General features: G+C 41.3%; 16 protein-coding genes and 3 long non-coding RNA genes across 35 annotated transcripts; 14 read left to right on the plus strand and 5 right to left on the minus strand.

Moving 5' to 3' along the window:
- The first annotated feature begins 247 nt into the window (after window positions 1–247).
- akap1b (A kinase (PRKA) anchor protein 1b) lies at window positions 248–44,301 on the plus strand. The gene is made up of 11 exons (XM_049576636.1): window positions 248–390; window positions 14,626–16,253; window positions 20,793–20,917; window positions 24,628–24,754; window positions 24,883–25,010; window positions 26,564–26,741; window positions 27,178–27,328; window positions 32,889–32,956; window positions 35,500–35,573; window positions 35,660–35,725; window positions 38,647–44,301. Exons 2-11 carry the CDS (start codon window positions 14,651–14,653, stop codon window positions 38,707–38,709), a joined length of 2,583 nt encoding a protein of 860 aa, XP_049432593.1. The 5' UTR covers window positions 248–390; window positions 14,626–14,650; the 3' UTR covers window positions 38,710–44,301.
- An 8,125-nt stretch (window positions 44,302–52,426) lies between these two features.
- On the plus strand, window positions 52,427–97,843 carry cuedc1b (CUE domain containing 1b). 2 transcript variants are annotated; one of them, XM_049576639.1, is made up of 12 exons: window positions 52,427–52,573; window positions 60,308–60,443; window positions 71,317–72,000; window positions 75,505–75,632; window positions 82,720–82,846; window positions 85,025–85,286; window positions 88,767–88,832; window positions 89,068–89,145; window positions 89,252–89,345; window positions 90,687–90,745; window positions 92,093–92,162; window positions 93,471–97,843. In XM_049576639.1, coding segments are annotated over exons 3-12 (1,197 nt in total). In that variant the 5' UTR covers window positions 52,427–52,573; window positions 60,308–60,443; window positions 71,317–71,688; the 3' UTR covers window positions 93,472–97,843. The 2 variants fall into 2 exon arrangements, with proteins under 2 accessions (XP_049432596.1, XP_049432595.1); XM_049576638.1 differs by lacking the exon at window positions 60,308–60,443.
- A 7,684-nt stretch (window positions 97,844–105,527) lies between these two features.
- On the plus strand, window positions 105,528–126,033 carry wsb1 (WD repeat and SOCS box containing 1). Its single transcript, XM_049576637.1, has 9 exons — window positions 105,528–105,905; window positions 107,369–107,537; window positions 111,241–111,524; window positions 111,962–112,093; window positions 112,653–112,753; window positions 115,270–115,442; window positions 117,255–117,368; window positions 123,121–123,228; window positions 123,509–126,033. The coding sequence occupies exons 1-9, from the start codon at window positions 105,866–105,868 to the stop codon at window positions 123,669–123,671; spliced, it is 1,284 nt and encodes a 427-aa protein (XP_049432594.1). The 5' UTR covers window positions 105,528–105,865; the 3' UTR covers window positions 123,672–126,033.
- A 5,634-nt stretch (window positions 126,034–131,667) lies between these two features.
- LOC125888980 (uncharacterized) lies at window positions 131,668–139,969 on the plus strand. The gene is made up of 3 exons (XR_007449389.1): window positions 131,668–131,884; window positions 136,690–136,896; window positions 137,459–139,969. It is a non-coding gene; the product is annotated as an uncharacterized LOC125888980 (long non-coding RNA).
- Window positions 139,970–149,561: 9,592 nt separating this feature from the next.
- LOC125888977 (melatonin receptor type 1B-B-like) lies at window positions 149,562–294,916 on the plus strand. Of its 2 annotated transcripts, none has more exons than XM_049576641.1 (3): window positions 149,562–150,088; window positions 280,911–281,029; window positions 284,693–294,916. In XM_049576641.1, the coding sequence occupies exons 1-3, from the start codon at window positions 149,893–149,895 to the stop codon at window positions 285,440–285,442; spliced, it is 1,065 nt and encodes a 354-aa protein (XP_049432598.1). In that variant the 5' UTR covers window positions 149,562–149,892; the 3' UTR covers window positions 285,443–294,916. The 2 variants fall into 2 exon arrangements, with proteins under 2 accessions (XP_049432598.1, XP_049432599.1); XM_049576642.1 differs by lacking the exon at window positions 149,562–150,088 and adding an exon at window positions 193,919–194,334.
- On the minus strand, window positions 243,341–245,139 carry LOC125888979 (uncharacterized). Of its 2 annotated transcripts, none has more exons than XR_007449388.1 (3): window positions 244,733–245,139; window positions 244,557–244,633; window positions 243,341–243,773 (listed from the first exon to the last, which is right to left on the minus strand). It is a non-coding gene; the product is annotated as an uncharacterized LOC125888979 (long non-coding RNA). The 2 variants fall into 2 exon arrangements; XR_007449387.1 differs by having other exon boundaries at window positions 243,341–243,768; window positions 244,553–244,633.
- Window positions 252,181–253,858, minus strand: LOC125888978 (uncharacterized). 2 transcript variants are annotated; one of them, XR_007449386.1, is made up of 3 exons: window positions 253,462–253,858; window positions 253,286–253,362; window positions 252,181–252,501 (listed from the first exon to the last, which is right to left on the minus strand). It is a non-coding gene; the product is annotated as an uncharacterized LOC125888978 (long non-coding RNA). The 2 variants fall into 2 exon arrangements; XR_007449385.1 differs by having other exon boundaries at window positions 252,181–252,496; window positions 253,282–253,362.
- Window positions 294,917–318,639: 23,723 nt separating the features above from the next.
- On the minus strand, window positions 318,640–341,230 carry LOC125888777 (vascular endothelial zinc finger 1-like). Of its 3 annotated transcripts, XM_049576365.1 has the most exons (7): window positions 341,136–341,230; window positions 335,129–335,883; window positions 329,476–329,545; window positions 328,787–328,955; window positions 326,066–326,107; window positions 325,324–325,389; window positions 318,640–325,144 (listed from the first exon to the last, which is right to left on the minus strand). In XM_049576365.1, the coding sequence occupies exons 1-7, from the start codon at window positions 341,166–341,168 to the stop codon at window positions 324,777–324,779; spliced, it is 1,503 nt and encodes a 500-aa protein (XP_049432322.1). In that variant the 5' UTR covers window positions 341,169–341,230; the 3' UTR covers window positions 318,640–324,776. The 3 variants fall into 3 exon arrangements, with proteins under 3 accessions (XP_049432322.1, XP_049432323.1, XP_049432324.1); XM_049576366.1 differs by lacking the exon at window positions 325,324–325,389; XM_049576367.1 differs by lacking the exons at window positions 325,324–325,389; window positions 326,066–326,107.
- Window positions 341,231–347,500: 6,270 nt separating this feature from the next.
- Window positions 347,501–348,607, plus strand: LOC125888869 (gap junction alpha-6 protein). The gene has a single exon (XM_049576503.1). The coding sequence runs from the start codon at window positions 347,501–347,503 to the stop codon at window positions 348,605–348,607; it is 1,107 nt and encodes a 368-aa protein (XP_049432460.1).
- Window positions 348,608–407,325: 58,718 nt separating this feature from the next.
- LOC125889095 (RNA-binding protein Musashi homolog 2-like) lies at window positions 407,326–889,613 on the plus strand. 9 transcript variants are annotated; one of them, XM_049576805.1, is made up of 15 exons: window positions 407,326–407,508; window positions 408,361–408,401; window positions 408,593–408,674; window positions 409,893–409,977; window positions 434,498–434,539; window positions 543,512–543,604; window positions 655,205–655,253; window positions 753,375–753,457; window positions 787,354–787,468; window positions 790,343–790,417; window positions 826,377–826,499; window positions 853,807–854,004; window positions 865,899–866,053; window positions 875,741–875,817; window positions 882,106–889,613. In XM_049576805.1, exons 1-14 carry the CDS (start codon window positions 407,447–407,449, stop codon window positions 875,780–875,782), a joined length of 1,245 nt encoding a protein of 414 aa, XP_049432762.1. In that variant the 5' UTR covers window positions 407,326–407,446; the 3' UTR covers window positions 875,783–875,817; window positions 882,106–889,613. The 9 variants fall into 9 exon arrangements, with proteins under 9 accessions (XP_049432762.1, XP_049432764.1, XP_049432761.1 ...); XM_049576807.1 differs by having other exon boundaries at window positions 826,377–826,439; XM_049576804.1 differs by lacking the exon at window positions 875,741–875,817.
- LOC125889120 (zinc finger protein 862-like) lies at window positions 810,201–811,136 on the plus strand. The gene is made up of 2 exons (XM_049576849.1): window positions 810,201–810,329; window positions 810,489–811,136. The coding sequence occupies exons 1-2, from the start codon at window positions 810,207–810,209 to the stop codon at window positions 810,786–810,788; spliced, it is 423 nt and encodes a 140-aa protein (XP_049432806.1). The 5' UTR covers window positions 810,201–810,206; the 3' UTR covers window positions 810,789–811,136.
- A 38,888-nt stretch (window positions 889,614–928,501) lies between the features above and the next one.
- mrps23 (mitochondrial ribosomal protein S23) lies at window positions 928,502–938,274 on the minus strand. 2 transcript variants are annotated; one of them, XM_049576845.1, is made up of 6 exons: window positions 938,186–938,274; window positions 938,043–938,113; window positions 933,082–933,261; window positions 931,067–931,144; window positions 930,680–930,803; window positions 928,502–929,018 (listed from the first exon to the last, which is right to left on the minus strand). In XM_049576845.1, exons 2-6 carry the CDS (start codon window positions 938,084–938,086, stop codon window positions 928,902–928,904), a joined length of 543 nt encoding a protein of 180 aa, XP_049432802.1. In that variant the 5' UTR covers window positions 938,087–938,113; window positions 938,186–938,274; the 3' UTR covers window positions 928,502–928,901. The 2 variants fall into 2 exon arrangements, with proteins under 2 accessions (XP_049432802.1, XP_049432801.1); XM_049576844.1 differs by having other exon boundaries at window positions 938,043–938,218.
- A 9,441-nt stretch (window positions 938,275–947,715) lies between these two features.
- ngef (neuronal guanine nucleotide exchange factor) lies at window positions 947,716–987,931 on the plus strand. Its single transcript, XM_049576762.1, has 15 exons — window positions 947,716–948,242; window positions 956,228–956,333; window positions 961,511–961,852; window positions 962,362–962,426; window positions 967,497–967,747; window positions 969,122–969,282; window positions 969,394–969,546; window positions 973,041–973,170; window positions 973,340–973,414; window positions 977,063–977,152; window positions 981,943–982,106; window positions 982,411–982,569; window positions 985,103–985,182; window positions 985,272–985,376; window positions 985,527–987,931. The coding sequence occupies exons 1-15, from the start codon at window positions 948,026–948,028 to the stop codon at window positions 985,745–985,747; spliced, it is 2,319 nt and encodes a 772-aa protein (XP_049432719.1). The 5' UTR covers window positions 947,716–948,025; the 3' UTR covers window positions 985,748–987,931.
- Window positions 987,932–1,012,075: 24,144 nt separating this feature from the next.
- LOC125889054 (trace amine-associated receptor 1-like) lies at window positions 1,012,076–1,019,684 on the plus strand. The gene is made up of 4 exons (XM_049576703.1): window positions 1,012,076–1,012,138; window positions 1,017,706–1,017,774; window positions 1,018,689–1,018,977; window positions 1,019,050–1,019,684. Exons 1-4 carry the CDS (start codon window positions 1,012,076–1,012,078, stop codon window positions 1,019,682–1,019,684), a joined length of 1,056 nt encoding a protein of 351 aa, XP_049432660.1.
- A 3,124-nt stretch (window positions 1,019,685–1,022,808) lies between these two features.
- Window positions 1,022,809–1,023,837, plus strand: LOC125889055 (trace amine-associated receptor 13c-like). The gene has a single exon (XM_049576704.1). It carries the CDS (start codon window positions 1,022,809–1,022,811, stop codon window positions 1,023,835–1,023,837), a length of 1,029 nt encoding a protein of 342 aa, XP_049432661.1.
- A 45,760-nt stretch (window positions 1,023,838–1,069,597) lies between these two features.
- On the plus strand, window positions 1,069,598–1,070,635 carry LOC125889056 (trace amine-associated receptor 13c-like). Its single transcript, XM_049576705.1, has one exon. It carries the CDS (start codon window positions 1,069,598–1,069,600, stop codon window positions 1,070,633–1,070,635), a length of 1,038 nt encoding a protein of 345 aa, XP_049432662.1.
- A 6,438-nt stretch (window positions 1,070,636–1,077,073) lies between these two features.
- On the plus strand, window positions 1,077,074–1,078,093 carry LOC125889058 (trace amine-associated receptor 13c-like). Its single transcript, XM_049576706.1, has one exon. The coding sequence runs from the start codon at window positions 1,077,074–1,077,076 to the stop codon at window positions 1,078,091–1,078,093; it is 1,020 nt and encodes a 339-aa protein (XP_049432663.1).
- A 12,227-nt stretch (window positions 1,078,094–1,090,320) lies between these two features.
- LOC125889059 (trace amine-associated receptor 13c-like) lies at window positions 1,090,321–1,091,340 on the plus strand. Its single transcript, XM_049576707.1, has one exon. The coding sequence runs from the start codon at window positions 1,090,321–1,090,323 to the stop codon at window positions 1,091,338–1,091,340; it is 1,020 nt and encodes a 339-aa protein (XP_049432664.1).
- A 20,923-nt stretch (window positions 1,091,341–1,112,263) lies between these two features.
- Window positions 1,112,264–1,131,505, minus strand: phf12b (PHD finger protein 12b). 2 transcript variants are annotated; one of them, XM_049576744.1, is made up of 15 exons: window positions 1,130,762–1,131,505; window positions 1,130,263–1,130,444; window positions 1,128,185–1,128,257; window positions 1,127,614–1,128,070; window positions 1,126,620–1,126,740; window positions 1,126,396–1,126,528; window positions 1,126,113–1,126,277; window positions 1,124,411–1,124,554; window positions 1,123,424–1,124,168; window positions 1,121,301–1,121,405; window positions 1,121,035–1,121,181; window positions 1,120,807–1,120,902; window positions 1,117,761–1,117,843; window positions 1,117,502–1,117,640; window positions 1,112,264–1,113,448 (listed from the first exon to the last, which is right to left on the minus strand). In XM_049576744.1, exons 1-15 carry the CDS (start codon window positions 1,130,825–1,130,827, stop codon window positions 1,112,994–1,112,996), a joined length of 3,111 nt encoding a protein of 1,036 aa, XP_049432701.1. In that variant the 5' UTR covers window positions 1,130,828–1,131,505; the 3' UTR covers window positions 1,112,264–1,112,993. The 2 variants fall into 2 exon arrangements, with proteins under 2 accessions (XP_049432701.1, XP_049432702.1); XM_049576745.1 differs by lacking the exons at window positions 1,130,263–1,130,444; window positions 1,130,762–1,131,505 and adding an exon at window positions 1,129,057–1,129,646.
- Window positions 1,131,506–1,141,424: the final 9,919 nt, after the last annotated feature.

The following is a 1,141,424-nucleotide window of genomic DNA, read 5'->3' on the forward strand; positions in this document are numbered from 1 at the left end:
GGCTTTCAGTTCAGATGCTGCCGTGTCCAAAGTCATATAAAAATGTTTCAAGGTACAACCTAAGACTGCCGTCAACTCTTGCGTAAATGTGAACAGGGCGCGTATTCAGACGAGATCAGCAAGTTATATTGCCATCAGATTAACGTTAAGGGGGGTCCATGTCTGAAATAGGTGACTTTACTGCATTCTCAGTTAACGCGAGACTACAAACTGCCCACACAACGGAGTGTCGCGAGACTTGACCAGCTGTTTAGTCTGTTTTTTTTAGACTGGTGCTGCTCGTCGGTCTACACGTGGGGAGGAGAGGCTGACTTTCCACAGGGACACGTTTGAAAACTCACATAATCAGTATTGCCCTCATCGTGGCGGCACCGAGGATCCTGAAATACCGTAAGTAAACCAAAAACTGGAGAAGGAAGAGCGAATTTAGCAACGAAGGGGAAAGACCATGCAAGCCTGTAGCCATCTGCATCATGTTCACACAGCGTGACTTAGTTCAAATCAACTCACAGGGGTGCAACGCACGCACGCACAGTGTGCAAAACCCCATTCATTGACATTTTCACGCGTCTCTGCAAGCTGTCTAGGGTTTACTGTGTCACCGACTGAGTGCAGTAATCCCATGTCATTGAACAACTAGCCTACACATCTTTCTCTAACTTAACAGTAAGCACACTCCTGCTAGCCTCTTTCCCTGTTGTGTAACTTAGATTACCCTAAATCCTTTTCTCGTATGGTCTCTATGCACTTACCAACAACAGTGACATGTATCTTACATAGTCACAAATGCGCACAGGTTGTCAGCAGTGAGAACGCAAGGTAGTTGGGAATCATTTTCGCCAGGCCGGCTAGCAAGCTAACACGAAGGTCTGAGGCCCATGCAGGACAGAAGCACTCCTGAAGCGTCCTTAAACCCTGCGTCAGTCTGGGACAAGCCCTCGCTGGTGTATTTGGTTGCGTTTAAAGCTGTGTGATGCATTGCCTTGATGTTGTTGCCTAACGCGATGGTCAAGTCGGTGAAGTGAAACTCTAAAGTGGCCTTAAACACGAGGCTTTAGTGATGTAACCAACCTCATCATCTTTGGGACAAAAATGATGTGGAAATTCCGATTAGCTGCCCTGACATTTTAATTCATGTTTTGGTTCATAGACCGTAAGGCACTGGAACCAATGTGTGAGGCTAGCTTGCTAACTTCATAGTTTGTATCCGGCACTGCGGCCTCCTAACTGGCCATGCTTTATTCCCTGTAGTGTAACGTTAGCGTTAGGTCACAACCACCTCTAGTACTGGATTTCATTCCCGATAATGTTACGCCAAACTCCCTGTTTATATCTCTCAGTTAACACGTTCAGCCTTACTGCCAGCACGTTGTGTATCTTAGTACTAAACGTAAGTTCTTTTGTGGTTAAGAAGTGTTTTGTGATAAATTCGGCATTCAAATAAGTCACGTAGGGCCACACATAAAGTTACAGGGTTTATAAATTGTTCTCCTTCCTTGCTAACTTACCGCCCACTAGTTTAGTTTTTCTGTCTTTCAGAGATGGGTTGTATACCATGTTAGCAATGGCACATGAAAGCTGAATTGGTGTATGGAGGTGTGCAAAGGGAAAGAGACTCGTGTGCATTGGGAAAAAAAGCACTGAGTTGTATTTTGATATGCATAACGTACCTTCCCCTGTCTCACTGCGAGGCAACAGTAAAACATCAGGATTCTGAGTGCAGTTTAACGTTGTGGTCTGTGTACTTGCTAGCCAACTAGCTAATTCCATTAGCCGGCACATCTTGAGATGAAATGGTCGTAACGTTTTACGACATTTTTTAGAGGAGATTTAGCTTAACGTTATTAACACCCGACTCGAAAGAGGCAACAAAATTGGGACTGTTTATTGTGAGGCACACAGTTATATAGTTGACATTATTAGCATGTAGCTAGCTGTAATGGTTTAACGCTAGCATTAAGTCGTTAAAAGTTGGCATTATGACCCTCGTGCACAGCTGACACTCCGGTAAGTCACGGTGTAACTTGTCATTGTGTTATGGGATTGTAGACGGCAGATAAGAGATTTCCGTTGGGTTTTGGTTCTCGGTCAGTTGAACTGAAGGATTAGCCTGTTGTTGTAGCTAACATTAACGCTAATTAGTTGAGTTAAAACTTGATTCCAGGAGTGTATGTTCGAGCCCATCTTTTGGCTAGGCTGTATACAAAATTAGACAGCGTATTGGTGCGGTCTCGGCACAGACACACATTGACTCTTAAAACCTCTAAATATTACGGTAGTGTGCTGGTACAATGGCAGTTCGACTTGCACACAATTCCCACGTTGGTGTTAATGGTTTTAAGATGACACCTTTAAAAATTGGGTTTCCGGCTAAACCTTCACGTCTGCCAACGGTGTGAACGAATTCTTTTAAAAGTCGAGTTTCACAGGTACACAGTAGTCTGCTTTACTGTGTACATGTCGTAATTAACTAACCTGTGATTCTCCTAACTCGTGATAACGTTTAGTCTCATAAGACGTGCTATTAGGCTTGTACCTATGAGGAAATTATATTCTTTAGCACGACAGGTTTGTATAAAGTGAAAGTGTGTTGTTAGAGTGACAGGTATACCAAGGCTGCTCTGTATCCATCGTGCAAGCTGCTTAGGTTGCCTGTGCTCAGCACGTTGTAGGGTGTAACATTTAGATAGAGCCTGACCACTCCCCTATCTGAATGCCAAGGTCACCCTCTAAATCCTGACTTTAAGGTCAAGAAAAGCCATAGTGAACACCAGTCTGACCTGTAAGGAGAGCTCTAGATTAGTTTGACTGCTGAACTGCTGTAGTAACCTTGTTCAAGGTGAGTGTAGTGTGGGCCACCATTTCACAGGCACGTATACAGTGTAACAGCTCATCAGTACCTTTCTGTTTTAGTTTAGGTGCCCAGATGGAAAGATTTCAGTTGATGTTGGCTGTGTGATAGTCAGTTGATTTAATATTAAATTGTATTGTACTGTGAACACTTGAGGTTAAAGTTTGAATTAAATGTGTGATTTTTAACATTGTCAGATGTGATTCATGCTAAATCTGAGGGCTGAGGACCCCAGAACACTCAGTTAAGACTCCACTCTTAGGCAGCTCTTGTCCTATCATCCGTTGCAGAACTGAACTGCTGACCTATCTTCAGCAGGTCATTAGTGTGAACATACCGCACATACATTTAACCCTTGATCCGCACATACATTTAACCCTTGATCACACAGATATGATATTCTTGGATCTCAGTGACAGTCCGTTTGACTTTTCTATTTGCTATACACATTTACAGGCTACAGTTTTAATAATTGGTTGGTTAGGCTTTGTTTTTAAGTGCTTTGCATGTCTCGTAATTTATATCCTCGATATAACCGGTTTATTTCATACAATTATGTTTTGCACTTCAGTTTGGGAAATAGTTGAAAAATAAAAGGCAGAGTAGCATTGTTGAGTGAGGACTATTTAAGTTTGATGAGTTTAAGTCTTTGGTTTGTGATTAATGACCTGATTCAGTTAGGTCATACTGTAGGTTGTGCCCAGGTCAATCACTTTAATGAAGCTTTTTTTTTTTCTTTAGAAAAAGCACATATTTTTAAAGTACTTCAAACACGTTTTCAAGTAGTGGTCATGTATGAACTCCATTAAAAGATAAAGCAGTTAGACCATTGCTATAATAGTAAATTGCATGTTGTCTCAGAGATTGTTCTCTACATCAATACTGCTAATGCAACATGTGGCAATGCTGTATTAGGCAGTGAGTTTTTAAAATTCTTCCTGTTGGTGCTTTCAAGAACACTCCAACATCTAACAGCAGCCTTTTGTTGAAAAAACAAATTCCACATTATCCTTGATTTTTCAAATCAAGTTACTTATCTTCTGTATTATTCACTATACACAAACAATTAATCATTTTATAGTATTACCAGCCCAGCATTGGACACAGTCAACATATACACTGTTTTTTTTTTCATTTTGGCCAGGCCTATGTGGTTACATCAAATTACATTTATTAATATTATATATATTGATAACTTTTTTAGCTATTATAATCATCATGACGTAACTTAAATAAAGACCATTTAAGCACTGTGGAACAACAGGTGGGATGTGAACGTTAACATGTAAAAATTAGTCTGGAATCTTACAGATCACCAGTCAGATACAGTAACGAGTCACACAAACTAAAGTGCACTAAGTTGCACCACTCGCCTCCCTTGTAAATATGATGTTAACCTTTCTTGCTTCCAGACTGTGGTCAGGAAGCACACAGACTCTGCTCCGATCACCAACACCTGTCTGCTCTCAGTGCATCCACTGTAACTCTCACTGAACCACACTCACTGCAGTAAACAATGTAAGATGTAAACATGTGGATTGCACTCAAACCAAGCCATAGCCATTTTCACGCAGTAGTACTGTGAGCATCAAAGCTTGACGTGGCATTGTCCAAGTGTTTTTTTTTTTCATCTACCCTTAGTCACATGGAGCAGTATGTGTGCATGTGAAGCCAGCAGGGCCGGCTGTTTCCATCACTTTTTTGCATTTTTTAGTCACAGCTTTTGTGATTTGAAAATTGTGATCTTAAACTTCCAAGTGTCGGTTTGAATGCATTAATCGTTCAGCCCTGAATTAATCTTGAAGGAGAACTTACCTGAATGCAGTAGCTTTGACCAAAAATAACAGAGAATAAATTTTAGACTGGCATACACACCACAATATTAGTCTTTTTTTTATCAATATCTAGTAACTGATGATTTCAATATTTTTTACAGGCAATGAGATACAGTACAGGCCAAAAGTTTGGACACACCTTCTCATTCAATGCGTTTTCTTTATTTTTATTTCTATTTACATTGTAGATTCTCACTGAAGGCATCAAAACTATGAATGAACACATGTGGAGTTATGTACTTAACAAAAAAGGTGAAATAACTGAAAACATGTTTTATATTCTAGTTTCTTCAAAATAGCCACCCTTTGCTCTGATTACTGCTTTGCACACTCTTGGCATTCTCTCCATGAGCTCCAAGAGGTAGTCACCTGAAATGGTTTCCACTTCACAGGTGTGCCTTATCAGGGTTAATTAGTGGAATTTCTTGCTTTATCAATGGGGTTGGGACCATCAGTTGTGTTGTGCAGAAGTCAGGTTAATACACAGCTGACAGCCCTATTGGACAACTGTTAAAATTCATATTATGGCAAGAACCAATCAGCTAACTAAAGAAAAATGAGTGGCCATCATTACTTTAAGAAATGAAGGTCAGTCAGTCCGGAAAATTGCAAAAACTTTAAATGTGTCCCCAAGTGGAGTCGCAATAACCATCAAGCGCTACAACGAAACTGGCAAACATGATGACCGACCCAGGAGAGGAAGACCAAGAGTCACCTCTGCTTCTGAGGATAAGTTCATCCGAGTCACCAGCCTCAGAAATGGCAAGTTAACAGCAGCTCAGATCAGAGACCAGATGAATGCCACACAGAGTTCTAGCAGCAGACCCATCTCTAGAGCAACTGTTAAGAGGAGACTGCGCGAATCAGGCCTTCATGGTCAAATAGCTGCTAGGAAACCACTGCTAAGGAGAGGCAACAAGCAGAAGAGATTTGTTTGGGCCAAGAAACACAAGGAATGGACATTAGACCAGTGGAAATCTGTGCTTTGGTCTGATGAGTCCAAATTTGAGATCTTTGGTTCCAACCGCCGTGTCTTTGTGAGACGCAGAAAAGGTGAACGGATGGATTCCACATGCCTGGTTCCCACTGTGAAGCATGGAGGAGGTGTGATGGTGTGGGGGTGTTTTGCTGGTGACACTGTTGGGGATTTATTCAAAATTGAAGGCACACTGAACCAGCATGGCTACCACAGCATCCTGCAGCGACATGCCATCCCATCCGGTTTGCTTTAGTTGACGATCATTTATTTTTCAACAGGACAATGACCCCAAACACACCTCCAGGCTGTGTAAGGGCTATTTGACCAAGAAGGAGAGTGATGGAGTGCTGCGGCAGATGACCTGGCCTCCACAGTCACCAGACCTGAACCCAATGGAGATGGTTTGGGGTGAGCTGGACCGCAGAGTGAAGGCAAAGGGGCCAACAAGTGCTAAACACCTCTGGGAACTCCTTCAAGACTGTTGGAAAACCATTTCAGGTGACTACCTCTTGAAGCTCATGGAGAGAATGCCAAGAGTGTGCAAAGCAGTAATCAGAGCAAAGGGTGGCTATTTTGAAGAAACTAGAATATAAAACATGTTTTCAGTTATTTCACCTTTTTTTGTTAAGTACATAACTCCACATGTGTTCATTCATAGTTTTGATGCCTTCAGTGAGAATCTACAATGTAAATAGTCATGAAAATAAAGAAAATGCATTGAATGAGAAGGTGTGTCCAAACTTTTGGCCTGTACTGTATATATGTATATATTTTTATATAAACATATTAATATTAGGTCATTGGAGTGCTTCTGCTGTTTGCTGTTTTAATACTTGTCATAATGCAATAGCAACAGTTTTCAAGTTCCAACAATTGGTGAAGGAGACGAGCACAAACAACTGCATCTTCAATATAGAGAGTATATGATAGCAATTTTCCACACACCATCTTGATGTATCATTGATGATTTTATACTTACCTCAAGGATTGAAAGCTTCCCTGTTAGTTGCACTATGATACTGTCACCTTGGGTAAAACATTTTTTTTCTCTTCAGTTGAAAAAAAGCAACTTACTGTATTGGGCATGGTCACACATGAGCAAATGCAGGTGATCGGCCAACCATTGCCTGCTGAGGCAATATTTGTGCTAAATGTGTGCTACCTAATGTGAAGTAGGTTGACAATAAATTCTGCAAAATATGATGTTATTCCATTTTCTTACATTCCCTGCCCAGTCCCTGACTTGTTGCCAGCCAGGCAGAATCTCTCATGAGGGGCATTTTGTATTTTTCATGGCCATTATCACAGAGTATCAGCTGGTAAGACACAGCAACAGTCGATGTCTCCTCCACGCGTACTTTGCTTTTGGTTGAAGCGGCGATTTTGCTGGTCACAGTTCACCAAAGGTGAACTCCACGTTACGCAAAGACGCAAATTTGTTTTGCCATCAGAAGCAAATGTTTTATCCACCCCTTTGCTTGCACTGAATGGAAGTGAACGGGAGGTGAATATTAGACGGTGTTAATTTCACTCGTGTAACTGTGCTGTAAATTTATTTTTGATAAACTACTTGATTAGTTTCCTTACACTGATAATTCTTGTACATGACATGAATTGATATAAGTGGAGTCAAATACAGTGTTTTTTTAAGTAGTCAAACCCAGGATATATTCATATGTCTCGGTTAAAGATCAACATGAATCTGCATTAAACTTCAGAAGCTCCGCTGTACTCAACTTGTACTTTTGTACACTGAGGAGCGCTGCAACATAGCATCAAAGCTGTCTACAAGAGTTTCAAGGCGGTGAGGAAAAGGAACGAATATGAGGGGATTCATCCAGCAATTTGTAGATATTGCATCACTAAAATATAAATATTATCCAGTTGTTAAAGCTCTTGGTGTTTCTTCTTAACTGACCTGACTTGCGTCAACAGCCTGTAACATTAGTTCCTACAGTGACTCATGACAGTGCCTCTACACTGTTGGCCTAATCATTTTGAGGGAACTGATTGTGGGAATTGTGTGTACTGTGCAGAAATTGTTGAATCAAATGTACATATGCCAAATATGAAATGTTTACAGGATTATGTTTGCAGTAACATTTTTCAGAAATGCAAACAAAGTTGGTGTGTAATTTATACATTTGAAATTGTCTAGAAATTCTCTATTTTATGCACTTGTAAATAACAATCGAATCATCCACATATCACCCTGATGTGTGGATGGTGTAATATTTCTCATCTCTTTGGGAGTGAGTCTCACGGCCATGCATTATTCAAGACAAGGGCCACAGCCTCGGTACATTCAAGTGTTTGCACCCTCTGGCCTAAATATTGACATTCTTAGAGGAGAATACCTACTGCTCATTGAATTTATGGAATACTGTGGAGCTTTCAGAAATGTATTTCAGACAGATAAACCATTAAGCTAACAGGATCCCAGGCAGTTTTCCAAATGGTGTTACTTTATATGAATATGGCACAGTGTTGGGCCTACTTTATAAACACCCATTAATCGCTATCTTATTTTTTCTGTTGTTAGGCCACTTTATGTAGAAAGTATATTTCCTAGTACTGTGCTGCTTGCCTGCAGAGGGCCAGCAGCTGATTACGTAGAGCAGGTGGGAGTGCCAGCAGCCATAGAGGTCAAAAGTCCATATATATATGTGTGCGTGTGTGTGTGTGTAGCTGCCAATGACAGTTGTGTCTAGAAGCATGGCAGGATATGATTGAGTCACGTCCCGACCATGTGATGCCTTCCCCCTGGTGGAGGCAGGCTTGGCCAGGTTTGTTAAGGAAAGGCATGTGTACATGGCCTTTTTTTAACATGCACAGAGAGTCACCTCCTGTTAGGCGACACACACCAGGAATTGGGTATGCAGAGGGCTGTTCCATAGTCTTCAGTTAGGGTTGATTTCCTCAGTACAGGCTGATTATTTTGTAACCTCTTCAACCCAGTCTGTGTTCTTGATGTGTTTCATTCTTTGAGTATTTTACACAGAACATGATTCGGTAGTCAAAAGTAGTGTGAAAGCTTTAAATAAAATGAACCACCCAGCTGGGATTGCCATGTGTTTCTCAGGCAGTAGAGTGCGCTGCAAGGCATCTACTATATACACACTATAAACTATATATCTATGTACACTTAATGGCATAAAATTTATTAAAAGAAATAACGACTGTAACATGGCAATGACTTGTCAGAGTCCATATGGATCTATAAATCAATATTTTTGACAAGTCTACAGTAAAGATATCTAATGGCAATTATTTTATCTTTCGTGGCAAGTGATCGCAGTAGAAACAGTAGAAATGTGGTATTCAAGCAGTCCACCAGGAATGTGTGCATGTATCTGCCTGGCCAATGCAGCGTCTTGCTGGATGACAATGTGTTGTGTTGCTTGTGCCCTGTAGTAGCACCCCTGCTGCTCATGCAGAGCTAAAGGTGGTTTGAACTCTGCCTGAGACTGATGTAAGAAGGTTAGGGTTGGGGCGAGGTGTCGACGTCATCGTCTACGTAAATACATCGATGCGAATGATTAGCGTCGACACGTCGGTTCAAACAAAAAAATGGCGGCGGCAGCAGCAGTGCTGTGCTATTGTGCTATTGCCTACTCAAGTGCTGAAATTTGTGATAACACCTGAACGCAACACAGGCTCCACTCCATTGACTGTGTGCACAGTGCCGGGCTGTGTTAGAATTGTCTCACTCGGGCTATTTAGCTAATATAATGGAAGGGGAAACACTTATGTTTCAATAAATGTTAATAAGAAATGTTGTGGTATTCATATTGTTTAAATTGCCTCATTAATCAAATAATGGAAGAATAGTCGATAATCGAAAAAATAATTGCTGGATTAATCGTTAGAAAAATAATAGTTTGGGACAGCCCTAAAGAAAGTACCAGCTGGCCTGGATTGACATGTCCCCGATTCTCCTGTTACTTTCTTTGCTTTCCTGTTTGCTGCATGCACAGTGGAGCGTGTTGAATAAACTAACTTTTGAAGGGGGTATTTGAATGGCCCTTATTAGAGATGACAGTAGAGAGAGATGACAAGAATTGAGGGGAGAGAATGGGGGGGAATGACCCACAGCATCCCCAATTTTGACCCTAATTGGGGATGCTGTGTTTCACAGTTGGCGACTTAATCTCTAAGCCACAGGAGATTCCGGGGCTGCTGTTGTAGTTCAAAACAGCATTTGACTTTGAGTATTTTCTTCATGTTGGAAGAAAAAGGCTGTTAAAATCCTGTCAAAAGCTCCATGCCACAGATCCACAGTGACACTCCTCCCTCAAAGGACAATGTACATAACACAGTGGGACTTAAAGAAAAACATTGGCCTTGGCCTCTCTGTACACGGGAACATGAAGCCTATTTATTATAGGAAACAACATTTTCCTAATGTAAAGCTTGTGACAGTCAAAACATCTATCAGATCAGATTAGAGTTCTCAGTTTCAGCCCGAGCCTGACCCAAGTAAGCCCGACGGGTCGGGTCGGTTTGGGCCGACTAATTAAGTTAATTTGGCGGGCTGAGTTGGGCTCGCACAGTGGAGAGAGAGAGAGATGAAAAAAAGTGTGTCTATATGTCAGAGAAGCGCACTGGTTGAGGGTGTGACAGCACTAACACACAATGCTGCTGTCCACGGTTCTTATTTTGGAGTCTGTCTCTGTCAATGAATCAATTATCAACATTTTCTCTACTTGTAAATATGTAGCTTTTTTTTTTTTTTTTTTTTTTTTTTTTTAATTTTTTTTGGTGCTAAATGTAGTCTTTTTGTTGTTGGCAAATGTAGGTTATCAATAAAAATCAAAACTTTTAAATTGCATTGTCAAAAATGTGAAAATATTGTATAGCCTACCAACTGAGCTTGTGCGCAGTGCACACTTGAGTGTATCCGTCTGAGGCTGTGGATCAATGCCACGTTTTACCACTGTATCACTATTCCCTCTAACTTGTAGCTATTTTTTCGTTATCTTTTGAATTTAATATGAATTATGGAACCATTTTGACAACGTTTGTTTTACCCGTTTTGTACAATAAATTATTGTTTAAAGTTTCAACAAGTTTCTTTTGGAGTGCGTGACACAAGTGTGTTTTGAAAACGACCGTGGACTGTCACCTGCTCAACGCATCAGTACCCTCGGATGCCATGACAGTAATAGATTATAGATTAATAGATTATAATAATAATGTCAAAATATCATTTACAGACCTAACTGACGATCACTACTGCCCGACCCGCAGGTCCATTTACGGGTCCCGCGGGTTACAGGTCGACCCGCGCATCACTACTCAGCTCAGTCTATAAAGGCTGTACACAACAGTAAGGCTATAGACATTATATTCTATTCAGGCCGGCAGAACCAGCAGCGCATCGGCTCTACAGTGCACGGCACTGCTGATTAACCATTTTATTGCAGCACAGAGTGTCTGCCAGCAACCAATTACTTGCAGAGGCTTCCTACAACTTGTTTCAACGGTTCCAATTTAATCAGAAGACAAATTAAACAGGATGACTAGCCAATGTGAAAATCAAAAGGAAGCATAGAATAATGTAGTGAAGGAGACTGTTGTGCCATCACACTTTTTGTGGTTTGAGAGCAAAGATCCGGTCGCCACTGTGCAAATCTCCGCAATGCAATTAGGTCCGAAAAAAATCCGGAGTCCGCCATATCTAAAACAAGATATGCTGCTGTGAAGTGTGAGCGAAGTTCAGTTAGTCAGCGTTCAGGTGCAGGAAAAGTGTTGAGAGTGGCTCAGTAAGTGCAGCGCTACATGATGCGCAATGGTTGCTCTCCCCCAGGCTGACGTTGAAGCCTGTCTGGTAATATTATTTTGGTACATGAATAATTGGTTGACTTTAAGTGATTAAAGATACTGTATTTGAGCCAGGGAAGCATCATTTTTTCCCCCTTCCATTTAAAAAAAAACAGTCGGGTTCAGTCGGGCTCGGACCCAGTGTAGTATGTGATGATGTTGGGTGAGCCGGTTTCGGGCTTCAAGTCCCTCGGGTCATTTCGGTTTTGGGTTGAATTTTTGGGTTTGTTCAGAACTCTATATCAGATATCCATACTGTCAGTCTTTATGTTTAGGAACCTATTGATGGCCTTCTAAATGTTGTGTGTGCTACAACTCCACTTTTAGGTTCTAAGGTGACATTCAGTACGTTCACATGCACACAATAGTTGAGTTAAGTTCATAGTACGCCTGACTCTGCCTCGATAGGCGGCGCTGTGTCCTTTTTTAATATGGTTCATATCAGTGTTGGGGTAACGCGTTACCGCCAAAAATTGCTTTTTTTCAGTAACGAGTAGTGTAAGGCACTACTGTCCCTAAATGCAGTAATCACATTACAGTTACTAATCAAACACTTACGTCGTTACTTGCGTTACCTAAAGTCATCATTAGATCTTCCCCTTACTTAGGAGTTAGAGACGATGGGCTTCAGGCTGTTGCCAACAGGTCGTCCAACGGGTTGTCCTCCGTGTCCAGCCGGTCAGCGGCTAACACAGATGCGGGGATGAGCCAGAGGATGGGAGAGTTTCTGCCGCAAACAAGCACCGAGACCCGGGGAGACATGGGAGCAACTTCATGTGTTTACAGCAGATAGCAGGAGTGAGGACAGACGTCTCACTCCGCTACTCTGTGCTGCAACAGAGCACACACTTTAAGTTTATAGTTGTAACGTCCGTTGTCCAAGTAAGTGTTGATAACACGCTTAGCTTAGTTTTTTTTTTAATTTGATGAATGTGGCGCTGATATGCAAAAATGAACTTAATGACTGTGGGTCAGCGGGCAAGTAATATAATCATAACTCTTTTACACACGGTAACCACCCCCCGCCTGGCATAACAACTTCTCTGGCGGAAACCCTGCAAATACTTAAGGAGAGAAAGAGGGAAGTCTGCTTAGGGGCCTACCTCGTGAACCAGCTGTGCAATGAACAAGAAGCTCTGGCCTGACACCTCATGCAACAGCCTAATAGCATTTTGGATTTCAGTCATCGCTGCAATTACACTGATGGGAGAAAACATATGCTTTTATACAAGTGAGGGGGCACAGTGAATGAAGTTGGGGGGCACTGCCCCCTGGTGCCCCCTTGTGAAGCCGACTCTGGGTATATCCATCTAGTTAACTATACCTACCTTAGGATTGTTACACATATGTAAGGTTTAATGCTATATTGTTAACTGGCCAATTACGTGACAATGCATTTCAGGCAACAAGTAACTAGTAGTGTAATGAGTATTGTAACTAATTACTTTCTCCAGGGAGTAATCAAGTAAAGTAAGGAATTACTTTTTTTCCTAAGTAATGTGTAAAGAGATGGATGTTGCTGTGGCTCTGTATGTTTCGTATGCTTTATGTGTTAATCGTCTTCTGCTTCTCGGTCATCATGGTGTTTGTTTGTTTTTCCGGGAGTTACTGCACTGCTATATACTGAACTGCTGCTACATTATCTCCTTCTTCTTCCGGGTGAAAGCCAGAGATAGAAAAAGTGGTGCACACGCAGAACGCTGAGTCCGACTCCAGCTGGACTAAGCATATACATGCAGCAATAGTTCGATTTATTATCCAGGTGTGTTAGTCGAGCTACGGATAGTCCAATTTCAGTTGGACCAAGCTGTTTATATGCGTTTAAAAGTCCAGTTTCAGTCGGACTTAGCCACTAATTGGATTTTCTCAAGCTGCATGTAAACGTACAGAGTGTGTGAGCAGGTGTCTTTTTGTACCTGTAGGGCTTAGGCTTGTGCCGGTTTGAAAATTTTCCAACCCGTTTGATTTAAAGCCAAATATCTAACTGAACGGATATATCGAATTATATACCTAATTTTACCACTGGGGGTCGCATTTGAGCTATTTTTCCCAATAAAAGCCCATTATAGGTGTAATGCGCTTCCAATCCACTAGGTGGCGGTAATGCCGTATTAACTGCCAATAAACACAAGGTTACACAAAAAGAAGCAGAAGGATGTCAAGACGTTAGGGCAAAGACGGTGGATAAACCAGCACCACACCAATAAGTTTTTGTTTTAAAAACCACATAACTATTGCTACTTTTACACGTAGTATCCACACTACTCCAGCATTTTAGAAATGCTAAAATGGAGACTTTTGCAAACGCAGCTCACCCCGTTTTAGTTTGAGAACTCTGGGGTCGCATTTTAGTGTGGACAGACAGAAATGACGACTTCTGGAAACGATGATGCAGATTCCTGTGCTCGGTTCCCATTGGGTCTTATCAGTCGTAGCTTGTCAAGTCCAAAGATTATACTTAGGCCTATATACACTCTGTGATCTCATCCTTTCCCTTAACCATGGCTTCCTATGGTGATGGATAATGCTCAGAGTTGGTGCTGCTTTAATATGTTGCTGCATTTGCTATGAAAATACCTTCAGTAACAGGTCCACCTCTTTGTCCGTCCAAGCAAAGAAATCTCTGGTCTTACTTTTCACCTGAGCAACCACCTGTAGAATAGACAATCTTCTTCCCTGTTAATATCAGCACGCACATGCCAAGTGTACGTGAATCTTCATGTGATATGTGTTTTCAGGTTTGTTAGTATGGACAGAGATTAATACTGAAACAGTGCTAAAACGTTCTTGGGTATTGAGATTGTTTCAGTTTTAAAATGCCGTTTTAAAATTAAAGGGGTGGATGTGGCAAGAGTAGGCAAGTTTTCAAATGAGCATATAAATGAAATGTGTTTTCGTATTTTCAAGATGATTTCAGAAGATTTGATTGGCGATATGGAACTGTTTTGATACTGCTGAGTCTTTCTTGGGGTCACATGGGATCTAGCATATCTCCATATTCTGTGAAAGACAATAGCTTAAACCCTTAAATCTACATGCAAGCAACGGGTAGATCCAGACCAGGTTTTCCAGATTTGCTATACATTTTATTTAATGTGAAATGTCCTTTAATTAATACAAATCTGTGTGTCTTCCAGGTGTAGCTGTTAGTGTCCTGAGGAAATGCCGCTGAGGTTTCGCTCTATTGTGCCCTACACACTACCCGGAGTCCTTGCACTGATTGGCTGGTGGTGGTACATCTCGCGGAAGAAAGAGCGGCTAATCAGCCATGACAGCCCAGAGGGGGCTGCAACCGCTATGGGCCTTAGAACATCTCCAACAGAGGGTAGCAATGGTTTGGTTGAGAAAAGCACGGTATCCCCCACAAATGACACAGAAAGCCCCTGCCACAGACCTCCACAGGCCAGTAACCTGAGAACAGAACATGAAAATATTTCCCAGATCCATGTCCAGGGCACTGAAGCAGAACCTTCACTGAAACAAAGTTCCGAAGAAGCAGCCCCACACCTTGGCAGAATAAGACAAGAGGAAGTCCATAAACCCTCAGTCTCAACTCTACCTTCACCTGGCAAAGAAGACCACCTGCAGGTGTCACTGAAAGACCATAAAGACCCAGAGAAAACCTCAACACCTACCTTGGTAAAAGAGCTGGACAAACACCTAGTCAAAGCTCCAGCCTCTGCTCCAGAAGCCACAGTCGAAGAGGTCATCCTGCCCTGCCAGTCTACCAAAGTCACCAGCTCCTGCCCCACAACAACACATCGTTCTGATGCAGAGAGGCCGGAGCCAGAAGGGGAAGTGGCAAAGCACCACAGCGCTGTTAATATACAAGATGAGATGATCGTTTGTGCAGTGACGCCAGCCAAAGTAAAGACAGTGATTCCATCAGAGGCTGACTCTTTAGAGACACCACCTTCAGCGCAGGATTTCCACCAACACATTGTAACCAGCACACCTACCTCCCCGACCCCGACCTTCACAGCCCTGACAGCAGCCCAAGACTCCACCACCACATCACAGGACATCCAAGTACACAGTGGCAGTGGAGAGGAGCAGGATCTGGAGCTTCTTGCAGCTGGACTCATAACTGAGGTCATCTCGGCAGCCACCCAGGAGGTCCTCGGTGTCACCAGCTGCCAGGTTACAGACAACAGCCAGCCCAGCTGTAGTAGCGGTTCACCGCTGGCTAGCAGCAGACTATGCTTCCAGCAGGAGACCAGCACAGCAGAACAGCAGCACCACCATCTACTGACAAGCCCCTCTCAGAAATGCTATGAATCCAGAGAGGCCGCAGAGGAACAAGAGCAAGGAATGCCTAATGGATGCTCCTTGGTTCCAGTATGGGAGCCTGTTGAGGTCAGTCACAGGGTTCATCAGACAAACCATGCACAGAGAAGCCACTGGCTAACACCATCGCACCAAGCAGCACAAAGTAGTCCTTTGCAAAACACGAAACTGAAAGGTGATGAAGGAGCTGCGCTGGCCGACGACTCAGCCTGCAGTACGTGCCACTCTGAGGACGGCATCAGCAACGAGGAACTTCAGAACAGCATGTTTGACAACCAAATGGATGTGATCCAGGTTACAGACTTGTCAACAAGAGAAGCCACACAGCCTCAATCACTGGTTGAGACCGCCACTGAGGCGTCCGTGTTGGCTGAGGAAAACTCAGTGGATGCTGTGTGTGAGATAAAGAGGCTTAATGGAATGGGACTGAGGAATGGAGCCCATGGGACATGTGAGGTGGAGACGGACCAGTCTGGAGGTGAGTCATCAATCTGTTGATTGTCTGTACTAGTGTGAGAGGTGTTGCTGAAGTGAGTACAGCCACACCGATACTCAGGTTTTTAAGCACATACTCATATTAATAGTCAGATTTCAAATCTGACGATGATATATTGGCCAATCGGAATCCCTGAGATTTTTTTAGGAAATTGAATATATCACTAATATTTCTGTTTACATGCAGCGGTGCATACTCCGATTAATGTGTCCTAACATGCCGTTTATTTTATATCAAAATATAGAGATGTGGAAGAGCCGTCACTTGTGTCATTTTGCAAAATAGTTTTTTTTTTTTTTTTTTAAATCAAAGTTTTCCACCGGTGGTGGACTTGTTGGACCTGGTGAACACAGCCTCCCTCTTTCATTCTTTCAACCACCTTCTTGAAAAGGTCAGCATTGTGATATTTGTGCCTATCCAAAACCTGCTGATATCTAAATCTTTCAGAATGTATAAAAGTAGGTGTGGGCTTTTCTTTTGGGTGCCCCTGCAAACTGTTGGTGAGTTTATTTGCATACAACACAGAGCTGACTGTAAACAGATAAGAGGCAGTGTGTCGCAAACAGCAGTGGAAACCCCAACTAATGAGCATATTCTAAATGTGCTGTATACATATCCAAAGAATGCTCCTGAAACCTGAATAATACCAGCATATCTCGCATCTTCATCAGAAAATGATACATTAATTTTGATTTCTTGATTTCTTTATTTTGGTGTTGTGCACACATGTGCCCAACCCACATCGGTTTATAAGTCCCCAACGAAAACAAAACACTCCGCCTTCTATCCCAGGCCTGGCAAACATAGTCAGTTACAAAAATGCTACATTTGGATAATAAACAATAACAATGGCATAGTGCTGCATGATTAATCTAATCGCAATCGCGTTGTCAGGCTGTGCAATTACGTAACCGCATAAATGGCTGTGATTTGTGATTTGTGATTTAATGTAGGCTAAATAAATGTTAATGTGTGTGCCTGTGAACGTGACTGCCTCTCCTGTAGTGTGTGGAGTTTGTTGACATCACGCCCACAAGCTATCCTGGTGTGTGCAGCCGGTGTGCAGCAGTGACCAGCAGAGACACTGGAGAAGAGCATGAGCTCGACCATGAACAGGCTGAGTTGGTGGTGAAAAAAAAGTCTGTTACATGGCGATACTTTGGATTCAGGTACGGCGACGTTGAACAGAAAAACGCGCTGTTTAAGTGTAAAAGTTAAAGTTGCCACGTCCCGCGGCAACACGACCAATCTATATCAACACTTGAGACAGCACAGCACAGAGAAAAGTAGGAAGAGTGCATGCGAGAGAAAGCCGAGCCGTGTAACATTAAAGACAAAGAGACAACTGAAAGCCGCCAGAGCCTCATAAAACAACATCCAAGCACAGTTACGCAAACATTTGTAAGTGTCACAGGGAAATCATGGACTCCATAACAAATGACAAATTGAGCAATTTTGCTCGGGTTCGGCCCACTTGACATGCTGCTGTGTTGTGCTATGGCACTGGAATTTGTCATTTATGTGACAACGCCTGAACGCAACACAGGCTCACTCCGCTGTAGGTACAGTTCCGTGCTGCGCTGCTGTGTGAGCAGCGTGTTTGACTGTGCTCAGTCTGTTGATGGTCATTAACACACTGTCCATTACAATAACTATGTCAGGTCAAGTCAGTGCCCCCTAATATAATGTAGGGGAAACACTGAATCAAGCAAAAAGACTCATGATACCATTTATTTATTACATTTTATTGTAATTACATTGTAATCGCAATCGCAAATTGCGATATTGTCCACCATGATCGCAATTGCACATTTTTATCAAATCTTGCAGCACTACAATGGCATAACACACGGATGCATAATTTGAATTTTTTTTGCAGATATCCGATATGCTGATATATAACAATTTGTTTGGCCAGTTACCGATATCAATATATCCACTTTTTTCCCCACCTAATTTTAATCAAGTCTCTTCTGTAGATGAATTAACATGATATTACACATGCATACTCTGATCATGATGGCCCACCAGCAGATGGAGACATGAAATAGAATGCTTTTCAGTGTATGTAATATTCATTCATTGTGCAAAATAAGAAAAAAGCATGTTGGCTTATTCCAATAGTTGATTTTAAAGCCAATATCAGCTGATACCGATGACATGCCAATATCGTGCATCCCTAGCATAACATGGCAATAACAATCTTTTGTCATTTCTGTTATATGGCAGCTGATCTAATCCTCTGCTCAGAGGGTAAGGAGCTCCAGAACCTCATTGTTTGGCCACTGTACCTCTTCTTTGGGTTAGCAGCTAATGGCCGTCAGCTGCTTTTTAAATCTCCCATGGTGGGTCGGACACATGAGGCATCATCAAAATGTCACACCCGTCCCATCCTGCCAGCTCTCTCTCTTACATAGACTCACTTTTGGCACTGTTAATGCCTTCACTGCCAGCATCTTCACTGCCAGCACCTTCACTGCCAGCTTAAAGGCAGACAACTCTGTCCAATTTTTTCGCGATCGTACCTATTATACAGAATGGTGAGGTGGCATAACGGCGCGGTAATCCTGTTTTGAACCGGCAGTGTAAAAGGGGCTATAAACTCTGAAATCTGTCAAACAAGTCTCACAGTAATAGTCAGGGTTGAGTATTAATATGTTTTAAACAGGGGAAAAAGAGTGAGTGGGGAGCAGTACAAAATTACTTGTACTGTAACTGTTTAATTAAGGTCTCTACAGGAAGTGTTGTGTTTTAAAAACACAACATCAACAGAAAACAAAAGTTTTGCAATTTAAGTGTTGATGAATGATGATTTTACCCTCTGAACCTGTGGAAGGATTTCAATGTGGAACATCTGCAGGAAGTGTTTTTTCATGAACAGCAGCTTAACATTTAGAGAAAGAATGATGAGAGGGCTGACAGGAGGGACGACTGGAATTGATTAGTGGATGAGTACAGTTTTAACATGTTAAAGTATGTTTAAGTTCTGAATTTGCATTAACGGAATCTGAGAAACTTTGAGCTTGAAAGTACACTCCTGGCCATAGGTACAGTGGTGTCACTGAAAGCACACACTCTAGCTCTTTGCTGGAGCTAGACTCTTTCCTGTCACTTTTTTACAACTTATTTAAGTGAATAAAATGTTTCTCCCTTTTGTCAAACATCCCACTTCACTTTCTGTGGATGGACTTTACAGGTACCTTAGGCCTGTATAAATCCATAGTGTGAAAATTCAATTTTCTGTAAGTAAAAAAAAAACAAAAAAAAACAAAAAAACGTGTTTTGCTGCCACATGTGACCCAGTGGCATTAGCTGTGTAAATCACCAGTTTCATCACGATGTGATATTAAATTGATTCTTTGGACAACGATATGATATTTGCTGATATCACAAAGACTACTGCAATCCGATTTTTATTTGATGCAATTTAGGGGCCTGCGAGGGTTATGAGACAATGTGTGCCCATGAAACAAAATCAGTTACAAAAGAAGCTGCTGCCCCTTTCTTTTTTGCTTTTGGCCATAAAAGATAAAAACAACACATAAATAATGTGAATAATCGTAACCACCGAAGAGCAGGACAAATAAGTCAATCCTCAGGACTTTCTGTCAGAGAGCCCTTTCTGGAAGCAAAGTTTTCATTTTAACCTAAACCTTCATCTTTCTTTCCTGAAAACTTCAGGACTATCGGCATTTAAGCTCTGAAGGCAAACTTCTCCCAACAGCCATAAACCCATTAACAACATCATTCAACAAGAGCAAGATATTCAGCTCAGTGATAACTGTCAAGGTTCCTACACAAAAACAATTGTTTTTCCTGAATCACTTATTAGTTTAAGCATTTTTACATTGTATAAATTAGCCTAGCTGCCAGTGGACTTTTTCCCCTCTACTCATACCGTTTATGCTTTTTCACACTCACTGACAGAAGAGCACGGTTGAATTTCAGCCTGCATGCATTTCAATAAAACACAGAAGCTAATGTTGCTGCAAACCGTTAGCAGCGTGAGATGCTTGGCCAGTCAGGTGACACGATTTCATAACTACATTGTTTACATACAGCACGTGTTTTGTCTGTTGACCACTATTTTCTCCGAAATCAAAAATATTTCCACATTGTGGATTTTTTTTTCCCCCAGAGTAATTAATGTTATCCTCATCATTTTTCTCTCAGCTACTTGCCATCTGCTTGCTTTTGTTTGACGGTGACACACAGTTCAAAATAAAATCATAACTATGAGATGATAATATAGGGTTGTTGATCATGAAATGGAGATATCGATCCAGATCGTTGGATCGTTGCAACCCTAGGCGATATGTTAGGTTGAAGACAGTGTAGATGCTGTTCTTTCCAGTATCACATTGATGTCTCACAATTAAAGTGATATGATGCCTGAGACACCCTCTTATGGGTGGGCCGCATGCCATTAGATTGCCCAGGCTGAGCACTGGACCCTGAGACATCTGTTTCTTTGAATATTGCTGGTAGAGATGATGATTTTGTGTGTGTGTGTTTATTCAGGCTCTGATGTGAACAGTATGGACTCAGTGGATAGCGGCTGCACTATGAGTGCTGTGGAAAGCCAGAGCAACCATGGTGCCTCCTCCAGCTCTGACCTCATCATCTGGGAGATTGAGGTGCCAAAGGTAAGTTGGGACAACAATTACAAAACTATGACTTCTCAGTGTGACATGATATCAACCCCTCTTACATTATACACCACATCTTTTAAGTGTAAAATGGAGCCAAGCAGCTTCCTATTTACCAGTGTCAGTGCCATGTTTTGAAGTCTTGTGTTAAAAAATAACATGAAAGATTTTCTCAGCCTAACAAAAGATTAATGTTTGGTATCAACAAGTGTATATGTGATGCTATAGAGTATTGATCATGTTAAATGGAATAGAGCAGTGAACTTATGGCCTGTGGGCCAAATCCGGAGCTGGATGGCCGCCTCCAACTATTTTCTGATTCACAATGAAAATAAATTGTTTCTTGTACTTGTAACATAAATCAGGTTCCAGGTTGCATAATAAGCATCATAATAGAGCTTGAATGTGAGTACAAAATTGTGGCCGATTGCAGTTTAAATGAAGGCTGCTCAGATCAGGATTTTTGGGGCTGATCACTGATTGCTGGAAGCAGTATGGACCAATACTGAATACAGAGTCTATTTGAAGCCTTTTATTGATTGTGTTTAGGTACTCCTCCTTGCCTAACAATAGGCAACAATGAAGAGGTGAAAAAGTATCATGAACTGACAACAGTTTATTTATTGGCAGGTAACATGTGCAACACTTTTCACACTCTCTGAGACACAACTTGAACCATAGCTGCCTATGTGAGGTTACTGGGAGCAGTAACAAATAATAGATTCCCTGTGGAATAAAAAATGTAAAATTTTATAAAATAAAATAAGAATAAAAGCTAAATGTGCACAACACACCTAGTAAGAAGAATAAATTATACTGAAGCAACTAGTGTGGATTTTGTCACCTATTTTGTTTCAGTCATGTCACACGTTGTCCTTATTTTTAATTATAGTTAGTCAAACTCATCCTGTTTCTTTAGTGCAGTCTTAGTTGACTAACTCTTACCTTTATCATAGAAAAGCAGTAACTGTTAGTAGTTTTAGTGAATGAAACAATTGACATTTATTCTATTTTAGTCATTAGATTATTGAACATTAGACATTATTAAGTCAGTCTAGTTGAGTCAAACCCAATAATATGGTCATTTTAATCAAACACAAGATTTTTATCTTTTGATTATCTGATGGAGAACACAGGTTGAATTATAACTTAACATGCTACAGTTACATACTTGTGACACTAGCTCCTTTTACACTGCCAGATTTTTGGCGAATGTTGGGCCATTTTGCCGGCAAGCTGCGAGCCTTTAGACACACAGAGCCAGATTGCCGAGTTGATCCGAGGTGCCCAATTTTCCGCCTCGTGGGGTAGACTTATTGGTGGAATCTTTTTGGTTTAAAAAGAACGAGGTGGCCATCCACAATGGGAGGGGCTGTTGATGACTTGTGGGAGGAGCTGTTGATGATGCCGCACATGCAAGCCACTGAGGGTGGATAAACAGGAAACAGCTGATAGCAGGAATGAGCAGCTAGTAGCAAGAGGGAAACACAAATCTGAAAGACACTGTAAAGATGAGCAACTGGGGAGATGAGAAATTGCGCGCCCTCCTTGTCCTCGCAAACGAACAGGCCATTAATCATCAAGTAAAAGGAGCGGTAAAGGACCGGCCAAATTATGAGAGAATGACCGACCAGCCGCGGCATGTACTGTACGTCACTGTTTATGTCACATGCCGAGCTACATGTTTTGTTACTTGGTCACCCCCCCCCCCATTGCCCCGATAAAGGCGCATTCTGTATAAACAAAAGTAGGTATGCGGCATTTTGCCGCACTCCCCGATTTTGTTTTTATACTGCCAATGCTGAAAGAAGACTGATTGGGCTTTCCTGCAAATTTGCACAATTCCTGTTTAAAAAAGGGCTACTGACAGACACATATCTGCATTTTAGCGGTGCATAGAGAAATTCTCTACGTGTCTCATTTTTTTAAGTTACCCGATTGGCTCTTCTTATTGACCACCAATCAAACTAATTGAAATGAATATCAACGTGTAACCATCGACGGTAGTTTAAAGGGAGCCTATTTTGCTTTACTGTTCTAAATACTTTGTTAAAAATGTTTTTTTCTTCTTTGGCTACAGCATGACAGATTATTTTATGTTCATCTGCTGCAGGCAGATATAAATGTTTACATGTCATACATCAGGAAACCAAGTAAACTAGGTTGCCAATGTTGAGTCCTGTTACAACATGTCCGGTTGTATTAAGCCGCTTTTATTGGTGATTTTTCACAGAGTGGCGCTATTCTCCATTACAGTCTGCCAGAGCAGACTGGGCTTTTACTGTCAAAACCCTCTGGGTACATCTCAGACCTGAGCGTTTCTGAGAGTTTGTGCAAGTAAAAACATAAATAACTATTTTGGCAGTAAGTGTTGCAGTCAAAGGGCATCCCAAACTGAGACAGTCAAATACTGAACCCCATGCCCTGTACCAAATGGTTTGAGACAAATGTGTGAAGCTTTCTGACTCTGGCAACTACTGATGGAAGTTTCCAAACACAGATTGGAAGAAAACAATACATACTGCTAAGGGTGCTTTATTCCGGTCAATGGAGTTTGTTTCCTCTTGATAGTAGTCACACAGTTAATGATTTCCAGTGTAGGGTGGCCAACAAGTCCAAGGGCCAAGGGCAAACCTTGACAGAGTCTAGACTCCATCACCTGTTGAAGTTGAAATGGCTGCTTCAGAAGCTGACTCTATCCTCTTTTTTTTTTTGTTTTTGTTTTTTTTAAGGTAATTTTTAAGTTTTAAATAACATTTAATTCGCTGCTGAAAAAGTCGCTGACAAATGCACTGTTCCCTCCTATTTGAGTAACGCTTCATTGAATCACTGAGCCTGTTTTTAAAAATGATATTTTTGATAAACAATATATTTGTGTAAACAATATATTAAGACTTGTATCTTCAGTAGGAACCAGTGGCACAGTGTAGGGAAGTTGGCCAGTGTTGGACAAACACCTTGGTTTTGGACTGAACATGGGATTTGTAAAAAGATTGAAAATATAGAGTAACGCTGTCTTTAACATTTTAACTATACAGTGGGTTAGAATCTGTCTCTGAAAATATTTAGAATGCAAGGTCATCCATGCATTTGCTTTATGAATTTGTATATCTGGAAGAAGTAGATCTCCAGAGTTGTCAGCAAGTGTTTGAGTGTTGGCAGGTGTGGTCTCACTGAAACGCCTTCTGAACTCCTGTGTCTATAAGTGATTTTTAAAACTAAGCTTCATGTATTTCTCTTGTTAAACAGAGATAAACTTGATAGAATGTCTTTAAACACAGTGAGTCTCATTCATAAAACGTGAGCTGAAAGAATGTATGTAAACTGTTTGCAGAAGGAAATGTATGCGTATTTTGGCATTCATCGTGTTGGTAGCTCTGATCTTTTCGTAGGTACTAACAAAATCTACACTTGCTTCTGACTGCTTGTAGTGCTTGTGTAAATAAAATATTGCACATAAATCCTGCTTGTCATTATTAGAAATTAGTTTTATTTCATATTGTCCTCTGTTATGTTCACAATACACAGATGCCTTTGAAACAAGTTAAACATGACAAGAGATTAGAAATGTATTTAAAATTTAGTTAAATTAGTTGACAATTAGCTGATTTAAGATCAGATTAGGGTTCTGTTTTCTGCTGTTTTGTGCAAAACGAACTGTCCTTTTTGACATGTTCTTGTCTCCTCTGCCTGTCCTCCCATACCAGCATCTTGTCGGGCGGTTAATAGGGAAGCAGGGAAGATATGTGAGTTTCCTGAAGCAGAACTCTGGCGCAAAGATCTACATCTCCACCCTGCCTTATACACAGGAGTTCCAGATCTGTCACATAGAGGGTGAGTCAGGGGGACATCCCCTAATGGCTTTACAGAGACTGTTGAGCTCCATGTTTTACATTTGTGTGGGGTTTTTTTGTTTGTTTTTGTTTTGTTTTTTTGATTGAATGACTTGTGTTTGTCTGCAGGTACGCAGCAGCAGGTTGACAAAGCCCTGTCCTTGATTGGGAAGAAGTTTAAAGACCTGGACTTGACCAACCTATATGCACCTCCGCCACCCCCACTCACATTACCATCACTTCCCATGACCTCCTGGGTAAGGATGAGCTCTCTGTCTGCTCTGTGCCAACATTACTGAACTCAGATTTTAAACTGCTACATTATATAGTATAGCCAGACTAACAAGGCTGAAAATGAACCATGAAAATGAAGGTGTACGTCAACCCAGACTGGACAAGAGATTTTAGTTGCAGGTTTGCAGCTGGTTGTCATGGTTGTCCTTCTTTGCAATTTGGTGTTTTGTTTTTTTTTGTTTTGTTTTTTTTGGTTTTTTTTGCATCTTTCTGTACAGTGGTGATGTCCTCTGAAAGTTAGAGATTCAAATCATCAATCTGAGACCCCTCAGTTGACTGAGATTGCTTCAAGTTGAGCAGTCTTTGGTTAACAACTGGACATCTTTATAAAATGCTACCAAACCCCATCCCTCGTCACAGTCGAAATATGGCAAAACACACATGAGCCTGCTGCAGGGTCCTGGTGAGAAGAAGCAATACAATCCAAAAAGTCCAGTTAAAAGTTTCATTAGCCACAAAGACTGCACAAACGTTTATTCTTATTTAAGCAGGAGTGTACAATGCTTGAAAGTGAATACAACAGCTGTCACTTTCCTCTACATCTGTGCTTGCAAGGTAGATGGTAAAATTCCTATCATATAAGCTACAGCCAAATGGTGTTCCTCCGAGTGTCTTTTTTTTAATTACCTTAACCAAGGAAGTCATGTTTTGGACTGGGTTTGTTTGTCAGCACATTTACAGAAAAACTACTAGCCCCATTTCCTTGCAACTTGGTGGACTGTGTGTAGCATGGGCCAATAAAGAACCCATTGATTTTTGGAGCAGGTCTGAATTACTGGGCACATACACAAATAATATTTCCCTTTCATTAACATTACAAGATAGGCTATTTGGCAGAATAAATGCTATATATCTTAAAATCCAGTAGGTGGTAGTAAAGTTCAATACTGACAAAATACAGATGGTTGTAGAAATATGATGATGCCATATCATATCATATATCCACATTGACACAAATCAGGAGTTGCCTACACATGTAGCCCCCTTCATCTTATGGATGAATTCAGCAATATCCCATAAGAGGGAGTGATGTTTTACTGAATATTAGCACAGCTGTGATTTGGTTTGTAGGCTCAAGGCCGCAGGCCAAGTGCTGAAGACAGTCACATCATTGTGCTACCATCTGATGTCACATGATCGTACCTGGAGAGTTACAGTGAATCCAGGCTTCTTTCCTGCCCTTTGTTCTTTTCTGATAACCATTCATTATTTAACTCAAATGCTATTTGTGGAATTATGGTCCTCCTTGTGGTGTGGTTTGTTACGACGACCCTTATGTTGGCTAATTAATGGTTAATATAATAAACAGCTCAGAACACCTGCAAAGCGGAGTGATACATGCATAGTTAAAAGTCCTGTTGCTGTTAGACTGTATATCAGCACTGATGGAATGCCTCCTGTCCAATCAAAATGCTTGGTCGGAACTAACTGTTGTATGAGTGTGATTTTAGCCATAAGGAATGCAGTCTGGATCATAGAAGAGTAACGGTTCCGCTCATGTCATCTGTCCCCTCAGCTTCTGCTCCCCAGCGGAGTGACCGTTGAAGTGATAGTGGTGAACATCGTGTCAGCTGGTCATGTCTTTGTCCAGCAGCACACTCATCCCACCTACCACGCCCTACGAAGCCTCGACCAGCAGATGTTCCTCTGCTACTCCCAGCCAGGCACTCCCACCCTGCCCTCGCCCGCTGAAGGTAACCTTGGTTACACAGTGGGATTAAAGTCATTGCAAACTGATAAATGTCTGTGCAGTGTTAGTGCGAAAAGGCTCCTGACAATATCCTCTGATGGCAGCACCAACTGGAGACAGAATGGAAGATGGCAATAAGGCCAGTTTCCACAGCTATATCATACATGTAACCATAACAGATGCCCAGAGCGCAGAAAAAGCCTAGAAACTGAAGTACAAATCGAGCAACACAGGATCGTTTGTCTTCAGTGTAAATATTATAACTATTTACCAAAACAATAGAACCAAAAAACTCAGAAAGAAACCACACTTTGAATTTCATCATGGTTTCATCATTTTAAAGTGTTACACATGAATTTTAGTCAGCAAGGGTTAGGGGTTAGTGATTATTGTACTGCTACATGCAGTTTTAATTATCTTTTTGTCTGTGTGTGGTGCAGTTGGTGTGATATGTGCAGCTCCAGCAGTGGAAGGAGCCTGGTGGAGAGCTCAGGTCATCACCTTCTACAAGGAAACCAATGAAGTGGAGATCAGATATGTGGATTATGGAGGCTATGACAGAGTTAAGATCGACTCACTACGGCAAATAAGGTGAGTGTCAGAGGTCTCACTGTATTGAAACTGTATCATCTACAAGAACAGTGCAACTCAGGGCTCATTTACTCCCTTTATGTACGAAAATAGATGTCTGTTTGAAACTGCCCTCATACTTCCATGCATCCTTAATGATGGCAGAGATACAGCCAATAGATGGCAGTAGAGGGCAGAGTCAAAAGTTTCACACAACAACATACAAGGCAATGGTCAAGTCAACTTTGTTTATACAACGCTTTAAACACAAACAGAGTTGATCCAAATGCTCTTACAGCTCACAGAGAAAAACAAAAGGGAGGAGAGAAACACGAAAATTAGAGTGACAATAGCAATAGAATAATAACAGTAATGATAACTTATCACAATCAGTTCATCTCTGCTCATTCATGCTCTCCAGACAGCAGTTTCTCCATCAACACTCAGAGAGACACAGAGCTGCTCCTCTGTTAAATCTGTCTGTTAATTACTCTTCAATGCGACATCGGTCTATATGTTGTCCAAGCTATACTAAATCAGTCTATGAGATGAGTAAAATTACTGCAGTAGCACATGTACAATACTGTGGTCCTTTTCCTCTGAAACTTTTGGCCACACCGATTTTTGTGTTTCCGTTATCAGTATAGACGTGCGGTGCCATGCCGAGCTGCGCCCCTACTCCTTCTCTGGAGTAGGTCTAAAAGCCAGACCACCCACACTCAAGCGGGTAGCAGTGGTGTCTCACCGACCGCACTCAACACGCAACCACCGTGTGTCTTGTGAGACTCTCCTCTCCTCTGTCCGCAGGAGACCAGAGAAAGGCGTTTTTAAAAGTTTCTGTGTGTTCAGCTCTCAGTAGTTTGTAGCTTTTAACTGAATTTTGGGGGTTTTGAGTTTAGTGTCTCTCCTGCGTCCTGTTTTAACTTTAGATATCTACTTTGTTTTACTGTTTCACGTTCGCTATTAGCTGTATTAGAAGTTGTGTGAAGTTGCCGCTTGAAAACTCAACTCATTTTGCTGCTTCACAATAAAAGTTTTTAAATAACAAAATAACTAAACTTTTATTTTTAAGACTCTATAGGAATTGAAATATGTTTATCAACTAATTAGCAGAACTTTGTTAGCAGCTCTTTTTTTTTCCAATTAAGACAAGTCTGATAATACGGCAGGGCTGTAGAGTACTTCAGCCATGGATCAGCTTGCAACTGAACACATGTAGCCCACTTAGTAGAAAATACCGCGATATATATTGTGCAACGCCATTCAGCCTGAAAATACTGGGATATGAATTTTTGTCTATATCTCTAGGCCCTAGTAAGGAGGCAAGAATTGAGGTAAGGGGCTCCCTCTTTTTGACATTGTTAAAATTCTTGCGGCATTTTGGACTAGTTGAAGACAGGATAAACAAGACCTGAGTAATACCAAAATATAACGAGTTGCATTAATTGAGGCGGGACGATATGAAGGCATAGATGACTTTCTCCAAGTCAGAAGTACAGAGAATTGATCTGAGTTTGGAGACGGTGTGCAGCTTCATGAGACTTCATTTTCCAACTTGACTGATTTGTTTGACAAACTTCAATTCAGAATCAAATATGGTTCCAAGAATTTCAACATGTGATTTAACAGAGGGGGCCAATGGGCCAAGATGAGGAGGAATAATGCTAGTCAAATTCCATTCCATTTTCATCCACTTATTCGGGCCGGGTCACGAGTAGGGGTGAGTTTGTGTACAAAAATCTCTTAACATTTAGAGTGGGTAATTTTTTTCGTGTCCGCTGGGTGGTGCTATTGCATTATACCAGTAAAGCCCCAGTTATCCGAATACCAACTGAACGGGCCATTTAACCAACGGTTACAGGCTGCCACTCTGAAATATCGCCATTCCGACGGTCTGCCATCCCGAATTCTGGTCCCTGAGTCCTGACAGTAAGCTATGGCGAGCCTGTAGAAACCGTATTTCCCATATATGTCAGCAATTTTCACCGGGGACGCACACGGCAAGTAATTCAGGCTGACATTACCTGTTTTTCAGCGAACTCTTCTGGTAATTTCATTAAAGAGCATGGCATATAGGTCCACAGTAACTTATTATTATTATTATTATTATTGTTGGGTCTTATAAGAGTGGGCTACAATGAGTACCGGGCCATCAAATCACAGCGTCTGCGGTGAGAGGACACGGAATTGTGTCTGCTTTTACGCACGCGGGTCAAGGGGATCACGGATATTTACGTGGGAAAGATGTAGCCAGATGTATTACCTGTTTTTAAGCGGCACCGAAATATGTGGCTCGTCCATCCGTCTATCCGTAGCACGAGTCATGTGCGCCACTTCACCACCGACCCATGCGTAAAAGCGCAAACAATTCCATGTCCTCTCACCACGGATGCTGTGATTTGATGGCTCGGTACTCATTGTAGCCCACTGGCGAACGACCCCCTTAACAAACGTGCCATTTTAATAGAACGGAGCACGTAGGCTACTGACTTGTTGCCAAACCTGGTCTCACACCATTTCTTGTCCTATTCACAGTCTATCACATTTAGTCAACAATTAGTATCACCCCCCTCCCGCCTAAAAAAAAAAAAAAAAAAAAAACCTCACCCCTAGTCACGGGGGCAGCGGACCAAGAAAAACGCCACAAACATAGCTACCCCAGCAACGCTTTCCAGCTCCTCCTGGGGGACTTTAAGACATTCCCAGGCCAGATGAGATATGTAATCCCTCCTGCATGTTCTGGGTCTGCCCTGGGGCCTCCTTCCAGTGGGAAGCGCCCAGAAGTTATCTTGATCAGATGCCCGAACCACCTCAACTGACCCCTTTCAATGCGAAGGAGCAGCAGCTCTACTCAGAGTGCCCTCTGGATGTCTGAGACCCTCACCCTATCTCTAAGGCTGAGCCCAGCCACCCCACAGAGGAAACTTATTTCAGTTGCTTGTATCTGTGATCTCATTCACTATGGTCACTACCAAGAGCTCATGACCATAGTTGAGGGTTGGGATATAGATGGACCATTTAATCGAAAGCTTCGCCTTCCAGCTCAGCTCCCTCTTCACCACGACCAACCAGCAGAGCCTGCATCACTGCAGAAGCCGCACCAAACCACCAATCCATTACACACTCCATTCTACCCTCACTCTTGAACAAGACCCCAAGAAACTTAAACTCCCTCGCTTGAGGCAGTAACCCTCTCCCAACCTGGAGAGGGCAATCCACTGGTTTCCGGCAGGGAACCATGGCCTCAGATTTCAGAGCTGCTGACTCTCATCTTGACCGCTCATCTTGACTGCCACAGTGCATGCTGGAGGTCACAGTGTGTAGCAAACAGAACCACATCATCTGCGAAAAGCAGAGATGCAAATCTGAGGTTGCCAACCCGGACCCCTTCCTCTCTCCGGCTGATCCTTGAGATCCTGTCTATGAAAGTAACAAACAGGATCGGTGAAAAGGGTCAACCCTGGCGGAGGCCAACACCCACCGAGAATGTGTTCGACTTTACTTTGAGTATGTGGACACAGTTCTCACTTTGGTCATACAGGGACTGGATGGCTCGTAGCAGGGAGCCCGGTGCCCCGCACTCCCGCAGTACCCCCCCCCCCCCCCCCAGGGACGTGGCCATAAACCCTCCCCAAGTCAACAAAGCACAAATTCCCACGACCCCTCCAGCAGTCAAGTGCTGTGGTCCAAATAAAATAACTTCAGTTTTCTCTCATTGAGCTGAAGAACAGTGGAGGAGGTCATAATAATGTACCTTTTAAGATGGCAGTGGTCTGTGAGGGCATTTAATACATTGCAACATATGTATGGAAAATTCTTTTCACTATATTAGGCTCATTTGAGATGAACTGCCCCTTGCCTGGAAAGTGGAAGAGATCAGGCGGCTGCAGCAGGAGGTGGTGACAAAAAGTCGCAGTGAAGTTGGACAGTTTCCCAACAGTTCCCAGCAGCCTTCATTGTGTACAGGAAGTCGCAGAAACACCCACATTCTGTCAGATCTGATGCCGATTTATTGAAAATGTTACCAGACTTGTATATCGTTTTGTTCAGAGTCTCCAATTGTTTTAATTATGACGGAGTAGTTTATTAAAAACTTTCCATTTTACATGAAATGTCATGTAAATCAGCATCATCAGTTTGCTGCTGCAGAGCAGACCTGTCCCCTCAACTACATAAATACATTGAAAACATCAACAAACACGGAGGAAAGAAATACAGCTTTCATTACAGATCAGTCAGATATAGTCAGGGCTTCACATCTGCACACATTTTAAGAATCCTCACATCCCACTGACCACAAGTCTTTGTGTTCCCAAATCCTTCAATAATTAAAACAGTCCAATGTTAATATACATTTGACTATGTATAGTTTATGTTGAATGTATTTAGTCTCTGACTACTAAACTTCACCGTCAGTCACACAACATGTACTCTGTTAAAACCTTCAAATCAGACAAATAACATTTGAATCTCTGAAATTCAACAAAAATGAAAAGTTTATTTAAAAAAATAACATCTTGTTGAGTCAACTCCTAAACCAATCAGCTGTTAGATCAGGTAAGAGCCAGCCATTTCCATGCCCTTGGTCTTACAGTTGGTGGAGAGCAGCTGCAGCTCTTGGCTCTAAAAACTGCAGCTGCCTCAATCTTGTGAGAATATCCCTGCCCACTTTTGCAAGATGTCGGAGCGAGCCGGGATGAAGTCAGAAACAAATCTCACCGGCATGCATTGTCGGTGATCGAATCTGCGCAGGCTTGCCTCATCTTGAATGAGCCTGTTATTGTTTTGTTCTGTTTGGCCTTTTTTAAAATCTCTTTTGAACTAAGTTAGACTGCCTCTGTGATCTTTAGTGGTACTGCTCCATTGTGTCTGTATCCATAAGCTTTAAAGAAGCATGCACAATTATGGCCATAATGAACACAGAGTATGGACAGAAGGCTTCGTCCGTCTCCATATCTAATATTGAGCATTAATGAGACATAACAATACATCAGCACTTACTAACAAGCATAATGGAAGTGCTTCTCTAAATAGAGTTTCCTTCCAATACCTTTCTGGGTAAACAGCTCTTCTGTATGTATAATCATAGAAGTGCATTTCTCATTTTAATTTTCCATGAATGAAAATATTGTAGTATGTGTTAAGGCACTTATATTACAATAATTTTTAACAGTACAAACAGAATTCTGAACAGATGCAAAAACTCAGTTAATAAAAAGAGAATATCACTTTAAAGAGATAAGATTGCCACCCTGGGTTTTTTGGTTTCTACTAAGTCTATACCACAACCTCCTGGTTTCCTCCTGATTTTTTATATTCAACTCATTATTGCACTGGGAGTCCTACAGAAACTGGAAGCTACACCCTTTGAAATCTGAAAAACACCAACTTTTTCCAGGTGCTTTTTAACTCCCATGCCTCTATCCTCTCCTAGTACAGCTCCAGTACACATGGATGCTAATTTTTATCACAGACTTACAAATATCTAACCATGTTGTTCCTCCTCTCCCCTGATTTCCATATGGCATGAGTCATATTTCTATAAATGGTCTTTAACAAATTGCTTCATTGTATTTTTCAGGTCTGATTTTGTAACGCTACCATTTCAAGGTGCTGAAGTACTGCTCGACAACATTGCCCCACTTCCAGGTCAGCATTGTTTTTGTTTACACATGATTTAAACACTTGCAGCTGCAACACCAGTTTGACAACAACAGTGCTTGTATTTCAGTCCGTTGAACACTTTGCATTTTAACGTGAATTCAGCTAAATGGGTGTGAACACAAAAGCTATGTTGTTCTATATCTTTAATATTATTCCACCACATTTTTGTCATCTAACTCCTTCCCACATTTTTCAACATAGAAACTTCAGTCAAACATCAAAATATTGAGCTCAATTAGGCATGTGTGCTTCTGTTCAGATTTTTCATACATACTTTCCAAAATATTCAATTTTTTCAAGCATTTTTTTCCCCATTCAAATGATTGCAACCAGTCTTCAAACTTCACATAAATTCCTGCTTTTTCATGCATTGACAAAGCCTTTTCATTCATACATTCACGTAGAAATTCCATTCACACTTTAAAATGTTCTCCATCTTTTGTACATTCTCACTTTTATTCATGTTTAAAATATCATTCAAACTTTTTGAAATATTCAGACTTGTATGTGGCATGTTAAAAATGCCCTCAGATTTTATGATTTTCTATGGGACGGAATGTTCACAGCACAGGGAATCAACTGTCAGTGCAGAGAGATTCTTAAGCATTTCTCTTAACTCGCTGTCACACCTACAGTTTTTACTCTGTATACATCATTTTTGGTAAAAAATTGAGAAAAAATTGTGCTCTTTGAATTAATGTTACTTTGCAATAGTGCTGCATGATTTTATAAAATGTGCGATTGAGATTACGGTGGACAATATCGCGATTGCAATTACAATATAATACATAAATGGTATCATTAGTCTTCTTGCTTGATTCAGTCTTTCCCCTACATTATATTAGGGGGCAGTGACCTGACATAGTTATTGTTATGGACAGTGTGTTAATAACCATCAACAGACTGAGCACAGTCAAATACGCTGCTCACACAGCAGCGCAGCACGGCACTGTACCTACAGCGGAGTGAGCCTGTGTTGCATTCAGGCGTTGTCCCCAAATGACAAATTCCAGCACGCCATGGCACAATACAGCAGCATGTCAAGTGGGCCGAACCCGAGCAAAATTGCTCAATTTGTCATTTGTTATTATATAGTTTGTTATGGAGTCCATGATTTCCCTGTGACACTTACAAATGTTTGCGTAACTGTGGATGTTGTTTTATGAGGCTCTGGCGGCTTTCAGTTGTCTCTTTGTCTTTAACGTTACACGGCTTTCTCTCGCATGCACTCTTCCTACTTTTCTCTGTGCTGTCTCAAGTGCTGATATAGATTGGTCGTGTTACCGTGGGACGTGGTGACTTTAACTTTTACACTTACACAACACGTCTTTCTGTTCAGCGTCGCCGTGCCTGAATCCAAAGTATCACCATGTAACAGACGTTTTTTTTCACCACCAACTCAGCCTGTTCATGGTCGAGCTCATGCTCTTCTTCAGCATCTGTGTTGCTCACTGCTGCACGCTGGCTGTACGCACCAGGATAGCTTGTGGGCGTGATGTCAACAAACTCCACACACTACAGGAGAGGCAGTCACGTTCACAGGCACACACGTTAACATTTATTTACATTAAATCGCAAATCGCAGCCTTTTATGTGGTTACGTAATCGCACAGCCTGACATCGCGATTGTGATTAGATTAATCGTGTAGCACTACTTTGGAAGCAATCAGACTTACACATTTGGCACAGTGACCCTGAAAGTGAGAAACTCCACTAACTCATGCATTGAACTCCATGTTAAATGAGACCTGAAATCCCTGGAGGACAGTAGATTGTGCCAGTTTTCTTCCCTGTGATCATGCTCGCATTTTTGACACTATAGACATTACATACAGAATTTCACACTGCTATATTATATACTATATCATATACTGCTTAAATGCCAGCAGTTTGAGAAGAGTACTTCATCTAAATCTCCATAAGATTAACTGTCTGACCCAGCAGTCACTGGGCAGACACACACACACACACACACACACACACACAGAGTGCTGAATACATTTTACAGACAGAACCAGACAACCTGCTGCCTTGATCATATTGTTGACACAACACACACAAATTTTACACACTGTGTTTATCAGGGTGTCCTCTTTCTCACAATAGCAAGATAGCAAGACAAGTTATGTTTTTTTATTGGAAATTGTAAACATAGAATGTGAGCCTCAGCTTAATCTCTATGAAGTTAATCTTATATTCCATGGGTATTATTCAATTTATGAATGACATTCATACAAATTTGATAGCGTAAGCTTTTCAAGAACCCTGAAATATTCCACAGTATTGCTTTTATTCAACTGTTTCATGACATTCATACACATTAAAGCCAGCACTGCAGTGTAGCATTAGATTTTCAGAAAACCTTCAAATATTCCATAGATGCATGGTATTATTCATATGAAATGCCTTAGTTTAGTTTTTGCTTCAAATTTGGGCTTAAAAGCTGTGTGAAAGCTACAGATATTGCGTGACTGGAACTGTTGTTCCTCTTATGTTGTTGTGACGTGATGTTTAAAATGTCTTATCAGGAGAGGATCGCTTTTCACCAGAAGCCACATCAGCGTTGGAGGAGATGACCAGGGGAGTGGCACTGCTCGCACAGGTCAGATCACCTCTCATGCTAAGATAAACTCCAGAGTGTCACTCAACTGTAATTAACTGTCCATTTGCCTGTCCCTCTGTGTAAAGGTCTCAAACTATGATAACAACACAGGCCTGCCGCTAGTCCACCTGTGGAATATGGTTGGAGAAGAGGTACGTGTGTACACACACACACACACACACACACACACACACACACATTTTCATTGACTGATTATTTTGCACTGGTTAGTTACATTATTGTGTTGTATTTATTATGAATACAGTCCATCTGATGCTCGTTTTCGTTTTCATTACTGCTACAAATGCAGCTGTAGCCAGTACCTCACTATCACTATCCTGATTCATACTTTAAGAAGCTACAAATTATATTCAGTCACAAAATAAGCTTGAAAAGATGGAAATCAGAACAAAAGTACAGAGAGTTGTTGCATAGAGATGACCGTCTCATCTAGTTGCATTGGTGTGAACCGGCAATTTTTTTAGAATGCTGCTGAACAGCGCATTGCAAGTAGTTGCCCGTTTCAACTTGTCTCGTCGTGAATCTTTAGTCTGAACTGCGCTTTAGATAGAACCGGTCTGCAAATGACCTTCATAGTACAATGCTCTGTAATGTATGTGATGTACACCTGTTAGTTTTGTAGGGTTGAGGTTGTCAGTAGCCATGTCGAATAGCTTTAAAATGACCACTCTCTGACACATTTCAACTTTCTGGCAAACATTTAATACAATCTTGTTTAGCTGATATTACAGCTTTGCCTGAGAAGCTGGAATGGCTTGACTAGGCTATTTAATTGGACTATTGTCCTTGTCCCAGTGTACAAAGAGGTAAGGGGAATCAGTTTATTGACCAAAGATGTTTGACTCCGCTACCATAGGTGTCGATATGCACCCTTTCAGCTTTTTAGTATTGGACCTTTTTCCGATTGAGCTGTCATGTCACAGACAAAACAATTGACAAACAAGTTAGCTATGGTCAACTAGCGGGAAACTGGTACCATGGTGGACAACTTTACAGCTCTGTCCATTTCATCCATGGGGTAGGCTTTACTGTTTTATACAGATGAGACGCACATTATCCCATTTAATGCTATTTGACTTCCAGGTCAACGCCTGCGGCGGAAACGTGGCGCATGCTGCACAGGCCAGTTTGATTGACTGTGTACATATAGGAGTTATTTGACTCCCAATCGTATTACTTGGGTGTCTTAGTCTGACTTTAAAAGTTTGATTTAGTACAATGTCAGTCGGACTAACATGTTTACATGTATTTTAAAAGTCCAGTTTTAGTTGGACTAACACAGTAAATTGAATTTCTCTAATGTCATGTAAACGTACTGAATGACACTCAACTCTGCCTGCGTAGATGATTGACATCTCACAGATGTCTCTGTGATGTCTCACAGATAGATGTTTGACATTTCACATTGAAAGCCTTCAAATGCATCAGTGAACATAATGTCTTCCTTTCCTGGTATGTGTTTAATGTGAAAACAAACACAAGTAGAGGCAACTGACATAAATCAATAAGAACGTAAGAACAGTGTTTCTGTTTTTTTTTTTTTTCTTTTTTTTTTTTTTTAAGTGTAAGAGATTGGTGAGTATCACATGACTGTGCTGTTGTCCTGATGGAATTAGTCATAAAAGTTGTTGTAGTGCAGGTAATATCTCATCTCCTCCCTCACTATTGCTTTTTTTTTTTTTGGCTGGACTTACAGGCTAACTGTCTGGTCAGACACACTAGTGATAATAAATACATAAAAAATCAGAGTCTATCAAGAAAACAATCAGTGGTGAAATTCGTTTCAAGACACTTCAGGTAAACTAATAATCCTTCAAAAAAGTTTGATTTGAGAGCACATACCTCCTCCAAAGTGTTTGTTTATGCACTCCGCCACTGTAAATCACTGTAGGCCTCGATGCTGCTCTGATGGTCCTGCAGCGCACTCACTCACCTCAGCTTATTTGGATCGAGCAACTGGGTGATTTATTCATGCTTAGTAATGATTATGCCTACTGATTAAACACACACGTCATTTTCAGTTTTTTATTAACAGAAATTAGGCTGATGTTTGTATCAAAATAGGCTATATATCATGAATTACTAGAAAACAAATACATTCAATGTCAAATCAAGATGTTCAGCAGCAGTGAGCACCCCCATATAGTCAGAATGGTATGGTCTTGTTTCATAACCACATTTTGCGACGATTTTGACGGCAAGACTGGCAGCCGAATCAGACTTCTCCGAATCGAATCAAAGAATCATTGACTATTCGGGGTCACCCCTACCATGTTCAAATGCAATTGACACAGGGCGACTTGAGGCGACGTGAGGCGATGTAGATGACGCAACAGTTGGCTTTTTTGCTGCTAGTTCTTTGATGTTGGTTTGGTGTGTCTGCATCTTTATGAAACATTTTTCTGTACCAGTCACTCATTCCAGTCTGTTGTGTGTCCCAGTCCTGCTAAAGGAGAAGTCTTCGTCTTTCGTTCTGAAATCTCTTGAGAAATGACTTATTGCAGGATGAAAATGGTGAAAAAGTTAGTGGGAGCTGGAGAGAGCAGTGGAGGATAGAGCTTGCTTTGTTGAAGAAGAAAGTGTAGCTCAGTGTTATTTAAAATATTATCACAGTCTCAAAATCAGCTAAATATTCAGCAGTGACATTGAAGAAGTCTGCAGGATTATAATGGGACTTCCCCTTTAGCAAGGCCGGGACACAAAACAGAATGTGACAAGTGAAAGGTACAGAAAAAAAGTTTGATTTCTCTGCAGTGTTCATTCCGTAATGTCTGACACAGAATAACAATCTGAGCCTGTCAGTGACAAAAACAAACACTTTGAATGGTAAATTAACAGTGTGTACCTGCCCTGACTGGCTACATTGTAGCTTTTTTCATGGCTACCAACTGCAGCCCTCTCTCTCAATACTGGACCAATTAGAAAAATGATTTTCCCACCATGAATCACTTTGGCACAAAAACACGAGAAAATGGTTGAAAAATACCAGAGTTCCCCTTTTATTGATTTATCCATCATGTAAATGACCCGAATGTTTCTCTTCTTGTTTCAGGTGATTTCTGTTAACCGTACGCTGGCGGAGAGGGCCCTCAGTGTTTGGGTGGATGGATTTTGAACTCCTAACATGCTCTGATCTCGCACACACGCGCACACACACACACACACACACACACACACACACACACACACACACACACATCCTAATCTCTTGCGATCAGCAGTTTGGGACCCAGGTCATGCTGGGCTCCTGGCCCCACCAGACACACCACTGGATCTAAGAAGATTGTTTTTCCTTTTATTTCTTTCTTTTTTTTTGTCCTCTGTCCCCCCATTCCTTTGAAAAGAAATTAAAAATTGTTTGCAGGCATAATCTACAAGAACAGCACTGCTTCGAAATAAGACAACCTCTCCCTTCTTGGTCTTGTACACAAAAATAACTTGCAGAAGGAAAGAAAGAGGTACTTGTAAAAAAAATAATTTTTTAAAGTCTATATTGTAATTAAATAAAGGTCGAACCAATATTTTTTCCTTCCCCATCCTACCTTAATTTTTGCTCTGGGCCTTTGCTCACTGACTGGATCATCATGCTGTGTGGAAGGACAAACACCTCCATCAGACTGGAGACATTTCAACAGTCAGAGTTTCATTGACACCTCAGCGATAGTCGTCTGTAAGTCACTACTTTCAGAGTTAATTCAGCAGATTTTTGCATGGATAGAATGTAGGTGGCAGAGGGTTATGGAGACTGACGGGTGCTAACGTGGCAGAGAGCAGAGGCTGGTCCCTGGTGGAGTACCGAGCACCCAGCTGGTCTGCCCGGTACTGCGGTCTCAAGAGACACGGACTTCTCTGGGGTCTCCGTCCAGAGCTGCTGCTGCACCTCCAACAAGAACAGAGGAGCAAGCGGGTTGCTTTTGCTCTACCTTTCTCCACCAACTTGCACTGAGTACAGAGGAATTTCAACCTACCAGACAGAATGCAGTTGAACAACTTTTCAAATTGGAACTCTAAGTTGGGCAAGATTCCTTTCATATTTCCAAGATGCATTTTTCTGTCAGTGAGGCAACGTAAGACTGACAGTGCAGATCATCACATAGGGACCGTTTGTAATCCTCAAATTACATCTGATCTGTTTTTAAAGACTGACATAATTGTAAAGATCCACTCCAATTTTGTGATAGCATCCCAAAATGCCTATATTTAGTGCCCCCAAAGTCCCAAAAGCTGATTATTTTTTTCTTTTTGTTTTTTCAATAATTTGAGCACAATTTATTTTTTTTATTTTTTTTTTTTTTTCCCTCTCAAGAACATTTTTTTTTTTTTTTAAAAAAAGCTGGTATATGGAAACTGGTTAAACATGTAAATCTGAAGGGAAATGAAGCTGCTAGTGATTTACCATTACCAATATTTAATGTTGGTCAAATAACTGAATGTCTCATGGGTGTCCTCTGTTTAAGTAATTCCAAAGAAATGAGGATTTTCACTGTAATTAGTGAGTTTCACTATGAAGGCAGAGTGCCGCTGTTGTCCCACAATGAGGGAACCACCAAACTCTCACTGACATGGGAAAGAAACACTACACAATATTTAATTTGTAGAGCTGCTCTTCAGTGTCAACCTGATATTAACTGTTGATTTGAATCCAGTGTGTCATTAGTATGTATGGTGAAGCAGCCAAGAAGCGCAGATGTTCTGTGCTCTTCACTGTGCTGAAAGCCTCAGTGGTCTCTGTTAACCTGTCAGCAGGGCCTTGTTCTTTAAATGTGGATAAGGTGATTCGACACACCGCGGGATCTGCCACTTCGTCAAAGCTATCTTAAAGTTGATGTGGATGAGTTGTCATAGCAACAGGTTCTCAAACCTGAGAAATGTCAATATAACTCGGGGTTTCAGGGACCTGTATCAGCAAGCAAGTTCAACTTAAGCCTGGATTCACTGTGCCTGACAGTGGTGATCCTGAAAGCTGATATCACGAAGCTGGTGATCAGTTAACTCTGACTTTATTACAAACATCATCATCAGAGCCATGAGTATGGAATACTTGATATGAAACGATGATATCAGTGGGGAGACTTGGTTATTGAGGCAGCAAAAGAAATGTGTAATTATGACGACAACTTGAATTCAAATATGACATTAAGTCGAGGCTACAAATACGTATAGGTACGTCTTTTTGTGTGTGTGGCTTTTAATGTAGTACAGAATAAATGCTTGTGCTTTCTCCTAAAGATGAACAAAATTCATAAGTGTGATTTACATGAAACCTCAAAAATAATAACTGTTCTGCTGCCTGGGCAGAGAGGGAAAAAGAAGCCTACACCCGATAAGCTTTCAAAAACTCTGTTTTAAACCTAGAATGGATGCAACAAAGTGATTCTACTCATGAGTTGTCACTTCACTGTAACCTTGTTATGCCTTCGCAGCAGCGATAGCCATGGCTGAAGGCATTATGTTTTCAGGTCGTCTATATGTCCTATTTTAGTGAACGTGATATCTCAAGAACACTATTAGGAAGAATTATTATTTATTTATTTTTTTTGTAATTTTGGCAAAAATGTCCACTTGGACTTGATGATGAACTGAATAGATTTTGGTGGTCAAAGGTCATTGTGACGTTGCATCTGTCATTTTCGTGAATGCAGTTATCTAAAGAACACCTTGGGGGAATATCCTCAAATTTGACACAAGCGTTCACGTGGACTCAATGAACTGATTTGAAGTAAGTGGTCAAAGGTCAAGATCAGTGTGTCCTCAAAAAACATGTTTATGGCCTAAACTCAAGAATACATTCACTTACTATGATTTGGTCAGATACTAAATTGGTGACACAAAATCTTGAAACTGGCCTGATCGTATAGCTTTTCTGTCGGGGGGGAGAGAAGATGTGTGTGAAGATCCATTTTTCACAGACATGGATGTAAACTAAGAGAAACTCGATGGGTTCGTGGAGGCATACAAACATAAGGCAGTTATTCTAGTTTTGATGTCAGGATGATGACTTATACTTTCCAAAGATCTTCAGTCAGCAAAGGAGGTTGACAGCAGTGCAGCATATGTTACCATAGTAATATTCCTAGGTTAAAAGTGAGCCAGCTTTGTGATCCCGGAAAACCTGAAGCAAGCCACTAATCTCACTGTGTGATACAGGCCCCTGATGGGAACTTTTTTCTTACTGAGAATTATCAACATGTTAGTGTAATTACACATTCTCACAAAGGCTGGATGTCTTTGTTCCAAAAAAAAGAAAAAAAGAACACAGTGTCACTCAAGGTAATGTAATCCAGCCTTTAATAAGATCAGTTCTTTAAGTGTGTTTGACACACAGAGTCTGCTGGATGAGACAAGATCATTTTAGCAGGCTAACATCACGGTAGCCTGAGGGGGATTTCATAGAGAATGATCATAAGAGAAGGGTTTGTTGTAAAAGGCCTAGCTTCAGTAATCTTAACAAACCAGGAGTGAATGTTCCTAAACCCAAATCATGACTAACGTGGTCAGATTAATTGAAGCGTGGTTTAAGAACACAAACGTGAAGCACAGATCACCTCCATCCACAGTGAAGAAAACAGACATGAAGAGAGAACTGGTATAGAAACTTTGGAGTTTCTGTGATAACTTAGAAATTATTAAACCTATTTTGTTAAACTAAAAAATAGGCTGATTTACTCTAGTAATCCTGCTGATATTTTCTGAAACCACCCTCTGGATTAGTAAAACTACATTTGGAGAATAAGGTCCCGCTGACTATGTGTTTCTCTTCAGTTTAATCTTCATCTGAATGTGTCTTGTCACTGTGGTATAGACTTATTTTTTCAGACACTGAATCACAATGTTTATCCAATGATATGGAATCGGACCTTCCTGTGTTTGCACTTCAGTGTTTGATTCAGCCTGAGGGGGCTGAATGAACCCTGTAAGGCATTCATTTCCACTATGACTGTAATCTAAATAACATGTGTTTCATATTTTTAAATTCAGTGTCTTTTCAATGGAAATGAAATCACTGTTATTCTAGCAATAAGGCAGCTTTATTTTTAAACTGACAGAATGGGGAAATGGTTGGGCTTTAAAGGGATAGTTGATTTTTGAAGTGGGATTGTATGAGGTACTTATCCGTAGACAGTGTATTACATGCAGTAGATGTCAGTTGGCAAGTTTTTCCAGTTTGGATAAACAGGCTGGAGTCTTACATGGAGGCTAAGCAATGTACTGCTGTGGAGGGGTCGGCAACAAAAAATATTTTAACAATCTAAAAGAAAAGTCCCACCTTTTAAATAATCAGTATCAGTTTAAGTGTACTCTATGATGGGAGTATTTTCACTGCTTTGCTTTAACATCAGCCAGTGTTTTCCAATGGGGAAACAAAGCCATTTTAACGCTCCTTTGAAAGCCAGACTCCATTGAGAAAAACTGATTGAGTATTGCTGAACACAGGAGCTGCTGGTCTACCACTGCCTCAAACAGTTTTTTGTGTGTTTTAATGTGTGACTTTGGCGTCGAAAAGGGTGAGTGGGGATTCATCAGAGTCACACAATAACACTAATTAACTAATTAATAGGTCATGGCAGTGGTATACCAGCACCTCCTGTGTTCAGCTTGCTAAAATTACTGCTTTTGTCAATATAGTCTGGTGGCTTTGACAAGAGCATAGATGGGGAACTGAAGCTGTTAACGGTAAAGTGCTGAAAATACTCAAAATATAGCGTACACTTAAACTTGTATTGAATTTTTTAGATTGCATCTAAAAAGATTGCATCAGAATCTGTTTTGTTGCCATCCAGGGCCATGCATTACTTAGCTTCCGTGTCAGACTCCAGTCTGCTTCTCCCAACTGGGGCCGTGCCAACCGCCATCAACTGTATTTGATACACTGACTATGGATAAGTACGTCATACAACCCAACTTTAAAACATCCCAACTATCCCTCAAAGTGTTACATTTGACACAACTAAGAAGTAGGAAAGCTAACTGCATAACTGTTGTCAACATGTAAAGAACACTACAACTCCTCAATAATACTTCATTTTAATAATGTATCTCAGGAATGGTTTGCCTGAGGGCAGCTGATGGAAGAAATGGGCATGATTGTGCTTGACAGAGAAAAATGAGATGTATAGGAAATTAGGCATTTTGACAAATAATTACATATGAGATGTAGAAATTCTTGAAGAAGGTGTCCTCAAGTTGGTGCTGGAATTGGAGCAGTAGCCATATTGTCTGTTGCTGGCTTGTGTGCATTATTCCTCTGTGTTTCACACGAACTATCTGTCCTTCCTTTTTTAAATCCAGATAATTATATTCCCCCCTGCTCTAAGACAACAAACCAGAAGCCCCTGACCACACCTTCAAGCATCTGTTTGATCAAACTAGTTTTGTTCATTTCTCTGTAAATAAGATATTTGACTGTACTTTTCTATAACACTGGAGAGAAAGAGATATAAAGGGAACATTTTTTTTTTGTTTGTTTGGTTTGTTCTGGTTCATCCTGCCTCTGTTTCAGTCACTCATTGTTCTCAAGCTGTGGGACTGATTTTTCAGTGTTTGCATAGCTAGACAAGTCATCATTTGATTATTTAAATGGGTGTGAAGCTCTTGTGCCCAAAAGCATTTGACATGTACAGATCAGTTTTGCTAGGCTCATGTTAAGTTTGATTTGTTGATTGTACAGGTCTATTAGGGGAAAAAAATAAAAGTTATTGGAAGTGTTTATGGTCCTTTAATTTCCCACATTCATTGGTGAAGGGATTTATGGGAAGTCTTGGTCACATTGCTTTGTTGGTCAGTGGACATCTGATAAGAGCAGTTAATGATGATCACTGGTGCAAAATAAGTGCTCCTGCTGCAGATGAAGTTGTACAACAGGGGCTACCAGGGCTCCTTCGTGTCCTGGAAAAGCAGATAACTAATTTTCTAGTCATGGAAAACACATGGAAAATTAGAGAATAAGTAAAATGTGCTGGAAATTTTCTCCTGTATCTAAGAACAGTGTTAACACGGATGTTCGAAAAAGTCTTAAATGCATTGAATTTATTTTTTCAAAAACAAGGCCTTAACGGGGTGCTGGTGGCTTAGTGGTAGAGCAGGCGCCCCATGTACAAGGCTGTTGCCGCAGCGGCCCGGGTTCGACTCCAGCCTGTGGCCCTTTGCTGCATGTCACTCCCCTGTTTTTTGAACAGCACCAGACCTTTCAGACTCACTCAGAATGTGAGTTACCACAAGTTACCCTGCCTGCAGAGTGAACTCATTCAGCAGCTCCTCCAGCAGCAGCACAGTGTCTCTCCTCCTCCTCTCTCTCCTCTCGGTGTCGTCAAGTTATTAAACCTTTGGTAATGTAAACCCACGTATTGCTTGCAGCTCCACAAAAAAAAAACGTGACAGTGCGATAGTTATTTTAGCATAACAGCCTGTCACAGGTTACAGCGTGATGATTAGAGGAGAAATGGCAGAGCATAAAGGTCCAGGTGGAAAAAAAACCAACTCAATCGTTTAGGATTTTGCTGTTGATTGATATGTAGAGATCCCAGGGTTGTATTTGGGAAATGTGTAATTTGTGGTAGATTTTATTTTGTTGAACTATTATTATTGTATACAGAATCTGAATCTCACTCTGAGTTAATGTTGTTCACAAACTAAAGAAATGAGAGATCATTTTTCTTTAGTTTTTACTGAATATTTGAAAGCAAACTGTAAAACTAGATCACTTATTTTGTTGCAATACTTTTTTAAATCAATAATAGAACATATATATATTTTTAAATATATTTGTCATATCATCAAGAATATTATCGCAAAAATATCCTGAAATATTGTGATATTATTTTAGGGCTATATCACCCACCCCTGCCGAGTGGCATCAAAAAAAGTCTTAAATGTGGGACAGCTGTGGCTCAGAAGGTAGAGCAGGTCATCCACAAATCAGAAGATCAGCGGTTCAATCCTTGAAAAGTAAGGTATTCCCTGGAAGCATAAAAATGTACAGGGATTGTGTAACCCATAGAGAAACTGAAATTGACAGATTTAAAAGAGGAGCTGTCTTTTAGGAGCAGTTCAGACTGACAACAGGGAATAGTTCTCTGCAGAAACCTGGATAAAACTCTAATAACTTCCTGGATAAAAAGAATACTGCTGGGCATTGCCAAAACATATAGATATACTGTAAGGCACCATTTTTATCAACTTAATACGGTGATGATTTGGCCCTCATTGATTGTATTGGGATTATTCTTCCAAATTGTCTACTATTTAAGAGGCTAAGAGAATAAACATCAAATCCCATGCAGCAGAGTGAATTGTCATAGTTTCATAAGATGCATACATGAGACAATGCCTTGCGATATACACTAAAGGTCCAGTGCGAAGGATTCAGGGTGATATATTGCAGGAATGGAATATAGTAAGTATCTTTGGTGTATGATTCGGTCGATAATCTAAACTAAGCACAAAAAATAAGGATATCTGTGTTTTGTAAATTATTTCTTTGTTGCAACAATGCAATAAATCTTATTGCATTGGAAAGCCTGTTTATTTGCCTTTTAAATGGTGCCACATTTGTAAGAAACATGTATTTGTGGGATGAGCAGAAGAGCTGAGTATGTGGGTTGCACCCATGAAAAATTTGCCAAATCCTCTCTGCCAATGCCAAACAGCTTTTTTTGCTGTTGACTCTTAGTGTTGTTTGGTGGATTGAATGATTGAAGTCTGAAGAAACAAGACATATTTGCAATTTAACAATGTATTCATTTAACAAACAGGAGCCTCAGTAGCATGTGAAAGAACCATAAATAGCCACAACAGCCTGGCACCTCCTCCTCATGCTGGTCACCAGCCTGGTCACACACTGAGGTGGAAGGGCATCCTATTCTTCAACTAGCATTTGTCGCAAGTCAGCCAACATGGTTGTGTTGGTCACTCTGGCACGAACAGCACACCCAAGCTGATCCCACAAGTGTTCAATGGGGTTGAGGTCAGGACTGTTGGCAGGCCATTCCATCCTCTCCACTCCCAAATTCTGGAGGTAGTCTCTGATAAACCCTGCTCTGTGGGGGCAAGCGTTGCCATCTTGGAGGACAGAGTTTGGTCCCAGACTGTGGAGATATGGGATTGCCACTGGTTGCAGAATTTCATCTTGATATCTCTCTGTACAGAGATTGCCCTCCAATTATGACAAGCCTCGTTTTTTCCAGTGAGGGAGATGCCGCCCCATACCATCACACTGCCTACACTAAACGATGTTACTCTATCAGTGCAGCAATCAGCAAAGCGTTCTCCACGTCTTTTCCACACTTTGACCCTACAATCCAACTGCCATAGGCAGAATCTGGACTCATAGCTTAACATAACGTTCCTCCACATGTTCAGGTTCCAGTGCATGTGTTGCCGACACCAGCTCAAATGTGCCTGACGGTGAAGGGCAGTCATGGCAGGCCTCCTGGCAGCCCTATGAGACCGGAGATTGGCTGTGTGCAGTCTGTTCCTGATTGTCTGGGCAGAGAGCTGTCAACCATATCATCCTGCAAACCTTGACTGCAAATCTGTAGAAGACTGCCTACGGTTCCTAAATGCTGACAGGATGAGGAAATAGTCTTCTTGGGTGTCTTCTTCTTGGGATGCCCATTTTGCAGCCTGTCTCTGACATCCCCCCTTGGTTTTCAGTTTGCAGCCGGTACTAAGGCTCACTCCAAATAATGCCACAACTTGGATTTGTGGAACACCAGCCTTAAGTTGCCCTATCGCACTGGCCCTATCCAGATCAGTCAAATGTGGTATGCCAATTCTTGGAGCAGACACCAACTGACCAACAGGTGCCAATCAGGCATTTTTCATGGGTGCAACCCATATACTCAGCTCTGCTGCTCATCCCACAAATGCATGTACCTTACAAATGTGGCACCATTTAAAAAGGAAATAAACAGACTTTCCAACAGTATAAGATTTATTGCCAAAAAGCACTGTTACAACAAAGAAATAATCTACCAAACAAAAATTTCCTTACTTTTTGTGCTTAGTTTAATTTTTTTTGTTTTTGTTTTTTTTAGTTTTCGTGCCATGTTGCACCACCATTTTTCTACAGTAGCCCGGAGCGGACAAACCAAACACACTGGATCTAGACAGGGAAATTTGTGTTTTCGTGTTGGCCACCATAGTTAGAGGCCCCTCTGTGACAGAAAAACACTGATTTTTAACATGAAACTGCTTTATTCAGTGTTTTTACTGGTTTAAATGTGCCTGACGGTGAAGGGCAGTCATGGCAGGCCTCCTGGCAGCCCTATGAGACCAGAGATTGGCTGTGTGCAGTCTGTTCCTGATTGTCTGGGCAGAGAGCTGTCAACCATATCATCCTGCAAACCTTGACTGCAAATCTGTAGAAGACTGCCTACGGTTCCTAAATGCTGACAGGATGAGGAAATAGTCTTCTTGGGTGTCTTCTTCTTGGGATGCCCATTTTGCAGCCTGTCTCTGACATCCCCGTTGGTTTTCAGTTTGCAGCCGGTACTAAGGCTCACTCCAAATAATGCCACAACTTGGATTTGTGGAACACCAGCCTTAAGTTGCCCTATCGCACTGGCCCTATCCAGATCAGTCAAATGTGGCATGCCAATTCTTGGAGCAGACACCAACTGACCAACAAGTGCCAATCAGGCATTTTTCATGGGTGCAACCCATATACTCAGCTCTGCTGCTCATCCCACAAATGCATGTACCTTACAAATGTGGTACCATTTAAAAAGGAAATAAACAGACTTTCCAACAGTATAAGATTTATTGCCAAAAAGCACTGTTACAACAAAGAAATAATCTACCAAACAAAAATTTCCTTACTTTTTGTGCTTAGTTTAGTTTTTTTTGTTTTTTTGTTTTTTTAGTTTTCGTGCCATGTTGCACCACCATTTTTCTACAGTAGCCCAGAGCGGACAAACCAAACACACTGGATCTAGACAGGGAAATTTGTGTTTTCGTGTTGGCCACAGAAAAACACTGATTTTTAACATGAAACTGCTTTATTCAGTGTTTTTACTGGTTTAAATCACTGGGTCTCTTTTGGAGAGGAAAAGACCTCTGTGGATAACTTAGCTCCCTGTAAAACCTTCTGAATGTCTGGATCTTAAGTTATCAGAGAAAAAACGGTGAGCATACATGAGCAGGCGCTGGACTAGTTTCCTGTCTTGGACATGCCGAACAGTGATGGAGAAAGACTGATTTGTAATGTCAAACTGCTTTATTCAGTGTTTTTAATGGTTTGAATCGCCTGGTCTGTTTGTTTGGCGAGGAGGAGACCTCTACAGATAATTCGGCTCCTAGTGAAAACCTCCTGAACAATGAACACTGAATGAATTCTAATCTGGAGAGGTTTTAGCTGGTTGCAATCTGCAGTCCTCACCACACTACAGACAGGTTTGAATTATGCTGTTCATCATAACAACAACTGTTGTACCATCTAGATCAGGTTCGCCACTGCTGTGTTTCAGTCCAGTTTAACGGCCCTGTGATAAATGCTGCCTTAATGAAGCTTAGAATGTTGTTGTTGGCTGTGTCAGAGAGGATCTGATTCAACTCTATGGTCATTTCTAATTTCACAGGTTGGAGTGGTTCTGAGATAGTGTCCCTGATTTTTTATCTATATTAAAAGGAGCCCTATATAATGCGTATAATAATGGTAATAATGATAATAATAATAACAATAACAATAAATACAATAATAATTATAGCTGCTGCGCAGCGATGGGTCGGGTCCGGGCATTTTTAGACAATTCTGAGCAACAAGCAGAAGAATTGGAAGACATTTAGGAATTTAGCAACACAATCTGCCTTTTGCATCAGCTGAGGCTTGAACTCACAACCTCTGCCACACATCATCTACTGTGACTCTAGAATTTTGTCATTTTTTTTTCATGAACATTGAAGATTTATTTAGCAAGAATTTGCAAGTATATGTTTACAGTACCATTTACAGTCAAACATTTTGATGCACTGTAGGCTCAATTTTTGATAAATCAAAAATCTGAGAAACATAGTTTTTGTAGGACAGTCTGAAGATGCTCTGTAGCAAGTTTGGTGTCAATTGAACAACAATTGTGGGAGGAGATAGGTTTAAGAAGTTCTACAGTTTTTGAAAAAAAAACAGAGTCATGAACTTCATAATTTTTAATAGGTTGCTGCCTGGACGGGGTGGCACGGTGGTGTGGTGGTTAGCACTCTGGCCTCACAGCAAGAGGGTTGCCAGTTCGATCCCGGGCGTGGGAGCCCTTCTGTGCGGAGTTTGCATGTTCTCCCCGTGTCAGCATGGGTTCTCTCCGGGCACTCCGGCTTCCTCCCACAGTCCAAAGACATGCAGATTGGGGACTAGGTTAATTGATAACTCTAAATTGTCCATAGGTGTGAATGTGAGCGTGAATGGTTGTCTGTCTCTATGTGTCAGCCCTGCGATAGTCTGGCGACCTGTCCAGGGTGTACCCTGCCTCTTGCCCGATGTAGCTGGGATAGGCTCCAGCCCCCCCGCGACCCTCAAGAGGATGAAGCGGTTAGAAGATGAATGAATGAATGCTGCCTGGACCCTAATGATGATGATGATGATGATGACAATGATAATAATTACAAACAACTACTACTACTACTACTACTAATACTACTAATAATAATAATGATAATTCTAGGATGGCACGGTGGTGTGGTGGTTAGCACTGTTACCTCACAGCAAGAGGGTTCCTGGTTCAATCCCAGGAAGGAGCCCTTCTGTGTGGAGTTTTCTCTTACAGTCCAAAGACATGCAGGTTGGGGATTAGATTAATTGATGACTGTAAATTGTCCGTAGGTGTGAATGTGAGTGTGAATGGTTGTCTGTCTCAATGTGTCAGCCCTGCGATAGTCTGGCGACCTGTCCAGGGTGTACCCTGTCTCTCACCCAATGTCAGCTGGGATAGGCTCCAGCCCTCCCGCGACCCTCAAGAGAATAAGCGGTTATGAAAATGAATGGATGAATAATAATAATAATAATAATAATAATAATAATAATAATAATAATAACACCTTCCTCAAAGTCAAAAAATGACCATAACTGACAGTGAATCATTGGTAATAGTTAACTGAATTACCTAAGATGACCTGTTTTCACCCATCTGACATAGTTTTAATGATGGAGAATTACAAGCCAGGGTTGTTGTGCTGAACTGCATTATGGGAGAAGTCTAACCTTGCAGTAGGAGCAGCTTCACACTGAAATCCATCTCAGTTTTTCCAGGTAGCCATCTATTGGAAACCTGTGTTGTTGTCTGTCTAGTGTTCATTCATCTGCTGTGGTGTTTAAAGGGCCCCAGGCCCCAGAAGCTGTATGAAAAAAGACAGGATACAAAAAAAACTGGCCTTCAAAATAAACTTTAAAATGTGCTTAAAGGAGTAGTGATGTAGTGAATATAATGCATATTTATTTACCTCTTTAACTCTTGATTTATGTACAGTTTATTTAAATAGATAACTTTCCTACACCTGTGACAGTAAATAACCACATACAGTGTCTTCTTGTTCTAAAATAATGCTTTGTAATTAATATCCAACCATAGGGTGCCATGTTTTATGGATATAGTATTCCATCAAATGAAAATATCCTTAACATATTTTGCATCATTTTATACCAAAACAAAAAAAAAATTATATTTGGTATGTTGTATAAAAACACAATATTTTTATGCAGTCAGTGACTGTCAGTAGGCTTTTTAAATGTTGTTTTACTCTTCATTTGACAAGCTGGTGAGTTAGTTTGTTTTTCCTACATACTATACACACTATCATATTGCATATATTACCATAAACACTTACTATTACTGGACTACCCTCAATAAAATGACAAAAGAATAACTTTTCCATTGATATTCTTCTTTAGAGCTTGTGAACTGCATCTTTATGGTGTTGTAGATCATATTCTTATCAGTGACTTAAAGGGATTGTTCAGTTTTCTTAAGTGGGGTTGTATGGGGTTCTTTCCATAGACAGTATATTACACACAGTAGATGTCTGACATGGAAGCTAAGCAATCTTTTGCTGTGGATAGGTCAGCAACAAAATGTCACTATCAGTTTAAGTGTATGCTATATTGAGAATATAGCCAGACTCCATTGAGAAAAGCAATGATTTAACATGCTGAACACAGGAGCTGCTGGTCTACCACTGCCCCGAACAGTTCTTTTCATTTGTGTTATTGTGAGACTTTGGTGTTTAGGATTAGTTCAGATTCACCAAAGTCACAATAATGCAAAGTAACTAACTGATCAAGGCAGTGGTATACCAGCAGTTCATGTGTTCAGCGTGCTAAAATAATTTCAATAGAGTCTGGTGGCTTTGACAAGAGTGTAGATGCGGAACTGAAACCGTTAAAAGCTTTCCCTCCAGAATAAGCTGTCTGTTGGAAAGATTGATAAAGCAGCGAAAATACACTCAGCATTGTGTACTCTTAAACTGATTTTTTTTTTCTTTTTTAAGGTGGCTAAAATAAGTTTTGTTGATGGCCTACATCCACAGCAGCAGTATATTGCTTTGCTTCTGTGGCAGTACTCCAGCCTGCTTCTCCGAGTTGGGGGTGTGCAGAAAACACTGACTATCGATAATACCGCATACAACCCCCAAAAATCTGAACTGTCCCTTTAAGTGGTCTACATATTATGAACATATTGTATTTATTCATTTATAATTGTTATAATCATGCACGTGTGGGTAACAAAGATCTATGATATGTGTTCTTTTTTAAATCTTGATTTTAATATTGCACATCATCCACAGTATACGCACATGTGTATTATTTTGAAGCTCTCAGTGTGTTGTGGCTGATATGACATCCGGTTGCCAGCTGAATTTAATGGCATATCTGCTGCTGAGCTGAGGGACAGTATCCTTCTGCTTCCCATTACAATGCTGAAAGCCACCGTCCCGCTGCTCAGCTGTGTTTCTGTGGATATAATCTGTTCAGCTGGACACTGTCTGCACCTCAGTCTGTAAGTTACGCCAAAAATGTTTGACTATAACGATGCACAGCTTTAACTAGTGTTACTGGCTTTGGTGGGAAGATTTCTCCCAGTTTACCACTCGTCTTTGTAAACACCAACACGGCGATGGAAAAGTGTCGTTTCCAGTAGTAACGTTATGCATGTGTTACAATGAAAATGAATGTAACGTTGGTGTATTGAACTGGGTAACATATTTAGACAGAGCTAATGTGGGTCGGATGCTGACCGAGGCCTTGTAACGTTATACGACAATCCCCTGTCCGGAGGACCTTATGTGTCTGCTTGTGATTAGTTAGCTCCAACAGCTAACACATCGCTGCTAAACCTTGTTTGACAAAGGTCGCTGCTAACAGTGGCTATTGTAGCAGAGACTCGGCGCTATAGCGTTAGTCTTTTATTTAATATTTCCGTCGGACTACTAACGTTAATTCCGATATTGAGAGCAACATTTGACAGTTGTGAGTTGGCTAATAGCTGAGGAGTAACGTTACCGTTAGCCAGTTAGCAGCGACCTGTTCTCAATAACAAGCACATGCACAGACCACGAAAACTAGTGTCACAGTTAAGTTATGCCACACGTCAAAAATAATATTTTAATTTAGCACTGCATATGGACACATACAGGTACATTATGAAACACAGGTTAGGAGATTTTACGACCCCGTATGGTCTACTTTTTTTTTTTTTTTTTTTTTTTTAACTCGGCTTACATCCGATAACGAGACAAAAAATACAGTAAAATCAACTTCTTATTTTGTCAGCTGTCCCTTTGAATAAACTCTCCCCTAATTAAAGTTACACTACAGCCATTTTCCAAATTCATACATTTGATTTCTATGATATAAGACAGTCCAGAAATATTAGTAAATATAAATCAATCAATCCTAAATCCAAAAGAGTGCTAAAACGCAAGTTTGTAATGTCATCGGGTCTAAACTCTGGAGCTGCCCCACTGATGATGAATTAGGAAAGATGTTATAGATCAGTGGTTCCCAACTGGTGGGTGGTGGTCCAAAAGTGGGTTGCAGGGTTCATTCTGAATGGACTCACAGATGACTCACACATTTTATTTTTAGGTGCAGTGAATTTCCGACAGAGCTATTATTTTGTAGTGCAGTTTCCTGTTGTAGAGTGAGTGACTATGGCTGTGTTCGGAACCGCATACTACATACTGCCATACTACATACTGCCATACTACATACTACATACTCAATCAACAGACAGTATGCAGACCGTTTACACTGTAGCATACTACATGATAACCCACAATGCATTCCGCTCCTGCCCGGACTGAAATCAGCCGGCCTTCAGCTGATTTCACTTAAGCTCTAAACTCTGTAAATATATAACTTTAGCAACATTTGAAACATTTTTAGGCGAGAAAGTAGCCGTTTAGATCCACAACGTGTTGAAAACATGACCAAATAACAGCTAATTACAATTCTGTTCGGACGATTTCGGAGATTTTGGCGCTACTCAAGCTAGCCGCAGTGAGCAACGCACTTCTGGTTATTTTCACAAAATAAAACACCCGTTGCCCTTTCTTATACAGAAAACCATAACGATAAAATTTGTGCTTTTACTTTGAAAACAGGAGGTGAACCTATCCTTGATGTAGCTAGCTTGAAACCGCCGTTTTGACCGATCTCGTCCCGTTAACGGAATTTGACTGTACAAAATGCCTCACCAGAGAGTCCTCTCAGCTCTGAGACAAAGATCGGCCCGCCGTCTTCGGTACAGAATGATGCTCGCAATCGACCTGGGATTGTTCGCAGATGTAAGTTTCTTTTTTAATCAATTATAAATCTAATCATAATATACAACGCAATATAACATACCTCACAGCCTGAAAATTGGAGGGAAAAATGTACATCAGTGAACAACAAAGTCGTTGTGAATTGAATGATTTCATTAAGTTTAATAAGTTATAATATATACAGTAGTAATACATATGAATAAATAAAACCAACTTCTTGTTTGTCCTGTTCGCGGCAAGGAAGTGACGATCGATGACGTCACGTTACATTGCATCTTGGGTAATTTGAGTGTGAGTAGTATTGTCATGATGTATACTCAACATTTCTGGCGAATCTAGTATGCATCCGGGAACTTCTCGCATACTCAAAATCGCATGCTGCGCAGTGTAAACACACTGCATACTCAAAGAGTTAGTATGAGTAGTAGGTAAGTATGCGGTTCCGAACACAGCCTATCAGACAGCTGCTTAACAGGGGCAGCAAACTAGCTGAAAGACAAATGCAAGTATGACACTGAATCAGGGGCGATTGCTCTGAGACAATAAGGGAGGCTGAACGTCCCCTAAAATTTCGTACAAGAAATGGTCAAATATGCACTATTGAATTTACATTAAAATAAGAATTTACATTGCATTAAACGTGCACTAGGATGCATTTAACATCATGATTATCATGTTCAAGCGTCAGCTGTTTATCACCAGTTTGCAAATGCGACCTCCCTGTCATACTTTCTCGTGTCAGCACGGTGGACGCGGAGCTTCCATGCATTCCTATGAGACAGCGCTGAGCAGGTTTTTTTTCATGCTGTAAAGCGAGACGGTCATTTGATAAATGCGACAAAATCGTCACTTCCAGGGAGGCTTAGCTTCCCTGAGACCTAATGAAGCAGTAGGCGGGAGAGGACGCTCGGTGTATAAGTTACTGCCTTGTTACAATATGACAAATTTTATGATGTAAACTTAAAGTGAGCTTCCCCTGTTTGAAAGACCAGCAGCCGCCACTGCGCTGAATGTATTCAACTGTGAGGAACTTGAACTAATGACTAAGAAGAAATCTGGACCCCAGGGCCAGACCAGTCAGGACTAAAACTAGACTTTTAAAATACGTGTAAGCGTGTTAGTCTGACTGTAATCGTACTATACCAAATTTCTCAGAGTTGGACTAACACTTCCAGATAATCCGATGGGTAGTCAAATAACTCCTGCATGTATACCGTCTATTGGACCCAAACTGGCCTAGGCACTTGGAGCATGCTCCACCGTTTCCGCCCCAGACTTGGACCCGGAGGTTGAATAGCATTAAATGTGTAACAGAAGAAGAAGCCAGTAACAAGATGGCGAAATCCACATCCAGAGCTGTGCATTTTTGGACAGGAAATGTGCAAAGCTGTTAAGTTTTCTGCCATGTTACAAGTTTGCCGCTAGCTAACAGCAGCTAACTTGTTTGTCGATTGTTTGGTCTGTGACATGATAGGTTGACAGCAAAAGGTCCAATTCTAACAACCTTAGCTCAACTTAACTTTGTATGTAAACACTGACTGAGAGCACCCACAGCAATGTTCCCAGGATAGACTGAATAATAGTGTTTATTTCAATAACATTTGGGTAGAAAATCCTAGTGTCACGTAGGTAAAATCAAATGGTGCTGAGCAAACGCTGCCTCAAACAGTCAGTTTTTGGCCAAAAACTCAATATTATTAAGTATGCTATATTTACAATAGGGATGCACAATAAAATCAACGCATCAACGGTATTGGCAGATACTGGCTTTAAAGCCACAGTGTGTAGGAATTTCTTCCATCTAATGTTGAAATCATATATTGCATTCAAAGGGATAGCGCACTCTAGCTCCTCACTGTTTCAAACGTGTATTGCAACAACGGTAGCCTCTGTGTACCAAAAAGCTATGATAACATTGATGAAACCATGTCATCCGATACTTCATGGAGTATTCATTCAGGCTCCTACACAGACACACACGACACGAGTTGACAAACCCCCTCCTCACCATGCTGGCTGTGTTTACATCGTAGGACTGTTGGGGCGGGTGTAAATCCAAACAAACCAATCACGTCTCAACCTCACACACCTCATCCTCTCCTCGCATCATCGCTGGCCTATGATTGCATTACCTTTCTCCTTCAGCAGATTTCCACCTGGGAAAGGCTACCACGCTGTTGACCCTCGTTTTTTGAATTCACCGGTCACAATGCCTTTTTGATTCCCTTTTGCGCTTTCTTGGCAAAGAGGATTCTGTCTCCCGTGATGCTGCATATGCATGATCCTGCATTATGCTCAAAGAGTGGGACTTTGTTATGCTGTAGTAATGCTGGGGTAGTAGCGAAACACCTCTTGCTCCTCTCCTTCGGCTTCTCATTCATGCAGCGCTGGCCTGGCCTTATGTCAAATATCAGTAGTTTATGATGCTAATTAAAGATGTATTATAAAAAAATAAATATATGTAATCCACTTTTGCAGTGCAACACTGTTTTTTTTTTTTAAACAAATTTTACATAATTTGTCAAGCATTATTTAGGAAAAAAGGGATGTTTTTAGGAAATGTCCTGCTCAGTATTGCCAAAATGCATTAAAATTTAAATATAGAAATACTCCAAAAAGATCTTATTTCTACTTAATGCTTTTAAAGTAAAGACTTTTTTGTAAGTACACTTAAATCTACTATAGGTGGGTAAAATATTTAATATTTATCATTCTTTCGTGGTTACACCATTTGACATTTTCAGGAGCATTCAGTCTTACTTTTGATAAAAATTGGTGCAAAAATAAAAACCAAAAAAAAAACCCCAACAAAAATACAGAATGTACATTATAACAAATGTGATGCATGCTTTTAAAACTATTTTTGAAGATATTTCTGAATTGCTCATCTTGCCAACCCTTATTTGTCACTGACCCAGAGACAGAAATGACATGCTGTTGTGTAAATAAGATAAATAACATAAGGCTATTTAGTTTGTTTATTAAAAGGACAAGGTATGGGGTGGGGCACCCCCCTAATATAACATTAGACATGTTTCAAGCAACGCTTTCGGACATTAGCCATGTTTCCATCAGCCTGTTTAGATGCGCATCTAGAAGTATCGCATTGGAAAATTATGATGGAAATGCCAAAATTCGAATGAAAATCCCCTGATTCGCACAATCTAAAATACGCTTGCTTTAGCCGGGTTTTGGATGATTCGAAAAAATGTTGATTCGCAAAATAGTGGATGGAAACAGTTATGTTCGAATTAAGTCTGACGTAGCGCACCTCCCTCCATGGTGATATCCACACTCTGGGTCGGGAAGGCGGTAATGCATTTACAAGCTGGTTGCCAACCACCAGAAAACGTAGAAGAAGAAGAAGAAGAATGCAAGACTTATTTTGTTTTCGGTTCTGCGGAAAACTCGTGTGAATCCGTAGTTTTCACCAAATTCTGTACATTTAACGGAAACACACAGGATTCGTATTTCTTTTAATGCACATTTCCCAATGATTCAAATCACTTTTGGATGGAAACATAGCAAGTGAAATTTCTGTTAACTGTTTTCACTCCCTCGTCGTTTTATTTAACAGCGAAACCGAAATTATCCCACACCGGAGATTTGTATGAAGCCAGTGCTTCTTCAAACTTATGTCTCTCGACTCCTCCGCTTGCGCTTGCCATGGCTCTCTATGTTTGTTTTTTTCCGCTTCTTTTCTGTGTGGGGCAAGCGTCACTTTCCCTGGCTCCAGTTACAACAGTATGAGGAGGTGAGTGGGTGGAGCCACAACAGTGATGGGACATTAAGTCGCAGGGAGGGCTTTTGTGCAGCAGGCTGATTCGGCCGTTCTCTTTAAACATCCGTGGACTCGGCCTGTGGATAGGTACACACACACACACACACACACACACACACACACACACACACACACACACACAGTGGCCTGTACAGTATCAGTGCAAAATTAATTGCAAATCGGAAACACGCGGTCCATAAGGGCGTCGTATTGATCCGTGCAGGGTGGACCAAACGGTTCAATATTTTACCAAGGACCGTTGCATCCCTAGTGCCCATGCATGTGCATGAAATGACAGAGCAACATATGTTCTGACTGTGTTTCAGAAATAACTGAAATAGTGAGAAACTAACCTTGTGTCACTAGGCTCTTCACGTATGGCGAAGAGCCTGGTTTCCATTCACTCTGAATTTTGTCTGGATTCTGGTTCCGGTCTAGAGAGCGGATCCGGAATTCACCAAATTTACCAAAGTAAAAGTGTTCACCAAAGTAAAACTTTAAATTCTGGGGCAACATCGTCTCGTCGCATCCTCTTTCACCATTTTGACAGGTGTAACATTATCAGGCAGTGATGTTGGTGATGCCATATTGTTGTTGTTGTGGTTGATAGAGCATGCTACATGGCGAGCATCACGCAGTTTTCCTCTCTCTTCCGCCCCCACCGCCCCAAACTTGATCAAAAAAATGCATTTACAATAGGTCTGCCACTAATGATTATTTTCATTGTCGACTAATCTGTCGATTATTTCTTCGATTAGTCGACTAATCATTTTATCGAAAAATGTGTTAAAATGTTGAAAAATGTCGGTCTGTCTCGCCCAAACCCCAAAATTACGTCATCTAATGTCTTGTTTCATACTCACGCCAAAGGTTTTTAGTTCACTGTCATGGGAGAGTGTGTAAAGCTGTCAATATCTGATCGTAAGAAGCTGCAGTTAGAGTATTTTGGGTACTTTTATAGTACTTTTCTGTGAAAAATGACTCAAGCTGATTAGTCGACTACTAAAATAGTCACCGATTATTTTAATAGTCGATTAGTCATCGATTAGTCGACTAATCGTGGCAGCCCTAATTTATAAACTACAGGTATAATGTACAAAACTAGGATCAAGTGCCTATTAAATAAAACAGACAACTGAAACAGACAATAACTTGTAATACAATTAAATACAATAAAAGAAAAAGGTTAACATAATGGCTTGGGGCTTTTCTTGTAAATTATATTCTTTAAATTAAAAAGTTTCACCGCATTTTTATTAGCTTGGTGCATTTATTTTGATGGAAAGGCGCATCCATCAAATTCTGGATCTTGTCTCTCTCGCCCTGGTTCCGGTTGCTTACCAAAACGGCCACTAAATGGCCCCAGACTAGGGAGAAACCGAACTATCCCTATAATCATGTTTTGCCTGTTAGACATGTTTTATAACTAGCAAAGCACAATTATATTAAGTTTACCGTAGCTTTATGCAATGTTCACCTGTCAGTTTTTTTTCATGTTGCTTTAACGCCCTGACCACTGCAGCATACACTCTACTAGGCATGTGCCAGTATGAGATTTTGACGGTATGATAACCGTGGGCAAAAAATACCACGGTAATAATAATAATAGTAATCATAATAAAACAGGCGTCCTCCTATTTTCGCGCTCTAGACTTTAAAACGGTAGGCTAATATTCGTTTGACCATTCATGAGCGACAGCACGTACCAGGCATCTCCTATCAGTGCAATGCATCATTACACCAGTTTAAATGTGTAAGCTAATATAGACCTGTTAACAGTTTAATAGAGATGTTTCTTAAAGGGAAATTTCGGTTTATTTCAACCTGTCTCCTATCGTCCTAAATTTGTTTCAAGTGACTAGTGACATAAAAATAATAGTTAGCATGTTAGCCATTAGCCTAGATACAGCCGGGGCGCACAGTAGCGTCACGGGTCCATGTCATTGGTTCGACAGCCCATTGGTCCGACATCCCATTAGTCTGATGGTCCGCGGTGCTGAACGGCTCCCGGCTGACGTATTTCTACCTTGATGGTGCACCGCAACCGGCTCTGGGTCAGCTGGGACAGGCTTGAGGCGAAGCAGGCTCACAGCTTATGTGTTTGTCACTTTCTTTTTCATTTTAACCCACACCATGATCTTTTCCTAACCCTAACCAAATGGTTTTTGTGCCTGAACCTAACCAGACCTTAACCACAGGGCATCATGATGATTTCGGAATGGACATCGGAACAATGGGTTTAATATGGTCGGAACAATGGGATGTCGGACCAATGGGCTGTCGGACCAATGGGCAGTTCCCAGCGTCAGACCTGTTAAAACGTAAGTCAACGGACAATCTTCAAGTGCAAAGTTAGTCCACTAAACAAGCTTTTTTTCCACAAAGACCGCCTCATATCGTTAGGATAAATAAATCATTAGCGTTAGATATTACTCACCCGACTGAAAGCTGTCCATCAGCTCCTGCAGGCCTCGGCATTTTTTCCAGTTTAACTTTGCTGCAAAGTTTTCACTCCTTGTGATGCACTCTCTGCGGCGGTTTTCCTCCTGATGATATATCTCCCCAACGACGCACCGAATCTCATTCTGTGCAGCAAAATGATTCCACCTCTGTAGGATTATGTTAGCTAGCCCTGCAGCTACACCACCAGTCCTCCCCTGACCTCCGTCTCCCCTCGCCCGTTGCTGCTCCGACGCTCCGGAGGATTCAGCCTTCTCGCCCGCTCAGCATGCAACACCTGGAGTTCCTCATCTGTATACTCCGGCTCAAACAGGTATGGCTCTGGGTCTGTGTCCGCTACAAGAAACTCCTCAAAATCACGTTCAAAGTCGTCCATTGCAGCTACTATAGTCTGGAGATATCGCTAAGCTAAAGAAACAGCTGAGTTTTGTTTACAAGCTACGTCTGTGCCTGCTCACCGGTGTATCCCTCCGCGGATCACAGCGCCGGACGTACTGACCCCAATGCTAACCGCTGAGACCCAGCCACTGACAAAAAAACGATATCCATTATGTTGTCTCAATATGAAAATGATAGCGAAAGGGCATAACTTCCAAATCGTTGGAGTATTCTTTTAACATTTGGCTTGGGAACCAGATCCGCCGCCATGATGAATCAGCTTTTTTTTTTTTTTTTTTTTTGTGCGGTGATGACCTCTTCGCCGCGGTAGGCATCACGTGGCCGCGGTATTGCGGTGATGCGGTTATTGTCACAGCCCTAGTTCCTGGACCAACATTGCAATCAACCAATCACAGCCCTCTGACATCATCAGTGTGCTGCTGTCCTGTGCTATATTCAAAATTCCTTTGTGCTTCTTCAGAGCTAAGCTACTTTTCCAAATTCAAGTTCGTACAATTAAACAAAAACCACAGTAACATTAAACAAAAACCTTTTGAATTTCTGCAGAGTTAGGGAGATAGCTTGCTAACTAGGTTGGCTATGCTAATGAGTAAACTCGCCAATAGGCTAAAATATTGTTCACTAACAAAGAGTGAGGATAAATAGCCTTTTTTTTCCGGTTGTGAATTTCTGCAGTTAATACATTCCCCCTCCTTTGTTCCATGTTGATCCTGGACAGATTTAGTTAGGTTTATTCAGGATCATCATCATCATCATCATCATCACCATCACGCTGAATCTGGATAATTTGTTCACGTCTACACTGCAGTGATGGTCCTGGATCAACATGAGCAATTCTACCCAGGATCAACATGGCAATGAAGGTCAATATCTACACAAACAAATTACCCAGGGTCAACGTGGCCATCAGACCCCTGGATTAAACAATATGCAGGATAAAGATGATGACGATGGTTCTGGATCAACAAACAAATAATATGTGGTCAACGTGGCAGTGGTGGTCCTGGATCAACACGAGCACTGCAATCTTGCAAAATAAATAAATTTGAATAGGCTATTAAAAAGGAGGGAAAATGTGTCCAACGCAGGGTTTTGCAACTGCAAAGAAGCATTACCTTTACTCTTAATGTTAATGTACAATATTCTAGCCTATTGGCAAGTTTACTCATTAGCATAGCCAAGCTAACTAGCAAGGTAGTTTGCCAGCCCTGCAGGAGCTTAGATGGTTTTTGTTCAGTGTTACTGAGGATTTTGTTTAATTGTACTAACCTCAATTTGGAAAACTTAGCTCTGAAGAAGCACAAAGGAATTTGAAAGACATACAGGAGCAGCACAACGATGATGCCAGAGGGCTGTGATTGGTTGATTGCAGTGCTGACCCAGAAACATGTCCATGGATCTAGCGAATCTAGTCATTCGCTCATTTCTAGAATTGGTTGACACTGTATAATAATGTTAAATATTATGTAGTTATTTGCAAAGCAGCCTTCTTAGTGCCTTTCAATGGTCATACCAGCGCAAAATCCGGACACAATCCACATTGAAAATGTCTGTTTTTATCGTGGCTCAAAAATTCACTATTTCAGCCTCCATATCAGTAATCAGTGACTTTTTCCCTTCTAAAACTGATATCAGTATCGGTTTAAAATTCCCATATCAGCTGGACACTATTCTCAACTGACTCTGCTGTGTTATGATGTAAAACATTGTCTAAACCAAAAGACCAAATTCCTCAATCTTTCATTGTGCCACTCAGATGTTCACTAAAGGAATCCTTAATTATTTATGGACAAGCAATATAAAGTAAAGATTTATGCCATTAAATTTAAAATTTTAGTGTACACATATTATTTTACCCCCGTAAATTGTTGGACACCATGGGCCACTCGATCCACAACGTTGACATCAACAAACCGTTCACCCACACGACTGCCATCTGCCCTGAACAGTGAAAACCGGGATTCATCCCTGAAGAGAACACCTCTCCAACATGCCAGACGCCATCGAATGTGAGCGTTTGCCCACTCAAGTCAGTTACGACGACGAACTGCAGTCAGGTCTAGACCCCGATGAGGACGACGAGCATGCAGATGAGCTTCCCTGAGACGGTTTCTGACAGTTTGTGCAGAAATTCTTTGGTTACGCAAATCGATTGTTGCAGCAGCTGTCCGGGTGGCTGGTCTCAGACGATCTTGGAGGTGAACATGCTGGATGTGGAGGTCCTGGGCTGGTGTGGTTACACATGGTCTGCGGTTGTGAGGCCGGTTGGATGTACTGCCAAATTGTCTGAAACGCCTTTGGAGATGGCTTATGGTAGAGAAATGAACACTCACTTCTCGGGCAACAGCTCTGGTGGACATTCCTGCAGTCAGCATGCCAGTTGCATGCTCCCACAAAACTTGTGACATCTGTGGCATTGTGCTGTGTGATAAAACTGAACATTTCAGAGTGGCCTTTTATTGTGGCCGCCTAAGGCACACCTGTGCAATAATCATGCTGTCTAATCAGCATCTTGATATGCCACACCTGTGAGGTGGGATGGATTATCTCGGCAAAGGAGAAGTGCTCACTAACACAGATTTAGACAGATTTGTGACCAATATTTGAGGGAATTGGTCTTTCGTGTGTATAGAAAAATAGACCTTTGAGTTCAGCTCATGAAAAATGGGAGCAAAAACAAAAGTGTTGCGTTGATATTTTTGTTCAGCTTATGTAAAGCAGTGAGACAGTGAGTCAGTTAGCAATGGTGTCACTGAGGTAGTCCCACATTGATCTACTCATGAGATTAACAGATTTACACAGTAGCATACATCAGGCAACAGGTAAAGTAAGATTAAACACCCAAAGTGACTTAACATGCATGCAACAAACAAGTCGCTGTGTTATACGCTGAGCTCAGTCTTTCAGGTAAGAAACACAGGAAGAAAGCATCAGCATGAAGGGAACATGAATGTGAAAATTGATATCAACACTAAATATAAATTTTGAAGCTCAGAGGTCATGTGACAGATTGACGTGATCCTTTACTTGGACAGAGTGGCAAGTGACATCTGAGGCTTAGTGTTGAGCTGTGAGATGTGATAGGAGTGTGACACTATACCACCATCTTGTAACTGGAGACATTGGTGCACATGTTCACTGCTCATGTACCAGTGTAGCTGGTCAGAAGAAAGACCACTCAGATATTTCTATTTTTTATGCTTCAGCTGGTAAGCAACTGTCAGACACACAAACACCCCCCCCCCGCGCGCGCTCTGTGGGGACAGTGAGTCCTGGATTGTGTCCTAAATATAGCATGGTTCTTAGGTGCAGATTAATGTGATGATGTTGGGAAGATATCTTTGTGAGAGCATGGCCACAGCATGGTATCACATACACACTAATACTTGTGTGCTCACATCCTCTGGCAGAACCGTTACATGGTTAATTTAGAATATTTCTGTGTCATTAACCTGTACTGTTATTATGTTTCTTACTGACTATATACATGTTTGATATTTTGAGCGAGACCAGGGGTGTAAAAAGCTAGATTTATAATGATACAATATTTTATTGATTTGTTAGACAAAGTTAGAAAATTTGCTTATATCACAAAGTCTGCCACGATACGATTTCGACTCAATTCAATTCAGGGGCCTCAGATTGATATGATATGATATCATTAGCTCTTTAAGCACAATCGATTACAGTAGAAGCTGCTGTCCATTGTCAAGTGTTTCAAAATGAATAGGTCCGACAGTGGTTCCGCTCCCTTTAAGTCGGTCAGTGTATCGCTTAGTACTGTAGCAATATCTGAAAATGTCCATATTGATATCTTAATAATAATTTCAACCATATAGAGCAGCCATATTTGCTGGTGACATTTTATCATTTTATGCAGTCCTGGCCAAAATTGCGAAGCCCTCTTCAGTAAAACATTAAGCAAAAAAAAAAGAAAAAGTTATTCTTTGCGGTGTCATAATTCACACTGCAATCTGTCGCACTGATCACACGAAGCAGTAACACTTTTAAATAGTAAGAAAACAAACTGGTTGAGCCAACTGTATGTCAAAACTGTATGTATGTAATATGTCACGTATTGTTTATTATGAAATATTTTTCAGTCCTGTGTAAAGCAGATTGGGGGTCATAAAGCCTGTGGAGCAATCATGGTTCAGCTGGAACATAATGCAGCAACGTTTGGTTCTCTATCAGGAGTTTTGCAGTGGAAAAGGGATTGATGAGCTGCAAATACTGTAACAAGATCTGTGGTTAGGGCCTGCAACCAGTGCCTGTAGAATTAGGTCTAATTCCATTTCAGGTCATTTTATAAATGACCTACATGTAATTCCATCCTCACTGTATCCCTGGGCCTTAATCGCAGTACATAGCTGTCTGCAAATACATGCATGAGAGTATTTTCAATTCCTGTAACACTCTCATTCAGTGTCTCTTGTTCTTCGTGCACACACACACACCGCTTCAGTGTGGCATGAAGGAAAGGCTATTAGGGGAGGCATCTTGTTTACATCAGAGCCAGACTCTTAGTAAATGGGAGGCTAAGAGAGGGGCTCTGTTTATAGGCTGTGGATGGGGCCTGGCACTGCCATGTGGCACTGGGTAGCCGCCAGCTACAATGAACCCCCAGTGAAGCAGGAAGGAAGGGAGAGGCAGGAATCACAAATAGATTAAGAGAAAGCTACGGCTAGCTTCTCCCTCCATATCCCTACAATTCATGAATACCAGATTTCTCGGTTGTCAGAGGCAACCATATATACAGTATTCACAGTATGCACTGGAATGTTACTTCCGTTTTCCAATGCAAAACCTGACCTTTGAGAAGCTTTGGTACAATGGCAACAGTGGGACCAGCTGTGTTGTTTAAATGTGTTGTTTGGTAGGTAAATTAAAGGAATACCTCACTCACCAACTGACCATTTGTATATCAGTTACTTAACACGTTATGCTGAATTTGTAAAGAAATCTTTGTTTTTCTGGCATGCCCCAGAGTGAATGGAGAATCCAAAAAGGTGAACAGTCTTTATTAATTGTAGTAAACGGGGACCACGTTTAACAACAGCAAAACTATATCAAAACATCTGTTTACAAATTCTCACACAACTCATGCAGTACAATCCAAGACTCATTAATCCAAATGTAACTTTCCTGAATGTGCACATACTCTGCTCAAATGGAGCTCATATACACACGCATGCTAAGGGCATGCTTCTTGCAGGCGGAAGTGTTTTGAATAGTAACATTTTAGTGAAAATGGATGTGTTTGGAAAGTGCTGAGCATACAACTTGATTGAGATTGAAATTACACTCGACAAGTGTTTGTAAAAGGATCTATTTAATATTTCAATTCATAAACAATGTTCGTTCGCCTTTTTTTGGATTCTTTGCTCACCGTGAAGACATGCAGGAAAAACCATGTTTCCTTCATGATTTTAAAGTAAGGCCAGTAAAGTGTTTCAGATATAGATATTCCTTCATGTTTATTCTGAATCCAGGGTAGTGCTGAGGCCAGGGTAATGTTGAAGCCTATTTCCTTGTTGTTTGCATTTCCCCCAACCTGAATTCAACCCAAGTCCTTTTAGACCGTCTCCCCTTAAAGACCTTTAGGACTGTACCATACTCAGAATAAGCTGATCAGATACAGTCATCCAATATGAAGTTTATTAGTGGCACTGCATTTATAGTACTTAATTGGGCTACTGTAGACTGAAAATCAGCTGAGCTCTGGGTCCCAGTCTAGAAGCAAAAATGTAGTTGATCTTACTATATAAAAAAACTTTGTGTGTGTGGGTGTGGGTGGGTGGGTGTGTCTGTTCCATGTTTTTCTCCTTACTGATTTGGTCAATCCATGTGAAAGTTGGCACAGTAGTAGAGGGTTATGGGAGGATTTGAATGAAGCAATATTACATCAATTGGCCAAAGGGGGGTGCTATAGCAACCGATTGAAATTGCAAACTTTGAATGGGCATATCTCATGCCCTGTATGTCGTAGAGACATGAAATTTTGCACAGAGATGCCTCTCCTCATGAGAAACAAATTTGCCTCAAGAACCCATAACTTCCAGTTATATATATTTTCCACCATTCTGAATTTTTTTGAAAAACACTTAAAATTGATCTCTTCCTAGGAAGTTTGACCGATCTACATGAAACTCGATGAACATAATCTAGGGACCAATATCTGAAGTTCCCTCTTGGCAAAAGTTGGAAAACTTACTAAAACTGAGCTTCTGTAAGACAATGAATACTTTTAAATTTTTTAAGGAGGGTCGAGACATCGCTTTCATGCATAAGGTCACTGTGAGTGTTCATAGTGGCCAAATATGTTAGTCTCTCCTGCGTCATGGTGTTGCGCAGCCAGGTTTTCAGCCTGCGCAAGGCTGAGAAAGAGCGCTCGGATGCCACGACAGATATGGGCAGGGCCAGACAGAGCTTAATGAGCTTCTCCACCTCCGACACAATGGAGCGGGTTTGGGGCTGCAGGGTTTGCAGGATGGACACAACATCCTGGATGGTGCTAACTTCTCGTCCCCTACACACATCCCTCAGTATGTCCAGCTCAAGGCTTACTGTGCGTTCACACCAAACGCGATGGATGCAATGTCATCGCCCGTAACGCGAGTATCGCGTTGCTTGATCACAAACGTCACCTTTTTGATCATCGCTTCATCGCTTCAATTGCAATGACGCACCCCTCCTCCTGCAATTTTCTTCACCTCCTGCTATTTTCTCGTCAACCATGGCTGAGTTAACTACCGTAGCTGCTCTTTATCTGCTGTGGACCCAAATGCCGCCGTGTCTGGGTTCACAATATCCTCCAGAAACACACACAGCTGGGTGAATATCATCACCTCCTGCAAGAGCTGCGTCTGGATGACGGTCGTTTCCAGCGGTACTTCAGGCTGACGCTGGCCCAGTTTGAGGACCTGTTGGCCCGTATTGGTGTGAGGATCTCCCGCCTGGACACCAACTACAGGAGCTCCATCCCAGCTGCGGAGCGCCTGTCCATCTGTCTCCGGTTAGTTGCTTATAAGTTCTTTATAATAAGGAACGCTGATTGGATGTCGCGGCACAGCGTCACGCGATGTCGCTTGAAAAGTTCAAATTTTTCAACTTCAAGCGACACGCGATGAGGCAATGGACGCGTCATCGCTTCATCGCGTCGCGCTTATCGCCTGAAACGCGTCGCCCGAAGCGACATCGCGTGTCACCGTGTCATTTACATTGATTTTGAATGGAAACTTGTGGCGTTCATCGCATCCATCGCGTTTGGTGTGAACGCACAGTTAGCCGTTCTTGTGGAAAGGGGGTCAGTTCCGGGGAACCCACATCTTCTCGTTTCCCCTGAGTCGCCTCAAGAACTGCCTGCTCTCGCCCTGCAGCTCCGGAAGTCCCTCCTGATCAAAACGTCGCTCCACCTCTGAGCGCAGCAGGTCCAGGGCCTCAAACAGTTTTCTTTTCCACAGGCTTGGATATTTTGCAGTATTAAATATAACATGAATTAAACAACTTCTCTATATAGTTAGTAATAGTTACTAATAGTTTTCATATGAGCTGCCTATTTAAGCTGGGTCAAACTTATATTTTCCCATTTAAGTTCAAAATCCTATTATAAATATGGTTTGTTATTTCTTTCATTATTTCTGTCCATATCCTTTTTTTTCTCCTTTAGCTGTCTCATGAAAGTTGCATGAGTGTACGTTCTTGGTCAGTTGATAGTGTATACCGTTGTTTGTGTATTATGAATTATTCATTACTGGCTTATTGCTTAATAAATAGTCGTAGCTACATGGCGGTATTATTAGTACTATATCGGGTTTTTAATGTCGTAATCTATTGATAGATAGCCTACATCAAAACTGTCTGTCCGCAATATGTTTTATGGAGAGTGTCACTTTTCAAGGCCCCGGAGGATATTCAGGCAATTCTGCTTCACATTCTTTCACAAATTATATTGTATCTTTTCAATTTTTTTTTTTTAAATATACGTTAATAAAGAAAATAACAAAACAAGCAAAAACTAAATATTTGCGCTATGTGTGCGCATTTGTTGCATTCTTTCAACATACACAATTACAGGCTATTGATGAGTTTTATGGTAGGCTATGTGTTATTTCAAAATACTGTTGATATAGCCCAAAACAAAGTTTATCGCGAGGCCTCATTATCATTATTATTATTATTATTATTATCATTTTTATTATTATCATCATTGTTATTATTATTGTTATTTACCCTCTATGTTCTTCAACTCCCGTTCCTCCTCCTCCGCTGTATGGCGAAAACGCGCTGGGGTCTTGCTGGTGCATGCTGGATGTGGTGGCTTTAGGTTGTAGTGCCCTGCAAATTGCTTGGTCTTGGCCACAAGGTTGGCAGTGGGTGTCATCCTGACGCAGTGTGTTCAGTCGCTGGCAAAGGAGTTTGGCAGTTTCCATTGATCCAAGGGCTATGACCTTGATGCCTTGCAGTGACTGAGCCACTGCTTCACATGGAGTAAACACAGTAACGCAGGAAAACAAACCAAACACTGTGCACGTAGTGGTGCCCTTTTTGAGCAATTGAGCAAACCAACACCGAGTTGGGCACAGGGCAAGCAGGTTTATCACTTCTCCACATCCAAAAAGAGACTGGTATAAGGTTTTTCTCTTTGCTGAATCATTACTAACAACTGTGACTTCTTGTACGAAGTTCAGTGCATCAGCAACAAGGCGCACTTCTTTTGCCACTTCTTGTAACACTAAATCCAGAGAGTGATTTGCGCATTGGACAAAAAGGAGTCAGGACATGTTTCCTTTAATCTTGCCTGCACTCCCGTGAACCTCCCAGACATGTTACTGGCTCCGTCAAAACAGTAGCCTTTCAGCTTCTCCATTGGCAAATTGAGCCTAACAAGGACATCTTTCATGCACAAAAACAGCATCTCTGCTGTTGTGTCTGGGGCGTTGTAAAAGCCAAGTAAGAAATTCTGAACTTCCAGATTGTGATCAGCAAACTGTATACTCCATGAACACTGTTCTTTGCCAATGACGTTGGTGGTCCCATCAGCAGTTAAGCCAAAAAAAAGGACTTTGGGATGCTTTGGGTCCAATTTTTCTCTGAATGTCATGCGCAAACAGCTCCAGAATTTCATTTTGGGAGCTGCCAGACATCCAGTTGTCTCTCCTTTTCATCCAGTTCTCCAGGTCAGGATCAGTGTGTACCCTCTCCACCATTAGCTGCCATAACACCCCATCCCAATTTGCAGCCCCTCTCAGAGGTAGTCTCTGGCACCCCAGGAATCTTACGCAGCTGAAAATGAGCTCCAGCATTTTCCGCGCTGTTCTTTAGCAGCGGCCTCAGAGAGTAGCGCATTAATTGGCGTTGTTTTCAATGCAGCCAGTCTTTGGGTCGCATCTAAATGAATGCGAGTCTTCTCACGGTCCCTGATCTTCTCCATTGCTTTTCTCCAGTTTGAAAAGCCTTTATCTTTCAAAAATAGACTGTCGGTTTCTGACACGACCAGCTTGCTCTTGACAGCCGACCTGCACATGCCACACACAATGACATCATTGTCCGCAATGTATTCCAGCCACTCTCTGAACTAGGTGGCCTTACAGGAGCGAGTGAAGTTCTCCCCGCTAAATTTCCTGACAGGAAAATTATAATCATGCGATGGTCTGAAGGATAATGCCTCTTGGCCAGCACCGGGTGGCACTGGGGAGGGAGGACCACAGCCGGGTCCTTGGGCTAGCTGCTGCCGCTGTTGCTCCTGCTGCTGTCTGCTTGCTGGCAGTGGCACACAGGGTTCAGGTGTCACACTGTGAGCTGTCTCTCTCGGATGTTTAGCTGGCCCAGAGTTGGGAGGTTTTGAAAAAAACACCGCTGCAACAAGGGCTAGCCGCACCTTTCCCATATGAACTACCAGTGCACCCCACTTTTAAGTCAATAAAACATATAAACACTTTAACTATCTGCCTTTTAAAAATTCCATTTTATGTAAAGTTTGATGGACATTAAATAAGTCTAAGTTTCACCGTGCTACCTCAACTACTAATGTACAGTTTTAGCCCACTAACTATCCCACTATTGGCAATGGTACTACTGTACTTTCAACAAAGCAGTTGTACTATCAAATTCACAAAAACTCTGTCTGAATACATTGCTCTTCTTAATGGGTTCACTTGACTATTTAATCTGCAATTTCCTATGACCTGTATCCCCAACACACACCATGCGAAACTGTACGTGGGCAACTGTGCACTCAATGGGTATGGACTAGTTTATACATTAATAATAAAACTATCTAAAGTTTGTGTTGCTAGCTTTTACTAACACACTGCCTTTCATTTCTCTCTGTAGATGCTGACGACTTTGATGTAGCTATGTGCATTTCCTGGCGGATTTTGACTATAACCTCTACCTGGTGACAGGACCTTGGACGTTCATTTCTGTCACCACCTGACTATTACAGTCCCTGCACACTCTGTAATACAGTCAGCCATGCCAGATGCAGCTGAATAACGAGTAGCATTGGGGGTGGGGTTGGGGGACTCCATTTTTTTCTAAACTCCCATCAAAAGACTGCCATGTTTGTGATAGAATGAGAAACTGAGTGGGGGAAAAGTGGAAAGCAAGTGAGACTGACGGGGCCAAAGCGCTTGTGTTGGTGACAGAAAAGAAGAGCCATCCTATCAGTAGGTTGGCAGCTCCTGAGGCAGCCAGGCCCTGAGGATGACTAGCCTGTTCAAGCGCAGCAGCAGCAATGGAGGCTCTGGAAGCAGTGGAAGTGGGGGTGGGGGTGGCAGCGGACCGGGCCAGCTCAACAACAGCAGGCCCAACCGGCAGGTCCGACGCCTGGAGTTCAACCAGGCCATGGAGGACTTCAAGACCATGTTCCCTTCTATGGACTATGAGGTGATTGAGTGTGTGCTGCGCTCCAACAATGGAGCTGTGGACGCCACTATTGACCAGCTGCTCCAGATGAGCATTGATGGACAGGGCTCAGATGACAGCTCGGACTCAGATGACAGCATCCCAGCAGAGGTCAGTGGAAAGGGTCCAAGGGCACCAACACCACTGGGGAATCTCAAGTAGGCCCAGTCTGACAACAAAAAATAAAAACCAAAGCCTCTATTTTTGTTTAAGTGATTGACATGAAACTCTGATACATTAAAATAAAAATGGTAAATGGACCTGCATTTGTATAGCGCCTTTCTCAAAGCGCTTTTTACATTACGAGATGCAATCACCCATTCACACACATTTATACACTGGTAGCCTCGGCCACCATACAAGGTGTCACCGACTACTTAGTTTTCAACACACCGATGAAAGCATCTTGCACAAGGATACTTCAGCGTGCAGACTGGAGGAGCCGATGATTGAACCGCTGATCTTCCGATTGGTGGACAACCCGCTTTACCTCTGAGCTATAGCCCCATAGCCACAGCCTCCAAAAAATCCTCCAAAATAATTTTTTTTGTTAATTCTCTGATGCCTCATAACATATGATCAGACCCCATCAATCATGGGTATTACAACCCTTTTGACTGTGGAGTATTTGTTCTGGTCTCATATTGACCCAGGGCTTCATGACCTACCAGAGATGATACTGACCCAAGCACTAATTGATTTTGAATTTGAAGATTGAAGTTGATCCCAACTTGAGCATTAAACTATAATGTGTTGCCTAATGGCCTTCCTGTATTTCCCATCACAAACACACTCAGACATGTACATGCTTCCTGATCTTTGTGTTTGTGTGTGACAGTGGGCTGACAGTGCAGTGAAGGACAGGCTCAGTAGTATGAGCGCTTTGTTTTTCAGCATGAATGTGTTTAATCAAAGAGCCAAATGTTCCGCAGTGGCAACTCACTTATTATGATACAAATAACAAAAATTTAAACACCAACTTTTGTTTTTGCTCACAGTTTTCACAGGTTTAAGTTAAAGATCTAAGACTTTATTCATACAAACCGTAGATATATTTCTCTCAAATTATGGTCGCAAATTTGTTATGTTAGTGAGCATTTCTGCTTTTCCAAGATATTCCATCCATCTGACAGGTGTAACATATCAAGATGCTGATTAAACAGCGTCATTACTACATAGGTGTGCCTTGGGATAGTTACAACAAAAGGCTGCTTTTAAAATGTGCAGTTTGATCACACAGTGAGTAAGTTTTGAGAGAGCTTGCCATTGGCATGCACACTGCAAGAATGTCAACCAGGTGTTGTCCATGAACTTAATATACACATCGCTGCCATAAGAAGTCTCCAGAGTTGTTTTGGTGAATTTGGCAGTACATCCAACCACCTTCATTACTGCACAAGTCATTTAAAAATCGTACGTTTACATGCCCAGTTAAGTTGAACTACGGTTGTATCTCTCAGCCAATTAATTGGGCTACTGTCCTTGTCCCACTCTACAAGCACAGGATGGGGAATTGATTTATTGACCAAAGTGTGTCAGACTCCACTACAATAGGTGGTGATATGCCCCCTTTCAGCTTGTGAGGATTGAATCTTTTTCCGGCTGGCCTATTACATCACAGACCAAACAAGATAGCTATGGTTTGCTCGTGATTAACTGGTATCATGATGGACAACTTTACAGCTCTGTATGTTTCGTCCGTCCAAAAAAGCATGGCTCTGGATGTGGATTCTGCCATGTTGTTACCGGCTTCTCATCTGTTATGCATTTAATGCTACTTGACTTTTGGGTCAAAGCCAAGGGCAGAAAGGGCAGCTCTACTGTTAAGTCAAGACCCTTGTGAGGATGACGAGCATGCAGATGAGCTTCCCTGAGACTTTCTCTAAAGGTTTGTGCAGGAATTCCGTGGTGCTGCAAATCAGCTGTTGCATCAGCTGTCTGGGTGGCTGGTCTCAGATGGTCTTGCAAATGAAGATGCTTGATGTGGAGGTACTGAGCTTGTCTAGTTACATGTGGACTGTGGTTGTGAGATCATAGGCATCATTTAGGTGTGGCGAGGTATGGCAGCTGCCATACCTTGGAATTGGGAGGGAAAAAAAGAGAGGTAGTCATCTTACTTGTGAGTGTCCTTCATATTTGTTGCAAGTGATCAGATGTGATATGTTAGATAGTCCGAGGCGCACTGGCTGGTTGTTTTCATTGTATTGCACTTAAATAGGTCAATAACATGCTCATCAGTGAATACGAGTGTTATTGAATCAAATTGTTCGCCACTTCACTCCTCCGCGAGTTATGAGTTATGTGAGTTATATGTGTATTGTAAAAGCATTTTGCTCTACCGCTGTAGACTGCTGTAGATGTCGGCATGTTAATCTTGTATTTTTGGTCTTTGGAGACACTCTGACACTCTCACTGTGTTTCATACACCGGACCCCTTGGTTATCTTCTAGAAATGAGCTTGTAATTAATTTAATTTCTTTATTTTCTGTGAAGTTAAACACATGACTAATGATAATTAAACGTCCACTCGCTGTCCGTGGTGCTGAAATATGCGCCGAAATAGGTCCGATGTTTTCACTGCTCTCACCAAGTCGTGCATTACATGCAGACATGAGGTATTATGAATGTGAGAAACAGCTTCATGTCCTTTGAAACACTTTTCAATAGCATAGTGTGTACTTCTGACAGGTCAAAGACCAAAGTGAAGGTTTATATAAGTTCATATTTTTGAAACTCCATCATCAGTAGCTCTGTGACGTCATGTCATATTGCCATACCTTAGCTTTTGCTGAAACGACGCCCCTGTGTGAGATGAGTTGGATGTACTGCCAACTTCATGGAAATGAGTTGGGGACGTCTCATGGTAGTGAAATAAACATTCAGTTCACAGGCAACAGCTATGATGGACATTCCTACAGTCAGCATGCCAATGAAACGCTCCCTCAAAACTGGTGACATCTATGGTATTGTGTTGTGTGATCAAACTGCACATTTTAGAGTGGTCTTTTATTGTGATCTTCGCAGGGTAGTGATGATGTGTTGTAATGATGCTGTTTAATCAGCATCTTGATATACCACACCTAACAGGTGGATGGATTATCTTGGAAAAGGAGAAGTGCTCACCAACACAGATTGTAACAGATTTGTGACAAATTTTGAGTAAATGTATCTATTCAGTGCATAAAGAAGTCTTTAATCTTTAACTTAAACCTGTAAAAATGTGAGCAAAAATAAAAGAGCTGGGTTAAAATTTTTGTTCAGTTTATATAGAGACGGCTCAGTAGCAGTTTCCATTGTAGTCAGGCATGTTATTATTTTGTTAATCAACGGTCCAAACATCTAAATTCAATGACAGGAAGGGTGCTCCCTCTGAATTGAGCACTGCAGAACTGTAACATTCCGGCTTTGCACCAAAGCAATAAAAGATAACGAGGAGGTCAAATTTAGTATGTTCTGTTTTACGATGGCCTAAGCCTTAGATAATTGACTCTCATTGAAATCAAATTGTAATTCTTGCAAAATTACAAGTGCATGAAGGTAAGACAGGTTTAAAGAAACAAAGCTTGTGTTGTGCTTTTTGTGTTTTTGTGTTTTTTGGGGGTTTTTTTTCCCTAGATTCTGGAGCGAACATTGGAACCTGACAGTTCAGACGAGGAACCCCCTCCAGTCTACTCTCCACCAACCTATGATATGCACATTTATGACAGAAAATACCCAGAAGCCCCACCAACACCCCCGCCAAGGTAAGGAAGAGGGACCGGATTCTTACATAGCAGAAGCTGAGGCCTTTAAGAGCCACTGTAAAAGCTTAGTTTTCTCATTAGGTTTTTACTTAACAAATAAATTTTGGGGGAAAAGGTGAAAAAAAAGATAATCTGACCCTCCTACTGGGGCCTCATGGCGTAACATTTGAAAAAATTGGTCCTCTTTACCAATCATGGATGTTAACAGTTAACTGTTAATTAGTTAATTGCAGAGAATATTTGTAACTGGTTGTTGGTCTATAGTAGTGGTTCCCAACTCGTTCAGCCATGGGGTCCAGATTTCTCCTCGGTCATTTGTTCGAGGTCCCCACAGTTTATTACATTCATCGTCATTCTTGGGCTTGGACATGTCAACAAGCTAGTTTGCTGTCTCTGTCGTGTTGCTGTCGATTAGTCGCTCACTCTACAGCAGGAAAAGGCACTTCTGTTGGACCACAACCCACCAGTTGGGAAACACTGGTCCATAGGATCATTTTGTTACTCTTCAGCTTACTGCACGGCACACCACCTGGGTCTGGTGGGAGCTCGCTATCATTGCTAGCGTTGCCATGGAAACATTGTGCCCAACCTCCAAGGTCACCTTGGTGAGTAAGAGGCTCAGTTTTGAGCCATAAAACCCCTTGAGCATTGTTGACTATGTTAACACAGTAAGCAGTGTCAACACAGCTAACGTTAGTGGTGCTAACATAGTAAACAATGCTAAAAGGTTTTTGCCGTTCAAAATGAAGTCACTTACTCACTGGGGTGACCGAGCGGGGAAAGCAGAGGTTCGGCAAATTTTTTCTGCAGCAACCTGTTCTGCTCCCGGGACAGCATTACCATCGCCAAATGACAAGAACCACTAGCTAGCTAACTAACATTAGCTATCCTCCTGACCCTAGGGTTGCAGCGGTATGAGATATTCACAGTATGATAACCGTCTCAGAAAATGTTATGGTTTCACTGTATCACAGTATTACAGAATTTATATTATTATCAGTCAGAATGACCCTTCAAGGACTGAAAATGGGGGTTACTTTTGGTCAGGGTATGAAATCAACAAAATATTTTGGGGGCAATTTTGGCCCCCACGGTCTAAAAAGTGGGGGCATTTTCAAAATGTTTGGGGGCCATCAAAAAATTGTAATTATGTTCTAACAATAAGCACATGAAAAGCAAAACCAACTAAGATAGTGTCTTCACTCTTCAGTAGAAACCACTATAAATAAAATAAATAATGGGTTACGTAAAGTTATGGTTGCAAAATATCACACAGATTACCTATAATTCAACCAGTTTAAATGTGATGATTTAATCATTAATCTACTGATAGCAGTACCAATGTTTCACCACATTACAGTTACTTTTACTGTTAAAAAGGCCAAATTATTATAAATTCCTTAGATGCAATCCTGGAAGTAAGTTAATTTAAAATTTAACATTAATTCTACCTTAATTTTTCATTAATTTGTCATTGTGTAGACACAGATCACCCAAGAAATGGTTAATTTAAACTTATGGTACAGCAAAGCCCCCTCCCCTTCTGTCAGATTACGTAATCAGTGCAATCTCGTTGATTATGTCTGGAAAATGAGTTGTAGACGTGACGGTAAATTAATTTAATGAAAATTGAAATTGAAAATAAGTGTAATTGATCAACCATCATTACCACTATAACCACTATGATTAACATTATTGTCGTTGTCATGTTCTATTATTTATACTTATTTATTTTTTTATATATTCGGGTCCCTGCTGTGTCACACCTGTTGGGCCATGGCCTGTGATCTCCTTGCCCCTCCCAGCCTTCCCCTTCCCCCTCCCCCAGTTCTCCGCCCTGGACTGTTTTCAGGTGGCACATCACCTTTTTTTTTTTTTTAATGCACATCACACTAGTTTAGGAAGAGGAAAGGGGACACAATCAAATCAGATTACAGTTCATGACAACCCCTCTCCTCATTTTTAATGCACCACATTAGAAAGCACACACACTTCTTAAAATACTATCTCATATATAAAAAAAAAATAATAATAATAAATAAATTAAAGAAAAAAGAAGGAAAAAGAAAGAGGGGAAAAAAAAGGGAAGGAAAAAAATAATAATAATAATAATAAGGACTATATATACAGCTAGACATAGGGTAAGGTGTTGTGCCACATACAGTCCAGGGCACGCAGGAGTGGGGAGGAGGGTCCGGGGGTGTTGGGGGCTGCAGGCTGGTCCCGTGCAGGTGGGCAGGGACCTGAGGCACCCCATAAATTGAAAGACCTCCCCTCCTTCTCCACCCTCCCTCCATATTATTATTATTATTATCATTATTATTATTATTATTATTATTATTATTATTATTATTATTATTATTATTATTATTGTTACTCATCATCTTTATTAATATTGAATATTATTATTATTGATATTATTCTTACTATTATTATTGCAAAAATTATAAGTTTGCATTGTGGTATTTCTGTTTTGCTTTTTTGCTTCTATTTTTATTTTCTTATTTATTTATTTTATTTATTTATATATATATATTTTTTTGTTTGTTTGTTTGCTCCCTTCTGTTTACTCATTTCTATTATTATTATTATTATTCCGTTTGCCTGTCTGACAATTATAATATTTATCATTATTATTATTACTATTAATATTAATATTATTTTATATATATATATATATATATATATATATATATAAATACCGTTTTTCTCACTCTCAAATCACACACACACACACACACACACACACACACACACACACAAAACCACAAATGTTGTTGTTGTTGTTTGTTGTTCACACCTGGTTTGTCTGTCCTGTAATGTCACTGTAATGTCATATTGCACAATAAAAAAAAAAAAAAAAGAAAGAAAAGAAAATACAATTATACTTTAATGTCAGATTGTAATACTGTTAAAAATATAAATACATGTAGTTGTTTTGAAAACTTGGGGGCAATTTTGGGACATGGCTTTTGGGGACATTCTTGGATAAACTGCGGGCCAAATGGCCCGTGGCCCTTGCTAATTTCTGACACTGCTTTTGGTTGAACAAGCGTTTTATTACCATTATTGAAAGTTTAACCATTTTTGTAATGGAAGTGTGTAAAAACTCTCCCCCCTGAAAACAACTAAAATAAAGGTGAGATTCTCCATCCGGTTGCATTTTTTTTATTTCAGAATCGTAGATTTGCAAATTTACACTGTATGATAACTGTCAACATTTATATCACGGTATACTTTAAAACCAGTATGTCATTGCAACCCTACCTGACCCAGATGATGCACAGTAAAGAGCGGCCAAGAAATAAGTGGAGACCAAAGGTTGTGCAGTAGGCATGTTCCACATTAACTCAGCTGTCTGTCAGCAAACCTCACAGAAAATAAAATAAAATGCAAAGCATTTGCAAGACCAAACATTAAAATTTCAACACTTCTAAAAGGGGGTTTAGGGTTGTGCCTAGACCCTATGCACGTAGCCTATGCACATCACCTTCGCCATTGTGAGCAATTTAACTTGTGCTGTGGTGTGTTTGTGTCACTCTGCAGTTACACCTCCAACACTAGTAGGCGGTGGAGGACTCTGTAAAGTGCTGTAAAGTTTAGTTGATTCAAAACACACATTAAATATGGCTTAATAGAGACAATTTCAAACACAAGTACGCAAATCAGCTTCACTGTAACTGGCAGCATTGACAGACAAACACTTGTCTTTATCTGGACACATTTTCCCCAAAAATACAACATGCTAACGTTATTAGCACAAGCCTATGGCATTTTACATTGTATAAATTAGCCTAGCGGCTAGCGATCTTTCCCTCTTCTCATATAAAGTCAGAAACAACAGCAACATTTAACAAAGGTAACGGCACACAATTTGGCTCCATTACAACTCACAAGATTCACCAACAAAACAACTGTCTTAGACTAAACACGTTTTCCAAGCAAATACAACATGCTAACGTTATAAGCACCAGCCTATGGCATTTTACATTGTATAGGGTGACCATATTTTGATTTCCAAAAAAGAGGACACTCGGCTGGCCACGACATAGCATACTTAAATGATACTCGCGGTTTACTCAAAGATGCCTTATCATTTTAATATATTTAAAATGTATATGTATGGATAGAAAATTCAGTTATATTACAAAATAATATCTCTCAAAGACAGAAATTCAGATAGGCCTCTAGAGGGGACACATACACACTAGAGTGTGGCGATCCAAGCCCAACGGTACCTGACGGGTCGGGTCAGAAATGTAGCTAGAGCTACATTTTTGACCAAACCCGGCCCGACCCGTTATAGCTATATAAATTGTATTCGGGCTCAGGTCGGATTCGGTCAGCTTTCAGTAAAAATGTAGTGTAAAAATAGATAAAATCCTATTGTCTGTCCTGTTTTTTGCTTGGGCACTGTTATTTACGTGACAACACCTGAACATAACACACACAGAAACACATTGGCTGTTTGTTTCTACCTCTCTCCTCGCTCGAAGTCTTGGACCTCCAGCTGTCCGCCTCCGCCTTGATTAAACGCTGAAAATAAAATAAAAGAGGGAGACATGTTTTTCCTATTTTATCTTATTTTGTTTTATGTCTCCATCTCCTCTCGCTAGAAGCGTCGGACCTCCCACCTCCTGCTCCCGTCTCAAACACGGAGGTCTCCCTCTCCGCTGAGCACGCCCGGCGCACACCCGGCCTGTTAAATACCCTGTAACTATAACAACTGTGTGACACAAACTCAGTGCTTTGGTCATTAAATAATGTCGGGCTCGGGCTTCGCTCTAACACACACACACAAACACAAGGAAAACCGGACATTATCATCAGTTTATAAAACCCCCCCAGACACCCTGGATGGGACGTGAAAAGTGGACATGTCCCGGCAAAAAAGGACGTTTGGTCAGCCTAACATTGTATAAATTAGCCTAGCAATGAGCGGAGATTTCCTCTGTTCATACGAAGCCAGTATAAATCCCGAAGTATAAATCCCTAAAGGATATATCATACACAAGACTTAAAATGCTATTTTAGTGGAGGCTTTACTGTCTCCACAATTTATTGTTTCTTATCTGTGAAATACAAGTAAATACAAGCTTCGTTTCCACTGAGGGAAAAGGTGTCAGTATACAGAAACAGACAGGAGGTCTGCGTCACCGCGATGTGTAGTTACAATTCTGGAGAGGTGCACATCAGGCTACGGCGTAGGTTCTACGTCAACGTGGAGCCTACGCCGTAGCTACGGTGTCGATTCAAAGCAGAAGTATGAATGATCTTTAAGTGGTTAGCACTTTGAAATGCAGTGCTAAAACTTACTGATTTGAAGGAGCGCTGGACCAAAAGGAAAGGCCTCTTGTCTTTTTTTTTTTTTTCTTTCTTTTTAAATTAACTAGTTAGTTAGCGATTAATAGGTGTTGGCATTTTGTAGGTAAAGTTAACCAAAACTGACAATACTACTGCCAGTCCACCAAACCATTACTTGATTTATCAAAAAATAATTTTTAGATCAATTCAAAATGAACACAATTCTTGTTTGCACCTTCCCAGTGGACAGGATTGAGGGTGTGACTACATAGCCAGACTGATTTATGTTGCTTTGATTAGATTGCATTGTGTTGCATTGGTGTTCATGGAAATGTAGGCAAACTGTTTCTCCCCCATAACACTTGTGCTGTTAACATAGCACAAGTACAAGGCACTGTAGTGCTTTGAGCTAATAACCGTCTTCTCAGCCATGTCTTTCACCGTCTCAACCACAGACCCCCTCAGCTGCATCACCAGCCTTGCCTTCTCTTGCCTGTACCAGAGAGTGATGGATTTCAGGGGTTGATGGAGTATCTTCCACCCGCCATCCACGAATGAGCGAGTTGGCTTTGGCATCCATCGGGCTTATGGCTGATGAGGTGACTTAACACTGGTTCAGAGGCTACATTACCTACAAGTACAAGATCAAGTGATAACACCACACCTTGTACTTTCAAGTAGGTTGCTTGAGTCTTGAACAAGCCTGCTGCTAAAGGATGGTCTTCCCCACCTCCTTGTCTAAGAGTCTGGATGTATACTGCCTTCTCAGATTGTGGATGAGCTGGTCCATGATGCAGGGGATGACATGCAGATCTCCCTCTCCTGCTTAGCCATTTGTTCCCAAATCATGATGGCTTGTTTCGTGCAGCCAAGGAAACCTGGGACTCATGCCCTCTGGCAGCCGGTGTTGATTTAGTCATTCTCTCTATTAAGTAGGTTGTAATCCATCTCACCAGGACTGAAAAGAAAATCCTCTCCTCAGTGTTCAGCTAAGCTATGTTCCTGAATTGGCCAGTGCTCATGGAGTTTTGGTCTTTGGACAAAGTGACGTTTTGAAAAGTCAGGGTAACAATTCACTGGTTGCATGAAATAGGAGCCATGACTGTCTGTTTATAATTCTGTGCCAATCCTTTAAGTAGATACTGCAATTAGGATTCATCTTTCAGGGACCTTCAACATCTGTGCAAAATGTCATCCCAGCACATCCAATAGTTGCAGAGATATTTCCCTCAAAGCATGAAATCACCAAAAGCCATTTTGATTCATCCTTTGGAGTTGACACAAAACTTCATTGCAATCAATCTAATGGCTGCTCACATATTTAAGTCTAGTTCAAAGTGGTGGCCTGACTGACTGACCTTGCCATTCATGTAGCCAAAGTAGACAACACAGGACAGTGCATTATGCTCACGCGTTCACAATTCTACTGAAACAGAAACAAAATAAACTAATAGTCAGATTGTAATCAATCAGCCAATCAATTCTATTTGTATGACAAAGCTACAAATTGTCTCCCAATTGTTCCTGTAAATGTCTTATTTATCATAAGTGCTCACCAGGCATTTCCTCATTCATAAGATCCTTTTTTTCCCTCTTACTGAAATATGGAAATCCGATAGATATTTCTTTTGTCTGGCCGTCCCATGTGATTTTTTTGAGTGGGCAATTTAAAGCATATAAATAATTAATTGTAGTTTTAATATAGCTAGAGGTAAGTTGATAATGTACCTAATGCAGCTGGTAAAATCACTAATGTCTCCTGTTACTCCATGGGCTCTCACAGATTTGAAGCCCAGCCACCTCCAGGTCACCAGCAGGTCAGAAGCTACCGGAACTGGAACCCTCCTTTGCTCGGAAATCTCCCAGATGATTTTTTGCGGATCCTGCCACAGCAGTTGGACAGTATAAAGGTAAGAAATGTCAGCATAGAGACATTAAGTGGCATTTGGTTTCTTAGTTTTATGTCAATAATGATAGTTTTTGCATACATCAGCCGTTGTTTAAAGCAAAAACATAGCCGAAAATCGTGTGATTGGTGGGTCTTGCACATAATTGGGTGGCACATGAGAAATGACAGCCGGCCAATGGTTATTGACTTACTCCACAGGATGGGATTTCATTACATGTTAGAAACTTGGATATCTTGCCTTATAAATGACTGATGACATTTAGTTTGTATTGACTGTGATGTCTTTTAAAAATTGCTTGAGTTGTGTAGTTCATTATTGTGAACATCAAGGCCAAATTAATATTAATCAATCTGCAGTTAGAGTGCAGATTGATTTGAGAAGTCTGTAGTGCACTGCCTGCATTGCACCTGACAATAATGTACCCTTGACAAAAAATGGAGTGCAGTCAAGATTTTCATTATCAGTAATTAGACAACTCAAGCACATTTTGTAAGTTTTTTAATGACAGACATACGTATGATGTGATGGATGCCAAGGGTTGTTGAAGAAATCTAAATTTCTAAAACACAGCAACATGGCCTGCAGAAGTATAGAGCTGAAGCCAGCAACTTATTAGCTTAATCTAGCACAAAAACTACAGACAGACGGAAATAACTAGCCTGTCTCCGTCCCCAGTTCAAATAAGCTTACCAACACCCCTAAAACTCACTAAATAAATTAAATTTGTTTTAAGTTGTTTGTCATATCAATGCACTGTCAGACCTGGCTCAGTATTAAGTCCCTTTAACGTGCTGTTGTGCTGCATCGCTGTTTTGTATATAAGGTGGAACACATACTGTGGAACAGAGTATTCTTGACTTTAAGGTGGCAGTGAAGATAGTGACAGCTCCCAGTCAGCATCTGTGTAAAAGGGACAACTGACAAAATGGGACCACAGGCCGAACGAGGTTTTGAGGATATGGTATGTGTGCGACCCACTGCACAGCACCCACAGCAGCTAAAAGCAGTTAGCAGCTAACTCAAAGAAGCAGAACAGAGGCAGAAAATGTCAGCAAACTGTGAAAATGATGAGGTCCGGGAACTCCTTACCCTCCAAGCATTGGACTAGATCAACCACCATATTTAGACGTTAAATGATTTTTGTTGCCATGTTTCCCACACATTCCTTTATTTATGGCAGCCTGCCACAGTTAACAAAAATTTGCTGTCACGTTTTGATTTTCTGTTTTTGGAGCTGGACCTTTCATTAGGTGTGCTGTTGAAATATATATACCATTTAGTAAGAGTGTACTCTGTCACAGATGGAGCAGCAGAACGGCAGGCGCAGTGAAAGGGAAACTGAACCATTCAGGTCCTGGGTCTACAAGTTTGCTGTCACTCTCAAACCGCTGCTCCTCTTATCCATCTCTCTGATCAGCTCTGATTGGACTGACTGATCAATAATACACTCTGCAACTGAAAAGTCCACAAACTGCTGCTGAGGAAAGAAAGAAGAGCTCCACCTGCACTGCGTTCACAGAGCCACAAAAGCCTTCAAATTTAAAGAGGGGACACAGACTGATACACAAGGACACACAGGCACACAGGCTGCTTACACGTTTGTTATATATCACACTAGAGGCCGATGCTGTTGTGTTACATGTCATGCCCGTCACACCTGTTTTGCTTCTGGGATGCTGGCACACTATTTAACATCACACTGAAGCAGCACGACGCTGCCGTTTTTTGGTTCTGTGTAAAATGCAAAGGCAGAATGAGAAAGGGACTTTGAAGCGGCTCTGTAGCACGATCGCAGTGTGAAAAGGGCTTATGTCTAGTATATGTGGTAATTAGTGAGCTGTGGAGGTGCTGGTGGGTGTATTTTTTTTTAACTTCAGACAGAGCCAGGCGAGCTGTTTTCCCCTGCCTCCAGTCTGAATGCAAATCGAGGCCAACTACATGATGACTTCAGCTCTGTATTAAACACACAGACATGAGATACTGTAACATTACAATTCTATTATAGCAGATAGTCAGTAAATCAGAAGTAGTGGTAGTACAAGCAGTTGTTTCTCACTACTGGTTGTGAAAACCATCAGTCTGGCTGTAAGAGGATACAGTATATTGAGTGACCTCTTCAAGTGATCTCCAGTCAAACCACATGAATTGATGTTATAATTTGTCCTTTCTTGACCTCAGAGCTCTCAGAGCAGTCTGTCCCAGCCTTCATCGTCATCCTCTTCCTCAGTTTCTTCAATAAACCAATGGACAGCCCAGTGTGGCTCTCAGTCTGGAGCTGCAGGTACCTCTGGAGGGTCAGGTTTGACGACAGGAGCCACAGAGCAAGACAAGAAACTGAAGCAGTATCTGGAAGACGAGCGTATCGCCCTGTTTCTGCAGAATGAGGAGTTTATGAGAGAGCTGCAGCGCAACCGCGAGTTCCTCATCGCCTTAGAGAGAGGTATGACTGTGTACATTCATCCTAATATACACAGAGAAATGCTGCTCATAATGTCAACATGAGGTCAGAGTCAATAGATGTTCTGTTTCTGGTGCTATAATATTGTACACATGTCACTGGAAATAATGCATAGAATGTAAAGACATTGACATTTGAGCTTGTGAGACACTGTACAGATATTACTGAGATACTGATAAGTTCCTTCAAGGTTGCTGTCAGTAAAGGTTCCCTGTGGAGTTTTTGACCTGTAGTTTTGACCTGCTGTGGAGCTGTTTATCTAAGGACACAAGTACGTGTGCATGCACGTTGTTGACAAAGTCCACACTCCTACCAGTGTTTTTCTTTTTACTATTCCACTGATCTATAGGTGGCAGTAACACGCCAAGATATGCTGCAGTATTGAGCAAAGGCAGGGAAGAAGAAGACTGCAAGCTTGTTAACATGAATTTACCAATGCTGGATTTAAAATTAAAAATCAGCTTTGCAAGTGTTTTTTGTGGAAGGAAATATATTCAACACAATTGTTAGATTTCATGAATACACACAATGTGTTTAGGTTATTTACACTGAATATAAATATGTTTGTTTGGTTTTGTTTACCAGAAAACTCCACAGGGCACCTTTTTGAAAGCCTTTGTTTTTTGTGCCATTATTGCCATAATTTGCCTTGATGCTCAAGTCCTATGCTTGTCTCTTTGGAATTATTTTGTCTAAGTAATGTAGCTTAAATGTATAATGACACACCACATGGCAGAAACAGCAACCCCAGGCTACAAACACTGGAGAACAGGGCTGTAGCGGTTTGAGTATTCATGCTGAACCATCATGGTCGAAATTCATGCTGAATATGCGGTGTGTAGATTGATGCAAAAAACAATGATCACAAGCGTGAGTTCTGCAGGGAGACTTTTTGCTGTATGCCATTAGCAACAAGCTGATTGGCAAGTCAGTCACACAATGGTGTGCACAAACTAAACGCCACTGCTGGAAGATCCACCTGCAGGTTGCCAGTCAGAGAGTTTTGTTTAAGGCGACGATGATGTGTCATCATTGATCCACTGTTGTGGGGTCTGTGAATATTTTAAGTTTTTCATGTTTTTGTAATGACACTGGTTTAAGTAAGTAAGTAAAATTTATTTATATAACACTTTTAGCAGACATAGGTCACAGAGTGTTTCACAGGAGCATTATACAACAAGAAAGCAAACACAGAAGACAAAGTGACTACATGAGCCATGTAGTTAAAAGTGTATGACTAGCTATACTATTTGCACAGTAAATAAAAAAAAAATCACAATACACAGCAACAATACAACAGACAAAGTATGAATAAAATACACATCTGGTGCAAGTTACCCAAACAGGTGTGTCTAAACAGGTGTGTCTTTAGCTGGCTTTTAAAAGAAACCACAGAGTCAGCAAACTGTAGCAGGCAGAGCATTCCAATACTTGGTGCTACAGAAGCTCAGTCAATACGGATCATGAGGCGAGTGTGAAGGACAGACAACAAAGCGTATTTGATTAAAGAGTGCAAGCTGAATAGATGTGGATATTATACTCAACAGGGAGCCAGTTTAGGGATTTTAGTGTAGTTTACCAAAGTTTCTAGTGCACAAAATCCTACCTTTGTCCCAAGCAGGAGGATTGTGTCCGTCTGTGACACTTACCCTATTGTCAGTTCAAAATATTTGATAACAAACAAATCCTGATGACCTCCTGGTTTTTGTACTGACCTCTATTGAACTGACTTCTAAACCCCAACCAGAGAACGTTACATCTAGAATGTGAAAAACAAAGAAACTGTTTCTCCAAAACCACAGTCTAAGTTTGATTGAATTGCTTTTGGTTTAGGTTTCTAACTTTTGTGTTGTGAATGTAGTCTTTGAGTTATGAGCATATGTTTTAGGGGTGGAGATTCCAGAAGGAAGGACTTTGCCACTTTTCTGTTGTCAGATAAAATGCCATTCAGAAGGCCTCAGCAAGCCAGCATTTGTGTGCAGGGTTTAGGGGGAGATATGGGCAGCAAGGGAGTGCAATATTCATGACAATGTTTTCTAGAGATTTATGATATTGGATTTTTTAACCAGTATCTGATATGCTGATATATAACAACACATTTGGCCCATAACTTAAACGGATATCAATATATCCACTTTTTTCCATACCTAATTTTAGTGATTATCAAGTCTCTTCTGTAGTGGAATTAACATCATATTATGCATGCATACTCTTATGATGATGGCCCACCAGCAGATGGAGACATGAAATAGAATGCTTTTCAGTGTATGTAATATTCATTCATTGTGCAAAATAAGAAAAAGCATGCTGGCCATGTCTGATAGTTCATTTTAAAGCCAATTTCAGCCAATACAGATGACGTGACGATATTATCCTGCATCCCTAATTTTTTCATTAGTATATATTCACCTGAAACGAAGAATTATTGTGTTTTCGTTACCTTAGAATGAGCTGTTTATATCTACATTTGGAGTGGATTTTCTTCCACGGAGTCTGCCATGCTACTCTACAGAAGTCCAGAACAGACAAACCAAACAATGTCTCTAGATAGTCATTCGCATTTTTGCATCGGCTACTGTAGTTTTTCTACACGTTTGGCACCCTTCAGAAGTTTCAGTAAGTCGCAATCTGCAACCTCACCACTAGATGACACTAAATCCTAGACACTGGACCTTTAACCTGTGATACTGGATAAAAACATCTTGCCTTTCTCATGTTACCTCTGTGATGTTCAGCAGTGTTAATAATTTTGGATTGCTGTTTATTTTGTATTGTGCATTTCTTTGCTTTTCTTTACTTGGACAAAATTAATTCCATATGTCTCCATTTGTCATAGTCTTACATCCCTCAGCTTATGGTCAAGGCCCTCGCTCCCATTGTTCTAGACTTATGTGGAGGTCCAGCTGTGCCTGAACCACACTCAATTGTTGTACAAATATGAAGGATTTCATATTTCTGAGATTAAAAACTCAATTTTGAGACCAAAGTAAGACTTTGACTTTTTTTGTCAGAAAGTCGATGTCTAACTTTCAGCTCAGAGCTCAGATGTTTGCAATTCCGAGTTTGAGCTCAGTACATTTTCTGTTCCCATCTTTAGAGTCTTTGACAAGTTGAACAACATGAACATGACGACCAACAAAATATTTGGCCAGTACATGGTTACTTTCCACCAGAAAGACCATTTAACACAGTGAAATGTTTGTCTCAGCGGTGGGAATATCTTTTTATTGCTCCTGAAATTCAGGCTTTGTCGACATATGCTTGATAAACAAAACAAAATGCTGGCCATGGCTGTTCTGGTACAACAATGCACAGCTTTAAAGAATCTTCCCCTCTCATCAGACACTGGTCAAGATTAATTGAAGTGGAATGTTGAAGTCTGGTCATGATACCATTATACCAGAGCTCATCACATCTTGATTCCTCACATCAGTGGTCATAACATCTGCTTTCTGTTTTTAGATCGCTTGAAGTATGAATCAAAGAAATCAAAGTCCAATCATTCATCTAGCATGGAGAGTTCCACAGGTAGATATCACTCATCAAGCTTCCTCTGCCAAGCTATCTGCAACTGTGTCTTTGCACACTGAATTCTACTGAATACTGGTCTGTGTGTGTCTATGCATTCACTGTGATATTTGTTGGTTGTGTCAAGGATTTGTGCTATGGACATCATACTATAAATACTTGCTTCTACACTTGATGTGTTTGTGTGCCAGTACATGTGTGTACAGTGGGGTAGTGTTGCTGTGTCTGTGTGCAGGAGAACAGTGTGCAGCTTCAATGGAGGCAGTCTCTGATGATGCCCTGTTCAGAGACAAACTCAAACACATGGGCAAATGTAAGTCTGATTTACAATACTTTTGACCTTTCACAAATAACTGCGTTACCCTCTTAAGTTCATTGTCCAGAATATTTAATGACCTCAAATGTTTTCTGTCCTTCAGCAACAAGAAAGAAGCTGTTTGAAATTGCCAGAACTTTCTCAGAAAAGACAAAGAGGAGAAAGTCAAAAAGGCGGATGCTTCTGAAGCACCATTCGTATCCTTTGTTTAGCCTTCATCATATTATCTCGCTAACATCCTTTTTCTGCCTCCGCGCCAGCAGTAGTTGTGGCCGGAATCATTATGTTTTCAGATTGTCTGTCTGTTCCATTCTCATTAACACAATATCTCACAACATCTAAAGGGATTTTTTTTATATTTGGCATACACATCCACAATGTACAAATTAGATTTATTATGAACTGATTCAATTTTGGTGATCAAAAGTCAAGGTCACTGTGACTTTGTCTGTGTCATGATATGAACATGATATCTCAAGAACACCTCGCGAGAAATTTTTCAAATTTGGCACAAATGTTCTCTTGGACTCAACGATGAATTGCTTAGAATTTTGTGCTCAAAGATCAAGGTTAGTGTGACCATATATCTGTTTCATTTTCATGAACACAAAATCTCAACAACACCTTGAGGGAATTGCTTCAGATTTGACACAATTATAATTTGGTGGTCAAAGTCACTGTGACCTTGCATTTGTCTTATCTCGTGACGGACCTTAAGGGAGGTTCCTCAAATTGGGCACAAATGTCTACTTGGACTTAAGAATGAACTGATTTGAATTTGGTTGCTTAGTGTCAAGGTCACTGCCACCTCACAAAACATATTTTTGGCCATAAACCAAGAATTCATATGTAATTATAACAAAATGTTACACAAATGTCTAATAGGATAAAACAATGACATTTTATATCCGAAAGGTCAAAGGTCATCTTTACTGTGACATCATAATGTTATGCAAAAACATTTTCCTGGCCATTACTCTGTCATTTCAAAGGAACAGAAGGGGAGACATTTGGTCAGATACTAAATTGGTGACCCTAATCTTTGGTGTCCACCTTGAAACTGTGCTGATTGTATAGATCTTCCGTGCTGCCAGGGGGAAGATGTGTGTGTGTGTGTGTGTGTGTGTGTGTGTGTGTGTGTGTGTGTGTGTGTGTGTGTGTGTGTGTGTGTGTGTGTGTGTGTGTGTGTGTGTGTGTGTGTGAAGCATTCATGTTTTCACAGACATGGATGTAAACTGTAAGAGAAACTTGACTGGTACACAGAGACATACAACAGTGAGGTGATAATTCCAGTTTTTGTTGTCTGGTAGTAACGTAACTAAATCTTGTTTATTTACAACTATCACATGCCATTTGAAATACTTAAATTCAGCAAATAAAATGATTTTGCTTCATTTACTCTAAGTGAGACAGCAACACATAGATCATCAGCTGTGGGTCAGCCTCCATGCCTGTGGTTTCTTTAAGTCCATGTATTGTGAAAGTGATCTGGTTTCCAAGGCTGGGCTTTTCGTGTTCTTAACCACACTCCTTTCCAGACTGGGCACAGCCAACTCTACAGCCAATCTCCTCGACGATGTAGAGGGAAATCCCTGCGGTAAGAATTGCACATCATCTACACAATGTAAAACATTTAGCTTTTGTCACTATAGCCCCTTTTACACTGCCATATTTTTGGCTGTTTTACTGGCAAGCTGTGAGTGTTTAGACACACAGAGCCGGACTGGCGAGTTGATCCGAGGTGTCCAGTTTTCCACTTCGCAGGGTAGTCATATTGGAGGAACATTTTTGGTTTAAAAAGAACGAGGCGGCCTTCCGCCACGGGACAGGCTGTTGATGACTTGTGGGAGGAGCTGTTGATGGAGCCGAACGTGCGAGCCACTGGCGGTGGATAAACAGGATAGCTGATAGCAGGAATTAGCGAGCAGCTAGTAGCAAGAGGGAAACACAAACCTGACAGACACTGTAAAGATGAGCAACTGGGGAGACAAGGAATTGCGCGCCCTCGAAGACGCCATTAACCGTCAGATGACGGGGACGGTGAAGAACGGACCAACTTACGAGAGAATCGCTGAAGGACTGACTAACCGCAGCTTCCCTCCACGTCACTGTTTACGTCACACGCTAAGCTACGCATTTTGTTACTTGCTCACGCCCCCCATTGCCCCGAAAAAGGCGCATTCTGTATAAACAAAAGTAGGTAGGTGGCATTTTGCCGCACTCCTCTATTTTGTTTTTATACTGCCAATGCTCAAAGAAAACATAAAATCAACATTTGGGAAATACTTTACCTCACAATTGACTTTGTGTATCAGGTACTCTCTCTGTGTTACCTTGAATTTTGGAAAAAAAATGTTTTTATCTCGCATGTCTCCACGATGAAGGAAAAATCCAAAAAACAGAAAATTCAACTGCCACTTAAACAACAGCAAAACTATAGCAAAACATTTGTTTATGAACACAATTCATGCAGTATAATTCGTCTCATTCATCTAGTCATTTGCCCAGTGCTTACCAAACACATGCAGTTTTACTATAACGTTACCATATAAACCACTTGTGTATAAATAGCTCAGCCACACTACTCATCCATGCCTGAGAATTCTTTTAAATAGTAACGTTTTAGCGAAAATGCATGTGTTTGGGGAAGTGCGGAAGTAGTGTCCCTAAAGACCGACTATCCAAAAGTATCAAATGACACAAACATTATAAAATAAAATAAAATAAAATTCAAATAATACAATTGGACTTTATGGTCTGCAGTTCTAGTTGGTGTTATGGGAATCCCCTCTGCCTGTTCCTCTCAGGGGTTTGGTATATTATTTGTAATAATATTCATCATTACCTGCTTTTGTCAATCTCTTTAATGAGTCGAAATAAACATGGCATATTTATTGGAGATGCACATATAACTGTGTTGATGTGTTTTTGTATCTATGTCCAGAGGAAGATGGTCAGCCCAGACGAGCAAACACTCAGGAAGAGAATGAACAACGCAATGAGCCAATATTATGGTAAGGTACTCCTCAGTAATTCTAAGGTGGGCTTCCAATGACGTCTGTTACAAAGACAATAGGCATTTTTGGAATGGAGGAACTCTTTCATAGCTCTAAGAAAAAGCCTTTATTGTTGTGAATGCAGCAAAAGAACCGTGAATAATTGTCGTTCTTAAAACACCGGTTTGAGGGACTTTTTTTAGCTTTTAGCTAGAACAGGTACTCTCTCAGCACAAGAGGAACCATGAGGAATGCAACTGTACATTCATAGGTCGAACACAGCCAACCAGCAACCGCCATTTCTAAAAACCCATTAGCTGAGTGAGTAACAGACAACACAGAGCAGAAACGACAGTTCAAAATGAAAAATGTAAGAACACGGTCAGATGGACTGACGGTGAAGTCCAGGCCTTACTGAGTTTTATACACTGATCAGCCACAACATTAAAATCACTGACAGGTAAAGTGAGTAACATTGATCATCTGGTTACAGTGCATTGTTCTCCTGGGAAACCTTTAGTCCTGGCATTTATGTGGATGCCACTTGAGACGCCCCACCCAAACACTGTTGCAGACCAAGTACACTTTGTCATATCAATGGCATCAATGTTATTCAGTTCACTTGTCAGTGATGACAGTGTTGTGGCTGCTCAGTATATGAGCAACAAAGAGATTTTTGACTCCTCAAAGCAAAAGTGGAGTTGCTGTACCAACTGCTGGCTAGCTTACAATACATCATATCAGTGTTCCAAATACAAACAGAAGAGAAGACTTTGAAGGTATGTAGTCCTCAGATGAACTCCCCAGTTTATGGTTCCCCTCAAAGAGTCTCCAGAACTGTTTGGTCCAAAAACACCTTATTGTGCAATAAGTGTACATAAATTAGCCTGCAGCATGATGGCAAAGTTTAAGGCTCTATACAAACCCAATGTCCCAACACTCATAAATGTGTGGTAAAGTACATCCAACTATCCTCAAATATATGAAGGCAATAAGGACAATATATATTCAGATCAATACGAGAATGATGTCTGATATTCTGGGCAGTGTTATCTGCTCTGTCTGACTTTGGCTGTCTCTGAATTAAATGTATATACTGACTATCTTTGTCTACTTCTCTGCTTTCTTCCTCTCAACAAAGCCCAAAATAGAAATGCATTTCTTTTCCAGTGTATGAAATGCTTGATCACTGTGCTTTCTGTACTTCTGTCCACCAGCCCTTTCACTTTCAAAGGCTTCTAAAATAAGACACAGACAATATCTTTATTCAATGTTTTATTTTGGGATAAAACCCAAATCATACAGACACACTCTTGTACATTTCAGATCCTCCTATGCTGCACCATATCAGGGTTACCATGGCGACGGCAGCATGACCCATGGGTGGTGGCCTTGCAGCTCTTCCTGTCCCCACCTGCTCACCCCACCCTAATCCAAACCAGCCAATGTAAGGCTCAGCAATGAGTTGAGACTCCCCCCTCCTTCCTAGGGAGAGGACTGGACTGTTCCCAGCACTGGCCTAACTGTCTATAAATGCATTATCTCTGTATTATAACACTTTGTTAATATATCATTTTAAATGTAAAGGAAAATGCATTAGTCCTTACTAGTATTTGTTAACTGCTTCCTTTAATCCACTGAGAGGAACACTAGCTTAGTGATGATCTTGCCATATGAACCTTTATTACTTTTCCAGACTGTGTTTCTCATCGGTGTCCCTCAGGCTTGACATTTCAAATCCAAAGTGTTCACATGCTCCTTTATATACACTAAACCATGTAGAGCTTTTTTACCATGTTTTCTTAATCCGATTGTAATATTCTGCTGTTTTTGAACGTCAGGGGTTATGTAACTGAAATTCTTATGTGTCATACGTGTTAGCATATTGTGGCCATTAAAGTAGTGGCTGCCCAAAATGTCACCACTTGACCATTGTAACCAATTTATCACATGTAATCGACTGTGTTCTTCGAAAGCATGTTTGGAGCAGTTTATTAGTTTGCTTTGTATGGCAAGGTGAGAACGGTGTCATTCAATCTCATGTAGCACCACTATCAGCACAGTTGTCAAAAATAAAGCAGGATGAGGGACCATGAGCAGACTGGTATCACATGAAGGATAATGGGAACTTGTTGCGAAGTTTCAACAGAATGACTTAATAAAAACTATTTTCAAACAACCATGATACCAAAAAAGTTGGGATGCTGTATACAATGTAAATAGAAACAAAATGCAATGATTTTCAAATCCTTTACATAAATTTAATTGAACAAAGTACAAAGACATGATATATAATGATCCAACTGATAAACTTTGATTTTTGTAAATATACAATTACTCTGAATTTGATGCCTGCAACTTTTATTTTCCATTCTTGCTTGATATACGACTTCAGTTGCCCAACAGTCCAGGGTCTCCATTGCTGTATTTGGCGCTTCATAATGCACCACACACTTTCAATGGGAGACAGGTCTGGACTGCAAGTAGGTCAGTCTAGTACCTGTACTCTTTTACTACGAAGCCAGACAGTTGTAACAGAATGTTTCTCATTGTCTTGCTGGAATAAATGGGGACATCCCTGAAAAAGATTTTGTCTGGGTGGCGGCATTTTGCTCCAAAACCTGTATGTACCTGTATGCATTCACAGTGACTTCACAGATGTGAAGTTAGCCATGATGCCGTGGGCACTAATACACCCCCATACCATCACAGACGCTGCCTTTGGAACTTTGAGCTAGTAAAAATCTTGGTGGGCCTGTTTCTCTTTAGCCTGGAGAACACAACGTCCATGATCTCCAAAACAATTTGAAATATGGACTTGTCAGACCACAGCACACTTTTCCACTTTCATCTAAGATGATTTGGGCCCAGAGAAGTCTAAAGTCTTAACTCTAGAGATTTCTCCAGATTCTCTGAAAATGGTGAAATCCCTAAATTCCTTGCAATTGTTCTTTGAGAAAAGTTCTTAAACTGCAGGATGGTTTACCCATGCAGTTTTTCGCAAGATGGTGAATCTTGCGCAATCCTTACTTGCCTTTATGACCTGTTACCACTGAACTTGTTTACCTGTGTAATGTTATGGATGGTATTAGGCATTCCACAACTTTCTCAGTCATTTGTTGCCTCTGTCCAACTTTTCAGTAATGTGTTGCAGGCATAGACTGCATATAAAACAACACATCTCCACATCCTTTCACTATACAACAATGAAGCCAAAATATTCAATGTATCCGCTGCCATCTTGCGCTGGGGACATCATTTGGAGCCAGAGTCTGTGTGCAGTATTGAGTTCCCACCCATACACCCATCCCACCAGTCACGAGCAGCACAATTTACCACGAGCACAGCAGTGGCCCATATAGCTATCAATCAGCCTCCTTTTGATAGCCACAAATAACTAGTTATAACCAAACTTAAGGCAAAAAAAACACAATATTTGAACAAACATCAGTGAGAACAGAAATACCTAAAATAACAGGAACCATCATTGGGAAAAAATGTATTTGACGTGTACTTGGTCTTGTTAGTTTGTTAGGTTAGTTTGGCCCATCCACTAACATGCAGGGGGTGGGGTTTTATGACCCATACTGCAGCCAGCCAACAGGGGGCAATCCAGATGTTTTGGCTTCACTTTGATGGTTAATCTATGGTTGCAGGCATCAAATTTAGAATAAGTGTATATTTATGAAAAACACAGTTTCTCAGTCTGAACATTAAATACCTTGTCTTTGTACTGTCTTTAATTGAATATAGGTTGGAAAGGATTTGGAAAGCATTGCATTCTGTTTTTATTTATGTTTTATACAGCGGCCCAGCTTTATTCAAATTGGGGTTATACATAGGTGTGTTCTTATATACACGAGGGACACTCAAAGACAGGGTGACAAGGCTACTGTCATTCAAAGGGATGTGACGCAATCACTGCTCAAACATTACATAACATGTTCAAACAGTCTCTCCCAGAAGTCACTGATGGTATTGGACTCAAGGACACATGAAAAGTGACATGTAGTTATGTGAAGAATGACTAGAGAAACAAGTTAAAACACTTTGTGTAATTGCAGGATTCAGTGTTGGAGAGTAACTAAAATACCTACCCAGTGTCGTCGCTGGAAAGGTGTGGTTTGAGGGGGTGTTACATGCCGGTTGACCATTCAGCAAGCACTTTGTGTGAAGCATACTGAGGCCTTAAGAGGAGGAAAGTCAGGTTTCTGTGCTACATTACAGGATATGGTTGTCATAATAGCAGACTTATTAAATCAATCCATTCCTTCAGTTGCTTTCCTACATAGCAATAACATACCTGATGAAAATGAAACTGAGCATGATGCCAAATTTGATTACCTGCCTCCAATTTTAACATAGTGGGGGCTACAGTGCGTAATGGCAGTAAACCTGCGGTGGCCTGCAAGATAGGAAAAAGGCATTTAAATATCTCTAAATATCTTAATACCTCTGGGCTTTGGCTGTGTGTTCCAATGAACACAATTTACCATGTTCTCAGGGTGGGAAGCCAGTGAGGGCTTGCAGCTTTGTCACTGCACTAGTGACTCCTGCTGGTTGGTTAGGATGCTTGCACCATGGGGAGTGAATTTGGGGAGGGATGCTTGAACCCCACACGTTCTACCCCCGTGGTGAATCCTATCGCTGTTAGCAGTGGCATGGCTCAGCTGGATTTGGCATTCCAATTCCAGATGTCAACATCTACCTCCTCCTACCCATAAGCCCTTGCATTTTTAAGGTCATGTCCTGTTGGCTGGGATTGTGTTTGCAGTCCTGCCATATCCAGGGATGGCTTAGACCTGCATTTTTGGGAATCACTGTAATATTTCTTTTTGGGGAATGGCAATGTTCTCACCTCGCCTATTGAACCAAACTAGGAGTCTGAATTCACTGCCCTCGACATGCTTGGAGTGAGCGTGCCCATGGAGCTCCATATACTGCTTCACCAAAACTTTGCTAATATTCTGCCAAGTTTCCAGAACTCTTGCATTAAAAAGATGTTTGCAAGATGTTATGGAAATAAGAAATATCACCCAGACTACTTTGCCATATCTCAGAATGTCCCTGTAGTCTTAGCAAGCCATGTCTTTGTTGATCTCATCTCCTTGACTGAAGGGGAGCACATTTCTAAATTCCAGTGTTAGTACTGTAAAGAATGGCATCATGTTTGTGTGTGAGAGAATTTATTGTTTTTGATTTCTACATGAATGATGGATATGTCTGTTTGAGAGGGTAAAGCATCTGAAATGTGAAGACTCATTCAGATTGGGTGAAAATGAAGACTGAAGTTGGACAAAATGAAAACACAAATAGTACCCTTTTCTACTGCTCTTTCCATTTGTATGTGTAGATGTGAAAATAGCATGGATTAAAAAAGTAGTAAAAGTCTGTAGCCTGTGTGAACAGAAGGTGTTAGGAGAGGAACAAAAAAGTGTGTTGTGGACAGAAGTAAGTTTACAATGCAAAGGTTTTCAGAAAAGCTAACAAATGAAATCAGTGAAATCAACTTTCTTTCTTTCTTTGTGCATAAAATGTATGTCACTTCAGAAAATCTCCACAAATGAACCTTTCTGGATTTTCTTAAATGTTATCTCTCCCCTTTGATTAAACTACTTAAATGTGCTATTTGCTTATTTAATGATGAGCAAAGTTTGGATGTCTGACAGTGATTTTAAACAAGGACTTTGTTGAAGGACCATTCCAGTGTTTGTGCATGTTTTAACACTATTTACTATAAGTCATGTATACATGACATTACTGTTAGGGCTCCATTATTTTATCATAACAAAGGATCAAATGGACTTCTGAAAAGACAAATCCACATAATGTTGTCATATTAGTCTTTCTCAGCTTAGTGTTTTGGAGCAGATGTTTTCAGTCAAACAGCTCTGATAATGTCACTACTCTACCTGCTCAGCAGCAAACACAGAGATGAGCTGGGGAACCAATTGGACCCTAGCAACTAAAGCAAAGTAAAAAAAAAAAACAAAACCTTAAGGTACCAATCAAACTGCATCATGACCAAGTTTATGGTGATAAATGGGAAAAAAAATACTGACACACCCTTATTATTATTATTACATTTGGTTACATTGTAATCTTGGTTCTCTGAGTAAGGAGATTATCTCCCCACCCAGTATCATAACTATGGGAATTATCCCCATCTGGGGTAACCAACATGGAAAATTAATCATCTTTAAGACACACCACTTTACATAGCCGGCATGCGCCAGGCTGTAAAAGCCCCACCTTGCACATGCACTCACTGATTAACATTGATTGGAAGGGGTACCGAGCGGCCTTGAGCCTGAGGAGATAATTTCTTCCTGCTCTCACATCAGCTCCAACAGGTGGAAATCAATGAATCAGTGGGTGCATGTGCAAGGTGGGTCTTTTATAGCCTAGTCTATGCCGGCCATGTAAAGTGGTGTGTCTTAAAGATTATTAATTTTCCATGTCAATTACCCCAGATGAGGATAATTCCCATAGTTATGATATAACTACTGGGTGGGAAGATAATCTCGATGCAGTAGAGAACCCAGTGGATATGACACTATAGATTTGACTGAGTTAATTTTCATTGCAATTTCTTTCTACATTCATTTTCTGATATTTGGGGATCAAATGTACTGTGTAGGATGTGCTTTCTATGATTGTATTCCTCACTAAGTATTATCTCCTCCTCCTCCTCTGACCATTATGGTTATCTTGTCTTCTTTTCTTCTGCCATTTTTTCACTAACTGTAAGCCAACTTTGAAAGTCCAAGCAAACAAACAATCTCCATGGAAAGTTTTACCACTGTAAAATCTCTTTCAACACAGTAAATGAGCTCATGTTTTCTGTAATCAAGGAAACCTTTTAAAGGATTCTCTGCAACTGTGTAAGTCCCTCAGCTAAAGAGAAATTAAGCCTCAAGGCCCAATCCCAATACCCCCCCTTGTCCACTACCCCTTAGCCCTCGGCCATACCCCTAGCCCTTGCCCATTACCCCTTGGCCCTCAAAATGAAGCAACGAGGAGTAGGGGTAGAAATCTTTCCCTAGGAATTGGGACACCACTCCCTACGTCACCGCGACGGTTACGTTCACGCATACGTAACTATTTTAAACAGGAAGCTGCGAGCCATCTACATTTCCAACCGGCATCTACAATGGAGTCTTATTCATCCTACCTATCGTATTTGCCGCATTCATTATGCTTCGTTTGATGAACGACAGACGATAGGGGACTTCTGCTAGCTAGCTAACCCAGCTAACATTACGAGGCAGCATAGTTATACTAGTTGGTGTGTTATCATAATGTGAGAAGTCAGACAATTTTGCAGAATAGGACAAGCAACCTGACGACGGTAACGTTAGTTACATATGAACTTTTTTCCCCGTCTCTTTCTCGGTGGTAGGCATGGCGACGTCTACCCCTCGCTGGCAAGTCAGCATCTGAAATCCCTCGCTCCGAAGGGCTAGTTTCATACCCACTACCCCTCGTTATGCCCCCTACCCCTACACGCAAAAAGGAACTGGGACACCCCTACCCCTTGCGGGAACGCGCAAATGTAGGGGTAGGGCCAAGCGTCATACTTTAGGAGAAAACGTGGTGTTTTGTGCAACCAGTCCAAGATAATTTCCTCAGAAATAGGTGGAGACCAAAAACAGAGCTAAAAGAAAGAGAAAATTGGACTTCATCTGGACACAAACAAAAGTCCAAATGAATGCTAATGTTGCTCTGTGTCTGCTAGACGTGTCACTTGTTTGCTAACATGTTCATCATAACTTTATGAGGTGATAAAACATCACTTTTGTGTTCAAAGTTCTGTTGCCAATGTGGCCAAAAAAAGAAATCAGTGTAGCCAGGGGTGTAATTTATAGGGTGACACAGGAGACATGTCCCCTGCACTTTTTCAGAAGTCAGTGTTGGACCCCTCAACATTTTATAGTCCGAAAACTAACATTGTATTAAAAAGGAAAAAAAAAATTGTAGGAACTACATCCACCATGTGATCACAGCACTTGCTCAGGCTCTCAGTCCCCCTTCCATTTCCTCTCCTCTCCTCTCCTCTCAGCTTTCATTCCAAACAATTCAGCCAGCAGCTCAGCAGAAACATTAGCAATGTCCAAACTACGGTGGCCGACAAGGACAAATGCGATGCAGATAGAGAAACGCACTGCATATGAGAAAACAAATGCAGCGGGAAAACGCTGCGTACACAGAAACGTGCTGCATACTGAAATGCACTGCAAATAAGAAAACAAATGCAAAAAGAGAACGCTGCATATACACTCATACAACGGAAGTGCTCCAGGCCGGGCAGTGCTGAGCTTCCACCCGAGAGACAGACGATTGAGCGAGAAGAAGAAAGTTATGTTTGGAGGAAAGTTGGAGCCAGTACAGGCAAAAACAGAAAGGTACGTATTCTTTTTTATTTTTCTTTCTTTCTTGTTTTTCACATGTGGCCCTCATCTTTTACTGTATAATGAAAGTAAAGCTGATTTACACAGCTGACGTTAGCGTACTAGACACTTTGAGTTCTACACGAGTAGTGTATCCGTAGTAGTAATGTTAGCTAACGTTACTGTAACTAACGTTACTTTGCTGCACGAAATGCGTGCACCTTTTGTGCGTATTTTGCGGTCGTTTGGCACGTAGACTGCACACTTTGTTGTGCTCATGCTAAGTATACCTAGAGACTGTGAACGTGAGGTCGGAGGTCATCACAATGGCATCGAAAGCATCGACAGACATGCGGAAATAACTCCCCATGTGATTGGTTAAGGGGCCGCACATACCATCTCCGATGGCAGTGGAGACGGCTAACCCTAACCCTAACCCGCCTTTTCCTCTAACCCTTACCCAATAAAATTACAGTCTCCTCTTCATCAAACCACCAAAAGGTGAAGGACATAAAAACTATTCTAAACAAAGAATGTGTGTGGTGTCTTCTGACACAGTAGCTAGCATTACGTTAGGAATATTCATAATGAGATCATGTTGAAATAGCAATATTTCTAAATGTCTTCAAGTTAGGCAGCCATAGAAAATGGCATTTTCGAATTGCTGTTATTTTTTAAGTGTTATTTCAAACAAGTGCACCACTGTGCTTCTGCGCTCAACAAATATTTTTATTTTTTTAAATAATTTATTTATGTCTGAGACTCAGCAGTTTCCCCAACAGGTGATAGGCAGGGAGCGGGAACTGTATGTAGATGATGTAGAATTAAACCATCTCCAGAGTGGTTTTATCTTGCACCCTTTCACCTGTGGAGTACAAAAAGGAAAAAAAAGACACATAATTAAAGTATTTAAAGATTCAACAGTCAACAAATACTTAATATTATTTAAACACCACTGAATTCATTGCATTGGAATATTTTACTTTGAAAACCATGTATCTAAATTACTTTGTTCTGAATTCACCTCTTTGACATGAAGGTAGGACATGTCTTTATTTACAGTTTAAAAAGCTGAATATTAACTTCTTTTTTAATGTTCACAAATTCAGATCAAAAAGTTCAAGTTTAAGAATAAAGAAAAGATTCAGGTTGCTCAAATTTGAAAATTCAAGTTGATAAAATTTAAATTGCAACATCTGGGCTACCCGAGACAGGACAGGTATTGCACAATATTTTGACCCATCAAATTTGAAAAATTTTAACTTGAATTTTTAGATCTGAATTTGACCAATCAAATATGAGCAACCTGAATCTATTTTATTTATTTATTGACTGATTCCAAAACTTGAATTTTTGGATCTGAATTTGTGAACACTGGAAAACATTTATTAAATTATATGCATGGAAAAGCAGATTTAAAACCACTGTAAAAAATTCAGTTATCGAAACAAAAATCTGAAAATACACATGTTGCATCTAGACAGCATGGAGATGTTGGTAATTTTTTTTTTTAACAATGATCGATTTGCTTCATAAGTGAAAAACTGATGTTTAATTAGTTGAGCTATGTGCAAAGTGAGAAGCCTCAGATGGTTTCACACTGAAGTGTTGACACTGGATCTTTGTGCAAAGTTTGGTTTATTTTCAAGCATGAGCAGGCAGATTTTCTAGCAGAAAAAAGACTTGAAGATGCTGCACAGTGATCAGTCACGCTCAGACAATCTTAAGCAATAAGCTGGAGCATAAGAAGATGATTACATTACAATGTGGATTCTGCACCAGCTGAGGCTCAAACTCGCAACCTCTGGAACCTAAGATGGTCATCTACAGCTCTGAGCTAATTGGCAAGTAGCAACTCAACAGTGGCTTCACAAATTGAGTAAGCCATTCACTGTTGTGTAGGAAAGCAGCCATCCGTGCATGGAAAGGCAGATTTGAAACCACTGTGAAAAATTCGGTCATTAAGATCTGAAAATACACATATTGCATACACATATTGCATCTAGACAGCATGGAGATGATGGTAATTTGTTTGTAACAATGATTGATTTGCTCCATAAGTGAAAAACTGATGTTTAAAAATGCCATTTTTACACTGACTCCAATTGTTCTCATTCACAGCAAAATTCAAAATGCTGTCAAAAATTCAGTTTTTGAGATAAAATTCTGAAATTTGCCACACATCATCTACTGTGACTCTAGAATTTTGTCATTTTTTTCATGAACATTCAAGATTTATTTAGCAAGAATTTGCATGTATATGTTTACAGTACCATTTACAGTCAAGCATTTTGATGCACTGTAGGCTCAATTTTTGATAAATCAAAAATCTGAGAAACATAGTTTTTGTAGGACAGTCTGAAGATGCTCTGTAGCAAGTTTGGTGTCAATTGAGCAAACATTGTGGGAGGAGATAGGTTTAATAAGTTTTACAGTTTTTGAAAAAAACAGAGTGATGAACTTCATAATTTTTAATAGGTTTAAGTGTACAAAAGTTTCTTTGGTATTGGGGCTACAGTTTGATGAAAGTTGTGAAGTTGTAGCACGTATGGTTGATTTGTTATGAATTTTCAAAGTTTTGAACTTTAGACGCTTGCTGTAGCGCCACCATCAGGACTATTGGCTTGAGTTTACAGCTGAGGATATCTGGCATGAGACTGGACCTTTGTGCAAAGTTTGGTGAGTTTTCACCCATGGGAAGTATGATTTCCTCGGAAGAAGAAGAAGAAGAAGAAGAAGACCTCGGATTACAATAGTGTAATAGGACCCTAAATACAGCTTTTAAAACTGGAAATCAAGCAGTTTCATAATTGAATTTCAGAGAGTTGAATTTATTACAGGTAAATTCAGATACATGGCTTTCATAGTCAAATGCTATAAATTTAGTGGTGCTTAAATTTCAATAGTAAGCTTTCAGTGGCTGTAAAAATTCAAATACTAATGTCTTATTTGCCTCCATAGTACATCAATACATTAATCATTTTCATGACATTTTGTATACAATATTTGTTACAATCATCCATTTCATTAAGGGGACACATCATAATTATGATAAAACATGCTGTGCTGTTGTCTACCTTAGGTAGGTGTATCTGAAAACCTAAAGGCCTTCTGAGGATATGTGCCTAACTGTAAAGTCCAGTTTGCACCAGCTCGTGTGAACATTGAACTTTAAAGGTGAACTCTGCAAGTTGACCCCCGAGAGAATGAATTAATATTAACCTCATCTATAAATGATTGACTTGTATTGGCTTTTTGGGACTCTGATTTGCATGATAGACCTACAACTGCCACTGACTTTTAATGGTTACACAGGTGTCATGCACATGTGGTGTAGGTGATGTGTGTTTAATTCAGGTGTCATACCTGAGCCACGCCTGTGCTTCACTTAATAATGCGTTAATGCCTGTGTAACAACTGTAAGTCTGTGGTAGATGTAAGCATAATAGATTTTAGTCAAATCACAGAGGACTTGTCAGGCGCTAGTAAGGCGACTGAGGTACTGGTGTGCATGAATACTAATTTGTTCCACTCCTAATAGAGCTTCACGCAACCCTGCGCTGCTACGCCAAACCTGCCTATACATGTAACTACAAATATTCTGTTTTCTAAGTCTTAGGTGTAGTGTCAGATGTTGCTTGATTGTGCAGCACACCAGACCACTGGAACTCAACACCACACCTGCTTCTACATGTGAGTAGGACTTTTGTTAGGAGTTCCCACCAAACACTTTCGGTATGGTACCTTTGGAACCAAAAGTAATCCTTCAGACATGTGACCTAGACCCTATCTGTTTAGTGTTTCCACTGCAGATAGTATTCTTAAATGCGGACGGGGTTGTTGTCACTCACTGCTCATTAACATCTTGCTCCCAGATCTAGACATAAACTAGACATAAATATGTGGCCTGAATGGTGTGCACCATCCACTGCATAGTTTTGCCAGCAAGTAGTTGGAATAGTTTTTGCCTTTTTTAAAATACGGTGCACAGCGGGGTGTCGGTGGCTTAGTGGTAGAGCAGGCGCCCCATGTACAAGGCTGTTGCCGCAGCTGCCCGGGTTCGAGTCCAGCCTGTGGCCCTTTGCTGCATGTCACTCCCTCCCTCTCTCTCTCTCTCTCCCCCTTTCACGCTTGTCTGTCCTATCAATTAAAGGCTCACCCCCCCACCCCACCCAAAAAAAAAAAAAAAAAAAATGGTGCACAGTGAGTTCTATGGGGAAAAAAAATCATCTGGATTTTCCAGGTATTTCCTGCAGTTTGAAACATTAATATAAACCCTTTACTGGTACAGTTTAAATACAGCATTGAAAGCATTATGCACACAGATTCCTGTTAAGGTTTTGTAATGGAGTTATGCTACTGTTGAACCTCCCTAGATGTGCAAAAATAGACATATCTTATATCACATAGACTGTGTCTGTGGAATAGGTTGAGGTTTTGATCCTGATTGACCGCAGCCTCCTGCCAGAGGGGTGTGTCCATGGTGGGAGGGGATGGCCACAATCTTTCCTGCCCACCATGGGGTCCTGGAGGTGTAAAGGTCCTGGAGGGACAGCAGATTGCAGCTAATGACCTTCTAAGCAGAGTGAATGATACACTACAGTCTGCACTTGTCTTCAGTTATTCTTTCAATTATTCACCTCAGAACACATAAAACTTATACTGATAAATATCAGCATTTATGTGTAAAACAGTTCATTATTTCTCGCTACATTCCAAAACACTATCAATGTATTTGTTTTCATTTGCTGCTGTATATTGATCTTCCTCAGCCACCGTAATAGCGTCGTTCAAGTGGGCGTATTTTTGTATGGGGCGTGGTTATATGGTCTGCGAGGCTAATCCGGTATTTTTGGCTGAAGCTCGACCCCTCTCAGAAAAAATCTTTAGACGCAAGAGGGGGAGGAGTTAATAGTATTACCATGGCAACTTTGCTGACGTATAATGAAACCCCTCCCATGGTTTCATGGTCACTCCTCCTGTAGATGAAAATAGCTCGGTGCTATCCAGTTAGAAACCATTGTACTACTAGACCGTACTGAAGTACACAGAGACGAATACTATAATAACTTGTTAAAACCTGAGCGGCACAATCAGATTTAGCCAGTAAAGCATATTTTCGAGGAACTAAAGGAAAAAAAAGACGCTTACTAAAGCCGAACGACGACTATATTCTTCACCCGAAACGCTAGGCGGAGGGATTCAACTGACTTGAGCAGACATCAGAAGAGGAAAAGCCACCGTCTGAATCCGCATCTACTGCTCATTCGCTATAAATTTTCATTTTCCAGTTGAGCTTGGCTTTTCTCTCAGGTCTGCGCCCTTATTTAGATGGCCAGCTTCCCAGACTCTGTAAACGAAAATGATATAGGTAAGTGTAAATGTCATTACATTTTTTAACGGTCTGTTAAAACATGAAAAATAAAACCACATCAAACAAAAAAATGTCGGTACAACGTACCAGTTGTCTTGCACGGTCTATCACTACAACACGCCGTCGCGGGCCGTAGTGAGCAGTCTTTACACACACTAACAGCTCAGTAGCAAAGATGCTGTTGAAATTTCTGTTGTGTACAATTGACTTGTAGGGTTACATGGTCCGTGTGGCTATACCGAGTCTCGGGGCTTAGCATTATAGCTAACGTTAGCGTCTGAGTTTAACGGTAGCTCCAGTCTGAGGCGCCAGCGGAATGTCTGTCAAATTATAGGCACCGTTGCAGTAAACCGGGAGTGTATGTCATGGTTTAATGAACCTATAATATATGTACTGCAGTTTATTGTGTTTTCGCCGCACACTTGGGCATTAACGCTTTGTACGTTAATGGTCAAAAAAGGATTTTATTTTCGCTGGGTCGGGTCAGACCCTTCCCCCCCACACAACACTCAGTGATTCATAATCTTGCGTCAGGCAGACGTCGGCTACGTGCGTGCTCACACGGTCAACGCTACATGGCTTTATAACACAACTGTGTAGAATAGCTGTATAGAGTTTGTATGTATGTGAATTATACTAATACTATACCGGGTGATTGTCTTAAAATAACTTTAAGCTCCCAAATAAATAGATAAATAAAACGCCCTAAATGTTAACATAAGAAGCCTACAGTTACACTTTTAGAGCAAATTCTGTTTTTCACTTGTTGTTGGAATGTCCACGTTTCTAACAAGTTTTTGTCTGCTAATACTTCACCGTGTTTAAAAAAAAGTTTTTTGATTTGTTTACATTTGGTAATAAAAATGTCACCCTATTCTTTTGTATAAAGGCAAAAAAATCTTTGATGCTATTTTGTGCTGCTTGTGCGTTCAAGACAGGTGTTGTGACATTGTCTGTATCAGACTGTAGTTGTGCTTCTGGAATGTATAAAATTTACATGGGAAATGTTAACCAAAGGTTGCTTTTCATACCTGACTGCCTTATACATATTGACTTAGGGCAAGTATAGGTCAGTATATTAAGAGGTCAAGTATGGACCAAGAATGCAGATTTGTCGACTATTTTCCTATTTGTTTATTTTGTAGACAGTTTATTCATAAAGCTCACACTCCTTTAAGTAATTGCTTGACTTAATTTCAGTAACAGAGAATTTAACCTAGTTTATCTTGTAAAGTTTTCCACACACTTTGTTGTACAACTGGTTTGGTTAGCACAGGTAGCCAATCAGATGCCTGCATCAGTGACAAGCCCACTCATATGCCTGTGAGCGAAGAGGTTACTTTGGGATGGATTGGAATTCCTGGGGGTTTGCCTGAACAAGCCAAGCGGTCGTAAAGTGTTAATAAGTGATCCGATCGATGGGTGAAGCTGGAGTAACAGTGTTGTTGTTGTTTTCCCAGGTAAGGCAAAGTTCATTGGTGAACTCCTGGTGCCTGTTGCTCCCTTCGACCAGAAGTCTGGGCGCGAGGCTTGGACAGTAGCCTTTGCACCCAATGGTTCCTACTTTGCTTGGTCTCAGGGGCATCGCATTGTCAGGCTCGTTCCCTGGACAAAATGCCTGAAGAACTTGTAAGTATCATTTGAAAATGCAATCTGCTCTAACTACCAGTACTCTAATGTAGCAAATGTGATTATTAGTACATGATTATACAGATTTCGACTTTTTAATAATCTTAAACCCTTCAATAGTACACTGAGTGTGTGGGAATCCTCTGTAGGTTATTATCTTTGTAGGGCTTTGGTATTCTTTTGCAGAGTACTTATTTTATGTGTGATCTAGGTAATATTTAGGACTTAACTTGACTCACTTGGAACTGCTCTTTTTTGGTTTTCCATTGGCAAAAGTTGTGGATACAACTTTTTTTTGGGTGCTGCCTAGGTAGAGGTTCCAAGTGAGCCAAAGCAAAACAAGAAGGTGGAATTAAAATACTGCAGAGGGAATCCTAACTAGCGCGACTCAGTATCATAATATTGTGTTACCAAATACCTCAATATTGATATAGTGATGATATTATAGGGTGGACTGTTGGTGCTTTCACAAAATATTTACAGAGTGAGAATTCTGTCCAAAAACTATTATAAACACATCAATGAGCCACATTGTTGCACTGGCTGACATGTTCCTTCATTACTCTAAACACACACTGTAGTTTATTTTGACTTAATCTGGCATACACTGTCCTCCTGCCACAGATAATCACCAAAGCACTAAATGTGGCTTAATCCGCCACCAAAAATACTCCCAAAAAATACAGTTTTCTCCTGTTTAAGTGACATGTTTGTAGTTTGCTAAAACTACAATGTCCAGTTTTTTTAAGGAATGACCAAGCCCTTCTATAAAATGAAATTATGTATTTGTGAGCCATTTTTGAGGATTTGCATCTTTACTAGGAACAAGTGGGCTTGGACCTGTGAGCAGTAGACAGAGTATGAAGGTCAGGAAGCATTTACAACAACATTTGAAAATTTGTGAATGACACGGTGAATGGATTGATAAGTGACAATGATGATGATGAATGATCACCCTGTGGTGGCCTTACTAAACAACCTGTCTGTTAATGTTGTGAAGAGTAAAGATATCATTATTAACTGCAGGAACACCAAAAGACATCATACTCCTATTTCCATCAACGGGTCAGCAGTCAAAGTGGTTGGCAGTCTTAAATTCCTGTGCACATACATCACAGACACACTCAGAAGGCCCCCTTAACACTAAAGGCCAAAACACACCGGCGGCGTACGACGCGCATCAAAACAGCCGCCCCCATTATTTTCTATTTACAAACCCACACCGGCGGCGGCTCGACGCGCATCAACGGCGCCACGGCACTTTACACTATTGTCCTATTTTTCCAGCGTCGCCACCCTTGAAAAAGCGTTATTTTGTACTTCCCAGCCTAGCGGACTGGAGTGTGCAATAGAAATCCGGTTGACGCCCTGCAGCGCAACGCTTTTTGTGTGTGTTGGGGGCGTCATTGACGCGAGTCAAGTGCCGCCCCCAACACACACAAAAAGCGTAACGCTGCGGGGCGTCAACCGGATTTATATTGTCTTAAATACTGTCTTAAAAAAACTTTAAATTCCAAAATAAATAGATAAATAAAACTGGTGTATTTATGATATCTTTGCTCTTCACAACATTGACAGACAGGTTGTTTAGTAAGGTCACCACAGGTGATCATTCATCATCATCATTGTCACTTATCAATCCATTCACCATGCCAAAACACACCGGTGGCGTACGACGTGCATCAAAACAGCCGCCCCCATTATTTTCTATTTACAAACCCACACCGGCGGCGGCTCGACGCACGTCAACGGCACCGCGGCACTTTACGCTATTGTCCTATTTTTCCAGTGTCACCGCCCTTGAAAAAGCGTTATTTTGTACTTCCCAGCCTAGCGGACTGGAGTGTGCATTAGAAATTCTGTTGACACCCCGCAACGCGACGCTTTTTGTGTGTGTTGGGGGCGGCACTTGACTCGCGTCAATGACGCCGCCGTCATATGATGCCGCCGGTGTGTTTTGGCCTTAAGGGCATTCTTAAGAAGCCACAGTAGAGTCTGTACTTCGGTACGGGAACTCAAGCTGGATGTATCATCAAGAGTGTGCTGGCAGACTGCATCACAGTGTGGCTCAGCAGCCTGACTTCACAGGACTAAAAAAAAAAACTTAAAAAAAGACTATAAAAAGCTAAAATCTTTAGCATGAAACACCACAACTCCACGACATTTACAACGTTTGCTTCAAAAAGAAAGCCCATAACATCTCAAGGACACTAGCCGTCCTGCTCGTGGGCTGTTCTCAAACTCAAGTATGCTTATCTGCAGTTAGGGAAATCACTGGAATTTGGTAGAGCAGCAAATTCCCCTGAGATTAACAGGAACCTGAACTTGGTGTTTTTAGTATTGTGCCACTTGTCCAGGCAGTGGGCAGAATTATTTCTTAAACATGAATTACCTACACTTTAATTAAATCATACTTTTAGGTGTGTATATTTTACATTTTATCCAGATAGGATAAGGTGTGGAAACAATTTGGAGCAGAAAGCATGAGCTGCCGGAGAATGTTACCTCTGCTTGTTTTAGCTGCACTGTTAAAGGAGTAGTGGTAAAGCTGTTGTACGAAACCAAGTTATGATTTAATGTGCTTGCTCAGTGAATAAGTCACATAGCTCTAAACAGCATTGGTGCAAATCTGTGTAATACTAGAAACTTATAGCTGTTTTCTGGCCCTCAGAAGGTTAACCCACCCCGCCTAACAGAGAGAGCAGAATGTACACAAAGAGGTGCTCCTCAGTTCCAAGGACATGTGGCTTTTATTATCAGCTCCCTTTCTGCTTTACAGGCTCTTTTTCCACTCAATAAGGCCTTGTGACTCTCTGAGCCACACTTTGAAATTGTCTGTAGAACAAGTGCTTGTTGTTCCCAAACAACAGGCTGTGGCTGGTTAGCTGCTTTTTTTCCTGCAGTGGCAAAAAAAAAAAAACACGAAACTTTGCAGCTGACTAGTACCTCTGTTAAAATGCCACGTCAAGCCAAATGGTTACGACATTTGTTTCGACAGCAGCCTGGCAGCAGAGGATAGCTGCCCTGAGCCATGCTGCTGTGCTGCTGTCTGGTCACAGTTTCTGTGCTGGAGACAAGACAGAAAGCTGTTTTTCAAAAGTCTTCCTGTGTTTAGTTCTCAGTACTTTTGTAGCTTCTATGTGAATCTCTTGGGTTTAGAGTTTAGTTTCACTCCTGTGTTCCTCTTTGTGTTTTCACATTGCAGCCTTATTTTACTGCTTGCTTTCAGTCATATTGCAGCTGTGTTAAGTTCAGTTTACTAAAGCAAACTTAACCTTTCCTGTCGGTGCTGCTTACCATTGAAAGCTTTCTGTTTCAAAACCAGCAGGACTACTATTATTGTGATGAAGTTATAGGAATGCAACTTGTTTATCACAAAGTTAGCTGAGCTTCATTATTAATTATTTTCTTCAATTAAAACGCATCTAATGAACCAGGTATGGACACATTTTGCACTGTTTGGCCAGTAGGTCTGTTTCAAACAAGCAGGAAGGAACAGTACAAAAAGCCACAGTGAGCTGAAAAGCACTGAAGGCAGCTATGGTTTATGAGTAACACACCTCCAGCACATCATCAAGGTAAACAACTTTACCATGCTGTGTGGTGCTGCAGGGAAAAACACTGGAAGTGTGGCAGCGTGACTAAACTGGGCTGTCTCTTGTTGACCACCTCCTGTATATTTCTCCATTCTCTGTTGCTGTAGTTCAGCGGGCCAAGATGGAGAGGCCACCAATGCCTCAAGCCCCCGCCGTTTGTCGCGTCAGAACAGTGGCGGAGGCCAGGTCATCCCGGCAAGCAGTGAGCCCCGCGAGCACACCATCGACTGCGGTGACATAGTGTGGGGCTTGGCCTTCGGCTCCTCGGTGCCAGAGAAGCAGAGCCGCTGTGTTAACATCGAGTGGCACCGCTTCAAGTTCGGTCAGGACCAGCTGCTACTGGCAACGGGCCTCAACAACGGTCGCATCAAGATCTGGGATGTTTACACTGGTGAGGACACATTTTTGTATATTAAAAGTGGTTTTCTTCAACTTCACTAGTTGGTAATTAGACTAAATTAGATTAAGAAAAAGAAATGTAGCACGCAGAACGACACATGTATCTACTGCTAGCTCACTTAGCCCTCCTTAGCTAGCTAACATTACAGCTCAGCCAAGGAAGACCCCGTTAAGATTTACATCTTTTGCTGTCATAAGCACGCATGCCTTTAGCACCACAAGCAGAGTGCCATCTAGCTCCAATATAATGAAAGAAGGTTATAAAGCTTTCTTTGGAATGTGGGCCAAAATGAAGTATTGGAACAGGAATGGAGTTCTTGCTGTGCATCACAAACATTTTCATTTTGAAGTTGTACAAGCTCTTAAACTTAACTGCACTATGGATAAGGTCTTCTTTAATCCTGTGTTTGATTTGATGGCTTCCTACAGGAAAACTGTTGCTGAATCTGATGGACCATACTGATATAGTGCGAGACTTGACCTTTGCTCCTGATGGCAGTCTCATGCTGGTGTCTGCATCCAGAGATAAGACCCTCCGTGTGTGGGACCTCAAAGATGATGGTATGTAGATGAGCTGTTCCTGATGGAAAGTTTTTACTTGAACTCAACCCTTTTCTTTGGTTTTCACCTCAGAGATGAAGCAGAACTCTGTGACCTTTTTGTTTCTTGAACCCAGAGCATGCTGTTGACAGGGGAAATACTAGCTCTCTTAATTGTAAAACCAGTTTTGAAAAGTGGGCGAAAGATCCAGGGGCTGTTCATGTGAAGAACAGTCCAGCTAAATCTTTGTGTATTAGTAGTCTTTATTTATAGTTGCATGCAGACATGATAAGAGTCTGCAACTGCTGTATTGTATAGTCTGCATGAACCACAAAAGGCAGCCATTTAGTGCGGCTTTAAACCACAAACTAACCAGCAAGCATCCACAGATCATGTGAACCCTGGTCTGTGCTTACTGCATATGGCCTCAGCCATGCATGGAGGATGACCCTTTGCACAGCATTAGTGGTGTGACCTACATTCCTTCCAGAGATTGTTCATGGGTCAGTTAGAATCAGCTGCACATGCTGCTAACACATGGTCTACTGCTTCATCTGAGACAATGTTGTTTGTCTTGTAGGTAACATGGTGAAGGTATTGCGGGGGCATCAGAACTGGGTGTACTGCAGCGCCTTCTCCCCTGACTCCTCCATCCTGTGCTCAGTCGGCGCCGGCAAAGCAGTACGTACACAAGTTCCTTTTTACCTCTTTTGATGGGATTGCTAGCTAATCTTTGCTCAATTGCTTGTGACCAGTTACGCTCAATCAGCTTACAAATGAAAACACTACCTATCTGCCCTGCCCTCCCATTTCCACCTTAGAGCAAACTGCGCTCAGTGTCATGATAAGTTGTGCTATCTGCATGTAGACTCTGTTTGGTTTTGTTTGCAGTGGAAAAAAATCAGGCTTTTGGTGTTCTGAAGTTTGCATGCAAAGCAGACAACTGTTTTCACTATTGTTACATAGCTGAAGTAAACCTATTATCATATTGAGATACCTCCTAAAAGTATTAATGTTGAAGTGGGGGAAACCAAACAAAACATTTAAGTTATTGTAGCAGGAGAATCTTATGTTTTTCATTACCGTCTGAAAATTACTCTTTTGCAGTTTTGAAAACAATTCTGATCTCATCTGTATTATCAAAGGTCAGATGAGGAAAAAAACACTTCCTCCATTTATGACATGTTAAATTGACTTCCTTTATTTTTGCAGCCCTTATGGCAAGCATGTTTCTGGATATTGAATCCATAGACTGGCCACCAATAGTTCACCTTATCTACAATGTTGCAGCTCTAGATCAATCTGAACATGGTTGTAATGGTAGACATGGTGGTAGCTTTATTAGGCTGTGTGTGTCCCTACAGTGTGTGTCTTGCTCTCCCTGTCACAGGTGGTGGCAGAGCTCAGTGTGTGATTGGTTTTGAAGGGAGCGCCGCGCTGACATTTTGAGCAGCCGGTGTAAACCGGGGACGCACAGTGCGCAATGCCCAAAGGCCTGGCCAGGGGCAGCCTGGCACCAGTCTGTACGTAGGTGCTGCTCCGTGTCTGTCTACCTCTGCTGTTGCAGTTCCTCTATTTATTTTAATTTCAGTTTAAGACTGTCATTAAACTGGTTATTTAATACTCCCTCTACCCCCCTCACCTCCCACCTCTCTCCCAAACCCACTCCCTCTTCTCCCACCCCTATCTTTAAGTAGCTCCGTCCACTGTCTGCACACTCTAGCCTCTCTTTTGTTACTAGGATTTCTGTTACTGTCAGTATAAATGTTTCCCTTGTACCATAGAGTGTAGCATTGTAATGCTGCTAATGGCAAGTTACAGCAAGCCACAGCAGTTTAAAAGACACCCTGCCCCCTCCCTTCACTGTCAGTGATGGCTAGCAGCTTCCAGTGCTTTGCAAATGTTACACCAACCCCCTTTTTCAGATTATTGTTGATATAAGAGAAATAAGTATGTGTTGTTGTGCCTTTGCAGAGCACTTGTATCTTACAAATGTCAGCTGTTGCCTTAAAAGTTAAACAAGAACCAATCTGTTATTGAGCAAAACGGTCGACAAATTGGCCAGTTATGTTGTAACTTTTCCATCTTCAGTTCCTCTGTGGCTTCTGTGTTTTCATAACAACCATATGAGTATTTCTGCTGTTGGCAGCAACAGTGGAACAGCAATAAATTATACTGTATTTCATCCACAATTCTACATCAGCACATTTGTGATGGAAAAATAGATTAGAAATTCAACGGAGAAAATGTTTTTATTCTCAATTAGAAAACTAGCTGGTACAAAGAGGAAGAAACTAGCTCAAGAAACTGAACCATTAGTCTGCATGTGACTGGATTGGTCTTAATGTTGATCATTGACTGCATTTGGTCACAAACAGCATTATCAATGTTGAACAATCAAAGATTGACAAGGTGCAGAAGTTCTATATTTATATAGTTTTTCGATGATGAATTAACCTGGAGCGAAAATTTTAAATTCTGACCATGGCTGACTGTTACAAGCAAAATGCTTCCTCACATTATTACTTTTCTATCAGTGTGTATGTGTCTGTACAGAGTGTGTGTGTGTGTGTGTGTGTGTGTGTGTGCGTGTGTGCATATGTGTATTTTGCCAGAGGTATCAACCCTTTGGCCATAAAATATTCTTTTCTCTTGCAGTATCTGTCTCTCTTCGTAGGCTTCTGCCGGAGGTGTGAGCCTATTGTAAACACAGTGAACTAAAACTCTGAAAGGGGAAACCAGTGGAGTAACTTTATGTTACCTTAAGTTACTACTTGTTTTATTTTCTCTTTTTTGTGTAGATCTTTTTTTATTAAAATAATAGAAGTATTTATTTAGTACATTTAATAACATATTAAAAGATGTATACATTTAAATGATGATGTTGTAGTTAAATACTATCATAAAGATGTTAATAATAATTGCCATTGTAGGTGTAGTGTTGCATTTTGACATAGCCTTGCTGCCTGTGTAGCATGTGCTCTTTTGTTTGTTCGGCCTGGTAAAAGGTTACAAAGCATAACAATGACACTGAGCATAACTTGAGTATAACTGTTTTAATTCTGTTTTAATTCCTGTTGCTTAATTTTAGTTCTAAATGCTTTATATGCATATAGTAATGATAAGTGTACAGTAGCACATTTATGCTCTGTCCAAATCATTCCATGGGCTATAACAGTCCTCTGTTCACGTTGCAGGTGTTCCTATGGAACATGGATAAGTACACCTTGATCCGGAAGCTGGAGGGGCACCACAATGATGTGGTGTCCTGTGAGTTTTCACCAGATGGGGCGCTGTTGGCCACCGCCTCTTATGACACCCGGGTCATCGTGTGGGACCACCATAAGGCCACCATCTTGCTGGAATTAGGGTATGAAAAAAACAAACTTTGCTCGCCTTGAATCCTTTATTATTCATAGCCACACAGGTTAGGGTGGAGTACCCTCAATATTTCTATCTGCCAATGATCACAATACAAGTACTGTATTTTGGAACAAAAGAAATCTTGACTAAAGGTCCACTTACTGGCTTTTCCTGGAGCTTTCATACCTCATGGTCTTCCTCAGAGGATTGACTATGCTTTGTTGTCAGGTGGTGTTTCCATCTGCCCAGGGTTTCCACGAGTCCTGAAAACCCTTAAAAGTTTGTGAATTTGAGAAGAAAATTCAGGGCCTTAAAAGTTTTTGAAAATAGGTATGGATCATTAAAAGTGTTTGAATTTATGTGGGACTAGAGATTGTCCGTCTGAGTTGCTCAGCTTACACAATTTATTGTTTTTCTGTGCTGTGTCAGAGAAGGCAAGAGACCACATGGTTTGCCATCACTGTGACACGGCACAATTAGTAAACCTACATACTAGGGATGAGTACTCGAGCCCTCGAATACGTTGTCAGTATTCGTTTAACATATAGTCACATTAGTTTTTTCTTTTTCTTTTGACTATGTAATGTTACGTGCGCAGCTAAACATTCAGCCTTTTCAGTCAGACATCACTTAAGCTAACATCACAGGCAGAACGATGACCAGGCAGAGGACTGATGTTTGGAAGTATTTCATATATAATAAGTTATTGTGAGTTCTCACATATGAAAACTAAAAATGCCCATCTCTAGTTCACACATTCAAGCCTTTTTTGGGAGCTTCTGTAAAGTCCACTAATTCTCAGTTATCACTTATGATCCGTGTTTCAAACTGTGCAGTGTTGGATTCTTGAATTTTAGGGAATTGGGCCTGGAAAGCCCCTGACAAGTCCTTGAATTTTATGTTTAAAAAGGCGCGGAAACCTTGATCTGCTTAAGACCCTTAGATGTAGACTTGTGTTAACTTTAATACTTGAGTACTGTTTGATTTAGTATTTGTTTTGGGCCAGTGGGGGTACTCTGTCTGTGCTGGGCAGCGTAGCAGATACGCTCCCATTCTAGTGAATAGCTTCATTTCCACAGTGCCATGGCGCTCCGCTTCGTCAGAGTTATGCGCCAGGTCTATTTTTCTGCAAGCCACGTAGCTCAGATCGCACCAAACCGGAAACGGAACGCACACCCTGCCCTGCCATGTTGTTTGCCCCCCCTCATTGATGCTTGCAGCTGTGTTGTTGATGTTGCTTTTTTTAAAGTATACAATAAAATGTGTCACTGTGAATTGAAAGCAAATAGCCATATCTGCATTTATTATCAAATTCTTTATCAGTAATACAATGAAAATGATAGGGAATGTGAATGTTTGCGTTGCAAGGCCATTTACAGTGTGCGCCCCTAAATTTTCTGCTTGCGCTCCTAAAATTTTCAGTTAGGGGTCACTGTGCTCCTAGTGAAAAAGGTGAGCATAGAGCCCTGGTGAATGTTGAAACAAAGCACAACAGTAATGATGTCAGTAAAGTGACTCAATAAAGTCAATTGCACAGCAATGTTTATCTATATCTTTGCTAACATCAGCTGCAGGTCATACCAGATCACATTAGGTTGTAATTGCAAAACCTTGAATTGCACAGAATTGAGCAATTGTGTGTCATTGCAACTATTTATTTTCAAGAGAATAAATGTGCTGTTTCATCAGTTGCAAAGTATAAACTTTATATCTGTGAAAGGCAGAACAGCTTCACCATTTTTAAACAGTAAATGTTCTTTTTTAACCCAGAAATTGATGCTGTTATTAATTGAGCTCTTGCTTTTATCTTTTTGTCTAGCCATCTCTTCCCTCCTCCATCACCTATTTTTGCTGGAGGGGCAAATGACCGCTGGGTTCGCTCTGTGAGCTTCTGCCCTGACGGCCGCCACATTGCCAGCATTACGGATGACAGGTACGACACTAAATGACATCAGAGTTAAAGTAATGTTCCATAACTGGTTATGTGTAATTTCTTTACTTACCTTTTTTTCATTAACATCTATCTCAGTGTCTGCTTTTGTGTTTGCACTGTTAGTGTTCGGTCTCTGGGTTGGGTTGTCATTGCTTTCCCCAATTGCTTTGAGAGTAACAACTGATCTTTGTTCTTTAAATGGGGGATCTTGTTCAAGGAAAATGGTTAAGATGTTGACTTAAATATAAACCCTGGGAAAAAAATGATCATAATATATATAAAATATATATTTTTTATACTGTTCTTGGACATTGCGTGTCTCAAGCCGTCAGTTCTAGTAGGTTAGATATATATCAACATAAATGTTTCAGCTGGAGATAAACGTGCATTGTTTGCAACCCTAATGTTTCAAAGTGTACAAATCCTGAACAAGAAGTAATTTCAGTATGAACCTTGACAAACCCACATGTTCAGCTTTGTGCCTGTTGAGTGGATGTTAGCACTGTGAAGCATTTTTCTGATGCTTATTAGTGCACATGGGCTGATAAACAGCAAAGACTGCACAGCGCAGCAGAAAAGCTTCTCTGTTTGCTGCCGTTTGTTTTTCAATCTTGCAGGGAGTCATGAGTCTTAATGGGGCTTGAGAGCACAGAGCTACTGTATGCTGGTCTGTTTGGAATGGTCACATGACTGTCACAAGGTAGCTATTAATCATTCTGACCGCTGGCTGGCCGAGTGCTCATTTGTTGGCAGAAAATATGTTTAGGAGAGAGGCAGGAGGAAGCTCTGCAAAATGGCGGTTATGGAGAAAAAAGAAAACCAATTCGGCCCTCCCACTGAAGGGAAAACACTGCCAGCCAGAATCTTTTAAACAGCAGTGGAATGTGTGTATTGTAGGTACTGTAAAATGAGAAAATACAAGTAACGAACAGATACAACAGATTTTTTTTCTCCACCCATAGAAAGATACATTGTCAGCTGCTTCCCACATTGCAATGAGATTTGTTGTTTGAATCTTTTAATGTTCTAATCTATAATCTGACAATGTCAGTTTTAATCACTAGAAATCTAATGGGTAGATTAGTAATAAAGTTACTGATCACAATCATGCTATCCAAGACATAATCACAGACTGTATAAAATACGGACATAGCCACCATGACATCACCCACTTGAAGCATGTAGTTTGTGTTTTTGGCCGTTACCATCTTACATTTTAGAGCCAGATGTGACCATATTTGGACAAAGGAGTGGAGATTACCCGAATGCTATCTTGCTAACTGTTGGTTAGCACAGTACATTTGCAGCTATTGCTGACTGTGCTAATGCTAATTCAAATGGTGTTATTTAGGGGCACACTACTCTGCTGCTCCTCTTCCTCTGCATCTGGTTCCGCTTTGATTTATTTAATTCTAACAATGTTTATATTTATTATAACAGTATTTTATTTCACATTATTATGACAGTAGCTGCTTTATTCAACTTTTATTATATGGCATGTAGTTCATTAATTGTTTTTGTATCTTAGTCTACAGTGGTTCAGAGGAGATTTCAAAGTATCAGGATATATATTTTGTAGGGCTGTAGTCTCCTGGTTGACTGGTCGATTATTTGGTTGCTATGCTCTTGTCCAACCAATTTCTCATTGTCGAATAATCGCCGTGTTAGTTTCATAAGGAGAAAAGTGCTACATCAATAGCTTTCCAGGATTAATCCATTATTTCCTGCGGCAGGAGGGACATGCTCCCCCTTTGTTTACACAACATTGTACTTGTCCACCCTAACGCTCAGCATCGCGGTGACGCAGACTAGAGGCTGGCATTTTTTCGGGAGTCCCACGGGTCACAGGAATCAGTTTCACTATTCTTCACGTGATTGGGACGGGATGGGAAAAAAAGTCAACGGGAGCGGGCGGGACTGGGAATCATAATTAGGCCTGTCGCGATATGCGAGTCGGTTAATTGCACAGTAGATTAAAAGGGATTAATTGCCATATTCATGCGTGTTTGTTTTCTTCGTCTCTCTCCACCAAAGAGACTGGACGACAAGAGCGTTCACTGCCGTGCATCATCTGGCAGCCAGGTAAGTTGGTTCTTTAGCGTAATGAACGGAAGGAAAGCTCTTGTCATCGAGTGTCTTTGTCTCTGTTGGGGAGGCGGGGCGATGGGCTACACACACAGACACAGTGCGATCTTCATGAGGGGGAGACGAGGCGGAGAAGAAAATAGAGAGTTGAGCGTAAGAGAAAGACATGGACCTTGTTCCTAATCTAAATGCCACGGCCCCTGTGTGGGAGTGTTTTGGATTGGATCCCGGTGTGCCGGGTTTGTTCTAAAACCATCTCAACAAAAAGAGCGAATACGACCAATTTAACTGCACACCTGCTACAGCAGTAACATGCTGCTTTGACACTGATGCTTCACTATTAATAATCTAATGATGCCATATATAATAATATCAGTCAGAGGAACCAAACACTACTTTTACTGCAATACTTTAACTACATTTTTCTCTCTCAGAACTGTTTCTTATGACGTGTTGTCTGAACACATCAGAAATCAGATGTGTTTGTCACAACAGGTGGAGTGAATGTTAAAATAATTAGGCAATAAACATCAAAACACAACATTAGATGTCATATTTGGGTTTATATTCAACTAAGGTAGGTATTGTGTGATCCATGTACTCTATCTGTGTATATATATGTGTATATATATATATATATAAATTTTTTTTTATTTTTTTTTTACTGTAACTGAAACACAACACAGGAGCAGGATGGGACGGGAGTCATTCTTGTGGGATTGGGACGGGATGGGATTTTTTTTTCCTTTTTCATGGGATTGGGACGGGATGGGATTATTTTTTTCCTTTTTCATGGGATTGGGAGGGGAAGGGATTGTTTTTGTGGGAGTGGGATGGGACAGGAATGAAAATCCACTCCCGTGTCACCCTCTAACACGGACCTCCTGTCTGTTTCTGTACCGTTACCTTTGTTAAATGCTGCTGTTGTCCCTGGTTTTATACGAGAAGAGGAAAAGGTTGCTTGTTGCTAGGCTAATTTATACAATGTAAAATGCCAAAGGCTGGCGCTATTAACATTAGCATGTTGTATTGGTGGGGAAAATGTGTCCAGATAAAGACAAGTGTTTGTCTGTCAATGCTGCGAGTTATAGTGAAGCCAATTTGCATACTTGTGTTTGAAATTGTCTCTATTAAGCCATATTTAATGTGTGTTTTGAATTAACTAAACTTTACAGCACTTAACAGAGTTCTCCACCGCCAACTAGCATTTTGGAGGTGTAACTGCAGAGTGACACAGGCTAGGGATGTCACAATACCAAAAATTCAGTAGTCAGTGCCGATACCAGTAAAATTACACGATTCTCGATACCAAAGTCGATACCACAGTAAAGGAAAAAAAATCATAAGATTCCATGTACTTAAAACAAGAAATATTTTATTAAAATATTTGCTTATAAAATAACATTTTTGTCAACAGATTGATATTACTTATATTTTTTCTTTTTCTCTTTATCTATTTTTCATTGTAAAAAACATTGATCAACATCCACAGTAAACTCAATAAACTATTTAAGTATTTGCTAATTAAATCACACTGACAGTGTTTGAGCCAACCACAAGAATGTGTGGAATTTCGTTGGTTTCATGTATTGTTTGTCCTGTCCTGGTGCAAACGGCCGTGTTCCAGTTGTGGAAATCAAACGTCCCAGTACAATAAATCAAACACACCCCAACCGCTGTGTTTCGGAATTAGACGCGCATGCGCAGTCACGTACTGCTGAGAGTGAAATACCTGATCGTTAGCTCACACGCAGCTTGTTCAAGCTGTTCTCTGTGTTGTTGAAATTAAACAAAATAACATGGAACACATCTGCTTATTATACTACTGATTTTAATTGGGATATTTTTTGATGAACTGAATGACATTTAACGGAGTGTTGCACGTCTTGAAGGCTGGGCTCATAGGAGACCACCGGACTCTTTCCCAGGGGAGGGGCTGGGGGAGAGAGGGAGATGTCCGGAGTCCAGACAAAGCTCCGCACGGAGCACGGACTGTTCAGAAGCAATTCGGAATGAGTTAAAAGCAATTAATAAACAGACAAAGTGGTGTTTAAAGCTGCATATATTGCTAGCAGATTTATTTTCTGGCCTACAGTGTGGCCGTGACTGGTTCTGAATGTGGGCTTTAGCAGACAGCCGCTCTCATCTCTTCCTCATCACCCCCTCACTCTGAATGTAGGCATGGACTGTAACGCTATATGGCCAAACTGCCTCCATCAGTTCCGGAAGAGTTATAGCACCAATTCTTACGCTGGTATTGGTTCTTCCGGTTTTTCAAAAAAAGTGAGTATTGCTGGGTATTTTTCATCATGGAATCGAAAGGTATCGTGAGTATCGGTTCTCATGACATCACTAACACAGACACACCACCGCAGAAGTAAATATAACGTGCAGATTTATTTTTCGCCACAACTAATTGATTGGTTGAAGATTATGTATGACTTCAGTCGACCAAGATTTTCTTTGGTTGACTACAGCCCTAATATTGTGTATGGCGATATAGCCTAAAAATATCGCGATATTGGTTTTAAGTCATCTTGCCCAGCCCTACTCCCATATTGTCAATAGCAGCACATTAGTTTCATTCCGCTTTATTTAGCCACATACTACAGTGTGAGACATACACACTGCTTCACTGCTTACCAGAGGGAAACTTTAATGTTTCTGTGGTTGTGGAGAAAAGTTGTTGCATATAAAATAATTTTGCTCTGGCCTCATCTGTAAGTGTCTATTCAACATAATACCTGGTTTCCATGAAATTCACCAAAACAAATGTATCTGTGACACAAAAAGGCAATTTATTATTTTGGCTAGTAAAAAATGTGTTGGCTGATGGATTTTTTTCATCTATTAGTCCCCTGGGCTGGTGAGTCAAAAAGTAAATTTCAGTAATTTCTGACACTGCCAGAACTGTGAAGTTGTGGGAAGGCAAAAAGTGAAGCAGATTTTCACATCATGTCATATGTGTTAATTTGACTTCTGGCCTGTTCCAGTGTGTATTAACCCACCCCTGACAACTTGCCAACTGTACAAACATTAGCTGTAACCTAGCTAGCAGCATATGCACCAGCATTGTCTGTTGGAGTTCACTGTGTGTTTGTCTTCAGCTCAGTCTCTGACCATTAACCCACTCATAACTCAAAAGTCCAGTTGTGTTACTTCCCTCCAGTCTTTCCTTTTATCTTCCTCTCTTATCTGTTTGTTTAAGATTAAGGTCCAGGATCTGATTCTTCGCTGTAACTGAAATGTTGTTTTTTTACCTACCCATGCAGTCGCGTCAAATCAGGCCACCCTGCTCTCTCCTGTGTATTTCCATTGACTTTTTATGTTATTGCACTGCCTCTAAAATGCCTCTGCCTGAACATGCCGTAAGAGTGGCTAAATCAATGGCATGTTGCGTTTTTCCTGTCCAAGATTTTTGCATTTTTGTGTTAGATTTTCAGTCTTGTTTAATGGAAGTCTCACAAGAGACTGAAAAAAGAATGGTCCACTTTAAAGCAGACATATCATCATACACTGACTTTTAATGCCTAGTTTGTGTCAAACTCAAGACACACTGGATCCTACATTTCCCAAAATGCAATCATTCACCTCTTCTTCCACTTATACTGCATACAGTCTGGACAGTTATAGCAGTAACCTTGTGTTTCTTTCTTCCTCTGCGCAGGCTGGTTCGTTTTTGGAGCATAGAGGAAAGGGCTCCTCAGGCCATTGCCTCGCTCTCTAATGGCCTCTGCTGTGCCTTCTCTGCTGAAGGAAGTGTCCTTGCTGCTGGGTAAGGCACTTGCACATGAACAGACACACACCATGTTTAACACACAGGTCATGTTATGTTATCTCAGTCACACCTTATTGACATCTGTCTTATGATAGAGCAGCCTAGGAAACCTGTTCTCCATGTTTTATCCCTGCTTGCAGTCACCATGGGCAGGATGTGTGCATAGCTGTTTTTTCTTTTGGTTTGTAAATTTATGCAGAACTGGCTGTGTGGTTCTAATGCATAAGCGCAGTGTTTGATTTGCCATCGTTCTTTTTTGTTTGTTTGTCTGTTGAAGGACTCGTGATGGCAGTGTGCACTTCTGGGAATGTCCTCGTAGCATTGCCAGCCTGCAGCACTTGTGTAGGATGTCTCTTCGCCGGGTAATGACCACCCAGCAGGTGGAGAACCTGGCCATTCCCACGCCACTCCGCGACTACCTGACCTACAAAGTCATCTGATTCCCCCACCCATCATCCCAGCACAATCTGACCCAATTGCACCTGCTGCAGCAGCATGCTGGAAACCAAGAATTATTTTCTGAAATATAAACAGTTTTTCATAGAACTTTGTTGAACAATCAAAAGCAATGAGGACAGGAGAAAAAAGGTTTCTGTTTAACTAGCGGCCTCGACTGAAACCCCCACCACATCCACCCTCAGCAGGAAATTATGTTGTTTTGTAAATATTTATTTTTGTAAGTAAAGGAGTGCCCTGGGTCTAGCGCACCATTCATACCTGTAAGGTCAAGTTCTTTCTGAGGCCTCCATCACCTTGGTGTGGCACCTGTAAGTGTTCAGCTCCTCTTCCAGCTGGCTGCAGCTCTCCACCAGGTTCAGTAAACCCTTCATCTTTTCTTCCAACTTGAAACGGCTATTGCACTTATTGTCAGAAGCTTTGCAGCTGTGCTTGCCCTTAATGTCAGGTTTTCTGTTTGCACGTGGGTGAGCTAAAGGGAAGAGACATATGGGACACAAGACACATGTTTAAGGATGCAGAGTTTTCAAGGCCATTACTCAGATCTGTGAACCACTGATGTAGTGGATGTATAGTATCTTTACATTACATTAATGTCATGGCATAGAAGAAAAACAGTCAAGCGGTTATTGGTCTCTTTTTTTTCACGTTTTTTGAATATCTCTGAAATAGTACTAACACCGCAATGACACACTCGCCTGACTCTAAAAACACAGATTTCTTCAACAAATCAGCCCTTGACTGATCCAATACAATATGTAACATTGTTTCAATTCATTTCTGCAGTTTGGTGACACAAGAAACAGGCAGAGCAAGAATTCTCAATTATTAGCAGCAGCAGAAGCTAGCTATCAGGCTAGCTGTTTCAATAGCCAATGTGAGACTGATAAATGGTGCAGGCAGATTTATTGGTAGATGGTAGATGTTAGATGTTAGCTCATTGTAAATAGATTGGTATTGGCATATTCATCAGCTGGTAAATAACAAAAATTGAAATAGAGAAAAACCAAAGATCCTTTTTTGAAATGGTGTCACTGTTTGTCCAACAAAGTAGTGAAGTTTATTTTTTTTTTTCAACTGTAAAATGTCCTGCCCATGACACTTGTTGGTAACAATTGTTAGGTAAAACTAATTTAAAGTAACTAATATAATATTATTGGATTTAAAAAACAAAAAAACAATTTAATTATCAATATCGGTATAAACCACAACCACAAGGAGATCTGTTGGTTTAGCAGAGAATTCGGGGTTATGTTTATTAATACTTGTGTAACACGACCTTTAGGACCCATTGTCTTTGTTTTTGCTTTAAAGCTACCCTGTGGAGTTGGGGTTAGATTTAGGGTTGTGACCACTAGTATGGAGCAAAGTTTTATTTAGGGGCGCCCCTTTAAAAAATTGTCAGTCGGAGGCCCATCAGTCAAATGAGATTGCTTCAAGTCGAGTTTTTTTTTTTTTGGTGGCTATTAACTGTGCCTTGCAGGATTTGCTGTGGAGCGAGCACTCTTGACTTTGACACTACTCTTTGGTACAGACAGCTGCAGTCCTGATGGAGCAGCACAGAGAAGGAGAAACTCTGCACTGTAAGGCTCTGAGATAACACTGTCTTCACTCTTCTGCTTGGCAGTGGTGAATTTACAACTCACACAGTCTCTGGCTTTTGTTTGATATCTAGTGCCAGCAAAAATGTTGTAGCACAGTTAAATCTGTTGTTAGTGCCGCTAGCTAGTTTACTATATTACATGAATGTCAGTGTCACACTGAACATCCCTCTGAGCCCTGTTAAAACTTACAAACTTTTTATGGAAAATCGTTGAATATTCTTAAGTCTGACAGACATAAGCCTGAGTTGGGTACAGCCCTAAATGAGTAGGTCACTATTTATTTTGTATTGAATGCTTGAGTGGTCAACAAGGCGACATGTTCCTCCTAATGGTTTCACATTTTAAAACACAGTAATGTATCAACAAAGGCAGGGAGTATAGTTAATAGTAGATGTAAACAATGCAGGCTCTAGAAAGTCTAAAATTGCCTTTGCAGAGCAGGAATGCGTTCAACACAGCCATCAGTCCTACAAACAGTGTTTTTGTGAGAAACGCTGAATGTAAACATAACTTCGTTTACGAGAAAACTCCACAGGGTATCTTTTACATCCTTCCTAAAATGGCCCCTAATATGTGCTACCTAACTGCACTGTCGGGGTTTCAGCAAACTGCAAACCAACATTTGGTCCAACCCTGACACACTGCAGGTGCAGTCCACCCACTGCCCACCTGAATTTACGTGTGTGTGTGTGTGTGTGTGTGTGTGTGTGTGTGTGTGTGTGTGTGTGTGTGTGTGTGTGTGGCACCTGCCCTACCATGGCAGTACAAAGCCTTGAGACCAGTGTTGTCTGATTGTTTCACTCTGAAGCAAAGCACCTCTGCCACTTAACTGCTACCTGTATTTGAACTTGTACAAAACCTTGTATACAGATTTCCATGTGATATGTATGTGTGTGTATATATAAAATTATATCATGTCTATAAACACGTCTATCTTTTTTCGTTCTCCCCTCTTTGTCATTTTTATTCCAGCTCCTCTGTTGAACATATATATTTTTGTATTTTTGTTTTCCTTTTAAATGTGAAAAAGTCTCCAGATAACTGTCTTACTGCTAAAGCCCAGGAAGGAAAGGTTTGTCACATTTCTCTACAGGTCAGATTTAGACTGTGGCCGTAGAAGTGTTACTGCACCCTGTCGCTACTTTTTGCCGTATGAAGAAAGTACAATGAGCAATTCAGGTTACCATGAAGGTCATCAAAAGCTACCAACCAATCAGCCGCCAGCTGTGGCCATCTGGTGACCTTCATGTTCACTCTTGATAAAAAGAATATATGCACTTGATAATCCACAATTGCCCTTTGAGATGCAGCATTCTTAGATTGTGTCTTGATTTCAATTTACCAGTGATAGGACGTGTGAAGAAGGGAAAGTGAGCTTTTAGTATTGTCCTGTTTGGGCTTCTGTAAGAAGGTGGGCGCTGAACAGCTGTCATTGTAATGTCATCCTTCTTGGCAATAAGTTCTCTGACAGTCAGTGCTGATGCCAAAGGTTTTCCTTTTCAGATAGTTTATGACTTCTCGTAAGTTTGTGCTGAGTTACCGAGGCTCTCTCATGAATGGGCTGCAGTGTTCAACACAGAACCTTAACAGGAGCTTTCATTACATGATGTTTGTAAACCTGTAACCAATGTGATTGGAAAAACACAGTCCTGCCTCAGTGACATGCAGTATGAAGCAGTAAATATATCAAATATATATGAATGTAAAAAGTTCATTTTCATGTAATTTTTTTTTGGTTTGTGTGTTTGTAGTTTTAATAAAGGCTTTTTGACAAAACGAAGGTGGTTATTCATTTGAGACAAAGTCTCTAATAGTCTTAAAACAACATGCAGATTTTGGAGGGGGGGTATGGATTTTCCAGTCCAGTCACCAGGGCCCAGTTGTTAAGAAGTAATCTTACTGTATTACTGTTCAGATTTTGGCACCACCTATGGTAATAAGTGGTAATTGCAGTGTGTTTTTTGGCAGACTGCTTATATTGTGATATGTAGTCTTATTTAGAGCACTGGTTCCCCAGATTTGGTAATCTTGAAAAGTCTGTATTTGGATCAAGGAAAAAACTGGCTCAAAAGTAAGATGGATTAGTTGATCCTGGATAACAAAACATGGGATTTCCAAATCTGAATCACTCTGACCCAAATTAACTATTTAGAACAAATGGGCACAGTTGCTCAGAAGTAATGTAATCTGATTTCAGCTCTTGGGTTTGATCAAATTCTTGAAAATTGTTGAAATTAGCTATAGAGACCAAAACTGTTTTTGGTACCACATGTTTTTCTGCAGTAGAGTCGGACATTTTAACATGTGGGTCTGTGGAGATTGACTGTTTTGGAGCTAGCCACAAGTGGTCATTCGATGAACTGCAGTTTTTGGCACTTTGGCATTGGTTTCATTTCTCACCCTTGGAGCTGCTTGGTATTTTAAGGCAAACCATGATCCTTTCCTAACCATAACCAGTGTTACGGGGAACAGGTTACAGAAATAACAAAGTAATATAATGTGTTACCAACAGGATTTTGGGCATTACCATTACATTTCAAGTGTCACATAACACATTTTTATATATTACATTTTGAAAGTACCTTGCCCAATACTGACCATAACCAAATGGTCTTTGAACATAGACCTCACCACATGTTGACCACAGCATTGTTTAAACAAAAGGAAATGAACATCTTACTGTATCTGCTACCTAATAATGTACAAATATAACAAGTCAATGGTTTGCAGAAATGAACAACGCCAGCATTTTTGTGGTGATTGGGTTGAGACAGTGTCACCTTATGGATGTGTGCACTGGAAGTCATGGAAAAGACCAAAAAAAGTTGATCTTTGTGAGTGTATTCATTTAGAGTTGACATTTGGACAGTGAGGGAGATTGGGAGCTTGGTCCATGTTTTCAGGTCATCTCTGATAGTCCGAAGTGGGGGATGGGGTAAATTGAGTTTATAAAGTTGTTGAGAGTTGGAGAGATATGGATTCCAAAGTACATAACGGCTGCACCTGCTTTCCTGAAGCAGAGTCTTGGACTTCGATCATAAAGGGAGCAACCAGACTTTTGGCTGTATGAATTGATCAGATTATGGATTAATTGAAGATAGATGGATGTTTATGTACAGTAATAATGTATGTAATGTAAAAGTAAATTATTTTAGTAAATTCAGTGTAGTCTGGGGGTATCAGCTAGAGGCTGATGGAGTTTTTGGTCTCTTTCCAGTCTTATGGACATTATATCTTGTTTTTATTACAAGTGAAAAATACATACAGCCTGTATCAGATTTACAGAGCAGTACCTACGAATTGTTTTACCACATATGACTCAAATGACTCCTGTGTTTTGCCCTAAATGACAGGAAAATGTTTGAACACACACGTTTAAACTGGTTTGAACACAGATTTGCACTGCAACTAACAACACAGAGGCAGTATTTATTAGAGAGAAGATTCCATATGTGAAAACTTGTTACATGTTGCCATAATGCCCCAGTGTGTACAGGTGGGTGGCAAATAAAGCAATAGGTTTTAGTAATGTGTTCTTCCACAACCATTCTTGAGAACTGGGACAACTCACTTCCTATCAAAAAATCCTTAAAATAATATAACTTATCAACACATGAATTCTGTGCCTGGGGTGAAACATTATTTCATAAACACTTTCTATATGAAATAAAAATTATTTATAGAATATTTTGATTTGCTTTCATTTTTAACTTCTAAACTTGCCAGATAAAAGCCTTGTCCCAGACAAGAATTCACAACTTCAAACTATAAAAAAAATGTGTTAAAAACGTACAGTATGTACAGATAACATCAGTGCAAACATGTCATCTTTGTTTTTAAATGAATATTTTTATGAAAATGATGGTCCCAGATTTCTGTCAACTTTGTCAGATTTCTACAAAAACATCATTTAATCAGGCATAAAAGGGTGTTAGCTATATCTCACTGGCTCCTGTACAAAAAGGTGGTAATGCTGCTCATGTACTGTTAAGCTTTCTACTTTATGATACATTTATTAAAGGGCCAGTGTGTAAAATGGGTTGAAAACAGTGACATCAGTGGTCGGAAAAAGGCCCGTTTATTTGAGCACTCCAGAAACTCCGGTAACACTCCACTCCGTCCCAAACTCTGACTCTTCTAGCGTAACAGACACACTCCATAACTTTACACACATACTCGTTTACCATACCGAGTGGGGACCCCCCTCCCCTCTCCACTCCACCAATCTCCAGCCCGCACACTGACTGACAGCGTAGCCTGTAAACAGAGCTCAGCTGTTTATTTAGCCTAGCCATATCTCCGGACTATAGTAGCTGCAATGGACGACTTTGAACGCGATTTTGAAGAGTTTCTTGTAGCGGACACAGACCCAGAGCCATACCTGTTTGAGCCGGAGCATACAGATGAGGAACTCCATGTGTTTGATGCTGAGTGGGCGAGAAGAGAGGCTGAATGCACAGAATGGGATTCGGTGCTACTGCTACCATTGTTGGGGAGATATATCATCAGGAGGGAAAGCGCCGCAGAGAGTGCATCACAAGGAGTGAAGTTGCGTCTTCTTTTCCTCGCAGATGACGGTTCGGGTTCATTCTCTCCTGCTGCGTGGTAAGTGTGGTCCATTTGCAAACTTTATAACTAAAATAACTTTTCACTACTCTCTATCCACGAACTACTACGAACACTCTGCTGTTTCCTCCTCCTTCTTCCTTCCTCCCGCTGTCTTCGTTGGTTCATTTATACACGCGAAACGCGTTCTCTGGCTGGCTGGATTGTCCGCTCGGGCTGCCGTACATACATGGCGGCGCAAGATGGCGACCTCTCTAAAGCAAGGCCCTTGCTCTATATATATATATATATATATATATATATATATATATATATATATAACTTGAATAATATTACATACATTGAAAAGCATCGCATTTTATGTCTCCATCTAATGGTGGACCATAATGATAAGAGTATACATGCGTAATATGATGTTAATTCCACTACAGAAGAGACATGATGATCACAAAAATTAGGTGGAGAAAAAAGTGGATATATCGATATAAGTATTGGTTATCGGCTAAATAAGTTATTATATGTCAGCATATCAGATATCGGTACAAAAATCCAATATCATGTATTCCTACTATTTAAGAGAAAATTCAGTCGCTGGGAGGATGGTCCATTACAAGGTTTAGTGCTGACCTATACAGTCTATGGTGCTGACAAGTAAAAAAGAAAACCCCCAAAATAAGGTTTTGTCCCAATTCCCAAGAATGAATGTGCACTATGAGCCTCCATAACAGCAATACAGTAACAACAGATTATTTAATGTAGAACTCACACGGGAGATATTTTTCATATCTGTGTAATATGAAATGATAGTTACTGTTAGTCACTGTGAGATATTTGTTTGTCAGTCACAGGTGCTGCTGTTAATTTGATTATTACAGAGATAAAATCGCAAACAAAAAAAGAAGGGAAATGGACTGCACTTGTATAGCACCTTTCTAGCTTTTACACTACACACTGGTGGCTGAGATGACTCAATAAACATTCACAAGCTCCACCACTGATGGACCAGCCATCAGGAGAGATTTGGGGTTCAGTATTTGGGCCAAGGACACTTTGACGTGCAGACTGGAGGAGCTGGGGATCGAGCGGCCAAACTACCGACTAAATGAAACAGACAATTCATGTATTAATAAATGAAGTTTATGTTACAGGATAAAAATAGGAATTCCTAAAAATAGGAATGTTTCAATTTACACTTTGAATCTGTCTGAAATCAACATTGCTTTGTCACCAAAGGGTACAATGTGACAATGACAGATGAAGGTATCCAGACACACAGTGTAAAACTCTGACAGCAGGAATGGGAAAAGTACTTAATGGCCTTCAGAGATCCTCCTATCAGCTGAATGGAAATCTACCAGCATCTAAAACACACACACACACACACACACACACACACACACACACACACACACACACACACTGTGCTCAGTGTGCACATGAGCTGTGATCGGGTTTATTATTGACCTGGACATCACAGATGACTCACACTGAAGACTACAGATCATAGAGCTCTGCTTCTGTCTGGGTGCAGGGAACTTTTCATTAACTGAGTACTAAACATTTAACATACCAGCTGCTAAAACTAGCCTCTAGTGCATAATGACTAGTACTGATAAATGTGTTTGATGGGTGTGTAGCTCTGCTTCAAGAAAACAGAACCTGCGTCACGTGTGACATGTAGAATTTTTCCGCTTTGTTCAGAGGCGGTGTCACATGGGAAATATTCCAATTTAATTTGTAATATGTCTTTATTACCTCTGTATCGTCACATGGCTGCATGAGAATTTGAGACTCAGTGAAAATAGAGGAAGTGAGTCATCGCTGTGTTATGGGCTCTCAAGGACAGGAGGGTGGAGCAGGCAGAGAGGAAAAAAACAACAACTGGCAGGCTTCAGTTCTTCATTTACCGTTAATTTCACTTATTTTGTTCAGTCTGGTTTTCATGACACGTCATAATCCCAGGAGTAGAATGGTCCATGTGCGACACATGGTAAACTGTTAGTGTTCCCCTGTGGACTGGAGCTGAGGTAAGAGAGGCGCAGTGAGCTGCTGTGGAGGAGGAATGTCTTACGTGTTAGACTGCACACACAATCTGGTTCAAGATCAGAAAAGAATCCTCCTCACAGTCATACACACACACACACACACAAACTGCTTGCTGGAGCTGTAATTCAAAGGAAAAGTGTGTCAAATGTGCAGATAAAAGTGAACGCAATCTCATGAGAGTTTGAACATGTCACTATACAGTCCTTTTTTTATTAGCTCTATCTCTGATGGACAAAACCAGTCGTTTCACAGCGAACATAACATCTCTGCAAATAGGGGAAATAAAGCGTGTGTATATGCGTGTCTAGGTGGAGCCATGCAGACTGAGCTGCAGGGAGCACGTCTTATCACACATGCGCTGCTAGAATTATCTAGAAAAAAGCAGGGCAAATATGTCAGTAGGTATTTATCAGGAATAAACTGATAGCCTTAACTTATATAAATATGTGGGAAAACACAGTTATCATCCAGACATGTATAAACTGGTTTAGTTCTATCTATCTACTATCCAACCCAATCACCAGAATAAATGTTGGCATTGTATTTTTCAACAGACCACAGATATGATGCATTTGCACATCGTTTATATATTATTAGGTATGTTAAAACTTTGCATTTCACCAACTATGGTTAAGGTGTAGTTATGATTAGGTACAAAAACCACTTTGTTATTAGGATAAGATCATGTTTCAGCTTAGAATTTCCAGTTTGGGGGCACAGGTCTGGTTAGAAATAGTGTCGCTCACCAGACCTTTCTCAAGGAAAGAAAGGTCTGGCTGGGCCGACTCTCACTTTGAGATTGGAGAAAAAAACACCCCGGCTGCTTCTTTCAACCAATCACAGTCGTTCTGGGCGGTGCCACAGCAACAGTGCACTTGCAAAAATATTGCCGGGGGGAAACAGGTTTTGGTGTATCACGCCCACAAAAATATCACCTACAGGGCGCGAACCATGGCAGAAAAATGGCTACATCCCCGCAAGATCAGACACCGCAAAAGTTAGTAAAGGACGTGTTGAAAACAGTTGAACTGCTACACAACCAGAGGTGGTAGGGCGGGATTTCAGCGGGTGGCTCATTCCGCCCAATGAGAGGCTGATCTCTGCAGTGAACTTCCGCCCGCTCAGACTATGCCGGAAATGGCAGTGATACCTTGGTAAAAAAAAACGACAACTTTTCATGTCATTTTCCTGTAGGGATGTTCCTAATGACTAAGTTATGTGACATTTGTACAGAAGTTTAAACTACGACTAGTCAGCTAATCTATTAATAAGAAGACACTCAGAGAACAGTCCAAATTGAGCACATTTTAAATTAAGTTTAAAGGTTATGCGTTTCAACATTGTCCGGAAAAAAAAAATATTGCATCTATCCATAGACTATAAACAATGGACATAGCAACTGTGATGTTGCCCAGTGGTTTGTGGACTGCCGTTTTGAGGCCTTGAGTTTGGCATTTGGGCTGTTGCCAACTTGGTTTTTTGGAGCCAGTAGTGACCATATTTGGACGAGAGGCTGGCACTGTGCAGGAGCAAGGGGTGGATCTGACTCAGAGTGAAGCTGCCGGTTGTGACACCAAGCAGCCCTGCCATTAAATGTGCATAGCTTTAGGCCTCACTAAACAGGTGAGTTATCCAAAATGAAACCCCTGTACAGTTGTCATGAATGCTGAAATTAGCTATAGAGACCAAAATCTTTTCTGTACTGGCTGTAAACATGTTTATTTCTGCTGTAAAGTTGGGCACTTAAATATGGAGTCTATGAGGATTAACTCTGTTTTGGAACCAGCCTCAAGTGGAGTTTTAGTATTAGAGGAACTGCAGTATTTGTTACTTCCACACTGGCTTCGTTTCTCAGCCTCAGAGTGTTTATTTCAAGGGCCACTTAAAATCATTAATCACATTTTTCAGTCACCAAATCACTGAAATGTGTGGCCCTTTGCACCATGCATTGTGAACACTGCACACTATCTGACAAAACATGACAACTCACAAAATAAAAGTTAACAAATAACATTTATTGAAAACAATATGCTTTAGGAAGATAAATCTTAAAGAATCATGTCTGATTATTACAGTGGCACTTGATGTGCATAGTAAACAGCCTGTCCTATGGTAAAAAACATTTTTAAAAAAATCAGCCATCAGAATCTGTATTATGTAATTTAAATGTGTACATAATATAAATAATAATATTTTAATATTAAGTTCAAGCAACAAATAATTCTGGTGCGAGAGTACCAATGATTAATTGACTTTTTGACTAAATGTGCATATCCCTATCATCCTTGCAGGAAAAGCACACCATCCATGCTTTTATGTAGGTGACTTCTAGCCAGTGGCATTAATTGGTAACAGTGGGCCCCAGTGCATGCTATTGTAACAGGCCCTAGTGCATGTTAGTTACTATTTATGCACCCAAACTAGTGACTGTGTAATCCTAGCATCTTTTCATGTGATCAAATGGAGTCTTTACATTGTATAATAGCAACATACATATTACCTATAAATCATCGTAGCATATATGGAAATAACAATAAAAAGAAAATAAGGAATTATTTCTTTAATTGAATAGTTTTTTAAAGCTTATTTATAGTTTATGTAGAATAAGCATATATTTTATAACAAATTTTGTTGTAGATTGCTACTGACTATTAATGATAGGTTTACCTTTCCAAAGGCATATTTAGCCTGGCAAATTGTACTTTTTTTTTTTTTTTTTTTTTTTTAAATGTATTTAATGAGAGTCCTTCTTTAAACATAGGACTATATCTAAGGTGTCATCTGAATTACTCACAAGGCCCTGTTCTCCACCCTGCATATTGTTCGAGAGCCCACTCTCTATGGAGCCCCCACCTCATGGGCCCCAGTGCAACCACCCTGCCTGCACTGTCTCAATTTACGCCCCTGCCTCTGGCTCTCCTGATGGAATGTGTGTGTCATGTAGGCTTAGTGCTTTGCAGCTGCCCCGATTCAATTCTGCCTTTCACTAAAGGCAAAAATGCCCCACAAAATATAATAAATAAAAAACAAACAAACAAAACAAAAAACACACACATTTGGAGCCAATGTATGAATGAGCCCTGAGTGACCGCTGCTTTCCAACTTGGAAATATGCCAGTGTTTAAAGAATAACTCTCACTAAAATATAAAGAGTGCTGTTTGCTATATACGCCCTTGAAATAGACAAACCCATCTCCATCACAATTTTGCAAAATAGTCAGTAGCATCTGGAACAAAATGATATGCTTATTCCGAATAAACTAGCATAAACTAGTAAACATGTTAATTTAATTAATAATTTCTTAAGCTCTGGTATTTTTTGTCATATTCAGATATGCAATTATGATTGTTGGACAATATGTATGTTGATGTTATCTAATATAATGTCTCTGATCATGTGACAAGATGATATGTGCACAATAGCATGCACTGGGGCCCATCGTAATAGCGTGCACCGGGGCCCGTTGCAACTACCTTATGCCACTGGTACAAATGAAATATATCTGTGGTTTGCAAAAATTAACAATGGCAACATTTTCTTGTGGGGACTGGGCTGATCTATATACCTGTCTGTGTAAGTATACTGTTTGTGCATGTGTATCTATCAGAGAGTGGTCTGTCTGGAGATAATATACTGTACCTCAGGATATTCAACTGTAATAATAATAATAATAATAATAATGATGTATTTTATTTATAGGTGCCTTTTAAAGCGCTAAAGGACACCTTACAAGACACAGTTAAAAAAACAAGCAGCAATGTATCCATAGATCATAAAGTCCAACAATTATACAATTATACAGTAATATACAATGATAAGTTAATAAAATAACTAGACAAATCTAGACTAATAATAAAAATTAAGTATAAAATCATCATAAAGTCATCATCAGTGCAAGTCTTGGTATGTGTGTCACCATTAAATCAGACAGAATATGCCAGCTTGAAAAAGTTTGTTTTCAGATTCAATATTGTGAATATTATGGGGGAGAGAGTTCCAGAAGCGAGGGGCAGAATGGCTGAAGGCTCTCCAATCCATGGTAGTCCAGCAGGCAGATGGTGATGTGAGTTGTATTGCAGAAGAGGATCTAAGAGTATGGGAGGGTGTGTAGATATGAAGGAGTTCAAACTAATATGCTGCAGAAATCACAGATAGTGAGTTTTGAATAATCAATAATATGATTACTGGCTTCACTTTATTCAGATTGACATATGTGATTCCCTGCACTATTAAGTAATTATAAAGTGTCACTAAAAGCTCTGCTTTAACTAAAACATAACACTAGGGCATTATAGTTTATGTGTGAGTTAGCTACATGAGTTATAGGTCAGAGCAGATGTTATATTAAAGACATGAGAAATAATCTTTGCTTAAGATTAAGGTTAATGTTGGAGTGTGATGAAATGTAAAAAGACCCAACCAAACAAACATGTAATAAGTCTTTGTCGAGCTTGTGTTTTCTGCCTGCTTATTGTTCAGTACCAATGCAACCATGCTGCATCCCCCCCCCCTCCCCCCCCCAAAAAAATCAAACATATTATGTAACTGTTTGTTTGCCCTTAAAAATATACTGAGCGACAGTCAATGATATTCAGTATAATGGAAGGAAAAGACAAAAAGTAAAAATGCTGAAACATAAACATCTTTTTATTTCAGTTTATTTCATGCAAAGTTACAAATATAGAAACCGTGTATGTCACATCAAATATTACATAATGTGCTTGTTTTAGGGGTGTGTGGTTACTGCACGGCCTAGAACTGCTGTTCATTTTGCTTCTGCCACAGATGTCTGCACCCCTGGCACTCCTTCATTTTGACAACCTGTGAGTGAAAGCCCTTCACACAGTGTGTAAACAGGCAGCTGCAGAGTTACATGAAGAATCAACAGAGGGAGGGCGTTGGCCACAGGCTGCAGGAATCCTGGCCTCTCATGCTACTAGAAGACCCTGAGCTCTGCTGGAGAGATAACAAGACTACTCCATAATAAATAAGGTGGGACACTCCAGAGTAGCAGTAGGTTTACACTGCTTTTCTGCTTGTAGAAAAGCTATGCAGACCTTACTTCAGCAAAGGATGATTTTTCTCCCACTTGGCACAGAACTGGTAGACCATTATACTGCAGAATGTGTTTGCACTGGCATTTATCTCACTCTCCACAAGGCTCAGTGGCTCAGTGATCTCCAAATCAGGTCAGGAATATCTGCCAGCACAGCAGCAGAGCCCCAGACCTGTTTAGTTTGAGTCTCATTTGGTCTAAAGCTCTTCTAGTGCCCCCAACAGGCTGCTGTGGTCATCAGTGCTCAGAAACAAACAGCACACTGAGGAGCAGACTTCAGTGGGAGAGGGGGCTGGGGAACATTTTCTGATCTGCTGCAGGCACAGTAGAGGGCGCTGTTTTCTGCCCTCACAGTGACTTACAGAGACACATTAAGCAACCCACATGTTTTTTGTGGTCTGTTGGCAGTGTGGCATGCAGGGGATCTGGATTCAGCCTCCCATCTTCTCTCTCTCTCTCTCTCTCTGTGTTTGTGTCTGTGTGAATGATGTGCTTCAGTTTAGCTTTGTGCGTTTGTGTAACCTGTCCTCTTTCCAGGTTACATGGTGAAGAGGAGGAGGTGTGGCTCAGGCGCTGGGTGTTTACCGACACCAGGAAGTAGCTTAACATCCCCCTGGATCCATTCTCTTTGTAAATATTTATATTCTATGTATCATTTTATCACATGGATTGATTACGTTGTAATTTTATTATGTTGTCTGTCCATCCTGGGAAATGAATCCCTCCTCAGTTGCTCTGTCTGAGGCTTCTGCTTGAGTTTTTCTTATCTGAAGCGAGGATCTGAGGACAGAGGGTGTCATATGCTGTTCATATTGTAAAGCTGTTCTACCATATTCTAATTTAATAAATACTTCATGAACATAGCTGAGTTTTAACTTTGACATTTTCCTGACAGAATGAACCCCAACCTCCCCTGAGCTCACAGTATTTAATGTAGTGTCTTTTGTTTTTCTCTCTTACTCATCATGTCTGCCTCTGACTTGTCGTCATACACAGGTCTTCCTGTGGTGAGGAAGATAAAGAGGATAAAAATAATGCTGTGCTGCAAACCAGTAAAGGATTAGTCCTTTAGTTGCTTTGTATTAGATCAGTCCCCCTGCCACTCAAAGATGTGTTACACTCACTATCTCTTCACTTGAATGTTTGAGCTTCACTGTGTAGAGTTTGACACTAGAAGGCTGTTTTAACGTTTATCTGCTGAAAGTTTCTCTGAGCTCACCTTAAATTTGAGTTTAAGGTGTTTACCCATGTGATATTACAATGAGGTTAAAAGTCAATCATGGTTCAACATTCTTACTATAATGATGGAAACTCTGTCTGTGGGTGTGTGTTTGTTCCACATTTTTCTCCTCACTGACTTGGTCAATCCATGTGAAATTTGGCACAGTGGTTGAGGGTCATGGGAGGATGCGAATGAAGCAATATTACATCAATTGGCCAAATTAGCCACCGACTGAAATTGCAAACTTTGAATGGGCAAATCTCATGCCCTGTAGAGACATGAAACTTTGCCCAGAGATGCCTCTCCTCATGAGGAACAAATTTGCCTCAAGAACCCATAACTTCTGGTTATATAGATTTTCCGCCATTTTGAATTTTTTGAAAAACACTTAAAATCGATCTCTTCCTAGGAAGTTTGACCGAGCTGCATGAAACTCGGTGAACATAATCTAGGGACCAATATCTAAAGTTCCCTCTTGGCAAAACTTACTAAAACTGAGCTTCTATAAGGCAATGAATATTGCGGAGGGCGTGGCTCATCACATAAAGGTGTATAACATCTCAAGGGTTTCACCCATCACCACGCAACTTTGTAGGCATATGACCACACATAATCTGAGGGAACCCCTCCATTATTGACCCCATCAAACAAAATGGGGGCGCTAGAGAGCTAATTTCTTATCTAGGCCTAACCGCCATATCAATTTTTACTAAACTAGGTAGATATGTAGAACAGGACACCTCAAGGTGACTGGAGAAATTTAACTCTAACTGGCAACTGGGTGGCGCTATAACAACAGAAAAATGCTTAAAAATGGCTAAAATGCGACCGATCGCTGTGGCTCCCCCTGTGGCCCAATGCTGTTGCTTTTTCTTCTTATTTCTGGTATGACTAAATCATGGTATGGTATGCTGTACATAATCATGGAAACTGTCAGTGTGTCATTCTGTCAGTCACTCATTCTGTCTGTCCCATGTTTTTCAACTCACTGACGTGGTCAATCTATGTAAACTGCACATAGGCATTTAGGATTGGCATAGGTAGAAGGTGACAAAGCTACCAATGGGTATGGACACTTAAATGTGTGATGTAGACACTTGAAGCCTCCATTGCATGACTGCAGAGTTTTATCTTTTCATCTTGTGTCTGTAGTTTAAATACTGAAACAATTAATGTTTGCATTTCGAAAGATTCTGGATTTTTTTTTATTTATCTGAGACTGGATTTTTTTTTTTTTTTTGCCAACAACCACTTCTCTTTAGAACAAATGTAGTTTGTAAACTGTCCACAAGAGGGTGTCAGCAGCCAGAGGATAAACTTGACCTGATAACCTATGGATATACTGTATAAAGACAAAAGCGGATAAAGTCATAACCCAGCAGTTACACGCAAGAAGAAGACATGTTGTGTCCTGCAGTTTCATTTAATGAAAAGTTAAATTAATTAAAATGTATATCCATAGCCCTTTAATGCCCTCATTAAGAAACTTGCAGTAGAAATATTTTTGTATTTTTTATTTCCTTGGGGCAATAATAAACTAAATCAGTGTTCATTTTTTAACAGACCCCATAGTTTTTTTTGTTTTGTTTAAACAGAAAATTAAAAATTACTAATCATGTACTGTAATAATGCTTATAATATGCTATAATACCAATATATATATCAATTTGTGATCATGGAATTAGTAGTATTACCAGTACTAGTATTATTTTTACATATGTAGGCCTATTCAACATATATTTACCATTACAGTACTTTGAAAGCATCTCAGAAATTGTGAAAAAAATCACATTGATATGTATATTTTTTTTTCATTAAATATACAATGGAATAACATTAAATATATGGTATTAAAAGCAGTGAATATTCATCCTTTTTATTTCATGAAAACAGTGAATTTATTATCTTAGCATCATTACCTTCACTATAAAAGGATACTTCAATTCATTTGTTTGAGTATGGCTTTAGACAGTTAAAAACATACATAGAAAAGTATTTCAGCATATATACATAATCATATAACATTAAACATATCATTTAACAGCAAGGTATGATCAGGAGTATCTTTATTTTGTAAGAAATAGTCAATTTTAGTTACATTAGCTTATCTTCACTATAAAAGGCCAAATCAGCTGTTTGGTAGAGCATGTTCGTGTCACCAAAGAACAGCAAACCTTAACACTTTTATAGTGGTTTAAAAAAGCTGATATTTGGACAATTATGGCTGCATTTTATTAGTCATTCAATGCTGCTTAAAACAGCTGTCAGTCAGTGTTAATTTAGCCAGTCATCTTCCTCATAGGTGACGGGGGAGGGGTCTCAGTCAATGACCATGTTAGATTTCCAGAAGTGTAGCTGCTATTTTAAATTTATTTTGCAATATGTTGACAACAATATTAACATTAACAGGTAATACAGCAACCAGACAACACTAGACTATAACGCTATCTACAAAATTGTAATTTTAATTTTGAAGCTCAAGCTAATGTTAGCAAACGTTAACCTCAGATGCCTTAATACCACCAAAGTTAATAAGTTGGTTAAGTAACTGTTACTACAACAAATTACATGTTTATGTTAATGTAACATTTGCTAATATTAACTTCTGTCCATTATAAGATAGTTTATCTATATAGATAGATACTAGCTAACAGTTAAACAATCCAAGTCAGGTCAAGCAAATCACCAGGATGACTGCAGAAGAGCAATGAAGAGGTCCCACATATTCCACCCAGCTGAGTTGGTCAGTGTGTGTGAAATGTAATTTGTCATCAAGCATACTACCGTTACTATTGATACTACCTTGTTACTATCAACTGTCTGATTTTACATAATGTATTGTACGTATGTATGTATGTATGGCTTGAATGTTCCCATTCAGGATAATGAATCTAAGAATTATGTGAAGAAGCTGGAGGTCAGTTCAAAACCATAACAGCATGAGGAATTATTGATTAATAGCACTTATTATCACAAGTATTTTACTACTGTACTATGGAAATACAGGAAAGGGTAGGACTACTCAAGGCAATACAGAGGTGCAAAGTAGAGCATTCTGCACTGATAGACTTTATCATCCGAAGCACTTCACTGACACACCTTGAACTGAGTATATTAATGCACTAAAAGCAGTAACAGTATGTCTGCAATGTTTTTACATTTGCAGTCTTGAATAATCTAGTAACTGGACAATACAAACCCACAACTTAAAATCATGACATAACTGTTTTCACAAAGAACTATACAAAGAGTCAAAAAAAAAAACCTAGCACTAACCAAAGCAAAAAACCCCCAATTTATTAGTAAACATCCAAACACCACAAAGAAATAACAGATGCCACTGCACATTATTTGGTGGACATGATGCCTATGAATACAGGGAGCAGAAAGGGCTTTGTGAGTCTGATAAACAAATTGGACCGAAGATACTAAATTCCATCACAGTATTATTTTTTCCCAAGTCGCCATTTCACAAATGTACGACACATGTTGAATGACGGTGAAGTTGAGTACTATGCAAGTACTATGGACAGTGTCCGAAATTAACTTTTTGACTGACAAGCCAAGAGAATTGGTAGATGAAAAAATCTTCTGGCCAAGCAAATTTTTACTGACCAAAATAATAAATTGCCTTTTTGTGACACGTGTATATTTGTTTCAGTACATTTCATTGAGATAGAAGGTTGGATCCAAACTTAAAGTAGAGGCCAAAATTACAAAATTGCAAAATTACTTTATTATACTAGTGGTTCCTAATCTTTTCTATAATTGAGAAACTGGCGACCCCTGACTAACGTATCTTATGGATATTTGATATTATATTCAATTCATAACATTTACAGCACAGAACAACTGACGGCAATAACAGCCAGAAGTCTGTGCAAAATGAGCGATTAGGATGAATGTTGAGCAGATTATTTCCTGTGAATATTTATATTATTTTATTATAAAGTTATTTTCAGTAACTTTTGATACAATTCTGTATGTCTAGGTTTTCTTAAGGCACAGATATTTCTTAGGTGTTGGATCAGGCTGTATGTCAGTCTGTCCTCCACCCTTATTCATGACAGGCTGGCATGCATCCCCTCCATACTGTTTCTCATAGAGCACTAAAGGACAAGACGGGCAGCTCTTTTTTGAACAAGCTGGATTTTATTATGCCTGGACAGGTCGCCTATTGCAGGGCTGCAGAAGGACATAAAATATTTTTATTTTACAGATAGAGATAGTCTGTAGTGTTTTTCACACTTCAGTCACACAGTGCAGACCAATTAGTAGGCTATAACCTCTGTTTTGTTTTTTGTTAAGCTGCAGGTGGTTTTGATGCATCCACTCTCTGATATCATTTAGGCAATTATGGAGGGGAGTGAGTCTATTGCAATCATTAGGAATGATGGATATGTACAGCTGGGTGTCATCGGCATAACAGTGATAAGACACGTTATGTTTTTGCAGTATGTGACCCAATTGAAGTATGTAGAGTGAAAAGAGAACTGGAACCAAAATAGAAACTTGTGGCACTCCACAAGTAATGTGAGCCAAAGAGGACAAGGAGCTGCCAAGCATTTACTCAGTAATAGGGATGTAACGATATGGAAAATTTGATATCTCGATCATAGTAACCAAATTATCACGGTAAACGATAATATCGCAATATTTTTTTAAGCGCTGTAAAATGTCCAAAAAATAGATATATTGAAATAACTTAACTAAATCTTGTAACTTCCTTATCGTACTAAAATGTTAACAGCCAAAATCTTATATTAAAATGAAACTTTCACATTAAAGGGGCAAGGGATTGGCACAGCAACAGAAAATTGTATATTAAATGAACAAAATATGTTAACAAATTACAGGAACAAAGCCTATTTGTCTGGTGCACTTTAACAGTAAGCAAAATATGTAAACAATTTATATATTAATTATTTATTAGCACAAGAGGAAAAATATATATAAAACAAAACAATGCAAGAGTAGAACAAAAAACATACAATATATAGAACAGATATCACAAATGTGCAGGAGAAACCAAAAAAACCCAAAGGGCAATGGTCATCATTACACAGAATAATTCACACATTAGAAGTGTGCATGTGAGCGAAAGCCTGTATGAGAAAAGGAGTGCATGTTCTCGTGTGTGTGTGTGTTAGGTCAAGACTGTAAGAAGTGAATTTAATTAACCTTATAAAACCAAGAGCCCCCATTAAGGCTCTCGGTCAAAGGTTAACACGGCAGCGTTTTATGTTGTTTCCTTGAGCTTATGTCGAGAAAGCATAACTGGCCGTCTATATCGATTCTAGCTCGCCATACAATAACCATAATCGTAGTGATTCAATCATAGTTGATCTCAATTAGCGTTACGTTACGTCGGATTATATTCTGTCGGCTCCGCTCAGTGTTTTTAGCTCCGTTTCATTTTGAAACACTTAGCAACATAGCTGCTAATACGGCTATATAGGCTGATTAAAAAATTGAAAGTTATGGGGTGTGGATTCAATCAGGGGAATTAAGTCACCTTCACTTGGACAGGTTTCAGTTAACAGAAAGAAATCAATATTGTTTGAACTGATGATATCATGACAGATTAAGATTTTTGTTCAAGAGGGACCTTATAGAAGACCAAAGCTGGTCTTGCAATCATAGCCCCTGCTATTGCATAAAAAAGGTATATCAAATACATACAGTATGTATTTAATAGAGATGTGCAGAGACTTCATTATCTGTATCTGTATTTGTATCTGTTCAACCAGCAAAATTATCTGTATCTGTATTTGTATTGGGATAAATGCAGGAAGTGGGCATGGTCTACACCGGAAGTTGTGTTACATTGTATTTTCTAACTTTATATTCACTGGCAATGCAATTTCTGAGCATTCAAATCATCACATTTATTTTATATTGGCATATAATAAGTTCTGAAATATATTTCCATATTCTCATACTTCACTTTTCAATAATAATAATAATAAAAATTATCTGTTTTGAATTTGGAATAGTTTACATAAGACATAGTTTATATAAGAATACACATTGGGCCTAGTGGTCTACAATTAGACACAAAGGATGTCTTTAGTCCACTGGCTTTTGTAGTTGGGTCGCCTGGCACGCTTAGCTGAGTTCATCCGATGAACTCAGCTAAATTTTAAAAATCTAATTCATGGTGAAGGGTCATGCATCTTCCACCAGTCACTTCGAAAAGCTCAAGGAAAAATATTTGTGGCTACAGGGGGGATCAAAATAAAATAAATAAATAAAATAAAAATCAACCAGCCAACATCCTCCTCTGATAAGTTAAGAACAGTCCCTTCAGTGCGGTGAGGTTTGTGGACCGTTACCTGCCACATAGAGAGAAATGTGAGCGACTAGTATCTCCTCTGACATGTCACATACCTGTGTGCCGCCATGGCTCAGCTGTTCATGTACTTCTGGGCAGTCATGACACCGACGAAGAGGAAATTATTGGACCTGGAGCCGGGCGTAGTGGCCATAGTGCTCCGCCGTATTCCTGTCTGTGACCCCCGTTCAACCCACAACCAGCAGGATTCGCCTTTCGTTCTGCTGCTGGTTGAAATCTGTACTCGCACAGCGTGCTCCTGAATGATTTATTTTGCTTGCACAAAACTATTTTTAGTCGCAAATGCAAGTTTTTCATTGGTTGTCTTGTAGTAGGCAGGTTGATAGGCCAAGGCATTGGAATTTCCATGTGCGCCTTAATGTTGTTTTCATTACAGGGATAATGGAAAGTACCAATGGGGCATGATCAGAGATGATAATATTCTGTATTTGACAATCAATAACATTCTTAAGCATATGATTTGAAATGACAAAATGATCAATTCTAGAGTAGGAATTATGTGCTTTTGAATAGAAAGTATATTCTCTAGTGTCTGTATTCAATGTACGCCACACATCAACTAAACCCAACAAACTGAGAAATTCATTAAAAGCAGTAAAGAGGGGCCTATCAGAGGGATGAGGACAACTAGATCAACCTCATTCAAATGTGTTTCTTGAATCATAGCAATATCACAACCAATGGATTTCAAATGCATCAGAATTTTATACCTTTTCACCTTATTTTGTATACCATTCACATTCCATGAAATTAAATGAACATTACTCAAAACCATTTACTTAACTCTAAAGGACTAGAGGACATAATTATGGATGAAAGAGAAACATAGCCTATCTAGTCTGCTATTATCAATGCCAATGGGAGTAGGGGGTAAACAAAAAAAGAAACAAAAAAATGAGTGCATAGTGCATACGAAACTACAAAAAAGACAATGTAAAAAGGCAATACGACGAAAAGTACATTGAGAAAGAGAAGGTAAGGTAAGGTAACTTTATTTGTACCCAAAGGTAGATTTGGTTCACAGTTTAAGTGATGATTTGGCTTCATCCACACAAAACAGACAAACAGGTCAGACACAGTAACATAGTAACAATAAAAAGGTAAAGTGTCATCAGTGCGTCAATTCAAAGTGCAGGATTAAAAAGGGCATGTAAAAACATTATAATACCCAAAATATGAATGAATGAATGAATATGAATATGAAAGGTCCATCTCTGTCCGTAAAGAAAATAAAAAAGAAGAGCTGGTGATCAGATGCATGGAGGTAATCCAGTCATTCAGGATGACATATTCAGCTGTCTGGCCATTAACCAAATTTTATATAGCCTACTCATTGGGAGTTAAATTAAAGTACAGCTTACATATAAAACCCAATTTCAACAACAGCCATACCCGTTTTCAGTTAACTTAGAAAAAACGTCATGGAAAAGCTAAAATTGTCTATAAGTGAAAAACAAAACAAAAAAGTAGGCTATAGATAGTGACTGTGAATAGCGGCTATATTCATTATCCACCAAGAAAGTTATGAGTATGCGTGTGTGTGACTGTGCGTCAGTATGTGTGTAGTGTGGGTGGAGAGTGAGAGGCACAAAGGCCCACTTACATTTCATGTCTTGTGGTGAAGTCATTTTCCAAAGAGGTCAGGTCTTTTTTCCTTGAGAGCTTTCTCAGCTTCCTTATGTTCTTTGAATACATGTATGTAGCCTACTACAGTGCTTGCACAGCAGTTTGTCACTCACAGATTGGGCAAGATCACAATATAGAATGGAATACAGTAGCTCTTGAACTTTGCCATATTCATACAATATTTTTTCTCTAGGTTCCATCTTTAGTACCCAATCATGTTTAACTGTACTGTAAGTACTGAGCATAATTGCATAACTCTGTGGATATTGTGACATTGATCTCATCCTAAAGCCCTTTTCACACAGAGCACGCAAAGTGCAGACCTCTGCCAATTAACCCATTCATTGTGTATGTGCTACCGCGTAAAATCGCACTCTGTGTGAAAGAGGCTCACATCGCCACTTTGTCAGTGGACCTTCACATCTACATATTATGCACTAGGTATCCTCCTGCATCTGCTGTTGACATTCCATGGGATGTCAACTAAAGCACACTGTTAGGTTTAGAAACAAACATCATGGTTCAGTGACAGGTGACTCCTGGCCACGTTATGAACTGACGCTGCCTGTCCGTGTATCATACTGTCACGACAGGTGCCATGCACTATAACATCACATCGCAAAAAGTTCCATCCAGCTGCGTTACAAAGTGACGCTGCTCGGCGGCATATCATACCACTGCGAAAGGTGGCTTTTGGCATCAGGTGTCTGACACTGAAATCACTGACAGTACTTGATTACTTCAGAATGAGAACGGGCTGGACATTGGCAATAAATCAAACCTTGATTTGCCTATGATGAGTGAGTGTTTTTCATTGGTTGTCTTGTAGTAGGCAGGTAGATAGGCCAAGGCATTGTAATTTCTGAAACTATGTATCATTATCAAAGGTATTTCTAAAAGACTGGAAGTCACTGACCAAGCACGAGTATACGTCAACTTCGGTATAAGACTGGGTTGTTATTAACTGACACTGCCTGTCCAGGTATCGTACTACCTTGACAGGTACCATCTGGCTGACCGACAGCATATCATAACACTGTGAAGATTTGAGTTCGGCCAAGTTACAAACTGATGCCGAAATCAAAAAATACAAACTAATGAAAAAGATCTACTTCAATCCTGATTATCTGTATTAAAGGCCAGTACTCTACTGCACAGCTATCTGTGCTGGAGTAGTATCAGGGGAAATATCAGTAGAGGGAGGGAAACCTGTGACGTAAATAGTCATTGTACACACTTTTCCAATAGAACAGAAGACAGTGTAAATGCACCGCAGGGACCTTAAAAAGGCTAGTATTGTACACACTCCATGTCTGTCCATACACCTCCATGTTTGTCCCTGCACTTAAGGCACTGGGGAGAGGTGTTCTTCCACTCCTCAGCCCAGATCCTTCCCACAAGGCTCCAGCAGCAGGAGGAAAACATGGGCAGAGTCATTGTATCTTATAAAAACAAACATGTAAATGGGAAATATGTTGAAAAATACTGATTGATATTACGGACTGTATTTTTGAAGTATACATTCAAACTGGGATAAACACTGTTTGTCCACACCAAAAACAATATGATGTAGGCACGGACTTTTCCAGTCACCTCTCCAGCAGCTCCACTAAATATGCAAAATAATGTCTATTTTGAGAGTCTTGGTAGTGCTTTTTGTGGTTGGTGCTGGATGGTGGTGGCGTGTAGCTGTGAGATGCTCATCAGGAAATCAACTTACTAGTCTGTAAACTCTCCTCCTTCAACTCTGCTAGCTGGCCAGGTCAAGGTTTTCAAAAGTAAACATCAGTAAACATCGAGTAAAAGATTAAGGAGAGGGTCACCAGCTACAATCCTGACCACATGAACAACCAAAACCATCTCCACGTCCATCTCTGAATCTAAATCTACAAGCCCTGAATCCAGAAACGTAAATGTAAATAAAACAGAATGCACTGACTTGAAAATCCTATTCAACCTACTGTATATTCAATTGAATACAGTACAAAGACAAGATACTGAATGTTTAAACTGATAAACCTTTTTTTTTTTTTTTGTAAATATAGACTCATTCTGAGGCCCTGTCTATACGTATCCAGATATTTTTCTAAAGGGATATTTTCCTCGTACGTCCACATGCAAACTGAATTTTAGGTCACTATAATGGATATTATTTTGAACACCCTCTAACATGAAGATTTATCAAAACTCTGGTTACTTTTTATCTGTGTGAACGTGTAAAACTGAGAGATTGAAAAACGATGATGTATCTTCTCAAATCACGCATGCCCACTGTTGATTTGTGCAATGAGCAAAAGCTAGAAACAGCAATAACAGTGGCGTACTACTGCTCTGCTAATATTTTGTAAGCAATGCTTGGTCTAATTACTACCTTACACTTAAACTCACCACTTCACGAATGAATGGAGACATCTGCTGCACCAAGAGTTTTTGCTCCACCTAAGTGTCTGGACTTCAAAGTCCACTAGAACTGACGGTTTTGGATCAATACTGGTCGAACCAGCAGATGGTGGGTCACTTTCCAGAGTGGGATTGTTTTTGATGATAACTGTTGTATAACGGACGCTGACATTTTGAATGGTTCACGGCCAATTCTGCGCGCCTAGAAAGAGGAGCAGGAGACGTTTTTTCTCGAGGTAAGCACAACACAGTTCATTCGCTCTGTCCACTGAACAAAGCCAGCCAGAGCCACGTTAGCTTGCAGAGCTACATTAGCTTGCGGAACCACGTTAGCTCTTCACTAGTGAATTTTTCTCAGCTGAGAAATACTGATGGGTTTCTTCGAGCAGAGGAGTTAAAGTCTGTCGCTAACTTGGATATTGTATGTCGCTATGGCTTTTTTGAAGAAAAGAAAAGTCAGTAAATTAGTCTGAAAAAGCTAAGTTGTAACTGAAGCTAGCTAACTACAGGCTAAAGAAATGTTTAGCTGTAATTTCTGTGGCAAGTTGCTTAAGACACTGAAGACACTAAAAAAAAAAAGAAGTCACACCAGCATCCTCTGATAGGTAGAGAACAGTCCTTATGGATTTTTTTTAAATCAAAAAGAGAAGTAGGCTACAATTGGATAACTAAATGTATGGGGTTTAGGGGAAGGGATCTCTGCTGTGGATATATCCTCCATTGGCGTATTAAAAACAGTGTTCTATGACAGATTCTTATAAAATAGCAATGGAACAAACTAGTGTAATCACTAAAACACATCACTGGATAAAATGTCATATCAGCGCAGTGAACTAAAGCCATCTAGTGTAGTACAGTACAGTAGTGATGAGACCGCAGCGGAATGCCAGAGGAGGCTCACAGAGTTGCCTCCAGTCCCATAGGTAACAGAGAACAGAGGAGGGGGAGGAAGGAGGGTGTGTGGGGGGAGAGGAGTCTGGAGAGGCAGAGAAGAGGAGTGATGAGGAGCATGAGGTCTGGAAAGACAGAGCAGAGGAAAGAATAGGTGGAGGAGCAGGAGTGGGGATTCAAGTGGCGCATCTTTGCTCTCAGCATCCAGGGTCCCTGGACTGTCTTATGGGTCTCGGTGGGCCGCCGTCCGCGCCAGGTGGACTGGCAGCGGGGCGGCTCCGGACTCTGGCGCAGGTTACGCCGCTGGACGCAGTGACAGAGAAAACCCGCGGCGGCCACTGAGGGACACAACTGACATTTTTGGCTGTCACAGTGAAGCAGCATGCCAGCGATCACTCACACCGACCGCGGGGTGTGAGGAAGAGGGGGAGAGAGGCTATGGACATGCAGGGGGATGACTCGCTGTTGAAGAACCGGACGGTACACGGGCCGGAGCCGAGCCAGGGGGCAGCGCGCCCTGCATGGGCAATCACGGCGCTGGCGAGCGTGCTGATCTTCACCACTGTGGTGGATATCCTGGGAAACCTGCTGGTTATCGTGTCTGTGCTTAGGAACCGCAAACTAAGAAATGCGGGTAAGAAAGCTATTTTTTACACGGTTTAGTAGGTACTGACGCGGGCGTGTGTGTGTGTGTGTGTGTGTGTGTGTGTGTGTGTGTGTGTGTGTGGGTGTGTGTGTGTAAACGAGAGAGAAACAGCGGAGCATGGAGCACAGATGTGCGGTGAAATGACATTTAGAGGTGAGCCGAGCTGGGCTTTTAACACATCCACAACAGTCGAATAACCGTCAGTGTGTTGGCAGTGAAGGTATGTCCTGTCTGGAGCCACAATAATACCAGGACAGCTGACATCACATGGTGTTTGATAAAGAGAAAAACGTTTGTAGTGCCTTCATGTTAATGGGCAGAGAATGAATGAAGAACATCACACGTGAATGAATCCTGCAGAAATGAATGAGTTTTGATTCACTGTCACTGGTTCACTGAATGAGTTGTTTTCATCTGTCTGCCTCCTCCATCTCTGTCTCACCAAACTTGTCAGTCAAATGGATCCATTACCATTCCATACAATACTTGTAGGCTCAGTGGAGCAGTGGATCTGCCCCAGCAGATTGATAGCTTCACTAAAATAAGTGTGGTTTATTATGTCATAGTTAAGAAGAAAGATTTTAGCCAGGTTAATGCAGCTTGCAGCTTTGAGAAACAGCTTGCATCCTGTCTTGTTTTGAGATAGACTGAGGTTAGGGTGAGGTTTAAATAACTGTAGACCAGGGAATGAATGTCCAAAGGGAAAGTAGGCTATTGTTAACCAATGTGTGTAAGTATCGTGTTCAATTCATCATGATATTTTATATGTTACTGCTGCTGTGTTGCTCTACACTGACAACATTAAAATGTAAACATTAGATTAAAAAACCCTTTTGTTGATATGAAAGAGTTAAAACATTAGCCTCATGTAGGACCTATTGTTCTCTTATACTTCCCATTTACTTATCACAGATAACTTTGTCTGGACGGACAATGAGGTGGAGTTGCTACAGTAACAGATCTACACTTTGCTGGAAAAGCGTTGATAAATTCAACAGGGTGAGCAGCACAAACAGAGCTCGGCATTGTTGTTATGATGGTCGACTTTCTTGCACGTGCCTAGTGACTGAAACCATAATGCGCATGTGCGTAAAATCTCTGTTTTCAGAGGAGCTGTATATTGCAAGTTTACATGACAACGGAGACGGTGCCGTTTCCAAAAAATTGCACTCTGGAACCCGTTTTCAAAATGTTGCGTTTTCAGGTTCCCATAATGCCGCTGTCGTGTAAACGATCAGCCAAAAGGCAACTAAAGTTTACCGTTTTCAGTTGAAATTGTAGTATAAACGGGACCTTAGTAAAGCAGTTTCACATTACAAATTACTGTAACTGCCATGCTGCTCATTTCATTTAGGATTTAACTAATGCAAAAATGTGAATGGCCCTATTTGGAGCCAGTATTTAGTTTGTCCCTTCTGGGTTACTGTACAAAAATCGTGGCAGCACAACATGGCAATCTCTCCATACACAGAGACCTGTTCCCTATGTAGATATAAATGGCTCATTCTAAGGTAACAAAACACAACAACTCTTATTTTCAGGTGATTATACACCAAGGAAAACATACACATTTTATTATATGCCATCTCTGCCAATATATCCCCCTAAATCCTACACACTGGACCTTTAACAGATTTTTTTTTTCAGCAAAAAAGCATGAGCTTTTCTATTTTCCATGAATGATTAACTCATATGAATATATAAAGTGATGCTTTAAAACACATTGGATATATATTTTGTATTGTATTTGTCATCATGCATCAAAATATCCTCAGTTTCTGAAGTATCTTCTGAAAATACTGTTCTCATTTGTGTTTCCATGTTTTTTTGCATCAGCCACTGTACTTCGCAGCCCCACTGCTAGGAGAGCATTAAAAAACATGGATTTTTTAATGTGAAAATGCTCTATGCAGTGTTTTTACTAGATCACCCGGTCCATTTGTTTTGGAGAGGAATAGACCTCTACTGATGATTGGCTCCTGAACGTCTGGATCTTAAGCTTTAAGAGAAAAAAGGTGAACACACATTAGCGACTGCTTGGATAGTGGCTTGTCTCAGACTAGTCTCTTATACAGACGCCAATGACGTCAGCACGCTGGCTGACTCTGTCGCCTGTGGACATTCCCATAGGAAAGTTGTAATAGAACTAGCGCTGGCTCCCAGCGGCAGTGATGTGATTGGATCCAAATCCGCGTACTTCCGTACTTCCTCAACCAACAGCTGATTAGCTTTGCCTTACACCCGTCTACACCGGAACTGTTCCCCGAATTGTTGTCCGTAGTACAACAGAAAAGGAAGTGTTCAGTGCATTGCAAGAAGAGATTAAAATGGATATGATTTCATTTGATTCAGCTGTATTGCAGAGCTGCAACATCCACAAGATTGGAGAAATTAAGGATTTACAGCGTGCCATACCTATGGTCTGGATATCCCCACCCATACCTATTACAAAACGAAAGATGAATGTCCCCAGACTCCCATTCCGAGGTAATGGAGGCTGGTCATGCGAGACTAGTCTCAGACATGCCAAACAGTGTTGGAAAAAGACTGATTTGTAACATTAAACTGCTTTATTAAATGTTTTTACCTGTTTAAATCATCTGATCTGTGTGTTTTGAAGAGGAGGAGACCTCTGCAGATAATTCGGCACCCAATAAAAACCTCCTGAACAATGAACACTGAAAGAATTCTAACCAGGAGAAGTTTCAGCTTGTTGCATTTGGCGATCCTCCCTGCTTGATGCCAGTAAATCCTCCTAAATCTTAAAAACCAAACCTTTAATGGAGGGCATTAAAGTAAACTCCAGAGGGACACCAAAAATGTTAGGATAACATCTTGGTGTCCCTAAATATCCAAACAATAATCCATAGTAATTTGGCGAGTAGCTGTTGAGAAAACGGTGTTTGGCGGGCAGACCTATGTGCCCCTGCATGGGCCAAGCCTACAACATAGCAAAATGGACTTTTCATTCCAGTGCTTTAGATGTTCTAATTAGAAATACAAGATTAGATATGATACACAAAGGGTTACTTTCCTCTGTCTCGTCCAAATAATCTGCTTGTGAGAGCTTTGTGGCAGATTGACAGAAATGCCAGCAGAACCACTATGGCTGCCTCTCCCTCCAAGTCTGACAGCAGCAGATAAATTGTCTGATTTATCTGCTCGCTCACCTACTCTGGCACTCCCTGTGAGGCATTCACCACACGCATACAGCTATTATGCAGGACATAACAGAAACATCATGTTTAGTTTAATGGGGCTACAATATCTGATGGCTGACAGGTTACCTGTATGTATGGCAGCCTTTACCATTACAATAACGTTGGCGTGCCCTTTATATTTTGGTATGTAGGTGATAAGAACTAATTGCAGCAGCACTGAATTTGTAAAAGTCATTCTTGACCTTAGAAACATCAATTGCAAAAACAGTTTCATTACAAGATCTTTTTAGTAGCTGTACAGGGGCTTTGTATCACAATATAATATCTTAATGATGACAATATAATTATGAAACCCCTTTATGCTGAGCATCATGATGTTACTGAAAACTCCCAAACAGCTACTAAAGGATTCTTGTGGTAGGATTGTTTAGAGAGGTTTACAAAGGTCAGAAACATCTCTTACTTTTAATTATCTGCTCACTCAGTGTGAGTTTCTTGCCCACACTGGAGGGAAAAACAATTCCTCACTCTTTATTGGCTTTGTATTGTGTAAAGGTGCCTCCTTGTCACTTAGATCTGTGAGCAAACAACAGAAAAATGCCTAAAAGATGCTGTGTACACTAACAGCAGGGTAAGGAACCCAAAACTTTTTACAAGCTGCCAAATAAAAAAACTCAGCCTTTATGAAGACAAAACTGGATGGAGGCCTGAGGCATCAGCAGGAAGAATGGGAAAACTCAGGACCCTAACTCACATAAAAAGGTTACGGCTGCTAATTTGGCTGGACAGACTGTAGAGGTTGAAGCTAACTGAGCTATGCAAGGCCTGGTTTTGATCTTTGCAAGCCTGTTGTCAGGGGGGGGTCAAAGGTATACAGATGACCCCAGCCCAAGGCCGGTGAGGGGGGGGGGGGGGGGGGCATGAAAAGTGGTTGACCCTTTTATGGGATCATGTACAACAATTTACTTGCCGACTTATATCACTGACAATACAAGTTATATGTACTTACATGTTAAATAAATATATTTTTTATCATTAAAACACATTTCAACATGCCATCTAATACTCCCACCTCCTGGTGGTGTGGTCCATCCTACATGGGTCAGGTGCATGATGTGCAAAACTCGCAAGTGTTGCTAATGTAAACCTGTGAGGCAGACTGCAGTCTGACAAGTTAAGTCAGAATGTCTCACCAGAAATCAGGGGCTCCAAAAAGAAAAGTCAGCAGCAAAACTAAAGGTGAAAAGTGAGTAATTTTCAGTAAAAAAACACAACAACTGCTGTATCGCGCTCAGTTTTAAAGCTACAGTGAAGACACAGGTAGCATGTTAAATTACAGGAGCTAAAGCATCCATTGGTACTAACCTATCTTGTCGGAAATGGAGTCAAATAACGCTCTAAATTTATGCTAAGTTTTGAAATATTTTATTTCTGCACACTGGGGTCCCTAAATAGTCTTGGAATTGTTTAAAGTGGGTATGACAAAAAACTTGGAATTAATAGCCATATACTCTTTAACACAGTTATGCATACAATTTGATCAATATTTGATTAAAGTAGCCTCAAGATTGAATGAATAAAATAAGAAAAAAAATATTTGTTCATGTTTTGGATGGGGGCCCACTTTTAAAAATGTTAACCCCCTGCCCATATTTCCTGATGGCTGGTCTGAATATTTGTTTGCTTAAATGATAATCTTATCTCGTGATTTCATCAGATACTTATAATTGTCAATTTCTTTAACACTCAAAGAAATTATTTGGTTTATTGTTTGGGTTTATGCATTTCAATTACATATAAAACTTCCATCCAACTGAGTTACGTAATACTAACATAAACCAACAAAAATACAATTTATTTCATTAAATTGTGTAAAACTGAGATGAATACACTGAGAAATTTATATAACGATAGCTCAGAAAATTTACCTAATTTTCTTTAATAAAGTTTATTAAATAATTGCTAATAAATTCTTTTTTTAATATGTTGAATTTACATGAATAAGGTCTATGTAATTATGGTTAATACATTCTATGTATTTCAAATATCAATCAACATATTTTACATATATAATTTATTAACAGTAATTACATGAACTTTATTTGTGTAAATTAGGTAAATACTATGAGTTATAGTGACATAAATGCTCACAATCTATTTATATAATTTGATTTAATTACATAAATGCCATGTTTTGGTTCATGTTAGGAGAATTACTCTACTCAATTGGATGGAAATTTTATATGTAATCGAAATATGTAAAACTAGCAAAATAGACCAAATTATTTATTTTGTTAAAAAAATGAGTAAGATCCTGAGTACAATCTACAGTGCATGTCTAGTCTAACTTTACTGATTGTTCTCAGGAACTTGTAAGACTTGTGTGTCATAAACTTTTGGTTTACATACAGCACTTCTTGTTGCTTGTGTTGAGCAGCTCTGACTGAGATGGGAAGTAGAGTGGAAATATGCTTCCCTCTGGCGAAACCAGAGTACCACTGTACTTGTGTATGGGGCCTACTCTATTGACTTTGGGGATCTTTTACCTTTTCATTTGGCATACTTTTTCATTACTCGCCCACCCTTAGCAGTAGTGATGACGTTATTATCCACAAAATGAGGCCTGCATACTTAGTGTGCTGGGTCATTGTAGACAGCAGGTTCTCCTGATTATCGTCATCCACAGCACACAAAGGCTGGTGTTTTTGGAAAGTGGTGGAAGCTTAAATCACTGTTGTACTAATTTTTTGGTTTACAGAACAAGAAAATGCATTAAAATCACAATACAAAATAAAAGCATAAATAATCATTCTAAAATGAACTTTAAAAGAGAAGAGGGCAGATAAGATCCTTTCAGTCATATGCACAGTGAAATAGAGCTGTTTTGAGCCTGGATTTGAACATTGTCAGAGTAGAGGCCTGTCTCACATCTTCAGAAAGACTGTTCCAGATTTTAGCTGCATAAAACTGGAATCCTGATTCCCCATGTTTAGTCCTGACTCTGGGCACCAGCAGGAGGCCGGTCCCTGAGGTCCTCAGAGTCCGAGATGGTTCGTATGGCACTAACATGTCAGAGATGTACTTTGGTGCTAGGCCGTGGAGAGACTTGTGTGTGCTCGTACTTCCTGGTTCTGGTCAGGACCCGAGCAGCAGCATTCTGGATGTACTCCAGGCTGTCTTACGGCCTGTTTGGAGAGGCCAGTGAGGAGGCCGTTACATTGGTCTAACCTACTAGAGACAAATGCATGGATAAGTCTCTCCAAGTCAGGCTCAGACACTATACCTTTGATTTTGGCAATGTTTTTTAGATGGTAAAAAGCTGCTGATGTTATTGATTTGATGTGGCTGTTAAAGTTCAAGTCTGAGTCCATTATTACCCCGAGATTTCTAACCTGATTTGTAGGTTTTAGAGAGAGAGACCGGAGGTGACTGCTGACACTTTCTCTTTGTTTCTGTGGACCAAATACGATGACTTCAGTCTTGTCTGAATTTAGCTGGAGAAAGTTGTTTTGCATCCACACACTGACCTGTTGGATGCAGTGACAGAGTGAATCCACTGGTCCATATTCACCTGCTGTCAGTGAGACATAGATCTGAGTGTCGTCTGCATAATTGTGGTAGGATACATTATTACTTTGTATTAACTGGCCTAAAAAAACACAGTTCTAAGAACACAATAAACACAACACAAGTTGACCCAACAAAATCTGATTTATTTACATAAATTTATATAAAATCTTTCCTTGTTTGTTTTCATCCGTCATTTTCCAGGACTCCCTGGAAGAAGAGATCCTGTATCTGTATAACTCTTCTCATCTGTATAACTCTTCTTGTCTGTATAACTATGTCTTGTCTGTAACTTGTCTGTATCACGGCTGATCCCCCCAGGACTCCACTCAGTCCAGACTGTCTCAGGGACGTTTATGGGTTGTTGCTGTTTGACAGGCAGGTAGAAGGCTCAGTTATCTGTGAGTGTAGCTGTGCTGTAGGTTAACCTCCAGCAACCACTAGCTGGAAAATAGTACGAGCTAGCTAGCTAGTGCTGCTAAACTAGCTTCTAGCGAAGTTACTTCACTACAGGTGGCAAACAGAGTCTGATTACGTTTTTTAAATCATTTATGGGCACACTACTGTTCTAGTATTCTACTTTCAATCAAAATTACTCACAGAAAGGCATCTGCTTCTGCAGCAAATTACCAGAGCCCCAGGCTGCAGCCACTTTCAAGAGCTGAGAGAAAGATTGAGGGGGTCGTTTTTTTTAAAGCCTGCTGATGTCACCAGCGTCTGTGTAAGAAACTAACCATTAATTTGGATTGTAGTGGAGGAGACCAGAGATGGAATGTGGAGTCAGAGATATATTTGTCAAACATTATTTGTTCCACCATTTCAATCATTTCTTTTTAGATGTGAATCTAAAATGTGAAGAATGGGAAGTCTGAAAATACATTTGTTCAATATTGAATAATTTAGGGTATTTTTATTGGGGGGGACAATTCATGTTTTTCAGAAATTGGGGGGGACATGTCCCCCCCCCCGACCTGAATGTGTGTTTTTTTGCAATATTCGGCCGAATATATTCGGTGCATCCCTAAATAGGAGACTTCCCCCACTCACCCCTCCCCTCACCGCTGCTCTCCTCACTACACTGGCTGCTGCGCTGTGCAAGTGCACAGATGTCTCAGAGCGGTGGTGGTGCATTTGCAAAATAAATGTTTTGAATGTAGCGGAAACACTGGTATAGATTGTTTATGTTTGCTAGATTAAGTTTTATTTTAGAGTGTTCTTTAATAAAATAAAAAATCCTATATTTCTTTAATTTATCTTTATCATGCAAAGGAGACCGTCTACGGGTCTCTGCAGGACTTGCTATATTTTTCACTCTGCCACTTCTTATAAAGTGTTCTACAATATGTACCTCTGGTTTCTTTTAAACAAGTAGCAAACTTTTAGCCTCTCTGTACACAAACATCCAAACTTTCCACTCCTGACATTTAGCAAGTTGTTGTGCACCTTACATTCATTTGTTTGTGGTTCAGTTCACCCTCTGGCAGATCGCTATCATTGGTATAGCTGCATGTAAATGCTGATATGCTAACACTATAATGTTATTTTTAAAGGGTTTTCAACAATTATGGAACAATAACATTTACAGCAATATAATATAGAATAGGCATAATGTATAGTATGGTATGATTATAGCATGTAATATTGTGAAATATTATTGTATAAAGTAGAATATATATTAAAAAAATAATTAATAAGTCCGACAGAGACACAATGGAGAGACAGAGTAGTGTGTGTCTTGGGTGTGCTAGATGCTCTGTGGAAAGTAGGTGTGATTGTGTTTGTGGTTTGGTGAGGAGCGGCACAGCTGGCAGGTCAGACTGATGTCACAGACTGTGGTCTCGCTTTCTCAGTGCTGTTGTACAATCTGACAGCAGTGGGTAAAAATGAGCGCCTGAGGTGCTCTGTTCCGATCTGGTTGGGGGGATCTGGAGGCTGAATGAGCTGCCCATCTGCCATCACAGAGAGGGTGAGAGGGGTTATCTATGATGAACTGGTCCCTCATCTTCCTCTCTGCCACTGACACCAGACAGTAAAGTTCCAGACTGAGCACAGAGCTGGCCTTTCTTACGAGCTTGTTGAGTCTGCTGGCCTCACCAGCCTTGATGTCACCCCAAACACAGCACAGCAAAGAACAGAGCACTGGCTACAACGGACTGATGGAAAGTCTGCGGGAGCCTGTTGAACACACCCATGCCCTTTTTACACGGAGATCACACAATAGGACTGAGACCAAGTCCTGTGTTTATGCAGCCTTTGCATTTCTATACAGAACCAAATGACAGTTGCATCATGCCACCCCAGTGTGTGATTTTAGACATCATGCCAGCTTTGCAGAATCAAAAGAGGTGTGATGGGCGTGCCATGGGACACAACAGCGTTGACCTCTAGTGTGACATATATGCATCAGCAGCACTTACGGTAATAAATGATAACAATAGCATAACATGACAATAATAATTATTTACCACCCCTGTTACATGGCTGCTGATCTCGTCCTCTGTTCAGAGTGTAAGGAGCTCCCGGACCTCAATGTTTTTCCAATTTATGTACATTTTTGACCATTGTTCCTCTTCATTTTAACTGCTAACTGCTACTCTTTAAAACTCCCACTGTGGGTTGCATGCAAAACACTTCATCATCAAATGTCACACCTGTGCCACCCATGATCCCATTCTGCCTGATGTCCTGTTTATACAGACCATGTTTTGGCACTATTACCACCTCCGAAGCCACCTTAAAGGTGAGACAACTGTGTTCCTCCATTCTGCAATTGTACCTTACAGAACAGCAAGGTGGCATAATGGCTTGAAATTCCCTCAGGAAGAACCGTGTGATCTTTTCCTTCCTGAAAAAGGCGTTTTTATTTATTTGAACCCCAAGGCACATGTATGAGTCCAACCTCTTAACTTTCTCTGGTTTCTCTGGTAGACCACCACCAGTTTTTGGTCATTCAGGTAATTCAGGTAATTGTTGCACCATGTGACTCAGCTCTATCAGTCCTCTGTGCTCCTCCTTGTTTTTGTCAGTGCTTCCAACAATGGAGGAGTCATCTGAGAATTCTTAAAGGTGGCAGGAACCAGAGTTAAAGCAGAAGTCTGAGGTATAAAGAGTGAAGAGGAATGGTGCCAGTACAGTTCTTTGAGATTCATCAATGTTGCTTAACACAACCTTAGAGGTACTACTGTTCACTCCAACATACTGTGGCCAGCCAGTGAGTCAGAAATTTATGTTGCAGTCTCAAGGTACAGTTGCTTTGCCAGAAGATTATTCCTTAGAATGCATGGTTGGATGGGGCTGAAAGCACTGGAGAAGTCAAAGAACATGGCTGTCACACTGCTTCCCTGCTTCACTAGGTGCGATAAAGCCTGGTGCAGCAGGAAAATGATGGCATCCTCCACTCCACTGTGTAGTTATTATGCAAACTGTCTGGCTGTTGTCATGCAGTGTTCTTACTTATACCTATGAAAAGTAATAACATGTAATCATCCACCAGTAATTTGTGTGTAACCCATGTTTTGCCAACACACACTTGTAGTTAGGTTTAGGCAACAAAAGCACGTGGTTGGGTTTAGGTTTTGGCTTTACAGTCACACGGGAGGCAAACTCCAGCCTCCTGGGTGAAAGTCGGTGGTTGTTGGACCCATCCACCAAAGTTGGACTGTTGACCCCTTAACTTACAATGTCTGGCGCGTATCAGGCCGACATGAAAGGACGGCTTTTTTTCGTCAGTGTCTGACACCGGAAGTACGTGCCCAAGTACCAGTATTTGATGACTTCGGAGTGAGACCCAGTTGGATGCCAGCATGCTGACTAAAAATACACAGGAGCATCATGATGCTGTCATTGTTTAGTTCTGTGTAAAAGTGTAAAGGCAGCATGAAGAAGAGACTTCATAGCAGCTCTATAGCACGTTCTCTGTGTAAGGGCTACCAAGGTCCTCTCTGACCTTCACACTGGTTTTCCTGCTGCAGCAACAGTATCTCCAAATCTCCTCTGGTATGTGTGCTGAAAGTCCAGCTCCAAATTGGTAATCGAGTAGCTTGTCATGGATGTAAACCATAGTGTCCAGGCAGCTTGTACTCCACCTGCGACACCACAAATAGAAAGGCTGCAGTAGTGCAAGCCAACCTACATAACGTGCTTGTGATTCACATGAGTATGAAGTTGAAAAAGTCCAAAAACAAGAAATAATAGCAAGAAACCCACTCTTCCTCACTCACATAATCATTTTTAACTTTTTAAAATGGGGGACAGGGGTATATGGGTAGACTTGTTGCAGTTATTCATTTAAATGCACAAGCACATATTCATTTCTGGCAGATAATCAAATGCTACTTCAAAATCCCATATGCTTAGAAATGTCCATTCTTTAAGGCACTCCACTCTGTATAGTTCTGCCAAAGAAATAGTCAAAGTTTGGCCAGTTTGTTGGCTATGTTTCCATTTCTGCATGGGATTAGTTTTACAGTTGAAATTGGAGTAATGTAATTCTTACTAGGACATGTCTCTCCTGACCAAATCTGTCATGTAAGTAATTATTACTGTGGCAAAAATCCCCACTTCTTTTGACTAACTGCAAATGGTCAGTAAAAATAACCCCAGGTAGAATTAGTTCCATCTGAATTGACGTACTGGAGATTTTTAAGCATAATTCTGCAGGGGCCTGTACGTCTTCACAAACCATGTCATTGTGGATCCTCTGCTTAAATTGCACTTGAAAGAGGCTGAACTTAATCAGCCACAGACTCTAAAGTGTGACCCAGTTGTGAGTTTGATATATGAATGCTGCATTCATATATTAAAAGTCAGCTGCAGGAGGAATGTATGATGCATGGACCATTCTTGATGTGATGACAACATGTAAATGAAGTAGATTCATAGTCTCATCTTTGTAGTTTTGGAGACAGGTTATATTAGCATTGCCTCAACAGTCAAAGAGAACTTTAGATTACCCAAACCCTTTGACTTTCCATTGCTCCACAATAGAGTAAGGTTAAACACAGTCAATGATGGGAATGTCATACAGGTTATCTCATCTTGTGCTGGACAATTATACATCTCTGACAGAATGTCTGCCTAAAAAACACAGTAGGAAGTGTGAAGAACATTTACCAAGTAGGCACGGTCTCATGAAGAGGTACTATCAAGATGGGGAGGGTAGGTTTGATTGTTTATGGAGCTTTTTGCCATACCAGGCACAATAAGGAAGAATGTCTTCGACTCTGCTGATTTAAACCATTCTTTTTATGCCTCCACACTGTAGCCAGAGACATTATGTTTTCAGGTTGTCCTTCCATCTGTCTGTCTGCCTGTCTGGGGCGCCGAAAAGGGGGGGTGAAGGAGAAGGATTCTAGGGGCCCAAGATTAAGAGGGGCCCAGAGAGGCCCCTAATAAAATTATAATACTGACAAAAAATAATATGACACTAAGTTATTAACTAACTTATAATCACAAATATATTTTATTTACAATGTACTGGTAACAATAACTTCATTTGTTTTGGAAACATTAACACTAACAGTTTTACATTTCACTGTTTTAGTTAAATAATCAATACAGTCAAACTCAAATGTTTAGCAAGCTGCTCATATTCAATCAGTTGACCTCCCCTCTGTCAAAATGATGCCTCGTTCCGAACAGATGCATCAAGTGCAGCAGCAGCAGCAGCTGTCTGTCAGCCCCCAACTCCACCTGCCCCTGAACCCCCACATGAGGAAGGAAGTGAGCAGCTATATGTTGAATTAATATTAATGATATGCTTTATTACAGACTGAAATGTCAGATAAGAACAAAAAAACAGTACACACAAAAGATATAAAAGATGAATCTATTATTATGGAAAAGATTAATTAATAAAAAAAATAAAAATCCTTCTGAACAATTTTAATGGTTTAAAAAGTATATATATATATATATATATATATATATATATATATATATACATGTATCTTTTTTGTTTTGTTAAAATTCAGCTATCACTGAAATAGAAGAATTGCAGTAGGAACAGAGGAGAAAATTTGTGGTGTGTGCAGCAGACTGGGTGACTGCTCTCAATCTAATCAGAGAAATTTTTACATATTCTGGAAATCAGAAGATTAAATAGATTAACGACCATATACCCTCATATATGTATTTTTTCACCCCCAAAGCCAATGCCACCACATGTGAGTCTACAGTTTTGGAGATAAATTAGACCTACGAGAGGGAGACAGTGAGCAGTGGGGGATTGTTAGTGGAAATCGCATTTTCTTTTGTTACTTTTGGTCAAATCACTGAAAGCACCTTTTAGTGAAACAAAATGGTGGGAGGCCACCTGAAACGGTAACTATGATGCTATTACAATAGTTAGGCTACATTATAGGAAATACTGTATAATTTATGTATGTCACGTACACTCTATAGAGCCAGGTCCAGGATCCTCTTCAAGTTTGTCAGGGAGGAATGTGGAAGTGGAGGAAGAGATTGTTCTTTTTTCACAAATGATAGTCAAAAATACCATAAAAATTCATAGTTTTATGTAAAATAGCATCAAAAATTTTCGCCGGCCTCCTTGCCAGCTCTGTAAGGGGCCCAGTAAAAATTCTTTTCATGGGGCCCAAAATCCCTGGCTGCCTGCCCTGCTGCCTGTCCACCTGTCCACTTGTCCTTACCATTCAAAAATGCCTTAAGGGAATTTCTTAAAATTTTGTACAAATGTCCACTTGGACTCAGTGATGAACTACTTAGATTTTGGTGGTCAAAAGGTCAAGGTCACTATGACCTTGTCTGTCTCATTGTCATGAACCTGATATCTCATGAATGCCTTTGGGGAATTTCTTCAAATTTGGCACAAAAGTCCATGTTGACTCTGCGATGAACCGATTAGAATTTGGTGGTCACTGTGACCTTGTAGGTCTAATTTTCGTGGACACGATACATCAGGATCACCTCAAGGGAATAATTGCACAAATTACTTGGACTTAGCAATGAACTGATTGAGTTTGGTTGCCAAAGGTCAAGGTCACTGTGACAGTGAATTCGTCTCATTCTTGTATATGTGATAGCTCATGAACACCTTGAGGGAGTTCCTTCATATTTGGCACAAACATTCACTTGGACTCAACAATGAACTGATTAGATGTTGGTGGTCAAAGGTCAGGATCACTGTGATCATGTCTGTCTCATTCTCGTGAATACAATATCTCAGGAATACCTTGAGGGAATTTCTTCGAATTTGGCACTTGGTCACTTGGACTCAGTGATGAATTAATTAGATTTTGGTGATCAAAGGTCGAGGTCACTGTGACTTTGCATCTGTCTCATTCTCGTGAATGCAATAATTCCAGAACACCATCTTCAAATATGACACAAATTTCCACTTGGACTGAAGAATAAACTGATAAGAATTTGATGCTTGAAGGACACAGACACTGAATTGGTGACATTAATCTTGGGTGTCCACCGTGAAACTGTGCTGATTGTTTAGATCTTCTGTGCTGTCAAGGGGAAGATGTGTGTGAAGCATCCATGGTTTCACAGACATGGATGTAATCTGTAAGAGAAACTTGCTTGGTGGAGTACGTGTCGAAACCCTGAAAGGACAAGGCAAATACAAATAAATTGGAAATATACATATCATGCATTCTAAACCGATGAGAATAACATATACATTTTTACCACAAACACCACTTTACTCAGAGTCATGACTCAGTCAAGTGAAAACATACCCACACACCTTGCTATAATCAGCACAATGATCTCTTTAAAACTCTTTACAGTGACGGGATCTCCCGTGTTCACCAAGGATAGATGCCCATATATATATTAGTACACAAAATGCTTGTACTTGAGTGTTTCCATTTTATGTTGGCTATCTTTATACCTCTACTCCACTACATTTCAGAGGCAAATATTGTACTTTTTACTCCACCACATTTGCCTGCCAACTTTACATTTGAGATATATAGAATATGATGCATTGGTTTAGAAACTAGTTAAATTAGCACAACCTTTAACATCTTAAACAGTGAAATGCAACATACGCAGTAGTAGTAGTAATCCAAAAACATCATCTATAATAGTAAATCACTGACGGACCAATTTGTATTGGATTCACGACCTTTCTTTTTCTCGTGTGGTATAAGTGCTTTTACTTAAGTAAAGGACCTGAATACTTACTAACCTAGAAGAACCCTCCCGCTGTGAAATGACAGTGCTTGTATACAGACATTATTGGCAGGAGTGAGCGCATTTGGATATAAACAAGAGGCTGATTGACCGGTAAGGTCATTGGGTGATTGCTAACTTCCAGAATGCATCGTGCTGTCTACATAGGGAGCCAAACAGACCTGCTGATGCAAATGTGACACCTCAGATTCTGTGAGTACAGACACAACCTCAATAGTATATAAGTTCATATACTGTATACACGCGCGCACACACACACACACACACACACACACACACACAAGCCTGGTCACACTCTGAAGTTGTCAAATGCAGATGGCGGCATGAGTTTGTAACACGGCTGGACAGAACCTGTTGTGGTGGTATGATATGCTGCTAGATGGTGGTGTAATATAAGGAGGTGGTAAGTCCCTATGGGGCAGGCGGAAGGGGTGGTGGATAGGCCAAAAAAGCCTGGATTTCAGTTTTCAGTTTCAATGTACAGAGTTCAAGTTCAATCTACAGAGTGCTCCTGTGTGATTCATAGCTGAATTATCCAACAACAATCAGCAGCAGGCTGAACATTTCACTGTACTATTTGTCAGTAACTCAGTGCCAACAACATTTGCTGAGTGTTTGCACTGTAGCTCCAACATATTATCAGGTTCAGGACCAGGATAAAGACATCCCTTGATGCCTCTAAATCAGGACCCATTTGTAATAGTCCTAGATCTGTGTCCTCATCCAAGAATGGCAGCTTATAATGAATGCAATGAATGAAAAATCTCAACACACAACAAGTCACAAAACACACCAGCAAGTCACAAAACACAACAGCAAGCCACAAAACATAGCAGCAAAACACAATAAGTCACAAAACACAACAGCAACTCAAAAGCACAACACCAAGTCACAAAACACAACAGCAAATCACAAAACATAGCAGCAAGTCACCAAATGCAGCAGCAACAAGCCATCAAACATAACAGCAAATCACAAAACACAACAGAAAGTCACAGAACACAACAGCATGTCAAAAACACACAACAGCAAGTCATAAAACATAACAGCAAGTCGCAAAACACTCAGAATTTGTATTTTGTATTGAACAATGATTCCTTGTTGCTGACTGCATGCACTGTCTGTCAGTCTGCAACAAACAGAAGTAGGGATTTGCACGGTTAGTCGACTAATCAAATACATGTAGTCCACTGAAACACCTGCATTTTCCATACATAACACAGGATGGGCTTAATAAATGAACAAATGGATCAGTTGTCTTTGTTTACCGTCAGAGTTCTTTTTGGCATAAGTTTATTTTATAAATAGTTTAATTGACTCTGATGTTTTCATTTGAAATCTTCAACTGGCCAGGTTGTGGAAAGCTCTTCATACTATATTACCAGAGAGCAGGCTTTCTCCTTCATCTTCGATTTCACTTATCTTCATTCTTTCTCTTCGGGCACATTTGGGACACAGAAATTTTCCTTGCTTTAGGCCATGTGATATTAACAGAAAATTGTTCATAACTTAAAATTTAGTGCTCTGCTAGTGCTTCATTTTCATCTGAGTGTCCCTGATTAATACATCTATACCAAAATAGACTATATATCATGATGTACTGGGAGAAACCAAGAAATTCTATGTAAAATCAGACATTCAACACCCCCATATAGCCCAAATAGAATGATCCTTTGTTTCATAACCACATTTTTCTTCCACTGTGACAATTCAGCTGTGAGATAGGCAGTTGATTCTGGCTCTTATCAAATCATGAATAACTTGACCATTACAGTGGTGTCAGCAAAAGCCGATACTGATATTGTCTGCAATCCAGTAGCAGTTGCTGCAGCACCCAATTTCCAAAAGCTATGCTGCCCAATGTAGATGACACTGAGCTGCCTTCGGGTCCCCAGCAGCCTCCCAACACCTCCAATCTTCAAACTGGAGTATAAATAGTTATCAGCATAGTAGAAAAACCAGTGGGTTGGGTCTTAAAGGCTTGGTAGAGGTTTACTGTCTGTCTTTACTGAAATAAAATTTGCAACTGCTGCTATTGCTCACATCACTACAACTGCAAATAATAGTACAGTTTCTATAACACTGAGTGAGTCTATTGACATAAACATTGCTAGTGCTAGCAATACAGTTGTGGAAACAAAATCAATTTAACTGTTTCTTCCCACAGGACAATGTGTTACTAGATGTCATGTGCAACATATCCATGGTTAGTAGAACAATAGAGGATATCTGTGGTTTGGATATGGCAGCTCTGTGCAGAGGGACAGACAATAGGCAGGCAAGAAAAGAGATTACCAGAAACAGATAAATCCCTTATTGGCTTTAGCTCATTCTTTTTGCTGTCTTTCTGCAAGTTTTTTTTGTATACAAATGTATACAAATGTTGTCTTATGGTCAAATCACCATCGTGCTATCACAGTGTATCCAAACTGTGGGCACTGGGGCATCCAAACTTGGGTTGTTATTTTCTTCATTCAACACACACACACTATGATATGAGGGGTGAAACATATCAGCGAACACACACACAGTGCATTCACTGTGTACTTGATACGTGTACATTGTGTGTGCAACCATCACCGTGTAGGGGAGACTGGGGTAAGTTGAGCCAAAGTTGAGCCACCCCTTGTTGCTCGGAAACTGTAAATAAAATTGAGCATGTGACCAAATATTTAGGAGGAAGGCATCATTTCATGGAGTCTGTGAAGGTAAGAACCACATGGGTTAAGTGGTTAGAGATTTATGTCCAAAAAAGCATTTTTCACTCATGAAAGTGAATTTAGTCTGTCATAAGTTTCATGGGATTGTGTTTAGACCAAAATAGATCATTTTTAATTTGTTTTATACATCAATTGTGGTATCTATTAACTACAAAATGAGGTAGTACAGCTAGCATGAAAGTGCACCATTTTAGCTGTGGGGGCTAATAAAGTCAATATGGTAGCTATGGGGTAAGTTGAGCAATTTGAACAGGGGTAAGGTGAGCCGTAAGTTTCTGAGAAGAGGCAAAGCTGGATATGGTAAAAGATGAGGGATTCTTCCCAAGAAGCGATGTAATCGCAAAACTCCCCAAACCTCAGAGTCCCAGCAGTTTGTTTTCCCCTGCAACCTGGACAGGTGGGATATTGAGTAAAGGGGCAGGTGAGATATGGATGGAAGGAGGGAGGGGGTGGATGGAATGAGAGTAAGATGGAGGGAGGAGTTTAGAGAGGATGAAGGAGGCCCTCCTGTCAGCAAGGACACCAAACTAGGATTCACGTTTACGGATTTAGTTCAGTGTTTTCTTTCCAAAAACACAGCTGTTAAGGTTCTCTTCCTAAGCGCCCTTTAAGGCATTCTCAGGCCTATGTTAAAATGTTTTGAAGTTGTTATATGCAATAATAATTTAAAAAAAAAGATTTTTACCTGTTGAATTCATTCATTCATTCATCTTCTAACCGCTTCATCCTCTTGAGGGTCGCGGGGGGGCTGGAGCCTATCCCAGCTGACATCGGGCGAGAGGCAGGGTACACCCTGGACAGGTCGCCAGACTATCGCAGGGCTGACACATAGAGACAGACAACCATTCACGCTCACATTCACACCTACGGACAATTTAGAGTTACCAATTAACCTAGCCCCCAATTTGCATGTCTCGGGACTGTGGGAGGAAGCCGGAGTGCCCGGAGAGAACCCACACTGACACGGGGAGAACATGCAAACTCCGCACAGAAGGGCTCCCACGTCCGGGATCGAACCGGCAACCCTCTTGTTGTGAGGCAAGAGTGCTAACCACCACACCACCATGCCAAAAGTGTCAGCTCTTGAAGCAACAACGCGTCGTGTGTGATTTTATTCCTGTTTGCTGTAAAAAGCCTATATGCCTGAGAGAGATTCAGTTTTGGGATGACATAAAGTAGGCTAGAGATATTCCAGATATCCACGGATTTGGATCATCCAGTTTTAATTATTAGGCTAATTAATAGCGGATAGGGTACAGGCGGATTAAAACCAGCAGACTTCTGTGTTATACTTTCCCAAACTATAGGCTTTATTGTGTGTAGAACCACTTTCTACAGGTGGCGGCTGGCTTAACTTGCCAATAATGTTTGAAGTCCAAAAAAAAGTAATTTATTACAAAAAAAGTCAACAAAACAGGTTTCAAAACTCAAATTATATTTTGTTCAAACAAAATCTTCAACATGACACCTTATCTTTGGTTACTTTTCTTTCAAACATTTTTTTAAAGATGTGCACTCCACAGACAGAAAGCACCGCATGGAGCGAGGTTTTTGAGCGCACTCGGCTTTCAGTTATAACTGACAGGACTGCAAATAAAACACAAATACTTAAGATGTCATACTTTCAAACAAACTCTTAACTGGCCAGATCAACAAGACCCTCCCCGGGGTCTAGGCTTGTGGCGCTGGTCAGACCCGGCCCATATGCAGTGGAGGTTCCAGCGCTGGAACACTGAGTGGCTGACAGCGTGACAGATGCCCGCACACACAAAGCTGGAATGCCGGAGGACACTCCTAATTCCCCGATCCTTAACTAACCTCCACCCTACCCCCGGAACTTCTCCATCTATGCTGGCTGTCTTCGCCCCCCCCCTCCCGGCCGTGAATGCAATAAAGGTGGCTTTGTCGGGCACTTTACAGCAGCTCCGCTTCCCAGAGCCAAACTGTCGCTCCTCGCTCGGATCTCCTTTCTCAGTTCATGCCCTGCAATCAAGTCCAGCTGTGTATGATCAGTCCATTATTATAACAAATGCTTCAAGAGCTGACGCTTTTGACCCTAGTGATCACATGACATGTTACGCACGCACGTCTGATTAGCAGAGTTAGCATAGCAAGCTAGTTAGCATAGCGATGCTACGTGTCACACGTCTGTAACACGAAGCGTTGTTGCTTCAAGAGCTGACACTTTTGACCCCTGTGATCACATGACGTGTCAACGCACACACGTCTAATAACCACATGTCTAGGCGTGTGCAGGCATTGCACATGCTCATTGCATGTGTAACAAGTACACGGTGAATGCACGCACAGTGCACACAAAGCAAGTACATGGTGATGGTTGCACACGCAATGTACACGTATCAAGTACGCAGTGAATGCACTGTGTGTGTGTTCGCTAATACGTTTCACCCCTCATACACACACACACACACATACACACACACCACAGACACAGAACCTTTCATTCACACACACATTCGTGCACTGCTGGCTAAGGCTATGGTACAAGGTGCCACCTGCCACCATTTTCCGATTGATGGAAACCACACCAACCTCTGAGCCACAGCTGCTCTTATCATGCATAACATGCATCCATTGTGGAGAGATGTCACCATGAAGGGGCTCCCACATAACACAGTGCCCAAGCAGTGCTCAGCAGGTGAACTGGCACCTCTCCAGATATCAGTACCCTTAATTTGCATGCACACAACAAATTCCTTCACAGGGCAATAACCCGAAAATGCTTTGTCAGCGAAAACAACGACAGTATGTTACAGTTACCCCCTCAAATCCTGCAAAAACCCTCCCAGCATAAAAAAATAAAAAAAATAGGATTACCACCCTGCGGCTGTATGCCACCATGTACCACTCAAGTTGCACTTACAGTTTACATCCATGTCTGTATGTCTGTGAATCCATGTCACCCCCCAGCAGCACAGAAGATCTATACAATCAGCACAGTTTCAAGGTCGACACCTAAGATTAGTTTCACCACCTTATTATCTTATTATCTGTTCGTGAGTGATGACGTTGAATAATGGCCAGAAAAGTGTTTAATGCAGAATATTATGTTGTCCTGATGATGATGTTTTGGATCACCTCCGTTATTATAGCCTATTAAACATCTGTGTGAATTATTTTCAAAACTTAGCATAAGAATTTTTGAGTTTTGTGAGGTCACCAAACCAGATCAGTTCAAAGGGACATTTGTGCCAAATTTGAAGAAATCCCCCCAAAGTGTTCTTGAGTGAATGAGGCTGATACAAGGTCTCAGTGACCTTGATCTTTGACCCCCAAAATCTAATCAGTTTGTCGCTGAGTCCAAGTAAACGCTTGTGCCAGATTTGAAAAAAATCCCTCAAGGTGTTTTTGAGACATCGGGTTGACAAGATTGAGAGAGAGACAAGGTCAAAGTGACCTTGACCTATGACCTCCAAAATCTAACCAGGTCATTGCTGAGTCAAATTTTTGCTAAATTTGACAAAATTCCTTCAAGGAATGTTCTGCATAACACTTTTCTGACAATTATTCAAGAGGGGGAAATATTTGGTCAGATGCTAATTTGGTGACTCTACTCTTGGGTGCCCACTTTGTCCTTTCATGTCATCATGATATGTGGCCAGTATCACACTGTATTTTTCCTGTAAAAATGGAAAGGTATTTTGAAAACAGACAATGCATTTATCAGGCAGAAGTTGACATGTCCCTAGGGTACCATGCACGTCATATCTCGACATGGAAAGTCCATGACCAAATGTCAAGATGTGACAAAGTCAGAGTGAGAATGTGTTACAGCATCATGGAATCAAAAGAGGCATGACGGCGTGACTTGTAACACAACAGCGTCAGCCTCTAGTGTGACATATAACATATGCATCGGCCATGTTTTATAAACAATAACAAGGACATAACACGGCAACAACAATCATGAACCACTCCTGTTATAGCTGCTAACTGCTACCGGCTGACCCATTTATACAGAGGTCACTTTAACCCTGTTAATTCCTCTGTCCATGACAAAATTTTGATATGTGACGATGTGAGAGTGGGAATATATTGGAGGCATCAGGTAAACTGTATCAGTGACTTCAGTGGTTCTCTGAGGCATGCAACTGTGAGACAGTAATTCTATTTTTTAATGTTTTATTTTCATGGTTAACATTACCGCTTATCAGCCGTAAATTTGTGAAGGTATACAGCACAGTCACCTGATCACCTATGTTAACTGCCACTGAAGGGGAGTAAATCATGTCCGTTTTTCTGCCAGCGTTTATCAGGCTTGCTACTACTAAGGCAACCAGCAGCTGTGTGTGAGAGGCACAAAATGCTACAGTCAGCCAGTGTTCTGCTCTTTATGCTTCCATTTCATCACAGTTAAGGAGAGGCCACCAAAGTCAGCTAAGCTGAACTTTTATACAAGCCAACAAGCTTGTATAAAGCAGTTGTCACACAATATATGTATTGTTTTTTGCAAATATCAGATGTTTCAACGTCATATGCCAACAACAATCTGTGTGAGTGTACAGTGCAACACAGTGAAAGAGTTCTTGCAGGGCTTGATCTAATGAAACACTTTTCAGATAGTGGAACTTGTTTAAGTGACTTTGAGCTACAGAACCTTGTCCAAAGTGAACTTAAGTACTTAAGCTTTGTTTGGCAGCAGCAACACAAAGCGGTGAAAGAGGTACGTTGCAATGTGCAATTCAGTTCCATTCTCATTAATCTCACCTTTTTCATCCTACTGATAATTTTAAGGCCTGGAAATGATAATCTGGGAAAGCTTTTCAGTGTAGTATTCCTAACATTTATAGTAGGTACATTTGTGTACATACTACAGCCAATCTCAGTTTTTAAATGAAGTCAATGAATAAAAAAGGTTATACAGTAAGGCATGCAATGACCCATCAAAGGCCCCCTGCAGACCAGGTGGCCAATCAGCAGCGAGGGCAGCGCTCATTGATATGCCAGTACAGTTCCAACGAGTCTCAGAAATCCCACAGCTAATGAAAAGAAGCCAATTAGAGAGCAGTATAGAGCGAGAGAGAGGGGACTCCAGAGGCACAATGGGTGAGAGACCTTTGATACAAGTCATCCACAGAAGAAGAGAGAGAGAGAATCCCTTCAGCACTGCTCACTCTCCTCTATCTCTGCCTCATCCTTTCTTTATGGATTCTCTCTGCTTCTGTCTTCATCTATCTCTGTCACTGTCTTTGTCTCCTTCACCTTTTTTCACCTTTTTGGGTGTGAATCAGTACTTTGGGAAACTGCTGTACACTACATAGCCATAAGTATGTGGACAATCAAACATTGCATCCACATTTTGAGAATGTCACTCTGACAGTGGGTACTGATGTGCTTTGATTCCTCTAGTTTCAGGTTTCCATCAGATTTTGGAACCCTGTGCTCCCATTTAACCACAAGAGCATTACTGAGGTCCAACACTGATGTAAGCTGATAAGGTCTTGCTTGCAGTGAGAGTTACAGTCCATCCCCATCCCAAAGGTGCAGGATATGGTTGAGGTCAGGTCTTTTTGACGGTCAGTCAGGATCTTCAATATCAAACTCCCAAAAAACATTTCTTTATGGAGCTGTCTTTGTGCACAGGGGCACTGATATGTTGAAACAGGAAAGAGCCAAACAAACATCCAAGGTTGGAAACACATAGTTTAATATATTGTCAGTACCACATCAGGAAAATAGGAGGGTTCATGCTGAGGGTCGGTTAGGGCCGATTAGATATAAAGAGCAGTCAGTCGCGGTTGCAACCCTGACCTACACACAAAAAAAGCAAATGTTTATCCAGGGGAGTTAATATGGACAGTGCAGGCAGTGCGATTGCAATGTGGCTTGCGGGGGTCAGAGTATTTACGGGCCCTCTGACCCCACCTCAGAATGTATTCCAGATAAAAGGCCATTTGTTGTGCAGTAAAATCATAATTTGATGGGGCTTATGCAGACTGTGTGTAGCTAGCCAGTTTCGGGACATGGTTTTGATTTTTGTTAAATATTGCAGCTCTCTTCTGTCGAGTTGTGTGCTTCATTTTACTATTATACTCTCTTGCCTTTATAGGAAACAGGAGTGCACTCATGAGGCATTGCACAGAAAAAATTACTTTTGTTAAAGTCAGCGGCCATTTTAGCACCACAGTGACCTAGACAGCTCCTCTGCACTTTCACCATCAGAGCATTAGGCCCGTTTCCACAGAAGAAGTTCCTGGTACTATTTGGGGGGCGGGAACTACTACAGCAACGTCCTTTCACTCGGCCCTCTCAACCGCCGTGTCTCCACTGAGAGAGTGGAGTAGGAGGAATGTTCCTGTAAAGTTGCCGGGCTCTGGATGTGACGTAATCGTTGCGCGACCATTTTGACCGGGGCAACGTAGGGACGTAGTTAGCTGTTAGTGGTGTCTGTATTAACTCAATAACTCTATAAACGGTTTGTGAAAAAAATATTTTTTCCAGCGGATGTCTTAGTTACAACATGATTGAGCTAACTGGAGTAGTTTCATGTCGTATCCGACAACGAGAGGATGATGTCCTGATGTTAGCTTTGCTGCTGCTGTTAGCTGTCCCTGTCAGCTGCATCCACTACTGATGCTTTCTAGACATCGTGATTTCCCAAAACTGAATAAATACCACACATAGCAACACAAAACTGCTTTGCTGGCTCAATCATGTTGTAACTAAGATATCCACTGGAAAAACTATTTTTTTCACGGATTGTATATTGAGTTAATGAGTTAATACAGACACTGCTAATGGCTAACAGCTGACGGTTAGCCCAGCTAATCTATGATAATCATAGTAATTACAAAATGTCACATCCCACCTTGAGTATATCCAATCAGCACCAAGTAATCCCCAAGTCCCAGCCAGGAGTTTTTGGGGGCCGTTCTGAGTACCTACTCTGAGGCAGGGACTTGTTTAGCCTCTGTAACAGTTCCAGAACTCTGTCCTTCGGGGGTGGTTCCTGCGGTGGAGACACGCACCAACGGCCCCGGCCCCATAAAATTACCCCGAAGGTCCTGCGGTGGAAACGGGCCTATTGTCCATAGTACTGAGTGCTTTTTCTTTGACCTCTGTGTTCCCAATACAATCACCTAAGTAACTTATTCAACTGTAAAATCAAACACATTATTTGTATAATATATATACACCTTATGGTGTGTGTGCGTGTGTGTGTGTCATAACTAATAACAAGCGTGCACTGGGGCCTTTCATATCTACCTTACACCACATGCCATGTTTTAAGGTAAAATACTGTCCAGAAATGGTTCTGGGCATTCGCACAACTTCCATCGGTTTAGCGTCATTCTAACTTTTTTCATCTTCCATAACAGCTTATCCTGTTAGGGGTCATGGGGAAGCTGGAGCCTATCCCTGCTGACATTGGGTGAGAGGTGGGGTACACCCTGGACAAGTCACCGGACTATCACAGGGCTGACACATCAAGACAGACAACCATTCACGTTTTTTTTTACATTCATTCATTCATCTTCTAGCTGCTTCATCCTCTTGAGGGTCGTGGGGGGGCTGGAGCCTATCCCAGTTGACACTGGGCGAGAGGCAGGGTACACCCTGGACAGGTCGCCAGACTATCGCAGGGCTTACACATAGAGACAAACAACCATTCACGCTCACATTCACACCTACGGACAATTTAGAGTTATCAATTAACCTAGTCCCCAGTCTGCATGTCTTTGGACTGTGGGAGGAAGCCGGAGTGCCCGGAGAGAACCCACGCTGACACGGGGAGAACATGCAAACTCCGCACAGAAGGGCTCCCGCACCCGGGATCGAACCGGCAACCCTCTTGCTGTGAGGCGACAGTGCTAACCACCACACCACCGTGCCGCTCCCCCCTTTTTTTTTTAACATCTATAGGTTATTTGGTGACTTATGCTAACTTGAAGGAAATAAAATAATTCACTTGTGCAGCTCTTGTAGATGCTCCAAATGCTACTAGACCAAATCGATTGCATTCTGATACTGAAACAAGTCATTTTGCTGGGGTTGTAACACTCAGAACAATTTATCCATTGTTTTACAGCTGCAACAGTCGTGATGGAGAAGGCTACGGTGGAGTTTATGACATAAGCACAAGTTTATCTTAGTCTGCATCCTCTTATGTCATCGGCGATCACTCAAAGTTGAGTATGATGATCCTCCCTGGGTGTCCTTGTTGTGGATCTTCAGATGGCTGAAGAGGCCAATTCTGGAGCCACAAACTTTCTTGCAGTGTGGGCATGGATGTTGGGTGCTGGTGGTGGGATGTGTGGGGGCCTGCTTGGTGGAGAGCCTCTCCTTCCTTTGCTGCTGCTTGATTCTTGCAGCCTGTTGGAGATGATCTTCATGGAAAGTGGCACCTTTATGCAGGCAGTCTCTCCATGCAGTACTTTGACTAGCAGTAGCTTCCCAGTTTGAGCTGTTGATGTTGAATTTTTTGAGAGTGGTTCTGATGTTGTCCTTGTAGTGCTTTTTCTGGCCTCCAGGTGCACATTGACCAGTGGAGAGTTCAGAGTCGAGGACTTGTTTTGGAAGGCAGGTATCAGGCATCCGTATTTCGTGGCCTGTCCATCTGAGTTGGTGCTTTGTGATGGTGGTAGTGATGCTGTCTGTATTTGCCTCCTGTAAGATGCTGGTGTTTGTCCTCTTTTCTTTCCAGCTCACACGCAGGATTTTTCATAGGCATCTCTGATGGTAGGACTCAAGGGTTCTTAAATGCCTACTATAAGTGGTCCATGCCTTTGCACCATAGAGGAGTGTTGGTAGTATGACTGCTTTGTACACAAGCAGCTTGGTCTTGGCAAGTAGGTCAGGATTTTCAAAGACCCTTTTGCAATGCTTTGAAAAAGCGCCACTGGCACAGCAGATTCGGTGGTTTATTTCACAGTCAATGTCCGCCTTAGAGGAGAGGTGGCTTCCCAGATAAGGGAAGTGGTCAACATTCTCAAGGCGTTCATTGTCAATAGTTATTTTTGGCGGGGATACAGAGGTGTCCGGCGGGGGTTGGTGAAGGACCTTGGTCTTCTTGATGTTCATGGTGAGAGCAAGACGTCAATAGGCCCTTGCAAAAGCATTAAGGTTGGCCTGAAGATCTTCTTCTGTATGGGCTACAACAGCATTGTCATCTGCATATTGTAACTCCAGGATGGAAGTATGGAGGACCTTAGTTTTGGCTTTGTACCTGTTTAGGTTGAATAGTTTACCATCTGTTCTGTAGATTATCTGGATACCACTGGGTGCACTGTTTCCAACAAAATGGAGGATGGCGGCTATGAAAAGCGTGAACAGGGTGGGGGCAATGATACAGCCTTGCTTGACACCAGTTTCCCCCCCGAAAAGGTTCAGTCTCGCTGCCATGGCAGAGGACAGCAGCTGACTTGTTGTCTCAGGACCCTGATGTACTTTTGCGGACATCCAGATTTGGATAAGATTGTCCAGAGGGCCTGACGGTTGACTGAGTCAAAGGCTTTAGTAAGATCTGTGAAGGTCATGTATAGTGGCTGCTTCTGCTCCTTGCATTTTTCTTGTAGCTGTCTGGCTGTGAAGATCATGTCAGTTGTACCACGGACTGGACAGAAACCACACTGGGATTCAGGAGGATCTCTTCTGATAGAGGGAGGAGTCTCTTAAAAAGGATGCAAGTAATGATCTTCCCTGGAGTGGACAGATGTGATATTCCCCTGTAGTTCCCGCAGTCTGTTTTGTCACCTTTTTTTTAAAAAGAATGACAATGAGGGCATCTCTGAAGTCTGATGGTATCACCTCCTGGTCCCAGATCTTCTTGATGAGGGCATGTATATGCTGATGGAGGTTAGCTCTTCCAGCCTTCAGAATCTCAGCAGTCTGCACCCTCTTATGTGCACCCTGAATGACAGGCACACAGAGAGGACAGGTACAGTAGACAGACTGGGATTGTGGTCCTAATTCTATTGTATTATAACAAAAAACGGGTCCCACAGTATTTGGGTTTTTTTTGGCCACCTTCTCCCATCTGCTGTAATTAAAACTGCCCCCAGCTTAACATTTTTGTTTGCTTACGTGGGACAAGTGGGATCCCAATCCCAGTGCAGCCCTCCAGTCTGTAGTTCGAGGACATAAAATTGGTGCAATCAGCTGATACCCAGCTTGTTTTCTCTGAGTTTCTCTTGAAGTCTCCTGCTAGACCCAGGACCCAATACCATCTCTGAGGGGCTTTCACACTGCTGCACGGTTTTACCTCTCCGCGACATCTTACAGGCTTCAAACCGTGGTTAGGAACCCGCTGGCTTATTAGCATTCATTTAGCTTTACTCATTATAAGCTGGTAACTAGCTGTTAGCGGTCTGGATCATTCTACTGAAGGAAGGATAGCGTGATGTTTAGGTGCCGTTCAAAGTGACTTTATTGCAGTCTTCACCACAAAACAATAAACAGGGCCTTCTCATGAGGTTAAGCACTAGCCCTGAGCTTATCTTACTTTAAAATTCTTTTATTTGTTTTTAAATCTCTAAATGGCCCCGCCTTACCTCTCTGAGCTGCTTCACACTTACAGTCCTTCCAGGTCTCTCAGACCAGCTGTCCAGCTGCTCCTGGTGGTACCAAAGTCTAAGAGGAAGCTCAGAGGGGACAGAGCCTTTTCTGTTGTAGCTCCTAACTTGTGGAACAGTCTGCCGCTTCACGTTAGACAGGCTCCCTCACTATCCATTTTTAAAACTTGCCTTAAAACCCACTTCCTTGGCCTTCAACGCAGTATGAGACATTGATTCTCTTTCTTTTTATTATTTTAATTGTATGAAATTGTTTTTATTTGTTTTATTACTTTTATGGTATGACTGTTGTTTTTACTTGTGTCATACTGTACTTTGTAGTTGTAGTTATTGTTTTGATTCAATGTGTTATTGCTTGTTTTTTGTGCTATGTTTTATTATTTTATTTATTCTTGATGTACAGCACTTTGTTTCTTGCACTTGGATTGGATTGGATTGGATTATCTAGACACTGTTTTCTGCTGGCTAACGTCACTCTTTGATGCATGCAGTCTTCACCTTGACACACTCCAAGAGAAAGCTGCATCCCCACACAACACACAGTGAAGCACACCTCACACACTCACAGGTTACCCATGAGGCCACTGCCCTTGAAGGGGAAAAGGGTGAGCCGATAAATGCAGTAACTCCACCTATCATTTTAATTAGGGGAGGGCTGCAGGGGGGAAGTGGTTGCCAACATGGCAGTAGGGGGATGAAGCAGTTGCAGCCCACGTTCCTGCGCACAGATTTTGCTCTGTTGTGCTGAGTACATCACGTAGAACTTCTGGCGATTGCCACCTGCCTCACAGGCCTGCCCTAACAATTGATGGAAAACTCAGAAGCACAAAGAAGACAAGATGGAGGAGGCGATAATGTTGGTGTGCAAATACCCAAAGTCACAGTGCTTTTATGGACAACCAGAAAAAACACTGGGCCCGGGATAACATTCCAAAACTTCAAATGACTGATACATTTTCCAAATACGTACAAATCTTCAGTTATTTAAGTGATTGTGTTGTGTTGCTACAGTATGCAGCCACAAGTTAGCTTGCAATTCTTCCAGTGTTCACTGAAGCACCTGCCTGGCATCACAGCTGTGCACCGCAACGGCGGCAGCTGCTTTTAAAAACGCTTTGCTTCTGGGGGAACGCTCTTTTTTTTTTTTTTTTTTTTTTTTTTATTAGTGAAATTAGACTTCAGACAAGGTGACATAAGTGACAGATACAAGGTAACAAAAGGAACAAATACATTACACACTGTGGATAAACGTACAAACTGATAACAACAAAAAAACATACAAACTGACAGCAACATAGTACTTTCACATGATTATAGAAGTATAAGTGTGTGTGTGTGTGTGTGTGTGTGTGTATACTAAAAAGTTCCATAATGCTCTAATAATATCACATATCATATAATTAGTTAAATATATCATAAATAATGTAACATGATATTGTAGAGAGAGAGAGGGAAAAAAGGAGCATTGACAATTAGAAATAAAATAAATAATATAATATAGTATAATATAATGTAACATAATGTATCATAGTATAATACAATACAAGATAATCCAATACAATACAATACAATATATAATATAATATAATATAATATAATATAATATAATATAATATAATATAATGTAATATAAGGAAAAGGTATAACATAATATAAGGTAATATATTACAAAACCCCATATATATCATACAATGCGTGACAACACAGTACAACTATATCATAGTAATTATGATAATGACCCCTTTAATGATAATTAATAGTTTATAACTTTATATCAATTTATATAGGGATAGCCATGGCAATGGCCATGGTACTGGGGGATGAGGTTGGACCCGGGCATCGGGGAGGCGAGTGAGCGGCCCCCCACCGGGCCCAGAGCAGCGCGACCGGGGGCCCCAGCAGGAGACAGGCGGAGCGGGCAGTGAAGGGAACCCCCCTCATCTCCCTCCTTTTTTTATTTATTTATTTGTTTGTTTCTTTTAATTAATTTAAATTTAATTTTACATCGTTTTTATTTTATTTCAGTTTTAAGGCGATCTTGCCTCGGGCCGCCCCCAGACCCAAAGGTGGTTGCTGGCCCGTGGCCGATCTAGCCTCTTGTGCTCTATCCTGTCTTGGACAACTCCCAGACCCTCAGGAGGGAGTCTGCCCGCTGGGGAGTGGCATTGTTGACTTTTTTTTTTTTTTTTTTTTCCTTTTAAATAGAATTTATTCTTATGACAGATGGAATGAGGAGGGTCCCTCCACCTGGGGGAACGCTCTTGAAGGTAGGCGGTTGTCAGGGCAGTTACCACATGGTGGTGTGAAAGCAGCTTTATGGGTGGTGTTGTCGACTGAACTAGCTGTACATGGTAGAAGTATTGAAATCCTTTACTTAAGTACAGTATAAAAAGAAAAAAAATCTACATAACTTTCTAAAAAAAGTATTATGATTGACATCTAATTTGGGACTTTGGGACAGGCAGGCAGGTTTTGGTACAGGTTCTAGATTTCAGGGTAAAGTGTGCAGAATGTAGGTGCAGATGGCTGGAAAGCAAGGCTCAAAGCAACATTGACAATCTGGTAGGGAACACGTGAGCAGGTGAATGAGAGAGTCAGGTGACTGGAACAGCTGGCAGAGTCTGAGGGCATTGGGTGGATGGATGGAGAATGGCAATGAAGAGGACTGGGGGAATGAGAGTATCAGAAAGGTAGAGTGGGAAAGGCAAGACTGAGACAGACTTTGTGAGACATCCCAGATTTTAATTCATTCTACTCTTATAAGATTTATTATAAAACCCATCTCTGCCTTATCCTTCCTTAATGGATTTTCTCTCTGCCTCTGTGTGTTTGGCAGTTTCTTTCCTCATCCTCTTTATGGACTGTATCTCCGCCCATGCTTCTTCTCCTCTCTTACAGTCATACTGGCAAGGTCATTCTCCACTTTACTCTTTTCTTAAAGACCAAGGCTCTGTGCTGAAGCTCTTTGTATTTCCACCAGTGGTTAAGAAAAGTTGTGAGGTCTTGATGTCACTGGCCCATCCTCCTCAAACAACATATACTGCTAAATATGAAGATTATGAGTATGTACAGTATGATGTCAATTGACTATGAAAATAAAAAAATATCTGGGGTTGTGTAAAAGAAGAAAGCTTACCAGAGTGGGAGCATATCTATGTTACCAAGGTCCTCTGTTCCCAGGGTCCTCTGCTCCCCAGTTCAGTATTCTGTTGTTAAACATCAATCCTAGTGTTCATGCCACTTCCTTGTGACTCTGTCTCTGAAATAACTTTGGTTTAGTCTGCATATCAATACTTTTTCTTTATTTTTAAATTGAGGGGTAAGATTGAGTGTGATGGTTTGAACCTACCTTACAAGGTCTTTGTTAGGATTTGTACACCTTAGGACCCAAAAAGCGGAACACGGACAAGAGGTAATGAAAAAATTCCAGAGGGTGTTTTACTGTCAATAATGAATAGTGATCTTGGTAGGCGACCACGACGAAGCTGGCAGGCAGAGTGAGCTGGGCAGGCGGTAGAGAGACAAATGGGCAGGCTGGCTGAGATCCGTAGTTGGATGAAACTTGAGACACGGGCAAAAACAGGAGTCAGCAGAAGTGAAAAAAGCAAGAAAAGCTAATCAAACGTTAACATAATAATAATAATAATGTTGTTGTAAATGTTGAAATGATGAAAGGCAAGTTGATCCGGGGTGCCCAATTTTCCACCTCGTAGGCTAGTCGTATTGGCGGAAAACTTTAAGTTTAAACAGACCGAGGCGGCCTTCCGCAACGGGAGGGGCTGTTGATGACTTGTAGGAGGAGCTGTTGATGACGCCGCAAATGCGAGCCACTGGCGGTGGATAAACAGGAAACAGCTGATAGCAGGAATCAGCCAGCAGCTAGTGGCAAGAGGGAAAAGCAAACCTGACAGATGCTGTAAAGATGAGGAACTGGGGAGACAAGGAATTGCGTGCCCTCCTTGCCCTCGCAAACGAAGAGGCCATTAATCGTCAAATGACGGGGACGGTGAAGATGGGGCTGATTTACGAGAGAATTGCAAAGGACTGACTAGCCGCGCATTCCCTCCCACGTCACTGTTTATGTCACACGCTGAGCTACATGTTTTGTTACTTGCTCACGCCCCCCATTGCACCGAAAAAGGCACATTCTGTATAAACAAAAGTAGGTAGGTGGCAATTTTCCGCCCTCCCCGAATTTGTTTTTATACTGCCAACGCTGAAAAAAGACTGATGGGGCTTTCCTGCAAATTTGCACAATTCCTATCTAAAAAGGCCTTGAGACACAGAGAGAGAGATAGATGCAGGGCAGGCAGTAATGACAATAGCTTAAAATAACATTAATTTTAGTAATAATATAATAAGAATAACAGTAATTGCGGTAGGTGAAATATGTGTTAGTACAGATGCATCGACTTCAAATTTCCTAGGCCTTCCGTAAGCCTTTCGGAGGCCTGCAATGTCTCCCAATTTACGGCCAAATACCATTCCCCCCCACCTTTCTGGGGGTGTGCCTAGATACAGGTTACAATAAGCCACCCAGTAGTATTTAAGTTATTAAAATGACCACCTTTATCTTCTACAGAATCACTGTTATAAACACATTAGTTATTAAGGAAAACCTAAAATTTTCTTACAATTGGCCCAGGTCTCCCCTATCTGAAAATACTGAGTTAGTCTCTCAGAATAATGAGAAACATTTTGAAAATAACTTAGTGCCTGAAAATAATTACTTAAATCATTTTGAAAAAGTTGTTCATTAAGAGACTTACATTTTAAAATAACATTACATTAATTAAGAGAGGGGCGTCGGTGGCTTAGTGGTAGAGCAGGAGCCCCATGTACAAGGCTGTTGCCGCAGTGGTCCGGGCTTGACTCCAGCCTGTGGCCCTTTGCTGCATGTCATTACCCATCTCTCTCTCCCCCCTTCACGCTCAACTGTCCTATCTATAAAGGCCAAAATGCCCCCAAAAATATCTTTAAAAAAAACATTAATTAAGAGACAAGATAATTTTTTTGGTTTATAATGTGAAGAATTGTAAAATGTCACTTTTTTTTTTTTTTAGGGTGTTTTTGCCTTTAATGGACAGGACAGGTAAATTTGAAGGGGGGAGAGAGAGAGGGAGTGACATGCAGCAAAGGGCGACAGGCTGGACTCGAACCCAGGCTGCTGTGGCAATAGCCTTGTACATGGGGTGCCTGCTCTACCACTAAGCCACCGACACCCCAAAATGTCACCTTTATGAGGTTGCTCAGACATTGACATTGACAATGTGTTGTTGAATGTTTGCATCTAAAGTTCGTACAGAGAGAGAAGGAGAGAAGGTGCCCGGTGTATTATAGGGGGGTCCTGCGGCAGACTAGGCCTATGTCAGCCTAACTAGGGGCTGGTCCAAGGAAAGCCTGAGCCAGCCCTAACTATAAGCTTTATCAAAAAGGAATGTCTTAAGTCTTGTCTTAAATGAGGAGACAGTGTCTGCCTCCGGAACCAAGACAAGAAGATGGCTCCACAGGAGAGGAGCCTGATAGCTGAAGGCTCTGGCTCCTGATCTACTTTTGGAGACTTTAGGGACCACGAGTAACCCTGCATTCTCAGAGTGCAGTGTTCTGGTGGGATAATAAGGCACTATGAGCTCTCTAAGATATGACAGAGCTTGACCATTTAGAGCTTTATAAGTTAGGAGTAGGATTTTAAATTAAATTCTGGATTTTATAGGGAGCCAGTGCAGAGAAGCTAAAACAGGAGAAATATGATCTTGTTTCTTAGTTCCTATGACTACTACTGAGTCATTTGACCTAGGTGTGAATGCTGATTCTAACCTTTCCCATTACATTAAATGCCAGATGTTAGTAGGTGTGAGTGGTTTTTTTGTGCAGTAGAAATGGGGCTTAAGAGATTCTTACCATGGTCATGTACTGTAGGCTCAGGTGCTTTGCATGTGCCAAGCAGAGAAGCCAGGAGCTTTTTTGGGGGGGAACAGCAGCGGCAATGGCTCAGGAATCAGAACAAGAAAACACAGTAATTTATATACTGAAAACACTTCTTACCCCACCCACCATATATTGAGTTTAATACCAAGTAGGATTTGTCTAGGTTCTATTGCAGCCTCCATCTGAAAGTGTGACACCAACGAAAACACTCCGTGAAATGTCACCACAGCCCCAAGCTCTCCTTTCAGACCCAAGTCTCATTTCATGCCTCCAGTATCAAATGCCACTCTGATTGCCTTCACAAAAAGGTTGACTTTGACACTGAGAATTTGTTTTCCACACCTGGTAAGACTGTTAAGGAGAATTTGACCAAATCCCCAAAACAGGCGTTGGACTGTCTCGCTAAGAAAGAGTCAATTATCAGCTAACCATCTGATAAAGGAGGAGCAGTGGTTGTAAAGGATAGGACAAATATAGTGAATAAGCCTTACTGCTACTGGATAAACCCAAAAATTACTACAAACTGTCCTTAAATCCAGTGGTGTGGTGGTAGTTGATGAAGTTGGTGTACTACTAGGAAGATAGGTAGTGGGTATACTCTCCTAGAAATTCCAGTGGATGTTTGACTGACAGGTGGATATTCTGTAAACAGACAGAAAAGGAGGTGAGTATACCTAGTATTCTTGTGTATACACTGCTTTAATCCATTGGGTAACACACAGGAGACAATTAGAGGGTGTAAATGCCTTTATTTTTGCAGCCTCAAATTCATTCACTGTAGATGCACAGCATGCATGCGTTCCAGGTGCTATTTTTCAGGGCGCAATGGCTGTGTCTTGAGATTAACTGAGTTCAGTTTTTGGAACACAGCGTGCACCACATATCTGACAGATATCTTTCCCTTCTATCAGTCTATGATAAATATGGGGAAGAAGCATTTTAGTGGAGAGCTGCCACAGCTTTACATCTGTAGGCCTGTACATACAAACAGCGCCTGGAAGAAAATCTCATTTAGGATTTCAGGTAAATAAGCTATGATATGGTGCTTGCAGTGTTTCCAATACATTAATTTATTTGTGGCAGCTGCCATAGTATCAACACTGACTGTCACATACTGAGTCTCTATTTTTTTTGTGTGTATAATATGGGTAAAATCTTATGCCATTATAGAGCTGCATTCAGTTCATTTATTTATCAGATCCACTCTCTGCTCCCTCTTTTTGTTTATCAGTCACAAATGCACCCCCAGTCCCTTCACCTCTCTCTACTGCTAACAGACTATTCAGCCAGAGGAGAGCAGGCAGACGCTCTGGATATGGACACAGTAGTGGCTTTGGCAACTTGAATTACGCCAGTGCAAATCCCAGCATCAAGGTTCACAGAGGCTAATCTATATAACAGCAGCAACAGAACGTTTGCTGATGTGGTGGGGAGTTAGCGCTGGGCCAGCTGAATTTGAGTTGATATTTGAGCAGCTAAAGGTCTGTCTTTGGACTGTCAGCAGTTTTCTGCTTTGTTGCTTCAGCTTTGTTTTCCTTGAAACGGATATGACTATAAAATTGGCAACTTTTGTCCACTTGAATTTTCACTGACATTTGAATAGTACCGATTCCAGCATTCAAGCATTAAAAATTCCCACACCTACTATTTTCCCACATGCTTATGTACAAAAGTGACATCGGAAAGGAGCCTCGTGGCCCTGAGTCAATAAATAGGGCCTTGCATATATGCAGGACCTGTTTACACTGCAGGCAGACCAAGCCTATGGAACCTGTAAAGGCGGTAATGAGGATTCTGCACCAGCAGCAAAGTATCCATCCCTGTTAGTCCTGCTCTCCTTCCCTCTGCCCTCACTGTGAGAGAACCAGCACAATCTATATTAAGCATCAGATGGAATTGACAGAGTATCTTTCTATTAATACCTGAGAGGCTGTCAGCAAGCATCTATAATTGATACAACTGCTGCTTGTGTTGCTTTTGAGAGTCCGCTTAGCTCAGATCAGTGTTTTCTTCAGGTCATACACTGTAGCACTAAAACAAGGAGGAGACATGTTGTTCTGGGAGCATTCAATCTTCTCTCCCTTAGATTATATAACCTTAATCTGCCCGAGTATTGGCCCCTGTGGATGCATGAGAGAGAGAGAGAGAGAGAGAGAGAGAGAGAGAGAGAGAGAGAGAGAGAGTGAGTGTATCCCCCAAAGAAAGATCTGCCTCAGATGACCCATGACTCTCTCTTATTCTCTCTCTTGTGTCACATATATCCTCCATACCCTTCCTCTTCACCTCTTAGCTGTTCCTCCTTCTCTCCTCCTTGTTGTGAATCTCTTTCTCTCCTTTTTCCTCCTAAAACATTCCTGTGCTTGCAGAATATTCCTCTTTTTCCACTCCTCTCCACTTTGCTTTTTAATCTCCTTGCTCATCTCTCTCACCTTCAGTACTTATCCTTTTTTCTCTTTCCATTTAGTAATGTTCAGCTGTAATATGATTGCATCACGTAGTTTCTTTTATTGCTGTTGCTGCATTCAGCATTTAAATGATAGGTCCCTGGTCAATCAAAGGGCTGACATGTAGAAAGAGGCAACCATTCAGGCTCACATTCAAAGCTACAGGCAATTTAGAGTCACTAATTAACCTAACCTGCATGTCTTTAGACTGTGGGAGGGAACCAGACCACCTGGAGGAATCCCATTTAGGGTGCAAACTTCACAAAGAGAGGCCCCTGCCAACCAGCAAGTTTGAGGCACTCAGTGCTTCTCAAAGTCAAGGATGCTTCCTTGGTAGAATGGGTTCCACAGAGGCTAGGCAAGACTCCTTCCTAGCATTTGGTGAACACACATTGGAACAGACTAGCGGTGCGCATCATAGAAGTGGTCCCACCTTCAATTCCGGCAAATCGTGCACAAAGAATTGTACTTCATGCCGGCTGAGGATACACATATGCATCCTTGAAAAATTTCTGAAGGAAGGACTCAGTCCTCGGTAGAAAAAAGAACAGGGTTTGGCTTTACAATCTTACAGAGAGAACACCGGCCTCCTGGGTGTTGTTGTTGGACCCGTCCACCACCCCTCCTACCAGCCGTACTCTGACACCCACCCCCTTAACTTATGCGGTTGTTCCGCCACCTTTCCCCCTGATGCTGCGGGCACTGTTAAACAATAATGGTGAGTAGCTGCGTATCATGCTGAAGTGACAGGACATCTTTTTTTTGTCTCTGTCTGACACTGGAAGGCACTGATCAAGCACCTGTTTTTGACAACTTTGGAGTGAGACCGGGGGTATGTCCCAAGTCTCTTAATTTTACACTGCTAACTCCTAACTCCTTACTTGAACAGGAAGTTGTTCGAGCTCGACCATCTTTAAGGCCGTCTCATATCTCTTATTCCTGCCAGTAAGGAGTTAGCGTTAGGAGTTAGGAGGGATCTGTTAGGTGCGATGAGTAAGGTAACACGAGACGTTCCTAACAGGAAGTATTTTCCAGCTTGAGGCCTTGACATATAAATACCCGCCCCCTACATCTGGCTCATTTGAACGAGATGGCGGAGAAACAGCGCAAGTGTACCCATTACATGCATTCTTTGCAATGAAACGTTGTAATTCACATGCCTACGTGACTACAAAGAGTAACGTTAATGATATTTCGTGCAAGAATGTCATGTTGTAATTAAGTTTATTTCATTCACAACCCGTTGCGTTGTTCAGCGGACTGTCAGTGATGCGTGGCTGTTAAATGTGCAGCTGCTCATGTCCAGAATCACACGAACACACACACACACACACGCACGCACACACACACATTTGCCCATCATTAATTGTCCTGCATGTCATGTGAGTGGAATAATGTTTAATAGCTTGTAGGTCATATTAATTATTAATATTAATATTAATTAATATTAATACTTTCATTAATGTTGTTGTAAGCTACTGTCATTACCGTCTGTCCTGCATCTCTCTCTGTCTCTGTCTCTCGCTCTCTGTCTCATTGTGTCATACAGATTACTGTTAATTTATTATGCTGATCTGTTCTGTACGACATCTATTGCACGTCTGTCCGTCCTGGAAGAGGGATCCCTCCTCAGTTGCTCTTCCTGAGGTTTCTACCGTTTTTTCCCCGTTAAAGGGTTTTTTGGGGGAGTTTTTCCTTATCCGCTGTGAGGGTCCTAAGGACAGAGGGATGTTGTATGCTGTAAAGCCCTGTGAGGCAAATTGTGATTTGTGATATTGGGCTTTATAAATAAAATTGAATTGATTGAGGTAGACTGACAGGTCTGATATGTCTTATTCACTCAGCAGCTGACTTGTTGAATGATGGCGAGTGGATTTAATAATAGTGATAATAATAATGATGATAATAATAATGATAATGATGCTCATCACAGTGACAGTGGCAGGGCTACAGACCGTTCTTTAATTGCGACAAACTTCAGCAAATGACTCAACAACAATGGTAATACATGCAAAAGTGTGTGACCAGAGTGATGACGGCGGGGGGTTGAGGTTATCGCTTTGATCAGCAAATATAATGTGACTTGGGATGTACACCAAACGCTGGTTCCGTTATGCAGCAGATCCAGCTGTGCCGCCGTCATCAGAAAAAGACGTTGCTTTACATGACGCTTCAGAGTAAGACCGTCTCATGTCTCTTAATCAGCAATCCTCACTCCTCACTCCTAACTCCTGACTCCTTGCATGTTTTCCTAAGTGGGAGGGACTAAACAGTTAGGTAAGGTGGCTAGGTTAGGTGGTTAGCAGTAATTTTAAGGGACTTGGGACATACCCCAAGTTGGAAATTCAGCTGTTTCAGGATGCTTCCTTTACTTTAAGAAGCATCAGGTTACTACAAAAAGATGGGCGGCACGACATCCCCCCACAAGAGAATTAAGGATGGATGGATATTTTCAAGAACAGAAGTGGGTTCTAATTCTGGCAAATATCCAGCAACTTCACACAGCCATTGGAGAGGAGTGGGCCAACATTCCACAGGCCATAATTGACAACCTGATCATTTTTATGTGAAGGAGATGTGTCACACTGCAGGAGGCAAATGGTGTCACACCAGATACTGAGTGATTCTTTGGGGTATCTGTGAACAGAAAATGCATTACTGTGGCACTAGTCACATGAAATTCTCATAATTTTTTTTTTAAAGATAAAACTGTGCGTTTTGGAGTGGTCTTTTATTGTAACCATCCCAAGACACACCTGTGTAGTCATGAGACTGCTGGGGCGTCGGTGGCTTAGTGGTAGAGCAGGCGCCCCATGTACAAGGCTGTTGCTGCAGCAGCCCAGGTTCGACTCCAGCCTGTGGCCCTTTGCTGCATGTCCCTCTCTCTCCCCCCCTTCACACTTGTCTGTCCTATCAATTAAAGGCTAAAATGCCCCCCCAAAAATATCTTAAAAAAAAAAAAAATCTTTATATGCCACACCTGTCAGGCGGATAGATTATCTTGGAAAAGGAAACCAAAATTTAAAGTTTTGTTCAATGTTATTCCATTGCATTCCAGAAACAATAGACATCTCTACAGCTGAAATCTCCAACACTCTGTAACTCACACCAGAGTAGCCTTGATCGATAAATAGCACTACACGTAACAGGGAAAAATTTTATGGGGGGAAGTAGTTGGGGGTGGAAGTAGCTAAATAAGTCATTTATGAAATATTATAAATGAGGTAGTTTGTAGGTATTTTGTACAGTGGCAAAACTGGTAAATGTGATTTGTTTGTCTGGCAAATGGATCTCAGTGGTGAATACAAACTTTACTGAGAGAACATTATGTCTAGCATAACAGCAGATGATATGTCTAGTACACAGTTAACTCAAGCTGTACATTATTTATAATAAGCACAATCTTTTCTGTCTCTTACCTGGCACAACAGCTGCGTGGACTACCAATAGCATTTAAGAGCACGACCTTGAACTGCTTGTTTTAGTACACTTTTATGACATTATAAGCAGTTATTACATTAGGGCTTGCTACAGCTCCTCTCTGCAGTGAATTATGCAACACAAGTGTTTATTAACTGTGTGTGTGTGTGTGTGTGTGTGTGTGTGTGTGTGTGTGTGTGAGTGCTGCTGCCTGTCCAACGCCCCAACAGTGTTCTTGAGTGCATACCGTGTGTGTGTGTTTCCATTCACTGAATGTGTGCATACATATCAGTTGGAGCGGTGCCAGCAGCCCTGGTGTCTCTTCTCTCCTCCCTCTGCCTCTCGCTCTGCTTTCCGCTCTGCTCTTCACTAATGTAACGTGATTTGGTGGATTCCCCTGACACTTACTTATCTGAAAGAGCACAGGCTGCCATCATTTCACAGCAGCAGTGCGTCCACATCATTACCAGCAAACACAGTCCCTGACAACAAAGGCTGACCCAGCAGCTGACAACAAACACAAACCCAGTGCCTGTCAGCAATCCCAGCGCCTGACAACACACCTAGACTCTGCGCTTGACAATAAAATTCAGCCAACAACTCGCACCTGTGCCTTTAGCATTCACACCCTGCTCCATGAAGCGCACCCCCCGCCCCCCACAGACATCCCAAAATGACACAGCCAACAAACTAATGTAACATTGCATATCACAACGTGCTGGCACATTTTCCGACCTCAGAGACAAAGGGGCGGGGGCGGGCCCTCCCACTTTGAGAACCACAGCACTAGCAGGGGTGTTGTAGCAAGCGAATGTTATGAGTCTAGCAAGTGTATGTTGTGTGTCTGGCTAGTACATGGTGTTTGTTTAGCTAGCACATGTTAGTCTGATGTGGCTAGGAGAGACCAAGGCTATTCAAGAGAAGGCTGATACACGGGGTCAAACATGGGGGGATTGCACATGCGCAGTAAAATCTGGTCTGCACTTCCTCAAAGGCTCAGTAGATGGCGTGAGACCACGGAATAAGGGGGATGTTTGTTTCATGGTCAATTTGTATTTTTGGTTACATTTGGGAGTTTATGAATGATTTGAAAATAATAATAATAATAATAAATTTTATTTGTAACGCACTTTATATTTAACGAAAAATCTCAAAGTGCTACAACAGCAAGAAAAGAAAAAATAAGTTAAAACAAGAGTTAAAAGCAGTTATCAAAGTAACACGAGCAAAAATTACAGATTAAAAGATTTTTTAAAAAGGTACGTTTTAAGGCCCTTTTTAAAACAATCAATTGACTGTGGAACCCTCAGGTGTTCTGGGAGGGTGTTCCACAGTCGAGGAGCAGAGGAGCAGAAGGCTCGATCTCCCAGTGTGCGGCTCTTAGTCCTTGGGGGGAGAAGTCTGTGGCTGTTGGTGGAGCGTGCTGAGGTCTGGGGGGTGAGGAGTTCTTTGAGGTACTGGGGGGCGTTGCCATGGATGCACTGGAATGTGAGGAGGGAGACTTTGTAGTCGATCCAAGCAGAGATGGGTAGCCAGTGTAGTGAGTGAAGAATGGGTGTGATGTGCTCATATTTACGTACTCTCAGCAGGATTCTAGCGGCGCTGTCTTGAATGTGTTGTAATTTCCGTATGCTCTTGCTGGGAATCCCGCTGAGAAGTGCGTTACAGTAGTCGAGTCTGGAGGAGACAAAGGCGTGGACGATCTTCTCTGCATCTCTTAAGGTGAGTGTGGGACGAAGTCTGGCTATATTCCTCAGGTGGAGAAATGATATTTTGCAGAGGTGATTTATGTGGGCCTCAAAGGTTAGCTGGGGGTCGAACCTGACACCAAGGTTAGTGACTGTTGATGATAGAGGGATGTCCTTGCCAGAGAAAGTAATGCAGGTTATGGTGGAGTTTCAAATCTGATGAGGGGAACCAATGAGGAAAATGTTTGTTTTTGCATAATTTAACTGTTATGGCAAAACTGATAATCTGTGCTCTGGCTTAACAGCAAAATATATTGTGATAATATCTAATGTTACACTGAAGGATGATTCTCAGAATCAAAACCAATGACAACAGCCCTAGTTCTTTACCAGAGGCATTAGTTAAAGTTAGCTACTTTATTAAGGAAGAAAAACAAAATAATAAGAAGAAGAGCTTATTGACACATTTTGACATATTCCAGTATTCAAATATTCTCAGTTTCATTATTGTCTTCATGTCACACACCACAAAACACAGGAACAATTTCAGGACAAAAATGATTTATTTTGCATTTTCACACACAAACAGTCACCACACAAATAACAAATGAACTAAAAGTCTGAGGAAGAGCTTTGTGCTGGAAACATCACACAGCAAAACAAGAGGTATTTGATCTGGCTCCATTTTGTTGGTTCTGGGATACATGCATGCATGTCATTTTCACAGCTTATTACTGGACTGTCACTGGTGGCCTGCGTTGTGGGGGAGAATGACAGAGATGCAATTCCGACAACTTCAGGCAGCCGCCGTCCAGAAGTCCAAGCAGACCACACCAAGCGCGCTCCTTGATCGCCTGAGCAGATCCTGCGCTTTTTATCTAGCGCCCCTGCTGTCACCCTCCAGCATCGCAGCTCAAGTTACACTGTGCATGTGCAATCCCCCCATGTTTGACCCTGTGTCTCAGCCTTCTCTTGAATAGCCTTGGGAGAGACTGGGGACAGTTGCAACACAGTCCCCAAGCTGTCAGCCATGCCAGAACACCATGTGCTAGCTAAACACACTGATTTTAACAAATGCTAACCATGTGACTTAGAAGTCAACTGAACAACGATTCAAAGTAACTATGTTGTGATTAATTCATGCAAACGGTCAGGACAGTATGACAAAAATACACCATATGAAAAAAATTTACTTTCATACCTCAAAAACACGTTTTTTCCAATAAATCCAGAAGATGATGCTGAATGTAGGCTATCTTTTGTCCTGTTGGTGGGAGGGAGGATCTAACTGAGCATGTGCAGCACTGTTGCCAACTCCTCAGTAAGAAAAGTAGCTATTGGCTGTCCTAAAAGTCGCTAAATGTCATCGCCTAATTTGCATAATTGTCCATATGAGAGACACAAAAACTGAGTAAAAAACACCCTGAATATGTTTAGAACTACAAATAAACCTTCTTTCAGTGATTTATATCAGACAAAGAAAATTTTACATTTACATCCTGCCCTGACTGTAAACCAGGTCGGGATCAGAGCAATAGATCAGCCAGCGGCGGTTCCGCGCATGCGCGATTCACTTGCAGTCTGGACGTGGAGGGGTAACGTCTCCTGCTCTGACTGCTGCTGGGAGGGAGGACTGGGTCATCTGTGAGTGATTTGGGGCGAGGGAAGGGCCCACGGTAGCATCCGCTGCCCGTTGAGAAGAATAAGAATGATACGTGCTCTCACAACAGAGTCTCCAGAAGTCTTCAATAACATCAGAAAAAGTCGCTAGATTTGTCTAGTCGCTTTTTTGAAAAAGAGTCGCTAGAGGGGTCTGAAAAGTCGCTAAATATAGCGACAAAGTCGCTAAGTTGGCAACACTGATGTGCACTATCAGTGTCATCAATCTAACATGTTTCTGATTGGAGGACTTGTTGCAACCATCCCCAGTCTCCCCTACTGGAGGCCGATGAGGGCACAACGATTTTGCCTGAAATGACAGCTGACAGGAGCAGAGCGGAAAGCAGATTTAAAGTCTGGCAGTTGCTACATAAATGGCTGAAGGAGATATGATCCGCCATTAACACTTTGCATTATATTTTGAAAATTAACCGGATGTTTTATTTTGTTTCTGTGCACGACTTCCTGCCCCGCACGATCTGCTCCGTGCTGAATTGCTGCGTTGTCCGGTAAAAATAGAAGTCCTGCGTATCTGTTGCGGAGGGCTCCGGAGCGCCGCAGCTGTGACGGAGCCGGAACGCAGCACAGCCGCAGCCGGTGGAAGCACACACATTGACTAGACTTGAAACGTATCGGCTCCGCTGCCGTTCCAGAGCGCAGACGCAACCAACACGCATCTGGTGGAATTTGGGGGTGAGGATCGTTGGGAACAGGTGGAGAACGTGCATGCACGGTAGTGCAAATGGAGGAGAGGATCGATCCGGAGTTGGAGAGAGTTTGTGGGGCAGGTGGAATGGAGGTGCTGGCAAAGCCGAGGTATGGGAGTTGTGAAGCTCTGCCTGGAAGTTTGTCTGAAGGACTGCTGCCGGAATGATATGACTCGAGGATAATCGCCTTTGGGTGGATTTTGTCGGGATCAGAAGGATTGTTCTGCAGCTCTGGATGTGTGGTGAGTTGATTAATTGATACGATGAAAACTGTCTTAGTTTTAGACTGAGGTAAGCTTGTAGTTACACGTGAAGCGCACGTCGGTCGATGTGGAAACAGAGGAGTAGGAAACGGATGAGGTATGCTTAAATACTTATTTGAACGGAACTGGAGTGTGTTCAAGGCGTGGTCTTGTTCCTGAATTTAGTTATAAAACTTCATACAAAGAGTTTGTGTAGCAGGTAAAAACCCTGTAGTATGTCTGCCATGACCTTGTTCAGGATGACTATGGCCATGTGAATTCTGATGTAATTTACTATCTCAACTAATTTGATAAGTTGGCAGTCCTGTGTGTTGAGAGAAGGCAAACTGACAAATTCACCACCCCTCATGTGACAAGGATAATGCTAACAACTATTGTGCTGATTGCACACTTTGACACATCTGGTGGACAAGGGTTGCCCTGGAATCAAATAAATTTTAGCTCAGCAAGAAGAAATATAATGATTGATGCCGTTTGGTCTAGACAAAAAACATTGTTTCCTTTTAGTTCTGGTCCAGTTCTAGTTTGCTCTGACTTTTTCTGAAACAATCATGATGGGTTTTTCAGGACAGGGATTCAATCCAATACTAGTCTGAGTGGGTGGAAGTTCGCTGCATAGATCAGCCTCTTATTGGGCGGGACGAGCCACCCTCTGAAGTCCTGCCCTACCACCTCCGGTTGTGTAGCAGTTTTCAACCTTCAACACGTCCTTTACTAACTTTTGTGGTGTTTGATCTTGCGGGGATGTAGCAATTTTTCTGCCATGGTTCGCGTCCTGTAGGCAATATTTTTGTGGGTGTGTTACACCAAAACCTGTTTCCCCCGGCAATATTTTTGCAAGCGCACCATTGCTGTGGCATCGCCCAGAACGATTGTGATTGGTTGAAAGAAATACAATCAGTCGGGGTGTTTTTTTCTCCAATCTTAAAGTTAGAGTCGGCCCAGCCAGACCTTTCTTTCCTTGAGAAAGGTCTGGTGAGCGAGACTAATCCAATACAGACAGATGAGGAGGCTGCAGGATGGATTCAGTGGTGTACTGTGAAAAGTTTAATTGTACAGACATAAAGAATCCAAGTTGGATGGTAGGTTCAGCAGGGAGACAGGCAAGAAACAGAAAACTGAACTGCAGTGATTACAAACTGGCAAACAACTGAGCTGGTATTTATATAGTTGGATTTGATTAGAGGGGATAGGAAGCAGGTGTGTGATTAGTTGATGCAGTTAAGCAGTTAGCAAGGAAGGTCAGAGCTGAGTTCAGCCCGACATAACGTAACAGAAACACTGATGCATTGAACATCCTGTTGTGTCACACTACCTTTTAATATGTCAGGGTTTCATTCCGTTTGATTTAAACTGGCTTTATTGGCATGGGAAACATACGTTTACATTTCCAAAGCAAGTGTGAAATAAAAATAAAAATTGTATGTATAATAAGTAAAGATCAACCATAATTTGGTTTATATACATGTTGCTGCTGATTATTGGGTTACACCTCTGACACACCAACCAAATGAGAGAAAATACATTTCAAAGCCTGTTTCATAACATTTTGAGGAAACACGTTTAATCTGGAAACCGGAGCAAAATGATACACATACATTCAATCTCTGTCTCATTTCAAAAACAACCAAGATGGCTGCTGCTATGTCTCACTATAAAACAAACTGGACAGTATAGTTTCATTAAAAGAATAATAATTAACATGACTTAAAGCTTTTCTTGAGAAGAAAGGTTTTGTTTAATCAATTTACATTTTTCAGTTGCTCAGCGGTTGTTGTTTTTTTTCCCTTGCTTTGTGTCAAGTCCCACCCTAATGTGCTGTGGTTTTGACTGGCACTGAAGTGCTGTGATTGGCCATCTACACCTGGCGCACCTGTTAATAAGGCCCCTGGGAAATTGAAAATGAACTGAACAGTTTCAGACTAATGCGCCTTTTGATTTAGACCATAGACTGTATATAAAAAATGGACAGCATAACAGCAAACTGAAGCCAAAACATCTTGATCGCTCCTTGTTGGCTGGCTGTAGTATACAGTATAACTCTGTCCCCTCCATGTTAGCGGATGGGACATGGGCCAAACAAAAAACTTGAAGTAGCCTACATGTCAAATAAATTTTTCCCAAAGATAGTTTCTGACATTTTAGCTAGTTCTTATCATGCAAATGTATGTTCAAGTTTTCATTTTTCTAATAAGTTTGACTATAACTAGTTATTTCATATTAAAAAATGGGGATTGAAATCATGAATGACAGCTGTGTGTGCCAATAGGTGTGCTTGCTGCTCACAATTATATTCAATTAATTTAATATACTTTTATATACTTTATTAATCTCAGAGGGAAAATTCAATTTTTTCACTCTTGTTGTCAATTACACACAGGTCCAAACACACAGGTGCACAAACACATGCACACACATGCACACACATGCACAAACAGGACCTATATACATACCTATACATAGACTATACCTATACATACCTGTTAGGGTTGGGATCTGGATCCGGTTCTTTTTCGGAACCGGGTCCAAAGTTCCCCATTCCGGAACCGGTTCCTGCAAACGGTTCCAAGATTGTAAAAAAAAACCCGTCACGTGCATTTCCATTAGAGTGCGGCACGGCCGCATATTTCTGTCCGAACCCGACAGAGCCTGACATTATTTAATTACAAAAGCACTGAGTTTGTGTCACACACTTATTATGGTTACAGGCTATTTAATAGGCCGGGCATGCGCCGTGGGTGCTCAGCGGAGAGGGAGACCTCCGTGTTTGAGACGGGAGCGGGCGGCGGGGGGTTCGAGGCTTCAAGCGAGGGGAGCGGTAGAAACAAACAGCCAATGTGTGTGTGTGTTCTGTTCAGGTGTTGTCATGTAAATGACCAAAACTGAGAGAGAGAGACACAGTGGCAAAAAAGGTTGCAATGTAATACCAATGGGCAACTGTGCATGGTCAGTTCATATTCATTAAAAGTGCTTGTTTCGCCACGGACAGGCTCAGATTGTTATTATGAGTGTATGGCCATTATGTAAAAGACCCTACAAAGAAATACAAATGTTCTTCTTACCTTTCGCTGCCCTGCTTGTCATTGTTACCAAGTCTCACTCAAAGAGATGCCTCAAAGGGTGCAGATGACCCCAGCCCAAGGCCGAGGGGGATCCCATGAAAAGGACTATGGTTGACCATTAACTTGGATCAACTACAACAATTTACTTTACATCAAAACACATTTCATTTTCTGGAATGGTGTGTGAAGAACTCACTTGTGTGAGTGAAGAACTTGATTCACAGAACTCACAACTGTTGTTAATGTAAACATGTTAGGCGGACAACAGCCTTATGAGTTAAGTCAGAATGCCTCACCAAAAATCAGGGGCTCCTAAAGGAAAAGTCAGGGTATAGAGAGAACAAGAACATTAAAGGAGCAGAGGGGCAATGACCAAATGTAAAAATGGCAAAAAATATGAATAAGAGCTGGTGAGAAGTGAGGTAAAATACTTTTTTATCAAATAAAACCTGCTGTGTTGGGCTCAGTTTTAAACCTACAGTGAAGGCAAAGGTATCATATCAAACTAGAGGACACGAGGCATCCATTAGTAACAGCCACGTTAAGGGGTCTAAATAACACTCTAAAGGTACACTAAATTTTGGCAAGGGAAAAAGGAACATTATCATTTATCAAAATGGCATATTTAAATATTTTTTGCAGTTGTCCCTAAACAGTCTTGAAATTGCCTAAATTGAGTTAGAACTAGAAAACCACGAGTAGAACATACTCTTTACATTATTTCAGTTCTGCACACAGTTTGACCAATATTTGATTAAAGTAGCCTCAAAATTGAATTAATAATATACACCTGGAGGAGGTTTATGGGTTGATGCTGGTTGACAGGCAGGTAGGAGGGTTTTAGTGTTACGGACTCTGTGAGAGGACATGAGTTCCAACCTCCAGACTAACATGTTGCAGATTAATAAAGAATTCAGACGTTAATGAAGATATTTTTCTGCTTCTTAACAGTGAGCTAGATATGTCAGAGTTTACAATAAACCGGGGTACAAATCCTAGTTGTTTCAGATTAGTTATTTGTGGTGTCAAAGTTTTTGAGGGCATAAATAGAGAGATGTTGAGCTTTTCAAATGATGATCAGTAAGTGTGTGCTCATAAATCACCCCTTAAACCTGTCAAACACTGCTGGAGAAATTATAGATTGTAAGTGTGTAGAAATTATTTGTAGCTGTAGAAAAAAGATGTCTAAATGACATTTTTATACAACCTGTCACCTTGATTCTAATTTCTGATACAGGAATTAGCCTCATTGGACTAAAATACTGTCAACTAAAACTATGAAGGATAAAAATGACTAAAATGTGACTAAAACTAATAAACAATTTTGTCTCAGGACTAAGACTTAATCTAAAATAGGTGTCAAAATTAACACTGCTGTGGTGCGTTTTGTTTGTGGTGTGAAGGAAAACGAACCAACCACAGGATTTTATAATAATAGATGATTTTAGCAGGACTTCAAAAGCTATGCCAAATATAAATCCATCTGCTAATCCTGAAATCTGTCCATGATCTCATAATTGATCCTGATAAAGGCCACATATATCCCATGACCTGTTTATGCTAATGCATACATGTAACCATGGTAACATATATGCATTGTCAGTGAGGGTATTTTCCCTGATTGAAAAGCTGTTAAAACTGCCATCATTGCATCCAACTCTGTGTACTTTGTTCATCAAGTCTATTAAAAAATGTGTGACAGTGATCCCACTGTATTAATCCCCAAGTCATTAAAGCATGCCTTTTTTCTATCCTGTCTCTATGTTAGTCATTATTCATACCATGCAATTGATTTGCAGGCTAATAATAGCCTATTAATAATGCTTACTATCAGTTATTTATCTATGAGCTTTTTGTGAAACCAAAGAACAGAAATATAAACACTTCAGAAGCATTTAAGTGCTGCTGCAGAATTTTCTGTCATTCACCAGAATTTGGTTTCCCCACATGGGTCCTGATGATGCAGGATGACAAACACCAAAACTGTCCAATCAACGTCAGGAAGTTCTACCACTTCCTGTTTACTCCTCTTAATACATTTGCAAAAAGTCAGTGTGAAGAAGAACCAATCTAAAACTAAAATGGAACAGTGTTATCATTTTTTTTCCTCTGGTGCAAACCAAATGAACTTAACTACAAGTGTTATTTGTATGGTCCCCCTGCAGGCTGTGACCAGGTGCAACCCTGCTTTGTTTTTTGCCCAAGTGTGGTCACGACATCTGGATGATTTGGTCTATTGCATTTTACATCAACAATAAAATGTAGATCTAACAGGGTTGAAGGAGAATAATTACACCAAAAAATAAAATTAACTAACTACACCATAGCAACCTAGAATTACTTAATCATTGAAAAGCTGTGCACAAAAGCAAACAGCAGATGGAAATCATTTACTGGAATGGCTATATTTTGTTTGGTTAAACATATGGAGCTTGAGTTTCCCGGCACGGCGCAGGGTGGCGAACCCTGCGCAGAGCTAGTTTCGAGCAGCGCAGCCCGAGGCGCGCTCAGTTTGGTAGTTTGGCAGACTGAGAAGCGCTGAGATGGGTGTGGCGGCGCAGCAGGGGGAGGTGTCGACAGATCCAGCTTGGCGCAGTGACAGTTTCGTGCCAAAAGGCTTCGCCAAAGGTGCGCTAAAAGCTCGCCAGCTGAAACCAGGTCTACTGTCAGTGCAGGTGGAGCGCAGCCGGTGTAAGCCGAAGTTTGGCTGACCGGCGGACAGTGTGCAGACGTCACCAAAACCTCACAGGCAAGTTTCCAGAATATCAGGCACATTAACAATGCAATAAATACCCCAAAAACCACTATTCAATGCAACTATCTGCAATCAGCACATAAATGTATCTCTATATCGACTGTCCCGTCACATCTGATGTCAGATCAAAGGGGATTGGCACCGTTTGGCACGTTTGGCACGCGTAATGGAAACCCAACCTGATTTGATTAACACAGCTGCAAACTAGTGAGTTCACATCCCTCTCAGCCAACCACAAACAGCCACAGCATCAGATAGGGAGTATATATTCAGCATCTGTCATCTTAGAAAAGTCAAAAGAAAAGAAACAGAGTGAGACTGCGAGAGAGAAAGAGAGCGCGCGCGCAACATTGATTTACAGTTGTGGTGACCTCCTCCCAGGCTACCTTTGCATCATCAGCCTGTGGAGGTCTGCTCGCAGTTCCGTATATTCGGACACTGCGAGCTTGGACCTGCCGGACCAAAACATCAGTTTCCTCCTGGGAGAAGTTTGGCCATCTGACACCAGGGCCACATCTGTTTGCATGTGTGTGCCCCAACCCCCACCTCCTATAGCCGGTCCACTCTCTCTCTCTCTCTCTCTCTCTCTCTCTCTCTCGCTCTCTCTCTTTCTTGTGTGTGTGTGTGTGTGTGTGTGTGTTCATCTCTCTCGCGCTCTGTTTAGGTATAGCCTATATTCCTGCCTGGCTTGACACATTCGCTCGCGGCTCGTGCAGAAAATAGACCAGATGCCGAAACAATCGCTGCAGCGCCGGCCGTGGATGACACAATCGGTTAACATGGGCGCTGAAAGAAAACTGGCTTCGCTTCGAGGCTATTCGCAGCACTTCCGTGTCCGGTGTGGCCCTGGTGTGACGCTGCTGTTCTCTTCTGCCATGGCCAATTGAGTAAACTCTCATTTTGCCTTTGCGCAGCACATTTAAGGGCGAGGAGAGGAGCTCATTTGATTGGTGTGATGTGTGTAAAACCCACTCCACGCCTTCTCTCCTCCCTCTTTCCGACTTGCGCAGGTAGGAGGGACGGAGGTGGGAAAGAGGAGTAGCTGCGCCAGCGTGCACGGTGTGCCAAACTTGCAAAATCTGCCTGGCCACACCCAGTTGGCGAAGCGCAGGTGCGCTGCGCCTCCTTCTCACCCGGTCTGCCAAACTAGAGGCCATGATCTCAACAAAAACAGTTAAAAAGGAAATGTGGGATTTTTTTTTATGTAAGAGGAAGTGAGTTATACTACCAACATGTTTTATTGAATGTTTGGGCCTTTAAATATTAGAAACAATAAAGCTTTGGTAGAAGCTGGAGTTCTCTCAGTGTAGGCCTGCAGTGTCCTGAGTGTCAGACTTTCTGTCAGCCACTATAACATCTGCAGGAGGAAGAGTGTGGAATCCCACAGTTCTGGGTCAGTTGTCTGTCAATCACCACCTCCTGCAAATACAGAGTCGACAGTTTCCTCTGATGCCAATGAACTTATTGTTTGAAGAACTGTTGGGCTACACAAAGTTTGTTGGTCCTCAAATGTAAATACTTACTGTAACGGGTAAAAGTTTATACTGAACTTTAATGCATGCAAACTGCAGAATGCAGACTGGTGAAGCAACAAAGACAGTCAATGAGTATGTTTACATGCACACCATATTCCTGTATTATTCGGAATATCCTCAATATTACCGTTGCGCGTGAGTCATGTAAACACGTGTATAACCCGATTAAGGTCACATGCTGGTTGGAGAAAATTCCGAATAAGACCCCTGGCATATGCCTGTTTTAACCAGAATATTGTGACATCTATGCACCTTAATCAGAAAATGCCCCGTACCGGAATATTCAGTAACGTCTGCGCATGCTTGATTCGCAAGAAATCCTGGGTTGTCGGTGTTGTTATGGTTATGGCAAGCAGGGAGAACAGCAGAACTGGCTTTGTACCTTCATCCACAGACTGTGGGGGCCTCTAGCTGGCGTGAGCGGCATAAGCTGGAGTGAAAGGTCCATACACTCGTTCGCCTTTTCTTCTCGCTCTCGTCTTCCATTGTTGAGGACAAAATGGATCAGCAGGAGTGTTGTAGTTAAGTTGTGGTGCAAAAGCGCAAGTAGGACAACACAGGGGTATCAGAAACAAACATTACAGCTTCTGTTCATTGTAAACGCTTCTTCTTCTTCTTCTGTATTTCCAGCAGACCAGACGCCTATAGATGTATCGTTGCCCCCCGCAGGTTGAGTGTTGCATTAAATCAGAGCGTTTCTGGTAGGCCAGTAGCCTGGGGTCTTTTCTGGAATACGCCGAAACACGGGAATATGTCAATTAACATGTAAACAGAATATTCCAGTTGCTGCAGCGCATATAAACACCTTAATCGGAATATGGTGTGCATGTAAACATAGTCAATGTTCACTTCAGTTCAGCTCTCCATGTGAGACACTGTAGCAGCACTGTAGCAGGCGTAGAGCCACACAACGAAGCAAACCACAGCACAGAAGATCACAGGTGAGTGGGCCAGTGAACTCAGTTTGGAAAGTTGGGTGACATTCTTTCCAGAAAGCTGCAGGAAACAGGCGAACAGAAACCAGGCAGGTGAAAGCAGAGCTTGTGGTTGAAGGCAGAAGGCATAGTGGTTTACTGGGGATCAGACAAAGCAGGTGAGTCAGAGATGGGCAGGGTTGATACCAAGGAAGCAGTCTGAAAACAAACGCTGGAAAGTCTTGCATGAGGTGAGGAACAATCTGGCAAGGAGTGTCTGTGAAGCGGGCGACTTAATAAGTGACAGGCGGTGATAATCCACAGGTGAGCGTTGTTAGCCTGATGAGGTGGACATGGGGACCTGCAGGAGCGGGAAATGAGTGGACAGGCAATAGGCTGGCAGGTAGGTGTGGTGATGAGGCAGGGTGAATGGAAAATTACTGAATGGGCCTAGGAGGTGGCACGTATAGATGACAAAAAGTGCCCAATGTGACAGTTTACAATACTTTAAGCTTTAGTAACTACAATCTTATTTTAAACATACATTATGTATGAAATCCACTGTATTATCCCTAATGCCTCATCCTGATGTTGTCTGCTAATATACATGAAAACTGCTGCACTGGTGGCTTAGGATAAACGAGATCCCAAATGCACAACCATGGGTGCAGATCTGATGACAAGTTTGGGGGGGACACAAGAATCATATGCTTACCTTTACTGTTTATTTCTCTGAGGAGTTGAAGTGGATATGCTGTTTCTGAGATGAAAGGCTGTTTTGGTGATGTTTTTTATATGTTGATCAAAGGAGAGGTTTTGAGCAAAGATGACACCAAGGTTACGGACATGGGGGGTGATGAGCACAGAGGAGCCATCAGTGGAAAGGGAGAAGTTGAGGGTGGATTTGATGAGAGATTTGGGATATATGATGATGACTTCTGTTTTGTCACAATTTAGTTTGAGAAAGTTTATTTTACACCAGGATTTTATTTCAGTGAAGCAGTTAGTGACGGCAGATTATTTGACCAAGGGGGAGAATATACGTGATGAAGAGGAGGGGGCAGGAAACTGAACCTTGGGGAACTCCTTGGCAGGGGGGAGCAGTGGGGGTTTTGCAGTTGTTTATGCTGATGAACTGGTGTCTGTCAGAGAGGTAGGATTTGAGCCAGGAGAGTGCAGTGCTGGTGATGTAAAGAGTGGTTTCAAGGCGGAAGTGACTGATGGAATGGTTGATGGTGTCAAATGCTTTGCTCAGGTCAAGTAGGATGAGATGTGGTGGGAGTCCTTAGCAGTGCTAAGTTTGCAAATCAGTTTCATGGGGTAGATTGTGTTAAATGCTGAAATCAACAAACAAACATTCTGATGTATGTGCTTGATTAAAAAGTAACATTTAGAATTCAGATATGCAAACCATTCAGTGTAGCATTGTTACTGGCAGTGCTCTGTCAACATCTCAAAAGTCGGTACAGACACTGTCTGAGCAGTAGTGGATTGCTGAGTGAGGGGTGCAGTGGTAGTGTGTGATGGTTACAGGAATTCAATGAAGCTGTTCCAGAATCTAATGGTGTGGGTCAGGATGGTCAGAGCAAAGGGAACATTTTGTGGCTGGGGTGGCTGCAGTCCCTGATGATTGCACTGCTTCTCCAACCAGAAGTATGTGACAGCAGAGGGCGGTAACATAGTGTGGATGCCATATCACCTCATAGTATTATCCTGAGAGCAGCATTTTATTTTATGAAGTGGCAATAACAATTATTGTAATAATGATAATGAATCTTATAATGTATATTTATATTATATTTAAATTGTATATTTATTTCTTCTTCATGCTTCAGCAAAAGAGTGCAAAGAGCCAGTGGCTCAAGCCACTTTAGCCACTCAGTGTGAACATTCCTGATATTCACACATTTAAAGCTGAAGCTGCGCAGTACGACCACTCCTGGTCACTGAGCAGCTGCACTGGAGCTGGTGGGCTATCGGTCCCTTGGTAATGCACTTTAGGGGTGGTAAAGAGGAAAAACAAACCTTTGGGCCACTACTCCTCTGTTAATCCATGGACACTGTTTTCCAGCCAGATAATGAACTGTTTGTTAAAACACAAAGACAGCATGTCAAAGGGCCCTGACACACCAAGCTGATGGTCAGCCATCAGTCAATGTCAGGCCATCATTGAGCATCTGTCGCCCTAGTTTTTGTGGTGTGTCCCTTACTGTTGGCACTAGTTGGCCCTTGTTGGCCTTTTTTTTGCGGATTCAGCATGGGGAATCAGCAGCAGAGTCCGTCGCTGAATGACATCACTCTGACTGGTACTTCAGCTCAATGTACAAGAAGAGAAATGTAAGTGAGGAAAATAAACAAACAAATAAAGTCAAGCGGGTGTGAGATAGGCAAAACAAATGTGTAATATTATTCAACATTCTGACTCTGACCTCGTCATATATTAACTTTTTCTCATGGACTTTACATGTTGACATATAACGTGCAAGGTTCCCTGTGGGTGCATTGGTTGCTGACATCCTTGGACACTGTGTTGACTTTAGCCTGTTAGATGCATTGTCTGTTTTCAAAATACGTTTCAGTTTACACAGGAAATGTACAGTTTGGAGGCAGTCTCTTTTAAAGTTAACACACTACGTCGGTACAACACTGTAAATTTTAGTTTAGCCAACAAAAGCACATATGGTTTAAGGAAAAAAGAACAGAGTTTGGCTTTACAGTCTTACGTGAAGTGAACACTGGCCTCCCGGGTAAAAGTCAGTGGTTGCTGGGCCCATTCACTGCCCCTCCCACCCACTCTGACATCAGAAATCACTGTTCATGCACTGGTGTTTGACAACTTTGAAGTGAGACCAGATTGGTTTTGTATATTATGTTTTTAGCCATTGAGCTCTTTCACAGAAACAGTTTCAGGGCTTAAAGCAAGAAAAAAAATTGTGCCTGAAATGTGGAGCACGGAAGATTTGTGTGCCTGAAATCTGAAATCTTTTCCAGAGCGGGGGGCTTGGTGTTGCGGTCACAAAATGAAGAAATAGATAGATAGATAGATAGTTTATTTCAAACATGTAAAAAACAAAATGATCATACACTAATGGACAGACATAAAGAAAAATAATAATAAAAAAATAAAAAATAACAAGGTAAACATAAACTGAAAACTATAAATCCTGTTTACATATCCGAAAAGGAGTGGGAGGAAGTATAAACTTATTTTATCCCACCTCTTTTTAATAAATTAATAACACTTAAATATTTATAATAATAATATATTCCTCCTATTAGTATAATAATAATAATAGCAATAATAATAAATTCTATTTGTCATATTTTCAATTACCTTAGTTCTATATCTAACAAGACATAAATCTATTACGAAAATATTTATCCTAATAAAATATTATATTATATCGTGGGTTCTCTCCAGGCACTCCAGCTTCCTCCCACAGTCCAAAGACATGCAGATTGGGGACTAGGTTAATTGATAACTCTAAATTGTCCGTAGGTGTGAATGTGAGCGTGAATGGTTGTCTGTCTCTATGTGTCAGCCCTGCGATAGTGGCGACCTGTCCAGGGTGTACTGCTCGCCTGATGTCAGCTGGGATAGGCTCCAGCCCCCCCGCGACCCTCAAGAGGATGAAGCGGTTAGAAGATGGATGAATGAATGAATGGTTACCAGATGTTTTGACTTATAGCTCCTACATCTCTTTTTTGCCTTGGTGCTATTTATTTTTAGAAGCTAAATCATTTAGGCTGTTTGCAAAATTGTATCGCGCTTGATGTGAATTAAACAGGCAGTTATGTCAAAATTTCGCCTCTGGGCAAGCATGTCATCATTGAAATGGATCATATAATGTTGTGGTGGTGACTTTAAAACTTCAGCATAGAGGATTTTTATTGCAACTTTTGTTTCTGTCTGGTTTCTGTTACCTTCAAAATTACCGCTGGCTTACCAGAGCCTCTCCTGCTCTGTCTGTGCTCTGTGTCTCAATGTGACATGATGTGAAAGCATGCACAGGCATCAGTATTGATTGGCTATCACTTGTGCTGTGTAACCAATCAGAGGGGGCTGTAGGCAGGACATTGTTGCAAAGGCCAGTGGGGACTGCAGGCAGGGAGCGAGATGGCTGTATCAGAGCCAAAGGAGCGAGTTTTAAAATACATTTATTTGATCCGTTATCAATGAAAAACATCCGATGCCGATTATGGTAAACAGTAGGTTGTGTTTACTCGCACACTGTGCGCCTAAATCATTTTCCCAGTTCGCACATATATATATTTTTAGTAGGGGTGCAACGATACACGTATTCGTATTGAACCGTTCGGTACAATGGCCTAGGTTCGGTACACACGATGAAACGAACAAAACGCAATTTTATTTATTTATTTTATCAACTTCTGACAATGCGCTCTGTGCTGAAAGCTCAGTGGATCTGCGCTCGACTATGCCGCCTTAGGCTGCATTATCGAGTGCAAGTATATATTTGATTTAAAATTTCTTTAAAAAGAGTTTCAATGAAATGTTCCACTTTAAGGAGTGGTGGAGTGCTAGTAGAACCTTTACACAGCAGAAATTTGACTTGCCACAGAAAGAAATGCACAAGTGTACAGTTGCTATTAATTTTGTTACTCACATCTGCACTTTTACTGCAATTACTTATCAAAATGTCTGCTGTGGAAAACATCTATGGGGAGGATAATGATAAATGATGTTAATGTTTCAGTCTTATTATTGAGGACTAAATTATAATATTGAGCTTTGCTGTAGCCTGATCTGATAGAGCTTCATGCCCACAGGCTCTCTATCTGCACATACCTTCATACAGGGTTTACAAGTTCAGGGAAAATGTACAGCATAAACACCAAAAATCAAGATAATTTGTAATTTAGTTCAAGAACACCTGAGACGCTTATGAACTTTTCAAAACAGGGGAAATGATGTGTCAGATGACCAATCAATAAACAGATGTTGCCATCCCTTACAAAAACGAAAGCATGGAATATATACCGGTATGTGGGACCACGCACTAGGAGCCTCCTCTCTCCTCATTCCTCGTCTCCTCTGAGACACATTTAAAGGATTGGAACCTCCTGGGTAATGGCAGACCATGATTGATTTTTGGTTCATGGGCTATAGGATGGAGGGGCTAGGAAATATAATTAGTAGAATGGAAAGCACACACAGGATTTGAGGTAGTGATTGCTTAGCAGTAAAGTAAAAGTACAATTACTGCTATAAAAACGACTCAGTTAAAAGTGAAAATTACCATTAGAGAGACCGCTTCAAGTAAAAGTTAGGGTTGCCACCCGTCCCGTATAATACAGGAGTTATATAGGAGTTTATAGATTAATAAATCCTCATGTGCACCTGATTCTGTTTTACATAGTCATTGTGGAGCTGGGAGCACATGCATGCGCTTTGTTCCCACTCCCACAGTGAGACATGAATTGATGCAGAAACATCCTTAAACCTGTTTGTTTATTGATGTGTGTGCAATCTAAACCACTCATTAGACCTGCCACTTAAGAGACAGTCTGTCATTACGCGTGACCATTACACACAGCTGTGGCTATTAATAGCGCCCGTACCACTAATTCATCACATGCACCTGTAAACCATCATTGCGGACATATTGCAATCATCAGTATTACACTTCAGACAAATTACTGACGATTAATTTATAGCGCTATTGCTGCACAATTCAGAATAAAATCAAAAGGAGGAAAGCAGGAGGCTGCTGCAGTGGCTTGACTAAGGGTGCCTCAAAGGGACAAAATAGCAGCACGCAATTAATGCAGTTAAAAAAATCGCATTGTGATTAATCCATTAATGCTGACAGCCCTAGTTACTACCCACACCTGTTGCTTGAAGCAGTTAACTTAAAGAAACGTTCAGTTGAGCATATACGTTGAATATAGACAACAAACAAAGTCTCTTCAAGCTGTTCAAAGATATCTTGACTTAGACTAGACCCCACTTGAATCTGGTCCTGGATTTGCTCAGATTTGGATTGGACTCAATTTAAGTGGTCTTGACTTCTTAAGCTGACAGTTAGCACCATGAACAACAGACGTACTGTATGATTCTGAGGTCTTGAACACAAGTGTTTAAAAGCTTCTTTGGTGGAGAACACTGATCTGCAGTGTGCTGGTGCAGCAGCAGCCACATCTTTATGGCTTGTATTGTGTGTGTATGTCAAGTACTGTCATTTAAGCTTTAATGTGGACCCAACATCACATGATCATGCAAATGTTTTGAAACCACTGTAGAGCACTGCTGAATGTCTCTCATCCTTTATCCTCCTGTTGCTTGCTGTAGAAAGCATTCTGGTCCAGTCCAGAAGTTTGCTGTGGTGCTGTGAATTTACTGAAGTATGTCAGCACACTGGTGAACTTACAGACAAAGAGCGGATTTGAGCTGCTGAGCTGACACAGAAATACAAGCACTTATATACAGCAAAAGGAGGCAGGAAGGACACCCAGTCAGCATATGAAAACATCAAGGAGGCAAACCAGTAGGGGGGATAGAAGCTTCTCCCAGACACCACTCCATTAGCAAATCTGCACTGTCCAAATGTGCATTTTCTTTATCACCCTTCCCCCACGTTCCCTCTACTTCCACTTCCTCCTTCCTCTCGTATTCCTCCTCATTCTCCTGTCTTTCCTTGTACTTGACTGTCACCATCAATCAGTAGCAAGCTTTGTCATCCCTGCCAGCTGAGGTGTTGCAAAATTGAAGGAGAGCCTCACCTCCTCAACTACTGGCTTCCATTTCAAGGGCCTTGTCCCTCGATGGCTGGGGGGTGGAAGGAGGTCTAATAAAGAATGTGACCATGGAGAAAATGAGGGAAACAAAGGGATAGGAGGGACCAGATGAGATAATAGAGAGGGGAATGGAATGTCAGGTAATCAGGGGGAAAAGGGGGGAGGGGGGTCTCTAACAGTATGTGAGGGAGTGTGTGGGACAAGGACATGGTAGGTCACACAGACATTTACAGGCTGAAGGGGGCAGAATGTCAACAGTAAACCCATGTATACCCAGGGTGCACTCCTGTCCTGTGTGTTGTATTGGAGAGCTCCGCTGCCTTGAAGCATATACTGGAATATTCTAAAATCATATTTGCTTCTGCTGATGTATGACTCACTTTTAATGACTGTGGCACATGGGCTTTGCTTACTGATGAATGGCTTCAATTAAACCTTCTGGGCTGTGATAACGCTACCTCCCAGCTACTGATGCTTGCCGTAAGTGGAGAAGGTAAAACAAACTAAACACCCCCTTTGGAATAAGTAGACTGTCCAAAAAGCCAAACCAAAGGAATATAGTGGTGCATGTTCTACAATATGGGTGCACCGATTCATCTGTCAAATATTGGTATCGGCCAGTAGTTACCTTTATGACTATCATCGGCCTATCGACAAATAAGATGACATTCACCAGTGGCAGTGGCTGTTGTGTCAAATTAACTTTGTGTAGAATAAAAAAGCAGAGCTTGAGACTTGAGACTCTATTGTCCCAAGGACAATAGAAAACATGTTTAGGACAAACAAAGATGTTCCCTGGGATGGAAGGATGCAGGGACGCACTAAAAACACACGTGAACAACAAATCCGCATTGAAATCGGCAGGAGCGGTAGTTAACATTAGCTGTTATCAGCCGATGGCTGGAACAGCTAACAAGGTTCATTGAGGTATATATACATATATATATATATATATATATATATATATATATATATATATATATATATATGTGGGTGTGGTGCGTGACGTCAGACGGATGCGCCCCAGGAACAAAGTGAGGCATGTGCTCTGTTGTTTACATCGAGCAGCCACAGTGAAGAAGCCTACGCAGTTCTGTGTTGTTTTTGAGTTATTTCCATCTGTGTAAAAGTCAGACACTGATGAGAGAGGCTGTGCATCATCCCTGCAGTGCTGAAAATTAAGTGCCGTTCTTTAACACAGACAAAGTCCCATTGTTTATGTGTTGTTGCCACAACGAGCTAACACAAGCTAAAGGAGCTAATAGTCTTCGGAGGTCCCTTTACTACGGTTCGGGGGTCTGCCAGCTTGGCGTTGGTAACACTTATTTATCTTATTTACACAACGGCATGTCATTTATGTCCCTACACGGTGCGCGTCTAAAATCCTTCTCTGCGCTCTGTGTGGCGCACGGTGGAGTTCGGCCCTGATGCACACACACACACACACACACACACACACACACACACACACACACACACACTCAAAGACACAGGTGAGCACACAAAAGCGCTGAAGAACTCGTTCCCTTTCTTGAGAATGAGTTCTTTCCCGCTTGCTGCCATGTTGTTTGTGTATCAAGCGCACGGGGGGATGAGTGAAAAGGCTTTTGAAGCAGCTATTTCTTTAAAGATGTTTTTTATGTAAAAGATAGTTATTTTGTTCTTTTATAAATTTGTATGGTTGAATTTTTGCTCATTAAAGGACAGTGAAATGAAGGGCTGAATGACTTTAAAAATAATCAACAACAACAACCCAAACCACAGTAACCTTCACTGCCTAAACCTAACCTCTGTAACTTTACATTAATTACGTAACTGTATGTTAAGGACGTAACATCATTTGTGGGATGCAAATTTGTGGGATGCAAATTTGTGGGATATCATATGAACCATTGTATGAAAATACATTGGAGCTCAGTGTTTCTTGGTCTGTTGAGCTGTGATGGTAAAACAGATTGCAAATCATCTCCAAGGTTTCTTCCATGTTTGTGCAAATAACCCCAGAGGACAAAACTGTTTCTCTGAAACCCCATTTCTTACCTCAATAAACAGTTTATATGACCTCCAGCAGCCTTTATGACCACCCACAGCAATATTGTCAAGCTGTTTAATTATGCAGATGATATGGCTCTGGTTGGTCTTCTCCTGGAAGACAATGCCATATATGAAGAGGCTTACCTTAGCCAAGTCACTGTTCTTCAGGACTGGTGTCCAAGTAAACTGGAAATGAATGTGGCCAAAATGAAAGAACTTATGATTCAAACAAAACCAAATGGAACCAGTCATATCCTCACCATCATACTCAATAACCAGCCAGTATAGGCCTGTAGTCTTTAAGCTCCAGTTGTAGCTCTGTTTCTCTCCATGGAACAGTAGATGAGGGGTTAATCCGCACTTTGATATAGTGTAATTGATAAGCCATATGATAGGTTGTAAGGTTAGGCAGAGCCAGACCTCCATTATGTTTGATGCGTTGGAGGGTAGAGTATTTTAACAGAGGTTGTTTATTGTTCCATATGTACCCACATTCAAGTCTTTTCCAGGATGTTGTTGGTGGCGGTAGGGGAATCACTGCAATGAGGAAATTAACACAAAAAGGAAATTCATTTTGATTACAGCAATCCTAGACTGCAGTGAGGCTGGGAGAGTAGTCCGCCTGGCAAGGTCACTATAAATGTCACTTAATATTGTCTCATAGTTATCTTTTACAGATTTGTTTAGTGAGGGGTATATAGTAATGCCCAAGTAAGTAATTTAGATTGGGATGGTATCATACCACACATGGATGATGTTACTGGCTTGTTATTTAGTGAAAGCAGATGAGATTTCTTTCAATGGATTTTATACCATGAGAATGAGCCACATTCATTAAAGGTTTTGAGAATTTGAGGAATAGATACTTCAAGGTCAGATGTAGGAGCCATATTCATTATTTTGTTTTGTGAGAAGTGTATCTTTTTTGCCCCATTAAAGGTTTATTTGTTGTGTTAATTATAATTAATATTAGAATAATTGGTTATGGTGGCTTCACGCCTTCTTTTCCCATGTTCCTCTCGTTTCCTTTCCACACCTTTATCTTGTCAGGTAATTTGGGACTCAGGTTGGCTCAGGTGGAGCGGCACTACACAGTTTTTTGATCACATTTGATTTGTCCTTAAATAGGTTGTCTTGGAGGCTTGAAGCCGTTTTTCGTTTATTTTTTATATAGTCAATTGGGGCTGTTGTATGAGAATATTTTGGGTTTTCTTATAGAATAAATAAGTTCATTTTTATACAATTCCCGTGGGATCCCTCCTTTTTTCTTTTTCCTTTTTTTTGGTCAATTCAAGCGTGTCTGACTGCAAGCGGCATACTTGAAGCCAGAAGGCAGCAAGACTGGTTCGTATAACTGCCTTAACATTGTCAAAAAACTCCACTGGATGAATGCTGACAGACACAGAGCAGACAATGAAGCCGCGGATCGGAGGTATGTGAAGGAGTGAATGTTTCTGGCGGATCTTTCTTTGTTTCTGTCGGATCGCCCTGGATGGGCTGGTGGGCTTGGCTGTGAAGTGGATTCGTGGATTTGATGGACGGGAAAAGCCCAGGAGGCTTTATTGTTGGAGTTTGTCCCGATCTGGGTGAAGTGGAAGGAGTGACAGCCATAGCGCTGTGCTGCTGTGTATGAACGGGGATGACGTCACGAGCTTCATTCACAAAACGCGCTGTTCTACAGGGATGTTGATGCGCTGTTTCGCTATGTGTGGACTGCCTGCAGTGCTTTTGATGTGTTCAAACTGTGCTGCATTCACAAACTACGCTGTTCTGCTGTGTGCACTGTCTGCAATCCTGCTGATTTACACCAGTTGAAACGCTCTGTTTATCTGCCTGCATAATGGAGGAAAGTGGTTTCTGTGATGATCCTTTGCAGAAATTAAAGGGATCAAGAAGTGCTAAATTGGGTGCACTTACTAAGAAAAGAAATGAAATCGCACAACTTATGGGAAATTATGGAAACTTGGAATTGGTTCAAGCAAAAATGGCCAAGGATTTCTTAAAGTTGCGTGCTGAGTTAAACGAACTCAATGAAAATGTGAAAGGAATGCTAAATAAAATATCTGAAGCTGAAGTGAAGCAGGACCAAACAGAGTGGTATAAACCTAAAGCAGCCTCACTGGATGAATTTGAAGCCCAGATAGAAAAGTGGACCAAAACAGCACAGCAACAGCAGATGAAGAGGAGATTCACTCAAAGGAAACAGCACAGCAACAGCCTCACCCTCAAGTGGATGAGGATGAGATTCACCCATAGGACAGTGTCTCAAATGTCTCTGCAAAGCATTCACACAGGTCATCAAATGCCTCCAGGCATTCAAGCAGATCATCAACCTCCACTGGATGTTCCTCTGCATCTTCGACCAGGCTTAAACTGCAAGCTGAAAAGGCAGCTTTATTGGTCAAAGCAGAAGCACTATCAAAGAGGCAGGCACTGGAACAGGAGGAGGCCAAACTTAAAGCCAAAAAGGAGCAATTGGAAATGCTAACTGAAATACAAGCCACTAGTGCTAAACTGGATGTTTTCACAGAGTTTGAGAACACTCATGGGATGGATAAGGGACCAACAGATGGAATGAATGAGTATTTCAATGAAATGGGAGGTTTTCAGGAAGCCTCAGAGGGGGCTATGGAAATGGTGCCCACCTCCACTGATGTTATCACAATATTACCTGTCACAAAACCAAGCATGCACATTATGGAAGAACAGCTGCGTACTCCTCCTGCTGATATCACAAAGTCGGAAAGACACAGCAGCCTGTTAATGGAAAGTGGTCAAACTGTATACCACCCCATCACTCCAAAGCCAAGCAACACATTGGAGGGGCCTGTTTTAAGACATAAGGGGATGTCCCAACAGCCTCAAATTGAAATATCTGCAACAAGGGACAGACCTGGTGGAGCTGCCAGCCAAGATGAACGTGGAGCCATCCGACACAATGGTGCTGTCATGATGGAAAGTTACGGTGAAACAGCTGATATGAGGGGTGTTGTTGATATCATGCGACATCAAAATATTATAACTGAAGTACGGGTAAAGCAACAACGATTATCGTCATTACCACCTCTCAGCATACCAATGTTCAAAGGTGATCCATTGGAGTACAAGTTCTTTATATGTGCATTTGAACATGGTATTGAGGATAAAACGGAAAACTGCAACGACAGGTTGTATTTTTTGGAGCAGTTTACCATGGAGCAACCCCGAGAATTGGTACGGAGCTGCCAACACATGGAACTGTCCAGAGGGTACAAGGAGGCCAAAAGGCTCCTAAAGAAACACTACGGTGATGATTGCCACAGCTCACATTGATAAAGCCCTCAGCTGGCCATCAATCAAAGCTGATGATGCTGAAGCTCTGCAAGCTTACTCTGTCTTTCTAACTGGATGCTCTAAAATGATGGACAGCACTGAGTACATGGAGGAGATGGATAATCCAACCACCATGAGGGCCGACCTCTCTAAGCTGCCATATAAACTTAAGGAGAAATGGAGAGGCTTGGCATATGATCTACAGGAGAAAAACGGACGGAGAGCTACATTTACAGATCTAGTTGACTTTACTGATCACCAAGCTAGGATTATTTCACATCCTTTGTTTGGGAATTTAAAGGAGACCGACTTCAGGTATGTGAACACCAGGACCGGGACCAGTTCCCTGTCCTCCAAATATCCTGAGGGAGAGGAAGAGTGGTTTCACTACCAGTGTCTGACCTGTGCAAAAGGTGGATGAAAAATCCTCAAGTTCTGCCCTCAAGTGTCTGTTCTGTTAAGGAGAGCACAAATTAGACTCTTGTAATGAGCTGAGCAAAAAAACGCACTCCGAAAAAATGGATTTTTTGAAGAGTGAAGGAGTTTGCTTTGGCTGTCTGTCATCTGGACACATGAGTAAAGGGTGCACACGGAAAATTGATTGCCGAGTGTGTTCACTCAAGCATCCTACTATTCTCCAAGCAATCGCATGATAGAGACGTATGCCTTTCTAGATGCAGGAAGCACTGGCACATTCTGTACCGAAGCGTTGCTCAGAGATCTCAAGGTTTCAGGAAAAAGAACAGATATTCTTCTTAAAACCATGAACAAAGAAGAAGTTGTTAGTACCTGCATGGTCTCTGGCATGGAGGTTTGTGATGTGGATGACGGCATAGTGGTGGAGCTCCCTACTGTCTTCACACAGAAAGGGATCCCTGTGACAAAGGAGAATATCCCTACCCAGGAATATGTGGACCAATGGCCATATTTACAACAGGTACGTCTCTGTCACATTGATGCCGACATTGGTTTGTTAATTGGATCGAATGTACCTAAGTCCATGGAACCATGGATGGTCATTAACAGCCAGGGAGACGATCCATATGCGGTTAAAACAACTTTGGGTTGGACCATTAATGGACCTCTAAAAAAGGGTTTTGTCTCCCCCTGTGGACAGTCAACCGTAATGGCCCACAGAATCTCTGTTGTACAGTTGGATGAGCTTCTGCAGCAGCAAATCAGGCATGACTTCCCTGAACAGCAACATGAGGAGCACCTTGAAATGTCCAGGGAGGACCACGTCTTCATAGAGCGCATCACACAATCAGCCAGACTGGTAGATGGTCACTACTCCATAGGACTACCACTTAGAAAGGAGGACGCAGAGTTTCCCAATAATCGCTGTGTAGCAGAGCAGCGGGCCCTGAGCCTGAAAAAGAAACTCAGCAGGTCTCCCCAGTTCCGTGAAGACTATGTTAAGTTCATGGCTGACATTTTGGAAAAGGGATATGCCATGAAGGTGGAAAGGGGCTCACAGAACAGCAGCAAAAGGACTTGGTAAATTCCGCACCATGGAGTCTACCACCCTAAAAAACACAAACTTAGGGTGGTATTTGACTGTGGTGCTTCGTACCAAGGGACCTCATTGAATGCCCAACTCTTACAAGGCCCAGATTTGGCTAACAGCCTCATTGATGTTTTATTCAGATTTCGCCAGGAACCGGTAGCGTTCACAGCTGATATTGAAGACATGTTCTACCAGGTTAAAGTCCCTGACAAAGATACTGATCTAATGAGGTTCCTTTGGTGGCCAAATGGAAATCTGGACGGAGAGCTCGAAGAGTACAAAATGGTGGTGCACATCTTCGGGGCCACATCCTCCCCAAGCTGTGCCAATTATGCTCTTAAGCAATGTGCAAAGGATCATACAGTGGGATTCACACCAGAAGTTGTACACACAGTGCTGAGAAATTTTTACGTGGATGACTGTTCAAAGTCTGTAGTTATGGAAGATCAAGCCCTAGCACTTGTTCAAGACCTCACAGCCTTGTGTGCCAAAGGAGGCTTCAGACTGAACAAGTGGGTCAGCAACAGTCGTGTTGTTATTGCCTCAATTCCTGAAGAAAGGAGAGATAAGGAGATAAAGGATCTCAACTTGGACCAGGACGTACTACCAGTTGAAAGGGCCCTGGGAGTCCAATGGTGCATCGAGTCAGATTCACTGCAATTCAAAATAGTCCTCCAAGACAGACCACTCACTAGAAGAGGTATCCTTTCGATGGTGAGTTCTGTTTATGACCCTCTTGGTTTTTTTGTCACCTGTCATTCTTCCTGCAAAGCAGATACTGCAGGAGCTAAGCAGGATGAAGCTGGGATGGGATGAGGGCATTCCAGAGGTCCATGCTCAAAAATGGCGCAACTGGTTAATGGATCTCAACCAGCTGTCAGGCTATGAAGTCCAGAGATGCATCAAACCTCATGGTTTTGGAAAACTGGCTTCAGCACAGCTCCATCACTTTGCTGATGCATGTGAGACTGGCTACGGCACTGTTGGCTACCTGTTGCTGGAAAACACTAAACACCAAATCCACTGTTCCTTCATCATGGGTAAGGCCCGAGTTGCTCCTCTAAAGTCGGTCACCATACCACGAATGGAGCTAACGGCTGCTACAGTAGCTGTGCGTGTGGACAAAATGATGCAGGCAGAACTGGAACTGGAGGTCCCGCTAGAGCCCTCCATATTCTGGACAGACAGCACCTCAGTGTTGAAATACATAAACAATGAAACAGCCAGATTCCACACCTTTGTGGCCAATAGAATCACAGCCATCAGAGCAGCTTCTGTGGTTTCAGCAGACATGTTCCTAAAAAACAAAACATGGATCTCAGGGCCAGACTTCCTAGTACAGCCAGAGATTAGCTTGCCGGTAATGCTGGATCAAACTCTTGCTGCAGATGATCCGGAGGTCAAGAGGACTGCAGTTGTGAACACTTTGTCTGCAGGGCAGGATGCAGTCGGCAAACTCATCTCTCACTATTCTGAGTGGCACAGACTTAAAAAAGCAATCGCTTGGATTCTCAAGGTCAAGGATGCACTAAAACAAGTGTGTAATGCACCAAAACAAGTGTGTGCTTGACAAGTCAAAAAGGACGAGGAAAGTGAAAAAGACCAACTGAAGACCCAAAAGAGGGAGTTGGCTAAAGGATCACTTTCTGTAAAGGATCTTCAGCAAGGAGAGGTAGAAATCATAAAATTTTGCCAACAAAGATCCTTTCCAGAAGAGCTCACAGCATTGAAGATGGGTTCCATGGTCAAAAGGAGCAGCCATCTGCATAAACTGTCTCCATAAACTGGCAGATTAAGCAGGTCGGCTATGCCAGCACAAGCTAAGCACCCTGCTATACTCCCTAAGAATCATCATGTTACCCAGCTCATCATCAGGCAGATTCACGAGGATACCGGGCACAGTGGACGAAATTACGCTCTTTCTCACCTCAGACAGCGGTACTGGGTTCCAAGTGCCAATGCAGCTATACGCAAAGTAGTGGTTAAATGTGTTGTCTGCAGAAGATTGAGTGGAAGCAGAGGCGAGCAGCATATGGCAGATCTCCTATGGACCGAGTCACTCCGGATCACCCACCTTTCACCAATGCTGGTGTTGATTTCTTCGGACCATCTGAGGTCAAGTGTGGCAGGAAAACTTTTAAGCGCTATGGGGTCATCTTTACATGTCTGAATATAAGAGCTGTTCATCTGGAAGTGGCACATTCATTAGATACACACTCCTGCATAAATGCAATCCGAAGGTTCACTGCTAGGAGAGGTCAAGTCAAGTTAATGCGCTCAGATAACGGAACCAATCTTGTCAGAGCAGAACGGGAGCTCAGGGAGGCCCTCTAAGAACTGGATGATGTCCACATTCAAGATACTCTGCTTAAGAAAGGCATCACATGGGCTTTTAACCCCCCTTCAGGTTCCCACCATGGTGGCGTTTGGGAGAGACAAATCAGGACAGTCAGAAGGGTCCTCTGCGCTATTCTACGCCAACAAACACTGGATGAAGGTCTACAGACCTTGTTATGTGAGGTGGAATCAATCATTAATGATAGGCCCATCACAAAAGCCTCCAACGACCCTAACGATCTGGAACCCCTCACGCCCAACCACCTATTACTTCTGAACACAAAGCCTTTCATACCACTGGGGGTATTTCATCCGGAAGACTGTTACCCCAGACGCAGATGGCGGCAGGTACAATATATGGCTGACCTTTTTTGGAAAAGGTGGACAAAAGAATATCTGCCAGAGCTACAAGAATGTCAAAAATGGGTACAGAAGAGGAGAAACTTTGTCACAGTAGACATCGTTCTCATCAGTGATGACACTGCCCCATGCAACTCCTGGGTCCTGGGGCAGGTCATACAAACCATACCAGACTCCAGAGGATTAGTCAGACAAGTCCAAGTGAAAACCCAGACCACCACTCTTCGGCGGCCTATATCAAAGTTGTGTCTGCTGCTGGAGGCCCCTACATAAGACTACAAGAGAACTGCTGAAGGACCCTACTTGAGCCTTCTTTCTCCTACACCCCCCTCCCCGCCCCCCTACACACACCGTTTCCCACTGCAAATACACACTTTTACTGATAACATTGATGGAAGACGATTTTTTGGACTCTGGATTTTGAACTTCTTTTTTTTTTTTTTTTTTTTGGATGGACATTTTGATGGACGTTTTGAGAATATTGGCTCCTTATATGAAGTTGTAATTGTTTGTTTTCCTACAAGAACAATTAAGGGCCGGCATGTAGGAGCCATATTCATTATTTTGTTTTGTGAGAAGTGTATCTTTTTTGCCCCATTAAAGGTTTATTTGTTGTGTTAATTATAATTAATATTAGAATAATTGGTTATGGTGGCTTCACGCCTTCTTTTCCCATGTTCCTCTCGTTTCCTTTCCACACCTTTATCTTGTCAGGTAATTTGGGACTCAGGTTGGCTCAAGTAGAGCGGCACTACACAGTTTTTTGATCACATTTGATTTGTCCTTAAATAGGTTGTCTTGGAGGCTTGAAGCCGTTTTTTCGTTTATTTTTTATATAGTCAATTGGGGCTGTTGTATGAGAATATTTTGGGTTTTCTTATAGAATAAATAAGTTCATTTTTATGCAATTCCCGTGGGATCCCTACTTTTTTCTTTTTCCTTTTTTTTGGTCAATTCAAGCGTGTCTGACTGCAAGCAGCATACCTGAAGCCAGAAGGCAGCAAGACTGGTTCGTATAACTGCCTTAACATCAGAAATATATGATAAAATATCGTCTGCAAATAATGATATTGAATTGTTATTTGACTTGATTGTTACTTGACTTAATGTTAAAAACATTGTTTCATTTGGGCCAACGGTTCAAGTGAGATCATGAAGAGCATGGATGAAAATAGGCATCCCTGCTGAGAGCCCCATTCAATCGGGAAGGGTTCCCATGGCAGTTGTATTTGCATATCTGGCCCCAAGACCACATATCTCTATTACTTGCCCAAGGTAGTTCCACTCTACAGGGCCGGCTCCAGAAAATAATGACTAGAGGTGCATCTTAGATCAGAGGGGGTGCACGTGCCCGGCACATTATTCAACACTAAATTATGTATTTTCCAGTCATTTCAAGTGGGATGATACCAGCCAAGCAAGAATATTTAAAGCGTCTTTCAAGTGCTTTATTGCAGCAATATTGTAGCAGAACAAAGAAAAGGCTACATTTAGTCTGGGCTACCTCACCCATCAGACCATCTAGCAACAGATGTTTCTTACCCTGAAAATAAAACATAGAAATTCAAACTAGGAATTCTATCTATAACAATCAGTGTTGTCAGCTCAAAACCATCACTGATTGTCCCTAGTTTGAATTTCTAGTTTTTTTTATTTTATTTTTTATTTCAAATTTGCACAAACAGTATAATGTGGTAGGACACCGAAACATTCTTAACTTCTTCCTACCCCTCTGAACATGACACATAATATCTAACGTAGGCCTACTCACCAACTAATTTATTGTATTATTTATATGCCCTATTTTTGTTATTTGTTTTTCTGTGTCTTTTTTTTAAACATGTTCTTCTGTAAACACACTTGAAGTGGCTCCTCTTTACCTAGGTTGTTGGGTGGCGGTGCTTTGGATGAGCCAGGCGCCTGCTCTGGGGCCGGGGGTGAAGGCAGCGGCTCGGGTGGGAGTGAGCAGGACGAGGCTGCTGCCTGCTCCCCAGCAGCTAGGCTAACTTCACGTCGAGGTCGAGTCTCTGTCTCACCATCGTTATTGTTGTCTGACTTGTTGCTGGTCGTGTTTTGCTTGAACCATTTTTGAATATCCATGGCGATCTCGTTAACGTTATTTGTGTTACAGGCTGTTAACGGTACAGCAGAAAGCTCCGTCCGGCTGGTGCAGCAGCTGCTGGGCCGGTAACTGCGCTGGACGCAAATGAGTGACGTGCAGTCACGCGCACTTGTCATGACAGACAGCGCTGACAGTGACTTTACTGAAGAAAGGAAGGAATTTTATTTAATTACCACTGAATTAAAACTAAACTGGCAAATAGAATACGCACTTCACTATCAATGTGTTCTATATTGTTATGTTAACATTAATTAAAAAAAAACCAACGGAATTTTTTTTTTTTTTTTCACTCTTTCCAACTGAGCATGCAGACACATAAAATAAGGGTGCAATGCATGCTTATGCACCCTCGTAGAACTGGGCCTGCCACTCTAGATGATCTAAAGCTTTTTCAGCATCAATAGATAGGATTGCTGTAGGTGTTTGGAACATGTAATAGTCTGCATATACAGTATTGTCTGCCACAAGGCGCTTTGGTATGAAGCCTGATTGGTCAGGGTGGACCAGTTTCCTTACAAAGCGTTCCAAGCGAAGTGCCAGGATCTTGGCATACATTTTTAGGTCAGTCCCAAGGAGACTGAATGGCCTATAGTTGGAGCAGTCCAAGTGATCTTTTCCCTTTTTTGGTGTTAGAGAAATTGATGCAGTATTGACTTGTTGATGAAAGGCCCCTTTCACTACAAATGCATTTATGGCTTGTAGGAGTGATGGCCCTAATCTATATCAAAGTACTTAAGTAGGAGCTCTGACAGAATTCCATCTAGCCCTGATGTTTTGCCTTCTTTAGCCCCCTTGAGAGCTCATTTAAGATCATGTAGCAGTATTGGTTGGCCAATTTCTTCTGCCTCTACAGGAGTGAGGCTAGGTAAATTCAATTTTTTTTCGGATTTCTTTGCATGATGTCGTGTCTGAATTGGAGTTAGACTGGTACTATTTTGAAGAAAAGGATTGAAAAGCAGCATTGATATCTTTAGGGTTGGTTGAAACACCATTGGTAGTATGAATAGTATTGACTGCAGCCTGGGATTCACTTTGTTTAAGTATAGGATAGGCTTGTACCGATTTCTGGTTTAACCGGTTCGGTCTGGTTTAAGAGCTCCACCTGGTTTAATTCACATCAACCAGATAAACCGGAGGAGAAAAAAAAAAAGGACTATATTCAACTTATCTTGCATTGTAACATGCATTATGACTTAATAAGGTTTATGTTTGTTTATAAATGAAGTGGAGGAGCCTACAAGTGTTTTGTTTAGTTTGTCTCAGAGGCTTCAGAGGGACTCAGCTGTCTGCTGCTGCTTCGAGAGATCAAATTTCATTGGGGGCGGGGAAAAGTGCTGAGGGAGTCAGCAGTCATTCAGTTTGTTGCCCTAGTAACCTGTTTCCACTGAAGAAGTTCCTGGTACTATTTGGGGGGCTGGAACTACTACAGGAATGTCCTCTCGCTCGGCCCTCTCAACCGCTGTGTCTCCACTGAGAGAGCGGAGTTGGAGGAAGGTTCTTCTTCTTGTGTAACCTTGTGTGTATTGGCGGTTAATACAGCATTTTCGCCACCTAGTGGATTGGAAGGGCATTACACCTATAATGGGCTTTTATTGGGAAAAATAGCACAAATGCGACCCCCAGTGGTAAAATTAGGTATATAATTCGATATATTGGTTCGGTTAGATATTTGGCTTTAAATCAAACCGGTTGGAAAATTTTCAAAATGGCACAAGCCTAGTATAGGAGCCAGTAGTTTACTTGGCTTGCAGCCATTAAAATGGTAGTTCTGCCTTACTCTGTGCATTATGAATTCGGCACTTCTTCTTAGTGGGTCATTTCATTTTTTTTGGCTGGTCATTAAAAGATTCTGTGTGGATTTAGAAAAACTTGTCTTAAGGGACTGCTCATAAGATTGGCATTGTTTTTCCACTTCAGCAATTCTCATTTCTCTGTTTTTATTTTTTATTTATTTTTATTTTTAATTTTGAAATTGGACAGCAAATGAAGATGTGAAATCCTTGATGAACACTTTGGTTGCTTGCCAGACAAAAGAGGGGTCAGAGACTGAACCAGTGTAATATAAAGTCTTGGAGTTTAGCTCTAAATCAAGTCAAATTCTGTATTCTGGAGGAGGGGGGTGTTAAATTGCCATTGTTTAGATCCTTTGGCCAGTGAGCTGTATTCAAAGGTAGATATGAGCAGTATCTTTACAGGTTTTATCTATTGTAAAGGAGCTTTTTAGAAAGTAAAACAATGGAGCCTTTAGTTGTAGTGTTTTCACAAGAGGAAGCAGTGACCCTAGTATTTGTTTTGTAAATGGTTAACGTCTATTTTGCGTGATTGTGATCCTTGTATGAGTGCCACATCACTATTTTTCCTTTTCAATTAGTCAAGAAATTTAGCCCGCTTGATTGGACCATTAAGCACCCTGATATTACTGAAAAAACAGATCAACCAAGATCACGCTGTGGTTGTGTGCTTAAATAAAGTTCCCAGCCAGACATGACTAATAAAAGTATTGTACTACCAAAGTTCAGACTGTTGTGTAAAGTGTAAATAAGATATAAAGAAAATAAATCCCCCTCATCTGAAACCGCGAAACCCATCCCGTCTTAAAGAACTAGCTTGCTGCTTTTTGAAGTGCCTGCGCATTGCACCGAATACGAAAATGAATCCGCTGATGACATTGTTTGTTTCAAGTCAGTACTGACCAGTGTTGGGTAAGGGTTACTTTAAAAGTAATCAAAGTACGTTACTGCGTTACTTTCTAAAAAAGTAACCAGTTACTTTAAAGGTACTTCCAATGTTACTCCCTGAGAAAAGTAACTCAAGCACTTTTAAAGTACTTTTGAGTATTCTACATTTCCTACTGGGCAATGGACCACAGGGCGCTAAGCCTCCATTTTTTTGTCTCCAAAATTAAAGTTATGGACCACTTGCCCTTCACTGAGATCCAATTCTCCCATCACAGCCGTCACTTTGACCAGTAGAAACACACAACGATCTGCTGCCGTAGACAACTGTACGACAACAACACCCCAGCATTTTTAATATTTCCTCTAGGGATGTTACCACACAGAGTAAAAGGGGGAAATGATGGTGTGAAACAGCAGAGGCACTTTGTCAACCCGCTGAGTTAACGTTACTGTCAGTAGCATCAAGCTAGCAAACAATGGTACATCCTCACGGTCGGACATAAAGTAATAACATTAACAAATAGCAGCGGGGCTTTTACTCACCACAACTGCAGAGGCTCCCAGCTTCATTTGAAACAGACTACATTATAGACAGTCCGTTATTTATTAATCCCTCTGTGTGTTTATATATTTACTTTTTATCCGCTCCGTTGTCTTTGTAAAGTTATATATCGCACCATCATTTCAAACTCAACACCTCCATTTTCTAAATAGACTTTTATTCTGAAACATTTGTCAGAACTTCCTGTGGAAGATAGAGTAGCTTGACAGTTTATGTGTGGCGCTTCAAATGTAGCTCCTGCCATCTGCTGACGCTTTTAGGTGACTACAACAACATGTTGGCTGGCACATGAACAGACACAGTGACTCAGATAATAGTAAAAGTGATTAAAAATAGGACAAGAATAACCCGATGACATCACACACGCTGTGAAAAACGACCGGGGATAATTGGTGAGTACCAACGTGTAGAGTGTACCAGGCATAATGCAAGTCCTGAGTCTGAAATATGTCTGTCAGCGAGTCCTACTCCACCTATTGAGACTCCACTGTAGACAACGGCAGCATTTCTCCGACCACGTAGCGAGCCACAAGCTCCGTGGCTTCTTTCAGACTGATAGGTTTAACAGCCGTTGCTGTTTTGGAGCTGAAGGACCAGCGTTCTAAAAGTAACCGAAGTAACTGATGTCTTGTTTGAAAATGTACTAAGTATTTGATTACTCAAACAGCAACCTAACGCGTTAGGTTACTCATTACTGCAAAAAGTAATCAAAGTACTCTAACGCGTCACTTTGTAACGCGTTATACCCAACTCTGGTAGTGATGTGATAACAAAAGTAACATTGTAGTGAGTTGTTTGTTTTTGGGGTAAATGAAATATTATTACTGAAATTTTACTAGTAATTAGTTACATTACTTGTTACTGGAAAAAGTTATATTATTACTATGACATGTAACTGCCCAACACTGTTCGGCACATGGTGTCATACTCCACTTGGAGTGCTTCAGAAGCAGACTATTTTGCCTGCCCAGTTTTGTTGACTGTGTTGATTATTTCTTTTTTTTGTCTGTTTTAATTGTGTTTTCTGTTATTTCCTACTAAGATGTGCTGTAGCCTACAGACAAAGTTATTACCGTTAAAAGATAAGTAATGAACAACATGGATCAAAGATTTGTGGTTGTGTTCCAGTCATCAAAAATACATTCATGCCCATATATATTGTATCTGTATTTTACATACAGTGCCTGTTAGCAGGAGAAATTGTACTGCTCTGTGCTGCATGTCATGGCCCCGTCTGAACAGACAAGGCACTTATTTCTGGGACACCTCTGAAATGCACCACACTGCATCTGCTGGAATTACAAGAACTGTCGAAGCATTCTCATCACAGCTCATCAAATATCCCCACTTTGTCATGTCTACATATGACACGTGTCCTGTGTCTGTTATTGATGTTCCAGAATGCTGTGTCAGTTTACACTTTTTTCCTTTATGACAGAAAATGTACAGTTTCTGCTTGTGAGATGCAAATAGTATTTTTCAAAATAAACTCACAACACTGTTGAAACATTTTGTATTTACGTTTATGTCCTTGTGCAACAGAAGCATGTGGTTAGGTTTAGAAAAAATTCCACTCAAACTCCCACTCAGACTTTCCACTCCTTATATAACATTGTTACCGGCAACATTACAAACTGCCGCAGGCTGGTGCATTTCATAACACTGTGAAAGGTGCCTTAGCGGTCAGTATCTTACATTAACGGCCGCTGACATAGAGATGGTAATTGATGACTTCGGTTGGTGGCCACTGCATCAATAACTGTCGCCCTCCAGTGTGTATTATACCGCTGCGAAAGGTGCCTTTGTGCATTGGTATGTAACGCCCCGATCACTGACAAAGCAGCAGTATCTGACGAGTTCAGAATGAGATTGGGCTTGAATTGTCTACAGTGGCAGCTTGGGTGGCAGCTCAGTCATGAGTGCTTCTTTTGTTTGTTTGTTTTTGTTTGCAGTTTCGGAAAACCAGCCCTTGAGATTAGGCTTTACACTGTTTTGTGTTTTTTTTTTTAAAAAAATGCTTTATATTAGTATAATATTACACATAGAATAAGTGCTCTGCCCAGGGACAGGGATGACATAGTGCGTAGTATCTGTTTCTCTCTGAAGTTCAGCATGTAAGGTTTTGTCTCGTCTCATCTCCCCTCAGCAGATGTCACCGTGCTGCTGTGGAACTGATCCAAATTGTTGTTTTCACACTGCTGCTGGCTCTCAGACTCTAGTGTAGGTCATGTGACTCTTGCTGCTGCGCTCTGGTCCACACAATGCTGGCATTTTAGAGAATGGCCCTTCAGATGATGACACACTGTGAAGGATCTCCTTAAGCTGTGGAGAGAGCTAATCATCCAGGGCTTTAGTGAATGCTTTTACAAAGAGCAACCCATTCAACTCAGCAGCCCCGTCCAATGAATGCCAGTGATGCCAGTGCTGACGTCAATGCATGAATATTACATAAAACGTTACACAATATAACATAAAAACTTAATAAGCATTGTGGCCATGTGTTCTCAGATAATCACATTTGCTGTACAAACATATTAAACATATTTTTCAAAACGCTGTAATTATATGAATAGGAGTCCTATAAATCCCCTGTTTGACAATTTATGATTCACACATACTGTTAATGTCAAAATCAGAATCTGGTTTGTTGCCGTACAGGGAATTTGCTTTGGAGTATAGGTGTATAACTTAAACATATTAAAGGTAAAAAGAAATCAATAATCAAAGCAATTGCAGTATTGCAAAAGTCAAGACATAATTATAGAACAGAAGAAAAAACAATAAAAATAGAAAAAAAAAACTATAAAAATTGTACAATATATGTGAATAAAAATCAAAGAGCTGTTCAGTTTTCTAGAAGTGGTAGTTTTGTGCAGAAATGTGCAAAATGTTGCCCAATTAAGGTGCAAAAATAGAGGGGGTGGGGGTTGTCTCTATCTGTATCTTTGTCTTTGGTCAGAAAACTGGAACTGGGTGCAGTTTATACCAAACACATCTGGAAAATGTTGCATTTTTTAACCTAAAATTCATTGCCAATGAAACTGGTGTTCCTTGAAAGTATCACATTGATTTAAATATGGCATATCATTAAATATAAAACACATTTCCACATCCTTCCACTGTGCTTTTGATCTATTTCTCTCTCTCTTACACCTATTTTTTAACCTACCATCATGAATGCCATTGATGTCGGTATTAAATAAATGAATATGTTAATAAATAAATATGCCTATGAAATAAACCCTGAAATAGGGTAATAAATATCTAAATATTTAAATAAATGTAGTATACATGAGTCAGTATAGTTTAATAAATAAATAGGTACTGAAATTTTAAGGGAATGCCACATTAATTTCCCATTTCTTTTTATTTTCATCTGTTTAAACAAACATGAAATACTTGGAGGGGTGTTAGTGGAAGTCAAAATTTCAGTCAAAATTTCATATAATCTCTGACTGATAGATACAGCATGTTGCATCCTTAAAAGATGAATACTGACATGGTAAAAGTTTTTTTTCAAGATTTTGACTATTTCTTTAGGACATTAACACAACTTAAATCTACAAGCTCAAAGCTTCTTTTGATGTATAATTTGTGGGTGTTTGAAAGAAATCCAGCTGCCACACCAGGCTTTGGTCTCACTGCTCCTGCACAACGCCTCCTCCTCCTCAATGTGAGTGTGAGCGGTCAGCTCTCACCCTGCTGCTGCTATGCGCTGACGCGGTGGGGACAACTACAGAAGATAGTGATCTTCTACATCTGTAGTAAATAATGACCAGTTAGTGAAATCAAAGTCCTGTGTTGCATCCTGTGTCCTTCCACAATGATATAAATTGATTTGATAAAACAGACAACCTTATGGCAACCTCGAACAATAACTCTTTCCATTGCATTATCTGCAATTTCACAAATAATGGATTTGAGCACATCTCTATCAACTATGTAACCGCTTCCACCTCGACACATCGATGTGACAAGTTCTGGCCAGTCACAGCACATAATACTAGCCAATCACAGCAAAGTAGGGTGGGACTAGGCAAAACACCCTTGGGAAAAAAACTGCACGACACACAGGGTGGTTGTAAGTTGTTATGTCTGCACCAGGGGCCTCATGTGCAAAGGTGCGTACGCACAAAAACGTGGCGTACATCCTTTTCCACGGCAAAGTTCAGATGTATCAAGAGTGAAATGATCGTGGAAATGTGTGGTGCCTCACGCCAACTTCATGGCTGGCGTACGACACTTAGAGGTGATGCTGGGAAACTGTTATAATAAATAAATGTTTACAATGAGTCCTCAGAGTGATGTGCACATCAGAGACACATGAACAATTAACACTGATGAACAATTAACACACCCATGTGTCTGCAATTAGATGAGTGGATATAAAAGCATGCGCAAAGTGGTGCCGAAAATACCGTTAACAACAATGGCTGCTTTAGCAGTATGAAGACATTGTAAATGGCGCAATACGAAGAGAGCGTGTGTTCACAGACAGAGAGGATTTACTGGCACATGATGACAACTGGCTCATCAGCTGCTTTAGGTTCCTGAGGGCAATCCTCCTGTGCGCAGAGCTGCGGCCGGCCTTGGAGCGCAACATGGCGAGGAGCCATGCGCTGCCTGTATCCATACAGGTGCTGACCACACTGGGGTTCCTAGCAACACGGGCATTCCAGAGGGAGCTGACCGACTGAACGGGACTGTGCCAGTTGACCCTGAGCCAAGCCATGCCAGCTGTGTGGGACGGAATCATCCGCATGTCAGCCAGGTATATCAAATTCCCATATGCAGCTGAACAGGCCAACATTAAAGCGCAATTTGCAGCGAGAGCTGGTTTTCCTAATGTAATCGGAGCTATCGACTGCACACACATTGCTATAAAAGCGACATGGATGAATTTGTTTATGTCAACAGGAAGCATTTTCATTCGATCAATGTACAGGTGATGTGATGCGCAAATGCAATTAACCAACATTGTGGCGAGGGGGCCTGGTTCAACACACGATTCATAGCCTACATTCTGAGTAACAGCATGGTTGGGAACAGACTACTAGCTGGCATTGTGTGCGTGATGGGTGGCTTCTTGGTGAGTAAATAATTGATTTGTTTAATTGTCCTAAAATGAATCCCGTGATGCGCATTGAGCATGTGGGCCCCCAAATATTATCCTGTCTTCACATCATCAGTACTAGTCAGTGTTTAAAGTTAGTGACTTGCTGTTTTGTGCTGGTTAAACTAGCCTACAGCTTCAGAGCTTTCTAACAAGCCCCTGATTGTCTCTGTGTGTAAGGGATAATGTATAGTGAGCCAGTGACTGCTAAAAATAACTCCCTTCAGTTATGAAGGGAGTTATTTTTCAACTGTCACCGGCTCACTATACACTATCCCGCTTAGAACATGGCTTACTACTAAAACATTCAAATGTTACAACTGACATCAGTATTATTAAATTGCTGGCAGAGTGTATTGACAGAGGAGAGGCATTCACCAGACAAACTGCGGCTGTTTTCTGGAGTGGAGGAGAGGATTTTACTCCACTTCTCCCGGTTGGAGATGCTGGGTGCCCAATAGCTGTGAAGGCTGCCCTCACATTTATGGCCAGTGACTGACATGATCTCCCTGCTCTCCAGGCCAGCTTGGGAGAGCTGTGTGGACTAACGTTAACTGATTTTGATGCTCCTCAGTCTAAGGCTGTTGCTATGGTGTCCCTAGCAACGGAGCAGCAGAGTAGCGGTGATAGCTCAAGAAATAAACACCGCAGAATTTTGTTGATTGACCAATCAGAATAAAGTATTTAAGAGTGCCATGTTTTAAATGTCAATAAACCCGTGCGTAAAGTGTGAAATCTTTGGGGGTAATCCGAGTCACCCACATGTGCTCCTACCACCCCTGAGAGAGCAGTGTCACCCACAGTTGCGGCGACTCTCTGTTCAAACGGGGTGAGCTCCTCCTCTCCTGTCCCCCCGCCTGTTTTGGCCACACTTCTCCTCCGCTTCACGTCCACCTTAATGTCAGACCACTTCTTTTTTAATTCTGCGTGTGTGTACGCTTTTCTGACCCAACAGCATTGACAACCTCACACACACTCTCCCACTCACTCCTCCTGCGTTTAGTATTGATGCCAGAGGACAGAGTGCCGAAAAGTACATTTTTGCGCACCTCCACTTCAGTGAGTAACGTCTCCATTTCCCATTCTGTGAGGTTTTTCTTCTTCCTGTCTTGCTCATTTTTTTGTTTTAGTTTTCTGCTCGTGCAGAGAGGGGAATCTCAGGTGCAGGGTCAATTTAAATACGATTTGCATATTTAAATGGGCGAGTGGACAGGGAGGGGTCGGGTACTCCAACATGTGCGCTCAATTCCACATTGATTGGGATGTACAAAGGAAATGTGCTTGGATTCATGCGTACGCACAGATTCATACATCTGGATGTTTTTGTGCGTATGACGTATTCTGGATTTAAGCGTATGCCATGTTTCAGTAGGAAATCCACGCAAGTCTTTGTACATGAGGCCCCAGGTCACCAGATGGTCAATCTCCCACCTGTATGCAGATTCATCCCCACCACAGATGAGCCCAATGAGGGCAGTGTCGTCCACAAACTTCAGGAGCTTGACAGACTGATGATTGTAAGTGTAGACGCTGGTGCAGAGGGGAAAGGATACAACATTGAGGGGAACCTTTGCTGATCATGGATGTATTAAGAGACCTGGATACATTTCTATCAAAGTTATTTAATGGCACATGAAGGCAAAAACCTCTTTTTTCATGGTATAAAATTACCTGGATGATCAGTGCTGTTTCTGCATCATTTGGCTCAGTGAGCAAGCGCACTACTTCTGCCAAGTGAACTGGCTTCTTCTGATTTAGCTCTATATTAACTATTGTTATCAGATATTCTTAATTAAGCAATTAGCCCCAAGAGCCCGTGGTTTGCTGGTGATTTTACCATGGCTAAGGGGCATTGTTAGGCATGGCGCGAAGCAGAGCGCCTAACAATGCCCCTTAGCCATGGTAAAATCAAGGCAAACCACAGCTTCACGGGGCTAATTGCTTTTATAAAACGGTGACTACATGTACCTGGCTGGGTTTCATAAAATAAACACACAATAAGAGCTGCAATAATTTATTAATGAGAAAAAATCATTCTTTCACTCTTCCGCCAAAGAAATAGTTCCTCAACAAGCAACAGACGAATACAAAAACACACAGGAGCTACAGAAACACAGTGGAAAGCATGCTTAGAGCTTATTAACATTTATCTGTGTTGACTATTTAGCTACATTTATCTGGATATCTCCATTAATTGTGCAATTGCTGAAGTAGTGTTCAATTATGTTAGCACTCCTCCTTGCTAAAGATAAAAGGCCGGTGGATTGGGTGGCAGCAGTGACAGATATTTCTCCAGTGAAGCGACAGGACACAGTGGGTTCCCTGGCTGCTCGAACATAAATCCCTGCAGACTCTCTTTATTTTGTTCACTGGCATCCTGGTGGTTTTTGGTGCATTCATTAAATGACAGCGTTGCATATTTCTGACCGTTTTCGTCCTGTCGGAAGGTAAATGAGTCAGGCTTCATTTGGCGGTTGCCCTCCTTAGCTCTGCGTCCCATATGCAGCTGCACATCAAACCAAACTTTCCTGACAAGACCCTCAGGTGTGTTTGGATTCAGTGCCCGAGAGAGCTTGATTTTCTGAAAGTCAGCCTGTGTTAACACTTGGTGGTGGGATGTTTTGTCGCGACCTTCTCGGCGAAGTTTCTTCACTACTCCAGTGAAGACATTGTTGCTGGTGGTGAACTCGGTATCATTCATCAGACACCAGGATCGACTGATGGCGGATCATTAATGTGACGGTTAAGCCCCACACGAAGGCCAACATAACTGCTGAAACCGTAAGCTTCACCTTTCCCATTTTTCACAGTGGCATAAAACTGGCAGAGAACCTGGATTAGCTCAATCTTGGTAACCGTTTTAAAATCAATAGTTACCTCTTTCTCGGCACACCAGGTCTGAAAACAGCGAAGTGACAACAGAGTCTGTTTAACGGTCCCAGCTCCACTTTTTGCCTTTTCCAGCTCTTCAATCTCTCTTTCATTAATTTCAGCGTGTCTCCTTTCTTTTTCTCTTCCGTCTCGATCCCGTCCATCTCCAGCCACTCATCCATGCTTACTCCACCCAGTAAATCAAAATTCACAACAAAGTCCGACATTGTGATAGATAACAAAACAGGTAACAGCTGCAAACAGTTTAACAATTAAATAGGCGGAGTAATACGGTGATGAGTTCACAGTTGTATGGTCATAGTGGTTTTACAATGGCTTCCAGCCAATCACAATCAAGGCTTGGATCAACCTGTTTTATAATAGAGCAACAAGTCATTTTCAGGGGTTGTGACATGAGAAAATTGATTCACTAATTTACAGACATCTCTCTCCCAGTGTAAGTCTATAGGAAAAGTCTTTCTGGGTCCAATGGCACCATGTGACAGACTCAGGAGCTGTAATTCCACTGTTTGACCACTACAAAAATTGACTTCAATGCCAGGGCACTTCCTGGGGGCCTGTTTCCCCAGTCTCCTGTCAGACAGTTAAATCAGTGATCGACCTGCTATGGAGTCAGCCATGTGCGCCTGGGACAGGTTGTTCTGCAGCAGAGCCGGGATGGTGGCACTGAGGGAAGAGATGAAGTCTGCAAACACAATTGTGGCATAAGTTCCTGAGGGGTCCAGGTGCCAGAGGATGAAATTTATGGGCCATGTAGTGTCACCTGTGGGGTAACTGCAGGGCGTTTCAGGGGTAGATCAGTGACAATATTAAGATGGTGCAGGACAAGATGATCAAAGGACTTACTAGCCAAGGAGATCATAGCAATGGGTCTGTAGTCTTTAAATCCTGGGTTCCTTTCTTAGGGGGTATGATGGTGGAGATCTTGAAGCAGGCTGGTATGTCTCCAGTAAGGTGTTAAGGCCCTGACACATCAAGCCGACGGTCGGCTGTTGACCAAAGTCGGGCCGTTGGTGAGCATCTGTCGCCCTAGTTTTTGCGGTGTGTCCTGCATAGATCCGCTGCTTCTTCCCACTTTAACCTGAATAACAAACCGGGGCTAGCTGGGAGCGGCTAGCGGAGCTTTAGCCGCAGCATGACTGGAGGAAAGCACAGCCAGTTAGCCTCCGCTAGTCTCTGAGCTAGCCCCAGCTCTCCGTTTGGATCCAACCGGAGCACTGAGCCCTGGTTTGTTAAGCAGGTTAAACTGGGAAGAAGCAGCGGGTTTATCGGGCAGTGAGTGAAGAGGAGCCTGCACAGGAAACACCGGGACCTCTGGATGTAATAGTCCGTGGAGGTGCTGCGGTGTTCGGCTGCGCAGATAGGAAACCCCCTCAGCTGACAGGATGTACCACTCTCTCACTCGGCTCTCTCACACAGGTGCAGAACGTACGTGCTACTTGGCCGTCGGATGTAGTCCGTGCAGTGTGTTCAAATGCAACTGACACAGGGCGACGTGAGGCGACAGACGATGCAGCAGTTGGCTTGCGTCACCGCTAGTTCTCTGATGTCAGTTTGGTGTGTCCGCACCTTTAAAGATATATGTGGACACCAGAGACAGCTTATCAGCACAAGGGCAGATGAAGAGAGAGTGCGACTTGGCTGCCTTGCTGGGGTTTTTGTCAGTGTTCAAGCCATAAAGACATAATTAGCCAAGAAGCAGTGAAGGCAGATGAGGCTAATAGGAATGTGATCTTTGATAGGGAGAATTATCACTGCTCCACTATGAATGCATGGCTTGTGAGAGTGTTTGCTAGTTAGAGGGAGTAGATGATTGCACATGTCCACTTGGTGTGTCTGAAATTGGCATCTCCAAGATAAAAGCTGCAACCATGAATACTGGCAAAACTGGCACACATGAGGACCGACCCAGGAGAGGAAGACCAAGAGTCACCTCTGCTTCTGAGGATAAGTTCATCCGAGTCACCAGCCTCAGAAATCGCAAGTTAACAGCAGCTCAGATCAGAGACCAGATGAATGCCACACAGAGTTCTAGCAGCAGACCCATCTCTAGAACAACTGTTAAGAGGAGACTGCGCGAATCAGGCCTTCATGGTCAAATAGCTGCTAGGAAACCACTGCTAAGGAGAGGCAACAAGCAGAAGAGATTTGTTTGGGCCAAGAAACACAAGGAATGGACATTAGACCAGTGGAAATCTGTGCTTTGGTCTGATGAGTCCAAATTTGAGATCTTTGGTTCCAACCGCCGTGTCTTTGTGAGACACAGAAAAGGTGAACGGATGGATTCCACATGCCTGGTTCCCACTGTGAAGCATGGAGGAGGAGGTGTGATGGTATGGGGGTGTTTTGCTGGTGACACTGTTGGGGATTTATTCAAAATTGAAGGCACACTGAACCAGCATGGCTACCACAGCATCCTGCAGCGACATGCCATCCCATGCGGTTTGCGTTTAGTTGGACAATCATTTATTTTTCAACAGGACAATGACCCCAAACACACCTCCAGGCTGCGTAAGGGCTATTTGACCAAGAAGGAGAGTGATGGAGTGCTGCGGCAGATGACCTGGCCTCCACAGTCACTGGACCTGAACCCAATGGAGATGGTTTGGGGTGAGCTGGACCACAGAGTGAAGGCAAAGGGGCCAACAAGTGCTAAACACCTCTGGGAACTCCTTCAAGACTGTTGGAAAACCATTTCAGGTGACTACCTCTTGAAGCTCATGGAGAGAATGCCAAGAGTGTGCAAAGCAGTAATCAGAGCAAAGGGTGGCTATTTTGAAGAAACTAGAATATAAAACATGTTTTCAGTTATTTCACCTTTTTTTGTTAAGTACATAACTCCACATGTGTTCATTCATAGTTTTGATGCCTTCAGTGAGAATCTACAATGTAAATAGTCATGAAAATAAAGAAAACGCATTGAATGAGAAGGTGTGTCCAAACTTTTGGCCTGTACTGTATATACCCAGAAAATGATTTGCACCTCCACCCCTCCATCTTCACCTAACCTTGTCATGCCTCAGCTGATTTTTACTTAATACCAGGAGCAATATTCCCAACTCTACAGTATATTCCTGCTAACAACATATTACAAATTGATCTCAGGGTGAAAGCCTGTCCAATTGTTGAACGTATATATTTCGACAGATGCAAATGTGTGTGATCAAAGGCTATTGGTTGCTTTGAGCGGAGTGCAAAACCTTTGATTTGCATTGCCCTTGTGTGTCTGTAAAGTTACAAGTCTGTAGCCAAGGTGTCGAGGCTTTGTTAAGCTTTTCCTTTTACAGTTTGAGGTGTCTGCAGGGAAAATACATTTAAATTCACAGGTGAGCTAAAAAAGTTAACTTCACGGATACTTACAGGAGAGCTGAAACAAGCTCCACAGAGTTCAGTTGGAAGCTATGGATACATTGCCAGGCTGTGCTAGAAAAGAACTTGTTTGTACAATGTGTTTTCTGTTGGAAGGCAAAAGTGTTCCTAGCAGTCCAAAATGGTCACACTGAAGGGTAGGGTGAAAAGACGTCCATTATGGATAGAGGAGGAGATGGATAATGGTTTGAATAGAGGATAGCAACACAAATTTTCAGACAGCCTCTCTTTGGTAACAGTTTGTAAACATCAATTGTGACAGAAAAAGTTGTTTAAGGTGTGACATTAAGGGTGCTTTCACACCTAGATAGGTTCATTTGGTCTGCACCAGAGAGAAAAAATGACACATTTGTAGCCTGAGCACTGGTAATAATGGACACAGCTACATCTAGTTCTGAATAAACACAGCAGTCGAAATAACCAGTTCAAGCACTGTTACAAGCAGTTTTATTAGCTCTTCCTTTTTTCTTTCTGCCTTAAAATCCTGGTCCTAGTAAAAGAGGCTGAAGGGAGAGAAGGCAGTCAGAGGGGCAGCACAATGTGGCACCAAAGGCAAATAATTACAGGTTCACTACAAAACACCCTTCACTCAATCTAAAGGTGGACACACTACATTACACACCACTACTGCAAACCCCGGTGTCACACCGCGTGCAAGTGTCCTTGGTGTCCCCACTGCCTGCCACCAGGAAACCCTACAGAGGGATCAGAGCTAATTTTCCTAAAATTGTTTAAAAACAGCAGTACAAATAATAAAATCCAGTGGATAATAATCGGCACTTGACTGGAATTAAAAGACAAAGACAGATAAATTAGCTGGAGCCCATGATAAATGTATTAAGATTTCGATTTTCATCATTTTTGATTATTTATTTGATTATTTATTTTCAATAAATACCAGAAATTGCAGTTCACACAACCCAGGCAACCATAAGGGTGTGTGTCCTCTAGAAATGGTTTGGGCTTACCAGCCGCTATACAGCAAAAGAAAACAATCAACCTGTCTTTAATACATATATAACCTAACATTGCATAGTATCGATCAGCAGAAAACAAGTTTACAGCCCTGGTTTGCCAGGTGTTCTGTCAATTGGACCATTTTGCTGACTGACATTAACATAAAACCATGACTTACCTAAAGTATTTTTAATTACCACAGTTGTGTATTTTTGTTAAATCTTTCTTTTCTTTTCTATATTCACATAGTACACTCAATAAAAATCAAATCACTACATGCTTCTCACCCTTGATCTCAGTGCATGTGCCTCCGAGAGGAGGTAAAAGACAAAGAGGCCTACACACTTCTGGCTTGGCCTTTTCTAACCTAAGCTCCTCCCACAGACACACCCTACTTCCTCATCTATATTCCACTAATCCACCCAATGTCCTGGGTCCTGAAGTCCTACTCACTACACATTGTTGCATTTTAGTTTTGGTTTGGTTCCTTTTCACAGTGACTTTTTGGAAACAGTTCTACTAACTGACAAGTAATTCATTGATAGGACAGTTGGGTCCATGTCATTGGTTCGACATCCCATTAGTCCGGCTCGTGGCAGGCGTATGGTGCGCTGCGACCGGCTTGAAGCGGAGCAGGCTCACTGCTTATGTGTTTGCCACTTTCTTTTTCATTTTAACCCACACCATGATCTTTTCCTGACCCTAACCAAGTGGTTTTTGTGCCTAAACCTAACCAGACCTTAACCACAGGGTATCATGATGATTTTGGAATGGACTTCGGAACAATGAGTTTAATATGGTCGGAACAATGGGCTGTCGTACCAATGGGCTGTTCCCGGACAGTTTTGGTGTTTGTCATCCTGCATCATCAGGACCCATGTGGGGAAATCAAATTCTTGTGACTGACAGAAGTTTCTGCAGCAGCACTTAAATGCTTCTGAAGTGTTTATATTTATGTTCTTTGGTTTCACAAAGAGCTCATAGATAAATAACTGATAGTAAACATTATAAATAGTCTATTATTGGCCTGCAAATCAATGGAATGCTATGAACACACACATATGCGCACATATGCGCCAAAGCACTCTACCCCAAACCATCAGAGAGGTACAGGCCAAAGAACAGCAACAACAAAAATCTTTTCGGCAAAATATATTTGTAATATCTCTCTTACCTTGTTGTTTTTGCCGTGAAAAGTGCATTCTGCCATTAAATCACACTTCATTCCCATTTACCGGATGTGGTCCATCATTTAAATGAATCCGGGCGGAAAAAAAGGTTCCGGGGGAAGCATAACAATGACCACTCACAGCAGCCGACATCGCCCCACAACACGTTCTGCTGACTCTGAATGGCTTACAGTGCTGTCAATCCCATTTTGGTGGGTATAGTGTAATTCTATTGGCTCTAACGAATCAAACAAGGTGTCAATCACTCAGTCACAGAGATACGGGCCTCTAGGGCTGCACAGTATATGTGGTAGACGGTAGAAATTATATAAATTTGGCCCATGGTAGAGATTTGCGCTCTACCGTCCTATCGTCAATGACGTCATCGCACCTGCCTCGGTGTGAAAATGGCTGCGAGCACAGAGACAGCGGAGCAAGGGGAGCTGGTTCACGTCTGTGATTTAGCGTAGCACGTGCAACATGTGTTGCTGGAGAACTTGTGAGTGAGTGAGTTAATGTCTTATGAACAGCCCCGGACTTCTCAGACTCTTTTAGCGACTTACCGCTCAGAGGGAACTCATTCAGTGTCTCCTCTGGCAGCAGCACAGCGTCTCTACCTCTCTTCTCTCGCCGTGCACACATGGGAGTTGGTTTTCAGCAAGAGAGTTTGTCATAAACCTTTGGTAATGTAAACCTATGTGACGCTAGGGGCTCCACAAAAAACTCCATATGTGAATGTGTGATAGTTGTGGTATCATAGCAGCCTGTCACAGGTTACAGCGTGATGATTAGAGGAGAAATGGCAGAGCATAAAGGTCCAGGTGGAAAAAACACAACTCAGTCATTTAGGATTTTGCTAAAAGAAGGAAATTACCTTTTGATATAGATCCCAGGGGACATTTTGCACCATAGAGTACTGGGTTTTAATTTTGAGTTTTGAGATCTGCATTCTGCACAATAAATGCTCTAAAAAATACATTATATCTTTGCTTTTGCTTTTGCTTTTTTTTATCAATTTAGCTTTGCTAAGGGACTACAAAACCCATTCAGAAACACTTCTATTATAACTTCTACACTTAAATTTATACCGTGATATATACCGTTACCGTGAAGGGATTCGATTTATACTGTGATATACATTTTAGGTCATGCCGCCCAGCCCTACGGGCCTCCAAACCTCAGCATAGAAACTCAGTTTCAAATGTAGTAGGTGTATATTGGTCAGTTTGGAGTGGGGAAAAAAAGGAAAAAAACCGAAACGGATAGTTGTATGTGTATATCCTAAACATCAGTGGGGATTTATAGAAACAAAAAATGAAACATAGGATTGTACATGACAAAAATCACATGCAAACATGGTGCAATTTTGGAGAGCTCGCCTGGATTTTCTGTACTAAAACCTCTCTAATATTGTTCTGCTTCACTTTATCAGAATCAACCTTTGCAGAGTTAATGTTCACATATTGTACTATGATGTGATAGAGGTTTAGAGCTGCAGCTGCATCATTCCAAAGGGATACTCATCCTGTTTTGTTTTTTTTTAGGCGAATCTCAAAATGTTTCATTTGTGCTGTGTGCCATCTTCATTTACTCTTCACATATAACACATATACTGATATTTACACATCTTAACAAATCTCACAAGTGTTCCCTTTACCATGACAGCAAAAGTATTCAAATAGACCTTGTGGTTGCAGAGATATATTCAATTCATTATGGATATGCAATTTTCGAGCAGAGGCCTATAAAATAGGCTTAGGGTTTGAAAGGTTTTAATGAACAGGTAAAGTACACAGAGTCGGATACAATGATGGCAGGATTACAGTTTCCTATCAGTGAAAATATGCACATTGACTTGCATATGTGTTACCATGGTTACATGTGTGCATTAGCATAAGCAGGTTATGGGATACATGTGGCCTTGATCAATATCAATTATGTGATGGTGGACAAATTTCAGCAGATGGATTTATTATTGGCTGAGCGGTTAAAATCCTGCTAAAACCACATATCTGCTGGTTGGTTCATTTTCTTTCACACCGTTTGGAAGCCGACCAAGACCCACCTTTTCGAGTAGTCTCAGTTTGGTTGTTTGGCACCAGGGTTTGATTGACAACTTTCACACCAGCCCAAACAAACCGTACTAATTGCACAAACAGACCTGAGTTTGTTTTAACTGAACCAAACAGGTTAGGGGTGAAAGCACCCTAACAGAGCTTGAGGGAGAGATTCAAACATTGGCTCCTTTCTCACCTCAGCACACCTGAACAATCACTGTGTGAAGTGGGTGTGAATGTCAGATTGTCTGCTTTGGAAAATTACAGAAACTGTCAGACATGCCCCTTCCCCCCCAAATCAGGTGTCGTTGTTGAAGCTGTTTGACTATCTGACAAGCATTTCTTGGAACATACCGGCAGATTAATCCTCTGGACAGAGCTAATAGTGCTGCTCTTACAACAAGTTTTCCAGAATTAAATGACATAAGACATTGTTTGACCATGCCTTTCAGAATGACACATAAAAGTACAGTATTTTCTGATGTCATGCAATGATCAACTGGAAGACATTGCTGTTTCAAAAATAACACCACTACTGGTAAGGTTTGTTTAAGTTTGGGTGCAGATTATGATTTTGGCTACAATTACTACCTGGACATGTTTAATTAAAGGACCATCATTGTAATGTTACAATAATGTACCACTGGTTACGGTTAGAAACAGCCATAGTCACGGATAAAAGACACCAACATTGACTGTCAGCAAGAAACAAAAAACAAGTAGTTGTCTCCAATGTCAAAGTCACAATTTTTTAACCTTTACCCTCTGTGGACTTTTATGGCTCTATAATAACACCACATTCCCTCCTTTGTCCCTGACAGGAAAAGTCATAGTTACTATGGTCACTAGAGGAATTTAAACAAGTGCAAACAACTTAAATATTTCTTAAATATATGCTGTTGTCTTAATTGGAAGCCTGCTACTGATGATGGTTTTAGACACATTTGTCATTGTCTTTTGTTTGGCATATCAAGGGATGGTGATGTCTACAGTGTCAGAAATTAAAGCTGGTGCTGACAGTCTGTTTTCAGAATCACTGGGCAAAAATCCCATGATAACCTTTGAGCACATTGCAGTTCAAATGCTCTGAAAGAAAACTAGATTTCTATACCTCCTCTTGGCTGTCTTCATGCTTTAGAAAATATATGCCGTGATTGGCGACTCTGGCCAATCACAGGTCATTTCAAAGAGAGGGTGTCCCTATTGGTTGTTCTATAAATGCAGAAGCACTTCCACATTCCTTCAGATGGTAAAAGCCTGATTCAGTGGTGGAAAATTAGGCCAAAAAAGTTGCTATTCCAGCACTGGCAACAACTGAATACATTGCAAAGCAACCCCAAGACACATTTATCAAAAAGAGAGGCTCAAAGAGAGTCTGACAATACATTCAATAAAACACGTGTCAGTATCATTAAAGTGTTTCAGAGATGGAGACAAAATGTTGATAATAGTTTAGACTTCTGCAAACCACAGCCAAAGGCTCTGGAAAGTATTTATTTTCTCCCTGCCTTCTATCAGCTCCACATCTTTTAAAAGAGGTCCGATGAGACACACTGTTCAGCCTTCTTCATTGATTTCCCTCCAGATGTCTTTATGGCTGTCAAAAAATTGAGTGTTTGTTGGATGTGGAGACTTGAATCCACAAGTGTTATTTCTATTCTCTTCAGGTTGAGAGACAGACTCTGAAGTTAATGCAGGATGTCTTTCATGACAGCCAAACATTTCACAAAACCTGAGTTGCTTAGGTGCTTGTGGAGCCTCTCTCTGTCTCTCTTTCTGTCTCATTGTGTCATACGGGTTACTGTTAATGTATTATGCTGATCTGTTCTGTACGACATCTATTGCACGTCTGTCCGTCCTGGAAGAGGGATCCCTCCTCAGTTGCTCTTCCTGAGGTTTCTACCATTTTTTTTCCCGTTAAAGGGGTTTTTTGGGGGAGTTTTTCCTGATCAGCTGTGAGGATCCAAAGGACAGAGGGATGTTGTATGCTGTAAAGCCCTGTGAGGCAAATTGTGATTTGTGATATTGGGCTTTATAAATAAAACTGATTGATTGATTGATTGATTGATTGATGACTGGTTGTTTATAAGGTAAAGCGGAGCATATATTCAAATATAGACCTAGTGTACACTTGCAGGGGATTTATGGTTGTGCGTAGACCCTACGCTGTTGTGAGCATTTTTACTTCTGCGGTGGTGTGTCTGTGTCACTCTGCATTTACACCTCCAGAATGCTAGATGGCGGTGGAGGTTTCTGTTAAGTACTGTAAAGTTTAGTTGATTAAGTTTAGTTGATTCAAAACACACATTGAACACATTAAATATGGCTTAATACAGACAATTTCAAACACAAGTACGCAAAGGAGGGGGAGGTTTTGCTCTCTTGTCTGTGTGTGTGGAAAATGGAAATCAATGTAAGGTAAGTGTGGTTTGACTGGTGTGCTTAAGTCAATTAACGATAAACACGTGTTCCCCTGCTAGGTTCAGTGGCGTTACCCCTTTGGGTTTCGTCTTGTTTGTTGTTTTTAATAGTGTTGCGGAGACCGTGGTTACAGCATTGTGCTCAGGAACACGTCCGTGGTTCCAGGAGGGTCGCCAGTTTCTGGTTGCTTTCCCTCGCCATTGGGATCTATTTCGACCTCACTCAGACCATCACCACGGTCTTTACCTTGAATGATGCCCTCATCTCCCTATCCTTGAGACCTATATATCAACAATGTCCTGTGACTGTCCTTAGGAGGCTTGGCTCGCCGCCCATAAAAGCACCCAGGTGAGCACGCCTCCTCCTCTTTGCTTCACTCGCCTCATCCGAGACCTGCAGGTAAGTATGTTTTGGACTCCACTTTTAACAATCCGTCACTTTTGTGCAGGTGCCTTGTGTCCCTGAGGATTTCAGGTAACCTAATTTGTTGCACCTGGCGGTAACTAATTACTCTAGCTGCATTTTCCAGTAAGTGCGGTTGTCTTGCTGTGTTTTCAAGAATTAAGTTTAAAAGTATACGTTTTTGCTGCAGTTACAGAGCTGTTCATTCATCTGTTCTTTTTTGAGCTGCATTTGTGTTTCCCCATTAACTCACTGTCCGCAGTGAGGGGGTTTATGAGGTCCCCCTCCCGTGGGGACTAGTTTTGTTTTGATTTTTCTGCTAGATTTGTTTGATAATTGTTATCGGACACAAATTGATATTTTTCCTTACTGAGCTGTGTGCAGGAGAAACAGGTAAGTTTGTTTTGTAGCTCTCTGTGTTTTGTTTTCTCTGTATAAGGAATACAGTTGGCTTTAAGTTAATTATTATTGCCTTTTGGCTGGTTATATTAACCTTAAGCTCTATTCACAGTTGCTGGTGTAACCCTTATTACGATGTTATAACATGAGTACAGGTAAGTAATAGTAAACGCTAAGAGATGGACCAGTAACAGAAGACTATCAGCTAGTGAGAACCCTGGTGGTTGAGCAATCAAAAGACACAGGCAATGGTTTAAGTTTTTTGTGGCCACTTGTTATTATTAACCAATAACACAATGAAAATACAACAGTTGTTGCAAGACATTCAATGAAAAATAACAAACTAAAATAATAAAGCCGGCAAAAAGAAAAACCCTTTGTGTCCCAAAGTTACCGTTGGGGCCCTTGTTTCTTCGGATCCGTGTCAAGTGTATTAGTGGATCAGTGTATGTTTGTTCTGTCCTACCACACGGTCTGTGAGAAAGGGGGAATGAAGGAATTCTTCTCCACTCTCAGAGTTCAGTATCAGTAGTTTCGATGCGGCTCGCCACCCAGCTCACGCTGGGAATCTATGGATCTGGGATCTGGAAACAATCTCTGGATCTCTGGAAACTTCACACGAAACCAGCTGAAGCTCTCCACTGGACGGTGGGATGTGGCTGGGACGTCATCTAATGATGTCACAGGAAAAAAAAACCTGACCTACAAGGAGGTCAAAGGAAATCCAAATAGCATGTTGATTATCACCGATCAATAATAATGCTTCACATTAATTGGGTTAAATCAAGCTCTCAAAAGGTTCAGTTGTACAACAAAATCTTCAGTTCAAATATTAACTTACAGTTGTGTAACCATAAATACATTTAAAGTGCATTTAATAATTAAATTCAAGTACTGTAACTACATTAATAACTGTTTAAAGACCTTAACCAGTCTTTGTTACATTAACAACAAGGAAAATATCATTTTTCAAAACAAACAAAGAAAATATTGCATAGTACCCTTTAATTTTTGTAGAAAACTGCATTAAATTCAGAGAAACTCATGGTAACTTAGAGGCATTAAGGCCTACTGTGCTTATATCTCTCCTTGCACCGTAACAATGAGAAACTGCACCAAACATTCACCTCTGCATTTACCATAAGCACACACACACATCAATAGTCTCACCATCATCTTATTTTTTCAACACATGTAGTGAACGACAGTTTAGAAAAATATTCTGAAGCAAACAGCTATAAAACACCATAAAACGATAATTTGCATATGACACCAAATGAGCTAAATGGCTATACACAAGTCAATGGGCCATTAGCGTCACACACACAGTCTATGGTGGTTATAGCACCATTAGCACCTTTTTTCATGGCTATCTGCGCAGATTAACGTGACTTTTAACTGCTTTACACACAACCACACAGGTTACACATGAATATAAAATGCATTCCAAGTTAACCGAACAGGTTAAAGGGTATTTTCACTCACCGAGTGATCAAGCTAGGAGCACAGTTTCAGCATTTACCCTCGCCAGGTCGGCGGAAATCATCCGGTCTCACGGAGCTCTACAAAGTTTAAATGTTAACAATATACCGGTCAACCAGTGCTTAACTTCATCAGGAATTACTACAACTCAGTTTGGAAACATTATTTTCATGTCTTACCCCGTGGATGGCAACAGGTTTACTCGCGGTTTGGATCAGGTAGCACATGAGGCAGCAGAGGTAAACATGACCGCAGAATCGGAAGAGAAGACCGGACGTGACCCTACAGGGTTGATCACCTGAACCCAGAGGGGTTCACTGATTGGGTCGTTCTACGTAGCCCTCTGCAGCAACTCTCTTTTTTTCCTTTTTTCTCTCTATTTCTCCTTTTCTCCATTTTAACCACTTTTAACTCAGGTTTTAACAGTTGTTGGTGCATATAAATTAATTTCAATGATATTTCAAAAATAAAATGAACTATTTATGAATCATCTATCATGAATCATTTATTCCAGAATAAAATGAACTGCTTTTAGAATTTTTAATGACTTTTTTTCATTAAATTGTTTCTTTCACAAATAAAAGGAATTATTTTAAAGGAATAGTTTCAACAAAATAATGTCACTTTATAGCCTGGGCTACACCCTCCCCTCCTGATCTTATGTACGTCTCTGTACATGGTAGCAGTCAAATGTAGTTTATCTGAGTGGGCAGGTCAGGGGGGTACAGGTGGTTTTCTCCTTCACTTAGAGCATCGGCCAGTGCTGTGGTTAGTCCATGAAAGAACGATTTAACCACCGTGACAAAGGGATTCCCAAGTTCAGCATAGTCAAGTCGTTTTGGCGGCTGTCGTGTCCTCTCTGATCTCCTGACAGAGGTATCCATTCCTCTCTCTCTCTCAGTCTCCTCTTCACTCTCTGTTTCCATCTGATCCAACTCATCCTTACTTTTCTCCTCAGATTCTCCACTTCCAGCCCCATATATCTCCTCTTCACTCCTTGACACATCAGGGAGCACCGGAAGCTGCTCACCGTGGACATCACATGGCTGGATGACATTATCATCAGGTAAGTTCTTTTTTTCTACAGGGCATACATTTTCAGGTAAGTCACTTTCAGTTTGGTCTGTTTCATGTATTCGTTCAGGTGAGTTGACTTGTTCAGGTAGGTTGACTTGTTCGGGTTCGTTGACTTGTTCAGGTAGGTTCTGCATGGATAGCTCATCTCTGTCCTCGGCAGGGGGCTCGGATGCCGGAGAATCAGAGAGAACTGGAGCAGATGACACATCCAGTTCATTTGACTGTCTGATCACACATGGAGGATTCCTCAACATGTAAGTCTCATTGACATTGGGCTCTGGTGTTTGGAAAGGGAAAAACATCCGAGTGTCTCCAATTTCCGAGTCAGAGCTTTCCTCCTCTCCCTCGCTTTCAGCGGTGGGAAACTGTCTTGTCCTAGGTCTTCTGACTGGGGGCTGTTTGACAGGTTCATTCGTCACAGTTGCAGACAGAAAGCCACAAGGGAGGAGCAGGTCACGATGTAGGGTGCGCACTGGCTCATCTTTGCCCTCCGGCTTGACTGTGTAAACAGGCATGTCACCAGCTTTCCTGAGAACAATGTAGACATCATCCTCCCACTTGTTTGCTAGTTTATGCTTTCCGCGCAGCTTGACATTACGAACAAGGATCCTATCACCCACTTCCAAGGATGAGTCTACAACTTGTCTGTCAAACCGGGCCTTATTTCGATCAGCATTCTTTTGTGCATTGGAGGTTGCAATCCTGTAACTCTGTTCCAGGCGAGATTTTAGGTCTTTGACGTACTGGGAATGAGAGACCTTATTGGTGTTGGTGGGCAGCCCAAAGGCTAGGTCGATGGGAAGCCTGGGTTGTCTCCCAAACATCAATTCATAGGGGGAAAATCCGGTCGTATCATGTTTGGTGCAATTATAGGCATGCACGAGAGGTTTCACGAAGTCTTTCCAATGCAATTTGTCAGGTTGACTTAACGTCCCGAGCATTTGGAGGAGCGTACGATTGAACCTCTCAACCGGATTTCCTCTGGGATGGTATGGTGTAGTATGCACTTTCTTTATCCCAGCGAGCTCACATAGCTCCCTTATTGTGTGCGACTCAAAGTCCGGGCCTTGATCGCTGAGTAGTCGCTCCGGGAAGCCGTAATGCACTATGAAATTATCCCAAAGGCATTTTGCTACTGTACGGGCTCGCTGGTTTGGAGTTGGTATGGCTAGCGCATACTTTGTGAAGTGATCGGTAATGACTAATACATCCTTTGTGTTGGACCGATCTGGCTCCAAGGATAAGAAGTCAATACACAAGAGTTCCAGAGGCCGACAAGTCTTTATGTTGACCAGCGGAGCAGCTCTCTCCGAAGAAGTTTTTACGGCGGACACATCGCTGCAGGTCTTGATCAGTTTTTCGACGGCCTTATACATTTTTGGCCAGTAGAATCTGGCTCTTACTAGATCGACTGTCCGCTCGACTCCAAGATGACCCATTCCATCGTGGAGGCTCTGCAGGGCTGTTGCTCTTAACTCCTCAGGGAGAACTAACTGGAACATGATATCAGGTCCGTCTTGCCGCTGTCGATAGAGCACTCCATTCCGTAGCTCCAGCCTATTGAGCTCACGCAGTAGCAGAGGGAGCTCAGGCAGCTCTGCTTTGAGGGTGGGGGGTGGGGTTTTACCAGTCTCCATTTGAACAATCACTTCATTGATTGCAGGATCTAATCTCTGTTTTTTCCTTAGTTCCTCTTCAGAAAATGAGGGTACAAAAGGAAACCCCTCCACTTGCTCTTCCTGAAAACAGTCTGGAATAGCTGTGGGCTGAAGAGAAAGGGATTCAACTAGAGTCAACGCAGGGCTGAAGCTTTCAGCCTTGGCACCTCCGACACTGGTGACCATGTGCCGATCACATATAGCTTGAATCACTTCTTGAGGAACAGTCTGAGGTGTGTCAACATCACTCAGATGGTACAAAGCAAATTGCCGGATTCTCTCACTTTCTTTTTGTGATACAGGGTCATCCTCTGGTGGGCCATGAGAACGGCGGGACAAGGCGTCGGCGTCCAAGTTTCGCTTGCCAGCTCTGTACTGAAGTCGGAAGGAGAAAGTCGACAGGCTGGACAGCCACCGGTAGCCTGTTGCGTCAAGCTTGGCCGAGGTTAAAAGGTAGGTCAACGGGTTACTATCGGTAACCACTGTGAAGTCCGTGCCATAAAGATAATCCGAAAACTTTTCTGTAACCGCCCACTTTAGGGCCAGAAATTCGAGTTTATGGGCAGGGTACTTCCGTTCACTTTTCGAGAGCCCTCGGCTAGCAAACGCTATAACTCTCGGCTGGCCATCTTGAACCTGGTACAGTGCAGCCCCCACGCCGAGGGTGCTGGCGCCTGTATGTAGGACATATACGGAAGCTGGGGGTCTGCGAAACCCAACACTGGAGCTGACGTCAACTTCTGGATTATCAGGTCGAAGGCTTCCTGACACTGGAGTGTCCATCTTTGATGAAAAGGCTCTTTTGGATTGTAATATTCTCGGTCTGTGGCTTTCTTAGGTTTTTGTTTTCCTTCCTAAGGGTGGATAACCGGAGGTTAGCTCAGTTAGGGGCTTGATGACATGGGAATAGCCCTGAATGAACCGTCTGTAATACCTCACAAACCTAAAAAGGACTGAAGTTCCTTTAGGTTGGTGGGGACAGGCCACTCGTCAGGGCTTTCACTTTCTCCGGGTCTGTCTCTACACCCTTCTCAGAAACCACATGACCGAGATATCTGACAGAGGTCTGAAAAAATTTACACTTCCCTGGCGCTAACTTCAGTCCGTATTCCTTCAGCCGTTGTAAGACACGCTTCAGGCGCTGTTCGTGCTCCTCCAGGGAAGATGCAAAAATAATCAGGTCGTCAATGAACACTAAAACCTCTTTGAGGTTCATCTCTCCAACACACCTTTCCATCAATCGTTGGAATGTTGATGGCGCATTTGTGATGCCTTGAGGCATCCTTTGGAACTCCCAAAACCCTAGTGGGCAAACAAACGCTGTCTTCTGTTTGTCTGATTCCTCCATTTCAATCTGATAGTACCCCGATTTAAGGTCCAGAACGGAGAACCACTTCACCCAGCAAGAGCAGAGAATGCCTCTTCAAGTTTTGGGAGAGCATAAGCATCCTTGATTGTCTGAAGGTTTAGCTTTCTGAAGTCTATGCAAAGACGAACAGAACCATCTTTCTTCCTAACGACAACGATAGGGGATGCAAACGGGGACTCAGACTCCCGTATAATCCCTGAATCAAGGAGCTCCTGTAGGTGTTGTCTCACTGCGTCTACATCATGGGGGTGTATCGGACGTGGTCTGAACTTGAAAGGTGTTTCATCACTGAGTTTAATACGGTGTTTGACTTTGTCTGTATGTCCAAAATCCAGGTCGTGATGGGAGAAGACGTCTGGCATGGAGTTCAACATGTTCGTTACCCGCTCCCTCCACTCGGGGGGTAAAGGTGAGTCTCCAAAATCAAAACTCAGTTTTGTCGGTTGGGGGGACTCCCCCTGCATGTCAGGTGGGTTTGATTCCTTTACTGTTTGTTCTTTGTGTATCACTCGTGCCACAGCATTGATATCTGCCAATATTGTCTTTGATGGAATGACAATATCGTGTTCTGTTTCATTTTTCAAAACAACGGGTAGGTGGCAAGGTTGTTTCGTTGGCAAGCTGACCAAGCTAGCTGTGACCAGGAGGCCGCTGGGTAAAGAAGAGGCTGATGGCTGTTCAACGAGGACGTACTTATCAGAATGAGCACTAGATACATTAGCCATGCCTTTGAGAATGACTGTCTGTCCTGCTGGAACAACCTCAGGTGTCTTTCCAACCATTTTCGCCCAGCCAAGGCTACTACTGGTGGAGCTTTTCTGACGCAGTTGGAGGATTTTGAGGACGGCCCTATAGCCATAAGACAATGGCTGAAAGGTGGAATAATTCGGGTCCTCTTGAAGGTCAGCATACAGGGCGCCAAGAGTATTTGTGCCAATAAGTACCTGCTCCTGGACTGCAGATCGGAGGTGGGGATAACCAACGCCAAAGTGTGGACTTCCATGTCTGCCCCTAAGTCTTTAGGAAATGTAACAGAGAGCTCAATGTATCCTAAGTAGGGGACTAATTGGCCGTTGGCACCCTCAACGTCAAGGAGATCGCCTAAAGGATGGATGGTCAGATCTGGCAAGTGCTGCTCATAAAAAGACTGGGGTACTGTGGTCACCTGCGAACCTGTGTCTAAAAGACAACTAGTGTCTTTTCCCGCAATAGTTACCTGAGCAGTGGTTTTAGTTCCCACAAGGCCACGAGGAAGTGTACTGGGCTTCCTCTTATTTTGAGCTCTCTTCCAGGCAGTTTTCTCAATCGTGGGACTGGATTTGCCAGGGTCGCTCCCATATGTCCTCTATGGGAGCAGATATTAGTTTAAATGTGCCTGATCGCCAAGGGAATTAGAGGACTCCCATGCAGCCTGCCTTTCTCTGAGCTGTTTTCTCTTTGCTGCTACGAGGGAAGGGTTTGGCTCATTGCCACAAGCCGAGACTATATGACCATCCTCCCCACATTGGAAGCAGTACCAAGGGCGTGGCTTGCTGCTCAGTTTGTCAGAGGGGCTCTGCTGACTTGTTCCTTTCTTTTTCATGAGGTGAGTATCGGCTTTGGCACTGGAGGCAAAGGACTTTGCTTTCTGTTTAGGCAGTTTCTGTTTTTTACTCTCAACTGTCATGCTGTCAAGTTGAGCACTAATGTCTGCTATTTGTTTCCTCAGCATCTCGACTTCAGTGCAGTGATCAGACTCAGTTGTGGCATGTGCCGTTTGTAGATGAGACATGACACGCTGTTTGCTGGCACTATAAGCAGGCTTGGTGCTGCCCAGATGTTGCTTCATACGACTCATTTTCGCTGCCTGTTTATCCTCTTCTGTCCTTAACAGCAGCAACAGTTCTGCAAAGGATGGTGGATTCCTCTTCCTTTGTTCAAGCTGAAGGTCGACTATTAAGGAATTTTCCCAGCAACCGCGGCAGAACTGCTTTAAAAGTTGCTGGTCAAAGTCGTGAGATGACACACCACCACGTCTCATAGTTGTGCTCAGTGCCACATGCAACCTCTGCAAAAAAGCAGATGGCTTCTCCCTATCATTTTGAAGTGTACTCATGAATCTGGCATACAGTTCATCGCCATCTTCAACTGCTCCATAGGCAGAGTCCAGTAGTTCAAGATAGGCCGAAGGTCTAGCCTGTGGGCCAAGATGCTTAGTCATCTCAGAAGCAGGAGGAGGAGACTGTCAAGGATGCGATGAGTGCAGTGTGAGTCGGAAACTGAGGGATCCTTCATGAGGACTTCAACACTGGTACGCCACGTGTCATAATCCGCTTCGTTACTAGGACGTGGACATTTCCTGAGAAAGCTCGAAGCCTACCCGGCGTAGAAAGGTGTGATGGGCCTTCACTGCTGCGGACAACATGTTCAACCACCACTCGTTGAATACTTGGGGGATTCACGTCGATGGTGGACTGGGTCGTGTCACCAGTGACAACTGGGGGAGTCGACGACAAGGTTAACTCGGTCAGGTTTTTTGTGAGGATCGAGGTATGAGGCTGAACCTCATTGTGAGAAGGTTTCCTACCTGCAGGATCAGTAGGATCAACGAAAGAAGGGCGCGAGAGGATGAGACATTTTCCTGGTCGGATGGTTCCGTTTGGGAGAGTGGGCTCTGCTCAGGTGAGAGTTTTGGGCAAGGCTGAGGAGAAGAGGACAGTGTGCTAGCTGTAGACAAAGCAAGATGTGTCAGCTCCTCTTTCAGCATTTGCTCTAAAGGGGTTCCACTTAGCTTGGCAATGTCATACAGTTGTTCCATGTATGTTCTGGTAGCCTTGCTTCGAGCATCTAGTGTGTAAACACTTGCCAAACTCTTCACTTCATACACAGTGCTGGTCTGGGTGGGGCTTTGAAGCTTAAGGGGCAACAAGGGCTCTAAGGCTTCCATAGCAGTGCTTTGTGTGAATTCCACAATGATGTGTCTGTGGAAATCTGATTTAGGATCATCTATACGGAAAAAGCGTTTGATGGAACCATATTTCTGAAGGTAAGTAGATACTTCATCATCACTATCTGTGTCAGTTAACCCACTAACCACTACAGCGCAGGGGATTTCAACTGCTTCCTGCATCACTATTTCCATTTTGCCGTGTCTAATTTTTCCTATATTTTTTTTTTTTTTTTTTTTTTTTTTTAAATGTACCTTTAATTGTAACAACTTGTACACACAAAATAAAATTGACAATTACACACTCAACAGGGCTCTCCTGGCTGGCTCGCCAAATCTGTAACCCTTATTACGATGTTATAACATGAGTACAGGTAAGTAATAGTAAACGCTAAGAGATGGACCAGTAACAGAAGACTATCAGCTAGTGAGAACCCTGGTGGTTGAGCAATCAAAAGACACAGGCAATGGTTTAAGTTTTTTGTGGCCACTTGTTATTATTAACCAATAACACAATGAAAATACAACAGTTGTTGCAAGACATTCAATGAAAAATAACAAACTAAAATAATAAAGACGCAAAAGAAAACCCTTTGTGTCCCAAAGTTACCGTTGGGGCCCTTGTTTCTTCGGATCCGTGTCAAGTGTATTAGTGGATCAGTGTATGTTTGTTCTGTCCTACCACACGGTCTGTGAGAAAGGGGGAATGAAGGAATTCTTCTCCACTCTCAGAGTTCAGTATCAGTAGTTTCGATGCGGCTCGCCACCCAGCTCACGCTGGGAATCTATGGATCTGGGATCTGGAAACAATCTCTGGATCTCTGGAAACTTCACACGAAACCAGCTGAAGCTCTCCACTGGACGGTGGGATGTGGCTGGGACGTCATCTAATGATGTCACAGGAAAAAAAAACCTGACCTACAAGGAGGTCAAAGGAAATCCAAATAGCATGTTGATTATCACCGATCAATAATAATGCTTCACATTAATTGGGTTAAATCAAGCTCTCAAAAGGTTCAGTTGTACAACAAAATCTTCAGTTCAAATATTAACTTACAGTTGTGTAACCATAAATACATTTAAAGTGCATTTAATAATTAAATTCAAGTACTGTAACTACATTAATAACTGTTTAAAGACCTTAACCAGTCTTTGTTACATTAACAACAAGGAAAATATCATTTTTTCAAAAACAAACAAAGAAAATATTGCATAGTACCCTTTAATTTTTGTAGAAAACTGCATTAAATTCAGAGAAACTCATGGTAACTTAGAGGCATTAAGGCCTACTGTGCTTATATGTCTCTCCTTGCACCGGTAACAATGAGAAACTGCACCAAACATTCACCTCTGCATTTACCATAAGCACACACACACATCAATAGTCTCACCATCATCTTATTTTTTCAACACATGTAGTGAACGACAGTTTAGAAAAATATTCTGAAGCAAACAGCTATAAAACACCATAAAACGATAATTTGCATATGACACCAAATGAGCTAAATGGCTATACACAAGTCAATGGGCCATTAGCGTCACACAGTCTATGGTGGTTATAGCACCATTAGCACCTTTTTTCATGGCTATCTGCGCAGATTAACGTGACTTTTAACTGCTTTACACACAACCACACAGGTTACACATGAATATAAAATGCATTCCAAGTTAACCGAACAGGTTAAAGGGTATTTTCACTCACCGAGTGATCAAGCTAGGAGCACAGTTTCAGCATTTACCCTCGCCAGGTCGGCGGAAATCATCCGGTCTCACGGAGCTCTACAAAGTTTAAATGTTAACAATATACCGGTCAACCAGTGCTTAACTTCATCAGGAATTACTACAACTCAGTTTGGAAACATTATTTTCATGTCTTACCCCGTGGATGGCAACAGGTTTACTCGCGGTTTGGATCAGGTAGCACATGAGGCAGCAGAGGTAAACATGACCGCAGAATCGGAAGAGAAGACCGGACGTGACCCTACAGGGTTGATCACCTGAACCCAGAGGGGTTCACTGATTGGGTCGTTCTACGTAGCCCTCTGCAGCAACTCTCTTTTTTTCCTTTTTTCTCTCTATTTCTCCTTTTCTCCATTTTAACCACTTTTAACTCAGGTTTTAACAGTTGTTGGTGCATATAAATTAATTTCAATGATATTTCAAAAATAAAATGAACTATTTATGAATCATCTATCATGAATCATTTATTCCAGAATAAAATGAACTGCTTTTAGAATTTTTAATGACTTTTTTTCATTAAATTGTTTCTTTCACAAATAAAAGGAATTATTTTAAAGGAATAGTTTCAACAAAATAATGTCACTTTATAGCCTGGGCTACACCGGGCTTCCATTTTCCAGTTCCCCCACCCCTTCCTTTTTTCTTGTTGCAAAAAACTGGTGGGTGTCTTGGAGCAAATTTGATTTAATTCAACTTTTTTCAGTTATTTGTGATTGGGGCTAGCTGTGAGCAGCCTATTTATTGTTCTTCCCCTTTGTCAGCTATCCGTAGCTGTTGGGTACTGTTTTTATAATAATAATAACTTTATTTATATAGCACAATTCAGGCATAAAATGCAACACAAAGTGCTGAACAGAAAAGACAATCAAGACATTTGTTAGAAATAAAAACAAAATAAAAGCATGAATAAAAAGTGCCTAGTAAAAGCATAAATACATAAAAACACATTTCAAGAGAAAGCAATGGTGAAAAAGTGTGACTTAAGATTTTGTTTGAAAGTTTCAACAGATTTAGAGCTCCTAAGACCCTCAGGTAGACTGTTCCAGAGTTTAGGGCCATAATAAGCAAAGGCTGCCTCTTCATGCCTTTTTATTGTAACCTTTGGAACAATCAAGAGATTTGAATCTGAGGATCTTAGGGACCTTGAAAGCACATATATTTCGAGCATGTCAGACAGATAAGTTGGGGCAAGGCCATTTAGAGCTTTAAAAACCAATAAAATAATTTTAAAATGTATTCTTTGACTGACAGGTAACCAATATAGTGATTTTAAAACTGGAGTGATGTGTGCTCTCTGCCTGGTTTTTGTCAGAACACGTGCTGCTGCATTTTGCATGAGCTGTAACTTAGAAATAGCTTTCTTGGATACACCAGACAGAAGAGCATTGCAATAGTCCAGTCGGCTGGAGATAAAAGCATGAATCAGCTTTTCTGTATCTGCCTGGGAGAGAAACGGTCTGACTTTGGCAATGTTCCTTAGGTGATAAAATGACACTTTAATTACATTTTAATGTAATGGTCAAAGTTAAGATCAAGATCAATTATAACACCAAGGTTTTTTACATGTTCTTTGGGTTTTAGGTGGTCAGACAGCTTTTCTCTTTCAGCTTTTGCTCCAATAACAAGAACCTTGGTTTAACTGTAAAAAGTTCTGATTGATCCACAATTCTGTCTCTTTTGGTGGCCACCCTGGTGGCCAAGAAAGTGGGCCACCCTGTATCTAAACAGTGCTTGTCCCACTGGATTGTGAGGCCTATTCTGGTCAAGATATCCCCGTCCTGGGCCCTGTTGTAGCTCATTCCACTGGAAGTGTGGCCACTTCCTGGGCTGCTTTGAAGGGGGTTCCTCTTTTAGAAATCTGTGCAGCTGCAACATGGAGTACTTCCTGTACCTTTTCCAGGTTCTACAGAGTCAACATGGCATCCCCTGCTCCACTGGGTTCGGCCGTGTTACTCTCAGCTGCTGGGCGAGGTTGTGAGGCGGTGGAGTCCTCTGTTCTTCGTGACATTGCTGGTACTAATCATCCAAGGTAAAGACCGTGGTGACGGTCTGAGTGAGGTCAAAATAGATCCTAAGTTATGACTATAACTATGGATCTATGAGACCAAACGATGACCGTCACCATCTCTTGTCACTCTGAACCGGCTGAGGCGTTCCAGCAAGAGGAGGGGGCGTGCTCACCGGGGTGCTTTTATGGGCGGCAAGCCAAGCCTCCTAAGATCAGTCACATGACATTGTTGATATATAGGTCTCGAGGATAGGGAGATGAGGGCATCATTCAAGGTAAAGACCGTGGTGACTGTCATCGTTAGGTCTCATACAGATGCAGCCACTTCAAATTTCCGTTTGGTCCGTGGTGGAGCCCTAACGGATCCATGACAGGTCCCTGTTGTCACCTGGCCGGGCTTGTAGCTCTAATGAGATCCCCCGCGATGACGTAGAGAATATGGGGCTGACTGGAAATACCCCTAAGTTTAATTTGTCGAAACCAGTTGCAATGGTCTTTCTATCCACCAGGAGGAGCAGTGAGTGTGGAAGCTGAAGCGGTTTATTGTGACTCTTAATAGTGTAATCGGGGGAGAGAACTTTCCACACAGAGCATATTTAATGATTATCACTATACATACAAATATATATATATATATATATATATATATATATATATACATGTATATATATGTGTGTGTGTGTGTGTGTATATATATGTGTGTGTATATGTGTGTATATATATACATATATATATATATATATATATATATAATACCATTATTATGGCTATATAAATGTAATTTATGGTGCTGTTAGATTGCAGTTAGACCCCACTCCGTTTACAGAATGTGTGAAAGACGAGGATTTTTTTAACCTCAGCAAAATTTATTTATTTTTTTTAAAGTCTACATGCCAACAAATATGGACTGAAGCAGAATCTTTCGTTAGATAAAAACAGCTTTTGAATATATTTTATTATTAGGCCTATTTTGAGGTTCGGACTGTACAGTGCTCTGCACACGCTCTGCCTGCTGCACGCAGCACAGCTTCACCTCATTGATCTGTTGCTGTCTGTCTAAACAAATTCATGGAAGTGATATTTCACAAGATCTGATGCAAGAGGAATTTGTGATAAAATGTCTATTACTATTTATTAACACTAGACACACCAAGGGGTCATTTTTACCCCCCTGCCATTTTCAAATGCTTGTAACTTTGTCACAATGAAACTCTAACATCTCTTTGCGAAATGCAAGCCAGTTTTGACAGAGAGACAGACAGACCGATAAGAGGACAAGAGGAAAAGAGAGGGATTTGGATTCATATATATATATATATATATATATATATATATATATGTGTGTGTGTGTGTGTGTATATATTTGTGTGTATATATGTAGCTATACACACACACACACACACACACATGTATATATATACATATATATAATGCCGTTCAGTAGTTTCTAGCAAGATTACTGCACTTGCGAAACAAATTTTATTTATTTTGTATAGTGTCAGATCAACCAGATCTGTGTGAGGGCCATGCAACTGGAAAAGATGGGACTGTGTGGAAGCGTACACAGCCGGGACTACACAGTCACAGTACAATATCCACAACACCCGCCCCCCTCCAAAGTCCCATCCTCCTCCTCCTGCAACTCCACCTCTCTCCAAAGGCCTACTCCTCCCTCCTCCATTACGTCCTCATTACATCTATGATAGGCGTTGGCAAGGTAACGTTAGATACACAGAAGAGGAGAGTGAGTGTAAAGACAGTCAAATGCAACCCTGGAGTTTTAAAACTGAACCGGAGTCAGTGATGACTGATGAGTTTTAGAATACAGTTACAGTGCTAACGTTAGATAGTAGTGTTAACGTTACTAGTAAGTGGAAACGCACAAGGAAGATAACATTAATGTTTCAGAGGCTACGCTACAGTAGGCTAACGTTAGCCATTAGCAACTGGGTGCTGTGTTGTCATATATAATGTTATGAACTGAACTGAACTGCTCTTCCAGGAGGATGGGTTTTTGATAAGTACTAGGGTTGTCAAAGGTATCGATACTCTGAAAAATATCGATACTCAAACACTGTATCCGGATACAATACTAATTAACAAAAGTATCGATACTAACAGTGCACGCCACCTCAGCGCCTGTCGGGTGCGCGCGATGGGTCCGACCTCGCTGCAACCCAGCTTGTTGTCGTCGCTGTGCATGCACGCACATATCTGTTGCTGTAATATGGCCAGCGTGGCTGCAGGAGGATCAGAGCAGCCAGTTTTGGTCAAAAATGATAAAGGAAAAAGCGCTCTTTGGAAATATTTAGTGAAGTGAACACAACACGCTGCAGACGGCAGGTACAGCCCCTCCCCTCACTAGCAGCTGAGCAGCTGCTGTCACCAGCATCAAACTAAAATATAACTTCTAACGTTAATGTGGGAGCTAAGCAGAAAACTTTATCAGTCATGCCCGTCTGTAACATAAGTAGACAATGTTAGTTTAACAGGACAATGCAATTATGTGTGTCTGAAAAGTTATGTTAACTGTAAAGTCACAGATTGAAGCTGAAAAAACGTTTGGTTTCTCCCGTGACCCCTGGTTCTCTGATCACATGGTGAGGTAGAAACAGGAGCATCCTGAGCCTAAACTACCAACTCTATTTGATCAGCAACGAAAATATAGTGCCAATTCACCAGAAGCACAGAAAACAAACAGGGCTGTAGATAAATACGTTTGTATGGACAGATCTTGTTTCTGGTTATTTATTTTGGGGGGATTTTTTTTGTTGTTATCGTTGATGTTACTGTTCTGATCTTTATTTAAAAAATGACATGCCTCTTGAGTTTTTGCTGCTGTATCAAAAATGGTATCGAGTATTGAATATTTTTCCTGGGTATCAATATCGAGTTTGAAATTTTAGCATCGTGACAACCCTAATAAGTAAATGTCTAAGTCTGTAATGCTTTAAGAGATCAGTTTTTCTTGGTGTTTCAAATTTTACAGATCCACTTCATTTTAATTACTAACAAAGGACCTGTTTAAATTACTTGAACTTGGGTGATTCAGAAGGATGTAGTGTCTTCAACTCATGCCACATCAGCATTACAGTAAGTTTTATTTTAATGTTTTTGAATATTCAGGAGGAAAACCAAGAAAAAAATGCTTGTAAACTACTACAAAGACATAGGCAAACTACACTGCAATCAATGTTCAAACCTTTTTAACTATACAGTCTTATCATTATCTGATAGGAAATCCTTATGAAATTAAAAGTTAAAACTATGTATAGATTTTTATTAATATAGTTGTCTTAATGTGCAGCAAATTGTGTGACCAAAAATGTGAAATTAAGGAGAAAAACATAAAAATTTTAAACAGAAGTTTTGGTGACTAAAGACTTATTTTACTGAATGCCACTGATTGCGTGTTGCTTGATGTTGCCGAATGTATTAATTATTTTCTCTAAAATGATACAACTGTGCTAATGTATCTGCAATTACCAACACCCTAAACAGCAAAATTATATTTTATGTGCTAATGCACCCTCTATGCAATGCCAACAACTAGCTTGTTAATGTTTCTTAAGAACATTCCTGTGGCGTTTCTACAACATGGCGTTCCTCGCTCGTGTTTTTAGACTGCACTTTGACAGACTGTTCTCAACCCTATGGGCCCTAGGCGTTTTTGGGGTATTTTTACTGCCTTTACTTTTAAGCATTTAAGTCATTATAAAGGCTACATACACATGCTGTATCTTGTTTTTTCAGGACAATGTGGGCTATCCAGATTTGCCATCATTCCATGTCCTTCTATGTGCCTGTATTTTATATTAAATTTTGTATCAATGAAAAAAAAACAAATCTGTGTGACTAAATTCTTACATTTTTACATGTATCTCACCATATCAAGTTGGAAGTTGACATATTCTGCCATATATGAAGAGGGGAGACTCTCTGGAATCTGGCAGTATAAGAACCATGATGGTGGGACATTCTGTCACTTCACAGCTGTCCAAAACATGTGGTTTGTGCCAGGCGAACATGATGCCAGTATTTTTTAATTATTGCAAGAAATTCCATTGACTCATTCACAAGTCAAAAATGTGTTTTATCTGAAAGAAACATGCACTATTACATCTAAGATAATAGAAAAATAGTCAACCACGTGTAATGATGTTCTCCAAGATAATATTTGCCACTTTGTTTGCAGTAAACAAAGTTTGTTGTTGTTTTTCAGTTTCAGTTATATACTGGGGGGGCATTTTGGGCATTGGGGGGGGACACATGTCCCCCTCAATGTATATGGTGACTACTGCCCTGTCAGCATGCATAATTAGGCTACAGTTGTCTGGGTGCGCAAAGGTGAAGTGGCTGGTCTTGTCATACAAAGTTTGATGGAGTGTCAACTGGATAATATGGAGATATTTGCATCTTGAAGGCCGGACTACAAATGTGGATAGACAGGGAGAAACACACGCAAGCCTAAGATGTGGTAAGATAGGATATTCCTCACTATATGAAGTGACTGATAACAAGATCTGGATAATGGATTGTAAAGAAATTCGTCAGGTTTTTATTTTGTAGGCAATTAATCTGTATTTATAGCCTGATGGGATGACAGCACAATGATGTGTGTGGTATCACTGGAAAGCTCTGCTCCTGTGCTTTCATGTGATATGTGTGGCATTTCTGTGCGAGCCTGCATTCGCGAGTAATCCATCCAAGAGTAATGTGTGTGCAAAGCTGTATGAAAGCTTTGTTATACATAATTTTAGTGTTTTGGACGCATGCATCGTTTGGGCCCATAGGGTTAAGCTATGGCTCAATTAACAAACTTTAACCTCACATAGAAATAACTCTAGAATGTAAACATCAAAATGCATCAATGTCAAACTGAATGTATGTTCAGTAACCTATATTTGTTACGTGTTTAGTCATGGATATAAAACGCCCCAGCCATGCAGCTTTTGCTGGTCAAACCTACATCAACAAAGCAACAATTTTAAATTAGGAAGAAGCCAAACGTGTATTATCTTACCTTTGCAGAGTTAAAACTAATGATACAGAAATCCAGTGCCAATTAATACCATTTGGCTTCCACCATAAAACAAAACTTAACAAAGACTAATGTTAAAGCCGAATTACTACACCAATTAGCTAAAAGTCTCCTAGCTTAAACATTACCACTGCTGAGGAAAAGCTTTTAGTGTTGTGTGAAAATGATTTCTTGCACTGTGTGCTAATGGAGTTATTAACTGTTGTGAATAAAACAAGACAAAAACTGTACTTGCCACGCCTTAAAATTTAGGAAAGTTGGGGCAAAATCGCATGTTTCCATCTCCCTCTCCCTCTCCTTTCTGTTTCCCTCCATTTCTTGTTGCTGCCGGCAGTCTGGCGGCAAAATATGTCTGGGCAAGTCAGCCTTGTAGTACTCAGCTTTTAAAGGATGCTTCGGTGATTTTTTTGAAGTTGTACTTACTGAAAACACTTCTATGTTAAGATAAGGCAGAAATGTCTGTTCAAAATCGATATATTACTGAGTTAAGATTGTTATCTTTATTTTCATTTAGACCAACTTATGAAAATAAGTTATAAACTGATTATAATGTGTATAAGTAACAAACTTAATTTTTGACGCAGCCTCTCAGTTGGGGAGAGACATGCGGGGGGCGGGGAGGGGAGGGAGAGACTGGCTTGGGGGTTCTGTTTTATGTGTTTTTGTTTTTATGTCATGGCAATTTGTATCATGTTTAGCTCGATATATGCAAATATTACATCGCTGCTTTCAGATGCAGGCATTTCACAGTTACATTTCATTCATATGTCAGACCTAAATAACTATCCTGAAACGGTCTTTATAAGCTGGAACATACGAGGCGCTAACCACCCGGTAAAGCGCAATAAGATTTTCCTGCACCTTAAGAAACTGAAATCTGAAGTGCTATATTTACAGGAAACACACTTAAAAAATTGTGACCACACCAGACTTAAAAGGGGGGGGGTTTCAGCATATCTTTCACTCTAACTTTAACGCGAAAAGCTGAGGCACGGCCATACTTATACACAGAAATGTTCAATTCACAAAATCTAAAGTGATATCGGACAAGAATGGCCGTTTTGTAGTTGTGCAGGGCAAGTTCTTTAATGTACCAGTTATTCTAGTGAATATTTATGCACCAAACTGGAACAATGTGGGGCTCTTTAGAGAGTTTTTTGGTATGCTTCCAGAGTTGAATGACCACCAGTTGATTCTGGGTAGTGATTTTAATTGCGTGCTACATCCCTCTCTAGACCGCTCTGGCCCAGCCAACAGATCTTTGTCTAATTTGGCAAAATTTGGTTTCTCAGATAGGGTATCTCCTAGATGTATGTGGAGGATGAATCCCCTTTTATTATCAAATGAGGAATTTGTCTCATTTTTGTCTGATCAAATAGAGCATTTCTTGGAAATTAACTATACACCGGATACCAGTAAGGGTAACCTGTGGGAGGCCATGAAGGCATATCTCAGTTTGCAAACAATTTCATACACAGCAAGCTTGAACAAAAAGAGGTCACAACGCTTGATGAATAATCCACGATGATAAGAGAAATAGATGAGAAACATGCAGCAACACCCTCAACAAATTTATATAAAGAAGGGGTTAAATGGCAAACTGAATTTGGCATTCTATCCACAGGCAAGGCAGAGGGGCTTCACCTAAAATCGCGATTTAAACACTATGAATTTGGAGGGCGCGCACATAGGTTACTGTCTCACCAGCTAAGACAGGCAGAGGCAGAGGCATATATTTCATGGATTCAAACTATAAATGGCACTACAACTATTGACCAAAGGGAAATAAATACTCAGTTTAAAAGATTTTATGAGCAGTTATACACATCAGAGGCTGCAGAAAAAGAAAAAATTGAACAGTTTCTGTGTAAAGTTGCAATGCCAACTCTAGCAACCGAGGATAAAAGGACCTTAGACAAGGACATCTCAGTAGCGGAAATACAAGGAGCAATCAGTAAAATAAAAGGCGGTAAAGCTCCAGGACCCAATGGGTTCCCCATCGAGTTTTATAAAAAATTTGCAGTTAAACTCGCTCCGCTGTTGTACGAAGTATTTATGGAGGCATTACAGCAAGGCTCCCTACCTCCCACGATGACAGAAGCGGTAATCTCATCCCAAAAAGAGACAGGGACCCTTTGAAGTGTGAGAATTATAGGCCAATCAGCCTGCTTGGGGTAGATTATAAAATTTTAACAAAACTATTAGCAACGAGACTGGACTCTGTCATCCACAAGATTGTGCACTCGGACCAATCCGGATTTATCACTGGTCGACAACTATATGGTAACCTCTGACGCCTGTATAACATAATTTACTCCCCAAAAGCAAGCGGCATAGCCAAGGTTGTGATTTCTTTAGATGCCCAAAAAGCCTTTGATAGGATAGAATACGAATACCTATTTAAAGTGCTAGAAAAATTGGGATTTGGTGCCACCTTCTGCTCATGGATAAAAGTTCTATATGCAGCCCCCCAAGCAATCGTCCGCACAAATAATGTATTGTCCCAGCGCTTCTATCTACAGAGAGGGACTAGACAGGGGTGTCCACTCTCCCCTTTTCTGTTCGATCTTGCTATCGAGCCTCTTGCTGCCACAATAAGAAGTGCTGAACATATATATGGCATCATAAGGGGTGAGCGGGTGCACAAATTGGCACTCTACGTGGACGACCTTCTGTTGTATTTATCTGATCCAGCTGTCTCTATCCCAGTAGTGATGAGTGTTATTTCAGATTCTGGGACAATGTCTGGTTACAAAACTAACGCCTCTAAAAGCCTTCTTTTCCCTGTCAGTGAACAAGCAAAACTATTAACATTTGAGTCTTATCCATTTAAAGTGTGCCATGAAAAATTTTCATATCTTGGGATAATGGTTACAAGAAAGTATGGGGACCTCTTTAAATTTAACTTCAAACCTGCCTTAGAGAGGACCAAATTAGACCTCCAGTGATGGTGTGCCCTTCCCATATCCTTGGCAGGGAGGATAAATTCAATAAAGATGTCAGTTATGCCTCGATTTCTTTTTTTATTCCAGATGATACCCATTTGCATATCTAAAGCATTTTTTAAAGAATTAGATAAAATCATAAACACCTTTCTGTGGAATAAAACCACTCCAGGGTAAAAAAGATCTACCTACAGTGGCACACGGAAGTGGGAGGTTTGGGTCTTCCAAACGCCATATTTTACTATTGGGCCACTAATATAAATAAAATAACTTATTGGATGTCTACACCAGCGGATCAGGGCAGTCTGGATTGGGTGAACATGGAGTCTGGTTTTAGTAGTCCAGCAGATTTAAGATCTTTGATTAGTGCTCCGCTACCTATTAACCTTAAGTGTGCAGAAAACCCTGTTATTAAAGGCTCACTGAAGATCTGGGCACAATGCAGGTCCCACTTCCTGATGAGACAGGCCTTCTCCTGCATGCCACTCACTAATAATCCAATGTTTGTACCATCACTGTTAGACTCAACATTCCAGCAGTGGTCCAGGAAGGGTCTTGACAGAGTGTCTGACTTGTTTGAGGATAACGTGTTTATGTCTTTTACCCAGATAGTCAGAGATCTTGGCATCCCACAGTCTCATTTCTTTAGGTACCTCCAAGTTAGGGATTTTATTAAAAAGAGCTTTACATCGTTCCCATCTGAGCCACCCATTAGCTGGCTGGAGGACTGTAATCGAGATGGACCCTCTGAACACAATTCTATATCTGGGATCTATGATCTATTTCTGCCTCGCCTTCCTTAGATCATTTTAGGGAGAAGTGGGAGGAGGAGTTAGGTGGAAAGATTTCAGGGAAGTCGTCTGTGGCTAGGATACACACATCCTCCATATGTGTCAGACACAGTGTGATTCAATTTAAAATAGTTCACCGACTCACCTGTCCAGGTGTAGACTGGCTCAACTTTATCCTGATTACGACCCAACTTGTCAGAGATGTGGCCGAGACCCAGCGACCCTGCTCCACACATTTTGATGTCCTAATCTGGGACAGTTTTGGGGCAAGATCTTTGAAACATTCTCATTCATATGTAATAAAACCATAGACCCAGAACCATGTTTGGCCATCTTCAGGGTGGGTCAGAGGGACCTTAATCTCTCTATAGCCCAGACCCAGGCACTGGCTTTCTCATCGTTGTTAGCAAGACGTCTTGTCCTCTTTAATTGGAAATCCACTGCCCCTCCTTTACATGGCCGCTGGGTTAATGAGGTAATGGCTCACCTGAAACTGGAAAAGCTTAGATATACCATGCAGGGGTCAGTTAAAAAATTCCACAACATTTGGAAACCGCTCCTGGATTATTATGACAATGTTTACACTGCAAGAAAAGTAATTTAGCATTTGCATCTGTTCACTACTTTGAGCCTATCACATTGGTAGAAATACTGCCACTGTCTCTTTTTTTATCTTCTGATCTTCTTCTGTGTTTGTGTTTTGTTTGTGGTTATCAGCCAGTCTCTTGGGATGGGGGTGGGGTTGTCCATGTGGTTGAAATGTTTGTACTCTGTATTCTGTCTTCTAAGCAAAGCTCAATAAAAATAATTGGAATAATAACTTTATTTTGCAGAAAAAGCTCTTGATTTTAAGCTATACTTACTAACCCCATGAATCCTTTTTTAGAGTGTACAGTGGCAGAGGCGCGTCGGTACAAGCACCTCTAAATCTTTGTTAGTTTTTGTGTTTCTGTGAGGGAAGCGCCATCTTATTGTGACACCTTGTAATTGAATAAATGGGCGTGTTACAGTGGAATCTAGGCACACCCCCAGTAAGATGGGGGGGGATGGTATTTTGCTGGAAGTTGGCCGGAAGGCTTTCGGATGGCGTGGGAAATTTGAAGTGGCTGCATCTGTAGATCCATAGTTATAGTCGTAAATAGAGTGTGCCAGGGCTGACGTCAAAACCCGGAAGTTTAGTTTCGCGCTGGTTCCCGGAAGAGAAAGTGAATGTGATTTTTGCATTGCGTTTTGGATTATGTCAAAAAATGAGTTCTGTGGCTAACACAAGTTTATGATACTTACAGGTTTTGTTCAGTGAGATAATCTTCACATATGAACACCTTTCATACCGCATTTGAAGCTTAAATGCGATCGCCAGAAGTAAAAAGCTAACGTTAGGCTTTAACGGACTATTCCACGGTCGCATGACTCTTGACGTCACCGCCACTAAGCTTTCAACTGATTTCGGCCGCTTTATTTTAAAAACATTGTATAATGGGGAAATCGGACTGTTTAAGCTAAATAAGAAGCTTTAAGGACTGCTAGCACTCTCGTCTGTTTGGGGGTGATGACGTTTAATGTCCCAGACAGGGTTTGTAGTCGTATTGACCAACTTGTTAGCAACCGCCTTTTTTACGACATGTAAAAGCTTCCGAATTCACAAGTAGGGTATTTACTAACGTGTTTTATGTTGTAGAACAAAACCTGAAACTCGCTTAAGCTTTTGTTAACCACAGACCTTATTTGAGGCATTTTACCAAAATCCCATTCAAAAACCGTATTGTCTTTTAGACGAGAGAACCGGAAGTAGGGCTGCACGATTAATCGTAATTAAATCGTGATCTCGATTCATATACATATGCGATCTAATTTTTCAGTGACAGCGATTCTGCCGGCCCAGCCCGTGCCGGGAGTCGCGACATCATCTGCATGAAAACAAGTGCTCCCAGCGACGCAGCGTTATACCATGTGATGCAGAGTGACAGGCAGCCGGCAGTTTGGAAAGCAGCAAGACGGGGGGGAAACACACTGCTCACTGTAGCCTCAGTTTGTGCCTCATACAGATCTGCTGGTAAAGTTAACTTAGCAAGCGTGATAAAAAGACGGCAGAGAGGCGACGTTGTGCAAATAAACCAAAGATTTATTAATTTTCTGTAGCAGTAAACACATGGGCCGATAACAAATGTGTTAACTAACTATGCTAAAGCTTTACCGGCTATTCAGGGCTGCTGACGATAACATTAACATGACAAACAGCAAGGCTACGGCAAGTTAACGTACTGACACTGCTCAGACAGACAGACAGACACACACACACACACACACACACACACACACACACACACACACACACCTTTACACACATACTGGACAGCCTCTCAGTCCTTAGCCGCTAACGTTAGCTCATGTACAACACAGGTACCACACAGAAACTTTAACAAAGGGTCATAATGTGCTTCTAGTGACTGTCAAATCACCAGCGAAAGTTGTTTTAAATGTGGACACAGAGAGCAGCTGTTAGTGCCTGCTCTCATGGGACAAAGATCCTCTGAGAAGAAAGACGGATCACTCTGCTCTGTCACCAGGAACAAACTGGGAGGCAAAGATCCTCTCTGAGGAAGAGGGTTCACTTTGCTGCAGGGTTCACCAAAATGTTTTTTTGTTTTTTTGTTTTAATAAATTGAACACACCTTAAAGATTTGGGGGATTTATGTAAAAATATACATAGAGACATATAAATAATTATATAATTAAAGATATGTAGGCTATGTTAGGTGAATACTCCTGTCAAATGCATGGTGTTGAAACGTTTAATTTTGACTTAATTCCAGGCCTGGAATATCTACCTCAGAAAAATGTTGTTCAACATTGATATTATTGTTAAAATTGTTCAAAAGCTGTAAGAGAAGACAAGAGACTAAAGCTCAAACAGGAGTGTTCCCTCTCTGCTGACCTGAGTTTATGTGCATTATGTCTCTTGTATCAGGTACAATCATAGGCTTTGTTATTTAATGATATTTTTTTATTATTTATTTATAATTTTTGTTAATTTTCCTTTTGTATCAGGAAATAAGCACAATATATCTTTATGTTGAAAAAAATGACAGAGTCGTGATCTCAAGTATAAGCCAAAAAATCGTGATTCTCATTTTTTCCAGAATTGTGCAGTCCTAACTGGAAGTGCTAAAAGCGCTAATGGAGTTCTGGGTTTACTGGCACACTCTATACCCGCCGCCAGTAACTGCATGAAGACTAGCGGAGAGTTTAGGTAGGTGGATTATGGTGAGGCAGTTAGCTAGAAGGGCGCACTCGTATGCTGTTTGAAGCTGTGGCCTGTGCTCTGGGGTAGCCTGCACTGTTCATTGCATTGCTTTCATATAGGCCTACTGGTTAAAAAAAAATAAGTAAATATGGCAAATGTGGAGGATTTTTTTTTTTTTTGCTTCTCCGTCAGAGGTGTTTTTAGATCACTAGTACAAAAGATCAACTGTTAAAAATAGCAGAGTACTACGACACTGATATTGGTGACAAACGTCTAAAAGAAAGAGTAAGGTCATTTTGAAATTAAATTTATTTGAAAAAAAGATCTTGACTGAGGATCTGTCAGCTATTTCTCCTGGCTCTATGTTGTTTCCACCCTCAATAGCAACAGGTTTGACATTTGAGCAGCAAAAAGAGTTGCTCATGTTACAACTTGACCATGATAAATTTAAAATAAAAGCACAGCTGGAGATGGAATTGGCTGTGGAGAGGATGCGTCAAATTGAACAGAACAGGCCAAACTGGAAATGGAGCAGTCCAAACTGGCACTAATTAAGGAAGGCAAGCTTTCAGCTGTGGGTGAGTTGAGCAGGAAGTCTCCCCTCTCTGAGCAGTCTCTTGATAGTTTTGAGGTCTTGGGAAATTTACATCTTCTGCGGAAGTTTTGTGAAAAAGATTCAGTTTTTTTTTTTTCTTTGAGCGCGTCGCTGATGCGTGTAATCGGCCGGATCCAGCGCGCATGCTGATGCTTCAGTGTGTGCTGACGGGCAGAGCGCAGGAGGCCTGTTTAGTGCTAACTGACGCAGATGGTCAAAAATATTCTATGGTGCATTCAGCTGTCATTAGGGCTTATGAGTTGGTTCCAGAAGTCTATAGGCAATGATTTAGCACCTAGAAAAAATGAGAGAAGCAGAGTCATCTGGAGTTTGCACGTGATCTGACCACTCATTTTACGCGTTTGTGTGCTGCCTCAGACATTGATGATTTTGAGGATCTGTGTGAACTTGATGTTTTAGAACAATATAAAAATTCACTTCCAGTGCGTGTGGCGACCTACATCAGTGAGCAGAAAGCACAAAACGCAGCTGAAGCGGTGGCTCTTGCTGATGATTATGTGTTAACTCAGAGGCAGTTATGGGGAGCCCTGGGTTAGCAATAGTAACAGGGACAATGGTGGTGCGGAGTCATTTAGCTGGCATGCTAAAAACTTTCAAGTTGAGAGTAAAGGTAGCAGTAATCTGCCTTACTCAGAAAAGGTGTGTAACTACTGTCACAAACGGGGACACTGGAAAGCAGACTGTCATTGGCTAAAATCTAAGTCTAAAAGTACCTTCGATGCCCAGGTGAAAGGGGTGGCTTTGGCCGCGCACGCTCCTCAGGTTGTCACCTCTGATAGGCATGTTTTGGATTTGCATGATAAAGACTCTTGTCCAGCAGAGTTGGATTCGTACCGGCCGTTTATCACCGAAGGTTTTGTGTCTATGATGGGAGGTGGGATGAATATGCCGGTGACTATTTTGAGGGACACGGGAGCTTTTAATTCTTTTGTTCTTTCAACAGAAACAGGCTGCTCCGTTCCTGTTCGTGGGATGGGTTTAAATGTTCTGTGGGCCCCATTGCACAAAGTGATGCTTCAATGTGATTTGTTTCAGGGTGAAGCTGAGGTGGCGTGTGCCCGGCGTTGCCAATCCCAGGAGTTTCAGTTATCCTGGGTAACGATTTGGTTGGTGCTCGGGTGTGGGCAGGTGTACCCCCACTGGTGGTGGCGCTGGTGCCACTGGCGAGATTGGAGCCCGATGAAAATGAACGTTATTTCCCCGAGGCTTTTACAGCCTGCGCAGTAACGTGCGCTATGGTGGCTGCAAAGTCTTAGTCTAAAACAGATAAGGGAAGTATTTGTGAAAAATTTCTCTTACCTCTGTCTGACTTTCCTTTGTCGATATCCCGCAGTGATCTGGTTGCAGAGCAGCACTGACCCCTCTCTGAAGGAACTGTTTCAGCAGGTTCGGCCTGAGAGTGAGATGCGGGACAGTGCTTGTGGTTACTTTCATCAGGGCTCATTGCTGGTGAGAAAGTGGGTGCGCAGTGGAAGTGTTGTGGGGAATCCAGTGTTTCAGATAGTTTTGCAGTTAAACTGCGTCAGTCTGTGTTGAAAGTAGCTCATGATGAGTCTGGACACTCCGGGGTGAGAAAAACGGATGATCGGATTTTGAGACACTTTTTTTGGCTCCATATGAAGAGAGATGTTGCGGCGTTCATTAAGACCTGCCATACATGCCAGCTGACTGACAAACCTGACCAGACACTAAAACCTGTGCCACTGTGTCCCATACCTGCAGTCAGCCAGCCGTTTGAATATTTGATAGTGGATTGCGTGGGTCTGCTGCCTCGCTCTAAGTCCGGTGCAAATTTTCTTTTGACTGTTAAGTGCCAGAGTACCTGCTATCCTGCCGCGTATGCTCTGCACACAATAACTACGAGGTCTATAGTGCGAGCGCTCTCCCAGTTAATATCCATATTTGGCATTCCAAAAGTCATTCAGTCGAACCAGGGTTCAAACTTTTCTTCTCACATGTTTTTCACAGTTGTTGAAGCAACTCCGTGTTCAGCACAATCAAAGCTTGGCTTATCATGCTCAGAGTCAGGGGTCGTTGGAGCACTTCCACCAAACCCAAAAGTTCATCCTGCGCACGTACTGCACAGAGTCAGGTAAAGACTGGGAAGAGGGTTTGATGCTTGCGACGAGGGAGGTGACACAGGAGAGTACAGGGTTCAGCCTAAATGAATTAGTCTTTGCAAACACAGTAAGGGGTCCTTTGTCTGCACTGTCTGGTAACTGGGTGAAACCGCAACCTCCTAAAAACTTGATCGATTACATTAATGGGTTTCGACACGGACTATACACAGCTGAGGAGTTGGCTAAGGAGAAGCTGGCATCAGCTCAGGGTAAAATGAAGCACTTGTATGATTGTGATGCTGAGCGCCATATTTTTAGTCATGGAGACCAAGTGCTTGCTTTGCTCCCTATTGTTAGTTCACCTTTTCAGGCAAAATTCACTGGTCTGCATACTGTGTTGAAACAAATCTCGGAGCAGAATTATGTGATTTCAACGCCTGGTCATCAGAAGCCAACCCAGTTGTGTCATGTAAATTTGCTTAAGCCGTATTACGCGCACCCTTTGGAGCCATCGTTTGTTGGCACGCAGCCAGATATTGGTCGGGCTCATGCAGTGTGTGCAGCTGGTCCAGTGTCAGGGGAGTCTCCTCCTAGTCTGTTGGAGCATGATGGAAACGAATTGAGTATGTCCGACCAAGCCCTGTTGCATGGCCGTCTAAAAAATTCTGAAGCTCTCTGTAACTTAGATAACCTGTAAGCGCACTTGCCAGAGTCTTGCCGGGCAGAGCTGCTTCAGCTGATCTGGGGTTTTCCATGTTTGTTCGGTGTTACACCCGGTCGCACCCACTTAATAGAGCATGATATTGATGGCGGGGATGCTAGACCTATCAAACAGAGATTCTATCGGGTAAATGCAGATAAATGTAAGCACTTGGATACTGAGGTGGATTATATGGTGGAAAACGGGATTGCAGAGCCCTGTTCCTCCAGTTGGTCTTCTCCGTGTTTGCTTGTTCCAAAGTCTGATAATACGCAACGTTTCTGCTCTGACCTCTGTAAAGTGAATAATGTTACTAAACTTGACTCCTTTCCACTTCCCAGGATGGATGACTGTAAAGATCAGGTTGGCTCGGCGAAGTTTGTCAGTAAATTTGATCTTTTAAAAGGATATTGGCAGGTTCCCTTGTCCCAGTGAGCACGTGAGATAGCCGCTTTTGTGACACCAACTGGTCTTTATTCATACACTGTGATGCCTCTTGGGCTTTGGAATGCAGCAGCTACTTTCCAGCGTCTCATGAACTGCGCTATTGGTGACATGCAAGGGTGTGCGGTTTATTTGGATGACGTAGTTGTTTACTCGGTCCCCTGGGAAACTCACCTGGAACGTATCCGGGAACTGTTCATCCGTTTGGCGGAGGCGACGCTCACGGTTACACTCGCAAAGTGTGAGTTTTCGAGTGTAACCGTGACCTACTTGGGCTGAGTGGTAAGGCAGGCAGGGCCAGGTGCGGCCCGTCGATGCTAAAGTTCAGGCTGTAGAGCAGTATCCAGTCCCAACAACAAAAAAAGAGCTGATGCGTTTCCTTGGTCTTGTTGGTTATTATAGAGGCTTTTGCAGAAACTTTTCAACAGTTGTGGCACCCCTCACAGATTTGCTTAAGGGAAAGGCAAAATTTGTCTGGTTCCCGGTCTGTAACAAAGCATTTGAACAGGTAAAAATGCTTCTTTACTCTGCTCCTTTCCTGGCTGCCCCGCGTTTTGACAGGCCGTTTAAACTCTATGTGGATGCCAGTCACACTGGTGCAGGGTCTGTCCTCATGCAAACTGATGACCTGGGGATCGATAAGCCTGTCAGTTTCTTTTCAAAGAAATTTAACTCGTGTCAGTTAAATTATTCAGTCATTGAAAAAGAAGCGTTGGCGTTAATCTTGGCCTTGAAACATTTCGATGTGTATGTTGGTGGCAGTAGTACACCTGTAGTTATCTACACTGACCATAATCCGCTGACCTTCCTTAATTCGTTGCAGTGTCCCAACCAAAGGCTGGTCAGACGGTCGCTGTTCCTGCAGTCATACTGTCTGGATATTCGCTATGTGAAGGGAACTGACAACATGGTGGTGGACGCGTTGTCCAGAGTTTCCTAAGTGTGATAATTGTGAACTGTGTTCCTCTCTCTGGTTCTCCTCTTGCCTTCTCCTAGCCTCTTAAATTGCTTCTTAGGTGTACCGGTTGCTGGGGTGGAGAGCTTGGGACAAGAGATGCTGGACCACTGGAGCAGGCCACTGGTTCACCTCCTGATAGTTGTACCTTATCTGTAAAGCACAACTGGTAATGTGTATGAGTTTTTGGGGTTCAGTTAATTATTGTTTTGGCATTTAAAAAAAAAAAAGTTTATGGTATTTTAGTGCCGGGATTCCCTTTAGGACCCCGTTCTTGTGGAGGGGGGGTGTGACGTTGTCCTGGCTTGTGTCCTTTTTTTTCATTCTGTTTCTGTGATGCAGCAGGTACCTTGAGGGTGGGGAGCTGATCATTCATTTTAATTGGAAGCTCCTGGGCCCGGTGCTCTCTGCCTATAAGACCCCGCCTTCGGGGCGTCGGTGGCTTAGTGGTAGAGCAGACGCCCCATGTACAAGTCTGTTGCTGCAGCAGCCCAGGTTCGACTCCAGCCTGTGGCCCTTTGCTGCATGTCACTCCCTCTCTCTCTCTCCCCTTCACACTTGACTGTCCTATCAATTAAAGGCTAAAATGCCCCAAAAAAATCTAAGACCCCGCCTTGATGGCCAAGAGGCTCTCTTCCTCCCGCATTATTTTGATTTTCAGCCATCCAACATCTCTTCCCTACACCTTACCTTACACTCATGTATACATGCACCCACACCACTGATTTTACTGACAATCACATCCCATTGTATTCTTAGTTTGTTTTGGGTTTACATGTTGCTGACGTGTCATTTATCAGCTGGCCAGCCCAACAGACCTATCAGAATCTGTTGGGCTGGCCACACCCCCCGCCGTTGGATGGTCTCTGGAGGAGGGAATCCCAGGTGTGCGAGAGGGTGTATGACCAGCTGGGACGAGGGGGCATACACCCTCTCGCACACCTGGGATTACTGTGACATTTACTCAAAATTGGTCTATGGAGCAGGAGCACAGCTGTGTTGTTGTTGGACTGTTGTCGGAGCTGGCTTATGCTACGCTATGATTGGCCAGTGTGTGTTCAAGGGGCGGGACTTAGTGAATGACACAATATGAGCCAGCAGCCTGTTAGCTTAGCTTCGTTTTTTGTGCAGATTAAACAAACAAGATTTAACATGCTTTAGAGGTGCTGGAAGGTGCATTTTGTTACCTTTGAACAGAGCCAAGTCAGCGATTTGCCCTTGTTTTCAGCCTCAATGCTAAGCTATGCTAACTGGCTGCTGGTTGTAGTGTCATCTTCAGCTTACTTTCCAAAACATCAAACTTCTAGACATTGGTTATACATTACTGTTGAGATGTGTATTAGATAATATATTTATATCATAGAAGTATTTGTTGACTATATTTAGTGGATTTATGATGCATGACTGAGGTTGTAATACCTATTCTGTCTACACAGATGTGATTTACAAATGTAAAGGTTTCAGAGGCATTTTTAAAATCCTTTCATACTCTGAAAGTTTCCAAAAATGTTGCACAGTGAGCCAGTATTCTTGTCCTCTGCACATAACATGAGTGTGTGATTAAATCTAGACTTAAAGTTGCTAACAGCTAGCAAAAATCCTGGAGTCGACTATTTACTGGTGTTTACCAACCCGCTGGTGCTCCAATCTCAGACTGATAATACAGCATTAAAGAATAATGACAAGCACAGCCATTCTCACCTTCCTAGTTTATAATATATGTCTTATACTTACACTGTACCATAAACATTCAACATTCTGTTGTCTTATTTCCAACAGCCCACCATCAACATTTTAGTCCTATCTCGACAACTAAAACAAAATTTTCATCATAGTTTTTATGATCAAAAATCTATTTTCAGCTGGTCAGCGTCTCATCTTCATCGTGGAATAAAACAAGTTGTTGAGGGACATTTTTTGTCACAGCTTTCATCAAGGAAGTTAGCAATAACAGAGAGTTTTGAATGATAATAAACAACTAACTTAATTAAAGTGACAGCCACCCAGATCTTAGACCCTCCATGAGAACAAGGAAAAACTCCCATTATAAGGCCAATAAAGGAAGAAACCTCGGGAGGGCTCACTCAAAAAGAGATCCCCCTCCAGGACAATCAGCTGATGGGAGCCACTGTTTCATTGTCTGTGTCAGTCTTCATCACTGGTGTCTCATCTTAACATCTGTGTCGTTTGCTGCTCTCTCCTTTTTCACCGTCCTGCCGTGACCTCTGTCGAGATCGTCCTGGTCATGGGTCCTCCTCCTCCACCTGCTTCTCCTCCTGGTTGTCAGTCTCTTCTGCAGCACCTGCCTCTTTAGCCACATCAATAATGCCACAACTGTGAGCAAGATCGTAGTCAGTTGTGATGGTAACACTGTCCGACTTGCTGTCGACAAATTCATCACACTGTCTTGGTGTCTTGGCACATCTCTCATCTTCTGCTCTATTGCTTTTTCTTAATCCTTTCCTGAGTGGACCAGGCACAGGGTCCTCTTCAGCAACCTCATTGTGTGTGACTTGACTATTTCCTGTTTCCATGTTGAATTCCTCACTTTGGATGCTGTAAGTGTCACTGTCAGAGCTGCTGTCAGCAAACTCATCCCACCATTTGAATATCTTGCCAATGGTCTCTTCAATGTCCTCTTTATCCTCCTCTCTTGCCCTCTTCCTGGATCCTCCAGGCAGAAGGTAGTCTTTGTCTGCACCATGGCTAACTCCAGCCTCAACCAGGGCACTAGTGCTCGCTTCTTCATTTTCATTATTGTCGTCGACACTCTGTCGGTGTTGTCAACGTTGGCATCTGCATTGTCGTTGTGGATGCTGTCATTGTTGTCCAGGTTGCCAACGAAGATGTCGTTGTTGACAACGTTATCATCGTTGTCCAGGTTTTCCTCATCCTGGTTTTCAGACACCTGGTTTTCACCATTGTCCAGGTTTTCATTGTTGTTATCGTAGTCAGCAACATCTGGGTGCTCAGGTTCCTGAAACCGGTCCAAAATGACAACAAAGCCATTGTGCTCTTCTGCGTGATTCATGTGAAAATGCATCCATGCATGTAGTACTGTTGTATCCTTGTTTCATTGATACAGTAATGCATGTGATATTTATAGTTCATTAATGCAGTAATTCATATAGTTAAAAACATATGGTTAAAAAGGGGTTAAAATATTACAAATAAGTCATTACTTTAATTTGGTGTTTTGAGTTAAAGATCATGAACAGTGACTCATACAGAACACAATGTGGCAGTAGTGTTCTACACTAGAGTTACAAGTAGGAAAAAAGGGAAGTAAACAGAGGAGAAGAAGTTGCTAGCAGACGAAACAGACACGTTATATGAAGCAATTAATGTCGAGCATGTTTCCCTGTTATGCTGCAGTTTGTTCAGTAAAATGTTGAACGAAGAACATGAGCGTCCGGTCATCTTTTTGTAGAAGTTACAGCTAAGTCTCCACAAGTACCACATGAGGTTCATCAGCTGGTGGGTGCTCTCTTCTTGGAAAAAAATGCTAAGTGTCAATTCGGGCCTTCAAGATGAGGTAGAGAATTGTTGCAGTTACTATTCATTGAATTAAACTGTATATCAGCTAAGTGTGCACCAGCTGGAACGACACCAAAGATGGTGCTTGTTTGCACCTGTCACACGTTGAGTCTAGTTTAGGATTAATTTTCGCCAGTTTCTCTTTCATGTAGTGAAGGTGACGGACCACTTTAAACTGAATAACACAATGTCTCATGCATATCGAAGATGAATGTATCCTTTTAATGATATGATCCCAAATTTCCTCTGAGATAGACATCTTCATATCACTCTCCCACCGATTTTTAAGAGGTTCAAATGGTACTTGGTCAAGAGCCTGATTTTTTTTGCAATAGGGGTACTAATGGGAAGATCTTTCAATTTGAAAGCCTGTCTAAATTGTTTCCAAATTTTAATAGACCCACATATAATTGGGTTAGTAGTGAATCTGGATATAGGGTGAGCCCAAGGAAGTGTTGAGCAGAGGAGAGAGTGTAAAGATGTATGAGAGACAGATGATGCCTATTGGGCTAACATGGAATTTTGGTGCCTGCGGACTTGGACTGCCAGTAGGACACTGCCCTTACATTACAGGACCAACAATAATGTTGGAAGTTTGGTAAGGCCATTCCGCCAGCTGCACAGGGTTTCTGAAGGACAGTTTTGCGTATCCGAGGTGTTTTGCCCAGTGAATGGTACTTTAATCTATTGTGATGCTTACGTGTGATTGCATTTCTTTCACATTGGAGACGAACTTGCAGCACATTTCCTTCGCAATGTGGCTGAGTATTTCTGAGCAGGCATGGTCAGATTTGTTTTGGTTTTTTTGCCACCTTTAGTGCCATTAAGCTCCTGCAATGTTATGAGGGTGTTGAGCTTTTGTACAACAGCCCCTCTTTTGCCACGGTGCACTCCATTCTAAATGAGATTGTTGTTTTCTGAAGTAAGTCAGCCTGTAAATCAATGAAGCTGTCTGGGAGGGTTTCTTTCCCTTTCACTAGGCTATTTCCATTGATCTTGTGTAGGCTTGGCTGTCTCTGTTTGTAGGCCTATATCTTTTTTGTAGCCTCCTTGTATCAGAAGCAGTAACTTCACCAATAATCTATTCTTCCACGAGGTGTATACCATGTCTTTTTCTGAGAGCAGCAAACTCTTTGCTTTTCCTGCATTCTGACTTTCCAGCCATAGCATCAAGCCAAAGCCCCAGAGCTGTTCTAACCTGTTGGATGTACAGTAAGTATCAGCACAGATAGGAGTCATTTTACAGGCTAAGGAAGTTGATGAAACTCTTTAATGCCTTGCAAAAAGGTATGGTCAAAAAATATGTTACTCTGAGATCTTTGTCTTCAAATTCTCTTTCTCTCTGTGTCACATTGATGTCTTTCAATATGAGGAGGTAGAGTTCCACTTCCTGTGCTGATTCGGCACGGTTAGATTGGTAGCTTTGTCAGCAAGGTCTGGCAGGTTTGTCTGCCGTGTTGCATTTTAGGGGGCATCTGGAGGATGAGGAAAATGTCACCAGTGAGACAGCAGTGCTGTAGCTGATACATCATTTCAGGTATTCAGTGTGTTTTCAACCATTTCAGCAACACTGAATGAAGTAGAAGAGAGTCTGCAAGGGAGCCCTCCCTTCCACTTCTCAAAGCACAGCTAAGATCGTCTGCACTCTCTCATGGATTGGTTGTTGGATGGCAGAGTTTGCCTGTAGTAGCTGAAATAGCAAAGGGTAAGAAATGTGGCACAGTATTGGTGCGTGTGTAATATATCTGCCACTGAATGAAAATCTCTTTTTCTGTCCATGTGAAGTGAACTGTGGGTCCCTCCAAGACTGCTTGATTGTGTATGTTTTTGTTTTATAAGCCTCATTTCTGATGTTTTATACTCTAATTCCTGCTAATATTTTCCCTGCATCCATCTCATCCCTGTATCTTGGCTGTGTTTGTGACATATGTTGTCGATCAGACTCCTGAGCCAGTAACTTCCCTGACACATGAAAACAGATTAGAGATGAGTATTTACCCCTGCTCTCCCTTTACACTTTGCAATATTAAGTTGCATTTTGTGTTCAGTGACAACATATCATTTTTATCTGCTGTGGAATGGTGAACAGGGGTCACCTCTGGGAGGAGGGTGGCAGGCTGAAAAGGTCACAAGTTGGGAGATAATCATAGCAGTGCCAGGAAATATATGCTGAAAGGGCAGCAGCTGGCCACTGCAACTGGAGACACGACTGTATGTGTCAATGTCAGGGAGAAAGAATAGTGTTGTATGTTGTTTCTGCGGTACTGTCAGCTCTCTTTTCACTGACTACAAGGATACGAGGTGGCTCACGTCCTCTTCTCAAAGTGTTAGAGTGACCGTAGGAGCTCAGTTGATTTAAGATGTTTCCCTTCACACAAAATATAAACTCCATTTAGACATGATTGATTTTCTAGGGGGTGTTGGGTAATAAATACTTGCCTTGTTCCTTGGTACAGTTGAACTTGAAAAAGATTACTGTTTACCCTAAAAAAATAATAAAATAATGGTCTGACACTAAATGTCTTCTGATCCTGTTATCCAGTTTTCTGTGTTAAAAATTGTTGTTAGCCATCCACTAGCAGTCCATCATGCTTTAAGTTGGTCCTTGACCATTCAGAGCCTGAATTCCTGACTTGTAAACCAATTAGAGACTGTGTTACTGACTGTATGTCAGCTCTGATCTCAAATGCACATGTGATTAGTCCAGACTTTACACAGGATAGTGACATAATAAATTTTGTCTTTTTATGCCTCTGTGCCAGCGAAAGCTGTAGCTGGAGGTGTTCAGGTTTTTCAGTCCTTCCATGCCATTTTTGTGAACGTGATATCTCAAATTAGATTTTGGTGGTCAAAGGTCAAGGTCACTGGCCAGAACTTGAGAATTCATGGCTAATTATGAAAAAAAAAAATCAACAAATGTCTAACAGGATATGGAAGTATAGACATTTCATATCCAAAAGGTCAAAGGTCATTTTCGTTGTAACATTATAATGTGCTGCCAAAATGCCTCTCTGGCAAATACTCAGGAACATCATAACAACATCATAAATACAATAAATACATCATAACTCAGGAACAGAAATGGAGACATTTGGGTGTCCACCTTGAAACTGTGCTGATTGTGATAATAATAATAATAATAATAATAATAATAATTATAATAATAATAATTAGGGATGCACCGAATATTTGGTAACCGAATATATTCTGCCGAATATTGCAAAAAAACCCACACATTCGGTATTCGGTGGAATAAGTTAAAAGCAAGGCCAAATAATAGTGGCGTGTTTTGATAACGCAATCAAACAGCGTGCGGTGACGGACGGAGTAAAATGTCGGCAGTGTGGCGATATTTTACTCCGTCCATCACTGCACTCACATTTGCGACTAAAAATAGTTTTGTGCGAGCAAAATAAATCATTCAGCACGCTGTGCAAGTACAGATTTCAACCAGCAGCAGAAACAAAAGGCGAATCCCACCGGTTGTGGGTTGAACGGGGGTCACAGACACAGACAGGAATACGTATTCCTGTCAAATACAGCGGCCAGTGTACTCTGCGGCACAAGATAAGGCTTACCGGCGACGGAGAAGTCCGGCTCTAATAATATCCTCTTCTTGGCGTCATGACTGCCCAAAAGTACCTGGTCAGCCGAGCTGTGGCAGCACAGAGGTATGTAATGTGTCAGAGGAGAAATGAGCCGTTCACATTTCTCTCTTTGTGGCAGGTAACGGCCCACAAACCTCACCGCACTTTAGGGACTGTTCTTTACTTATGGAGGGACTGTTCTTTACTTGTCAGGGGAGGAGGGTGGCTGGTTGATTTTTATTTCATTTATTTATTTTATTTTGATCCCCCCTATGTTCATCACTCATTGATGCTGTTTTTGAAGTATGAAGAAGTCAATAAGTAATTTATTCCATTGAAATATCATTGATGTATTATAGAAAAGTGATTTATGTTTTTATAAATGACAAAAGGCACATCTGCCTCATTTTCACTGTGGTATCGTGATACTACTCAGAACCATGATACTTTCACTGGTATCGTACCGGGGGTTCATCTGCAAAAACTAATGAAAAACTAAACAACGGTATTCGGTATTCGGCCAAGCATTTAATTTTATTTGGCTTCGGCTTCGGCTTCGGCCACAAATTTTCATTTCGGTGCATCCCTAATAATAATAATAATGATCTTTATTTATGAAGCACTTTTCAAAAAAAGAGTTACAAATTGCTTTAGTCAACAACTAATACAGACACGACATGAAATCAACAGCTTTTAAAAGAACTGATGAAACCCTGGTATATAAAAAGTGAAGAAATGAAACACAGTTTAATTGAACTTAAAACTCAAGTATAATCAGGAAAGGCTTTCCGATAAAAGTATGTTTTAAGTAGAGACTTGAAAGAGATCACTGACTCAGCCGACCTGATTTCCTTGGGTAGATTGTTCTAGAGCCCTGACAGCAAATGCTCTGTCCCCTTTAGTTTTCAGCCAGGCGTCTGGAACAGCCAAAAGTCCTATGCTGCCAGAAGACCTCAAAGAATGCCCTAGCGTGTATGGCTCCACGTTCGTGGAGGCATACAACCATGAAGCAGTAATTCTTGTTACATCACAAAATCTTCTCATTGTTCAACAAAACAAATGTATCACATTAAGGCAAACTTTTCTTGTTATCTCGTAAGTTGTTATGTTGTTATTGAAGAATCTTCTTTATGGTGTTAAAACAAGAAATAGATCAATCATTGCCTGAAGAGACGTGGAAATCATACATATTGATAAACATATAACATGATGATCTAGGCATGCGGCCAGGGTGGTTTGTATATTATGGCTGTGGGTTTCTTTTGTTCTGTTACCTTTATGTGTAGTCATGTTGTATCAGTTATTGTCAGTGACTGTGCTATAACTTGGTACCGGTCCACTCACTGTGGCATCCAAGACTGAAAAACAGTGAGGATATAGGTAGAATTTCCTTAGTTTGGGTGACAGAAGTAGGAAGCTGTAATGAAGTGTGATGCTGTGAAAGGACATGAGTGTGTGAATACACTTGCACTGTCCTGAGCTCAGTGTTTTCTTTCTAGCTGCCTGTGTTAGTGTGATTGATCGACATTGTTAGGAAGCCTGCCAGGTGTGAGGCGTGGCCATGCATATCCATGGACTTGCTGCTGCTATACTTAAGGTTGTTACAGTTTCAATCACAGCCTCACATGACTCTGTCTCCTGTCCTTCTGTCCTTTACAGGAAATGTCTTTGTGGTGAGCCTAGCCTTCGCTGACTTGGTGGTTGCATTCTACCCCTACCCTATGGTGTTGTACGCCATCTTCCATGATGGCTGGTCACTCGGTGAAACCCAGTGCAAGGTGAGCTGTTACTGTATATCCAATGCTGTCTTGGTTTTAAAGAATATTTTTTATTCTTTAAGTTAAAGGATGTTGAACAACCTTAATCTTATTTCTGCAGTTCAGCTCAAGTCAGGTGAACTCTATTTATGTACTCTAAAGTCACAAATCACTAATTTGCCACAAAGTACAATCTGCGTATTTTACCACAACCTCTGCCCTTGATTGAGATTAGGGAAAACAGGAAAAAACAGGAAGAGACCTCGGGAAGAGCAACCGAGGAGGGGTACGTCTTTCAGGACAGACCAACAGGCGATACGTGTCATGTGTACAGAATAGACACAGATAACAGTCTGAGGAAATATCAATATTAGGTAGATAAATTGCAAACATATACAGTAAGCTATATATGATGAATATGCACCCGGGAAGACGTCACATAACTTCAGGCCATAACAGAAAGGACCTGAGCTACATAGCCTCCAGGATACCTTTCATACAGAGGGAGAGGAGACGAGACATGAGGCTGAGCTACACAGCTCCCTTCAGCTGACTTCCTCTCCTGTCTCCTCCAGTGTTTTCAGTCATGCCAACAATGTGTGTCGTCCCTTCCCTGTCTTGTCATTTGTCAGTTATGTTTTTAAATCAGGTTTGTTTAATTCAAGGTTTTAATCTTCATTTCTTTTTAAACATCCCTCTTGCAAAAGGAACTTTGACTTTACTGTGTTTTTTGCTCTGATGTCATGCTTAACTTTTATGTACCAAAGCCTGACATATATCTCTGTAAGACTGAAACATTGCTTCATAAAATTAAAATTAAAGTGGAAACATACCAGTTTTTTGCTTTAACTTATCAGTATGAAGTAAATGTTGATTGCACATCATGATAGCTATAGAACAATGACACCTTCTGCTTTTAGATTGGTCCCCTAAAAGCCTTACTTTCACTGTGGAATTCTGTCTGCCAGTGGGTGCAAAATGAAGGTTTGACTTACTACACAAAGGAAGTGTGTTAACCATTGCGCAACCAAACCAGTAAGGGGACTGCGCTTTTGTTTTCCCTGGTAGCTATTTCCAATTACCAAAGACTATGAATAACCCCTTTTAAACCCTGATCACACAGAAAGTGTTTTAGCAGCTGCAGGCAGCTTTTTGTCAACCTTTTTTAATGAGAATGAAGCTTTATGCTCGCTGTTTCTGCGTTGCTATGCTCTGCGCTCTAGGTGCCTGGAATTTTGGCTGGAGCGCTCTGAATTCATCAAGTTAAAAAAAACTTCATCTCAGAGCGAAAAAGTGTGCCACATCTGCAATTCTTTTTTTTCTTCATTGTCCAATTGGATGATTTGAGAGGCAGGCCTTCTGTGGTGATCATCAACAAGTTTACAACAAACTATTTACTGACAGCCTCTCACCCTCAACCTGAGCTAGAGCAAGTACCCACTGTCTCTCCATTTTAAGAACTAGCTACTATTTACTGTGAACATAAGTAGGTAGTGCTAGACTAATTAAACAATATATTGACTATACAGGAGGGTTAGATAAGGGTAAGAAGGTGATGAGTTGGTTGCCTGGCAACAGTTTAAGGCCCAGCAAGCATTTTTTTTACAGCAGCATTCAATTTAGAAAAAAAAAGGCAGTGCGTTGTACCTCGCATTTTGCAATCTGCAAAACGCTTTCTGTGTGATCAGGGCCTTATACTTAATCTTCAAGGTGGGAATTTCACACTGTTACTCCACCTTGCAGCGCTGTATAAAGATAGAATCGCAGAATGGGGGGACAGAGTTGTCTCACCTTTAAGCCAGCATTGGAGGTAGTAACAGCACCAAAACGATATCTGTATAAATGCGACAGCCAGCAGGTTGGAGATTTAAAAAAAACAGCTGATAGCAGTTAGCACTTAACTCAAATAACTCAAAAATGTCCTCAAATTTGGAAAACAATGAGGTCCAGGAGCTCCTTATCCTCACACTACACTGACGCTGTTTTGTTATATGTCACGCCTGTCGCGGCTCTTTTGTTTCTGCAGTGCCAGCATGCTGTCTAAAATCAGACAGTGAAGCAGACTGATGCCACCATTGTTTGGCTCTGTGTAAAAATGCAAAGGAGGCATAAAAAAGGGACTTTGTAGCAACCCTATAGCATGGTCTCTGTGTAAAAAGGGCTAGTGTAAGTTCTTTGCAGTTAGTGGAAATGGTGGATGGTGGAACAACCGAAGTAAGTGTGAAAACTGGTGGTTGGTAGCCTCTGCTGAAAACAGGAGGTGATTTGGTTGTCTTTGCGGCAGCAGCGGCAACAATATAATCACCTGGAAATGCTGGGGATGATTTGATGACAAAAGCACTGTGTCCGTTAAGGTAGAAAAGCACTATATAAGTGCAGTCCATTACCATTTTTGTGTTCAGCAGTCTTCACTGCCATCTTCTTATTGATCTTCTCCTCCAACATGACATTGGCACTGCCTGAGTGCCTGAGTAATGGAGTTCGTAATAATACTATATATATTTATTAGGTGTCCAAGCAGCAGGACTCACTGCTGAAGCCTTGTTGTTTTTTTCCCAGTATTCTTTTCTCTTATTATTTTTCTCCATTAAAAGTGTCCGTGCAGCAACAACTGTAAGCTCTTGGAATCCGCCCTTCTGCTGAGATCAGGACAATCCCGATTGTGGGGTCAAAATTGGGATTATTATTATTATTTGAATAACATATACTAAGATTTGATCCAGATCGAAACTAAAACTGGATTAACTGATCTAATCTGAATTCAGATTCATGTAATCATGAACCAGTAATCTGTGCATAACCCATGTACTTTTGGAAGGCTGCGATCACATGACAGATGTGCTGACGGGAGTAAACAAGGAAGTGGTCTTGAGCGGTCTTGTAAAGAGGCAGGTTGGAGTGGTGGATGGGTCACAGAACCACAGACTTTCCCCGGGAGATGCCAAGCTGTTTTTCTGTGTTGTCCCGGGAAAAGCAATGCACCCAAATTTGTGCATATCCCACATAGTATATTGAATGGCTGTGATCATGTGACCAATGTACTGACAGCAGTAAACAAGGAAGCAGTCCTGAGCGCTTGTAAGGAGGCAGGTTGGGGAGGTGGATGGGTCACACAAAAAAAAAGACTCGCTCAGGACTTGCCCCTGTAGTTGCATGTTCAGATCCATGTGAACTTTGAGTGGGTTAGGGTTTAGGGGTTAGGATTACCATTTCCTAAACCTAATCCCAGTAACTTTTATTGCCTCGACCTAAACTCTGTAACTTTACATTAAATATGTAACTGTTTGTTAAGGATGTAACGTAATTTGTGGGGCGCACAGTCGTAGGATATCATACGAACTGTTGTACATGCATTTTTCGTAGTAGTTTCATATGAACTGTTCAATGAGAATATATTAGAGACGCACATTCAGAACTTTGAGTCATTTTAAGGTATATCCTCACCATCATTCCTGGGGTGAATAAAAAAAAGATTAATAGTGAAATAGGAAGAAATTAAAAATGAAATAATAAATATTTGGATAACAAATGTGAATGCTCACACTAATTGTACAATAAATTATCTCTCTCTCTCTCTCTTTCTCTCTCTCTCTCTCTCTCTCTCTCTCTCTCTCTCTCTCTCTCTCTCTCTCTCTCTCTCTCTCTCTCTCTCTCTCTCTCTCTCTCTCTCTCTCTCTCTCTCAGGTGAGTGGCTTCCTGATGGGGTTGAGTGTCATTGGCTCTATCTTCAACATAACAGGCATCGCCATCAACCGTTACTGTTACATCTGCCACAGCTTCAGCTACGACAAGCTGTACAGCTACCGCAACACGCTGCTGCTGGTGGCACTCATCTGGCTGCTGACCGTTGTGGCCATCGTGCCCAACTTTTTTGTTGGTTCACTCCAGTACGACGCACGCATCTACTCATGCACATTTGCACAGACAGTCAGCACGTCCTACACCATCACTGTAGTGGTCATCCATTTCTTTGTACCCATTGCTGTGGTCACCTTCTGCTACCTGCGTATCTGGATCCTGGTCATCCAGGTAAGGCGGAAGGTAAAGTCAGAGGTCCGCCCTCGCATCAAGCCCAGCGACCTTAGGAACTTTATCACCATGTTTGTGGTGTTCGTGCTGTTTGCTATTTGTTGGGCACCACTCAACTTCATTGGGCTCGCTGTTGCTGTCAACCCTGAAGCAGTGGCGCCTCACATCCCGGAGTGGCTCTTTGTGGTCAGCTACTTCATGGCTTACTTCAACAGTTGCCTTAATGCCATCATCTATGGCCTGCTTAACCAGAACTTCCGGAGGGAGTACAAGCGGATCATCATGTCAGTGTGGATGCCTCACCTCTTCTTCCAGGAGACGTCCCGAGGGGGCACTGAGGGCATGAAGAGCAAACCCTCGCCAGGGCTCAATAACAATGAGCAAGTAAAAGGAGAAACCCTGTGACACTGATTTCCTCCTCTTTCATCTCCTCGTCCCTCCTCTTCTGTGTTCACTTGTGCAGTGCCATTGATCAGACTTAAATCTTTACTGTGCCAAAGCAATGAACTCTGGAAATACAGATAGAATGACCAACAGTGAGCGGGAGATTAAAATGAAAAAAGAGATCAAACAGAGGCATACTGACTACAATAGTAATGTTAGTCATTCTTTTAAGAGTGCCATTCATAAAACCTGAGGCTCATCAATTTCAGTTTGCACTGATTTTATCTAAAGAATTTTTTTTTAATTCATTTGAAAAACTTACTGTGAAATTGATTGATTTGATTATATGTTCCCTTCCCTAAAACATTGCTCAACTTAGTTTACAGTAAATAACGACAGATGATGGAAAGTACACCCAGAATAAGTTTCTGCAACAGAGTGAAGAGAAAAATGGAGATATGTTAGTTAGACGTGGTATGCTCCTGGGGGTAAAAAAAAAAAAAAAAAAATCATTGAATCCATTGAATTGTCCCCCTGCAAAATTTTGCCCCTTAAGGACTAAAAGCCAGAGGTGTGAACTAAAGATCACATGACTTGGACTTGAGTTGGTCTCGAGTCATAAATCTGATGACTTTAGACTCAACTTGACAAAATCAAAAAAGACTTGCACCTGGACTTGGACTAAAACACCAGTGACTGGTGACTTCACTTGGACTGAAGCCTTTTGACTTGAAAGTAATTAATACTTTTCTAAAGGGCCCAAAGATTAAAAAGTTTGTTAAAGTCAAAGTCAGTGAACACATGATAACTGTTAGAAAATACATGCTAAAAGCGTGAAGACTGGGCACTGCCAGTGCTACACTGTGGAGTTTGACAGTTGAACTGTTTTTTACCACTTCTGTGTCCAGAGCTTTTTGGGCGGGTCTAAAAGCCTGTTCAGTGATGCACTAAAGCCATCCATAACATAACCCTTCCCCTATTATATAAATACTACATTACTACAAACGTTGTCTTAGGGCGCATTGCACTAGTGTCGTTCTGTTCGCCCACTGTGTGTGAGGGGCAAGTTTGCTATGTCCCGTGAGCTCTCTGAGCTCATTTAGTCTAATAAATACATGAATAAACATCTCTGTTAAATGCCTCAGCCATATAAACACAAGCTTAACAGCCATCACTAATGTACCTTTCATTCTCTCTGGCCGAATCAGCTACCCAGCCTACCAGCAATTGCTGCTCACTGCTGTGGGCTTTTTCTAACATTAGCTGTTGTTAGCTGCTTTACAAGAGGCTATAGCTGCACAGCAGCTCTTGTTCCTCCTAGTTCATAGGGCATGTGCTGTGCAATCATAGATTGTCTGTGCTAGTGGCTTAGCTACTAACAAGAGTCTGTTGCTGCGCAGGGACTCATACTTCGGCTTGGGGGTTGTGTATATGACTGTGCCTCTGGCTTAGCTTCCGACAAGTGTCGGTCGTTTCGTTAACTGCTAACAAGAGTCTTTCACTGCACTGCAGCTTTTTTTTTCAGCTCGGGGTTTGTGTATGCTTTGTGCTACTGGGTTAGCTTCTAATTAGTGTCCATTGTTTCATCATGGCTTTTCAGTGGACACATCCCCAGCATCTCAGAGCAGAGAATACTGCCCATTTTTTTTCACAATTTTGAAATCTAATTTTATATACCATGCAATTTTTTTCAATCATTCAAATTGGGCTGGGTGGTTTACACATTTTTCTGTGGTGTTACAAACTCATTACAGGTTGGTGATGGTTGGCAATATCACATACGACATAAAGTACTTTGTGAAGTATTTTACAACATTTATATTATATATATATAGTTTAGGACTTGACTCAGGACTTGTCAGTCTTTATTTAGGACATGATTTGGGATTTGCCTGTCTTGATTTGGGATTTGACTCAGAAGTTCAGACTTACTTGTGACTTGAAAAATAATGACTTGGTCCCACCTCTGCCAAAAGCTAGTCAATTTGTCTAATATTAATTAATTATTAATTATTATTAATATTTCAGTCCAGAGTGTAACATCCTGACACTTACTGGCACACAAAGTGTAAGAGGCAGTGTGACCTTTATGTAGCAGGGGTAAGACTGCATTCACACCAAATCAGGCATTGTGGTGATCAGAAGTAGGATGGTGCAGTGGTGTGGGAGTGTCACTTGAATAGCCCAGTTGTGGGGAGGTGGAGGGTGAAGACCAACTATAGAAAGGAAATCTCCCCATCTCAGGGACTGAGTACTTGTCTTCAGTAAGTTTGTTTATGTTGGCTTTAAAGATTTGTAGAATTTCTTTTGGTTATTGTAACTGTAGTATCTTTACTACCATAAAAGGCGTGTTCTCATAAACAAAGCAAGTGCTCTCCTTGGATACGAGCTGTTAATACGTACTTTATTTCACTCACTATAATTTTTCAACGTTGCTGAAAACTGACTTGTTCCTGTGGACTGCTGGCATTGTCCAGTCTGATTGCTGGATATGTGATTGGTCACCACAGCATGATGTATAAAAAAATAAAAGAGAGGAAAAGCCCTGGTCCTGATGGTCTTGAAAGAAAATTATTGAAGAGGTGTGTCAGTCAACTCAGTATGGGTGATTGGGTTGTATTTTTCCAAAAGTTAATTCTGTTCAGGCCACTATGTTTTTTGCCTGATTTAGTGTGAACGCAGCCTAATGTTGTGAGGGCATGTGGATATCCAAGTGGATAGGCATGTAGCATGTCTGCAGCTCAGACATTGATGTCAGTATTGTTAAAATACATAACATAAAAAACATTTCTTCCTAGTTCTCTAAAATGCTATCACTGAATGTAACCTGTGGTGCACCAGAATTCAATATAACATTCTTCCGGCCGCAGTGTTGGGACAGTCTTTCACTTCTCTGTAGCACAGTTTTCAGGACAAACATTTTTAGTTGCACTATTGTTAAGACTCAAATGGCAAAATTGTCTGTATAACCCCATATACCTAACCTAAACCTAACCTAACCTAACCTAAACTATCTCCTGAATAGTTCCAGGAACTAAGGAACCCTAGAAACTAAACTCAGGAACTAAATCAGAAACAAAAGCCTCTTTTGCTCGCTGTTAAATGGGTGGAAACTATGCAAACTAGTCAACATGGCAGAAGACTTGGGTCTAAAACCTGTTTCCACCAAGCAGCCTGGTACAGTTCAGTTCAGCTCGGCACACATCTTTTCCGTTTCCACTGTGAAAAGTTGTGGATGGTACCAATGGAACTGTTCCGTACCATCCCCATTTTTGGTAACCCCTCTGTTGGGGTACCCAGCACACAGATCTGGTAGTGAAAGGTGGAGCTCTGAACACTGCAGTCCGTTGACTGGTCAACAGAGGACAGTCACTCTTGATCAGGGCTGAGTTGCGGCTGGTTTTAAGGCTTATGTAACCACTGCTCATACCATGGCAAGTCTTACATATATTAGTAAACTATAACTATAAAATTAAAGGATGTTTTGTTGCCTCTTGCGGCAGCTGTAGACTGAGAAAAAAATTATTTAATTAACTGGGCAGACTGCCGGCAACTTTTAAGGCGAAATGTTTACTTGTAATTTTATTCAATGCATGAGTTGATGACGTGAATCACACCATCAACACACCTTAAATTTCAATATGACAACTTTGACCATTCCATTAGTTTTTATTGTCCCTCTTGGACAACATCATACACTGTTAGTAATGAGTGCATCTTCAAGCATTTAAAAATTTATATTCATTTCAACTGCATATATTCTGATCCTCACTTGGAGGGAAAAAAAAGTGTCACGGAGCATTGTTCTTATGGACTACGGCATCACAAAACCCCCCCGCTTGCTTGAGAAGGACAAAATGCACAAACCTACTATTTTTAAATATCCCACTGACAGAGACTCTCACTGCAGCCTGTTCTAATTTCTTCTGAAAACGTCGGCGTGCAACCCCATTCTGTAGATGATAAACGAGTCGCAGACTTTTATCTGAGATAAAAGTCTGCGACTCGTTTATCAGATATAACTTTTAAATTCAGAGAGTGCTGGATGGAGCAGTGAGTAACAACGACCCCACCCACATATTAGAGTACTGTTTGCAGTGGGAACGCCAAACGGACCTGGGGTCTAGGTACCATCGGTATCGGTTACTGGCCAGATAGCATATCGACGAAAATATATGATATATGTATATATATATATATATATATATATATAATGTATAAAGACACACAAACATATTTTATTTTGTTGGGATCTGGTCACTCTACCTGAAGAGGCATTATGAGACTGAAAACGCCAAAGAAGTGTCACTTTGCTGAGTGTCTAGGTGGATATTATTATTATTATTATTATTATATTAGTTTCAGTTGTGGAATATCACATTAAATCAAACTGCAGTTATTTTTAGTCTCATCAAACTGCATATAACTTTGATTTTAACATCGAGAAATGATAAGAAATCTTAACGCTTCATTCTGATATTGATGCCTGTGCAACTTGACACAGTGCTGCAAACCCCACCCTGATAACTCCTGGGTCATTAGAAGATTCTCCTTCAAGAGCAGGGCCCTTACTGGGGACCAGGAGCGAGACGTCCCTGAGTTCCTGCGTTCTTGTGAAGGGTTTCTGCAAGTTCCTGCAGTGGAAACAGGCTACATGTTCTTTTCTCCAACACTTTAACCAAGTGGGGTGAAATGATCAGAAACTTCTATTATCTCTGATATGATTTCACTTTGATTTTTGCAAGGTTGATTTAGTTCAGTGGATGTTCACCTGCTTCTTAGTATTCAAAATAATGATGACTTCCATGCTTTTTTAATGCAAGAAAACCAAAATTGATGAGCCCTAAACATGTATTGCAACATGGTATGTATCATGTTTTGTACACCTCAGGGTGCCTGCCTCCTCTCCTGTGTGGGCCATATGTATCTGAAAGTGGAGGCACCAAGAGATTAGTAATTTTTGGTGTTTTACATCATGAAGTCCATGATGGATGTTTTAAAGTCTACACAGTGGCTTCATTATCCCTCTGGATTTCTGTACTGTATTAGTATTGTACTACTGTGTGTTTTGGTGCACCAGATGTTTTTAAAGGTATAATGTTTAACAGTAATTATTGTACCTTTAATTTCTACAAGAAAAAAAAAAGATTCAATTATTTTGTCTTTTTTTTTTATAACCATGGGTAAATGCACTACAGCATGATGAATCCCTTTGTCTTTCATTTTGTTACTGGAGGATGCCTCAAATTTCTTATAGGAATTTCCATGGTTTGTCAAAGGTGCCTAATTTGTTGTTCATCAGAGTGATGGTTTTGCCAAAAAAAAGAAAAAAAAACAAAAAACAAAACAAAAAATGTTGACAGAAGGCTATGGTGAGGTTACAGGTATGTAATTAATAAGCTGTTTTACCAATATCACTCATCACCTGATAGAGTAGTGTCAAGGTGTGTTCACACCAAATGGGAAGGGAAGGACATGAACATTTTCGATATCTAAATTAGAAAACATGCACGAGTTGAAAATATTTCAAGGCTTTATGACTCCAATTTTTGAAAGTATAAAAACACAAGAGAAAATAGTGGAGTATTATATCAGAAAGGACTGCAAAACCTTTGAAATCAGTCAGAATCTGATTGTGTGTCAAACAGACAGACAGACACAAACACACACACACACACAGAGGTTTACTTAATATCGGTGACTTTTGGGGAAATTACATAGCCTTGCATTTATTTCAGCATCAGTGTATCACAAGCCAGATGGCCAAAATCATGTAATTTTGTGTTTAAACATTCATTTTCAACATCTTACTGTAATGCCTTCTAAACTGCAGAGCTGGCACTGGATGTCAAAATGACGTCAGAAAGACGTTGGACAAACGTTAAGTTTTGGTTGGGATGAAAATCGGGATAATGATATTTCAAATGTTAGAATTTCAACATTATGATGTTTTGCAGATGTTGGGCTTTGTTCTCCATACCTTACAACGAAAAGTCGTTATTCTACGTTGACATGTCGTTGGCATGAGAAACGTTTTGGTGACGTAGCAACACAACTTAAAACCTAAATTGCTGACCAGCTGAGTGGAAGCAACCATTTAATTCAAGATTTAAGAGGAGAGCAGTGTGATAAGACCTCTTCTTTTTCCTTTCGTTGTATTTCACTCCTTGTAGTGCTTTTTTTTCACTATTGAAACTACTACTTCCATTATGAATTTGACAAGATAATGTGAATGAACATGCAAAACTTAAAATTATATTATTCCTGCATTAATCACTATTCAGTGTTCATAATATTAAACACTTTAACCAAAGGTTATCAGCTCTCAGTGGTGATCCAGGAATGGACCGTCCACAACAGAACATCACAGCAAGTAGTAATCATGTAACAGACAGGTTCCTGAGCTATAAACCAGAACAGATGCAGGAGCCATGTAAAGCTCCTCTCCAACTGTAACATCTGGCTTTTTAATGTAATGGAAAAGGTTACAATCAGCATTCACACCCAGATGACTTTGCAGCAGTCACAGGAATTTATTGGCTCTGTCTCCAATTGGCAGTGATGGAAACACACTTTTACCGTCGAGATGCAATTACTTGCCACCACGAAATACTGTCAGACTCCAACCAAGCAGAAAATCATCAGTCTGCGCCAAGTTTGAAAAGGAGACTGAATAAGTAAGAGATATATTAAACACAATTAACTACTGTAACATTTTCACTGGCCTTCATGCTGCTTTCTACTGTTTATTAACCTGTTTTCAGGCCTGTCTGTGATGTCAAACGTGACACACCAGCAAAAAAATCTGAAAGGCATACTCGTCTGCTGCAGAGCCCTGTACATGGCTTTAGTCTACTGGCAATGGGAAAGGACTCAATAACCTATTTTTAATGGGTTTTCCCATGTTAAAAAAACTGTGTACACATGCTCATTTTGGGTCACATGACCAGATATAACAAACATGCATGTCAGTGTTTACATTCAAAGCGGGTGGAGCTAGCGTTGCCCGTCAAAGGAATAGAAAGAATGTTGTGATAACACACCAAAATTAATATAGACATGCGTTTAATGAATTAAGATGTCACATTTAAACATGTGAAGCAATAACTTTTTATGTAAAGACAAAAAAAATCCTGTGTGATAACACACAAGAAACAACATGGTTTTGGCCACCTGGCTTACAGCTAGCAGCTGCACAGTCGATACAGTCACTGTTTGTGGCAAATAAACACAAAGTGCAAAACCTCTCCAGCAGTCATATTTGTGCAAAAAGACAAAAAATTGCTTCTGTGTGAACACACCATCAGTCATCAGACGAATGCAGTGCTATAAAATCTGGTTTGTCCGGTAAACCATTAGAACATTTAGATATGTAAGCCTACAATAAAGTCATGAAACAAAAACCCTGAAGGTATATAAAAGCACAATTATCTCTGAAGCCCGGGTGACAGTGTACTTATGCAGTTTACAAGTTTAATCTTAGTAAAGTTTCAATCTTAGTAATGATGAGAATCACCAGTTTCTCTATGCATTTCATATGCCATATCACTACCAGAGAACATGACAGCTAAAGAAGCTTCCTCAGTACTTGTGAATAATGCTACTACTGTTTTTATCCAGTCTATCTTAGTAAAAAACCAAGGGAAACAGATGGTGCAGGCTGATCTCCAGGCCCGTCACTCTGTATTCCATGTTGGTGGAGAATGTGCATGAGTTTCTTGATTGACCTTTTCTGTTTGGAATGTCTTTTATTACTTCTGCTTTTATGATTCTGGCTTGGGGTCTAATGATAACTGTGAAAAACTGCTGCTGAAAAGATTAACGTAATGATGTGATGATGATAAATGGTTGGACCTGATAGTGCATATTAAATGTGTGCTATGTGCTGCAAATGCAATGATGACAAAAGAAAACAAACAAACAAAAAAGACATTGTATTGTTTTTAAAGGAGCACTAAGCGACTCTCCCATGGGCTTTCTTCAAAGATTCTTCTTCACTCCAACAATTATCCCACAAGGTTTAAAATGCTACAGTGTAATATAGCTCATGAGTGACACCTGCAGGCCAAGGACATACTATAATTTCAAATAGCTGAAACCTTTATTTACCTCACTTGCAGAGAGAACCCGGTCTATTTGGAACAGGCTTGTATTAGAGACAGGCCTTTAGTTTTAATTTTCCTTGTTTTTGTAAGTATTTTCCATATTTTATTGATAAACGTCCTACTTTCTGAATTACTCCCTTTTAAGTTATTGTTGCTGCAGACTCAGCACGTCAGTAATCTTTTCCTTTAGTTTTGATAAATTCAGTATAGTGTACATTTCTACAGATGTAATTCCACTGGTACAACAGAGTTGTGAACACAAACACTATTCCCTCTATTTTAATATTTTTCACAGAAAAGCCCATGTGTATATAAATAAATGAGTAAATAAATAAATGGCCTGACTGATCGCTTCGTGGTCATTTAAAAGCAAAGACAAGTTGTATTTGCAACTGTGACTTGAGCATATTTAACACGTCTTCATCCCAACTCGTCACATATCGCCGCTTAGTCAGTTGACTTTCACATCTACATGTGACACACTAGGTAACCTCCTGCATCTGTTGTTGATGTTCCGGGATAGCGTGTCAATTTATGCTTGTTACATGAATTTTTAAATAGACTGTAAAAATAATGGACGTAGCTACTGTGATGTCACCCATTAGTTTGTGGATCCCCCTTTTGAAGCCTCGAGTACAGCATTTTGGCCGTCGTTTTTTTGGAGCCAGACGTGACCATATTTGATCGAGGGACTTGAGCTGTGAAGGATTGAGGGGATGGATCTGACTGAGAAACCTTAAATATGCATAAAATTCACCCCCTCTACAGTCATTAATGGTGAAATGACCTATAGAGACCAAAACTGTTTTTTGCACCAGGCTGTAAACATGTTTATTTCTGCTGTAAAGTTGGGCATTTTAACATAGGTTTCTTTGGATATTGACTGGCTTCTGGAGCCAGCCTCTGGTGGCCATTTGGTGAACTGCAATTTTGGCAGTTCCACATTGGTTTCATTTTTCAGCCTTGGAGCTTGCCGCTTGTTATTTCCATGTGCAACAAAAGCACGTGGTTATATTAGGAAAAAGGCATCATGGATTGGCATTAAAACTCACACATGAAATGAACAGTGTGCTCCCAGGTGAAAGGTCAGGGTTTGTTGGACCCATCCACCTCCCCTCCTGCCAGCCCTATATGGGCTTTCCAGCTCTTTATATTAAGTTGTTATTGGCAGCGTTACAAGCTGGTGGTATATCATATTACTGCAAAAGGCACCTTTCTGCATCAGTATCTGACACTGACATCACTGACAAAGCGGCGGTATTTGACACGTTCGGAATGAGAATGGAGTGGGATATAATGGAAACATGATTTATAAGTTTGCCTCTGTAAAAATGGTTGCCACTGTAAAGAATTAAAACAAATCAATAAAACCATTTTTAGTTTTCTGAAATTGTTTTTCTTACTGTTGGCAGTCATGCAAACTGGTGTTGGTGATAATACATTAACATCTGTCAAAATGCGCTGTGCATTATGCAAAAGCATAAAAAAAAAGAAATATATAAATCATAGTGACAAACATGACACCAAAAACTGGATTAAGATAAAATTCATAGTGACTGTACAATATGTAATATACTGTGACAATTTTATTTGCAGGAACTAGACAAGGCATCCCCCCATCACCATTATTATTTGGAATTGCAACGGAGCTACAAACCATAGCAGTTCATAATGATAGAGACATAACAGGAATAACAAGAGATGGTATGGCGCACAAGATTTGTGTCTTAGAATAATGCTTTTAGCTGCCTAGAACACCAATTACAAAACTGATTAGTCTATTGGTATTTATTACGGATAATATTTAATTAATAACATTCATTAAGGCTGGGTAGCTCTGCTACTGGTCCCTCTTGTTTTTTCCCAGTGTTTCCCCTTCTTCTGCTGCTTCGTTACATGAAATCTGCCTTCCCATGCATGAAAATAAACAAAACTTTGCACATAGGTCCAGTTCTATGCCAAGGCTCCTCAGCAAAAATATGGGGCTATTGGTCCTGATAGTGGCACTGTGGCAACGGTCTTAATTTTAAAACTATGAAAGATTAGTCAGACGTGCTACATCTTTGCGGCTTTTACAAAAATGTAGCCCAAATTGAGCAGAAATTTACATACCCTTGGACCTGGCTGGAATTATGAAGTCCATCACTATGTTTTTTCTCAAAAACTATAAAACCCACATTTTCTGCTTTATTAACATAAAACTGATTGGGCTTTCCTGCAAATTTGCACAATTCCTGTTTAAAAAGGGCTATAGATAGGGACTTGGGTTGGGAACCGGAGGGTCGCCTGTTCAAGTCCCCGTCCGGACCAAATATGGAGCGTGGACTGGTAGCTGGAGAGGTGCCAGTTCACCTCCTAGGCACTGCCGAGGTGCCTTTGAGCAAGGCACCAAACCCCGCAACCGCTCAGGGTGCCTGTCCATGGGCAGCCCCCTCACTCTGACATCTCTCCACTTAGTGCATGTATAGGTCCTGTTTGTACGTGTGTGTATTTCGTATTTTGCACTAAAGAAAACATACTTATTGTATTATATTCCATTTTTACCAATATATCCACCTAAAGCTGAAAACACACCAGCGCTGCTGCAGTGCAGCACATCATGTGATGTGTCAAGTGCTGCCCTTAGCACACACTGGACGTGTCTCTCTGCAGCTCGTCAAGAAATGACCACACAAAGTTATTACTACTTCTATGGAAAGATCTGTACCTCTTCCACTTATTCATTAGCTTAAAATCATGTGTGGACAGCCACCAATTAAACTTGATTTCTCACCTGAAGAGCCGATCTCCCGAGCTATGACTTGCCAGGCAATATCTTTTTGGCAATTGTCTTTATACTGTATTGACAGGATTTTGGGTTGTTTAGGCTCAGGATATTTCTGGACCTCAACAATGAATCTCTCCTCATCCAGTTTTTGTCACACACAAGACACAGCAATAGAGTTTGCTTTATACATCTATGGTGAGGGGAAGTGTTGAGCTGCCATAGGAGCGGAGAAAAAGAGCTGCTACAGGAGCTGGTATGCACGTACCCTCTGCTGTGAGGGTCCAAAGGACAGAGGGATGTCGTATGCCGTAAAGCCGTCTAACTGTACGTTGACACCAAAAGCTGCTAGAGCTGCAAAATAGCTGAATTCGCTCTAGCAGCGCCGCTGGTAAAATATTTGTGGCAGAGAAAGCAGCTCAAGTCGCTCATGACGTCAAATTCTGAACGTTCAATTATGCTTCTCAGTTTAAAGGAGCCGCAAAGCAGGTTACTGGCTGGAGCACAGAAATGTGACTTTGTGCATTTGCCTGAGTACAGAAACTTTCACGTTTGGACAATGAAAACATTTGGACATTAAACATTAAACACACACAGCCTGTGTTGCATTCAGGTGTTGTCACTTGAATAGGCCGTAGCGCAACACAGCAGCATCTCAAGTGGGCCGAACCCGAACTGAATATGAGCAAATTTTTTTTATTTGTTATCCCCCCCCAAAGCTGTAAACCTAGGGGAAACACTGTCAGTGGTTTGGGTTTGAGTGCCTACAGTGCGATTAGTTAAACTGGTGGTAAGGAGAGCAAATGAATTGCATTCCCGCTAATAACAAGCGTTTGAGAACACAAAGAAATGGTATAAGTAGGTGCGCTTGTCCACACTTGAGTATTGATTCAACAGCCGTCTGGTCTGGGTTCACGATATCCTCCAGGGCTATGAACAGCACGTGAATATCATCGGCTGGTGTGGGAGCTGCGGCTTTTTGAGCTTTTGCAGCTCAAAATGCCTCTGGTCGCCACTCTCCATTGAAAATGAATTAGACCTGCCTTTGCAGCTCTGGCAGCTTTTGGTGTGAACATACAGTAAGGCAAATTATGATATGTGATTTTGGGCTTTACAAATAAAATTGAAATTGAACTGAATTGAAAATACATTTGCTTCTAGGGGCTGTGAGGCTGGAAATAGGACATGCTGTGAAGTGCCGCGGGGTGGCACATCCAAGAGCACTGATGCGCCTCTAGCCATGGGCGGTGTGGGGTTGTACACTGAAAATAATATGGGCGTATTTTCTGACACATAGCGTTTCCCGCCATTGTGTTTTGGCCTTAAATCCTACACACTGGACCTTGAAATGAGCACTATAAGTAAAAATGACTTGACATATGTATGTTACTTTTTTCCTCGTCCTTCGCCTTCTCGCATTATTTCCACACCTGCTTTCAGCCATCCCTCTGTGCTCGCTTATGATTTTGCACATGCTCAGTAGCTGTCTCCCTTTGTGAGCACTGCCTGGGGCATGATGGGAGATTAATGCATACAAATTGCCTCTGTCGGCCCAAATATTACTTTTGTTACAGGGTGGCCGTCATCCTGTTAGAGGAGGCAAATAACTGCCGACAGGAGCAGCGGCACCAACGTGCATGAAGAGGTGGCTGAATATTGATTTCCCCTGAAATATGTGCATCCCGCCATGACAGCAGCACCTCCGCACCTCAACCTGGAACTCACAGTCTACCTCTTATTATACACACCTTGCATTTCACCTTATATCAAAGTCACAGGACAAGTCAAGCTGTTTGGACAATCAGGTTATATGTGCTATTAATTTTAGCATGAATATATTCGCCACATCATCAATAAATCAACTCTGCAACCAGGAACACACGGGAAATCAACTCAAGAGTTTCCTGCCTCAACTACTCAGGGCTCCCATTGCCCACTCCATGGCACAACGACATGCAAAAAGAAACATGCTTATATTAGTGTAGCAACGTGTAACCAGTTTAACTTTTTCCTGCAGGTGAAAGTCTGTGAGGAGGGATGCTCTCCAAGTGAATGCTTCAAGCAAAGGCCTTATCTCTGTAAAATTCTGTTACAGGTTTTTCTGGATCACTAACACACTCTAACTGGGTCTATTAACTATACATCCCAAACCATGACACCACCTACCAAAAGACAGACCCATTTCCCCTATGAACACTATTCACCTATTTCCACGATTCAGTAATCAAAACATCAAGTTTTCTGCAACACTTTACACAAAAGTGACCTCATAAATCATTCATTGCTCTGTGCGTTCATTCAGCAAACACATTTCAATTACAATTAACTCAAGTCATCACAACACAACCAATCAGAACTGCACAGGTCAATAACTAGGGCCTGAGGCATGTTTTTGTCCCTCAGGCACTGGAACAACAATGGATCCTAACAATGCCAAATTTACAAGACCACTAAAAGGAAGAGGGAGATAACAACAATAACAACAACAATGACAACAACAACAACAACAACAACAAAGACAAGTACTCTCAGACTTTGTGCCACCTTAGTTCATCATGTGCTCATACATGGGAGGACTATGAAAGACACTAGAGAGCCAGTGCCACCCAACCTCAGCAGTTACACAGTTGTAGCCATTGCTCTTACTTTTAGAGGGGAAATACAGTCATTTGTCTTATTGTTACTGTGATACATGTGTTGTAGTGCATATAGACTGAATCTCCACTCTCAGTGTAGTTTTTACCACAGTGATGGATGACCAGAGGTCAGTAACTGAGAGGATCCATCTATTAGAGGTAGGCAGAGACATCCCACAGCTGAATAGCAGACTATCCTGGTTATGCCATCTGTTTGTGGGAAATTTACAGTTTTTCCCAATTGTTTTGACACATATCCTGAAATTATGAAGTAGCTCAGTTTCTCAAACTCTTAACACCAAACTGAACATCCATCCATCCATTTTCGTAACCGCTTATCCTCTTGAGGGTCACGGGAGGGCTGGAGCCTATCCCAGCTGACATTGGGTGAGAGGCAGGGTACACCCTGGACAGGTCGCCAGACTATCACAGGGCTGACACATATAGACAGACAACTATTCACACTCACATTCACACCTAATTACCAATTAACCTAGCCACCTGGGATCGAACCAGGAACCCTCTTGCTGTGAGGCGACAGTGCTAACCACCAAACCACTGTGCCGCCCCCAAACTGAACAGTTAACCATTTTGTCAAACTCCATAAATCACTCGCAAAATGAAATGCTATACTCAAAACCATGTTCTCATTCTCATTCTATTCTCACTGTGCTGAGGCTTAAAGCTTATAGTAAGGGCTGGCTCAAGCTTGTTTTGCACCAGCCCCTAGTTAAGCTGATATAGGCCTAGTCAGCCAAGGGGCCTCCTATGACACACTGAGCCCCTTCTCTCCTTCTCTCTCTCTCAGATTCTGAAAAGTTTGTTCCTCTTCATTTGCTAACATTCTTGTCCTGTTACTGCATATCGCTAATTCGCCTTTACAGCATGTCCCTAACTTGGCTTGTTCTCCGGAGTCATTGTCTCACAGGTTCCTTTGAATCGCAGCTACGCCTGGATCGTGTGTCGTGGTTACACTGCTGCCATGGTCCTGCCTGATGCCTCCTGCCTGCCTACTATTAGTCATACTGTTACTATTGTTATGATTATTATTGTCACTCATATATATACTGTCATATGCTATTTACTTTTATTACACGGCTCTATTAAATGCTGTATTCTGATTGGTCAGTCGCGCCATTCAGCGGTCTGATATTACTGTGTAATGACCGCTGCTAGTAGCAACGGTCATTACACAGTTGCTATGTAGCCCAGCGTTGCTAGGGACGCTGCCCTGTAACACTGCAGCTGTCAAACAACTTCCGAGGGAAAAAACAAACAGAAGTGGCTGATTTTAACATTTAGTAGTTATAAGGATTTTGAGGAATGGGATGCCACTGAAGAAAAAGAAATGGAGAAGGAAAGAAAGAAATCAAGCGAAAAACGGCACAAGGAACTGACACCTGAAGAGCTTCAAGTGATAGAGGAGGAGAAAGATGACATAAATACAAAAAAGACAACAAAATGGGCTACTGTACTATACTGTACTACTACTACTATACTGACGGACTTTTTCTGCCAAAAACAAAAGAACACGGATTTGAATACACACTCGGCAGTCATGCTTAATTACATTTTACGCGAGTTTTAGCCTATGGCTCGGTTCAGTCCACTAAGCCTGGGTGAGTACAACTTTCATCAAAAGTTGTCGAATCCGGTTGGTTTTAATGCACTTCACGGAGGCAGACAACATTATTTATTTAACTGATAATTAGCCATGTAATAAGTGAGATAATGTATAATGAGCCGGTGAATACTGGGAAAACAGTATTCCCAGCTGCGCGTCGGGGTTCTATTCCCCTGTCGGGAGTTATTTTCCCAGTATTCAACGGCTCATTATACATTACACCTTACATAACATATATGCTACCAAAATACTACTATCATTATCATTATTATAGAAATTCTATTATATAATAATAATAGTATTAATGATATCATTATTATCACTACTATTTTCCCTACATCTCTTTCTGTGTCTGTCTCTCTTGGTCTCTCTCTCTGTCTCTCCCTCCCTTTATTTATCATTTTGTCATACGGATTACTGGAAATGTATTATGTTGATCTGTTCTGTATGACATCTATTGCACATCTGTCTGTCCTGGAAGAGGGATCCCTCCTCAGTTGCTCTTCCTGAGGTTTCTACCATTTTTTCTCCTCTTAAAGGAATTTCTCCTTATCCGCTGTGAGGGTCCAAAGGACAGAGGGATGTCGTATGCTGTAAAGTCCTGTGAGGCAAATTGTGATTTTTGGTTTGTTTTTGTGGAATTAAATTGATTTGTCATGAAGCATGTCTTAGCAATGGAGAAAAAATGAAAGAGACTGTTTCTATATTGTAATACAATACTGTGAATATATCATATACAGTATCTCACATAAGTGAGTACACCCCTCCCATTTTTGCAAATATTTCATTAAATCTTTTCATGGGACAACAGTATAGAAATGACACTTTGATATAACTTAAAGTAGTCAGTGTACAGCTTGTATAGTAGTATAGATTTACCTTCCTCTGAAAATTACTCAAAACACAGCCATCAACATCTAAACTGCTGGCAACATAAGTGAATACACCCCACACTGAACATGTCCAAATTGTGCCTAAAGTGTGCCAACCATTATTATCTAGCACTGCCTTAACCCTTTTGGGCATGGAATTCACCAGAGCTCACAGGTTGCTTCAGGAATCCTCTCCCACTCCTCCATGATGACATCATGGAGCAGATGGATGTGAAGACACCTTGCACTCCTCCACTTTCAGCTTGAAGATGGCCCACAGGTGCACAGGTGAGTTTAGGGCTGCATACATACTTGGCCAGTCCATCACCTTCACCTTCAGCTTCCTCAGCAAGGCAGTTGTCATCTACTAGGTGTGTTTTGGGTCATTATCATGTTGGAATACTGCATTGCAGCTCAGTTTAACTCTCTGAGTGGCTGCGGGAAGTCTGTTTTTATCTCTGGGCCCCTCCCCTCCTTCGCCCGTGGTGTTTCTGTAGGCTTCTCAGCTCCTGGCTCCAAGCCGCCTTTACTCTGAGCAGGTTCAGTTTCATTGATAACTTCAATTTGTTCTGGAGCCGCTCCGAGTTTTACAGAGCTGACGGTGTCCACCTCTTTGGTCTGGGCAGCAGGGTACTCGCTCACAACATCCAGCACGCTGTTCAGACCGTCAACAACCGGCTGCACGTGACTGATGGTTGTTGAGGTTGTTTACACCACACACACCCTCTCAGAATTCTTCCTCCTCCCCCTCTGTGGTAGCTCAAAGTCCTGGTTCACTCACCATTGCACCCCATGGGCTCCATCTGCCATTGTGCCTCCGTGGACACTGCACAACGCAGCCTAGCTGTAGATTACCTGTCCGTACCAGGTGTCAGTTCCACTAAAATCAGCTGTCGATGACGGTGGCCAGTCATCACCGATCCGGTCTGCCTTGTTCAATGCTCGTTCCATCTCTAATAATTCCCTCATTCTTAATGAGTTTTTCTCTAGAGAGAAGTTGGATTTTATGTTCCTCACTGAAACATGGCAAAGGGACAATGAGTTTATCCACCTTAATGAGCTCTGTGCCTCTGGCTGCTCTGTTATTGGGGCTCCCCAATTGGAACGCTGTGGAGGTGGTCTTGCGGTTGTGCATCAGTACAGTCATCTGCGCAGAGTGATACAATCTGAAAGTTTCTCCTCCTTTGAGTCACAGATGATTAAGACTGGTTCTACTAACATATTTTATTGTGTGCTAATTTATCGCCCACCTGGTCCTGCTGGCCCCTTTCTTACTGATTTTACTGACTTTTTATCGTGTATTATCAAATTGGAGAAGGTTCTAATTATTGGAGATTTCAACCTTCAGATTGATGATGTCACCTGTAACATGGCTGCTGATTTTCTATCCATCACTGACTCTTTTAACTTTACTCAACATGTTAGTGGTCCAACACATATCAAGGGTCATATTTTAGACCTTGTTTTCTCGCTTGGAATAAATATTGAAAATGTGTGCGTGGAGGATTTACATGTGAGTGACCACAGCTGTGTACGCTTTGACTTCAACTTTCCTTGGGACATCCAGCCCCCAAAAATTAAGGCCAAAAGGCGGATTATTACTCAGGATGCTGTTGAAAGGTTTTCTGCCTTATCTGATCCTTGCTTACTGCCGGGATGCAATGATGCTGATGTTCTTATTCAGTCTTTTAATAGTCATTGTTTAGTTATTTTAGATGAAGTGGCACCTGTGAAATCTAACATTGTTTCCCATAAGAAGCATTGTCCTTGGATAAACGATTCTATACGGAGTTTCAGAAGAAACTGTCGAAAGGTAGAGCGTTTATGGAAATCAACTCATCTTGAGGTGCACAGGCTTTACCTAAGGGAACTTAGGGCCTCTGTAAACAAAATGTTGAGAACTGCCAGAACTCAATATTTCTCCCAGTTAATATCTTCAAATAAGAAAAATCCCAAAATCCTGTTTGATACTATTAACTCTATGGTTTCTCCCACTACCCCCAAGTCCCTGTGTTTTCTAAAGCGGACAGCAATGATTTCCTTCATTTCTTTGTTAATAAGATCAGGGATATTAGGTCAAGCATTTCTCCATCAACTGTTCTCAACACTGTCTCTGATTTGTCTCCTACTCATACTTGGTCCTCCTTTAAACCTGTGTCATTAAATGATGTTACTGCTCTGCTGGACAAAATGAAACCCACCTCATGCCCTACTGATGTTCTCCCTACTGCGCTATTTAAAAAAGTCTTTGACTCAACTGGTCCCCGTATCATGGAGATAATTAATTCTTTGCTTTTAACTGGTGTGGTTCCTAGGTTTTTTAAACATGCTGTTGTGGAACCTACACTCAAAAAGCCCAGTCTGGATCCATTACAGCCCAAAAATTATAGGCCAATTTCCAAATTGCCTTACATATCAAAAATTTTAGAAAAAGTTGTAGCAGAGCAACTCGCAGTGTTTTTAGAGAATCATGAGGTCCTGGACATATTTCAGTCTGGTTTTCGCAACAAGCACTCCACTGAAACAGCACTATTTAAAGTCTCCAGTGACCTCTTGATGTCAGCTGATTCTGGTAAACACACAGTTTTGGTTCTGTTGGACCTTTCATCAGCTTTCGACACGGTTGACCATAATATTTTGATTAATAGACTCCAGGATCTGGTTGGGTTCTCTGGTTCAGTTTTAAAGTGGTTTTCCTCTTACCTTTCTGACAGATGTTTTAGTGTTTCTGCAAACCATATCATGTCTGAAACAACAGGGCTGTCATGTGGGGTACCTCAGGGCTCTGTCCTAGGACCCATTCTGTTCCTTTTATACTTACTTCCCCTTGGACAGTTAATTAGACAATTTAGCAACGTTTCATATCATCTCTACGCTGATGACATCCAGCTGTACTGCTCATTCAAGGCCACTGAGCTCCATAAACTGTCTTCCTTAATTAACTGCCTGACTAGCATCCAACAGTGGTTAAGTGACAACTACCTACAGCTGAACTCAGATAAGACGGAAACATTAATTATTGCCCCTGATAGCATTATCCCCCAGATTAAGCAGGATATTGGTGCTCTAGGATCGTCTGTCCTGCCAAAGATGAGGAACTTAGATGTTATTTTTGATTCAACAATGTCCCTAGAGCATCACTCAAAACTGGTAACAAAAAATTGCTTCTTCCATCTGAGGAACATTTCCAAAATAAGAACACTGGTGTCAAAGGCTGAACTGGAAATGATTATTCATGCTTTTATTTCATCTCGTTTAGATTATTGTAACAGTCTTTTTACTTGTTTTAATAAGAAAGAGTTTGACCATCTCCAGGCTGTTCAGAACTCTGCTTCAAGGCTTTTAACCCACACAAACAAAAGGGCACACATCACTCCTGTTTTAGCATCTCTGCACTGGTTAACAGCACATTTTAGAATTCATTTTAAAATTTTAGTTCTCACTTTTAGAGCCCTGCAGGGACAAGCTCCCTCTTACTTGTCTAATTTTATACAGCTGTACACTCCCACCCGCAGTCTGAAGTCATGTGACCGACGGCTGCTAGTTGTTCCTCACACACACTTTAGGACCAGAGGTGACAGATCATTTCAAGCAGTAGCTCCCAGACTGTGGAATGCTTTGTCTTTCTCACTATGCTGTTTAAAATCTGTTGATACTTTTAAAAAGCATTTAAAGACTCTTCTATTTAAACTGGCATTCGGTTAAGTGTTGTTGTTTTTGTTTTTGTTTTTTTTTCCTCATATATCTATGCATCATTGCATTTATGCTTATACTTTGTGTTTTGTTTTCTTTGTTATTGTTCTAACTTTTGTGAAGCACTTTGTGGTTTTTACCTGTGAAAGGTGCTATATAAATAAAGTTTACTTACTTACTTACTTACTTAGTTTCCAAAGAGGGGCGATCATGCTCTGCTTGGAATTCATGTTTCCCTAAATGAACTGAGCTCCCCAGAGCCGGCAGCACTCATGAAGATAAGATAAGATAAGATAAGATAAGATAAGATAAGATAAGATAAGATAAGATACACCTTTATTGATCCCATAATTGAGAAATTCCAGAAGCAAGGTACAGTTGTCTTGGTGCTCTTCACCAAGGTGCCACACATGCTGAAAGAGCACCAAGACAGCTGTCCCTTGCTTACAGTCAAGTATAGTGGTGGCCAGGGGTGGAAATCCCGGGGGGGGGGGGGGGCAGGGGGGACATGACTCCCCCTTCAGTAAAGCTGTACCCCCCTAGAATCATTTGAGACACAATTAATAATTTTTGAACAATGCAGTAGTATTTATTCAAAGCACAATGTAAGCGGTGCTCATTATAATCGCGCAATAATTGCGGTAAAAGATGCTGTATAAAAGACAGGCTACAATTTTTTTCCTTGTCCCCCCACTGGAATTATTATCTAAAATTTTACTGTTTATTGTCCCCCCCAACTATGAAATGGGATTTTCGCCCCTGGTGGTGGCAGCATCATGGTTTGGGGCTGCATGAGTGCTGCTGCCACCACTATACTTGACTGTAGGCAAGAGACAGCTGTCTTGGTGCTCTTTCAGCATGTGTGGCACCTTGGTGAAGAGCACCAAGACAACTGTCCCTTGCTTACAGTCAAGTATAGTGGTGGCAGCATCATGGTTTGGGGCTGCATGAGTGCTGCTGGCTCTGGGGAGCTCGGTTCATTTCGGGAAACATGAATTCCAAGCAGAGCATGATCGCCCCTCTTCAGAAACTGAGCTGCAATGCAGTTTTCCAACATGATAATGACCCAAAACACACCTAGAAGATGACAACTGCCTTGCTGAGGAAGCTGAAGGTGAAGGTGATGGACTGGCCAAGTTTGTATCCAGCCCTAAACTCACCTGTGCACCTGTGGGCCATCCTCAAGCTGAAGGTGGGGTAGCGTAGTGTCTTCACATCCATCTGCTCCATGATGTCATCATGGAGCAGATGGATGTGAAGACACTACCATCCATCCATCCATCTGCTCCATGATGACATCATGGGAGAGGGAGAGTGGGAGAGGATTCCTGAAGCAACCTGTGAGCTCTGGTGAAGTCCATGCCCAAAAGGGTTAAGGCAGTGCCAGATAAAAATGGTTGGCACACAAAATATTGACACTTTAGGCACAATTTGGACATGTTCACTGTGGGGTGTACTCACTTATGTTGCCAGCTGTTTAGATGTTGATGGCTGTGTTTTGAGTAATTTTCAGAGGAAGGTAAATCTATACTACTATACAAGCTGTACACTGACTACTTTAAGTTATATCAAAGTGTCATTTCTATACTGTTGTCCCATGAAAAGATATAATGAAATATTTGCAAAAATGGGAGGGGTGTACTCACTTATGTGAGATACTGTAGATATTGCATTGGCACAATCATTATATCAGCAGAGTGTACAATGTACATTTGTCTATCCAATGAGCTCCCATTGTACTAAACTCACAACCCAGCTTCATATAATTATACTGTAAAAATTGATACTGCAACAAATACTGCTACATTATTTTGGCAAAACTCCCAGTAATTGAACTGATACTGTAATTAAGATAAGAAACAATAAAGTACTGTAAGGCAATGTTTAGACTGTCTTTCTTGTGATGTAATTATGAAATCAGTGCACAAATATTTGTTACTGTAACACAGTAAAATATTCAGCTAAGTGGACTGACTGCAAAAGATTTTTTTTTTGCAGGTCTTCCTCTCAGTTCTCCATGCTGCTCCATTTTCCCCCAGCATGGTAGAAGTTACTTGAGGCCTCTTTCATACTTTAACACATGATTGGACTGTTTTGCCAGTTGAGTTTTAACAGGTGAGATATCTGTGTCTCGGGAGTTGATCCAGGGTTGGATAAGGCACGAAAGAACTTTTTTTTTCCCCGCTGCCTGGCAAGAACAAAGATATTGTGTGATGCAGATGAGACATTACCGCCTGACCCAGACCTGAGATGAGATGATGAGAACGCTGATGCTGAGTAACCTGTACATTTGCTGCATTTGTTGATAAAGCCTCTGGAAATTGGGCATTTTACTGTGCATGGTCTCTTCCTTACATGTTTTGCCAGCGTGACATTGGAAAGGTCATATTTTTGACCGAAACAGCACTATTTCCTTGTCTGCTGTAAGAGGTATATAGTATATTACGGTACTGTTTTTAATTTCTTATTATTACAATTTCTTTTATTGATTTTTCAGTCATTTGACAGATGGTACAGTACAATCAGTACAAAACTGGAAAAAAAAAAAGAAAAGAAAAGAAAAGAAAACCCACACCAAAGTCTTCATTCCCTCACACCCTATCCCACCCAGCTATTGTTCAGTCCTCTATATTCCATAAAAGGGTTCCAGATTTCCTGGAACATTTTTATCGAGTCCATGAGCGAGAATCTGAGTTTCTCAAGTTTGATGTAATATAGAATTAATATAAGGATCATATATAGGGGGAGAAATGTGCTTCAGTTTTAGTAGAATTAGCAGTGTTCAGCAAGCTACTTGTGAAATGTAGTGAGTTAAGCCACCAGTTACCACAAGAAAAGGCAAACGTAACTTGTTATCTGCAAAGCTAGTTTTGTTTTTTGACTTTATGTCAAATCAGCATTATCTCAGTGAGAAGAAAAACTGTCAGCCAAACAAAAAGGCAGGCAAAAATGTTCAATAGAATAGTTTATTATAAAATAAAAGACTTAATTCAAAACTTTCTCCTTTTTTTCTTTTTAAGACTTTGTGACATTTGAACATGTCCTCCAGTAGCATGACATCATCAGTTGACCTATTGCTCTCTCTCTCTTTCTCGCTTCTCTTCTGATTTAATGCAGTTCTCTGTCTTGGCTTCTTTCAACAGGCTATGTCACTAATTCAAAAACAGAATTCGAAAATATATTTTTCAGTCAATAAAACCATAATAAATAAGACAGTAATATAAACAATATAAATAACAGACTTAAATGAAAACTTTTTTGGGGGGGACATTGGAACATGAAGATATCCTGCAGTCTATGGGCAAGACATCCAAGAGACACCAGTAGTAACGTGACCGCCACGCTACTGAGAAATTTAGTCAAGTTAGTCATGTTGATACTTAAAGTGATGCCACTGCCCTACACTGGAATTAGATGTCTGGCCAGTAAGGTTATGAAGGCCAGATCTCACTGCATCCCAACAGAGAGGCCAGCATCAGGTGGAGCGCCAAAGATGATAGATAAAGAGTTAGAGGCAATGACCACATTATAAGTCTGAACTTACAGTGTCAAATATGTTCGACTGAAACATTTTTCTGCTTTGAATTTCACTGACTGGGCTGTTCATGAAAGGATTATCCTGTTTTATTATGAAAGTCACTCTTCTTGTGTCATGTCTTATTTTACTTCCTTTCTTTGTGTTTTTCCTGCCTGTGTGATTGCCTGCTCCGCCCCGGATTACTTTCACCTGTCCCTCATTAGCCTTCCCTCCCTTGTGTATTTAGTCTGTGTTCCATCTTCTCTGTGCCACTTCTTCTTCGTTACCCTCAGTGTCAAGTGTTCCAGCCTTTTCCCAGTGTGAGTTTTACTCGTGTTTTGTGTTCTTGTTTTTTGGATTTTGCCTGTGTATCTGACCTTGTCATTACAAATTCCCTGCCAGATTTTTTGCCTGTTTTGGACTGACTTCCTGCTATTGAACCATGCCTTCTTCACCACTGTGTAAGATTTGTCCCATTAAATCACTGACCTTTCACTGTCTGCACAGTCATGTAGTCTGTGTCATGTGCTTGTGTGTGTTGACCAAGGGCAATGTTTGAATTGGACCCAGAAGTTAGATGTTTGTACCACTGAGTGTGAGTTTTAAGATTGTGTGTGAGGATGTTGTTGTTCCAGGAACTGTGTCTAAGCAGTTGAGAAAAACTGCAACAGCGTACTACTCTCAGGCCCGACTGAAATAACTTCCTCCTTGGAGTACTGCTTAGGTTCTGAAAGGTAACCTACTTGTTGCACTAACAGCTGACATCCAACAATTTCTCTATGACTTGTGAGAGAAGATAATTACTTAAAATTCCTCTGGCACAAAGATAATGACCTGACTAAGGAGGTAACAAAGTATTGCATAGGAGTAAATGTCTTTGGGAATAACTTGACCTGACCTGACCTTGACCTGCAGTGGCTATATATGGTCTTTGAAGAGCCGTCCATGAAGGTGAATGACTCACACCACTTTGTAAAGACACTCATGTGGATGACGGACTCATCTCCCTCTTGACTGAAGCCGAGGCCACTGATCTGCTTGAGTGCACTCAAGCATCACTGGCCGAATTGAGTGTCAGTACTGTATAAAATTGCCATCAATAACATCACAGTGACGCAAGCTGTCTCACCTGGAGACCTGGCTGCAGGCCTAAAAGACTTAGGCCCTGATGTAGAAGCTCTGCCTGTGCAAAGAAGCCTGGGTTTGTTCAAAGAACTGAAGATACCATGTGCACAGCCATGCCTCTCTCCTGGGTGCCAGCCATTCAAACAACATGAACAGCACTTGAGTGCTGGCTTCATTTTTTTGACCCTGAATACCGTCACTTGGTTTGGAAAAGTGCCATAAAAATAATATAAGTTATTGTGCTTATTATTTGTGCTGCCCATTACACTTTACAGGGAAAGAGTGTAATTCAGATGGAATTAATAAGATGTACCAGAGTTTGGATGTCTATTTTGGTGCACTCTGACGCCCATACATTTACTGTCAGAGCCTCATGCAAATATTCAGAAGAAGCTGACTGTTTCAATCACAATTAAAATTAAGACAGGCAAGAAGGTAGTGTGGTCCGCTGTTAGAAACAGGTGGAGTTTTCTGCGTTTGCTACAAATGGTACAGTGGTTTATGTATCTGGTAAAGCAGCAAACCAAAGGAAGTCCATCAGATATAGAGAAAAAGACTGAGGACACCAGTCCTTGTAGCTCCAAAAGACATCGAGCTACAAGCTTCACAAACCAGCACTAAAGAGACAAACACACAAGGCATTTTAGTGGGTAAAACTGTTGTATGGTTCTGATAACATTTTTAGTAAATCAGCATCAGCTCTCACAGGATGTGAGTGTTTCTGTGACTTCCTGTACAGACTGAAGGCTGCTGGAAACTGTCTGACTTGACCGCAGATTTTGTCACCACCTCCTGCTGCAGGCGCCTGATCTCGTCCACTTTCCAGGTGAGGCGCAGTTCATGTCGAATGAGCCTAATATCTACACTTGTATTTTAGCGTGCATTCCAAATGAGTCTGAGAGACTGTGCATACAAGCACAGGGGCGTAGCACCAAATTCTGGGCCTATGCATAAACTGTTACTGTGGGCACCCCACCCTTCCTCTCTTAATCTGTGTCTCTCACCTTTTGGTTTTTCAAGCCAGTTTGCTTTTGTATTCTTTTCGGAACCCTGATTTTTCTTTCTCTGGGAAAGATATGACAGCACAGGTGGTGCCCCAGCAGCGTGAGCAGTCACTAACTCGGCTTTTTGCTGTGATAAAAGATGAATCCTAGAGCAGGGGTGGACATTCATGCATTCACATACAGTGGTTACCACTTTGTATTAAAATCCCCTGCTTACATTAATAATAGCCCGATGATATAGAACAATTAAATAGCCCAGACCTTTTTAAATAAATGAATAGCCTTGGACACAGGGAGGGTCAGGCAGAGGATCAAAGTCTGATAATTTTGAGATATGGATAAATATTTGTGGACTATGACATGAAACACAATAAACAAATTTTGAGGTTAGAACAACAAATGGAATGGTGTGTGAGCCAGTTACTATGACAAGGGTGAGTTCTGAGAGCCAAGTTATGATGGTAGAATATGCAGAGATTTCAACATCTTTGTGCTTTTTATGTGTGAAAAATGTTCTATTTTTTACTGATAAACACACTAGTGGTAAGTTATGGTGAAGGGTTACACTTAAAATACGGCTAAGATTAGTGGTTAAACATTTCAGAGTCTTGGCTCTTTAGAAACTACTGTTATATTATTTGGCGCTACGGATGCTTCATATCCAGACCTATAGAACAGGTCTATACCTTGTCCTTTTAAACTAAATAGCCTTATGTTATTTATCTTATTAACATGACGGCATGTCATGGTCGCACCTTTACAATTCTCCTCTGCTCTCTGAATCGCTCACAGTGGAGTTTGGCTCCAATACACGCACACGTGCACACACACACACACACACACACACACACAGGTAAGAGCATGGCTTGGGCCACAGCACTAATGGAGTGGAGCCTGTGTTGCCATTGTCACATAAATAACAAAGCCAAAGAATTCTCAGTTGGCGCTCCATCCGGTGCGCTACAAAGTGATGTTCATTTACTGGAGGCATTTTATAGCCTATCTGGTCGATTTTTGGAGACTATGACGGGGAAAATTAGATTGTGGCGGGCTGCCATAGTCTCATCAATGTATGGGAAACACTGTTCACTCACCTCGTCTGTCAGCTAGCAGTACCATCGTCTTCCTGTCAACTGAATTCAAGTTTTCCGCGTTCTGCCGATACATCAGATAACTTCCTGCATGTTGTTTCTAAATAAAAGCTGTCCAGTGTGTTAAGATGTTTACCATGCTGTCCTTCTTCTATTTTTTTCTCTTTTAAATTTTTTACCAAGGTCCGGACCTCGGTGACCTCATAGCTGGCTACGGCCATGGGCAAAAGCAGAACGAAATGCATTGTAGATGTTGCAGGTGTATTCATGGAAATACACTGAACATGATAATGCACTGTCCCAGATGCGCCAATCAACAGCACCCTTCTGGGTCTACAGTGTAATCTATAATGACATAACAACGTTTGGATGATATTTTTTTGGTGGCGTGCTGGTGGAAGTGGAGTGGTGTGGATCAGTGAAGATGAATGAAAAATGAAAACCGTAAACGTACATGTAATATATTAATGATATGTAAACTGAATCCTGTTGGTAAGGCGTTATTTTAGTTTGTTACTGCTAAAACGTAATATATTAATCAAATGCATTTCCCTCAACACTGGGGGCGGACTAACCCATGTTGCACTTTCTAGGGGTTAGAAGGGGCTTCAAAGAGCTCAACTAATTTACTCAGCCAATTTCAATTTACTTATTGCAGTAATTACTTAGAAATGTAATTAAAAAAAAAAGAAAAAAAAAAAGGTTTTCATCCCAGGCTTTTTGCGGCCACCCCTTCCATTGGGGCCCTGGGTAATAAGTCCCACTTTTCCCCAGACTATGACGACCCTCTAAGAACAGTATATATTACACAGAAATACAAACACTAAATTATTCATATACACTACATTAATTTACTGTCAAAGTCTAAGCATTCTACAAATATTACATATACTCAATATCCATCATAAACACAAACAACCTTTGTATACAATCTAATTTATGACATACACTATTGTTCTTTGCACGTTTAGCCTTGCATTACTTCAGCTGCACAGTAGCATCTGTGTATGTAGATAGCGTGTTTGTTGTTTTGTTTTAATTAGTTGTTAGTCTGTTCTACACATTCAAATAGACATTTCTTCACATGTCACCTGTACATAACTGCAACATGTTTTTTTTGTTGTTTAGCTTTGTTGTCACTGTTTAGTTGTATGTCTATAATTGTAAGTTACTTTACATTTGTTCTCTGCATGTTCTGTTCTCTGTTAATATACTCAGCCAGTGAAGCTGACTCTGATAAGTGAGGGCCATTTTGGTGTTTTTGCACCCTTTCTATACATTTTTCATATTTTATAATTCACTGTTTTCATGATAAAAACAATGGCAGAGAAAATAAGACACCATAAGACACACACACACATATGCACACACACAAAAACACCTAAAATGAACACAGCAGTAATGTCTTGCTCTGAGCTACAAAGGTATGATCATGCTGATCATTTCATTGGATCAGAGGCGTCTCACTTACTGGCTGCAGGAATGTCTCCTAACAGGTAATGTAATTTCACAGTGTGGTCCCATTTTTCTTACAGCTTTTGGGGGTGTTTAACGACATTGGAGCTGGTTCAAGGACTGAGGCAGAGGGGAGGGAGGAAGGAGACAAAGCAGGTTGATGTATGGCTGGGAATTGATTTCTGTATTATTTTTCTTAATGTCATGAAGTGATGAACTGAATTCACACATTATTTACTGACTAGCTTTTACAGTACAGTTCATGGTCTCAAATGCAAATGTAAACAATGGGCACAAATTTTATTCAGTTTTTCTGATAAGCTGTAACATCCTCAGTGGAAAAGACAAATGTCTTGTCTTATTTTGAATACATCTAAAGACACTGTTTCATCTTATTAACACTTGTGTAAGAGCAGCCTTTAATAGTGAACATGAGAAAATATTAAAATGAAGTGAGCAGCAGATCTTAAGACCATGAGTGCAGAGGTTTGAATAGTGTAAAGTTTGAATATAGCGACCTCTAGTGATAGAAGACTTTTACAGTACAAGAGCTCAGAGGTAGCTGTGCATCAAAAGCACAGAGCTGCTTCCATAGCTCACAAGTTTAAACATGTCTTAAATTCTTATCTACAACGAAGACAAAAACACAGTAACAGGATCAGGATTGATTTATCTACTGTTTTGTTTGGCAAATTGGCCTTCTGTGTGGCCTAACAGACCGCACTGTAAGCCCTAATCCATCCATGACACACAATTTTATTGTTGTCAACACAAATGCTCTGGCTTGTAAAAATGACATAAAAACTCTTTGTTTAGTTGACACAAAAAATCATCCCTTGTGAGCTTGACATCATTTGTCAATGTTAGTACACTATTTTGAGCTTTCAGTTTATGTGACTAAAATTTATAAAACCATCATTTACTCCTTATTCTTGCAATTGAGAAACCTAAGTTTGCAACAATATATTTTTATAATTCAATGAAAATAAAATGGTGTAAATGTGTAATCAATGTTTTGATGTTCATATGACAGATAATTAAATGCTCAACAACAACAAAAAATGTTGAACTTAATTTAAAATTTCTGTCAGACAAGGGTCATGTGACACATTTATTTTGTGTCTGGTGTACTCAAAACTTTTATGTCGTACTAAATGTACTAAACTAAAATTTTTGAGTGCAAGCTGTTTCCAAGAAAAAAATTAAGTTGAGTAAGTAAATTGGGGTTTACAGTGTGTGCTTGCTTTTATTCATTGATCTTAATGTTACACTACATGGTCAAATCTACATTGACACCTTAACATTCTCTCCATGTGTGATAGGGTAATATGTCACTGCTTTCAGGTTTTCCACGAGATGTTGAACCTGCCGCTGGGATTTGATCCCATTTAACCACAGGAGCCTTAGTGAGGTCCAACACTGATGTTGGCTGATAAACTCTGACTTGCAGTTGGTATTGCAGATCATGGGACTGAGATCAGGGCTCTGTGCAGGCCAGTCAAGTTCTTCCACACCAAACTAGGAAAAGCATTTCTTTATGGACCTGTTTTTGCACAGGGGCATTGTCATGTTGGAAACAGGAAAGGTCTTTGTAGGTTGAAAACACACTATTGTCTAAAAAATATAAACAAAAACAAAACAAACAAAAAAACCCAAAGCAGAAAAAAACACAGGCCCAGGCCAAAAGGACAATTAAGTATTGGAAAAAGAGGTCCACAAACTTTTGGCCATGCATCCCGCCTTTCCACCAAATTAGCTTTGGCTCCTGAACCAGGTCCATACAGGATTATTGGAACCTTGGTACGATCTAACAAACCAGCCCGCATTTCAGCAGTTGTGAGCGGAACCATTTCTGCTTTGCAGAGGTAAACCATATAAAGTGGCGGATTGCTTTGATAACTGTTGTTACAGATATATAGCTTTATCCCAAAAAAAGCATAGACCAACTAATAATGAGACCCCTGCACATTTTTCCAACCTGTAGAATATGATAGGCCCACTGATGTCGTCACGGTTCGCACGTTAGTTAAAAAAAAAAAAACCCTGCAAACCAATTTATTTTTGGTTGACAAGCTCCAAATGGGGGCGGCACGGTGGTGTGGTGGTTAGCACTCTCGCCTCACAGCAAGAGGGTTGCCGGTTCGATCCCGGGCGTGGGAGCCCTTCTGTGCGGAGTTTGCATGTTCTCCCCGTGTCAGCGTGGGTTCTCTCCGGGCACTCCGGCTTCCTCCCACAGTCCAAAGACATGCAGATTGGGGACTAGGTTAATTGGTAACTCTAAATTGTCCGTAGGTGTGAATGTGAGCGTGAATGGTTGTTTGTCTCTATGTGTCAGCCCTGCGATAGTGTGGCGACCTGTCCAGGGTGTACCCTGCCTCTCGCCCAATGTCAGCTGACCCTCAAGAGGATGAATGTTAGATGAATGAAGCTCCAAATGGTTCAAAGTTAAGTGTGGGAACTGGAACAGCACCAGTTCCATGTTGGTTGAAGAGGGATAATTCAATTAATTAATTATTAAATTCAATTTCCATGACTATTTACAACATATAACACAAACTTAACTGCTAAGTATTCTTTACTCTAAATGGTAATTCTATTACAGGCAGTCTGTAGACATGATGCAGTGGAGCTCCCAGAGTGGGGGAGTGACATTCCACACTTCAGCTGGCTTGTTGGTTAATTTGTTTGAAAATAAGAATGCCTCATACCTTCAGACTACCACCAGGGGCGTAGCCATCATTTCAGAAGTGAGGGGGACAAATTGTTCAGAGGTCTATTGAATGATTTATCATCCTCTCGCATTCCATTGCACCTCTCCTTCGTGGCTAAAGAACCACATAACCACAAGCAGCCACAGTACAGCACAAGGGTTTAGTTCTTTAAAATTATATACTATCAAAATCTAAAGTTTTAGCTGCCAAACTCTGGTTGACACAGAATGACCCTTGAGCATCTACAGGGTAAGTAGCCAGATAATTAAGTGCCAAATACCTGCCTGGTTTCTCCCTGTCCCTCTTCTATCTGTTGCAATAATACAGATAATAACTGTGCAAAGCAAAATGTATAAATAGAATCAAGAATAGCAGTGGCGACATAGCTGTGGAAATTAATTGCGAAGTCACTTTTATGCTATAGATATTTTCTCTCAGCCAGTTATATTCTCTCCTCACCTGTGTAGACCCTGCACGATCATCCTTGCTGGCCTCTGGTCCACTGTCTCCTCCCTGACCCTGCTCTTTCTATTGTGGCAATAAAGATTAAAAAAACATATGTGCAAAGCAATAGTGAGCACAAGTTCTGTGCAGAAATTAAGGAGGAGTGGGTTTATTCCAAGCATGAAACTAGCTAGCAAGTGATTTAACATAGGTAACAATAACATTAGTATTAGTAGCATTAGTATTAGTATTAGTATTGATATATTGGCATCTATTAATTAGTCATCATTTAGCTAACATTAACTACATGCAACAGCATTACTCAACTTACACGGTTTGTTTGAATCTCTGAAGAAACTGTTCAAGGTTTTTTGCTTCTTGCTGGCTGGTTTGCTGAACATAGTTAAGACACAGCAGCACTGCCCAGCAACACGTCTCGTCTTTGCAATTGAGTCAGATCGCAACACGACAGCAATACTGTGTCTCGAATTGTGTACTTCTGTACTTACACTTAATATTTTGAGTGCATAAGTGCGTTCACACTGAAAAGTATGGAAAATGCAGTGCACTATGAGTACCCGGATGATGCACTCAAAACGGTCAAAAAGTTGAGTGTGGAACTATGGACACTTCTCGCACTCAATGGTCTCCATCTTGGCTACGTAGCGGAATGGGAGGAATCACTTTTCAAACTGGAAATAGCGGCCGAAGACTGTACATAGTGCATATAGTATACTACATAGAAGTGTACTAATGCAAGTATGTGATTTGAGACACACCTCATGTGTATGCCGCCTGGCGCCGCCTACTCATGGTGCGTTTAAAGACGGCTCGGAAAAACACATTAACACGTTAAAAAAGAATCGAACAATTGTAAAAAGTGCCGGGGACGGGGCGTCGGTAGCGTAGTGGATAGTGCCGGTGCCCCATGTACAGAGGCATTGCCTTGCTGCAGCAGCCACGGGCTCGAATCCGGCTCGCGGCCCTTTGCTGCATGTTAGTCCCCACTCTCCCTCTGTCTCCCCATTTCACACTCTGTTCTGTCATTAAAGGCAAAAAGCCCACAAAAATAAAAATTAAAAAAAAAAAGTGCGGGGGACAGAGGGCACAGACACAGGAAGTGCGGGGGACATGTCCCACGCGTACCCCGCGTCCACCACACCCATGACTGCCACACTCTACTTTGAGAGCAGTTGAAACCAAACAAAAGTGTGCACTGGTGCTCTAAATTACAATCTTAAAAATGTGGTAAAATTTAAAAGTAGTAATGGGGTACCTGTGTGGAAACTTTACCTACATGTTAAATTACACTGTCAATTTTTTTTCAACCCCATTTTCCCAGCATTCTTCAAGCATATCAGATTCAAACTCTACATAATTCTAGCTTACTCATAGAAGAGACAGAATGCAGGGAGGAAATAAAAAACATTCATAAACAAAATATTGTCAATCATCCACGCATATTAAAGCTACATTATGTTAACAGCTACAAAAAAAGTGATACACAGAGAAGTACTGTAAGAATTAAATCAAACAAAACTAAAACAACTGAATTCCATGACTTTTCCCAAAATGTTCAAGGGTTCTAGGACTTTTCCAGGCCTGGAAAACAAGATTATGGCTTCTCCCTGCATATATTGAATGAAATACACTTGTGATCCATCGGTAAACTGGATTGTTTTACATTATACTGTAGCACGTTTGCTCATTCAGATGTCAGTTAACTACTGGATATCAAACAAAGACACACTTCACACAGCCCCATCACATTTTCCATGTTTAATAGTTAAAGAATGAAAAAACACCGAAATGTTTTTGTCGTCAAATACAGACCATGATTTGGCACAAAATCCCCCACAAATCCACTCCAATTAGCGAAGTCACAGAGGCACTTTCATCGTGAGCAGGCCAACTGTGAGCCAGTGAGCCGGTGAAGACACGGAGGAGTTTGGAGATCACAAACATCCCTACAGACCGGGCGGGGACTTCGGCAACCATCTCAGCCTCCCACAAACCTTGACTAAAGCTAGGAACAGCAACTAAAACCAGAAAGGAGTACACCTCTCCTGATCTAGTGGAGTGTCTCAAGTGCAGGGGGCAGGGGGGGTCAGTCCAGAGATTCAGCTGAGATGAACAAGTATTGACTTTCCTCTGAGTATGGACAGTCCACAATCATGTTTTATTGTTTTCTTTTATTTAGACAAACCCAAATAAAAGGCACATAAAACATTGCGCATATGTTTACATAATTATTCTCAATGGACATACATTTAAAAAAAATGTAGGAATGTTTTTACCTTTCTGCTAATCAGAAAGCCTAGCCTTCGTATATACAAAAATTACCATTGTTAATGTTCTAATACAAAAAGATTTATAAAAGGTTATTTTTTTTCTTGCATGTGTCGGTCATAACTAACATGTCCTCTTAACTAAATTGTTTGTACAAAGATATACATTCATTTGCCTTCACATCTGCCAAATTCATCATACAAACTTCACAGAAAATAAAAAATAAAAAATGATCTTCCAGATCAATATTTGGCCAAATAATGTTTTTCACATTAGGTTGGAGTCAAATTAAAAAACCAAACTACCACCTGGTTTAATGTCATTGATACATTTACACAACCTTGATCCAAATAAAGATTTCAATTCATGTTTCAAGGTTGTTCCTGAAGTAGAATAACTTCACAATCATTAGGTTTCAAAAATAAAAAAACGGCTAATCACAACATAGTTTGGTTGCCAGACCTGTGGGGCGCTCAGCCGTCTGAACTGATGAAGGCTTCCCTCACAAAACTATTCCATCACACAGCACATCTAGAGAAGGAAGCATCAAGGTGTGGAAAAGTCTTGCAAAGTATTTCAGGCACACTTGTTTACGGCCACTGGAGAAGGACAAATGACACCACACACTTCCTTTCATCCTAGTTTTTTTTTTTTAGTGTTTTGTTTTCATAAAAAGTCACTAGCCTTCTAATAACGGTTGTTGAACTCAAACCTACACAGGACAAGCTCAGTCATCCACATGCAACATTGAAAGAAATAAACAAAAATAAAGATGGGAAATAAATCAAATTCCATAATGCCATTCCACATCAGAGCATTTCCCTTGGTGGACAGTGCTGGCATGCAAACAACAAAATTAAGGGGCCAAAAGCCTGGACTGCCAAAATGCAGATGTGGCCAGGTGAACTGTAAAAACAAACACCAGTCTCTGTCTCATTCCACCAAACTGAAATGCCCCTCTAAGTACCACTTGTCTGTAGTGTACACATCCTACAGTTTGCTGCAAGTGCTTCAGAGTTCCTGCACTGATTAAATGGCCCATAACTACAAACAGGCTTCATATCCATAAAGTAATTCTCTTGTGTTCCTCTGGACACACTGCCAGGAACTGTGGACTATTATGCGAGCCTGGTGCAGAAACAGTTGAGGCTGAGATTACAAGAGAGACTTCACAGGATTTTTCAATTGTTCAGTCATTGTCTGTGGCTCAAGCCGTGACAAGTGCATCTGTTGTAGACCCAGTGTGTTCTGTAAACCTGTCCTGAAAGTGCAAAGTCTCAACTTCACTCACATAACAGAGAGACTCTAGGTGGAGCTGTTGAAATACACTTTTCACGGCAATTCTTAACAGTGACCTCCATTAATGGAAGTTACGGTTACATGCAGTTTCCAACACTGGGCCTCAATCACCAGTTTCTTCCTTTGTTTTTCTCAAAGTTGTTATCGAAAAAGGTCCTAAGAGAATCTGTCACATTCATGGTGTGTTCTTAAACCCCAGAAATGTTTGCACTTGTGTTCTTGTAATGATGAATCTCATTGTTCTCATAAGATGAAAGAGTGTGCCAGCTGAACCTAAACAGCACTGCTAGTCCCAAATAAAAGTTGAGAGAATTAAGACTAGAATGCCCAAATGAATGTCTAAACAGGGTGGAGCACCGGACTCTGAGGAGGAGGGGGTACTTCTGCAGGAAGTGAATGCCAAACAAGTTGTCATATTTAGTTGGGATGCATGATAATATCTGCATGCCATTGGTACTGGCTGACTGTGACTTTAAAATGAACTATCAGAATTGGCCAACATGCTTTTTCTTATTTTGCACAATAAATGATTACATACACTGAAAAGCATTCTATTACCTGTCTCCGCCTGCTGATGGGCCATCACGATAAAGTGTGCATGTATAATACGACGTTAATTCCACAGCAGCTACAACCCATACAGCCTGTGGTGTGAAGTTGAGTGCATGGATTTGATGGAGTTTCCAGGTTAGTGTGCTAAGATGCCGCCAAAATGTTTTAAGGTATGGCTATACTACTGCCTGTCGCATTAAATGAAGTGAAGTGGAGAAAAAGGTATCAAATGAAGTACTCTACTGGTGTCGGTATGAAGTGAAGAGTTATTGACGCCACAGGGAAATCATATAAGAAAGTGGAGTTATTGAATGATACTCTGATTCTCTGCCATCTTGCCCTTTCAGGTGCACCTATGCTTTGAGCAGGAAATAAAGCCTCCATTGTGATCAAAGCCTCAACTTTCCAGTCAAGTTGAACTGCCAGGATAAAAAAAAAAAACAAAAAAATAAAACACTAAAATAAACAATACTCTGAGCTCTGCAAGTGAGATCTACAGAGAAAATTCAGCTTAAAAAGTTTAAGGCTGGTTTTGTTTCTTTATAAGAACAATGAGTTGATCCTGCTGACAAATATGTGTGTAGCTACAACACTGTGTCACAGAACTCACCAATTTTCCAAAACCTACAAAATTACAAACAAGAACCATGCTGCTGGGCGACATGTTCCTTCAATGAATGTAACATGAGCAGTGTTTATTCTTTAAGAATTGTGTGGCTTTTAGTCTCTGAAGAGTAGCACCATGTGGGGCAGATGACATGCATTGGCAAGCAGCTCGTTTGACGATCAGAGGGGAATACACTATACTCCGCGTTCAATGAAGAATCATGGAAACCGATGCAGCAGTATGGCTCCTTAATATTATGCAATGGTTTTTGGACAACAAGCAAGTTCTATGGCAGCAGCCACAGTTACACAGGTGATACTTGCTCGTAGGATAAACTGGTGGAATTATGGCCTTTTCATGCATTTGTTACAAAAAGAAAGTGACACCAGCCGTATCCTTTTGTCTCTGCTCATTTCTCTCTCCTCTGCGGGATGGACGGCCACATCAGTGGTGATAGAGTTCTTGCATTGCTAGCCTATGGTAAGTAGAGAGATGTTCCCTCTCCCAAAAGGTAAAAGGCAATAAAATAGTGTTTCATATTTACAAAGAAATGGTCAGTGTGTAAATTGTTGAACATGGTTTTAAAAGACTTTTCTCAGTAACCTTCCTGAGTTTGACTGACAGTGATGGGATCCTATACCTGCTTAAGTAAACAATCTAACCAACTTAAGACACCACAAGTTAACTTTGGAGCTGCTTTTGTAGTACAGAGTCCAACGAGCCACTCGGTAGCTCTTTTGACCTCTACAGTTAAAGAGTCCTAAGTAATCAAAATTTAAAATTATTTGACCTTTGATAATACTGCCATTTTAAGGGCAAATCGTAGGGGACATGCTTTCAGTACGAGATATCTCCTCTTTGTTGTACCTTCAACTGTCATGTCCTGACATAAATACATACAAAATTTCCCAAACAGAGGTCACAGATAAACTTGTTTGAATATCCAGCAGTGACGACTGACTGGTTTCCAGCAATTTTAAAACACAGACATGGGGGGAGTTGATGGTTGATGGGTCTAAGCAGCCTCTGAACCATCAGTGAAATCCACAACATCCCTCACCCTCCCCCAAAATGGAAGCTTTGTGTTTTTTTTTTTTTTGTAATTAATCTTTACATAAACATAAACTATCAAATACTGATAAGTCCACTAAAATAACAACAGAAAAAACATGAAACAAAATGTGCCTTAAAAGGAAGCATTTAAGAACAACTCCGGCAATACACTTCCATTTAAGGAGCTGTTAAATGAAGCCTAAGGTATAGTAAGGTCACCCATGTTTGAAGTCAGATGCCCAGTTGAAGAAATCACTTAAGTGGTCACTTTTACAAGACCGACACTGTCCTTCAGCGGCTTAATAGAAATGAAAGAAATGTGGAAAAGGACTCTACAAGGATTAACCTTTTCACAGCACATAATGTGTTTAATGCCGACATAGCTGCAATGAGCTGGCTCACCCTCAAATATCTGTCATCGTAAAACAAACTACCCAAGTTAAAAAAGGGCTAGACATGGGATAAATAAAAACAACATATGTGTGACAATGTAGCAGCTGATACTGTTGTAACTGCCCAATAATTTTAAACCAAAGTGGAACAAAATACTCTTTTGGTTTGAAAGTATAATAAAACATGTTCTTGCGATGAACTGCCAGTAATGCAAAACTTGACATTAGTTTACGCATTGCATTTTAAAACTAAAAATATGTAATGGATATTGTTAGCTTCTAATAAAAAATTAATTAAGACAGGTCAGACAGGCCCACTGAAAGTGTCAATTTCATTACTCTGGATTTCAGAAACAAGAATTTGGTGTCTAAATGCCGTTTAAAAGGTTTTCCCCTTTTCTTTTAAAATATAGAATTTAGGGGGGGAAAACACTATACTTAGAAAATCTTTGGCATAAAATAGTCATTATTTACACAGAATATCTGCACGAAATATCACCTGTCAACAATCCACCCCCACCCACATCACGGGATCATGTAATGATAGCACGGGACAGAAGTTATCTGAAGTGTTTGGTGGCTTGTGACATCACTGGGGTAACTAGGGCAGCAGAGGTAACAACTATTGATTATCTGAGCGGAGGTCCATATTTAGATCTCGCAATGACAGCTCTACAACTGATGAAGACTGACATGCTGTTGATAGCTACGAGGAAACTTAGAGCCTGTGTATAGCTGGTAACACGCATCTTGAGTGATTTGATCACAAGTGGACACTAAATACAGGCGTAAACGATCTTCAAAATGCATTGTGATCCTATCACTCAAACCACTTGCCAAGGTGGTCTGGCATGCATTTGACCACATATCTTTTGTAGTGTAAATGCTTCATCATCATCAATGCTGGCCATGGTAGTTAGTGACGAGGGGCTAATTCTCCATCACTTGCCCATTTTATGATGAGTTAGACAAAGTGTTACGTGACTATCTTTTGTTTTGCCCTATGGAAGGAGAAAAGTTGATTTCTGTTGACATCATAGTGGTGCGCTGGGCCCTTTGACCTTCTAAAGTAAAGTGAAATGGGCAGTAATGAAATCTGAAAAAAAGCGAGACAGCTGGAGATGCATGAGAGACACAGGTGTGAATAATGATGTGTCTTGGCTGTCCAGTTGTGTTGGCATCACCGAAATGCATGTTACCACCAGGTCTAAACAGGTTCTGAGTAAATGACATTTAGTTTTTGTCAAACCAGTTTGGTTTATATCTGAGACTGACATGGCCCTCAGAAACCAAAGACTCACTAAAAGCTGTGACCAACACTACAGATTAACTAGACAGCAGTGTGTAACACCATAGACTAGGTTTGAGTGATTCGATGGTATACACTTGGAGATGATAATAATTTGATATCTGTCAGAAATTTTGCCTTGCTGTTAAGGTTTCTCTCCATTTTAAAGTATTAAGCCAGTGTGAGCAATGCTGCTTCATGGTAATATCTGATTTACAGAGCTGTTACATCAATGTGATGAAGTACCTTGTTTTGTCGGGTAATTATTTCACTGGGTTAGCCAAACACAGAAACTCCCATCTGGTATCAGTAAAACTTCTCTCTATTAAATTTCTAGAAATGTCCTATATTACAACATTTAACATACCAATACTAAAAAAATGTACTAAGATAGATGAGTGTGTGGATTTACCCATCCCTAAAACAGAGCGTTAAACTGATGGATTTTCCTTTGCAGGGCAGCAAACTTTATCTCGCATGCTCTGTAGACTAATGCTCTCCAGTAAGTGACTGTTGGCAAAACAATTCTTTGTCATAATTAAGGGCATTTAAAATGTTTATGTTCTATAAATACAAATAAAATCCAAAAATGACAAATTATGCAGTAATAATCACTCCTGTAAGTAACAATCATTGGTTACTATCTATATAGCTGAATTACATTAGTTATCACCTTTTGAAGTTTAATTCACCCATCAAAAGGGCCATTTTACTAAGATTTAACAGGCTCACCCATTATTAGGCAGTTAAAACATTATCGGCTCTTACACAGGCTAAAATAAAAAAAAAAAAAAAAAAGAAAGAAAGAAAGAAAGATAGAAACAAAGAAAAGCTCTACCAAGGAGGGGAGGAAGGCAGAACTTGGGATAGAAAAGGCATGCTCTCCATGGGCCTCATGGCAATGTTGAGTGGCCCGGTGATATTCATGGGCATAGGAGTGGTGATAGCCACTGGGTGGGCGATATTCATGTGTGCTGTTGTAGGGATGTTGACAGAGGCCAGGTTTACAGGGCCGGTGATGGTGACTGGGTGCTGCAGGTTGACTGGTGACGTGATGTTGACCGTGCTGGTGGCGATGTTCATCTGAGCAGCGATGGTGACGGGGTTGCTGGCGATGCCACCGCGGTTCACAGCCGAGGTAATGGCTGCCGTGTTGGTGACTGGTGTTGTGGTGGCCGAGTTGTTGTGCACATTGTTGGCATCTGTTTTGAAAAAGACAGATACGAGTATGTTTAGGGCTGGTCAACCATATGCCACCCCTCCAAAACAGGTAAAGTCAACAGCCCTCTCAGCTCCTTGGCTGTTTAGCTGGATCACTGAAAATGTCAATACATCATTAATGCATTATGTCAACTGTGGTAATATTGTTGAAGAAACCTACCTTTGTGAGAGTTGTCAATTAGGACTTGGAAGGAGTTATTTAAAATCTCTCCTACAGTCAACTCACCTGAGGGGTAAATTCAAAAAGCAGGATCAATAGACTAACCAGCTAACTGTCCATTTATTTTAATTCAAAACTTTCAGTTGAAACAGGAACACATTATGAAGGACATCTTTATCTCTGTGTATTCCTCAGGCTGAACGCACACTACACTTAAGGACTGTGGTGGAGTTCTAGGGTCAGCACATCACAGAGTCATTTTAAACCTGTCTCACCCATGCTGTGAGATGCCTGACTCGCTGCTGGCTCATTTTTGACCCAATCTCACCTGGGTTGTCTTAATTTTTGTCAAACTTATTTGTTATTGTAATTGATAGATTTGAAGAGCTGAGTGAATGAACAAGCCAATTTATTAATCTGGTCAAAATCAGGACAGAAATGACAGCCAAATAATTCAAGATGACCTCTGATGAAAGGCCAAGTAGTGTGCATCTAGCTTAAGTGTTATGGTCCAGTTTGTGGTTATCTTAAATTATCTATTGATCCTGCTTCGTGATATTTAGCCTTATATTAGCAAAACTGTATATCTTCAAAACAGAAGAACCTTAATTACACCAGTTCTCAGAGAAAGAAATGTTTCTGTACTTGAGTGACATGGTACTTGAAGAAAAACTGGCCACTTATGATTTGCAGAGGTTATAATTCAGTGTCTAGGGGTTTCTGCTACTAGCTACTGGATTACCTTTTCGTGGCCCTGAGTGGTTCCACTGCCAGTCACTTATGCCTATTCAGAAATACAGACACATATGGGGTTACAAGAGCACAGGGAAGCAGTGCCATCATCTGGGAGTCAGCGTCAACAGTTGGCATGGTTAATTTGTGTGTACGTGGCGTGGGAATGGGGTGTAAAATATTCAACATTTTTAAGATGGGCTTTATAGTTTCTAGTGGTGTCAGGAAAACAAAACATATGCTTCTTTTCTTTACCAAAGTCAGAATAACAAAGGCATTTTGAACAAATGAATGTTTCAATTTAGTAAAGAAAGTTAAACTTAACTTTATAATGCAGCAGTCATGAAGAAATTCTAACTGACATACTTTTTGTTTCTCAAGGATGCTGTTCATCATTTGAAGTGGGGAGGTTGTTTTAGTCACCTCAGTCACTACTTTTGCATTATTCATGACATCTAATTCATGTCCTTTTAAGGGAAACAGTAAATAACAAAGATAAACAGTGATTTAGTATTGCACTACAAAAATTGGGGAATACAGAAAAGACAGATTTAGAAGAAAAAGAGAGCGGGAGAAAGAAAAGAATGGTCATGATGGTCAAAGTTGCTGTATTACGCAATTCCTATAATGTAACTTAATAGTGTCTTGTTTTTTTGGCCTCTCTGGTTAACACCCACACCTTTCAAAATCCATACCCCTAGTTTGTGATGCCGGTTTTCTATCATAAACCCTTTTTACACTGCCTCTTCAAGGTGGCAATTTCCCACCATTATTCCACCTCGCCATTCTGTTTAAAGAGTACTATTGTGGAATGGGGGACAGAGTTGTCTCGCCTTTAATCTGCCATGGGAGGTAGTAACAGCATCGAAACAATGTCTGTGTTAACGGGACAGCTGGCAGGACGGGATCATGAGCGGCACAAGTGTGATGTTTTGACGACTTACATGTGTGATCCACTGTCGGGAGATTTAAACAGTAGCTGAAAGCAGTTAGCAGCTAACACAAAGAAGAACGCACCAATGCACGCACGCACGCATAGTCGTAGTTAGTAGTTCACCTACTTGACCGGCTCGTGGAGTAAAGAGAGGAGAGGAGAGGAAGGGAGGGGAGGGGGCAGTATTGCACATGCGCGGCTTCCGTAGAAGACAAAATAACATCTCAAGGAGTCCATCACCAAAAATCGTTTACCCTCGATTTCATTAATTTTGAAATTGTTTGACCTCAAAATCGTAATCGCGATCACCAGACGATTAATTGCACAGCCTTACCTCTCGGTTATGAGAAAGTTGCCAATGCAGCCAACAGCAATGAGAATATGAACACCCCAGCATAGAGTTCTACACAGCTTTAAATTTCTATTAGCTCATTATTTTAGACCAACAAAACCAGAGGAATACAGTTTCAAAAGAAAGCATGAACAGTCAATTCCACCTGAGGAGCAAACACAGGAAGAAATTCAACAAATATCTAAGGAAGAAATTCAAATATTTAAACAGTTACATACTGGCCAAGTACAAGGCTGAAGGTTCGTAACTGTGGGGTTTTTCTATGTATCTTGTGGGATCTAGTGGGCAAGACTATTTCTGTCAGATGAGCTACAAGCTTATTGGGATTTCTCCATCAACAGGAGCGATGGACTAAGCTATGGTACACGCGCTGATACGACTGACATACAGGAACACAGGAACTATTCTCCATTTGACTAGTGACATATTAAGTAAGTGACAAGTCAGCCAGTCACTTACTTAATATCTGCTACACTTCTGACTCGTAGTTAGTCTTTATACTTCCAAAGGACTATACACAATAGCAACACATTGAAACTGACAGGTTTACATGACCACCATCCTACAATGAACAAAAAATATATTATGAGAACAAAGTGACAGAACATCACCAGTTTAGATTAATTTAAAAGCTCACTAGCTGGTAGATTGCACTATGCATCTGTTCAATGAGACTTAAATAAGGCAGTTCATACAGACCTCTACCTGAAAAACTGGAGTTGGAAAATTTTGTGTTGACGGCTCAGATTTGTGGGGTTTTTTTTATACCTACTACCATCTTTGATAGTGTTTCTTCAACTGCGAGATATCTTTCCTCATTAAGTCTGCCACTAACTTTTTAATAAAACATGTAAGTGATTATTGCCAGAACTGCTAATGTTATTGAACAAAAGTGCAAAATAAGCATTAGATTGAACAACCATCAGAAATCTAATGAAGTCATAACTTGTGTGCAATTGGAAAAGTTATCATGCGCTCAACAGTTTTTGAGATGCTGTCCGACTAAATATCGCTTTAAAAAATAATAATAAAATGACAAAGGGGAGCAATGGGCAAGTAATATAACCTAACCTAACCTAATATAATCAGTGTATGCCCAAACACTGCGTAACAATGTTAACTAGGACTACTGCAGCAGGCCTAATCAGAACCACATTACAACTTGAAAGCTGATAATGGCAGATCAATTATGGCACTAATTGGACAAACAACAGACTTCTAGAGAAGCCGTTGAGGCAGTGATAGTCTGTTGCTTAGTTCCACTGTAAATTAAATCACTGGTTAATCAAATTATGTATCCAATATGTTATTAGCCTATGCAAAGTTTACAGATGTGTTGTTAGGGAGTTGTCACAGTCTCAACTTGCCTACCGATTAAGTTTTAAACTGAAAAGTGGGCAAAGTAGTGAGGAGCTTGAAGAGAAGTACAAGGAGACGTGGCCTACCTTTATTGTTACACGGGTTGCTGAAGCTGGCCTGGCCATGCGTCTTGAGGTGACTTGTGATGTAGGCAGCGCTTAGCATTTTGCCACAGATATTGCAGGTCACTTTGCCTTCATGCCTAATCATGTGGGAGCGCAGACGGTCTTTGGTAGCGAAGGCGGAGGTACATGCCTGGAACAGAAAACCAGTGAATACAGTTTCTTTTCTCTCTTTTTTTCCTTCAACACATAAGAAACCCAACCATGTTACTTACATCCACAAAACCACTGAATTTTGTTGCACAAAAGGCATTTGTATTCATAAGACAAACAAAAGCTCCTTGCTTGCACAAAATGTAAAGATATGTATATATATGATAAGTAATTTGTTCTGCCACAAATTCTGGACTGACTTTGTCCCTATAGGACATTCACATTGTGGATTGAAAGCATGGAGAACTCGTTTGCACTTAGCGGAGATCTGTAATGTGAAACTGGCAAGATGTGTAATGTAAACTACATTGCAAATGAAAGACCTGTTGCAATGGTGACTCAGCTGTCCAAGTAGTAGCTTCTAGATGGCAGCTGTTGTCTAATCTGATCTGGCCTTTTGAGCATGAATTATGTTGATCATTATTTCAATGAATACACAAGTCTACACTCAGAGCGAGTATGACAGCAATATGCAGAGGAGACTGAGTCATGACTCTTACCGTTACTTGGCACTTAAACGGCCTCTCTGAGGAATGGACATGCTTGACATGACAGCTTAGGTGATCAGGTCTGTGGGGTGAGATGAAGACAAGGGGAAAAAAATGAAAATCCCTCAGCTTTGGCTTCACTAGTAGATAAGGGCTGTATATGGCAGAAGAAAGTATCATGATACACATTTCAGTCATGTTGTCGACAACATCAGATTTGGTGGACAGATATGACAAATTCAGTGCTCTGTGCCAACTTTTCCAGTGATTCAATTATGCAACGCCTGCTATGAATTTTGCACTATATTGAGTCTCTTTCTCTTGCTTTCTCTACGCTTCAACACACTGGAATTTCTCAATTGTGGGATCAATAAAGGTGTATTTTATCTTATCTTACTGTTGTAGTGTATAAAAAAGAAAGTAACGACATGCTAGCATTCATCTGACCTGTATGCAATTACCCATATGGCCCTAAATGCAGCATTAAAGATGTCCGCTTTCATTAGCAAAGTGAATGCTGATGCATCTCTCTAGTGATTCTTTGGATTTAAATTAAACGAACAAGCGAAGTCAGAGAACATGAACAAAGTGATTTGTAATTTGTGCCATAAACAAGTCAGAAACACCCAAAATCTCCACTACAACTTGCCACCCAACAGAATACGCAAGTCTACCACCAATTCCATCTACAAAGAGCTGCCGGACCAAAACTCCTGCCCAGTGAGTAATCAGTGCTCAATCACTGTGGCTTTTGTGAAGGTAACAAAATGTAAACTTGACAGTCAGCAGTGGTGAGGCTTGTGTGAAGGCAGTTAAATGTACAATAACAATTAATTGATCTGATTTATTGATCTCAGCCTTTGTGTAAAATAAGCTTACGGTCTCTACATTGTGGTCATTTTGTGGCCACTTAGGAATATTGCAACATGTGTGTCTCCAGTCCATATACATTTATATCGATTTGTATCTCTCTTCAGCGTGTTTTACACAATAATATCTATGGGTGACAATCACCAGAGGCCCCCAAATATGATATTATCATGACACTTTAGACATGATATTCATGATTCATTGTGCCGACAGTGGCTTGGAAAACCGCCCATAACCGTGTCATATGGGGAAGAGGGAAGAGGGAAGGCGGCTGGAGTTCCTCCAACATTTGCGGTTAGATTATCATATTTTTTTATTGACAAAAATATAGGCTGCTTCAGCTGATTTTTTTCATGCGCACATGTGCCCCTAAATATTTTTTACAGTTCGCACACACCTATTTTTAGTCGCAAATGCAAGTGAAACACTCACACTGTCGAGCCCTGGATTTGCAAGCAGCATCATATAAGAATAAAATACTCTGGGAATACGACAAACACGAGGGCTCACCTCAGACGTTACCAACTAGAGATGGAGTTAGCCACTGATGACCAAGCTAATGCTAAACCTGCTCCACCAAAACATCAACCAACTTTGGACACACTTAAATTGACAAAACTACCATCCAACTCTGAGAGAGCTTAAAAAAAAAAAAAAAAAAAAAAAACACCACACAGTTCATCACCTACGTCACGTGCAACATCTGCGTCCATAAAGCATTGTTGAAAACAAAGGCTTTTATTACATGTTAAAAACACTGGAACCCAGGTATGTGATTCCATCCTGAATTTTTTTCACAAATACACCCATACCCAAGCTCTACAGAGAAGTGAAGCATAAAGTTGAGGAATCTTTTAGTACAGCAGGAAGGGTGGCATTAACTTGGGACACCTGGACTTTCATATGATGATTCGTGATTCATATGTGACTGTATCGGCACATTATTTCACAGAGACTGCTGTCTCACGTTCTCCACACTAGAGAAGTATATGAAAGTCATAGCGGAGCAAACATTGCCGATATCCTGCAAAATGCAGCACAAGAATGGGGTATTGCTGACAAAAATCTTGTTGCTGTGACTAGGGCTGGACGATATGGCTGAAAAATGTATCACGATATAAGTGTTTCATATCAGTGAACAAACGGACACAGAGGAAAAAGAGGTCAACATAACCATGAAAAACAGTCAAATCAATAAATATACTGGTTAATTATAAATTCCGTAGTACTGCCAAACTGGCGAACTGACCTTTCCTAGACAGAGTCTACTGTATATTAACACTTAAAATAACGTGTACAGATGTGAAGCCCTGACTGTATCTGACTGAGCCTTGATGAAAGCTGTTGTCTTGTATTTTTTTTCTTCTGAAAAAATGAACCTTATAGTCAAACACAGTTTATTCAGCCTGTGTAGTTGAGGGGACAGGTCAAACTGATATGATGCTGATTTACAGGAGAATTCATGTCAAATGGAGGATAAATCATGAACATAAACTACAGATCACATGTAAAGCATTTTAATAAATTAATCTATCATAATTAAAACAACTGGAGACTGAAAACAAACTGATATATGGGTCTGATCACTTTCTTAATGAATTGACATCATTCCAGACAGGATGTTAGTGTGTCTGTGACTTCCTGTACGGACTGAAGGCTGCTGGAAACTGTCGGGAAACTGTCCGACTTCACCGCGGCTTTTTGTCACTGCCCCCCGCTGCGGCTGCCTGCTCTCGTCTACTTTCCAGGCGAGGCGCAGTTCATCTCCAATGAGCCTATTTTCTCCTTTCACTGTTTTGTTATGAGTTGCAGACACGAGGCACGAAGGCGCAACCAAACATGAAACTGCTAGTGTGCGTCTCACTCAACAGGTTATTGGAATGCTACGTACGTTACAAGCACAGACCTGCCAACCTTGAAGAAAGGTTATGAGTACCACCTTACCAGACACTTGTGCGTGGTCATAAATATATGCGGACACGGCGGCACTTTTTTGTTTTTGTTTTTTTTTTAACCATAAAAGTCAATATGCACATGTGGCAAACATAAGAAACGAGCGTACGTTTACATATTCATATCTACAGGCCTAAGCCCCACATACGTCCATAGACGCCCAATATTTGTTTTATAGCGCAGATCAAGGTCAATTTCATCAATCTGATGGTAGCATTGATCATCTGCTTAAAAAATACAGTAATATGTCCTATTGTGACAAAAAGAAAGATTTCAAGTGGGATTTGGGGGGTTCTCCCCCGAGAAAATTTTGAAAGATCACGGCGAAATCCTATTTTCATGCAATTTCATACAGAAATAGATAACAGATCATAGACAAGTGCATTACATTAGCATTCCTCATCATGTTCTTGTGTAGTACGACACCTATTAGAACTGCTCTCTTCTTATTGCCTTGTTTTTTTCTTATAGAAATTCAGCAGACTCATCAAACAAAAAGTCTTTTTATCATAAGTGTGTTATAGTTATTCAGGCAGGGCACATGGTTTCATTACACAGTTGAATGCAAATTTGTCTGCAATTTGCTTACCTTGGTACAATTCTCACCAGCAATGTATCGACAACAGGTGACTTTGACACTATTTACTTCAGTGTTTGCCCTACCATTTTATTAGGGGGGCACCCCACCCGCCCCCCCTTGAAGGTCAAGTTAATTTTATTTAGTTTTATTTTCTATATAGTGCCAGATCACAAAGAAGTCACTTAAGGTAACCTTTCCTATAGAACAGGTCTATACCTTGTCCTTTTATTAAACAAACTAAATAGCCTTATGTTATTTATCTTATTTACAGACTGCGTGTCATTTCTGTCTCTACATGGTCGTGCGTTTACAATCCTCCCCTGCTCTCTGTATCACGCACGGCAGAGTTGGGCGTGCACACACACGTGCCTGCACACACACGCGCGCGCGCGCACGCACACACACACACACACACACACACACACACACACACACACACACACAAGTGAACACACTAGAGAGCGTAAAAAAATAAATAAAAAAGGACTCGGTGGTGGAGTGAGATTTCTTAAACGGGTATGAGAAGGTGATACCGTCTACCGGACTGAACACACGGTAACTCCGGTCTGAGCTGATGGTGAGGAGCTAATAAGAGCTAACTGCTAACAGACAGAAGCTAACTGCTATGAGACTGTAGTTAACTGTTTACAGACAGAAGCTAGCTCTAATAGACACAAGCTAAAGTTAACTGTTTACAGACAGAAGCTCTCAAAGCAATATGCAGCAATCCGATTGGCCGAAATCTTTTCATTCCTCCTACGCGCCTATATTCACCGGGTATCAACTTGAGTGACATCTTGCATAGACAAATACACTGAAACCGGCGAAATGCGCGATCGAGTGATATGCGTACTTTTAGAGCATCAAATCGTACCAGCGTACTTTGATGTCAAAATGCGTGCCTGGTACGCAAAATGCGTACAGGTTGGCAGGTCTGCAAGCAGTGAGTGAGTGAGTTTGTTCATGCAACCAAACTTGCTTAGCTGGGCCGGGAGCACTGGGAGAAGCTGAAGCCCTCACTGGAACTGCATCCCCCAGAATGCCTTGTGGTTCAGGACGGTGATTTTCTTCCTGTTTTATTAGACGTTTTATCGAACGTATTTTCTATTGATATCAATCACGTGTCTATCGCGATAGATATTGCTATCTTTTTATCGCCCAGCCCTAGCTGTGACAGACAACTCTTCTAACATTGGTGTTGCCATTCACACCTGCATGTGAAGTGATTTGTCTCACAGAGGGCATTAAATCAGTTCAGTTTGTTAACTGTATGCAGCAGTTATGACAGGTTTTGTGACGGCGTTGGTTAGTCTGTCTGCTTTGCATCACATTTTGCTACAATAAGAATGACTTAAGTCAGATGAACAGACTGAAAACTCTATCTTATAAGGAACAACGGATGTTGACAAAGTTTTCCTTTAGGGAAATAATTTGCAGTTAGAAAAAAGGAATAAGTATCAATATATCGTAATATATTTTAACACAATACTCAGCATATCGCAATAATAATTTATTGTGACCTAAGTATCGTAATAATAATAACTAGAGGCACTTATACTTTATCTGAGTATTTCCATTTTGTGCTACTTTATACTTCTCAACCACTATTTCATAAGGACAATATTTTAATCCACTACAGTCCTGTTACAGCTATAGTTACTGAATAGTTTACAGATCAATTTGACACATAAAATATATAAGTTAAATTGAAATGTTATTTGTACATTTTAAAAATGTCCATCTTAAATGAAATGTTTTTCCTCTATCACCTACAAATGGCTAAAAAGTGACAGTGAACAAGCAGTAAGGCGTGGGACTACTTCTCTGAGGATGGGGATGTAGTTGTCTGCCACTTCCTGCATAGCAAAGGGATCTAGCAAATCCAGTCATTTGTTCATTTCTAGAATTGATTGATAGTAATATTCTTAAATAAAGTTATATGTTTAAGAGAGCAACACTGAGTATCTTTGAATGGTCATATCGGTGCACAATCAGTGCACAATCCTAGCAGAAATGATCTATTTTCATTTCAGTTAATAAACATTCCCTATATCAGCCACCATATCAGTTATCGGTGAATTAAATCGGTATCAGTTTCAAAAAGCCCATATTGGTTGGGCTCGTCTAGACCCATGCAAGCAGTCTTTGCTCTCGTGTCTATCTTTTGACATGGTAGGCATTTTAAAAAAATCAACAAATACACTGCCTTAAAATAGTGTTTTCATGCACCTTATAAAAAGTTCAGAAATGATGTCCACATACCTGGAAAAGCCCTTCCCACAGACAGAGCAGATATAAGGCTTGTGAACTCCACCATCATGGGAGCGAACATGGTATGTCATGCGATCCTTCCTCTTGAATCTCTGCTGGCAGATGGGACACTCAAACGGCTTCTCATCAGAGTGCGACAGCTTGTGGCGGTTGAGGTGGTACACATCTCTGAAGGCCTTACCACACATGTCGCACCCATGATTCTTTTTCACTGGTTTGGGGGGCTTCTTAGGGATACTCTGCTGCTGTTGGTGTTGCATTGGGGTCATGATGCTGGTGCCTGTGGATGTTGACGTGGTGGCTGTTGTCAGGATACCAGCTACAGTAGTAATATATGAAGGGTTTCCGCTATTCTCACGTGGTACAGTGGATATGAGCGGCACCATGGTTGGAGCTGTTTGTGTCTTCTTAGGCCGCGAAACCATCTTAATGCCAGTGTGGCAAGACTCATGCCGCCGGAGATGGTAGCTGTCCCGGAAAGCCTTGTTGCAGTAGCCACAGATGAAGGGTGTCTTTGATTTGGGTTCCTTTTTGACCACAGCAACTGGAGGCCCTCCACCACCTCCTCCCCCAGTCCCACTAGCCACATTGTCTTTAAGAAGTTCTGCAGCACTGACGGGGGGTTTCTGGTCCAAGGGAATGGGCAGCACCGGTTTCTGATCAGGTGGCTCCGTTCCAGAACTGAGCAAAGGCAAGAGGCTGTTCCCGGCTACTTGGTGCTGGTGATGCAGAGCCTCATTGGCTTGCTGTAATGAGAAAGATAGAGCCATGTGAAATAATGTTAATACGCATTCTCAAATCACATCTGAAGCAAACGATCAACAGAGTGGGAAAGGTTGACATATAAAATATTGGCCATGATGACAGCAGAAATACTACTTTTAGTATACTGATTTCAATATACTCCTCTTTCCTCAAAACAAAATAAAAGAAACCATCAAATGAAACAAGTGATGCAAGCCATTAAGCTGTTAAACTGACTCTCAAATTTAAATGAAGGCTGTGGTCTTTATCATGTGAGAATATGTAAATTAAGACTGCACTTCTGCTATTGCATTTCTCTCTTTTTTTAGCTTATTTTTTCAGCATTTCAGCTTTATTTTAAAGTGACAGACAGGAAAGGCAGAGTAAATACAGGGGATGACATGAAGCAAAGGGCCCAGGCCACACTCGAAACCAGGGCCTCTGCTGTAAGGACTCAGCCTTAATGGTACATGATCTACTTGGTGAGCTACATTGCTTTTCTATGTGCAAAGCATATGGAGCATGGGGATTGCCAAATAGTATTTCAGGGAATAAAGTCCATACTATGATATGCTATAAATTCATATTGGCAAAGGACACAGTATCAGTGGTGTTTTTTGCAGTGAAAGTTAATACAGTCAAATGTTCCTGAGGTTAAGTCCTAACTTTTCTGAAGAGCTGCATGTTAGACTGCACTGCACTTAAAGAGCCAACAGATAGGATTCAGGTTTTTTTTTTTTTTTTTTTTTTTTTAGCTTGACGCCACCTAGTGTAAGTGGTGTTGCGTTGCACTGTCGCAACGACCAAATTGACCGTGGGGATCACAGATAATCAATAATATGACTCTAAATGAAATAAAATGTAGGCTGTAAAGCCACCAGTATACCTCTATGTATATAAGAATGAGAAGGTGTGTGGACACTCTACTAAATAAATGAGTAAAGAGACCGAGCAACCAATGAGCTACCAAGGTAGGGTTTGTTGGGGGACAGTCCCTGCACTTAATTGCATTAGACTGTTCTAAACATTTAACACAGCTAATGAAAATATTTAGCATGATAACATTTTTGGCCATATCACACTGCCCTACATTTACCTTTTGTGCATGAACTGCAAATCACAATTAAATTGGTTTGGTGAAGGATGGTGGGGCAGGTGCTTTGCAGATGGATGCATAAAATGAGAAAACTGAGCTTTTGAAAAGCCAGAGTAACAAAATGATGTAGACAATAAAGAATTACACAATACACCAAATAGGTAAATAAAGCAATGACAGGCAAAGAAAATGTAGCCTAACAGCAGTTAAAAAAAAAAAAAAAGTGTATGGAGGACATCTTAAGTCTGCAGCTGCTGGCGAGCATTGTCCAATTGGTCATGGCAGATCCCCAGTGGGGTAGGACGAACAGAAGGTGGGGGGGCTTGTATGAATATTTTGGGCAGGGAGAAAGCAGAGATTCACATTGTAACCACCAACTTTACAACAGGTCAACCCAGAGATGTGGCAATTGAGATAGCCTTGTTCCTTTCTGTAGTCAACACTGGGCAGGGTTAAAGACCTGACCCATAGCTTTTCGGGTTCAGCCAAGCATCCAACCCGGTCAGCCAGGAGGGGGGTTGTGGTCTGAGGGGGCCAGGATCCCAAGTGCTGCTTTTTTCCCACTGTGTTCTTTTATGAACGACAGAAATCCAAGCACTGATGCACTTATGGCCCTCAGGGGGGTGGGAGGGGGTTTACAGCTGCCGGCCACTTGCCTATGTAGTGAGGCCGGCCACGCTATGTGTTTTAGCATGGTGCAGAGAGCTAGGGGCCGTCACAGGTTGTCGACTCGCTTTTATATCTGCCACACTGTTGCAGTACTCACACTACGATCATTACTGCAATTAGCATGTCTCCTAGCATATGTGTATGCAAGTCTAACAAATGGCCAAATGCTCCCTCTCTTTCTCAGCAAGAACAGTGAGAGCAGCCTGCTGTTCTATCACGCTGCTCTGATGATTTTGATAGAAATCTGTTGTGAAGGGTGAGGTCCCTTCCAAGATAAATAGTACTGAAAAAGAGTTAGGAGCATGGAAATTAACAAGAAGAAGTACAAAAAACCCCAAAACAAAGTCATTGTTTTTTTTCTCTTTTTTCTCTGAAAGGATGAGTATTGCTTCACCATGACTGGGACCAATTCAATAGAATGCAATAATGATTTCCTTGAGATTTCTTATTTTAATGATTTTTTTTTTCAGTTTACTGCTTAGCACTGCAAAAGATGTTTGTTAAGAATATAAAAAATGCACAAAAAAAGAAGTAATCCCATCTCTACAAAAATATCTTACAGTATGGCAGGAGTTAAGATATATAAACAGCAACATTTGTGAGGCAGTCTCCAGGGTACCATAGGCTGACAACAACTCCAACCCCTTCAAATCCCATCATAACAACGCCTAACGAACAATATCAAGTGAAGTTTATCACAATGCTGCCTCATTAGATGCTTCATCACATGAGGTGAACCAAGTAGACTCTAAATAATAAGCCTCCTAATAGACTCCTTGTCTTCTTCACACCAACTCCAGGTATTCTGTTCATATCTGCCACTAAGCTAAACTGACACGGACACTAACCACTAACAGCAGCACCTCTTTAGCAGTGGCGCAAAGTAGCAGCCTACACATATGATGAGCGTTGCTATATGAGTATGACAGATGCCATAGCAACCGAAGCTTCATGAAATCAATTGCTGTGACTGTGAGTCTGTATGCCAGGGATACTCAACTTGCTTTGCCTGGGGACCATTTTTTGCAAAACGACAAAAAGCTAGGGGCAGCAGCAGTTGGCGCAGTCATGCACTGGTTAGGTGTAGGCAGGACGTGTCTAGGTTTTAAGGACATTCGAGGCTCAGCCCAGCCTGGGGGGGATCCTCCCCTGGGACTTTTATTTTGATAAGCAAGCTTTATTTTGATGCTTTCTATGCACTCTGACACCTTATAGTACAAAACAATTCCAATGTGAATCAATCTGTTTTTATTGTAAATTAAAAATTGGTTGGGGGGCCACCCAGCAACCAGTTGTGGCTGGACCATGAGTTGAGTATCACTGGTCTATGCACTGTAAACCTGTGTCTTGCAGTCAGAACAAAAGTGATCAAATGCATGGAATAAAGTTAAAAATAAATAAATAAAAAACATTACCATTTAAGAATAACCAACAAGAACATTGTAACAATAGTGATACAACCAAACCCTGAAGATTAACAGGACATACTTTCTCAAAATTGGTCCACAGCACAAAGGGCATTACATGTTCACAACTGTACAAAATCTGTCACTGTTTCCTCAAAAACTGAAGAGCCCTCTTCAGCCTCATCTCACGTACAGCATTTCTAACAAACTACAGCTGTGGTTAAACTTTTTATAAATGTGTTTTTTCCCCATTTGTAATTCACCCCACTAAATGCAGTTCTGATTCTGATCATCAAGCAAAAGCAGAAGATAAATGCAACATCATGACAGAGGTGTCAGGACCTGTCAAAGCTGCAAGACTGTGTACAAAACTTTCAGAAAGAGGTAACCAACAAGTTCCAGACAACAAACATCCAATCACACAGCTTCATGTTCTGCTGCCATGCCAGTAACATTCCCAGTGAAGTAGGCTGGATGTTTAGTTTTACAGGGGTCCCTGGATGAATTGAGATTTTTTTTTTTTTTTTTTTCCTTACTGCAGGCATGAGACATTAAAAAGTAAGATCTCACAGCTCTGGCTGCTACCTTTTCCATAGCCAATGGTAATGAGGCTCATGGGGACTGTAGAATTTTAAGGCCCAGATAAACAGCTGTTTCATGTGTGGTATGACACACATGAACACAATTGAAATGTATAAACAGAAGGGACATAACTGAAGACGACGCACAGTTTTCTGTGTTAATAATAATGTAATCAATAAAAGTAAAGCTTACGATGAGAACTTACTTACAGTACTTGCCAAAAACTTCAGAACAGTAGATACATTTCACCTCTGATGTGAAAAACATGTAAGTATACTCTGTTGTCAATCAGCAGAAACAGTTTGTACTGACTGTCGTCATACAAGAAGCTACTGTATGTCTGCAGCACACTTAACAGAAACTCCAATGATACAATTGATAATTAAATACTGATTTAGTGACCAAATTCATAAATATCTGACGAACCCTAGTAATTTCCAAGTATGGTTTTGTAGATTAACTACTTAGCATCTCTTTATTTTCATAAAGCCTTCGAACGTTACACAGCGTTAACGTTACTTGCACGCCCATTAATATACAAGGCCATAAAAATATAATTTAACTTAACGTACTTGGCGTGCAGGATGTGTTTGAGTGAATGCTTTTCCACGATGCAGAAAAGTGAAAACAAGTTGAACATGCCATTAAAGTTTGTTTGTTTTTTTTTTTTTAAAAAAAAACTGAAGGGACACAAACTTTGTAGTGTACCTAGTGGCTGGCGTAAATAAACTGTTGGGTCAGCGGTGATTGGAGATTAACTTGATGCACGTTGCTATTCGCAATCCGGCTCCAGATTTATGGTAAAATAAAAAAGTTTGGCGTCTTTGCTGCAGTTTAGTGTCTGCTGTCCGCGTGCTAGGTACCCTCCAATTTACAGTGTTAGCGTTAGCCAACTTCTTGTTAATAGACGAGTGTCTGATGTAACGCTCAGGCTATAAGAACCCCTTCAATTGCCTTTCATCATCAGATTTAAATTTACGACTCACAATAAATCACTGCTTGCCACTCATTGTGATCTGTATTGTGGTGAGGATTGCTCTGGTGAAGGCGAGTAAAGTATCCTAGTTAGCTGACACATTAGCCAATTAGCTTAGCAAATGCATTAGCAATAGCTCGACCTACTGGCTAATTTGCTAACGCGCGCGCATCAACAGCAATGGCACCAGAAATGAGCTTCACGGTGATTTTGTGCGTCTTGAGACAAACCTCGTATTGTGATATGATGCAGAGTTTAGCCAAAAGCAAAGAAGCGGCCTCGGATCCTCTCCGTAGTTCAGACAGCCGGGGGTCTCGGGTTCGATAAAGCTGGTTAGCAATTTGCTACAGCAACCCACACAGTGAAGCTAGCTAGCTGGCTAACGCTAACACCTTTGTTTTGCTTGGCTAACGTTAACCCTAACTCGTTTTATAAAGTGCTATACAAATATTTGGCAACAACATTTACGACATTTCAAAAACGTGTATGCAGTTTCTCAGACTACCGTTGTACTGTGCCACTTACTTGGAATAAAAACGTACTCCAGCTCGGTTCCATTGCAACACTTAGGCTAAAATCTGCAGGAAACCTACAAGGAATCTACAACAAAGCAGCTAAACATGGCAGCTACAACTTCCTGTAACCCCCAGGGCTGAACCAAGTGCACTGGACTTTTTTAGGATGACTAGATTTTACAAAAAATTAACCAAAGATATCCCCAGTTATATAACAAACCGATTCCAAAAGATACTGCTGTCTGATTAATAATACTATGTTTTACGATAATTACGCGGTGCTCTTTCGATACAGATAAATATAATGAATGACGTAAGCATCTTATTATATCCCCAAAACATCAATCAATCAGAAATCAGAAAATGATTTATTGCCAAGTAGGTTTTCACTTGAAATTTGCTTTGTTTTTGGTGCATACATTAAACATACAATAAACATATTAAGAGGGATCCAAGTAAGGCAAAATGCTGCAACACTCAACATGTTAAATATGGAATAGAAAAATTACAACGAGAAATGCAAAGATACTTTTAAAAACTACTATAAAATGACAAATATGTACAATATACCTGTTTCAGAATAAGCTATAGCCTATAAAAACATTAAGTATCAAATCTAGCATCAAGACTGTCATAATATACTAAAATATAGTAGGGGTAATATTTACTAATTTCTGTCTTAAGAAATACTTAAATAGATTGAACATACTGCCCATTTAGTGGATAATGATCAAAACTTATAACTTTTGTGTTTGTTTATGAAAAAAAATTAAACTTAAATAGTCTTTTAAAACAAACAAAACACATTCTCTCTAAGTACCTAGTGCCTGGATAAAATGCCAAACTGAAATTTTTCATGTAACTATGTTTATCCTCACAAGCTTTTAAAAAAAATTCAGCTGCAACTAACAGTTATTTGCATTATCGATCAAATAATTCATCATTTGTCATTTAATAGCATATTGCAGATTGTTTTCTTGAGTAATCGTTTTGTCTGTAAGATATCAGAAAATGAAAGATTTCCTTGAGTCCCAAGATGAAATCTTTAGATGTCCTGTTTAGTACAACCAACTGCTTTAAACCCAATGACATTTTATCTATCATGCATGACAAATAAAAACTCAAAAGTTCAACAGCCCCATCAACAACAATTAATTATTAATAAATAATAATTTATCCAGTTGTTTGTTGAAATTAATAATATAATTATTTATTATAGTAATGAATTTATTATGATGAATGAATTAGGCTACTTCTTGATAGAAAATGTTTTGGCATTTTTGTTTAAAAAAAAAAAAAAGATGAATCTATTATCCAAATAGCTGGCAATTCATTTCCTGGTAATTGACTGATGCACAAATTGTTGCAGCTCTGTAATTTTCAATTTTTAAAGGAACTTGCACCTTCCATGTCTGCGACTGTTCCTTACAGTTGTTAACTGTGAGACACCAAAGACCAGGGAGCGAAAGACGTTTTACATGATTGTATTTTCATTTCATTTTATTCTTGACCTTGAGGACAGACATTTTTATCTAATGCAGTATAAATTAAAGCTGTGCTACAAGTCTATTATTGGGAAACTGTCACTTGTCAGTGCTGATGCACTTTCTTTCTAAATGATGAGGAGATGGATAGCATGTGATTTAGTACACAGCACTTTTCAAAAGACAGTAACATAATTCCTTACTTAGTTAAACCACACTGCAATGAGGCAAATAAAATCAGCCAAAAACAACACAAAAATTAAATCAAATAAAAAAGATAATATATGAAACACACACACAGACACATATGAAATAAAATAATGAAATACATATGAGACAAAATGGGGCACTAACATTAACAGAAAGTTTTGTTTTCTTTAAGAAATTTTTTGAGAAGTGATTTAGAAGATATCACTGATTCTGCAAGTCTCAAGAGCTCCAATAAACAACACTGAAGATGGAGTACGATATATGTTCGAAACAAGTAGATTTAATCAAAGTCTCAGAGTTGTACAAAATCATTGAATGTTCAGGATGAGTGATGCAGAAAGGTGTGTGACAAGGGGGGAAAGAACCCAAGTGTAATCAGGGCAGTCATGCATCATGGCCAGTGAACTGTCCTGAGAGAAAGAAAGAGATGGAGGTCATGAGGACCAGGTCAAGAAAAGGATGAGACATGAAAAAGTAGCAAAGTCACAAAAGAGTTTTTAAAAAATAAGGGAGAAAAATCAGATAGAAAGCATGATGAGTGGCCTATTGTCCGTTTAAGGACCAGTTTAAGCATTTTTAGCCACCATGATTAATTGTGCTGTTGAGGCAGAAAGGAAATTTGATTACATGGAAGTAGCTAGCTGTTGATTCTGTGAGAAAGCCCTCTTGAAGCCCTTTTCACTTTTTATTTTTAGAATTACATTAGATAGAAGAGTTGAGTCTTATTTTCAATCCAGTACAAGGCAGAAATGCAACATTTTAAATACAAACCCATAGTAAACACCAACAAAGACAAAGAAGTTTGCTACCATCCTGTTTAGTCTGTTCAGAGACCAAAAGCAAAACCTGTCCTCACTGTCAGTCCCACAGACAATACACTGAAGTGCTGGGCTCATGCATAATCTGTTGTTTGTCTCACAGAAACAAAGCAAATAAGCACCAACATTTTCCCTTTTTTTAAAGTAAAGAACATAAATGTGAAATATATTCATTTCAATCTACTTGACTGTGATTCAGGTGAGGTTTACATCTAACTCTCACAACTGAGTTCCAGCCCAGAGTAAACTGCACAATTTGTCACTGATGCTCTGCTTCCAGACCCAAGTCATCTGTGTTAGTTTGTAAAATTTAGAGGCTGCAGAAGATTCAATGGAGCAGCTGCTGGTGAAGACCCAAAACATTTCCTGTGATAATCAGTAAAATGATCGCCAAGGAAGTCCTGGGGATTATTAACTCTGATTATTGTTAAAGGACGTGGACCAGATTCCTGGACTTTCTACACACACACACACACACACACACACACACACACATATATATATATATATATATATATATATATATACACACATATATATGTACTGAGAGCGGGGTTTTTTTTTTTTTGTTTGTTTTTTTTTTCAACTATGCCACTGTGTGTTGATTGGATGGAGAGCTTTGCTGGCTCCAGCTGAAATCTGCTGGTATTGTTGTGTGCTCTGATTTGAAAATGTTTGAGGCATCATCTGGAAAACAAAGGCGATGTAGAATGATTTATTTCTCTCTAACTTGTACTTTTCGAGCTGGGTAAATACAGAACCTTTGCATAAGCCTGCATTGTGTCCCCTTTCTAGCTTGTTCCATATGCTTTTTGTTTGACTGTTCCCGGCTGTTCAGAAAAGGAACAACCCCCTCTCCCCCTAACACACACACACACACACACACACACATTTTGTTTTGAAATCTTTGTTGCACTGTACATTGACAGGCTTTGTAGCCACGCACCACAATGCCAGTTTCAGATAGACTAGCTCAATATGTGTGGTCAGCCTATGCTCCCTTACTACACTCAACAGGATTCATTTAATCAACGCTTTAAGATTAAAAAAAGCCATGCAAACTGCATGGCGAAGGCTACTTTGTAAGGATTCATTCTGGAGAGCTCAAGTTTACATCAAGGTGAGTTCAAATTGCATTCTGTTGCCCTTCATTTGTATGTACTTTCTCCACAAGGTCTGTACTGTAAAACGCAAGTGTGTGTCTGAGAAGAAATATGATTGGAAATGTGTTACTACATGCACATTACTATCAGTGCTTTAGCTATCATTATGGACACAGAGGATGTTCTCGCCATCCTGGGATTTTTGAGAACATGAAGTTTTTACATAACAAGATTTTTATAGATACATAATAATATATTGTCAATCAGTGAGCCTACAGTTGAATTCAAAACTTTATGGACTGTAAAATTAAAAGACATACATCAATACAGTAATACAATTCCCCAACAGGATTTCATTACTGGAAAACTGAAGAAAAGTATAGAATCTTATCTATAACAATTAATTCCAGCAGAATTCATAATAAACAGATAAAAGTTACAATACAATTTATTAGAGCCTGACTTTCATCTCACTGTGCAGAGCCTCATTACATCAGTTATCACCATATTTTTGCTTTTACTGACTGATAACTTGGGTTGCAGATTGTTATCCAAGTTTCTGATCATTGTCTACGTGATGCCATGCGTTTGTGTACAATCCACAGTATCTCAGTTTCTGTCACAGTACACCAGCTAGCTTTATGGAAGTTGTTTGACAAAATGATCTTAACCATGGCACATCTGTATCACCATTTTTGTCCAAGCACACCTCTTTCCTAAACATTTAAACAGTGTTAGTGGCATAGGGCCAGGCAAATAATGGTAAGCAGTCAAGAAAAAGACAATAAGGATATTTACTGATCTCAGGCCCCTGAACTGGATTGAATTAAAATCATATCGTGGCAGACTCTGTGATATCAGCAAAAATTCTATCATTGTCCAAAGAATTGATAGAATATTGTGTGGTATATAAACCTGGGATTTACACCCCTAATACTTACGTCATCATTTAATGAACCCTGAGCCAACTGATAACTCCATTTACTGATGGATACTGCGACATGGTTATAGATGACAACGTGTATGTTTTCACTTTGCAATTGATGATTTTAAATCGTTGATCATTGAATTATTGAGCTAGATCCATGTATTGTTTCACCCCGACAAAGTATACTTTAGTCAGGTGATAACAGGTGTATCTGTTCAAAGATGGTCTCTGGTGTCAGATGTGAATGTCCCCCTTGATTTTTCTCTGGTGGTCTACTGACTCCTGGTTGATCATATGACAGAAGTTTCATTCTTAGGTGACAGCAGAGCCTTCTCTGACAACTAAGCATACTCCATTCACCAATGACAGCAGAAGAAAGCTAAAGTTGAAAGCTCTAGAAAAACTTAGAACTTAGAGAAAAACTTGTTCAAAACTACTGTTCTCAAGTTTTAGAATGGACTTTCACACACTTGGAAGTGGGTTGCTGCCACAGCTCACCGATTTTCCATGGAAATATAGCCAGCATTTTTTCAAAATGATATTTGCCCTAACAGTACTAAACAAAAATCACTTTGGCATGGTTCAATCCTCACCACGTGCCTCTGCTGTGAGCTGTTTACAGGCAATATGTCGACTCTCCCTCTGATCAAAACAACACACACTGACACATCTTTCCTCTCTGATGTCTCTGTCAGTCACTCTGATACTAAGTTTCACCTTCAGTGGTGTAAATGTGCTCGAGAAATGATCGATTCCCCTGTAAACTATATTTTGACGAGAAGTGAGGTTCAACCAACAACAGAGTATGAACATGGTACTAACTAAATTTGAAGATTCACCTGTTTTTAGCTCATGTGGTTTTATGGCAATGCTAGATTATCAAACATTGATGTTTAAAAGGCTTGATGGTTTTTTTTGGCATGAAAGGATTTACACTATGAGTATGGTGAAGAATGTTCTTGAGATTAAACAACTCATTAGAAAAGCAGCGTAATCCATTTGGCCACGAAGGCAAAGTGAACGCATTACTGGGTCAAGCAACAGGAAAGGCATATGTGAGAAGATGACCTGTGGATTGGAGAACTGCACTGAATGTGTTGAAAAATTAGGAATTTCATTGGACGATTATGCCAAAAAGTAAACATGTAAATAGTTACCTAAACTTAAATGGTAAAAGTAATAGTCATGTCATATTGCTAACCATTCCCTTAGTTTAGACTTCAACCCACTAATGGGATTAGAGTAGTTCAATGGTAGCGACTTGCAGCATACATCAGTCAGCCACAACAGTAAAACCACTGACAGGTGAAGTGAATAACATTGATCATCTCAATACAATGCAATGTTCTGCTAGGAAACCTTAGGTCCTGGCAATTATGTGGATGTGGAATTATGTGGACCTTGCAACCCACAGGACTAAAGCCCTGGTGCCAGACACCCCAGGAAACCCACAGAGGTCCTGTATCCATGACAGTTCAGAGGCCCCACCATGGATCAGACTTGGCTACTACCCATTCAAAATAATGCAAGCTGGTGTGGCTTGGTAGTATGTACATCTGAAACTGCTCACTGAAGCATATTAATTCATGTAAAGGAGAAAGGAAACATGCAGTTCATGTCTCAGATTATGCTGTTTTGTTTTAAACATTTCAATGTTGTTGATGGTTGATAACAATTGGACTAGTTTACAGTGGATAGGATGTTATGAAATTCTTTCTGCTTTCAAAGAGGGGCAAGACAGAAAAAGTTTTAGAACCACTGATGTATACTAACATATCTTATTATTAATAACATTGTTAACATATCTTTTACTCTCTCTCTAAGGTTAAGCCATGGGTGACTGGTCTATACTGGGTCGCTTCCTGTCTGAGGTTCAAAACCACTCTACAGTGATCGGCAAGATCTGGCTCACCATGCTGCTCATTTTCCGCATCCTGCTGGTGGCCTTGGTGGGTGATGCTGTCTACAGTGACGAACAGTCCAAGTTTACCTGTAACACCCAGCAGCCTGGATGCAATAATGTCTGTTACGACACCTTTGCTCCTGTTTCACATCTACGGTTCTGGGTCTTCCAAATTGTGCTGGTCTCCACCCCATCCATCTTCTACATAGTTTTTGTCCTGCATAAGATTGCCAAGGATGAGAAGTTGGATGGCCAAAGAGCACAGGTGGTAGCCCAGCGGCCTCCAAGACAAAGATGTGGGCACATGGGAAAGGATGGTGTGGAGGCCCTGAGGGTCGACATGCCCACCTACTGCCCTCATTACAGGGAGGAATGGGATGCAAGGGAGAGGGAACGAGTGGAACACAACTCTCTGGGTGAGGATTATGGTGAGGTAGGAGAGGACCCCACTCAGCAGTCCAACCAGGTTCTGCTCATTTACATTCTTCATGTGTTACTAAGATCTGTCATGGAGATCACCTTCCTGGTGGGCCAGTACTTCTTGTTCGGGTTTGAGGTGCCTCACCTGTACCGCTGTGAGACCTACCCATGCCCTACACGTACAGACTGCTTTGTGTCACGTGCCACTGAGAAAACCATCTTCTTGAACTTCATGTTCAGCATCAGTTTGGGCTGCTTTGTGCTCAACATAGCAGAGCTCCACTACCTGGGCTGGGTCTACATTTTCCGCATCCTCTGCTCAGCCTGCTCCACCTGCTGTGGTCAGAAGAGGGACACCGTCAGACTGTACTCAAACCACAACCCCCTCCTGCTGCAGCTCAGGCATTCCCTGAGGGGTCAGCTGGTTTTGCAGACCCCAGCAGCCATGGCCCCAGAGAAGACTGGGGGTCTGCTCACACATACCCCAGCTATCTCTTTTGAGACAGACTCAACTGTGGAATGTACCTCCAAGAGAAGTCCAGACAGCAGAGACAAGGTGAAGGTCAAGCTGGCTAACATGGCGAGGCTGGGACGGACTAAGAAGTCTTGGCTATAAGAATGATATTTTTCTGTAATGTCATTACAGAAATTTTTGAAAACAGGCCGAGAAAAGAACTTCTATGGCCTGAACCATACCCTACATAAACATGTCAATGTTGACACTTTGAGCTATAGAAAGGTAATGTAATGTATTTTTTTGGTAAGAATGAGTCACCTGAAATTCTTAATGCAATGCAAGTGTTTAAAGCTTGGCAATGATGGATGCTGAAGCAGGAGACAAAATTCAGCTGTTTCCCTTAGGCTTTTCACGCTGCATTCTCTTAGCCCAGGCCATCCTCAGCCATCCATGCACATTGTTATCCCAGGGTTAACCTGAGCCCAGGGCTATATGATTCACACTGCATTTCTTCCAGCCCTGGGTTAAATGTCAGTTGGAACACGTAACTCATGTGAATATTCTAAAAGTCTGTTGTTTACTTACTCCCAATTCACAGTGGCATCTTTTAACGCCTGTTAAAAGATGCCACTGTGATGCCACTGTGTAACTCAGGGCTCCAGAGCAGGGCCAGCAAGCCTTAGGCCAAGAACAGTGTGAGAAGCTTGCTTTATCCCAGGTCCATGATACATAGAAACTGTATTCTTTATGTACAGTATACTTATTTTTATTGTATACAATTAGTATAGAAGAAAAAATATAGCATTTCATATTAACAGGAAACAATGCAATAACTGCCAATTACACTTAACAAAGAGAAAGCCAAAAAAACCCCCAAAAAACATAAGGGTGAGAAAGAAGAGTGGATGCAATTTACTCTGTTGTAATGCAGAATGTATTCATTTCCCTTTTGTCAGTCCATTTCTGTCTGACAGTTTCTGTAGTTTTATGAAACTGACAAGTCAGCATTCGTACATACCTACCTACCTTTCCAGATATGTGGAATTACATGAGTACACTGGGTTTGAGCTTCTCTTTCAACTCTTTTCAACTCTTCAACTTTCACGTTTTTCATTCTTTACACAACAATTTCTGTCTCTTTTCATGTGTATAACTGAGTGCATCACTAAAATGTCCTTCCACGAGTGACTGTGTGAAAATGTGTGCCATTATATTGAAATAATTATTGGGCATCCCCCCTTGCTACAATGGCTAGCTTTAAAGAACAGCTCTAAACATTTTTGCCTTCCAACATGGTTCTTTTCAGTCTTACATACCCCTTACTATTTAACCATACCGTATTTGCCATATGCAGATATTGTAGAAAGCAGGAATTTAAAAAACTATTGCACTGAACGTAATCACAAATTCTACAATAGTGACAATCTAGCCCAGTGATAAGTTTAGTCATTCACCATTAACTTAGGTTACACCCTTCCTTTTGCTAATGAGGGTATGAGATGCAGCTGAGCTGGAAGCTCTGAAAAATGTGGTAAAATGTATGATCAAATCAATATTGCCACCATATTATTCAGAAAGTAAAATGTTTTTGCAAAGCTTTACTCATTGTTTTGTTTGACAAGAAACACTCTCCACAGTTCTTAAGTTTTGCAGTTGTGAGCAGATTGTGCATTTCATAGTTTTTATGATATCAAACAAATCGTGCTGTCGTGTTATGTACTCAGTGTAAAGTTATGTACTTAGCATCAAGTTACATAGCATAGGTTTATGGAAGTTAAGTTAAGTAAGACATTGTAACATGATGATGACATACCTTTAAAACTCAAAGTTCACTTGGTTTTGTATGCAGCACACACCTGTAAAGCTAACAAACATGTGGAAAGTCCTCTGTTTATATGAACCATCCACCACCCCAACCTGCCACCTGACACAGACTTTTCCTCTTTATACTACATCCTTTGTTCCTGCCAGTGAATGGGCCATGTGATCGCTGCCTTCCTGATTACGTGGGTTGTATGCGAATATTAGTACTTTTCAGAGGTATGCATATGAAGAGTGCATGTATGTGCATGACACCAGCCTGCTTGTAAGTACTGCAGCATCGGACAATATTGAAGACCCACCAACAACCAATTAAAAAAATGAAGTATTTGTGGAGTGTATTAACCTTCATCACTTTCCCCTCATGAACACACCAAACACCCAATGTTGCCCCCATAATGTTGCTGTCTGAGTGTTCAGGTATTTTACATCCACAGAAATGTAAAAATGCATGTTGAGTTTGTAATGTGGTGCCAGGCAGTGGTTTTTTGCATACTTTGGTAGAGTGCACACTTTAAGACAGACATAGCATATTTTCTCATATGTGGCACATGAAACATGTATTTATTTTTAATTCATTTTCTTTACTGGCATTTAAAGATAGAAGCACTTTTATTAAATGTTTTTAGAAATGATGGAATTCCATTAATGGTGCCTTTCAAAATTTTAAAGTAATTTATTTGTTTATTTATTTTAGAAGGTTTTAGTGTGGCATAAAACAAGTATAATTTTTTACTGTGACATTTATTTTAACACTGTAATTATTTTCTTGGCCCCATATAAGATAAGCAGGATGTCTTCTCTGTTTGTGATGTCCACCTTCCATTTAGTCATAGAAGAGTTTTATATATTTCCACCTAATAACTAAAAAACTGGAAACAGTTACAACACAATCCAAAGGCATACTAAGATTTCCTTTCTTAAAATTATCAGTCAAAGATATACTAAACCGCTGGCACAAACCTGGTGGAAAACAATGTTTTCTATATATTTTGCAAACAGTTACGCTGTGGTTTAATACGTATGGGGAGTTCTAGTTGTTATTCTGCAGTGCATTCCTGACAACTGTTTTTTTTTATTTACAGTGATTATTCAACAGCAATTAGCCTATGTACACATCTAAAACACTAAAACATCACTTTGTACCTACATCCTTGTACTGTATGTGCCAGATGTCTCTGCTGCTTCTGCTGTGTTCTGCTGCTGTATCTAGATTTTTAGATGGTGGAAATGTATTTTTGTACTGAAATGAAACAGAAGAGAGACACATATTGAAAGCCTATGAGTTCACTATTTGTTTCAGTTCCCCTGGCTTTACAAAAGCCACCAGGTGTTTAAACACACATGATGCCACCAGGCATTTCAAAACAGTTGGTCCTCTTGATTGCCAATAGGCATTTAATAAATGCCACCAGGTGTTTCGAGATGTTTGGTCCTTTTAATAACCACCAACTTTTTTAAAAACGCCACAAGACATATAACCATGTGCAACGCCACCAGCCTTTCATAGAGGCTTGGTGGTGTTTATGAAGCCCCTGGTGGCGTTTGGCAATGTTTTCTTTCACAGCCAATAAATCCAAACTTCATTCACTACTCTGAAAGAAGAATGGCAGACCACATTAACCAAGCACTGATCTCCTTTGCTGTTTGTTTGGGTAACCTAAAGAAATTCCCAAGCATGTACTTGGGATTTTATTTATTTGTCTGTTCATTTATAGATATGATTGTATGTCCCAATATGTCAAGTAGAGCGTAATTATGGCAGCCATTTAATAATAAATAAATGGTTGTCTGCTGCCACCCTCAGGACTGTAACAATAACAGCAGGCAAGTATCTTATCCCGGTCAACAAGCACAAATGAAAAGCCTTTGCCTAAGATTAAGGACAGATAAGGTAAAAAGCAATTTCCATTAGAAAAGTAAGATAATTGCAGTGACCTCAAGGTACTGCATAAAAAGCTTTTGTCTGTTTGCTTGCATAGTTTTGCAAAAGAAAAGTGACAACGTGGCATCTAGACAATAGCCATTGACAAAAGAAGCAGAGAAATTTGATAAAACTGCAACTAAAATTTACTGCCACTAGTAATTATAAAATTAGCACAATTACAGTTTGTTTTGTTTTTGAAGTAACAATAGAGTAATTTAGATGTTTTCACTTAATTTATCATCACAGAGGACTGTAATAGACAGCCTTGCAGACAATTTGGATGAGTTGTGAGAGATTGGTACATGAACCAAATGTAATGGACTTCGACTTGAAACACATTGAAACAGAGGAGGAGGACCTGCAACAGAGATATAAAAAAATCTAATGGCGAGAAAAAAACCCCACGACTTATAGAATGTTAATATGAAATGGTAAGTGATGAAATAACAAAGTAATACTGCTGTCAGCTGTAAGGATAGAGAGGCAGTATTTCAGAACAACGAAAAATTAATCAGGTACATCTGAACATTTAACCCTTCTGGGTGCACTATTATTTCCACTTGGCATAAATACATGAAGAAAAACTTGAATACAGTGTACATGAGGAGTTCATTACTTCCTCCTATGGTATTAATACAACACATTCTTACCCCAACTCATCAAATCCTACCATTTTGTCAGTGGCCCTACAGGATCATAATATGACGTGGTGAGTAGCCTACTGTGTTTGTTTTGGATGTTCAGGGACGGTGTGTCACATTACACTTGTTATCTGCATTGTGTCTTTTCAAAATACACATAATTACATTTTTACAGGAAATGTACAGTTTTGGCTCAAAAGATCCATACAGTCCTTTTCACATTGGTTAAACTCTTTATTTTTAGGTTTATTTCCTTAAGTGTAGGCAGCAAAAGTCCATCATTAGATTTAGAAAAAAACATCCTGGTTTGGCTTAAAATAAGTACAGTTGTTTCTAATGTAACATCACAGCCTTAACGTAGCATGCTACACATACTAACACAATATGTTATTATTAAAATAACCCCATTGATTTTTGTTTTAACACGGGAAATGAACAGGCCATCCACCCGCCCTATACTGTCTTGCTCTGTACACTATAGTAATTGCCCACTGGGTCAAAAACAGCTGCTGCCCACACCGCCACAAAACGTACAGTACCTTTTTCGATATGTGACGCCAAGGTCAACTGACACCAAGGTTGACTGACAAAACACTGACACAGCTGTGTGAAACAGTTATTTCCTGGTGTGTATTTTACTGCCGCAAAGTGGTGGTATTTGATGAGTTGGAAGTGAGAACTGGCTGATTGATAAGCGATGCTCATAACCATTTATATCTTATTTCTTCACTTAATTTGTCAAGCTTTTTTTCCCCCTATTTCAGTGCATGAATAAATTATGTAATGTACAATATCAATATATCTGCATACAACCGTTTATATGATATCAAACACATAAGCACCCTATAAATGGCATTACATACTAGGAAAAGAAACATGGTGACAGTGTACCCTATAATAACTCAAAGTTCACTTGGTTTCACATGTTGCTGATCACCGGTGTCCTGAGGGAAAGTCCTGTGTTTGTTTGACCCATCTACCATCCCAACCTGCCTCCTAATGCAACTTTTGCTCTTTGTGGTATGTTCACACTGAACGTGAAGCGAATTTTCGCAGCATGTTATTCACCCAAATACAGCCACTGGAGTGTAATTTGGAATATTTTGCAATTGCCGAATATTCATCCTTAACAGCTGTGCTAATAGTTGTGTAAGACACGTCTCTATTGGCCAGTCTCAATCAGAATGACAGCTTGCAAAGCATTTTTTTTTCTTCTTCTCTCGGTTGGTGGATTGCAAACAATTTAAAGGTGCATACCGCCACCTACTGTACAAGAGTGTGCAACATCATGTCATTTAGCCTGTCTCTTAAATTCTACTCATCAGCTTAGTACGCTTGCAAAGCAACATGGGAGTTCTGTAGTTTACGGGGGAGCTGTAGGCGAAAATCAATTCTGAAACCAAAGTTTTTCGGCCTCGGGTTTCCAAAAAAAGTTCGTCCACACGAGTGGTGTGATAAAAAAAATATGATATCCGCACAGAACCGCAAAACCTGCTAACAAGTGATGTAATACACATGCCAAAGCAGTAGGTGGCGATGCCCACTCAATTGTGACATTATTGTATGCATATGATATCAATTTTGTATCTTTACAGATACCATACAGATACCCCCCATTCAATTTAAAGCAGAACTGATCTGAGTAAAGGCACGAGAGCAAATCTGGGCATATAAATGGTTGGTTCTTCAGTTGGTAGTTACACCTAGAGTAAAGCTACTGAAGACCAGCAAAATCACTGTTTGTTTTCATTTATTCTTTCAGGTGGGTAAATGTCACCTAAGCACCTTCAGATTTTAGTAGTGTAGCCTTTGTAGATAACTTGTTTATATAGTTTGTATTGTGCTTCGTGATATTGTTTGAGGGAACTGTAACATAAGGTAACTGCATACGAGTGGATGCAACTGTCACTAATGCTGGCGTAGTTCCTCAGGGATTTAAGCTGTTATTACTTTCATTTTGACAACCTAACCTGTGACAACACATTAGCTAAGGTTGTAAGGACTGTAACTGTTGGTAGCCGTTGTTAATTTTGTTTAAATATGTTGAATTATAATTTTATGGGTTATTGTTTGTCGGACGATTGAGCTAAGCTAACTAACGCTAACGTCAGCTTGCCATAGCAACAGTAAACATTCACATACAGGCTAAGTGCAGAGTGCACAATCAAGCTTCATTGTAAATATAGTTAAGATATATTGTATTTAACACAGGATGTGGGATTTTAGTAGTTAGTAAACTTTTAGAAAAGAGCTATTTACTGTCGCTCTGATGTAAAACAGTGGAGACAGATAATAAAATACTGTGGTTATCCCATCTACAACAACAAACAGCCAAATCGCACAGAATAATACATGGTATCAGAAGTACACGGGTCCGTGTGCCTAATAATAGCAAGAATGTTTTATTTAAACTGGTACATGTAGATTACTTTTGTTTAGCCAGGGCAGAACTATTTGACTGTGTAACAGTCACTACCATCGTTGCCCCGGGGTGTAGCAGTAATGCCGACTGTCAAGCGTTTCCAGTGGGAGAGAGGGAATCGTGAGTGTAGCCCGCTCTGTATGTATGGAGCCATGTCAAACCCACCAATAGAAACTCTTCTCTCATCCATCCGCGTAGGCCCCGCCCATTAAGTGCAGTTGAACTTGCAAGCAAAACTTAAACTTGCAAGCAAAGAGGACTGAACTGCAAGCAAAACTTTTTAACTTGCAAGCAAAGAGTACTGATTTATAAGCAAAATGATCACACGTTTTTACTTACAAACTTGATTTTTGATTTGCAGTTCAAGAAATATGCTCTCAAAACAGTTCTATATGATTGCAACAAAAATGTGAAACGCATTGAGAAGTATTTTAATTTAATCAATGCAGGCTGAAGGATGACTTGTTCAGATGGTGGGCTCAGGACTTGTCCAGCAGATGGCAGTAGAAGACAGCAGGAGACAGGCTGCAGTTTCAACATCAATCTTTGTGAACATACAGCACATACACATGCAACTCCAGACTGACAGTAGCATATGTTTTCTAACAGTAACGTTTCTATTACTATTACAACTGCTACTTTTTAAATTATAATGCAAAATAAAAGTAAACAAACTAAGGACTTATTGTCATCTCAGGTGACATGGGACTGCTATTTTTTCATTGTTGTTTTTATTTTGTTTTAGTTTTTTTTTTTTTTTTTTGAAATTGTAGAAATGGCCTAGAATAAGCAATAAAAATGTTGTAACTTTTTTTACACAGACTCACATGTGCATGAATCACACACACACACACACACACACACACACACACACACACACACACACACACACAAAATAAAGAGAAACTTGCATAAACCAGTGGGGCACTGAGAAACATTTACAAATGCATTACATTCTTCATGTACTAATACTTAATGCCTACCTTTATAACATGACAACTGTACATTCTACTTTAACCTTGTTGCAGTAGATTTAAATGTTAAACTGAAGACCTCTATTTGGGTCTTACACTGTCCGATAATGAAGGATACGTGGAAATCACAAGTGAAATGAATGATGGAATATTATCTGCAATAATTACCCATAAACTAACCAATTTTCTAATCTGTGTTCAATTAGCTGTAATGCGCCAGTGGTGTAAAATACACGTCATAAAATCAGGACTATGAATAAAAACAAAAATTCAAAGTGGTAATGTTATGGTATAATTTGAATGAATTATGTCACATTTCATATGCAAGTAAAAATCATTTTGATTAATAAAAGAGACATAACAACTCTGAAAATGAAATGTTCTTGCTCAGATTTTCTGTACCACCAACTGAATACAAGTTCACTTGTAAGAAGAGAACTAACCATAGATCTTCTGTGGATCTAGGGTGTCTCAAATCCCTCTGTCTCATCATGTTATCACAGTCAGCCTCACTGATGTTGAGATCGGGGCTCTGTGATGGCCATACCATAACTTCCAGGACTCCATGTTCTTCTTTACACTGAAGATGGTTCTTAATGACATTGGTTGTATGTTTGGGCTCGTTGTCCTGCTGCAGAATAAATTTGGGGCCGAGCAGACACCTCCCTGATAGTATTGCATGATGGTTAGTACCTGCCTGTATTTCTCAGCATTGAGGACACCATTATCATCATGACCAAATTTCCAACTCCATTTGAAGAAATGCAGCCCCAAACCTACATGGAACCTCCACCATGCTTCACTTTTGCTACAGCCAGATATTTCAAATTTTGATTCATCAGTCCAGAGCACCTGCTGCCATTTTTCTGCACCCTAGTTCCTATGTTTTCGTGCATGAGTCGCTTGGGCTTGTGAGAGGAAGGGCTTTTTGGCCCCAATTCCTCCATGAAAACCACTTCTGGCAAGACTTCTTCGGACAGTAGATGGGTCCCACTGGTTTCTGCTAATTCTGAGCTGATGGCACTGCTGGACATCTTCCGATTTCAAAGGGAAGTTAGCATAATGTGTCTTTCATCTGCTGCACTAAGTTTCCATGGGCGACCACTGCGTTTATTCTCCTCAACATTGCCCATTTCTTTGTGTTTCTTTAAAAGAGCTTGAACAGCACATCTTGAAACCCCAGTCTGCTTTGAAATCTTTGCTTGGACGACCTTGCTGATGCAGTATAACTACCTTGTCATGAAACTATCGTCAACAACCTCACCTTGGTAGCAGAGTTTGGCTGTTCCTCACCCAATTTTAAGCCTCCTACACAGCTGCTTCTGTTTCAATTAATTGAATTAATTAATTAATTAACTGTGTTTCAACCAACATATCAAATTGATGATCATTAGCACCTGTCTGGTGTAATTGGTTAATCGTACACCTGACTATGATCCTACAAAATCCCTGACTTTGTGCAAGTGTACCTAGAAGTATTGATGCTGTTTTAAAGGCAAAGGGTGGTCAAATGACCAAATACTGATTTGATGTAGATTTTCTTCTGTTTACTCACTTTGCATTTCGTAAATCAATAGAAATAGACAATTAAACTTTAAATTTCTGAAAGCATTCTTACTTGAGAGCTTTTTTTCCACACCTGCCAAAATCTTATTCACAGCACTGTATAATGTATCCCCTCAGTTGAGAATCTGTATCTCTCATAGTGAATATCATCAGGAAAATCTAATGGATCTATTCGGTCTCTAAACACTCTCAACACCCCTCAGTGAGATACCAATAAGTTTAAGTGTTGGTGATTAAATTCTGAAAAAATAAAAAAAAATGCAATGAGATGCCTGTCTTTACCACTTTGGTTAAATTAAAAAAGATAAGATATATTCACTGACTGTGTTGTGTTCCCTGATTATATTATTCCTACTTTATAACACTAGGTGGCAGTGTCGTAAAGCAGATACTGATGTGACCTATACAGAGTAAGAGAGATTCAAGATGGCGACTACTGAAATGTACATGTCCGCTATGATCTGCTGCTGGAATGCTTCTTTGGCTTTGTAACACAGGCCTTAGGGAGTGGTAGGTCTATCAGTATGGAGTAAGCCAATTAACTATACAGACCTTGAGAATAATCTACTACACAATGGTGCTTTTAAATTATTCTCCAAATAATGTATTATTATTATTATTATTATTATTATTATTATTATTATTATATAATAGATTACTTGTTGTATTATTTAAAAATATACATTAGACGGATAGGTGCATATTGTAAGTGTGTGACGGAGCAAAAAGCCATGTCTGAAGCTGGGTCAGAAGGGTCCAGACCTTGCCTCCAACACCTTTGGTTGAACTCGCCCTTACTCAAAAATGTATCTTAGCATCAGAAGGATAGTACTCAGAAAATCACTGGAGACACTTAGAATTAAGTGCAACTGAGTTTAATGTGTTCACAAGCAACAACACATACAACTCATGAGTCAAGCTCCGCAACCAGACTGAAAACTCATTCTCTGCGCTCTTCCTTTTATGCAGGTGGAGATTCTGCTGAATCCATTCTGCTGAATCTCCACCGTTTTTCCTTAATCCTTCACACATGAGCTAGAATATAATGGTGTAATGTGTTGGCATGTAAAGAAGCCTGGGCTTAATAGGACTGACACTTGATTAGTGCGAATGTAAGCTAAATGATCTTGAGCTTAACAGGGAGAACTAAAGTGATAAGCCAAGTGATAAGCAGACATTCTACTAGTTATTATACTTCTCCTGTACATTCTTCGATTGATCACTAGGCTACATTTCTACTTGTATTCAACTTTGTTCATGTTTTATGCTTTTTAATGAACAAAGCATTTCTTCTTCCAGCCTTTTAATTAATTTCAACTTCCACCTTTGACAGCCTTATAGTTTGGCGTCCAGCTTTTTAGCAATGTATTTCAGCTCTTAGCTTATTTAGGTAATGCAAATCAGCTTCCATTTCTGCCATATTTTCAGATCATCCAGATAGATTGCTTTGAGATTTCTACATTTTCAGCAATGCTTTTGAATTAATTTCAGTTATCAGCATTCATATGCATTTTTTGCAAGAAGTTGATTTTCTGTGTGTTTTCTTATGCTTTTTTTAATGCATCTTTTGCTAATGCTGTCCATTGCTGTTTGTTTTGCATGGGGTCAAATATTCCATTTATAACATATGCAGTTTAACTTCAAATCATTTTGTGTTTTGCGGAAGCAGTTCACTGCTATTTTTAATATTTATACAACCCCTTTAGGCATGCTTTGTGAAACTGGGCTTCAATAAACTTTGTCTTGACTTGACTATTTTTGTTATTTATTTAATTATTTGTTAATGTATTTATTTGTTGCCAATGAATCAAATATTTCTAGACTGTGGGAGAAAACTGGAGCACCCGGAGTAAACCCCCAATGGAGAGAATATTAACTTCTTACAGAAAGGTTTGACTTGAACAAAACCTGGCTGAGAGGCATCACTGCTAACCACCACCACTGTCCTGAAAAAAGAAGTAAAACAATAAGAAGAAATTTAAATGAGGTGAATGTGAGGTTAGGAACAGGAATGTTAATTGTAGATTGGCCATTCAAGCTTCCTGAGCAGCAGCTTGTAGCATCCCTGGCATTGTTTCATGTTACTGGGGCCCCATCGTACCCCTCTTTCTTTTTCTTTTTTCTTTTTTTATTGCCAATAGATATAATATTTTTAGACTGTGGGAAGAAACAGTGCTCAGAAGTGCACCCGAACTGAACCCATACATAGGGAACATAAGAACTTCTCACAGAAAGGTTATGCCTGAACAAAACCTGGCTGTGAGGCATCACTGCTAACCACAAATGGTGTCCTGAAAAAGGGATGAGGGGTGGGGTGTGGAACAGGAAGCCTCCTAAGCAGCACTCCTGGCATTCTTTAATGTTACTGGGGCCCCTTCACACCCCCAGGGGGACGGCATCATCCTGCAGGTGCTTCTTTTGTTGAAATGGGTGGGACCTTGTTTGGCAGCAGATTGACCTCCTTGAAAGTTTGCCACAGCTTGATGCGCTTCAAGTACCATTTTTTGGACCACTGTTTGACCACTGCCCAGCTTTGGCAATGATTCACTCATACATTTTGAGTGGTAGTGGGACCCCTCAGTGCCAGCAGTGGAACTAGGCAGCACTGTAATTACCTCTTTTGCTGCTAGAACTTAATTGGACTTGGTTTTGGAAATAGGTGGCAGAGGGGCACAACTGCATTTTAGAAAGCTGGCTTTGTCTTTAGTTTGGATATGCTATCTTTGTTAGAGATTGTAGGTTGCAAAGTTTCTGTATTTCTGATGGCAGGTGGGTTTAGGCAACCTTTTTAAATATGCCCATCCAGTTCAATGATATCAACCGTCTGAGGTCCTGACTGAGTCGCGGCATCCAAAGTCTGATTGTGGTGGTTCATGTGACTCCCCCTGCAGCTGGCTCTAAATCAGGTTGTTGGTTGCAGCATTGTAGCTGCCAGCCTTGTCAGAGTGTTTCACTCGCCTCTGCATGCTCTCCACCTGCCTGTTCATCACAGCATGGCACTTCTGAAGCTGCTCCCTTCACCTAACAGATGTCGAAAAGTTGTGGCATTTGGTCTCTGGTTTTAGGCTCCTGTATGCGGCTGAACCTGCTCCAGAGAATAAACGGTAAGTAGCCTGGTGGACTTGGCTGGGGTGGATCCTGGAGTGTGGATTGCAGCACAGAATGTTCTTTGCTGTGCATGACAACAAGTTGGTCACACGAGAGGCAATAAAATCTGTCTATGAGCTGCTTTTTTATCTCAGCAACATCCTAATGGTCTGCAGCTTCCTGAGCTTGCATCTTCGCAGGAGTGGTCTTCCAAAGACCCCCCAGCTGCTTTTTCACAGAGTCTAACGTAACCCATATTTAACTTACTTTCCATCTCAGTGGCGAGTTCGTCAGTAACTTTGTGCCAGTCCTGCTCCTGGCTGGTCACCTTGTTCAGCAGTTTGTTAAGCATGGTAATGAGTTGCTCAGTCACAGTCTCGACTGCAGATTGCTCTCCAAAGCAGATTTCCGTGTTTTGAGTTCCCTCTCAACTATCTGCTTGTTGGCCTTCGTCTTGTTCAGCTCCTCTCTGTGGCTCTGTTTCTGTCTGTTTTTGTTATGCAGATCTCTGGTGGTTTCATGCAGCTTTTCACACTCTGCCTGAAGCTGCAAGACAGCCTGTGGTCCGCTGGCCCACCATCCCTTCTTCCAGTGCTGTAACACAAGTTTCCAGCTTACTGAACTTCTCTGTTAGTTTGCCGTTGGATGATGTTGATCTCACGGTTTCCTCAAGAGCATCCATATGGTTGTGGCACTTCTTCACACTAGAGGCCATCTCTTGCTCAACTTCTTTATCTCTGCCTTTAGACAGTCTATTTGGCTGTGAAGCTGAGGAGTGTCCCCCAGGGATCTCACAGTTTCCTCCAGGGTGTACATACAATGGTGGCACTTCTCCACATCGGAGATCGTCTCTCTACCAACCATCTTCTGCTGGTGGTAGAGATCCTTTATCTCTGCCTTTAGATAGTGTATTTGGCTGTGAAGCTCCTGAATGAACTTCTACTTCAGTTTGCTGTTGTCGTGCTTTTAGACACTAGCCTTTTGAGTCAAGGGCGGAACAGCCACTGGGCCTGTTTTAGGATGCTGTGATTCTTCTGAGCTGTATCCCTCAGGGATCTCACGGTTTCTTTGAGCATGTCCATACAGTGGTGGCATTTGACAAATCTCAGTATGTAACAACCTGGACGTGACCACAAAGTAGCCACAAAACTGTATGCATGGAGAGATTTGTATGCCTTTAGATATTATTTTGTATTGACGCTGGGTTTTTCTACAAGGTATAAAGATGTCTGTCCACTGTGAGGTTGGCATTGCTCAGCGTTAGTTTGTTAGTGCAACACACACACAAATAAAATTTTGACTCCACTTCACATCATTTAGGCTATAATCACTGCTGGATGCTCAGTGGAGGAGTGTGTGTTTGGCTTACATGTACTAAATTACTGACGTAGTGAAAAATAATTCCTCGACATACGGAATTGTAAAAACACATTTGTCAAGCGTGTCCTTTGTTAATACTTGTGAAGACATTCCCATATAACATAATTTAATGTGGACATAACATTAGACAACTTTTAAGCCAGGTAGCAAGACCGTCTGCTTATTAACTCCTTGATCGTAACAGAATATAATAGCTTTCATCACTGCACATTTTAGAAAGGATGCCACAAGAAAAGTGTTCTTTGTTTAAGTTATCAAACAGACAATGGATCACAGATGTTTGTTTCTACCTGTCAGCGATCAGCCATAGCTAGCATGCTAGCTACGTTAGTTACATCGCTAATGTTTGCAAGCTACACATGGGAACAGATTTAACACACATTATAGGCTAGAATTAACATAAACAAAGTGTGTTCTTGTGGTGGCCCTTCTAGAGTGAGCAGTGATGATATTTATTATACTTTTTTTATGATCAAGTGTTAAAGCAGACAGTGTTAGCAGACATGCTAGCAAGCTAGCACACAAGCAGGTTGATAATTTATTTAATAAACATGACAAACATGAGTCTCATGGTGACTGATCTTTCACTACTTCTGCTTCTACCACCACAACTTCTACTACAGCTACTACTGCTACAGCTACAACTACTTCTACTACTACTTTTTCTTCTCCTACAATTACTGCTTCTACTACATCTACTACTACTACTGCTGCTGCTGCATGTCACTACCAATGTCAGGTCGAGGAACTTTAAAGCTCAGGATCTCATTAAGGACAGTACAAGCCCATGGGCCAGCCCAGTGGTCATGGTTAAAAAGAAAGATTACACATAGTGATTCTGTGTCGATTTCAGAATACTGAGCTCAGTTACCATCACTGATGCACATCCTCTCCCGAGAATCAATGATAGTTTGGATGCACTGTCTGGCTCTCAGTTCTTCTCCACCATGGATATGCCAAGTGGATACTGGCAAGTTGAGATGCATCCTGCAGACAGACCTAATACAGCATTTACAACGGGGGTAATGGTCTCTACAATTCAAAGTGATGCCCATGGGTCTGAAAAACTCACCATCAACTTTTCAGAGACTAATGGAGCTTGTTTTGAGAGGTCTCTGCTGGACAACATGTTTCATTTACCTTGATGACATCATATGTATATGACAAGACTTCACTGATCTCCTTAAAGACATTCTCACAGATTCAGACAAGCAGGTTTTAAACTGAATCCAAAGAAATGCAAGTTTTGCAGATCTGCAGTGAAATACACGGGGCACATTGTTTCACATGATGGACAGGCACTGGACCCAGTCAACAGCCAACATATACAGTATGTGTTACGGGGCGGCAGCAAGGACCCAAGTGCGGACAGATGGTGAAGCAGCAGTTTGAGTCCAAAAGGTTTATTTCAGCTTTCTGGTTGAGGGGCAAAACCTCACTATGTTGTCCCAGGAGAGTGCCCTGTCAGTGCTTGGTGGAGGGCATCAGAGCCTTGGTCTGCTGGGTCCATCGGGGCCAGATTGTACTGTTACAGGGCGGCAGTACCTGCGGCACCAAGTGCGGACAGACGGTGAAGAAGCAGTTTGAGTCCAAAAGGTTTATTTCAGCTTTCTGGGTGAGGGGCTGAGTCCGGAGGGGAGGATGGGAAGGGTGAAGGGGTATGGGCACAGAGCGTCTGAGGAGGGGGCGGATTGAGTGGGGAGCAGGTTGGAGCATCTGAGGTGGGGGCAGGTTGAGTGGGGAGTAGTCTGGAGCGTCCGAGGTGAGGGCAGGTGGAGCAGAGCAGGGCCGGAGAGCAGAGTAGGCAGGTTGGATACTGGAAACACAGGAAAACAGGATTACTGACAATGTTTAACTCAAAGATTCAAACTAGAGGCTAGAGTCGAGCTGTATACTGACTGAACAGTGGCTACGATCTGGCAGCATGGATGTGGCAGGGCTGAGTACAAGTAGGCTGAGTTGATTGCAGGATGAGATGCAGCTGGTGGTGCTCTGCTCTGTCTCCGGCACACCTGTAACCACTCTACTCACCACACCCACCCACCCACACACACACACACACACACACACACACACACACACACACACACTCAAGCAGCAGGTGTAACAGTATGTGATTAGCCTGTCCCAAAATCACCTAGCCTACTGAGGTAAGAGCATTTCTGGGAAGTACACATTTATTGCTCATCCTCTTCAAAGACTCACACAAAACATGTGCCATTTGCATGGACTGAAGAGTGTATTTCTGCATTTCAGACATTAAAAGGTGCATTTACTTCCCCTCCAATAATGGCATTTCCCAACTTTCATGAGCCATTCATTCTTAGTACAGATGCATTTAACTATGCTGTTAGCTCAGGGCTCTCTCATGCACAATATACAGGAGTACAGGTTATAGCATACGCAAGTCATATTGTGACCCGCACAGAGTAGAAATGGTCCACATATGACAAAGAACTCTGGGCCATTGTCTGGTCTGTAATCCATTTACAATCATCACTGATCATCATCCACTTTTGAGTTTATGCAAACTAGATGCCACACATAACCCCACAGGACGATGATGTTGTCGGGCTTTGGAGCTGGGCCCTTATCAATGGACAATAATACACAAAGAAGGCTTCCCCTCTCATAACAGTTCAGTCTTCAGTCTCCAGTACAACAGCTCAGGTTAGCTCTTCAGAAAAAAACACTACTGTTGGTCAGACGACAAATGCAGGTGTGGAAATGTTACAACACACACTTTCTACTTAAGGAAATGACATTTTCTCTGAAGTGTACACATGGGTACAGAAAATAAAACAACCATACCTCAGACATTTTAAAGGGAAATTTCTGAGAAAACTGGTGGCAATTCCCCAAAGTTGTACTGTGTAATGACTTCATTGAAAAGCACACATTGCACCAGGAAAACCAGTTCAGATCAAGTGCTGATTCCCTTCTCACTAATCACAGAGACTGTGAACATTCTCCATGGCAATCCCGGCTCAGGTCATTATAGTGCTGATCACACATTCAAGAAAGCCCTATGTGCTATTGGCCAAACATGAGGTCTGATATTGATAACTTTTGTGATATGTGAAGCTTACAGAAAACCTGAACCACAGAGCTCCCCTGAAATCCATACAAGCAGAAACACCATTCCAGTTTGTATGTATAGATATTACTGAGCTCCCAGTCACCTCACTGGGACATAAGTATATGCTTGTAGTGCAAGATCATTTTACAAAATATGTTAATGCTTTTCCTATGTCAGATCAGTCAGCTGTTACAGTAGCACAAATACTTTGTGTGAGATACATTTCTTAACATGGAGTTCCAGAAGAACTACTTTCAGATTGCAATAAACCATTCGAAATCTTCATCTTACTGGTGTGGTCTTTGCTAGTGAACCGAATTTTAAAACAACAGTTGGCGAAACTCATTCATCAACATGGCGGTGAATGGGACCACTATTTGCTAGCAGTGGTTCTCTCCTTTGACTCTACTCCATATTTTAGCACTGGATACTCACCTTATTTCCTTGTCCATGGGAGAGATCCTCGTGCTCCAACTAATGTGAATCTCTCTTTGCCAGTGATATCACAGACTTCACAGAGCTACGGCACAGAACTGGTGAAAGGACTTGAAACAGTTTTTCAAACTGTTCGAGGATAAGAGACTCAAGTGTGAGTACTATTTCAACAAACATGTGAAGTTCAAACCTTACCAGGTTGGAGATTTGGTATGGATGGATGATCCCACTACACAGAGAAAGAAACTTGAACTTAACTGGACTGGACCTTACAAAGTTATCTAGTCAGATAATGAGGGACCTATATACATACTCTTGGTTTTGAAACATCCTCAAGCTGCATCAAACTTATTCACTATGATAGACTGAAGCCTTATCGTTCCACTTGGGATACATCTTCAGCCACAGTGAACAAACTTGTACCTCAACTGCCTATGAACACTCTCCCGAAGTACACATCATTGTCTGGTTCACTTCCCATGCACCCTGGACTGTCTGATACTAGAGAGGCTTCTGCCCCTGCCTGCCTCTCTTTTTCCTTGATGCAAATACCCTCAGGACAGATGTCATTAGTCCACCCACAACAGAACAGTAGGAATGGCACTGCTCCTGCAGCACCTGCTGGGACACAGTCTGGTTGGACGGGTTGTTCGAAGACCACAGTGACTCCTCCTGTGAGCAACCCCTCTCCCTCTCCAAGGACAGATATGGGCTGTTTATGAAAATTCATTTGGACTGTGTGGCTGAGGGTTTACAATCAACATATTGCAGATTGACAGTGTTTGAAAGGCAATATGTAAAAAAAAAAAAAAAAACCTAAAAAACCCCCCCAAAAAACGACCAAAAACAGAAAAAGGAAAGCCTAAAACGATGTGTGAACTGACTGTCACTGACTTCTGTTGAATGTTTAAAAAAATGTGTTTTATGACTGTTTATGAACATTTATGTGAATGTTTATAAAATCTGTGGTGTCTGTAATATGTATGTGTGTTACCATATGGTACAGTTTTCAGGCATTTATGGTAGTGTTATTGTTATAGTATGATGGGATTCTTTTTCCTTATTTACCTCATTGTTACAGTTACAGAGTACTTATTTTCTGTTATATATTTCAGTATTGAGATGAGATTTATTTTTCATAAACTTTGAAATGAGGACATTTCGAAGTAATAAGAAAGAATCCCCTCAAACAGGGAATTTCTTATGAAGGAAACAACAAGCACACGATGGCACTCTTTGCAGATGATATACTTTTATTTTTAGAAAATCCCGTTACCTCTGTCCCCGCTCTTCTACATAATCTTAAGGAGTATGGTATAGTGTCAGGGTACAAGGTAAATACAAATAAATCCAAAGCCATGATGATAGCCGGGGAATGGCCTCCCAAGTAAATGATCTGGTCTCTTTCATAAGATCCAAGCAGGGTTTTAGATATCTCTCTTCCTAAAACCACACAACTATTCTCCTCAAATTAGGATAAATTAATTAGAGAAATTAAAAAAGATCTAGAGAGATGAAATGTACTTCCCTTGTTAATTGTTGGCAGGATAGAGTAAATGAGAATGAATATTTTACCAAGATTACTTTTCTATTTCAATCTCTCCTGTTTCAATACCACAGTCTATAATTAGACTGTTAGAAAAACAAATATCTAAACCAAGAATCTGGTTGAAAATATTGATGTCAACAAAGGAGAAAGGAGATGTGGCGTAACCCAACCTGTAACTCTACTTCTGGGTAACTGAGCTTCGAGAAGTCGTGTCCTGGGTTGTGAAGGATTTAACCTCTCTAACTCCACCAGGACGCCAACGTCCTCGCTTCCCTCCTCCTCTGTTAAATGGTATCTCCCAGGCGCACTACGTCATCAAACCATGTGATGTTTGGTATTGCCAGATTTAGGAAGCTCTCGACTTTTGAAAAGTAACATTGTTTTTCTTTTATTTACTATGTATTTCATACCAGAGCAGCCTAAACACACATAGTACAAAATCGCAACGAGTGGTGACAAGTCATGTCATGCCGTTTTTCAACGGGAAAAGTTACAGGATTACCCGCGATCTTATGTGGAGCTGTTAGCGGGGACTTAGCTGTTTTATAAAAGGTAAGAGTCTCACTCCTACCACCATTTTTGGCGGAGATATACCGTCTAGAAAGTGGGATCATAACTTTCACGTTTCATGTGGCTTTATTCTGGTGATATATGGTGTTTCATTTTCATCATTACAATGTTAGAAGCTGTCTGAGTGTTGTTTGATCACTGACAATGCTGTTTTGAAGCCGAGTGACCGACTTGTCTTTTAGAGCTGCGCCTGTATCTTTTCATGGAAAAAACACTGTAGAATGGTCATACTTTGTACTTTCTTCTTCAAATTTGAATTAAGTGTTCACTGATAGTGTGCCTATAGCCCCATAGTGTCATTTACCTGCTCAGATGAAGCCACAGACAGTTATTCATCCTGAAAAACATTTTTTATTTTATTTTAGGCAAAATCTTCTTTTTTTACTAACTTCAAAGGCCCATTACTCTATCTCTTTATCACCTAAAGTGTTTTTGACACTTTCAGAAGAAACCTCTGGGAGTTTTCTTTCTGGCAAGACCTCATGCATGCATGTAGTCAAAGCAGTTAGGAAGCTACAGTCATTTTAATTTGGGTATGTCATTTTAGGCATTTATGCTACAAAATGGGGGTGGAGTACAAGAGACGGGGTGGGCTTCTATTGCACGAAACTCCTTTCCTGGAATATCACTATCTACACTTACATTACTTGGCCAAAAATCACAGAAAAAAAGTTGAAATAAATAATATATGGATCAAAAACATGCTGAAGGTCTGGAATTCAGCCCGAAAGCAACTAAAGGGAGCTGTAGCGCTGTCTCTGCCCATAGTAGGAAATGTAGAGTTTCTTTCTTCTGTGTGTGACAACATTTTTCAAAAGATTAGCTGAGAAGGGGCTGATTGATGGAAATACAGTATATTTAACTCCAGGATACTTTAACCTGTATAGATATTTACAAATTAGACACTATGTTACAAATCATACAGACTGGGAATATATCAAAGGACAACCAACCAATATAGAAACTCACTTAATACATTTATCAGGGCACTTTGTGTCAACAAAAAACAAATATCCTATATTTACAAAAAGGTGTCACTAGATATGTAAAAGAATACTTTGCATATTAAAGAACAATGGGAACTGGAACTGAATACATTAGTGGATGATGATGTTTGGGAGAACATGTGCACTAGGTGTCACTGTGGGGTTGGAAGCCAGCAAGGGAAAGAATTTGACCTGAAGGTTAAACTGAGGTGTTTTAGGACCCCACTGATGGCCTGTGTGTTTAAAACAATTCTACCGACAGATGTTGGAGAAAGTGAGGTATGGTCGGTGACCGTACTCATACATTTTGGGACTACCCCAAAATACAGACATTCTGGAAAAACATTAAAGGAGAAATGGAGAGAATCCTGAAACTGGACATTCCTTTGGACCCATTGTTATTCTTATTGGATGTACTGCCCCATTACCAGTTTACCACAAACGTCTTCCCACACTGTATGATGAATCTTCATTTACTTGTGCAAGTATGTTTGGCAATTTTGCTCTGCAATGTTAATTGACGTATCCATTAGATTGTCTTGTTTTTCTCTATCCGTTATTGTTGTCGATGTTCAGTTGTCCTGCGTTCTTTTTTGGACATTAAAGTGGATCAAGTTACCCAGATAAGCTGTCCCCATACTCTTACTTCACTCACAGCCCTTTGATAGTTAATTTAATAACTAGTAAGTTCATAGGTAAAGCATGAGATAGGGCGTTCCATCGTCCTGGTGATGATAGAAAATGTGTTTGGGCCACCTCCATGAAAAAAGAATTTGCATGTATATCACTAGCTTTGTAAATGACAAACTGAACTGAGTTTCTGAATCTTTGTGGTCTTATCTCTGGGAGAAGAGCTAGTTAGCTGTTAGCTGTTAGGAGCCAGGGGGCGGTAGAGCTCTGAACTGTGTTGGCTAATAGAGCTATCAGCTAACGAAGCTTAACACAGCAGGACTGAGAGTTTTTGTTCAGAGGAATATGAAGCATCAAAAAGTGAATTTAAGATTAATGTGAATCTGATCCATAGACAAAAGTTCAGAGTCTCAGGTAAAAAAGAGTAGTCTATATATTGTTATAGGTCAAAAGAATGGTTTCATTATTCCAAGGCTCTATTTTCACTGGTCTTCAAATGCAGACAGAGATTGTTTACAACACTGAACACACACTGCAAATTTGAAATCGCTAATTTGACTCCCTCAGAGTTAAAATTAACACGGACCCAGTGTTTATATGGGAACCACTGGTTCAGAGTTAAATTAACACTTTTAATAGTGTTGAGATTATTAACACTATCACAGTGTTACTTAACAAACTCTGATGGTGTAAAATATTAACACCGAAATGGATACATTTAAATTAATTAGCACAATAACAGTGTTACTTTAAACACTCTAATAGTGTAAAATATTGACACCAATATGGATACATTTACATTAATTGACACAACAATAGTGTTACTTCAAACTCTTATAGTGTAACATTTTGACACCAATATGGATAAATTTACATTAATTAACACTACAATAGTGTTACTTCAAACTCCAATAGTGTAAAATTGTGACACCAATGTAGATACATTTTAATTAATTGGCACTACAGCAGTGTTCCTTCACAAACCAAGTGTAAAATATTAACACCGGTTTATTTTAATCAACACTATGAGGTTATTGACCAGTTATGTTATGACCACTAACACTGATGTAAAATGTATACTTAACTAGTATTTACTGTGCTACTGATACAGCATATATGGACCACTGGTATTAACAGTTAAAATGTACATGAAATAATCACTCCAAAAATGACTGTATCAAAATATTTATTTTCCATTGACAAGGAAAATTACTGATGAAATATATTTAGATAACTTAAATAATGCAACTGTCTGGCAGAACATAAAAGTTAGAATCTGCACCGTAAGACATTTGGATATCAAAGGGTTTGAAGTATCTCAAGTCATCAGGTCTGACAACTGAAACATTATGCGCCATGTCAACAACATGAAAGGCATGGAAATGTTCTACAAATTCAGTCTCCATTTCAGATAATAAAAAATAAATGTCACCTTTAAGACAAATGCAAAGAATCTTATTTAGCACTGGCATCTCATTAACAAAATCTGTGCAAACAACAAGACCAGAGTGAAACTCAATGCCATTTTGTTTAACCCAAGTTGTAACACTTATTTCACTTGAAATATCAATCTGAAAATAATCTGCAATCACCTCACCATATTCAACATCAGTCAGTATTTTAGATGACACAGGTCCAGACTCAATACCTTTAGCAGAAAGTGATTCCCAGTGATAGGCAACAGCTATTTGGTGTTTCTTGGCAAGTGTCTTAGTTATGTTTTTGAAATTTTTTATGCTGGACTTAAAGAACTTGTGTTTTGCTTCATACCTCATAGTCCAAACATGTACTAATGGACCAATTTGGCATATACATTCAGGATAATGGATCATGAAGTGATGTTTTGGGATCAAATTATTCTGTGGATACAAAACTGTAAATAATCTGTGGTGCTCTTCAATTAGATGTTTCAAAAACACAGTCATTCCCTCTGTAATACAAGGTGAAAACACTATGTTCACAATATGCAACAACAGTAACAACAAATGCCAGTGTCTGTCACCTTCTGGTACAATATCTCCAAAGATAAGTGGGAGGTTCCGAATAAGGCACAATGTTTGACTGGCATTAAGCCCAATACCACTGCCAGTACAAAAGATGTTAATGCCAGTTGGTCGATTTTTTTTATCCATGAATCCATAGTTGAATGCATATACACGCTGGAGTATGTTTTCATAAGAAATGAAGTTCTGCTTCAAATATTCAAACAATAACTTAATCTCATATTGTCCTACACCTTCTAAGATATCATGCATAATATCAAACACAAAGTTATCTGATACATTGAAGAATGACAAGGAATTGAGAATACTGTTGCGTTTGACTCCAAAACAAGAATTTTCTCTTGGATTCTCAACAAGATGACTATAATGTTTCTCATTGGTTGATCTGGTCCGTAACATCACACGTGGATCACTTTCACTAAAGACTGTTTGAACTGAGGCTTTATCAATAAGACACATTCTGCAGTAATGGTTGGCACTGAATGACTCAACATAACCCAGAATTGAGTTCAAACCCAAATTGTCACCTGTTACTTGTGCTATGGTGCCATAGATAGGTTGATCAGCAAATGACACTTTCATTCCACCATGTTCTAGTATCTTTACATCTTCTATAAATGGAGTAAGAATTTTGTCAATTCCATACTTTTTTGCATCTTGGGAATGAAACAAAGAAGTAAGATGGATATTCATCAGGGATGAGTTTAGACGTGGTGATAAATTGCGGAGTGTGAAATATAAACATCCAAGCTTATGAATGCCTTGTTTTGATCATAGTGGGTTTGATGTTTCAAAGTCATCATAATACACTTGGATTTGTAATGAATCTTTTGATTTTGAATATAATGGGTGATTTTGATAGTACTTTCCATCACAGAAATCCTGATATAAGCTAACGACAGTGGCAGATTTATTAATTTGACCGCAAACTACTTTATTCTTGAAAATGAACTCCAATGTTTTTAACAGTGGTATGTAAATGAAAGTGTCATTTACTGGAACCTGTTCATATACTCCAGATATTTTGTTTCTCTTTGAGTCATATCTCACTCCTAAATGAATTTCAAGTGGTTCAACAACACCCCATTTTCACTAAAATACTTTGTCCATTTAGAATTTGTGTTTAAGTCAGCAAACGGATTGAAAGTATTGTTAAAAACCTCTTCCACTGCACTTCTACTGGGATTATCAGCAGGCACTGCACTTAACACTTGTTCATTGAGATTTGCATGAGCATCATTGACATACTCCTCCATGCTTTCAATAACTGATAAGACAACATTGTTAGCGACACCACTGCCTTGTAACTTTGCTATGACTGAAGCACACATATCTTTTGTCTTATCTTTTGACATTTGGGATGTTGAAGGCTGATTTGACATTTGGGATGTTGAAGGCTGATTTGACATTTGGGATGTTGATGGTTGATTAGTCATATCTGGAACCATGCCAAATGCATCTTCTTGTAAGCTCTGTTCATCTAAATCTGACTGATGTGGTGTTTTTAAATCATCATTACTTGTGTCAACAGAACTATGAGAGCCATTTAAGTGCTTTCTAAAACCTGCATAACTGTTAAACTGCAATGAACATCCTTCTTGGGCACAAATAACAACAAATTTCTTTCCTGGATATAACCCATGAAACAACTTGAGGTGCTGAATTAATGCACTGGGTGCATTGTGCATAGACCTACAAATATGACACCTATACATATTTTTAGGAGCTTGTCTCTTGACAACACAAATCTTATAGTCTAAGAAATTAGACTTTCAACCAAAACATAACCAAAGGAGAAAAAAAAGTGCTGAAGTGCACCAAGTGCACTGTGCAAATAAAAATGTGCATACACCATTTATGAACATGGCTCTTAGCTCCTGTTCATAAATTTGGCTCTTTAGTGGTGTCAACATCAATATTGTAGACAGTTGTTTGGAGAAAACTGTACATGTTGCTGAGAGCATCATCGTAACTTACACTGAAAACGAAGTGCACTTTGAAGAGTTCATCAAACGCTGCCAATGACGTGGTTCCCTGGCAGGGGATGAGCTTCTTGACGATCACAATGTAGAAAGTGTTGATGGACTGCTTGCTGGTTCCAGCGGCCAGAAGGTATGGCTGGCAAGTTGACTCCTGGCTCTCCAAGTGTTGTTCAAGGCTCCGGCATGACTGTGGAGAAACTACATGTCAGGTTGCATTGTAGTATTGTCTTATTCTGTGCCATGTTTCCACGCTTCTAATCACAATCAGATCTGTACTAACCAGGGTTTTCACACATTTTCACAGACAAAATTTAAAAACAAACTCAAGTTTTTCACCCATAATACAATATCCATAACCTGGAGAAAGTTTTTGATGTCCCGAAGAAGATTTAGATGTCCTGGAGAAGATTTTAGGAGAAACAGAGCTCTTGTGCCCATGATTAATGCAAGATATGCTAATTACATTGTAGACAACAAAATTCTATCAATTTTCCAAAACTGTTTGATTTTACTTTACTTCATGACTCTTCCAGGCCTAGAAAATGACTTAAAAAATTCCACAGTTTTTCTAGGTTTTTCATGACAATGGGAAGCATGACTTACCTTGTGAAACACAACTAGATGGTCCATGGCCTGAGCTGCACTGATCTTTTGTCTTCTCTTTTAGAGGACTGAGGTGGCAGGATATGCAGGAGTAACAAGAGAGATGCCATGTCACTGTCCCACTCTGTAGAAAGAGAAAAAAACTTGTATAGTATAATTTGAATATCATGTTTCTTTAATTTACATCATGCAATCCCACTTTAGATAACAAAAACTCCTCATTAAGCACATATACAGTATATAGGTTTGTGAATGACAATGCATTCAAATTCCATGTGTTACCTGGGCAGTCAGAGGCTTCATCATTGTTCTGATTCCTGGCAGACCTCAGCAAACTCTGGATGACTGGGGTGGTTGTAAGGCTCTCAGCTTCTTTGATCACCTTCCTTTTAAAGGATGGATGCCACTTTTCAAGCAGTTTGTTGGCTGTTTCTGGTCCAAAAATGAGGCAGAAATCTTGATTTATCTGCAGTGGCAGAGAAATGAAAAAACATGTTTTCTTAAATTCACATTTTTCTAATCACATGTTGCGCTTAAATGTCTAATACTTACCAGCCCTTTAGTGTCCAGCAGCCTTGGAAACACTGAGAGTATGTTATCCGACTCATCAGGATTGTGGATGAGGTGCTGTCTATACTCAAAGGTCTCCTTCATCTTCTGCAGGATTATTTCTCTGTCAGTGATGTGGCTCATCAAGGATATGATCTCTTTACAACGCTCCTCATCCAACTGACCACCAATCTGAGGCAGCTCCCTCTTTTGTCCTGGACCGCCACCTCCTGCTGTATGCATTTTTGGTTCCTTGAATGGAAGTTTTGTGTTCCTCTGAACGGTCTTGAGCCGCCATGCCAGAAATCCAGTGCCACTTTGGCTGTCATAGAAATGTTCCTGACCAAAGACAGACAAAAATTAGTGAAAAACAAAAACCATAAATCTGACAGGATTTTACCACCAAGATATGAGAAAAACAAGGGAGAAAAAAAAAACTAAAGGCAATGAGCAAATTTGCCAAAATATTGAACTATCCCTTTAAACTATTAAGTGAAATACACTTTGTGATGTGCCTCAGTCACATGAGGAGAATGTTCATTTTATTTCATACGGTTAACATGATTATTCTGTACTTTTTTGATTATCTGCAATTGAAATATGCCTGGGTCAGACCAAAATATATCATTTCAAAACTGAAAAAAATAGTATTACTACTACTTGAGGTTCTAGTAAATTAGCGCTCTTTAACATTCTATACACTTTGCTTTGTCTGTGTCAGATGTAACCAATTATACTTTTTATAATTTCAAAAGTGAAAAAAAACATTTCCACAAAGCCTCAGTTCTGTTCAATTACAGCTCTTTTGTGTTTTTATACACATTTTGATGTACCTGTGGCATTCAGGATTTAAAGGAGAAACAATTAATAGACACTGCATGTCTTTTCATTAGGCTGAAATAATTCACATTGGTTTGAAATTTGTCATTACAATGTCTGGCCAAGCTTAAGGTCATGCTTTTGAAATCTGGCACAACTGAATTTTTAAATTGAATAGCCCTGGTGTACACAGTATATTAAAGACTAAAAAAAATCATGACTTATGCATCAACATAGCCAAAGTTATCAAAAAAAAGTATATGTTTCTGTATAAATACATTTAATTTTTTATAAAGGAATTTCTTGATACAATTCAAAGTACAATTCAAAGTTAGGTATGTAATCAAAATAAGACTTACATATCCCTTCCTGGAGAGGGGATCTTTCAATGCAGGGAACAAGGTAACAATTCCCAGTGCGTATTTCTCTTTAGTGGTTCGCTGAGGGATTCTCCTGAAAAGAAAAATAAAGTTGATTCTTGTTTGTTTACCAAGCTATACCAATTAAGCATTGGTGCTTTATAAAGGTGGAATAATACTATTACTTAAGTAATGTTTCTTACTACTATAACTGCTGCCTTTTCTCCAATTTCACTCAAGCAAAAAGAAAAAGAAAAGAAGAAAAAAAAAATAATGTCCTTTCCAGAGTTCACATTAGCCAACACATGCCGGTTTCATGTCTAATTGAACGGCAGATGAAAATATCACCGACCAAAATGAGCGTGGGAAATAAGCCAAATACATAAATAAATGAATAGCATATTAAATAGCCTAATTTGTGTAACCAATAAGATGTGCTGCAAAGACAGCGATGTTGAGAGAAAATGAAAATTCAGTCATTATCTACTGACCCTCATGCCTACGGAACAACAGGGAAAGTTTTTTGATCATCTGTGCACTCCTGGAGTTTCCTGGAGATTTTTTTGACCAACAACTGCAGCAAACAGTAACAGATTCAAAACTTCCAAAAATACATAATTAATCCATAAATTTCCTCCATAACAATAACCAAAAGAAATTCAAGTGTCCTGAAGCAGAAACATGCAGCACATCAAACAAAACTTAACACAAGTTTGAGATGTTTTTTTCCAAACGTCTTGGCATTTCTAAGCTACAGGACACTTGGATTACTTTGAACGAGCAGTATGGGGGCATTTTATGGATTTATTATTTATTTTTTGGACGTATGAATCTCAGTTACTGTTCACTGCATTTGCTTGAAAAATGAAGCTCCCATTAACTCCAGGAGTGCACAGATGATCATAAAACTTCACCCGTCAATCCGTCAGAATGAAGGCGAGTAGCTAATGACTATTTGCATTTTTGGGTTAACTATCCCTGTTAAGTTTTTTTTTAATTATTATTATTATTGCTGTTTAACGCTACTATAAGGTTATTTAAAATATGGCGGTTGTTCTACAGTATATGGCCAGAATTCTGGAATATTGAGGGCGGTCCCAAAAACGAGCATAAAGTCTAACCCTTTCACAATTTAACATTACTAGGGAAAAAAACATCAGTTATCAGGCCCTACCGTACCTAAATTGTAGTTATTCACAATTGTTTAAAAACAAAATAAGTTTCATAGCTGTTAACTACCTAACCCTTGTATTCTAAACTTACCCTTCTGTCTCAACCATATGTCCTGCAAGAATGTTAATCATCTGCCTTCTTCTACTGTCACTGAGAGTCCCAGTCTCTTCATATTCCTCAAGCACTGTTGTCCCTCCTGGTTTTGTCTGTAGAATCTGCTTTATCAACTAAACGGATCATAACAGCAGTGTTAATGCAAGACCAGAGCAGCAAAGTAATTTCAAACGTCAGGATGATGGTAGGAGTGAAATGATTAAGACAAACCAGATTTTAAAGAAAAAACATTTTTGGGGGGAGCACAGCATCAAGCTTTTGAAACTTTAGTTTGCACAATGGCAATTTAAAAATAAAGGCATGAAATTAATCAAAGTGACGACTATGATCTAAATTAGCAATCAGATTCTACAATTTCATTTAGCAGACGCTTTTATCCAAAGCGACATACAATGAGCACTAATACATCACAAGCAAGGAACTAGTTAGATAATGAACTTACATCTCTGGATAAAGAACTTTGGGATGCCTCTTCATCACTTTTCTTTCGCTTGAGTGGTCTTGCTTCACAGTCACTGCTACTGCTGGACACAGACAGGAAACTTCCACCAAATGTGGATGGTGGTGTGGATATAGGTGACACAGATGCACCTGAATCTAAAACAAAAAGGTGTATAAATACTTAACATTGCCGCATTATTGTAGATAAGATTTTGCAATCAACCATGCTAGACGAATCTACAAACAGCAGCCAAAAAACTATGCCCAACTTTGTGCTCAACAGCCCTGTCCATCCATGGAATATAAAGCTTTATTTTTTGTTAATTTACCATTGTTGTCGCCGTCCTGGATGATGAAGCAAATCCCATTCTGTGGGGCCAAGTCTGCAAACACAGATTTATCCACCTCGGTTCCTGAATCATCTTCCACACAAATCTTGTCCACGAGGATGGAGAACTTCTCTCTCACTAAATGATGAGTTAAAATACCACATGGTTATTTGTTTAAATCAGAAAAAGTCAAGTCAGTTAAAATTACCGGTTAGTCATATACAAATTGGGACAGTTACCTTCAGAAATGAATTCTTCATAATCAGCAGCTTGTAATTTAATGTATTTCTTGCGGTCTTTGTACTGCACCTTAATTAGCATCTTGCAATCTTCAGCGTGATCCTGCAGAAAAATTACATTTTTTTTTTTTTAAAAAAATCACCTATACAAAAATGTGAAACTTTCACTACACTCAAATGGTCTCTGATGTACAAAAATATACTTTTTGTAACTGAAGCTGTTGGATATGAAGATGTCTTTCTGCCTGACAGGTCTGGAACTTAACATACTGCTCTTCACACTTCTTAGGATGACTGCGGTATCTTTGTATCCTGTCAAACAAACGCACTGAAAAATACAATATTCCGGTTATCTAACAAATTATCAGCCAATTAAATGGCAATCAAGTACAACAACTGGCTCACTATGGAATGAAAGTCATTTTGTGACTATTTTTTTATTATTGCAATATGCAAGACTGATCATTTACAGATGACCGTTTTACTGTGGCCACAAAAGAAAAAATAAATGACAGCGTGCTCCTAAATGATTTCTTCTGCTGCACAAAACTATTTTTAGTCGCAAATGCGAGTAAAATGCTTGCACCATAGAGCTCTGTGGAAAACAAATGAGAAATAAATAGCCTAATAACTTTCACTGCTTAAAGATACTCAATAGCTCAGCTAATACTTGAAATGTCACTGGAAAACAAACCATTGCAGCAGCATATTGACTGCCAGGTGGCCAGCGCCGGCGTGCGCCGGACTTTGAACTTATCCCACAGTAGTGGTACCTGAGGTACCTTAGTACTACGTTACTCCAACATGATGGTATCATTATGTACCTTGGTGTTTAAGTACGGCGGTCTATCGTTGGTACCAGTATACCGTGCATCACTAAATCCAACCACAGACTGCGGACAAATTTGACCGGTTGGCGGTTTGCCCGTCGGAGGCTCCTCCGGACGAATCACGGGGAGAGGCGGATCTGAACTAAGGATGTTCCTGCTTAACCGACTAGTCGTTTAAACGTTTCTAACATTGATAGTAGTCACCAGGAATACTAGTCGGTTAAACTGTTTTTTCTCTCGACGCCCATTGTTCTTTAAACGATGGAAACCGTTTTAACTCGACCCAAACAGCTTCAACAGAGTTACACTAGTTTACGTTACCATTTATTTACCGCGTGTGGAAAGACTAACCAAGCTCTAACGTTAGCATGAAACATAAGTGACACGTGCATGCCCTGGCATGTCTGCTTAACGGTAGCCTGCATGTATGGCGGCGGTAATTAGTTAGTAAGACAACAATAATATCGCCATTTTCCTGTATTTGAAATATCGAGCCAACACAAACACATTTTTGTGCAAAATATCAATCAAACAGTGAGCTATATCGACGTGATACTCACCTGTCGCTTGCGTGGTGTCTTTTCATTGCGAGTATGCGGGGGAAAGACAATGGCTGCCGTTCAAATTTCTACCGGAAGTGTGCCTCGCCAAATGCCCAGATGTGAAAACCACACCCGCAGGTGTTGGATACCGTTAACCCTGTACTGTTACGTCCACATTAATATGTTTTCACACTAGCACGGAGTTCATTGTATCAGAATCAAAACCACAACCTCAACACTTCACTTTAAAAAGGCCTAACACTAGGATTTTGACTCCAGTGATTTTGCTGTGCATGATTTTAGCAGTATTTGAACCTATGCAAGTTTATTTTAGCATGCATAGATAGTGTTGCTATTTTACACTCTGATTCCATCACTGCAGCTCAGAATAACATGAGACACCTTTGTGATGAGAACTAGGAAAAACAAAAAAGTAATATTTATTAGGAAAAACCTTATTGTGGTGGAGGAGTTTGAGTGACCTAATGACCCTAGGAGCTACGCTGTCGGGGGCATTTTGCCCCTGGTAGGGTTTCCCATGGCAGATTGGTTCTGGGCGAAGGGTCAGACGAAGAACAGTTCAAAAGACCCTTCAAAATGGACAAAAGCAAGGACACGTGTACCCAGCCCGGAGGGTTACAGGAGCCCCGCCCTGGAGCCAGGTCTGGGGTTGGCCGGGCCTTCACCCATGGGGCTACAAGGGCTCGTCCCCCTGCAGGCCCACCACCCGCAGAGGGATCCAGAAGGGATTGGTGCTGTGTGGATCGGGCAGCAGACCAAGGCGGGAGCCTTGGCGGTCTGATCCTCAGCTACAGAAGCTGGCTCTTGGGACATGGAATGTCACCTCTCTGGCGGGGAAGGAGCCGGAGCTTGTGGAAGAGGTTGAGTGCTACCGGCTAGATATAGTCGGCCTCACCTTGACACATAGTTCCAGCTCTGGAACCCAAGTCCTTGAGAGGGGTTGGACTCTCTCCTTTGCTGGAGTTGTTCCGAGTGAGAGGCGGAGGGCCAGGGTGGGCTTTCTGATAGCCCCCAGACTCTCTGCCTGTACGTTGGGGTTCACCCCGGTAAAAGGGTTGCTTCCCTGCGCCTTCGGGTCAGGGAACGGGTCCTGACTGTTGTCTGCGCTTAGGTGCTGAACAACAGTTCAGAGTACCCGCCCTTTTTGGAGTCCCTGGGATGGGTGCTGGACAGTGCCCCAACCGGGGACTCCATTGTTCTGCTGGGGGACTTCAATGTGGGCAATGACAGCAGGACCTGGAGAGGCGTGATTGGGAGGAATGGCCTGCCCGATCTGAACCCGAGTGGTGTTCGGTTATTGGACTTCTGTGCGGGTCGCAGTTTGGCCATAACTAACACCATGCTCAAACAGAATGTCCATCGGTGCATGTGGCACCAGGACAGCCTAGGTTGCAGGTCAATGATTGACTTTGTAGTCGTATCATTTGACCTGTGGCCATATGTTCTGGACACTCAGGTGAAGAGAGGAGCAGAGCTGTCAACGGATCACCATCTGGTGGTTAGTTGGATCAGATGGCAGGGGAGGATGCCACGCAGACCTGGCAGGCCCAAAAGAACAGTGAGGATCTTCAACTCCCACCTCCGGGAGAGCTTCGACCAGGTCCCAAGGGCAGAGGTGGACATTGAGTCCGAATGGGCCTTGTTCCACTCTGCAATTGTTGAGGCGGTGGTTGCGAGCTGTGGCTGCAAGGCCACTGGGGCCAGTCGCGGGCTGAAGAAGGAGGCCTACAGGGCACGGTTGGTCTGTGGGTCTCTGGAAGCAGCTGACAGGTACCAGCGGGCCAAACGAAGCGCAGCAGCGGCAGTCGCGGAGGCAAAAACTCGGGCGTGGGAGGAGTTCGGCGAGGCCATGGAGAAAGACTATCGATCGGCTCCAAAGAGGTTCTGGCAAACTGTCCGGTGCCTCGGGGAGGAAGGCGGCAACTTGCTTACACTGTTTACAGTGGGGGCGGGGAGCTGCTGACGTCAACTGGGGACATTGTCGGGCAGTGGAAGGAATACTTTGAGGAGCTCCTCAATCCCACCAACACGTATTCCAGTAAGGAAACAGAGCCGGGGGTCTCGGGGGCGGGTCGTCCAATTTCTGGGGCAGAAGTCGCTGAGATAGTGAAGCAACTCCGAGGCGGCGGAGCCCTGGGGGTGGACGAGATTCGCCCTGGATATCTCAAGGCTCTGGATGTTGTAGAGCTGTCCTGGCTGACACGCCTCTGCAACATTGCGTGGACATCGGGGGCAGTGCCTCTGGAATGGCAGACCGGGGTGGTCGTCCCCATTTTTAAGAAAGGGGACCAGAGGTTGTGTTTCAACTACAGAGGGATCACACTCCTCAGCCTACCTGGTCAGGTCTACTCCAGGGTGCTGGAGAAGAGGGTCCGGTTGATAGTTGAACCTCAGATTGAGGAGAAGCAATGTGGTTTTTATCCTGGACGCGGAACTGTGGACCAGCTCTTTACCCTTGCCACGGTGCTGGAGGGGGCATGGGAGTTCACCCAACCAGTTCACATGTGTTTTGTGGATTTGGAGAAGGCTTAAGGCAGAAACAGTCTGGCGTTACTTTAAAGTGTTTTATGTGACATATTCTTCATCATCCAACTAAATAGCAAAAAATACTTGAAACTAATGTGTGATATAGCCTAGTGATATCTACATGTAATTTAGTACAGTACAGTACTCAGCGGGGCAGCCCTCCCCCTCTCTGCTTCAACACTGACTGACAGCTGACTCCACTCATAGCACTCATAGCACTGGCGATCTGAACCGGTCAGTGGCGAAAAAAAGCACTTTTAATGCGCAAACTTATACGGGACGCATTTGCCTCCGTTACCGTTTTAGCTCGTTTCGCGGCTCCTGGTTGCATCCGCCTCCCTCAATACTGAACCAGTTTTAGAACGAGTTGTACCTTTGAATCATACACACACATACACATGAGAAATAGGGCCCAGGTTGAAAAATACCAAAGTTGTCCTTTAAGTCTCCGCCAATGGTGGCTTTTGGATAGTATCTTCAATCTTTCTACATTTTCCGTTCAAGATTACAGAGTATCATTTACATCCTGACACTTTCTGTGCTGTTTCATCTCATATGATATGAAGAAGCCTACATTATTCATGGTTCTGATGATGTCACTTGTAATTAACCCCCTGCCTCTTTAACATGAACGCACTCGTAGCTGGAAAACCCAAAGCTAACTGATCTAGTTGAGAACCAGCTTTGTAGTAGTGGTTATCCAGGCAGCCAATGTGATGGGTTAGTCAAGCCAGATAATGAAAAGATTATCCTGGGTAAATTGAACTGGCTTTGCAGTACAGGCCTCAGATGTATCATTTAAAAAATTCTTGTAACATGAAAAGCAGCTGTTGACCTTTACTCTATGCGCTGTTAATACAAACACTCCGTTAACCAACTAAAATGCCTTGATGACTGGGGTCCCCTTTGGACAACCAGTAACAGTGAAATAGAGAATATGTGTGTTTCGGTTGCTGTTTTGTGTCTCAGTAAGAGCCTGTTTCCCAGCCCTGCCACTTCAGTGTTTGTTATGTGCTCCAGCAGACTAGTCCACGTGCAGGGCTGTCTGTGCCAGCTGTTAGATGAAGCTCTGCTTTGATGTGCAGAGCCACTAGTCTTTGATGGAAGTTCATTACAATGAGAACTAACGGCTTTTGTTTAAGGGCCTCCTTGATGTGCCTGCTCTATGATGGAAAAACAGGATACAGTCTGATTTGAACTAAAAGTCCCTGTGTGTGTCTGTCATTGCACTGAAGTAGAGTCAACAGGCAGGCCACAACACTGTTCAATGCACATATAATAGAATAGCTGTTTTTTTAATAACATGTAAATAAATCATTTTTATCAAACAGACACAGCAAGCTAGAGTCAGTCTAGTGTAGGAGTATTTTCAGGCCCTGGCTCTCTGATTGCATTTCAATTTAAAGGTCCAGTGTGTAAGATTTAAGGGGGGTGATTTGGCAGATGTATATTTAATACAGTAAGTATGTTTTCTTTAGTGTATAATCACCTGAAAATAACAACTTTTGTTGGATGTTACCTTATGCCCAGTTCAGACCAAAGTTTCGCAACGAGACAAGTCAGGCTGGTTTACACTTCTGCAGCTTTTCTTTCCATGAGCCATTTATATCTTTATAGGGAGCAGGTCCTCATCTATGGAGATCGCCATATTGCACCCCAGAATGGACAAACCAAACAATTGTTCTAGACAGGGTCATTCATGTTTTGTTGGCGACTGTGCCCCACAGAGACAAGAGTGTTGGAAAAACGCTGATTTTTACATGTGACACTGCTTTATTTGGTGTTTTTGCCGTTATTTTTATTTATTTATTTATTTTTCAGTAAAAACCTCTTGAACACCTGGATCAGAAAAAAGTTGAGCACAAATAAGCAGGTGCGTAGCTGGTAGCCTATCTGTAACATGCCAAACAGGGTAGAAGAAACATTGATTTGTAACATGAAATTGCATTTTTCAGTGTTAATGGTTTATATCATCTGGTCCATGTATTTTAGAGGGGAAGAGACCTCTGTGGCTAATTCTTCTCCTTCTAAAAATCTTCTAAACAATGAGCACTGAAGGAATTCTAAACAAGGCCAAGTTTAGGTAACATTTAACAATACAGTACACAAAACAAGAGTAGTTACGAAGGGAACTAATAAGGAACAAATGACTAACTATTAGTTAATAATGGTCAGTTCTTGGTAACTACCCATCAAATGTCACAGAGTAGCTTATTGGTTGTTTATGACATGGGGGGGGGGGGGGGGGGGGATCAAGGAGGTTGATTAGACCATTGCATTATAATGCCTGAAGATAATTTGGAATGAAGGGTTTGAATTATTGCATGTGATTATTATCAAATTCTAGGGTAGCAAGAGTAATGCAACAACAACAAATAAATAGTAGATGACACAAACATGTGAGGTCGTGTACTCGTCAAATAAGTGAATAAAGCTAAAAGGAAAAGAATCCAGGCACTCCAAACAAAAATGAGAATGAGGAAGGAAAGATTAGATTAAAAAATCTTTAATATAATGGCCAACTCAAAGTGAAGTGAATAAAGTGCTGCATAATGTAACAACATTATTTGATGTGGTTCAAGGCTTCAAGCCACTGAATAGTGTTCAGATAGATAGAGGGATGCTCTTATTGTCCAGTGCATTATATATTGAATACCCACCTCAATCAAATCTAGTGTACCACATACAGGTGCATCACCATAATTTAGAATATCATTATAAGTTCAATATTTTTTGTCACGTCATCATCATGCATGATTAGCCAGTAGCTTTCAACCCATTGTGCCACAGCTGACGCTTCTAACATTAATGTTACTGAGAAAGAGCTTAACTTTTTCTTAAAGTTAAACTTAAAGTGGGCTGCTTGGTCATCGCTAAAATAATAAAAATAATAAAAAACTGTCATTCACTCACCTCGTCTGTCAGCTAGCAGTACCGTTGTCTTCCTGTCAACTGAATTCAAGTTTTCTGCGTTCCACCGATACATCAGATAACTTCCGTGTGTCATTTCAAAATAAAAGCTGTCCTGTGTATTAATATGTTTACCATGCTGTTTGGGGCTTCTTCTATTCTTCTATTAGCACTATTGAAACGGGATTATTTTACATGGGCATGTGGGGTAATGTCACTTTACCACAGGACGTCAGTAATATTATTGGGCAATTCGCATGGGATAAGAAATGTCAGAGTGAGAAGAGTAAATCTATTCATGCACCGCCGTCCCCTCCTGTCGTCATGTGCATATGATAGGACTGTCAAAAGCACCATGAAATTGAGTTTGAATATTTTCGAATTAATTTAGTAGAGTTCGAATAATATTCAAATTTATTATTATTATTTTTATTTTTTACAAAAAAAACACACAAAAAATAAGATGCTTATTGCTGACGGAATATGAACGCGACAATCGGGTGAAAACACCCGTTCTGACCTCACTGAAGTGCCAGGTATGAAAAACTTCTGCCTCGCTACCTGAACAATGTTTGGATACTTCAGTGCATAGTTTTTCACCACAAGAGTGGATCCTGGTCGGCTCGTAGTAGTGTCTCATTCTGGTAACATTTCATCTCTTCTTCAAAAAGGGTAGGCAGGGAGGCAGCAGGTGCAGCACTCTCCCTGCCTGATTTATGGTCCCGCGTTAAATCAATGACGTCGCTACATCGTAGGATACGTGGCTACGCAGAAGGCTCGCCGTAGCCCCCGGTGTAGCCTGATGTGCACCTCCCCAAAAATGTAACTACACGTCGAGGCGACGCAGACCCAGCGCAGACCGAGAGGGCTGTGATTGGTTTGCTTGGTAGCAACGCATTTCCAGCTCCGTATTTCCAGATTGCGCCATTCCCGCCATCTTTAAACATCTTCTGATGCGATGGAGATGTTGCAGTATTAAAGCCCATTTATGCTCAACGTTCAATACGGATACGGATACGGACGGAGCCGTCTGCCTGTGCTCCGCGTTCATTTCTCTGTGACCAGAAAAGCCGGAAGCTAGACAAAGAATCAACTAGAGGCAACGATAACCATTAAGCAAAGGAACGCAGCCTCCTACCGCTCTGGTGGTGAATTGCATCGCGACAAAATGGAGTGGCGGAGAAGTTCGAAGGGTTCACGACGGTGTCACGGCAACGACGTAGGTACATTGTAGGTACGGACCATAAATCAGGCTTATGTCTCCCCGAACAGGTCACACATCGCGGACAGCGCAGTGGGTGGTGTTGGCGCAGCGGGGTCCTCCGTCGGCGCCTCTTCCTCCGTCTCTGCCTCCGCCTCCCTCTCTGGCCCGGCTTGTGTGTGAGCCATCTCCGCCCGAACGGGATTCGCCGTGATATACAACATTATTGATAGTATTAATTAATTATTAATGATATTCAAATTATCAAATTTAGGTTCAAACTTATTCGAAAATATTAGGTTCGAAAATATATTTCTAACTTCAATTTTTTTTTTTTGACAGCCCTAACACACATATTTACTGCTGGTCTATTCACGCGGGATTAGTATTACCTGAGGTAATTTTCCGGGACCCTTTTACAGAAGATAAAAGTCGCGGTAATCTTTACTGACATCGTGCGGTAATGATTACTGATATGGCACATTCAGACGGGACTAAAATCTCTAGTAATTATTACTTTACCCCCCGTACCTATGTAAAACTAATCCCGTCCAAATTGAAATGTTTACCGAGGTCCGGACCTCGGTGACCTCATAGCTGGCTACGGCTATGCAGTGGTACAGCTTATATTACATTAGCTTTATTCCAAATTACAGTAGTTACAATTTAAAAAAGAATGTTTAATGACTTGGTAATTTGTGAAGATAGTTTTCTATCTCATTGGGCCCACCATTAAACAGTACTGAGTGTATTTTTCAGGAAAAACACTCTTGTCTGGTTTATTTCAGATGTACTGTATGCCTCGTAATTAATCTAATAAGACACTTTGAGGGATCAGTGTTTTTTACTGTCATAATAAATGTAAGAAACATACACCAGAAAGCACAAACTGTAATATCTGTTGTTTTATCTTTCATGTGTTCAAATGTTCAAAGAACATGTGTTCTATCATTTATGTTTTTATTAAAGCTATCATAGCCCTGTAATTAATTACAAAGTCTAGCACAGCCATCAGTGTGTTTCTGCATTATTACAATACTATACAGCGAAATTCATCATTTCTAGATTGAAGGAATTAAAAAAATTGCTATGTGAAGAACTAGAGGTGTAATTTCATCTGGAGTATAGCATGACCTCACACACCCTCTCTCTGTGTTGATCTCCAGCCCCTTGTTTACAAGCCGGTCCGGCTGTGCGTTCATGTACGTTCATGTGAATCCCCCCCCCCCCCCCTCCTCTCTGAGCTCTTGGCCCTCCCTCCCTATAAAAGGCTACAGCCAGTGAGCAATGGCAGTGCATATTTTCGAAATGAAATGGCAGAGAGCAGAACGTACACCTGAAGACGACCAGGATCTGACATTACCTCTAATTGCTATGTTGGCGAAGAAGTTGTCGGATAAAGAAAGGGACAGAACCTGGATTGACATTGGCCTTGCATTTCCAAGGTGGAGAGCACTGCGAGAGCTAAAGGGTCTACAATCTGACTCAGAGCAAGCTCTTCTTCTCCTGGACAGGTACAACGTAAAGTCAAATGTTTGTTTTAATTAGTGTTACAGTAACGTTAAGCACATGTCGCTAAGTCGAGTCAATTAAATTTATTGTTACAATCGTAGCATGGGTTAATGTCCGGACCTTGAGTTATTAGCGGCTCTGTCCCAGCAATGGGTCAGGTGTTTCGGTTGTGTTAGGTGAGTAGCCTGGCAGCCCAGCTAACATTTGCAATTAGCATTGTAAAATGTAGCCCGGTGGGCAGCCTGGCGGCTGTGTTTAGCTATTCCCCTGCCTACTTCAATGATGATGGTACCTGTAATAAATGTAATATGTTTGCTAAAATGGAGGGGAGGCTCAGTGACTAGAGGAGTTGGTAGAAGCACTCCATAGCTGCAAGCTACTCCAATAGCCATAGTAGCTCTAGTGCTAACTCTGGGAGCTAACATTCCTCTCTTCTCCGTAAGCTGGATTCGGGAGCCCATGAGAAGAGTTGCAACGTTAGCATGGCAGCCGACTAGTGCTAACACTAACGTCCCCACGCTTAAGCAGGTTCCCGGAATGTTAGCATGGCAGCCGACTCGTGCTAACGTTAACGTCCCCACGCTTCTCGGCTCCGACTCACTGAGCCTGGCGGAGAAGTGTAGGGACGTTAGCACTAGTCGGCTGCCATGCTAATGTTACAACTCTTCTCCGTGAGACCGCGAGCCCGGCTCAGCTGGAGCTGGAGCGTTAGCGTGGCAGCCGAGTAGTGCTAACGCTAACAGGAAAGCAGGGAAATAGCTAAAGCAGAAACCGAGAGTGAGTGAAAGACATCGCTAACTTCTGAACTAAGTTGGCTGTTTAGGTTTTTATTCCTCGCCCCTGTGGCGAGTGAATCTGCCTGCAGTGAAAGCGGGGGCTAACCGGTGCTTCTTCCTCAGGCTCCACTTCACTCAGCTGCCAGCACAACCAGTTAGCCTCTGCTAGCTTCCCAGCTAGCGTCTCTTCGTTTGGATCCAACCAGAGCACCGAGCCCTGGTTTGTTATTCAGGTTAATGTGCGAAGAAACAGCGGATTTATTGGGCAGCTGAGTGAAGCTGAGTGAAGCGGAACCTGCGGAAGAAACATAGAGACTGTCTGGATGTGATAGTCCATGGAAATGCTGCGGTACTCGCCGGCACAGATGAGGCAAGTGCAGGGTGGGGTGGTTCTGAAAATATGTGTTTAATTAGTTTGCAGGTTGTTTGCAGGTTGTACTATGAACGTTAGCACTAGCTTAGCTCCGGTTAGCACAGCCGGCTTCCCCGCTACTTGCGCGAATGACGCGGTGACGCGAATGAACAAAATGGTCAGGCGTCCAAACTCGGGCGTTACGGGCGGCGCGTTACTCGCGTCACGCGCGTGTAATTCGCTTCATTCGTGCCTGGTGTGAACGCAACATAACAATGGTCACAAACCTGCGGGCCTTGTCAGTCTTCCCTCGAATTGACAGCAGCCTTCAGCTGCGTTCACACCGGGCCCAAGTGAAGCGAATTACTCGCGCGTAACGTAAGTAACACGCCGTGCGTAACGCGCTGGACCATTTTGTTAATTCGCGTTATTGCGTCATTCGCGCGAGTAGCGGGGAAGCTGGCTGTGCTAACTGGAGCTAAGCTAGTGCTAACGTTCATAGTACAACCATTCTGCAAACTAATTAAAGACACATATTTACAGAACTTACCAAGTAGACCAGTCTCCTCGGCGACTTTCATCCAAGCCTGCTCCTTTTTGTTGTAGTATCATATAGCTCCAGGTAGCCGCACACCGCAATGATAAGTTTCTCCTCCATCTTGGCATCAACAACTGGACGTCAGGGCGTCAAGATGTCACTGACGACCATGGCTGAGATAACCACCATAGCTGCTTTGTCCCAGATGCGTCGGAGGGCCAAACACCGTCGTTTTCGGGTTTACCCTATCCTGCAGAAGTGCATCCAACTCGGCGAGTTTCACCACCTCCTCCAGGAACTCCGTCTGGATGATAGCCGCTTTCAGCGGTACTTCAGGCTGACTGGGGCCCAGTTTGAGGACCTGTTGGCTTTTGAATGAACAGCACTCAACGTGTTAACCATTGCATTATTGCAGGCATTTGTGCCACTCAGAAGCAAGTGTTTTGCAGCAGACCATTGCCTTTCCAACACATTCTCACTCCAGCCTCCTCACCTATCAACTTTGGTCATGGACTTTCCATGTTGAGATATGATGTGCGAGTTACCCTGGGTGCAGTGGTTGTTGACATTTTAGGAAGCAGTGTCAACTTCTGCCTGTGCATTCTGCCTGCATGCATTGTGTTTTTTCAAAATACACTTCCGTTTTCAGAGGAAAAGTAAAGTTCGCATGCATTGTCTTTCAATATAAATGTATTCCGTTGGTACAACACTGCAAATTGACATTTTTTCCCTTAAACAACTAAGGCACATGGTTATGTTTAGCCAATACATATACATGATTGGGTTTAAGTAACAAAAGTACGTGGTTGGGTTTAGGGCTGCTACTAACGATTATTTTCATTGTCGACTAATCTGTCGATTATTTCTTCGATTATTCGACTAATCATTTAATCAAAAAATGTGTTAAAATGTTGAAAAATGTCGGTCTGTCTTGCCCAAACCTCAGAATTACGTCATCTAATGTCTTGTTTCATACTCACGCCAAAGGGTTTTAGTTCACTGTCACGGGAGAGTGTGTAAAGCTGTCAATATCTGAATGTAAAAAGCTGCAGTAAGAGTATTTTGGGGTACTTTTATAGTACTTTTCTATGAAAAATGACTCAAACCGATTAGTTGACTACTAAAATAGTCACCGATTATTTTAATAGTCGATTAGTCATCGATTAGTCGACTAATCGTGGCAGCCCTAGTTGGGTTGAAGAGAAAAAGAACAGGGTTTGACTTTACAATCTCATGGGAAGCAAACACTTGCTGCTCAGGTGAAAGTGGGTGTATATTCTCAGTCAGATCCACCTCTCGCTCCTCCACATCGTCAGTCTCTTGCCCAAATATGGTCACTTCTGGCTCCAAAAATACAACATGGCCATGGCTGAAGTGCCAAACTTGAGGCTTCAAAATAGGATTCCACAAACCAGTGGGCGATGTCACAGTAGCTACATCCATTTTTCTACACAGACATGTTAATTGCTTAACTCTACCATGCATTATGAGATAATGTAAATTTATGATGCGTTCCAGGTAACCCGTAATTCGTGCTTTTACAACCTTCTACCCATGAAAGTGCACTGTAACAGCAGCTATGAAGTCATGAGTCATGACTTGAAGTGGTGACTTAGGGGCTCAGAAACTTGGCTGGAATGCAGCATTAGTTTTCGTTTAGTTTGACGATTAATTTTTTTTACCTCATTCTGTATTTTATTTTTACTACTGAATGAAGCTCACCCTAAGTTCAATCAGGAAGACTTTCTCTAGGCTTCTCTAGGTTAAGAACAACAAACAAACAATCTACTTTCCAAAACTAACTTACCTACTTACCACTCACCTGACTCCCTATAAATTAACAAGAGAAAAAGGATTAAACAAAAACGCCCACCTGGACTGCTGGACTAATATCACGACTGACTCAGATTTAACACATTACAACAAAGCATGGTGCATTTGGGAGTAGGGCCAAGAGAAGAGGAAGAACAGCTCAAGCAGCGGCCATTTTATACCAGCTCCACCAGTCTCCAACCACCAATCAGCAGCCAGCACCTGGAGAGAGAGAAACACACTAAGGGCGGCAGCACCACCCTCAGGCAGGGAGGAACAACAGAACAACAGAATTACACATATATGACCCAGGGTCATAACAAGAGCTATGGAGATTACATCTTCTGTGGACCTGTTTGCTCTGTATGAAAACTGATGCGGGTTGAAGGTGGAAGGGAAGCTGGCTTTGATGTGCTTTTGACCAGTCTTTCAAAATACTTCATAACTACTGAAGTGAGCGCACTTGTTGTGTCATCAAAATTGTTGATGACTGGCTTTTTGGGGATATCGATGATGATAACTGACTTTAAGTAGCTTATGATGATGGCTTATGTTACGGAAATTTTAATTATCTCATTGAAGACCCCAGAGAGCTGGTCTTTCCTGGGTACTCTGTGAGAACCCAGAGTTCATTAACCTGAGACCTACATGTCTCACTTTGTACCTCCTATAGAGTAAGTATGTGGGTAATAAAGGCTGGTGGAGGCAGTGTAGCTAAGTTGGACCCTTTACCTTAAAGCAGGTAAAGAAACAGTTCAGTTCCTCTGCCAGCAGGGCGCTAGCGCTGATAGTCAAGGGATTGCTGCCCTTCCCAGTGAGTCAACATTTCTAAGTGAGGGTAGTAAATGAGCTGAAAAACGGGCCTTATAAGGGACTGTCCACAGATTCCATATTGGCCCCATGACCTTTGCCCATATGGGTGAGTTTAACCAAGTGTGCCCCAGAGAAGATTCCCATTTCAGACCCCTACTGTAGGGATTTGCTAAAGGCAAGTTGGTTGCTGATTATTAATTACCAATGGTAATTAGTTAAGAAATTAAATTATTTATGTGTATTAATAATTAATAATTCCACCCTGGATACAGGGATCAATGACCAACCGGTTTTAGACAAAAAAGGGAAAAATCCTCGTCTCAGTTTGCTAATATAGGTGAATATTAACAATCAAATAATTAGAAGGCGTGAACCCGAGCACTGACCATCACAACCAACTACTGATACAAAAACAATGCACAAATCACCACAAAGGACTGCCAAGTCACAAAGTTTATTATTTATTATATAATAATTATCTATTATTATTAATTATGATTCAACAATCACAAGCTGTTCACTTAATAAACATACTACATTAAATTGACTAACTAGAAGCAACAAATCAAAGCATGCAAGTGGGTCTCTGCGTGCGTGCGTGTGTGTGTGTGTGTGTGTGTGTGTGTGTGTGTGTGTGTGTGTGTGTATGTGTGTGTGTGGGTGTGTGTATGTGAAGTGAGAGAGAAATAGAGAAAGAAAATGGCGGGTGTGGCCTCCTGGGGGACATGTCACATCACGCCAGGTACTGATAAGAGTAAGGCGGGAAATTTGAGGGAAGAAGTAATGAGGCAGGATACTAGAGCGAGACAGTGGGTCATATAACAGCTGGCCACATGTGCACGTACGCACAAGATGGCGTCCAGTGGGATCAAACACACTGTGTGCTCTAACAGAATAGCTGTGCCAACACGTGTAGGTGTGTAGAGTGTGGTAATGGCGAACTGCCCTTAAAGGGAAATTTTGGTTTATTTCAACCCGTCTCCTGTCGTCCTAAATTTGTTTCAAGTCACTAGTGACATAGAAATAATAGTTAGCATGTTAGCCGTTAGCCAAGAAACAGCCGTAGCGTCAGACCTGTTAAAACATAAGTGAACGGGCATCCTTTCAAGTGCAAAGTTAGTCCACTAAACAAGCTTTTTTTCCACAAAGACCGCCTCATATCGTTAGGATAAATGTCAGAGAACATATAGAAAACGACATGTAAACGTGTTGTCTTACCTTACCGGTGTGCTGCCATGTTTGTTGTTTACCATTTAGCTAAGGCTGCAACCGGTCCCATTCCTTGCAACAGAGGCATTCCTCTTCTGTGGGCATTGGGGTACAGCATTCTCAGGTACACCACCAATTTTCAATTTCACGAAGCTCTTCGTCAGTGTATTCTGGCTCAAATAGATAAGGGCGGCCATCGACTATTGATGTGGAAAGCCCCCATACTAACATTCCACATTTAGGTGGTCTTCAGAGCTGTTGTCTTACCTTACAGTGTGTTTACCATTTACCTCTGCTTCCCAAAGCGCGGCCGAAATATCGCAAGAACAAGCAGCGATCTCATACCGTGCCTGAAATCTCGCGAGAACAAGCAGCAGCAGCTGCAAGGCAGAACCGGACAGTAGCCTGAAAAGTTCATTCATTTATTTTATTTAAGATTTATAGAATAATATTGCCAGACTTCGACTTTGTAGAGGAGGAATTTGATTTTGCAGAGTTTTATGGCCGCCCTTATTTATTTGAGCCAGAATACACTGACCAAGAGCTTCGTGAAATTGAAATTGAAGCGCGCAGCGGCAATTAAAGTCTCAGTGACGTCATAGGGGGTTCCTTCTGACTCCACTTGAACCTGGCTGCTGTCGCCCAATCGGTCTTTGTCAGTCACGTGTCCTAACTGGCAGACACGCGCCCAGGCGCCATTCTGGTTGTACCGCGGATGTAAACACAGAACAGGAGTAGCTGTCCAGGGAAGTCGTAGTTAGTAACGTTAGCAGTTAGTTAGTAGTGAGTTTTTAAACTGTTACCCAGTCACCGAGCTGGAGAAGAATAAGAAGGATGAGAGGATATCGTACAGGGACAAACTTATCAAGGTGGCCAGGGACCGGTATTTGGCTAAATTGTCAACAATCAATAACATAGATCCGTACGACCTCACAGCTAAAGACTGGAGCTCCGATGCCACATTACTGCCTCCTACTTCATCGCTGGATATAACAAACTACCTCATTTACGGTATCAGCGCTTACACATATGAACAGTTCAGAAACTATAAATCTCTCGAAGCTCATGGACATTTCACGAATGGCTGGGTGCAGCAACTGTTCACATTTCGACCGCAGGACTGCGACAACACACTCGTCACCGCAAAGATAAGCTAACTTGGCTGTAATCAAGTGAAGTTATGGTTGGTGGTTATGGTTAGTTTGCTTGTTTTGTCTGATTTGCTTTACTTATTTTAATTGTGGACATGAGAGATTCTTGTGTATTATATTATTGTGAAAAAATGACCTCATTCACATCACAAGAGCTAGAAAAAAGTGAAAATGATCTAATAATCCTACCCCTTTTTGATACAACATAATTACTCAAGCATCAAGCAGTTATTAATCATATGGTTTAACAGACATCAGCTTGTCTAACCACAGAAATAAACCTGTCAGCCTGTCATTATTTAACACGAACAGATGAACCCAGACTGCCCTCTCTCTTTACCTGTAGTTTACAAGTGATGCTAGCTAGCTAGCTAAGGTTAGCCAATGTGAAAATAGTGACTTTAGAAAGCAAAAACCAGCATATTCAGTAACATTACTTAAACAAAAAAAACTCTCTTACTTGCCTTTATGAAAATGCCGAGAGCAAACACGCATGAAGGGAGATATGGTGTCAAAAGTGATGCCCTTCCGTCTCACCGCTGCAGCCCAGGCCATCTGATGCCTGACAAAGACCGATAGGGAGCAAGAGTTTGAATTTCAAAAGTGATTTACACTTTTATAGCTACTGGACCAATGGAAGCTTGGCACGTTTCCTTTGTTCTTAGACTGGGTGGTTTTGTCAAGGCCTCTCTATTGTTTAAAACATGTGGCTGAGGACCCAGCACTACCTACTTTGTACTCAGGTAGCTCCGACATGACCCATGTGGGATCCACTTAGGCAAACCCACTCATGTGGGCAATTGGTGTGGGACCAATATGGAACATGTGGACAATCCAATATAGGGCCCATTTTTCAGCCCATTTTCTTCCCACATGGGCCCCACACACAAATGTTGGCTGGGTTGTAGTTAATGATGTGCTATATTTCCTGCTATGCCCCCCATGGGTCATTGTCTTGGAGATGGTTGTTGATTTTTCTCTTATCAGCCTCCTTGGCATCTTTGCCTCCCCTCAGATTGACTCTAGTATTGCTATACTGAGCTCTATCACCAGACATGAATGCGGTGAAATTGTCAGCGCAGTTCTCTATCGAAAAGAGATTATCTCCCCACCCAGTAGTTATATCATAACTTATATGCGAATTATCACCATCTTGGGTAATTGAAAAAATGAATAATCTTTACACACACCACTTTACTTGGCCGGCATGCGCCAGGCTATAAAAGCCCCACCTTGCACGTGCACCCACCGATTGACTGATTTCCATCTGTCAGAATCGACGTGAGAGCAGAGAGAAAAGAGAGAGGAGTTTAGTGTTTTGTCCACTTACCTTTGTTAGGTTGGAGAGCTGGCCTTCGCTGGTCCCTCTTGAGGATAGCTAAAAGCCGTTTCTGGTTTTGAGAGTAAGGAGTGAAACAGTTGAGAAGGGTGCCATATCCATTTATTGCAGCTGTCTGTATACGCACGGTGGAGGCATAGCAGCTCGCTCGAGCCTTACTTAGACAGGGGGCAGTGTGCTGCATCCCATTAGGAGGTCATTGCAGGGTAACTCGCGACATTCGTCCAATGGGCTGTCGAACCAATGGGCAGTTCCCGTTCGGCTTGACCAACCAATGGACGAAATGGGCAAAACACAACAAGCTGAAATTTGCAAGTAATTATTTTATTAACAATTCAATAGATTAAAAAAGAGCTAAAAATGGGGGCCCAAGTTAGGAGAAAATAGATAAAATGGAGCTGGAAGCCAGTTCAGTTGTGGGGGGGTGAATGAATGACAGAATCAACATGGCTGCCACCGTCTAACAAGCGCCGCTTCCAAAACAGTAAATAATTATTTAGGTGTTTGAGAAATAAGTGGATAAAACGTACAACTATCACTTTATAATGTTTCTAAAGTGTTTCCCTGATGGATTACTTCTCTCCTCGTTGGATTCTAAAAACACGTGACGGCTGAACTGCTGAACGTCGCTCTGGACAGAAAGTAAGTCTATTATTACACATGTAAAGTTCCTTTACATAGATTAAAAGTTTAAAAGCATTAAACATAACAAACGAGTGCTTTTACACTTGTATGGGAGAAGAACACAGATGGTTGATGATGGAGCTGAAGTCAGGTTTTTATTGTGAGAACTGCTTCATTCAGGTCGTTGTTTACTTACTGGCACCTTAACTGTGGCGATATGCTGTTCAATATTCAGCCAATATGACCCAAAATGATTACTATAAATCCGGGTTACGGGTCGGGCTGCGGGTCGTGTTTCAACGGGTCGGACCGGGTTGCGGTACTAATTGGCCTGATGCGCGGGTTTGCGGTTCGGGTGCGGGATCTTGAAAACTGGGCCTGTGCAGGACTCTGCTATGTGGCTGGTCAGGTCCTTCTATACGCTTCTTGTAGTTCTGCTTGACTAGGCAGCTCTCCACCTTGACCCAGCTGTGTGGTAGGCGCAGCAGCCCTCTCAGCACACCCAAAACTGCAGAGGAGATTCACAGCCAAAATGAACAAAACTAAAAAATAGCAAACATGGCTCAACATACAACACAACATTCAACACATCCCACACCAACAGACAAACAGTACTCAATAAAAGTAGTTTCCAGAGAAAAGGAAAAACCTATACTTGCAGAGCAGACTCACAACCAAAATAAACAAACTGTCTCTGTGTGTGTGTGTCTGATAAGTACTCAGCAAATTAGGAGGTAACACCCATCACACCTGCATGCCATCAGCCCATCACCACAGCAATTCACTAGACATGGAAACCACACCCACTAACCACTGCACTCTCACACACACACTGGGTGCTTAAATCATAAATAAATAAATCACTGCAACCAAATGATACAAGTCTACCCTGTTACATGTTGGTTCAGGGAAACTAATTAAAGACAGTTAGCAGCACTATTGCTATAGCTAAAGCATGCACTTACTCTCCAAGAGAGAGATGATGGCAACCTGGCTTCTTGTGTGGGCTGTAATGTTTATATGCCAGACTACTGTGTGTTATGTTTGGGAATTGAGCATGCATGTTCATGATAATCCAGCTTTATGCATGAACTGCTTCTGCATGTCTGCTGGGCAAAGAGAAGCCTGTTGCTATTCATTTGGCAGATGTCCACCAGCCCCTTCTGAGGGCCCGTAGCCAGCTAAGCTCCCCAAGTTGGGGGGACGGGGGCCTATCAAGGTCCTCCACCACCTCCATTATTACAGTTTCAGTAGGGGGTGAGCGGACTGTGTCACATAGGAACCTCCTGCTCCTGGGCCCTCTGCTAGGTCAGATAAGAGCCCCTCCTCCCCTAGGTCGAAGGAGGAGATAGACATTCTTGGCATATGGCCCTCAGAGAATGATAAGTTGGCCTCAGAGGGGCAGCAGGTGCCTGCAAAAGAGCATGTCCAGCAGTCACCTCTCCTTCAAGAAATTATTGGCTGGGCTGCTTTGGCTCTGGGGCTTGACTGCCAACTGGTCAGGGTCCTGCCCCTTCCCGTTTCGATGATGAAACAGGGGGGCGACCCACAAGGTTCCTTGTGCCTCTCCTTTCTGATTTTGAGGAGGTGCTCAGCAGTTGGTTTACAACACCGATGGCAGGGGTACGCTGGTCGGGACTCTGTCGTTGTAGGTTGTTGGCCATAGCCCCCCCATGGATCACGTTTTGGCTGCCTTGGTGGCTTGGTCAGAGTCCCACCTGGACAAGGCCAACTGCCCGAGTAGAAATGGCAAGGCTTGCTGGCAAATACAGTTGCCATACTGTCCCTGTACCAGAGCCGGTTGGCCAGCTAGAGGAGGGGTGCAGTACAGATCTAATAGCCGAACTACAACATGTCTCCTCACTTCTTCCAAAGCTCATGAGAGAGCAGGGTGAAGCAGCTGGCAGTGTTACGGCAAGTTTTTTGGGTGGTAAGGCGCCATCTCTGGCTGTCACAGTCCATTCTGCAGCCAGAGGATAGGGCGTGTCTGCTCAAACTGCCTGTTGAGCCATCTGCCTTGTTTAGGCCTGATGCATACATGATGATTCAGCAGGGCCCGGAGGCATATCAAGAGGTGTCAGACACCTTGAAGTGAGGTCAGGGCTGGCAGCAGCTGCATTTTCCATTATTACAGACCACCAGCACAGGGAACTCCTATGCTCAGAAATCTTCACTCTTATGGCAAAGTCAGCTATCAGGGAAAAGAAGAAAGAAGATCAGCAGGCAGGGTTTTATTACCACTCTTTTCTTGTTCTGGAGTGATACGGGACACTCAGGCCTCTCTTGGACCTCAGGGGGCTGAACAAGTTCCTCAGGCCCCTGAAATGCAAAATGTTGACCGTGTCCATGGTCAAGCAGGCTGTCCACGCAGGCGACTGATTTGCAACCGTCTACCTCAAGGACACCTATTTTTAGATCGCAATCTGGGAGGGGCACAGCAGGTTTCTCAGGTCTTTGAGGGAAAAACCTTTGAATTCTGTGTCCTCCCCTTCGGCATGTCACTGGCACCCTGCACCTTCACCATGGATGCGGCAGCAGAGTCTCAGGATACTGAACTGTTTAGATGACTGGCTAATTTGTGCACAGACAGTGGAGCTGTGCCGCCATCATATGTCTGTGCTGTTGGATCACATTCAGAGTCTGGGGCTGCACATCAACAAGAAAAAGGCTGTGTCTCCACTTCTTGGGTCTAATGGAAGCGTCAGTGCAAGTGGTGCCATTGGCTCTTCTAAACATGCGTCCAGTCCAGAGGCATCTCTTCAGCCTGGGGCTCTGTCCACAGACACAGCTGCAGGCAGCGGTGCTCGTTACTGTGCAGCTTTGTGTGGACCTCAGGTGGTGGCAGGACCAAGCCAAAATCTTTATGGGGAGTATGCTTGGTCCCGTACTGTATCGCCAGGTGCTCTCTACGCATCCATCCCTGAAGGGGTGGGGCGCACTCCATGAGATCAGGGCCACCAGTGGGATCTGGAGCACCCGCTGGAAGGGCCAGCATATCAGTGCTCTAGAACTGAGAGCCATTCACCTGGCCATTCAAAGTTTTCTCCCGAGTCTGAAAGGACGTCATGTGCTAGTAAGAACCAACAGCACATTGGCAGCAACATATGTCAACAGGCAAGGGGGCCTGGGCTCCCCAAGCCTCTGGAGAATAGCACACAGGCTGTGGACCTGGACACAGTTCCTGTCCCTCAGGGCCATGCACGTGCCCGGATTGGTGGACCAGGGGGCAGACCTACTCTCCAGGGGAGGCCCAAGTCCAAGGGACTGGAGGTTGCACCTGGAGGTGGGCGGGGAGATCTGGCACCGCTTCAGCAGAGCAGTGGCCAACCTGTTCACAACCAGGGACAATGCCAATTGTCCACTGTTCTTCTCCCTGTTCTTGGGACTTGCGCAGTCAGTGGTTCAGACCATGCAGAGTGCTTGGCGCCGTATCGATGCACTGACATGGGCAGCCCCAGAAGTGCTCCGGTACCTGCAGGGCCTGTTTTAGGGAAAATCACCATCAACCCTAAGAGGCATGGGGGCAGCTACCAACAGTGACTGCAGCCTCATCTCTCATATCCTGAAGGGTGCACAGGGTGCCCCCCCCCCCCCCCCCCCCGAAACCCCCTGACCAGCCTAGGTGTGGACGGGGTGTAGGTCTATATGCTTGCTTTATGTTGGAAGTATCCTGGTCTGACAAAAATACTTGGAAAAAAAACAACCATGACCTCTTATCAAGGCATTTCATAGTGGTGGCACGCATTGTGTTGAAATTAAGAGGGGTGGAGGTGGGGCTGTGGCACAGAGGTAGAGCAGGAAGATCAGCGGTTTGATGCCCAGCTCTTCCAGTCTGCACGTCAAAGTATCCTTGGGCAAGATACTGAACCCCAACTTGTGCCCATTGGCTGTTCCATTGGTGTGTGAGTGCGTGTGAATATGTGCATGGATGGGTGAATGTGACATGTAGTGTAAAAAGCGCTTTGAGTGGCTGAAAGACTAGAAAGGTGCTATACAAATTCAAGTCCATTTCCATTAATGTGCTGGCACTATGAAAACATTGGGAATGGAAAGTCAATTACAATGCTTTGTCACAGTGGACACACAAATTCCGTGGTTAAACACTGTTGGGATTCACTGGACCACAGATGATTTCTCATTTGTTAAAATTTAAACTGGACATTTGAATGCTTTTCTTCTCTGCATGCTCTTCGTTCTTCAAACAAAGACAGCCATCTCCACAGGATGCCTCATGGTCACACCCAAGTGAGAGGCCAGTCGTGAAACTTGATTGTACAGTACTTTCACAGTGATGTGTGACTCTGTGATGTCACCAGGCAAACTATAGGCAAAGTTCTGTTCTCTTCCTCTTGAGCTGTCAACCGGCTCAGACCCTTGCCCTTGCCACTGAACCATCGAAGGCGGGCACTTGCTCACAGACTCTTGCCTCACAGCAGGAGCAAAACCTGAAGACCAGAGAAGTTAGTGTGCCAAACATAAGGTTTGCAACTAACTTTCCAGCAACAAGGAGAACCAAGTTGAGTTAGCACCCCAGTGTCTAACTCTGCAAGAACCCCGAGTGACAGGCTTCCTCGGATCTGCACCTTCGGACAAGGACACAACAAACACTGCATCTGGAACCACAGCTCTTTCCAGCCTTCCTCTGACGACTAAAAAAGCAACATGCCACAAAGCAACTCTTCCCTCCATCCATTCAAGGATTGGTAATGTAACAACTGGGCATATTATCAGCACAGCTGTACAGGCTAAGCAAGACTGTTTAACTTTGTCAATTGTGATTTAATGCTGTTTATTGAGTTACTGTTGTGATTGTTTGCAGTTAGGTTATTAGTTAGTTGGCTTCGTCAAAGATAAGTGATGTTAGTTTGCTAATGTTTTTCACAGACAGAGTCTTGCATGCATCCAAACATCCTCTGCCCTAACCCTGGCCCTTTGCAACACATAGCACATTCACACTAATTCACAAACTGGCTTTCAACAGAGCTACACCCAAAGAGGCAACACAAAGTTCCCTCTTCTTTTCCTTTGTCCTGACTGACCACACAGTCAGGCAGACCTCCCCGATCTGAAGCCACCTTTGAATCGATCTCTGCTGTCAGCCATTTTATCTGTAGGCCAAACAGCCTTTTGTTTCACCACCACCGCCCTGCCCCCGTCTCTCTCTCTCTCTCTCTCTCTCTCTCTCTCTCTCTCTCACACACACACACACACACACACACACTCCCACATACACTTATACACATCCATGCTTGTATATACTTACTTAGTATTTGTGTGTTTCATTTGCTTTGCTTTCTTTATGAATAAATATATTTGAAATCATACCTTCTGTCTATTTAATATTGCACAAGAGTGAATGAACAGTCAGCCTCTGCCATGTCAAGAACTCTGAAATCCTTCAGGCTTTACTATTAATTTGGTTATGGGTATTAATTTAATTATTACCGTAGTCAAAATTCCAAATTGATAGTTTAGGGAACTTTATGAGACTCATATCATTAACTGGCTATCATTTTCCCTTCTTGGGAATAGTGCCCCACGAGGTGATTTAATATAAATGAAGTCACATTATTTAACACACTTAATCATTATTAACAATAATTATTAATCATTTACAATAGCCAATTTGATACTTTTGGAGATCTGTTATGACGTCTGGCCCGTGTTGAGGCTTAGATCCCAAAAATGTTGCTGTTGTGTGAGACATAGTTCTATTTGTCATTCACAACAAATGGTGCCGCCATGTGAAACATAGTACTGTTGTCATTCACAACAAATAGTGCCCCTTGGTGAAGCACAGATCACAACAACACAGTGGGTGGGTAATTATTATTATTTTTTTTAATTTAACCTTTATTTAACCAGGAAGTCCCATTGAGACTGAAAATCTCTTTTGCAACAGAGATCTGGCCAAGGTAGCTGCCAATCAGGACACATTTAAAATGCAACAAATACAATATGTAATACAAAAATCCACAATAAAACAACAATTATTCAAACAAAGTGGCCTCTCAAGAAGAACAAGCACGTTTCTGTCACCACATTCTTTATGATGCCCTTCAATTCATTGATGGATATGTTATGAGTCCTCAGGTAGTATAAAAAGTGAGAAAGTCTATGTGAGAAGGAGTTCAGGGTGGACAGGTAAAGAAACACCAGACTTTTACCTGGGAGACTGTGGTTCACGTCCCAGGTGAAAATGGGACAATAGCCTGTTTGACTTTAAGTTTCATTCATTAAGTCTTTCCTTGCATATCTTGCTCCATCTTCAGTGGGAGGGACGAATACCAAAGAAGAAGACAAAAGTGAGAGAAAGAGGGAGACAATTAACGTCATGGAAATGTCCTCACTTTGTATGCCCAACCCTCCGCCTTGACTTCTTTTAATCAGCATTTTGCAGTGCTACAACAATGTAACACTAGTTCTGCCTTTGCTACCAAGAGCTGTCACTCATTCTTTGCTCAACTGCTAGTGGTCACTAGTCTAGGTCAACAAGGTTTCTTTCTTTAGTTATGTTATTATGTTTCTGGCAAGGACAGTCTCTGTCAACACGTTGCTGCCATATGGATCAAAATATAATGTATGTTTTCCTCATATCACAAGCTAAACCTGTCTTTATCTAAGTGAGACCTATGACAAGTAAACCTGGACATGACCTGGGACTTGGGCACCCTGTGGATTCTAGATTGAGTGTTTTTTGAGAAATTTTAAGATTTTGTTGTAGTAATGTTCAATCCACTTTGGAAGGTGAACTACAAACACAAACCAGCACAAAGTGGTGATATATGAACGGATGAATTGTTCCTTTAAAGCCACAATGTGTAGGAATTTCTCTCATCTAACGTTGAAATCATATATTGTATTCAAACAGATGGCGCACTCTAGCGCCTCACTGTTTCAAACACGTATTGCAACAACGGTAGCCGCTGTGTACCAAAAAGCTATGATAACACTGATGAAACCATGTCATCCGATACTACATGGAGTATTCATTCAGGCTCCTACACAGACACACGCGACGTTGAGTTGACAAACCCCCTCCTCATCATGCTGGCTGTGTTTACGACGTAGGACTGTTGGGGCGGATGTAAATTGAAACAAACCAATCACGTCTTGTCCTCTGAGAACTGACAAGTGGCTCAACCTCACACACCTCATCCCTCTCCTCGCATTACTGCGCTGCTAACAGCTGTTAGTGGCCAGCAGCACTATTGCCGCATAACAAAGTCCCACTCTTTGAGCATAATGCAGGATCATGTATTATGCAGCATCATGGGAGACGGAATCCCCATCGCCAAGAAAGTGCAAAAGGGAATCAAAAAGGCAGCGTGACCGGCGAATTAAAAAAGACAAGGGTCAGCATTGGGGTTGCCTTTCGCAGGTGGAGAGAGCTGCTGAAGGAGAAAGGTAATGCAATCACAGGCCAGCGCTAACAGCGGCTAACAGCGGCTAACAGCTAACAGCGGCGCAGTGATGCGAGGAGAGGGATGAGGCTGTTAGCGACTGGTCGCCAACAGCGGCTCACAGCGGCTAACAGCCAACAGCGGCGCTGGCCTGTGATTGCATTACCATTCTCCCTCAGCAGCTCTCTCTACCTGGGAAAGGCTACCCCGATGTGGGCCTTCGTTTTTTTAATTCGTCGGTCACGCTGCCTTTTCTATTCCCTTTTGCGCTTTCTTGGCGACAAGGATTCCATCTCCCATGACGCTGCATATGCATGATCCTGCATTATGCTCAAAGAGTGGGACTTTGTTTCAGATTTGCCAGGGTAGTAGCGAAGCGCCTTTTGCTCCTCTCCTTCGGCTCCTCAGTCACGCAGTGCTGGCCTGGCTCTCAACGAAAACGCCGAAGGCGGTGCTGTATGTCCCTTGCTGGCGGGTGTATTCTCAAGATGGCGAAACGTAATGGAACCCCACAGACGACTTACCCGCACAATGTACAAAGAAATCCGAAATTCTCCTTTTACGAGAATAAGTCAGATTATTGGTGGAGGTAATAATACACCAGTGATGACATATTTATGAATGCAGACATCAATTTTTGCCAATAAACAACTGAAAATGTTACACAATGTCCCTTTAATGTAAAGAGAGAGAGAGCATGATGAGAGAGAATGATGTATCAGGTGGGTAAAGGTCACTCTCTCTCTTTCTCCCTCTCTGTAAGGACTCAGGGAAGAAATACACAGCAATCACTGTAGCATGAGTGAGGCAGATTAACAGCCAGCTTTAACTGAGCTCTCACTTTCACATTCCTGTCTGCCCCCAGCTGTTTCCACTGCTGGAGACAAATATATGGAGAGCACTGCAGCACCATTACAACACACTCTACAGAAAGATTGCAGATGACTGTATTACTTATTAGGGCTTCACTCTTACAAATCATTATGACATCACAGTACACAGTACACATAACCATGGGAGTAAATCTAAGAAAATCTTTTATAGTAAAATCTCAGGTAGTGGCCTTTATTTACTTCAACTGCAGAGAGAGCCAGGCCATTATTTGAAACAGAATTATTTTGGAGACAGGCTTGTACCTCTGATTTCCTATTTTGTGACTAGATTTGATCTAGATCCATTTTCTAAATTGCTTCTCTTTAAGGTTTTTGTTTTGATTGCTGCCACCAAAAACCTTTTCATTAGATTAATCTACTACATTTTTTAACTTATAGAATTCTGTGCACATTTCTCAAATTACAAAGTTTTGCAGAAATCTGTTAAATAATTTAATAAAATGGACATTAATACGTTTAACATTGTCACAGTGTGCACTTCTGGCCTGCCATACATGCTACTCTTTTAGTTCACTCAGTATATTTCCACTCACCCCTCCTCTTCATACCTACTGTACCTGCCAGCCTATCATGTTTTTTGCCATATCCACACTAGACTTTTCAATGTTTGTCCCCGAACTATTTTCTCATTGCCGACCTCTCCTGACTCTGACTCTCCTGCTTCATTTGCTCCCTGGTAAACCACTCAGCCTTCTGTCCTCGACCAACAAACCCTGCTTCTGTGTTACTGGTTTCTGTTCCCGAGGCTGTGTGGAGAGACCATCACTCAGCTGTCCGTTGTTTACCTATTCTGTCACCTGTGATGTGGATTTCCTCGCCACGTGGCTACACATTTTGGCTTTGTGTGTGTGCCACGGGATCCACTCATTGTCGCAGCTGGTTGTTTGACTGTTTGCCAGAGCCACCCTACTTACACTACTGAACTGTTTTTCTGGTGTGTGTGTCTAGCTACTCACCTGCTTTCTGCTTTGGCGAGCCACACCGAAGGCCCTGGACTGAACCTGTTTCTCAGAGGGGTCCAAAGCAATGTACTGTCTCTCCCAACTGTTTCACCTGTCTGCTCATTCTGTGTTTATCTAATCAGTGCATTAAAGTTCATTATAAACTGTCGAGCCTGTTATCACTGCTGGTTCTGAGTCCTAAACCCACCCATCACAACCATTTTAAAAGAATGTGTAATCAGTTTTATTGTGTTAGTAATATTTACATTTCTTCTGACTAGTGCTGAATATGTGATACAGAAGAATCAGAAAATGCACACCTGTAATCTTACAGTGCAGAAATCTTCACAGTATGTACAGGAAGTATCTTTTATGTATATTTGGCATAAGTACCAGCTAGATGTGGTTAACACAATATTTACATGCTACAAATGCATACGGGGAAAATCTAGCTCACTGGAGACACTGGATGCCCCATACCAGCCTGCTTTGAAACCTTTGCCATCAACTCTGTCCCCCCAAAAAAACAAGGACCACAGGACTTAACAACTACAGACCAGTCACCCTGACCTATGTGGTTATGAAGTCCTGTGAGTGCTTTGATCTCTCCCACCTCAAAACTATCACCGGCCCACTCCTGAACCCCCTACAGTTCCCCTACAGAGCCAACAGGTCCGTGGATGACACAGTCAGCGTAGCACCTCACTAAATTCTCCAGCACATGGAGACCTCCATAACCTGCACACCTCCAGAACCCTGAGGCGGGCAGGAAAGATTATGGCTGACCCCTCCCACCCTGGACAAAAGCTCTCTGTTACACTCCCCAGGCAGGTAGAAAAACCCCACAGAACAAAAACAGTTTCTTCCCGACTGCAGTGGGCCTCATCAACAACGCCCAGCACCCCCACTGACATTGGCAAACTGACATTGGTGTTTTCAGACCTAGAGTTTGCTTGCTTTAGTTCGAAACAGGGACTATTTTTTGCTACAAAGTTGCATAATTGCCTGAGTTTATTTGTGTTCACACGACAGCATTTACAAGTGGACCAGATCAAATACCTTGCACAAGAAAGCTGCTCTTGATTGGTCAGGATTTTATTGCGGGAAAAATTCATGAAGTGAAGAAGAGTTGAAGAAAGGGCAACTACGTGGGTTGATTTTAGTGCTGGTCATTGTGTACTATATATTGCTTGGAAACAAGGCGTGGCTTCAACTAGAAAACAATGTTTTGATGCACTGGGTGTGCTGAATGCGCATATTAAGGCAGTACAGGAGGACTATTGTCTTTGCACATTGTACGTATTTGCTCCACTGTGAACTTCACACATCCCTTGATTAATATTTTGGCATTCTCTGCATGAAACTGTATCAGCTCTCATTCTATAACTGCTATAGCCTACTGTAAATATTTGTTATGTTATAGTACTTTTTGAAAGCATCTTTGCATTTGTATTGTCATTTTTCTATTCTATATTTAAGTTCTTGAGTGTTGAAGTACTTTGCCTTATTTTTATTTGCCTTAGTATTTTTATAGTATGTTTTATGTATGCATCAAAAACCAAAGCAAATTCGTTGTAAGTGAAAACCTACTTGGCAATAAATCCTTTCCTGATTCTGATTTCTGATTCTGCGCTCAGCTTCCTTGAGTAGGCTATTTTGTGAGGCAAGTGGCCCATCCCTTAATGTTACATGTCATTTAATTGTTAATCTGACAGAATGCACAGTACAATCAGTTAATGTGGGCGGGTTGTGGAAAACTGACGTCAGCGTGGTTGGTCGGTGACGGCGGAGGAGGGACCACAGACCGAACTGATCCCACGTGTGACGGAGCGCTGCATTCCCGGTTTGCTGACACTGTAGCTCCGCTCTATCTGCCGACCTACCGTCTGTGTGTATCCGTTAGTCACTGCCTGTAGCTGGGTCAGATATGGAAGGAGACGGAAGCCAAGCCACGTCTGGAAACCCGACTGATCCGCAACACGACCCGGGGTAAGGTTACAGCCTGTCAATATAAACACTGAATTTATCATTAGTTATTTTTAAAATTGCAAATTTGCAGCTTGATTTCGCACTGCCGGCTCCACTGCCTTCCGGGTCCCGTCAACTACACCTTTGTTTGGTTATATTATCAAACAGGCCTGCCCCCTTTTGCAGAATATACGCTTGGCTGGCCCCGATATGTGCTGTTAGTGCGCGTGTGGAAAGAACACACGCCAAACTTCGTTTGGAAATGTGGGAGTTAAGTGCTCTGGCACTTAATGGCTAAACTACCTGGGTTAAAGAAGAATGATCAATAATTTATACAGATATAAAGCTAGCTCCGGTAAAATCGGCATAATGTCTCCCCGCTTAGTCGCACTTTATATAAAAAAAACACAAAAATGCGTTTAGTTCACGCTGCTCCTTACCACCCAGATGTGTTTTGATAAAGCAAGCAGAGGATTCTCTATCAGCCGAACCGAATTTAAAAGTTTATCTAACGACATTATTAGTTGGTTTATTACATCTGTGCCGAATTGAAGACTACGTTCATAGCAACACCCAACAACCCAAAGTTTTCGTCTACCAAGTATGTACCTCCGCCAAGATGCCAGGAGGTTATAACTGCCAGATGTTTTGAATGGAAGTTGGCATGACCCTTGGTCCATAGCGGAGAGAGGGGAACGTATTGGGGCTGCTGTTAGCCCGGCTTCGGGAACGTCTGTCGGGCAGCCTCTCCGCTGCATTGCCTCTATTTTTGTCCCCGGCTTTTACCTTTCTACAACCACTCAAGTATTTAACTTAACATCAAAATGGCCGTTTTGAAATCTAAATGTACTTCTGTTGCTTTTTCCTTGACAGGAAAATGTTTATCGGTGGCCTCAGCTGGCAAACTTCACCAGGTAAGAACCGCGTCTCGAGCTGTGTGTATGTGTGCGCGTGCACACGGCGCAAGGTTATTTTGATTTCAAGTCCTCCATTCGACCCCTGTGTAACACGGGGACATCCACTGCTGACGACAGTGATTCATCTTATTTAACCGGGAAATTAAGACCTAACTAACCCTCTCTGTCGTTGTGTTTTCTTTCCACAGACAGCCTTAGAGATTATTTTAGTAAATTCGGGGAAATCCGAGAATGTATGGTGATGAGAGACCCAACGACGAAACGTTCCAGGTAAATGAACAGTTTGATTCCCAGCGTCAGAAAATAATGGGGAAACTGAGTTCGTTTTGCTTTCTAGAGTGATATTAATGCCATGCAGCCATTTAACTGGATTTTCTATTGAATGAAAAGGCAATGCAGTTTGACATTGACCATGGCACTGTGGAGAATATTCCCACTACTGCCATTCCCCGCATTTAAAATGTTTTTATGTGTTCAGTAAGGTCATTACAATTAAAATCAAAGTAAAAAGTAATTCCAAATTATTGCATTGCACTGGAATATAAGTAGGGACTGTTCTTTACTTATCAGGGGAGGGGGGATGGCTGAGGTGTGACTTTTTATTTTATTCATTTAGTTTTTTAACCCCTCTGATGCTACAGAAATTTTTCCTTGAGCCTTGCTGAGTGACTGGGGGAAAATGCATGACTCTCCCTCCATCATAAATAAGTTATTAGACTTGTAAAACTTACCCTTCGATGTTAGAAGTTAAAGACAAAATCCTGGAGTTAAAAAAATCCTTGTTTTTCACATTTGTCGTGCATGCTGATTAGTTTGTGCAAACAGTCTATATATTTATTTGGCCAAATTTTAAATGAGATGTAGAATATAGTGTTTTTGATAAAAAATCACTATGTAAACTCAGATTTGATTTTTTTTTTCTTGACAGAAATGTTAGTTACACATGATGTGTCCAAGGACTGTTGGAAATTTTAAAATCCAATGATAATTTCTGTTTTTACAGTTTTTTGCTATGATAAATGGTGTATTTTGGCTTTTTTTTAAAAAAAAAAAAAAAAAAAAAAGAAACCATGTCTTCTAAACCCACCTGCATCTTAAAAAAAATACATAAAAAAATCTGTAAGAAAATAAAAACAGTCCCTCCTCAGGGCTTAAAAATGTACATGCCTCCCCCTTTTTGCACCACTCCATCCCACCTCATAAATGATGGTCCCTTAGTATAGAGATAATAATCATTACCTTGTAAATAATATGAATAATATGAATTCAAGAAATTGTTGCTTAAGGTGTGGACACAAAAAGGGAAATAGAATGGGGAAATAAAAATGTATGAGACGTGCATGGGGCAGGTATAAACCATAGTGTGGTTTTCAGCATTTAAATCAGATGTGCAGTAAAGCAGCTCTTTGTGGTTGGAAAATGAAAAGTGTGAAGTATGACTTATCATATGTTAGAAATGTCATATGCTGTCATGTTGTTTCTCAACAGGGGCTTTGGCTTCATCACTTTTGCAGATGCTGCCAGCGTAGATAAAGTCTTAGCACAGCCGCACCACGAGTTAGACTCTAAAATGGTATGTTCACCCTTTTATTCTGATTGCATGAAAGACACTGACATGTTTTATTCTATCTGTGAAAGTATTTTTCCATCAGGGCTGTGTATTATGTTCATAAACACCTGATGGTAGCGGAGCTTGTTTACAGGGAGTCCTGAGAGAGTGGAGGGAAACACAAGTGCTCACTTTATCCAGCTGTTCCAGTTGCTGAATATTGTTTCCAATCTTTCATGGCTCACAGAAACCAAAGTCTAACTGGGTTTTGATTTGGTTTGTGTTTCTGCGATTAATTTAATTTTCCTTTGGTATTTATTTACAATATATCAAGCCAGAGCTGTGGTGCCTCAATATGGTCTCAGTCATAAGGTGGTGTTTCTTTTTTTCCTACTACCTTTGGCTTAGTCTTCTCTATTACAATCTTTGGTCTCAACTGAGTCCACTTGTTGTTGTTGTTGTTGTTGTTATTTATTTATTTATTTATTGGCTGCTCTTACAGTTGAGTGGTGAGGCTACTGTGCTCTCACTCATCCGTCAGCTCACCACAGAGACACAAAGTTCTTTAATGTCACATCGCTGTTCTGTACCCCCATGTAATGCAGATACTGCTTATTTTACCATAGTGTGTCTTTTTGTCATGTAACAATCAAGTATCCTCATTTTAGATGGGTTTAGTTTGAAGGACAAATATTGGGATTATCAGACTTCAATATCTTGTAACGTTGTGCAAGAATATTTTATTTTCTAATGCAGTTCCTCTGGTTTATTTTTCTTAACACAATTTTAGTTTGTAATAGGGTGTAAATCATCAGTTTCCTCATGATATGATATCATACGATGTCTTTGGACAACTATACGATATTTGCCGATATTGCAAAGTGTGCCAAAATATGATTTTGATTTGATTCACTTCAATTCAGAGGTCTGCGATTGATATGAGGTGGTGTGGGCCTGTTTCACACGATCTGTTACAGAAGAAGCTGCCACGTCTTTCTTTTTTTTAAAAAAAAACAACTACACATAAATAATGTACATAATTGTAACCCCTCAAGTGCAGTAAAGTTCACTTTAAATTGACCCCACTGACACACATAAAACAGCACATGGGATAAGTTAGCCTTCAGAGCATTCTGACAGAAAGGCCTTTCTGGATGAAATCTTTTCATTTTAACCCAAACCATCATCTTTTTCCTAAAACTTCAGGGCTATCTTTTTTAAAGACCCGAAAGCAAACCCCTCCCACCAGCCATAAAACATGGACTGACAAAAAGATCATTTAACAAAAGTACAAAATTCGACTTAATGATAACCCCATGTAAATTCCTCAAAGTGACTGATTTGAACAAGAATTTTTGGAACTGGTCCAGTATTGAGCAAGCAGACAGCATCCAGCAGCAGTAGGGTGGCAGCAATGGAAGCACACAAGGCAATTGAATACTGTCACTGTATGTCCATTTAAAGTGGTAATTTTTGACACAGGCAGGTTTCGATTGTTATCGTAAGTGTCTGAAGTGTCTCTTTACCTTTCATTTGATCCGGTCTGTTTGCTATTGCCTCGTCAAGCTAAAGTCTCTTTCTGAAACATCACGAGATGTCACCTGTTGCAGTCAGACAGCAGTGGTAGCATGAGTGGGATTTGGAGAGAGTATAACAACTGGAGTAGTTTATAGAAAATGTAATTTAGTTTTGTCCAAAAGATTTTCAATATCATGGATGATCTTTTAGCTGATTTCAACAGTGTGGCTCAGGCCTTTAAATTTGATCACCATCCGTGTTTATGTGTGATGGAGTATACGCATGAAGAGAGGATGAGGAGAGAGAGACAAAAAAAAAAAAAATTACTTTTTACATACTCATTACTTCTTGCTGATGCCACTTGTTATCACAATATCTCCTTTGGTGCTGTAACATTGCAAGTTTCCCAGCTGTGGGAATAACAAATGATTATCTTATTAGAAAAGACAATGTATAGGGGCTCCTGCAATAACTAACAGTACCATTGCCATTTATTGCACGTAGGTATCTCCTTGATGTATAGGAAGGGCAAATGTAGGCAGAAAATATCATAAAAATATATTATAAGTCATATAATACCGAAGCATTAATATAGTTTCCACCATCTCACGATATTGCAGAGGAAGACTTTTGCTTTAGGAGACAATAACAATCAGATCAGATCAAGTGAAAGGTAAACTGAAAGGTAAAGAGTCACTTCAGACACTTACAATAAGAGTCTGAGCCTGTCAGTGGTCAAAATAACCACTTTTAATGGACATACAGTGGCGATGTTCAGTTGCCCTGTGTACTTCCGTTGCAGCTCGTTCTGGAGCCACTGGCCGCTGACCGCTGCCTGCTCACTCCATACTTGACCAATTTCGAAAATTGTTGTTCACATTAATCTCTTTGATGAATTTACATGGGGAAATAGGGTCCAGGTTGAAAAATGCTGAAGTTATCTTGTAAGTGCTTTTTAGGGATGTACCGAATATTCGGTAACCGAATATATTCGGCCGAATATTGCAAAAAAACACACATTCGGTATTCAGTGGAATAAGTTAAAAGCAAGGCTGAATAATGGCGGCATTTTGATAACGCAATCAAATGGCATGCCGTGACGGGCGGAATAAAATGTCGGTAGTGTGGCGATCCGTCCGTCACGGCACTCGCATTTGCGATTAAAAATAGTTTTGGGCAAGCAAAATAGGTTTAAATCATTCAGCACGCTGTGCGAGCAGTCTACAGATTTCAACCACCAGCAGAGACAAAAGGCGAATCCCACCGATTGTGGGTTGAACGGGGGTCACAGACACAGACAGTAACGTTAATGTATTCCTGTCAAATATGGCGGCCATCGGCTTACCCGGCGACGGAGAAGTCGGTTCCAATAATATCCTCTTCTTGGCGTCATGACTGCCCAGAAGTACCTGAACAGCCGAGCCAGCTGAACACAGGTATGTGATGTGTCAGAGGAGAAACGAGCCGTTCACATTTCTCTCTTTGTGGCAGGTAACAGTCCACAAACCTCACCGCACTTTAGGGACTGTTCTTTACTTATGAAGGGACTGTTCTTTACTTGTCAGGGGAGGAGGGTGGCTGGTTGATTTTTATTTTATTTATTTATTTTATTTTGATCCCCCCTATGTTAATCACTTATTGATGCTGTTTTTGAAGTATGAATAAGTCAATAAGTAATTTATTCCATTGAAATATCATTGATGTATTATAGAAAAGTGATTTATGTTTTTATAAATGACAAAAGGCACATCTGCCTCATTTTCACTGTGGTATCGTGATACTACTCAGAACCGTGATACTTTCACTGGTATTGTACCGTGGGTCCCAATTTTGGTACCATGACAACACTAATCTGGAGGGGGTTCATCTGCAAAAACTAATGAAAAACTAAACAATGATATTCGGTATTCGGTACTCGGTATTCGGCCAAGCGTTTAATAATATTCGGCTTCGGCTTCGGCCACAAATTTTCATTTCGGTGCATCCCTAGCGCTTTTACACCACATAACGTAGCCCAGCAGCTAGTAAAGTCACTGCATCTCCTGACAGGACAGCACGGTTCATAATGTTGCTGCCAGAAGTTAGCGAAGTGAGATTCTCGGCCAGGCAGGTATGTCATGTGTCCTTAGTATTTTATCTCATAACAGCATTGTTTACATACGGCATGTATTTTGTCTGTGGACCTGTATTTTCTCCGAAACCCAATTTCCTCACTGCTCATTTATTGCGGAGTAAATTACGTTATCCCCGTTGTCTTTCTCTTACCTGCTTGCCAGTATCTACCTGATCTGTTTGACGGTAACCCAGAATTTCAAAATAAAGGCGTATCATAAAGATGACGGTATGGATCAATGTTTTAACTTTGCATTAGTGATATTGGATCATTGATCATTAAATCAATGTATCGATCAAGATCAATGGACAACCCCAGTATATAATGCGATTGCCATTGCAGCATATTTTGAAAAAAACAAACAAACAAAAAAAAAACATTTAGCATCTAAGTTATTTTACCACAAGTCTCATTTCCACTTCATGGCACAGCCTGATTTGAATCAACTTGCTGGAACCGTTTAGTTTTGGTTTTCCATCAGCAAAAATGGCATGTGTATATATAAAACTAGTGTCACCTCAGGGCCAGGCTCCAAGTGAGCTGATAGAAGGTAGAGTTAAAACATTGCAGACCACTGATTGGTCAGAGAACCTGTGCTGGGGAGTTTACTTTTGACATGTAATAGGTTACAGATTTTGATTTGAGAAGAAAAATATTGTTGAATTTCCAGCACTGAAAGGCATTATTGTCCGATGACATGGCCAGCTGCCTTGGTGCAGTTGGCTGGTCACAGTCATCATGGGCGACTCCGGTTGCAGAGGTTGCCATCTTACCCTTGATGATGTTGCCCTCATATCTGTCCCTATGGCTTTGCTGACCTGTGTTTACTGGAAATATGCCAGAAGCAGCAACCTGCACAAAACTTTTTAATAGCTGAGCTACCCTCAATGACGACTGCTGTTGTTATTCAGTCAACCCGTATTAAAAAAAGAAAAATGCCAGCCTGCAAAACCTCTGTGGTGTATGGACAGAGTGCATCACTCTTTTTGACTGCCTATGAAAGGGTCCAGCGAAACACAGAGCAACGGGCACTCTGATTTGCAAAACCTGTGTTGGTGCGTCACAATAAAGTAGGCTGAACCCGGTGAAAGCATGGATTCCAGAGAACGAGCTGCAGCTGAAAACCTCGCCTACAAAATGAAAATGACTTCTAACAGGACTACAACTGCAGAACACAGACACAAGCGAAAGCATCCTGGGGTTCTTTGTCAAGACAGTAGCAGAAAGCACCATCCTGTTTACTTTTTGTCCCCACCCAGGCATGATATATCAGGATTATCAACACGTGTAACATGTTTATGTTAGTAGTAGTCACTTTGACTTTCTGCAGCAAGGCTAATGATACCGCATGCATCATCAACGTTGTTATTCAGATATTTTATATATTTTGTTTACTGTAATGGGCATGCACGACTGAGGAAACGGCTTAAACTAACATTACAGTCTGTTGTTACAGTCTGTGACTTCTACAGTCTGTAAATCATTTCAGTTATTTCCCGCGCCCCACACTGATGCAAAAATACATTTGCCAGTAATGATCTTAGCTGCATATTGCTCCAGTGATGAAGTAAATCCATGTCACAGCCACTTTAAGTTTTAAATCAAGTAAAGTTCAGATTCTCCAATTAAGGGAAAGGATTGCTATGATATACAATGATTGAATTAATGTATATGTTACAGCAGTGCCCTTGAATTTGAGGTCCCGTAATTTCTCATCAGGTATGTGGCAAACAGGGCCTGTTGTTATTATTATTAATATTATTATAGAGGATGATTGAATAAAATATTAATGAGACCAGTTTTATTACTCATTTTTGGGTTATTTAAGTGTTCTATTAATCAAGTAATTAAAAAATAATATTTAGAATATTCAGTAAATTAGTCATTAGAGTAATCGACTAATTGAAAAAAGACTTGTTAGGTGCAGCCCTAGAGAAAAGCAACTGGTACCAAAAGTAAGTCAAGTAGAGTAAAGTTGAGCTGAATCATGCAGTGGAAATGAGGCGTTAATAATGTGTGTATCTTTCCCAGAGTTCAAGTCATGTCCATTTGATCTCGACAGTCTAAAATCACAAACTTGCCTCAGAAGGCTTAACAACATACATTTTTGACAAGATAGAACACAGTTAATAATAAGACTTTGGATTCAGAAAAGGCACAACAATACAGAAAAGGTCAGGTCAAGGACTGGAAAAAACACAGGAGAGATCCTCCTCTGTCGGGACAGAGGGACCCACAACTGCAGTATATGGCCAGTGAGGGTGATCCTCGAACTTGTCTGACAAGCGCATATTTTTAAGTAAAGCAAGTGCTTCTCATTTGATAACATGTGCTTATTATGTGTTTTTAACATTGTTTTAATTATATTTAATTCAGAAAAAAATAAGTGGAGATTAAAAAATAAGTTGTTTTCTAACATTTTGATTTTCAGATATCATTGTTTTAGGCCTAAAGTGATTCTTACTTTCTCCAGTCGCAAAAAATGTGTAGACTGGACACCAAAAGAGAAATGTTTCAACATTTTGTCAAGACCTCAATAGAAGTAACTAGTCTTGAGTGTCCCCAGCTAGGCTAGCAGGTTTCCAAATCCAAAAAGGAAAAGTCTAGGAGGAAAGTAGAGATTGTATAACATATTAGTAAATGCTGATTTAGATCAATTACTTATGTTTTCTTTTTTTGTGTGTGCCAAAAAAGGCTCCATTGATAGTACAGGTTGCTGACCCCTGGTTTAGCCGCATCATTGTTTTCCATCTTTGTCAGATTTTATGACCTTGTGTGGTAGGGATGCACAATAATATTGGCGTGTCATTGATATTGGCCAATATCATTTTAAAATGAATTGGCCTGCGTCCTTTTTGTTCATTTGCACAATGAATGAATGTTACAAACATTGAAAAGTATTGTATTACATGTCTCCATCTGCTGGTGGACCATCACAATCAGAGTATGCATGCATAATATGATGTTAGTTCCACGACCGAAGAGACTTGATGATCACTAAAGTTAGGTAGGTACAAAAGTGGATATATCAATGTCAGTATCGGTTATCAGCCAAACAAGTTGATATATATCGACATATCAGATATTGGCAAAAAATCTAACTTTGTGCATCCCTATTGTGTGATATAGGAATATAGAACAGTGTGGTGGTGTGATAGCTGTTCTCCCCCTCATGGATCATTTCTAGTGAAACACAGGGGATTGAGGTAATTTGTGTGTGTGCAGGGCTAGTTGAACAAAGTAGGTCAGCCTGGGTGACTGCTGAGAAAGCCTTTGACAGCTGATTTACTGAGGCTTTAACACAGGTATTGAAATAAGCACTGTGATATGGGCTGCACAGCTATACTGGGCTGTAATGGGGTTGTGCCATGTTTAAGGTGAAGAAATAAAGGGGAGTGTGTATGAGGGCATGACTCTACGCTCACTGGGTCAGAAAGGCAAACACAGACTAACCTAAAAAACACAGTCTGATATTCACTGACCTTCAGTTTGATGTGTTACTTTTTATACAGCAGTTTATCCTGACATTTATTTAGTGCACACTTTAGAGCTTATACAATGTAGTCAGCTGAAATTAAAACCTTTTTAAATGTCCCAGTACTTTTCCTTATGAAGTCTGCCTTCAAATGCGCTATAATATCCCCCACTCAGTGCATATTAGATTCCTTAAATTTGTGTATTAAAGAATAGTGACGCAGATATGTAGTGATATTTCAGACATTTTACAGTGTACAAAAACTGTCAGTGCTCTCTGGTGGACAAACTCTGTAATGGAGAGACTGTTTTTAAATGACCTCAAACATTTCTTTGATATTTCTGTAATGACACTCCTTGTTATTTACTAAATGACTTATTTGTGTTGATAAAGATATATCTGTGACAAACCAATAAATACATTTTATGACACTTTTTGCTTTGCTGGTTTTGCATGTTACCACCATACCACTACCTTTTGCACTACCCTCATTCCCAGTATAACCAAAGTTTTCTATTTGCACTATAATTTAAAACACTCATAACTGGTATCACTCACAATCTATGTCATATTTATTATATATAATATATATATATAGAAGTCTTGGTTTGTGCTTGAGGTGACTGCTTGGTCTTGTTTGTTACCGCGAACAGTACTAAAGCCTTTACACATCTCTTGATTCTCCCATCAATTCACTCTTAAGTTTATTTAAATGAATTAAAAACATTTTGTTGTACTGTACTATGATGTCACAATTCCTCCTTGATCCAACTCCTAACTGAGCCACAGCTCTTTCCTGAGAGCAAATTTAATTCATGTGAGCCAGACTCAAGCCAGAGAGACTAGTGAGCAGCAAAGCTTGCCTGCTCACAGCTCTGAACATCACAGATACTGCTGTGGTCACTAAACTGTTTGTACATGATGCTCAGTAATGTAGCAGACAGTGTCTGAGGCTGTGCTGTGGAACAGGAAGTCAGCTGTCTTAAGTGCTGGAGGTTGTTTGTTTAAAGCCCTTTGGTGTAGGATTAAAATGTTTAACTTTGGTTACTTGTGGGTGTATTGAAAGGACACTGGTGGACAGATATGCATGTTGTCATTTTTGAAATGATTTATACAAAACATGAGAGCACAGACTGGGATGAAATATGACAAAGGCTAAAAATTACCAGGGGACATCATGGTCACATGGTATTTATCCCAGTCCACTGAATCACTGCAAATGAACTAATAAGTGATTACTGTTTGGACGGGGAACTGCAGGAGAGGAGTAGATGAAACCTGAAAGATACTCAGCAATATGCTGACACAAGAACTGAATTTTTACTTTGTTTAAAAAAGTCTTTTTGGTAAGACACACTGAAACACTGATGTCAGGACACATTAGAGAAAATTGAACTTTCTTCAGTGGTTGAATTAGATATTCATCACCTCACACTACCCAAATAAACCAGTTTAATAAACAGTTTCTGAAGTGAGCTCTACTCATTAAGGTGTGACTGTTAGTACATCTGTGTTTCACCCTTTGGATGTTTGCCTGAGGAAGATCTGCACTAAATGTCACTGGCCGCTTTTCTCAGTTAAGAGCGATCTTAAGACTTAAGAGCACAGTTAACAACGTCTTTGGTAAGAAGGGTTGCTAAGATACAAGTGTTTCCCAGATGCGTTCTTAATGCCCTTCTTAGGATCGCTCTTAAGATCGCTCTTTAAGAAGCTCTTAACAGGAGCTGGCCACTACCGCGGTGCTGAAACTAAATCTATCGATGTCAGGCAAATCGATCACCCACCACTTAATCAGCGCATAAGTCACACAGCGCTGCTACCTAACGCACTAATTCCCTGCTGCTCGTGTGTATGTGTGTTCTAATAATTCTAATGAAAAACTAAGACGATAAATATTTGTTAATGACCTATTTTCATGATGAAAACAAGACTACGACTAAATAAGAAGTAGTCTTGGTAAGAGAATCATAAGGAAATGAATTATATTTAAACAAAAAAACACAGACGCCTTGCTTAGGCCAGTGCCGTGTCCCACCACGTCCAGGAAGCTCCCCACTGCATAAAAACGCAGCACAGCCAGGCACTGCACCTCCGGGCAGAGGGCGAAATTGCACTGGGTTGCCCTTCTTATGTGTGGAGACACTGATGATGAGGTGTTGTATCTCAGCCGGTACTTCATTTGGACAGCTCGGTCTGACAGCACGTTGAGTGAGCTGAAGTGCTGACGCACAAATGCATTTACATATATGGTTTGGCTTTGCACACGGCGATGCTGTTGGTTAGCAGCGAGAATATGCTGTAAAGCAGCCATGGTATCTCACACATGTGTGATGTGGCAACGCCTTTATATAGAGTAGCAGGTGAAGTGTCCCTTGATGAGGTTCCAGCTGAGCTCAATTACACCTGTCAGTTGCCTGATATCTGTGAAATGTCGCAGGTTTGGAGGGTGGATGTGTTTCTGTTGTGCCCTGATGCATTTTTTGGATGCGGTAAACTATCTCATATGTGCATGTAGATGTGGGATATGTGTGGACAAATTATGATAAATGATAGTCATGATGATTCATTTTATTTGTGTACCTGATATGCATACAGGAACACACTCATTATTCCTCATACTTATTTTTCGTCTTATTATTATTTTCTTATTATTATTTTTCTTCCGCCAGATTTCGGTAACTTGTGCCACAGCTTTGAGCGGACACAGGGTCTTCATAAAACATATAGATTCAATATTCAAAGTATTTATTGTCATATGCACAGTAAGGACACGCGTTTCCCTGCAGAATGAAATTCGTTCTTTTCTGTCACCAATTAATGCCAAACAATATAAATCTGAAGTATAAAATACATCAAAATATATACGGTGCGCACTGTTTTAACATCTCCTTGCTTAGTGTAATATTAATTAGCCTGAAGCAGCTGGATCTGTGAGCGTTTGGTGGCTAAGAAGAGTGTTAAGAGTGGGTAAGCTCGATCTTACAACTCCTTCTTGTAAGATCCTCCTTCAACTCGTTCTTAAGAAGCTAAGAGTGATCTGGGAAATGCGGCCACTGCGGCTCACAGCTGTACATATGAGCACTTTAAAATCCCTACAATGTTACTCATAAGAAAAAGCCTCTGAAGAAGCAATTAGACCCTCATAGGTCGCTCCACTGAGACTAACAGTATTCTTTTTGTTGAATAAAACTACACTGCTCAAAAAAATTAAACGAACACTTAAATCACACACCAGATCTTGATGAAGGAATTATTATTTAAGTTAAAAATATTTACCGATGGACATTGTATAATTTGTTGAGAACAAAATGACGTCACAATGGTCAATGGAAACCAAAATCATCAACCCACCGAGGGCTGGATTCAAAATTGAAATCACAGGTTGATCCAACCTGCGTGAATGTCATCACAGCAACTCATAATGTGACTCAGTAGTGTGTATGGCCCCTGCATGCCTGTATACATATGTGCATGCACACCTGAACATGCTCCTGATGAGTCAGCGGAAGATGTCCTGGGGATCTCCTCTCAGGCCTGGATCTGGGCATCAGTGAGCTCCTGGACAGTCTATGGCAGTACTTGACAGCGTTGGATGTACCAATAAATAATGTCCCATAGGTGATCAATAGGTTTATGTCAGGGAAATGAGAGGGCCAGTTAATGGCATCAATGCCTTTGTCATCCAGGAACTGCCTACACACTCTGGCCTCATGAGGCCAGGCATTGTCCTGTACCAGGAGGAACCCAGGGCCCACTGCACCAGGGTAAGGTCTGGCGATCCCTCTGAGGATTTCATCCTGGTACCTAACAGCAGTCAGGGTACAGTTGGATATGACATGGAGGTCTTTGCCATCCTCCAAGGATATGCCTCCCCAGACCATCACTGATCCAACGCCAAACGGGGCACCAGTGGCGGACCTGCCAATTCTAGTGTTCTCTGGCAAATGCCACTTGAGCTGCATGGTGCTGGGCTGTAAGCACAGGTCCCACTAGAGGATGTTGGGCCTTCATGCCACTCTCATGTAGTCTGTTTTTGACGGTTTGGTCAGAAACATGCACACCAGTAGCCTGCTGGAGGGCATTTTGTAGGGCTCTGGCAGTGCTCTTCCTGTACCTCCTCATACAAAGGAGCTGGTCCTGGTCCTGCCGCTGGTTTGATGCCTCTCTACGGCCCTGCCCAGCTCTCCTCGTGTAATGGCTGGTCTCCTGTTAACTCCTCCATGCTCTTTAGACTGTGCTTGGAGACACAGCAAACCTTCTTGTGACCGGACGTATGGATGTGCCAACCTGTGCAACCTGATTGGGCTGCAGGTACCGCCTCATGCTACCAGTAGTGACAAGGACACTAGCAGGACACAAAACTAGTGAAGAATCAGTCAGGATGGATAAGGAGAGAGCAACTGTCTGTGGCCACCACATGCAAAACCATTCCCTTTTTGGGTGTTGTCTTGCTTTTGCCTCTCCTTTGCACCTGTTGTCACTTTCATTTGCATTGAAGCAGGTGAAACTGATTCAGAATCACTTGTGCTTCCTAAACAGAAGCAGATTGATATCACAGAAGTTTAACTGACTTGGTGTTATACTAAGGCTGTGCAATTAATCGTCTGGTCATTGTGATTACGATTTTGAGGGTCATGCATGCATGCACTTGTCTGTGTGTGTGTGTGTGCGCATTGGGGCCGAACTCCGCCGTGCGAGCCAGAGAGCAGAGGAGAATTGTAAACGCGCAACCATGTAGAGACAAAAATGACATGCCATCATGTACGGTTGTCAAAAGTATCGATACTCTGAAAAGTATTGATACTCAAACGCTGTATCCGGATACAATACTAATTAACAAAAGTATCGATACTAACAGTGCACGCCACCTCAGCGCCTGTCGGGTGCGCGCGATGGGTCCGACCTCGCTGCAACCCAGCTTGTTGTCATCGCTGTGCATGCATGCATGCACACATTTCTGTTGCTGTAATATGGCCAGCGTGGGTGCAGGAGGATCAGAGCAGCCAGCTTTGGTCAAAAATGATAAAGGAAAAAGTGCTCTTTGGAAATATTTAGTGAAGTGAACACAGCACGCTGCCTACGGCAGGTACAGCCCCTCCCCTCACTAGCAGCTGAGCAGCTGGTGTCACCAGCATCAAACTAAAATATAACTTCTAACGTTAATGTGGGAGCTAAGCAGAAAACTTTATCAGTCCTGCCCGTCTGTAACATTAATAGACAATGTTAGTTTAACAGGACAACACAATTATGTGTGTCTGAAAAGTTATGTTAACTGTAAAGTCACAGACTGAAGCTGAAAAACAACCAAAAACGTTTGATTTCTCCTGTGACCCCTGGTTCTCTGATGACATAGTGAGGTAGACACAGGAGCATCCTGAGCCTAAACTACCAACTCTATTTGATCAGCAACGAAAATATGGTGCCAATTCACCAGAAGCACAGAAAATAAACAGGGCTGTAGATAAATACATACATGGTCTTGGGCTGTTTCAAGGTGCCATTTAGTTGTCTTTAGCATGCTATCTTTTACATGATATGTGTTAAAATTTTTGATTATGATTTTAAAATTGCCTTTTTGTTTAACTCTTATTTTTTGGCATATTTTGTGTTTTTATGCCTCTGCGCCAGTGATAGTTGTGGTTGAAAGCGGTGTTTTTTTGGATTGTCCGTCCGTCCGTCTCGTCCTTGTGAGGGAATTTTGAGGGAATTTCTTCAAATTTGGCACAAATGTCCAGTTGGACTTATGGATGAACTGATTGGATCATAACTTGACCTTGTGTCCATGTCATTTTGTGCAGGTGATACCTCAATATGGCCTTGAGAGAATTTCCTCAATTTTGGCGCAAACATCCACTTGAACTCAAGAATGACCTGATTAGAATTTGTTGGTCAAAGGTCAAGGTCAGTGTGACCTCACAAAGCATGTTTTTGGCCATAATTCATGAATTCACATGATAATTATGAAAAAAATTCACCCAAATGTCTAATAGGATAAAATGATTAAGTGATGACATTTTATATCCACAAGGTCAAAGGTCAAACTTTACTGTGCCATCAATATTCTGCAAAAACACTTTTCTGGCCATTTTTCAGCATCATATCTCGGGAACAGAAGGGGAGACATTTGGTCAGATACTGAATTGGTGACACTGTTCCTGAGTGTCCACCTTGAAACTGTGCTGATTTTATAGATCTTCTTTGCTGTTGGGGGGAAGATGTGTATGAAGCATCCGTGTTTTCACAGACATGGATGTAAACTGCAGCTTGACAGATTTGTAGAACTATGCAACTGCAGGGCGTTAATTCTAGTGTTTCTTTGGTTGTTTCTGACTGTTACTGCTGCCTATGTTGGCCAGGACTCTGTATGGCACTTTTTATATCAGTGAGGTTTGCTGCTTCAAATAATAGGTTGAACAAAAAAGGTTTATTTTTAAAGTGTGATACTGGAGGGTCAGGAAATTGGGGAAAACTTTTTTAAGTACTCCTAAGTAAGAATAATTAGGGTTCAGTATGTCTGTATGTACCACAATTTCTTCATTTTAAGAACACTTACTACTGAGTTCTTTCTTTTGAGGTGTGAAATGGTAACTGGTAACAGTAACACTGCGTCGTCGTCGTCGTCGTCGTCGTCGTCCTCTGCTTATCCAGGTCCGGGTCGCGGGGGCAGCAGCCTCAGCAAAGAAGCCCAGACAGTCCTCTCCTCCGCCACTTCTGTCAGCTCCTCTGCGGGAACCCCGAGGCGTTCCCAGGCCAGCCGGGTGATGTAATCCCTCCAGCGTGTTCTGGGGCGGCCCCGAGGTCTCCTCCCGGTTGGACATGCCCGAAACACCTCCCAAGGGAGGCGTCCGGAAGGCATCCTTACCAGATGCCCGAACCACCTCAACTGGCTCCTCTCGATGTGGAGGAGCAGCAGCTCTACTCCGAGTCCCTCCCGGATGTCTGAGCTCCTCACCCTATCCCTAAGGCTGAGCCCAGCCACCCTGCGGAGGAAACTCATTTCGGCCGCTTGTATTCGCAATCTCATTCTTTCGGTCACTACCCAGAGCTCGTGACCATAGGTGAGGGTTGGAACGTAGATCAACCGGTAAATCGAGAGCTTCGCTTTCTGGCTAAGCTCCCTCTTCACCACAACGGACCGGTTAAGCGCCTGCATCACTGCTGACGCCGCCCCAATCCGCCTGTCAATCTCCCGCTCCATCCTACCCTCACTCGTGAACAAGACCCCGAGATACTTAAACTCCTCCACCTGAAGCATGACCTTCCCCCCGACCTAGAGTGGGCAATCCACCCTTTTCCGGCTGAGGACCATGGCCCCCGCACTGTCCAGCACCCGTCCCAGGGACTCCAAAAAGGGTGGGTACTCTGAACTGTTGTTCGGTGCATAAGCACAGACAACAGTCAGGACCCGTTCCCTGACCCGAAGGCGCAGGGAAGCAACCCTTTCGTCCACCGGGGTAAACCCCAGCGTACAGGCAGAGAGTCTGGGGGCTATCAGAAAGCCCACCCCGGCCCTCCGCCTCTCACCCGGAGCAACTCCAGCGAAGGAGAGAGTCCAACCCCTCTCAAGGACTAGGGTTCCAGACCCGGAGCTATGTGTCGAGGTGAGGCCGACTATATCTAGCCGGTAACGCTCAACCTCTTCCACAAGCTCCGGCTCCTTCCCCGCCAGAGAGGTGACATTCCATGTCCCAAGAGCCAACTTCTGTAACCGAGGATTGGACCGCCAAGGCCCCCGCCTTGGTCTGCTGCCCAATCCACATTGCACCGTCTTCTGCAGTAACACTGCATGATAAAGTATTAATGTTGAGGTTTAACATACCCTGGTTAGTGATTCAGAACAACTGTAGAAGAAGCCTGTCAGCCAATGAGCACTGAGTATTTCCCATGGACATGGTTTAATCTGTTCTTTCTAACCCTGGAGTATGATGAGATCAGTGAAGTGCTCTCAGCTGGTGAACAGTGAATAATAGTGAGTGAAGAGACTGCTGCTGCTCTGTTGTAACTCATCCAGCTGCTCATATGATATTGTAAATGGTTATAGACACACAGCCATTTTTGCAGGTTAACAGTTCTTTTATGTTGAGTCTTGACAGAGTGGAGGTGAAGCTGTTAGCAGCAGCAGTAGAGTAAACACCTTTAGAACAAAGTATATTCCTCTCTGTTAATGCTCTCAGCCTCAGCCACTCTGAGCCACTGTGCAAATGTTTAATTCAGTCAGCCCAACTCAGTCATATTCATCAGCTACGTTGTGTCTTCTTCAAAGGAGGAGTGGATGAAGGTGACGCAGGCAGCCTCAGTAGCAATGCTACATGTGTTCTGATGATCAGCTGTTACAACAAGACCTGCTCTTGATTTGTGGCATATGCAATGGCTTGTATATAGACCAGTGTTGGGCAAGTTATTCTCAAAATGTAATAAAGTATATATTATTAGTTACCTTCATTCCAAAGTAATTAGTCACTTTACAATATTACTCTCTGTGTAGAGTAATAAGTCACTTATTACACTACTCTTACATTATTTTCACCAAAACGAGCTCAGAAGAACTAATGTTCATTTAAAATGGATGAGGGTCATGTTGTTTCACAGCAGGTAATCAAAGCACAGAAGCTCCAGTTTATTACAGTTCATTTCAAATCCAGTGCTGCACAGGTCTGACCCATTCATGCATTCACATACAGTGGTTACCACTTTGTATTAAAATCCCCTGCTTACATTAATAATAGCCTGATGATATAGAACAATGAAACAGCCTAGACCTTTTTAAATAAATGAATAGCCTTGGACACAGGGAGGGTCAGGCAGAGGATCAAAGTCTGATCATTTTGAGATATGGATAAATATTTGTGGACTATGACATGAAACACAATAAACAAATATTGAGGTTAACACAACAAACAGAATGGTGTGTGAGTCAGTCATGATGACGAGCACAAATTAATACAGCGGAGCTGGAAGTCCAACCTGCTGGTTCCTGGTGCGTCAGTCAGCTACAGAAGCACTGGAGAGAGAGTTATGCGTAAGAACGGAACTGTGTGCTGGTATTGCTCTGCAGTTGTAGGGGATGTGAATGGAAACATATCCAACACATACTAACATCACCCAGATGTGCCAATCACCGGGACAACAAAAAAAACAAACCGGAAGCCAGCTCCTTATCCCTGCTGCTTTCTAGCAGCCTTAGGACGCAAAAGCATAACAGGATACGTTGTAGACGTTGCAGGTGTATTAATGGAAACACACTGAACATGATAACTCACAGTACGACATGACCCAGATGTGCTGATCATTGGCACCATTCTCTATTGTAGTCTACAATGACATGAAGAGACACAGTAACCTTCAGATGATATTTTTTCTGGTGGAGCACTGATAGGAGTGGAGCGATGTGGATCAGTGTGCATTACTAATGCATGAAAACAATAAACCATTTATTTCGGGTGGTAACACATTACGTGACATTGTAAATGTTATATTATTACCTGAAATCCTGTTGTGAAGGCGATATTTTTCTTCCTTGCTGCTAAAATATAATATATTAATGTAACACATTACCCCCAACACTGGTTTAGACCATATGTTTCCATAGTTTTGTTGAATACTTGATTGTCCACTTCACTTCAGTCATTTCAAATACAAATATTTGACTAGTGTTTTACATCCAGTGATATCACTCTGCTACAGAGTTCTGCACAGGTCTGATTTTCAAGGCCTGCTCCTGAACCTTACCCACATATGACCAATCAGTTTGATCCGACAAATGGCCAATGGCAAATTGTATAAGAACCATGTGCTGTTCAAATAATTCAGTTAGGCAGCACATTTTAAGTGTTCATTTTTTCATTATTTCCCACGTCATTTCATACATGTCAAACTAATATATTTTAAAACAAGGGTATTTCAGAAAGTACAATTTAAATTAATATTTTTTGTTTATTGTCATAATATTGTGCAGAACATCTCCACAGTTAACGTGTCCTTTAGTAACGCATCTAATTGAAGCGGCACTCATATTCCAGCTGGCACAGAAGACAGCTCAAACACAAACTGCACACACTGTAGTATTTTCCCAGACGGTAATCGTACCATGAAAATTTCAGTTGCAACCCTAGTTCAAACACTAAATTACGTTTAGAGAATGTTTGCACTTGTAATAAAGTTTGGGGCACCACCCTCCTAATGAGGGAAGCGACCAATCAAATTACTAACTCCGAAAACCAATTAATTCGTCATTACGCTTATTAATAATGAATCCGTCTTAGTATCTGGGTTATGAATTCCCCATTCAGTGATCTTAGTTCCTGCTCAAAAGAAATATCCATAGACAACGACTTGGTGATAAATGAAGATTTATTTAGGCTAAATGTTTTAACAACTGAGTAAATGAATGAGGATGATATGAAAAATCAACAGTATGTACAAATGGATTAAGACAAGAGGTACTACTTTTGTGAGTTATTTAGTTTGGCGATAGTGAGAGAGAGTATGTGACTATAGATAAATTAGGGATACAGGGATGCGCAAAACCATTTACCTAAGGAAACCTAAATTAAGATCAGAATATCTAAGTCTCCTATTCAACATCAGCGCAGCGGTGAGGGGAGGTGGTGCCTGAAGGCGGTGTCCTTTAGGTGGTCCTCACACGTTGGTAATATTAGGCGGCAGAAAGTCTCTTGGTTCAGCCAAAAGAGATCCTACTCTGTGGACACTTGAACTAGTGGCTGGCAGCCGCTGGATCCGATGAATCTTTGATGGAGTTGCAGGCCGAATAGAAGCTATTAACTAACTACTGTCTATTTAGCTATGGCTACTTGCTTATAATGAAGTTGAAAATAATCTCGTCAGCCGTTCAATATTACCAAAGTTATTATTAACATGTAAAAACAAAATGTTACAATAGGCTGGCTTCGTCGCTTCAGGTATAATGTTACTGAAGGCACAGACAAAAAGAAAGAAAACTCAGGACCAACAAGACAATCCTGGCCGTGGCGAGCAAAACTTAAAAGTTTAAAATAATTTAGATCGTAAGAAAAGAAAGGGTTACGCAGGAACCAAGTTTAAGAGAGATCAAGAAGTTCTATTGATTGAGGATGTAGACGAGTGTGTCCCTACCACAGACCACTCCTGGACCCTTCAGAGGGTGCTGGCCTTAAAATCTGGGCTGTAGTTGAATATAGACGGTAGGTGTGAGTGTGTGTGTGTGTTAGGGTTGGGTACCATTCAAAATTGAACCGATATGGTACCAGTACGGGTATCTGGAATTTGGTACCGGAACCAAATGGTACCTTAGTTCGGTACTTTTTAAAGTCTAAACTTCTCAGTTTCAACATTTTATTTAGAACATTTATGAACAGTACTGCACGTTAACGTTTGTCTGCACATGCATTTATTTAGAAAATGCAATAAAAAGATTTAAATAGAAATAAATACAATTCCTTAAATTAGAAGTGTTTCCCACGCCTGCCTTGCACGTTGCGTCGCAAATATTGCAGCGAGCACTGTCTCCGTCGACTGCCAAATAAAAATGAGAAATAATATAATAAGTAAGGAGAGAGATGGCGAGAAAAAAAGTTAATGAGACAGCATTAATGGGAAGTCAGATTAAATTAGACTAATGTTAACTAGACGACCATAACAACAACATCAACAACAACAGTTATAATACTGCTAGTACTTCTACTATTATTACCACTACTGCTGTTACTGCCACTACTACTAATAATCAGCATTTTAATTACAACAAAAACAAGCATCACAATCTTCAAATGTATAATAATAATAATTATAATGTTAAAGGTAGAACACCAATAACAAAAAAAAAAAAAAAACAAAGTCTGAAATTCTAAAATATAAAATTGGAGAAAAGAAAAACCTACCATTCAACAATTTGGAATCAGCAATTATTTTGATGTTTTTCTTCTTCTCTTCAGTAATAACTATTTTAAGAGAGATAAAGACAAACAGTATAATTCAGATATCTAATGTGTTATTTACATTTGAAATAGTTTTGGATCCAGAAGAAGGAGAATGAAATGATTAAAACTTCCATGTAGTCAATTTTCCTAGTGTTGCATGACAGGGGGAGAATACTGCTGGAACCAGTTTTCCCCGCAAAAAAAGCCAAACATGTTGCCTGTTAATTCCAGTTTGTTATAGGCTTGTTTTAGTGCATTCGACAGTGGCTATTTTTACATGTTCACATATATTCCACTGTTTTTCTAGATATGACAATATTCTGAATTTGATGAGGGTCATATAAAAAGCAGATTTTGTTTAGATATTCTGAATTAGGCCTTTTTCCAAATTTAGCATTTTCAGATCAAGACGTGGGATATACTGATATTATTCTGTTTTTAACAGCATTATTTGGACATGTATGCAGCACATTTGGACCATTCTCAATTTTTTATTTTTGTTTTCACGGCAGTTTGCGACACACAGTTTCTTGTCTGTTTATGGTCAGCTCTGTTTGTTGTCATGGATATGAATGTAAACAAACCAACAAGCCAACAGGAAGTGTGCTGGGATTTGAAGCCAACCTTCACAATCAAATTACACCACCTGGGTCCGTCACGTAATGCCATTTGGCCTAAAAAGACTTTTTCTCATTGACACATTGGAAAAAAGACATCTATAAATCAGTGGATAAATTCTTTTGAGCATCACAGCCCTCGCGAAATGACATGTTTGACTATCAGGATTTAATCCATTTGTCACAATGATTTGAAAAGTCTAGAGGAGCCGCAAGGTCAAATCATTTTATCCCCATTTAAGTTAGAAGAGCGCTAAACCGGAAGTAGCTGGCTTGACTGGCAGAAATCTCTTGTGTGCTTGCTCTATGGTTCCCCAATGATCCAGAAGAAGCGCTTACCATCCGGGTAAATTTATACTGCGGTTATAGAGCTTTTTTGGCCTCATGCACCACTGAGCAACTTTCATAGGAATGATTGGGATACAGCTGCAAATGCTGTATCCAGGTCTGTTTATACACCCATGCTAGCCAACAGTTTGTGAGGCTCGAGATCCAATGCCCAAAAGAAAAGTTCACATTTCTGGTCAGAAGGAGAAACACACCTACTTTTAAACATTATCAAAGATTTGATATCAAGAGGTTTTTGTGTATGTGCAACATATTTTGTCTATTGCAACAGTGACCTTTTCAAGAAGGTGGTTCAAGGAATCAAAAAGGGAGGCTGTGTTCAACAGGTCCACCACCTGTACGAAACTGAAACAATCCTATTTTGATGCATACAGGCAAAATAAGTGACTTCAGCTGTTTCACTTTTCTATATTTTTACTTGAGGAACGACGTGTAAGGGCATGTTAATCAGAATATGCAAGGGTGCATTTAAATGGTAACATTTGTAGAATATTCATTTTTATTAGCCATGTAAACACTTTAGTGGGAATATTGTCTTTTGGAATAAGTGCAAAAACTGGAAAGTTTTGTGCATGTAAACATACTGAAACAGAAACCTGTTTCTATTTAAATCTGCACACATGATGATGCAAAGCTTACAGTTTCTTTTACCAATGACTGCTGTTTTTTTCTATTTTTATTCAACTGTTGCTCAGAGGGATCTTTGTCTCTTTCTGCCCTTTCAGTTGCCTTTCTGATTGAACCATTGTATAGCGTTTTGTTTTCCATGTACAAAACAAACCCTTCATACAAATACCATTTGTTCTACTTGTGAAGAGGACTTTCTACAATAGCATGACAAACCATTCAAACACATACAGGAATCCGCCCAGCCATCTGACTGGACTCAATAAACTTCTGTGGCAGGAGATTTCAAACAGCAGTGTACGTGTTGGAGCATGGCATGGCAGTGGGTGTCAGGAACTCGTCGTGGTATTTCTGTGCATTCAAACCACCATCAATAAAATGTGCCTGTGTCAGTAGCTTATGCTAGTCCATACCATAACCCCGCTGCCACCAAGGGGCATTCTGTTCATAACACTGGCACAAGCAAATTGCTTGCTCGCACAATACCATACATGCTGTCTGTCATTTGCCTGGTACAGTGAAGTCACCTGTGAAGAGAACACTTCTCCAAAGTGCCAGACGCCATCGATGGTGAGCAATTGCCCACTCAAGTCCGTTTTTATGACGAACTGCAGTCAGGTCAAGACCCAATTGAGGATGACAAGCACGCAGATAAGTTTCCCTGGAAAAGTTTCTGACAGTTTGTGCAGAAATTCTTTGGTTGTGCAAACCAATTATTGCATCAGCTGTTCAGTTGGCTGGTCTCAGACGATCTTGCAGATGAAGAAGTTGGATGTTGACTTCCTGGGCTGGCAACACATTCTCACTCCGACCTTGTCACATATTGCTGCTTGGTCGTGGACTTTCTACTGCCACATATGATGTGTAAGGTACCCAGGATGTTGACATTCAGGGATGCTGTGTCAGCTTCAGCCTGTTTCATGCATTGTGTGTTTTGAAAACACACTTATGTTTTAAAAAGAAATGTATACTTTGCATACAGTCTCTTTCAAAATAAACGCACTGCATTGGTACACTGAATTGACGTTTTTTCCCTTCAACAGCAAGCACACATGGTTACATTTTGCCAACACATGCACGTGGTTGGGTTTAGGCAACAAAAGTTACTGCTTAGTTAGGTTAAAAAAATAAAGGGTTTGGCTTTACAATCACATGGGAAGTGAACACCGGCCTCCTGGGGGAAAGTTGGTGATTGTTAAACCCATCCATCACTCCTCCTTTGGTTCCACGTGGTCTGCTGTTGTGAGGCCGGTTGGATGTACTGCCAAATTCATGGAAACAGCATTGGAGATGGCCTATGGTAGTGAAATGAACATTCAACATTCAGTTCAAATGCAACTGCTCCATTGGACACTTTTCAGTCACTCTTCTTTACATGGTGATCTCTGACTCTTGTACATTATTATCATCAGCATTATTATTATTATTGTGACACCTTTGCTGGTGATTAAAGTTGGCACATCAAATGCATTCAGTTTTCACTGGAAGGTTCAAAATGGAGACTGTACATAATTGTGCAGCAGGATCTTTCATTCTTCGGCTATCAGTTTTTCTTTTCATCCTGCTGTGAACAACTTGTGTTTCCATAAGTTCAACAAGCAGGCTGAACACAACGTTAATTAGCCCTTTGTCTGTGTAATTTGTAAATCATTGCAGCTTTATTGACCCCCCCTCCACTTAAGAGGAGATTAGATTTGATGTGGAATGGTCCTGTGATTGGGCAGAGCTAAATTGCTACTAGCTCTAAATGTTATTAGCCATCTTTAATGGGAACAGTGATTAACTAAACAGAGAAGTGGGGAAATCACACACACACACACACACACACACACACACACACACACACACACACACACACACACACACATACATACACACATACTGCCAGCAGCACAGAGATGGTAAAAAATCACATTTTTGTCTCGCTGTTTGAAGCAAAGAACATAAATAATAATGACATATTTAGAACCAATAAAATAATAATAATAATAATAATACTGTGTCTTATTGAACTGATAGGCTCTGATTCCTCTTGTCTCTGGGTGAAATCTATGATTTAAAAGTAAGTACTAAGTTACAGTTGGATTTCTCCCTTAAACTAATTTCTTAATTATCTGTAATAGTGGTACGGGATCAGGGAAACCTTTTTCAACCAGGTATATTTCTTTTGGAGAACCTTAGTTTCTTTGTCATGTATGTATGTTTAACCAGGGTTCTAACCGGTTTCTTGTAGCTGATGTGTGTCTTATCAGTGTCTTCCTTTGTGATCCTAGTGGCCTGAGGGTAGAACCCTCAGGCCCCTTTTCCACCAGCATGGAACTGGTTCTGTTCCGGTTCCTGCACCTAATTTTGAACTGTTCAGGGCAGTTTGACCAAAAATAAACTGGTTCACAACCAGAAAAGTTTATCTTAGCTGGAACCAAACAAGAGCATGTTTTTCTTAACCTGAAGTGCGAACTGTGACGACATCAGTGAGCATGTCATATTCTACAGGTTGGAAAGAGGAGAAGGAGAAGGTAAAAATGTAAAAGTCAAGTGAGAAATTGGCAGAAAAAAGGGCATACAGTTGTCTCATTAATAGTTGGTCTGTGCTTACTTTTGGGTAAAAAAAAAAACTGTAATAAGAGAACAAAAGTTTGCAGGTGATGAATACACGATTTTGCTACTGTTTGCTTCAATTGTGCATTGAATGTCCTTCATTTATGACACATCCTTGATTACAATGGTAGCACCAAGGTTCCAAGAATCCTGATTGGAGCCAGTTAATGAACCAGAGCTAATTTGGTGAAGAAAGGGGTATCAGTGCTGACCTGATGTAATCGGTACCCTCTTTCCCACCTCAACAGGGAGAAAAAGCAGTTTGCAGGTGGTTGGGATCTTTTATGATTCTCCTGGCCTTATTCTTGCAGCGCCTGGGGTTCTTTAGGCAGGGCGGAGCAGCACCTATGGTGTGATCAGCTGAACAAACCTCTTTTCAGGCAGTGATGTTTCCCATCCGGATGCTCCCAATGGTGCAAGAGTAGAAATTCCTCACCATTTGAGGGGATACCTGGAATGTCCTCCGATGTCTGGGGGGATACAGTCTCTGCCTTGCCTTTCTCACCACTGACTTATTATGACAGATTTAGTGCCCAGGTCAGGCCCTCAGTGATGTGGACACCAAGGTATTTAAAGTTTGGCCACCCTCTCCACTGAGGACCGGTTGATATTAATGGGGGTGTAGTTCCTTTGCTGCTTCTTCCAGAAGCCGACTATTATCTCCTTAGTTTTGCTAATGTTCAGGAGGAGGTAGTACTTAAGGTTTCTACTTCAACATGTTAAAGTAAATGTATTTCCTGATGCAAGTTAGAGAGTGTGTGTGGGAGTTTGTGTGCCAATTGTGTCCTATTTGTCCCTCTCCTATCCACCTGATTTGAAGTAGACGTGAAGTATTCTTTTAAAATGGCCATTTATTGCCTCGCCTCTTTATTGAACCAATGGGAGGCAATGAATTCTCTCAGCCCACAGTTTGTTTGGGATTACTGTAAATGGATACAGCAGTTGCTCTTTACCAATTATACCAAATTATTATAGGTTATACCAATTATAGGTGTGTTTTGGGTGTAACATGAATCCAACCAATCAGAGTGTCATCTCCCATTCCCTTTTGAAAGCTAGATGCACCTGTACCTGGTGGTCCCCAATCAATCAGTAAATCTATGCCACTTTCCATGGCATGTGAAATACAGTTTTCTTCATGAATTGAAGGTAACACGGCATGACTAATTGACATACAAATGGTCATTTTGTGTGAGGTATTCCTTTAAGGGTTACATATTGTACATACAGGATGGCTATGGCTTTCCTCCCCACTTCAATTATTTGTCAGTATTTTTCATTCTCTTTGTGTCTTTGTTCACTGACTTATTGTTATGTGCTTTCCCTCTTGCAGATTGACCCCAAAGTTGCCTTTCCTAGACGTGCTCAGCCCAAGGTAAGAGGACTTTTCTCCTTTATGCTATGCAGAGGTGTATTTTCACCTCTTTGAACAAAAAGTTTCTCCCATTTCCTGGAGCTGAAACCCAGGGGACTATAAAGATGTGACACAGTTTGATGAGACGTGTGTGTAATGCATGATCACATCCAGTAATTTACTTGTTTTGTTTTTTCTCCCAAGGATGCTGAGTGATTGATTGTTGAATTGCTGAATCACACAGAGAAAGCTGTTTGGTAGTTAGGGTTTTAGAGTGAAATGGCAGAGCCAGGGCGCTCAAAGCCAGAAGACATGCTCTCTTGAAGATGGGAAGTTATTGTAGAAGTGACAACAGGCAAGGGGCGTGTTTCTTGCTACACTGTTGTTTTTTACATGCTTGAAATACGCATGTTTAAGTCAGAGCTGGCAGTTTGAGCAGTATTGTTAGTGACTTTTGTGACAGTGTGGAAGCCTGGAAACACCAAAGGCTTTATATTCAGTATGTTGTGCATATACAGGGCTGTTTTGCAGATCTTAACAAAGCTTTCATATTTCTCTCCTGTGTGAGCTGTTTTGGGTGGTGAGGGAGGGAAAGCCTTTGCATTCATTATTTGAATAAACATGAATATGACTCAAGGATATTCACAACAGTAGAGCAGAGCTGCAGACAGCCAGTTTGTGCAGCCCAAAACTGTGAAGGAAATGAGAGCTGCGGAGTGCACGGTGGAGGGTGGCTGAAGGTTAAACGGGACTTGCAAATGTCTCCTGGACTTGCTGCTTAAGAGCAATCTCATTAGTGCAGAAAACAAGTATGACTGTGTCCTGCCTTGAGTAAGAGTGTGTCTTGTTGCAGCAGCAGGGCTGAAGACAGTGAGGGGATATGTATCATTTCTGATCACTTTGCATGAGAGCTGATGATTCCACTCCCTCAGGTGGGCTCTGACTGCTGTGCTCTCTGCTGCATCTTCACTTTATGGCTCATGTTGAATTTCCAAGTTAAGATACACCTTCGAGCTCTATGTGAGTGTGTGTATGCAGTTTTCTGGTTGTGCACACATACATGCAACAAGCTTTCATTCAGGCCTACAGTATCATGCTATAATGTTTACAATTATTTGGATCAAACTTGACATCACTATTATTTATCATGATATCAAATTAATTATTGGGAAACAAATGGTTTTATTGCATGTCAACACTTGAAACTAACATTACTGTATGTGTTTAACCATCTTGATAGTACAATCAGGACCACTTTAGTCAAAGGGAACTTTAATTCCATTTGCGGTATTATATTTGGTGGTATGGCTCTGTTCTAGGGCCTCTCTGCCTTTTCTCCAGCCTATACAGAAAGCCTTAGGTGGAGAGAGCACACCTCGCCACGCTTTCACGTGCCTACGTGAAATGCCCTAAAGCAGAGAGAGCAAACCTCCCTGCCCTTCCATGCGCATATGAGGAAAGCCTGAGGCAGAGGGAGCAAATAGAAATGACACTGATATGTCAGACACAACATTAAAAGGAGGAGCTGGGGTGGAGGTGGGTTGCAAAGCAGCTTGCAGCAACAGTAGGCAGGCCAAAGCAGTTTAAATAGCCCTGAAGTAAAAGTGCCCTGAATGAGATTTGCCAATTGGTTGCATAGAAAGGAATTATGTGATCTATCAGCTGACTCCCTTCCATCAATCAGCTGCTCCATCAGTTGATTGGGCTGCTTGAGATCAGCTGATGTAGCTAGGATGTGAGCTGAGCTTGACAGCATGTCCTATTGCTATGCTCAGTGTATCTTTGCCAGGTAAGCCTTGAAGGCATCGTGTGTTTGGTCGTGGGCGCATGTGAGTGTGTATATCTGTCTGTCTCCAGCTAATTTCACACACTACTAGATTGATCAGGCCAATTCTTGTGTGCACATGTATGACTTAATACTGAAGGACCTGGTTGAAGTAATTCATAAATGTTGAAAAAATCTGTTTTATTGACTGCTGATGCCTCACTCCCCTTCACCAGCTGGTAGAGGCCGGTTAAGAGTGACAAACCAAACAGTGAGGCTGCTTTGCTTTAAACTGCATATCATGATTGTAAGTGAAGATTTAAGTTGTGCTTTCGGTTACTCAACTCTGGTCACCGCCAATCATGTTTGCAGGTAATGAAGGGATTTTGATTGAAGCAATAGGAATGTGACCTTGGCTTCACATCTGTCTGTAACTTAACTTTAGAGTAATAAACCCACTAATACAGTAACATATTTGCACGCTCCAACTTGATTAGGTACTGCTACTTTACTACTCACTGGACTGGTTCCTGTTTTTTCCTTGCACCATGTTGAGAAAGTTTTCAAAGAGGCCTGGTGCAAGTAGTCATCCTCAGTCCTGTAAAGCCTTCCACAGACATGTCCTGCTTCATTGTTTCACTGATCCCAGCACTGCTGCAGGGCAACACTGGTTTCCAGTGTTGGAGCCGCAGCCAGCAGTATAGCCCAAGAGCCATTGGAGGAGTGGGTGCTACAGTCAGCCAACCAGTACCCTCTCATTGAGTGACATTAATGAGGAGAGCAGTTGAACAAATGGGCTCAAATAAAGACAGATCCCCCATTTTTCCTCATGTGGAAACTGCTGCTTCTGGTGTCTTTGTCTTTCTGCATGGAAGAAGATGTGGCCTATGGCCCGGTGCTTGTTTCGCCCACACACATCCCCATCTGCTGCTCCAAACAGAGCAAGCAGGCAGACCAGTATAAACCCCTCTTTGATGAATGGGATTTAGAGGCCAGGAGACTGCAGGTATAGATCATTTGACGGGAAGCTGGTGGACTCTTATTAGGGGAAAAAGCTGTAGATGAAGTGTGCACATCACAGATAGCTAGTATGGAAGAAAAGCATTAAACTCATGTTTAAACATGATTTTGATCTTTGTACACATCAGTCATGTAATATTTTATTACACAGTGTGAATGTGAATTCATATGAGAATACACAATATGTAAATACATGAATTGCTCACCTTAAAGAGGAACTCTCAACTAGAGCTGGGTGATATAACGACAATGTATATTCAAGCAAGATATAAATTTAGACAACACAGTTTATATCGATAATGCATACCAGTGACACCAGCCCCACTCACTCGCTTACTCACTCACTCACTCACTCACTCACTCACTCACTCACTAGTTCTCCGACAACACTAATTGAGACATATAATTGCTACTCTGTTTAATCTGTTTAATTAGTCTACAGTGTGACATTGGTCTATATGTTGCACGTGCTATGCTAAATCAGTCTGTGCGATGAATGAAATGACCGCAGTAGTACGTGCAATCCAGCAACATGTGCAGTCCAGCACTTTGCTGGTAGTTCGTGTGTGAAGTTGATCATAATGCGTCACCATTCTTGGTAGTTGTAGTCTGTTGTGTGACAAGACGTATATAATGCCGACAAATGTCTCTCGTTCCTTCCCTCCCTTGGCCTCTCTGTTGATGCTCTGAGCATAAATAAGATCAATAGAACAAATGAATAAAAAAAAAAGTTTAAATCATTTTCCAGCACTAGAGTCATTTTAAAGGCCATGGAAAACTACTACTACTACTTTAATACTCACATTATACTTTTGTGTTCTGTGCTGCAAACCATTAAACCTCTGTAGTACCACTGCTCTGTGCAAAACTTTAACGTACAGCCCTGCTATTTAATTTATATCATTTTTCATGTGCATGTTGTGCAGCTGTCTATTTTCAAACAGGGGGATAAAATCCCTGTCTTTGCATTTTATTTTGATCGCAGTCTGTTTATAAAAGTGCTTGTGACATCTCAAATGTGGCTTTGACTTGCAACTGAAAACATGTAGCCCATTTTGTAGAAAATGTCGTGAAATACATTGTGCATCACTAGTCAGCCTGTAAATACCGAAATATAATTTTTTGTCCATAACGCCCAGCCCTACTCTCAACTGATTTGTTTTTTGACTGTACACATAATGACATATATTCTTGTAGGAATGTAAAAACAAATATTCTCCAGCAATACACATATTGGGCCTCATTCACAAAATGTCAGTGAGTAGCTTTGCACATAAAAAATCTTGGTACTGAAAACCTAAACCATATACATTAACCCCACGGGCACCGTGGCACGTGAATGACAATCAATCGTAAATTAATAGCACACTCCTGCAATTATCATACATCCCAGCCCCTGAATAATGAACAAAGAGTAAACAAACAAACAGAGCGAGAGAAAGAATAATATTTTAGTTGTGTGACAGGGACAATCAAATCAAAGGCCTGAAAGGCAGTAACGGTTGCTGTAAACTCTGTCCTTTGTTGAAAGAACCCCTCCCAAGAAGTTAAATGAAAATGGTTTGATTTGAAACGTGATGCAAAAAAATGCATAAAATAACCCACAACAGCTACAGGAAGCTCTTCTCAGTTACATGTATCTGCTGCAGACCAGCACATTACTTGCATCAACCTCTCTCCTGTCTCAGGGGAGACAGCAACATGCCTCTACTGGAGCATTTAACATCAAACTTAGAAGGTGAGGTGATGTACATGTTAAATAGTGTTAAATCACTGTATATTCTGACAGCCATCACTGATAGCGTAGTGTTTGGTCAGTAACGTTGGTCTCACAGTCTCAGTCAAGTGGGGACGGGATGCCAAAAATGTAGAAAACACATATATTAAGTCGATTTAAATAACCTGTTAACAGTTTTAAGAATCCTAATCTGAAGCTTAAATCTGCTAATGTCCAAATGACTTATCTTAAAGTGTTATATTTCTAATCTTCTGTCATGTTTACCTTATGTGTTTCAAAGTCATCTGCGTATTGTGAACGTAACAGAGCACAACACGAATTGCAATTGTAATTTTTAATAATGACAAGCAATTTTTATGTGCATTCCTTATTTACACAAGCACTACGAGCAGTATGAAGCAGGTGAGAATTTTGTTCAAGATTGGAGCTGCTAACATACTGATGAATGCAGAAATACACGTAAATTTCTGTCTGTAAACAGTAAACACACAAATTTGTTCTGCTCATGTTTCATAAATAAGACCCATTGTATGTAAAAAACAGATTTCCTGGTCAAAATTAGCTCCTCAGATGCAACATGGGAATGAATATGAAGAACCAGTACTAAATTAGTACCAGTTCCTGACTAGTCATTAGCAGGATATCAATAAGCCCTCTATTCATGCAGTATTCATGCAACTTTAATTCATTTTAACATATGTAGCTGGCAAATTTCCTCACTGTCCCATAATGATGATGAAGCTGCTGGCATCAGGTGAATAAGGTTAACGTCGTGTGTTTACATTTTGTGCATTCCAGTCAAGTGGTCTCACTTTACTAAATGTATTTAATGACAGTTGCATTTTGTCCAGTAGACGCACCAGCTAGCAGGGCTCTATCTAGCTTTTTGGGAGCCCTATGTAAAACGTAGTTTTGCCCCCCTATAGTGTGTCACTCATGAATACACACTAAATATGCATCATAATCCATATACACATGCAGGGCTTGGTGATAAAACAATAACAAACATTATCTTGATGTAATTTTGATTTTGATTGAAATGAAACAAATGTTCAGAAGACAAGACCAGCCACCAAGGCTTATGCATATGGTAACATGATAATGTTACAACAACATTCAACATGCTCATGGAGTATTTTTAGTTTGGTTGTTTTGCCACAGATAACAGGGATGGGCTAACCCCTACAGTAGCTGTATGGGTAGTCGACTTATCTGATGCTAATAGTAAGTTAGTGAGCTAACATGACTGACTTGTGGCGACTTCATGAGAATGATATGACATAACAGGAATAAACATGACTGAACGTAACGTGGATAAATCTTCAATACATTTCCTCGTCTGTGAACATGATTTCTGTCTGAGTCATGTCAGGTAGATTTTCATCAGACATCAGTGATCCAGGCGACTTCACGACGTCATCAAAGTCCATCTTTTGTTATTGTTTGATTGAGAAAATGCAGAAATTACTGTGGGTGTAAAAATTGTAAAGAACATACTGACAACAGTTAAGGTTTTTCTTATGTCAGTTTCTTGTGTTTACATGGTCAGCTAACACACAAACAAAATTGTTGCTGTCCGATAAAAACACACGCATCTCCAAACCTGTGTTTTTCAGGAGCATAAAAATACTGTTTTACTCATTAAATGAAAATAAACCCAAAACACCTCAATTAGGCACATTTAGGACCAAAATTTAAACCTATGTTTACACGTGATTAGTGACTCATTTAATATTTTAATCGGACTTGCGTGCGTTGTTGTGAGCGATAGTGGACGTACATGTTTTTTTACTAATGCACTCCAATGATGTCCAGTTATTTACGAGCCTCGAGTCTCCTGTTTGTGACTCACTAAGTTGTTACACTATTGATAGCAGGCTATCCTACATTTCCACATAGTATTTTACCCTAATCAAAGCTTTTTTGTGCATTTTATTGAAATCTGATTAATTTCTACAAGCGAACAGTCATCTGATATTAATGTACATGCGTTAGTCTAACTCCGTTAAAGGAAATCACAGAGCTAATCATCTATTCCTGCCTTAAAACATGACTAGTCCATTGAGTGCACAGTTGCCCACATACAGTTTCGCATGGTGTGTGTTTGGGATACAGGTCATAAGAAATTGCAGATTAAATAGTCAACTGAACCCATTAAGAAGAGCAATGTATTCAGACACAGTGTTTATGAATTTGATAGTACGATTGCTTTATTGAAAGTACAGTAGTACCATTGCCAATAGTGGGAGAGTTAGTGAGCTAAAACTGTACATTAGTAGTTGAGGAAGCACATTGAAAGGCAGATAGTTAAAGTGTTTATATGTTGTACTGACTTAAAAGTGGGGCGCACTGGTAGAATGACTGAGTGACTGACAGAATGACACAGTGACAGTTTCTGTGATTATGTACAGCATTCCATACCATGACTTAGTCATACCAAATATTAGGGAAAAAAAAAAAAATTAGAGTTAAATTTCTCCAGTCACCTTGAGGCGTCCTGTTCTACATATCTACCTAGTTTAGTAAAAATCGATATGGCGGTTAGGCCTAGATAAGAAATTAGCTCTCTAGCGCCCCCATTTTGTTTGATGGGGTCAATAATGGAGGGGTCCCCTCAGATTATGTGTGGTCATATGCCTACAAAGTTGCGTGGTGATCGGTGAAACCCTTGAGATGTTATACACCTTTATGTGATGAGCCACGCCCTCCGCAATATTCATTGCCTTATAGAAGCTCAGTTTTAGTAAGTTTTCCAACTTTTGCCAAGAGGGAACTTTAGATATTGGTCCCTAGATTATGTTCACCGAGTTTCATGCAGATTGGTCAAACTTCCTAGGAAGAGATCAATTTTAAGTGTTTTTCAAAAAATTCAAAATGGCGGAAAATCTATATAACCAGAAGTTATGGGTTCTTGAGGCAAATTTGTTCCTCATGAGGAGAGGCATCTCTGGGCAAAGTTTCATGTCTCTACGACATACGGGGCATGAGATATGCCCATTCAAAGTTTGCAATTTCAGTCGGTTGCTATAGCGCCCCCCTTTGGCCAATTGTTATAATATTGCTTCATCATTCACATTCTCCCTTTATTGTACCAAATTTCACATGGATTGACCAAATCAGTGAGGAGAAAAACATGGAACAGACACATCCACAGACAGACAGTTTTCGTCATTATATAAGATGTTATTTACCCAAAGCTATCTTCTAAAGCCCTATCATAATTTCTGTTTCTGCATAACACTGCATCATACAAATTACTGCATAAACTTACTTTTTGACCTATGTGTGTCCATGGGCTATTAACTTTGTTACAAGAAATGGCGCAGTGTTCCCTCCAGAACAGATACATTTGGCTACATTTTACAAACCCTGCAGTTGTGCTGAAATAAACATCCTTGACATAAAGTGCACTTCCTGCTAGTGTGAGAGAGGAGGGGATGCTTTCCCCTAACCCCACAACTAACAGGGGGAGCATTTTTCGGCAGGGATGATCTTTTTTTTTTTTTTCCCAGCACAACACCTTTAGTCTCTATTTAATAAACTTGCACCGATTAATCGGCAGTGCTCGGAATAGGGCCGATTTTCACGTGATCGGCCATGACCTGTGACCGGCCATCAGTCTAAAATATGCCGATTTAAAATGCTGGTCAAATTCCCACCACGCTGCATGATTGACATCGTGTAACATCAGCAGTGAACACACAATCACATGTGCAACTCGTGGCTTTGGCAATGTGAGGAAGGGGACCTCAGGGACACACTGGTTTGGGTAGGACAACTATGGAGTAAATGATTCCGGCCAGAGAATCAGGTTCGAGAGGATACTTTAATTTTCAATGCAGGAGGTTCACAACAAGTGTGTATGTGTGTGGTTCTGAAATAAACAAAAGGAAAAATAGCTTTACACTCAATTCTTACAAATATGCATATACAATCTTTAAACACTCATTCCTTTAAACATGTCTAATGAACAACTCTCCAATAACATAGAGATTATGTGTGATACACAGAGAAGTTATCAAGAGAGCTAATTAACAGGCTAATCTAGCAAACAAGCTAGCGCATGTCGCAATGTAGCATTCAGTTAACAAAGACAAACTGAAAAGTACACAAAGCTGACATGCTAACCAAATTAAACTCACTCTACTGTAAGTGAAACATGGGCAGCTTCTCACCTTAAAGCAACACTTACCTTTCTGTAATTTTTTTGTTAAAATTGTTAAAATTTTTTGTTAAGGTTAAAATGCTATTAATAAGCTGATGGCACACTAAAATGTAAGTGAATTCCAATAAACACTCATAATTATACCATTCTCATATGGTTCTAAGAAAATTCCGACCAATCATTCCATTCAGGCCGAATGCAATGATTGGTCGGAGTTTTCTCCTGTCTGTCTTCCCTACGCGGAGGCCTCCAACTGACGTAACCACTCACACAACATCTCCCCCCACCACCACCCCCCCACCCCGCCCCCGAATCTGTGAGACACAAATAGGCTAGTAACAGGGACGCTTGTGGATATGAACGTTTCTCCGTAACAATGGCAGACAAATGCGGACCACCGCTTCCATCTCCAGCTGCTCCAACAGGGAAATCAGTTGGCAAAAGAAAGAATATTGCACAAAAAGCTAACACTAAGAGAGAACTCGATGCTGCAAGAACCTCGGGTCAACATTGGCTCTGTTTTCAAGCGATGGCAAAGACTGATGGAGCTTCATCCTGAGCTAAAAAGGGACAAGATGGTCGCAGAGTTTCTGCTGGACAGGTATTTTTAGTTTGCCTCTAAGTTTGAATCAACAGGGTGGCACCACCAATGCTTGCGGTAGCCTCTGCGTACACTGGTGAAATAACAAGAAGTAAATTCTTAAGTGCAATACAGTTGCGAGTTTCTAACAGACATTAGAAACCGCTGCAGAGATCTAACGCTACAACCAAGAGAGCTCAGGATGTGTAGCAAGCTTGGCCTGCTACGTCAAGCTATAGCCCTGAGATGACTGTGGTTTCTCCTGGAGCTGTCCCGATGGGGCAGGGCAGCGCTGTGACAGGACGCAGAAGTGGGGGAAGCGCGGAGGGGTTAGCTGTAGGCTAAGAACTAAACCCATCAAACCAGCTGTTCCCAGCATCCTTCTGATTACATCCGACTGTGGAGATCCACTCACCAAGGAGTGAGGGACTGCTGTGTCCTTGTGTTCACTGAGGTGTATACACAAACAATTCATGGTGCTGTGATGTGAAGAGGATCTCCCAGTTCTGCTCTCAGGATGTGGAGTTTTTGACTGTGAAATGTCGACCCTTTTCATCTTACTATTGCACTATATGTTGCACAAATTGTTTTTAAATGTTTTGTTTCTTTTTGCAAAATGTCATTTAGTTTTTGTGCTGTGCTTAAGAATGACAAATAAAGAAGTTCACTTCAGTTCAGAACATTATATATATGACAACACAGCATCCAGTTGCTAATGGCTAACGTTAGCCTACTGTGGCGTAGCCTCTGAAACATTAACTTTATCTTCCTTGTGCGTTTCCACTTACTAGTAATGTTAACGCTACTATCTAACGTTAGCACTGTAACCTTATTCTAAAACTCATCAGTCATCACTGACTCTGGTTGAGTTTTAAAACTCTGGGGTTGCATTTGACTGTCTTGGTTGTAACGTTACACTTGCTCTCCTCTTCCGTGTATCTAACGTTACCTTGCCAACGCCTACGTCTATCGTAGACGTAATAGGATGTAATGGAGGAGGGGGGAGTAGACCTTTGGAGGGAGGTGGAGTTGCAGCAGGAGGGGGATGGGACTTTGGAGGGAGGCGGGAGTAATGGATGTTCACATTTTGCACAAGTGCTGTGTGAAATCGAAGAAAGGTAAGAGTTGCTTTAATAATTCACGCACACATATCAAAAGAGAGAAGGAGAATTTGGTCATTGTCTGTGTTAAACTTAGGCCTTGTTTACACGGATACTGATAGAAATAAAAACGGGTTTTTATTTATCCCGTATAAAAAAAATTCTGGATTTACACGATCAGTTGTGAAAACGATATCCCTGTTTACACGAAAATCGGGTTATACAAAATATGCAGACATCCTGGTCATTGATGTGGACGAGACTGGATCTTCTATCAGTCAGGATCCCGATACCAGTGTGGATCCTGAAACCGGGCCAGATTCTGACATTGTGGCTGCTGACAGTGAGGCATCTGCTGGAGTGTCTGTCTCGGTCGTGAAGGAATAACGTAATTTACTACAAGTACATGACCTTGTTTATGTGTAACAGAATTTGCGTGGTATTGTGCATATGCTGTACCACATTAAGCCATGCATTTTTGTTTTAAAGCTGTTATTGGCTGTTGAACAGGAAGATTTTTATAGCCAGTGTCAGAACTTGAGGGCATAAATACTCAAATACCCTGTGATTTAGGATCAGAAATTCCCCCCAAAATGTGGGAAGAATATTATGTATGAAATTAAAGCGGTAGTCTTTTTTTTTTTTTTTTTTTTTGGCAGAAGTTGGTGATAGCATACATTTTTATCTGTACAAATTTGCATTTTTTTTTATTTTACACGCCTATTTTTTTTTTCTCCTTAGCCTATCACTTCACCCCAAGTGTGACCAAGTTTAAATTCAAAGGACCACCCTGCAAAATAGAAATAAAAATAGCAGTTCTACAATTTCATACTTGTGAGCTTGTAGATCTGCTATTTTTGAGAAAGTTGACCCCAAAAAGATTGAGTGATTGATTCTTTTACACTGGCTTAAGCGCATTGCTCTGTATTTGCTCTGTTAACAGTTAATGTTATATTCCATCTTAAGTCATGTATTGTCTTGTTCTATCCTAGGCCAAACTTAAAGGGTACAGACATGACAGACTCGAAAGAAGGTCTCCGGTGGACTCCACAGCCCAAGAAGACCTACAACTGAAGAGAAGCTTGCTGAATCTCATAGAAAAGGCTGAAACACAAAACATGGAGAATCTCAACAAAATAGCCTCTAACATTGCACAGCTCACATCCTCAGTCACTCAAGGGTTCAGTCTTCTGAGCCAAATTATTCAGCAACCTATATAGCCAACAAATTACTCACACGCTTATACACCAACATATAACCCCACCTCACGTCCACATACCACACCACTACATGTTACCCAGTGTACACCAATACACAACCCCTCACCCCTACATACCACACCCCAGCATCCTGGCCAGTTTACACCAACACAAAACCCCTCACCCCCACCCCAAATACCACACCACAACATCCCACTCAGTTCTCCTACTGGCAGGCTTTGTTTGGAGACGACATTGAGTAAAAATTGTTTCAGTTAGACATGCATATTTTTAATGTAATAGCCTAATGTTTATTATGTAATGCCTTAATTTGTGTGTAGTAATATTACACTGAAGGCTCACTTTGTTTACAGTTACTTGGCATTAGTTGTAACTTGTGTTGCACAGAAGACCACATTGAATGTATAGCATACACACTGGATTAATACTTGACAGTTACCTTAAGTTGTTAAGATGTTGCATTAATGCACTTTATTTTGTTTAATTGTTGATGATTGTTGACTTCATGGAGAGGAAAAAGTGGTATGACACTGTAAAAGTTTATTAAATGACAAATATTTTCTGAATGCCTTGTCATTTCTCTTTTTAAATAACTGACAATTACAAAAAAAGTATATGTAACACTGATATTACTTATGAGTCACATCTACCATCAGTCATATAAGATATTGGTTCCCATAGCGGTGTCCATAACCCCCAGGGGTCCTTGAGGAGTTACAGCATTATAACCCTGAGGTTTATAAACCTGAGTATAGAAATGGAACCAAATGACCCATGTGAGTAATTTTATTCCATTTGTACACACTCAGAATTAAATTTATATTGTGGTGCCACAGGGATCAAACCCTGGGCCCTTGAAAATCAAAAGTTTGGGAACCACTGGCATAAAAACTAAAAAGGTCAGGTCAGTATGCCATACTAACATAAAAGTAAAGCTGTTTTGGCAATTTGAATGTAGAAAAAAACATGCACATGTCTATCAGTATGACATAAGAACAAAATGCAATGTCATAAGTTACGGGCCAAGGAATTTTGTTAGCACCCTTCTGATTCTCTTTCCTTCAGCTTCATTACAGTCTGTTTGATAATGGTTATTCTGCATGTGGGGCTGGCTTTCCCTGTCAGAATCTATGGCTATCATTACTCTGCTGTCCTTAATTGTCTCTTTACAAGCCTCACAATAATTATGTAAGACAAAACAGGCATAAATCACGTAAGGGAGTTCCCTAGCCCTTCTAAGCGTCCCAAACCTAGATTTCAGTCACCCAAAAGCACATTCAATTGTCATTCTGCCTCGACACAGACACAAACCAAAATACTGTTCTTGAGGGTTACAGCCACCATTTGCATACTCCTTCACAAGGAAAGGCATTAATGGGTAAGCCGGATCTCCAAGCAGAAATACTGGGATGGGTTCTTCATCTTCCACAATTTTTTTTTTTACGGCAGGAATACCACCAGTCTTGAAATGAGTGTTCAACTGAGAATTAGCGAACACTCGAGCGTTGTGTATGCTCCCGGGCCATTTGATCACAACGTCGATGAATGAGTACTTATGGTCACATGCGGCTTGGACGTTAAGCGTATATCTCCCCTTTCTATTGTTGTAGTCCGTATAGTTCATAGATGGCTGTTTAATTTCAATATGTGTCCCGTCGCTTGCTCCCAAGCACTGTGGCATACCGTAGCCATGGTAAAACGGTGTGACGAGTTCTTCTACTTCAGGTTCTGAAAGGCAGTCTGATGTACTTTGGGCCATGATGGACTGTTATGGCTGTACAAACCTGCCAAACAATCTTCGAGACACACGGTCGAGACAAACCAAAGGTGTTCGCTGTCTTACGTAGTCTCCCCTCATCACTGAGGTAGTAAGTGTAGTAAAGCTCACTCAACGTTATGAGTGATGCTCTGGACATGCATTTCTTTCCACTCCGCATCAACGTCAAGTGTTTTGTCAAAACTGTCCCACCATTTGCTGGTTTGACCAAGTCTGATCCAAAACCATCGCTTCTGGCGGACATTAAACCGTGGACAAGTGTGGACAAAGTAGTATTGGGCACAGCAGATGTCTTTGTGCGCAGATGTAGCGGTGATGTTGATGCAGCAGTGCTAAGTTCTATTGTAAGCTCGTAAGTAGTCCCAAAAGTGCTAACAAAACGTAAACATCCAAGCATATATCCACCATTGTTGTGGTTCCTGTGTGCCGAATGGGCATGCGCAAACTGGGCTGCAGCGCATCATTTTTTTCAAAATCTTTGTGTATCCTGTTTACATGTCTCCATAGTAACAGATTTTTTTTAAAAACTTTAACTTTGGAAGCCGTTTTTTCAAATCTCTATTTTCGTCGAGAAAAACGCCGGTTATGTGTAAATGATAGGAGCAAACGCAAAGATAAATATCTGTTTTCAGAATTATAGGGAACCGTATAAACATACCCTTAACTGCAGAGCTCTCAGGCTGCACTGTGCTGCTTGAAACTGACGAGGCGCGTGTCCATATGCCGAAGATGCACGTGTCCACGTGCCAAAGAATGTGCACCTTTTTTGTAGTTGTTAAAATAAGAATGTTCATAACACCGCAGTTTGTAGATGTGAAGACCTGTGTGAATTTTCCACAGGAGATATTTTTACTTTTTTGTCCATTTTGTCTTTTTTACTTTGAGTTTTTTTTCAGTTTAGCTAGCTAGCACTTAGTTATGTCTTGGCATGGAGATGAAGACCGCTTTCTTCATGGCGGTCTTTCTCCTTTTTTTCTATGGATATGATCATGTGCGGGGACCCGGCGCCCAGCCGTGGCTCCATTGTTTACAAGCGGGACCAGCTGTTAGTGCTACACCGCGGTGCAGCCCGAGGAGAGGCATGATATTCCCCGCAAGCTGTGTAGAAGGAGACAGGGATGTTGCGCCGGAGTGCAAGGAGGAGACAGTACAAAACCGTCCTACCTTCCGTCGTTATGGGGAACATAAGATCGCTCACCAACAAGATGGACGAGCTGTCGGCGCTGACTCGCCATCAGAGGGAGTAGTGTGCTGGTGTTTACAGAGACATGGCTGAACGCGGAAGTACCGGACACAATTGCCACGCTGAACGGATTCCAGCTCATCAGACATGACAGGACAGCGGACAGCGGTAAGAGGAAAGGAGGAGGGCTGGCTGTGTTTATGAATCATAGATGGTGTAACTCTGGGCACATCACTATCAAGGAACAGCATTGCTGCAGGGACACTGAGCTGCTGGCTGTTGGTATGAGACTATATTATCTACCCAGGGAGTTTTCTCATGTCATAATCGTAGCAGTGTATGTCCCCCCGTCTGCTAAAGCTGAGTCTGCTTGTGACATTTTCCACTCTGTTATAAGTAGACTGCAAACACAGCACCCTTAGGCCCTCCTTCTGAGATCTAGGGACTTCAACCACGCCTGTCCATCCACCACCCTGCCCACCTTCACCCAGTATGTTTCCTGCCACACCAGAGACAATAAAACACTGGATTTATTTTATGCCAACACCAAGAAGGCATACCACTCATCCCCCCTGCCCCCCCTGGGAAAAGCTGATCCCAACCTGGTTCATCTTCTGCCTGTCTACAGACCTCTGGTGCAGAGGGAACCAGCAACCACCCGCACTGTGAAAAGATGGTCTGAGGAGGCCGAGGAAGCCCTGAAGGACTGCTTCGAGGCCACTGTGTGGGAGGTACTCAGCGATTCCCATGGGGAGGACATTGACAGACTGACATCATGCATTACGGATTATATTAACTTCTGTGTGGAAAGCACTGTACCCACCAGGACTGTACGCTGCTTCTCCAACACCAAACCCTGGATTACTCCAGATATAAAAGCTCTCCTGAAGGAGAAGCTGAGAGCTTTTAACTCTGGAACTAGGGAGCAGCTGAAGGCCATGCAGAAGGAGCTACAGAGAAACATTAGGCGGGAAAAGGAAGGATATAAAAAGAAGATGGAGGAACAACTGCAGCAGAGCGATGTCAGCGGAGTCTGGAGAGGTCTGAAAACCATCTCAGGACACAAACAACCGGACTCCCAGGCCAGAGGTGACCAGAAGTGGGTGAATGATGAATCTGTTCTTCAATAGATTTGATCAGTCTGCACCTTCCCTGGCCCAGACATCATGGCTTCAACCCCCCTCATCCTCACCTTCACCCCCCCTCCCTCCCTCCCTCCCTGGAGTGCAGGGGGTGCTCCTGAAGACCTTCTTTGACACTGTGGTGGCATCAGCCATCTTCTACGGAGTGGTCTGCTGGGGCAGCAGCGTCTCGGCTGCAGATAGGAAGAGACTGGACAAGCTGATCAAGAAGGCCAGCTCTGTCCTGGGATGGTCTCTGGACTCTGTGCAGGTGGTGGGAGAAAGGAGGATGACAGCCAAGCTGTCATCTCTGTGGACTAACAACTCCCACCCCCTGCAGGAGGAGATAAAAGCTCTGGAGAGCTCCTTCAGCGATAGACTGCTTCACCCAGAGTGTGTGAAGGAATGCTATCGCAGGTCCTTCCTGAATGCTGCTGTCAGGCTACAGAACCAGCACTGCTCACAATAAACTGCACCATGGACACTAGTGCTGCATGATTAATCTAATCAGGTATGGCGATGTTGAACAGTAGGACGTGCTGTGTAAAACTTTAAAAGTTAAAGTCGCCATGTCCCACAACAACATGACCAATCTATATCAGCACTTGAGAGAGCACAGAGAAAAGTAGGAAGAATGCATGCGAGAGAAAGCCAAGCCGTGTAACATTAAAGACAAAGAGACAACTGAAAGCCGCCAGAGCCTCATAAAACAACATCCAAGCACAGTTACACAAACATTTGTCAGTGTCACAGGGAAATCATGGACTCCATAACAAACTATATAATAACAAATGACAAACTGAGCAATTCTCCTCGGTTTCGGCCCACTTGACGTGCTGCTGTGTTGTGCTATGGCGTGCTGGAATTTGTCATTTACGTCGCAACACAGGCTCACTCCGTAGGTAAAGTGCCGTGCTGCGCTGCTGTGTGAGCAGCGTGTTTGACTGTGCTCAGTCTGTTGATGGTTATTAACACACTGTCCATAACAATAACTATGTCAGGTCACTGCCCCCCTAATATAATGTAGGGGAAACACTGAATCAAGCAAAAAGACTAATGATACCATTTTTTAAAATTATATTGTAATCGCAATCGCAAATCCCGATATTATCCACTCAAATTGCAATCGCACATTTTTATCAAATCGTGCAGCACTAATGGACACTTTAGGGGCACTATGGACACTTAAACACCACTAGCATTGCTGTTCCCCTTGTTATTGTTTGGGTTAGGGTTCACTTTGCATTAAATTGCCCACTTTTTATCCACTGCTCATTATTATTATTATTATTATTATTATTATTATTGTTGTTGTTGTTGTTGTTGTTGTTATTATTATTATTATTATTATTTATTGCTGTTTCTTGTATTTTTTGTACTTTTTTTGCATGCCTAGTTTTTTAAGTTTTTAAATACTGAAATCTTTAATCTGACTCTTTCCCCTTGACTGCTGTAACACTGGAATTTCTCAGTTGTGGGATCAATAAAGGTGCATCTTATCTTATCTTATCTTATCTTATCTTATGATTATTGAAAAGCTGGTTGTATCTTGGTTAAATTGTTCTAAAAAGGAAAGATAGAAAATATTGCAATATCTTGTGTACTGTAAAGTGGTTTGAAAAAAATGAAATCGGAATTGGCCAAAATCATTATTGGCTATCCAAACACTGCAAATCGGAAATTGTGATTGGCCCAAAAAATTGTAATCGGTGCAAGTCTACTATTTAATAGCACGCCTTCTGATGATATCTGAGTTAAATAATGGGCTATTCCATGTTTTAATAACCATGTTATTCATTTAACATATTATATTTTTATTTATAATGGGGAGCATGGTGGTGCAGTGGTTAGCATTGTTGCCTCACAACAAGAGGGTATCTGGTTCGTGTCAGTGAGGGTTTTCGGCGGTTACTCTGGCTTCCTCCCACAGTCCAAAGACACGCAGTTTAGGTTAACTGGTGACTCTAAATCGGCGACCTCTGGCCCCATGTCAGCTGGGATAGGCTCCAGCCCCCCACGACACGTAACGGGATAAGCAGTTATGGTAAATGAATGAATGAATGATGAGCTGTGGATTATGTGAGCAGACAGTGATGACCAAATAAAGTGAAACTGGTTTAATCAGCACTTAATAATGGCTGTCATTCATTGTATTCAATAATTAAATAATAGTTTAGACATTACAAAATACATGAAAACGTTACAATTACAAACACTTATAAACAGACAGGAAAGGGACATCAGGCTATTTATGAAATACGAATTTAACACGTTTGCAAAATTAAAATTGATGAAGATAAATTAAGATTAACTAAAAGCTTTTACATGACAAAATGTCAGGGGACGTAGTAGTTATAGTAAGTAAAATGTTATACATTATTCAGCTGCCTGTCTAAATACAATCGCTTCATCGGCTCATCACTAAACACACATCTTCAAGTAGCTGCAACACCAAGTCAAACCGAGTCAAGCAGCACGTGCACAGGGGCGAAAATCCCATTTCATAGTTGGGGGGGGGGGGGGGGACAAAAAACAGTAAAATTTTAGAGAATAATTCCGGGGGGGGGGGGGACAAGGAAAAAAAGTTGTAGCCTGTCTTTTATACAGCATCTTTTACCGCAATTTGACGCTTTAATCTTCTCTCTATCTCTCCAACAGGCAGAGTGAATGTCTATACTTAAGAGAAATGGCTTAACAACTAAACATTTTCTGCAATTAAACTGGTAAACTGGTTTATAAACAGTGTGCTGTGAGATCTGCCGCTGCGCACCTCACAACCGTGCGTAATAGTCGCGCATAATGACCGCTCCTCGTCTGCATGTCTTTGATGTTTGTCTCACTGACAGGTGGAGAGCCTACAAACAGGTACCCATTGCTCCGCCACTGACTGCTCTTGTCCTGTCCTCTCCCTCTTCTTTCTCTCCTGTCCTCTCTGACTATCACTAAACTCTGAGCTTAATCATTAGCTTTTAGCTTAGCAGCACTCGTAATTGAGTAGGCTTTTGAACAATGCAGGAGAAATGTTGCAGACAGTTTATATTATCAGCCTGGGCCTGGGGCTTGTTGTAACAGTAAATGGGATGTGTTGTAACTTGTGTAAGTTAAACTGTGTCTGTGTGAGTGAACATCTTACCCTGCGATGCGCAATGTGGGCAGCGGTTCCAGCCACACGCTGCTCCTGCTGCCAAGCAGCCCCGCCCGTTGGAAAGAGTGTGGGATATACCACTACTAGAAATGGGAGGGGGGGGGGGACTAAATCTTTTAAGATTTAAATAGCATATTATTGCGCGATTATAATGAGCACCGCTTACATTGTGCTTTCAATAAATACTACTGCATTGTTCAAAAATTATTAATTGTGTCTCAAATTATTCTGGGGGGGGGCAGCTTTACTAAAGGGGGAGTCATGTCTCCCCTGTCCCCCCCGGGATTTCACCCCTGCATGTGCATGAAAAAGCAGCAAAATGGGCGACAAGCCTTAAAGGGATAGTGCACCCAAAAATGAAAATTCAGCAATTATCTACTCACCCATATGCCAACGGTGGCCCTGGTGAAGTTTTAGAGTCCTCACATCCCTTGCGGAGATAGGCGGGAGGAGCGCCAGCACACCTAATGGCAGACGGCGCCCCAGACTAATGTCCAAGAACACAAAACTGAATCCACAAAGTATCTCCATGCTGCTCATCTGTAGTGATCCAAGTGTGCTGCAGCCGCGACATTAAAAGTTGTTTCTAAAAAGTCATATGAACTCTGTTTTTAGCCTCACTGTAGCCTGTAGCTCTGACTGCTTCTCTGGCCTCTGCGCTCACGTGTGTGCGCCTGCGCAAGACCAGTGAAAGCATGAGCTTTGCTCACCCGTGTTTACATCACGTGACACGTGCAAGGTCGGGAGAGACAACGTAACCACAGTAGCTAAAAGATAATTTGCACTACGGTCTTTTAGCAAAGGACAGCCCAACATGTCTGAAGACTTTGAAATTGAGGAGGAACAGCATTTCTTTGTCGAGCCGTATTTGTTTGAGCCCGAGTATACGGACGGAACTCAGGCTCCTGGATGAAGCAGCTGCTGCAGCTCATGAGCCTAACCCTCAGCCAGCCGCAGAATACCGGAGTCGAGCACTGGAAACCTGGTGGTGTAGTTGTTTCAAATGCAAAGCAATGCCAACGGATGAGGAAAGTCTTTGCTGCTCAGACTGGGAATTGGCGATGCCTGCACTTGAGAATCTGGACATCAGTACTGACGAGACTGCTGCTCTTCAGAGATCACTGATCACCCTGAGCATGCACACGAGAACGCGGAGCACAGAGAAGCAGTCAGAGCTAGAGGCTACAGTGAGGCTAAAAACAGAGTTCACATGACGTTTTTCGAAACAACTTTTTATGTCGGGGCTGCAGCACACTTGGATCACTACAGATGAGCAGTATGAAGATACTTTGTGGATTCAGTTTTGTGTTGGGGGTCTGGGGTGCCATCTGCCATGAGGTGTGCTGGCCCCCCCCCCCCGCCGATCTCTGCAAGGGATGTGAGAACTCTAAAACTTCACCAGGGCCACCGTCGGCATATGGGTGAGTAGATAATGGCTGAATTTTCATTTTTGGGTGCACTATCCCTTTAATTTCCACTGCCTATAAAGGGTGAAAATATTGTGCCCACCTGGGTATTGTGTTTACATTACTGTTGATCTGAGATGCCAGATGTTAGTGGGTGTTGGTGGGTTTTTAGTCCAGTGTAAAAGGGGATTTAGCCGCATTTAAAATTATGACTAAGCACTGAGCAGGCCTACAATTTAAATTAATATCCAGACCTCACACCAGAAGTTCTGTAGCCAATAAGACTGTCTTATCACAGACAGCCCAATAAAAAAATGTGACATAATGGGAAAAAAATGCTTTAGCTGCTGATTTAGAGGTAACTGTGACCGCTGACCAAAACAGCACAATAGTTAGAAGTCATTTACACTTAAGATTTGGAGAAACTGTAGAAGGCATGGAAGTCTTGTGGCAAAACTGTCTTCAATTCTTGGAGGTGCCTGAACTTGAGTTCTTTTATTTTTTTTTTTAGGCTGGATGCATACAGTGGCGTCACTGTGGTGTCACTCTTTCTCCTGTGAGACGAAGACTGGTGCAGTGTCATTTCATCTGAGTGACAAACCTTGCAGACCATAGTGCCATCTACGTCGTACCTAATAGACAAATAGAGAGACGGATGGAAGAATTTGATGAGAAAAGACAGACAGTACAATGTATTAACATAGAAGGTGTGCTGAATTCCCTTTTCAAGTATTTTTTCAAGTTGTGATGTCATTATTCTTTTATTGGAGATTATGTTGTGTCTATGATGTGTGTTCAGCAAGTTATTGTGTCTGCCCTTAGTGGCGCGTTAAGGTAGCATACTGGCTAGAAATGTAGTTCAATGGATGTTGTGAAATAGAGCGACATAATGTGATTGATGTTTCACACATAATGAAATGCTGTGTTTAGAGGAAAGACATTGTGATCATCTGCATACCTGATGTTCTACATATGTGATATTTTCAGATCTATTAATGTGCTGGATGAGTACATTAAGGAATTATACAGTTAATCCAATACATATACCTATTTCTGTTTATATTTTCAATTACCACATACCTTATATGTGGTATCTAAAACTAATAAGGCAACAATCATGTGAGAATATATGTTTATGATAAAATACCTGATTGCTTTGGGGGTCATGCACTGTAAAATCACCTTCAATGTACCCTGGTCAGATGGACTTTTAGGGGTTCACTTGGCTGAAGTCCCTTCAGAAAGTGTGGTTGACGTACCTCACTTGGTATGGCCTGGGACTGGGGTGAGCACCCTGGATCACTGCAGCATACTCAGCTGGTACACAGAATTCTCTGTGCCTTAGTCTTCTCTCTATTACACTATGCACAAAATCTCCACTTGTGTGACCTTTTTCAAGGTACTTCTGTGGCTTCTGCTTTCCAGTCACAAACTTGAGGAGGGCATTGCTTTACAGTAGGTTTTGGTTCTGGTAGCTGCATCCACTGTGTTCCACAGGATGTTCTCCTCATATGATGGGTGTGCTTCAAGATAATGCATGATACATGAAGCACATTCATTGGCAGAAAGACCAGCTTCACCCTCATGCCATAAGCAATTTGTTGTATCATCTGATATCATGTCAAAGATGGTGAAGTCATAAACACAGAGCTTGGTCTTGTAATAGAAGGCAGAGGCTTGCAGCTTGGTGCAGAGCAGGAGCCCCTGGAGATCCATGCAAAGCAACATGGTCTTCTCATCTTCCTCTTCTTTGTCCTTTTGCTTCATGACTCGTCTTTTTTAATGCAGTGCTCCTCCCATGTGGCAGCGTGGAGGTTCCCAGCCTTGAATGGGCAACAGGTATCGCACTGATCTTTTCATGGATGAAAAATAGAAAGATTTAAGTTGTTGAAAATGGTGGAAAACACTTGCCTTGACAGAGGCTGGATATCATGATCTGCACAAGAGGGCTTGTACTGTGTGTGGAGGTGAGTGATGGACTTGAATACAGGCTCAAGGTAAATCTTTGAAGAGGATGACCTACAGTAGTGTGATGGAACTTTTGGTAGCTTCGGAAAGAATGTCCTCAGGAAGTCTTGCTCTTCTGTCCCTGTCCTCACTCTCTTGCTCACTCTTTTAGTCTGCTCAGGACTCCTCCCTCTCTTCCCCCACTTAAAAAAACACCACTTTTGTATCCCAAATGTTGAGAGGAACATGAAGTGACACACTTGAAGTCTTCTACCATCCATGACAAGGTGGACTCATCTGCTTCTGTCCGCCGCTGCTTCACACTGCTCCCCTCCACTAAAGACTGGGCATAAATTATCCTCTCTTTCCAGTCTAATTTCTCCCCAAAGTACTTAAAGATTTCCTGCCTCTTTGACTCATCAACTTGTCTGCAGTGCAGTTTAGAGGACTTTTGGCAAGCTGTAGACTGGCAGCGCATTCCTATTTGTCTTTATTTGTCTTTGTCCTTATTTTTCCTACCGAGATAAGACTGACCCCGCATTCTCCTCCTTTTCTGGACATAAATCTTCTAGGTCTCAAGATTAGCCTTCTTCCTCCGCCTTCCCAGACGACCCTCACCACCTGAGGAGTCCACCGCAACTTCTTGTCCTTCTGAGAAAGAAGGAACGAAGAAAGAAAAATGAAGAAAATAACCATTAACTGTGAGATAATGTTCTCACATTGTGAGATCTGTGAAGCCCACTGAGGTAGTTTTTTTGTGTGAAGGTTTCTAAACAAAAATATGAATTTTACTAATAATAATAATAATAATAATACCTACCTTAATCTTCTGATTCATCAGGAACATACAGTAGTCCTATAGTATATAATCTTTGTTACTTTCAACTGAATCTTGAAAAAATAAAGAGCCACAGATTTAGTAATAAATGCAATATTGACATAACTCAATGTTGCAAAAAGTGTGCATTCTTTGCTATGGCTGACTTAGCCCTTTTTATTCCACAAACCTTTGTCTTCACTGCTACAGACTCTCTTCTCTGCCTCAACTGCTCCACTGTATTTTACATTTGCTATTGCACATAGCTCCTTTAATGTGAAAGATATGTCTAACCTGAAAAGGAAGAAACAGTGGACACAACAGACACATCAGATGTTGATAAATACATCTCAGTCAGTAAGGTAGGAGGTAAGGTAAACAACACTGTCATCCTATAAAAAAGCTTTAGGTCGGTATCACTCAATGTGAGGACAACAAAAGTAGCCTAGCGTTAGATGCTCTAATAAGTCTGCCAAGTATTGACGGTATAAAGTCTGTGTTCATGGACATACCAAATCATCTGACATACATGAAACGTTAGTAGAGATTGGCGGCATCAAAAATTATTTTGGATTGAAACATAATTATCAGTGTCAACAGGATGCTAGCTAACTGTAGCCATCTCATCACCATTAGCTGGCTAAGGTCAGTTAGCAGTTAGCCATCAGGATTAAGTTGTAAGGTACGACAATATGTAAACTAGTACATTCAAATTACAATCGTGAATGATTGGTAACTCGTGGAAAAGTTGAGTACAGTTGTCAAACAATAGATTTATGGTTATACTTTACCTTGCCAGTGAATGAAGCTGAAGACCTGGTTTTCACAGTTTCCAAAGACGCTATTCCCCAACAAAGGGAAGGTGGGACAAAAGAGACACTTCTTTTTTAAGATATTTTTTGGGGCATTTTTAGCCTTTATTTGATAGGACAGACAAGCATGAAAGGGGGAGAGAGAGAGGGAGTGACATGCAGCAAAGGGCCACAGGCTGGAGTTGAACCCAGGCTGCTGCGGCAACAGCCTTGTACATGGGGCGCCTGCTCTATTCACGCACCAAAAAGAAACACTTCTAACACCCAATTAAGACAGAAGACGTGATAAAATGTTTTTTCATTGGTCATTTGGATGCCCAATGCTGTCTGTTGCAGGGGAAGAATGTGGACCTTACTTTTGCAGTAGAAAGTCAAAATTGTGAAAAGTGGAGCTTCGTGATTTTTGTCAGTGATGAAATGTTTTAAACCGTTTCTACAAAGGGTTTGACATGCTGCTGACCAGAATTAATTGCAGTTTTTTAAAATCTATCTGAGATTCAGAAAATGTTGCACTTTTTGGCAAGTGTTTGTCATGTTTTGACAAATAAAGAATAGTTTAAACCAAAATGAACTGTCTGATTTTCTTCAACTTCTGCTCAGGGGTAAAAATCACCTTTAAATAGGGTAGCAGTATAACTCTATGGAGAACCTCCTTTTTTTAGTCATGGTCTAAGGGTAGTAGGGCTGCTCGATTATGGAAAGAAATTATAATCACGATTATTTTGGTCAAAATTTAAATCACGATTATGCAAACGATTATGTGGCGCATGTGATGACATATTATTTTTTATTGACTTTATATTGTTTGACCTCAAAATCATAATCGCGATCACCAGACGATAGTAATAAAATGTTTGTTCAACCAAAAAGTAATCCTTCTATTTTTATTCCTTAAGGGTCATTCTGACTCATAATAATATGAATTCTGTAATACTGTGATACAGTGAAACCGCAAGATTTTCTTTGACAGCTATCGTACTGTGAAAATCTCATACAGAATCAGAATCAGAATCAGAAATACTTTATTGATCCCCGAGGGGAAATTGTTTATGTTACAGTTGCTCCTTGCAAGAGAGGAAAGATACGTGAAAATATAAGAAATTTAAACATTAGTATTAACAAATAGAGTTAAATAAACAGGAATTATTAACAAACATAAACTTAAATAAATATATATATATACATATATATATATTGTAAACTGAACAAGATTATTTACACAAACAAAATATATACAGTCAGGGTGAATGGGGTTATTGCACAAGTTAGATTAAATTATTGCAGTGTGTGAAATAGTCACAGGGCCACTCAGAGGGAGGAGTTGTACAGTTTGATGGCCACAGGCAGGAATGATTTCCTGTGGCGAAAAAGGAAAGCCACACCAACCCTACCTTTACAGTGGCATGCAAAAGTTTGGGCACCCCTTGTCAAAATTTTGTTTACTGTGAGTAGAAGATGAACTGATTTCCAAAAGGCATGAAGTTAAAGATGGTACATTTCCTTAATGTGTTAAGCAAGATTTCTTTTTAATTTCAGTCTTTTACAGTTTCAAAAAAACAAAACAAGAAACTGGCCTGAAACAAAAGTTTGGCCAACCTGTATAGGCAGTACATAGTAGTACCCCCTTTGATAAGTATCACAGCTGCTAAACGCTTTTTGTATCCAGCTTATAGTCTTTCGGTTTCTGAGGACTTTCACCCATTCTTCCTACAAAAGGTGTCTAGCTCTGTGAGATTCTTGAGCCGTCTTGCATGGACTGCTCTTTTGAGGTCTATCCACAGATTTTTAATGATGTTTAGGTCGGGGGACTGTGAGGGCCATGGCAAAATCTTCAGCTTGTGCCTTTTGAGGTAGTCCATTGTCGATTTTTAGGTGTGTTTAGGATCATTGTCCAGTTGAAGAATCCATCCTGTCCATCTTCAGCTTTTTTTTTTTTTTTTTTTTTTTTTTTTTTACAGATGGTGTGATGTTTGCTTCCAGAATTTGCTGTAATGTATTTGAATCCATTCTCCCCTCTACCTGTGAAATTTTCCCAGTGCTACTGGCTGCAACACAATTCCAAAAGATGATCAATCCACCCCCGTGTTTAACAGTTAAACAGGTCTTCTTTTCATGACATTCTATACCCTTTTTTTCTCCAAACATACCTTTGCTCATTGCACCCAAAATTCTATTTCATCAGTCCACAGGACTTGTTTCCAAAAAACATCAGGCTTGTTTAGATGTTCTGACGCTGGATTTTGTGGCGAGGACACAGGATGACTATTCTGATGACTATTCCATGACGGTCATATTTGTACAGTTGCTGTTGCACAGTAGAACAGTGAACCACCACTCCAGAGTTAATGGAGTATTTCTTCCTGTGGGTCTTTTGCAGTCAAACAGGGTTTTGATTTGCCTTTCTAACAATCCAAAGAGCATCTCCTGTTCAGTGCCATTTCTTGTTTACATAATGAACTGAGAAACATGAACAGCTACCGTCTTACAGCCTCCTTCTGCCCTTTGTGGGCATCAGTTATTTTAGTTTTTAGAGTGCTAGGCAGCTGTTTAGAGGAGCCCATGGCCCAAGGTTTCAGAAGTCTGAATAAAGCTTTGAATGTAGCATCACCTGGCCTTTCCTAATGATGACTGTAAACAAGCCACAGGCCTAACAAGCTATTTATAGTGTGTGACCCTGGTATAAGTTGTCTTTGAGCTTGCATGGTACTCCTTTCCTTTTTCACTCTAAAATTGTACAAAACAACAACAACAAAACTAATACACTGATTTTGCTAAAGATAGGCATGTTTAATTATCAACTTCATACCTTTTGGAAATCAGTTCATTTTCTTCTTTCTTAACTGCTCACAATTAATGAAATTTTGACCAGGCTGCCTGAACTTTTGCATGCCACTGTAAACTTGAAATAAATAATAATTTGACATTCGTTGTGATAATTATTGCTATCATTTGATATTAAAAACTTTATTGTGATAATATTTTTGGCCATATCGCCCAGCCCTGTCCATATCAGACCAACTTTTTGCACATAAAAAAACCTATTTTAATGTAACTCATCGGTACTGCTAACATAAAAATTAAAACAGTCGTTGCTTGCCCCCATCAATAAAGACACTTCTCTGCTACCAGGCTGCTGGCCCCTATCAAAAGAAACTTGCTACCTGGCTGGTATAACAACTTTTCATGGATAAACCTCGTAAGCAGTCATTGGCAATGCAATCTTGGATTTCAGGTTCCCTCCAACGATGCTCATTCAGTATGTATTACAACAAAATCATGCAAGTAAAAAATGGAAATACAAGACATTAAATATATAAATAGGTAAAGAAATGACATACAGGAGCTCACAAGACAAAGTGTGACTTGCTGAGCCAGTTGAGTCTTTCCACTTAGCAATAAGAAAGGAATGTTGAGTGAGAGCCCTGCAAAATGACAGTGAGTGGGGAACTGATAATTGTCAGACATTTATCATCTTGTTACGAATGTGGTGATTGAGTTGTGATCATTTGAAAATGGTCTGATGTAGTGACAGATGACGTTATGACGGTTAAGGTAAGAAGTGGTCTGAAGCAGCACCAGTTCGAGCAGTTCCTTTGCAAGCATACTCTAACCAATCAATGATCGCAGAGGAGATTTTCTGCCTACTGTAGACTTCTAAAAGGCTCATCAGCTTCTACCTCTGTGTTTTAGCTGTTGTCCACAGGCTGCAGGTCAGCACTGAGGTGTTTTTAGAAACACAATCACCTGTTAAAAAAGATGAAGGGACTCAGCCACAGCAGCTTGTTCACAAGAAATAAAGGTGGAAATCAAGCACTTGGAAACACTGTGGGTTTGCTCTGAAAGCTCTTTACTACAGCTATCTCTCTTTAACCCCTCCACCTCTCACTCACTACTTATCAACTCCTCTCTCTGCACTGTCTCTTTGTCTCTTCACTGCTGCTCTCTGGCTCTGCACTGGATTGCACTCTTGGCTGCTGCTCAGAGCCGAGCTGTCTGATTGGTCCTCAGCCTCTGACACCCTCTGTCTGTAAACACCCCTCACCACTCTCTCTCTCTCTGTCTATGTCTCCCTCTCTCATATATGCAGACTCACTTTCTCTCTGGCTGGCTGTCTAGTTTGCTGCAGCTTTTCCTGCTGCATGATAAATCTGATGCTAAATTTAGAGGCCGTTTTTCTCGAGCAGTGAGGGATTACTGGCAGAGCAAGAGGGAGAATGACAAGGGGAGAGAGAGGAGCAGGCTGGCTTGCTCACTCTCCCATGCCCACTAAGAGCTCCCAGGCCATTTTTTGCTCTGACTCGGTGTCTGTGTCTCATTTAGATCAGCAATCTGCTGGCAAACAGCAGCCCTTACACTGACTAAAGGCTATGTCAGTGAGGCGTCAGTGGCTATGTTAACATGCACTATAATATTCTTTTTTTATTCAGAATATAACAGTATTCTGACTTTGATACGGGTCATGTTAACAGCACATTTTGTAAAGATATTCCAAATTATGCATTTTTCTGAATCTAGCATTTTCCTATTAAAATGGTATTATTCAGGTTTTAATAGTATTCTCTGGGCATATAAACAGTGCATTTGGAATATGCGTCCTACCTGGGTTTTAACCTGCAGTTTGCGACACATGGCCTCTTGTCTGTTAACGGTTGGCTCTGTGCATTGTCATGGATAGGTTGTACACAAACCAACTTGCTAACAGTTTGCAGGGCTGAGTAGAATGGATGCCCAAAAGAAAAGGCCTCATTTCTGCTTGGAAGGAGAAACACACGTACTTTTAAACATTATGAAAGACTTGGATATCAACAGGTTTTTGGATACTGTAAAACTTCAATTAAAAGCCTAGTCCCAATTAAATGCCCAGTCCCTTTTACGAGCCTGCTGTGGCTGCATGTTTTTACAAATAAATGCCTGTCTCAATTAGATGCCTGATATGGTTGCCAAGCAGGTCATGTTTTTTTATAGAGGGTCCTTGGATGTATAAAAGTGGGTTGTTGGAGACCTCAAATTATGTGTCCATTCCTCAGTTACCCTGTAAATTATTCATATTCCTTTAGTCCAAAAGGGTCCTCAGATCAAAAGAATAAAAAGGGTTTTTCATGAAAATTAGTCCAAGTTGTGCGAATTGTTTTAACAGGATAATGTGAGGTTGTGCCGGGTAATATTCTTACTGGTTTAAATAAACACTTTGATCATATTTCAGACCATATCATCTTTGGTGTGTGAAAAGAATTAAAGGCTTGTCCCATTTAGATGTCTGTCCCAAATATAGGCCCATTGATCTCAACGATTTAAGCAAATAATAGCCTGTGCTATTGATTGAAATTTTACAGGTATGCACAAATATCACAACACCAACCTTCCTTTCTATGAGGGTGGTTGAAGGAATGAACGAGGGAGATTGTATTCTCACTGTCTAACAAATCTGCCACATGGAAACTATATTATAGTGTCCGAAAACTATAGAAATACATTAAATAAGACTATATATACTATACTGTCCTTGGTCTGCCACTAGAAGGAAACTTTAGACTACAAACAACTATTTTGATGCAAAGAAGAAAAATGACATGCACCTCATATTTTGTTGTGACAAATGGCATGTTATGGCCTGTTAATGGGAGTATGCATGGCTGCATGTAAAGGGGAGTATTAGTGTAATATGCATTTTCATTAGCCACGTAAACAGGCTATTAGGAATATTGCCATTATTTTTTGGTAGCACTTTATAATACAGCCCGTGTTTTACGACGTAACTCCGCGTGTCTTACGGCGTAACTTCCCGTGTCTTACGGCGTAACTTCCCGTGTCTTACGGCGTAACTCCTCTAAGACCTGCCGGGGTCTTACAGTGGAACTGCTACTGTCTTATGCTGTCACTCCCAGTGTCTTATAATGGAACTTCATGCGTCTTACCTTGCACTTACTGGGACTTCCCGGGTGACTCTCTGACATCTACCATGACATTTTGGGGGAGCCTATATGGTTTAGTTTCACTTATGACTTACAGTGTAACTCGCTATGTCTTACAGTAAAACGTCTTACAGTCCAACTCCTGATGTCTTACCATGTAGGCCTACTTATTAAAACTTATAACTATAAAATCAGATATGATTTACAGTTTTAAAATACACGAAAATCATACTGCAATATGTAACCTGTTTAATCACACAATGACAACTTCAGAGTTATAAAATATCTTTATTCTTTACCACGCAGACACCTGGTACTTACATGCTAAGTGCCCAAGACTTCCCCTGTAAGTACCAGGGACCGGGTTGTATTGTAAAGTGCACACTGTTCACCCTTCCTTACCATGCAGGTACCTGGTACTTACACTCTAAGCACCCGAGACTTCTGCTGTACCTACCAGGGACTTTCCCTGTAATTACCAGAGACCTACACTGTACTTATCAGGGAGCGGGCTGTATTATAAATTGCACACTGTTCACCCTTCCCACTGTTCTCTGTGATATGTTCAAGTGCAAATGTTTGGCTGAGACACAAGGGACCCAACAGTCGACCTTCAAGGCCACTAGTTCTTTGATGTCCACATACCCTTTGAGACTGCTATACTGATGTTTCTGCTTTCACTGTGCTAAACATTAACATTTCATCTGTCAATTTAAACACATCTACTAGTTGGAGAGTGTTTCATTAAAATAGTTTGCTTATATTTCAGAAATAAATCAACTGTTGCTGCACATTTGGTCAAAGTATTCAGTTTTTCACCAGACTGCCAGAGGAGTAATGTGGTCTAAATAACAACAACTTACTTTACTTCATTTACTTCAGCTTCATTTGAATGAACCTCCAGCTTTTCTGCACCTCTCCTCCCAACTGTGCTGTACACCAAAATACCACACAGAGAGGCAAAGAAAATTCCAAGGTCAAAAAAATTCCAAACTGTCTCAGTATTGCTTGCACAGAAATCCTGAAAGTACTTTGGATTATATCATAACAGCTTCTGAGCTTTAAATGCCAACAGACTCACAGCAGTCAGAGGCCTGTATGTAGCCTGAGATAAACAAAAAAGATCCATAAAGCTCAGGTGTCATATTTGATCAGTATCCTTATCTACACTGCAGTGTGCAAACTCTATACACTGAAGAAGATGTACTTAAAACAGGGTTTATCTAGATCAAAATGACGCAGAGGGGGTATCACCCTGATCATGTGCACATATGTATATGTATCGTGCCTTCAACCGGGTAAAGGAATCACTTTTTACACGCACCATATTGTGGGAGTTCTAATAATTATGTGTTTGAAAAAATGACAGTTATTAATAAATTGTGGCCTATTGTTACATGAATGATCAGTAGTCAGATGACATGATCTAGTTAATGTCTGAGCCTGAGAGCATGAGCACAAATACTGATATAGTGAATATCTGGTTAAACAATTTGATTCTGCTAGAAAAATATTATTAACACAAATGTAATGTAACAGGTTGTATTAGGACCCAAATGCAACACACTGGATACTAGAAACAGCTTGTAGTATTTATTGGCACAACTCAGCAGGTACAGGGTAGGGCAGGTTATGAGCACAGAGTACAGTTCAACACTCCAGCAAAATCTCTCTACAAAGCCTCTGGCAGTCCAGTGGATTCGGTAGGCCGAACCGGGCCAGGAAGCATGTGTGTGGGCAGTAATGTTCTCCCAAAGGCAGAAGGTCAAGAAGCCAGCAAGTAAGTACTCGCAGGACACGCACACAATGGCGAGTGTGGCAACATGGTGAAAGTCTCCAAATCATAAAGACCCACAGTTAAGGAGACTGGAACACACACACTGTAGTGTCATTGTCAGATGGTAACACCAAGCAGCCACAAGCAAACAGGAACCAAGGATGCAGAAACAGATTTCAAGGTAGAGGGCAGAAGGCTGGTGCAGTTAGCGAGAATCAGATGAAGGCAGGTAGGTAAGAGACAGGCAGGGTCAGAAAAGGGAAATCAGTCTGAAAAAAAAAATGCCATAGAGTCTTGCATGTGTGCCGAAGAAGAATCTGGCAACGAATATGGGAACTGCCCATTGGTCCGACAGCCCATTGGTTTGACATCCCATTGTTCCGACCATATTAAACCCATTGTTCCGAAGTCCCGTTGTTCCGAAATCATCATGATGCCCTGTGGTTAAGGTCTGGTTAGGTTTAGGCACAAAAACCACTTGGTGAGGGTCAGGAAAAGATCATGGTGTGGGTTAAAATGAAAAAGAAAGTGACAAACATAAGCCGTGAGCCTGCTCCGCCTCAAGCCTTCCCCAGCTGACCCAGAGCCAGTTGCGGCGCACCATACGCCCGCCACGAGCCGTTCAGCACCGCGGACAGTCAGACTAATGGGATGTCGAACCAATGGGCTGTCGGACCAATGGCATGGACCCACGAATATCTGAGGCTGTGAGTAATGAGGAACAGGTGAACTGAGTTGCCTTGATGTTTAAGGTGTCACTGATGCTGAGGCACAAGAAACCAGGGTGAATGGAAAATTACTAACTGGGAGCTGGGTGACTGGGCAGGCAGAAATGAGCAGGTGACCAGAAATACAGAACTGTAACATGTAGATCTCCAGTTTTTTAAGCATTTAAAAAATAACTGAAAAAATAATTGAACTTTAAGTAATCCTCTCTTACGTGCTTTTATAAGACAGCCTTACTTTTTTATAAATAATTTTGATTATTGTACTTCCTATTTAAAATGATTTGCTTTCATCAGTATCAGTATATGTGGCAGTCATGTTTTTGGATATATTGTATCATGTTCTACAGATGTCTGTTTGATCCTTTGGATTCAATAAAGTGAGAAAAACATCCCAATTTTCTTATATGTCACCAGTGTAAACATTGCGATTGCTGTACAAGACACACACGTAAAGGTGCATGATGATTCTGTATTAAGATTGGTGAGTAGCTGAATCTCCCTTTCAAACTTTAAGAACCTTGGATAGAGCTTCAGTCCACACTAAGCATGTTTACATGCAAAAAATATTACAGTTTTTTGCCCTTTTTCCTAAAAAAAATAGGTAGCACTTTATAATACAGCCCGTGTTTTACGACGTAACTCCCCGTGTCTTACGGCGTAACTTCCCGTGTCTGACGGCGTAACTCCCCGTGTCTTACGGCGTAACTCCCCGTGTCTTATGGCATAACTTCCCGTGTCTTACGGCATAACTTCCCGTGTCTTACCATATACTTATTGGGACTTTCATGGTAACTCTCTGACATCTACATGGCATTTTAGAGGAACCTGTTGTGTAGTTTCGCTTGTCTTACAGTAGACCTGCCGGGGTCTTACAGTGGAACTGCTACTGTCTTATGCTGTCACTCCCAGTGACAATAGGCCACAATTTATTAATAACTGTCATTTTTTCAAACACATAATTATTAGAACTCCCACAATATGGTGCGTGTAAAAAGTGATTCCTTTACCCGGTTGAAGGCACGATACATATACATATGTGCACATGATCAGGGTGATACCCCCTCTGCGTCATTTTGATCTAGATAAACCCTGTTTTAAGTACATCTTCTTCAGTGTATAGAGTTTGCACACTGCAGTGTAGATAAGGATACTGATCAAATATGACACCTGAGCTTTATGGATCTTTTTTGTTTATCTCAGGCTACATACAGGCCTCTGACTGCTGTGAGTCTGTTGGCATTTAAAGCTCAGAAGCTGTTATGATATAATCCAAAGTACTTTCAGGATTTCTGTGCAAGCAATACTGAGACAGTTTGGAATTTTTTTGACCTTGGAATTTTCTTTGCCTCTCTGTGTGGTATTTTGGTGTACAGCACAGTTGGGAGGAGAGGTGCAGAAAAGCTGGAGGTTCATTCAAATGAAGCTGAAGTAAATGAAGTAAAGTAAGTTGTTGTTATTTAGACCACATTACTCCTCTGGCAGTCTGGTGAAAAACTGAATACTTTGACCAAATGTGCAGCAACAGTTGATTTATTTCTGAAATATAAGCAAACTATTTTAATGAAACACTCTCCAACTAGTAGATGTGTTTAAATTGACAGATGAAATGTTAATGTTTAGCACAGTGAAAGCAGAAACATCAGTATAGCAGTCTCAAAGGGTATGTGGATCATCAAAGAACTAGTGGCCTTGAAGGTCGACTGTTGGGTCCCTTGTGTCTCAGCCAAACATTTGCACTTGAACATATCACAGAGACAACAGCCAGTGGCTTACTAGCACGTATGTTCTGCTTGAGAGGAAATAACTCTCTATAGCAGCAGATGGCAGTAGTTTGTATTTGTCATTCAAGATAACTGAGAAGAAGGATTCACTAGTTATCCAGTTAGCACATAACAACACAACCTGATGAAGATCAAATTATATTTACTGTGTGCCAGAGAACAGTAACACAAACAATTACAAACCGTTGCTGCTGAAGAGCTCAATGGCTATAAACATATTCTTACCTAACATGACAAGTTTTTTCACTCTCACACCCTCTTGACTTGACTTGTTTCTTTGCTTTTACCACTTCCATTTCTCTTCTTGTCCGCTGAGCTAAACTGGCAGAGTGATTTCTCTCACTGATGGGCTCAGAGATTCAGAGATTCAACATGCTGAATCAGCCAAAAAACAGCCAACTAGTGCCAACAGTATGGGACACACCGCAAAAATTACAGTGACAGACATTCACTGAAATCCTGACGGCCTGAGCTGGTGTGTCAAGGCGCTAACAGATCTATAAATTAACATATAATGATAAATCTGCAGCCTCTGATCTGAGAAGTGCCACATCAGAGCTCAGTGCCATTACACATGGTCATTTACTCAGTTTACCTTTGTTAAATCATGTGCAAATAAATCCAGGCTGCTACAGAATAACACACACCTCATCAGACAGGTTGGTTGTAACTCGGTACAGTGCCTGTTTATGTCAGAGAGATCACTGGGGCTCATTAATCTGTTTCACAGGACACAAAATTGGTGTTTCATGTTTTATTCTTGAAATGCATTACAGTGCCAAGAGTGTTGTCACATTGATGGTTTTATGTGACCTTTAATGACTTGAGATACTGTATAATTGATACTGAAATAGTATCAGATTTATGCAGTTATATGAACCACCAACATTTTTTAATTTTTTATTTCTACCATCATTGTGCTAATGAACTGTAAAAAAACTCACATCATCCTCATTTTGCTGCAGATTTGTGGTGCTGTGTGTACATGCTGCAGCTAGAGGTTGGTCGATATTAGCTTATTGCAGATATATCGGTCCTAGTGTATTTTGCTGCTGATTAGGAACAAGTGACTGCAGTACAGAAATGCCTGAGGTAATTTAGAAACAGTGTCACCATTACATAGTTTGTCCACCAGACAGCACTGACAAGTTGATTTTGCCACTGCAAAATGTTCTGCTGAGTAAATAGCTCACTCATAAATGAGGCGGTATAATGGAGCCACAGCTTTGACACTTAAACTAACAATCAGTAGGATGTAAAAATAAGAGAAGCAAGAAAAAGTATGATGTTGATGTGAGATCATGGTCTATTTATAGATCAGGTTGATGCTTGAGGTTTGTCCTCTAAGAGACAGAAGCAAACTATAACATTGCATTCCTCAGACACAGCAAAAAAAAAAATCCTGAACGGACCAATCAGATAGTGTAAATCCCCAGCTGAGTCTGTCCTAAGAGCCCCTCAGCTGCTTTTACTTAAAGCCATCTTAAGTGCTTGTTGCATGCAGGTGCTAATTGCACTATTCATCTTCTCAGCTAAGTAATTACACTCAACAGTATTTGTTATTGGAAGGAAAAGGACGGTGATTGAGTGGCGGGAGGCAGTTTGACGATTGGGGGGGGGGGTGTTGACTCTGCATCCTAGTGCACTAACAGTGTGATGGAAGGAGAGAGAGAGGACTGAACACAGTCAGCTGATGGGGATAGTACTGTCATTTATTCATTCATTTTCCATAACCGCTCATCCTTTTAGGGGTTGCAGAGGGGCTGGAGCCTATCCAAGCTGACATTGGGCGAGAGGCAGGGTACACCCTGGATAGGTCGCCAGACTAGAGCACGGCTCGGGCCTAATTTTCTTGACCGAACCAGACCCGAGTCCCAGCACAGCAGTGCAGCGCAGCAGCGCAGCAGCGCAGCACAGCAGTGCAGCGCAGCAGTGCAGCACAGCACACACTCAGCTGTGGAGTGGAGCCTGTGTTGCGTTCAGGTGTTGTCACGTAAATAACAAATTCCAGCACTTGAATAGGCCATAGCACAACACAGCAGCATGTCAAGTGGGCCGAATCCGAATAAAATTTTTGATTTGTTATCCGAGCCCGGCCCAACTGGTCCTGTTGACCCGGCCTGACTGGTCCCGTCGGGCTCAGGTCTGGTATCCACCCTCTGCGCCAGATTATCACAGGGCTGACACATAGAGATAAACAACCATATACTCTCACATTGACACCTAAGGGCAATTAAGAGTCACCAATTAACCCAGCCTGCATGTCTTTGGACTGTGGGAAGAAGCTGGGGTACCTGCAGAAAACCCATGCTGACAAGGGGAGAACATGCAAAGTCTGCACATCGAAACTCCCACCCAGGGTTCAAACCAGGAACCTTCTTGCTTTGAGGCAACAATGCTAACCACTGCACCACCATGCTGCCAAGACAGTAAACACAGATGACATAATCATAACAATGAACAGGCTTTATTATCTGCTTGTGTCCTGCTCAGTCAAATCATAACTAAAGTGGGACAAAACAACTGTATAATGAATGTGTCAGATGCTGGCTTACATTCAAACTTTATCACTGACTCAGTGTTGCCTGCTTCTGTTTTTGAAGAATATAAAAAAGTATCCAGCAAAAAGTGATGATCTTGCTTTTATTAAGGTGAGAGAGAAATTCTGGCAGAAGACTATTAACTTTGTAAATTCTAGGGCTGACCCAAATGTTTCAAAACTTTATTTTTTGCCATGGTAATCAATGTCTAAATCAGCATTCGAAACCTTCTTTGTTTGTTGTCACCAGTAGACTCATGAAGGAAATTGAAAGGAGGTGGTCAGTGTCAGACATAAATGAGGCCAGTGCCCTCAGTGCAGTTTTTGTATTCCACTTTGATTAAAATGATTAAATTGGCAGTATGACGAGGAAAAGGAACAGGTGGGATGAATTGTGGACAGTCACCTGTGGCTGGAAACTGTAGTAAAGGAATTGCTTTGCATCAAGTAATGCGGCCTGCCCTGCAGCATTTGAGTTATTAATAACTTACAGAAAACTTTCATGCAATAGTCCACCCTCTCTTCTGCCTTTTTATCACTCTTTCTTTCACTCACACGCAGAGGCACAGAGTCACAGCAAAGTCGGGTCAGGTTTGGGTGGTTGCTTACTGTATAGGAATATGATTGATTAGTATTACCCCTACCCAATTCACTTTGATTTTGTAGTGATAGACTAATCAGTTTTTGACTTAGTTAGCTGTAATATATCAGCAGTGTAAAATGGACTTCAGCAAATCAAGACCAAGCATGAAAATATAATTCAAAGTGGTAACGTTATGGTATAGTCTAAAGGAATTATACACTGCATTATATATGCAAGTATGAACACATCCTGATTAATCATATAGTGAACTGATTGCATGGTTTCGTGTGATGGCAATTCTTATGTAATGCCATGGCTCAACAAGTTGAGAGAGTGCATTTATAATGTATTATACCAGCTGAGAGTCTGTATCAGTCGCAGATTGTCTATAGACTATAGAGTGACAATACATGCAGGAGATACAAAGGAGATGATTAGTGAAAGGCACTTTTTAAGCCGTTTCAAGCGGAAACTTAAGCCACGAAGCATAAGTTGCTAAAGCATTCTAGCAAGATTAAAAGGGAGTTACCCACATAGGACAGAAAACTCTTTTCACTAACCTACTAATCTCCCTTTGTGGCTAACCCCTCAGCTGTTTGGGGAAATTTCTGAGCCTTTTAAAAACAACTACAACAACAACATTATATTTGTGAGGTTATTTTAAAGATTCACATCTACTGTAGAAACCCATAGATTTGTGGCTGAGAGCCACAGACAGGAAGTCAGAGAGACAGACTAATATGCTGTTGGTTTGGGTCTCAATATGGCATTTGTTGAGTATGGGAAAAATACAGAATAACACCAAAATGATCCTTTAACTCCAGGTGCGTCAGACAGCTTTCAACCACATCTCTTGGTCTTCAGTTGTCTCTATGTGCAACAGAAACAGGCAACAAATGACAACTAAGACAAATCTATTAGTCAGGGCCGCCCCTCCCTAAACGCAGAACACGCGCTGTGCGTAGGGCCTCATCTTCCATGGAGGGCCACATTTTGCGCGAGGGGACGCATTTGCGTATATGCGCAATGGATGCGCACATGCGCTACTGTGAGGCGCGCGTTGAATCAGCTCAAGGAAGGAGAGAAGAGACCCGACCGTCCATGCGTCGCTGCAATGATTGACAGCACTCGACATCTGAACAATTAGAGGGGTGCGCTGGCAGGCACTTGCAGAGCTGCAGCAGGTGAAGAGTTGTCGACATGTCGTCCAAAAGAGCCTCAGGAGTATGTGCGGGGACGGGAGGGTGGATGGGCTCCACGGAGGGGGAGACCCGAGCCTCGGGGGTATGTGCGGGGCCGGGAGGTCGGATGCTGCCAGAGAGGGGAGAGGGAGGTATATAGCTAAATAAGATGAAAATAGAAAAGAATGTCTCTGTATTTTCTGTTTTCATTGTTTAATTAAGGGTGGGGGATTGAGGTGGTGGAAGTTACTTTCTTTTGATAATTGATGGCTATTTGTGACTCAGATTTGTTTATTTATTTATTTCAGTTTGAAGTTATTTTTATTTAATATTTATTTATTTATTTATTTCAGGTTGAATTTTTTATTTTATTTGACTCATACAGCCAAACTAGTGTATCTACAGTACATTTGTTATTGCTAATAAAGGTTGTCAAGTTAAATGGCAAGTTGTTGTACGGTCATTTTGTACCTATGATACATTTGGGATGGGGGCCTCCAAATAAAATTTTGCTTAGGGCCCCAATTTGGTCAGGGGCAGCCCTGCTATTAGCTAAGGAAGACCATGAGGTCCAGTTTAACAACCTGAAAAAATGCTAGTATTTGAACCTTGAGGCTACAGTGAAACATTTGCCCATACAACAGTGCAGTTAATCTAGTAGATACATCAGAATTGTAACTTTTTAAAAGAGCAGTGATCGAGGTGTACTCACTTATATTTACAGTTTTGGGCCAGACTTTCCCTTAAACAGAATGAGGGTCAAGAGAATTGCTTAAGACTGCTGAGTACCAGTGGTGTGAGTGATCCAGGCCCAGCAGTGCAGTGGGACCTCTGGGAGGACAGAGTGAACCCTGCAGAGGTTCTGTTGTCTCAGCTGCCCACCAGTCTGGATGACCTCTGACATCTGCAAAGGTCATTACTTCGAACAGACCCATCAGACTGTCTCATTTTGATCAGTGGTGTACAACATATATTAATATCCATACACTTAATACACCCTTCAGCCACTTGTTTTACATTTGAGCTTACTTATTTCTCAAGCTGACTCATTATCCTACCAGTATTTTTACCAACTGTTATCAATACAAAAAATATGTATCACTAAGGCCCTTAGCCCTTTGGATTTATGTGCTTTCAAGTTGGTAGAATCCAGAGAATCAACAGCAAGAACCAATCAGCTTTCTTTCCTGTGCTATCCCCCATCCATCTAAACCAACACTGGAGGTGGTATGCGGGGGCACTAACGATGTTAACTGTGTGCTTAATGGTAGCCTTACACCAAAAAACTTTTCAGGTGATTTCACTGTCACAGACAAATTCCCAGTATTGAAGTAAAATCACGACAGTTTTGCCGCAGTCGATGCAAGCTCCTGTGGTCTCCATTGTTTGGTGTAAGGTGGTCATAAAACTCAGTCCAAGTTGACTTAAGTCAGTCTTCTTCTTGTCTTGATGTTTTGACAAAATCAAACATAATTAATATTTGAATTTAATATTATCATTAATTTTTTGTCCTGGCTCATGGAAATACTGAAGTTCAGTGACCGCAACACTGTCAACAACCAATAGGTGCACTCTCTTTAGCAGCAAAGAGGAAGCAGCAAACTAGGTAGACGGTAAATGTGGAGGGGACTCTGGGGAGGTGCAAAACAAAACCACAACAAAACAACATCATCTTTGCAGACTGGGATGGTTTGCCATCAAGTGTGAAGCAGTACCTCCAATATGAGGCCATGGTTCTCTAAACATTACGACTATATTACTTAATGTTTGTGCCTTTATTGATAATGGGCTAATGTAGATATTATAGTGGAAAATTATGCATTCCTCATTTGCAGGCACATGCAGAAGGGGAAGCTGTGGGTGCCCTTTTGCCAAGGATTTTTTTGTTGTTTTGTTGTGAAAGCTTGCACATGGCACTCATCAAGTAGAACATTTAATAATTAATATTAATGTAACTATGAATAAAATGACCTGGCTGCCATCAGTCACTTTACATGCCATCAGTCACTCACGATTGACCTTTCACCTGTCGCAGGTGATAGGTCATCCTTGACGTGCCCTATATTGAAATAATGATAATAATAATGATAATGATAATGATAACAGTAATATTACATTTTATTTGTATAGCTAAACAAGGTTAAAAAGTGCTTCACAGAGTACATGAAAATAAGAATAACAATACAATATTTAAAGGAATGTTATAAGCTAAGAAAAATAGAATGTACAGGGGCAAAACAAGAAAAAAAGGGAATAAACACAAAAATTGTATATCACAAAAGTACAAATCAGGCATTAAAGGGGAAAGCTTTCCTATGAAAATATATTTTGGGGCATCGGTGGCTTAGTGGATAGAGCAGGCGCCCCATGTACAAGGCTGTTGCCGCAGTGGCCCAGGTTAGACTCCAGCCTGTGGCCCTTTGCTGCATGTTACTCCCTCTCTCTCTCCCCCTTTCACACCTGTCTGTCCTATCAATTAAAGGTTAAAATGCCCCAAAAAATATCTTTTAAAAAAAGAGAATATATTTCGAGCATTGATTTAAAAACAGATAATTTGCTAGCAAGCCTAATCTCCTCAGGCGGAGACTTCCAGAGCCTCGGGACCTTGATGGCAAAAGCCTGGTCACCTTTTGTTACCAGCCTTGATCTAGGGGCAACTAGAATCAGAATCAGAATCGGTTTTATTGCCAAGTAGGTTTTATAATGTCCTTGCTAGGTGATCAGGGCCAAAGATTATTACTTCTGTCTTGACTGAGTTTAGGTGAAGAAAATTATAAGTCATCCACTCTTAATAGTAGTGAAGCACTTTAAAGTGCTCATACAGCTTACATTAAAGGACAGGCAGATTTGGATGTCATCAGCATAACAGTGACAGGATACCCCATGAAAATGACTAATAATGTATCCTAATGGAAGCATGTAAAGTAAAAACAAATAGGACCAAGAATAGATCCCTGTGGCACCCCACACATCAGTGGAGCTGAAGATGAAAATTACCACAAAATTACAGAAGGGAAATGAATTTTCCCTTCTGTAATGTGAAATTTTAACAGAATTTCTACTCAGGATGGGTCAGACTCTGTCCCTGTCAAAATTTTATGTGGTTTTATTGCAGAATTTTTGATAATTAAAGGGAAAGTCAGCTCAGTACTCACTGGCTGGTACCACAGATAACGAGGACCGGGGAGAGGACAGAGCTGGACTGAGGCAGGGTGGGGGGAGATCCAGGATTGGGTGTCAAAGGAGTGAGCAGGCAGTGGAGCAGAGCAGGCTGAGGAGGATGCAGCTTGAGGCTGGACTGCAGCGGGCACAGACAGCAGCAGCTGAAGTTCTGGAGATGCAAACTGGAAACCGAGGAGATCAGAGTTAGGAGCGAGGTAAACGGCTGTTATTTGCCTGCACAAAACCTGGTGCAAAACAGGTGCCAAGAGCTTTACCATACAAAGGTTGACAACGAACTGGTGACGTCTGCAGAGAAGAGCCGGTCTCAAATACTCCAGGTGGATTGTTGAATGATTGCAGGTGTGGAGATGATTGCTGCAGCCTGCCTCACCTGCTCACACTCACACAGAAAGGAGGGGGGAAGGGAAGAGGGAAAGGAAAAACCAGCTGCAATCCTAACAGACTAATATTTAATCGTTCATGTACTGTCCAAAAAATCGAATGTCTCTAATTGTCCTTTAATGACTTCATTTGACACTTGTATGGCTTTATTTGGCCTGCTAGTTCTGTGTCCTCTAAAAGCCCAGCGAGGACAAGCAAGGTTTTTTTTCTTTCTTTCTTTCTTTCTTTCTTTCTTTTTTTTTATCCATCTCAAGGGCTCTATAATCAGCCTCAGTTAGAAAGGCTGGAAGGCAGAGTGAGGATCTGCAGCATTTTACCTCTGCTAGCTCTGCTCTCTCTCTGTCTCCATCAAAGACAACAAAAGCAATTAAAGTCATAAGCCCCGAGAGGAGGCCATGGAAATGACTGGTGGCAACAATAGGTTTTACCCACAGCCCCGGGGCTCGTAGGAGTAAATGTCAAGTCCCTGCGGTAGGTTGGGGTTATGGCTCTGGGTTGCTATGGCGCTCCCTGCCAGCCTCTGGCTGTGTCCTCAGTGTTTCATTGACTCCTTCTTTCTCTGTCTTTGTGTTACTCAAAATACATTTACCTGCAGGTTATTAGGAGTTTTCCCTTCTTTTGCACGCATGAGTGTAATGGAAAACAAGTCCAGAAGCTGCCCAAACTACTCAGCTATTAGAACACAACAAGAATCTGCAAATTTTTATGCCTTCGCACTGGTGATAGCTAAAGCAGGAGAAAAACTGTTTTCAGGTTGTCTGTCCATCTGTCCCTCTGTCTGTACGTCCATTTTATTCTCGTGAATGCGATATCTCATTCCTTGAAGGAATTTCTTTAAATTTGGCAAAAATGGGACTCAGCAATGAACTGATTTGATTTTGGTGGTCATAGGTCAAAGGTCAAGGTCAGTTTGATCTTGCTTGTCTCATTCTTGTAAATGGGATATTTGAAAACAGCTTGAGGTAATTTTTTCAACTTTGGCACAAATGTTCACTTGGTCTCAACAATAAACTGATAATGAACTGACATGAAGCATTCAGTGTGCATTATGTACCTCCCAGTATGCCCACTTATCACACATTGCTAACTGAAATAAAGATTCTGATTGTGGCTTATGAATGGTAGCTTTGCACAGTTAGTTACAGTATTACAGCTATGTGGTCAATTGATGATGACGAAGAATCTGACAGACAGGTAGCGTGGTCACCCTATGCTACCTGTGGGGATAGGTATTAGGATTTAGAGTTTATTGAATCAGATCCAAATGTAGTAAGTGTCAGTTTATGTGGCAGATTGTAACTTAATATTTTTTTTTCTTTTCACAAAAAGTTACAAGATATCCGTGTCAAACACACATACACCAGGGACCACCTCTCCATACGAGCCTTGCACAGCTGTCTGAACCCATCAGGGCATAAACACACCCACTCACACATGCACACCCAGTGTCTTCCTGTAGTTGTCTCTCAGAGCTGATTAGAGAAGGATGCTGCTGTGCTTGACAGCAGGTGTGTTTGTTTTACTGCACAGCACAGCACTGTCCAGACTGTTTCCACAGCTGACACGGATGGGTGGCTACCTTGGTGGGGAGCAAAAGCTACGCCCTCCTTTTTACTCCAATACATCTCAGGGGCTTTGGTGTTGACTCTGAGTAGCATGGGTTCAAGTCTTTATGTGTCATATGCACAACAGTAAAAGTGAAGCAGTTGTTGACAATTATTTCCGTTATTCTCAGGTTCCCTCCAACAATGCCACTGCAATATGTATAAAAGAAAAACACAAGTAAAATTATTAAGTGCAGTTAAAATACAGGAATAATATAAAATATAATACCATGGCAGACTGTTGCACAGTATTAATAAAATGAACTGTAGACCATCTTACGATGGGATCACACCAGCTGTGATGCCAATGCCTGACTTCAAACAAATGTAGGCCAGGGGCGTAAAGTCGGAGGGCCAGTTGCCCAATCCCTACTTCCTTTCAAGCCCCCAGGAACAGTGCCAGACTTTGAAGACTTCAGAGTTGAAGTGCCAGACTTCAACTCTGAAGTTCTAGGCCAAACCACTACTTAGTGGCTAAATCTGACTTTGTGTCAAAACCATGTAACCACAACTTCCAGGTCTGTCATGTGAAGCCATTAGGCATTGGTGAAAGACTCCCTCAGAGACTAAAATCAGTTGATATATATTTTTGAGCATCATAGAAGCTGCAAAATCACTCATTTCACTATTGAGATTTGATCCCTTTGATCCAATAACAGTCTAGAAGAGCTGCACGATAAAATAATTTTATCCCCATTTACAACCCCTATTCCAAAAAAGTTGGGACATTGTGTAAAATGTAAATAAAAACAGAATGCAACTATTTGTAAAACCTTTTGAACTTCAAAATACAGTCCAAAGACAAGATATTTAATGTTCAAACTGATAAACTTTGTTGTTTTTTGTAAAATATACACTTCTGAATTTGATGCCTGCAACACGTTCCAAAAAGTTGGGACAGGGGCAATAAAACACTGAGGAAGTTGTTGAATGCTCAAAAAAAAAAACCCTGTTGGAACATTCCACAGGTTAACTGGTAACACATGATAATATCATTAATAGGTATGAAAGGGGCATCTTAAAAAGGCTCAGTTCAAGCAAAGATGATCACATTTTGAAAAACTGTGTGGGCAAACAGTCCAACAGTTTGAGAACAACTATTCTCAACGCACGTTTGCAAAGAATTTAGGGATTTCACCATCAACAGTCTATAATATCATCAACTGATTCAGAGAATCCGGAGAACTCTCTCTGTGCATCATCCCCATGATGCACAGATAGTTGAGCGGTGTAGGGGTAAATAAGGTAAATTGTACCACTGTGGTGCTAGTAAAGTGACAAATAGTCAAATAGTGATAAGCCAATGACCTGCAGGAAGCTGCCCCTGAGCCTGGTGGTGGAAGCATGAAAGACGATGCAAAGTTCATAGTGATGAACCTACCTACAGAAAATTATCACCTGAATCTGCAGCTCCCTCCTGTTTTATAGAGTGATTTTCAGTCCATGTTTAAAGGAGCAATAAGCGAAATTCATCATTTCTAGATTGAAGGAATTAAAAAATTTCTATGTGAAGAACTAGAGGTGTAATTTCATCTGGAGTGTAGCATGACCTCACACACCCTCTCTCTGTGTTGATCTCCAGCCCCTTGAGTGAAATGGCAGAGTCAAATGTCTGTTTTAATTAGTGTTACAGTAACGTTAGGCACATGTCGCTATGTCAATTCAATTAAATTTAATGTTACAATCATAGCATGGGTTAATGTCTGGAGCTTGAGTTATTAGCGGCTTGGTCCCAGCAATGGGTCAGGCGTTACGGTTGTGTTAGGTGAGTAGCCCGGCAGCCCAGCTAACATTTGCAATTAGCATTGTAAAATGTAGCCCGGAGGGCAGCCTGGCAGGCTGTGTTTAGCTATTTCCCTGCCTACTTCAATGATGATGGTACTTGTAATAAATGTAATATATTTGCTGAGATGGAGGCGAGGCTCAGTGACTAGAAGAGCTGGTAGAAGTGCTGCATAGCTGTAAGTTACTCCAGTAGCTGTAGTAGCTCTAGTGCTCACTCCAGAAGCTAACGCTAACGTCCCTACTCTGCGTGAGCGGGAGCCATGAGCCGTGGGCTCACGGAGAAGAGTAGGGACGTTAGCGTGGCAGCTGACTAATGCTAACACTAACAGGAAAGCAGGGAAATAGCTAAACACAGCAGAGACTGAGAGAGAGTGAAAGACATCACTAACTGCTAAACTAAGCCAAACTAAGTTGGCTGTTTAGGTTTTATTTCCTCGCCCCTGTGGCGAGTGAATCTGCCTGTAGTGAAACCGGGGCTAACCGGTGCTTCAGGCTCCACTTCACTCAGCTGCCAGCACAGCCAGTTAGCCTCCGCTAGCTTTCCAGCTAACGTTAGCCCCGGCTCTCCATTTGGATCCAACTGGGACACCGAGCCCTGGTTTGTTATTCAGGTTAATGTGAGAAGAAGCAGCGGGCAGCTGAGTGAAGTGGAGCCTGCGGAAGAAACACCGGCACCGTCTGGATGTAATAGTCCGTGGAGATGCTGCGGTGCTTGGCTGCACAGACGAGGCGAGTGGGGTGGGGGGTGGAGAGCAGAGGTAGAGGGAGGAGTGGCTCATGACACACTTTTTTGGTCTACAGGCAGTGCACAACAGCAAACTTAGCGGTGAAACCATTTTGCTTTTTGCCCCTCTAACTGTCTGTACCTTTGCAAATTTGGTTTACTCTAAATACTCTCAAAGTGTCGTTTTTGACTTCAGCAAAGCTCTGGAAACCCACTCACGCACTTACGACTAGCTTGTGAGCATAGGCGAGTATCTGACCAGGCATTTCCTCCAGGAGTTGGAAGAGACCAAAACCAGAGCTGTAATTATCCTTCTAAATGAATGATAATGTTGCTCTGTAACTGCCTGATGCGTAGTAAGCCACTGTTTGCTAACATCTTTGCCCTATCAGCTTAAGAGATGATGATCAGTGTTTGTTAACATGTTTTTCACTGCCCCAAGTGCCCAAAAATATCAGTTATTGCAGGTTTAATTGAAACATCAAAACATTTTACCAGAGCTTCCAGTAAAACACAGTCTTTAAGAAGGTTCAAATGATGCTGCATAAATGAATGACTAATGCTGTGGTTTTATAAGTTTGACTTAAACATCACATTGTCTCCATCTGGCCTGAAGACATTAATCTGATATCTGATAAAACCACAGTTGTGGGTATTCTGCAACATTTATTGATAAAAAATAATGTGATTTTCTGGTATAGATCTGTGTCAACTTTTTGTAATATAGCAATGTCTATCAGGAATCTGAATTCCAGCCAGAGATTAAGTGTGACAGAACACAGCTTTGTAAACAGGCCTATCCCTCTGTGAGCCTGAAGTCACTTCAGAAAAGACTGGATGTGAGTAGGAGGAGGAAAGTAGAGGGAGTAGAGGGAGAGAGGAAGGACAATATATTTAATGTGTATTAAAGGAAGGAACTATGGTGTTCTACTTTTCTATCCTGCTCCTCCTCCTCTCTATGAACTGTGTAGTTTGAGCCAGGAGCTGCAGCCTGTCTTTCAGCTAGGCTCATCGATCATCCCAGGATTCAACACTGCAGCTCTGAATCTGGCCAAGTCTGTGCAGTCTTTGGGACAATCATTTATGTAATGCAGGATCCATCATATTTATTAGGGCCTAAAATCTGGGAAGCAAACAAATAAAACAACAAACACACTGGGAAGGCTTACCGTTGAAGTCAGTAAAAAATTTGCGCAATACCCTTCTTCCAGTGAACAAGCTACAATGAGGTTTGAATCAAGCATCAGTTATTACAGGGTTGCTACTCTTGAATTTAGGTTTAAATGATTGTTACTGTGTTATCCAGTTTGCTTGCATTGATAGATATATTAAAGGTCTGTTTAAGTATTTGTAAATTTGACATCATTAGACAACCATATACAGCATATTTTAGCTGGCTGTTACTCTCACCTGCCAAACTACTCAAAAATAATGTATGTGTAAAGCGGGGTTTGTACTCCATTTAATCGACATTATATATATGGCGTAGGCTCTGTGTAGACGTGCTCTATGCTGTCGTCTGTTGTGCACCTCCCCAGAAATGAAACCACAAGTCGCAGCAATGCAGAGCTGTTGATTTTTGTAAGCTGAAAACCATTTCTGTCAGTGGAAAGAAAGCTTGTATTTACTTTTATTTCACAGAATAGAAACAGTAAATTGTGAGGACAATAATGCCCCCACAGAATAGCATTTTAAGTCATGTTTGGTTTACCAAGGCTTCATATGAGTAAAGGAAAGTCCGCTCGTGGCTAGGCTAATTTAGAGTAAATGGTAAATGGACTTACACTCTTACACTACATTCACACATGGGTGCCCATAAAAGGTGCCATCAACTCACCCGAACGCTTCTTCTTCTTTCGTGTATCATCACGATGTTGTGATCATGTTGTGCAACCACGCCCTCGTCTCCGGTCCTAAGTCGAAGAGGCTGGATTCTGAGGGTGGGCTGTATAGGGGGCAGCCGGTGATTATGTGCTCGGCAGTCTGTTCAGACTCGCCACACTCGCATGCCACACTGTCCAATAGGCCCCACTTTATCAGAGATGACTTGAAGCGGCCGACCCCAGTGCGTAGACGGTTCAGCGAGGTCCATAGATGGCGTGGTAGGTCTTCTCCTTTTACACCGCCACCTGGGTCCTGGATGTATCGTGGATGCGGGAGGGCCCAGCCGTCTCCCAAGTCTGTTTCCAGGATGCTGCCAGCCAGGCGTCTCTGGACAAGTCCTCAGGAATGGACTGTAGCAGCTCTTGTGCCACCTTGTTGTAGGGATGGCGAGACTTGAGCCTGCATGGTGGCGCCGGTGTTGTTGTGGCTTTGTGCAGGATGTGCCAGTCGTGCTTCTGGGCTTTTCTTGCCAGGGCATGGGTAGCTGCATTCCGTCGGAGTCTGGCCAGAGCAATTCCAGCGAGGACTGGCAGGTGAGACACAGGGGTGGGTTTCAGACAACCAGTCACTATCCGGAGGGCGCTGTTGATGGCAGTGTCTATCTTATTCACGTGAGGGCTTCTGCTCCAGGCAGGGGCACAGTATTCGGCTACGGGTAGGACCAGGGCTTGTGTGGATATGCGTAGGGTCTGGGGGGAAGCTCCCCAAGTCGAACCCGCCAGGCGGCGGATGAGTGAGACCTTAGCTGTAACCTTGGCCTTCACTTAATCCAGGTGTTGCTTGTAGGACAATGTCCAATCCAAGCGTATGCCGAGGTACTTGGGGGCTTGTTGGAACTCCAGGCGGTTGTTGCCAACATACACGGCCAGTTGCCTTCTTGCCTCCCGATTATTGAGGTGGTAAGCTGCCGACACTGTCTTGCCATTGCTGAGCTGGAGGTGCCACTTCTGGAGGTAGTCTGCCAGGATGACCATGTCTCGGTTGAGACCATCTTCCGTTGCCTTCCATGTTGGCCGTCTAAGCATGATGGCCAAGTCGTCCGTATAGCCGTACTTGCTAGATATTGCCTCCGGCAGGTCGTGAATGTAGATGTTGAACAACATTGGTGAGAGGACGGAGCCTTGTGGGACCCCATTCTTCAACCTTCGGAGCCTGCTGGTCTGGCCATTGCTGGTCTGTAGGATGAAGCTATGGTTCGATAGCATCTCCATGATGAACCTCACCATGTGCCGGTCCGGGATTGTCCTTAACAGTTTCAGATGTAGACCACGGTGCCAGACGGTGTCGTAGGCGGCTGCCAGGTCCAGGAATACTGCTCCAGCTTTCTCGTTATCCTGAAAGCTGTCTTCGATGTCCTGAGTGAGTAGTGTTACCTGATCCACTGTTGACCTGCCTTGGCGGAAGCCCGCTTGTTGCAGTGGGAGTTGTGGGTCCACCACTGGCTCGATGCGGCTGTGGATCAGCCTTTCCAGGATCTTATATGGGACACATAGCAGTGAAATGGGCCTGTAGGACTTCGGGTCTTCGGCGGGTTTATTCGGCTTTGGCAAGGCTATGACGGAGGCACAGCGCCAGGTCTTTGGGATCTTGGACCTCCTGAAGCATGATGAGAAGAACGAGCATAGCCAGCGAGATGTTCTTACGCTTTGGTGTATGACAAACTCTGGATGGATATTGTCTCGACCTGGTGCCTTGCCCAGCTTCAGTTTGTTGATTGCTGTACTTAGTTCAGCTGCTGTGAAGTCTCCTGAAAGGTTAGCATCGGTGCTGGCTGCCCTGGAGAGAGAGGATACTTCACATGAGGTTAGTCTTGTGGAGTTTTTGTCTGCATCCGGGAAGCGGCCGTTTTTTAGGAGCTGGGAAGCAATGGCATCTGCTGTCACTGGGCACCTGCGGGGCATTGTTTTTCTCCCTGAGAGCAGGTTGATGGTCTGCCACGCCTTTCGGCTTGAGTGGGTGAAGTCCATAGATTCTACCACTTCAGTCCACCTGTTCCTTTGGGTGTCGAACACTAAAGAGCACTCACACACTGATGGCACAGTCATTGGTAGCAATGAGGGGGTCAAGTTTTTTCAGACTGCAGATTAGAGGAGGTGCAGATTGAACCACAGATCTGCTGATTAGTGGACAACCTGCTCCACCTTTACATGTGTTAGTTGAATCAGTTGAACCTTACAGTACTGCACTTAACAGAAACTCAGCACAGTGGCATAGAAAGACACAACAACGCACAAGTAGCAATGCTTACAACGGCATGGGCCATTTGCGTAGGCTATGGTGGAGGCTCTGCATTGAGCCTACGGACAACTACAATTCTGTCTTTAAAACTCTTTAAGTAGTCAAAAGATGAGAAAGGGGCTATTTACCACATTAACAACTGCAATCAATAATGTATTGAGAGATACTGCACAAACAGAGTTAACCCACAGTATGAATTATACTCCGATGGCATTCCATACATTATCTCAAGTTTTACTCTTTTAATCCCAGAGAGTAAAACGTTATAGACATTTAAACCTGTGCATGTGAGCCATTCAAACTGCAGGAGCAGTGGGCAGTCATAGCATCCAGGAACCGACCGCATGTCTGAGACTAGTGTCTTTGCCAACAACAATGGCAGGAGTACTACTGCAGGAGTTTTTTTTTTTACTTGTATTTTGCAAGTAGAGCTGAAGCAATGAGTCAAATAATTTGATAGACAGAAAACTAAAATGCAGTTTTGATCATCTGCAATTTTAATATTTTAGCAATTGACAACTAGTTTATATCACTTTTCAAGCAGAAGTGCCAAATATTATCTTCTTCAATATTGGTTTGGATTTTTGGAATTTTTCACAGTGTTCTGACAATCAACAGATAAAAAGGAAAATTACGTAAAAAGATTTAATATTGTTCATTGTTCTTGGGTTGTACATACATGTGTACGTTCGTCCCATCCCTGTGGACATGATATCTCAAAAACGCCTCAAGGGAATTTCTTCATATGCGGCACAAATGTCCACTTGATCTCAATGATGAACTGATGAGTTTTTGATAGTCATAGGTCAAAGGTAAAGGTCACTGTGACCTTGTCTGCCTCACTTTCGTGAATGCAATATCTCCAGAACACATTAAGGGAATTTCTTCACAAATGTCCACTTGGACTAAAGAATAAACTGATTTGAATTTTGAGGTTGAAGGTCAAACGTCAAGGTCAGTGTTACCTTGCAAAATATATTTTTGGGCATAATTTAAGAATTAAAATGTTAATTATGAAAAAAAAATGCACAAATGTCTAATAGGATAAAATAACGAAATGATGACAGTTTATATCCAAAAGATCAAAGGTCAACTTCACTGTGACATCATAATGTTCTGCATAAAACACTTTTCCTGGCCATTATTTGATGTCATACCTCAGGAACAGAAGGGGAAATATTTGATCAGGTACTTAATTAGTGACTCTGAGCTGATAATATACATCTTCTGTGCTGTCGGGGGGGACAATGGTTGTGAAGCATCAATGTTTTCACAGACATTTCACAGACTTGTGCAAGGAGGCATACAACCGCGGGGCGGTAATTCTAGTTTTTTGATTAGTTTGTATGAATTACAGCCCTGAATACCATCTGCCATGCTCTTGCATTTGTTTGTTCGTAGAAAGCACCTTTTGCCCTCTGCTTTTCTAGCTTGCTCTTCAGCTCTGTTTCAGTCTTGGCAACTACTTTCTTTACACTCAGTACATCTTTACACAACCAAAGAACTACTGCATGTGGTTTCACAAGTGCAGCAGAGTATCCTTGATGCATTTCTGTGTGTGTGAGTGAGAGAAGGAGAGAGAGTTCTGGCAATGTGTAAGGCAGTGTTTGAGCAGGCAGGCCCACAGTGCACTCTGTGATCAGGCTGACTTTATCTCCCATCATGTGCAGCTTAAACAAACAGCTCAGCCTCCCACAGCTCTTAAACCAACACACTGCAGCCTTGTAGGAGCAGTCAGGAAAAGCCCCTGCTTCCCCAGCTCAAGCTAGCTGCCAGTAACACTGAGCTGCTGCTCAACACATCCACAAATCACTTGGCTTCTGTGTTTGGCATGCCTTGTGTTTGTTTGAGCTCTGGCCCTCAGAACGAGTTATAAAGTATCCAATGTTCAGGCTGCTGTCATGAATAGGGTTGTCTTTAATATGGAAATACTGCTGGCAGGTAACAGAAATGTAACATGTCCGACAGCCCATTATTCCGACATCCCATTGTTCCGACCATATCTAACCCATTGTTCTGACCATATAAAACCCATTGTTCCGAAGTCCCGTTGTTCCGAAATCATCATGATGCCCTGTGGTTAAAGGGCCAGTGTATAAAATGGGTTGAAAACAGTGACATCAGTGGTCAAATTCTAGATTGCAGGGCTCACTCGCTCACCCCTCCCGTCGGGTAAATGACGGCGGCCTCGTAGGGACAAAAAGCCTTGTGCACGAGTTTTTCAGGAGTAGGTCTATCTAGCCACGAGGTGAATGTTTATTTAGAAATCTAAACCATGTTACGATATTGTAATGAATCCCTCACGAGCAGGAGACCAGAGGAGCATTCAGGAAAAAGGCCAGTTTATTTGAGCTCTCCAGAAACTCCGGTAACACTCCACTCCATCCCAAACTCTGACCCTTCTAGCGTAACAGACACACTGCAAAACTTTACACACATACTCGTTTACCATACTGAGTGGGGACTAAAAAAACTTTTCACTACTCTCCATCGACGAACTACTAACACTCTCTGCTGTTTCCTCCTCCTTCTTCCTTCCTTCCGCTGTCTTCGTTGGTTCATTTATACACGCGAAACGCGTTCTCTGGCTGGCTGGATTGTCCGCTCGGTCTGACGTACATACATGGCGGCACAAAATGGCGACCTCTCTAAAGCAAGGCCCTTGCTATATATATATATATATATATATATATATATATATATATATAAAAGCATAACTATAAGGCTACGAAAACCAAACGAATTTTATTTTATAGCGATTATACACTTGTATAAACATATTAATGGGTAGAAGATTCAGATTCAGATTCAGACTGACAATAAACCATGCCAAATATTACACACTGGCCCTTTAAGGTCTGGTTAGGTTTAGGCACAAAAACCACTTGGTTAGGGTCAGGAAAAGGTCATGGTGTAGCTTAAAATGAAAAAGAAAGTGGCAAACACACAAGCTGTGAGCCTGCTTTGCCTCAAGCCTTTCCCAGCTGACCCAGAGCCAGTCGCGGCGCACCATCAAGGTAGAAATACGCCCACCGGGAGCCATTCAGCACCGCGGAGAGCTCCCCACACAACCCGGACCCCAGAGTTAATAACAGGAGGTTATGGTGTTTCACTCTCTCCTCTCTATGACACTTGTATCTCAACCAGTAGCCTACTTTTGTTGCGTTTGCTGATCCTCTATGGTACACAAATACAGTATAACCTAGTATAATCACATATCAGAACAACGGGACGTCGAACTAATGGGATGTCGGACCAATGGGCTGTCGGACCAATGACATGGAGCCGAGCATAGTGCACAAACACTCTCAGGACTTTTAAGAAGTTGCATTTGAGGTTTGAGCAGTTTGTCTGTTACCTGCAGCTAATTGAGTGTTCAGTTCACTGTGGATTCATCATTTTTTTATTTTTATTTTTTTTACTTTAGCTTCATCTTTCATCCATCCAGTCTGGGTTGTAGTGCTAGCAGGCTAAGCAAATTAACCTAAATATCTTTCTCCCCAGCCATGTCCTCAAGCTCTTTCTGGATAAATAATCCCTCTAGTGTGTTCTGGGTCTGCATGTACCCTGAAAGCGGCACCAAAATCAGATGCTTGAACCACCTTAACAGCAGCACTTCCATTCCGCTCCAGATGACTGGGCTTCTCACCCTCTCTGCATGACACTGGCCACCGAGTGAAGGAAACTCATTTCAGCTGATTTTTGCTTCAGAGCTCATGGCTGTAGATGAGGACTGGAGCACAGATTGATAGCCACACCTGCAGACTTAGCTCCCACGTGACAATCCAGTACGACAAGGATAGTTGGATTTTTGCAGCATTACTGCTGATGCACCAGTACACCTGCCAATTATGTGTTCCATCTCACCATCTCACTCGTGAACAAAACCCCATAATGCTAAAAATTGAGTTCAAGAATCCCAAACTTTTCCTTCAGCCAACATGTCTTTTTATGATCATATCCCTTGAGGTGTCTCAAGAAAGATGCTGTTGGAATATGGGATGCCAGGGCAACCCCGTCCCTGTGTTCAGGCCTTATCCCAGTACACCCCTTGTCCCTAACACACTTCAGAGGCACACATCAAACCAAGGGTCATGAGAAATCATCGGTAAGATAGCTGCACAAGCAACAAAATAAACCCACAAATGTATTGTCTTGGTAAACAAAGACTTATAAATTATGATAAGCATCGTATTATCTAACACAGCATGTTTGCAATGTTAGAAAAACTCAAAGTATCAAAGACTGTCAATGACGACAGGAGAAAAAATCGGTCTATAGTCTCAGCAAGAAGTTAAGCACATTGTCAGTGGGTGTTGGGCTCTGTCAGAGTTGTGCCTTGCTACTTATTGCTGGTAATTGTCATGGAGTTTCCAGGCATAGTTGGGGTTGGAGTTTTTTTGGTATGTTGGCCTCATGATTGTAATTATGCTTTTTGCATGATTCAGTCCTTATGGCTTCATCAACCTATGGCCACCAATGTGCACAGGGATGGTTTGAGAGGCGGTTGGGATACTCAGCACCTCCAAGTCTGAGACCATGGTACTCTCAAACAGTCCAGCATAGGTCCATTTTTGAAAACCCACACCTGCCCACACCCATAAAGCTTAGCACCAGAAGCGACTCTTTACCTGTCATTACGTCGAAGTTAACGCTGCACCCAGTCGCATCTGGGTCCCATGACCCGACCTGCACCCGTGAGTAAACACACACAGGCTACAGTCACTCACATTACGCTGGGTTCTCCATTCTTGAATTGCAAAGCCATCTGATGAAAAGTGGCTACGCTGGATGCCAGGATGGCAAAAACATTCTGCACAATCACTGCCAGGTTAGGAAACATGCTCCTTCCACCATAAGACCTCAAAAATATTCTCCTTGGGTGTCTTGAGCTCAATGCAGGCTGCCACCTCATCCTCGGGCTGCAAAGTTTAATCTCCAGAGTCCCCTACATTAGTGACAAATGTGACAACAGGGTTAAAGGTTTGACTTGTGTAATTGACTTCAAAATACAATGCAGTTGGAGTTTGATAATAGTGATTTAGATGTCAAAAATTACACGTATACTTTCATTTGTAGTTTTATTTAAAGACATTTATTTATAATTGTACAGACATAACACACACAAATCAAACAAGGGACATACAAATTGGACAATTAAAAAAGTAAATAAAATAAAAAAATCCCATAATCTCTTACCCCTTCAAATCCATCCTCCACATCCAAACCAAAGTAGTCCTCAAGCAGTATTTGTCTCAGTCACCATCATGTTCCTTCTCTTCTCTTTGTACGTCATCCTATAGTACAAACCACAAGCAACTCTCAGCTTTATAGAACAGCACCAACAAAGGAAAGGCAGCAGTTTTTAGTTCATGTCAGAACAACCGATTTAGTGGTTGAAGCAGGCACGGCGGCAGGATTTTTTCTCTCCCCGGGCTAAGGCGGAGCTTGTCCGATATGTGGGGGTGCTAAGAAAATAATTGATTTTCATGACTTCAGTTACTTTATAAGGAGGTTCTTGTTTTTTCAGTAAAAGCAGCTATGACACACAGCACAAGCATGTTCGATATAAAAGTGGTTTTAACTGAATTTGACCAAAGAATGTCCAACAAAATAGTTAAGCTGCCGTGTACCAAAAAGCTATGATAACATTGATGAAACCATGTCATCCGATACTTCATGGAGTATTCATTCAGGCTCCTACACAGACACACGCGACGCGAGTTGACAAACCCCCTCCTCACCATGCTGGCTGTGTTTACAATGTATGACTGTTGGGTCGGGTGTAAATCCAAACAAACCAATCGCAACAAGCCAGTGCTGCTAACAGCGGCTAACAGCTGATAGTGGCCAGCGCCGCTGTAAGGTGATAGCGCTGTTAGCTGTGATTGTATTACCTTTCTCTTTCAGCAGATTTCCACCTGAGAAAGGCTACCCCGATGTTGACCCTCGTTTTTTGAATTCACCGGTCACAATGCCTTTTTGATTCCCTTTTGCGCTTTCTTGGCAAAGAGGATTCTGTCTCCCATGATGCTGCATATGCATGATCCTGCATTATGCTCAAAGAGTGGGACTTTGTTATGCTGTAGTAATGCTGGGGTAGTAGCGAAACACCTCTTGCTCCTCTCCTTTGGCTTCTCAGTCACGTAGAGCTGGCCTGGCTCTCAACGAAAATGCCGAAGGTGGGGCTATTCCCTGGTAGTGCTGTATGTTCCTTGCTGGCCAATGTATTCTCAAGATGGCGAAATGTTATGGAACACCCCAGTCGACTTACTGCACAATGTACAAACAAATCCGAAATGCTCCTTTTACGAGAATAAGTCAGATTATTGGGGGAGGTAACAATACACCAATGATGACATATTTATGACTGCAGACATCGATTTTTGCCAATAAACAACTGAAAATGTTACACAATGTCCCTATAATTTTATAGCAATCCCATAACAAATGAACACACCAGACAACAGCAACATTTACTGTACGCTCTTAAGCCCATTTTGAATAGTTTTGATGGTGTGTAATACAATATTTTTGCTCACTGTTATATTAGAGTTCTGCAATACCGGTTGGTTTATTGAGGCATCTGTGTTAATTCAAACTTTTTTTTTCAAATCTTTTTTGCATGACTTTAAAATGCTAAATGACACTTCAGTGGGGGGTTCTATCATTTCCTTTTTTCATTTGTTTAATTCTGAACAATAAAGATATGTTTTTGTGTCACCAGCTGCCCATCGGCATGTACTTTATTTTTGTCCCATGCCCGTACCCATACATTTATATGTAAATAAAAAATGTTCTAGTGTTTTGTTTATTCATGTATCACCGTCACAAAGTTGTGTGTCTTGCTGTGTCTTGACAGTAGGAGCCCTCCAATAATTTTCCAGTGAAGTGCTCTTTAAATATGACGCAGCAGGAAGAAGCGTTAAATTTTGAATGAACAGGATATCAAGACAACAGCATAACAGTTTATAAAACAAGTAGAAAAATCACAAAAATAGATTTTGCACGGTCATATAACAAAATTCAATCCAGGCAGTCTTTTAAAAATAAGTGCTGATAAAATTAAACATTGTCGTGTTTGTCAAATTCCTCACCACAATCTGTCTGAACGACATATCCTGCTTCAAAAAGGTTACATTCTATCGCTATTACTGTGTGCTGTGTGGATTATATTTTACTTTTGTCTGTGTCATTCAGAAAACACTTACACTGGGTGCTGTATATATTTGTGCATGCAGAGAGACAGCAACCTCCTCCTACCTACCTTCCTGGTGTTTCCTTCCTACTCCTCCTTTCCTCCTCCATTAGATAACAGGTCTGTCAGAGCGTCGCTGAGACAAGCTTTTCCACGACCTCTCTCATCTGACTGAGGTGGAGATGAAAGCAACCTTTTTGCATTGTTGTTTTCTTCCGGCAAATGGAGACCTGTTTAACCTCAGCATGATACTGAGCAGACCTCCCCACAGCTCATACTTGATTTCACATGGCCTGGGTTCACCTGTGTTCACCCTGTTCCTTCAAGCTTCTTGCAGCCCTGTTGTGTTGTCAACAGAAACAGGAGGGTGGAAGCTATTTGGCTTTCAGAGAAGCTGCTCTCCATATGCTGCAAATACCCATAGATAAAATGTTTCACTATGGGTATTTGCAGTATATAGAGAGCAGCTTCTCCAAATGGCTATACTTGAAGCCAAGTAAAAAAAGGCTGCCATCATAGAGAGGACACGTTGTTAACAGGAAGTTGTCATGCCTAGCTGGCTGTAATGCACCCCTTAGTAGTAGTAGTGTATTTATATATATACATATATATATATATATATATATATATATATATATATCTATATATATATATATATATATATATATATATATATATGTGTGTGTGTTTGTGTATATATACTGTATATATATATACACATACACACACACACACACACACACACACACACACACACATATATATATATATATATATATATATATATATACATATATTTGTATGTATGTATGTATGTATATGCATTTTTGTCCACACTGCCCAGCCCTATTTCAGATACTGTTAGATTAACTGACAAGTACTTCATCTGAAGCACACTGAGGCCTTTAGTCACCTTTTAGCTAAGGCAGGGGAGAAATGACAGGGCTGATCCCTTTCTTCAGTTTGTATTACTCAGTGTGAGTCATTAGTCCATACCCAACACTAAGAAAACATGAGGAATTGTGCACTGTCATCTGTCGCAGCTCTATTATCATTAAACACAAATGCACTGAGATTGCCTCTCTCAGCTCCTATTGCTTTGGCTCGTAATAAATAGACAGGCATCCCCATGTTTTCCTCCAGCCTCTTTTAGTCATGATCATCTCAGCAGTGTATTAAGACTTTCCCTCTGTGTTTACCAGAGATTTTCTGCTTTCGCTCTCTGCCTGTTTCACTGTCAGGATTTATGGGTGAAACAAGGAGCAGATTTCACGAATGTGCAGGCGGTCTGCTGACAGGAAGCAAGGAGCAGTGTGGGTGACAGCCTCATGACTTATTCAGTAAGTCTTCCTTTATATATTTTGTCAGAGCATTACCTTTGCTTTGGAAGCATGTCAGCAGTTGAAAATATACACACTGGAGTGAATCTATCAACAGACTGTGTTTTACACCCACCAATATGCAGTACGGTTGTGTTAATCTCTGTCCAATTACAAAACCCATGACTTTGTTCTTCCTTCAGTTTGATGATCTCATGCTCTCCTCTGTCTAAGTCAAATACATTTCCATGTTTGATTGACAGTCCTCATCAGTGACCATCTGTACTGAGAGAAAGAGTAAGCCATTGGTGAGCCATTATTCAGGAAATAATGAAGCGTGGACCCTTTTCTATTGGCATATTTGGTCTGTGTATTTGAAAATAAATGTCTTTTCTGTTCCCAAACCCTGACAAAGATTTGTGCAGGCAGTCCCTCTGTAGATCCATCACTTTTATCACTGTGAAAAGACAAGCTTCATGCAGAATTAATGTGATTCAAAGTCTTTGTTGTAATCCAGTGAATGAGGAAACACTTATTACTTGCCGTGTAGTGCTGAAAAACGTTTGTACACCCCTAATCAGACTGAATTGTCATTTTGTTTCACTTCATTCATTCAGGCTGACATCATGTTCATGAGTTCTGATTTCTGTAAGGGAGGGTTTGTTGTTTTGCCCTAACCAATCAGTAGCAGTGTGTGTGTCTGTCCTACTGAATCATTTTCAGCAGACACAGAAGTTGTGGTGGTTGCAGGAAGAAATTAATGTCTTTCACCTATTAAGAAATATGTAACTGTTCTGCTTTAATATTTCTAAAAATGACTAGACCAGCATTACATATTTTGTTGAATTGTGTACATTATTCCAAATGTTTTTAACAATGTTCAAACCCAGAGAAATCTGTTATTTTATTTACAACCCACCACTGTGAGCTACAGTGGCATGCAAAAGTTTGGGCACCCATGGTCGTTTACTGTGAGTAGCTAAGTAGGAAGAAGATGAACTGGTCTTCAAAAGGTATGAAGTTAAAGATGACACATTTCTTCAATATTTTAAGAATGATTATTTTTCAATTTCAATTTTTTTCAAAATAAAAAAGAAGGAAAAGGGCCTGAAACAAAAGTTTGGGAACCCTGCATGGTCAGTATTTACCCCCTGGTTGGTAAGTATTACAGCTGCTAAACACTTTTTCAGTTCTTGTTTGGAGGTTTTTCACCCATTCTTCCTGCAAAAGGTGTCTAGCTCTGTGATATTCTTGAGCCGTCTTGCATGCACTGCTCTTTTGAGGTCTATCCACAGATTTTTAATGACGTTTAGGTCGGGGGACTGTGAGGGCCATGGCACAATCATCAACTTGTGCCTTTTGAGGTAGTCCATTGTCGATTTTGAGGTGTGTTTAGGATCATTGTCCAACTGAAGAATCCATCCTGTCCATCTTCAGCTTTTTTACAGATGGTGTGATGTTTGCTTCCATAGTTGCATAGCTCCATCAAATCCATGCCACTGGTTTCAACGCAATCCCAAAGCATGATCGATCCACCCCGGTGTTTAACAGTTGGACAGGTGTTCCTTTATGAAATTCTGCACTCTTTTGCTCACTGTGTCCAAAAAGTTCTCTTTAACTTCATCACTTCAGATGACTTGTTTCCGAAAAGCATCAGGCTTGTTTTGATGTTGCTTTGCAAAACTCTCATGCTGAATTTTGTGGTAAGGACACAGGAAAGGTTTTCCTTCTGTGAAGGTCATATTTGTATAGGTGTCACTGCACAGTAGAACAGTGCACCAGCACTCTAGAGTCCATAAAATCTTTCTGCAGGTCAAACGGCAGCTGTTTAAAGGAGCCCATGGCTGCTACATAAGGGTGACATGACACTGTCATAACTATGACATGACACTGTCATGAACTTGTCATAATCACTATGTACATATCGTAAACGTTTATGACTGCTGTCATTAAGTGTCATTTGGTTTTTGTAATGACAAGTTGACATTGTTTGGGTTGTCTTGATTATGACAACTTGACATTAATTGAAGTGACATTACCAGAAGGTGTCTTTGTCATGACAAGTTGACATTAAATTTGTTTGGGATGTCCTTATTATGACAACTTGACATTAACCAGGATGACATTACTAGAAGATATCTTTGTCATCACAACCTGACATTAACAAAAAAAATGCACCTCTTTTTGTGACAAAATGATTATTATAATTAGATGTCCAAGGTTATAGACTGATTCTAACACTTGGTCAGATAGATGTCTGGCAGGATACGACACAAAACTGGCTGTCATGACCAGTGTTGGGGTTAACACGTTACTGTAATCACTGTTGAATACATCTTTGTTGATGCTACATACTTCAGTCATGTCTGCATGACTGTTGCTTTTGGCCAGGAGAAGATGTCTTCAGGTGGTGTCCGACTTTGACTGGGCGTTTCGACCCTAAACCACAACGCCCTCCAGTTGGCGGGTCCGGCAGTGATTGCCAGTCACTGCCCATCTTCTCCTGGCCCCCAGCTCAACTCCTCCCTCCTATTCCAGAGCCAACAAGATGCTCTTTCCGCTGCCTCCCCCAACCTGCGAACAGCTGTCTTCCTCTCCCTTCCTGCTACTCCCAGAGCTGTGAGTGTCTTCCACACAGACTGTGCCGGGAAACCCCTGCACCTGACTTCAACTGGGAATAGCCAGGCCTGCCATCCCTTGTCCCTGCACTGCTCGACAAGGTCCTGGTACTTGGAAGCCTTTCTCTCATACGCCTCCTCACATCCGTCTTCCCACAGGACCGTCAGTTCGATCAGGATGATCTTTTTTGCCTCCTCTAACCACAAGACCAAGTCGGGCCTCAGCGATGTTTGCACAAACTGGGGGAAGACTAGCCTCCTTCCCAGGTCCACTCTCATCTCCCATGATTGTGCTGCTTGGAGAAGGCCCTTCTTGGTCTTCAAGAGGACTGGTGGTTTCTGCCCTTCCCTGATGAACTGTATGGGTGGTGTAGGTCTCTCGTTGGTATGCCCCTTTTTCAGTCTCTCACCCACACAAGGTATCGGCCAGTGCACAGAGGACCTTGTCGTGACACCATCTGTATCTTCCCTGGCTAAGAGCAATCCTTATATTTATATTTACTCTAAAACTGTACAGATCAGTTCATCTTCTACTTAGGTAGCTATTCACAGTAAACAAAATTTTGACCAGGGGTACCCAAACTTTTGGTATGGTACTTTTAGAACCAAAACCAAAAGTAACCCTTTGAAGACCCTAGGTTTAGTGTTTCCACCGGAAACAGTACCCTTAAATGTGCGTCAGGTTGTTGTCACTCATTGCTCTGTCCAGCATAGGCTTTCCAATGGTACAAGATGTATTGCCAAGAAGCACTGTTACAACAAAGAAATAATCTACCAAACACAAATTACCTTACTTTTGTGCTTAGTTTATATTTTACATGTCATATATCTAGAAACCAAAGATCTTAAATTGCACAGCTGAGAGCTGGTGTTCTTCCTCTGGCCATTGAGGTTGGGTTATTAAACAATATTCAAGAGGAAAACAGAATGTGTTGTGTGATTTAGGGAAAAAGAGAATCCCATTTTCCTCTATACTGTAGAAAGTATTATGACTCAAGACAGTTCATGTTCCATGGAATGGCTTATTTAAACCTTGACATTATCTGGCACTGAGATGACCAAAAGCTAGAATGGTTGTTTTATTCTTGCCAATTTTGTCACAAATAAGGCAAGGAAGTTTGTTTAATGAGTACTTAATTTTATTTCTTAGTCCAACACAGTACATTTCTCTGTGAGTGATCCAGGAGCTGGTTCTGACACAATGATGATCCGATTATGTTGGATGCTTTTGTCACTTTGCTTCATTTTCCTTTCTCTTTTTATGCCCCTGGGTTAGCGATAACTGGAGTGATAACCGGACACATCCTGTTTTCGGGTTGTCTGTCTGTCCATCTGCCCATCCCATCTTTGTGAACACAATATCTCATGAACACCCCAAGGAAAATTCTTCAAATTTGGCCCAAAGGTCAAGGTTACTGTGACCCTGTTTGTCTCATTCTCATTAACCCGATAACTCAAAAATGCCTTGAGGGAATTTCTTCAAATTTGGTACAAACATTCATTTGAGAAGGACTAAATGCACAAACCAGCTATTTTTAAATATCCCATGGAGAAAGACTCTCACTGCAGCCTGTTTTGTTTGAGTTATTTTCTTCTGAATATGTCGGTGTGCAGCCTTGTTCTGTGGACGATAAACGGGGTGCAGACTTCCATCTGTGTCACCGGTAATGAGGAAATACAGTGAGTGCTGGACGGAGCAGTGAGTGACAACAACCTGCCCACATTTAAAGGTACGGTTTGCAGGGGAAACGCTAGGATCTAGGTACACACACTCAGCTGTCTGAGCGGTGTTATAACCAGCAGTGGAGGAAAGCAGTGCTGCAATTTAAATCCATGGTCCATACAGATCAGAGGATGATCCATGCAGGTACTTGGGGGACTCTTGTTGGCAGGTCTCTTGGTCTCTAGATTTAAGATACGTACATGAGGCTCCATTGCTGTAAGAGTGGCACTTGGTACCTAAAGACAGTTTCTGCAGTGCTGAAATTTTAATCTATAGTTGATACAGATTACAGTGCAATCTATGCAGATCAAGTTGTGTCTTTTTACTGCCAAAAGCAGAAATACTTTAGTGTAAGGACTGAATTCAACAGTATGTTTGTCTTTGAACCGAAGAGAACAGTGTACTCTCTATGTAGTTGGGACAACCCAATTAATTTTCCCATTGACCTTTGTGTCTCAGTCTCGGCAGATAAGTATGCATTGAGGTGTTTTCTACATTCCAATCAAATATTCTTGAGCACTGCCATTACCATTCATGTGTGTTCTGTTTGATATTTTCTGCTGAACAAGGAGTGTTTGAACATCTCAGTGGAGAATTGAGTTTATCTCTACGCTTCTGAGTGAACTAAAGAAGCTCAGACAAACGAGGGTGCACAGAGAGTGAGAGCTCGTCTGGCAGCAGCAGAACAGCTCTGAAACACAAGACTGTAATTTGGCTCAAAGTGTGGAGAGAACCTCAAATGAGGAGACTGATAGATACAGTAGGAGAAGCCTCCCTGGGGATACTGCACATTTGTGCAGTATCCTCAGTATCTTTCTGGCTTGTCAGAATCCATAACTCTTAGTTGGTAAGAATACATGATACTCCTTCCTTTAACCCTACTTTTATTGTCTTTTCTACAGTTGTAATTTGAACATTGACAGGTCTTAGCCATAGAAATGGAAGTGGCATGAATAAAAATGTCTCCAATGTTGATCAGTAAATCCAACAAACTGCACAGTTAAGTGTCAGTATATCATCTTGCAGGATTCCCACAGTCATGAAAAACCTAAAAGGAGTGAGGGACTGTGTTGTGCAGTGGCCTGGACAAGTTGTGGAATTGGTAAAATTATTGAAAGTTTTGGAAAGGTCATGGAATTTTGCTGTTTGAAATGATATTCATTGTTGTAGAAATTTTCAATTTATAACCCTCTATGGCAGGTAGTGTAACATAATGGCATTTTCCCCTGTAGCTGTGTATGTAATGTAGCTGTTATACATGTTGATGTGTGACCTTTTATTTACCATCAAGTATGTTCATTTATTTATTTTCTCCCTGCTTTCTGTCTCTCCAATCACATATGCTAGCCATCTGGAGTTATGTCTAAGCAGAGAATCTGAGATGTGCAAATAACAACGGGCGATGGGACAAGAAAAATAGTGTTGTGACAGAGCGATTTAACATATAGCATCACGAATCTCAAAGTTTCTATATGCCTCACTAATAATTCTGAATTGTACTGCATGTAAGTTGCTTAATCTCAATTGTGCAATTTACGTGGGCAGCCTCAGACATTTTATTATCACTTGGAGAGCCAGTGGCCTTTTGGTTATGTTTTAACTGCTCTGAAAGTAGAGTGTGGTAGTTCAAAGGCACGGAGTATTTTTTCTTTTTCAAATAAATTAACCCTTTGGGCCAACCAAACTGTCGGCTGTCACCCCCCAATCCTGAGAGCTCTACTGCTCCTTGTCCAGAGATAAAGAGCAGTAGAGCAGCCCATTATGATATCATTAACATTTGAAGTAAAATACCACACAGTTCTGTTAAATGGTCATGGAAATTTTATTATGGTTCCTTGACAAGTCATGGAAACATGTAGGAACCCTTATCTTGGTTTGAGAACCTTTAAGACTTCAATGTGTTAACATGCACATAAGAAACCAGGTTCCTTACTGACTAATCAGCAGACATGGGGGAAAGTCACACATGTGCAAGTCACAAGCAAGTCTCAAGTCTTTACCTTCAAGTCTCAAGCAAGTCCCAAGTTAGTTGTGGTGAGAATCAAGCAAGTCAAGTCAAGTCCCTGCTATAAGTCAAGCGAGTCAAGTCGAGTCATTGCTTAGGTCAAGCAAGTCACAAGTCAAGTCATATGTCACATGCAGCAAACATCTCATCACGATCTGCTAGCTACATATCCTCTGAATATGCTGTGAAAAAGTCCGGTCTCTGTAGGCAGCCCAGGCTCTGCAAATGGCAACAAACACATTTGGGTCCAGGCTGCACCAACCAGCCACAACGAGACCAGCAAAAGCAAGCACACACACATGAACGCAGTGCCCATGTCTCACGGTCTCACACAAGTGTGCACATGTGAACGCAGTGCCCAGAGAGGCAGTTAGAGCTACAGGTTACAATGAGGCTAAAACAGAGTTCAAATAGGGCTCTACGCTAACTTTTTCACTAGGAGCACATGTGCTCCCAACTGAAAAAAATTAGGAGCACAGAAAGAAATTTAGGAGCGCAGTGAAAATTTTAAATAACACATTTAATAGGAAAACAAAATACTTTACAAAGGCTCCTCTGGAGCCACCCTCTCCTCCATCATGTGTGTGGTAAGGGCCCAGCACACACACACACAGGGCTACACTGGGCCTACTGGTCTACAATTAGACATAAAGGATGTCTTTAGTCCACTGGCTTTTGTAGTTGGGTCGCCTGGCACACTTAGCTGAGTTCATCGGATGAACTCAGCTAAATTTTCAAAAATCTAATTCATGGTGAAGGGTCATGCATTTTCCACCAGTCACTTCGAAAAGCTCAAGGAAAAATATTTGTGGCAACAGGTGGGATCAAAATAAAATAAATAAATAAAATAAAAATCAACCAGCCACCCTCCTCCTCTGATAAGTTAAGAACAGTCCTTTCAGTGCGGTGAGGTTTGTGGACCGTTACCTGCCACAAAGACAGAAATGTGAACAGCTTGTTTCTCCTCTGACACGTCACATACCTGTGTGCTGCCACGGCTCGGCTGTTCAGGTACTTCTGGGCAGTCATGACACCAACAAAGAGGAAATTATTGGACCTGGAGCTGGGCTTCTCGTCACCGGTAAACCATTATCTTGAGGTGGCCATAGTGCTCCGCCGTATTTCTGACTGTGACTGTGACTGTGTTTGATAACATTGTTGAACGTAAACAGAAGTGACGCCCAATGGTGCTTAGCGTGCCTTTAATATTGAATTAAAGCCAAGTCCTTTCGAGTTATCTGTCTCAAGTCAAACTCAAGTCCCAAGTCATGAATACAAAGTCAAAGTTAAGTCGAGTCTTTTATCAACGTTAGTCAAGCAAGTCTCAAGTCATCATATTTGCGACTTGAGTCTGACTCGAGTCAAGTCATGTGGCTCAAGTCCCCCATCTCTGCTAATCAGATTATGTGGGAAATGGGACATCTTTAGGGGTGTAGTCAACCAAAGAAAATCTTGGATGACTGAAGTCGTACATAATCTTCAACTAATCGATTAGTTATTAAATATGGCTTAAAATTTCAAACACAAGTACACAATTGGCTTAACTATAAATCGCAGCATTGACAGACAAATACTCGTCTTTATCTGGACACATTTCCCTCACCAATACAACATGCCAACATTATTAGCACAAGTCTATGACATTTGGGAACTGCCCATTAGTTCGACAGCCCATTGTTCCGACCATATTAAACCCACTGTTCCGAAGTCCGTTCAGAAATCATCATGATGCCCTGTGGTTAAGGTCTGGTTAGGTTCAGACACAAAAACCACTTGGTTAGGGTCAGGAAAAGATCATGGTGTGGGTTAAAATGAAAAAGAAAGTGACAAACACATAAGCTGTGAGCCTGCTTCGCCTCAAGCCTTTCCCAGCTGACCCAGAGCCGGTTGCGGTGCACCATCAAGGTAGAAATACGCCCGCCGGGAACCGTTCAGCACCCCTGACCGTCGGACTAATGGGATGTCGGACCAATGGGCTGTCGGACCCATGACATTTTACATTGTATCAGCTAGCGATCTTTCGCACTTCTCATATAAAACCAGGCACAAAAGCAACATTTAAAAAAGGTAACGGCACATAATGTGGCTCCATTACAACTCACAAGATTCACAGACAAAACAACTGTCTTATACTAAACATGTTTTCCAAGCAAGTACAACATGCTAACGTTATTAGCGCCAACCTATGGCATTTTACATTGTATAAATTAGCCTAGCGACAAACGGAGATTTCTTCAGAATTTATTGTTTCTTATCTGTGAAATACAAGTAAATACAAGCTTCGTTTCCACTGAGGGAAATGGTGTCAGCATACAGAAACAGACAGGAGGTCTGAAAACACCCCCATTTTCACAGATAACTTAGCCTGTTCCCCCCACCGCAGAAAATAATGGATTAATCCTGGAAAGCTATTGATGTAGCACTTTTCTCCTTCTGAAAGTAACACGGCGATTATTCGACCAATGAGAATTTGGTCGGACGAGAGCATATCGACCAAATAATTGACCAGCTGACCACGAGACTACAGCCCTAGACATCTTTATATGCACTGTAGTGTCCCAGTGCAGATTTCTCTTTGACTTATCATGGAGCCATGACTTGTTTGAGCATGAAAAATCATTCTGCATCTCATAGACCTTAGTAGATGGTGTCTGTGCAGTTGTTATAGAATTGTTAGAATGAAAAAGCAAAGCAACAAACTTTGTCATATTCATACAGGACATGACCTAACGCCATGTTCACACTGGACGTGAAAGTGCCTTGATATGTCAGTTGTCAAGTAAGCAGCTGCCTGGCCATTTACACCAAAAATACATCTCTCTGCACTGGTAAACAAGTGTGTCTGCTCCTCTGTTCTTTTCGAATTAACAGCTCCGTCACTGGCACTTTTTACACAGAGATCTTGCTATAGGACAGCTAGGAAGTCCCTTCTTTACAGTACCTTTCAATTTTACCCAGACCCACAAAACAAGGCATCACGCCGCTTTAATGTGTGATTTTAGACAGCAAACCGGCATTGTGGGAGCATGCCTGGCCTCTAGTGTGACATAAAACGTACGTGTTGGCAGCACTTTATAAACAATAACAGTGGCATAACATGGCAATAACAATCATTTACTGTTTCTGTTATATGGTGGCTGATCTCGTCCTCTGCTCTGAGGGTAAGGAGTTCCCATACCTTATTGTTGTCCTAATTTGCAAAAATGTTCTTTCTCTTTAAGTTAGCTGCTAACTGCTATCAGCTAATTTTTACATCTACTGCGATGGGTTGCATGCATAACAAGTTGTCAGAACATCACACTCTTGCCACCCATGATCCTATCTTGCTGGCTATCCCTTTTACATAGACTTCTTTTCGGCGCAATTACGTAGAATTGCAGCTTTGAAGAGGCAGTGTAGAATGGGCCTCTGTGTGTGTGTGTGTGTGCGTGTGTGTGTGTGTGTGTGTGTGTGTGTGTCTCCGCTCGTCTCTCTTGCTCTCTTTTTAGACACAACTGACAAAACTATGGAAAAATAAGCATGGGATGCATATTTTTTAATGATCAGATTATTTATATCATATATCATGTATCCTTTTTATCATTCATAATAGTTGTCAGTATGTTTTCTTGACAGATTTGCTTGCAGCACACCAAAAAAACAGACCAGACAAATAAACTATCGCCGGTCTAGCGTGGATGGTCGAATTGGTTAACATGGGTGCCAAAGGAAATGGGCAGCACTCCATATAAAATCAGCAGGCTTTGCAGCACTTTCGTGTCCAGTGTGACCTCAGTGTGAAAAATCAGCTCTCACCAGGGAAAATGTGGCTGTTTCTCAATAGGATATCTGTATGAAAAACTTCTGTTTTTGGTCTATATGCCATTTAAAAAATAAGGTTTCATCAGAAAGCAAGCTAGTACATGGTTATTTGAGTGCATGTAAGTTTGCTGACTGACCCATTAATTGGAAATATCTTAAAACATTGTGGTTATATGTATTTTCCTTAAAAACAGAGCAAGGGCCAGAAACCTGTCCCTGAATGTCGCCTGTTCTAAGTCATTTCACAGTTTTCCAAGTGTGTATGTCAAAAACATCAATATATGCACTCTTAAAATAATCAATATCTATCAATATAGCACATGCTGCAGTCAGGTCTGAGTTGCGCACACAGTTGTTGGTCAGAGGGAAGTCTTTCTGATCCAGTTTTGCCACAATGCATTCTTCTTCAACAACAAGCCCTGTTCAAATGGTTGAAATAAACGGTGAGGCAGGAAAATCAGTGTGCCCTACAAGGCAGTGGAGCTTGAAAAGTGCACACTCCCTGACATGCTCAGTGCCTGGAGAAGTCTGTCAGACATACTGTGGACTGGAAGATCCACCGCAGGAATCAGTACTCTGCACACAACAGAGCAAGAGAACAGGGGCAGACTAATCTCGTCTCTGACACTACACCATATGGGCTTTAAACTATACCTGACTTGCTTTTCTTCTTCTTCTTCTTCTTCTTCTTCTTTTCAAATGAGCTGTTAGCTTTACAGTACTTGCCTCACATTTTAATGCATTTTGCATCGACATTTTCCCTCTTCCCTTCAGTAATCTGTATGCAAAAACTAGAAGAGCTGTAATAGTATTTGATCCCAGTATTAACCATATTGTCTTACTGCATTCTTTTCACTATGGAAATAAACATTTTCCCCTGCTGGGTTTAGGTAGGTAGGTAGGTAGGTAGGTAGGTAGGTAGGTACTTTATTAATCCCGAAAGAAATTGCATTTTCAGCTGCTCAGACATAAACATAAAAACACAAATCATACACACAGTACATAAAAACAGAATAAAGTGCAAGAATAAATAGTAATAAAAATAGGATAAAAATAAATATACTTTTATCATGCATTCTCTGAATGGGTACATTTCCAGCTAAACAAATTAAAGTGGACTTTAACTCTTCTCAAGCTACAGCTCTGTTTTATGAGCAGAAATACACTTGGCAAATTATGTTTTCTATTAAAAAACACACAAAGGAACACAAAGAAAAGATTAATAGCTGCAGCGTGCAGTCTTAGACATAAAGGTGCTAACGAGAACTACATGAGGTTCTTTGGCTTGTCCCCATAGGAGAACCCTTTTAGGTTACCGGTAGAACCTTTTCCAGATGTCTCACCTGGAACCCTTTTAGAGGTTTATTTAGAAACCAACATATAGGGTTATAACTAGAGCTGTCTATGAAAGGTTCAGCCTAGAACCCTCTATGAGAGGTTTTACAGAGAACTTTTAAATGGTATAATGGTTCAACCCAGTACAAATTTTCTTCTTCTTAAGCCCAGTTCAGACCAAAGATTTGCAATGAGACAAAACCGTTTTAGAATGTTGTAAAGAAAAATTGCAGCGGTGTGAACTGGCCACTCTGAGCTCGACTTAAGCTGGCTGATGGTGTCACCTGCAACTCAGCCACTCAAAGCATGGGTGGATGTTTTTAGAACGTAAAGTTGGTCACCTGTTTCTACTGCCGGTCGGCTTGTAGTGAAGTCAAGTCAAAATGACTGCAGACTGTGTAGTTGCCTGTTTCAACTCGTCTCGTCATGAATCTTTGGTCTGAACTGGGCTTAAGGATGCTATTATATGTTATTTTAAACTCTAATGCTTTTAAATGATTTATTTTTAAATCTTTATGCACTTAAATCTTCATTTTTAAATCTTTAATTTTTCCACATCCTTAAACATTTATGCATTTTATCATTATTTTATCTCATACCTGTATTATCGTATCCAATTGCCTTTTAGTCTTTTAGTTTTTAGCTCCAGTATTTCCTCATGGTGGGCCTCCACACTGGGAGGTGTGTCTGGTCTGCCCATGGGGACGTCATCCTGGAGATCCCTCAGGCCCAGAGGACTGGGGGGGCTCTGCACCATGTGTGTAGTGTACCCCAGTCTATCTGGGTTGGGGTGGTCTCAGTGGCAGCGCTCCCTGTGGCTGTAGGCTGTGACACCTCTCAGTGTGGATGAGCTCCCTAAAGGTGTTTTTTTCCTCACCTGGTGCCTCAGTGCCCTGCCATGTTACTATATGTGTGTGTGTGTGTGGGTGGGTGGGTGGGTGGGTGTTTATATGTGGGGGTGGGAGGGGCGGATTTTCAATGCATTTTTAATATATGTATAAAAGTGGTATATAAATACACAGGAGGGCCCTAATATAGTATAACGTCATCTTTGGATGAAAAAGGTCCCTAATGGAACCATTAGTCCTACAAAAAACAGTTGAAGAACACTTTGTTCAAAAAAACCCCTAGTCTTACAAGGACCCTTGAGGAACCCCTCTTTTTAAAAATGGCAAGCAAATTGTTCTGGGTAAAGCCTAAGCCGGTATGGCACCCTTTCTAAAAGTGTATACTGTAGAATCAAGCTAAGCCTAGGTGGATGTAGGTAGTAGTCATGTAAGGATTTCCGACATTTGATGTGAGCCACCCAAGCCCCTAAACTTTTGAAATATGTATAGATGCAGTAGGCCAGGTCTCTGCAAGCACTGGGAAACCCCAGTGGAGTTAGTCCATATTTTCTCTTTGTGTCAGATCAGAGCTTTGTAAAAGCTTGCCACCATGTCACTTTGTAGGGCTTGCCCAGGCTTCACCTGTCTGCATGTTTTTTAGTTCAGACACCAAAGCTAAAAATGACTGGAGTTGTAAATAATAGCTTTATTAAGGGTTAGTTAGGATGGGTAAAGTAGGTCTCCACACTCCCTGTGCCTCTTCATCCTGGAATCATATGATCCCTACACTACTGCTTTCTGATTTAAATAATATGTTTGAGTTAATCCAAACTGCAAAGCCTTTACTTTCAGTATTTCCTCAATGCTGTGACTTACTGCTCTGATTAATTACCTTGAAGCAAAGTGTGATGTGTAAGCCTGATCAATCAGTTGCTGTCCTCAGCTGAGCTGAGTGTGACAGACTCTCATCACATCTCATCCTTTGTAATCAATTTTGTTGCAAGGTGAAGGTTTAAAATAGCCTTCCTTCCTCCAGCCTCTATTTCCTGCTGATATAAACTGTGTCATCTTGTCATTCTGTCAGTAGAAGAAAAAAAAATCTGTTATTGACATTGATTAGGGTATATGAAGTGAAACATGAAGTCTACATTTTTAGTTAAAGCAGAAATATCAGTTTCAACCACAACTGGATTACTTTTAAAGAGTGGGTGTACCCAGACAGGCTGTTACATTGAGAGGCATACAGTCATACCAGAGTGCTACAACGGTGGCAGCGTAGAGGCCATTTAAAGCATGTTTCTAGACTGCAGCGGAGAGGAGATATTTGACAGATTTTGAGGTTACTGGCTTACTGTTACAGTCATCAGTGTTTTAATGAGTCTTAATGAATTTCTGTTATTTTGTTCAATTCATATATTTCTGGGTTTTGCAGCACTCCCGGCACCCCCACTTCTCACATTGATATGTAGTTAGCATCTTTTATTTGTCTATGTTGTTCTTTTAGCGTGATAGCTTATAGGCTAACTGGAAGTGGCTGACAGAGTATTAATAACTGTAAAACATACAGTATCTGCTATGATGCGGTTTTGGTAGATGGTAAAGGAACAAGAGGATCCAGTTTACATCCAAAAACTGCATACTCTATCATGTTTGCTGTCAAAACGTTTACTGTGCTAATGGTAACTTAGCTCTGGAGCTGAACATACTCAAGACCCCAGGATTTGTGCCAGGCTTCTAAGCCAATTTTCATTGTGGCCAAGCAGGGGTACTGCAATTTCAGGCCAGAGCTCAAAAATACTTTTTTTTCCTACTGATTTAAAGTGGGAAAGAGATGTCTGTAAATCAGTGGATTAAATGTTTTAATGCCACAACCCCTGTGAAATGACTCATTTCATCATCAGGATTTGATCCATTCAGTCAGATAACTTGGACAGTCTTGAAGAGCCCCAAGATAAAATGACCTTATCCTCATTCAAGTTAGCAGAGCACTAAACCAGAAGTTGGCCACTTTGCTGCGTTCGGTCATGCACGGCGGCTGTAAGTTTCTAGTGCACTGGCTCTGTGAGCCGTTGATTTGGAAGCAGTGCTGATCATCTGGGTAATTTCACACTGTGGAAATACAGCTTTTTTTGGCTTCATGCCCAACAGAGCAACTTTCACAGGAATGAACAGGATCCTGCCTTATCCAGGTCTCTTAATACATCTATGCTTTGAATATCAGAATTTTGGGAAAGTGCAGAAACATCACTCCCATTGTCTTGTGCAAAACTTTGCACAGATACAAGTCAGTATTGTCAAAGTCAGACATAAGGAAATAGACAGAAGAAAATGTGGAGTGCAACTTTAAATGACCCATCATTTCCTACACAATATTTTGCTCAACAAAAGCCCAATCACGTGCTTTGTTCGCAAAATATACCACGTGCATTTGTTGTTGAAGGAAAAAAATGTCAATTTGCGGTGTTGTATCGATGTACTGCATTTATTTTGAAAGTGACTCTATGCAAACTGTACATTTCCTGTTAAAATGGAAGTGTATTTTGAAAACAGACAGTGCATGAAACAGGCAGAATTTGAAACATTGTCCCAGAGCATCATCAACCGATGCACCCAGGGTACCTTGCACGTCATATGTCAACGTGGAAAGTCCATGACCAAATACTGATATGTGATGAGGTAGGATTGAGAATGTGTTATTTGCTAGGGATGCACCAAAATGAAAATTTGTGGCCGAAGCCGAATAATATTAAATGCTTGACCGAATACCGAGTACTGAATACTGAATGCCATTTTTTAGTTTTTCATTAGTTTTTCCAGATGAACCCCCTCCAGATTAGTGTTGTCACGGTACCAAAATTGGGACCCACGGTACGATACCAGTGAAAATATCACGGTTCTGAGTAGTATCACGATACCACAGCGAAAATGAGGCAGATGTGCCTTTTGTCATTTATAAAAACATAAATCACTTTTCTATAATACATCAATGATATTTCAATGGAATAAATTACTTATTGACTTATTCATACTTCAAAAACAGCATCAATAAGTGATGAACATAGGGGGGATCAAAATAAAATAAATAAATAAAATAAAAATCAACCAGCCACCCTCCTCCCCTGACAAGTAAAGAACAGTCCCTTCATAAGTAAAGAACAGTCCCTAAAGTGCGGTGAGGTTTGTGGGCCGTTACCTGACACAGAGAAATGTGAATGGCTCGTTTCTCCTCTGATACGCCACATACTGTGTGCCGCCACGGCTCGGGTGTTCAGGTAATTTTGGGCAGTCATGACAACAAGTTATTCACCTGGAGCCGGACTTCTCCGTCACCGGTAAGCCGTTATCATGTGCCGCTGTATTTGACAGGAATACATATTCCTGTCCGTGTCTGTGACCCCCGTTCAACCCACACCTGGCGGGATTCGCCGTTTTGTTTCTGCTGCTGGTTGAAATCTGTACTTGCACAGCGTGCTGAATGATTTATTTTGCCCGCACAAAACTATTTTTAGTTGCAAATGCCAGTGCAGTGATGGATCGCCACAAAATATCGCCACACTGCCGACATTTTACTCCGTCCGTCACCACACGCTGTTTGATTGCGTTATCAAAACACACTGCTATTATTCAGCCTTGCTTTTCACTTATTCCACCGAATACTGAATGTGTTTTGGGTTTTTTTGCAATATTCGGCCGAATATATTCGGTTACCGAATATTCGGTGGATCCCTATTATTTGCATGAAAAATATCGCTAATGTAAAAGAGGTTCATGAAGGATGTTTCAGGAAAAAATTGGGGCGATGAAGGTAAGTGGAGGTGAATGAGCCTCTGAATGCTGAAGAGCAGACTGACGTAGCTCTTGAAGAGAACTTATCAGATGCAGACAGAGCCACTGCTGCTCTGTCTGTGTGTTTCTTCTGGGTTGTGTGAAGCTTTGCTGGTGTAGAGAGAGCACAGATATGCTAGGGTGTGTAAGGCTTTTATTTACTTTGGTAATATTACTTCAGAATTGATCTAGCAGGCCCTGCCTTCTTAAAGATCTTAAAATCACAATATTATTTTTACAAAAGCCACTTTTATTTGAGTCCTAGTAGAAACACTCACTATTTGTTTATGTGTGTGTCAGAGCTGTTCAGATAGGATTTAACTAAAGCCTATAGGGCGAGTAGCTGGTGCTCTTAACAGTCCATGGATACCTTCAACTGTTGGCTGCCTGCTGTCAGCCAGTATGCAGTATCCACATGAACACAGTCTAGAAGAGGAGCAGCCCAACACACACTGATGTGTTCACAGTCTTGTTTGGCCCACACACACACATTTGCTGCCATCAGCTAGAAAGGACAGAGAAGAAAAATGTAAAATCACTGCATGTCACAAGATATGATTCGTGGCCCCAAGTTTTCTCTGGGTTAGTTGTGCTAGTTTGATTTAACAGTGTAGTATCTGACATTTGACAACGAAAAGGTTAAGGTCTACAGTGGCCTAGCTGTTGGCACTGGTTGTTGTTTTTTTGTAGCATTGCCCTGTGGCACAAAAAAGCATTTTCCACAAATGCTGCTACAGTATTGTAAAAGAGATGTCTGTAAAACTGTTAACAGGATACCTCAAACTGTGTGCTCTCACTGTGCAACCGCAGATGTTTGTCACTGGGTCACCATTTGACGCTCGGAAATCAAAACAAGGTTGAAGTATTGTCATCAAAGCAGTCTGGCGTGCCTCATAATGTTTTTGGTGCATGTTCAGCCATTTTAAACAACAGGTGTACCACAAAAACACGCACATTAGACGCTTTCAGTGTGTTGGGGTGTTGAAAGTGAAATCTTTGAACACAAGGTGTTCAAATATGAAAAAAAGGAAATATGACTAATGAAAACTCGCAATGAAATGTGTTCTCTTGGTTAAAATGTCCAATGGTCCAAAGCAATTCTAATAGGGCCCTACTGAAATCGTGAAAATAAGTAACACCAGAACAGACGCACAGCCTGAGATTTTGACTAAAATCCTGACAATTCCAGCTAAGCTCTACAAATCTGTGAAAGTAGCACTGAGCCCTTAGAGGGATGACACACTACAGAGAGAGGAGCAGCAATCAACCATGTTGCTCTTTTTGGTTCTGTGTGTGTGATTGTGTTTGAGTGTGTGTGTGTTCTCTGCCCTTTTCTCCCATCCCAGCCTGTTGACCTGTAAGTGCCAAAGGGAGTGTGGCAGCTGGTTGGCCTCCGGGCTCTGCAGCTGTGTGAGTGCTCTCCTCTTTTTTCCTATCTTTGCCATCTCTGACAGACCTGGTTGGTCTTCTCTCTTTCAAAAACTTTTCTTTATCAAGTGTCACTGTCTGTCCTTCTGCTTGCCTTTCTTTGTCATTAATCACAATATTTTTTTATATATCAGTTCATGCTGAGCCACTTTAGAAGCAGAAAATATTCATCCTAGCCCTGAATAGTTAGTCAGAATTAGTCTATATTTATTGAACACACCTTTCTTGTGCATTTTCTTTTTGACTAATGAGTTATTTAATCTACTATTTTCATATTAGCTGTCATAGTTTTTGGTTGTTTTGTGTGCTTGTAACATGTGGCAGGACCCAGCTCAGAAGAACTTTAACAGCCAAATGGACTCTGAAATGAAAGTGTGAAAACAGGGAAGGAAAATGTTGTCAAAATTTGAAGATGACATCATATTGACCTCTGAATCTCTTGCCACATCTCCAATTGGGCCAACAATTCAAATGCGTGCCGTGTTTTGCTCACGGACTTTGCTCTCCTTGGAAAAACGATTAACCCATCAGAGCTTTGTAAGCAGTACTGATGGGGGACATCATGGGGAAGGATAGTACAGATGGGAAAGATTTTGGGAAGATGGGAAGGAAGCTGAACCTTTGCTAAGTCCTGTCCCCCCTCCTCTGATCAAAGTTCGGGGGGCTGGTGGTGGCACAGGGGAAAGTCAAACACTATTCATCTGCCCACACTGTGCAGTTTATTTACCGTTTACAAATTGAACAATAGAACCTTCATGAAAAAGGATTTGTTGCAGAACTTTTGTATTAGACTGCATTAGTTTTAGCTAGATGGACCTGCTAAACCACATACTGAGTTTTTTTGTGCCACCTGGCTACATCTATTACAAATAGCAAGAGAAAAATATTGGGCGATAAATGTGATGTAAATAAATGTTTGCAGCTGATCAGATTGTTGAAACTTGACCTACAGAAATACTCTTCAGTCGACTTATCTCTTCCATAGCATGGCAGACGGAAACTTGATATCTACTAGCAATCGCTTCCTGTGTCAACTGAAAATGTTGTAAGCAGGATGGTTTGGTGTGGCTTCTGCAGTGGTGCAGGCGCTGCGCCAGTCTGTCATGGTGAAGAGGGAGCTGAGCTGGAAGGCAAAGCTTTCGATTTACTGGTCCATCTACATCCCAACTCTCACCTATGGTCATGAGCTCTGGGTAGTGACCGAAAGAATGAGATCGTGGATACAAGCGGTGGAAATGAGTTTCCTCCGTGGGGTGGCTGGGCTCAGCCTTAGAGATAGGGTGAGGGGCTCGGACATCCGGATGGAGCCGCTGCGCCTTTGCGTCGAAAGGGGTCAGTTGAGGCAGTTCGGGCATCTGATCAGGATGCCTCCTGGGCGCCTTTCGCTGGAGGTGTTCTGGGCACGTCCCACTGGAAAGAGGCCCCAGGGCAGACCTAGAATACGCTGGAGGGATTACTGGATACTCACTACTGATTAGTTAGAACTAGAAGTGTCAAAAATATCAATTTGTTGATATATATTGATCCTAAATATTTAAAGCTGCTTCAGTACTAATTTTCCCTAGTGTCACCAGGGCTGTTTCAAGACACTCTGTGGGCCCCAGGCAAGAGGCACCCTGGAGGTTTGTGGACCGTCACCTGCCACAAAGAGAGAAATATAAGAGGCTCGTTTCTCCTCTGACACATCACATACCTGTGTGCCGCCACGGCTCGGCTATTCAGGTATTTCTGGGCAGTCATGAAAGCAGCATATTAAGTACCAGGTGGCCTGCGCACACAGTTATTGACCAGCGTGCGCCGTTATTGGACGGTGCATGGACATTCACCCTCTTGTGATTGGACTTTGAACTTATCCCACAGTAGTGGTACCGTGAGGTACCGTAGTACTACGGTACTCCAACAATGCTAGCGCGGGTGGCAACCAATCATGCAGGACATGGTCTCAATTTGCGTGACGCGTGAAAAGAGACAGAAATGCTGTGCAGTCCCGCACAATGCTGTGCAGTCTGGTCACCCTACTTAGCCACTCGCAAGCAGCAGCTAGTAGGGGGCCCCATTAGGGGGGATTCCAACGTGTTGTCGTTGTTGCAGTGTCTATAGGGGTTCCATCATATCGTCATTGATGGACCAATGTCAGCCATCTCTGGGGGCCCCCTTTCAGCTCGGGGCCCTTGGCAATTGCCTAGTTTGCCTGTCCGGTTGCTACGGCCCTGTGTCAATCCTCCTGATATTACCTTCTTGCTCTCTCCTCTCTCCATGGCCTGCTGACTCACACAATGTGACAGTTCCCTCATAGCCCAACCCCCCCACCCCCACTCACTAACATGGCTGTCATCTCCGCTGTACATCCATACATAAGTATGTCCGTCTGTCATATCCTTGTGAACATGATATCTCAAGAATTACTCAAGGTAATTTCTTCAAATGTGGCACAAATGTCCACTCAGACTCAACAATGAACTGATAAGTTTTTGGTCGTCAAAGGTGACTGTGACCTTGTCTGTCTCATTTTTGTGAATGCGATATCTCAAGCACACCGTGAGGGAATCTCTTCAAATTTGGCACAAACACATGTAGGCCTACACTGGACTCTGGTCCTGGCTTGTTTTGACTTTATGATGTCTTGTCATTTATATATTCATTCGTATTATGTTTAGTTGATATGCATTTTGAAAGTGTGACAATCTCAAATGCTTTTGTACATGGCACTTCTGCAAGAACAATCTTGTTTTCATTTGTGTAAAAAAGTTTTAATTTTTGTTATTGTGTACTACAGTCATTCTGCTGTTTTCTGCTACTAATCACCGTTGTCATTATAGAGACTTGTTATATTTACATTAAAAAAAAGTCATTTCTCTAGTGGTATTGAAAAATGATATAGAGTGTCAATATTTTTCAATGTATTGTATTTTAGTTAGAAATTCCACCACAATTCCACCACAATCCAACACTAGTTAGAACATAAAACAAAAACAAAAAAACAAAACAAACAGAAGTCAGTCTAGTCATCACACTTAATGAGTGATTCATGATGGCATCGAGCATGAGTTTTCGTCACTCAGTAGTCAACAGACTGGCCTGTTGACATTGGGGATTTATTAGCTCCTGCCTGGTGCTCCTGACACTATTGGCCCACAGAACATGTGTGTGTGTGTGTGTGTGTGTGTGTGTGTGTGTGTGCTTGTCTGTGTCTGTGTCTGTGTCTGTGTATCTGCGTGTGTGTCTATGTGTCTGTGCATGTATGTGTGTTTTTTAAGACCAGTGTATTGTTTTCAGGTTTATCAGAGCTGTGTGTGGCTACTTTTTGCTATAACAGAAGTTCCTTCTGAATACAGTTACAGTCGCTAGAGGAAAATGTTGACATACATATCTGCAGAGATGCCCTGTGTCCATGCCTCTACAGGTCAGAGCCAAGTCCAATCCAAGGAGGTCCCACCATGGTCTGGGGGTACCTCTGGGGTACCAGCATGTCTGCAGTGTTGTTGCCATGAAGGGTTTAACTTCGCAGCAGTGTTTTGGTGGGTGGTGCATGTCAAGTGGCATTCACATGAATGCCAGGATCCAAGGTTTGTCAGCTGAAAACTGAATTGTAATGAGGTGATTAGTGTGGTTTACGTCACCTGTCAGTGGTTTTGATGTTTTGGCTGATGGGTGTATATGAGCTGACTTTGTGAACGTGATGAAGATGGTGGTTGGCATGTCACCTGGGTGAGACCACTGCATTGGCTTTTTAGGCACCAGATGGGGTGTTTTCTAGGGACCTGTTTTTCTTTGCCAAGACGTGGCTACATTTCCTGCTGTGATCGTGCCCCCCAAACTGTGTTTTAAGACAAAATGTGATCTTCTCCCAACCATAACCAAGTGTTTTTTGTGCCTAAACCCCGCTTCCACAGTGTTGTGGAAATGTGAAGTTTCAGTATTTCTGCTACAAAATAACATGCAAATTTAAAGTATCCAGAGTTTGCAGAAACATACGATGACAACATTTTTCTGTCAATTGAGAAAAACAGCACCATAATGATGCCAGAGGTGTACAACTCTACAGTGAACCTTTTTTCTGACAAGTGACCTTTTGTGGTCATGTTGCTAGCGACTGGAAGTAGGTGGAAGTAGAGAATGATTTCAATCAATCATCAATAATTTATTTATTTGTTACATAAAATCATACAAGGTACAACTCCAATGAAATGTGATCCTGTCAGCTCCTTCAACTTGTTCATCGCCATTTAGTCCCTTTTTTGTCTCTTCTTACATTGTTGACTGCAGCTTTAAATTGTTCACCTTTATGGCATCCCACATGGTTTTAGTAATCTGTGGTTTCTGATTGTGGAATTATTTAACTGTAGTTTTGGGTACAATTGCATCTGTTGTTTTACAAATTAAATCCACCACATTAGAGATAAGAAGATTTCCAGTGCCGCCGGTCCGGTCCAGTGTACATGCTTAAATTGCTTTGATTTTATGTTAACCTGCAAATTAAAAAGTAACCTCCATCAGCAACCTGTGCTGATGGTATCACTGCACTAAATCCAAATCATATGGTAATAAGCTATATGAAAACATGATTAATATTATTATGTTTATAAATTGACTGACATAGCCAGTGGTGTCTGACAGGCCGTGTAAAATTTACTGTCAAGCTCAGTTCGGTGCCAGCAACATGAAGAAGATCAAATTTCAGTAGAGACACTGTGTTTGTTTACTAGAACGTTCATGTATTTTGGGGGGTAATGAGATTGACAGACTTGACAGAGTTAGTAAAAAAAAACCAAAAACCTCAAACCCAAAAAAACTAAAACTGCACCTGTATGGCAACATTCTGATTTGAATCTGATGAAAGAGGTAACCTACCAGGTTGTAAGCACTGTTTTGAGCTTAACTTTTGTCAGATGCTGTGATTTTATTTATTGTTGTCACTTGTTTAGAAGGACAAATGGCTGTTTCATGAAGTCAAAATGAGGAATTATCTATATGTTACCCTCTTATTTCACTATAAAGCTGGCTGGAGAGAGACCACTCACTGGGAGCTAAAAGTTATTGCTAAGCAAAATGACCATTGCTAATAACAAACTAGCATACTTCTTGCTGGCTATATTGTATGTCATCTCCAGTAAACATACATATAAATGTGTTTTCTGATCTAAAAAGTTATGTTATAAACATTGGAAGACAGTGAATAGGCTACTCACCCATCTTTTAAGTGGTTACGTCTCCAGTCTAAACTCAAGTGCACAGCTGATACCTACGCAGTTTGTTTACATGATGTAACGGAAGTGCATTTTAATGGATTAAGTATGGACAGAGAGCTTCGATGTCACAGGACGCTGGGCAATAGTCAGATGTTAGGTTTCTGTTGGGACACAGTGTCATTGTGTTCTACTCAGGAGCGGCTGCTGACTCCAGTGGGTCACATGGTAAAATTCGGTGTGCTAGTCTGGTCAGGTGTTTGACTCAATATCAAACCTGCTTGAAAATTTTCATGCAGGCCCAACCCTTCTCCATGGACACAGTGACCGACTTTGACTTTTTTCCTGGAGCATTCTTCAGACTGTGATTGGCATTATAGGGACATGAAACCCCTTCAGGAGGAGGTTGAACATTCAAAGCGTCAGACTTTGACACCACAACCCACTGCTCACATTTCCACTCTTATAATTGTAATGGTCATGTGCTTTTAGACTGACAAGAGAGGTACCGAATCAGCCATTTTAGGAAGGCACTGGCAAATAACACTGAGTCATTGCACTGACATTACAAGCATGAAACTTAAGTCAGGAGATAACAAGTGGTTTGGTATGGAGGGAAATGGTAACTCCTGTCTCCCTTCAAGAATGCTCTCTAGGAAGGAATTAAAAGTCATTGTCCATGTCTGATGGTCAAATTGGTGTTTTTGTAGTTAAATAAATGGGCAGTGGATGTCCTTCACTCAAATGGAAGTGTTACTAAAAGTAACTTTATCATTCCTCAGGAATAATTAAGCTTCCTGGTAAAATTTTATTTTAGATGAATTATTAATGACTCTGCTTTGAGTGTGGGAAGAGTACTTTTTTAGGTCTACAGACAAAACTTTATCAAGCAGCTTCTGAGCTGCTGAGGAGTATTATCAGACCCACCTGATGAGGAACGCTGATAAATCCCTTACTGCTCCCAGAATTCAATATCTCAAGAAAGGACGCTTCAAGCCCAGATCATGCTTTCTCATTTCCCTAAATGGCAACTCGGGGAAAGAGACTTGCCGAAGTCTGTAATGCAGCAGGAAACGCAGCAGGAATGAGAAAATAGTTGCTTTAAAAATGTATATGGCCTCAAGCATAATAGTGTAAGTAATTTGTTAAGTGCTTATAACTTCCTTGCAAAAGTTTCTGAGATTTCCCTTGAAGCAGACGCTTAATTAGCATATTAATTTTTTAGAGTGGCTTTGAGGATCAGTTTCTCAATTTTTCTTTAATAATTTTTTTTTCTCAAACTCTTTCTATTAATATTGAATTATTTTCTTTTCTTATTGCTAGAAGCAGGACCTGCTTGAGCTTAGTTTCTCTTGGCTGGAAGCTGCAGATGAGGTGTATACCTCTATAATCTGAAAGCTGCTATAATGCATGCCTCTTATCAATCCTCCTCACTGTACAATCAGCTGTTGAGCAGAGTTGGTGGTGCATTAAGCCCAAACAGTGAGTATTAGCATAGTTTATCACACCCTTGAGTTTAGAGATCAAGAAGAAGCCATGTTGTAGTTGTGTGACAAGGACAAAGCAGTGCAGCAGTCATTTGATATATCACTGGGGTTTCATGTATTGGGAGAACAATGAAAATAGCCTTGGCCCTTTGAGTTTTGTGCTCAAAGCGGACTGTATGTATAGAACACTATACTCTTTCAATAAGAAATTAAACATTACAATGGTGGTGCACTGATGACCAGGGTATGCTTTAAGCAAACACAACAAACACATCTAAAGTGTTTTGTCTGTTACAAATAGCCACCTGCAATTAAAGGCGGGGTGAGAAGCCTGCCATCATTAAGAGGATGGAGATGCAATAATTGAACAAAATAGCTGACACAGCCTGTCAGGTTCCATTGTCATAAATATGGGAGGGGTATTCAGGCGCTTTTCATCAATCTAAGAATAACTTTGGTTTAAGCATACTTTAAGTCAATGATCAAAGTCGAAAGGTCAAAGTCTAGTGGTCAAATTAATGAATAAGGAAAAACCAACCTGGTCTCACTCCAAAGTTGTTGAAAACTGGGGCTTTGTCAGTGACTTCCAATAACGGACACTGACAAAAAAAAACGCTGTCCTTTCACATCGGCATGATAAGCCATCAACACGGCGGGGCAGCAACTAATGTTAAGGTGGTGGAAGTCCGAGTAGGGTGGGCGGAAGGGGTGGATGGGTCCAACAACCCTGAGTTTCCCCTGGGAGGCCTGTGTTTGCTTCCCATAAGATTGTAAAGCTAGACCCTGTTCTTTTTTTCTAAACCCAACCACATGTGTGGGTAGGCTAAACATAACCATTGTTGAAGGATTTGTGGTGTTGTATCGACATAGTGTGTTCGGCGTTAGACATCGACTAAAATAGCTGTCCTTTCACATCACCATGATATGCAGCGGGTCGCTGTTATTATTTCACAGCATCCGGCGGTGTCAGAGGGAAACACGGCGGGACAACAACAAAAGTTAAGGTGGCAAAAGTCCAAGTGGGGGGGTGGGAGCTGTGGTGGTTGGGTCCAACAACCACCGTCTTTTTCCTGGGAGGCCGGTGTATGCTTCCTGTGTGATTATAAATCCAAATCCTCCTCTATTTCCTAAATCCAACAACGTGTGTGTGTGTGTGTGTGTGTGTGTGTGTGTGTGTGTGTGTGTTGGCGAAACGTAACCACGTACATTTGTTGTTGAAGGACTAAAAACTTCAAGTTGTGGTGTTAAATGTGCTTAGTGTTTCTTAACTGTGTCGAAAGACACTGTGTCTATACCTTGTATTCACAACTACAGTTCCATTGCTGTTTAGCCATATGAGTTAAACTGAGTGACACAGGTGTTGTGTACTCAGGCTAATCCAACCCTGTCTCACCCCCATCAGGGGAAAATGCGGCAGGACAACAACATAACTTACAAGGATGGACGTTCAGGTAGTACAGGCGGGAGGGGTGGTTGATGGGTCCAACACTCAGCGACTTTCACCTGTGAGGCTGGTGTTTGCCTCACATAAGAATATAAAACCAAACCCTATTCTTTTTTTCTAGACGCAGTGTCCCAGAGTGTCAACAGCTAATGCACCCAGGGTACCTTGCACATCATATCTCAGAGTAGAAAGTCCGTGACCAAACTTTGATATGTGACAAGATCAGAGTGAGAATGTGTAAGAAAAACTGAAATATCACATCGACATAAGAATTTAGACCCTAACTCAGAACTTAGTTGAAGCACCTTTGGCAGGGATCACAGTCTCAAGTCTTTTTGGGTACGACACAACAAGCTCTTTGTACCTGGATTTGGAGAATTTCTGCCATTCTTCTCTGCAGATCCTGTCATGCTCTGTCAGGTTAGATGGGGACTGTTCAAGTCCAAGTTCAAGGGCTCTGGTTGGGTCTCTGAAGGACATTCACAGAGTTTTCCTTTAGCCACTTCTGCATTGTCTTGGATGTGTGCTTACTGTCTCAGGTGAACTTTTGGATCAGGCCGAGGTCCTAAGTGGTTTCTATTAAGAATTTATCTGTACTTTGTTCCAGTCAACTTTCGCCAACCGTGAGCAGACCCCCAGTTCCTGCTGCTGAAAAAAGAAAAGAAAACACAGCATTATGCTGCCACCTCCATGCTTCATAGTTGGGAAAGTATTGGGCAGGTGAAGAGTGGTGCCTAGTTTTCTTAAAACAGTTTAATCTTGGTTTCATTACACCAGAGAATCTTGTCAATCAATCAGTCTCTGAGTCATTTAGATGCTTTCTTGTGTCTCTCAGAGTTACTATTGGGTTCTCTGTAACCTTCCACGCCAACATATGACTTGCAAAGTACCCTGGGTGAGTTGGTTGTTGACATTCTGGAACTGTGTCAACCTTTGCCAGTAACATGCATTGTTTGATTTCACAGGAAATGTACAGTTTGCATACAGTCTCTTTCAAAATAAACACACTATATCGGTACATCACTGTGAATTGATGTTATTTTCCTTTAACAACAAACAAACATGGTTATGTTTTGCCAACACACATACGTGGTTGGGTTTAGGCAACAAAAGCATGTCTTTGGGTTTAGAAAAAAAGAACAGGGTTTGGTTTTATATTCATACGTGAGGCAAACACCAGCCTCACAGGTGAAAGTCGCTGAGTGTTGGACCCATCCACCACCCCTCCCACCTGTACTACCTGAACATCCATTCCTGTAAGTTATGTTGTTGTCCTGCCGCATTTCCCCCTGATGGGTGGTGAGACGGAGTTGGATTAGCCTGAGTACACAACACCTGTGTCAGAACGACACTCAACCAGGAAGTACCAGATAGAATGACGAATCTTATTTCATAAATACAATCAAGAAAAGCTTTACGTTAAAAGTGTAGGGGCTTGAAGCTAAAACAGAGGGCACGGAACATTATACTGGCGGGGGAAACTAGAACTAGACTACATCCCAAGAAAAAGGGTGCACATCACTATTAAAGAACAGTAAGTGCACACCATCCCAAAAGATGCAAAACACACACTCTGATGCAGGTGCAACCAACTACAGTGCCCTTGCCTGGCAAATGTCTGGATCCCTCCCGTTCTCTCCCCTGTACCCTCACACAAAATCTCACACTGGACACAAAACAAAATAGGCCTATCACAACATAACAAATACAATAAAAAGAAATTAACAATTAATACTAAAAAGAACAGATGTAACTTGCGTGGCCATTGATAAAATTTACAATATAGCCTACACAACAATGTAGAATTCACAATAATAGAGACAAATGCTTTATAAACATCAAGCTACAGCCATGATGAAGCATAAAACATACACAATCTATTATAGTTTATTCACAGCAAAACACTCATCAAAATCCTCATTTAGACCCAGTGCTCACAGTGTTCCTCAGGAGTGGACCTGAAACAGCTCTCAGGCATAACTCCCTGTCACCATCATTTGTCTATGAAGAGTAATCTGCTCTATGCCCCTGAACCTAAGTGAGAGAGATGGGGTGTGAGTGGTTTGTAAATATGTCCATCAGTCTATTACCCCATTTCACTCCACTGTTAACTCACACTGAAGATTTATTTACATCAATGTCCTGCCCCTTTTTCAACTTTTCCAGCTGAGGAAGGAATAAGCTGTTTTTGTTTTCATTCAACTTTAATTCATCTTTGGCTAATACAATCATTGCAGATTTGGTTTCACATAAAAATGTGACCTGAATTGAGGTTCAGACTATATTTAAATTAATCATGCAGCTCAATAACTAATATTTGTGGAGAAGAGTTGTTCTAATGCCTTTTTATGTCTTATGTAAAGCACTTTGAATTGCCTTGTTGTTGTTTAAAGTTGCTATAAAAGCAACTTATAAAGCAAATAAACTGGCTTGCCTTCCGATGATTGTGGACATTTGTAAGCATTTGAAGTATTTGTAATTCCAAGAGTTTCCCCCTGTGTTGTGTATTCCTCTGGCTGACAGGAAAATGTGGAGTTCTAATAGATGAGCTTAGAAACACTGTGTTGGAGAGAGTCAGCCATGCCCTCTGGGAGAGTTTAGGTTGTTTTGCTGCTGGATGAAGCACACATCGATAAGTATCCACGTAATGGGGAGACTCATCTAATGAACAATCTTAATTAGATCTTCCTCACTGCCTGCATGAAGAAGGATATGAAAAAGAGTTGCCACTCCCTTTACTTATTACAAACCCTGACCTTCCTCAGGCTGCTGCTCAAGCCAGTCATATGTCCCTTTTGTGCCAGCTGACAACCAAACTTTCAAACTACTGAAAAAAGGAAGACACCAGAGTAAGTGAAGAGTGAGTTATTCAGTAACATAAAATTATTTGTTTGGTAGAACTCATGGACTTATATATATATACATATATATATATATATATATACACACATATATAGGGTGGTATCTGTGTCATCCTCAAGCGCGGGTCATCTAACAGAGTCCTGGCAGTCTGAGGGTTCTGCACAGTATCTTAGCTGTTCCTAGGACATCCCTATGCCCTTGCTGTAGATCCTGGTGATGTGGATCAGTGAGTCGATTTCTCGCTCATTCTTGATTGGCTGATTGTTACTCCACTTCGGAACTGATATCCATAGCCAGTCTTCTTGATGATCTGGCTCCTCTAGTGTTATTGCCAATTCCTTTCTGTGCCTCGCACATGTATTGGACCATATGCTCAGTTATCTTAGCTGCTATGATGCCTGACAAGAGCTTCCATGTTGTGGAGAGACAGGTTATCGGTCTGTAGTTGGATGGGATGGTTCCCTTCTGGGGGTCTTTCATGATCAGGACTGTCCTGCCCTGTGTCAACCATGCTGGGTGCATCCCTTAGCAGCTGGTTCATCTGTGCTGCTAGGCATTCATTGCTAGGCATTGGAGTGCAGTTAGCTTCTTCAGCCAGTATGTATGGATCATATCAGGGCCGGTGCTGTCCAGCTCTTCCTAAACATCCTGTTTATTATCATGGCTTCTACTTCTTTGGTGTATATTTTCAGTTTCAAGTGCCTCAGGAATGGAGAGCTTATTGTATTTCCTTGGCTTACTTCTTACTTACTTAACTTTCTACTTAACAGTTCATTTTCATTATTCCAGTGTAACCCATGGAATCACAACATTTTCTACTTCATTTCCCTGTTTGTTCTGCAAGTGGATTTTGAATCCTGAGCCTGCAGATAAACAATGATCTGCAGAAAAGAAGTGTCAAAGTGAGGGATTCACAACTAGCCATCAGCAGTTTTAGTCCAAGTGGCTGCAGCTATTCCATGCTGCCGCCTGTGAGACGTGGGAAAAAAATAAAACCAGTCTTTTCTCTCCAGAGATTTTCCCTTCTTGTGTTAATGGAAATGTCTTTCATGGACAGCCATGACAGCTGACATTCTCAGAGAAGCATGGGAAGGCGTTGGGATGGAGTCGCAGAGGGAAGAGTGATGGAGTTTGGCCATAATAGATGTTGACGGAGGCCAAAACGGCAGCATCAGCAGTAGGAAGAGTAACCCCTCCCCCACCTCAGCTCTTCTCCTTGCTCACCTGATCTCCTACAGAGCTCCCCATCTCAGCAGAAATCAAAATACCTTCTGTGACTTCTGTGTGTGTAAATATCTGTTAGATATTTAAAATCCACAATGTACTCTCAATTCAGTATTTACAACTTCCAAATCTAGGAAAAATGCTTATATTTTTTAAAAACTACAGTTCCCTAGGATCACGCCATTCAGCTTGATACATATCAGCAACATAGTTGTAGTTCTTCTGATTTGTTATTTGGTTGTAAAAAGATATATTTACTGAATAGATCAAATACCTAGTAAAGCTGAACTAGTAATTACACTGCACCTTGATGAAATATGTTAAGAAAAAGTAAGGAAGTTGGTTAATTTCAGATAATTTAGCTAGTACTCTAGAAACGGCATTTTTGGGAAGGTAGATCTTCCGGTTGTAGAGTTGTCAAATAGTCGTAAAAAAGTAAATCTACTGAATATATCAAATATCTAGTACAGCCGAACTATCATGTTATTATTATTATCATTGATGGGAAATTATGACAGAGAATATTTGCTGTTTTAATATCGTTGTGTATACACAACGTTGTTGAACCAGGGAATTCGTGTGTAAACTACAACAAAGGATCCTAATTGACTTTACAATGACATTATTTCTGTGGTACCGGCACATAATTTCAACCCATTACTTGCTGCCACCATGGAATGTGGTGAGGTTGTGGTAAGTTTCACATATTTCTGTGAGATCAGGTTGTTGTGGTGACATAGACCTCCTGTTTATTTTTGTGATTTTTGTGTTTATATTTGTGTGAGCTGAAAACCATTTACCTCAGTGGAATAAAACTTTCAGTTGTTTTATTTAAAAGCTGAGGACAAGAAACCCCCCAACAAGATAGCATCTTAGGTCATGTTTATGTATCCTGGTTTCGTATGAGTAAAGGAAAGTCTGCTAGCTGCTTAGCTTTTTTAAGCAATGTAACATGTCATAGCCAAACACTAATAAGCAAGAGTGAAAACATTGAATTTCTCCTCAGGGGGATTAATAAAGTAAATAAACTTAAACTTAAACTTAACTTAACTTAAACTTAATGTTAGCATGATGTCTATGCCTCCACATAGACAACATGCTAACATTATTAGCTGCACAGTGGTGCAGCGGTTAGCATTGTTGCCTCATAGCAAGAGGGCTCCTGGTTTGAACATGTGTCACTGTGGGTTTTCTCCAGGTACTCCAGCTTCCTCCCACAGTCCAAAGGCATGCTAGGTTAACTGGTGACTCTAAATTGTCTGTAGGTGTGAATGTGAGCATGAATGGTTGTCTATCTCTATGTACCAGCCCTGTGATAGTCTGGTGACCTGTCCAGGGTGTACCCCGCCTCTCGCCCAATGTCAGCTGGGATAGGCTCCGGTCCCCAGTGACCCCCAGCAGGATAAGCAGCAATGGAAGAATTGAACGAATGTTGTGTAAGAATAAGAATAAGAATAACTTTATTCAACCCCAAGGGGAAATTCAATTATCTGTCAGCTCATCTATTATATGTCAAAGAATTATAAAGCCTGATGGCTGTTGGTATAAAGGATCTTCTGTATCTCTCTGTCCTGCATTGAAGAGAGAGGAGCCGTCCACCACAGTTTTTTTGGTCCATCAAGGTGTTGTGGAGTGGATGATCTGGGTTGTTCATGATGGCCTCAAACATCTTCAGTGTGCATCTCTCCACCACCTCCTCCAGTGTGTCCAACCTGACTCCAATCACAGAGCCAGCTCTTTTCACTAGTTTGTCCAGCCGCCTTGCATCTTTGTGTCTGATGCTTCCTCCCCAGCAGACTGCAGCATAAAACAACACACTTGCCACCACAGACTGATAAAACATCTGCAGCATCTTACTATAGATGTCGAGAGATCTGAGCTTGAGCTTCCTCAAGAAAAAGAGGTGTCTCTGCCCCTTTTTGTAGAGAGCGTCTGTGTTTATTATCCAGGTGTACACCTAGATACTTATAGCTTGGCACCATCTCGATGTCCATCCCACAGGTATTCACTGGCTGAAGAGGAGGCTTGGACCTGCGGAAATCTATGATCATTTCCTTGGTCTTTGAGGTGTTCAGGAGAGACAGTTCTTGTGACTCCAGTCACTGAAGGCTTTTATCAGGTCCCTATATTCAGACTCCTGCTCATTCCTAATAATGCCACAATAGCAGTGTTGTCCGAGTATTTCTGGATGTGGCAGGACTCGGGGCTGAATTCACAAAAGGATTGCGTGACTTTTGCGGCCACTAAAACGGTAAAATGGAGCAAACAGATACCATCTAATTCACAGAGCACGCGCAGAGGGTGAAATGCTCCACTAACTGCGCTGCCAAGCCGATTGTGTCTCGGTGCTCCGGTGTTATTTGCACGTATTTAAATGAGGTAATATGCATATATTTGGCGCAAAAATTGCCCCTTTCTGTGCAAATGAGCCTCATTGATAAACAACGTCTAATTCATTAACACCAGCGCTAATAGCCACACGCAGTTTGAGTGAAGTAAATAACGTCTTTAGAAAGCTGGTGCAAACTGGGCGCTCCTCTGTGGAAGCCTCTCGCCCAGACTTTCCAGTAATCGTGGCAGCAGTGATTGTATGTTAAATCAGTCTGTAAATAATATTTTGACATTATTATTATAATCATTATTATAATCATTATTACTTTAATGGCATCCGAAGATACTGATGCATTGAACAGGTGACAGTCTGTGGTCGTTCTCAAAACGCACTTCTGTCACGCACTTCAAAAGCAACTTTCAATAATTTATTTTACGAAATGGGGGAAACAAACGTGAACAAAAGCGGTTCCATGATTCATATTAAATTCAAAAGATAACGAAAAAAACAGCTACAAGTGAGAGGGAATAGTGATAAAGTGGTCAAACTTGGTCAAATCCACAGCCTCAACCCATCCGACACTGTTAGACTGACTCACCAGCAGGCATCACTACATGAGGGTATACAGTATTCAGTACTTTGCCAAACACTTACCATGCCATGCCATGTGGCTAATTGCAATCAGGGGCAAATCAGGGGCGTGTTTGTGCTGGTATATCATTAGTGCAATATCCTTTGTGAATAGGATGTTAAGACGGAGCAAACTGCGGGTGCAAGTGAAGTGCAATTCAAGGTGCTATCAGCGGCCGCGGTTCATTCTTTGTGAATTCAGCCCAGAGTTGTATTTGAAGTTTGCCGTGTACAGTGTGAACAGGAATAGAGCCAGGACAGTCCCTTGTGGAGCCCTCGTGCTGTTCATTAATGTCCCAGAAACACAGTTCCCCAAGCTGACATACTGTGGCCTTCCTATCAGGTAATCTGTGATCCAGGAGATAAAGGAAGGATCCACTGCCATCTCTGTGAGCTTGTCTTTGAGTATGTTGGGTTGGATGGTGTTGAATGCGCTTGAAAAATCAAAGAACATTATTCTCACATAAGCACCAGGTTCCCCAGATGACATAGGGCACGGTGAAGCATGTAGAGGACAGCATCGTTCATCCCAATGTGTTGTTTGTATGCAGGGGGTCGAGTTTGTCTTCGACCTCAAGTCTCAGTAGGTGTAGAATCAGCCGCTCCAAGGTCTTCATGATGTGCGAAGTGAGGGCTACTGGTCTGAAGTCATTAAGTTCAGCTGGACATTTAATTTTTGGTACCGGCACAACACAGGAAGTCTTCCACAGTGCTGGCACCCGCCCCAACTATAGACTGAGGTTGAAGATCTTGTGGACAGTATGAGTATGTATCTCATTTAAGACAACTGTATTGTCTGTGAGTTAAAATGGAGCGGTAATTGTTTGTTTAATATTGTTGCTATTAAGCCATGTTTTAGCATTTTAGGTGTTAGTTGAATCAATCAAACTTTACAGCACTTCACGGAAACTCAACACAGTGGCATAGAAACTGATGTGTAATTGCAAAACAACACAGATGCCACTGCACAGCGGCGTATGACATAGGCTCAGCGCAGAGCTGACACACAACTTTAAGCCTTTAGTCTGTGAGCAGATCAAAATCCATATATTTACAATTGTGAGAAGTTTGGCTTGATTCATGAAATAAAATAAAATGTGTCAATAAGAAAAATATATTTATGTTTTGCTGATGTCAGAAACTATTGTTTGTTCTGGTCGTCAAGTCACATACCATATAAGTGCTTGTGTAAAAAAAAGTAAGTCATAACCAGCCCTATTAAGCAGTCAAGAACATTTTAACAAGTTGCCCAAATTCTGTTTCAAAATACATAGTTAGTCATTGCCTTTCATAACAACACAAGCCTTTTCTGTAGAAGGAACATCATCTGTGAGTGCCTTTCAATCCATTCCAAAATACAATTGCAGAGATTTGTCAAATGTTTTCTGATCTAATGCTGCTATGGTGAAGGTTTGGTTACGTTTAGGCACAAAAACTACTTGGTTAGGGTTAGGAAATTATCATGATCATGGTTAAAATAGGCCAACATTGGTGAATGATGGGAAAGAAACAGCAGTCTCATGTTCAGACACTACCCGACCTTTCACCTTTGCTCCAGACAGAGTCAGGTAAGTGGAATCGTGTGTTGTTGTAGATATTTGTTGAAAATACTGCTGTTTCTCTTTTGAGGACAGTTGGTAACACTGGCATTATATAGGTATCAGCAGTGGTCAAATTGTTAATTTTTAACAAGGGGGATGCAATGTAGCTTTGATTTTTTTGCATGACACATTATCAAATATAACAGCACAGATGTGCAAAATTAATCAAGATGAAGAAAAATGGCATGACCTACACCTGCTGCCTTTAAAAACACAAATAATGCAGTAGTATTGCTATTGCAATACAGACAAAAAACATTTTAGAGTATAAATAAGAGTAGTTCTAAAATAGCTGTGAAAATTAATCTTAGAGTCACTCTTATCCTACAGACATTTCCTTAGCCAGTTATAATTTCTCCTTACCTGTGAAGTCTTGGGCTGATAATTGGTGCTGCTGTCAGGTCCCCGTCCTGATACCTGCCTGGTTTCTCTCTGTTCCTCTTCTATCTGTTGCAGTAATATAGATAATAAATGTGCAAAGCAAAATTTAGAAATAGAATTAAGAATAGTAGTGGTGACATAGCTGTGGAAATTAACCTCAAAGTCACTTTTATGCTATAGATATTTTCTCTCAGCCAGTTATAATCTCTCCTCACCTGTGAGAACCCTGCATGATCATCCTTGCTGGCCTCTGGTCCACTGTCTCCTCCCTGACCCTGCTCTTTATATTGTGGCAATAAAGATGAAAAAAATGTGTGCAAAGTAATAGTGAGCACAAATTCTTATTAAGGAGGAGTGGGGTTATTCCTAGCATGAAACTAGCTAGCAAGCGATTTAACAATAACATTAGTATTCTTGTTAACTAACTTACACGGTTTGTTTGGAAAAAAACTTTGCAAGGTTTTTTGCTTCTTGCTGGCTGGTTTGCTGAATATAGTTAACACACACAGCACTGTCCAGCAGCATGTCTCGTCTGTGGCTGTGCACTGATCACAACACTACAGCATGTATATGCCGCCTGGTGCCGTCTACTCATGGTGCGTTTAAAGATGGTTTGGAAAAACATGTTACCACATGCTAAAAACAAATTGAACGGTTATAACAACTGTAAAAAGTGCGGGAGACAGAGTGCACAGATACGGGAAGTGTGGGGACATGTCCCCTGTGTGTCGTTGTCGTCACAGGCATTTTCAGCAGTGGGAGCCCAGCAACCTTCTCTCTCTGTTGCACTGCCACACAACCCCTCCTGGCGTCTGGCATTTCCTACATGAACTTTTACAGCAGCCTCAGCAATATCATTCCAGTCAGTCCTTGTTTTCCAACCTGCTCTGAGAGGACAGAGCAGATATTGCAGCTCTGGTAAAACTCCTTCTCAGTTGATGCAAACAAGAGGTACGTGTATGAAAAGTTCAGTTATCCAAATAAATTTCTGCTGTCTGCTGTGATGCACATGCATATTGTTGGTCACTGAGGAGACAGGAGGAGCAGCAGAGAAGGAGGATTGTAATGGGACAGGTGAAACTGTTATTCATTGTGTTGCATTATCGTTCCGTGGAGACTAGAACATCAATGCATGACTGTGTTGTAACTGAGTGCACTTTAGATTTTCCTATGCCAGCAGTGAGGTCTAATGCATTTGAGCATGTATCTTTGTACATTCAACACATTAACTTGACACATATTGACTAACTGACTTTCCATGTGATATGTTGATGTCTAATTTTGGTGACCCTCAACCTTTTGTCTAGCACCACATATTTATACTGGCATGGATAAACCCTCTTAGTTTTAATAATCACATACTCCTTCATTTAGAGACACCCTTAGAACAAACTAAACATACTTAGCCCCAATCTAAGATGAGCTAAATAATGTTAGAATCTAATCAGAAAGAAAGCTGGGAATAGAAATGCACAATAGAGGCAGGTTCAGGAAAGTGATAATTGTGTCAAAACTGACAGAGTAAAGGTCTGATAATACAACAAAGGAAGTGCTTATTTAACCCAGTCTCACTCCCTACTTGTCAGATACCGACACTTGGGTGGTGGTCTTCAGTGTCAGAATGAAGCACCCTTTAGTGCCATTCTTTCTCTAAGTTTTTTTTTTTTAATTTTTTTATTGAAGTTTCAAGCCAAATACATAAAACAAATGAAAACAAACACAAAACAAACAACCCTCCCCCCTCTCCCCTTAAGCAGCTAAAGATGTAACACATATAGACAGGTTTAAGACATTGTGAGGTTGCAGTCATCTCATGATGGTTACCAAATATAATTATCAGTCAGTCAACGGGTGCAGCTGCACACATACCAAAAAATAAATAATTAAAATCAATAGATAAATAAAAATAGATTAGAATCCATTTTGCACACACAAGATGATCTTGATTTTCTCTATAGAAGAAGACCAGGAGGAGATTGTGGCTTGCTTGGCATTGTGCATCCTTGCTACTGACAGTTCCATGTAAGCAATGTCTAATAAAGGATTCATCCAATGAGTCCGAGAGAGAATGTGAGGGGGTTGCCAGCAAAGTGCTAGCATCTTTTTGGCAGCTGTCAGACCAGCAAATAAAACAGACTTGTGACAGTTAGATAGAGTTAAGGCAGAGGTGTCATTCAGTAAAAACAATTTAGAACAATAAGGAATTTCAACATCAAGAAGTTCTGACAATGTAGACGATATCATTTTCCAGAAAATTACAAGTCCTGGACAATGCCAATACATATGCATAAAAGATCCGATATCATGATTTGGGCAGAGCTCGCAGTTCAGGGAGGATACTAGTTTCATTAAATGAAGCTTTCTCGGTGTAAGATATATCCTATGTAAAAATTTGAAATGTATCAATTTATGATTAGGGTTTTTAGAAGTATTATCTAAATTTTTCCAAATAGTTGTCCAACACATATCCTCCACAGAAATGCCAAAATCTCTGCTCCACGTCTGATTAATAATTAGAGGTTTGCAGACAGAGTATAGAAAAACATAAATTTTCGATGATAACTCTCTAGTCTAACCTTTGGCATCTAATAAAGAAAAGAGTGGATGGGTTGCCAGATTTACACCCCATGGAACACCCTAAGCGCGCATAGCTAGCCTGAGTCTAAGATAAAAGAAAAAACATTATACAAAAAACACAAATTCTCAAAAGATCTCATCCCACTTTCTTCCCAAACATCAGCTAGAATGTTGACATCCTTAACAGCCCATTGAGGGAACCGAAAAGGAGCTCCCCCCATGGTAAGGTTAAAGCTATTAAAAAGGGAGCTGTGAGCGTGCCATTTTAGGAGAATCTGACAATGTTTCTCTATCGCACGCCATATTGACAGTAAAAAAAGAAATAACTGGCCCAAGTTGGCTTTTAGCACTCTTGGCTGGAAGAGCAGAAAAATAAGGTCTTGTAACTTATGTGGGAGGGCTAAATTTTCTTTAGCTGGTCTCCAAGAGACCTGCACAGATGGTTCTAGCCATACAGATACAGGGCGTAATACATAAGACCAGAAATACAGTTTGAAATTTGGAACATTTAAACCACCATCCTTTTAGCTCCTTTGTAATGTAGACAACTTAAGACGTGGTCTTTTACCACCCCACACAAAATTTGTAATGATCTTGCTCAAGTTATCCCAATAATTTTTAGGAGGTGGGAGAGGATTCATGTTAGAAAAAACATTTATTCTTGGAAGAACATCCATTTTGATTATGGATATTCTAGCTGACATTGAAACAGGTAATTTGGTCCACCTTTCCATATCTTCCTCAACACGTTTAAATACATGTTGAAAGTTTTTGGTGGAGATGGATAATAAAGGGGGATGGATATCAGCACCTAAATATTTAAAAGAATTAACCACCGGAATAAAAGCTGGAAGTGTAGATGAATTAAGGATTTAAAAGCATTAGCTGGGACTTAGTCCAGTTGATCTTATAGCCAGATAGGACACTAAACTGAGAAAAAGTTTCCAGAATGTGAGGAATAGAAAATAAAGCGTTTTTGACATATAACAAAATATCATCAGCAAATAAAGATATGTGATGGTGTGTATTGCAGAAAGTAATAGGTTCAATATATGGAATTATACAAGAACAAAAAGAAGTGGAGAAAGAGGGCAACCTTGGCGTGAACCTCTACAAATAGGGAATGGAGTGGACAAAATATTGTTAACTGTAACTACAGTTGTAGGGTTGGAGTAGAGAACCTCAACCATTTCAATGAGACCCCGCCCAAAACCAAACCTACCAAGGACCTCCCACAAGTACTGCCACTCGAGCCGATCAAAAGCTTTCTCAGCATCAAAGGACAGCACTGCGCAGGGGTCCCCGCTATTGTTGGAAAAATGTATAACATGTAGTAACCTACGTATATTATCTCCTGCTAGGCGGGATTTCACAAAACCAGTCTGGTCCTGATGTACTAGCTTGTTTAAATGGGGCTCAGTTCTTGACGCTAAGACTTTGGCATGTGCTTTCACTTCGGCACACAAAATACTTAAGGGCCTATAATTATTGCAGAGTAACGGGTCTTTCTTAGATTTAGGAAGGACAGCAAGCAGAGCCATATTAACATCACTAAGAAAAGAACCGTTTGCAACCGAAGCCAATATCATATCTAATATATACTGTATTGTCCAAGATCTTCCCAAAATGTCGCCTAAAATTCTGGAGGAATACCATCTCATCCAGGTGATTTCCCTCTTTTCATGCTGAGAATAGCATTTTTAAGCTCATTTAGAGTAATAGGGGCTTCCAATTGGGTTGCCTTTTCCTGAGTTAAAGAGGGGAGGTTAAGATTTTCCATGAAATCATTACAACATCTGGTGTTAGCTCTGAGTTGTAAAGATTAGAATTCTGCCATTCTTTCTCTGAGTAAAAGTCTGCCCAGGACAGGGTAGTGGTCGATGGGTCAAAAAAAAAATCTGTACTTTTAAGCAGGAAAACACTTTTTGTTTTCAGTGTGAAACCAAAAGTCAGCCAAATTATTTTAATGACACCATATCATAGTATATCTAGAATACTACGCAAGTGATGTATGTGGTGTGATGTATGTGACTTATGTCGTGTGGGGCTGTTATTAACCAAAGAAAATTTTGGTCAAGTTAAATTTGCCTGCTCTTCATCCAATCAACTGGTTGGTGGGGGGAAAAAAAAATCTGCACATTATCTCTAGGTTCACTAAATCGCCACAGTGCATTGCGTGCACTCTAACTGGTAGCGTTGTGTGTCCACTAAAGCGTTTATTTTCTTTTTTTGTCACAGAGCTCGACATTAACACTTGCCTAGGTCAAATAAACTCTTTGTTCAAGCAAATGGAATGCTTTGAGTGAAAAATAATTGTGATGCCCACCGTAATTTAATCTGAAAATAAACTGTGTACTGTAATGCTTTTCTACAGTCTGTCTCACCACCATGCATCTAACAGAACTGATGAGAGAACTCGGACATACTGGATACTATAGAGTTTAATTCTGGGCTTGATGAAGTCATATTCAACATTACAAATATTAAATATCTCTGTCGTGCTGCATGTGAGAGAGAGACAACCTACTGTTTTCAGCCCAGAAGATAACATTATCCATCCTGCTGCTCCAGCAAGGGCACCAGTGTGATTGTACTCTTTTCAGGAACTTTATAATCCAGCCTTGAACTTGAACTAGACTTAATAAAATAAATCGTAGTGATAAAACTCAACACTGAATGTCATCTGTGATTATTTATCCATTTTTCAATTAAAAGTGAGAGTTGAAAAATGTTTTAACTTTTAGTAAAACGTTACACTCGTCAATGTCCGTCCAATCACAGTGGAGATGGGGCAATTCCACAGTCACCAACCATCTCAACATTTGGTCACGGACTTTCCATGTTGACATATGATGTGCAAGGTACCCTGGGTACATTGGTTGTCTATTATCTGGGATGCTGAATCAACTTCTGCCTGTTACATGCATAGTCTGTTTTCAAAATACACTTCTGCTTTCACAGGAAATGTACAGTTTGCATTCAGTGTCTTTCAAAATAAATGCATTTCAGTACAACACCAAAAATTGATGTTTTTTTCCTTCAACAACAAATGCACGTGATTATGTTTTGCCAGCACACACACATGGTTGGGTTTAGGCAACAAAAATACCTAGTTGGGTTCTGGAAAAAAGAACAGGGTTTCACTTTGGCTTTACAGTTTTATGGGAAGCAAATGCCAGCTTCCCGAGTGAAAGTCTGTGGTTGTTGGACCCATCCACCACCCATCCTGCCTGCCCTACTGCCCTATTTCCACCGCCTTAACTTTTGCTGTTGTCCTGTCAAGTTTCCCCTTGATACCACTGGGTGCCATTAAACAATAATGGCAACTGGTGGTGTATGATCCTGATATGAAAGGGCAACTTTTTTTTGTCAGTGTTTGACACTGGAAGTCACTGACCAAGCACTGGTTTTTGACAACTTCGGAGAGAGACAAGGTTGGTCACAGGGGACAAATACACGTGCTGAACAACAGTGACTGCTGTTTTTTAGTTGGACAAAGAAACACTTTGATGATGATCGTCTGACCAATGAGAACAGCTTAGCTGGACAAGTGCATATCAACAGACCAACTAGAAGTTTACAGCTGAAATAATGTTAGTAACAAATATACTTATGTTAAGCCAAATCATAACTTTTTAAAAAACTGAACCACAATTGTGTAGAGGAACAGTCTTTCTGGACTTCCTTGAACCAGTATTATCAGTGAACAAGACCCATGAGACCTCGGGGGTCAAATGTTTAGGATTTAAACCCTGTATTACCCCGACTGGACAAATGCTTCTTCCAGCCATTCTTAGGCCAAAAGGAGGTAAAAGGTCACTTGGGATCCCTCAAGTTTCATGTGCCATCTTAAAGTATCCAGCCTTGGGGCAAAACGCGGTGATGAGCGACCCACTAGTTGTTGTAAGACAGTGCTTCTTTTCTCAACCACATCCTGTCCATTCGCATTGCCCCGGGGAAATCACGCCCTCCACTCTCTTACCAAATGTTTCTGTGTGACAAAACTGAAATGTCTGTTGGAAGTGAAATTATATATTTTATCCATGTTATAACGTTGTAAATGTGCATAATCCTTGTCTGTTAGTTGAATGATGTTTTTCTTGTTTCTGTAAGGCAAAAATTAAGGGAATTAAAAAAAATAAGATTTTAATCCCTCATTTGACATGGAGCCATACTGCCATCTTGTGACGGTAGTTAAAGTGGGTTCCCATAAGGAGCCCCATATTAAATTTAGAGTTGAAATATAGTTGGGTTTTTTAATCAACTTGTTTTCATGAATATGTGCGTCCTCATTTTGTTTTTCATTATATGTTGCAACTATAGGTTAGTCTAGAGTAGGGGAGATGAGAATGTCCTATTATTCGTTTACCTGAAGTGTCTTGAAATGAATTTCACCACTGATTGTTTTCTTGATACTCTGATTTTTTATTTGCCTACTTTTTGTCCGACGTGGCCAATCAATTGAGAGCAGTGACGCACGGTCCGTGTGGATGAACTTGTATGAACCTGAGTTGATTAATGAAGTAACTTGAAGTCAGAAAGAAGGAAAACTGTTTCTAAACCTTTTGATGATGTTTTTGGATGTTTATTTGTGAATGAAATGGCAAGTTCTGACGAGTCAGAAACAACATGGATGAGGCTGCAGTGTGTCTGCGCTCATCTAGAGCATCATACTTTGATGAAGTGAATGGAGAGCATCATACTTTGATGAAGTGAATGGAATAAAGATAAAGATAAAATGATAACCCTTTTACTTTTATTATTATTATCTTATTATGCCAACTGAAGAATTAAATTTGTTCATTTGGGTCTTTTAGCTCTTTTCTCTGGAGTGGAAACTGACGCAAATGAGCTCATTAATCAGTAAGGGGGAAAACAACATGATTCGACGATTAGTCGGCTAAAGGAAAAATCTATCAAATCAGATTCTACTATGAAATTCTTAGTCGGGGACACCCCTAGTGTGTGTATTTGAAGCAGTTTATACATGTACTTTGCTGATACATGTGGTATAATAATTGTTTTCATTTTGATTGGATGTTAAGAACTGATTTTGACCATAATGAGAAGAGCATGTGCCTATCGCATGTAACATGTCAAAGTATATGATCTCATATAATAAAACGTTGGTTATTTTTAAGAGTAAGAGTTATTAATTTGATTAGTCACTTCCCTCATTAGGAGGGTGGTGCCCCAAACTTTATTACGAGTGCAAACATTCTCAAAAAGGTATTTCCCCTACAATTGCAAGTGAGAATGTGTTGGCTTATTTTCATTGTTGTTAAAATCATCTAAGCGCATCTGAAAACCCTTTCCCAGACTCAGGGGGAAGTTGCATCTGATAACCAATAACTTTCTGACACCAACAATCACACCCACTTATTACTGGGATTGGCCAGGTGTGTGGAGGTGTGACAGTAGTTCATTCTTCACACAACTACTCTATCAACTTCAGTGTGCACATCTGAACGCATCATGACTGCCTGTGAGGAAAGTAAATGTTTCCTCTTAACCTAATTTTGCAGGGAGGTATCAGATAGTGTTGTACAGAGCAGTTCTTAGGCATGTGTGGCAAAGGGGCACCGGGACTTGAGACGCAAGCGCTGTGGTGTCTCTGTAGTGATCTTGTGAAGGAGGTGGGATTCACTCGCATGTGCCTTTTGAGCGAGGGCCAATGTGGCTACTTCTCGTCTGACCTCTGCTGGAGTGATACCAGCAAGGTCACGGGTTGCTTCTTTGTTGTTGTTGTTGTTGTTGTAGCTTTCTCATCCTGCTGCTTTGGCTGTTGCTGGTGAATAGCCAAAAGCTGTGGTTCCTCAGCATCTGCATTAAACGATCAATTAAGCTCACTGTGTGCTTGTCTGGGATGGTCTCCAGAAGCTTCATGTGTAGGCCACACAGCCAGAGAGAGTGTCGTAGGCAGCTGTGAGGTCCTGGAAGACGTCATCAGCCCTCTCTCCTACCTTGTACTTGTCTTCTATTTCTTGGCTCAGGAGGGTCACCTGGTCTGTTGCTGACCTACTGCTTCGAAAGCCAGCTTGTTCTTTGGATGCTATCTACGCCTGGTGCCTTACCGGTCTTCAGGCACTGGATGGCCTGCTTGATTTCCTGAGTTGTGAAATTGATAGATAAGTTGGAATCGCATCCTGGGGCCCTGAGTAGCTCCTGGACTATTGCTGATGTTATTCTGGTGAAGTCCAAGTCAGCTTTAGGGAAGCGGCCATTACTCAGCAGGAGTGACGCAATGGAGTTTGCGGTGATGGGACACTGTGCTGGAGTTGCTGACCTTCCAGTCAGCTTGTTCATGGTCTGCCACGCCTGGCGGCTGGAGTGTGAGACGTTGACTGATTCCACAGTCTCTGTCCGTTATTGCCTATGTTTCTCATTTAACCTGCAGAATAGATCCTCTGCTGCTTTGTCCCTGTTTTCGCTGCTGGGTGGGTGTGGTAGACCAGAGGCTGCCTTGTTCACTCGTTTCATGAAGCCTGCCCAGTTTGCTTTCTGGAAGTATTACCTCATGACATCCCTCCCTTGCACAGGCTGATGCAATGACGCTATGCACCCTGGCTGTATCTAGGCTAACGGCTAACATGCTATTATTTTTATGTCACTACTCACTTGAAATAAATTTAGGACGATAGGAGACAGGTTGAAATAAATGGAAATTTCCCTTTAACAGTAGCTCAACAATCAGTCCTTCATCTCGGAAAAACAGTGGTTTCAAAACTGCGCTATTACCTGTAGCCACTGGGTCAGTTTGCTTTGCAGAGGAGGAGACCATGGGTGGCAGCTCCGGGCACTTCCACTTTAACCCAAAACGAGTGCTCACAATAACCAGATGAGCACATAACGTCAATTAGGGAAAATAAAATGAAAACACCACAATTGTAGCCTGTTAGCTAACATGAGCTAAACTAGCTATCAGCTAATTGAAGATAACATTAGCTGGTGGGGACATGTGCTATATACACCCAGTCGTGCCTCACCACTCACCAGGAACCTCTTTTAACGGTCACAGAAGAAACAACATAGCTATTTTCTGCCAATTTATTCCAGTTAGCTTACCTGAAACCAATGGCAATGAGATGTTGTGTCCTGCGAGCTCAGTTCCAAACAAACACCGCAGAGATGAAATTCCGCCTCTGTGGCGACTTCTGTATGTGGGCAGACATTCTAGGGCACTGGGCGGACTCAAAGCCAACGTAACAGAGACGTTTGATGATAACCAACGTTTGATGATAACCAACAACAGAACAAAAGAGTATTAAATTTAAAGATATCCGCCCATGCGGCCGACGTTAATAAATTCAGGGCCGATGTGTCATCCTCAGGCCGACGTTGGCCAGATGTATGTGTGCTATCTGGTTGGATTCCTGACTCTCAGGAGGAGCTCCCTTACTCTTTCTCTCTCTCCATTTCCCCTCACTTTACCTACCTTGCTCGAGGAATTATACAAAGGGGAAGGAATAGGAATGTTTTAAAATGCTGCTGTTGATAGTAGCCAAAGGTGAGGAAAGAATCTCCTGTCTTTGTGTGTCCCATATGAAAGATGGTGATGGATGGAGGGTGGAAGCTAGGGCGCAACCTTAGTGTCCTTGGGGGAACAGACTGATGGCATACATCTAAATCTGCACAGTTGCAATACAAGTAGTTCATACTATCTTTTTTGTTATAGATTATTAGTGGGGCTGGAAATGCATTTGTCACAATTGTGGTAATAGAGCTAACTGAGTGTCCAAAACAGAAAGAGTTCAATCTCTGGTGAGCATCACTTGTCAAGACACAGTATTTAGTCGTGTTGGTAGAGGGTAGCCCCAGTTTATGCCTCATATTATTATAACATTCATGTATCAGAGCCAAGCATCTTTTGTTCCTGAAAGATAAATCAAGGCAAATAAATAATAATAATAATAATAATAATAATAATAATAACAATAATAACAATAATAACAATAATAATAATGATGATGATAATAATAAGGGAAAAAAAAGAGTTTTTCTTTTTCCAGAAATGATATTCTAGCCTTTAAACCAGGCCATCATCTCATCCTGTTCTTCAGTATTGCCTGCTCAGTGACATTCCTTGTGCTGGTAATTAGAATGTTGTATAAAGCTTCCCGTATATTTGTCCCATGGTGGCTGTGAGATCACCAGCCAGCCAGCTGTAATATAGGGAACTTTAATTCATTTCCTCACCTCACTTACACACTGTTAACTCTCCAGTTGGCTATTTATTGTAGCTGCAGTCATAATAGTGGCAGTGGCTATCCTCATCATTAAGATGAATGGTGTCTGGCTCCAGCACTGGTATTAGCCACCAAATGATGGTGGTGTTTCTAAGCAGTGACATATGACACCTCTAATACCCTGCAGAGGCCAAGACACTGTGAAATAGAACAGGTGTGATATCCACTTCCATATTGTCCTGACCAAAGGACTCTTAGCAATGCCTGGATTTACCAGCCCAGTTGTCAGAAGAAAAATGTTGGCACTGTGTGTGTCTGCAAACCACAAATATGTTACACTTGCACATTTAATATGTATCATAGCGTATAGGCTAACTTTGTCATCAGAAAGTGGAGGGGATGGTAAAGTGCGTGACAGCTAGGCAAGACGCCTGCCAAGCTGCAGACCAATGTCCAAGACCAAAAAAACAACAAAAACAATCGTGTTTAACACCAAATGTGGTGGGGTTTTTTTGTTTGTTTTTTTAGCCACATGTCGCTGTTTATCCAGTGGTGACAGGGCCACGGAAAGCAATTGTTTTTTACAGAGACGTTGTTGTGTTTCCACTTGGGGTAGTGCTACCAAAAGTGGGTATATTAAGCCAAAACGTTATCTTTTCTTAAAAAATAAAACGGTTTTTATGCCTAAACCTAACCACACATTAACCATGGTGTTGTTGAAATGTAAAGTTTCAACATATCTGCTACATAATTGGCAAATGAAACATATTTGTACAGTGATGTTTCCTGAGGGAGAACTTAACTTAAATAAATGCTTCGCAAAAATAAAGTAATTTACAAAGTACAGGAGAAATATCTTGCTGAGTACACACTCCTTTTCAACTAGAATATTCACAGTATTTATCCCAGACATAAATTCCTGTTCTCTCAAATATTACTCAACAAAACATCATCAGTAAACTCTTACAAAATGTACTTAAGCACATGAAAACATGTTACTAATACCACAATATGTGTACATGTGAGTTCACAGTTTACACAAAATGGTGGTGACCCTCAACCAGACTACAGGTCAGTCTGTGCTACAAAGCGGGGACCTCACTCACACACACTTGACAAAATCTAGCTTGAATTTCCTCAAAATGTCACACAAACTCTATTGAAAACTCTTGACATGTTAACAAGTGATGACAGTCATGTTTAATTCTCTTTAACAATGACAACATACCTGAAAAAGGGGGAATGAAAATCACAAGAGTGATGTGACTTTTCCTCAGTGAGAAAATACAGCGAGTTGGCAATCAATCTCAGGATCATAGATTAAGAACATCTTGTAGAGCACAGAAAAAACACTTTTACATCTTAAATTAATGGATAAGAATAAAGCAAACAATATAATATAAAAAATCTCTTAGCATGTAAACTATTTTATTCAGTTTAATGATTTTAGTCAGCTCTTATGAACTGTTCCTCATTAATGGATGTTTTTAACCTTTTTCCTGATTTTAACATTACAAATCATGAACCTCCTAGGCTTTTTATTTAACAGGCCCTGAGTATTATTCTTTGACTGGTCACACTCACAGAAATGTGCAATGCCAACACTTTCCTGGTGATTAGATTGGATTTACTTTTCTGCCCAATATTTTACTCAACTGTTTAGTGTAATTACTTGTGTGTTATTTTTTTCTTTACATTATCCCATATAGGGAGGCTAATATAGTCTTCACAGATTCCCCTGGTTCTAAGTAACTCAGTCCTGATTTGTAACACAAGTTGGTCCAGGTCCAAATTATATGTAGTTCAGTGGGGTCAGATATGGTCCCTTTTATTTGCCTCTAGTGTTTGTGTGTGTCATGTGACTAATATTCTCGTGAACACCAGTGAATCCTGTCAGCCCTGATCAAGTGGTGTCTCATTACCTTCACTTGTTTTTTTAGGGCATAAAATGAGTGATATGTACAGTTACTCTTTTGCACTGTAGCTGCCAGTTAAATGGTGAAGCATCATGCCACTGCCAGTGTTGCTGTTCTCTCTCTGACTTTTCTTATATTTCCAATTTCACCTTGAATTGATATTACCCTGTAATTTTCCTAAATGCAGCATGTTGTCCTTTAAATTCGTGAAAAAGTTGTCTCAGACCTACTCACACTGACAGGAAAATCTAAAATGCATGCTTGGCATGGTTTGCTGAGCATCAACAAGTATTTCTAGATCTCTCTTCTAAATCCACTTCTCAAATACATTTGAATTTGATTTTGGGTGAAAGGGGGGTGTCTTATGCCAGGGACCACAAGCTTTTTCATTTTAGATCTTCATATGCGAGTCTGAGCACTTGTGCTGTACACTAGGTTCTGTAGCATGATTTTAATCAGTCACTTAGCAGTAAATATCACTCCTAATGGGGACAGTGATGCTGGGTCTAAGACCGAAGAGTTGCTCTCTTGTCAGGTTTGCTCACATAGGCTATATGTGGCGTGCAAAAGAAAAAAAAAAAAGAAATCAGTCAGAAATCGCAATGGTTCATTTCTAGATAAGTGTGGATTTATGCCACCTTGATTTTAGTCATTTTGGGGTTTTATTGAATTTTTATTGAAAGTCTTTGCTTTCAGAATATAAAACTCTTATTGTCAAGTTCAGACGACAAATATAATTATGAAGCTTGTGAATGCATGATGAAAATCTAGCAGTGAAGACTTAACAGCAGTCTGGTCTTACTCACCGCCACTCTCCCTGTCTCCCTCTGTGTCTCCCTGAAATTATGAATAAAAAGCTTATAGTAACAAAACAGGGTTTGGAAAAGTGTCTTTTTCCTCTGATCTCAAATAAACAAAGTCTTGGCTTACACAATATTAAAACCTCTTAAAACTCACCGGGTCGTCATTGAGTTCTGAGCGGCTTGGCATTGTGCATCAAAATATAGTGTTAAATGTTTACACTTCTGTCATTATAGACAGGCTACACATCATTAGCTTGATTATCCACAAATTCAATAGTAAACTTTATTTTTTAATATTTAAGAAACCATGAGTGCCAAAGAATAATTATTTTAGATTTGTCAGCATGGTTAACTCGAGAGGTGACAAAAATGGTAATAATAATACTGCCTTTCAAGACACTCAAGGTCATCTTACTGTACATTCAAACCAGAAGCTTCCGAAGAGGCAAAGTCTCTTGCGGACCATTGTTGGAACAAGTGTGCTGTAGGAACCAAAGTTACATGGCTTGTTCTCTGGGACCTGCTTAATCGAAGCACATCAGCATTCCGATTGGTTGCTGCCTAACCGTGTCAGAGCTCATTACCATAAAGTTAAACGAGTTATAACTCCCCTCCAGACGCACTCCGGTCGCTTTGGTCGCCCAAGACGCACCGCTGATGACCAGGTCGCCCAAGTCACCCAAGTCGCCAGGCTTTCATTGAAAATGAATGACTTCCGGCGCTTTGGAAGCTCTGGTTGCTGTTGGTGTGAATGTACAGTTACAGGCAAAGATAGAGTAAATAACAACATATTAATTAAGTCAACTAAATAAGAAATAAAAGTAACGTGAAGACCATTGTTAACTACTTTCTTCATCAAATGTACTGCAGTTCTTCCAACACAAACATTATTTTCTTGTCTTTCTGCATTTTCCTCTTTTCGTGTGTTTTCATTACCTTGCTGGCAAAATTCAAATGTCCTTAAGTTTTTCTGTGTATTTTTCACCCAGGGACAGCCCTGAGGGTATCACATGCACTCCATTTTGGAAGGCCAATGTACTCTGTCACATGTCTTTGCAGCTACCGCACTGTAAACTTTGAAGGCCTTTTTTTCAAAATCATGGCCTGAAGGAAGTCATTATGTAATGTGAAAGTATTTTGCTTAATATTTGGAGTACAAAAACAATACTGATATCATAAGCAGGCTAATAGTCACATAATCACAAAGTCACATTATGCAGAGGCAAATGAACTGAGTGTACAGTTAGGGTGGGGGTTGGGTAATGGATACAGCATTGTATCACAATATTCAATGTGGCAATTTTGTACCAATACACAGATGCTTAGTGTTGATTCTTTATTATATAAAATATACTTTTGGGATCCAACTAGAATAATAAAATCAGTTGCTTTTTCAGTCTACATACATTTGCTGCAATAGAAATAACTGAAGTGAGATAAACAGACTAAAACTGCCCTATTATATAATACAGATGTTGACAAATTTTTCCTTTAGGGATATAATTTGGGGTTGAAAAAAGGTAAGAAATTGCAATATATTGCGATGTTACTGCGATGTTACTGCAATGTTCAGCGTGCTTGTTGTGAATGATGTATCGTGATAATATCGTGTTGGTGGTGACTCCAGTGAGTCCCACCCCTAGAGTCCAGATCATTTCTTCATCTGGTGAAATCTGGACTGTTTCAAACCCCTGCTGAACTGTGACAGTGGGACTTGCTGCTAGTAAAGACTTTAGAGAGTATCATTACATTGCATTTCATAATCTTTGCACCCCCTCCACTATACTTTCCACATTACAGAGGAAGGGCTGGAGAACAGGTTCATGTCCTTCTCAGTGGCAGGGAAATCTTGAAAGTGCCTGTTAAATTCTGTGATCAGTGATGTGAGCACAGTCACATATTTATATCCATTGTCCACTTTTAACTTCCTTGTTACAGCTGCCATGCCTAGTGGTTGGCTGGTAAGGCCTATGTGATATAGATTTGACTCGAGCTTCCCTTGCTGGCGGAACCCTGCTTTATAAACTTACAAACGCACATGCACACACACGCGTGCGCACACACACGCGCGCGCGCACACACACACACACACACACACACACACGCTGCTTCATAATCCTTATTTTGTTGTGTAAAATGTTGCTAACCTCCTTCATTCTCCTTCTCTCTGTGTCTTTTCCTCCCTCCAGATGGTCACAAGAACAAAGAAAATATTTGTAGGAGGATTATCAGCCAACACAGTAATTGAAGATGTGAAGCAATATTTTGAACAGTTTGGCAAGGTAAGACCATTTGGAGTGTTTAGTCCTCTGGGCTGCTCTGTGTTTGTGTGTGAGGGCTTGTGAGGTGTGCCTTTTGAAGGTTCAAAGCAGTTTAATAAGTTCAGTGTTGCTGTGTGAGCTCTGAGGCAGACTGCCGCTGGTTCTCTAGCGAGTTTGATTTCCTCGTGCTGTTGTGGCAACACTGTGTACACTCAGCCAAGAGAATGGACCCTGGACACCAGTCTGATGGGATGTGTATGTACCCTGTCCTTAGATGAGTTAATTTCATCCAGCTGCCCAGAGTCAGATGAGAAGAAGCATATCAATTTCATCTCTGTGAGTCCAGTGCAGAGAGAGGTATAAGACATGTTTAGTTGAGCCCAACACAAAGGCTGGAAGCCTACACAGCTCCATCAAACATTTTTGGGTTTGTTTGTTTTTTCATCCTAAGTATCCAGTACAGTTTAACATTGTGGTTTGGCAAGGATAACACTTTGTTTTTCTGGGATGATATTTTGTTTAGGATTGTTGAGGATGTTTATTGTGTGTGTGTGTGTGTGTGTGTGTGTGTGTGTGTGTGTGTGTGTGTGTGAGAGAGAGAGAGAGAGAGAGGAGATATACTGACATCGGTGCTGAAGGCTATTATGTGTGTAACCATTTTCATGGTTTTCATTTTCAATGAAGCATTTTGCCTCAATCCTGCTCCTTCTTCAACTGGTTAGTATAAGCTACAAATATCAGTATAAACCTGTGTGTGAGAGTGTGTCCTTTTGTGCTTGTAGTTGTGAGGCTTGTATAGTGAGGACCATGTTTTAAACCAACAGTGCAAGGACATTTTTAGAAAGTGAGCATTTGGTCAGTCCTTACTCCTTCAGAGTTTTAGGGTTCAGGTTACAATAAGGTTAGGGCCTGTGTCTTCAACAGGGGGTCTGTGACCTCTAGGGGGTTGTCTGATTTACTGCAGGGGAGATGCCAAATTATTGTTTGGTAATCAAATTTAATTTTTGGTAACACTTTATATTAAGGTACTGTAATAAGTGCTAATTAGTGCTTAATAAGAGTTAATTAACAGTTAATGAGCACTTATAAGACGATATAAGATGCTTATTAACATTAATAAGTCTAGACTAAGTGATTATTACAGCATAACTGACTGAGTTATTATTGCTTATAGGAGCATTATGAGCACTTAATACAAACTTTATTAACAGTTTATAAACCTATACTAAATATTAATAAGATGTCTGTTTACACTGATTATAATTTATAAGAGTTATTTATGTAAGGGATAATGTATAATGAGCCAGTGAATACTGGGAAAATATAGAATAGAACCCCAATGCGCAGCTATCAGTTAAATAAATAATCTGAGACAGAATATTGATTAATTATACAATTTTTATTGATTTATAAATTAAATGGGGAGGTGAGGAAAAAAAAAAACGGCCGCAACGGCTGAATCTCCTTGTCAGGGCAGCGTCCCTAGCAACGCTGGGCTACATAGCAACGGTCATTACACAGTAATATCAGACCTCTGAATGCCGCGACTGACCAATCAGAATACAGCATTTAATAGAGCCGTGTAATAAAGAATAATAAACACATTTATTACTGGTTTATAAAACACTATAAGACCCTATAAGATGAAATTAATAAGGTGTTTATTAACATTAATGAGACTATAAGAATTGAATATAAATGCCATATTACGGTTAATAAATGCTTAATTATGCACTTATTAATAGTTAATAATGATCCTTTGCAGCTACCGGATCTAAAGTGGGAACAGTGTCGTATAAAGGTTAATAAACTATTAATATACAGTTATTAACAGCTCATAATGCATCTTTGCAGCTACTGGATCTAAAGTGGGAACAGTGTCTTGTTGACATTCATAAACTCTTTATTATGCACTCACTGAAGTTAATAATTATATTAATTATGCACCTATTGCAACATCCAGATATCAATCATTATTTCAACATTAAAGAATTCTGATGCGTTCTTTTCACTCTAGTATGTTATTATTTTCTTTAGCAAAGGATCATGGGAATCTCATTTCCTCAAAATGGCATACTAAGACAAACATGAGTTATTTGAACTTAAACATTAGAGTAGATTGATTCAGAGTTAGCTGCTTTATTTACTCGTGATGAGACTTCAGCCTACCAATGGTGGTGAAAACACAACATAAGGACATATTTCCTTTTCATATTGATTTTTAATGCAACCACTATTGTCAAAAACAGGAAAAAAAGATTGGAAACCCAAATAGTTGAGTTGAAAATGACAGATCTGAGTTCATTTTGGCTTTTTCAAAAGTTTTGTTACTTAGATTGACTGTTTGGGAATTCAGTGTTCCACAAAGCTCCCTGTAACCCATCAGTTTTCTGAAAGTGAGTGACAAAAGTCTCAACATCAGCCAGGCCAAAGGTGGCCAGGTCAGTGATGTCTTCAGGCCAGTTGCTTAAGTCAAACATGGTGGCAGCGGCCTTCAAGACACCATCATCAAGGTTGCCAAGCCGCGTGGTGAGGTTGTCACAGAAGCCACTGATTAGTTTATCTTTCACTTTGTGGAAGTCATCATCATCCACTTGTTTCCTGCAGAGAAAGTGTTTCTGGGAAAAGGTCCCACTTCATGCAGGAACTGCTTCAGATGCTGACCTGGGACTGTCTGAAATACAGAAGAAAAAACCTTTCACTGTCACGATTGCTAAACATACATCGTAGCATATAAATTCCTCTCTAGGGAGTTTATTTTGTTTACCTGCATGGCTACAAGAGCCAGGGTTGTCTTCTGCAGTCCATCTGACACCATTTGCAATGTCAGCCCATCCTTCTGAAAGATAAGGCTCAGAATTAAACTCATAAACACATTTAATCTAACTTCCCTTGTTTTTGATCCACAGCCTAGTACTGAATTACTCTCACAATGGTTTCACAAGAGTGATAATAAAACACTTACACACTGGGCCTGATACAAACTTCAATTACCAAAATGTATGAAATGCTCCTTTTACCTTACTGACGGAGAGGAATGAAGTCAGGCTATAGCGTTAGCAAATCTGCAGGTGTTAGTACAGTGGTGGAGAAAAGTTTTTGGACACCCCATGCATTTGTGAAATATTGCATTAAGAATCACTCTTAGGTCTTCAAGTGCAATTTCTTTTAGTAGAGTCACAGCCAAAATACTAAATAAATCCTAAAAAAGCCATTAAAAACTTCAAATTGATTGGTTCCATAAAAATACATAAGAAATTTTGAGTATTGGGTCATTTTGGTACCAGTGATGAAGGTCGTTCTTTTTATTAAAAGACACAAATTTTGTTGCCAGGCTTCGTGTCTACATAAAGCCAGCACATTTGAAAGTTCTTCAGACACAAAAATGGCTAAAACAAGGAACCTAACGCAGGAAACACACCTGAAGATAAAGATTCTCAGCCAGGAAGGGTACAGCTGCCGCCAGATAGCCAGGAAGTGCAGATGCAGTCCTTCAGCAGTTGGATACACTCTGCAGAAATACAGACGAACCAACAGCTTGGGAGACAAACCAAGATCTGGGCGTCCAAGGGTTTCTTCAGCAAGAAATGACCGCATCCTGACCCGCATGTGCAGGCAAAACCGCCGAATGACATCACAGGAGCTTCAGCAGCAGTGGTCAAACCAAACTGGTGTCCAGTGTTCCACCCGCACTGTGCGTGGCCGACTTTTAGATCATGGCTTAAGGTCCTACAAGGCTATCAAGAAGCCCCTGATCAATGAGAGACAGAGGTTAGCCCGGCGTCGTTGGGCCCGGGCACACAAGAACTGGACAGCCAGGAATTGGAAGAAGATTTCGTGGTCAGATGAGTCCAGTTTCCAGCTTTATCTTCCTCCTACTAATGTGAGGGTACGCAGAAGGCCAGGCGAAGCATTATCTCCAGCATGTACAGTACCTACTGTCAAGCATGGTGGAGGCAGTATCATGGTTTGGGGATGCATGAGTGCTGCTGGTGTTGGTCATCTCACTGTCTGTGATGGCACATTGAACTCTACCAAGTATTGTACCATTCTCAAACCCACATGCTCCCTTCTGCGCGTGCACTGTTCCGTCGAGGTAAAAACTGGATGTTTCAACAAGATAATGCCCCTTGCCACACATCCAAGGCCAGTAGAACTTGGCTGCAGGAGCACAGTATCCAGGTCTTAGAGTGGCCAGCTCAATCCCCGGACATCAGCTTGAAAATCTGTGGTGGATTATCAAAAGGTCTGTTTCAAAGCATAACCCAAAGAATTTAGAAGAATTAAAAGCAGTAATTCAAGAAGAATGGGACAAGATTACCCCTCAACAGTGTGAAAGGCTCGTGGGGAACATGCCAGCCAGGATTAGAGCTCTACTACGTGCCAGTGGCAGGACTACTAAATATTAATTTGATGATGTGATGGTTTATTTATTTTTTGTTCAGTTTTGAACACATTCTCTGTTATTTATTGACTTTGATACCGACAATGTTGAGAACTGACATATTGAAACTGTCAAGAATTTAGTTTTGTTAGTTTTTCTTGTAAACAATAAACAAAAAAATATAATTTGTATTTGTTTGTATCTGTCTAATGCAGCCACACCTTTTGAAACACAAAAGATTTTTCCACAAATATTTCATGATAATATTTGAGATTGTGTAAAATTTTAAGGGTGTCCGAAAACTTTTTTCCACCACTGTATGAACATGACGCAGCCTATATCCATTAGCCTGCTCAACATAACACACAGCTCATCGATGCTCCTAACACATTCACTCTGCTCATCCTGCTTCACACAATTTACTGTCACTATAAACTGACACTTTAACTCACACAGAACGTCATTAGCAACGCACTTAGCTAATAAAGCTATTTCTACCCTCCACGAGCTGCGACACACACACACACACACACACACACACACACACACACACACACACTCTCTCTTAATCACAGTCAAAGTCAATGTCTCTGAGTGTCACAGTTATACAATAAGATTCTGCTAAAACATACTACTGTTAATCTGGGTGTTCATTATACTCAGCTTACCTGTAGGAAATTTAGAAACATGACTGGCTGCTAGTTCAAGCATGAGTTGCTAGCCTAATTATTACTGACTGACTGAACCGAGTTCACCTCTTCTGATTAACTGTAATCATAAAAATCAAAATTTAGAACACAAAGTCACATTTTATAACTTTGTAAGGCCATCATATACATGATTAGCTGAGTTGCTAGCCTACTTTAACAAACTAACTTACCACAAGGGCAGAAACAGATGAAACATCGTCTTCAGAGTCCCGACGCCAAGTGTCGCATCTTACTCCAACTGGAGTGGCACTGGAGGAGCTTGCATCAGTTGTTTCAACCATCTCAGCATTGCTAGGTTCTGTGCTCTGATGTGGAGTGGCGAGCATAGCTGGCGAGTGGCACCCAGCGTGACCTTCATGCAGTGAGTTGAGTTCCGTGCGTGTGCATGTGCGCGCGTGTGGAGCCAGATCAGGTGCAGCAAAAGCCACTGTATTTTTGCTGTTCATAAGTTTTTATTGAAATTATTCAAGCGACAAAAGCAACGTTCAGATACTCATACGTAATGACGTTGTAAATAACCATTTCGATATTGCTTTGACTTTTTTTTTTCTTTTTGCTGTCCCAGAATTGTCCCAGACACATCATCTTTGTGTCCCAGTAGCAATTTTTATAGTCCCCGGGACATCGGGACACCGTTCGAGCCCTGAGAGTATATTAATAATTTATCAACCTTTATGTGACACTGTTTGATAGGGTCTTATAGTGTCTTATAAACCAGTAATAAATGTGGTTATTGTTCTATAATTAACCCTTATAAATCATAATTAATGTAAATAGACATCTTATTAATTAATATTTAGGATAGCTTTATAAACTGTTATCAAGTTTCTATTAAGTGCTTATAATGCTCCTATATGCAATAATAACTGTGTTAATTGTGCTATAATTAACACTTATATAGTTTTATTAATGGTAATAAACATCTTATAAGTGCTAATTAATAGTTAATTGGTGCTTATTAAGCATTAATTAACGCTTATTACAATACCTTAATATAAAGTGTGTTTTTCAGTGTTTTTCTGAAAAACAGAATACTTCTGAAAATACATATTAACTGTAATCAAACACATAATTAGCAAAGATAAATTGGCCAATATGTGATAAGAAAACAACAAAACAAAAACATAATTTCAAATCGTGTGAGCTAGCTAATGCTAAATCACTGTGCAGCACCTGTCCATAACAGCAAGACCAACTAGATAGGCTGGATATTCTTGTGCACCACTGTAGATTGTTTTGTAACTTTCCGAGCAAGAGACTCTGAAATACTATCCACCTCAGAAACACACATGATTTATAAGGTCATTTATGAAGTCACCATGAAAACCTCTCAGTCCATCTGTATACCTCTACTCTCTCTTCTTCTCTCAGACCTACCCAGGTCGTCCATCAACATGACACAGCTATCTAACACACTGATATTCACATTTAGCCAGTGTGCATGGCTGTGTGTTGGATAAGCCTAGTAAATAAGCTTAAGGTGTAAATGGAGAATTCAGTGTGTTGAGTGTTGAGAGGAAGGTGTGGAGGAGAGGAAAGGAAAGAAACAGAGCAGTGTGTTTGTGTTACCCTTTCTTTGGGGCCACTGTTGAGAGCAAGTAGGTGCTAACACTATAAATATGACCTCTGTGAAGAGGTTCATTCCTGTGATCAAAAATGATGGTTTGTTGGTTGGTCTTTGAATGGACAGAGGAAAAAAGATGCCATTACACGGTTAGCATTATTTCTTTTTTAAGCACTGAACATGGTTCCAGTGAGCAGTCCAGTCAGCTACAAATCTGAAAATGACATCTGAGGGCACTTTTACTGTAGTGCTTTCAGTACTGTTTTTTGATACAGAAGTAATGTCACTGTGAAGTTCCACAAAGGTTTCTGAAGGTTCTTAAGGTGAGGAGGGAGCCTAGGGCACTGAGGTCACACAGTCTCTCTCCACAAAGGCTGCTCTCTCTGAGACACTGTGTGTGTGTGTGTGTGTGTGTGTGTGTGTGTGTGTGTGTGTGTGTGTGTGTGTGTGTGTGAGTGTGAGGAAACATGGTTTTCTGGGTACCTTGAGTCAGATTTATGTTAGTGTGTAAGCAAATGTGAATAAATTCACCTTGGAGATCAGACGCAACACCATTTCCTCTGCCTGAGCCAAATGCTGAGTCACCTTAATTGAGATGGCAGCTGCTACAGGCTTTTATTTATTTATTTATTTATTTATTTATTTATTTTGCTAATTTATTCTGAGATGCTGAGCTAATCAGTTCTGGGTTAAACCAGAGCCAGGCACCGTGGCTGAACAGTCAAAGTAGCTAGGTCACTTTTATCATGCTGCTCTCCAACTGAATGATTCAGCATGACAGTGACGCAACCTTGGAGACATCTTTAAACTCTCTATTATAAAAATATGTGTTATTCTAACTTTTCAGGTGCTAGTGATTTTTATTTTGATTCTATCTGATTCTAAAGCTCGACCTTTATAATTCATGTGTTCTCATCTTTACCCAGGTATTTGGTCCACCATTAATGAAGGTCCTTTCCAAATAGACACTTTGTATTGTAAGATCGAGCTATGTTAAGAGTTGCCATTCATTGCCAGTGTTGCTTTTCATCAACTCGTGGATTTCCTACTGAAACATGGTGTACGCTTAAATCCAGAAAACGTTGTACGCACAAAAACATCCAGATGTATGAATCTGTGCGTACGCATGAATCCAAGCACATATCCTTTGTACATCCCAATCATTGTGGAATTGAGCGCACATGTTGGAGTACCTGACCCCTCCCTGTCCAAGCCCCTATTTAAATATGCAGATCATATTTAAATGAACCATGCACCTGAGATTCCCCTCTCTGCACGAGCAGAAAACTAAAACACAAGAATGACTTGAAAAAGAAAAACTTCACAGAATCACATTCAAATTTAATAGCAGTGTGTGTGCAGTCGATAGCTCCGATTACTTTAGGAAAACCAGCTCTCGCTGCAAATTGCGCTTTAATGTTGGCCTGTTCAGCTGCATATGGGAATTTGATATACCTGGCTGACATGCGGATGATTCCGTCCCACTCAGCTGGCATGGCTTGGCTCAGGGTCGACTGGCACAGTCCCGTTCAGTCGGTCAGCTCCCTCTGGAATGCTCGTGTTGCTAGGAACCCCAGTGTGGTCAGCACCTGTATGGATACAGGCAGCGCATGGCTCCTCGCCGTGTCGCGCTCCAAGGCCGGCCGCAGCTCTGCGCACAGGAGGATTGCCCTCGGGAACCTAAAGCAGCTGATGAGCCAGTTGTCATCATGTGCCAGTAAATCCTCTCTGTCTGTGAACACACGCTCTCTTCGTATTGCACCATTTACAATGTCTTCAACGGTATTTTCGGCACCACTTTGCGCATGCTTTTATATCCACTCATCTAATTGCAGACACATGGGTGTGTTAATTGTTCCTCAGTGTTAATTGTTCATGTGTCTCTGATGTGCACATCACTCTGAGGACTCATTGTAAACATTTATTTATTATAACAGTTTCCCAGCATCACCTCTAAGTGTCGTACGCCAGCCATGAAGTTGGCGTGAGGCACCACACATTTCCACGGTCATTTCACTCTTGATACATCTGAGCTTTGCCGTGGAAATGGACGTACGCCACGTTTTTGTGCGTACACACCCTTTGCACATGAGGCCCCAGATGACCAGTGATGAATGTCACATAATGTATGGGACAATGTCACATAAGATACGTCCCGCTCTGTTCTGTTAGTTACAAAGGTACTTATTTTCAGCCAAACTGTGATATTTTTGCTAAGTCTGACCAAGGAATTTTGTTTTCAACTGTGACCATTTCACAATTTTAAGAATGTATTTAAAACTGTGACTGTTAACTGTCATATACAAGGTATTCTATCATCCACCAGTAGGGGGCGCTAATTTAGGAAACGCTCTCATAGGTTGTATTACAGGGCTGTAAGTACTGTACTGTAAGTGGGCCATTACTCACTGGTATGTAGAACTGGCCCACTTCTACATTTTACTATTCAGTGTACCGTGACTTTTTATTGCACACCAGCACTTCTCACGGGCTGCCGGTACTCTTTTCATGCCCCCTTCATATCAGGTTCTCTGGGTGATTCAAAATGGCCATAAATAAACTGCTTTATCCAGGGGGCACTGGGGGCATGAGATAGGCTATCCAGTGGACACTATGTGACACTCACCTGTTAATCTAAAACATACCTGCCTGCTTTTCTTTGTCTGCGATTAGTCTAAGTAAGGTTACACTATAGTAATTTAGGGCTGGCTTCAAAAGGGCACATAAAGAGAACAAGAAAAGAGTCAGAAGATGACACACCAGAGTCAAATTATTTGGTGCTTTAAACTGTGGCTGTGCACTTCATATTGTGGGATGTGGAAACACTCATTTCATTAGATGTCCATGAAATCCTCATTCAAACCTAACACTATTCCTCACAGTTAAAAAGATTATTTCACTTCAGATTCACATGATAGTGAATGATGTAATTAATCTGAATAGAATGCAATAGATAAATAAAAAAAAACAAGCTTTTTTTTTTCAAATTTCATATCAGTTGATATTGTTTGAAGGAAACAGATGGTTAATTGTGGTTTCATCTAAGGTAAAATCTATGGTAGATTTTGAACAAACAAGATTAAAATAATGTCAATAAATAAAACACTAAATAAACAAAGAAATCTTAATTCTGGTCAGGAGCATGTCAAACCCTTTGTGCAGACAACATTTTGTAAGTGTTTTAGCTGACAATGTAATTGAAAAAAAGATACAGATAAAACACAAGTCTCAACTATGGTCAATATTTTCAGTTCACATTACACAGTATTTAATTTCTTTCATTTCTCAACCAAAACAATAACGAAAGACAGACTTGCCTGATGTCGTCAAGTAACGTGGGATTTTTCCTTGCCAGTGCAAATCTATCTGTCCTGACTCAGGTAGAAATCATGTTCATGGACAAGGAAATATATCAAAGTTTTAGTGATGTTGCATTAATCACATTTGTCTGCATTATATCATATCAATTAAATGAAATAGTCACATTACTTTATGAGTCAACTACCCACTCAGTACTGTAGCTAAAGTTATATGGCAGATTCAAATTGTGGGGTAGCTCAGTGCTGTTATCCTTGGTCAAAACAATCACATTTAAAATAACTTTATGAGTGTGCTTAACACTGGTATAATGTTTTAGTGCCGTTCACATTAACTCGGTGACCACATAGCATTAGTGTACGGTAAGATGGCTTTTCTAGTTTTCTACCTCTGTTTGATTATGAATGGAAACTAGCGTTTAAAGTACGTTAGTGCTGTCAGCACCCCCTCCTCTGGTGTATGCCTGGTTTAAAGACAACCCATATTCCAAAAAAAAAGTTTGGACGTTGTGTAAAACCTAAATAAAAATGGAATGCAATAATATGAATGATGAATGATAAATCCCTTTTGACTTTATTCGATTGAAGTCCAAAGACAAGATATAACTCATTACCTTTATTGTTTTTTGTAAATAAACACTCATTCTGAAACTGATGTTTGCAACACATTCCAAAAAAGTTGGGACAGGGGCATGTTTACCACTGTAACACAATCACCTTTAAACAGTGATGTAACACATCGTCTCAACTTTTTTGGAATCAAGGTTGTATATCAAACATCTATTGAACATTTTCTATACTTCTATCAAGACAAATTATATTGAGGTAATTATCGTCATTTTATTGCCCAGCCCTATGTTCATACAGGCTACCTTTATTTGTTACATAGGGTGCATACAGACTACGATCCTGTCCATTCATCCACGATATAATTGTCAGTGAAACTTTCTCATAGTAGGAATGGCGGTATCACTAAAGAACCCAACACATAAATCAGCCAATACAACACATAAATCAGCCTTCATTAGTTGAAGGTCAGAGACTTTCAGCATACAGTTTATCAGCTATTTCTGCTTTTCATATTTGAAATTCCTTTTGGACAGAAAAGCTTGAAGTCTAAAGCACAGCAGTGAGCAAGAATCGGAAATAGTTTAAATGAGGTTGAAATACTCGAGTGCCTCAGCTTTCAGTTTTCTCCGCCCAACTCTCTGTGGAAATGAGAGGGAACAAATCAGAGAAGGTCAGTGAGGGATGAAAAAGGAGAGACAACTGCTCTCCACTCCACAGGATTATTGCTGTCATGAGACTACCTTTAACACTTCTATGTGTATCTTCAGTGTTCATGCAAGCACAACCCACTCAACCCACTGAAATAACTTGACTGCTTAATATTTACCATCACTGCCCAGCAGGTGGCGTACCATGTAATGGTTTCCAGTGTTATCTCTGTCTTGAGATCATTTGTCTCATATTTGCAAGCTATCCTATGCAGCATGTATGAAGTAGAATGGTGTAAATACATACAGTAGGTTATTATCTGAAATGTACCAAAGTACACAACTAAGACCCAAAGGCAGCTAAACATTATATATTTCAGATTATAAAATAAATAATGAGGTATTAACCACTGAAGGTGGTTTGATTGAATTTATCTTTCTTGTTTTGTTGGCATTTGTCTCCTACAACTGAGAGAGAAGTTTGCTTCTTTGCTATTTTTACAGGCCTAAAGGAAATTCAAAAAGTTATACCTCTATATAGGTTTGAAAGTCTGCAAAACTCAGGGTGTTGTATGTTTTGTTGGCTGCTCATGTCTGTTAGCATCCAAGAAAATGCATGATTGTGTTAACAGAATAACTCCATTGTTAATGTTGTCATGGTTATGAGAATAACGACTTGGTTAAGGTTAGGGAGTAATTGTGGTCATGATTAAAATAAACTAACGTTGACTGTTGAAAGGAAATGGGAAATGAACAATGATCTCATGTGAAGTCACCCTTTTAGTTGGCCCATCCATCCATTCTTCCTGACCACTATAGCAACGCCACATCTCTTGACAGACAAGAGTCATCATTTAGGCAGCCGCTTAATGCTCTAGTCAGCTGATCATCAGAGGTGTGGACTCAAATCACGTGACTTGGACTTGATGACTTTAGGCTCCACTTGGCAAAATAAAGACAGGCTTGCAACTCAAGTTGGACTTTAAACCAGTGACTCGTGACTTCGCTTGGACTTGAGCCTTTTGACTTGAAAATACTTGATACCTTCCCCCAAACATTAAACAGTATTTTATTTATAAATTGTCCCACAAATGAATTAATTTCCCTTCATTTCCTAAATGTCAATTGTCAAATAATTCTCCAGATCTATTTTGTTTGAACCAATCCCACAGCATCCAGTCAAGTTGCAGGAGAGAAGCATAAAAAAAACTGACACAACATTACTGAGTTCAAGTTGGAAATTATAATACCAAAGGTCATTTTGTTCATGTACAAAAACTACGGGTGGGGACTTCCAACAAACTTGTTTTTACAAATCAATGCAGATTTAAAAAAAAAAAAAAAAAAAAAGAAGCAACATTTATGATTTTTGTAAATTTTAGTAAAGTTTAGGACTTGGGACTTGACTCAGGACTTGCCTGTCTTGACTTGGGACTTGAGTGCAAAGACTTGGTCCCACCTCTGGTGACCATAAACATAGGTTCTGTGTAGTCATTTGAACAAACAGCACATGTTTACATCTTTCCTGGAGGACCAGAGTTGAGTGACTGTGGGTCATATGGGCCTCTTTTCTTCCAAATGTAATCATTCCACCTTGTTTCCCACTGAACTTTTTACAGGAGTGTTAAATACTCAGATCAGATGATCCGTTTATGCTGCACAGTAAGAAATCACATTTAATAACTCTGGTTTTGTCTCCAGAGGGACAGATACAGACATTTGAATGCACGATGAGCCATGTGGAACAACGTAGAGCTCCTTAAGAACAAGTTACTTGGACAGGGATTTGTAATGTGGAAGCTAACTGCTTCAGTGCCTCGTCTCCCCTGATATCACCTGTGGCAAGTCCCCCACAGGATCCTCCAGGCCAAACCATAACAGCTTGCTCTCAGTTTCTGCTACTGCATAGCCAGGATCTCTCATACCAGGGATCTGAATACCTTTGTGGCTCTCTAATGTAAAGTAATGCAAGGTTTAAATGTCTTATTTGACTGGCTCGGAGCAATGGGAGATGCTGCTGGCTAAATGATGTGTTAGGTTGGTTTGTGCTGCAGCCTACAGTCAGCCCCCAGGCTACTGGAGCTACTTATCAGCTGTGATCCCAGTCACATCATTGCAGCTGAGGAGGCTCTTACAGCACGTGCACATGAAAGCTAACAGGTGTTTGCCAGTGTGAATACAAGGAGTCAGACTGGAAGAAAACAAACTATGTCATATTCAGTCTGACCTCTGTTTGCTTTTTGTTGGTGGACTCTGAGGGAAGGGGCAGAGTCACATTTCACCTTCAGAAAAAGGTCAGCTGTTTTTTGGCTTAGTCATCCATTGTAACTGAGTGAACCTTTCCTCCCTTGCCTTCTTATCTGAGACCAGTTCATTGTATTGAAAGGCCTTCTGGGAATGTGGTGGGCTTTGCTCCATTCAGTCTGGTGTTCACCTGACCTTCCTCACACCACATTTCTTTAGCACATGAGCCGCTCTAATTCTCTGCACATTAGCAAGACTCATGGGTGGAACAAAAATGTTTTGCCCTCTACCTACTCTGTGATTTTTTTTTTAATCAGGTCATTTGCTGCTTGATTAAATGGTGGCTTCTCACTCCATATTTTGGAAAGTTAATCTATCCCACTAATAGCAGTTCTTGCTGATTGTCTGGAGTCCCAGAGTGAGCACTGAGATGACTCAGTCTGAAGAAGGTGGATCTTCCGAATGACATCACAGTTTAAATCTGTTGTCACTGATGTGACAATTCTTCACATTTATACATGTTTGTAAGAGAGGCTACTTCCCTGCCTTTATTTATTTCACAAATGAAAGCTGAACTACAGCTTTCTAGATTTTGTAGTGCTTGCATTGTTTCTAGTGTGTATTATAATACTGATATCCAGCATCCAGAAAGCATTCTTGACTGTGATTAGGGGTATGATGATAATGGGTATGCAGCAGAGCCGAGTATCATCAGCTGCACCAAAATGCCCATAATCAAAGCAAATAATGTCTTCTCAGGTGCCCTGCCTGTGATAGTTACTAATGCATTATCGTTGGCTGCCACGTGGTGGATAAAAGGATAAGGACAAATGAAACAAAATGCTAGTTGTGCATCACTCTCTGGAAATCTCTGGGGTTGAAGTTAAGGCAATTAAGATAATCTGTGAAATTACAAAACTTTTCAATATTGTTTTTATCACATTTGACTATCAAGCCTCCCTCACTGTGGTACTGCTGTTTAGTTTCTGGCTAAATTCTTTCTTTTTTATTCCTCCACACCAGCAATAGCTGTGGCCAAAGGCATTATATTTTCGGGTTGTCCATTTGCCCGTACAGTATGTACTGTCTGTATGTACTTTGAACTCAGTATCTCAAGGACGCCTTGAGGGAATTTTTTCAAGTTTGGTACAAATGTCCCCTTGGACTCAAGGATGATATAAATAGATTTTGGTAATCATAGGTCAAAGGTCAAGGTGGTTATGACCCCATGTGTCCCATTCTCGTGAACACAACATCTCAGTTGAGGGAATTTTTTCAAGTTTGTCACGGACATCCACTTGGACTTAGGGATGAACTGATAAAAATTTGGTGGACAAAGGTCAGAGGTCACTTTGACCTTGTGCAAATACAAGGTTTGCAACTAGCTTTCCAGCAACAAGGAGAACCAAATTGAGTTAGCACCCCAACGTCTAACTCTGCAACGACCCAGAACGACGGGCCTCCTCGGATTTGCACCTTTGGAACAACGGTACGACAAAGACTGAACCTGGAACCACAGCTCTTTCCAGCTTTCCTCGGCCGGCTAACAAAAGCAGTGTCCCTCAAACAAACCCTTGCCTCCATCCATTCAAGGATTGGTGACGAAACAACTGGGCATAGCATTATCACAGCTGTACAGGCTAAGCAAGACTGTTTAACTTGTTGATTGTGATTTAATGCTGTTTACTGTCATTGTTGTGATTGTTTGCAGTTAGGTCATTGGTTAGTTGGCTTCGCCAAAGCTAAGTGTTTAGTTTGCTAATGCTTCTCACAGACAGAGTCTTGCACGCAACTAAACATCACCTGCACTAAACCAGACCCTTTGCAACATAAATCGATTCACATAGACTCATTTACAAATTTGCTTTCAACAGAGCTACACCCAAAGAGGCGGCTCAAAGTTCCCGCTTTTTCCTTTGTCTTTGTCCTGACCACACAGTTAAGCGAAACCTCCCCCGATCTGAAGCCCGCTTTGATTCGGCCATCTTGTAGTTCTCTCTCTCTCTCTCTCTCTCTCTCTCTCTCTCTCTATCTCTCACTTCTACGTAGTTAGTTAGAATTTGAATAGAATAGAATAGAAATAACTTTATTAATCCCAGAAGGGAAATTCAGCTGTCCAGCAGCTCATAATAAAATAGACATGAAATAAAATAGATTAAAATGAAGAAGAAAAAATACAAAAACAAAAAATAAACAAACAGACATTAAATTAAGATAAAATTATCCATTCCACAGTCCAGCCAGTTATGGCTAATGTGATGTTTGTAAGTGTGTGTGTGACTGGATTCAGGAGGTGTAAATTGTCTTATTGCCATGGGGACGAAGGATCTCCTGAAATGCTCTGTTCTGCAATGCAGTGAGATGAGCTGACTCCTTTGTCACTCCACAAGGCTGTGGAGACTGTCTGCTGTTGTCCATTATAGCTTTCAGTTTGTTCTATGTGCTCCTCTCCACCACAGTTCTTAGTGGGTCCAGTCTCCTGCCGAGCACTGAGCCAGCCTGACATAATGAGGCTCCTCTGTCAGGTAGTCTGTTATCCAGGAGGTCAGGAAGTGATCTATTCCCATCCCCTCCAACTGGTCTCTCAGTATGGGGGGCTGGGTTGTTTTAAACATACTTGAAAAATCAAGTAAAAGGATCCTCACACAACATCCCAGCTCCTCCAAGTAGGTGTAGGCCCAGTGCACCATGGAAAGAACCACATCTTCCACTCCAATGTGCTTCTGATAGGCAAACTGGAGGGGGTCCACCGCATCAGTGACCTCTGACTTCAGGAAACGGAGGACCAGGCACTCCAGGGGTTTCATAATGTGTGATGTTAAGGCCACCGGTCGGTAGTCATTTAACTCGGCTGCGTCCCACTTTGGGCACCAGTACAAGACAAGATGTTTTCCACTGCACTGGGCCTCTGCCTGTTTGAAGACTCCTGTTAAAGAACCACTGAAGGGGCTCCTAGCTTTCAGGAGCCTTGGACACCCTCCATCTGGGCCCGCAGCTTTCCCTGTACACAGTCTCCTGAGCTCTACCCTCATCTCGTCTGCTGTAAAGGACAGTGGTAGTTGGCCATCGGTGGTAGATGTTGTAGCTGTAGCTGCAGTAGTGGGTGAGGGGCTACTTCCAGGAGACAGTGGAGCAGGAGCAGCAGCAGCAGATGACACTGTGGAACGGTGAACACTGCCCCCTCCATCTAACCTGTTAAAGAACAGGTTGAAGTTGTTGGCTTTGTCCACGTCACCATCCATAACCTGGCTATTCTTCTTTTAAAAGTCTGGGATGTTCCTCATTCCCTTCCATACCTCTCTAATGTTGTTCTGCTGCAGCTTACTCTCCACCTTTCTTTTGTATTCCACCTTTGCCTGTCTCAGTCTCCCCTTCAGCTCATGCTGAACCTCCCTGAGCCTGTCCTTGTCCCCCTTCTTGAATGCCGGCTTTTTCTGGTTGAGGAGCTGCTTGATATTATTGCTGACCCAGGGTTTATTGTTGGGGAAGCAGTGTGCAGTCTTTACTGGAATCACAGTGTCCCTACAGAAGTTTATATAATCTGTTAGAATATCCATGCTACTGTCCATGTCCATGTTGCTGTCCTGTCACTCCAGTAGTACAGCCCAGTCTGTACATTCTAAACACTTCCACTTCCCGATTAAGCGGGTGGTAACGGGCAACGCTAATACACAGGGTTTTTATGTAGGCTGGAGAGAGACCAGGGGCCTCATTTATAAAAGAGTGCTTAGGATTCATACTAAGAGTTGACGTGCGCCCAAAAGCTGAAAATGGCGTGCGCCAAAAAATAATCTGATTTATAAAACCGTGCGCACGCACACTTGCACGCAATGTTCTCTTTATAAATCACAGACCTCCTGGAGTTGTGCGCACCCAGATCCGCCTCATATTCCGCCCTCTACACGCCCTAGTTCAACCATAAATGGTCATGCAAATCACCTCAAGAATGCGATCTGCATATAAATAAGCCGGCATGCGAGTGTTCTCTCGTTGTGAGTCACGGCGACAGCTCTGCCGGTATCAGGTGATATAATAACTTTAGTTTTATAATAATTATTACTGATTATTAATAATTTCAGATAGCCAATTTGACACTTTAATTAGAGATCTATTATTATATAACAAATAGTATCCCCGCTTTTTATAATACCCAGAAGATGTGGAAGATGTGGCCAATATGGTTTGTCAGGTTTTTTTTAATATGACAGCATAGTCTCTGTCAAAACTACAGTAGCTGCAAAATGCTATGTCAGTAATAACAAAACAGCTCACTGCGGTTTAACGCTGATCATCTGACAGCCACCATGTGAGAAAACTGAGCTGCTCAAACTGCAAGACACTCAGTACGTTTACATGACATTAGAGAAAATCAATCTATTGTGTTAGTCCAACTACAGCCGGACTTTTCAAATACTTGTAAACACGTTAGTCCTACTGAAATTGTACTACCTCGAATTTCTCAAAGTCAGACTAACACACCCGGATAATACGGTTGTGAGTGGAATTATATGCATGTATACAGTTAATCGGCGCTCAGCGCATGCTCCACAGTGTCTGCCCTGGGCTTTGACCCAGAAGTCAAGTGGCATTAAATGAAGAAGAAGAAGAAGAAGAGGCTGGTATAACAACATGGGGAAATCTACATCCACAGTCATGCATTGTTGGACGGACGAAATGTACAATGCTGTAAAGTTGTCCACCATGGTACCAGTTTGCAGCTAGGAAAATGGTTCAGTACTAACAAGCTGAAAAGGGGTGTGTTTCCACCTACTGTAGCGAAGTCGGACATACTTCGATCAATAAATCGATTCCCCTCTTGTGCTTGTAGACTGGGACAAGGACAGTAGTCCAGTTTAATGGCCAAGTCAAGCTATAACCATAGCTTGACTTAACTGTGCATGTAAATGTACTGACTGTTATTAGTAAAAATCCACTGACTCATCCAAATCCAGATAGTTGACTGTCTAGCGCCCCTGCACTTCCAATCAGCATGTGGATGCTCAGTTTAAGGAGGGAATAAATTACCATAGGGAAAATGCCAAACTGCCTCTGAGGGTTCCTTTGGAATCGTTGCTTAATGCAATTCTGTTTTATTTATTTATTTACTTTTTTTTTTTTAGATCTAAATGAGTAATATACACACACTGACAGACAATAATGATGCATGTGTCATATTCTTTATAAAATGAGTGCAGTGGTAAGCACAGCATGAAAAATAAATCTGGATCCAGATCTAAAACCTCATCACAGGGCTTTAAATTCACATCCTCACTTACTGTTTAGAAATCTTTTAGATACCTTCACAGGTGTCTTAGAGAAATCCAACAGTATGGATGTTGCTGAGGTCAGTCCTGAATGCTGAGCCATGTATCTGATTTAGAAACAAGATCAGCCACTGTCGACTGGAGTAGGAGCCTCCCATCAGAACTGTCAGTAAACAGTTGCCTCATCATGTGTCTCTGCTGCTCTATAAGAGCTTAATGAGGCCTCCGAGGTACTGAGCACCATATACAATTAATGTGCTTACACAGTGGAGGGTGAGTGTGAAACAGCAGCAGTTTGGACTTCCCCTGTCTCTGGAGCCCTGAGTGCTACGGGGACTCCCAACAGTTTAAACAAATGTAATGACAATAATAGTAAGAATTGTAGTTTCCAAAATTTTGGCAGGTATTGTAAGACTGCACAAAGTGTCATCTAAAATTCTTTGTTAAACATTAACCATGAGTGGTAAGTCTATGTGTTTCTACAGAGCAGTGGCTCCACTCAGTTATTTTTAGTTGAGGATTGGAATCATCAGTTGGAGACCCCTGAGTCAACTGAGATTCTCAAAGTCTTGTGATTCAGTATGCAGTGTACTTCTGGAAACATTTTGGTCACAGATTTAGCTGCAGAGTAAGCACTCCTTACATTCACGCTGCCTTCTGGTACCAACAAATTCTCACTCTGACTTTGTCACATGTCGACATTTGGTCATGCGCTTTCTATGTCAAGATATGACGTGCAAAGTATCCTGGGTGTGTTGGTTTTTAATGCTCTGGGACACCTTGTCAATTTCAGCCTGTTACATGCATTGTCTGCTTTCAAAATAATCTTCTGTTTTCACAGGAAATGTACAGTTTGCATACAGTCTCTTCCAAAATAAACGCACTACATAGGTTTCTTTTAATAACAAACGCACGTTGTAACATATTGCCAACACACGCACGTGGTTGGGTTTAGGCAACAAAAGCATGCGGATGGATTTAGGAAAAAAGAACAGGGTTTCGCTTTACAATCACACGGGAGGCGAACACCGGCCTCCCGGGTGAAAGATGGTGGTTGTTGGACCCATCCACCACACCTCCTGCCCACCAACTGACTTTTACCACCTTAACTTTCGTTGTTGTCCTGCTGCCACATTTCTCCTTGATGCCACCGGATGCTGTGAAACAATAAAGGCAATGAGTGTCATGCTGATGTGAAAGGACGGCTTTTTTTGTCAGAGTCTAATGCCAGAAGTCACCGACCAAGTGCTGGTTTTCGACAACTTTGGTGTGAGACCAGATTGCTGGTACAGGCAGCTGTGTACCTAGTCCCAGGGTGAGTGTACATGAGATGGAGGCAGCTACGTGGAGAAAGAGACACTTTGCCCGGTCAGACTCTGAGATAATGTTATCTTCTGCTGCCCACTTAGAAATGTTAAACTCACAGCAACTTAGCTTGATATCTACTGTTGGCAAAAATGTTGTTGCACATTTTCAATCTGCTGTTAGTGTAGTTAGCATGCATTAGCTCAGGGCTAACTTGTCTTGTTTACAGTATTACATGAATGTTACCATCTCGTCAAGAGTTTGACATGGTTATCAAATCTATACCTGATTGTATTGCATCTTTAGCACAAAAAATACACGTTGATATTTCTTTTTTAAGAGATCTTCCTCTTACTATTAGAGGGATCCACATCTCTGATAAAATGCACAAATGCTTTTTTCAGAAGCCAACATGAACATGTCACTACTCCTATATGTAAATGGGAACTGCCCATTGGTCCGACATCCCATTGTTCCGACCATATTAAACCCACTGTTCCGAAGTCCGTTCCGAAATCATCATGATGCCCTGTGGTTAAGGTCTGGTTAGGTTCAGGCACAAAAACCACTTGGTTAGGGTTAGGAAAAGATCATGGTGTGGGTTAAAATGAAAAAGAAAGTGACAAACACATAAGCTGTGAGCCTGCTCCGCCTCAAGCCTTTCCCAGCTGACCCAGAGCCGGTCGCGGCGCACCATCAAGGTAGAAATACGCCCACCGGGAGCCATTCAGCACCGCGGACCGTCGGACTAATGGGATGTCGGACCAATGACATGGACCCATGTAAATACCGTTGGATGTATCTGAACAAGAAATTATGGAATGCTGTCTTTCTATTACCTCATAAGTAAATAATTTCAAATAAAATTAAAGACCTATTATTTAAGATTGTTCACAGATACTACCCCATTAAAGCGAACATACGTAATTTCTTCCCTAATGTAATTAACATATGTACTCTCTGTGGTTGTGAGGGGGAAACGATTGAACATGTATTTCTAGATTCTTTTCATGTTACTTCCTTTTACTTTTATTTACAAAAATGTTTATCAAGAGATTTTGAAAAAAGACATTATATAAGTAAAACTGATATACTACTCATGCTTAATAATTCTAAATTGTCATCTGATGAAACATTCGTCATAAATTTAATTAACATCTTAGCTAAATATTACATACATGAAATGATCGGATACTATTGAAAACTTAAAACACTTAAAAACAATAAATTAACTAAAACAGAGATGTTTGGGAAGGGAGATTTTTAAAGTCAAGATAACAATTTTGCTGAACTGAAAGTTTCTTTTTCGGGGCCACTGCTCCTGTGATGTATGTAAATTACATAGGTGTGAGACATCACTGAGTATTCTCCCAGCTGGAGTCAAATGCACAATGCAAAGAGGCGAAGGACTCTCTAGCTAGTTTACATGAAATTCACTCATGCGACCTGGATTTTAAAGAAGTTTGAAGAAATCATGTTGGGGGCTTGGTGCAGGAGGGAGTTTCGGGGTTGCTGACACAATGCAGGTCATGAAAGTGTGGGTGTCCAAGTCAACTTCGTCAATTCTGCCATATGTACAGGATATATAGACTCAGACAGAGGCAAAAACATGTACTTTAAGTGGATGATGATGGTACAGAAATGCCAAGAGTGGTGACACTGCAGCCTGTTTAACCACAACCCTCTTGCTCTATAGGATATGGGAATCGTAGTGGATTGTGGGAGCGGCATCACCATCTTGGAAGGATAAGCGTCCAGTCTAATCATTTGTCATCTGCCAGTCGAGAGGGAGGCAAACAAGCGAATATTACAAATTTGAAGTTATTCACACTAAAGTGGTTGAAGGAATGAAAGAGGGAACAAATCTAACAAATCTTTTACATTAAAATCCTGTTTTGCTGCAAAAGGGCAAAATGACAATCAGCTCCAGCCATTCCACTGTCCTGTATTATGGCATGATAAACCACATGTTAGAGCATGTTAACTGGAGTATGCACAGCTGCATATAAATGGGAATATCATTGGAATATTCATTTTCATTAGACTTGTAAACAACTTTTGTAATGGATGTGGTTAGAACCCAGAAGCACACCAGGGACAAGCGGAACAGTTCATACTAAGCTTTAATGGACTACTTTAACAAATACAGGGAGTGTAGTAAAGCAACAGAGAGAGTCGATGTTTAGGTTTAGAGTCCATAGGGGAATAGAATCAGTCCGCAGCTCTCTACCTGTAACGCTGAAGCAGCACACAGGTGAAGAGCTTATGTCCGCCAGATGCACACACACAGCAGACTGTTCAGTTGTGTGCAATGGTAAGGAGCGGGGACAGGCAGAGAGCGAGGGTTCCAAAACCAAGAGTACTCAGTGAGGAAACAGTCTCTCTGTTGCAAAGCTGGTTGTGGAAAGGGGAGAGCTTGACAGCAGCGATTAAACATGGAATCTGTGGCGCTCACACAAAGGTGGAGTGTACAGCCACACAGTGAAGCAATCCAGAGCGCAGACAATCACTGGTGACTGAACCGGTAAACTCACTTTGGATAGCTGGGTGATGGTCTTTCCAGACAGCCACAGGAAACAGGCAAACAGGAACCAGGAATGCAGAGGCAGACCTCGTGGCTGAAAACCGAGGGCAGAGTTGTTTACCAGGGAGCAGACAAAGCAGGAGAGTCAGGGACGGGCAGGGTCAATAACAAGGAAGCAGTCTGAAAACAAATGCTAGAAAGTCTTGCATACATAACAAAGAACAATCTAGCAAGAGTCTGTGAAGCAGGAGTCTTCATACTGGCAGGAGGTAATGATCCACAGGTGAAAGCAGTTGGCTTGATGAGCTAGGTGTGGTGGACTGGCAGGATTGGGAGATGTGTGGACAGTTGATAGTCTGACAGGTAGGTGTGTTGGAGAGGCGGGGTTAGTGGAAATTTACTGGGTTGACAGAGAGTGGCATGTGTGGCAGGTCAACAGTGCCCACTGTGACAGCTTTGCAGGATTATTGTCTTTTTCAGAATAAGGGCAAAAAATGAAATATTTTGTGCATGCAAATGTAGTGACTGATTTAAAGATAAGCTAGCCAATGTCATGCTAACTGAATACAAACAAAATATTGGCAGATCATGCATAATTAATTGACTGTCATAATAAAACACATAACATTAGCATACCTTTCTGTCTAACTGCATAGTTTTATGTATTACATTTGGTGTTTAAAAATGTATTTCACAAGTTGTGTTTTCTGTTAATCCAGCAGTTCTTTTTGAATCTTGTGATAAACAGGCCATTGATGGTGCTCATACCCTTATCCTTCCAAAATGGCCGACTTGCTGTTGATGGCGACACATTCCCATTCCCTGTATGGGACTGATTTCAAAAACTGTTGTCTGAAATTACCCTTTAGGACAATAATATCTTGTATGCAAAGATGTCATAATAATGACACAAGAACTTTGTGATTTTGGTCATTTGGCCTGTGAAAGAACAGTGGTCTCTGAAAACATAGCTGAAGAGAAACTTTGGAAGAGGGGTTTGGAAGCCATGCTGATGAATCTCGGTTAAGTTTAGGCAGTGTATTGTATTTTGCTCTTTTATTCTCCTTTAACAATGTAGATAATTCCTGTGCTGTGACAACTATCAGATTGCCATATACTGCTTTGCTGACATCATGTGTCACCAGTAAGACAGCCCAGATGCCAGAAGAAAATGTTGACATTTTATGTTTCTGCAAACCACAAATGTTATGTTGTGCATTTCATATATATCGTATCAACATTTCTAAAATGACATGGTGTATGAGCTAGGATTGCAATGGTATGAGATTTTCATGGTACGATAACCATCTCAGAAAATATCACAATTTCACAGTATCACAGTATTAGAGAATTTAAATTATTATCAGTCACAATTAAATATTAAATGAATGAACATGGAAAGGTTATTGTTGGTTGAACAAATGATTGAAATCTGAAACCACTTGGTTGATGGAAGTATGTGTGAAAAGTCTCCCATTAGAAAATAACTAAAAAAAAAGGGTTTTTTTGATTATCATAGAGAAGCAAATGTACATAATATGATAACCTTTAACTTTAATATCACAGTTTATCTAGGAACCACTATATTGCTGTAACCCTAATATGAGGTGACTTTGTCATCTGGAGGTGGAGGGGATAGTTGATGGCTTGTCAAGACAACTGCCAAGCAGCAGACCACTGTTCAAAACCAATGTTTTAGCAAGTCATTGCTGTGTTTCCATCGGCTTTTCAGGCTCCAAATGTGGGTGTTTTGTGTGACTCGTTGGTAAGGATAGAACACCCAAAAGCAGATGTTTTTCACAGAGACACTGTTGCTTTTCGTGTCAGGATTGTGCCACGAGAAAGGGGTGTTTTAAACTGTAATGTGACCATTTTCTAACTATGACCAAGTGGTTTTGGTGCCTAAACCTAACCCTACATTAACCACAGCCAGGTTGAAACATAAATTTTGAATGTATCTATCACACAATAATGTGCAAATATCATGTATCTGTGATTTGCAGAAACCTACCTACCTACTGTTGGGTTGAGTAAGAACAGGTTGGTGGTATGATGTAATGTGCTCTATCTTTAAGTAGTTTGAGAGACTAAGAAAACGATGAAAGTGGTGGATAAGTCCATCTGTGGCAATGTGTGCAGTGAACATTAAAGAAGTTTTGCACAATATTAGAGCATACTGTCAGAATTTTTCTTCTTGAATGCAGCTTCTGTCGTAGATGTGTGCTTTGACCCAAACTATAGATGCCACCACATGTTGTCAGTTCACAGATCCAATCAGGACTTAAATATTACTAACCTGAACAAGTTGTAAAACATGTTGTTGTGGTAGTTTTGCAGGCTGTTGCTGAAATTGCTTCAACTGTTGGAATTAAAACAGTGTTTCACTTTAAATGGAAATCCATCCTCAGACATGCTAAAAGCAGTAAATTGGTATTGTGGATCAACCCCCCTCCTGCCACAAGCAATAATGAAAGGAGCATGATAGGATGTAGAATTCTACTTCCCCAGGCAATCAGTGTGCGTGGTGAAGCAAAGAGTTGGAAGAGAATCTACGGTGAAGGCTTGGCTGTGCTCCCAGATTCACATGGTATACCCTCATTTAAATCTGACCATTAATCCACACATTCCTGCAGGCTTTCTTTTTCTCAGGCTTTCTCTCATTCATATGTTGTGTTTTCATTCATAGATTTTCCTCAAGAGATACTGTCTTCTTTTTCAACAGTCATTGTTGTGAGCCAGCCTTTTGCATTCCTACCACCCCTAACGTCACCTAATACTTCCTCTTTGCTCTTGTTGCTATTCATCTTGCTCCGTCTGTAAAGCTACAGAACACATTTCAAATTCCCTTTGTGGTATTTAACATAAACTGCCATGTCAGAGAAACAAATCCAGAAGAAAAGGATGAAAAAACAGGGGATCTAAAGGAGGAACCATATTTTTGTAATAACACAGAGCTGCTGTTCATTTTGATCCATGTGACAGGAGTTAAAAATGTCCTACTGCATTTTGTATACATATGTACAGTATACTGTTTGTTACAGTATGATGCAGTCTGCTCTTTTATTTCAGTTATGTTGGAACTGCCCCTGGTGACTAGAAGAAAGTTTACAGGCTGTGTGATAGCAGGAAAAGGTAACTGCAGACATAAATGGAAGTGTTTCAACTTCAGCAAAAACTTCAAAAAGGTTTTGAGCGTAATGATGCAGGAGAAAAAGAGTACACAGCAGGAAAATCTCACAAACCTCTGTCCATACTTTACCACATTATTGTATTAATGCTGCAAGACACACATTAGTCTGCAACACCAAGGTGGTTAAATGAAATTGTTTATAATTCTTATTTCACTGAACAGTTTGACCTAGTGGTCGAAACCATTTATAGTTGGTATACTAGTGTAACTCCTTGGTGCAGTGTCAGAGTAAATGTAGACAAAAGGTAGCTAACTTGTTAGCGTTTAAAAAAGTGCCCCACACTTCTGAGCTATGTTATTTTGTTTGAGAACTGAGTGATTATCAACAGTCCTTTTCACCATGTCTGGTATGTTGAGCTGGGTATTGGTACTCGATACTTTTAAGATACTGATACTGAGGTGTGATCAGGAGGTGGAGGTGTGTGTTTTAGGTGTCCTAAATACCCCTATATATATATATATATATATATATATATATATGTATATGTAGGGGTATTTAGGACACCTAAAACACACACCTCCACAATATTTGGAATGCAGGTAATGCCGGAAAAGATCAAATAATATTCAGTGTATTTAACTTTCTTATTCCTGCAAGTAAAGTAACAAAGATGCTTACACTATACTAATGTAGCACAATATACAGACTAGAGGGTGACACGGGAGTGGATTTTCATTCCTGTCCCATCCCACTCCCACAAAAACAATCCCGTCCCGTCCCAATCCCACAAGAATGACTCCTGTCCCATCCCGCTCCCGTGTTGTGTTTCAGTTACAGTAACAAAAAAAAAAAAAAAACAGTACATGGATCACACAATACCTACCTTAGTTGAATATAAACCCAAATATGACATCTAATGTTGTGTTTTGATGTTTATTGCCTAATTATTTTAACATTCACTCCACCTGTTGTGACAAACACATCTGATTTCTGATGTGTTCAGACAACACGTCATAAGAAACAGTTCTGAGAGAGAAAAATGTAGTTAAAGTATTGCAGTAAAAGTAGTGTTTGGTTCCTCTGACTGATATTATTATATATGGCATCATTAGATTATTAATACTGAAGCGTCAGTGTCAGAGCAGCATGTTACTGTTGTAGCTGCTGAAGGTGGAGCTAGTTTCAACTACTTTATTAAACACTTGACTAGTGTTATTATGCTAGGCCTGTCTTGATAACAAATTTTGCTGGGCGATTAATTGCGTCAGAAATTATTGCGATAAGCGATGATATTGTACACCCTTTTAAAGAGAAATAAACATTTATTTAACAAGAATATTTAGGAATGCAAAAAAGAAAATTTAAATATCCGAAATAACACGTAAAAATATTGAAATAAATAAATAAATACAAAAAATAGACTCTGTCAGTCTCTCGCTCTCAGGTGTGCAGTTAAGTTGGTCGTATTCGCTCTTTTTGTTGAGATGGTTTTAGAACAAACCCGGCACACTGGCTCGTCCAAATTACTGGGCTCCCCTCTGTCATTTGGTTTAAATCCAAAACACTCCCACACAGGGGTCGTGGCATTTAGATTAGGAACAAGGTCCATGTCTTTCTCTTACGCTCAACTCTCTATTTTCTTCTCCGCCTCGTCTCCCCCTCATGAAGATCGCACTGTGTCTCTGTGTAGCCCATCGCCCCGCCTCCCCAACAGAGACAAAGACACTCGATGACAAGAACCTTCCCTCCGTTCATTACGCTAAAGAACCAACTTACCTGGCTGCCAGATGATGCACGGCAGTGAACGCTTTTGTTGTCCAGTCTCTTTGGTGGAGAGAGACGAGGAAAACAAACACAAATGAATATGGCAATTAATCGCATGTTATCCACCGTCTTTGTCTTCTCTTCCTTCTATTTAACGGCGGTACCGACTTTGTCTGGTCGCGCCTTCGTGTCAGATATCCATAACACAGGATGTACGTGCACCTAAAGTGTCCGGTAGTGCCGTCGCAGTGCAGGAAAGGTTCCACACGCTGGAAACTAGCGACGGCTGTGAGCCCATTCTAATTACGAACTCATCAAATACTGCTGCTAAGATAAGGAAATGCACAAGGAAATAAATGTAAATACCAGGTGTTTCACCAATGTTGTAAATTTATTTTGAAAAAGACCATATGCATTAAATGAGAAGACACTGCACATTTCCTGTTAAAATGGAAGTGTATGTAGACAAAATGCATTTAACAGGCATATATTGTTGCTGCTGTCTCCAGAGCTGCTCTCCCCCTGGTGATTGGTCAGTTCAACTTCTTTCTGGTTAGCAAGAGCTAATACAGCAGCAGCTGCTAACAATCAGCACCAAGTCATTAAATGGTACCAATAAACTCAAACTGACACCTAAATGGCTCAACTCTTTTGTTAAACTTTTTAATAATTATTATAATTAGGTAATATTAGCCGTATGATGCTAACAGTTAGCCCTGTCACTGTGTGTGTGCAGGCAGGCTTTCACCAACTGTCCCCTGGTATGGAGCTCACACTCCATACCATACCACCATACAGTCTTTGACATGGTGAAGTTGAGCGTGCTGTATTTGACAGAGTTGGTGGATCAGCATGTCAAGATGCCAACAAAACTATTGAACTTAAAGGGTACTGGTATCAGTGCTGATATCAATTTTTTTTTAAACAATACCCAGCCCTACTGGTATGGCCTGAAAAATACTTGTATTCTTAGTATGACAAGTCAGTGCCATTTGCATGTAACTTTTGAAAAATCTGACTTTTTGTCTTTAAATTATCCTAATTTATGTTATTATTTATTTTTATTCAGCACTGTTCAATAACACATGTTTAACTAGCCTATGGATAATGTGAAATGGTCCCTAGCTATTCATTTATTTATTTGTTTTTTCAGTGTTACTGTTTATCAAGGCTTTACTTTATGTACAGTACAGGCCAAAAGTTTGGACACACCTTCTCATTCAGTGCGTTTTCTTTATTTTCATGACTATTTACATTGTAGATTCTCACTGAAGGCATCAAAACTATGAATGAACACATGTGGAGTTATGTACTTAACAAAAAAAGGTGAAATAACTGAAAACATGTTTTATATTCTAGTTTCTTCAAAATAGCCACCCTTTGCTCTGATTACTGCTTTGCACACTCTTGGCATTCTCTCCATGAGCTTCAAGAGGTAGTCACCTGAAATGGTTTTCCAACAGTCTTGAAGGAGTTTCCAGAGGTGTTTAGCACTTGTTGGCCCCTTTGCCTTCACTCTGCGGTCCAGCTCACCCCAAACCATCTCGATTGGGTTCAGGTCCGGTGACTGTGGAGGCCAGGTCATCTGCCGCAGCACTCCATCACTCTCCTTCTTGGTCAAATAGCCCTTACACAACCTGGAGGTGTGTTTGGGGTCATTGTCCTGTTGAAAAATAAATGATCGTCCAACTAAACGCAAACCGGATGGGATGGCATGTCGCTGCAGGATGCTGTGGTAGCCATGCTGGTTCAGTGTGCCTTCAATTTTGAATAAATCCCCAACAGTGTCACCAGCAAAACACCCCACACCATCACACCTCCTCCTCCATGCTTCACAGTGGGAACCAGGCATGTGGAATCCGCTCACCTTTCTGCGCCTCACAAAGACACGGCAGTTGGAACCAAAGATCTCAAATTTGGACTCATCAGACCAAAGCACAGATTTCCACTGGTCTAATGTCCATTCCTTGTGTTTCTTGGCCCAAACAAATCTCTTCTGCTTGTTGCCTCCTTAGCAGTGGTTTCTAGCAGCCATTTGACCATGAAGGCCTGATTCGCGCAGTCTCCTCTTAACAGTTGTTCCAGAGATGGGTCTGCTGCCAGAACTCTGTGTGTGGCATTCATCTGGTCTCTGATCTGAGCTGCTGTTAACTTGCGATTTCTGAGGCTGGTGACTCGGATGAACTTATCCTCAGAAGCAGAGGTGACTCTTGGTCTTCCTCTCCTGGGTCGGTCCTCATGTGTGCCAGTTTCGTTGTAGCGCTTGATGGTTTTTGCGACTCCACTTGGGGACACATTTAAAGTTTTTGCAATTTTCCGGACTGACTGACCTTCATTTCTTAAAGTAATGATGGCCACTCGTTTTTCTTTAGTTAGCTGATTGGTTCTTGCCATAATATGAATTTTAACAGTTGTCCAATAGGGCTGTCGGCTGTGTATTAACCTGACTTCTGCACAACACAACTGATGGTCCCAACCCCATTGATAAAGCAAGAAATTCCACTAATTAACCCTGATAAGGCACACCTGTGAAGTGGAAACCATTTCAGGTGACTACCTCTTGAAGCTCATGGAGAGAATGCCAAGAGTGTGCAAAGCAGTAATCAGAGCAAAGGGTGGCTATTTTGAAGAAACTAGAATATAAAACATGTTTTCAGTTATTTCACCTTTTTTTGTTAAGTACATAACTCCACATGTGTTCATTCATAGTTTTGATGCCTTCAGTGAGAATCTACAATGTAAATAGTCATGAAAATAAAGAAAACGCATTGAATGAGAAGGTGTGTCCAAACTTTTGGCCTGTACTGTATCTTCAAAATGCAGTTAAATGCTGGACACTTTGCTTGATAATATAATGTATTATTTATGCATCTTTATGCAGTAATTTCCTGGAGGCAAAATAACAACACAGATTTTGCAAATAATCTGTAAATGATGTGTATATAATCTTAACTAGAATTTAACGGGGATGGTTGGAGTGGGAAACATTACCTTTGCAAAGGAGTGCTAAACCAAAGTAGACCTTGACACAGTATTTTGAATGGAAGAACAAAGTGAGCTTCAGGGTGGTGTTCATGCGTTCTCTGCCTCTCTTGTGGCCAGTCTTTTGATTTGTTGAATAAGGCCTTGATTTGTAACCATGGCAAAGATCTTTGGTTGGAGCAGTCTCTAGGTCAATTATCTTTCAGTGAGTGCATAGCAAATCTCATTTTCAGTAATGATAGCTTGCACTCTGCCAGTGAGCAGAAAAGATAAGTCCATTATACCCTGTTCTCCCTGATCTGCAGTAGCCTACTTTGAGGATGGAGAAGAGTTTAGCTTGGTGTCTGTCTTTACTGTCTATAGAATTACGTACAGGCTGCTGCTTCAGGGCTGCTGTGCACCAAATTGTTGCTTCCTAATTGCCAGGCACTTGGAACTGCTCATCCTCTTACTAATCTTTAATAGGCCTTTACCTCAAGAAGGGGCAATTATGGTCAAGCATCTTCATTGCTTCCCTTTACGTCACCAAGGCTTCAGTGTGAATAACCTCTAGTTGCCAGTCTTTTGACATTTTCTTCGACCGGGATAATAAGCAGAGATAAGATAGATTTATTATTTGAAGTGGCATCTTCAATTTAATAGTATGTGCTGTCACTATTAATTAGTCCCACAAAATGTGCAGGGTCAAGTTGGAGTTGAAAATAGTCAAAGTTAGATACACATAACAATTATAATGAAAAGAACCATCTTCCTACAGGCAGTATGGTGGATTTGTGACCAGAAAGCAGTGGGGTTTAATTTTCACAGTGTGCCATGATTCAACATTAAAGTTATGTTCACTCCACCAATTAAATCTGTCAAAATCAATTTATGACTCTCAAAAAGCACTACTCAGCAGTTGTATAATGGCCTCTGCGGCTCTGGAGGAGTTTTGACTGGATTTCCGGATTTCCAGTGTGCAGCGATCGACAAGGAAAAAAAAAAAAGTTGAAGCGGGATACATGCGTGTGTCGCAGACAGTAGATGGGCTCTGGTAGAAGCACTGTAAACTGACACTTCTTGCTGTCAACCTATGGCTTTCACTCCAAACCAGACCAAAGTTAGGCCACTAGCCAATCAGAAGTAGAGCGGGGGGTGGGTCTTGGAGGGAGGAACAAACTTGGTTCAGAGCCAACTTCAGATGCTAGCGGAGCCTGTGCCGTAAACACTCTCATCAAGAGTAAGTAAGTTAATGAAACCCGGTGGAAAACGTGCAGATAGTCAATAAGGACTCAAAAATAGATGGCGTTGGGTGTGGGTAGAAGAGATAGGCATAGACAGAAAGCCTTCTGGGAGCTGGTGCAAAAAATGAAGGGAACTGGGTGCGTGTTTCTGCACATTGTGCTCACATAAATTGATGTATGCAACCAGCAACAACGAAGTCCTATCACAGCATGAATTAGACCCCAGTCATAAAGCCACTGTGCATGCAATAAAGTACATAACGTGTTTACTAGCAGCTGCAGTCACCGCTGACATACTGGAGTCAGATTGTGTTGTCTTGTTGGTAGGCTTGTTCCAGATGAACTGCGCCTCGCCTGGAAAGTAGACGAGAGCAGGCAGCTGCAGTAGGAGGCGGTGACAAAAAGCTGTTGTCAGGTCAGACAGTTTTCAGACAGTTTTCTGCAGCATTCACTCTGTACAGGAAGTCACAGAAATACTAACATCATTTCCGATACGATGTCAGTTTATTAAAATATCGTCAGACTGATATACAAGTTTGTTCTCAGTCTCCAGTTGTTTTAATTATGAAAGATTAATTTATTATCATGCTTTACAGGTGATCTGTAATTTATGTTTATGGTTCAGCCTCCATTTTACATTAATTCTCAGATGTTTTGATATAGTCAAAACAGATGTTTTGACTATATCAAAACATCTGTTTACAAACTCTTACACAATTTGTGCAGTATAATTCAAATCTTATTTATCAAGTCATATGCTTAGTGCTTCCCAAATGCAAATTTGCGTTTCCTAGGATTGTTATGGCATGACCTGCTCTACTTTGTCATACTTTGGTAAGAATTGACTTACCCTGACATTCTTATCCTAATCCTAACAAACCCTGCTCTTGCATAAACCTAACCAAGCCAACCATCGATTCCAATTAGTACTATCCAGTTAGAGGGAGAGTTGGGTGGGTCATGTCTTTACTATTCTAAGAAATGCAAATTTGCTTCCCAAACAAATGCATTTTCAACCTGGTCTCACTCTGCAGTCATTTGAATACTGGTGCTTGGTCAGTGACTTCCAGTATTAAACACTGGTTAAAAAAGCCATCCTTTCACATTGGCATAATACCTGGCTGGCACCGTTATTGTTATATGGTGTCCAGCAGCATTAGGGGGAGGTGCAGTGCGACAACAATGTAAGTTAAGGGGGCAAAAGTCCGAGTAGGCCAGGCAGGAGGGATTGTGGATGGGTCCAACAACCACTGTCTTTCATCCAGGAAGCCGGTGTTGACTTACAGTAAGATTGTAAAACCAAACCCTCTTCTTTTTTCAAAAATCCAACCACATGCATGTATTGGCTAAACATAACCACATGCATTTGTTGTTGAAGGAAAGAAGACCACTCTTTGTGGTGTTATACCAATGTAGTGCGTTTATTTCGGAAGAGACAGTATGCAAACTTTATGTTTCCTTTGAAAATAGAAGTGTAATTTGAAATCAGGCAATGCATGTAACAGGTAGAAGTTGACACAGCGTCCCATGATGTTAACAACCAATGCACCCAGAATACCTTACTTGTCATATCTCAACGTGGAAAGTCCATGACCAAACATAAACACGTGACAAGGGAGAAATGAGATTCTGTTAGAATTTTACGAAAACATTATAATATGAAACACTTTTGCCTACAAGTACGTGCCCTGAGCTTGTCTGAGTGCATAAGTGCATATACTGAGCTCCGCTTGAGCAGAGTTCAACAGTATGTGCGCTCTCACTTACGCTACTTGACTTGCGTTAGACTGTGTGTACTTACAGTCATAACATTTGTAGCAAAATGCATGTGTTAGGAAAGTACTGAGCATACGAGTGGATTAATGAGACTTGGATAATACCTAACGAGTTGCATGAGAGTTTGTAAACAGAGTCAGAGAGTTTGTTATGACATAATTTTGCTGGTGATTAAAGTCCCTGTTGTCCTGAATACATGAAGAATTTTCACCCTATCTGGATTTTCCTGTCACTGCGGAGGCATGTGAGAAAAAACAAAGTTTTTGTAACAAATTACAGGTAATGCTGTGAATAACTGATATGCAGTCATTTTGCAGCATAGTCCCTTAAAAAAATAACATAAACACAATGTTAGTGTATGTATCTGGCATTATGCTAAACTGTCAGTGAATAAAACAGAAATAAAGCATGTGTGCTCCATACTGTCAACATAGCCAGATCACAAGTTCAGCTCTGCAGTCAGCTGTGGACCTCTAGTATGTCTGTGGTGCTCACAGTCCCACTGCTGATTGTGCGTGGTTATCTGGGCCCAGATTCTTGGTCGCTTTATGGGCTCAGGGGCCCAGCCATGGGCCCAGCCAGAATGGGAGAAAACAACTGTATAACCTTTTTCCCCCTAAATCCCTCCTCGTCAAATTTCAAATAAATGACACCATGTATAACCAATAAAAATCACCTGATATTATTTTTTTTACCTAAATAGAATGATTTAAAGCTATAGTGCGTAACTTCTGTCGCCTCCCAGCGGATAATGTGTTATTAAAACTAATAAGCCAGCGGCACTTCCATGTACACAGAGTAACACTCGCCAGTCGCCACACACCGTATACACAGAGTAACACTCGCCAGTCGTCACACACCGTATACACAGAGTAACACTCGCCACACACCGTATACACAGAGTAACACTCGCCAGTCGCCACACACCGTACACTGAGTAACACTCGCCAGTCACCACACACTGCGTACACAGAGTAACACTCGCCAGTTGCCACACACTATGTACACAGAGTAACACTCGCCAGTCACCACACACCGTGTACACAGAGTTGCACTCGCCACACACCGTACACAGAGTAACACTCGCCAGTCGCCACACACCGTGTACACAGAGTAACACTTGCTTCACACCGTGTACACAATGCTACACAAAGTGGCAAACACCAGGCTGCTAACATTACATTACGTTCATAGCACCATTTCCAAGAAAATAATAAAGTACTAGGTCCAGTACATGTAACAGCAACTCATACTACTCATAATGTAATTATAAACCAAGTCACTTACTTATCCAACAGCAGCAAGGCAACATCCGTGTCTGCCCTCAGCTCAGTTTCTTCCTTCAGGGCTCTCCACCAAGGAAAAGCAACGCCAATACAAATCCTTGTTTACCTTCTCCGTCGCTCACTTTCCTTCTTTGCTAATAGACCTTCAGCCAAATGTCCGGGTCCATGTCATTGGTTCGACAGCCCATTGGTTCGACATCCCATTAGTCCGACTGTCCGCGGTGCTGAATGGCTCACGGCGGGCGTATGGTGCACCGCGACCAGCTTGAGGCAGAGCAGACTCACGACTTATGTGTTTGCCACTTTCTTTTTCATTTTAACCCACACCATGATCTTTTCCTGACCCTAACCAAGTGGTTTTTGTGCCTAAACCTAACCAGACCTTAACCACAGGACATCATGATGATTTCAGAACGGACTTCGGAACAGTGAGTTTAATATGGTCGGAACAATGGGATGTCGAACCAATGGGCTGTCGGACCAATGGGCAGTTTCCAAACGTCCAGGCTTTATCTTTGTGGTAGGATCCACTTCTGAACCGTGTCTCGGCCGCTTCTCCGCCATGTTGCTTTCTCTTTCTACCTGCACTCTACCTCTTGCTATGACACTCTCCGCTCTTCCTCCCCCTCCTTTCTTGGTGTGAGGAAGCATTTCCTGTGCACCAGCGCGGGAATGTCGCTGGTCGACACACAAACTAAAAATGATATATATTGAAAAATACCGCGAGATGTTAGAGGAGCCGATCGGCTTAATCAGCATTGTGTCATCTCCTCTAGTAGTGGCTTGGGTGAAACAGACATTTACGGACCTGTAGAAGTTAGGCACTATAGCTTTAATTGGTCAAGTGCAAGTGTGGAAACCATGGTAACAGGCCACTCCGCCTCCTCCCCTACGCGACTGTCCTCATGGCCTCTACACATAATCAGCTGCAAAACCGCTTTGCGCTGGCTGTCCCATTGTTTGTCTATGGAGAGGGCAGCAATGCCTGACAAAGCGGCACCACTACCCTTGGCGTCGCGCACCGCTCGGAATTTCCGCCCGAGCGCTCAGAGTTGAAATTATTTGAACTTTGACTGCGCCGCTGCGCCGCACCTGGCGGTGAGTGAAGCGCATTGTTCTTATCATGTGAAGGCTGCTTCAGCTATAGCAGTGATAGAGAGTGAAAGATGAGCGAAACAAGTGGTTGTACCAAACGTAAGCGGAGAAAAGAAAAGGATGGATTTAAAAGAGTGCCTTCCATCCAAACATCCTTCCTCAAATGGAGCCAGGAGAATCAGGATGAAGATGCTTTGGAATTGGAGAACACTGTGCAAGCTAAGCTAGCTAACTAACCGGGAGCTGGAGCCGGAGGAAGATGCCACAGGAAGGCCAACACAACCTGTAGCTAGCTGGAGTCACAGCAGGGCAGCTCTCAGTGGATGTACGGAGTGTCGGACCCGGCATTGTGGGGTGAAGTGAGTGAAAACGCGCAAGCTATTCTTACTGATTGTGATCCTGCAGCCTTCCATAACCGCACAAGCAGATACCCAGCATCAACTCTTGATGGCGGCTTGGGCGGTAAAGTGCGCTACTTCACTAACGATCTGCTGTACAGCCGTCTACAAACTGGAGAAAAAGTTTCCCGTGACTGGATCACCTATTCACCATTAGTCTGAGTGGGTGGAAGTTTGCTGCATAGATCAGCCTCTCATTGGGCGGAACGAGCCACCCGCTAAAAGTCCTGCACTACCACCTCCGGTTGTGTAGCAGTTTTCAACCTTTAACACGTCCTTTACTAACTTTTGCGGTGTCTGATCTTGCGGGGATGTAGCCATTTTTCTGCCATGGTTCGCGTCCTGTAGGCAATATTTTTGTGGGCGTGTTACACCAAAACCTGTTTCCCCCCGGCAATATTTTTGTAAGCGCACCATTGCTGTGGCACTGCCCAGAACGACTGTGATTGGTTGAAAGAAATACAAGCAGCCGGGCCGTTTTTTTCTCCAATCTTAAAGCGAGAGTCGGCCCAGCCAGACCTTTCTTTTCTTGAGAAAGGTCTGGTGAGCGAGACTAATTCACCATCCACAGGTAATATTTTTTGCTTTGCTTGCATGCTCTTTTCAAGGAAACCCAGTTTGTTAGTGGCTACTCTGGCTGGAAACACCCCGAACGTCTGTGGGATCACGAGAAAAGCACAGAGCACTGTAGCTGCATGCTGGCGTTGTTTCATCGCTCATCTGTCACGGGGCCCGGGACTGTGAACTCGCAACTAGTGCAACAGTTGGAGGGAGAGAAGCGGTATGGGCGGGAAGTGTTGAAGCGTGTCGTGGCCGTCATTCAGTTCCTAAGTGAAAGAGGGTTGCCTTTCCGTGGCAATGATGAAGTTCTTGGATCACCACACATCACCTGTAGCCTACAGGTGTTCGTGTGTGTGAGTGTTGGCGTGCGTGCGTGCCTGTGTGTGTATGTATGTGTGTGTGAAGACAACCTATATTACCTTCATTTTCTATTTCTATACAATATCAGAGTAAGGCTTTTAGTCATGTCGACCAGTGCTGTTTTGCATCCTTTTTTTATGACTAGTAAATGAGAGTAGAGATAATAAAGAAGGAGGAGACAGAAAAAGAGAGACAGCCCTCAGAGAGACACAAAGAGCATCTGGAGACAGAGCAGAAAAGCCATATTTACAGGTATGTGTATGTGGGTTTGTGTGTGACTTATGGAAGATTCTGAATCCACAATCTGGACTTGTGGAGGTGAAGCAGTTTGTGTTTGCAGATGCTAATGAGTAACAATATAAGCTGATTTCTTGATATTGTTGCTTGGCGAGGAAAGCATTGTTGCAATTATGTGGAAATCCTGTATGATGGAGGATATCTGCAGGTGTCGATTTTGTCCTTCTTTGTGATCATATACAGTAGGCTGTACCCTGTCAGTGTAAATCCTGTATATGTTACAGGTATTTCCAACAAATAGCAGTTCATAGTACAAAACCCTGTTAGTGTGTGTGTGTGTGTGTGTGTGTGTGTGTGTGTGTGTGTTTGTGTGTGTGTGTGTGTACGTGCGTGTGTGTGTAAGTGTTGTCATGGTACCAAAATTGGGACCCATGGTACGATACCAGTGAAAGTATCATGGTTCTGAGTAGTATCATGATACCACAGCAAAAATGAGGCAGATGTGCCTTTTGTCACTTATTAAAAGAAAAAAATCACTTTTCTATAATACATCAATGATATTTCAATGGAATAAATTACTTACTGACTTATTCATACTTCAAAAACAGTATCAGTAAGTGATTAACATAGGGGGACCCCCGTTCAACCCACAACCAGCAGGATTGGCCTTCCGTTTCTGCTGCTGGTTGAAATCTGTACTCACACAGCGTGCTACTGAATGATTTCTTATGCTCGCACAAAACTATTTTTAGTCGCAAATGCGAGTAAAATGCTTGCACCATAGAGCTCTGTGGAAAACAAATCACTGTAGCATATATAAACAAATCTAGCCTACAAGTAAAAAGAAATAAATAATAACTTTCACTACTTAAAGATACTCAACAGCTCAGCTAATACCCGAAATGTCACTGGAAAACAGACCACTGTAGCAGCATATTGAGTGCCAGGTGGCCCGCGAGGGCCGTTATTGGCCTGCCTGCCGTTATTGGATGGCGCATGGACACTCACCCTCTTGCGATTGGACTTTGAAATTATCCCACAGTAGTAGTACTGTGAGGTACTCCAACTTTATGATATCATATGTACCGTGATGTTTAAGTACCGCGGTGTACCTTTGGTAGCAGTATACCGTGCAGCACTAGTGTGTGTGTGTGTGTGTGTGTGTGTGTGTGTGTGTGTGTGTGTGTGTGTGTGTGTATTTGGTGGGGCCCTCCAAGAATTTGTGCCCAGGGGGTCCCTGCCCTCTTAATCCGGGCCTGCTGCTGCCTGGCACACTGAGCCATGCTGAACAGTGTGAGCTGTGTTAAATTAGGCTTAAACTGGGGCAAGGTTTAGCGCTCATCTGGCTAATAACGCTGCCCACCCAGCGCCTTGCTTCCACAGTGCCAACAAATCCCTGGGGTGTCACACTCCATTAACACTGGCAGCACCCACTGTGGAAAGAAGTCCCTGGTATGATGTGGTCGGGCTGTTTGAAGTGACACACAAACACTTAAACATTCATATAAATTGATATTTCATTGTTTTAACTGCTATAGAGAATTTTCTGTGCCCAGCATGTTTTGTCATTGTCAGCTGACTTAGCTTAAAGTTGTTTTGTATGGAATGTAGCTAGACCATGGGAGGTCGTTGTTTGCATGATGATCCTGTTTAAACAGATGTCAAATAAGAACCATAATTGATAGAGCATTCATTCTTTTTGCAGCAGAAAGGTACGGTTTCTCTCTTACTCATTTTCACATCATGACTTTATGTTACCTTACCTTACATACCATGCAAACAGGATATTTCACACTATATTACACTGGTATTTTCCCATGACGGCTGCTAGAGGTTTTTCTTTGCATAATCCTGGATATGCTGTATATTGATCTGAAGTAAATACCATAATAGCTAGAGCATTCCTTCTTTGTGCAGCAGAAAGCTAAGGCTTCTTTCTTCACATACCTTACCTTACCTTACCTTACCTTGCCACAAGCAGTTGTTGCTTGCATAATCCTGTATATAATGATTTAAAATAAAAACCATAAAAGCTAGAAAATTCATTCTTTTGCAGCAGAAAGCTAAGGCTTCTGTCTTTTGTGTCAAGGTGTTGTGCGCTTGCATTGACATTATTGTGCTATGTAGCGTGTTGTGCAAAACCATACAAAAACACGCCATGGTGCCAGAAGAATGAATGAATGAACACCTTTTTACACTGCTCATAAAAATAAGCATATCTCAAAAACCAAATACTGTACACAGTTCAAATGACTTATGGAGTGCTAAGATATATTGTCTTTGTTTTTCTGCATTTCAAAATATTTTGGATCACCGTTTTTGTGTTATTATTTTTGTAAAATCTGATAAAAAAAAAAATCCAACTTTTGTATTATTTTATTATGACACATTTTCAATATGTTCATTGATTAATGAACATATTGAAAATGTGTCAATATGTTCATTGATTAATGTGGTTTATTGACTTATATAACCTTTTAGCTTAGGTTGTACAGGTTTTAGGAATATGAAGCTACTCCAAGAAATGACATCCCAGTAAGCAATGATACCAATGTAGGCAGTGGCAGACCATTTCTATTGCAGAGTTTAAAGGGTTAAATGAATGCAAACTATTACCATGTCAACACTTAACCAGCAACTGCTTTAAAATATTTCCATTTACAGCTCAGAAAGCACCTTTGTGCACCTTGGCGCACAGCAGAGCCCGAATGTGACCTTTTTGAATATGAATGCCATGCATATACATGCAGCCCCTTCATATAGATGTATTTCATACATTTTCAAAGCCTTTGCTATATTTGAATGTATGAACAATTTATGGGCATAGGAGCGACTGGAAGAAGAATCTGTTTGGCACTCTTCCCATGAACCATTTGAATCACTCTAACAGTTTTTTGATGGGTGCGTTGTGTGTGTTTCTGCCTCCTTCTCCACAGCTGCCTAGGTGCACCAGGGAAGCTTTGGCAGGAGTTTGTGTCTGTGTATCAGAGCACACTCTGCCTCCCCATCACACCTTATTCTCTCTGACAAAAGGCCCTAATGGCTCAATATCTTAATGTCTGTTCAGAGCAAGTGAAGACAATATCCCGCTCGCCATCTGCTGCAGCTGCAGATGCTCCTCTCTTAGTGAACTGAATGATTCACTGGCGAATGTTTTAATTTCATGTTGGCGTCGGGAGACTTTGTCCAGAACAAATTATTCCAAATCATGACAGAAAGCCTCTCAGGAGCCTACCCTGTAACCTCTGGGGGACACAACACCAGCATTAACCTTTGTGTAGAGTCAGCCTTGGATATCTATGTGTGTGTTTGTACATGTGACACATGTGAACAGAGGAAGGTGATTAGAGGAGAGTATGACATCTGTTTATTCCCAGCCCTAATCCAGCTCGGATGTACAGAGTCTGCTATGACCACACTGGAGGGAAAATCTATTTCTGGTAACAGAGTATTAACTCTTTTAATGTGCACAACATATAGAAAATATTACACAAAATGCTTTGCAGACCAGTCCTCCAGAGCGTGCTGCCAAAGTGCCTTGAGAAATCGCTTAGTTTACCGTTTCCTCGTCCCTTGGATACTTTTCGTGCCTATGAGAACATATGTTAAGATGTGGACATACACATGCACACTGGAGGTCATTGTGTAGGGCTCTGGCAGTGCACTACCTGTGCCTCTTCACACAAAGGAGCAGATACTGGTCCTGCTGCTGGGTTGATGTCCTTCTACGGCCCTGTTCAGCTCTCCTCATGTAACAGCCAGTCTCTTGGTCTCCCGCAACTTCATTGCAAAACAAAGCAACATGCATTGCAAGTTTTTAGAAAGCTGCCAAGAAATCAAGCATTGTAGGCCTCAACAATCCTAAAAAGCCTGTGAAATCCTGGAAGGGCTGATTTTTGGCAGCAGGACGGTGTATGTAGCAGAGCTGTGAGTAAGTTAAACATGTGCAAGTCATGAGCATGTCTTAAGTCATTAAAGTAGAATAGAGCACGCACATCCAAAGTATCACAGGTGTGGGACCAACAAGCAAACAGACTTTTTTTTTTTTTTTTTTAAAAAAGGTGAAGTCCGCACACTGTTATAGCTCCTCAAATGTTTATTGTAAGGATCAACGTTTCGATCAACATAGATCTTCGTCAGGATAACGGACAAAGAACACACCTTGCTCATATAGGTTATTGGTCCCACCCCCCAATAAAGCCAGGGATGCCGCTCAGGTGAGGCAACCCAAAAAAACACACACACATCAATATAATCTAAGACTGTTGTTGGGAAAAGAAAAAATAGGGAACTGAGCAGGTTGATAGGAAAAACAATGAACATATAAATACAAATAAACAGCAAATGTTCAACAAATGTTCCCAAGAAAAACATTTATATATATATATATATATATATATATATATATATATGTATATACATAGGGGACATTTTTATAGTACTTTAACTTGCAATACTTGAAGTACATTTCCCTGATTACACTTGCATACTTCTACTTAAGTAATGTTTTAAATGCAGGAGTTTGACTTGTGACAGAGTATTTTTACAGAGTGGAATTAGTTATTTTTAATAGAGTAAAGGATTTGAATACTTCTTCTTCTTCTGATCCAAGCCCTCTGGTCAAGGAGAAAGACTCCACTCACATAACATACCTGCTGCTGTCAGAGAGCAGGTGAGATAAGAACACACTATTAAATTCCCCAAACATGAGCCGAACAGGAGGCCAAAAAGAAAAAAAAAAGTCACTCGAGAAACTATTTCGTGGTGTGCGGATGCCCACGGCAAGTGCACATACAAACACTCGCAGATAGTGAAGTTACATTAAGACAGCAGGCATGAACAGTCATCACACATTGTGGCAGTATCAAAACATTGTACAAATAAGAGGAGAGCCTGGGCATAGAAAGCTGGCGGCGCATGTATCCGCTCTCACAGTGCTGACTGTGTGTGTAACGGCCCGGAGGTGACAGTGTGTTGCTGGTTACAAAGCACGTTCAATACTGAATGAGTTCTTAAAAAACGTATTCACATGTATAATGCAGATAAAACTGAATGAAACCACATGGTGAAGCTCATGATGCTGAAAAAAAGAGAATCTAACTTCTCAATATCTAGAAATATATAAAATTAATTAAAACAAAGTCAAGTCTCAAGTCATGTGACTCGGGTCCCCACCTCTGGTATGTAGGATTGAGTAAAAAAAAAAAAAAAAAAAAAAAAATGACACTGTGTCTGGTCATGTCACCATGTGCAACAGTGTAGCTCACTGATGTATTTTTAATAGATTTTGAACAATAGAGCTCTATAACACAGAAGATGAAAATAAACCAGGCTCTTATACACACGCGATACTTGTTAGCAGACACATTTCCTGTTGGTTTTGGTGTTTTTATGGGATTTGTTGACAATAATACCCATACAAGACATTCACAGCTAAATCTTTACTCAGCTCCTACATGTGGAACTAGCAGCTCCTTCTTATCTTTTTGCCATTTTCAAACTAAGAGTACTCTCTGTTGCCCCCTGCCTTCTGTTACTGCTCTACAAAGGCATGATTAATTCCATACTGCTCCCCATTTTCTCATCATGCTGACTGTCACAAACAAGAACAGGAGCACTTAGATGGTAAAAAGCCCATTTTCTGTTCTTTCTGTACCTTTTGCTATAGCAGTGCCAAATCCCATAACTGGCTTACTACAATATCACAGTGTTTTCTGTACAAATGTATGTGTCGTTTTGTAAATGTGTTTTTGTTCTCTCCATCCATCCGTCCGTCCATCCATCCATCCATCCATCCATCCATCCATCCATCCATCCATCCATCCATCCATCCATCCATCCATTCATTGATTCCAGTTCCTCTTTCGTTGACAAGGCTTGTGGGTACAACTAAGTGTTATTTCCCAGGACCTCTGACTATCCACACTATCATAATGCTTCATTACACACCTTGACCTTAATGGTGTTTAACCATCAGCTAGATATTACGCTTGTGCTGCCAAAGTGCCTCTGAGAAACCTGTTGGGAGACCTGGCAAAGGAGGCAAACATGGAGATGAGAAAGAGGAAGTGTGGAAGAGACAGAGAGATGTGGTAGGCCTGCAGAGTTTACTCGTATCAGCTCTGCTATATGGGTCAAGTGTGAATATTGATGAGGATTCTTACTCACTGTTTCAACTGCAAGAAACATTTTGGATGATGTATAATACCAAATCAGTCGTAACCACATTTCTACAATTAAATGACAAACTTTTTACAGAAGATATTATGTCAAGGTTCTGCTGCTAAATATTTCTATTACTTTTTAGTTTTCTATCTATGCACAAATATAAAAGGACTATACACCTTAAAACAAGCAGTTTGAATTAAAATTTAACCATAACACGTTATGGTGTATCATGTGGGAATTTGACCTGATTAAAGGAAAAGTCAGGGAATCACCAAAATCATTAGCAGTTATCTGTGAATAAATGAAAATCTCTACCACATCTTATAGCTATTCTGGTCCATAGTTGATGAGAGGTCATGTTCTTGACTGAAGTGTTGAGCCCAGAGACAAACTGAAAACATGCACACAACATCATGTTATCTACACTAATATAATATGTCAGTATCGCTGATAGCAACATAGTCTTTACCTAACTTATTTATTGTACACAAACACTGGAAACTGTACATTTTTGTCTTAGATAATAACTTTTATTATTTGCCCTCCACTGCCAAATTCATTTGATCCAAATAAGAAATTATTAGATCATCAGGTCAAACTTTACAATCAATCACCATAGACTTCAAGATTTTAAAAAAAATGACAAACTGTACACTAAACTGTACACTAAATGAACAGCAGTTCATATTTTCGGTGTAATTCAGCATTTTTGTCATCCTGTCATGTGTATGAGGACAATTAGAAAATACTTACGTTAACAGACAGGTTGGGGACTGCCGGTCACACTTAAATTGTGATTAGTGTCATAAGCTGTTGCAGCGTCTGGTTAAGATGGCTGCTTGGGGATTGAGTGATCAGATGTCAGATCCCTCTTTCACTTATGGGAATAAGGAAAGTTTTACCTGAAGCTCAAAAAAATCACTCAGAAACTTTCAGTTCTCCTCCCAAAGTTGTTGCAATGTAGTGCTCTCTGACAAATATCCCTCATTGCAATGTACTATTCAGGGTAGAGCTCAACACGGGCAGAGATAGATGTTTAACCCCACCCACACTGAGTAATGCTCTTCCCGTTTTTTACCGGGGCTGGAGAGCAGTCATAGTGCATGAAAGGAGAACCAAGGTCCACAAAGCTTGTTGGAGGCTCCACATCCAGGGGTGTGGACTTCTGAACTCCCTCCTCCAATATGTTCTGCAGCCCTGGCTGTCTTGCCTTCAGCAACCCCCTCTGACCCAGGCTCTGCTCCTCTGCCAGAGAACCAGAGAGATGGCAGGAGGCTGGCAGGGGTTCATGCCCATGGCCCTCTCTCAGCTTTCCGTCAGTGTCCACATACCCCTGGATGTAGAGTTGTTGTTTTTTTTCTCGTTTTTTTTTCTGGGATTTCGTAGGGTGGGACTTAGCAAGAAACGTAGTGGGATTCATAATATTGTGTATATCCCTCAAAGTCAGTGCTCCATATTGCTATTTTCCAAGCTGCTGTAGTAATATTCAGGGAGATGGACCATTCTGCACCCAGTGGTCCCTCTACCTCACTCTCGCCTATGAAAATACTTAGCTGGGAATAGAACAGAGAGCAGCTTTGGAGACAGACCTCCAGTTAGCAGTTGTAGGAACTCCTCTGTTGCTGTCATTACACAGGTAAGACCCAGTGCTGCCACTCACAACCAGCCTGCTGTGACCCCCGGTGTTGGTTTAGCAGGTTAGCGCTGGCTGAACTTCAGTTCCGACAGCAAGTCTGTCTCTGCTCAGCGTTTGACTCCACCCACGTTAAACACAGACCCATATTGCACATTGCAGTGAGGGGCCTCTCATCTCTGACAATGTGTCCTGACCTCCAGTGGTTAATTGGCTCCATGCAATGCATTACCCCATCTGCAGCTGTCAGGCACCCTCAGGCCCTATCCTGATAACTCAAACAAGCTTCAGCAGGCTCCTCTCCCAAAGCTACTACAGGTTGCGCCTCCAATAATGCATTTGGTAAAGTGACAGAATAATGACAATTAACATGGGCTGTTTATATTTCTGTTGATTTGATAGGATGTTTTTGTTTTCTTTCCTCCTGTTGCCTGACCTGAGCTGCTCACACACGCAAAAATACACATTTAAATGTGTGGAGAAGGTCGGCTGTGATGGGCTGGACTGTCTGGGGTAGTCATGGTTGGAACAGCAGCAGTGCCCCTGTAAGTGACAGATCAGGCACAATGCTGCTGACTGTTTGTGCCTATGAATTGATACACAACTGACTTCATAACTGTTGGGCTTCATTTAGTGCAAAGTTCAACTTTCAGATTCAGCTTGCTCGCAGTTGTCCAAATCAAAAAGTAAAAAGAAAAAGTCCTCTCTCACAGGTACAGAGCTAATTTAGACATTGAACTCAAGGGATTAAGTGCTTTTTTGTATACAGTGGGTAATTAAGCGCTCCATCAATCCACTTTATAGCACTGAACCCTCATTGGCACTTGCAGGTAGCATGCTGTGATGGTCTGATTTGTGACTCTTGATTCACCAACTGTCCCAAAGTCACATTGAGAGTGAATGCTCTTACAATGTGCTTCATGTTTCTGCCATTATTTGTGTAAGCCACACATTTTCAAAGTCACACTGCACTACCAAAGAGTGCTAATAGCCTAACCTTCACAGACACTATTTGTAACGCTCTTTGGCTGTCTAGTCATTTTATGGTATGAAGTCCAGATAATGTCTGGAGAATCAGGTCCGGACAGTGTCTGGAGTTTCCCTTTCACATATGCAGCACGTAACAGGAAACTGTCTGTGTCAGAAGCATCCTTACCTACTGGAAGTGGTCTGTTTTGGTGGCGCCTGGGTAGAGTGTGCAGGAGGCAGGACATGAGGCAGATTACACCACAGTCAATCAATCAATCAATCAATTTTATTTATAAAGCCCAATATCACAAATCACAATTTGCCTCACAGGGCTTTACAGCATACGACATCCCTCTGTCCTTAAGACCCTCACAGCGGATAAGGAAAAACTCCCCCAAAAAACCCCTTTAACGGGGAAAAAAAAACGGTAGAAACCTCAGGAAGAGCAACTGAGGAGGGATCCCTCTTCCAGGACGGACAGACGTGCAATAGATGTCGTACAGAACAGATCAACATGATAAATTAACAGTAATCCATATGACACAGAGAGAGAGAGAGAGAGAGAGAGAGAGAGAGAGAGAGAGATGCAGATAATGACAGTATCTTACAACAACATTAATGAAAGTAAGTATGTATTAATATCTGGCAGTATACATGTGTGACAATAATCATATGTGTATAATAACAGAAGAAGTATGACTAATGACTAATGATGGCAGCAGCAGCAGGAGGCATCTGGCAGGACCACGACAGCAGCACAACCACACACGTCACGCTGTCCAGGCACCGCTGCGATATGAGTTAACCTGAGAGACAGTGGAGCACAAAGGCTCCGGAGAAGAAGCCGAGTTAGTGACATCCAGAATGGCCGGGTTAGCTAGATGCAGTAATAGGATACGAGAGAGAGAGAGAGAGAGAGAGAAGGAGAGACGGGGCCCGGTGTATTATAGAGGGGTCCTCCGGCAGACTAGGCCTAAGTCAGCCTAACTAAGGGCTGGTACAGGGCAAGCCTGAGCCAGCCCTAACTATAAGCTTTATCAAAGAGGAAAGTCTTAAGTCTAGTCTTAAATGTGGAGACGGTGTCTGCCTCCCGGACCGTAACAGGAAGATGATTCCACAGGAGAGGAGCCTGATAGCTAAAGGCTCTGGCTCCTGATCTACTTTTGGAGACTTTAGGGACCACGAGTAACCCTGCGTTCTCAGAGCGCAGTGTTCTGGTGGGATAATATGGCACTATGAGCTCTCTAAGATATGACGGAGCTTGACCATTTTGAGCTTTATAAGTTAACAGTAGGATTTTAAATTCAATTCTGGATTTTACAGGGAGCCAGTGCAGAGAAGCTAAAACAGGAGAGATATGATCGCGTTTCTTAGTTCCTGTTAGTACACGTGCTGCTGCATTCTGAATTAGCTGGAGAGTTTTTAAGGACTTACTAGAGCTACCTGATAATAGAGAGTTACAGTAATCCAGCCTTGAGGTAACAAAAGCGTGGACCAATTTTTCTGCATCTTTTCGGGTCAGGATAGGCCTAATTTTCGCAATATTACGCAGATGAAAAAATGCAGTCCGTGAGGTTTGTTTTAAATGAGAATTAAAAGACAAATCTTGATCAAATATTACTCCGAGGTTTCTTACGGTAGTGGCAGGGGCCAGAGCAATGCCATCTAGAGAAACTATGTCATCAGATAAAGAGTCTCTGAGTTGTTTGGGGCCAAGAACAATAACTTCAGTTTTGTCTGAATTTAACATCAGGAAATTGGTGCTCATCCAAGTTTTTATGTCTTTAAGGCAATTATGGAGTTTAGTTAATTGATTGCTTTCTTCTGGCTTCATTGATAAATACAACTGAGTATCATCCGCATAACAATGGAAATTTATAGAGTGATTTCTAATGATGTTACCTAAAGGAAGCTTATATAGAGTAAACAGGATTGGTCCGAGCACAGAACCTTGCGGAACTCCAAAACAAACTTTAGTACGTAAGGATGGTTCATTGCGAACGTCAACAAATTGAAAACGATCAGATAAATAAGATTTAAACCAGCTTAGTGCAGAACCTTTTAAGCCAATTAAGTGATCCAGTCTCTGCAGCAGAATTTGATGGTCAATTGTGTCAAACGCCGCACTAAGATCTAATAAAACAAGTACAGAGACGAGTCCTTTGTCTGAAGCAATCAGAAGGTCATTTGTAATTTTAACTAGTGCTGTCTCAGTGCTATGATGCACTCTGAAATTCCTCAAATAAATTATTATCCTGGAGAAAATCACACAGCTGGTCTGCGACTACTTTCTCAAGGATCTTTGACATAAAGGGAAGATTAGATATTGGTCTATAGTTGGCTAACACCTCTGGATCCAGGGTGGGCTTTTTTAGTAGAGGTTTAATTACAGCTATCTTAAAAGACTGGTACATAGCCTGTTAATAAGGATATATTGATCATATCTAATATATGAGTGTTAACTAAAGGAAAGACCTCCTTAAGTAGCCTAGTTGGGATGGGGTCTAAGAGACACGTTGATGATTTGGATGAAGAAATCACTGCAGTCAATTCTTGAAGAGAAATTGGGGAGAAGCAATCTAAATATATATTAGATTTTACAGCTGTGTTTGAGGTTAGATAGGTACTATCTGAGGGCAGGAGGTCATGAATTTTGCCTCTAATAGTTAGAATTTTGTCATTAAAAAAGCTCATAAAATCATTACTGCTAAGGGCTAAGGGAATACAAGGCTCAATAGAGCTTTGACTCTCAGTCAGCCTGGCTACAGTGCTGAAAAGAAACCTGGGGTTGTTCTTATTGTCTTCTATTAATGCTGAGTAATAGTTTGCTCTGGCATTGCGGAGGCCCCTCTTATAAGTTTTGAGACTGTCTGTCCAGATTAAACGAGATTCTTCCAGTTTGGTTAATCGCCAATTCCTTTCAAATTTTCGCGATATTTGTTTTAACTTATGGGTTTGAGAGTTATACCAAGGAGCGAACTTTCTTTGCTTTTTTAACTTCTTTTTAAGAGGAGCTACAGAGTCGAGCGTTGTTCGTAGCGAGCCAACGGTGCTATCAACAAAATGATCAATTCGGGAGAGGTTAAAGTCGGTTAAAGGTGGTCACTTAGCTGGTTCATAATTTGTCATAAACAACAGAGTCTCTTACCATTCCTTGACTTTGTCTCATGATTTTAGGGTCATCCCTTACCAACAGAACTTCGGAAATCTCATTGTCTCTCTAGAAAGACATTTTAATGCAGTCTGTATGAATTACCCTTCTTCTTCACCCTCAGCAGTTTGTTTATTTCCGGTTTTGCATGCGCCACATGATAGAAACATCATCAACATGCCCACTGGCTCACAGTGAATTCTCCACATAGTAATTTGCTGTATTCCCACATAGGCTCAATTGGACATTCCACGGACTTAATACCAGGAAGCTGGCAGGGTAAAGTCCATGTCCGATCCAACTGATTCGGGCATTTGTGTTCTCACATACACTCCTCTAGGTGATGTCTGGATCATTTCAGGTTTGCATGCATGTGTGAAAGGGGCTTATGAGACTTCCTTCATACAGAGAAACAAACCCTGAACTATCTTTGGCAACATGTACTTTGATAAGACTTTTTTGTCTGCTAAAAAGCCTACAGCAGTCTCCGTCCATCAGTCATGCACCTGCAATGATTTCAGCGCTAACTGAAATCATTGCAATCATTTTGTGTTTTGGTTGCCTAAGAGCTGTTGCTGCAGACAAACACTTAATGTCTCTGAAACGCCTTGCCCCCTTCTTTATTATGTCTTGGCAATTATTAGCACCAGCCCCTAAATGGTTTTGGATCAGTTATGTAATAAGATCAGTTTAAAAACAGACACTTAGCTGCTGCTAAAGGGCAACTTAACCCCAGAGATCACAGACGCAGGAAGTGCTTGGTTTAATGGGTTCCTGCCACTGGGATTGTCCTTTGACCTTTGCTTGCTCCAGTACATCAGCATGTTGCAACTGTGACAGTAGTCCATCTCCCTATAAATAAACACATCCATCCAAATTCCCATCACATGCCGCAATTAGCACACTGGAAGTGGTCTTGATGTGACAAGGAAAATCCCGAAGCCCGAGGACACAACAAACCTCCGAGGCCCAGCCTATGCCTCCACACAGCAGAGAGCAAAAATGATAAAAGAGACCTAGCTTGAATCAGTTTGCCAAATCTCTGTGAAGAACATTTATTTATTGGCTTCTTTGTAATAATTGTTAATTGGTCAACTGCTCAGAACAGATACTCATACTCTGAGAGAGGTGGGACAAAGTCATTGTTTTGCAAGGTCTTGGCTAAAGTCCCAAGACAAGTTCCAAGTCAAGACAAACTAGTCCTGAGTGCATTTTGAATCCTTTACAAGTCATTATGTACCCCATACCAAATGTCATTTTGCTTAATAAAACAGTAACAGTCAATGTAGGGAATTGAAAGAATACCAAATGCATTTTAAATGTTTATGCATCATCTGCCAGCTTTTTGCTGGCCCTTGGGCTGTTGCTTGAACTACAGATTGCTCTTGCCCACCACCACCATAAACACAAAAGTGGTGTGGAAGTTGATTGAAATAGAGGGAGACACCTCTGACCACCTGACCACACAGTTAAGCGAAACCTCCCCCAATCTGAAGCCCGCTTTGATTCAGCCATTCAGCCATCTTGTAGTTCTCTCTCTCTCTCTCTTTCTCTCTCTCTCTCTCTCTCTCTCTCTCCCAAACTCAGATGAAATGGTCAAACAAGGCAGTGCTGATCAGATATAAACTAGTGTTACAGTGTTGCCTATTTTTCATCAAAACTGTCTTCAGAAAAAGCTCTTTGTGCACTGATTGGCTGTAATATGAGGGTGTGTTAACAGGAGGTGGCACCATACTGTTCAACATGATCCATGACAATCATGTTGGGAGGACTCCCTGTTCTTACTAAATTCATTGCAAAACCAAACCAACTGACCAAAAAAAAAAAATGTCCATATTGTACTTTTTTTTTTGCAAACCACCAATGTATTACCTTTGTACATTATTTTGGAGCAGATTCGTTGAAACTTTACATCTCTCAACAAAGCTGTGGTGAAGGTGTGGTTAGGTTTAAGCCATAGACTATATCTAAAGATGGACCACATGACAGCTCCCTAGAAGTGAAGCCAAAACATCTTGATTGCTTGATTGCTAGAAAAATGCCCATGCACAGCTGAAGTCAAGGTGCTGGTACCGTTGCAAAAGTATAAACGTGTAAAGCCTCTCCATGTTAGTGGATGGGACACGGGCAAACTAAGACTACATCAAATAAATGTTACCTAAAGAGGGTTACTGTCATTTAAGGTAGTTTTTATCACTCTGCTCTATGTTCAAATGTTTTTTTTTCCTGATCATTTTGGTTTTAATATGTTATTTAATGCCATAAAACACTGATTCAGTGGTGCTGCTCACAATCGGACAGGTGTATGGATGGGAAACTTGATATCACGGAGATCGCTACTGCACATTCTGGCTCTGACTGACATCACCAGAGCAAGATGGTAGTGGCCATATCTGGGATATTGTAGCTTCACTTCTGTTCAGTGGGGGTAAATGGAGACACGCCATCCATCTTTACATACAGTCTATGGTTTAGGCACAAAAATCAATTGGTTATGGTTAGGAAAAGATCATTTTTTGGGGGGCTTAAAACACCCATGTTCAGTGGCTCAGATGCCACTTGGGAAATGCAGTGATGTGTTGGTGAAAAAACCCAGGTCCAACGCCATAAACCTCGGTGGAAATGCTTTGAATTGTCGCCAAAGAATGTCTAGTGTTGTTGGTCTCAAACAGTAGTCTGCAGGTTTGCAGGTGGCTTGCCTAGGTGACATAGCATCCACCATCCCCTCCACCTAACAATTACAAAACTGAGCTTTTATATCTTGTAACTTTAGAAACATTGATATGATTCATATGAAATGGGTAAATGTAACGTATTTGTGGTTTGCAGATATTTTCTTCCAGCCACTGACTATTAGACATTCTCATCACCTGTTTCCAGATTTTCATCTTCACTGGGACTTCTTTTTGTCAAGCTGCATTTCGACATTTTTGCTTGTGATCAGTGACATGGAGCAATTTTCTTTTGCCACAGAGGACCTCACTTGTCTTCCTGGGTTCGCATCATTTTGGAGATCGCTTCAATGCTGTTTCCTTACATTCTATATACAAGTATTTCTCCCATAGTTTAACCTTCAGGTATCAGGCCATTTCAATACCGCTGCCGTATCCATAGCCCATTTCAACAAATTCTTCCATCACAAGTTAAAAAGGAACCAGGGGGCAGACAGAGATATCAGAAATACAGATTGAAGCTGAGTGATGCAGTTTAATTTCTGCTGCCTGGCTTGTAGTCATTTACAGAGTGATAATTCAGTTAAATCACACTAAAAAAGACATATGAAAGAATATTGAGAGGCTCCAAGGACCGGGTGTTGATGAGGTCGGAGGCTTATAAGGATCACTTAATGTGTGTGTGTGTGTGTGTGTGTGTGTGTGTAAGAGAGAGGGAGAGAGAGAGAGGGAAAGAGAGAAAGAAAGAGAGAGAGAGAGAGAGAGAGAGAGGGAGTATGATACAGTACATAATGCACAAGTAAGAATATTTCTTGCTTTACTAAAGGAGGGTCCTAAGGATGGTAAGGTCAGTCCATCGATGCAACATTTAAAATAGAGCACATTTTTTCTTGGTTGGAGATTTACTGAAAAAAAAAAATCAATGGATATTCATGCTTCTCATAGGATGAGTGCATTACAAGTGAACATAAGAAATATCAAAATCTCATTTGTAAACTGCTAAGAAATTTACATTAATGCTTCCTGGAGGATGAGTACATTTCATTCTGGATATTGCAGCGTTCCTTGAGTGCCACACTCAGGCCGAAATATCAACTATTCATGCATTTTTGAACAACTTTTGGCACTCTAGTGCTACTGTGGGTTCCACTTTGTGTTTCCACTGTACACAGAGCCGAGTCGTTTCCAGAAAACAATCCTTGAGCTAAGACAGTCTTAGGGCATTTTCATATTAGATATAACTAATTTGTTCTGTGCCTGAGTACAACCACGTGCATGTGTTGTCTAAACGTAACCACATGCATTTGTTGTTGAAGGAAAAAAAAGTTTAAAAAAAAGTTAAAATTTGAGTTTTTTTAAGAGGGCGGAAGTGTATTGTGAAAACACACAATGCATGTAACAGGCAGAAGTTGACACGACTTCCCAGAACGTAAATAAACAACACACCAGGGTATTGCATGTCATATCTCGACGTGGAAAGTCTGTGACCAAACACTGATATGTGACAAGGTTGCAGGCAGCGGCAAAGCTGGATCTGGTTCTGTCCGTGGCAGGTTGTGCTGCTGTCTGATATAGAGGCGTCAATATTAAACTGAGAATGATTTATACAGTCTCAGTTTAATAATGATGCCTCTATAACTCCTTGTTAAAAACTCCTTGATTTAAAAAGCAGGCCACTTAGGTGTTGAGGTACAGTTGGTTTTCACACCTGATGTGTACCATATTTGAATACACATGAAGTGTCCTCCAGACAACCTTTTCAAGTCGACTTGGCCGCTGATCAGCATATCGTGCCTGGGTACACAGAGTTCACACAAATCAAATTAACTGGACTTTCGGGTCAAGTGTACTCGGATCCCAGGCCAGGTCCCTGATGTGAAATCCCTGACTTATAACAGGACTAAATTTATCTCAGCCTTCAGATGTTTTTCGGAAATGGGGTCCAGGATGTTTCAGAAATACATGTGATATTAAAAAGGCAACTCTGGGACTGACTACATCTGTGCTGTTTTGTATATGAACATATGCACAAGATAACAGGGTAAATTGTGGCAAATGATGCAACATTAAAACATATCTGCTTGACTAATGATTGACAGAGCTGCCAGCAACCCCCTAGAGTACCTGGAACTTGCATGTAGTATCATCCACAGAGTGGTGTCTAAACTTAGTGGCAGGTTGTCAAGTTCCTAAAGTTGAAACAGGGCTATATAGACCAGAAGTTTAGGCACACTGATCCTACATGACCACTGGGCATTGTTTTGATGCTGCTGCCGATGACAAAATCATACTCTTTTCAAGGCCTTACCTTGAACAAAATCAACATGTTTCTCTACAACTCTCCTTTTTTCTTTTCAATAAAAAAACAAGATTCTCATTCATTCATTCATTCATTCATCTTCTAACCGCTTCATCCTCTTGAGGGTCGCGGGGGGGCTGGAGCCTATCCCAGCTACATCGGGCAAGAGGCAGGGTACACCCTGGACAGGTCACCAGACTATCGCAGGGCTGACACATAGAGACAGACAACCATTCATGCTCACATTCACACCTACGGACAATTTAGAGTTACCAATTAACCTAGTCCCCAATCTGCATGTCTTTGGACTGTGGGAGGAAGCCGGAGTGCCCGGAGAGAACCCACGCTGACACAGGGAGAACATGCAAACTCCACACAGAAGGGCTCCCACGCCCGGGATCGAACCGGCAACCCTCTTGCTGTGAGGCGAGAGTGCTAACCACCACACCACCGTGCCGCCACAAGATTCTCAGATTAATTCAAATTTGGTAGCATTACCCTGTCCTGGATTTTAATGACCCCATGACTTCTTCTATATATATATATAGCAAAAACCCAAGTCTGAATTTCTAAAGCTAAGTCATTGGCATGCTCTTCATTTGATCTAACATTACCGTGGAGTTGAATGGATATTTCAGACTGTAGGGGCAATTGGGAGAGCTTAAGGTTTCAGTCTTGTTTGCAAATGTTCTGTACCACAGTGACCTCCAATCCTCTTCCCTCTCAAATGAGCAACATTCAGGTTGGCAGGGAAAGTGACTGCATTTAACTACCTCAGTAAGCAGCAGGAATTAGCATTGATTGACTGCTTAATGTAGTTAAATCAGAGTGTGCTTGCGGAGAGTGAGGCCAAGCAGCAATAGACATCCAGCCACCAAATCACTTTTTCTTTATCTGACACTATAACCATCAGATCAGTTTTTGCTCAAGGACATCCATTTTCACTAATAATGAGCAATGGCTGGTCTGTGGGAAAGAAAAAAAAAAATTACTCTCTATTTATTTGCAAAATATCAGTCACCTGGAAATTTCCACAATCTGTGTTTGCAGAGAGCTGTTCCTATGAGTGCCATTTGTAAAGCAGGCTGGACCTCAGTCTTAAGGATGATGTGTGTGTTTGCTGCAGGCACATCCTTTTATGAGCCCAGTAATGACATTAGCACTCTGCTCTGTATGAATCATTTTATAGAGTATTTTACCTGCAGGCCAGCACAATGCTTATTCACAATCAAAGGCTTCTGAGCCTGTTTTTATGTGCATGTGTAGGATCATGTGGATTTCTATCCTCGGGTAAACCAGGCAAGGCCCTAGACCACTGGAGTGAGGACCATTTGGCTGGTTTAAAATTCACTCAGTGATTCAATAAAAAGGTCCTCTGAGCCATACTATGACTATACTACCCTGTACATGATCAAAAGTTATTCAGCCCCACTGGCATCAGTGCTTTCTTTGTGCTTTTGTGGAGATTACATGCATACGTTTCCAGTTCGTGCATATTTGGGTAAATATTGCATTGTGGATGTTGAAGAATTACAAGAGCAGTGTTAATTCTGAGTGTGTGTCTCTTTTTTATGCTTAACTGCAATTTACTTTAGGGTTTGTATATGTAGGCCAGCAAGATTGTGTGTATACTCTTCATCTCAGCTTTCAAAGACAGCTGCTGTCTCATTTGAGTAGGCTGAACATAGACATAAAAACACACTGCTTGTGGTTGCAATGTTTTGTCCATGTGGAAATATTAAAATAAAATGTGATGGATTAACATGATGAATTGATAATGTAGGGCACACATTCAGATTTTGTATAAAACATAACATGCTACAGTAATGCAGGGTGTCCCCAAAGGAATTTGTTAGTGTAGGTAAGTGCTGCCCCATCCTGTATCTTTCTGTATCCCATCATTCCATGTGAGGCTGATTTGATGCTAAATGTCATCAGTGTGTAAGGTCATAGAGTTCGTTATCACATACTCCACTGCATGCGCCACTTCCCTATAACCTTTCAACCAGCTTGCAAAGGTGTTTTAAAAAAGTGATGTAAGCGTGGAGGTTTCCAGTTGTCTCTCTGTCAGCACTGTTATATTTGTGTTAAATTTAAGCTCTTGTGTCTATTTTGGATATTTTTGTACTATTTTTTTGTGGATGGCTTTGGAAGGTGGTGCCGTGGGGCTGTGAGTCACTCATCGGAATGAGGAAATCAACCCACCAGTCTGTAAACTCTCCTTCTGCTGACTTTTAGCTAGTTAGCTGCTACTTGCCAGATTGAGGTTTCAAATGTAAACATCAGTTAAAATAAAAAATGAAATGATAACAGTGATGGCACCAGCTGAACTAGCATCTTGCTAGCCATTGTACAAGGTACCATCGTACCATTGTACATTGACAACCTCTGTACTGCATCAGTAACCAACAAGATATCAGGAACTGTAATGTCCACTGATTCACTCAAACTTGGCTACATTCTGGACAGCACAATTCAAGCTCTTCTTTTATATCTATATGCTGATCTGACAGAGCAGAGGACTCTGGCAAGAGAGGAACAAGAGGTTTGTTTTTTCAGTGAATAAGGACTAGTGAGTCAGTGGTAATGTGAGATGTTGTCCTGTTCCTGCTGTGGATCACTGCTATATGCCACTCAGAGGTGGCTGCAGTGCAGCACTGCCTGTGCTGGAGGAGCAACCACATGGCTATCTTGTTACCAGAGCCATCTAAAAATATGGACAACTTGAAAGCAGCAACAACCAATGTAAGAAGATGTAAAAAGGACTAAATTTCAGTGCGCAAGTTGATGGGGGTCACATTTTACTGGAGTTGTACCTGGTATAGTTGTATGTGACAAATGAATAATTAATTGATTGACTGATTGAAAAATAAAACACTGAGTCACAGAAATTTTGAGAACAAGTTAACAGTTTCTTTGCAGGAGGTAGGGGACATACAAGATTTAACATGTGTCTTATGTATTTGAATATACCTCCCACTTGAGGCTCTGTTGAACTGGTTTGCATTTCTAGATCTACCATATTAAAAAAAGGCTCACCATTAACACCTATACAATATCACATTTTAGTTTTAGTGTGATGAGTTGTGTAAGACATGTTGTAGTTTGATAGACAAAGCCATTGTGTCATGCATTTACAACAGAATTTGCAACTGGAGTCAGCATGTAGGGCTGTCTGAGCTGTTTTTATCACCACATTTTGATTCAGAGTCAGGTTTTCAGGAAATGGAGTCACTCTTTCACATCCTCACACCAAGGCTCAAAGAGATGATGACACATCTCATCGCTGCCCTGTATGTTAATGTTGTGTCGAATACAGAGCCTCCATCAGAAGCACTGAACAGAACTTTGTGTGCTTTTGTGATGGTGTGGCAGGTAAGGCCCTATCTAAGAAATACCTGGCAGGATAGCTTAATGAATACATCTACCAAGCCTACAGGCAGGTGGCAGGATCCCTCCCACTGTGGTCTGCACATACTCCACATGTGGTGTGGCAGTGTCAGTGGCCTTGTTCATCGGGGTGAGTGTAGAGGACATATGTACGGCCACATCTGGGTCTACGCTGTACACGTTGATATGGTTGTATCTCTTGGACACTTTGTAGCAGACAGCCTGAAAACAGCAGGCTGCTGCTATTTTTTCTGAGCAGAGGAGGATTTGTTGAGTGGGTGTGACAGCAGAGGAGTGGGTGTGACGGTAAATGCGGAATGTGGTCAAAACAGAAGAGTAGATAATGATTACTGGCTGCTTACACCTGTGAGGTGTGAGAGGAGGACAGAGCCAGTGTAGAGGAGAGTGGCATGAGAAGAGGAGATCTGAGCCACACAAAGCATTGTCTGAGTACAATTCATTCTCTTTTTGATGGATCATTGTAAGCTCCTTGAGGTGAGTTCTCCCTTCTTTGGAGGATCTTGGAGAATGAAAGATCATGATCATGAAGGTAATCCGCTGTGATTGTTGTTGTAGTGGAACAGAGGATTCGGGAGCTAGGAAACCGCTGAGTTGTACTACAGTGCTGGAGATCATCAAGAGTGAGTTTGATGAATTTATTTACCTTTTTGTTCCTCTGATGTCTGACCCTGGATCAAATGCTGAATAATGTGGTGACTCTTTAGAACATCCATGATGGTCAAAGGCTCTCCTCAAACCTGTCTGCACTCATTCAACTCACACCCTCAACCTCTCTGAGACTGACTGAAACCCCCACCCCTGCACATGGACATGGAGAAAAAGGACTCCTATTGAGACTTTTTTGGGACTTCCATATATGTGGTCTTCATCATGAAATGACTTTAGTTTGTTTTTTTTTAACGTTGAATGGGTTCCTGGTGTCCTGACACTAATGAAAATAAAGTATGAAATAATAACTTGTTTAAAACTGCTGTTTGACCTGATTATTTGGTATTTTGTAGTGTGGGGCAGGTAAAGCCTAGGCTGCTCCCCTGAACCTTAATTGGCAGGCTTAATCGCTTGTCTGGTGTCCAATTAGTTTAATTAATCCCAATTAGTAATTGCAATAATACATTTTGTTCTTATAAGCCTTAAGTTACGCTACAACATCTGGCTCCTTTTTGGGGCCTGTGCTCACTGGAACGACACAGAACAGGTGGAAAGGGCTGTGTGTAGCTGTGTTGCACCTGACTCCCCCGTGGGCATAATACACAAACATATTCCATGCTTGATGACCCAGGAAATGTGGTGTGCAGGGTGTCTATTGCTTGTCTTTAGACTCCTGCAAAGTTAGGCCAAAGCTCACCCAGTTTGGTTGCTCACCACCTGGGTTGGCTGGGGTCCCATATACTTCCCGGCTGAGGCGGCCTCCGTTATAAAGAAGCAGGCAGACAACTGCAACTAACCTTCAGCCGGTCAGGATCAGTGTGGCTGGGTCTATATTATGTCGGACAGGGTGTTCATTCACTGGACTCCACCCACTGTATCCAAAGAATTCAGTAGAGGGCGGAGTCTGTGTGAGATAGAACAAAGGTTACAATATTATAACCCTAATTACAATATTAGCAAAGGTGGAGCCCTCTACCTAGGGGCTCTGCTGCTCACTGAGGAGGAAGTAGGATGTCTGACAGCGGGAACCTAACAGATTTAAACAACAGGGCCATAACACGTATTGCAGCCTCAATAGAACAGGACATCACACATCCACTAAACACCCACGTCACCCCTCTCCCCTCAGGACGCAGATACAGAGTACTGAGGTGCAGAAGGGTTCGCCTTGGGAAAAGCCTGATCCCTGCTCTCAGAGCAGCCCTGAACAAAAGGCCTCGCTGAAAAGGCCAGAGTGTGGACACTGATTTGTTTGTCTGTTTTCTAATGTGTTTCCAAATGTGTGTCTTGTTCTGTTCTGCGGTCGACATTGGGGAATGGAGATGGTGCTGTGGAAAAGAATTTCCTCAAGGGGAAAATAAAGTCTAAATCTAAGTCAAAGTCTAAGAATCCACCTCTGTATATACTGTGGGGCTCCACACATATTCCCTATTGGGCGGCTACGCATATGCATAGTATGCGAATGTGTGCCTGTGATTAGAGTATTACCCAAAAAGTCCATTAGAGGGCCCCACCTGTACTGATAGAACTAGGGTTATAATATTATCACCTTCGTTTTCTCACTCTGCCCTGGTAGTGTCTGGTCATGGAGATTATCTTATATGTCCAGGGTGTGAGATATTTCACACTTAGATTTATGCCTCTACTACAAAAGAGGTCAAATAGATTCATTTTGTGGAGATCACAGCATTAAAACGGGACATTTGAAATTTCAACAGCTACTGTTCTTTCTACAATCAGTGTCCCCTTTGTAATCGTCACAACACACTGAAGACTTTTTTTAACTACTAGAGAGAGAAAACAAAGATGTTGTCCTTCTGTAGGCAAATGCTTTGATCACTGACATATATCTAGTGAGGTGATGTTAAAAAGCCTACAATGGCATGAGAAGGTCTCCTCCCTACAAATATCACCACTGCTTGTAATTGCTGGCTTGCCACCTCTTTCTCCTCTCTTGGGCAAAGCTGTCAGCTATAGGTCTCTCACCACTAACCTGTAAACATTGCCTCATCTACCAAACATAAATACCAACAGCTGACATTTAAAGCTCTGAAGTAGCTGCTATTGGAGCCAAAGAAAGGACTTGTAGACAAATGTAGCTTTAGAGCATGTCCTGGTGAACGTGCAGATAGTAGAGCCTGTAAGCATGATTCCAACAAAGGCTCATCATGGTGGATGTTACTGTAATGTTTGCAAACTTTTATACATTTTGCTATGTAATATTTATTGAATCACATTACTTATGTTATTACTTAAGTGTATGTAATCACACTGATTTACCATGGGGTTAAGTGCTGACTCTAAACCCCCTTTCCCACTGGACAACAAACCACCAACACCCACAAACATCTCACTTTTGTATTTCATGGGAGAGGTTAGTAATCAGCACTCAGTCCTGGGACAAATGACTCGGCAGTAGTCACAGGTATTTAACAGCTTCAGCTCCTATCAGCTCTGATCGGCAGTGATGGAAATATGATACCCAGGTGGACATGCTAATTTGTGACAAAGCCAGAGTGATAGCTTCCTCCATTTTGTTTCTTGAAGGTCAGCACTGTCAAAGTTTGTAATAAGTCGGCAGCACGTTACCTGTCATACAGAGTTCACTGAAGTTGAACTCTGTATGAAAGTACTGCACAACTTTGCCTCTGCAAGTAAATCCGCTAATCAAAAAGGGTGAACTAAATTCATTTCAGTCTAAAGTTCAGCGGTCATTTATGCATTTATTTTATTTAACCTTTATTTTACCAGGAATATTCCCATTAAGATTTAAAATCACTTTAACAAGACAGCAGCAAAAAAAAGTTTCACATCAAGAAACAAACAACTGCTAGATTTTCCAAAGGCTGAAACCAGAGCAGGAGTCTAGTTTTCTCTCAGATCACTTGAATTACAATATGCTCAAAGCAGCTTTGATATTGTGGAAAGCAAAGAAAGAGGATGCTTCTTTGAGTCCCTACATATGATCAGGACGATACAGAGGAAGTTAGGGATGGATAGTTAAATCGACAAAGTAAGTGAAATTGAAATTTCACATTGCATCGTTGTGTTAACTATATTACTACAGTTATTTGAGAAAAAAGAATGATCTCAAAGAGAGTGAATTTGAGAACCCCTGACTGATACCACACAATACAAAATTGCTAGATTGAACATGTTGATGATTTTTCTATGGAATGTGGATGTGCTGTAAAGCGGTACAAGTATAGTGGCACTTCAGGAAAGTTAATCCTTTTGGGATCATGAAAGGGCTCAGTGAATTTCATAGCAATCAAGCCACTTACATTAGGAGATTGTGTGTGGGAAAACTGAAATTTTGGTCAGAGGGCGTTGCCAAAATGTAGCTCATAAATTGTCCAAATGTGAATGGTTTCTGTCATAGGATTAAGATACTTAAAGGGGAACTAACATTCTTTTCAACCTGAGCCCGATTTTCCGATCTACTTTTGTCTAAATGAGTGATAAGATGTTCAATATTTGACATTTCTCCAGTACGAAGCTAGGGCTGACCTTCCTGCAGCCAGTGAGTGCGTGCTATATTAAATAATAGGGCACTCAGACAGCGTCAAACAACGTCAAAATACGTCCACTAAAAGTGCATTTGTTTCACACAGATGGGCTCGGATTGTTAGTATAATTATCCGACAACATAGCGGAAAGGAGAAATGAACGTCTGTCTTTACCCTCAGCGCGAAATATGTCCGATTCCAGCTAAAGGTAAACACAGACGTTCATCAACAGGTGGAGGACATTGAGGTAGTACACACCTACAAATATCTGGGGGTTCTCTTGGATGAGAAGCTGGAGTGGTCCTCTAACACTGACCCCCTCAACAGGAAGGGGCAGAGCCGCCTGTTCTTCTGGCAGGTAACGGTCCACAAACCTCACCGCACTGAAGGGACTGTTCTTAACTTATCAGAGGAGGATGTTGGCTGGTTGATTTTTATTTTACTTATTTATTTATTTATTTTTCTCCCCTGTAGCCACAAATATTTTTCCTTGAGCTTTTCGAAGTGACTGGTGGAAGATGCATGACCCTTCACCATGAATTAGATTTTTAAAATTTAGCTGAGTTCATCGGATGAACTCAGCTAAGCGTGCCAGGCGACCCAACTACAAAAGCCAGTGGACTAAAGACATCCTTTGTGTCTAATTGTAGACCACTAGGCCCAATGTAGCCCTGTGTGTGTGCTGGGCTGGCTTATGTGTGTATTCTTATATAAACTATGTCTTATGTAAACTATTAGCAATGCAAAACAGATTATTATTATTATTATTATTATTATTATTATTATTATTATTATTATTATAGGATATGGAAATATGCAGTATTTCAGAACTTATTATATGCCAATATAAAATAAATGTGATGATTTGAATGCTCAGAAATTGCATTGCCAATGAATATAAAGTTAGAAAATACAATGTAACACAACTTCCGGTATAGGCCACGCCCACTTCTGTTTTGTTTTTTTTATCCGAATACAAATACAGATAATTTTGCTGGTTGAGCAGATACAAATACAGATACAGATAATGACGTCTCTGCGCATCCCTATTAGATGCAGAAAAACATGACTATTTATATGGCTTTACTCACAACCAATCACCACATGTGTTCATATGTTCAACTTGTTATTTGCCCACTACTGCAGCAGCTACAGTCACCACCTTCTCTGGTGTGGTAAAGTGGAGCACACTGTACTTAGAGAGTTGGCAGTGCAGCATGCCATGATGCCATCAGATGTTCTAAAGCATGGCTTTACTACATGCCTGTGGCATCTGGTGGTATTTTACATAACCAAATGCTTCTATTCATGTAATGGGTATCGAATGAAGTAGAAAAAAAAAAGTATCAGAAATGTTTAAAGACTACCTAACTCCAACCATCTGACAAAAATGCAGCATAATTACAAGAAAAGACATGTTGTAATGTGTTGCGAGTCTGTCTTTGTTTGAGGAAGGGACTCCTTATTGAGCTGTTTTGTTCTGACTTGGAAGACATGCTCTGCTCTAAGCTGTACTGTGCTAAGTCAACACATGTCACCGGGGTATGTATCTGTGTCTCTATTTCTAGAGGCTGTGAGGAACATCCAGCACACACAACACATACAAACACACTCACAGGGGGCCTGGTGAGATAAACGATCCACTGTAAATGACTGTGGGGTTTCTCACATTGCGTGACAGGAAGGCCATTTGTCTGAGCTGGGTGAGCTGTGACTCCGCTTTGTGTTAAAAAGACTGACAGCAGAGCAACACAGCTCAACCACACTTTAATTTTTATTTCTGTCCTCATCTCTCTCCCTCAACCCATCTTCTTAAAGGTATCCCAGTGGCAGTCTTGTCCTGAAAGTAAGAAGCAGGTATGGATTGGAGTATGAATATTTTAGGAGGAACCAGTTGAAATTTTTGGACAGCAAATGATCAATAAAATGTGAGAAGGAAGGAAGGAAGTTGGAAAAACGCAGTATGGAAACCAAACACTGCTGCAGTCAACAGTGTTGCAGTGGCCAGTCAGCGTCAAGGTTGGAATCTTTAATTCGTACATCCATGATATGTAGCCTACTGACCTATGGCCGACATATGTTAATAATATAGCCCATATATTATATAATTTGATATCATTATAATATTCATATAAAAGCTTTTAATTGGCCCAGACCGAGCAGAGTGAGGCTGTGCATATCGGCTCTGCTTCCCTTTTGGACATAACTGGTGGCGGAGTGGACACAGATGTGTTTCTGACTCGGACAGCGGTACAAATTTGATCAGCTAGGCTACCAGTATTTAAATAATTACACTGTTGCAGGGTTTATTCATTTCTTTTTAGTGATGTTTTAATTATAAGTGATATACTAGGAGCAAATTACCGCACTCATGACCAGAATATGTCAAGGTGCCAGAGAACCATGTGTCAAATTTGTGTATCTGCACACTTGGATCAATGCAAGTATCTTTAATGAACCTTTCGGTCAGAGGACCTTCATCAGAGAAGCTTGGTTCATTAAAGATACTTGCATTGATCCAAGTGTGCAGATACTCTTTTGCTACACAAATAATAAGTGATATAAAAATGCTTTGGTTTGTCAGTGTGTAAAAAAGAAAAGTTCCAGATAGAGCCGGGCATAATCGGTGTTCATACTTAGGTCAGCCAGGAGCCAGTCCCACAGAGCCATGCAACTAAACTGCCAGCTATGATAGAGAGCGCTGTCCATGTGGCGACATTTTTAAGTGATAAATATGTGGCTATAAATACTTAGATGTCAGTCAGAATAGGGTCTAATAATAATCCACCTCAGCCAGATTTACTGCTGCATAGCCAGTCCACACTGACTCAAACCTGTGTACACGAGCTGAGACCTGACGTGAGATTTGATCTTAACCTGCACTCACATCCACATTGATGAATGCCGAGCTTTGTGAGGAAATGACTGTGCGCCAGGTTTTCTGTCGTATGTTCATTTTATAAATGAGGGGCATTGTCTGCTTGGTTGAGCAGCCTACATTATAGAGAAGAAAAACTAACTTTTTAAAAGTTTATTTTAATTACAGAAGTTAGATATAACTGCCATGTACTATTTCACCAATGTGTTTTTGTAAATAGCAGCCCTCTGTTGTATTTGGTCAACAGGAAACATACTGTAACAATTATTGTATAATAATAATAATTAATAATAATTGCTTTCTCAGCATAATACAAATTACATGGACATTTTAACCCCAAACTTAGTGTTAGGTGTGATTCTGCCTCATCATGCATGTACCTTGTTTGTGACATTGCCAGAATACACACTAATGAAGGGCGTCTTGCCTGAAATGTTCATGTGGCAATATTAAAAATTCAAATTGTAGTGCTGATCTTTACTTACATACCATTATTTATATTACGGATTCAGCACCCAGTCTTCAAAGTTTAATCTTGAGTTGAGTGCACTGTGTCTTATTTTTATGTGTGAGTCTTGGTGTAAACTGCAACTACAACTACTACTTTGCAGAGATATACAACTGCTAGGTGGTAATTGCAGTTTATTATTTCCATTTTTATTAACATTTAACTGAAATCATAATCTTTCCTTTACCTTTAGTAAAGTGCTTTTGTTGCCTAAACCTAACCACAGACAGGCGTCTTGATACGCCCCTGGATTCTGGTGTCACAGTCCTGCACTTTGCATGTAGGTCCACCTCCTTGTGATTCCAGCGTGCTGCATGCGTGTAATCTTTCATTAAGTACAGAAACATTGTCTCTAAAAATAACCAAGGCAGTGATGACATTATCACCACAATGGAATTATAAAAACAATTTACAAATATATAAACATTATTTCTACAAGACATAGTTGAATCAGGACATGTCAATAGGAACTATAGGGGAACAGTTCATGGTTCATGTCAACAGATCAAAGGGCTGTTCTGTCATGTTCCCACACATCATTTCTTCAAAATACTGCTGTGGCCCAACACAGCCAACACTGTTCTTTATTAATACATGAGTTCATCAAAGCTCATGTGTTCAGCCCAAATGGAAACTGTCATGCTTTTGATACTGTATAAACAGCACTAAGACTCGCGCTCCCTCTATCTCTCTGTTGTTACCAATTCTCTGATTTCAACCCTCACCTGCCAGCATCAATTTATCACCAGTCCTGACAGCAGGGCCAGTATTGTTTTCACCTTAGGAGTCTGTGTATGTGTGTCACCAAGGCAAAATGTGGACCTGAAGACACCGGTTGTAGCAGGACTCACCGCAGAAGGGGTTCTGAGTATTTCACCAGGTGTTTATATGTCTCTGTCTGTCTGTCTGTCTGTCTGTCTGTCTGTGGACAGTAGTGATGCGTGGGTCAAGGTTTTTTAAAAATCCCACCAAGTCAATCTGCCCAGCTTGTCTGATGTAGAAAAAGAATGTGGTCAAGCTAACGTTAGCTGAAGTTGGAGACAGACGAGCAGAGTAGAGCAAAGTGTCGCAGGGTAGAAAAGATGAGCCTGATCTGCTGGCTGATTGTATTTACTGCCCAGATGTAACTTTTTACACCCGGTGTGTGTGTGTGTGTGGAGGAGCTGTGCCCCGTCCTTGGTGAAATGCCAATACAAAGCAGAGGACAGATGCAGCATGCCTGCAGATGACACCAAAACATAGTAGCATAATGTTTTTTCTGTTCATTCAGCCTAGGTGCTGTGAAAAATACCTCCAATGGTAGGGAAAACCCTGAATTTGATTAAGTGCGTCCACATTTTGGCAAATTCCACAAATCCTCAGAAATAATTACAGACCAAAACATATAGCATTAGCACTGAGTGTTAATATCTTCAATTGTAAGAAAATATTGTAAATGTCACTCATCGAGCTGTTGTAGAAGCTCTTGTGGAAGTTAGAAGCACCATCCCTAAAAATGACTTCAAGCCCCCGTGTTCCTTTCTCAGTGTTTTCCTCTCAGATGCAACCAATAAATTCATTATGTGATGACCAGAGACCATTGGCCACCTAGAGATCACAACAGTCCAATAAAAATGTGCTAAGTGTTGCATGTAGTGCAACTAATCATATCACAGTTTACAGAACTGTCATGATTCAAGGCTGCTGATTTGGCTGTCACCTGTGCTACTTTTCAACGTATCTTCATACAACGGTTCATTTGAAATCTAACAAGCTAGCAACTAACTAATGGTGTTGCCACGTTATGTACTTTACATAAAGTTATGTACTTAATGTAAGTTATGTAGGTTTAACACATTATCACTCTGACCTTGTCAGATATGAGGTCATGACATTCTGTCATGGACTTTCTACGTCGACGTATAATGTGCAAGGTAATCTGGGTGCATTGGTTGTTGTGCCGTGATGTGCCGTGTGAACTTCAGCCTCTTACATGCATTGTCTGTTTTAAAAATACGCAATCGTTTTCACAGGAAATGTACAGTCTGCATACAGTTTCCTCAAAATAAACGAATTATGTTGGTAAAACACATCAAATTGACGTTTTTTCCCTTCAACAATAATCACACATGTTTATTTTAAGGCAACAAAGCACAGGGTTGGATTTAGAAAAAAAGAGCAAGGTTTGGCTTTACAACCTCATGGGTAGGCTGTGGCTTAGAGGTTGAGCGGGTCGTCCACCAATCAAAAAATCAGCTGTGCGATCCCCTGCTCCTCCTTCAGTCTGCACGTATCAAGTATCTATCTGCAAGTATCCTTGAGCAAGATACTGAACCCCAAATTGCTCCCGATGGCTGTTCCATCAGAGTGTGAGTGTGTTAAAATTGAGTAGCAGGTGGCACGGCCTAGGCCACCAGTGTGTGAATGGGTGGTCGTAGTGTAAAAAGCACTTTGAGTGGTCGGATGACAAGAAAGGCGATATACAAATGCAGGTCCATTTACGATTACCTGCCATTTGGTTATTGGACCTCGGAGTTCCATCACTTTAAGTTTTGTTGTTGTTGCTGCAGCATTTCCCTCTGACAATGCCGGGCGCCATTAAACAATAACAGTGAGGGGCTGCATATCATGCTGTTATGAAAGGACTACTTTTTTTGCTGGTGTATGATGCCGGAAGTCACTGACCACGTACCAGTTTTTAACAACTCTGAAGTAAGACTGGGTTAGTGGTTTAGGTTTAGGAAAACAAGAATATTTTGGTGTCGTCACGTTACATACTTAGTGTAAAATCCCTTCGCTGGCTCCCTGTTGAGTAAAGGATCCAGTTCAAAATTCTCATTCTTACTTAGAAAGCCTTACATTGTCAGGCTCCCTCACATGTGGCTGAACTACTTCACCCGTATTTTTCAGCTTGCTCTCTTTGATCAAATATGCTAAACGTGTTATCTGCCCCTCACATTCACCTGAAGACCCATTGTGATCAAGCTTTTGCTGCCGTAGCTCCAAGTATTGGAATGCTCTGCCTGCTCCCTTGCGGTCTGGTGACTGAGGTTTCAGCCAGCAAAAGATGCACCTGTCTGGACAGGCGTTTACTTGTATGCACCAGATCTGTATTTTATTCATATTCTTGTTGTTTAGTATATATTTTTTTTGTTTGTAGTGTGGAAATACTTTTGCTAGTTTTGCAGTTTTAAGAGATGTCATTATCTGTATCTGTATTTGTATTCGGATAAAAATGGAAGTGGGCGTGGCTTATGCCGGAAGTTGTGTTACATTGTATTTTCTAACTTTATATTCATTGGCAATGCAATTTCTGAGAATTCAAAGCATCACATTGGCATATAATAAGTTCTGAAATATATTTCCATATCCTCATACTTCACTTTTCAATAATAATGATAATGATAATAATAATAATAATAATAATAACAATGATCTGTTTTGCATTGGGAATAGTTTAAGACATAGTTTATATAAGAATAACACTGACCAGACAATTTGAACTAGGAAAATGAAGATTTAATGAACACACTCTTTTAAACATTTTGTCACTGAGCTTTTTGTTAGGCAATAGGCTTAGGCTAGTCTCTAACATGGGTCAATGAATGATCAGTTTGGACTGGGGGGAAAAACAGCTTTACAAATCAAATCCACCAGTGACTTTGAAAAGCTCAAAATATCTGTGGCTATAGGGGGGGATCAAAATAAAATAAATACATTAAATAAAAATCAACCAGCCACCCTTCTCCTCTTGTAAGTTAAGAACAGTCCCTTATCAGTGCATAAACCAGACACATCATGCAGCCCGGTTGGTATATTTTAGTACATTCCCTAATAGACCCACAGTGGGCTGGGTGCTATCAGTCACTGTGGAGCACTGACACCAACTAAGAGGAAATTATTGGACCTGGAGCCAGGCTTCTTGGTCGCCGGTAAACCGTTATCTTGCGGTGGCCATAGTGCTTCGCCGTATTCCTGTCTGTGACCCCCGTTCAACCCACAACCAGCAGGATTCGCCTTTCGTTCTGCTGCTGGTTGAAATCTGTACTCGCACAGCGTGCTCCTGAATGATTTCTTTTTCTCGCAAAAAACTATTTTTAGTCGCAAATGCAAGTAAAATGCTCGCACTGTAGAGCTGTGTATGGTCACTGTGGATAACAGCAATGGATAATTGGATATAACGTCTGCCGGTGGAACGCGCTTTCAACTCCATACCAAAGAAAGACCAGCTAATATTAGGCCTACACAGGATTGAGGAACTTGCTGCTTTGATGACCGTTGAACTTTAGGCTATCTGGCAGACAACTGGTGAGTGAAAATGTGTCTTACCGTCTCACTGTAAGCAGGCATAGCCAGTGTTTGATTTGTTTGATTAGCGCAGCATTTCTCAACCACATGACCAAAAAAAAAAAAAAGTGAATAATCCCAATAATAACTGGTATATTTGTATAGAAGAAATATCTGTTTCAAAAGCATTATGTGCCTATATGAATAACGTATTAGCATTCGGGCACACCCCTCAGGTAGTCACTTTGTCTTCGATGTTTTCTTTCTTTCTTCTTGTATAATGCCCTTGTGAAACATTTTGTGACCTATGTCTGCGAAAAGCGCTATATAAATACATTCTTCTAGTTATGTAGGTCAGGTTGATGCACCTGTCACCAAGAAACCAAGAAACATGTTGACGATCCATCTGCCACCTCAACCTGCCTCCTTACGTGGACTTTTGCACTTTATACTGCTGTCAGTGCTTTGGTCACGTGATCACAGCTTTCAGGATAGTATGGGTTATATCCAAATTCTGGTTTCAGTACTTTTCATAGATATACACACAAACAGTGCATGAAACAGCCTGCACTTTTAGATGGAATATTGGCTTTTTGTGCACACTCAGTACACTCAGTTTTCACAATGTAGACATTGTGCAATAATAAAAATTCACAGTAATCAAAATAATGTGATACATCCCCGAGCCATATTGCACTGTATGCTACAACATGAATAAAGAATCAGGCTAATAGTGATTATTTGATGAGTTTAAACTTGATTAAACTCTTTCAATACACTATCTCTAGTGTAGTTTGGTAACTTTGGTAACACTTTTACTTTGGTTGGTGCTTTTAGTCCTTAAAACTGAGTTTGCACAGCAACCTGAAGCTGCTAGTCAATTAGCCTTGAGCCACAGCAGCAGACAGCAGGGCTGAAGTGTGACATGTGTCAGCTAATTAATCACCTCTCCATGTTTCAACAGTCTACACGCCACACCTGTTATCGTCAAACTAATAATCAGCCGTGATGGGAGGGAAATTATAATAAGACTCACGACCCAAAGGTTTTGTTTATTGCTTTGACACTGACGCCCTTGTCAGTTTAAAGATTGAGCCAGATTCCCAAAATGTGAGTCAGTCAGACAGAGTCCAAACTCATTCAGAGTGGAAGTGCATATTTAGATTGGAGGACGAGCACCTGAGAGCACAATGAAATATGGCTTTTTGAAGCATGTTACTGTCCGTTTAGTCCAGGAGCTGCTTTCAGGGAGAGTGGGGAAGCAACACACCTGTAACATAAACCAACCTGGTAAATACATTTTGGCTCCAGTTGTAATTGTGCCTCAGCAAATTGGTCTGACATACTCCATTCTGGATCCCATCCAGCTGAATGTGAAAAGTTCCCCAGAAAAGCTTTGTTTTTCAGCTTGACTGGGCTTTTCTAGTACAGTGGTGATTAAGGCCAGCTATTCTAGCCCTGTGAAAGGGACTCCTTTGTAAACTAATCCACGCATGCACACACACACACACACACACACACACAGTCAATAGTCAATAATATGGCTGGGCACTGATGAACCAGGTGAGGAAAGAACCACCTATGGGGAGCCATCCGCACTGAGAGGCGTCACAGCCTACGGCCACAGGGAATGCCACCACAGAGACCACCCCAACCCAGACAGACCGGGGTAGACTCCACATATGGTGCAGAGCCTCCCAGTCCTCTGGGCCTGAGGGATCTCCAGGACGACGTCCCCATGGGCAGACCAGACACACCTCTCAGTGTGGAGGCCCACCATGAGGAAACTTAGTAACTTAGTTTAAGCTTTGAGTTAATTCCACTTAAAACATTTTCTTCTGTTAACTTAGTCCACGTTTGAGTGACATTATTTTGAATTATTACAAATCAGAATTTCTGTTAATGTACTTGAAGGGAAAATAACTCAGGTCGGTATTTTGTGCCCATGAAAAATTCTTGTTTTACAAATGAGATTGTATTCTGTCTTCTTTTGTGTGTGTGTGTGTGTGTGTGTGTGTGTGTGTGTGTGTGTGTGTGTGTGTGTGTGTCACTTTTGTCCCTTGTGACACTTTTTTTCTGCACTACTAGCAGTCCCAATAAATTTAAGAACAATGGGCCTCATTTACAAACAGTGCGCACACACAAATCTGTGCTGAAACTGTGCATACAAATATTTTAGTACAAATTTGGGATTCATCAATTCCCTGAATTTGTTCATACTCTGAGAAAATTTAGAACTGTCTCAGTCAGACCATGCAAATGCACAAATGATGAAGGCCCAGCTGTCTTAGAAAATGTAAACACACACCTTTTAACTAACACAACATATTAAAACCGTAGTAATTTTAAAAGGCTTTAAGGGTACATAACAGATTATGATTTAATGCCAAGCAGCTATTAAGATGGTATATTTAACCTTTCTGAAAGATATTGCAGTCTGTGCCTTCAGGAGAGAGCATATCAGAGACCAACATGTTTGAAGAGAGTGATAGATGGTTCATCAGCTGTTTCTGACTGCAGAACATTCACTGTTGCTCACTTAGGGTCTGACTCTATTGTGTCAGACTCTTGTCTAGTACTAGTAATAGTTGCACCCAAGCAGGACACTGACACAGGGGTGTAAGTTATGAGGGTTTATTGTGGGATAACAGAGAATGGAGTTGACTGCACTAGGGCTGTAGTCTCCTGGTCGACTAGTCAATTATTTGGTTGCTATGCTCTCGTCCGACCAAATTCTCATTGGTTGAATAATAACCGTGTTACTTTCATAAGGAAAAAAGTGCTACATCAACAGCTTTCCAGGATTAATCCATTATTTCCTGCGGCAGGGGGACAGGCTAAGTTACCTGTGAAAATGGGGGTGTTTGTTGACAGAAAGTTGGACTCACCTATGGGGTGCCATTTGTAAAGTGGCTCACGCTGAAAATAACATCAACATTTTGCCACATTTAGCTTCAAACAATGTTTAAAAAAGTGTTGTGATTTTTTTAACGTCACCTTTTACCACATTTACAGCAATATTTGTTAACTTAGAAATATATTAAATAGTTAAATCTAAATATTAAATGTGGCACCTAAATGTTAAATGTTAAATCTAAATATTAAATCTAAATCTAAATCTAAATGTTAAATCTAAATGCTAAATATAAATATAAATGTTAAATCTAAATGCTAAATCTAAATCTAAATGTTAAATGTTAAATCAAAATGTTCTGGGTGAAACTAAATATTTAGCTAATATGCAAATTCACACTGCCGGTCACTGGAAGTACCAAAATAAAAGCTCGAGATGGTCAGACTGTGTTTGTAGAATCAAATAACGAATTAAAACCAACTTATCGGGGGAAATGAACACTTGAACATACATTAGCGTGATAATAACTACCTAAAATAACAAGAAACGTGTTTGGAGAAATTTTATTTGACATGTACTTTGAGTTGTTAGTGTCCCTTCGGAGGGAATCACCTTGTTGCTAAATACTTCCGGCTATGAATATCTCACATTTTTCGCGTCACTATATCACCGTTTAGACTAATATGATGTTTATAAAGTCTATAAACACAATGATTGAACAAACATTACTATTTTTGTGTGCACGTTTTGTAAATAATAATATGGTTATCGTAGATTAGCGGGGCTAACTGTTAGCTTTTAGCCCCGTTAGCGGTGTCTGTAATGACTCATTAACTCTTATACGGTCCGTGAAAAAAATATTTTTTCCAGCGGATGTCTTAGTTACAAAATGATTGAACTAGCAAAGCAGTTTTGTGTTGCGATGTGTGGTATTTATTCAGTTTTGGGAAATCACAATGTCTAGAAAGCATCAGTGGCCGCAGCAGCAGCAAAGCTAACATCAGGACGTCATCTGTTAAATGTCTCCCATTGTCGGATACGACATGAAACTACTCCAGTTAGCTCAAATGCCATAGGCTGGCGCTAATAACGTTAGCATGTTGTATTTACTTGGAAGACATGTTTAGTATAAGACAGTTTTTTTGTCAGTGAATGTTATGAGTTGTAATGGAGCCACACTGAGTGCCTTGCCTTTGTTAAATGCTGCTGTTGTCCCTGGTTTTATACGAGAAGAGGAAAAGATCGCTAGACGCTAGGCTAATTTATACAATGTAAAATGCCATAGAGTTCTGCTAATAACATTAGCATGTTGTATTGGTGGGGGAAATGTGTCCAGATAAAGACAAGTCTTTGTCTGTCAGTTCTGCAATTTAAAGTGAAGCCAATTTGTGTACTTGTGTTTGAAATTGTCTCTATTAAGCCATATTTAATATGTGTTTTGAATCAACTAAATAAAGCTTGATTTGAACTGAACTTTACAGCACTTAACACAGTCCTCCACTGCTGACTAGTGTTTTGGAGGTGTAACTGCAGAGTGACAGAGACACACCACAGCAGAAGTAAAAATAATTAATGTGCCGATTTTTTTTTTTTTTTTTTTTTTCCCACAACTAATCGATTAGTTGAAGATTATGTGCGACTTTAGTCAACCAAGATTTTTCGTTGACTACAGCCCTAGACTGCAGAAGGTTTGGCAGGCAGGCAGATATGAGACAATCCCGAGGCACACTGGAAAAGGCTAGAAATCAACACGAGGGATAGTTATCCAACACCAGTAAACTAGAAGGGCCGGAAGTGTGTGACTACCACAGTTGAGACAATGATCTGAGAGAAAGTGGGAAACGAGCTGAGGTTGATATGCAGGAGAGGTGATGAGCTGATTGATGGTAGGTGCGTTGGTTGAGCAGGGATCCAGGAGCCAGGAGAGTGAGAGAGGGAGTGCCACACAAACACAACAGACACAGAGACAGACATGGGGCTCTTCCTATTTCTCTATTTTGTGCCGTCTTCTCTCCTCTGTCGTGTTGCCTGTGACCTGGAACTAGATCTCAGCCTGCTGTCATAAAGGATGTTTCAATTCCTTAAATATCTCAAGAGAAGAGAGGGCAGAGGAGGCTTGCTGGAGAAGCTATGAGTGGGTATGCTCAGTTGTATCCTTTGGTGAAGTGTTTTTACAGCTGGGGTGTTGACACACGGCTGTAATATACAAACCATGGTGACTTGAATTACAAATAAACAGTTTAATTGCCATTAATGCTGTTATGCTCATCTGACAGAGATAAAAAAAAATATAAAATATGAAAATAAAAATACAGTAGTAGGCTTTATATATGGGGTGGCTGTGGCTCAGGGGATGGAGTGGGTCGTCCATTTGTCAAAAGATCAACAGTTCGGTCCCCAGCTCCTCGATCCACTGTGTCCCTGTGTGAATTGTGGAATGGGACTTTGTAGCGTAAGAGTGCTTTGAGAGGTTGGAAGATTAGAAAGGCGCTATACAAGTGCATGTCAGTTTACCATTTACCATATACCGTATTTTTCCAAATAGTAGCCCTGGCGTTTATTTCACAAAATGAATTTTGACCCCAGGTGTTTAAAAGAACGAGGCGGCTATTTGCTCAAGGCTTTTATTTATTTTTTTTTTTTTTGCACCGACCTGCACCAGGCCGTTATTTGGTTAGAGTTCCTGTCCAGTATGTTTTTTTAGTGCAAAAATACTGTATAATGTAGGGGTGAGTTCGTGTACAAAAATCTCTAAATCTCTAAACATTTAGAGTGGGTCATTTTTTTCGTGTACACGGGTTTCACCGCTGGGTGGTGCTATTGCATTATGCCAGTAAAGCCCCAGTTATCTGAATACCAACCGAACGCGCCATTTAACCAGCAGTTACAGACAGCCACACTGAAATATCGCCATCCCGACAGTCCGCCATCCCAAATTCTGGTCCCTGAGTCCTGACAGTAAGCTATGGCGAGCCTATAGAAGCCGTATTTCCCATGCATGTCAGCAATTTTCACCAGGGACGCACGCGACTAATTCAGACATTACCTGTTTTTCAGCGAACTCTTCTGGTAATTTTATTAAAAGGCATGGCATATAGGTCCACAGTAGCTTATTATTATAATTATTATTATTATTATTGGGACTTATAAGAGTGGGCTACAATGAGTACTGGGCCATCAAATCACAGCGTCTGCGGTGAGAGGACACGGAATTGTGTGCGCTTTTACACACGCGGGTCTAGGTGATCACGGATATTTGATGTGGGAAAGATGTAACCAGATGTATTACCTATTTTAGATACGTGGCTGTCTGTCCGTCCGTCCGTCCGTAGCACGAGTCATGCACCACTTCACCACCGACCCGTGCGTAAAAGTGAAAACAGTCCCTCAAGGAGGGACAACCATGAGGCAGTGAATGAGGAAATAATTGCCCAGGCGTTTAATCGGACTGGTGTTTAATATGCAAAATGGGGTCAAAGCCCTGGCAGCTATTAGGTGCCCGGCGGCTATTTGCCACCGGGCGACTACTTGGAAATATACGATAATAAAACAATGGACAGATGCAGCTGTGCCACTCGTCATACTTGACTGATGTCAGGAAAACTGCTCTTACCATTACAAAGACTGTCAAGACTTGGCTGAATGGTGCCTCTCAGCAGCTGGAGGACTGATTTGACAGGACCAACTGGGACGTTTTTGAACACCCAGACCAGGAGGTGTTCACAGACAGTGTTTTATGTTACATTAAGAACTGCATAGACACTGTCACAGTGGATAAACATATCCAGGTCTACCCCAACCAGAGGCCACCTTCAGGTCTGGCAACAGTGCTCTCTACAGCACAGCCCAAGCTAACCTGAAGAGAGGCATCAGAGAGGCCAAGTCAGACTACAGGAGGAGAATTGAGGACCACCTTGACAGCAACAACTGCAGGCAGGTGTGGCAAGGTGTCCAGCGTCTCACCAAGTACAGGACCATGAAGGTGACACTGGCAGAGGAGCTGAACCTCTTCTTTGCCCGCTTTGAGGTGGAGCCACCAGAGGCAGTCACACTACCCTCCACAGTCCACAGCAGCCACTGTCCACTGTTCCACCCTGTCTGACGTCCCCCACCATAATCCCCCTGCCTACGAAACCCCACATCTCCAGCCTCAACGACCACAGGCCAGTTGCACTCACTCCAGTGGTGATGAAGTGCTTTGAAAAACTGGTCTGGGGTCACATCATATCAGTCCTGCCCCATAGTTTTGACCCCCACCAGTTTGCTTACAGAGCAAACAGGTCTACAGAGGATGCTGTAGCCACAGCCTTTCATGCTGCACTGTCCCACCTGGAACGGCCAGGGAGCTATGCGCAGCTGCTCTTTGTGGACTTCAGCTCCGCATTTAACACCATCCTCCCCCACAAACTGGGGTACCTGGGACTTCCACATTCCACCTGAATGTGGATAGGCAGCTTCCTGCCCAGTCGCAGCCAGAGAGTAACGCCAGATTTCCACTGGATGCGTGTCCGTTGCGGAACGGCAGCACTGGTTATCTGCTGCGTGCTCTGCCATCCGTCAATACCTACCGGCTGCGTTTGCTGTGCAGAGCGGTGCAGCTCCGCCAGAAGACATCTCGATGCACTGTCATGATTAATATCTCCTCGTCCATGGTGTTCATGGGGTGAAATGACGTCTGAAAACCTCTGAACTGTTGACTTCAGGCCTGCCTCTGCCCATCGTTTTCAAGGTGTAGTGCAGGGAAATATGATCCGCCGTGAACACTGTGTATTTTGTTTTGAAAATTACCTGGATGTTTTATTGTGTTTCTGTGCACGACTTCCTGCCCTGCACGATCTGCTCTGTGCTGAATTGCTGCGTTGTGCTCCGGCGTCCAGCAAAAATAGAAGTCCTGCATATCTGTTACGGAGGGCTCCGGAGTGCCGGAGCTGAGACGGAGCTGGAATGCAGCACAGCCGCAGCCGGTGGAAACACACACATTGACTAGAATAGAATCCTATCGGCTCTGCTGCCGTGCCGGAGCGCAGACGCAACCAACACGCATCTGGTGGAAATGGCCTTAAGAATGGGTCACCATACATCTACGGCCCTCAGCCTCAGCACCAGCTCCCCACAGTAAATACCTACTCCACTGTGAGCGTTTGTCAGTGCAATGAGTGACAGATGACAGTGAACTGTCAGTCAGTGATGATTAAGAAAACATGTCCACCAGATGCTGCCCAGCCAATACCTGCAACGGTTGTTTAGCTTGACAGCCAATCAATGGCATTATGTTGGGTATTCACTGCTGTCGTATTGTTGTTAGACGTTAGCCATAGCATTGTAGCTATGGCTAAATATGTGGGCTGTGGTGCTTCATCCTCTGGAAATCTTAAGAAAAAACACGTGTCATTTAAGGCTGTCGGAGTACATACAAACAGACAAGCGAACGCCACCAGTGAAACTCGGCGATATTTTTCTTTTTCAAGCGAGAATGGAGTTGTTTGCGAGACGTGCAAGATGTAAAGCAAAAGTACAACGCGAGTTTACACACACAAATACACACACACACACAGAATATATATGCACAAACACTTACAACATAAACATATTCTGATATTTTTCTGCACTACCTGGCCAGGCCAGCAATATACAGTACAGGCCAAAAGTTTGGACACACCTTCTCATTCAATGCGTTTTCTTTATTTTCATGACTATTTACATTGTAGATTCTCACTGAAGGCATCAAAACTATGAATGAACACATGTGGAGTTATGTACTTAACAAAAAAGGTGAAATAACTGAAAACATGTTTTATATTCTAGTTTCTTCAAAATAGCCACCCTTTGCTCTGATTACTGCTTTGCACACTCTTGGCATTCTCTCCATGAGCTTCAAGAGGTAGTCACCTGAAATGGTTTTCCAACAGTCTTGAAGGAGTTCCCAGAGGTGTTTAGCACTTGTTGGCCCCTTTGCCTTCACTCTGTGGTCCAGCTCACCCCAAACCATCTCGATTGGGTTCAGGTCCGGTGACTCTGGAGGCCAGGTCATCTGCCGCAGCACTCCATCACTCTCCTTCTTGGTCAAATAGCCCTTACGCAGCCTGGAGGTGTGTTTGGGGTCATTGTCCTGTTGAAAAATAAATGATCGTCCAACTAAACGCAAACCGGATGGGATGGCATGTCGCTGCAGGATGCTGTGGTAGCCATGCTGGTTCAGTGTGCCTTCAATTTTGAATAAATCCCCAACAGTGTCACCAGCAAAACACCCCCACACCATCACACCTCCTCCTCCATGCTTCACAGTGGGAACCAGGCATGTGGAATCCATCCGTTCACCTTTTCTGCGCCTCACAAAGACACGGCGGTTGGAACCAAAGATCTCAAATTTGGACTCATCAGACCAAAGCACAGATTTCCACTGGTCTAATGTCCATTCCTTGTGTTTCTTGGCCCAAACAAATCTCTTCTGCTTGTTGCCTCTCCTTAGCAGTGGTTTCCTAGCAGCTATTTGACCATGAAGGCCTGATTCGCGCAGTCTCCTCTTAACAGTTGATCTAGAGATAGGTCTGCTGCTAGAACTCTGTGTGGCATTCATCTGGTCTCTGATCTGAGCTGCTGTTAACTTGCAATTTCTGAGGCTGGTGACTCGGATGAACTTATCCTCAGAAGCAGAGGTGACTCTTGGTCTTCCTTTCCTGGTCGGTCCTCATGTGTGCCAGTTTCACATGTAGCGCTTTGATGGTTTTTATGACTCCACTTGGGGACACATTTAAAGTTTTTGCAATTTTCCGGACTGACTGACCTTCATTTCTTAAAGTAATGATGGCCACTCGTTTTTCTTTAGTTAGCTGATTGGTTCTTGACATAATATGAATTTTAACAGTTGTCCAATAGGGCTGTCGGCTGTGTATTAACCTGACTTCTGCACAACACAACTGATGGTCCCAACCCCATTGATAAAGCAAGAAATTCCACTAATTAACCCTGATAAGGCACACCTGTGAAGTGGAAACCATTTCAGGTGACTACCTCTTGAAGCTCATGGAGAGAATGCCAAGAGTGTGCAAAGCAGTAATCAGAGCAAAGGGTGGCTATTTTGAAGAAACTAGAATATAAAACATGTTTTCAGTTATTTCACCTTTTTTTGTTAAGTACACAACTCCACATGTGTTCATTCATAGTTTTGATGCCTTCAGTGAGAATCTACAATGTAAATAGTCATGAAAATAAAGAAAACGTATTGAATGAGAAGGTGTGTCCAAACTTTTGGCCTGTACTGTATTTTGCCAGTAAAAACTTCATCCAGTACAGCACTGTCTGTAGTAGTAGCTCTGCTACAATTTTGTTTACGATGTATGTTTACATGCATTCATTGCACTGCCTAGACACAAATATTTTTTGCCAGGAAAATGTTTTCATCCAGTACAGTGGCACTGTCTGCAGTAGTACAACTACAATTTAAGTTTACATTTAGTTTTTGATCTAGCATATTATATTTGTTGCAGTTTAGAGGCCTAAAGTAGTTGTCAGTTACTATTAAAGAGTGTTATTTTGTATTCCAAAGAGTTGTTTGCTCTTTGTGTTGCCATCACTCTTAAATGTATTTGTATTGTCTCCAAGTGACTCTTATGGAGCACATTTTTCTCTTAATTGTTCACATTATGGCAATAAATGCAAAATCTATTTTGCCAAAACAATGTTTTCTTATTGTTAATTGTAACTGGCCTAGATATTCAGTAGTTCATGTTGTTACAATAATCTTATTAATCTTTACAGTAATATTCACTTGCAATGATATTTGGGATTGGAGAGGTGATGCCATGGCCATGGCTATGTGGATGTAGTGTGTATGCATCAGATGTCGCCCACAGTTGCTCAAGTAGATGATCAGAGGAGTTGAATGTCTGCTTAGGAGTATTCAAAATTAGAGGAAACATTGCTCTACACCGTCTACACCAACAACTGCTCCCCCACCAACCTCAGCAACACCATTGTCAAGTTTGTGGAGGACACCACTGTGGTGGGGCTCATCTCTGGGGGGGATGAATCCACCTACAGGCATGAAGTTGAGCAGCTGACAGTGGGGTGCAGGGAGAATAACCTGCACCTCAAAAACCAAGGAGCTGGTAATAGACTTCAGGAAAAAGAAAACAGACATTCCACCACTACTCATCAGTGGGGAATTTGTGGAGAGGGTGGCTGACTTTCACTTCCTGGGAGTCCACATTGAGGAGGACTTGACCTGGAGTGTGAACACCTCTGAGCTGGAAAAAGGCACACTACTTCCTCAGGGTTCTCAGAAGGAACAACATCACCCCCCCGTCCTTTTATTGATGCTCTATTGAGAGCATCCTGAGTCTGACACAGTGTATGTATGTGTGGTACACCAGCTGTACAGTGGCTCATATATATATATATATATATTTATATATATATATATATATATATGCATATATATGCCTGAATGTATTTACAATTATATAAAAAAAATAATTATATGTGCTTTTGCTTTCAAGCTGATGCCAAATGAAGTGGAGATTGTTAATTTCTCTTTAGCACATAGAATAGATGTACATTTAGGTATGATGCAAAATAGCGACAACAGGTATAAATGGAAAAAAAATTATAAAAAAATAAATAAAAAATAATATTAAAACAAATTTTCCCATCTCAAGTATGTAGATTTTATTGGTGCCACACAATTATTTTCAATGTCCTGACTATAACACCAACTATTATAATCCAATGTGAAACAGAGCTCAAGCTTTTCACTTAGAACACTGGTATAATGTAGCGAAGAGCATTGTGTTTTCCATCGGAGTCTTGATCACTGCTGCTCCTGTTGTCAGTACTCTCACTACTGCTGCTTTCATTACCTGGTGTAAAGAAAAGAAATCACTAGCAGACATTTTAATCTACTTTTTTTTTTGTATAAGATTATCTGTTTGGCCTGTTGCTTTAAGACAGCATGAAGTGGGGAAATAGAGAATGGGGGAATGATGGGCCGCAGGCTGGGATCGAGCCTGCAACCACTGCGGCGAGGCAGCGCCTCTGTGCATGGTGCCTGTGCATGCTGCGTACAGACTACACTCCTAACCAGGTGATGAAACCGGCAGTAATAGGGGCGTCGGTAGCCTAGTGGATAGTGCCGATGTTCCTGTTACTGCTGTTTTCATCACCTGGTTAGGAGTGTATTCTTCATCACTATCCCCACTGTCACTGGTGGAACCCTGGTTTGAAGTCCACCTGGTCGCTTCCCATAGAACATTGATGCATTCATTTTGTTCTGTGTTGTGAAAATTGCAAAAATTGCATTTATATCCCAGCATGCTACTTTTATAATGTTTATAGAAATCAACTAGAGTGGCAATTTGCAAAGAAAACGCATGAGTGCTGAAATCCACCTAAATACAGCATCATTCCTATGCTGCCGTTATGGCCACATGTAGCGATATTTGTGAGTCACAACAATCTTCAAATAACGTAAAAAATACTCGCCACATGAAGTCTATTCCACTATGTCAGCTGTAGACGCACAACTTACCTCATATTGAACAATTTCTCCAAATTTGCTGCCTCCACACGCAGCGGTTGTTAGCCAAAGCATTAGCTTTGATGGACCGGATGTAGTTCTCACTTCGACCGGTCCTACAAGAAACCAGTGCTTGCAAAAGGTTCCTAGCTGCGTATTGAATATGCACAAACTGGCATTGGGGGAATACGTACGCTATCTCGGCTGCAGTCTGAATGGAAGCAGTATGATGTGAATTCGCAACAATCAGCGTCATTCCAAAAGTCATAAGAAAGCAAGGGAAGAACATTTAATAAAGCCCTGGAGGGTGGGAGTGGATGAACCCGGTTAAAGAGTACCCGTCCGGATGGGACGCTCTAAAACTAAAGCGAGTGCGCCCGTAAGGCGGCAGGGATCATTTCATTGGTCAACAGTAAACCTGGCGTTCTATTGGTAGGGGATTTTGACAGGGTTGTTACACAAAAAAAGAGCAGGTCAGAAATCTGAGAGCAGAAATTCTGCGAGCGCACAGAAGCAGTTTGAGTGCGAGGAGAAAAGCCTAAGCTCGAGCAGGAAATCTGTGGAAGCAGCATTGTATCTGAGTGCGAGCAACATGGTATCTGAGTGTGAGCACACAGTTTGAGCAGAAACAGAGTAGATCTATGTGCAAGCAGAGGCTATTTGAGTGCGAGGGCAGGGTTTGAGAAACAATATTACAAAATCTGAACGTGAAATCAATAAATAATGCTCTCAAACTGATACGCCACTCTCTTGAATAAAGATAGGGAAAAAGCCATAACTAGGCCACAAGCAGTTGAGAATGGAGCGCTCCTATGCGAAGTTCCAAAGTTCCTCTGCAGAGTACCTCGAGCCTCCTTTATTTATTTATTTATTTATTTATTTATTGATTGCCTTTATTCACTGGTGTTATGTTTTTGTCCTGATATTTTGTGTGATATCTTTGTATATTTCTTCAATAACAACAATAATAATAATAATAATAATAATAATAATAATAATAATTATGATAATGATAATAATAATAATAAAAACTTGGCTTCCGGGTCACGCAATGTGTTATCTATTTTTTCATTTTGGTTCTGGAAACAAATATTGAAAATATTGTTTTTTCATATTTGGTTTTATTTTGAAAAAAGGAATGAACGAATGATACATGGATTCATATTAGCTTTGCAGCACCATGCAGTTACATATAAATATGCTTTGGTTCACAAGAAGCAAAATCACAGAAACAGCATAACAAATCAGCTTGAAATGGTGTTTGAAATGTTTGTTTAACATCTGCTAAAACAAACCTCTGTTGTGTGAGGGTGCATACATGCATTCCTATTAGCCTTTATCTGGTACATAGTCTAGCACTGTCCTTTGTTCCAGTGTGAACATAATACATACACAGAAAACAGTTACAATTACTATACAGCAGAGGCACAGTCATTACTTTGCAAGTCACAAGTCTCAAGTCTTCACAGTCAAATCACAAGTCAAGACTGAAAAGTTTAAAATGTCTTCTTTATGGTTCTCTCCTGTGACTTGACTGGATGCTGTTAGATTGGTTCAAATAAAGTAGATCTGGGGAACGAAGTGTCAGCTTGCTGGGAATGAAAAGCCTTAATGTTAATTATTGGCACACTTTTAAAATGACATCTTTTTTTAATCTTTGGGTTTGGGGGAAGGTTTGAAGTATTTTCAAGTCAAAAGGCTCAAGTCCAAGTGAAGTCAAGAGTCACTGGTGCTAGTGTCCCACTTGAATTGCAAATCTTGGATTTTATTCAAGTCAAGCCTTAAGTCATTCAATTTGTAATTAGTCTGACTTCAGTCCAAGTCATGGGACTCAAGTCCACACCTCTGAACACATTATACATTTGACAGATAACAATATAGAGTGAACCTAAGTTACATGTAATGGTTTGTATAATGTAAAATGTTTGTCTATTGTCCTAGATTCTTTTTTAAACCATAGAAAGGGTTCATATCCTCAGCCTGCATAAGACATCAGGTAATCAATGTTTTGAACCCAGCACACTTAAGAGGGTACTTTGTCTGTGTTGTTTGCTCTACTTTGGAACAAGAAGTTTAACAAAGGGAAACAGAACATTTGCACAGTCCAGTAAAGAAAGCCCCTGGCACTTGTTTTCTGTGTATCGATCCAGCTGAACACCAATGCTCAGTAACCTCCACAGAAAAGTTTCAATGACAAAGTCTGAGAAAATGAGCAATCTGTTACTTTTTAATGCATTACTTATGGAATATTGACTACAGTGTGTCAGACTAGAACCTGGTGCTGCTTTTTAATAGAGGATTCTTGGGCACTTGAGCAATATGTGTTTTTATACCCACGTCTACCCACAGACAATTGGCAGAGATTGTCTCTGTGTCTTAATGACATGCGGGATACTTGATCAGAGACCCAACCAACTGTGTCATATTTATGAGCCTCCATTACCTGCTGTGTGACTCAACCCATCAACTGATTCATTTTTCCCAAATGATGAGCAAACTTTGTCATATCAGTATTTTTCATACAGACTAGGGCTGCACAATTCTGGAAAAAATGAGAATCACGATTTTTTGGCTTATAAATGAGATCACGATTCTGTCACAATTTTTTTCAACATAAAGATATATTGTGCTTATTTCCTGATACAAAAGGAAAAGTAACAAAAATTATAAATAAATAATAAAAAAAACCATCATTAAATAACAAAACCTATGATTGTGCCTGATACAAGAGACACAAGGCACATAAACTCTGGTCAGCAGAGAGGGAACACTCCTGTTTTAGCTTTAGTCTCTTGTCTTCTCTTACAGCTTTTGAACAATTTTAACAATAATATCAATGTGCATTTGACAGGAGTATTCACCTAACATAGCCTACATATCTTTAACTATATAATTATTTATATTCATTCATTCATCTTCTAACCGCTTCATCCTCTTGAGGGTCGCGGGGGGGCTGGAGCCTATCCCAGCTACATCGGGCGAGAGGCAGGGTACACCCTGGACAGGTCGCCAGACTATCGCAGGGCTGACACATAGAGACAAACAACCATTCACACTCACATTCACACATACGGACAATTTAGAGTTATCAGTTAACCTAGTCCCCAATCTGCATGTATTTGGACTGTGGGAGGAAGCCAGAGTGCCCGGAGAGAACCCACACTGACACGGGGAGAACATGCAAACTCCGCACAGAAGGGCTCCCACACCCGGGATCGAACCGGCAACCCTCTTGCTGTGAGGCGAGAGTGCTAACCACCACACCACCGTGCCGCCCTAATTATTTATACGTCTCTGTATATTTTTACATAAATCCCTAATATTTTATTTGCCTTTAAAAAAATCGTCTTCCTTCATTTAATTTGACAGTGTTTATTGTATTGTATTATATGTATTAATTCTCTACAGGATCTTGTACGTTCTTTAATGTGTGTTCAGTTTATTAAAAGAAAAAAAACAAAAAAACATTTTGGTGAACCCTGCAGCAAAGTGAACCCTCTTCCTCAGAGAGGATCTTTGCCTCCCAGTTTGTTCCTGGTGACAGAGCAGAGTGATCCGTCTTTCTTCTCAGAGGATCTTTGTCCTATGAGAGCAGGCATTGCTGCTCTCCGTGTCCGCATTTAAAACAACTTTCGCTGGTGATTTGACAGTCACTAGAAGCACATTATGACCCTTTGTTAAAGTTTCTGTGTGGTACCTGTGTTGTACATGAGCTAACGTTAGCGGCTAAGGACTGAGAGGCTGTCCGGTATGTGTGTGTGTGTGTGTGTGTGTGTGTGTCTGTCTGTCTGTCTGTCTGAGCAGTGTCAGTACGTTAACTTGCCGTAGCCTTGCTGTTTGTCATGTTAATGTTATCATCAGCAGCCCTGAATAGCCGGTAAAGCTTTAGCATAGTTAGTTAACACATTTGTTATCGGCCCATGTGTTTACTGCTACAGAAAATTAATAAATCTTTGGTTTATTTGCACAATGTCGCCTCTCTGCTGTCTTTTATCACGCTTGCTAAGTTAACTTTACCAGCAGGTCTGTATGGGGCACAAACTGAGGCTACAGTGAGCAGTGTGTTTCCCCCCCGTCTCGCTTAGGGTGACCATATTTTGATTTCCAAAAAAGAGGACACTCGGCCGGCCACGACATAGCATACTTAAATGATACTCGCAGTTTACTCAAAGATGCCTTATCACTTTAATATATTTAAAATGTATATGTATGGATAGAAAATTCAGTTATATTACAAAATAATATCTCTCAAAGACAGAAATTCAGATAGGCCTCTAGAGGGGACACATACACACACTAGAATGTGGCGATCCGAGCCCGACGGTACCCGACGGGTCGGGCCGGGTTTGGTCAAAAATGTAGCTATAAATTGTATTCGGGCTCGGCTTGGATTCGGTCAGCTTTCAGTAAAAATATAGTGTAAAAATAGATAAAATCCTATTGTCTGTCCTGTTTATTGCTTGGGCGCTGTTATTTACGTGACAACACCTGAACATAACACACACAGACACACATTGGCTGTTTGTTTCTACCTCTCTCCTCGCTCGAAGTCTCGGACCTCCAGCCGCCCGCCTCCGCCTTGATTAAACGCTGAAAATAAAATAAAAGAGGGAGACAGGTTTTTCCTATTTTATCTTAGTTTGTTTTATTTCTCCCTCTCCTTTCGCTGGAAGCGTCGGACCTCCCGCCTCCCGCTCCCGTCTCAAACATGAGGTCTCCCTCTCCGCAGCTGAGCATGCCCGGCCTGTTAAATAGCCTGTAACTTTAACAACTGTGTGACACAAACTCAGTGCTTTGGTCATTAAATAACGTCAGGCTCGGTTCGGGTTCGGCAGAAATATGCTGCCCGTGCCGCACTCTAACACACAAACACGGAAAACCGGACTTTATCATCAGTTTATAAAAACCCCCGGTCGCCCCAGACGGGACGTGAAAAGTGGACATGTCTGGGCACAAGAGGACGTTTGGTCAGCCTAGTCTCGCTGCTTTCCAAACTGCCGGCTGGCTGTCGCTCTGCATCACGTGGTATAACGCTTGCCCTCTACCCAACACATTCTCACTCGAACCTGATCACATATTGATGTTTGGTCAACTTTCCACGTTGAGATGTGACGTGCAAGGTTCCTTGGGTGCGTTGGTTGTTGAGGTCATTTGACGCTGTGTCAACTTCAGCCTGTTACAGTTGCCGCCACTTCAAATTTCCTTTTGGGCTGTGGTAGAGCCCTGACTAATCCGTGACAGGCCCCTGTCATCACCTGGCCAGGCTCGTAGCTGTAATGAGATCCCCCGCGATGACGTAGAGAATACAGGGGCGACTGGTAACGCCCCTAAGTTTAATTTGCAGAAACCAGTTGCAATGGTCTGTCTATCCACCAGGAGGAGCAGTGAGTGTGGAAGCTGAAGTGATTTACTGCACCTCTTATTACTGTGATTGTGGGAAAGAGTTTTTAACACAGGCTACCATATCATAGGTCATAAATATTATGTTTCAGTGTTTTGTTATTCAAAAGAATTGCATGAAAATTAAAGTGATACGGCTGGGAACTGAGCGATAGTACAACAAGAACAAAACTGTGTTTGAATCATTAGTTTAAGCAGCTGAGTTTATCTGCAGTGGTAATGATAATAATGTTATATAGTAATATATATAGTAATATAGTATATATAAATATATAATACCATTATTATGGCTAAATGTAATTTATGGTGCTATTAGATTGCTGTTAGACCCCACTTCGCTTACAGAATGTGCGAAAGACAAGAAGTAATTATTTTAGTCTCTAAGTCATGCGCGACTCCAGCTCGCAACCATTTGCTGCATGTCATCCCCCCACTCTCTCTCACTCCCCCATTTCACTCTCTCCTGTCCATTCAAGGCATTAGAGGCAGCCCCCACACATCATTAACATTACCATGAACCTTTTTGTTCTTACTGAATGTGTGAATGTGCGATCTGAACAGCTTTCCAGCACCCACACTTTCACACACGTCGTCACACTGAGTCAGCTGTAGGACTTTTGATGCAAACATTCAACAACACATCGTCACTGTCGATGTCTGAACTACCACATAAAAGTGACATTTTACAATTCTTCATATTATAAACTAAAAAAAAAATGATTTTGTCTCGTAATTAATGTTAATGTTATTTTAAAATGTAAGTCTCTTAATGAGCAACTTTTTCAAAATGATTTGAGTAATTATTTTCAGACACAAAGTTATTTTCAGAACGTTTCTCATTACTCTGAGAGACTAACTCAATATTTTCAGATAGGGGAGACCTGGGCCAATTGTAAGAAAATTTTAGGTTTTCCTTAATAGCTAATGTGTTTATAACAGTGATTCTGTAGAAGATAAAGGTGGTCATTTTAATAACTTAAATACTACTGGGTGGCTTATTGTAACCTGTCATAATATAACCTAGCAACAAATTTATATTATTGTACAAAAGTACTGTAACTAATGGGCCCAACTAAATCTTTAAAAGAAAAGTAGTGCAATAAAAGTGTATTATTCGCATCTGGGGTCCACCTCACTGCAGCAGCAGCTCTCCACTTTGAAAGAGATTGTGATTAATTAATGGACAGATGATTGGCTGAAACATTCCACTTCCAGCCAAAGCTTGTCAAATGCTACTGCGAAACCCCCCCAGCTATTACAGCTGATGATGATCAGGAGGCGTCTGCGAGCCACAGGCTGCTTCACAGGCAGCACAGATGTTCAGCAAACTGTACATGCTAAGTGTTCAAACTCACCATCCTCTCAACACCTCAAAAGGGTGCGGTACACTCAAAATTAGTTTTGATTTGTAAGGTAGCATTAAAGCAAAATACTTGGTGGTGCTCTATGTGAACGCTATACACACACACACACACACACACATATATATATATATATATATAGATAGATAGATAGATATAGATATAGATATAGATAGATATTTATATATATACATATATCTATTCCAACAGCACTCCTATTGAATGGTCCAGCTATCAAAATAGAAAATCATAATGTGGCGGTAGATATTTATGTGGGAAAAGCCTGGTTTTAAATTTGGACAGAGAATGATGGATCTCCCTCGGATTTTGCCTCTCTGCCTCTTGAATAGTGTAATATCTCTGACATCCCTCACATGTTGATTTGTGTGCAGTGTTTAAGAAATTTGAGAACATGAGTTGTTCATTTAGAGAGACAATGTATACGTTTTTCCACACAAATGATTTTCTTCTTACTATGACACCCACCAGGCTCTGTACAATGTTAATGTCAGCATGTAAGGTGTACATTTCCCCTGACTTTCCTGAATGTGTGTGGGTGTGTGTGTGTGTGTGTGCTGTGTTGTGCTGTGCAGTTATGTGTGACTGACAGAGAGCCTGCAGTGTATCAGCCCCCTGCAGATCAGCCTTTGTTGTTCCCTGCTGTGCAACTAAAGTTTTCAACCCAAGTTACCCACTCATCCTCCGTTCACCACCAAAATAGAACCATGCTCAAATACGCTCAGGTTTTGGTAAATTATGTTTATTTCTTGATGTCATTTTAATTTGTCTTCACAGTGTCATGCGTCTGTATTTTTTATAGTGTGTGATAAATTCCATTTAAGTATCCTCCCATGAATCAAAGATATGTGACTACTCTGCGCTACTCTAAGTCCTTCATTCCTTCTGCTGTCAGGCTACAAAATGCCAACAGGAGTGAATTATGTGTGTGTGTTTGTGTGTGTGTGTGTGTGTGTGTGTGGGGGGGGGGGGGGGGGGGTCATGGACTGGTGACAACTTATGTATAAATAATTTGACCTCTGGTCACTTATTTGTGCGCCTTTGCTCTTTCGGCAATTCGAAACATGTGTCTGTGATTAGATTTTTTTCCTTAAAATTCAGATACATTAATTTAACATTATATTATGTAAACATTATAAGCCAAGAGCTATCCAAATTAGATGGAAAATATTTAATTTAAATTATAACAATAAAACTCCTTAAAAGCAAGAAAATTTGTATTTAAAAGGCAAAACATTGAAACCAGGCGGCAAAGTATTAAAGTGGGTGTGTTGGGTGGAATCTTAACAGAGACAGTGAAAGTTAACATTAAACAAAAAACATATAACTGCAGAAGACCATATGGCACATTATTTGCCTTCTGGTGACTTATTTCTGCACCTCTGCACCAAAACATGCAAAATAACAGACTTTTACTCCAGGAAGTGGATGTTAAAAACTGTAGTGCTACACTGGTCACCAAACACAAGGCGACTTGCCGTAATACAAATAGTGCCAAATAGTTAAATGAAAATCATCTACAAAACCAGTGTCAGGCAAGCTACTTGGAAAATATAGTGAGCTAAGCCACATCACACACAAATCAGTTACTCCACATCAAAATAAAGTTTCACTACATTGAAGCTATAGAAAATGGCAAAAGTAGCTTGCTAATAGCAAAGTTACTTTTTATTTTTTGACTTTTTGTCAAATCAGCATTATCTCAGTGATAAGAAAAACTGTCAGCCAAACAGAAAGGCACCGAAAATGTTCAGCTGAACTGTTTATTTTAAAATAACAGACTTAAATTAAAACTTCCTTCTTCTTTTTTTTTTTTTTTTTTGAAGACTCTTTGACATTTGAAGATGTCCTTCAATCAACCCTTTTATGTCCGATGTCACAATGATGTCACTTTTTTAGCTGGAGGCAAAACACGGTCCTACACCACAGGGTTGTAGGCTACATAGGAGTTTTAAAATGTGGTCTTGTGTTATTGGGTGCCAGAGTAGAAGGAGTTAGGGTTGCCACCTTGGATTTGTGAAAAAAAAGGGACACTCGACCAAATGTTTGAGGCGGAGGGCTCGGCCATTATTACCAGTTCAGACTGACCAATGAACATGAAATTCAGACATAGGAGACCAGATTTGCCATCATTCCATGTCCTTCTGTGTGCCTGTATTTTATATTAATTTTTATATCAATGAAAAAAACAAATCTGTGTTACTAAATTCTTACATTTTGGGGGGCACATGTCCCCCTCAATGTATATGGTGACTACGGCCCTGTCAGCATGCATAATTAGGCCTCAGTTGTCTGGGTGCGCAAAGGTGAAGTGGCTGGTCTTGTCATACAAAGTGTCAACTGGACAATATGGAGATATTTGCATCTTGAAGGCCGGACTACAAATGTGGATAGACAGGGAGAAACACATACAAGCCTAAGACGTGGTAAGATACGATATTCCTCACTATATGAAGTGACTGATAACAAGATCTGGATAATGGATTGTAAAGAAATGCGTCAGGTTTTTATTTTGTAGACGTTTGATCTGGATTTATAGCGTGATGGGATGACAGCACAATGATGTGTGTGGTATCACTGGAAAGCTCTGCCCCTCACTTTCATGTGATATGCGTGGCATTTCTGTGCAAGCCTGCATTCACAAGTAATCCATCCAAGAGTAATGTGTGTGCAGAGCTGTATGAAAGCTCTGTTATACATTATTTTAGTGTAACTTTATCATTTTCTTTCACTGTGAAAACATTCGGAAAGCTACGATTCTGCTGTTTCACGTGATATGCGTGGCTTCTCACTATGATGAACAGTCGTGGAGAAAAACCATAGAGAAGAACAGGTGTGAATTTGGACACACTAGGCGTCTATTTTTTTTCCCGGAACAGCTGATGAAAAAAGAGAACAATTTTGGGAAAAACGCGACGGGTGGCAACTCTAGAAGGAGTCATGGCTCAAAACTTATATTTTAACACATACCAGTCGCAAGAAAAGCCAATAGTGAAGCAGCAAGCAGAGTAAACTGAAGGATTAGTATGTGATTTCATGCGGAAGTGTTTCCCCTTGTCTACATGCCTCAATGTGGTGCTGGTGGCAGTCAAATTACTTATCCTCAGTTTTACTATCCTTTTATCCAGACCTCAGCAGAAAAACTGTGCACTGCACTTTAGACATTTTGTTTGGAAAAAGAACTTGTAACTTTTGTGGACGCTACTGCATTACTTGGTCAATTAATCAACACCGCTACTCAAAAGCTTTTGGACTCAGAAAGTAGTGACGTTACTACCACGCTACTGAGAAATGTTAAGTTAGTAAAGTTGCTACTTGTAAAGACACTACTGCTCAACATTGTATAAAACATACATTAGTGAGCACCTGCAGAAACACCTCAAAGTAGCTGGCAGTATGTGACAGTAAAACAGTAAATTATATGCAGCAAAGATTACCACATAAACTGCTCAGTTTTCAAAGAAAAATAATAAAATAGCACAGGAGCATTTTTTTGTGTGAGGGATGCTGCTTTTCTGTAGGCCAGCTTGGAAGTTAGCATCACCCTGGTTCCCTCCTCAAAAAGCCTATTGGATTTTTCCATTTTGAATTATTACAGAAAATAAGATCTGTGGCAAACAAACATTTATGATACTTACATGGTTTGTACAGCAAGATAATCCTCACAAATGAACACCACTATTATGATTTTTGAAGCCTACATGCAATCGCCAAGAGTAAAAAGCTCAAGTTAGAGTATAAATGAACTACACCATGGTTGCATGTCTCAATGTTGCGCCGTCATCAAGGCTACGATGAAGTTCTGTAGTTTCATCTAGCCACTTGTTAGCAATCACCTTTTTTAAGATATATAAAAGCTTCAAAATACACCTCTGTGGTACTTACAGGCATATTTTATGTTGTAGAAAATATTAAAGTCTCTAAAGCTTGTTTTAACCACAGACCTTATTTCAGGCATCTAACCAAAAACCCATTCAAAAAAAACTCTTTGACTTAGAGGCGAGGGAATTGTGAGTGGTAAAATACTAACTCTTTTCTGGGTTTTAGGACTCATTCCTGGAGCAAACTATGCAAAACCCAGGAGACCAGAAGAGGCGATGTGCATCAATATAATTTCCACAGGAAACATTAAAAATAATGTTGAATAAAAATAAGTCAGAGAGATAATATTCACAAATACTCAACAGAAATTTTAAATGAGAAATAAAACTCACAAATATAGTTTAGCAACGAGAATTAATAAAGCACACTTTTAGCTCTGCTTTATATGAACTATAACAGATGGGTTATTTTATTTATTCATTGTTCCCTGTTATCGATCTATGTAGCCTATGTTGACCTGTGTCTCAGACATATAGCTGCCTCACCTGTGAGTCTTTTGAGTGTTTGAATATTATTAATATTTGAATATTAGTATATTTTGTATGGACTGGGCAAAGCTGCAAATGATTTGCTCTTTTGAAATCAATAAAGTTGTCTTCACTGAACTGAACTGAACTCTGTGTGATGGGAGAATTACCCAATGCCATTGAAATGTTTTTCTGCTTCATGACACCTCTTTCTCAAAGGCTCGCATATGCAGAATTGATATCTTTCTTGACTGTAAAACAGTTTTAAATTGTAATTCAAAATTGTTGAACATCTTGTGTCTGCTGAGGCTTTATATTATTCTGAAAGGTAAGTGGAGGAATAACAGCTTCTTCTCTTTCTCCTACACAATCACTCCTCTTGACAGTGCTACCCAGCCATAATCATCATCACCATCTTCATCATCATTTCCTCTTCATTCTTGACTCAATTATGCCAGCGACACTTTTATGAATCTGTCAGCTGAAATATGCCACATTCCGGCATGATTGTGTTTTATTGTGCCGCATGAATTGAATTTGCTGTTCCCAGGCTTTTTTGTGCATTGTAAATAAAAAAAAAGAGGCGGCAGAAAGAGAGAAATGAAGTGGAAGTGGTATCACTTTTAACAGGCCAACCTGCTATTTTTCAGCATTGTTCTCAGCAGAGAAAAGCAGCCAGGGTAATTTGCATTTATAAAGGCCTTCCTTACACACCCTGGGTTTGGTTAAACCATTCTTTCTCCCCTCCAAATAATAGAAGCACAAATTGAGGGCTGTGGGCATGGACGGATGATGGGAAATATATTAATTTGTCTCTTGTCATTCGCTGAGGATAATTTGAATGTTGTCATGGTAATTTGGTGCTCAGAGGCTGCGGGTCACTTTCAGACAGAGACCCGGCATGAGCTCGGCACAATCCTTGTGAAGCACTGATAAGAGCCTCCCGGTGTGTGTGGGTGTGAATACATGTGTGTACCCTTCACTGCAATGATGAATTACCTGCTTATCTGGCTCAGTCCAGAGAGGGGAGTGTATGACGGCATGGGACTGTCAGGGAAAGAAAGACGCATCAAGATAGGCTGCTGGAGAAAGAGATGAAATGATGTCGGGGGCTGGGGGGAGGAGAGGGGGTGTCACGGAGGTGGAATGGCTAGATGGGGCAATGGAAGAGGAGAGATATGGAAGTGATAGTGCTGGTGGATGGAAGGGGATGGTGACACTGAGCTGTAATGATGCATTGTGGTCATTCTGCTACAAATGGGTGGTGAAAGCTCAAGCCAGTACACTGACAGCACAAACAAGATGCTGTTTTGGAAAAAGATACAGGTTCAGCTGACATTAAGATTGAAGTGAGTTGAAGGGATAACCAATGACACTCTACCTTTTCAGAATCCCCATGTATTGGACCATTTTTCTAACAGCATGCTGTGTTTTTGAATAAGAACAAGCCAATGTGGAAACCACATAAGTCAATTTCTAATCGATTGTGGCATCACCATGTAAAGCCTGAAGCTGATTCATATGGCTTTTACTCTCAGGTGAGCCTCTTATGCAGTGATCAACCTAAGCAAGAAATGTGAAATGCATATTCCTGGAAAATCATCCTGCCTGCTCTTACTCTCATCATGTGTGCCATTTACAGTTTACTCTCAGTGGATCTGTGCTTACTTGTGACAAATTTCCAAGCTCTCCAGTATCCACACCTTTCTGTGGCTCTGAGAGTTTACTAACCTCTTTCCGTACTGCCTTGATCTTGGCCTCCAGCCTCCTTCTCCATGGAGGGTAGCGCTCTTTGTGGCTCATTGTATTCATCTTCTAGCCAAGAATCTCTAGGAACTGGTATCCATGGTGTACATCTCAGTAATGGTCCTAGTGGTGATAGTTTTTAGTGCTGCATTCACATCATCTAGCAGACTTTCAGAGGGTACTTTCTCACTTAGCCTTGGTAATCGGCTTTTGGGGTGCCAGGATTCCAGCTTATTCATTCTATTCAATCTCAGGTCATTCGCCCTTACAGTAAGGGAATCTATGTCGTAAGGGCTTGGGACTTGGTACCGAATCTTGGAGTGTGGGGATGATGATGACATTGACTTTGGCCTGTCGTCCTGGCTCCCCCTTGCCATAGCATGTTTGTTGTACATCATCAGTCTCTGGTTGTGATAGCAGTTGGATCACTGGGCTAGGAGTTGTTTTTTTGTCACCACAGATGTTGGGTTTCGAAGCATCCATATGTCCCACGTTTTCTGCATGTAGCCCCTCTTGCTGGGGTTACTTGTAAAGTAGCATTCCAACAGTCCCATATTATATGCTCTCATCATTCTATGTATATATTAGGGGTGTAAGTCACCAGTTTCATCACGATACAATATTATATCAACTCTTTGGACAACGATATGATATTTTCTAATATTACAAAATCTACCACGATTCAGGGGCCTGCGATCGATATTAGGTGATATTAAATGCCAATTTAATACAGCCTGTTACAGAAGATGCTGCCACCCCTTTCTTTTTTACTTCAGGCAATAAAACACATGAACAACACAATTAATAAGTACAGTAAATTTCACTTTAAACTGACTCCACTAACACAAATAAAACAGCAAAGGGGATAGGTTAACCTTCAGGGCTTTCTGTCAGAGAGACCCCTCTGGACGAAATCTTTTCATTTTAACCCAAACCATCATCTTTTTCATAAAACTTCCCATAAAACACAGATTAACAACAAGATTATTCAACAAAAATGAAACATTCAGCTCAGTAAAAATTGTCAAGGCTCATGGACAAAACAATTGTTTTTTGTTAATTGCTGCATCTCCTGACAGAACAGCACAGTTGAATTTCAGTGACACAAACTCAATAATATCTAACTGGAAACAGATCTAGCATGTCAATAAAAGAAATATAATCCTGAGTGAAAAAGTAATGTTATCTGAGCATGAAGAACAATGTGAACAATCATTCAGCCTGCTCTCTGTCCCCCCTATACTGAGGAGACTCACTGTCTGCAGGTCGGCTACCTTCTACATTCTCAGAGAAAGTGTTAGACTGCATACAGGCAGCTTTCATTTTAGTTAGCCTCGCTAGCATGATGCGCTTGTATAAACTGAACTTGTAAACCATAATATCAGTGAATGAGTGTCTGCGGACAGAGCAGATTGAAATATTGCTTTCTCCGTGTTGAACACTTGCATTAATAAAGCACTACCTTTTTACTGGCAGAGGTTTTATTGCACTTACTTACAGTAACAAGCGTAGTTGTTGTCAACAAGAGTAATCTTGGAGTGAAATTCCCTTCATCTGCACCATGGCCTATCTGCTGTTGTCTGACTTCACTCTTTTGTGTTTTCGTGTCTCTAAATGTGTGTGTGTGTGTGTGTGTGTGTGTGTGTGTGTGTGAGTGTGAGTGTGTGTCTGAGTTTGTGTGCTGTGAGGAGGAGCTCAGCCCCAACATGCAGAGAGCAGGAGAGAGGTTGCAGTAAAGTAAAAGTAAAAAGTAAAAAAAAAGTAAAACTAAAACTAAAACTTAAAAATAACAATAACAATAAAAGAGCCAATAAAATCGGCACTTGTTATTAATACTGTTTTCATTATTTTTGCCCCAGGCTGTTCAATACCAGGTCTCGATTGCAATTCCTGCCCAGGCCACTCAGAGGTTGCTTTTGGGCCGCATGTGGCCCACAGGCTGCCAATTGAATCGGCCTGCTGTAGTCTGTACTGCGGACCTAAAATTATCTAGACATAACTGGAGGAGCTGTATCTGGAAATGCAAATCTCCAAATCAGTAGGATCAGACATTAAATCGACTTTACCCTGCCAGCTGTCAAGAGCAAAGTCCATGGAATGTCCGTTTGAGCCCATATGTGTACAGGTAGTCATCTGGAGAATTCAGCAAGTGGGCGTGATCACGGGGGTAGCCATCATTTCAGAAGGGAGGGGGGAAAATTGTTCAGAGGTCTATTGAATGATTTATCATCCTCTCGCATTCCATTGCACCTCTCCTTCGTGGCTAAAGAACCACATAACCACAAGCAGCCACAGTACAGCACCAGGGTTTAGTTCTTTAAAATTATATACTATCAAAATCTAAAGTTTTAGCTGCCAAACTCTGGTTGAGTTGACACAGAATGACCCTCGAGCATCTACAGGGTAAGTAGCCAGATAATTAAGTGCCAAATACCTGCCTGGTTTCTCCCTGTCCCTCTTCTATCTGTTGCAATAATACAGATAATAACTGTGCAAAGCAAAATGTATAAATAGAATCAAGAATAGCAGTGGCGACATAGCTGTGGAAATTAATTGCGAAGTCACTTTTATGCTATAGATATTTTCTCTCAGCCAGTTATATTCTCTCCTCACCTGTGTAGACCCTGCACGATCATCCTTGCTGGCCTCCACTGTCTCCTCCCTGACCCTGCTCTTTCTATTGTGGCAATAAAGATTAAAAAAAAAATATGTGGAAAGCAAAATTTTGAAATAGAATTAGGAATAGCAGTAGTGAAATTGCTGTGGAAATTAAGCTCAAAGTCACACAAAACTGTTCCTACAAGAGAATAACTTGTTTCTACAACGTAATTAACTTGTTCCCACAAGGTAATTAACTTGTGTGCACAATAAAATAACTTGGTCCAAGAAGATAATTAATAATTAATTAATTCCTGCAACATAATTAACTTGTTCCTACAAGAGAATAATTTGATCCCACATGAAAATATACTTTTTCTCATGAGATAATTAGCCTGTTCCCACAAGGTAATGAACTTGTGTGCACAAGAAAATAACTTGGTCCCACAAGATAATTAACTTTTTCACTCAGGGTAATAATTTGTGTGCATATGATTTAAAAAAATAAATAAATAAATAAAAATATACCTTCCGGGACTTTAGCCTTCACTTGTCAACCCAACGCAAATTTCTAATTTCTGAGGGAAACACCTTAGAGGTTCTTGGGGAAAAAAAAAAAAAGAAAAAAAAACCCCTCACTAAGCGCTATAAAGATCACAGCCAACCCTAAAAGGATGGATTTGACAAAATATAATGAACTTGAGATATTCTGAATTTTGCTGAAGCCACAGTCTTGGTCTACTCCGGTGGCAACTCCCCAAACAAAATGCGTGTCCATTCCTCTCGTTTATAATCTGTACAGAGTGAATCATGGCATTCAGTATTCCTGGTTTTATGCTAGAGTGTAATACAGAAAGCATGGAGAAAGTAATCAGAATTTCCAGTACTGGTGAGCTTTTCCTGGGGTTTAGCTTGCAGGTGTCAATCTGCCACATGCTCCACAATTATCTTTCTCATGCATATCAGAGCAAAAGTTCATACAAGCTGAAAATGTAATTGCTGTTAAAAACATCTTATGCACCTTCTCATGTGTTTGACTTTTTTATTATTCATAAAGTCACACACACACACACACACACACACACACACACACACACACACACACACACACACACACACACACACAGAGGTTAATTTGGAAATCAGCTGTCCTTGGCTGTTGTGTCATCTCTGCTGTATAATGGATGTCCACAAGGAGCACCTGAGCTCCTTCTCTCTCTCCTCCTCTTAAAGACTTTCTGTCTCTGTTTCTGTCCTTCTGTTTCTTTCTCTCTCTGTCTCTCTCTCTCTCTCTCTCTCTCTCTCTCTCTCTCTCTCTAATTCTATCTGAATAATATTAATAGGCTTAATGTCAAATATTACTCTGCTGATATTGGGTTACTGATATTTTCTGAGAAGCGGCTTTTGGCCCCTTATTGTCCTGCTCCTGTGGAGCTGATCCATATTGATGATTAATTGACCAAATTGATAAGAGCTACAGCACATGTCACTCATGTCACTTGAATCATTGGCTCACCATAGAATTTCAGTTCCGCATGATCTGCAGTAACTGCTGCTGAAAGTCTCTGTGAAATACACCCAGGATGAGAAGTGAATAATGGTTTGCCTCTTAATGTATTATTTTTCATTAATGCACAAGTGTATTATTGAGATAATTCCGGTAAACAGGTGACCAGAAGAGACTGTCCCTACTGGTAAAATGACAGCATGGGTTTTTGTTCAGATGCTTATTTTTATGTTTTCTGACAGGTGGCCTCTTGTGGTCATAGAAATAATGACTGTTGTGCCTACAGATAGTGTAATGTGATGCTGTACAAAACATTTGACTTAGTTGGCTGGGGGGTCATGTTGGTCTGTTTGTTTGGTATTCTGCTGATAAATGCAAAACTAAGAGGCACCATCATCAAACCAAAAATATATAAAATACAAATTTCTCCCTTTTAGTTTGTTATGGCTGGACTATAGCATGCAAGGTCAGCCCTATAAACAACAAAGTCTGTTCGTGAGTGACAGTGAGTGAGTTACACCAACACATTCTCACTCTGACCTCATCACATAACGGCATTTGGTCATGAACTTTCCAGGTTGAGATAATGACGTGCATGTACCCTGGGTGTGTTGGTTGTTGATGTTCTGGAACGTCGTGTCAAGTTCTGCCTGATACATGCATCCAGAAAGGTTGAGTTTGCAAACAGTCTCTTTCAAAATAAACGCGCTATGTCAGTACAACATCACAAACTGACTCTTTTTTTCATTCAACATGCATGTGGTGGGGTTTAGGAAAAAAGAACAGGGTTTGGCTTTACAATCTTATGAGAAGTGAACACTGGATTCCCGGTTAAAAGTTTGTGGTTGTTGGACCCATCCATCAAACTATCCCTCCCACCATACTTGGACCTCAGCCACCTGAGCTTTCGTTGTTGTTCCGCCACATTTCCCCCCTGACCCTGCTGGGTGTCATTAAACAGTAAAGGTGAACGGCCGCATGTCATGCTGATATGAAAGGATGTGTCAAGTGTTGTTTTTTTTCCCACTGGCTGTTGCTCTTTGGATATGAAAAGGTGAGTACTGTGTTGCAACCTCAGTAGGGTATTTGTTTAAAGCCATACTATTTATTGACTGCCATGATAGTTCTCAATTACATCCTAATGAGGTGCAATGTATCCTCATACAATTGTCCATGTGAATTCTTAGGAATATGTTCCTACAGTGGTTTGTACATCTAACAACAAATTAGCACCCCTACCAGTTAAGGAAGGTTTAGAAAAAAATCATGTTTGGGAATCGTCACGTTGCGTACCTAAAGTGAATTTATGTACTACGTACTGACATTGAGACAACATACCTTAAAATAACATTAATCTCAAATGTTCACTTGTTTTCACACAGGACGTGAACACCTGTCCTCTGGGGAAAGTTGTGTATTTGTTTGATCCTTCCACTGCCACCTTCCTTGTTATGCAGAGTTTCACTCTGTATACTACTTTCTTCGTTATTCCCCTCAGCAAATTGGTCACATGATCACAGCCTTCCAGACTGTGGGGCTTATGAATACATGGGTTACATACTTCCATACGTTCTGTTTATGACTGCCGTTTATTCATTATGAATCTATTGCACGCTACAAGAGTGGTTGATGGCTGCTCAGCTTCCACCAGTCATACAGAGACGCACATTACTGACAAGTTGATACAGTCAAAAGCTTCAGAACAACTTAGTAAGGTCGGAGTTTCTTTTTTTCTTTTTTCTGTTTTCTTTTTTACTTTTCTCTCTGACTCTGTCCATAGTGTCATCACATTACCTGGCAAGATCATAATCAAGATCATGATAATCGCTGCACAAAACACACTCAACCACAAAAGCCCAAACCACTGCTTTTCCACTGCTACAAAGAGCCAGCATTCTGATAGGGGTGATTCAGGGTTGTGATGTGTGTTAGTGATGATGTGGAGCTGAGAGAGCTTCTTCGCTGCACCTGCTGTTGTGCTCTTCATCACAGCCATAATGGTGACTGACAGCTGGGATAAGCCAGGCTTCCCTGGAGAATAGCTTGTTTTCTGCAGCAAGTCTCATGGGGCTGGCAGCTGCACAGGGACACAGTCAGGTGCAACTGGTCCTCCATGAAGCAGGCTCCAGGCTCCCAAGGAACACACTAGTTTGCTAGATTTAAAATTAAGTTTATTTTCCTCTTTTTTTGTGTGTGTTGAGGTAACACTGGCCTACGGTACGTTGGTGAATAGAATTAAACTTTATTGTCCGCAAAGGTGGAAAATTGGCTATGGTTAATTTGGCCATTCAGTAAAATGTTAAATCATACATACACACAAAACATACCAGCAACACTGACTGTATGAACACTCCAAGCAATAAAATACAAAAATAATAAGATACCTAAAATTAAGGACAAAAAATTAATTGCTTTACTTTTTTTTTTTTTTTTCCCAAATATTGTTATTTACTCAAAATCAAGGTTATGCACGAAGCCGGACAATGGTTGATTGAGCAACAGCCCATTTGTTCTTGCTGGCTAAGGAGGGGAAAAAAAGTATTTACTGTTGTGATTGCACACATATGATTACTGAGGGCGGTGGATGAGTCTCTTGAAGTTGTGAGAATGACAAATAGTATAACCAGTAATATGTCATGTTAATAAAAAATGTCCACATATGCATCCCAACAACGTGCAGCTTGTCACATTTGCATCACATTGCAAAGTATTGCCGTATATTGTGTCACGTGAACCAATCTTAGCTAGTCAGTCTAATTCCTGGGCTTCACCAGCAATTACTGAGTCATTGTAAAGTAAGGCAAGCACAGTATTTACATAATTTGGTTGTTTTTTTTAAGAATTAATTCTGGTGTGAACATTTGACAGATCACTTAAAAAAGCCCCGTATTTGGAGGGGGCAAAACAACTAAGGTCGACAGATAGTCACATAATTTACAGATTGACCCAGTTTAGCCTATTTTGGGCATGGCTTTAACTTACAGATGTTAAATTACTTTTTTTTTTTATTTTTTTTTTTTTTTTTTAATTTCAATAATCATTAGAATTTAAAGCAGGCTGTTTACAATCCTTTAACGTTGTCCCCAACACATACATACACATACCTGACTGACCTCTAGTGCCTTGTGATGTGCACTATATACAATCACTACATCCTCTAAAGAATGAGGTTAATAGAAAAATAAATGGCTGTATTATTGATGGTATGGAAAATTACACCGTTGGGATTTTAAAATAGCCTTGCATACTGTCATACCACAATACCACCCAAGCCTAATATTTATATTTAAATATACAGAGCTATAAGCAGATTATGATGCATTAGAGATATGGGTGTCATAGAAAGTGTTACCAATATTTACAAATTCCACGATAACAATTAACCCTTTAAAAGCTTATTTTATCATTAAGTGGTTCCACTTTTGTTCTGAGGCTGTGATGATTACTGCAGCCTGTAGGGGGGACTGACATTAATGACATCACACAGGAGTGTTTGTTTATTGAAATAAACATCAAACATCCTGCTCGACCACTTTCACGACCTCTGACCTCTGACCTCTGACCTCCTTCTCTTCTTCTCTGACAGGGAACAGACAGGGAACACTGGATCCTGTTTATCATTATTACTATGTCTTTAAATGGGTTTAATGCATGGCTTAATGGATTTTTAAGGTTTAATAGTTATGAATTTTCAACACTATTTATTTTAGTCCATATATATGTATCTTGATGCATATGTATAGTGGCATGCAAAAGTGTGGGCACCCCTTGTCAATTTTTTTTTTACAGTGAGTAGTTTAGCAAGTAGAAGATGAACTGATCACTAAAAGGCATGACGTTAAAGATGAAACATGCTTTTCAACATTTTAAGAAACATTTGTCTATTATTTTGCTTTTGTACAGTGTTTGAGTGAAAAAAGGAAAGGAGCACCATGTAAAAGTTTGGGCACCCTAAGTCATTTGATCTCTCAGACAACTTTTACCAGGGTCTCAGACCTTAATTAGCTTGTTAGGACCATGACTTTTTCACAGTCATCATTGGGAAAGGCCAGGTGTTGCAAATGTCAAAGCTTTTTAAACTGCGCTTTAAATTAGGCTATTGCAGGGCGTCAGTAGCGTAGTGGATAGTACCGGCGCCCCATGTACAGAGGTGATGCTTCGCTGCAGCAGTCGCAGGCTCAATTCCGACTTGCAACCCTTTGCTGCATGTCATCCCCCCACTCTCTCTCTTTCCCCATTTCACACTGTCCTGTCAATTAAAGGCAAAAAGCCCAAAAAATAATCTATAAAAAATAGGCTGTGGCTACAGCAGGAATTTTGTGAAAATGCACAAAAGAAAATGCGAATTTATGCACTTTTCCATTCATTATTGTTTTGCGAGTATTGGGAGTCAACAGGTCGAGCAGAAGGTGGCGCTTCTAATGAAAAATAAAATGCAAAAGAACACCCGCAGAAGAAGAGGGCGCCGTGAGACGACGTCACTCAGAGTGTCTCATGTCCACAACTGATGTAAACAATTACCGGCACATCCATGACTACGGCGAGATGGAGAGATTCCTTGGGAACTTCTTGGCTATTGTGAGAGCTCTCATCACACTCATATCAGTGTTGTCAGCGTAGCCTACATAATGCTGTGATGTCTGTGTTGGTACACCAGGCAGTGCACATGATGCAGCGGTATTCAACACATCCAGTCTATTCAGGTAAGTTGTAAAATAGCCTACACTCACCTGACACTGGAGTAATTACCTCTCTCTAAGTTCACACAGGTGTGTGTGTGTGAAGTAGAAGTAGGATCCGGTAGCCTACGTTGTTGTTTATTCGTTAAATCTGTTTCCATTGCCAAAAGTTGCATTTTCCTAAAATCGATACGCTGACTTTTCCACCCCCTCCAAGCGTAAAAACTTTTTTGTGATATTTTGGCTCTTTTTTTGAATTTCTGGCGTTTCCATTCAAGTTTCTTTTCGCAATTGTTGAAAATGCGAATAAAAATAAGTGGATGGAAACCCACCTACTGTCAGGTCTGTGATGTTTTTAAACATCAGTGAAGTTTTCCCAGGGGAATTTGTGTAAGTGTGAGGACTATGTGGCCCAGACCTCATCAAATAAATACCAGTGTAGTATTCATCACATTAGTGTGTGACACTTTTTCTTTGTGTGATGAGCAATTAACTATGATGTACGTGTAAAAACATTTTGGCTCCTTTATTATGGATTTTAGGAAGTGTTTAAAATTTGGTTTGAAAACCAAAATCTGAGCTGTTAGCTAGTGACTGAAAAGCTTGGGACTATTTTCTTTCTTTAGGTGAGACTGAGGTCTTTTTCAAAAGAGAACTCTTATCACCATAGCCCATCTTGGTTGAAATAAAGATGGCATTTAAAAACAGTTTCTGTGCAGCTCTTCAGAGGAGGATTGGGATAAAGCAGTAAGTGGAGGCATGGGAAGTTTAGATAGGCTGTTTCTCAAAGGCTCACTCAGTTTCTCCTTATCTGCTGCGCTCTTACCTCTTCATTTCATATTTACAGATATTGGCTAATAACCCCTGCTAGTGGCAGCTGACACAAGGTTGCCAAGGAAATACAGCTGCTTTTCAGAAAGGTGAATCCATGTACAGTAACACCTTCTAGCTCACAGTCACAGGAACTTTCTGTCTCCGTCATTTGGTTTATTTTTGTCTTTTTTTTTCACATTTTTGTCCCAGAGGGATTGGCAGCATGATGAGTGCAAAAACACCTGCTGCCTCTCCCTCTTGAGACAGGCCACCCATGAAATTTGAGCCTTTTGATTATCAAATGAGATACAGCATCTTCCAAATAACAGCAACAAAAAGAGGCAGATAGTGAGAAGGAGAGACGCAAAGTCAGTGCGAGGCATCTCTTTCCAGTCAACAAGTCATCCCTCACCCCGCATCGCACCACGTCTTTGTTTTAATTTTCGCTGCTCTGTCTGAGAGCTGGAGCAGCACATTGTCTGTGGCCTCACTTCTCTCGTCACACTTCTACCTTTTGAATTCACGCTCCAAGTAATAAAGCTCTTTTGTTCTGCCTTTTTGCACATAGACAAACATTTGACATCAGTCACTGGGAGTATGAGCTGTTGCTCACCAAATATTTCCCAGGCTGCAACCAACACATAACAGCGCTGTCATGCCTTCAGAGCCACAATACACCTGTGTGTCACAGCCCTCCACGTTCTGTCCATCACAAACTCAAAAAATGAATGTTTTTCTAATATTATATATCAGAGGTTGGGAAGTGGGCAGCCTTTTTTTCTGTGCCATAGACTTGGGCCCCCTTCAATCTGTCGCTCATCTAAGCTAAAGTGTCTAATCTGAGTTGAAAAAATAAGAATTTGTAATTCAGTGGAATGGACTGACAGTTAATTTCTCCAGTCTATGTCACGCATCTGAAACTCCAGCTGTGGCTATAAGTCAAAGCTGCCAGGTTTGACAGAGATGACAAAGATTGTATTCATTAAATCGTAGTCATGTTCAGGCCAGACTATTTTCCAGGCCATTTTCATTCCAGGTGTTTTCAGATTTTCATCATCTACTGCAATCAATCACTGTTTTCCATGGCAGATTTGGTAGAACTGGGGGTTTCTGTCTGGGGTGGTATAACATCAAAACATAAAGACAATTGAAAAAACACAAAGCAGTTGCTATACCCTGGTAAACTATCAGATAAATGTTATTGTGTTTGTCACTACATGGACAGTGACTCTGCTCATGTGACTCAGTTTAGAGTAATTCCACTGGACTCCTCCAGTGGTAAGGCATTGATTCCACTGGTAGAACAAAAAAAAAAAGAACAGATTAGGAAGGAGAAAAAAGAGTTAGGGGGCATACACATGGTGCGACTTTAACAGCGTGGAAAACGTGAGGTTGGGCTTAGGGGCAAGTTGTGTCTAAGGTTGCTAGGCGACCTTAACAAGCACTGTATCATAGCTTACTTACCAGAAATTCTGAGTGCAGAGCTGAGATTCTTCCAGGCTTTGTTTTTTCTTATTGTGTATTAGGCCAAAAATATTGCCTGTTAGACAGATGTAAAGCTCTGGGTAGCCCTGCACTAAAATGATCAACTTCTTCTTTATATTTATCACATACTGATATTTACAGAAGAGATAAGGAAAGATATCTGCTGGCTGTGATTGGTTGTTCCTTGTCACATGACATGAGGTGCATGCTGCTGTGTTCCAAAAGTTGAATCTTGTTTATATCAGGTTTATCTCAAACAATGAATTTCAGGGTGCAACAAACATGGGATATGTACGGCCCCTTGATTTGAATTTGCTGATGAAAGTTGACTGTCAACTCTGGGAACAGTATGGGGCACTCAGTAGCTCAGTTCATAGAGTGGGCATTCCATGTACAAAGGCATTTTCCTTAGCCATGGACTGTGGGTTGAATTCCAGCCCATGGCCCTTTGCTGCATGTCAAGTAATTGTTAAATGGTGCCCGGTGGCATTCTAGGGGAAACATCATGGGACAGCAATGAACGTTAAGGGGGCGGAAGTCTGAGTCAGGTGGGAGGGAGGGGTGGTGAAGGAGTCCAGCAACCACCACTTTTCACCTGTGTGTTCACTTCCTGTAACACTGTAAAGCCAACCATTGTTTTTGTTGTGCTTTTGTTGCCTAAACCCAATCACGTGGGTGTTGGCAAAATGTAACCACATGTTTGTTGTTGAAGGAAAAAAAAACAATCATCAATGTTGAACCGACATAGATTATTTTGAAAGAGACTGTAAGCAAACTGTACATTTCCATTAAAAACAAAACTGTAATTTCAAAACAGACAATGCATATAACAGGCAGATGTTGACACAGCATCCAAGAAGGTTAACAATCCACGCACACAGGGTACCTTACACATCGTATCTCTACATTCCAGCAGATAGACTTGGAGGTGTGGACTCTCATCCTGACCACTTCACACTCGGCTGCAAACCACCCCAGTGCATGCTGAAGGTCACGGTATGATGAAGCCAGCAGAACCACATCATCTGCAAAAAGCAGAGATGCAATTTTGAGGTCACCAAAACAGACCCCTGCTCATTTCTCGATACTGTCCATGAATATCACAAACAGAATCAGAGACAACCCTGTTCATATCAAACGTGGCCAAAGTTTCAAATAGTTAGGTAAATGTTTGTAAAAGTAATCCCTGTGAGCAAATACCTCAGGCTTCAGATCGTTCTAGATTCTCCATTTCCAACAGTTTTTTCTATTCTGGCTACAGTATGACATCTTAGTGTTCAAAATTTCTTTATATGGTAATCTGCTTTCGGTACATGAATGTTATTGAAAGGGTTTACATAACATGGCCTACACTGCTACATGAAGCTACATACTGATGTCAGGGAAAAATGTAAATGTGATTTCTGATAACAACATCATGATTTTGGATCAGATTCCTGCTGAAAAATGTTTGTTTGTTTTTATATTAATGGTACTATTCAGAGTCATTTCCAGGCTGCAATGACAGTGCAGAGATGCTGAGATGTGGAAGACCGAGAAACACTGACCAATTAGAGCAATTTAGGCTTTTTTTCATGGTAGAACCTTCCACTATTCTCTGTTACAGCCTTTTGCTGACTGCAACTACACTAATGTACCTGTAGCTACATGCTAACGTCAGACAAATGTGAGCTTGCTTGCTGTTGTTAATTTTTCCCCAATGTCGGATCGTACTCCAGCTGGAACATGGCCAGTGGTGTTTTGAAGCTTTATCTGTGATTTTCCATGGTAGAAAATACCACTATTTTCCGTTACAGACATTCCCCATCTGCAAGTACACAAATGTAGCTACATGCTAATGACAGGGAAACATATAAACTTGGTTTCTGTTTCAGTTTCTCCACGATTCCTGTTTATATTTCTGCTGAAACATGGCTGGTGGTGTTTAAAAGCTTTCATTGGTGATATTCACAGTAAAAAATGATGCTATTCTCTGGTAGAGTCATTTCCCAGCTGCAATGATGGTGCTTTCCACAGCAACAAGTAACACAGTCTCGAGGGCTGTCTATCAGCTGCTTACAGTCTCTGCCCTCCCAGACTTTACGTGATGACGGTAAATACATCACACAAAGTACAACTGAAGTCCACGAGGGCTCAGTCCTCAAGTCCAGAGGGTGGACATTTGGATTCAGCCATGGAAGACCCAGAAACACTGACCAATCAAAGCAAAGTGTGCGATTTTGGAATGGGGGCTTAAAAAGACAGGTGTTAAATGGAGCCGTTCCAGACAGAGAGTGAATACTGGTACTCTAGCAAAGGCAGTGTGAGGAAAATACAGTGTTCTTGACCTTTAAGGCATGTAAACATGTTCTGGTAGAAACCTTAAACACAAGTACAACAACACAAATGAACATAGTAGGGCCTCTTTAAACACAGATTCGATCACCAGAAGCCTTGTCCTGTCACAGTCCCTGTCTCTCATTCCCCTCCTGTCACTCTGCTGCAGTGATTTTCCACTCTCCCTCCCTCTGCTCCACTCTACCTGCCAGCCACGCCCACCTCATCAGCCCAACTCTGCTCACCTGCCTACACAGCTGCAGCTCATCATAATCAGCCCTGCATATAAGCCTCTCCAGCACTCTCACTCGTTGCCAGATTGTTCTTCAGCGTCATGCGAGACTTTCCAGCATTCATCTCCTGTCTGAGCTCCCGGTGCCAACTCTGCCTGTTCCTGACCTACTCTCCTTGTCTGCCTCCCGGTAAACTCACCTGCCTTCTGTCCCTGACCTCGTGCTCTGCCTCAGCGTTTCTGGTATCTGACTGCTCGGCTGGTAACGACTCCTCCGCCTGTCCTCGTCTATCCTCCTGCCTGCTCCCCATCGGTGCCTCTGCCTTCGCAGACTGCTCATCTGGCTACGACCCCCCCCCCCCCCCGCCTGCCTCCGACCACTCCTGCTCTCTCCCCGTCGGCACCTCCACACGTGCAGCCGGCTCTTCGAGCCACGGAGCTTCCTCCTCATCGTCATCGGCTGAAGTAAGCTACTTCTCTTCCCCTCACACCGAAAGAGAACTGAACTGTTTGGAGCCAGGGGTTAAGGAGCTTCCCCTCGATTCCACGGCCGACTCCGGCCGCGTCTCTTCCCCTCGTCTGAGCCCCAGAGACTGTGTGAGGGCTTTCAGCCCGAAGAACGAACTTTATTCTGTGTTTATTCTATCTGCTCTGTACCTTGTTTGCTGTGGTGAAAATAAAGGTCATTACCAACTGTTCCTGAGCGCCTGTGTACTGCATCTGGGTCCATACCACACCCATTTCATGTCCAATGCAACATCTGTACTGACATGAGACTTCATGTTTTATCTGTCATTCAGGTGTTTTCAGCGGCTGAAACTTACCTAGTTCATTGACTGAATTTTATGTTGCGAGTATTTGACCATTAGTGACACACCTCCAAGAGAAAGCTATGAAAATATGTGGTGCTGGTTTTTACTTTTGCTGGCAATACCGTTTTCAAACAGTAACAGACAGTTCCTACATAGTATACCTTTTTAATATGGATAATGGAGCGGCTTCTCTTCATTGATTAATTTGTTTCCCCCATCAAATGTTCTCTCAGGCATGGAATGGCTGATCCAAGTATGATAAAGTTGTCCCACAGATGAGTGTTTTATGCAAAGTCAGTGGGAGATGACATGTTTGGTGTTACCAGTTTCCCTGGAAGACTAGATATGGCATGTCTCTCTGAGGAGCACTGATGTGCTCAGTAATTTGTCTGGCAATCTGGCTGTCGGATTTTGACATTTCTTATATACAAGTGGGGAGTATAGTGGAATGTTGTACTGGACAGTCCCTCCAGAAAAACGCGATTATAATTCAACACATAATCAGCCAAAAGTCCGCATTTTTTTCAAAGACACCGTACTTTCGCCGCATAAATCGCTGATTTCCGCGCAAAATGCGTGAAATATGCGGGGCTTGCATGATTTCATAATCCCCGCATTTTCGTTGCAAAAAGTCACATATCTTAGCAGAAAGTTGAAATATTAATTGGAGGGGTTTCCTTGTGAATGCTCTCTGTAATGTACAAACAGCTGTTGTGTCTGTCTGAGGCTTGCTGTGCGCGTCACGTAATGAGACAGTACACACTAGGCAGAATCGGTGTGATGTTTCTTCTCTCTCACTCCTGTGGGGAGGAGGGAAGAAATCTTCCAGTGAAATAACTCTCGATCTAAAAGAGCTGGTTATGATTTTAGGTATGAATGTGGGATTCGGCCTCAGAGTAGCTGCGCTCCCGTCATCTCTGATAACAAGACAAGACGGGGAGACTGAAAGCCACATAAATCACTCACTCTACCCCGAAGTCGGGGTAAGAGAAGTGCTGTCTTTAATGACAGTATTTTGAGAGAGATTTGTGACAGAGGATCGAAGGGAGGTTCTCCCAGAGCGCATAACACCAGGAGTAAATCCCACTGCGGGGCCAAAGAGCGCGTGACAGGTCTCTGTCGTCTGACTCCTTTCAAAAAGCTCTTAACCAGTGGGTGCACAAAAACGGATCTGTCTCCATAGCCTTCATGACATAATATATGTTTTATTTATTCATTTTTACAGAAGTTGTAGCATATTCTTTTTGTAGCCGAAAGCTACAGAACTTGTTTGACTCAGCAGTGTTTTGTAAGTTTGAGCCATGTGTTTATTAAGGTCTGAAATAAAATAAGGTAAGAACTTAAATATTCCCTGCACTTTCTGTGATGTAGTATGCTTGCTTATCATAGGAAGTAATTAGAAATTACTCTTTACATTAAGGTAGTAGCCCAGTGAGAACAGGGTGTTGGGGGAATCGCTTTTTTTTTCTCTTCTTCATCAAACTGCAGTTTTTGCAATTTCATCACATAAAATTGCATAAATATCCTGCATATTCCATCGCATTTTTTAAGAAAACGTGCGGCATAATCAAGGATTTTTGCCCGCAACAATCACAAAAAAACTCCGCATTTTTCTGGAAGGACTGACTGGAGAAAAGCAGTGGTCAGCAGTGGTGGTAAAGATGTTGTGCTCTCAGCTAGGCTTAGGTTTAATTAATTTGCTATAATGTTATAATTTAATGATGACCTCTCAGATGCCAAATTTGTTGTCTTCCATTCCGACACACATACACGGAAGAAAACTGTCATCACACCAGCACCCAACATCATGTCGTCTAAACTGGGCATTGGACAGTACAAAACCGCATTACAGAGTAACATAACAGAATAGTTTCATGTAAAAACAATTCACAGATGCAGTGCAATCTATAGTCCAGTGTGCAATCTTGAAACAAACATATGGAGCTGAGGTCAGTTATTTGGTGGAGTGTGGAAGATACGGTGGAGTTGAGAACAAAAGCTGCTCTGTAGTCTGGTGAGACAATGGAGCACAAACTGATGGACACACTAACAAAATGCTACATCCCTAGACCCCAAAACTAGTGGACCCAAAAATAAAACTGGTCCTGTAGTTTTGACTCAGCCGAGCCATGTCATTTGTCACCAGTGGCACACACTGGGCATGACGAAGAGAACAAGCTAGTCAGGTTACAGAAGCCGGGATCTGGAAAGCACATGTGATAAAAATGCTACTTTTATGAGGTATTAATGTGTGATAATGCTGGGACAGTATTGGATTGTGACATGTCAACATGCATCTAGCAGCGATGACAATCGTGTGCTTATCTGCACTGAAAAAGATAAAAAGAATGGGTGCATGTGTTCTGACATACTTCACAAGCTGCCTCTGTGTGCTGTCCTTAAAGATGCAATGTTTCTATTTGGTACTGTGTGTGCACATGTTTAGCAATTGGAGTCTAACAATTCTTTCTGTCTTCCATCAGGTAGAAGATGCCATGCTAATGTTTGACAAAACCACCAACCGACATAGAGGTAGGTTCGCATTCCACTGTGATTGTATATCCATTTGTGTGTTTTATATGTGTGTGTTTGTCCATGCTTCCAGTTCTGATGGCCACATGCCATTTAGGAAATTATTGTTATGTGAATCTTGATTATTTGGAACGACAGTCAGAATATATGGAATAACCTTGAATGGAATGAAAGTCAGAATTAACAGAGTAAAAGTTTGAATATATGGAATGAACTTTAATATTTTGAAGTTGAAATATATCGCAAAAAGTTTGAGAACATTGAATGAATGTTGAATATATAGAATGAGAGTTTGTATGAATAGATTGAACCTTGAATATATGAAGAAAACTTACAGAATAAAATCTGAATATGTGGAATGACAGTCAGAACATATGGAATAACTTCCTAACCAGCATGACATTATATATATATATATATATATATATATATATATATATATATATATATATATATATATGTTTCTCCAGGTTTCTTCTATTCAGCACGCACGCATGCACACACACACACACACACACACACACACACGGCAGAAACAGCAAATACACTAGTAAATGAATTTCCTCAAAGAGTCCTACTTCCCTCAAGGTCACATCCATTGTTGTTCATTACAGATAGCTTTCACTCTGCCCAGCAATCCATACTAAATCTGTTCCCTTATCATAGTGATTTTCCACACTGCTGACTGATACACACATACACATAGACAAGTGCATACAACAATACATGGCAATTGAGCCTACCAGCTAAATACACATAGACCAACATTTATTTCCCCTATCAATTTAATTAGCTTCATTTCCCCATCGGCCATTTTGACCCTCTGATAAGTTGATATGGATCTACACTGGTATTCTGGTGATTTCATGATGGAAGAGAGAGAGAGACACTGGGTTGAGAAAGAAAGAGAGGGTCAAATAAGAGAGTGAAAGAAAAGGCAAAAGAGAAAGGGTGCCTCACAGTTGAACAGAAGGACAGACACTGAAGAAGGGAGGCCTGTGTGGTCCGATAAGGGTGCAGATAGCTGATGCCGCAGAGTGACGGTAGCAGCAGGATGGTTATCTCCACCTCCTCCTTATCTGAAGGCCTTATCTGTGGCTTCAGCAGTACAGCCCTCTGCCCCAAACAGAGGACTTTACAAAGACACAGCAGCAGAGAGGAGGAGACAGACAGACAGACAGACAGATACAGGAACAGGTGAGCCACTCCACACCAACACAGTGCTGAGGAGAGGATGGTGGTTTTGAAAAGGAAATATAGTACAATATGAAATGAAAACAAATAGATAGCGTCTTTACACAAAAGCAATCATTGCAAGAAGCACAGTCAGTGCATGGAAGTTTCTCCCATTATACATCTTGGTTACTGCAACTGTGGTCTTGATTTCATCATTTTGGCCAATTTTCTTTTTGATAGTAATGAGACAGTGACATTGACTTGGTGACAAAACAAGAAAGACGAATAGTCAAACGATGAGACGTTTGGAAAAAAAAAACATTTAACCATAAATGGTCAGTGCAAAGAACCTCATGAACGCTGATTCATAGAACTGAGCCTGCTGTTCTGAAACCTGAAGCAACATCACTTTTCTTGTGCTTTTTCAGATGCCTTTCGCACGTATTCATACCTTTAAACCCTGAGCAAATTGGTGCAATTTCTTTCAAATGGGGGGAAAAAGCAAAAAAGCAAAAAAAAATTATAGATAGAAAAATATTTTTTTAAAAAAAGGCTTGTTTACTTTTCTTCATTTTTCATTTTCTTGTGTTTGTTTTAAAATGTCTTTTTTCCCTTTTCTTTCTTTTTTAGCTAATTTTCATGTTTAATGTTGTCTTTTTATTTATTTCTTGCTTATTTTTTGGAACATTTCTTCTTTCATTGCTCATTGCTCAAAGGGTTATTGGACTTTACAGGGGAATCACGGCAACAGCTGAAGGTCACTGCAGTATTTATGTTTGCAGCAATCAGACTGATTGATTCACACCTCTCCAAAATGATCACGATAATCAGTGGCATCTCCCACCCTCATCATTTGAAGATACAAATTAGATAGGTGAACACAGTTTATTTCTTTATGTTATGTTATGGTGAGCTTGGTCTGCATTATGATCAGGCATCATCATGAGAATATGGAGTTCAATAAATGTGTGAGAGCTGTTGCTGGCTTTATTCACAGACTTTGATAATTTACACAGAACATATGTACAGGTAGTGAAGAGGAACGTAAGGTGACTGGAGAGGTGGAGAGTGTGTTAGTAGCCATGGCGGTGTCTCCAGTGTGCTTTGTGTGCGCACACTTGTGTTCACTGCAGAGATTTTACACACAAAAACACACAAAACTTAAATCGTGATATATCTCTAATCTGTTTTGCAATCATTTAATGCTATTTGATGTGCGCTCCATAGTGAAACATGACTGTCAGCAGCATACAGTCCGCCCCTCTGCTCTGCGCTCTCGGGGGGAATTGTGATGGTGAGACAGCGCCAATGAAATATTGAGAGGAATTCAATGTGAGATTTGAGTTGTCTTATAATTTTCACAGCTGAAAGGTGCTAATGGAGAAGTTATGCCTTACTTGCACCAATAAAATGGCTGAATTAAATGTTTATGATAAATTGGATCCATAAGTAACGTGATATGAGGCGAAATTTTATGTGTGAGAGACATCATTATATGTGTAATGATTCCTCTCACATTTAATTTCTACAGTCTGGCTTGAAGTCACCACCTCACCGTCTGCATCTCAAATTTCCCCATGTCCAAAATGTTCGTACGCATGGGTCAGAGTATCACTACAGGTTAGTGCTGCACGATTTGATAAAAATGTGCGATTGCGATTACAATATAATAAAAAAAATTACTCTTCTTGCTTGATTCAGTGTTTCCCCTACATTATATTAGGGGGGCACTGACCTGACATAGTTATTGTTATGGACAGTGTGTTAATAACCATCAACAGACTGAGCACAGTCAAACATGCTGCTCACACAGCAGCGCAGCATGGCACTGTACACACAGCGGAGCGAGCCTGTGTTGTGCTCAGGCGTTGTCACGTAAATGACAAATTCCAGCACGCCATAGCACAACACAGCAGCACGTCAAGTGGGCCGAACCCGAGCAAAATTGCTCAGTTTGTCATTTGTTATTATATAGTTTGTTATGGAGTCCATGATTTCCCTGTGACACTTACAAATGTTTGCGTAACTGTGCTTGGATGTTGTTTTATGAGGCTCTGGCGGCTTTCAGTTCTCTCTTGGTCTTTAACGTCACTTGGCTTGACTTTCTCTCGCATACATTCCTCCTACTTTTCTCTGTGCTGTGCAAGTGTCAATGACGGTGCTCTAATACACTGTTTTATAATGTGTCCTAAGATTCAGAAGTACTGGTGCAACATTTTCCATACAATGTCAGACATTCTTGATTCAAGAATTGAGCCTGAGCCTCAAACTATTATTTTTAATGTTTGAGAGACATTTAACAACCAATTTATCAACAATTTTCTAATGTCAGTTAAGAAATGCTTGCTGATGTTGTGGAGGGGTAAAAATATCCCTGATGTGAATATGTGGCTTGATGATGTTGTCAGTACTCTTGAGTTTGAGGGGATCAGATACATGAGAAATGAGCAGGTGAACTTGTTCAACGCCATCTGGCAACCTTTTTTTCAATATCTGGAGAAGGTTACAGTGTAATGCCATTTGCAGATTCTTGTTACCAGTTTAATGCAGGATCCTTCGATTTTTTTTTGGGTGTCCAGGTTGGGTGGGTTGGGTGCTTTATCTTTTTCTTCTCTCCCTCTCTCTCTTTTTCTATTTTTTTTTATTTTTACATATTCTAAAAGAAAACAATGTCTCTGTCAGTTTTGTAAATGCACTATTTATCTTTATATTGCATATGTATATTTACCAATGATTTCTTTGTTTGTATGTACAACACCCTCAACAAAATGCTTTAACCAAAACCATTCCTCCTTGTCCTTTGTATTTCCCATCCAGGCCCTCTACACATACCACACATTATACCTGCTACTGTAGTCTGTGATCTCGACTGTTATACTTTAGCCACACTGACCTCTCCTCTTTAACCATGGCTCCAAACTCACTCACACTCATAAAATCAGCCATGAAATAATGATTGAAAATATATACATTTTTGCTAGGTTTTGAACCAACTTTGTTTTGTTCCAATCCAGAGGTGTATTCATTTTCATTCAGTTATTCCATTTCAATTGTGGTGTCGATTAACTTTTTTGAAGTTCCTGCACATTCTATCATACAACTTTTTATGCCTCCAGGCCAGCAATATCGGCGGCAAGAGGCATTATGTTTTCGTAGTGGTCAAGGGCCAATGGTCAAGGTAGCTGTGACCTTGCATCCGTCTCATTCTCGTGAACGCAATATCTCAAGGACAGCCTGAGGGAATTTCTCGAAATTTGGTACAAGTGTCTACTTGGACTCAACGATGAGCTAAGCAGTTTTTGGTGCTCATAGGTCAAAGGTCAAGGTCACTGTGACCTTGTATGTCTCATTCTCATGAACATGATATCTCAAGAACACCGTGAGGGAATTTCTTCAAATTTAGCTCAAATGTTTACTTGGACTCAGTCAAAAGTTAAGATCAGTGTGACCTTGCATCTGTCTCACAACCACTTGGATTAAATAATAAACTGATGTTTTTGACTATTTTTGGCCCTAACTCAAGAATTTGTGTGCCAATTATGACAAAACTTCACACAAATGTCTAATAGGATATAATGATGAAATAATTAAATTTTACTAAAAGGCCAAAGGTCACCTTCACTGTGACATCATAATGTTCTGTATAAAACACTCTTCTGGCCATTATTCAATGTCATATCCCAGGAGCATAAAGGGAAATATTTGGTTGGACACTTTGGTGACACTTATCCTGGGTGTCCACCTCGAAACTGTGTTGATGGCATTGATCATCTGTGCTGTCGTGGGGACAATGGGTGTGAAGCATCCATGTTTTTATAGACAGAGAAACTTGATTGGTGCGCAGAGGCATACAACTGTGGGACAGTAATTCTAGTTATTTCTATATTTTAACTCATTACTTTCTCATCTTAATACTGTGTGTTTATCTGTTTAGTAATTTTGTCTGCAGAATTTCATTGGCTGGTTTGACCCAATATTCTCTGTGCAGATGATAAATAAAGCCTTTAATTTGAATTGAATATAATTTTCTGTACAGTCTCACATAAGTTAAGCTGATCACTTTAACCTCCCTGTCCTCACAGCCAAAGCAGCACACATTTTGATAAATATATAGTGCAGTAATTAGCATTAGATGAGCTGCTCAGCTAAGAGCCTGGAGTTTTCACATACAAGTGTTTGTGTTTGCCTTGGAAGATGATTATTGAATCGCAGATGATTTGGGAAAAACTGCGATCTCATTGGCAGATGAGCAGAGGATTCTGTCAAATTGAGTTTGTCCTGTTGCTTGGCTGTAAGCGCTTAATCTGATGAAATTGTGGGAAAAATGCGGACAAATGCAGCCTACGTGAGTCATAGTTTGTAGAAAAAAACACATTCATGCTCTAATATGAGCAGCAGGACTTTCTTCCATTTTCACTATCAGTTTTTTCACACATCTTGACTTTCTAAAACCTGTGTGATTGGCATATCCCCACCATTTCCACAGAGGTTATCCGAGGAGTGGATGGCATTCTCTCCTGGCCTGCTCTCTTGTTGGTTCCCAGCGTGACAGGCAGGCTCCCTGCATGACTGTGCTGATTGGCCCATTACCTCCCCTCCGGCTGTGTGGGAGGTCTGGGGGAGCAGCTGCAGCTCAGAGAGGGCCACTTGATGTGAAAATCACTCTTATAAATAATATAGCTGTGGTAATAACCAGCTGCTTTTGACCTTGCGCACTACCATGTCTGTGGCCAGTAATGATTTCACCACTGCCTGTGATTGGAGCATGCATTATTAAGCCACTTCCTTCTTAAGAGCTTAGCCCAGTCAGGTGCCAATTTCAAGTCAAATAGCAAATTCTCTTTCATTTGCATTTTATGCTACCACCGTTCCATTTATCTTGCTTTACATCAAACAAGATCACAAGAATTCCTGCACCTCAAGGCTGACTGGGGGGTGTGATGGCCCTTTCACTGTGAGGCCAATCTGTCTGTTTTCCAATTAGGCAGGGCTGACCCACTCTGTCCCTGCTCTTTACTGTGTACAGCGGAGTCCTGTAGTGCACATTAGAAACATTACATTAGAAAGTGAAGCACAATTAATAGAGATCAGAAACAAATGCAGTACTGAACTGCACAAAGCCAAGGCTGCGTACTTCAAAAAACAAATCCAAACCGCTTCGGGGGCAGAAGGTTGGCGTCAGCGGACCTGAGAGTGCGGGAGGGAGTGTGCCAGTGGAGGAGCTCAGACAGGTAGGGGGGAGCCAGGTTGTGGAGAGCATTAAATGTCTAACATTTTGAACTCCTTGAAAACCTCTTGTGCTTGTGATATTTATTGTATAAAGAAGCAACAGATAGCATCTTTTCCTAAATATATCATTATGAAAATAATGTGGGTTGCACAGGGTAGTGGCCACAGTAAAATTAGACTATCAGCATTTACATAAGTTACTAAGTGGCTTTGCAATCTTTGCAATAAGCTTCTGCCACCGGTGCCGAAATTTCGCGAAAAAAATCTACTTTACCGCAGGAAATGCGTCATGTATTGCGAAACTGGTCGGTCAGCCAATCAGGGACTGGAGCTGGTCCTTATGAGGAGCTGGGCATGAGATAGTTGAGTCATGAGCACAATGGCAGACGGACAAAGTTTGGAGACAAGTGAAAAACGCCTAGAAAAAGAAAACGAGCTCCTCTGTCTGAGGAGGCAAAGAAGAGCAAAAAGGAGAGTGATAAAAGAAGAGGAAAAACAAGAGTAAACCTCAGTCAGGCATTCTATGGCAAGCCGTTTTAACATTTAATAGCTAGACTGGATATTCATTACTGATATCTGCAACATAATTTTGCCTAGTCAAAACTCTTATTCAAGATATCTGTAATTAGATTTTGACTAGCCAAAACTCTAATTACAGATAGACTAGAGACTAGTAAGATTCAAACTACTTTTGCCATTCATGTATGGTCATTATAGATATCTCCAATGTAGTTGCAGATATCTGCAATTGTTATTGCAGATATCTGCAACTGAATTGTGGATATCTGTAATTCCAGTTTGAGATATCTACAATTTAATTTTGACTAGTCATAATTCAAGCTCAAGATATCTTTAATTATCATCACTTGAAGATATCTACATGGTCCTTTCTAGATATCTTGAATTGAGTTTCAGAGAGTCAGAATGACGTTGTAGATATCTTGAATTCGAATTATGACTAGTCAGAATGACGTTGTAGATATCTGCATCTGATTGAACCCAGTCAAGGGCAGGAGCGCTCTGTGGTGGAGCATACAATTGGAGTGCTGAAGTCCAGGTGGATGTGCCTGGATTCGGCAGGTGGAAAGCTTCTCTACACTCCAGAGAAAACATGTTTGATGACTATGGCTGGCTGTGTTCTGCATAATGTGGTGATGAGACGTGGCATACCACTGCCAGAGCGGAAACCCCATGTGGAGAAAATCCCAGAGGACCCTGTTGACACACCTGATGGAGGTGGCATCATCATTCGGCAGCAATTAATTGTCCGCTTATGAGGTGAGTTATCATTTTGTTTTTGATACCTGTGGGCATGTTAAGCCCTTTGAGACTGTGAATAGTAATATGGACTTTGAATAAACTTCAACTTTAGATGGTAGTGAACAACAAATAGAGGAATTTCACACAAGCCAGTCACAGTGTCTCATTGTTTTATTTAGAATTTCTTTGAGTATTTCATTAATCCTTTCAAGGTTTTCACCAAAGTTGTAGATAGAACTTGCAGTGTTGAAAGCATCTGATTTTGGTTTTGCAACTTCTGACAGCGTCAGACACAACTTGTGTCTGGGAGAAACTGTGGCGAGGGCGCTCAGGCTCCAATACACTGGTGTGGTGTGGTTTCCTGGCTGGTGGGGGCTTGAGTCCCAGACGTACCCGGCTGTGGATCCTTCACATTCTGAGGCAGTTGAGTGCCTCAGAGAAGACCACAACCTCATCACTGTCAAGTGGAGCGTCCAACTGAACACCTTTGGACGACAAACATGTTTTTTTTTTTTTTTATTCTTTAGGCACATTGAAAATGAGTGTTTTTCAATTAACATGTTATCCCTTGTATTTTTGTTTCTATCATATAAATATAAATGTCCCTTTGGAAGAAAGTGTCTACTAAATGAAATTGTAGAATTGTAATGTAAAGTCACTTAACTGTCAGTGCCACCTCTCCAATTATTTCCTGAATTCTTTGGTCCGTTGCTGAGATCTTCACCTCTTCTTGTCCTCCCCCAGTAGTCATCATGCTGCACTTGGCTTGAGGAAATTTTTTTTTGAGAATTTTCATATCAAACCATTTTCTTTTAATTTCTGCAACTGTGTGTCTCTCTGCTGACACGTCATTCACAGCATCACATATATTTTGCCACTGCTGTGTTTTTGATGTGCCTGTAACACCAGTACTGGCACTCTAGAAAATGATATGTTTCCTGTGTTTAATTTCATTTAATAGTACCTCAGTTTCATTGTCGCTTAAGTTATTCTTCTTTCTACTTCCCTTTTTCGGGTGCATTGCTCCAATTGTCGTGCCAGAGTTAGGTCTTTGAGCGTGGCACATCACCTGCCCTTATATGGTGTTTAGTGGGTGTCACATATGCTAGTTGCAAACAATCGGCCAAGCGCCTCCAATTTACAGTCTAGTGGGATTCATCAGTCAGCACACCTGGGTAAGAGCAGATTTGGAGGGTAATAGCGTTTGGTGCATCCAGAGTTGACTTCTCTTATTTTTTCTCTTAACCCAAAAAATAAGAGAAAATATAACAGAAATTTAAGAGAATGTTGCTGCATGAGGCCCATTGTTACTTTTAATTATTTTCCTGTATAAATGAATAAATTAAATGAACCAACCTCTGGACACAATATTAATCTATTAACTAAGGAGACTACCCTGGTGAGTTTCCATATTCTGGGTCAGTTGGGTAATAGCAGGGATGTTCCCTGAGACAATGGGCATCATGCTGCAACATTCTCTTAAATTTTCTCTTAATTTTCTGTTAAGAGAAAAAATAAAAGAAGTCAACTCTAGATGCATCAAACATTCTTAACCATCAAAATCAGGTCTTACCAAGATGTGCTGAATGATGAATTCCACTTGATCATAAGTAACCTATTAGCATAGGTAATGCCCCCTGAAAGTGACAGTTCAGGTTTTTGGACATGAAGTTGTGTGAAACACTGACCATCTGTAGCTCTGATGTGACGGTGTCACTACTCTCAACGAGCCTCCTGCTCTGAGAAATGGCCTGTAGCTTACCGGAGAAAAAGTAGTTCTGAAGATGTACGGGGGACACGTAACCAAAAGGTTTTAATTAGTTTTATTATATTAGGCGAACTGCTAAATCCATGACATGAGTAATCAATCACATAGAAATGTGAATTCATATGTGATTATGACCAGTCTCTGCTTTGTTCTGGTGGTGGGTTAGCCACAGTTGCCTACGGGTTACATCTGTAACAGGAAACCGATGGAATTGGGAGCCGGCGATGTTTTTATTCCCACAGCTGTTCGCACCATTCTGGTATTCCTCTGTTTACCTACAGCAGCTGACGAGGGTGTGTTGTGAGCCTGAGCCGGTGTTTGCACTGTAGTAGTAGGTATATATAGGGCTAGTACATCTTTTTCCTCACTAATAATAGCCTACTGGTTCTCTGTTGGAAACAGCCGATGAAGTTTTCGTTAGCCGTTGCTATCCTGCGCACCTGCACGGCGTGGTGATGAACTGTCTAATTGATTTCTGTTGCCGTGCTGTCTTGCGGGCCTGCACGGCGGAGTGATACTGGCCAGAAAATAGTCCCAATTGATAGCAAGGTCTGACGTAATGCAGGGATGTTTTAAAATTACTGAAATAGTCTAACGGGCGGCACGGTGGTGTGGTGGTTAGCACTCTCGCCTCACAGCAAGAGGGTTGCCGGTTCGATCCCGGGCGTGGGAGCCCTTCTGTGTGGAGTTTGCATGTTCTCCCCGTGTCAGCGTGGGTTCTCTCCGGGCACTCCGGCTTCCTCCCACAGTCCAAAGACATGCAGATTGGGGACTAGGTTAATTGGTGACTCTAAATTGTCCGTAGGTGTGAATGTGAGCGTGAATGGTTGTTTGTCTCTATGTGTCAGCCCTGCGATAGTCTGGCGACCTGTCCAGGGTGTAGCCTGCCTCTCGCCCGATGTCAGCTGGGATAGGCTCCAGCCCCCCCGCGACCCTCAAGAGGATGAAGCGGTTAGAAGATGAATGAATGAATGAAATAGTCTAACAAAACACATGTATACTTTTCTGTAGCTTAAAACCTTTTGGTTACGTGTCCCCCGTACATCTTCAGGACTACTTTTTCTCCGGTAAGCTACGGGCCATTTCTCAGAGCAGGAGGCTCGTTGAGAGTAGTGACACCGTCACATCAGAGCTACAGATGGTCAGCATTTCACACAACTTTATGTCCAAAAACCTGATCTATCACTTTAACACTATTTAAAGGTAGGTGTTGTGCCATGTGCCAAGAATTGGAGAGATGCCACCAAAACAGGCTGTAAGAAGAACTTCAGCAGTGGTGAAATCGACATACTGTTAAATAAACTTAAACAAAGTAAATATTATTTTCCAGAGTGTCAGTACAGGTGCAAAAACCCAGTTTGTCATTGATGGGTTTTTGTCATTGCTGTGTCAGCAGCAGTGGTGGAGGAAATATTCAGATCCATTCCTTAAGTAAAAGTACTAATACCACAGTGTAAAAATACTTTGTTCCGAGTAAAAGTTCTGCATTGAAAATGTTACTTCAGTAAAAGTACATAAGCACAATCAGGGAATTGTATTCATGTCTTAAAAGTAAAAGTGCCCATGCAATAAGTTTTATGAATGTAATAACTCAAAATAATTAAACTAATTAAAAAAAATCAATCAACTATAAATGTTTTAGCTGCACTTACATATTTTCATATGGTTTGTGTGTGAAAATCTTCATTTGTAAAGTAACTATTAAGTTATCAAATAATTGTAGTGGAGTAAGAAGTACAATATTTCCTTCTGAAGTGTAGTGGAACAGAAGCAGAAAGTGGCATGATATTAAATTACTCAAGTAAAGTAAAACTTCCTCAAATTTGTAGTTAAGTACAGTACTTGAGTAATTGTACTCAGTGACATTCCACTGGTCAGCAGAGGGACACACAGTAACTAATATTGCAGTAGTCGGTATCAGTGGACCAACTGTAGTAGCATTTCTTTAGCTTGTCTTTAATAATCCAATCATTATAATTGCTGTAAAACTTAATCTAAATGCAATTATGTGAAATTTGTGCTTTTTTTATGTTCCTCAAATACAAAACGTATTTTCCTTGCACTGGACAAAGAATTTGTGGACCAGAAAAATGAAATGTTTTTCTTTTATTTTGGTGAGACCATTTGTAAAATGTTCTCTTGCCTAAGATAAGCACAAAAATAAGAATGGTGAATTCCAGAAATCAATGAAACAAATGTGGACACAAACAAAAATAAGGAAAAAAATGTATATTGTTTTGTTGCATGACACTAACTTTCAGCTTTAACCCTATCAGTAGAAAATAGGGTCCCATGTTAGCACATATATTTCATAACAAATACTCAACAATTCCTTTTTTTAAGTAATGACAAAATACTGTATGAATGGATCGGGTGGGGGACAGCATGCATTGCTGATTATTGCCATGGCAGTTCAGGAACTGAAGGCTCTCTAACATTACCAATTTTACAAAACATGACTTTACCCATTGTGATGAATTTTTTAGGTCACTTGAATTAATTCTGTGAAGTCTGGCGAATATATGAAGCATTAATACTCGCATCTGCTCCATTTATTTGGTCAGTTAAATGGCTAAAAATGTATGTCCTATTGTTTTGGAGACAAGACTTGGCAGTGGGAGGGGTAATGCGTCTTTCACTGAATGTGCAAAAGGTGCTGTTCACAGGTGAGATCAGGTGAAGCCCCCACACACACACTCACAGACACATTCACTCCCTAATCCCTTTTCACAGCTGAAAAAAACGTTTAAATCACCACACCATTTACAGTATATACACAGACTTGTACACAGAATTACACTATGATTCCAAATTGTTCTAGATTTTATATGTGCATGACCACAAATTAGCTATGATAAGAATAGCAGATCTGATATGATGAGCTGAGCTGCTCTGAAACAGCCCACGCGTCACTGGTACATGATACTGAAGTATAATCTTTTGAAATATGTTCACCTCAAAACAGGTGAGTAATGCTTTAACCTGCAGAACATTCTAATGTGTTAACTGTGGCCCTTGTCAATGTGATTTCCCTGAAAAATACACCACTGAAATTGAAAGAAGGAGATCAGTTTTCATGTCGCTATTATGTGAATATTGGGAGGAGAAAGGGGGAGTGAATACATAGCACTCCATCTCTGCTGTGACTGATTAATTTAAAAACTTTTATGTTTTATTTAAGTCATGTTATTTTAAAAATATCATATTATTTGGCAGTGGACACATTGGAAGGTGGAAATTATGAGGGTTTTGTCAATATCAGCATATCATGCTTTTATGATAAAAACTTCTAGAGATATTAATCCAAATAAATTACATTTTTATCTAAATCCTGCCGAGCTCCGTCAGTGCAGCTTTCATTGGTGAGGCCCCACCTTCAATTCCAGCAAATTGTGTGCAAAGACTTGTGGGTACTCCATGCCCGCTGAGGATATACACATACATCCTTGAAAATTCTCTGAAGGAGGCACTTTGTCCTCGGTAGAATTTGAAAGATCCTTGACATTGGAACAGTCCTTTGGCGGGATTCGAAGACGTAGCCTCCTTGAAATTCATTTTAAGGATCCTTCCTCGACTTTGAGAAGGACCTTCTGTTGGAGCAGAGCCTCAACATCGATTCATCTTTCTTCTATTCTTTTATGGTAGATTGCAACCTTTGTTTTTAAGGTTGCATATTGCCACTTTCTTTACCAGAGGCACCGCTACTTTCATGTTTTTGTTTTTGGGATTGACAAATGCACATATACTAAATTTTGAGTGGAACACATAGCAAAACAAAATAAAGCATGCCAATCTGTTGGCTCCTTTAAATTTTGTATTTTGTTCAAAATTTTAAATATGTGTCTGCCTTTATCTGAAACTTTCCAAAACAGTCTGACATCTACACCCACTTCAGGCTGGGATTGACCAGCTGTGAGGAGGTGACAAAGGAGCCGGGGATTGAACTTCTCTCTAAAACTCTCATTTTTATCGTTGGAACAACTTTATCTTTCACTTTATACGTGAACAGTGCAACACTATGAATGTCTTCCACAAGAGACTGTCTGAAGCTGTTATCCCCGTATTTAAACAGTAATCATGACCCCCTCCCAAGAAAATATTTCCAAGACAACAGGCAGGCCTCAGTATATAATGTAGCCACGTGTGGTTTTGCCATGAATACACATTTTCTGACATCTGCATCAGAAGACAGGGCTCAGAATGTATCCTTTGTAGCCATGTAGAACATTTAAACCAGCCATCCCAATTTTAACTGTGTGTTAAACTAAGCTGTCAATCACAGTCTGGAGCAACCACGCACCAGTCAGAGAAATTCAACAGCACAGTAGCTGTCAGAGTGGAGACAGCACAGTCAAATCCATGTACATGACACACAGAATCACAGCGACAGGCTGTCAGTAAAATAAACAAGTTATCCTTTTTAGAATGAAGCCCAGACATTTTATCGGCTTGAAGTTTTTAAACTGATGATAGTTTCACAGTAACCTTCAAACTCTTGAGCAGGAGGGGAGAAGCAGCTGTGTCGCTCATTTCTTAAAGCAACACTTACCTTTCTGAAAATTTTACACTTTTCTTTGTTTAGGTTAAAATGCTATTAATAAGCTGATGGCACACTAAAATGTAAGTGAATTCCACCAGAAATAAAAACTCATAATTGTACCATTCTCATATGGTTCTAAGAAAACTCCAACTGAATGCAATGATTGGCCGGAGTTTTCTCCTGTCCTGTCTGTCTTCCCCACGTGGAGGCCTCCGACTGACGTAACTGCTAGCGTAACATATCCCACATTGAATCAACATGGCAGCAGCCTCTGTGTACACCGGCGAAGTAAACACGGTGCAACAAGAAGTAAATTCTTCACTGCAATACAGTTGCGAGTTTCTAACAGACATTAGAAACCGCTGCAGAGATCTAACGCTACAACCAAGAGAGCTCAGGATGTGTAGCAAGCTTGGCCTGCTACGTCGAGCTATAGTCCTGAGATGACTGTGGTTTCACCTGGAGCTGTCCTGACGGGTAGATGCCAGCAGCGCTGTGACAGGATGCGGACACGGGGGAGGGCCGGAGGGTTTAGCTCTAGGCTAAGAGCTAAACCCATCAAACTAGCTGTTCCCAGCAGCCTTCTGGCAAATGTCCGCTGGACGCTGGACACGAAAATGGATTACATCCGACTGTGGCGATCCACTCACTGAGGAGTGAGGGACTGCTGTGTCCTTGTGTTCACTGAGACATGGATGAGTGGTAACATGTCAGAATCTGGTGTTGAGCTAACGGGGCTAACACTACATAGAGCAGACAGGGAGGCTGCATCATCTGGTAAGCTCCGTGGTGACGGTCTGGCAATATACACAAACAATTCATGGTGCTGTGATGTGAAGAGGATCTCCCAGTTCTGCTCTCAGGATGTGGAGTTTTTGACTGTGAAATGTTGACCCTTTTCATCTTACTATTGCACTATATGTTCCTTCTTATATGTTGCACAAATTGTTTTTAAATGTTTTGTTTCTTTTTGCTTGGGGTATGTGAAATGTCATTTCGTTTTTGTGCTGCGCATAAAAACGACAAAGAAGTTCCATTCAGTTCATACCGTTATATATGACAACACAGCATCCAGTTGCTAATGGCTAACGTTAGCCTACTGTAGTGTAGCCTCGGACACATTGGGCCCTATTTAGATGGTCTGAAGCAGACGGCGGAGGGCACATAATCCATGTCGCAAGTGTCATTGCTATTTAGATGCAGGCACAGTTGTCATTTTCACGCCCTGCGCCCTCTTCATCTAACTAGCAAATGAACTTGCACTTCTCTGGGTGTGTTGGTCTAAAATTGAGGAGTGGTCAGGCACAGTCATGGCGCGTTGCTAGTTAGATGACGTAAAAAACAAATGCGCCAGTGACCAGTGTTGTCAGATCTCGCGAGACAAATAAGCAACCAGGCCTGTGAAAACAAGCCCAAAACAAGTGACTTTTTGTACGGAGCCCCCCTAGGTTCCAGTGAGAGAAAATTAAATAAACTATGTGCACGGTTTTACAGTCCGTGGGGACGGATTTTAAACTGTGGGTACAGATTGTCAATTTACATCCATGTGGACAGATTGGTAAACTGTGCGCGGTTTTGCAAAACTGTACCCACGGTACACAGTTTATTTATTTTTCTCCCCCCTGAGCTTCAGGACAATGACCATAAGAGGGAGTTTAACCACCTTTTAACATTATTTAACATTAGAAAACAGATGGGATATCAAATATAGACTGATGTACCGAGTACATTATATACACAGTAAACCTCTGATAATTAAAATTTGCACACACAAATAAATATCATCCTGAATTCACAATTCTTTATTTATTATTGCTTTTAATCCACTCATCTAACTTTTTTCTTTTAGTTACAGGACTGATGTTTTCCTAACCAGAAAAAAAAACACATTACCCTGCTCTGCCTCTGATTGGCTGGTACTCGTTGCCATCAGGGTCAGAGCCAATTAGAAGCAGGATGCGGGTGGGAATAAACTCTGCTCTCCTGTGTGTATGGGGAAACGGGAGGGACAGAGGGAACAGGCAAGACAAACTATCCTACGTTTAAATAACATATCGGAAATATCTGCTTGACAACTTATCATGGAGCTGGGAACAAGCCCAAATAAGCAACTACGCTTTAGAGATAAGCCCAAAAAAAACGCGACCTGTGACTACCAATATTTGTAAGCAACTTCACAGAAAAACAAGCCCAAAGTCGCTTATAATAAGCGGACTTGGCAACACTGCCAGTGATCAACAAAAACCTGGTCTAAAGTCAACGGCGCAGTATTTCGCTGTTAAACAAGTTAGTAATATGTGTCTCTAGCGTTGCGCACTCTGCTCAGACACACACAGAGCAGCCACACATATGCAAAATATAACAAATAAAAATATGATTACAATGTGAAAGGTTATTATTGTGCACATTAAAATATTTATCAGAAACACGTCTTAATGGTCAGTCATTAATCAGAATGATCTAATCGCAGTAATAATGACCATCATAATCCAGGAGGTCCAAGCTTGCAGTGTCCGAATATACGGAACTGGAGGAACTGGAGTTCAGGATGCTGGAGAGGGAGCTGGACTCTCTAACCTCCCAGGTTAAAATAAAATAAATTGAATAATTTACAATTTGTTGACAGCGTTTCTCTCGTCCGCGTGCGCTCTCTCTTTCTCTCTCGCAGTCTCTCTCTGTTTGTTTTCTTTTGACTTTTCTAAGATGACAGATGCTGAATATATACTCCCTATCTGATGCTGTGGCTGTTTGTGGTTGGCTGAGAGGGATGTGAACTCATTAGTTTGCAGCTGTGTTAATCAAATCAGGTTGGGTTTCCATTACGCGTGCCAATCAGTGCCAAACGGTGCCAATCCCCTTTGATCTGACATCAGATGTGACGGGACAGTCGATATAGAGATACATTTATCGTCTCCTCAGCTGTCAAACGCTCACTCTTTCCAGTTGGTAGGTCCGCCATCTAACTAGCTCTCCGCCATGCGCTCCAATCACGCCTCGTTTAAAGGGAATGAGAGGTGACATTCTGATTGGCTTACTGAATGATACACCCAAAACACACCCATGACTAATTCACAAAGTCCAACCCTTTTAGACTCTCCGCCATGGCGTACAGTCTGAAAACACGCTAACTAGCAAGTGACTGGGACACGCCCGTGCGCTGCTCGCCTGGCGCTTTGCGTTTTAAACCATCTATATAGGGCGCATTAACTTGATCTTCCTTGTGCGTTTCTACTTACTAGTAATGTTAACGCTACTTTCTAACGTTAGCACTGTAACCTTATTCTAAAACTCATCAGTCATCACTGACTCAGATTGAGTTTTAGAATTTTAAGAGTTTAGAAACTCCAGGGTTGCATGTGACTGTCTTGGTTGTAACGTTACACTCGCTCTCCTCTTCCGTGTATCTAACTTTACCTTGCCAGTGTTTACCTCTATCATAAACGTATTGAGGATGTAATGGAGGAGGGCGCACGTATTTTTCCTAGAATATTATATGAACCATTCTATGAGTATACACTGCAGAAACATATAATGCGAAAAACATTTTCTTGGCTTGTCCAGACAGACACTGATCCTCTTTTACTTTTCCATCTTAAAGTAACTTTTAATTGCCTTCCTCTCCGGACTTTATCACAGCACTTTTCTATCTTCATTTCTGTTTTCCTCTGTGAGTAGCCGTCCAAAGGGGCAAGAAAAGAGTGACACAGAAACAATTCTCAGGCGTAAGCAGCAGCACTTAGAGGGTTTTTATGTTTATGTTCAATCAAAATACTAAATGCCTCAGCAAAGAGAGAACAATGTTATTGTAAGAGCCACTGATGAGAAGACAAAGACAGAAAGGACCGATCTTTTTAATTGATGTTGCATCCCAAAGCCACACTCAGTTGTCTTTTTAATTACAATTGTTCCAACAATGGAGAGCAAATTGCTTGATGACAGTACCTATGCTCCTGTGCCTGTGTATCTGTTCCTCTGAATATAAAGGATATGCATTATCTATTCCTAATAGTATTTCTGCCCCCCCTCCCCCCCCGAGAGTAAGTAGCATAGCACTCATATGTATTCTCAATGAGCACTGATGGCCAGTTTGTCTTGTCCTATGAATTTGCCTTTCAGTGAGTCTCTTGTTGTGCTCTCAACACAACGCATTGCTCCATCATTGGACTGTCGTTCCACTTCAGCAGACTCTGGCTTCTCTAGCAGCACAAGCTTTGTCCTTAGAAAATAACCTTGCAGTACTCCTTCCAAACAAGGAGCTGTTGACTCTTGGCGTTGGCGCCACTGTCCTGTCTCCAGTGTTGAGCCAAGTATTGACAACCTGCTTTCTAATGCACCTAATTACAGCTGCCAAAAGTAGCGGCTTGCTTAATGGATCTTCCCAAGGGCAAGGTGATGAACAATCTCTACATCCTCTTCATATATCAATGCCCATCTTCTCTCCTCTGCACCTTTGTATGTCTGACTGCCGGACAGGAGTTGAAGGTAGCAATTAAAAGACTGAGTTGTACTCTGTGTGTCAGTACATGTCTGTCTGACCGCTGCTGTTTGGCAGGCTGCTGTAGCCCCAGGGGTAACCTGTTTGTCGTCTTATTAACTTGTCCAGAAAGAGAAAGTGGCAGATGGAGAGATGGAGGTCAGGAACGCAGTGCCTCAAGAAGTACAACCTTAAAAAGATGGGGAGGAGGTGAGGGGGAAGCAAGCAGAGAGGCAGTGTGTATGTGGCCACAGAAAGAGAAGTGTGTATAATCAGGGTCCAAAACTAACACTCGCCACTCGCCAATTATGGGTAGATTTTGTCTCTGGCTGGTAAATTTTTAAGACCACTCGCCACTCTGGCGAGTTTTTTTTTTTTACCAGCGAAAAATGCATTTTTTGTTACTGTAGAACAGTGCTGGTATCGGCTGGTTTCCTGGCAGAGTAATGTGTATTTCAGGCAGAGACGATCTTTGGTCACGTCAACCGATTGTGTCATCTACACCGGCCGCGGAGCTGCCCTGCAGTGATCGATTCGGCGTCTGGTCTATTTTCTGCGCGAGACGCGAGCAAATGTGTCAAGCCGGGCAGTTACCCATGATGGAAAAACAGCCCCAAATGTGACAGAGACAACAGCTGGGAGCAGAACCGCTTGTCGACCGGCGTGGAGAAATGCGTGTCTGATGTGAACGGGCTCGCGCGAGAATTTCGGTGCGCTGCGATCGCTGCCCAAACGTACCTGAACAGCCCAGCACACAGGTATGTGTTGTGTCAGAGGAGAAACGAGCTGTTCACATTTCTCTCTTTGTGGCAGGTAACCATCCACAAACCTCACCGCACTTTAGGGACTGTTCTTTACTTGTATGTTAATCAGTTGGTGCAGTTTCACTTAAGTAAAAAAAAAAAAATGACTAAACAACTTTCAGTTGTATTGGAGTAATATTTGACCAAGAGTGTCTTTACTTTCACTCAAGTTATGTCATTGAATACTGTGTCCACCACTGGTCAGACATTCATGTTTATATAGGGCAGGACCTGCTGTTGCAGTCTGGTCGAGCTAAAATCTTGTGTCTCAACTGTCCAAAGGAGACTGAAGTCAGTGATTCATGTAAAATTCCTTAATGAAAGATTCTTTTTGCACTGTAGTAAGAATACTACAGAATTTATTAACCCAAATATTACACTTAACTGTTGAAACAGTTATTCATATTTTAGCATACATTATTACTAATATTAGTGCACACTATTAAAATACTGATTGAGAATCACATACAAGACCCAAATGACATGCTAAATAATACTGATAGCAAATTACAACACTTAAAAGCAATTTTTATTTGGTTGGCTGGTAAAATATCTGCCTGCCTGGTAAAAAAAATGCACTGTGTATAATGACTGGAAAGTGCACATGTGTCTGTACATATAGTGTACGTTTAAGGGATGAAATATTTAAGTTAACCAAGAAGACCTTCAAAATCCAGTCAAATCAAAACAACTGACTTTTTTTTCTGTAAGTTTAGATAAAGTCGATTACTGAGATTACTACACTGTGGCTGTAATATGCTGGATAAAAGGAAGGTCTGGGCAATAATAAGGTATTACAGTGTATCAGGTTATTTAGAAATCCTCCAAATGTGATTTTCAATATCACCAAAAATACTTATTTTTCTATTAAATTGATACGGAGATGCTGTATTGTGGCAAAGTTTTGTAGTTTACAGCACGCACCACCAGAGGTCAGTCTCTACTGGTGGAAACATAGGGAGGCAAATTTCTGATAGATGTATTTCCAAAGTCACACAGTGTTCATACTGGAAATGTCTGCACATTTACCTTTGAGTTTGAATATATATGAATTGTTTTCCTACAATTTCTGCTGGGCAATGACAGCATGGTTTAGATTGCTATGTTTAGGCAACCATGGCACTTGATCAACTCAGCCCTTACTCACTATGTTTACATGCACAGTTAAGTGGAGCTATGGTTATAGCTCGACTAGGCCATTTACTACTGTCCTTGTCCCAGTATACAAGCACGGGAGGGGAATCAATATATTGATCGAAGTATGTCTGACTTTACTACAGTAGGTGGCGATAAGCCCCTTTCGGCATGTTAGTATTGGACCTTTTTCCGGTCGACCTGTTACGTCACAGACCAAAGAACTGACAAACAACTTAGCAATGTATTTTAAGATACTTAACTTTTCAGCTGTCACAGCATGAACAGTGTTTCCTTGTCCATCCAAAAATGCACGGCTCTGGATGTAGATTTTGCCATGTTGTCACCAGCTTCCTCTGTTACACTTTAATTGTTATTTGACCTCCAGGTCAAAGCACAGGGTGGAAATTGTGGAGAATGCGCAGAGCAATTAAGCCAGTGTGGGTCTGACTGACTGTATACATGCAGGAGTGATCCAACTCCCAATATTTGTGTTAGACTAGGCTGACCAAACGTCCTCTTTTGCCAGGACATGTCCACTTTTCACGTCATGTCCAGGGTGTCAGGGGGGTGTTTATAAATTGATGATAATGTCCGGGTTTCCTTGTGTGTGTGTGTGTGTGTGTGTGTGTGTGTGTGTGTGTGTGTGTTAGAGTGCGGCACAGGCCGCATATTTCTATCCGAACCCAACAGTCATTCTGTTTTGTTATGCACAGTTGTTATGGTTACAGGCTATTTAACAGGCCGGGCGTGTGCCATGGGTGCTCTGCTGAGAGGGAGACCTCCGTGTTTGAGACGGGAGTGGGCGGCTGGAAGTCCGAGGCTTCCAGCAAGGGGAGAGGGAGAAATATAACAAAATAAGATAAAGTAGGAAAAACTTGTCTCCCTCTTTTATTTTATTTTCAGCGTTTAATCAAGGCGGAGGCGGGCGGCTGGAGGTCCGAGGCTTCCAGCGAGGAGAGAGGTAGAAACAAACAGCCAATGTGTGTCTGTGTGTGTTATGTTCAGGTATTGTCACGTAAATAACAGTCCCCAAGCAATAAACAGGACAGACAATAGGATTTTATTTATTTTTACACTACATTTTCACTGAAAGCTGACCGAATCCGAGCCGAGCCCGAATACAGTTTATACATTTTTGACCAAACCCGGCCCGACCCGTCGGGTACTGTCGGGCTTGGATCGGGTAGCCACACTCTAGTGTGTGTATGTGTCTCCTATAGAGGCCAACCTGAATTTCTGTCTTTGAAAGATATTATTTTGTAATACGAGCGTGAATGGTTGTTTGTCTCTATGTGTCAGCCCTGCGATAGTCTGGCGACCTGTCCAGGGTGTACCCTGCCTCTCGCCCGATGTAGCTGGGATAGGCTCCAGCCCCCCCGCGACCCTCAAGAGGATGAAGCAGTTAGAAGATGAATGAATGAATGAATGAATGAATTATTTTGTAATACAACTGAATTTTCTATCCATACATATAAGTTTTAAATATATTAAAATTTAAGCCATCTTTGAGTAAACTGCGAGTATCATTTAAGTAGGCTAAGTCGTGGCTGGGCCGAGTGTCCTCTTTTTTGTTAGACCGACTTTGAGAAATTCGCTTTAGTATGATTTCAGTCGGACTTTTAGTTGGACTAACACAATAAAATAATTTTCTTTCATGTCATGTGAACATACTGATTGTGTGGTCCAGCTGTCGGTTAAGCGTTTTAACGGTTAAAGGGATACTTTGCTGATCTTTCAATCAGCTTTGTATCATAACGATATGAGCAGAATCTCTCTCTATCAAACTCAGACCAACTCAGATCAAATAGTAAATCAAGGTAGTGCTGATCTAATATAAACCAAGACTCTGTCACTGTACTGCCAATTTCTTGCCAAAAAGGTCTTCAGAAACATATTTCAGTGCACTTTTGAGCAGGAAGTGGGCACCATACTATTTCCTGTACTGTAAAATGGAGGCTGAAAAGATTCAGTTTAAAACTAGACAGGGCTGATTAAATGAGAAACAGGATTCTGTTACTGTGTTTCCTATTTCTCTCCTCAAATGTTTTCAGAAATATATTTTAGCTCATTGTTTAACTGTAATAGAGATTGTGTGTTACCAGCCAGCCGCCATATTGTTTCTTGTGGAAAAACGGACAAGCTTGCCTTACACCATCCGACAGTAGGACCTTTTATTGGTCCGGTGCAGCACTATGCATTCTGGTAGTTGTAGGTTTTCTACCTCTTGAGCAAATGCAAATGCTACAGCCCTTTTCTCTGTTTTCTCTGGTCATGTAGGACCAATTTCAAAAGTATTAATGTCTCTCTACTGCATAGAGAGTCCAGTTTTATTACAGGGCTATCTTTACAGCAGTAAATACTGCTTTAAGGCATCAGTGTGCTTCAGACAAAGTGCTCTTTGACTCACCTGACAATGTCTGAAACCCCCCTCTCAATGGTGGAATTTACCACTCAAGCCCAATTTACGCTGTGATTGGTCAGATGTGCCAAGGTGTGAAATGTGAACCTCTGTCTTCACACAATTACCACTATCATTTAACATTTTAACAACAAAGTAAAACACCTGGATTGCCTTTAAGAAGAGACTGAAGAAAGAGCTTTTATCTCCATTTGTATGATTCATTGCATCAAGACTAGAAAGACATGTAAGAGACTTCTTGAAGAGAGATCAGGCAGGCATTAAAATGAAGTTAGTAGGGGGCTAAAATACATGGCACAAGCTTTTCAGTTGGGTTTGCAAAAAGAGGTTGGTGAGGAGAAAGCAGAGTGTAGCAGCTGGAGAGAAGAGACTGTGCTCTTTAATCCCAACTGTCATGGTCGTACCCCTCCCTTCTCTTCCTTGCTTTGACAGCAGCCATTCATTACATGTATAAACACTTTTGACTACCAAGTTTATTTAAATTATACTAAAGCCTTTAGATTGTTATTGGTATGGTGGGATTATTGAGCAGACACAGTGCTAAAGTTTACCACAGTTTACAGGACTACATATGTTAAATAGACTAAAAACTAAAGACCTGCAAATTAGTTTAAGATTTATGGAACAGTATTGCACTTTATTCAGTAGCATTGTACAGCCCTGTCAGCCATGTAATGAGGTCATAAGGGGTAATAACAAGGTGGCACTTGCATAATACCATGTTAACTGCAGATGGAATAAACTGGTCATATGTTGTTAAATAACAATAATGGTAGCTGGTTACTGAAATTGAATTTCTGTCAAGGGTCATAACATCACAAGATTAATATGGGGCAGAAATTCTCAGCAATAGCATAATAATCCTTATTTGTGGAAGCATAAAGATGCTGCAACATTACCAAACATTACTGTATCCTAAGGCCTACACAGAGAACCACACAGGCACCATTAATAATTTAACAGAAGCAATGATCTACACATCTCCTTAAGGCTGTGGACAGAATTGGGGAATAGGTTAAATTGGTGGCATCATAACTTCATGAGAAAATTGATTTGAAGTGGAGAGTTTAGATTATGCTCTGATGTCTTTATTTTTTTGTATTTAAAGTGTGGAGTGCAGTGCTGGAGGTTAATGAGTGCTTCTCTCACGGGTGGCAGCTGGCTGGAAGGGAAAGAATACAAAGTAGAGATTATGCAAAGGGGAAGCATAGAAAGAAAAAAGCAGAGAAGAAGACTGACAAAATAGTCCATGACTATACACATTCACAAGCTCACCATGTTCACACTATGTACAAGGCCTATGGTGTCATACAGATTCTAAACAATTTACTGAAGGTCATCAGTTTATTATTACTCAGTTGTGATCCATTCCATCTCCACAGAACCCCAGCTCACTGACTGAGAGGAGAGCACAGAAACAGGCCATAGCCTGACTTATTCCCGATCCTTCTGTTTGTAACAGATGGGCTCCAGGGGGCGCTGTCAGGATAAATGGGTCATTTCAACTTCAACATTTCCCCTCAGCCTGCATTCTCTTTAGATAATGATGCAGATTCAAAACAAGGCCCAGGTGCTTGATGGGTTACTGACAATCTCCTGAAAGCGTGAAAATTCCTTTATGTTGGCAACACGAAAGAAAATTGGTATTATGCATTAGATGATGCATACTGTGGTGGGGTTAAGATTGCAGTTGCAAGCATTCATGTCATAATCTGGATTAGATTTTAAATCAGTCATTTGTGTCCTAAACCAATGAAAATGGTCATCCCCATGATAACTTTGACTTGTAAAATATCCTGTCTCATTATATCATGAACCACTATTTCGTGTTCTGGTGTCAAAACATTCATACCATCATTTCACAACTTACCACGTAATTAGGAAGGCATGACCACGTGACCACTGTGCTGACAGGAGCAAAGAGGGAAGTAGTATAAAGACGGAAAGTAAATGTAAGGAGGCAGGTTGGGTTCAAACAAACACAGGACCTCCCCCCAGGAGACCGGTGTCCGTGTCCTGTGTGAAACTAAGTGAATATTTGAGTTATTTTAAGGTACATCGTCATGTTGTCAGTATGTAACCATGAACCATGAAACCAACCATTTCCTATTTTTCTAGTTACATTAAGGTTCTTTGTCACCATGTTTCTTTCTCTAAACCTAACCTACATAACGTGATGCTACCTAACCATGTTCCTAAACCCACATACTGTAACATTTTGTTAAGTACGTAACATCATGATGCCCAACCATGTTTCTAAACCTACATAACTTTTTGTTAAGTATGTAATGTGACAATGCCCAACTGGTGTGGTGGTTGGAATTGTCACCTCACAGCAAGAGGGATCCTGGTTCAATCCCAGGAGTTATAAATTATTGAAATAGTCTAACGGGCGGGACGGTGGTGTGGTGGTTAGCACTCTCGCCTCACAGCAAGAGGGTTGCCGGTTTGATCCCGGGCGTGGGAGCCCTTCTGTGTGGAGTTTGCATGTTCTCCCCGTGTAAGCGTGCGTTTTCTGCAGGTACTCCAGCTTCCTCCCACAGTCTTAAGACATGCAGGTTGGGGATAGGTTAATTAGTGTCTCTAAATTGGCCATATGTGTGAATGTGAGTGTGAATGGTTGTATGTTTCTATGTGTCAGCTCTGTGATAGTCTGGCGACCTGTCCAGGGTGTAGCCTGCCTCTCACCCAATGTCAGCTCAGATAGGCTCCAGCCCCCTTGCAGCCCTCAGGATAAGCGGTTACCAAAATGAATGGATGGATGGATCATACTAACCGTTGTATGAGGATATGTTGCCCAATAACACTGTGTGGCATGCTTCACATATTGCCACAGCAATGCCTCATGAATTGGTTGTTATGTGGCACTTGAGGGCATTATTTCTATCTTGTGATGTATTTCCATCTACTAGAGATGCCCTAACCAAACGATCGTCAGTGAGAGAAGTCACAATATTATTTTGTGGTTTTAAACTTTTATTTTATATTTTGTCTAACCTAAATGCTTTGCATAGTACATCACATGTGGCTACATGTGGCTCTGGGAAAAAGAAAAGTGATATATCGCTATAAAAACTAGAAAAGCAGACCTCCGCCAAGCAGCTCAGATTTCCCGCCATTTTATTATTTTATCCACTTCGCTTCAACCAATCACCGACAAAATTTTATCATCTGTTCCTTGTCCCATTCCTTGTCCAATTATCAACCTTCATCATCAAAATCCGTTCAGAACTGTTTGAGTTATTTTGCAGACAAACAAACAGACAAACAGACCAACGCCAGCGAAAACACAACCTCCTTAGCGGAGGTAAATATTAAAAAACAACAAAAACAACAACAACAAAAAACAACACAAACACTGACATCTACATTCGTTTAAAGGGGTTAACTGATACATTTATGGCAACATTGGAATTGCAGTTTTGTGGCAACAAACTATCATTTGTAATCAGTGAAAGGTCAGATGAGATATCCTCATTTTTAAGACCTCTTTCCCACTGGACCAAAAACCCATTAACACCCACTAACATCTGGCTTTTGTATTTTAAGGGAAAGGTTACAATTGGTATTCACTCCTGGGAAACATGACTCTGCAGTAGTCTCTAGTATTTTGGCTCCAACTCTAGTTGATTTCGATCAGCAGTGATGAAAATATGACACACAGGTGGATGCGCTAATTTTTGGTCATCACAGAGTTTAAAGGAGAGACTGAATGAGTAACAGATTTAAAAGTAACCCCCATAAAATTTCCACTGGCCCTCCATACTGCTTTCTACTGTTGTCTAACCCAGATTTCAGGACGTGTGATGCTGAACATGACACACCAGGAAATAAAACCGAAAGGCATACCTGTCTACTGGCAATGGGAAAGTCTATCATCTAAATTTTGGTGGATAAGAGGTATAAGAAAGCAACCAGGACCCCGTTGTTCTCACAAGCCTACAATTATGGATAGTTTAAATCACAGCATCTTACAAGTAAGTTATCATCTAACAAATTCGCATCTTGCTATTGGGCCCCTAAAAACTCAAATGAAATGTCTGAATATTTTTGCCACCTTTTCAGACTTTTTCTATCCCCTCTGAGCTGCAGTCTGTGAGTAACAACTGTGTGTGTATGATATAAAGCAAATCTTTTTCATTTTTAAATCTTTTCATTTTTCATTGTATTTTTCCTGCATTCTGCCTCAGTGTCACTGCCAATGAAGCAAAATATGAACCGCAGCCTCTAAATGTTTACCCATTCAGAACTCAGCCTTCTGTATTATCTATCACACATTCTGTAAAATCCCACCACTGATGTTTCACCATGGAGGAAGATTAATGTTGCTCATGTAAAAGACGTTTGGCAAGAATAGGGTGGCACCTACCTTTATGCTGTCATTGTGAAGCTCGTAGGGGAATAGATAGGTGAGACAATGAATTGTGTTTGTCATCATAACTGTGTCATTTTATTAAAAGTTATTTATCTTTGTGAGTATTCGAGCTCATACAGAAACTAAACAAAAGCATTTTGTTTTTGTCTGAGTTGCAAATGTATTCTGTACAGCACCATGCACTGTATATTTCGAAAAAAATTTGCACCGTTTTTTTTTTTTCTTTTTAAATTTGCCAAATGATTTTCAAGAGAAAATACATTTTGTAAGATTCAATATGTGTACAAAAGTTGACAACTTAAATTGACCCTTCGCAAATGATGAACTGGTCATCTGGACAAGAGTCCTGCACTGGGTCAGGTACCCACAGGTGAAAATAAACTACAGGCAGGCGGGCAGCGGGTGAGAACAAAAATATGTATTTTTTATTTTTCAGAATAAAACAAATGAAAAAGATATGCAGTACATGTCGTCATCACATTGGTCACCGACGTAGAGGAGCAGCCCGAGAATGAGGTGGCAGCCTACTTCGAGTTCAAGACACTCAATAAGGATACTTTTGAGGTTTTATGGTGGTGAAAGGAGCATGCTAAAATGTTTCTTAACCTGACAGCTATTGTTTAGAATGTTTTTCGTCATCCTGGCATTGAGCACAAGTCCAGTGAAAGAGACTTTTCCTCTGCTGGATTTGTAATTCAGGAATGTAGAACCCAGATTAATGTGAGTGACTGTAGCCTGTGTTTAATCATGTGTGTGGGTTGGGAGACCTTTTATTAACGGGTGCAGGCTGGTGCAGCTTTGACTTAGACATCATGACAGGTAACAGGTTGGTTCTGATACTGAGCATTACGAGTATGGGTGGGTGCAGGGTTTCAAAAATGGACCCATGCAGGACTCCTATGTGGACCACCAGCAATTTTATCAATGTGTTGCCTGAGAATTGAAGTAGGTGCAACACAAAATATACATATTTTAAAGCTCAGCACAACCCAAAAAATGACCAAGCACTGTGTGGCTGAGTGGCCCATATGTGTGCCGGCACACTGTAGTTGCATAATACATGCTTTAGTCTCTTTCTCCCGGCTAATTCCTTTTGAAAATAAGGGTAAAAGTGGTGCTCAAAGTTGAGAGAGAAGTCCTTTGAGGCTGATGCAGCTAGTTGTTTTAAAATAACAAATTATTCATTTGGCACTGTTTCTAGTCAATCATCTCAGTCTATTGAGCCTGAAGGTACTGGCAGCAGAGAGGGGAGAGAGCAGCCAATTGAACCCAGCAATACCAGTTGTTAGTCAAGGTTTGGCAGCTGAAGCAGTTAGATAAAAGACAATAGGGATGAGATAAGCAAGGTTTGGGTTTGGCTAGCTGGCTATTTAGCTACATTGGTGCTTACTCAATTGAAATTGGGGAGACTGTGATTAATATCTAGATTTTGAAATCAGGGAGACTCAAATCCAGTCCAACCTGATCTCACAGAAATACATGAAATGACTACGACCTCTTAACACCACATTCGATGCAATTTGGTTTCAGAAAGAAACATTCTACTGAAACAGCCTGCTGCTACTTCCTTGAGGAAATCAAAACCAGCCTAGATAGGGGAGGAGTGGTGGGAGCAGTCTTCCTTGATTTACGCAAGGCCTTTGACATGGTAAATCATGAGGTGCTGTTACATAAACTCACAAATTACAGTCTCTCTATAAATGTACAAAACTGGATGAAATCTCATCTAAGTGGTTGACACCAGTGTGTATGAGTGAAAGGTACACTATCTCCATCTCTAGCATCCACACTGGAAGTCCCAAAAGGATCAATTTCAGGGCCACTGCTCTTTTGTTTATACATAAATGACTTGCCTTCTATCTGTAAGGACGTTAACATTATAATGTATGCCGATGATACTGTCTTGTATACCCATGGGAAAAGTGAAACAGAGGTAGCCATGAAATTGACAAGGGTAATGAACAAAGTTAATGACTGGTTATATAACTTGTGCCTTGTGTTAACCATGTTCTTCACAAATAGGTGTAAACCTAAAACTTATCCTGAGACTGTAGTAAATGGGCAAAAAAATAAAACATGTAGAGCAATTTAAATACCTGGGGATAATTATAGACCCTACACTTGGCTTTAAAGGGCATGTCAAAAGGTTAAGTAACACACTGAAATATAATTTAGCAAATTTTAGATGTATAAGAAACTCTCTTACCATTGAGGCATCAAGTACATACTTAAATGCATTGATCACCCTGCACTTTTTGTACTGTATCACATCCTGGTCTCATGCATCCAAAACAGTTGTAAAACCATTAGAATCATTGTACAGAGCCTTAAGATCCATGCCAAAAAGCCACGGCATTACCACCATTGTTATGTACTTGCTAAATATGGTATTTTGAGTCTTGAAAATCTGATAATACACTCAAATGTCTGTTTACTCCACAAAATTAACACTGCTTCTGCTCCCCCTCTGAAAAAGTTTGTTACACTCTGCCCTGAAAACACAGCACGAGTAACTCGATCTGTTACTAGGGGTAAGTGTAGCATTCCACAACGTAGCGCTCATTTTGGTAGTTTTTCCTTTTCATGTGTGGCTATGAGTCAGTGGAATGCCCTTCCCACAGAACTGATTTCATGTACAGATTTCCACAGATTCTCATGTTTATCAAAGCACTGGTTATTGAGTAAGCAAGTTTGCACACATTGCTGAGATACATGTGAGTGTGTGTATGCATGTGTGTGATTATAAATATGTGTGTGAATGTGGTTATTAGAGGAAGGTGAGGATGGGGATGGGGATGGTTGGACTGTAATCTATGTATGTGTTTGTGCTTGTTAATGGGGGAAAATGAGAGAGAGTATGTGCTGTTGGGCAAAACCCTGTTGTGTATCTTCATGTCTTGGCGCTCTTGTTCCGGGTCCATGTCATTGGTTCGACAGCCCATTGGTTCGACATCCCATTAGTCCGACTGTTCGCGGTGCTGAACGGCTCGCGGAGGGTGTATGGTGCGCCGCGACCAGCTTGAGGCGGAGCAGGCTCACGGCTTATGTGTTTGTCACTTTCTTTTTCATTTTAACCCACACTATGATCTGTTTCTGACCCTAACCAAGTGTTTTTTGTGCCTAAACCTAACCAGACCTTAACCACAGGGCATCATGATGATTTCTGAACGAACTTCGGAACAATGGGATGTCGAACCAATGGGCTGTTGAACTAATGGGCAGTTCCCCTTGTTCCTTGTTTTTCTCTGTCAGTTTGTTTTGTCTATTTTAAAATACCATGGTCATCAATTCATTTCTATTCTGTATATTGCAATGATTTTAATATTGTGATCCTTACCTGCCCAGGGACTACGGGTGGAAATTAGCAAAGCTGCTATATCCTGGCTCAAGACATCTTTTCTTGTTTCTACAAGGTTAATGTTTATTTGTGCATTGTCCCTGTTTTAAATAAATAAAATTCCAATTCCAGTTCCATGGTGGCAGCACGTAATGGGTTGAAATTACATGCCGGTACCACGGAAACAATGCCAATGTTAAGTCAATTAGGATCCTTTTTCGTGGTGGACACACGAATTCCCTGATTCAACAACGTCCTGTATACACACAAAAACATGGAAGTGTTCTTGATATTAAAATGTATTCCTCTGTTATAATTTGCCACCAACAACAATAATAATAATAATAATAATAACATGATAGTTCGGCTGTACTAGATATTTGATATATTCAAATATTCAGTCCCAAAAACGCTGTTTCTAGAGGACTTGCTAAAATATCTGAAATTAACCATCATCCTTACTTTTTCTTAACATATTTCATTTAGGTGCAGTGTCATTACTAGTTCAGAAAATTGATATATTCAGTAGATGTATCTTTTATGAGTCTATTTTACAACAAGCCGCAAAAAACCTACTGTCCCAAAAACGCAATTTTTAGAATACTATCTAAAATATCTGAAATTAGCCAACATCCTTGCTCTTTTTCTTAACATAGTTCATCTAGGAGCAGTGTCATTACTAGTTCGGCTTTACTAGATATTAGATATATTCAGTAGATCTATCTTTTTACAACCCTATTTTACAACTCTATTTTACAAGCCACATACACCAACCGCCGTTTCCAGCGTATTAGCTAAAATATCGAAAATTAGCCGACATCTTTCTTTCTTAACATAGTTCATCTAGGCGCAGTGTCATTACTAGTTTGGCTTTATTCGATATTAGATTTACTGGATAGATATATCTTTTTACAACCCTATTAACCCCTAGCTCTCTATAACAGTTGGTCCCATGTCTGTACCCCCTTTTGCTGCTGAGTTATACGCCCTCAAACGTGCACTGAGGTCAAGGTTCAAAGGTGAATGGCTGAAAGCAGGAGCCATGCAGAATCTTCATACTGACATATGTTACTCTCCAGGTTGAGACCTTTCCAATGATGTATTTGGTTTAGCTCTACGACAAAGTTTAGATTTTTTTCATTTTTTGGACACAAGCCATGCCAGGTCTAGTTTCAGTGAGCACTCTGAAGGCCCAGTGTATAAAATGATTTGTTTCTTTGCTTATTTTCTTTCTTTTTTACTGTAGATAGTTACTTAAATGAGTCATCCTCAGACAATGCAATACTATATTACTAATACTATATATATTATTTATATTAATACTATAAAGTAAAACCAATAATCACAATAATGAAATGAGCAAAAATAATATTAAAATTATTTTGAAATTTTAAAATCTATTTATAGAGTGGAATGGTAGCCTAATAGATAACTTAGATACTATTTATTATTGTTTAGACACTTTATTATTGCTTAGATACTATTTAGCCTATTATTATATTTACTTTTAGCATGTTCTGCTTTTATCTACTGTAGGCTATATGTTTTAATTTATTTAATAATGAAATTATTTTATGTTATGCCTACATCTTAATATTTTATGTCATTTATCATAGTTTAGTTCTTAACTGGAGTGTTTCCTCAGTGGGAGCAGTGTGCGCCGGGGGTGGGGGGGCTGGTTCTGTGGTGCTGGCTTGGGGTCCGTTCTCCCCTGTTGGAGTGGAGGGTGGCCAGGTTGCTGGGGGCGGACGGCTCCATGTGATGGTGTTTCCTCCCTGGTTCTTCTGTGCTCAGCCATATTTTTTTCTTATTATTTATTTATTAGTGGCGTCTGGATTCTGTTACGGTGGACAGACGGCAATTTGAAATGAAATGGAGCCCACAGATGGCAGACAGTAGCTACAAAACAGTAGTGGAACGCACCCCATCGGCCCACAGCACAATGCTCTTAAAGTCCTACGCTGTCAAAAGCAGGGAAAATACATTTATTTTATTTTATGGTCTTGACATTAAACTGTCATATTGTTGAGTTATCAAGGACACTTCCGTGTTTTTGTGTGTATACAGGAATGTTAAAGGGGCAAAAAGCGAAATCGTTTCACCGCTAGGTTTGCTGTGGTGCACTGCCTGTAGACCAAAACAAAGTGTGTCATGAGCCACTCCTCCCTCTACCTCTGCTCTCCACCCCCCACCCCACTCACCTCATCTTTGCAGCCGAGGACTGCAGCACCTCCACGGACTGTTACATCCAGATGGTCCTGGTGTTTCTTCCGCAGGCTCCACTTCACTCAGCTGCCCGATATACCTGCTGCTTCTTCCCACATTAAACTGAATAACAAACCAGGGCTCGGTGCTCCGGTTGAATCCAAACGGAGAGCCGGGGCTAACGTTAGCTGGGAAGCTAGCAGAGGCTAACTGGCTGTGCTGGCAGCTGAGTGAAGTGGAGCCTGAGGAGGAAGCACCGGTTAGCCCCCGCAAGCTGGGAGGCTATAGGGTAACTGGCTGTGCTGGCAGCTGAGTGAAGTGGAGCCTGAGGAGGAAGCACCGGTTAGCCCCAGTTTCACTACAGGCAGATTCAGTCGCCACAGGGGCGAGGAAATAAAACCTAAACAGCCAACTTATTTTGGCTTAGTTTAGCAGTTAACGATGTCTTTCACTCACTCTCAGTCTCTGCTGTGTTTAGCTATTTCTCTGCTTTCCTGTTAGCGTTAGCACTAGTCGGCTGCCACACTAACGTCCCTACTCTTCAGGGAAGGCAGGGAAATAGCTAAACACAGCCCGCCAGGCTGCCCTCCGGGCTACATTTTACAATGCTAATTGTAAATGTTAGCTGGGCTGCCGGGCTACTCACCTAACACAACCGTAATGCCTGACCAATTGCTGGGACATTAACCCATGCTATGATTGTAACATTAAATTTAACTGAATCGACATAGCGACATGTGCCTAACGTTACTGTAACACTAATTAAAACAGACATTTGACTCCGCCATTTCACTTCGAAAATACGCGCTGCCATTGCTCATTGGCTGTTGCCTTTTATAGGGAGGGAGGGCCAAGAGCTCCGAGGGGGGGGGGGGGGGGATTCACATGAACGTATATGAAAGCGCAGCCGCAGGGGCTGGAGATCAACACAGATAGAGGTTGTGTGAGGTCATGCTATACTCCAGATGAAATTACACCTCTAGTTCTTCACATAGCAATTTTTCTAATTCCTTCAATCTAGAAATGATAAATTTCGCTTATTGCTCCTTTAAAGATATCATTGAGGAAAACGAAGTTAATGTGACGTTTTTGAATTAGGGAATCCGTGTGTCCACCTCGAAAAAGGATCCTAATTGACTTTACATTGGCAATGTTTCCGTGGTACCAGCACGTAATTTCAACCCATTACGTGTTGCCGCCACAGAATGCGGTGTTAAGAGGTCGTGGTCATTTCACGTATTTCTGTGAGATCAGGTTGATCCAGTCGGTAACATTAAGATTATGTATGTAAAACCCTCACACTACAGGATCATTTGAGCGGATAATTAGCCATAAATCCAGTTAAATCTGACCAATTATCTTCTACTGTGGGGCCAGCATAATTTAAGCACTGTGCGCTGTTAGGAACTCTCACTGTCTGATTTGTTCTAAGACTAGAACCTTGCAATATGGTCTCAGGTATTAACTTGATGAATACGAACATGATATGCTAAAGCTACATGTCCCATTACATTGCCTGGCAAATATCTCAGGTAACAACTTTGTGTAGAGTGTTCGGTTGTTAAGTTCCCCAGATTCAATAAAGAGCAGGACAGAGCAACTAACATCAGCCTAAACTCTTATAGCATCCAGTCCCAGCTCCAGCACAGCGAAGTTCCACTCTCCCTGGTGCAACCCCACAAAATAATCTTGTTACCTTATGATATACTTCTTGGACAGGGAAGTAACACTAGGTTACTACTGTAGGGTAATAAGGTAGTTAACCTGGCATGTCAGTGTTAGCAGCTTACCTTAGAGCAAACAAACATGCTGTTCTTCACAGAGACACACACACCCCAAAACTCTACCAAGTAGAGCTCTATGAATACTGCTGCAACATTTTTAAGAAACCTAAAACTTGACAAAACAATTGTTCATCTATATGCTGATGCTGATGATACTGTTATATACCCATCTAACTCTGATATAGATCCAGAACTCTTTACAATTTGACATTAACTTGGTTAAAAAATGTCTTCATAATAACAGACTCATATTGAATAAGAAGAAGTCCTGCAGCATGGTGTTTGGCATGCAACAAAGACCCTCACATCCCTGTGGCTTTCATATTAATTTTGATGACGGATCTCCCCTTGAGAGAGTTGATTCCTTCAAATATCTTGGACTTTGGATTGACCCTGAACTCTGCTTTAAGCCCCACATTGATTTTATTATGAAACTAACATTTGGCTGTCTGTGCTCACTCTATCGCTCAAGTAATTGTTTTTCATTTCATGTCAGAAAAAGAATAATAAGTTAATTTTACCTATAAGTGATTATCCTGACATTGTCTATCTGAACACCTCTGATACATATCTTAGACCCCTAAATGTATTGTTTAACTCTCTGTGTAGATTTATTTTGAGGTGCCCATACAGAACTCATCATTGCTTTGTGTATGAATCACTTAATTGGTCGCAGCCTAAAGCTAGAAGGCAGTTTCACTGGGTTCAGTTCATCTTTAAATGTGTTTACTTTAATTGCCCTTCCTGTTTGAAACAGTTTTTGGTTCCAAATAAATCTTCTTATTCACTCAGACATATGCAATATCCCTTCTTTTCTGTCCCCAGAATTTTTAAAGACGCTGGACGCAGGTGTTTTCAGTACAAAGCTCCAACCGACTGGAATAATCTTCCTCTTTCTCCTAGATCTATTAACTCTTTTCGCTGCTTCAGGACTTCTTTATTTTGTCATCTTAAAACAACCTGTTCATGCTTTTAATTTGTATGTATTTGCAATTAGAAGATTGTTTCAGGTGCTCTCAGTTACGATGAAACTGATCTGTTCTTACAGGCCATTTCTCATTTCTTGTATCTAGCTTCTTTTACAACTGCTGAGGGTGGGGTGTGGGTGGGAGATGGTGAGAGAGCTGTCTGTGTATTTGTAGTCTATGTTTGTTATGTAACGTTGTCATAGTAAGTATGTGTTATATTCTGTATTTTGTGTTTTTAGGACCCCCTTGAAAATGAGATGCTACATCTCAAGGGGCTATCCTATTAATAATAAATTCTATCTAACAATGCCACAACAATGAGGAAACATCAGAAACGCCTTGCAAAGGAGCTCATCATTCATTTATTCATTTTCCGTAGCTGCTTATCCTGTTATGGGTCGCGGGGGGGCTGGAGCCTATCCCAGCTGACATTGGGCAAGAGGTGGGGTACACCCTGGACAGGAACCCTGGAATATCACAGGGCTAGCACATAGAGACAGACAACTGTTCACACTCACGTTTACACCTAAGGACAATTTAGAGTCACCAATTGACCTGACCTGCATGTCTTTGGACTGTGGGAGGAAGCTGGAAACTCTGCACAGAAGGGCTCTCCCTCCCCAGGGTTTCTATCCCCCACCCCAGGAACCAGGAACCCTCTTGGTGTGAGGTAACAATGCTAACCACTCTACCACCATTCCACCAAAACTGCTGACTGCTGATGTTTATTGTTTTGCATTCCTTGAAGATATATCCTAATGGATTTTTAAGAGGAAAACTGACAATCGGTATTGGTTTAGTGTTGTAATATTGAAATCATATCAGAAATGAAACAGTAGTATAGAGCTGATTTTCCCATGTCTCCCCAAAATCTACTGTACATCTGAAATATGTACTGGTTTAAATATACTCTGACTTAGAATCCTACTATAACAAAATAACTAAAAATACTGACTTTCATTATTTGAAACTTCTTAATCCAGAATGGACAGTTTCATTCTGATAGGAGGAAAAGTATAATTCATCTGTGTTGCGTTAGTAAGAGAGTTTTATTAGAGTCACCTCATCTCTAAAGTTCTGGCATCAGTTGTAACTTTCCCCCTTCGGATCTTGATTCCACTCCAATCAGCTGCTCAGTCAATGCTGCTCTATTCCTGTTGCTCATTGATTGCCGGGGGTGACATTTTTCAGAAAACTATATCAGCCAAACAGGAGTGTGATTGGCTGCATCACACTGGATAGTGAGAGATGGGGCAATATAGTATAAAGTCCTACTGTGGTACTGTAGTGTTTGTGTGCCTGTTTAGATTTGAAAGATTTTTTTTGATGGTCTACTTTGATTTTGCAATATAGAGATTAATAAATAGCTCTGATTTTAATATGAGTGCCTGAGGAGGGGATGTTTGACACCTTTCAAGAAAATTGTGCACTAAACATCAAAGTGAATATTAGTCCAAAAAAAAGCAGTGTATGGAAGGATGCATGCATGGAGATGTGCAAACAGCAGGACTCAATCTAACATTCAGACGGTGTAAATTGGTTTGTGGGAGCTTATGGTGTCACTAGGTTTATGTTTAACTGTTAAGTGTGGAATGTGATGGGCAGAAGGATCAGTGTTTGAAGGGCCCGGTCATCAAAATCTAATTTCTTTCATTTTCATATACCTGGGCTATGAAAGGAAATTGTAGGGAGAGTTTGTATAATGATGTGTTTAACCTTGGGCTCTGGTGGACAGCTTTTTGACTTTGGACTGTAAGCAGATTCTTGACGAGGTGCAAATCAAATTATGAAAACGACAGCCAGTGACATTTCCCAACGGAGAGGCCACTTCAAGTGATGAGTGAATGGAGGCAGCTGCACAATTTGGCACTCTATATATAAAATATGTGTTTGCTATTAATATCAACTCATATGCATTTTGATATTATGCAACTGGCAACCCCTTCTCTTTATCAACCCAGTCACAGGGACACTGATACAGTATGAGGCCTGAGTTTAATAATGAATGCTCAGCATCACTATTTGATATGTGTGTATATGTGTAGAGATATATATATATATATACAGTACAGGCCAAAAGTTTGGACACACCTTCTCATTCAATGCGTTTTCTTTATTTTCATGACTATTTACATTGTAGATTCTCACTGAAGGCATCAAAACTATGAATGAACACATGTGGAGTTATGTACTTAACAAAAAAAGATGAAATAACTGAAAACATGTTTTATATTCTAGTTTCTTCAAAATAGCCACCCTTTGCTCTGATTACTGCTTTGCACACTCTTGGCATTCTCTCCATGAGCTTCAAGAGGTAGTCACCTGAAATGGTTTCCACTTCACAGGTGTGCCTTATCAGGGTTAATTAGTGGAATTTCTTGCTTTATCAATGGGGTTGGGACCATCAGTTGTGTTGTGCAGAAGTCCGGTTAATACACAGCCGACAGCCCTATTGGACAACTGTTAAAATTCATATTATGGCAAGAACCAATCAGCTAACTAAAGAAAAATGAGTGGCCATCATTACTTTAAGAAATGAAGGTCAGTCAGTCCGGAAAATTGCAAAAACTTTAAATGTTTCCCCAAGTGGAGTCGCAAAAACCATCAAGCGCTACAACGAAACTGGCACACATGAGGACCGACCCAGGAAAGGAAGACCAAGAGTCACCTCTGCTTCTGAGGATAAGTTCATCCGAGTCACCAGCCTCAGAAATCGCAAGTTAACGGCAGCTCAGATCAGAGACCAGATGAATGCCACACAGAGTTCTAGCAGCAGACCCATCTCTAGAACAACTGTTAAGAGGAGACTGCGCGAATCAGGCCTTCATGGTCAAATAGCTGCTAGGAAACCACTGCTAAGGAGAGGCAACAAGCAGAAGAGATTTGTTTGGGCCAAGAAACACAAGGAATGGACATTAGACCAGTGGAAATCTGTGCTTTGGTCTGACGAGTCCAAATTTGAGATCTTTGGTTCCAACCGCCGTGTCTTTGTGAGACGCAGAAAAGGTGAACGGATGGATTCCACATGCCTGGTTCCCACTGTGAAGCATGGAGGAGGAGGTGTGATGGTGTGGGGGTGTTTTGCTGGTGACACTGTTGGGGATTTATTCAAAATTGAAGGCACACTGAACCAGCATGGCTACCACAGCATCCTGCAGCGACATGCCATCCCATCCGCTTTGCGTTTAGTTGGACCATCATTTATTTTTCAACAGGACAATGACCCCAAACACACCTCCAGGCTGTGTAAGGGCTATTTGACCAAGAAGGAGAGTGATGGAGTGCTGCGGCAGATGACCTGGCTTCCACAGTCACCGGACCTGAACCCAATCGAGATGGTTTGGGGTGAGCTAGACCACAGAGTGAAGGCAAAGGGGCCAACAAGTGCTAAACACCTCTGGGAACTCCTTCAAGACTGTTGGAAAACCATTTCAGGTGACTACCTCTTGAAGCTCATGGAGAGAATGCCAAGAGTGTGCAAAGCAGTAATCAGAGAAACTAGAATATAAAACATGTTTTCAGTTATTTCACCTTTTTTTGTTAAGTACATAACTCCACATGTGTTCATTCATAGTTTTGATGCCTTCAGTGAGAATCTACAATGTAAATAGTCATGAAAATAAAGAAAACGCATTGAATGAGAAGGTGTGTCCAAACTTTTGGCCTGTACTGTATATCTTGCCCGCGAGCCCACCAGGCTGCCCGCGAGGCTACATTTTACATGATTCACATGAATGTACATGAGCGCGCAGCCGGACCAGCTTGTACACAAGGGGCTGGAGATCAACACAGAGAGAGGGTGTGTGAGGTCATGCTATACTCCAGATGAAATTACACCTCTAGTTCTTCACATAGCGATTTTTTTAATTCCTTCAATCTAGAAATGATGAATTTCACTTATTGCTCCTTTAATTAAGCGAAATTAACACGGTAAAGCCCCAGCCCTAATGTATATATACAGTATATATACATATATATATATATATATATGTATATACTTTGTTCTTCCTGATGTTGCTGTCACTCGGAATTGCTGCATCTTCTTTTGTTGTTTGTCCATCAACGCGATGTTCAGTTGGTTAGCCATCACCAGTTTGTCAGTCTGGATCTGGAAGTCCCACAGGATCTTAGCTCGGTCAGTCTTAACCACCTTAGGAGGTGTCTTCCATTGTGACCTTGGGACTTCCAGCACATATTAGGTGCAGATGTTCCTGTACACTATGCCAACCACTTGGTTATGGCATTCCATGTACACTCTTCTTGCCTGCCTGCCTATACCCTGCTTTTAAGTGCTGAACTGTCTCAAGAGCATCTTTGCACAGCCTGCACCTGGGGTCCTGTCTGGTGGGGTAGACCCCTGCTTCTGTTGATCTTGTACTAAGTGCCTGTTCTTGTGCTGCCATGATAAGTGATTCCATGCTGTCTTTTAGTCCAGCCTTTTCCAGCCACTGGTAGGATTTATCGATGTGGACCACTTCTTCAATTTGTCAGTGGTACATACCGTGAAGGGGCTTGTCCTTCCATGATGGTTCGTCCTCTTCTGCATTCTCGGGTTTCTGTTCCCTAAGGTATTCACTTAGCAGCTCATCTTTGGGGGCCATCTTCCTGATGTATTTCTGGATCTTAATTGTTTCGTCCTGGACAGTGGCTCTGATGCTCATGAGTCCTTGGCCTTCCTCGTTCCGCTTAGTGTACAGTTTCAGGGTGTTGGACTTGGGATGAAACCACCCATGCATTGTGAGAAGCTTCCTTTTCTTTATCAGTGATGTATATCTCCGCCTTTGGCCAGCTTATTGTACCAGCGGGGTATCTGATGACTAGCAGGGCGTCCGTGTTGATGGCTCAGACCTTGTTCTTTCCATTCAGCTGACTTATTAGAACCTGCCTCACTCTGTGTAGGTATTTGGCTGTGGCTGACTTCCTTGCAGCCTCCTCGTGGTTCCCAATTGCCTGCAGGACCCCAAGGTATTTGTAGCTGTCCTAAACATTTGCAATGCTGCCCTCTGGTTGTTCAACCCTTTGGTTATGATCGTCTTCCCTCTTTTGGACACCATCCGACCACACTTATCAAGTCCGAATGACATTCTGATGTCCTTGCTGTAGACCCTGGTGAGGTGGATCAATGAGTCAATGTCTCGCTCACTCCTGGCGTATAGCTTGATGTCATCCATGTAGAGGAGGTGACTGATGGTTGCTCCACAGTGGAACTGGTATCCATAGCCACTCTTTGTGATGAGTTGGCTGAGGGGGTTCAGGTCTATGCAGAACAGTAGCGGGGACAGTGCATCGTATATGCCGCACTTGATGGTAACTTGTGAAATGGGCTTTGAGTTGGCCTCCAGAGTCGTTTTCCACAGCCCCATTGAGTTTTTGATGAAGGCCTTTCGTGTCCGGTTAATGTTGTACATTTCCAAGCATTCCAGTATCCTTGTGTGTGGAGTTGAGTCGTATGCTTTCTTGTAGTCAATCCAGGCAGTGCACAAGTTAGTCTGCCTGGTCTTGCAGTCTTAAGGTGACTGCTCTTTCGACAAGTAGCTGGTGCTTGGCTCCCTTGGTGTTACTACCAATTCCTCGCTGGGCCTTGCTCATGTATTGAGCCATGTCCCTTTTCATCTTAGCCACTATAATGCCTGACAGGATAACAAATCAAAAATTTTGCTCGAGTTCAACCCACTTGACATGCTGCTGTGTTGTGCTATGACCTATTCAAGGGCTGTAATTTGTTATTTATGTGACAACACTTGAACGCAACACAGGCTCTGCTCCATTGAGTGTATGTACAGTGCTGTGCTGTGGATTCGGCCGGGCTTGGTCAGGAAAATGCAGCCCAAGCCGCGCCCTTGTGTGCTCACCTATGTGTGTGCTCACCTGTCTGTGTGTGTGTGTGTGTGTGTGTGTGTGTGTGTGTGCGCACGCACACTGGGGCAAAACTCCGCTGTGTGTGATACAGAGAGCAGAGGAAAACTGTAAACCATGTATGGACAGAATTGAAATGCCATCGGCATAGGCTATTTAGTTTTTTTTAGTAAAGAGACAAGGTATAGACCTGATCTATAGGAAGGGTAACCTTAAATGACTTCTGTTGTGATCTGGCGCTATATAGAAAATAAATAAAATTTACTCGACCTTCAAGGGGGCAGCTCCATCTGTCTCCGTATCTAACAAGCATAAATGGGCCCTTAGAGGGTCTTTTAAATACAACTAAATGCTGAAAAAGACTCTTCTAAGCAACCAACACGTTACAGTTAACTTTCATGAATTCAAAACACACTGAAATAGTGACAGCTACAGCTATACAGCCTACACTGTGAATCTGGTTATGCCATGGTTACGTGACCTAACCACATTGTCATTGGGGTAGCGACTTGTCAATTGATGGCATCCTCCTGTCACTCAAAGAGGCCACGCCCTAAATTAGGCTTTGAGCCTTAATGCTTTGCTGCTTGCACTGACCTGAGCTAAGAGAGTGTGTGAACTAACAACCCTGTTGTCCTTGGTGATGTCTTTCAATCTGTGCAAGGTTAAGCCAAAGCTCACCCAGTTTGGTTGCTTACCACATGGGGTGGCTGGGGCACTGTTGTGGCCCAGGTTTTAAAGAAGCAGGGGGGCTACAGGGACTAACCTTGAACCAGTCAGGATCAGTGTGGCTGGGTCAGTGTTATGTTGCAACAGGGCATTTATTCATCAGGCTCCACCCCTTTACTCACAGAATCCAGTAGAGAACGGAGCTCATGTGAGATAGAAAGAAGGTTATATTTATTTATGTCATTTATTTAACCTTTATTTCACCAGGAAGTCACACTGAAATTGAAAACCTCATTTACAAGAGAGATATTGTAACCCTAGTTCTATAGCACAGGCTTCTACGACACTTGCTGCGGAGGGTGTAGGATAGCCAACAGTGGGGTGTGCTGCCTTACATTCTGTAGGTCTGCACATATTCACGTAGGCACATCCTGACTGGCTAGCTATGCTTTTGCAAATTTCAGTGGACGAATGCATGCTTGTGACTGGGCAGAGTATTACCCATAGAGTCCAGCAGAGGGCTCCGCCTGTAGTAATAGAACTAGGGTTACAATATTGTAACCTTCCTAATGACCAAGATATTAACAACCTCTCTCTACCCTCCCAGCCCCATCTTTGAGGTACTTGTATGGCACTCCAGGGTCCGAGATTTATGGTTGCCGGAATGCCCGGGGCAAGTAAAAATAGCCGGCGGGCCAGCAGACCCTGCACAGAAATGCCCGATCAGGCAAGCAGCACCGACTCTTATTTATTTATTTATTTTCTAATCACAGGGCAGGAATTATACCACGGCCAAATGGCCAGTGCCATGGATGCCCCAGAGTGTGGCCGTAATGCCCCTCCTACCCATATTGCCAGTGTAGCATGCCCTGTTTTTTTAACATTAACATGACAAACAGCAAGGCTACAGCTAACAAGTTAATGTACTGACACTCCTCAGACAAACACACGCACACAAACACATACCGGACAGCCTCTCAGTCCTTAGCCGCTAACATTAGCTCATGTACAACGCAGGTACCACAGTTTAGCAGTTTAACCTTTAGTTAAGGAAAGCGTCTAAAGACTGACTTGTGAGTCTAGTCAGCCAGGTGTCTATTGTGTTGCTCTCAATCTGGGATGGAGGGTAGACTCTGAGTCTCAAGGGGAGATGTTTTATCATCATTCTCCAAACATCTTGCTATGTGGAGTTTGGTTGTTCCTTGTGTTTTTCTCCTTCTCTTTCAAATACCAAAAATAAATATGTAACTAGTCAATCGAGTGCTAGATCTACACTCACTACCGCTTACACATGCGCTTACTGAGTATAAAGCCATGTTCAGACAAACATTAGCACTATCTGGAAAATGCAGCTTCTTCTTTCATTTCACTGAGAGCACTGACACAGTTTGGGTGCCAATGCAGAGTTCTCTTGCCAAAAAAAAAAAAAAAATAGCAAAAGAAATGTGGGGCTGTCGAGCAAAACAGTTGTACCTGTCTCATGTTTTGCTACAACGAAATTCAAGGTCATCTGCAACAGACCACATTAGCCAGTCAAAAATATGCAAGCTCACATTTCCATTATATCATCTACCAACACAGTTTGTGTTTTTAAACACAAGGTGGTTTTCAGTCTGAATGCTGGAAAGAGCACTGGATTTGTGCCTCACACAGAGTATTTATTTGCTGTTTGTTTACTTGCTGTTTGTCCCAGGATACCGTCTGGGCTTTGACCTCTGATAAGCACCTCTTTCCACACTTGATGACAGCCGGCTCTAACTGTTTCCTGCTTTCCGTCTCTCCTCCTCTGCCACTTTTTTCTTCCAAACATCACCTGACCCAAGCAGAGAGAAATGAACATGAATGGTTAGCTTATTATGTTTTGTTAAATTACTAAATTGCATGTTTTACAACTAAAATCATTGCTGCCTTGGTATTTCAGTGGTTTCATGAGAATGACCCATATACATTTTGTCACAGCGAGTTAAACAGGACATTATAGTTCACCTAAATGAAGCGCCTTTTTTCTCAGTGATTATGTGCTCCTCTTGTTTCTGACATTGCCGGTGACAGTGGTGTCAGCTGAGAGATCGTTTTCCAAGTTAAAAATGATCAAGACATACCTGAGGAGCTCCATGGGGCAGGAGCGGCTGAGTGGCTTAGCTATCCTCTCCATTGAAAACTCAAGAGCCAGGGAGTTGGACATTGGGGATGTAATAGAGGATTTTGCCCAGCGCAAGGCTCGTAAGATGCCCTTCCACTGAGCCAAATATTTCAGGGAACTTGGGGTATCTTAATAATCTGACTGTGGTGGGTTGCCATGCCCCTTCCCTGTTTGATCACCGCTGTGTGTTTTTCACGTTATACTGTTGCTGTTTGGTCGGAAGATCTTTAAATAAAGTGTAAAAAAATAATAATCTCTCTCTTCTGTCTTGTCATGCTGTAGGCTTCATTTTATTATCATCTCTTCTTGCCTTAAGGTTTATCATGTAGGGGTGCACTCTTGACTTTGCAAGAAAAATGATTTTGTAGTCATTTCAGCACCGGCATGAATTAGACAGCTCCTCCCCTGCTGTCTGATGTGATGATGAGGTACGTTGACCTGCAGACTGTTGTGCACATGAGAGTCAGAGCTGGGGTGTTAAATCTAGATTCTTGACCTCTTAAAAGAATTCTAATACAATAACCCAAGTCATTTATTTGATTGTAAAATCCAACACACTGTTGGTAAAATCTATATAGACCTCATAGTGTGGGTGGGCGCGTGCATGTGCGTGATTGCGTGCGTACGCCTAATAACTAGTAACATGCGCGTAGGGCCCGTCAATATATGTAGCACTGGGGCCTGTGCTGAGGTTGCTACGCTGCTGCAGCAGGTCCAAGTCAGATGGCTCATATAGTGTACCCTCAATGCATCAATTAATACCAAAATATGTAACAATAACAAACCTTGAGGGGCTCAAAATATGCAGAATAAACACATGATTTGTTCTTGAGTTCTTGACTCATGTACAGTTACTGTATTGTTTCATACACACAAAAAGTCCAAGGAAAGTCCATGACCAAATGTCAGTATGTGACAAGGTTGGAGTGAGAATGCCGTGTACTGTGACACCTACCATAGTGCCGGGTCATGTTGATGTGTGAATAAAACATAAAGTAAGAAGAACTCCATAGAAGCCCTCTGATTTTGACACCAAATCAGCTAGCTGGTTATCAATTTTCCCTTTCAGAAAAAGGATGGTGCCCCAAAGTGAATTTAATGGTATGTTTAATTCTGTTAGTTAATATAATACTTATTTTATAACCATAGTAATTACTCTCCTTCACCCTTAGTACCAATTCGTTTGTTTACAACACATAATTTCGAGTAATTATATCATATTTTGATATTAATTATTAATTCATGCTAATGTCTATCATGAAAATGTATAGTTTTGCAAGTCCTCCCCCAGTGACCGGGGGAGGACTTGCACTGGAAGAAAAGGGCATCTCTCAGACATCCTAGGGGATTACCGGATATTCACGGTCTCACGTGGTGACCTGATGTGAGTCATCTCTCTCTGTCAGCAGGCAGCCGATCTTCAGCTTTTCACCCCCACTGGGCTGTGTTGAGGGATGTTGAGCTTTTGCTAGATCTTGTTGAATTGAGAGTTTCTTTCAAAGGTGGCTGAATGGTGGCCTTCAGCACATTTACTTCAGCTCTGGGATTTAGCATAGTTTGAAGCTGGACTTCCTCAGTTGATGAACAGTGCCAAACACCTGGTATCACTCACTGTATAAAACCTGATGAATTGAACTGAAATTATTCATAAACTCTTTAGTATGACCATACATAATAAATATGTACATATACTTCTACACATGCATATGTATGCCTATATGCATAGCAAATGTTTGGGTGAAATGAAATCAACATATCAATAGTGGTAGTTAGTGGTCTTCAGGAGTGCATTCTCTCTCTCTTGAGAGGGAGAAGAAGAGGAAGGGTTCGCCAGTCACCAAGACTTCAGTTTCTGTGGTTTTAAAAAATCTGAACTAAAAGGATCATGCAGAGACTGAATATAGATATGACACAGATAGATTTACATCCTGTAAATGTGAATCCATGCAGTATATATGCAGAGTGTAACCACCGCAATCCTTCAAGGAGGACATGTCATTTCACCTGGATGTAGCCAAAGCTTAAGTTGTCCAGGCAAACACTCAGATACCATAATTACACCTGTGGAAGAACCAGAAAGCCTACTAATGACTTAAACACCATTTTATTGGTTATACTGTGAAGGACAGATGTCTTACAAGCTTGGCAAGCAAAAACACAAAAGGAATCATTCTTCGAAGTTAAGTGTAGGAACACTTTTTACAAGAAAACACAGCCATTCATGTGATCTTTCAAACAAACATTCACACAGCAGAGGCACAAATGTGAAGAATTACTATTTTGGCACAAACCTGTTATTTTTTTTGCAGAGACACACCCCCTTATCTGTACAAGCCTGTGTTACTGATGCATTTTACTGTATGCCGTTTAGATCCATAAGTAGTGTTTTCCTTTTGTTCTACTTTAACAAAACATTTGCTTGCACACTGTCTCTCTTCCTCTGCCTTTGCCTTTTCCAAGTAGCTCCCATACCTCATCTCCCTTGGTAGAGGATTAACTACAGCAGTTTAAAGCTCAGTCTCCTGTCACAGATGTTGGCTTTGAGATTGAAATGAGCTCTCTGTGGTGAAGGGAGTGAATTATAAAGGAGAGGAAATGTAAACCTGAAAAGGCCTGACGAATCAAGTATCCTCACTGGTGGAAAAGGCATGAAAAGAAGTGTGACCCAGCTCTTATTCCTGAGAGTTTCGTAGTTAAACTCTATAGGCACAAAGACCCTCAGGCATTTTGCACCTTTTAGGCCAAAAAGTGCAACCAAATTGCAGCAATGAGTCTGACCAAACACTGCAGGCAACCAGTGAATGGTATCCACAAGTTAAAAAGCACTGAGTGTGCTGTCTGACACTGGCTTAAGCCTCCACCAAGCACTCCGGTTCAGTCCAGCTCATTTCAGTTTGGTACACATTAGAATAGTTATTTTTGTGTTTCCATAGACAAAAGTTGTGGACAGTACCAATGAATTGCTCTATTTCACTCAGTTTTTCGTCACCCTTCTGTTAAGATACCTAGCGCAGTGATTTGATACTAAAAGGTGGAGCTAGAAACACTGCAGCCTGTTGATTGGTCAACAGAGAATCAGCATTCTTGCATGACTACAGTGGACTGTAACTGTCAACTATAAGTATAAAATGAAAGGATGTTCTGCTGCCTTTTCTTCTTTACCAACAGTAGCTAAAGAAAAAAAATGAATTGACTGTGCCCCTAAAAGGCTACAACCAGCAGCTACCAGCAGTTTTTAAGGTGTAATGTTTTCTTGCATGTTACTCAGTGCATGAGTTGGACCTCATGAATCAATCAACACACCTTGTTACCAATGTTATAACTCTGAACATTGCATTTTTCCATTTGTCCATTGGCTTTCTTGCATGACATACTCTTATGTGCTTAAAAAATACATTTGAATTCCAGCCTGTTCTTTTTGGAAAATATTGCACAATCTCATTCTGACATTGTCAGTGAAGAGGAAATACAGCGAGAGCTAGAAATAACAGTGAAGTAGAGTACTGTCTGTGGTTGAAACACAAAACACATCTAAGATTTAGGTACATGTCCATACAGGTTGCTTACAGTTCTAAGCGTACTATACTGTAAGTGTTTGGTGGAAATGTAGTTTTAGGAATAAAGTTCAGCTTCTATAGGAAGTAGCCAGGGCTGTGATAGTTGCTATCAGTAGCATGTAAGTCTACTGAACTATCTAAGCTGTGGGTGTATCAAGGCTTGTACAGCAACGGGAAGTGTCACGGCACAAGTATTTCTAGTAAAATTATTTCGTTTTACTAGTTTTACGTCTGGGGCTTTCATTGCCACTAACCCTTGTGGCTTCACCAAGAACACATTCTTATTTTGATTTACCTGAAGAGGTTTGCTATTCTTGTGCTCCACGAGCATTACTACCTCCGCCTCACATGAGCACTTTTTACACAAAGATCACGCTATAGGGCCACCAAAAAGTCCCTTCTTTATGCTACCTTTGCATTTTTACACAGAACCAAAGGAGGCATGACGGGCTTGACATGTAACACAACAGCATCGGCCTCTGTGACATAAAACATACACGTACCCTGCACTTTATAAACAATAACAATGGCTTAACATGACAATAACAATTATTTACCATCCTTGTTATATGGCGGCTGATCTTGTTCTCTGCTTGGAGGGTAAGGAGCTTCTGAATCTCACTGTTTTCCCAATTTGCAGACAGAGCTTCTGTTCTTCGAGTTAGCTGCTAACTGCTGGTAGCTGCTTTTTAAATCTCCTGTCGTGGGTTGTGTGCATAACACATCATCAGAACATCACACCTATCCTGCCCATGGTTCCATCCTGCTGTTTATACAGACACTGTTTTGGAGTAAGTTTTGGAGGAAGTTAAAGGTGAAACCACTCTGTCCCCCCATTCTGCGATCATATCTTATACAGCACGGCAAGGCAGCATGATGGCGTGATATTCACGCCTTGAACAGGCAGTATTAAAAGGGGCTATGGGATGGCTACAGTCCTGGCTGGCACTGAAAGTCTGGACAAGTAGACATTTCCTGGCATAGTTATGTGACTTGTGACCATTTTAGCTTACTGAATCCTTAAACTAGCAGACCTGTGCTTCCTGCCACATGGGAAACATCCATCAGTAGTAAAGGCATGTTGCACCTCTGAGGCCATTGGCTGCACTGTGTTAATCCACTGTTTGCTGCAGCTTAGCAACATCCTCCCTGCTGTCTCCATGCATGTAGCAAGCTCATTTGCCCGTGCCAATGTGAGCTTCTCATCTGCCTCAGATAGCACACCTGTCTGGATGCAGTCATTGTTAATGCCAAACACCAGTCTGTGTGTAACTGTTTCTTCCAGTGAATCACCAAACTTAAGATATTGAGTGATGATGCCACAGAGTGTCCTTGCTGTTGTTGATATGAAATGTTACGGTATAAGAAATAAACACTATACAAAAAATTCACATCACAACAGGCAGCTTTAAGCCTGAAGTGCCTCCTAGCCCCATTCACTCCTCTACTACTCAGTCTCACTTTATTCATTACATTATCCTCACAGCCGCTGATGGCTGCTTCTTAAAGAATATTTCTGAAACAAAGTTTGTGAAACACAGTGTTTTGGCTGAAAGCCACCAGAGATGGATGTGCCACTTTAAACAATGCTCGGAAGTACTGACTTGAGATGAATGTACTGTAGGCTCATTGCTATCCACCATACACACACACCACCACCCTCATCCCTCTATAGAGAGAATTATTAGCAAATGATAGAACAAAACAGAGCAGAAGAAAGATGTGGCATGTCCGTATGTGCCACATCTTCATTTTGCATTTCTGGCTAACTGCTCAACACAAATTCACACAAATGAAATGACTTGTAATGTGCAGCAGTAGCTTCATGATGATGTCAGTACATTCACAGAGACTAATTATGTTGCTCTTAATTTCAAATAAGTCCAACAACTGTGAGATGTACAGTGTGTAATACGCACAGCATTTGTGCTGCGTTTGTGTCCCATAACAAATGTTTGCAGATACACACCACACTGCACCACACAGAGACAAATCCAGGCAGATTCAATCAAGATTCTGTGATGCTTTTTCCAAACAACAATGAAGAGACAGGGCAGAGCCATCATCTGCTTACAGACCTCACTGTCAGTAGCTTTGATAGCATGAAAACAAAAACAACTGTGAATCCAGTCCTGACCAGTTAAAAAACACATAAAGAAACACAGTGTCCTAGTGCCCTATTTGGTGCCCTAGGCAAACTTCCCCCTGGCAGAAAAAAAGCTTGAAAAAAAAAGCTGCTAGTTGCGGCTTGGCGGTCAAAGTACTGCACGTTTATTACCAAAAAAATAAAAAATCTAATAATTACGAATTAACTTGTTCAGAAGAATAAACAATGAAATAATATATGACTTTGTAAAATAAAAATAAAATGTTTACATTAACTTTCTAATTGAACTAACAATATCTAGCTCTCCTGCTGATTTCAACAAGGATGTTTTTTTTTTCTTTTATTATTTCATGTTCTTTCTCTCCACATACACTTCTGTCAGTAGTGTAGTGGTAGTTAAGTAAGCACCGGCGAGCTCTGGTTATTTTGACATGATAATGATACAGCGTGTTTCGGGGTTCTCATGACGTTGGATAACTATAAGTGTAACAAGCCCAGAAAACCCAGAGGAAAAAAAGGCATAACATTTAGTAGACTTTGCTATGTAGTTATGTTGTTGTGGCCTTGTAGAATATTTCAAAAATAATAGTAGTTATAGTTCAAATAAACACAAGAAATTTGTGTTCTAAATAAAGGATCAGCGCTCAGTGAATAACCTACTAAGCCCTAGATTTTTTATTCTCTCCCCCCTTTGTGGCGTCCCCTATGGATGACGGCGCACTTAGCATTCACCTATACTACCTTTGCCTTGGGCCAACACTGGAGAAACAGCAGCGTATGAGCATCACCTGAGAATGAATTCCATCCCCATCGGATGTTTTTTATGCTCATCTTTACAGATAGTAGAAAATTCCACATATGTATTATGACAACCAGGAATGTTACAAATGGGAAGTTAAAGTTGCTGCTACCAAGGTCATTCGCAAAAAAGGCTCTTTAGGCCTCTGCAGTTTTTGGTGTATTTCACCTGAGCCAGCCAACTACTGCACATGCAACTCTCAATGATGAAGAGAAATGAGTGAAAATTTGTATGAGTGAATCATGTTAATGAACGTATGAATGTGTTAGTTAAAATCTGAGTTATTTCAGGACACGTCCTTACCATGCTTCAGTGACTTTACTTGCCTAAATCCAAAGACACCCCAACAATGTTTCTTTTCCTAAACCTAACCCCGTAATTTTAAATGAATTATGTAACTGTACGTTAAGGACGCACTTAGGACATAGTGATAGTTGTGGCCAGAGATATTATGTTTTTTGGGTTGATTGTCCATCTGACTCATTCTCATTAACACTATGGGCCCTATTTAGATGGTCTAAAGCGGACGGCGGAGGGCACATAATCCATGTCGCAAGTATCATTGCTATATTTCGCTGTTAAAAAAGTTAGTAATATGCGTCTCTAGGCGGGTGCACAACGCGCGTGCACTCTGCTCAGACACACACGGAGCAGCCACACATATGCAAAAGATAACAAATAAAAATATGATTACAATGTGAAAGGTTATTATTGTGCACATTAAAATATTTATCAGAAACACGTCTTAATGGTCAGTCATTAATCAGAATGATCTAATTGCAGTAATAATGATCATAATCCGGGAGGTCCAAGCTTGCAGTGTCCGAATATACGGAACTGCGAGCAGACCTCCACGGGCTGATGATGCATAGCCTGTAAAATGAACTTGTCTTTCCCAATTGAATTGTGATCATTTTGGCATGTAAATCACAAAATCAAAGATGTGAAAATGTTTGAGAAACTTTATTTTGACATAAACACAACAATAACCAGCTTCTGTGAACTAAAAACGTAAACTTATAGCCCTACAAGTACAAATGTATATGTAAAAAGCTTTTAGAACGTAAAACTGAAGATCATCTTGTCAGGAGGAGGCGGAGGAGGAGGAGGATGACCCTAGCTCCGCAGCCAGCGCGCAGCCAGACTCACTCTTTTTCTTTTCTTTTGGCTTTTCTAAGTTGACAGATGCTGAATATATACTCCCTATCTGATGCTGTGGCTGTTTGTGATTGGCTGAGAGGGATGTGAACTTATTACATTGTAGCTGTGTTAATCAAATCAGGTTGGGTTTCCATTACGTGTGCCAATCGGTGCCAAATGGTGCCAATTCCCTTTGATCTGTCATCAGATGTGACGGGACAGTCGATATAGAGATACATTTATCGTCTCCTCAGCTGTAAAACGCTCACTCTTTCCAGTTGGTAGGTCCGCCATCTAATTAGCCCATGACCCATGACTAATTCACAGAGTAAGTCCAATCCTTTTAGACTCTCCACCATGGCGCACAGTCTGAAAACGCGCTGTCTAACTAGCAAGTGACTGGGACACGCCCATGCGCTGCACGCCTGGCGCTTTGCCTTTTAGACCATCTAAATAGGGCCCTATATCTCTGGAGCGCCATGAGGGAATTTCCTCAAATTCGGCATAAACATCCACTTGGACTCAGGAATAAACTGATTAGAATTTGGTGGTTAAAGGTCAAAGGTGACTTTGACCTTGTGTTTTTGGCAATTACTCAAGAACTCATGCTTATTATGACAACATTTCACACAAGTGTTGAGCAGGACAAAGTGATGAAACACATAACATTTTATATCCAAAAGGTCAAAGGTCAACTTCATTGTGAAATCATAATGCTCTGCAAAACACTTTTCTGGCCATTACTCAACATCATACCTCAGGAACAGAAGGTGAGACATTTGGTCAGATTCTGAACTGGTGATACTAGTGTTTGGTGCCTACCTTAAAACTGTGGTGATGTAAAGATCGTCTGTCTTGTTGGGTTGAAGAGAGTGGGAAGCAAACCAGTACCACATTTTAGAATTTTTAGCTTCATTGCAGAAACATCCATATTTCAAGAATTGCCTGCTGACAAGGCTATCAAATTAATCTTGATGGACATGGATGTTATCTGCAGCTTGACTGGTTGGTGTACAATCTCATGGCGGTCATTCTAGTTTCTCTCCCTGCTGGTTTGGAAAGTGTATATCCACCATCACTGATTCATTCATTCATTCATTTTCTGTAACCGCATATCATGTTATGTGCACAAAATATTAAATTTTTGTCCTTATTCCTTAAAAGACAAAATTACTAAAAAGCTGTTTACATGTCTATTTTAAGACATTATTCCACTAATACTCCTGTTTACATGCAGCCGTTCATACTGTGATTAACGCATCCAAAAATATTGTTTATTTCGTCAAAGTATAGAAAAGTGGAACGGCTGTTGCTTGTGCCATTTTGCTTCTTTGCATCAAAACAGTACTCTTTCAGAGTTCCCCACCAGTGGTAGACTTGTTGGACCATGTGAACACATCCTCCCTCTTTTATACCTTAATCCATCTTCTTGAAATGGGCGATGTGGCAATATTTGTGAATATTCTAACACCTGCTGATTTTCAAATCTATCACAGTGTTTAAAAAGTAGGTGTGTTTCTTCTTCTGACTAGAAATGTGGACTTTACTTTTGGGCATGCATCTCTACTCCAGCCCTGCAAACTGACTGATGAGTTTTAGAATAAGGTTAGAGTGCTAACATTAGATAGCAGTGTTAACATTACTAGTAAGTGGAAATGCACAAGGAAGATAACGTTAATGTTTCAGAGGCTACGCTACAGTAGGCTAATGTTAGCCATTAGCAACTGGATGCTGTGTTGTCATAACATTATGAACTGAACTGAACTGAACTTCTTTATTTGTCATTTTTATGCACAGCACAACATCGAAATGAGATTTCACATACCCCAAGCAAAAAGAGCTTACCAGATGATGCAGCCTCCCTGTCTGCTCTATGTAGTGTTAGCCCCGTTTGCTCAACACCAGATTCTGATAAGTTACCATTAATCCATGTCTCAGTGAACACAAGGACACAGCAGTCCCTCACTCCTCGGTGAGTGGATCTCCAGAGTCGGATATAATCCATTTTCATGTCCAGCAAACGGACGTTCCTCAGAAGGACACTGGGAACAGCTGGTTTGATGGGGTTAGCTCTTAGCCTAGAGTTAACCCCATCAAACCAGCTGTTCCCAGTGTCCTTCTGGCTAACCCCTCTGTGCTTCCCCCGCCCCCGCGTCCTGTCACAGCGCTGCTAGTGTCTCCCCATCGGGACAGCTGCTCCAGGCGAAACCATGGTCATCTCAGGGCTAGCTCGACGTAGCAGGCCAAGCTTGCTACACATCCTGAGCTCTCTCGGTTTTAGCGTTAGATCTCTGCAGCGGTTTCTAACGTCTGTTAGAAACTCGCGACTGTATTGCACTGAAGAATTTACTTCTTGTTACTTCGCCGGTGTACGCAGAGGCTGCCGCAAGCATTGTTCATGCTGTCATGTTGATTCCCTGTTGGAGTGGCTGGAGGTGGAAGCGGTGGTCCGCGTTTGTCTGCCATTGTTACGGAGAAAACGTTATATCCACAAGCGTCCCTGTTACTAGTTTATATCCACAAGTGTCCCTGGTACTAGCCTGTTTGTTGTCTCACAGACTCGGGGGCGGGGTTGGGTGGTATGTGGTGGGGGGAGATGTTACGCGAGCAGTTACACCAGTTGGAGGCCTCCACATGGGGAAAACAGACAGGACAGGAGAAAACTTTCTTAGAACCATATGAGAATGGTACAATTATGAGTTTTTATTTCTGGTGGAATTCACTTACATTTTAGTGTGCCATCAGCTTATTAATAGCATTTTAACCTAAACAAAGAAAAGTAAAATTTCCAGAAAGGTAAGTGTTGCTTTAAGACCTGAATAATTCTGGCATATCCCACATGTCTTTATTGGAAAATGCTAAATTCCAAAAAGGCTTAATGTGGAATATCTCAACAAAATATACTGTTTATATGACCCGCATCAAATTCGTAATTGTCACATCCGAAATAATAGTGTGCATGTAAACGTGATTGTATCTTTCTGTTGACTTTACTACTTACCTTTCCTTTATTTCTCAAAAAATGTAATATTGTAGTCCACAGAAGCCAGTTGTATTAGCTCTACCACATGGTGCCGTTTGCATGGCATGGCTTTGTGCTTAGCTGATAAATTTAGACCACTATTAATGTTAAATTCCAGCAAACTTTAATTTTTAAGAGCTTTTGGAGGATATGATCAGAGGCTTATTTTGACTGCATTATTTTTATACTGTATGCAGCTCCTGCTTACTGCTCTAATTTAGTTTCTCCCTCCTCAGGGTTGTTTATTGCAGTTGAATGAGGGAAAGATGGAAGAGGGGAACACAGTGGTACGACCCACACACCCAGTGCACCAAGCATCTAGCTAAGTAGGACAGTGAAATTGATGGGCCTTTGCGCGTAGGTGACCTACATAAATGGATGTGGACAGAGATTTCTTTTGCAGCTGAACTGAGCTCTGCTGTAGGTGTAAAACTCAGCAGTGAGGACACACAATGTGCTCACACACATACAACATGAAATGCTGTTGTGATGTTCCACATGGACAGCCAAGTATTAATTAGCATTAATTAATTTTTTTTTTTAAAGTATTATTTTAGGAGACAAACTCTGGCTGCTGAGGAGGAGAGCTATGTTTAATTCTCGTGATTTGACTCACATTTACAGTGGGCAGCGTGTATGCAATTTACACTATTTATAGTCTTTACAGGAAAGTGCTGTGTTTTTACATCTTTGATGTTTTCAGACATTGTTTATGATAACAGTTTTCTCTGTTTCACTGTAGAAAACACATGGAGATAGTTAGTTCTAGCAAAGTTTTAAAAGTCTGTGTAGGGGAAATACCTTTCTGAGAATGTTTGCACTCGTAATAAAGTTTGGGGCACCACCCCCCTAATGAGGGAAGCGCCTAATCAAATTAATAAATCCGTAAATTGATTATTAAGTATCCAGCACGCTTATCAGTAATGAATCAATCTCAATACCTGGGTTATGAATTCTCCATACAGTGATCTTAATTCCTGCTCAAAAGAAATATCCGCAGACAACGACTTGGCAATAAATGAAAATTTCATTCATTCATTCATCTTCTAACCACTTCATCCTCTTGAGGGTCGCGGGGGGGCTGGAGCCTATCCCAGCTACATCGGGCGAGAGGCAGGGTACACCCTGGACAGGTCGCCAGACTATCGCAGGGCTGACACACAGAGACAAACAACCATTCACACTCACATTCACACCTATGGACAATTTAGAGTTATCAATTAACCTAGTCCCCAATCTGCATGTCTTTGGACTGTGGGAGGAAGCCGGAGTGCCCGGAGAGAACCCACGCTGACACGGGGAGAACATGCAAACATGCAAACTCCGCACAGAAGGGCTCCCACGCCCGGGATCGAACCGGCAACCCTCTTGCTGTGAGGCGAGAGTGCTAACCACCACACCACCGTGCCGCCCTAAATGAAAATTTATTTAAGCTAAATGGGTAACAACTGAATAAATGAATGAATGAGGATAATATGAAATAACACAAAATCAACAGTATGTATAAATGGATTAAACAAGAAGTAACACTCGTGTGGGTTATATTAATTTGGCGATAGTGAGAGAGTAGGCCTGTGTGAAGATAAATCGGGAACGCAGGAATGCACAAAATATTTATCTAAGGAATCCTAAATTAAGATTAAGATAATTAAATTTCCTATTCGACATCAGCTCTTACCACTGCCCAGCGGGTCACCTGTGAGGGGAATTTGTTGCCTCCCTACTTAGCAGCAAATCATGCAGACGTTTCTCCTGGGGTCCCGAACTGTCACTTTGCAACTCCCAGACTTTCCAGCAGAATGAAATCAGCTGGCACACTGTGGAAAGGTGAGTGGTTGAGCCTGTGAAGTCTTGTGGGTACCCCACATTGGTTGCCTTTATGCTGCAAAAAGCCTTTGGGTTTGGCACAAGCACCACTGTGGCAAGTGGCTCGCAGCCGCTGGGTTTGATGAATCTTTAGTTGAAGAGGCAGGTCGAAAAAGGCACTTGTCTACTTTGTCATAATTACTCGCTTATAATAATGGTGAAAACAATATCGTTGGCCGTTCAATATTGTGATCAGTTATTATTAACGCGCATAAAAATGTTGAAAACACTGGAGATAAAAGAAAACTGGATAAGCAAAACTTAAAAGTTTAAAATAACTTTGATTGTGAGAGTCTAAAAGCGTAACTAAAACATAAACACGAAAGAGGCTAAGATACGAAAAAGAAGAAACAAAAGAAAAAACTAAGAGCACAAGAGAGCGAGACTATAGAGAGAAAACAAGAGGAGGAAAACAGAGGGCTCTAGTTTCCCGGCGCAGCGCAGGGTGGCGAACCCCGCGCAGAGCTAGTTTCGAGCAGCGCAACCCAAGGCACGCTCAGTTTGGTAGTTTGGCAGACCAAGGTGCGCTGAGATGGGTGTGGCGGTGCAGCAGGGGGAGGTGTCGACAGATCCAGCTTGGCGCAGTGACAGTTTTGTGCCAAAAGGCTTCGCCGAAGGTGCGCGAAAAGCTCACCAGCTGAAACCAGGTCTACTGTCAGTGCAGGGGGAGCACAGCCGGTGTAAGTGGAAGTTTGGCTGACCAGCGGACAGTGTGCACACGTCACCAAAACCCTCACAGGCAGGTTTCCATTAACAATACAATAAATACCCCCAAAAAAACACTATTCAATGCAACTATCTGCAATCAGCACATAAATGTATCTCTATATCGACTGTCCCGTCACATCTGATGTCAGATCATAGGGGATTGGCACCGTTTGGCACGCGTAATGGAAACCCAACCTGATTTGATTAACACAGCTGCAAACTAATGAGTTCACATCCCTCTCAGCCAACCACAAACAGCCACAGCATCAGATAGGGAGTATATATTCAGCATCTGTCATCTTAGAAAAGTCAAAAGAAAAGAAACAGAGTGAGACTTTACTACTTACCTTTCCTTTATTTCTCAAAAAATGTAATATTGTAGTCCACAGAAGCCAGTTGTATTAGCTCTACCACATGGTGCCGTTTGCATGGCATGGCTTTGTGCTTAGCTGATAAATTTAGACCACTATTAATGTTAAATTCCAGCAAACTTTAATTTTTAAGGGCTTTTGGAGGATATGATCAAAGGCTTATTTTGACTGTATTATTTTTATACTGTATGCAGCTCCTGCTTACTGCTCTAATTTAGTTTCTCCCTCCTCAGGGTTGTTTATTGCAGTTGAATGAGGGAAAGATGGAAGAGGGCAGTTCCGTATATTCGGACACCGCCAGCTTGGACCTCCCGGACCAAAACATCAGTTTCCTCCTGGGAGAAGTTTGGCCGTCTGACGCTGCTGCTCTCTTCTGCCATGGCGAATTGAGTAAACTCTCATTACGCCTTTGCGCGGTGCATTTAAGGGCGAGGAGAGGGGCTCATTTGATTGGTGTGATGTGTGTAAAACCCACTCCACGCCTTCTCTTCTCCCTCTTTCCAACTTGCGCAGGTAGGAGGGACGGAGGTGGGAAAGAGGAGTAGCTGCGACAGCGTGCACAGTGTGCCAAACTTGCAAAATCCACCTGGCCACACCCAGTTGGCGAAGCGCAGGTGTGTTGCACCTCCGCCTCGCCCGGTCTGCGAAACTAGAGGCCAGAGAGACAAGAGGCACATACTAGAGAGCAAGCGCACCAGAGCGCACATGTTTTGACCGGCCAAAGTGGGCGGATCTGATAAGGCGGTTAGCTGTAAAACAGGCTGATTACTTTATTTCAAAAGAAACTTAAAGGTAGGGTCTGGAGGATTTTCCAGTTGCTGTTTGTAAACACACATTCAAATTTGGCCCCTCCTATCAGGCTAAACTCTCCCGGGTGTACGGAGCCCGGAGGTACGGAAGAAGGCTTCACAGAAGAGGTTCAGGCAAGGCTCGCGCTGGTGCACGCCTTGACACGCTCGGGCGTGGCACCTGCGCTCTCTCGTTGGCTGGGGAAATCTCCGCCCAGAAGCGGTCTGAGCTCACAAAAACATCAAAATACAGTTAAAGGGCAGGAGCTCTGCAAACAGAGTCACCACCACATATGAGTAGAAGCCCATAGGTGATGATTAAGCAGGATTTCATTTGTATATGTGTATATTTTGTTTTGTTTGAAAATCCTCCAGATCCTACCTTTAATGCTTCTTATTATACCACATATATATATATATATGTGTATATATATACACATATATATATATATATATCTTTGACATATACTTTGACATGTTACGCGCAATAGGCACATACTCTTCTAATTATGGTCAAAAATTGGTTCTTAACATCCAGTTAAAATAAATACAATTATTATACCACGTGTATCAGCAAAGTATAAACTGCTTCAAATACACACACTTTAGCCTACATTATTAAGGTTGATTAACAAATCCAACTATATTTTACAGCTCCAAACACATAATATGGATAAAATGTATAATTTCACTTCCAGCAGACATTTCAATTCTGTCACACAGAAACATTTGGTAAGAGAGGGGAGGGCGTGATTTCCCCAGGGCAATGCATATGGTCAGGAAGTGGCCAAGCAAAGAGGCATTGTCTCAAGACAACTAGTGGGTCGTTCATCACCACGTTTTGCCCCAAGGCTGGACACTTTAAGATGGCAGCTGAAACTTGAGGGATCCCAAGTGACTTTTTACCTCCTTTTGGCCTAAGGATGGCTGAAAGAAGTGTTCGTCTAGTCGGGGGTAATACAGGGGTGAGTCCTAAACATTTGACCCTCCGGTGGTCTGGTGGGTCTTGTCCATTGATAATACTGGTTCAAGGGAAGTCCAGAGAGGCTGTTCCTCTACCTCTGTTAGGTCAACAGCACAAGCCATTTGACAGCTTTTAAACAAACAAGTCCAAGCCAGTGCTCCAAAATAAACAATAGAATAGGCTTGTCAAAGTTTTGATCTGACAACCCTGTCAGCAGATTAACAGCTTTTGTCAGTGTCTTCAAGAACTTACAAATAAAGACTGCTATCTGACCTGCCAACTCTGTGCTTAGGCTATGGTTAGGTTTAGGCCAAGTGATTGAGGATGTGGTTATCAGAAACTTATATTAACTTTTGGTTGGAAATAGTAAATTAACAGTGCTCTCCCGTGTCCTCTTTATAATAACAACATAGCACCACTTTTGCTTTTGCTTCTGACTGACAAATGTCATCAGTTGCTGCATGGCCAAAAAGTTTGTTCAAAGCCCAGTTCAGATCAAAGATTTGCTACAAGCCTACATGAAACAGGCAGCGACTTGCATTATGTGGTTTTGCAATGTTCTTAAAACCTGCCAATTCTCACCGGTGCAACTAGATGAGATGGTGTATCATCTCTAAGCAACAACTTTATGTACATCAGTTCTGATTTCCAGCTTTTCAGGCTTAATTTGTGGCTGAAAATAATTTGTAGCTTCTTAAAATATGAATGAGGATAGTGATAGTGAGATACTGACTACAGTGGCTTTTGTGATAGTGTTGAAATGGCAAAAACAAAACAAGCATCAGATGGACTGTCTTCAAAAATAAAACCCCAGCACTGATTAATCAGTCAATGAGAACGTGTGTGTGTGTGTGTGTGTGTGTGTGTGTGTGTGTGTGTGTGTGTGTGCTTCAGCGAGCAGCAATAGTGACCCACAGCCTGACAGTGGCACACCGTGAGGACAGAAACAAAGGGCTCGGTGGGGACAGAGCACCTGCTGCAGCAAGCAAACCCACCGTCTGAGTTTTTGACCTGACCAGCGGACTTTACTGCAAGCCAATTAGCTGCAGAAACAGGTGACATGCTTAATGTTCTAAAACCAGCCACCTGCAATTTGACCAGCTGAGTTGCAGGTGGCACCATCATCCAGTTTTAGTTGAGCTCAGACCGGCCAGTTCACACCGCTGCAACCTTTCTCTGCAAAGTTTTAAAAAGGTTTCATCTCATTGCATAGTATTAGTCTGAACTGGGCTTCAAGTATTTTAACAAATCACTAATGCTGCAATTTCTGGGACTGCCATCTTTGTAATACAGTGCAGTACTCTTAAATCAGTATGGTCCTATTGGATTAATAAATAAAAATATTTTAAAATAAGCCTTTACATGTAGAAATTCAAAGGATAACGTTTTCTTCTGATCATTCTGAAGGCACAGTTTTTCATCTTGCAACAACAACAACAACAAAAGACAACTCTTTGCGTGTTGACTTCAGGTAGCTTCAAGTCCTACCATGAGGAGTCTCCAGAGTAGGACATTTTTAAATAGTTCATATATGGGTTTTAATTATGTAGTAAAGATGTGATCACTGCCCACAAGTTATTTTATGGGAACAATGGACAAAAAAATAAACAAACAAAACCAAAAAAAACCAACTTGTGCACAAATGATGTTAACTTGTGTGCACTAGTTAATAACGTTATCCCACAAGATAATAACTTGTGTGCACAAAATTAAAAAAACAAAAACAAAACAGCTTTGTGACTTTAGGAGCTTAATAGAAAAGTGGTGAAAGTGAAGCCTTCATCTTTGAAGTTGCACATCAGTGGTAAAGATTGTAAGGTAAATCTTAACTACCTTTTAGACATGCAGCTCTTTATACACTTATTTGCTCAGTCATCATCTCTTATACATAAAATGAGTTTAATAAATTGGGGAAAACTGAAAGTAAAGTGAAACTCCTCTTCCAATCTCAGTCACAGTCACTCCATGTGTTTCTAATGTTCATTCATGCCAACTGGCTGGATGAGTGAATTAATACCAAGTAAAGCTGTTTACATACATCCTGTGAACTAATGGGAATTAAACAATAGTCCCAACTTAACATCCTGTCATTTAATGCTTGTGCACTGTTGGATATTATAAAACTGGCAGCAGAGTTTACTTTTGAATAACATTAAATGATGAAGCCGATGTGAAAATATTTCAGTTGATTCGCTGTTGCCTCTCGTGCTCATTAAGGCTTCAACTGCAAAATATGTTTTTAAATCAAGCAGTGATACAGAGAGAAAGGAAAAGTCTTACTTTTTTGTACAATAACCTGCAGCTGTTCTGTCTCCCTCTGCTCCCTCTCATGCACCAGGTGCCAAATATTAAGTGAGCACACAGCTCATTGCTTAAATGTCCTGTCATGTTTAAATGAAGCCATAAGGAACATTAACATAAGAGACACTTTCATCTGAATGATAACAACAATCACTTAAACAGACTGATGAAGTCAATAGTCTCGTTCGAGATGAACTGCGCCTCGCCTGGAAAGTAGACGAGAACAGGCAGCCGCAGTGGGGGGCGGTGACAAAAAGCCGCAGTGAAGTCGGACAGTTTCCCGACCGTTTCCAGCAGCCTTCAGTCCGTACAGGAAGTCACAGACACACTAACATCCTGTCTGGAATGATGTCAATTCATTAAACGAGTGATCAGACCCATATATCAGGTACCTGAGGGAGGCTCTAAAAACTTGTGGTTATCCCAGTTGGACCTTTGTGAAAACAACAGACCGTTCCAGAAAGAACAAGGTGGATAATGAAGAAAAGAGCAAGCGCAATAACATTGTCATCCCCTATGTGTCTGGGGTATCTGAAAAACTCAGGAGGATCTTCAACAAACACCGCATCCCTGTGTATTTCAAACCCAGTAACACACTCAGACAAAGACTGGTACACCCAAAAGACCGTACACCACACACTCAGAAGAGCAACCTGGTGTATGCTGTCCAGTGCAGTGAGGAATGTCCAGACTTGTACATTGGTGAAACAAAACAACCACTAAACAAATGCATGGCCCAACATAGAAGGGCTAACTCATCAGGGCAAGACTCAACTGTCTATTTACACCTCAAGGAGAAAGGACACTCCTTCGAAGACAGCACTGTGCACATTTTGGACAGGGAAGACCAATGGTTTGAAAGAGGTGTAAAAGAAGCCATCTATGTGAAACTGGAAAAAACATCTCTCAATAGAGGAGGAGGTCTGCGACACCACCTATCCCCCACCTATAATGCTGTCCTTTCATCCTTGCCCAGGAGATTTAACAGCTTAACCTCTACAATGGTCGTTCACAAATGGCCTCATGTGACTCTAATGACTCCAACGACCACCGGTGCAGCAGGAGTTTCAACGACCATCGTTGACACACCATTGGCGCACTAACGAACCAGTGACATCATTGGCCTTGTGAAGACCTCCCCAGAGGTTAAATACCTGGGTGTTCCACACCAGTTTGTCAGACTAGTTCCAGCCTAGTCTGACAGGCATGAACTGATGAAGCCTCTTGGATAAGAGGTGAAACGTCTTCTAAGACAAAACTAAGTCCAGTTGCATTTGATTCAATTGCCTTGAGATAACGAATGACCTGGATAAATGAGAATATTCACAGGCATGACCCATATATCAGTTTCAGTCTCCAGTTGTTTTATTATGATAGATTAATTTATTAAAATGCTTTACAGGTGATCTGTAGTTTATGTTCATGGTCTATCCTCCATTTGACATGAACTAGTAAATCAGCATCATATCAGTTTGACCCGTCCCCTCAACTACACAGGCTGAATAACTGTGTTTGACTATAAGGTTCATTTTTTCAGAGGAAAAAAAAATACAAGACAACAGCTTTCATTAAGGCTCAGTCAGATACAGTCAGGGCTTCACATCTGTACACGTTATTTTAAGAATCCTCACATCCCACTGACCACAAGTCTCTGTGTTGATAAATACTTCAATAATTAAAAAGTCCACTGTTAATATACATTTGACTCTGTATCTAAAATGTCACCTTGTTGAGTTGACATCTAAACCAATCAGCTGTTAGATCAGGTGAGAGCCAGGCGCCTTCTCGCTGTTGTGGTTTTATCGCCGTCCACTTTTGTAATACGTCAGAGCAAGTCAGGATGAAGTCGAACACAAAACTAACCGGCATGCATTGTGCGCCGATCACCGGTGATCGAATCTGCGCAGGCCTGGCTCATCTTGAACGAACCTATTGATGTTATGTACTCTTCATCTGAAAGACCATACACATTTATATTTGGTTTTGTCTTTTGTTACTACGTGTGCTGCTAATTTTCATTCATTTATTGATTACGTCCACATCCTCTGCAGTGCTTTGGATACACCAGAGAGAGATGTATTTAAAGTGTGAAATGATTACAAGCCCCTGCTCAATCATTCCAGGTAAGAAGAGTGTAATCAAATATACATTTGTTTATGTCTCCTGCGAGAGCTCAGCTTACAACCAAATACAGCGCTGGTAATCAGCAGCCGCACAGTTGATATTCAGGAGTGAGAATGTGGCGAGGGAGAGGCATAGATCCACAGAAGCTCAGAGATAACACCATCCAGACTCCAGTGTCTCATCTGTCACACATAGATTGCTATTAAAGCTGTCTGAGAGCGCTGCCATCATCTAATTAGAAAGGCTCTCTCTCTCTCCCTGTCTGTCTTGTTTGTTCAATCTCCCAGCCACCTCTATCTTTCTTTGTTTCCTCTCTGTTTACCTCTCTGTCTCTCTGCATGTCTGTCTCTCTCCCTCCTCTCCTTACTTCATCGGTCATGCCAATTGATTTCTTTGAGAAAAGCCTCTCATGGTTTTCGCCTTGATGTGTCTCGTGTAATTAAAGGCCAAATTGTTTTGATGCCAGTGTAATCACATTAGTGTGTTATTGCAGGAGAGGAAAAGGAGAGAGATGGGAAGAGAGAAGGGTGAAATTGGAGGTTTTTTTTGCTTCTCATCCACAACCCGCTACCACTAAGTAAGTGTGTGTGTGTGTGTGTGTGTGTGTGTGTGTGTGTGTGTGTTTGTTATTATGAGGATAGGTGCTGTCACTGTACATGGCACACAAAATCCAGGCTCATATGGTGTTCCATTAGCCTCTCTGTCAAATGGTGAAGGAGGGCAGTTCTGATGGACACAGTTAGTTAGAGAAAGGACACTGTGGCTGTGAGAACAGCAGGTAAAAAAGATTTGCTTTGGTTTTACTTAATCATTTCTCACTACGCCCATTCTGATGTATTCAGAATATTAGAATGATGATGATGATGATGATGATGATGATGATGAGGTAGTTGTAGCGGTATCAAAACAAAATGTTGCAGAGGTAGCAGTTGTGTTGATAATAATATGTTCATATTTAAGGAAAATGTGACTGTTGACCAACTTGAAGATGACAAAGAAAGCATCTAGTTTGTGGCTTGTGGTCCTTGTTGTTAATTTTAATAGTTGTTCACTTGGATGCCATTCATATTGCATTGCTTGTTCTCATGCACTTTGTATGTCTACCTATGAAAAGTAACACAACAGAATTTGTATATGAACCACATAATCAAGATGGCTGCAATCATGTGACCAGTGCGCTGATGGGAGTAAAGAAGGAAGCGTATAAAGAGAAAAAGTGTGAGTGGGGAGGAAGGTTGTTGTGGTGGATGGGTCAAACAAACACAAATGCCCCTCCTCCTTGGCTTAATGAGAGTGAGAGAGCAGTTAATGTCAATCGAGCTGGAGAGTAAATGAAGAGAGGGAGCAGCATTTAGGAGAACAAAGCATTGATATTATTTTCTAATTATCTCACACTGGTTACATTCCAAAGTACATACAAACACCCACACCTGCAGCTCATATTCACAGAGCAGAGGAACGAGAGATAACACTTTACAATAAGGTACACAACATTAGAGTAGTTACTGAGGAACAAATGAGGAATGAATGAGAAACTAATGATGAACTAACTATTAGTTAATGGTCAGTTCTTCAGTAACCCCGGATCAAATTTCAGAGGAGTAGTTACTGAGGAACTAATGAGGAACTAACTATTGGTTAATGGTCAATTCTTCATTAACTCATGATCAAATTTCACAGAGGGATTAATCACGACTTAATAATTAGTGAACTAGTTACTTCATCAGTGCAGAATCATTACACAATAACCCGTCCATTAGTTAACCTTTTTATGTCCTAAAGTAAAGTGACACATAATGAGTAGTCTTTCATTACTTCATCATCATCTTTACAATTAGTTCCTTGACAAAAAAAAAAAAAAAAAATCAAACAGCAGGATTCTTGAGAAGTTTTATTCATTATTTTCAGACCACATACACGTTAATATGACCATCCATGTTATTCTGTACGATGATACCTTAGAAATAAATATGATAGTGTGTCACATTTTAGGTAGGCTAAGCTTAAAGAATTTATCATGGGGGCTGCATGTAAAGTACTGTATACTGATCATACCGTTGTTCACAGTACAGTTGTTTGAGGTGCTCAAAATTTAAAGTAGTTACTATGAAACAAATTTGGAATGAATGAGGAACTAACTATTAGACAATGGTCAGTTCTTCAGTAACTCCTGATCAAATTTCAGTAGTTAATGAGGAACTAATGAGGAACTAACTATTACTTAATCATTACCTACCTTTTTTGTGTACCCTAAAGTAAAGTGAGATATCAAAATGAGTAGGTAATGAGTAGGGAATCATTACCTATTCATTTTGATGTCTCACTTTACTTTAGGCTACACAAAAAGAGTAACTAATGAGTAGGTAATGATTACTGACGAGGCCGGTTCTACGCAGGGGCAAGAGGGGGCAATGCCCCCTTAAACAAATGTCTTGCCCTCTCGAATCAAATCCGCCGAAAAAGGCACAAAACAGAAAAGTTTTCTCATCTGTCTCCACTCCACTCCATGCTGTGTGCCGGCTGTGTGTGATCTAACGTTACTGTCTGCAGTTGGCAGAGACCCTCCTCCTAGTAAACACCCAATCACTGTTTAGTATGCAAATGAGCCAAGATGCATCGGCGTCAGGTTTCTCAGTCTCAGTGAGGCAGAATGCAGCAGTAACGTGAAGCTCCATTAAACTCGTTGTAGTGTCTTGTGTCATGAGATACTTAATATATAGTTAACAACAAAAAACTAAAGTAAATATAGCAGTGTGAGCACAGAGTGTGAACCTGTCAGTGTGAACGTTTCTTCAATCACACAAGAGATGAGTGCCTGCTGCATGTCACATACTGAGGACAAATGCCCTGTGTGTGCCAGACCCCTACGTAAAGCTCCATCCAGCCTCTAGTTCTGCACGCTGTTTTTTGATAATCACAGCGATTTTTACAAAGCTTTTATTAACTTTTCACTTCTGCAGCTTCCAGCAGCTCAAAGGAGAGTGGAGTGAAGAGAAATCTGTTAAATTGCTAACAAAAACCCCCAAAAAACAAAAAAATGACAAAAAAACAAAACAAAACAAAAAAGTATAAAATGTTCTGCTCTAGCCTATAGCTGTTGTGTTTGTTAGTTCTGTTAGTTTGATAACTTTATTTTATAAGACTAGCTTTGGTAAATACTGGCTATAGTGAGGTTCTTGTAATTATTAGGTTCAAATTTATTCCATATGCCTAGATGCCTAATGGCCATCCAATAAGATAAATGTTAAGATGTTGGTTGTGTCTGGATGAAGGATATTTTTATTACATTTTTTCTTAATTTTTATTTTATTTTTTGTTTATTTTATTTTTCAGTTTTCCTCCCTGAGGGGTTGCCACCTTATTGTGGTCAGGGGGTTTGCGTGCCTCAGTGACCCTAAGAGCTATACCAGCAGGAGCTTAGTCTTTTTTCCTACAAACAGGTTATGGCAGACCCAGTATTAAAATCATTAAAATACAAATACTACAGTACTCTAACAATTGAAATGCTAATATGATTATAAAACAATGCTAAAAACCCCAAAAGTCCAGCTTACCGGAGCCACAGGGAATCAAACAGTCACAGCCACATGGAGAGCACACAAAGGATCTGAGGAGAGTGAAGCCTGCAGTCTCACCTGCTGCCAATCAGCCCCTCCTCCAGTTCCTGTCTCCCCTGATTGGTCTCTGGCCTAGTGACCTACTGCTACACTATGGCAAGGGGGAGCCAGGACAACAGGTCAAAGTGGGAATGTCATCATCATCGCCACACTAGGTACCAAGCCCCAAGTTCTTATGAGACAGATTCCCTTACAGCAGGGGCTGAGATTGAGAACAGTGAATAAGCTGGAAACACCATAGCCCGCCTGCAGACTAAACATCCAAGTACCTTCATAGCTATCTCGGGTGACTTCAACCATGTCACGATGGAAAGAACTTTGCCCACATTTACACAGTATGTGAGTTGTCCTACCAGAGGAGAGAACACTGGACTTGCTGTATGCAAACGCCAAGGATGCATACAGCTGCATGAGGACAGTGAAGAGATGGTCAGAGGAGGCTTATGAGACACTGCAGGGCTGTTTTGGGGTGACAGATTGGCAGGCACTCTGTGAGCCACATGGGGAGGACATTGATGGGCTCACAGAATGCATCACGGACTCACAACATGAGCCTGAGTCTCCAGAGGGTCCCCTTGCTGTGGAAGACATCCTGCCTCGTTCTTGTGCCAAAGACGTTGTGTCCCAGTGGCTCCAAGGACTACAGACCTGTGGCATTGACCTCCCACATCATGAAGACCCTGGAGAGACTCATCTCGGAGCAGCTCCGGCCCATGGTCAAGCCACTTTTGGACCCCCTCCAGTTCGCCTATCAGCCCCGACTTGGAGTTGAGGACGCCATCATCTACCTGCTCAACCGCTTCTACGCCCACCTGGACAAGCCGGCGAGCACTGTGAGGGTCATGTTTTTTGACTTTTCTAGTGCGTTCAACACCATCCGTCCAGCTCTCCTGGGTGACAAGCTGACAGCAATGCAGGTGGATGCCCCCCTGGTGTCCTGGATTGTAGACTACTTGACTGGCAGACCACAGTATGTGTGCTTGCAATGCTGTGTGTCAGACAGAGTGGTCAGCAATACCGGGGCCCTGCAGGGGACTGTCCTCTCTCCCTTCCTCTTCACCCTCTACACCACGGACTTCAGCTATCGCACTGAGACCTGCCATCTTCAGAAGTCTTCTGATGACTCTGCTATAGTTGGATATATCACCAAGGGTGATGAGGATGAGTACAGGGCTGTTGTGGATAACTTTGTCACATGGTGTGAGCAGAACCATCTGCAGCTCAACGTGGCAAAAACAAAGGAACTGGCTGTGGATCTGAGGAGGACCAAGACACTGGTGACCCCTGTTTCCATCCAGGGGGTCAGTGTGGACATTGTAGAGGACTATAAGTACCTTGGGGTACACATTGACAATAAACTGGACTGGCCTAAGAACACTAACGCTCTCTACAGGAAGGGCCAGAGCCGTCTCTATTTTCTGAGGTGACTGAGGTCCTTCAACATCTGCCGGACTATGCTCAGGATTTTCTATGAGTCTGTGGTGGCCAGTGCTATCCTCTATGCTGTTGTGTGCTGGGGCAGCAGGCTGAGGGTGGCGGACACTAACAGACTCAACAAACTGATCCGCAAGGGCATTGTGGGAACGGAGTGTGACTCTCTGATGGTGGTGTCAGAGAGGAGGATGTTGTCTAAGCTATGAACTATCTTGGAAAATGTCTCACACCCGCTCTCCACCATGTGCTGGTCAGGCACAAGAGTGCTTTCAGTGGGAGACTCATACCACCTAAATGTAGCACTGAGCGCCACAGGAAATCATTCCTGCCTGTGGCCATCAAACTGTACAACTCCTCCTTCTGAGTGGCCCTGAGACTTTTTCACACACTGCAATAATCCAGTGTAACTTGTGCAATAACCCCATTTCACCCTGTCTGTATATATTCTGTTTGTGTAAATAATCTTGGTTACAATATCTATATATGTATATATATATAAATAAGTAAATACTCTTGTTAAATTTCTTATATTTTCACACATCTTTCCTCTCTTGCAATGAGCACCTGTAACACAAATAATTTCCCCTCGGGAATCAATAAAGTATTTCTGATTCTGATTTTGATAACACCAATGCTAAGTGGCTAGTGGATCAAAAAGCAGATTGCAGCAATCTTCCAGAACAAGAGCCAATTACCATTACAATGGCAGACAAAGCAAAATTCAAAAGGTACCATCAAGTGCGGCATATACCAAGGTGAGGCACTGTCCCCACTACTGTTCTGCATAGGCCTGAACCTCCTCAGCCAACTCATCATAATGAGTGACTACAGATACCAGTTCCACTGTGGAGCAACCATCCGTCACCTCCTCTATATGGATGACATCAAGCTATACGCCAGGAGTGAGTGAGATATCGACTCACTGATCCACCTCACCAGGGTCTACAGCAATGACATCAGAATGTCATTTGAACTAAGTGTGATCTGAAGGTGTCCAAGGGAAGGAAAACGATCAGAACCGAGGGAGTTGAACTACCAAAGGGCAGCACTGCAGATGTTTAGGACAGCTACAAAAAAACTTGGAGTCCCGCAGGCAAATGGGAACCATGAGGAGGCCACATGAAAGTCAGCCAAAGCCAAATACCTACACAGAGTGAGGCACGTCCTGAAAAGTTGACTAAATGGTTAGAACAAGGTCCGAGCCATCAACACGTACGCCGTGCCAGTCACCAGATACCTCGCTGGTACAATAAGCTGGCCAAAGGAGGAGATAGAGGCCACTGATATCAAGACAAGGAAGCCTCTCACAATGCATGGAGGGTTTCATCCCAAGTCCAGCACCCTGAGACTGTACACTAGGCGTAATGAGGGGGGCTGTGACTGGTTGGCATCAGAGCCACTGTCCAGGATAAAACAACCAAAATCCAGGAGTACATCAGGAAGATGGCCAACAATGCCAACATTTTCTTCTGGCGACTAGGCTGGCATATCAAATCCTCTACATTAAACATCTGTGCCCTTCAGAGTAACACAGAAGCTCCAGCCTCACAAAGGTATATTTTTTTTTTCTTTTGTATCTACTCATTTGGGTGTAAAAGTGCAGAGGACGCAGACCTGAGGTATACTAGACCCACTTTGTTAACATGCAGTCTCAGTCTGAGCAGTGAGAGTCTGCACTGAGTTCTCTCCAGTAATGCAGACATGCAGCAGACATCGACTCTGTTAAATCCCTTCACTGCCTCTTTTCATTCTAACGAGTCTGAGCCACTTCATCAGAACAGACTTTTTCCTGTCCTCCTCTTCCTCCTCCTCCACATTCACCTTGTGTGTTTCTCTCCCAGCCCGTCAGTCTGCTAAACGTATTTCACTCTGCTCATTACAATGTAGTGAGATGGCTTGCTGCCTCAATCGATTCCTCTGTCCACTCTCATTTACTTTACAAGGGATCCTGCTTCTAAAGAGCTTAACTGTCTTTTCTCCTGCCTCCTCCTCCCCTCTCCTCCTTTTTCTTGCTTTTGATTAAGAGGATGTGTAAATAAGGGCACAAGCTTCCACTGATGTGTGCCAGTCTATTTATTGATGTGTCAGTGTTGTATCTAGCCAGGTCTTCCATAAATCCTTCCAAGGTGATGAGGGACTTCTGGGGTTTTTATTCATTTCTGAATGTGTTGTGTGTGCATTTCTCACACAAGGAGGAAAGTGGCACCGCTAATTTGGTGATTACCAGTAGTTATGCCATCGCGAGCCAACAACATTGCTGTAGAAACATTGTTTTTAAGGGGGGACACAGTGTTTCTACAGCAAAGTTGCTAGATCAGGATGGCGTAACTACTGGTAATCACTGAAATAGCGGTACTACTAGCTAGCTCTCACTTGACCCAGCCAGTGTGCAGTGAAGTTGACTGAACAGTAGCAAAATTCACCTATAGACCAACATAAGTAACTAATTAAAGGTTAACTGTTTTCATTCCAAGAACCAACTTAGAAATAGATAGTAGGCAATAGACTGAAATGGAAAAAAAAAAAAAAAAAAAACATATTAAAGCCAGATTTAAGGATAGCTAAGATTTCAATGGCATTTTATGGATGGTACCACCTGAAGAGGTGAGTTAACATACTTCAGTTAAAGCTATAGTTTGTAATGTTGGAGAGCTAGCAAGATTTGAAAGTGGCACTTCCTCTAAGCTCCACCACCCTCCTCCCCCTCCTGTCAGTGCTCTGTCCAAAGCCACACCCCCACAAACTTGAACGCGCACCCTGCAGTACACCGACAGAGAAGCTAATGTTAGCATTGGACTAATACGAGCTACAAAAGTAGCTAAGTTGGCTAACGTTACATATTTCATGAAAATAACAAATCCCCCCAAAGCAAAACAAATACTTACCTGTCTAACAGAAAGACAGCAATCTCTGCATCACATTTCAGGCCCATCAGCTCCCTCAGTTGTCTCCACCGTTAAAAAGCTGCACCGATGTTGACTATGGTTTGTCCTCTTGCTTTATCCAAAGCCTTTTTCGTCACAGCCTTTTCTGCCTCTGACTTTCTTTTCTTAGCCTGTTTAGCGGGGCGAGCCGTTACAAGTAACGCTGGAAGTGGTACTTTTGGCTGCGTTTTCTCTGCCATTGTTCAGCAAGCTTATTCTCCTGCTAACTCCGTATTTCTGCTGAGGAGTATGCTGAATATTTCCGGCAACGGTGACACGTGATGAGTGCACTCAGGGAGGAGGGAGGGACAGAGGGGGGCGTGGGCAGGACCAGAGCATATATAAGGACGAGACATGAAGGCATCTGATTGGTTCTTTCCACTCGCACTGAGAGCGAGTGCGCCCTCAAATTCATTGTTTTCAGTGTAGATGCGCAGCAGGCATACTCAAAAGCCAGAGCGATGCCGTTGCCTCCCGTAAGAGGTTTTCTGGGCATGTCCAACTGGCGGGAGACCACCAGGGATTATATATCACATACAAATTTACGTTCGAAAAAAAAATGCTTTCAACAAATTGCATAATATTAAAATATTGCAAATCTCAACATGTGCTTTGTCTTGAGAGTACCTGTTGTTTTGTGCCCCTGGCTGGGTTTTAAAAATGATTTTAGCATGATTTAAAGCATGATCAACACTGGACCTTGTTGTCTCACTAGTCCACTGTCCAGTCCACTGCTGAGGCAAATGGACACACACGCACGCAAACACCAGCCAGCTCCCATTGACTCTCCCACATTGATGGAGTGTAGAAATTGGATGCCATTTGTGACAGTGCTGTCACAGTGTGCGCCTGTATGTAAATGACTTCTCACACTTGGGAGTAAATTGAACAGGGGTGCAGTAGGAGATGGAACAGTGAAAGCACAGAGAGAAAGAAAATAAAATGAATGAAAACACTCTAATGGAGAGAAACAAACAAATGTGCAGCCAGTGTTTCTCATAAACTTCGAGCGACTGTATTTTCTCATTTTTCCCTGGCTTTTATTAGCTGCACAGTCGGCAGTAACAGATCCCCAGAATATTTACTAACACATAGTGTAGAACAGCAGCTGTTGTAGCCATGCTTACATATTGGACTCTCTGTAGGCTTTGTTTGATAGAGTTTTTTTATTTGTTTGTTTTGTTTTGTTTTTTCAGAGGAGAAATGCAACTGTTATTGTCTGTGCTTTTCTTTTTATTGCCAGACGAATCAATGTGCCAACACATTGTTAATATGGTTAGAATATGTTGCTTCCTGCTGCTGTGGATGACTCTGAGCTTCATGCTGTTTTTTTGGCGGGAGTTAAAGGAAGGAAACCCAAAGATGATATGATGCCTCTGTTAGCTAACACACATCATACTGCTACTGTGACAGGCCCATCCATTTTGTCTCTTTCCAGTTCTTCACTGTAAACCCCAATCCATCCACGATACACAATTTTAATGTTAAGTCTGCGCAAATGCCCCACATTGTCAAAATGACATTAAAACTTTATGTTCACTTGACACAAAAACTCATCCCTTGTGAGGTTGACATATTTTTTTTTTTTTATGTCAATCAACAATTTTTGAGTTGTGAGTTAATTTCACTAAAATTTAGAATGCCAGTTTTGCCTAATTAGTATACAGCCAACAAACAACACTATCATTGTGCACTTATTGTGGTGTGATGGGGCTAAATGAGTGGAGTTTCCCAGCATGCAGTGAAACAATGGGTCTCATTCATAAAATGTTAAATCTGTGAGTATTTGCACATAAAAAACCTTGGTACTAAAAACCTACACCAGATTCATGAATGCTGTGGAAAACTCAGATTTGATCATAGGCACATGTGCATGTTCATGAATGCCAATCAGTCATATATTGACAGTGCGCTCCTGCTAATCAGCAGTTCGCATACATCCCGCCCATGAATAACCAGTGACCACCATATATGGAGGTGATAACTACTATGGATAGGTGCATCCTGTCGACCTGCGAACATAGAGCAAACAGTCTGAAGCAGGTGTAGATTTTGTTAGTACCCACATAAAGATCAGGGCTACTAACATATTGATGAAGGCCAAAATACACATAAATTTCTGTCTGCGAACAGTTTACACACAAATTCCATCAGAACAAATTTACATGCATGTCCGCATTCATCAATATTTTAGTAGCTCCGATCTTTTCGTAGCTACTAACAAAATCTACTCCTGCTCCTGACCACTCGTAGTGCTTGTGTAAATTTAGTAAAGCACATAAATATTGCTTGTCACTATTGGAAATTACAATTTTAATTCGTATTGCGCTCTGTTATGTTTACAATATGCAGATGCCTTTGAAACACGTAATCTAAACATGACAAAATATTAAAAAAAATATAACACATTTAGTTAAATTAGTTGGCAATTAGCAGGTTTAAGATCCAGATTAGATTCATGATTGTGAATTATCTATGTAAATCGACTCAATAGATTACACGTTCTTTCTACATGTTAAATGATGATAATAAAAATATCCGTAAGGACAGCCGGATCAAAGCCTCTTAGGCCTTCGGTCGTTCCCGCTTCATTCATAACCCCACAAATGAATCTTCTGTTTGTTTGGTGACCGCTGTATTTTTTGTGTGTGCTTATAGGCCATAAGGTGAACGCAGTTATCGTTTCATCTCATTTCGACATCTGGGGACTACACGATCTTGGGTCCATGTCATTGGTTCGACATCCCATTAGTCCGACTGTCCGCGGTGGTGAACGGCTCGCGGCGGGCGTATGGTGCGCCGCGACCGGCTTGAGGCGGAGCAGGCTCACGGCTTATGTGTTTGCCACTTTCTTTTTCATTTTAACCCACACCATGATCTTTTCCTGACCCTAACCAAGTGGTTTTTGTGCCTAGACCTAACCAGACCTTAACCACAGGGCATCATGATGATTTCGGAACGGACTTCGGAACAATGAGTTTAATATGGTCGGAACAATGGGATGTCGAACCAATGGGCAGTTCCCCACGATCTTTACTTCATAAAAAAGATCGATACATGTTCAGCTAATCAGCGGGAGTTTGTAGCTCATACCCCCACAAGAGTCCTGTGGTCGGGGTAGTAATTCGGCACTTGTTCCGTCTGAGCATAATGATCTGTTCTGCCTGAATGTTATCCGCTCGGTCGGTGGTGAAGTGGCGCCACAGCGCCACTATAGCGGTTGGGAGGTGTATTGCACATTGGTAGTGCACCTCCCAGCCGCTATAGTGGCGCTGTGGCGCAGTAGAAAGCTGCTCATTCATTGCAGGACGAAGAACGGGTGAAGAAAATTTCAAGACATCCCGAGATAAAATGCATGTTTATTGAACAATAACGGATATACAAACGCACGGCAACCCCCGTACACCTTCCTAACATCTGTGCCTATGAGGTGAGTGCATTACATGTTTGATTTGAAAGTTTATGGAGATGTGAATCGGTCTAGACCGGGAACCCCCACACGAAAAACGGGGTCATGCAATGAACGTCTTGGTCCAAGGCTATCCTCGCTCCTGCTATCTGCTGTAAACACATGAAGTTGCTCCCATGTCTCCCCGGGTCTCGGTGCTTGTTTGCGGCAGAAATTCTCCCATCCTCTGGCTCGTCCCTGCGTCTGTGTTAGCCACTGACCGGCTGGACACGGAGGATGACCCGTTGGCAACAGCCTGAAGCCTGTCTTAACTCTTAAGTAAGGGGAAGATCTAATGATGAATTTATGTAATGCAAGTAACGACGTAAGTGTTTGATTAGGAACTGTAATGTGATTACTGAATTTAGGGACAGTAGTGCCTTACACTACTCATTACTGAAAAAAGCCATTTTTGGCGGTAATGCGTTACTTTGTAATGTGTTACACCCAACACTACTCTTTCCCCACTCTCCCCACTTTTTGTTGTTCAGTGAGAGAACTGAGCTCAAGCTTGAGAAAGCTGCCTCACAGCTGTATGTGTAGCCAAACATGGTCAAGATGTATAGGGCTACCTTCCTCAGACCTGGGAAAGCTCCCTCTGTTTCTCTGTCTCTCGCTCATTCGCCTCTTCCTCTCCATCTTCTCTCCCTGTAACGCTTTCTTTCTTTTTCTATATTTCTATCTTTCTATCATCTTTCTGCTTGACACTCTCCTCTGTCTCTCATCTGACTGTATACAGAGTCACAATGTTAACTGCCTGGAATGCAGAGATTTGATTGGCTGGATGGCAATTGGTCTGTGCATTTCCTGAGGGCCGAATTCACAAAAGGATTGCATGGCCTTTGTGGCCGCTAAACCGGTAAAAATGGAGCAAACAGATACAGAGCACGCGCAGAGGGTGAAATGCTCCACTAACTACGCTGCCAAGCAGATTGTGTCTCGGTGCTCCGGTGTTATTTGCACGTATTTAAATGAGGTAATATGCATATTTTTGGTGCAAAAATTGCCCCTTTCTATGCAAATGAGCCTCATTGATAAACAATGTCTAATTCATTAACACCAGCGCTAATAGCCACACACAGTTTGAGTGAAGTAAATAACGTCCTTAGAAAGCTGGTGCAAACTGGACGCTCCTCTGTGGAAGCCTCTCGCCCAGACTTTCCAGTGATCGTGGCAGCAGTGATTGTATGTTAAATCAGTTTGTAAATAATATTTTAACATTATTATTATAATCATTATTATTATTATTATAATGTCAAATTATTATTATAATAATAATAATATTTTGACATTATTATTATAATCATAATTACTTTAATGGCATCCGAAGATACTGATGCGTTGAACAGGTGGCAGTCTGCGGTCGTTCTCAAAACGCACTTCTGTCACGCGCTTCAAAAGCAACTTTCAATAATTTATTTTACGAAACGGGGGAAACAAACGTGAACAAAAGCGGTTCCATAATTCATATTAAATTCAAAAGATAAGGAAAAAACAGCTACAAGTGAGAGGGAATAGTGATAAAGTGGTCCAACTTGGTCAAATCCACAGCCTCAACCCATCCGACACTGTTAGACTGACTCACCAGCAGACATCACTACATGAGGGTATACAGTATTCAGTACTTTGCCAAACACTTACCATGCCATGCCATGTGGCTAATTGCAATCAGGGGCAAATCAGAGGCAAACTGCACTCAGCTGCCAAACTTTGTGGGCGTGTTCACGCTGGTATATCATTAGCGCAATATCCTTTGTGAATAGGACGTTAAGACGGAGTAAACTGTGGGTGCAAGTGAAATGCGATTCAAGGTGCTATCAGCGGCCGCAGTTCATTCTTTGTGAATTATGCCGCATTCATTTGGCAATCCAGGCCTGCCATTCCTTGTCGGATTTTTATGACTGTATGACACGTCTGATCTGAAAGCGTTTCATTGCAACACTCCAGAAAACATGGCGGCGTGCCCTAAGTTTCTTTTTATTTGCATGGTTGCTGAGCACCGGAGAACAGAATAGCCATAGCCATAGACTTTGCTGGTTCAAACGACTTTAGGCTACAACGGGCTTGCACAGACTTTTTTTCCAACACAAATCAACAGTGGAAATAGAAATGCCATTGCAAAGTACTTGTATGATTTTTACAACACAAACGCTTAATAAACAGCATATACGAGGACAAATTGAGGACTAATAACTTTGTTTACCATTCACAATGTGCGCAGCCATCTTCGTTGTGACATCAATTCTACCGACTTGGTCTACCTGGACCTTGCCCAAGTTTGATGACGAGACCTCCGGGTAGAACGGGTGTTCTTTTGTACTTTTCTGGACCGGAAACCGTATCAATCCCGGTTCCGGCTACTAATAGAATGCAGCATTAGGCCCTCAGTGTTTTAATGCTCACATGATACAGAAACTTTGATGTTTTTTGGTGGGCGGGGCCTAGCTGGAAGCAAAACCATTCTCTCCAGACATTAAACAGTGCTAGCTTGCCAGTTCTTTTGGCTTGTTTTAGACAATGGAAGAAGGAGGGAGGGTGAGTGGTACTTGAAAAAGTAAACGCTGACCAACGGGACCACACTGGCTGACCCGTATGCTCTGAACCAGTGGATGGATGATTTGTCAGGACTGCTAAAGGTGGGGTGGCCAGCTTTGTGGTTGATTAATGCCAATCTTACAAAGGACACTTGAATGATTTCCTTCGTTTTGCTATCGGGGCTAACATTAGCTTATGTGCTAAAAAAAATAGCGTTACAGAGAAATCCAGTATTTCTCTTAATACATTCCCAATTTCTGATTAGGTGGACATGATAACACTTAATACACATAATGTTATTCATCCCTACAACAGTAAGTACTTTTCCCTTGACCTGATATGAAGTGTGTTTAGTGCAATTCTACCCTGGAACTTTTTGGTTAAACAGGTTCTATTTTGATGCTGTCTGCACTCTGGCATCTTATTTACATTCAAAGTACATGTCTCACCTCAAAACTGTTAGTTATGAGTTGTGATGGTAAAAAATAGGAGTTAGTAATTTATATTAGTATGGAGTGTTCCCAGCATCAATATATTGACACCAAGGAGCCTGTTTAGCATCTGTATAACTCTAATGTAAATCCATTAGTGTCATTATTATTATTACTATTATTATTATTGTTATTATATAATTTTCCAATGTGACCTGGTTGGTTTAGGCTGGTGTGAAGCTGTCAATTAAACTACTCCACTGGACGGCCTGATATTCTCTGATTCCGTTCATTTGTGTATGTTAACACTTCCCTCCAGTGAAGGATGAAACATTGTGACCACAGAGCTGCACAACACACAAGCCTTAGTAATGTAAAATCTTGTAAAATGACTTGGAGAAAGAAATTTGCTCATATAGTTCCTTTTGAAATACATTACAGGACTGGCAGTATATTTGTGTGTTGGTGGGTTTGCTTGCACGTTAAGGTCAGCCAAGACCCCATTAATTCAGCATTTTAATTTTATTTGTGCAGTGACTCTGATGGGGTCTGGCATTAGGACACTTGCTTTCATTCTGCCCGTTTTGTTTTGCGAGAGGCTGCAAATAGCTGTGTGTGTGTGTGTGTGGGTGTGTGGGTGTACAATAATACATGTGCCTTACAAATCTTAATAAGTGTGAGATGCCATTCCAACACTGTGATAATTGCTACCAGCACCTATTACACACCTCAGATTGGAAATTGCATTTTACCATTGAGGGGACAGGTGGAAATTGACAGCCGACATCAAAATAAGTTAGTAAATAATGATACAAATATATTTTCCATGTCTGACATGAGAAGACTAGAGTTTGTAGTGGCGTATTGTGCATTGTGCAAAACAAACATGGTGAACTGGAGATGGAATCGACCTGTTCAGACTGATTAGCCAAGTAAACGGAGCTTCCCTGTATTTTTATTTTTTTTATTTTATTTTTATTTGCCATTTTATTTGCAGTCATCTTAATGCCAATGTCAGGTTGTATTTTAGCTGGTCTTTTGAATTGTAGTCACCCTTTTTCTTGTTTTTATGGTTCACTTATAGCATATATTAACATCCTCTTTAGTTGTTCCTTATAGTAATCTCATTCTCTTCTTTTTGTGCTTTATATTGCTGGTTGTGGTGTTTCATATTTTTTTATTTTTTATTTTTGTTCTATGTTGCAAGTTTCAGGAACGTATCCAAATGTATTTTGTGCTCGAATTTACAATTATTTTCTTACATCGGTGGTCTACAGTATCAAACATCGCTTCAAACTTGTAATGATGTAAGTGGTTATTAACCTGCACAGGTAACAATAGTTTTCATCTGTTTCTTTTTCTTAAAGTAGTCACTTAGAGATACACCAACTTCAAGTTAAACCTAGATTTATATAATTCACATGTTGCTCACAGGTACTACATCAATGGCAGAAGACTTAGGGCCTAATTCACAAAGAATGAACTGCGGCCGCTGATAGCACCTTGAATTGCACTTCACTTGCACCCGCAGTTTGCTCCGTCTTAATGTCTTATTCACAAAGGATATTGCGCTAATGATATACCAGCGCAAACACGCCCACAAAGTTTGGCAGCTGAGTGCAGTTTGTCCCTGATTTCCCCCTGCTTGCAATAAGCCACATGGCATGGCATGGTAAGTGTTTGGCAAAGTACTGAATACTGTATACCCTCATGTAGTTATTATCATTCTTCATTATTATCACACATGTATACTGCCAGATACTAATATATACTTTCAACATATTGTACCACAGTAGCCAGAACTATAACAATAATATTATTACTTTCATTAATGTTGTTGTAAGATACTGTCATTACCTGCATCTCTCTCTCTCTCTCTCTCTCTCTCTCTCTCTTTCTGTCTCATTGTGTCATATGGATTACTGTTAATTTATTGTGCTGATCTGTTCTGTACGACATCTATTGCACGTCTGTCCGTCCTGGAAGAGGGATCCCTCCTCAGTTGCTCTTCCTGAGGTTTCTACCATTTTTTTTTTTCCCAGTTAAAGGTTTTTTGGGGGGAGTTTTTCCTTATCCACTGTGAGGGTCCAAAGGACAGAGGGATGTTGTATGCTGTAAAGCCCTGTGAGGCAAATTGTGATTTGTGATATTGGGCTTTATAAATAAAATTGATTGATTGATTGATGTAGTGATGCCTGCTGGTGAGTCAGTCTAACAGTGTCGGATGGGTTGAGGCTGTGGATTTGACCAAGTTTGACCACTTTATCACTATTCCCTCTCACTTGTAGCTGTTTTTTCGTTATCTTTTGAATTTAATATGAATTATGGAACCGCTTTTGTTCACGTTTGTTTCCTCCGTTTCGTAAAATAAATTATTGAAAGTTGCTTTTGAAGTGCGTGACAGAAGTGCGTTTTGAGAACGACCGCAGACTGTCACCTGTTCAACGCACCAATATCTTCGGATGCCATTAAAGTAATAATGATTATAATAATAATGTCAAAATATAATAATAATAATAATAATAATAATAATAATAATACTAATAATAATTTGACATTATAATAATAATGTCAAATTATTATTTACAAACTGATTTAACATACAATCACTGCTGCCACGATCACTGGAAAGTCTGGGCGAGAGGCTTCCACAGAGGAGCGTCCAGTTTGCACCAGCTTTCTAAGGACGTTATTTACTTCACTCAAACTGTGTGTGGCTATTAGCGCTGGTGTTAATGAATTAGACATTGTTTATCAATGAGGCTCATTTGCATAGAAAGGGGCAATTTTTGCACCAAAAATATGCATATTACCTCATTTAAATACGTGCAAATAACACCGGAGCACCGAGACACAATCTGCTTGGCAGCGTAGTTAGTGGAGCATTTCACCTTTTGTGCGTGCTTTGTGAATTAGACGGTATCTGTTTGCTCCATTTTTACCGGTTTAGCAGCCGCTAGAGTTGTCAAAAGTATACTCAAACGCTGTATCTGAATACAATACGAATTAACAAAAGTATCGATACTAAGAGTGCACGCGATGGGTGCGACGGACACGCGCTGTGTAGGCAGCGTCTGGCAGGCACAGAGCCCTCGCTGCAACCCGGCATGTTGTCGTCGCTGTGCATGCACGCACATATCTGTTGCTGTAATATGGCCAGCGTGGCTGCAGGAGGATCAGAGCAGCCAGTTTTGGTCAAAAATGATAAAGGAAAAAGCGCTCTTTGGAAATATTTAGTGAAGTGAACACAACACGCTGCAGACGGCAGGTACAGCCCCTCCCCCCACTAGCAGCTGAGCAGCTGGTGTCGCCAGCATCAAACTAAAATATAACTTCTAACGTTAATGTGGGAGCTAAGCAGAAAACTTTATCAGTCATGCCCGTCTGTAACATTAATAGACAATGTTAGTTTAACAGGACAACACAATTATGTGTGTCTGAAAAGTTATGTTAACTGTAAAGTCACAGATTGAAGCTGAAAAAACGTTTGGTTTCTCCCGTAACCCCTGGTTCTCTGATCACATAGTGAGGTAGACACAGGAGCATCCTGAGCCTAAACTACCAACTCTATTTGATCAGCAACGAAAATATAGTGCCAATTCACCAGAAGCACAGAAAATAAACAGGGCTGTAGATAAATACGTTTGTATGGATAGATCTTGTTTCTGGTTATTTATTTTGGGGGGATTTTTTTGTTGTTATCATTGATGTTACTGTTCTGATCTTATTTAAAAAATGACATGCCTCTTATTTTTTTGCTGCTGTATCGAAAATGGTAATGAGTATTGAATATTTTCCTGGGTATCAATATCGAGTTCGAAATTTTAGTATCGTGACAACCCTAGCAGCCGCAAAAGCCACGCAATCCTTTTGTGAATTCGGCCCTGAGGGTATAATCACTGGACAAAGTACCTGAAAAACCATCTTGCAGACTGTCCAGCCGGAAGCAATTAACATTTCCAAGACAAAAAACAGAGTACAGGTGTGAATGTGAGTCTCTTTTCTCTGAGGTAGAATTAAACACATTTTTTTGCTGAGAGAACAAAACAGATATTATGATGACAGTAACTATGGCTGTGGTAAAGCTGCATATTCACTGTACGTTTCAAAGCTGCAGTGCAGTATGCTATACAATCTCAGTAGACCGAATCACTGTGACGTTACGCTAACAATAACAATCACTTCCAGGTAAAAAAAAAATTGGCAGTTGATTAGTCCTGTGGAGAGGTGTAAAACTGGCTAACTTGTTGATTTCTGTTGTTAATTTCAGCTATATGACTGTAACATTTAAAAATGTATGGTTAAACTCAGTGGTCTGACCTGTATGACATTTCTGCTGTGCTTATTTTATGTACTTTGTTGCTTTGCTATCATATTTGATAAACCAAATCTATGGGCACAGAAGGTAAACAATGTACTGCTGTGGACAGGGCCGCACAAAAAACGTATTTTGGTCACCTAAAAAAAAAATCCATATCAGTGTAAGTGTATACTACTGTATATGTGAATATTTACCCCATTTTACTTTACACACTAACCAGTCAAGGCAGTGGTTGACCAGCAACTCTCTGTTCTGCTATGTAAAATGACCATTTTTTGTCAGTGGAGTCTGATGGCTCTGATATAAGGGCTTCAGTTACCCATGGGAAAAGGCTGTCTGACAACAAGGTTAAGCAGTGAAAATGTTCTAAATATAGTGGACACAAACTGATTTTTTTGTGTGCACCTTTTTATAAATGGCTAAAGCTAACTTATTAAATCAGTGTTTGCTCAGCAAAATTTGATTTTAATGTGCGTTAGACAAGGATTTTCTACCCTAAGTTACTGTAAGTAAACATTGTGATTTGGTCTATGCCCAGTGACATGACATCACATTCCAAGTCACAGTGCTGTAGTGAGTTTATATGTGCGAAGCTTCATGTAAGCTGAGTGCTCCTTGCTGACGTTATTCTGTACCACATGCTGCGGCGAAAGTGTGGTGCAATGGTGACAGAGGTGCAGCTGTCACAGCAGGGTGTGTAATCCGTTCAGTAACATCATCAGTAACATCTTATTGTTAATCCAGGGTTCAACGCTAAGGTTTTTTTTCACTTGCCCGGTCGGGCAAGTTGGTCAGAGATCTACTTGCCCGAAGTCAGTTTTTACTTGCCCTATAAAAATTGTTTAATTTAAGCGCTATCCAATAGCAAAGACTGCAGTTATTTTTATGTTATGTAATCTTTATTCACACTGTATTTATTAATTAAAACAACATATGTATTGTAGCTTAATTCCTACACAAAAATGACTGTCAGGCTTAAAGTGAAAAATTTGTCAATCATTCTCCATCTATAATTTTGCGCCCTACTTGAGCCATGCCCACCTCTATTTATTTTTCACCCCTCTCTCCAGTTCTGCTGTATTAACACCGGGTTTAATATATTTTGCTTCCATCTCTCTGCCCTGCTCTACTCTACTTCAACGCTACTTAGCTCGCTCTCTACCCTACCAGTAGACTACCACATCCACCTGTTGCACAAAATGCACACAGCAGTGTTTCCCCTAGGATGGAGTTGTAGCAGCGGAGGTGAAGCACACGCATGAAAAATAATTTTCATATGCGTTAAACTTTTTTGTATGCTTGCAAAGCACAGCCTGCTGGGATGTTTCTGTGTATCTACTGGCACCAGAAGGGCTCTTTAGGACTAAGTACATACAGTACATGTGTGCACAGAGCAGGTGAAATGTCTAGCTTACATATGAGGTGTCTCAAGATTTAGGAACATGTAGAGACAGAAATGACACGATGGCATAACACCATAAATAGTAGCCTATATTGTTATGTTATTATGTAAAGCGTCCGTCGCGCAAAATAATATCAATGGGGGCTGTGGGCAGGACATTGTTACACAGCTGTGCCTGTGACTTCAGGCAGAGAGACCGCTGCATCAGAGCAGAAGAGCACGTTTTAAAATACATTTATTTTATCAATTAGTTATTAACTTTTACTATTTTTAGCAACTTGCCCGATCAGGCAAGTGAGTTGTTAGTTTACATGCCCGACCGTGAGTTTTACTTGCCCCGGGCAATCGGGCAATCCTTATTGTTGAGCCCTGTAATCAATATTTTCTCACTGTATTAATAGAAAACATTATCTGGAATTTGTTCTGATGTCCTCTCTGAAATATTTTGCTAAGGCTGAAAGGACCCCTCCATGTAAAAGTGCGTTTTCTTCTGTTAATGTCCCTTATGCCTGACCCTTACTCCACTGACTTGTATCTGTGCATAGGTTGTTCTTATGCACTGTTCATATGTTTTCTTATTAAAGTAATGCCTCAAAATTCATACTTATCCCATGCAATGATGACCCAGTATTTAATGCATAACCCACATATTTTGGAAAGCTAAGATCACGTAACCAGTGTACTGACAGAAGTAAACAAGGAAGCAGTCCCCTCCAGTTTGTAGGCAGGTATAGGTGGTGGGTGGGTCACAACATACAGGACTTTCTCCAGGACACTGGTGTTTGGATCCATCTGAACTCTGAGTCATTTTAAAGTACGTTCTCACTATGTTTCTTTTGGTTTGGTTTGGTTTGGTTTTATTAGAATGCATAAAACACGAGTACATATTACCCATGCACGTTGGCTAACACAATCGAGGATAAAAACACAATAAAGTCCAGGACTTATTTCCATTGTGGTCCTCATACATACAAGGTGGCAACCCACATGTGCGGCGGTTAAAGCTCCATCAATAAAACCATACAAAAACATACACAGCCATGGTCACAATAAAGAAACGAAGGGAACAATCATATTATACAAATACATCTTCAATAGCTGAGGCAATTTTCACATAGGAACCTTTTCCAAAAGCCAATCTTTTGTAAGAAATTTGAACTGTCTTAAATTAGAGGCTAATTTAATAACCAAATCCAAGCCGTTCCATTGAAAAGCCCCAATGTAAGAAAAGGATCCCTTACCGATAACTGGCTCTTGTAGAGATACTGTGTACTTCCCTAACATGTTGAAAATAATTTATTAAAAAAGCAGGGACAGCACCATTAATGATCTTATGTACCATACACAGCCTAGATAAAGTGACTCTCACTTCAACTGGAAGCCAGTTGAGTTCTTTAAAATGGCTCCTACCTTTGTGTGACCGGGGATCCAGACCTAAAATCACCCTCATAAGCCTGTTTTGGGCAGCCTGGAGCTTGCCTTTGAGAAGTTTAGTTAAACTCTCAAACCAAGAGGTACTGGCGAAATCAAAATGACTTAAAATTAAAGAGTTAGCTAAAATTAACATTGACTCCCTGTCAAGCAATCTGGAGGTTCTTGCTAAAAATTTAGTGAGTCCAGAGACCTTGCCAAGAACTTTGGAAGCCATAATGTTACCATCCAAACTGCTTTCAAGAGTACAACCGAGGTACTTGACAGATGAGGTAGCAGATACCGTCTCACCATTTAGTGTGACCTTGACAACCGAGGACTTACTCAATCTGTGTTTGGAGCCAAAAAGAATAGCCTCGGTCTTGCCTAGGTGCAAAGACAACATGTTATCAATGAGCCATGAATTAACCTTCGACAGCTCAGCACTCAGAATTCTCTCCAAGGAATCTTGTTCCTTGTGGGAGACAAGGAGTGCAGAGTCATCGGCATACAAAAATAAATCACATGAACACGCATCTTTCATATTATTAATGTACACCAAAAATAAAAGAGGGCCCAGAATGCTGGCCTGAGGCACACCACACTCGACAGGCAGAGCATCTGAAAAGACACCGTTTACACAAACTCTTTGATAACGCTCAGACAAGTAAGACAAAAACCAAGAGCAGGAGGAGCTGGATACACCTAAGGCCTCAAGCTTACTGATCAGTCTGAAATGATTGACAGTATCAAATGCCTTTTGGAGGTCCAGTAGCACCATACCACACAGATTCTTATTATCAACTTCTTTTCTTAAGTGGTTGGTTAAGTAAAGTAAACAGGTGTCAGTGGAGTAAGATTTTCGAAAACCTGACTGAAATTTGTATAAGAGGTTGTTCCTGCACAGGTAGTCAGAGAGCTGCTCACTGACTTCCTTTTCAAAAATTTTTGAAACTACACTCAGAATTGAGACAGGCCTATAGTTCCCTGGGTCACTAGTGCTCCCTTTTTTGTGAAGGGGAATAACCTTGGCCATCTTCAGGTCATTTGGGAACACACCCAAATCAACAGAAAGATTAAAAATGTGTGAGATGCAGGGGGCTATAAGGAATGCAACATCTCTCAGAAAAAGAGGAGATATCCCATCAAGACCAGTTGCCTTAGAACATTTAAGTTCAGAAAGTCTCTTTGCCATCACCTCCACTGTGACCCTTTTTAAAGAGAAGGAATTTTTAGAAACTCCTAAATTGGAATAAAAAGACTTGACTCGATCAATCCCAAATAGGCCAGGAAGAGGCGTTAATTTAAGAACCAGTTTTTTGGCTACAGATGTAAAATAGTTATTAAAATAATTGGCCACCTGATGTTTATTAAAAACCAGCTCATTATTAAGCCCGATGTTGGTAGCTTTATTGTTGTTTGAATTACCGGACCCCAATTCCTTAAAGGATTTCCATAGTTTCTTTGGGTTGTTCATATTGTCTGAGATTTTTGTTTTGTCTTTTCCTAAACCTAACCACATTAACTTAACTTGCCTAAACCTAATCTCTGTAACATTACATTAACTACTTAGCTTTACGTTAAGGACTTAATGTCATTTTTGGGCACTAATTTCTTGGATATCATATCATATCATCACTATTTTGTGAGGATACGTTGCTGTAAACAGTTCTTCACTAGAGAGATGTTTTCACATTCTCTTACTGAAGAGGGCGATGCCTGTGCATTTCCATAAAATCTGAGATTCAAATGTACTCCAGGAAATCTAGATTAGGTATTTCACTAATATGAAACTCAAACGCTGTCTAATATGGGAAAAACATATCAATGGGGGAATAGATTTTGACACAAGTCTGGCAAAGAAACCTGAAATGTCCAGCGCAGAGCAGAATTGTCAGTACAGAGAACGGAGTTAGCATTTGCATTGTTAAAGTTTCGACAGCAAACATGATAGTGTGCAGTTTTCTAAAATAAACCAGATCTGGAGTTTGCTTCTACTAGAGCCCATCCCAACAGATCAGCCAATCTGTTTACAGACACTTCTGGTTATCCACAAATTTTTCAACAAGGGAGATATATTAGAACTGACCTGTTTGTCCCATATTGCTGCTTGGTCAGTGAACTTTCACATCTATATATAATGCGCAAGGTATCCTGGGTGTGCTGGTTGCTGACATTCTGGGGCACTGTGACTTTAGACTTGTTTCATGCAGTGTGTCCTTTCAAAATACACTTCTGTTTTCACAGGAAGTGTACAGTTTCTAATCATTAGATGCATAAAGCCTTTTTCAAAATAAACTTACAAAAGTAAAACACCACGTATTTACTTTTACTTCCTTGTGCAACAAACACACATGGTTAGGTTGAGGCAACAAAAGCATGTCGTTATGTTTAGAAAAAAAACATGGTTTGTCTCAACATTTATACAGGAAGCAAACACTGGGCTCCTGCTTGAAAGTGTTTGTTGGACCCATCCACCACCCCTGCTGCCTGCCTTACAGGGACTTTCCAGCTCCTTATGATGTTTTTGTGTGGGGACATTTCGAACTGATGCTGAAAGGAGCAAAAGGATGCTTTTTTCGTTGGTGTTTGATGCAGAAATCACTGATCAAGCAGCAGTATTTGATGACTTCGGAAGGAGACTGGGTTGGGAGTTGATCCTGAGGGATCCTGCCCTTGTTGCTGTACAAATCACTCCTACTAATTGGTCAGGGGACTTCTGCAGAGGGGGTGGAATCTGAGGGGTTATAACCAGCACATCCATAGTGTTATGACTTCCTGGTCAATGTCCTCAGTAGGTGCTGAATAGAAGCATCTGGTGACCATGTCATGGTCAGAGGTTGTAATTTTTCCTTCTTTGATTGGTTGTCAGTCTCAAGAGGGCAGGTCTTCCATGATATGAGCTGGCCTGAAGGCAGGTGAGAAAAAGTGAGAGAGACAGTAGACATATGTACGCCTAAGGGTGGTGTGCTGCAGACAAGCGCATACAACAACTTTTTGTTGAGACTGTGATAGACAATGAATGATGACCCTCATCCACTGATTATTTTTATTAGTTTCTGACTGCATCTATTGTTAATCTAATATACTGAAGCCAACGTCAACCCCCTTGCAAGGCTCTTGACACAAGAGGACCAGAGGAGTACCTGACCAAGCTGACCCAACCATGCACTTAAATGAGTGACACTGCGGGGAACAAGTGGAGTAAGTCACTGCAGTTTGGGTAAACCCTGTTCTATTTTCTTGTTGATTGACAACCAAAGGTATTTCTGTATGGCCTGCTGGTAGCTGGTACATCCATAACGTTTAGGTTTCAAAATAGATCAATTTACCTGCACTTTCTATGTGGTGACCAATGTTGGGTAAGGGTTACTTTAAAAGTAATCAAAGTACGTTACTGCGTTACATTCTAAAAAATAACCAGTTACTTGACTGCATTACTCCCTGAGTAAAGTAACTTAATTACTTTAAAAGTACTTTCAACGTTGCTCCCTGAGAAAAGTAACTCAAGCACTTTTAAAGTACTTTTGAGTATTCTACATTTCCTATTGGGCAATGGACCACAGGGCGCTAAGCCTACATTTTTTGTCCCCATAATTAAAGTTATGGACCACTTGCCCTTCACTGAGATCCAATTCTCCCATCACAGCTGTCACTTTGACCAGTAGAAACACACAACGATCTGCTGCCGTAGACAACTGTATGACAACAACACCCCAGCATTTTTAATATTTCCTCTAGGGATGTTACCACACAGAGTAAAAGGGGGAAATGATGGTGTGAAACAGCAGAGGCACTTTGTCAACCCGCTGAGTTAACGTTACTGTCAGTAGCATCAAGCTAGCAAACAATGGTACATCCTCACGGTCGGACATAAAGTAATAACATTAACAAATAGCGGTGGGGCTTTTACTCACCACAACTGCAGAGGCTCCCAGCTTCATTTGAAACAAACTACATTATAGACAGTCCGTTATTTATTAATCCCTCTGTGTGTTTATATATTTACTTTTTATCCGCTCCGTTGTCTTTGTAAAGTTAACATATCGCACCGTCATTTCAAACTCAACACTTGTTTCAAATTAAAAGCCCCTTATAACCTCGGCTAGAGAATCCCTCCATTTTCTAAATAGGCTTTTATTCTGAAACATTTGTCAGTACTTCCTGTGGAAGATACGTATGGCGCTTCAAATGTAGCTCCTGCCATCTGCTGACGCTTTTAGGTGACTACAACAACATGTCGGCTGGCACATGAACAGACACACGGTTCTGGCAGTGACTCAAATAATAGTAAAAGTGATAAAAACAGGACAAGAATAACCCGATGACATCACACACGCCGTGAGAGACGACCGGGGATAATTGGTGAGTACCAGCGTGTAGCGTGTACCAGGCATAATGCAAGTCCTGAGTCTGAAATATGTCTGTCAGCGAGTCCTACTCCACCTATTGAGACTCCACTGTAGACAATGGCAGCATTTCTCCGACCACGTAGCGAGCCACAAGCTCCGTGGCTTCTTTCAGACTGATAGGTTTAAGGTTATCTCCATTATTAGAACCAAACGACAGCCGTTGCTGTTTTGGAGCTGAAGGACCAGCGTTCTAAAAGTAACGGAAGTAACTGATGTCTTGTTTGAAAATGTACTCAGTATTTGATTACTCAAACAGCAAACTTGTTACTGCAAAAAGTAATCAAAGTAGCCTACTCTAACGCGTTACTTTGTATCGCGTTATACCCAACTCTGGTGGTGACACCTCCATGTCAGACCTCCATGAGATGAGACTCTTTCCATCAAGTATCTCTGAAATAGAGGATTTTCTTACAGTGGAGACTCACACAGAGATGGTGTGCAACAAGTTTGCAACTTGATCCGTTTTCATGTATGAACACCAGACAGTCCAGAGAATCAGGTTCAGACATTGTCCGGAGTAATAATATATATAATAAATACTCTGTTTGGTTGAGGTGAGGGATGGTGTCTGGGTAGAGTGCGCAGGAGGCAGAGCATGACACAGATTACACTGCAGTCACATAGCTGGTTTGTAATGGTCATAAACAACAGAGTTTCATGCCGTTCCTTGTATTTGTCTAATGACAAAGTTCAGCTTGGGCCCTAACAACAGTTCCTGAATTTTGTCATTGCTCCAGTAAGACTTTTTTTGCCATCTTTGTGTGGATGACCCTTCTCCTTCACCCCTGGAGTTTTTTTTTCTGGTTTTATGCAAGCCACATGATAGAAACGTCATCAACACCGGACAACTCCCTGCTCACTCATGGGTTCAATTGGACATTATGCGGACTTAGTACTTGGGATCTGGCAGGGTAAAGTACGTTTAATGTCCAATCCATCTGATTCAGACATTTGTGTTCTAACACACAGCTTCTCTGGGTAATTTTCAGATCGTTTCGGGTTTGCAGTGCATGTGTGAAAGGGGCATTGAACTCAAGTTGCACTTTATATATGTCCTTTATTTATGGGTAAAAGTCTCATTTAGATAAAATATTTTTGAACTGGCCAAGAGAACAGCATAAATACTGCTACAACAATGAACACAAACAGACACATACAGCAGTGACTGTCACAAATGAGCAAGGAAACATCCAGTTAAAATGCAATACAAAATAACAGTAAAAACATAAAAGCATGTAGGCCTACAACTTTCTAAAACAATTCCAGTGAAGATGACACTGACTGATAATGCTATTTTTTCTGACTTAGGAACTGACCTGAATCCCCCCCCATAGTAATCAGCTCCGTAAATTTCAGGTACTTCTGAAGAACAAGCAGCATATTTAGAAGCTTTTTGCCTTGTTCTGTTCGAACCTTACCAACATCTGTAAAATACCATAAAAGTGAGGCCATATTGATTTGGATTTTTACTCATCTGTACTCTAGGGATGTCAACGGTTAACAGTTAATGGGTTAACTGTGTGTGTGTGTGTGTGTGTGTGTGTCTTTCGGACCTGTGTGTAATTGACAAGCAAGAGTGAAAACATTGAATTTCTCCTCAGGGGGATTAATAAAGTAATTAAACTTAAACTTAAACTAAACTGACAAGAATATTTTTTACTGGCTATGCATATCGGTCTGTTCATTATTTTGCTACTCTGCTGTTTACTGCACTGCGCATCAACTGCGTCTGGTGGGAGCTAGTTAGCGGCAATGCTCATTCGGCAATGAATTAACTTTAAATGAAAGATTTAATTGTGGGTTTTTTCATATTGCACTGCATTAGCCTATTTAAAGTGGTCACATACCGAACAACTAATCAGTGCTGATGCTATGAAAATAGATGAAGATGTGATGATAACACAGTGCATGCTTTGATTACTTAAGATATAGCTATGCAGTGTTCTCAGCAGACCTGACGGTGTGCAGCAGATGATAGAGCCATAAGACTGGAGACTTGACAAGGACTTGTGACCAAAGACTTGAGATTTGGCTTGGACTTTATAGCTCAAACACTTGGACTTGTAAAAAAATATCTGTGCTGTATTTGATTTGATTAAATGGACTTTAGCTTAAAACCACCAGTTTCTCATTTTTTGGTTGTACAAGTAGCATTATAGTGGAAATACACTTACCATTTTTCAGTGTTATATTTAGTTATTTATTTTAATTTTTAGCACCTGCTATTACTAAATAAGCTCCTCCTTAGCCACCCCCAGTCACAGTTACCTGCTGCTGATGCTGGTCACAGTGTGTGACATTCAATTTGTCAATGCTCTCTGCTCTGTTGTTGGAGCTTTATGCTCAGCGCCGATCCACTGGCATGATTGGCTGCCTGTATGGTGGCCTGTAATTGACTGCTCAGTTCCATATTTCAATCAACATCATGCTGGCAAGGTGGATGTGTTTCATGGCTCCTTTTTCACTTGTTAGTCGACTCATTTTGTCAAGTTACATTTTATGACAATTGGAACAGCAGCTAACTCCTCATCTGTTAAAATAGTGAATAGTACTTCAGATCATGTATCATGTCAATCAAATCATATATGCTTTTAAAATGTAAAAAAAAAGAGACCAGTAATATGGTCTGAAAGATAGCCTTATGAGTAGACACCATTTGTTAGATAAAAAACAAATAATGTAGACCTACTCCTTGGTAAAATAAATTAAAAGAAGAAAAAAAATAGTTGCAAATACAACCATATGGAAAGTATCCCAGTACATTTAAGTACTTACTAGTGTACTTTAGTACGGTTTGTACAGAAATATATACAAATTTCAGACTCCTGGTGGAAGAAGTTGTCAAGTAAACAGCATCAGCTGGTGGGGTTAGGTACCAAACTCTATACAACTAAAATACACTGGTGAATTCCTGAATTCCAGGTACCAGCACTGGTACCAGAATTAGTTAAAATGTAAACAGTACCCAACCCCATAGGCTGGTGACACAGTGTGTATCAGAGGTGGCAGATGTGACCAGGGATGACGATGCACAAAGTCCTCCATGTTAAAAAACAAAACAACTTTTTGGGGATTTGGGATAGTGAATGGCTTGGGTTGAGTATTTTGTATTCTTTAGTCAAGGTGAGGGGATGGTCATCATCATGATTACAATAAAAGCCATCTTAACCAGTAAAGGTCGGGGAATGAGCCAGTCATAAAGCAACATTGACTGGCGTTTGCTGAAATGACACTAATGATTTCCATGAGAGGACAGTCTCATAAGTTCAGGTTAACAATGACTAAGCAATTGAGCTAGATTTAAAAAACAACAAACAAAGAAAACAAACAAACAAAAAAAACGAAGTCATCATGTAATTTATACCCTGCTTGTCTGCATTTGGTCTGATGCACAGGACTTCTGATGATTTTGCAGGTGTACATGTCAGCTTGTTTTCTGTATCGTCAGAACTGGGGGGGGTGTGTTTGTTTCAGAAACCTGGTCCAAGGTCCTTACTTATATCTTTGTAATCATCTGCTCAAAACTAGTATGACGTTATTTCCATCTGAGCACATCTCTGTTAATTAAGCTGCAATAAAAAAAATAAGAAGCAGAAAATATACCTCACCAAGGAGAAATTCAATTTATTTTTCGCTCTGTTGTCATATACACACACATGCACAAACAGGACCTATATATGCATTAAAAAATGGAGAGTCATCAGAGTGAGGGGGCTGACTTGGACAAGTGCCCAGGAGGTGAACTGGCACCTCTCCAGCCACCAGTCCACACGCCACACTTGGTCTAAATGGAGACTTGAACCGGTGACCCTCCAGTTCTCAAGCTCAGTCCCTATTAACTGAGCCACTGCCGCCCCAAAGCCGAGACCCAGTATTAAACAACCCAAGGTAAATTTAATCAAGACCGTAATAACAGTAAGCTCCGCCATTATCGGCGTTACTTTTTAAATTTTCAGTTTCATGTATCATCATTCCGCTGCCTCTCTCCTGCTCTCTGCATGTCAGGGCTGAAATCCTCATAACACACACACACACACACACACACACACACACACTCAACAGAGTGAAGTCAGAGAGGTCGCGGTGCAGATGAAGGGAATATAACTTCAAGATTACTCTAGTTGAGACAACTATGCTTGTGAGTAAGTGCGTGAAAAACCTCTGCCAACCAAGCCAATACTTTATCAGTGTGATGAGCGTGTAGAAAGCAATAGCCTTTTTCAACCCGCTCTGTCATTGAAATATGATTCTCTCATTCACCGCGATTATGACTTAGCACATCGCTAACAGCAAACTGTTAAAGACAAACTTAAATGAATGCTGTCTGTATGTAGGCTAACACTTTATCTGAAGATGTACCTGAGGCAGCCAACCTGCAGACAGTGAGTGTCCTCAGTAGAGGAGGGACAGAGAGCAGGATGACTGACTGATACTGATGTTTGTCTTCATGCTGAGATAACGTGACTTTCTTCACTCAGTATTGTGATGTCAGGAGGAATATTTATATTCCAGTCAGATATTATTGGGTTTTAAATAGTGACTCTGCTGTTGTAAACATGACTGTTGCTGCCATGGACTGTATAAAACTATATCCTGTGTAACTGACCTGTAAGGAAAGCATCAGGAGGTGAGGTGTGTGCATGTGTGTGTGGAGGAGAGGGGAGAGGGAGATACTGGTAGAGAGATAGTGTGTGTTGTTAGATACTGTTATTATCACTTATTATGCTTCTATGCATTGATAGATCTTTTTTAGTCTGTTGCTGCATTATGTTGAGGAGGGCCATGCCTGTATATATACAGTACAGGCCAAAAGTTTGGACACACCTTCTCATTCAATGCGTTTTCTTTATTTTCATGACTATTTACATTGTAGATTCTCACTGAAGGCATCAAAACTATGAATGAACACATGTGGAGTTATGTACTTAACAAAAAAGGTGAAATAACTGAAAACATGTTTTATATTCTAGTTTCTTCAAAATAGCCACCCTTTGCTCTGATTACTGCTTTGCACACTCTTGGCATTCTCTCCATGAGCTTCAAGAGGTAGTCACCTGAAATGGTTTTCCAACAGTCTTGAAGGAGTTCCCAGAGGTGTTTAGCACTTGTTGGCCCCTTTGCCTTCACTCTGTGGTCCAGCTCACCCCAAACCATCTCGATTGGGTTCAGGTCCGGTGACTGTGGAGGCCAGGTCATCTGCCGCAGCACTCCATCACTCTCCTTCTTGGTCAAATAGCCCTTACACAGCCTGGAGGTGTGTTTGGGGTCATTGTCCTGTTGAAAAATAAATGATCGTCCAACTAAACGCAAAGCGGATGGGATGGCATGTCGCTGCAGGATGCTGTGGTAGCCATGCTGGTTCAGTGTGCCTTCAATTTTGAATAAATCCCCAACAGTGTCACCAGCAAAACACCCCCACACCATCACACCTCCTCCTCCATGCTTCACAGTGGGAACCAGGCATGTGGAATCCATCCGTTCACCTTTTCTGCGTCTCACAAAGACACGGCAGTTGGAACCAAAGATCTCAAATTTGGACTCATCAGACCAAAGCACAGATTTCCACTGGTCTAATGTCCATTCCTTGTGTTTCTTGGCCCAAACAAATCTCTTCTGCTTGTTGCCTCTCCTTAGCAGTGGTTTCCTAGCAGCTATTTGACCATGAAGGCCTGATTCGCGCAGTCTCCTCTTAACAGTTGTTCTAGAGATGGGTCTGCTGCTAGAACTCTGTGTGGCATTCATCTGGTCTCTGATCTGAGCTGCTGTTAACTTGCGATTTCTGAGGCTGGTGACTCGGATGAACTTATCCTCAGAAGCAGAGGTGACTCTTGGTCTTCCTTCCCTGGGTCGGTCCTCATGTGTGCCAGTTTCGTTGTAGCGCTTGATGGTTTTTGCGACTCCACTTGGGGACACATTTAAAGTTTTTGCAATTTTCCAGACTGACTGACCTTCATTTCTTAAAGTAATGATGGCCACTCGTTTTTCTTTAGTTAGCTGATTGGTTCTTGCCATAATATGAATTTTAACAGTTGTCCAATAGGGCTGTCGGCTGTGTATTAACCTGACTTCTGCACAACACAACTGATGGTCCCAACCCCATTGATAAAGCAAGAAATTCCACTAATTAACCCTGATAAGGCACACCTGTGAAGTGGAAACCATTTCAGGTGACTACCTCTTGAAGCTCATGGAGAGAATGCCAAGAGTGTGCAAAGCAGTAATCAGAGCAAAGGGTGGCTATTTTGAAGAAACTAGAATATAAAACATGTTTTCAGTTATTTCACCTTTTTTTGTTAAGTACATAACTCCACATGTGTTCATTCATAGTTTTGATGCCTTCAGTGAGAATCTACAATGTAAATAGTCATGAAAATAAAGAAAACGCATTGAATGAGAAGGTGTGTCCAAACTTTTGGCCTGTACTGTATATATATATATATATATATATATATATATATATATATATAAAGTGGATCGGTTGCTCGCTGCTAAAAATGTGGCCCATCGACATGATCTGGTTTTGAAATGTGGCCCAGTTGAAATAGTAATTGAATAGCCCTGGTGTAGTTTGTTTGTTTGTTTGTTTGTTTGTTAGCTATCTAACAACACATCAAAAATAATTGTAAGCCAGTCTTGTTCAGTGAATCAGTTTATCATGTACACACATCATGTAAAAATATTTAGGCCTAATATTTAAGATTGTTTGCTTATAAATACATGAACCTGGTTGTTCTATATTTAAAACACATTGGGTTTATTAGTGCTATTAAATAAATCACATTATTACTTGTTATACTCATTATTATTACTTGAGCTTGTTTTATTTTTTCATTTCACAGATAGTTATACATCCTTAGTCCTTAAATTAAATTCATTATGGACGTGGACTTAAAATCATTGTTTTATTTTATGGCCTTGCTGCCCTGGCTTTTGGCCTTTGTGCCCTCAAAAAACTGCCATCACGAAAGGCCAAGTGGCCTCTCCTCTAAAATGACGAAATTCCAGGCCTGTTCTGATGAATGCCCACAGCTCACAACTGTTACTGCATTTGTGTTAGCACACAGTTGACCATTTAACACATTCAGCAGACACACAGCTACATCAGCATTTATTTAGAATAATGTCTTCTTCCTCATGATCAATCTGAGTTCAGTAATCATTGTTCTTTTAGCTGCTTTGGTCTTTACCAACATTTATCATTTCTCCACTAGTTAGTTGCTCATGTAGTCTGCTGCTTGGTGCTGTGCAGGTAGTACAGTGGGTTTATCAGAGCATTCTCTCTCAAAACTTCAGAAAGCTGCAGCAGATGTGCTTTTGTCCCTGCAAGTGACTTGTTTGCTTGAATTGGCAATACTTCAGCAGCAACAACAGAGACAATGGGGAGTGACAGAATAAGGGATGTTATTGAATGGTCCAGAGAATGGAAATTTGGCCCTAACACTGCACCAACAATCGATAGTGTAAACAGTGCGACTGCTACTCTCAGTTGCATGCTCTCAGTCTCTCAGTTGATTTGTGCATTTAGATATATGTTGGGGTGAACTTGGTGTTGCCTTGTGCTCAAGACCATGTTATTTTCACAGAATTTTGGCCACCTAGAGGACATTATTATTATTATTATTATTATTATACAGTTGGTCAGAAGCAATGAACACAGACGGTACACACTTAAACACAATTTACTGTCAGCGAAGTAAAGGAGAGAAAATGGGTGTTTGTGGATGTTTGCACTGTGTTCAACCATCAGTGTGTCTGCATATGTACTTCTGTTGATTCTCAAATATCCCTGTGTGACATGCAAGTGATTAGGTAATGCCTGTGAATCATTATACTACCCTGTATTAGTGTGTTCCCATTTACCCTACAGTGTTGATTTAGAAGCTTATCCTAAAACTGTGTGTAATAAAGCTGAAAATATTCTGCCAATAGTTCAAGCCTAAGTCGGTTAGCTTCTCTATTGAAATACTGATAAAGCGAACACATTATATACACCTGTCTAAGTCTATTATTGGTCTCTGTGTCTGTTGTATTATGCTTTTCCTTCACTTTAAACCAAAATATAGTAGTCCAGTTGTGAGATGTGTATCATGGCCACAGGGCTTTTGTTGGAGCAGGACTATAAAGCTTAGTGAGCCCAAGGAAGCAAAGGAAGCGCTGTGCCTGTGTCATCGCTGTGGCGGATCATGCTTTTGTGGAATTATGACCAAGTGTCCCCTCCTCCCCCCTCTTTTCTATGTCTTGCCTCCTCTTTCTCTCCTCTTGCCTTTATTCTCTCTACCCATCTATCTCCTCTGCAGGTTTTGGCTTTGTAACATTTGAAATTGAGGATGTGGTGGAAAAAGTCTGCGAGATCCATTTTCATGAAATCAATAATAAAATGGTGAGTGGCTCCCATTGCATTTCAGAATGTCTGACACAGATCTGGATTAATATTTATTTGATTTTCTTCAGTGTAGCACTGAAAGTGATGGTGGAAACTGATACTGGACCAGCCAGGATGGACACTTGTATACTCAGACACACACACACACACACACACACACACACACACACACACACACTTGGACCTGCACACACACCAGTGAGATATGGAGGGATGAGGGAAGTAGAGGTCAGCTGCCTGTTCAGTGCAACTGACCACTAACCATGAAATTGTGTGTATGATCCCGAAGCACGCAAAAGGGCAGAACAACCTGGCCTTACCTCTGCCCCCATGTCCAATTTCCACGCCAGGATGCTCTGCAAATTAGTCTGGAATGGCTGGCCATGAATGAAGGTTTGTCATTGTAACAGATAAAAAAGGTCAGAATGAACATGGGGGCCCAACAGAAGGTCCCAAGGTAGTGTATCTGCTCCCAACCTTCAGCTTAAATGCTCAAGTATTATCGCAGAACACAGTCTTGCTGGTTCCATGGCATTAAATGCAGCTGCCCATTGCGTAACACCATTATGTCACATTATGACATATCCTAATCCAAATTCATCCAATTGGCCCCAAACGAACAAAACAAAAACACAATAACCTGATTATTCCTCTCCTGTGTCCCACTGTTTTTTCCTGGGAAGCAATGGGAATCTAGACACATTGAGACCCAGTGTTTCTGCTAAACAAATAAACTTGCCTGGTTTGCCATGAGAACCCCAAACACTATCGACAGTTTACCTCTGGTGTTAATAGGGTGTTTGGTTTGTGCTTCATTAAAAACACTACATTGATTTTCAGTAAATGAGTTCATTTTTGGATCTTAGAGCTTTCGGCCACCTCTGGGGCCTTCATCTATAAATAGAGCTTGTTCTGTTTTCATGGAGTTGTAATGGTGAGGGATGCTGAGTTGCTGTTCCTAGACACCTTTGTTCAAACCCACTCAAACAAACCAATATCTCAATTTAAACACCAACCACCACTTTCAACATTACATATCAGTGGGGAAGGACTGTCCTACACAGAGAACAATATCTTCTTAATAAGAGGAGGATAGAGACAGGTAGGTGCCGAAGGTCTGGGGGGCACTCAGGAGACCAAATGGGTACAAAGACTCAATGATTAGAATTAGACAACATCAACTGTCTGTAAACACCAGACTAGAACTGCTCCCAGCACTTAAAATAGATCAAAGGTCATTGAGCAGAAGTGAGGTCAGTGGATGATGGAAGAAAGATCAAGGAGGACATTTCTGTTTGGTCTTGTTTTCACATAAGCCAAAATGTGTCGAAACGCCAGACTCTTTGGTACAAGCTGCTCAGGTGGCTCAGTAGGCTTGGTGTTTGAGTTCTCCTCCATATTGCTTCAAGGTCAGGGACTAGACGGGGTGGAGTCACATGAATACACATGCAGCAGTACGTTTTTAAGGGGACAGTACATGAACACACACAGTGAGGAAAGTATTAACAGAATTAAATTTAAAAAAAAACAAAAAAAAAACGCTACATTGATTTTCATGGGCAAGATTATGACAGTTAGAGGTTCTGAATGTCAGTTTTGATTAATTTTCGATGAATTGCCCAACCCTAGCTACATTCCAATATGTCTGTCACGGCATGTAGAAGAGCTGTTCCCATCAGAAAGCATCTGGCAGTGGCAAATGGGGCAGTCTACCACAGCAGCATTGCTATGGCAGCCTTCTATAGTTTTAATGGACCGGCCCCACACTGTATGGTGAATGATGTGCACCTGTGCAGAGAAGTATGACATGAACAAACAGTGGACGTATGGGAAGACATCCATGAATTTTGATATTACAGCGGTCAGGTTGCCATTGATCTTATATGTATCAGATTTTAGACCACATAGGAAAATGGCCTAGATCTGAATTGGAAAAAAAAATGGATTTCTTGGTCCACATTACTCTGAAAAAAATCAGATCTGTTATCACATTAGAGCAAAAAAATCAAATTTGGGCCATGTTTGCTTGTTATATGGATGTAACTTTACTGTAGAGGCTAATGTTTTGTCATCATGTATCTCCATGAATGTCACATCCCCTCAGCCATCTCCCATCTACATTATGAACTGCATTGCTGAATACTGAACTACTCCCTCTGTATTTTTGTCACAGTGCAACAGTTAAGTGAATTGGACTTGTAACACTCATATTAAGAAGTCTCTAAACAGAACTAATAGAAGGTTAGAATAAACATACGAAAATGTTCTTGCCCCAGTCCCAATGTTTTAAACTGTGGCCGATTTTTGACTTCAGACTTCTTACTCTATAGCTCAACATTTAGTAATCTGTGTTAGTCAAAAGGATATGATCCCTTTACAAAATACCTTCTCACAAATACAACACACACACACACACACACACACACACACACACACACGTTAACGTTACACATGTCATCTTATCTCTCCTTAATTATACAGTAAGATGATCCCATGCTGCCGTCAATGTGAGCTCTTTTTCCCCCAGTCTTGTTACTGTAATGTCACTGAGTCAGCATGCAGCTGATATCATCCAAACAACCCAGAGCTGTGGACAGTAGGAGGAAGCCCTGCATCTGCTAGCTATTGATTTTCACATGATATCACATCATATGCTTTTATTGTTTGGGGAGCTCAACAGTGCTGACCATGATTTCTTTATTTTAGTCGATATCTCCCCATAGAGACCCGGCAGCCTCTCTCCTCCTTCCACACCACTCATCGACTGGCCTGCTTTAAATTGGGCTACAAGGGAATTGCATGCATTCTTAGCAGGGGAAAACAGGCAAGAGGAGGGGGTAATACAGAAACATAGGGGAGAAGAAGAAAAAGAATTGCAGCTGGAATCCCAGACCTCGCAGGCATTAATACCAAGTACAAATTCAGTAAATAAGTAGCAGTGTTTTTTTTTTAATTTGCCTTTGCTGTTTGCTGTCAGTGTGGAGTAATATAAGCCCTGATTTCCCAAATGTATTGTGAAAATCCAAGAGTACTGGACTACAGCAGGAAACGCTGCAGTTGGTTCCTGAGCTGAAAACCGACCAGTGATCTTGCAGTTACCATGCATGTAGACCATTAGGGCATCAGGACAACGGACTTTATTCAGTTATGTATTTTTGACGGCAAAAGATAGTAAATATTGAAACTAACAAACACGTGGTTACATTTAGCCAACACATACTCCGGAGCCTTTGTGCTCCTCTGTCTCCACTGGATAGTGTGACGTGTGTGGTTGTGCTGCTGCCGTGGTCCTGCCAGATGCCTCCTGCTGCTGCTGTTATCATTAGTCATACTTCTACTGTTATTATACACATATGATTATTGTCACACATGTATACTATCAGATATTAATATATTATTATTAATTATAATATTATTACTTTAATTAATGTTGTTGTAAGCTACTGTCATTACCGTCTGTCCTGCATCTCTCTCTCTCTCTTTCTGTCTCATTGTGTCATACGGATTACTGTTAATTTATTATGTTGATCTGGTCTGTACGACATCTATTGCACGTCTGTCCGTCCTGGAAGAGGGATCCCTCCTCAGTTGCTCTTTCTGAGGTTTATACCATTTTTTTCCCTGTTAAAGGTTTTTCCTTATCCACTGTGAGCGTCCAAAGGACAGAGGGATGTCGTATGCTGTAAAGCCCTGTGAGGCAAATTGTGATTTGTGATATTGGGCTTTATAAATAAAATTGATTGATTGATGGATTGATGCACGTGGTTGGGAGTAGGAAAGAAGAACAGGGTTTGACTTTACAATCACATGGGGAGCGAACAATGGCCTGCTCGGTGAAAGTTGGTGACTGCTGAACCCATCACCACTCCCCCTACTTGGATCTTCACCGCCTTAACTTTTGTTGTTGTCACGTCGCGTTACCCCTGATGACAACCAGCTGCGTATCAGGCTGACATGAAAGGCTTTTTTCATCAGTGTCTGATGCCGGAAGTCACAGACCAAGCGCTGGTATTTGACGACTTTGGAGTGAGGCCAGGTTGTCAGTGCAGTACTCTACTCATCAGAGTTGGGTATAACGCGTTACAAAGTAACATGTTACAGTACTTTGATTACTTTTTACAGTAACGAGTAACCTAACGCGTTAGTTTGCTGTTTGAGTAATCAAATACTTACTATAGTACATTTTCAAACAAGACATCAGTTACTTCCGTTACTTTTAGAACGCTGGTCCTTCAGCTCTGAAACAGCAACGACTGTTGTTTGGTTCTAATAACGGAGATAACCTTAAACCTATCAGTCTGAAAGAAGCCACGAAGCTTGTGGCTCGCTACGTGGTCGGAGAAATGCTGCCGTTGTCTACAGTGGAGTCTCAATAGGTGGAGTAGGACTCGCTGACAGACATATTTCAGACTCAGGACTTGCATTATGCCTGGTACACGCTACACACTGGTACTCACCAATTGTCCTCGGTCGTCTTTCACGGCGTGTGTGATGTCATCGGGTTATTCTTGTCCTATTTTTATCATTTTTACTATTATTTGAGTCACTGCCAGAACTGTGTGTCTGTTCATGTGCCAGCCGACATGTTGTTGTAGTCACCTAAAAGCGTCAGCAGATAGCAGGAGCTACATTTGAAGCGCCATACATAAACTGTCAAGCTACTGTATCTTCCACAGGAAGTTCTGACAAATGTTTCAGAATAAAAGCCTATTTAGAAAATGGAAGGATTCTCTAGCCGAGGTTATAAGGGGCTTTTAATTTGAAACAAGTGTTGAGTTTGAAATGATGGTGCGATATGTTAACTTTACAAAGACAACGGAACGGATAAAAAGTAAATATATAAACACACAGAGGGATTAATAAATAACGGACCGTCTATAATGTAGTCTGTTTCAAATGAAGCTGGGAGCCTCTGCAGTTGTGGTGAGTAAAAGCCTCGCCGCTATTTGTTAATGTTATTACTTTATGTCTGACCGTAAAGTAGAGAAACAAAAGGAAATCAGGGGAGATTGAGTAAAACAGGGAATGATATTACCATGACATTGTGGTTCATAGTCACACATCCTCACAAAAAGTGAAGTAGGATGTTAGTGTCAGTGTGTTCATCCAGGTCTGAAGTAACAGATTCAAAAACACTCCAGTCAGTGCAGTCAAAGCAGGCCTGTAAATGCCTCATTGGTCATTTCCTCATCATCTTTACCCTTAAGTTTAGCAAATTTTGTGCCTGTAGATTGGAGGAAAATGAACCAGACAGTAGTCAGAGAGTCCCAAAGCTGCATGGGAAACGGGGAGTGACGGTGTCCCTAATTGATGTATAGCAATGTTATTATCCTTGGTGGGACACTTGATATGTTGTCTGTATTTTGAAAGTTTGTTCCTTAGGTTTGCTCTGTTAAAGTCCCCCAGAACAATAAGAATGGAGTAAGTGGCAAATCGATGGATGTCTTCCAACCACTCAACGCTTTTTTACACTACGTCACATCCATACATTCACACACACATTCATACACTGAGGCTACCATAAAAGGCATCGCCCGCTACTTAGTTAAACATTCATACACACACACACCCAGTGGCACGGCCATCAGGAGCTATTTGGTGTCTAGTAGCTTGTCCAAGGATACTTTGACAATGCAGACTAAAGGAACTAGGAATTTAACCATTTATCTTCCAATTAGTGGATGACCTGCTTTACCTCCTAAACTACATCAGCACTGAGTCTGGGGTCTCTACATTAGTGATATGGTCAGCAAGGTGTGTAATGCTTCACTAACACAGGTCTGTGGTGGGATGTAAACTCCAACCAGAGCAAGCAAGGAAAACATAAAGGTTTACAGTTAATTAAAGAAAGTCTCCAGGTAATGACAGTGATTTCTTCAACACTGTGACATCTGTAGACCAATTTTTGTTAGAACTGTACATATTTTACACATAGCACTGGAGCTACAGAGGTTTACAGGTTGGCAGCACAGGACACAAAACTATAACATGAGTATAAAAGTATCAAGTAGGTTTAAATCCATTGAGAGAGGGGTGGAGAGTGTGTGAGGGGAGAGATGCACACTGGTATGGCTTTTTGGAAGAACGGCATTTTGTAACGCAACTTGACCCTATATCGATATAAACAGTATTGTCTAAATCTATATCTTGCTTGGAAATATAATGATGTATCATACATAGTTGTTATCATACAGCCTTAGAGCGTAGGCTCCGGTATGTGTTCAACAAACTAGGTTTCAGCGAGGCACAGTGCAGCAGATCTGCAAAAGTCCGTGTTTGCTCTGTTGAGAATCAGCAGCTTGTCCATCTTGTTGGCCAGAGAGCTTACATGTACCAGATGTTTTGACGGGAGTGCATTTTGAAATCCCCATTGTCGCAGTTTAATGAGCGCTTAGGCTCTTTTCCCCCATCTGCATCTCTTAGTAATCCCATATAAAGCTGCTGTTCTTCAAACTAAAAGTTCCGTAAAACTTTCCAGTTCAATGAAAAACAGTGAAAATATATGATGTTACTTTAAGAAAGTTCAAAGTCCCCACTGAATATAACTAGAGGAGAGCAAAAAAAACTAACCAAATAAACAAAAACAGTGACCCGCACATGCGCAGCGCCATGTAAAGATGTAGGTTAGAGGAGCTCCCAAAAGGAACAATTAAAATTAGTATATTCTTCTAAAGTATTATTTCAACAACCCTTTGCAATCGCATAAATACGTTGACCTGCTACTCTTAAACTTTTTTGGCAAAAATAATGCCGAAGAGTAAGATTAGGCCCAGCGAGACGGAGGAGTTGGCCAAGCTAATGCTAATGCTACCGCTAACTTAGCAACAGATGGTGATACAGATGGGGACCGTCACACTGTACTACTTCGGGCTATCGAATCCATAAAACAAGAATTGGTAGCAAAGAAAGAGGAGAAGGCAGAATCCCAGTCTGCAGAACTTCGGGACCAAGCCTCACAGATTCGGTCAGAATTCCGAACCACTGTGGAACAAGTCAATACGAGAGTCGCAGCAGCCGAGGGCTGTTTAGCTGAGCTACAGACGGGAGTGGACGGCCACTCTGATTTGATAGTTGCCATGGAGTCAGAAATAACCTCTATGAAAAGGAAGTATCAACCCTGAGAGAACACTGTGAGGAACTAGAAATGAGATCACGTCGCTGGAATATCCTGGTCTGGGGTGTGAAAGAGGGCTGGGAGAATGGTGTACAAACATCACAGTTTGTAGCTAACATGCTAAAGCAGGCCCTAGCTTTGAATAAGTCACCTACCATTGATGTAGCCCATAGAACGCTTTGCAGCAGATCGACCCAGGAGAATCTCCCTCCCCAAGTATTTGTGGTAAGATGCCACCATCTCCATGAGAAGGATCTACTACTGAAGAAAGCCGCGGAGATGAGGGATTTGATGACCGCCGATGAGATCAGATTCAAATTCAGCCAGACCTCACCCAGGCCTTGAGCAGGCGTCATGCAGCCTTCAGGGAGGTGCAGGCTTTGCTCTGGGGATGTGAGGGGGTATGCTTTGGAATAAAGTTTCCAGCAATGTTCAGAATAACGCCGAAAGATGGCCAGGAATCAAGCTTCACAAATCCAAAAGCAGCTAAGGGGTTTGTTTTGAAGAATGTGGTACACAAGGATGCATAAGGGATTGTTTGGTTGGCAGTTCAGTTAGCCGTAAGCGGCTAGCTCGCTAAGATTAGCAGCAGCATCAGTGTTGAGAACTACAGCTAAAAACTACAACTCGGAAATGGCGACCACCAATGTCAGTTAAAGACTACAAAAGAGTACAAACCAACATGGTGGCCCCATCCTACGTGAATGCACTTAGAGACTATAGCCGAGTTGAAGTTGTGATTGGTTTTGTCCTGGGGTGAAGTTGACCTTATTTTCTGTTAAGTTCATACAAATTGTGGGTTTATGATCAAACCAGAGCTGTATACTTGTTTTATTGATAACAAAGAAGAAAGTATTAGATACATGTCATGGGTAATTTAATACGGAAGACGAGTACAGCCATGTATTATTCTTTTTTTTGTGAACTGTTATCTTGTGATAACGACTTATTAATTCTTTATCACGAGATAACAAATATTGTTAGTAGTAGTTAGAAAGTATTTTGTTAGAGACAAACCATCCATCTGTCTGTCATCTCACCTGTTTGGCCTGCCTTGACCAATTCACCAGCTTGTAACAATTCGACAACAACAGAAACTGAGGCTTATGTCACAACGCTACTTTTACAGGTCACGGGAGGCACAGGTTCACGGTGCCAAGCTGAAACCCCTGATATAACATAACCCCAAAAAACTTAACTCTTTTTGCTTTCAAAATGCAGCAATAAATTGTACAAAAACGTAATTAAATTAAATCAAACTCAAATTAACACGCGTCCGGCTCGGATGATTCACTCAATTAACACAGCGCGTCACACCGATACAGAAAACAAATAACTCCCACTGTGCATTTACTGTTTGTTTATTAATTCCAGTCACGTTTAATAGTAGCTGCAGCAGCAACAGCTAGTTGCCAACAGCTGTCTTGTTATTATTTCTTTATTACAGATTTGCAACGTTATTTGGCCATGGTGATCGCCGCTTGCCGTTGGTCAGTTTTTCTGCTGATGTTGTTTTTTTTATCTGTGTACACTGTCTTGGTTCATCATGTCAGAGGTAGTGAGTTTTGGAGTATGGAGTATTTGTTTGTTTTTACATCTTCAGCACGAAGGACAGTGCTCAAACTACAGTTTCTTGTCTGCTTTTGTCATGTGGTGAATTCTACTGTTGGCCTCCTTATGGAAAAAATGTAATAAAATTTGCATTTGTTAGAACTTCTTAATGTTTTATTTGTGTGTAGCTTATGGCAGTCAGTCGGCAGCCTAGTGAGTGGCGATGTGCAATGCGCTATACAGCAGGAAAAATAATACAATGATGTCACTCATTCATTCATCCCCACCTTAAAACATCTTCCTGTGTGTGGAGAATACCCATGGACGTCGGAGCTATTTTCTGAGAGGGGGTGCGGGATTTTTGTTGGGAGGAGCAGGGGATGCACGCACACATATCAGTGATTAAGGATTTGATTTGAAGTTATTTTATAATAACATGCAGTTACAAGAGAACTAGAATGGATGAACACGACATCTTTATTGTTAAGAAAATGAAACTTTGCTAACTAAATCAAGCCATTTAAGGAACATAACAGCATTATTTGTAACCTTGAATGAAAAAAAAAAGTCTGCGCTCCTGACTCATGCATTTCCAAAAGTAGACCTTCTCTCAGTTGACCTACTGATGAAGACTTTAAGCAGGGTCGAGACATCGCTTTCATCCATAAGGTCACTGTGAGTGTTCATAGTGGCCAAATATGTTAGTCTCTCCTGCGTCATGGTGTTGTGCAGCCAGGTTTTCAGCCTGCGCAAGGCTGAGAAAGAGCACTCGGATGCCACAACAGATATGGGCAGGGCCAGACAGAGCTTAATGAGTTTCTCCACCTCCGACACCATGGAGCGGGTTTGGGGCTGCAAGGTTTGCAGGATGGACACAACATCCTGGATCATGCTAACTTCTCGTCCCCTACACACATCGCTCAGTATGTCCAACTCAAGGCTTAGCCACTCTCGTGGAAAGGGGGTCAGTTCCAGGGAACCCACATCCACTCGTTTCCCCGAGCCACCTCAAGAACTGCCTGCTGTCGCCCTGCAGCTATGCGGAGTCCCTCCTAATCAAAACGCCGCTCCACCCCTGAGAGCAGCAGGTCCTGCAGCCTGACTACATACAGTAGGCTATGCCAGATGCCAAGGCTACTGTATGTAGTCAGGCAGGCTGCATATCACATTCAAAAGCATAGATCTATGTATTAATGATATGAAAGAGATAAAATTGAGTTTAAATTCAGATTCTTTATTTTTTAAAGCATAATGCAGTGGGAGGCTGATGGGGTGCAGGGGGGTGGATGAGAGGGGGTGTGGCCGCCCCCCCCCCACCCCCCGCACCCCTAGTTCCGACGTCACGATGTGTTATCCAAATAAGGGCATGTACGTCACATCTAGCAGATGATGTGATTTCCCGTCAATGAGTAGGATCACTAATCCATCGTCTGTGAAGTTGTAACCGCGCTAGTCTTCTCCTTAAATGACGAGGACTAATCTGAATGCCATCTCTAACAGAAAGACACAATGCAATTTCTGCCTGTGTTAGACCTTGATTAAAGTACACCCTGATAACAATCTTTGTTATCTCGAGATAACAAATTAATTAAGTCGTTATCACGAGATAACAGTCTTTGTTATCTCGAGATAACGAATTAATAAGTCGTTATCACGAGATAACAGTGCACAAAAAAAAGAGTAATACATGGCTGTTCTTGTCTTCCGTAATTTAATGAACTGGTGGCTTTTGTATAAGAATTATGTTACTTGAAATGCAGTTTTGCTTTATATCTTTTGGATGGCATGTACAGGTCTGATATGGGAGATATTACCAGGGTGGAAATACTGGTTGCAGTAGATTTTCTTTTTTTATTTACCTTTATTTATTTCCTTATTCATTTTTATTTGTATATCTTTTTTTATTCTTCATTATTATTATTATTATTATTATTATTATTATTATTATTATCATTACTGTATTATATTTATATATTTTTTATTTATTTAATTATTTATTTATTTTTAGGTCAAACAGAACAGAACCGATACTTCCCATCTTTAAGTTTATCTTTGAAGGGCCAGTGTGTAAAATGGGTTGAAAACAGTGACATCAGTGGTCAAATTCTAGATTGCAGGGCTCACTCCACTCGCTCACTCCTCCCGTCGGGTAAATGACGGTGGCCTCGTAGGGACCAACAGCCTTGTGCACGAGTTTTTCAGGAGTAGGTCTATCTAGCGACGAGGTGAATGTTTATTTAGAAATCTAAGCCATGTTAAGCCATGTTATTGTAATGAATCCCTCACAAGCAGGAGACCAGAGTAGCATTCGGGAAAAAGGCCAGTTTATTTGAGCACTCCAGAAACTCCGGTAACACTCCAGGGGGTAAAAGACTCCGTCCCAAACTCTGACTCTTCTAGCGTATCAGACACACTTCATACATATATATTCGTTTACCATACCGAGTGGGGACGCCCTCCCCTCTCTGCTCAATCTCCAGCCCGCACACTGACTGACAGTGTAGCCTGTAAACAGTGCTCAGCTGTTTATTTAGCCTAGCGATATCTCCGGACTATAGTAGCTGCAATGTACTACTTTGAACACAATTTTGAAGAGTTTCTTGTAGCGGACACAGACCCAGAGCCATACCTGTTTGAGCCGGAGCATACAGATGAGGAACTCCATGTGTTTGATGCTGAGTGGGCGAGAAGAGAGGCTGAATGCACAGAATGGGATTCGGTGCTACTGCTACCATCATTGGGGAGATATATCATCAGGAGGGAAAGCGCCGAAGAGAGTGCATCACAAGGAGTGAAGTTGCGTCTTCTTTTCCTCGCAGATGACGGTTCGGGTTCATTCTCTCCTGTTGCGTGGTAAGTGTGGTCCATTCGCAAACTTTATAACAAAAAAAACCTTTTCACTACTCTCCATCGACGAACTACTAACACTCTCTGCTGTTTCCTCCTCCTTCTTCCTTCCTTCCGCTGTCTTCATTGGTTTATTTATACACACGAAACGTGTTCTCTGGCTGGCTGGATTGTCCGCTCGGGCTGCCGTACATACATGGCGGCGCAAGATGGCGACCTCTCTAAAGCAAAGCCCTTGCTATATATATCTATCTATCTATATATATCTATATATATCTATATATAGATATATATATAGATATATATAGATATATATGTATGTATAAAAGCATAATTATAAGGCTACGAAAACCAAACGAATGTTATTTTATAGCGATTACACACTGGCCCTTTAAGCTGATTTGATCTATTCAGTCATGAGGTATTCACATGGGCATTTGTAACAGGTTAAACATCTTAAGAAACGATTAGCTCCCCTCCTCCACTGAGAATGTGATGTTATACTTGACAGTAAGACACTGGTCAGGCTAAGATGTTGTTTTTTCTTAATTCAGAGTTATAAACTCAGCTGGGAGAAAGAGCATTTTATATGATATGCAGTTCCGTTTTGTCCATGTATGGGATTTACATGGTAAGCAGTTCAGGTAAGGAGGTTAGTCAGACGAGGATCAGTTTTCATAAGAGAGATAGGTATGGGGTCAGATCAGTCTCATAATGAATGAACTCATGCAGGGTTTTTCACGAATGCACATGCTCTGGTTCACAGTTGTATTTCGGACTCACTAATGCACACAATCTGTTTTCGCAAATGCACACACTCTGGTTCACAATGTTTATGCAAACTTGTAATATAAATTCGGAAATGCACATGCTCTGCTTCACAAATATTATTTTGAGGCATACTTGTAATATAAATTCACAGATCATGCAAATCGCTGAATGTGCATTTACAAACTACTTCTCATTTGTGAACCTCTCTACATTTGTGAGAGAAATCTGTTTGGTGAATTTTGAGACTCCCCTGATGTCGCAGGTCAATGAATGTCACAATTGGCTGATAAATCTGTCAATCAAATTTATGATTCTGATTGACAGATTCATCAGTTAATCAGGTGTGTTCGTTTTCAGCCAATCGTATGGCTCCTTACATTTTCTCCACACTTTTAAACCAATCGCAGAGCTACTGAGCTACTGTTTGCAGTGTTCAAACGGTGGAAGAGACACGTTATCAATCTCAACCTGTAAGTAACACATTTATCTTATTATCCCCTCGTAAATCATGCAATGTTATTGTAGTTGAAGCATTCTGCTTAGCCAAGTAACATGTTTTAATGAACATAAACTATGAATACACCCTATGTAAGGAGCCATACGATTGGCTGAAAGCAAACACACTAAATTTGGGGACTATCCAGTGCAGCCATTTCAGGTCAGCAGGCGACATTCGAGCAGTGATATGTGGAGCAACCCTCTGAATGACATCCATGGCTAAAGGTATAGGCTGGGCTAATACTACATTAGTGAGTTGGAATGTAAGGGCTAAGTGCAGTAAAGTGCTCTCTCATTTAAATAAACTGATATCTGATATAGTGTATTTACAGGAAACTAAACTATCGAATAAGGATCATGCTAAATTACGCAGGGGAGGGTTCGCACAGGTGAGCAGAGGCAGAGGGGTAGCAATTCTTTTACATCAGGATATACAGTTTGAAATGTCAAATATCATTAGAGACAAAAATGGACGCTACATTATAGTTCAAGGGAAGTTATTTAATAAGCTTGTACTGCTTGCTAACGTCTACATAAATTTGTTTCTTCAGTCGTACGAGTGATTGATCCATGGAGATTTAAACACCCCTCAACCAAACAATTCTCTTTCTTCTCACCCGTAGATCAATTCTATACAAGAATTGACTGTCTCTTAATTGATCAAAAGCTATTGCCCATAATTAGACATATAGAATATGGTAGTATTATCATATCCGACCACAGTCCTGTTCTTTTGAAACTTTGTTTCCCAGAATATACTCCCTTAGTGTACATGGCGTCTCAATCCAAGATTACTGACAGCTAAGGCAGATACTCATATTGATTTGTTCCTGAAAACTAATGTATCTCCTGTAATAAGCTATTTGTGGGAGTCCATGAAAGCATACGTGAGAGGTCAAATCAGGCCTGGAATTTTGTCATTTTAGGGGAGAGGCCACTTGTTGTCAATTTTTTGAGGGCACAAAGGCCAAAAGCCAGAGCATCTCCCTCTCCCCTCTCCTCCACACACACACATGCACACACCTCCCCTCATTTAAAACCCAATAATATCTCACTGGAATAAAAATATTCCTCCTGACATCACAATACTGAGTGAAGAAAGTCACGTTATCTCAGCATGAAGACAAACATCAGTATCAGTCAGTCATCCTGCTCTCTGTCCCTCCTCTACTGAGGACACTCACTGTCTGCAGGTTGGCTGCCTCAGGTACATCTTCAGATAAAGTGTTAGCCTACATACAGACAGATTTCATTTAGTTTGTCTTTAACACTTTGCTGTTAGCACCGCAACTCGCGAGTACGAATGAGACTGTGGACAGAGTGGGTTGAAATATTGCTTTCTACATGCTGATCACATGTATTGATAAAGTATTGGCTTGGCTGGCAGAGGTTTTATTGCACTCACTTACAGTAACAAGCGTAGTTGTCATTAACTAGAGTGATCTTGAAGTTATATTCCTTTCATCTGCACTGCGGCCCCACCGCTGCAGAAAGATGATACATGAAACCTAAACTTTAAAAAGTAACGCCGATAATAGCGGAGCTTACTCTTATTATGGTCTTTGTTAAACTTGCCTTGGGTTGTTTCATACCGGGTCTCGGTACTGATCCCTGCCCAGGCGTTTGATGAAGTTTCCTGCTTGGCCTGTGATAGACTGGTGTCAAACTGTCGTTGTAGCCCGTCCGAGCGGTTCATGCCAGGCTCAAATCAAACCCACCATTGGTGATGTGCACATTGTCTCAGTTGATGTTGCCCAATAAGAATCCGGAATGTCAACGCATTTTTTTTCTCAAAAGACGCAGGTGTCAAAGCCGTGTTGACAGGAAAGAGGCAGAGGAGAAAACCTCCAAATCACCTGGGGCAGTGCGGGCGGGGCATCAAGGTCACTGTGGCCTCAAGGCAGATATTTTTTTCAAGGGCACAGGGCCAAATTAAGGGGGCCCTTGTGGCCCCCGTGAAACTCCTGCCCTGGGTCAAATCATTTCCTACAGTTCTAGTGAAACTAAGAGGAAAAATAAAAGAACGTCAGAACTGATGGACAGAATTAAAGTAGTTGACCAACTGCATTCTACATCATCTTCTGAGAATTTGTACAGAGAGAGAATATCGCTTCAGACGGAATTTGATTCCCTTACAAATGATAGTGCTATAGATCAACATTTAAAATCGTTATGGTTTCTGTGAACATTGGGAGTGCGCTAGTAAACGGGTAACATCATCAGGAACCAGATGGACATTGATGCTCAATTTATGTCATTTTATAAAGACCTGTGTATGTCTGAGGTGAATAACATGGAAGAAGTGGAGGATTTTTTTTAGTAATTTGGAGATGCCCCATTTGGATGCACCAGATAAAAATGAATTAGAGAGAGGCATAACTGCAGTAGAAATTGAGAATGCAATAAAGAAAATGAAATCCGGTAAGGCACCAGGCCCTGATAGGTACCCAATAGAATTTAACAAGTCATCTGCTCCTAAACTAATACTAGTACTTGTAAAGCTATTTATAGAGGTTCTTGATAAAAAAGGTTCTTCTTCCAACAATAGCACAGGCCTCTATTTCATTGTTACTCAAAAAAAAAAATAAAGACCCACTGCTTTGTGAGTCTTACCGTCTGGTGAGTCTGCTCTGTTGCGAATACAAAATCTAAGCTAAAGTTTTGGCAGGAAGAACTTAGGAGATTATGATTATGACAGGCCTCAGTGCGAACAAATAAAATAATTTCAGAATATTTCCCCCTTTCTCATGGCTTGAGACAAGGCTGCCCATTGAGCCCCCAATTATTCAATCTTGCCATCGAACCGCTGGCTGTGATTCTAAGAGAGGAGGCTGGTTTGGTTGGTGTGCAGAGGGTGGGGGGGTCTACATAAAGTGTCTCTTTACGCTGACAATCTCCTCCTTTTTCTAGTGAAGCCACATACCACCATGCTGATTGCTCTAGACTTTATCACAAAGTTCAGTCGAGTATCTGGTTACAAGCAAAATCTTAATAAGAGTGTTTTATTCCCCATTGATGATAAAGCAATTATCATTTCAGAACTTTACCTTTTCTGTGAGTAAAGATAGCTTTATTTACTTAGGAGTCTGTGTTACCTATAAATATAAAGACCTGCTCGATAAAAATTTTAAAACTGCTCTTAACAAGGCTAAACGACATGGAGAGATGGTCATCACTTCCCTTGCACAAGTGGGTAGGATCAATTCGGTAAAAATTACTATTATGCCTAGGCTTTTATTTTTATTTCAAGCAATTCCAGTCTCTATTCCGAAGTCTTTTTTTAAGGAACTTAATAAACCCACATCCGCATTTATTTGGAATAATAAAGTGCCAAGACAAGAGTTGTTAGAAAGGCAAAAGGAGGAGGGTGGCCTTGCCTTACCTAATTATCTGTATTAATATTGGGCAGCCAATATCCACAAGCTAATGTTTTGGGTTGCGGATTTGCCAGAGGATGAATCCCCTGCTTGGCTGAATTTGGAGTGACATTCAAGTGACCCAGTATCACTTCGCTCTCTGATCTGTGCTCTGTTGAGTAAATGTCACTGGACAAACAACCCAGTTATCCAGGCTCCTTGAGAATTTGGTCACAGTTCAGAGTACATTTCAAATTTAAAAAGGCCCTTATTACCTCCCCTATTTTGGCAAATTGCAATTTTGTTCCATCCCTTACAGACCCATCCTATCAGCTCTAGCATAGGAGAGGAATCAGATGTGTGAAAGATCTTTCTAAGGAGGGACACTTAATTTCCTTTAAGCAGTTAAAAAAATGATTTTAATATTCCACCATCAAACTTCTTTAAATATCTACAAGTTCACAGCTTTGTCACAAAACGCTTTCCTCTAACAAGTCCACAAATTACATGAGTGGATGAGTGCTTTGACTGGGATCTAGTCGGTAGAGGCTTAGTCTCTTGGCTATATGGCAGCATACAGAGGGTTGCGTCACCATCACTTAGTCATGTGCCAAGGGCATGGGAGGAGGAATTAGGGATTGTTATTCCAGATCCAACTTGGCAGACAGCAATTTCATTGGTTCATTCATCTTCAATATGCATTAGACATGGGCTGGTACTGTATCTACTCAGGCTAAAAATGGCGATTTGGACATATTTTGTTATTATGGCTGTAAAATGGTCAGGAAATGCCCTAAGCCTGAGAGCTCTGGTCCCTTTTTCCAGGAGTACTTGAACTTGACTTTTCAACATCTGGTTAAGGATTATTGTACATTAAATGGAATTGTCAGCAGTTTAAAAGAAGAAAAATACAAAAACAGATTTGTTTTTTCATGGCTTTTATGAGAACAGATTTTGTTATTGCTCATGAAGTTTTGTTTTGACATTTGAAATGTGAACCTATACATGTTCAGAATAATCACCAGTCATTTTTGAGTCTAGGACTCTGGATGTGCAAAAAACAATGCAAAAGATAAAATATACATAGGCAAAAATTAGTTAATTAGGCCCTTGAGGGCCTCTGCATCTGCATCTCCCTCTCCCTCGTGGTGGGATGTAGTCACCATGGCTGGGACCACTGCAGGATGGCTGCTCATCACCAGAGAGAACACTGATAGTGATGGAAAAAATGGAAAAAATTGTCAAGTCCCACACTCAAACACACCTAATCCAAAAACATTCAGGTGCATACGTGCAGTGTAACTTGAATTTCCCCTAACTGACAAATAAAGGTTTTTTTCAATTATAAGTGCTTTCAATTTTCCACAGAAAAATCCACATAATACAAAATAAATAATTTTTACTGAAGGCACAATGTCAATACCTGTCACTGGATGACTCTCCATCAGAGGGGTAAGCACTGAAAGTAAAATGGATAACAACAAATGAAAATCTCTCCTTTTTATCATAGCAGCAAACACAATGATTTTCATCATCGTAATATGTACAAATAATATGTGTGTCTGACATTATGACACGCACACACACACACACACACACACACACACACACACTCTGACAAATAATTATAATAATAAAGTTGAGCTAAACACAGGAAACCTGTTGCAAATGTTGCAAACCAGGTATGCTATAAACAACATATGCTATTCACATACCTCAGTTTAGAAGAAGCATCCTCCAAATCACTCTCCTCCTCTATGAACCGTAGCGGCTGTTTTACCGTTCTTGATGGTCTTCCTGACATTAGAAATGTGTGTAATAAAACACAGACACACACAGACACATGCAAATGCAACTATCTAACACTATTTTTTGGGGGGAAAAAAAAAAACACAACTCTTGCGCTCGCTCTCCTTTTCCTCTCTTCCTTCACTCTCTTTTTCTCCCTCGTCTTCTGTCAAAATTGCAGTTTTGGCGGTACTGTTCCACATTACAGTAATATATACCATACATCATATATTCACAGAAAGCACAGATACTCAGCTCTCTGTCAGCATTGGAATTTTTCAGATTGAGCAAACTTTCGTGGAGTTACAGTATTGAGAAGCCGTGTGGCGGTCTTCCGGTACTTCCGGTGTTTTGTTATAAATGCCTACGTCGTATGGTCGCACAAACTTTGACGGAGTTATGGTAATAATACTCCGGACATAGAAATCATAGCGCCGACGCTATGGCAGTCGGAAAAGGGTTAAAGTTTTACACGGATTACAGTTATCTGCGAGTAGACTAGCCAAACTCTATATTGGTTTAGACCTGTCCTGTATTAGGTGTAATCAAGATTCAGCCACCCTTAGCCATATGTTTTGGTCTTGTCCCAGACTGGCTTCATTTTGGATGGAGATATTTAACACCTTTTCATTCATGCATAACTCTACTATAGACCCCAACCCACTGACTGCATTGTTTGCCATGCCAATTCCAAATCGCCAAGCTGAAGGTATAGCGCTCTCTACCTTACTTGCCAGACGCCTGATATTTCTTAGTTGGAAAAAAGCTGCGCCGCTTTCTCATAAACGCTGGGTGGAGGATGTTATGTCGCATCTCAGAGTGGAACAGCTAAAGTATACAGTCAGAGGGTCCACTCGGAAATTTGTTAAGGTCTGGCAACCGTTTTTGTCTAATTTTGAGGATGTGTTCCCCAGAATGACTACTGTATAGCCATTGCACCCCCCTCCCCTTTCACTTTTTCCTTCTCTCGCTTTCCTTCTTCTCTCCTTTTGTCTTCCTATTCCCCAAGTATTTGGTTTTATTATTCTTTTATTATTATTTTTTTTATTTATTTATTTTTTTTTTAAATAAGTGACTTACTTCTTTTATATGGGGAAGAGCCTATTTAAGCTATTGAAGATAGGTGATCATTAAGGTTCTTTTTTTTTTTTTGTTCATATATCCTGGGCAGCCTATCTTTACGTCTGGGATTTGTTCTTTTCTTCCGTCAAGTGCCTTCAAAAGAAGTTGACATACAGCATGGACAATTATAAGACCAGAGTGTGAACTTTTGGACCGCTTTATGGTCATTTTTATTTTTAATTCACAATACAAGTTCGCCAGGGACAATACCACAGACAACAAAATGTTCTGTATGGAACGATTGTCTACCTAAACATTGCTTACCTTGCTTTAGGTTTGTTTTTTTTAGTTTTTTTTTTTAAACTTCTTTCATGACCTCTATAGTCATATTGCATCACGTTAATTTTTGCGCCAATTTATTTTTACAATTCCTTTTCAATTCTGTATTTTTTTTTTATGTTGTGTTTAGTACTAGTGTGTGTGTGTGTGTGTGTGTGTGTGTGTGTGTCTAAAAAAATGATGGAAAAAATCTGACTAATAATAATGAACAAAAACAGAGAAAGTAAAAAAGAGTGGAACATCGAGGCTGCAATCTGCAGTGCCACATAACATAATTCTGTTAAACTGTGACCTTGTCATGAGTACCTTCTCAAATCTAAACCTTCTATGTTGGTTTAAAACATCAAATCAGATAACCTCAGTCTCTTCAGTGGCTTTTGTTGCAACAGTAATCTTTAGGTGCTGTGTAGGAGAGGTGTACAGTTTATTCTGGAGAGCTAATTGCAGATTCATTTCCACATCAGCAGAGGAGATGTGCTCTGCAACTGGCACAGAGCCTGGCCAAGTCTTTGTAATTAAACATTCAGTATTTATGCTTTAAAGACATCCAGAGCCAGATTGAGTGGGAAACAGAGCAAGTTGGCAATAACCATTCAGGGGAAATGATGAGTAAGTGAGACGGAAAAATGTGAAAAAAAAAAGACTGGCTGATGGCAAGGATAAGGAATTAACAAAAAATTAAATACAGTAGAGTGGCACTGAAACGGTTTCAGTGAAACCGTCAGAGAGAAGGCTCCCGGACATCTACTCTGTTGAGCATTCATCTTAATAACAGTGACAGCTGAAGTGGTACAGTGCAGAGATGAGGATAAGTACAGTGGGAGAATAAGAAGCAAAGAGGTAATCCACTGGAGCTCAATGAAGTTGGAGAATCTGTTACTTTATCCCCATTTAAGACCCCTAAATGGCGGTGTTGATTGGTATGTCCATAAATCTTGAGTACAACCAGTCAGACTGACAGAACTTTAATGTGGATGTATACAAAGTTGATTACATGATTGTTTACCTAATATTATGTATCACTGTCAGTTCAGCATTGGCACCTGTTGCTCAGGAGGTAGAGCAGGTTGTCAACCCCAAATTGCCCCTGAAGCATATTAGTGTGGGTGAATGGCTAAGTGAGTAGCATGTGGCACCTTGTATGTGTATACCCAGTCTATGAAAGTATTTGTCTGCGGCAAGCTGCATTTAGACACACAGAGCCGGATTGGCAAGTTGATCCGAGGTGCCTAATTTTCCGACTTGTAGGGTAGTCATATTGGTGGAACCCTTTTAGTAAACAGACTGAGGTGGCCGTCCGCAACGGAAGGGGCTGTTGATGACTTGTGGGAAGAGCTGTTGATGACGCTGCACATGCGACCCACTGGTGGTGGATAAACAGGAAACAGCTGATAGCAAGAATTAGCGAGCAGCTAGTGGCAAGAAGGAAACGCAAACCTGACAGACACTGTAAAGATGAGCAACTGGGGAGACAAGGAATTGCACGCCTTCCTTGTCCTCACAAACAAAGAGGCCATTAACCGTCAGATGACACGAACAGTGAAGAACAGGCCAACTTACGAGAGAATCGCAGAAGAACTGACCAGCCGCGCCTTCCCTCCCACGTCTCTGGTTACGTCACATGCTGAGCTACACGTTTTGTTACTTGCTTACGCCCCACATTGCCCTGAAAAAGGCACATTCTGTATAAACAAAAGTAGGTAGGCGGCATTTTGCCGCACTCCCCAGTTTTGTTTTTATACTGCCAATGCTGAAAAAAGACTGACTGGGCTTTCCGGCAAATTTGCACCATCCTGTCTAAAAAGGGCTAGAGACAGACAACCATTCACGCTCACATTCACACCTACGGCCAATTCAGAGTCACCTATTAACATAACCTGCATGTCTTTGGACTGTGGGAGGAAGCTGGAGTAGTGGGAGAAAACCCTTGCTGACAAGGGGAAAACATGCAAACTCCGCTCAGAAGGGCTCCCTTACCACAAGGGTTCAAACCAGAAATCCTCTTGTCGTAAGGTGACAATGCTAACTACAGCACCACCATGCTGCATTCCTTGAAAATCTCCCTCTAAAAAACAATAATTGTCTAGCACCACTTCCAGTGCACAATTTTTAACTCCACCACTGGCAAGATTGTTGAAAAATAAATCCCCTATGTACTTTGCGTCATGTAATGCCTTTATGTTGTGGGGTCTAACAAACATTTACATCTCTAGGTGTTGTGAGAAGAGCTCTATGCTTTAAGTCAATTTAAATGTGTTCTACCAAGAAGTAACTAGGGTAACTGTTTCATTGTAATTGTAATTAAAAGTTAGCACTGACCCCTCACAACCAAAGCTGGATTACCATCCGGGCAAAGTAGGAACTGCCCTTGGGCCCCAGACCCACAGGGGCCCTAAAAGCCCTAGATGTATTGTGTGAAATTTGGTTTGCATTGACTCCAGTGCTTGCTTGTTCTCTCGTGTCTGTGTGGGTTTCTCTGGTTTCCTTTCATAACTCAAAGACACATTGGTTAGATGAACTGACAAGTCTATACTGACAGAAGGTGAAAATGTAAATGTGTGTTAGCCTTTTAATGATCATTAGACCGCCTCTCGACCTGTGTGCTAGGATTAGCTCCAGTCCGCTGTGACCCTGCACAGAATGAGTAGTGTAGGGCGCACTTTGTGATGAGCCAAATATTAAATGTTCATAGTCACCAAAATCATCCTCCTCTTGTTTATCCATTGGTCTGATTTCTGCCAGTGCTGCCCAACAGGTCACTTTAAAACGTCATCATGGTTATCTTGCCAAATCACAGCGAATTATTCAAGTTGAAAATCTTTACTGATGTTCATTGTATAATTTGTTGAGAACAAAATGAGGTAACAACAGTCAGTGGAAACCAAAATCATCAACCCACTGAGGGCTGGATTCAAAATCACATTGAAAAAGTAAAAGATTAAAAAATCACAAACTGATCCAACTTGCGGACGCCAGGCCCGCATGCCACCCTTATTAAGTCTGTTTCTGACAGTTTGGTCAGAAACATGTACACCAGTAGCCTGCTGAAGGTCATTGTGTAGGGCTCTGGCAGTGCTCCTCCTGTTCCTCCTCATACAAAAAAGCAGATACCAGTCCTGATGCTGGGTTGACGCCCTTCTACGGCCCTGTGCCGCTCTCTTCATGTAACTGTGTCTCCGCCATGCTCTTGAGACTGTGCTTGAGACAGCACAACCTTCTTGTGTTTGTATTATGGATGTGCCATCCTGGAGGAGCTGGACTACCTGTGCAACCTGATTGGGCTGCAGGTACTGCCTCATGCTACCAGTAGTGACAAGGACATTAGCAGGACACAAAACTAGTGAAGAATCAGTCAGGATGGATAAGGAGAGAGCAACTGTCTGTGGCCACCATATGCAAAACCATTCCCTTTTTGAAGTTTCTCTTGCTTTTGCCTCTCTACTGCACCTGTTGTCACTTTCATTTGCACCAAAGCAGATAAAACTGATTCACAGTCACTTGTGCTTCTTAAGTGGACAGATTGACATCCCTGAAGTTTAACTGACTTGGAGTTATACTGTGATGATTAGAAGTTTTTTTTTTTTTTTTTGAGCAGTAGTTAAGATTTGTAATTGGAAAAGCAGTACTCGACTTCTGTGTTACATTTTTCTAACCATTGGGAAATCAAAGTTGTGTTGATGGGATTTAGGTGAACAGGTTTTTACGATAAATGTCTCCTTTATTTTGAGGCTATATGAGCGATTTGATACACTGTATATTTAAGGCAAACATCCTATGTGATGGCTGACTGTGTCTGTGTGACTAGATAACTTTCTGTCTGGTATCTCTTGGCAAGGACCCCAGAAAAGAAAAACAAAATAATAGTTGCACACAAAAGCCATCACAACTTATCAGCGACTGAGGTTTAGAACTGAGGCATAAATAGAGATGAGTGCACCTCATCCATTCAGAAAATGAGGTAACAATATTTCTTCTCATATTTGACCTGGAAAACAGCCACAAGTGCTTTCAAGCGACACACTCACAGACTGTAACAAAAAGATTTGGTGGAGAAGTGTATTTCCATGCAGAGTATCTGGTGGATGGACACTGAAAAATGAGATGCAGTATGTTACCTGAGCTGCAGTCTCTCTCTTGAATAGCACTGACCTGACAGTCAGTGTGACTGATATATGTAAGATCACATCTTCACACAAATACACTTTCACTGTCTTTCATAAAGACATACTGTGTGTACACACACACACACACACACACACACACACACACACACACACACACACCTCCTGTCATCTCCCTATGTCTTCCCTTGAACATAGTGTTTCCCTCAAAGACAGTAGAGACAGTACTAGCTTACGTGAAACTATCACAAGCTATCAAATCAAATCCAACTTTCTTTATATGGCACTTTTCATACATAAAAATGCAGCACAAAAACTGTGAACTACGAAATAAGGTCACCAGCCCTCTCACGTCCCACTGTCTGAAAGTTAACTAGCTGCTACGCGTCGTCAATTACATTGTACTCACCAGACAAATTTGTTGAGCTGCTCACACAGCTCCATGCGTGTCTCCTCCTGTGTTTGCGTGTGTTGTATAATTCTTAAAAATCAAATATTGTCAGGATAAATTTCTCGTCTTTGGATTGCACTGTGTTGTCTGTCGCTCGTAACTGCCGTAAACTGCTGTAACTGACCAAACTGCCGTAACTGCCACAACAAAACAGGAAGGAGGATTTAATTGGCTGCCTGGGCCAATGATGACAATGACAAATGGTGCTACTGGTGTCTGATGCTCAAAAAGTTGAAAATATTTTAACTTTTCAGCGTCTACGCACGTCTAAAAAGAAGCGTCTAAAAAGAAGCATCTACAAAAATGCGCTTCTAAAAAGACGCCGGAAAAACGCCCGTCCAAAAAGACGCTTGAAGGCCGGTCAGACGTGGTGTCGCGGTTCGAGCGTTTCATCTCTGTGTGATCGCCCCCTTACATGTACTGTAATTCAATCCAATTTTCCCTTTAAAAAAATGAGACTGTCCTCAAAGATACGACCACATTAGGCATTTTTACAAACAGAAATTACAACCCACATTTTTTTCTTTTTCCTTTTTTTCTCTAGTGGCCATAGTAATTATTGCGAAAAGCAAAGGAGGAGGTGACGTAGTATATTCATCCATTTTCATACACTTATCCAGGGCCGAGTCATGGGAGCAGGAGGCTTAGCAAAGTGGTCCAAATAGTCCTCTCCTCAGTGATGCTTTCCAGCTCTGCCTGGGGGATCCCGAGGCATTCCCAGGCCAAATGAGATATAAAACCCCTTGTGCCCTTCTACCAGCTGGACATGCTTAGAACACCTCTAAAAGGAGGCACCCGGGAGACATCCTGAACAGATGCCCAAACTACCTTTACTGGCCCCTTTCAAAGCGAAGGAACAGCAGCTCTACTCCGAGCTCCCTCTGGATGTCTGAGCTCCGAACCTTGTCTCTAACACTGAGCCCAGCCACTCTATGGAGGAAACTCATTTCATCTGCTTGTATTCTCAATCTCATTCTTTCGGTCACTACCCATAGCTCATGAATATAGGTGAGGGTTAGGACATACATAGACCGGTAAATCAAAGGCTTTGCCTTGTGGCTCAGCTCCCTCTTCACAATGACAGTCCGACACAGTGCCCACATCACTGCTGACGCAGCTGGTGGTGGATGGGTCAAACAACCATCAACTTTCACCCAGGAGGCTGGTGTTCACTTCCCCTGTGATTGTGAAACCAAACTGTTGTTTGGTTTCACAATGTTCTTTATTCCTAAACCCAATCACCTGCGTTTGTTGTTGAAGTGAAAAAAAAGGCAATTCTCAGTGTTGAACTGACATAGTGTGTTTATTTCTAAAGAGGCTGTATGCAAATTGTAATTTCTTGTGAAAACCGAAGTGTATTTTGAAAACAGACAATGCATGTAACAGGCAGAAGGTGACACGGCATCCCAGAATGTCAACAATCAATGCACCCAGGGTATCTTGCACATCATATCTCAACGTGGAATATCCATGACCAAACGTTGATATGTGATGAGGTTGGAGTGAGAATGCGTTGCCTGGTCTCTGTCAAAAAACGTTGTCATTTGATCCAAGTCTGGTCATAGACATAACATGCTTTCCTGTCACCATCCTGTAACCACTCCCAGGACTTGTTGGGATTGAAAAGAATAATTGTTTCCAGTGTGATTGCTCTGGTTTTGGGCCTTCCTTGAATAGCCTGTCAAACATGCCAAAACCACACTCTGGGCTGGCATTTGTTTTTGGCACACTTGTGACTTGTTCCTGCAGGTACATCAGGGTAAAGGCCATGCTGCTGGTATTGATGTCCAACATAAATTTCCTTATAGCAACAAAAACTTGTCTCATATATGTATACTAAATTATTAATATGGTTAAACTTAGATAAGGGTTAGTGGAGAAATCTGTTATTTTGCTCGAACATTTTTTTTTGTTTGTTTTGGCATGTAAACCCCATGCTTTCAGCATCAGTGGAAAACACATTTTATTCTGCTATGTTTTGTCTTTTTTAAGTTTGATACATACCAGGCCTACAGTGCTTCTAGGCAATAGATTTTATGTATGTAAGTGCTGATAATATTTTGAATATCAGTTTCACCTGGTAAAGCATTAGAGATATAATAGCAGAAAGAGTCACAACTCTATTCATACTAAAGTTGCAATACCCTTTAGTAGCCTTGTGAATCTGTGAAAAATGTCACCGTGTTGCTAGAATGGCAGTTCATAGATGTAACTCACATCAAGTCATAATGTACATCAGTGTATTACTGGCCTCATAACTCACGTCTGCTGCTAGTTTTACTTTACCTGTCTACTAAGTAGGCCTTGTGTAATGTGGGCCTTACACCAAACGACCTTTCAGGTAATTTTACTGTCGCAATCAAAATTCCAGTGTCGAGGTATCATAATGGTTTTACCTCAGTTGGTGTGCTCCCCTGATCTCTTGGTATAAGTTGGTCATAAAACTTAGTTCTAGCTGTCATAAGTCTTTTTCTTGTCCTGATGTTCTGAAAAAAATCAAGTTTTATATTTTCACAAGTTTTTATTCTTAGCTTATGCAAATGCCTAAGTTCAATGACATGAACATTTTCAACAGCCAATGGCTGCGCCCTCTCCAGCACCAAACAGGAAGCAGTAAACCGGGTCATCAGTAAACACAAAGGGGACTCTAAGGAGGTGCAAGAACGTTAACAATTCTCTATATTGTTGGACCGTGGACGAGGAGGAGAAACTGGTGTTGTGGACTGAACAAGAGTCTGTGTTTAATTCGGCATATATCTGTTCCATCTTCATTTTTTAAATGGTTGCCTCTCATTCTCTCAGTCTCCTCCGCTAAAATAGTGCAGCTAACCAACAAAAGCTGATGGCGCCAAAATCCAAAATGTTAAGTTTGTACGAATATACATTTATATTGAATTAGATGCCAAATTGACAAGAATACTGTTAACATCTGATGCCTTTTATTTTGCGTTTCTAGAGTTATGTGTTTTTGTGGTTATGTAAGGAACTGTTAATAATAATATTCCTTAAAGGGAGTTTAGTGTAATATTTTCCACTAGGGGCAGGATGGGAAATAATATCTCACACACTATAACAAAATGTTATGGTGTGTGACTTAATACTCACATTGTCTTCAGACGTAAGAGGGCGTCAGATTTCAGTCTTTCCAAAGTATTTTTACAGTTGTCTAGTGTATGGTAGGTATAGTCGAAGCTCTTCCTGTTTAATCCTGTCAGTGCCACTGTCTGGTCAAGACATTCTCACTCCGACCTCGTCACTGTAGAAAATCAATGTCTCATCAAGGGGGACCATTTGTTGTGAATGACAACAATACTATGCATCACACAGCAGCACCATTGTTGGGACTTAAGCTTTACCACGGGCCTGACCTTGTAATAGATCTCCAGTTAAAGTATCAAATTGGCTATCGGAAATAATTAATAATGATTAATAATAATTATCAAGTATGTTAAATAATGTGACTTAATTTACATTAAATCACCTTGAGGGACACATCCCAAGAAGGGAGAAATGATAGCCAGTTAATGATATCAGTGTTATAAAGTTCACTATAATATCAATTTTGAATTTTGATTAATAATTAAATGAATAGCCATGACCAAAATTAATAGTGAATAATAATAATAAATAGTGTTGCAAAGGGTCTGGTTTAGTGCAGGTGATGTTTAGTTGCATGCAAGACTCTGTCTGTGAAAATCATTAGAAACTAACATTACTTAGCTTTGGTGAAGCCAACTAACCAATAACCTAACTGCAAACAATCACAACAATAACTCAGTAAACAGCATTAAATCACATTTAACAAGTTAAACAGTCTTGCTTAGCCTGTACAGCTGTGATGACGCTATGCCCAGTTGTTACGTTACCAGTCCTTGAATGGGTGGAAGAAAGAGTCACTTTGTGGTGTGCTGCTTTTGTTAGCCAGCAGAGGAAGGCTGGAAAGAGCTGTGGTTTCAGGTGTTTGTTGGACCTATCCACCTTTACTTTCGTTCTTGACCTGCTCATTTCCCCTTGATGCCATCGAGTGCTGTTATAATATAACGGCGACTGGCCGCGATCATTAAAGGACAGCTTTTTTTATCAGTGTCTGACACGGCAAGTCACTGCCCAAGTGCCGGCATTTTGACAACTTCGGAGTGAGACGAAATTGGTCTGGTGAGCATTCATATCAGCAACAGAGACAAATCGGGGGAGTGTAAGTGAAAGTAACTGTTGAGATGCCATCAGTCAGTAAACACATTGCTCCCAACTGTGAAGTTGTGTTGCGAGGTTGGGGAAGTCTATAATTTAAGATAATGGTTAAATAAAATGTATTAATTAAAAAAACAACAACGCCACCTAGTTTTGGGAGCCTAGGACTCTATTTTAAAAAACAACACAGGTTCTTGATTAAAATCAGGGTTGAGCAGAGTTAAAAACCACAAGTCAGGGTAAAAGTTCAACACAAGGTTTTTTATAATAAAAATGATTAAAACCCAGCTCAAAGTCTCTCCTGGCAGTCCAAACAGTCCCTTGTACTGGTCCCGCTCTCCAGCCTGGCCGAAAGTGACAGACCCCAAATCCTGGAGGACGAGACAAGGCAACGAATCACTCTTTGGTTGGGACACATGTATAGGAGACAGACAATCAGCTGGAATAAATAGTCTGACTCAAATCGTTAAATTAAAAATTAAAAGGGAAATTCATAGGGTCTAGGGCTGCTGCGCGGAGAGGGAGAGCCGATCCTCAGGGTATATGTGCAGGGCCGCGAGGGAGGGATGGGGCGGGCTGCTGCACGGTGAGGGAGAGCCAAGGCTCGGGAGTTTTTTCCGGGCCTTGAGGGAGGGATGCGGAGGGATGCGAAGGGCTGCTGCGTGGTGAGGGAGAGCCGAGGCTCCCAGAGAGGGAGAAATAGAACCAAGTAGGATAAAATATTTGTGTGCTCGTCTGGTAGGAGGGGCGCAGGGCGGAAACAAACGAAACCTAACTCCTATGAGACTCAAAAAGTTTTCAGGCTTTCTACCTACTGCAGCTTTAAAATGGCAGAAAAGGGTACTTAGCTGCGAGAGGGGTGCAATGTGATCACACCCCTGTAAAAGCCCATGTGGCTTCCCCTCAACTGTGGCCGATTATAAAAGTCTTTCCCCTTTGTCTGCGGTCCACCCTCCAGTTCCGCAGGTCCCGCAGTCCAACACTGGATCTGCCTGGAGGATACAGAAAGCACAGCCGGCAGTCCCCCGCCAACACAGCAGCACAAATATTCTTTCCACATCTGCCTAGCCCTGCAGCCTGCCTTCTCTGTCCGCAGCTCAACACTTAAAATAACACTCACGCTTTTCCTGGGGAGTAGCGTCCTGCTGTTCACCCAGGCTAGAGTTGTAATGCCGAACGGACACAGGCTGCTGCACTTCAGGCATGTGGGTGCTCTCCTGCAGTGGTGGTGGTGGTCTCTCTTGCTGGCCGGCTACTCGCTTGGGTCCTCTGTCTTTCATGCCGCTCTCTGCTTTACTGCCGCTTACAAAAGAAAACTGTTACACCTGTGCTTGCCACCACCTGTGGCTTGTTGCGCTGATTACCCTACTGCCGGGGGGGAGTCTGTGTACAGTTCAGGGTCAGTTCTGGAAAAAATAAACACTATATGCAATTTAACTTAAACCCCAACTAAAATAATCAAAACACTGCAAATAACACAGCATATGACATTCCATAAACGTAACTAAAACACAGCAAGGAGAACAAAGTAACAAAACATGCAACATTCGTAAAACTGACCCCGTCACAGTTGCCTGGTGTCAAACAGAACAAGAGTGATAATGCTGTGCAACTCCCATTTGTCAGCAGCCCCAGGGTCTCCCTGTAGGTGAATATGCCCAGAAAACCTCCAGAGGGAGGCATCCAACAGGTATCCTGATCAAATGTCCAAACCATTCCAACACAGCTTGTCCTCCATGAAAGGTTGAGTGTGGAGTCAAATCAAAGCCACCCATCAAAGACAGAGGCAGACAGACTGACAGGAAGACCAGAGGAGAGACTGAGTGAAAAGTTTCCAACACATTACTGTGGAAGTCAAATGGCAACAATAGCTGCTGGTGGCTGTAACTGGACTGTATGGCTTAAAGAAAGAAAAGGGAATGGCACTCTACTTCACCCCACACTCTATTGCAAGGACACAACAAACACACACACACACACGGACACACACACACACACACACACACACACACACACACACACACACACACACACACACACAGTGTTAACAGCTACAGTGAGCATGCACCCTAACCTTTTCTGCTCCCTCTAAAAGCAATAAATTCTATTTCATGTCTTGGTCCAGCCTAGTCATCAGCAGAAGATGTTGGCATTGTGCATTTCTTCAATCCACAATTACATTACATTTGCAGGTTTCATATGTATCATATCAGTATCACCAAAGTGACGTATATGAGATGACTTTGTCATCTGGAGATAGAGGGGCTGTTGGATGGTGTGACACCAAGGTAAAATGCCTGCCAAGCTGTAGACCACTGTTCAAGACTAGCAAATAACAAGTGTGGTAGTCTAGTTTAGATCTAGCGATTCATCACTGTTTCCTGCAGCTTTTAGGCATGAAAAATGGTTGTGTTTTAGGGAGACATCACTGCTTACTCTGCTGGGATCATACCCCCAAATTTTGGTATTTTAAGCCAAAACATGATGTTTTCCTAACCATAATCAAGTGGCTTTTGTGCCTAAGCCTTACCACATGTTAACCACAGCAAAGCAGTATGGGCAAGTTTCTCTCAAAATGTAATATATTACATTATTACTAGTAACCTTCACTTGAAAGTAATAAGTTTGTATTACTTTCACCAAAATGGGCTCAGAGGAACTAATGATCATTTTAAATGGATGAGGGTCATGTTGTTTCACAGCAGGTAATCAAAGCACAGAAGCTCCAGTTTATTACAGTTCATTTCAAATCCAGAGCTGCACAGGTCTGACCCATTCATGCATTCACATACAGTGGTTACCACTTTGTATTAAAATCTCCTGTTCATATTAATAATACCATGATGATATAGAGCAATTAAATAGCCCAGACCTTTTTAAATAAATGAATAGCCTTGACACAGGGAGGGTCAGGCAGAGGATCAAAGTCTGATAATTATGGTAAATGGATGGCACTTTTATAGCGCTTTTCTACTTTTTCGACCACTCAAGTGTTTTTACACTACATGTCTCATTCACCCATTTATACCAACAGTCATATACTGGTGGTCGAAGCTACCATACAAGATGCCATGTGCCACACACACCAAGGATGCTTCGACATGTGGACTGGAGGAGCCGGGGATCAAACCGCTGATCTTCTGATTGGTGGAGGACCCGCTCTGCCTCTGAGCCACAGCTCAGTTTAGCCATGCTAAAGACACACACACATTATGAGATACAGATAAATATTGTGTATGAAACACAATAAAAAATGTTGACGTTAGCACTACAAATTGATACACTGGAAGACCTGGAAGACCCACCTGCCCAATTAAAACGATAAACAGTTTATTTTGGATGGTAACACATTATGTGACATTGTAATTGCCATCATATTACCTGAAATCCCACTGCTGATGTGTTATATAACTTCATTACTGCTAAAACGTAGTATTTCACTGTAACACGCTGCTTTTGTACTTTTGTGAGGCATAGCCCCCAACACTGGTTAAAAGTTTAAACGTACCAGCTGCATAATAATGTACAAATGTAACATCTCCGTTTTTGCAGAATTTTTTTTCTGGCTTTTGGGTTGCTCAGTCCTGAAGCACATCAGAATGCTTCAGCTCTGATCTGATTCACATCTCATTTTCTGACATCCATACCCACAGAGAATTGCTGTGCAGCACACAGCAGGGTTGTGTTGAGAGTTGAGATTATAATTCCCTCTAAATCTGACTTCTGACTCTCGATACCCCATCAGTAAATACTGAACTTGATGAATTAAAGACAATAATATTTAAAAAATAATGCTTATGATAATATTTATAATGTTTTTTTTCAGTTGTTTATGTGTATATGTAATATCTGTGTCTCTCCTGTAATAAATCAAATGTCTTTAATATACCTGATATCAACCTACCAGTGTTTTTTGTCAGGTTATAGTAAATCCAGTCACACACACTGCAGTACATTATTGTGAGATGTCACCAAGGGACTGAGCAGGACAGAGGTCAATAAGGACATAGTTTGATGACTGTTTCACAGCTAGTCTTACTGCCTGTCTGCTTTTGTCACCTGGAGGGTTACTAATTGCAACCTGCCGAGTGGCACATGCCCATCCACCACTCTCCATCTTCCCTCAGGGCCAGGAGTGGGTGGCACTGCCAATCTAAAGCCCACACTGAGAGACATTTACTGTTGGCTGGCTGTGCACTTCTCTATCTACGGACTTTTGTATTGCGTAAGGTCTAAACAGCTTCTCTTAGCAGTAAATCAGTTGCATCGAATTAGAACACACAGTTGTACTTCTTAGATCAGGTCTCCATGGATCAACACTGACTCTCAACCTATAGTTAGTAAAAGCAGAAGACACGCTGCAGTTTAAAATGGTCCATTAATAATGATGAACTTCCTGTCATGGTAAGCATCTTCATGCCCATCATTAGCGAGTGGGCAGCAGTGTTCTGCTGTGACCCCCCAGAGTGCCCTCTCCCTGTAGCAGTTTCCTCTACCCACTTTATTGGTTAATAATGACAACCTCCCTCCCATTCACTGCTAACACACTCCATTGTATTCAGTTAAGAAGAACTTTGAAGGTTAAAGTGGCCTTTGGCACATTGTGTTTTTCTGTCTCAGGCCTATTGATGAGGTATAATGATGATATTGGCAAAGCCATTGAAACAGAAGCTCTCTGACCTCAAGCAAATAGCCTCTGTGCAGTCAGGGACAAATTAGCATTTCTGATTTCTCTGATAAAGGCAGGGACAAGTGATGCAGGGTGGGACAGTGCAGAGGTATAAAGGAGGCTGGCTGTGTGTGTGTGTGTGTGTGTGTGTGTGTGTGTGTGTGTGTGTGTGAGTGAATGAGTGAGTCAGTGAGTGAGTGTGTGTGTGTGAGAGAGAGAGAGAGCAGTGTGCTTTAACTTAAGGAGTAAAGTAATATGAGCAGGGTTCATGGGTCATGGAAATCCTGGAAAAGTCATGGAATTTCACAATCACATTTTCTCAGTGTTGGCTGTTTCTTGGCAAAAATGTTGCAGCACAAAGACGACAGCTAACGGCCAACTAGTAAGTGTGTTCTGTCCATACCAGCAGGGGGCAGTAGTCTGTATCCATCATTCAAAAAGGTAAACCAGAAGACTGACAGGAAGGCTTCAAAATGCTAGTTAGCCACATTAACAACACAACCCAATGTTGAAAAAACAAATAGAATTACTGTATGCTAGCCAAAACTAACATAATCACAAAGCTTTTCTGCTAAAGAGCTCAATGGGCAGGAAAATAATATTAGCTATGTAACATCTCACTTGATTCAAGTCATTTGTTTGCTTTTATCACTGTTTCTCTTCCCATGCATGTTACTGAACTGCTAATCAGATTGATTTCTCTCACTGATGGGCTCTGTCAGCTGTGACAGATTCAACATGCTGAATTGGTCAAAAAACCTGTGCCACTAACTAGTGCCAACAATGTGGGTTACCCCACAAAAACTATGGAAACGGATGCTCACCAATGCCCCAGCATTAACCATCGGCTGATTATCAGCTTTGTGTGTTAGGGCCCTTACACAAAAAAAAATATTTTTCTCCCTTTTTGAATCATGAGAGCAGAGTCACTGCTCATCCTCATAGTTTGACAGACATGTACTTTATTTTTCTTTCTTTTTTTTTTTTAATTTTAAGTAAATAGAAAGATGTAGGCATGAGCGAAAGACACAGACTCTTAACAGTATAAGTAAACTGTCAAGCGTTGTTGTGCACAGATTTTCATGTTGTTGTCTGTTGTCAGCATTATCAGTCTATTTTTGTCCATGCACCACAGGTAGAATGCAAAAAGGCCCAGCCCAAGGAAGTGATGTTTCCTCCAGGGACACGAGGTCGGGCCAGGGGCCTACAATACACAATGGATGCCTTCATGCTGGGCATGGGCATGCTGAGTAAGTACATTGGTTTTGCATCTGTCAATCAGCCACTCCAACATGAGTTCAGGGGATACATACAGATCTAGCAAGACTTAAAAGAAAGTGACATGCAGGAAGAGGTCCAGGCTGGACCTGAACCTGGGCTGCTGTGGTAAGGACTAAGCCTTCATGGTACACACTCTATCCTGTAGCACTGCACTCTCGCGTCCTTGATCTTCGGTTTTCCAGTGGACCGTTCGAGCAAGTCCGGCTTCTCTGCTACTAACGCTGCTGCCGGGATACAGCTCATGAGGAGCCGGCTGCTAATGCTATGTACTGGGACCCTGCTAATGCTGCTTGCCGTGCTGCTGTAGCTCAGTCGTAACTGTAACTGATGCTGAGACTCTACTGACTGTCTGACTGGTAGACGGCGGTGGGTGGCGCAACAGAAACACAAATTCAAAACATAAACATGATTTGCGGACCATTAAATATTTTTTTAAATGCGAATATTCTGGCTGTACTATTGTTGTCGGTGAGATCAGTATGTTATATGAACATTATTCCTTAGTCTCTGTGACATATTAGGAGGATTTTACGATCATTTGCTTTGGATTTCTTACATATAGCTCCTTTTTTTTAAATAAATTTTCAATTACAGAAACCTAGAAACCCATATGAGATATACATCGTCAAAAAATGTACAGTTGGACAAAAATGTAATTTTTGTTTAGTATGCCAGGTAAGCACGCTGCAGGTAGTAGCAGAAGTATTGACTTTATTCTAAGTTTTGCGTAGCATATACAAGGAAAACATTGGATACAGCAAAGCAGCAGAATTGCAAAAATGCATAAATAAAACATTATAATGTGCTATGTTGTTGTTTCCAGGTTGACGAGCCATATGGAATTAAATCTTTTTTTTTTTTCTGTGGAAAAAAAACCCCCAAAAGTTTTCAACAGAAGGCAGCAGTATTATTTGCTCATTATCTACTACTAATTTAACCTTTAATGAACTCTATGTAAAATCTTTTACATATGCAAGACAATTTTTCACCTAGGAAAAAATGACAAGAATAATTGACTTTATTAAGTTATTCAAAGGCATAACAATGGCACTATTTCATACTTTAAAAAAGAGAAAGTGAAAATAAAATAATTTTGATATAAAAAAAAGACAGTGGATGTCAGGAATAAAGGGTCCATATTGTCCATATTGTCGAGCGAGCTGGCTGTCTCTATCAAGTTGCTGTCCATATGTCACTCACTCGACAGCAGAAAACGGCACTCAATAAAATAAAAAAATAAATAAAAGCTCTGTGACGAAAATTCATTGTACCTGAAAAATACAGAGTGTGCGTTTTTACAAAGTTGAGACATTTGTGAGTCACTTGCGGTCCATTCAGAATGGATCAGCGACCCACTTTTGGACTGTGGCCCACCAGCTGGGAACCAGTGGATTAAACAGCATGGTTACTACACAGGAGTGTCTTGTCACAATACAAGGCCACTCTAAAATGTACAGTTTTATCTTAAAAACACCCAGGGCTTTATTAAGATTTAACATGACCAGCACTACAGGAAAGCATTTTTGGTCACAGATACCCCAAAGAATGACTCAGTATCTGGTGTGGTGTGACACCATTTGCCTCCTGCTGTGTGACACATCTCCCTCATATAGAGTTGATCAGGTTGTTGATTATGGCCTCTAGAATGTTGGCCCACTCCTCTTCAATGGCTGTGTGAAGTTGCTGGACATTGGCAGGAACTGGAACCTGCTGTCATGTATGCCAATCCAGAGCATCCCAGCCATGTTCGTTGGGTGACATGCCTGGTGAGGATGCAGGTCAGGCAAGAACTGAGATGTTTTCTGCTTCCAGGAATTGTGTACAGGTCCTTGCAGCATGGGTTATACCATTAACATGGTGCAACGTGAGGTCATGGTGGTGGATGAATGGCATGATAATTGGTCTCACGATCTTGTCACATTATCTCTTCGGTTTTTGTTGTCTGTAATTTAAACGAGCCCATTCCATATCCCTACTGCTCACAATGTTGGCTTTAACTTGCCCACACAGCGGCATACACTGGTTGGATGTATTGCCAAAGTCACAGAAACGACATTGAAGACAGCTTATGGTAGTGAGTTAAATGTTCAGTTCCCGGACAACAGCTCTGGTGGACATTCCTGCTCTCTAAACTTGCCACATCAGTGGCATTGTGTTGTGTAATCAAACTGCACATCATAGAGTGGCCTTTTATTGTGACCATCCCAAGGCACACCTGTGTAGTAATGATGCTGTTCAGTCAGCATAATGATATGCTGCACCTGTCAGGTGGATTGATTATCTTGGAAAAGGAGAACGGTAAATGGACCTGCTCTTACATATCACCCTTTTAGTCTTCCAACCACTCAAAGCACTTATACACTAGGATCACATTCACCCATTCACACACTGGTGGCCAAGGCTACCAGAAAAGGTGCCACCTGCTACTCAGTTATGACATTTACACGCACTCATAAACCGCTTGCCCAAGGTTACTTTGGACTGGATGAGCTGGGGATCATACTGCTGATCTTTTGATTAGTGGATGGCCTGCTCTACATCCTGAGCCACCTTCGCTCACTTACACGAATTTTAATTAATTTGTGACGAAAATTTGGCAGAAATAAGTCATTTTGTGCATGAATGGGAGCAAAAACAAAAGTGTTGCATCTACATTTCTGTTTAGTGTATGTTCAAATCAGAAGCCAATGTTTTGCTTTCAGTGGCAAAATCTCTCAACATAGATGCTGACATAGTTTTTAATACATTGTATGTGGCTAGAGAAATGTATACATGATTTCATTATTGTGTTGTTTAAGTACAAATGAGTGTTTCTAAACAGTCATATCTTGCCTTTTCTGCAGGTTATCCTAACATTGTAGCAACATACGGCAGAGGCTACACTGGTTTTGCCCCAAGCTATAGTTACCAGTTCCCAGGTAAGTTCTCTTTTAAATTGTTTGATCCCTCTTCTTAAACACACACACACACACACACACACACACACACATGCACACACACACGTGGGTGTCAGATCTCAGCAGGGTTCTTCAGGATGAATGCGTAATGCTGTCACATCAATCCAGCCTGACGAGTTCTGCTTAAAGGACAAAGTCCCTTTATAGCAATCCACACATAACAGTCTAATGTCAGCGAAATGCAGTCCCCCTTTCTCTCCAAATTGATTTGATAAGATGACATTAAGCTATTATTTCCTCATTCACCACCTCTACATACCTTTAAAATTGGTAATGCCAGAGCTACTCCAAAGCTAGTCATCAGCAATTCACACTAAACGTCTGATTTCATGGTTTATTTGGACGAGTGGGAGGTGGGCTGCTGTGCCAGTTCAGTGTGTTGTACTGATGCCAACATATGACAATACTTGCTTCTGATATGATACAGAAAGACTTCCTCCTGTTTTGAAAGTACAACTGCATCATTATTGTCATTATTATATAAGTATTTGACCAGATCTTGTATTAATAATGACACATGTTCATGCAGGTAAATATTGGCCACTCTTTATTTCTAACTGATTTAATGCCATTGTTACTAATACCCATGCCAGTTAGTTAAACTTTTCATTTAGACTTTTAAAGACATAAAAAGGTCATTACCAGGAAGAATACCTTGGCATTCAGAAGGTGAACGATTAGTAGAGATACAGCATGCCTTATAAGAGTGCTGGAATACCACAGAAAAATAACTATGCTGTTATGTTTGGGTTTTTGTCCTCATGAAGGTGACTCACGTTTAACCAGGACACATAATCAAACTGAACTCACTGCAGAGCAGGAGGTGCTCCAGAGGGCACCTGGATGGCATTTTCCATTATAACCATGAACATGTTGAGTGTTGTTAATTTAGAAACAATTAAATTTTGGGCAGACATCATCATGTATACCATGGCTGTGAGGTCACCGAGGTCAGGACCTCAGTATTTTTTCCTAGGTGCATACCTAAAAATAATTTCACTTTCATATGGCAAAGATATTATGGCGCCAAGAGAATGAGCGACTTGGTCACTGATTGTGTGTGAATATGTAGGTAGGTGGGTGGTGAAGTGAATACTCCTGTCGTCAATACGCAGTCTTTGGTAGACGTGGTGGTTCTTGGGTAGGGTGGTATGTACAGTATGTCAGGAATGTCAGGAAATCCAGCAGGCAGAATTTAATGCATTCAATGTGAAGTGAGATACTACATGTGAGGTGAGGTGACGTAAAGTGAAATTATCTAGTAACGTGATTAAACTAGATAATTTTACCAATGCACGGTTTGTAATTCAGTGTTTTACTTCCTCAGTCAGACATCATTTGAAGAAATTTTACAGCTCCTCCTGTGCTGCGGTTGTGCTTGTGCAGTGAATTAACACTTCATTGGCTAGAACAGTCAAATATTGATTGACCCATCTCCATGATACGTCAACACTAGTGATGAATGAAAAGACTTTGGTAGAAGTTAAAGTCACCTATCAGAATATTACTTGATGAAAAGTGTTAAAGTATTTTGACAACTTCTGCTTCACAGAGGACACAGTGCAGTTCCAACCACTGTCAACCTTTATTGACAATCAATTGATGAACAACAGACTCAATACTCAATGGGTAAAAATAGCTGGGGTCATGAAAAGGAATAGCAAACTCACTAATGGTGCAAACTACAAATTAACACACAAGTGACAATAACTAGCATAAACCATCGTGCTCTGAACAGGCAAACGACAGACAATAAAAAAAGATGACAGATGTGTTATGGAACAGAAAACAGCAGGCTTAACAGCAACTACAACAGTATCTAATGGTTACTGTACTTATGTATCAAAGTAATTTTCTGACCTAAAATTTACTAAAGTACTGAAACGTAAATGTAAATGCTGTAAAAAAAAAAAAAAAAATAATAATTTCAGGTAAAAGAAATGCCCAGCAGTTTTACAGCACTGGGCAAACAAAGTTATGGTGCATTACCGTCAGCGACTAGAATGGTGTGCAGATTGTGATTATTGTAACTTGCAAGCTAGGAGCACTGATTTACCAAACCATACTTGTAAGGAGGTAGGTTGGGGTGATGGATGAGTCACAAAAGAACTGACTTTTGCCAGGGACTTTACCCTGGAGTCGCGTGTTTGGATCCGTGTGAACTTTGAGTCATTTTAAGGAACGTCCTCACCATGTTTCTTTTCTTAAACCTAACCACAATAACTTTACGTGCTTAAACTTAACCTCATAACTTTGGGTCAATTACATTACAACTGTCTTTTAGTGGTGTAACGTCCCTCGTGGGACTCAAATTCCTAGGATATTATATGAACTGCATGCATTTTTTTTTTTATAATGTCATGTGACCTATGCTATGAAAATTTGTTGCATAATCACACGTGCCCCAAGTACAACATTTAGCTCTAAATCCACAAAACCAGCCTGAAAATGAAGGAGATCTGAAGTCTGAAAGAGCTGAAGATCTGACATTATTGGATGAGAGTCTATGGAGCACAGCTGTGTTGTTGTCGAACCCTGATGTTACACTTTGATTGGCCAGTCTGCGTTCTTAGCAAAGGGTTGATTATGACATTTGTGCCCAAAATTAATCAACCAGGAATGTGTGCAAACCAAGACAAACGCAGCATGTGCATACAAACTCCAGAGACAGTGTCACAGCTGGCAGGGTTGGGGTCAAACCTGAGACCCTCTTGCTGTGAAGAGAAAGTGCTGAGAAAAAAAGGTACTGTTTTCCTGCAATTTGTCAAGGTCACTCTTGTGCAACCTTGCCAATGAGCTCATTGTGACCAGGACCTTTGTAAAATCTTCATACTGTAATGTCTCCCGCTTTCGACTGCATTAATTAAAATGAAAAAGGTTGGAATGGAAATGAACTGAGAAATGGAGTAATGCTGGAGGAGTCCCACGGTGTGCAAAAGCCAGAGGAAACAGGATTAAAATACGTCAGCCTCAGGACTGTGCTGCCTTCAAGGCCACAGACCACAGCACACCAGGGAACACAGCAGGCTGCTGTCATTCTTCACACACTCTCGCTCTCTCACACACACACAGCTGATGGCCCACTAGGGTTGGCCAGGACAGCTTGTCAAATTTCAGCCTCCTCCAACTGTGATATCTCCTCCAACTGCCCTTGCTCATCAACAGTGGTAGCTCCATGTGTTACTGATGGCACAGCTTTGTCCCCTGAGGCTGAGAGAGGGATCAACGCCTGCACCCTGAGTATGAAGCTGTAATCACAACCATAATGCTTAGTGTATCTGTCCCTCTATAATGACATTGACAATTCTTCTCTGTCATCATCAGCCAAACAGTGGCTCTGCCTTGGTAACACAATATACTCTATCCTTTCATTCCTGCCTCAACCAGTCTAGGACCCTTTATAAAGACCCTGTTAAGAGTTTTCTCTTAATCCCTGTGGCTCCTCCTGTGAAATGATTTAGCCTTTTTTCCCCCTGTTCTTCCCACTCATTTACTTTGCCTGTGATTTCCTGATAGCACCACAATGACCTTGGTGCTTGGACATGAAAGGTGAAAAGCCTTTTTTCTCCCCCCTTCCCCCCCTAGCAATGTTGAGGGATTTAGAATAGTTGGCTCACCATAGAGGTTAAAAATTGACTGTTGAGAAAGCAAGGAGCTCATCTTTTTCTGAAGCACTGCCCGTAATCCTCGCCAGGGACCCAATTCAGAGGAGGTCAAAAAAAGTGGCTTGTGTCGGTGTGTGTTTGTTTGTGTGCAGGCTGAGTGTTTATTCTGTCTCTCCACTTCTATTCTACTTGCTGTTTCTGGCTCCATTTAACACTGTGTAAGTACAGCATCTCTATATTCAGGCCGATTCAAAGTCAACTTCTTCCACCGCCTTGTCCTGTTTTCATAGCTCATTTAATGCTTCCTTGAATGTAGCGTGTGGTGTGTGTGGAAGACGCAGCACTGATAGCAACAGTAATGATTACACTTCACGCTCCCTCTTGGTATTGCTTTGGTATATTTGCTATAGACATGTCAGTTTAAATTGCTTTCCATGGGTTTCATTACGGATTTCTGTTTGTGTGTTGGCTTCTGTGTGCTGCAGCATGCAGTGAGTGTGAGAGACTTAAGTGTTATGTCCTAGCAGACACACGCTGTGACACACACATGAATAATTCCAAGTGCAGCTTCAAGGCTTTGTAGTGACTGGAGAACTTAGACGTGACAGTGTGTTGTGCTGCAGTGATGTCAGTTGCATTTGGACTACTTGTCTGTTCCTTTGCTGGGATATCGGTGAGAGCAACCTCTACAGCTTTCTTTGGTCGCTTTCCTGTCCTTGATACAAACCAATTTTCTCTGTATTTGTCACAGTCCATTTTTGGTGGAGGAAATGTGATGAGAGCTGAAGGTTGAAGCAAGTGCCTGTTTATGCATAGTGTGGTAGTGAAGCGCCAAGGTCACACACTCTTACAAGCAACTTCGTCTGCAGATCCAGCTAATAAAACTTCCCCCTCCCTCCTTTCTTTGTTCTCTCTTTCTGCTTACCTGTTTGTTTGCTGAGGACCATGCCTGGAATTGATGTTTCACTTTTGATTAGTGCCTAATCAGTTATGCAAACAGATATCATTGGAGACACACACACACAGAAGGCACCTACAAGTACACAGCTTTATGTTGCTGCTGTGTAACACACAGTCCTGCATTTTGTTTTTTTCTTTTACGACAGAGAAACATCAGTCCTCTACATATAAAGCTGGCAGAATGATACAATCTGGCATCAAAATGATGGGAAATAATTTAGCAATTTCATTGTTGTAAAATTTAGGCATATCATCATAATTCCTTAACTGCACAAGTAATTTTTGAATCAGAGGCAAGGATACTGAATAAACTCGATTCTAACAACACTCTTGGCCCCAACACAACTGCCCCACTCCCAACTGATTGAGGTAGAGCTCTGCAAGGGGCCACAGGTATCTTCAACCAGCCAGCACCCTCCTAAGGCTTTGTTTATACTGGCGTCAGACAGCGTGAATGGTTGTCTGTCTCTAGCTCTTTTTAAACAGGAATTGTGCAAATTTGCAGGAAAGCCCAATCAGTCTTCTTTCAGCATTGGCTGTCACAGTCCCTGTTTCTCATTACCCTCCTGTCACTCTGCTGCAGTGATTTTCCACTCTCCCTCCCTCTGCTCCACTCTACCTGCCAGCCACGCCCACCTCATCAGCCCAACTCTGCTCACCTGCCTACACAGCTGCAGCTCATCATAATCAGCCCTGCATATAAGCCTCTCCAGCACTCTCACTCGTTGCCAGATTGTTCTTCAGCGTCATGCGAGACTTTCCAGCATTCTTTTCCTGTCTGATCTCCCGGTGCCGACTCTGCCTGTTCCCGACCTGCTCTCCTCGTCTGCCTCCCGGTAAACTCACCTGCCTTCTGTCCCTGACCTCGTGCTCTGCCTCAGCGTTTCTGGTATCTGACTGCTCGGCTGGTAACGACTCCTCCGCCTGTCCTCGTTTATCCTCCTGCCTGCTCCCCTTCGGTGCCTCTGCCTTCGCGGACTGCTCATCTGGCTACGACCCCCCCACCTGCCTCCGACCACTCCTCTGCTCTCTCCCCGTCGGCACCTCCACACGTGCAGCCGCTCTTCGGACGACGGAGCTTCCTCCTCATCGTCATCGGCTGAAGTAAGCTACTTCTCTTCCCCTCGTCTGAGCCCCAGAGACTGTGTGAGGGCTTTCAGCCCGAAGAACAAACTTTATTCTGTGTTTATTCAATCTGCACTGTACCTTGTTTGCTGTGGTGGGAATAAAGGTCGTTACCAACTGTTCCAGCGCGCCTGTGTACTGCATTTGGGTCCATACCACACCCGTTTCAGTACAATCTGGCCAGAAATGGACCCAGCAGACCCCGCTTCTCCTCAGTCTCGCCTAGCCCGGGTGGAGCTCCAGCAGCATGAGGCTCAGTTAGCCTCCAACGCGGCGGAGGCCCGTCAGTCAGCGTCAGCTCTGGAACGAGCGCTAACCTCGCTAGCCGCCCAGGTACAACAGATGGCAGCCTCCATGACTCAACACGCTGCCTCTGCCTCAGCTCCAGCCCCTCCTGCTCCGACCCCGGGGCCATCATCCAGCAACACATCTGAGCCCCGGGTGGGGGCGCCAGAATGCTACGCTGGGGATCCTGAGGGTTGCAACCCTTTCCTGACAAACTGTTCTATTCTGTTTGCCCTGCAACTCCATACCTTCGCCACAGAGGGAGCTAGAGTCGCCTTCGCCATCAACCACCTAACAGGAAGGGCACGTCTGTGGGGTACGGCGGAGTGGGAGAGAGGCACGCCAGCCTGCGCCTCATTCCAGGCCTTCTCAGAGGAGCTTCGCAAGGTGTTCGGACCCGTTTCCCTGGGTCCTGATGCTTCAGGGGGACTCATGAGTCAGAGGTAGGGGGATCGGACAGTTTCAGACTATGCCATAGACTTCAGAACCCGGGCTCGCCTCAGTGACTGGAACGCTGCTGCCCAATGTGACGCCTTCCTCAACGGACTGGCTCCTTACATTAAGGATGAGCTGGTCTCGTTCGACCTCCCTAGCTCCCTGGACGGGCTCATCGAGCTGACCACGAGGCTAGACAGATGGATACAGGCGAGGAGGAGGGAGCAACGCCACGTGGAAGGAGATCATCGGCTTTCCGCCCGTCAGCGTGGGTTTCCAGCCACCCCTGTCCTTTCCTCTGAACTCGTGCATGGGGGGGTGGAACCCATGCAGGTAGGGCGCACCAGCCTAACGCCGGAGGAGCGAGAGCGCCGACGCCGGGGAAATCTCTGCCTCTACTGTGGCCAGGCCGGCCATTTTGTCTCCCGGTGTCCAGTAAAAGGGAGGGCTCAGCAGTAAAGAGGGGCATTCTGCTGAGCCGGTCCCAGAACTCTGCCCCCAACCCAAGACCACTGTTTCACGTCCAGCTCCTACTGGCAGGGGGGACCCACACCCTCGCCACCTTCCTCGACTCGGGGGCAGATGTCAACCTGATCGACGAGGAACTCGCCCGGCAGCTGGACATTGGTCAAGTTCCTCTCCCTCGTCCCATGCCAGCCAGCGCTCTGGATGGTCATCTTCTGGGGACCGTCACTCATCAAACTACCCCCATCTCGATGCTCCTGTCCGGCACACACCATGAGACCATCCGATTTCATATCCTGAGGTCTCCCAACCTTCCCCTGATCCTCGGCTACCCCTGGCTTCACCGCCATAACCCCCATATAGACTGGTCTACGGGGTCCATCCTGGGATGGAGCCCCTCCTGTCAACAGATCTGCCTCAGACCGGCAGTTGCACCCACGCCGCCTGCCAGCTCCTGTTCCACCCCAGACCTCTCCATGGTGCCCTCTGACTACCACGATTTCCGGGAGGTGTTCAGCAAGGCGAGGGCCACCTCTCTGCCCCCTCATCGACCCTACGACTGCGCCATCGACCTCCTTCCCGGCTCTGTTCCCCCCAAGGGTCGCCTCTACTCCCTGTCTGCACCTGAAAGGGAGGCCATGGAGACCTACATCAGTGATGCCTTGGCCGCCGGGATCATCCGACCCTCCTCGTCACCTGCTGGGGCGGGGTTCTTCTTCGTCGACAAGAAGGATGGTTCCCTGAGGCCCTGCATCGACTACAGAGGGCTGAACGACATCACGGTAAAGAACCGCTATCCTCTCCCCCTCATCGCCTCAGCTTTTGAGCTGCTCCAAGGGGCCATCATCTACACCAAGTTGGATCTCCGCAACGCCTATCATCTGGTTCGGATCCGAGAGGGGGATGAGTGGAAGACAACCTTCAACACCCCCACAGGACACTATGAATACCTGGTGATGCCGTTCGGGCTCACCAATGCCCCGGCTGTTTTCCAAGCCCTCATCAATGACGTACTAAGGGACATGCTCAACAAGTTTGTTTTCGTCTACCTAGACGATATCCTGATCTTCTCCCGGTCCAAGCAAGAACACATACATCACGTCCAGATGGTGCTACAACGCCTGCTGGAGAACTCCTTGTTCGTCAAGGCTGAGAAGTGCGAGTTCCACGCCTCCTCTGTCTCCTTCCTGGGATACATCATCGGCCAAGACCGCATGGAGATGGACCCCGCTAAGGTCTCAGCCGTCACCTCCTGGCCTGTCCCTGACTCTCGCAAGCAGTTGCAGCGCTTCCTGGGGTTCGCCAACTTCTACAGGAGGTCCATCCGGGGTTACAGCACGGTGGCAGCACCTCTCACCGCCCTCACCTCCTCCAAGGTCCCCTTTCGATGGACCTCGGCCGCCGAGGAGGCGTTCCAGCACCTGAAGGGGCGATTCAGCTCAGCCCCCATTCTCTTGATCCCTGACCCCGAGAGACAGTTCGTAGTGGAGGTTGACGCTTCTGATGTGGGGGTGGGGGCTGTCCTCTCCCAGCGTTCTGCCAAGGACCAGAAACTACACCCCTGCGCTTTCTTCTCCAGACGTCTGTCTCCAGCTGAGAGGAATTATGACATCGGTAATCGAGAACTGTTGGCGGTGAAGCTGGCGCTGGAGGAGTGGCGCCATTGGTTGGAGGGAACCAAGACCCCCTTCCTCGTCTGGACCGATCACAAGAACCTGGAGTACATCTGCTCGGCCAAAAGACTGAACTCTCGTCAGGCCCGGTGGGCTCTGTTCTTCGCCAGATTCAGCTTCACCCTCTCCTACCGGCCAGGCTCCCGCAACGTTAAACCTGACGCCCTGTCCTGACAGTTCATGGTCGGGGAAGAGGGCCCCTCCAGTCCAGACAACATCCTCCCCGCTTCCCGTCTGGTGGCCGCTCTCACCTGGGAGGTGGAGGAGCGGGTAAGAGCTGCTTTGGAGGACCAGCCGGGGCCCAGCTCCTGCCCCCAAGACCGCCTATTCGTCCCTCAGGAGTTGAGGTCTGAGGTTCTGCATCGGCTCCACGGCCTCCAGTCCGACGTGGTCTCCGACCGAGGCCCCCAGTTCACCTCTACATTCTGGAGAGAATTCTGCCGCCTCCTGGGAGCCTCCACCAGCCTGTCCTCTGGGTTTCATCCCCAATCCAACGGCCAGTCTGAGAGGATGAATCAGGAGATGGAGACGGCGCTCCGCTGCATGGCTTCCAAGCACCCTGCCTCCTGGTCCACACAACTGCTGTGGGTGGAATACGCCCACAATACCCTCATCAGCTCCGCCACTGGGCTCTCTCCATTCCAGTGCGCTTATGGCTACCAGCCTCCCCTGTTTCCTGCCCAGGAGAAGGAAACTGTCTGCCCGTCAGTGGAGGCCTTCATCCGCCGCTGCCGCCGGACCTGGACACAGGCCAGGACCGCTCTCCTATGGGCCACAGATCGTTATTCGACAGCCGCCAACCGCCGCCGCTCCCAGGCCCCTCCTTACCAGGTGGGACAGAAAGTGTGGCTGTCAACCCGGGACCTTCCTCTGAGGGTGGAGTCGAAGAAATTGGCTCCCAAGTTTATTGGACCATTCCCCATTGAGAAGGTTGTAAACCCAGTGGCTGTTCGACTCAAGCTGCCCCGCACCATGCGGATTCATTCCACCTTCCATGTCTCCAGAATTAAGCCGTTCCGGGAGAGTCCCCTGCAGCCTGCCTCCCAGCCACCTCCACCTCCTCGCATCATTGACGGGGCCCCTGCTTACACGGTGCATCGCCTGCTGCGCTCTCGTCGTCATGGGAGGGGTATACAATACCTCGTCGACTGGGAGGGGTACGGCCCGGAAGAGCGGTCATGGGTTCCAGCCCGTCAGATCCTGGATGCGTGAGTCATTGAGGAGTTCCATCGCTAACACCCTGATCAGCCCTCCAACATCGCCTCGGCACAAGGGGGTCACAACACCGACCCTCAGTCCCCTCTTGCATCTGAGACATCTGGGTCTAAGGAGGAAGACGGGGGATCAGTCTCTGAAGAGGACGAGGAGGCTAGGACGGAGGCCTCAGAAGAATTTTAGCCCTCCTCCAGGCCCCCTCCACCCACCCGGCTCCTCTAGAACTGTTTGGGACGTCAGGGGCCGTCCCTTGAGGGGGGGGTTCTGTCACAGTCCCTGTTTCTCATTCCCCCCTCCTGTCACTCTGCTGCAGTGATTTTCCACTCTCCCTCCCTCTGCTCCACTCTACCTGCCAGCCACGCCCACCTCATCAGCCCAACTCTGCTCACCTGCCTACACAGCTGCAGCTCATCATAATCAGCCCTGCATATAAGCCTCTCCAGCACTCTCACTCGTTGCCAGATTGTTCTTCAGCGTCATGCGAGACTTTCCAGCATTCTTCTCCTGTCTGATCTCCCGGTGCCGACTCTGCCTGTTCCCGACCTGCTCTCCTCGTCTGCCTCCCGGTAAACTCACCTACCTTCTGTCCCTGACCTCGTGCTCTGCCTCAGCGTTTCTGGTATCTGACTGCTCGGCTGGTAACGACTCCTCCGCCTGTCCTCGTTTATCCTCCTGCCTGCTCCCCTTCGGTGCCTCTGCCTTCGCGGACTGCCCATCTGGCTACGACCCCCCCACCTGCCCCCGACCACTCCTCTGCTCTGCTCCTCACCGTCATCGGCTGAAGTAAGCTACTTCTCTTCCCCTCGTCTGAGCCCCAGAGACTGTGTGAGGGCTTTCAGCCCGAAGAACAAACTTTATTCTGTGTTTATTCAATCTGCACCGTACCTTGTTTGCTGTGGTGGGAATAAAGGTCGTTACCAACTGTTCCAGCGCGCCTGTGTACTGCATTTGGGTCCATACCACACCCGTTTCATTGGCAGTATAAAAACAAAATAGGGGAGTGCAGCAAAATACCACCTACCTACTTTTGTTTATACAGAATGCGCCTTTTTCGGGGCAATGGGGGGCGTGAGCGAATAACAAAATGTGTAGCTCAGTGTGTGACATAAACAGTGACATGGGAGGGAACCTGCAGCAGGTCAGTCCTTCTGCAATTCTCTCATAAGTCGGCCCGTTCTTCACCATCCTCGTCATCTGACGGTTAATGCCCTCTTCGTTTGCGAGGACAAGGAGGACGCGCAATTCTTTGTCTCCCCAGTTGCTCATCTTTATAGTGTCTGTCAGGTTTGCGTTTCCCTTTTGCTACGGCCTCATCAGCAGCTTCTCCCACAAGTCTTCAACAGCCCCTCCTATTGCGGAAGGCCGCCTCGGTCTGTTTAAACTAAAAGGGTTCCTCCAATATGACTACCCTACGAGGTGGAAAATTAGGCACCTCGGATCAACTCGTCAGTCCGGCTCTGTGTGTCTAAATGCTCGCAGCTTGCCGGCTAAACGGCCCAGCATGCGCAGAAAATCTGGCAGTGTAAAAGGGGCTCCTGTGGCGCAGGCCACCATAGATGGTGCGTGAGCTACAAGCATGAACAGATGCCTTTATGGTGAACATGTTGTTCATTGCAGTATGCTCCAAAATGCCTAGACTCACAAGTCAGTCTTTAGACGCTTTGCTTAACTAAAGACTGATGACTTTCTCCCTGATTTTGTGTTTAGATGGGCGGATACAATTTCAGAGTTTAAAAAAACTCCCTATGTTGCAGAACCAATAGTAAATCTGCAGGGCGGTCCTTCGGTGGATGTTTGTCGTGTTTGCAGCGACACATTCTTGCCAACTAAAAGAAACTAACATAATCTTTTACAAGGCCATGACTCATCCGTCTGGCCGGACTATAGAGGGAATTGCCTTGTTGTTTACAAATACTTCCGGGTAGAAAACCAGCAGAGCTTTTAGCTATATATAGCCCATATCACATTTTTCACATCACTGTATCACCGTTTGGACTAATCTGATGTTTGTAAAGTCTATAAACACTATGACTGAACAAACATTACTATTTCTGTGTGCATGTTTAGCTGGGCTAACCATTAGCTGTTAGCCCTGTTAGCCGTTAGCGGTGTCTGTAATAGATAATAACTCATTAAACGGTCTGTGAAAAAAATATCTTTTCCAGCGGATATCTTAGTTACAACATGATTGAGCTAGCAAAGCAGTTTTGTGTTACTGTGTGTGGTATTTATTCAGTTTTAGGAAATCACGATGTCTAGAAAGCATCAGTTGACAGGGACAGCTGACAGCAGCAGCAAAGGTAACATCAGGACGTCATCTGTTAAAAGCCTCACGTTGTCGGATATGACATGACACTACTCCAGTTAGCTCAATAATGTTGTAACTAAGACATCCGCTGGAAAAAATATTTTCTTCACGGATGAGCACACGTTTGATAAAACGGAGTTAAATCTCTCGGCATCCATTTTCAAGCTCTCTGTGTGTTTGTTTCCTTGCGGACGAGAAAAGGAGGAGTGCACATTTCCGAGAAGGCGTGTCCTTTTCAAAAATGCAAGAGGCATTGCTTTGTTGCCGGCCGTTTTCGCCGGTGTGTTAAACACACTTTAGAAAGGAGTGTCCCCAGACTATCAGAAGGCGGAGATCTCTGATTGTCTAGTGGCGAGACTACAAAATGCCAGACAGCGCACAAACAAAACTTTCTGTGAATAAGCAAGAAGTAAACAAGGAAAAACGATACCAGACAGGTAGGGTGCCTGCCGATGGTGGTTAACACTGATGTATGGCCAAACATTGCATTTCTGGAAATATTACTGTTGCTTAGCTTAAAATTGAAATTATTTTAAATTTTCCACAGAATGAGACTGTATACGTGGCAGTAGCTGAGGAAGTGGAGGAAGTTTGTATCAGTCTGTGTCCTCTCTCTGATTTTGGAGGTTTTTGCAGGACAGTGAATGCAGAACAGGTGGAACTCTCCATGAGTTTGTTTCCTCAGCAGCAGTATGTGACTCATGGGTTGGATAATTAATCTGTCAAGCTGTTCAGAGCTGATCAGATCAGAGAGGAGCAGCTGCTGCAAGTAAAAGCAAACTTTTAGACCCAGCAGAATGAATGATTAAGTTTCACTTTCAATGCACCTAATGTTCTGCTTCTCCATCTCTGCCCCCAGCACGCTCTGTGTTTCAACAGTGTGGTGCTACAAATAACCGAACGTATATATAGTCAGGCTGTCCTCACAAATTTTTCATGTTATCCTACTAAACGTAATGCACCCAAATTCATACATATCCAATGTATTTTGAAAGGTGGCGATCATGTGACCATTGCGCTGATGGCAGTAAACAAGGCAGCAGTCTCGAGCACATGTAAGGAGGCAAGTTGGGGTGGTGGATGGGTCACAGAAAACTGGTCTTTGGCCTGGGACTGTCCCCTGGAGTTGCGCGTTCAGATCTGTGTGAACTTTCTATTTGTGGCGTCAGATGTTTTAATTGTGACGTGTTGCCACAGATGTATGAATGAAACTCGGCATCTCTCATTGTCTGCGACACCCTGTGGCAAAAACACCTCTTTTGTCCCCAGTGTGGTGGCTGTTTCTTTCTAGTAATTTAAGGCCATTTGACTGTCCCTGTGTTTGGTCTGTCACTGTGGAGTTGTAGAGATGTCTTTACAGGCGAAGTTGCTCGGCCAGTCTCCATTGTTGAGCTCCTTGGTTGAACCAAAAAGCGCAGTTGGCAAAGTGCGCACCTAGTTACAAAAATTCTATTTTGGAGCCATTGTGCTTGATGCGTAACCAGTGATTACGTCATATTCTGGGACGAGTACCTCTTGCGGGGGACGCTCTGTTGAGTATAAACCATGCTTAAGAGCCTTGGTGCAGCCTGGAGAAGAAAACAAATGAATGACTTACAAGCCCAGCCCAGCTGACCCCTGTCAAAGCTATTGTACCTCCACAGGGCTTGAAGGTGACCAGAGGTGCCAGCTTCAACTTTACAACTGTTATTTGATTTGCTGGCCCTACATAACCACCATCAGAAGAAACTGGTTTGCATATTATTATTATGATTATTGTCCCCCGTCTCCATCTCCTACTACATATAACATGTTGCTACTTTTGTTTGTGTTCATGCCTCTTCACCAATAAAACCATTTTAAAAATGTCCCTGTTCAAAGGTATATTTTTATATTTTAGTAAGGCATTATCCTCTTTTCTGATCAACTCTTGTTTTGTTTCTTATTAATGCTATTTGTTCTTGACGCAAACTTCCTTCACACTTCCTCCATGTTTAATACCTAATATTTTATATTTTATATTTGTATCCAACAACAGAGTCATATCACACTCAACACTCTTTGCTGTTAAACAGAAATAGTGTTTACTAATTAAATCCAATTTGTTCTACTCTGCTGGTTTGTTTTTTTACTGCTGTTAAACAACTGTCAGTATAATCAAGACTTCCTTCTGAGATGTTTCACAATGAAAGCCTTCCAGCTTAAATAGCATATTGCCTCCTATTCCTGAAAGGCTTTTAATAGCTGCGCTTACATGGATAATATTTCTTCAACCTGACTGAAATTATTCTGATTAGAGATTCCAACTGAACTGTTTACATGAACTCTAAATATAATGATCCAATATGATGTATATACCCCAATGCATTTCATCAGAATATAACTTTTTTTTACCTGCTCAAATTGGTTTCCCCTGCTGTGAAGTATGGAATCTGCCTGAAATATAACAGAATAATAATAATAAATAAAGGCGGTAAAGGCACTTTTATTTTTATTTATAAAATTCAGTTCATTAAATATATAAACTGTAGAAGGAGGAAAGGGAACTTCCCATTGGTCCGACAGCCCATTGTTCTGACCATATTAAACCCATTGTTCCGAAATCATCGTGATGCCCTGTGGTTAAGGTCTGGTTAGGTTTAGGCACAAAAACCACTTGGTTAGGGTCAGGAAAAGATCATGGTGTGGGTTAAAATGAAAAAGAAAGTGGCAAACACATAAGCCGTGAGCCTGCTTCGCCTCGAGCCTTTCCCAGCTGACCCAGAGCTGGTCGCGGCGCACCATCAAAGCAGAAATACGCCCGCCAGGAGCCGTTCAGCACCATGGACCATCGGACTAATGGGATGTCGGACCAATCAGCTGTCGGACCAATGATATGGACCCGGAGGAAAAGTGGTCCTGCCTGATAAAACAATTTAGTACTAAGTAACGTAAGTGTAACCTGGGTTATTTTCTGTAGCTACACACAGTTTACAATTTACTTATGTTCACTAAACATCTCATATGCATACTACTGCTACTGGTAGACACAGATAATTATTATGTCCAGGAGCAACCCATTCTCATTCCATAGATGTCAAATACCCTGATACAACAATTTAGTACTTAGTACTGGGGGGGGGGGACGCCTTTTCTTATTATTATTATTCTGTTATATTTCAGGCAGATTCCATACTTCACAGCAGGGGAAACCAATTTGAGCAGGTAAAAAAAAGTTATATTCGGATGAAATGCATTGGGGTATATACATCATATTGGATCATTATATTTAGAGTTCATGTAAACAGTTCAGTTGGAATCTCTAATCAGAATAATTTCAATCAGGTTGAAGAAATATTATCCATGTAAGTGCAGCTATTAAAATCCAGTGTTGTAAAATACATTTTGATATCAGCCACAGTCTACAACAATGTAATGCTTAGCTTCCCTGGTGGGACTCCTGCCAATTTGTTCCAAATTGGTGGCACGCAGACTGTCATTTACTGAAGGTAATACACTGACTATATATGAGTACCTCATACGACGCTACTTCCAAGAACTCCTGAACTGCACTAACTGAACTAACCCTTTAATGGGTTTAGTTACCCCCATATGTTTATCTTTCTATATATGTGAAGAACCTAATTTACATAATTCACTCCCTAGCCCCTAACCCAAATCTGAACCTAATTCTAACCTCAAACTTAAAACCAAGACATAATCTCTGAACAATCTTTTGAAGTCGTGAGGACCGGCCAAAATGTCCTCACAATGCAAAAATGTCTCCATGACAATTAAAAATTTAATCTGGTTTTTACAAAGACATCAAAACATGCCCACACACACACACACACACACACACACACACACACACACACACACACACACACACACACTTAAAGCCACCCTCCTGGCTAATTTGGAGCTAATTTATCCAGGGTGGATTATGCAGATGATGTGTGTTTATGGAGCAAGATGGCCCTAAGGCTCAGCACACATTCATGCTGTTGCCAATCAGTGCTGTGCTTCCTGCATGAAGACAGTCGTCTGAATACATGTGACTGGGGTGATTGGGTTTTACACACTGATTCCCAAACAGCCATAAGCCTACAACATATGCTTTAAGGGGCGCTTTAGGCATGCTGTCAGAAATCACACAGAAACCACATGCTGTTTGTGAGATAGACCAGAGACTAATGGCTCTGTGTGTTTGTCTGTTTGAAAAGTCATGGTCTGGAGAAATGGCAAAAACCAAACATGGCTGAATTGTCAAGTCATAATGCCATTCTACTGAAAAACAAAACAAAACAAAAACAAACAAACTTTAATGCAAAGAGATTTAGTCCTTCATGACTAAATGGACATAGCTGGGGCCCTGTTGCCATACTTCTTCTATGGGTAAGAATTTGTGATTCTTTTGAAATACAAGTTAAAATACAAGTCTGTCAGTCCATGTCATCACATAACATTTTATACCATATTTCAGTAAATGCTTTCTCATGTTAAAGGGACTTCTTCCTTCCTTTATAAACACATGGTCCAGCTGCACTAAGGTCAAGCAGCACTAGGATGGTACATTTACCAGTGTCAGAGGCAAGGATTAAAACTAACGACGTCCCATCGTCCCGGGGACGTAATTAATTGTCATCTGGAGGATTAATATTCTCTCTCGGGTTGACCTCGGGACGAAGAGAATTTTGTGGGCACTGACTTCATTTTTCTGTTTACGTTTTCAACACTTTCTGCGAACCAGAACGGTTCGCGAATGCGTTCGCGGTCGATGGAAAAGACGATACTGTCACCAAAGATTCTTTATTTACTCTCTGCTGTCACTGTGCTGTGGTGCTCTACTATCGACGATGTTGCGCTGGCTGAAGCCTAAAGAGGGGCAGTCTGAGTGTACCCAACCCCAGCACATAGCCCAGCCAGGCTCCAGCCACCCAGTACGATATGGAAGTGATGGCGACCCACCTTGTCCCACAGAGCTTGAGGTAAGCCAGTAACGTTAACTACAGAATCACCACCACCATTCTCGGCAACGATACGATGCGCGCGAGTCTCGGGGCAGAAAGCTTTTAGTGGCTAATGATGCCAGTTTAGCAGTAAGCTAGGAAGCTAGGAAACTGTGGGAATTGTGATTTTAAATAACTACGTCGGGAAGAAAGATACTTTGATACCGATTGATACTTTAACCTCCCACACATTCAGACATGTTAACGCACCTTCTGATATTATTATGTAAGGAGATTCCATCACTTTCATCTTATTGTCTACTCTAGTAGTAACTGATAAGCAGATTAGCATCGTCTGCTAGTTAGCTAACGTAAGCAGTCGTACACAATTATACCGTTGAAACAAGATAATAACACACCTAAACTGTATACTCACCACACCGAGATTGTTGGTTATCATACTCGACTTTTCTGGTTATGGTGGTAAAAGCAAATTATCCACAAGTTATCCACCATCAACAAAACAGGTAGACTGTCAAAGTTAACGTTAGCAGGGCTATTACCAATTGCTTTTAATGGCAGTCTGTTAGCTTTAGTGATAGCTAGCTCTAAATCTATGTGTATTATCGTTATTTCGGCTTGACAGCGTATTAAACACCTGATACTGATTCTTTAACTTGCTGGTACAATGTCGCTGGATGGTTAATTTTTTTCTCAATGTAAGTGTGAAATGATAAATATTATAACGAGAGTGGAGACCCACTCACTCAGCACAGAATGCATTAAGACCAAACGGTCTTAATGCATTCAAACAAGGAAGCTCTACCAACTCTTATGAGGCAAAAAGGAAGAGAAAGTTCCTTTGTGTGTTAGCCTTTGTGTGTTAGCCTTTGACAGCATGGATGCAGCTGTGCAAGAGAAGTTGGTCAAACTATTCAACATCGCCTACTTCATCGCAAAAGAAGAGCAGCCGTTCACCCTATTCCCCAAGCTGATGACGCTTCACAAGACCAACGGCCTCGACCTTGGCTCATCCTACCACAACAACGTGGTATGCAACACCTTTGTTGAAGTCATAGCCTCATGCTTCATTGAGGACCTCAAGGAGGAGTTGCAAGCAGCCAGGTTCTTCTCTGTGATGTCTGACTCCTCAGTTGACCGTTCGGTTAAGGACCAGGAGATGATCTACTGCACCTACCTCGTGGATGGCAAACCAGTGAACCGGTTTATCCAGATTGTGACCCTGGATCACGCCCATAGCCAGGGCATTTTGGATGCCATTCTGAAAGGGCTGAAAGTGGTGGGTAGTTGTGTTTACTTTTGAATGTATGAATGAAAGAATGCATGCTTCTATTGTATTCATATTATAACCTAAAGTGATGATGCTAAGTCTTTTTAAAATTCCAACTTTATCACCAAGGTGGGGGTTCAAGAGGAGGACCTGAAGCTGCGTCTTGTGGGCTTTGGATGTGATGGCGCTTCCGTAATGCTGGGATTGAACAGCCAGACTGGGATTGAGCAGCCAGACTAAAGCACCTGTGCCCCTCCCTAGTGGCGATATGGTGTGTCGCTCCTCGGCTGGAGCTGACTGCGCTCAACTGTTTGAAAGTGCTTCCCCAGCTGAAGGAGCTGAACGAGCTGCTACGTGTCATCCACAAACATTACACAGTCTCTTCTAAGGCGTCAGGGGAGCTGGAAGAGATCAGCAAGGTGATGGAGGTCTCCATTCTCAGGCCAGGGAACATTGAAGGTATTAATATAATAAAGATATGTTTATTATATTTTATTTTTAATTGAAAGAGACAGTGCACATTAATGAACATTACTATAAATATGTCGGTTCAGCCAGGGAGGCTAGTTTTCAACCGTAGTCTAAGGCAGATGTTATGAGCACTACAAATAATTAACATTGAAAATATACAATGTTGATGATAATAATGATGAATTAAAACCAAAGTGAAAGTGATTGTCTAATCTCTGCTGTCTGATTACAGGTACCCGCTGGCTACCACACACATCGCATGCCCTGGAAGCCCTCATGAGGAACTACAAGCCTCTACTTGTACACTTTGAGAACCACGCCAGTGATCCCAATGACAGGGAAGCGAGTGCAGCCATGAAGGGGAGGGCAAAGCTTATACTGAAGTCTCTGAAGCAGTACAGCACACTCCTCTTTATCCACCTCATGCTGGATATCCTTCAAGAACTGAAGCACCTCAGCCTCTTGTTCCAGAAAGACGGCCTCACACTCCAGATGGTCTCGGATGGGCTGCAGACAACATGCATGGTTTTTGTAGCTATGCAGGTGAGGAACTATGTTCCCTTATTTTACATTATTGTATATTAAATTTAGGCAGAAAACCCATTCACCCTTACACACACATAAATGTTTTACATTACTTACACTGTAACAGCTCAAAGTCAGAGTTGTATGATTTATTTGTGGTTTTTGGTGATGAAATTATTAAAACTGTTTGTTCATGTTCAATGCAGACAAACCCAGGCCCAAGGCTGCAGCGGTTTCTGACTGAAGTTGGGACTGGATCCACCTGGCAAGGTGTTGAGATCAACAGGACTAGCACCGATGATGACAACTTCAACAACATCAAGCTTCGCCTCACCAACAGGTTCTGTGAGTTTGTGTCACAGCGTTTCAGGAGTCTCGAGACCGGCGTTCTGAAAGCGATTTCCACATTCTTCGACTTGTCCAACTGGCCAGAAGACACCAACGCCCTGGCTACATTTGTCACCGCTGAACTGAATGTCATTATGGAGCACTTCTGCCCCGTCCTGGAGCCAGGCAAGGACTTTGAATCTGAGGATGCAGCAAGGCAAGAGTGGCTTGACCTCAAGATCCTGGTTACCTGTCACTACAGGCATCTCGATTTCCAGGTGAGTGATCCTCCAAGGGTTTCCTCCACATTAACAGCAACATTGTACTTATATAGCACATTTCCTACAAGTTGATTGCAGCACAGTGTGCTTAGGTCATACAAAGAATCCCAGTATAAAAACATGCCAGAAGAACAGACTTTCAACCCATTCTCTCAGGTGCTGTGGCAGCGGCTGATCCAGGGTGCCATCGGAAGAGCCGGCCAGTTCCAGCATATGCAGGTGGTAGCAGAGATCAGCCTTGTCCTCCCCATGAGCAGCTCCTGCTGCGAGCCTGGTTTCTCCTGCATGAAACAGGTGAAGTCGGACTGGAGGTCTCGCCTGGCCAATGACACTCTGAACAGCCTCATGCAAATCTCAATGCATGGCCCTCCTCATGAGGAATACAGCTCAGTGAGAGCAGTCACCAAATGGTGGAGTAGTGGCAGAAGGTCTCGTCGACCACTGTACTGTGACTGAGGGTGTTGGTTGTCATCTTGAAACAAATCTAGTCTGCTTTTCCCTATTTGTGTGGGCTAGGGTTAGTTAGTTGTAATTTAATTGCATTTATTTGGTTTATTTTATATGTTCTTGTCATTTTGTTCCAAGTAAAAACTACTGTACCAACAATGCAAAGCAGTAAAGGGTCTGAGATCTCTAGAAGGGAGAAGAAGTGTGAACAGAGTTAGGACTGAGATCCCATTAGAGCTGAAGTGGACCAGAAAGTGCTCTGAGTCCTCATATAGAGAAGTCATAATGTAAACATGAAGAAAACTGAGTTCTTTTTGCTTTGGTCCACTTCTTGGCTCACTTTAAAAGGACTGAGTTCAGTTCACTTAAAGGAGACTATATGTGAAAACACCCTGAGACCTGCCAGGCAGCTCTTTCATCCCCATGTTTGAAGGGAAATAAATATATTATTTTATCAACATAATGTATTGTGTTTTTATTAAATTATCAGTAAGTAACAACTCAAAATGTAAAAAAGATTTTTGGGAAAATTCGGGAGGATTCGGGAGGATTTGGGACGGTTCAAAATGTTTTTCGGGACGTTTCCAGGACGGTGGTGAAAAAAGTTAGTTTTAACCCCTGGTCAGGACACTTTCACTCTAAGAAGTGCTGTCTCAGTGGAATGCTTCTGACGGTAACCAGATTGAAATTTGTCATAAATACAATGCTTATTTAGGGCAGGGACTAGTTGGTTAGCAACGACTTTTTCTAAGATCTTTGAAATAAAAGGCAATTTAGAAATGGGCCTACAGTTGCTAAATAATGAAGGGTCCAGATTGGGCTTTTTAAGAAGCGGCTGGACAACCGCATGTTTAAAATAGGAGGGGAAGCAGCCGGAGACCAGTGAGTAATTAATAATATAGAGCAGGGAAGAGCCGATGGAACCAATAACTTTTTTCAGTAGAGACGTGGGCAAGATGTCTAACAGGCTGGAGGAGATCTTCATACTGCTCACTAGCTTAGTTAAATCTTGTAGGGAAATGGGTGAGAAACGATCCGGTATCGGCTGCTGTAAAGGAGGAGCAGGGGGAAGAGCAGAAGAAGGGGTAATACTTGCTCTAACACTAGCAACTTTGTTGACAGAAAATTGTTACAGTCATTAACAGAAAGAATGGGCACCGCAGGGAACTGGGAACAAACAAGATTATTTATAGTGTCAAAAACAACTTTGGGATTCCGCTTATTGGAGGAAATGAGGTCAGCAAAATAAGTGGCCTGAGCAGCTTCAACCATTGAGTTACACTCCGTTAAGAGTTCTTTCAAATAAATACGATGGACCTGAAGCTTTGTAGACTTCCACAGGCGCTCAATACGGTGACATTTGCGTTTAAAACAACGAATGTCATCATTAATCCAGGGGGTAGAATTAACAGTAGCAACTGTACGGGATTTCAGAGGAGCAATCTCGTCTAAAATAATGGAACAATGTGAATTAAAAGTGTGAACTAGAGAATTGGTATCACTCTCATCACCAAAAAGCTACCCTATGCTGTTGTTGAAAACAGAGGAGAATTTCATGGCAGACAGGTCATTTAACATACGCGAACAAATAACACGCTTTCAGAGTGTACAATCAGTGTTAAAAGACACATCAAAGAGAATACATTCGTTATCAGTCACAAGCAGCTCCTCAGAGCCGATAAAGTCTAATTTCAATCCATACGTGAAAACCAGGTCCAGAGTGTTGCCCTTAATGTGTGTTGGGCTGCTGACATGTTGGGTAAAATTGAAAGAATCAGTGACTTTTAAGAAGTTCACTGCAAAGGTGTTTGTGGTGTCATTTACGGCCACGTTAAAATTCCCAAGAAGGAGGATTTTCTCAAATATAATTATGGAAGCTAAGAAGTCACTGAATTCAGATAAAAAGTAGCCATTAACACTAGGAGGGCTATAAATTGAAACACAATAAAATGGATTAGCACGCCCAACTTTAGTCACTAAGAGTTCAAATGAGGTAAAAGTTCCAGAGCTCACTCCCCAGGAGGAGAAACAGTCCTTGTGCACCACCGCCAGTCCCCCCCACGACCCGTGGTCCGAGGGGCACAGATAAAAGAACATCCCAGCGGGCAGAGCTCGTTCATAAAGACATATTCATTGTTCTTTTCCAGGTCTCAGTGAGAAACATAAAATCCAGATCTTTGGAAATAAATAAATCGTTCAAAATGAATGATTTGTTGGCAACAGAGCGGGCATTCAGCAGTGCCAATTTAATAGACTTCGATTGTGCTGAGGCAGTAGTGGGTGCAGGTGCTAGTGGCTGCAGGTACCGTGGGTCCGCCCCTGCCCGGCTGCATCTTGCTAAAGGGAAGACAAGTCTTAACTGACATTGGGACTCTGGGAAAACAGGCCTGAGACATGACAGTCTCACACTAGATTTGGCTGGAAAAAGTTGCATTGGTGTCATGGGCCTGCAGGGGGGGCTAGAGGGAGAGGGAGTGTTGGAAGGAACTGTCACAGTGACCACTGAGGAAGCGGCTGGGAAGGGGGTGTGTTGTGTAAACAGTCAATTGGTGAAAGCTGTGGACTAGATTATGTAGATAATTTTAGCTAAATGATGACTATTTAATAGATGCCAATATATCAAGTTAAGATAGTTAACAAGAATACTAATGTTATTGTTAAGTATGTTAAATCACTTGCTAGCTAGTTTCATCCAAGGAATAAACCCACTCCTCCTTAATTTCTGTGCAGAATTTGTGCTCACTATCGCTGGATGTGACGACTTTGTCACCCGATGTGGCAATATATATATATATATATATATATATATATATATGTATATATATACACGCACGCACGCACGCACGCACGCACACACATATATATATATATATATATATATGTATATATACACTATACACACATATATACACTATATACATATATATATATATATATATATGTATATAGTGTATATATGTGTGTGTGTGTGTGTGTGTGTGTGTGTGTGTGTGTGTGTGTGCGTGTGTATACATATATATATATATATATATATACAGCACAGCTTTTTGCAGGTTATGCATCGGGTACCAAACTTAACTTACAGCACACTTGTAATTTTTAAAATTGGGCAAACACTCTACTAAAGCTTGCATGCAACTTATAAAATGCACACAGGTTTTTGAAAAATATTACATCCATGTCACCTAGTGGGCTCATAACTTGCTCCTTAACCTGTACAATATCAGCCAGTCCGGATTGGACCGGACAGGACAGGCTTTATTCTTCAAGCGGCAAATTTGCCTTTGATGTGCCTGCAGTATGAAATCACAGCAAACAATACAACAGTAAAAAGCAACAAATTCATTCATCCATCAATTGTACATGCTGTTTCAGAAAAAGTGCACTTAAAGTGATATTTAATAGTGATCAAGTACAAGAAGGAGAGCTACAGGATACACTTATGTTTGCCTAGGTGGTGTTACTGGCTAAAATGGACAGAGGGACAAAGTTGTGTTTAAAACATATGTTAATGATATTGTACTGGAGGAATCTACATTTCAAGATCACACCCAGGGTTCTCAAGCTGCTATCACCACAGTATTCCCACCTAGTATATCTCTGAATATTCCCTGAAAATGTACCTGGACATGAACAAGACTTGAACCTTCGAGAAGAGCCCCAGGTACATTTAATTGCATTAAAATGTACTGTGTTTATGGTTGAACTATGGTTCACTCCAAGAAGGAGCTTGCCTGAAGTTTGATATCTGTGTTACTATACATTATATCACATATGTTACAGATTGCCTGGAGAGCCCAGCACAGCTGGGGAGTCCTTCAGAGAGCCCTTTATGTCTCTTGTTTTTTACTGCAGACTGGGAGTCAACAGCCTCCCTGCAGCTGCATTTTAACCGCCCTTTCAAAATCTGTGTGATGTTACACTCACCTGGAGTGAGGCAGCTAGAGGTTGCAGGCTTTAAAATCCTTACTGGTTGCATGGAGGAGAGAAGCCTTTGTTTTTCACAGAGAATTTGTCAACAATAGGTTGTCTATTTTGAGTGGAGGGATGGATGGCTGTACCAATTGGATTCTTGCTGTGCCTTAATGCCTTCAAAAATAGATGTGTGAAAAGCACCATTAGCTCAGACTGGAGGCATCCAAAATAGCGTGTGCGTGTGTGTGTGTGTGTGTGTGTGTGTGTGTGTGTGTGTGTGTGTGTGTGTGTCCAAATGTTGTGCTTTGTAGTGTCTGTTAGTCCTCACTGCCTGTCTCCAAAAATCACAAATGAAGGTGGATGCATTTTTGGAAAAGAGAGATAATGACAAAAGCCAGAGGTCTCTCTCTCTCTCTCTCTCTCTCTCTCTCTCTCTCTCTCTCTCTCTCTCTGTCTCTCTCTCTCTGTCTCTTTCTCTCTGTCTCTGTCTGTCTGTCTCTCTCTCTCTCTCTCTCTCTGTCTCTTTCTCTCTGTCTCTGTCTGTCTCTCTCTCTCTCTCTCTCTCTCTGTCTCTGTCTGTCTCTCTGTCACTCTCTTGGGGAAAGTAAAAGTGTAAATTGCAGAAGATGGTATACATATATATTGTTGTAACATTTAAACAAACACATTTTTGCAGAGAATTCAGAGAGAGAATTATTGTGATTTGGATTTTTATATGGATTGGATTTTTATGTAAGGTCAAGGGAAACAAAATTCTTGCCTTGCATGTCAAAGTCCATGGATAGTATGTTGCCGCTTGGGCTTGACTTATATGTCGGGGCAGAGTTAGATGAGATTCTGTTCTCAGGAATGTGACTAACCTTTACAAATACTATTTACATTTGGCTGAGATTTCATCACAATGGACGTCATTCACTGATAAATGCGTAGAAATGTTCTCCCTTTGCACACAAAATAAGTGCTCAAGCAAACCTAAAATGGGATTCATGACTTTTGCACACCGGACACTTTTGTTCTTACCACCGTCCATATGTTAGTACTTACTTACTTAGGCCTTTAAATTCCCTGAGGAACATAGGCCATTGACGAGACTCCTCCATCCTCTTAAGGTCTTGTACCCTCTTAGTCAGTTGTTGCCATGACAGCCCTTCCGCCTTCATCTCCTCCTCTGTGGTTCTTCTCCACAGGTGGCTTTAGGTCTCCCTTGTTTCTTCTTGCTTTGCGGGTTCCATGTTATTGCATGTTTTATAATGGAGGTGTTTGGACTTCTGAGTGTGTGGCCTATCCAATTCCATTTTCTCCTCTTGTTTTGGCTTTCTAACGGTTTTTGCTTAGTGAGATCCCACAAGTTCACATTTGAGATGGTGTTGGGCCAGTAGATTCCAAGGAGGCATCAGAGGCAGCGGTTGAAGAATGTCTGGAGTTTGTTGCGGATGTTGGTGGTCATCTTCCAGGTTTCTGATCCGTAGAGTAGGGTGGATTTGACATTTGAGTTGAAAATTTGCAGGTTTAGTTTTGAGTGATTATGTTTTTTGCTTTCCAGATTATATTTAAAATGTTGAATGTTGTCCTTGTTTTTTCTATTCTGGCCATGACATTGTCATCCGCTCCCTCCATAGTAATTATGCTTCCAAGGTACGTAAAACTGGCTACCTCCTCTAACTGATTTTGATCCATGATTATTGGAGAGTTGTTCTTGTTGCTGATGCACATTACCTTGGTTTTGATTAGTTGATTTTGAGTCTGAGTGAAGCAGCAGATATCTCTAGATTGCGTGATTTTTCCTGCATCTGTTGGTAGGTATGTGCTAGAAGTGCTAAATCGTCCACAAAATCCAGTTCTTCTAGTTGTTCACTCAAGCTGTATACTTCTGTATAATTCTAAACTGACAGGTGCTTGACCGCTATTTGCAATCAGCATACTGCCATGCCCCCATTTCTCTTTATAAATAAATATGTCCCAGCCCTGTCTGCTTTCCCTCTGAAATGTCCCTGTCACCTAGCCTGGAAATCCAGACGTCTGGCTATGAGTAATGCAAATGGCCCGACTTGAGGGGCGGCACCAAACATGCATTAGAAAATATCACTGCACGCAATTGGATAACACTACGACCAATCAGAACAATACACGGGGTGACATATCCAGAGCGCTACCAGTGGAGCTAACTGGTTGGGACAAATGTCAGTTTGCGGTGTTGTATGGACGTAGTGTATTTATTTTGAAAGTGACTGTATGCAAACTGTACAATTCCTGTGAAAACGGAAGTGTATTTGAAAACAGACAGTGCATGTAACAGGCAGAAGTTGACACGGTGTCCGAGAACATCGGCAACCAACTCACCCAGGATACCTTGCATATCATATCTCGACAAGTCCATGACTAAATGTCGAATGTGTTGGTTATGTCGGCCTCTGTAGATGCACTCTCTCCTGAAGGCACAGGCTGCAATATCTTCCCGCAAGGCTATTTATGTCATCTTAACACCTGCTTAGAGGTAAATCAGATCTTTAATATACCTTGCATGCTTTTTAAAAGGCTACTAATTAACACTGGCTACATCTGCACAATTTCATGGCGCTAGGAATTGGTGGTTGTAGGCAATGCCAAGTCAATAAAAACAGTAAAAACCCAAACTGTTAAATTTCAAAATCTGCACATAATCCCGTGCCAAACATGCTTCAGTAACAACGGTGAAAAGATGACATTAGCCATAGCCTGGGGAACTGCTGGGGCATTAGTCAAGTCAAATAGCATGATGATGCTTGTAATGATCATTTGGCATGTTGAGAGTATTCTTCCATTCCCACACTGCCTCAGGACCCGTTGTGACACAGTGGAGCACCTTCTTCAATTCAGTAGAGAACAGTGATTGTTTTCCCCACTCTGTCATTGTCATGTCTCAAACTAATTTATTCAGCAAGAGTAGTGCTGTGGTTCTGTAAGCACAGCAAGCAAACTGTCTTTACCAAAAATGCCTCCTGCACCAGGAGACTCTTCAATAGACAGAAAGACTTTTTGTGTGTTACATAATAATTGCATATTAGAAGTATAATGTACATGAGTGTGAGGATAAATTGTGCTTATGAGGAAGAGAGTTGTGTGATTTGATTGTGCAAGAAAATGAAACAATTTAGAGAGTGCTGCATATTGTTGAGCACAACTCTCGTATAGGAATACTTAACCCCGAAAACTTTATTGTCATTAGACATTGCAGGTTCCAAGATTGTGCACACAAACTGTCACGCAACTCCTGCAGTTTAATTCATGTCTCATTTATCCAGCTGTACGCTCAGTACTTCCCAGCCACATGCATTTTTGCTAAAATCTTACAATTTGAAACTCATCCACATAAACAGTCTTGTACAAGGAAAAGTAGTGTGTAATGTAATGTAATGTGTGTTTGAACAGTACTCAATGAAATGCACTGGTCCAACCTGGTCTCACTCTGAAGTTGTCAAATACTAGCACTTGGTCAGTGACTTCTGGCATCAGACACTGACAAAAAAAGCCATCCTTTCAAGTCGGCATGATACGCAGCCGGTCACCATTACAGAATAAGTGTCTCTCCCCAACGTGGCCAGACAACCACGTAAGTTAAGGGGGCGAAAGTCCGAGTAGGGCAGGTCAACTTTCTCCCAGGAGGCCAGTGTTCCCATATGAAAATAAAGCCAAACCCTATTCCTTTTTCCTAATCCCAAACACATGCTTTTGTTGCCTAAACCCAACCACATGCATGTGTTGTTGAATGAAACAAAAGACAATTCTCAGTGTTGTACCAATGTAGTGCGTTCATTCGGAAAGAGACTGCATGCAAACTGTACATTTCCTGTGAAAACAGAAGTGTATTTTGAAAACAGACAATGCATGTCACAGGCAAACGTTGACACAGTGTCCCAGAACATCGACAACCAACGCACGCAGGATACCTTGCACGTCATATCTCAGCATGGGAAGTCCATGACCAAACTTTGATATGTGATGAGGTCGAAGTGAGAATGTGTTGACCAGCAGAGTTCAAACACACATGCTTGCCTGTGTGTGCTACCTGAATGCTAGAGTGCTTTAAATAGTATGGTTATAATGACAATACTTGTGTTTGGGAAGTAATGAGCATGCAACTAGACTGCAGACTGACCACCCACAGCACTGTTAGTTTGCTATGATTCTTGATGTCCAGAGCAACATAGCTCTATCATTTCTCAATCAATCCCTACTTCTGCTCCAGCAGTGAAAACTCTCACTTTCTAAACCCCCACCCCCCACCCCCCCTCCATTCACAGGCAGACACAAGGTCTCCTGGCTAATGATGAGGGAGTGCGTCTCCTTCGTCTGAAGCTGAAGGTAATGATGTTCAGAGGAACACACAATCACTGTATTTAAGTGGGCACTAAATCACAATTCTCCATCCCAAACCCTCAGCTGCATTCTGTTCCCCATTTGTCAAAGAGGAATGAGCCCAGGCTGGTGAAGACAATATCCAATAAGTGATGAGTCTGGAGGTACCTACTGTTGCCATATGTCATTTCTATTCATCTGGAGTACACAGGAGTCCATTCAAACATAACAGTTAGCCAAGGAATGTATAGAGATGTTATATGATAAAAGGAAGAAAAGAAATTATAACATAGTCTTACTATGCAAGAAGAACCAGGGCAAAATAGAGAAAAGAAGGAAATAAAATAAAAAAAAATGTAGAAGTGTCAATAAATTGCAGAAAATGTACAGCAACCTTGTTTGTCCTTTGCGCTGTTTCACTGTCATTGTCCTCAGTCCCAGGACCCAAAAAACCCCTAAGCACAAACTAAGTGCCATGGCCCAGAAACCCACTGCAATCTAAACATTGGCTTTATCTTTCCACCAATAATGAATCCATGAAATTGATTTAATGCCGCACAGGCTTTTCCTGGGTGACATCTCAGAGGGAGCAAGCAAGGCACTGGCACTGTCTATCTATTGACCTCTACTAATCTGACTTTGTTCAGTTCACTCACAAACTTCAGCTGGCAGGCCCAGGCCAAGGTGTCTTGGTGATGGAGAAAGAACATAAAGATTCTTAAGATTCTTTGGATGATTTTCCATCATTTCAGCATTCCCCCACTGGAGCTTAAGAAAGGTTTATCTTATCTTCTCTGAATGAATGTAGTTCATCAAAAAAAAACTGAGATGCATTTCCAGTTTGCAAAAAATCAAGGGTGTGCATGCAGCCAAGATACCAGAAATACACAAACTTGAGTTAAAAAAGAAACTATTTTTTACATACAACTTTATTTGGGAAATGAATCATTGCCTTTTTCAACTAGTTCCAATTTAAACCCATCCACTGCAATATTTGTGTTGTAACTGTGTGAATTGAGAGAAATATATGTTACTCCTTAGGTCCACTAGGTGGCGCGATGATTTCAGTTGTTACCTGTTGGGAGTTAAAACAGAGAGAAAACAAGAAACAGTCAATGTCTGTGCACTGTGAGAAATGATGAGATCGAGCTGCACACTGTGCTCCTCAGGGAACAAAACAAACTCCCTCATGTTCATTAAGAAGCCTCTCGTGAGTTACTACATAAATAGTCTCGATACAGACTCTACATTCAGTGAATGTAGAGTCTGTAGGCAAACCCCGGAGATCTTGCCTCAGGAAGAAGAGCGGAAGAGCCCTGGTTGCCAGTTGTAGGCTGTTTGTTGTCCACGTGATATTGACCAATCACATTTGAGCCGGCTGCAGTTGTTGCTAGGTTAAATGGTCCATGCAGTGAACTAATGAGGCAGAGCATAATTGGCGTCACTGCAAACTCTGAATCCATCGCAATGGTTCAGCGTATTTACTTATATATAAACGGAAGTCAGAAACAGAAATTCGCCCCCTCCGCCCAAATCAAACCGGAATGCCAAAAAATCGGGGGCCTGCCCCCAGAGGCTGTATCGCCGTCTGCCAGAAGTCAGACGCCGAATACAGCCGATGGGTTCCGAGAATGCTACATAAATGGCAATGAGGATAAAGTTACAGCGGATGCCTCGTGGGAACGCAGACGAATGAGTAAGTAATATGTTGCTGTGCTGAGGAAATTAGCACAAGACTGCAACTACGGAGACAAGTTATCAGTGATGATACGTGACAGACTGGTTTGTGGGATCGGACATGACCGCATACAGCACCAACTGTTGTCAGAGCTGGATTTGACCTTCGACAAGGCGCTGAAGCTGGCCCAGGCCATTGAGACAGCCAGCAAGGATGTAAAGGACTTACAGTCGCTGGAGTTTGCACCCTCACACGTGAGGGCACGTCAAGCAGTGCACAAAATGTCAATAAAGCAGACCCCCAGTAAGCAGCAGCACCAGCATAAGGCTTTCTACAGGTGTGGAGGTGCGCAACACAGGGCTGGGGACTGTAGGTTCATTAAAGAAACCTGTCACAAGTGTGGTAAAGTTGGCCACATTCAGAAAGTGTGTAGGTCCAAAGGCTCAGCGGGAGATTCAAAGGCTGAAAGGGGTGGAGTACAGGCAGGCAAGCAGGGGAGAACTCAGGGAGCAAATTATGTCAGCCAGGGGGATGATGAAAAAGATGGCATTGATACAGATGAAGTCATGTTCACACTGTACAAAATAGATGAACTTGACCAGCAGAGGAGCCATTTGTAGGGACACTGACAGTTAATGAGATAGATACACAGTCTGCTGAAGTGCTTGTGCATGACAACCCAGATAAAGGCATTGTGCTGTCATGTGATGCATCACCGTATGGAGTAGGTGCCGTGCTGTCACATTACATGCCCGATGGAACTGAGAGACCCATAGGATTCACCTCACGAACATTAAATGCTGCCAATAAGAACTATTCACAACTGGATAAGGAAAGACTGGCAGTGATGTTTGGAATTAAACATTTCCACAAGTACATTTATGGACGGAAATTCACTGTAGTGACAGATTACAAGCCCTTGTTGTCACTTTTCAGTGAGATGCGAGCCGTACCACAAATGGTCTCACCCAGAATCCAAAGGTGGGCGGTAACCTTGAGAGCCTACGAATACACAATAGTGTATAAAAGAAGGAAGTACCACTGCAATGCAGATGCCTTGAGCCGCCTTCCGTTACCAGAGAAAGTTGAAGTGGAGAGGCTGGAAGAGAGGGTTCTCATGCCGGAGAGCTCAGACATCACACTGGTGACAGCTGATCAAGTGGAAGCATGGACAGACAAAGATCCAGTACTCTCAACAGTGCGGGAGAGGGTATGCAATGGCTGGTCATCGAAACTTAAAGGGGAGGAGTTTGCCCCCTATGAGGTGAGGAAACATGAACTCAGTATCCAGAACGGGTGTATGTTATGGGGCTCGAGATTGATTGTGCCAGAACCAGCTTCATCAGTGCCACCCAGGAGTGTCCAGAATGAAGGCACTGGCTAGGAGTTCTGTATGGTGGCCAAAGTTGGATAAAGAGGTGGAGGATACTGTAAAGGGCTGTACAACATGTCAAGAGCACCGCAACATCCCTGCACCAGCTCCATTACACCCCTGGGACTGGTCTGACAAGCCTTGGAGCCGTATCCATATGGATTATGCCAGACCATTTATGAAAAAAGTGTTTTTTGTGCTCATTGATGCACATTCAAAATGGATGAACATGTATCCAGTGAAGTCTGCCACTTCAGCCACCACAATTGAGTGCCTGCGTACCAGTTTCAGTGACCATAGACTGTCTGAGTTGTTGATGTCTGATAATGGCACTTGTTTCACCAGTTCAAAGACTTCCTGAGCAAAAATGGTATCCGTCCTGTGACCTCTACACCCTACCATGCCACCAGTAACAGGTTAGCAGAGAGAGGGGTACAAACATTCAAGAGAATGATGAAAAAATGTCCAGAGGGCACGCTGACAGCTAAGGTAGCCAGAGTGTTATTTAGCTACAGAGTGACTCCTCACACTACAACAGGTCTATCCCCAGCAGAGCTGCTTCTCAGGAGGAAGCTACGTTGCAACCTGGATTCAATCCACCCAGACCTAAGAGGGAAAGTGAAGGAAAAACAAGAAAGACAAATAAAAGAGCACAACAAAAAGGCCAAAGGACACTGGTTCAAAACAGGAGACTCAGTGCTGACCCAGAACTTCAGTCTAGGACCCAAGTGGATCCCGGGAATCATTGAATCGGTGACCGGACCAGTGTCATACAAAGTGATGCTGGGTAATGGAAGAGTAGTAGACATGTGGACCAGATTGACACTCACCACCATAGACCAGAAAAATGTAACAAGAACCAAAAAGCTGCTTCTACTCAGCTAAGTCAGGCCCACACAAAAAACAAAGTATGGCTGGAAGTCTGAGGAGGTGGTACTCAGTGGTGACAAGTTGGAGGATCCAGCAGCTACTGAAGCTGTAGGAAGCTCAGAGACTGAACAAAGAACTGTAACAAATACAATTCCAGTGACCAGTGAGGAGACAGTCAAAAAGAGAAACTAAGTTGCCCAGTTATCTTAAAGACTTTCAGTTGAACTAAGAGAGACTCATTAATAGTGTTGGTTGGCACATTAAAAAAAAAAGTTATAATGTTCCTGTGAGATGTATAGAACCTGCTTAAGGAGGGAGGGATGTTTTAACTGTGTGAATTGAGAGAAATATATGTTAATCCTTAGGTCCACTAGGTGGCACGATGATTTCAGCTGTTGGGAGTTAAAACGGAGAGAAAACAATAAACAGTCAATGCTGTGTACTGTGAGAAATGATGAGATCGAGCTGCACACTGTGCTCGTCAGGTAACAAAATAAAATCCCTCATGTTCATTAAGAAACCTTACGTGAGTTACTACAATTTGACACTAAGCACAATGGACGCAGTATAAAGAGTGAGAAACTGCATAGGGTGGATGGGAGAGGACCTGGATTGGTCCAACAAACAGGGACCTTTACCCAAGAGACTGCTGTTCATATACAGTGTAAAACCAAAAGTCACTGTTGTTTCAATGTAACATTACTTAATTTGTTTCAACACATTCTCACTCTGACCTCATCACATATCAACATTTGGTTGTGGACTTTCCATGTTGAGATATGATGTGCAAGGTACCCTGGGTGGGTTGGTTGTTGATGTTCTGGGATGCCGTGTCAACTTCTGCCTGTTACATGCATCCTCTGTTTAAACAGGAAATGTACAGTTTGCATACAGTCTCTTTCAAAATAAATGCACTACTTCCATATAGCACCGCAAACTGACATTTTTTCCTTCAAAACATACACACATGGTTGGGTTAAGGCAACAAAAGCACGTGGTTGGGTTTTTTTGAAAAAAGAACAGGGTTTGGCTTCACAATCTTACTGGAAGTGAAAATCTGTGGTTGCTGGACCCAACCACTACCCCTCCTGCCCATCCTACTCAGATATCCATTGTCTTAACTTTTGTGTATTTCCTGCTTAAACAGTTAGAACGACTGGACACATATCATGCCAATGTGAAAGGACAGCTTTTTTCATTGGCGTCTGACGCTGGATTTCACTGACCAAGCGCTGGTTTTCAACAACTTCAGAGTGAGACTAGGTGGATATAACATGTTTGAAAAGAGTAACAAATAGCTTATCAGCCATTTGTGACCACCAAGACAAGTTTTGATGTAGCTGTGGAGTTCCCTGAAACAGCATCTTCTTTGGTTTAAGTCCTGTTCACCATAGGTTTCCTGGTTTCCTACAGGGACATTTCAGAGGGAAAAGCAGATAGCCCTGGGACATCTATGTATAAAGAGAAATGGGGGCGTGGTAGTATGCTGATTGCAAACAGCAGTCAAGCGTCTGTCAGTTCAGAATTATTCCGACTCACTAACATGTGGAAGAACAAAAGTGTTGTTTGTCATGCACAGACGTCAAAGGAAGCTGTGTACATCAGTATAAGGCACTGAGGAGGCATGACAAAGCATTTTTGTTTGACAGCCTGGGAATGAGAATACTCTGTTGTACATGACAGCTTCCTCCAACAGAAAACATAATACAGAAGTTTGACAAAAACAGCATCCACACTAAAACATACACCTAAGGTGGTACAAAAAAAACAACAACGATAAAATCAATCCTGCCTTCCAAAGGCAGAGTTCAGTAACTATATCAACAGTGAAGTTGCAAAAAAAAGAAAGAAAGAAAGAAAGAAAGAAAGAGGGTCTTTATACAATCCATGATTCAAATAGGTCATTAGTCAATTGATAGGTCTTTAAGACAATGGGTGAAATAGTGAGTAGGTATGAAGTAATTAATAGATTTGTTCTTATTTAAGTACAAAGACAATTTATAATGGACTTCTTGGTTAAAAAACATTTATATTAAAGATTCAGACTTCATTATGATACAACTGATGAAAATTGGGACATGGTTGTTGTATCTCATTGGTTTCTCTAGACTCCCAGTAAATTGCTGGGGGAGATCATCTAAAGAAGGATCAAACCTTCATGTTTTGAGAATTAACCAGTATAATGGCTTTGGGTTGATCTTTACCCTGGATAGGGATCTCTTTAGACTGGGTAATCAGCATTATACAGTAAGTGGCTTGCTCTAAGGCCAAGACACACCAAACCAACATTAAAAAAAAAAAGAAGCTCGTTGCAGCAAAAGCAGACTGTTGCGTCATCTCTCATTGCTTGTGTCTGGGCCAAAAAGTTGTGCTAGAACAAAGACTACAGCCAACAGGCTGGAAATTACTCTCCATACCAGAGTGGGCGGTATTCTGTATTGGTCACTCAAAAAGGTAAAACGGAAAGACAGACAGATATAAGACGCTAGTTAGCCAGTTATCACATAATCTTACCAATATAACAAGTTTGTTTTGATCTCTGCCACTTGACTTTCATCATTTGTTTGCTTCCTTAAATTCCCTTTCTCTTCTCGTCCACCGTGCCGAACTGCCAATCCACTGTCCATCATGCTGAATTGGCAAAAACCCACCAACAAGGGTCAACTAGTGCCAATGGTGCATGACAGACCACAACAACAATGGTGACAGACACTCACCAGTGTCCCGACATTAACCAATGGCCAATAGTCAGCCTGGTGTGTCAGGGCCTTGAATCTTTACAGTTGCAAGAAAGTTCATACTCGGCTTGAATTGCAAAACTTGAAAAAAGTTATCTACAACGTCTTAAAGGGATAGTGCACCCAAAAATGAAAATTCAGCCATTATCTACTCACCCATATGCCCATAGGCCCTGGTGAAGTTTTAGAGTCCTCACATCCCTTGCGGAGATCGGCGGGGCGAGTGGCTAGCACACCTAATGGCTGACGGCGCCCCAGACTAACGTCCAAGAACACAAAATTGAAACCACAAATTATCTCCAACATGCTCATCTGTAGTGATCCAAGTGTCCTGAAGCCCCGACATAAAAAGCTGTTTCGAAAAACGTCATTTGAACTCTGTTTTTAGCCTCACTGTAGCCTGTAGCTCTGACTGCTTCTCTGTGCTCCACGGTCATGTGTGCGTGCTCAGGGTGGTCAGTGATGCACGGAAGAGCAGCAGTCTCGTCAGTACTGATGTCCAGATTCTCAAGTGCAGGCATCGCCAAGCAAAAGAATTGTATTTAGCAGTTTTCATGAGTTATATTGAAAACTGACCATGGAGCCAGGATGTGTCTTGCTGTTGTAGCTACATTTGATAAAGAAGAGCAGGAGGACACAGTAAGTGAAGAAAAGAATCCCAACTGCCCTCCTCTGTGTTGTTTTCTCAGGCTTCCCAGCAACGGCATACGGACCGGTGGCAGCAGCGGCAGTAGCAGCAGTTCGCGGCTCAGGTAGGGGGACCCGTGGAAGAGGCAGCGGCTACACGGCATACAGGCAGAACGCAGGGGCAGGTAAACGCTCTGTCGGTATTCTGTGTGGCCTGACGTTCTCTCCATGCAATTTCTCACTTCTCTGGTCTGCCTTGCTTTTCCTCAACCTAACACCCCTCACACACCCTTAAACAAACACACATAGTTACTGTATATATACTGTTTGTAAAGTGGAGGGAGAGTCTATTCTCTCCTCTCACTTTGATGACAGTAAAGATACAGTTATGTTGGCTGACATAGGTTGTCTGAAGAGCTACTGTACCTGCCAGCTCTGAGGATGGATTATGGATCGATGGATTATGATTGTCATAATATTCGTTTCATTTTATAGATCTGCTCACACAAATAACTGCTTTACATTGCATGTCGTTTTAAAAGTTTTTCAAACACGAGCTAGTATGCAGCCTGTGTAGACATCTGTAGACTGCATCAGATACATGTAATACAGATGACTGAAAAACATGCCTGAAACACTTTGTGTGTAGACACTCCTGGTGCTTCTCAAGGTAAAGGATGTTTCCATTGTTGGACGGGTCCTGCCAAGCAGTGTTAATATCATTGACAAAAACTATAATGAAAAAGTTTTATCATCAACCTTTTTGATGATGAAAATGAGATGATGATGGAGCTAAAAACAGATCTAGATAATAAAAACTAAGATGAAATCTATGTTTCATTTTTGTTGACAAGACAAAACGAAAATGTTTGTGGTGGACTGCCAGATATTGAAAGCCAATAACAGCCATGCCTTCAATTATCTTCAAGTGCTGCATGAGTGACATGCTGGTATACTCCAGTAAATTGTCTGTGGCAGGATGTTTCACTAGCCAGCACACACAACAGTCACAATGAAACAGTGTCAGCCATTAGTGTGAGTTGTGAGCTGTAATTCAGTTATCTGTGAGTGTAGCTGTGTTGTAAGTAAACAGTCTGAACTCAGATCAGTTTTCTTTGACAGAGATGAAAGTTAAGTTTTAATCACCAACTTTGTGAGAAGACATGAGTTTAAACCTCCAGACTAACATGGCCAAGAGACTACACAGGCTGCAGGCTAATTAGCTGCATTGGCTAAGCTAAGTGCTACTTCCATGGCTACTCCTGTGCACCCTGAAAATGAACTCCTGCTAAGAAAAGCAAACAAAACAATCACAAACCTCAGGGAAGATAACTGTCGGCTCTCTGAGGAACTAAAGAATAAAACTGCCTTACTGTCTGACTGCATCGATGGGGCTCACGAGCAGTCGCTTCGGATCTCCTCGCTCACAGCGGCTCTCCAGGACACGGTGCACTGGGATCCCTCTACCTGCCCGCGGCCATCCTTCTGTTCAACACCTATCCGCCTGCTGCCCTGGACTGAGGTGGTTTGCGACAGAATGAATGCCTCGGTCAGTGCTGTCCCACCACCCTGCCTCAAACTCTCCAACCGTTATGAGGCTTTGTCTCATCTTGGTGTAAACGCAGACACTAGTCCATCCTCCCCATCGGCTGGTGCTCTCTCTCCGGGTCCTCGCTCTGGTGGCTCCAGGGGAGCTGCGTCTTCCTCCCCATTGGCCGGTGCTGTCTCTGCGGCTCCTCGTTCTGGTAGCTTGCTGTCCTCGCTGGCGACTGGCGGTGTCCGGCGCCGCTCTACTGCTGGACCAGAACTGCAGCTACCACACCAGGCGGTATCCACTGCGTCACACCAGAGGCTTTTGAAGGAGGCAGTGCTTAGACGTTCCGGGGGTCTTCCCCATCCTGATCGGGCACACGGTCCTTTCCTCCACCGCAACACCTGCCACCCTCCGCCGTCTCACCGCAGCTCCTGCCACCCTCTTCGGCAAAGCCACGGTGCTAGCCTCCTTGTCCCCTTTTTCCCCCAACTACCTTAATAGTGGGTGACTCAGTAATAAAAAACATTAGTTTTTTCAATGCCACCACAAAATGCTTTCCAGGAGCCACAACAACAAAAATGCTGGCTAATCTCACAAACCTACTGCATGCACTCCCATCCTCCATAGAGCAGGTCCTCCTTCATGTCGGTACAAATGATGGTTTACAGAAATTCCCAAGAGATCAAGGGGCATTTTGATAATTTGTTCAGCCTTCTAAGAGACTCTGGAAAATCCATCTTCATCAGTGGCCCTGTACCCACCTTCGGACGTGGAGCGAAACATTTTAGCAGGCTCTTGTACCTCCACTCCTGGCTTCAGGCAGCGTGCAGGACCCAGGGCTTTATCTACATTGATAACTTTAATCTATTTTGGAACAGGCCATCCTTCTACTGGAACGATGGACTTCACCCAAACAGATTGGCAGCCGCATGCTAACAGCCAACATACTACACATGGTACAGCGCGCCAGGTGTGCATGACTGTTTACATTTTATGCCCCCTTCTCACCTCAACCCACGTCTCCCAACATTAGCCCCCCTACTGTTCATCATTGTCACCTCCTGTTTTAAATTCTCTCACTATTGACACATTTGTGCTTTTTAGAGAGTCACCTACTCTTTCATCAAGATTCCCCACCAGACACTGCAGATCACTGCCTACTCCTCACACTGACCGTCAAACCAATACACACTTTTATTGGTAATCATCCGTCTTTACATGAATTTACAGCTGCCACTAAATCACAAATCACTAAACAGAGTCTGTCAATTGAGCACAATAGACAATGTGGAGTGGATTTTAGCCTACTTCGGCAAATTCCGAAACGTAACATATCACACACGCTCAAAATTAAACTGTTTAATGCACAATCCCTGGCAAACAAATCCTGCCTCATAAACGACCACATCCTGGACAACTGTTTAGACCTCCTGTGCCTCACAGAAACCTGGCAGAAACCAGATGTTTTTTCAGTATTAAATGAGACCCGTCCTCCTAGCTATTGCTACCTCCAGAGAGCCCGCAGCACGGGTAGTGGTGGTGGTCTGGCAGCCATCCACCGCAGTGATCTGGATGTATCCCCTCTGTCCCTGCCTGAGCTGTCCTCCTTCGAATGCCTGCCAAACCCCTCCTTCATTTCTGAAATGTACAATCTTCTTTCAACATTTTGCACAACATCTGCCAACATTATTGTACTCAGAGATATGAATATTCACATCAACTCCCCTTCTTGCCGTCTTGCAGCTGAATTTCACCAATTACTGGACTGTTTTAATCTCAACCAAATTGTGGACATCCCCACACACACCAGGGGACACACTCTTGACCTAGTCATCACTGACTCCGACCCTCTTGGCAATCTGCTGGTATACGATCTGGGTGTTTCTGACCATAAAACCGTCTCCATGGAGTTGCCATTTCTGTCACCCCTTACTAAGCCTCAACGCCAAATCTGTTTCAGAAACCTGAAAAATATCAACCCTGAATCCATGACAGTTGACCTCCAGCATCTTGGACTACCATGCACCTATCAAAACTAGAACAGTCTCTTTCTCCCACTTGGCCCCCTGGTTCACAAATGAGCTACACAAAACGAAGGCAGCTGGGCGTGTCTTTGAGCGGCGTTTCAAGGCCTCTGGTCTCACTGTCCACAAGTTGGCTTACCGGGAACACCAACACGCCTATGCCAAGTCCCTTAGGGAGCCACAATCTCACTACTGCTCTGGCAATATCAACAATAGCCCTGGAAATTCTAAGCAGCTGTTCTCCACTATTAATCATCTTCTCAATCCACAGACCCCCTCACTCTCAGAAACTACAGAAGAGCAGTGTAATAAATTCATGGCTTTTTTCAAAACCAAAATTGATTCAATTCGCTCTGGCCTCTCTGGTTTCTCCGCTCCACCTGCCCCGACCACTGACACACAAGCTGCGTTTTTCCAGCCCCTCAGCTGCTTCCCAGGTGTCTGCCTCTCAGAAGTGGAAGACATCATAAGGAGGATGAAACCTTCCACCTGTGCCCTGGACCCCTTCCCCACAGTCTTAGTAAAAAATAACCTCTCTGTCATCAGCCCCCATATTACCGCTGTAATAAACTTCTCCCTCCAGACCGGATATGTCCCAGCTGCCCTCAAAACTGCCATTATCAGGCCACTTCTCAAAAACCCACACTTGACCCAGAAGTTTGTGCCTCTCCAAAGTTCTGAAAAAAGTAGTCTCTGCCCACCTTCAGGATCTCCTAAAAAATAATAACCTCTTTGAAAAATTCCAGTCTGGTTTCCGGTCTGCTCACAGACCCTCGTCAGGGTCACAAATGACCTGCTGATGGCAGCAGATGCCGGTTCACCCTTGCTCCTTGTCCTCCTTGATCTGTCAGCGGCATTTGACACTGTGGACCATACCATACTCCTCAACCGGTTAAATCACTCCATTGGACTCACCAACACTGCCTTAAACTGGTTTCATTCCTACCTCACTGACAGATCAGAATACATCTCTTTTGGCAATGCACATTCCTAGATACTTCCCATACTTTCATCTGTGGGGTCCCTCAGAGGTCAGTCCTGGGCCCCATCGTTTTCACCTTATACATGCTCCCCCTCGGTCGTGTCATAAGTCGCCATGGAATATCTTTCCATTGTTATGCGTGACACACAACTTTACATTAAAACTGGCTCACACTCCTCTGTAAGCCTTTGATTTGACCCCCATCTCACCTTCGAAGCTCATATGAAACACCTCTGCAAGATTTCCTTCCACCATCTTAGAAATATTGCCAAACTCTGCCCAACTCTCACATTATCAGATTCTGAAAAACTAGTCCACGCCTTTGTCTCCTCCAGACTAGACTACTGCAGCGCTCTTCTCATCAGGATCCCTGGCAAAAACCTCCAGTGGCTACAACTCATTACACCCATTTTCCACTCACTCAACTGGCTTCCCATCTCTGCCAGAATTCAGTACAAAATCTCCCTCCTCATTCATCAGTGCATCTATTGCAATAGATACCGCAAAGAACTGCTCATTCCACAAACCCTACACGATCCCTCCGCTCCGAAAACTCAAACTGTCTCGTCCGCCCTAGGACCAGGCTCAGCACCATGGGCAACCGAGCCTTCTGTGCCACTGCACCTCAACTGTGGAATGCCCTTCCTGACCACCTGAGGGCACCACAGACAACTGAAAGTTTAAAAAAGGACTTTCCTTTTTACGAAATCATATAAATTATAATTATATTTCCCCTTTTGTTTGCTGCTAAATGCCTTACATGTTTTGCTTGTGATTGCTTTATATATTTCTGATGTTCTTTTCCTTGTCTTTTTTGTCTTTTATTATGATGTTTTTACATGTAGCACTTTGAGATTTGTTTTCAAATGTAAAGTGTGTTATAAATAAAATGCATCATCATTATTATTATTATTATGATTATTATGTTGCAGAAGTTATGTTTCTGCTTCTTAACAGTGAGAGACATAAGTCAGGGTTTACAATGAACCTGGGTACAAATCCTTGTTGTCTCAGTGGTATCAACGTTTTTGATTAGTAGAGAGATGCTGAGCTTTTCAAATGATGATCAGTAAGTGTGCATCGGTAAATCACCCCTTAAACCTGTCAAAAACTGCTGGAGAAATGAAGTGTGTAGAAATTATTTGTAGTTGTAAAAAAAATTCCTAAATTAAATTTCTATACAACCTGTCACCTTGATTCTAATTTCTGATACATGAATTAGTCTCACTGGATTAGTTTAAAGATTAAAATAATAATAATAATAATAATAATAATAATAAGCATTTAAGGATCCTTCCTTGACTTTGAGAAGCACCACCTGTTAGAGAAAAGGCAGGAAGTGATGTAAAGTGACATTTCCTGATTCATAAATTTAAGATGACACCCCACTTTGACTCTGACATGTAAATTTGGTAGTGTCCCTTAAAACACTCCCACTGTTAACAATATTATGAAAACTGAAATGAAAACAAAGATGAAGAGGCACTTTTAACAAGCATTACATTTTATATCTCCAGTTGCTAGTTCAACTGTAACCTTTTCCACATTGGCAGCGGGTAATGAAGGCTAGGGAAGCCTGAGCCTTCCCAAATTTTATGCTGGAAATCATATATAATAATGTGCACATTATATATTATGTGTGTGAGGTTGTCGCTGCAGCTGCCCCCTGGTAATAATCAGCCGCGGTAGGGTGATTATGGGTAGGGCAGGCTAAAGAAAATAAAAAGCATTGTAAATAGGCAATCAAATCCTGTGCCATCCGCAATGGCGCAAAGCATTGTTGTGTAAACATCAACCTGCCATTTTCATTCACTTTGGCACGTGATTTTGGAAAATGAGTCCAAGCAAAATGGATATACGGTCTTTTTTCAAAGCAAAAGATAAACAAAGTCAAAGTCACTCAGAAGCGGCCAGCAGCACCGGCAACCGGGACCCCTCCGCTGCAGCCACAGCAAGTGCTGAGTGTGGACATGCTAACCCTGGATCACCTGCAGCCACCTGCAGGCCTGTGACAAGTCATGAGCTGGGAGAGGGATGCAGCCACATGGCCCACGCCAGCCAGAGCTCTGGAGTCCATGCTGCTGGCGCTGGTAGTCCAACTTACACTGACTTGGGAGAAAAATACAGTGGTCTTTCCCAGCCAGTCCTGCCAGAATATCCCAAAAGAGATTTCGGGAAATAGAAACGTTCGTTTTTATAGAATAGAAACGTTTTTTTTTTGTTGTTTTTTTTTGCCCAGACAACTTTAAAAAGTTCACTTTAAGGCAACACGTCACATATAACTGCATTAATGTAAGACAATGGTTAATCATTAATTTACCGTATGCCTTAATTTGAACACTTAATTTGCATTATAGTACAGTAGGCCTATCTAATTAATTCTATGAGTGAGTGGGTCTCACTGTACTTGGTGTTTGTTATCGTATGAATTCAGAACCATGGACAGTAGCCTTGTAGGTGCGCGCGCCAGCAGGGAAAAAAAGAAAAAAGCTGTGAACGGCAGGGAGATCGACAGACAGACAGACGGGCGGACGGAGAGAATGACGAGTGGTCTGAAATAAATGTCCGGTTTGATTTTAAAACAGAAGCCTTGTTGTGGTTATTATATTATTTATTCTTCTGAGACAATTGCATAGTTGATTAATTATATATTTCATGATCAGTCTATTATGTCTCCCCAGTCTAGTCTTAAATACTCGGTCTACATATTAAGTCAGACAGAGACAGATTTCAAGATGACTATAGGGTCGTCATCTTTATTTGACTACACAACATACATGCACATCAACTGCTAGTGTAAGCACGCACCACAAGGTGGCAGTAACAACTAACCCAATGTATGAGACAGTTGTTTCATCCTGGCACTGTGTATAATAGTTGGTTAGATACTAGCCTTCCCTAACTTCAGGCTTGCCCGCCGCCTATGCTTTTGCGTTTACCTTGCGTGAAAGCACAGTTTTCTGAATGGAAGTTTTGAACATGTTTATGTTCTATACATCTGGTTTAGAAAATAGTGTTAATTTTTGTTATTTCTCAAAATGTGTCTGTCAGACCTGTTGTTTCAGTATTCATGGGCCTCTTAGTCCTGGCTGGTCTCCACCCTTAGAGTAATAAATGCCCCCTTCACTAACAAAGACCACACCAACAAGATAAAGATTTAGAATGGTTTATTGCATATGATGGATCATCTTTCTGAGGAAAGCGTAAAGGGGTGAGGATCGAGGGATTAGAGAATGAAAGGATGAGGATGAAGGGATGAGGGTCGTGAGTCGAATGGATGAGGGATGAAGGGATGAGGGATGTAGCGATGAGGGGATGAGGGTCAAGGGCCAAATGGATGAAAAGTTAGGGGTGACATGGTAAGGATCAAGGAATGAAGAGTGAGGAATGAAGGGATGAGGGTTAAAGGGATGGAAGACTGGGGTGGCAGTAGCTCAGTCCATAGGGACTTGGGTTGGGAACCGGAGGGTCGCCTATTCGAGTCCCTGTCCAGACCAAAATATGGAGCATGGACTGGTGGCTGGAGAGGTGCCAGTTCACCTCCTGGGCACTGCCGAGGTGCCCTTGAGCAAGGCACCGAACCCCCCAACCGCTCAGGGTGCCTGACCAAAGGGCAGCCCCTCACTCTGAGATCTCTCCACTTTGTGCATGTATAGGTCCTGTTTGTGCATGTGTGTGTCTTTCAGACCTGTGTGTAATTGACAAGCAAGAGTGAAAACATTGAATTTCCCCTCAGGGGGATTAATAAAGTGAATAAACTTAAACTTAATAAAGTGAATAAACTTAAACTTAAACTTAAGGATGAAGGCTGGGTTTCTGGGTAGGAGGTGAGTGCGATGATGGATGTGTTGGGTCGAAGGGAGGAACGCAGGAGGGATCCAGGAGTGAGACTGAGTGGAGGAGTTGTCTCTTCGTGAGCTCAGCATCAGATGGAGCCCCCAAGAGAGCTTCAAGAGCACATGGGAGTTTCCGATGTCGTTGGGTCGTAGCGCATATGTGTGATGTTTATTAAATAAGATGGCACCCTGGAATTTTATTGTGGTCAAGAATTTTCTGCCTACAAATGATATAAGTGGCTCCGTGCAAAGAGACAACCCAAGTAAAAATGTTGAAAGAAGGTCGGAGGCTGGTGCCAATTGTCTGAATTTCTAGAATTAATAACAGGAAAGCGAGAGTCAGCAATTGAGGAAATGGGATGCTTGGAATGATGAAGTCATTGCAGGTCTGCAGGGATAGCATGTTGTTAAGAGAATGCGATCATGGCCCCAAAAGGATGGCTGCTGTAGAGAGTGGGTACGTTTTGCGGGTTGTGGACGGAGGGGTGGGGGTGGCTGAGTTTGTGTATGCTTGGATGACTTCTGGCTTAGCATGATCATCACAAAAGGGGATGGCATTCGGGGAGAATTTTGGGACTGGTGCTACGGTTTAAGCTCCGTCTTGCATGGTTAGTCAAGCGTGGATGATGATAGAGATGAAGTAGTTAATGAATCTTAACGGTGAAGAAGTTGGGCCGGAAGAAAATTTGAAAACCGAGGGGGCTCTCGCGTCAGGGACCCAGGCCCACATCTGTGCATGCCTGACCTCAGTCTGGATTAGTGCTGCATGATTTGAGAAAAATGTGCGATTGCGATTTGAGTGGACAATATCGCGATTGTGATTACAATATAATAAATAAAAGGTATCATTAGTCTCCTTACTTGATTCAGTGTTTCCCCTACATTATATTAGGGGGCACTGACCTGACCTGACATAGTTATTATTATGGACAGTGTGTTAATGACCATCAACAGACTGAGCACAGTCAAACACGCTGCTCACACAGCAGCGCAGCACGGCACTGTACTTAAGCGGAGCGAGCCTGTGTTGCGTTCAGGCGTTGTCACGTAAATGACAAATGGAGTCCATCCACAGGTTATGGAGTCCATGTGTTCCCCGTGACACTTAAAAATGTTTGTGTAACTGTGCTTGGATGTTGTTTTATGAGGCTCTAACGGTTTTCAGTTGTCTCTTTGTCTTGAATATTACACGGCTTGGCTTTCACTTGAATGCATTCTTCGTACTTTTCTCTGTGCTGTCTCAAGTGCTGATGTAGATTGGTCATGTTGCAGCAGGACTTGGCGACTTTAACTTTTAAACTTTTACACAGCACGTCTTTCTGTTCAATGTCGCCATACCTGAATCCAAAGTAGCCATGTAATAGACGTTGCGTTTTTTCCGCCACCAACTCAACCTGTTCATGGTTGTGCTCATGATCTTCTTCAGCGTGTATGTTGGTCACTGCTGCACGCCGGGTGGTCACCTGACCATACGTGCTGCACACACCAGGATAGCTTGTGGGCGTGATGTCAACAAACTCCACACACTACAGCAGAGGTAGTCACGTTCACAGGCACACAGGTTAACATTTATTTACATTACATCGCAAATCGCAGCCATTTATGCGGTTATGTAATTGCACAGCCTGACATCGCGATTGCAGTCAGATTAATCATGCAGCACTAGTCTGGATCTTTGGATAGGTGTGAAGAGTTAACACCACATCAGGGAACAGTACACTGACCCCTTTTCAAGTCTGCTTGAAAGGTTAGTCTCAGGAGTTCACAATACACAGTATGGTTCCAGCATGGAACATGTCAAGTGTTAAAATCAACTAACATGGAATTGGACTGGTGGGCAATTATCGTATTTGGGGCAGCATGAATCACTCGTACCTGATATGGAAATGCTCAACAGAATTTGGTGTTTTTTCTTGGTAGGCAGGGATGCTTGGATTGAGATGGGGTCGAGTGGAGTGGATGAAGACAATACTGAGGGAGAGAGGGGACTGAAGGAAAGAATGACTTGAAGGGAAAGTGATGGTTGGTCAAGAAAACTGAAAGGGCCTACTTAAATACGATCTGGTTAATGGTTTTTGTGTTAAAAAGCAATGAAAATTTTGATTATGAGAAAGAAAACAGAAACACATTGTGTGGGGAGGAATAACAAGGTATAAATAGTGAGGCCTGGTTTACCAGCAAGGACTGTACTATGACCAAGAGATTTGTAAAGCCTTAATAAGACGGAAAATTTGAAATGTTAAGGAAGGATAAACAAATGACAGAAGAGGATGAATGTGGGCAGGAGGTTGTCCATTAATGCTTGTCTGGGACAGATATTTGAGGGTCTGGGTGGAGGAAATGGTTATGACTGTTGTAAACGTGGGAGCGAATGTGGTGGCCAGCAGCAGAGGCTGCATTGATTTACTTCTCAGGTGTGAGAAAGAGAGAGAGTCATGAGTATGACGTGCATTAGGAAAACTGTGACAAAGTGGAGGGTCGAAGATGCGTTGGAGTCGGAGCACTGCAGGAAGTGACCAGCCATGGAGGCTGCATTGATTTACTTCTCGGGAGTGAGAACGAGAGCGAGTTGGAAGTATGAATTCAGGTTAGTAAAACTGGGGCAAAGTGGAGGATCAAAGATGCATTGGAGTTGATTCGGAGCACTGCAGGAAGTGACCAGCCCTGGAGGATGCGTTGATTTACTTCTTGGCAGTGAGAATGAGAGAGAGTCAATAGTATTAAGTTTCGTTAGAAAACTGGGATGAAATGGAGGGTTGTGGATGCATTGGAGTGGATTTTGGAGCACTGCAGGAAGTGACCAGTGGCGGAGGCTGCGTTTATTTACTTCTCAGGAGTGAGAACGAGGGCAAGTCGCAAGTATAAAGTTGCATTAGGAAAACTGGGGCAAAGTGGAGGATCGAAGATGCTTTGGAGTGGATTCGGAGCACTGCAGGAAGTGACCAGGCGCAGAGGATGCGTTGATTTACTTCTTGGGAGTGAGAACGAGAGAGAGTTAGAAGTATGAAGTTGTGTTAAAAAAAAACGGGACAAAGTTGAGGATCATAGATGCATTGAGGCGGATTTGGAGCACTGCAGGAAGTGACCAGTGGCAGAAGCTGCATTGATTTACTTCTCAGGAGCCAGAATGAGAGCGAGTCGAAAGTATGAAGTTGCGTTAGAAAAACTGGGACAAAGTGGAGGGTCATAGATGCATTGGGGCAAATTCGAAGCACGGACCATGGATGCTATGTAGAGGGCTTGACTTTGAGGATGAGTAGCCTGAAGAGAACGGATGCAGGGCTAAGAGGGTCGGATTAAGAGCAGAAACCTTTTGCAAGTGTTGGTTACCATGAGAGCAGCAGTTCGCAACTGCCATTGGTTAGATTAATGGAAAGCTGGTTCCGAATAGGTAGTTGTAAGCAGAGAAGGAATTTTATTATTATTATCATTATTATTATTATTATTATTATTATTATTATTATTATTATTATTATTATTTTATGGATGCAATGCATGGTAAAATTGTGAATGAACTTGACGTCTAGAGAGGAAAAGGGCAGCTGACGCTGGCTAGTAAGGTGGGCTGAGGGTGTGCTTTGGACGGGATCATTACAGATAGCTTCTTGTGAAGCTGATTGAAGGTTTTCTAGTTGTGGAACTGATTAGACGGCTGTGACGATATAACGAAGCCTTCGAATGCAGAGGTGACAAGAATGATGGAATTACCTGAGAAAGGACAAACACATAGGGTTATTGTTTGTTTGTTAGTTTGTTTTACTTGTGTGGTTCCTTTTGTACGAATTAAAAGACCAATGGCTACTTGAGCGGTTTCCCTTAATACGTATTAAATGAGTACTGGTAGGAGGAACCTGAGATTTCAGATAACTGCTTGCCAAACAAACGAACAACATTTGTTTCCTCTAATTGTATGTGACAATGAGTAACTTAAAACTTAAAAGCATACAACCTTGCTCTCTGTTAGTGGGAGCTAAAGGGCTGCTGTCCTTGAGGGGTTGGAGTCTCTGTGACGTCACAGACGGCAATCCTAGACATGGATGTCTCTGGCGAGGATCCCTAGATGCTGGAAGTTACGTAAGCATGGTATTTAATGGAGCGGCGTGGAGTTGGAACCCGGCTTGCGGCTGCAGTTGAAGGGAATTCCTTTTCCTTTTGGGGAGCGTTGGAGACTGTCCACCGTCTGGTCTCTGATGTCTAGTTTGGATTGTGATGTAGAGAATGCTGTTGCGTGGAGGAGGTCACCGTGAGTGCGCAACGATGGATCGTCGGAATGGGTGAAGAACGTCCACGTGTGACCGCGCCAATGGCAACTGTGATTCTTGGCCCTCATGGATGGAGGAGAGGATCGATCTGGAGTTGGAGAGAGTTTGTGGGGCAGATGTAATGGAGGAGCCGGCGAGGCCGAGGTATGGAAGCTGCAGAATGCTTGCGGCTTTGTCTGGAAGTCTGACTGTAGCCTCACTGCTGCAGGAATAATATGACTCAAGGATAATTGCTTTCCGGTGGATTCTGTCTGGATCAGGAGTGTTCTGCAGTTCTGGATCTGTGGTGAGTTGATTATTTGATACAATAAAAACTAGTGTTTGTCTTACTTTTAGTTTGAGGTAAGCCTGTGGTTACACGTGAAGGTCGGTCGGTGTGAGAAATGTGTTGAAGTGAAAGAGAATGCATCAGCTGTGCTTAAATACTTTTGGGCGGAAATGTGTAACAAGGGTTGTAGGTCTGAGGTGTCTGGGTTTAATGTATGTATGTCTATGGCAGTGTTGTACTCGTTACTCTAAAAATGCAATATATTACTCTTAACTCATTACTCTTTTTTAAAACGTAATATTATTACTTAATTGTTTTCTCCCTCCATGCATCCATACATTTTTATGTGCTTCTCCGGGCCGGGGCGCTGGTTTAGCGGGCCAAGCAAAGCAACCCAGAAATCCCTCTCCACAGCACAATTTCCAGCTCCTCCCGGGGGACCCCGAGGCGTTACCAGGCCACACAAGATAAATAATCCCTCCAGCCCATTTTAGATCTGCCCCAGTGTGACGTGCCTGGAACAGGGAGGCATTCACGAGGCATCCTGATTAGATGTCCGAACCAACTCAACTGAGTCCCCTCGGTGCGAAGGAGCAGCTGCTCTACTCGGATGTCCGAGCTCCTTACTCTATCTCTAAAGGCTGAGCCCAGCCACCCCACAGAGGAAACTCATTTCAGGCACTTGTATCTGGTCATTACCCAGAGTTCATGCCCGCATCACAGCAGAGGCCGCACCAAACTGCCGATCCATCTCAGGCTCCATTCTACCTTCACTCTTGAACAAGACCCTGAGATACTTGAACTCTCTTGCTTGAGGGGGCAATCCACAGGTTTCCAGCAAAGAACTATGGCCTTAGAATTGGAGGTGCTGACTCTCACCCTGACTGCTTCACACTCAGCTGCAAACCGCTACACAGTGCATGCTGGAGCTCACGGTGTGATGAAGCCAACAGAACCACATCATCTGCAAAAAGCACTGCTCCTCTCTTCTCTTGAGTGTCCAAGGCAAATGACTGCAGGTCTGCTGATATGACGACAAAGTCGATCATCCATCTTTGGCCTAGGGTGCTCTGGTACCACATACATTTATGAACCTCCTTGCGCTTGAACGTGGTGTTTATTATGGCCAATCCATGACTAGCACAGAAGTCCAATAACAAAACAACATTCGGAGTTCAGGTCAGGCAGGCCATTTCTCCCAGTCACCTCCCTCCAGGTTTCTCTGTCATTGCCCATGTGAGCGTTGAAGTCCCCCAGAAGAACTATGGAGTCCCCAGCCAGCACCCCTTCTGGGACACCACCCAGAGACTCCAAGAAGGCCGTGCTGCTGTTTGGTACGTATGCACAAACAACAGTCAGACACCTTCTCTTAGAGACCCACAGTCACATGAAGGCGATCCTCTCGCTCATCATGGAGAACTCCAACACAGTGGCACTCAGCCCTGGACTCGTGAGTATCCCCACACTCGCCTGGCGCTTCTCACCCTGGGCAACCTGGGGGGGGGCCCAGGTGTCCCCATACCGGGTGAGGTCCTTAAGGTCGGAATATGCTCTTAGTCTGGATTATCTGCTTTGGGAGACCCTACTAGGGGCTGTTAGAAGACAAGTTTTTCACAGTGGAAGGAGTTGCAGTGACACTACCTGCAGCAACAGTGTTCTTCTCATCTTTCCTCCCAACAAACTGAAAGTAATGGAAATATTTCCAGCCACTGAATGTAAGCCTTTCCATCTTACAAACTAGCTTGCTGCTCTGTGACATGTGTGTAGTGCTACAATTAGAACTGCAAGCAGTTATGAATGGGGTCCAAGCCTCCCAGCACAACTCAGCCTCCACGCCCCATGGAGCCCACGATAGTCGGCCCCAAAGGACGACGGACTCGGGGCGAGCGTCAGGACACAGGCCAATGTCTGAGCTGCAGTATTCACCCTAATGGGAAGTGCACTGGATGTACCAAAGGCTGAATGCGTTTATTGCAATAAGTCATGCCCACTTTGACCAATCATTACCAAACTTTGCGGCTGGCCACAGGGGCTAACCAGCTGCATCATGCTAACCAATTTTCGTACATCAATCAACTTTTATGAAACGTGATATCTCTGGGTTTACAGCGTCCACTAGTGGCCAATTTGGGCCAAATTTGGCACCGAGCCTCTGAACGACCTCTGGAACAAGTATGTTAAGTGTCATGTTGATATAATTTAGTCTGACAAAAATATACAACATGTGTATTTTAGCTAGCAAATTAATTTTGTCGTTAATAATTCGCACATTTTTTGACCGGGCAAAATTCTTTTGATAACTTCAGATCAGGTCCATCTTGAGAGTTTACCTGCCAAGTTTCATGCAGTTTGGACAAAATCTGTAGAAGGAGTTCGAAAAGCAGGTTTTGGATGTGTAGGAAATGTGCGGCAGAAGTGGGCGGGGCCTATGTCAGCAAATCCAGCTCTATTTAGGGAATACGGGTATATAAAGTTTATGGATATGTGATTTAAAATGTGGAAGTTACAGGAAAAAACGCATTTGCATCTGTTATAGCAACACCTAGTGGAGTATCTGCGCAACTTTTGGTATGGTAGGTCTGTGTCCTATTCTATGTGTACTCTATAAATTTCACAGCTCTCAGTACAATAGTTCAGCTGAAATAAAGGTTTGTTGTTTATCTTGTAATAAGCCACGCCCACTTTGACCCGTTGTGACCACCTTCAATATATGGCCTCAGGAATGGCCTTACATCGTACCCACCAAATTTCGTAAAAATCAGTGTAGCCATTTGGGAGATATAAACTTCCCATATTTGTAGCGCCCCCTAATGGCCAACGTTCACCAAATTTGGTTCACACCCTCACAGTGACATGCCACCCATGGATCTTAAATTTAGCATTGATAGCATTTAATTTGACCGAGATACGGAACCGTAATTCGCACATTTTTTAACCGAGCAAAATTCTTTTCTCAACTTTAGATCAGGTCCATGTTAGGAGTGTACGTGCCAAGTTTCATACAGATCAGACAAAATCCCTAAGAAGAGTTCAAAAAACTGGGTTTTGCAGTTTTTGCAAAAAGCTCCATTCAAGGAATCCAAGGATATAAGGCTTTTGAATGTGCAACATATCATTTGGAAGTTATAGACCAAAACGCACTGGGCTTAGTTATAGCGCCCCCACATAGGCCTATAGGCGTACATAGGCCTACGTGTCATTTTTTGCGTCTGAGGTACGTGCAGGGGTCTGGACCAACCCTCCAAATTGCACCGCCCTCCCATGTATGGTGTAGCCTGCAGCGACACTTTTATCAACGGAAAAATAAAAATAGAGATGGAAAATAATAAAAATCCTAACAATTACAATAGGGTTCCCCTAGACCGCTGGTCCTGGGAAACACGTCTGCTTGCATTCGCATCCAGTGATGTGATGTGATTGTTGTACCGTTTTTTTTTTTTTTACTAATGACAGTTACTGCCCAGCAGCAGTCTATGGAAAGGGGGTGGATGACATTATTAGCAAAGTGAAACATGGAGACAAATAAAAGTGATTTTAAAACCTCACCTCACACAAATGTGATGCATAAAGATGTTCTTTCATGCCGCCTTTATAGCAAAATATTATTAAAGAAAAAACATTCATCTGTGTCGTATAAAAATGCTGATACTCCTTACAGAAGGTTGAATCTAAAGTCTCCCTCTTTTTTGGGGAGCTTTTTTGGTCGCTGAGAAGACTGTTAAGAGTGGGTCAGCTCGATCTTACAACTCCTTCTTAGTGAAAGGTTTTCTTAAGCTAAGTGCGAATCTGGGAAACGCGCTTTTGTTTCACGGGGTGCTTAAGAGCGTTCTTAAGACGCTCTTAGCGCTAAGAGCGATCTAGGAAACGCGGCCATTGTTAGTGTGATCACTCTGCTGATGGGAGGTTGAGACAGACCCAAGTCATCACTGCTTCACTGATACCTTTTTCCAGTTTCCTGTCCCAGTATTATGATCATTCTATTGCGTTGGGTGGGAAATGTGTGTGAACCCCCAATAAGATCAACCACAAATATTCCTGCGCAAGCTAATCTGTGGCATTTCATTTACTCACTGTCATCCAGCGTTTCTGCCATTTTCTCCTCTGCTTAAGAAACTCTGAAGCCTCTTAAAGTCCTCCTCCCAACTCCTAACAGTTTTTCATCTTAGGAGCTCCTTTAAGGTCTCAGTTGCCCTGTGAATAACTTTTATCTTTACAAGGACCTAGTCTTAACTTTAAGGGGAAATACTAAGAAAACATCACAATTCTAAGAATTTTCTTAGGATTTTTTCACATTCGCTATCAGCTGTATTAGAAGTTGTGTGAAGGTGCTGCTCAAACTCAGCATTTCCTTATTTTGCTGCTTCATAATAAAAGTTTTAACATAACAAAATAAAGGGAGACGTTTACTGTGAAGAATCTACAGTGCTGTGAAAAAGTATTTGGCCCCTTCCTAATTTTTTATATTTTTGCACATTTGTCACACTAAAATGTTTCAGATCATCAAACAAATTTTAATATTAGACAAAGATAGCCTGAGTGAATTGTTGGGAAGAGGAGGAGCTAAATATGATCATTGGCAATAATTCATAATTATTAATATTAATTATGGATTATTAAAATATTTGATTAATTAATTAATAATTAATTAATTATTACATAAGCATAATAATCGAATTAGCTTACAGCGGGGCACCACCGGGAAAACCGGACCAATGATCACACGTAAATTCAGTCTCAAAAGTGTTCACTTAGGAAGCTAATTCTAGGGAGATATCAGCAACTATAAGATGAACAGGAAGGAGTGGAGCTCAGGCACTGACTTTGTCAACCAGCTTCATCACAGTATACAATGAAAAACCAAAGCAACTTCTCTTTGCAGTATAACAGGGTTTATTCACACTGATGACATTAATTTACAACCAACATCAACATTGCTCTATAAACCCTATCAACTATAAAACATTACCAAACCAAACCAGCAAGCATCAAGAAGGGTGTGTGTGTGTGTGTGCGTGTGTGTGCGTGTGTGTGTGTGTGTGTGTGTGTGTGTGTGTGAGTGTGTGTGGGAGACAGTGGGTGAGTGAGCGAGAATGTGTGTGTGTGTGTGTGTGTGTGTGTGTGTATGTCTGAGCGAGTGGGTGTGTGAGAGAGATGCGTGTGAGCGTAGCAAGATGGCGGCTGTGACGCTGCGAGCTACGTCACGCAATGGCGGCTTGCCAAGAAAGCACGCACTCAGAAAAAGGAGGGGAGCCGGTAGAGAGGGAAGTTCGAATTGCTCGACTCCAAGTGTAGGTTAGTGGAAGAGAGGAAGAGAGAGAGGGAAGCACTCAGAAGTGTGGTCACGCAGGCGGTATTGAGATGCAGTAACCCGTCTGTGTTACGCAGAGACGCGCTCGGCTCAGCTGGTGAGCGGCGTGAATCTGGACATTGAACCAACACAGCCTAAGTACTGATCAATCCCGCGTGCGGGGCGACACAATAGCGGTCCGACGAGGTCGGATCACTGCGTATTACAAGCAGACACAAACGGGCAGGAGAATAGCAGACAGCAGCAACACAGGCAATATTTTTACAATATCAATGCAGCCAAAATCAGACGCGGCGGTCCGTATCAACAAGCCCTTACAAACTTAAAAAGAAAACACACACTAACTACTATCTGCCCAGAGCTAAAGCCTCTTACTGTTGCAGAAGGTGGAGTGATGTGTCGGTCGTTCCTCGCGCGTCCTTTGTCACGGCAGAGGTGAAGTGGTTAGCGGCTCACAGCGGCTAACGGGTCCTCGGCGAGGGGGCAAGTCTCTGACGAGGCGAGTTCATTCCGGCTCGTAGCGGGGAATCACTCGGGGAAAGAAGGGGGTCCTTGTCCTTCTTCTTGAAGCAGGCAGTCCTTGTTATCTACCAAACTTCGCATCCGCGGGCATCCGGGTGAGAGGGTCAATCCGTGGTCTCGTACCGGGCTACTCTGTGTTCCTCGGAGCACAGAGTGAGGGAGAGGAGAGGAGATCAGCTCGACCAGCGAGGGAAATCCGTAGGCCTAAAACGCGTCTAACTGTGCACAGTAATAACTCTTTCTAAAGCGTTCGCCACGTGGGACGAGTTGCTAAGCTTTAGGAACAGTTGTGGGTACTTCTATTAGCTATGAGGATCACAGCCAGAAGCGTTTCCCTCAGGTACGCTCTGTGATGATATACCCCGGCGTGACGTCACCGGTGCGGGGTTGGCCGTGGCGGATTTCACCCAATGGGAGCTGTGTATTTCAAGGGACCTCTGCTGGTCAGCTGGGGTGCTGTGTTGGGGTTGAATCAGCTGATTCACACAAAGAAAGGGGGTTGACTGATTCCTTTGTTCTTTTGGGCGCCAACATGTGGTCTCAGGCTTTGATTGTTACATGTAGGCCCAAAAGTTTATGGATAAAGTGCAGGCCTTTGTTATAAATCCTTGTACGGCACAACAGAATACAAAATGCGGTTTTTAAATGATGATTTCATTTATTAAGGGAAAAAAGCTATCCAAACCTACCTTGCCTTATGTGAAAAAGTAATTGCCTCCTAAACCTAATAACTGGTTGTGCCACCCTTGGTGGCAACAACTGCAATCAACTGGCACACACAGAGTGTTTAACATCGCTGTAGAGGAATTTTGGCCCACTCTTCTTTACATAATTGTTTTAATTCAGCCACATTGGAGGGTTTTCGAGTCTTGACATTGACTAGGCCACTCCAAAACCTTAATTTTGTTTTTTATTAAGCCATTCAAAGGTGGACTTGCTGGTGTGTTTTGGATCATTGTCCTGCTGCATAAACCAAGTGCGCTTGAGCTTGAGGTCACAAACTGATGGCCGGACATTCTCCCTCAGGATTTTCTGCTAGAGAGCAGAATTCATGGTACCATCAATTACGTCAAGTTGTCCAGGTCCTGAAGCAGAAAAGCAGCCCCAGACCATCACACTACCACCACCATGTTTGACTGTTGGTACAGATGCAGCCACTTCAGATTTCCCACGCCATCCGAAAGTCTTCTAGGTGCCTGCCAACTTCCAGCCAAATACCATCCCCCCCCACCTTTCCAGGGGTGTGCCTAGATTCCACTCTAACACACCCATATATTCAATTACAAGGTGTCACAATGAGGTGGCACTTCCCTCACAGACACACAAAAACTGACAAAGGTTTAGAGGTGCTTGTACTTTACCTACAGTATAGTATTTACATTCTATGCCACATTATTAATCTACCCCACTGTCTCAGATGCAAATAATACACTTTTATTTCACTACTTTTATTTTAAAGATTTGGTTTGGCCCATTAGTTACAGTACTTTTGTACAATAATATAAATTTGTTGCTAGGTTATATTATGACAGGTTACAATAAGCCACCCAGCAGTATTTAAGTTATTAAAATGACCACCTTTATCTGCTGCAGCATCAATGTTATAAACACATTAGTTATTAAGAAAAACCTAAAATTTTGTTACAATTGGCCCAGGTCTCCCCTATCTGAAAATATTGAGTTAGTCTCTCAGAATAATGAGAAACGTTTTGAAAATAACAGTAACAATAACATAACAATAATAGTGTCTGAAAATAAATACTTAAATCATTTCGAAAAAGAGACTTAAATTTTGAAATAACATTTATGAAGAGACAATAATAATTTTTTTGGTTTTTAATGTGAAGAATTGTAAAATGTACCTTTTATGATGTAGTTCAGACATCGACAGTGACAATGTGTTGTTGAATGTTTGCATCAAAAGTTCGTATAGCCCTCACACTCAGTGTGATGATCTGAGTGACTGGGAAACCCATTCAAATGGAAACACTCACCCATTCAGAAGGAATAAAAAGGTTCATGGTAATGCTAATTATGTGTTTGAGCTCTCTCACCTTCCAAGATAAACAGGACCACATTATGTTGTGTCAGTGTTCATACTTCACTCATTTCAGTTAAACTCTGCAGGCTACGTGCAGCTTGGCCGTTGTTGCGGCTGCATGTAAGGATGAAATGCCAATTTCAGCCTGTGATCTCTCACTGACTGACAGCCTCATCGAAGTGATGTTTTACAATTCTTCATATTTAAAACTAACTAACTAACTAAATAAGGCATTTGGGCCAGCTACTTCAGTCAAGATGTGCACTCTCCCAGTGCGTAATCCTGGCTGTATACGCTTCCACACAGTCCCATCTTTTCCAGTTGCATGGCCCTCACGCAGATCTGGTTGAACACAATACAAAATACATAAAATTTGTTTTGCAAGTGCAGTAATCTTGCTAGAAACTGAGGAGCTGCAGACCTCAGACTCTTACTGCACCTCTGCCAACAGCTAACCTCAACCAGGTAAACCTCTTGTACCTAGCATGGCGTTGCCAGTACAAATTCGCAAAACGCGAATGGGTCTGGACACGGAGCGTACATTTCCTTTATTCCCGAGGGGTGGTATCAACAGCTGTCACTCAAAGTGCCCCTTCGCGCAATTGGAAAGATGGAAAACCAATCAGAGTAAACGAAACATGTGACGTAGGCTAGCACAACGCCACTGTAAACAGACCAGCAAGCTGCAGCAGAGATGAGCTGTGATGATGTCTGGGAAAGAGTGTTGCCGTCTTTGCGGATTTCCTCCTCACTGTGGACTCCAAGTTGCATGGCTGTGATTCCCAGCTTGGTCGCTTCCCTGACCTGCTCCTCCATGAGAGCAACAGGCAGAGAAACAACACTTAGCACACACACAACAAATAGCCCCTGGGTTTTCACTGAGTCCCATCTTTTTCCCGATCAACGGAGCCAGTTGGTAAATTAAACTTTTACCAAACCTCGTAGGAAGGATGGCAAACACATCCTTTTTTTCAATAAAAGCTTTCAGTGCAGTCGTTTGTTATGCTTTTAAAGAAAATGTACATTCCAGTTCATTCAACACATTTACGATCGCAGTTTCAAAATCAGTAGCCATGTTGGTTTTACACATTCACTCCGCTCCTTGTCCCTCCTATTCTGATGACGTGCCCGCTTCAAAGTAATAAACGGTTGTGATTGGCCTGGTCAGCTTTAACAATGCCAGAATGCGCCTTTATGATTGCATGGCCAGACTGATCTGTGGAGTGAAATAGAATATGAGCTCGCGAGATCAGGATGGTTTCACCAGGCTATCTTGTACCTACCGTGCCATGGAAAAACACATGCCGTAAAAAGAACAGTGAACTTTAGCCATGGATTACTCAAGACAAGCCGCCATCAGTTTGAAACATACCTCAAAGTGAGTAGCCCTGTTATAATGGAGACACAAATCCCTACAAAGATTGGAAAAGTACCCAACAGAGAGAGAAGGCTAAAATTACATATAAATTAGGGAGGACAAAAAAATCTGACTTGCACCCCCACCCCCACCACCGCCACCACATACTGTATATTACTGTAAACTAGGTCACACTAGCCGCTCCTCCTTCCCCTCTCCTCACATGTATAAATATTTCCATCTCCTCAGCAACTGCTCCTGCTGTTCGACTTTATTCTTTAGCTGTTTGCTTAGTCCAGAGTTTGATAGATTATGCATATGTTTTTGTTAGCGTGGTAGTTTCTTTGTGTACTTTTTTGCTTGTCAATGTACCCTTTGCAAATACATATGATATTCATGCATTCTTATCTTTAGCAGTAAGATGTTTTCAGTGCTCTGTGTGTGTATATGTTGTGTGAATTTGCACATATAAATGTCTAAGACGACGGCAAATTCAGAATGAAAAAACATTTGAGAAGAAGAAAGGCTCTGCTCGACCTGGAGGATATGCACTCACTCAGATATCTTTATAATGGTTTATCAGGGCACTTAAGGTGCTGACATTCATTCTGGATTATTTATGAGCTGCCATATTAGGCTGAAAAGAGCTGCTCTTTGTGTTAATTAATCTGTGATTCAGCTTGAAGGTGGCCTTTTTTTTGAGAGAAAAGCCACCACAGACAAAAATAGAAAAGGGTCATCCTTTCAAAAACTATCACAGAAAATAATTGCAGGCAGATTGTTAAATCCGAGTGGTGGTTTTGAAGCATGTAGAATATATAGTTTTCAAGAGGAGTGCAACTGGAAATACTGAATTATGCAAGGAGAGTGATTTGTGTAGTCACAGCCTTACATTATAGGTGTTCACTGGTACATCTGGACCAGCTGATAATTTTGACACTGCAAGGTCAGTGTGCACCAGCAAGAAAACACACGCACACGTAGAAATTGTGGCCTTGTGACAGTTTTGCCCCAGGCAGTAGATTTTGCAAACTGTTATTTCCAAGGTTGATACTGCCCTATCCCAGCCTCCCCACCATTAACACACACACACACACACACACACACACACAAATACACTATCTGCACATGAGGTCTTTTTAAATGCCAACCACCTCTCGCTTACATCAACAAACAATGTGTTTTTCCGCTGACAGGACAGATGTTGAGCATTTTCTCCTCCATTACACACAGTCACGAGACAGACTTATGTTGGGCTGAGGGAGTCTCCACCATGGACACATTAAAACCTCAGACTTTAGGAAGGAAAATAATTGAATCATGGGTTTCAAGATCCATGACATCACACCATGGCACTTGGATTGGTACTCTATCTAAATAAATGCTCTATGTCCGTCATGAGCAGCACCATAAATTCCAATAAAGCCCTTCATGAAAATGATATTTTGTTATTTTAAAGGGTTCCTTAGTAATGTGTAAGCCCCCCCAAAATATATTTATTCATTTATCCGTCACTTTCTGCTGACTGTTGCAGCAGGCTAATTAAGGCAGTCCAGGCATCTCTCATCCCAGCAATGTCCTCCAGTTCCTCCTGGGGGTCCTGAGGCATTCCCAAGCCTAGATATATGATATCTCCAGTGTGACCCTGGGGTCTCCCACTACTTGAACATGCCCAAAAAAAAAAACTTCTGGAGGGCATCCAGAAGGCATCCTGATTAGCTGCTCAAACCACCTCAACTGGCTTCTTTTGATGCAAAGGAGTAGCAGTTATGTCTCCTCACCCTGTCTGTAAGGGCGAACTCAGCCACCCTACACAGGAAGCTAGTTTTGGCCACTCCTATCTGCGAACTCATTCTTTCCATCACTACCCAAAGTTCATAAAGGCTGAAATGTAGATTGACTGTGAATCCTAAGCTTTCCCTTAATTAATTCTTAATTCACTCTTCACCCTGATGGGTTGGTACAACACATTACTTCTAACACTAAGCCACTCTGCCTTTCACCCTTATGCTTCATTTTACCTTCAATTGTGACCAAGACCCGAAGATGCTTGAAGCAGTTTACTATTTTCTGGCAGAGAACCATGGGGATAGTCTAGAAGGTGCTCTTCCCAATTGCTTCACATCCAACTATAAACTGGCCCAGTGCGTGCTGAAGGTCACAGTCTGATGAAACCAAAAGTACCACACTGTCTGCAAAAACAGCCTCCCTTCCCCCAAGATCAAGAGCAGAATCTGCATGATGGTGGCACCCGTGTCGGCTGTGGCTGCTTTGGCTCACGAGAGTTTCGCCAAACTAGCTCTAAATACGCCACCAAAACCAGTGAAATCCGTAACAACAGCACAGCAGAACATCGCTAAACACATCTACGACCATCGGTTTGTGTTGACACTGCGTGGATCCAGCAGTTTCGGGTCAGTAAACAAGCGCTAACCACTCTACATAACCTCGGATTGCTACAGATGGTGTATTTGTTGAATAACAATAAAGCAAGTCTAAGTCTAAGTTTAAGAGGAGAATTAGCAACAAGGGACAACCCTTACAGAGTCACCAGAAACACCAAATGAGACAACCTGGTCTCACTCCAAAATTGTCAAAAGCCAGCATTTGGGCAGTGACTTCAGGCATCAGACACCAACAAAATATGCTGTCCTTTTACGTTGGCATGATACGCGGCCGGTTGCCATTGTTGTTTAATGGCACCCATTGGCGTTGGGGGAAACGCATTGGGACAACAAAACTTAAGACAGTGGAAGTCCGAGTAGGGCAGGTGGGAGGGATGGTGGATGGGTCCAACAACCACCGACTTTCACCCAGGAGGTAGGTGTTTGCTTCCAGTAAAGATTGTAAAGCCAAACCCTCTTCTCTTTTCAAAAATACAACCACATGCATGTATTGGCTAAACGTAATCACATGCATTTGTTGTTGAAGGAAAGAAGACCACTCTTTGTGGTGTTATACCAATGTAGCGCATTTATTTTGGAAGAGACAGTATGCAAATTGTACATTTCCTGTGGAAACAGAAGTGTATTATAAAAATAGACAATGCATGAAGTTGACATGGCTTCCCAGACTGTCAACAACCAACTCACCAAGGGTACCTTACACGCCATATCTCAACATGGAAAGTCCAGGACCGAACGTAGGTATGTGACGAGGTCAGAGTGACTAAGTGTTGAATGAGAACATGTTTGACTTTATGATGAGAATATTTTGCTCATAGGACAAGCTGGCTCATACCAACAGGCCATTCCCCCACAGTACCCTCACAGTACAGTACTCCCCGGCGCCCCCCTAATATAATGGTAGGGGAAACACTGCTTTCACCAGGAGGCCAGTGTTTTCCTCCTGTAAGATTGTAAAGCCAAACGCTGTCCTTTTTTCCTAAATGCAACCATGTGTGTGGTTAGCTAAATGTAACTACGTGCGTTTGTTGTTGAAGGAAAAAATGTCAATTTGTGATGTTGTACTGATGTAGTGCATTTATTTTGAAAGAGACTGTATGCAAACTGTACATTTCCTGTGAAAACAGAAGTGTATTTTGTAAACAGACAATGCATGTAACAGGCTGAACTTGACACAACATCCCAGAACATGAGCAACAAACACATGCAGGGTACCTTGCACATCCTATCTCGACATGGAAAGTCCATGACCAAACATCAATATGTGACAAGGTCAGAGTGAGAATGTGTTGCTAGAACACATTGAGGGTGTTTCCTCTAATTTTGTGCATAGGTCCACTTGAACTCAATAATGAAATTATTACATTAGATGGTCAAAGGTCAAGAGTCAAGGGCAGTGTGACCTTACAAAATATGTTTTTGCCATAATTTAAGAATTCATGTGCCAGTTATTACAAAACTTGACACAAATGTCTAATAGGATAAAATGGTGAAGTGATGACATTTTATATCCAAAAGGTCAAAGGTCAACTTCACTGTGACATCATAATGTTCTGCAAAAACACCTTTCTGGCCGTTACTTAACGTCATAGCTTAGCAACAGAAGGGGAGACATTTGGTCAAATACTGAATTGGTGACACTAATCTTGGGTGTCCACCTTCAAACTGTGCTGATTGTATAGATCTTCCGTGTGTGAAGCAGCCATTTTTTCAGACATGGATGTAAACTTTGAGTTTGACTTGACTGGTTTGTGAACACATGCAACTACAAGGTGGTAGTTTTGCCGCTTAAATGTCCAACGATATTTCCTGCAGTGACTTTACCACTACATTACTTTCAGCAGAAAACTGCTCACTTTGCCTATTCAGACTGGTAGAATTCATGGTATGCCCAGAACACACCTATGATTAATTAATGGACTAAACATAACCTTTTGCCCCTTATGTGGTAAGTAAATTGCACACGAGAGTACAATTTAGTTATTCAAGGCCATTACCTGCTCATTTCAGTAAGCAAATTAGGTGATTTTGGGACACAAATTATTAATTTGAAGCATTTCAGGGGTACAAATGATTAATTCAAGGGAGCAGTTCACAATATTACTAATTACAAAAAGTTACCGTTTATACCTGCTAGGCTTTGTGGCATTGTATAACTTTTCAGTGAATTTGCTTAATAATTATGCTACATTTGCCTTATTTATAGTAAAGAGCATTTCCTCTGCAAAGCAAAACTTTTAAAAGAGTGAAGCACAGTGCCTGAGTAGAGACCGTTACAATGTGAGTTTTCAAGATACTACTTCTCTGACACCATCTAACAACCTGTCAGTGTCACATCTAAAATTAATAGTTTCTGGTTAATTCTCACTGATTTATGAGCACAGGCAAACCTAAATTATTGATCATTTTTAATCATCATTTCCTCATTTTGTTCTAGTTAAAAGGTCTCTCAGCAATAATTACATAACATTATTGCACAAGAGAGAAATACTGATTTTAGCTGATTTATTAACCCTATGTTTTGTTGCTATTTGGTGCCAGTTTTTGGATGACACTATGATAATATTTTGCACATGAGCTCAGTTGCAGGGTGAGTCAGGATGGATCTATGTGTACTTGTCCTTAGTTCTCAGATTGTTTGTACAGCTGCAGAGCTTATTAGTCCTGGCTGTGTCTGGCATGTTCTCGTGAAAGATGTTTTGATACATCACAACAGGTAGCTATCAGCGTTGTTGTATTCTTTTTCTCAATCAGTTTTGACTGATGTTTTTGTGGATTATAGCACATGGCCAGTTTTGACAGCAGGGGGAAAACAGGGAGACATCAACACAGAGACTCTAAGATCCAACTCATTCAGGGAAGAATCAATCAGGGTCATTCTAATCATCAGTGATGGAGTCCCAACCCCTCCCCTCCTCCTCCCAATCCTCCCCCACCCTCCCCTGTCTCTCAGGGTTCCCTGATTATGGGTTGTATTCCGGGGCCAGCGGTGACATGCGGGGAGGAGCGCCCTACTCCCTGGCCGACTATGGCTCCCTGGGCACCCAGGCAGCTGCTCAAATCCTGCCCAGTGAGCATGCCAGCTCGGCCTGCAACTCTCCCACCTCCCTCCAGCACCATCTGCACAGCCCGGACCCTTTTAAGAGCCCAGGTGTGTATCTCCATGTCTCTGCTCCTCCCACACATGCATGTAGACTTACAGACAACACAAATCATTTATAATTTGAGAAAGAGACAGAAGGAGTGTGGAGGGTAATAATAAAGCAGTTAAGCATGACACTGTGTGGCAGTGCTGGCAGTTTGCCTGGAATGCAGTGCATGCTTTTTGTAGCACTGCCTTTGGAGAATTGTTCATTTGATTTCTGTTACACTGTCATTATTACTTGTTTTCCCAGGTATTATGTTTGGAGTGTTGTCAAACTGGTAGATTTCTTGTTTCTGAGCTGTACTGGGACTGGATATCAAACTGATAAATACTACGCTATGTAGTGAAAAGCTAAGCTATCAGGATGCATCTCTTGTTTTGTTTATATGTTGGGTTTTTTTAATTGCGTTTTTGCATGTTTTGATATTCCAGGATAGGAGCACTTAAAGGGCCAGTGTGTAATATTTGGCATGGTTTATTGTCAAATCTGAATATGAATCTGAATATTCTACCCATTAATATGTTTATACAAGTGTATAATCGCTATAAAATAACATTCGTTTGGTTTTCGTAGCCTTATAATTATGCTTTTATATATATATATATATATATATATCTATATCTATATAGATATATATATATATATATATATATAGATAGATAGATATAGATATAGATATAGATATATATGTATAGCAAGGGCCTTGCTTTAGAGAGAGGTCGCCATCTTGTGCCGCCATGTATGTAAGGCTGCCCGAGCGGACAATCCAGCCAGCCAGAGAACGCGTTTCGTGTGTATAAATGAACCAAGGAAGACAGCGGGAGGAAGGAAGAAGGAGGAGGAAACAGCAGAGAGTGTTAGTAGTTTGTCGATAGAGAGTAGTGAAAAGTTTTTTTAGTTATAAAGTTTGCGAATGGACCACACTTACCACGAAACAGGAGAGAATGAACCCGAACGTCATCTGCTAGGAAAAGAAAATGGGAGCGGAGGATTCAGCCTCTCTTCTCGACGCTCAGCATCCAACACATGGAGTTCCTCATCTGTATGCTCCGGCTCAAACAGGTATGGCTCTGGGTCTGTGTCCGCTACAAGAAACTCTTCAAAATCGCGTTCAAAGTCGTCCATTGCAGCTACTATAGTCCGGAGATATCGCTAGGCTAAATAAACAGCTGAGCTCTGTTTACAGGCTACGTCTGTGCCTGCTCACCGGTGTATCCCTCCGCAGATCACAAAGCAGGACATACTGAAAATTTTAGTCTTATGTCAATAACAGACAATAGGATAGCAGTAACGTTACTCCTATGTATCCTGCTGATTGGATTCAGTACAGCTAAAACCACAGTTTATTACTGAACAGCACATGTTACTGTTGGCCGTAACTACGCCAAAACAACCAACAAACAAGAACTTAGCTGTAACTCCAACTGTGCACTCCTGCTCTCTCCTCCTGCTCGCTCATACACACACCAGCAAGCGCACTCACACAGCCCTCGTCCCCGTCACACTCGCACCCCGCCCCCCTACCTATACTCATTCAATCCCAAACATGCCATTAACTCACAGAACATTGACATTATAACAGAACAGAGCAGAGAGGGGAGGGCTGCCCCGCTGGGTCCTGTAAGTGAGTATGTGTGTATGAAGTGTGTGTGTTACGCTAGAATAGTCAGAGTTTGGGACGGAGTCTTTTACGTGCTACCCCCTGGAGTGTTACCGGGGTTTTTGGAGTGCTCAAATAAACTGGCCTTTTTCCTGAACGCTACTCTGGTCTCCTGCTTGTGAGTGATTCATTACAATATTGTAACATGGTTTAGATTTCTAAATAAATATTCACTTCGTCGCTAGATAGACCTACTCCTGAAAAACTCGTGTCTGCACAAGGCTTTTGGTCCTACAAGGCCACCGTCATTTACCCGACCGGGGGGGGGGGGGGGGGTGAGCGAGTGAGCCCTGCAATCTAGAATTTGACCACTGATGTCACTGTTTTCAACCCATTTTACACACTGGCCCTTTAACAGAAGGAGGAGAATTTGAAGCAGAGGAGCCCCTAAAGGGGGGCCAGGGGAGGCATGGCCACCCTAAAAAAATAGCTGGCCTCTTCACTGGCCCCTCCTGGTGAAAATATTTTGTGGCTGACATTATCTTGTGAAACTTGAGGCATCCATTGATGCCAACAATGGCAACATAGCTTGTTAGGAAGGGGTCTCAATAACGGTCAAAAGTTAGACTACATTCTGGCAAGGGAACAATTTCCAAGGGGTCTTTGAACTCTATGGGTACCCACAAGTTTCCCCTGAATGTAAGAAGGCTTGTTCCCAATGAATAGTATTCGATGTACTCCTTCAAATTAATGCTGTATATTTGTCTTTTTTTTTGGAAAATGACCAGCTGCCCATTTGAAGAACAATGAATCACCTAACAAATGCAGATACAGATGTGTAACAAATTGTTGTGGAACTGAAAATGTTAACTGTACTGGCATTAGTCTCTGAACATCAGATTATTAGTAATATTACCATTAAAATTAGAAACCAAAGCATATCAGCACGGGATCACATAGCTCTCATATTGACATAGTTCTCAAAAGGTCTACTTAAACAGCATAATGAAATGCAGATATGGCTTTTGGTTTTGGTATGCCACCCCAACATTTCCAGTGGCCCCATTTGGCTACCTCTATGAAACATTTCTGGGGGTACTGCTGTGAAAATCTGCAGCAGTGGAACCACCAGTGGAAGCATTTAATGGCTATGATTTTTGAGAACCAGGACCCAGGTTGTACCTGCTTCTAATATAGTAGGCTCCTCATTACTTAACTTGCCAGATAACACCATTTATCTAAACATCCTATGTCTCCTGTGATGTTTTCTGTTGAAAGTCATAAGATTGACCCTGAAAGTTTAAGATTGGAATCATAAGTTAGAAACCCAGTAGATGACTGAGATTACTGAAGTAATCTTCTATTGATTTATTATTTTTTCTTGTGATTCAGTGTGCAGTGTACTTCTGGAGAGGTTTCAGTCCCCAGATTAAGCTGCAGAGTGAGCACTTCTCACTTTCACGCTGCTCAGTGCTACAGGCAGCTGTGGACTCAGACTCACCCTGGGTCTGGGTCCACAGCTTAGACGGAGGTAGCTGCAAAGAGGCAAGAGAGGCTTTGCCTTGTCAGGCTCTGGGATGACATTATCTTCTGCCTTCCGCTTAGAAGTGGTGAATTTACAGCTCCCAGCAACTGAATACGATACGGTCTCTGGCTTTTGTTTGATATGTAGTGTTGGCAAAAATGTTGTTGCACATTTCCAATCCGTCATTAGTGTAGTTAGCACACATTAGTTCAGAGAGGTTACTTGGCTTGTTTACTGTATTACGTGAATGCCACTGGTCACCCTGCATACTCCACCAAGTTCTGTTCTAACTCTATATGGGGGAACAAAATAACAAGTAGTGAATATTTGTATTCCAAATCCAATTTGACTGACATAATTTTGAGTCAGGTTCAGCCCTAGAAAGTAGTAAGCTGTGTTTACCTTAACTATGAAAGGTTTTGGAAGAAATCAACTTCTCTGGCTCTGATTCGTTGCACTCAAAATGCTTTGTTACCCATGCATAAGGTAACTCCTTTTGGTGTTGCACCTTATTGCAAGTACTGCAATATTGACTGATATTACATATTATATTTAGTGAGTCATTTCATGATATGTCACTAGATTCTATCTAAGTCATAATTATTATCATACTGTATATTGTTTACTGTAATCATCCTTTTGCACCGGCATGACCCCTTAACATTTTCCAGACATTATAATGGCAGAGTGCCTTAACTTCAGAATAAGGGTCAGTGGTTTGAGCTCAAGATTTTGATATTATAAAAAGAGAAGAAAAGAATTGCCACATTTCCAGTATTATGCCAACAGCTTTAAAGTTAATTTTCTCAGCCCCACACTCTGTTGAGTTTAGGTATTTTGCCTTTGTAGGGCAGAATAGAGCTGCTGCTTGTAGCTAAAAAGTCATAAAGTACTCCTGAGGTCTGAGGTTACTTGGTACACCTTGCTAAATCAAGTGTAATTTAATACAACAGGACTCAGTAAATCCTACCATTGCGATGGCATCATATTGTGTTCCGGTTTTGTTGACTTAGTCAAACAGGAGTTGGCTGAATGATGAAACATATACAGTATATTCATTTTTTATTGTTTTTACTTCCTATCTAAGTTTGTTTTACTTTCTCTGCTATTACCAAAATGCATTTTCTGCACTGTTAACTGTTTAACTATTTATTGTCTTGCTTTTAGCTCTTGTTTTTAATGATCTATTATTTTTAATGTATTTCTCTTGTAAAGCACATTGAATTGCCTTGTGTATTAATGGTGCTATATAAATAAAATTGCCTTGCCTTACCAAGCATGCTGGTATTGTAACTGGTATAAAGTTAACAGTATGGTAGGTATTTTGGTAGATACACATTTAGGGGTCATATACATGCAGCGTCCTTAACCGCCTGGAAAACGCCAGGTTGTGTGCTGCGTGTAACTCTCATGCCTACTCTGTGCCAACTTTCGATAGCGCAGAAGCAGGTTGCATGTATAGCTGCTAAGCAACCGTAAAAAACACGAGCCTACTTACATGAAATTCTGAGTGCAGAGCTGATCTTCTTCCAGGCTCTGTTTTTGAAGTGAGTAGGCGTGTGCAGGGGCGGACTAGGAAACAAATTCAGCCTGGGACATTCATCCTCTGGGATAAAGCCAGTCTCATCCTCCTCCTCATCACGACTGGGGTTAGTCTGTCCCTCAGCTTCATTTTCCTTGGAACTGGGAGCACCACCTAATATTAATTGCATGCATCCACTGGAAAAAGGAAGCACATATTTTCTTTTAGTGCAGGTTTAAATTATAATGACTTAATGCAATACCTAGTAGGCCAGTTGGCCTCTTGAACCAGACACCCGGAAGAAATACGCAATTTGCCAAAGCCCAGCCTTGCAAATTACACACTCACAACCTTTAGTTGACGTTTATGCACCTGCTATAATGGCACTGTCGGCTCCGTCTCCATCTCCGTGGTTAGCAACACCAGCAGCCTCAGCCCATCAACCAAGGCTGCAGCCAAACAGGTCGGTTATTTTGGAGCACTTTGCTGCCTCTACTTTATTAAAGTTTTTTCCGCGCCACCCTTTCTTGTTTTACCGGCTTTATCCATGTTTTCTGTCTAACGGTCAAACTAGCCTGGTCTGCCATGAATAATGACTGCGGCTGAGCCAATCAGAAAAATGAGAGCCTCTTTTGTATTGGAAGAGGCCGCTCTTATCTCCTCCTTCAAGCATCAAAACATAAGATTGACACCTATGTTCCCTCTGAACATCTCACATCTTTCTGAACATCTTTCTTTCACCACAGGGCCGGCCCCACTGGCCCACACCGGCCCACTTGGTGATCAGCCCATCGGGAATCGTCCTGAACATCCCGATGGCCAATCTGCCATTGGGCGTGTGCAAGGGCAGCTGTGGCTCAGAGGTAGAATGGGTCATCCACTATTTTGAAGATCAGCAGTTTGATCCCCCAGCTCCTCAAGTCCATACTTCCTCCAGCATGTCATAGTATCCTTGAGCAAGATACTGAACCCAAATTTGCTAGCAGCTCCATTGTAGTGTGAGTGTGTTAAAAACGTTAAAAAAGTAGCAGGTGGCACCTTGAATGGTAGCCTCGGCCAGTGTATGAATGTATGTGTGAATGTGACTCAGTGTAAAAAGTGCTCTGAGTGGTTGAAAGACAAGAAAGGGACTATACAAGTGTAGGTCCATTTACCATTAGGCCTGAAATATTGCCTGTGAGACAGATGTAAAACTCTGTGTAGCCCTGCACTAAAATGATCTGCATCTCTTCAATGTTTATCACAGACTGATATTTACAGAGGAAGGGAAAGATATCTGTCGACTGTGATTGGTTGGTCCTCTTCACATTACATGGAGTGTGCACTGCTGTGTTCCAAAAGTTGAACTTAGTTTATTTCAGGGTGCAGCCATTGCATCCTTAAAAAAGGCACTCTGGAATGCATGTGCATTTCTCTGGCATTTGAGCATGCCTGCCGTGCGTCTACATTAAAAACAATGGATTAGAGGGAGCAGAAAACACGGCATGTGTATGGCCCCTTACAAATGTGTTTATTTTCCATGCATAGGTGCCACTGAATAACACATGGCCTACATTTCTGATCACACGATTTTAAGTATTGTTTGAAACTTTTCTGACAGTAGATGGTTGTTGCAGTGTGACCCTTTCATTTGCTTGATTCAAAATGCCCTCCGTTGTATTGAGAGCACACACATTAGGTGTGTCAACAAATGGCACTCAGAGGGAGAAAAATGAGTAGATCTCAATGTCAGAGTTTGGATGGGGTTTAGGTGGATAGATGCTAGAATGTACCCCCTGAACAACAGTGTCTGGCATAGTCCCACCCTATTGTGCTGTGACTGGCCAGTACTAACCCTAACCTTGACCTCTCTGCTCTAACCCTAACAACTTCCAGCCTCAACAGGCCAATCACAGCACACCAACACAGCAAAACAGAGTGGGACTTGGTGAACTCTGTTCAGTGGGTTTATTCTAGCTTTTACTGTTAAGGTGGCTTGGAGTTTCCATATATTTTTTGAATATATTTCAAGGCAGTATTAATTGAAGATTTACAGATTTGATCCTAACATCAGGTCTGTATCAGTGGGCCTATCCAAACATATTCTAATGCCAAAAATAGAGCCGATCAGAATCTGATCCTTTTTCTGTCGTTTCTGTACTGTGCTGTTCTGTCCATCTTAGCCTGCTAATATTACAGTGTGGCTCTCCTTTACCACACTGTGAGGACTCCTCTTGATATATGTGAGTGAAATGTAGAGTGATTGAATGTTAAAAATTTCAAGGCGCACCGGCACCAGTGATGCGAGTTCCAACACTGAGGTTGCTAAAATGTGCAGAATTGCTACGTGAATTATCAGTAATATATCAGTTCATTTTTTTCCTTATCAATCCACACTCAATATCCTGTAATGGCAAAGCAAAAACAGAATTTTAGAATTTTTGGTGAATTTATTAAAAAGGAGGACACTTTACTCAGAACTTAGTTGAACCACTTTTGGCAGCCTTAACAGCCTCAGGCCTTCTTGGGTATGCGACAGGCTTTGCACAACTGAATATCAGAATTATTTGCCACTCTTTTCTGCAGATCCTCTCAAGCTCTGTCAGGTTTGATGGGGACCAGCAACAGAAAGTCATTTTTTAGGTCTCTCCAGAGATGGTTTGGTTCAAGTCAGAGCTCTAGGTGGGCCACTTGCAGAGTTGCCCCTAAGCTACTCCTGCGTTGTCTTGGCTGTGTGATGAGGGTCATGGTCCTGTTGGAAGGTGAACCTTCAGATCAGGATCAGTTTTGATTATGGATCTCTTTGTACTCTTTTCCATTGAGCTTCCCCTCAACCCCAACCAGACCTCTAGTCTCTGCCTCTGAAAAACACCCCCAGGATGCTGCCACCACCATGCTTTAAAATTGGAATGATACTGGGCAGGTTATGAACATTGCCTGATTTTCTCCAGACATAATGCTTAGAATTGAGGTGAAACAGTTTAATCTTGGTATTATCAGACGAGAGAATCTTCTTTTCACAGTTTAAGAGTCCATTAGGTGTTTTTCTGTATCTTTCACTGAGGAGAGAATTCCATCTCGCCACTGCCATAAAGCCCAGATCAGTGGAGTTTTGCAATGATAGTTGTCCTTCTGGAAGTTTCTCCCATCTCCACACAGGTCCTCTGGAGCTCAGTCAGAGTTACCATGGGATTCTTGGCCACCAGGCTTTTGCCATGACATGGCATAGTGTGGCATTACGGTACACATATACACTGTGCCATCAAGACAAAAGGTAAACACACAGGCCCATCGTACGATATTGTTCTCTAGCCATAAACCTATCTGGTTTTATGGTAGTTGTTATTTTGAAATGACACAGTTTCTCATAACGCAGTAGAGCACAGGTATCCCTGCCCATTCTCACGCCCAGGTCATCAAATACAAATGCTTTCTCATACCCCTCAGCCTGTAATACCAAGACCAAAGGCCCCCTTTGGCATCTCCATGAGGTGCACCGGGCTTTCACCCATTTCCAATGTAAACCCATCTGCAGTGATACTTTATGTGCAGAGCAACTGACATAGTATAAAGAATGGGAAAGTCCTCTGACTGTGCGTTCACACCAAAAGCTGCCAGAGCTGCAAAGGTCTAATTTATTTTCAATGGATAGTGGCGACCAGAGGTGTTTTGAGCTTCAAAAGCGATGAACAGCGGCGTTTGGCGAATTGAGCAGCAAACCAAAGTTGAAGACTGGTTAACTTTATGCAAATTAGCTATGATGCATTTGAGCTGCAAATGACCAGCAACCAATCGGAATGTAGATGTCCATCACTTGTGTTGAACCCAGAGAACATCCTCAGAGACTTTTAATTCCTACTGCACATTCGTTCCTACTTTAAAACAAGCAGCAAGCTGTCAAACTGATCTATGTTCAGCCTGAAGTAGCGCTGGAACCTCTGCCCATCCAGCTGCAGCTCCCGCACCAGCCGATGATATTCCCTGTGCTATTCACGGCCCCGACGGTGGTGCAGGTACCACACGGCAGCACAAATTACAAGAGTGTCTTCTTTCATGTTGAATCGATACACAAGTTTTGACAAGCGCACGTGCTTACACAATTTCTTTGTGTTGTGGAATGTTTGTTATTAGCGGGAATGCAATTCATTTGCTGTCCTTACCACCAGTTTAACTAATCACACTGCAGGCACTTGAACCCAAACCATTCACAGTGCTTCCCCTAGGTTTACAGCTTTGGGGGGGATAACAAATCAAAAAATTTTGCTCAGAATCGGTTCGGGTTTGGCCCACCTGGCATGCTGCTGTGTTGTGCTACGGCTTATTCAAGTGCTGGAATTTGTTATTTACGTGACAACACCTGAATGCAACACAGGCTGTGTGTGTTTAATGTTTAATGTCCAAATGTTTTCATTGTCCAAACGTGAAAGTTTCTGTACTCAGGCAAATGCACAAAGTCACATTTCTGTGCTCCAGCCAGTAACCTGCTTTGCGGCTCCTTTAAACTGAGAAGCATAATCAGACGTTCAGAATTTGACATCATGAGTGACTTGAGCTGCTTTCGCTGCCACAGATATTTTACCAGCGCCGCTGCTAGAGTGAATTCAGCTATTTTGCAGCTCTGGCAGCTTTTGGTGTGAACGCACAGTTAGGCAAATTGTGATATTGGGCTTTATAGATAGAATTGAATTGAATTGAATACAGATGTTAAAGGGTGCATCATCGTGGTGGTTTCTTTGGTGCTGGTATGACACACTGAAGGCACAAGTCAGTGGTGGTATTTGAGGACCTGAGATGAGAACATGTTTGGTGTTCCGAGTGATATTTTGTCTCCAATGATAGGCCTACTTCCCACTTCTTATCAAACAGATGGTCTGTGTGGCTGTCACTTCAGACATACTCAGAGGACTCTCACATCTTGCAAACAGGAAAAGAATCCAGGCCAACATGTTTCGACCACTGTTGGTCTTCATCAGGGCTGGAGAAACAGATGCATCAAGGTGTGGTTTCATTTGGCTGCTGCTACTATACAGCTGAAACCACACCTTGGTGCATCTGTTACTCCAGCCCTGATGAAGACCAACAGTGGTCGAAACATGTTGGCTTTTTAATGAGTTTGCCATTATATTAAAGGCTTTTTAATCTAATCATTACTTCCTCATTCTCATTTTTGTTTGGAGTGCCTGGATTCTTTTCCTGTTTGCAGTATTTTGGAGTTCCCTCCTTTTTTTCCAGGAGCACCCGATACATTTTTTGATCTACACTCTACAACACAGAGCAACCAGTTATTTGTTTTTCTATCTTTTTGACTCTCACATCTTCTTTACCAAATGAACTCACAGTATTGTTTTCAGAGCATCTCATGTAATCATATTATTAACATATTATATGCTGTATTTCCTTTACTTTACAATATATATTGTAATGCACTTTACTCCTCTGACACATGACTTTAAAAGAAAACACAGTGTGAGTGGAGTTCCTTTCCTTCAGTAACACTCTCCTCTTGGTGAATTGGGTCCATGGAAACGCAGCTCACCCCTGCAGTCTTTTAGCACACATTACCCACGATACCCTGTGTAATTTTCTGCCTGTCAGCCAGGCTAGGTCCAATGCTCCGAGCACTTTGGAAAAGATAATCACCATCATATATTTAAAAGTGGCTGGAGAAGGCGCGGGGGGAGTTTGTGGAGGGGAAGGGGATGTGGGTGTGGTGAAGTGTAGAGGCTCTCCTAGTGACAGGTGTTGATGAGATGAGGGGTATTGTGCCCAATCCCCCTGTGCAACTTCTGCCAGGCATTCATAAACTGTCTGGCAGTCATATCTGAGGGTCCTGCTCAGTGGCAGAGAACACCAATGACAGGTCAAAAAAACCCTTGAGGGTACGTATAGATTGTTATTCACTTGATTACTCTGTCACTCTACTCTCTTAACTGACCACTGTTACACAAACAAAGTAAAACAGTAAATGAAAGATAGTGTCACATTATGTCAATTAATAACATGATAAGAAAAAAACCAACAATGTATTAGTCCGTCTCTCAGTCTCCGACTTTTTACCCTGTGACACTCAGCCCAAAGCCCACTGGTCCCTGCTGAGGATGTATTGTTTTAAAAATGGCAAGCGCTAATGGTGCTAACAGTGCTAACAGCAGGCCAGCTGTTAAGATAAATGGGCAGGGGGACAGCAAAATCACATGACAAAACACAAAATTGTAAACTGTCTGCAAATGTAATCGAGTTAATCATATTACCCCATATAGTTTGTATCTATACTGTGTTAAGATCTTATTTTGAATACCAGGGAAGTCACATGTTTGGCCTAGGCCAAAAATAAAAACAAAAAAGCCCTTCAATGAATAATTAGAGAAAAGTAAAATCAAACACTGATTGAAGAAATTACCACAAGATATTAAATCATAAGTTCAAATCAGGTGAACAATTTTTTTTTGTTTTTTTATTTATTCATACAATCTTCAGGGCTACTTTAATCAATTATTGGTCAAATTGTGTGCAGAAATGAAATAGTATAAAGAGTATATGGCTGTCAGCTCTCGGTTTTCCAGTCAAACCCAATGTATGTAATTCCAAGACTGTTTAGGAAAACACATTATGCAGAAATATTTAAATACACCATTGTGAAAAAAGGCAATGATCCTTTTTCCCTCGCCAACATTTAGCATAAATTCATTTAGCATTATTTATCCCTCTCTCTGACAAGGTTATATGTACCCTTTGACCCTCCCTGACAGCGGGCCTGGCTAACAGTGCTAACAACAGCAACAGTGCCCCTGCAGTTAACATTGTTGACCTGTAGAGTGTGGGTGGGATGTTACACTTCCACGACAACACCATCCTGCCACCGTAGGTCAGGACTTATCAGTGGTAACTGCCATATGAGCACAGTGCAGAGTGGCAGTGATTAGCTAGGCAGTGGGACACAAACACAGGGACTAATATGCATGTACAACCGTCTACCAAAACAAAGAACAGAGAAGACACACAGAGGTGTGAGTCCGTGCTCTTATCAAGACAGTCTTATTCCACTGTATCTTTACATGGCAAAAAGTTTGCTGCTTTTTTAATGTTCTGGATGTCATATACAGTTCCTTAAATTAGATTTGATTTAGGCTTTTGAACCAATTAGCATGCAATCAGGATACCAAGTTTAGTTAATAATATTCCTCCAGGCCAGGTCATGGTTAACTTTCATCTCTGAGTGTCAGTTGTGTTATACTTTCTCTGGATAATCTGTCTCCTGGCCCTTCCTCAACAGGAACCAACCCCACCCGGCCTGGAGCCTTTCCTGGTGCCAACAGTCCCGGCCCTGTAGCTGACCTCTATGGAACCGCCAATCAGGACTCTGCTGTAGGCAACTACATCAATGCCAACAGCCCTCAGCCGGGCTCTGGCTTCAGCCACAGCATTGCTGTGAGTATATCTATTTTTTCTTCACCATAATCATCATCATCATCATCATCATCATTATCATCATTATCATCCACCTCATCAGATCTCTTCACTAACTCCTTGTGGCTAAATTCATTCCTCACTTTCTCACTCTCCTTATTTCACCACTGACTGCAGAAAGGAAGGTCAGATAGAGAGCAGTCTGGTGAAACAGAGACAGTCCAAATATTGAATCAGTAATTCTGTCATACTTCCTGCAATCACTTTAACAGCTCCATAAAAAAGAAAATCATGTTTAACCGTTAACACATTACCATGAAATGTCTTAAGCTGTTAAAAGCTCAGGTTCAGGGTGAGGTTCAATAATACACTTGTGCTTCCTAGCCAATATTTTCTTTTTTGTAATTTTTCACATAAATACAGAGATACCGCATTGGCTGCTGTTGTCTGTTACAGCGATACATTGATGTGTCCGCCAAACTGATACAGTAAAGTAAATGTTACTGTATTGTAACCCTAGTTCTATTAGCACAGGCGGAGCCCTCTAACTAGGGGCACTGTTTCTTCTAAGGGCTCATTAATGCTTAGTGTTACATGTGGAGATTGAGATGGACAGAGCTCTCAGTTTGTACTCTAATTTCTAATTTCATCTGTATTTGTGTACATTTTCTGAAAGCTTACGGATATGGACGAAACGTACCAGTACCACTGGAGACTGCTGGAGCAGTGTAGAGTAGTTAGTAGTTAGTGTAGTAGCAAGATTTGGCCTTTTAAATGATGGCAGAATGGAACAAATCTGTAATACAGTGAAAAGAATTATCCCTCCACATTTCAGGATGTAATCTTTCAATGGTCGCGCAGACCACTGCCATCTGTAACACTGTCTCTTTTTATAGGTACAATATTACGACCTCCTCTACCATCGCCTAGTTTGTTATGTGAATCTTTTGACTCTAGTCAATCTAGTGCCATCTTTTGGCTGTACATATGTTATATTAAGCCCAGTTCTATGGAGCTAGAACAGTCTCAGAATGAATAATATAATATAATATAGAGAAACCAGTAATATAATATATAATTATATATATATATATATATATATATATATATATATATATATATATATATATGACTCAAAACACAAACACATTTTCAATGCGCAGCTAAATATGTTTCATTCCATATAAGTAAAAGAAACTCCACATATAAAAAACAAGATTTATCAACATATTTGTGATGCACACACAAATATTTCTTGTTTTAAATATGTGCAATTAAAATTCACAAATGTACGCATGTAAAAGTAATTGTAATTTTCATCAAATACATATTTGGAGATTGTTACATTGGTATGAACTGTCGAACCTGCATTTACAATGTGCTTTTAATTTGTAAACTTCCTGCATTTGTGTGTGCGAGTTTTGAGACTCCCCTGACGTGACTCGATTCACAAATGCATTTTTTCTAAGAGGGAATTGTCTGCAGCCAATCAGATGTCTCACTCCTTTACAGCCAATCACATGAGTGCCTCCCCACGAGTGGTGTTATATGACGTCATTAAAGTGCACGACTCCAGGTGGAAGTAAAGGTGAAGCCGCAGTACTGGAGGCTGCAGTTTCAGGACCGTTTAATTTTTCGAGCGAAGGCTTAGTAACAGAGTAATGTAATTTAGGAGAAATTAATTAGTAATAGTAATGGCTCGCCCTGCCTGACCTCCACAGTCCTTTTTTTTGTTTGTTTGTTTTTTGTTTTAAGATTATTTTTTGGGCTTTTTGCCTTTAATGTACAGGACAGAGTGAAAAATGGGGTGAGAGAGAGAGCGGGGGTTGACATGCAGCAAAGGGTTGCAAGCCAGAGTTGAACCTGCGACCACTGCAGCGAGGCATCGCCTCTGTACATGGGGCACTATCCACTACACTACTGACGCCCCGAGACCTCCACAGTCCTCTCAGCTCCTCTCACCCACCCTTAAACACCTGGTCTACACAGTGTTGACCCGTCCCGCTGTCCTGCTGGAGTTTGTTCTGTGTTGATTTATATAAGAAGAGGGAAAGATCGCCGGCCGCTAGGCTAATCAATACAATGTAAAATGCCGTAGGCTTGTGCTAATAATGTTAGCATGTTGTATTTGGGGAAAATGTGTCCAGATTAACACATTAACACATTGTCTGTCTGTGAATGCTGTGAGTTGTAGTGAAGCTAATTTTTGTACTTGTGTTTGAAATTGTCTCTATGAAGACATGTTTAATGTGTGTTTAATGTGTGTTTTGAATCAATTAATACACACTGTAGGTGACATGTGTAGGGTCTATGCACAACCATAAATCCATAAATAAAATCTTAATTAACTTTATTGATATGTCAGTCAATACAAAATTGTAGACAAAACAGAACATGAACTTAATGCAATGTCAGGGGGGGTTACATCATACATAACATTTTGATGGCTTTTCTGTGGATAGAATGTTGGATTATTATAATGTAATGTTTGAACTCCTTTTCAAAAATTAAAAAAGATGGTTTATGATTAGAGAATTTGGATTTGTGAATATGGTATTTTGCAAGTAACAAAATTAAGTTGATGATGTAACATTGATCTTTGTTGTTAGCAGTATAGTAAAGGAACCAGAGAAATGTTTTGGGAAATAAATGTACAGACATCTTGCCAAAAAAACACATGAAAAAGGACAGCCATAGATCCCCTTTTACTCCCACTTGCACGCACTTTAATGACGTCATATAACATCCCTTGTGGGGATGCACTCATGTGATTGGCTGTAAAGGAGTGAGACATCTGACTTGCTGCAGACAATCCCCTCTTAGAAAAAATGCATTTGTGAATCAAGTCACGTCAGGGGAGTCTCAAAACTCGCACACCTAAATGCAGGGAAGTTTACAAATTAAAAGCACATTGTAAATGCAGGTTCGACAGTTCATATATCAATGTAACAACCTCCAAATATGTATTGAAAATTGCAATTACTTTTACATGCGTACATTTGTGAATTTCAATTGCACATATTTAAAACAAGAAATATTTGTGTGTGCATCACAAATATGGTGATAAATCTTATCTTTTATATGTGGAGTTTCTTTTACTTATATATGGAATGAAACATATTTTTGTTTGTGTGCATTGAAAATGTGTTTGTGTTTTGAGTCATACATATATATAAATCCCCAAATACATTTGTGAATCCTTTTTTGTGCATTTATTAATTTCTGTGTACATTTATTTATTTTGAGAATGTTCTAGCTCCATACAGTTCAGACCAAAGAGTCACAATGAGACAAAATTGTTTTCAAGCATTGCAGAGAAAAGTTGCAGTGATGTGAGCTGGTCTGTCTGAGCACGACTCAAGCCAGCTGATGGTGTCTCCTATAGCTTAGCTGGTCAAATCGCTCCTGGCTGGTTTTATGAGCACATCACCTGTTTAAATAGCCACTTGGCTTGCAGTGAAGTCTGCTGGCCAAGTCAAAATGACGGCAGACAGCGTTTTCACTTGCTGCTTCATCTCCCCAAGCCCTCTGTTTCTGTCCTCATGTTGTGCCAGTGTCGGATGGTGGTCGGCTGCTGCTGCTCCTATTTATTATGAATATAGTCCAACTGATGCTCATTTTGTTTCTGTTGTTCACCCTTTTATTACTACTACAAATGCAAATGCAACTGTAACCAGTATCTCACCATCACTATCCTCATTCGTATTTAAGAGGCTACACATTATATTCAGCCACAAAATAAGCCTGAAAAGCTGGAAATCAAAACTGAAGTATAGAGTTGTTGCATAGAGATGATACACCATCTCATCTAGTTACATTAGTATGAATGTTTTTAGAACGTTGCAGAACGATATATTGCAAGTTGTTGCCTGTTTCACCTCATCTTGTTGTGAATATTTGGTCTGAACTGGGCATTAAGGGACGCATGGAAGTATGAGGGCAGTGATGTTGGGGGCGGCAGTAGCTCAGTCCATAGGGACTTGGGTTGGGAACCAGAGGGTCACCTGTTCAAGTCCCCGTCCGGACTGAAAATATGGAGCATGGACTGATAGCTGGAGAGGTGCCAGTTCACCTCCTGGGCACTGCCAAGGTGCCCCTGAGCAAGGCACCGAACCCCCAACCGCTCAGAGCGCCTGTCATGGGCAGCCCACTCTGACATCTCTCCACATAGTGCGTGTATAGGTCCAGTTTGTGCATGTGTGTGTTCGGACCTGTGTGTAATTGACAACAGAGTGAAAAATTTAATTTTTATTAATAATTAATTAATAAAGTAAATAATTAATTAATTAATTAATTAATAAAGTAAATAAAATTTAAATAAATAAATAAATAAATAAAATTTCAGCCACTTGCTGAAGAGGGTGAAGGGTGGCTGTCAGCCCCATTATAGGCCCCATTAAGTATTCACAAAGGCAAGTCTTTGTTGGCCGGCTACATTTATGTAAATTTCAGTTTGTAAATACATGCTCATGACTGAAGGAGAGTATTACCCATAAAGCCCTGTAAAGGCCTGTGCTAAAAGAACTAGGGTTACAATATTGTAACCTTTGTTATACCCTGTTTTCTGCATTTCTTTCATTAAAACATCCAGTAGCAACACAAAAGTCTGGCATTTTTTATTATTTTAACTGGCCAGAACAACGCTGCATTGATGCAATATCTACGTGGATATATCTATGATATCTTTATTTGCTGTGCTATGCCAAAATGTGACTTTGCACAGTATATCATCACCTCACTGTCACTGCTATTTGTATGTCCAGCTGGTCACAGTGTAAAAATGCCTATACATGTGGCAATGTCATCATGAAACAAGTATTTCTTAAACTGAAACTCCTGGATACCCTCCAGAATTGGGATACCTAGAGGGTCCCTGTAGGGAATAATACCAGCTTAAAAGACTGAAATAAGTCCTTTGCGAATTACTGTTATGAGAAGATTTCTTCATGCTCTTTCATACCTGGCCAACTGATAAGATCAGTTGCTTGTGAACTTCTAGAACAAATTGGGTACAGATGAAAGCGGGGAAACCAAAGCCATAGCTTATCCAACAAGAGCTGTTAACTACTGTGCAGTATCAGTTTCACCTGTTTTGATCTTCTGTCCAACTCTGACCAGAAATGGTAACAAGGCCTTTTTGTGTTTGACCACCTGCTTTGTGGTGCACATATGCACACACAGTGTGAATACTATCTGGTATGCAAGTTTGAATTCCACAGAACATTCCCAGAATGTCAAGAGAACTATGCCGAGGACCTGATGGGGTCTTCTTGTTATCACTCATTATTTTTCATTAAATAGAGTATATTAAGCATATTGAGAATGTCATAAGTTTGACGTGGCTACACAAAAGACTTGTTTGGTCATCATTTATGTTGTAACTGCAGTATATTACCTATTACACCTTTACACACACTTATCTTGTTCCACAATTAACAATGCAGCTTGTTCAAAATCAGCCTCTGACTCCAATTGGTCCAACACGTTCCCAAACCAAAGTGGCTTTCTCATGCCCCTAACATGTGATACCAAAGGCACCTTTTTATGTCTCTATGTGGTGCACCCTTTAACGTATGTATGTGAAGCACAGCTGTCCCCTGGGTGAAACTCCTAACACATAGCTGTCAAGCGGTCACATTTAGGTTCAGGCAATAAAAGTACTTGGTTAGGTTTAGAAAACATGTTTTAGGTTAAAATAAGATGTAACATGTCATAAATATGTTATGAGAGTAACATACGTCTGTCATGAACAGATGTGAGTTACGTGAAGTTAGATTTAAATATCATTGACGTAATGATAAAACAGCATTGAATTTTGGTTTACAAAGGACAGAAAAAGTTATCTCCTGAATGAAACTCCTGTTTGACTCATCCATCTCCCCTCCTTCCCACCCACCATACATGGACTTTCTTGCTCTTTATAATACATCAGTTGCTCTAAATGACAAATAATGCCCAGATGGGTTTGCATTGGAATTTGAATTGGAAGCCCAGTGTGTCGGTATCACACACTGAGGGGCATGACATGAGTGTTTGTATTTGACGACCTGGGAATGAGAACGACTGGTTTGTCTGCTAGTTTGAAAAATGATTTCTTCTGTTCAACTGATGGTCTACATCAGTTGAACAGACGAAATCATTTGGCTATTGAGATTTATAATTATGTTGGCTGATAATGGTTACGTGAAATGCATTATTTCTATGCAATACATATCAACCAAAGTGTGCTGCAATGTATTCTGAGTCTATCTCAGAATACATTGTGCTAGATTCAGGGTAAACCCTGGACAAGTCACTAATCTATCCCAGAGCTAACATATACAGAAAAAAACAAATTCACACTCCACACCTGTGATCACTTTAGCTTTTCAAATTTTCCCCAATCTGCATGTCTGTGAACTAAGGTAGGAAACCACAGCAGCCCACACACATAATGGGAGAAAATGCAAATGTGGCGAGGTTGAAGGAATTTTAATGTTATAAAACTGACAACGCCACCTAGGTTCTTATTTACAATCAGGGTTGAGCAGAGTTAAAAAAAACACAAATCCAAATAAACGTTAAATACAAGATTTATTATAAAAAAGTGATAAAATAAAATAAAAACCCCAGCCCAAAGTCTCTCCCAGCAGTCCATCCGTCCTGTGTACTGGTCCCACTCTAACCCGAAGGTGGCAGACCCCAGACCTTGAATGTGGCGATGGGCAATCAGTCACTCGTCGGCCAGAGACACATAAGAGAGAGAAAATCCCGGGATAAGTAGGCTAGTCAAATTTAAATTGTTCAACAATTAAAAAAGGGAAATCCTGATTGAAATGGTTTAAAATAGGTAGAAATTTAAAGGTACTTAGCTGCAAGAGGGGTGCATCATGATTACACCCCTCTGCTTCTCCACGTTGCTTCCCCGATGACTTCCCTTCGCCTGCTGTCCACCCTCCGGTCCCATGGTCCACTACTGGATCTGTTGGGAGGTACACCAAAACACAGCCGCCAGTCTCCCACCAACACACCGGCACCAATATTCCTCCGACCCACACCTGCCTGGCCCCACAGCCGGTGTTACACCGAAATCTGTGACCGTCGGAATCTGTGACCACAGGGGGTGATGTTGCACATTGTCTGCGTGTGTGTGGCCATCAACAGTAGAGAAGAAGAGTATTTACGTTAACGGCGTACGCATTGATCCATCGGCATAAACTTCCAAAGATACTCTGCACCGTCTATGATTCTATGGATAATTTCTCCCAAAAGTTTGATTGCCGTTGCTCTGTCTGTGATCCACGAGTAACTGCTGTTTGTTAAGAAACTGCTCGTGACCATAACAACCATCCCAGACATAGTAACACGTTATCTGGCAATGGAAAGTAGATCGCCTTAAGGTAGATGTTGTAAATTACTTTTATTATAATGTTTTGTGTGATAATGTATGCACTGTTTAATAAATGAGTAAACATCGACACAGGTGCTCTGTTATTGCCTCAGTATTTGGACAGATGTATTTTCATTTCAAAGTTCAACTGTAAAGAGCTAGATGCACAGCCATCAGAATATGTGACCTCACTGTATCTGCATAATAATGAGTTTAAACCTCAAAATAACTGTTTTCAATCCTTCTGTCATCCTCTCACATTAATGTGCACACATATATTTGTATTTGGGGTCATCACAGAGATAGAAACACAGAGGTCACATATTCTGATGGCTGTACCGCCAAAAACAGGTCCTAGCTGCAGGATCAGCACCTTGGGGAGCTCCGCGGCAGTCCTGACAGCTGTTATATGATGAAAACAGGTTTGAATAATATTCCACAGATATTTAGTAAGATCTTTCTTGTATTAGTGATCCCATGCCTGCTTTACCTCGGGGAGCTTGGGTGCCTGTCTGCTGTCCCCATAGATCTGGTTCTGACGGGCCTTCACCTCCCGCATGAGGAGATCCGTCTCCTCAGCTGTCAAACGCTCACTCTTTCCAGTTGGTAGGTCCGCAATCTGACTAGCTCTCCGCCGTGCGCTCCAATCGCACCTCTTTTAAAGGGAATGAGAGGTGACACTCTGATTGGCTTATTGAATGATACGCCCGAAACACACCCATGACTAATTCACAGAGTAAGTCCAACCCTTTTAGACTCTCCCCCATGGCACACACTCTGAAAACGCGCTGTCTAACTAGCAAGTGACTGAGACACGCCCATGCGCCGCACGTCTGGTGCTTCGCGTTTTAGACCATCTAAATAGGGCCCTATGTGTTATCTGGGACAGATCAGCAACTTGTTCAGGGTGATCATTGCCTTTTGCCAACTCTATGCAGGGATAAGCTTAAGCTGCCTGTAAAATAAAGCAGATGGATGGATGGGTGGCTTTATGGTTGGATAATTTTCTAACAGTTAAAAGACACAGCTGATGTTAATTTATCATTTTCTTTTGTCAACAAATCCTATGTAAAGACTGAAACCAAAAATTTTCAGTCCATCTTTGAATACGTTCTGGCTTACCTACCCTATCTGTGGTTCTGTGGCACTGATTCCTTCAGACATAAATCTTTGAAATCTGCTCTTTTTTAAGGCCTGATACTGTTTTTTTTTTTAAAAAGGCTCAGTAATTTCCAAAAACAACTGCTGTTTGGAGTTTATATCAGCCTTTACTCAAACATGCAGGACCAGTGCGTTTTGGGGGATTATTTTCAGCAGTGGATTAATCCACATTTTTTGCTGTAGTAAGTATTTGTAGCAGCAGGATGGTGTATGTGGGTTTGAGGCAAAATAAACTACAGTGTGTGTGTGTTCATAGTTATGAAAAGATATGTCACGCAGTGAAACAGTGTGGCTCATTGATTCATTGATGTGTTTTAATTTTTTTGGACAAAAATGGAGCTCAGTGGCACAGAGGAAGAAGATACACCAAGCTTTGATACACACAGTACTTGTTAGTAGATACACTCACTGTTGGTTTTTGATTTTAAAAGGGATTTAGTGACAGTTACATCACTGGAATTACGTGTCATATTTCCTAACCAAAAAAAAAGGTAGAAAAACAAACAAATTAAAAAGCTTTAATTAAGATACATTATGATAAGTCTGCATTTGTCTGTATTTTAAACCAGTATTCTGTAAACAAACAAATATTGGATAATTTGTATATATAAAAATATTGGATTTTTTATGTAACAACATCTTACATATTTTATTGCAAAGCATGCTTTAGAGTCAACTCTGTCTTAATGAATCATCCAACAGTATTCAGTTTTTCAAAGCATGTGTGAATAATTATAGGTCATGCTGAGGATCTTAAACTGTTGATCCACTGAGGCCTTACATGACCTGAGAATGTTTTTAAGTTGGTAATTTTCAGATACAGTAAGAAAACCAACAGTATTTTATTTTACTTGAAAGTATAAGTTTCAGTATAAAATTAGGCAAAGTAAATCAGATGTTGGTATGTTTGGTTGCAAAATACATCTGGAATAGATTGTGGTTTACAGTTATTACAGTTTAGTTCAAATCTTCATAGATAAAAAACAGCTCTGTCATTTCAGAAATTAACATTTTGTAACTAAACTTTTGATTGCATTGCCCTTTCTGATAAAGTCATCTAGGTGAATTTCCATTCATGCTGGCATCACATCCTGTCAATCAACTACACTCGCAGTTTGCTACTTTTTGTATCTTTTCCAAAGAAATGCATACTGACAATTACTAATTGTACATTTTAGGGTCCACTGATTGCGACAGCTTTTACAAATGGATACCACTGAAAGCTAACAAGTGACTGGTTGCCATCTTATTTAAGGTATTATATTCTATTTCTATATCACAACCCTATCTGCCAATACAAACATGTCTTGTTCTTGTTTACCTTTTACTGTCATTTCTGCTACTATCATTTATTTTAGATACTGTTCCTAAATAAGATGTCACAGCTATTCACAGGGCTTGTGCTGGAGCAGCTGTATAATATACTCACAAAAATGGCAAGCCCTTTGAAAAGTTGTATGAAAAAATAAGTTGTCAACTATAGTTGGATTCTCCTCTAGGCATCTTTTCACTGTAACTTCACTGTAACCATGGTTTGTCTCATATGCATGCATACCTTTAAAACAGTTTTATGAGAAACCTTTTTTCTTCAAAATCTGCTTTACTTTACCCTCACAGTTGCATTCTCTGACATTTGCACCATTAGTTTTTGAATTCTAGAAGGAAAGGTGGGGGTTAGTGTTATTCACCATGTTTCCCTTTCTCCCTCTGAATATTCACTTTTGAAATGACTACATTTTTGTGTATGTCAAATAACTATAAAAGAAGCTTTTACGTTTGTTTTTTTTTTCTTTTTACTTTTGTCTCTGTCATAAATTTTATTTGCCTGGCACTCATTCTTTGCTGGGACTAAAACTCATACTGCCATTTTACAAGTTGCACAACATGTAAAGATTTTATGATGAGCACAGAGCTACATTTGCTCTTACGTTTTAACTTATTTTGATGAAGACATGAAATAGTGATCATTAGATTCAAACAGACTTGATTTGGCACACTCATTTTCATAGATGCATTCCTGTTATTCATAAACTGTGGAAAATGCTCATTATATTACATCACATTTATTTAGCTGACACTTTTATCCAAAGTGGCATTCAAGTGCATTCAAACATGTGGGCACAAACCAAATAGTACAAGAATTATGCATATACATAAACTTCATCAAGTATGCTGAACTACTTCAACTACTTCTTTTAGACACAACAGGAGATAGAGACAGAGGTTTTTATTGGTTTTATTTTATAGGCCAAGTTGCAGTCTGAACAGATTTTTCAGTGTGAAAAATAAAGTAAATGGTAAATGGGCCTGCATTTGTATAGCGCCTTTCTAGTCATCCGACCACTCAAAGAGCTTTTTACCCTACGAGTCACATTCACCCATTCACACACACATTCATACACTGGTGGCCGACGCTACCATACATGGTGCCACCTGCTACTCAGTTTTAACACACTCACACACCGATGGAAGAATCACTGGGACTGCAGACTGGAGGAGCCGGGGATTGAACCGCTGATCTTCCGATTGGTGGCCAGCTATAGTAGTGTAGCTTCCGCTGTGCTGATGTCAATGGGGATTTCACTCGGCCATTATGGAGCCGGGTCAGCAAACAGTTGTGATTTTCTTGAGCGGCAGCCAGGCCCCCTTTTTAGTGAGAGAGTAGCAACCTGATTAGCAGTAGCTTAGTGTAATGAACAGGCTGGGGTGTATGGTTTGACCTTAAGGTAGGGTGAAACTGAGCCATTCACAGCACAATAGGCAAGCACCAGTGTCTTAAATCAGATTCAAGCAGACAGTGGTAGTGTAGAGGAGCAGCACAGTGTCTGAGAACTTGGGTAGATTTTAAACCAGCAGGGCTTCTGCATTCTGGATGAGCTGCAGAGGTCAGAAAGCACATGGAGGCACACCAGCCAGGAGCAAGTTGCAGTTGTCTAGGTACAAGAAAACAAGAGCCTGGACCAGAACCTTAGCATCCTGGGTGTGGAATAGGCATATACTCTTGATGTTGTAGAGAATAATCTGTATGAGCAGGTTGTCGCAGCAATGGACAGCTAGTCATCCAGTGTACCTCACAGTCTGAGCCAAAGACAATACAGAGTTCTCAATGGTGATGGAGAGGGTATGGATGGGAGAAACCTTTACCTGAAGGAGAAGTTCACATCCACCAAGAGATGTTGGCCAGACATGCAGAGATTTGTCCTGTCATTGCTGTGAAAACCATAAAAGGAGGAGGGGACCCAGAACCAAACCCTTGGGAACCTCCAATAGTGAGACTGCAAGGTTAAAACAGTTTGTCTTTTTTTTTCTGTTACTATTTTCCTAATATTAAATGGCCATTTTCCTTACTGTATGGCTTGCAGTCCTTATCGCTGCTAACGCCACTCTGAACTATGAAAGATGGTAGACAGACATCAGCTACGTCTGCGTCTTTACACCTGCCAGCAAGGAGCTTTTCTGAAAGAGTGTGACATGCAAAATCTATTCTAGCAGTTCCACCTGTCTTTTCTGTAGGTGCTATTACCAACCAATCATCACTGACAATGCAAAATTATGTCTCCTTTTAATGATACCACTGAGTTGGCATAGTGGCAGCCCAGCCATAGAGGGCTCCAGCAAAAGAAATAAAAGGGAAGAAAGGAAAATCAAACAAAAACTAGAATTAGTGCCTTGCGGTTATATGCCTTCATGCACCAGTTAAGATCCTCTTACAGTTTATATCCATGTCTGTGAAAACATGGCTGTTTCACACCCATTGTCCCCCCAACAGCACATATCTACACAATCAATACAGTTGACCCTGACCTTTGAACACAAAATTCAAAATCATTTTATTTAAAGAAATTTCGTTAAGATGTTCTTGAGATATTGTGTTCACGAGAATAAGATAGATGCAAAGTCACACTAACCTTGACCTCTGACTACCGAAATCCAATCGGTTCATTGTTGAGTCCAAGTGACCATTTGTGCCAGATTTGAAGAATTTCCCTCATGGTGTTCTTGAGATATCACATTCACAAAAATGAGACAGACAAGGTCACATAGACTTGAACTTTGACCACCAAATTCTTATCAGTTCATCATGGAGTCCAACTCGACATTTGTGCTAAATTTGAAGAATTCCTTTTAGCTGTTCTTTAGATATAGCATTCATAAGAACGAGATGGATATAAGGTCACAGCGACCTTGACCTTTCACCACCAAACTCTAATCAGTTCATCCTCGACTCCAAGTTAACCTTTGGGGTAGAGTTCAGGACGGTCAGGTTCTTCCATACCAAACTGGGTTTGGCTCTGTGGACAGTGGTATTGAATGTTTAAACAGGAAGGGGCTGAACATAAACCTACAAAGTTGGAAACACTCTCTGTTAACAGTCAACAGGAGGAACCCAAATGCAGACACAGACTGACACTGTAAAATGAATAAAACAGAGTTATTGACTAGTTGCAGGGAATGACGAAGGTTTGGTGGAGGCAAAAGGCAGAAGTAGTGAGGAGCTGGTGTCTGATAAAACTAGGCAGAGCATGGGAAATGGTTGGATGTGACTGTGGCGAAGCCGCAGGCAGGCAGGCAGGCAGGCAGGCAGTGACCCTTCAAGTGACCTAGGACATGAAACTTCCACTGGTAGTGAAGTCAACAATCTGGCAATGAGTAGATGAGTGGCAGATATGCTGCAGAGCTGATGAGTTGATGGATAGCAGGTACAAGCTGTGAAGCAGGTGAAAAAGCTGGGCAGCAACCAGGGAACTGGGAGAGTGAGAGGGGAGCCAGGCCCACAACACATACACACACACACACACACATTCTCACTCCGACCTCGTCACATATCGGCGTTTGGTCATGGACTTCCCACATCGACGTGTGACTTGCAAGGTACCCAGGTGCATTGGTTGTTGACGTTCTGGGATGCAGTGTCATCTTCAGCCTGTTGCATGTACTATTTGTTTTCAAAATACACTTCTGTATTCACTTATGTATGTAAAGTTTGCATACAGTCTCTTTCAAAATACATGCACTATGTCAGGACAGCACTGCGAATTGATGTTTTTTTCCTTCAATAACAAACTCAGGTGGTCACATTTATCCAACACATGCATGTGGTTGGGTCTAGGCGATGAAAGCATGCGGTTAGGTTTAGGAAAAAAGAACAGGGTTTGGCTTTGCATCTTGCAGGAGATGAACACCAGCCTCCTGCGTGAAAGTTGGTGGTGTTTGAACCCATCCACCAACCCTCCTGCCCCCCCTACTTGGACATCTGTTCCCTCGGCATTCATTGTTGTCTGTTTCTCCCCCTGATGCTGCCAGGAGCCATTAAACAACAGCAGTGATCAGCAAAGTGTCATGCTGATGTGAAAGAACTGCTTTTTTCCTCAGTGTCTGACACCAGAAGTCGGTGACCAAGCACCAGTTTTCGATGACTTCGGATTGAGACCGGGTTGCATGCACACACCTGAGGTGTTGGGGTTTGTGCTTGCTTCGAGTTGTGGCTGGAGGTCTTATCTATCACTTCCAACATGTCAAATAGCGAAGCTGGATTAGTGGCCCTCTGCATCAGACACCAACGCACACAGGCACCCTTAGTGGTGGTATGAGATGCACCAGGTGGCAGCAACTACCATAGTATGACACGAGAAAATCCGCATACAGTGGGCAGAAGGGAAGGTGGATGGGTCAAACTCAGAACGTTAGCCTGGGAGCCTGTTGTTAATGTCTCATGTTTAAGCCATATTTTAGGCCAAACCTTTATGTTTTTGTTTGGTTTTTTTGTAAACCTAACCGCATGCTTTTGTTGCTTAAACCCAAGGAAGTAAATCTAAAGCTAAGTTTATTTTGAAAAATACTGTATTTAACAAGCATACTGTCTATAAACAACTGTTTATTTATTTTGAAAAGACACAGTGTATAGCAAAAGCTAAATTGACAAGCCATCCCTGGGCGTCCAAAACGGACAGAGGAGGGGTATGTAGCATGTCATATTTTGACATGTAGGGCCACTGACCAAGTGACAGTATTTGACAGGTTGAGAGCAAGAATAAGATGTATGAGTCTATACATTGTTTTCAAGGGGAAAATCTGCAAAGTATACCTATAATGTCTCAAAGTTGTTTCAGATTTCACATCCTTTAAATGATCTGTGGTTCTGTGAAAGATTAGAGGAAATATTCAATATGTAATGGTAGTAAATTTTACATGATCCAATTCAGCTGTATTATCAGACATGTTTGCATTCAATGATATTTGGCAAATTTGGAAACTAGAACAAATCATAAAATAACAAAAATGTTTTTCTTGTGGTGGTTCAATCAGTCTGTCTCTGTCTTTGAACTAAAATAAGATGTCTCAAAATCTTGGATATGGAGTCATACAGCTTTGACAGTGCACCTTTTTTTCTCAAGTTAAAACAAGGAGTTCATCTTAGAGCTAATTTGCAGTTGTTTTTGTCCACCTCTGTCTTTCCAGGCCATTCTCAATCTAAAATTGTCAAATACTGCTGCTTAGTTAGTGATTTGGCGTCAGACACCAACACCAATAGCCACCCTTTGCGGTGATATGATACAACGTCAGGCGGCATCAGTTTGTAATGCGTCTGGATGGTACATTTTGTGGTGTTATGATGTGCCAGTGGTCGGCAGTACGGCACCTGTCACAATGATATGATAAGCTGCTGGATGGTGTCAGTTAGAAACGCTGCTGGTAACAACGTAATAGAAGGAGCTGGAAAGTCCATATGGGTAGACAGGAGAGGGGATGGATGGGGCCAACAAACCTCAGACTCTCACTCAGAAACTCCCTCTTCGCTTCCCATATGAACATAGAGCCAGACTCTGCTGTTTTATTCTAAACCTAACCATGTGCTTTTGTTGAAATCCTGGTGTTGGTGGTGGCATCCTGGAATGTCAACAGCAGACACAGGAGGATACCTAGCGCGTAATATGTAGACGTGAAAGTCCACTGACAAAGCGGTGATATGTGACGACTTGGGATGAGAATGTGTTGGTCTTTCCATTGATTTTACATTCAGTCTGAACACACCATTATAGTCTCGTTGTTACATTAGATAACAATACTCATATAATAATACTAGTATCTTTCAAAGACCACTTTGCTATCAAATAAGATGGCTTAATACATTTTTCAAATTTATTGATAGTTTAAGGTTGAAGTGATAATGATGTTGGTTTGTAACTGGGCAAAGATAATTAAAGCAGTAAAGGTAGAATCATGGTCTTGTTGTACGGTGAATCCACACTGTATTATACTTAGTCAATGATAGAGATTAGCAGAATATTTAATCTGGACATAAAAATCTGACATTATCTGGTCTTAAAGTAAGCTCAATGTGGCTGTCTGAAACCTAAAGGTATCTTGAGATGTTCTGTGTGAAGTACAACACATTGTCAAGACACTCAGTAAATGTTCTGTCGAGGAAAGACGTGCTCTTAATGCTTACCGGCTTTTGGCTCTGTGTGTTTGTGCAGCCAAAGGAATATTTCAGAAGGCTGGAGGAATCAGGACTGAGTTTCTAAACTGCTTTTGTGTACAGGTGATGCCATCCAGCACTAACCACTACAGCATCCACGCAGTGAGCCAGAGCGGAGGAGGCACCAGATGAAGAACAGTTTGAAAGCAAAAGTCAAAAATCATCACAGAAAAAAAGATGACAGTCCGTGAGTGGTGTAAAGCCTGACCTGCTATGGAGATCCCTCTAAATGTAACTGGTGTCCTTGTGTAGAGATTTGTTGGTTTAGATTTTCTTTTCTTTTTTCTTTTTCTTTTTTTTCTTTTTTCAATTTATTTTCTTAAATTGTGATTGTTGTTTTTGTCTTGGACGTAAAATCAATAATGAGAAATTATTTTTAAGCATTAAGTTTGGATTATTTTATGTGTGCGTTTGTTTCTTTTGATCCGCACGTAACAGAAGCAATGTACATGTCACTCACCTTTTTGTGTGTCTGCTGAGACACTGTGGTTATTTGTATTTTTATCTTTGAGTGATTGAAAGATTGTCAGACACATATAAAGACATCTGAAGTGAACCAACATAGCTCAGTGGAGACAGTTTTGGTTCATGTATCAAAACAATACAATATAAACCAAGAACACCTAGTAGCTTTGGCTCTTGCAATGTGGTCACTAACTATTTTTGGCAATAAGAGGACTACAATATTTTCACGGTCCTGTTTTATAAATGTTTTATTGTCTGGAGGGGGAAAAAAAATAGAAAAAGCTGTCCTTGTAGTTCTATGTCAGACTGAATTGTTTATCTGTAACTGTGTTCCAGTCATATATCAGGCATAAAGTGGTTTAGAGAGGGAAAGACATATTTTTTTGATGGTTGAATGGGCGACAAAGCCACAACACGCTGGATGGGAGGACATCAACTGTCTCAACAGAGTCCCATCTATTGCACAACGCCAGAGGAAAAGATAACCCCATGACAGATCATGCACTGCTGGTTCGCTCCGTACATGCTATCTGCTTTCCAACTGTGGCTAATTTGATACCAGCATATTTTGTCCATGTGATGAGCTATAGTGTGCACAATTAGACAAAGACGTCACAAACACCTGTGGATCTGCACTCTGTGACACACAGCTGAAAAGCTTGTCTCTTCTGCATCACTGCAACTCTGGAGCTCTGTAGCACGAAAAAGAAATCAATCCAAAGCACACTTGATAGTTTTGGGAAGACTAGACGAATCAGTTGTGTCCTCATATTTCACAAAGATGTTTGATATACTGTAATTGTCTTTACATGTCTGGTGTCAAACAAAAGGCAATATTGCAAGTTTCATTTTTTGGCAACTTGTGTTTCTTACAAGGAGGAAGACGTGCAGCAGAGGCGTGTTGCTTATTACCTCAGTCCTATGTGTTTTGTAATGATGACCAGAGAACTTATTTGAGAATGAAAATCGAAAAATATAACAGGCTGACAAAGTGAAGTTGTTGCACTGTTATCCGAGGTAAGGCTGAGAGCAGATTTAATTTGCACATTATTTGGTCAGTCTCTGAAGTGGACTCTTATTGAAGAAGACTTTTATTTATAACTTAGTTTTGGTCAGCCTAACTTGAAACATTTATTTACTGTTTTTAAATGTTGACAGTTGCCTGCATACCACTGGTTGATCCACCATTACTGAATACACAAATTTTCATACAAGCATTATGAAAATAAAAATGTAAAGAAAAATAGGAATGTTATCTATAATTTAATGTAAATAGGAATTTGCTATAACTAAAGAATCGGTCTTTCTTTAAAGTTTTGAAATGATTAATGAATTATTAAATGTATGCTGTTTTATTCCCTTCTGTGCTAAAACAGATATTTTAGAAATTACTTTTACAAAACATGGGAAGCTGAATGCTGGACTGTTTCTAAAATGAGGACTTCAAGTAATAATCACAAAAAAAAAGAAAAGAAAAGAAAAGAAAAGAAAAGAAAAGAGGAAATGTGTATGTCATTAATTAAAAAGAAACATATGTTCCCTCGTATGATTTACATTTCTAAGAAGGATTTGTATCAATATTTTTTGTGGCTGTTAATGATTATATAACAATAATAATATGATGTACTGTATATCCATTGAGTTTTCTCTTAATTCCTTGTCATCCTCAACAATAATCTTCAGTTGATCATTAATATATTTCAATAATATATACAAAAGAAAATCCAATGACCTTATATAGGAGTGCTGTCTTTGATACCAGTGTAGTGGTCTATACACAGATTTGTTAACCTTTAAAACTGTCACTCCCTTTGTCTCTCCTCTCACTCTTTCTCCTAGTAACTAGTGATAGATGTTCTGTAGTTGCAATAGATACTATTAGCTTGTACTCATTAGATGATGTAGGACCTGTAAGGATAGAACTTTCTAATTTTTTCCATCTGGGGAAAAAAAGCTGACATTGTTTTCACTTGTATTTTGATTTTTCTGTTGACTTTCTGTTCTGTGCTGCTCTCACGTGGTTTCAGCAAACCAAAGCTCTCACTGAAAACATTTGAAGAAAGATTTGCTGTAAGTTGTTCTTTTAAACAAGGCATTAAATGGATCCCCACCCTTGAATGTTATAAAAACAGGGGGTTTGCCATACTACCTTAAATGCTAATGCTAGATATGCAAAACACTTTGATTTGTTATGATTTGACAAAGTTAAAGAGCAGTAGGGGTTTTATTACACTGATGAAACAGATAAATTATTTTTATATAGCTACAACAGATTGATGATAATAACAGTAATAACAATAATGACTATTATAAATATCATTAATGTGAACTCTGTTTTAATATTTCTATTCTTGAAATATCCCATGATACTACTTTTTAAGACTGTTTTTTTACTTGTTCAGTATTTGTAAATTTTAGTTTAACTCACCCAAAATGATTTATTTTTTACTCTTGAATCATGAAAACAGCTCATACTTTAATCATTATTATAATGTCAATCACTGAAGCAGCTGGTTGTCTAGTATCCTGCTCATTAATGCACATCTCATCTGAGATACCTATAGCCTTAAGAACTTGCAATAACTTTCTTTCCTGGAATTTGGTGACCTGAATAGAAACAGTTGCTATGGGAATGAGGTAAACCTGTCCGCCACATGTCTACCTGAGTTGTTTCGAAATATATCTGTTAGTATGTCAAGTTATGGCTTTGCACTTTTGTCAAACAATGTTCACACTGAACATGAAATTTCACATGGGGAAATTTTGTACAAAGTCAATTGCAAAGACACGCATAGATGCAAATTTGGACCAGTTGATGCAAATGTGAAATGTAAGCTATTCGCGCGCGCGCGTGTGTGTGTGTGTGTGTGTGTGTGTGTGTGTGCAGGTGCCGTAAATGTGTGTGACACTGTGTTGAGAAAATCTATCAGTGTTGAGTAGAGAGTCTCCAGATGTTAATGAGAATTAGAAATGGAGGATAGATTAATTGTCGCTGTTTGTGGCCACCCAGAGAGGAATTTGTGAATCCTAGAGTAGTGAAGGAATGGCCCGCCTCACTGTGCCTTACTGTGCCTTTTATTGGCTTACCCTGACATCCTTACCCTATCCTTAACCAATCCCACTTGTTTTTTTGCCTAAACCTAACCAATCCAAACAACAAAGGCAACAAGTATTAGCCAAACATATGGAAAGCAGGAAAGGTTATTCCTTTGCTAGTATTCACAAATTTGCCACCCAGAGCTCACTTAACACTAGTACTTTACAGAGACAGAACAAAAACAAGAGGGCTCGGAGATTAGTGAGCAAAGCCAGAGAATATTGTGTGCCCTGAAAATATGTTTTTGTGACTTGTGTCAGATATGTTGTTGAGTTGCTTCTTAGCAGTATGCTCTGAGTAATACATGTCAGTCTTTTGTTCTAGACAGTAAACAGGGAAGGAGTGAAGCAGTAATGCTCTGCCATAGACAGTACGAAAAATGATAAAGAATGTTGTCATCTTGGTTCATGTTGATTCAAAGCACAGAGCCTCCATGTTTACAGCGTTCATGTGACTTAGCTATCGGTTGCACCTTACCACGAACCAAATTAGCCGTTAGCTGCCTTCGCACAACCATTAGCACAACTGTTAAGGCAGAATATTTACCAGTTGCAAAATTCTTCTTCTTCAAAAAAAAAAAACACTCCAGCCGCTGTATTCGCAAGAGTACAATTTGCTTTGTGTTCGATGTGAACACAATATAAGAGCAATGCCAGAGACAGTCGGTGGACACAGTGCATCCTACAAATTATGTTCACTTATGCCACTTATTTGAAAAGCAAAGTATGCATTTGGGGCACATATAATGCCAGACTAGGGTAATCAAATCAATTTTATTTAACAGCTGAAATCACAAAAGACATTGGTCTCAGAAGGCAGCACAGCAGTATCACAAATTTCTGTGGGAACAATAAATCACTTGTATAAGTTGGAGACGACAAACACAACTCATTTAGGGTAAGGGGAACATCATGGTTGGGGTTAAAACTGCTACTTCATTAAGGCCAGGGGACCTTTGTCATTATAACTGCAATAATAATCACTTGGTTAAGGTCAAGGAATGATCATGGTCAGCGTAAACTGTAATAAAATAGGTCCAGCCTATGTGACAACTTGGGTTGTTGCCCACTGCCTGTAATAACTGATGTGCCTGGTGCGTATCATGCTGCTGTGAAAACTTCGTCCTTATTTTTCCCACTACAGTAGCACTTAGTGCTTTGCTTGAAATCCTAAGATACAACAAACCATGAAATTAAAAGCTCAAAGTGTAGTGAGAAGCATCTATATATATTCATGCAGGGTATGTTTCTTTACTTGTCACTGCTTGATATGAATATCACAATGCTTCCTTCTTTAGCATTTAACACTGCCACAAAATGTAATGGAACATAGTGTCATGTGAACATAATTCATAGGACAGGTTTGTACAAAAGCACGCTACAGAACCCTGAGTAGCATTTGAAGAAATCATAATGTACCAATAATGGACATGCCATATCACAAGTGTCATGCTCTTCCTTTAAAGCAGCACACTTATTGTGTTGTTACATGCCTCAGTTGAGTTGATGAGTGGTGGGCTGGTCCTCTTCCTCTATAGCATACCTCATGTTATACCCTTGGTTTGGAACATATCACAGCAGTACAGCACTGTACCTTTATTGACAATTATTTGTTAGCAAAAATCTTCCACATGTGCAGCAATCTGTCGTAACATTAAAACCACTTACTCAGAATGAGCATGGACTTGCCAGTATCCCATAGGTCCTGGGTCCATTCCTCAACTGGTCAGAGCCAAGTCCAATGTACGGTAGGGCCTCCTTTGGTGTCCTCTGGTGTTTGCTACCAGGGCGGTGGAGGCTGAGCCTTTGAGCCCTGTGGGTTGTGAGGTGGGGCCTCTTTAAATTGGATTTGTGCTGGTACTTCCAACAGACACTTGATCGGATTGGGGTCTGGGGATTTCGGAAGACAGGGCCTTAAGCTCGGTGTCATATTCCCTGGGCCATTCCTGAACAATTCTTGCGGTGTGGCATGGTGCGTTGTTTTGCTGTGGTGGGCCACTGCCATCAGGGAACGCCATTACCATGAGGGGGTGTACATGGTCTGCAGCAGTGTTTGGGTGGGTGGTTAGGGCAAGTGGTATAAATGCCAGGATTCAAGGCTTCCCAACAGAACACTGCATTGTAATAAGATGATCAGTCAGTACGTTTACATGCACAGTTAAGACGAACCACAGTTAAAGCTCGACTAGGCCATTTAATTGGACGACTATACTTGTCCCACTATACAAGCACAGCAGGGGAATCGATTTATTGAATGAAGTATGTCCAACTCTGCCACAATAGGTGGCGATATGCCCCCTTTCAGTTTGTTAGTGTTGAACCTTCTTCCGGTTGACCTGTTACTTCACAGACCAAACAATTGACAACCAAGTTAGCTACAGATAGCTAGTGGCAAACTGGTACCATGGTGAACAACTTTACAGCTCTGCACATTTCGTCCACACAAAAATGCGCAGCTCTGGATGTAGACTTCACCATATTGTTACAGGCTTCTTCTTCTGGTATGCATTTATTGCTTTAAACTCGCGGATCATAGCACGGGGCAGAAACTGTGGAGCATGCACAAAGTGCTTAGGCCAGTGTGGGTCCAATTGACTGTATACATGCAGGAGTAATTTGACTCCCAATTGCATTATCTAGGTGTATTTGTCCGACTTTGAGAAATTCAATTTAGTACAATTTCAGTTGGACTAAAACACCGTTTTTAGTCGGACTAAGACAATAAATCAGTTTTCTCTAATGTCATGTAAACATACTGAGTGTTCACTTCACCTGTCAGTGGTTTTAACGTTGTGGCTGATTGGTGTATGCAGAATCTATGTATATGTATGTAAACTGAATCTGTACCTACCTAAGCTAATTTGATTAAAGTATGAGCTGTTTCCCATTTCAAAGTAGCTGATCCAGTTTCCCATTTTCTTATGCAGTACACCTTCATCGCTTCAGATTGTTTTGATTTGATCTCATAGCTGGCACTTTAAGGTAGCATGGCTCTGTTGTTGCTGTACTTTAATATTGACAACAGTTTACAGCTGATGAATGTTACACATCTTGCTAGACAAGTTCATCATTGGTTAATTGTTGACTAGGAAAAAAAAAGAGAGAAGAAAAAAACACAACATATGACCTGGAAGGTTTTTGGAATATATATATATATTGTGAGTGTACTACTGTATCCACTTAAACTTGAATTTTGAGGCAAGTGCTAGGTAATGGCCAACTGCACATCTCGTCACTGTAACATAGCTCATGTCTGCTGGTGGGGATAGTCATGTATACGTGGATCAAAGGGTTAGCTTCATGCACAGCCAGCACTCACAGCAACCATCTTCCCATGAAGCAAATGAAATGAAAACAAAAGTAGGAGGTATTATAATAATTTTGTGTAGAGTTGTGCCAACAGTGGCACAACTCTACACTGACTTGAAGGTTTTATGTTTTTAGAAGTGATGCAGCCATTAGTTTCTCATCATGTAGCAGTAGAAGCTTGACCTTTATATGGAGGTATCTGATTGCCTTGCCCATTCCTACCACTTGCCCACTTTTTAATGTTAACAGACTTTTTACCATGATAGCTGACTGAATGGACTGTCTGAAAACATCTTTCAGGTCTTCTTGTATGGCTTGCTCAAGCCCTGTTGTAAAAAAAAAAGAAACAAAAAAAAAAAAGAAATACAGAAGAATAGACAAAAACGTGGATGGGGGTCTCTCACATCCCTGATGTGGAAAGTATAATTTTATATTTGTATTTTCAAATAATAATAATAAAAGATGTTTGTGAAAGGATTCCATCCTCTACTCTGGTCCAGAAATCAATGTGTTTGTCTAAAAAAATGAAATAAAGCTGTTTTCAATCAGTTCAAGTAATGTTTTTACTGCTGACCAACATGAAATCAACAGAAACATCGAACTTGGATGCCTTTATTCATATTCATGAAATTCATGTGGAAATGCAACACATGTACATGAAACATCATAATCAATTAATCATTTGCAGGACTCAGTGGACAAGCAGGGAAACTTAAGGGAAGAGATTAACATTCAACCCCAGAGACCATCTTTAAACAGAGACAGAGGTCACCTGTTGTCATCTGACTGCAACTCCACACTTGGGTCATGTTATGACAGCTGAGCCAGCTTCAGCTGCTGATGAAGACCGGGATATGCTTTTGAAAGCTTTAAAAAAAAGCCTGTAGTGGACCTTTTGTTAAGTGTTTTGTCAAATTAAATCATCACTGTGAAGTTACACTGCCATCTATCCTTAAATTTAGACTAATTTATATAGCTTCTTTATTACATAGTCAGAGGCACAAGAGGGAACTCCTCTATGATGACATGAAAATGGTGCTCAAATATTTTTTGAAAGAAGATTCTGTAAAGTAAAGAACATTTGCCTGATATGAGACAGAACTGTCAACTTGTTACACTTCGTTTCCATCTTCAGTCTGACATTGCGTCCACTCTGACTTTATTAAGCAGGAAGGGGGATTTGATTTTCCCTAACCAGTCACTAGAGTCCAACATTTTCACCTCATGGTGCGTGCACACTATACACGACTAAACACAACCAGAAATTTGCACTCATTAATTGTGTATTGGAAGCAATTGATTCACTGCACAAAGCACCCTGGGATACCTGCGATGCAGACCAAGCTGGCGGTGTGTGACAAGAGGGCATGACATTTTGAAAAATTCAAACAGTGCTCACATCAAGACAGCAATTAAGCTGCAAACCACAAGTGACCAGCGGTGCAGGGCGGACACGAGTTTAGGCGTATCGTACCGTAAAGTGGTCATGCACTGTGAGTCTGTCATTTTAAGCCCACACTCATGCATAGCCATACCTACATACTTGTTTTGCAGGGGTTTTAAAACAAACTGAATCAGTGGTAGAGAAAATTGAGGAGGTGTTGATTTTTACAAGCCTCAAAGGCAGCCTCTATCTTGTTTATAGCGCTTGCTATTGTTGGTATTACTCCTCAGTGCTTGACAACAGTATTATTCCTGCTCATGGTGCTGATTATCTAATTTTCATTTACCCCACCCCACCAGATATTGGATTCAATTAAATGGAGAAACCGCAATTGGGTAGGTGAATTTAAAGGTCTGGACCCAGGCTATAATGTTATAGAGGCAGTGGGTGTAATTCCTTGTTTACTGATAATGAAATAATTAGTTTATGATCTCAACATAACCCAGACTGTCCTCTAAACATATATACTTACATACAACTGATAACATGTTGTTGTGGCAAATCATCCCCAACTTGGGCCAGGAATAAGGTCTGGAACTCCAGGTCAAGCTCCCGAACAATCTCTTATATACCCTAGAACACTCACAGTCTCTAAACTAATTGCAGACCTGTAAATGCTTAAATCACGTTAGGTGATTTAACTTTTTTGAAATAAAGCATAAGGTGTGATCTCATGGTGTCACACCTGCTCTCTCTAGTTTTAGGTAGTGTCATGCATACTGTGGCTGTCCACTTGTCCATTTGGGGAATTTCACAGTTTTTCCTGTACTTTACACCTGTATCTTTTGCCCTGCTCTAAACACCTTAATTCTGGGCCTTTTCCAAACTGCATTTTTTTTTTAAGTTTTCATTTACACCATAAAGACATAACTCAAACGTTTGAGTTAACACTGGGTTTGATGTCTATAATGGTTAAACAGCTTCACTCTTCTTTCTAACTTTAATTATTAATACCATTAAGGTTCATAAAAACCACACCAGTGCTATTGGTAATAGTTTTTTTTTTTTTACAGCATACTGCAGCCTTGAATGGAGGAACATATTCAGAGAATAACAGTTGTGTTGTGTAGTGATGTTTACAAAAAAACAAAAGCAAGACCATCTCTGGCACATATTACTGATTCTTAATAATAGATATGTCAAAGTCCTAAGGTTTTATAATGATCACTGTACATTATGTCAAGATTAAAACACAACAAAGCTTGGTCTATGGTGATTAAAACACAATTATGTTTGTTTATTTGTTTGTTTTTTAAAAAAGAGCAAAATCTCAAAGAGGAAAATCTCATATAGGGAGGGCGCATCGGTAACAAGAATTGAAGGTGGAGTCAGAGATTCTATGGAGAAAGACTGGTGATATTTGCTGTGGAGTTCAGCACATTACAGTAGCTTTGGCAGATTTACTGTCCCTCTTGTTCCCACTGCCTTTCTCTTTATACTTCCATGGCCTTTCACCTGTACACAAGCACAAAAGCTCCCTGTTACTGATTGGCTGGAATGGTGTTGTGTGGCTTGGTTCAAGCCACTTTGATTGGATGCAACTGCAGCAAAACTCTGCAGCATGTTTGTAACAAAGAGTTATGCAAGAATAGCAGAATTAATCCTGTCTGATTGTTCCCATCGTTTACATCAACAGTCTCAGCCATCTGAAACTCTCCTCAGACTTCCACTAACTCAAACCAACAGACTCAAATACTCCTTTATATCCTCTGCCATCTCCCTGCTAAACTTTACAAGAAAAAGGTAGTTCTTTGCAAATGGTTTAACTTGTTAGTGTTTTATCTTTAACTTTTTTCTTTTTATTTGACTGACATTTTTTGCAGTGTATTCATGTTAAAGATGTTTTCTTTTCAGTCTTAGTATGTAGTTTATGTGTCCTTTGTTTTATATATGCTCAATGTATGCATCCCACTGCTGCACAACCAATTACACCACTGGGAACAAATAAAGTTATTTATTGATAGATTGAATCAATGTGCTGCTTACAGCTCTACAATGAAATAAGATTTTACCCATTTTAAATATAATTAAAGGCTCTAAGTGTGCTTATATCACGACAAACTTCCCTCCAATTAAAAAAAAACCCGCATTTGGTCTTTGTAAACGGAAATGATGTAGGTGTTTATTTGCACATAGCGCTGTGAAGTGAGATTCGATCACAAGTGGTCACTCAAGACGCATGTGGAGATGCACTCTAATGCCAGGTGTGAACAGCCATACTTAGGGCTGTCCACTTGTGCTTGGATCACTCAGATTGCATGTTCATATCAGGTGTAAACAGGCTCATAAGTCTAAAGCTAAAAAAACATAAATGCTTGTTGGGTCTTAAGCCAAGAATGTCATGAAACAAGGCAGATATTTTCAGACATTCTTCAAGACATTTGTGTAAAAAATACCTGACTACAGTACAGTTACAGTACCTCTTTGTAGAACTGCACCATGGACAAAATGCAGGCAAGCAAACCAGTCCTCCCTGCCTAGAGAAAGGTCAAGCACTTGTTTTAAGGTTGTTTGTGTCTGACTCGAACACTGATGACTGTATTGTGTGTTGTGCAAAAGATTTCCACTACAAGCAACTAGTGTCCTTTGTGCACTTGTGTCAGAATGAGGTTGATGGTTAGATTGGAAGCTGGCTCACAGCCAATGTAGCTTTTACACAGGGCATCAGCTGACTGAGGAGAACCAATTAAAAAAGGTTGAAAAATGGTGCAGGGAGACTCTTGAGAACTCATTTAGTGAGGTTTTGTGCTCTCCAGTGTGCATTTAAAGCATGCTGCTTCAGTCCTGTAGCTGTGGAAGGCTAAAATATAACCGGGGCTCTGAGTGTCCCCACACTCCTTCAACCAGCCTTGGGCCTGTCTCTGAGCTCTTAGTGATGAACAATTAGTTTTCTTCTTCTGCCATGCTTTTCACAAAGTTGTCACCAGTCTACAAAGTAATAGTGAATGAAATAACAAAGAGTGTTTGTTTCATTCAAACAATAGTTAAAAGAGACAAATATGAAGGCAATCTGCAACATAATGTTAGTTAGATAGCTCAGTGGTGCTCGGTGAGCTGGCAGTAGATGCACTTCCTTTTGTGTGGTGATAATAATAATACTTTATTTATATAACATTTTTCAAATAACAGTTACAAAGTACTGTACAATGAAACTAAACACATTTAAAACACAATGAGAATAAAATAAATAACATGTCATAAAATGGCCACAAAGTAAAAGATAAAATAAGGAAGGCCAAAACTAAAATCAAGATAATAAATGGGAAATGCAATCAATAACATAGCAATAAAATAGACGGAGTCTTCTGATAAAATCAGGATGTGAATAAAGTACATTTTGTAAATGTAATCTGGAGCCAGGCCATGAAGAGCCTTAGAAGCAATCAATAAGATTTTAAACTCCTAAAACAAACGGGAGCCAATGTAAAGAGGCTAAAAGTGGTGTTATGTGGTCATACTTTTTGGTTTGGGTTAAAAGCCTTGCAGCTGAGTTGTGAACAATCTGAAGTCGTTGCAAGATTTTTTGATTAAGACAGGAATAAAGGCTGTTGCAATAATCAAGACGCGAAGATATAACAGCATGTTTGAGGTGACAAAAGCATGATTGGACAAACTTATTGACATGTTGTTCAATACATAAATTACTATTAAGTATGACACCAAGATTTCTTGCAGCAGGCTTTATGTGTTTTGACAGGTAACCAGTAGATGGCAGTATTTGTCTTGTGATATGCTGTGACCCAATTAGAAGAATTTCTGTTTTATTAGGTATGGTTGGCAGGTGTAATTCGGTAGAAAGAAAATAGTTTCTACATGAAACCGCTCACAACAAGGTATGTGAATTATATCTTTCTGGAAAGAGACACTGATGTTGAGTTCTTCAAATGTATTTTTTTGGCACTTTGAGCACCACAATCAAGTTCCATTATGATGGACAGCAGACATCTCTACAGCTGATATCTCCAGCACTCTGAAACTCACACCAAAACACTCTAAACTGATAAATAGCACTACAGGTAAAAGGAAACCAGTAAGGGTGGGCAGTACCAAAATATCAATACTGTCGATACTACATTTTCATTCCGAAGATCAATCCCAGTGTCAATAGGATCAGTACCAAAAAGGGATAATTTTCTCTCTTCTATGTCATACCTATTTGTATTTCAAGAGTAAAACTGTACAAACAATGTTTTGTTGTTGTGAACACATCTAATGCATGTCCTCTTTGCTTCTCCGCTGCTTTTGTGTTGTCTGCACTCAAACACTTTACGTCAGACCCAGCAGCAACTTCTTTCACTTTCACCCAATGTCACCATTAGGAGGACGGTAAGCCCCAGCCTTCCCATTTACTTCTGGGGACTGACAAGAACCCTCAATCTAAAGCATTTGGCCATTTATGGTCATAGTTTTAGACATGCAGGTAACATTATGAAACAGTCACAGTTGCAACAAAACATCTTGGTTAGGTTTTGAAAAAAATGGTTTGGTACGGTTAGCTATCGTTGGTAATTCTGTTCAGAAACACTTTTTGTTATACTGAGTGAAAGAGTCCTTCCATCCTGAGAGTAGTCAATACATAATGTGTTCAGAAAAAGGAACGAAAAAAATCCGACCTCTGTGGCAGCTGCAGGCCTGTAAAAACTGTGACCAATCCCTGCCTTTCGCTGCGAGTGGAAAGAACCAATCAGATGCCTTCATGTCTCGTCTTGCCCTAGTCTGGGGCCGTTTAGTGGCTGTTTTGGTAAGGAGTTGGAACTAGGGCGAGAGAGACAGGATCCGGAATTCGATGGATGTGCCTTTCCGTCAAAATAAAAGCACCAAACTAATAAAAATGTGGTGAAACTTTTTAATTTAAAGAATATAATTTACAAGAAAAGCCCCAAGCCATTAAGTTAACCTTTTTCTTTTATTATAAATTGATGGTGCGCCAGAATTTAAAATTTTACTTTGGTGAACACTCTTACTTTGGTGAACTTGGTGAATTCCGGACCCGCTCTCTAGACCGGAACCAGAATCCAGACAAAATTCAGAGTGAATGGAAACCAGGCTCTTCCCTGTACGTGAAGAGCCTGTTGACGCGAGACTATCCTGCCCACGCCCCCCTCCTCCCTGCGTGCACTCATCACGTGTCACTGTTGCCAGAAATATTCAGCACACTCCTCAGCAGAAATACGGAGTTAGCAGGAGAATAAGCTTGCTGAACAATGGCAGAGAAAACGCAGCCAAAAGTACCACTTCCAGCGTTACTTGTAACGGCTTGCCCCACTAAACAGGCTAAGAAAAGAAAGTCAGAGGCAGAAAAGGCTGCGACGAAAAAGGCTTTGGATAAAGTGAGAGGACAAACCATACTCAACATCGGTGCAGCTTTTGAAAGGTGGAGACAACTGAGGGAGCTGATGGGCCTGAAATGTGATGCAGAGGTTGTTGTCTTTCTGTTGGACAGGTAAGTATTTGTTTTGCTCCCGGGGGATTTATTATTTTCATGAAATATGTAACGTTAGCCAACTTAGCTACTTTTGTAGCTTGTATTAGCCCAATGCTAACATTAGCTTCTCTGTCGGTGTACTGCAGGATGCGCTTTCAAGTTTGTGGGGGTGTGGCTTTGGACAGAACACTGACGGGAGGGGGAGGAGGGGGGTGGAGCTTAGAGGAGGTGCCACTTTCAAATCTTGCTAGCTCTCCAACATTACCAACTATAGCTTTAAAATAAGTACATTTCTTACAAAGGTAACTTAATGTATCTCATGACATACATCATGTGAAATTATTGACGTGACAAGTATCATGTGACAAACATAGACATGTTGTTATTGGCGGCTGTGGTACAGAGGTAGAGCTAGGTCATCCACCAATCCTAAGATCAGTGCTTCGATCCCGGCCTCCTTCAGTCTGCATGTCGAAGTATCCTTGAGCAAGATACTGAACCCCAAATTGCTCCCAATGGCTGTTCCATCAGTGTGTGAGTGTGTTAAAAACTGAGTAGCAGGTGGCACCTTGTATGGTAGCCTCGGCTATACAAATGCAGGTCCATTTGTTAAAATAACTACAGACTTAGTTTCACACATACACCAATCTTGTGGATGAAAGCCCAGTGCTTGTTTGGCCCATTCAACTTTCTCACTCTTTATACTACATCTGCAGACTTCCTCATTTGCTCTCATAATTATTACTATGGCCACTAGAGGTCACCACCTTCAAAAAAACATAAATATGGCTTGTATTTTCTGTTTGTAATAGAGGACTGCAATGGGATTAGGATTCCCAACACAGATCTCTTGGGAACACATGATTTCATCGCTGCCATGGGTGAAAGTGGGTGATCAAACAAAACAAACAAAAAAAAACAAAACATGCCAGTCCTAAAGATTAATTAACATTAACTATGGAGACATCAACAAGTGAAGTGGAAAAGATAACAAAGCCAGACATCACAAGAGAGAAGCAAGGCAAGTCAGACATTTGAAAGGAACTTCTCAGGAATATTGCACACAATAAAAATGCTAAATTCCCAGAGACACCAGAATAACTGTAATTATGAATGTAATCATGCATTAGAACATATTTACAATCAGGAGACTTGTTTTTGTTTTGGTAAAAATACATTTTATTAGCATGTGCACATCAGAATGAAAGTGTGAAAAGTCTTTGGCACTTAGACCCCTTCGAGATGGTGTGCTTTAAGGAGGGTGATGGATCCTAGTCAAATAGGGAACCCCCCCGGGGTCTAGACACTGGTGGTGGTAGAAGTGCTGAAGAAGAGATGGGGAGGAGATGAGGAGAAGATGGAGTGCTGATGATCTGGATGAGTAGAGGAATGAGTCTTTGTTGTGCTTGTTCTGGACTCAGTGGCTGGAGGTGAACAGGGTGGAGGAGGGTGTTACGATTCTGCCTAGAATGACAGCTGACAGCAGCAGGAGAGAGCAGATTTAAAATTTTGCAGTAGCATCCTGATTGGCAAAGTTTGATTGGATAGCTAGAAGAGTGAACACCCATAGTCAGCTGAATAGAGGAAGCAGTGGAGTGGGAGGGAAAGAATTGGTGAATGACTGAGCACAAGAAAAGTCTTCCTGATTGAACTTACGCTGAGCTTCATTTCTCTACTTATTGTTAACAGGTACTCATATCTTTTTCTTACCAAAGAAAGCGGGTGGGAGAAGACTCAATCTATTGATGATCAATCTATTGTGTGGGCATGTATGGTCAGAATGCTTGTGGTTGCCGGCAGGAGCTGACATACACCCTGCGGGACTAGGTAACACAGTCCATGGGAGCGGTCAGTAATGTTCAGAAATCAACTGGGAGCTGGCTGGAGCCGGATGAGAAAAGCAGTCCTGCGCAGGGCTCTGGTTTTTAACGATGCCCTGTGGTTGTATTTTTGAGGAGGACAGTCTTGTGGGAAATATGTTTTTGACTGGGACAAGACTACTATAATGAATGTTACTGTGTGTATGCACAATAAAATGCTGTTTCTTAACTAGTCTTTACTTCAATAACTTGTTTCCTGCAACATAACATTTCTTCTTTCATCCACCTTTTCCACCAAATTAGCTCTGGTTCTTGAACCATTTCCATTCAGGATTCTGGAACCAGCCCACTTTTCCACCAGTTTTGCACAGAACCATTGTAATCGAGGATGTGTCATTAACAAAGGGCACTAAACAATGCACAGCACAAGTAAACAGTAACAAAATTGTGTGTTACATTGATCATATGCAAATTTTTGTTCTCTTATTACAGATATTTGTTTTTACCCAAAAGCTAGCATGTGGCAAATGAAACCAGTGCATGCGCTTTTTTTCCAGTGATTTCTCACTTGAGTTCCCCATTGTTGCCCCTCCATCCTCTCTTTCCAACCTGTAGAATATGACACACCACTGATGTCATCACTGTTGCACTTCAGGTCAAGAAAAAACAGTTATTTTTTGGTTCCAGCTGAGGACCAACTTTTCAGGTTCTGAATTTTTAATTTAGTTTTAGTCGAAATGCTCTGAACGGTTCAAAATTAGGTGCAGGAACTGGAACAAAACCAGTTCCATGTTGTTGGAAAGGGATATCAGACCATGCACATACAATGGTGCATGAAGTAGTTTTCAAAATATTCCCATATCTGATGAAACTACTTCAAACAAACTGCTGCTGTATTGTTTCAGTCTCTAATAGGAAATGGATGATTTTTTTTTTTTTTTTTTTTAATAATGTATCTCGTGCTTACATATACAAGTGACAAACACCAGGCCCAGATGTGGCTCGATCACGCTGATGACCCTCTGCCCTGCTTCCTGCGAGAGAAAGAACAGCAGCAAAAGACAGGGACAACTAGTGGAGCGGAGGAGTCGTCACAGCAGTCACGTTTCACTGTTTCATCATTACTATTACCGTTTACCTTGGCACACGCATGCATTTTAATAAAACATGCGCGCAAAATAGTAATAAAACGCATGCGTTTATAAAACCTTATGGTATATGGTGTTTTCGGGAAAGACAATAAATCCACTTCCCCTGCCATTCTTTCAGCTGAGCTAATGCTGCATTTGTTTTGTACTCGGAAGTCAGAAATCGGAAGTGGGAATGACGTTACCTCTAAGTTGACAACAGTTTTTGCGTTCTAGTTGGATGGTGGACAAGTCGGAAAAAACACGGACGTTACCGTTTTACCGTTGGGCTAGCCGTAGCCACTGTAAGCAATATCAGTTGATAACACATACAGACAGCATAGCAACATGCCCACAAATAAAAATTTAATAGTACTATGGGTGTGGCTGACCTAATGTAAAACAAATAAGATAGAATTGCTATAAACAGTACTTTAGTTTTCTCACTATGTATGTGACCAGCAGCCATCATAAATTCGTAAGTCGGGGTTGATGCGGTTGCTCCAAGTTTCCGACCTCAGGGTGGAATTTCTGACCTTTGAGTACAAAATGAACGCAGCATAAGGCTGATGGTGTGCGTTCAGCTGAGCCAAGGCATGCGCCACAGGAAGTACTTTCTCGTGCGCACAAGATACTTAAGAAAAAAAAAAAAAAAAAAAAAAAGAAAAATCATCCATGTCCCTTTAGGGGCTCTGAACTACCGTACATATCAAAGTGTTCTTTTTCTTTTTTCACTTCATTTAAGTATTTATAACAGTTATGTGGACGTTCAGCACTAAATACCATAGTGGGTAAATTACTACCACCAATGTTCTCTAAAATATGAAGCCACCTACCACTAAATCTCAGGTTATGTAGGTAGGTTCCATCATAAAAATATTGAGCTGAGTTTCTACTGGTTATGTCTCCAGGAATGACTGTGTAGTTGTTTTTCAAGGAAAATGTCTAACATCTCTCAGTGTAGTCACATGCTATTTAGGATAAACTATTGAGTAATTGTTAGTTTATGTATTTTTCCAGAACAATTTCCAGCCTTTTTCATTGGTTGCAACATCTTGTAGTTGTGGACATATTATTAGGTATTACTCTTTTAATTTCAAACATGTGTTCAGCAGTAATCAGCCAATTTTAATTCATGTAATAATATAATTTAATTCAGTCCAGGAGTGGACTCACCCAACACCCTCTTTTATCTGCAAGGGTTCTGTTAAACCTTTTATACTCACCGTTCCTCCTTCTTTACTTTAACATGAAGAAGTGTATAATATGCACCAAAAAGATCTTAAGTTCTCAGAAATCTGTGAACATAGTCCTGAAATATTTTAATCAACTCCTTCTCCTTGCTGCAGCAGTCTCCATTAACTGATTGCAGGTCCTGACTGTCTGCAGCAAACCTTACGCTGTGGGCCTCGACGCTGGAGCAATTACACCCCCACCTCCCCCCATTAGCTCTCCCCTTTCTACCTGCACCATGGAGTATTTACGAAGGGATATTTAACATTGTCCTGTGAGGCTTCCCAATCATCCCGTTACACACACACACTCCAATCAGCCTCGTGTTAACACCTGACACTACCTGCTATTAACAAAGCACACTAATTATGGGTCCCAATCAGCCAGCACAGGCGTGAGCTCTCCACAGACTGCTGAGGCTTTGCTAAACTATGAACAGGTACTCATAGAGGAGATGTGGTCTGTGTGTTCTTTAGTTTTCATTCTTGGTAAGAAAAAATAATACACATTTTTGCTCACTTAAATGTCTTAACAAAAGACAGAAAACTTAAGTTGCAGCCTGATAACTGAAGTTCAAATCCAGTTTGATGAACACAAATAAATGTGTTCACCAAAAACCAAGGTTAGGGCATAACTGAATACAAGTAACCAAGTTATGTATGTATGTTACAGTTAAAGTTTAAATTGGTGGTGTTCTGAATACAGTTACTGTCTTTAAAAATAGATTGATTTAGAGGATTACATTATTTGTTTGTTTTATTTGCTCTAATACTGTGTCCTAACTGAACGGAAGGTGAGGGAGTGTCAGTCTGATGGCATTATTTTCTACAGGAATGTTCCAGCTGGCCCAGAGCAATACAGTGCTGCCATTTTGAACTGAACTTTTGGCGGATGTCCTGTTTCCAGTGTTGGTAATGGGTTACAAAAGTAACAATTGAATTGTAAAGTGTTACAACAGTAATGCATTACAGTAATATATTAGGTTTCAGCAGTAGTCAAAAGTAATATAACGCATTAACAACAGGATTTTGGGTAATCCTATTACATTTACAATGTTATGTAATACTTTACCACCCAAAATAGTCTGATTATTGTTTTCATTTTTCATTTATCCACATCGCTCCACACCGCCAGTGAACCAACAGAAAAAATATCCCCTGAATGTTATTGTTATTTTCATATAATTATATACTACATTATAGGCCAAGAAGGGTGCAGTTCAGGCACATCTGACAATGTGTGTTATCATGTTCAGTGTGTTTCCATTAATACACTGTCTACAACATATCTCATTCTGCTTTTGCGTCCTAAGGCTGCTAGAAAGCAGCAGGGATAAGGAGCTGACCACCGGTTTGTTGTTTCCTTGTCACGATGATCAACACATCTGAGTGATGTTAGTATGTGTTGGATATGTTTCCATTCACATCCCCTACAACTGCAGAGCAACACTGGCACACAGTTCCGTTCTTACGCAGAACTCTCTCTCCAGTGCTGTTGCGCTCATAGTCCACAAATATTTATCCATATCTCATAATTGTCAGACTTTGATCCTCTGCCTGACCCTCCCTGTGTCCAAGGCTATTGATTTATTTAAAAAGGTCTAGGCTGTTTAATTGTTCTATATCATCATGGTATTATTCATATAACCAGGGGGATTTTAATACAAAGTGGTAACCACTGTATGTAAATGCAGATTACCTGCTGTAAAACAACAACGCCGGTCAGCCAAACTTCCGCTACACCGGCTGCGCTCCGCCTGCGCTGACAGTAGACCTGGGGCTCTAGTTTCCTGGCGCGGCGCAGGGTGGCGAACCCCGCGCAGAGCTAGTTTCGAGCAGCGCAACCCGAGGCGTGCTCAGTTTGGTAGTTTGGCAGACCGAGGTGCGCTGAGATGGGTGGGGGGGGAGGTGTCGACAGATCCAGCTTGGCGCAGTGACAGTTTCGTGCCAAAAGGCTTCGCCATAGGTGCCCTAAAAGCTCGCCAGCTGAAACCAGGTCTACTGTCAGCACAGGCGGAGCACAGCCGGTGTAGCGGAAGTTTGGCTGACCGGCGGACAGTGCGCACACATCACCAAAACCTCACAGGCAGGTTTCCAGAATGTCAGGCACATTAACAATGCAATAAATAGCCACAAAAACCACTATTCAATGCAACTATCTGCAATCAGCACATAAATGTATCTCTATATCGACTGTCCCGTCACATCTGATGTCAGATCAAAGGGGATTGGCACGTTTGGCATGTTTGGCACGCGTAATGGAAACCCAACCTGATTTGATTAACACAGCTGCGAACTAATGAGTTCACATCCCTCTCAGCCAACCACAAACAGCCACAGCATCAGATAGGGAGTATATATTCAGCATCTGTCATCTTAGAAAAGTCAAAAGAAAAGAAACAGAGTGAGACTGCGAGAGACAGAGAGAGTGCGCGCACACACGAAAGAAACGCAACATTGATTTACAATTGTGGTGACCTCCTCCCAGGCTACCTTTGCATCATCAGCCCGTGGAGGTCTGCTCGCAGTTCCGTATATTCGGACACTGCGAGCTTGGACCTCCCGGACCAAAACATCAGTTTCCTCCTGGGAGAAGTTTGGCCGTCTGACACTGCTGCTCTCTTCTGCTATGGCGAATTGAGTAAACTCTCATTAGACCTTTGCACGGCACATTTAAGGGCGAGGAGAGGGGCTCATTTGATTGGTGTGATGTGTGTAAAACCCACTCCACGCCTTCCTTCCTCCCTCTTTCCGACTTGCGCAGGTGGGAGGGACGGAGGTGGGAAAGAGGAGTAGCTGCGGCAGGCGCACGGTGTGCCTAACTTGCAAAATCCGCCTGGCCACACCCAGTTGGCGAAGTGCAGGTGCGCTGCGCCCCCGCCTCGCCCAGTCTGTGAAACTATAGCCCCTGGTTTCAGCTGGCGAGCTTTTAGCACACCTTCAGCGAAGCCTTTTGGCACGAAACTGTCACTGCGCCAAGCTGAATCTGTCAACACCTCCCCCTGCTGCAACGCCACACCCATCTCAGAGCACCTCGGTCTGCCAAACTACCAAACTGAGCGTGCCTCGGGTTGCGCTGCCTGAAACTAGCTCTGCGTGGGGCTCGCCACCCTGCGCCGCGCCGCGCCGCACCGCGTCGGGAAACTAGAGGCCTATGTATGCTATTATTATATGTATATGTTATTTATATTATTGTTTATCAATACAGTCCATCTGGTGCTTGTTTTGTTGATGTTTTTCACCATCTCATCACTACTACAAATGCAGCTGCAGCCAGTATCTCACTATCACTCTCCTTATTCATATTTTAAGAAGCTGTAAATGATATTCAAAAAAATAAGCCTGGAAAGCTACAAATCAGAACAGAAGGACAGGAAGTTGTTGCTTAGAGATGATACACCAACTCATCTAGTTGCATTGGTATGAACAGGCAGGTTTTTAGAAAATGGCGCATTGCAGGTAGTTGCCTGTCTCAGCTCGTCTCATTGCAAATCTTTCAGCAGCTTGTGATGCCCAGCAGCATGAGTGCTCTGCAGAGCCAGTGTCCAAAGTCTACATGCCACCTCTGTCAGTGTAGAGATTTCATAGATCTCCATCCGTGTGTCTGACACGGCTCTACCTGCCTCTCCTATTTGTCCCTCTAAATCTAGTGCTCCTCTTTGATCTTCTCAGGCCACAGTGAGCTCACAGAGGATCAACTGCTTCAGATCAGGCATACTGAAGGTCTGATGGTGTTAGCAGAATTAATCTGGAAACCTAGACAGAGAAGACCATTAATCATCCAAAAATGATAGTCCTATGTATATGGACATATTAACTAAACAATCATTTTGAAACAACCCAAAATTGAGAATTGTACTGGGTATTTACCATTATTCAAACAAACTTGAATAAGTATGTTTGTAAGTAGCTTGGTAAGTTCAGTTTGTTCAGTCTGATAACCTCACCAGAAAACTGGAAATAAATGAGGTAGAGGAGAGCTTAACTGATCTGACACTGAAATTATACCTGACATTATACCTACTTTAAAAAAAAAGTAACCAGTTACTTTACAGCATTACTCCCTGAGAAAAGTAACTCAAGCACTTTTAAAGTACTTTTGAGTATTCTACATTTCCTATTGGGCAATGGACCACAGGGCGCTAAGCCTCCATTTTTTTGTCTCCAAAATTAAAGTTACGGACCACTTGCCCTTCACTGAGATCCAATTCTCCCATCACAGCTGTCACTTTGACCAGTAGAAACACACAACGATCTGCTGCCGTAGACTACTGTATGACAACAACACCCCAGCATTTTTAATATTTCCTCTAGGGATGTTACCACACAGAGTAAAAGGGGGAAATGATGGTGTGAAACAGCAGAGGCACTTTGTCAACCCGCTGAGTTAACGTTACTGTCATTAGCATCAAGCTCGCAAACAATGGTACATCCTCACGGTCAGACATACAGTAATAACATTAACAAATAGCGGCGGGGCTTTTACTCACCACAACTGCAGAGGCTCCCAGCTTCATTTGAAACAAACTACATTATAGACGGTCTGTTATTTATTAATCCCTCTGTGTGTTTATATATTTACTTTTTATCCGCTCCGTTGTCTTTGTAAAGTTAACATATCGCACCGTCATTTCAAACTCAACACTTGTTTCAAATTAAAAGCCCCTTATAACCTCGGCTAGAGAATCCCTCCATTTTCTAAATAGGCTTTTATTCTGAAACATTTGTCAGTACTTCCTGTTGAAGATACAGTAGCTTGACAGTTTACGTGTGGCGCTTGAAATGTAGCTCCTGCCATCTGCTGACGCTTTTAGGTGACTACAACAACATGTCGGCTGGCACATGAACAGACACACGGTTCTGACTCAAACAATATTGAAATAAAAATAGGACAAGAATAACCCGCTGACATCACACATTTTGACAGGATCAATGCTACTGATAGCTCATCCTGAGTGGGTAGTGCCAACTGTTATAAACTGTGTGGAACAAGTTAATTATTTTGCGCACTCAAGTTAATAATGTTCAAAAAAGATAACAACTTGTAAGCACAAGACAATTAACTTGTTACCAGACACTGGTTCTCACAAAAAAAAAAAAAAGATATCACTCTTCAGGACTTTATGAGGTCTGTAAAATTAAGTGCATCAAGTGTTTTTGGAAAGGAATATTTTAACTGTAAATTTTCAATGCTTTGAGCACCATAAATTCAGTTCTATTAACCAATAAAAACCTACACATAAGGTTTTCAGGTTTGATTTATAAAATCTCACATAGAATCAATGATCCAGTGTTGTGTTTACAATCTAACAGTCAAGAGCAGTGAATAATACTAAAATTTATAAACTGACACAGACAGGCTACAGTAGGTACACAGAGCACATTTTAACAGAATACTGTCCATCATCTGTCAGACACATCCACATTTATCAGTCCACCCATGACTCCCTGTCATACAAGACAACTGCCATTGATCATCGTCATGGCAACGGCCTTTGTAACGAGACAGCCCAGCCATCAGCCGCCGATCCGACCTTCCACTGTGTCCGGGCTTCTTTTGTTCCTCTGCTTAACCATAGGCAGATAAGATTATCCCTGACAACCTGAGGTCAGCCACCAACCACAGACCAGAGCCAGACGGAGATGGCAGCGAAAGAATTGTGATGTGACGTAACTCTTTAAAGAATCTAGATTTTCTTTCAAGTGTGTGTGATGGCCATTTTCCCCTCTCTTCTTGATCAGTTACAAGTTAAAAAGTCTTTGGAAAGCCCCACCTTTCAAGGCTGCAAAACATAGACAAAAGTTGTGTTTTTACATTTCAATACAGCTCAGGATTTAAAGCTTTGCTGTGATGCTTGAAGGAGCACAGTGGGTCTGCTTAGAGGAAATTAAGGTCAAAACACACCGGCGGCGGATGCCGTGTGTCAAAAAATACACTCCTATTATTTTCAATTTACAACCCCACACCAACGGCTAGATGCACGTCAACGCTCCTGGACACGCTGCCCCACTGTCCCGCAGCACTTCACACCACTGTCCTATTTCCAGCCTCACAGACCCCGGAATTAAATGCATTTTTCCCCCACTCGCTCTCTGCTTGTACGCACCAGCTCCCGTAGCAGCTCTTTTTCTCTGCTCCTATGGAAGCTTAACTTCTCTCCTCACCACTGATGCATAAGAGAACTCTGTAGCTGTTGCTGTGTCTCATGTGTGACAAAGAATAGGTGAGGAGAGACTCGTTGTTGAGGTCGAGAAATATCCTGAGCTAAAACAACCCAAAATCCCATCATTTTAAAGACAATGGCCAAAAAGATATTGCCTGGCAAGTTATAGCTCTGGAGATCGTCTCTTCAGGTGAGAAATCAAGTTTAATTGGTGGCCGTCCACACATGATTTTAAGATAATGCAGAGGTGAAGGAAGTACAGCTATTTCAGCAATTACTTTACATGGTCATCTGTTGACAAGCTGCAGTGCAACACTTTCAGTGTGTGGCCGGCACTTGATGCGCCATGCTGCAGTGGCCCTGGTGTGTTTTCTGCTTTAGAAGAAACTGCAGAAAGCTGCAATCAGTCCACCAAAACCATGATTATCTATAGTTCTAAACATACTGTATTTCATATCCAACTGCTGCTCTTGAGAGGTCAAAGTAGAAAAAATATCCTAAAAAGAGAAAAACTGATTTTTTCCTACAACTCAAGTATGCCTATATCATCACAAAATGTGATCCTCTTGAACAATAGATCAGAAGTGTAAAAGGGGATGGCATAGGAAATGAAAGAAAGGACAGCAACAGAGAAGATAGATAGATCCAGATGAGGTAACATTATTTATTTAAAGCTATAATTAATACTGGTCCCTTTATCACTGTCCCCCTCCAATGATGCCTTCAATATTTAATGTTACTCATGGGATAAAAATGGGAAAATATAATGTATTTCCCATTCAGTGACACAACTTATCAGATGAGATCCTCTGAAAGTTTATAACAGTAACACTGGTGGTTTTAGGGATACCTGTGATAACCGTGTGGCTGGTACCAGTCCATGCCTCTGCGATTTCAGCTGTACAAAACAGCAGCATGCCTTGTTGTGTCGCATGTCTTTTAGTTTGGGTAGGGAGAGGAGGGTCAGCCTGACATCATACATGTCATACAACGTATTTGTCAATGTCATGAGTGATGTAAGCCTGCCCAGAACTGCCTGACATGGTAAACTGCAATCCAAAACCGTAAATAAACACGTAAAACAAAAACAAATAGATTTAAAGACTAAAAAGATACTTTAAGTGTAGCTTTACTGAGTTAATAAGTGATGAGTTGTCAATTTAAAACAAATTAGATTCATGTGAACTCTAATTTGTCAACACTTTAAACTCCTATTAAATCTACAGTAACTGATAGAATTGTTGTGGAGCTCATAGGTCAGAAATAATGAAAACTTGAGTAGCTGGTGGGTTCTTCTCTTCACTTTGACCCTCAGTCTACTCTGTTCCATTTTTAATATGAAATTTAAAAGGTAATGAAACTACAGTACAGATCGCAGGGCTAACACATAGAGACAGACAACCACTCACACACATTCACACCTATGGGCAATTTAGAGTCACCAGTCAACCTAACCTGCATTTCTTTTGATTGTGGGAACAAGCTGGAATACCCAGAGAAAATCCACACTGACACGGGGAGAACATGCAAACTCTGCACAGAAGGGCTCCTCCACCCTGGGTTTTATCCCCCCACCCTGGGTTTGAACCAGGAACCCTCTTGCTGTGAGGCGACAATGCTAACCACTGCACCACCGTGCAGCAAGATATGAACTTTTTGTTTCGTTTTGTTATTTTTCCACACTCTGTGCCTGAACACTTTCTTTAAAAAGATGCTGCAGATGACAAGAACTCAGAGGTATTAGCTGGAAAACACAATGGGGCCATATTATGAAGCCTCACCTACAGCTCAAGGCCAAAGTAGATAACATCACAAAGAATTAACATTTTGCACATGTTTTTTCTAAGGTTTATTTGGGCACTGTTTTTCTTTTTTTTTTAAAAAAAGGGGTAAAACTTGATGTGTGAATATGAGTGAAAAGTATATCTACAAAGATATACAGTTTTATTTAGCTTACTATACATAAATGCACAAAAAAATAGATAAGGAAGATTGTTTTTTTGTTTTTTCCTCTTAGAAGTACAATCATGAATTTATAATTTTCATTGCTTGATAATCCTACAAAAAGAAAGAAAAATAGATATACACTAATGGATTTCATGACTTACAAACCTTGTACAGATTGCCTGCACCCATATTCATGTTCTATAAGGGTGAGAGCAATAAATTGCAGCAATGGCCTAAACTACTGGATCTTTAGTGGATCGGTTGGCAGTGATTATGTGTTCTTTTGGTACCAACAAAAGCTTTAATCTAAAATTCTGGAAAATATAAACTTAAATTGTTCATGTTTTTCATCCAACCTAGGTTTGCAGGCTTGTAAGTAGTATGAATATATTCTAAATAATAGAATATACAATACTGTTCAGATTTTTGAAGTTCTCAAAGTGCTATTGGTAGGAGGTAGAAAGCCATCAGATGTACCTGCCAACCTCTTGACTCCCTCAGTATACCTGCATTGAATGTAGGCCAGAGGCAGCAGGTGCACTCTTACTTATGCTTATGGCATTAAAATAAATGATGGATAATTACTTTTGTGACAGTGCGGCAATTGAATTATCGCAAGCAAAACAACATAACAGATTTGTTATGCTCCAGTGAGCAATAACACACCAATCATAATCAGCAGCAGGGAAGGCACACAGAAATCTGCATAGGACGCAAATGCAATTCATTTCCCCATCCCAACTTTCTGTTCACTAACCAGATTAAAGTTAGACAACAGCATTAAACAGTGAGACAAGGATGTTGTTTGTGTTAACTGAATGACAATGATTGCTTGCCAGAGAATTAGAAGCAAAGCAAGAATGCAGTTGATTTATAAAGATTCTATAAGTCTATTTTTACTTACTGTTAGACAAGATCTAAGAAGCCAATACATGAGCAGTTTGCCAAAAGGATTATGTCACCTGTATCTGCTTTTGATATGTTCCTATACACTCTGCAACAATGCCGTGCACAGACATTTCCCAGGGCAAGTGCTCAAGTGGAAAAAATGGCATCCCTTTCACCTTTTTTTTTCTCACGTGAAGTGTATACTGCCAGGAGGTTTCTTTTTGCCAGCACTTTGAGGCCTTAGTATACATACAGTACATTTGTGCACAGTAGAATGAGCACAGACATGTCTAACTTAGGTATAAGGTGTTTAAATATCTATACTATATACACTTACCATCCCCCTTACCATCTGACACTGAGGGTGTCTATAGCCAGGACAAGATAGCTGAAGTGTGGCGTGAACATTTCTGTAATCTCTTCAACTGCATTAAAATTAAAGGCGCTGTATGTAAGAATGTGGCCAAAACAGTTATCGCACTCAAATTCAAAATACTGCCGCGAGTCGTGTCCGGCCCCCTCCCCTACAGATTCGAGGTTGCTGGACAGCGGCACGCTGGAGACTGATTTGTTTGCCCACGGGCGGCTGCCGTGGCAGGGCCGCGTTGCTGCGTCCTTGATCTTCGGTTTTCCAGCGGATCGTTCGAGCAAGTCCAGCTTCTCTGCTGCTAACGCTGCTGCCGGGATACAGCTGAGGAGACTGCTAATGCTATGTACTGGGACACTGCTAATGCTGCTTGGCGTGCTGCTGTAGCTCAGTCGTAACTGTAACTGATGCTGAGACTCTACTCACTGCGTGACTGGGAGACGGCGGTGGGTGGCGCAACAGACCAAAACACAAATTCAAAACATAAACATGATTTGCAGACTGTAAAAATGTTTTTTAAATGCGAATATTCTGTCTGTACTATTGTTGTTGGTGAGATCAGTATGTTATATCAACATCATTCCTTAGTCTCTGTGACATATTAGGAGGATTTTATGACTATTTGCTTTAGATTTCTTACATATAGCTCCTTTAATGCAGTGGTTATTGATAATGTTGATCTATCTGCAAACATGGTAATCAAGTCAGCTGATGTTTCTGCTGCCATCAAGTTGATGGACAAAAACAAGGCTTGTGGCTTGGACAGCTGAGCACCTTAAGTATGCCAGCTCTAGGCTCTGCTCTCTGCTTGCGATGTGTTTCACAGGCCTCTTGGTTCATGGTGTTCTTCCTGAATCCATTATGTCTGTTCTGTTGGTGCCGGTCCTTAAAGACAAGGCTGGGAAACTAAATAGCATGGACAATTATAGACCCATTGCCCTTCCTAGTATCATGTCTAAAGTCTTGGAAAGAATCCTCTTCACTAGGCTAGAAATGTATGTGCTCACTACAGATAATCAGTTTGGGCTTAAAAGAAAACACAGCACTGATTTATGTATTCATGCTTTAAAGAAAATGGTTGCCAAATACAGACACCAGAATTCTGCAGTATCCTTATGCTTCACTGATGCGTCTAAAGCATTTCATAGAGTAAACCATGCTATAGTATTTATGAAATTGATTGATAGAGGTGTTCCTAAATACTTAGTCAGAATACTGGCCTTCTGGTATGCCCGCCAGACGTTCCAGGTGAAGTGGGGTAATAACATCTCCATTTCATGTCAGCAATGGGGTCTGCCAGGGTGGAATTTTATCCTCTATCTTGTTTAATGTTTATATGGATGACCTGTGAAAACAGCTGAATGGGTGTAACACTGGCTGTCTTGTGGGTGACACTGTTGTCAATCATCTCATGTATGCGGATGGCTTGGTAATATGTAGTCCGTACAGTGCTGGACTGCAACAACTATTGAAAATTTGCACACAATATGGCAAAGATTTTTATACAAATATAATGCAAAAAAAAGTAACATCATCATCGTAAGAAGTAAAGAAGACAGGAAATTATCTTTTCCTACTTTTCATCTGTGTGATAATCCTCTAGTGATATGCAAGGAAATTAAGTACCTTGGGCATGTCCTCACTGATGATCTGATGGACAACAGAGATATTTACAGACAATGTTGTAAAATTTATGCACAGGCCAATATGCCGCTGCGGAATATTAAAATGTGTTCTGTTGATGTTAAGTGTTCACTGTTCAGATCCTATGTCACTGAAATAAAGATTTATTAAACTTAGCAGCTGCTACACATTCACACATTCATTTTGCATTACATTTATCATCTATTTATAACACACAACATCAAAGAAAACAGTGCCACACTGAGCACACTTTAGTAATCTATAAAGTAAGTAACTGTTCACACTCAACGAATCTGTACACAAAAGTAGAAAAATTGTGTCCTCTGACTCTTAATAAATAAAATAATAATCAGGCAACAATCAGGCTAATTCTCATCTCCTAACTTTATTCTTCAATCCTCTCCTTTGCTCTTCTCTTCTCAACCAACCCCCCCACTTTTGTAATAATCACACCCTTATTATTATAATTGTCTTCTACATAAGCTTTAAGTATTCTTAAAGAATCCCAGAAAACAGATGCATACGGCTCCGCACTCCTGCTATCCTTCGCTGTGCTCTTTACGCACCACAGCTGCAAACTGCATATCATTTTTGTTTTTGTTTATTACTTATAAGAGACGCAACATGGGAGTAATAAATATTATTTCAAAGCGAGTTTTGGTTAAAAAAGATATGTGGACGTGAGAAAGCAATTCAGTGTTTGTCTTCACTCACATCGTGCAGCTGGTGAACCCGAATCTGAAAGAACTGAAGGGAGATTTTAGCTGAGCTGAGCTTACTTGTTGTTAAGTTTAATGGTGTATTATTGCATAAATTAGTCTGGCTGTATTGAAATGTTTTATTAGTGGTTTAAATTCACAACAGTGTCAAACAATGCTGAGGCTTAGGGCAAACACTATCATTACCCGGCTGTCCATGAAGGCAGGTCAGGGAGAAGTGATGCTTGATTTGCATAGGAAGTGAGATTTGAAAAGTTGAAGAGGGAGGGGCGGGTTCTCCATTCAAATGCAGTTATCAGGCATACAACACACTTAAATTGACAATTGATGCCATGGGCCAAATTTAAGAAATAAATAAAATAAACAAATGAATAAAATTATTAAAAGGTTAAAAAAAAACTTGCAAAAAGGGCACTTATCTTAACAGAGGGCAAAAGGGCAGGGCCCGTATTCACAAAGATTCTCAGAGTCCTCTCAGAGAGCTCCTAACTTAGCCTAAACATTCCTAGCAAGGAATCTTAGCTTAAGGGTGATTCAGGAAGTTTCTGAGAGCAACTCTGAGCAAGGAGACAGAAACTTTTATCTTAGTGAGGAAGTATGGTTGATCCTGTTGCTAGGTATGACACAGTCTTCTTAAAGCTGTGATTGGTTGTTACAAAAAGGAAAAAAGAAAAAACAAAACAAAAACAAATGCGCTCCTAGTAAGTTTATTTACTTTATTAATCCCTCTGAGGGAAAATTCAATGTTTTCACTTGCTTGTCAATTACACACACATGCACAAACAGGACCTATACATGCACAAAGTGGAGAGATGTCAGAGTGAGGGGGTTGCCTTGGTCAGGCGCCCGAGCCTTGCTCAAGGGCACCTTGGCAGCGCCCAGGAGGTGAACTGGCACCTCTCCAGCCACCAGTCCACGGTCCATATTTGGTCCGGACAGGGACTTGAACAGGTGACCCTCCGGTTCCCAACCCAAGTCCCTATGGAGTGAGCTACTGCTGCCCCATGGCGCCATGGCCCCATGAATGGACAGTGAAATCAACCAAGGAGTTTTAAGAGGGAAATTCGGTCTCGGGATCACGGCACAAGGGAAGAGGTAGATTTGGGAGCGCATTGCCCGACAAATCAATGCGTCGTTCCCTCTCCTTTTACACACAAGCAATGAGTGTGAGAAGTGCTGGCACATGCTGCAAAGATTTTTCTTAGAATGACGTCACTAAGAGCTACTTTTAGTCTTTGGATTCTTTGTGAATATGGGCCCTGGTTCTTCTAAAGATGATTTCTGATAACCAAAAGAGATACTAACACATCCAGCAAACATTTAACATATTTCAATATTAACTGTAGCTCCATGTAAAGTGAATAAATGTGATGTTTCCCAGCTAATCCTCCAATCATCTGTGTTAACAACACAGTTTACATGTTTTTTTTATTTCTGATTTATTAAAAACTGCTATGAGCAAAACATGATGCTGAATTTAGCAGCAGACTTCAGTAATAGTAATATGAAGTCGTAGTAAAAGAAATAACTTTTGGCATTCATTTTTATATGATATAAAGAAAATGCTTTAAATCAGTAACACTTTCTCAGCCCTAATGACTAAATACATATTTCAAGGTATGTTACTGAGTTTATTTTATAATGAGCAGTTTTGTACTGCAGGTTGAGAATGAGATCAGGTGGGGAAAGACAGGAATATCATGTACTGACGTTGAGTGACGAACCTGTCAGTCTAGGTGTCATTCTCTTCTGCAAATTCTGATTAAATACTTTCTTCATTATGTCTCCTGAAACTGTTTAACAGTGGTAACTTTCGCAACAGGAACGATCCCTTTTACTTCTGGTTACATGTTCAACACACAGTTGCTGAAGAAAAAAATGTAGCTTAGTCATTACAGACACGGACAGTGCAACAGGTATCAGAGCGCCACAAAGACATTTTAGAAAATTCTAAGTTAACATTAGTTACATATTGGTTAAAAAACAATTCAGTATTTGAGAAACTGAAGGCAAACTACTTTCGAAAAGAACCAGCGTTGGCGGTTAGCCACTAAGAGTAGCCACTGGGACTAACCACAGACAGTCTGTAGGACTAACTAGCTTAATGCTACTTCCACTATCTCACTGGAAGTTGCACCCATAATCATTTCTACAGTAGTGCCCTCAGGAATAAGCTGCAAGGACAACCAGATGAAAAACTTGGCGTGGGATAACATTTCCAATAAACTTCAGATAACTTGTCCAACTATGTAGAAATCTTACTAAATTACGTTGTCTTGCTACAGTATGCAGCTACAAGCTAGATTGTGCTTCTGCCAGTGTTCATCAAAGCACCTGCCTGTCATTGCAGTCGTGAACTGCAGCAAACAGCCACTTTGCTTTTTAGGGGATCGCTCTTGCAGTTACAGTAGGTTGTTGTCAGGGTGGTTACTGCTTGCGCTTGCTGTACCTTTGTGGGGTAAGACAACCACCCCATCACCTCCTTACCCTAACCTTCCTGTGTAATCAATCTATTGTTTATTTATCTATTTGTTTTTTTATTTTCTGGTTGAGGGTGAGGGGCTGTCAGCGAATAGTTTTGTTGAGCACAGGGAAACAGAGATGAGAAGGTGGATCACGGGGGGTACCACCAGAGGCTTCACCTTGATGACGGCTGTTTCCAGGCATATTTTAGGATTACTCAGGGGCAGCCTAGCATGACAAAAATGAATACTAACTACAAGGAGTCCATTGGTCCTGCAGAGTGACGGAGGTCCACCACTTTCTCCCTTTTTTTACCAACTGTAAAGTTGTTGTTGTGACCACTGCAGACGGCCCGCCTCTCAAATTATCCAATTGGACAATTGAAAAAAAAAAAAAAAAACAGAGATGACGTAGGATGCTTTTCCACTCTGAGTTGAAGTTTTTTTCAGTTCGAGGAGTTCAGAGCCCTCAGGCCAAAATGCCAGATGCCTAGTTCGCAGAAATGCGAGGCACATAGCAACGCAAAGACAGTAAACAGAAAGCTTAATCCTCATTAAAAACAATTTAAAAAGGTGCCTCCAGCTGCTAAAATGCTTTCTGGGTGATCAGGGCCAATCTGTCTTTAGCCATCACATCTAATATTTAGTGAGTTTTGTCTTCCTAAAACAGGCAAAAAAAAAATAAAAATTACCAATAGATTGAGAGCATCTGACACACTGCAAAAAACCCCTGTCTCAATATAAGAAAAAAAACCTTGCTTTGAGTAGATAAAGACTAGAAACAAGTCAAATTTACTGCCAGTGCAGTAAGAGAATTTCACTTGCTAAGATTTCTTGAAATAAGACAAAATATCTAGACTTTAGAAAAGTCAGAATGTCTTGGAATAAGTAATAAGTCACTTGTTCTAAGCATTGCATTAAGTCAAATAAACTCAAAACTAGCTTTTCAGTTCTTCTTTCACTGGTGTTTCTTTCTTAATTTGAGTGAAAAAATCTTAAAACTAGAGCTACTAAAGAAGATCATTATTCTTAATTCAAGAGTTTGTTTCTTCTTAAAAAGGAGTGGAAAATTCTTGAAACCAGACCTACTAACCAAGATTATTATTCTTAATTCAAGAGTTATTATCAACTTTTCTGTCTTAAAATGAGAAAGCCTAAAATGAAATCCATCACACTAACGTTGTCAGCATTTATTAATAATTTTCTGGCTCAGCACACACATACAGAGCAGCAGTATGAACACAGTCCATCCAAACTTTTTCTAGCATGGTTCAGTTTTTAAGCGCAATGACATTATTGAGGTTATACTTCATCATAACATGCATTCTGTTTTGAAACTGACTGAATAATATGATGTATGATCAAGTAGCTTTTCAGCATCGATCAACTCTGTTGCCTGGGCAAGATTAGGCACAGCAACTTCATATGCTAAAAGATCTCTATTCAAACCCAAAGTCTTGTAAATCTAATATTCAAAACAATACAATGAACTGTTTACCACATAAATGTTTTTAATAAGTCCAAAGACTTGTCTTTCGAACATCCTCTTTATTGTGTACCTCAAGGTATTCAGAAGAGCACTTTGATACTGCTGCACTCCAGAGACAATACTGCTGATGCACCACCCTCAAGAATGATGTGTAATAACCGCACTGCAAAAATAAACTGTCTAATTTTGGAATGTTGTCAAAATGAAATGGGCACTGAGCATCCCAATTTTGTACTTGAGAAGGAATTGGGTCCTGTCTCAGAAGTGACAAATATGGAGTACATTACAGCAAAACTTTTTGGGATTGAAGGCATACAACACAAAGTCAAAGTAAAGTGGCTTATACACGCATACATATGCAACATAGACACGTTTTTGAAACTGACTGGATAATGTGAAGTATGATCAAGTACAGTCCCACAAATATACTTTACAAAACACAAATCCAAAGTTTAGGTCAAAGCTGACCTAAGTTGACACACTTAGTAACACATACTTGCTGGGTTCAAGGAAGGGGTTGGCTTTGTATTTGAACTATTTCAATTAAGTGAAACTGAACATATGCATTTTTCTCTGTACTGTTCAACAGAAACAGCATGATCTTCAACAATACCAACATTTGCCCAGAAGACTGTTTTAGTTTTTTTTATCATGAGAGGCCAAGGTAGTGACAAAGGTAATGTAGCTTTGATGAAATGTAAGAGAATTTTGACAAAAATGTTTTACTGAAAGGACAAACACATTACACAGTACCATGAAATAGAAAGGGCTAGCACAGACTCTAAGTTGAGAGATGCTAAAAAGCTACTTGATCATACATCATATTATTCGGTCAGTTTCAAAAATGACATCATTGATGGGAGCCTTTTCAAATCCCACTCACTATTTCCAAATAAACCTTACATTTTGCAGGTGATATTGAACTCTGAAGGAATACAGATATGCAATCTGCATGTGTGTGCTGCACATGCAGCCGAGCCAAACCAGGTGAAGGAACTTACTGGAGTTTGAACTACACTCATACTCATATTACTTTAAGTGCAATAAAAGCTTTGCAAGTAAATATCCAATCACAATGTGACATGACATCACTCAAAACTAGTACAATAATGCAGTGCTTTTGTGTTCCACCACGTTTGCAAACCTAATTAAATGTCTTAAACATCTAAAACTATTTAATAATTACTACTGAAACCCAGCCCTATAAAGTGCTGTCATGCAGAACATTTGTAGCACATATGTTTTGATGGTTGAGAAAGAAAAGCCATCAGAAATATTTTTTTATGAACCAAAGGAAGACTTTCAACTTTCATCTTCAATGTTTTCTCTTGTACTTCATAACAACGTCATGACACTGAACACTGAAACTGTGTCAGTGGTTTTGTTTTTGTTTTTAACAATACTTATCCCTAGAGCACAGCTCTACGTCCCAATAAAGTTTTTCCACTCTGACATGGCTCGTTTGTATGAGGGAGTGTTGTCTCCCTCATGAAGTGAGTCATGTAATATTTCTGTCTGTATGACCGAGAGGAGGGTTGCCACACACCTTGGATATGTAAGGTGGATGGTGTAGTAGTAAGCCATCAGATACAGTAGACCTTCACCGAGTTCTTCCTTGGCAAATGTGGTGATGGGAGTGGTTCCGATTGCGACCAGACAGCGGGACCCATCAAAGAGCAATAGAGGGCTGGAGAGAGGTCTCTTCTGGAGGTAGATGGTGGGATCCTCTGTTGGCTACACAAAAAAAGAAATTATCAAAATTATGTTTTTCTTCTTGTTCCTACAGGTTTTCACAGTGCAGAATGATGTATTAGCAGAGTTTGGCAGGAGGCTGTTTTCACATTCATCTGCTGAAAATAGAAAGTCTCTGTGCTCATTTAACATCAGATTTTAAGGGGTGGGCCTGCAAGTATGATTAGTGACATCAGAGTCACTCCTGGTAATATTCAACATTCACAAGTATATGTTTTAGTTGATGTATGTCTAGAATGATCTAAAATCAACTGACCTTCCCACTAGTGCAGTGATGTGACATCTTCTGCCTTGTTTCATAAGAAACACTAATTTCTACAAGAGAAAAATATGAAACAAGAAGACTGCTGAAGAAAAACTGCACTGAAAATCATCTTACTCCAATGGCAGAGTTAAAAGTAAAAATAAGTCTGAATAAGTCTGAAAATGAGATCAATTGACTTGTAAAGATGAATGTTTTATCAGATCTGAATGGAGAATACACATGGATGTGTGTAACAGCTGTCAGGGCATAAAGCTCAGAATCCTCAGACCTCTGACAGTGTCATCCCTCCTCTCTCTATGGACTGCTGTGCTGTGACTATAGCATCTGCATAATGCATCCTGTGGTATTTGCCATGACTGGCTGTGGTTGTGGATGAGGGGAGCGGATGCCTGCCAGTCATCCAGTGCACAGCGTGACATTTGTTCCTCTTCAGTTGTCATGGGGACTCACTGATGTATTCAGTCTGCTGTTATCGAAGGCTTGTTTGGAGGGGCGTGACACTGCAAATCCAACCCTTGAAACCTTTCTCCCTGAGTGACCGTTCCACTCTTGTGAATTTACCACTTTCACGCCTCTTATTGTTTCATTTATCCTGCACCTGGGCCACTGCGAGGATGGAGGTGCTGGATGGAGCGTCAGGAGAAGACACATTTTATCAGGTGACAGTATAAGAGTACACACACACACACACACGCACACACACAAACACAAACACATTTTCACACTATGTCATCAAAGCTACAGAAAGCTAATCTTTTACAGGCCCCTAAAAAAGAAAAACACTCTGTGACACTATTAGATTTGAAAGCCTAACCAGGGACTGAGGCTGCAAATGAGCTTCATCTTTTATTACATCTGTTGTGTTGTTGACTCTTGTAGCTGTGTGTGTTATCTAATGCTATGTGGTAAATAAATGAATATTACACAATGTGACAAGATCACTTAACTTAAATGTTGCAGATAAAAACAACAGAGATAAACTTAGTTTTTCACTAAAAGAACATACATCATAGGTATGTATTACTGAAGAGGGATTGTAAGGTTACATTACAGGGATTAAAAGAAAGTATACTGAATAAAAATTGTTATAGCAACACTTTTGTCTTTGCTCCCATTTTTCAGATCAATCAATCAATCAATCAATCAATCAGTCAATCAATTTTATTTATGAAGCCCAATATCACAAATCACAATTTGCCTCACAGGGCTTTACAGCATATGACATCCCTCTGTCCTTAGGACCCTCACAGCGGATAAGGAAAAACTCCCCAAAAAAAACCCTTTAACGGGGGAAAAATGGTAGAAACCTCAGGAAGAGCAACTGAGGAGGGATCCCTCTTCCAGGACGGACAGACGTGCAATAGATGTCGTACAGAACAGATCAACATAAATTTTGGTTGCAAATTTGCTAAAATCCTTGTTAGTGAGCACAAGATCCAACCATCTGACAGGTGCAGCATATCAGGATCCTGATTAAACAGCATCATTGCTACATAGGTGTGTCTTGGGATGGTTGCAATAAAAGGCTGCTCTAAAATGTGCAGTTTGATCAAACAACACAATGACAAAGATGTCATTAGTTTTGAGGGAGCGTGCCATTGGCATGCTGACTGCAGGAATGTCTAACATAATCTCACTCTGACCTTGTCACATATCAGTGTTTGGTCATGGATTTTTGACATTGAGATATGACGTATAAGGTACCCTGGGTGCATTGGTTGTTGACGTTCTGGGACGCCATGTCAACTTCTGCCTGTTACAAGCATTGTCTGTTTTAAAAATACACTTCTGGAAATGTAGTTTGCATACAGTCTCTTTCAAAATAAATGCACTATGTTGGTACAACATCACAAGTTGACCTGTGGTTACATTTTGCTAACACACACGTGGTTGGGTTTGGGCAACAAAAGCATGTGGTTGGGTTTAGGAAAAAACAGGGTTTGGCTTTACAATCTTATATGAAGTGAACACTCCCAGGTTAAAGTCAGGGGTTGTTTGACCCATCCACCACCCCTCCCACCAACCCTACTCAGACTTCTGCGGCCTGAACTTTTGTTGGTGTCCCACTGCGTTTCCCCGACGTCTTCACCGGGTCTTGACTTGACAGCAGTTCGTCATCATGACCGCTGGTTGGATGTACTGTCAAATAAATGGAAACGACATTGGAGATGGTTTATGGTAGTGAAATGAACACTTAGCTCATGGGTAACAGCTCTGGTGGACATTCCTGCAGTCAGCATGCCAATAACAAGTTCCCTAAAACCTGGGACATTTGTAGCATTGTTTTGTGTGATCAAACTGTACATTTTAGGGTGGCTGACCATCCCATCCCCTGTATAGTAATGATGCTGTTTAATCAGCATCTTGATATGCCACACCTGTCAGGTGGATGGATTATCTTGGAAAAGGAGAAGTGCTCACTAACACGGATTTCAACAGATTTGCAAACAAAATTAAAATTTTTACTGAGTGAACCTGTAAAAAAGAAAAAGAAAAAAAAGGAGCAAAAACAAAAGTGATGTGTATATCCTTTTTGTTCAGTGTATATGATCATGATAATAAACAGACTGCAATTTCAATTTACTAGGCTAAAGCCTTTACAAAGACATACATTTTAAAGAATGGTTTTAAATTAAGACCCACATCGATTCTCGAAAATTGCAGCTACGCCTGGATCATGTGTCGTGGTTGTGCTGTTGCCATGGTCCTGTCTGATGCCTCCTACTACTGCCGTTATTATTAGTCATACTTCTACCATTATTATACATATATGATTATTACTGTCACATACACATACTATCATATATTCATATATACTTACAACATATGCTACAAAAATACTATTATTGTAATATTACTAAAATTAATGTTATTGTAGCTATTGTCATTACTGCTTGACCTGCTTTTCTCTCTGTCTCAGTTTCTCTCTCTATCTCTCCCTCTCTCTATGTATCGTTTTGTCATAAGGATTACTGTGAATTTATTATGTTGATCTGTTCTGTACGACATCTATTGCACATCTGTCCATCTGGGAAGACGGATCCCTCCTCAGTTGCTCTTCCTGAGGTTTCTACCATGTTATTTCTCAATTAAAGGACTTTTTAAAGGAGAGTTTTTCCTTATACACTGTGATGGTCCAAAGATAGAGGGATGTCGTATGCTGTGAAGGCAAATTGTGATTCGTGATGTTGGGCTTTATAAATAAAACTGTATTGAATTGAATTGAATTGAATTGAATTGAATTGAATTGAATTGAATTGAATTGAATTGAATTGAATGTTAGTGCGGGCTCAGAGTATGGCTCTGCTGCTCTCTAGTGGACAGATGACAGATATCATCTTTGTAGTAACTCATCATCCTGCAGCTATCTCAGCACAGCCAATCAATATCTCATAATTTGCAGTCGATACAGGATGACTCTGGGGCCTGGGGACAATGTGTGAGCCTCAAGACACCTGACCACATTTCCTGTTTATATCCCCATTTTTGTTTGGGTGCAGTCGAGCCCTGTTCTGAGAGGGCCCAGTCTACAGCTGAGTGTGATGAGCTGCACTAAGACGTTGACTACAGGCTTAAGTCAGTTGTGGAAAATTTGGGTAGAGTTGCTTTTTTTGTGATCACATGCTTTCTTTTATTGACATTTGTTTTATAACGTAACAGTGGAAAAAAGTGTTCTTGAAATGAATAACAACAAGGGTGGTAAAAAGTATTCAGATTAGAACAGTGTGCATCAGGAACTTGGTAAGATAACAGATACTTTATTGTCTTCCATCTATATACAGTGCAGTGCAGTACAGTACAGTACATAGAAAAAAGAATAAATATGCACAATAGCTTGTGTTATTTTTTTCCGTGACACAAACAACAAAATTACCTTTCTTGGTAACTTCGTTCAGCCACATGGCTGGCATGAATTTTAGAAAGTCCATCTGGTTATACTTATCAAATGAATGAAGTAGAAGATAAACAACAGGTTAATGTGTAAGACCATCTGCATAGAAAATGTTACTTAACTAAATGTATCTAAGTACAATCAGGAAAATATGTTGAATTATTAAAATTAAAAGTGCTCATGCAGAAAAGTTTAGATAAATTTATATTCAAAAAATAACTAAAAAGAAAAGCAAGAAGTCCTCATTCATTGGGTACTGGAACCATGAAATATTAATTATTTTTGCATAAAAATGATTACATAAATAGTTGCACATTAATTTTCTTATTTATCAACTTATTTCAGCTGCACCTGTGTGTGTATATATATATATATATATATACATATATATATATATATGTATATATATATATATATATATATATACAGTACAGGCCAAAAGTTTGGACACACCTTCTCATTCAATGTGTTTTCTTTATTTTCATGACTATTTACATTGTAGATTCTCACTGAAGGCATCAAAACTATGAATGAACACATGTGGAGTTATGTACTTAACAAAAAAAGGTGAAATAACTGAAAACATGTTTTATATTCTAGTTTCTTCAAAATAGCCACCCTTTGCTCCGATTACTGCTTTGCACACTCTTGGCATTCTCTCGAATGTTTATTTTTCAACAGGACAATGACCCCAAACACACCTCCAGGCTGTGTAAGGGCTATTTGACCAAGAAGGAGAGTGATGGAGTGCTGCGGCAGATGACCTGGCCTCCACAGTCACCGGACCTGAACCCAATCGAGATGGTTTGGGGTGAGCTGGAGCGCAGAGTGAAGGCAAAGGGGCCAACAAGTGCTAAACACCTCTGGGAACTCCTTCAAGACTGTTGGAAAACCATTTCAGGTGACTACCTCTTGAAGCTCATGGAGAGAATGCCAAGAGTGTGCAAAGCAGGAATCAGAGCAAAGGGTGGCTATTTTGAAGAAACTAGAATATAAAACATGTTTTCAGTTATTTCACCTTTTTTTGTTAAGTGCATAACTCCACATGTGTTCATTCATAGTTTTGATGCCTTCAGTGAGAATCTACAATGTAAATAGTCATGAAGGGGGGTTTTTTTGGGGAGTTTTTTCTTATCCGCTGTGAGGGTCATAAGGACAGAGGGATGTCGTATGCTGTAAAGCCCTGTGAGGCAAATTGTGATTTGTGATATTGGGCTTTATAAATAAAACTGAATTGAATTGAATTGAATTGAAAATAAAGAAAACACACTGAATGAGAAGGTGTGTCCAAACTTTTGGCCTGTACTGTATATATATATATATATATATATATATATATATATGTGTGTGTGTGTGTGTGTGTGTGTATTTATTTATTTTTACAAATTTTACAAATTAAGGTTTTTTGTGCACAAAAAATCTTAATTTGTAATGTAACTAGTAGAAGTAGAAAGTGGCATGACATAAAAATACTCAAGTGAAGTAAAAGTACCTTAGATTTGTACTTACGTAAAGTACTTGAGTAAATGTACTCAGGTACATTCTAGTGGTCAGCAGAGGGAGGCACAGGAACTGAAATTACTGTAACTGGGATCAATCGACCAAGTATAGCAATCATTATAAGTGATTAAAAAACATAAAAAATGATTATAAAACATAATTTTATGATCAGGCATTTTTAAAATGTTCCTCAAATATAAAACTTTTCTTTTTCCTTATGTTGCAGCTTTCTGTGGATGGTGAAAATGAATTGTTTTTCTCTTATATTAGTAACGACCACAACCAGGTTTCTCCTACTTAAGAGAGGGTGACTGTAGATCATGAGTAATTAATTTAAAAAAAAAAACTAGAAAGATATGGCATTAGAGGCACTGTCCTATCATGGTTATCCAGTTACCTAGAGAACAGGGACTAATATGTCAGAGTACAAAACCATAAATCACAACTACAGCAGGTTACATGAGGGGTGCCCCAGGGCTCAGTGTTGGGGCCATTACTATTTATTCTGTACATTAATAATATATTTGAAGTGTTAAAAACTGTTAAAACCATACTTTTCATTTTTCACAGATGACCCAAATGTACTCTGGTAAATGGACCTGCATTTGTATAGCGCCTTTCTAGTACTCCGACCACTCAAAGCGCTTTTTACACTATGAGTCACATTCACCCATTCATACACACACACTGGTGGCCAAGGCTACCATACAAGTTGTCACCTGCTACTTAGTGTTTTTTTCACACACCAATGGAAGCATCATCGGGGGCAATTTGGGGTTCACAATCTTGCTCAAGGATACTTCGACATGCAGATTGGAGAAGTCTGGGATTGAAACGCTGATCTTCCGATTGGTGGACGACCCGCGAGGCACAGCCTCCCCTGCTGTGGAGACAACTTGGAACAGTGCCTGGATACCATGGAAAAGAAATGAGCAGGAAAGCTCTAACACTAACACTGAATTTAAGCACAAAAAATCAACCAACTCAGAAAGAAAAAAAAACCCATAATAAATGGGACAGAATTAGGAAAAGTATCTGAAATAAAATTTCTTAGAGTATTAAAAGATAACAAATTAAGTTGGAAACAACACATAAATCATATTAAAGCAAAAATATCCAAATCAATAACAATACTGAATATAGCCAAAGACCTGCTAAATCAACCATCCCTGTATACATTGTACTGTTCCTTCATACTCCCACACATGACCTACTGAGTGGAAGTATGGGGGAACAGTATCCAGGGGTTGTTCCAGCTGACAGAAAACAGACACAAGTTGAGAGGAACCTGTACATTAAAAAAATTCAGACCAAATGCAAAACATCAGTATTCCAAACAAAATAAAAACTCTTGAAAACTCTCGTTGTGGACTGTTTGATAGTTTTGATTCGTCTGTTTTGATTATTTTGTTCTTGTTCTGTCCAAAAGGGTTGATTTGTTTAAGCTGACCGAGATAAAAAAAAATATGGACACTTATGACTGTAAAGCGAACTTTTACTTTCTATGATTAATATATAAAAAAAATAAGAGCAGAAAAGTTTTTAACTTCTTACCCCTTTTGAACATGAACGATATTATTTGAGTTGCTTATTTGTTGCTTATGTTGCTGAGGACCCTGTTTGTTGTTGTTTTTATTGCTTGTAAGTTTTATTTTGTGTTTATATTATTTTAACTTGCTCAATAAATTGACTATAAAGGGAAGAAGAAGAGCAAAAATAAGAGAACATTGGTAAATCTCAGAAATCACTGGGTACTAACAAAATAAAAGCAAATTGTGGATACAAACAAAACTAAGCAAAACTTTGTTCATATTTTGTTTCTTGCATGAGGCCCATTGTGTCACAATAGCAATCAGTTAAACTAAAGGATACTGTATATAGAAATACAAGGTGAGAAGTCTTGTATTTCTAAAGTATTTTTTAAACTCACTTTCTATGGCACTCTTTTAAACCAAAAAAAGAGACAGACAATTTTAAATCTGTGTGTGCAAACTGTGAAGTATGCAATGAATCTGTTACAGTGATAACAGCTGCAAATTAGGTGATATGATACACTGCATATTGGCCTATCAAATGTGAACAAATGATGATCTTTTACATTCTGCACTGCCAGCCCTCCACATAATATTATAGCTGTCCATCAAAGTGAGTGGCATGCTGTGCCTTATCATAAGTGATGGAAAAGGGAAAACAATTATTCCGCTTTGAGGCACAGTCTACATGATGAGATGATGATGAGATATCATTGTGACAGCGCTGTCATTGTGCCAGCAGACAAAGACACAGAAGAACTCTAAAGAATCAAAGTCTACTGTTATTTTCATTTCTTTTTCCAAATGCATGACTGCTTAAATTATAGTTCTTTATATCTAGACTGTTAAATATGAACATAGTGAGGAGGAAGAAAAAACAAGCAATTACGTCTGCTCATATTTTGTCTTTAAAGGAGGAATTCTGATGTCTAAATTCAAATGTATCACCATTTGCTAAACTATTTGCTGTTAAGCTGAGCATCCTAATGAAATATGTAAATTTACTGAGAACCTTTCAATGTAATGTTGCTGTAACATCGATTAATATGTTCCATTAATATGTGCGGTAATGTGATCAGCTTTAACTCAAGTACAATATCTGTTAGACAGACAGTTTGTGTCTTCCACTAAAACTTTCAGGACCGCTGGCAGCAGGCAGCGTGAGCTCCTCTCCTCTCGTTCCTTTGCTCATTTTCTGATGTGTTCATTAGGCTGGCTGTCAACTGCAGAATTGCTTTCTCTATCACTGTGACACAATCAGTCAATCCATTAAGATGACAATATCATCTCTCCAGGTGCAGAATAGAGATGGACAATTTCTTTGTGAAAGGCAAGATGTCAAGGCCAAAGCCATTTTCTCAGGAAGGATGAAAACTTACACGCAACGCCACATCTGTTGGGATCTTATCGTTGGTTTAAATGCTCAGGGAGCATCCTGCAGTGTGTTCCCAGTTGAAATATAAGCCTGGAATTTATTTTTATTTGCACCTATAGAACAGAGATTGATCCTATGTTCAGTTTCCATCAGATACAGCCAAGCAGCTACCAAGTCTCATGTTAAAGTGTGCAAATGTCAGTCAGTAGATGAATTTTCATCCTGATGTCTTGAACCCTGATATGCCATCTGATTGCCAATACATGTAAAACACACACACAAACACACACGTGTTGGGAGTTTCTCAATTTTTTTTAATAGAAAATGTTTGTTCTTATATTCACAGTAGTTGTACCATGATAGCTCTTCCTGTGTGTATTTATATGTATATATTTTTCAAAACAAAAAAATGAAAATTTGTTTTAATAATATAACAGGCGTTCCCTTATTGGGATTTAACATAACTCATTTTCTCCGGAGCCTTTGTGCTCCACTGTCTCTCAGGTTAACTCGTATTGCAGGGGTGCCTGGATAGCGTGACGTGTGTGGTTGTGCTGCTGCCATGGTCCTGCCAGATGTTTCCTGCTGCTGCTGCTGTTATCAGTAGTCATACTGTTAATATACACATATGATTATTATCACACATGTATACTGCCAGATACTAATATATACTTTCAACATATTGTACCACAGTAACCAGAACTATAACGATAATATTATTACTTTCATTAATGTTGCTGTAAGCTACTGCCATTACCTGCATCTCTCTCTCTCTGTCTCTGTCTCTGTCTCTGTCTCTCTCTCTCTCTCTCTCTCTCTCTCATTGTGTCATATGGATTACTGTTAATTTATTATGCTGATCTGTTCTGTACGACATCTATTGCACGTCTGTCCGTCCTGGAAGAGGGATCCCTCCTCAGTTGCTCTTCCTGAGGTTTCTACCGTTTTTTTTCCCCCATTAAAGGGTTTTTTGGGGAGTTTTTCCTTATCCGCTGTGAGGGTCATAAGGACAGAGGGATGTCGTATGCTGTAAAGCCCTGTGAGGCAAATTGTGATTTGTGATATTGGGCTTTATAAATAAAATTGATTGACTGATTGATTTTTAGAAGGATGATTTAGACCCACTTTCTGTACTTCATTCATTCATCTCATTCATTATCCATAAGTGCTTATCCTGGTACAGGGTCGCGGGGGGGCTGAAGCCTATCCCAGCTGACACTGGGCAAGAGGCGGGGTACACCCTGGACAGATTGGAAGGATGCCCCAGGGCTGATACATAGAGATAGACAACCATTCACACTCACACCCACACCTATGGGTAATATAGAGTCACCAATTAACCTAACCTGCATGTCTTTGGATTGTGGGAGGAAGCTGAACATGCAAACTCCATACAGAGGGTGGAAGCTTGCAGGTGGGTTTGAACCCACGACCATCTTGCTGTGAGGTGATAGTGTTAACCACTGCACCACCATACTGCCCATCTCCTGCTCAACCCCTTCTGTTTTGCCTCTAACTTAAAACAACATATTTTTTAATGTAGGTGATGGGAGACAGATTTATGGGATGATGAATTTTGATGTGATCTTTTACAAAGTAAGATATGTTTATTTTGTAGTACGGTCTTTGTAATACTATTTGTTCCCTGTATACCTTTGTTTGTCTGTTTAACCACCCTGGGGGTTCATACCTGGTGATTTACTGTGAAGTATTCAGGCTTCTTTCCGTCCATTGTCCTTTCTTGATCATTCATAATTTAACTCAAATGTTATTTGTGGTAATATATTTAATTTTATCATGCAATGTTTGTCACGACGATTAATTAATAGTTCAGAACACCTGTAAAGTGGAGTTATACATGCATAGTTGAGTGCTCCAGCGCTCTTATACTGTAGATCAGCAATTATGGAATGCCTCCTGTCCAATCAAAATGCTCGGTTGGAATTGTTAAATAAAAAAAATAATACATATAATTGTTTCCAACTACTTAACAAAAATGCAATGTTAGAAAAAGGACCTAAGAAATCTTTATATCAATGTCCGGGCATTTTTAAGATTTTTGAAAGTTTAAGACATATTAATACCAATTTGAGGCCTTAATTTTAGATTAATGAATTCATTGACTTTTAAGACTCTGCGGGAAACCTGTAGATTGTTAACCACACCTGCCATCACAAGGCTGGTCAGCCTATTGGTGTTAATTATATATAAGTGTGGTTTCAACTTTTCAAACATTTTGACCCAATGAAAATCCAAGCAGGACCAGAACACTGTCTGGATTTAACTTTTGTGGCATGGTGTAAGGGTGCAGACATTTTCTTTTTCCTTTAAGGAAAAAAATACATAAATACCAGAGTGTTAAGTTTGTTCACAAACTTGAGATTTGTACAAAAACATTTTTTCAAGTGGGCTCAAATTGTGGAATGAGAGGAGATATTATAAGACAGTCATCAGAAAATAAAGACTGCTCCAGCCAAGAGGTGTGACTGAAGTTGAACAGATCTTAGTCTTCACACTGAAAAGTAAAACACTTAATAATCCAACAGATGTTATAAAAGTAACTTTAATTTCACATTTTATTTCCACACACAGTTATATACTTCCACATAACATATAGTATGTTTTTGGACTATTTCCACTTAAATGTCAACTCAGGAATAATCGCTCCTTTGATCCTTATATGACAGATAGCATCCTGCTGGTGCTGCAGTGCACTGTGGAAAATGACATCAGTTTAGGAAACATGAAGCTGGCATCCTGTCAGTCCACAGAGCACTTCCTGATGTCAAGGGACATCACTGACAGGTATGACATGACTTGGTGTTTAAAATAAAGCCATTCCTACAGACGACCATCACTTCCAGAGGAGCAGCAAAAACACAACACAACTTCTTAAAGTCAAAGAGCATCTGCAGCTTATCAGAGAGGCCTTGAGCTGCTGAGGTCTACGGTGTGTGTTTAGTGTCTGTTATCTCCTCGCTGTCTGCACCCACTGACTGCTGCTCTGCCAACATGTCTGTTAGCTTCAGTTCGAGCACTGCACGCCTGGACTCTGCTGACACCTGCAGGACAAAGACAGTACTGTGATCATGTGCTCCAAACTGCAGGGAGGGCCACCTGCTGCAACAACACTCAGAGCTGAGTTGTTTTTTTTTTTTTTTTTTTTACTGATTTTAAAATTTTTACTTGCTGGGAATATATCACTTTTCCCAGGATTCATAAGATTTCAGTTTTGAACACAGAACTGTAGATAATCACTAAATTGTGTCATTTCAGTTTATATGGGAGTATAACCACATTTCGGTCTGTCATGCAACTACTTTTGTTGAATGATATATTGTCCAAGAAATAATAGGAATTAATAAAATTACTGTGATTTTGAGAACATTTTGCGCCACTGATATAATGACAGAATGAAAATATAGGCGTGTTCACATAGTGTTTTTATATGGCAGAAAAGCAGTGGCAGAGTACTGCCACACACACGCACGCTAACTGCAGTTACATGCCGTGTACTAGTGGCACACTCAAAACAGTCCAAAAGTTGAGTGTGAAATGATGTACACTTCTCACTCAAACTGTCATCATCTTTGGGACAACAATTTTTTTTGCACGAAGTACCAATAGAGGCCATCAGTAATGTTTAATGGATCTGTAATGAGTTGGTACCACAAACAATCTGACATATGACATTAGCTTGCTAGCTTATGTTAGCATTTACTAGCTAGCTAACTTGCTGCTAGCTACGGCAGCACATTTTAATCAGCGTAGACATTGAGGCCCAAGTTTTGTTTATGTGTAGACAGCAATAGTGGTCAAATGTTGGCAATAATGCTTCACCGCCCATTTGCGATTCACCATTTACAAAGAAGACAAAGAAGAAGAAAAAGAGGCAATTTAAAAAAAAAAGCCTTTGTCACTTCTGGTAAGTGCAAAACAGCAGTGTGCGATTTGAGACAACAATGCCCTGTTGAAATCAGTGGACCATGCAAGAAGTACACAATGTACACAGTGTGCTACATTTAAGTAAGTGTACTAAAGGAAGTATGGGATTTGAAACACACTGCTGGAATCCAGGTCAATGACATATTGTTTGTATTTCCTCAAGTGAACAAATTACTTGTAGTCATGGTTGTTAGTGTAGAAGGAAGGTTGTGTAACTTTTTCATTTCATTTTAATATCTGTCATGGTTCACTGAGGATTAGGGATTAAATAATTAGCTCGTTCTACATCCAAATAGGCCTAACTGTAGACTATATTTGAAAAGTCTAGGAATTAAAAAATGCCAAAATATCACAAATACCTGTCTGCACTTGGCCATAGTGGAAAGGTTGGCTGATCAATAAAGATGTGATAAAGACTGTAATCTTTAGATAAACTATGACAATGTGGAGCTGCAGCAGAAGACGCACTGCATGAGTCTGAGGCTGTTTTGTGTATTTTGCTAGGTATGGTACCGATGGACGGTGTGTTTCTCCTGCTGACCAGAAATGTGGACTTTCCTTTTGGGCACGCACTCTATTCATCCCTACAAACTGTTGGTGAGATGGTTTACGTTCAACGTCTCCATGACAATGCACAGAGCTCACCGTCATTTACCGACTAATACTAGAATATTAGTGTGCATGTAAACACAGTCGCTTCAATTCCCACTGATGATTTGATTCATTGATGATTAGGTGGCAGCCCTCGTTAGTATGATACTTTTAGCGAGACTCTTACAGGAGCAGTTCCTCTCCTTCTCAGCACGATGCCTTCTGAGAGAAAAGCCTTCCACGTCTCTTCAAACAGAGCAGAGTCATCCAGATCACTCTGGCTCTTTAAGTCCATGTACTTCTCTACAAACCTACAGGATTAAATTGAGAGAATAACAAACATTGAGTGACACTGGAATGGAAATAATATGTTTCATGTAACACACAGTAATCTCTTTTACTGAACTCGTTTGTTTTTTAAACCTTTAACTTGTTGTGCAGCCACCACATATTCTGGCAGGGTAAAAACCATACACAACCAAACGAGTCCCCTTTTCCTATCTGACAGTTGCTTTCATGCTTTTATATTTTAAAGTTTATTTTCACAAATCACTGCCAAACCAAATAAACATACCTTTGACATGTAGAAACAAAGTTTGGTTTGGACAGATCAAAAGCCCAGGGACCTGTCCCAAAGTGCTCATAGAACTTCCTGAAAGACAGACAATTACGAGTAAGTGGAACCTGTGAAAACATCTTACAGCAACTTTTAATGCTGACATGAGCAGCAGCTGATTTCCATCCAAACACAAGCTTGTAAATTCAGATGAGCTCTAGTAAAATGACAAATTTCACTTAGACTACGTTCCATAAAACTCATTATTACAGTAAATCACCCAATATGTACTGATGGGACAGGTGAGTATGACAGGATAGGAGGACAATACACTTTATTAGCAATGGTTCAACTCGGACTGTTTATTATGTGCCAGGGATAAATCTAAATTGTAAGGAGACACTGATATTACATTAATATTCAGGGAAAAACAACAACAGCTGTGCAGAATCACACAGCAGGGGACACACTGTGCAGCCAATCTTTGATTTGTGTGAGGGAACTACATCAGTGCCATTAGCAGTCCTAATTTCATTGTTAACTATGTTTATTTGCATTCAGACTATAAGAAAACAGACAGGAGACATGTGTATGTCATATCTAATAACTAATCCAATGATGAAACTGATGAGACTTTTAGGGGATCTAAGGTGTTGCTTAGATAGTGAGTAGGGGAAGTGACCCTCCTTCCAGCACTGATGATGGGTGAGACAGAGATAAACTGTAGGTTTGTGAGAGAACTGAGATCAGAGGGATGTACCACAGAGCCAGCTCAACAGAGCCAGGCTTTTTATGGTTTACCTGGCTCAGCAAACCCTAAAGGCTCAGTCAGAGGTAACCTGACTAAGTGTTAGTCTGAGATAACCTGACTGAGTTTAGACTCTGTTGAGCCAGGCTTTCTGCTTCAGGCTCTGTGCAAATTACTACAAAATGAGTGGCAATTTGTATATCAGTTACTAAAGGTTTTTTAGACAGTTTTTTTTGTGTATATGATCCGATACCGAATCCTTTATTTTGAAACCGAGTCCAATACTGAGTCTGATCCAATACTTTGCAAAGATTTAAGAAAGAAAAAAAAAGAATGCATCCAAGTTGTCCCAAAAAGCTTATCGGTGGTTCAGCAGCACAAAATGTAAACAAATTCTGAATTGTAAACAAATTGTCCCTCCAGAGTGGCCCCTGAACCAGTTGTCACGACTCCTGTCCATTTATACAATACAATACACCTTTATTAATCCCATAACTGAGAAATTCCAGTGTTACAGCAGTCAAGGAGAAAGAGTATTGCTCATTAGTTGCACTCAGTTAGGAGAACCCAGGACACTCGGTTACAATACATTGGAAAGCGGAGGCAACAATGAACAACATAGATGAAAAACCTGACCATTTTTGTTGTTTTGATTCCTCTGATCTTTTATTACCGGTTCCGATTTTGTAAAAATAACGTGATTGGTGCCGATACCCGATCCGAGGATCAGGACATCCCTAATTTGTGCTGTATTAGTGTAATGCATAATGTTACACATTCAATTCACAAGTTATTACATGACTGATTGGTTAAACAAACATCGACACAACAAAGGTTAAATAGAAAACTCCTTCTATTACTAGGACAGGTTGCAGTTGCTCTGCTCTCTCTCCTCTCGTCTGTTTGCCAGTGTAATGTTATTAATAATGTGAGCACTGCAGCGGTGCAACAGTCACAAAGTACTTTGTAACATTATTTATTAATTTGGGGAAATACGCTCAGTAAATTCATGTTTTTATCACAAATATACATGTCAGTATTTGTTATGGATGGTCCACCAGCTGACTTTGATATGACATGTTTTAATTTTGCGACAGCCATGACGTAAATAATGATGCCGTGAAAATGACTAGTGACTAGTAAGAAGTGTTTTTTTCATGATGCAGATGAGCTCACTATATAGTCCCCTACACAGAACGCCCTATATAGTGAGTAGGGAGTAGTGAATCAGTGAATGATTTCAGACGCAGCCAGAGACAGTATGGAAGCATAGCATTTGACTTACGCTCTGACTTCATCCTCTCCGTAGAAGATTTCAGGAACAGTTTCCTGTGTCTTGGTAAAGGCTCTGGTGTTGGGCTTCACATGAAGTGGGTCCCTCTTGGGTGGAAAAGCCTCATATACATCATACCAGATGGGTTTCTCTGACGGCTTTATGACCCCAGAGCGCATCAGATCTCGAACCCTGTCCATCATGCAAGCACACAGTTGGAAGATTTAGGTGGCCTTTGAGAGTAATATCATTAACTGTATAGCACAGATTTACACAGAGATAAATAATAATCACATTGCTGTCTTCAAATCAGAGCTCAAGAATAAAAATGTTGGGCTCAGGTGCATAAAAATTCTAAGAATGACATAATGTTCTTTATCTTACACTGTGATCACATTTAGTGAGTTCAGGAACATTCTGAAGACCCCATCTGACTATTTAAGTACAAATTGGCCATACTTGTACTTTACTTGAGTGCTTCCATTTTATGCTACTTTTTACTTCTACTTGACTACATTTTGGTGGCAAACACTTTACTTTCTACTCCAATACATTTATTTATTAACTTAAGTTACTAGTTACTTTGAAGCTATAGATCATTACCACACAATATGAATCTATTAATAAATCATAATAAAGTTACCCAACAGTATATAACTAAAATCAGCTCCACCTTTACCAGCTGCAACATTAAAGTGATAAACATATCAATGCAATGTATTATTCTGAAATGGGCCATTCTACATAATGAGTATTTTTACTTGTGGTTCTTTGCGTACATGTTAATGTTAGTACTGCTGTACTCTTGCTTGTGTAAGATTTTGAATACAGGACTTTTAGTTGCAAATGAGTATTTTTACACTCGCATATTAGGCTTGTTCAAGCTGAGTCAGTTTTGTGTCTGATGTCATCCCGACTTGCTCTGACATCTTGCAAAAGTGGACAACGATAATCTTGCGAGATCGAAGCGGTCGCAGTTTTTTGAACCAGGCGCTGCAGTTGCTCTACGCCGACTGCAAGTCCACAGATATATCTTGCCACAGTTTACGGGTATGTATACATTTCCAGAACAGATGGACAAGAGTCTCAGTATGAGAATCACAGAAGGCACAACTTAAGTCAATATCATTTTTGAATGTAACAAACGGATAACAACGGTGAATGATTTTAAACAATACTTCTCTAACCTTACTGGGCAAAAAGAATTTTTGTAGGAGAGTCCAAATCTTTTTCCAGCATAGGTTATCTACAAGGCTATTCCAAAAGGCTACACCAGGTGAATGGATCTTACAGTTGTTTTTACAACCTGAGGGTTTAAAACACACTTTTCCAACTGGTGAGTCAGTTACATGCAGTGAAGCAACATCTACAGTACAGGCCAAAAGTTTGGACACACCTTCTCATTCAATGCGTTTTCTTTATTTTCATGACTATTTACATTGTAGATTCTCACTGAAGGCATCAAAACTATGAATGAACACATGTGGAGTTATGTACTTAACAAAAAAAGGTGAAATAACTGAAAACATGTTTTATATTCTAGTTTCTTCAAAATAGCCACCCTTTGCTCTGATTACTGCTTTGCACACTCTTGGCATTCTCTCCATGAGCTCCAAGAGGTAGTCACCTGAAATGGTTTCCACTTCACAGGTGTGCCTTATCAGGGTTAATTAGTGGAATTTCTTGCTTTATCAATGGGGTTGGGACCATCAGTTGTGTTGTGCAGAAGTCAGGTTAATACACAGCCGACAGCCCTATTGGACAACTGTTAAAATTCATATTATGGCAAGAACCAATCAGCTAACTAAAGAAAAACGAGTGGCCATCATTACTTTAAGAAATGAAGGTCAGTCAGTCCGGAAAATTGCAAAAACTTTAAATGTGTCCCCAAGTGGAGTCGCAAAAACCATCAAGCGCTACAACGAAACTGGCACACATGAGGACCGACCCAGGAAAGGAAGACCAAGAGTCACCTCTGCTTCTGAGGATAAGTTCATCCGAGTCACCAGCCTCAGAAATCGCAAGTTAACAGCAGCTCAGATCAGAGACCAGATGAATGCCACACAGAGTTCTAGCAGCAGACCCATCTCTAGAACAACTGTTAAGAGGAGACTGCGCGAATCAGGCCTTCATGGTCAAATAGCTGCTAGGAAACCACTGCTAAGGAGAGGCAACAAGCAGAAGAGATTTGTTTGGGCCAAGAAACACAAGGAATGGACATTAGACCAGTGGAAATCTGTGCTTTGGTCTGATGAGTCCAAATTTGAGATCTTTGGTTCCAACCGCTGTGTCTTTGTGAGACGAAAAAGTGAACGGATGGATTCCACATGCCTGGTTCCCACTGTGAAGCATGGAGGAGGAGGTGTGATGGTGTGGGGGTGTTTTGCTGGTGACACTGTTGGGGATTTATTCAAAATTGAAGGCACACTGAACCAGCATGGCTACCACAGCATCCTGCAGCGACATGCCATCCCATCCGGTTTGCGTTTAGTTGGACGATCATTTATTTTTCAACAGGACAATGACCCCAAACACACCTCCAGGCTGTGTAAGGGCTATTTGACCAAGAAGGAGAGTGATGGAGTGCTGCGGCAGATGACCTGGCCTCCACAGTCACCGGACCTGAACCCAATCGAGATGGTTTGGGGTGAGCTGGAGCACAGAGTGAAGGCAAAGGGGCCAACAAGTGCTAAACACCTCTGGGAACTCCTTCAAGACTGTTGGAAAACCATTTCAGGTGACTACCTCTTGAAGCTCATGGAGAGAATGCCAAGAGTGTGCAAAGCAGTAATCAGAGCAAAGGGTGGCTATTTTGAAGAAACTAGAATATAAAACATGTTTTCAGTTATTTCACCTTTTTTGTTAAGTACATAACTCCACATGTGTTCATTCATAGTTTTGATGCCTTCAGTGAGAATCTACAATGTAAATAGTCATGAAAATAAAGAAAACGCATTGAATGAGAAGGTGTGTCCAAACTTTTGGCCTGTACTGTATATCAGAAGCCTTTTGTTACTTTTAGTAAAGTGAAATATCTGACGACTTCTTTCACTTCCGCACGAACATGACTTCAGTCCATAGACATAAATACATAGACGCCGCATCGACTGCCTGAGCGCATCCTCGCCGGCCGCCATCTTGGATGGGTCTCGCTTCGCCTCCACAGTGCATTCACTTCTATTGAGGAAGGAGCTGTATGCACAAGTAAAATGGAATAACTCACTGAATTTTCAACTGATTTTCACGCGGGTGAAATATATATATATATATATATATAGATATAGATATAGATATAGATATACACACACATATATATACTGTTTTAACACAATATACACAATACAAAACATAGTATAGCATATTAATAAATTTATTTAATATATTTTAATAAAGAAAAAGCTCTATTGTTGATTGAGTTTATTTCTCACACACACCCACTCTCTTTTATACCCACAGTCATCAGACTTAATAATTCTTTGTTAAATAGATGATCTTACAGACTTCTTTGAAATTTTCTTTTCGGGGATTAGTGAAGTTATTCTTATTACACTGACTACTGTGATCCCTCAAAAGTAGTAAAAAACATTTTCAGTATTTACATAAACACTGAAATTAATTTTGGTATTGGTATTATAACTATGAAAATGGGACTGTGGTCAAGATAATTTGAAAAAAGATACAGAAGGATGAGCAGCAGGGGATATTTGCAGCACAACTGGTGGAAAAGTGAATATGTGCACAAGGGTGTGCTAGGCAAGGCAAGTTTATTTGTATAGCACAATTCAACACAAGGTAGTTCAAAGTGCTTTACAGAGACATTAAAAGCAACAAGACACAATTTAAAACAATAAAAACAGTCGATTGAAAAGGGAAATAGAAATTGAGAATGATAGTGATAATAATAAAATACAGTAACATAAAATAAAAACAGGCTCAATACATTGAACCGTCAGGATAAGAAAAGAAGTAGAATAATAAAAAGCATAAATCAGCAGTGTGTAGTTAAAAAGTACGGGCAGTAGAATACAGCAGAGTACGCTTCAGCAAACAATAGTGTTTTTAGCCCTGATTTAAAGGAGCTGACAGTTTGAGCAAACCTCAGATCTACATATTATGCTATACATAATATGCTATACTGTGTTTTGTATTGTGTATATGGTGTTTATACAGTATGTTTATACATATATATATATATATATATATATATATATATATATATATATATATATATATATATATATATATCTGGGGTTGAGGTGAATAAAAGCACTGTATTGTGACCTAAATAACATGCTGTTGCTATCTGCAGTATTAAAGCATGAAATCCCGCATTTTTAATGTACGAAAGCATCCTGTATCATAACTACATGTGTGCCGTTTGTAACAAACCAAACCGCGTGAAAATCAGTTGAAAATTCAGTGAGTTATTCTATTTTACTTGTGCATACAGCTCCTTCCTCAACAGAAGTGAATGCACTGTGGAGGCGAAGCGAGACCCATCCAAGATGGCGGCCGGCGAGGACGCGCTCAGGCAGTCGATGCGGCGTCTATGTATATATGTCTATGACTTCAGTCTTGGTCGCATGCCTATGATGTCATCACACCGTGTCCTTACACTCGTGTGACCGGTCATGCTCTTGGAGACTGACATTCATGTACCATTAGCTCATTTCAGCTTTGTTTCGTTCATATTCATCAACAGCCTGTGATGCCTGCTAAGGTGACTTAACGTTGCCGTCCTGACCTAAATGCTGTGACCGCTGGCTAACGTTAATAATACCATCGCTGCTGCAGGAGAGTCTGTTCAATGGAGGTTGCTGAAAAACGCCGTTTTTACTCAGTGAAGCAACACGATGTTTTCCAAATAACCAGCTAATTAACTCTGCTCAACGAGATGGTTTTAACAGATCAGGCATATGGCTAGTTAGCTACCAAACGCTTTATAAACACCATGTGATCTGCGGCTATCTTACCTGGAGAATACAGTCCCAAACTTCTCTAGTCTGCTGCCAGCCATCTTGGTTTGTCATCCACAGCTGCAGCTCTGTAACAAGAGGGTCACGGATGTATTAGTATTACATCAGTGTCTTGAGCATCTTTAACGTCTCCTACCTACATTTATAAGACTTCCGGTCGACTCGAGCAGCTTCCTCTTCTTTCTCGCATTTCCGGTAGACTATCAAGGCTATTCAAGAGAAGGCTGAGACAGAGTCAAACATGGGGGGATTGCACATGCGCAGTGTAACTTGAGCTGCGATTCTGGATGGTGACAGAAAAAGTGCCGACCAGACGTTACTGCGCATGTGCAATCCCCCCATGTTTGACCCCGTGTCTCAGCCTTCTCTTGAATAGCCTTGTAGACTATCTGCTTTGCGGCACATTGCTGCCTCTCACAGGGTGTAATGGTAATCCTGACATCCCTGTTGGGTGGAAGTTCAACTTTATTTAAGAGGAATTGGGCAAACAATTCAGGATAATTTTTAAGTGTTTTCAAAGTAACGAGGTGGAAAAAGACATTCTTATTCTTTTTCTTATTATATCATTGTTGTTGCTGATGTTGTTGTTTTGTTTGTTTGTACAGTTAGTTTGATTATTTGGGAAATTCCACATTCACAAGAAGAGGTGGACGGACTCCAGACGGGATTTTAAACTTTTCTATAAAAAAACTACAACGAGCATAGCTAGACTCCAGGTGGTGCTCAAGCACCTGCCCTTTTGCCCTCTGACTAGATAAGTGCCCTTTTTGCAAGACATATTTCTTTCAGTAATCCTAGATTTAATTTGTAAATTTGGCCTGTGGCATCACTTCTCAATTAATAGTGTGTTTTGTGCCCAACAACTGCATCTGAATCGAACCCCTGTCCCTCCCTCTTGAACTTCACTTGTTGTCACAGCCACCACTGATAAAGCATGTCGATCAAGCTCCCTGCAGAGCAGCATCACGTCTCCCTGACCTGTCTTCATGGGCAGCCAGGTAATGATAGTGTTTGTTCTAAACCTCGACACTGTTTGTGATTGTTGTTCAATTAAACCACTATTAAAACATCTCAATACAGCCAGACTGACTTAGACAACAACCCACTATTAAGTTTAACAAAAGGTAGGCTAGTCTGGCGTAAAAACCACACTGTCTCCCGCCAACTTGATTCCAGTTCACCAATATTGCAATATCTGCCTCCAAGGAAGGATTAATTAATTTGTATTGGCTTAGAACAACCACAGAATCTGTCAAGTCCTCAACTCACAATCAAGTCATGGATGTCCCTCCATTCTGCATGCAGTCCCACACCTGTATGGAGGCAGAGTTTGCACTCTGTGGACCTGGAAAAGGTTCAGCTCTGCCTTGAAGAGTGCATGTTCAAGGACATCCCATGTGACAAAGACTTGTTCGATATCTGTATCGACTTGTCGGGAATACAATCTGAAACTAACAAATGCTATGTATGAAACATTTAACCTTTATATTAAACTCAGAGAGCTCATAAACAACAAACTAGAGCTATATTATTAACTTTCATGGTCCTGTGTGACATTTTGTATTTTAGATATGATATTTTCCAGTGTCATTCCAGGACAAGTTGAAATTTACGTAGTGATTGCAGTCATTGTCAAAATCAGATGTTTTAACCTGTGATGAAATATATAATATGTGAAATATATTTGTAGCTTTTTAGGCACATCAAAGATGTTTCGAAATAGTTTTAATTCTAAGAAAACATGTACAAAATGCTTTGTTGTCAATTAACTTGTGTATTTGTAAGAACTGAATTAAAATTCAAAATCCACACATGTATATTGTAATATTTAAACAATCACAGCAAACAAAGCTGCATGTTTTCATTTTAATGACAATTTAATCTCACTTGCAACAGCCGGGAGCCTGTAATAGTAAACTATATAGGCTTATGGAATGGCTGGCAATGCCAAGCTGCCTTTTACTAAATAACAACAGTACCTGAATAGACTAAGTACAAGCGTGCCTGCAATGTGAACTTTGAAAATGTGTGAAATTGTAACAAGATTAGAATTTTATGCAACATACTTTCTTGTTTTAAACAAAAGATCCTTACCCACAAACAGCCACTCAATCACACAGGATGCAGTTACTCTCTCAGCTCCTCATCTGTCATGAGCTACAACACTGGAATCAATCTAAAATAAAAAAAAATTTCATGAATTCTTAAGTCAAATGATTTACAGAGTTCTTCAAAACTTTGTTGTTTTTGTTATTTGTTTATGTGATTTGTCAAAATTAAGCTTTCCCTGTGTATAATAATTACCTTGTCCTTGAACATTCGCTGTATGTCTTTCTCTGGCACATGCCGTGACCTCAAGTAATTACCTAGCTCATCCATCTTGTGATCTTGTGTGATCTTGTAAAAAAAAAAAAAACCTCTGCACCCCTGTTGAATAAATATAATGCTTAAATGTGACCTTAAAGAGTAACTAAATCCTAAAACCATTTTTTTCAGCTGATAATCATTGTTTCTGGTTGTATAGTAGTGTTACTGACTGATCCTGCTCAAAATCTTGACAGTTGAGTGCAAACTGTTGAAAATCTACGTTTTATTTTAAAAATGTGCTATGGAGTGCCCTCTACAGCTTGAAACCTGGTTACTACATTTGAACCACACTTCATAAAATTTGAACTATCCCATTAATATTTAAAATAACTCACTTTTCTGGTTCTCTAATCTTGTACTCCACCCCCATAAAATGACATACCCAAATTAAAACGACTGTAGCTTCTGGACCGCTCTGACTACATAACTGTCTGTGGCTTCATCTGAACAGGTAAATGACCTTATGGGGCTGTAGACACACTATCAATGAACACTTGTTTCAAATCTTGACTAAGGCCTCAAGAAACCCTCTGGTGCTGACTGAAACCTCCCAACAGGGTGCACTATGCATGCACACTTTTTTCTTTTCTTTTTTTTCCTTTACCAGCTCTTTGTATGTGCAAAAAATATAAAATTGTGGAAGAGATACCCTTTTTTTGCACTTGGCCACCTGTCCATCAGAATGTCTGTGCACAATAAGAGGCCTCAAAAAAAAAAAAAAAAACCAACTGTGGTTGATAATTTCCATATGAACAGATGATACATTATTCTATATTTATTTATTCTTTTCTGTAACTCCCTGTATGTACCCCTGGTATGACAGCTCTGTGTGTATACAACAGAATTGTCAGCATCCAACAGTTGTTGGGAAATGGAACAACTCTCTTCTTAATTATGAGGAAAATAAGGTAAAAAAAAAAAAAAAAAAAAGTTTTAGCAAAGAAAAAAATATGCATTGTTTACATTGGGGACTATTCAAATGTGAGTAAGTTAAGTACTTTAAGAAATTGGTCAGTATTAGAAAATAAGAGGAACCAAACATTACACCAGTATTTCTGTTTACTCAAATATTACTGGACATCATAACAGAAGATGTCAAAATAGAAATGATTTACAAGAGCTTAGACAACACATATAGGAGGACAGAGAGACCTTTATCCTTTATATGTCCTGAAAATAATACCATTGGAATCAAACTGTGAAGGCGTCATATAAATATGAATACTATTAATCAGCTTAGAAAGAATGTTATGAAATACAACCAAAGACCTAAAATCTAATATCCTACTTTTGCTCTGCCTTTATTAAGAGATTGTATACTACAGAATATGAAAATAATATTATTCACAAATTCCTCTACACAGAACACCCCTTAAATGAATTACTCAGAGAGACATCTTTATGATCTTTTCCTATCATTAGTGTGGTACAGTGGTAACAAGTCCTCTGGAACAGATGGTTTTTCTCCTGAAGTCTCCAAATTATTTTACCAGCAGATGGCGCCCCTTTCTCTTAGAAGTGTTGAAAGACAGCATATTAGTCACTGCCTTACCTTGGAGTATGATTGAGGGCTTCACATTTCCTGAAAGTCATAAAAATTGAATTCATATTGGCAGTTTGCCTATTGATTGGTCCTACTAATTGCTAGCACAATCAAAATAGTACTTACATCTGTAATTAATGAAGCTCAATCTGGTTTTTGCCTATAAGAACTCTCTAACAACATATGTGCAACATTAATCACACTTGATTTCAGAAAAAAGGTTGCTTTTCTTTTAGACTTCTTTAAGACTTTTGACTCTATTGAGAAGGATTTCTTTGACAAAGAAAACACTGTACAGTAACGCCATATATTCAGTTAAGCTTTACTTCAGGTCATCAGCCAGATTGGATGTGACACGTTGCATTCAGAAAGGGTGCTCTGAATCATTTCTTCATCTCTTTCTGTTTGCTGCCTAACTTTTATATATATATATATATAAAAAAAATCAGCCAAATTGTCTGCAGGGCATCTTCACACTGCAGAATATAGCAGATATTAATAGTTATTTGTCAATATTAAAAGAAGTAAGAATAGGGGTATGAAATAGAAGTATTTACATATAAGTAACAAAATACAATAAAATAGAAATAAAAATGTGCATTATGTTACACCATTAACACTGGTACTTACAGTAAGATATTAAGAATAAAATAAGTGTGTGTAAAAACATACAAATATGTGCACTGTGCGAGATTACACTGTATATACTAATGTTACATTCAGAAGTATAAAATATGTATTATGCTATAATGGTTACTAAATATATACATCAATAGAATAAAGACATGAATAAGAATAAATACAAAAAGTATGTGCAGTTATGTGCATTGTATTTTGAATAAATATATATACATTCAAGAGGTGTTAAGAATATTACAGTTGAATAATTGCACCAATTATTGGGAGTTTAAAAAATAATAATTGTACCTATGCAGATAGGTCAATTAATCAAGTCCAAGCACCAGTCGTATTAATTCAGAGTGGCTGTTACTCTGAGGGAGGAGTTGTACAGGTTGATGGCCACAGGCAGGAATGACTCGCTTATGACAGACATTGCTGAGATAACATGGGAATGAATAGACTTTTGGTGAGCTTTAGATGTCCATCTGTCTGTCCTGAATCAGAACCTATCAGTACCTCTATGAATCAATCATGGGTTAGTTGCTAATCTGTATACACAAGGACACTGAGATTTCATTCCAACAAATAAGAAAACACAGGATTTACAAAAGCTGCAAGGCTTAAAATTGAGCGTAAAACCGCTGTAAATTCTGCCTAAATGCCAGCTGGAATGTAAAGAATGCAGGCCCACTCACCAACCCGTTCTCATTACTCTTTCTTTGTTTTGTTTTTCAGTAATTTGCTATGGCCAGTTATGCTGAGTATAGGTCCTTGAAACTTTTAATTCAGGTTGAGGCACAGAAAACTGTCAGGGTGAATTTTGAGGAAAGGCGTCTAAAATGACTGACAAGACATGTAGAATATGTCAAACTGATGGAATGATGCAGTCCTGAAAACCTTGAGTCTTTGAGGATAGAAATCATATACGGTAACTTCAATGAAGCGTTTTAACAATATGACAACATTTGTTAATGGATATGTTTCTTGGGGGGTAGGGCAGCAGTAGCTCAGCCTATAACCAGAGGGTCGCTGGCTTCTGTCCCCATATGGACAAAGCATGGAATGTGGACTGGCAGCTGGGGAGGTGCCAGTCGCCTGATAGGTACCGCTGAGGTACCCTTGAGCAAGGCACTGAATCCCAAACTGCTTGGGGGCACCTGTCCCATTTAATGCATGTGTAGTGTGTATATTGCATGTGTTTTCCAGCCCATAGAAGGCAAGAAATTGTTCGATCAGTAGCTTTGAAAAAATGATTCATCAGAAAAAGGGGAAGACATTAGAACAGAAATAGGAATTTGGACAAGATGTTAATTTTAACTGTGTTAATTCTTCTTCTTCCAATCAGGGATAGAGGTAAACTTCCCCATCTTTGAAGGTCAGATTTAATTTTAGACACTGTGTGTGTGTGTGTGTGTGTGTGTGTGTGTGTGTGTGTGTGTGTGTGTGTGTATGTGTGTATGTGTATGTGTGTCTTTGTCTGTGTGTGTGTGTGTCTGTGTCTGTGTGTGTGTGTGTGTGTGTGTGTGTGTCTGTGTTTGTGTGTGAATGGGTGAATGGTGCCTGTGTTGCAAAGCCCTTTGAATGTTCTCTAAGACTAGAAAAGCAGCTATGAGTGCAGTCCATTTACCAAAATGTGCTTCAAAGCCTGATGTATCTTCTTACTCTGTGCCATAGAGCTCCACTGTTGTCCAAAAACTATTAAAACCATCAATTAGCCACACTGGGTGACATGTTCCCTCATTAACCTTGAGCACTTACTCTCACTGTAGTTTATTTCAACTCAGTCCCACATACACTATGCTGATGCCCCAAATATTCACTAGACCACCAAATGTGTATTAATCCACTGCTGAAAATAGTCCCCAGTAAATACAATAAATTTTCCTGTTTGAGTAACATTTGCTAAAACCTACAGTGGTCCACTGTAGGTCAACTAGGAATTTCTGAGCATTAAAAAAAATGAAACTGTATATTTGTGAGCGGTTTTTAAAAGGAAGGGTCTGGAGGATTTTCCAGTTGCTGTTTGTAAACACACATTCAAATTTGGCCCCTCCTATCAGGCTCAACTCTCCCGGGTGTACGGAGCCCGGAGGTACGGAAGAAGGCTTCACAGAAGAGGTTCAGGCAAGGCTCGCGCTGGTGCACGTTCGGACACGCTCGGGCACAGCACCTGCGCTCTCTCATTGGCTGGGGAAATCTCCACCCAGAAGCGGTCTGAGCTCACAAAAACATCAAAATACAGTTAAAGGGCAGGAGCTCTGCAAACAGAGTCACCACCACATATGAGTAGAAGCCCATAGGTGATGATTAAGCAGGATTTCATTTGTATATGTCTATATTTTGTTTTGTTTGAAAATCCTCCAGATCCTACCTTTAAAGATTTATGTCCTCAGGAGGAACCAGTGGACTTGAAACTGAGATGGATCGATGGTGACTGAGAGGCAGACTAACATTGTTGGCTTTGGTCTTTTCATGGTATTTGTTGAGAATAAAAAAGTAAAGGAGCTAAAGTACCTCTGGTTCTTGGTGCAGCATCAGCAGTAATGCAGGCGTTGTACCTGACCATTGCAGTAAAGACAGAGCTTATCCAGAAGGCAAAGCTTTGGATTTACCAGTTGATCTATACGAGAAGCTGAAATTATCTATCTATCTATCTATGTTTAGGGTGGCTAGGCCCACCCAGGAAGGAGTGCTGAGTAGAACCACTGCTATTTTTTCTTCAAAAAGAGCCAGTTAAGGTGGTTTGGGCATCTGATTTGGGCATCTGGTCAGGAAGTGTCCTGAGCATCTCCTTTTGGAGCTGGAAGGAGCTCCTGGTGTGAACCCAGCCGAAGACATTATACCCTGATCAGCCAAAACATTAAAACTACTGACGGGGAAGTGAATAACAGTGATCATCTTGTGACAATGCAATGCTTTGCTGGGAAACCTTTGTGTCCTGGCTTCATGTGGATGCCTCCTAACACCCACCACTGACTCAAACATTGGTGCAGACCAAGTACACCCCCTCATGGCAGCGGCCTTCCCTAATGACAGCCAGTACAGTTAACATGACATTAGAGAAAATCGATTGATTGTGTTACTCTGACTAAAACCGGACTTTTAAAATACATGTAAACATGTTTGTGCGACTGAAATCGTACTAAATCAAATTTCTCAAAGTCAAACTAGCACACCCAGATAATGCGCTTGGGAGTCGAACTACTACTGTATGTAGACAGAGCCTAGGCGCTCTGTGCATGCTCCACAGTCAAATAGCATTAAATGCATAACAGAACAAGAAGAACGTGGTGAAATCTACATCCAGAGCCGTGCATTTTTGGACAGACGAGGAGACACAGTTCATGCTGTGTCAGCTGAAAGAGTTACACATTTTAAAATATGTTGTTGGGAGAAAACACGACCTTTACAAAAAAAGTGGCGTAACAACTGGACGATGCTTGGTTGTTTGGTCTGTGAATATGAATAGGTCAACTGGAAAAAGGTCCAATACTGACAAGCTGAAAGGCAGCATATCACCACCTATCGTAGCGCATCGGACATACTTCAATTCTCCTCCTGTCCTTGTATACTGGGAAAAGGACAGTAGTCCAATTAAATGGCCTTAACTGTGCATATAAATGTATTGAGTGGCACCCCACAGCAAAACAATACACCATGTCTTACCGTAAAAATACTGCTCAGGAATGGTCTGAGGAACGTGACAAAGAGCTCAAGGTGTTGACCTGGCCTCCAAATCCCCAAGACTCCAATCTGATCAAGCATTAGTGGGACATGCCAGTACCCCAGAGATACCCCCATCCACAGTGGGGCCTCCCTGGATCGGACCTGGCTTTGACATGTCAAGGCATGTACACAGGACCTGTGGGGGTGGCCTGTGTTGTCTGGCACCAGGGTGGTGGTGGTGAATCCTTCGAGACGTGTTGGTTGTGAGGTGGGGTATCAGCATGTCCAATAGGTGCTCTTTTAGATGGGGATTTGGGGAATTTAGAAGTCAGGTCAACACCTTGAGCTCTTTGTCACATTCCTTGGGCCATTCCTGAGCAGTTTTTATGGTGTGACATGGTGCATTGTCCTGCTGGGGGGCCACTGCCATCAAGGAGTACCATTGCCATGAGGGGACATACTTGGCCTGCAGCAGGGTTTGGCTGGGTGTTGCGTGTCAAGTGGCATCCATCTGAATGCTCGAACCCAAAGTTTCCCAGCAGAACATTGCATTGTAACGACATGATCAACGTTATTCTCTTCACCTGTCAGTGGTTTTAATGTTTTAGCTGATCGGTGTACATCTCATGTGGCTTTTAAAAACATCAGGGTCCCCCAGAAGGAGCTGGAGGAGAGGGTTATCTTGACTACATTAATTATTGCATAAAGAACAGAATAATGCCACTGTAATCTTTTTAGAGGAAATAAACAGGAAGAAGTTGTGGTTATGGGGTAATAAAACCAGGACAAAATACAAGACATAATGCATGCAGTAGCTTTATTTCCTAAGCCTACTCATAAGGCTAAGGAAAGGTAAGGAATACAAAACAGTTAAAAAAACGAAACTATAGTCTTCTAATAAACATCCCACTGGACAACAAAGCAGGAGATGTTCTCAGTCTCTCGGGACACTATTGTGTTTGTTACTTTGGTTTCTGTGCTATTGAAAGGCAGCACAGGCAGGCTTATTACTGCGTGAAAAAAGAGAAAGTGAACTTTAAACTCTCCTTGTCACCTGACTGCACATAAAACTAGAGCACGGGGCCCTGGCTCAACAGGACATGAAACATTACACACTATAACTATAATGTACAGTTCCACACAAGGAAATGACATACACTACCTGCAAAATGCATGTTGCATCTTTGCAATAAGTTCTCTTCTTTAACCTGAACAATTTGCCTGAATAGAAAGAGCGAGAGCATAGACAGGTTTTGTGGAGGGATCTGAGATACTCTGAAAGTAGACAGAAGTGAACAGACTGTAGTTTGTCAGTGGGTGGCTTTTCAGGTTCTACAACAGGGAGACTTGTCGAGCCGTGATACAGGCAGGCTGGTAAGGCCAGGTTCAGTTCAGGAATGTCAGCACGTAACAGGGTGGTGTAGAGAGAGGGACGGAGGGAGGAAGTCTATCAGAGGAGGGACAAAGAGCAGGAGAGAGAGAGAGTCATAAATGCAATAATTACAGCCTAGGCAGAAATAAGTGACGCACTCTCTTGGTTCCGCAGGCTGCCTGCGTCGCTAACAACACTATTGTCCCACTGACAAGAAGGAGACACGGCCTGTGAACCACTTCTCCGCTCTCAGAGTTGTTCTTGGGATTTATTTTCAGCAGGACTTTTCATTTCTAGTCATGGATTTGCTCCTGGATTCTGGCTAATTATGACTTTTCCCCCATTTTTTCAAAGTCAAGCAGAATCTTCGTAACTCACTTTTTTTTAATCAAGAAAAGGGAATCATTTACTATGTCTGTGACTGCTCTGTTCAGGAGCAAGTGGGGGCAGAAGTCACAGGACACAGCACAGAAGCATCCAACACCTGTGGTTCAACCCAGCCATGATGATGATGATGATGAGGAGGATGACCCAAAAGTTGGTTTCAGCAGAGAGCCTATCCAAAGGAACTCACGCTTTTATCGGTCCATGAGGAAGAAGAGGCTGGTCTCAGCTCAGCAGTCTGAAAGTAAGAAAACATCAGTCTTTACACTGTATTTGCACTGTACCCCAAATATGGGGAATATGGGTTTGTGTCTCACAAGTTATTTAACACTTAAGGTGACTTCCTGGTCCTAAAGAAGTTGGTTTTTAGCCTAACTCAGAGCCAAATTCATGTTTGTACTTATTTGAATGAATGCACAGTCAACATTGACCGACTTTGTTTGAAAGAATCACACTGCAGCAACATGGTTAGGAATTCAGCTCTGTCTCTGCTCAGTAATGGAGTCTTACTGCATATTGTTGCTCTGCTTTGTTGTCTTATTGGCAGTGCATGCAGTTGTTATTAAAAGTGGAACAAAGGCTTGGTACTCCAATCCCTCAGTAGAAATCTACATGAATGTAACCTGAGAAACGAGTTCTGTTTTAACAGCACAATAGTCTGAGTAATACCTGTTGGTACTTTCCAAAGGTCAGCTTCTGACCTCATGATTTAAAAACATAAAACAGCTTGAAGTTTGTATGTTTAAATGAAACAACCAAACATATGTGATATTTTGTTGTATTGGTGGGAGTTTTATTCACCAGCCTGCTTTGTACTTACAGATCAATACACAATCACAGAAGCTGAATAACAGTAATAATTAACCTCAACAAATGTTTTGCTTGTAGTGTTTTTATCCAGTATATTAGTTATGTACTCTATAGGAATGCACCATATTCACAGGGCCACACCAAATGCAACAATAAAGTCTTTGAGCTTAGACTTTGCCCGGCATCTCAGATAGGCCTCAAAGGAAGGGATTACAGTGATTACTTAATATATAACTAGCATCAGTCTCACAAATAGGAAAAGTAAAACAAAGTCATAAAATAGTGAAGCCTGTTTAAAAATGTCACAAAATCCAGTCACTTGATCGTCCAGTGACTCAAATTAAAAACAAAACTAAAACAGGTGTTTTCAGAGGCAGTTTCCAGTTCAAATGAAATCATAAATTATGAAGATTACCTGATCTTGTCACCAGTTATCAGTTTTCCTGTATATTGATCATTTGCATTGATAACTTTGTCCTTTGAATTTTATCAGGATACGATCACAAGGTTAGATAACATAACTGATAAATGCACTACAGATTACGGCACAGTGTGGCCACCACAAATGAATATGTAACTGAACTTACTGTGTTACATGCAACTAACATTTCGTACTGTGCTCATACTTAGCGAAGCTAGACACTGGCTGCATTTACAAAACCTACAATTTCAAAAATAGTGCTGGTGGTAAAATGTTGAGACATTGAGACAATGTTGTTAGAGCAATGTTGTCTTAAAAATTTGTAAAGATGAAGAGATACTGGTGAAGCTTCTAACACATCCAGGTAAAGAGGCTTGTTTTCTTTCTTACCAGGAGCAATAGTAATTTATGAAGATTACCTGATCTTGTAGTTATCAGTTTTCCTGTATATTGATCATTTGCATTGATAACTTTGTCCTTTGAATTTTATCAGGATACGATCACAAGGTTAGATAACATAACTGATAAATGCACTACAGATTACGGCACAGTGAAGAACCACTACAAATGAATATGTAACTGAACTTACTGTGTTACATGCAACTAACATTTCGTACTGTGCTCATACTTAGCGAAGCTAGACACTGGCTGCATTTACAAAACCTACAATTTCAAAAATAGTGCTGGTGGTAAAATGTTGAGACATTGAGACAATGTTGTTAGAGCAATGTTGTCTTAAAAATTTGTAAAGATGAAGAGATACTGGTGAAGCTTCTAACACATCCAGGTAAAGAGGCTTGTTTTCTTTCTTACCAGGAGCAATAGTAATTGAGAAGATTGATGTTAGTTTGGGATCATAGGAAGTCTGTTGTACAGTCATGTTTATTCACATTATGCCATTTCATTCTAATGAAATAGCCGCAACTAGCATAATGTTAAATCACTAACTTAGACTACCATTAGCATTAGAAAAAGTTGACTACCCATACAGCTACTGTAGCTAAAATTATGTGGGAAATTCCAATCATAGGGTAGCTCAGTACTGTTATCTGTGGTCAAAACAATAAAAGCAGAAACCTACTTAGAACCGCAGATTTAGATTCTATTTGTGGTGGTATCTGATTGGTAGGGGGGCATAGTATTGAGACACAGACCAGAGTTAGCATCTTGTAGCAACCAGGCCCCCAGGAAGTGCACTGGGCTCTGAGGCTAAGAGTGAAATTACAACTTCAGAGCCTGTCACATGATGCCATCTGGCCCAAAAACCTTTTCCCCATAGACTTACATTGTATAAGAGATGTCTGTAAATTAGTGGATAATTATTATTATTATTATTTATTTTATTTTTTTTGGAGTGTCACAACCACCCTGAAATGATGAGTTTCACTATCAGGATTTGATCTCTTCAGGCCAATGACATTTGGGAAGTTTAGAAGAGCCATGAGATTAAATCATTTTATCCCCATTCAAGTTAGCGGACTGCAAAATAGGAAGTAGCCAGCTCAGCCGGTGGAAGTCTCTAGGGCCCAGTGATGTGGAAGCAGCGCTGTTCATCTGAGTTTTTATAGGAATGAATGGGGTCCCACCTGATGGGTGGACCAATTCTTTTATAAACAGGTAAAGATAGCATGCACATCCCAAAAGACTTAATGCTGGGTGCTGGACCAAAAAGTAAGAATGAAATAAAAGATAAAGTCCGCACACCAGAAGCTGCTCCTTCAAGAATTTATTATATATTTATTATATTTAGAACATCAAATAAATTCTTGAAGGAATTTATTATGCTAATAGTCCAGCTAAGACTATTAGCAAAAGTAAAGGCATATCTCTCCCGAGATTATTTTGAGAAAGTTATTCACACCTTTGTTACATCACGCCTAGACTACTGTAACTCTTTGTTTGTTGGTCTTGACCAGTCAGCACTGCGCCGTTTACAGGTAGTCCAAAATGCAGCCGCCTGCCTGCTGACTGGAAAGAAATGGCGTGATCACATTAGTCCTGTCCTTGCATCTTTGCACTGGCTGCCTGTTAATTTTAGGATCCAGTTCAAGGTTTTATTAATTGTTTTTAAGTGTTTAAATGGTCTGGCACCGTCTTATTTATCAGAGCTTGTACAGCCTCACAGTACTTCTAGAGCACTTAGGTCGTCAAACCAGCTGCTCCTGGCAGTATCTCGGTCCAGACTCTCTACTCGTGGGGACAGAGCCTTCTCAGTGGCGGCCCCAAAGCTGTGGAACAGCCTACCTTTCCAGGTTAGAGCTGCACGGTCTGTTGAGCACTTTGAAACATTACTGAAAACCCATCTTTTCTCCTTGACGTTCAGTCCCAGCTAGGCGAGAATCCTTGGCTTTTACTCTTTTTACTCTTTTATTTCCTTTTGTAATCTAATTTTTAGTTTTTTTTTAATTGAGCTCTTACTATTTCCTTTGTTTTATTTATTATGATATTTGTGTGTGATTATTTTATATTTCAATAACTGTACAGCACTTTGGTCAAATGAGGTTGTTTTTAAATGTGCTTTATAAATAAAGTTTGACTAAATAAAGTTTGACTTTTATTTCATGGACCGATTCTTTTCACATTATTGGTTTCGTTGAGTTGATACATGTAAATGTATCTAACTTTTCAAACCTTTTGTTTTGATAATTTTTGCAAAATATGGTGTCAGTTTCTCTGTGACACTTCATTACGGTACATGTACATTCAACAGCTAGTGCTGCCCACCCCACAAAACTCATCTTGCAATGCATTACCAGCCATTAGGTACAGATTTACATTAGTAAAGATAAAATACCGATTTTAATGCACTGATTCAGAATCCCAGCTGTATGTAATTAGGCTATGTAAGCTCACAATGATATTGCAGAAATGTTACTGACATCACAGTTACATCCGCAGCCTTGTGCTGCAGTTTTGTGATATTGGAATAATATGAAAAATCAGTAATTTGTGTAAATGAATTATATTTCAAGGCATACCTATCTGTTTCCTTTTCATTATCAACATGTTGTTAAACACACTGAGCAATAAAATACAACACAACTTTGTGGTGTTCATGTTGTTTCCACGTTATAACTTAAATCTTGCAAACATCAAAGTCAGAAAAACAACCACCTGAGGAGCACGTGAGTGCACCATTGATCTTGGCTGGCAGTCCGATTTAATCAGTCCTTGATCCTTTACTTACAGTTGCAGGCAATGTTAGTAGTATCCTACGATAACAAATCACTCCAACTCCCTGCCAGATCAGCAAACTTTCTGTTGCTGCCATTACACAAGTTAGACCCAGTGCTGCTGGCTGCCAGCCCAATTTAACCCCTGGTGCTAGGGTTTGTGCAAGCTCAAATCAAGATGCTACAGCCGAGCTGAAGGCAGAGGGATCTCAGCATGCACTAACTACCTTTCTTATCTCCTTTAGCTTGTCTCATTTGTGTTCTGATAAACAGAGGGAGAGAGTAGGGCAAGGAGGGGCTAAGCAAATCCATGGGCTGTGTGCAGATTTACAAAGAAATAAGATTGTCATTGTTTTAAATTGTTCAAAAAAAAAAGAAAATCAATATGTTGCAGTCTCTATGCATTAACTTAACATACATGTTAACTTGATGCCTGGCATGGGCCACTTGTCATAGTAGTGTTAGCACATTGTAGTAAACTGGATTGACATTGAAATATCATATCAATGACCTACTGTGCTACAAAATGACATGCAGTTAATAAAAACCATGAGGTTTGTAGCAGAAAAAAAATGCTGTTTTAAGACATTTTAATATGGAAAAATCACATTTTATTTTTATTATGACTGAATTTGGTATGTCAAGCTATACAGAAATCAGAATAAAAAAATACAAACAAAACAAATGTGACGCAAATTAACATTATGTTACCGTATCATCATTATCATGGCTTGCCAATTTGCTAAGAGGGTCAACAACATTTTTTAATGGCTTTTCTTTTCTTTTTGCCCTGGAAAGGGGAAGCTTCCCTGGTATCAAAAATACTTTATAAATCAAATCAAGCTGTCACTGACTACTTATACACACATTCTTCCCAAGCAGTCATAGTCAAACTTTAGATTAAGATCTTCCACCCAAATAAACTTCATGGCCATGGCCAATTAGTTTAGTTTTAGTTTAGTTAGTTTATTTACTTTATTAATCCCTCTGAGGGGAAATTCAATGTTTTCACTCTTGCTTGTCAATTACACACAGGTCCGGAAGACAGACACATGCACAAACAGGACCTATACATGCACAAAGCGGAGAGTGAGGGGGCTGCCCTTGGTGAGGCGCCCCGAGCGGTTGGGGGGTTCGGTGCCTTGCTCAAGGGCACCTCGGCAGTGCCCAGGAGGTGAACTGGCACCTCTCCACCTCTCCATATTTTGGTCTGGACAGGGACTCGAACAGGCAACCCTCCGGTTCCCAACCCAAGTCCCTATGGACTGAGCCACTGCCGCCCCACCAAGACTAAGCATATTAGTGTAAATATAAGAGAGAACTCAAATTAATCAACCACCAATGGTAATGAAAAAAGGGATAAATTGCATCTATGGTCTAAATTAATCTCATGTCCAATTTAAAGAAACCTAAACAAAAAAATGTAGAGGCTAATTAGTTCATTTTTAATGGCTCACCTTCTTTATACAGGTTCCCAGATGCCTGAAGGCATTTCATACTCCACAACTGTGTAATACCATCATTCATTACAGAGGGCAAAGTTCTATTTGTCTAGAAGTGAGACTGAATATATGCCTACTACACCCTTCTGATAGCAAGTCTCAGCAGTCTTCCAGGTATGTCTAATCACTGGACTATCAGTTATGGTGCATAAAGAATTATATGAAGAAATAAAAGGAATGGTGCCCAAGCTCACATCAGCACAATGATACTCTTTTGTATCCTTCCATGCAGCTGAATGTATCACTTTGTCTACATCCTAACTGCTCTTGTTTGGGCTGCCCAGTAGAAATTCAAAAAATGAAATTGGCAAATGACAGACTCCATGTTTTGGTGTTCCCTGGAGGATCTTACGTTTACTGCTTGAAGATTTGCCTCTTCACAAGAATTAACAAGTCTATTACAGGGATAAAATCTTAAAAAAATATTGGGTAAAACATTTAATTCAAAGCTGTTGACATGATAAAGATTTAAAAGATAGACTTTTTCACTTCTTCAAGTCTTCTACTTTCTTCAGGCTGACATTTTTTTCACAATATTATCTGCTGTGCTAGATATGTTATGTAGTTTTTTTCATTGAATATACACATGTGCCAGTCTGAACATGTCTACAATCACCCAATGTGATTTAGCAAATCCAGCATAATATGGAGCTGTACTTTTTATTTCTCTGCATATTTAAGCATTGGGGAAATGGTTTCAAAAGTCATTACAATTAAAGCAGAGTCAGAGTAGAGTTAACAGTGACAAGGAATGAAGAGAGACGATGACTTACTAAACTAGTTTCACTTTAATAACCACAGAAATAGTCTGTAAAGTTATGTAATAATTATTCAGCTTTACTTACCAAGTTGAATTGCTTCCTTGTGGCTCCGTATAGCAAATATTTCATGGCCTGATGGGGTTTGGAACCATTAAGGTTTATTATAGATTAAATTATGGGCAGTTTATAATGTAGAACGTCAAACAATCATTTTTAATCATGGGGGTAGTAGTTTGGCAAAATAATCTACACTAAAGGTCTACTTAGAAGCTTTTTCTGGAGGGTTCAAACACATTGCACACTCTTCAGCAGAAGACCATGACAGCTGAGCAAACTTAAAACTCCCATCCTGTCAGATTTAGACTGAGGGATTGTTGAAAGCACTATATCAAGCTTGTAAGAGCAGACATTAGTAGATATGTACAATGATTGAAAATGTCGTATTTAGAACATACAACTTTTGATCGAAATCTTCATCCATGTGCATAGTTCAAGTGCCAGTATGTGTCAGAGATATGTAAGAGATGAGTGTCTCAGAACACATAATTTCATACAATATAGTGCACCAACACAAGGATTAGGAGAGGGCACTGCGCAATGTGAGAGTCATGTTCTCCCAAAAAACATCCGCACCAATCATGTCAGCAAATACACACACATATATGTATGTGCTTTCTTTCACTGCTGATTATTTTTCTTATATGTCATCATTATAATATCATAGGGCTTGCTCAGTTGGTACAGCAGTATATCCTCGGAGCTTAATTGCATTTTACTGTGTTAACTCAGTCTGAATGTGAAGATACTGTATTTATGTCACAAGTTGGAATGTACAAATCAAAGTTAAACACTCAGTGGGAGTAACACACACCCACATACAGTACAGTGGGATTGCCACAGTAGCTTGCAGCAACAGCAGGAGATTCTGTTACTGCTTGAGTGAAAAATAGCACTGTTGCATCATCAGCTGATTGTACATTTTGACCATGGTCAGACTGAAGGCATGAGTTTTCCCTCTTGTAGATGGATGGCCATTTTAGTAGAAATGATTGGTGTCAGGATGACAGGAAAACAGCAGCATTTTAACACTACATGGGAAACACAGGTTTTTTCCCTCTTTTTTCCTTTTTAGATTAATGAAAGAAAGTAAGAAAATGTCCAAAATTCACATTATGGTGTTTATTTTAGTTCAGATTTCTGTTCTATGAGTGCATATTTAATTAGGTAATGCCTCATTTGCATATTTAAACGTACAATTTCAGTAAACTTGTAATACAAAAAATGTTGTCATAATGTAGGTAATCATCTGGGGTAGATTCATGGTGATATTTAGTTAATTTTTCACCCTATGCACCTGCAGTGTTTCCCCTACAGCTCTCTTTAATGGGCCAGAGTCAAAATAAAGTGAAAAGGGTGTGTGTGTGTGTGTGTGTGTGTGTGTGTGTGTGTGTGTGTGTGTGTGTGTGAACCTGAAAGTGTCTGCAACAAGTTCTGCAACTGTTGTATCTGATCATAAAGTCACTTCTGATTGCTGTACTCTCTCTCCCTCTCTATCACCCCAGATTCTAACAGACCTGGTTCGGACCACAGTCCATCCAACAGAACAGGAGTCTCTTCCTCTAATACGCCCTCACCCCACAAATCACTTTCATTGCATGGGGCGAGACGGTGAGTCCTCATGTCTTCTCTGCCCAACCCTACCACTTAACACAAACACGCCCAGAAAACAAACAAGCACACACAGTGCTTGTTTAAACACTGCGCACACACCACTTTTATACTTTAAACCTGGAACTCTCAAAGTCATATCATGTCTTTGATAAGCACACAAGCCTATCCGGTCTGTCTGAAGGTGAATTCATTGACACTGAAGCAGCAGTCTGTTTCAGAGGACTGTGTGGACAGAGAGCGCGCATTGGTCACGTGATCGCAGCTTTCTAAAATACGTGGGTAATGCACAACTTACTGGCTCATGATTATGTGGGATATGTACAAATTTGGGTGCATAACTTTTCATAGGAAAACATACAGTTTATGGGAACAGCCAATAATGTAACACATGCTTTATAAGAACTACAGTTACACTGGCAAACAAAGAGCAACTAGCTGCTATAACTGAGCTGCTCACTGGCCCCATATTCTCAGCTTCTAGTTTATTAGGTCCACCTAGCTAAAACTACTGAACTCTAATAAAGCAGTCCTGCAACAAATTTACTTACCTCAAAGGAGCTATATGTAAGAAATCTAAAGCAAATAGTCGTAAAATCCTCCTAATATGTCACAGAGACTAAGGAATAATGTTCATATAACATACTGATCTCACCGACAACAATAGTACAGCCAGAATATTGGCATTTAAAAAAAATATTTTACAGTCTGCAAATCATGTTTATGTTTTGTATTTGTGTTTTGGCCTGTTGTGCCACCCACCGCCGTCTACCAGTCACGCAGTCAGTAGAATCAGTCTCCAGCGTGCCGCTGTCCAGCAACCTCGAATCTGTAGGGGAGGGGGGGCGGACACGACTCGCGGCAGTATTTTGAATTTGAGTGCAGTAACCGTTTTGGCCACATTCTTACATACAGCGCCTTTAAAGTTCATGTTCCGTATTGAAACTGTTTTGAGAGGTGTTGACTCAACTGCATGTCATATACAGCTGTTTCTATTATTTTGTCCGCTGTATTTATATTAAAGAGGGTAGGTTACTAACAAAAACACCTCTTTGTATAATTCAATGCAGTTCAACAGCACCACAAACTACATCCTTCATAATGATCATCATAATGCCATTGAATCAACACCTCTCTATACAGTTTCAACACATACTGAATGTTAGTACCTTTACAAAGGAGGATTTGTTTCAGGACTGTTCTATTAGACTGTATTAGTTTTAGTAAGGTGGACTTTATAAACTAGAAACTGAGTAAATAGTTGTATTGAGCCAAAACTGGAAGACAGGCTTGTCCACACTAATGCAGAGCCACACTGAGCTTGTCAGCCCACCTGTGAATTTGAACATTTTTCTGCATTTCCAGGGGGAAAACATTGTCAAATAGAGGACTTGTGTGGGAGATCTTTTTAATGCATACTTCACAGATATTGATCATATCTAGTCAATATACACTGAACTTCCACGTAGCTGCAACAGGATAACGCCAACTTTCTCACTCCTCCAACTCACTATTTCATCTTTCTTCTTCTTCTTTTTGGTTGAAGACACAGCAGTCACATTCTGAGAATTTGGTACTAAATCTCCCACATTGTCAGAATTTAACATTTAATAGCCCTTAATCAAATTTTAGCCCTTAATCAAGTTTTATCCTTCTATCCAAAAAGAAAAAGGGTTGAAGGTGACAGAACATAGGTTTAGCCAACCTGCTGTCACTCCAAAGTCATCGAAAACCAGCGATTGGCCAGTGACTTCAGCGTTGGACACCAACTAAAAAAGATGTCCTTTTGTGTTGATATGTGCCTGGATGTCGTTATTGTTTAAGGGCTCCCAGCAGTGTCAGGGGGAAATGTGGTGGGAAAACAACAAAACTTAAGGGAGGCTTGGCAGGAGGGGTGGTGGATGGGACTAACAACCACCGACTTTCATCCAGGAGGCCGGTGTTTGCTTCCTGTAAGATTGTGAAGCCAAATCCTGTTCTTTTTTCCTAATCCAAACTACGTACATTTGTTGTTGAAGGAAAAAAACCATTAATTTGTGATGTCGTACTGATGTAGTGTGTTTATTTTGGAAGAGACTGTATGCAACCTGTACATTTCCTGAGAAAACAGAAGTGTGTTTTGAAAACAGACAATGCATGTAACAGGCTGAAGCTGACACAGTGTCCCAGAACATCAACAACCAACGCACCCAGGGTACCTTGCACATCATATGTTGATGTCGGAGTGAGAATGTGTTGGTTTTGCCTGCAGAGTGCTGTATCTCACTTTATAGGCCCTAACCTATTTAGTGTATACACAGGTTCAATTCACATTGAAGTGGGCATGGTAGAAGATGGTCTTAGCCTCATAGCAATGAAAATAGGGTAATATATAGTGAATACTTCTGTGATTGTTTCATTTTACAACTTATCAAGTCAAACATTTCCCAGTTTATCTTTAGGAGGTATCCATTAAACAGCTGTCAGTGTAAGTGTGAGTGGTAAACTAGGAGAACTGTGGGTGGGTTTACAGTACAGGTTGTGATGGTGACCAAATGTGAATCACTGTGCAAGATTAATGGAAATTACAGTGCAAATATTGCAAAATATTCACCCCCTCGGTGTTTACCTATTTTGTTGCATCACAACCTGAAATTTAAATGGATTTTTTAATTGGATCTACACAAAATAGTCAAAATTGGTGAAGAGAAATAAAAACAAAACATTGATTTTAAAAATGTCCATAATAACTTGAAAAGGGTGCGTGCATATGAGTGCATATGTATTCACCTCCTTTGCTGTGAAGCCACTAAATAAAACCTGGTACCACCAATTACTTGCAAAAGTCACGTAATTTGTTAAATAAAGTCTGTCTGTGTGCAATCTAAGTGTCACATGATCTCAGAATATACACACCTGCTGTGAAAGGACCCAGAGTTTATGACACTACAAAGCAACAGATACCACCAAGCAAGTGGCAATAGGTCAGAGATAAAGTTCTAGAGAAGTGCAGATCAGGTTTGGGCTCTAAAAAATGTGGGGAAAAAAATATCAACACAAAAAACCTGTCAAGAGAGGGTTGCCCACCAAAGGTCAAGAAGCAGTCCACCGAAGCTGGAAAGCTCCAAAGTGAAGACTGGAGTGTCTGTCCATAGCACCGCTTTAAGTTTTACACTCCACAGAGCTGGGCCTTATTGAAGAAAAAAAGCAAAAAAAGGTCAAAAAAAGAAGTAAGAAGGGGGGAGTTCACCAAAAGGCATGTAGGAGACTCCCTAAACTCTTCCATAAAACTCAGCTCAGCTGGACAGTTCAAAGTGATCCTAAGGACAGACCCTCAAGTCTCTGCTGTGGAGCATTCCAACTCCTGCAGGATTATTTTTGGCCTTTTTGTTGTGTCTCTGACTAAGGCCCTTCTTGCCTTCTCGCGAATTCACGCATAATCGCGCGATATAACAAGATGTAGTTTCTATAAACAGAACCACAAAACCAGAGGAGTAGCTAGTAGGAAGACATCTAGGTGCACCTACATGATTAACATCTCCTTGTCCATGGTGTCAACGGGGTGAAATGACGTCTGAAAACCTCTGACCTGTTGACTTCAGGCCTGCCTCTGCCCATAAGCCAATGTAGTTTTCAAGGTAGTGAACATTTTGTATTTTATTTTGAAAATTAACCGGATGTTTTATTTTGTTTCTGTGCACGACTTCCTGCCCCGCACGATCTGCTCCGTGCTGAATTGCTGCGTTGTCCGGTAAAAATAGAAGTCCTGCGTATCTGTTGCGGAGGGCTCCGGAGCGCCGCAGCTGTGACGGAGCCGGAACGCAGCACAGCCGCAGCCGGTGGAAGCACACACATTGACTAGACTTGAAACGTATCAGCTCCACTGCCGTTCCAGAGCGCAGACGCAACCAACACGCATCTGGTGGAATTTGGGGGTATATGGGAAGCAAACACCGGCCTCCAGGAGGAAAGTTGGTGGTTGCTGGACGGCCCCCTTCCGCATGGCCTACTTGGACTCAACTGCGTTAACGTGTTTCCCGCTTATGCCGCCAGGCGCCATTACATAACAGCCACTGGCATATCATGCCGAGATGAAAGCACAGCGTTTTTCCTCTGTGTCAGATGATGGAAGTCATGAGCGAGCGTCGGTTCTCCATGACTGAGACCAGGTTGCTTAGATTGCACACAGGAGGACTTTATTCATCTAATCTTGTGATATCTGAAGGTAATTAACAGTCCAAGGTCTTATAAAGAGGGCTTCATAGCAAAGGGGGTGAATACATATGCACACAGTACTTTTCAAGTGTTTTTAAATTATTTTTCAGAATTTTTTGAAAGAAGTTGTTTTTGTTTTTTTGTTTTTCAGTTCACTTCACTAATTTTGACTATTTTATGTAGGTCTTGTCACAAAAAAAATCAAATAAAAATCCATTTAAATTACAGTTTGTAATGGAACAAAATCGGGAAAAACTCCATGGGGGTGAATACTTTTGAGATCTTGGTAAGACAAGACACCACAGTGTAATACATTGGGTTACTTGATTACATACAAACAGTTAAAAAAGGGGGTGGAATGAATGTTAACTGAAGCTGATTTGAGCATGGTTCGGTGCTTGTTATGATGTGTATACCAGAACATGCATGGCTTCAGGACCTCAACTGTGGAACTTAAGTCATACCACCTGTGTCTATTCAAGGATGGTCTAATTGGATGTGAATGTCCTCCTCAATCTTTTTTTGGCCATCCAATGACTCCCAGACGATAACCCTGGCCCATTCCCAGTTGATGCCCTGAGCAGTTTAAAGGTTTACTATAGATAGCAGGATTTTGAGGACAGCAGATACATTTGTTGTGTCGACGAAATTAGGGGCTAAAAAAGGCTGTATATCTTGATCATTCTTGTTGAAGCCCTCAGGACATATACAGTATTTCAACTAGAAATGCAGAGTTTGAGGATCTATTTATGACACAGAATGTCTAATAAAAGCTGTTGCTGAAAAAAGCATACAATGCACCCAACTTTGAAGAACTTGAAATACAACAGTGAAAATCACATGTCAAATGTACATAATGTACATGTCAAATGGACAGATCTACGTGGCCTGATTACATGGCAATCTGAAGAATTTGAGTTCCTCAGTGACGGTGGCTTCTATGGATGTGATTCTAAAGTGTGTTTTTTTGCTGTCAAATGCAGCCCTCAGCTTTCACCAGAGCTCCATCATTCCAAAACTGTGTTGCCAAGCAATGGTGAGGCCAGCAGCAGACATGCTCTGTATAACAGGGACGCTGTGGATAGGAGAAGAGGAGGAGTGGGAGGAGGGAGGAGTGTGGACATATCTGCTGCCTCCAACAGCCAGCGTCAAGATTTTACAGCTGACATGATCACTTACCGGACTCACGGCATTCATAGCGGAGACATTAAAAAGCTGTCTGAGCAAACAGCTGAAGCTTGCACTGTACAGGAGGTCAAAAGGAAAATCATGAGCTCACAACGGCCCAGTTCTGACGGAGCAGACCAGGATAACGCCAACCTCAGGTCAGATCTAATTATACTGCAAACAAAGAGGTGTAAGAAATAGAAATGAAAACAGATTATTTTTGTAAGGCTCAAACTGTGTGTTTCTGCTAATAGTAAATGGTAGATATGTAACACAAAACAGGGAAGTAAAAGTGATTGATTGGTATTTTTGCTTGTGAGCAATAAAATTACAAATACACTGTGATTTTTGAGAGAATAGGTGATGAGGAGATTGGAATGACTGAGTAGTGACTCATTGTGTGGCTACAGCATGAATATGAGGAGGCGCAGATGGATGTTTTTATATTTCCATCAAATAATGTGAAGTGTAATGCCGCTGCTTGGATTCACTCTGTTAGGTTTGATGGAGAAAACAGTGCAGAGAATTCATTATTGGATGTTTCTGTGTTGGAATGCACAAACATCACTGCTGCATCAATGTTTGATAGTGAAATGAAGCATAAAGGGAATATAATCAGCCACCTGTCTGCCTGTGCAAACAAAAATTTCCTATTTTTTCTCTTTAGGTTGCTGAGCAATGGAGATGGCTCCCAGACAATCTGCCATAGCCTCAACATTGTCAAAAACATCGGTAAGGAAAGACATGGGGCGAGGGTAGCGTACATATTCCACCCACTTTTACCACCTCCAGAGCTGTTGCTACAAAAATCATCTCTTATTTGGGAATATATTATATGACTAGGACTGAACACTGGTAAGACACACGCTTTCACATTATGCAACACACATGCAAACATAGATTTCTAATAAGCAATGTATTAAGACAGCAATAGGCTTGATAAGGCTTTAGCACTTCCACTGAGCTTTGTCTGTTACTGCATATCTCTGACTTGTTCAAGGTTGAGTGGCTGTTTAAGCTGATAGTTGCCTCTGTTGACAGACTTCTCACCGTAGTATTGTTCGGTGTGTATACAGGATAATGGTTATTTGCAGGGATTAGTCCAAATTTACTCAAGACAGCAGCTTACCTGTGGGACCATGGTAAACAATTCAAAGGCTATAAACCAAAGAGCAGAAACAGTGCACATATCTATGCTTTTTTTTTTCCAACCTGTGCATTTCTCTGGCTATGTATGCGCATTTCACTCTCTCTCTTATGTAAGTCTCCGTCCAGTTCTACGCCCACCAAAGCAATCTGCAGTATATGACTGAGGGAGATTATGCAACAGGCCCCTGTTATTCAAAGTCACCTACCTTCTTGATATACACATAGCCAATGTTCCCTTTAAAGAGCAGCTGTTGTTATCAGCAATCTTTTAACTTTTCGTTAAATAAACTTAAGCAAACCTACCATTTCCTAATCACATGTTGCCACACACGTGCTATGGTGAAGAAATATCAAATTGCAGATACGTTTAATATAAGCATTCTTCTTCCTCAAATGCAGTGCTGGCAACATTATTGGCCTTATGCCTTGGGTGCACCAGAGGATATTTTAATCTGAATAGATTTTAAAAACCTGGAGACCACAAACATAACAACAGATTTAACTGATTTTTTTTTATATTTTAATCCTTACAGACTCACACACCAGATGAACTTGTCAAAGATGCAGGACCACCAACTTGCTGTTTACATCTAATTGATTTCAGAGTTAGGATCTCACAGTAATTGCGTGATCAAACATGATTTCAGAAAAAAAAAACATGGAACAAGAGGCAACCTCTGGGGCTAAAAAATGAAGCCAACACAGAAGTGCCAAAAACTGCAGTTCCTCTAATGGCCACTTGAAGCTGGCTCCAGAAGCCAGTCACTCCCCACAGACCTCCATGTTAAAATGCCCAACTTTACCTACGCGGTCTTATTCCAAAGTTCTCGAATACTGCCGTTTGGTCAGACACTGTTGGAAGTTTGAGTAGGGGGGGTGAGAGAGGCGGTGGATGGGTCCAACAACCAGCGACTTTCATCCGGGAGGTCAGTGTCAAAGCCAAAATCTTGTTATTTTTTTTCCTAAACCAAACCATGTGCGTGTGGTTACTAAATGTAACCATGCAAATTTGTTGTTGAAGGAAAAAAAAGTCAATTCCAGGTCTTGTACTGACGTAGTGCATTTATTTTGAGACTGTATGCAAACTGTACATTTCCTGTTAAAACGGAAGTGTATTTTGAACAGACAAAAGCAACAGGCTGAAGTTGACATGGCGTCCCAGAACATCAACAATCACCCCACATCCAGGGTACCTGGAACGTCATATCTCGACATGGATAGTCCATGACCAAACGTTGATACGTGACGAGGTCGGAGTGAGAATGTGTTAACTTTACAGTAGAAATAAACACATTTATAACCTGATACAAAAAACAGTTTTGGTCTCTATAGCTAATTTCAACATTCATGACAACTGTACAGAGGGTGAAGTTTTTTATAACTCACACTGTAATATTTTATTAAGGCATAATTAAGGGCAGGTTACTTTGAGTGACAAGCTGTCTACTGATAGTGTCTTCAGCTTCTCAGTCAGATCCATCCCTTGCTCCTCCACAGCTCCACCCTTTTGCCTAAATATGGTAACTTGTAGCTTAAAAAAACTGAGATGGCGATGGCCAAAATGCCATCAAAATGAATCCACATACCAATGGGGGACATTACATTGTTTTCACAGTCTATAACATGGAGGCGAACTGTCGTCGTCAACTGGTAATACTTGTGTGTACTGGGTTTTGCTGTGAAAAACAACAAAAACTTAGATTAAGTCAAGACTGAAAGATGGAATCAGCATGGCTTACAGATTTTGCAGCATGAGCTGGAGCTAAGTTTGAAATAAAGTTTTATTGTTAGTGTGAAACATGTTGGTGATGCTCCCTGATCAGCTTGCTCTCATTGGCTATTGTGGGTTTCTGCTCAATATTCCATCGCTGCTCCTTTCACACTACAGGATCGTTGAAATCAGGGAGACTGATCCAGTCAGATAATATAATCAGATCAGCCTCAAATTGAGAACATCCCCGTGATTGCTGCAAGGGGCAAATCAATCCCAAAATCTGCTTCAGTATCCTTAAGTGTTGGGCCAAGCACTATGTGACTTGACATTGCTTGTGCCTTTCCAATTTTATTTGTTAGCCTCAGATTGCTATTGTGAGCTATTGTAAAGACAAGTAAAAAGTCGATTGGTTCAATCAGTCCACTACATTGTCTTCAAAGCCAGGTACACATGTCTCTGTTTAGGAGGAAATTAATTTACCTGACACCACTGCATCCATTTCAGATATTGCATTAAAAAAGGGTGTCTTTGGGTGCAAAGATATCTATTATGGTAACTGGCTCAACTAATGTATTGTGTGTTGCAGCATTATACCAGCTTGATGTTTCTGTGGTGAAAAATTGCAAGAGCACAGATTCTTTAACTTATAAATGTGATGATGTGGGTCATTGTTTAAAAGTTATTAACATTACTTGCTGTCGTCACAGACAGTCACTGAGATGCTGATAAATATGAATTAAATGAAACTTCTCATCCAACTATGCAATATGTTATATTTATTTTTTGAATATTAATTAATAATCTCCTTGTTTAGCTTGCAATAATAAGTCTATGCCGTGGAAATTTGGACTTCACAGTGTAATAGTCAAGTCAAGTCAAACTTTATTTATAAAGCACATTTAAAAACAACCTCAGCTGACCAAAGTGCTGTACAGTTATTGAAATATAATATAATCATACACAAATATCATAATAAATAAAACAAAGGAAATAGTAAGAGCTCAATTTAAAAAAAACTAAAAATTAGAATAAAAAAGGAAATGAAAGAGTAAAAAGAGTAAAAGCCAAGGATTCTCGCCTAGCTGGGACTGAACGTCAAGGAGAAAAGATGGGTTTTCAGTAATGTTTCAAAGTGCTCAACAGACCGTGCAGCTCTAACCTGGAAAGGTAGGCTGTTCCACAGCTTTGGGGCCGCCACTGAGAAGGCTCTGTCCCCACGAGTAGAGTCTGGACCGAGGTACTGCCAGGAGCAGCTGGCAAGCTCTGCAAGCTCTGATAAATAAGACGGTGCCAGACCATTTAAACACTTAAAAACAATTAATAAAACCTTGAACTGGATCCTAAAATTAACAGGCAGCCAGTGCAAAGATGCAAGGACAGGACTAATGTGATCACGCCGTTTCTTTCCAGTCAGCAGGCAGGCGGCTGCATTTTGGACTACCTGTAAACAGCGCAGTGCTGACTGGTCAAGACCAACAAACAAAGAGTTACAGTAGTCTAGGCGTGATGTAACAAAGGTGTGAATAACTTTCTCAAAATAATTTCAGGGGAGAAATGCCTTTACTTTTGCTAATAGTCTTAGCTGGAAGAAGCTTGTTTTGACAATAGAGCTTATCTGCTTATCAAACCTAAAGTCACTGTCCAAAATAACACCAAGGTTCCTTGCAAAAGGGTGGCAGTGAGACTTAAGGGTGCCAATGGCGCTGTCATACCCATCTAACAGATTTTGTTGGCCGAATAAAATAATCTCAGTTTTATTTTTGTTCATGGATAGTGTAACGTCAATGTGCACCTGAGTCATGATGACAGAACAGAAGATGACCAACAGAACTGATCTTATTACCACTACCATGTATATTTCAGTGGATATTTGTCAGACTGGTGTATAAGAAAGTCTTTAATTTCCCCCCAGCACTGTCAGTCTATCACACTGCATATTATAAAACTGCTCAGGTATTTGGCAAATTTGGAAGTAAAAAGTGAAAATTATGAAGTAGGAGCACTTTTTGCTGAAAGACAGAAGGTTAACACAGCCTGTCTGAGCCTGTCTAAAACTGTTCCTTATACTGTCTCGAAAATGTCTCATAGACATAGAGGTAATGGGGCAAGTGGGGCACAGCCCTGTGTGCTGGCAGCAGGTGTTATTGGTACTGAGTAACTAATAAATTTGTATGATTCTGGATTAATGCATCACATAAAAATCCTTGGTTGTTGCTGTTATTTATCATCATTTTACAACTTAAAGTCAGTTGCTGGACTTTAGGGGTTTTAATTGCGCTTGTCTCAAGAGACAGCTATATGTAGAGATAGCCCCATGCTCCCAATGACAACTGCCCCGAGTGTGGGAAAAAATTAATACACATGCCCAAAGCCTTTGGATATGAAAGCAGAATGGTACAAATGTGATGCCAAGTGTGGCTGATTTCCTGCTGCTCCTTTGCAATTTGATTGGCTGTTTGCCAAGTACTGTTGTATTAATTTGCTCATATTTTGGAGAAGATAGTAACTATGGACGATGTGGTTTATCTTCTGCAGCACAAATTTGAAAGTCTGTATTTTGTATAAAGACTTGAGATGAAACATCTCTGTGCCCACCAGCTGCAGGATACTGTTATACACTTGCTGTTGTATAAAACTGCTAGCTTGCCAGAGAAGACAATTTTCTTTTTTGCTGCCCATGTGTGATAGTTATATAGTGTGATGGTAACTGGTCAAGAAAAGGCTTTCGGGATCTTAACTATTTGTCTGAGAGGATTACCAAGCATAAAAGTAGCAGGACAAACAAAGTAATATTACCTAAAATGAGAGTGCACCCTCCCTCACCTTGTTTCTCCCACCTAATAGTGACACAGTTTTAGCACAGTGGTATTACAGGTATTTGCAAAAAGCCACAACAAATTTTACATGTGTACCTGACTTATTGTCTTTTGACCCTCCAGCCTTCCTGTACCAGGAATACCGGGACACCTCCAAGCAGCACGAGATCGAGCAACGGCGGCAGCAAGAGAACCTCTCTCCTACTTTAACAGCAGGGACTGTGGTGGCAGAGTCCGGTGGCATGTCCCCTCCAGTGTTACAGCTGCAGCTTAGGAACAGTGCTCGGTCACTGAGCTTGTGGCAGAACCTGGAAGCTGTGCAGGCCAGTGGCCTACTCACCCAGTTACCGCATAAAGAAATCATAATGCAAGAGGTGAGCAATTTTGTGAAGGTGATATGGATAGGTGCAAACATTAGTTGTAAAATATTGCATTCCTGATGTTTGTCACCACAGTTATTCCACAATTCATCCTGAGGAGATCATGAATATCTGTACCAAAATACTCAGCAATCCATCTTATCGTTGTCATGACTTTTCCCTTAAAACCACAAATGTCAACGTGATGGTAAAAATCTGAAAAAGTCAGTGGGATACGTCATCTGGGGACAATGAATGTCTGCACAATTTATTTAGTAGATATAGGGATATTTTACAGGATGAGTGAAATTTAAGCAGCCAATGGTGCTTGATGGAGATCAAGGAATCACTAAAGTCATAAAGATTAATCCTCTGAGGATCATGCATGTTTGTAGCAAATTTGATGGCAATCCATCAAATAATTGTTGAGAAAGCCCAAAAATACCAGCCAATTTGGCTGTTATAAGGCAATGAAATTTCTGGTATCAGTTATAATAAGCATCATAGATATGGATTAGTAGGAGCCTACTACACCTCCTTTAAGGTTACAAAGGCCATTATCAGGCCATGAAATGAAACTTTGAAATTAATTACTGGGATTTTCTCCCATTTTGTGAAAAACGCCACATATAGGGCTGGTGGATGGGTGAAAAAGAAGACTTTCACCCAAGACACTAGGGTTTGTGTCCCATGTGAAACCAGTATTGATGCCCAACCATGATCTTTTTCTAAACCTGACCATGTCTTTTTGGCACCTAAATCTGATGAAGGTGAAAGTGAAACCTAATGAACTGGTAACAGCCACTGAAGGGCTGATAACAGCCTTCTGAACGTACCAGTAAGTGTAGCACACCCCTGACCCCTATGAGGCTTATAACTACAGACAAGGGCCATTTAATGAGCTGATAACATCCTGATCAGAGGAAAATGTTGACCTCATGTTGGCTATAAAGGAAAAATCAAGTGATCACCAAAGAAGGCCAATTTCATCACCTGGGGACCATGAATGTCTGCTAAGATATTTCAGTCTGGATCAACTTGGTGGACAGACCAGCTGAAAGACCAACATTGCCATACTTAGAGCCACATTGCTAGTATGGCTAGCATGGCTAAAATTTGAGACTGACAGCTGATTGCTTCATGAATATTCATGCAAACAGATTGTGAAGCCACATGGATTCCATTGACACAAAAACAATTTAATTACTGTGTTACACATCCATCATTTGAATCTGGTAATTTGATCTTTTTTTTTTTTAGCCAAAATCAGTGAAACCAGCCATAGCCAGTTATGCCAGCAGGATCAGCATCATACTTCATTGGAATTTTTATCGTATTAATAAGTAGTATTAGTATTAATGTGGCCTTGTGATTTGTTTTTCTTTCTAGGCCATGTTTGAGCTTGTTACCTCAGAAGCATCGTACTACAAGAGTTTGGAAATTTTAGAGACTCACTTCCTACGTAACCCTGTTTTAATCAACACTCTCAGCCAATCTGACATGCATTTTCTGTTCTCCAACATTGAGGAGGTCATGAAAGCCAGTGAAAGGTAGGACAAGGTCTTGATTAACACAGATCTGATCATACATCATCATACTTCCAGTCCAGCAAACAAGCTTTTGCTTCACATCTCTGCATAATGGTCTCCTACAAATTTCAGGTTCCTGATGGATCTCGAGCACCGCATTGAGAAGTCTATTTTGATTTCTGATGTGTGTGACATTGTTTACTTCCATGCCGTGGAACACTTCAGTGTCTTCATCAAATACGTCATTAACCAGGTGTACCAGGAGAAGAACTACAGACGCATTTTGTGAGTACCTATTTTATAACTACATCAGTTACAACATGGACCATGCCTTCTTCATACACTAGCAGTTATTTGTTCAGTGGAATATGAGGCAGGAAGCTTTTTCTTGTTGAAGCAAATGGTGATGATTTATCAAAATGTATTATGATTTTTTTATATCAGACAGTATTTTTGTCTTTTGAAAGCAGTAAATAATACAAGAGCTCAAAGAGAACAAAACTGTAGCCTGTTTGACAACTGATGACGAATACATGCCTGGAGAGAGAGGAGCTGTGAGAAAGAATAATAGGCGTCATCCCTCATACATGCTTTTTTTTATGTCTATGAATGTTGTCAGCTCGTCTTTTCAGTGGAGAACAGGTTTGTTTTTGATCATGACAAATGTGATGTGCAGGGTGTGGTTGGCTATGCATATAATGCGTGTGTCTCTCTTCATCAACCACGCATACCTGAGTGAGAGTGTGGCGTTCCCACGAGCTGCAGAAGGCAGGTGCCTTGGAGGGCATGTACCTCTGCCAGCAACTGGAAAAACTTCTGAGACCTGCTGCTTGTTTTCAAATTGAATATGGAAATTGTAAAACCCGTGACTGGTTTTTGAGCTAACATTTTCGAGATGCAAGAAAGAAAGCAGATCCATTAGATGTTATGTTCATCTGTTTTGTAGTGAACACAATCATAAGGGTGTTAAGAGTGCCGAGCCTAATGACTTGTCGCATACGATCACATCGGTGGCTGAGCTGCAATGTAGAAATGTTAGTTATATCAGTTGAGGAACAAGATGACATTATGTGCAAAAACACAGTGACTAATTATTGTGATTCTTGGGAGGAGGAGAGGAGCTGTTTTCCTTCTCTCTCTTTTGTGAAGCATGCTCCTTCCTCATACAGGCTGGGAGATTCTTGAGAGGTTTTAGCTGCCATTCAGAACAGATTATTTCCAGACTGTGTCTCATAAAACAAAAGAGATTTGCTTGCTTACTTCACATTCATTAAAAGAGGTACAGGAGCAAACCTCTTCACATAAGACCTCAGATTGCTTGATCTGCTATACAGGTTCAGCCACCCCCCTCCTCTGATGAATAGAGAACAGTCCCTATTAAATAGCAGGTTCCAGTAAGTGTCTTGATTTGTGTTGAGGGGCTTCACTGTTTAATCAAAGTATACCGTTAAAGGATAAGGCTAATGAGACAACATATCTTTCTTAACATCAAAAAAGTCTCATGAAAGACAAAAAACTGAAAAAGATTTTCCAGTAACCAGTAAGGTTACTGGAAAATCAAAATCAGGGATTTGTTGCTCATCTTGCCATCATTTCTCCTGTCATCAAGTTTTTTGTTTTACTTTTATCTTCCTTATGTCCTGGTTCAGACACTGGGTTGTAAAATAGTTTTGCAGTGTTTTCTCACAGGGAAATGCTGCTGCACTTGACTGGGCGTCACATTTGATGAGTGATTGCCATGTCTAATCAGTATGACGGGAATACCAACATACATCATTACAAGTGAAACGTTAAGACTTGACTTCCACAACATTCATGCCATGTGACAAGTCAACTAGATACAAAACAAACTGAGCTGCTAAACAATTTAGTGAGAAAGCACAGGTTAGTTTTTATTGTATTAAATGTAAAATGGGAGCAGCGTATATTTGTTACCTACCCATACTTTATAGTTACAACTGTAGCCCCAACACACCTTGTTCTTGTTGAACGTGGTGAAGCTGCTCTAAGTAGTTTGTGTCAAGTTAAAATCTTATCTGGCTCTACTAAACAGTTCATGGCTGGATTCCTCTGTAACCTTTACACTGTGTGTCATGTTTGTGTGTTGCTATAGCTTCCTAGGACTTGTTCTTTCTGCCATCTTCTTTGGAACACCCATGCCTCCCTGGGGCCAGACATATAAACAAAAACAAACAAAAAATGTGCATATGCCAGTTCTCACACATGCATTTTAAAAGGAGGAATCGGTACACCTAACACATACTTCAGATCAGGCATACACACAGTTTTCTAGAGCCTGCAGCAGGAGATACGTTGAGGAAGATATAAAATTAAAATGAGAGATGTAATCTTGTGGTAATACATTGTTTGTGTCCGTTGTTTGCCATTTTTTAAACTGTTTTGCAGTCTACAGTGGTTCTGTAAAAATGTCAATCAGACACATTTATAAACATTGTATATATAATCAAGTGCGTAAAACCAAAGTCTGAGCCCTGTGCATAAGCAGTCTCCGTTGGCCCCCCAACCTTCATCTCTTGATCCATGTTTCTCTCACGCACCTTTTCAGATTTTTATTTATTTATTTATTTATTTATTTATTTTTATAAAGTAAGTTTTCCTTCATTCTTTTGTCCATTGTTTTTGTTGGGACGGCAGTAGCTCAGTTACTAGCTCAGTAGCTAGTAACTCCCCAACCGCTCGGGGCGCCTGTCCATGGGCAGCCCCCTCACTCTGACGTCTCAACATTTAAAGGTGCTGTTTGTGTGTATTTCGGGCCTGTGTGTATATGTATATGACAACAGAGTGAAAACATGGAATTTCCCCCTTGGGGATTAATAAAGTATGTAAAAAAATAAATAAATAAATTGAATTAAAAATTTCTTTTCTGGGGCGTTGGTAGTGTGGTGGATAGTGCCGGCGCCCCATGTACAGAGGTGATGCCTCGTTGCATCGATCGCAGGTTCGACTCCGGCTTGCGACCATTTCTGCATGTTAACCCCCCTGGTCTCTCTCTCATCCCATTTCACTCTGTTCTATCCATTAAAGGCAAAAAAGCCCGAAAAAATAATCTTTAAAAAAAAAAGAACTACATGACAGTGTACGTTAGTGCTCCAGCAGCATGAGCAGTCACTTACTTGGCTCTAGTTGTGTTTAGAGACAAATCATAGTAGGTCTTCAGGGGTGGACTAAACCATTTTGCACCTTTAAGAGTTGAGAGGGGTCTCAGAGAACTTTCACAATTTTTTACACAAAATTCAGTCTTTCAAATGATTTTTTTCAGCCAATTTAAATGTAGCTATGGCACTAATTACTACAAAATAAACAAATTGCACACAAAACCAGACTTTTTATTCCAGACTTTTTGACAAAAACTAAAATATATTTTTGAGCTCTTTTTAAAGATTCACATCTTCAACAGACTTGAACCTGCTAGCCACAGACTGGGTAGGGAGGTTTGAAAGTACTGAGCGATGGCCTAACACATTGTTGGTTTAAGAATTTTCATGGGATTTGTTGACACTAAGAAAATTATACTCAAGCCTACTTAGAGTAAAATTCTTTAATACAGTGAAGTCAATGAGCCCTCAATACAGCCAATGTGGTCATTATCCATGGATGATCAGCAGAAACCTAATGATCTAGGTTAGTGTAACAGTGTCTTTTTCCTCATTCTTTCTCTTTCCTTTGCCAGCGCATCAAAAAGAGAGAGGGAAAGTGTGTGTTTGTAATGAAGCTGTATCATCAACTAAGCATTGTGTTGTCTCAACATTACTGTCCAGAGAGGGAAACCAGGCATTTCGTGAAGCCATGGCTGCACTGGAGAACCATCCACGCGTCAGGGGCCTGTCCTTTACCTCATTCCTAATCCTTCCTTTCCAGAGGATCACAAGGCTCAAGTTGCTTGTACAGGTGAGTGTGCCAACATGACTTAAAACTAAACAGATACAAATAGATACTGTGCAGTAAAATTGCAAGTGAGATTGGATATATTTTAACAGTAATAAATAGGGGCTTGGTACTGAAGAGGATTTCTGCTTGAGGCTCCTGTTGTTTTTATTTGACTTTGTTTCTCATACAGAATATCCTGAAAAAAGCTGAAGAAAACTCAGAGAGGGAGGCAAATGCTATAAAAGCACATCAGCAACTGGAGCAGGTGAGCATCAGTCAGGGGGCGGGGCCCAAGTTGGGTTGAGGAAGGCAGTAAGGAGGAAGTCAACACAATGATAGTCATATCATTATGACTGTCATTGTGTTGACACATTTATTTACGTACAGTCAAATACATGAAAGGACACGTTCCTGGCTGGATACATGAACAGCGTAATTTATGCTGATTGTTAAAGATGAAAGACGAAGTGAATGTCGCCATGATGACTTTCCAAACTTGGAAAACCATCTGTTATACACGGCTGTGCAGTGTTTGGGTGACTTACACCCTCCCTGGTTTGTTTCTCATCTCATCATTCTTTCCTGTATAACTGATTTTAAATAGGTTTGAGAACGTGGTTAACCAGACCAGTTTAAAAAAACAACTAACAAAGGAACAAACAAACAAAAAAACAGGGTTTTCCAGTCTCTTGTTTTAATACCAGGACAGTCAGAATACACTTCAACTAACAGAAAATAATAAGACCCTTTAAAACAACATATTTGCTTTGTTGTTTGTTTTTCATTGGTTGGGATAAGGCAGTGAGGTAATTGTAGGGTATGACCAGCTCACACTGGGTGAGGCTGGAAGGCTCTGCCAGTATCTCGGCAAACCAGCTGCTAAGAAATCACTCATACTGATGCCTCTGATTGGAGTTTGTTAGTCAGGTGTGACCGGTAACCCTGCAATGACTTTGCACTTTGTCTAGGTTACAGCAAATTTGATAGATATTGTGCTCAGTTGTGTTTTTATGTCTAAGCAGTTGCTCCACAAAGTTTTATATATATATATATATATATATATATATATATATATTCAATGTGTAGGCAGATTTCTGGAATGGCAGAAAAAGAGGCAGATTTTTAAATAACACTCTCTTCCAGCAGCTCCCTCCTCTCTGTGCTGTGCCTCTTCCACCAGACACCACAACCTGGTCTCACTGAAAACCTGCTGAAAACCGGCGCTTGGCCCCGTATCATGCCAACATGAAAACCATCCTTTGACGTTGGCATGATACGCGGCTGGTGAGCGTTATTGTTTACCTCCGCTTCGCAGCGTCAGGGGAAAAACACAGCAGGACAAAAACAAACGTTAAGACAGCGGAAGTCAGATTAGGGTGGGTGGGAGGGATGGTAGATGGGTCCAACAACTGCCGACCTTCAACTGGGAGGCCGATGTTCACTTCCCATAATATTGGAAAGCCAAACCTTGTTCTTTTTTCCTAAACCCAACCATGCGCTTTTGTTGGCTAAACCCAACCATATGCGTGTGAAGGCAAATCATAACCACGTGTGTTTGTTGTTGAAGGAAAAAAACATCAATTTGTGGTGTTGTACCAACGTACTACATTTATTTTGAAAGAGACTATGCAAACTGTACATTTCATGTGAAAACGGAAGTGTATTTTGAAAACAGACAATGCATGTAACAGGCATATCGCCATATCTTGACGTGGAAAGTCCATGACCAAAGGTCAATATGTGGGCTGATGATGCAAAGGTAGCCTGGGAGGAGGTCACCACAATTGTAAATCAATGTTGCGTTTCTCTCGTGTGCTTGCGCGCTCTCTCTTTCTCTCTCACAGTCTCACTCTGTTTGTTTTCTTTTGACTTTTCTAAGATGACAGATGCTGAATATATACTCCCTATCTGATGCTGTGGCTATGATTGGCTGAGAGGGATGTGAACTCATTACTTTGCAGGCTGTGTTAATCAAATCAGGTTGGGTTTCCATTACGCGTGCCAAACGTGCCAAACTGTGACAATCCCCTTTTGATCTGACATCAGATGTGACGGGACAGTCGATATAGAGATACATTTATGTGCTGATTGCAGATAGTTGCATTGAATAGTGTTTTTTGTGGGTATTTATTGCATCGTTAATGTGCCTGACATTCTGGAAACCTGCCTGTGAGGTTTTGGTGACGTGTGCGCACTGTCCGCCGGTCAGCCAAACTTCGGCTTACACTGGCTGCACTCCCCCTGCGCTGACAGTAGACCTGGTTTCAGATGGCGAGCTTTTAGCGCACCTTTGGCGAAGCCTTTTGGCACGAAACTGTCACTGTGCCAAGCTGGATCTGTGGACACCTCCCCCTGCTGCGCCGCCACACCCATCTCAGCTCACCTCAGTCTGCCAAACTACCAAACTGAGCGCGCCTCGGGTTGTGCTGCTCGAAACTAGCTCTGTGCGGGGTTCCCTCTCTGTTTATCATACAACAAATCAAACAAGAATTTACTGTTAGCCACCTGATAGTCCCTCTGCCTCGCTCCTTGCCTCTGTGGACGGCTTCTCTAAAAGAAGAGCGGGCACCAGCTCAGGAGATGGAGCTTCGGTCAGTGACTGTAGCAGTTTGAATTCGGCCAGTGCAAACCCCTCAGTGCCAGGTGTTTTGGTTTCCTTCTCTGGAGGGAAGTCCAGGATTTCCTGGCCTCCGACTCTTCTGCTCCTGCTGCCAGCTCTCCTCACATAAGATCTCTAGCAAACGTTAGCTTCATAAATGTGAACTGGCTTCCAGTTTGTTTTTTCTCATCCCCATGAACAACACTTCTGGGTGATGTTAGTATATATTGGATGTGATTCCATTCACATCCCCCACAACTGCAGAGCAACACCGGCACACAGTTCTGTTCTTACGCAGAACTCTCTGTTATGGTGCTTTTCTGGTGCTGTTGTGGTTGACCGACATACTGGGAACTGGCAGGTGGGTCTTACAGCTCTGGTATATTAATTTGCGCTCCTCATAGTTACTTAATCGCACTCCTATCCATTTGTTGTTCTAACCTCAATATTTGTTTATTGTGTTTCATGTCATAGTCCACAAATATTTATCTGTATCTCAAAATTATCAGACTTTGATCCTCTGCCTGACCCTCCCTGTGTCAAGGCTATTCATTTATTTAAAAAGGTCTAGGCTATTTAATTGTTCTATATCATCGGGCTATTATTAATGTAAGCAGGGGATTTTAATACAAAGTGGTAACCACTGTATGTGAATGCATGAATGGGTCAGACCTGTGCAGCTCTGGATTTGAAATGAACTGTAATAAACTGGAGCTTCTGTGCTTTGATTACCTGCTGTGAAAAAACATGACCCTCATCCATTTAAAATGATCATTAGTTCTTCTGAGCTCGTTTTGGTGAAAGTAATGCAAGAATAGTGTAATAAGTGACTTATTACTCTACACAGAAAGTAATATTGTAAACTAACTTTTAATTACTTTCAAATGAAGGTATCTAGTAATATGTAATATACTACATTTTGAGAGTAACCTGCCCAACACTGTCTGTGGCAGCATCAAATGTATCATAGAATCTCAAATAAGGATTTGTTTTGAAATAAGACTAATTTTTTGAGTATTACTGATATTTGCTGTGTCAAACATATTTTATTAATACATGCATGGACAAGTGAAGCTCAAGCCTCCCGGCATAAATTACAGGTGCAGCCAGTGTTCTGTAGGAACTGAGTTCCAAAGTTTTTTGTTTTGTTTTCATTTTTTTTAGGCTACCCGTTTTAGTATATTGGAAAAACACATGTATATTTTTTACATTCTATGACAATGACAATCAAATATAACATACAAAGAAGAAAAAACAATATCATATGATGTTTTAAGGTTATTCATTGATGGTGAATGTTTGTGTCATTCTCAGATTGTGAAAGAGTGTAACGAGGGGGTGCGAAAAATGAGTCGCACTGAGGAGCTTATCAGCATCGAGAAAACACTGGAGTTTAAATCCAAGGTAAATTACATCTTACTATTTGCATTTACAACATGATGAAGTCACAAAGTATTGTTTTCATGATGGCACATTGCAGATTTTATGATCAGGTTTTTTCTTTACCCACACATTTTATATAATATGAAGGCTTGTTGATGTGGCTGTAACAAAGCAAAAGGAGAGGGACACGGCAATCAGTTAGTAATAATCAGTCAATGCAATACAATACAAAAATGGTGTTCAGGATTAAAAGGATTTGTTCAGACTACAGCTGTGTGCCAGTTCAGAGGCCACTTTCTTCAAGTCTGGATTTCAAGACTGAATACATCATAAGTAAATAAGTCTGCCCCATTCCAAAGGTTTGAGAAATGAAGCCGAGAAATGTGGCTTTCTCTTGACCTGTTATGGACATGTGCTTTATCCCCTGCAGCTATCTACTGTATATCCCACAATCTAATGTGCACTATACTTACATAAGTATTGCACATCATTATATTTCACACATCACATTTCACTAGTATTTGAATTATTAGTCAATGGTAGATACACTCACATAAACAAGACCAATTAAATATGGCATGGCATGGTGTGTAACTGCTAACAAGAGGGATGTGTAGAGTTCATGTTGTACTGCATAATTATAAACTCCTGATTATTGCTTGGAAATAATGTCCATCATTATGTAGGGTCTTAGAGCCAAAAGAATAGCTGCAATATTGTATTGCTCAAAGGATAACAAAGTTTTTTTGTTTTGTTTTTTTCTTGGGCTAAAGGCTAATTTACTTGATTATTTTGCCACATATAGTTTTCCACCCTAATTCTTCAACATGGAAGAAGTGTTAATGAGAGGTTCCATTCCATATATTTGCTTGACTATGTTGTCGGCTGTCATCCTGCAAGTGGTATATGCCATGACACAGACTTCCAAATCAACAATATTTTGAAGTGGATGTGGTATCTGCTTTGGCATTTATAATGTAAGCAAACTGTGTTGTCAGTACTAAAGCAAGTCTGACAATGCCCATATTAAATGATATCTGAAGCTATCACATATGGCGACAAGGATAAACCAAGAAAAGTTTGTCATGGACATTGTGCATCATGCTAGCTTAGCAAATGAAATGAAGCTAGGCTGACACAAACAGTCTGTGAAATGTGGTACTGACTGGGCATAAGATTTTTCCCACAAATTAGACATTTTCTGTCCTAAGACCAGAGGCACACAATCCCAGGAATCCTGGGAAATTGATTTGTTTTTAAAGTGTAATTTAAGCTACAATCAAAAGACTGGTCATATTTTATGCAACACAGCAATGCAACAAAGATAAATATGCATAAATTTATTGGTTCACAGCCTGATGGCCTTAGTTTGTTATTTGGTGGCATTAATTATTATAAAGGCAAAAGAACACCATTTATGTCAATCAACTAGTGACCAACTAGTGGACCTACAGGCCTAACACTGCATGCTTGGAGGAAGCTGGGCGCTCTCTTTCACAAAGAAAAAGAACCATTGCTGCACAGCAGATTGGTAAAACATTGTAATAGCAAGTCACCAAAGAAGTATACTGTGAAATTCTGCACCATGTCTGTGCCATGTCGGCATTGATGTCAAAGAAAACAAAAGATCTGTGTTACTGATTGTGTGAGTGCCCAGACTTATAAACTGATGAGGAACCTACTGAGTTCCAACAGACCTGAAGATAGAATATCATTTCATTTCTTTACCCAAAACCTAGTGAGAAAAAAAATGCAGCATCGGAAATTTATCTCCAGAAAGAGCAAGCCTGAAGAAAGTGTGATTGTATATGTGGCAGAGCTGAGAAAGCTTACACAGGGTACTGACTAAGTAATATAATAAATGAGAACAGAATAGAGTGGAAACTATACTGTCAGACTGACGGAGTGACTGTTGGAAAAGCTCTGAAGGTTGCATAGGCCATATGGGAAGCAAGTAGAGACAGCGGATTTACAAAACACGAAAGAAACTGTGAACAATATGACAGTCTTGACAGTCTTGACAAGTCTAGACAGAAACAAGGAAATGCTACAGAAGTGGCAGGGCAAGCCATGTGGCAAGAAGCGACAGGTTTGCCAGGGAGAAGTGTCATAACTGTGGAAGGGTGGGGCACATTAAAAGAACATGCAGGATAGAGGTTTAAAAAAAAAAGACTCAAGGGGCTAAACACACAGAAAGGGGGACAGAAAAATATGGCAAACATCCTCAGTGGTGGGCCTTTGTTACACATCATACCCCTCTCTCAACTCATCTGCTGTCTGCCTCCCTGCTATCATCTGTCCATCAATATCTGATGCAAAAAGGCAAAAAAGCAAATCTCTGAGTAAAAAAAGGTATACTTAATAAGCGGTTGTACAAAAAAACAAGTAAAAATCTATAACTTTTATGGCACATGTTGGTTTGTAAGCAGAACAGACAAAAATGAATCACACTAAGCTGATTGGTTGATGAAAGGATATGTCACGTTAAAGAAAAAAGAAAAACTGTACTAATTGTTGAAGTACTCATAAGTCATCTGATACGGTTGTGGTGCTGTTTGGTAAAGACCAAAGACTGCATAAAAAGATGACTCCGCATCTCCACTTCTTCCCACGGTACAAAAATTAGGCCAAAATATCGCAGATAGGGCCGCTGCCAACTTGCGCTGGTGACATTCTGTTGCACCAGAGTCTAGTAACGATCTCTGCAGTATTGAATTTCTGCCCATATACCTTACCAATTGCCATTTGGTAAGAAAGGTGCCATTGATCATGACCACACTGGTTGGCACACACAGCTGTCAATCATGACATTAACCCCCTTTTTATTGTATCAAATAACTAATTAAAACCAAATTCATCAGTACAACAAACACTTGAACAAACAGCAGCGTGACAGGAACTACCATCTTAGAGAAAAAAAAAAATCTGATGTTTCCTTTGGCCCATGTCCTCTCAGTTTAACCTGGAGGGGGGGCGGCGTTCATAACCTTTACTACACTTAGCCACCAGTGGGCGATCAAGTTGTTTTGGCTTCAGTTTTAGGGAACTGTCATGTCGTCCATCTTTTTTATCAATGCGTTCTTGTCCAAACTCATCAAATATCTCCCCTTGGTTGGTGGACTATCACATCTACATATTACATGCTACTGTAGGTATCCTCCTGCGTCTATTGTTAATATTCTGGGACACCAAGTCACCTTCCCCCTGTTACATGCATTGTGTCTTTTCAAAACACATTTCTGCTTCTACAGGAAATGTACATTTTTTTACTCATTAGATGCATTGTATCTTTTAAAACAAACTTAGAACCTCAGTAAAACCAACACATTCTCATTCAAACCTCATCACATATCGACGTGTGGTCATGGACTTGCCACGTCAATGTATGATGTGCAAGGTACCCAAGGTGTTGGTTGTTGACATTCAAGTTATGCCTGTTACATGCATTGTCTGTTTTCAAAATACACTTCAGTTTTTACATGAAATGTACAGTTTGCAGACAGTTTCTTTCAAAATGAACACACTACGTTGGTGCAACACCGCGGATTGACATTTTTTTCCTTCAACAACAAATGCACATGGTTATGTTTACCCAACACATGCACGTGGCTGGGTTTAGGAAAAATGTACAGGGTTTGGTTTTACATTGATACAGGAAGTGAACACCAGCCTCCTAGGTGAAATTTGGTGGTCATTGAACCACCCTTCCCACCTACCCTACTTGGACTTTCACCTTTTTAACTAATGTTGTCCCACTGCATTTCCCCCGATGCTGCCAGGCGATGTTACACAATAACGACGACTGGCCTCGTATCATGCTGACATAAAAGAACAGCTTTTTTCGTCAATGTCTGATGCTGCTAGTCACTGCCCAAGCGCTGGTATTCAATGACTTCAGAGTGAGACTGGGTTGACAAAACACTTTGTATTTACGTTCATTTCCTTGTGCAACGAAAGCATATGGTTCATGATTTTGGCTCAATATTCACATGGGAAGGAAACAGCTACCTCCCGGGTGAAAGTCTGGTGTTTGTTGGATCCCCCTGAACTGGTAGTATATTGTACTGCTGCAAAAGGTGCATTTTTGCATCTGTGTCTGACACCAAAATCACTAACAAAGCAGTGGTGTTTGACAACTTGGGAATGAGAATGGGCTGTTATTGTACAATTATTGGTAAAGAGTCACACAGAATGTATGCTGTCATTGTTAATGATAACAAAGCAAGTCTTACTGAAGTCACCATTCATATTACATGATTTCCGAAAATATCACAAAAAGTTTACTAATTAGGTTTGTCGCAGAGAGAGAGGCAGAAAAACATATAGGCCTAAGCACAAGAGTAGTGTGTTATTACTGTGTTACTAATAGCAGCCATTTCTCACTGAAAATAGTGCCATAGTGCTAGACTGTCTAACTGTGACCATCATGTGCATTATTTTTGATAAAATGTGAATGTGGCTCATGTTTTCAGTTTTTCACAGACTCTCAGAATGTACAGAATAATTAGAAAATAAAATCAACAAACTAATCCCTGTGAAATTCACTCAGGATTGCTGAGTTGGTCCTCATTCTTATTAAATTAGAGTACCATCCCAAAGGTTTATTATTAAGTTATGTTGGCTCTTTCTGATTAAAATATTTTCCACATATGTCAACAGCTAATGAAGGCCACAACAACAACATGTTAACAAACCATGCTAACTCTATTCACTTGTGGGAAGATAGCCACAGGAAGATTTAACGGGAGGGTGAAATCTGAAAACATTACAGTAATTCTTACCTTTAAATCCCTATCTTTTGTCCTTTGTAGTCCGTACCCATCATTTCCCACTCGCGCTGGTTACTAAAGAAGGGTGAAGTGCAGCTAATGGCTGGACCTAAGAGCACTAGGACCATGCGGAGTCGTAAGCTCTACCAACCAGTCTACTTGTTCCTTTTTAACAATCTGCTGCTGGTCACTAAGCGCAGCTCTAGGTAAGCATTTTGTATATTGAATATTTGTATATTCTCACTGTGAAATACTTGTGTTTTAACACTTATTCTCCAATTTGATGTGTCCATCTAGTCAAAACTAATACAACGGTCCTACACTTAAAAATTAAACTGTTCTAGAGAGGTGTTCAACTGCATGATCTCTCGTCGATATGAATTGAATAAACTTTCAGTATGACACAATACAATTCAACAGCACTACAAATTGAGTGTATGTTTACATACGGTATGAAAGTCGATTGTTGCACTGACTCAGCAAATGTTAATTGCATCATCTTGTTGTCAGTGGGGACAAGTTCCAGGTTCTCGACTCATGCACACGCGCCATGTTGAGGACTGAAGATCTTGAAGACCAGGGCCAGCTTCTGGCCAATGTCTTTAATCTTAAGCTGCTGGAGAACCAGGAGGAGCGTCCAGTCAGCTACATGCTCAAGACCTCCAGTATGTAAGTATCTGACACAGAATTAACTCGGTCTCCACTGAGTAGCAGTGAGTGACATGTGGGTGAGGATAATGAGAGAAAATGAAGAGAATGAGAATGAAAAGATGGACCTCAGTCCACTTCTAAGCAAACACAGGATTGGTTTGTTTGTGAAAGCAAGCAGACTAACTGCAGTATTTTGTGATATATATGTAGATAAATGATGTTAGCATGAAGCTTAACTATGATTGAATTCATCTGCAGATTGTAAACTGTTCAGAAAGTGATCTTATAATAAGCAATCTGTATAAGTCACGTATAAAAGGGGCGGCAGTAGCTCAGTCCATAGGGACCTGGGTTGGGAACCGGAGGGTCGCCAGTTCGAGTCCCCATCCGGACCAAATATGGAGCGTGGACTGGTGGCTGGAGAGGTGCCAGTTCACCTCCCGGGCACTGCCGAGGTGCCCTTGAGCAAGGCACTGAACCCCCCAACCGCCCAGGGCGCCTCACTAAGGGCAGCCCCCTCACTCTGACATCTCTCCACTTTGTGCATGTATAGGTCCTGTTTGTGTGTCTTTTGGACCTGTGTGTTAATGACAACAGAGTGAAAAAATTGAATTTCCCCTCAGGGGGATTAATAAAGTATATTAAAAAATAAATAAATAAAAAAATAAGGGTTATACATAAAAGTGTTCTTAAAGGTGAAGTGTGTAAGAGTTAGGGGGATTGAGTGGTGTCTCGTGGCAGATTGCAACCAGCTCAAACTTCATCAGATTAGGATTCCTTTAGTGCTCATTCTTCAGGTGGAGGCAAATTATCCATAGAGGTCTCTTCGTCTCCAGAACAAATGGACCAGGTCACTAAAACCACTAAAAATACTGAATAAAGCAGTTTCACGTTACAAATTGTTGTATCTCCGATGCTGTTAGGTATGCCAATGTGGGCAGCTCATCCACCACTTGTTAATGTGTGCTCATCTTTTTTTCTGTGACACTTAAAGATCCAGACATTTAAGAGGTTTTTACAAGGAGCCAAATTATCCACAGAAGTCACTTCCTCTCCAAAACAACTGGTCCAGTTGTCTAAAACTGCTAAAAACACTAGATAAAGCAGTTTCACGTCACGAATCAGTATATCTCCGATGCTGTTTGGCAGGAACTGGAGCTGTTGGCAGGAGCACACAATAGTATGAGATGGACGGCTCACCCATCTCATACTGTTGTGTGCTCCTGCTTTTTCTTTGATAACTTAATGTGTGCTTACCCTTTTCTGATCCTTACATTGCTAAGATTTTTACTGGGGGCCAAATTATCCGCAGAGGTCTCCTTCCTTCCAAAACAAACAGACCCAGTAATTTAAACTGGTATAAACACTAAATAACGCAGTTTCACTTTACAAATTACTGTATCTCTAACGCTGTTTGGCATATCGGTATGAGCGGCTTGTCTGACACAAGCTCATCTTTCTTCTCTAATTATTTAAGAGCGAGATGTTCAGGTTTTCAACAGGAGCAGAGGTCTCTTTCTCTTCAAAACAAACAGACCAGGTGGTTTAAATGGGTAAAAACACTGAATTAAGTAGTTTCACGTTACAAAACAGTGAAGCTCTGATGCTACTTGTTGCAGACGGGCGTCTAACTGCAGTGTCCGATGCAAAAACGTAAATGGCCCTATCTTGAGCCAGTGTTCGGTTTTGTCCATTTGGGCGACTGTAGAAACATGACGGTGCAAGATGGCGAAACATGAATCCATCCCCTCTGTTGATAGAACAATTCTTGTTTTCAGGTGATTATAAACTAAAGAAAACACACATATTATATTATATTATATTATATTTTTAAAGGTCCAGTTTTTAGGATTTAGGTGGCTATATGGGTAAAAATGGAATGTAATATTCATAATATGTTTTCATTAGTGTAAAATCACCTGAAAATAAGAATTGCTGTGTTTTGCTTACCTTGGAATGAGCCATTTATATGTACATGTGGAACCATGTTCTTTCTACAGTAGCCCAGAATGGAAAAACCAAACACTGGCACTAGACAGGGCCATTAATGTTTTTTGTGTTTTCGTGTTGGCCATTTTAGTTCTCCTTCAAGCTTGGCACATGCATTTCAGTTGGTTGCAATCTGCAAACTCACCACTAGATGTCACTAAATTCAACACATTGGACCTTACAAACGTGCTCAGACTACAGGATTTTTAAACTGATTCACCCCTCCTGACAATCTTAGGGGAAATCCTGGTAACTGGTAATCTGTGACCATGATGTTTTTAATAGTTTTTGGACACCAGTGGAGCTTTATAAAATAATGAGACATCAGGCTTTGGATACGAAGTGAAAAAAAAACCTGTTAATAAGGTCAAGGTCACTTCATTATTGGGTTTTGTTGACAAAAGAAAAATATAGAAAGTGTTAAATTGTGGATTTGTATTCAACCTGTCGGTCTAAATTGTTGGCCCTGTCATAAAATAATGAACATTCCAAACAGTAACTCAGTTTATGAAAAATGTATTTACCTTTAAGTGGTCACTTATTGATGGCATCATGTGTACAGGAGTGATAAGCTTCGATGGATGTGTGCTCTCACTCCTAACCGACGCACACGCTTTATGTCTACTAGTGCCCACCAACCAGGTGAGACAGAATATCACACCAACATTGTGCACTGTCCTTAACATGCAGACATGGAGATATAAACTCAACCTATCTGTGATATTTATCAGACTCTCCACAGGTCCAGTGTATCCAGTCATACTCTTCTCAGGAGCCAGATGAACTCTCCATTGAGATGGCTGATGTTTTGAACCTCCTTGAGAGAACAGACGATGGTGTGTGGAGGCACAAATCTGCTTTTATATCCCCTTTAAGGCTGTTGCTTGTAAAAAAAAATGTTCTAAATGAAATACTTTGTCTTATGCATTGTTTTCTCTTTCCATCTTCATGTCACCTCTGGTCTTTCTGTGCCTTCTGTATTCCAGGCTGGATGATGGGTGAAAGACTCCATGATGGTGAAAGGGGCTGGTTCCCTAGTCGAGTAGTAGAGGAAATCCAGAGCAAGGAGGTCCGAGCTCAGAACCTGAGAGAGGCCTTTAGGATCCAGCAAGCCCAGGAAGGTGGTGGAGGCCCGCAACCTGGAGCCAGGATTGGTGTAAGGGTGGGGAGGCGCACACCAAGGGCCTCCAATTTCTCCAATCCTTGAATTGTTCAAATGGAGGAGAGCAGTGAAGTAAAGCAGTGAAGCAGTAACAGTGATGAATATCACTCTTCAGGGCCATATGCACTAAAAGACATAATCAGGATACATGTGACTTAAATTCCATACAATAACATCTTGTCCTTTTGATTTTCACTTAGAAGTTGGTGGTTTTAGAAATCCACATTTTTGGACCCAGTGATCTGGGACAAAACGCTTGAGTCAATAACTTTGTACAAGCGATGCTGCATGTCTCATATAAAGGTGTGCTGAGGGTGTTTTGCAGGCCCACACACTGTCGCATGTAATGCATGGAGCAAAACTCTGGGCTTGATTAGGAGCTGTGTGTGGGGATGGCAAGAAACCTATAAGGTCTTGTGAAGGTACTGTAAACATCTGTCAGCTGCATGGGCAAGTTTTAAAAATTTTAATGTTCATTTCATTGTAAAATACCTTTCAACACTGATTATAGCCTACACCCACAACACAAACTGTCAAGTGTACAGTGGCCCCAAGAGCTCAATGTACTGCAATATCAAGAGATGGTTTTCCAGCAGCAGCGGTAAAACAGGCTGCAGAGTAATGCCTATGAGCAGTTATGCTCCATCAGTTTATGTCCATTGACAGTGTTCTTTTCCACCACATGCAACGTAGCGCCAGAGGAACAAATGAATGCCTTTTTACTCTGCTGATGAAAATTAGTATATCTCAAAAACTAAATAATGTACGTAAATCAAATAACTTAGGGAGTTTTAAGGAATATTTTGTTTATGCTTCTCCATTCAAAAATCTTTTGTGTTTTTATTATGTAAAATCTGATTGAAAAACATGTTTAAAAACATGTCCAATCTTTTTAATTTATTTTTTTAAAGGTTTGATTTCTCTTTAGGGTCCTCTCCATAATGTTGTCAGACCCTTACATTAAGAATCTGAGCCCATCAGTAGCAAAAACAAGCAATTTTAATGGATATAAATTGACAGTGCACATTTGTGTGCAGGGATTATATTGCAGCCTGTTTTGCCGCTGTTGCTGCAGCAATCTGGACTAATTTAAAAAATTGTTGTCTTCATTAGTCACTTTCCTAGTCCACGTTCAAAAAATAATCAATTTTGCAAAACAACAAAAACACAACAAAATACATGCAGTCCATTGCGCTTTCAGGACCATCATACAAGTGTCTAATAAAATAGTATTGTGTGAAAATTAGCGATGATTATTTAAGAATTGTGTGTCTATAAATATTCCAATAAGTGAGTCAACTGAAGTGATACTCCACCCAGAATCTTTTGAGTATGAAACACTGACAACAGCCAGACTTGATTGCAGGCTGTAAAAGGTTGCTTCATCATAGAGAACGACAGTAGTCAGCTTTGCTTCCTAGTGGTTACAACAATGGATTCCAACAGTGACAAGTTTTTACAGTGGCCACAAAACTATTAGGAAGAAATCAGTGGGGTCAGCTACTAATGATGGGACCCATAAACATAAACACCACCACAGTGTATTATTTATTAAATTTTGTATACAACTATCAAAAATAGTATAAGACAGCTAGCAGAGACCAAAAATCACGCAACATGCATTACTGCACAACAGGTTAGCAGGGCGGATGATCAAAACACATACTCTACCAAAACAAACCTGTAGCTGACTTACCTACTCTTACTTTAACAGCGTCTGACGGACTTCGGTGTTTCCATACTGACAGAATACATAGTCCATTCAGTCTCTCCTCTGCCATGGTGCAAGTAGTTTTTAATTTGTTTTAGCTTTAAAAAGGATCTCTCTGCCCCTGCAACGTCAAGTAAAGTCATTTACAATAGTAGGGTAGTAATAATGTCACTGACCTTAGATGTGACTGAATGGTGATACACAAGAAGCATCTTTACAGGTTTGGAGACCCAGCGCCACCATGAGCATTGCACATGAACCATCAAGTTGTAACAAGGTAACTAGCACACAGTTCTCCTACTTGTCTACTTGCCATGAATCCAAGCTGACCGCAGTCTGTTTTCTGTCAAAAAACAACCTACACACCAACAGTCATCTTCTAAGTGTACAGTGTTTAATGCAGCTCAAAAGATACATTTGTGTTGAATATCACTCCAAGATTGTCAATATATCAGGAGTACACACACACACACACACACACACACACACACACACACACACACACACACACACAAACAAGGGATGAATCCTGTAAAAGCAATTTAATGCCAAATAACTGCAATATGTTGTAAATGTATAGAATGTATCAGCACTATGAGCAACTATGGATCAGCATGATTGTAAATTCTGTGTGTCTTTAAATGCAGTATATGTACAGTAATGCAAACATTTGATGTTCAAGCTAATAATTACTGAATAATTGTTATTTCATTTTGTAAGATGTAAATTATTGTTCATAAAAAAGCATTAATCAGAGATGTGCTGCTGATGTTAATTTACTGGTTATTTTATTTTTATTTTTGTTATTTTCTTTGACACCAATGTAAGCAAGGAGTTTCACAAGGTTTATGGTAATCACCACCTCCCACTGCAATATTTACATTGACAGTCTGTATCAGAGTGCAGCACAAAATTCTGAACACTGTACATAGGCATTTTGTATGGGCCCCTCCCCGAGTCCATGGCTATAAATTCTAGTATCTTTGCGGGCCTGTATATTTTTATTGTTGGTGACTGTTATTTCTGCAGTTTGTGTGTCACTTTTTTACTAAGCTATACAGCACAGTTACCAGATGGCCCATGTGTTGTGTTTACTGCCACTGAAGAGGAATAAATCCTCTTCATGTACGACATAGTTTTTATCAGGCTTGTTAAGGAAAACACATCCAGCAGCTATGTGTGATGGGCAGAAACTAGGGCTACAGTCAGCTAGGGTTCTGCTTTGTTATACATGCAGGTGTTACAACAGTCAGGGAAGTCAATATAGGCCTACATATAAGTAGAGGTGCCCCAACTAATTTTTCACATGGTTGCCACATGGGGCCACTTATATTTTTTGGGGTGGCACACCAAAACCAAAAGCCATTACAGGGATTCTATTACGCTGTACCTGTACCGATGATGATTGTAAGGAACAAAACATTAACTGGAAACAAGCCTTCTATCACCAAGTTCTAAATGGAGTGTCAGACTGTTGCGCAGCATCACATTACATTGGACACTCTCTGTCCACACTGGATCTGTTAAATATAGAACTCTGTCACATTATGTAAACAAATCACTTACCTAGCAGGTGTGCGCTCAGAGTAACCACTGAAAAGATGAATAAGTACTACTTCCTTATTATTCATATTGACAACAATACAACTGCAGCCACCTTTTAGATATTGTTGTAGGTACCATACTATATCACTAGAGCACTCAGAGAGCGCAGACATCCGCCAAGCAGCTCGGATTTTCCGCCATTTTATTATTTTATCCACTTCGCTTCAACTGATCACCAAAATTTTCCTTCTTCCATTATCAACCTTTCCTGAAAATTTTATCAAAATCTTTTTAGAACTTTTTGAGTTATTTTGCTGACAAACAGACCAACGCCGGCGAAAACATAACCTCCTTGGCGGAGGTAATAATACTATCTCCACTTTGTAAAATAAGCTGGCTTGCATCCCACACAATTCTTAACAGAAAAGTTCATCTTCCTGGCGAACTCCCTGCAGCCAGATGCCAACTTATGTAGGTTTTTGTCATGAAATAAGAAGGTATCCTCAAGTTAATTCCTCATTTAAAACTTGTGAATCAGCCATTCCTTGTCCACTGCAGCTCTTGTCCACTGCATTGCTTCCAACACAAGCAACAGAATAAAAATAGAAATGGGCGTCTGACAAAATTTCAGCTCCAAACAGTCCACTGCATCACACTGCGTCACATTGTGTTGCTTGTGCGTTAAGACAGTCCAATAGAATACAATGTAATCAATTGATTTATTTGCTGTCAAATAAACGGTAGATTGATTACACAGGAAGTTTAGGGTAAGGAGGTGATGGGATGGTTGACTGGCACCAATAAAAAGGGCAGCAAGTTTTTTTTATTCAATTTAAGGAAAAAAAAAAAAAAAAAAGACAGTGCCGTGCACCTTGCATTTGGAACCTGCAAATCGCGAGGCGTGTGAACGATTTTGCCATCAGGGCCAGTGGGGGGTGACTGTGCCTATGCCTAAACCAAGTTTAGAAAATATAGTACATAAAGGTAATGCATGTTGCAAATGTGGTGATGTTAAAAAAAAGCTACAGGAGGCACTTAAAGCTATAATAAATCACACACTGGGCCTATTTTTGAGCACAAGTGCAATGATGAGCACAAATTTCTGAGTGTCCTATCTTATCCTAAGTGCAAAAGGACTGTGTGAGGCAGAATATACAATAGCTCAGAAAGTTTTCAGACTATTTCACTTTTCATGTACTTCATGGTTTTATACAGTTTATTTTAAATTGATTAGAATATGTTTTTGGCAGGCAATGCTATACACAATAATCAAAAATCAGAGCATAATAAGTATTTAAAGTCTTGGTGACATTTGGAAATTGAACTCAGGTGCATTTTGTTTACTCTGATTATCCTTGAAGCATCTGGAGTCCAACTGTGGCAAATTCATCTGACTAGACATGATCAAGAGGGGCATAGACCTGTGTTTATAAGGTCCTATAATTCAAGTCTGCCCTCCTGTAGAACATGATCACACAGGTTATTTGTGCACACAGAAATTATACAAATACACAAACCCATATTTACATTTATTGGTAGGTGGCAACCTCGAGTGGCTGTAATAATTGTGACGGGAGCAAAGGAAAGATCAGGTGACATAAAAAAACAGCACCAAAGTCCCCATAGGGTGGGAGGAAGGGAAGGTGAATGGGTCAAACAAACACAGGACTTTTATCCAGGAGACCACTGTTGATGTGCCATGTGAAACCAAAAGCCAAGAGTGGGTAATGTTTTTTATTTATTTTTTGGGGGGGGCAATATACTGGCAGAAACTGAATATAATATGTATAACTATATTATATAGCATGAACCATTTGTATCTACATACAGAGTGGATCCTCCTCCACAGAGTCTGCCATGTTTCTACAGTAGCTTCCCGTTTTTGTGTGGGCTAGCGTAGCTCTCCCACACACTTTCAGTTGGTTGCAATCTGAACTCTCAGTGCTAGATGCCACTAAATATCTGTCATTATTAAAAATGTATTTTTTTTATGTATTAAAGACTTAGAATAATGACATCACCTGCTCCTAACTAGCACAACTAACTAGACTGAACAAAACTTTAAATGCAACGCCTCTATTTTTGCTCCCATTTTTCACAGACATGTGATCTAAGACTTTTTATGCACTCAACAGACGTGTTTCTCTCAATTATTGTTCAAAGATTTGTTAAAATACGTGTCAGTGAGCACTTCTCCTTTTCCAAGATAATCCATCCACCTGATATGAAGATGCTGTTTAAACAGCATCATTAATACACAGGTGTGTCTTTGGATGGTCATAATAAATGACCACTCTAAAATGTGCACTCTGATCACACAATACAATGACACAGATGTCGCAAGTTTTGAGGGAGTGTTTCATTGGCATGCTGAATGCAAGAATGTCCACCATGTCTGTGAACTCAATGTTCATTTCACTACCATAAGTCATCTCAAATGTTGTTTCCATTAATTTGGCAGTACATCCAACTGGCCTCACAACTGAAGAGCACATATAACCACCCCAGCTCAGGACCTCCACATCCGGCATCTTCATCTGAAAAATCACCTAAATCAAATCAAATCAACTTTATTTATATGGCACTTTTCATACAACAGTAACACAAAGTGCCTCACAGAGGTTAAAAACAACAAAGATCCAAACAGAAAACAAAAAGAAAAGAGAAAACCCAACCCTCCCACCCAACAAAAAGCTATTTAGCTCATAAAATTGAGTTAGTAGCTAGGTAAGAATGATCTAAAACAGAGACATAAAATGCATTAAAACTAAAACCTATGGGCTAACTAAAATAACAAAAGATAAAGGTTGAATGAGATAAGAACGTAAAAAGAGGAAGGGTAAGAATATAAAAAATAAATAAAAAATAGATAATAGATGGATTCTGGCAACAATACAATTGTAGGTAACTGGACTTTGATTTTGTCTAGAAGACGTTTCGCCTCTTATCCAAGCGGCTTCATCAGTTCTCAACGCATCGGTCTGACTAGTCCTCACTAGTCTGACAAACAGTGGAGTAAGACTCAGGTTTTTAACCTCTGTGGAGGTGTACACCCACCACCCTCATAAGACAATACTTCGTTAGTGGAGTTTCACTGGACCATTGTTTGGGTCAGGTGAGTCACACTAGTGAACGACAGTCGTTAGGAGTGAGTGGGGCCACTGGTGAGCAACAGTCGTTAGGCATAATGTGTGGTTACCAGTGAACGACTGTCGTTGTGTTTCTTTGAGCCACTAGAGGTTAGTTTCGGGCAGTCTTTGTTGTTCAATCTCTTAGGTACAGCAGCAAGGGCCGCATTGTAAATGGGGGATAGGTGGTGTCTCAGGCCACCTCCCCTGTTTAGAGACAGCTTCTCCATTTTAACGCAGATGGATTCTTTCACCCCTCTTTCGAACCATCTGTCCTCTCTGTCCAAGATTTTCACCTTGCTGTCCTCAAAGGAGTGAGCCTTCTCCTTTAGATGTAAATAAACAGCAGAAACTGGACCTGAGGAGTTTGCCCTTCTGTGTTGAGCCATGCGCTTGTTTAATGGCTGTTTGGTTTCACCAATGTATGATTCCTTGCATTCCTCACTGCATTGGACAGCATATACCAAGTTGCTTTTTTGAGTGTGTGGTACCCTGTCTTTGGGGTGTACCAGTTTTTGCCTGAGTGTTAAAAACCTGAGTCTTACTCCACTGTTTGTCAGACTAGTGAGGACTAGTCAGACCGATGCGTTGAGAACTGATGAAGCCGCTTGGATAAGAGGCGAAACGTCTTCTAGACAAAATCAAAGTCCAGTTGCCTACGATTGTATTGTTGCCAGAATGGAATTGACCTGGATAAATGAGAATATCCACAGAAATAACAGATGGATAAATCGGTTATAAGAGGAATTTAAAATAGATAAATAAAGAGATCAGTTAAAAGCCTGATTAGAAAGATGAGTGTTGAGCCTCTTTTTAAAAACATAAACAGTCTCTGCAGCTCTGAGGTTCTCTGGCAGGCTGTTCCACAATCGGGGGCCATAATAATTAAATGCCGCCTCCCCGTGTGTTTTAGTCCTAACTTGTAGTATGGTTAAAAGGCCGGTGCAGGAGGATCTCAGGGTCTGCGAGGGTTGATATGGTAAAAGCAGGTCAGATAAATAAGAAGGCCCAAGACCGTTAAGACATTTAAAAACTAATAAAAGAACCTTAAAATCGATCCTGAAGCGCACGGGGAGCCAATGCAGCAATTTTAAAACTGGTGTAATGTGCTCCCGCCCTCTGGTCCTCGTCAGCACTCGTGCAGCTGAATTCTGTAATAATTGTAGATTTGAGATACTCTTTTTGGGAAGACCAGAGAGCAGGGCAATGCAATAATCTAACCTACAGGAGATAAAAGCATGCATCAGCACCTCCGTGCTGGCCTGAGAGAGAAACGGGCGGACTCTGGCTATATTCTTAAGGTGGTAGAAACCTGCCTTTGTTATGTTTTTAATATGTGGAATAAAACAGAGGTCGGAGTCAAAAATCACACCCAGATTTTTTACAGATTGTGTTGGTTTAAAATCCTGTAGTTTTGGTAAAAGTTTTTCTCTCTGGCCTTCAGGACCAATGACTAAAACCTCTGTTTTGTCCTGGTTGAGCTGCAGGAAATTTGCTGCCATCCATGACTTTATATCTAAAATGCAGTTAAAAAGGGTATCAATTGGTCCTGCGTCATCAGGAGACACGGCGATGTACAGTTGCGTATCATCAGCATAACTATGAAAGCTGATGCCTTGCCTCCTGATGACGTCCCCCAGAGGAAGCATGTATAGATTAAAAAGAGTTGGACCTAAAACTGACCCCTGGGGGACCCCAAACTTTATCTCATGGGTTCCTGAGGAACATGTATCCATACTTACAAAGAAGTGTCGATCAGTAAGTTAAGAGACGAACCAGTTAAAAACAGTACCAGAGAGGCCGACCAGGTGCCTCAGTCTATTTAATAAAATGTGATGGTCTACTGTATCGAAGGCAGCGGTTAGATCCAGTAGTAGCAAGACTGTGAGTTTATGGTTATCTAAATTGCACCTGATGTCGTTTAAAAGGGCTGTCTCGGTACTGTGGTTCATCCTAAAACCAGACTGATACTTCTCTAAAGTGTTATTTGTATTTAAAAAATCATTTACTTGGTTAAAACCAGTTTTTCTAAAATTTTGCTTAAAAATGGTAAGTTGGATACAGGTCGATAATTATTAAAAATGTTGGGGTCTAAATTGCTCTTCTTCAGAAGGGGCCTCACCACCGTCGTTTTCAAGGAGGCCGGGAAGACACCTGTCTGAAGAGAGCAATTCACCATGTACAGTTGCTGTTCCTCAAAGAATCCATAAAATGTTTTAAAAAATGGTGTGGGAATTGGGTCTAAAAGGCAGGTTGTGGGCTTTACTTGGGAGAAAACTCGACCAAGTGTCCTCGCATCAACCAGGGCAAAACTCTGCAGTGTTTCCTCAGGTAAAAGCAATGATCCAGGTGTGTCGACAGTTAAAATCTGTCGAGATAAAAGACTGGATCTGATGTCATTGATTTTAATTCTGAAGTGGTCTGCAAAGTCCTCACAAAGGGCATTGGTTGTTGTCTTAGGTGATCTGTTAAAATTACTGTTTGTTAAAATACCTATTGTGGAGAAGAGGAATTTGGGATTATTTTTATTGTCAGAGATTAGTTTTTTGAAGTGGGAAATTCTTGCCTGTTTGACTGCGTTATTGTAGGTTTTGAGATGTTGACGTAATATTTCGGAGTGGACTGTTAGGTTTGATTTTCTCCATCTTCTCTCAGCACTCCTGCAGTATCTTTTCAGTTGTTTGATTTCCCGATTTCTCCATGGGGGTGTAGGTTTTGTTCTAATTGTTTTGATTAAAAGTGGAGCCACTGAGTCCAGCGTTGACTTGAGTTTGTTGTTAAAACTGTCCACAATAAAATCACAGGGTGCAGGTAAAATCTCTGCAGGAGTGCTCTGTAAAATCTGGATAAAATTTGCAGCCACTTCAGAAGTTAGGTAGCGTTTCCTCACTGTTCTCACCGGGGCCTCCTGTTGGTTAAAACTGGTGATGTTAAAAAACACACAAAAGTGGTCGGACACAGCCAGATCCACAACAGAGGACACACCCACGGACAGGCCATAGGTTATGACCAGGTCCAGGGTGTACCCTCTGCTGTGGGTTGGCTGCGTGATATGTTGTTTAAAATTCAAACAGTTTAAGAGGTTTAAAAATTCTCTGGATACTGAGTCCGAGGTGGTGTCAATGTGTAGATTAAAATCACCAGTTATTAAAATCCTGTTGTAGGTGGAGTGAATGATTGATAATAATTCAGAGAAATCACTGATAAAAGAAGTGGAGTACTGGGGTGGTCTGTAAACCGTTATGCAAAGGATGGGAAGACTGCTAAAAACAAAGGCATGATGCTCAAATGAGGTGTAACTGCTAAAAGAAACTTCATTTGAGGACACTGTGGTTTTTGTTACTGATGCAGTTCCGCCTCCTCTTTTACCTCCCCTAATAGAATATAAAAAGTTAAAATTTGGTGGGGAAGCCTCGGTGAGAACAACAGGTGCGTCGGTGCCAAGCCATGTTTCTGTAAAGAGAATACTGTCTAGGTAGCGCACGTTCAGCACTGCCATTTTAATGTTTGTGCCGAACGTGTGCTCTTCGTGGATGTTAAAAACACGGTTAGGTCTAAAAGCATTCCTGGGTTTCAACTGGGCCGCACCTTCTGCACCAGGGTGGCAGAAGGTGCAGCCGTTGTACACTTCCACGTGCCTGACCATGGAGGTCCCAATCACTAGCACAGAGGGGGTGCGCTGCTCCCGAGTGCACGCCTCCGACTGCCTGGAGGTTCGACGGTGACGGGATGGAGCCCGATGTTTGTGGCGCCGGGCCGCGGTTCCTCCTGACCGGGATGGAAAGGAGGGGTCAGGCTGGACAAGCAGACGCCGATTCCTGGACTGGTGAGAGCCACGGCCAGCTGGATGTAGGCCTACAGGTTCCACAGGCGAGCTGGACGAAGCATCCACGGGAGGGAAGTCCTGCAGGCTTAGGATGTCATACCTGTTATCCAGCGGCAGCTCCGGAGGCGGAGGCAGAGGAGATGGACGAGCCCCAGAGCCCCTGGCCACCACCGACCAGGGCTCCCTCGGCTTGAGTGGAGTTGAGCTCACCGGTGCTCCCGCTCCACCCTCCGTGATGAAGCACTGCGGCTCCGCAGGGCGAAGGCAGGAGGTGGAGAGTGCCGATGATTTGGGCTTGGCTCCCTGGCGGTGCCAGCGGGACTCGGCTAGTGCTGGTGTCAGAGTTCCAGTGGTTATGGAGCCGGTCCACGGCAGGGTGGTGTTGTTCGTGGCCATCACGCTCCGGTCACCAGCGCCGGATGCCGTCAGGTGAGCAATATGTTTCGCCTGGGTCGTGGCGACGGTGGTAAAATCCAGGAGGATCTTTTCCCTCTCCTTGAGGTTGGCTTGCAGTCCGGAGATGCTCTCCCTCAGTTGTGACAGGGCTGGGAGGCAGGACTCACACACCGCCAACATACCTGCGGCCTGTGCTGGAGATCCGTCCCCCGGGACACAGTATCAACACACGGAGGTGAGTTAAAAATTTTACCCTCGGTCGTGGGGCCGAAATGTCCAAGGGGACCTTCCCCAATTTTAAGGGGGCAGTCCGCTTCAGGTGGTGGGTCTCCCACAGTTAAACGATTTTTAAAAGTTCGTGCCTCGCTAATGCGGTTCGGCTGGCGACTTCCGCGTTCACTTCTGCGGTAGTCTATGATCCGTGACAACCACAGGCCCAATGGCTTAAAACCTTAGCCCATGTTTAAAAAGTACATACAATAAAAGCTGAGAGCCAGTGGTTCGTTAATAAAAGAAGCGAGAAACTGGATTAAAAGCTGTGTTTTACCGGACCGAAGTGGCTGGGAAACCAGTGACGCCACGCATGCGCATATATATGCAAGCTAAGACAAGCCACCCAAACAGCTGATTATATATATATATATATATATACATATATATATATATATAATCAGCTGTTTATATATATATATATACATATATATATATATATAATCAGCTGTTTGGGTGGCTTGTCTTAGCTTGAATGAGGTGTGTCCAAACTTTTGGCCTGTACTGTATATATAGACATATACATATAATAGCTGTTTAATAATAATAATAATAATAATTATTATTATTATTAATATTATAATAATAATAGCAAACAGCTGATATACCATGAAGAGATCCTGAGAATCCATCATCATATCTTTCATCTGCCACTATGACCTCATGTTACAGTATGATAATGAAAATGTATGTATGATAATACAGGGCCCCATGCTGCAAGGATCTGTACACAATTCCTGGAAGCTGAAAATATCATGGTTCTTCCATGGTCTGCATCCCCACCAGACATGTCATCCACTGAGCATGTTTGGGATGCTCTGGATCGGTGTGTATGGCAGCATGTTCCAGTTCCCGCAAATATCCAACAACTTCACACAACCAATGAAGAGAAGTGTTACATCAGATACTGACTCATTCTTTGAATATCTGTGAACAGAAAATGCATTTCTTTAGTGCTAGTCATGTTAAATCCTAGTAAATATATTTTTCAAGTTCAATCTGCAGTTACCTTTTATTGGGACCATCCCAATGCACACCTGTGTTGTAATAATGCTCTTTAATCAGTCTTGATATGCCACACCTGTAAGGTGGATTGATTACCTTGAAAAAGGAGAAGTGCTTACTAACATGGATTTTAACAAATGTAAAGGAGCAGTCAACAATGTAAGAAGAGACCAATAATTAAATAATAAATAAATTACAATGCACAGGTTGAAGGAGGTGAAGTGATCAAGTTTCAATGGAGTTGTATCTTATATGATTTCATGTGACGATTGATTGATTGATTGATCAATGATACACTCAGCCAACAGGCTGCACAACACAATACTTCCAGATGATTTAACTAAAAACTTTGACTGAATTAATTGGAAAAATCAAAGATTAATCATGAATGGAACCATGCATTAATAATAAATAAAAAGCAAAGATATACACTGGGGTCCTCCGTATTTGCATATGCTTTATATAGCCAACTGTTCTTCATGGCAATGCCATTTGTGTTATCAGGCTCCCTCCAGCAATGCTACAAAATGTGAAAAAAAGGAAAGAAAGACAGAAAGAAAGACAGACAGTAAGAAAGAAAGAAAGAAAGAAAGAAAGAAAGATCAGTAAAAATGAGAATCCAAGACATAGACAATACTAGAGACCATCTTGCGATGGGATCACTCCAGCCACAATACAATGATCCATGACTTAATGATCCATGACTTAAAGTGAATCCCGTAAAGCAGGATTAATTGGATCAATTGTCCCCTTCCTACTTCCTACCCCACGACTTCCTGCTTCCTCCAGACCCATCTTCGAACTTGGCCTTCAGTTTGATCATGGCTACATATCTATATAATTTATGTACAACATCTATTGCACATCTGTCCGTCCTGGAAGAGGGATCCCTCCTCAGTTGCTCTTCCTGAGGTTTCTACCGTTTTTTTTCCCCCGTTAAAGGGTTTTTTTGGGGGGGAGTTTTTCCTTAACCGCTGTGAGGGTCCAAAGGACAGAGGGATGTTGCATGCTGTAAAGCCCTGTGAGGCAAATTGTGATTTGTGATATTGGGCTTTATAAATAAAATTGATTGATTGATTGATTGATTGATAATTTCAAGACTGCATCTTGCCCAGTTGCAAAGTTATCAGGGTGTCAAAATCTGTCTACGGACTCTATAAACTTGGGCTGTAGTCAACCAAAGAAAATCTTGGTCGACTAAAGTTGTACATAATCTTCAACTAATCAATTAGTCGTGGAAAAAAAATCTGCACGTTATTTTTACTTCTGCGGTGATGTGTCTGTGTCAGTCTACAGTTACACCTCCAAAACGTTGCGGTCAGTGCTGTCGGTGGTGGAGGACTGTGTTAAGTGCTGTAAAGTTTAGTTGATTCAAAACACACATTAAATATGGCTTAATAGAGACAATTTCAAACACAAGTACACAAATTGGCTTCACTATAAATCGCAGCATTCACAGACAAACACTTGTCTTTATCTGGACACATTTTCCCCACCAATACAACATGCTAACGTTATTAGCACAAGTCTATGGCGTTTTACATTGTATAAATTAGCCTAGTGTCTAGCGATCTTTTCTTCTTCTCATATAAAACCAGGGACAACAGCAGCATTTAACATAATGTGGCTCCATTACAACTCACAACATTCACTGACAAAACAACTGTCTTATACTAAACACGTTTTCCAAGCAAATACAACATGCTAACGTTATTAGCGCCAGCCTATGGCATTTTACATTGTATAGATTAGCCTAGTGACAAGCGGAGATTTCCTCTGCTCATATGAAGCCAGAATAAATCCTGAAGGATAGATCACACACACGACTTTAAATGCTATTTTAGTGGAGGCTTTACTGTCTTCACAATTTGTTTCTTATCTGTGAAATACAAGTAAATACAAGCTTCGTTTCTACTGCAGGAAATGTTGTCAGCAGAGCCCTTGAATAGAGAGTTGCGTCATCTCCGTTCACTCCAATGGGCCATTTTTTTTTTACAGCAGTGGCAGATCGCGGAGCCTCTCAATCCACCTTATTTTTCATGGAAACACAGAGGTAAATCAGAACACAGCCTGGTTCCATTTTTTTGTGCGACACTTCCGGTCCAGCACTCTTGACCACTGTGTAAATGGGAAACGCCTTGTTGTTTACCTTGTTGAGTTTAGCTATATATATATATATATATATCACATTTTTCACACCACTATATCACCGATTAGACTAATCTGATGTTTGTAAAGTCTATAAACACAATGATCGATACTATTTCTGTGTGTGTAATTAATAACATGGTTATCGATTAGCTGGGCTAACCGGTAGCCGTTAGCCGTTAGCGGTGTCTGTAACTCAATAAACGGTCTGTGAAAAACAAAATTTTTCTGGCGGATGTCTTAGTTACAACATGATTGAGCTAACTGGATTAGTTTCATGTGTCCAACAACAGGAGGCTTTTAACAGATGACGTCCTGATGTTAGCTTTGCTGCTGCTGTTAGCTGTCCCTGTCAGCTGCAGCCACTGATGCTTTCTAGACATCGTGATTTCCCAAAACTGAATAAATACCACACATAGCAACACAAAACTGCTTTGCTAGCTCAACCATGTTGTAACGGCTGGATGGTTGATGCGTACATGCTCGGGTGCTATCAGAGCCGATCTGCGCATCACTATGGCTTAATAATCAACTCAGTCAATAAAAACAACCTGTCCTGTGTTAGGAGTGTGTGTCGCTGACAGAAAGAAAGAAAGAAAGAAAGAAAAGGGAAAAAAGATAGAAAAGCAGTGTACACCTCACATATTTATTTCTCACAATTGCGCACACGTTTGGCTGGCATGCAGAAGCACTGTCTGTTTGTCGAGGGTGCGAGCCGCAGCTTCAGCTGCTCAGGTACAGAGGCTTAGCCCGGTGTGTTTTTTCACTGATTCGGTTCTGCAGGTTCTCTGCTGGTACACTGGAGACGGGGATCAAGCAGTTTGTCTCACTCGGGATAGATTGTGCTTTTTTGGTTCATAGTTTTTGATTGACGTGCGATTTATTCGCGTTTAGAGGGAATAAATTTCCGTTAGAAACGTGGGCACAGTTATCTATATAAAATACACAGACTAACTAACTGATTGCCTAACATAAACAACTGAAAATTGAAAAAAATTAGCTTGCACTGTTAGCTACCGTAAGGTGGATAGTTCCCAGAAGTAAGCGGCACATGCTAGCAGCCAGTGTTGCCAAGTCCGCTTATTATAAGCGACTTTGGGCTTGTTTTTCTGTAAAGTTGCTTACAAATATTGGTAGTAACGTTTTTTTGGGCTTGTTTCTAAAGCATAGTTGCTTATTTCGGCTTGTTCCCAGCTCCATAATATGTTGTCAAGCAGATATTTTCGATATGTTATTTAAACGTAGGATAGTTTGTCTTGCCTGTTCCCTCTGTCCCTCCCATTTCCCCATACACACAGGAGACAGCAGAGTTTTTTTCCCCACCTGCATCCTGCTTCTAATTGGCTCTGACCCTGATGGCAACGAGTACCAGCCAATCAGAGGCAGAGCAGGGTAATCTGTTTTTTTCTGGTTAGGAAAACGTCAGTGACGTTTAAATGAAAATAAGCGCGACTGATTGTGGACTGTAGGAGAGTTTTTAAGGAACTAAAAGAAAAAAGGAAGATGAGTGCATAAAAAGCAAAAATAAATAAAGAATTTGTGAATTCAGGATGATATTTATTTGTGTGTGCAAATTTTAATTATCAGAGGTTTACTGTGTATATAATGTACTCGGTACATCAGTCTATATTTGATATCCCATCTGTTTTCTAATGTTAAATAATGTTAAAAGGTGGTTAAACTCCCTCTTATGGTCATTGTCCTGAAGCTCAGGGGGGAGAAAAATAAATAAACTGTGTACCGTGGGTACAGTTTTGCAAAACTGCGCACAGTTTACCAATCTGTCCACATGGATGTAAATTGACAATCTGTACCCACAGTTTAAAATCCGTCCCCACGGACTGTAAAACCGTGCACATAGTTTATTTATTTTTCTCTCCCCGGAACCTAGGGGGGCTCCGTAGAAAAAGTAGCTTGTTTTCACGGGCCTGGTTGCTTATTTGTCTCGCGAGATCTGGCAACACTGCTAGCAGCGCAATGGAGATACAGCAGAAAAGACCGGTTGTGATGTACTTTTAACGAGTAAGATGTCCAAAGACTCACGTTTTACATTATTAGCACAACTTATCTAAATTAACATGTGCATTAAAGCTTGTTAGTGGATTATTCCCCGTTAAATTAGTAGATTTATGTAATGTTAAAAGATAAGATAACAGATTAGGCTAGGACACTGTACATACTGTGCACACCATACAGGTAACGTTAATGCTAACCATGAACAGCCTGTTAGTTTAAAATTATCTTCTCCTAAACCATTTTATCTAACATTGGGAAGTTATAGTGCTTGCAGTCCTGATTTTTTACGAGCCAGTATGAGTTAGATAGCTCAGTTAAATATGACATTGCTGCGTGACTGTTGAGTGGAGGAGGTAAAATGAAACAAAAACATAAGTTATGGTCTGTTTTTTAGGCTTTGTGATTCTATTGAGTATATGTTACAGCTCAGCTGATATTACATTGATAGCGAGGTGAGAGGGAAGTTTGAGAACCGAAATGAGATTTAAAACACAAGATAAGTAATTTTGATAAATGAAACATACCAGGCTAAATGGGGAATTTTTCTAAATACCAAATGTATGTATATATTACTGTATTATACAAATGATCATGCTAAAAATTCTATGACAGTATTAGATATGTAATCTTGTATATTTGTAACCTTCTGTAGGAGCACTGGGTGGTGGAGGAGAAGTGATGCTGCAGGACCACTGTGTGAGAGAGGACACTGCAGGTAAGTGCTGAGTCGACCTTGGTGAGACTTAAAACTTAACAAGGTGTCTTTCAAATAGTTCCAAAGATAAGGAATCTATATTGAATATATATATGATATACAGTGTTGGGCAAGTTACTTTGAAAATGTAATACATTGCATATTACCAGTTACCGTCATTATAATATTATAATATTAATAGGCATTATAAAATAGCGGCTAATCAAAGCACAGAGAGCTTTAATTACAGTTCATTAACTTACAAATCCAGTAGTGGGCGATATTGCATAGTCTAATCTAATGAAGGCTCTCCTCTGGAGTGCAGATCTGACCGATTCACGCATTCACATACAGTGGTTACAACTTTGTATTAAAATCCCCTGCTTATATAAATAACAGTGTGATGATATTAAACAATTAAATAGCCTAGACCTTTTCAAAAAACAGATAACTATGGACACAGGGATGAGCAGACACAGGATCAAAGTCTGATAACTTATGAGATAGGGATGAATATTTGAGAGCCAGTTATATGAAACACAGTAGGCAGAGGCTGAGGTTAGCACAACAGAAGCAAATTGGCTTACCAGTCAGTCACTATGACAAGTGCAAATTAATACACCAGAGCTGGTAGACCCACCTGCTGGTTTCCAGTGTGCTGATCAGTTACAACAGCACCCAACACTGAAATATAAGTAAACATTTTAAGGAATTATACTGCAGTGATGCTGCGTGCCTCGTGTCAGGAGTGCTGCAGGATGAGGACCATTAATGTTACAGTTCAGGAGTGGTAATAACAATGGTGTTACAGGTCCAGGGGTGGATTGTGGTGCAGGGGCGCTCACAGCATGATGCACAAAGATGGTGGGAATTAAATCTGCTCTAAGCCTTGTCTTGCCCTTTTTGGTCTCTGCAAACTGGTCTGCACCAAAATGTGCCTGCAGTGACTTCCCACACACAACTCACTTTTGTCTACCCCTAACCCCCATAGTGGTTGAATGCATACAGTATTCAGGAACACTTTATACTTACTGAACATGTATACACTCATTACATATCCATGAGACAACTTCAAACAAATGCAATTAAAACTGATGCCACTTGTCATACTTGTGCCTTATCTCACAAGGCAACGTCAGACCCAGGATATATACATGTGCCTAACCATTTCTCCTCTTTCTTTTTTTTCTCTTTCAGCACAAGAACAACAGGGGGATGCAATGGAGCCTGAACTCACCCCGCAATGAAACAACCCCCTTACCCTGAGTCTCAACTCTGTGGGTTTTGGCAAGGCAAGGCAAGGCAAGGCAAGTTTATTTGTAGAGCACAATTCGTACACAAAGTAATTCAAAGTGCTTTACAGAACAAGAAAATGCATTAAAATCACAATACAAAATAAAAACATAAATAATCATTATAAAATGAACTTTAAAAGAGAAGAGTGCAGATAAGATAAGATCCTTTCAGTCATATGCACAGTGAAATAGAGCTGTTTTGAGCCTGGATTTGAACATTGTCAGAGTAGAGGCCTGTCTCACATCTTCAGAAAGACTGTTCCAGATTTTAGCTGCATAAAACTGGAATCCTGATTCCCCATGTTTAGTCCTGACTCTGGGCACCAGCAGGAGGCCGGTCCCTGAGGTCCTCAGAGTCCGAGATGGTTCGTGTGGCACTAACATGTCAGAGATGTACTTTGGTGCTAGGCCGTGGAGAGACTTGTGTGTGCTCGTACTTCCTGGTTCTGGTCAGGACCCGAGCAGCAGCATTCTGGATGTACTCCAGGCTGTCTTACGGCCTGTTTGGAGAGGCCAGTGAGCAGGCCGTTACAGTAGTCTAACCTACTAGAGACAAATGCATGGATAAGTGTCTCCAAGTCAGGCTTAGACACTATACCTTTGATTTTCGCAATGTTTTTTAGATGGTAAAAAGCTGCTGATGTTATTGATTTGATGTGGCTGTTAAAGTTCAAGTCTGAGTCCATTATTACCCCGAGATTTCTAACCTGATTTGTAGGTTTTAGAGAGAGAGACTGGAGGTGACTGCTGACACTTTTTTTTTTTTGTTCCTTTTTTTTTTATTTAAATAAACCAAACACTGAGCTTCCCAATAGTGTGGTCTTTGTTTGTGGAAATGTGCTAATGCAGTATTTGAGAATGATAACCTTACATATTTTTGTTGTTGTAGTCTGTAGTGAGTCTCAGGTTACTCCTGCTGACTTAGGCCAAAAGAAAATTTCTCATCTCTGTGTCAGTGAAGAAATTGTGCATGTGTACCTCTCTCTCTAAACGACTGGAACATCCCCACACAGCACCATGGTGGAGACTGTATGAGAGGACAACACAGAAGGAAGGGCACAGACAAACTGCTTGACATCCAAGTCACGTTTCTGAGTTTATTAAAAAATAATTTATTATAGTAAATAACTACATAGTAAAAAGACAAAGATACATAAAATATATGTCTATAAACTGCTGCTGCTGCTGCTGCTAGCCCAGTGACCCATTGTGCTGTCACTTGACAGTCATTGGTAGTCACCTGTCGCCGGTCTCCTTCTGTCCCACTGAAAGTAATTAAGATAACATTAGTTATAAATCATTACAATCATTACATTATCAATAAATGTTAGGATGTGATTACTCTTGACAACCATACAAGACTAAGGACAGAATTGAAAAAATAATTTAAAGCAATAAAAGCAACATGCTGTTTCACCAAGGTAAGGAAAGACTAACATATTTAAACAAGGCAGACAACAATATATGTTATATACACATTACACATAGTTATACTGTGTAATAATACATTTCTATCATATAATTATGCTATGTCATTAATATACGTATACTGGCCTGTATACATACATAAATACATATCCTTATCCACGTCCCTTATATTTAAACTGTGCACTGTGTAGGCCTACATACTGTGTAATATTCCTGCGTGCAACTCGCTGAGCATGAGGGTGGGCGAGTTCAACTTTCTGTCAACAACTGGGTTGTTTTGAAAACACCCCCATTTTCACAGGTAACTTAGCCTGTCCCCCCGCCGCGGGAAATGATTAATCCTGGAAAGCTGTTGATATAGCACTTTTCTCCTTATGACAGTAACACGGTGATTATTCGACCAATGAGAATTTGGTCAGACGAGAGCATAGCGACCAAATAATCAACTAGTCGACCAGGGGTCCGTTTCACAAAGCAGGTTTAGTGAAAACTCAGAGTCTGTTAACCCTCAAATGAAGGAAACTCAGTTTTCCGTTTCAAAAAGGGGGGTAACTCAAACCAGAGAAAGAGGGGTAACTCTAGCCTGTTTCAGAGAGAGAGGTAACTTAAGCTCTCGGTCAGTTACCGTAGTAACAGACTCTATGAACCTAACCTGGTCGGGACCATGTTTTTCTCAATGAACCTCGAGTTTCTCTCTGTCTCTGCCCTCTTTCAGAGCCACACACTCCATGTGATTTCCTCATTCATTCAGTCAGCAGGTGAGTTTTGGCGTAGCCTAGTTCTGCCGTCTGTCATTTAAAAAATCATTTAAGAAATCAGAGTCAGTATTACAAGTCCATTAGGCACAGTAGGTGGCGACTTTTTTCACTAACATGACATGTCCTTTTGATAACGATCCCGTGGATGAAGGTGCAGCATTACTGCGCAGAGAATTAAATGTTCGTCAGGAGATGGTTATCAGACCGCGCAATGTTCTAGCATTTCCACACAATTATCTTTTTGAGCTGTACCGTTTCACGTCACAGTCAATCAATCAATCAATCAATTTTATTTATAAAGCCCAATATCACAAATCACAATTTGCCTCACAGGGCTTTACAGCATACGACATCCCTCTGTCCTTAAGACCCTCACAGCGGATAAGGAAAAACTCCCCAAAAAAACGGGGAAAAAAAACGGTAGAAACCTCAGGAAGAGCAACTGAGGAGGGATCCCTCTTCCAGGACGGACAGACGTGCAATAGATGTCGTACAGAACAGATCAACATGATAAATTAACAGTAATCTATATGACACAATGAGACAGAGAGAGAGAGAGAGAGAGAGAGAGAGAGAGATGCAGGTAATGACAGTAGCTTACAACAACATTAATGAAAGTAATAATATTATAGTTATAGTTCTGGTTACTGCGGTACAATATGTTGAAAGTATGTATTAATATCTGGCAGTATACATGTGTGACAATAGTCATATGTGTATAATAACAGAAGAAGTATGACTAATGACTAATGATGTGCATGAGCTACATACACCCCGTAGTATGTACGTAGTCCATCATCTACATACACAACCTAATCCGTCCTTACATTTGCAACATTACCAATCGTTTCTTTGCAAATGGAAGTTTTTTGTACAATGTCGGAGATGCTGAGCACTTGAGTAAGGCAAATGTATGCAGGGCGGTCAGAAAAGTGTGCTCGTTTTACAGGCATCTGCCTTCTTTCTGCTGGCTGAGTAGAAGTCTGTGTTAGTTTAAATAGGCTTAATTATTTAACAGAACATGATATAGATGAGAACACATTTATGTGTGTGAAAACAGCATTATGTTGGGGATAAAACAACTGCACAGTCAAACAGCCACTCAATATTTACTTTACAATGTAAAACATGATCAAAATGAGGTACCCCCATGAGATTATGCCGAGGTCTTACCTGTTTGAACAGTGTTTTTATATTTCATCCTGAACTGCTGCCAAGTGCGCTTCTCCCCGCGGGATTGCATCTAAATGAAATAAATTAATAGGCTACCATTCAAGCAGTTTTCCCCTGTAATATTATTGTGCTTGCAAAGGACTACATTTAAACTTTGCATTGAATGGAGCAGCAATGTTCTCCCACGCCGTCTCCCTCTCTTTTGCAGCTGCAGCGGTGTTGCACTTCTTTTTGAAAACGTGTTCAAACTCTCCGTATGAGCGCATTAAGATTTCTAATTCTAGTGGAGTGAAAAGCGCAGCCCTCCTCTTCCCCGTTGCCATGGTGACTCGTTGAATCGGGGCTCCATTGATGCTGGCTTTTTATAGTTGTGGTGCACGCGCTTAACTCCAGGTGAAACTACTCCGAGTTGATTAAACTGATTCAAATCAGCTGTTCTGGAACCAGAAACTCAGAGTTTCCTATCTCAGAGTAGATCAACTCAGAGTTCAGGATTAGACTCAGTTGTTTGTTGAACTTGCTTTATGAAACGGACCCCAGGAGACTACAGCTCTACTATAAACAGCTGGCAAAACACTCATAACAGCTTCTGTGGTGGTTTTGCTACAATAGGTGTTACAAGGGCCCTATTTCAGAAAGCAGGATTAGTGTAGTATGTTGAGCCTGAGATGAGGGAAACTGAATTTTCCGTTTCACAAAGCCAGTTCAGCATAACCCTGAGTCAGTCACTACGGCAACAGGTTTGCTTCATCTGCCTGAGGCTGATCGCCTATTGAGCGTGTAGCAGGAAGAAGAAACATGGCGTGTCCTCTTCTGAATGAAGTCGTGGACATTGAGGCACAGTTTATACAGAGGCTGTTAGGTAAGGAGAAGGTGATTAGACCCTGTTTTGATGTCTCCCCGGAGGAGTGTCTGTATGAAAGATACTGTTTCACCTCACACTTATCATTTATGTAACAATCTGTTCCACCCAGATATAGCAAATATTACACATCATGGATTTGCATTATCATCGGAGCAAATTTTGTGCATTGTCCTTTGATTTTTTGGCAACAGCAGTTTTCTTTGTAACATCAGAGACACTGAACACATCAGCGAGGCAACGGTTTGTTGGGCCGCAAGAAAAGTGACTCTGGCTCTGAAAAGACTTTTGCCTGTTTTCATGGTTTTCCCTGGGCATAAATCAGATTCGATTATCAAAGACCAATACTACAGGGCATCGGTGGCTTAGCGGATAGAGCGGGTGGCCCTCGCACAGGGGCTGTACTGCTGCTGCAGTGGCTGCGGGTTCAATCCCAGCCTGCAGTCTTTTGTTGTGTGTCTTTCCCTCCCTCCCCCCTGAATGTTATGCTGTCCTGCCATTAAAGACAACAAAAAAAGAAAAAAAAATAGGAATTCCACAGAACTGCAGGTTTGTCAGTGTAAATAAGAAATGCATCTATGTTGATACAATGCAATGATTTATGAATAGGCCTACTTTTCATATAATCAAAGATTCCGAGGTGTAATTGGCTCATTTATGGGACTCACATCCCGATCATAGCTCCATCTGAGAACAAAGGAGACTACATGAATAGGAAGTCATTTCACAGCAATTGTATTAACCTCAGTCTAATATTGCATAATACATTTTTACCAGTCTGTACAATATCTTTGTGTTTGATTTTGAGCTGCTGCCAAGTGCATCTGGGCTGAATAAGAGGATGTAGCAAATTATATTAAAATCTGTGAACACTGTATATTTTCTGTATATTAGACACGCATTAATGCATCACATTGCATAACATCACTCCGCTTTCTGCCACTGAAAATCACATTATCTGCACTCCATTGATGATGGCTTTTGGTGCTTGCTGTGAATGTGCTTCCCTCAGGATGAACATACTCAGAGTTGACTAACTAATTCTGATCAGCTGTTCTGGAACTGAAAACTCAGAGTTTCTCAGCTCAGGTTCAGTCAACCTTGAGATCAGGATTAGGCTCAGAGTTTGTTGAGCCTGCTTTCTGAAATAGGACCCAGGACCACACTTTGCTATGTTGACACACACACACACACACACACACATGCGCAGACTTACAAGGTGAAAACAATACCAGTTGTTGCAACATAGTTATGGCTGACAATAAAAAATAGTGCATAAGTTAGAATAGGAATAAAGTATATATAAAACAGAATAAAATAAAACGTATTCTTAAAATATAGTACTATAGCAGTGTAAACTGTGGTGTGTTCAGGTAAAACAGATAGTGGAAGCAGTATTAGTAAAGTGTCATAGTTGCTCAAGTTGTTTATCTGGAGTATACAGTATAATGGACTTTACACACCTTCAAATGTCTGTCTTTATGCTTGCAACAGCCATGGGTAATAGCAGAAAAAAGTTAGGGTGTGTTTAATATGAACAATGTCTATACATATATGTATATAAATATATAGCCTATGTGTGTGTGTGTGTGTGTGTGTGTGTGTGTGTGTGTGTGTAAGTTGCAAACACCCCTTGTTGAATTCCAGCCATAACACCTTTTTTATATATACTTTCTTAAATGCCAAGGGAAAATTCAATCTTTTCACTCCCTTTTTAATATAAATATACACACAGGCCCGAAATACACACACATGCAGAAAAGGGACCTATACATGCATTAAATGGAGAGATGTCAGAGCGAGTGTCAGAGCCCATGACAGGCGCCGCAAGCAGTTGGGGGGGTTCGGTGCCTTGCTCAAGGGCACCTCGGCAGTGCCCAGGATGTGAACTGGTACCTCTCCAGCTACCAGTCCACTCTCCATATATTTGGTTCGGGTGGAGACTTGAACCGGCAACCCTCCGGTTCCCAAGCCAAGTTCCTATGGACTGAGTTACTGCCGCCCCTTTTGTCTTTATATTGTCACTATACAAAAACAAAGAAAAAGCCCGAAAAACATTAACAATAATTTTGTGAATAGACAAAACAACAAAAAAAGAGATCTTGGCTGTTGTCAGGTTTTGTGGGCTGTGCACTTAACTGTTCATGAAACACCAAAAAGTGGCAAGTGTTTTTCTCCATGAATGATGCAGATGATTACATCACTTCAATTTCAGAAAGACAGCTGGCAGCTCACTAGCTGTCTAGTGTAAATAACAGACTGCTGGTGATCAGAGTGGTTGGAGTAACGTAAGGTATACTTCTGTAATCCCAATGAATGTCAATCACCAGTCTTTCAAAGTTTAAACTGGTGATAGTTAAACTGGTTCAGAAAATGGATGGATGGATGGATGGATGGATGGATGGATGGATGGATGGATGGAAAAGGTTAAAAAAATGTCAACTAAAAATGAAAATAAGTTAAAACAAAACTGAAGAGAGATTGGCTTTTCAATAAGATTGTTTTTTCTCTTGTCCTTGTGTTAATGTTTTTATGTTTTTTTTTATGTTGTTGACAGGTCACTAATTTTGCCATATGTGTATGTAGGCTACTTAAGATCCCTCTTCAAAACATCTGAAAATAATGAGCTCCCAAGATGATGAGGTGCCAGAATCCAGACAGTGGTAATGAGTTCCCAGTTCTTGGAGGTGTGAGAAGTCAGGAGAGGAGGCTGACATCTGCCTGCATCCCCACAAGAGCATCATTCACACTTCTAATTGGTGTTTATGTCGCATTTATTATTACTCCAGACACAAAGTAAAAGTTAAACTGTGTATTGTAATATGTTGTTTCCAATAAGGAACACACAACTTTAGACTGCAAGAAGTTGGAAAGGCCATGATGTCTCACTGTGTAACAACTCCTGGCCTTTCCTTTGTGCAGCATGCAGGTTCTCTCTAAATTTGTTATATTTTCTCTTACAAGAAAAAGACATACAACTTCTATGGACTGGGGAGCATGTAGAGCTTGCACATAGGTGTCAGGCGACACAAACACCAACACATAAAATAAACCAAGAAGTTTAATAAAATCTATGTTGTCTATGAGCAAAAATGCTGTCCACAGAACAACTCACTCGAGACAGAAATACAACCCTCTCTGACATCAGAACAAAACTCATTTTGTGGTGGTAGACAAAACCAAAATGGAATATTTTAAGCAATCAGATTTCTCCTCTACTTCTTGTCTGTTGTGTACATCAGGATAGTTTTTCAGTCACATCACATCTACTGTGATATTCTCTGTGGTCAGCCACCTTGGATACAAAAAAATTGATGTGGCAAATCCAACCATCGCAGGTGACACCCATTAACTCAGTAACTGTGAACTGGACATAAACTTCCCCCATGCTGACAAAAAAGAAATCCCCATCTCATCCATTATATCCCTGGATGGGTTTGAAATGTTTCTTGAACTGCTGCACTAAAGTCTGATGGACCCTCTTATTGCCCAATTTGACACTGCAACAAAGTTAAACAAGAATGATTCTATATTCATGCACCATTATATCAAAGCTGCAACTAATTTAGTCATTCTTTTTATTTACATTTGGGACATCAATTTATTTCTCCTTGTTTATGTTCATTATTATTATTATTGTTGTTATTGTTCATTTTATCATTGATTGTGAAGCATTATCCATAACTGCTTGACCTATTCAGGGTCGCAAGTCATTGCTGCAGCCAGCCCAGCTGGCACTGGGCAAGAAACGGGTACACCCTGGACAGGTCGCCAGACTGTCACAGGCAACCATTCACATTTACATTCACACCTACGGGCAATTTAGAGTCACTAATTTAACTAACCTGCATGTCTTTTGACTGTGGGAGAGGGTCAGAGAATCTGGAGAAAACCCACACTGACACAGGGAGAACATGCAAACTCCACAAAGAAGGGTGAATATCCAGAATGCCTCTTGCTGTGAGGCGGCAGTGCTAACCACTTCACCAGCAAAGCTATTTGTGAGGCATCCATGTGGTAGTTTGGGCTTGGACAGTTCTGACTGTGAATCTGGGTCCCGACCTACCGACCTCAAAACCAAAACCACTGTTCTTCTCTAAACTAACTGAACTGCTGAAATGCTGGAGTCCACACTGATCCCTGATGCCCAGACCCAGTTGTGTAGTGGAGGGTATACTCAGGTATACGGGGTACACCCACTTCTTTTTCTATCCAGTTAGAGTATACCCACCTATCAGCTAAAAAGCCATTGTAATATATAGGAGAGTATGCCCACTTCCTCATCAGTAACCTACCTATCTACCTAGTAGTACACCCACCTCATCAACTACCACTACACCACTGCCCAGACCTGAATGTTGATGTCAACAAACCCAAAGATACCTGTGATAGAAAGCTGGCTGACCTACTTGACTACCTTCAGTGTTGGGCAAGTTACTCTCAAAATGTAATATATTACATATTACATATTACTAGATACCTTTGTTTAGAAGTAATAAGTTAGTTTACAATATTATTCTCTGTGTAGAGTAGTAAGTTACTTATTTCACTCCTCTGGCGTTACTTTCACCAAAATGAGCTCAGAGGAACTAATGTTCATTTTTATGAAACACAATAAACAAATATTGAGGTTAGCACAACAAACTGAATGGCATGTGATTAAGTCACTATGAGGAGCACAAATCAATACTATGGAGGCATTAAGACATGATCTATTATACAAAGCTAGAAAGAAATATATGAAGACGATAATGTTATTGGCGCTTATGACACACATCACACATTCATAGCACTATATAACAAAAACTGTCCAATAAAAGAAGTAAATACGAAGCATAAAAATACAGATAAGCCATGAATCACTAAGGGTTTAAAAAAATGCCCACAGAAGGACACACTGTATAAAGAATTCATAAAGTATGGGACTAGAGAAGCAGAAAATAAATTTAAAAGATATAAAATAAATTAACTAATATAATGAGGATATGCAAGAGGGAATATTATAACAAACTGTTAGAAAATAAAAAAACAATATCAAGGGATATATGGAATATATTAAATTGTATTATTAGAAAAGGATAAAAAAAAAAAACCCATAAGGGATCCTAAGCTTTTTGTTAATAATGATAGGACTATTAATAACATGAATAATGTGGTTAGTGGGTTTAAGAAATTCTTTGGTGGTATGGGATCTAAACTGGCAAAGGAAACCAATGATCCATTGCTAGAAGAGGGTTGGGATGTTAATGATCAAGAACATAAAAATCCAAACTCTGTTTTTCTCAGAGCAATAGAAAAAAAGGAATCCTGCACATTGTAAGTAAGTGCAGAAATAAAATGACTACTGATTGCAATGAAATTGATATGACTCTTGTGAAGAAAATCATTGATGGAATTGTAAAACCACTGACCTACAGCTGCAATTCATCTTTCAAAACAGGTACATGTCCATGCCAAATGAAAACAGCAAAAGTTGTTCCTATATTTAAAGTTGGGAATTAACATCAATTCACCAGTTACAGGCCTGTGGCATTACTCTCCCAGTTCTCTAAAATATTGGAGAAATTTTATTGAGATGCACAAACTGTTAGTGGGCAGTCAATCTTCAGAGAAAACAGATCAACATCTATGGCACTAACAGAAGAAATAACAACACGTATAGATGACAAAAAATGCAATAGGGGTATTTATTGATTTAAAAAAGGCATTTGATACCACTGATCATGACTTATTAACCAATAAACTGGAAAAGTATGGCATTAGAGGGGTTTTGTTGAACTGGCTGAATAGCTTTATATGGTACTGTCAACAGTTCATGCAGATTGGTAAACATAAATCTTCATGTTTGGACATTAGTTGTGGAGTCCCACAGGGGTCAGTTTTAGGGCCAAAATTGTTTGTTTTGTACATTAATGACATATGTAAAGTATCAGGAATATTGAAATTTGTATTATTTGTGGAATATGAATATTTTCTGCTCCGAGGATAATTTACAGCAGCTTCTGGAGGTGGTCACATCAGAATTGAATAAATTAGAGAGATGTGGTTTGACTCAAACAGGTTATCATTAAATCGGAGAAAAACCAAACTATTGTTTGGAAATCGAAAAATAAATACACAAGTATTTAAGATAGGTAATGGTATTATTGAAAGAGTATACGAAAACATTTTTTTTGGTGTGATAATAGATCACAGAATGTGCTGGAAACCACATATAGTTTATGTAAGAACAAAGCTGACTAGCTAACACATACTGGATTACAAAGCATTATATACTCTATACTCTGTACTTTGATATTGCCGTATTTAAATCATTGTGTCGAGGTATGGGGAAACACTTACAAAACCATTATCCATACTAAAAAAGAGCCATAAAAATTTTACACAATGTTGGATATTGCAAACACACTAATAACCGTTTTTGAAGTCACATAACTGAAATGTTAAGGATTTGGTGGATTTTAAAATGGCTCAAGTCATGTACAAAGCAAGAAATAACGTATTACCTGGCAACATACAGAAACATACAGAAATGATTGGAGGGAATATAAGGCACACTCAGGGTGGGTATTCTCAATTTGTATTTTCATATTGGTTGGTTTTACACACAGGGTAATATTGGTTCTCAGGTATTAAGAAATGCAGTGGTGTAAATGTGTGGTTGATCAATGGTGAGGAGAGTGTATTTATGTAATAGTTTGATTAGTGATGGATTACTATAGTTTGGGATTGGGGGTAGGGCCAGAGAAGCATGTTGCTTCTTCCTGCTCCTTTTCGGACATGAAATGTTCATTTATGTTTCTCATTGTAAGTCTGTACTTGATTTATTGTTTGTCTCTATTTTGTAGGGTTTTTTTCTACAATATATTCTATTTTATTTTATCTTGTTTTTTTTTCAAATGTTCCAAATAAATCAATCAAATCAAAACAAACAGGTATTGTTCCTTTTAACTATGTCCAATATTTCTACATGGTCTATTGGATGGACCATCTTTGTAATAGGTCCAAAAGCCTGGTCACCCACCCTCAAACAGGTAGCAGTGACATCGCGCCAACCACAGCCAACACCCAACAACCCTGCTTGTCACCCTCAAACCAGCCATGTATGTTGCAAGACTCCACTCACCTCTGTCTGCAGGAGACCTGGGAGAAAGGTGTTTTTTAAAGTCTCTGTGTGTTCAGCTCTCAGTACTTTTGTAGCTTCTAACTGAATCTCTTAGTTTAGTTTCTCTCCTGCGCCCTGTTTTTACTTTAGATATCTGCTTTATTTTACTATCAGCCTCGTTAGAAGTTGTGTGAAGTTACTGCTCAAAAACTCAACATTTCCTTATTTTGCTGCTTTACAACAAGAGATCTTACATGACAAAATAACGGGACTTTTATTGTGAAGAAACTTTAGGAAATTAAATGTGTTTATCACTGAAGTAGCGTAACTTTGTTAGAGGCTTTTCTTAAATAAATAGATAAATGGCAAGTCTTCTAATAGGCTACTGCAGGGAGGAAAGTGAAATCAGAATAATCCACAGTGAGATGTTAGTTGAAGGGCTGCAGACAGCAGGCTGTTACTGCACCTCTGTAAACAGCTCACCTCCAGCAGGTAAACTTCTTTAACCTGCCCTGCTGTGTGATGGAAAAACACGCAGCAAAAATAACAAGGGACTTTAACCATGGATCAGCCTGCTGCTTTTAAACGTCATCACTCAAGACATGCCGTCATCAGTTAAAGACACAACTTCAATTGGGTAGCCCTGTTGTCATTGAAAAGGAAATCCCCCCCACACTGGGCTGACGGCCCAAACCAAACCAAGGCAAGCCAACACGACTGTCAAAAAGGGGTATATGACTCAGACACATCATGGGAAACAGGCAAGGATTCCATTGTTATGCTTATGACATTCAAATGTACACATCAACCCAGCCTGATATGACTGCCTCCTCCCTGACACTCTCTGCCTGTTTGAGAGACATCAAAATTTGGATGCAGCCAAACCTTTTAAACTAAGCTGTTCAAATTAGGGCATTAACAGAAAAGTCGATTTGTCGACGTGTCGACGTCAGTGGCACAAGTCGACACCCCCCAGGAGGAGTCGACAAGTCGTGTGTTTTTTCCCTCTCTCTCTCTCTCTGTGTGCTTGTGTACGGAATGCAATCGCTGCCTCTGACTGGCTTACACTGATACTTAAGCGGAGCAGACTCCGCGAGGAATGTCCGCAGTCATTCGGGCTTTCATAGTCGAGCGCACTTCCGCGTTGTAGTTTCCTGTAAAAATGACCGTGAAAAATCCCTGCGATGTGAAAAATACATGCTGAGCAGTCACTGGTGCGCGGAGCGGAGTCCACGTGGTCGTAAAGTCTGAGCTTTGCGCGCACAGGGCTTGCGGACATCTGCTTTGAGTCCGCGCGAACCTCTGCAGAGTCCGTTCTGCGTACGTTCCGCCCGAGTATGTTCGGGCCTTGACAGACACACATCACATGTGTGGAGATACTTCACTTTCCTCCGCCGTGTCAATGTGATGATGTCATCAAATGACTTGTCGACTCGACTTTGACTTTATTGACAGATAAGTCGACCTGAAAAAAATCAAAGTCGTTAATGCCCTAGTTCAAATATAGAGACTATTTTAATTAGCACCGTCTCAACAATAAATGAAGCAAGCAATCTCAGTCTAATTATTGACAGCACTCGAGTATCTCCATCTTCTCTTGTCTGAAACCTTGGTGTCATGTTTGATAGTCACCTATCATTTGTATCACGCCAGTAACATCACCAAAACCTCATTCTTCCACCTTTGCAATATTGCACAGATGAGACCTTTCTTATCACTATCTGCTGCTGGGTATGAACACACAATGTCCATTCATCTGCTTTCTTGGCACAAGAGTAGGCAACATACAGCCTACATTCATGAACATGCTCATGCTCCAGTATCAACGCATTAGCTTTGTTGTCAGTTAAACATATTGACATGATGAATTGGAAAATACATAGGCTAAACCAAGTTGCTTTCCTATTAACAATTGGTCAAAATACTTTGTGGATGTATCTTCAATGGAATGGGCAGCCTCAGCCCAATTAAATATTACCCTGGGGATGATGGACCTTGGATCTTTTAAAGATCATATTTATAACATAGACTATGTGATTGAACAACATGTTCTCATCCCAAGTTGTCACATATTGCCACTTTGTCAGTTGCCTTTCACATCTACACACATTACGCACTAGGTATCCTCCTCCAACTGCTGTTGACGTTCCTGGATGCTGCAACCAACGCTGGGACATCAACAAAAGCACAAGACTAGGTTTAGCCAACAAAAGCTTGTGCTTAGGTTTACAAAAAGCATCATAGTTTGGCTTTACGTACATACAGGAAGTGAACAGGGAGCTAGCAGATGAAAGTCCAAGTCATTACTGGCAAAGTTTCAACCAGGCAACATCCAGAACCACATCATACTGCTGTGACAGGTGCCGTCTAGCCAAAAAATAGCATATCATAACACTGGGAAAGGTTACATTGGGCTGTGTTACGAACTGACGCCACCCAACAGCATTTCACACTGTTGCAAAAGGTGGCTTTTAACATCACTGAATGAATCACTGACAAGTATTTGATGACTTCGGTATGAGAACGGGCTGGATTGACCTATGCTGTAATTGGACTGCACTATATTCACCTCCTATCCACTGGGACAGACTGTTCAACAATACCCCTGAGGGTCTATTTGTTAACCTCTGTCACTGGCCATAGAGACATCAGGGCTTTAAGTACAAGCTGAAACTGACCGCATATGTCCATCTGTCCAATGGACTACGAAAGGTAAGTGTAGGTTTGAAGTGTGATTATTTTTAGTAGGCTTTGAGGAGCTACCTAATGGTCATATATTAAGTGGTTTATTGTGAGTTTTTTTACTGACTGCAAATGTTTTTTTGTTGTTGTTTTTTTCAAAGTTGACTGTTGATATTGTTAGTACAATGGATACATGTCATAAGAGCAACCTCTAGAGACTCACGGGAATATCAAAAAAAGCCACAATAAACAGTTGAGACTTGATTTTCATGTTTTTTACATATCTTGAATTTGTTTTTTGTTTTTTTTGTGAAAGTTGCAGTTCAGTTTGTTTTAATTTACCTCTATGAGTTTTGTTCCAGTTAGACAATATGTAGGTTTTCTGCTTCAGGATGACACTTTTCAGCACAGTTTACACTACAGTCCTTATCACATGGACAAGACTTAGCATTATGACAAGGTTTTCATCCCCAGCCAAAGTTTTTGCAATTTGTCACCTGTTTTTGATTTTTTTATGAGCACATTAAAATGTACATAAAAAAACAGGTGAATGGAAATGTACCCTCTGATGTCCGTTGTATGATTTGCCTCACTGTTTTATCCAAGACAGGGAGAGAGGGGCCCCACCTACAATGATAATTTCATTACTAACAAAGACAATTGAAATCCAACTGCAATGGATGAAATAAAGTCATTTCTCCATTCAGAAAAACAACAAAAGAACAGCCTCTACTTTTTTGCAGGATTTCAACTTACTGCCTCAGTGGTCTTATGTGTAAATTAGCAATTTATTGACTTTTAATAGTTCAAAGTAGACTACTAGATTACTTGACTAACTGTTGCACTCAGTTCATCACCAAATTAGGTAATCTTTCCATTTTTACACAGATTTTATTTTAAATAAAGAAATATTGACCTTATCATTCTCATGTCCCTTCAAACAGATGGAGCCAGTGCTGTGCTTTGAGTCCAGAAACGGTTCATGCCAGAGGACAATCTATCCCTTGCCAATACGCATCACCCTCTATATGATTCTAGGGGTCACAGTCATCCTAACAGTGTGTGGAAACCTTTTGGTCACTATCTCAATTACCTATTTTAAGCAGCTCCATACTCCAACCAATTACCTGATTGCCTCTCTGGCTGTGTCCGACCTTCTTTTAGGTCTGTTAGTCATGTTCCCTAGTATGATTCAATGTGTAGAGACTTGCTGGTATTTTGGTGATGTCTTTTGTAAAGTCTACTTGAGTTCTGATGTCATGTTGTGTACAACATCAATTCTAAATCTGTCATTCATATCACTTGACCGACACTATGCTATTTGCCATCCTCTACTATACAAGAGAAAAATATCTGTTAATGTTGTGTTGATCATGATTCTGCTCAGTTGGGGTATTTCAGCTCTCATAGGGTTTGGAATGATTTTTCTGAAATTAAATCTTTGGGGGATTGAGGAGTTCTACTATGACCACATTGCGTGTGAAGGTGGATGTGTTTTGTTTCAGAGTGGACTGTCGAGTACTGTCTCATCAGTACTTTCCTTTTATATTCCAGGAATACTAATGCTGGGTGTTTATCTTAAGATTTTTCTTGTGGCACAGAGGCAGTTACACAGCATACAGAATGCAAGCTGTATGAGCTCAGCAAGAATGTCAAATACCAGCCAGACAAAAGCCACTAAAACACTTGCTATCATAATGGGGGCATTTCTTTCCTTTTGGACTCCTTTTTTTGTTTGTAACATCATTGACCCCTTTATCAGTTACTCAATACCTCCAGCACTGTTTGGAACACTTGTCTGGGTGGGCTACTTGAACTCTACTGTGAACCCTGTAATATATGCATTTTTTTATAGTTGGTTCAGAAAAGCATTTCAATTATTCACTTCGGGTAAGACCTTTAAATCTGACATGTCAGAGGCAACACTTTTCACAGAATAAACTGATGTAAAACAAAAGCCTCTAAAAAGTGGATATTCATTTTACATTTAAAAATGGTTGAAAATAAGGTTTAAAAATTTTTCATTTTGCTCTCACTGATCTGCTAGTGGTTCAGTAGTAAAGACCAATGTTCAGGGGCTTTATGCTGGTACACTGACTTCACCATTGACAAAGCAGAAGCATCACAGCAGATACAACAGAACATCAGTACTTTTGCTTTGGTTTGGAGCGGGTCCAAGGAAAGCCACCATCGCTGTGACAACTAGCCTGAAATTTTCTCCTGGGAATCAATGAAAGGCCTCTATTTTTTTTTTTATTAGGTGACATTGAAAGAGAGAAGTAATGTCATAATGAGGCTACAGCCAGGGCTCAAAGCAAATCGTCCTATATTGGCAACATAGGCAGCTGCCAAAGATGCAAATCCTCATTAGAAAAAGAGTAAATGAAAAGGCAAAAGCCATCTGAGGGGCTGTACCAAAAAAAAAAGAACAAGATTTGCAAATTTGGACATAGCATTTTTTCTTATTGTTTGTTATTTATGTTTGTTAGTTATATTGTTTATTAGCTTGCATAAGGCACCAAATGCGCTAGGTCCGGCACTGGCTCACAGCTGTTTCTTAGTTTTATTTTAATTGCAGTGCATTGAAAAGCACATTCAGTATGTTGACTGGAATACTGCGCACATACTATAGCCTGAAAAGCATGACCTCATACAGTAAATCCTGAGATTAAACCAGGAGGTCCTGTCTGGATCACGCTTGTTTAGAGGGATCAGTTTTATTGGGTGTGGGCTAACATAGGTGTGACTTATTTGAAAATAAGCCTGGCTTTTGTCTTTGCGCATATGAAGTGCTGGTGCATGTATCTGCCAGGACCAGAGGGTTTATTGAGCTGTAGGCCCCAGTGCATAAGTACATTTGTGCACCATAATGAGCAGGGGAATGTCAGTCTAGCTTACATGTGAGGTGTCTCAAGGTCTGTACTATGTACACTTCGCAGCTGCCACACACACACACACACACACTCACTTTCTACATTTATCCTTTCTTTATAACAGAAAACAACAAAACCATGCCACATTGTGTACACTAGTTCATTCATTCATTCATCTTCTAACCGCTTCATCTTCTTGAGGGTCGCGGGGGGGCTGGAGCCTATCCCAGCTACATCGGGCGAGAGGCAGGGTACACCCTGGACAGGTCGCCAGACTATCGCAGGGCTGACACATAGAGACAAACAACCATTCACACTCACATTCACACCTATGGACAATTTAGAGTCACCAATTATCCTAGTCCCCAATCTGCATGTCTTTGGACTGTGGGAGGAAGCCGGAGTGCCCGGAGAGAACCCACGCTGACACGGGGAGAACATGCAAACTCCGCACAGAAGGGCTCCCACACCCGGGATCGAACCGGCAACCCTCTTGCTGTGAGGCGAGAGTACTAACCACCACACCACCGTGCCTCCCTGTGTACACTAGTGTTCTATAAAATAAATAACCATCACAATCAACAGATCTTTACATGAAATTGAAAAACAATGTTCTCTGAATAAATAAAACAATAAAAAAACAACCTACCCTCCAAACTACAAAGTAGGCCCATGTCCAGTTGTAACAGTCAGGCTGTGTGTTTTGCTCTCCTCATCACTTTATTTTCCACTCCTTTCCTATACTCTCCTCTTCTCAATTTGTAATCTTTCTCTCTTCATTTTCCCCTCCCTTTTTTGAAATAGCCATGCACTGATTCTTAGAATTATCTTCTAAATAAGCTTTAAATATTCTTAAAGAATGTGTGAGAACAGACTCGTACAGCGACTGCAGCTCTGCGCTCTTCCTCTCCACCTCCACGCTCTTTGCGCACAGCATGTTAAAACAGAACCAAACCACATGTCAAATATGTATAAATGAATTATTATTGCCGTGGTGTGGTAGGCATAAACATCATTTTAAACTGAGTTTTGGTTTAAAAAGATATATGGAAGTGGTTTCACAACGGGAGTCCACAAACCAGTGTGTAATGTCATGGTAGCTACATCCATTATTTTAACATTCTATGGTGCAAACATGTTAAACCAACTGTTAAAACTCTATTCTGTGCTATCCTTATACTCCGGGTCAGTGCACCTGTCACTCTTGACTGCAAATGTGTTGTAATGACACAAGAGCGATATGCACCAGTATAGCTAAGCTCTGAACGCCCACAGCTGACCTTTTCCGAACTACACACACACTTATGGAAAAAATACACAAAGCATCTGCAAAGTGTTGCCTGCAGCAAGCTGCCATACAAAGGTCATTAAAAGCTGCGGCAGCAATTTCAAGCAGCAGCTATTTGATTCTGTGGGGAAGTGCGGCAAAACTACAAGTTCAGGATAGTCTAAACTTCAGTCCTGTACCTCCTGTGACATGTTGACCTATGTTAGAAAGGATTTCTTCCCACCTGAAACATATGAACACACCTGCTAGATACAGAAAAATGTAGTTACTGAGGTGAGCAGCACTTCACCACTGCATGGTGTATTTTCAGTGTCCTTGGTGCTCTTACTGGCACAAGCAATGTAGTAAAACTAAAAAATGTCAGTTTTGATAGGGAGGGCCTCTCATATGCCTTTACATTTTTTTCTGAACCAGTCTTAAAACTGTACTGTAATGTTCATAACAAATGTACTGAAAATGGTTCATTAATCTCTTATTGCTACGCATACAACTTCTGAGAGCTTGTAGGATATTGCACTCATGCTTCATGGTAATTGTTTTGTAGACAGTGATATGGCACAGAAATCATGTTCATTTAGTGTTAGCATTTACATTTGTACTGTATTTCTATGACATCAATAGTGCCATGGTACAGCTGTTTATAACTTCCCCAGAAAATAATTTTCCTCTTCAAAGAATGAAATACTTTATTGTTTGTCAGTTTTGTCACAACAGAATACCTGGTGTTGGGCTGTTTTGCATACATTGATAAAACACTCTCTGATTGGAAGGCCCAGCATGTCATATTTGTAGGTGGCGTTTATGCTGTGTCTTTAATTACAAAGGCAAAGATCACCAGTGTCTCCCCTGAGCACAGACCTGTGCATCTCTTTTAAGGTTTTGGCATATATATTTGGTTTAATGATGAGTTTAAGCCTTTCTCAAGAACAGTACTGTTTTCCAGGCTCTAACGCCTCGTGTATTAAGGCACATTTCAGTGTGGGGACCAAAGTTGCCCTCTATGTGTTGTTTGTTTTAGGCATGCTGGTTACCATTTTAGGGAACTCTGTTGTCATTGTGTCTATAAGTCATTTCAAGCAGTTACATAATCCTACCAATATGCTTATTTTATCTCTTGGTCTTGCGGACCTTCTTGTTGGTACTATTGTGATGCCCTTTAGCGCCATCCGGACTATTCATGGCTGCTGGTTCTATGGTGATGACTTCTGTCTGCTGCACTCCAGTTTTGATACGTTTCTTACTAGTGTCTCTATCTTCCACCTAATTTGCATTGCTGTAGACAGACAGCAAGCAATATGCAATCCTCTGCATTATTCTAAGAATATCACCATGCCAGTTGCCTGGGTTATGGTATGTGCCAGCTGGGTACTGGCTGCTGTTTATTCTTTTGGACTACTTTACTCAAAGGCCAACATTGCAGGTTTAGAGGATTATATTGCGTCAATAAACTGTCTAGGCAGCTGCAACCTTCTCTTTAACTCCCTTTGGGGAATCCTGGACAGTATCACTGCCTTTTTCTTTCCCTGCACTTTGATGGTTTGTCTGTACACTAAAGTATTTATCGTGGCTAAAGAGCATGTAAGAAAAACTGGAGATATGAGCAATTGTTCAAATGACAGAGCAAAAGGGGGGTTGATAAAACAGTCTGAGCACAAGGCTGCTAAGACTCTGGGTATTGTGCTTGGTGCATTCATCTTTTGTTGGATGCCCTTTTTTGTGAATTCTATTACTGATGCCTATACTGGCTTCAGTACACCTGCTGCTATCTTTGAAGTTTCAGTTTGGTTGGGTTATTTCAATTCAAGTTTAAACCCCATTATTTATGCCTTCTTTTATCCTTGGTTTAAGAAATGTTTTTATCTCATTGTGAATCTGAAAATATTTAAACCTCATTCATCCACCATGAAGGTGCATAGCCTGACACACATATGACTGTTCTGTTGAGTATTCTATGGATAGGTTTACATTAAGGACAGGCATTTATTTTTCTCCAGCACTGTGTCTTCTTTGCCTGTGGCAAGTTTTTGGCCCTTCTGGGAACTTTGAATGTAGTTTTTGAAGAACTGAAGAATTAACCACACTCAAACTTTTTGTATCTTTGTTGATTTTTGTTGTGATTGTCATATTTATTAATTGATCAAATTACTGACTAATCATTATATATCCACATATAATAAACAATCTAAAATTACAGACAAAAGGTTTAAGCTACCAACATAGGTAAATTATTTGCATAACAAATTCCTTTTTTGTACTGTGAATTATTACTTTCAATAAGTATGATTTCTCAAGTAAATTACAAATGAAAATAATGAAATAAAATAAAGGAATGATATTCCAGAAAGCTTTTGCATTGCTCCACATTTATCTTGCAATTCTAAAGCATGCACACAATTTGCACATTAAACATTAAGACTAAAATGTTTATGTAAATAGTTATAAAGGAAAAGGGGATAAGGAAAAAAAAGTATATGTGTGCAGATTTTAAAAAAAAACCTTATGTAATGATGGACATAAATTTGTAAAAAAAAAAAAAAAAAACCCTCCCATATCTTGTGGAAGTTTGTTCTCTGTCTGTGCCAGATTATCTGCACCTTGTGTCCATGGTTGTATGCGATGCTTTCATGAAGCAGCAAACCATTGCTAACCAGCCATAAAGGTCTGTAGAGTTGATTTTGAAATACAAGATTGGAGATGCATTTTGGTCCTATACCTTTTAGTAATTTATAAATGAGTAGCTAGTGCAGGGAACTGAGAACTCACTAGTGCAGGGGTCATCAACTAGATTTGTCCAAGGGCCAAAACTTCTCAAAGCAAACACTATATCAATCAAATCAATATCAATATCTTCTCAAAACTTTATTGATCAATCCCTTTCAAACATATCATAGTGAAAATTAAACCATGGTTAACCTTTGCAAACTGTGTATTCAGGCTTAAACAAAATTGGGGGTATTGAACAATAGGGTTAAGGGTTTTGTTTCAATTTTTCGACCTTGGTCAATTTAAAAGGAAACACATATTCAAGGGGATTTCATGCATAAGAATGTCCAATATTACTCTTTCAAATGCCACTTAGTAACTAATATTGAGTATGGCCACCCCTGACACAGATGTATGCATTAAGATGTCATGGCATACTGTCCACAAGCTTGTTGATGCCGTCAATGGGCAGGGTGTTCCACATTTTGGTCAGATACTGGGCTAATTCCTGTAGACTCTGAGGAATATTGTCCCTCACATTAAAGGTTCAACCTAAGGCATCCCAGGCATGCTCAATAGGGTTCATATCAGGGGAGCAAGTAGGCCATGGCATCTGCTGCACTCCCTCTGCATCAAGATATTCTCTCACTGCAGCTGCCCTTTGTGCTCTTGCGTTGTTGTCTTGGAGCCTAAAGTTGTTACCCATAGACCCTCTTGCATGTGGGAGGCAATGGTTCTCTAGGATGTCCCAGTACACGATGGCATTGGTGCTTCCATCCAGCACCACCAATGGTGTTTTTCCTCCATAATGAATACCGGCCCATACCATCACTTAGCCACCACCTCCTTGAGTGGTTTCCTGGATGCAGTCATCATGGAGGTTCTCACCACGTTTTTACCACACCCTTTGTCTTCCATCTATATGGTCAAGGATATAGAGGCTCTCATTCAGAAAGACAACATGTCACCAGTGCCCAAACTGTAATCTTCTGTGCTCCCTAGCCCAGCGAAGTCGAGCAACTCTATGTTGAATAGTTAGGCGTGGACACTTGGGGTGAATCCCAGTTCTCTTTTTTAGCCCTACCCCTACCCCTTGTCCCTCCAAACAGAGTTTCAAGGGTTAGGGGCTTGAAATATCCCCCTAAGAATTGGGACACCACTTCAAGACCGCTAAGTCATCAGTAGTCGACGAGTTGTATAACTGCATCACTGTGCGACGAGTGTGTTGTGATGAGTGTGTTGGTGAATGCGTGCGGTAGCTAGCTAATCAACATGCCGTCTTCTGCTGTAATAATTTCCCTTGCGTGGGCTTTTGGGATTTTTTTGAGGTTATCGATGGCACACAGAAAATGTCTATATGCTTGTCAGGGATGTGTAAATGTTTTTTTGCACTAGAGTGACTAGATTATTTTTCAAGGGTTTGTTTTTTTTCCCACCCAAATATTAGTATTAGTAGTAGTTTTTTTTCTTGAATAAATCACCATACTAAAATCTTGTTTCTGGTATTTCTGTTCTGTTTTATATATCTCACTGTTACTACTTGTACTAAAGTGTTCAAATATGGTATCGAACTACTAGCTAAGTGGTAACATATATCAATGATCAATCTGTTACAAAAAATTTAATTTAATTAAAAGTTGACATACAAAAGTAAAAAATATAAATTGCAAATATAATATTGGTCTGAGGTTAACATCTGACCAGTGCAAATGGAGCTAGAGAACAGCAGCTACAGTCAATATACACATTCAAACAGCAGCTACAGTCAATACACACATTCAATCACATTTTGTCAACCATCTTTTCAAAGAGTTGCAAGAAGCGCTCCGTCTTTGCCTCGCTGTCCTCATGCCGCTTCTGTTCTTTTTCACTTTCCTTTTCAAGGAACTCTACACTGGGATTCGTCTTCTTCTTTTTCTTTTTGGGTGAAGGGGTTGGGGGGCTTGAGGCCATGGGAGTAGTTGGGACAGAGGCCATGGAAGTGGATGGGAGATAGTCCATGGCTTGACGATATTCTGTGGGAAAAAAAAGAAAAAAGGAATTGCATATTCCATAACTGGGGCATTCTACCGATTTTGTGCAAAGTGCTGTCCCTTAACAAAAAAACAACAAAAAAAATAAAATGGAGTATTCAGACACTGATATTTACAAAGATTATGTTATGACCTATGTAAACCCAGGACATTAAATGAAAAAGTAATAAACTATACAAAATATACAAAATCAGCATTTATAGGGTACTTTCTATTGGGAAGTAGCTGTCCCCAACCCTGACCTCTAAAATTCAATTCATGTAAATAACACTTAAAACAATTTTCACATTTTTTTCAAAAGTGTAATTTAAAACATCTTTGTGATTAAGTTTAAACACAAGTTGAAAGATTTAGATGTATTGTATGATTAATTTTTAAATTAAGAAACTATGCTAAAAAAAATAGTGTCCCTTGTTTTCATGTCACTACCGAAACACAAGAGTTTAAATGCTCTGGTTGAGTCTGGATTTTAGCCACACCCCTGAATTTCTGAGAAGGGGGGTAGTACCGCACCCCCGTCCCAGATGGCTGCATGGTAAGTCGCTGACTCCCATCATTTTTTTTAAATAAATGCCTTCCAAAGTCTGAAAATCAGTGTGTAACTTTTAAAACTGTCACTACCTAACACATGTTCTCTTCAATTATGTAAAAATTTGGGGGGTTTATGCAAAATATTATGTTTTTCTGTGTGAACAACTCTTCAAACATGTGCTTGTTAGCCATGTGACTGCTAGCATTCTTTAGTTATCCTGAAAAATGGCTAGGATTGTCACTACCGAAACAGTCACTACCGAAACCTATGGTAAAGTTTCGGTAGTGACATTTTGGTAGTGACAAAATGGAATGGTCAGTAGTTAAACCCCATAATTTTGTGGTCTAAGGTCTTGCTCTTCTCATCTTTGCTCTACTTTGCTCTACTCTACTATACTCTGCTCTACTATAGCTACTATTCTCTACTCTGCTCTACTCTACCATACTCTGCTCTACTCTACTATGCTCTGCTCTACTCTATAATCTGCTCTACTCTGCTCTACTCTACCATACTCTGCTCTACTCTACTATGCTCTGCTCTACTCTATAATCTGCTCTACTCTGCTCTACTCTATTCTATTCTACTCTGCTCTACTCTACTATACTCTGCTCTACTCTACCATACTCTGCTCTACTCTATAATCTGCTCTACTCTGCTCTACTCTATTCTATTCTATTCTGCTCTGCTCTGCTCTACTCTACTATACTCTGCTCTACTCTACTGTGATGTGCTCTACTCTGCTCTACTCTATACTCTTGTCTACTCTATTCTGCTCTGCTCTGTTCTACTCTTCTGTACTTTTCTCTACTCTACTCTATTCTGCTCTACTCTGCTCTACCATACTCTGCTCTACTCTACTCTACTTTGCTTTTCGCTGCTCTACTCTATTCTGCTCTACTCTGCTCTGCTTTGCTCTACTCTGCTCTGCTCTACTATACTCTGCTCTACTTTGCTCTATTCTACTATACTCTGCTCCACTCTACTCTACTCTACTCTGCTCTCTCAAAAATTAAATTGTTTTATTCACCATAAAACATTTGTCTTTGAATTTGTAATTCCCACCATAAGGCATACATTTGAGGAAATATGATGCAACCTTAAAAACAGAATAATGGTCACTACCGAAACAGGACAGTCACTCCCGCAACAGTGCAGTCACTACCGAAACACTGGGTATTTTGTAAAAAATAAAGTATATTGAGTTATCAACTAAAGTATTATGATGCTAATCGGTTACATTTATGTTCTGTTTCATCAATTATTAACTCTGAAATCAATCTGATCAGCGTTATGCATTTTACAAAGAAAGACTGCATTTAGATTTTGAAGAATTCTATAATTTGAACTTCGAAATTTGTTAAAATATTAATTTTTATAGATTTAACTGTGAAAACCTTAAGTCAAAATTTGTAAAAATTAAATCTTTAGACAAGGGAAGGAACAAGCATAACAGGTTGATATATTTTTTTCTGTATAATATAATACTATATGTTTCGGTAGTGACAAATTTTGGGTGAGGAGAAACATTCCAGAACAGTCTGAAAATACAATATAAAAATTTACTGTCATTTTACTAGATATGTGACCTTTACATATGGTACAATATATATAGGGACAAAGTTTTGGAAATAAAATATACAAAATTTCAAAATATTTCCAGCCTAACTTTGCACACATTCTGTAGAATGCCCCAACTAGGGGATATGCCCATGTGAAGTGCACAATACAAGTTTCATAGTGTTGCTGGGGAAAAATACTGGTTTGTGAATTACAAGGTTTGAAAATGTGATTGTAGCTATTGTCGGACCTTACCATAAGGATTGCTTTTGGATCATCAGTGTCAGGTGTAAATGAAGCAATCACCAGAGGAGCGTTCATGGAGGGCCAGCTACCTGCACCTCATACATATCAAGGTAAAACTGCCAGGTACCAGCCGTCGTTTCCTCACCATCTGTCCCCGATCCCGTTTTGGGAGTTTTGAGCTCCTGCAAAACACACACACACACACACACACACACACACACACACACACACACACAATGTTATAACTCAATATTACAAATAATGGCAAGAATTATAAATAGGCTGTAATGGAAGAGGGGATTACATGGGTCACATCACCTTATATTTCTTCAAATTCTCCCATTTTTTAGATGCCTGCTGTGGAGTGATTACCCCCTACAGGCCAAGTTCTTTGATTAGTTCCCTGTATCATAACAAAAATTAAGAGTAACAGAATGATAAAACAAGAAGTAGGCATATGCAGTCCAGCAACAAAACAAACTACTCACTCCTAAAGAGGATGGCTACACTTTTGGATTTCAGGAACCGCTGCTCATTTTCAGCCCTGAAGCAAATTAGCAGCCGGGTTTGCTCAGGAATCCCTAGAATTATATGCATCATAAGGAATGGGGGTATTAGTTCAACGCAAGTCAGTGGCAATCTCGAGGCTACCAGATCACGACAACAGTGCAGGCTAGCAACTCATGCCTGTCTATGCAAATAAATTGCTTAGCGTCTGCTAAATGAAATAATGTAGCTAGCTAACGTTACTGTACTGTAATGTAATGTAAGCCAAGTTAGCACTAGCTAGTTAACAGTAGCTAGATACTAGCGAACTTTTTTGTCATGCTTCATAAAAGTTCTAAAATACACTGAAACAACATAAAACCAAGCTAATTCGATGGTTGTCACAATTTTTACACCTTTAATAACAAAGAAAAACTTTGTGGGCCTCTTTTCACGTGTCTCTCCCGTCTCCTCTCGCCACCATCTTTAGCCCTCCGTTCGGAGTGTGGGTCTGGGAAATCTCCATTTGAAGGGCTATCTAGCCCTCCCCCTTGGCCCTAACCCTCAACGGTAAGAGAACTGACCTATGGCTAAGCCCCACCCTCAACGCGATTAGCCAGTCACAGTGCGTATAGCCATTCCCATATACTCGGACAGTCTCTGCCTGGCCGTTCACTGAAATGCATTACAGAAAGTCAGTTTCGTTCGGTTTTATGAGCTTTTTTGGATATTTGGAGTTTAAAAATGGTCAAACGGTGTGCATGGGGTACATGCAACTCCGACACAAGGTATCCTGAGAGGCTGGGTGACGAGGTGTATTTTTTACACTTTAAACCACATCTCAACCAAGAAAAGTGTCTCCTTTGGATAAAGTTGCGTGGTAACGTTAGACCACAACATCAGCTCAACGTGAATAAGTTAACAATGATGTCTACATCTGTTCTAAGGTAAGTCAACATTGTGCTTGAGGCAACATATCATGGATCATAAAATGATGCTTAGGTATCAAGTTTCTATGTGGATACAAGTTCTTAATTAATTTATGATGGTCAACAATCAAATGCTTCAAATATATTGTCATACCTAGAGTGAGAGAAGGTGAAAAAAACAATGTTCATTATTTGAATTATTTCATTCATCTTCTAACCGCTTCATCTTCTTGAGGGTCGTGGGGGGGCTGGAGCCTATCCCAGCTGACATTGGGCGAGAGGCGGGGTACAACCTGGACAGGTCGCCAGACTATCGCAGGGCTGACACATAGAGACAAACAACCATTCACACTCACATTCACACCTATGGACAATTTAGAGTTATCAATTAACCTAGTCCCCAGTCTGCATGTCTTTGGACTGTGGGAGGAAGCTGGAGTGCCCGGAGAGAACCCACGCTGACATGGGGAGAACATGCAAACTCTGCACAGAAGGGCTCCCACACCCGGGATCAAACCGGCAACCCTCTTGCTGTGATGCGACAGTGCTAACCACCACCTACCGTGCCGCCCATTTGAAGTAACAGCAGTAACAAATTCCAGTTTGGGTTTCCTTCAGGAATAACGTCACCCAACAACAGAGGGATGTTTTTCACAAGACACAATGTCTTAATAGAATTCAAACCAATGCCATCGCCAGCAATCTCCAAAATAATCTTTGTGGGACGGTTTTTACGTTCTAAAAATCCATAATCAAAACTATAAATCCTGGAAAGCAAGTCCTGTTCTGAAATAAAGTGTTGTATGAGATATCCAAAAAGCAATTTGATCTCATACTGAGCCACACCCTCAAGAAGATCGTGCATTATATCAAATGAATAATTATTACAAACATGGAAGTACTTCAGTGAATTGAGTGTAGATTTTTTTTTCAAACCATATAGTGACTTCAATTGTGGATTTTCTTGGAGAGAGTGCCAATGCATTTCAAACATATCTTTTCCACAAAAGATCACCTTGGTGTCATCCTCACTGTATACTGTTTAAGAATCATTCTTGTCAATCAAACATAGGCGACAGAAATGACGGCTACTGAATGACTCATTAAAACCAAGAATTGTGTGCATCCCTAGATTATCTCCAATGATCTGTGCGATTGTACCATACACTGGCTCATCAGAAAAGCTGAAAAGCTTAGCCCTTGGTTTTCCAGTTTTTTCACATCATTTATCAATGGTTCCAGTATAACATCAAAACCATACTTGTTCAGATCTTGTGCATGAAAAAGTGATACCAAATGAATGTTCATTAAAACTGAATTAAATTTTGGGGGCAAGTTTCTTACAACAAAATAAAGACAGCCAATTTTATAAATTCCACGTTTAGAGCCAAGCGGATTGGCTGTTTCAAAATCATCATAGTATAGTTGAATTTGTAATGCATTTCTTTTTGCTGTAAATAAAGGGTGACTTTTAAAATAACTTCCATCAAAAAAGTCAGTATAAGTGTCAGGCTCTGATCTACACTATTTGTTTAGGTAAACACAAATGTCTGGATTTCTGCACATGAACTTCAGTGTTTCTAAAATTGGCATATATATAAAAGTATCCTTCATAGGTACTTGATCGTACGTACCAGATTTTTGATTTCGCCTGCTGTCATATCTTACTCCCAGTGTTATTTCTATTGGCTCGACAATTCCCCATTTTTGGTTGAAATATCTATTTCGTTTCCATTCTGTATTCAGATTTGTGAATGGGTTTTCAAATTTTTCAAAAAACTCATTTATCACAGATATGTTGGGGTCAGTTGTAGGTAAAGCAGAAACAGCGATATGCTTTGCTTGTGAGCAAAGCTCACTTGTTAGTTCTTCCAAATCACCTACAATTGAGGATACCAAACTGTTAGAAATCTCACTCCCTTGTAATTTGGCCACAATGGATGCACACATTTCTTTGGTTGGATCTTTAGTAGTTCCTGAATCATTGCTCTCAGAAGGAACAATGGAGGAGCTACATTGATTTGGAGGATTAAATTGATCCTCCAAAGCATGAGCCTGAGATGAGGTTGCAACTGGCTCACTAGAGTAACATGCAGCAGTTGAAGTTTGAGCAATTTGCTGAACATTACTATGAACACTATTAAGGTGCTTCCGAAAACCTGTATATGTTTGTAAGTGGTGCCTACACCCTTGCTGTGAACAAAGCAATTTGAATTTGAGTCCAGGATAGTAACCATGTTCAACTCTTAACTGTGAAATCAACTGATGACTGCTGGGATACGATTTCTGACACATGAAACAGGTCAGCATTGTCTTAGCCTCTTACTCATGGAGTGAGAGTGCTACTGGCTGGTTAAGAAGTCTGGCTCTTAGGTCTCTAACTCTGGGTGACTCCTTCATTGTCCCCAAATCAATGTTGTCTGCAGGAATGTGTAAAGATTTACAAGTGCAACATAATAAGATACATTAAACATAAAATATGCTTTGAAAAGTTCATCACATGCCCCAAGGGAGCGGTTTGCCGTGCAGCCACAGAAAAAACTACATCAAACCACAAACGTGACAATTCAAACATCTTCTCACAGGCTAGCGCAAGATGGGAAAGCCTATGAAGACTTATTTTCAGTTTATTCCCTTTTTAACAATCCTCATTTACTTTTGTGGCTAAGAAGGTAACATGACAAATTAAAGCTGCAAGCAGCGTTGGGAGGGACCTCGGCCCCCTGCCGTCGTCCCCCAGCTCAAGTTGCAGACGTAAGCCATGTGACCTAATGAAACTTTGACATGTGCGATGATCAAACAACACACACACACAAACACACACAGGCCTGTGTCTGTCAGAGTGAAGCCATTGTTATGCTAATTAATGACCACGTACTTAGGTGACAGCACAGGCACTTCAAGTTCAGTTTGACTAATGACTAATGATAACAGAATCAGCAGGACGCATTTGACACCACAGCAGCAACACAACCACACACACCACACTATCCAGGCACCGCTGTCATAGAAGTTAACCTGCAAGACAGTGGAACACAAAGGCTCTGGAGAAGAGGCCGAGTTACTGATATGCAGTACGGCAGTTAGTGACAAGCAGAGAGGGAGAGAAGGGAGAGAGAGGAGAGATGGGGGAGAAAGAGAGACAGAGAGAGAGAGAGGGGGGACAGGGAGTGGAGTGTGTGTGTGTCTGTGTGTGTGTGAGTGTAATTGTGTCGCTAAAATTTGCAAATTATGAACTGCAGGTTGCTTTAAGGTTACATTATTTTTTTTCTCCATGTCTCTCTCTCTCTCTCTCTCTACATATATATATATATATATATATATATATATATATATATATATATATAATATAATATATCTCCCTGTCTTTCTCTCTCATACATACACCCACAATGAATATTTGGTATGTATACTCTGACTAGGAGTTAAAAATCAAAAAAAAAAAAATTAATATTTTTATGGTTGTTTTTCAAACAAAAAAAAGTCCTGAAGGGGAACAGTGTCTATTTTTATTGAAAAATAGAAACTGCCCCCAAAAATGATAATGCATCAAAACTGGTGTTGTTATTTATCATTCACATATCACAGACTGTGATAAATAAAATAAAAAAATCCATCCAACATTTATTACATAGTTAATCTTAATTCATGTTTTTTTTTCATTAAAGTAACAGTGACTTCATGTAAATAAAATGGCAAATATATTGTGAAAATCCTCAAAAGGAATGAATATTAGATATGCATAATCTGAGAACAAGTTGCTTAAAAGATTTAAGCAAAAAAATGTAGAGAAATATGTTAATATTTAATATTTTTCTGTTGTTCACACCGTTCCGAAGGGGACAGGTGTGATTTTTTATAAGGGGGCCCGCAGGGTTAAAAATGCAAGGTTCTTATGAAGGTGGTGTGAGCTTATAATTTGAAACTTGTAGACACAAGTCATGTGACCTAATGAAACTTTGACATGTGTGATGATCAAACAACACATCCATATTCATTTGAAATCGTGACCTAGTGAAAGCTTGAGTGATATGTACTGGCTGCTTTGAGGATCTAAGTGCAGCAAACAGACACAAATATATACTAAGACCTACAAATGTTGAATTAAAATCTGATTGTATACATATGTGACACTAATCATATGTGTATAATAACACTAGAAGTATGACACACAGAGACAGACAGACATAGACGGCCGAGTTCTCAACATGCAGAGAGGGAGATAAGGGAGAAAGAGGACAGAGGGGTGAGAGAGAGAGAGAGAGAGAGAGCAGCTTTGCAGCAGCAACATATGTCAGGTTATGCCACAGCCTGAGGACAACCATCACAACACCCGACACACCTGTCTATATTTACAGTCCTTGTAACTCACAATCTAAATTTTTCTTTATTCATTTTTTTTCTATATTATATATTGGTGTATTGTATTGTAGATTGGTGTATTTTGTATTATATATCATATATTTAATCTTTTTTTTTTTATAGTTTTCTGACTTACTTTTATTATTGTACTTTATTTGTAAATTTTAATGTCTTTGGCAATATTGTTAATCTACAGTCATGCCAATAAAGCTTACTGAATTGAGAGAGAGAGAGAGAGAGAGAGAGAGAGAGAGAGAGAGAGGGGGCGAGCGAGAGTAGAGTGTGTGTGTGTGTGTGTGTGTGTGTGTGTGTGTGTGTGTGTGTGTGTGTGTGTGTGTGTCTCTGTGTGTGTCCGTGTCTGTCTGTGTGTGCCATACTTCTCCTGTTATTACACACATATGATTATTGTCACATATGTATACTATCAGATATTAATATATACTTCCCACATGTTGTACCACAATAGCCAGGATCATAAGTCAAACTCAATTTTAAAAACTGTAAAGGGTTCTTATGAAGGTGGTGTGAGCGTATATTTTGAAAGATTATAGACATAAGCCATGTGACCTAATGAAACTGTTATGTGTGATGATCAAATCAAACCTCTGTCGTTTTTATATTTATTTGTTTTAATAACACTGTGCACAGGACCAGACTGTCAGTCTGTCAGATCAGCTCTGAAATGTTTAATGCTCATAATATGTAGGTCTTATTGTTTACATTTTAAAAATCTTTATGGCTTCAAAGATGTACTATCAATGACTAATAATCTCTATCAATGATGTTATTAGTCACACTGATGGAACATAATTCCTATAGCCTAATATTGCAAATTATTTGTTAATATTTCTGAGTGAGCAATGGTGCAACATTGCAGAGTCTTTAAATTTACTACATCTGTAACTGAAATACTGTCACTGAATGCTGTTGAGTCAAGAAACAAATATCGATCAATCAATCAATCAATCAATATCACAAATCACAATTTGCCTCACAGGGCTTTACAGCATACAACATCCCTCTATCCTCAGGACCCCATGAGACAGAAGGGGAGACAGAGAGAGATGCAGGAGAGATGATCATGACAGTAGCTTACAACAACATTAATGAAAGCAATAATATTAAAATTATAATTCTAGCAATTGTGGTACAATATGTTGAATTACTATCTAATAGTATACATATGTGACAATAATCATATGTGTATAATAACAGTAGAAGTATAACACACACACACATAGACGACCGAGTTAGACATGCAGAAAGGGAGAAAAGGGAGAAAGAGGACAGAGGGGGGGAGAGAGAGAGAGACAGAGAAAGGGGGGGGGGGCAGGGAGTGGAGTGTGTGTACAATATGTTGAATTAATATCTGATTGTATACATATGTGACACTAATCATATGTGTATAATAAAAGGGAGTGGAGTGTGTGTGTGGGTGTCTGTCTGTCTGTCTGTGTGTCTCTGTGTGTCCGTGTCTGTCTGTGTGTGCCATAATTCTACTGTTATTATACACATATGATTATTGTCACATATGTATGACAAAGTTTTAGGAATGAGTTTGGTAAATGTTATACTGTCATGTCTGTGTGACCACACACACTTCACTCTGACAGTGTGTCAGAGTGAAGCCTTTGTTATGCTAATTGATGAGAGCTGCATGTCACACAGAGCAGAATGGCTTGAAACTTTCTCAAACAAATCCTTCCAGATTCCAAACTGTGGGTCCCATCTTCAATCTGAAAACATCACCAGATAGATAAATTTGTTCTGAACGCAAACATATAAAGCTTGTATGTCTATGGACTGAAAAATGTCACCTTAATCACAAGTTTACAATGTGTTGGCCCTCATCTTTTCTTCCAGAGATCATCATGAGGAGTTGTGTCCTGCACCTTCTAACGCTTCTTAAATCCAAACCGTTCAAGTTATGACAAAGTCCTTCACAAGTAATGTTCAGCAGGGTAGAGCTGTAATTTGTGCAAGTTTGAAGCAGTTATGATAAACGGTGTAGGAGCAAATAATTTTGTTCGACAGAATTTGTGAAAAACGTCACCTTACATTCAAATAACATCACACACACAAACACACACACAGGCTTGTGTCTGTCAGAGTGAAGCCATTGTTATGCTAATTAATGACCATGTCATTAGGTGACTTCAAGCTCAGTTTGACTAATAAGTAAAGATAACAAAATCAGCAGGAGTCATTTCACACTACAGCAGCAACACAACCTCACATGTCACCAGCCAGGCACCGCTGTGATAGAAGTTAACCTGCTGCACATTTCTTTGTTACTCAGGACTGTCTTAAGTTATTGAATTTTTGCAGATCAGTCATTTCTTTGAGCATCACTTTTTGTCTTAACGTTCAAATATTACACTGCACAAATTCATCCTCAGCTCAAATCAAACCTCTGTCGTTTTTATATTTATTTGATTTAATAACACTGTGCACAAGGATCAGACTGGCAATCTGTCATAGCAGCTCCCAAATGTTTATTGCACATAATGTAGCTTACAACAACATTAATAAAAGTAATAATATTATAATTATAATTCTGGCAACTATAGTACAATATGTTGAATTAATATCTGATTGTATACATATGTGACACTAATCATATGTGTATAATAACAGTAGAAGTATGAGAAACACAGACAGACAGACATAGAGGGCCGAGTTCTCAACATGCAGAGAGGGAGAGAAGGGAGAAAGAGGACAGAGGGGTGAGAGAGAGAGAGAGAGAGAGAGAGAGAGAGAGAGAGAGAGAGAGAGAGAGAGGGGATAGGGACTGGTGTGTGTGTGTGTGTGTGTGTGTGTGTGTGTGTGTGTGTGTGTGTGTGTGTGTGTCCGTTTCTGTCTGTGTGTGCCATACTTCTCCTGTTATTACACACATATGATTATTGTCACATATGTATACCATCAGATATTAATATATACTTCCCACATGTTGTACCACAATAGCCAGAATCATAAGTCAAACTCAGTTTTAAAAACTGTAAAGGGTTCTTATGAAGGTGGTGTGAGCGTATATTTTGCAATTTGTAGACATAAGCCATGTGACCTAATGAAACTTTGACAGTTTGTGATAGAAGTTAACCTGCAAGACAGTGGAGCACAAAGGCTCTGAAGAAGAGGCCGAGTTACTGACATGCAGTAACAGGACACGAGAGAGAGAGAGAGAGAGATGGGGGGACAGGGAGGGAGAGAGAGAGTTTGCTGACATATTGACATATCTCACATGTTCACATACTTCCTGTTTGTGGCAGACAAAGTTACAGATTGCACGAAGTATACATAATGTATGCATCGAAAACACAGCATTTAATTTTTCTGTCAATTACATCAAAAGAAAGGTGTTTGATGAGACTACTGTGTTGTTGAATGTAACATTTCCTCAAAGATGTATATTCTTTCCTGATCTTTGTAACACTGTTACTGACTTGTAGTTGAAATGAGGTGATTTACTGCAACCCTCCAGGTCAGTCTCTTGGGTTCAGAGACATAAAATTGATAAAATACATGGAAATACTTTTAAGGTCATTTTTAAAGTAATTTAAAACCTCATGTGTGTGTGACCACACATACACACTTCACTCTGACACACAGACTGTCAGAGTGAAGCCTTTGTTATGCTAATTAAGGACTGCATGCAGCTCAGACACAGAGCAGAATGGCTTGAAACTTTCTCAAACAAATGCTTCCAGATGCCAAACCGTGGGTCCCATCTTCAATCTGAAAACATCACCAGATAGATAAATTTGTTCTGAACGCAAACATATAAAGCTTGTATGTCTATGGACTGAAAAATGTCACCTTAATCACAAGTTTACAGTGTGTTGGCCCTCATCTTTTCTTCCAGAGATCATCATGAGGAGTTGTGTCCTGCACCTTCTAACGCTTCTAAAATCCAAACCGTTCAAGTTATGACAAAGTCCTTCACAAGTAATGTTCAGCAGGGTAGAGCTGTAATTTGTGCAAGTTTGAAGCAGTTATGATAAACGGCGTAGGAGCAAATAATTTTTGATCGACAGAATTTGTGAAAAACGCCATCTTACATTCAAAGACCGACAGCTCACTTCCTGTTGGAGTTAGGTCAGGGGTTGCAGCGCGACATTTGTAGGTCTTAATGAGACGAACGAGACAGTTTTGGTTTGGTCTTTCTAAGTGGTTCCTACCCATCGCACCGGGCATTTTAGTGTGTCTAGGTGGCACAACAAATCCTCAGGAGGTTTTGGCGCACATCACCTGAAACGCGTCATAACATCCAAACCAGTCGAGGATTGAAAAAATTACGCACAATAATTGATAAGGACACGTTGAAGAATAATGTGTGCGAGTTTGAAGCTGATACGATAAACGGTGTCGGACTAGTTGATTTTTAAAGGAATTTTTTTTTTTTGAGGAAAACTCTTATTTTGAAAGGGAAATATCTCACTTCCTGTTGGAGTTAGGTCATGGGTGCGAGCGCGTGATTTGTAGGTCTTGATGAGACGAACGAGGCTGTTTTGGTTTGATCTTCCTACGACGTTCCTACTGGCTGCAGCGGCCATTTTTGTGTTTCTAGGTGGCGCTAGAGAGCCCATTTTGGCACTTTTCAGATTAATTTCGTCAGTTTATAAAATTTTTCGCCAGTCCTGACAGGCATGCCAATTTTGGTGAGTTTTCGAGCATGTTTAGGGGGTCAAATTCCAGTTGAAAGTCGCGTACGCTGAAAGAAAGAAAGAAACGATAATAATAATAATAATAATAATAACAATAATAATAAACACTACAAGAACAAGAGGGTCCTCGCCCTTTCAGGCCGAGGTCCCTAATTATGGTAGATGAGCTGCCAGACAAGTGAATTTCCATCTGAGGATCAATACAGTTATTCTTATTCTAATCACATTAATAATATAATTACCTTATGAAAGACTACAAGTCTCTCAACTGCGTCACATGCACTAATCTTTGGAGACTTCAGACCCCTTGGCAGGGGTGGAAGGAGATGTATCAGCAACAACAGCAAGGCCATTTCTTGGTCGTAGGCTAAGGACAATGAGTCACAAGAATTAACTGACAAATTGATTGAATTAACTTCAAATTGAATACTTTTCAAGTTTGAATGAGAACAGGGAGGCATTATGTTCATATTGGTCACATTTGTCCCAAAAATCAGATCAACTTTCAGAGATACACAGAATAAACAAATAAAACCAAGTAAAAAAACAATCTCACAGGTGCTCATTTCGTAATTTTAATCATGAAAATAATGAATGAAGCAAATGTAACTGCAATTATAGCTAATGCCTTAAAACTAGCAAAACAAGTACAACTCACCTGTTGCCTCATCAAGATCACTTCCTGTGGGACTTTCTGCTGACTGCACCAAGCAACGCAACTCTGGTGTTGAAGTAAGCCACTTAGCCTCTTTTATGACATCTGGCTTGAAGAACACATCCCATTTCTGAAGTAACCTGGAGGATGTCTCGTCATCAAATAGGAGAGTGAAGTCTTGATCCATCTTTAAGGAATAAGATTAAACTATTACTACAGAAAACACTTTCAAATTTCAAGCCATTCTAAACATCTCATTCCAAACTTACCAATCCTTTTGTATCCAAGAATCTTGGAAAAGTGGAGAGGATATCCGCACTTCTGCCTGGGTCATTAACAAGCTTCTGACGGTGCTGAAAGGTCTCTTTCATCTTCTGGAAAATCAGTGACTTGTCTGTAGTATGGTTGAGGAACGACATGGCTTCTTGGCAAGCATCCCCATCAAGCTGCCTTTCAACATTAACAGACCTTTGGAAATTTGGGCCTTCTGGAGAAAAGTCAATAGGGCTATTTGGTGCCATTGCAGATTCTCGCCGAATCTTCCTTTGGACTGTTTTCAGCCGCCAAGAAAGGTATCCTGTGCTGCTTGCAGCATCATGGAAGTGTTCCTGAAATGACAAAAATAAAATGCATTGTTATACTCATCTCATAAGGAATCTCAGAATTCAAATGTCAATGACATTCAAACAGCTTTATAACACAACATGTTAAGTATAACATGAACGATTCATGAAAACAATGATAATGAATATTACATAGCCTTTCTTGGAATATGGATCCTTGAGGGAATTGAACAGCATCACTGTAATGAATTGATTTCTACAAAACAAAAAACCTAAGCCACTGAGGGGCTGCTACCAGGACTTGTAGCCTAATTGACGCGTCGTCTGTGCCGGCTCCATTGAATGAATCAGCCTCCATGCAGTTGCTCAAACATAGATCGTTTATTCGTGTAGGCTATTTATTTTATCGGTCCATTTAACAATATAGCCTTTGTCGGTCTGCACACACTTACAACATTATAACTTGTATGTAAAACAAACAAAAGGCTCAAAGTTAGGCCACTAAACGGCGGTCAAAAAACTGTGTGCTTCTCCCGGTAAGCAGCACACCTGTAGAGTAATTAACTCTTCCTCTACTTATACCTTCACAGACACCATTGTTTACACGCCACCTACTGTGGAAACCAGTGACCCACACATCATTGGACACAGATACAAAAAATGGCTCTAACAATCACTATACCAAGAGCATACTCTTCTCGGATTGCTTTAGTGGGGAGGTGCCTGAGAAGATATATTAAATTAGTAATCTAAAATTATGCAATGGCCATGCAGTTATTTGGCACAAATAAATAGAAAATGAAACACACATACCCATGATTATCAATCATGTGAGCCACCAGTATGTTAACCATTTGTCTCCTTGTAGCATCTGTTAGGGTTTCTGTTGTTTGGTACTCCTGTAGTACTTCTTCACCACCAGACTTGCCTCTTAGCACAGCTTCAATCAACTAACAAAAAACAAAAACATGAGAATGCAAAACATGATGAGAAAGTGATAAACAGCTTTTCTAGAGACTCAGAGTCAAAAAAATATTAGAGTTAAAGAACTGAGAGTCAAGCTTTGTTATAACCTGTTTAGCAGACACTGCACATGTATCCTCAATTCTTTGTCTCTTGCTAGGGACCTCATCCAAGATTACAGTTGATGCACTTGAGCTGAAGCTTCAGTCAGACATCTCAGAGGCAGAAGACAAGGAGCTATCAAATTTTGAAGGAATAAAAAAACATGTAAATATTTGTATTATGTAGGCTGTAGAGTGCTTGATTATACTTGCCTGTACATCTCACCATCATTTGAGAAAATTGTCAGCACTGCATTGCCTTGTCCAACGAGGTCGCTGAATATTTCTGCATCAACTTCTGTCCCTGTTGCATCCTTGTATATAACCTATGCATCAGGTGGCAGGCAAAATCTCTCGAGGACTGGAAAAGATAGTATGATAAAACAGACTGTGCTTTTGGAGTCAGCATTGTTTCTAGCCTCACAGAGAATGACTGTTCACGTAACATACATTCATCCAGCACTGTATAATCATTAAATAGACCTAGAACATTTCCCCCTACAAATCCCATTCTCTCGTAATTCTAGATTTGAAAATTGGCTTTTTTTTTTTAAATTGACTGTTTGGGTGTACATTACGCCTTACACTCTGAAACTGAAAATGTTTAGCAATTTACCATCATTTATGTCTGCTAAAGGTATCTAAAGAAATCATGGTCTACAACATTAAGGAGCTTCCAGAAAAGAAGTTTTCATAGAATATAGGTGCATTTTTAAACATTTTTTCAAAGCCAAGCTTAAGAAAAATCAAATACCTTTTACATGGAAATTCAGAAAGTCAAACTGTCCTTCAACCTCATCCAACTTCACATACTTCTGCTGTTGGCTGTACTTTACCTGCAACAGAATTTTTACTGAAACATGCAAGAAAGACAATGTAAATTAACATGTAAAGGAAGAACAGTAAAAAATAAAATAAAGGTAAGTCCACAGGATGCACATGATTAACCGTTTTATCGTTAACCGATAACATGAACTTTGACCGATTAATACTATCAGTTAATTTTTTATAACCTTTTTTGTTAACCTTTTCTCTGCAACCACGGGACATCTGAGTGCATATTCTCTGTTCTTAATAAAAACCCGTAGACAAGCTGTCCAATATGCCAAGAGAGGACTGAGGTAGGCCTGAGCTGATTATTTTATTTTGAGATCAGAGATTTTCGTTTAAATACAAACTGTCGGCTGATTTTAAAATCAGTGGAGGTTTTTTTTCTAGTTGCAGCGCCGAGAGGATTCATGTGTGTTTAGGTTTTGTTAATCTGTTGGCTGTTGCCACTGACACCACTGTTGCCAGAACGGCTGCATGACGATACCCCCCCTCCGCGGTTCGCTGCGTGGCCGCCAGTCGCTCGGTGGGCCGCTCCGGTCCGCTCTGATACCCCCCCACACACACACACAAGCACTTTATCTTATCAGTTAACGGTTACTACTCGATCAACAAGCGTCGGTTATCGGTCTGAAAAAAAAAAAATTCAAAATGTGCATCCATGTCACACAGATGACAGGTGAAACGTGTCCGCATGTTGGCACATTTTTGCGGCCCCTTTCATTGCCATGTGAAGGCAAAAAACCGAGACCGTTAGCTCCAGCCTCAAACAAGATTTTATAACTTTACAGTAAAAATATAAAGCTTTGCTTTTCATCGGTTTGAGCTTGCATGTACATGTGAATTGTGGTTAAAGGGATACGCCAACATTTGTTTTGTTTGCGTGTCTTGCCTCACTCCCGAGTCCATGACAAGCAGATAGATGCCATTCTTTTGACTGTACGTGCAGTAAAAAGGGAGAGATGGGCAGAGCTCGCCCACCGCTAATTAGCTTAGCTCAAATGCTGGGAGTCAACAGGAAGCATTAGTCTGCCTCTGCCACAGTCATCAGATAAACTCTTCAGCAACTCTGAATGGTCCTGTGTGCTTGTTGTGACTCATTTTTTACTGTGTTATGTTACGTTATCTATTTTTAGACTAAGATTAGCACTTGGAGAAGAAGATTGCTACTACGGATTATGGCCGGCTTTGTAAGAGAGGACGAGGATGATTTCTACGGGACTGACGAAGATCCACAACCTTACCTATTTGAACCAGAATATACGGAGGAGGAACATGTTTTTTTTCTCTTTATCTTCTCCTAAACAGAGGCTTTTTTTTGTTGACCTACTTACAAGCACGTCCGCTGTGGTTTGCGCATGCGCAAAAACTGCGGTTTAGTTTCGTATGTATTTCTTTAGAAAATTACATAAAGTGCTAATCTCAGTCTAAAAATAGATAACGTAACATAACGTGGTAAAAAACGAGTCACAACAAGCACACAGGACCGTTTAGAGTTGCTGAAGAGTTTATCTGATGACTGTGGCAGAGGCAGGCTAATGCTTCCTGTTGACTCCCAGCATTTGAGCTAAGCTAATTAGCGGTGGGCAAGCTCTGCCCGTCTATCCCTTTTTACTGCACGTACAGTCGAAATAATGGTATCTATCTACTTGTCATGGACTCGGGAGTGAGGCAACACACGCAAACAAAACAAATGTTGGTGTATCCCTATAGACGGCTTTAATACCTAACCGTTAACGTTAGCTAACGCTATGTTAGCTTAATTTACTGTTAGCTTACCTTGACAAATTTGCTGTTCAGTCCTGTCAATAAACAAGGGTTTGTAAAGCATATTATTCTCCATAGATGTTTCATTGTACATACTACAATTCCCAGCATCAATTTATAATTATTTTAGTAAGTTTGAACTTAATTGCACTTACCGTGTAGGACCGCATGAGAGGAGGAAAATGGCGCTGACTCGTCTCCCTGTCCGAAGAAGTGAAGTGCAGGGGGCGAAGGCGGAGTTCAATTACAAATCTGCAGAGTTGGGTAAACACTCATGTGATCAACTCTGTCAAATAACTCTAATACTGGACACAATTTAACACAGAATTGCCTGGAATTTCTGTGCGAGCCTGCATTCGCGAGTAATCCATCCAAGAATAACGTGTATGCAAAGCTGTATGAAAGTTCTGTTATACATAATTTTAGTGTAACTTTATCATTGTTTTTCGCTGTGAAAACATTGGACTACCGACAAGTGCTTGGCCTTGTCGGAAAGCTACAATTCTGCTGTTTCACGTGATATGCATGGCTTCTCGCACGGTCGCTGAGAAAATCAAAAGAGAAGAACAGGTGTGAATTTGGATGCACTATGCATTGTTCAGACCCATAGGGTTAATGGGTGTTTTGTTTATTATGACGTATAGCTTACCTATAGTTCTTTGTATTTTGTTTTTGGTTATTTTGCTTGTCCACATCAGTGCGTATAGCACTTTGGCACGTTTTTAACACTGTTTTTTTTGTCTCTGGTCAGGTGCTGTGGGTCTGCGCTGGCAGTTGTAGTGTAAAAATGTATTTTATCCGGCCTATATAGCATAAAGAAAACAAACAGTTGTATAACCATGTTTGTGTGTAGACTATTATAAAAACTAATACTGCACGTAGGTGTGATATGCAATGTAATGGCGTGAACTCTTAGTGACACCTCAGGTGCGAACTTACAATGAACTTCCTCAAAACTATTGTGAGCTTGTAGCAGACTTCCTCAAATGCTGTTGTGAACTTACAGTGAACTTCCTTACACGCACCATATATTGTGTAGGGATATAATGCATTCTCATGATGTTGTGAACTTACAATGGCACTTATGTAAACTTATGCAAGATACCATGTACTGTATAACGAAGAGAGCACACTCACTGGATTGTATTGCCTGCTGCACCAAAGGGTTTATGTTACACGGGAAGGCACACACACACTCAAATGATTGTATTACCTAGTATATGTGTAATGGGTCATATCGCACGGAAGCATGAGGGACTGTAGCATGAGAGTCCCTCAGGATTACATGTTTTTAAAAAATAGAGTGAGAACAGCTCCGGAGATACTGGTGGCAGATTACAGTTGAGCCGGACCAAGAGCGGAAAGTCTGCCACCAGTAGAAATGGGTTGAAAGGGGAAGGACTATAGAAATGGGTGGAGATCTCTTCGACCTCCACCAGCATATAAGCCAGAGTACTGAAAACAATTTTTCAGTCATCCTCCGGAGGCTGACTCGTGAGTTTGTCTGTGTTATTGCTTGTGAACACAATAAACTCGATTGCACCAGATCCTGCCTATCTCCAGTGTTTTTCTAAGTACCTGCCAGCTGAACCTAAGACACTGAATAGATAACTGAAGACCATTTGGAGGAAACACGAAGGACAGGGTCGGGTGCCATCTGGCCCAATTCCAGGCACCGATTTTTGTCACTTCAAGTGGCGAGTTGCCAGCCAGGAGGCAAGGAAGGTCGAAGCCAGAGATCGGGAGCACTGGGCTGTACGTCAGACACACAGGTGGCGCCACCAAATAAGGTAAGCAGAGCCTTTTCTGTTTTAAAAACCGAGTGTGTCTGGGGTGCAGTGCTGGGGGCCGCCCAGATCAAAGGTATTTGACAAATTCCTCTCCTAAAGAACCTAGCCGTACTAATTAGAGAAATACTACTGAGAAAGCAACTAACATCACTGGAGACGGGCAACTCTGCTGCAATAACGTGTGATCGTGGAGCGGAAAGAGTGAGTGTGTGTGTGGTGAACGAGTAAAGTATTTAAAGTATTAAAGAGACAAGGGTGCACAATAAAAGAAGAAAAGAGTACTCAAAAGCATATACGTGGTTACCACTGCCGAAACTTGCCAACACTCCCTTTAGCCTGTAGGGGTGGGGGTGTTGATGCCAGCCGGCAGGTTTGCGCGGGCGGAATGCTGACTAAATTCGCGGATACCGCTGTTGGCTTGCCTAGCACACCCTGAGTGGGTGTGTCTAGGGGAGACACCAGGTCTGCATAGGCGATTTACCAAAGAAGATAAAAGGCCTAAAAGCTTCTGTGGATACCGCTGTTTTGAGGAAAGTGACTTTCCAGCCAAGAAGGAGGGGAGGTCACCATAGACAGAACAGGTCTGAACGGGCAGAAAGCTAAAAGTGAAGTTAAAGAAGCTCCTGTGGATACCGCCGTTTGGGGGGAGACCTCTTAGCCAAGAGAGCAGAGGAGCCACCCCAGGAAACGGGTCTGAACGGGCAGGAAGCTAAAATAAGAAAAGGAAAAGAGAAAAAACAAAAAACAAAAAAAACAAAAAGTCAACTGATCGATCTAAGTGTAAACATTGTAATATACATTGTAATATATCTAAAAGTAATCTGTAAAAAAAAAATAGTTAAACATAATCTTTGAAGTTGTTGTGCATGTCATCTATATAGTGCTGTAAATATAGCTATCTAGTAAGGAAAGTGTAAAACAATAGAGGTAGAAAGGTGTTGAATAAGATTGTGTATGAAGAAAATTGGTAAATCATGTGGTAAACGGGCTAAAATAGAATTAAATGGGATGGGGGCAAGTGAATAACAGAGACTTAATTGAGTTGTCGAATAAATCAAATAAGCAGGCTGCACGGTTGCAGCGTTGTGTTAAAAAGGGGAAATCAATAGGTCAAACACATAAAGTCATTACTAGCAGCTACGAAGTGAGGGCAAACATAATTCATAGCTGCACCTAAAATAGATGGAAGAAGGAGAAATCATTGAGGACGAAATTTGGGGAGAAGAACACTGTCTAACAGAGGGCCCTGTAGAATATAGGGGGGTACGCACACATTTTTGGCTAGAACGCAGCTACATAGATAGCGAAGGGGCTGAGCATTGGCAAGACGAACAAGAGATCAAACAAAAACTCTGGCAGATCACCACATTTGTTAATTTAAAGAGAGTAAAAGAAGAGTACCCAGGGGCCCCGTGGGAAGCGATTTTGCGAAGGCTGTGGGTTCCTTATTCATTAAACCCGCTACTACAGAGTCTGTGTGACAATTATCAGAACGCACCAGTAGCGACACTTCCTCTGCACCAAATATGCATACAAAGGCCAGCAGGAGGGGAGATAAACAACCCGCGGCTGCAAATTGTCATTGTGCCCAGAAAAGTTGAGTGGGAAACAGGTAAATTTGGGTGTTTAGGTAAACGGAAGATCCAAGAGGACGGGTCCTGTGATTTAGAGTACAACCCTTACAGAGAAAAGAAATATAAAACTGCCATAACAGTAGGGAAAATAGTGGTGTTAATACGCACAAAAGAAACAGACGAACAACCAGAAATCCCTAGAGCTAATACAGTAAAACAAGGATTCATGGGAAACAACCAGGAAAGAATTAAAGAAGGGGTTTTGACCCCGATAGAGATGGTGATAAAACAACACCCCAGTCGTGCAAAGCGCATTCAGCGCTGTGTGACCAAATGGCACAAAAGAACATCGGGGAAGAACCGCTGGCCTATGCAGGGTACCTTCAATCTGGCATGCTGTGATGAAGTAGAGTCAGAATTAAGACACATGGAAGCTCGAGACACCAAGGCAGGTTACAAATTAAAAAATAAGAGGGCCAAAGAAAGAGAAGTACTAGGATGGTTCAGACAGACTGGGACAAGAATAATGGTGCAGCTGGAGGAAAAAGACAAAGAACATCAGACACAGGAAGAAGTGACACCCACAGCACCGCCCCTGCCCATACCACCACCGCCCCCATACCTACAAGAGTCAAAACAGCCAGCAATGGGACAATATGCACTGAGAGGCTCAGAAGCTATGAAAATGGAGGGCCAATTGGAAGGGAAATTTACAGTGACCCTGACAAAAAACAATAAGCAGAAACCCACTAGAAGGGGACTGCAGGGGCCGAAGAAGAAATTAAAGCTGGAAACAGAATCCCTCTCAGAAGCAGAGAGCATTTATGGGTCAACGAGTGACGAGGGGGACGGAGAGCATACGGAGAGTGAAACTGGGCAATCTCCAATGATATACAGACATCGTAACAGAAAGAGTAGTGACTGCACCGGAATTACAGCCAGAGATCCAACATATAGCGCCAGTAATGAAGGCTCTCACTCCACTGAAGAAGCAGAGCTCACCACAAAAGTTGCTCGAGCCTCTCCACGGAGAGACCTGGCTCCCCTGTAATAGGATTGTGCAGGAGAAAAGGAAAAAATGAAGAATCGGAATCCAGACCTTTGGGTGCCTTTGGCTACGAGCACTGGCGGCAGGTGTGGGAATGGGAGGCAAAGAACCGCCAAATGTGCAAGGAGGAAGAATGCCGAAGGTCAACTACCATTGACCCACCACCGCATCCAGATCCGCCAATGGAAAGTGAACCACATAATGAAAGTGGTCGCAGTCTCCAAGGGCGCACCCCCAGAGGCGCGTCACTGATCGACAACCGAGAACAAGAGCTACGTAGAGAGCTGGAAGAGATTAGCCGGAGAACCGAAGACAGACTGCAGCACATGAGTCAACTACTGGAGACAATACAAGAACAGCAGTTAAATGAAGGAAGTCTCCAGCAGGAGTCGGAGGAGTCTCAAGCCAGCCCTACCACAGAACACATCACCTTGACACTCCAAGGTACAATGGAGTCGAGCAAAACAGCGCCCACAGAGGAACGAAGCGCCAGCAGACGACCAGCCATACACAACAGAGTCCAGAGCCAAGGAGGCATGAAGTTGAGAGGAGGGAAAATCCTCAGAGAAACTGAGGATCTCCTACATCTGTTGGATGAGGAAGGTAACAGAACCACCATGTGTCCCCTTGTAACACAAGCTAATGGACAAAGGCAGTACAAACCCTGGCCTTTCATGGACATGATAGGCCTGGCTGAGCGCCTACCAGCACTCACCGATGGCGCAGATAAATGGATAATGGCTCTAGAAGAAACAACAGCTGGAATACAGCTAGCCTTAGGAGACGTCAAAGCTCTGCTCACCTACGTGGCCGGAAAACAAACCACTCAGGAGATATTCACAGAAGCCAATGTGGGAGTGGCTATTGGAAACAACTACAGCGACGACATGGACTTTGGGCAATACCGCTCCAAGATATGGCGCCAACTGAGGAAACACTACCCGGCCAAGAGAGATCCATCCAAGTTGGAGGGAGAGACTTCAAATGTCCCTCTAAGTTCCTACACGCCTTCCAAAGGAAGTGGAAAGAAGAAACAGGAGAAGCATGGAATGCCAATAAAACCACACAGAGCCTGTTCAAAATGATGGTTAAGAAGGCCATGCCGGAGAGTGTACAGCGACGTTTGGAAGATGTGGTAGGGCTAATGAAAATGGACTGGCCGCTGTTCTCAGAACACGTTGTCCACCATGTTGAATTGTATAGAAAAGACAGAAAGAAAAAGGAGGAAGAAGACAAACAACTAGTCAATAAATTGACTCAACTACAGCTGGGAGAACTGAGCAAGCTGGTAAAAAAGGAAAAGGAGAAATCTAAAGTTCAAGCGCCTGTGGTAGCAGCGACTCAAGCAGCTCCTCCAACCATCCAACCCCAAACACCTCTGCAGCCACCTCCCACGGACCCCAACGCAACAGGAAATTACACCTCTGCCAATGCCACACACCCCCATCATTATTACCAGCAGATCCCAAGAGGCGGTGGTAATCAGCGAACCCTCAGAGGACGGGGCCGTGGGGGACCCAAAGGAAGTGCACTGTTTACAACCTTCAGGGGAGGATGGAAAGGGGGCAGAAACTACGTACCAGGAAACCAGCAGGTCTTCCAGGACACACCCAACCAGCAACCAGGCCCTCCACATGTAGGAGCAGACTACCCAGGAGCCAGCCCAGCTCCACCTGAAAATCAATGCTGGGGGTGTGGTCAGCCGGGCCATATACGGGCCCAATGCCCCAGTAACCCATGGGAGGGTCCAGCACAAAATTGGCCCGACATGGAACAACCACACCTCTGGTAGGGATGCCCAGAGGAGCCTGAGGGGGAACTAATGTCACCAGCTATATCGCTACAAGCACATGATGAACCAATTGTACCTGTCGTCATCCAGGACTGAGAGTATTCATTTATGGTAGACACAGGTGCCACATACTCATGCATTGGAAAAGAAGGCTCCAAGTTCCCCCTCTCCACGTCATCGATAAAAACAATAGGCTTCTCTGGGAAATCACAAGTCATACCATTGACAGAGCCCGTTCCAATGCTCATTGCAGGCAGAACTATATGCGCACCCTTATTGTACTCTGCCCATACACCAGTGAATCTCTTGGGAAGAGACATTCTATGCCCACTACAAGCAAAAATCATGTGCACCCAAGATGGACTGTATTTAGACTTTCCAGACGAACCCCCACGAAACATGATGTCTCAGCTTCCCCAAGGCACAATAGAAAAACAGCAAGCCCTAGCTTATTGGCTCCAGCTGACACCAACAGAGTCACATCTCAGGCAAAAATGGACAGAATGGGAAAAGTGGATCTGCATGCACTATGACACAGCACATACCCCCACTCTGCCTCTGCACTGCACGCTCATGTACGACAGAGAGCAGACTCATGTAGATTACCAGGAATGTTGGGACGCAGGGATCAATAAAAAACCATATCTCATCACTAGTGAAGACATGTTTTTGGGACCGGAGGGCGTGGCAGCGGCAGTCCGCCTACCGGAAGAATTATCTGGGTGGTTTCAGGTACCAAAGTCCATGCCGCATGCCACATTGTTGGTGGCAGAAGGTTACGAGTCTCATCATCTCGGTCCTATGGTAAGGCGTGCGCTGCAGGTGCAAGAGTGGGTGCCCACAGACAACAAACACATTCACATTTCAAAAGGCAAACAATTTATTAGGATCTCAATTAAAGTAGGCGATGAGGCGGTAGCAGACAAGGTAGTGGTAGATGGAGGAACATCCACACAAATGGCAGTCGCCACAGAACATGAAGAAATGCTAAACCAAGTTCCACCACAGTTGTGGACAGTACACAAGACAGACGTAGGCTTGATAAAATCAGCGCAACCAGTGCACATTAAGCTGAAGCCACACGCTAATTTACCATATCAAAAACAGTACCCTCTCAAGCAGCATGCGATTGACGGTATCCGACCAACGATTCAAGGCTTGATTGAAGCAGGAGTGTTGGTTAAAACTAAGAGCCCCTGTAACACACCCATTTTTCCCATTAAGAAACCAAATTCCACAGACTACCGTTTAGTCCACGACCTAAGGGCTGTTAATGCGGTAGTAGACGGAGAAGTGCCACTCGTTCCAGACCCGCACACACTACTTTCGAACATACCACCAGAAACCCAGTGGTACACAGCCATTGATTTGTGTTCAGCCTTTTTCAGTGTACCACTACATCCAGACTCTCAGTATCTGTTCGCCTTCACCTATGAGAATCAACAATACACCTATACCAGGTTGGCTCAAGGGTATTTGGACTCCCCTTCAATCTTTAACCATGTGTTAACACAAGATCTTGCCAGTCTGAACGTGCAAAGTACAGTGTTGCAATATGTGGATGATTTGCTCATCTGTAGTCCTACAAAGGAACAGTGTGAAAAAGACTCTATCGCAGTGCTCACAGCCTTGGCAGAAGGAGGTCACAAAGTCAGTAAAACCAAATTACAGTTTTGCCAACAGTCAGTGGAATACTTGGGGAGAAGGCTCTGTGGGGACAAAAGGTGTTTTGCACCATCTCAGTTGGAGGCAGTAATTAAGGCCCCTCAACCGCAAACGGTGGGCCAAATGCTATCTTTTCTGGGCATGACAGGCTACAGCAGGCCTTGGATCTGTGATTATGCTATAAAAACTGCTCCCCTCAGGGCTCTGATTAGAGCAGCAGGACAAACAAATAACACAGCACAGTTAACATGGACAGAGGAAGCGGAAGGTGCGTTCCAAGCCCTGAAAATAGACATGCAGTCCGCCCCTGCTTTAGGGACGCCAAACTATGCTAAACCTTTTCATCTTTATGTTGCAGAAAAGTCAGGCTTTGCATGTGCAGTCCTAATGCAAGACACACCCACAGGTAAGCAACCCTCGGCGTATTATAGTACTAAACTGGACAACATCGAGGCTGGCCTACCACCCTGCTATCAGGGACTGGCTGCCGCTGTTTTTGCCTTTCAGAAAGCCTCATCGCTGACCATGGGACATCCTGTGACGCTGTACACTTCCCACCAAATTCATGCATTACTGACTAGTCCGCGATTCGTCTTAACACAAGCCAGGCGCACAGGCTATGAGGTAATCCTATCAGCCCCCGAACTCAACATTCAGTGCTGCACCGTCATTAACCCCGCCACGAAACTGATTTTACCAACAGACGGTACCCCACACGACTGCATCCATGACACAGAGAAGTTTATGCGGGCCAGAGAAGACTTGCATAACCAGCCAATTGCTGCTGACCTCACATTTTTCGTGGATGGCTCATGTTTTCGTGACGCCACTGGTAGTCATGCAGGCTACGGGATTGTTCAGCTAAAAAATGACGACCACACCTTTGACACAATACAAGCACGTAAGCTCGCTCAGTCCTGCTCAGCCCAACTCGCAGAGATAAAAGCATTGACGGAAGCATGTAAATTAGCTGCAGGAAAATCACTAAACGTCTACACAGACTCAGCATATGCTTATGGCGTGTGCCACGTTCATGCTAATATTTGGAAACAAAGAGGGTTCCGCAGAGCTGATGGCACCCCTGTAACCCACGGAGCTGCCATCCTTGGTCTGTTAGAAGCCATGACGCTTCCGAAGGCTCTAGCTGTCATTAAATGTCCAGCCCACCAAAAAACCAACACATTGATAGCTACAGGCAATAACCTTGCAGATGAAGCAGCCAAACAAGCAGCAATAGGGGCAGTAATGGCACCCATATTGACCATACAAGATTGTGAACCTCTCACATCCTTGCCCTCACTTATAGCCGCTCAAGATAGAGTAGATGAGGCTGAGAAATGCTTATGGGTAAAACGTGGAGCCATTAAGAATACACAAACGGGCTCGGTACGGGGCCCATTGTATGGAGTCTGGCTAGATGCCCATGGCCGCTTTGTACTACCAACCTTATTACTAAGACATGCAATAATTTGGGCGCATGGTAGCGACCATTGTGCAAGGGGGAAGATCCTAAGGAAACTGCAAGCAGTATGGTGGTCGCCATTTATGGCAGCCACGGTAGACAGAGTGCTAAATGAATGTGACGTTTGCGCAGAATACAACATCAGAAAAGTTTTTTCGGCCCCACTGGCACACATACCACCCCCAGACGGACCTTTCAGACATCTCATGCTGGACTACATAGACATGGGGCCGCAATCAAGAGTAAGGGCACTGAGATATGTCTTGGTGGTCATATGTAGATATAGTAGATGGGTGGAGGCAAAAGCTACTGCAAAATCAGACCACAAAACAGTCGCAAAATTTTTGTGTCAGGAAGTCTTCCCGAGGTTTGGAATGCCAGATACCATATCATCAGACAACGGCAGCCACTTTGTCTCCAATGTCATACAGGAGACATTAAAGCAACTAGGAATCAAACAAAAATTTGGCTGCGTTTACCATCCCCAATCACAGGGAGCGGTAGAAAGAGCAAATGGCATTTTGAAAGCCAAAATAGCTAAGATAGTGGCAGACAGCAGAAACAAGCTTAACTGGGTGGATGCTTTACCACTTGCACTAATGTCTATGCGCTCACAAGCTAGCCGAGTCACGCGTCTAACACCACATGAAATGCTTACGGGCCCATGCCGCTACCATACTTAAGAGGTCCCCATGAGGGACCGTTCCTGGAACAATTGCAAGGTGAAATGTTTGAATATTTACAAAGTCTAACTCGTATCCACAGGGCTGTGTTCCAGCAGGTGAAAGGTGCCACAGAGGACAGAGGGGTCAATATCCCTGCAGACCTCCAGAGGATACGCCCTGGAGAACAGGTGTACGTCAAGGTATTCAAAAGGAAGTGGGACCAGCCGCGAAGGGAAGGTCCATACAAGGTCGTATTAGCTGCACCAACTGCCTTGAAGGTCGAAGGTAAGGACGTTTGGTTCCATCTTAACCACTGCTGCAGAGCTAACACCCCAGAGGGACCACCTGTTCCCCGACCTAGAGCCAGACAAAGAGCAGTAACTTCAGAGCCACAAGGGGACGGCGAAGCCGCCCCAAGGACAGTAGGAGATCATCCAGAAGGGGATGGCGACGCCTCCCCACAGGAACAAGGGACAAGGAGATCTACACATGTGGCACAGAGACGCAGGGCACAGAGAACCCAGAGTGACAGCAGCGATTCAGCCCAGAGTGAGAGCAGTGGGTCGTTACCAGAGAGGGTACCAGCAGGAGCAGAGAGCTCCGCAGAGGGAGGCTCTTCATCACCCGGGACTGACAGCCAACATCAGTCGCATGAGTCATCACCTGCTAGTGATAGGACAGATCATGAGGGGACAAGCACAGAGAGAGAGGTGGCAGCAGAGGCAGAAAGACAGGAGAGAGAGGGAACAGAGACAGAAGAGGAAGAAAGAGAGGAAAGCCTCAGTTCAAGAACAGGCGAAGTTAGAGACCCAGAGGACTCAGACTCAGACTCAGACTCAGGCTCAAGAGACACAGACACAAGGGCCTCTGACCCCGGAGAGGGAACAGCCCCCCGGCAGGCCTAAGGGTTCAGTCAGCATGCAACGAGGAGTTAAAGTAGGGGCAGTAGCTGTAATAATACTAACCCTATTGCTCATTGCAACAAGAATACACCAGAGTGAGGGGGCAGCACAGGGTAAAGAAGGCCAGAAAGGCGATTGTTTGCTAGCGCTAGGAGCCTTGGCTGCGAAACAGGGAAAGATACCTTACAGGGAAATAATGCAACTAACCTACTATAAGTCGCACGCTTACGATGATGTATTGGTGGAAGGTTCAGGAGACATCACGCTGTAGCATGGAGGGAATGGTGACAGCAAGAGTTCGATGTAATATGAGAGGATGTACTAATATGGAAGTAGGGCTCACTATATCCCTAAAAGTGGCACGACAGTGGTTCCAACTAAACCCTAGATCCCCAAGAAAGCCAAGAGAGGTGCCAGAGCAGCGGGTAGAGTTAATAAGAACCACTACTTGGAAGTCCAATGCCTTCTATCAATGGTTAGAATATTCTGCTAAACAGGTAACCAATATTACTTGTGTAGCATGCCACAGGAGGAGGGGCCTACCCAAGGTTAGACCACTCCCCGATATAGACAGATGCTGGGAGCAGGATAAATGTTTTGCTGCATGTGTCATGTGGATGGCAGCGGGTAGAGAGAGATGGACCAACACAATTGCAATCTGCCCAGACAATCTTAAGAACGCCTCCGATCAGGTCCAACAAGAATTCCAAGTACCTCCAGTAGTGCACATGACGCCAGACCTCATATTCCCATTTTGCATGGCACGAGGGAACAAGATAGAACGTTGGTAAGATAATGCCACCCATACTGATACTGCCCAGGAGGCAGAGAGGCGGATCCGATGTAGGTATGAAAAAATTACAGGAAGGGTATCCATGCCACCAGGTGCAGTACAGCTCTCAGAGGTGCGGAAGGTATGTAATACAACCCAAGAAGCCAAAATCCAATGCCACCAGGTAGTCAATGGAGGGGAGGATTCCATAGTTTTGGGCCAAAATTATAATGGGACCACCTGGATTTGGACATTAAACCTGACCAATGGTACCACTCCACTGGCAGACATATTTTGGATGTGTGAAAATGATCTCCAGGTGAAAGCAGTACTGCCAGCAAATTGGACGGGACTTTGCGCCCCAGTAATGTTAACAGGACCAATTATGATACTCAGTCTAACTAATAGCACCCCAGGGAGACGCCGTAGGTCATCTGAAACTCAGAGGCGTTCCTGGGAGGAGGATAGTAGTGTATACATTACTTGGGATCAAGTGCCACAGGGGGTCCCTAGGGACCAACAGGCTATAGGATATATATAGGATCTGTGGTATAATCAACAAAGATTTGTGAATTGGACTATAAGAGCCCTTGAAGGAGTAAATGAACAACTACATGCTACTTCCCTAATGACGATACAGAACAGACTTGTTATTGAGACCCTACTAGCTCATGATCAAGGGGTCTGCGATATAATAGGGGAGCATTGCTGCACTGTCATTCCTATGCACACGGGGGAGAGCGGAAATTTGACTAAAGCTTTGGAAAACATACGGACTTTACGGGACCAGCATGTGCAGCATTCAAACTGGAACACCAGGATCCCCTCAATGTGGGACTGGTTGTCAACCTTATCCCCTGAAAGGATATTAAAAATGATGGGAATGTTATTGGGTATTGTTGTGTTGGCCCTTCTCACGATAGCCTGCTGTGTTCTTCCCCTGGTACGGCTTGTAATCAAGCGGACAATGACAAGTGTTACAGGACAGTTTGTTGTAATAGACCAAGGGCCACGACCCAACGGCGCTGAACCATACGAAGACATGACTGGTTCCCAAAGGCAGCTTCTCAAACAACAAGAGCATGGCACAAGTAGGCGGGGTAGAAACCAATATGAGATAATGCTACAAAGCAGAGCATTGGGAACTGTCCAAAATGATCAGCAATCCAAGCAAGCCGATGAAGTGTATGAAGAGATTGCTTAAGAGAATCTTGGTGACCTTGCTGTCACCAAAACCATAACTATTACTCACCAGCATTTAAGTTGTATAGCCACTAATATACTAATCCTTCTTGCATGGCTTATGTGTAGTGTAAACCTAAGAGTAAATAGGGAAAGAAAATTAGTATAGGGAAAGTGCACTAAAATGTCCTCTACATCTTTAAGATAATAGCGGAATATGGCTGGGTCTTGGAGGGCATCATATCCATGCCAGCAGAACCAGAGAGACCAACCTATGTTCTGGCACCAGCAGCAGGGACCAAGTGTGATGGGGCCCCCTCGTCCGTCCTCCACCCTACCCCGGAACCAGCCATCCACTACCAACCCATCCCCCTGAGGTGTCCCTGAACGAGCTCTACAATCAACTCCACACCCCACCACCGACGATCCAGACACTGAACCACCCTCCATCGACCAGCCTGATCCGCTATCTGATGTCCCGCCCAAACCCAGAACTGGTTGTGGGCTCCAGCAACGGGGGAGCCGGCCCAGAACCATTCAACCCAGCCGCAAATACCTCCAGCCAGGGAGGTCAGATCCAGATGGGGCCTGGGCAGGGTGCAGTTTGGCCTGTTCGTGCCCCAGAATGGACTATTAATACTCCAGGCCCACATTACCCCCCCCCCCCCCGGTACCAGATGCCGAGCCCAGTGCAGCCCCAGACGCCTTCGAACCCAGTGCAGCCTCAAGCACCCTCCACCTCACAAGCACCATCCCTAGATGATGGACCCCCTCAACCTGATGGTTGCAAAGACATGATGCCAGGGTGTTCCCCTGCCTCATCCGCGGCAACAGTGGACAGTGCTGAGTACCCCCCTGGCTATTCACCAACCACTCCACCTCCTGTTGAGCCACGCCAGGCTAGCCCACCACCTCAGAATGCAGGGCACCTGAGTGTGTACGCGCTAAACCAGACGACTCGCACTCTCCTGCTAACAGAGTACAATGTGGATCCAGACGCAGTAGAAATCAAACTCCGATGTTTGCCGGATGGAGCACCAGCAACCATACAGCAGCTGCAACTGACAGCCGAACTGCGTAACCAGCTTCATTTTGTTCCTGCGTTGATCTTTTGCCGGCTGGTGCGTAGCTTCCCCCTCACCTTGCGAAAGAGGCTTTGCAGAGTCCGCCATGGCACCTACGCAATAAGGAAAGGGGACAGTAAGAGAATGCACAAGGCACATCTGCGTCGACTTGAGCAGCAGGTGTTGGATCTGCGCAGCCAAGTCCACGAGCTGACTCAGGCTAGAGACACCTTGCAGCAACAACTCAATGCTTATGAGGCCACACAAGAAGAGGTCGATGCCCTAAAGGGTCAGCTGGCAACATATTGACACTTGCGGATGCCAGCCCATGGGCTCAAGGGACAGTAAGAGGACAGTGTTAACAGCCACAATAGTTATAAATTCTGTCAACTGTAACCTTTATATGTGAAGTTACCAGATAATCTCTACATAACTGTGTCTATATCACTGTATACAGATGTCATTCTATATCCTCATGCCACAGGGTGACATTACTAGGCTAGAATTTATCCTCAGAGACTCATGTGTGATATCTGTGTAGTACCTACTAATGACCTACTGATGTAACCACTGGAATATAAAATCGTGAATGGTGCTAACAATTTTAAAAACTAATGTTATGGGACTATAAAGTCCCACAGGGGGGATATATATATTTTTTTTTCTCTCCACCCCTTTTTCTGTGATTTAAAAGTGCTGTGTGGGGCTATGGAGCCCCAAAGGGGGGAATGTAGTGTAAAAATGTATTTTATCCGGCCTATATAGCATAAAGAAAACAAACAGTTGTATAACCATGTTTGTGTGTAGACTATTATAAAAACTAATACTGCACTTAGGTGTGATATGCAATGTAATGGCGTGAACTCTTAGTGACACCTCAGGTGCGAACTTACAATGAACTTCCTCAAAACTATTGTGAGCTTGTAGCAGACACTGTTATTGCTTGTGAACACAATAAACTCGATTGCACCAGATCCTGCCTATCTCCAGTGTTTTTCTAAGTACCTGCCAGCTGAACCTAAGACACTGAATAGATAACTGAAGACCATTTGGAGGAAACACGAAGGACAGGGTCGGGTGCCGTCTGGCCCAATTCCAGGCACCGATTTTTGTCACTTCACAGTTCAGTTCCCAGTGATGGTTCCCTTCACGATTTTCTTTGGTTGTGTGTGTGAGTGCAGTGTCACGGGTGTTTAATTTAGGACCCTCCTTGGTTTGCCCCTGCCACCTGGTAAGCCCCAGCCCTGTCCTCATACCCCTTCTCTGCCTGGTGCTATTTTTGATTAATAATAGAAAGAAATGTTACTAATCAGAACTAAATCCACTCTAGCCAAAGCCCACAGTTTCACCATAGTGATCGACAATTCTTCCATCCTCCCCTCCCCTCAGGTAAGGAGTCTGGGTGTCATCCTCGACAGCACGCTTTCCTTCTCATCCCCCATTAACAACATAACCTGGTCAGCCTATTTTCATCTCCGCAACATCAATTGCCTGCGCCCCTCCCTCACACCTCACACTGCTGCCATACTGGTTCACAGTCTTGTCACTTCCCGGCTTGACTACTGCAGCTCCCTCCTGTTTGGTCTCCCCCAGAAAATCCTCCATAAACTGCAGATGTTTCAGAATTCCGCCGCCCGTATTATCACTAGGACCCCATCCACCAGTCATATTACACCCATCTTACAGCAGCTCCATTGGCTCCCCATGACCTACCACATCCACTATAAGATTATACTTCTGAGCTACAAGGCCATCCACAACCTCGCTCCTCCGTACCTCTCTGACCTCCTTCCTATCACCATACCTGCTCGCACCCTCAGATCCTCTTCCTCTGTTCACCTCACAGTCCCCTCCGTTCGCCTCACTACCATGGGGGGCAGAGCATTCAGCCGCTCTGCTCCCCAACTCTAGAATGCACTCCCCCCTGACCTCCGAGATATTGATTCACTACCACTTTTTAAATCCAGGCTGAAAACTCACCTGTTCAGGCTTTTCTTCTCTCTTTGAGAGAGTTCTCCTCACGGAGAATAACTACATTGATACCAGCTGCCAGAAAGCCGGGATTCCAGGTTTCCCTGGCTGTGTAGAGCATGCTTCCATGATTTGGGAACAGATCCAGTCCGCTAAGAGGGAGAAGAAAGATCCGCACGTCATATGGCTAGACCTAGCCAGTGCCTATGGGTCAGTGCCACACCAGCTCATAGCCTATGCTCTGGAATTCTTCTACATCCCAGACAACATCAGGACCATGATCATGAATTACTTCCAGGACATGCGCACGTGCTTTGCACTGAAGAAGGTCACCACTGGCTGGCAACAACTGGAAGTAGGGATCGCAATGGGATGCTCCATTTCCCCCATCCTCTTCGTGGCAGCGTTCGAGGTCATCCTGATCGGGGCAAAGCAGGTGGTGTGTGGGGTCCGACTGCCTGCAGGCCAGAGGCTCCCGCCCCTAAGGAGCTATATGGACGACCTGCCTGCTACGAACCGCCCCATGCACATCTAGGCTGCTCAAGAGGCTGGATGAGCTGATCACCTGGGCGAGGATGAAGTTCAAGCCACAGAAGTCAAGGAGCCTCTCATTGTGAAAGGGGGAGAGAAATGACAGAGTCGCCTTCACCATCAGAGGGGAAGACATCCCCCGCATCGTGGATGAGCCCATCCGAAGCCTGGGAAGACTTTATACATCTGGTCTCTCAGACAAGGATATGGGGAAAATTGTCCTTCGGCAGTTGTCAGAAGGCCTGTCCAAGATTGATGCAAGCCAACTACCTGGAAAGTACAAGGTGTGGTGTTATCACTTCACCCTGTACCCAAGGGTGATGTGGCCTCTGAAGCTGTGCGAAGTCACCTCATCAGCCGTAAGCCGGATGGAGGCAAAAGCCAACTCCTTCATCCGCAAATGGCTTGGCCTACCACGGTGCTTCTCAGCTGCTGGCCTGTACGGATGGAGCTCACTCCAGCTACCCCTGAAATCCATCACCCTGGGCTACAGGCAGGAGAAGGCAAGGCTGGTGATGGAGTTAAGAGACTCCTCCGACAGGGCAATGGCTGATGCAAACGCCAGAGTTGAGACTGGAAGGAAATGGAGGGCCAAGGAGGAGGTGCAGAAGGTCATGGGAAGACTGCAACATCAACAAGTCATGGGCATGGTCCAGACAGGGCGGCCAGGCCTCAGATGGAGCGACCCACCCATCCTATGGTCCAAGGCAAGCAGGAAAGAGAGGAAGGACCTTGTTGTTGCAGAGGTCACCAGGATTGAGCAGGAGGAGCTCAGAGTGAGGTCTGTGGCACAGGGGAAGCAGGGGCGGTGGACAACTTGGGAGGGTGTCGCGAGCCGAGCAATCAGCTGGGCAGAGTTCTGGAAACTGCCACAGGCTCAGCTAAGTTTCCTCATTAGGGCAACATACGACACCCTCCCGAGCCCTCAAAACCTCCACTAATGGCTTGGAACAGAGCAATCCTGTGACCTCTGCGGGGCCATCAATGCCTCACTCCAGCATGTTCTGTTGGGCTGCAAAACAGCACTGACACAGGGTTGGCTCAGATGGTGGCATGACCAAGTGCTCAGGAAGCTGGCAGAGGTGCTGGAGAAAAGTCGGCAGGAGGCAAACAACCAGAGTCCATCAGAAAGCCAATGCAGGATCCACTTCCTCAGGCAGGGGAAACCCGCAATGCATACCAGCAAGAGACCACCCACCAAGCTATTAACACCAGGGGCGGTGTGGAAGATGGAACTAGATCTGGGTAGACAGCTCCAGTTCCCACAGGAGATATGCAGCACCACCTTAAGACCAGACAGGGTGCTGTGGTCTGCAGCCGTGAAGTCAGCAATACTGATCAAGCTGACAGTGCCATGGGAGGAGGGACTGGGAGCTGCCTATGAGAGAAAGAAGGCAAAGTATGCAGACCTGGTCGCAGAGTGCAGAGAAAGTGGAGGGAGTGTGAGGCTGTACCCGGTGGAGGAGGGAGCCAGAGGCTTTGTGGGCAGATCAACATCACGCCTGCTCAAGGACCTGGGACTACATGGAGCCACACTGAGCAGATCCACCAAAGAGCTCTCTGAGGAAGCTGAGAAAGCAAGCCACTGGCTCTGGCTGAAACGACGAGACAAGGCTTGGGGAGTAACATCCAACTAGGTTTTGCTGCAGGGGGTGTCAGGGAGACGTCCCTGTTCACTGCCCCGCCACCAGGAGATGTTCTGGGATAAGGGGTGAAACGTCAATGAGCGGTGGTCCCCAGCTGAAGACCCTGCAGCAAAACCTTGCGGTATGCGGTCAGGTGTAGGCCTGCCTCAGGGAAGAGGACGCCCCTCCCATGCACAGTCCACCACAGGCACTGCTGGAGGTGCAACAGGCCTAAGGCCCAGCAGAAAGACCACCTCGCTGTAATGAATAATTTGAGTGGGTAAGCCTAGATGTTTTGTCTATGTTTGTTTTGTTTGCTGTTTAAACTGATTTTTGTTTGTTGTAAAATGTTGAATTATCTTATACTTTGCATTTTATTGTATTTTACTCTGTATTTTACTCTGTAAGGTGAACTTGAGTGTCATGACAGGTGCCCAGAAATAAAATGTATTATTATTGTTATTATTATTATTATTATTATTATTATTATTATTATTATTAATAGGGGTGTGTGACATTTGGTTTTCTTCTTTTTGATAATTTCATAAATTTTGTTAAAGTTTGAAGTTGTTAAAGCCTAATCTCTGCAATGGGTCCACTTGTTGGACTCTTGTGGGTAAGTTTTACTGTTTAATGCTTCATGTCCTGCCTGTGGATCATCTAACTCGCCTCTGCTAATACCTTATCTTTGGATCGGAACCCACGCATGTAAGTGCCTGTGACCTCCTTGATAGCGCCCGCTGCCATCCACAACTAGCCACAAAACTAAGCATTTTTAGCCCTGTACTGGCCTTCTTTTCTCTTTCTGTTCCCCAGCCACCACTTCTACCATCCATGGCTTCACTCACCTCTCCATCCAGCTGTGTCAGTGGTGCCAGCCTAGATTGTAGAGTTGGTACCAGATCCAGTAACAATGGACACCATCATTTTTGGTCCAGCACAAACCGATACAACCTGTACCTAAGTGTCCGATGCTACTGCTCCCTGTCCTGCTGCTGATGCCGCTCACACTGCCACTTCTCTAGACCCTGATGTCAACACTCACTGTCCTGCTGATGCTGATGCTCCTTCTCCGGTCACCGTCCCTGATGGCTCTGGGACATGGCTCAGAGCTAGGCCTAAAGCCCTGGTCAGCTCCACCCCATCTCATCACAAGCCCTGGTCCCTGGTCAGTGGTGACAGTAGAAGAGGGAGGCGCTCCTGTCATGCACCACCTCCCTACGACATCCAGCGAAAAAAAATATATATGACATCCTTGACCTACATGACTTTCCTCCTCTGGCAGCAGATTTCAAGCCCCCTCTGTCATCTCCCCTGTCGTTCCCTGCTCTTTGTCACCTCCAATCCACCCACCAGTCGTAACAGGGCACTCTTGTCACACTAGGGCTTGCTGCTCCATACTGCTGTTTACAGCAGAATGGAGCGGTACCGTTCTCCTTTCACTGTGTCGCCACTGGAAGAGGCTCCTCCACCGACCACTCCCCCTCCATCCACGGTGGTATCTGAACGTGCAGGGCCCATCCCTGAGGGCCCGCACTCAACATTTCTTTGCTCCCTCTTCTCCCCAACTATACTGATAGTAGAGGATTCAATAGTCAGGAACATACCCTTCCAATGCAGCAACTCACTGTTTCCCTGGAGCAACGGTCCACGACATCCATTCAGAGAATAACAGTTCATGTAGAAACAAATGACACAGTCCTGCGTTGGTCTGAGTTGACCAAAATCAACTTCAACCACCTGTTAACCTTTTTACAAGAAGGTCTGTGTTCATCAGTGGTCCAATTCCTTAGTTCTTAGTCTTTATACGTGGTTACAGTCTACTTGGAGGAGTCACAACATAGACTACATTGACAACTTTAATTTGTTTTGGGAATGCTCTTGCTTTTTTTTTTTAAATGAATGGGTTTCATCCAAATAAGCTGGGTAGCCACATGCTCGTGACTAATTGGCAACAAGCCGTCCAATCCTACCCATGTGACTTACTGTTTACTCTTCACAGGCACACCCAGCAACTCTTTCTCTGTGGTAACACCCCAGAGTGCTGTTCCCAGTCAGAATTCCCCCTACTTGCCTCACCTATCACTAACCCCCCCAGTTGTTGGTCTTCCCATTCAGATCATTATGACAGACAGGTTACCCCATCCATGTGGCAGCTTCAAAGCTAGAAACAAAAACAATCTCTCTTACATAAAACATTGTGTCCCAGCTTCCTCATCACCTGCCACCTTGTGTAATCTGTCTCTCCTAAATGTTAGATCTCTCTCAAATAATCTTTATTTTATCACATCCATCCACCTTGATTTCCTATTATTGACAGAAACCTGACGACAAACCTGGTGAACACAGCCCGCTCATGGAAGTTTGTCAACTTTTACAGCTCCCCTCTGCCCACTAACTCTGGGGGAGGCGTGGCTGTCATCTTCAGAAACTGCCATAAGTGCAACCCACTTGCTACAAATAATAATGTTAGCTTTCAAGTCTTGATGTCTAAGGCTAGTGGTTCAACTCCACTCCTTTTTGTAGTTGTGTATTGCCCCACTAGGCTGGATGCCATTTTCCTCACTCAGTTCTCTGAGTTTTTATCTTCAGTTGTTGTGAATCATGAAAAAATTTTTAATGATTTCTAGTGATTTTAATGTTGACCTCTCAACCAATGTCAGAGCCATTGAATATCTTCTATATTATGCACTCTTTTAACTTTGTACAGCTAGTTTCTGGCCCAACCCATAAACGTGGCCACACACTAGATTTGGTTTTTACACTGGGTCTGACCATTTTCATATGCCTGTTGAAGAAAGTGTTCAACTCTGTAGGTCCTTCCATTTCACTTACTCTTAACAGTAGTCTAGCGCAGTGGTTCTCAAACTTTTTACACCAAGTACCACCTCAGAAAATACTTGGCTCTCCAAGTACCACCATAATGACCAACATTAAAATACAGTAGCGGAGCAGGCCTAAGTATTCATTAAAAACAAGGCAGAGGTTTTATTTAACAAGCATATTTAATATTGTCGGCCACTATAACATTACACACAGTTTGAACAGTAACACTGTGCTTAAATATAGGAAAATAAAAAACTGTATTGAACTAATGAATCAAATAAAATGTATTGCACATAAAAGTTAATTAAATATTAAAATATAAAATTAATTTAAAATTAAATATTGTACTAAAAGTTAAAAAAAACAGTTCTGAAAGATTAAATGAAAATGTACGTAAAAGTTAAATAAAACTGTATTAAAATGTACTGTTGATAAAAAAAAATCAAAACAGGCTATGCATAGCTGCAGTTCATGCAGTTTCTCAACTTCAGTGACTGCTTTCTGAAACAGAAACACACACACACACAAACACAGAGAAAGAACAATAAGATTAAGAATAAAACAAAAGTGAGGAAAAGCATTAAGAATAACAGCTGTATTTAAACATACACATTGATGACAACTCCTCCAAGAACCGTCACCTTTTTGTGGTGGAGGAGTTTGATTGCCCTAATGACCCTAGGAGCTGTGTTGTTGGGGGCATTTCGCCCCTGGTAGGGTTTCCCAGGCAGATTGGTTCTGGGCGAAGGGTCAGACGAAGAACGGTTCAAAAGACCCTTCATGATGGAAAACAACAAGAGTTGGCGTACCCGGCCTGGAGGGTTGCCGGGGCCCATGGGCAAGTGCCCGGTGGCCGGGCCTTCGCCCATGGGGTCCGGCCAGGCCCAGCCCGAACCGGCTACATGGGCTCGTCCCCCTGCAGGCCCACCACCCGCAGAGGGATCCAGAAGGGTTCGGTGCAGTGTGGATTGGGCAGCAGACCAAGGCGGGGGCCTTGGCGGTTCGATCCTTGACTACGGAAGTTGGCTCTTGGAACATGGAATGTCACCTCTCTGGCGGGGAAGGAGCCGGAGCTTGTGGAAGAGGTTGAGCGCTACCGGCTAGGTATAGTCGGCCTCACTTCAACACATAGTTCCGGCTCTGGAACCCAAGTCCTTGAGAGGGGTTGGACTCTCTCCTTTGCTGGAGTTGCTCCGGGTGAGAGGCGGAGGGCCGGGGTGGACTTTCTGATAGCCCCCAGACTCTCTGCCTGTACATTGGGGTTCACCCCAGTGGACGAAAGGGTTGCGTCCCTGTGCCTTCGGGTCGGGGAACGGGTCCTGACTGTTGTCTGCCCTTATGTCCCTGGGACAGTGCCCCGACCGAGGACTCCATTGTTCTGCTGGGGGACTTCAACGCTCATGTGGGCAATGACAGCAGGACCTGGAGGGGCGTGAATGAGAGGAACGGCCTGCCCGAACTGAACCCAAGTGGTGTTCAGTTATTGGACTTCTGTGCGGGTCACAGTTTGGCCATAACTAACACCATGTTCAAACATAAGGATGTCCATCGGTGCACGTGGCACCAGGACAGCCTAGGTCGCAGGTCAATGATTGACTTTGTAGTTGTATCATCTGACCTGCGACCATATGTTCTGGACAATCGGGTGAAGAGAGGGGCAGAGCTGTCAACTGATTACCACCTGGTGGTGAGTTGGATCAGGTGGCAGGGGAGGACGCTGCGCAGACCTGGCAGGCCCAAACGAGCAGTGAGGGTCTGCTGGGAACACCTGGCGGAAGAACCTGTCAAGATGATCTTCAACTCCCACCTCCAGGAGAGCTTTGACTGCGTCCTGAGGACAGAGGGAATGGGCCTTGTTCCGCACTGCCATTGTCGAGGTGGCTGTTGTGAGCTGTGGCCGCAAGGCCGCTGGGGCCAGTCGCGGCGGTAACCCCCGAACCCGCCGGTGGACACCAGAGGTGAGGGGAGCTGTCAGGCTGAAGAAGGAGGCCTACAGGGCATGGTTGGTCTGTGGGTCTCCAGAAGCAGCTGACGGGTACTGGCGGGCCAAGCGGAGCGCAGCAGTGGCAGTCACAGAGGCAAAAACTCGGGCGTGAGAGGAGTTCGGTGAGGCCATGGAGAAATATCGATCAGCTCCAAAGAGGTTCTGGCAAACCGTCCGGCGCCTCAGGGGGGGAAGGCGGCAACTTGCTCACACTGTTTACAGTGGGGGCGGGGAGCTGCTGACGTCAACTGGGGACATTGTCGGGCGGTGGTAGGAATACTTTGAGGAGCTCCTCAATCCCACCAACACGTATTCCAGTGAGGAAACAGAGCCGGGGATCTCGGGGGTGGGTCGTCCAATTTCTGGGGCAGAAGTCACGGAGGTAGTGAAGGGACTGCACGTTGTCACATACCACACACTGCAGCCTGGGCTCTTCCTCTCTCCCGCTCCAAATGAATCCATGTTTAATGTAGTTTTCGTCATATCTCCTCACTGGTTTCTGCCGCTTGCTGTTGCTAGCAGATGTTCTGGGGCTGGCTTCACCGGCGCTAAAGTAGCCACTGTTAGCACCTGCGCCTGCACTCGGTTCACACACGCCCTCTTCAGTTATTGCTCTCTCCTGATCCACACTTCCCTTCACAGATTTAAGCCACGACAGTAGTTTCGTCGTACTCTTCATTATTAACCACCTCCACCTCTTCCCATCACAGCCTGTAGGCTACCAACGGCGGAAAACTGTCGATATCAGCGGGAACGCTACTTACGGCTACCCAGAAGCACTTGCAAACTTTTTAAAAGTATTAACTTAATTTGTATCTCCTTTCATTTTCTTGTCATCGGTTGATAGAATATTTTCATCTATTCTAATATGTTGGATAGTATTTCACGTTTTAAATTTATTTTATTTTATTTATATTTAATCAAATGATTCTTTTGCATACCACTAGAGGGAGCCTGCGTACCACACTTTGAGAATCACTGGTCTAGCAAATGCTTCTTTTCCCTCTTGCTTTAAACATGCGGTAGTACATCCCATTATTAAAAAGCCTAACCTTGATGCAACTGCAAAAAAAAAATTCCAGCCTTTTTCTAAGCTGCCATTTTTATCAAAAGTCATGAAAAAGATTGTCTATGCTCAACTACTGTCCTTTTTAGAAAATAATAACATTATGGAAAAATGTCAGTCCAGTTTCAGGACACGCCACAGTCAGATCTGGAAACATGTTTTCATCCTCTGCTCCCATCATGTCTGGTATGCCCCAGGGCTCCATCTTGGGACCCATCCTGTTTGCCCTTTATATGCTCCCTTTAGGGTCCATCTTCCATAAATGTAATATCTCCTATTATTGTTATGCAGATGATACTCAGCTTTACCTCCTATTAGAGTATAATGACACTGTTAGGTCCCTATTGACTGCCTCCAAGATGTGAAATCTTAGATGGTGAAAAAACTCTCCAACTAAATGATAATGCAACAGAAGTGGTATTATTTGGCCCCCGCAACTCCATCCGGGGTATAGCAAACCACCTGGCGCCCTTAGCACCCAAACTTCATGCCCAGGCCAGAAATCAGGTTTAAATTCGACAAACAAATTAATTCTGTAGTGAAAGGTAGCTGTTTCCAATTTAGAAATATTGCCAAACTGAAACCAATCCTCTCATTTCATGAGGTGAGGATAGTCATAAGTGCCTTAATTTCCTCTCGTCGGGATTATTGTAATGCTCTGTATGTGGGTATAAGCCAGTTCTTCTTATCTCACATGCAGCTGATACAGAATGCTGCTGCTCGACTTCTAAGTAGTACACAGAAAACAGACCATATTACACCTGTACTGGCTTCCTTGCATTGGTTGCCAGTCAAGTATCGGTCTGAGTTTAAGGTCTTACTCTGTTTTTAAACATGGCCTAGCACCCAAATAAGCTCCTCTGCCCCCTTTTCAACACTAGATCTCTCAGATCCTCAGACCAGTTGCTTTTCGCAGTCCCGCGATCCAGGTTAAGGGTGAAGGGTGATCATGCATTCACAGAAGATGCCCCAAAGCTTTGAAACACCTTACCCTTTTCAAATACTGTAAGTGCTCCCCCTCTGTAGACACATTTAAATCTAGGCTGAAGACCCACATGTTTTCTAAGGCATTTGATTGTCCTTAAGGTTTCTGTTTTTTCTATCATTATTTTTATTTTTAAATCTTACTCTTCTGTGCTTTGTTTTCTTTATTTCTTTTCTTTTTTACTCATTTACTTTTTTAATTTAATTTTGTATGTTAACATGTATGCTAATAGCAGGCTTCTAATTGGATTGCACAGTGTATCAGGTGATTTGTAGGAGGCCTCTACAATGTGTCTTTGGTTACAAGACTAAGATTTTAGTGTGTTTCACCCATTGACCTCTCTCTCGTGGGTTCTGTTGGGTCTTCTTTGAGGTTTTGGCATATGTCTTTAGGTTTATGATGACTTTGGGCCTTTCTCAAGAACAGTACTGTTTTCCAGGCTCTAACACCTCGTGTATTAAGGCACCTTTTAGTGTGGGGACCAAACTTGCCCTCTATTTGTTGTTTGTTTTAGGCATGCTGATTACCATTTTAGGGAACTCTGTTGTCATTGTGTCTATAAGTCATTTCAAGGAGTTGCATAATCCTACCAATGTCCTTATTGTATCTCTTGCTCTGGTTGATCTACTAGTGGGTGTTATTGTGATGCCCTTCAGCACCATCCGGACCATTCACGGCTGCTGGTTCTATGGTGATGACTTCTGTCTGCTGCACTCCAGTTTTGATATGTTTCTTACCACTCTGTCTATCTTACACCTTATTTGCATTGCTGTAGACAGAAAACAAGCAATATGCAATCCTCTGCATTATTCTAGGAATATCACCATGCCAGTTGCCTGGGTTATGGTATGTGCTTGCTGGGCACTGGCTGCTGTTTACTCTTTTGGACTCCTGTACTCAAAGGCCAACATTGCAGGGTTAGAAGATTATTTGGCATCACTAAACTGTCTTGGCAGTTGTAACCTTCTCTTTAACCATCTTTGGGGAGTTTTAGACAGTGTAATTAGCTTCTTCTTTCCCTGCACTGTGATGGTTTGTCTGTACACTAAAGTATTCATCGTGGCAAAAGGGCATGTAAGAAAAATTGGAGATATGAGCAATTGTTCAAAGAGGAGAGAGCAAGAGCAAGACAGAGCAAAAGGAGGGCTGATAAAACAGTCTGAGCACAAGGCTGCAAAGACTCTGGGTATTGTAGTCGGTGCATTCATCTTTTGTTGGATGCCCTTTTTTATAAATTCTGCAATTGATGCCTACACTGCCTTCAGTACACCTACTGCCATCTTTGAAACATTTGTATGGTTGGGATACTTTAATTCAACTTTAAACCCAATTATTTATGCCTTCTTTTATCCCAGCTTCAAAAGATGTTTCTATTGTATTGTCACTCTAAAAATATTTGCATCAAATTCCTCAACCATGACTTTATCTGTTAAATGACACAGCTTCACTCAAAAACTGCACTGTTTAACATTTTCAAATAAGATATTATTTTAACAAGTTGTTGGGCATGCACTTGCATGAGCAATAAAAGGTCTTTGTTTTGCTGTTGTTATCAACAATGGCAAAATGCAAATCTTGCTTTTGCTCTCATTGTGCTATATATTACAATACTACTGCTATATTATGTCCAACATTATATATTATTTTACAGTGACCCAAGTTTATCTCTGTGTATGTCAGAGTTTCTGCTTAATTATAATGACGTATAATCAATACCTAATTATATTAAAGCAATGTCCCTTGATCAATTTAACTTTTAACAATGGATACATAATTATTGATGCTTTTAGATCATATGTAAAATTGTATTCAAATATTGTGCATTACTGCATCATGTGTTTTAACATACCTAAAGTATAAGTGTTTTTGTCCCAGTACTATACAGACAGAAAATAAAATAGTCTGCTGACAAAACCTGTACTTTTTTCTGTATGGTTAACCATAACATTGTGTCTCATTAATTTATGGATTGAAGATAGCTTTTCATGTGGTTATGGTGATTAGGGGTCTAAGCAGTGGCGCTTGTTGCTGAAACCTGTTGTTTTAGTTCTTCTTCTTTTCCTTCTTTTCTTTTGCTTTTCTCACTAAAAGTGAGTAAGTAATTGTAAGCCCAAAAGTCAACAAAGGTTGCAGGTGGGCTGTCAATTCCACCCACTACCCAGGCACATTAAAGGGATGGTGCACCCAAAAATGAAAATTCATTATCTACTCTCACTCATGCCGAGGGAGGCTCTGGTGAAGTTTTAGAGTCCTCACATCACTTGACGGAGATCCCAGGGGGGAGTGGGTAGTGGGTAACGGTGCCCCAGATTAAAACGTTCAACATAATTGAAACCAAAAAATATCTCCATACTGCTCGTCCGTAGTGATCCAAATGTCCAGAAGCCCCGACATAAAAAGTTGTTTGTAAAAACGTCATTTGAACTCTGTTTTTAGCCTCATTGTAGCCTGTAACTCTAACTGCCTCTCTGCACACTGCGCTCACGTGTGCGCTTGCGCGAAACCGTGAGACATGGGCACTGCCTTCATGTGTGTTCACGTGCTTTCACTGGTCTCACGGTAAGTGCGCACACTTGAGAGAAGATGGATGGTGGTGGACAGACCAAATACAGTCAATCCCTGCACAAGATTACCCTGCTCATGGACAAAGTCCCATCAGAAGAGATATTTACAGATATTAACACAACCCCTCTCGCTATCACTACTACTACCATCAGGCAAACCAATGAGCTCAAAAATGCCACAGCAGCAATCCTGGAGATACTTGGGTGTAAAATTAAGAGCACAACATGCAGAGTGCTCCCCATGGAGAAGACTGGAAGCCAAGATCAAGAAAGCTCAGAGGGGCTCACAATCTAACAGAGGTGGATAAGGCAGTCATGAAGGACAGGTCCTGGATGAATTAGACGTACAAGAAGATGTCAGTAAGTGAGGCTCTAGGGACTGCCACACACAAACTCATAGCTGTGGCTACTAGGCTGAAGAGGTACAGTAGAGAAGCAGAGGCCAAGAAAAGAAATGGTCTGTTGTTCAAAAATCAATCTAAGGTTTACTCCTCGCTGCAAGGGAACAACAACACAAGGACAAACCCACCCAGACCTGAGACTGAGCAATACTAGAAGGACATCAGAGAGAAAGAGACATCAAACAACACTGATGCCAAGTGGCTGGTGGCCTAAGAGCAGGCCACAGCAACCTCTCAAAACAAGAACCAGTCACCATCACCAAGGCAGACATCCAACAATGAGTATCAATCATGAAGAGCTGGACAGCACCAGGTTTGACATAATCCATCATACTGGCTGAAGAAGCTAACAGTGCTCCATTATCATCTGGAAGCACAAATGAGTTAGCTGCAAGCAGCTGGCATTCACCCAGATTGGCTAACACAAGGCAGGACAATACTTATCATGAAAGATCCCCACAAGGGTGTAACACCTTTGAACTACCGGCCGATAACATGCCTCTCCACAACATGGAAACTTCTCTCAGGCATCTCAGCAGCTAAGCTGAGTAGGCACGAGTCAATACACGAGCAAAGTTCAGAAGGGCATAGGAAACAACACCAAAGCTTCAAAGAACCAGCCACTGGTTGACAGAGCAGTCACCCAACAGTCCAAGACTAGGCAGACCAACCTGAGCACTGCCTGGATTAACTACATGAAAGTCTACAACTCAATACCCCACACATAGAGCACCTGGCACTATACAAGACTAACAGCACACTGGTAACATTCATCAAGAACTCAATGTGGCTGTGGAGCACAGCACTGGAAGCCAACCCCAAGGCCATTGCACAAGTCACCATAAAGTGTTGCATATACCAAGGTGATGCACTGTCCCCGCTGTATTTCTGCAGAGGCCTAAATCCCCTAAATCAGATCATCTCAAAGAGTGATTATTAATACAGATTCAATTAAACTGAATTGAAAAAGCGGCGCAGTCATCGGCTATCTCCTGTACATGAATACCAGGAGTGAACATGATGTCAATTCACTGATCCAGGGTAAGGCAGGTGCTAAGAAGCCAGCTAAATAGAAGGTATAAGACCTAAGCCATCAACATGTACGCTCTACCAGTCATCAGATACCCAGCTGGACAAGTGAGCTGGCCACAGGGGGAGATGGATGCCGGTGATGTCAAGACCTAAAACCTCCTCACAATGCAAGGAGGGTTCCACCCATAGTCCAGCACCATGAGATTCTACGAGCAGTGAAAAGAGGGAGGGTGAGGATTAGTTAGTATCCGAGCCACAATTCAGGATTAAACATGGAGCATCCAAGGATAAATCAGGAACATGGCCCCCCATAATGACCTGCTCAAAAGAGCCTCAGACAGCAGAAGACAGAGGGTGATGAGGAGGAAGAGACAGACAGAAGAAGTGGCTGACATCAAGAAATCCTACCAGTTGCTAGAAAAGAGTTGGGATGTAAGATGCATGCTGGGCCAGCATACACTGAGTGGCACAACCAAGGACCTTGGACAGTGTACAAAAACATCTGTGCCAAGTATGGACTAGAAGTCTCCAAGTCTCGATGGATCACACCACCAACACTGGTTGAGAACAGCAAGGCTAAGATCCTGGGATCCCAAGTTCCAGACTGACAAGCTGCTGCTAGCTAACCAACCAGACATAGCGGTGGTTGACAAGGAGCAGAAGAGGGCAGTTGTGGTAAATGTAGCAATCCCAGCTGACAGTAACAGGGAGAAAGAGCATGAAAAGACTGAGAAGTACCAGGGGCTGAAGGAACAATTGGAACAGATGTTTAAGGTGTTAGGAACATAAAGTCAGGGTACACACGGAGGCACCAATTATGTTGGGAACAACAATATTAGGCCTCACCAAGGGGACACCATTAAAGTTGTAAACTGGCTATCGGAAATAATTAATAATTATTAATAATAATTAATAATTATGTTGAATAATGTGACTTAATGCCCCACGAGGTGACTTAATGTTATTAAGTCACCTCGTGGGGCACCATTCCCGTAAAGGGCAAATGATAGCCAGTTAAAGATATCAGTCTCATAAAATACACTAAACTATTAATTTGGAGTTTTGATTAATAATTAAATTAATAACAATAACCAAAATTAACAGTAAAGCCTGAGGGATTTCGGAGTGCTTGATGCAGCAGAGGTTGACTATTCATTCACTCTTGTGCAACATTAAACAGACAGCAGGTATGATTCCAAAGAATTATATTTTATATTCACAAAGTAACCAAAGCAAAACCAAAAAACACAATTCTAACTAACTATATAAGCTTGGTGAGTATATGTGTGTGTGTGTATGTGTGTGTGTGTGTGTGAGAGAGAGAGAGAGAGAGAGAGAGAGAGAGAGAGAGAGAGAGAGAGAAAGGCGGATGTGGTGATCAAAGAGCCGTTTGGCCTACAAAACAAAATGACTGACAACAGAGAACTACAAGATGGCTGAATCAAAGCTGGCTTCAGATTGGGGGAGGTGTTGTCTGACCGTGTGGTCAGGACAAAGGAAAAGAAGCAGGAACTTTGAGATGCCTATTTGGGTGTAGCTCTGTTGAAAGCCTTTTTGTTGGTGAGTCTATGTGAATGTGTTATGTGTTGCAGACAGTCTAAATTAGTGCAGAGATTGTTTAGTTGTGTGCAAGAATCTGTTTCTGAACAGTATTAGCAAACTAAACACTTAGCTTTACTAACTTAACTAATGAATGACCTAACTGCAAACAATCACGACAAATACTCAATAAACAGCATTGAATCACATACAACAAGTTAAACAGTCTTGCTTAGCTGTGATAAACCTATGCCCAGTTGTTATGTTACCGACACTTGAATGGATGAAAGAAAGAGTCACTTGGTGGTGTGCTGCTTTTTATAGCTGGCAGAGGAAGGCTGGAAAGAGCTGTGGTTCCAGATGCAGTCTTTGGTGTGTCCTTTGTTCCAAAAGTGGAACTTTGAGGAAGCTGGTTGCTCGAGGTCTTTACAGAGTTAGACGCTGGGTGTTAACTCACTTGGTTCTCCTTGTTGCTAGAAAGCTAGTTGCAAATCTTGTGCTTGCACCTCGAACTTTCTGGTTCAGGTTACAGAGTCTGTGATCAATTGCCCTCCCTTTAGTGGTTTGGGGCAATGGAGCATGGTCTGGGCATCTGGGCTGGTCCAGGCCCAGCCACAAAGAGAGGTGTGGGTGGCTTGGCAGATCCCGAGTAAGAAAAAGATTGTCTGAAGGGAGCACACCTTCTACAGATGCCTATGACATCACAGTCACATGTCACTGTAAAAGTCCTGTCCAATCAAGTTTTGAGACTTGTGTCTTACTGAGGTGTGAGATGACCTCCTGTAGAGATGAGTGTCAAATAGCTGTCTTTGTTTGAAGAACAAAGAGGCAATGTAAGGCACCCAGGATGCCTCCTGGGTGCCTTACATTAGACTTTCTCTGGGCACATTCAACTGGCAGGAGGCCCCGGGCCAGACTCAAAACACACTGGAAGGATATGTGTAATCTGACTTGGGACTGCCTCGGTATCCCCCAGGAGGAGCTGGAACATTTTTGGGGAGGGGGATGTCTAGAGTACATTGCTCAACCTTCTTCCCAAGTGACCCAGCCCCGGATAAGCAGATGAAAATAGATGGATGGATGGATAGATGAATATCTCTGGAAACACCACCGAGTCATTTGTTAGTTCCATCCTTGATCAGCTGAATGAAGCATTTTGAGGTTTCCTGCTGCTGAGGTAAAATCTCTTTGTAGAATTCTCTCTGCTGTTGCAGTAACTGGGAGAGTACAGGATGTACCAGGAGCTGCTAGATGCTGGAGATGTGGATTTCCACTCAGGCCTAAGGCCTAGTAGGCCCAGACGTTCATCAACTTTGTCTACAACCATAAAGTTAATACTTGGTATAATACCGTCCACATGTTGAGAGAAAATTTAGATCAAAGTCAAGTGAACTGCTGTGTTTGACATTTCCAGACAGGATTTTGTAGGTTCTTATTAGATTGAAACATGACAGTTTTTCAGAGACAAGGCATGGCAACCATCTTGATTTAACACCACCAAGCTGTGATATCTCCACTGATACCATCGCCTGAGGTAGTAGTAGGACCATCACTGCCACAGTTAACATTCAAATACTTCTGTATGAAGCTACTATTACATCTAACACTATGGAGTACTCCCTCATCGCTTGGCAAACAACCAGAATTAGCAAACTGGCAAACCCACCAATCAGCAGACACACTATTTCTTAGAAACTGTTTTAGTTGTACAGCCTACTGTATATAGATAAAGAGTGTGGACCCACACTTTAGTCTGAGTTCATTTTCTAATTAAGATTTAGTTCTTTGTTTACTTCCTGCTTACCTTTTTGAGCGTTCTTATGCTGTTTGATCTGTGTATGATTTAACCATCCATCCATCCATCCATCCATCCATCCATCAATCGCTCCAATCTGAAAACAAATTATGAATGTTTCTTACTGTGTCCCAACATCTGTGCAGTGCATGTTACCTATCCAGCACCTGATACGTGTACTTTTGATATATGTACACTTACACAGTAATTTGTTACCTCTTAAAAAAATACAATGCTAGTAAATATACTTCTTTATTTCTCAACAATAAATGATTTTGTTCTCGAAACTATGAATTGTTATTTAGGCATATTGTCCACATTGCAAATATTACAATATCTCATGAATTAATTTTGGATGTTAACGTATATGCTAATAGCAAGCTTTTAATTGGATTGCACAGTGTATCAGGTGATTTGTAGGAGGCATCTACAATGTGTCTTTGGTTACAAGATAGATATTTCCGTGTGTTTCTCCCATGGACCTCTCTCTCGTGGGTGCTGTTGGGTCGTCTTTGAGGTTTTGGCATATGACTTTAGGTTTATGATGACTTTTGGCCTTTTGCAAGAACAGTACTGTTTTCCAGGCTCTAACACTTCGTGTGTTAAGGCACATTTCAGTGTGGGGACCAAAGTTGCCCTCTATTTGTTGTTTGCTTTAGGCATGCTGGTTACCATTTTAGGGAACTCTGTTGTCATTGTGTCTGTAAGTCATTTCAAGGAGTTGCATAATCCTACCAATGTCCTTATTGTATCTCTTGCTCTGGTTGATCTACTAGTGGGTGTTATTGTGATGCCCTTCAGCACCATCCGGACCGTTCAAGGCTGCTGGTTCTATGGTGATGACTTCTGTCTGCTGCACACCAGTTTTGATGTGTTTTTTACCACTGTGTCTATCTTACACCTTATTTGCATTGCTGTAGACAGACAGCAAGCAATATGCAATCCTCTGCATTATTCTAGGAATATCACCATGCCAGTTGCCTGGGTTATGGTATTTGCCAGCTGGGCACTGGCTGCTGTTTACTCTTTTGGACTACTTTACTCAAAGGCCAACAGTGCAGGTTTAGAGGATTATATGGCATCACTAAACTGTCTTGGCAGTTGTAACCCTGTCTATAACCACCTTTGGGGAGTTTTAGACAGTGTAATCAGCTTCTTCTTTCCCTGCACTGTGATGGTTTGTCTGTACACTAAAGTATTCATTGTGGCTAAAGAGCAAGTAAAAAAGATCAACAATATGAGCAATTGTTCAGATGACAGAGCAAGAGACGGGCTGATAAAACAGTCTGAGCACAAGGCTGCAAAGACTCTGGGTATTGTGGTTGGTGCATTCATCTTTTGTTGGATGCCCTTTTTCATCATTTCTGCAGTTGATCCCCACACTGGCTTCAGTACACCTATTGTCATTTTTGAAACATTTTTTTGGTTGGGTTACTTTAATTCAACTTTAAACCCAATTATTTATGCCTTCTTTTATCCCAGCTTCAAAAGATGTTTCTATTGTATTGTCACTCTAAAAATATTTGCATCAAATTCCTCAACCATGACTTTATCTGTTAAATGACACAGCTTCACTCAAAAACTGCACTGTTTAACATTTTAAAATATAATATTATTTTAAACAAGTTCTTATCCACACACTTGCATGAGCAATAAAAGGTCTTTGTTTTGCTCTTTTTTTTTCAAAAATCACTGTCGTGCAACTGTTATCAGACAAAAATCTTTGTATTACAATACATCATGTGTTATTTTACTGTGACCCTTATTCATGTTTGTCTCTGTGTGTGATTGCTAACACACACATTATTTTTCATGTCAAAATTTTCACCTACCTGTAATAACTTGTATAATCAATACCTTATTATTTTAAATCATGGCCCCTTGATCAATTTAACTTTTAGCAATGCATACATAGTTTTTAATGCTTTTTAGTTGTATGTAAAATTGTATTCAAATATTGTGCATTACTGCATCATGTGTTTAACACACCTAAAATCTAAGTGTTTTGTCCCAGTACTATACAAACAGAAAAGAAAATAATCAGCCAACAAAACCTGTACTTGTTGTGTCCAGATAATTTAATGATTCAAGACAGCTTTTCATGTGGTTATGAACATTGAATACTGGTCCAAGCAATGGCAATTGGTTTTGGAGCCTGTTTCTGTTTGTTCTTATTCTTCCTCTTCTTCGTCTTAGTTTTTGGTCACTAAAAGTGTTTGTGCAGCAAAGATCATAAGCCCAAACATAAACAAAATTTGCAAGCGTGCTACAAATTCCACCCACTTCTCAGGCACACAAATTGACACTGACCTCAGGGTGGAGCTGTAACAATTACATTAATATTTTTTTACAATTATCCTGAAAACAGCTTGACCTAAGGCCTTTGCATGCCACGCCTGTATTTTCGTATTTTTTAAATCCTTCATCTGATACAAATCGTTTTGCACAGAAACCTTGCACACTGGGTCTGATGCAAATTATTGTTACAATTGTTTGGAAAATTTGCACCATTGCACCTCTCCACTGGAGGTACCTCCCTGGCTGTTTCCACCCTCTGGCCTGTCCTGCATTTGCCACTGCAGCTACCTGAAGGTCTTGAGCTGTCCTCCCTCTGTGTGGGATACTGTGTGCAGTGTATTTACTCTTTGTAGTTTTATTATCATCATTTTTCTTTAACAGTCACCAGAATGTAGTAAACAACATCTCTAAAACTCTTTTTCTTTTTTTGTCTGATGGAAGACCCCAAACCCCTCATTATGGTCTTAAAATTATCTGTAGCTTTTTGGTCTGAAGGTTGGCGAGTATGATAAGCAGCAACATTCAAATGTCCTGCATTTACAACATATCTTGAATTTTTAGTCATTCTTCAGTGGAAAAACACATTACACATGTTTGGTTACTGTAACAAAATTGTTTTTGTGAAGTTTTAAAAATTCTGAATCCAAAGACTTTAAATATATATATATATATATATATATATGTATATGTACATATTTTTTTTATTTCAAGTATTGTAAAAGTCACATAAAGAAGTTATGATTAAACGTTTAAGGCAAAGGAAGGCTGGAAAGGCTAGAAGTACCACATGCATAATGCATGATAGTCCATGTAAAATCTAACATGTGCCCATTCTCAGTTCTACATGCACTGATGCATGTAAGAAATGACAGAAAATATGTTGTGCAGGGCTGCCAACTCTCACACATTGACTGTAATGACACACCCCCAACAAATTAAGAACTGATAAATTTGTAGGGTTTTTTTATTTTTTTTTTTTAAGAAGGCACCGACAACACAGTTTGACAAGACAGAGCAGCAAAGCTCAACAGCAACCGTGTAAAGACTGCAGTCATGCAGCTGCTTGACTGCTGTTCAGGTACAGTTTGACCAGTCAAATATATACTTAATTCAGTTCCATCAAACACATAGAATCACAATTTGTAGTACTCATAATCACCAATAAATATTAGTAACTGTATTATGGTGGTCCTGCCAGTCATACTTCTGCCATTATTATACACATATGGTTATTATTGTTACATACACTATCATATTTATCGTATATATACTTACAAAAAAAATTATCTATATATATATATATATATATATCTCTCTCTCTATATATATATATATAGAGATAGATATATATATATATATATATATATATATATATATATATATATATATAGATATAGATATATATATATAGGCCTATATATATATATATATATATATATATATATATATAGGCCTAGTGCTGCACGATTAATCTAATCGCAATCGCGATATCAGGCTGTTCGATTACATAACCGCATAAAAGGCTGCGATTTGCGATGTATGGGGTGCTGTTTGTAAAGTGGCTCACGCTGAAAATAACATCAACATTTTGCCACATTTAGCTTCAAACAATGTTTAAAAAAGTATTGTGATTTTTTTAACGTCACCTTTTACCACATTTACAGCAATATTTGTTAACTTAGAAATATATTAAATAGTTAAATCTAAATATTAAATGTGGCACCTAAATGTTAAATGTTAAATCTAAATATTAAATCCAAATCTAAATGCTAAATCTAAATCTAAATGTTAAATCTAAATATTAAATCTAAATCTAAATGCTAAATCTAAATCTAAATATTAAATCTAAATCTAAATCTAAATGTTAAATCTAAATGCTAAAAATAAATATAAATATAAATGTTAAATCTAAATATTAAATCTAAATCTAAATCTAAATGTTAAATCTAAATGTTTTGGGTGAAACTAAATATTTAGCTAATATGCAAATTCACACCGGAAGTACCAAAATAAAAGCTCGAGATGGTCAGACTGTTTATAGAATCAAATAACGAATTAAAACCAACTTATCGGGGGAAATGGACACTTGAACATACATTAGCGTGATAATAACTACCTAAAATAACAAGAAACGTGTTTGGAGAAATTTTATTTGACGTGTACTTTGAGTTGTTAGTGTCCCTTCGAGGATTAACAACCTAAGCTAAGCTAACAACCGTCAGTTCTTAGCCCGTTAGCAGTGTCTGTAATGACTCATTAACTCTTAAAGCGGTCCGTGTAAAAAATATTTGTTCCAGCGGATGTCTTAGTTACAACATGATTGAGCTAGCAAAGCAGTTTTGTGTTGCGATGTGTGGTATTTATTCAGTTTTGGGAAATCACGATGTCTAGAAAGCACCAGTGGCCGCAGCAGCAGCAAAGCTATCAGGACGTCATCTGTTAAATGTCTCCCATTGTCGGATACGACATGAAACTACTCCAGTTAGCTCAATCATGTTGTAACTAAGACATCCGCTGGACAAAATATTTTCTTCACGGACCGTTTAGAGTTAGTGAGTCATTACAGACACTGCTAACGGAGCTAACAGCTAACAGTTAGCCTCGCTAATCTACGATAACCATGTTATTAATTTCAGACCGTGATAGTAATGTTTGTTCAGTCATAGTGTTTATAGGCTTTACAAACACCAGATTAGTCTAAACGGTGATATAGTGACGTGAAAAACGTGAGATGTGCATATATATGTGTAGCTAAACTCCAAGGTGATTCCCTCAGAAGGGACACTAACAGCTCAAAGTACACATCAAATAAAATTTCTCCAAACACGTTTCTTGTTATTTTAGGTAGTATATATAGTATAATATATATATAGTATTATCACGCTAATGTATGTTCAAGTGTCCATTTCCCCCGATAAATTGGTTTTAATTCGTTATTTGATTCTATAAACAGTCTGACCATCTCGAGCTTTTATTTTGGTACTTCCGGTGACCGGCAGTGTGAATTTGCATATTAGCTAAATATTTAGTTTCACCCAAAACATTTAGATTTAACATTTAGATTTAGATTTAGATTTAATATTTAGATTTAACATTTATATTTATATTTATATTTAGCATTTAGATTTAACATTTAGATTTAGATTTAGATTTAGATTTAATATTTAGATTTAGATTTAGCATTTAGATTTAGATTTAATATTTAGATTTAACATTTAGATTTAGATTTAGATTTAGCATTTAGATTTAGATTTAATATTTAGATTTAACATTTAACATTTAGGTGCCACATTTAATATTTAGATTTAACTATTTAATATATTTCTAAGTTAACAAATATTGCTGTAAATGTGGTAAAAGGTGACGTTAAAAAAATCACAATACTTTTTTAAACATTGTTTGAAGCTAAATGTGGCAAAATGTTGATGTTATTTTCAGCGTGAGACACTTTACAAACGGCACCCCATAGCGATGTAATGTAAATAAATGTTAACATGTGTGCCTGTGAACATGACTACCTCTCCTGTAGTGTGTGGAGTTTGTTAACATCACGCACACAAGCTACACAGATATATATACGTAGATGCCGCATTCAACGGTGCTCCTCATTGGAGCGATACGTCAACGCAGTCGCCATCTTGCCCAGGTGGAGCCGCACTGCCTAATGCATGTATGTCTATTGAGGCAGGAGACTATTTATGATTAAAATCATCATTACTGGCTGAATTCTCAACCAATTTTCACGCGGTTTGGTTTGTTACAATCGTCAGACATGACACAGCTTTTCATACCAAAATATTTGATCTTATGTAGATAAAGTAACAGTAATAGTTCTACAACACATTTAAACTAAACTTTCCCCATGTAATAAATATTCTTTTTTCTTACTAGATGTACAATGCCCACCATAATGTCATTTAATTATTAATTTTGATTATAAATGTTTATTCACATTTTAAGTCACACAATGTGCAAAAAATAGTGTATCAGCAGTGTTGTGCCAAGCTGCAGTGTAGTTACACATTCTAATTAACAAATGTTGGTTTTGTACAAGTGAAAATAAATGACTTAGAGCTGCATGTTTACACAGAATTTTGCTTTAATCTCATATGTATAACACCACAGTGCTCATGGGAGCCTGGACACAGAACTATTTACATTATTAGGTCATATTTACAAAAAATATATACAGTGTACAGTAGTATTATTTTTAGGAGTCCTTGCAGAGATGCTCGGGAAAATTGAACATAGAGGGAGTCACTCCGTCCCTTAAATGGACAGTCTGCCCAGTCCTGTCGAAGTCCTCAGGTCTTAAGTGACAGCTGCAGATGACTGAGGAGTCACCTGGGACAAAGTCCTTTCTCCTCACTGCTGCTACCCATGCCCGTCTCCTATCTGTGTTTTCTGGGAAACTACACACAAAAAATAAGTGTGTCGGGAAAATGCAGTTCCACATAATTTGTAGTTATAATTCAGGCCACAAGTTAACTAACGTTATACTGCGTTATGTCACGTTGGTGCCATGAAACAGATAGTTGACAATTTGGAATAACACATACACCGACAAATCATCATAATTTCTAAGTAAGTAAAGTAATATTATATAGACAGGTTTCTTGTGTACAAACAATACTAGGTGCGCACGCATCCAGGGGGCAAAAGACTACTTCGGAGTGAATTGATATCAATGTAGATGCCGTATTGTTTGTAAGTTCTCGCTGACTCAACTGCAATAAAATGTAATTTCATATAAAAATCTCTTCGTCTTTAATTGTATCACAAATCAGAAAAACACTTGCTGAAATGTCCATGAATTTCACTCAACTTACCAGGTTGTGATGGTTGTTTTGGATGTCTACAGTATCAGGAGCATGGTGGTAACGTCAGTGAACGCTAACAAAGTCAAAGTAAAAATGTTTACGACAAGGCTATTTTACGGCCTGCCAACATTTAGAAGAAAAAACCCCCACCAATGTCACTGTAAAAATACGTTACACTACACGTCTGATAGCTCGTTAGCTAGTTCTGGGACAGAGATGACTCAGACCAATTATATCAACAGCCTAAGCAGCTCAGACTGCACTGATTACCTCAACAAACTGGTCCTCAGTAATGGTGAGAAATTACCAGACCCATATAATATTCCCAGTGAGGAACGGATTTCAGATATGTCCAAATGGCCAGCTATCATATGGCCTGACATATACATTTATCTGATAGAGAAGCCCAATGTGTACACAAAGGACAATTTGCGTGCATATAAATCTTTAGACGCATATAATTACTGTATGTACTTTGTGGTCATGTGCAAAATTTAAAGTTTTATGACACGGGTTCAGAGTTTTGCGCTTTGAGGGCAGGTGTCCTGCCCAGCCAGAGACAGGGACTAAAAACAAAACCTTATGATGCCTGGTTGTACTTGCACAGGGATCTTGGGTACATCCTAACTGCTAACTGCACATGCATGGCTGGGTAAGTCTCACACAGCAGATATTGTGAGCTCATGATTTCACTTACTTTTGCTAATAGATCTATCCATCGCACCAGTGTCGCTTCTTGTTGCAGTCATGCTGCAGCCATCATGTGCCAAGTTGAACTGTCAGGGCGCAGACGCACCGAGGAGGAGGTCGCCTGCGTGTCCCAACCAAATCATTGGAAGGACATGTCCCGAAAAAGGTTGAGCCACAAAAGCTGAAAAACACCAACTTCAGCCAACCAAAGCGACACCTGACAGAGTTGCCTCAAGTCCATCACACACCAACACCTCAAAATATACCAGGTAGCCTACATGAGAGTGAAATGATGCGTAACACGCTGATACTCTATTATTACTATTACTTACTATTACTATTACTATTACGCACAACCGTCTGCAGTGGACTGAAGCTTCAGGAGAGTAACATGTAGGCTACTATTAGGTATTATTATATTATTTATTAGTATTATTTACCTAATATACACATATAATTTTACAAATTTTTCTGCAGAGCTAAATTAAACATAATATTTACTTATCAAGCATTTTAATAAAATCATAAGTGTTATTTTAAAATTACGCCCTCTCATGTGATAATCCTTACATCTATACATTTCCTCCTTCACACAGCAATTACAATGGAAGATCTCCAGGCTCTCAAAAACATATGTCCTGCTTTGTTTACATCAATCAACACAGCTGCAGACTCAGACACAGACACAGCATCAGAATCTGGATCAGAACTACCTGAGCCCCTGACAACTATGTATGACCCATCAGCTAGGGACCTGTCATCTCCAGGAGAAGTGCAAAACCAGCTATGGAAAAATGAGAGGGCAATGCACAATTAACAGATGTGACTAAAGAGCAGGCTAAGTGCACAACATGGGAACTCCACAGAGTGGGGCGTGTAACAGGCAGTACCTTTCACAGGGTTGTTTAGTGCAAAGACACCTCAGTTGAAAGTGTTGTGAAACAGATCATGCAATGTGCAGCCACAGATCTCACTGTTCCAGCTGTCATGTGGGGAAGGCAAATGGAAGATACTGCACCTAAACATTATGAAACAGAAATGAAGAAAATACACATGGCCTTTAATGTAGAAGCAGTGGGTCTAACAGTGAGAGCAGATGAGCCATACCTGGCTGCTTCTCCTGATGCGATATTCTCCTGTGACTGCTGTGGAACAGGCCTGTTAGAGATAAAGCGTCCATACAAGTACAGGGAGGGACTAGAGGGGTCAGAGTCTGATGCATCCTTTTGCCTTGATGGAAACTATGATTTGCGACCCACCCATCCATATTACTCACAGATACAATTACACATGTATGTTTGTCAAATGGACATATGTGATTTCATGGTGTGGACGAAGACAAGCAGCATCATTTGCCGGCTACGGAGAGATGAGCCCTTTCTACAAGAAACCCTTCCCAAGGCTGAATCATTTTTCATGGACCACCTCCTCCCAGAACTTGTCTGCCGCTGCAAAGACACTCACCTGGCTGAAGAGATCAAATGTCTGTACTGCAAAAAGCCAAGCTTTGGCAAAATGATCATGTGCACAGACTGCTGCCAACACTTTCACTATGCATGTGTGAACATTACCAGATACTCCCAAAAAATGGAAATGTGGATGCAAGTAGATACACCCAACGATGATGAATACTGGATGCTGGACAACAGCACGTGAGGAAAAACTGATGTAATGAGCAAAGATGAATAGGTACACCTGACAAAATCTAACTGACTTCATTACTGTTAACACAACAAGAAACAACACATCTGACTCTTCAAGTGTTCATTTATTTTTTTTTCTTAATATACTACATTTACATAAAATCACAAACAGCACTGATATATATTGTTCATCCCCAGAAAGAAGTGCAGTTTGAGTTCTGCAGACAATGATAATACTCAAAATTTACAAGCAAGAAAAAAAATCATTTCCAGGTATAAATGTTAGAGGAGTTCATATAGTATTAATTATTTACACTTGTCATTGTTGAAAACACTTTTGGTTACAGATGTACATTTCATTTTGATTCCATTATGTTGCCTTCAATATATTGCATTTAAAACATTGTCAGTGCATGTTAATATTTAGCGTGTCGGCTTTAAAAGCAGTTTTTCCTAAATGGTCCCTTAACCTTGGTCCTAAAATGGCCATTATCATAAATAAAATAGCTCTCACCTATGGCCCACCCAGGCCTGACATTCGCGGCCCCCCAGCCTGACCTCCGCGGCCTGGATGGATGCTCAAGTGTGGCTGAGAGGAGCGGAGAGGACCACGGAGGTCAGGCAGGGCAGGCCAACACTGTGTATCCCAGAACGGGTGCTTAAGTGTGTGTGAGAGGAGCGGAGAGGACCGTGGAGGTCAAATAGTGAAATTTAAGGATGCCTTCATCTTCGATATGTTGTTAATGTGATTTTATGGGCAATTTATCAGTCGAGGTCTCCTCCTCTGCAAAGTAAACTGACCCGGTGGCGACAGGTAATAGCGCAGTTTTGGAACCACTGTTTTTCCAAGATGAAGGACTGATTGTTGAGCTGCTGTTAACAATTAACAGAGTTAACGGATCTCGTTATTTAACTGTTTCAACACTAAATGAAGCAGAGTGATGGACCCAAAGCCTTCAGTCTGGCTAAAATACAGCTGAAATGCTAACAAAAAAAATACAGTGGTGAAGTTGGGATTTGTTTCTTTAAGTTATGTGCTCATCGTCTTTTCTGTCTTTTTTCTTGCAAGCTGCCAGGAGAAGCGGACTGGCCATCAGATAATGTTTGTGGAAATTTGAAAATAAATTTTGTTAAATTGACCTTTGGCTCTTCATTGTACACACTTACACATGAAATAGGATATGGTAACAGTCAAGCTAGTTTTGAATGTTAGCATTTCTCACATAGAATGGTGAAATATTTGTAGTTTGAAAGGTCCGACCTAAATGAATAAAGGTCGTAGTTAACGAAGCATATGAATATTAATGAAGGAGCGCCCACTGAGCGCAGCTTCTTTTATTGATCATTTGAACGTCACGTGGTGGTCATTTTCGATTAAAGGCCGACATCTCAACGACGTCTTGGCAATGAGCAAACGCTCTCCCTGCTACGTCTGAATGATCTAAACTTATAAATCGGGCCAACATCGGCCAGGTGTGCTATCTGGGGTGAGCGCTGATATAGAGTATAACATCACTGGAACAGGTAACAGTAAAATCACTCTGCTCACAGGTGTTATAAATATAAATACAACGGTTAATTAACCAACTGTCACACTCGCAACAGTGATGCAAACTGACACTTTAGCGTCACACCAAGAAGATATTTTCCCCAAAATTACATTTGAATTAAATTATGAGTGGTCATCAGGAGAGGACGAGGGAAAGGAAAGCCAGGACTCTTCTGTGCAGACCTCCAGGTGTGTTTGAATCCGGCCGTGCCAACATCCAGGTTTGCCAATGTTTCATCAGCCGAACTGGACGAAGTTACACAGTTGCAGATCAATGTAAACACAAAGTAGTTTCTGAGTTCCTGGCGTGTGTCAGAGCGATAAATAGAACATCTATCTATCTCTCTGGCGTGTGTGCTGCATTGCCTAGCAACAGACTGGGGGGAACTGGGATTTTTTCGCGAAGCTACTTAACATACTTAAATAATGTATTTCATCACCTTTTGTTAACATTTCCTTACTCAGCATTGCTATTTAAGCAGGAACAGTTTGAGCATAAGGAGAAAAGCCGAAGCTCGAGCAGGAAATCTGTGCAAGCAACATGGTATCTGAGTGCAAGCACAGAGTTTGAGCAGAAACAGAGTAGATCCAAGCGCAGTGGCTATTTGAGTGCAAGAGCAGGGCTTTTGAACATGAAATCAATAAATAATGCTTTCAAACTGATAGACCACTCTCTTGAATAAAGATAGGGATAAAGCTCCATACTTGCTCCGCTGTAGGTACAGTGCTATGCTGTACTGCTGAGTGAGCAGCTTCTTTGACTGTGCTCAGTCTGTTGATGGTTATTTATACTCTGTCCATAACAATAAATATGTCAGGTCAGTGCCCCCCTAATATAATGTAGGGGAAACACTGAAGCTCAAGCAAGAAGACTAATGATACCATTTATGTAGTATTATATTGTAATCGCAAATCGCGATAATGTCCACTCAAATCACAATCGCATGCATATATATATGTATATATGATATATATATATATATATACAGTACAGGCCAAAAGTTTGGACACACCTTCTCATTCAATGCGTTTTCTTTATTTTCATGACTATTTACATTGTAGATTCTCACTGAAGGCATCAAAACTATGAATGAACACATGTGGAGTTATGTACTTAACAAAAAAGGTGAAATAACTGAAAACATGTTTTATATTCTAGTTTCTTCAAAATAGCCACCCTTTGCTCTGATTACTGCTTTGCACACTCTTGGCATTCTCTCCATGAGCTTCAAGAGGTAGTCACCTGAAATGGTTTTCCAACAGTCTTGAAGGAGTTCCCAGAGGTGTTTAGCACTTGTTGGCCCCTTTGCCTTCACTCTGCGCTCCAGCTCACCCCAAACCATCTCGATTGGGTTCAGGTCCGGTGACTGTGGAGGCCAGGTCATCTGCCGCAGCACTCCATCACTCTCCTTCTTGGTCAAATAGCCCTTACACAGCCTGGAGGTGTGTTTGGGGTCATTGTCCTGTTGAAAAATAAATGATCGTCCAACTAAACGCAAACCGGATGGGATGGCATGTTGCTGCAGGATGCTGTGGTAGCCATGCTGGTTCAGTGTGCCTTCAATTTTGAATAAATCCCCAACAGTGTCACCAACAAAACACCCCCACACCATCACACCTCCTCCTCCATGCTTCACAGTGGGAACCAGGCATGTGGAATCCATCCGTTCACCTTTCTGCGTCTCACAAAGACACGGCGGTTGGAACCAAAGATCTCAAATTTGGACTCATCAGACCAAAGCACAGATTTCCACTGGTCTAATGTCCATTCCTTGTGTTTCTTGGCCCAAACAAATCTCTTCTGCTTGTTGCCTCTCCTTAGCAGTGGTTTCCTAGCAGCTATTTGACCATGAAGGCCTGATTTTGCAGTCTCCTCTTAACAGCTGTTCTAGAGATGGGTCTGCTGCTAGAACTCTGTGTGGCATTCATCTGGTCTCTGATCTGAGCTGCTGTTAACTTGCGATTTCTGAGGCTGGTGACTCGGATGAACTTATCCTCAGAAGCAGAGGTGACTCTTGGTCTTCCTTTCCTGGGTCGGTCCTCATGTGTGCCAGTTTCGTTGTAGCGCTTGATGGTTTTTGCGACTCCACTTGGGGACACATTTAAAGTTTTTGCAATTTTCCGGACTGACTGACCTTCATTTCTTAAAGTAATGATGGCCACTCGTTTTTCTTTAGTTAGCTGATTGGTTCTTGCCATAATATGAATTTTAACAGTTGTCCAATAGGGCTGTCGGCTGTGTATTAACCTGACTTCTGCACAACACAACTGATGGTCCCAACCCCATTGATAAAGCAGGAAATTCCACTAATTAACCCTGATAAGGCACACCTGTGAAGTGGAAACCATTTCAGGTGACTACCTCTTGAAGCTCATCCAGAGAATGCCAAGAGTGTGCAAAGCAGTAATCAGAGCAAAGGGTGGCTATTTTGAAGAAACTAGAATATAAAACATGTTTTCAGTTATTTCACCTTTTTTTGTTAAGTACATAACTCCACATGTGTTCATTCATAGTTTTGATGCCTTCAGTGAGAATCTACAACGTAAATAGTCATGAAAATAAAGAAAACGCATTGAATGAGAAGGTGTGTCCAAACTTTTGGCCTGTACTGTATATGCTAATAGCAGGTTTTTAATTGGATTACACAGTGTATCAGGTGATTTGTAGGAGGCCTCTACTTTGTGTCTTTGGTTACAAGACTGAGATTGCAGTGTGCTTCTTCCATGGACCTTTCTCTGGAGGTTCTATTGGGTCGTCTTTGAGGTTTTGGCATATGTCTTTGGGTTTATGATGACTTTTGGCCTTTCCCAAGAACAGTACTGTTTTCCAGGCTCTAACACTTCGTGTGTTAAGGCACATTTCAGTGTGGGGACCAAAGTTGCCCTCTATTTGTTGTTTGCTTTAGGCATGCTGGTTACCATTTTAGGGAACTCTGTTGTCATTGTGTCTATAAGTCATTTCAAGGAGTTGCATAATCCTACCAATGTCCTTATTGTATCTCTTGCTCTGGTTGATCTACTAGTGGGTGTTATTGTAATGCCCTTCAGCACCATCCGGACCGTTCACGGCTGCTGGTTCTATGGTGATGACTTCTGTCTGCTGCACTCCAGTTTTGATGTGTTTTTTACCACTCTGTCTATCTTCCACCTAATTTGCATTGCTGTAGACAGACAACAAGCAATATGCAATCCTCTGCATTATTCTAAGAATATCACCATGCCAGTTGCCTGGGTTATGGTATGTGCCTGCTGGGTACTGGCTGCTGTTTATTCTTATGGACTACTTTACTCAAAGGCCAACAGTGCAGGTTTAGAGGATTATATGGCATTAATAAACTGTCTTGGCAGTTGTAACCTTCTCTTTAATCGCCTTTGGAGTGTTTTAGACAGTGTTATCTGCTTCTTCTTTCCCTGCACTGTGATGGTTTGTCTGTACACTAAAGTATTCATCGTGGCTAAAGAGCATGTAAGAAAGATTGGAGATATGAGCAATTGTTCAAATGACAGAGCAAGAGAAGGGTTGATAAAACAGTCTGAACACAAGGCTGCAAAGACTCTGGGTATTGTGCTCGGTGCCTACATCTTTTGTTGGATGCCCTTTTTTATAAATTCCGTAATTGATGCCTACACTGCCTTCAGTACACCTACTGCCATCTTTGAAACATTTGTATGGTTGGGTTACTTTAATTCAACTTTAAACCCAATTATTTATGCCTTCTTTTATCCCAGCTTCAAAAGATGTTTCTATTGCATTGTCACTCTAAAAATATTTGCATCAAATTCCTCAACCATGACTTTATCTGTTAAATGACACAGCTTCACTCAAAAACTGCACTGTTTAACATTTTCAAATAAGATAATAATAAGATAAATTAGTTCTTAGGCACGCACTTGCATGAGCAATAAACGGTCTTTGTTATGCTGTTGTTTCTTGTGTTTTGCTTTGTTTTTGTTTTTTTTCCCTGAACTTCTGTTGTGCAACTGTTATCTGACAATGTCTTTGTATTACAATACTGGTACATTTTGTTCAACACATTTTTTTATGTGACCCTTATTTATGTTTGTCTCTGTGTGTGATTGCTTACACACATTATTTTTCATGTCAAACTTTTTGCCTACCTATAGTGGCTTGTATAATCAATACCTTATTATATAAAAGCAATGCCCATTGATCAATTTGTACTTGTACTGTACGATTTATACATGACTATGAATGCTGTAGGCTTGTTTCAAATCCTATATATCTCCAGTGACGGTACAGGTCGACTGATTATTGTCAATGTTTTACAGGTGACAAATGAAAAATAAATGTATGTGGAGGTTACACGACTCTAACAAATGTGGTCAATGTCGAATCAACCGACCTTAAGGTTTTAATCTATCACCAGTGTAAGAAATACCGTCTTTATATAAAGGCAAGACAGTATGTTCATTGCAGTTACATGGCATTTGTAGTCCTGATGTGTGGACTTTGACAAGTTTGCAGACTTTAGTGAGCAGTAAAAAGATCTTAACTAAATGCCAAAACATGGCAACATGCAAAATGTTTTTCTAAACTAAAGAAATTGACTTTACTGAAGGCAGACATTCTGTGGAAAAAAGCACAAATTAGACAAGTTAGACACTCCAACAGCTGAGTATCAACAGTAGTATGAAAATACAATACATCAACGCCACTCTCTTGTCACAGTTTTAGAATAAATTATTATTATACATTCATATAATATATATGTATATATATATATATATATATATATATATATATATATATATATATACAGTACAGGCCAAAAGTTTGGACACACCTTCTCATTCAATGCGTTTTCTTTATTTTCATGACTATTTACATTGTAGATTCTCACTGAAGGCATCAAAACTATGAATGAACACATGTGGAGTTATGTACTTAACAAAAAAGGTGAAATAACTGAAAACATGTTTTATATTCTAGTTTCTTCAAAATAGCCACCCTTTGCTCTGATTACTGCTTTGCACACTCTTGGCATTCTCTCCATGAGCTTCAAGAGGTAGTCACCTGAAATGGTTTTCCAACAGTCTTGAAGGAGTTCCCAGAGGTGTTTAGCACTTGTTGGCCCCTTTGCCTTCACTCTGCGCTCCAGCTCACCCCAAACCATCTCGATTGGGTTCAGGTCCGGTGACTGTGGAGGCCAGGTCATCTGCCGCAGCACTCCATCACTCTCCTTCTTGGTCAAATAGCCCTTACACAGCCTGGAGGTGTGTTTGGGGTCATTGTCCTGTTGAAAAATAAATGATCGTCCAACTAAAGCATAAACCAGATGGGATGGCATGTCGCTGCAGGATGCTGTGGTAGCCATGCTGGTTCAGTGTGCCTTCAATTTTGAATAAATCCCCAACAGTGTCACCAGCAAAACACCCCCACACCATCACACCTCCTCCTCCATGCTTCACAGTGGGAACCAGGCATGTGGAATCCATCCGTTCACTTTTTCTGCGTCTCACAAAGACACAGCGGTTGGAACCAAAGATCTCAAATTTGGACTCATCAGACCAAAGCACAGATTTCCACTGGTCTAATGTCCATTCCTTGTGTTTCTTGGCCCAAACAAATCTCTTCTGCTTGTTGCCTCTCCTTAGCAGTGGTTTCCTAGCAGCTATTTGACCATGAAGTCTCCTCTTAACAGTTGTTCTAGAGATGGGTCTGCTGCTAGAACTCTGTGTGGCATTCATCTGGTCTCTGATCTGAGCTGCTGTTAACTTGCGATTTCTGAGGCTGGTGACTCGGATGAACTTATCCTCAGAAGCAGAGGTGACTCTTGGTCTTCCTTTCCTGGGTCAGTCCTCATGTGTGCCAGTTTCGTTGTAGCGCTTGATGGTTTTTGCGACTCCACTTGGGGACACATTTAAAGTTTTTGCAATTTTCCGGACTGACTGACCTTCATTTCTTAAAGTAATGATGGCCACTCGTTTTTCTTTAGTTAGCTGATTGGTTCTTGCCATAATATGAATTTTAACAGTTGTCCAATAGGGCTGTCAGCTGTGTATTAACCTGACTTCTGCACAACACAACTGATGGTCCCAACCCCATTGATAAAGCAAGAAATTCCACTAATTAACCCTGATAAGGCACACCTGTGAAGTGGAAACCATTTCAGGTGACTACCTCTTGAAGCTCATCCAGAGAATGCCAAGAGTGTGCAAAGCAGTAATCAGAGCAAAGGGTGGCTATTTTGAAGAAACTAGAATATAAAACATGTTTTCAGTTATTTCACCTTTTTTTGTTAAGTACATAACTCCACATGTGTTCATTCATAGTTTTGATGCCTTCAGTGAGAATCTACAATGTAAATAGTCATGAAAATAAAGAAAACGCATTGAATGAGAAGGTGTGTCCAAACTTTTGGCCTGTACTGTATATATATATATATATATACACATATATATGTATAAATTATATATATTATATTATATAAATATATATTAATAATTTATTCTAAAACTGTGACAAGAGAGTAGTATGAGCCTCAGTGCTGCTTTCACCTCGTATAAATAGGGCTGTACATTATTATACAGCGTAGCCTATGGCTTGAGGCTATACAAACAATACAAATGCAACTCATATCTCATGAACTCAGTTACCGGGAATCAGTTTACCGAGTGCTTGCCTTTAACCACTTCATAATTCCTAACCCTACCCCATCCACTAAATCCCAGCATAAACTATACACATACCCTGCCCTCTAGTGGCACAGAAAGTGCCCAACACATTATTAGGAACAAGATTGGAAAACCTAGACTCTCACTGATTAGTGTAAGTTGTGGTGTGATATATTTATACTTTGATATAATGGCCACAGTTAAAGCAAAGACTTTCTATACACATCAGTAATACCTGACATTTCTGTAAAACTAAATAGATTTTCTTGAACTGACTTATCTAAACTTGTGCAGAGACTCATTAACTGGCACAAGTAAAAATGATCATTCTGCCATTCTGTTTTGGAAAATCTAAACATGTAAGCAATCAGGGTTTGAGGTGTCAACTCAAGTCACATAGCTTGAAGTCTGGTGATTTTCAACTTGACAAAAATAGACTTTCAGCTCAACCTCAGTGAGTCAGCAATATGTTAGTGACTCATGACTCACCTTGAGTCTTTTGATTGGGAGTGACTTGATATCCTCCCTAAATGCAATGACTGAAAATTATACCATAAAAATATTTTGCCATTTCCTGACTACATATAGCCTATAATTTGTGCGCTGCTATGTCATGTACACTTCACAAAAAAGACTTGCAACTTGATTTGGGCTTTAACACCAGTGACTCGTGACTTCACTTGGATTTGAGCCTTTTGACTGGAAAAATACTTGATACTTTTCCCGAAAGATTATAAAGTATATTATTTTAAAAAGTGTCCAAATCAATTTATTTCCATTTATTTCCCAAATCCACAAACATTAAGGTTAGTCCCAGCAAGAAGACACTTAATTCCCCAGATGCACTTAGACTGAACCAATCTGACAGCAACAAATCAAGTTGCAGAAGAACATACAAAAGAAACATACACCGTTCAAAAAAAAAAGGGGAACACTTAAATCACACATCTAGCCTGGTATCTAGACTCAAATCTAGAAAGATTTTGAGTCTTATGGAGGTACATTTGTTTCTTTATTATTCAAGTAAACTGGGTAGGTTTGAGATTTGAGACCAAAAGCATCAATATTGCAATCAAAAAAATGTTTTCTTGCAAGTAAAAAATAATTTATTAAAAAATGCAAATCCAAGTTTTGTTTGCCAGTCATTTTTTTTTTCGTTTGCAAGTCAAAAAGTTTTGCGAGTAAAAAGTTGAACTTGGTGGGCGGGGCCTAAACTGAAAGCTTGCAAAGCATTTTTTTTCTTCTTCTCTCGGTTTATTGGCGGATTGCAAACAATTTAAAGGTGCATGCCGCCACCGACTGTACAAGAGTGTGCAACATCATGTCATTTAGCCTGTCTCTTAAATTCTACTCATCAGCCTAGTATGCTTGCAAAGCAACATGGGAGTTCTGTAGTTCACGGGAAATTCATTGCGGGAGGTGAGGCGAAAATCAATTCTGAAACCGAAGTTTTTCAGGCTCCGTTTTCCAAAAAAAAATTGTCCACACGAGTGGTATGATAAAAAATATGATATCCACACGAAACTGCAAAATCCGCTACCAAGTGATGTAATACACATGCCAAAGCAGTAGGTGGCGATGTAACTTCTAACTGAAAGGCCCTTGTAACCAATCAGAAGTCAGAGTCAAAACCAGAATAGGGAAGTGCGGAAAATGAAAACAACCCGATCCACAAAAGTAGCGCGACCTAATTCAACAGCAGAGGTGCCTGAACAACCAACTACACTACCACGAAAGCACCAACGGGCCTGCTCAACGCATCAGTACCTTCGGATGTCATGACAGTAATGGCCAATAATGTCAAAATATCATTTACAGACCGATTTAACAGACGATCACTGCTGCCCGACCTGCAGGTCCGTTTGCAGGTCCCACGGGTTACGGGTCAACCCGCGCATCACTACTCAGCTCAGTCTATAAAGGCTGTACACAACAGTAAGGATATAGACATTATATTCTATTCAGGCCGGCAGAACCAGTAGTGCATCAGCTCTACAGTGCACAACACTGCTGATTAACCATTTTATTGCAGCACAGAGTGTCTGCCAGCAACCAATTACTTGCAGAGGCTTCCTACAACTTGTTTCAGCTGTTCCGATTTAATCAGAAGACAAATTAAACAGGATGACTAGCCAATGTGAAAATCAAAAGAAAGCATAGAATAATGTACTGAAGGAGACTGTTGTGCCATCACACTTGTATATGGTTTGAGAGCAAAGATCCGGTCGCTGCTGTGCAAAACTCCGCAATACAATTAGGTCCGAAAAAACCCCGGAGGAGTGCTTCGCAAGGAGTCTTTGAAAGGAGCCGAGTCTGGCATAAAACCACTATCCCCACTGCTCTCCTGAAGGATGTCTTTGAAGTCACTGGTTCAAGCATCCTCTCCATCATCAACGGCTCCATCATCACTGGCACCGTCCCAACCTGTTTCAAGCACGCAGTCATTCAGCCACTTCTGAACACTTCCCACACTACCCAGCAACTACAGACCTATCTCAAAACTACCATTTCTGTCAAAAGTTCTCAAAAAGGCCATCCTCAATCAGCTGCTCCCCTACCTACACCATAACAACATCCTGGAAAAATTTCAGTCTGGTTTCAAGCCTCACCACAGCACAGAATCCGTTCTATTAAAAGTCTACAATGACCTGCTCCTCTTTATCGACTCCGGTAACTGTGTCATCCTCATTCTCCTCGACCTCAGCGCAGCATTTGACACAATAGACCACAACATACTAATAGACCGTCTCCACCATGGCTGTGGTATTAATGGCACCGCTCTGAACTGGCTCACATCCTACCTCAACAATAGAAGCTTCTCCATAAACATTGGCTCACTCTCCTCCCCCTCAGCAACCCTCTCCTGCGGTGTCCCACAAGGTTCAATCCTAGGTCCCATTCTCTTCCCCATAAACATGCTCCCCCTCTGTCATATCATTTAAAAACACAACATCTTCTTCCACTGTTATGCTGACGACACCCAGCTTTATCTTCCCCTCAAACCTAACGACCAGTGCAAACTCACCAACATCCAAAACTGCATTAATGAAATAAAGTCCTGGATGGCAACAAAATTCCTTCAACTCAATGACAGTAAATCAGAAATCATTCTCTTCGGCCCCTCTGACAACATCAACCTGATATCCAGCAGTCTTGGCAACCTATCCACTTTCATCAAACCTCACGTCAAAAACCTTGGTTTCATTTTTGATTCACCACTCAAGTTGGATATCAGGTCAATTCAGTAGTTAAAGCCAGTTTTTTTTAGCCAGTTTTTTTTCCAACGCCGCACCATTTCAAAACTCATGCCATTCCTCACATTCAAGGACCTAGAAAAAGTCATCCATGCCTTCATTTCCACCCGCCTGGATTACTGCAATTCACTGTACACCGGAATCAATCATCTCTCTCCCGCTTAGAAATGGTACAAAACGCTGCAGTCAGACTTTTAACAGGAACCCGTAAGAGAGTATATATATATATTGTATATAAATCCCTGAATGGTCTGGCCCCCACCTACGTCACAGAACTTTTAACCCCCTATACTACCTCCAGATCCCTCAGATCGGCTGACCTGGGGCTCCTAGTGGTACGATGCTGCAATTTTAAACACAGGGGTGACCATGCCTTTACGGTTGCAGCCCCCAGACACTGTAACAGCATCCCCCCTTCTATCAGATTTGCCCCTTCCATTGACTCGTTTAAATCTAGGCTCAAAACATACCTCTTCTCAAAGGCATTTGTATCCCCCTGACATGATATTTTAATCTCCCACTCTGTGCTTATTTGTGCCTTGATTTATGTATTTATGTATGTTGCTGCTATGGCTCTGGTTTTTGTGTTATTGTATTTCTTCTGTATTTTTTCATTTTTTATTTTTTATGTGTTCAGCACTTTGGTCAATGTGAGTTGTTTTTTAAATGTGCTCTCAAGTTGACTTGACTTGACTTGTCTGTATGGAACCACATCAAACCCACCAGTAGAAACTCTTCTCTCATCCATCAGCGTAGGCCCCGCCCATTAAGTGTAGTTGAACTTGCAAGCAAAACTTTAACTCGCAAGCAAAGAGGATTGATCTGCAAGCAAATGTTTATAACTCGCAAGCAAAGAGGACTGATCTGCAAGCAAAACTTTTTAACTTGCAAGCAAAGAAGACTGATTTATAAGCAAAATGATCATACGTTTTTACTTACAAACTTGATTTTTGATTGCAGTTCAAGAAATATGCTTTCAAAACAGTTTTATATGATTGCAACAAAAAGACACAAAAATACCTCCAGAGTCTGGCCCTCATCCATACACCCTTCCTACCCAAGGGGCGGCACTAATTGAGGCATTGGATAACATGATAGCCAATCAGAGCAAAAAACAAGGTGACGTATTCACTGCAGTAAGCCCCATTGGTTTGCCGACCAGTAGGGCTAACTGATATACTATGCTTTTGCCGTATCCCATCAGCAAAACGGCAAAAACGTCCTTCCTGGAAACGACGGCTTCTAGGGCAGTCTTCTGTTCCTCTCCCAAGGAAAAAGATAAGTGTAGTTGGCTTAGCATTTGTTTCTTCCAAAGCTAAATTTAATGGACACCGCCTCCTTTGGCAGTTGCCATCTTGGCTGTTTACTTTTCAATTATTATGGCGCAGCGCTGTCTTCATCATGTTACGCCCGCCCAGAGCCCACCTCTGTCAGACAGACTGATCTGATTGGTCCGATGGCGATTCACCGGGCTCTGCTCGTCTGGGCCAGATCCCCGTGCAAAACAAATTCGAATTTGCTGGAGGCAGGGCATCTGGATTTCCAGGCTATCACACATGAGATCTTGATGAACAAATTATTTAAATTAAAGACCTTTACTGATGTACATTGTGTAATTTTTTGAGAACAAAATGATGAACAGTCAATGGAATCCAAAATCATCAACCCACGGAGGGCTGGATTCAAAATCACATTGACAATAAAGGTAAAAAATTGAAATCACAGGCTGATCCAACTCACTTTAATTTTAACACAGCAACTCATAATGTGACTCAGTAGTGTGCTGTGTGCACTCCCAACATCTGGGCATGTTCCTCATGAGTTGGCATGTGGTGTCCTAGGGGATCTTCTCCCAGACCTGGGTCAGGGCATTAGTGAGCTCCTGGACAGTCTGTGGCAGTAGTTGGCGACATCAAATGCACCGATACCTAGGTGCTCAATTGGGTTTAGGTCAGGGGAACCAGAAGGCCAGTCAATGGCATCAATGCCTTCATCATCCAGGAACTACCTACACACTCTGGCCTCATGGTTGGGCATTGTCCTGCACCAGGAGGAACCCAGGGCCCACTGCACCAGCTTAAGGTCTGACAGTCACTCTGAGGATTTCATTCCAGTACCTGGCAGCAGTCAGGGTACTGCTGGCTATGATATATGGAGACCATATATATAGACCATCACTGACCTACTGCCCAGCCAATCGTGCTGGATAATGTTACACCAGCATAATGTTCACCACGATGTCTCCAGACTCTTTCAGGCCTGTCACATGATCAGTGTGAATCTGCTCTCACCTGTAAAGAAAACAGGGCGTCAATGGCAGACCTGCCAATTCTGGTGTTCTCTAGCGAATGCCAGTCAAGCTGCACAGTACTGGGCTCTGAGCACAGCAAACCTTCTTGCGACCACATGTATGGATGTGCCATCCTGGAGGAGCTGGACTGCCTGTGTAACCTGATTGGGCTGCAGATACCACCTCATGCTACCAGTAGTGACAAGGACACTAACAGGACACAAAACTAGTGAAGAATCAGTCAGGAAGGATAAGGAGAGAGCAACTGTCTGTGGCCACCACATGCAAAACATTACCTTTTTGGGAACTGTCTTGCTTTTGCCTCTCTACTGCACCTGTTGTCACTTTCAGTTGCACCAAAGCAGGTGAAACTGATTGACAATCACTTGAGCTTCCTAAATGGACAGATTGACATCACTTAAGTCTAACTGCCTTGGTGTTTGCTTAGTTCCATGACAATGAAATATTTTCTTGAAGTAGAGTTCTGATAAAGTGTTTTTGTTTTTTTGAACAGTGTACAGGTTAATAGTGATGAAGCTCAAGTTCGATCAGGAAGACCTTTCTGTGCTCATTCATTCACAATTCTCTCTCTCTCACTCCCACTGCTTCCTCCAATCAGCTGCCTCCGGGCATGCTCTCTTCTATCAATCAATCAATCAATCAATCAATTTTATTTATAAAGCCCAATATCACAAATCACAATTTGCCTCACAGGGCTTTACAGCATACGACATCCCTCTGTCCTTAAGACCCTCACAGCGGATAAGGAAAAACTCCCCAAAAAAACCCCTTTAACGGGGGAAAAAAAAAACGGTAGAAACCTCAGGAAGAGCAACTGAGGAGGGATCCCTCTTCCAGGACGGACAGACGTGCAATAGATGTCGTACAGAACAGATCAGCATAATAAATTAACAGTAATCCATATGACACAATGAGACACACAGAGAGAGAGAGAGAGAGAGAGAGAGAGAGATGCAGGTAATGACAGTAGCTTACAACAACATTAATGAAAGTAATAATATTATAGTTATAGTTCTGGTTACTGCGGTACAATATGTTGAAAGTATGTATTAATACCTGGCAGTATACATGTGTGACAATAATCATATGTGTATAATAACAGTAGAAGTATGACTAATGACTAATGATGGCAGCAGCAGCAGCAGGAGGCATCTGGCAGGACCACGGCAGCAGCACAACCACACACGTCACGCTGTCCAGGCATCGCTGTGATATGAGTTAATCTGAGAGACAGTGGAGCACAAAGGCTCCGGAGAAGAAGCCGAGTTAGTGACATCCAGAATGGCTGAGTTAGCTAGATGCAGTAATAGGATACGAGAGAGAGAGAGAGAGAGAGAGAGAGAGAGAAGGAGAGAAGGGGCCCGGTGTATTATAGAGGGGTCCTCCGGCAGACTAGGCCTAAGTCAGCCTAACTAAGGGCTAGCTGTCCTATCGTAATTAGCCACGACCTTTATCAGCCAATCAGGTTGTCACTACAAGATTTTAAATCTGTTCTCTCCTCTGTCGCTTCAGTTGTCATTCTAGGCAGAATTGCTGCCAACAATTGCTCACCTTACCTTTTTTCCCTGCAGTCTATTGCTGATTGTACAGCCTTGTGCGATTCCTCAGCAGCAGCGGAATCATCTCTCATTCATCAAGTCCTCCAGTTCAGGCAATTTCACCTGTTTTTAAGTATTGTCAACGCGCTCTTCTGTCTCCGTTTCCTTCTTCAGTCTCGAGCTCAGTGTCGCGTACGAATTCAAGATGTGGGCCCAAACTACACATAACATGATTTGTTTCTCCAGGACACGTTGCATACGTACACCCGGATTGCCATGCGCCATCCCCCGTTAAGCCTGATTTATGGTCCTGCGGCGTACCTATGTTGTACCTACATCATTGCCGTGATGCCATCGTGAACCCTTCGAACTTCTCCGTCACTCCATTTCATCGCGGTGCAATTCACTGCCAGAGCGGTAGGGGGCCTTTCCTGAATGGTTATCGTCGTCTCTAGTTGATTCTTTGTTTAGGTTCCGGCTTTTCCAGTCACAGTGAAAAATGGCGACCGAGAGAGAGAGAATCTTGCTGGAGTTGGAGTTGTTGGATGTCGAAGAAAGTATGTTATTACTGCAACATCTACATCACAACAGAAGATGTTTAAAGATGGCGGGGATGGCACAATCTGGAAATACAGAACCGGAAATGCGTTGCTGCCAAGCAAACCAATCACAGCCCTCTCGGTCTGCGCTGGGTCTGCGTTGCCTCAACGTGTAGTTACATTTTTTGGGAGGTGCACGTCAGGCTACGCCGGGGGCTACGGCGAGCCTCCTGTGTAAGCGCGTACCCTACGACGTAGGTATGTCATTGATTTAATGCAGGACCATAAATCAGGCTTTACTCCGGCCAAGCTTCCACGCACACCTTGCTTCAGTCCCTGGACATGCTTCACTTCCGCCATCGTTCACATGGCGTCGTTTCGTCATCGTCATCATCACCGCAGGCCTCCACATGCAGCAGTCACCACTCTCAGCCAACCGGTCCACTCGCAGCTGGTGTCCACCCCGAACCAGCGCTTCATTCTGTCTCCAGCCTCTCCAGCCCCGGAGCTCCGGAATCCCTCACGGCAAGAGAGCCAGCGGTTTAAGCCATCCGATCATCAGCCTCCCTCACTGTTAAGTGTGTCTCATTTGATCAGCCTACTACTCCATTCAGTGCTGCAGACAATATTATCACTGCATCATTAATATGAAGTGATTTATTTAATTCTCCCGTCAACCCCGTTTAAATGGGAAAACAATTACCGTAATACTGTAATAGCGGCGGGCCTCGATTTTCTGCTCACTGGGTTTCATCAAAGTAAACATATTAAGCAGGCACACTGTATGCCCTCCCTTCTCAATGGTATTCGCTTTAAGCTAAGCGATTTCTCCTCTTCGTCTTCATTCATAAGATAATAACGCATCATGCTGCTATCTTACCACACTTCCTGTATCATTTCAGTCTTAAGCCCTTCAGCGATTCTCCAGTGGGGTTGTGTAGGTTTTTCAGGTGGCCGAGAATATACTTCTAGCACAATCAATTAAAAACACCTCATTGCAGCACTCATATTTATTTCACTAGCAAGGACCACACCACAACGATATGCAGTTTAAAGATTTAATGAAGATGTAATTGTCAGAGAAATGGTTATGAATGAGGTGGTGATGAATGGGGGAGTGCAGATTTGCAGATGAATGAACGGGATGGAGATGACGTCATCGGTGGGTTGGACTGGGTGAGGTGTAGATGTGGGCGGAGAGACTCAGTGTGGGGGTTCTGTCTCGTGTTCTGATGAGCCCGTGCTGTTAGGAAGCCCCCCAGTTGATGCCTAGATTGAGATGAGGAGAGGTACACGGCAGATTGACGAAAGAGAGGAACAGAAGGGGAGGGAGGGTGGGTTCGAGAGATCTGACAGGCCTGTGGTAGCGCTGTGCTGGTATATATACGTTAGTCAGGTGATTAGAGGAGTGGTCGAGGTGTGGTCCTGCTCCTGAACCTAAGTTAAACACTTAACTCCATTTCACTAGCAAGGACCACACCACAGCGATATGCAGTTTAAAGATTTAATGAAGATGTAATTGTCAGAGAAATGGTTATGAATGGGGTGGTGATGAATGGGGGAGTGCAGATTTGCAGATGAATAAACGGGATGGAGATGATGTCATTGGAGGGTCGGACTGGGTGAGGTGTAGATGTGGGCGGAGAGACTCAGTGTGGGGGTTCTGTCTCGTGTCCTGATGAGCCCGTGCTGTTAGGAAGCCCCCAAAAGAGTCTGGTTAAGTGAGACTTAGTCTGTCGTGTGCTAGACAGAGATCACTGAGGTTGTTGTAGATGTAGGATTGATAGGCTTGTGAAGACCAGCGGCCGAGGACCTGGATGACTTGGTCTGAAAATTCCTGATCTGGCGGCTGAGGAGGCAGCGCCGATGCGGAACGAATGGCATGAGTAATGATCTGATGAAATTCCGGAGAGACGGAGGATATTATGGAAGTGTTTCTGGAACCAGAAACGGGTGGCCATCCTCCCTGTTTCAGTGCAGAGGAGGGGATCTTGTGGTGAAGCGTGGGTGGAATACCGGGTGGGGATGTATCTGGTCAGTGGCTCGTGCGGGCTGAGAAAGGAGTTGAGGCGAAAGATGTAGATGGGAAAGGATAGTCCTAACTGATCGGTTTTACTCCTACGGAGTGTGAATATGAGCGAGTCGGAAGTGTGAGTGGTGATGTCGGATAGACCGGGATGACGGGAAGGATCGTAGACAGATGAGGTTGGAGCAAATTCAGAGCACCTCAGAAATCCGAAGAAAGCCAGTAGAAACATTGATTCCAGTGTTAAGTCGACTGTGGGAGAAATGTAACCGGAGCACAGAGTGCATATGCAGCGGCAGAGCAGATCGGAGGTGAGAGGAAGGCGTCTGGCTGTCAGCGCTGGTTCGTACTTTCGTAAGCCTTTGATTAGCATGGTGATGTGAGAGTGCGAGATTGACTGACAAGGGAGGCCGGTGGATAATTTATGGAATAAATTGATACCAGCCAGATATGTTTGTATGCTGGAGGCCCTGATCTTTGTTACAGTGTGACAGTGTGTGATGAAGTTGCACATGGACATGGCGTCCAGAGAGGGAAATGGTAGATGATAAGTGGCGTGGTAATTGTTGAAAGAATTCCAGCCGGTGAGGTAAGAAGATAGCGTGCTTGGTGCTAAACTGTTAAGGATGGCTTTTTGGGAGGTGCGAGTGAGATTTGCCAGATGAGGATTTAATTGAATATGGTTGCTGAAAACTCTGGGATTGGTGTGGGATGGACATCCGAGTCTGGAGCTGAGTGTCTGAATTTCTGGAAAGAGAAGCGGGAAAGTAGGTCAGCGATGGCATTGTGGTGACCGGGAATGTGAGATGCACAGGGGATGAATTGATGCTGAGCGGAGATGAGAGTGAGTCTGCGGGTGAATGGCATGATGGCTGGGGAATGGGAACGGCCTTTATTGATGATATCTACTACTCCTGTGTTGTCAGAGTGAATAGTGATGCCTTTTTTAGACCATTTGTGCCCCCAAATTAGAGTGGTGATGATCACGGAATACAGCTTGTACAGAGCAGACAAGGGAGGGCGCGTATCTCTCGATACTCTGAAAAGTATCGATACTCAAACGCTGTATCCCGATACAATACTAATTTACAAAAGTATCGATACTAACAGTGCACGCCACCTCAGCGCCTGTCGGGTGCGCGTGACGGGTCCAACGGACATGCGCTGTGCAGGCAGCGTCTGGCAGGCACAGAGCCCTCGCTGCAACCCGGCTCGTTGTCATTGCTGTGCATGCATGCACACATTTTGTTGCTGTAATATGGCCAGCGTGGCTACAGGAGGATCAGAGCAGCCAGTTTTGGTCAAAAATGATAAAGGAAAAAGCGCTCTTTGGAAATATTTAGTGAAGTGAACACAGCACGCTGCAGATGGCAAGTACAGCCCCCCCCCCACTAGCAGCTGAGCAGCTGGTGTCACCAGCATCGAACTAAAATATAACTTCTAACGTTAATGTGGGAGCTAAGCAGAAAACTTTATCAGTCCTGCCCGTCTGTAACATTAGTAGACAATGTTAGTTTAACAGGACAATGCAATTATGTGTCTGAAAGTTATGTTAACTGTAAAGTCACAGATTGAAGCTGAAAAACAACCAAAAACGTTTGGTTTCTCCCGTGACCCCTGGTTCTCTGATGACATAGTGAGGTAGACACAGGAGCATCCTGAGCCTAAACTACCAACTCTATTTGATCAGCAATGAAAATATGGTGCAAATTCACCAGAAGCACAGAAAACAAACAGGGCTGTAGATAAATACGTTTGTATGGACAGATCTTGTTTCTGGTTATTTATTTTGGGGGGATTTTTTGTTGTTATCATTGATGTTACTGTTCTGATCTTTATTTAAAAAATGACATGCCTCTTGAGTTTTTGCTGCTGTATTGAAAATGGTATCGAGTATTGAATATTTTCCTGGGTATCGATATCGAGTTTGAAATTTTAGTATCGTGACAACCCTAGTCGAGGACTCGAACTTGGAGGGCCAAGCAGCAGCAAACCACCTCCCCCCGTAATACCCACCAAAACCTACAGAGGGAGCCGCGTCCATGGAGTGGTGGGGCGGGAGTGCAGTGGAGCCAGCTCTGATCAATGATAAGGATAGGCAGAGCAGATGACGTCATGAAAGAAGGAGAAAGCTAGAGCAAACTCAACGGAGTTAAGTCACGTCGGAAAGAGAGTGGAAGGCAGTGAAACACCCGCTGAGGGAGCCCCTTGTGCTGCAGGACGGGGCTCCTGGGCGGCGATGCCAGCCGAAACAGGATAGTTGGAAGGAAGGGTAGAGGGAATGAAGGATGTGTGTGCACAGGGTGAGAGTGGAGGCCTGCGAGACAGGGAGGAGAAGAATGCAGATATTGCACGTGACATATCTGCATCAGAGGGAGGAGGCACAAGTGGTGATACGACCTGACCCCCGGCTGGGGGAATGAATGAGAGAGGCTGCTCCGGCTGGAGTGGTGGAGGCGACGTGACGTCACCGACCGTGACGCTGGCGGGAGTAGGCCCTGGAAGGGAACCCGGAAGGGAACCCGGAAGTGCGGCCGGCTTGGGAGAAGGAGCTGTGGTCTCGGGGGCCCGGACAGCGGCTGAATAGAGCGGGAACAGCCTGGACTTACTGTCGCTGCAGTGGAAAGGGATGTTTTTTGCCCTCAGGAACTGCTGGAGCCGGGCGATGGTCCAATCCCTGATGTTGGGCTCTTGTTGTGGACATGGAGATGGTGGAGATGGCTGAGTGGAGCGCAACGGAGTGCCACGGGAGCGGCAAGGTCGACTAGTCGCTGCACCGCTGCGGGAAGGAGGAGGAGAAGACCGCCGCTGGCTCCCACAGTTGTGGACGCGGTGTCAATTTCCCACCCGCGAGGACGGAGGCACCCGCGAGGATGGAGGAGAGGAGGCCTGGGACCCGCTAGGAGTCGGGGCGATCTCGTTGATGGAGCCCAACAGAGAACCACGGCGAGGCCGAGGGATGTGGACCACGGAGCGCAGCCGGCTCCCCTGGGAGTGTCGGCTACCGACAGACTGCTGAGAAGGAGTCAGAGGATCACTTGGCTCGAAAAGGGAGTCGTACAAGTCGTCGGAGTTGGACCCGGACGGTTTCACTTGCAGCACATGATCCATCTTGGTGAGTACATGAAAAGCACACTTGCTGAGATACGTGGTGTAGAGATGTGGGAGATCTCCGGGGAGTCGTTTTACAGATAAAAACGAACACCAGACGAAATACTTCTCACCTCAGCTGTAGTTTTATTAAGTTCAGATGTTGTGATGGTACAGGTCACGGCTTCAGCAACAAAAGGTAGACTTTTAACACAAAATAGCTGGCACATGTGCGGACTAGCGTCTTCTCCCATCAAAAGTAAAACAACGACTCACCCAAAGCGGACGTGACGTCACTATTTAACCCTCAGGTAGGCAGCGATCATTACAGTAGGGTCGCCAATGTTCGAGAGATCTGACAGGCCTGTGGTAGCGCTGTGCTGGTATATATACGTTAGTCAGGTGATTAGAGGAGTGGTTGAGGTGTGGTCCTGCTCCTGAACCTAAGTTAAACAATGAACTCCATTTGTATTCCCTTTCTTTCAGGAAGCACAGTGTGTCACTCAAAGGATAAGTATGGCAGCATCTACTGCAGTACCATTCCCTCCATCTGCCTGATTCTCGTCATTTATCATATTTAGAACTTGGCTGCCTGGATCATCACCTGTATCTAATTATCTGACCTCATCACCCCTGTTCTCATCCAACTTCATTGGCTTCTTGTACTATACCACATCCTCAAAAAAAAAAAAAAAAAAAAAAGGCATTCACTCTTCTGGACACTGTGCACTAGCCTACATTTGTTCCTATGTTGATGTTTTGTTTTAATGATGTCTTACTGATCTTTTCTTCCATGCTCCGTAGGTGACCTTGAAAGGCGCCTCCAAATACAATGTATTATTATTATTATTATTATTATTATCATTATTATCATCATTATATGGACAGTAATACAGAAGCAGCCATTGGCATGTCTTGGGCTCCCTCCACCATGGTCCGCACCTGCAGGGCTTTTATTTAGTGAGATTTATTTCACCTAGTAGCAATGATGTTTTGAACCACCATTCTGACACATATCATGGTCATGACGGCTGGGGCTCAATCATCTGGTTCGCTCTATTCTATTCTATTAAGAGGTCCTCACAAGCAGCTCCTTCCTGACGGCGCTCCAGATGTTTTCTCAACCCTTGCACTATTTTTAATTGTCATGTTTCCAGTCTGTCTGCAGTTCAGTGGTATGCATACCGATCACTTATGGTTACCAGTCGTAAATGGTCTAACTTAATTCAAGCTGTCCTTCACAATTATATCCATCTCAGATTCACCATTCACGTTGTCATCCATGAATCGGGCCCGGAACATGCCTCAATCCCGTCATGCAGAGCAGTATACAGGGCAGCCTCTAATCAGCCCGATCATAGTAGTTGTCAACTCATTTGAGCTCAGCAAGTAGCTGTGTGATCGCCCCCTCATGCACATGGCATCATTGCGCCATGACGCTCCGTTCGTATTTAGTAGTGATCCAGAGCATCATTCGTCGACTGTCTGCAGGGGAAATGTAGCCAGTCAGCATACACTCAAAGATGCCCATGCAATCTCTAATCCTTTTAGTGACACTCGTCCAGTTCAGCGGTAGGGCTTTTATCATAGGACCCACTACATCTAATTGGGCAATAATCTTGATCCACTTATTGTTAAGATAGATCCATCTAGCTTTGCACTTCACAATCAGTGTTGGTAATATCTATTAAGGCTGAGCAATACAGGGAGAAAGAAAATATATAAATAAATAAATTCATCTCTTTAAAAACAAATAAATACATTTTTTTTAAAAAAGTGATCAAAATAACATACAAAGACAGGGATCAAACATGCAGCAGCACAATGTTACTCCTCAAACACACTGTCAGCAGTGGGCCCCTTGGTGTGCTGCTAAGCATGACTGGTTCAAGACACACCTGAAACATGCATTGGTTATGGCTAAGTGGCGACATTTTCAAATGCAAGTTCACAATCAGTTTCACTATCACTCGCAGCATTCTCAGACATAACTGGTCTTTTCTGGACACTTTTTCCCCACAAATGCATCATGCTAATGTTTAGCACAAGCTTGGCATTTTAAATTGCACAAGTAGCCTTGCGGATAGCAGACTCTCCCCTACTCATGCTAAACCAGGGCAAACACAAACACCTAACTATGTCAGTTCTACCAAATAAAACCAGTAGCATGGCCATCTGACCTTTTCAAGCTGTTCTGGCCATTGGTGACCCTACGTCAATCATCATAATTCCAACTGCCACAATAATTGCCAGGGCAGTATTTTGAGAAGGTAGCACGTACCCACTGGTTTTTGGGGGGAGCTAGGTATGGCCCCATTCTAGCACCAATTCATAAATCAAATTTCTGCTCCCCAAATTCTCACTAACTCATTCAAATAGCTGGTGGTGGTCTTTCGTAGTTTCCTCTTCTGCTACTTTCAATCAAATCCCAGTTATGGTTTGTCCTGTTGCCCACCTTTATATTCGATGGAGCCACAGGCATGCATCTGCCATTTGCCATTTCTGTTTGGTTATCTTATTGCTATTGCATCTTTGCTGACCTGAAATTTGCTTGTTGTGCAGTCCTATGTTCCTTGCACTCGTTCATGTTTCCAATTCTGTCTGCCTCAGTTCGGTTACGATGGCTGTCATTTATCCCACGTTCCCTCAATACCCATGCTCTACGCGTTCTCATGCCATTTGCTCAGTAATCCGTGGCCCTCTAACTACATGCTGCATGCACAAACACCTGCTCATCCGCTACTGCTCACCTATCGTTTTATAATCCTCAATCATGCATCACCCACGAATATTCCATTCTGGTTATTCATCTTCTAACCGCTTCATCCTCTTGAGGATGGCTCTTGAGGATGTCAGCTGGGATAGGCAGGTCGCCAGACTATCGCAGGGCTGACACATAGAGACAAACAACCATTCACGCTCACATTCACACCTACGGACAATTTAGAGTTATCAATTAACCTAACCTTTGGACTGTGGGAGGAAGCCGGAGTGCCCGGAGAGAACCCACGCTGACACGGGGAGAACATGCAAACTCCGCACAGAGGGGCTCCCACGCCCGGGATCGAACCGACAACCCTCTTGCTGTGAGGCGAGAGTGCTAACCACCACACCACCGTGCCGCCCCATTCTGGTTATATAATCACAAATTCTATCTGCCAATTCTCTATCTGCTGGTCCTGGGACATATTCTGTTGTATTCATTTATTCAAGTTGGCCGTGAATTAATGCAATTTTATTGGTTCATTTCCTTTTACCTCGTTCACCTTATCTCTCGCTCATTTACATGGTCTTCGGGACCTCATGCAAATGCACAATCACGGTTTGTGGGACCTCATGCTGTATGCACTAACAACCTCAGTCTTCGGACCTCATGCAAATGCTCTATCATGTTCTGTGGGACATCATGCGGTATGCTCTAACACCCCTGATCTTTGGGACCTCATGCCATTGCCCCACCATGGTTTGTGGGACCTCATGCTTTATGCTCTGCCTCCCTCGGACTCCAGTTTGTGCACCCAGGTCTACGGGACCTCATGCTTATACACGGTAATTTCTTTTTGGCTGACGGGCCATAATTTCTGTTTGTCAAGATGACTTTAATTTCTTTTTGGTCGCTGGACCTTATTTTACTTTCACCATTTTATTTGAGTTGGTCTTATGATCTTAATTTTCATTTGGTCTTATGACCTTTTATTTACGTTTGGTCTTTATTGATCTTTTATTATTTTCTGCATACATAGGCCCAGGTCACTAGGACCTCGCATCAGTCACGTTAATCTCAGTTTGGTCATCAGACCCTTAATTTCTGTTGCTGTCATGCTGAAAATTGCTGACTTTATGTTTGGTCGCCCCACCTTTGCCTTTTGTTTGCATTATCTTAAGTTTGGTCTTCTGACCTTAATTTATGTTTGGTCTTACAATCTTTCATTTCTGTTGGTCCTTGTTGACCTTTTATTTCATTCAACATATAGACACCCATGGCCTCCAGAATCATGCCCATCCCTAGCCTCCCCTCTGCCATATGAACTTCTACCCTGCCACTGCCATTTCACCCCTAACTTCATCTCGGTGGTTAGACCTATCCAAGCCTCCCTCTGCCACTTCCTTTCCATGCTCATATCACATCCCCTGTTTTCTAGGATAGCAGCTCCCCATTTGTTGTCCCAGTCTCATCCCGACCATATGTTCTCATCAAGGTTAAATTACCCCATTCAGGAGTCATGCAGGCTTTCAAATCTGTTCATTCACATTCACGGCTTCCTTGTTCAGTTTGTTCATGCTTCTTTTGCAATGCATTCCCTACTAAACTTTATCTGCTTGTTTCGTTAGAAGCCTGTTGCCTCCTGGTAGGGTAAGGATTGCCTCACGTCAAACGGTTTGTCGTCCCTCTCACTCCTTCACTGTTTTCGGGGGGTTTCCCTAATTGGCTACGGATCCATCACCCTCCTTATAGCTCTCCATCTCAAAAGGGTCTAATCGCCAAAGACTTTTCACATTTTCACATTTCATCCTCATGTGCATTTGTAATTAAATATTTTCTTTCCGAACCAAAAAACGTGTCTCCTGATTGAACTACATGCTATATAAAAACATACAATATCAGCACTGCTTCTTATGATTAAATTCAGTTTTTGTTGTTGTTTTAATAGCCCTTCCAAGGATGATTAAGTGACTTAATGAACTGATTAAATGATATATAACGCTGGATACAACTAACATCTTTCAGAGGGATTTATTGGTGCATGACACTGATGACTCCTGATGCAGCCCTGCTACATTATTTTTTGGAGGCCGAGTGCTTGAGAGACCAGTCTTCATTTTACAGCACTAATGAATCAAACTAACTTAAATTTACTTTAAGGCTCTTTATACAAAGCTCCTGAGTCCTACTATTTACTAAGAATTTTCTGTCTCATGTTAAACTTAGAACAATTTCTTTGTACTCTTATCAATACTAGCCATCACATCTGGTCACTCACTCACTCAGGAGATCTCAGCAGTGCTCATCTGAGAGCTGAAATCACATTTTGTCACTTAAGTCATTCAAATTTGATGCAAAAAGGACCCAAGTTTTACTTGGGTTTCTGTATACCAACCCAGACATCAGAAAGCACTTCCACTGTCTGAATTTATTTTGTCCAAACAGTAATTTCTGCAATCTACTTTCTCTGTGTTACCTGACCTTTTAGAGTAACACTTTCAAGAAACTTTTTCAAGAAACACTTTCAAGTGCTCAATTCTAACCTTTACCAGTAACACAAACACAAGACAGAATATGGAAAAATCCAACGTCTAGGTGGACCCATAAAAGGCTGAAAATAACAGACACAAATGTAATTGTTCTTAGAAAATCTTTCTGTATTTACAAGTTTGAACAGACAAGCAGGTACAGACAAAGAGTGCTTATATACAGAGCAGCACAAGATGTTAAAATGAGTGCTAAAACAACATGGTATTTACAGATGGACTACAGTGGAAAGTACAGACTAAGAACAAGTTTTATCACAAAACTTCTGGTACTCTACACAGTATCACAAATTCCATGAACTGTACAGTTAAAAACCAAAAAATGGTAAATCTACATGAAATCCAATGTTTCTCCAATTGAGAGGCACTGAATTATATATATTTACATTATATATACATATTATAGTGTATAAGCATGTATGTTTTCATACATATATAGCTACCTATGGTGCAAAAGCAGCAAAAGAAATTAGAATGTATGGAATTCAATACTACAAAATAAAAGTTTGTGCTAAATGGGCTGACTGACAAAATAATGTTACACCATACATGACCAATATACTGGCAAAAGAAAAATTGAGCGTAGGTAAATAATGTTCGCTCATAGTCCTAACGGTCTGAAGTGAACAGAGGGTTACTGGTCAGTCATTCAAAAACAGTAGAGATTGTCAATAATACTTCAAGTTCATGCAAAGATATAAACCATTAAAAATGAAAAAATAAACTTTTCCCTGTTGACCAACCAGCTGTGCAGCTTTCCCTTCATTGTGACTCGGAAGGTGCAAAACAAAAGGAGGGAGGGCAGGACTTCCTGTGCAGGTTATGGAATAGAGTTGGAGCGCAGTGCGGGCACTTGGTGGGGAGGGACAGTCTCAGTGTCGGTCTCGTCCTGGCTGGAGGGGCTGCTCACTGTGGCAGTGTTGGGTGGTGGTGACAGGGTGGTGGTGGTGCTGGTAGTGGTGCTGGCTGCACTGCCACTGATAGTGCAGCTAGCAGCAGGCATGGTGGTCTGCTCCTCTTTGGGCTGCTTACTGGCAAACTCTGTGATGCTGAAGACAAACTGGAGGCAGCCCAGTTTGATGTAGCTGCCATGGTGGAGCAGGGCCGTGCCCTCCCAACCTGCCCCGCTGCCTCCAATCAAGCTGGAGCTGCTTGCCTTACAGCTGCACGACATCTCGGAGCCGCCCTGAGGCTGGCTGCTCATCACTCCACCAGCCGGCAACAAACCTGCCACAGAGCGGGGACCCTCATCATCCTCGCGCTTCTTACTCCGACCTGTACCGAGAACACAGGAAGAAATTTGGAAATGAGCACCCACAAGGGCTGTGACATGTGAACACCATCATAGTTTAGAGAGGAGGAAGGAAACAACAAGAAATCATGCAGTCAATGCCTTCGAGATGATGGCATGAGGTGACAATACAGTTGTGATGTCAATACAGAAGCTTTAGTGCCTATTCACACCAGCACTGATAACAGTGAAACTTTGCACTTGACATGCTGCTGTGTTGTGCTACAGCCTATTCAAGTGGTGGAATTTGTTATTTACGTGATAATGCCTGAACGCAACACACAGGCTCCGCTCCATAGCTTGTGTTAAGTGCCGTGCTGTGGGCTCTGGCTGGGCTCGGTTATAATTGTGTGTGCGGACGTGTCTGTGTGTGTGTGTGTGCGCACACAGGCAAAACTCTGCCATGCGCGACACAGAGAGCAGAGGAGGATTGTAAATGTGCGACCATATAGAGACAGAAATGACATGCCGTTGTGTAAATAAGATAAATAACATAAGGCAATTTAGTTTGTTTAATAAAAGGACAAGATACCTAATATAACAGTAGGGGAAACACTAGACATGTTTCAAGCAACTTTTACAGACAGTGAAATTTCTGTTAACTGTTTTCACTCCCTCGTCGTTTTATTAAACAGCGAAACCGAAATTATCCCACACCGGAGATTTGTATGAAGCCGGTGCTTCTTCAAACTTATGTCTCTCAACACCTCCGCTTGCGCTTGCCATGGCTCTCTATGTTTGTTTTTTCCGCTTCTTTTCTGTGTGAGGCAAGCGTCACTTTCCCTGGCTCCGGTTACAACAGTGTGAGGGGGTGAGTAGGTGGAGCCACAGCAGTGATTGAACATTAACTCGCGGGGAGGGCTTTTGTGCAGCAGGCTGACTCGGCACTTCTCTTTATGTGGACAGGCGAGCGCACACACACACACACACACACACACACACACACAGTGGCCTGTAAAGCATCAATGCAAAATTGATTGCAAAACCAAAAACTCGCCGTCCATAAGGGCGTATTGATCCATGCAGGGCGGACCTAACGGTTCAGTATTTTACAGAGAACCGTTGCATCCCTATTAGGGAGCTGTCAGTCAAGCAGGATCTGATCACTCAAAATTTGTGAATGCTTAATCTCATCTTTGATATCACATATGCGTTTTTACTATTTTACTATTTCAAGGCAAATTTCCTTCAAGAACAGTTCCACTTGTTTGTGCATGCTGTCATTCTAGATATTAGAGAAAAATCAGAATTGGCAGTTCAGACCTTTAAAATAATCGGAATTGGCCAAGAAAATTGCAACTGGTGCATCTCTTCTTCAATACGCAAAATTTGACTCGCTCACCAAACGCTATGGGGTCAAACCATAGTTGACCTTTGAGGAGGCGACTACAGTGTAAATTCACAATGGAGAAAAAAAAAAAAATACTCTCGTAATATTAAAATGACAAGAGCAGAACCCCTACAGACAACTGACTGAAATGCTGTTAAGATAACTAATAATAATAATACATTTTATTCATAAAGTGCTTTCCAAAGTTCTCAAAGTCACTTTACAGAATAAGTTAAAAACACATCAAAATACAATTTACAGCAAAATACATCTAAGACAAAGGAATAATAACTATGTTCTCAAACTTAGTTAAACCTAAGCTACATTCACAATAATAGAGCTCTACAATGTGAATATTTCACTCACATTTGCCCCTAAAAACATATATATGCGCCAACCAGAGAAATTATTTACGGGCACAGTGTGCAAATTAGTTGCTAAAAGACCTGGAGTCGTTTTTCCCCCGTGCTGCTAACGGTTCAAAAACTACAAGTCCACAAGCAGCAATGCACTTCTGAGATGATGCAGCCATGTCAAGTGAGAGCCAAGATAAACAACACTGAAAAAAGTATTTTTTTTTTTTTTTTCTTTTAGCTGAAATGGAGGGCTTGGGTTTGCTGTGCTAGGACTCATTTTATTTCTGGTTAAGACAGCCACTTGTTTTCCGTTCATTGTGTCTTAATGTACTGTAAGTATTTTACTTTGAAAACTGACAATAAATATTGTTGAAATGATGTGGAAAATGCTAGGGAAGCATGATATTGGATTTTTTATTTATTTATTTATTTATTTTTTTTTTTACCAATATCCGATATGCTGATATAAAACAACTCATCTGGCTGATATCCGATACCGATTTATCAGTACATCTCCTTTTTCCCCACTTAATTTTAGCAATCATAAAGTTTCTTCTGTAGTGGAATTAACATCATATTACACAAGCATACTCTTATGATGATGGCCTACCAGCAAATGGAGACATGAAATAGAACGCTTTTCAATATATGCAATATTCATTCACTGTGCAAATTAAGAAAAAATCATGCTGGCCATGTCTGATAGTTCATTTTAAAGACAATAATGGCTGATACAGATGACGTGCCAATATAATCGTGCATCCCTTGAAATGATCTGTGTAGGCTATATGAAACAGTTCAGACATTTTGAGGTTCTGACCTTTGCTGGAAAATCTTTTGACTGGACCTCCTTAAATACTATTAAATTCCTCTTGTGTAGATACTAGGGTCTTCCATTTTTCACTGTGTTTCTGATTTTTTTTTTTCCCCACTGTGCTGGTCAATTTTTTCACTTCAGAGCACATGCACTACTTAGGGAAAAAGTTAAGGCCAATTTCCACCAGATGCGTGTTGGTTGCGTCTGCGCTCCGGCACGGCAGCAGAGCCGATAGGATTCAATTCTAGTCAATGTGTGTGTTTCCACCGGCTGTGGCTGTGCTGCGTTCCAGCTCCGTCTCAGCTCCGGCACTCCGGAGCCCTCCGTAACAGATACGCAGGACTTCTATTTTTGCTGGACGCCGGAGCACAACGCAGCAATTTAGCACAGAGCAGATCGTGCAGGGCAGGAAGTCGTGCACAGAAACACAATAAAACATTCGGTTAATTTTCAAAACAAAATACACAGTGTTCATGGCGGATCATATTTCCCTGAACTACACCTTGAAAACGACATAATGGGCAGAGGCAGGCCTGAAGTCAACAGGTCAGAGGTTTTCAGACGTCATTTCACCCCATGAACACCATGGACGAGGAGATATTAATCATGGCAGTGCACCGAGATGTCTTCTGGCGGAGCTGCACCGCTCTGCACAGCAAACGCAGCCGGTAGGTATTGACGGACGGTGGAGGACGCAGCGGATAACCAGCACTGCCGTTCCGCAACGGACACGCATCCAGTGGAAATCCGGCGTTAGCTTAGAGCCCTGTGCAAATGGCTAGCTCTATGATCCAACTGTATAAAGCCAGTCGGAATATTAGGCCTTAATTTCAGCAGCTTCAAAGGGTGAGTTTTTAAAATCATCCTTTCCATTTTCATTGGGCTAGTTGAACTGGAGGGTGGGTGAGCTTATCCCAGTCAGCCATGATGGTTGCTGCTTGGTTATTCCACCTCAGCTGAACTCAGACCTCTCCCCAAATTTTGATTTTCTGTCTCTAACATGGCAGCAGTTGACAAAGATCCATGTTTAAAGCCTGTGTGATGTGTAACATTCATGTTTTTACAGTGGTGCTTATATACAAATAAAAAGCCTTTTGGCTTTCAACAGTGTCTATAATATCATCCCTCTTGGTTTGGATGGAAAGGAATCACCCAGTCCAGATGGTTGGCTGCTTGTGAAGCAACCAATATGTTTTGTCAGATTGGACTGAATGATAGAAATAATTGAAAAATTAAGACTGAAGCTTGTGCAAGGATGTTGTGTGCCGGCAGGAGGCAGAAACAGGAGTTGCTTCACTTCTGCTGTGCCATATAATGCGTTTCTTCGGAGTGTGTGTGCATGGTTAATAACATTTGCGACTCCAACATCATCACTTCTTTACACAAGCCCCTCTGGAAGATTTTAACTGTTTTCTGACACTGAGAGCACATTTCAAATCCACTCTGATGCTTCCGTGGCATCACTGATGACCCTCAAAACTGCACATACTATAAATACTAACAGTTTAAATGTGTGAGAGTGAGATATACTAACGTATGATGCCTTGGACTTTGGCCACAAGCCCGCTTGGTGGAGATGAGGAGGCCTTCTCAGAGAAGTCACATGAATAGAGGACGTTGTCCACTGTGGTGCCATGTTCACTGTAGTTGAGCAGCTCATAATGCTTGGTGTTCTAAAACAGACACACACACAAACCATTTACGCCACCAACAACAGCACAATGTGTTTATTAGGAAGAGGTGGCGAATGACAGCAACACACTGCTACATTTAAGCAGTTTAAAAGCTCTTACCTCATCATAGAAAATACAGGCGTGTTTCCCCGAAATGTAGTTGCAATGGCCATAGTTTGTAAGGCACACATCCATGTCAGCACCTTCACATAAACAGGACAGAGATGGTGAGTTTCAGTTTAATGTAAAACTTAATAATGCTCATCTAAAGGCACATTTATGCTCCCTTTACGTATGAAAATGTATATGTCCGTTTCAAACGATGTTACCGTCACTGCCCACATACTTCCATGCGCCCTTTACGTTGGCATGGATGTTAACCAATATATCCACCAGGAGGCAGCCCAGCGTCAAAGGTTTATGACAACAACAAACTCAAAAAACAAACATGGCGACTGTGGAGGAGATACTGATTATGTACCTCTTGCATAAAAGACAAAAACAGGGGCAGCGTTGTAGGAGGCGGTAGTCGGTGAGGCCATTAAATACATCGCGACTGGAGGACGGAGAATTCTTTTCTCTAGTACTGCCGATGAGAGAAATTGAATTGTTATTTCTTCTTCGTGTCTCACTAGAGCTACGTATCGGGTAGTGACAGCAACACTGCTCCCACAGTTCCCGGTGGTACTGCTCCGTTTGGCCCATATCCGTAAGCTTTATGGAAACGTGCAGAAATACAGACGAAATGAGCACGGAGCACGGACAGAAGGCTCCGTCCGTATCCGGATACGTATTTAACATTGAGTATAAATGAGCCTTAAGACCAAATTGATGTTTTTATGCAGTGCTACACCTCTTCAGATATCCAGTACAATTCTGTCAGTTTCAGTGTAATGTCAATTAAAAAATACCTTATTTTGAAAAATACAAACAACTTTCTCTACAGAGGCCCTCTCTTCCATTCAGCAACGGAAGCCAAAGTTGTTAAATGTTGTCTTAACTACTTGTTCCCAACTTGGGTGTCGGTATCTCCCAGGAGGTCTCAAGCTCTATCTGAGGTTTACAAATCAAATCAATGACCTTTTTTTTCTTTGTGAAAGGCTGGACAGTTTTACCTCTTCAAGCCTCTAAAAACTTTTCCAATGACTAAGTCACTCTCGGGTTGAACTGCTGGCAACTCATTAACATGTCTATGTACCACTTCTGCCTCTTCACAAGTGCACACTGCTTTCCTTAAAAGGGTCTGAGCCAAAAATTGTGGTAACATCTGATCCAACTACGAGCACTTCTACAAAAACTTTGCCTAAATAACACAGTTTTGAATTGGCATAGCTAAGAATCAAAGACTAAGCAAAGAAAAGCATCAAACTGAGTAGGCATTTGAGGCCAGTGTTTGGCATTTGACAATTTCCTCTAGTAAGTGCTACAGAGACATCCCAGTTTTTATCATTAAGTATTGCAATACTATTATAGTACACCCTACTCAACATACCAGCACGAGGGGTTAAAAACTAACCAACTAAACTATTAACAATATCACTGCAGAAGTGCACAAAATGCAGTTGAGTGTTGGCCTGTCACAATAACTACTTTTGTTGGATGATATATTGTCCCAGAAATAACTGCAATAAAAAATATTAGTCATTTTTGGGATGTTTTCATGCCACTGATGTAATGATAATAGAATAGAATATTACCACAATACAGCCTTTAAGTTTGAGACTTCATAAAAAATTTGGGCATCAAAAACAAAACCAAGCCATGCCTTCTGCGACTGATGGACAAGCTTAGCAAAGCTCCAGAAACACTGCAGTTACTTCCATAATCCAGGTGGTGTTCTGCCGTTGGGATGGATGGCCTGGAAGCTAGGCAGTTTGCTGCTGGATTTGGGGAGTGGAGCATGAAGTTCTTGAAAGGTAATATTTAGGGATGGGTAAAGAAACTGTATTAAATGGTCCCCAGGGCTGAATTATTTAAGACTGTAGTATTGATAATCTTCAACGTTAATGGTTCTGCTATCGGTATTGGAAAAATTCATAAGATATATTTCTTGTTTATTAAGGTTACATAAACATTATCTTGTACAGTTTTATCTCACCAACTTCGTTTCTAATTTGCAATAAGAACAGAATAAGATAAGACTTTCGTGACGCATGACTGACGCATTTTTGCTATTCAATCCAGAGGAGTGCTCTCTGTGTCGGAGCCTTACAGCCTACTGCATGTGCAAAGGGTGGGGCCAGCTCTGCCACTCTGTGTCTCACACACAAACGCAACCTGCTCTCAGTGAGCTAGCCCCGGCTCTCTGTTTGGACCCAACCAGAACACAGAGCCCTGGTTTGTTATTCAGGTTAAACTGGGAAGAAGCAGCGGGTTTATCGGGCAGTGAGTGAAGTGGAGCCTGCGGAGGAAACACCGGGACCTCTGGATGTAATAGTCCGTGGAGGTGCTGCGGTGCTCGGATGCACAGATAGGAAACCCCTCGGCTGTCAGGATGTACCACTCTGTCACTCCGCTCTCTCTTACGCAGGTGCAGAACGTACGTGCCACTTGGCCGTCGGATGTAGTCCGTGTAGCGTGTTCAAATGCAACTGACACAGGGCGATGTGAGGCGACGCAGACGACGCAGCAGTTGGCTTTCGTCGCCGCTAGTTCTCTGATGTTGGTTTGGTGTGTCCGCACCTTAACACCTAAACTTAGTATCTTTAAAATCTTCATGATACCATCCCTAGTAATTATAAAAACAATGGACTTAATGGCTTGTTGACAGGGGCTTGAAAGCTAATGAACACAGGGACTGTGCCTCTTCCACTGCTTAAGAGCAGCTGCAGGTTACTGGTAAGCTACGTTTTGTCACCTACGTTGCGTCGCCTTGAAATTTTGTTTCATTTTTTCTTCCAACTGGTGCAAGTAGGCAGGGTGGAGAGAAAATAAATGGGAGAATTGCTGCGCCCAAGTCTTATCATGGTCAGGAAGATCCTGCTGTTTACTGTAGCATCATGTGAGCTATAATGTTGGTGATATTCTTATGTAAACAAACCCAAATTTTAGGCAATACTGGGTCCATGTACTTATATCATATAATAAGTTGATAATTTAATCATTGTGACAGACCTATTTGGGGGACTGGCTTTGGAGTCACTGTGATGTAGTCAGTATGTCTCACCTGATCCTATGTATAACGTCCTATAGCACATGCTGACAGCTCCTCCTTTTCCTGTCAGAGGGTAGAAGACAGCTCGTGCCTGCACCTTCTTCTGACCTGGTAGGAGGTGGTTCAGGTTGTAAACATCAAAAATACTTTCAGAAAAGTCATTAACATTAGACATTTAAAAACGAGAAATGAGATTTGAAAATAAATTGAATAGCAGTGTCAGAGCCAACTTAGTCTTACTATCAGGGTAGGGTGATGGGGTTTTGGAGGCAGCACTGGTGGCTGGGGGAGGTGGAGTGCTGGGCATTTTGGGGGGAAAGAGCTGCTGGATCCTCTGCCAGGCCAACAGCTTGATCATCTCTGCATCCAGTTTGTCCAGCTCAATCCCTACATATGCACACATACAACCATTAGAAGTCAATTACAGTGTCACTCTGCTTCATCACAGACATGACATTTATACAATACCATATTGTCACATGTCACTATTGAGAAAGCACACTAACCTCTTTCCTCATCCTTTCCATCTTTCATGCAGGTGGACAGGTTAGTGATGGAGGAGAGAGTGCTGGGCAGCAGTGAGCCCATCAGTCCAGGACCAGCCTTTATGTCTGTGAAAGAGAAAAAAATGCAGAGACAATGTGTGGTCAAACAGCTGAGACTTGTCTGGAGGAAATGTGACTCATGGATATTTAATGGATGGGGACTTTATTCTGTCATTTATGTAGAATAACCTATTTCAAACTATGTATTATGCTATTGTGGTTTTAAAAATCCTGTCTAAAATCTCATTCCAAATGCAGCACTTCCAGCTATATTTGTTTTCTCTTGTTCACTGGTTTGTCATATCACACTGTAGTTTGCTGTGACACTTGCAAATAGCTGGGAAATTACTGCCGTTGACCACAAGAGGGAGCTTTTACACTATGGTCTGCTGTGAAGTGTTGCAAAGTATCTCACTCACAGTAACATGCAGTGCATAGTGGAAATGTTTGAACACTAACAAGCAGTAAAAATGGCCACAGACTTGATTTAGCACCCTTCAACATGTCAAGACTCACAGATAGGGCTGGGTTATAATTGATTCCTCCAATTCAAATCGGCCTTCATTTAAATGATCTGATATTGATTCATACAATCTAATAACAATAATAATAATGATAATAATAATAATAATACATTATACTCATAGAGCACGTTTCAAGGAACTCAAAGATGCTTTACAAATTCAGGGACACACAAAGCATCTCCTCCTGCTGTCTGTGCATTGGGGCTGCGCATCAGCAGAGCGAACAGGTCGCGGTGGAGATAGTGAAGTGAAGAATACTTGAGATGATGACAACTAACGTTACGCTTGTTACTGCAGGTGCAGTACAACCTCTGTGAGTGACAAGCCAATACTTTATTAATATACCTGATCAACAAGCATTAACATGGAAACATGTAGCAAAGTGATGTTTCAGTCTGCTCTTTCCGTACTCTGTTATCCACCCACTCTAACTTTATGTTTTACACAAATACAGGATGCTAGCTTGGCTAATAGAGAATTGTTACATACAAGTTCAAACAATAACTGTTCATGTCAAACTTTTTGCTTAGTTTGCTGAATTTACCAGTGCCGACTATTTGCAGGCAGTGAATCCATCAGCAACAGAGAGAGGAGCAAAGGACAGGAAGGACTGATACTGACTGATGCATGTGTCTGTCATTCTTTAACTTCAGTCAGTACTGTGATTTCAGAATTCTAATTTATTTTATTAACATTTTAGATCTGTTTCCAGTAAGATATTATAAAGTTTACAGAGTTATTTTTCAATATTACTGTTGCTGCTTTGGACACATTTAGTTATAAAATATTCATTTCTAATCATGTTATGAATTTATTATTTTTTAAACAATTATTTGTACAATGTACAGCATTAGTTCTCCAAGAATATATTATATATTCAAGCAACATTGGTACTGTAACTGAAATATCACTAATCGAATTGATATAGCATCCAATCAAATCGAATCAGGACCTTGTAAACAGAAATGGTATCTATTCAGGAAATCAATGGGGTATAGGGTTTGTTGCGGAGTTAGATTTTACAAATGTTTGGAACTGAGTCCACCTTCTGTAGCTCAACAGGTTGTTGCCGTTTAAATAACAAAGTTGTTGACACACAAAATGACTGCATTGCCAGACAAAAGGTAATTTACCCAGCCAACTGTCTCAAATAATTAAATAGGAAACAAATTAGCGACATGATCAAAACACAAATGAAGTAGCAATACAGCGGAAGACTGTCACACTCAGGGCAAATTTGCTCAAGATTTTCATTGGTACTGTTGTTGATAATATCTCTGCCCTTGAAGCTGCTATCTAAATTCAAAACTTGCAACATGAGTAAAAATCAAATTCGCATTTTAAAGAGGTAACCTGTGATGTGTGATTTTCAGGTTTTTGTTACACTTTGCAGACTAAATAATGAAAAGATAATACATTTGTAAATAAATCAATACCTCACTGTTAATGACTTATGTGTGCTATGATGTTAAACAGTGATTTTTGCAATCCCTAGAGAACCTCAAATAAACCTAGGATGTCTATCAGTGGTGATCAATTTATTGGTTCAGGAGAGTGTACCTGGAGTAGGTGACGACGACCCCAGCTTGGCTGGCTCCTGCTCCTGGCTGCCTTTAGGTGGTGTGTCTGAGTGGGCGCTGCTGGTGACAGAGTAGGCGGGTTTTTCATCGCTGCTCATACACTCCTCCTGAAGCTCTGTCTGGCTCCTGTGGTTCTGCTGGCCGCTGTGGGGCCATATCGTCGGGGCAGTGGGGCAGTTTTTCTGAGCACAGGCCTCTGTAGTATTCTCAGGCTCCTTTTTAACTGTTTCTGCTCCTATGTGGTTGACCAGTCCAGAGGCAGAGGCTGATTTTGGGGGTGTTGTACTTGACTTCAGTCTATGCTGCAGCTCAGCCTGCCTGCATGAGTCTGAGGCACTGTTACAGTCTACGGGTCCATTGGCTTTGGGAGGCTGACACTCCTCTGCAAGAGGTCCGTTGGGTTTCCTACAGTTCTGACATTGTGTCGTGTTGCATTTACAAACACCAAGGTCTGCAAGGGTGTCCCTTGAAAGAGAGGCCCCCTGGGGATCATCAGGTGTACTGCAGGGTTTAGAGCAGTGGTCAAGGGAAGAAGTCCTTTCTAAAGAGGCCTGAGTTTTCATGTCCTCTGATGTTAAACATGATTTCATGCTGGCTTTTTGCTCAGAAACCCACTCTGCTGACAAAGTTCCTGATGACAGGGTGGGTGCTGTGGATGAAGTCTTCTGCTTGTTGGATATGTGTCGCATGATGCTGCACTGGAGGGCAATGACATCCTGAAGCCACTGTGCAACACAGTAGAACCAGGATTTAGAACATAAGAGGCAACAATCATCTCTTTTTAGAACACTGTCCCAACTAATGGAGACATTTATGTCACACAAAGAAGTTGAAATCGTGATTTTGAACTAACTTCTAAGCTATTTTTTGGTATGAGTCCAGAATTCCACAATCAGTGCATCCCTACCTATTGGACTGGTTCAAAATGACATATTCAACAAATTGTGTCATGTTGCTGTCTGCCTACCTCCTGCTGCTCAGCCTCTGTGGTGAGATGCTTTGAGGGCTGATGGCCGGGAACACCGCTACAAACCAGCTCCAGCTGGCGCACCCCTGCAGGAAGCAGCATGGGGGGCGGATTCTGGTACTGGGACTTGATGGCATCTGGCACCTGAATCCAAAAGGTGATTGTTAGAAATAGCTTAATCGCTTAACCATAAATTTCGCTTATATATAGTAATGTCTCTGAATGACAAGTATCTCACGTATCGTTTGTGGTACCTAGCGAGGGTAGATTAACATTAACCCTTAGAACTCAGCAGTAGAAATGGTCTGCCAGTGCCTACATTGGTCCTTATGCTTATTGTGGTGTTATTTCTTGGAGAATCTTCAAATGCTTTTATCCCTAAAATCTGTACAACCTGAGCTAAAAAGGTAATGTAGGTCAATAACCTGTAATAATATATAAAAGTATTACAATTGTCATTTAAAAATACAAAAAACATGTTTCACAAAACATGATGATCCAAAAATATTGTGAAAAGTAGAAACATATAATGTTTCTTAACAGTTATTTGAAATGTGTACATTATTTAGTTGTTGAGATATAATCATTTTTATGAGAAGAGTAAAAAGGCGTTGTGATAGATTCATCACTCATTCCTCGGGTGCCATTGCTCACTGTCATGTGGTTTTGCACCACACGTAACATAGCACAATGCAGTCATTACAAGCGTACAATGTGGTAACATGAAAGACAGGGGCCTTAGCTTTCTGCTGCAAAGAGAATAATGTTCTAGCTACTATGGTTTTTACTTTAGATTGATATATACAGGACTACGCAAACAATGATCTCCCGCGGACATTACAGGGAAATTCCCAAGAAAATTTGAGCATAATTCTGGCAAAATATTACATTTGGACATGTTACCTTATGTTACCTACATTTAAGGTAACATAAGGTCATGTCATGGTTGTGACATTGGGGAACACAGAAGCCTTTGCTTTCAGCTGCAGAAAGAATAAATGCTCTCTCAATTATGGTTCTTATTTTACATCTTTGTGGAGTTTGCCTGTTCTCCCTGTGTCAGCGTGGGTTCTCTCCGGGCACTCCGGCTTCCTCCCACAGTCCAAAGACATGCAGATTGGGGACTAGGTTAATTGGTAACTCTAAATTGTCCGTAGGTGTGAATGTGAGCGTGAATGGTTGTTTGTCTCTATGTGTCAGCCCTGCGATAGTCTGGCGACCTGTCCAGGGTGTACCCTGCCTCTCGCCCGATGTCAGCTGGGATAGGCTCCAGCCCCCCCGCGACCCTCAAGAGGATGAAGCGGTTAGAAGATGAATGAATGAATGAATGTTACAGAAATTTAATTTCAGGTGCAGTGATAGAATTTATTTGTTAAAATAATTTGTTGCAGTGCTGTGTTCAGAACTGCCTGATGTTCCATCTTTTCTGTTCTGTCATTAGAGGGTATATAGGATGAGGAAACTAAAACACGACTGCACAAAAATCAACAGTAAAACACAGGAATTATCAGCTATTGCATGAATTAACTGCCCCATCACTATCTGTGCACCATCTGTTTATCATTTTGCAAATTTAGAGCTGAACACATATAAACTATCTGGGATATCCCTTACAAACCCAACCCGTGCTGCTGGAAAAATACTGAAGACGGAAACTGTCTGCTGCCATATGGTTGTCCTCACACTGCGGAGGCCTGTCTACCTTGATGGTCTTCTTGTTGTGCTGGTGGGTTGTGCGCCGGTTTGGTGCGTTCTGCCGATGGACTCTACGCAGGAAGTCCAACTTAACAGCATGCTGGGACATCCTGTCCTGGAAATGGTCGAAGAGCTGACAGCGGCTGGACAGGCTCAGGCTCCTCTGATTCAGCTGGACATCAGACAAACATTTTAAATGGGAAACTAATCATTTATTCTGTTGCACACACAAACCAAGAACAAAAAAAACATGGCAAGAGAATAAGCTGGTTAAACTCTGAGCCTCTTACCACCAAGTGCTCCACATGGTTTGGACACATCCATTTGCCAGCGGGTAAAGCTGTGAGTGGAGGGTCCAGACAGTCCATGTGGAACAGAAGGGGACAATAATCACACTGGATCAGCGGAGCCAACCTGCAACTCCTGTGAGAGGAAATACTTGGAAATCAGTACAGCTTCCTAACACTTCAGGTCTGTGTGTACATAGTTGTGCATACTGTAATCTGGTACAAACCTGTTGCATGAAAAGCAGACTTTGACTGGTAGAGGGACCAGACCATTGGGATCCAGTTCATGCTGCGGCCTCCTGAATGGCTTTCCTAGTAGCTCCTCTTTTCTCCTCCGTTTACTGCTGCCTAGAAATCCAAAAGAGGTCCAGACATTTGACAAAAAACCCAACCCAGATATCTTTATGCTGCTGTGTATCAAAAATATGAACTGCTCAACACATTCCAAGACACATTTTGTGACCAATGTGCAGTACTTTGTTTTTATGAATACTTTCCACAACTTACTTCATCTACTTGTAGTTTGATTTCTGGAATCTCAAACTTTTTTTTAAAAGGTATCTGAAATCTGGGCTTAAAATCCAATCCAATGGGGTGTTGGAGGCTTGGTGGTAGAGCAGGCGCCCCATGTACAAGGCTGTTGCCGCAGTGGCCCGGGTTCGAATCCAGCCTGTGGCCCTTTGCTGCATGTCATCCCCTCTCTCTCTCCCCCTTTCACACTTGTCTGTCCTATCAATTAAAGGCTTAAAAATGCCCAAAAAATATCTTAAAAAAAAAAAAAAAATCCAATCCAATGAAATTAAAAAACAAAAGTATGCTAAACTCAGACTCACATGCCAGAAATAATTTTGGAGCTTAAAGGCCAGAGAAGTTGCAAAACCAAATTTCACCTGTTTAATAGGCCATCGACAAAATAATATTTAATGTTTCAGATACTGGAACATTTTTTAAATATCAAACTGTAAAACTATACACTTGTTATAAACTACTTTTAATACTCCAGATGTCATCTACATTTAGTTTGTAATGCATAGGAGTATACAGAAATACACCAAAAAACAACATGATGGTGGCAGACCTACATCATGAAAAGCTTTTTCCCGTTAGCCTGCAATATTTTTATTTTTTTATTTTTTATTAGCCATATCATTTGAATAATTGTTGAAAGAAATACAGTTTAATTTCACACTGGGGGGTTTTCATTCATTATGAGTGACAGACCTGGTAGTGCAGTGGTGCATGTGAGCTCACTGGGCAGCTGGAACTGTGTTGGGTTTCTCTCCATAGCGGCTGCTATTAGCAGCTGAAAGGGCCTCTTGAGAAGGCGTGGAGTCGGAGCAGATAGCATAGCACCCTCAAGCTCTGAGCCCTGAACTTCATCCTCGGGCTCTGCTGCCTCATCCTCCCCGTCATTCTGCTCCTCTGAGGGAGTCGGAGTGGACGAAGTGTTGGAGGTGGGCGTACCAGGCCGGCTACTTGGCCTGCTGCTGGTCCTGCGGTCCAAGAGGCGTACCTGGGCCACCCGTAGACCAGGCCCTGCTGCTCCAGCCCCCGGAGGCAGACCGTCAAGTCGCAGCGGCCCAGCATTGAGCTCCAGCTCCACAGCCGGGGACACGGAGCGCTTCGACGAGGGCCTCTCCGGTAGGCCATTGGTCTGTTCTGCCTTCTGCTCTCGCTTCTGCAGCAGCAAACAAAGACCAACATACAGATTTCTCTGTGCCCATAGCTTACACTTTTCTCTACATTTCAACAGTGGCGTGACCATAATGCTGGTGGAGGATCTGCTACTCACCTTTTTACGAACATTGCAGCGGTGACACATCCATTCCCCTGGGGGAAGCATTTCTTCACTCAAAGGTGGGTTGCTGTGGTACAAAGATAAAACACGACCATCAGTTACTGGGTTTTTTTTTGATGATTTCCAACATGCCAATATATAGCAACTCATCTGGCGGATAACCGATATGGATATCGACATATACATTTTTCCCCACTTAAATTTAGTGATCATCAAGTCTCTTCTGTAGTGGAATAAACATCATATTAAGCATGCATATTCTTATCATGATGGCCCACCAGCAAATGGAGACATGAAATACTACTTTTCAATGTATGCAATATTCACTCATTGTGCAAAATAAGAGAAAACATGTTGACCAGTTCTAATGGTTCATTTTAAAGCTAATATCAGCCGATACAAAGGACATGCCAATATAATCGTGCATGCCTACTCCAGAGTTACATCTACTAGACTGACTACTGCATTACATTAACATTTGAAGCATGAATAATTGTATCAGTGTGTGGTTTCTAAATATTCTAATTAACTATGCATAACAACAATAATTATACATTTCCAATTAAATAATCAGAACAGATTTCACCATAATTCAAAAAATGCTCAGACTAACTAAGGATTTTTTTTTAAAATGCTGTCATGCTAAAAGTGCCCATGTGCCAAATGGGTAATTAACAATGATAAGCCAAGAAGAGCAATTTCCTGATAACAGGAAGGACTAATGTAGAAGTTGACCATAATCTACTGCTTGAAATCTGCCAAGCACAAGCAGTTTATCCAAGGTCGGCCTGTGAAATGCCACATCTAAGAAAATACACATTGCTGAATGTTTTTTTCCTCTGTATGCTGTGATACGAGATACCTACATGTTAAAGACGAAGCCATTCACTGGTCTGACCATATATGGATAAAACGGTTCTGTCTGGTCGTTTCCAAGTGACTGTGTGAACTCAACTCTTCCAAATGCCAAAGTTAAAATAATCATGCTAGCGGATGTTTAACGGATAGCCACGCAAAGCGGCACAGGCGAAATGCTACAATGAGACTTTGTAACATGTCCGCAACAAGAACTTCCATGGCAATACACCAGCACAGAAAACGACGAAATATTTCGTTCGAGACATTTATAAACCTTTTCCCCCTCAAGCCTGTATTTTAAAAGGCTGGTAAGATGGCGGTGGAATAGGAAAAAAGAGCAGGGAGGTCGCCATATTGTAAACAGAGGCCGTCTCGACTCCATTTTTAGCAGCAGCAGCTCCGCTGGCTGCAGCCGCGACAGGAGGGGAGGACCGACTGCACTTTGGCAGCCACAGCTTCACTTCATCTATTTAACCCCTATACGTCCTTTAAGTGCGCCTCTTCATTGACAATAATGACTGAAATTAATTTTCAATAATACAATAAACCGTATCTAACAACACGCCATATATCTAATGGCACACGTCCTCCAAGGAGTGAGGAAATATAACGGTTGGCTACTTACAGTCACTCGACAGCGACATAGATCGAATTAGCAGTTGTTGTATATGCCCACCAAACCCTATTGAAGAAACCTCAAGTTTAATGTCCACTCGACTTAAGGCGTTCTAAAAATATGACCTCAAGATAGGTTTTAATTTATGTATGTGTGCTGGTAAATTCGGCACAAGTAATTCCTCGAGCAACACAGTATATTAAAACATTTACAAAGGGCTACACAAGGCTCACTACCGCCCTCCTCGGTTCAGCTGTATGGGAGAGTACTGTGTGAATATGGGGGGATAAGTAACAACGAATACGTGCTGAGGAACAGCAACTGGTAAAAACTCTAACGGGTCTAATTTCAATTCACATAGGGCAACTTTCATGCAATGCCACATGGTCATTATTTTGCAGCACTAGGAAAAGCAAAACGCAACTTCACCAGAGTAACAACCTCCACTTAAGTCAGCTTTCAAGATCTAACTTATGCATGCAGCTAACGCAAACTCAAAGTTGCAGTACTTTGTATAATTCACGCTTATCATGCATCCACGCTTGCATAATGTGTCCCTGTGCGTTCTGCCTCTTTGGTTCAAATAAGTGAAACTTACCAGCATTGGAGGTGGAAGGCTGCAGGACAATGGTCACAGCACAGCAAGTCTCCCCCCTCCCGGCAACTATCGCAGGTGTCGTGGTTGGTGGCCCTGCCGCTCCTCCGGACGTCTCTCACCAACTTCCGACTCCTCTTCTCTACCTCCTCAGACTTCGGGGGTGCCAGCAGTGTTTGGATTTGCTGTAATGTTAAAAGTCGTTCAGCTCTTTAGAAAAGGATCACGGCTCGACTGTTTGTTTAAAGAGTTGGACAATATACAGTGTTGTGCCCTCTGTTTCATTCCACGCTAAGCTCGGGGAGAGCGGCAACGTTACCGTTTAGCTACTTGTGGCCTCCATTATCACCCCAAACTATCAAGTTAGCTTACCGAGAAATGCTTGACAGCAGGCTATGGTTGTCTGATGATATCGACAATTAATGTGACAGAATATACATTAATGCACTGACAATGTGAGGATATTTCACTTCATCAAGGCCTTCAAGCAGAGCAACCTCACCTCCATTAAGCCCCCAGAGGTATCCAAATCGTACACAATCGTCGGGGTCTCCATTTTGTCCCACATTCATCCAGGTGCAGACGTTACAAAAGGAATTTGCGATAAAAATGCCTTGCGGGCACACAACGTTGAGAGTAAATCCCGCAATAAAAATGTTTTTCCAAATGTTTTTCACCAGCGGATGGCCGGCCAAGCGTTTCTAGCTAACGCTAGCTGGCTAAAAGAGCTAACTACGAAAGCAAGACGATAGTCAAGGTTGTGAAGCTAGCGGATTCGCTAGCTTGTGTTGTGGGCCCAGAAAAGTCAAGACAAATCAACGATAATCGTGTAATAGACACACTAGCTTCTTAGCACCACGTTTACTGGGCTGCACCGAGCCTACATACGATATTTTATATCAATAGGCTGTTGCTGTTAGCGACAAAATCCATCTGCGGCCTAGCTGGCCAGCCATGATTCTTGTTTCTGCTCCTGCAAAAAGGAGCCCTGTAAATCTGCAAACCCCTTCGCTCCCATTGTCAACAGAAGATGTAGCCAAAAGATACAGAAAGAAATTCGGCGTGGCGCGGTCCAATGCACGGTTTCCGATAACGTTCGTAATAAATAATCCTCAAATCCGGTAAATGGAGATGCAAATTTGGTTGATGTTATTGTTGTGAAAAAGGCTGTGCATCTACACTGGCTGCTAGCATCATCCTCTACCAGTTGGCGCAACCGCGAACCGCCGGACGCGCATGCGCATTGGAACGGATGTAGATAATAACGAGGATAGGTACGGTGCAACAAGGAGCGAATAGATCGCGTGCATTGTATCCAGCTACTACTTTACTAGAATTATACAAACAGATAGTGCAGTCCCTGTCATGCTTTAGTTCCGCTGCTGCCTCCATACCGCTGCTGCCGAGAAAATATAAATCGCTGCTTGTATTGATAGCTCTACTGCTAACTACTGCGGTACTTCCTTCCTGTTTGTCAAAGTTCGCTATTAGCTGTTACCATTCAACCAGTAATACTGACGACTGTAAGTAACTGCTTCTATACGGTTACCACTGTTGCCTGTAGCTCTCAGTTTCGCTGCAGCGTTTTACTTGCCCTAAAGTCCTGTCACAACCATACTGTTTTCACAAGCCCACAGCAATAGGCCTACCGTCTCGGTAACTTTATATAACGGGACTAGTAGGCTATTAAGTTTTACCATCAGTAGGCCTGATAATACTGTTACTACATCTACTGCAACCCCCACTAGCAGTGGGTCTGCTGCTTTTGTTGTAAACATTGGGCCATTAAAAAAATCACCATTTGTGTGTCTATTCAGGGTGTGGATGAGAGTGTGAACGGCAGGGATGGAGGAAGTGATATCCTTTGCTTAAGTGAAAGCATCCCCAGGACCACAAAGCATTGGAATATTCTGTCAATAAAAATCCAAAATGCGAACACTTGGGAGTACACGGAGAATTAAATATTTATCAGATGTAATTCTGCACAATAAGGTCCTATCATTTAGAGAACTTCAGGATAAATTCCCACTGACTTTTTTTTAGATATGAAGAATTAGATTACTGAAATTTTTGATTGACATTGTGATTTGGTGCCAGGACCCTTTGTGGACCTCATGTTTAAAGAAGGAAAAAAGAAACAATGAATTGGCAGAAAATACAACATGCTGCTGAAGGAACAATCTAAACAGCACTCACTGCAAAAGTTATATGATAAATGGAATAAAGATCTCAACTTCAAAGAAGCTGACACAAAATTGAAGAAATGCTTAAATCTTACTAATAGTATTACAACAATTGAAAATATATGGGTAATACAATAAAAACTGATGACAGAAAAGAATGCATTACACCAGAAATAAAATTAATAGGTTTTATCCAGACGCCTCTTATAGCTGTGTGAAGTGTAGCTCTCATGGCTCTCTGTTGCATTCCTTCTGGCTTTGTTCAAAAGTGAACAAAGTGTGGAATGCAATCTGAGAATGGATAAAAATCTAATTTTCAGCTGAGCTGATATCCTACAGGATGGCAGATTAAGTTTTCTTCCCTTGTTTATAAAAAGCTCATTTTAAAACACTGGGGAAAAAAACAGAGGCCCTTTCTTTACAGGCTTGAAAAGAAATGATGAGATATTATTTGACCATAGAAAAGACATTGTCTGAGGACAAAAGTAAAACAAAGCAATTTAATAAGGTATGGAAGGACCCTTATGAGGCCCTAAAAAATAGCCTAAAAACATTGAAAATACATAACTGCATGTCAGCTTGTGCCTTACTCAGGGTGTAATGACACACAAAAAGTGTGTACACAGCAATTATAGTTGCATTCACTACAAGTGTGCACAGGTAACACTATGCAACATTCTTTTAATAATAACACTAATATTAATATTAATAATCATTTTATGCATAGAATATTGTAAAATACACACATCGTTCACTCATTAAAAGTCGTTTTGAAAAGTTTACTTTTGAAGAATGATTAGAACTGGGAGAGGTCAGCAGTCTTAGTGTTTGGTGAGAGAGCTCCAGAGGGAGGGGGGCAGCTATGGAGAGATCTGATGCTTGGTCCTGAGGTGGAGTTGGGAGGTTGTCATCAGAGACTGCAGGAAGTAGTGTGGCAGTGGAGCAGGTCGGTGAGGTTGGAGGGGGCCTGGTTATGGAGGGCTTTATGAGCGAAGATAAGGATTTGGAATTGGATACATTGTGGGTCAGGGAGTTGGTGTGGAGTGGGAATGGGTGAGCAGACAGGCAGCAGAGTTCTGGATGTATTGGAGTTTATTTAGGACTTTTAGGCCTCTAGGGGCATAACACAGTAAGTAGGAAATGTAAAAAAAAAAAAAAAAAAAAAAAGTCCTCTCACAAGCTGAGATGGTGTAACCATACAAATACATACCAGGAAATCAACATTAAAATATTTAAAATTTAACTCAACAGTAGTCAATCACATAATACTAATATAATCAAACAACACATCACTACATTTTAGGACAGAGGAAATGACTATAGAAAAGGTGAGAGGTCAAAGTCTTCATTTAGACCAGGGTACCAGGTGCCTTTAAGGGCATGGATCCAGTATGCCTCTCTTTGTTTGAGGCATTTGATTTTATCCCTGCCCCTGCCATCAGAACTTATAACTTCATTACCTAACACTCTTGTATCACTTCCACGTTGGGCTTCCATTTAGAGTTTGTCCACTGGATTATTCAAGTTTCCAGTATGAATGGCAAACCTATGTTCAGCCACTGTGTCGCTCAGCCTCCTTTTGGTGAGGCCTATATAGAAACAGCCACTAATGCATTCAAGTTGGTACACAACATGGGTGGTATTACAATTTATGAAACTGGTGATATGATAGGTTTTGTTACTTAACACATCTGTAAAAGTCTTAGTTCTTTCACGTTAACACAGTAGTTACAAAAAATTGCCCTTGGGTCAGTGAAGCCAAATTTCCCATTTAGGAGTAGGAAGGTAACCAGTTTGTCCTTGATGGTTGGAGCCCTCCTGAAACTGATCCCCAGGGGTTCAGTGAATACCTCCCGTAAGGAGCTATCCCTCTTAATAATGTCCTAATGCTTCTTTAAAATGTGTTTGATCTGTACAGCTTCTTTGCTATAGTGTGTAACAAAGTGAGGTTTATGGGTTTGCTCTTGTTTGGGTTTAGGGCTGCGCAATTCTGACCTCTAAAGTCGACAGAGCTCTTTTGCTGGCCTGAGTGAGGCTCTGGAGTTAATATCCTCTCCATCTGAAACACTGATGGATGTCTATAGATTGAACCTGGAAATCCTGATAGGAGTCACATATACATTTAAGCCTCTGGATTTGGATATTTTTAATGAGCCATGGCGAATGAAAACTTTCCACATGCAGTGTGGTGTTTCGGTCAGTTGCTTTTCTGAAAATGGAGGTCCGCAGGCATCCTTGGTGATCTTTTAACATATGTAGGTCCAAAAAACTGATAGCTTGATGATCATATTCCAATAATAACTTAACTAGAAGCTCTTTATGTGAGACTGGAAAAAATAACAAGATCAAATCATCAATGTATCTGCCCCACCACAGAATTTTTAAGTTAAAAGGGTTGTTATTTGAAAAAAGTGCGTTGTTTCTCCCATAGTCCCCAAAACAGGTTTGCATAACTGGGTGCAAAGCATGCACCCATGGCCTTTTCTTGTCTGGACAATTTGTCTTGAAATAGGAAGACATTGTGTTTAAGAGTTCACTCAGTGAGTTGCACAATAAAGTCATTAGGGGGCGTAAGGTCATTAGGTCTAGACCTCAGATAGTGTCTCAAGGACTCCAGGCCTTCATCATGCCCAATCTTGCTGTATAGGGACTCCACATCAGTGGTGGCTATAAAGCAGGGCCCAGTATTCTTTATTTCTGCTACCCTCTCTAGGACCCGAGTACTGTCTTGAATGTAAGAGAGCAACTTTGCAACAAATGGTTTAATGAAGTAGTCAACAAATTTAGAGGAAGGTTCCTTAATAAAGTCAATGCCACTCATAATTGTTCTACCCAGGGGGGTTTTCACGTTTTTGTGGACTCAAGGGAGCATTTAAAAAGAAGGAAAGCCTTGATGTTTGCAAAGTATACAGTCATATTCTTCTGGAAATTCAGTTATTGTTTTTTGCCAGATTGAATAGTTCCTCAAGCTCTCTTTTAATGGGTTCTAAAGGGTTTGATGGAGGCATGTTGTAGTACTGAGTGTTCTCTAGGTGGCACCTAGTCTCCATTATATATTTATCTTTGCCCATACACAAATTGCTCCCCCCTTATTGGAGCCTTTTATGATGATGTCATCTGTGATAGATGGCCATTTGAGTGCTTCAGATTGTTTTTTGTCAGATTTCTAATCTTTTTGTGTTCATTAAACACCAGTTCTACCTCATGCAACACTTTTTTTTATTAAAAGTGGTAGAGCCACAAGAGGTCCACCTTGGTCCACCTGTCCAAAATCTCTGCCTGAATAAACAGAGGAGAATGAATGGCACTTAGACAGTCCACAAATGCAATCTTCTGAGAGAGGGAGGTCTGAGATGTCAGTCACTTCTGATGTTTTGACTGGCTCCTTGTGGTTGGATGTCGAAAGAGACGATTGTTGACATAAAGGCCTTTTATAATTTTCAAACCATCTTGAGTGCCTGGACCTGGATCATTTTTGCCCTCTTTTTTGACAATAAGTTTTCCTCTCTTTTTAAATGTTTTAGCTGTTTTGTATGGGGTTGCGACTAATGATTATTTTCATTATGGACCAGTGAAGTAATTATGTTCTTGATCAATCAATTATTGTTTGGCTTGTAAAAATTCAAAATATAGTGAGAAAGGCGTCACAATTACCCAGAGCCCAATGTAACACCTTCACAACACTTTGTCAAACCAACAGTCCAAACCTCAAAACTATGAAAAACAGATGAAAATTAATAAATAAAGTAAGGGAAAAGCAGCAAACCATTTTGTTTTGAAGTCTAAAAGGCTGAATCCATTAAATGTTTAGCATTATTGCATGCAAAATGACAAAATGATTATCAAAATAGCTGCCAATTAATTTTCTGTCAACTGATTATTAGACTAATTGTTTCAAATGTTACATTTTCAAATGTTTTTTGTGCAAAAATCTTAATCTGCAGAGTCACTAGCCCCTTTTACACCGTTTAGACACACAGAGCTGGATTGGCGAGTTGATCCGAGGTGCCCAATTTTCTGCCTCGTGTGGTAGTCATAAGTCATAAGATAGAAATCATACAAATTTGCAGGAAAGCCCAATCAGTCTCTTTTCAGCATTGGCAGTATAAAAACAAAATCGGGGAGTGCGGCAAAATGCCGCCTGCCTACTTTGTTTATACAGAATGCACCTTTTTGGGGCAATGGGGGGCGTGACAAAGTAACAAAATGTGTAGCTCAGCGTGTGATATAACCAGAGACATGGGAGGGATGCCACGGTTCTCTCTTAAGTCGGCCTGTTTCCCACCGTTCCCATCTTCTGACGGTTGATGGCCTCTTCATTTACGAGAACAAGGAGGCTGCGCAATTCCTTGTCTCCCCAGTTGCTCATCTTTACAGTGTCTGTCAGGTTTGCGTTTCCCTCTTGCTACTAGCTGCTGGCTGATTCCTGCTATCAGCTGTTTCCTGTCTACAGCTCCTCCCACAAGTCTTCAACAGCCCCTCCCATTGCAGAAGGCCGCCTCGGTCTGTTTAAACTAAAAAGGTTCCACCAGTAAGTCTACCCTACGAGCTGGAAAATCAGGCACCTCGGATCAACTCGCCAATCCGGCTCTGTGTGTCTAAACGCTTGCAGCTTGCCGGCTAAATGGCCCAACATTCGCAAAAAATCTGGCAGTGTAAAAGGGGCTATATTGGCGGAACCCCTTTAGTTTAAACCAGGGTGTAAGATTAACACCCGCCAAGCGCCAATGGCGGGTAAAAAATGAGTTTGGCATGTAAAACAAAAACACACACCCGCCAGTGGCTGATGGAAAATTTTGAATTGCATGTCGGTTTTTTATGTGCTTCGACCATTTCTGCCAGCTGTGTCAGACCATTTTGACCCTCGCGGCTTATTGTACATGTACCGGGAACGCATGACGTTAGCTACCGGAACCCTGGGCATTCTATGGTAACTTCTGAGCAATATGTGGCAACACATTTCTGCCGTGAAGCCACTGCCAGAAGAGGTAAAACGAAGATGAACATGTTGGATTTGGACAGGAAGAACACACAGTTAAACAGAGTACAAATGTTGCATGGCATTTTACTGAAAAATGGAAACTAGGCAACGCTGGCCAGCCGCCGTCATGGCTGACCTACAACCCCCACACCAACACGATGAGCTGCAGCCTTTGCCACAAGCACGCCAAAGAAACACGGAGGACAGGGTTGGATTTTCATATGAAAAACCTAAGGTAATTATTTTTAGTCAAACAAGGCATGATTTTTTTTATTTGGCTGGTGAAAAATATGTTTGGCCGGTAAATTTTTGGAGGTCACTAGCCAATGGCAGATGAGGTAAAAACTTAATTTTACGCCCTGGTTTAAACAGAGGTGGCAAATAGGCTGCACTCCCCTATTTTGTTTTTATATTGCCAATGCTGAAAGAAGACTGATTGGGCTTTCCTGCAAATTTGCACAATTCCTATCTAAAAAGGGCTACTGAGTAGAAGTAAAAGTGGAATGAGGAGAAAACACCCACGTAAAATACATATACCTCAGACTGGTATAAATCTTGAGTAAATATACTTATGGTGAATGTTGTGTCAATGTTCAGATTTCCTTTCTTTGTAATAATAACAACAACAACAAAAAAAAGCACTGATGACCCACCTGTATATCACTTCAGTGGTGTGCATGGGGGGGCAGGGGCGGTCGCCCCCCCCGTGGCCCAGTTGTTGAAAAACGCTTGCTGAAGTGCCCTCTTGGGAGCCAAAACGCGTGCTAAAGTACATGGGGGCCAAAACGCGCACTAAAGAGCCCTCCTGGGAGCCAAAACACATGCTAAAGTGCCTTTTTTTTTCTTTTCGCCCCTGCCCTTCAAAAAGTCTGTGCATGCCACTGCATCACTTACATATTCCAAATATGAAATTACTCTGATTTTGATGAGGGTCATGTAAACAGCATCTCCCATTTAGATATTTCGAATAAGGCCTTTTTCCCAAATTAAGCATTTTTCGATTAAGACATGAGAAATCATTGGGGTTTTGATAATATTATTTGGACATGTAAACAGCACATTTGGACTATGCATCTCAATTAGGGGGCGGCACGGTGGTGTGGTGGTTAGCACTGCCGCCTCACAGCAAGAGGGTTGCCGGTTTGATCCCGGGCGTGGGAGCCCTTCTGTGTGGAGTTTGCATGTTCTCCCCGTGTCAGCGTGGGTTCTCTCCGGGCACTCCGGCTTCCTCCCACAGTCCAAAGACATGCAGATTGGGGACTAGGTTAATTGATAACTCTAAATTGTCCGTAGGTGTGAATGTGAGCGTGAATGGTTGTTTGTCTCTATGTGTCAGCCCTGCGATAGTCTGGCGACCTGTCCAGGGTGTACCCTGCCTCTCGCCCGATGTCAGCTGGGATAGGCTCCAGCCCCCCCGTGACCCTCAAGAGGATGAAGTGGTTAGAAGATGAATGAATCTCAATTAGGGTTTTTAATGCAGTTTGTGACACATTCCAGACAGCTCTGTCCATTGTCATAGCTACTTTGCGCACAGACCAACTCGCTAATTGTTTGTAAGGCTGAGGGGTGGAGATGCATGCCCAAAAGAAAAGCTCACATTTCTGGTTGGAAGGAGAAACATACCTACTTTATAAAACATTATAAAAGCCTCAGATATGCACAAATATCACAACGCTGACTTTTTAAAGAAGGTGGTTGATTGTCACCTCACAGTAAGAGGGCTCCTGGTTCAAACCCCAGGTCTTACCCAGGGTCAGAGGGCACCCCGTGACCTCCAACAGGATAAGTGGTTACGGGAAATAAATGAACAGGTTTTTTTGGCCATGTAAACAGCTTAGTAGGAATATCACCTTTTTCAGAATAAGAGCAAAAAACAGAATATTTTGTGCAGTAAATTTAGTCATTGAAGTGAACCAGTGAGAACACTGCTGAACCATTGGCAACAGGGGCCATGACAACAACATTGTAACACTTCTGTGTATACTGTATATTCATAACCTTTTCTTAGAAGTTGGGACAACATTAAAAAAAAGTCACAACATGAAAGATCACATGTAAAGGTGACAATGTGACAATCATTATTTTGAGTCTTTCTACTGATCAGAATACAAACATCCAGTTTTGTCCAACTCTGCTTGATGGCGTCAGCAAAACTGTTCCAGATATTCATGAAGACCAAGGCAAGAGTCGATATTTTAAGCCTGGCTGGTAAAAATTAAAGATAAATTAAGCACATCTCTTCCTTATGGCTGACTGTAATGTAATTTGCAGCCCTTGCCAGCAGAGGGAGGCAGTGATCTATTGTGTTTGACTGGTTGGCCGGATGGATTCTCTCGAGTGAAATATGCTGTTCGACTAGGATCACCTCAGGAGAGCTTGCTCAAAAAAATATGTACATAGAAATATTCAGATATTCTTATATTGGCTTTAATTGATAATAATTCAATACTATAAGTGTTTAGCCTTCACAAACCTTTGTCAAGTTGAGCCCCACACAGCCGAGGATGGACCAAGTCATTGTTCAGCAAGTCACATGTAAGTCTTTGCTCTCAATTCCCAAGTCAAGTCCCAGATCAAGACAGGCAAGTCCCAAGTTAAGCCTGACAAGTCAATCAATCAATCACTCAATCAATCAATCAATCAATCAATCAATCAATCAATCAATCAGTCAGTCAATCAGTTTTATTTATAAAGCCCAATATCACAAATCACAGTTTGCCTCACAGGGCTTTACAGTCTCAAGTCCTAAACTTTGAGTTTTGAGTCCTAAACAAGTCACAATGTGTTCTTGTAATGTTATTTTAATAACAAAGCAATAACACATTAAAAAAAAAAAAATCATGGATGCTCTTTAAAATTTGTAGGGTATTTACTTTTTAAAACAAGTTTTTTTTTTTAAAAAAAAGGCAACTGAATCATAAAATGTAGTGCTGACATTGCATCTTCATCACATAAAGCACTATTAATCATCACAATTAGCACATAGCACCCACATTAGTTCGCTAATTAGCCTCAACTTACTGTTCTTTTTCTTCAACTCCAAATTTCAAACAAAACTGGAAATTAATGTTCTGCGTAATTTTTTGACTCACACATTTCGAACACTGCAATTTGTTTTTTGTTGACAACCATGTAATTTTTGTATTTTTGAGGTTTACTGGACACATCCAACTGGTAAGAGGCCGCGAGGCAGACCCAAAACACGCTAGCAGGATTACAAATCTCATCTGGCCTGGGAACACCTCGGGATCCTCCAGGAGGAGCTTGAAAGTGTTGCTGGGGAGAAGGACTTTTGGATGACCAGGATAAGTGGATGAAAATGGATGGATAGAGGTCTAAACTGAAATCACCACAAATTAACATAACCTTTTGAATTGTAAAACATTTCTATGTTAGCTCTGTATACACAGCTCACAGTTACATGTTGCCTTTTTTCTATACAGATTTTTATGGTAACACATTCCAGTACATCATCAACAATTGTTGTCAGACTCTACTACCTTACAACTGAAGCTGTTATCCACATACAGTCACATTTTTTTGTTCATCCTATTCATGTAAGTCGATCTGTATCCATTCAACTCTAAATTCACATTCTTTTCAGAGTTAAGCGAGGTTTCAGAGATAGCTCTGAAAGGGTTTTTAAATTGACTTAAATATTTTTTTGGTACTTTGGAAGTTTGCATACAGATTCTGCTTTAAAAGTGAATAACTGACATTTTATGATGTGACTTGACCTTCATGCTGAACTGATCATCTGTGTAGCAACAGCAACTGTTGTTTTTCAGTGTCAAACTCATCCTCCATGTCTTATAACTTATGTTTAATGTTTTCAAAACATTTTCAATCCCAGTTTTTCATAGTCTGTATGAATGGCATCTGTGACAAGCATTGAGGTTGTTTACCTGCACATCAACATGCAGATTTCAAGTTTCACTTGTCAAAAGGGCAGAAGTTGTGTGTTCTGCTGCAGGTTTACATGCCGGCACTCTTAGGCTTAA

Source organism: Epinephelus fuscoguttatus, linkage group LG5 (genome assembly GCF_011397635.1).
Source record: "Epinephelus fuscoguttatus linkage group LG5, E.fuscoguttatus.final_Chr_v1".
Classification (NCBI taxonomy): Eukaryota; Metazoa; Chordata; class Actinopteri; order Perciformes; family Serranidae; genus Epinephelus; species Epinephelus fuscoguttatus.

Coding starts and splice junctions, on each gene's coding strand:
- LOC125889059 (XM_049576707.1), top strand. CDS start 1,090,321: ATGACTTTTGGCCTTTCCCAAGAACAGTACTGTTTTCCAGGCTCTAAC.
- LOC125889056 (XM_049576705.1), top strand. CDS start 1,069,598: ATGACTTTGGGCCTTTCTCAAGAACAGTACTGTTTTCCAGGCTCTAAC.
- LOC125889058 (XM_049576706.1), top strand. CDS start 1,077,074: ATGACTTTTGGCCTTTTGCAAGAACAGTACTGTTTTCCAGGCTCTAAC.
- LOC125889120 (XM_049576849.1), top strand. CDS start 810,207: ATGGAGCACTTCTGCCCCGTCCTGGAGCCAGGCAAGGACTTTGAATCT. Junction 810,330..810,488: donor ACAGGCATCTCGATTTCCAG/GTGAGTGATCCT, acceptor CCATTCTCTCAG/GTGCTGTGGCAGCGGCTGAT.
- wsb1 (XM_049576637.1), top strand. CDS start 105,866: ATGGCCAGCTTCCCAGACTCTGTAAACGAAAATGATATAG. Junction 112,754..115,269: donor CAGTCGGCGCCGGCAAAGCA/GTACGTACACAA, acceptor TTCACGTTGCAG/GTGTTCCTATGGAACATGGA. Junction 115,443..117,254: donor ACCATCTTGCTGGAATTAGG/GTATGAAAAAAA, acceptor CTTTTTGTCTAG/CCATCTCTTCCCTCCTCCAT.
- cuedc1b (XM_049576639.1), top strand. CDS start 71,689: ATGACTAGCCTGTTCAAGCGCAGCAGCAGCAATGGAGGCTCTGGAAGC. Junction 89,346..90,686: donor ATGCTTCTGAAGCACCATTC/GTATCCTTTGTT, acceptor ACTCCTTTCCAG/ACTGGGCACAGCCAACTCTA. Junction 90,746..92,092: donor TGTAGAGGGAAATCCCTGCG/GTAAGAATTGCA, acceptor ATCTATGTCCAG/AGGAAGATGGTCAGCCCAGA.
- mrps23 (XM_049576845.1), bottom strand. CDS start 938,086: ATGGCTGGCAGCAGACTAGAGAAGTTTGGGACTGTATTCTCCAG. Junction 930,804..931,066: donor TTTGTTTCTACATGTCAAAG/GTATGTTTATTT, acceptor TTAATCCTGTAG/GTTTGTAGAGAAGTACATGG. Junction 929,019..930,679: donor GAAGGAGAGGAACTGCTCCT/GTAAGAGTCTCG, acceptor TTTGTCCTGCAG/GTGTCAGCAGAGTCCAGGCG.
- LOC125888869 (XM_049576503.1), top strand. CDS start 347,501: ATGGGTGACTGGTCTATACTGGGTCGCTTCCTGTCTGAGGTTCAAAAC.
- LOC125889095 (XM_049576804.1), top strand. CDS start 407,447: ATGGAAGGAGACGGAAGCCAAGCCACGTCTGGAAACCCGACTGATCCG. Junction 409,978..434,497: donor ACGAGTTAGACTCTAAAATG/GTATGTTCACCC, acceptor TCCCTCTTGCAG/ATTGACCCCAAAGTTGCCTT. Junction 787,469..790,342: donor GCTGGGCATGGGCATGCTGA/GTAAGTACATTG, acceptor CCTTTTCTGCAG/GTTATCCTAACATTGTAGCA.
- phf12b (XM_049576744.1), bottom strand. CDS start 1,130,827: ATGTGGGACAAAATGGAGACCCCGACGATTGTGTACGATTTGGATACC. Junction 1,117,844..1,120,806: donor GACGTTATACATAGGATCAG/GTGAGACATACT, acceptor GTTTATGTGAAG/GTGCTGACATGGATGTGTGC. Junction 1,113,449..1,117,501: donor CAAAGTCCAAGGCATCATAC/GTTAGTATATCT, acceptor TTCTCGGTACAG/GTCGGAGTAAGAAGCGCGAG.
- LOC125888977 (XM_049576641.1), top strand. CDS start 149,893: ATGGACATGCAGGGGGATGACTCGCTGTTGAAGAACCGGACGGTACAC. Junction 150,089..280,910: donor CCGCAAACTAAGAAATGCGG/GTAAGAAAGCTA, acceptor TGTCCTTTACAG/GAAATGTCTTTGTGGTGAGC. Junction 281,030..284,692: donor TCGGTGAAACCCAGTGCAAG/GTGAGCTGTTAC, acceptor TCTCTCTCTCAG/GTGAGTGGCTTCCTGATGGG.
- ngef (XM_049576762.1), top strand. CDS start 948,026: ATGTCTGTGACTGCTCTGTTCAGGAGCAAGTGGGGGCAGAAGTCACAG. Junction 961,853..962,361: donor CAGGATAACGCCAACCTCAG/GTCAGATCTAAT, acceptor TTTTCTCTTTAG/GTTGCTGAGCAATGGAGATG. Junction 985,183..985,271: donor TACTAGTGCCCACCAACCAG/GTGAGACAGAAT, acceptor GATATTTATCAG/ACTCTCCACAGGTCCAGTGT.
- LOC125889054 (XM_049576703.1), top strand. CDS start 1,012,076: ATGCTGGAGTCCACACTGATCCCTGATGCCCAGACCCAGTTGTGTAGT. Junction 1,012,139..1,017,705: donor GTAGTGGAGGGTATACTCAG/GTATACGGGGTA, acceptor CACTGGCCATAG/AGACATCAGGGCTTTAAGTA. Junction 1,018,978..1,019,049: donor GTATTTTGGTGATGTCTTTT/GTAAAGTCTACT, acceptor TCATATCACTTG/ACCGACACTATGCTATTTGC.
- LOC125889055 (XM_049576704.1), top strand. CDS start 1,022,809: ATGAGTTTAAGCCTTTCTCAAGAACAGTACTGTTTTCCAGGCTCTAAC.
- LOC125888777 (XM_049576365.1), bottom strand. CDS start 341,168: ATGGAACCGAGCTGGAGTACGTTTTTATTCCAA. Junction 325,390..326,065: donor CCACTCAGGGCCACGAAAAG/GTAATCCAGTAG, acceptor TTTACCCCTCAG/GTGAGTTGACTGTAGGAGAG. Junction 325,145..325,323: donor AATTGACAACTCTCACAAAG/GTAGGTTTCTTC, acceptor TTTTCAAAACAG/ATGCCAACAATGTGCACAAC.
- akap1b (XM_049576636.1), top strand. CDS start 14,651: ATGCCGCTGAGGTTTCGCTCTATTGTGCCCTACACACTACCCGGAGTC. Junction 35,574..35,659: donor GAGTGGCACTGCTCGCACAG/GTCAGATCACCT, acceptor CTCTGTGTAAAG/GTCTCAAACTATGATAACAA. Junction 35,726..38,646: donor GGAATATGGTTGGAGAAGAG/GTACGTGTGTAC, acceptor TTCTTGTTTCAG/GTGATTTCTGTTAACCGTAC.